We start from the raw sequence: 1,153,433 nt of genomic DNA on the forward strand, positions 1-1,153,433 counted from the left end.
AATCTCAGAATCAATTTAGTGGATCCAGGATCCAGACCCAGAAGTACAGATGAATGATAGCTGAGTCAGCTTGGGAGGAGGTGGAGGAATCTAGAATCAGGGGCTCTCTACAGCAGGTATGTAGCTTTTCTTACCAGAGCTGATCTTTCGGAGCCAAAAGGAAGAGTTTTCCACATTTGATGACTACTGTTTTTAGTGTCTGCAAAGGTGCAGATAGAGTGGGTAAGTGCAAGTGACCATTTTTCCCACTGCTTTGCCATTCCCCGCTCTTCAGTGTTTCCCCCTTTTCCCATTCTGCAGCAAGAGCTGCAGCTGCTAACTCCCAAATCTCTGTATAGTCTCTATCATCCCTTTGATATACATGAGCCTGCTCCTGCTCAGGGTCAAAGTTGTGCAGTTTAGAAGATACAGCAGCTAACTGAGCCACTGCATGTAGCTGGACTCAACCAGCCAGACAAACCGGGGAAGGAAATTTCAAAAAGTCAAAAAATATAATTTTACTGGAAGACATTACATATTAGACACCATGGCCAAAGTATTTATATTGAATTATACCTGCTCATATACTGCACTACAGTATCTGAGGGTGCTACTCTCTGCAATTGCTGATGCATTAGAATAGTTGAGTCTAGAGATGGAAAAGAGTGATTAAATTATCTACTCCCATCACAAACTAGCCTGATAGTAAAGGACATATTAGATATTATAGTAAAGTAATGGTGAAACACATGGGTCACGTATTTGCTACAAAGCCTTCCTCTTTAACTCTAGCTATAGAGATGAATGCTTCAGAGGGGTAGGCAAGTTGGTCTGTAACTGGGAAAATTTAAAAAACAACGATTAGTCTAGCAGTACCTTAAACTATCAAAACGTAGAGGGTATCATGAACTTTTGTGGGCACAACCTGAGATGGAGTTATTAAAGGTCCAGCTTCACTTACAGGTCTAGGCTGAGCATGAGGGAAAAGAGGACGCCGGGACCAGCAAGCCCAGACAGCAACTCAGTGTCTCCAGTAACCAGCTTCTGTTGTAATCAGCTCTTGAAGTCACTAGTTCAGTCCCAAGGGTCAATCAAGATAAAGGTTATCTCCAGGAAACAAGAGAGACTCAACAAAACCAGCAAGAAAATGCCAGGCCCAATTAAACCCAAATGAAGAGCTTTGTGTAGCTCTAAAACTTGTCTCGCTCACTACCAGAAGTTGGTTTAGTGACCAATATTATCTCACTTACCTTGTCCCCCAGGACTAATTCGGTACCTTTTATCTGGCTTGTTCCTGGAAAAAAGTGTGGGATATGTGACTATCTAAAACTTAGTGTATGTCACTCTGCCACCACAAGGTATGACTGCAGCTTGAGTAGACATATCTGAGCTAGCTTTACTCTAGCTAGCTTGGGTCCAGAAGCTATGAAGGGGCAGCAATATGTGCTAGCCCCATGAGTAATTACCCAGGATTCTGAGTGTGCTTGCACAGCCCAAATTAAAGTACACCTTGCCATGGCTTCACTGCTCCAGTACTCCAACTAGCTAGACCAATCCCAGGAATGCGCTACTGATGTATCCTTTGTGGTTTGGGTTTACACTAATGATAAACATCAGCAGCACAGTCTTGCTGGGAAGTTGACAATATATGAGTGAAGCAAAAATAGAGCAGATGCAAGAGAAAACAGCGGCTTCTGTCCTCAAGTTGGGAAGAACTACAGTTACATGATGCTGAGCTCTCATTTGGAGAACATTCTAGTTCTATTATGTGTCTTCCCCCTTTCCTTCCCACCCACCTCCAACACTGGAAGCATGGTTTATGGTGTGCTAACGCTGACTATGTATTAACCAGAATAGTGGCAATGTTTAACTTGTGCTTGGTTACTGAGCCACAGGAGTCCTGTGAGCTGCATTACAATAGTGATATGTGTAACTTCACTTTTCTATTCTAATTTTGTTTAAAACTTTATTACAGGTTACGTTGGCAGGCTAGTGAGATGAGACTCCACCAAGATAAAGGATATAAGGACTTGTGGTGTGAATTGAAATGACAAAATTATATTGGGGAAACTGCTGAGGTAGCTTATTGTGATTAAATCAAATCTTATTTGTTATTAGTCTAACGTGGACAGAGAAGCTTTTCAAACGTGCACTGGTGATTTAGGAGCTTATGGCCTCTTGATTTTCCCATGCATCATTTAGGCACTTTTGAAAATTTAGCCCAGGATGTTGTTATAATTTTAACATCTTGCTGAGTTTAAGAAGTGTCCCTGACTTTAAGCGAAATAGTAATAATACCTACATTATACACCCAAGTTTACAGTTGTGCAAAACTAAACCTCACAAATGTATATACATGTTTTTTAAAATAAGTGTATTTGGATAAGAATTTATTTCGCTGGCATAGGATAGTCTACACTAATACATGCAAAACATATGAAACCCTTGCAATGCAATTGCCAGATAATCTAGAAAAATAATAATTCTCTTCATAGAAAAATGCACTTGTAAGTGGCTATATTTACTATACAAAATACTTCTTCAGACTTACATAGCTTTGAATATGTAAAGTACTATGTAAAGATTAATGTTCACACAGACCTGTAAAGTAGATAAGGATCAATACCCTCATTTTATAGATTGGGAAATGGAGCCTTTTAGGGGAAGTGATACACCTGGGATAAGAATTGGGGAGTTTTTGGTTCCTATATTAGTCTCCTAAGCTCAGAAGTTTCAAACACATCCCCAATATAATGTCACTTTACATATCTTAATATTTTTCCTCCACTGATACGTCTTGAGCGTAAAGCAGCTCAATCACTGAAGTCTTTCCATTAGAAGCAAATGGGCAGAGAGAGGGATGCTACTGTGTGCTTTGTTCCTGCCCTATAGGTGAACACACATCATTCTCCAGGGATCTCAGCAAAGTACACCTTAAGAACACTACAGTTACAGAAAATAAAGTCTCCCCCTGATTTCCTTCCCCCAAATTCCTATTTTAAAATAAAGGTGACTTAACTCTTTAGTAGGTGTAGAGTTCTGAGATTCTAAAGATAAGAATTCTTACCAGATACATGACCTGTGGTGCCTTTAATGATTCAATACAAAACACAGGCCGTGTTCAGTTTCCCTAACATTTAAGCTTTCAGGAATGTTAGACGCTAACTTTGAATTGACTGATGGGAATCAACTAATTGATTACTTTTTTCATTAGAAGATTTTCAACACCATTGCATCATACTTATCTAAACTTCAGAGTAAGAGGTGATTCGTGTTACTTTCAATTCAATGCACTCTTCATTAGCTATAAAAGACCAGCACCCTTCTACTTCAGAATAGCTTGAAAGCAGATCTGTGCACAGGTCCTCTTCATAGATCATAAATCTGTAATCCTGTTAAAGATGGATATTTCCATACAAAACACTCATAATTCTAGCTTATTATTGGTGTTGCATTTTCTTTTAAACATGACCTTTAGTGAAGGAAAATGTAAATATTTAGTTATATCTCTATGCAGAAGTTCAAACCAAATTGATAAAATACTTAATAGTATGCTTACAGTATGCATAACAATCCATATGGTTAAATAATGAATACCATATACAAGATGAGCAATAACAGCATAGCAAATTAGTTCATCTAAATCTACCACCACACAACTTTTAAAGCTTTATTCGTAATATTCTAGAATAATTTAAAAATACCCAACAAGTATGCAATCATTCCCAAATTTTTCAGAGAAGGGCTGTTTAGTAGTTCATTTAATAAATCAATGTACTTTTAAACAACTTAATGGGACTTGAGGGCATAGCTAGCTCCCCACAAGCATTGGCATGTAAACATGTAACTGCTGAAAAATATTCAGTGGTTATACATTTACAAAAACAACCATTTGTTAACATCCATCCCTAATGCATACTTGGAGAACTGTAACATCAAGCTTATGTTGCTAGTATAGTTTAGCTGCCAAGGAACAATTATGTTACAGACTGAATCATCATTCTCCTGGACTAAAAAAGGTAATCATTATCAAGCAAAAGTGAACAGAGCCTGCTTGCAGGGGGAACAGGATCTTCACTGTCTTTACAGTGCCATCTGTATACTACACAGGGGCAAATGACCATTTTGTGGGGCCCAGGGCAGCCCAATTTCGCGGGGCCTCCCTTTGCCACAGCGCATGCGCAGGGCTTCTTGAAGCATGGAGCCTGGAGTGGCGGCCCAGCTCGCCCTGCCCTATATCCGCCCCTGATACTACAGACCAGGGGTGGGCAATAATTTTTAAAAGGGGGACACTTCATACATTTCTGAAGCGGTCCCGGAGGGGGGGGGCCTTGGGCAAAAGAGGCAGAGCTCGGAGACTTCTCATATCCCCCTCCCCAAGATCCTGATTGGCCTAGGAGTGGAGGGAGTGCATGAAGTTGCCCCCCTTCCTCCAGCCTAGAGAGAATCACCAGCTATTTTAAAACAGCTGGCAGTTCCCTCTATCCACTGCAGTGGGAGAATATCTTGCATTCTCCTCCTGCCCCTAAGCAAATCAAGGCCTGAGGGCAGGGGAGCGTGCCAAGTCTCTAGAGCAGCTAGAGGAGCCACTGGTTATTTTAAAACAGCTCTGATGCTCGGTTCCCTCTGATGCTGCACGCTTCTGGCAGGGCAGATGAGACTTTGCATTCTCCCCTGTCTCCAGGCCATTCGGAGCCTGGGGACTACGCAAAGTCTCTCAGCCCCTGTGTCCGCCCTCCAAGGGCACGTGGTGGCTACAGAGAAATGCCAGCTGTTTTGAAAAAGCTGGCATTGCGCTTTAGCTGCCAGATGCCTTTGGCAGGGGGAGGAGTTAGACCTCACATGCTCCCTGTCTGCAGGTCTCAATTGGCCTGGGGCAGGAGGGTGGCTAAGGGCTGGATCCACTGGCTTGGTGGGCCGGATCCAGCCTGTAGAGTCCTCTTTGCCCACCCCTGCTACAGACTATGCAATGGCACATCTGTGCTGCTGCAACTGTATTGCTGTAAGATCTCCTGGATAGTCACTCTATGCCTGCAAGAGCACGCTCTCCCACTGGCATTATTAAACTACCTCCGATCAGCAATGGTAGCTCGGTTGGTGGGAGAGCATCTCCCATTGACTTAGCACTGGCCAAGTGGCTGCTTCTGTGAGATGTCTTCTTCATACCCCTGAGCAACAAGTTAACAAAAGTGTTAGTGTAGACCTACTCTGAGAGTTAGATGGTGCAAGGGGCTCAGTGCTCTGGAGTGGGTGAGACTGAGCCGCTTAAAGCTAAGTATGAGCTTAAGCGCTTTCCTGAATTAGGCCCAGAATATCTAGCATCTTGCAAGATCAAAACAAAAATGTAATGTACTACAGTTTAACCCTCTTCAGAAAAAACCTAACCCTTTCACCTAACCCTATCCATTCTTAGGCAACATTGGTGGTAGTTATTTCCAGCCCAGGAAAAACACCGTGTTTCCACACACAGAACCACCAGTGTAGCACTTAAAAACATATTCTTGTTCAACTTAATCACCACAGTGGTTTGTTGTTTTTTTGCTTTTAAAAAAGCAAGAAGAGATAAAATAATTGAAGTCACAACTTGCATTAAACGTTCTTAAAGCTCAGTGATGTAAAAGTTTGCCATAGAAACTAACTGGATCCTCCTAAATTCCACATGTCAATTAGGCATGTAAGCAACTAGTTGACTAGTCGAGTCACTATTTGACTAATTGCTCCATTCCTTGCCTCTGCTTTAAAGGCAGCAAGTGGGGGAACAGGAGCCAGTGCTGGGGGGAGACTACTTAAAATCCGGTTTCCCCAGCACCATCTCTGAGGGGGGGCAGGAGAGACAGATGCACAGTGGGGGAAATCGCATGAGCTTGGTGCCAACTGCTGCATCTCTGCCTTTTAAATGTAGTACAGCCCTGCATGGCTCTTGCTACATTTCAAAGGTAGGGACACAGCGGAGAACTCGGGGTGAGTGGGGACTAAGTCCCCACTCACACTGGGTCCTGACAGCTGCCCCGGTGCCTTTTAATTGTTGTAAGAGCTGTGGGCAGAGGTGCAGCAGGGGATAGCGAGGGTCACCTCCAATTGACTAATCGAGCAGTCGATGGAAATTCGACTACTCAATTAGCTGATAATCTAAATTTAACATTCCTAATATGAATGGTGTTCAAGTCATTTGTATAATATTACTGAGTGACATGGCTCTTTTAAAATGTTGTTTCCCACTCCCCTAGCAGCCTCATGTGTTGTGCTTGTAATAGGTAAACTTATAATTTTCAATGAACACTAGTTCAGCTATTTGGTTTAAATGTAAAAACGTGGAGGGTATTGTAGGGAAAATATGGCATTGTTGCAGGTGTCATATGCTATGAAACTAGTAAATATTATGTAAAATAAAACTATTAATTCTGTTACTTCCTGGATATTCTAATATGCTTACAATATGGGGTTTGGTTTTTTTTAAGTCTTAGATGGTCTGGGGCTTTTCTCTTTAAATGAGGGTATGAAAAGAAGCCCTAAAAGAAGTGATAGTTATCTGAATGCATGGTGAAAATGAGGCAATGCAACAGAATTTGTACTGGAAGAAAAATGGGGAACATGATGAAGCTGGTTTAGGGCCACTCTGTCCAGAGCTAGCTGTGTGCCTTGCTGTTGGCTGAGGCAGCTCAGCTTGAGTGAGGCTTCTTCCTGACTGAATGCCATTGTGATGTCCCCTCCATTATTCTGGTTGTCACTCTGAGGGAACTGCCAGAAACCCAGTATATGAGTAAGATTATCTGTCATGCTAACAGACTCGACTGTTGTCACAGGCTCCTTGTGCATCATGTATTTGCCAGCATCACCTGTAGACCCTGAAGAAGCTTCTTCCAGATTGATTTTGTGAGGTGCTGGTAAAGGCAGGTCCTCAAGCAAATTCACATTATGAGCTTTAACATTCCTTTTGAGGGGTAGGTTTTTAAGGGATGCCAGTGTACATGACAGAGTATTCTGTCCATATCTGTGGTGCTGTTTAAGATTCTGGTTGGAAGGAATTAATGGTGGAGATGGCTTACAATAGTTGGTTGAGAGACTATCTACACAGCTCATCCTGAGCAAATGAGAAGGTTCAAGGGGAGGAGTAGATTGTAGGCTTTGTTGACAGTGTGTATGTGGGCTGCTGTACTCTTCTGCTTCTAAAGTGTTCAGAAGCCCATACTGCATAGAAGCCCTCTCAGGAAAAGAGAGGATACTGGCATCTTCCTTCACTCTGAATGGAGAGAGACAGTCAGACAGATTCTGCAAGTCGCCATTCTGCAACGTGCCCTTCAGCAGCTCCTGTGGATGAGTTTTCTTCATGTGGCGAGTCAAGTGGTCCTTGCGTCCGAATCTCTGGGCACAAAACTGACACAAGAAGTCCTTGCAGCCCGTGTGAACCACCATGTGACGCTGCACATCTTTGCGGGTGTAGAAATAGCGTTCACAATGATCACACTTATATTTCTTTTCCTTGGTGCTACTGCCTGGCTTCCCTGCATGAGTTCTGAGGTGTTCCAACAACACTTCAGTGTCTCCAAACGCTTGGAAGCACACCTTACAGGTAAGGTCCCCACTGGTGGCTGCATGAAGAGCCAGGTGCCGTTTGTAACCCAGCTTGGTGTTATATTTCTTGCCACACTCTTCACACTTGAAGGCCATCTTGTTGGGGTCATGAGTCCGAAGATGATTTTTCAGATGGTCTTTTCTGTGGAAGGTTTTTTCACAGTAACCACAGTGATGAGATTTCTGTGGAGAGTGGATGGCCATGTGCCTAAGACAGAAGAACAACAACATTTTACAGAATTCATGAATTGAAGTGGGATACTGCTTCAAAATGTGAAGTCACTTATGCTCTGTAGGACAGCCATTTTCAAAAAGCCAGACTCTATTAAATAGCTGCCTATTGGGGTTTATAGTCTGTAGAGCTAGATGAACAGTACTGCAAAAAATGCTTTTGGAACAGCAATTATAATTGTACTTCAGGGAGGCTAGTGGCTAAAACAGGATTGGGAGTTGGAATACATACTGTTCTGCCATTGACTGGTTGGAACACAATGGGAAATTAATTCATCCTCCCTGTGCCTGTTCTCTCATCTGTAAAAAGGGTGTGACACTCCCAGAAGTGAGGTGAGACATAATCATATAATGTTTGTGAAGTGCTAAAGTTCCTTTGAAGAAAGGTTTCATTAGTTCACCTGACTTGGGATGTATACACACACTATCAGAATGGATAGTTGTAAGAACACATGACAGCAAATTTTTTTTTACAGATGAACCATGAACAGCATATATTTAAATCTTACCATCTTATACGGAAATGACCAATGGAGTTTACACCATAACCCACAAGTGCAAACCAAGAAAAGATATCTGTTCTTCCCCACACTCTCACCAGGAAGGGATGCTATGCCTTAAGGAGATGTACCTTATCAGCTTATATTTGGAAATGAAAGCTTTTGTGCATCCCTGCTGAGAACACCTGTAGGGACGCTCTCCTGTATGGCCATAAGAATGCACCTTGAGCTTTTCAGTGGAAACAAATATCTTCCCACAGAGTTGGCAATGATAACTATCGGGCTGCTCCACTTCTCTTTCCGTCAGTAGTGAAGACTGACCATTTCTCCATGTAGGCACAAAAGTCACAATGGAACCACAAACACTTCCTGAGCTGGCATAGGTAGGTTTTGCACTAGGGGAGCAGGAAATGGCCTTATAGTACGGGGCATTGCTTTTGTCCAAACCAGTTTCTCTCTGTTTGCCTTTGATTTTGCCCTTTGCTTTTAGAGGCCCTAGTTTATTTGCTGGTCTGAAGCTGCGGAGAAGTGCTTTGTCTTTACTGATGCAGTGGTGAGATTCCAGCAGAGCAAAAGTCCCAAAAACGTTACTACAATTGGAGCATATCCAGGCGTTGGCACACTCTCTCTGCAATGAGAACAGAAACAGTTCCTCATGATTAAGCATTATAGAGAGAGAGAGAAAGAGAGATCACAGTCTTCTCACCAGCCCTGTGTTGTCTGACATGTAACTGTGACACCCAGACTGCTGTTCAGTTTGAGTCATATTAATCTTAGCCATGTACAAGCATGGAAAAAAATGATTGGGTAAATGATTATTTCCATAGTAGTGTCCGGTGTTTGTTGCTATTCTAGCTCTTGTTGAGCCTTTGGTGATTTTATTTCTTCACATAATTCATTTCAGTGTCTCTATGTTTATTCTTCTTATGGAAGCACAGTCACAGTTCCATAATTAAGGCTGAGTCAGTTTTGCACTTAATTTTAGGCTGAGAGCATTCAGCAATACTGCAGCTGTACAGAAACCATGAGCCTGTGGGTTGGAGAAAAAGGAAAATAAAAAGTATTTGTGCTCTAACATGTTGGGGTAAGGCTGCAACATGTTTCTCAGAGCTAGGGTGTAAGCTAGAGTAGGTCAAAGGAGAATTTTAAGAACTGGTGTACTCTATTTCCCAAGAATACATGCTAGCATGTGAGTCTTTCCAAAGCTTACCAGTATATGCCAGCACTGTTTTATGCTCTGTTTAGAGTACAAGTACAGTATACAAAGTAATATATCTCCAGATAATGCTTTCCCTTTGTTATTTGAATGAAACTGTTAATTTAATGTTAGACTAGTTGACGATCATTTTCAGTCATGTGAACTGAGGCAAAGTGAGCAAGTAGGGTTTCTGATATAAGGTCAAATGTTGGGTTGGATGCAATCTTTGGACACTTACAGTTAAAACTGGTGATAAAGCACAAATATCTGATTCTTCTTTGATGACAACTGGAGAAGCTTCCATGAACTTGGCGTAATCTGCAGCATACCACACTTTTAATTCTGTGTGGGGTTCAATTGGCTGTGAATGGAAAATAATTCCCAGTATTTACTTACATTGTCTTTGTTTCTACAGGAAACTTTTACATCCTATTTAAAACAGATGGTAGTCTAGTTGTTACCTTTACAGAAATTGTTCTCTGAATATCTGCTTAAATCATTGACAGCTAGGAATGTTAAAACGACCACCACGAGAGTTCACTGAGAGGGATGTACTTACCAGTTAATCATTTAACATCCCTAGTGACAGCTCATGTGATGCTATATGGCATATGGGTGGCCATTTGTAATATTACTGATACTAATGTTATAAAATTGCAGTAAGTCTTACAAGCTATTCCATGTGAGGTATCAGTGGAAAAGTTATGACTTGCTAAATATGACATCCTTGTTTATATGCATGTATCATATTTGTATCGTGAGTTATAAATGTGTGATACAGCGGCATCTCAAACCTGTGCTGTTTCTGGGATACTCCCAGATAGTCTGGCATCAGTGCTAGCTAGCCTGTTGGATGGTCAATCAACTGTACAATGAACAGCAAGCTAATCAGGGACTCTTCATCCCTTGACCCCGACGCAGCTAAGTCGCTGCCTCCCTTCCCCCCCACTACGCTCCTGTTCCGCTCCTGTGGTCCAGGAACATCCGTGGTCCTACCAGACCACAGATGTTGCCAGACCGGAGACTCCCAGATTAGGGAGGTACAACCTGTACTTTCTGAGCAGGCTCATCACAAATTCAGATATCAGTAATGCAACTTGAGCTATTCTTTTTTACCACTGTTATAGTTTTCTTTCCTATCCCTTGCAGCAGATTCCATGACACATTAGCTCTAGTCAGAAATCCCAGTAAGCTGCCTGTTTCTTTGTACATTAATTGATATCAAGGGATGTGTGTAATGGAGAGGAGGTTACTTAAGTATAATTGGCCACGCTCCTTTGAGTATTTGGTTACAGTAAACTATCTTGTGAACGGTAATCATATAAGGAGGCTCAGTCTTAACTACCTTAACAGTTGTGAAATAGACTTCTCCACCATACTGATAGGCTACAAGGGTCTGTTCTTCCTGGTTCCGGGCCAGTCGGACAAACATCATCCAATTACCACAGTCTTCACTGGGAGCATCCAGAAAGTACTTTCTCTCATCTTTCAATACCTGAAGAAAAAGAAGAAAGAGTAGGAGAGAATGGATGAGTTATAACAGAGCTGTGGAAAAGAAGACACTCTGTTTTGTGTTGAATTTGAATCAAGGGCAATGCTTTTTTTATATATATATATATATATAATATAAAATTATATACAAAGATATTTTGAGAAACAATAAATGTTACTTTTAAATGAGCCACCTGGAAAAGAAAGTTGAGACTAAACAATTTCTGAGGGGCCCAGGTACAGAAATAACTGCAGGTATTTGTTTGAAATATGTAATTATTGGTTATATTAATTATTATCTTTTTATATCATTCTAAAGTATGTTATTTTAAGTTTAAGCACAAGCAGACAGGGAGGAAGATAGGAAATGTGTTACAGTTCAAAGCTTAAGTGCTTGATACCTCAATCTTCAATGCTGTCCTGAAGTTTTGATTTGCATGGAACAATAATATAATTCACATTACAAGCCTAATTTGGTAACAGCCAGTATGTTGATATTTCAACATTCATCCCTCTTGATTGGCCACATGCTGTATTTCCATACCAATAATGAAGCCATACTAATGAATGACAATGCCTGGAAAGTGTCTCATTCTCTCTGCTTCACATTATTCCTTTTGGATTCCTTTTCAATATAAAAAAAAATGTGTTGGGCAAAAGACTTCAAATCTGCTGCCAGGATGTCACCCTTCAGTGACATACACTAAAAGATGGATTGTCTTGCTGCAGTGGTATGTTCCGTTCTCTGTATGTTCTTCATGCACAAATATGTAATTTATCTGCTTCACTGGTCATTTGAAAGCTTTTGAGTGTTTCATATAATTGCTTCTCAACTCTCTGCTTTTCTGTTGTCTTTAGAAGCTTTCCATCTAACAGTTTCTAATGACAATACATTTCTGCTGGATGGATGCTGTTCTCAGTCACTCTCAGGGTTCTGGCAGACAGAATGCAAAGCTCCTGCTGTGGTGCTGAAAGAATCCAGGGTAAAGTCTCATGTCTTTCTCTCCATCTTGAAGTAAGGTATCAGCCAGAGCTATGCTAGTTTGAACATAATCTTTAAAAAAAACCTAGGAGAATAGAGGGACTGACAGAGGAAAGAGGGGAGGCAATTGTATAAAATTGGCTAAAAGGTAGCTAAGAAGAAACAACTAAAAAGTCTTTGATTCACTCATACTGGTATAGCTGTTATAAATTATATTCCCTGCACCTGTGTCTTCACCCTCCCACCCCATCCCCAGAACAGGCCAGGTGTTTGCACTATCAGAGGACAGCTTTAACTTGCTGGAAGAACCTATAGACAGCGTTTGGAGTTCCAACGGGGTATATTGTATCAGCTACTGCTGGGCACTTTCAGGACCATCCCAGTTGTCTGTGGGCTTGCCTGCCCAGTAGGTGTCGAGAATGTCTTACGCCAAAGCAAGCTTTCTCTAGGCAGATGGTGTCTTAAGTCTTACCCAGTTGCTGCCACTATTGCTGACTCGCCCTACAGAAAAAGATTAGTCGTTGGTGTGAGTGGGCTGCTTTTTATATATAAGAGGACAGACTTTACCAAAGCTCCACTTCTCTCTCCTACTCCTATGGAAAAAGTTCCTAAGAGCAAAATCTGTTTGACTGAGGATTAACACCCTTGTTGAACTAGTAGAAGCCATTTGTTACAGACATTTTAAAAATAGATTGGGCAGATTCTAGATTGAGCATATGCAATACAACCCCTCAGCACTACACTAAAGAATCAAATTGGTTTGTATTACATATTATGTTGGTATCAAATTATGCATCACTAGATCAGAATTGAAAAAACAGTTGTCTAAAGTTACATTGACCTGAAAATTATGAAACTGGATCTGACTGTGTATGCAGTATGAATATATTCTTGCATATGACACTTGAATAGGAAAAACAGAGATGTTCAGGTCACTTTAAAAAGAAATGCATCAAATAAAAATTTGAAATATTACAAACCCTTCTACAAAGAAATCCTCCAAAGCCCAGCTGAGCCTCTGAGTTACCTGTAGAACTAGCCTGTTGTCATCATAGTGAGTAAGTTTTGTAGACAGTTTCCCAACAAAAGGACCAAATTGAGTTCTCTTCTGTATAACTTTCTTAGCAAACACTCCAAGGACTGTGAATAAAAATAAGACCAGCCTAAGAAGAATACGCACATCATAATCTAAATCCCAATTATCTTCAACTAAGGGAAATGAACTAGTGTAAAATAGGGCTCGTGCATTGAATTCCTTTCCCAGATTCAGGCTGAAAAATAAAGCAGGGTTCTCAAACGGGGGTGCTAAAGTTATTACATGTTGGGAGGTCAAAAACTGTCAGCCTCCATCCCAAAATCCTACTTCACCTACAGCATTTATAATAGTAATACATACAAAAAATGTTTTTTTAATTTATAAAGGGGGTCATCCATACAAAAGTTTGAGAACCACTGCTCTACTCGGTAAATTCTTCAGTCACTTTTTAAAGTGGAACTTAAGTGCATTAGGAAATTTGATTCAATGAGTCTTGTGGGGCTAATAGTATCAACCACTCAGAATGACCTAAGCATCAGGAGCACTACTGTAAGCTGCTAAATATCACTTCCTCAGGGGTCTGCACCTTGGTATGTTTGACAGTTCTTTCTCCAACAGTGTGTATAGTTATGAAAGTACAAAGCAAGCTATCTTGCATTCCATTATTCCCTCATACAATATTAACATTGATAGTCCTGCATAGAAGACCTTCATTTTCTGCATTACTATCAAAACAGAATTAAATTTTCATGAATATCTATAAATTAGCAGGAAAAACTTAAACAACAAAATATCTAGTAACACCTTAAAGACTTACAAAACATGTAGATGGTGGTATGAGCTTTCATGGGCACAGCCCAGTTCTTCAGATGATGAAGTGGGTTGTGCCCATGAAAGCTCATGATACCATCTACATGTTTTGTTAATCTTTAAGGTGCTACTTAACTTTTAGTTGTTTTTTAAGTTTTTCCTGTTACAGACTAACTCGGCGGCCCTTCTGAAACTTATACATTAGCAAGAAGTTTGTAATTCCCCCTCTCTCCAAATTCAAGCAAACTATCATGATGCCTGAAAGAAACAATACAATCTTTCTTCAATGCTGACTTTAGATTCAGAAAAGGTGAACTGTACTGAATCTTCATATGTCCTCTGAATTTCATTCCTTTAATAGCTACTTTGTTTCTTAAACCTCTTTCCCCCCCCTTTGGACCATCACAATTAACTGAAGTACTCTATAAAGGTAGGGTTACAGTTTTGTTGCAGGGGTTGCAGAAATTAATGAATGTGAATAAAATCCATGAAAGCTTGGAAATGGCTTTAAAATATATATTTGATTAGGCCTCCAACCTTGTGCTATTGCCGCAAGGAGCATGGGGTCACAGCACTGCTCAGGTTTGGCCTATGTACCCCTGCATATCAATCGGGGGCTGGTTCTGGGACATAGCTGTGGTCAACTGAGAACTAAGATAGACTGTTTAGAACTATCTGAACTAAATGCCACCACTAATTATGAAAACAAGCAGGGTTAGTACCTTTTTGTCCCTTCCCCAAGCCATAGTGAAGAGAACTACAGACACTTACTTTGTTGGTTCCCAGGTTGCAGCTCCAGCACTCGCAAGGTGAGGTAGTGAGGTAGGGTAAGGTGGGCTTGACTGGGAATAACCCTATCTTTAACCCTGATGAGGGGTCCATGAAGTTTGCATTCTCCTATAAGGCTTTTGCCACAGTCCTCACACCCTATAAGCCAAGAAGAAAGTTTCCAGTTACAAAAGTAATGTACTAGTCTTCTATTCCCAAGAAGCTGAGAATAAAAAGGAAACCAAAAATAGCTTTTCACTTGCAGCACCCTCATTCTAGAATGGAACCCAAAGCCCTTTGCAGCCTTACACTAGTTAAATACAGAGATCATTTTACCCCCCTCCTTTAATTCTCAGGGTATGTCTACACTGCAATAAAGCACCCATGGCTGACCATGTTAGCTGACTCAAGATCGGTGCAAAAAGGAGCTCGGGGAAAGGGATCAGGGTACAGGAGAGGGCATGGGGTGTGAGGGAATTTGGGTGGAGGAGGTTGTGACTGGTGCAGGATCTGAGAGGTAATATTGAGGCACATGGATGAATTCTCAAATCCGTATGCAGGCAGTCCCCGACTTACGCGGATCCGACTTACGTGTACTCCCGGGCAAGAAAAGCTGCTCCGCGTCTCCCTGGTCTGAAGACCAGGAAGACGCGGAGCAAAGCCGCGGAGGGGCTCGGGCAGCGGAGCAGCGGCTGAATCTGGACGCCAGTTCCAACTTACATACAGATTCAACTTAAGAACAAACCTACAGTCCCTATCTTGTACGTAACCCAGGGACTGCCTGTACTTCCTGTGTGCTTATGCAGCATAAAAGACTATTCTCACTGCCCCTGCCTTCGACATTATCTTTTTTTTTATATCCTGTTATATGAAACTTTCATTTTAGTCCATTTAAAGACTGATTTCAACTTTTAAAATCATTTTGTTTACCACTATTTAATATAGTCCCCTTAAAGGGTATCATTAATATCCAAGTACAAAGGCTGAAGGTTTGCAGAAATTTTGGCAGTGCCCAGAGCCCACACCTTTGCCAGCTGCCTAAGGCTCTGGGAGGGAGTTTGGGTGGGAGAGGGTAATGGGCTCTAGGAGGGAATATAGGTGAAGGACGGGGTGAGGAGGAGTGCAAGCTCTTGTACAGGGCAGGGATTGGGGTGCAGGCTCTGGGAGAGAATTTTGGGTGCAGGAGCAGACAAAGGGTGCAGAGTCTGGACTGGAGTCTGGTGCTACACAGGCTCTGGCCTTGGGCAAGGCTGGGGGGCAGGGAGCAGCTCAGGCATAAGGGACAGGGTTGGGGCTAGGAAGTACTCAGCGCTGCCCAGAGGGTGCCCCTCTGCTGCTCTTAGAGCCACCCAGAGTGCACCACATGTGATCCGGCAGCAACTTAAAGGATCTGGGGCTCCAGCAGCTGCCACAGTAGCAACAATCATGGCCAGGAGCTCTGGGACCTTTTGTACTGCCAAGCACTAGGGAAGTTGTCCCCAGTATCTCGCCCCTCGGTGGGCCTAGTTGATAAGTAAATGTAAAATATTTTTAGCAGACTTAAGAAACCAGTCAGGGTTCAAAGCACTCTAGCGGTTCAGGTTCTACAACAAAACTGGGAATCATTTCTGCAGGGCATACTTTTTTGTTATTACTTCTTGGCTGTGCAGTCACACTGCCATAGTTGAAACTGATGATTTTTTTGTTAGTGATACTGAGTATGTTTCATTCCAAAGGTAAACAAATTAACCTCATTTAAAAATCTCAATTTAGCTGTGAAACAGATTTTTCTTGCTGTACGTTGTTTGATGTATTTGAAACTCCGTTGTAGCTGAGATTCAAAAAAGCACCCATCTCTTTGTGATTTAATGTTAGAAGCATTAAAATAAATCAGCTATCTGTATACCTTAAGAGGCCAGCAGAAGTGTTGGGGGTCCTAGATTGGTTTCCTGAGCTAAGGTGGAATAATGGTGGCTTTTGTTTCAGATTGTATGAAAAGAGACTGTGGGATTTGTTGTGTGCAAACTACTGAAAAAAACTGCCAAAAAGCAGAAAGGAAACAAAGAACTGCTCTTATAGGGAGGATGTATCTAATCACAAAGTCAGTGACCTTATCAATCCATGCCATTCCTCTGCAATTCATCAAAACTGTGAACTCCTGAATAACCCTTTGAATGGTCCCCAGGTATTTTCCCTTTAAAGCCATGGGCTACGTCTAGACTGGCATGATTTTCTGCAAATGCTTTTAATGGAAAAGTTTTTCCGTTAAAAGCATTTGTGGAAAAGAGTGTCTAGATTGGCACGGACGCTTTTGCGCAAAAGCACTTTTTGCGGAAAAGCGTCCGTGCCAATCTAGACGCAGTTTTGTGCAAGATAGCCCCGATCACCATTTTCACCATTGGGGCTTTTTTGCATAAGTATTTGTGCAAGAGGGCTTTTTCCCCGAATGGGAGAGTCACTGTATTTGCGGAAGAACACTGACAATCTTACATTAGATCGTCAGTGTTCTTGCGCAAATTCAAAGTGGCCAGTGTAGACAGCTGGCAAGTTTTTCTGCAAAAGCAGCCGTTTTTGCGGAAATACTTGCCAGTCTAGACGCAGCCATGGTGTCCAACCAGTTCTGAAGCAGTAGCCACTATAGTGGCTATTGGTATAGTGAACTATCCTCACCCAACCAGACTAATAGCCACATTGTTCAATGTGGCTAGCATGTTGGATACCCACAGCTTTAAAGAGTTAGCTGCTATGAATGACCTTGCTGACTCCTCCCCCGTACCATTGTAGGTGTCAAGATGATTCTGGAAGAATCTCAAGTAGAGACGTAAAATCCTGTTTAATTGGTTAACCAGTAGGCAGCAGCATGGGGAAGAGGGGAACAGGCGGAAGCTGATATGCCCAGAGAGCCAGTTTATGCAGAACTGCCTGCCCTCCCCTTGCTGAGTCCCTATCCATCGGGGACCTAAGTTCCCTGTGGAGAAAGGGTGCTCTGATACAGAGGCAGCAGCACGAGGTGACGAGGCTCTCCGGCAGCGGAACCGGGAGTGCACTGGCTGCCAGCCGTAGTAACTATGTAACCACTAAGAATTTGTGGTTACCCAGTTATTAAAATAACCCATTTCTAACATCCCTACCCCAGACTTGGGCCAGGCTCATTCAACCAGAGCCTTTTTAGCAAATGTCCCCATCCAGGACATCTGTTGTGCTGCAGCATAGTCCTCAGTGCACACCTTCACAGCCCACTATGTGATTACACATCATGCTAGGAATGACATTTGGTGTTGCTCTGTTGCAATCCACATGTTCTTGAGACTCCTATCCGTCTTCACAGACACTGGTGAATAGACATGATCAAGCACTCAAAGAAGAAAAGACGGTTACCTGTTCCTGTAACTGGTGTTCTTTGAAATGTGTTGCTCATTTTCATTCACCCTCTCTCCCTCTTTTTCCCCCGTCGGAGTTTCCCGGCAAGAAGGAACTGAGGAGGAACGGGCCCAAGAGTGCCTTATATAGCGCGGCATGTGCAAGCCATTCCAAGAGGCTCTGACCCCAGTTCCCTACAAGTATTGGTGAGGAAAAATCTTCAGGCATCAGTGCATGGGGTGAGCACACACACTGTTGAATGGACATGAGCAACACATCTTGAAAAACACCAATTATGGAAACAGGTAACTATCTTTTTATGTACGCATTCAAAATTCCTTGAATCCTCCTGAGAACTTTTGATGAAACTTTCATTCTTGAATGTTTCAAGAAGAGCACACTTATTTCTTCCACCGTGATTTTGTTACAGAATAAAATTCTATTATTTGGAACATTATTCACCATTATTAGTTCACAACATATGCTGCTGAGTGCTCAGCAGTTCTGAAAGCAACGCATTACCTGTTACTGCACAATGTCACACAACTAATAGGATATTTCAGAAACAAAATTAATTGGTGCAGTGATAAGTCTGTATTCCTACATATATAGCAATCGCCACACAATTCCAACTAAGTCACAAAAGAGCAGGACCAATGCCTGTCTGAGGAAAAAAGGCTGTGAGAGCACAGATCCAACAACATACATACAATTGTGGTTCACTGTTAAAATTGGCTTTCAAATCCTCCCTGACCTGTATAGTTCTGTGTGGAATTCTTCTAATACGTTTTGTATCTGGAGAGCCAAATTCCGCATACTGCCTCTGATTTCCTCTCCAGTGGAAACTTTTCACCCTTTGCATCACATATCTTATGTTCATTGGGAAATGTTTCTCACTAAGGTCCAATCTTGTGAGTAAACAGAGCCTGTGACCCTTCAAGCAACCAAATGCACACACAACTGTCATTCTGCATCTGTTGCGCGGGTAGTGCAATCATTCCCTGGTGCAGTTCATGTGGCTTCAGGAGCCAGGGGGGCAATGGCTCCTGCAGAATCACTACTGGCATTTTAACATTCTCAATTCTCCCGAATCATGTACCCTGTGCTTGCAACACTCAAGAATGACATTAGGACAGAGCTATGCAGGCCCCATGCTTCTTTCCGAGTTCGTGAACAGTGGCAAGTCCCATATGGATTTGTAGGATTTTTTTTTTGGAGGGCGGGGAGAGGTAGGGGAAGCACAAAAATTATGGGATACAGATAACACAAACTGGAAACAGTTAAAATTGGGAAGTTGAAATCCATGCTCCAAGTCATTCATGCACAGCTCATTTCAGCCCCATCAGGCATTGCCAATGCTTCCCAAAAGACAGCACATTGGACAGTAGTAACTTGTACACTGGAATCCCTACCCATGGTGCACTGCACTCTGCTTTAACACAAGCACTCTTGCATAATACACACACTGCCAACAAGGAAATAAGCATGTGCACACACAAGCAATATGCTAACTGCGGCAGCTGAATGCTGACATAACGAGTCAACGTAAATTTGTAGTGTAGACATGGCCTAAGAAAACTGACCACAGAAGGAGACCTAGATTAGACATGAGACTCTGATTGTGGGGAAAACGTCTGAACAGTCAGTCATGGAATGACTTGATACACTGGAAGATTTGGTCATCATATTTAACCCATATATTGATATTTTAAATGGAATCTACCTATGATTATCTTAGTTCTAGACCAGCCATAATTTTATCAACTTATTTATTCATTGTGATTTTTTCTCCCTTATTTTTAATCATGTGCAAAGTATTTTGTTAGCTATCTGGAATTCGTGATAGAGACTTAGGTGAGGGACAGACACAATATACATTCCCAAGGGAAGAAACTGATCTCCATTCTCAGAGATACTGCATGCCTGACTCAGCATAAATTTGGCAGTTGTTCAGAAGAGGAAGTGAACTCTAGAGGCACACTCCCAAAAATCTAGTAAGAAATTTGCAGTGGGTAACACTGAGCATTTGGTGAGCCATAAAACTTAAAGGATGCTAGGGTTGGTTTCATAAAGTTTGCTAACATTTATTTTTCCCAGTATTTACTTCATTTTATTTTCTGGGATATGAAAAAACACTCGATCATTTAGCTATGTAATAGTTAGACCACTGGCGCTAACTTTGTAGAGCAATATTTACAATCCTTTTGCTCACATATTCGGAACCTGAGCCTGGATAGTTCACCAAAAATTCCCCACTTACTTCAGTTGAATATTGGTTATGCCAAGAATAAAAGTTTGAGCCCACGTAGGAAAATACCAGATTGTTCAGAGCGTCTGTCTTTTCAGGAGTTAACATAAGGGTGCCCTCCACCATTTTCTTTCAAAAATTCTGAAATATGCCCATTTTCAATTAATTCCCATGAGAAAACAACATGAAAAGAACTCATAACTCACTACTAGTTGAAACATTGACAGGAAAAAAACCCTGTAAATTACTATAATCCCAATATGGTACCAACTTCCTGGTGACAATTTGCAGTGGTTTTATGTACTCTTTTAAACTACTCAAGTTAAAATAGATTTTTTTCCCCTGCAATATAGAACATTTTGTTATAGAAAACAGACATGGACATGCTGTGAACTTGCGTAAGTTGGGGGTGAAAAGGAAATAGGTTTACAAAAAAATTCTGTCAATGATTTTCCAGTTTTAATAATAACTTGAACATATTGCTCCATGTTTCTTCCATATCATTACCTTCTTAAATTATTAAACGTATCTACCCAAGATTAATGGATTCCATTTCAAGTTTAAAGGACTATATGATAATGTATAAACATGCAAGAAAAAGCACAGAATCTATAGAGACTTGCTATGTCACTTAGTATATCTCTGCACTGATGAGAACAAGATTGTCCCCTGTATTTTTTAGTGCTTAGTCCACACTGTGTTTTTAAGTGTCCCAGGTGATGTGGCTTCTGTGTGTTCCCTTAGAAGATAATAAATAGTCCAGCGGATCTTGCCTCTATTTTTCTGATATTTTGTTAAATTCTGCATTGGCCTGGAGAGTGAATATAAGTGAAGCCAAACATATCAGCTCATACTTTTGACATCCAAACCAAAAAACTGTTTCTAGCCACTGTTACCTTTTGGCTAGGAAGAAAATGGGGTCTTTTCCTGTTAAAGGACTTAAACATGATTGATCACTATAGGTTGGATTCCTACAATCCACTGTTTAGGGCTGACCACAAAACTATCTACAACACTTAGCTGATCCAAAATACAACAGCTAAGTTCCCAAATGGAACAGAGCATTGAGAGTACAACTCACCTTTATTGTTCTCACAAGAGTGGCTCCTCCATCCAGTTGTGGTCTGGACTAAGGATGTTAAGGACGAGTCAACTAGTCGATTCCCCCTCCCTTGCTGCCTCTATTAGATGGGGGGAGGGAGAGGGAGAACTTCAAAGTAGCAGCACTGCACGGAGCCCGTACCCAGGCTCTGTGCAGCGCTGCTGCTTTGAAATGCCATGGCTGGGGAGTTCCCAGCTGACCCCAGGTTCTGGGGAAGTGCCGTGCGGAGCCTGGGCTCAGTCCCTCGTGTTACCTCTATACAAAGTCATTGTATGCCTACATCTTGAATACTGTATACAGATCGGGTCACCCCATCTAAAAAAGATATATTGAAGTGGAAAAGGTACAGGAAGGTTAACAGAAATTATTAGGGAGTAAGGAACAGCTTCCATATGAGCAGAGATTAACAAGACTGGGACTTTTCAGCTTGGAAAAGACATGACTAAAGGGTGCAGGAGGGATATGTTAGAGGTCTAGCAAATCATGAATGATGTGGAAAAATAGAATAAGGAAATGTTATTCATTCCTTCACACATAACACAAGAAGACGATCCAATTAAATTTATAGGCAGCAGATTTCAAACAAACAAAATAGGCAACAGGGGATGGATCATAATGATTGCCTCTTCTGTTTATTCCTTCTGAAGCACCTGGCATTGGCCACTGTTGGAAGACAGGATATAGGGCTAAAAGGACCATTGGTCTGACCCAGTATGGCCATGCTGATGTTCTTATATACAGCTGGAATGTATCTGCCCCATACTGAAGCCCACTAAACCACACTCCTCTTCCAGAGTGAGATAGAGCCCAGGAATCCTGACAGGGTCTTTTTCCTTCCAGAGTTAGTAATAAAGTAAGAATATATATTAAAATGTTAAGGCTAACCTTTGTCCCTTAAGTGACTTGCCACATGATATCACAATATTCTAGTGTTAGATCTGAGTAGGTTTAATATTTATTTTATTTTATTTCTTTTATGTAGAAATTTGATACAGTGCTCCTGTCAGCTACCTGCTACACTTTTTGGGCAGGCAACTTAAAATTTTCCAGTGCCTTAGTTAGGGATGTAAGAGACTAGTCAACTAGTGATATGACTAGACGCTTCCCCCTCCTTACTGCCTCTATCAGAAGGCATAGCGAGAAATGGCGGGAGGTAGAGACGCAGCAGGTAACAGCACTAATGGGGACTGAAGCAGTCTCCACTTGCACCACTTCTGCTGCAATACTGCATTTGAAATGTACAAAAGCCTCAGTGGGACTCTTGTACATTTCAACGTCTGAGGCACCACAGGAAGCAGGGGGAGTCCCCACCAACCCCAGGCTTGCTTCTGCTTTTGAAATTTCAAAAAGAAGCCCCGTGCTCTTGCTACAGTTCAAAGGTGGAGGTGCTCTTACAGACTAATCAAATAGTTGATGGAAATCCCATCGACTATTCAATTAGTTAATTAATCTGAATTTAACATCCCTGGCCCTAGTAGCCTCTGGATAGAGAGGATGTATGTGTGTGGGGGTGGGGAGAAAGGGCCAGTGTGGATGATTTCCTCCTCCCCCTTTGGTGCTTGGTTTGTACTGAGCATGCTGGATAACACTTCTGAAGCCTCTGTCCTCAGTCTGCCCCCCTCATGCTCTTCTCCCACCATATCACAACATACACAAGTCATCCTCCCCACCCCCAAATCTGAAATGGCTCCTCCTGTGCAAGGTTTTTTGTTGGCTGAAGGATTAAACATGGAAGAATTTGTCTAATATACATTGTAATTGCAGTACATATTTATTTACCATTAGACTGAGATAGAATAGTTCATCTGATGGAACATAATATGTACAAATTCTATTCTAAAATATTCTGATACTTAGAAGAATATTGCAGCAATATTAATGGATGTAGTTCTTAACTCTCCTTACTTAAGAGTACATGAGGGTTTCTTGTTTTGTGCTTGTTCTGAAGAGTTCACTGTGGGAGAGCTTGAAAAGCTTGTTTCAGAATGTAATTTCCTTGGCAGAAATTCAAAGTACTCAATTAGTGAACGGTTAATCCCAAATAATTTTCTCTTCATCTTGGCCCATAGCCACACATTTCCACTTCAGAAAATGTGTTTGTGAAAGAAACATTCCATGTTCTAAGCTTTACATGTCTAATGCATTTATAAAGTATCTGAAGCTCTGAATTAATAACTAATTCATTTTATATTGGAGCAAAATAGCACATTAACTACACTTATGGAATTATGAGGCCAAGAACTTTATTCAAGGCATCTTAATTAGTCTATAATTTTAGTCTCACTAAAAAATTTTCTAGTTACTCAATTTCAGTGTTTAGTTATAGTAACTGATTCCTTGTCTAACAAGAAAACAGAAGAATATTTTTTTCAAATTCTCCATGATTTCATGTTTTAATTTTTTGTAGCCTTATGTTTTCTATTCCATACAAAAATAGTCTTACATTGGAAAAGCATGATGATTGTACTCATGAAAAGTGCTATATAAGAGCTAAGTATTATTATTATTGTACAGTTAAGCGCTCAAGTCAGGAAATGACAAAATAAAACTTAACTCTGCCCATTTGTGTGAATGCACTAAGCTACAATCCTTCATATGCCTTACACATTGTAGTATTTGAGAAATAATATTTTCCATAACTGCAGATCCAAAAAGAAATATATTGAAAGAAAAAGGTTTAGTCTTCAGGCACAAATATGCCTCAATAAATTTCAAATAGTGCAAATTTCATAATCTGGAACTATTTAACTAGACATCACAAAGGTCATTCTCCCACATCCATGTAGTCCTCATGTCTGCCACATTCTTCTGGGGAATGTGCAAAGACTTTCTTCCCCAGTTGTAAAACTCTTAAGGCAATGGACCTCAACTGAGGTCTTCTGGGGATATATAACCTCATCTATATATCTGCTTAGTTTTACAACAAGCTACACAAAAAAAGCACTAGCCAAGTCCATACAATTACTTTTTATATTGCTCTCGATATTATATGGTAACAAAGTGCATATACATACGTTTTACCTATGTTTTATGTCATTTACTGCTATGTGCAAGCACGCTAATTATGTTGAAGTTATGATGGTGTATATCCAGTTGTGATGTAAAAATGGACACATGTTTGAAACAAGGAGCTGGAAGTAGTAGTGGGAACAGTGGAAAATTTTAAGAAATTGAGAGTGACTGAAAAAAACCCCTAATTCTGCAAGGAATGAATATATTCAATTGTCTTCACACCTACAAATGGTGATCCACCTTGAGCTTTGTGTTTCCTTTGCAGAGAAACTATCAAACAAAAGTATGAAGCCAGAGCATTTGCAATGACATTTAAAGACAAAATACCCTGCATATAAACATAAGACAGTAGAATTTTTTTCAAATAAAGCTGTATAAGTTCCAGTTTTGCCACCTTAAAATGAAAAAAAGCTTTGACTATTTCTACAAAAGCACTTGACACTTCAGATGTAGATAATTTGGCACATTTTATATCCAAGTTCAAATCACATTTCCCCAACATTCAATACTACTTGGCTCAGCTTAGCTGGGTAAGAAATCCATGCATTTTGTCAAATGCATGTTAGCAGCATTCCAACAATCATTAAGAAAATCTTAAATTATCTTCAGACTGTAGTTTGCAAATGAAGTTTAATGACTCCATACTAACCCTGTTCTTGTGTTTAGTATAGAAAATCTGCACTGACCTTGGGGACTATGTTCCATTATCTTTTGGGTCAACCTATTTTTGTGAAGTCTCATTTTCTGCTATGAGTGCAGATAAAGAAAAGAAATAGACTCAATGTGGAGAAAAACTTAATGGTTGCTGTTGTTTCACTGCTCCCAGATGACAAGGCTTATGTATAACACTGAAATGTAAGTAAAATATTTATATTCCAATTGATTTTATTTTAGAATTATATGGTAACAAATGAGAAAGTCAGCAATTTTTCAGTAACAGTATGCTGTGACTCTTCTGTATTTTCGTGTCTGATTTTGTAAGCAAGTAGTTTTTAAGCGAGGTGATTCTTGGGTAATGCAAAACAAATCAAACACTTTGAAAGGGGGACAGTAGTCTGTAAAGCTTGCGAACCACTGCCTAAAGTTATTCCTCAGTGGGTGTCAGTTTCTCCTAAATATGCAAGAAAAGAGGAGGTTACTTACCTCAATAGTAACTGATGTTCTTCGAGATGAGTGTCCCCAAGGGTGCTCCACGTTAGGTCAAAGTGCTGCCGCTGAGCCTCTGAGCGGAGATTTTGTAGCAGTGTCTTTGGGGCCGTCCAGGCACGCACCAGCAGCTGCGCACTGTTAGGCTGCAGGCATCACGCATGCGCGAGCCTCCCCTCCCACTCCTCAGTTCCTTCTCAACCGCCTCCAGCTACAGAGGAACTCAGCAGTGCTTCCTAGCTGCTTCACGTCTTGATGACTATACTTCTTAAAACCAGTAAAATTCATCATAGTATTTAATTAGTTAGTGAGTTTAAATTATTTAATTAATCAATTATTTTGTTAGTTTAAAAAAAAATTAAATTAGTATAAGGGTTTTTTTTCCCCTTTTTCTCCCAGTTAATCCCTTCCTGCAGTCTCTGACTGTTTCTACAGGTATGCCTAGCTCACTAGGGTTTAAGTGCTGCCTCAGAGAGCAGCATAATGCTCAGAAATGCCCTCACTGTGCTGAGGAGGCTCGCTTTTTCAGGGGAAGGAAGGAGGGTAGGCTTTCTGGATCCCCACTGCTTAAGTTCCTCAGGGTGCTGACCCAGACCAGAGGCTGGTCTAAGCGAGTTTTTCAATAAAAATAACCAAAACCAGAGGTCTAGGTCTTTCTGTACCCACGATTTTAGCTTTGCACAATGAGGGCATTTCTGGGCATTATGCTGCTCTCTGAGGCAGCAGATACATTGTGAGTGATCATCCAATATCAGGATAGGCTCTTTACATGAGGTGCAGCATACTATTACATGATTTTTTTAACTAATTAAGGAATTGACTAATTAAGTATTTAAACTCACTAATTAACTACGATGAATTTCACTGGTTTTAAGAAGTATAGTCATCTAGACGCAAAGCAGCTAGGGAGCACTGCTGAGTCGGTCTGTAGCTGGAGGTGGTTGAGAAGGAACTGAGGAGTGGCGGGGAGGCTCGCGCATGCACAATGACTGCAGCCTAACAGTGCGCAGTTGCTGGTGTACACCTGCACGGCCCCAGGGACACCGCTACAAAATCTTCACTCTGAGGCTCGGCTGCAGCACACCGACCTAATGCAGAGCACCCATGGGGACATCTCTCGAAGAAGAACGGCTCTTTTTGCTGAACTGCTAAGGCACACAGGAAATGAGTCTTCCAATTGAGACTGTAGAAAGGCACTCTACTCTGGCACGTTAGGAGATTCACAGCTGAGGAAAAGCCACAGACCCTACCTTCAGCTTAGAAGCTCCAAAGGTACACTGGAGTCAGATTCACTTTTTCACATTGTAGGTGTTGTGGAGGATGGTCTCACTCACTTATAGACAACAGTTAAAATTTTCTTTTAAAAAGTAATCACATTTAGGTGGAGAGAAAGGGAGTGTGCATACACATACTTGGCACACATGTTATGCCAGCCAGTATACCACATAATTCTGAAGTCATTCCTAAAAAAGATAGCAGAGTGCTTGTATTTTACGCATAGGAGTTTGACATCTTGGAGTCTTCCCAGCCATGCCACTTTTCCCCAGCTATGCCCTCTAGATTACAGCTTGACATAAGAACTGCTATGACAACCCTGCGCTAACAGAGGATTTAAGGAGCTAGTTCTGCTGGCTTCCTTGCTGCTTTTCAGCAACCAGAGTGAAGGCTAGAACCAGACTCCGTGTGAGCTTCCATTTCTGATGCCCTTCTGAAGCAATGTATGCAATTAAAGGGTTAAAACTTTAAAATCATAGGTTAACATGTTGCTATTATTAATACATTTTACTTTAGTAAAAGTGAGTGATCTTAATATTGCAATTTGCTATAACTGCACTACATCCAAGCTAAGAGAAAAAGTAATCAATGGAAATCCCTTTTATTTTTATATTTTTTGGTTAATGGACACTTTCACTTTCCGGTCTTAAATTCTCGCTCTCCACTCATTCACTCTCACACCAACTTTACAATGGTGAAATCAATCAAGAAGTGAATTTAGAAGATTTTCCATTTTTATGAAAAACACAGAAGTAGCATATGGTGGTGGAATTTATAAAAAGAGGTGAATTTAGCTATTGGAAGGCCGTGTGTGCATGTATCATAGTTTAATTTTTTCTCTGCTTCTTTCAAACTAAGTAGTTTATCCAAAGTTTAAGCATTCTTATCCTGTTGAAATGTAACTGAAATCTAACTTCCAGTTGTTTGAAGGTTAAATGAGAAATTAACCTTTTCTGATTATCAAGTTACAGTGGGGAAGGTCTAGGTTTGATACTAGGAAAAACTATTTCACTAGGAAGGTGGGGAAGCACTGGAATGATTTACCCTTAGGGAGGTAGTAGAATGGTCATCCCTAGAGGTTTTTAGGTCCGGGCTTGACAAAGCCCTGGCTGGGATGGTTTAGTTGGGATTGGTCCAGCTTTGGGCAGGGGGCTGGACTCAATAACTTCCTGAAGTCTCTTCCAACCCTAGGATTCTATGATTATTCTCAGGGCTAAAATTTGTGTGTCACGCTTAAGGTAAGCCAGAGTGGTTTTTGGTTGCTATCAAAATGCATATGCATAATAGGTACAGTTCAAATGAATTCACTCCCTGTATTCTAACATATACATTTCTAATAAGCATAAACAAAGATGCTTCCCTCATTGCTAAAAGTTGAATCTATTTAAAAAAAATCAAATAAAAAAATTGTTTTTGTTTTCTGCTTTTCTCTTTCCTTCCTGTATGGTTTGACATGAAGTCACATCAAATTACTTTCAGAAATATTGGGGGAAGTTAACAGAGTCACAAACTTGATTCCCAATTTTATTGAAAAACAGTCTATGGCTCTTATTGCAGCAAAGGTAATCTTCTGCAGGACTCAGCCACTATGCAATTCCCTTTAGGGACACTTTTTTCAGGTTGATTGTTTTAGTGCCAAATCTCCTATACTGGGACCTTAGTCCGTCATTAACCCCTCAAGGTCGATTTTGTAAGCAATGTGTCCACACTACCAATCCTGTTATTCCAGAGTAAGGGGCTGCAGAATTTGAACTCTGTAGTCCTGCTTTTCATGAGGAATAACACTATTCTCAAACTTCTAAGTCCAAAATAACATTAGTTTGGATGCTCTGGTACTGCTAATTCGAACTAATTGGCTCCTGGGAGGCCTCCCGCAGCTTCCCAGAGTACTTCCTGGAGCTCTGAGTCTGAGGTAGCACGTCCACATTAATGGAGCCTGCCTCAGACTACATTCAATTCTTCCCCATAGTGACACGGAAGTGACATGGAATTTGGAACTTATAAAATTGGGTGTCCACAAGTGGAAGTTAGTAAATTCGAAATAATCTCCTAGCGTACACATGGCCTTAGTGAATAATTCTTACAAATGAACAACCCCTACAGAACACGCATTTTCCAGTCTTGACCAAGCCAAATGCGCACTTAGGAGGACACAGGCATGTACACACACCATCCAGCATGTTAACAGAGCTGGCAGTTTTACTTATGGATGGTCCGTGATTTTGGTGTCAACATTAGAGGTTCAAGCCTGCATGCTGAAAAGTGAGGTACAGAGACACAAAACACCAGTGTTAACCACCCAGGATTTGCTTAGCCCCTGACTTTTTAGGGGGCTAGTTGGGATATATGTTCCCCTCCCCCCAAAAAAGAGTCTGAACTGCAACCACTTGGTGGAGGGGGTTTGGAGCAAGAAGAAATGGAGCATAGGTGAGAAGAAGGGAGCATGAGGGGAGAGGGTTCCAAAGTAGTGGGAGGGAAGATATCACTGCCTAGTTTTGGGCAGAGAAATGTGAGGAGAGTCAAAGAAGTGTTGCTTCTTGCAAAAGGTTAACTCAATCCCATACTGTTTTTTCCTGTGATGTTATCACATATATGAATGATTTGTATAGGTAATTTAATATGTATATCTGAAACTCATCAGCCCTAAAAAGTAATACAAGTTCTATGTGCGGGTGCGAATCATGTGCATTATTTAGATCTGTGGTTCTCAACAAACTCCCCTTTTACCCAAGGAAATAATCTTGTATGTAGCTGCAGCTGTTATTTTTTATTTCTCTCTTAGCATATGGCACAGATAGACAGGTTTAAAAGTTTTGGTGACGGTTTGCCTGTTAATTAGGGTACTTTCTGTGAATATTAAGGTTGCAAAATACACAAGTCACTGAAATATCCAATGCAATTCAGCTAATTCTTATATAGGTAAAGAACTGCAAATACTACAACCTACAAATGAAGAGTGGGAAAATTTTAAGAGAGAGCCTTAAACGTCAGTCAAAGGAAAATCTATTTCTCATTATTACCTTTTTTACTTTCATTAAAAATCCTCATTATTTCTGTTCTTGTTTAAAAAAAAGCTAAGAAATAAGCCCGTCTTGTTTATATTTTTCATGGGGAAGAATATAGTGAGATCAAACTTTTTTCATTTAAGAATAATACAGTATAAATAATTCACAAGCCTAAACTGAAATGACTCTTACCAGATTACAAATGATATTTTTACAGAATAAGGTTAGTGTGAGATGGCAGGAAACATGTCATCTTCCTTCAGCTTTATTTTCCAAATATTCCTGTGTTAACTAAAGTCTAACTTTGCTCTGCCTTGTTTTCAAAAGAGGACCCACTCTGTATCATGTGCTCCTTTTCAGCTGTCAAACAGAAGCAGTGAATTCCCTAGGGTATCACAAAGCTAATTAGGCATAACCATTCAATTTTTTAGGAAAACAGGGCATTCATTTCAGAGTTTTTGAGGAGCAAATACAAAGATACAAGACCCACCTCCTCTCCTTTATTGTTTTTGTTAGGCCTGGCTGAGATGAACAGCCACACATTTCCTCAAGACAAGGAAAGAGCTCTGCAGACCTCCTCAGGGTTCATTCAAATTCATCTGCTTCCTAAATTCCACTGGCAGTGCAGAATACTAACCGTGACACACACACACATTCAGACAGCATAATATGATGCCCGCTAGTTCATCTGAGGTAAGAAAGAAAAACAAGCTCCATGGGAAGTTAATTACTTCCCTGCTCAGTCAAGCTTCAATAACTTTCTGACATTTCATAAACAAACTTAATCTCTATTCTTAATTTCCCCAGTGAAGGCTACAAGTCAGAGTTATTTGCCATCTCGTTATTTTATTATGTTCCAATTTCATTATGACCTAGATTTTCAGTTTACTTCCCAAAGTTTGTTGTCATTGATGTTCAAACTGTGGAGAGGTTCCTCTGTAGTGTGTGTTTGTGAAATTTGCTATATAGAATCTACCCCTGGCAGCAGAATTGTGTTCTAAGATTTCTAAGAATTTAAGATTTCTTCCTTACTATGATTTCTAGTCCTCATGTTGAAGATGTCTTCATATTTTCAAGGCTCAATCTCTGCACACAACATGAAACAACACTGAGATGTGAACTGTCTCAATCATGTCAATGGAGAGTTAACTCTGGATCCTGAAGGAAACATCTTAAATGTCAACTATTTACTGTTAAGTATTTCTGCAAAAAACTTCCAGCTAATTCACTTATCCCAAATGCTTCCATCAAAGCCTCAAGCCTCAAACTATTCCCTGACAAGCAGCCAAATCCTCCTATCGCCTCACTGATAAATGCCAGCGCTGCTAATGTTATGTCAATACAAACATTAATATCCTATCAAAATCTGAAAAAGCAGAAACAATACAGGTATCTAATATAAAATATCAAAATGCATGAGAGGCTTCTGCACTACTTGTATTATTCATTTTCATATTTAATATTTTCAAAAAGCTCTAGTTTTTATGTAAGCAATTGCAAGACTTTCAGTTCACCACGTCACAGAGTTGCAGAACCCAGGGGACTGTGCAGTAGACTTTGGATCCAGCTTAATGCCCCATATATGTACTGGTGTAATAAATGAAGTTACTCATATTCTTCAGCATCACCTTATGTTCTTTGTATACCTTTTGTTTAGAAAGATGTTATCAATGCACTGTCACTGGGTCCTTCAGCTCCTCTCTTTCTTATAGCATTCCAAACCAGTGGAAAGACCTGGATTCATCCTGATCTTTCCTGCCAGAGATGCAGGGTTTCCAGTGGAAATTGCCTTGGTTCTTGATAGTCTCCGTGTTCTCCCCATTGTCTCCAATAGCAGAGGTGAAATTGGCCAGTCTTGTTAATTTCACTCCATTTCAGGGTGTGTAAGAGGGGAGCATAACAAGAGCACCAAAAGAGTCTGTTCACAGGCTTTGGAAGACAGCAGTGCATTATTTTATATTCAGTCTGCGTTAAGACAGTTATCATCCCAATCATTTTAATTAAAACTTAGAATGGCCTTAGAGGTTAAGAAAGAGACCTAAAACACCAGAGACCCAAGTTCTATTATCTGGTTTCAATTAGCAAGAAAAATTTAAATTTTCAGTGCCTGCACTTTTCACAATGCCGAGGGAAGAATTTGGGTATTAGGAAGGCCAGAGAGGAGACTGTTAAAGTAGTTACTATACTCAAAGATGAGGATATGGATGACCAAACTTTCTGTCTGGATAGAAAAGAAGGAATGGATATCACAGCTGTATGGAAAGAAATGGATATAGTGCACGCACATGTGGAAGAGATAGAGAAATGTCAGGAGATTCAGACAATAGCCCTAGTTGACAGGGAGGCCAGTGATATGTTCCACCATGACAGCAAATGAAAGTGTCACTATTTGGAAAGATATCAAAAGCCAAGTTATGTTCTCAGCGACACCAATGAACTCCTCTCCCTTCAGATGAGCTTAGTTTATTGGAACTCTGTTCTGCTGAGGATGCCAAAGAAACGGCAAATCCAGCCCTCTTTATCTTAGCTATATTGGCGCATCTGGGCTAGCAGATTTAATAACTTACTTTTGTCCTTAAAGGCAGCAGATAGGACACTGAGTATAAATAAGAAACAGACCCACTCATTAAAAAACAAATGCTATTTTTACATAGTCACTTTTCAGGGTAGAATCATACTTTAACATGTCCCTGAAACATGGGATGGTTTAGCATGGCTCAGGGAAATAATTAAGATCTTATATATCAATGATTATCAACTAGGAGTCGGTTTCTAGCGGAGTGCCCCAAGGATCTGTTCTTGGACTGGTTTTGTTCAACATTTTTATTAATGACCTGGATGAGGAGATGGATTGCATCCTCGGCAAGTTTGCAGATGACACTAAGCTAGGGGGAGAGGTAGATACACTGGAGGGCAGGGATAAGTTCCAGAGTGAGCTAGAAAGATTAGAGGATTGGGCCACAAGAAATCTGATGAGGTTCAACAAGGACAAGTACAGAGTCCTGCACTTAGGACGGAAGAATCCCAAGCATTGTTATAGGCTGGCAACCAAATGGCTAAGTAGCAGTTCGGCAGAAAAGGACCTGGGGATTACAGTGGATGGGAAGCTGGATATGAATCCACAGTGTGCCCTTGTAGCTAAGAAGGCTAATGGCATAGTAGGGTGCATTAGTAGGACCATTGCCAGCAGATCTAGAGAAAGTGATTATTCCCCTTTATTCCGCTCTGGTGAGGCCACACTTGGAGTACTGTGTCCAGTTATGGGCCCCCCACTGTAGAAAGGATGTGGACGCATTGGAGAGGGTCCAGCGGAGGGCGACCAAAATGATTAGAAGGCTGAAGCGCAAGACCTGTGAGGAGAGACTGAAGGATTTGGGTTTGTTTAGTCTGCAGAAAAGAAGAGCGAGGGGGGATTTGATAGCAGCCTTTAACTTCCTGAAGGGAGGTTCCAAAGAGGATGGGGAGAGGCTGTTCAAAGTAGTGATGGTCTCAAGTTACAGTTGGAGAGGTCTAGCTTGGATATTAGGAAAAACTATTTCACTAAGAGGGTGGTGAAGCACTGGAATGAGTTACCTAGGGAGGTGGTGGAATCTCCATCCCTAGAAGTCTCGGCTTAACAAAGCCCTGGCTGGGTTGATTTAGTTGGGACTGGTCCTGCCTTGTGCGGGGGGCTGGACTTGATGGCCTGCTGAGGTCTCTTCCAGCTCTATGATTCTATACCCCTGAGGATACACAGAGGTTTTCCAGAGGGGTACATCAACTCATCTAGATAGTTGCCTAGTTTTATAACTGGCTATATGGAAAGTCAGTACAAACTAAAATTTTCATACAGACAATCACATGCATATACTGCTCTAGACACTATATCAGAGTTTATCAAACTTGGGGGCAGGGGTTAACAGTTTTAGGATTTTTTTTAAATTAGAGAGTAAACAGTATTTTCAGTAATAGTGTTTTGTATTTTTATGCCTGATTTTGTAAGCAAATAGTTTCTAACTGAGGTAAAACTTGGGGGACACAAGACAAATCAGCCTCCTGAAAGGTGCACAATAGGCTGGGAAGGTTGAGAACTATGGCTTTATATAGAACTAACCGGAACAGTTTTGCTTTAACCAAGTTAGCAGACAACTGCAATGTAACTACGTACTCCAACACTGCCACCCTCGTTCAGCTCAGTCCTCAGCAGATAATTTTGGGATCTTCCTCTGAGTCAGCAATATGTAACTATTAGCATTTTTGCCGCCAGGCAATGTCCTTCCCTTTAATCAAGGAAAAGGGTACCACTGACTTGAAATCTAGTCAGCCTAAAAAAAAAAAAAAAAGTGCTTAAAAATAGTCTCAGCTGCCTACACCTTCATTGAGGCTCTCTGACAATCATTGTGGTTTTACAATTCTGTTTTGTCTTCTTGTTTCCCCTCCTTTGCTGTGTAAAGACTGGTATGTAACAGAGGAAACTGACAATAGTGAAACAATACAGAACATGGAAGGAAGGGGTTTTTTTGTCTTCTATCTTTCAGCTATCAATCTTAAATTCACTTGCAACAAAGGCAGAGAGTATGACAAAAGTATGATTTTTAAGTTGATATCTCAATGAATTTGTGACTTCCGTTGATTTTCACATCTTTAATCACGTTTAGTGCCTTATTCCACTAACAATAATGTACTCCAGCTGTCTCACAGAAAACACCAACATAAAAATAGTTCTTCAATTTAAAATGAAACATCAATCCTAAGCATTCTGATAAAGTCATGTAGTATTAACATTTTTAGAAAGGAACTTTACTTACATAGCAGATCCATGGACATGTTTATAGATCAGGCAAAGGAAAGCTAAATAAAGGAAATGGAAAAATTTAGTTTTCAATTTAGTTAAACACGTTCATGTTTAACTCTGAAAAAGACTCATCTGTAGAGTTGACTATAGAATCACATTACAATAAGCTACAGACACAGGGATTCATGTGTTAATTTTGTTGCAGCTGGAAGAGTCAGACCATGCAAGGATCAGCACAGGCAATTTGAAGTGACCTTTAAATAGTTGTTCAGTTCCTTATAAAACAGAGGGATCTTACCTGCAGAGGTTTAATAAGGAAAAAATATAATACTCTGGAGAGCAAAAAATAAAAAAAACAGTAAAAATGTTTATTGAGTAGAACTGATTCCCTTTAATTCACACACACTCCCAAAAGGTTCAAGTGCTTATTTTTAATGAACCCAATGCTACTCAGAGCCATCCTTTGTTAATATAGGGTATAAAAAGAGCACATCCTGATGCCTCAACTTTTATGTCCTTAACTGTCATTTTTCTCTCTGCATCTGTTATTTCTGGGCATGATCTTGCAATCCTTACACTAGCTAAGCCAAAAGGATTTTTGACTAAGTCAAGGACAGCAGAATCAAGTCCTGTTTTAGCAATTTTATAAGTCTTCTGGGGATTTCTGCTTTTCTACTAAATTTTAATTGTGTTATTACATCTTATCGCCCTTTTATCTTTTTCCTCCTCCTGTCATATCCTATCTAACACCTAGGACTCCTCTCCACTACTGGGTGGATCAAAGCTATGGAGATTGATCCACCGAGAATTGATGTAGCAGGTCTAGTGAAGACCCACTAAATCAACCACTGTTATCTTGAAGGTCAACTCCAGTACTCCACCAGAACGACATGAGTTTCTCCCAGCAACCCAGTGCAGTGTTGGCCCTATGGTAAGCAGATCTAAGCTACGACTTGAGTGACACTACTAACATAACTCAAATTGTGTAGGTTAAATCAACTTTCCCCCATACTGTAGACCTTCCCTTAGATTGCAAGCATGCTGAGGTAGTCTGTTTCCTTAGTTACTTGTTTATACAGTGCCTGGCATAATGGGTCCCTGAGGCTCGAATAGGATGGCTAGAGCCACGTAACACAATTAATAATAAGACAACAGTAGATAGGAAGACCTGTTAGAGAGACACTAGATCACATAAGCAACCTGAAGAGGGTCAGTTTGAAAACACTCAACATGATGCACAAGCTGATAGGTTACTTTCCAGCAGGTCACATGCTGATGTTGGTATGTCTGGTACAACACTTAGGGTACATTTACAAAGCAACTAGGTGTCCACTGCCAGCTGACCTGGGCTTGGGCAGTTGGACAGTTTTACTGCTGTGCAGACTTTGGGTTCGGGCTGAAGCCCAGGCTCTAGGACCAGTGAGATGGGAAGATCCCAGAGCTGGAGGTGAAGTCTACACAGCAACGAAACAGCCCCAGAGCCAGATCCCCATGAGCCCAAATTGGCTGGTATAGGCCAGACACAGGTACCTACTTGCTGTGTCGAGGTGTCCTTAAAGGTGCAGGCAGTAGATGAAGGTAGAGACATGATTGTTAAAAATCAACAGAAATTTGCCATTGAATAAAACTGACCCAGGATTTCATCCTTACTTTTAAAAATAAATGAGCTGTTAACAAGCTACTTCTGAGACATTCTGGAGTTGGATAGGGGTACGGATGGCATTGGTTTGAGGCAGAGAAAGTGACAGAGGAATAGGATGGATGGAAAAAGAGCATGTGCAGGTGGGCGGAAAATAGGCACAAGGGCAGAAAAGGAAATAGTAAGTTCAGGAGAATGTAGCTACACAGAATGGTGCAGCAGGAAAAACAGTAACAGGTAAGTGGTATTAAAACCAGCACACAGCTTGTGGTTGGCAATCATTACACTGTTGTTGGAAGCCCATGTCTGCCTCTTACCCCATGCTGCCAGGGAAATTAGGGTGATGGCAGACAAGACAGTGTCTTCCTGACATCTTGGGAAAGCATATTTCCCTTAGGTGGGCTGACAACAGCAGAGAGCAAGCATCCCCTGCTGACAGCCCGGAAATTATGTGAGGATACATCAACTTGGTAAAGAACATCTCCATATAGCAATTGGAGGTGGTGAATAAGAAGAGATGATATACATCTTCTCTGCAAAAAGGTAGCACTTAATGCTAGTCACCCTACCATTTCCCATATGGTACAACTAGATGGGGGTGATTGCAGACTTAATATAGGAAGCGAAGGAAGAGGAAAGGATCCACTGGAGGGTGAGCCAATCGGCAGAAGAATTTCATTTACAGGAGGTCTCCACCCCACCAACCAAGATTGGATCCTGCACGGAACAGGTGACCTCTGCCTGCAACCAACTGAACAGCCAGTGGGAGCATGCACAATTCGTATGGACTGTGTAAGCAGATGTAAACTAGTTTATATTCAGAAAATGGTCAGAATAATCAAGTGTACAATAGCACACTTGTGTAGGTATATGTCAACTCTCTCTCCTCAGCAACAAAACGTGTTTTCCTTTCTTTTAGTAAGGATTAGGGCAGTGATCCCCAACCTGTGGTGGTGGCCGGGCGCCAGGGGGCGTGGCCGTTCGCCCGCCGGGCGCCAGGGGGCGGGGGCGGGGCCCCCCCATTGCCGTGCTCCCCCCATAGCGGTGCCCCCCCCCCTCCTCCAAGCGCCCGGGGCCGGCGCCCCCTCCCCCCCAGCTCCGTGCGCTGGGGGCCGGCGCCCCCTCCTCCTCCAAGCGCCAGGGACCGGGGTCGGGGTCGGCGCCAGCGCCCCCCCCCAAGCGCCGCGCGCCCGGGCCGGCGCCCGCTCCCCCCCAAGCTCCGTGCGCCCGGGGCCGGCGCCTCTCCCCCTCCTCCAAGCGGCCGGGGCCGGCGCCCCCCGCCCCAAGCGCCACGCGCCCGTGTTGGGGACCACGGGATTAGGGTGACCCAGCTTCCCTTACCTTGCTCTGTATTGTAAATATTTGTTGATTGTCCTAACCTAAGCCATAGAATTCTCCATGCCTGTTTTTTTTCTCTTTTAACTATCACTGACACGTTTATGTTTGCTTGTCTGTATTTCTTCTGATACGGTTCCTGCTCTTTAATCCATAAAAGAGGAGAAAGAATATAGTGAAGTATTAACAGAATCTTAATGGGAAGAAACTAATATATTAAGATCAAATACTGCCATCATGAGAGACATGCACAGTTCCATTGAAGTTAATGGAAGCTTCACATGTGTATTCAAGGTTAAGATTTGTCTCATATTAAGAACTAGAAGATTTATCTGGTGTTGCTCAGGTCCTTAACAAAATTAATATTTGTTTTTTGGAAAATAAGATTCATAATTTAAATCATTGCTTCAGGCTGGGGCTGGGAATAAGAGGTTCAGTATGCAGGCTGTCCTGGGGATCCCAGTTCTCTCTCACAGCAGCAGCTTGGGACCAGGTGAGAAGCACCTCTCTATGGCCACTGCAACTCCTGTGGGCACAGGTGGGGAAGGATGCATGTCCCTCGGCTGCAGGACAATAAGACACATAGACAAACTCTCTCAAATATATAGTAGGGATGTCAACATTTAGACCAGTGGTCCCCAACCTTTAGAGGCTCCCGGGCGCCCAGGGGTGGGGCCACTCATGTGCCGGGCGCCCGGGGGCGGGGCCGCGCGTCCGGGAGCACGCCAGGGGACTGGGATGCCCTTGCACCCGGCGCCGGCATGTGCCCTAGGGCCGGGTCTGCCCGAGCGCCTTGCGCCCAGGGCCGAGCACCTTGCGCCCGGGGCCGAGGCCGCCCCAAGCGCCTTGTGCCCGGGGCCGGCGCTGCCGCCCGAGCCGCGTGCTCCCGCCTGAGCCGCGCGCCTGGGGCTGGCACCGGCGCCGCTCGAGCGCCGCGCACCCGCATATGTCCCGGGGCTGGGGCCGCCCGAGCGCCGCACACCCGGTGCCGGTGCGTGTCGAGCGCCTGGGGCCGGCGCCTCCCGTGCGCCACGGGCAGGGCCGGCCCAGGTTGTCGGCGGGCACACACAAATGACCCAGCGGGCGCCATGGCGCCCGCAGGCACCGGGTTGGGGACCACTGATGTAGACGACTACACAGTTAACAGATAAACCTGGGCTTTTCGGTTAATCTTGTTTACTACATGCACCTCCCCCTTGTTGCCATGAGTGCTGCTGCAGCCACATTGCTATTTTCAGCATGCTATTTTCAGCATGCTATTTTCAGCATACCTTGAGCAGAATTAGCCCCTGTCTGTTTATTTGCACTGGTAAGCATGCTCCCAGCTTTTGTGTGGACCAACCCCATAGGGACTGAGTGACTCCACACGGCTTACTCAGGCAAAACTGCAAGAACAATCCCAGGGTTTGATTCTGCAAAATGCTGAGCCCTCTGACCCTGATCCCACAGAGAATTGCACTTTCTTAATTTAACCAGTGTCCTTTGTTTCAATGGGGCTACTGTAGGTTTAAAGTTAAGAATGTGCTGGAGCAAATCCCACAGAGGAGATATTATATACAAATAGTTGGTACAGGAATCAATTAAACTAAAACTAAAAACAGTTCCTAAAAGTGAGAATATTGAATGGCAAGAGACCCAGAAGATCTGAAGACAAATGTAGCTTGAAAGCTTCTCTCTCTCATTAACAGAAGTTGATCCAATAAAACAGTGGTTCCCAAACTTTTCAGAATCACGTCCCCCTTTCTGATTTTTGAAAAACCCTCATGCCCCCCTCAAAAAAACTTGTTGAACCTCGTGCCCCCCTGGAATTTCTTCATGCCCCCCAGTTTGGGAACCCATGCAATAAAAGATGTTACCCTACCACCCTTGTCTCTTTAAAAGATGCAGACACATTCCTAAAATAATGTATATTCCAAAGAAGAGAGTAAGGAAATCTCCATTTCAGTGTATAATCTATGTTAGACCGTCCATTCAAATTCTGAATTTAACTAAAACAAAGCAAATGAGAATCCCATTCATATGAACTCATATGGAGAAAATTTCTCAGGTCACATCTTTCCTCAGCACATCAACTAAACTATTTTCAGTGTTTTAGACTTGAGGCAGAATACTTGTTTTAGGATAACAGGATGAATGTTCATGACAACTTTACTCAACCTATATGACAACACAGAAAAAAACGGGGGGAGGGATGTTTTGTGTCTGCAGCATTTTGCTCTCTTGTGACAAATTATCACGAAAGGTCAATAAGCCTTCTGAAGCTAAAATCAGTAGTTTTACGAAAGACGTGGCTCTAACATGGTGTTCTGTCCTTTTCTAAAACAGCTCACTATGAAGAAATCAAACATTAGAAGCTAGGTTATTGTTTTTCCTCGTGGTGCACATTTGCACATGTCTAGATGCACATAACGAAATTCATTCTGCACATGGATGGAAAAGATTAGAGGGAACATTTGTGCAAGAGGTGATGGGGTGCCAAGTGTAGGCTCTGGCCAGGAGGCACTTACCTTAGGTGGCTCCCAGCCAGTAGCCCAGCTGGACCTTCAGCCCCTACACACCACCCAAAGCAGCTGGCTGTGGAGTCCATGTGCATCTCAGTGCACTGTGTGCCCCTGGGAAAGGGCCCTCCGTGCATTGCAAGCATGGCCCATGCAGCTCCCATTGCAAATGAGAGCAGCACGGATGGAACTTCCCCTGGCACTAGGGCAATACAGCATCAGCCCAGCGGTGGTGAGGGAAAATGGCAGCATGAAGGGCCACATCCCCCTTCCCTTGCAAGGCAAGGCCAGAGTGCAGGGGATTTAGTGGCTTCAGCCCAGAATCCCTCACAAAGAGGATCCTACAAAAAGATCTGTACTTTAGGGAGTCCAGAGCTCTTTCTTTCAGGTCCCTCCCCCCTTAGCCCTGGGCTGCAGTCTCTAAAGCCCCTTCCTTAATGCAGCCCTGACACTAGAAAGTCTGGGATGGAGGTGGTTGACCCCCCATAATACAGTGCAGATGGAGCTGCTGGTTGGGACCAACTTGGGTTCAACAGGTCCTGGGGTTACAAATGAGGCAGACACTCAAGCCCTAGGTTAACGAACCCAGGGGCTGCTAACGCCAGCGGGGGCCAGCTTGGCCTAATGCTGCAGCGGAGACATGAGGCTCCCAGTCCCTAGGCGGGTGACGGGTCCCATTCTGGCCACCTGACCACTGAGCCTGTAAGCTCCTAGGGCGAGGGACGTGTCCTGCGCTCGCCGAGCAGCAGGACGGAGGAGAAATTCTCTGCACCAGCCTGCCCGGGGAGAAGGGGCAGGGAAGGGCTCCGGCTCCAGCAACGCCTCAAAGTCTCCTTCTGCCCCCACCTCCCCAGGGCAGTGAGAGCAGCGCCCCCGCTCGCCTCACCCGGCGCTGGCCCGCCAACACGCGCCTCAGCCCGCAGCAGCGGCTGCCACTCACCCGCGCCGCTGGCATCTCCCGGCTCCGCTGCGGCTGCCCCACTCCAAGCGCTGCGGGCCGCTTCCCCCTCTGCCCTGGGCCGGCGGGCGGGCAGCCCAACTCCGCGCAGGGAGCCCAGGAGCAGCTGCTGCCGCCGCGGCGGTCGGAGCGGAGACGGGGGACTTGCCCAGCACAGTGGGCGGGCGCCCCTGCCTTGATGGCAGCTCGGCCGGCCGTGTCCCCGCCTCTCGCGCTCTGCCCTGGCGGAGCAGCCCCCCCGCTCCGCGCGCAGGACAAGCCGCGGGGCTGGTTTGCTGGCGAGGTGGGTGACGAAGCAGCCGGGAGCGAATCGGTTCTGCCTCCATGCGGTGTAAACGCGGGCTCACGTCCTGGCAGAGCCAGAGTGAGCGCGGGCGGACACTGGCCGGGCCCGGGATCTGGATGCGCCGGGAGCACAACGCAACAAAGCTCCATGATGCTCTCCAAACCGACACGTGCTTAGCTGAGGACCGGTGCACAGCTCCACTGAAGTCCGGGTGCACAGCGGTGGAGGCATGGGCAGGATGGTGGCCTCAGGCTATTGCCAATATTGGTGAATGCTGATCTCTACAGGCAACTCTAACTGCCGACGGCCCTAGCTCTTCCGTGCCGTATGTTTCAACTCCGAAATGATCCAGGACGTTTCACCAACTCCAAGCCTTCAAAATCACGAGATATAAGAAATAACGACAATATTATTTTCCAAGGTTTGTGCTTGTGCCTATCTTCATCCTAAAATGTGGTGTCCCCTCGTACTGCAGAAAATTATTTAACAACAAATTCAAAATCACGAAAATTAGATTATAGACAGAGTTCTTTAGAGAGAAGGAAGAAGTCACACATTTTAAGGCTCCTGCATAAATCATTGTTTGATGTCCCTTATTTTGAGTCTCTGTCACTCATTGCAACCAGAGTTGGGCCTTGGATGGTTAAAAGTTATTACAAAATTTTATTATAAAACATTCAAATTCTACAGGGCTTTTGGCAGTTATCAGTATTTTAAGCATTGTATTGTCTACCCTTGCTTGAAACAGATCTACATTACCATGATTAAAATGGTGGCACATGGTCTACTAATACTCCCACACATCTGAACAAGTTCTTTATGGCTCTTGGTGACCTGTTGCACTCTGTATCCTACAACACTACCAATGTTTAACATACAAATAATTTTACTTCCCAATATAGGATCCAGTCAAGTTCCCGCTGAGCCATTTTGCCATCAATTGAATTTTAATATTACATTTTGTCTTAGTAGGGACTGCAGAGTTAAATTCAGTCCCACTGCAGCAATTCTTACACTTCTTTCACACACACACACACACACACACACACACACACACACTCACACACTCAATTTCAGCTCCATGCTCACATCTACATTTTTGTCAGTTTGGGTGAGAGAAATCATCACCATGCCACAATATAGAAAAAAAACACTTAAACCTTGAGAGATTTTCATGTTACGAATGGCACATCATATATATAGTAGCCCAGTGTCTGAGAGTCTGTAACGCCAAAATGCAGTGTCCCTCTGGGGGGCGCTGTTGCCTGAAATGCTGACTGTTCCCTCTGGGGGGAGTGCTGTTGCCGGAAATGCTGACTGTTCCCTCTGGGGGGAGTGCTGTTGCCGGAAATGCTGGCTATTCCCTCAAGGCGGCCCATGCTACTTGGGGAGGGCGGGGCCCAAACGGCCACTTGCACCGCTTACTCCTCCACAGCGGCCCAGCTGAGCAGCGCAGAAGTCAGCCGAGCGCCACAGTGGGAGGCGAAGGGGAGGCGGGGCAGTGATGTGCGGCGTGACAGTGGCTCCAGGCCCCGCCCCCTGGCCATAAACATCACCCCACTCCCCTTCGCCTCCCGCCGTGGCTCTCGGCTGACTTCTGCGCCGCTCAGCCAGGCTGCCGCATGGAAGGAAGTGGCACAAGCAACCGTTTGGGCTCTGCACCCCCCATGCAGCACAGGGAGTGAGGAGCCGAGTGAGAGAAGTGGAAGAGAGTCAGAGAGAGAGGCAGGAGGTGGAGGAGAACTGAGAGGAGGGGGGAGGAAGTAGGAGGAGGAGGAGAGAGAGAGACACACACAGAATGAGAGACTGGAGACTCAGGAGAGAAGACTGACGTGGAGGAGAGACTTGAAAATCCTGTCTTATGACGGGCTATTTGGCTAGTTATTATATAATAGGCAACTGTAAAAAAGCAACAAGATTTCTAAACCATTTTCCTATCCACAATATTCTGAATTATTTTAAACTCAACTGATCAATTTAATTTTTGTCTCAGGAAGAGACTTAGTGGCCTAATCCTGCATACTTTTGGGTAAGCAATGCTCCCACTGAGATTTAAGTTATTTATTCTAGTTTCAAAACAAGACTGCAAGAAACGCAGTATTTCTCAACTTCTTATTCCTAAAAGCCATTTTTTCATGTGAGATTTAGCTCTTTCTAGTAATCTTATGCTCCCGTGTTTTGTGTGTTCAAGGGGACTGCCAATCTTTAAAAAAAAAAATAAAAAGTAAAACTACTTAAAACTCCTTTTTTAAATTTTTCAGTCGTAGTTTGCCTTACCATTTATACAGCTTACCAAAATATCTATATTTAATGATTTTTCCTTAACAGTCCTCACATGCATAATTGAAACTTCCATCAAGTCAGAATTGTGATGAATTTTCATATGGTAATTTTCCTGGCAACAGACAAAGTTCAGAATTGAAGGCTCAGACAGAGAAAGTGACAGAGAGAAGTTGTTTGTGAAAGGAAAGGAAATAATATCATAACTGGAAATATCTAAATTACTACAGGCAGTCCTCGACTTACGCGGATCCGACTTATGTCAGATCCGCACTTACGAACGGGGCTTTTCTCGCCCCGGAACTCACGGGCGGCGGGTCGCCACCTGTGTCCTCCGGGGCGAGAAAAGCTTCTCCCGGTCTCCCTGGTCTGCTGGGGGGGTCCAGCAAAGCCACCAGGGACACCCGAGTAAAGCCGCCGCCTGGGCGGCTTTGCTCGTTTGCCCGGGAGCAAAGCCGCCCAGGCAGCGGAACCCCCGCCGCCTGGGCGGCTTTGCTCCTGTCCCCCTGGTCTGCTGGGGGGGGGGTCCAGCAAAACCGCTGGACCCCCCCAGCAGACCAGGAACACCCGAGCAAAGCCCGAGCAAAGCCAGGCTTTTGTTGCGGGACGCCTCGGGTAGAGCAGTTGGGGTGCTGCCGGGTTGGTCCTGTAGGAACCTACCGGGCAGCGCCCCAGCTGTTCTGTCCCAGGCTCCAGATTCAGCAGCTGTTGAAACTGATCAGGCTGATTCCAGGAAGCTGGGGGCAGAGCAACTCTGCCTCCAGCTTCCTGTAGTCAGCCCCTGGTCAGTTTCAGTGGCAGCAGCTGAATCTGGAACCAGTTCCGACTTACATACAGATTCAACTTAAGAACAAACCTATAGTCCCTATCTTGTACGTAACCCGGGGACTGCCTGTATCAGTTTCTTGTTCCCATTAAAACTCTTTGTCAAGTGTACCATGGAATTAAAGTCTCTTTTTGGAACATCACCACGAAAAGTCAGTCACTTCTGTTTCTGCTTGTCCATAGATATTTTACTAAACTCCTGCTGTGCAAACTAATCCTAATTTTGTAGAGAAAATGGATTTTCCCTCTTATCTTTGGTAGTAGTCACGCAACACTTTTAAATACTGTCCATTACTCCTCTTCAGTACATGATTCTATACACCATACAATATTGCAATCAAATGCTGGACCATATTTCAAAGGGAATCCAGTGAAAACCTAACTGTGGCCTTAGACATTTTAACTAATGTGCTGAGGTTAAACTTAAAGCAAGGAGACTGTGGAATTTGAGGATAAAATTTTTCAATAGGAAAAGCTACAAATATCACAAAGCCAAACAAGTGGTCCACTATTTGAAAATATCACTTACTCCCAAAATACATTCCCTTAAATCTCTTGTAATAAAAATGGTACACCCAGACATAAAACATCTAGCCAAAGAGAACAGCTTACTAGCTGGATGGTTCTCACATAATTCATAGCAAAGTCAATTACAGTGCTGGCATTAAATTGTCATAACTAGATTCATATTTAATATCTCAATAAGAGAAGTGAGAGGCATTCAAACTTTTGAATCCAGTTATTAGGGAGGTTGGCTGCAGGAACACAGACTTCAGTTCCACATCTTATATAGTGAGTATTTCTATTAAGACAGCAAGAATTACTTACTGATTTAAATCTTAAAGTAGGATGTAGTATACTGTTAGCATTGTTTGTGCCCTATCACTCCCTCAACCAAAGCCTACATTTGAATTTCCAAGTAGCTCGTCACAAACCATGTTAGCTTTGCTCAAAGTCAATCTATTTCACTGACTGTAAATTTTTTAAAGCAAGTGCGTGTGTGTGCAGTGTTACAGGCATGACCGAAGTCCCAATGCTGGCTCCCATGCTAAATTTCTTTAGTATACACAAAAAACTGTGTTTGGTAAAACACCTTTCATAAAAATTTGAAAAGTCAGATTCTCAGCTAGTGTAAAATCATGACATTCCATTGAAATAAATGTCAATTAACACCAACTAAGGATCTGGCCCATGTATTTTTAAGGTTAGAAGGGCCTTTATGATGATCTGAACAGCTGCATAATGCAGGCCATGAAATTACTGGGTGATAACTTTATCTCAAAGTCCAATCATTTGACTAAGACTGCCTAAAACTGAGTGAGTAAATCTTGTTGAAACTCTAATAAATTCTAGTTTCTTGTACATTACTCAAAAGGACATTTTAGTTTACATGAAAATTTAAGCCTACAAGAATTATAACTACAAACAGCAGCCCTTAGGGCCAAACTACTTCCTTCTCCATCTTAACAGTGACTCATGCAACATTTTAGGAAAGCTTATTCAGAGCAGACTTTGGCAAAATCAGTTTTATGAATTTGGAACACAGAAGCTATCACTTGACCCTACTATTAGTAAGCCTGGGCATGAGATGCATGGAATCTTTCCTAATACTCTTATTTAGCATGGTTTATTGTTTTTTGGGGGTTTTTTTTTTTTGCATTAAAATAGTGGTTACTTGATGAAATTCGAAGAGACAGAAGTGTTCAATACGCTAGTTGGAATACCATAGTGAGCAACAAGGATTGAACAATTCCTCGGGTTTTTGGCATAAGATGACAAAGTGATTCCAATCAATAAATCTGCCATTTGTTATTAATGATGGATTATGCTATAAGTGACTTCATTGCTTTCTTCAATAATGTGGAAATCCCTTATGCATTTAGGTCATGATATTTAAGTTCAGATTTCAAACTGAGTTCCAGCTGTGAGTTTTTTAGGGAAGGGACTATGTTATTTATTGGAAAGGGTCAAGCACATTATGAATGCTACTGTAATTAAATAATTTAAAAATTATCAAGGCCATATCAAGTCGAATAGATTAACATAATTACCACATTGTTAGCACAACCAGAAACATTTAGTTGTGACAAAGACCAGATGCATTTTTTTTTTTCAAAACAGAAGAATTCTAATTTCAAAGGTGCCAAAGGAAATAGTATAGGTTGTACCTTCCTAAGCTGGAACTCTCTGGTTGGATGTTGCTGGACCAGAGGAACCCAGGGATAGGGAGGCCTGGCTGGAAGACCAGGAACACAGCAGGGGGGGCTGGCGCTCCAGCTCCGCAGAGCTCTGGCCCTGGAGGCAGTTGATGGTACAGCAGGAAGCTCTGGTACCAGTAGCAATGGATCTGGCCTCACAGAGGGGAACTCCAGCCCTAGCCATCAAGAACCTTCAGCCCCGGCCGTGAAGCAAGGAGCTCCAACTCTGGGGAGTCCCTGCCTGGCCAGCAGCAGTGGGACTGGGGCTGCAGCCCCCCAGCGGCGAGTCCAGAGCTGAGGGCAGCAAGGTCAGGTGCAGGCTGGAAGCAGCCAGCAGTAGGGCGGGCCAGAGGCTAAGATGCTTATGACAGAGGACCTCATTTGGGACCGGTCAGATCCAATCTGTATACTCCCCAACATGAAAATGTTTATAGAATATTTGGGAGAAAAGGGGTGCTAAGCCAAATCAAAAGACTTTTAGAGACTTAAGAGATAGATGTAGAACTCTGACAAGAACAATGTGGGAACTTTTAATAATGCTTACTCAGGACTAGGGATGTGATAGTATAAACTGTTAACTGATGAGCCTGGGCTCATCGGTTAACCTTCATGGTTACATGCAGTCCCCACCCTCTCGCTTTTGCTGCCTCCGCATCAGTTTACATGAAAATTTATCAAAAACAGCAACAGGGGTGGAGGGGAGGCAGCGCATTGCCTGTAGCAATCCTGCTTAAAAACCAGCTCTCAGCCCACACTGGCTCCTGGAGAGCTATCTCCCCCACATGAAAGTTTTATCAGTACACATAAACCTAAATAAAGCTTTTTAACATCCCTACTCAGGACCATGTTAGGCAGTATAAATATCCGAATGTATATGTACGGACATTAAAACAATATATTTGGTAATAGTTTTGAAGACTCAGAAGTGTGGGAGAAAAAATCAAACAACTCCAATTGTGTCAAAGGGGGGACTGTGCAGAAATCAAAACTCTCTGAAAGAAAACTGCTGTAAGGGTTAAAAGTTTTCCAGACCTCTCTTCCTGTATCAGAGTGAAATCAAATTAACTCTAATCAAGACCCTTACAATGCCTCCTATCTCAAGTTCATGGATACTCCTAGTCTGTCACAATTTGTCATGTAAACCCTTATCTTTGTCACGGTTTGCCTCGTAGACTCCTCCACTCAAGTTCTCATGTGGCTTTGTGTACTGTAAAAACTTACTTCTAGCACTCCTGGGGTGAACAGAAGTCTCAGAGTACTTCTGCTGAGACTTTGATATGTTAAAGAAGAACAATCAACAACTGAACTGTCTAAGCATTCTGTATATAGGATACCTGATCATTGCTGCTGCTTTCACTCTTGGAAGTGACAGCCTGCATGCATGATTCATAAAGTTTTTCCTTCTAGGTTTCTCTCCTGCGTCACTGATTTGACCTCCGGCCTCGGACCCTTCTGGGGGCTCTGTACCCCAGGGGAGCGAGATTTCCCCCTCAATTTGGTGTCAGAAGTGGGATGGCTTGGAACTCCAGTTGGAAAGGCTGATGACGGGGAATGGGAATGGACTACAGCGCGCATCTGGAGGGTAAGGGATCCATTTAAAATCTCCCAGTCCGACTCCCTGTTCCCGTCACCAGCTGGACCGGCTGGCGGTAAGAGTCATCTTTTACTTAAAATTTTTTTGTTAAGAGGCTTGAGGGAAATTTAAAACAAAAACACTGGGTATAGCCAAATAGGGGTTGGATTTTGTTGTTGTTGCTGACTGATTGTTGGTGAGTCCAAGCGCATGGTTTTGAGTGAGTGAAGTCCGGAGGGGGACCGCAGCCGCACCAGTGCTGTCAGTGTCACTGCACAGCTACTGAAAGCAAGGGCGGTTTCCCCCGGCACATAAGGAGTGTGAGTGAAGCTGACAGTTTGTGTGGACTCCCACACTATCCTTGGAGAGGGTAGTGTTGCTGGACGCCTGTGCTATCCTTGGAGAGGGTAGTACTGTTGGGCTCCTGCGCTGTCCTTGGACAAGACAGTGCTAACATGGATAAGATTGCTCCCTCAAGTCTGTCTCCGACTGAGGGGAAAGGTTTCTCACAGCCTGGGACTCCCTTGTCTCAGATGATCAGTCAGCTAGGTATTGCCTGCAGGTTTGAAACTAAGGAGACTTAAGGAATTATTGAGCATTTGGAATGGCTATACTCAGGGGAATTCCCAGAATAAATGGCAACTAGAACTTTGACTTACAAAAGCTTGCTTATCTTAGAGTTTTCCTCGAGGAAAAACATCCTAACCAGATGGAATATTGGTGCCTCTGGGAGGATGTGGTAGTAAAAAAAAGAATCAGAGCATTATGGCTAGCCAAAAAGATTCTATTGAAATGCTGCAGCAAAAATTGGCTACTCTAAAGAAACAGCTTGATTCCCCAGATGTGCCATCTGCACCCCCACCCCCTTTGAACCATTGTCAGCTGAACATTCTTTCCTGTTATCTCCCTGTTCTTCTGTAAACCTTATGGGATGTGACTTGTTGAGTAAATTGGGTGCAAACCTTCTCTGTAGAGAGGAAGGGATATTTGTTGACCTTCCCCCCTTTCAGGCTCCAAAACTGATGGCATTACTACTCTCAGAGGAATCTGATGAGACCTCAGGACATACACCCCTCCTGGACCTCTCAGATGTCCCAGAGACATTGTGGGCAGCCCATTGTGAATGAAGTGGGGTTGCTAGCCTCTGCAACACCAGTGCAAATAACATACAGACACCACAAGCCTTTCCCAAGGGTAGCTCTGTATCTATTGGCTAGGGAGGCACAAGAGGGCATTAAGCCTGTAATCTCTTCCCTCCCTGAACAAGGGATACTTGTTTATACAACTTCACCATGTAATACACCTATACTACCTGTGAAAAAGCAAATCTATAGATTTGTAGAAGACCTAAGAGCCATTAATAAGTTTGTAATCCCTAGATTTCCAGTAGTACCTAACCTGGTTTTCTGTAATAGATTTATGTTCTGCCTTCTTTTCTATTCCAGTGCATAAGAATTCCCAATTTCTCTTTGCCTTTTCCTTTCAGGGTCATCAATTAATCTGGACACGTTTTTGTAAAGTTATTGTAAAAGCCCTACTCTGTTTTCTCAGTTTTTAAAAAACTGACCTTAATTCTATCTCTCTTCCCTGCAGTTCTGTGTTAGTTCAGTATATTGATGATGTGCTAATTGCTAGTAAAACTGAGGAAAGATGTAAAACTGATATGTGTTAAAGTGTCTTGCTAATAAGGGTCACAAGGCTTCCAAAGCAAAATTGCAATTTGTAAAACAAAGAGTTCAGTACTTAGGACATTTACTTTCAGGAGATGGCCGCCAGTTAACACCTGAGTGAATCTCACATGTTCTTTCCATTCCTCACCCTTTCACCAAAGTCAGGTACACAAATTTCTGGGTACTGCAGGATATTGACCTGGTCCCCAGAATGTGAATCTGCTTTCCTTTCCCTTAAAACTCTTCTCTCACAGCCACCTGTTCTAGGCTTACCTAAATATAGCAAGCCTTTTACTCTGTTTTGTCATGAACAGGATGGAATTGCAGCTGGAGCTCTCTGTCAACCCCTTGGACCCACACCTCGTCCAGTAGCTTATTTTTCTGCAACACTGGACTCAGTAGCCCGTGGGTTCCCACTTTGTCTGAGGGCAGTTGCAGCTGCTACTGAATTACTTTAAAAAGGCCCAACCTGTCACATTAGGCCACAGCATTATCTTACAGGTCCCTCATGCTGTCTCTGCTCTCTTACAGCGACACCGCACCCAGCACCTATCTGTTCAGAGACAAACCCTGTATGAGAATGTTATCCTCTCTTCCCCAAATGTGGTAATTCAAAGATGTAATGTACTTAACCCAGCTACTTTTTCTCCTTTACCCTCTAATGGTAAAGCACATACCCATAACTGTGAAGAATTGCTTGAGCACTGTGTAAAGCCTCCCCAAGATTTGTCTGCTCAACTGCTGGAAAATGCAGATCTTGTATTGTATACTGATAGCTCATGTAAAAGAAATTCAGTTGGTAAAGTAGAGGCTGGATATGCAGTAGTCTCAGATAATGATGACTCAAAGTATGCTTTCTCTGTCTGACATGCCACAGGACAAATTTGGAAACAACGAGGTTTCCTTACCTCTTCTGGCTCTGCTATTTCTCATGGTCCCCTTATCTCCCAACTCCTTGATGCTATTCAGCTACCCACATCCCTCTCTATTACCCATTGCCCGGCCCACACAGGTGCCACTGATCCTGTTTCTCTGGGTAATGGGAGTACTGATGCAGCGGCCAGACATGCAGCAGCACATGGACCTCTGGCTTCCTTTCAGATTCTGGTCTCTCTTTCCCTCCCTGTTTCTTTGCAGGACCTGCAAAGAACTACAGCAAGCTGCTCAACCTGCAGAGAAAAACCTTTGGGAGAAAGCAGGCTGCTCCTTATCCCCAGCTGGGATAATGGGTGCACCTGATGGCTGCCCAGTCGCCCCAAAAATCTCTCACATGGCAGCTTGCTCAGGTGTCTCGTCAAATGACACACATGAGCAAAAGGGGGGTGGCCTCACAGATCCCAAAACAATGGTACGCCCCAGGTGTGCACCTAGAAGCTGTCAAGAATATCTAATTCATATCTAATTCATGTGTGATTTGTAAGCAGTTTAATGTTGCAGGAGGCCCACAGGCTAGCAGCCACACAGAAAGAAGAAACCTAGACATAAAATGACGGTTAGGAGAGCTTGCACCTGCAGGTAAAGGAAGCCCTCCCAGTACCTACTGATGTACCGTGCCACAACATCCAACCAGGCGACTACGTGTTCGTGAAGAAACATCGCAGAAAAAATTCCCTGACAGCCTGGTGGAAAGGACCGTTCCAATTGCTGCTCATCACCCACACAGCAGTAAAGGTGAAGGAGCGCCGCTCGTGGATCCACGCAAGTCATGTATGCTGAACTGCAGATCCAACAGAGCTGATTGACCCCGTTACCCAGGACCCCTCCCTGGAGGGATCACCTGAGGACGAGGTTCAGCGGACCGAGGCGGCAGACTCTCAAACCAGACTGTTACCAAACCGGCCTCCACCAGGAGCTTCGAGGTACAACCTGAGAGGTAGGACTGTACCAGCAAAGACCTACAGGTGAGCCTGGCGCCCCGTAGCTCTGACAAAGGGGAATCCATTCCAGTACTGAGTGAACTAAGAGACTATGAAATCTCGAAGAGTGCCTGCAGAGGCAAGCCAAACAATACTAACTGATTAAGTTTAGTTAAAAGACTGCTTTGCTAGTTGCTAGATAATTACTATATTATTATTATTATCCTTTCTACTTTAGAAATTTAAGATACTATAATAGGATGAGGATTGTTTTCCTTCTTTTAGTAGTCAGAATAGCCTTAGTATATAACTTTCCCCACCCTTATTGGGAAGCCCTGCAAAAGGTTGTGTCCCTCACCAATACAAGTGACTGTTGGATATGTGAACAGCTTATAAAAGGCTCTGAAGGCCTTTTACCATTACAGTTTATCCCAACTCCTGCCTTCCTGTGGACCAGACTCCTAAAATTCAGATTTACTGGTAGTCAGTACTCTACAGGAGAGCGGGAGTGGGTAGATGCCCAGAATGATAACACTGTGCCAGAAGTACCTAGTCATGGGGGGGAACAGGCAGATTTGGCATAAAAATCTGATTGCCTCAGGGATTCCCCTTACTCAAGCATTACATCCATCAGGGACTATGTTTCCCTTATGTTTTGAAAGCAATATTGGCACTGGTAAAGATCTGGGGGTGAATGGGCAGTGGATCATTTACCCAACTGATAAAGAAAACCTCCCTCTAAGATAGGTATTCTTCTTTTGCTGGGATGAATTCTTAAGAATGTCCAGAATAACTTTGAGTAATACTCCAATAGGAGTATTAAAGGGGGGAATTGTGGGAGAAAAAAATCAAACAACTCCAATTGTGTCAAAGGGGGGACTGTGCAGAAATCAAAACTCTCTGAAAGAAAACTGCTGTAAGGGTTAAAAGTTTTCCAGACCTCTCTTCCTGTATCAGAGTGAAATCAAATTAACTCTAATCAAGACCCTTACAATGCCTCCTATCTCAAGTTCATGGATACTCCTAGTCTGTCACAATTTGTCATGTAAACCCTTATCTTTGTCACAGTTTGCCTTGTAGACTCCTCCACTCAAGTTCTCATGTGGCTTTGTGTACTGTAAAAACTTACTTCTAGCACTCCTGGGGTGAACAGAAGTCTCAGAGTACTTCTGCTGAGACTTTGATATGTTAAAGAAGAACAATCAACAACTGAACTGTCTAAGCCAGGCATGTCCAAAGTCCGGCCCGCGGGCCAAATGCGGCCCGCGGTCGGATTTAATACGGCCCCCCGCTTCTCCCGGCTCCCCGGTGCTTTTTTTAACCGGCGCGCTCAGCGCGCCGCTTCGGGTCGCCGCCGCCGCTGCGGTCCCAAACCCTGCCCCTGCACTCCGCTTTGGGGCTGAGAGTGCAGGGACAGCCCCCGCTTCCTCCCCCTCTCCTGGCTCCCCGGCGCTCCTCTGACTGGCGCCGCTTCCGGCCGTGCCGCCGCCGTCCATGGCCGCTGCGGTCCTAAAGTCCACCAAGTAGGGCACGTCCGCAGCCCCGCTCGGCTACGGGTTCGCCCTGCCCCCGGGCAGCCGTCAGGCCAGCGTGCCCTGCGCTCTCCGCCCGCCTCTGACCCTGCAAGCCCTCTACCTTGGGGCTGAGAGTGCAGGGACGGACTCCGCAGCTGCTGAGATCAGGGACGGACTCCGCAGCTGCTGAGATCAGGGACTGCCTTTGAACCAGACCTAGCCTATGTGCTGCAGTCCAGATCTCAGTTTCACCCTTCACATTAGTGTAGGCAAGTTTTTTTTTTTCAATTGAGATGAATACATTGTAAAATCTCAGTTAATGTCAGTTGGTCTAAATCAGTTATAAATATATTTGGACACAACGGCTACGTCTACACTGGCCCCTTTTCCGGAAGGGGCATGTAAATTTCACCTTTCGTAGTAGGGAAATCCGCGGGGGATATTTAAAGTAGGAATAAGAGCCTCCGGAAAAGGGCGCTTTTTCCGGAGGATCGGGGCCAGTGTAGACGCTCTTTTCCGGCTTTTTTAAAAGCCGGAAAAAAGCAGCGGACATTTTTATTTAAATGCCGCGGGGGATATTTAAATCCCCCGCGGATTTCCCTACTACGATAGGTGAAATTTACATGCCCCTTCCGGAAAAGGGGCCAGTGTAGACGAGCCCAACATGTATAGTTGGTGTTATGTCGTTTGCCGTTTGCAATAAACTTTGCATAAAATAGTTAATTTGCATTTAATTTTAATGGTTCAAAGAATGTCAGGCAAAATGGTCGGCCCTCACGCATGTTCACTTCATCAAATCTGGCCCTCTTTGAAAAAAGTTTGGACACCCCTGGTCTAAGCATTCTGTATACAGGCAGTCCCCGGGTTACGTACAAGATAGGGACTGTAGGTTTGTTCTTAAGTTGAATCTGTATGTAAGTCGGAACTGGCGTCCAGATTCAGACACTGCTGAAACTGACTGCCAGTTCTGACTTACATACAGAATCAACTTAAGAACCCCAGGCGTCCCCAAGTCAGCTGCTGCTGAAACTGATCAGCAGCTGATTCCAGGAAGCCCGGGGCAGAGCAACTCTGCCTGGGGCTTCCTGTAGTCAGCGCTGGTCAGTTTCAGCAGAAGCTGACTTGGGGACGCCTGGGGCAGAGCAGCTGGGGTGCTGCTGGGTTGCTCCAGTAGCGCCGCTCCTGGGTGCTACTGGACCAACCTAGCAGCACCCCATCTGCTCTGCCCCAGGCGTCCTGATTCAGCCGCTGCTAAAACTGACCAGCAGCGGCTGAATCAGGACCTGGGGCAGAGCAGCTGGGGTGCTGCCGGGTTGGTCCAGTAGTGCCCACAGCGGGCGCTGCAGGACCAATCGGCAGCGCCCCAGCTGCTCTGTCCCAGAGTCCAAAACAAAAGCCTGGTCTGCTGGGGGGGGAGCACACTAGCTGCCCCCTCCCTCCCCAGCAGACCAGGGACACGGGGAGCAGAGCCTCTGAGGCTTTGCTTTGGCAAAGCCTGAGAGGCGAGGGACCCCGCCGCGGCTTCAGTCCGGGAGCCTGTGGTCTGCTGGGGACGGTCCCCAGCAGACCACAGGCTCATGGACTGAAGCCGCAGCCGCGGGGGGGTCCCGCGCCTCAGAGGCTTTGCAGCCGCGGGGGGGGGAGGGGTCCCGCGCCTCTGAGGCTTTGCCAGAGCAAAGCCTCAGAGGCGCGGGGAAGCGCCGCTGCTGCCGCTTCAATCTGGGTGCCTGTGGTCTGCTGGGGACCGTCCCCAGCAGACCACAGGCTCCCGGACTGAAGCCGCAGCCGCGGGGGGGTCCCGCGCCTCTGAGGCTTTGCCAGACCACAGGCACCCAGATTGAAGCGGCAGCAGCGGCGGTTCCCCGCGCCTCTGAGGCTTTGCTCTGTCAAAGCCTCAGAAGCGCGGGAACCCGCCCGGTGCCCCTGGTCTGCTGGAGACGGTCTCCAGCAGACCAGGGGCACCGGAGCAGCTTACGAACGGGGCTCTCTCGCCCCGACTTCCGGGGCGAGAAAGCCCCGTTCGTAAGTGCGGATCCGACATAAGTCGGATCCGCGTAAGTCGGGGACTGCCTGTATAGGATACCTGAATCTGTCTCTCATTGCTGCTGCTTGCACTCTTGGTGTGACAGCCTGCATGCATGCATCATAAAGTTTTTCCTTCTAGATTTCTCTCCTGCCTCACTGATTTGACCTCCGGCCTCGGACCCTTCTGGGGGCTCTGTACCCCAGAGGAGCGAGATTTCCCCCTCAGAAGCAACCAAAACATTCTCAATTTTACAGTTACTTTATACGTATTTCCCAGTTGCTTCAGTATGTGAAACTGTTGTGGAACTGAGTATTCAACCACCTAGTGCCAACATTCTACCTAACATACTTAAGACTAGTATGTTGCTGGACCAGAGGAGCCCAGGTATAGGGAGGCCGAGAAAGATGTGATTGAGCCAGCTGAAACTGTCCTAAGGGAAGAAAGACTACCACTTCAATTAGTAGCTTTAAGGGGTAGCCAAGTTAGCAATAAATAGTCTGGTAGCACTTTATAGACTAACAAAACATGTAGATGGTATAATGAGTTTTTGTGGGCACAGTCCAATACTGATCTAAATCTGCTGCCATCTGGTATTGAAAAAATTCACTCCCTTGTAACTGCAAGTATTTGAAATACAAGATACTAAGTAACAGCTGTAGAAGTTTTCTGAAAGTATAACTGGGTTCAAAAGAATTAGATAAACTCACAGAAGATAGACCTATCACTCGCTATTAGCCAAGATTGTAAGTATGCAATCCAAACTTTTTAAGTGTCCATAAACCTGAGACTGCCACAAGTGGGGCTTGGACAACAGGGGACAGATCACTGGATAATTGCCTTGTTTTATTATTCCTGCTGAAGAAAGGATACTAGGCTAGATGGACCATTGATCTGACCCAGTATGGCTGTTCTTACATTATGAAGACTGATATATTGATATACAGCAAGACCTCACCATCTGCAGTTTTGCTGTTCACGGTTTTACCTATTCACTGTGTGCTGCACTGACAAGCACATGATGCAGTGTGCTGATACTTTGAGTGAGTTCTAGTAAAATTATGGTAGAAATGTAGCCGTGTTAGTCTGGTGTAGCTGAAACAAAATATAGGTCTATGTAGCACTTTAAAGACTAACAAGATGGTTTATTAGATGGTTGTGACTATTTTCTTCCATTATTTGATCTGAGGAAGTGGGTCTGGCACACGAAAGCTCATCATCTAATAAACCATCTTGTTAGTCTTTAAAGTGCTACATGGACCTGTATTTTGTTCTAGTAAAATTATGATAGCTGAAGTAATACCTAACCTTAATTATGACACCAAAAGGAAAGCAAGTGATACAGACAGTAGTCAAGAGGCTAAGAAAGGAAAAAAGGTGATTACTATGCCTGAAAGTCAAATTATTGGATAAGCTGGCAAGTGGTCATAACACAGGCTCAGTAACTAGAATGTACAGCATTGACGAGTCTGTGTGGTATATTAAAAAAGGAGAAAAACATAAGACAGCATTGTTGCAAGTGCACCAGTCTGTGCAAAGGTGTTGTGAGTTGTGATCCCATAATTGAAAAAAAATGGAAAGGACATTAAGCATTTGGATTGAAGACATGGTGCAGAAATGAGCACCTCTGAATGGTGTTGTAATTCGAGAAAAAGATGAGATTGTGGAAGCATTTTGTGCGAGCATCAGCTGGTGAAGGGTGTGGGGGGAGTCATGACAGTAAAGTGTCATTTACCAGAAGTAAGAGGTAGTTTGACAAATGTATAAAGAGGCACAGTTTACATAATGTGAAGTTAACAGGGGAATTTGCAAAAACAGACGATAAAAGCAGCGTGGAATTATCCCTCGCAGCTTCTTAAAATTGAAGAAAAGGGTTGCGTGCCCCAACAAGTTTTCAATGTACAAAAGGATGCCCACAAAACATACTTTCCAAGGAGGAAAGGTCAGTTTTAGGCTTCAAGGCAGCACACAACAGGCTAATCCTTCTCTTCTGTGCTTGTGCCACAGATTGCATGGTGAAACCTATGCTGCTCTACCACGAATTGAACCCCACGGCAATAAAGGCAAAGAAAACACACAATTTGCCAGTTTTTTGGAGGTCAAACAGAAGAGCTTGGGTCAAGTTAGTATTGGCTAATTATTTATCACTGGTACATCTAGGGCCTTGTTTACTTAGGAAAGGTTAAGTATAATCAAAGGGTGTAAATTTAAGAAGTGGAATTATACAAAAACCTCATCCCCATATTGTGGCCACTTACAAACTTCTTCAGGTTTTAATATTGTGTTTCATTTGGTGGGGCAGAGGGTAGTTTCTTGTTACTTGAGAAATTATTCAAGCTAAACAAAGTCACTCATAGTATCAAGACACAAAAGTTCAGCAGGTTAGCTCATCACCTAATAAACCTTGTTAGTCTTTAAAGTGCTACATAGTCCTGTTTTTTGTTTCAGGTTATAACAGTAACTCATGAAAGCAAGGCCTTAATAAAATAATGGATAGCATAGAAAGGCAATCTGTCCACCCTAAATGTTTAAAACTGTTGGTTCAAATTGAGACAAACTTTCTATCCAGACACACTGATTTAAAATGCAATGCATGTCTGTATCTATCTTGTGCTAAATAATTGTATAATTCCACTTTTAAATTCTTCCTGTGTCCAGTCTACATATAATAGTGTTATTCCCTACTAGGGATGTTAAATATTGGTTAACTGAATAGTCGAGTACTCATGAATTCTTATCCATTAGTCGACTATTCTGTAGTCCCCAGGGACGGGGTCAGCAGCCACTGCATCAGAGGCAGCAGCCAGGTGGGACCTGGTTCATGAGCGGAGCCAGTTTAAAAACCAGCTCCCTTCATGGACCCGCTGCCTGTTGCCCAGAACTACTGACTCTGATAAAGAGGCAGCAGTGTGGGGTGTCAGCAGCCCTTGCGGGGGGGCGGAGGTGGCAGTATCTGAGCTCCTGGATCCAATGTGTGCCAAAACTGAGCTGGGCTGCTGGATAGCCTGATAAAAAATGTACTGGCAGGTGGAAGGAAATGTATATAGCATTAGCCTATAAGCTTTTGCTTATAGTTAATTGACTACATTATTACATCCCTATCCCTTACTAAATAGCAGAATTAACATATTGACTGAAACATGGAAAAGATAATCATTTTGGAAACAGAAGCCCATTTGGTGACTGGTGGTAGTTCAGAGAGGTTGCATTAACATTGTCAAATATTCTTTCAAGCTTTTGAATAAAAACAGTAAAATAAACTGAAGGATGTAATTCTTTTCACAGAATGGCCAAACCTTAACTTCAGTCTTACATTTTGCAGAAGGTAGATGATGATGCAGCCCCTACAGACACACAGTACAAATCCTCCCTCTTATCCAACTAAGACATACCAACATTTCAACTTTGTGATAGAAAAAAGGGCCATTACAGTCCAGTTCCCAAAAGAGCTTTACATGTATTTTAAGGTTCTTTCTACCCTCCCCCCCCCCCCCCCCCCCCCCCACACACTCCCCGGATCAAACTATTAGCTCTTGCTGTTGCAAACACGATGATATTCAAGTTAGATGAAACAAGCCAATAGCAGCACAATTCACACTGCCAGTAAAGAAAACAGCTGTATACCTGCAAGTTGTTGACCCAACATTTCATCTCTGCCCAAGACGCCTACACTGGATTTCTAGGTACTTTACTCTTTCCAAACAAAACCATGAACGTTATTAATAGGTCTAGACAGAAAAAATGTTTGACTTTTGCTTCTTGTGGAAATGGATAAGAGTTTATATAAACTACTAATAGCAGTCTTTTAGCAAAAAAGTTTTAGCCTTTCACAGATTCCCTGCAGTGTTTTACTCACTTCTTACTGTATGCATTCAAGTACTTAATTAGTGAGCAGGACTTTAAACAATAAGAATTTTGATGCTGCAAAGTTACTTTGTTGTGCATTTTACTAGCACAATACATTGATGACTCAAGTTAATCTTTTGGAGCACCATCAAAACTACAAGGTATTTGAACGTTGGTAAACAAATATGATTGAAATGCAGGATAGGGAAATAGCTGAAGTTAATGCCTTTTTTGAAAACCATGATTCAAGCTTCAAAGCAAACACACCCGAAAACCCTAGAAATGCACATTGCTGTAGCTTGACTGGTCCCTCGTTCTCTTACTGAGCCATAAGTTATCTTAAAGGCAAATCACCAGGAGCAACATTTGAAAGAACTCAACGCATTTTTATTTCACATATCAAAAAACCGCAGCACTAAACAAAGAGGGATCGTAAACAGAGCTGCTCCACAAGAAATGGGCGAGTCTCTCCAGCTCAGGCCGAGTCCCCACAGGAGCAGCGGGCCAGGCTGGGAGTGAGTCCAAAAGAACGGGCTTTCCTCGTATCCAGGTCCCACCTCGGGAAGCGACGACAGATGGTCCAGGTTCCCCCGGCCCGGGGCTGGCACAGTCCAGTCTCTCGCCCAGCCCACGGCCGCTGCTGGAGGCGAGGCGGCGGGGCAATGCCTAGGCCAGTCGCGAGCGGGGAGGAAATAAGAGTTCAGCCCGGAAGCGACGAGGCAGCTTCCTCTCGCTCCTCCTGGAATCCGTCCTCACCCCGTCCCGCGTCCATCAGGCGTCGCTCCCCTGCGGGCGGGCGAGTGCTGGGGAAACCGGGCCGGGTCCATAGGCTGGAGGGGGAGGGCGCGAGGAGTGTCCCGGGCTGGGTAGAGAGCCGGCGGCGCTAGGACTCCTCGGGCTTGTCGGCGGGCGGGCCACAGGGCTGCAGCATCTTCTCCATGAGGTTGAAGCGCACGCGCGCCTTGCTCTCGTTCTCGGCGATGGCGAAGTAGTTGAGCAGGTCGAAGTGGCCCATGTAGGAGCAGTACGAGTCGCGGTGCTGGTTCACCAGCCACTCCCACTTGGTGGTGTCCGCGTGCCCCGTGCCGATGTACTTGGACTGCAGGTGCTCCAGCTGGCTGTGGATGGTGTAACGGTCCGTCATGGCGGCGGCGGCGGCAGGCGACACCCCGGGCAGCGCGGACCAACGGCTGCTCCCAGGCTTCTCCCCGCTCTAGCGCAAAATGGCGGCCGGAAGTGACGCGTAGAAGGAAATGCGTAATGTCCCCCGGGAGCTATTGCCTCCATGACTCACCGGCTTTTCCGCACTGGCAGGAGAACAACGAAACTGAGGTGCAGGTCGCCCAGGGGCATGTCGGGATCGCTCGCAGCTGAAATACGAGGGAAATTCGGCTGCCTCTGGGCGGCGCATGTGCTGTCGCGCTAGCGCGGCCCCAGTTGCATGCTGGGAGCAGTAGTCCCCGCGCTTGCGAAGGGGAGGGGGATGCGGCCTGTCGCTCGGCCTGCTGATTTCCCCGCCTCGTTCCTGTCTGCGGCCTGACACTGGGGGCGTGGCTCTTCCCGGCCCCGCCCCCAGCCCGGTCCCGACACCGCCGCGTGTGCGCAGCGCGTTCGTGCAGCGCAAACTGCCCCCGGGCGCCCACGTGTCCGTCGTTTTACTCCCCTCGTGGGTTCACTAGCGGAGAATGACGTGGTGCCCTGGAACAGAGGAAATGGTTCGAAAACTGCAAGGGGCCAAAGGGGCCTCCCGCCCCGCCTGCCTCTTCCGCGTGAGACTCCCTGGGAATGGGGTTCTGCCTCGGAAAGAGCCTGAGCAGCTGGTAGAGGCTGTGCCCTAGAGGACCAGCTTTAATCTGTGTTAAAGCAAACATGGGAGTGAAATCGCACCCCTTTTAAAAACTGATTCAAGTAGACGGTTGGGAGCAGAGCCGCATTATGACTTTAGTGGGCTCCTTCCTCCATTAAAAAAAATTAAAAATATTTTTGATATAACTTTAAATACTTCAACATTTTATTTTTTTCTGTTTTAGGCAAAATTTAATAGATTTTCGTGGGCCCTGAAAGTTTCCTTTTTTTCTGATGTGAGGAAAAAAATTAAAATATTATCTTCAACCCTAAAAGTTCATTTTTTTTCTTTTGATTTTAAAAAAAATTAAAATTATTTTCATGAGCCTGTAAAAGTATTGTGGGCCCTAGGCACTGTGCCTACTGGTCATATGCGGTTCTCTAGATATTCTATAGCCTGGTTTTATTATACGAGTTCAGATACGCTAATGTTATCACCCGAGTTATCAAATCTACTTTACAGAACTATTTTATGTTTGATCTTACAGCCATAGAAATCAAGGAGAGTTTTGTTACTAACTTGAAAGAGGATTGACTGAGTATTTAGTTTGGGTATATGAGATCCTGAATTACTGACATTAATCTTTAAGCATATATTTTACAATAATATTATATTAAAGGTATTGGCCTAAACTTGTAACTGTCAGTGTGCTCACTAGTATAAAGCGTCAATAAATTATTTTTATACAAGATTTATTATGAATAAGTAAGGGACTATAGTTCTCCATATATGGATTCCCTGAAGTAACTGGGCTACTTCAATGTATAAATAAATATTTACTTGCAAAATCTATTGGTTTAAACATTAAAAAACACTTTGAAATACACTGTAGGGACTCTAAGTGGCCACTGGATGTCAGAATTGTACTTGAATACAGAAATCAGCATGAGTGGTTGCTGCTATAAAAGTGTCATAGTACAGGTCATTATAGCAATGTTCTCATATGAGACAGCTAGGTCAATGGAGAAAGACAAATACTGTGATTTTCTACCTCAAAGCTATAAAGCCTTCCATTTGTCCTGCATGAGACAGAAGAGCCCACACATGATATGTCACTATTTTTGGTTTTGTTGTCCTGCTGATACAGTACCAAAGATGTTCCTGAAAATAAATTGCTTGAGATTTCTCCAGAGACCAGCCTGAAATATGTTAGAATAATGTGGGGCCTAGGGTAGGAAAGAATTTCCAGTCGTAGTTGGAAAATACATTATATTGCAAAAGATTATGCATTTTTCTTGCAAGCAGGCCTCTATGGCTACTGACTAACAGGATTCTTTGATAATTACTTGCACAGATTTTATCACCTCTTCGTTATGCATGGCTAATAAAACCTCTTGTTAATTACATGGGTTTTTTTTCCTCCGGATGTCCCATGGTGCAATACACATTGTGAAAGCCTTATTATATGTACATAATTGGCCAAACACTATGATGACACTACAACTCACGTAACCACATAATGTGCGTACATTGCCCCTGTGAGTACGAGCTGGAAGATCTTTCTTTACTGAATAATCTTGTGTAAAGCTCTTTCTACAAGTTCCCATTTCTCCTCCTCGCTATCCAAATCTTGATTCCTTTCCATAAGTGAATTGCTTATGATATATTTTAACATAAAAACAAGGGAGCCATGGTACCTATCTCTAAATCTAGCCTGCACTCCCAAAATATTACACTGGCCCAGTTACATGTTTGAGATTTGATATTTAGCAGTGCATCTCAACTAGCGACAGGAGCTTTGTCAGAGGAATGGAGAGATTCCCAGCTTATAACCCTGAAAGGGCCTAAACTATTAGTTTTAAAAATCAGAGATTTTTAAATGAAATTTATGAGGGGGGGGGCTAGCATATGTTATTTCAGTTTTTAATTTTCCTATAAAGCTGCTAGATGTACACACCTAGCTGTGCTGCTAGATGTACATACCTAGCTTTATTAAAACTCTCGGAAGCATTTTTAAAGTAGTTTTTCTATAACATACGTGGCATGTACATGATAGCATAAGGGCAGATAAAGACCATGATCCTGCAAGGCAGCCTTCTTTGGCTCCTACACCAGTGCTTAGCTCCACTGACTTCAGAAGGACGGTACACTCAGGTGAAGGAGTTTATAAGAGAGAAGCTAAAGGCTATCTGCAATGACCCTATGTAATGCAGTCATAGTTTCACAAAGTGTGACTAATACAATTAATACTCATACTGATGACACCTTTTTTTCCTAGTTCCCAGCATTACGTAATAGATTATGTAATAATAAAATGTAGACCCTAAATCAGTATTTAACAATAAAGTAATTTAGTTTCATTTAGAAACTGATAATCTATTCCCCAGCATTCATGCGTATTTAAAGGAAGTTTCACACTAGAGGTCACAGCATCTATTGTAACCCATAGAAAAAAGCTTCAAACAACGCAATTTAAGAAACATGGGACTGAGAGAGAGCATCTGTTTAAAGAACACATTAAATGTCTCAGAAAGAGATAACTATCATAGTTGCAGGGACATTCTGTATTCCAAAGCCTTTACTTTGAAAATAAAATCCTCTCTAAACAAATGCGCTGAGTTTGTGTTTGAAGCTAAAAATACAGCAGACAAGTCTGCCAGGTGAATTTAACCTTCTTAGAATTACTGAAGGATAATTAAAAAAAAATCACAAAGTTATGTTTTTTTTCATTCATTTTGGTAATAAAACATCTTAAAATCAAGCAGATTATGTTGGCAGCTATACTTTGATTTCTCCTGCCCTCACCGTCTTTCTCACCTTTCTTCCAGGACCTTGTTATGTCATTCATCCCAGGTAAAGTATCACAGCTAATACAGAGCTGAGGGAAACAGCTGTCTGTCCTAAATACATGCAGCCACAGCAGAACTTGTATGGTGGCATAAACACATTTAAATCACCCTCTATAGGAAACCTCAGTTTAATTTTTTTATGGTCAGTCTAAGATAGAAGGAGCTTGTCAGAACAGTATCCACTACAATGTTTCTCTGCAGCAGGGCAACTTATGACAGAAGAAAACAACTTATTATCTCCTCTCTTTATGTTTTTAAATCTTATCCTTAAAAACTATTTAATAGAGCAGTCTTCATGTTCATGTTTAAAATATTTGTAAAGAAACTTAAAATTGCTCTCCACAAAGAAGTCTTGTCTGTTTAAAAACACTAATATTAATCATTTCAGTTAGGTACTAGAACGGTAGTATTCTAATCTTTATCTTGACAGAACTCTAACATTTCTATTTTGCACCAGTCTAAAACTCATCTCTAAACACACTGGCTGTGTCTAGACTGGCAAGTTTTTCCACAAAATCAGCTGCTTTTGCGGAAAAACTTTCCAGCTGTCTACACTGGCCCCTTGAATTTCCACAAGAACACTGACTTCCTACTGTAAGAAATCAATGCTTCTTGCGGAAATACTATGCTGCTCCCGTTTGGGCAAAAGCCCTCTTGTGCAAATCATTATTGCATTTGATTAATATTAGAAGAACTGACTTAAATGGGGCCTGTGTGTTGTGTAGTGTTGCCTTAATCTTTGTATTCATGCCCGTCAGTGTGAAAGAAGTTATTTTCATATATTTGCATATATATTTACATGTATATGCAACCACACTTAAGTTGCAGCCCTCGGCATGTGCTGTGAGTTTCACTGTGGCTCCTGGGGTTTCCAAAGTTGAGGAGCCCTACTGTATGGTACAGGCTACTGTGTACAGTATTGCCAACCCAAAACATTCTCAATTCATTATTCAGACCCTAACAATTGTAAATTAGATTAAAATAATGAGATTTTAAAATTGTGATTCTTGTGATATTTTGAGCCATTAGATTTCACTGAATCATATTTGTTTTTCTCCTCTACCATGAGAGCTAGAAATTTACATTTTTTGAAGTGAATGCTGAAATTTTCATGTATTCAGATGACTCCAGGACCACCAATTATATTGAGCATTGGCAACATAGTTGCCTAAGAATTCTACCAAGCAGTCAAAAATCCATATGATAAATAGTTTCCTTGTGTATTCAAGTACAGCAGCTGCTTCATCCACATTAGTATGTAAGCCATTTTGTTTCTTGGAATAAGCCCCTACAGTCAGAACTGATTCATGGTTATTATAAACGTTCATTCTCCTTATGAGTTCTTTCTTTTTCCCCTAACTTTGTCTGTCATCTATATTTTGATTGCAATCTCTCCTGAACAAGGATTGACTCTAATTCTATTGTGTACAGAACCTAACACAATGAGGGCCTTAGCCACTACTACAATAAAAATAATAGTGTGGATATTGGTAAAATTTAACTCTGTGCAGTGGGGCAGCACAGGCATTTGTCAACACAAGCAAGATACCTTTTAACATTTTAATGGAATGGGAATATGTATATTTGTAAAAAGAGAGAAGAAAGTAATGGAAAATTATCACAATCATCTTTCTAGAGTGTTCTCCAGTTTTCTGCACCAGTTTTCTGCACCACTATACATAGGATCAGTATTCACTAGAGGTGCATCTACACAGCAGGGCTTGACGCGAAATAAGCTACACAAATTGAGCTACGTCAGAGCGTCCACAAAGCACTTATTTAAAAATAGAGCACTCTTCCTCTGACTTCTTTTACTTCTCATACCATGAGGGTTACAGAAGTCAGAGTAAGAAGTCCTCCAGCTTGACAGTATTTCGACATTATTTCAAAATAACTGCCTTCAGTGTAGACGCAGATTAAGTAATTTTGAAATAATGCTAGTTATTTTAAAATAATGTTACTCTGTAGACATACTCTAGGGGCTCAGTATTGAAAGATGATGAGCACACTGTTTCCAATCAACTACACTCAGCACTTTGCAGGATCTAACCCTAATTGTAAAGAAGTTTGAAATGTTATTTCCAAATGTATCAGAAGCAAAATCACTATTGCAAAACAAAATGGCAGCTATTCCAATTGACGACAAACACATTATATAACATTGATATTTGAATCCATGTGGCATGCTAAAAGATGTGAAATTATTTCCTACCTTTGTGGGGAAAAACAGATAATTAAAGGACTTACTTTCAGGCTGTTCTTTACAGTCATATGCCACTTGCTCTATATAAGCGAAGGACAAGCGCACATCAGCAGCAACAGGAAATGGCTTTCTAAAAGTAAAATTAATCCATATATCGCACAAGCACTAATCAGTCTAATCAAATTATGTTATAGTTCCTTTTTTTCCATACATAACAATTATTACAATTATTTGTGATGAGAAGATGGGGCAGGTGAGGAGGTGACCATTCTCTAAAAAGTATTTGTCCACTCCTATTCTAATTAACTATTCAATTATAGCAGCTACAGTTGGCTCTTCTGTACATGCATCACAGTTAAAAGGTTATTTCTAAATAACTATTTAGTGCAGAATTGATTGATATTGTATATGGAAACTTCTGAGTCATAAAATTACTTACATAATTTAAAGAGTAAAACAAGCTAGTCCAGTGACTCAGCTGGATATCACAGTCTTTCACATATGCACACACACCTGTAACCTGGAGTGGAGATGAGATTAAATGACAATATGAACCATTGCAGTGACACATCTACTTCAGATACACTCTTCTGTCCAATTTTCTCCTAAACAAGGCACAGTTTATGGCTTTAGATACACAGTATGATCATGCAGTCAGGAAAACAGGACTTTTATCATACTGGATCAGACTCATGATCCTTCTTGTTTCATTTTCTGTCTCCAACAGTGTCCAACATTAGATGTTTCAGAGCATCCCTCATGTCCCTAAATCTCCACATATGATGCTAGAACTAGGTAACATGGAATAGGTCTCTTGAAATTGCCTTATCCTGTTCATACCCTCTGAAGCATCTGATACTGGCCACTGTTGGATACAGGATATTGGACTAATGGACCATTGGTAGATATAGTATGGCCATTTTTATGTTCTAAGGTAGCCTTGCAATAGGAAGATGTGGGATAATCTGTTCCTCAAAGTCATCAAATATAGATGTTTGTGACTACTAGACCAGTGTATCTCAACCAGTGGTGTAAGTATCCTTGAGGGTACTCAAGAGAAGTCTCGGGGGTACATCAACACAACTGAAATTTGGAGATAACTGAATTTTTCTTTTAAGTTTTACAGTGTTTTATTATTTTTGTACTTTTTGCACCCAAAAATGTCATCGTCCGCCCGGCTATGATTAAGTTGTTTAAACAAATGTGTTGCAATGGTAAAAAAAAAAAAGTGTGTCTGAAAACTGTAGGTATTGGGGGTACTTAAACTTTTTTTTAAAAAGGGGGTACTTTCTAAAAAAACTTGAGAAATACTGTACTAGACAACCCTAATCATTTTCTTTTCCAATGGGATATTGTTACATTTTCTTTCTACAGAAACACATTGCGTCCTTATAATGCAAACAAACAAACTGTTCATGCAATGATCTCAAAATGCTTTACAAACATTAGTTCATTAATGCTCCCCACCCCTTTTTTGAGACAAAGAAGTATTATCAGCCTTGTTTTATGGCATAGGAACCAGAGATAGAAAGTATTTGTCGTCCCTGCGAGGAGTTTAGTGGCAAGGGCAGGCATAGCATCCAGGTCCTCTGATTCCCATTCCTCAGTACTAAGCATCTGACTATTTTTCCCCACCATAGCCTCTTTTTTTTTGTAAATCACAAAAGATAAATGCCTAAGCACAGTACATAATGTCCAGATAAGCCTTGCTTATGACTACAAGCAAAAACATGACCGCAAAAAAAACTGCCTGCTGTTTGTAAATTAGTCCTATGGAAAATTTCATTATCAGTTAAGATTCTGTTTCCTCCTACGTTCTCAAGTTAGCTGAACCCACATTGTCACTGACACATTGCTTACACTTCACACTTTTTACACTTCATATTTTTAAGCATTTCAACTTCTTGGCAACCATAGGTATGCAAAGCCAGTCAAATGCTTAACCCCAATACATTCTAACACTTCTACAGCAAAATGAGAAACTGTCATTTCCTTGTCAGAACCTCAGTCAACATTTGCTTAGGACATCAAGCCCACATGAATACAATATTAAAGCAGTACCATCAATGTATCTCATACAAACAACACACACACACACACACACACAAAATACTGAAGAGATGAATGATGAATTCTGAAATGCTCAGGTGAAGATGCTCTAAGTATAAAATATATCATTATTTTATGTTGTGAGTACTCTTTGCTTATCTGGTAATGGTGGGAGTCATTAAGTTTGGATCCAGATCTGAATTGAAATGTCTTTAAAATTTGGGTTCATCAGATCTGGGATTTTGGCCAGAGCCAGCCCGAGCCATTCGTGCGCCCCGGGACCCAGGAGTGCGGCACCACCCCCAGGGGAGCAGCGCATGCCGCTACACACCAAGCTCCTCTATCAGTCCTCTGCCCTGGGCTGCTTCCTGCCACGCCCTGGCGCCCCTGTGGTCTGCTTGCCTCCAGGACCGGTCCTTGCCTGAGGCTAGCACTGGGGCTGCGGGCACTTCTCCCCCAGGCAGCGGTGGCTGCCAGTGGTGCTCCTGGGACGGTTGCGGCATCAGCTGCTGCAGGAACACTGAGGGAGGTGCAACCTGCCCTCCAACTTGCCCAGCTGCCCTCCCTTTTTATGCTCCACATCCACTGAGAGCATGCCCAGCAGGGCTGGATGGGCAGGGCCTTCTCAGGCAGCTGGGCCTGGGCTACTCTCTGCCCTTTAGTGTGGGGTCTGTCTGCCCTGTCACAGACTGGAAGTTAAAAGACCTTTATTCAATTCCTGGCCATTACACAGACTTTCCATATGACCCTAGACACTTAATTGTTCTGCGGCTCAGTGTCTCCATCTATGTTATAGAAATAATACCTCATAGGACTGCTATGAAACTAAATTTTTGTGAAATGCTTTGAGATCTTTAAATGGAAGGTGCTGCATACAGTCAATGCATTTATAGTTATATAATGGAGCAGTCTCAGGCTACGTCTACACTGCAGGCTTCTTGCGCAAGAAGCTTTTTGTGGAAGAGATCTTCTGCAAAAACTTCTTACACAAAACGTGTCCACACTACAAAAGTGCATCGCAAAAGCAATGTGCTTTTTCATAAGAGAGTGTCCAGACTGCACGGATTCTCTCTTGAAAGGAAGCTCTGATTGCTATTCACAGAATAGCCACCAAAGCATCTGTGCTTTTTTTGATTGGCTCTTTTTGCGCAAAAACCCCCTGTTGCCTGTCCACACACACCTTTTTGCACAAGAACTCTTGTGCAAAAAGGAGTTATTCCTCGTAGAAAGAGGAATACCTACACCACAAAAAACCCCTCTGTTCTTTTGATTTACTGTACATTTATATGCGCAAAAACATGCTTGAGGTGTGGATGCTCTGTGAGTTTTTGCATAAAAACGGCTGTTTTTGCGCAAAAAAACTGTAGTGTAGACATAGCTTCACTTATGTAACTAGCACCTATGCTGAAAAGAAGGCAAGATTTCTAGCATTCAAGATCCTTTCACACTGTTGCCAGCCTTTTTGCAATACTTTGCAAATGAACATTTTTCTTCACTATTTGATATGTCTGTCTTGTTTCCTTAAAGTAGTAGTGAAAATGTGATTCCCCCTCCCTGCCCACACACACACAGTACAGATTTTAATTCTGATGGGATATGTTACATTATGGCTACGTCTACACTGGCCCCTTTTTCGGAAGGGGCATGCTAATTTTGAAAGTGGGAATAGGGAAATCCACGGGGGATTTAAATATCCCCCGCGGATTTAAATAAACATGTCCGCTGCTTTTTTTCCGGCTTGGGGAAAAGCCGGAAAAAAAGCATCTAGACTGGCCCGATCCTCCGGAATAAAGCCCTATTCCGGAGGATCTCTTATTCTCTACTTCGAAGTAGGAATAAGAGATCCTCCGGAATAGGGCTTTATTCCGGAGGATCGGGCCAGTCTAGACGCTTTTTTTCCGGCTTTTCCCCAAGATGGAAAAAAAGCGGCGGACATGTTTATTTAAATCCGCGGGGGATATTTAAATCCCCCATGGATTTCCCTATTCCCACTTTCAAAATTAGCATGCCCCTTCCGAAAAAGGGGCCAGTGTAGACGTAGCCTTAGTGTATGAATGTGATTAGGATTTATGCTATACTGTAAACATCCACAATCTAAAAAAATATATTTGGCTTAAAATTCTGGAACCAGAACAAAAACAGCTTGTGGTTGTCCTTCATCTCCTAATATGTAAGTATCAACTTTGCAGTCTAGGCAGTGAGGGCTCAATTTGGCACCATATGAAAATATTTCCACTGGTAGAACAAATGATTAGATTGCATGAAGGAAGCTCCACTTGAATGCTGGAATAAAGATAGAATTGATTTCCAAGACAAATACAAGCAGTTGAACTGCCAGTTATAAAGCATGACCAGGAACAACAAAGTTCTGGGAAATAAACTTGGTAACAAGAATTAAACCTCAGAGTTCTGCATGTTCCAAAGAAAATACTGCTAAGACCTGATGATTTGTCTCAAGAAGGCCTAGATTATGGACTATGTGCCTGCAGAAGAGGACTACGTGCCTGTATAATTCTACAACACGCTATCTATATCTTGGGTCCTGCAGCATAAGAATAAGTTAGGGTATGTCTAGACTACAGGGTTTTGTCGACGGAAGTTTTGTCGACAGATACTGTCAACAAAACTTCTGTCGACATAGAGCGTCTAGACACATTCAGTTCTGTCAACAAAGCAAGCTGCTTTGTCGACAAAACCCTGTAGTCTAGACGCAACCCTACAGGCAATAACACCTTTTGTCGACAGAACTCTGTCGACAGAAGGTGTTATGCCTCGTAAAATGAGGTTTACCAGCGTCGACAAAACTGCTGAGTTCTGTCGACGTTATGTCGACAGAACTCAGCAGTAGTGTAGACGCTGGTATAGTTTTGTCGACAAAAGTCCACTTTTGTCGACAAAACTCAGTAGTCTAGACACACCCTTAGGCTACTCAGCCACTTATGCCCTACCCAGAGCAAGTGGTGTAGATCATCAATAAATTACTGTTTATCATGAATAAGGCTGAAACAGTGGAAAAACTGTCACTCAGAGATGAACCTACTATACCCTAAGACCATGGAAGGGCTCTGGAGAAAAGATAATACAGCCTTAGGATAGGCTCTACAGAACTATAAAGGAGAAAATAGGGATTCACCTAGCGCTATCTAGCCTCTGTGTTCTTGATGTTCCTGACAGGGTCTGAATGAGGGGAAGCTAATGTTGCCAGGGCAATTGAACCCCATTCTGTGATGAAGAAGAGAGATCTGTGTATGGAGGGGATGATCTATGTATCTGTTAGGGGCCTAAGCGTTTGATGCATTATTTTGAACAGGAGTAACATAGTATACACCTAGCATCTCTAGCTGAATTTTGAGCACTGTTGACTCATGAAAGTAACATTTAAAGCCCTTTTCCATTTACATTTTAGATTAATATCTGTTTACACTAAAAATTTAGTTCAACGTAACTATGTCACTCAGTGATAGAAATGTAGCCGTGTTAGTCTAGTGTAGCTAAAACAAAATACAGGACTATGTAGCACTTTAAAGACTAATAAAATGGTTTATTAGATGATGAGCTTTCGTGGGCCAGACCCACTTCCTCAGATCAAATAGTGGAAGAAAATAGTCACAGCCATATATACCAAGAATACAATTAAAAAAAAGTGAACACATATGAAAAGGACAAATCACATTTCAGAACAGAAGAGGGATGTGGGGGGGGGGGAAGGAGGGAAAGGAAGGTGAATGCCTGTGAGAATGATATTAGAGATGGGGAAGGGTAGATGTCTGTGAGTTAATAGTGTTAAAGGTGATAATTAAGGAAGCTATCTTTGTAATGGGTAAGATAGCTGGAGTCTTTGTTCATGCCCCCGCGGAGAGTGTCGAATTTTAGCATGAATGCCAGTTCAGAAGATTCTCTTTCAAGTGCAGATTTGAATGTCTTCTGAAGTAGCATGCAGGTGAGTCGGTCATTGAGACAGTGTCCTTTCTGGTTGAAATGGAAAGCAACTGTTTTTTCTTTGTGATCCTGTCTAATGTCTGTTTTGTGGGCATTGCCAAAGAATCAATGCCCACAAAACAGACATTAGACAGGATCACAAAGAAAAAACAGTTGCTTGCCATTTCAACCAGAAAGGACACTGTATCAATGACCTACTTACCTGCATCCTACTTCAGAAGACATTCAAATCTGCACTTGAAAGAGAATCCTCTGAACTGGCATTCATGCTAAAATTCGACACTCTCCGCGGGGGCATGAACAAAGACTCCAGCTATCTTACCCATTACAAAGATAGCTTTCCTAATTATCACCTCTAACACTATTAACTCACAGACATCTACCCTTCCCCACCTCTAATATCATTAACTCAACGGCATTCACCTTCTTCCCCCCCCCCCCCGCATCCCCCTTCTGTTCTGAAATGTAATTTGTCCTTTTCATATGTGTTCACTTTTTTTAATTGTATCCTTTGGTATATATGGCTGTGACTATTTTCTTCCACTATTTGTTCTGAGGAAGTGGGTCTGGCCCACGAAAGCTCATCATCTAATAAACCATCTTGTTAGTATGTCACTCAGGTATGTGAAAAACACTCCACGTAGTGTAGTTAAGCTGCTCTAAGTCCCCTTGTAGTCAGCACTGGGTTGGGGAAGAATCCTTATGTTGACCTAGCTACCATCTCTTGTGGAGGTAGATTACTTATGCCAACTAGAGAATATTTCCCATCAGTGTAGCAATTGCCTACATTGACACACCCTACAATGGTGCCACTGCAGCAGTACCGCTGTAGTGTTGTAAACATAGGTAAGCCCTAAGAAATCATATTTTGAGGTTCTATATCATTTATCTGCTCCTGAGTGTTTTTATAAGAGTTTGGGGGTTCAGGCGATGCTTTATGGTGAAGGATTATACAGCTAATGACATGGCAAATTATGAAAAATATACAGCACATCTTCTCTGACTCTAGGAATACTGTTCATATGCCAAATTTGAACATATTAAAATATTTGGATAGGCTCCTTTTTACAAGATGTATCAGTTTGTTTCTATAATGGCAAAGAAATAATTGTTAATTTTGTCAGTCTTTACAAGCATTATTCTGTAAGGAGGAATGTTTATTTTGCAAACTTTGTATAGCTTTCTTCCTACCAATGTGTCACAAAACATTTTTATTGTATTCTCTATGTGTTTGGAATTATTGTGCATGACTCTGTACAACTAATTTACACTGCATTGCATTTTTGTCTTGTGGTGGATGTTTCCTGTATATTATTTGTACTGCTCTAGTGCCCACAGGCCTTGACCAAGAAGGGATGTTCAACATGCCAGCCACTGTTAAAAAAACATAGTAAATGACACTTCCTGCCTGCAAGAACTTTTTCCTTTCAGTAAAAGTAAAAGTAATAGTAAAGAAATTGTATAAAATGCTCCCAGAAACAAAAGTTCGGTCATTTGAATTTTCTGTTTTATCTCTAATATATAACCTTATATTAATAATGTGAAATGCTTTCCTTCTAAAAATAGTCTTTTCTCATCATAAATATTTATTATAAACAAGTTATCGCTTGAAGGTAAAAACAAAATTCTTTTGAACTTGGTGTGGATTCTCTTGTTCTAGAATAAGTTAGTCCACACAGAGAGATCATCAGGATTAACTCCATGTGCAGACAGGCACAGAGACCTTAGCTACACCAATATGTTTTTAACCTGGAATTCCCCAATGGGTGCAGATCTGTTGGTGGATGTTGTAGTGTAGCCAATGCTTAGGTGGAGTAGAGAATTTTAACAACCTTGCTGACTAACTTTTGAACCACAATCTGTGGGGTTTCACTCATTAGACATTCCAGGTTGAGAAAATGTTTGTTTTGATACAGTCCTACAGTTACCCTCCCAGTCTCCACTCCACTCATTTTCATTTATAAATGGTGAAGTAGTTCCCTAGGAGGTGTAAATCACCATAGTTCTACTGACTTCAATAAAACTTTTAAAAGACATTTATAGCTACTCACTACCAGTAACTCTTCACTTTCTGTACTTTGAGAGCTTGACTGTGGCTGAAAATCTATCCCAAACATCTTTTAAATAGCCACAACTGTCTACAGTTAGGTTTCAAATAATAAAACACAAGCCCCTATTTTCCTCAGCTCAGGTTTATGACTTGTTTGACAAATATCCTTGTACCTCAGAATGTGCTATTGCTTCTTATTTGTTTCCTTGCTAGAGCACAACCTTATAAAATACAAATATAAAAATGACATGGTTTCATTAAAAGTGATACATGTCATGCCATTATTGTGTTATCTACAAATTATCTGTATGAAGTCTGACTTTCTATATAGTAACAATAATTAGTCATGGATGGGCTGTGAAATGTATTGCTTTGCCCATGTACTCACAAATAAGTCACCTGAAGAGGCTTTTTTTCAGCTTCGGATAGCCTTTTGGCCAACTATGTCTTTCCTACTCAGATGCAGAATTTGTCACAACCAACTCTATTTTAAGTTAGGCCGTATCTACACTGAGAAATAAAGTTGAATTTATTAAGGTTGAATTTTCGCACCAAATTTTTTAAAGTTGAAGGTGCAGGTCCCCACTGTGCCTAAGAATCTGACATAGTTCAAAGAGGCTTGTCCCCAATAGGGTGGCTACCATTGACTTTGAAAGCAATGAACTGAGAGTAGCTATTCCACAGTGCCAGTGCCCCTTTAAATTATGCTCCCAGTACATGATGGTACCAAAACTGTGCATTGGGTGGTTCTGGATACATGTTGTCAGTGGCCCATAATGCATTCATTTTTTCCTCCCCCCCCTGCTTAAGACTAATGGCAAACAGTCTTTTCATGCCTTTTGTTCTCTTGTTGGTCATCTGCGCAGACATCGTAGCAGCATAATCATGGAACCCATTGTGGATCCCATTGAGTATCAAAGCATTAGGATGATAATGTTAACTCTGGTACATCTAATGCTGGAGTATGTACAAAGCATATCCAGGGTCTGCTGGAATGAGGAAGAATCTCAGGAGGCTACAAACATACTCTTCTGAAAGTGCCTGAACTGAGCAAATTGCAAATGCTGCCAGCATTCAATCCTCTGGACACAGTGCTGTTTGACAACCACAGACAGATGGGACCGCATTGTTCAGGTATGGGAAAATCAGCCATAGCTGCAAAACTTTTGCATGTGGGAAGGCCACTTTCATGGAAATTTGCAAATTTCTTTCCCCCAGTCTGAAGCGCAAGAATACCAGAATGAGACCCACTCTGACAGTGCAGAGGCAAGTGGCAATAGCCCTGTGGAAGCCTGCAATGCCAGACAGCTACTAGTCAGTTGGAAAACAATTTGGGGTGGGGAAATCTACAGTGGGAGCTGTTGTGATCCAAGTAGCCAAAGTAATCAATACCCTTCTGCTACAAAGGGTAGTGACTCTGGGAAATGTGGAGGACATAGTGGAGGGCTTTGCCACGCTGGGGTTCTCTAGCTGTGATGGGGTGATAGATAGAATGTACATCCCCATCTTGGCACTTGACCACTTTGCCAAGGAGTGCATAAACTGCAATGGGTACTTCTCAATGGTGCTGCAAGGGCTGGTGGATCACAAGATCTGTTTCACCAAATCAAAGTGGGATGGTTGGGAAAGGAGCATGATGCATGCATCTTTAGGAACTCCTGCCTCTTCAACTAGCTGGAACTTTTTTCCCAGATTGAAAAATGTTAGTCAGAGATGTTGAAATGTCAATAGCGAACCTTGGCAACCCAGCCTACCCCTTTCTTCCATGGCTCATGAAGCTGAACATAGGCAGCCTGGACTGCAGTAAGAAGCAATTCAACTACAGGCTGAGCAAGTGCAGAATGTTGGTAGAATGTGCTTTTGGACATTGACAGGGAAGATTCCTTAGTGTACTAATTAGATTAGACCTCAGCGAATGCAACATTCTATGGTGGCAGCCTACTATGTACTCCATAATATTTGTGAGAGAATGGCGGCAATGTATCTGTCAGGGTGGAATGCTGAGGCACAGTGCCTAGACAGAGATTTTGAGCAGCCAGACACCAGGGCAATAAGGAGAGCACAGTGAGGGACAGTGCAAATCAGAGAGGTTTTGAAAGACACCTTTATGAGTGGCCAGTTTTGAAAGTCATGCATGTTACTCTCAATGAGGTGCCCCTGCATTCAATGTGCTTGCCTGCAAACCGCCACTCCTTTAATACCACTGCCTCAGCTCCTTTATTTTCACTCAGCACTGCAGGACATGCCTGGTGTATCCTTTCTCCTACATGCCCTTTACAATTTTGGCAAAGATCTCTTTGTTTCTTTTGCTGGTTCGTAGTTCTGCAAGACAGATTCCTCTCTCCACAAAGCAATAAGGTCCAGGGTCTCCTGCATGCACCATACTGGTACTTGTCTGTGATTCTGGGAACTTATGGAGTTCATGGAGCTACAAATACTGCTGAATGCCTTCCATTCTGAGTACAGTGACTGTATGGTTAGAGAACATACTGTACAGTCTTTGCTAGCTGTCAAGTCCCTACTGAATGAATTTTAAGGTGCCCTTTGTGGAAAAGTCCTATGAAATTGAATAAGAATGATAAAGTATGGTTCTATAGAAATTGAAAACTCATAAAATGGGTTTCTGGGTTGTTTTTGTTTGCTTAGGAATTCAATAAAAAGATGTCATTTTTACAGGATGTGCCAAAATTACAGGCTATTTTTTTCTATTAACGTTGTCAGATAATTTCCATAAGTGCGATACTTACAATCTACAAAGCCCTTAAAAGTCTAGAACCCAGGTACTCTATGGTACCTCTCCTTTCTAATCTTTCAGGCAATCTGCCCAATCACTGTCCTAAGAGTGACAATTTAGGGGGCAGGGAACAGGGCATTCTTGGTAGCAGGAACTTTCCCCTGGAGTTCACTACTGCCAAACATTCCCTTACATGTACACCTGAGATTGGCTGCGTTCAGGAATTTGTTTGAGCTGCACTTCTCTGTCCAGGCTTTTTGTTATCTTCTCGCTCTAGTATCCCTAAGATTGGGACCAATGGTGAGGTTTTCCCATATCTGGTCTTTAGAGCTGCAGCATTTCAAAGGGTTGCGCTCCCTCTGCTTTGAAACTTGTATTGCTTGTAATCTAAACCATATTATGAACATGCACATATATTATGATGCTAAGTATGGTAACTTACTTGTATTGTACTATGGTGATAGGTGGTGGACACATAAATTTTAGTAAAAAGAAAATATTCAAACAAAAGCCTTTTCTTATCACAAATATAAGAATTTTATTCTGCATACAAAACTAATGGGAACAGTGTAGAAATCATGTGGTTTGCTACTGGCCCCCTATGGGAACATACTTCAGATTTCCATTTACTCAGCTATGAGGTTAGTCAAACATGCTGGCCTGGCACATGCCATCTCTTCTGTGTCAACACAAGACATAGCATTAATCCGATCTGGCATTTGATACAATTGTACTTGGATCTGCAGCTATTAAAAACCCATGTAGATGCAGTGAACCTTAAAAGCCACGCATGGATGCCAAGTTCTGATTCCTTGTGAACCACAAGTTTATTCATATGCTGTTCAGGCATAATTAGAAAATAATGCTTCTACATCCATTCCTAAATAAACAAGACCATTTGTTAATGTTGGAATGTTATGTCTGTAGATCTTTAAATAGTCCATTTTTTTCAATAACTGTACTTAGTCCAGTGGTCCCCAAACTTTTCAGAATCATCGCTCCCCTTATACCTATCTGCACTTCACACCCCCAGGCACTGGGCTGCAGCTCCCGGGAGGTGGGGACACAGAGAGTGATCAGGGTTGGGAATGGAGCTGTGGCCAAAAGTGGAGCCATGGCCAGGGACTGAGGCCTGGTGTGGAGCCACAACCTGACCAACACTGAGGTCCAGGCCATGGGCTAGGCCAGGCATGGGGCTGGGAGCTAGCGCTAGGGGATGATCTAGAGCAGAGCTGGGGGGAGAATTGGGTTGGGTGGCACTCCTTCTCTGCCTCTAGGGGGCTGGCCCAGGTGCTGCCACACACCTCCAAAAAATTCCTCCAGGACCCTCCTCACAGTTTGAGGACCACTAGCTTAGTCCTTCTAGTGAAGGACCGGAAAGTACATAGAATACAATTCCCTGGCCAAACACTGCTCTCACTTATTCCCTTATAAATCCATGAGTTTCAATTGAATTAATCTGGATTAACACACATTTTAAAATATTTAGTTCATGGATTCTTTTCAAGAGCATTTATTTCATACAAGAAGGTAAGATTGAACAGCACAACAGTCTGGTACATTTAATAGATGCTGTAAAGGCAGAAGACTAAGGCTGAAATACTAGGTGTTATAGATTCAGATACAGATTCATTGGCAAACAATGTGGTGAAAAAGTTTCCATACCATTTACCCCACATCATATTCCACAACTCAGCTGTTAGTTAATGTTTCATTTCCATGAACACTTAAATGCACCCAAAAGGCTAAACATAAAAATGTGGAAATTAATTAATACTATGTGTTAAGGATCTTGGAATGCTAATGTCTGATTATTAATATGTGCTAGATTACATTGTCTAATCTTCCCTTAGGGTGTGTCTAGACTACATGCCTCCTTCGACGGAGGCATGTAGATTAGCCAGATCGGAAGAGGGAAATGAAGCCGCGATTAAAATAATCGCGGCTTCATTTAAATTTAAATGGCTGCCCCGATCTGCCGATCAGCTGTTTGTCGGCAGATCGGGGGAGTCTGGACGCGATGCCCCGACAAAGAAGCCTTTCTTCATCGACACAGGTAAGCCTCGTGAAACCAGGTTTACCTGTGTCGATGAAGAAAGGCTTCTTTGTCGGGGCATCGCGTCCAGACTCCCCCGATCTGCCGACAAACAGCTGATCGGCAGATCGGGGCAGCCATTTAAATTTAAATGAAGCCGCGATTATTTTAATCGCGGCTTCATTTCCCTCTTCCGATCTGGCTAATCTACATGCCTCTGTCGAAGGAGGCATGTAGTCTAGACACACCCTTAGGGTATATCTACACTACAGCATTATTTCGAAATATCTTATTTTGAAATAGTTAATTCAAAATAAGTTATTTCGAAATAATGCATCTACACACAAAATGCATTTAGAAATAGCGTTTTGCTATCTCAAAATAGCACATCCACACTGATTAGACGCCGATTCTCATTTAAGGGCAGCTGAAACCAGTTCCAGCAGGGCATGTGGCATGTGTGTGGCTGCTGCCTGAGGCTATCTGAGGCTTGTGCTTATAGGGACCCCCCTGCACAGCCCGTTCTCAGCTTTCCCTGCTTGCTTGCCTACCTTGCTGAGGGACAGCAAAGCATTTTTCTCTCTGCCTGCTTTGGTTGCCCTGACTCGGGACACCACAACGCTCGGAACCATGGAGCCAGAGCTGCCCCGGGCACTCTGGTGCTCATTTTGGACGTGTTGCTGTAAGCCTGGCTGCAATTGCTGGAGACTGCCTGGCAGTATCTGCTTCAGCCCAACCCCCAAGCCATCTTCCGGACCCCCCTGGGAGCTGGGAAGGAGCAGCAGCAGCGCCCGAACACCAGCATGCCCTGCCACATCTGGCAGTCTGAACACCAGTAGCAACTGGTGGAACCACATCGTCCTGGAGTGCTGGGGAGACCAACAAGGGACCCAGAACTTCAGGATGAAGAAGGACACCTTCCTTGAGCTCTGTGAGTGGGTCACCCCTGCTCTGCGGCGACGGGACATGCACATGAGGCCCGTCATTCCCATCTACAAGCATGTGGCCATCGCCCTCTGGAAGCTCTCCACACCGGATACTGATCTGTGGCGAACCAGTTCGGCATGGGGAGATCCACCATCAAAGCAGTCTCATGTAGGTATGGCAATTTCCGGACACCAGGGCTGGCCTTAGGCCAATTTCACCGATTCCCCTGAATTGGGCCCCACGCCTAAAGGGGCCCCGCACTCAGAACCCAGAAGTGTGCCAAGCGCCATGGGGGGTGAGTTACTATTCAGAGCCGGGCCCCTGCTCCAGCAATATTTGGAGCTGGGTCTCTCCCCTGGCTCTGCCTGGAGCGGGCCCCGGCCCCCACCTGCCGGCCACTCCACGTGTCCTCCCATTCCCACTCCCAGAACATCCCCCTTGACCTCAACCCATCCCTGTTGTGCAAGGCTCTCAGTGCGGCTCCCCCTTGCCGGCTGCTGCTGATGCTGCCATGTGCGGCGTTCTCAGGTGGGTGGGGAGGACACACAGGTGTGATGTGACATCCAGCCCGTGAATTTAAAAGTGCTCGGCGCAGCGTGGCCTAACAGCTCCAGGTTTGGAGTCCGGGGCCTGAGCACAGAGGGGTAGAGGGGAGAGGAAGGGGCTTGTGCGGAGGGGGAGGGCAGAGGGAGGGAGAGGAAGGCACCAAGAGACAGGGTGGAGGAGAGACAAATGCCAGGGAGCCAAGTGCAGACAATGAGAAAAAGGGCAGGAGGGGAGGTGTCAGTGGGAGGGGGGACAGGGTGATGCTTGGAGAGGAAAGGAGAAGAGAAGGGCATTGGGGGCTAGAGGGGGGAGGGGAAGGTGCTGGGAGAAGGCTTGAAAGAAGGGGTGGGCATGAGAAAGGTGGGGATGGAGCAAGTCATGTGTGAGGGCACAGAGGGGCAGGAGGGGAACGGGGCAGAGAGTGGTAAGGGGGCGGGCATCAGGGAACAAGGGAGCAGGACAGTAAGGGAAGGAGGAGGCACCAGGAGGGTGCAAGGCTAAGGGAAGGTACAGGTGCCCAGGGTACTCTGGGGTGAAGCAGAAGGGCAGACACCTGCAGGGGAGGGACCAGCACCAGAGGAGAGAGGCAGGGCAGGTGCGTAGAGGGAGGTGTTACGAGTGGGGATGAGGAGGGGTAGCTCACATAATCAGAGTACGGCGACTGGAGGAGTGGGCACAGGGGGGAGAGAAGGGCTAGTGGAGGGGGGCAGGTCACACGAGGGCTGAGGGCAGTGAGAAGGGCAGGAGTCAGGACTGCAGAGGAGGGTGAGGAGTTGGGGGCAGCAGGCATCAGGGGAGATGATGGAGCAGGGGGAGGAGACATGGCAGCAGAGAGAAGGTAAATGTTTATAAAATATTTATTAACTTGGGTGCCACAGTGGCACATCCAAACAAGCCACATTAACTCAGTACAGGTGCACAACACAAAATCCATTCTGCTCATGGGAGGAAACTCTTAGGCTACGTCTACACTGGTGGCTTCTTGTACAAGAACATCTTGCACAAGGGTTCTTGTGCAAGAATTCTTGCACAAGAACAAGTCCACACTGCCATGTGCAAGCTGTGCTTTTGCACAAGAGCATCCATGGCAGTGTGGACACTCTCTTGAGCAAGAAAGCTCCAATGGCCATTTTAGCCATAGGGGTTTCTTGCGCAAGAAATCCCTGCCGAGCATCCACACTGCCTTCTCCGTTAAGTTTTTCCGTTAAAAGCATTTGCGGAAAAGAGCGTCTAGATTGGCATGGAGGCTTTTGCGCAAAAGCACGTTTTGCGGAAAAGCGTCCATGTCAATCTAGATGCGGTTTTGCGCAAGAAAGCCCCTATCACAATTTTTGCAATTGGGGCTTTTTTGCGCAAAACAATACCGCGTTGTCTACACTGCCCCTCTTGCGCAAATGCGCAAGAGGGCTTTTGCCCAAATGGGAACAGCATAGTATTTGCGGAAGAACACTGACAATCTTACATCAGATCGTCAGTGTTCTTGCGCAAATTCAAGCGGCCAGTGTAGACAGCTGGCAAGTTTTTCCGCAAAAGCGGCTGCTTTTGTGGAAAAACTTGCCAGTCTAGACGCAGCCTATATGTTTAGAACATTAGTAAAATAACATTAACTCATTGATCCTGACAATCTCTCTGTTATATCTGAAGGTAACTATTATTATTTCTATTTTACTGATTCAAAAACTGAAAAATATTCTAACTTGCCCAAGGCTACAGAGTGAGTCAAGATTGGAATTAGAAATTTCCTCATTGAGGAATGGCTCAACATGTATAACTTCAAAAAAGTATGAACTTGATATAAGCAATACTCTGAAAATGAGTCACACAACTGAACTATCCATTGTGTAAAATGAGTACACAATTAGGAAATGATCAGGATATTTCCCCCGTTCTTATCATGATAGCGGTTTTCAAATATCTAAAAGGGTGTCACAAGGAGGAAGGAGAAAATTTGTTCCTCTTGGTTTCTGAGGGCAGGACAAGGAGTAATGGGCTTAAAGTGCAGCAGGGGAGGTTTAGATTGGACATTAGGAAAAAATTCCTAACTGTCAGGGTGGTCAAATATTGGAATAAATTGCCAAGGGAGGTGGTGGAATCTCCCTCTCTGGAGATATTTAAGAACAGATTATATAGACATCTGTCAGGGATGGTGTAGACGGAGCTTGGTCCTGCCTTGAGGGCGGGGGGCTGGACTCGATGACCTCTTGAGGTCCCTTCCAGTCCTATGATTCTATGATTATGAGAGAGGGTAAACAGTAGTTCAAGATTTACCTTTAATATAGCGTTCATTATATTGTGTACTTTTATCATTTCCCCTCTCTAAACTAAAATGATTCATACTTTTCAATTGCTTTTCATGAGTGAAACACTCCATCATTTTCATCAGCTATTTAAATAGGTTAATAGATTCCAAGGCCAGAAGGGACCATTGTACTCATCTCATTTGACCTCCTGTAAAACCAGTCCACAGAACATCCCCAAAATGATAACCAGAATTGAACAAAATAGTCCAGGGGTGGCCATTTAATTGACATATAATGGTATAACAATATTTACAGTATTTTCTCAAATTTTTAAATGTATCCTTACATCTTGTTTGTTTTTTAGCATTGCTTTTATTCTGGATGTCTTCAGATTGTTCTTATTGCAGTTGATTCTTGTTATCAGTTCCTTATCTGAAACTGTCTCACAGTGCAAAAAGTGTTTTGAAAACTATATCTTGAGTAAATGTACCAATTTAAATAGGGTCAGCATTAGAACATAATACTTAAGATTACTGCAACATATATGCAACATAATCACATTGTGCTGTCAGTTACATGACTAAGAGAGCCAAAGATCCAATTCCATAGCTTGTACTCATTAAATATAACATGGGCTGCAGGATCTGATCACAAATCTAAATCTTTATTCAGCTAAAACTCCCAATACTTTTTTGTCTGTGAACTGACATGGCTTTCAGTTCTCTTGGTATGTTTATGTGGCAAGGAATGAACAGCCAAGGGAAAGTATTTAAATTATATGTTCAAATTCTATGATGCATATCAAAATATGCCCTCATTTACTGTAAAAGTAAGTATAAACATATTAATTATAAGCCTGTATCAGTTATTACACACACAAAGCTACATTAAAAGAATATTAATCTTTCCAAATGAAGCACTCAAAAGTTACGAAATGCTAGAATTAACCTGTTTAATTTTACCTGTTACCTGTTCAATTTTTGTTTGACCCCAGATTTAAATTCATAGCAATAGTCTTTAATTACATGGCAAAACACTATCTCCTAGTTTAAAAAAAACCCTGAAAAACAGAAATTCCATCCTGTGGCATCATGTGGACACCCTTATGGTGCATCCACATGTCTGAAATCTTTATATCCATGGCATAAACCTCAGTCACTTGAGCTAAGGTAGTAACTGATGTGCTGCTAACTGGAGAGCCCTTGAGAAAAGGATGGGCCCAGTTCCCCAGCCAACCCTAGAGATGTGGCAAATACCAGGAAAAAGAAAAGTGAACTGCTGGGACAACTTGTTCTGGGAAAGACTTTGTCATGTACCTCCCCAGAAGGGAGAACCACATAGTGACCTGGCTGGAGGGTCAAGTCTTGAACAGGAGGCTGCAGTTTCTGAAAAGAGAGGGGTTCATAGGATGAGCAGAGGATGAGAGAGATCCCACCAGAGAAGAGTGGCCAATAGGATGTAATCCCAGTCTCTACTAGGGATGTAAAATCTTGTACTTTACTTCACATTTAATTGGTTAACCAATTAATGGGAGCCACTCCAGCCCAGATGGGCTGAAACAGACTATTCCCACCATGCTAGGCTTCCAACTCCCAGCCCATGTGGGCTGGGAGGTAACGGCCCTGTGGGGCTGCCCTGAGGTAATGGTTACCCATTTACAATCCTAGTCTCTACTCCTCAGTCTTCTCATTCCAGTCCCATTTGTCTTGCCCAGCCAGTCCTAATCTCAATCTGAGCCTCCCCAACACTAGCTCTCAGTCCTAGTCTCGCTCCCTGTGCACCACACTCAAGATGTTAGTCTCCCCCTACCTGGCTCTTTGTCATACTCTCTTTGCCCAGTCAGTCCTAGTTCTCCTCCTGCACCCCAGTTCCTTGTCAGGTCTGCCTCACCTCCCCCACATTGGTTCTAAGTCTCAGTCTTTTCCCTTTATGGTCTTTGTCAGATCTCTGTCCTCCCTTACCAACTGTCTCCCTTGTCACTACTCTAGCTCATAGTCCCAAGCTTCTCCTCAATTCCAGTCCCAGTTTCACCCATGGCAGTGGATATCAAAGCCCAGGGGAGGCTAAGCCTCCCGTAAACCAGGCCATGGTCCCATCCATGCTGTGCCCCAAGGCCTCACCCAGGCTCTCCTTAAATTGGGAGAGCCTCAGCTCAGACTGGTAGCCAGGAGGTGTGGCAGCTTAGGCTGGTGTAGATGGAACATCCCAAAGGGGATGTTCACCTTCCACCCATGGTCGCACTGGACTCATTCTCCCAATCTTCTCCTTTCCCTTTGCTCAGACTAGCTTTTGTCCTTTCTACATTCAAATCAGATAGGTCCCTCCTCCACAATGCCTGGGTTCAAGTAGCGGGGTTACTGAACACACAGGAAAGACATTGTCTGGACCCATCCCATTTGGAGCAATCATAGTGAAAATCCAGTTTTGCCCCTGAAGCCCTGGCTTTGAGCACTCTTTGTGGGGATGGCACATGTGTAGCCTAGTGCCATGTAAGAATTGTGAGGGGATGGCACATGTGCAGTATGGTATGCAATAAGCATGGTGAGAGACTTGAGCAAGCTCAGTGAGGATGGGCTCTTTATAAATTTTAGCTGTTCAACTCTAGGAAGTCTATACTGAGCAGGTGTGCACTGAGAATTTTTAAAGATTTATAACTTGGCTAAATTCAGGGGGATTTTTACGGGGCTGGCATGTATAATATGAAGGCCAGTTCACTCAAAAATGGCTGAACAGATTTGACTGGAATTTTCTGAAAAAAAAAAAGTTAAACCTGAGAAAATTTCTTCAGTAAAGACCCAATTTAAGGCACAGTAAGTTAATACAACTTCTCTGACTGGGTAAATTACACAAATAGACACACAGCTGAATTTGGCCTCAACTTTTTGGAGCACTGTCCATGCAACACTTTTCATCTTGATTTGACAAATGGTTACGAATCACAGGGGTGATTCCCAGCAGGGGTGGCCCGTGAGGCTAGGCAAAGTAGGCAGTTGCCTAGGGTGCCATTGGCCCGGGTGCCTGATGATGATGTCACGGGGCACCGACGCACCCAGTGATTATGTCACGGCCATTGATGGCCGTGCAGGCAGAGGTGCCAATCGCGCCTTCTGCCTGGAGTGCCAGCTGCAGCAGCCGGCCTCAGGATGCTCCTAGTTCCCAGCAGTTTTTTTCTGCCATCTTGCTGTGTTTGTGTATTGGTCCTACCATGTTTGTACTAGTGAATTCTGGGAAAATCTGGACAATTCTGCCACAATGCTTCAGGCCCTGTTCAATAAGGTATACAAGCACATGTTCTGTGTCAGGTATCTGAGATGTCCCATTTAAGCTAATGAGACTATTCACATTTAAATTCTTTTCTGAATCAGGACCTCAGAAAGGGAAAAAGCAACTGGAGAACATGCACAGTGATTGATTAGTATCAGCAACATGTGGGGCAACATACTGTGGGCTTTGTACTTCACAAAGAGCAGTAAAGCAGGACTAACCAAACTGGTTATACGAACTTAGTTAAGGTGTCTGGTCCACATTGCAAAAAAGATGAACTTGTTACAGCATGATGTATGTCAGCTTGCGCCTCTGGCACAGCAAAAGAGGATTAGTTCAACACAGTTACTATACTTACCACAGTCACAATAGAGTTTTAAACTTATGTGTGTTCAAACAGAAGCCACGTGTACAGCCAGCCACACCAGCAACTCATTACAAGTTATAACATGAAGAGGGCCCAAAAACTGTAGTCTGATTGTCTGCCACTTTTTTGGCAACTGGTGATTGTTGATATTCACTGGGGCAGTTTCTATTCCTTCCCCAATTTCTCAGTCTATCACTTACCACCCTTCTCCTGTATCATTCTGCACTGTACCTCCTACTTCGGATTAGAGATGTGAACGAGTAGTCAACTAGCTGATTAACTAATAAACCTACTCTTATTAGTTAATCTAGTTGACTACTCACATTCCCCCCCCCCCACTGCCTCTGTATCAGAGGCAACAAGGGGGGGGAGCAGGAGCTGGTGCTGGGGGGGAGCCAACTTAAAAGCTGATTCTCTTGAGCACTGGCTCTGCAGTGCCACCCGCCCCTCCTTCGCAGCAGCAGCCCCTGCCCACAGGAAGTCTGAGCTCATCACAGGCAGACACTCTCTCCATGAGCAGCTTGGACCCCCGTGAACAAGGACTGATGCCAGAGCAGCCTCCACTGCCCCACTGCTCCCGCAGCAGCCTCTGTCCATGGGAGTTCAGACCCTCCGCATACAGGGGCTGCGGCCACCCCACACTGCTACCTCTGTATCAGAGGCAGCATCGCAGGGCAGCAGGTAGATGGTCTGCAAGGGGAGCTGATTTTCAAACAGGCTCCCCTCACAGACCAGCTCCTGCCTGGCACCCCACGCTGCTGCTTCTGATATATAGGAAGTAGCGTGGGGTGGCAGGAGGCTTCCTGGGAGTGGAGGTGGAAAGCACCGACTGCGGCCCTGCCCCTGGGGACTATAGACTAGTCAATTAACTGCTAAGAATTCCCGTGGTTAGTTGACTATTCTATTACCCACTATCTAACATCCCTAGATCAGATAGCCTCCACCCAGTCAGGTTCCCAGGAATTCTGGTTCCTCTTCACTGTCTGTAACTTTACTCTTCTCCCTCTCACTGCTTCCTGCCTCCTGACACTCACCTGCTACTTCTCTGCTCTGAGGCTCCTCTCCCCTTTCCGTCCCTCACCCATACCTCTGCTCTGTACCCCCCTTAGTCAGCTCCCCAGCCTGCTCTAGCCTCATTAGCACAAAGGAGGGTTAGAAGAGCCAAGCCAGTCGAGTCAGGGTTTGTTGGCCCCCTGCGCAGCTGGCAAAAGGCCTCTGCAGCCGCAAGAGGGGAGCAAGGAAGGAGCCGTCACTAGGCAATGGCAGGCCCAGCTGCTGGCTACAACCAGAACCACCCACATTTCCTAGCAGCTGGGGAAAGCCCCCCCCCCGCCTGTTCTCGGAAGTGACCCACCGCCAGCCACTGCCTGAAACAAGCCTGCGGGGGAGAGTAGGAGGGGGATGTACCAGTCGCTCCCCAAGTCATCCACGGCTCTGCAGCACACCCTGGGAGAGCCCCGGCCCCCACTCCACCTGCTGAGCGCCGGGCTTCCCCACTGCGCCGAGGCGGCCGCTTGGAGCCCCCCTCCCCCCTAGTTCCCAGCCCGGGCCCTGGAAACCCCCTTAGCCGCCTCCCCAGTGCCCCGCAGCGCTGCATCCCGCGCGCCCGGTCACCGCCGCAGCCTCTGCCCGCGGCCAATGGGCCAGGACGGGGGAGGAGCCGGGGCGGGGCGGGGCGCGCAAGGGCCCCGGGGAACGACCTGCGCCCCAACCCGGCTTGTCAGGTTCCTCGGAGGCAGCGGCGCGTTGAGCCGAAGGACGTGAGCGGAGCGAGCGGCGGGGACTCAGCTCCTCGCCCATCTTCCTGGAGCGGTGAGTTCAGCCCGCCCGGACCGCGAGCCTGCCTGGCCAGCGTCCCCTTGGGGGTGGCGGGGTGCGCTGCTCTTAGCGCCAAGCCCCCGCTGTCGGCCGCTCCCGGGAGCCCCGAGTCTTGCTGCTGTCTCTCAGCCTGCTGCGGAGAGCTCGCTCTTCTCTCGGCTGCGTGGGGTGGGTGTGAGCTGAGCCTCTCGCTTCGGGGGAAGTTGCAGCCTCTGAACTTTGCCAGATCGGACTAAGGCGATGCGCTAGCTGCCGAGCCGGGTGGAGGGGTGGCAGTGGACTAAAGGAAGGGGACGTGGGGTGCCTTTGTGGGGGCAGAGTTTCCCTTTTGTAATAAATAACAAGTGGTTGTTTTAATTGGGAACATCATCAGCCAGTAAGACACTAGACAAGTTCAGGTTTCCTTCAGATTGTGGCACGTTTGGAAACCACACCTCCACGGAAACATTGAAGCTAACTCCTCTCCATCTATCTCTGGGAAGTGATCGAGCCACAGGTAAAGTGCCACTGACCTTTCCAACAGAAGCAAAGGCGAGAACAATGCTGTTGTATAGTAGTGACTCGCTAGTGTTGGAACTTGGAAGGCTGGGTGTGCTTCCACATAGCCCTGTTGTCTGTTTCTCAATAAAGCAACAAGTGTAGAAGGTGCTCGGTGAGTTTATATCTGGCTGAAAGCCATTTAGAATCTTTTTTTTAATGTATTCAGCTGTAATTTCTTAATCTTGTCACTAAGAAGAACAAAATCAGGATCTCCCTGTCTATGTAACCTAACAAATGATAACTTAATTAGCAGTTCTGGCCTCCTATTCTATTCCAAAACCAGGCAATATGTATAATAGGCGTTATATCCAGAATATAAGTCATTTTATTCTCCTTAACCACCCCAGAATGATCCATGGTTCATAAGTGACTGAACTAGTTAGCTTTCTCTGGTACTTCTTACTGATTGCTTAGCATGTATATACTACAAATTGTATGATAGTGGGACAGGAAGTGACCAGAAGACTGGCCTGAAAATAGTAAGTTAAGCTTCCTGTTCCTATTCTTGAAGTTTGAGGTGTCCTTTTTTTTAAGTGTTTAGAAACAAACACACACAAAGGAAAATCAGTGGCTCTAAACATAATTGCACAATGTGAGAACTTAAACAGTGGCATGGTTTTCTGATAATGTTGCTTAGAACTTTAAAGTTTCAAAGGGCTATGCAATTGTGAAGATAATATTCTGATTATTCAGAGAAGCTGAGGCTGAACTTTTATATACTCTCTTATGGTGCCCCCCATACCCATGAATAATTGTTACTCTGCTTCTACTTAAGGCTTGAGAGGAGTAGCTACTGTTCACAGCTTATTGAGTGACCCTATTGAATAGGGTAGGTTTGTTTATGAACCAAACAATGGATTTAGCCAGCTGGTCTCTGTTTTGTTTTTTCCCTTTAGACTAAAATGGTAAAATAGCAAGTGTTATTAGGGTTAGGTTTCTATTAATAATAGAAGTGTGAGATTACCCAGGAGAAGATGGTGTATGTGCCAAATGTTTCAGTTTATTTTCGGTGGTAATAGTAGCTTCTAATTATTGCAAATTAACTGCAACACAGTAACATAAAATCGCATGCATACCACCCTCTCACGAAGGTTAATCATGTCATTGGGTTAGGTTTACTGCTATACTTTTAATGGTAGCTAATAAGCTGTTAAGTTATTATAGGTCTAGATTTTCCAGCAGTATACAAATATTTTTATGTCTGGAGGGGGAATGTGAGAAGGTGTGGACTTCTATTTGACAGAAATGTAACACTGATTTAGCTCTAGTCAAAGTTACTAGTTTCTTTGCATGATTATGGGACAAAAATAGTGTAGAGTTGGGATAATATTATAGTTTATTACAACTATAGTCAGGCACATGTGTTGTACCTGACTCATTGTGGGGAGGCGATGGAGAAAGCAAGATGAATTCTCCATGGATTTATGTTGTTGGAGTAGCATAAATAGGGTTTCCATGCTGCAGGCAGGATTTAAGATTTAAAGCCATTTTTTTTCTTTACCAGGGAAGAGTGGCAATCTGGTAATTTATATGCTTAAATTCACTACAACTTTAAATCAGACATAATTTCAGATATTAAAATAATGCAATCTCTGCTTTCCTCAACTTCAATATTTTTAAACTTTTTTTAATAATGGGTTACCCCAAAAAATGAAAATATTTCCATTAGCAATTGCTGAATTGTTTTCCCTTTCTTAAGTGAAAAGATAACATTTTGCAGGATGATTCCAAACATCTCAACCAGTACCACTAATTCTGGAGTATTTCACTAAATATTTGTATTTGAGAGAGACGTTTGCAACTTGAGACCACATACAAATGTGGGGGAAGCGGCTTTGGTCTCCAATATTTGATTGTCTGAAATCATCTGGGAATCTGATCAGCTCTTCAATTTATGAATTTTTTGTAATAAACTCACACCTGCTTTTTCTTGTTGCTAAATCTCATACATCTAGAACAGGCAGGTGCCCAACATTTTCTTCCTGAGAGATTCCAGAGGGTAGCAACAAACAAAAATTGCCCAAGGGTAGCCTCATATACTCCTACAAATCAGAACCTCATTATCCATAGGATCAATGACTGCTAATAGATCTAATAACAGCACTATGGAATGTTTTAGAATACTGATTTGTGTGGGTTAGAAGTGAATTTGTAAATACAAACAAAAAATAAGGTCAAAGGGTGTTTATATGTTTGATCAGGAAAGATTACTATAAGCACCATATACCAGAATATTCCTAGTTATGCTTTTGCACCATTGTCAACATGGCTATGCAGGAAAAACTTTCTTGGGCAGGTTGATCATATTAGTGTTGCTGATTTTATTCTTTGACTTGTCTTCACACAACTGTGACCACTTGTCATATATAAAACAGATTACAAGCTGCTTCTTTAAAAGTACAAGATGAGGTGGAGCTTAACTTCCTTATGGTGGTAACTTTCAGTTGTAACTCAAATTGCAAGAGAGGGCAGGGGAACTGTGGGTCTTTCACATGGTTGGACTAAAATGAATTAGAGTGCAAGATCAACCCTCTGCTTCAAATTAGTTTACTTTTCAAAAAAAATTTGCTCTAGAAGAGCATATAATGCATTGTAGACTATCAGACACTTCCCCTCTGGTTCATCACCAAAGACATGGAGCCTGCCCCTAGTTATTATTTCACTTTGGTATAGACACTCCACACATTTTGCGCAACAGAAATCTGCTTCAGTGAAAAATAAACAAAGTTTATTTAATAGAAAACGTTTGGATCCAGAGATGAAGTAGTAATGAGAAGCAAATGCATACAAATTATATAGAAAATAAACAAATATGTAATCCCAGGCTTTATTCTACTTTATTCCCTTTTCTAATACAAATAATTATTTCCACTAAATAGTTTTCCAGCATGCCCTCTGTTAGATGGGATCCAGTGATTCCCAGACAGCATCACACTTCAATGCTGGCCTTTGGTTTCTGGATAGCCTTCACTTCAAATACTTTCTCTTTTAACAGGGTTTGCAGTTTTTTCCTCCCTCCCTTCCCTTTTTCTCATAGTGTGGTAATCATGGTTACACATAGCTGGGGTGTTTCCCATACTGGGATTTTATTTTCAAGGGTTCAGATAGTTTTAGTATTCTCCTATTAATTTTAGTGATTCACCGTTGTCTCTTACTGGCTGGATAGTGTCGATTCTGAGAGCTATTTTTGTGTAAGCACCTAGTCTATGAAGTGTCCTCCTGGGGAATTGCCTCATCAGACTGTTGTGAGATGATGTTTTAGTAGTAGCGCTATAGTTTATTTTCTGCACACAATGCATGAATTTTTAATAACTTGTGTGTGTATGTACTGATGACCATCGGGCTCAGGATATTACAAGATTTCATAAATGATTTTACTTTATATTTTTTATGCATAGTAACACTATATACCAGTGTTTCCCAATTTTATTTGGCCACAGAACCCTTTTAAACTCAAACATTTTTTGTGGATCCACTAATAACAGTCTTATTTGTGGTCTACTTTTTCAGCTCCATATACAAGTATTATTGCTATGTATTGTAGATATGTAGGTTAATCTATCATAGTCAATTTATAGTTATCATGGTTAAATTTTTAATTACAAGAAATTACACGACTGTACTGAAGAAAAAGTGTTTGTAAGAGCACTGCCTGCGCACTCCCATACAAGCAATTGGTTTGACAGCTGAAGCTTTGACTTTGTCCGACACGGTGCTAATATATTCGTATTCAGCCACTCACGTGATCCACGCTTCCTGAGAGCGAGTACAGGGATTCACGGTGATCGCACCACTGACTGACTGTGCGTGCAGCACTGAGTAGTGGCATCATGGTCCCCACTCTCTGGCTATGCTGGTATTTCACAGGGACACTTATTGTGGCAAACACGATACATTTTATAAATGCTTACATATTAATTATTAATATTTTAAATCATAAAATGTTATTGTAATGGAATTTTCTCACAGAACTCTTATTTTCACTTTGCAGAACCCTGGGGTTCCGCGGAACACCATTTGAGAAACACTGCTATATACAAATGGTTGATTCAATTGCTTATTCTCTGGGGTTCAGACCCTCCCTATTTTCTTTTTGGTCACTCAAACCTATCTTCTATACAGGGATGTTGTGGTGATTAGATCATGTTACTGCAATGCTTTGAACATATGCTGTTGCTGCAATGCCTTGAAAATTACAGTATGCTCACTGGTTTGTGTGTGTGTTGAGTATTATTACCTTGTGACTCATAATGATGCCTAAGAAGTATAGTAGTTGCTCAGAAATTCATGAATAGATGCGTCTTACTGCCTGCATTAATGGTATGCATGTATGTAAGAGTTACTGTATAATTTGCATAATGTATTATTTCTGTGATTCCCATCAACTCACTTACCTCCTTTATTCTATTTTTCCTACTTGCTAAAATGGATATCAAGATAAAACTTTGTTTCATGGGCCCTGTAGTGAGGATTAATACAACTTTATCTCAATCAAAGCTCTAGTATAAGACACTCAAAACACAAATATAGCTATAATCCAATTCAGTGTGTGACTTCCAGCACTGTACTCACACCTTCTTTCTCATATTTGTATACCAAGATGATCAACGGTCTCTTATTACTAATCCAGGTCAGAAGGTTGTCATAGGATGCTGGAAACTGGTCAGTGGTGATCAGGGCCAGACAGAGGCATGGGCGAACTGGGCAGCTGCCCAGGGTGCCAACTGATGGGGGGTGCCTGATGGCAGCTGTAAGGGGCGCACAGCATCCCTTACAGCTGCCATCAGGCGCCACGTGCCCAGCTCCCGCAGCGCCGGGCCACCTGCATCCCCGCAGCGCCAGCCAGCAATGCCCTTTCCCCCACGACCACAGGGCCCTACATGGCCTGGCACGTGCACCAGCGGCAATGGCCAGGCCGGCCTGGGCTGCGCATGCGCCGTGTGCCCCAGGGGTGGGCCCGAGGCTGTGCGCCAGCAGCTGTAGCCGGGCCACGCATGCGCCGTGCACCCCGGGGGCGGGCCTGTGCACCCTAGAGGGGCAGGCCTGCTCCCCATGGGCTGGCCTGCGGATGGGCCATGCACCCGGGGGCGGTGCCACATGCCTGTGCCCAGGGTGCCAGAATGCCTCGGGCTGGCCCTGGTGGTGATATACAAGCAGTACAGAATTCTCGTGCAAAGAGCTTGGAAAATTAATTTATGGTCTCATTATGTCCTGAAGAAATTTGAATCCTAGCTGGGCAGGTACAATAAAACAGGCTTTCTACTCTCACTATCAGGGAATTATGTTGGTGCTACTAGAATACAAACAATAAAAATACTTTAACTTCAAATTCTTGCCCAATGCTGGCATATAAACTCATCCAAAAAGGAAACAAATCAAATATACATGGGTCTCTACACCAGTTCCCAACCTCTGTTTAGCCCAAGTCTTCTGGATAAATGACCCAATAAAACTCATTCATTTCAAAAGATACCTGGTACTAAAAAGGGAGACAGTAATATCTGGATGACAAAAACATAAGTGTTATGTTGGAAATATGAAGATAGGGTCATGGAATAAGCCATATAGGATACAAATAGAAAGACCTGAGAGGTGTTACTCAGGAGGTGCAATACAACCTTACTCTGTGTGATAGTATTCAAAACTTCAACAAAAATGTGGACTAGTCAGACAGGACACTCAAAGACAATTAACATTCAAGTGGTTAGTGCCTCATTTCATATTGCTAGTGGTACCAACCATTTGAATGTTAATTGTTTTTTACTACTGTTTGACTAATACATCTTCTTCGAAGAAGAGAGAGCAAAGACATCCTGAGGATTGAGACTGCATGACAACAAAGCAATCAAAGGTTGAAAGCCTCATTAAAGGCTGACATATTTAGTTGAAACAAAAGACAGAACTATGTAGCACTTTAAAGTCTAACAAGATGGTTTATTAGGTGATGAGCTTTCGTGGGCCAGACCCACTTCCTCAGATCAATATGTGGAAGAAAATCGGCACAACCATATATACCAAAGTGATACAATCAAAAAATGAATGCATGTGAAATTGACTTTTAGAACAGAGTGGAGGTGAGGGGGAAAGGTTAGTGTCTGTGAGGTAATGACATAGGGGTGATAATAGGGGAAGCTATCTTTGTAATGGATGAGATAATTAGAGTCTTTGTTTAAACCCATACATAAAGTGTCAAATTTAAGCTTGAATGACAATTCTCTATCACTATTGGACATGTTTAGTGAATTAGCTGTGGCATTAGATTTGGGTAACTCGCTTGTACTGGGATGACATCATGCTCTGAGATGGGACATAGTATTTAAGAACTTTGCTATTTAAATAAATTATGGGAGAAACAAGCTTATCCTGAAAAGCTTAATTAAATGTTAATAAGAAAAGGAAAAGAGATGGGATTCTTGTGTATGTACAAGTCTTTAAAGGAGAACTGGCCTAGTACTTTGACAACTGGACACACACCCACTTAGAGTAACTTGAGGTATGGGCTGGATAAGCAGAGAGAGTGAGAGCTCATCCTATCAGAGAGGAAAGGGAGCAGCAAGTCTTAGCTGTAACCTGAAACAGATAACCTGCAATATTCCATTAATTAATTTTTTATACAGTTTTATGAGATTCTGTAATTTCTAAATGATTCTGTCAAAGATACTTATCTTTACATTTGCAGATAACATAATTAAAGCTCTTTAAAATTATAAATGATTAGATAAAATCCTGCATTTCTTGGTTTTAGACACTGTCAGTATGTTCTACTCTGTTAGGAGCAAGAGACTTTAGAATAGCTTCAGAGACAGTGGCAGACATCAGAGTACCAATTACTAGGGTGCGTGTTTGCCTAGGTATATGTAGCATTGCCCAGAGCTAGATTGGGGGAGGGAGAAAAAAACTGATGTGTGATTTGAGGAATGGGAGTCCATAGTTCCACAAGGTGGTGGTGATGGAGAAATGGCTTCTCTAGACGGTCAGGAAGTCATGTTTTGGGACCTGACAGGCTTGTAATAACTTAAGAAGTTTGGGATACCTTCCCTAAGCAGTCCTTGTTTCCCTGCTTACGTCCCCTTCCTTTTCTTGCTAGTATTAAGTTCTAAAAATATTAAATAAATAATTCAACAGTTAGTGATCTTCTTTTATTCTTATAATTCAGAGGTCATAAATATCAAAACATTTGTTCTAATTTAGGGTCTACTGTGATCTCAAGAACTAATTTCAACAGCAGCTATTTACTATGTATAGTGACTCTTAAAAATGTATGATATGCACCCTAATCAACATTGTGAATCATTTAAAAAGATGGCTGATCACTATTCTCCTATGAAAGCCATCTTGTTAACAAATCCATGTTGTAAAAGACATTGGTTTTCCATGTTAATATTGTATAACACTATTGCACTAACATCCACCAGACAAAATAATGGAATCTATTGTACAACAAGTACTGCTTTCATAACAGAAAGTCTCTAGAACAACAAATCACTAGATCAATATCAACATCTTTTAAAATTAACTTTTCAGTTGTACTTCAGTGTTTCTTTTCCTTACATTATTTGGATTTTATGTATCAGTGAGAAACTTGTCTCCTGACTGCATTCTAATCTACTGCCAGCTTATCTCTCTCTCTCTCACCAACAGACGTTGGTCCAATAAAAGATATTACTTCACCCAACTTATCTGTCTAATATTCTGGGACCAACACAGTTCCAACAACAGTGCATGCATACAGAAAGGAATACTTGGACAGTCAAATGATCTGATTCAGTGAAAGGCCCACCAGCACTTAATTTTCACAAACAACGTGGGAAAACTACTGGAATGCACTGAGAGAGGGTTATTAAAAAAAAAAAAAAAAAAAATCTGCCTATGGGCAGATTACTTCATAATTGTCCACTTCAGGGTTTTTTGTATCTTACACGTGAGGTATGGGCTATTGCAGACAAGATAATGGAGTAAACAGACCACTAGTCTGATCGAATGGCCATCCTTATGCTTTTTTATATTTCTGTATGCATTAGCTCTTAACTTCTTGGAAGAAGTTGCAGATGAAAAAGGAAAATGTAATATGACTCAAAATGCATCTTGCAAATGTTTGTATTTTATCTACTTGGGTAGCAACTGATACCTTATTGTTTCCATATATCCTATTGTTTTATCCACATTCATTTTATTATTAATAAGATTTTCACCAGTATTTGAGGAACTAAAAGCTATTATTCAATTCTAGAGTACACTGGATTTCCCAGAGGAAAATTTGCATTGAAGATTTTCCTTCTCACGAGTCAAGGGCACTAAACTTAAATAAAGGTAGTTTGTGTTTTTAAGCTACAGTTATCAGTTAACCTTTTGGAGCTATCTACCATCCAAGATCTGGCCTACTTTGGTACACCAGAGTTTAGGTGACTGTCTGTATCAAACAGTAACAACTCTACCTAAACTGAAACTAGTCCTTTGTACAGTAGTTACAGAGATAGTTTTTTGGTTTTTGTCTTTTTAAATTTGGAGAGTGAAAGCTGCTTGGAGTGGGATAACTAGTGAAGAATCATGATGCATAACACTGGAGCAATAGTAGAAATGAACACTTGACAGCATTGTGAATAGGCCACCAATGCCACTGAATTCTGTTATTGTAAATATTTTGTTTTCATGGGTATTGTAAATTGCATCAGTTCAGAACCTGCTGATTATCTGATGCAGCTTTTGCTTGTACTTAAAGTTTACTCTGCTCAAGCTGTTCAATAACCAGAGGTTTCAAAGAGCTACACATAGTTGCAATCCTATTGCAACACATACCACATCAAGAATTTGTAACCCTCCTGTGCATCATGGGAAGACGGTTTGTGGTTGTGATTAATAAACAGAAGTTTTATTTTGTCATGGGAAGATAACTATGGGACAAATTCTCTGCTGGAATTGCTTTTAATTAGTTAAACATTAGCCATTCAGGCTGAAATTTCATGTCAAGTGCCTGCTTCTTGTTGAATTCATTGAAAGTTTTAGCCAAAATGGTCCAGTTGTTTCTGAGAGTAGGGTTGCAGGAAATATGTTGGTAAAACAGTGTTTAAGATATTTATACCCACTTTGTTGAGAAGCTCAAGAGCAGAAATTTTGAAATATGACAGCAGGGTTGTGTGTGTGTGTGTGTGTGTGTGTGTGTGTGTGCGCGCGCACGCTAAATCATCTATAAATATACAGTGGTCCTAATATTTTAATGATATTTGAAATTGAGTATGGTCTAGATGACCTGCAGTGACAGATTTGTTTGTTTGCTTGCTTATTTACTTGTTTGCATCACTGGACTCCCATATACAACCATACAGGAGATATTGCTGCTAAAATGACAGTTAATTAGGTTTCATCAATGACACCTTGATTTAAATTAATGTGGTTCATTTTCACCTCTTTCAGGCTATCTTCTCTCTCAGTAAGACAGCATAGCTGTGAGTTTTGTCAGGTTATGATTGCACCCCTAAGAAGTAACAATGGAGATGTCATTTTGACTGACCAGCTCACCTTCAACACTAGTTTCACACCTTAGTATGTAGAACAGACTTAAAGGAACATCTTCATCTTGTGACCACATTTATTTACCTATGTTAATAATATCTAAAAACGATTAGACATATAGGCATGGGACGTAAAAGTCCAGGTTGGGGGTGCTGGAACCCCAGTCATCCCAGCCACATTCCCCTGCTATCTAGAGTCCCAGCTGCTGGCTCAATGTCCTTGCCACCCAGGCTCCTGGTCTCCAGGCCTGCTACTGCTCAGGGGCTCAGATGTTGGCCCCGAGGTCCTACTAGATTGCTGGCACCACACCATTCCCAAGGGTGGAGGAGCACAAGAGCAGACAAGTAAAAGGGACATGCATCTCAGCACCCCCACTCCAAAAACAGTTCATCACCCCGATTAGAAGTGGGAGGAAATAGTCTAGTCACTGTTCGTTGTTTTGTGCATGCAAGTGTGTGTGTTCGTGAAGTTCTTAAAGTTCTCCCAGTTTTGACAATGAAAATTAGTGAGGTCCTTTTGAGTTTTAGACACTTTTCACTTTTGTGTCTTCCATAGTTAGAACAACAGTTGTATTTTCAACATAGCTGTGGAATGATCTTTTTAATTCAAATGTAATTGGATTTTGTTTGTTGTTTTTTAAGGTGGAAATGCTTCCTTCTGTCTTAAGTTTTATAATGGCTATTCTTGCCAAATGTAAATCTCTAACCAAACTTAAGCTGTTTTCCTTTTCTGGGCTGCCTATTAAGAGCATAAGTTTGAACATATTTTAGGGTCAGTTGTCATTATTAGAGAGAGATGGGTATAGCTATTTATATTTCTCTAACATGTTTTTATTTTACTTTTTATTAATTTTTAACTTCAGTGGCAATCTGTGGGATTTCTTTTTGTTCATTTTGATTTGTTGTTAAACAGCCTCTTGTGGTAGCTGATCCCAAAACACTTTTTAGTATTGTGCTGAAGAAGTGAAAAAGGAAAGTAATTAATTAGCATCAAAATTGTCTTAATTGCCCTGTTCATGTGTTTCATGTCAGCTGAATGAAGTATAGAAAAGAAACAAATTATTGCACGTGTGAAGCATAATTTAGAGATTCTAACTTATTCTTTCAATTTAAATAACTGCAGATAATATTAAGAGTAAAGAATTTACTTTCAATTATTTTTATCTTGGATTTTAGACTGCTGTAGTACTCCATGGGTAATTTTCTGAATTCATATTCCTTCTCACCAGTACTTCACAACAGTGCCCAAATCAATTTCATATTATTTTGTATTTTCCATTTTGTTAAGTGTCATGTAAACGTGACCATGAGAACTGAAAGATAAACATCTTTGAAATGCTTAAGAGTAAATCATTCTGCTTCATAAGCAGACCCAGAGCACCTTCTTTTAATGAAGAAAGAGGCAAAAAATATCCTAACAACATGCTATGTCTCCATTCCTAATTTGCCACAAGCTTTTTGTGGAAGACTGAATTCTCTTTCTTGACAGGATCAAAAACTGAGTGTGTGTGTGTATGGGGGAGGGGGGGGGAAGGTTATAGGCTTTAGCTCATTTCTGCTACTATAGTATGTATTTTACTTTGCCACAAACAGTTTGATACTGATAGCTATCTGTAGTTTAGAAAAACTTCAAAATTAGGATCAATATTACTTGCTGGATTTCTGTGACAACTGAGAGAAATGGTAATATTCAAATGACAACTCTGAAGAATTTAGCTAGCTCACATTTTCCTGCAGATGTCTTTTATAAAGCTATTAATCCTTAAATATATCCAATAGCCACAGGGATATGCCAGTCAATACAGGGAGTCAAGGCAAACAGGGCACCTGCCTTAGGCCTGCTGACCAGGCTTTTAAGTATCTGGTCAGCAATGCTGGCCGGTGCTGCCAGGGTCTCTTTTTGACCAGATGTTCTGTTTGAAAATCAGACTCTTGGCAGTCCTGTCTAGAAGAACAGGCCCATGCACACAGACTCTGTGAAGGGAGTTTGAAGGATTTGGGCCTTCTCCAGATTAGGGATGTTAGTGAGTAGTTGACCACCCAATAAGCATAAGCTTATCAGCTGGTCGACTGGAGCATCTATTATTCGCTTCCCCCCCCCCCCGCCCTTGCTGCCTCTGAGAGGCAGCGGGGGTAGGCAAACAAGAGCTGGTGCTGGAGGGAGCCAGCTTAAAAGCCGGTTGCTCCCAGCACCGGCTCTGTGGTGCCGCCTCCCCCTTCCGCTGCCTCTGATGGAAGTAGCGGGGGATGGGGGAGGATTGGGGAGGTTGCTGTAAAGCAGCCTCTGCCTGCAATAAGCCAAGGCTGTTTGCAGCAGCCCGGGCTGGCAGCTCTTACTACATTTAAAATGCAGAGCCTCATTGTGGGTCGCTCCTGGAGCTAGCATGAGCTGGCACTACTCCTAGAGCTATCCCTACTGCAGCGCTGCAGAGTGTTCCGTATTGACTAGTCATGTAGTTGATAATTGTATCAACTACACCAGGGCAACTCAACATGCTGCCCTGATTGTTTGCAGCCCGCGATGCAGTTTGGGTTTATGGGGGGCTCAACACGTGGCCTGCCAGTGGGATCCTTTGAACATGGCCTCCACTGGGAACACGCTTCACAACAGTGAAATGTCTCCTAGGTGGGATGAGCATTGAAAGATGCAAGTGGACCAGCTGGATGGAACAGATAAGTACAGTGTTTCTAGCCCCCAGAGAGGAGGTGCCAGGAGCACTGGGGTATTGTGGAAAGTGCTGGCTGCTTAGCCTTGTAAGCAGAGCCTGAGAAGTGCTGACTGGCTCACACTGGCCACGTTTGGGTCCGGTGCCGTGGCTTAAGGCTTTATCTTTGTCTTCATGCCCATCAGTGTGTAAGAAGCTATTTGCATATATATTTGCATGTATATGCAACCACTCTTAAGTTGCAGCCCTTGGCATGTGCTGTGAGCATCATTGTGGCCCCAGGGCTTCCAAAGTTGAGTAGCCCTGGACTACACAATTAGCCAGATAACCACAATTTAACATCCCTTTACCAGATCCAGGGGATAATAAATCTACAGAAAGGTATACACATACAGACTGTTTGAAGATCTTTTTTCTTTTAAAATACTTTTGTACTAATCTTTGCTGTAAGCATGTATTTGTTCACTTTATTAATCACTGATCACTCTCCTGGAGAGTACAGAGCTGCAGATACGGAACATAGGTTAGGTCTGCTGAGGTGATCATAGTTACCCTGTGGATACTGCAGCCTAAGGCCTGGGGTGAGAGCGGAAGACTGTGAGATTTCCACCCTGAGAGGGGTTAACTAGAGGTTGAAACCTGAAAACCAGGTACACTTGAAAGAGACCAGAAGTACAACTAACCCATAACTGGTCGTTTGGTTTTCTTACTTAAATGTACAATCTGTGTAGATGTTAAAAGAAGCATTCTGAGCCAGAAAGGACCCAAGTCATTCTGAAATGATACGTGTCCTACCATCGCTCGGCTGTTTGTCTGTATCCACTTGAGTATACTTTTTCCCCTCCTCTCAAAACAGTTATCTAAAAAATAACCCATTAATTATTTCCAAACATCAAGGTTAACATTTCATTTTTGCAGCAACTTTATTTTTCCTCCACCCTCTTCATGCACCTTCGTTACTTTGTTTCCCTTTACAAAGCCAATACTCTGCAAAAACAAGAGTAGGAAAATGGAAAGCATTCTGCTTCTCAAGACTTGTCTACCCGGGTCATCTTTTGTCTAACCTAAAGTGTGAATTTAAACTGACTATAGTTATACAGGTATAATTCTCTACATGGGCATTTTGGTGTAAAGAATGTCATTTTATGTATTTTAGGGTTTTTTTTTTTTTTTTTTTTTGGTTGAGTTTATTGTTTAGAAGGGAATAAAGCTAAACCAAAAAAGCCACTATTACACTAAGGTAAGAGTGTTTACCCTGGGGCTATTTTACTATATTTTTATTTATATCACTGGTAAACTTTCCCAAGGAGACAAGCCCTAAGGCCCCAGTGCTGCAAACACTTGCATGTGTCCAATGTCTTAAATGGGGTTATTCATGTTCATAAAATTAAGCGTATACATGAGCATTTGCAGAATTGTGGCTTAAAAACACTTTAAAATTCCTAGCAAGATTCCTGTTAAGCCTGTTCTACAAAACTTGAAGGTATGTGTGTCAAAGAGGGCAATTACTCTGAGGGGACTGCAATTAGGATTTTGTTTTTGTTCCTTAACTTTTAAAAACGGTGCAAAAAAGATGATTAATTGGCTCTTTTGGCTTTGTCTATACTGAAAACTTTAAAGTGAAGCTATAGCTGCATTTTAGCACAGTAGTGTGGCAAGAGCAGGAGCACTAGGAGAGAGCTGTCCCAGCACTGTAAGTAAACCACCTCTATGAGGTGAAGAGCTGGTACTCCCAGTGCTTTAGCATGGGTTACTCTGGTGCTTTACAGTGTTGTAACTTGCTTCCTTCTTGGGTGGGAGGGTGTGGTGTTTTTTTTCACATTCCTGAGCCAGAAAGTTACTGCACAGTAAAACACACATGTAGACTTACTCTTTCACTCCTCAGACTTAGCCTTTGACTCCTGTCTTTGCTGGTTCCACACCTATACCCTATGGCCATGTCTCCACTAAGTTTTTTTTAACCTTGAAGTAATTGAAGTGCCAATTAATCCATGGTAATTAACACCTTTTGTAAAGACTTGTATAGCCACTTCTTGGACAAATGAAAATGTAAGAGTAAAATTCAGTTTGGTGTCAAAACATTTGAACACCAGACAGAGCTTTCTTCTTGTATTATGTAAATATAGGTCAGTAACCTTTTTCTTTGAATTTAAATGGCCCTGCTATGCTATTCTAGCTTCTAAACTGGAGTACCAAAGAAACCTTGCCGCAGGGCTTGAATACATTTGATCTCTTGTATTTGATGTGAGTAGTTTCTGCCTCATGAAGCAAGAATTTGGGGGGAAAACACACATTGTTTCAATAATTGAAGAGATTGCCACTAGGATAATCTGATTTTTAGATTTTGTTTAGCTCTATAAAATATAAAGGGTAGGTTCTGCATCCACTCCACATTTAATACTCGCTGAATTTAACAGAAGTTCAGAGCTCTGAATGACACCAGAATTGGGCTTTAACAGAGAGAACAATCTAGAAAAAAGTATTTCCATGTTAGGAAAGCTGAAGTATACTCTTAAATCTGTTGCATAAATTGCAAGGTTTCGTCCCCTTGGAGGCTAGTCTGATTTACCCCAAGAAGAGAGTCACGCTTTCAGGCTGGGTCCAACTCAAGTTTATTGGTTGCAACCAAGGTACGGCTAAGGAACTCAATGTTCAAAGCAGAGCCGACCCCCAACATCTAATAGGCAGGGGTTTTTATAGGGTTCACATCCTTCCTGGTTTAGGTGCCTTAACATGATAGGTTACTTCATCTTTGACATTTAGCATTCCTATAGGTCAGGTTAATTTTCCAAATGAGGTTAAATACAGTGCCTACTTGCTGACTTTGCGGTTACAGCTGTGTTACATTCATTCACTTTTGCTGAACAATGGGCGAGCCATACCTCCCTTTTTCCTTTTCTGCTTGAGCCGGTCACAAGTTTAAAGGATGTGGAATCTATCCATATCTCTACTTAACAGAAGACTGGTTTCACTTCCCCTCGTCTCCTTATTATAAGTTATTACCTGTGACAGGCCTTGACCTTTATCATGTCTTACTCCTATACAAATAGCAAATATATCTAAGCATTAGCAATGTATGTATATTGTACGTGCCCCTCATAGGGGAATCAATGGCTCCGGGGGATTTGACTTCCTTTTTACACATCAAATCCCAGGCATAGTAGCATTTTGTGTTTGTTTGGCACCTGGCACAATGCAGCCTTGATCTTAATTAGGGTTTTTACTGTACTAGAAACATGTTAGGTGCCCTGCTCCTTTCTGAAAATCCCAGCTTAAATCTTTCCAAATCAATCTTTACCAGTCCTTTCCCCACTACACTTTTTGTGTATGTGTTTGTACTCTGCAGACATGTTATGGGTTTCACTGAGGCACAAACTGCAAAGGCAAAATTCTAAGGCTTCTGGTCATTGGGATTAGGGATACAGTAAAGGGTCAGGGTCTAGAAGTCATCTAGATACAGAAAAATCTTGAATTTTCAATTAGATTACTGCTGTTACACATGTGGCAGCAATAACTACAGGCTTTTTATTAAACCTTAATTATTTGCTTACAAGAATTATGGCAAAGTTTTGTTGTTTTTTTTTTGTTTTTGAATATTGACAGGTTTTGGGATGTACAGTTTTAAATAATGCATGATTTTAAAAAGGGGAAAAAATAATGAGCCTTGTAACTACCACAAGGGCACTCAAACACCAGTATATAGTACTTCGAATCCAGTGTCCTGTGCAAAGTGATGCTGAAGAACTGGTATTTTATGGTGTGTTTCATGTGTAAAGTATCCTTGCATAAAACTTTAAAAAAATATTTTATTTAGAACATTTTTGTTTTGTTTTCTCTTCTCCCCAACCCCTCTTCGTCCATAGGTAGGATGAAAGACCGGCTATGGGACCTGTATGAATTAGCCAAGCTTTATAACCAACAGTTTCCTAACAATGAGGATGATGAGAATTTACCTGATGAAACACTCCTGTTTGAGACGGATGATGCTCTTGCAAGCCTTTACAAAGTTATCCAGAGTATCAGAACAGACAACCTCCACCTGAAAGATGATGTCAGGCGGCTAGGTAAACAAAATAGCCGCTTTCTTACCTCCATGCGCCGCCTCAGTAGCATCAAACGAGATACTAACAGCATTGCCAAAGACATCAAAGCTCGTGGAGAAGGCATCCATAGGAAACTCCAAACAATGAAAGACTTTAGTGAAGATGCAGAAACAAAACATGGCACAATGTCTGTCATAACCCGTGTATCAAAGAATCACTATGTTGACCTCATGCATGCCTTTCAGGAAGCCATGTTTGAGTACAATGAGGCAGAGATGAACCAGCGGGAGAACTGCAAGATTCGGATCCAGAGACAGCTGGAAATCATGGGCAAAGATGTTTCAGGAAACCAGATTGAGGACATGATCGAGCAAGGCAAATGGGATGTTTTCTCTGAGAATCTCCTATCTGATGTTAGAGGGGCTCGTGCAGCCTTGAATGAAATAGAGACACGGCACAAAGAGTTGATGAAGTTGGAGTCTCGGATCAGGGAAGTTCATGAGCTCTTTCTGCAGGTGGCACTGCTGGTGGAGCAACAGGCTGACACCTTTGACATTATTCAGCTGAATGTGGAAAAAGTTGAGAACTATGTAGGAGAGGCTAAATGTCAGGTGAGGAAAGCTTTGGAATATAGGAGGAAGCACCCTTGTCGAACACTCCTCTGCTGTTGCTTCTCATGCTTCAAAAGGTGATTCTCCTACTCAGTCTCTTACAGACCAACTCAAATGTGCTTTTAAGACATGCTACTCTTTGGACCGGGTTGCTTTTCGTCTTGGTGGTTGGGCTGGTTCCCCCTTGCCTTAGGCTGAGATGCCTTAAGCATATTTATGTGCTAATAAAAGCCAAATATTACTGGCAAATTTTATCTTTTTTAAAGTGAAGCCTAATCCTGCTTGGCTGTAATCAAGCTAGAGTGTTAGCCTAAAAAATGATACACGCTCCAATCTGGCACAACCTAATCTAAAAGAATGAATGACAGGCTCATAGCTTAATTGATAAGTGTAGGTGTACTGTACTATGAGATGGGTTTTTTTTCTGTATTCCAAAGTGAGACTGCATAGGGTGCAGCTCTGTTGCTGTAGTGATGTAATTCTGTGGTGCTTTGTAAGTGTAAATTTGGAGCCCACATGATGCAATCCTTAACCAATTCATTGCTACATGTGTTTGAAGAAACAGTCTGTTAAACTATTAGTAGAAAACATTAAAATTGGTTTCTTAAACTTTTTTACATAAGGAGCTTGATTCTGATCTCTCTCTGGTTTTACTTCAGTGGAACCCCAGTAAAATGAATTACGTGATCAGATTCAGTCCCAAGACGTAGTCCTTCATAAACCGCCCTTCCCCTCTCCATCCCTTTCATCATTGTGAAACACCAGAATTTTGACCAGGTCACAGAAAACACTGAAAAACTAAGACTCAATTGACTCTTTTTAGTTTATTCACTAAATATTCTGTTTAATGTTGTTATACTTTAAGATTGTAATATAGTATGCTGGAAGACTGAAAATGGTCATGGCAAATTTTTCGAAGAATTTTATGTACAGGGCTAAAAATAATGCAACTATCTCCTCTCAAATGTGACTTACAACATCTATCAATGGACACTTGTCTGGAGTGCAAATGGAACATTTGTGAGATTCACATACACAGGTTTGGAGTTGTAACAGATTTACCTTGTGAATAGATGCTTATTTTATAAGAAAATGTATTGATATATTGTGATTGTATTTGTTAAATAACATGAATGTATTAATAACAATGTTCACTCTGGTTCATATATGAAGACTTAATGGGCTGTCTTTTGCCTCTGAGGGGTGCATCTACATTGCAGAGCTCAAATTGTGTATCTTATTTTGAAATAAGCAACACAACACCAAATTTGGAAATAAAGTACTATTCCGAAATGTCCCTTAATCCTCATGCAGCGAGCTTTAGAGACATCAGAATAATGAGCCCATAATATTTTGATATAGCGGGCTTGATCTTAAGCTATGGAATAGCTATTTCAGAAGACCAGAGATATCCTAAAATAACTCTGCAATGTAGACATAGTCTGGGAGAACTGCATATTGAGGAGTGAATAGACTCTTTATTCAATACTCCTGTAAGAGCCAAAATTTTGGAGTCAAAATGATACTGTCTTTATTGGTCTTGAAAAGTTTTCCTCCCCCTAAATCCTTCTCTGATTGACCACCTTAGGTTTGGACAAAAACAGGAGGAGAGAGACATTTAAGACCAAATGTTGCAGATTGCAGTTCCCATTGATTTCACTTGATTGAGAACTGAAGAATTTAGCCCTTACTTTTGAAGGCCTTTGTTTTCTGCGTTAGTCCTACTGAGGAACAGATGGCCATACCAAAAGTACGCACAATATTCGAACTACAGTATTTCTAAGCAGCTTTCTGCTACATTGTGATTTATTGTTACTTTGAATTGATACAACTTTTTTTCCAGATGTTACAGTGAATTCAAATATCTTTTGTTATATTTTCTTTATTTCCTTTTAATAATATTATATTTTAACATTTCACACTTGTATTTTGGTGTCTACCTGCCCAAATGTACCCAACTATCCTTCTGCACCTTTCACAATTATAAGTTTCTCTTTGTCTTCTGGCCAATAAATGTATATTGTAACAAATTATCTTGAATTACTTGCAAAACAGTAAGGCCTTGCAAAAAGAAATTATCTGCTTTAAACTTTCTTTGCCTGTCAAGAAAATGCTTCTTACTGGATAGGCTTACATGAAAGACTGTGAACAAGAACACTTTTTTTCTTAAGCTGAAAATCACTTCACTTGAAACTAAATATTATGCACTTGTGCCTGTATTCACATATGCTCATTGACTAGAATTATATAGGGCACATGAGAACTTCAAACAAGATTGTGTTTATGGTATACAGTGAAGTCTTGAAGTCATCAGTGTTAATTTGCTTGGGGAAATTCAAACAATTCACATGTGAACTGTAAGGGGGAAAAGAATAAGGGTGTCAAATGCGTTGGCACTTGTTCCTAATATTTAAGGGCCATTGACATGTTGAATAGCACCTTACTCTCCCTTTAGTTAGTTTAGTAGTTCCAGTCAAGTCAGGAAGACAGTTTCTGAAGAAAGGTATTTAGCATGAGGATATCAGAATCTTGACCTAAATCAGGCCACAAGAAAGTTTAATCTATTGTAATTTTGCCATTCCCCCTTTGATAACATTATGTAAATGTTCTAATATTTCTTTTTTGTACATTTGTATACCTATAAATGCAATAAAGTGTTTCAACATAATGGTAAAATGCAGAGTCACACCTTTAATTAGCAGATCCAAATAGGTTCTTGCATGTTAATATTCTGTGGAACTTGGCTTAAAAGTGGCAGTAGTAAGCTGTCTAACCCTCTTTCACCAACTCCCACAAGTGTCTGGCAAGGAACATTAGCATTAATGTTTCAATATAACTTACACTTTGGGTTTTTTTTCACCAATTCTTAAACATTTCTCTGCAAGAAGGGGTACAAATTAATTCTGAAACCTTCCTTAATATCATATATTCATAACATCACATTCCTAATATTCTAACCTTGCATCCTTACTGGCACACAGGGACTAAGATAAGCAAGAATAAGAAATCTATTTTGAAGCAACAAAAATAGTTATGCTGTGGAATTAGTTAAGGCTGGCAACATGCATCCAACCAAGTGATGATTGGCAGTGCCTGACTATACAGTTTTTCCATCTTGGACTATGCTGTTACCATACATAGTAACTTGTAAAAAAGACTTCTAAAGTTTATGTCCAATCAACTTTGTGAAGTTGCTTTCTAAACTTGGCTTCTCCAGCAACAAACAATAATTAAAGAATCTCTTATTGAGTACTGTAGTCAGCTCTGGGAGAGCGAAATAGTATCTATTCTGGCTTGTGCAGCATCAGTAAAACTCTTACCTCATTTCTAATTGGAGGGCCAAGTTCAGCCATTAACACACACACATGTTACAGAAGGCAATGAAATTGCACAGGTGTAATTGAATTTGAACCAAAAAGGATTTAGGTACAAAAGCCATACAAAGAGCTTGACCTTCAATCTTGGAATTGGGTGATGTTGAAGAAGAGAACATATTTTAGCTCCCAGATGGGTGGAAAACTAGAGCTCGAAGTTAAATACCAGTGTGGAATCCCTCAAAGCTAAATTCAGTTCCATTTTTGTTGTGGAACCATATGTTAATAATGAGCTACTTTTTCAGGAATTAAAAGCATTCTGTTTCTTGTAAGTATCTATTGCTTAATGCTGTGCTTTTTTACTTTGCTAATCGGTGAACTTGCCTTGTCACTATTACATAGTGTTTTGGAAAGGCTGGCTTTCACTGTAATTACAGAGAATGTCATGTCCCCACAGGATAAGTGGGGAAAGAAGATAAAAGGGGCTCAATGGCATGTCAGTGCATTTATAAAACAAGCTGTGGAATGGAAGCAATTGTGGGAAAACAAGTTGCTACTAAATCTAGAGCCATGTTCAGGGAGAGGCAAACAGTTTGCACATAACCTCTTTTTGCCTATGTCATGGTGGTACCTTCAAAGACAAAAGACAGGAGCAAGAAGCAATGGCATTAAAGAAAGAGGGGTTTGTTTTGTGGAACAAGGAGGAGGCATTCATGTGGGGAAAAAAGGAAGCAATGAGAATGGCAGGAGTTTCATGAGGAAATGGGTGCATGTGGCAGGATCCTCCTGATATAAGGAGAGGGGAACTGAAAATAAGGCGAGCCCTAACAGTGCCACACTTCCTCTAAAAATTCATGCTTGTGCCTTGAAGAAAAAATTCTACTACTCGTGACATGCAATGAATTCGGTGTATAGTGGATGAAGAATATTCAATGCTATCTGTTAGTGATTACTTCATAGCACCTTTGGGGGCTCAGTGTTGTATTTCTGTTGCACTGTATATTGCTTTGAGTCATTGGGATGGAACACTTCTTAAATAGTAACTTCAAGTTGAAGGGTTCATCCCAGGAGCTGCAGCCATGTTAGGGGCATCTCTTTGACCCTTGTTTTTAGAGACTCTGCTAAAAATAAATATTGCATAGCCTCCCCATTTAAGCAATACAAATAGAGTAATTGATCAAAACTTTTTTCCTCTCTTCTCCAAAGCTACTGAGGAGGGGTTGAGCTGGCCTGGATATATTTATGGTCTGCCCTTTATTTAATTTATGGGATTTGTGGCCAGAGCACCAGACTGTTGCATTAATTTCACATAGTTACAGTTTAGAAATTTGAATTAAACAGCTTCTCTTTACATTCAAACCTTGTCAGAAAGCCAGTAACAAGTGGAAGATTAATGATATGGCCACAGTTCAAGACTTGATGTTTCATATTTCCTCCAACAATGAAAAGGATATGACCATGACAGGAAATGAGCTGTCATTTTATAGATGGTATATGTTAGATGACAAACTCTAAAGGAGATAAAACACAGTATGATTTTCATGTGAACCTAATATTTTTTGCATCAGAAATGTAATAAACTAGCAGTCAATATGCTCTATTATTAATTGCTGTTTTTTAAATGTGCTGACAAAATGCAGATATTTAACTTCAGCAGTAGAGGTGTACACTGTGCACAAACAGGATGATTTTGCAACCACACTGGGAAATACACAATTAATGAGAGAATAGTGAAAAGGGAGTACTGAAAAGACAGTTTTACCCATTCCATTTACCAGTTTCATCGTAGGTCCTGTACATATTGGACCTATGCTGTGGATGGGCAGGAATATTTCAGTAGTCAATAGGGAATTCAGTACCCCTTCTTAAACTTAGGGGACCCATGCAAAAACATTCAAGTGGATTCCAGTTATAGGCCCCAAATTTCACCATTATGCTATTGTTTTACCACCAGCAGAAATGGCAACTTCTGAGCCTAGTCCATCTGGTAAAAAAATTCAGAAAATACCATTTGAAATGTCTGGTATTTTCTGTTTTTCCTGGCTCAGGGCAACTTTTTTTAAATTATTTTATTTATTTATTTATTTATTTTAAACACACTAGATCCTGGAATTAAAGAGCCCTCCACTGTTTTTCGGCCCTGGTCAGCTTCTTCTTTTTTTTTGTTTTTTTTGTTCAAGTTTTGCTATTTTTGGGAGAGGGAGGCATGAGGGTTTCTTAAAAATCAAAAAGGGGCATGATGTCGAAAAGTTTGAGAACCACTATGCTAGAGTCACATGCATGTTAAGAACACTGAGCAACATATATTGGGTGTCTGGCAGAAAGTGCATCATGAAGAACACTCAAAAGCTGTGTGTTTTGATTGTGGGAAATGGTCTCTCCATGGGAATGATTGTTGATTCAAGGACAGACATTACAAACCTGCAAGAAATTGTTGCCCACACACAAAAGATGCACCTCACCACAAAGACAAAAGGGTTGTACCAGCAAATTGCAGATTCACCCATTTACAGGTGAGAACATGGAGTCTCAAGGGAATACTGAAATATCTCTAGAGCTGTATAATTTAGATGGCAATAAAATAATAGTATTTGGATTTGCTTACAAACAGGAGAAACTTAAAATGGAGCTTGCTATCTACTGTTTCTGTTATTTCATAACAGGGTTAGCTGAGGCAATTTAAAAGTGAGAAGTTACAGAAAACTTCAGTGCTACTAAAACATACACAGGTGAAATCCTCTCTTCCCTGGATGCTATTACAGAACAGGTGATATGTAATTGTAAAGAGCTGTGAAGTGCAGTGTCTGAGTACACATCAGTAGTGAAGCTTTTCAGTGCTCAGGTTTCTTGTGAGTACTGCTGATCTGAAATTCTTTTAAAAAGATTTTATCTTGCCAGGAAATTGATGAAGAGTGAAAATGTTCTTAAAATATTTATCTTGTAGCCTCTCAACTTTTATTATCATCAATCCCTTTCTGCTAGCTAAAAAGGTTACTTTTAAAGGTTGGATTTTTACATGCAATATGTCTTACTGTAGCACTATAAAATATGCAGTTTCCCTTCAATACTAAATAGACAGTTGTAAACACCTTAATTCAGTTCTTGAGAACAGAGAGGTAATTTGTCTGATTAAAATGAGTGACCCTAATGAGAATAGTAATGAAAGGGAGAGATGGAACATATTTAGATAGATTAGATTAAGAATTACCACAATTCACGCAACAGTAATTATTGTAAGCTAATGACTGACATGTTTATCAATTAGAAAATTAAAATAGTATAATACCCCCATTGTTCAAATATGGATTGACTGTTACTTAATGAGAAACATTGCCTTCAGTGTGTATACCCATTTACACAACAGCTGTTTCAAATACTAGTTTTGCATAGGCCTACAATTTGTTCACCTAGGAGCAAAATGTCTCTGAAAGATGTCACAGCATTTCATTGCACTAACAAAGAACTGCTTCCTCTTAGAAACAGTACAGGTATATCACTGTTAACCTGGCCAAATGTCCATAATGCTAAGGAAATCTTAATTATATTATACAACTCCTTCTCACTTCTTTCATAACCATTATCTTAATGCTTTTTCAATTTGCAAAAGACAATTATCATGATTAGTTGTTGCTTAGCAACCAAAAACATTATTTTACTGAAAGAGGAGGTGGGCAGTGATCATTGGATCTAGTTATATTAACATTAATTTTATGTGTATTGTTGTAAATCACATTTAAAGAAAGGTGGGCTAAGACCTCTCACTTTCATTGTTCAAAAAGTAAAGTAGCAAAGATAATTCCACAAAAGCAAGGAAAGATGTGATTATTCTTAAAGGTAACATAGTTTACTCTATAAGTGTAGACATAGCATAGTGTATAACACCTGCTGGTAGTGCAGCAGAGCACATTAACAGTGAGCCCCCATTGTGGGTCTTCTCACTCCAAAATATCATTTCAGTGACTGGTAGCAATATGGTGTTTCCACAGCATCATAGCTACTTGCTTCTCCACAGTCAGTGCAGCCCTCAATGTCCCTTCCAGTTCAGTGTTCTATGAAATAATGTCAAAATACTGTCAAGCTGGAGGACTTCTTATTCCGACTCCTATAACCCTCATTGTACAAGGAATAAGGAAAGTCAGAGGAAGAGTGCTCTATTTCAAAATCAGTACTGTGTAGACTCTCTCAATTTCAAAATAAGCTACACAATTGACATAACTGGAAATAAGCTACGCAAATTGAGCTAAGCCTTGCTGTGTAGACACACGGCTGTGTCTACACTGGCGTGATCTTGCGCAAAAGCAGCCGCTCTTGTGCAAAAACTTGCTGCCTATCTACACTGGCCGTGTATTCTTGCGCAAGTAAACTGACGTTCTAATGTATAAAATCAGAGCTTCTTGCACCAGAACTCTGACGTTCCCACTCAGAAATAAGCTCTCTTGTGCAAGAGTTCTTCCAGAAAAGGCCAGTGTAGACAGGTAACATGAATTTCTTGCACAAGAAAGCCCTATGGTTAAAATGGTCATCAGAGCTTTCTTGCGCAAGAGAGCGTGTACACTGGCATGGTTGCTATTGCGCAAAAGCACATCTCATGCGCAAAAGCGTGTGCCAGTGTAGAGCTCTCTTGTGGAAGAGTTTTTACACAAGAACTCTTCCGCAAAAGAGTTCTTGTGCAAGAAGCTGCCAGTGTAAATGTAGCCTATTGGTTTTTGCCAGAAGCGGCAATGCAAATGAAGTGCTGATTAGCATATTGTGCTTAATTTGCATAATCTATTCTGAACCGTTTTGCAGGCTATATCTACACAGGTGGGTTATTGCGCAAGAACAGCCATACTTCTGCACTGCCCACCCGCTCTTGCGCAAGGAAATTTACAGTACGGCGTGGTGAGAAACGGCTCCTTGCGCAAGAGCTATGCTCTTTTCTAACAGGTGTAAGTCCTCTTGCGCTGGAGCTCTTGCGCAAGAGGGCAGTGTGGACACTCGGCAGGGATTTCTTGCACAAGAAAGCCCTATGGCTAAAATGGCCGTCAGAGCTTTCTTGCACAAGAAAGCATCCACGCTGCCATGGGCACCCTTGCGCAAAAGCACATCTTGCACATGGCAGAATGGACATTTTCTTGAGCAAAACTTCTTGCACAAGAACCCTTGCGCAAGGTGTTCTTGTGCAAGAAGCAGCCAGTGTAGACATAGCCCCAGTGTGGATGTGTCCATTTTGCACAAAAAACCCTTTTTACGCAAGATCTTTATACTCTCCCAGAGAGGGATAAGGAACTTATGCAAAAAGGGTTTTTTTGTGCAAAACGGACACATCCACACTGCTTGTTTTTGCACAAAAACCTCTTGGGCAAAAATGGCTCAGAATAGATTATGCAAATGAAGCATGGCAATATGCTAATCAGCGCTTCATTTGCATTGCCTCTTCTGGCAAAAGCAATAGTCTAGACAAAGTCTATGTGTTGACTCACTCTCAAAGAGTTTTATTCACTTACAAAAACAGTTCAAAGAACTCAAGAGTAAATACATTTTAACTTAAAAATATTTAGGTATGTTAATAAAGCAGAGGAAGGAACACTGATATCCACTGTAGCTACACATATCTCAAGTGACGGTTTCATAAGTCAGTGTAGATGAAGCTGGGGTTCTCCAAGCTTTCTCCCAGCATGGAGCAGAAGCAGTAGTTGTAAAGGCCTTGAAGCCATGTGGAACACGGGGGTGGGATTGGAAGGGCTGAAGGGAACTGCTATGCTGCCGTTCTCCACAGAGTGCAATGGGAGTTAAGACTATTGAATTTGGTCCATGAGGGTATGTCTACACAGCAAAATTATTTCAGGATACCAGAGGTATCCCAAAATAGCTACCCTGCATCTTTTGAATGCTATTTCTCCATCTCTGTAAACCTTATTCTATGAGGCATAAGGGCTAGCTTGATATAGTGCATTATTTTGAAATTTGGCGCTGTGTAGACAGCACCAAATGACAAAATAAGCTATTTCAAAATAGACTCGAAATAAGCTACGCAATTTGCATAGTGCAAATTGTGTCTCTTATTTTGAGTTTCAGGTGCTGTGTAGATGCACCCTAAAAGTCTACACTACAGCATCTGAGTTTGCTGATGGAGAAGATTCTCTCCTTTTCCTGTGTCTTTCTCCTGTCTGGTCTTTCCCTCTACATATTGTCTATAATATTCACCCTCCATGTCCTCTGTTCAAGGTCAGATGCTGCTCTGGCTTCTGCAATCACAGATAGCATGTCCTACCACATCCTCTCTCCCTCCCCCCCCCCCCCCCCACTTATCTGGGTAAGCTGGTCCAGTGGTGTAGAAGGAGAGTCTCTCAAGGCCACAGCTACAGATAAAGCTCACAGAAGTACTACTGTTAGTATAGTAACAATGGAAAGCAACATTTAACATTCAGAGCTACCCCCTTCCCTTGCTCCCCTAAAGTGTTAAACAAGGCATGCCTATTGACACTTCTACTTTGAGTGATTGTGCCTGGCATCATTGCCAGCTCACTCCACAATGAGTATGACCCACCAGGGAAAGGGAAATGGGGAGGGAATTGCTTTGTTTCACAAAACTATGAGTATAGGCAGAGCTGTCCCATCCATAGGATGGGACCCAGGGTGATCTGAGGAATTACCCTGGGACTAGCAGCAGGGTTTGGGCCCATCTCTGCACTCACCAGTGGTGGTGGGAGTGGCAGGAAGTGAAGCAAACCAGCAGCCTGCTCTACTTTGCCCTTTCTCAGTTGGGTCACTCCAATTCACATCACCACTTCGCTGCGGATTGCATTGGAGCCTGCTGAAGTTATCACTGACCAACATGAGAAACTGTCCTACTGTAGAGAAGGAAATGAGGAAGAAATGAAGTTGCCATCCCCAGAAACCTTCAGAAAAGGATTACAGTGTACCTCTATGCAGGGGTGGCTGGTTTGTAGAAATGTTGCCGAAAGCCAATACTCCTCCTCCACTCAAACTCCTTCCCCAACCTGCTCTGGGAAGGAATTGGGTGAGTGAGGGGTGCATGCTCTGGGCTGGCCTGCAGATTGAAGTATAGGAGTGGGTGTATGGTGCAGGCTCAGGGAGGGAATGTGGATGTAGAAAGGGGCCTGAAGGGCAGGCTCTGGGATGAAGGTTGGGTGCAGGCTCTGTATGAGGGTACAGGAGAGGATAAGGATCTTGGAGAGAGTTTGGGGGTGGGCAGGGATGCAGGGGAGGAGGTGGGAGTGCAGCACTTATCTAGGGCACCCTCCTCTGGTAGCAGCTTCTAGGCAGGAGGGGTCAGGGCAATCTCCATGTTCTGCTGCCCACAGGTACCACCCCTTCAGTTCCTGTTGGCTTCAGGGCATTCAGGGTAGGGCAGCACACAGAGCCCACAAGGACATGTTGGCAGCCACGAGGAGTGAGTGGCAGGAAGCCGCTCTAGTCCTGCTGTGCTGCTGTTAATGGTGGCCAGGATCCCTTATGTTGTTTTTAAATTGACCAGGGGACTCATCAGGTGGAGTATGTGGAGGCAGGGCCGGGGGAGAGATCTGGGCCCAAACTTTGCTGGGTTCCTGAGCCAGGAAAATTCCTGGTTCCTGGGCACCATGAGTCCATATAATTTTCTTCCCTTGTCTTCATAGCTGTTTCATTGAACTCCCAGGAAGATGTAAGCAGCATGCCTATTTACAAAAACAATCCGTTATGCATGTCCCACCCACTTAACTCTAGAGGGGAAAGAAAAGCAGGTAACAATTAAGTTGGAGATGCAGTCACCATCACCACAATGAGACATTTATTTATGTATTTACCCTGGATTCCTTTCCCTCTATTGGGCTCATTCATCCTTGAATGGAGGGCCTTGCTGAATCTGGTACAGTGAAAAATAGGTCTTGGCTCACAGCTGAACGCCACAGTTGCCCAGCTGCCATATTCCTCCTCCTCTTTGTGGTTCATAGCAGTGGCCTATGACTCAAGCCCCTTGGAGGTATTCGTGGTATGCAGGGTGGCATGCAGCATTTTATAAAAGAAGCAGATCTGTGGCTTGCCCCTGGATCAGTTGTTAGGCATTATGGAACAGCAGTTGAAGAGCTGTTGGGGTTGACATAGGTACCATAGGGTCTACACTCATGATGTGTCAATTTCCATACATGGTGCGGTACTGCTCATAGAGATGATGTTACTAAGACAACATTATGGGACACACACATCAGTGGGAGAAAAATAGTAAGTACAGGTTGAACCTCTGAAAACTGGTATTCTCTAGTCCGGCAATCCATGGTCCAGCAGGACCATGAATGCTCCGGGACCAGAGCCTGGGAGCCTAATGGTAGGAGGGCCAGCAGCCCGGCCAGGGGCAGCAGGGCCGCAGCTCCACAAAAGCGCTGGAGCTGGGCTGGAGAACTATAGTAGACCATGGCAGCATGGGCCTTGAAGAAGAAGCTTGGCTGCCCACAGCAGCACAGAGCCAGGGAAATCTGGCCACCTACAGCAGCATGGGGCCAGGGAACCACGGCAGAGTGGAGCCAAGGGCTGGAGAATCCCAGCCATCCATGGCGGCATGCGGCCAGAGACCAGAGTACTCTGACAGCCTGCAGCAGTATGGAGCAGGGGAAACCTGGCTGTCCCCAGCAGCACAGGGCCAGGGAACCACAGTAGTGCAGGGCTAGGGGCTGGAGAACCCTTGACACCCATGACAGGCTGGGCTGGGGGACTGGTGGCAGCAGGGTGGACTGGTGGGGGGAACAGGGAGAACAGAAGGGGCCAGAGGCAGAGGGCCATCTAGCTTGGGGCTGGTGACAGGAGACACTTTCCCTGGTCTGAAGAAGTTGTCCTGACATTGCCAGACCAGGGAGGTCCAACCTGTATAGATATATGTACAACTAGGTTAATGCAAGCTGTTACATCAATCTAACTTTGTTGTATAGAGCAGACTTGAGTGAGTCTCTCTCTCTCTCTCTCTCTCTCTCTCTCTCTCTCTCTCATGTATAATATAAATAAACTGGTTTTTTTGTTTGCTTCTAAGAACAAGAGTTGTTAAACCTTTCCATTCAAAGGTATGTTTGGTTTTATCTGGAGTTCTGGCTACTAATATCTTACACAACTTTTTAATGTCTTGTGTGTATATCACCATAGGTGTGTTTGTGAGTGATATATTTGGTTATACTTTATAATAAGATTCAATTTATAAATTGTTTATAAAGGCATAATCAATTATTAATGTTTTGACCATGTTACAGATATGTGCAGGTGTTTTCCTACAAGATACATTTTAATTCAAACATTAATTAATACAGGAAAGTCATGTGCTTAGTGAGATGAGGTCAGTGTAGAATGGATTGTTACAAGGTCTCTTCTGGCCTTAGGATCCATTAATATAAATAGCTTATGTTACAGAATTCTAAGAACATCAGCTAAAGGCGTTATAAATGGCTATAAGCAATCTATCGACCTGTGACACGCTAGCAACTGATCAATAATTTGTTAAAGGGTTAATAAACGCTCTTTATAAATAGAACTTGAACATAAAATGATGTGTGTATTTACAAGAAAAGAGGAATGGAAAGACATGAAACAGTTAAAATTGCCAAATACTGCTTTGGCCTTTAGTTGATACATTCAGAAAATATGTAACTATTTGCCTGATTTTAGGTGTCATACAAACATATAGTGCTCAGATTTCTGTGGGACAGAACATTCCTTTGAAGGGAAAGGTGAAGAGACATTGTAGAAATGTTTCTCCCCTACACAAATCCCCTCCCCCCCAAAAAATAAACCAGTTCAGCTAGAAAAACCTGTTTCTAACAGCCTGGGCAGGTATGTCCCAGCATACAATTAAAAGGAATTAAGTACAATGTCAGTAAAAAATAAATTTAATTTTCTTCTTTCTTTCCTTTTTGGTAGGCTGATTGTCTCTTCGTTATCACTATTCATTGGGACATGTTCTAAACAGTCCTGGGTTTCCTTAAGGAAACCACCATTTTTCCAGGAAATGCTTTGCACCATAGGGTTTCACTATTCTAGAATGTGACCGTTTTGTCAACTTATATCTTGTTTTCAGAGCATTAATTAAATAGCCAATGATCCAACAAAATGTCATTTGTCCTAAGTGTGAAATAATGCAGGGAAGGATTTGTTCTCAAGTACATGCAAGCCCAAGTGTGTTAATGTGTTGCACATGCAGGACTGAGGGAAAAGGGGGGAGACCTGTAAAGTTACTTTGTGTTTACTACATAAATTAAACTGAAAACGAGGGGCAGCATTTCAACCATGATTCTTGTTGACTTTGGGCAAAATGGAGCAAAACTCAGTAGCGTATGATGGTTAAGTGGGGCACTTTCATGACACAGCGATGCTGCTGTGATGGAAGCACTTTTATTCTAAAAATCTAGAAATAGAAACATTTTGGAAAAATGTACCCTGTAGACAAAAGTTTTCCTGTTCTCTATCTGGATGTCTGTGAGGGAGGGGAGTGCGGTAGTGAATTTGAGGGGAGGGTTACAGGGGGGCAAGTGTTCGTGCATGAAGGGTGCAATGGTGCACATGGGGGGCGGGTCACGGGGGGGCAGTGAGGGGTGTAGTGCGTGCGTTGATGCATGTGATGTAGGAGGGGGGCAGTGGGGTGTCGCATGCGAACAGGGGAGCAGGACTGCAGGGGGAGACACAATGTGTGGGATGCGGGGGGGGGGCAGTGTGCGGGAGGACCAGTTGGAGCGGGGTGCAATGCTGTGGGGACGCGGGGGGGGGGGCACCGGGCCTCAGGCTGGTTGTGGGGCCCGGGTGGAGCGGGGCGCTACAGGGCAGCAGGTCCAAGCGCGCCCCGAACGTTCTCACGCTAAATTCCCCCGCCCGCTTCTCTCCCCGCGTCGCCGCGGCCCGCCCTCCTCCCGGAGGCTCCCGCTGGCTGCTGCTTTGCGTTCTGCGCCCTCCCGCGCAGACAATGAAAAGCGGCGGGGTCCCAATTGGGGGCTCAGAGCCCCGTTCCACCCCCGCGTGTGAGGCTGGCCAGACTTGGCGGTTCTGTGAGCTATGTAGGAAAGTCTGCATGCAGTTCTTGCACCTGCACCAGGATGGCCGAGTGGTTAAGGCGTTGGACTTAAGATCCAATGGACGCATGTCCGCGTGGGTTCGAACCCCACTCCTGGTAGGTTCCTTTTTTTTCCTTTAGTGAGTTACATTACCACGGAGGGAATATAACAAACGCGGAAACCCCAGTTGTGGCTCAGGGAGACTAAGCATCCGCCCAATACCCAGCAAATACCAGGAAGAGTGGCATGCAACCGAGCTCTGGCGCTGCTTGCACATTGGGATTGGGATAGGGATAGTGAAGAACAGTGTAAAGAAAAATCTCCTAGGATTACAACACCCCCAGGGTAGGAAAATCCTCCCGCCAACGAGTAAACATGGTTCCAGACATGGTCTCTGCACACACACACACACACAGATCCAGGGTAGCGGGTACACAGACTTGTTGAGACCGACAGACACATACCGGTACATTCAAAGGCAGACACATGGACACGTACAGGGACGTACATAGCCCAGCATACAGATTTCTAGACACAGGCATGTAGAGACAAGCTGGCAAACCCAGAGGGAGTGATGCAGAGACATGCAGGAAGAGACACATAGATACATAGGCATGCTAAGACAGAATTAAAGACATGTGTACACTGGCAGCCACAAACACACAGCAAGACACACACACATTCTGAATTCACAGGGAACCATTCAGAAACAGAAACAAACAGCAAGAGACAGACTAACACATGGGTATGTACATGAAGGTTTACATGCAGTGAATAGAGACAAATACAGGAATAGACACAGGAGTACCAATGGAGACAGAGACTTTGACAGAGACAGATGTGCTGAGGAATAAAAGACATGCAACAAGGAGGTTCCAGGCCCAGAGCTGCAAGGTGTGGGAGATGAAGCAGAAGTATAAAGTGTGAAACAAATAGGATGTCCCAAGAAGGGAGCTCCCACCCAGTTCAGAGGAGCCAGTGGGTGGCATGTTTCTCCAAGATTGGGGGCTCTAGAAGAACCTATAGAGATGTTCCTTAGAAATGAAGGTCAAGCGTGAATGAGTCTGGGGAGGGGCGCTTCCAGGGGCCCTGAACTACAAAAGCTCTCTGGGCAGAGGCGCATGCCAGAGAATCTCCTGAGCAAACAGGGAAAGGAGCTGATGTTATTCTCAAAGAGGGCTACAGTCAGTGCTGGCATTAGTGGGCGCAGCAAGCCGTGCAATTACCCAGGGCCCTATACCACAGGGGCCCCCATGAATCAAAGTCACATACTACCTGCAGTGTTACTGTAGGCAAATGTATTGCTAGTAGTACAGTAATTTAATCTCTAAAAATAGAAATAAAACCCACTAAAGCCAATGTTTTCAAATAGTGAGGTGTGGTGCCCCTCTCCTCCAGCAAAGGCCTGAGGGAACTTTTGGAGGATGGAGAGTGGTGACTACAGGAAGCTTAGGCTTCTGCTGTGGGTGGCAGGCTTTAGGCTTGGGCATCAGCCCCAGACTATGTGACTCAGGCTTCAATCATGAGTAACTGGACTCAGCCTTCAGTCCCAGGCAGTTTGAATGGCAGAGATTAGACTGAAGCTACAGTGCCAGACAGCTGGAGGTATGGTGGGAAGCCAACTCCTTAGTTTCTGTCGTGGGTCCCCAGTAAGTCTAAAGGCAGCTCTAGGGTTACTAGATGGTTTCAACAAAAATACCAGTCACACTTGACATTACATCACAACCTACATTACAGCTTATTTAGAAAATACCGGACATTTATATTTTCTCATTTATATTTTCTCAATTTGTTTCCCGAACAGAAAACTCTGATACTGGACTGTCCGGTTCAAAACCAGACACCTGGCAACCCTAGGCAGCTCTGACCATGATCCCAAATCCTTCTGTGTGCGAATTATGTGAGGAGATGTGACATGGCCTTTGCAACTCTTACTGCACCCCACCCTAGGAAGCAGCAAAGTAACAGGAATGGAGCAGTGAAGGTGGGTGGTCCAGGCCTGCCTGAGGGAAGCAGCTTGTCAGAGCCTAGCAGACTCAGACAAAAGCAGCTGCAGGGTCTAAGCTGCTCAGATGGTGGCTGGGGTCAGAGGGAAGGAGGGGAGAGAACAGAAACTGCTTTCTGGCCTGGCAATTGACCAGAACTTGGGAACCCTATCCATCACTAGCAGCAGATTTCGATCATTTTTGGTGATGCCCAGAATGGGTCCAAGTCCCATCCACCGCCCACACCTGCATAAGTCCGAGAGGGAGTTTGGGTGCAGGCTTTGGGCTGGAGCAGGGGGTTAAGGTACAGGAGAGGGTCAGGGGGCTGGTCATTATGTCAGGTGGAGTTGGCTCCCAAAAGTGACTTGTACATCCCTCTGACAGCAGCTCAGAGCTTGAGGTGCAGGCAGCACATAGAGACAACCCCCACAGGCCACAGGGACATATCAGCCACTTTCTGGAGATGCTCAGAGTGCGTACAGGAGGGAACTGCCTTAGCCCCACAGTGCTGCTGGTGGTGGTGACTAGGGGACCCCAGGACATTTTAAATCACCAGGAGATGGCAGGTGGGGCCAGGAGATGCTCCCAGGGAGATGCACAGGGGCAGCAGGCAGGACCAGGGGATAGATCTAGCCCCAAACATTGGAGTCAGGCCCCTGAACATTAAATATTCCTAGTTCCCAGACACCACAAACCAATATAACTTACTGCCCCCACCTGAGATAGGGTTGGAGATAAAAAGAGCCCATTAGGAAGAAACTCAGGGAAATAGCAGTGACAGATTGCAGTTAGCAGAGTGTAACTGCTGTGTAGAGGGTCCCTTGGCTGGCCACTGGCCACAGGTAAAGTGGCATAAACTCTAAGGCTATGTCTACACTGCAAGGTTTTTGTGCAAAAACAGCTGTTTTTGTGCAAAAACCCATGGAGCATCCACACCTCAAATGCTCTTTTGCGCAAGGAAATCAAGAGTAAAACGGCAGAACAGAGGGCTTTTTCCACTGTAGGTAAACCTCCTTTTATGAGGCATAACTCCCTTTTGCGCAAGAGTTCTTGCACAAAAAGGCAAGTGTGGTCATTCCAGAGAGGCTTCTTGTGCAAGAAACCTATGGGAAAAAGCACAGGTTCTCTGATGGCCATTCTGAGATTGGCCGTCAGAGCTTTCTTGTGCAATGTGCTTTGAGGTGTGGACATGTTCTTGCGCAAGAAGTTTCTGTGCAAAAACTTTTGAGCAAAAGGCTTCTTGCGCAAGAAGCATGTAGTGTAGATGTAGCCTAAGAAGAGAACAGGCCTTATATGGGAGCAAGTGGCTGAGTTTAAAGGGCCCAGAGCTGAAGACTCTAGGGAGGGCACATAGACTGTTTATTAGACTCTTTACTGACTCATTGGAGTGCATTTGGAATTTTGGATGTGACCAGAGGTTCAAGCTGCTGAAGACCCACCAATGCTGGCTGAAAACATGTGGGCAAGAGGGGGCAGTTGAGAAAAAGTCTGCAATACCACACTCCTTCATTAGGAGATACTCCAGTGAATTCCCTCCTTACCAAAGTGAATGGGAGTTTTGCCATTGACTTCAATAGCAGCAAGAACCAATTTTTTATTCTAATTATTTCCTTAGATTTAGAGATCTGCTAGACACAGTGTACAATCTATATTTGCCCATAACATAACATAACACAAAGAACATGCTAGTGTAGCAGTATAACCCAGAATGATTCCACTCATCATGCCATGATTTTTGTGGTGTTTGAATTGCTACATCATGATACTACTTTGCAATGTGGTGGTACAAAACTCATGCCAGGCTGCAATGTTGTGATATCAACATTTATGCCAGAACTAAAGGATATTTCAGGACAGCCAAATGCAAGTCAAGAATGCTCCATTAAAACTGGCATGGGCAAACCTTTACTATGAGTTTAGCCATAGTATTCTGGTTCAATTCCAGTGGAGATAATTGCAGGAAAGACTTGGCCTACATGTCTGTTTTGAGCTGAACTTATTAACTGCAACTCTCTATGCTGCAGTTTTTAGCATCCAGGCCTCACAAGCCTGAGTCAACTGATACGGGCTCTGAAACTTGGAACTGTGTATTTTTTTATTGCACTGTATCTCTGGTTACCAATATTTTACAGTAAAATGAAATGTGGTCAATTGTGCAATTCTGTAACTGAGAGGAAAAATAATTTCTCTTGGCCTTCACAGGAAAAAATTAAAAGCCTGAAATATGAGAGTTGCTAACATCTTATGTTATGTAGTGTAATTGTAAATATTATAGCTCATAAAATTTCCTAGCCTTTTACAAATCTACCTATAGTATTTGACTCTGTGACCTAGAGCTGCAATGAACTTTACAGGCTGATTGCACAATGTGCAAAGTATTTCTTATAACTTTTAAATTTACTTTCTTTCAATTGTTCTCATTTATGGGACAGTTTTAAAAGATAAAAGGGTACTGATAAATGTTTACAGTGTTCAAAATATTCACTACATTTATCATATCTCATGGAGCTCTTGACTTTTCATTGCAATCTAATCTTTCTTTGGATAACTTCCTGTTGTATTTGAATCTTGCTTTAGCTATAATCACCACCATTTCTCTTCTCTGGATCTCTTTGCTATCACTTAACCAAACCAAGCTCACTACTCCAAAGAGATGCATACCATTGTTATAAGCATATGCATTCATTTTTATCACTTGGAAGGCACTTTGGCATCTGATTTACTTATTAATCCCATTACTCTCTTTCTTGAGTGGGTTCTTTTTCAGGGCTTGCCTGCATTATTCTTCTGTCATCAAGCTGGTACTGGCAGCTGGCCACCTAAATTGGTTGGCTTCATGAACTGAGCCCTTTACACACTCCCCCACATTAACACTTTTAAATGAGATTACAGACTCACACCTAACTTTAAATAAAGTTAAGGCAGTACAAAGTTTAAAATGGGTTACAATTTTTGGAGTCACTTTAGATACTATAAAATACAGGACTATGTAGCACTTTAAAGGCTAATTAGATGATGAGCTATCGTGGGCCAGACCCACTTCCTCAAGTGGGTCTGGCCCACGAAAGCTCATCATCTAATAAACCATCTTGTTAGTCTTTAAAGTGCTACATAGTCCTGTATTTTGTTTCACCAGACTAACACGGCTACATTTGTTAGCTACACCAGACTAACAAGGCTACATTTCTATCACTATTTTAGATACTATATATGGAGTCACTTTAGATACAATGTATTAATTTAAAATGGGAGTTTCAGTTACAACATGGGGGTCATTTTAGTTACAATATATTAAAAAGGAGTTACAATAACTGATTATTCAAAGGCATTAACATGGTTTCATTTATAAAATCCCATTCATAAAAATTGAGCCACAATTCATGAGGTTACATAACATTACATTGGTGGTCTCTGTACATTAACATATAATGGAAAGAATTAGGCATCAGTATTGGTAGCTTATTGAAAATCTCAGCCCTTTGTGAATGTAAATTATTCAGTCAGCCAGTTTTGACATAATATACCATAGTCTTTTCTTCACTTGGTAACTGTATATATGTTGCCCTAAAAATAGACATGTCTTAAGTTACTGCTTATTCTGGATAATTCATTTTCTGAATATAAAGCACACATTAAAAAAAGTTTCAAGGACAAAAACTTTTTTGAATTGATGCACATGTACTTATTTCTGCTTTGAAGACTATTTTATTTATTTCTCTGACAAATCTCATTTAAATATATTTGAAACAGTGATACCTCATAGCTGGCTTTGACAATAACCATCACAGCATTTTTTTAGAAATATTTCCTAGCATACTGCAGATGTAACTGACAAAAGTTATTTAAAATGGATTGTCTGGCCTTTTATCTACTGAAACAGCCAAACAATGGGTACTTAAGAACAATTAGTTCCTTCTCTATCAGCTTCATATAGCATGGACACTCTAATTCACTATTTCTTTCTCCTTTTTCTTTTTTTACTTCTTTTCCCTTCTCCTCTTCCATTATACCCTATTTATTTAGAAAATGGGCCTTTAATAACTCCATTCATCTGAAGAAGTGGGTTGTGCCCATGAAAGCTCATGATACCATCTATGTTTTCTTAGTTGCTAAGGTACTGCAAGACTATTAGTTATTTTTTAAATTTTTCCAGTTACAGACTAACTCAGCTATCCCTCTGAAGCTTTTATAGTCATTGGGGTCATTTTAATTTCTGCAGAATCCAAGCAACACAGGATAGTGTAAAACCTCCTTTGCCTCTGCTACTCCTGAGTCTCACCTTTTGTATTCTCCCAGGAGATGCAGCACAAACATTATCAACACGGTCCCTATGAAGGAAAGAAATCAACAGAAAAGAGAAAACAGGTGGGCAGGAGCAAGACAGCTTCATCCCACCCTGACAGCTGAAACTTTCAGTCAAGAAGCAAAGGAAGTGGCATTGGTGATCCAGTAGGTGGTGATCTTCCCTCTGAGTTAACATCAGAATCCATGTAATTTGATGTGTGTGTATAGAGATGAATATTAGTAATTGGACAAGTGACAAAAATCAGTAAGGATTTCTGCTTTCAGTCCTTCCAGTGATAGATTTATTCTTCCTGATACCCTGGACTAAGACTAAAATTGCTGCTCCCTCAGCCCTTACACCTGATGAAAGGAACTAGTCAAGTTGCTATCAGCTATTTTTCTTCCTGTTCACTGATGTAGTCATCTCCTGTTCTTGGGAGAACACCAGTATGCATGAGGCCCACCAGAGGCTTCTGGGGTGGGATAGGGGAGATGACTGATTGTATGTCTGCTTGTTCTGCCCATCAGGACTCACCAATCTTCCCTCCTCCTCAAAATCCCCCTGAGTTATTTTATGTGAAAAGGAGGCAAGTAATCTTCAAGTTCCACCAGCTTCCACACAAGAAGTGGAACTCAGCTGTTTGTGCCTGGGTTTATGCACAGGTCTCAACACCTAAGCTGCAGGCCTGGGACCCTCTAGATGTAGTGGGGTTTGTGTGTACTTTGGTGAATTTTAGCACTTACGTGGTGCTTTACAACCATTAACTAATTAATTATCACTACACCCCAAAGACACAGCTATCATTAATAGAGCTGGTTGAGAATTTTGACTGAATGGTTTTTCTGTCAGAAAATGCTCATCTGCCTAACCAAACTTTTTGGTTGTATGGTTAGTGGACTGACATGACAGATTTGGGTTCAGGTCTTGAGTCTGTAGCAAAGACTTTAACTGGGGTTTCCTACACCCCAAATGAGTGCTAAACATAGCCTCAAAAACAACTGAACATACAAGGCTATTGTGTGGGTAGATGGATAGATGTGTGAAAAAATATATATGTTTTGCCCTGTGATGGGGTGCTTGTCTCCTACTAGAATGATAAGGGTTAAAGCAGCTCAGGGAGAAAGCTGGGGCTAGGAGCTCAGGCAAGGGCTTGAGGCAGCCAATCAGAGCACAGCAGGGAGGCAGCCAATCAGAATGTGGCAGGGCTATATTAAAATATGGCTGGCCAGGAGGCACTCCCTCTTACACCAGCTCTGGAGGGAGAAGGACCTAGCTATGTGCTAGCATGGGGGACCTTGGACAGAGTAGTGCTGGGGGAGGTAGAGTGAGCCAAGAGAACTCAGGCCTGAATAAACTTCAGGCTAAGGCCCAGTGACAGGGACCCAGGGAGGTACTAGATCTGCAGAGGAACAGTCAGGGCAGGAGAAGGCAGCAGGTCCACGCCCCTTCTGTCAATGATAAGTGGCCATTTCAAAATGCGCTTTGTCCAGCCGTGTGTCACTGAGACAAGGTGGCTACGTCTACACTGGCCCCTTTTCCGGAAGGGGCATGTAAATTTCACTAGTCGTCATAGGGAAATCCGCGGGGGATTTAAATATCCCCCGCGGCATTTAAATAAAAATGTCCGCCGCTTTTTTCCGGCTTTTAAAAAAGCCGGAAAAGAGCGTCTAGACTGGCCCCGATCCTCCGGAAAAAGTGCCCTTTTCCGGAGGCTCTTATTCCTACTTCAAAGTAGGCACTTTTTCCGGAGGATCGGGGCCAGTCTAGACGCTCTTTTCCGGCTTTTTTAAAAGCCGGAAAAAAGCGGCGGACATTTTTATTTAAATGCCGCGGGGGATATTTAAATCCCCCGCGGATTTCCCTATGACGACTAGTGAAATTTACATGCCCCTTCCGGAAAAGGGGCCAGTGTAGACGTAGCCATAGAGTATAGGAGGTTGTGGTTCCCTGGAAGAGGAGGACTCCTGAGAGTTGGGGGTGCTTCCATGGGGTAATACCCTGGGAAAAGGGTGTTGTGGTTTGGGAGGGATGCAGGTCCTGATGATTGGTGGAGAACAGACAAAACAGTTGAGATGCTGCCAGATGCTCTGAGGCTGGCTGAGCTAATTCCCATAGTCACCAGCAGAAGGTGCTATGGGGCGGGGGGGGGGGAGGGGGGAGGGGTGAGTCATGGACTGTTACATGTCCCAAAGTGGAATTGGAAAGACTTTGAAATCTGAAACGTTTTCACAGAATGGGACAAATATTTCTTGCCCACTTCAGATTCTTAAGTGGGGGCAGGATCAAGACCAGGGGTGGGCAAAAGGGCCTCCACGAGCTGGATCTGGCCCACCAAGAATGTGGATCCAGCCCACGGAAGCCCTGCCTCTCCCCCGCCCACAGGCCAATTAGGTTTTGGGGTTGGGGGGAGTATGCAAAGTTTCTTCCACCCCGCCAGGAGCACACAGCACGTGGAAGCACCAGGCACTCTTGACAGGGGTGAAGGAGGCTTTGTGAATTCCCCAGGCCAATCAGGGCCTGGGGGTGGAGGAGCGCACAAAGTTTCCTCTACCCTGGCCACTTAGAAGTGCCATATACTCCCCTGTCCCCAAGCCCTGACTGTTCTGGGGGCAGGGGAGCAAGCGAAGCTTCATCCTGTCCTGCCAGGAGTGCATGGCACTTTTAAGTGCTGTGCAGAGTGGAGACAGAGCAGAGGAAACTTTGCATGCTCCGCAGGCCCTGATTGGCCTGGGGGTGGAGGAGCATGGGAAGTCTCCTCCCAGCCGTGGGTATGGGCACCTAAGAGAAAGGGGGGGCGGCTGAGAGTGGCCTTCCGCTCGAGGCCCTGCCCCTTCCGGTGCTGCCCAGGGCCACTTCAGAAAATTTTTAAGTGGCCTCCAGCAAAAAATTATTGTCCACCCTGATCCTTGATGATTGTTTACTTGTTGTCTTCTGAACAACCAAAATATGCGAGTCACCTCACATAAACAAATAAAAACAACCCCTAAACTGAAGCGTGTCTGATCTAAACTTGACAAGACACAGCAAAGTATAGGTCATAAGCAGACAAAAAAAGCGGGAAAGGACAGATAGGGCTGATGATACTAAGATCCTCTGGTTACTCATTAACCTATGCACTCCTCGGAATAGTTATGGTACCTTTTTTTATGAACCTTCTCACCACCTCACTTCTTGAGTTAAATGACAGAAGTGAGTTTTTAAGAGGATGTGAGTCTTCTTAGAATATGTGAAATGTGCTCCAGGTGGCATCTGACCAGGATTCATCATGGAATTTAGTCTGCTGGGATATGCGTGAGGGTTTGGCCAGCATGTTTGGAGAGAGCTTTCCACACAAGGCTGTATCAGAGTTGGGATTGGAAAACAGATGTCCCTTGCTACCAGTTGTACGCATAAAGGTTAATCCTGCTTCTATTGAAGTAAATGGCAAAGATGCACTGATTTCAGTGATGCAGAAACAGAACTTACTTTACTGGACTATGTTTTGCCTCATGATGTTGAGCTGCTCTTTCGTGTGATCAGACTCAGAGGCTATGTTGTTGGTGGCTCAGTAGAGGACACATCTTAGTTGCACACATCTTAGTTGACTGAGAGGGAGACCAAGTGCACATAACCACAAAGTTAGTCTGCACTGCTCTCAGAAACATAGGGATCTAAGAGCATGGTTTTCACAGAACCATTCATGACTGCAAGAGGGACTCTGAATGAGCTCTCATTAGGAAAAATCAATGACAGCCTTTCAGTCCCAGTGATCAGTTTACATTTTCAAGATACTACACTAGGCAAAGGGCTATATTTTAAGCCAAAACCGAGATTAGTCCTGACATTTCTCATTCCCTAAGATTAAGGGAAGAGGGTGGGGGAGTATGGGCACGCTTCTCAGGTTCCAAAGACCCTGCATTGAGATTACTGACCCTGAATTCAGTGAACATTCCAAGCTGCAGGCACGCGTAAGAAAGCATGAGAGCGCATCCACATGAGCCGGCAGCTAGCTAGTGGGCTGGAAGGAACCGTGAGACCCAATCTAAACAAAAATGGAAAAATTTGTGGAAAATCTTCCATTTCCATTTTTGATTGGTGGATGTTGTCGTCTTGTCTGCGGGCCCCCAGGCCTTGCCCCATTGGCTCACAATAGAATACTGAGTCTCTTTCAGTTCCATTGTCCCATTGTTCTCCGTCGGGATTCCCTGTGTCTGGAGTTCTGCCTTCTCTCCCAACTCTGTGCTTCAACTGTGGGAGTTGAGTATACTCAGCAGTAAGCTGCAGGTAGGTAAACTATAGTTGAGAGAGATGCCTGCCATATCCCTTGCTTTCTGGCATGAGCAGGAAGTGGAGGCAGACCCAGGTAACACTCTGTATTACTTCATTAAAATTACTGTGTACGGGCAGATCGTGTAAAGAAAACAAAATAAAAGGCTTTCATGTTGCACAAATGCAAAAAGAGACAATGTTAAATTTGCTGTGGGAACTACCACTAAATATCCTGACTGCTATATAATTAAAATCTCAAATCTAACCTTGCAGTTGCATAACTTTTTTGCATAGCTTGTAGTATTTCAAGTGTTCTATTGCTATAGACATTTTAGTGGTGCTTCTTGAGGTCAGAATAAGGTCAAAGGCTCTGTGTTTTAGGGTATTTGGCATTCTTAGATAAAGCCTTTTGTATTCCATTCATTTGAACACACTACAGATGGGGATGGGGTTGGGGAAAGACCCTGCTGCCTGGGCTAAAGGGACAGACTTTCATTTGCATTTTAATACATTGCATGGTTCTATTTTGCATTCTTCTACTTGTCACCCACTTCCCTTTTTATAGCACTTTTTCACTTTTTTTTGGGTGCTGCTGCTTTTAGCATTTGGTGCCTCTTGCTGTGAAGAATCCACCACTAAAACATTCACTTCTGGAGCCAAAATGTATCTCAGTTCTACAAGAACATTCATATCAATTACTACAGCTTTCAGGGTTTTAAACTGAAGTTATTTTAACACATGGTAACAAACAGTATTTACTGGTTTCCTTTGGGAATTCCACCCACTGTGTTAGTGGCACACAACTATAATAACAGTGTTCTCATGTTTTAAACACTTGTAACACTGTCCCACCCAGTTCAGCCTCAATTTCAGAATGACTTCTAATCAGTAAATTAAATGAACCAATGGAACTATCAGCAACTCTCCCTTGGATTTTTGGAAAAAAGTCTCAAGAGGTAGCTATTTCCCTCATCTGAAATACTATCTAACAATTTCTATTTTATTATGACCAAAACAAAGATCACGTAAGTGTAATAAAAACCAGGTGTTCAGTCCTCCATTAAACAGACGGGATATGTTATTTTGATTTGCTGTGAAAATGTAATGCATAATTCTATCACTACAATAAAGTCAAATCTAGCATGTAAAGAGATACATTAGCTTAAGTAAAATAGAAATTTGACTTGCAGTAGGTAAAATGGTCTCTTAATGGCAACTTAAGTCAAATGAGGAATAAATTTCCTTAGTGCAATTTTTAATTACGGGTATATAGATTTTAATGTAAGGCTCACAACCAGAGCTACAATTAATCCTGACATGACAGAGTGGGACTCTTGTTCGGTTATAACCTCCAGACAGCTTTTCTCACCCTAAAACTAATGGATGTTATTATTTTAGACTTAATGAGATCCTATTCTTTTGTCTTCTCCATGTAGTAAAATAACTGGGATAGGTGACATGGAATCAGTGTTGTTCTATTATTCTGGTATCTTCATCTCCTGGGCTGTGTCTATACTGGGCCACTTATTCCGGAAAATCAGCCACTTTTCCGGAATAAGCTGCGAGCTGTCTACACTGGCCCTTGAATTTCCGGAAAAGCAATGATGCTCTACTGTACAAAATCAGCCGCTATTCCGGAAAAATTATTCTGCTCCCGCTCGGGCATAAGTCCTTATTCCGGAACACTGTTCTGGAAAAGGGCCAGTGTAGACAGCCCAGTAGTCTTTTCCGGAAAAGCACATCTACATTGGCCACAGACGCTTTTCCAGAAAAAGGGCTTTTCCGGAAAAGCAGCCTGCCAATGTAGATGCTCCTTTTCCGGAAAATCTGAAAACGGAATAGTATTCCATTTTAAGCATTTCCGGAAATTCATGCCAGTGTAGACACAGCCCTGCAGTTTACTTGTTTTGGTAATAATGTCCCAAAACTCAGTGACAGTAGATAAACTCGTATGCTTGATTTGAATTTGTGTCTTGGAAGCATAAGGCTTTGGATTAGCAAGATGCTTGAGCCAACTTTAGGAATTTACAGACTTACTCAACAGCACTGAAAATATTTATTTTATTTTAATATTCTAACTTGTTAACATTTGTTTCCCATTGCTGCTGTTACTCTGCTTTTATTTGTTGCTATCCTTCCAGAAAAATCCAGGTTTAAATAGACAATCATAGGGAAAGATACTTGGTGTGAAAAGAGAGAAAGTCCTTTGGAAGATTTTTAGCAGTTGCTAATGTTATGAATGGGGCCAATAGCTATTTTTAAAATAGTTATTCACTGATTTATTTGTAATAGGAATGGAGGAAGCCAAAGAAAATCCTCTATTATCTGGTCTGAAACTCAAAATATTCACCCAGTTGTATTTCTTTCTGCTGCATTCTGTATCTTTTGGTAGTGGTAGGGGTTTGCATTATCATTTGCACAGCACATTATTTATTTCAGTGTACTGCTTTGAGATATTTTGCTTGGCTTCGTCACACAAGGAATATAATAAATACATTCTTTTCACAAATATATAATCTATTATTTGAGTTGGGCAGAAACATTTTAAAACAACCCAGCAATTTAAAAAATGTGTTTCTATATTTCTTTGATCAGTTATACTTAGTTTTTATGTCCAAGGATGTATAACCAAGAAGCACAACTAACCAGTAATCTGAACTTCTATATGGCTATGTCTAGACTGCAGGCTTCTTTCGAAAGAGGCTCTTTCGAAAGCATCTTTCAAAAGAGCCTCTTTCGAAAGATCGCGTCTAGACTGCAGGCGGATCTTTCGAAAGAGAAATCCGCTTTTTCGAAAGAGAGCACCCAGCGAGTCTGGATGCTCTCTTTCGAAGACGGCCTCTTTACATTGAAGAACGCCTTCTTTCGAAAGAGGAACTTTCGAAAGAAGGCGTTCTTCCTCGTGAAATGAGGTTTACCGCCATCGAAAGAAAAGCCGCGTTCTTTCGAAATAATTTCGAAAGAACGCGGCTTGAGTCTGGACGCAGGGGAAGTTTTTTCAGGAAAAGGCTACTTTTCCCAAAAAAACCCCTGAGTCTGGACACGGCCTATGTGCTTCTTCTGACCCTCCTGCCTTATATTTTAGAAACTGGCTACTGTATATCCACAACACCTCCTCTTCAGATTATGGTATATTATTTTATTAATTCATAATTAAGACTTCAGTGATTATTTTTGCAAACCTATTTGGATCTTGTTCTCCAAAAAGAACCATTACTGAGGACATTACTGTGGTTCCTTGTAGGCAGACAGACCTTTCACATGATTCTCTTGGCAACATTACAGCCTAAAGGAGGAGTGATGCTCAGAACCCAAACTCTTAAATTAAAATCTTCCCCGTTAAAAAAAAAAAAAGAAGAAGAAATAGTCCCCCATTTACTTTATGTGCTGCAAACAAAATAGGAAAATCATTATTGACTTTAAAAGATTCATGTTATAAAATATGTTCTAAATTAATCAATCAATGCCTGCAACAAAAACAGCCATGCAATTACATTTCCCAAAATGTCACTTTCCCAAGGTCTAAGTTTGTTGCTCCCTCCCAGGCCTAAGAAGCTCCACTTGTAGTTACAGCTGCAATGTTTATTAATTTGAATTATCTTCACTATTAGAAAGTTGAATTCCTCCCACGAGGCCTCTAGGGTATCAGCAGAACTAAGAATAAATGGCAGAGGGCAGTTGGAGGGAGCACAAATGAAGGAGTGAACCTCTAATCCCATGGTTGTGATGGCCCATAGTTGAGAAATCCCAGGAATGGTGCTGAATGTTTTTGTTTTCTGCCACTAAACGCTTGTGTTCTTCAGATACTAGGAAGTGATCCTTTTGATGTGCGTGTTTATTGTTTTGCCACTGAATCCAAAACAAACAAAGAAATAAACACACTGGGCTTTATTTTCCACTCCCTCCAAGTAGAGCATGGATGGAATAAAGAGATTCTGCAGGGAGACATTTGAAGTACCCTGATGCAGAGCTGCCTGCTTCTCCTCCCCCATGAAAGTTAAGGCTTCAGATGGGAAGCCCCCCACTAAAGCCAGTGGAGGACCAGGCAGAATAGAGCTCAGCTCTGCCCTACTCCCTCCTATATTCATCTTGCCGACTCTCTGACCCTGGCACAGTCCCAACATGCTCTCCCCTTTTCTTTATACTGAGGTAGCAGGATGGTCGTTGGTAGAGGAGATGGTTGCTCTGCCAGCTAAGCCTTCCGCTGTGGGGAGGAAGAGATTCTTTACGAGCCTCCTGTTGCCTGAAAGCTGTAAGTGGTGGTGTAAAGTAGCCTGAACTACCCAGAAAATTCCAGCCCATTTTTTATTCCAAATATGGTTTTACATATTTGGAATCAAGGTTTTTATTTATTCAGTGCTAATGACAACAAATGCACCATCTATGGTAATAAAGCCTTGAAAGAATAATTCATTTTCTACGTGGTAGATATTTGATACAATTACACGCTTAGTCAGTGAGGATCCATAGCAGGGAATGTCTGTGGCTTCATAAACAGCTTTATTCCAGGCATCTAAAAGCGCAGCAGGATTATTACGGAATCTGGTGCTGACTGGTTAATCATAGATGACTGCATGGCCGTTGCCAATCTCTGGCCAGGCAATGCCCCCTGCTGACTCCAAATTAGATCTTCAGGGTTAGACATTCAGGGACTTTATTTCTGAGGTGAGCTACGTAAACAAAAAGTGTCCACTGGCAGTGACTTGATGATGCCACTGGCAAGGCAAAACATGAAATGCCTCCAACCTCTTGCTCTTTGTTAAGCAACAGCCATGTTTCAGATCTGTGTAAGAGGACTGGAAGTACACATGTTGGTAAATCTGCACTTGTGCATATAATTTCACTTTTTTTTTTTGGCTCCAGGCCCTGTATAGATCTTTCATGGCCAAGACTGCTAAATTGATACTCCTTAGGATGTCTCATTGGCTGCTCCTATTTGGTGACAATTTACTGTCTAAATACATGAAATCACCCACTACTTCCATGGTTTGTCCAGCAGCACAGAGGTCTTGTATCACAACTTTTGAGCTTTTGGATAAAATGTGGACAAAATCTAGATTTTGCTTCTCTCCATGAAATCTTCAGCCTAAGGGCAGCAGCCAGAATATACTAGAAGCTATTACCTCTTTAGGATCGTTCGCATTCTGGCCAAAGAGGATGACAACATCCATATACTCCCAGTTAGTAAAAGAACTTGAACCTACAGTTTTATATGTATTTATGGGAAGTATGTCCAGTGAGCCAATCCAGAACAGGGCTGGTGTCAGGAAACATTATGTTGGCTTCACCCTGGATCAAATATAAAATGTGTTGGGTCGATGGGTCCCCCATGGCATCCTGTTGCTGAGTCATTATGTAGATTTTGAATTAACCTGGCATTAGGAATGCCAAAACCTTGTAGGGCCTTCTACAGGGCAGCTCTAGTGACAGATTTGAAAGCTACCTTTGGGTTGACATGTGCTTCTGTCAAAAGATGATTGAATTTGTGACAAAAGGTAAAAGATGAAGCTCAAGTATTGTGTGCATTGCAAATTGCCCAGCTATGAAGCCCAGTTGGTCTAAGTGATGGCATTTCACAAGAAGAGGCTAGAGCTGGGTGAGTAGGACATATGTTTTTTTTAAAGCTTTTATTGGCCTGTGGCAACTACACTCAGGCTGTGTCTAGACTGGCACAATTTTCCACAAATTTGTGGAAAAGAGCATCTAGATTGGCTCGGACGCTTTTGCGCAAAAGCACTTTTAGCGGAAAAGCATCCATGCCAATCTAGATGTGGTTTTGAGCAAGAAAGCCCCGATTGCCAATTTTGCCATCGGGGCTTTTTTGCGCAAAACGGTTCTCAGCTGTCTACACTGGCCACTGTGCAAAAGCATTTGCGAAAGAGGGCTTTTTCCCCGAACGGGAGAGTCATTGTATTTGCAGAAGAACACTGACAATCTTACATTAGATCGTCAGTGTTCTTGCGCAAATTCAAAGTGGCCAGTATAGACAGCTGGCAAGTTTTTCCGCAAAAGTGACCACTTTTGCGGAAAAACTTGCCAGTCTAGATGCAGCCTCAGTGTGTGGGCCTTTCTCCTTATAGAATGGGATGATGGCCCCTTCCTTCCACTAAAATAGCATCTTCCCAGTAGTTTGAGCTTAGACAAAAAGCTGGCGTAATGCTACATTTATGGGGTCTATGGTACACCTGAAAAGTTTAGGTGCTATGCCATTGGGTCAAGTAGCATGGCTGCTTCATAGTTTCTTTATGGCAGAGGGAACCATTTTCAACATAGGTATGACTATACAGGTACCAATGAGCAACTGCATTTACTACTTGTGCATCCACACCTGAGCATGGAATCACTAAAGGATGGTTATGTGCACTTTCATAATATTATTTCCATCTTTGCAGGACTTCTTAGGTTGAACATGTTTGACCATCAGCCTTATTTATTGTCTTAAATTGCATGTAAAGCCAATTTTGGATCTAAGTGACAGAATTGCTTTGAATTCAGGCCATGATTTATTAGATCAGATTTCCACTTCTGCATTTTTTTTTGCCAAGTTCCCAAAATAAGCTTCATCATCCACTTTTGCTCTCACCCGAAAAATACCTTGTCAAAGTTTAGATGCAGCGTCATCATAGTCTTTGTCGCCCAAGATTTCTTTTGCAGAATTTGAAATATCTCATCAGATAGCCAAAGACGTCTCTTGTAGCACTTCAGTTTGGGAAGGGCATCTACATCATCTTGTATGACTCTGCTTATTGCTGTCAAAAGTGATGCTACATCATTCAGGACTGTGCCATGTATGTTGCATTTGTTAAGAGCTGTGACAGAGTACTTCTTAGCAAGTGCTGAATTCTCACAGTTGCTTTGTGCCCAATGTGTCATAACAGATGTACTTATGTAGAAATTGGGGAATAATTGCCATTTTAAAAACAAAAACTTGAAAATTAGTATTTATTAGGGCGTCTGCATCTCTATAGACCCAATATGACCTTGGTGAAGATAAGGGTTTGATACCACATATTACATTGTGTGACCCCAGGGACTTCACTTGAGCATAGCTACTCCCACAAATATCTCTCTGCTTGGCTCAGGGAGGGTGTTCCATTGATAAGCAAATCTGAGATGTCACTACCTTTCCCTCCTTCAAACTGTTTCTGCTAGACATGTACAAAAATCTGTTGATTGCTCAATTGTGTAAGAATAGCTGATTTTAAAAAAATTCAAATGATTTGAAACCTCAAATTCTATCCAAAGCTAAGCTTTATAGCCCTCTGTGATTTATTATTGTTGCCCTCGTCTTCTCACTCTCCTTTACATCTATTGTTGATAGCACATATTGTGTCATGTTTCCGATTAGATGATGAACTCTTTGGGTCTGCCTTGAGTAGGATTTAACAGTGTATTTTTAAAACACAGCTAAATGTTTTAACTTGTTCTGTCTACACTTCAGTTTTAATATGCAGTTTTTATCCTAGTCTCAACAAGCTTTTTGGGTCAGAGTTTGTTTTATACATGTCTGTGCTCTGTCTAGCACAATGGTACCTACATATCAGTTGGAGCTTTCAGCACTACTGTACTGTAGTAATCACATTACCTTTGGTAGTTAACATTCACAGGCTCAGTCCCTTAGATTGTACAGTGACTGAACTTTCTATTACAAGAGAATAAGCATATTAGACCCTCTAGGAAAAAAAATTGATCTCTGTATGCTTGGCAAAACCCTCTTCTGAATCTGTTTAATGGTAAACTTATTTTCTGAAGCTTCAGAGGGGTAGCCAAGTTAGTCTGCAACTGGAAAAACTTAAAAATCAATGAATAGTCTAGCAGCACTTTAAAGACTAACAAAACATATAGATGGTATTGTGAGCTTTTCGAGGGCGCAACCCACTTCTTCAGATGAATGGTGTTATTAAAGGCCTAGTTCCAAAATAAATAGGGGAGGGGAGGTGGGGGAGGAGGGGTGAAGGAGAAAGAAGGGGGGGGGAGGAAGGATGGAAAAGTCAATTAAGGGTGTTCATGCTACATGAAGCTGATAGAGAATGTGCAAATTGTTCTTAAGTACCTGTTTGATTTACTTTCTGAAATAAGAAATGGTGCTGTGACTACTTTTCCGGCATGAACAAATTATAATTACCGTATATTCCGGCGTACAAGACGACCTCTGATGTTAAAAAACATCCCCCCAAAATCGGGGGTCGTCTTGTATGCCGGATGCCCCGCCGCCGGAGCCCCTCCGCGGCTTTGAAAGCCTCGGGGGAAGCCAGCGGCGGGGCATCCCAGGCGCGCATGGGCTGCCCCCCCGCCGGAGCCCCTCCGCGGCTTTGAAAGCCTCGGGGGAAGCCGGCGGGGGGGGGGGCAGCCCATGCGCGCCTGGGATGCCCCGCCGCCGGCTTCCCCCGAGGCTTTCAAAGCCGCGGAGGGGCTCCGGCGGGGGCGCAGCCCATGCGCGCCTGGGATGCCCCGCCGCCGGCTTCCCCCGAGGCTTTCAAAGCCGCGGAGGGGCTCCGGCGGGGGGGCAGCCCATGCGCGCCTGGGATGCCCCCCCCCCCCGCCGGCTTCCCCCGAGGCTTTCAAAGCCGCGGAGGGGCTCCGGCGGGGGGGGGGGGGGGCAGCCCAGGCGCTCCTGGCGGCTTTGCTCCCGGTGCCTCTGGTCTGCTGGGGACCATCTCCAGCAGACCAGGGACACCGGGAGCAAAGGAGGCGGAGGGGCGCTGGAGTATAAGATGAAACCCTATCTTTTAATTAAAAAGATAGGGGGTCGTCTTATACACCCAGTCGCCCTATACGCCGGAAAATACGGTATCTTTTCAAATACTTGCTCCTTAGCATCCAACTCCAGTTTACTGACTTCATTGATTTACCAAGTGTGTTTTTTCCAGTTCTCTCTCCTGTTCTCAGTCTGTCCAATAATGCCTTAAAATAACGTTTTTTTTTCTGGAACATCAAAATGGATTCAATAATATTTTCAGTGAGTTCTGTGGACTTTGTCTCTTTGCATTATAATGATAAAGTTTCTGGCAGGGCTGGACTTATTTAAGTTCCTGTCTGTGTTAGAAGATCATTTTTTGCCTTGGTTTAGAATATCCCAAAGTAAATTATGTTCAAAAGTTTCTCCACTGTCTGCTGTGATTCCAAGTCAGTTTGGCAGGAGTTCAAGTCTACTTTATGAAAGAAAATAGGATAAGAATGATTACATGCAGAAAGTCTAGCACAGCAGTTAAATAGCTGCCTTCAAAAAAATTAAATAGCCAGCAAATACAGGCCATCCTCACTGTAAGTCCAAGATACGTTCCAAAAAACTTGGACTTGTAGGGAAGCAACTTAAAGTGGAGAATTTTTTTTCCTGCAGCTGACTTCCATTTGCACAAGTTGGGTGTGTGTTTTTTTTTTTTTTTAATGCGACTTAAGAGCAGGGAATGGGAGGACTTATAATGCATCAGTACCTACAAACATCAAAAACTTTAATGTGGAACGGCAGCTTATAGTGGGGATGCCCTGAATCGTGCTAAAAATGTATCCATTCCTTCAGAAATAGGGTTGCCAGGTGGCCTGTTTAGAACCGGACAGTCCAGTATCTAAGCTTTGTGTTCGGGGAAACAAATTGAGAAAATATAAATGTCCGGTATTTTCTAAATAAGATGTAATGTAAGTTGTGATGTAATGTCAAGTGTGTCCGGTATCTTTGTTAAAACTATCTGGCAACCCTATTCAGGAATTCTATACATTGAACAAAATACTACTTTTGCATGCATGCAATTATCATTGGAGTCTGCATACCAAATTTTTCCCATTGTACCAAGTATAGAAATACCAATAATATAATGCATAAGCCTGATTTGCAGAGGTAGTAAACTCCCACAGATTGCACTGACGGTCTGGAATTGTGGGTTCTCATCACCACTGCAAATCCAGCTCTGCAGGCACATTGAAAATAGCCCCAAGAATATAAATTAGACCTACTTATACGTGACTCAAAACCTCAGCATCTGGGCTCAGTTCTCAATCTTGGTTACAGCAACACAAAAGCAGTTGGAAAGCTGCCTTAAAGGAGAGCCAAGATTTTGCTCTGTCCCAAGGGAATCCTCAGAAGCTGTAAAACTGGCATGACCAGATATATACCACACCCGTTAGCATAGGGAGGGACAGAGCAGAGCATGCGGCATTCCATCAGATTTTGCTGTGGGCTGGCCTTAAGGTGTCTCAAAGGGTAGGTCTGCACTGCAACTGGGTGGTGTGACGGCAGCATGTGTAGGCATATCTGAGGTAGCTGTGCTGGAGTTAGCAGTACACTCAATTAAAAAAAAGTACTTTGAGAGGACTACTCATATGCTTAAAGTTGAGCATGTGCCTAAATGTTTGCCACATTAGGGACTAAAACTGTATTTTCATGAAGAGCTTTTCTTTCAGAAGCATCACATCTTTGTCACTTTAAAACAAGTGATTTAGTCTTTAATTTAATTAATAAAATTATTGAACATTTTAAATACACACAGCCCAAAGTCTTCAAAACTAGGAGCCTAAAGTTTGGTGCCTCTGAATGGAACTTTCAAAAACATCTCAGTGTGTCTACACTGCAGAGTTTTTCTGGAAAAATGGCCATTTTTCCGGAAAAATGTGTCCACACTACCATTGAGTTATTTTGACACAAAGTTAAAAGAACGGAGGGGTTTTTCCAATGGCAGTAAACCTCTTACTACAAGGAAAAAGCCTTTTTCTGAAAAAGCTTTTTTGGAAAAAGACATGTATGGTCACGGAAGAGGGAGTTCTTTCGAAAGAAAAGGACTCCAGGAAATAACACAGGTGCACTGGTGGCCACTCCGTCCATATTAATCACAACTTAAATGCAAGATAACATTCAATGAATGTGGACGCTATCTTTCGAAAAAGCACATCACTTTTTCAATGCACTTTTGCTGTATGGACGCTCTTTTTCAAAATAAGCTTTTCTGGAAGATCTCTTCTGAAGAAGCTTCTTCCGAAAGAAGCTTGCAGTCTAGACATAGCCTCAGAGTACGTCTTGCAATTGAAGGCTAATGGTCACAGAGGACTAGTGTGGGTAAAAGGAGCAGTGAAGAAATGGCAGCATAAGTTTCAGGGTGGCCTAGCAACACAAGTACAAATTCAGGCTTCCAAGCAGGCTCACCCAGCTGCCTCTGAAGCCTGCACTGCTGTGTTGTCATTGATATATTTAGCAGTGCTAGCTAGATTAAAGCCAGCACAGCCTGGCATACATACTCAGCTGCAATGGCACTGCTGATTGCAGTGAGCGCGTACCCTACATGTGACCTAGGAGCACAAATTCCATTGACTTCAGACTGTAAATCTTGGTGGAGTAGATCCTACTCAAAGTGTTCAATAAAGGGGAAGTGGAGCAGGTTGTAATGAGAGTGCTGTCTATTTGCATGTTGATTTTATGTTTCAGTTTGTGGTGTTTCCCCAGTCAGGATGCTCATTATGAGGCCCTCAACTTGTCTTTTTCAGTACAGAGGCACATTTTAAGAGTCTACAAAATTCTATATGAAAACTGAAATTCTAACAGTTACTAAATTCTAGCAAGAACACACGCAAAATATCCACTTTAGCTGCTTAAAGCTCCATAGTGGGAGGAAAATAAAGAACTAGCAAATTTACATGTAAATCTGATTTACATTTTTAATGGATCTAAATTAAACAAATCAAATTTTAATTTAAATGTGTTTTTAAAATATTTTTCAAATCTTGTTTATAATTCATCCTGTGCCAGGGGCCATTTCAGCATTTGGTTGACTCAGGATCAGGACTGTAAAAAGACAGGCTTTGGGACTGAGCCCATTAAGTGTTACACGGTCCCTGCAAACCAAACCAAACCCCAGAAAGCCACTGATCTTTCAGATCCTTCAGCTGATAAATATTTTCAGCAATGTAGGACCATTAATTTGTTAAATACATTTCTGTATCATCTTTCAGTCGTCACTCTCTCTATTTTACAACCAGGAATTATTGAAACTTCCAAGAGGGAAGGAATTCTTATCCCTATTTTTCAGCTGAGTAAACCAAGCCCCAGGAAGGTTCAGGAAATGGTTGAAATTTAAATACAGGTTGCATCTCCCCAAACTAGCACTTTCTGGTCCAGCAACATTGGACCATGGATGTTGCCGGATCAGAAAACCATGGGAGACTGTCAAGATAACTAGTGTTCAGCAGCGGGGCCAGGGCTAGAGCACACAACAGTGGGGTTGAGGCCGGACCCTGTGGCTTGGCAGTGGTGGCTGGAGGCAAGGAAGTTAGCGAGGATGGAAACAAAGCTGGCAGCACTGAGGGACAGTGGGCTGGTGGCAAGGGGCTTCCCCTGGTCTGGCAAATTCTCTTGTTTGGGACTGGTTAGGTCCTGAGAGTGCAAGACCAGGGAGGTCAAACCTATAGTAAGCTAGTGGAAGAACCTACTTCCCTGTTCTAACTAAGGCTGTCCGTGTGTAGACGACTACACGATTAATCAGTAACACTGGGTTTATCGGTTAGTTTGTCGAGTACATGGACTCCTCCCCCTTCCTGCCTCTCTATGGGTATGACTACACTACCCTCCTAATTCGAAATAGGAGGGTAATGTAGTCATACCACAATTGCAAATGAAGCCCGGGATTTGAATTTCCCGGGCTTCATTTGCATAAAGCCGGCCGGCGCCATTTTTAAATGCGGGCAGTTCGAGCCCCGTGCCGCGCGGCTACACGCGGCACGGAGTAGCTAGTTCGGATTAGGCTTCCTAATCCGAACTAGCTGTACTCCTCATTCCACGAGGAGGAAGCCTAATCCGAACTAGCTACTCCGTGCCGCGTGTAGCCGCGCGGCACGGGGCTCGAACTGCCGGCATTTAAAAATGGCGCCGGCCGGCTTTATGCAAATGAAGCCCGGGAAATTCAAATCCCGGGCTTCATTTGCAATTGCGGTATGCCTACATTACCCTCCTAGTTCGAATTAGGAGGGTAGTGTAGACATACCCTATCAGAGGCAGCAAGTGGGGAGGGGGGAGGAACCAGTGCCTGTGAGGAGCTGGCTTAAAAACCGGCTCCCCATGAGCATCAGATCCACCTCCCCTTCCACACTGTTGCTTCTGATAGAGAGGCAGCAGTATGTAGGGTGAGGGAGGCATGCTGGAGCTGATACAAGTGGGGAGCCAGCTTTAAAGCAGGCTCCCCTTGCATGCCAGCTCCGAGGACTCTCTCCTCCCCCCCACCTCCTACACAAGCTGGTTCCCCCCAACACTAGCTCTGCAGTGCCACCTGCCCCCCCTGTACTGCTGCCTCTCTTAGAGGAAGCAGCATGGGCGGGGGGAGAGGGAAGTAAGGGCAGGCTGCTGTCACAAAGCAACCTCTGTCTGCAGGGGGGGCACTCCGAGCTCCCTACAGACAGAGGCTGCATGGGCATACCATGGTGCAGCCTCAGTCCGTGGTAAGCCTGGGCCCACCATAGACAGAGACTGCTCTGTGGCAGCAGCCCCTTTCTGTGGGGGGTCCAAACTGGCTCCCACTGCCTCTGATAGAGGGGCAGCAGAGCAGGTGGCTCCCCAGGTCACTGGCTGCCGGCCCTGCTCCCAGGTGGGAGCTATTGAATGGTTGTGCGATTACATGGCTATTCAGTTATACACTCTCTAACATCTCTAGTTCTAACCACTAAATGACACTCCCTTTTTAAAAGAAAGGAGTTACAATTTGTCTGCCCAGCCATTGTGTCTAGTAGCCAATTGATAACCAAATGTCTGGTTACCAGTCAAAACCAAGTTAATTCTGTAACTCAGATTGATAATGTGAGAACAACTTGGAAATAGATTAAATTAAATGGAAAATAATCTGTATCAAACATGACTTTGAGTAACAACTTACATCTGCCCATTATATGAACACATGAGTTTATCAACCTAAAGCTTCCTGTCTTGCATGGTATTTTGTTGTTGTTGCTGCTGCTTTTAATTGTGTAGTTCAGTTAAGAAAATTATACCGTGTAGGTAAATTGATGGCTATATTTGTTCATTAAGCTGGCATTTATGTAATGTACTTAAGGTGGCTACCTGCTCTAAATGATAAACTATAGTAGCTTCTGCTGGTGTCACTATAGCTAAGGGAATGTCAACTTCTCTATTATAAACATAATTTCCAGGGTACTGTAACTAAGCCATAAAAATTTGCCACAGACTGAAAATTTATACACGGGTTTCAAGCCAAATTCAAACACACAAACATATTTATATGTGACATTTAATCTAATGAGATAAAAAATTCTGAGTGGAGATGACCATGCTGATTGAGATCAAAGGAGCAACCAAATCTAATAAAGCTGTAATAAGTGGTGAGCATGTTTCTGCTGCGCACTGTACTCAGGTTGATTGTTTCACTTGTCCTCCCACTCTTGTCTGCCTGCTTTTCTCCACCTGTTGTCTCTTGTCATATGTTTAGAGTGCAAACTCTGAGGCATGTGTAAGACAGTGTATTATGTTTTACAGTGCACAGCTTTTTGGGACCCTGATCCCTGATGGGAGTCTGTAGGGGCTACAGCAATGCGGATAAATAATAATAATTAAATAATGTGTAACTTCAGCTACAGAGATGGACATATGCTATGTTGCAATAAAGTTCTGTACAGACCTTGTTGGCCCATGGAAGACGGTTAAGGTCATCTCTAGGGCTCTACCAAATTCACAGTCATGCAAAACGCATCATGGACTGTAAAATCTGGCCTTGTGTGCTTTTCCCCTGCACTATACATACTGCATGGAGGAGACCAATGTGTCTCAAATTGAGAGTCCTGACCCAACAGGAAGTTGCAGGGCAATCACAAGGTTATTTTAAGAGGGTCATGGTATTGCCACCCTTCCTTTTGCACTGCCTTCAGAGCTGGGCAACTAGAAAGTGGTGGCTGTAATGTTGGCTGGGTGCTCAACTCTGAAGGTCAGCACTTTGCCAGCAGCAGTGTAGAAATAAAGGTGGCAATACCATACTCATGTCACTCTTACTGCTGTCCTGCTGCTTTCTGGGCTGAGTGGTCTGAGAGTGGAAGCTGCTGATTAACAGCCCAGATGTGCAGGCTGCAGCACAGAAATAAGGGTGGCAATACTTCATCATGTCATCCTTACTTCTGGATGACATGCTGTGACGTAGTGGGGGTACATGGCTGGTTTCTATGCTGCTGGCTCTGGGGTAACCCCCACTGGCTGCCGTGGGTACCACGACCCAGCAAAACAGGACGAGTCACTATGCAAACTAGTATGGCCAGACATCCCCCATGGAGAGGAACAAAGGAAGGTGGAATGCTGCCCTGGCTGGGGGGCAGGGCTGGGAGAGAGTTAGTTGGCTGGCTGGCTGGCTGGGAGGATGGAAGAGACAGCCTAGGGAAAGGGGCTGGAGTTTAGGGGCCCAGTCTCCCCCCGTCTCAAGGGGCCCTGAGGCATCCTAGCCCAGCTCTGTGACCAGATTACATCGGTGCTGTGCTGTATCCTGGAGAGGCAATAAACTTCCTCTATTCCACCGGCTGGTGCAGTCCGTTTGTGCCATTTCGGGGTGCAGGAGACGGGGGACCCCCAACGTGCCGTCACACTGGTGTCAGAAGTGGGATGCACTGCACCCCGTGGATGGAGCTTCCAGCAGCGAGCGACAAGGCGCAGTAGAAGCAAGAGCCCTGGAGCCAGGCGTGCTGGAGACAGAGCGAAGCGGTTCCTGGGAATCGTGGGGCGCTGCAGCACTAGACTGGTGAGTCTGCACCGAGGGGACCCGCGGGCAGATGGCCTACGCCCGATTCTTGAAGGCAGAGCTGGTGGAGCTGTGCAGAGAGAGGGGCTTGCCTGCGCAGAAAGCAACCAAGGCCCAGCTGATTGCCCAGCTGGAAGAGAATGACCAGCCACAGGGCCAGGATCTTGTCCCCAGGGGAAGCAGCCAGACCCCCTGTAGGGGATTGACCCCCGGGGGGGCTTACGTCCGCCCCCTCAGTTACCAAAGCGTTGTTTGCCACTGCACGCAACTTACTCGGTGTGCGCCCCGCGGCGGTCGGGGGAAGGGGGTCCGGGCCCGCCCTCGCTCCGGACCCCAGCCCAGGGCCCTAAGGTGAGGGAAAAACTCCCCACCTAACAGGGGGGGTCGAGACCCCTAAACTCCCCTGCTCTCAGGGTCCACATCCCTGCCCTGGGCCACTTCTTCCCCCCCGGAACCAAGCGGTTCACCTGGGTGTTCCCTCGGCCCCCACCCAGGGCCTCCAACACCAGCTTACACTCGCTGGGCCTTGCAGGGGAAACGTCTCCTCGGCGTCTCCCCCCTTTGCCTGCCTCCCGGCCGCTTTTGAATGGCCCGCCGGTCGCAGGCAGATGACGTCAGCGCCTTCGTCTGCCTGCGGCCCCTCCCAGGGTAGAGCGTCAGGTGACGTCTCCCTGACGTCACCCCGCCCTCGTCCCCCTCCGGCGCTAACTGCCGGCCCCGGCTCGTCACCCGGCCGGGGTGCCGGTTCCCCCGTTCCTGCCCCGTGCGCGGCCGCCTGTGCCGCGGCGGCTTCCCTCGCCCCCGCCCGCCCCGGTGCGTTCCCCGGCCGGGGCGCCGGCTTCCCTGCGCTGAAGCCGCAGGCGGCGGGCTGTGCCGTCCCGGGGGTTGAGTCCTCCCCCCCTCTCTGCGGCGTGCCGGCGACTCTCGGGAGGGGCGGGGCTACCCCGCCACACGCCTTCCCCCTTAAGTCTGGTGCCCCACTCGCCGTCTCTGTTTCCGAGTTCTCGGCCACGCGGGACAGCCAGTCTGCATTTCCATTGTTGGTCCCCGGGCGATGTATGACCCGAAATTGGTAGGGCTGCAGGCTGAGATACCACCGCAAAATCCGTGGGTTGGTGTCTTTCATCTGCTGCATCCACTGCAATGGGGCATGGTCCGTCACCACGGTAAATTCGTCCCCTACGAGAAAGTATCTTAGTGAGTCAATAGCCCATTTGAGGGCCAAGGCCTCCTTTTCCACTGTCGCGTACCCCCTCTCCCGAGGGAAGAGCTTGCGACTTAGATAGAGGATGGGGTGTTCCTCGCCCCCCTCCTCTTGCGTCAACACCGCTCCCAGTCCTACTTCGGACGCGTCCGTCTGAAGGGTGAAGGGCTTATTAAAATCCGGTTGAGCTAGTACAGGAGCGCTTATCAGCCGGTCTTTTAGTTCTCGAAATGCGCCCTCACAGGTTGGGGTCCACCTTACCCTTTCTGGTTGTCCTTTCCGTGTAAGGTCTGTAAGAGGCGCCGCTAGCGAGGAAAAGTTAGGGATGAACCGCCGGTAGTACCCTGCCAGCCCCAGGAACTGCCGCACCTTTCTTTTCGTGGTTGGGACTGGGTGATCCCGTACTGCCTGAACCTTGTCCACTAAGGGTTTGAGCTTTCCCCTCCCCACCGTGTATCCTAGATATGACACTTCGGCCCTCCCGAATTGACACTTCTTTGGGTTGGCCGTCAGCCCTGCCTTCCTCAGGGCTCCTAACACGTTTGCTATGTGACCTAAATGTTCCTCCCAGGACTCGCTGAATATCACAATATCGTCAATGTACGCTGCCGCGTAGTCCTGGTGCTCTCGCAGGACCTGGTTCATGAGTCTTTGGAACGTGGCTGCGGCCCCGTGCAACCCGAATGGCATGTTCCTAAATTGATATAGCCCGAAAGGTGTGGCGAACGCCGTCTTTGCCTGGGCCTCGGGCGAGAGCGGGATCTGCCAGTACCCTTTGGTAAGATCAAGGGTTGACAGGTAGGTGGCTCTGCCCAGGCGTCCCAGTAGTTCGTCTATACGGGGCATAGGGTACGCATCGAACCTTGAAATCGCGTTGACTTTGCGGAAGTCGATGCAGAACCTGGTTGACCCATCCGCCTTAGGTACTAACACGATGGGGCTTCGCCATTCACTACGGGATTCTTGTATCACCCCCCATTCTAGCATGGCCTGGAGTTCTTCCTTCACCGTGCCCCATAACTTTCGCGGAAGGGGGCGCATATTGTCCCTCACCACTCTGCCGGGTTCTGTCTCGATCTCGTGCTGCACCAGCGTGGTCTGCCCGGGTCGGCTAGTCAATACTGGCCTGAACTGATCGAGGAGGTGGTGCAGCTGTTCTTGCTTCGGGCCCGGTAGCTCCTCTCCGATCCTTACTCCCTCGATTTTCACCTCGGGCTCCCCCCACGGGCCCAGCTCGATATCCGTGTCTCTGGGTTCAATTAGGAGGACCTCCCGCGGGTGCCACTTCTTCAAAAGATTTACATGGTAAATTTGAGTGTCTCGCCGGTTGCGGTCCACCCGTATTTCATAGTCTACCGGGCCCAGCCTCCTTATTACCCGGAAGGGCCCCTGCCAGTGGGCCAAGAGCTTGGACTCCCCACTGGGTAGCAATAGGAGGACTTGCTCGCCGGGCTCGAACTCCCTCACCTGCGCCTTCTTGTCATAGTAGGCCTTCTGCCCCTCTTGCGCCTTTCCTAAGTTCTCTCGTGCCCGGCCCGCCAGGGTATGGAGGGTCCCCCTCAGTTTTTGCACATACTGGGCTGCCCCCAAGGCGGGGGAGACCGACGTTTCCCATCCCTCCTTTACCAGGTCCAGGATTCCCCGCGGCCGCCGCCCGTATAACAACTCGAAAGGGGAATACCCGAGTGATGCCTGCGGTACCTCTCTGACGGCGAACATCAGTGCGGGGAGCAGCTTGTCCCATTCCCTGGGGTCGTCTTGGGCGAACTTCCGGAGCATCCCCTTCAGCGTGCGGTTGAAGCGCTCTACTAGCCCGTCGGTCTGGGGATGGTATACCGACGTCCGGAGCTTCCGGATCTGCAAAGTCCTGCACAGTTCTGTCATAACTTTCGAGGTTAGGTTCGTCCCCTGATCCGTCAGCAGCTCCCTGGGCAGCCCGACCCACGAGAACAGCTTGACCAGTGCCTCGGCAATAGCGGGGGCCGTAGCTCTTTTCAGGGCCACCGCCTCGGGGCAACGGGTGGCGTAGTCTATGATGACTAGGATGTAACTGTGCCCTCGCCCCGATTTCTCCAGTGGCCCCACTAGGTCCAATGCCACCCGTTCAAAGGGGGTCCCTACTACTGGCAGGGGGACAAGGGGCGCCGGTGGGACCCGAGTCCCGGATGATCGCTGGCACTGTGGACAGGAGCTACAAAAGTTTTTAATCTCTTGGTACACCCCGGGCCAAAAAAATCTCTGGAGTACCTTCTGCTGGGTTTTCTCCGTGCCCAGGTGTCCGGCCCACGGGTGTTCATGCGCTAGCTCCAGGACCTTCCATCTATACGGCCTCGGGACCAGCAGCTGCCATCTCTCCTCCCCTGGGAGTTCCCCTGGAGACACTCGATAAAGGCGGTCGTCTCTTACCTCGAACCGAGGTCCGTCCGGTTGCTTGGGCGGGTCTTCTCCTGGAGTTTCCCCCGTAGTGCGCACCTGCTCCCAGGCTGCCCGTAGGGTAGGAACTTCCCGCTGTTGTGTGAGGAAGTCCCCCTCCTCGACGTCGAGTCGGGTCTGCCCTGATGCCTCAGCCGCCGGGGCCACCCCTGGGATCGCTTCTTCCCCCTCCTGTTCTCCTTGGGCTACCAGGGTCCCTTGCCCCACCTCGGGCTCTTGTCCGGGGTTCCGGCCCCTGCCCCCCCGGCCCAGGAGTCGCTTCAGGCCGGGCCAATCCCGTCCTAGCAGGAGCGGGTATGCTAATCTTGGGCCAACGGCGACTATGCAGTTCCTTTCCACCTCCCCATCCCCTATCCGTACCTGGGTTGTGGGGTAGTAGTGGATGTCCCCATGAACGCATCGGAGGGCTATCGGCGCGCCCCGGGCCCGCACTGGGGATATCACGTCCTTCCGGACGATGGTCTGCCCACACCCCGAGTCTAATATGGCCTCCACCGGGTTCCCATTAACCCATAGTCTCCGGATTACCTGCGCCACGCTAGCCGCCCTCCTGTCCGTGCCTCCCGTGCGGCTCTGCCCGAAGGTGCAGTCCATCAGGGTGCAGTCCCTTTTGTAATGGCCCTCCTGACCGCATTGGTAGCAGACTACCTTCGGGGCCCCCTCGGGCAGTGCGGCGCCCGGCCCCGTTTCCGTTGCTCGGTCTATCCTGGCCTCTCCCCCTGGGCGGCTCCACCGTGGTGCCAACCTTCTTGTCGGGAGGGGCCCTAGGGAGCCCCCGGATCCTCCTCCGGCGTGTTGGGCCCCTGCCGGCTTGGCCGTCCCCGTCTCGCTCCTCCGAGGTTCTCTCAAGGTTCCTGTGGCTTCCTTCCCTACTGGCCCCTCGGCGGCCAGGTAGTGTTCCATAAGGGTCACCGCCTCGTCCAGTGTCTCTGGGAGGTGCCGCCGGACCCACTGCTGTCCTTCGGCCGGGAGGATGCGGACATACTGTTCCAGTATCACTAGGTCGGCCACCTGGACCCCCGTCTTTGCCTCAGGCTCGAGCCATCGCATCCCTGCTTCTTTTACCCGCTGAGCCACTGCCCACGGTCGCTCGCGAGGGTCGTACTTGGCCTCGCGGAACCGGCGGCGGTGGGTCTCCGGGGTGACCCCTAGTTGATCTAAAATGGCCTCCTTGACTTTAAAGTAGCATAAGGCGTCGTTGGCAGACATTCCCCGGTAGGCCAGTTGGGCCGGCCCCGATAGGTAGGGTGCGAGGAGGGTCGCCCAATATTCTGGCGGCCATTTCGCAGCGGTGGCCACCCTCTCGAATGTCACCAAAAATGCCTCTGGGTCGTCGTCCGGCCCCAGTTTCGTGAGGCGTATAGGTAGTTGGGTGCCGACCCCCTCTGCCCCTCCGGTCCCTCCAGCTGCCCCGGGTACCGTCCCTGGTGTCCCTCGCGCCATCTGCTCCTGCCGCTCCTGGAACTGGTTGAGGAGTTGTTGTAGCGCTTGCATTTGCTGCTGCTGTTGCACTTTCTGGGTCTCCGTCCACCATTCCAAGACCTTGTTTGCATCCATCGTGTCCTGCTAATCGATACCTTGTTAATTTCGCTTACCCCGTCCAGGCCCCCGTTCCGGGGCCTACAGTACCCACATTCTCCACCACGTGTAGGGGATTGACCCCCGGGGGGGCTTACGTCCGCCCCCTCAGTTACCAAAGCGTTGTTTGCCACTGCACGCAACTTACTCGGTGTGCGCCCCGCGGCGGTCGGGGGAAGGGGGTCCGGGCCCGCCCTCGCTCCGGACCCCAGCCCAGGGCCCTAAGGTGAGGGAAAAACTCCCCACCTAACAGGGGGGGTCGAGACCCCTAAACTCCCCTGCTCTCAGGGTCCACATCCCTGCCCTGGGCCACTTCTTCCCCCCCGGAACCAAGCGGTTCACCTGGGTGTTCCCTCGGCCCCCACCCAGGGCCTCCAACACCAGCTTACACTCGCTGGGCCTTGCAGGGGAAACGTCTCCTCGGCGTCTCCCCCCTTTGCCTGCCTCCCGGCCGCTTTTGAATGGCCCGCCGGTCGCAGGCAGATGACGTCAGCGCCTTCGTCTGCCTGCGGCCCCTCCCAGGGTAGAGCGTCAGGTGACGTCTCCCTGACGTCACCCCGCCCTCGTCCCCCTCCGGCGCTAACTGCCGGCCCCGGCTCGTCACCCGGCCGGGGTGCCGGTTCCCCCGTTCCTGCCCCGTGCGCGGCCGCCTGTGCCGCGGCGGCTTCCCTCGCCCCCGCCCGCCCCCTTCCCCGGCCGGGGCGCCGGCTTCCCTGCGCTGAAGCCGCAGGCGGCGGGCTGTGCCGTCCCGGGGGTTGAGTCCTCCCCCCCTCTCTGCGGCGTGCCGGCGACTCTCGGGAGGGGCGGGGCTACCCCGCCACACCCCCCCTGAGAGTGTGTCAGGCTCAGAGAGGGAGAGGAGCACTGGAACCCACCGGAGAGATGAGACAGCGTCTCCCGGGAGGCCTGCAAGCAGTAGCCCATCTAGGGCAGGAGCTAGCCCAGCGGAGCTGTGGCGGCTGGAGATCCAGCTGTGGATGAAGGAATTGGAAGTAGAGGACTGAGAGAGGGACCGCCAGGACCGAGAGAGGCAGCGACAGCATGAGCTGGCCATGGCAGAGCAGAGAACCGGCGGGGCACTGTCTGTGCCAAGTGCGGATGGTCCCCAGGGTCCCGGGGCTGCCAGATGCTTGGAGAGGCTCGTGGTGGCCCAATTGAAGGACATGGGCGACATAGACGGGTTCCTCAGCTCCTTTGAGAGGGCCTGTGGACTGCAACGGGTTCCCCGCACTGAGCTCGTCCCCGCACTGAGCCAGGAGGCAGCCGGAGTGCTCAGTCAGCTGGAGGACCTACAGCCAGGGGATTACAACCGAGTCAAGGAGGCCCTGCTGCTCAAGTTCGGGCTGACCCCCGAGATGTACAGGAAGAAGTTCCGGGGGGTACAGAAAGGGCCACGGGAGACCTATGTGGATCTGGCCTCCCGCCTGTCGCAATACGGCCGCAAGTGGGTGTCTGGAGTCGGAGCCCAGATCGCAGAGGAGCTGCTCAAGCTGGTCCTGATGGAGCAGTTCTATGAAGCGTGCCCACCCAAACTGAGGCTGTGGCTCAAGGACCGGAGACCACAGAACCCCCAGGAGGCCGGGAGGCTGGCGGACGAGTTCACGGAGAGCCGGTCCGGGTGTGAACGGGAGTCCCGGAGAGAAAGGGAATCGTGCAGAGACCGGATCTCGGCTCAGCGACGGAGGGAGTCAACTACGGGGCGAGACCAAGGAACAGGTCGTCTGCGCCCCAGAGAACCAGCCAGGGCCTGGACAGAGACAGCCCAAAGCCTAACTTGCCATCGCTGTGGGCAAAAAGGCCACAAGAGGGCTCAGTGCACCAGGTCCCAGGACCGGGGACTTTCCAGGGTTAACTGGCTGGGGCGGGAGGAAGGGCAGGCTGCCCCAGAGGCAGGGGCTGGCAGGCAAACCTCAGCTCAGAGAGAGGGGAAGGATGCTCAGTGCACCTCCCCTGGGAGGTCTGATTCTCAGGAGGCGGATTTCTCTGTGTACCGGGTGGGGGCAGGACGGCCCCTGCGGAGCGAGTGCCTCATACCCCTGGAGGTGGATGGTAGGAAGGTGACGGGCTTCTGGGACACAGGGGCAGAGGTGACTCTGGCCCGATCCGACATAGTGGCCCCAGACCGGATACTACCCCACACGCAGCTGTCCCTGAAGGGCATAGATGGGTCCCCGTTTAAGGTGCCTGTAGCCCGGGTGCATCTGAAATGGGGGGCGAAGGAAGGCCTCAAGGAAGTGGGGGTGCACCTGCACTTGCCCCACCGAGGTGCTGATGGGGAATGACCTAGAGGAATGGCCCCATGAATCCCAGCGGGCTCTAGTCACTACCCGGAGCCAGAGCCAGTGGGGGGCTGACAACGTGGGTCCAGGGAAGGACTCCTGGCAGCATCCTCAGGGTCCCATCCCAGTGGACACGGGGTCCAGCCAGGCTGGGACTCCGGACCTAGGCAAAGGTGGGGAACAGGTCCCGATCCCTGCCTCAGCAGCTGAATTCCAGGCTGAGGTGCAGGCAGACCCCTCCTTGCAGAGGCTGAGGGACCAGGCTGGCCTCTGTGCAGCTCAGCCCCGGGGGAGAGGTGGCCAGGAGAGATTCCTGCGGGAGCGTGGACTCCTGTTCTGGGAATGGCTTCCCCCCAGGAAGGTGAGGGCATGGGGGGTCCAGCGGCAGCTGGTCGTCCCCTGAAAGTATCACCTCAAGCTGCTGTATTTGGCCCACGACGTCCCCGTTGGAGGCCACCGGGGGATCCGGAGCACCCGGCTGAGGCTGCTCCAGCACTTCTATTGGCCGGGAATCTTTACAGCCATGCAGCGGTACTGCCGGTCCTGTGACTCCTGCCAGAGGGGCGGGAAGGCCCAAGACAGTAGGAAAGCGGCTTGGGGGTCTCTATCCCAGATAGAGGACCCTCTGGGCTTGCTGAGAGAGTTATGGGAGGGGAAGACCTCCCTGGATGGAGCATCGGGGATGGAAGCCGCCCTGGCTGTCCAGAGAAGGCTCGCTGGGCTCATGGCCCCGGCCCGAGAGACCCTGGCCAGAGATCAAGGCCAGCGGAAGGGTGGGTGTGACCCCCGAGGACAGGCCTGTGCCAGTCGCCCTGGAGCAGGGCGGCGAGTGGACAGAGGGAAGCCAGCTCATGTGGGGCCTCGCCACGGCCGGCCCAAGTCAAGAGGAGCACCCATGTCCCCAGGGCGGGTTCTCACGCAGAGGACCCGAACTTCCCTAGGTCACGAGCGGAGTGACCCTGCTCAGTTCGCTCTCAGAGGGGGGAGAACTGTGATGTAGTGGGGGTACCTGGCTGGTTTCTATGCTGCTGGCTCTGGGGTAACCCCCACTGGCTGCCGTGGGTACCACGACCCAGAAAAACAGGATGAGTCACTATGCAAACTAGTATGGCCAGACACCCCCCATGGAGAGGAACAAAGGAAGGTGGAATGCTGCCCTGGCTGGGGGGCAGGGCTGGGAGAGAGTTAGTTGGCTGGCTGGCTGTCTGGGAGGATGGAAGAGACAGCCTAGGGAAAGGGGCTGGAGTTTAGGGGCCCAGTCTCCCCCATCTCAAGGGGGCCTGAGGCATCCTAGCCCAGCTCTGTGACCAGATTACATCGGTGCTGTGCTGTATCCTGGAGAGGCATAAACTTCCTCTATTCCACCGGCTGGTGCAGTCCGTTTGTGCCATTTCGGGGTGCAGGAGACGGGGGACTCCCAACGTGCCGTCACGCATGCTGATTGGATGAGTGGGGAAAGACAGAGGCAGGCAGAGTCTGAAACCCAGCAGTCTCTTCAGTTTTTCTGGGCTGGGAGGGAGGAGGTAAAGGGGCTGATGGGTAGGTGGGGGAAAGAGAGAGTAATTGAATGCTGGGATCTGTGCAGTGAGGTAGAGGCAGGGGGCAGTTTGTCTGGGGTATCTGACTCCTTGGACAGCTAGGCTGGTTTGGAGGGAAAGCCTGGTGTGTGTGTGTGTGTGTGTGTGTGTGTGTGTGTGTGTGTGTGCTAGGAGGACATGTGCATGATTACATTTCAAACAAAGTTGGCATAGGTGTTCATACCTTAAGATACGAGAGATACAGGGGTTTTGCTCAAAATGGAAGCGGGCTGTATTGCTTTTTGCGCAAAAACACCTTGCGCAAAAAGAAACAGCAGAAAATATGCTAATGATATTGCAACTTATGCTAATGAATCCCTCATTGGCATATTTTCTGCTGCAAAAACTCCTAGGCTGCGTCTAGACTGGCATGATTTTGCGGAAATACTTTTAACGGAAAAGTTTTTCCATTAAAAGTATTTCCACAAAAGGGCATCTAGATTGGCACGGATGCTTTTGCACAAAGTGCTTTTGCGCAAAAGCATCCAGGGCCAGTCTAGACGCGATTTTGCGCAAGAAAGTCCCGATCGCCATTTTAGCCATCAGGGCTTTTTTGAGCAAAACAGTTCTCCCTGTCTACACTGGCCCTCTTGCACAAGTATTCCTGCGTAAGAGGGCTTTTTCCCAAGCGGGAATGTGAAAGTATTTGCGCAAGTAGCACTGATTTTTGTACATTATAAAGTCAGTGTTCTTGCGCAAATTCAAGCGGCCAGTGTAGACAGTCTAGACGCACCCCTAATGTAGACAAAGCCTAAGTGTACCTCACAGTAACTAGTCACAGGCAGTGTTCCCTCTAAACTGCCGGGCCACACAGCTTCACAGGTCATTAATCAACCCCGTCCAGTCAGAGGCTCAGGGCTCCATGCAGGGATCTGACTGACTGGGTGGGAATGATTAATCACCTGTAAAGCTATGCTGCCATGCAGCTTAGAGGGAACACTGGTCACAGATGTTTTGTTTTAAAATATTTTATTCCACACATATGGACTGCTTAAAATATATGTATATATTATGTGTGTATTTATACATACACACACTCACACTTTATTGGTGGTGTATATAGACACACTACCTCAATATTGGTGTTGCACATAAGAAATTCAACCCACCCAAAAGAAAATTCAACCCATCCAAGGATAGAAAATGTTAGAGGGAAAACTGGTCAGGACCCCTACAATTACAACACCATGACATTTTAAAATGAAATATCTGAAATCATGAAACTTACCTTTTTTTAAATCATATGACTATGAAATCAACTAAAATGAACTGTGAATTTGGTAGGGCTCTAATCATCTGTGCAGAGGCCTTGTATCAGTTCCCGGGGGCTCTGGTTCTTCTACTCTCAGCTCTCAGAAATTTCCATGGAGACAGGCTTGCCAGGGATCCCTTTTGCTGTACTGCCTCTGGGTTGCTTGGACAAGGAGGAACTTGTGGAAAACTCAGTGTGAGTCTATATTAGTTTGTGGAGGCAATTTTTGTCAGACCAGAGGACAAAATGTAACTCCCCCCTCCTGACTCCACCTACATATAAGGCTTGGGGATAGGGAGAGGTACTGCAGATATATCTACTTTTATACAAAAGAGGTAAGATCTGTGTGAGATTGGTTCCAAAGGTGGCCCAGTTTTGGTCCTTACTGTCTGAAAGTACTTTGTAAACAGATAGTGATAGATCCTGCTATGCCAATGATGTAATGAAGGAGAATAAGGACAATGCAGAGAAGCTAGATAATGTCTTTACATCAGTTTCCACTACAGAAGCTATCATCAAGGTTCCTGCCTTGTTCCTCCTCTTTCTGGTAATAAGGACAAGACACCATCAGAATGTGAGGAAGAGATGCTGGAACAAAATATAAAGTAAATAGCAGCTAGTCATCAGGCTTGGATGATTTACATGGAACAGTTCTGAAGGAATTTAAGCACAGAAATAAGTTGAGCTATTAACAAAAATATGCTGTCCCTCATTAAATTTAGCTACTGTACTGGATGACTGGAGGGTAGCAACTGTTGTACCTATTTTTAATAATGGTGGTAGAGATGCTCCTACTTATTGGAGACCAATGAGCTTTATTTCAGTTCTGGGTAACTGGCTGAAAAATAAAGGGAAAGAAAACTACAAAGCACTTGGATGATGTAATGATAGGGTAAAGAAAAACTGTGCCTGTGCAAACTACTAGAATGTTTTAAGCATGTCCCGAAAGGAGTAAATAAAGATGAACAGCTATCACTGTCCTAGACCTTTTCAACAGCCTTTGAGGAATAAGAGGCTATTAAGAGCAAATTAGTTGGGTAAAGTTTTGTGATAGATTAGAAACTGGTTACAAGAGATAAAAATAAACAGTAGAAATAAATGGTGAATTTTTAGAATGGCAAACAGTTAATAGGAGGTACCCCTAAGGTTCATAAAATACTTGGGATTATTTAGTATATACCTCAGATCATGAAAATGAATGTCCAATGAGGATCAAAATGTACAGATAAGTCACAATAGTCGAGTTAGTCAATATTAGAAACAAATGTAAGGACATTCAGAGAGATTTGACAAAAGTTTATGAATGGACAGCATCATTGCATACTATATATATACTTCTCTGTTCATATATTTACAATGGAGTATATTTCTAAGTTTACATATAAAGTTTGTTGTTTGTGTTAGCTTGTCTTCTGATAAAATGAATAACAAAATTAGTAAGAGATTTGTATTAACATTTTTATAAAACATCAACATGGAAACACTGTATAACTGTTATCAGAGCTAAAGATACCAGTGCTAAAGAAAAAATGCCTCCAAGTGACAATCTACCTGATACATTAACTGAGAATGACAACATGATGTGATATACGGAGAGGGACAATGAAAATATTCTACTTACACAGCAATCGATTTGGTATCTTTTGTCTTTCTTAATATTGAATGTTTTTCTGAAATCATGACAAATTGATGAATTGGGGTACATGTATTATTATAGCAGTCTGTCACCAGCTACTGACACATGAAGTTCTTAGCTATATTGTAATTTTATCAATCCTGAGTGCATCCTAAAAATAGCAGTAATGAGAGCAAAGGAAACAAAAGGAGACAAGGTAGCTCAAGGTAGAACAGTAATTCTTTTTAGTGGGTAGGGGGAAAGTATTTACTAATGTGAGCTAAAATTGGAGGGATACATTTCATTTCAGCTCATTTCTTCATGCTTTCTGTTGCTTTCACCCTGGCTTTTCCTTCCTTTCCTTTCCTTGGAAGCTTTCTCTGCGCTTCATGTATTTTTGTTAATTTTGTTTACATTGTGCAGAACATGATGTAATTTAAAAGTCGCACATTAACCTAAGGGTACATCTACACAACAGGGCTAAAGTTAATTAAGTTACACAATTCAGCTATGTCAATTGCGTAGCTGAAGTCAAAATAGCTTAACTCGGCTTATGGCACTGTCTACACAGTAGGAAGTCAAAGAAAGAAAACTTTTCCTTCGACTTCCCTTACTCCTCATGAAATGAGGATTATAGGAATAGGAGTAAGAAGTCCTCCAGCTCAACATTATTTTGAAATAATAAAGACTTGTAGTATAGATGCACTGTTAGTTCGGAATAATGTCAGTCCTGTTGAGGTATTTTAGAAAATGAATGTATGGGGCCCTTTTATGGTTGAATGAATATACTGTTGTGCTATTCATTCCTTTCCCAATTGTGCTGGCCATTGTAATCTAAAGCCCTAAAATGTAGAATACACATTACAGGCAGTCCCCGACTTACGTGGATCTGACTTATGTCGGATCCGCACTTACGAACGGGGCTTTCTCGCCCCGGAGGTCGAGGTAGCGGATTGCTACCTGCGAGCTCCGGGGCGAGAGAGCCCCGTTCGTAAGCTGCTCTGGTGCCCCTGGTCTGCTGGAGACCACAGGCACCGGGACTGAAGCCGCAGCCGCGGGGGGGTCCGCGCCTCTGAGACTTTGCCAGAGCAAAGCCTCAGAGGCGCGGCACCCCGCTGCCGCTGCGGCTCTGCTCCCGGTGTCCCTGGTCTGCTGGGGGGGGGGGGGGTGCGGCTAGTGTGCCCCCCCAGCAGACCAGGCTTTTGTTTTGGACCCTGGAGCAGAGCAGCTGGGGCGCTGCCGATTGGTCCTGCAGCGCTGCTCTGGGCACTGCTGGACCAACCCGGCAGCACCCCAGCTGCTCTGCCCCAGGCGTCCCCAAGTCAGCCGCTGCTGAAACTGACCAGCGCTGACTTCAGGAAGCCCGAGGCAGAGTTGCTCTGCCCCAGGCTTCCTGGAATCAGCGCTGATCAGTTTCAGCAGCAGCTGACTTGGGGAAGCTTGGGGTTCTTAAGTTGAATCTGTATGTAAGTCAGAACTGGCGGTCAGTTTCAGCAGCGGCTGAATCTGGACGCCAGTTCCGACTTACATACAGATTCAACTTAAGAACAAACCTACAGTCCCTATCTTGTACATAACCCGGGGACTACCTGTATAATTATTTTCATTATAGAAGTACCTGGAACCCCCAATAAGATCAGCACCTTATTTTGCAAGGCACTGTATAAACACACAATAAAAATAAATGATCTGTTTTTGCCTTATTTACAAGCTAAATAAATAAATGGATGAATGCACAAACTTTGATCACTTGTCTAAATGGAGGCACATTTGAAACCTTAGGGCAAAATTTGCTTTCCACATCTACATGGCGGTACTTATCTTAGGCATTCTGTTCTCCTTCCATTGGCACTGTGAATGTCACTATATCTTTTACAATGTGGCACAAGGAGCAATGAAGAATCAGAGGCTAGGCACTGTACAGAGTAGTAGACAGTTTTGGCCCAGAATGATGCCCCTTTTTTGGGTAAAACAGTAGAAATAGTTCTTAAAATATAAAGAAGGAAAAGATCTCTCTTTAAAACAAAATGAGTTATTTAAATAAAAGGCTTAAAGGCTTAACCTCTTTAAAAATAACTGTCAGAGTGTTTTATTAGAGAGAAAAAACAAGTAACCAAGAAACCAAGTGATTTATTAGAGAGAGAAGGTGGGTGAGAAATTCTTTTGTTGGAGTAACTTCTGTTGGTGAGAGAAAAGCTTTTGAGCTTACTCGGGGCTCTTCGCTAGGTCTTGGAAATATACCAAGGCTGGGTCAACACGAGGAATTTACTTTAGTAAACCTCCATCTCTCAGGGGTGTGAAAAACGCACATCCCTTAGAGACACGGCTATACCAACCTAACTTCCAGTATAGATCAGAGCTTGAAATTGGGAGGTTACTGGAATGCTAGAAGGGGAAGTTTAGGACATCCTACACAATGGGGACCCCATCCTGAATGGTCTGTAAGTGATTAATGATTTCCCTTATGGGTTCCAGTGTGGAATAGCAACCAGGGATGTGGGCTTGGAGGGGGTTTAAGTGTAGACAAACCCTCAAGGTATCATAGCTAAATACAAGCTGGAACAGATTGTTTCGCATAAAGAAGTAACACATGTTAAGAGTCTATTCAACTGAAGTTGCCTGTTAACATCCCTCCAGTCAGAGGGAAATGAAGAGGAGGAAAAAGGGTTCAAGATTGTTGTAATAAGCTATAAATGCAGTGTCTCAGTTTAGTATCCAGCAAAATTATGAATTTAAGCTCCAGGCTCATCTTTTGAAAGTATTGTTCAGATTGCCTTTGAGAGTGAGAATGGAGAAGTCAGATATCGAGTGATTGCTTTGTGAAAAGTGTTCACTTACAGGTGAGGGACGTTTTTGTCTTTTAGTATTATTCTATGAGTTCTTTCAAAAGAGTAACGACAGCCTAGTTTCATCTACATAGATGTTATTGGGACATGTAGTGCACTGGTTGAGAGACACCACAGATACGTCTAGATTGCATCCCTTTTTTATAAAAGGGATGCAAATTAGACGTATCGCAATTGCTAATGAAGCGGGGATTTAAATCTTCCCCTCTTCATTAGCATAAAAATGGCTGCCGCTTTTTTCGGCACGGAGCTTTGCCGGAAAAAGCTCCAGTCTAGACGCAGATCTTTCAGAAAATAAAGCCTTTTGTGAAAGATCCCTTATCCCTTATTTTAAGAGGGATAAGGGATCTTTCGGAAAAGGCTTTATTTTCTGAAAGAGCCGCGTCTAGACTGGTGCTTTTTTCTGGCAAAGCTCTGTGCCAAAAAAAGTGGCAGCCATTTTTATGCTAATGAAGTGGGGGAGATTTAAATCCCCGCTTCATTAGCAATTGCGATACATCTAATTTGCATCCCTTTTACGAAAAAGGGATGCAACCTAGACGTAGCCCACATGTTGGAATAAGCCTATGTAGGACCAATGGACCTTGAAATGTGTGTTTTGAGCAAAGACAGATTAAGGTTTCCAGGAGGGGGGATGAGGGGCTCAAGCATGACCAAGTATGGGTCCCTTTGCCTGCAGCCCTGCCCTGTTCCAACCCTTCTGTCTATAGCCCTGCCCCTCAGCCCCACAACTCTCCTCTATTTGCTTTTACTTCTTTATGCTGCCCCCCACTATGGCCCCAAGAACACAGAAGCTGTGCCCATGCCATGGTTCCAGGATGCAGTGGAGAATGACAACTCCTCCATTCCCATGCCTGCAACAGGAGGCCAAGTGCTGGGGGCTCCCCCCCCTCCGACCCTACGTGCTTCTGTGAGAGACCATGATCAAAATGCTGGGGCTTCTCTCAGAGAGCAGGGTCAGGTACGAGGACTTCCCCTACCATCCCATGGTTTCTGCCAGAGGCATGGGGGGAGGGGCTACTGAGGCTTCCCATGTTTGAGGGCTTCTGCCATGGATGGGGCTCATTGGGAGAAGCTTCCTCTGTCTGGGGGCTTCTGTGGATGGGGGCTGCTGAGGGGGCTTCCTTATCCCATGACTTCTGCTGGGGTGTGTGTGTGTGTGCTTCCTCAGTTCCACGGCTCGTTCCAGGGTCAGCAGCCATTGGGGGAAGAGGAGGAGGCCTTCCCCTGTCCCATGGCTTTTTTCAAGGTCAGGGACCTTTCCTTGTCCCTGCCACCTTGCACTGCTGCCCTATCCTTCCAGCAAATAGGGCTCCAGGCTTCTGATGCCCAGTGGTGGATTTTTTTCAGAAGCACCTGAGCTGGCTGTGGCCCATTGGCTTATCTGCCACTGGTTATGGATGGTGTTGATCATTGTAGCAGTGGAGATATGTCTGCAGGATTTTTTTGACATGCAAGTTTTGAATTGTCATTGTCTGAGACTTTATTTACATCACTGATGAAGATGAGAGAAACAGTGCTCTCAATTTCTGCACTAATTCCTTGTGTCCAGTAAGGATGTTAAATTTGCGTTTAATCAGCTAATCGAGTAGTTGATGGAAATTCCTGATGGCTCTTACTACATTTAAAAAGCAGTCTCACAGAATCTGGGACTAGGCACAAGCTGGGACAACTGAGTCATGGCTTGTGTCCAGTCTTCCGCTATGCCTCTGCCTTCCCTGTCCCCCTGCAGAAATGGTGCTAGGGGGAACTTGATTTTAAGCTGGCTCCCCTCCCTTGCTGCCTCTGATAGAGGCAGCAGGGGTGGAGAGAAGTGACTAGTTGAGTAGTGAGTCGGCTACTCAATAAACATAGGCTTATTGGATGGTCGACTACTCGACTAGTTGCTTACATCCCTAGTGTCCAGAGATCTTCCAGTACTGTGGACAGTAAAAATGTTTCACATGCAAGAAAACATTGTATCTTACTTTGTCTAGGGATGGAAAGTCAAAGTCTTTGCTACATTGTGGGCCAAATAAACACATTCACTGTGGTGACCAAGTACCTAACTCGTCCTTCTGGCTAGAAATCTACCACTGTTATTTAGGGGTTTTACTGTTGGCAATGAATACCAAGTCTCCGCCAAGGTAAGTATGAATGCATCCAGCTTCTCAGTGTCAACTGTCCTTTATATAATTAAAAAAATATTTGTATTGGTAGCACCTAAAGCCCCAAACCAGGACCCCTTGTACTAGATGTTCAACAAATATAGTAAGAAACAGTCCTTGCTCTCTACATTCCAAACAGACAAGATAGTCAAAGGAGAGCCTATTACATATTTTAATAATGTCACAACCTCTCTGTCTTCATGTTCTGTCAATACCCCATGAGCTGTGGTTTTCTATTTATGGTGTAATATCATTGTATTTAGAAGTAATGTTATAATGACATGAGACCCAAAACATACTGACACTTTAAGGCTATATCTAGACTACATCCCTTTTTCGTAAAAGGGATGTAAATTAGACGTATCGCAATTGCTAATGAAGCGGGGATTTAAATCTCCCCTGCTTCATTAGCATAAAATGGCTGCCTCTTTTTTTTGGCATGGAGCTTTGCCGGAAAAAAGTGCCAGTCTAGACACTGATCTTGCAGAAAATAAAGCCTTTTCTGAAAGATCCCTTATACCGCTATGAAATAAGAGATCTTTCGGAAAAGGCTTTATTTTCCGCAAGATCAGGGTCTACACTGGCGCTTTTTCCGGCAAAGCTCCGTGCCGAAAAAAAAGCGGCAGTCATTTTTATGCTAATGAAGCAGGGGAGATTTAAATCCCCGCTTCGTTAGCAATTGCGATACGTCTAATTTACATCCCTTTTACGAAAAAGGGATATAGCCTAATTGTTTTGCAAATGTATGAGACAAGACCAGGAGAATTGGCCCTGCCTAGGAAATTTTAGGCTAGCAAGCTCTTGCTTTTGATATACAAATCTGTGTGAGTTTAATTGCTGTGTCATTTTTGAAAATCCCTCACTATACAAGTTTAAAATTAAGTGTAAATAGGATTGTGCTCACAATAGCAAATCATATCAAAGTGAAGTCAAGGCATTGTTTATGTTGCAGTTGTTAACATCCCTTCTCCTTATTTACAAACTCATTCCACTTGAAGCCAGGATGCAATAAATGATATATTTATACAATCTCTCCTGAATTTATTTTGCCTCTCAGTATTGTTCTTTCATAAAACAAATGCAAACTCTTTCGGTTCCTCTCCTGTTATTCCCAATTGGCAGAGATTTGTTACATTTCAAGAGAAAAGGGGTAGGTGGGTGTGTGAAATATAGTTAGCAATAGAAAGCCCCTAGGCTGGAAAATTAGATAAGACCACTATTTTAGAGCTAGACACACCTGGTGTGCCTTGCATTTCTACAATGCTTGTCATGTGCATGTACAGATTGGTTAAGCGGTGTGTACCAGTGTCTTATTTGCACATGTAAAGGCGTGGTTCAGGTAGGCGTCTTTGACCATGCACATTGCTTGAGTCCATTCCTTCGGGGCAGGCCCTGTCCCCGCCTTCCAAGTAACTCGGTCCCAGCTAGGGAAGAAGTCAGGAGCTGGGCTGGGACAATGTGGAGGTTGGAAAGATCTCTCAGCGAGCAAGCACGGCCTCGCGCTCATCTTCTCCCACTCTGCAGGCAGAAGAGCGACCACTCCACCCCCAAGGGCAACGTGAAGCTGGGCTGGGGAGCTGCTAGATCCGGCGCCCCTTGCCAAGGCTTTCCTAGGGCTGATTGACAGGGCGGGCGGTCACATGATGCTGCCACGCCACGTTCTTCCCAGCGCCAGCTCGCAGCAGCCTCGACTCGGCTGTAGCCGGAGGGTGGGGAAGGGGGAAGCTGGGAACAAAGTTCCAGGCGCGGCAGCCGCAGCTGGGAGCGCTCGCAGCCTGTCCCGCCACCTCCTCTGCTCGCTTGGCTGGAGGGAAGCGGGCACGTAGCAGCAGCCGCCAGCCCAGCGCCTCCGCCCCGTCCTGTCCTCGCCTAATAACAAAGGGGGGCGAGCGCAGCAACAGCTTGTGCAAAAGTTGCTGAGCCCGCCTGCGAAGGGGGCAGCCGAAGCCGCTTCCTACTGGCGGGGGCCGGCGCAGGAAGCGGCAGCAGAAAGTCTGCAGCTGGAAAAGCGCTTTGGCTCGTGGTGGGTGTTGCGCACCCTCTGCCTTTTGCCTTGTCCCGGGACCGGAGCGGGGAAGCCCGGCGGGCAAAGGAGCGAGGCGCTGCAGCGCCAGCGCGCGGGGCGCAGCGGGGGCTTGGCTCGCAAGTTTAGCGGCAGGTAAGCCGAGGAGTCAGCCCTAGCGTGGCGGGGGGTGGGGCGGGGGTGGGGGTGTTGTGCTCAGCTCCGGTGCGGTCCTGCAGGGGCAGAGCCGGCCTGAGCTCCCCCTTGCGAGACTTGCTGCTTCTCTCCCCGCGTGGGGAGCCGACAGCAGCCCAGCGCCGAGTGGAGGGAGCCCCTGTCGCGAGTGGGGTGAGGGGGAGGTTTCCAGACCCTTGTGAGGGCAGCCCCGAGATGCGGGGCCGCCTGGAGGGGGGCGCTGGCTGGACCGGGGCAGCAGGTGCCCTTCCTGTCCCTCGCGCGTGGGCAGAGCTGTGCCCGAAACGTGGTGTGCGCTGGGATGGGAGCGGGCCCGTGGAAGGGCCACGGGGACGCCTGGGGAAGCTGACCCAATGGGGTGCAGCCCCTAGCGCCTCAGGCCGCTGTGTCCGCCCCAGGCGCCGCCCGTGGGGAAGAGACCGATTGAGACCAGAGGTGTGAAGGCTGCGCGGGGTCCCTGGGGAAGGGAGGCGTAAATCCCGCTTGTCCCGATCTCCTACCGCCCGCGCTGTTGTTGCTCCAGTGATCTGATTTGTGGTTTGGCCACTTTACTCTTCCCTCTCCTCCCTCCCACCCAAATTGTTACAGTTGTTTCTCAGCCCACTGCATCTCGAGGCATTTTTTTTTCTCTCTCCTCCCTCCGCTCTCCCTTTCTGCAGGTGTCACTTAAATGAAAGCCAGTCTGAATCTGTATGTCGGGGGTGGGGAAAGAGGTGTGATGAGTAAGAAAAGATGTCACGCTCTTCTTTCATGTTAGGCTAAACCCAGTAGGTGCTGTATAACTTTGAGGAGTGTGTAGATACAGTTTGGGGGCTGATCCAGGCTCTTGGGTAGTGGGCAAATTGCTTTCTTTGTAATTTGTGCACCAATAAGGAAGTTCATCCGGCCAGCTTGAGTTTGTTTCTGTTTTGTGGACTGGGACCAGTGAGAGGCACAGTGGCAAGACTAATGTTCTTAATAGGGATTTGATTAGTGTTGCATTAGTAGAAATGTGAAATGGATTTCCAAATACCTAAAATAAAAAGGTAGATATGAAGAGTGTCATAATTGGAATATCAATATTGTATAATTATTGATCTTTGACCCAAAATCTTTTCTCTGGTGTGCCTAGTAAAAAGATGTGACTGCACTTTCACTTCACTTGTGTATATTTTGCACTTCCCAGTACACTGACATTAAACAGTTTCCCTGACTCTGGTTATTCTTTGTGACTTGTAATCAGAGCAGAAAACTAATTTAACAAAAAATTAAAATATTAAGAGTTATGCTGAAATCCTTTTATTGGAAGAGGAAAATAACTTTTTATTGACAGTGATATTTGTAACACTTGCTATACATCGAAACGTATGAATATCAAACATATGCCATTGCTCGTATGTATAGAGTTTAATTATTTCTGGTTTAATAAATGGAATGATCAAATTCTAACTACACTTCTCTTTTTATTTTTAGGCATTGACAGTAAACCAGTCCTGTGCATAGAAACTGTTTTTAGAAGGCTTAAATTATATTACAGAAGAATTTCAAGGCTGTGCAAGGATGGCCACGGTTTCTGATCAAGAGGAAGGGCCTGGTGGAGGACACAATGAATTCAGTGATATCATTAAGTCCAGATCTGGTAGGCTGCAGGATTATAAAGTTGTATATCTCTTTTTATGAAAATGTCTCAAATTATGTGATTGAAACTGACATTTAGTTGACAAGTTCTTGCAACTTTTTTATTGTTCAATATGTTTGTGAAGTGTCAAGCAGAAGGAAGCCCTACGTTCTAAACGGGGCTTCTTGGTAGTCACATTTTAGTTGTATGTATAAAAGTAATTTGCTATCTCTACTTTTCAAAAATGGTAACCCGTTTATTTTAGATCCACCCTTTGCATTATAATTACCTCTGCTTTTGTAAATAAGCATATGTTTATATATTTGCTCTTATGCAAACAAGTTTTGGCGGCTTCATCTGAGTTTAATTTGAGCTATGGAAAATGACTAAGCAGGTTGCAACATTGTGCTTTATATGTTAAATAGCATGGAGTAAAATGACTACTTTTTTGACTAGCTACTGTTGTCTGACTTTAGCACCACAGACATGTCCAGAAACGGATTCTGGATAATGGTCTTCTCAGAACTCTTTTTAAATGTTTTGCTTATGAACTTTTTTATTCATATCCTATTCTGTTGTTATCCCTGTTCTGTAGATTGGTGACAGACACAGGCAAAATCACTTGCTTATAGGCATCCAGGAAATCTTTTGCAGAGACAAAAAATGAATTCAGCCCTGATTTCAAGTTCAGTGTTTTCTCCTAAAGGCCATCTTTTTGCTCCTAAAGGCAGAATACTTGATATCCAACCCATAACAAACTCACTTTTTTCAGTGATTTAAGACAATAATAACATGGCTTTATGATTACAAAACAAATAATTTGTCTTAGTGTAAATGCAAGTAGATAAGACTCAATATTGTATATATGCAATTACTGCAATGAAGTTATATGTCAACTTAAGTAGAATACAAATTTGGGACCAAATCCAAAGCCCATTTCTCTGTAGAGAATGAGTTGCTGAGAGGGTGCAGAGCTCTTAACTTTGGGAAATGCATTTTGTGAAAGAAGTATTTGTGGTTTCATCTATAAATCTTTTTGAAGATCTGAACCTAATATGGTTGAAAATGTCTATTATAGGCCAAGGACTCTGAGTTGGTGAGCACCTGGCTTTTTTTTGTCTGTGCTACAAATGCTGCAATTTTTGCAGGTGTTTTGAGGAATCTTTGATGTATTTAATGAATCCTCTACTTTAATCTCAAAATAATTATATATTTAAAATATTTTTTACACTGAAATCAGGAATGACTTAATTCAACTTTACCCTAAACAAAAATGAAATTTTTAAAAAAGAATTCCTATTTTCAAACCTGCTAAGGATTGACATTTAATCTCAGATATGCAGCATGCATTGGTACATATTTTGAAGTTAATTATTACACTACATAGCTCAAATCTGAATCAGCCTCTATAACTAAGCTTGTGGGAGGGATTTTCTAATGAAAGGAACACTACCTATCAAAGTACAAACAGCAAAAAATTAAAGACTAATTGTCATGTCTAAACTAGGTATTTTGCATGCTCCCCCCTCCCTCCCTGGAAAAAAAAGAAAAATGCTAAATTAGAGATGTTCATGCTGGCGCTTAAATAGAATACTTCATTACTTTCCATTAACTTTTCTCTTCTCCCCCTTCCACTCTTGCACCTGATTTGGGTTGCTGCTCATGAGAGAGCTACAAATGGTCAGAGTTCACCAAAAATATTACTACAAAATAATTCGCTTCTAATAAAAAGCCCCCCTAATTATTTAACAGCTGAGGGTGTAGGGCAGGACAAGATAAGAGCCTTTATTTTGATTTTCTTGTGTAGCCGGGTATTTGACTATTTTTATTTCTTATACTTCTGTATTATACTCACCCAGATCTAAGTTAGAGATGTAAGTCTGCAGGAACAACTATTCATAATTAGTGGGAGCAAGAAAACAGTTGTTAGACAGAATTTTCTTTACAAGTGAATTTAAATTAAGAAAATGTGTTCAAAATTACTGTGGTGCAGATTTTAGCAGGGATTTAAGGAAACAGCTAATTTGAGTAATCTACGGGTATAGGCCGCTTATAACTAGGCTTGGTAGAATTCATGTTTTTATTTTTTATAATTTTGACAAATATTGGTGTGTGGTTCCACCAACAGTTTCCCACAACTGTCAAAATAAATTGATAAGTATTTTAAAATACACAACAGATAAGGGCCAAACAATAATAAATAACTATAGAAACTAAGATGGAAAATTAAACTTTTCAAACTTTTTTCTGTTCTTTGTTTTGTTTGTTCTTTCTAAATAAATAAACCCACCAAAGATGATGTTATTTAGGCTGCCTGGATTATTTATGGAACAAAAGGTAGCAAAATAGTAACTTGCTTTGAGTGGAATGTCAGAATTTCAGAAAGTGGCAGCAGGGAAAGAATTCAGACCAGAAAAAAGTTTTTGCTGCCTATGAGTGTATAATCTTAAGAAGACAATCAATCAAAGAGAGTGCCTGACCAATCTTTGTGAGATTTGCTGCTTTAATTAGTTGGTATTGGAAAATTCAGCAGCAGATAGTATGAATACATGGAAATTATAGTAATAACTATTATTTGAATTGATGAAACCAAGGAAGGAAACTTGTTTTGAGCCAGAATGGTATTTAATCATGGTAACTCATTAAAACCTATCCAGCTTCACGTATCTCCTAGGATATGCAACGTGTAGCAATGCATTTGTCTTATTTATCAATTGTATATAATTAAAAATGATTGTTTAAATTTACAGTTAATTTGAAAGAATCTTAGGAAGATAAGTGCAGTAAAAAATTGAAGGTTATGAAGAAGGAACATTCTGTAGAAATACCATATGATTAAATGCATTTCCTATTTAAAAACAAAGTTGGAAGAACTAAAACATCATTTACACACAGAAAAAGAATCCAGGGTTACACAATTTCATGACCAAAAATGTAATTTTTTTTGAGAGCCAATTTTTAAAATGAAATATTAGTGTCTACAAAATAGTACTTTAAGAATAGTTGGGAAAATATTAACATTTATTGAAAAGCTTTAGTTAGAGATCTAATTCTGTCACTCAAAGATTAAATTCAGTGTGTTCTAGTATGCTTAGAATCTGATGGTGATAGATCATATTTTTTGAAATGATAAGATCTAACAAGAATATGAATTGTTCTAAACACATTATTGGATGCATTACCAATACTGTCTTCAGTGAGATCAGTAAGATAGCATATTTTAAGACAGTGATGTTCTTCTGTGGCTCTTGTAAGTCATAAGACTACTCATAAACATATTTGGCTTCATTCAATTTTGGGATGTAATAGTGTAGTTGATTAACCTATAAGCTTTGGCTTATCAGTTAATGCTATAGACTACATGCATTCCGCCCTCCTCTCCCCAGCCCCGGTCAGTAAACTTTTTTTAGCAGGCTAGCCAGCAGCTCGGCTCAGTCCTGGCTTCTGCTTGGTCCAGGAGCTCAGTCCCCCCGTGGACAGGGGCTGCTGCCACTTTGTGTTGCTACCTCTGTATCAGACGCAGCAGCACAGGGCGACAGGCAGCTGATCCACAGGGGGAGCTGTTTTTTAAATTGGCTCCCCTCATGGGCCAGCTACCATCTGGCCCTAAGGATGTTAAGTAACGTGTAATTCACTAATTGAATAGATTTTGCATTGATTATTCTATTAGTCGATAGGGCAGCACTGCCCCTTTGAAATGCCGCCATGGTGTTTCAAAGGGTCAGCATGATCATGGAGCCCGGGATCAGCTGGGCACTCATCAGCTGACCCAGGGCTCCACGCAGTGCTGTTGCAAAAATGCATGGACTATTTGATTAGTCAGTTACACAATACCTAACATCCTTACTAGAAACACAGCAGCAGGCAGACTGCTGCTGCACAGGGAAGGCTGGAGAGACTGCAGTGCCGCTTTGAAGTTTCTCAGCATGGAGAGCTCACAGAGCTACTCTTGATGCTGCTTCTCACTGCTGTGGGAGAACTGTGGGGGAGAATCCAAAGAGGTGCAGGGATCAGCTCTGCCTTCCCACAACACTGCACTGTGGGTTGCTTACTCATGTTGCTTTGCCCTATCTGACAATAGGGGAGCTAGCAATGTGTCCATGAAATGTCAACAATGAGAGGCAGAAAAAAACAGTTGGACTGGTTTTTACTTTTGCCGATTCTTGCATGTTGGCAGCACTCTTGTAAGCAAACCTTCCCAATGCAGATATAGCCTTATGCTGTATTAAAGGAGAGTCCTCTAAGAGTGGGAGAGCTTTTTAAAGTATATCTTATTAGGATTTATTAGGGTACGTCTACTCTGCAACACTATTTTGAAATAACTTGCGCTGTTCTGAAATAACTTAGTCCGCGTCTACACAGCAGGCAGTTATTTTGAAATAGTGTCAAAATACTATCAAGCTGGAGGACTTGTTACCCTGACTCCTGTAACCCTCATTGTATGAGGAATAAGGGAAGTCGGAGGAAGGGTGCTCTATTTCCAAGTAAGTGTGGTGTACATGCTCCCTATTTTGAAATAAGCTATTTCAAAATAAGATACACAATTGATGTAGCTCAATTTGCACAGCTTATTTCGAGTTAAGCCCTGCAGTGTAGACACACCCTTAGTTTTCTAATTTTTAGGAGAGACTCTGCTGATAATAGACAAATATAGGCATCTACTCTGATTAGGTAGGGAATTTGCACCCTTATTTTACAATGGTGTATTTTATTTTTAAAACCTGTTGGATGTTTAGAATAGAGTATAGATTTGATCACTCTCATTATGTTGTGTAATAACTATTTTAACAATGGCAATTAATGGAAGCCAATTCAAGGTTTGCAGGATAACTTTATTTATTGTTAACCCTTCACATCCCTAATATTTGTGCACTGAGAGCCTGACTGACAAGCCTCACCCTTACCGGATGAGGCTTACCGGTTAAGGTAAAAGGGGTGGGGGGGGGGGGGGGGGAGGGAAGGTAGGGGACATAGTGGATAGGTTTGTGCAGCCCCTGCCTTTGGGGCGCTCTGGCCTGCCATGAGCAGGGGCTGCTTTGGTGTGCCGTTGGTGCAGTCTCTCTCCATAGCAGGCCCAGGCACCCTGCAGGCAGGGGCTGTTCGAACTGAGATGGCCCTCCCAATTGCCATGCCCTTTAATCAGTTAACTAGTTAAACAAATGGGATTTTACATCCCTAACAAATACTAGGTGTTTTTTTCGCTTGAAAAAAATCATTGCTGTAAATTGAATGGTTATATTGTATTTTTAAGTAAATACTTACCATCTAATATATGGCATGCCATGGATAAGGCATCTGGAGATGTAAATAGCATAGGTCAAAGTTTACTTATATCCATTGTTTCTGTAGACCAAAAATAATTTAAGTGGATATGTTTTCCGTAACAGAACAATTTTATATGTAATCTAGAATGTATCTTCTTTTAGAAAAATCATTTGGTGCCAATAGGGGCTTTTTGTGTTTGGTTTTGAAACAAGTTTTCAAAGAAGAATTTAGGGGATGCTTGCTTTATAGTGGGGGGGAAAAACCAGTGCTGTCATCAGTGTATTTTGAAGAATAGATGAACTTTGGTGTGACTAATTATGAAACACTGAGGAAAAATCCCACTTGAAATCTGTCATGATACTTTAAATGATAATACATATAATTAAGCACTAAGACGTAACAAGCAAAACATTTCTGGAATATAAGTGAGTGCCTCAAGTGTATTTTAAGATACAAACATAGATTGGTAGGAGCTTAATTTTCCTGATCTAGCCTTCATTTTGAATTAAATGTAGTTGACAGGGTTTTGAAAGAACTGATCTAAAATTGTAACTTATTTTGAAAGCTCTTTGGTTAGGATCACTTTTAGGGGTTGATGCTGTTGTTAATAGAGAAGTTGGACTGCTTCCTGAGGATTGTTAGATGGCGACCAGCTCTGTTTTGCTAAGGGATCTCCCTGCCATGGGACATGCTTTCAGGAGTCTTCTTCCTTTCATAGTTCTTAGATGATCGCTAATAAAACTGTGAATGTTAAATATATTGTATAAAATACCTGTCCCAATAACCCACTTAAAAAATGCAAACATTTCCAGGATGAAGCAGCTACTGAGTAGCTGGTGATGTGGAGAAACCAGCCTATGGTGGTGTCCCTTTGTACATATATGCCATTGTAATAATCAGAAACTTGTTAAACATTAATAAAAGAATTTGAACTGGAAGGGATTGGCCTGAATCCAAATGTCACTGAAGTCAACAGAGGTACTTTCTATTGATTTCGAATGGGCCTTTTCTCATTGGGCTTTAAATAAATTGTTTTGCTGTGAGCCTATAGCAAATTAATGGGGTCTTATGAAATTGAAAATCCTGTCTGAGAATTGACATCTCCTCTGAAGAAGTGGCTTGTGCCCATGAAAGGTCAAAGTACTATTCATATATTTTTGTTAAGGTGCCACAGGACTATTCCTTGTGTTTTAAAAAAATCACCACAAAAGGTAATTTTCACGCTTTTGGTGGTATTACCTTCACAGCTGTTGGCAATGGGCCATATCTACCCTGATTGAATTAGCCTCATTAGCACTGATCTTCCCATACGAATGCAACACTTCCATCTTTGTATATACATATAAATCCCTGTTGTAAAGGGGTGGTGGTGGTGTATCTCGGTTGTTTTTGTATGTATATTCATCTTTGGGTTGAAAATGGCACATTATTGTGTTCAGCCTTTGTATTGTGCAGAACAACTTGTCTTGTTAGTGGTCATTGTTTTGTGATAGACCTATGTCTGTATCCATCTGTTGTGGTTTGTCTTTATATATAGGTTATAAGCTCATTGGGGTAGAGACAGTATTTTTGTTCTGTTTTATACCAAAATCTGAGCACCCCTCTGAGCAGATTTTCCTATTTCCAAACCTGACTTTGTTGGCTGGCTGGAATACAGGGGAAAGCCATGGGTACAGAATATTGTGGATTCTGAGGAGTTCTATCTGTGACAAGCATTATGGTAATACAAATAAATGTAAGTGTATTAAAAAATTGGACTCCACATGCCAGAGTGCTGTGATGGAGATGCAAAAAATAAGCAAGTCTCGCTGCATCAATATACTAGAATTGTAGCCGCTGAGGGGTTTGGATGGGGGCAGGGAAGGTGTCTCTTCCTCAAATTCTTTACCTGCTGTTCCTCTCAATATGGTTGCAGGTCTTCAGTATTTTCACATCTACTTCTGCCTTTCAGGGCAACAGTGTTTTTTCCCCACTGTTTGTGAATTGTCAAGCTAGCATCTTTATTTTCTGGACTTATGTACGTATTAGATTTTAAGCAAACACCTTTTCCATATTTATGACAGGCAGATTGAAATGAAAGTGAAAACACAAGCATGTGTAACATGTCTGGACAGACCGCTGGCATTCTTTGTCAACCCAGCCCCCTAACAGACAAACTCCTGAATGGTTTTAACATTCTCAAGATTGAGGGGGAGAGGAGACTAATCTAATGTTGAAACTAATTAATTTGACTTTGACTTTATCCTATATATCTATATCTAATCTCTCTCTCTCTCTCACTCTTTATATGTGTGTGTGTGTGTATATATATATATATATGTTCTTAGTACATATTCAAGCCATTTACCAAGGCGTAGCTGTGTCACCACTTGCATCTTCTGTAAATCTTTCCTTTATTGAAAACTCCTTGTAGAGCAACACTCTTGGTTATACCATGCACGGTGTAGCTCATATTTATGAAAATGGAGAAGCACGGCCACGTATTAAGTAACACTTTTGGTTTTTGGAGGACTGAGAGAGCCTTGAAAAAATATAATTCCGAGTGTATGTGTGTGTTTGGAAACAGAGTCAGAATAAATTAACTGTGATCATCTCTCCATCCTCCAGCTGATACAAATGCTCTGTTGTGATATATCTGTGGTTCTGTAGATTATGCATGTTCTGAAAGCATTATTATGCCTTCTCTGTGATGGAAAGTACCCCTTCTTTGTTGGAAATTCAACAGTCAGAAGAGAACACCAATTCCCCCTCCTGCATACCAGTGGGTATGTCTACACAGTAGGACTAAAATCAAATTAAGCTATGCAACTTGATCTATGTCAAGCTATAGTATAGAGGCTCATGCACTAAGATCCAGAGGTCCCAGCTTTGGTTCCACTTATCAGTTTTACAGGGGTATTTGAGGAGCTGGTTACTACCTCACTGCCCCTCCACCCCCCCTCGTGTTAAACAGCATAATGGCACTTCTTACCAGTCCCAAGAAGTTGCTGTCACAGTAGTTAATGTCCCCTCCCCCCCTTTGAAGTCAGAGCATCTTACAAAAGTTCAAGAAAACAGAGTTGTTTCCTAATTAGCCACGTATAAAGACTGGGCTACCGGAAAACACATTGGCTGTGTCTAGACTGGCAAGTTTTTCCGCAAAAGCAGTGGAAAAACTTGCCAGCTGTCTACACTGGCTGCTTGAATTTCCGCAAGAACACTGACGATCTCATGTAAGAAATCAGTGCTTCTTGCGGAAATACTATGCAGCTCCCATTCGGGCAAAAGTCCTTTTGTGCAAAAACTTTTGCGCAAAAGGGCCAGTGTAGACAGCTCAGATTGGTTTTATGCAAAAAAGCCCCGATCAAGGAAATGGCGATCGGGGCTTTTTTGCGCAAAAGCGCATCTAGATTGGCACGGACGCTTTTCCGCAAAAAGTGCTTTTGCGGAAAAGTGTCTGTGCCAATCTAGACACTCTTTTCCGCAAATGCTCTTTTCCGCAAATGCTAGACGCTCTTTTCCGCAAATGGAAAACTTTTCCATTAAAAGCATTTCCGGAAAATCATGCCAGTCTAGACGTAGCCATTTAGTTTTAAAGGAAAACTGACTAGTAGCTGCTCTAGATTATGGTAGATGACTGCGGGGGTTGTTTTTTGTTTTGTGTTTTTTGCTACACTTGAACCTGCCTTTTCAGAGTTCTTCTCCATCTTCTGCTGGAACTGCTAGCCTCCTTGATGAAAATGCAGGCTCTCTGTCTGAGGTCTTCCTTTGATTGGAGTGATGGGGTAGATTTCATCCTTCACTCCCATGAAGATGAGCTGTGCTGTTAACAATTGTGAAAGCTGAGGGCTCATACACTTCATGATTTGTTCTATAATTAAAAGTTAGATAATTAAAAGTCAGATAAATATATCTACAGTGCTCCGTGATGAGAACAATTCACGTCCTTGCGTATCAAAACTATGCAAACCTAATGCCCAGGGTTACCTACTGCCATTGGGGAGTGGGTTTACCTACAGCCGTATAAAATCTTTCTCATGTTGCCATAAGAAACGTCTACATTAGGGGTACTACAGCTTCACAGATGTGATACCATAGCTGTGCTACTGCAGTGGCTATAGTATAAACACATCCTCTTTCAGTTCTCCCTTTTCCCCAACCAAATGTCTGAATTGCTGCTGAGATGTACTCCTGTTGACATACTCAGGCCTGGCCGCCTCACTGCATGGGAAGGTTGAAATAAGATATGCAACTCTAGCTATGTAAATTACGTAGCTGGAGCTGACGTATCTTAAATCCTCATCCACACATTGGGAGGTCAGCTTCCCTTACTATCGGCACTGAAGAGGGTGCCCTTTGAGTTCGATCTAGCAGGTCTATACAATGTTTGCTAAATTGAACTCTGGAAGGTCAACTGCAGCAGCGTCTCTCTTCTGTATAGTGTAGATGTGCCCTCAGAGAATAAAGGTCGGAAAGCCAGTTACATTCATAGTGTGATTTTATTACACATTGTTTTATTTTTTTCTCCTTGCTCCTAATAAGGAATTGGGACCCCTTAAAAGCCTATCCAGTACTATTTTTATTCCCCTCTGTCCTCTCCAAAGTCTCAGAGAAAAAAAATTGTGGTAATTTTGCTCTAGACCTAAGCGGGGTTAGCCATGTCTCCCTTTGGAGACTAGCCATTAGTTAGCTAAAGACCACGTCATAGTTGAATGAAATCTCTTTTATTTCCCTAGGTTCGATACAATACCTGCCACTTCTCCTTTCTTTTGACCTGAGGAGCAGGATTGAGCTCTGATGTCTTTCCCAAGTTCCTTTGTACTTGGCAGTTTCTTCCCCTACCATAAGAATGCTTGATAGGCTTCATACAGTCTTTTTTTCCCCCCTCTTTTTTTCAAGAGGGAACATCAGGGTGTAGACACAATTAAGAATGAGAACAGCTAAGCTTCAGACTTTGTTTGCCTGGATCAGCAGTTCAGAAATGTGCTTATTTAATCATGAAAAGCTGAAGGAAATGGGTTTAGAAGTTTGGAAGTATAATGTTGATGAATTCCATATGAATTGTAGGCTTCTTTTCTTTCTTTTTTTTCTTCTAAGAAATAATTTCCATGATGAACAGTCTGTGTGACCTATCTTTCCAGATCTTCATGAGCAAAGATTTCTCAGCAGTTCATTGACCTCTTCTCTCCCAATAACTTGAGATAAAAGGGTTTTATATTAAAAAGAAGTGAGTAGTGTTGATAATATAGTATCAGGAGGCACAGCTATATAGTTAACATTTTATATAGGGCAATAATACTAAACAAGATACTAATCTGGATTTTCATCTTCATAAAGAAGACACGAAGATGAGATCTTATCCTTTGCTTTCTTTGACTTGAAAAAATTTCCAGCTAATGAAAAATCCCAAATGGCTTCCCCTTAAACCATCCAGTCAAAACCATTCAGTTTTGGAATAAATTTATGACACAGTTGAATCATGGTTAGATTCTTTGCTAGCCTCATGCCAATGGATTCCAGAACTGTAAAGAATGACTGTGTTGATTAAAATGACTCTGTTGATTGGTATTCTTACCAAAAGGAGATAATTTAAAGAGTAGGGGAAGTATAATTTTCTATAGGACTGGTTTGGATCATCACTACTGATAACTTCTCTTTGGTTACAAATTTGAACAGACTCTTTACTCCCTTTAAGACAAGTTGTATTGAGGAGCAGCAGTCTTGGTGCCAGAAGCAAACTGGGGGGGGGAAATAAAAAGTCTTAGTCCTGTAGTGTAAACTATGTGATTCATCAAATGAAATGTAATATTAGCAGTAATAGATACTGAGCGGAAAATAAAGAAAAAAATTAAGGATTAAATTAAAGCAGACAGAATTCTGAAAAATGTAGACTCCTTGCTCATGGTATGTCCCTCTAGCTCTTATTGCAATAAGGCCAGCTGCCAAATTGTGGAGTACAAGGAAGGTGCAGTATTTATATATAAAATGTTTCAGTTCAAGTCACTGGGTTATAAAAACACACTGAGGTGTACAGAGCAGAATAGCAATGCTAATCCTAGCACTGAGTATATTTAGTGTGTTACAACAGGCTTACAATCTGTATGGGAACTAACGTACAAATTTGAAGGAACTTTAGTTGAGACCTGTCATCTTGAAGGTGTAGTGCAGAGATGCCCATTAGCTAATTTTACTTTTGCACAGAGAATAAATGCAATATAAATGAAAATTGTGGAGTGATCTTGCATTCAGAGAGCTTGGTTGACCATTCTACCCTTTAATCAAAGTTACAGCCTAGATACAGTGATTTCATAATTGTTCAAGGAACAGTTACATGCTCAAAATCAGCATTAAACAGCTTCAATAACGTGTATTGCAAGACTAGATCTCCTGTTGGATTTGAATAATGAAAGATAGTTGCTTTTGAATATCCTTTACCTTATCTGAGAAACAAAAATGATGTAACATTTTATAACTAGAGTAAAATCTCATTAAAAGGCTTTAAAAAAGCTGACTTGACTTGTTGCTTTTGAGACCATTACTTAAATTTTAATCTAATAATCTAAGAGGCTTTGTGTCCTCTTACTCAAGAGAGGAGAGAGAAAGAGCTCTCTCCTCTGCACCACAAAATATCTGCTTTTATTTATAATTTTTCTACCTTCCCCCTTAAAAGGTTCAACTGCATGGAAACCTTCTGGGCTTAGCGGAGGCTTTATTGTGGCTACCTTGGTAACTGTCACTGTGACCTGAGTAGGATCATTCAAGCCACAGGAGGTGCCTTTTTCCCCCATTGTTCTTTCCCCTCCCTCACCTCAGGATGAGAAAAATAATTACATAGCAGTTCTCTTCTCTGCTGGCCTGGGGAGCAAGAAACCAACTCTGCCTCTGTCTATGACATGGAAATGCTCAGCCAGCTTGGGACGGGAGAATAATTTTATATTGTTTATGCAGTGGGCCTTCCATGCTATGGACAGACAGGCCAATCCAATAAACTACTCTTACAAATCCAATGAAGACTTGTGGAAAACTTAGTAAAGCTTTTTTAGTCTGAAACAATATTGTCAGCCTCACAATTGTTTTTGTATTACCGCAGTGCCCCTGATCACCACTAATAGACCTGCAAGCCATTGTGCTAGGCCAGGAATCTGCAAACTTGCAGAAGTGGTGTGCTGATATTTAACGTATTCACTTCTATTTATGGGTCTGCTTGCCGTTGATACTTTTTTTAAAATCAATAATAGTCCTACTTAGATTTTAGCAGTTTCATGAATAAATAAATAAAGATGCAGCTCTTATAGTTTAATGTCATCCTTGGCCTTGCTTTCCCTTGCAAGTTCTCCAGTCTCGGGCTCATCGTTTGATACGTTAAGCAGCACACAAGCCTCTGTGTCCAGCGCCACTGCACTGGTGATGGCAGAAGAACAGCAGTCTGATCTGCTGCAGCAGCAGCCACCACTATAACAGCTCCCCTGCACCCCATGCCACACAACAGCCCCAGCAGGCATCCAGTGGCCTGTCCCAGGAACAGCTACCATGTGGTCCTAGCTCAGCTCCAGCCCTTTCCCAGGGTTAAAGCTGATGCCGTGGCCATGTGGTGACTTCTCAGCTGTCCTGAGTGGTGGCCTTGACTGCCTGAGGAGCACCCGCCTCTGCAGCAACTATGTGGTCCTGTCCCCAGCAACACATGCTGTAGATTGCCTACCCCTGTACTAGGCATTGTACAAACAGGAGGACAGTCCTTTGTTCTTATGTCTTGTCCTCCGTCAGATATGGTTGGCTGAATTCAGTTTTTAATCTTTCTTTATAATTTTGACAAATAACATCGTTTATTTTTAAGCAATTTTTATTTTTCTCTTAAATCTTCACAGTTGTGCAGCATGGATTTGATTTAAATCAAATTTATTTAAATCACTAGTTAGGAAGAAGCGATTAATTTTTTTTTTTAACATAAAAGTGCATTCTAGTGAGAATGGTATGGTAGATTTCAGATCAGTGAAGGCTACGCTCAGAAAGACCTCAACACTTTTGGAATATGTTGCTCAAAGAGTTTCACTTTTGTTTCTACTGCCTGTCCCTCCCTTCTCATATTTATCTCCAGATTTCTTCTTCCTGTCCAGATTTATTCTGCCTCAACAATCTCCTATTTATTGAACTTTTTGAAGCTTTACACTTTTAGAGACAGGTAAGGGATTGACTGTGTACACAAATTTATAGTGGGACAATAGGATTGAGGTCTGTTTTTTTTCCTTTCTCTCTCACATTTTTGCTGTTAACAAGTATGTTATCTCTGGAGACGTAAATCCACAGTTTAAGAACTGAAAAACTAGACATCTATCTTCTCGACTGAGCACTGCGTCCCATTGGATAGATAGAAAGATGAACCTAAATAATCTATACAGAAGCGTCTGGAACCACATAAAATTGAGTCCTTAATCCATGAACTATTAGAACTAATTTACAAAACTTTTCTTAAATGTTGCATGAATATATTGTCCATTACTATAGAATTAGAATTTGTAATCCCTTTTCCCTAATGAGGTATCTTTGAGAGAGATTTTTCCTCAAAAATCTTTTTTCAAAAAAATCTGATTTAATTTAAAAAAATATTGTGATGGGGTGTGGTCGCAGATGACACCTTCGGGGTGCCTCCCGGGATGCTGTTACAGCCACTGCCACTCACCTTCCTGCTCTCCGGGGCTCCTCACTGCCCAGTCCTGCTGTGCCAGCTCCGCTGGTCTCCCCCAGCCAACGCTCTGAGCTGGAGATCCCTGCCCCCACCAAGAAGCAGCACAGACACTTGAACCTCTTCAGGTCCAAAGAGAGTGGAGTTTAGGGCCCAGCTTCCTGGGATACCACTCCCCAGATGGGATCAAACCCCAAAGAATTAGGTAACCCACCTTTAACAGTGAAGGGGGAATAATATGCACTCTGATTTCCCCCTTTCCCCCCAGTTTGTTAGAACTTTTATGTTCTATCAAACCCAGTATAAACAATTATTTTATTAAATAGAAGAAGTAGGATATAAGTGGTAATAAGTGAAAATAGGCAGAGCAAAGTAGGTTACAAATCAAAAGAAACCAAACACTTGGCTAATTTTACACTGAAACCTCAGTACAAACTTTTCAAACTCACCCTAAAACCTCTTTTCTAGCTGCCCCTCCAAACCAGGGCTGTCTTCCCACCCTGGGGTTATAATTCCCTTTATTGTATGGGAAGTCACCTGGCCACTCCCCAACAATCACTGCTAAACTTGGGGACAAAAGAGATTGTTTAACGGTTACTCATCAAGGCATCGAGGGTGTTTACTTCCCATTCACAGCTTTAAAACCCACAAAGTATTCCCCACTCCATATGTCTAATTTTAAATATGAAAATTATACATATATCAAAGTAAGATCAATAGAACCAGCAGATCATGACATAAAGATTGATAGGTTACATGAAATAATTTGCTCAAAGTACCTTTGAGTTATGGGGGGGAAGCAGGGCTGGTGGGGGGAGGGGTGTCGCGGGCAGCAGGGATGGCCGGGAGAGAATGGGCCAGTGGGGAGCAGGACTGACCTGGACACATGTAGATCCCAAGGTGTTGCCTGTCCTGCGCACGGTTCCGGTGAAGCACGAGGGGTCTGGCTACAGCTCCACAATGCGCTTGAACAGTGCTCAGGAGCATGGACAGGGCTTCTCCCCTCCCCCTCCCCCTCCCCCCAGATGTCACTCCTACGTCAGACACAACCAGAGGTTCCAAGCACTGATTGCACCCTGTCTCCCAGCCACTCCCCTCGTCCCCGCCAGTCTTCTGTCAGGTGCCCAGCTGGAAAACCAGAAAATACCGGATGCTACACATGCCCGGCGTTTTCTGATTTTTTTTTTTTTTTAAACTGGACAGAGGGCCCAAAAACCAGACTGTCCAGTTGAATACCAGACACCTGGCAACCCTAGTATAAAAGAATACTTTTTTCTCAAAAGTGTGCATGCTCCTTCTGCTTGTTTCCCTCTGAAGTCACCTTCTGTTAATGATGTTGCTGTTCGTTGCTGCAAAGGTGTTCAAATGATTACATAGGCCAACATGTGACCTTCAGTGGAGCATGAACTGCAAGTGAAGGGGGGATTTAAACTAAAATTCTTGATTTATTAAATAAGTGGGTAAAAGGGTTGTTGGTGGCAGGGGAAACAAGACTTTGAGACAGAATAAAGAGAGCAGTTTGTCTTTCCAGAGGCATCAGCAGGTAGGAGTGTGAAGTCTGCCAGTCACAGCAGGGGTTGAAAAAAGTCTGTGCTTCAGCAAACTCTTCTTCTGCAGCCAATGCCAGGCCTGGAGGAGGGGGAGAGGGAAGAAGGGGGGAAGAAAAGAAGGGAGCCTGGCTATCAGGGACTGACTGGGGAAGAGGTAGGAGGTGTCTTGGTGCTTCTCTGATGGCACAGGCAACCTGACGCAGGTTTGACGCAGCCACTGGAGGCAAACCTTCCCATACCAAGTAGGGATGTTAGCATGTGTCTGTTTACATGATTAACCGATAAACCTGTCTTATTCATTAATCCTAACATTAACTAAATCTCCTCTCATTGTCTGAAGCTTCAGTTATTCTAATCTTCCCCTTTGCAGTGTTCAGTTCCATACCCTGTTTGCTATGACTTGTGAGTCACACGAAGTCTACATTGGCACTTTACAGCACTGTAACTTTCTGGCTCAGGAGTGTGAACCCTCTACCCAGCACAGCAAGTTACAACACTGTAAAGTGCCTGCGTGAACCAGGCTTAGTCTACACTGGAGCAGGTTGACCTAAATATGCAACTCCAGCTATGTTAATTATGTAGCTGAAGAGGGCATATTTTAAAATGCTGTCCACGCAGCGCGAGGCCGATGGGAGTACTAGATGCTGGTGGAGGCTGCCCTCAGCCTTTGATTTATGAGTCTACATTAAACCCACAAAATCGAACACTAGAAGATTAACCTTTAGAGGGTCAGTCTCCTTGCTAGTGTAGACAAGCCCCCAGTCCTGTTGGCTACTTCAGTTGTGGAGGTGGTTTCTATGGAGCACTGTGCCATGGCCATCCTTTCAGTATAAACCACTGCCTTAAACTTTTAAGTGTAGACAGAGTCTGAATTTACACCAAACAAAGTAATGGATGTAACTTGCAACTCAACAGTAGCTGGAAGTGTCACTTTTTGAAGACAGTGTCATTTCATTAACTAGTGGTGGTTATGGACTGTAATTTGAGAAGTTAAGCATTAGAAGCTGCTCAGAGAAATGGAATGCACAAAAATTGGTATGTGCTACTAGACTATAATCTGCTTTGGAAAAATTATGATACTGTAGGTTGAACCTCTCTAGTCTGGCATCCTTGGGACCGGACTGATGCCAAACCAGAGAATTTGCTGAATCATGGGAGGCCAATATTGTCTAGCACAGTGTTTCTCAGTCAGTGCTTCAGAGAGGTAGCTGAGTTAGTCGTGGGTTGTGGCCATGAAAGCTCATGATACCATCTGTATATTTTGTGTGTCTTTAAGGTGCTACTAGACTATTTGTTGTTTTTTAAGTTTCTCAATCAGTGGTATGAGTACCCTAAAGGGTACTCGAAGTCTGTGGGGTATGTCAACACAACTGAAATTTGGAGAAAACTTAACACAGAAATTAAGTTTTACAGCATTTTATTATTTTTATACTTTTTACACCCAAAAATTTCATTGCCTGGCTGTCTACGATTAAGTTGTTTAAACAAATGTGTTGCAATAGTAGAAAAAAACATTGTGTGTCTGAAAACTGTAGGTACTGGGGGGTACTTATAATTTTTTTCTATTTTTTTTTGAAAAGGGGATACTTATATAAGGTTGAGAAACCGCAGTAGCAGCATTACCAACACTTCCAGTGCATACTGGGCTTTTAGAAGACATTTAGGGGTAAATTAGAGCTAAATAGCAGCACAGAACACTGACTGGTGGCAGTGAACAGACTTTATGGGATATACAGAAAACTTGGCCACACCCATGATAAGTGGAAGTAGACATCTAGCTAGCTAAAATCATGCTGGACTAGAAAGGTTCAACCTGCATTTGGATGCCCTACTGTTATCACCTCCATGCCTGGAAACATATCAGTGGGTGTGAGCTAGCATATTCCAGATATTTAAACGTGGGTAAAATTCCTGCTTTTAAGTGTCTAACTTTTTCCTCAGATTTTTTTTGCCTTTATTCCCTTTCTTGCTGAAAATTAATCAATTTTTGTTTTTGAATAATGAACCAATATACAGCAAATTGAGAGTCCACTTCAGATTGTGTATTTCATACTCACAAATTTACTGGAGCAATGAACGCATATGCATTTTTGCTTTTTCTTACAGTTCCTTGGTAGATTTAATAGGCAGCAGGTTTAAAACAAACAAAAGGAAATTTTTCTTCACTCAGCGCACAGTCAACATGTTGAACTCCTTGCCAGAGGATGCGGTGAAGGCTAGAACTTTAACAGGGTTCAAAAAAGAGCTGCATAGCCATTGATGGACCTAACCTCCATGAATCTATTAGCCAGGATGGGGAGGAATGGTATCCCTACCCTCTGTTTTTCTGGAGGTGGGTGACAGGAGAAGGATCATGTGAGGATTACCTGTTGTGATCCCTCCCTCTGGGGCATCTGGTATTGGCTGCTGTCGGCAGACGTGATATTGGGCTAGATGGACCTTTGGTCTGACCCAGTAGGGCCGTTCTTATGGAGGATTAATCAAATAATCTCTGATTGTGTTAAGAATATTGTGACTAATGTTGAGTTACAAACAGCTAAAGTTTGAAAACTTGAATCAGTTTTAAAAAAACACAGTTGTGATTGGTATGTATTACCTGTCTGATAACTCATAAAATCCAAATCCTCAAAAGCAAAGGAGTAGAGGAGGTGTCCTTAACTATTTTACACTGCCTACATAAATGTGGGCAGATTTGGGTCCACTGAGTAACAGACACAAAGCTGAGTCCCAAAATCATCCCTAACTATAAAATTGGGTAGTGCTGCAATAAAAATGACTATAGCTAGCATATGAATGTTTAGGGGGATTCAGTTACTCGAGTTTTTGAAGGAGTTAATGGAGAACTCTTTTGAGCTAAAGGGATACAGAAACAGACAAACATCAAAATTTCAGATGCAAATAGTTTAACAACTAGCAGCTCAAAAATGGTTTGTCATTTCTTCTGACTTTACAAGAATAGTCTCTTATGTCTTAATGATAAATGTGACAACTTTTCAGACTCAGCCCACTTTCCAAGTCAAAGTTAGAGGATCAAAATAGGGCTTTATACTAGAAGCTTGTTACTGTGTCTTGAGGCTAAGCCAGGAGCCAATGATTAACTGAAGGGATTGAAAACAAATTTATTTTACATTTCTAACCAAACTTTTACCTTTTACCTTGAATTCAAAAATGGCTTATTTTATATTTACAGAAATTACTGAAACTACTAAAGTGCAGGAGCCTCTTGGGTAGAAGGGACAGACAAAGATTGGAAGGAAAATTCTGTTATGGTCTATGCACAGCTGACAAGACCTTGTCATTTAAGGTCTAGTCTGTGGAGCATTTCTCCCAGTGCCCAACCAAAGAAAACTATATGGGACTCGATTTACCCCATGTGTGCTAGGAAGATAAAGGGCTTAGTTAAGCAGGCTCTGGATCAAACTTGTAGCTAATTGATTTCTTGTGGTAGGATGACTTGCTTCTCAATGTAAGTTACGACTAGAAAAATCTCTTGTGTGGGCTGAGAGGTGAGTATACATGGCAGGATTAATATATCAAACTTTATAGAATGTAAGGTTTTATTTTTTAAAAACAAGTGGATCCCAGTATAGATGCACATGTGCATTGTGCACAAATGATTTCTAAGTGGCTGCATTGTCAGGGTTCCACGTACACTTAAAAATCTCTTGCAGAGGAAATCTATTCCTCATCACCAGGACATGCCTCCTTCCCTCCCTTGAGAAGGAAACATGTGTAATGGCTTTGGTCAACAGCCCCTTGTGACTGTCACTTGATGTGCTGAAATACCACTGAGTCTACTTTCCTGTTTTCCTAGGTGCCCATCAACTCTGTTTTGCTGAGCCAGGCCCTCTGGCCCCCTCCAGCACTGACACAGAGATAAGATCACAGCCGTTTATAGTATAATGCAGACATTGATATTCGCTCAGCTATTGGAAGACTCAGCCAAAGGGATTTGCTTCAGCATCCAAATACACAGCCTCAATGGGACCTAAACTCCAAATAACTCCACCTTACTCAGTATATAGCCTTATTGGCTGTGTCTACACTGAAGAGCTATTCTGGGATACTGGAAGTATCCCGAAATAGCTATTCTGTGTCTTTTAAGTGCGTGAGTTATTTTGAAATGTAACAGGCTTGCTATTTAGATGTCCCTGTAAACCTTGTTCTGCAAGGATTAAGGGACATTTTGGAATAGTGCTCGATTTCAAATTTTGAAATAAGCTAATTTGAAATTATCTTGAAATAAGCTACGCAATTTGCATAGCTCAAATTGCGTTGCTTTTTTCGAGATAAGGGGGCAGTGTAGACGCAATCTATATACAGCTCACATAGATCGCCCTATTTCTCAGGGTAAAGAGAGAGATTCACAAATGCTTGCCTCTCCACCTTCACCCCAGAAACAAATTATTTACACTGGGTTTATTTATATACAAGTGATTTTCTTAAGTATAAGGTAGGACATAAGTGATTATAAGAGAGAACCTACGTTATATTTGCTACTAAACAAAATAAAACAAAATACATAAGCTAAGTTTAATACACTTAGGAACTGATTACATGGAAAAACTCACACTCATTTATTCGGGGAAGCGTCTTTCAGAGACTGGACAGACTCCCAGTTTGGGCTCAATTATTTCCGTGTTCAGTCATAGATGTTTCCAGTGGTCATCTTGGATGGTAAGGAGGGGCCTCCTGACATCTACTAGAAATCCCTCTTGTTTGGCTTTATGTCTTATATTAGGGGTGTGAACGACTAGTTGACTATCCGATAAGCGTTTATAGTCGACAGGCTAGTCAACTAGTCACTCCGGCCCTCTTTCTCTCCCCTCCCCCCCTGCTGCCTCTATCAGAAAGAGGCAGTGGGGTAGGGAGAGAAGGGGGTGCTTTAAAGCAGCAATGCCAAGTGGAGCCTGGAGCCAGATCCCGGGCTCCAGGCAGCGCTGCTGTTTTGAAATGCCCTGTGCAGCTGTGGGCCAGCTGGTCCAATTAGTCTGGACTGCATGCAGTGTTTCAAAGCGGCAGTGCTGTGTGCTGACCCTGGGCTACACATGGCACTGATGCTTTGAAACACTGCGTAGAGCCTGACGCTGGGCTCCCGTGGCATTTCAAAGTGGCATTGATGCATGGAGTCCAAGGTCAGCTGGGGACTCACAGTCCCTAGGGGTATGTCTACACTAGCTACCCTAGTTCGAACTAGGGTGGCTAATGTAGGCATTGGAACTTGCAAATGAAGCCCAGGATTTAAATATCCCGGGCTTCATTTGCAAGTTCGAATGCCTACATTAGCCACCCTAGTTTGAACTAGGTGACTGCAGGCTCCGTGCGGCACTGCCACTTTAAAACACCATGGGGAGCATGGGACCTGCAGTGGATTGCTTGAGCCCCCCATGGGTCCTGTGCTCCCTGCAGTGCTTTTGCCTTTGAAGTACACTTTAAAAGCAGAAGTGCTCTTATCAACTAATCAAGTAATTGATGCAAATTCCATCAACTATTCGATTAGCCAAATAATCAGAATTTTACATCCCTGCTTTATATAGATTTTTGCCAAAGGTAGGAATCCTTTGTGTTCAGTTTAAACTTTTTCTCATCTTCAGAGGAAAAGTACGGTATCCAAGATGGGTCCCAACAATCAGGTGACATGACCACATGTCTTGGTAGGACCAACTATAGCCCTTTTTCCCAGGCTTGTAGGAAAAGCAAGTCTATTTATAATTTACTGTTTTCCTGCCAATGGGCTGTCGAAATCCTGAAATACTATTAATGGCCCTCACTTAGCAAGACTATTTTAATAACGTAAGCTTATACTCAGTTTTTCTAACTTGAAATACAAGAGTGGTAAATGTATCCAAATGGGATAATCATATTTGGTAGATTATAAGCTTTCAGTGATACCTTACATGAGGCTCTTTGCATAAAGCATGCTTCATTTATGTCATTCATATTCATAAGCGTATTTCTATAAAGCCTGTGGAATCCTCCATGACAGCACATCTGAGGAAATTTGTCAAGACCATAGCCAGACCACATGGCTTTCAATATAAGCCCTACTTTAACCTCACCAGACTAGTATTGGACTGGTTGCATGAAACTAGCCCATGTCCTTCTGGCATGCTATCATGGCTCTATTAGACTTACTGGGATCCTTCTTTATGTGCTTCCAGGGGCTTCTCCATCCTATTTCGGTCAGAGGAGGAGAGAACACTTTTTGGTAGCATCACAGACCCAGGCCAGTGACATAAAGTCAGAAACAATTGGTTATAGGTCCAGAACAACAATACAATCCTAGCTCACCTCCTAGAGATTTTTTTTATTTTCATCACCAGATGAGTAGCCAGATGAGAGTTCCAGTTCCTGGAACTAGTTCAAGATATTTCAAAATCTGCTTATGAGTCTATCAGTTCTTCTAGAAATAAAGATGTCAGATACGAGAGAAAACACACAAGTTGTTCTATAGACAGATGACATTGGGGCCCCCTGAGGATTGCCATGTGCAGAGACCTGCTACTCTTCTGGCCTTAGCGGAAAAGGAGACACACAGTATGCTATCCTATGCAAAGATTTTTATGCGCAGTATGCTATCCTATGCTTGAGATTTTTATGCCCACCCAGATGCCAGCTTCGTGGCAAGTTCTTCAATCTGAGAAAAGCAGACCTCTAACCAAAGTATTTTCAAGGGCAAAGACTTATAAAAACTCCATTTGTTTTAGACGGAAGCCTATTTTTAAACTGTGTCATGGACCATGAAGCTGTTCTGGCTAAACATAATTTCCTGATGTGGGACAGAATATAGACAATGCTCTACATTCCTTGAAAGACTCCAGGGCAACTCATGCAATCCTTGGGAAACTGCAGCCTGATCCCTTACTGCGAATTATGCCTACTATCTTTAGAAGAAATGCAGGGACTTGTCATATCATGCTAGACCAGGGGTGGGCAATAATTTTTGGTCAGGGGCCATTTCTAAAAGTTTTGAAGTGTCCCTGGGCCACCTGGAAGTGGCGGGGCCTAAACCTGAAGGGTGGGGGCAGGATACTTCTGGGCTACCCCACCTACAGACTTTCACTGGTCTGTACTTTATTGGTCTGGGGCTGAGGAAACCCCTTTTGCCCCCCCCCTTCTGACTAGGCACCCACGCTGCACCCTGCTGTGTGCTCCTCACAGCGTGGGGGCGGGGGTTGGGCAGGAGGAGGCTTTGGGCACTCTCTCTGCCCCCAGGCCAATCAGGGTGCTCAAAGCCTCTTCCTGCCCAGTGAGGAGTGTGTGGCACTTGGATATGCTGCACACTCCTCGCAGGGTGAAGGAAGCATATGGTTAGTGCAAATTTCATAATGCTGCCAAGTCAAAATAATTATCATTGGCTAAACTCTGTGTACTTTTATTAAAAGGAACAGTCTCTAACTTAGTATACCAACACTATATATTTTTATAGTCTTTGATCTTTTCTCCCCTCCTACCTTTTGTCCTTTGTGGTGTGTGTGTGTCAAATCTCACATTTTCCAAATGTCATTCTCCTCATTTTACAAATAATTAGCTGTTATTTGTCTAAATGCCAGTGTTGTAGAAACTTAACCTACTGTTGTACAATTGCAATACAAAAAGCTTTGAAATCTCATTACAAAATAATTATACTTCATATTGGATAGTGTTTGTGGTGGAACAAGGTAAATGGGCTTTTCTCTTCTAATAATTTAATGAGAGCTGATCCTGTAATTACAATGTAGCTTTTTCTATAATAACACATAACTAGTTTGACAAGACTGCTCAGGTTAAGTAATTTCTGATAAGTCTGTTTGAAGGGTTTCTTTACTTGTAGTATAAATATGTAAGTGTAATTTACGTGACCACGCATTTAATTTTGAAAAAGGTCAATATTTTCATTATGTCTTCAAATAAGAATAGAGGCATAGCAGTAATCTTATTCAAGGTTTTGAAGTGACTAAATAAACTGAACATAGAGCAATATGAAATAACGGTGGAAAGGATGTTAAAGATACAATTTGTATTAATCAACTACAGGCAATCCCCGGGTTACGTACAAGATAGGGACTGTAGGTTTGTTCTTAAGTTGAATCTGTATGTAAGTCGGAACTGGCATCCAGATTCAGCCGCTGCTGAAACTGATCAGTTTCAACAGCGGCTGAATCTGGACACCAGTTCTGACTTACATACAGATTCAACTTAAGAACCCCAGGCATCCCCAAGTCAGCTGCTGCTGAAACTGATCAGCAGCTGATTCCAGGAAACCAGGGGCAGAGCAACTCTGCCTCGGGCTTCCTGTAGTCAGCCGCTGGTCAGTTTCAGCAGCGGCTAACCTGGGGACGCCTGGGGCAGAGCAGCTCGGGTGCTGCTGGGTTGGTCCAGTAGCATGGCCGCTCCTCAGCGCTACTGGACCAACCCAGCAGCACCCCAGCTGCTCTGCCCCAGGCGTCCTGATTCAGCCACTGCTGAAACTGATCAGCAGGGGCTGAATCAGGACTCCTGGGGCAGAGCAGCTGGGGTGCTGCTGAGTCGGTCCAGTAGCGCCAAGGAGCGGTGCTGCGGGACTAACCGGCAGCGCCCCACCTGCTCTACCACGGGCCCCGGGCTTTGCTCCACGTCTCCCTGGTCTTCTGGGGGGGCACTAGCTGCGTCCCCCCTCAGCAGACCAGGGAGACGTGGAGCAAAGCGGCGGAGGACCCTGGCCCGGGTCCTCCGCGGCTTTGCTCAGCGTCTCCCTGGTCTACAGACCAGGGAGACGCTGAGCAAAGCCGCGGAGGATCCAGGCTGGACCCGCGGCGCTTGCAGACCAGGGAGACGCGGAGCAAAGCGGCGGAGGACCCGGCCGGACCCGCAGCGCTTCCAGCTGATCTGGAAGCGGCCGCGGGTCCGGCCCTGGGTCCTCCGCCGCTTTGCTCCCCGGAGGAGGCGGGTGGTGGGACCAGGCGTCCTGCCGCTCCAGTCCTCTGGGGCGAGAAAAATCCTCGTTCGTAACTGCGGATCCGACACAAGTCGGATCCGCGTAACTCGGGGACTGCCTGTACATGATTAGTCTATAAGAGGCTGCTCTGCAGAGCCACAGTGTGGGTAGCTCCTGGAGTTGGTGCAAGCCAGAACTAGGCAGTCCCAGCTCATGCCAGCGCTGGACCACTTTGTGTCTGCATTTTAAATGTGGTAAGAACCTGACATTTAAAATGCAGAGCTGGGGCTGCTCACTCCTGGCTTGCGCTGACTCCAGGAGCTATCCATGTTGTGGCTCTGCATTTTAAATGTAGTTAGGCCCAGTCCGCGGGGGAGCCCAGCCAGAGGAGCCCCTGTCGAGCTTGGTCTGCTGTGAACAGGGGCTGCTGCCGGAGCAGTCTTTACCTGTGGTGAGCCTTGGTCCGCTGTGAGCAGAGGCTGCTTCACGGCAGCCTCCCCTGCCTCTGATAGACACAGTGGCAAGGAGGGAGAGTTGGAGGCAGCACTGAAGAGATGGTGCTGGGGGGAACCGGCTTTTAAGCCAGCTCCCCCTAGCACCAGCGCCTGTTCCCCTTGCTGTGGGAAGTGAGTGGTTTAGTACTCAACTTGACTACCTAATAAGGTGAGTACTTGTCTATTCACTCACATCCTTAGAAAGAAATAGTCTAGGCTAAGATAGGCATGTCAAGCTCGAAGCCTACTGAGGGCCACACAAATGAAAACTGATAGCTTTCACTTTTCAGTAATTTAATGTGTAAAATTATGTGCTCCATATTTAAATAATTAAATTAATTTTACATAATTTTTAATTATAAATTTCAGGCACTTTTGTGTATATGATACACAACTTGTTTCATTTAAATAAAAACAAGTATAGACCACGGTTAATCAAATAGAACAGGCTTCTGTGAAAATTTCAGATACTTTGTAAGTCTGAGATTTTTCATAAAGATATAATTATTCATGCAACTGCAAAAAATTGACACATTTATTTATATAAAATTAATACATATTTTGTGATTTTTATTTGGGAATAAATAAAAAAAACCAAAATATTAACAAAATAACCCCTTCTTCTCCCCCAGAGTCAGGCATTTCCATACCCCCATTATCAGAGGATGACCGTGGCAAAATCCACTTGCCAGCCCCACACTTCGCATGTGCCAGACCTGCATTGTGCGTGCGCGTGCTGCTGGTGAACGGGGCAACTGGCTGAAATCTACTTGCCACGGGCAAGTAGATACACTGATTTGTCGAGCCCTGCCCATTATAACCCAATCCCCCTCCACTCTCCAGAGCCAGGCCTCTCCCCAACCTAATGCCTCCCCCCTCCTCCCCCCTCTCCTGCCCCCCCTTTCCCCCAACCTAATACCTGGGTCCCAGAGTCGACATTGTCACCTGAGGCGCTGGGGCGGCATGAGCACAGTGGCCAGCTGTTAGTGCCTGCTGGAGTGCCCAGTGCAGAGAGGCCAGCCTACTGTGAGCACATGCGCAGAGCAGCCTGGCTGACTGAGAGCAGGCACTCGGCCACGTGCTCCGAGTGGCCAGCGGGCTGCACTTCATTTTTTTATAAAAATGTTCTGGGGGCTGCAAAAAATTTTGATTGGGCCGCTTGTGACCCTCCAAATGCCAGCTTGACATACCTGGGCTAAGAACTTTGCTCTGGTTTCCCCACCTGTAAAATGGAAATATAACTTCTTTAGGTTGTTCTTTGAAATCCATGGATGAAACATGCCACTGACCAGAAAAGTGTTCTCATCTGATCCTTCCATTTTCTTGTGCCGTCCAATGATTATGCAGAACACCCCCATCCCAAATGCTCCTTAGTAGCCAAAGTTTTTAGCTTAATGCAGGGATGTGTCTAGAATTTATGATCTGTCTGTCAGCAGTGGATCCTGGGGATGGTTCTTTCAGACTTGCATAATTTCCTTATTTAGCGGAGACACTTGCTGGACACCAGCTGTGTGGAGGTGGTATTCTATGCTTTTTGTCATTTTATTGGAAAATCCAGTAAACAGTGTTATTGCCTCAACAGGAAGTTTGTGTAACACCTAAAGTCTTCCAAAGAACAGTGTCAGTTCACCCCCTGCCTATCAAAGTACAGGCAGTCCCTGGGTTACGTACAAGATAGGGACTGTAGGTTTGTTCTTAAGTTGAATTTGTATGTAAATTGGAACTGGTACATATTGTAGGGGAAACTCTAGCCAAACATTTTTCCAGAGCTCAGTTTTATTCTCCCACACCTCACTTCCCTCAGTCCTTTATTCTCAAGCTGAGGTGTCTGCTGAGAAAAGCTGCTCCGCATCTCCCTGGTCTGCTGGAGGGGGGGAGGGGGCGCTAGCTTCGCGTCTCCCTGGTCTGCTGGGGGGAAGCAGCTAGTGCGGGGTTGCCTCACCCCGTTTGTAAGTAGGGATCCGATGTAAGTCGGATCCATGTAACCCGGGAACTGCCTGTATTTTTATAGGCTTTAATTCTGTCTTGAGTTTTTTGGTTTTGCTTTCCCAAAGCTTGTTTTCGGCTAACAACCATGGCAGAATTACCTGTCTCTGAATCTTCTCTGAGAACTTTGGGGGAATTTTCTGATTGCGCTAGTTCCCTAGCTAAGACTGGTAAAAAATACTGTGGTCTGGCTTACCCTACAAGTAGTGTTCCTGTCACTGTACAAATTTAAAGAGCTGCACCATTGGTGGGAGAATTTCCTAAAATTCTTTGGGCCCAGTCTTTTCAAACGGATCAGTGTGATTTGCAACTTTGTGAAGCCCCAGTGAAATCAATGGGTTTCACATGGTTGTGGGATCTGGGCTCTATAGATCCACTTGCAGAAACAAGACCAGAGTCAAACTTGATCTATGTAAAAAGAATGGCAGAAAATATTTCAGGGTCTTATAAGCTGCTTCATGTGAAGTCAACATTTTATTTTCAGATAGCATTTCGTGTTTACTAATAACCTATGTTCTAAAGGGTTTTTTTTTTTTAAATTGGAATTGAATTTGCCAATTTGCCGCTCCAGGAAGGACAATACATTAACTTTCTAATGAATGGTAATTTTTGTTCAGTTTTTTTAACTTTAGAATGTGTAGGGGAGAAGTCTTAACTTCATTTCAAATTGTATTGGTGATATTTTTGTCTGATTTTTTTTCCTTTTTTAAAGTAATTTTAAAGCTTTTTTTAATGAAATTGGCCTGTGGTTTGACACATCTCCTTTATGCTATATTCTGGGCTGTTGTACAGCTCATTCTTTGAATAGGATGGGATTCTTTTTCCCAGTAAATGAGGAATTTCATTTTAGTGGAAAGATTTGAAGAATATTCACTTTCTTTCCTTTAATCTTTTCAAGCTGTCTTTCTTTTCAGAACGGCCCTTGTTCTTCTGTGGCAATCTGCCCAGACTGAAGGGAGCCAGTGTTAGGAATGAAAAATATATTCATTTTGAAGAAGAAAGTTTAACAAATGTGGAAGAATAGAGACTATAAAAATGAGACGAATACAGCTAGTTGTTAAAATGGCTTGATTTGTGGTGACTAATCTTGAGTAACTTAGGGTGGGTCAACACTACAGATTTTCATCACTGAAATGGATACACAAAGTCACTGGAAGTCGGCAAAGCGTGTTCACACTTACTCCCTCTGTCAAGATCGTATCCATGTTTTTAGCTCCATCATCGACTGCATAAACAACTCACTGTTGGTATGTATCTCAAATGCCTGGCCATACCATCTGTCACTAGGTCTTGTGGGAAAGCAGAACAGAGCACAGTGCATCTTGGGATCATGCAAAATGCCCTGTCAGGGACTGCTTTGGTTCCCAGCTCTCTAGGGGTTTCCAGCTTCGTTTCACACCATTTTTCCAACTGCCATTCCTTGTTGTGCCCTTCAGCAGCTGCTGTGTGAGAGCATGGATCCTACACTTCTCTCCTATGCTCTGTTAAGTGTTATGAGGACATCACATATTGCAGCAGAGTTATTCTTGAAGTTACTGACAGAGGAGGGAGACTTGCAAACTGCCAACATTCTGTGTGAGATAAACAGCAGCAACCTGTCATTGCATTTGGCATTCTCAGAGCAGTTGTCCAGGGTAGACCATTGCTTTTTGGCTAGAGAAACCAATAGTGATTGGTGGGATTGCATCATTGGATGGGTATGGGATGAAGAGCAGTGGCTATTGAACTTTAGGGTGAATAAAGCAACCATCATGGAGCTATATGCTAAGCTAGCTCCCAAACTGCTGTGCAAGGACACCAGAATGAGAGCTGTCCTCTCTGTTAAGAAGTGTTTGGAAATTTTTGCCTGGAAGCTGGTGACTCCTGATTGCTACTAGCCAGTTGCAAATCATTTTGAAGTGGATAAGTCTACTGTTTAATGCTGCACTACTGCAAGTGTGTTGGGCAATAAATTGCATTCTGCTATGGAGGACCATGAACTAAATCTAGAAAGATGCATGACTCGCTCATCTTCAAGAACCTGTTCAGAGAGCCTGTACAGAAAGCTGCAGGTAGGGACTTTTTTCCAGACCACAAGATTACAGTGGGTGCTGCGGAAATGCCTATAGTAATCCTTGAAGACCTGGTTTACCCCTTGCGGCCCTGGCTCATGAAACTATACATGGGGAACCTGGACAGCAATAAGGAACAGGGATTGGCGTCCCCCCTCCTCCACTCACCAGAGCAGCAGGGGACAGTGGAGCGATGTGGCACCAGCTTGCTTTGACTCCCGGCCCATCACTCAGGTGGTGGTGGGACTGTCCTTGTATTCACCAGTGGGAAGTGGAGCCATGGGAGCAAAGTGAGCTAGAGCCCCACTTTTCTGCTTTCCCCACTAATGCCAGTGAGTGCAGGGGGCCTGCTCCCTGTTGCTGGTGCCAGCCCCCCAGGTCCCGCTAGTCACTTAAGGGGGATTGGGGTAGGAGGTGGGGCCGGAAGAGGTGGGATGGAGGTGGGGTTGTCCAGGCTCCCCTCCGGGATAGGGTTAGTGCAGGGAAGAAACACCTAGGAAGGTGATCACATGGCTTGTGCCACCTGTGTGTCTCCTCAGCAGTTGTCCCTGCTCTGAACTATCCATGGGGCTCTTGGCAGTAGAGGCGGGGCCATTGCTGGGGATAGCTCCTTTATAAACCTGGCAGGTTTTGAGTGTAGCACCGGAGCCAGGGTCTGCCTCATATACCTGCCTCATCTGCATTATCTTTGCTCTGCACTGAAGTGTGTCCTGCTCATAGCCCTTTTCATACTTCAAGCTTCATGAAATTTGCCCAGGCATATCCCAGTTCCTCAGACCTAGGATTGTACAGACTCCTCTCCCCATATGCTGATCTGATTGAAAAGCTCTGTGGTGTCCATGGGGGCAAGTATTGGGAACAATAACTTACCATTATAAGTTAGGAAGATGCCACACTGAGCCAGCTAGCATGAAATGGAATTTAAAGTTCCTGGGGTTTTGAAGGTGGAGAGGTGCATTGCTGTATACAGTAAACTTCCAATAATCCAACACCTTTAGGACCCAGGGAGTGCTGGATTATCAGATATGCCGGAGTACTGGAAGGGGGGCTATGAGGGGTCTGGGGAGGGGAGGGTTGGCGGGGAACTGTGCAATGTGAGAGAGGGCGGTGCTGCGGGACCAACCCGGCAGCACCCTAGCTGCTCTGCTTCCCCCAAAGCAGCCCTGGTCAGTTTCAGCAGCTGCTGATTTGGGGAAGCCAGGTGCAGAGCAGCTGGGGTGCTGCAGGGTTTGTCCCGCAGCGCCGCTCAGGTGAGGGTCGGCACTGTGGGACAAACCTGGCAGCACCCCAGCTGCTCTGCCCCCGGTTTCCCCAAGTTAGCCGCTGCTGAAACTGACCAGGGCTGACTTGGGGAAGCCAGGGGCAGAGCAGCTCCAATTGTCCGGCTGGCCAGAGCACTTCTGGGTTCCAGTTGGTACCGGACTATCAGGAGTGCCGGACCACTAGATGCCGGACAATTGGAATTTTACTGTATGTGGCAGCAGGGCAGTGGAATTCAAAGTGCTGCCCAGAGTTAATGCTTGGGGTATTGTGGGAAACTTCCTGGAGGGCAATAAGCGTAAAAAAAAAAAAAAAGCCTCCTTGTTTCCTCACTGCATGTTTATCAACAGTATAGGGATGGGGAAAGAAAAAAGTCCCTCATGGACATTTTTTCCTCTCTAAAACTGGGTGTTTTTTGCAATAAAAGTCATGTTGTAGTGTGTATGATATTGCAGTTTTGTTGCCTAAGAGCACTTGGTGACAAAATCTTGGTAGTGTAGACGTGCCTCAGTATCTGCGAGACCATTCCCTCTTAACATGCACACCCAGTTATACTATGTCGCAGTTGTCCCACCTGCTCTACTTAAATGGGATAAACAATGGTCAAAACAACAGGCTGAATGAAACAGGAGTCACTCTTAATCTGCCTTGTGTAGGACAGAAAGATGAATTATTTATTCAACTCTGTTCAGGTGGAAAGCTAGGACTAAATTTTATTGTCTGTTCTAGGTAATGAAAATTCATGATATGAAGGTCAGGACACTGTTCGTTCTCTCTCTCTCTCGTTTCTTCATTAACCAGACCTAGTCAAAATTTAATGTGGTCTGTTAAATTTTTACTCCCAAGTAATGACTTGTTTCAGTGAAGCCTTTCAGTCTCCACAAACTAGCCTGTGTTTATGAAAGTAGGCAGTGCCTTGGAATACATTAGAAACCTTTGCCAAGTGAATGTAGCTAAGGATACTCGAGATGGCTGATCACTGTGCACTAGCTTTCTGTATATTAAACCTCAAACATTTTTCATATGTTCATCGAGGACTGGTCCATCAATGGCCATTAGCCAAGATGGTCAGGGATGCAATTCCTGTGCTCTGAATGTTCCTGAAGCTCTGACTCCCAGAAGCTAGGATTGGAAGTCTGGGGGAGGATCACTTGATAATTGCCTTGTTTTGTTTGTTCCCTTGAAAGCATCTGGCCATGTTAACTGTAGGAGGACAAGACATTGGGCTACATGGTCTGACCCAGTATGGCCATTCTTATATTGGTTAGTATTGAATATTTGAAAAGTCAGGGGACCTGTGATTTTTTTGCAGGACTATAAGGCTCTTCTTGCCCAAATAAATTACTTGGACTACAATCTATGACCTTGCATAGCAGCTGTCTTGACTGTAAACAAAAGTCATTCTCAAGAATGAATGAAATAGGAGGCAAGGAAAATGCATACTTTTTTTGTCATTCATCATTTGTTTAAAATGTCAAAATATAGCTAGACTAAATACAAGTGCCTGAGGTAAATGGGGATTAGAGTGCATCGTGGACAAATGACTAAGGGTCATCAGCCTTTTACAGCTTGCTCTCATTTGTAATATTTCTATGACACATTTAATACACATGGTTTTTCTTCTTGTGCTCTAGATCAGATTCAGAGTTACAAAATCCCTGCTTTGGTTTGCTAACTTCTTCCTATAGCTTATATATATTTCCCTTATCTGCCTCTTCCCTGTCCTCTCCAGAGTGTTTACATATCTGTATGTTTATATATTTGTGTGGGTGTGTGTGTGTGTGTATGTATGTACGTATGCATGTATGTATGTAAACATAATAATGGAAACTCTGGTTGAGCATCTAAAAGGAACAAACGGGGAGGTTTGCAATTTCATTAATATGCTGGAAAAACTTACAATTGTGCGTCAGCATGAAAAGGTCCCCACCCAGTTGGGCAGCCACAAATAGGCATGCAGATTTCCATGGGGGTAGCTGCAGTTGTCTAGGTTGCTTGAGCTTGACTTATTTAAAATGAAAACCTAATTTCACTTCCAAATGTACTATCTACGACTTGCTTTTTGTTCTTTAACTTTATTTGCTATCTGACGCATGTCTTTTTTATCAGCCAAGGGAGGAGTTGCCATGTGTTTTTATTTTAGACTGATCTACACTAGGAACTTGTATTGGCATAGCTATGTCCCTCTCATGGATTTTTCACCCTGAGAGATGTAGCAATTATAACCAGTGCCACCAGTGCTAGCCTAATGGAAGAATTTATCTTTCAGCATAGTGACTGCCTCTTGGGGAGGTGAATTTCCTATACTGATGGGAGAACCCATCACATTGGCATAGGTAGTGTGTACCCTGAAGTGGTATGGATTGTGTGTTCTGCCAAAAGGCCTACTCAGAAGAAGTAGAATCGCTTATGAGTATACAAAAAAGTTAGTTTGTTTTAGTTTACATACCTGCCTAATTTTGGGTGACCAGATGTTCCGATGACATGGGGGCTTTGCCTTATATAGGCAAATATATCAGCCTGAACAGTGTCCTGTCTTTTTTCACACTTGCTTTGAAAGTGTAGGCAAGAATGACCACTTAACCAGTATCTTAGTAAGTGCATGTTTGTTTAGACATTGGAGACACGTGTCTGTGCACACTGAATGGTTTTTGCTATTCATTGCATGTACTGCTGCCAAGGAAGGGAGAAGAACAGAAGACTTATGGAGTTCACTAGAGTCCTCACTTTGCAGATCTTGCTTACTTGGAAGTGCTTAGATACTCTGGTGTTGTGCATTATAGACTTGGAAGTAAAGTATGTGTGCGTGTACAGGCTCATTTTATGTATAATATATATAAAAGCGTAAAACTAGATACTCTGGCTGTTACAGAACCATCCTTGGTGACTCTTTTAAACTGACAATGTTAAACTGACAATGTTAGTATGGTTTAATTACATCTCATGTGGATTTGGTTATGTAACTCGATTATAAGAACAGTATTTTACAGTATAACATTTTTATTTCTACTGTACAATTTACAAACTAATTCTATTGAGTGCTCCTGCGAAAGAAAATGCAGCTCCCTCTGTGGTATATTATCACACATTTTTCAGTATAGGACAGGAAGCCAAGAATGCTTCGTTCAACTAAAATTGCATGGGGCTTTACCTGTCAGGAAAAAAAATTACACGAGTTGTATAATGCTTCCAGGACTGTGAGAGTACTTTTATTTTTATGGTTTTTTAAAGCTTGACAGGGTGAAGTAACAGAAGATGTGGGAACTTTCCTTGTACTTTTTCATTGGTGTTTTAATTGTCCTGGACAGTTACCCTCTGCACTCTCAGAAACATTAATGCAGTTTTGGATTTTTGAATTTTTGCAGGATTCCTGTTTAGTGTCTGGAAGTGCAGATCAGAAGCTCTGACTTTCCACTACCTCACTCCTCAGCTGGGAGACTTGATCTCACTTTGGAGTTTGTGTTGCTGTGTTCTTGTAACTCTGAACCATTCTTGTAACGCACTTGTAACCATTCTCTTATCTATCCTCCAGTAGAACAACTGATCTGAGCCTGCCACTGTTTACTGCTGTTTGCCTCCACAGTTCATATTGATCTCATTGTGCTTCTTGCCGTTGTTTCTTGAGGGGAGGAAGAATAACAGCTAGGTGTCAGAAAAAATATTACCTGACACTTATTCTCTTTCCCATGTTAGTTCCCAGTTCATCTCTGGTGGTGTGCCTTGTCAGCTTTTTGCTACAAGCAGCATGGCCTTTCTCTTCCCAGATGCTGTGTGTGGCTTGGAGTAGGCACAATGTCAGGTACCTGTGCAATCCTAGAATTTTCATCAGTAATGAAAGGAACTTGGCAGCTTCATTTGTTGTACTAGAGCTTTGTCTACACCTGGCAATTGAGAGACCAAGCTTTTGTAATTCACAGGACCTTAAAGACTCTTTCCCTCCCCTCCTTCCCACATGTGGAGGCAAGTGCCCAAGAGTGCTCTACTGCCAACAAGGCAAATATGCTCACAGGGATGTGGTGGAAGTTTTTTGTCAGCAGGTGCCCACAAACAGCGTTTACACTGTTGGACTTTTAGCACCACAGCTGTGGTGGTAAAAGGGCTCTGTTGTGTAGACAAAGCCTTGAATAACCCATGTGAAAGTTGATTGGTGATTGGAATCCTCTAAGCCATTTTGTCCAAAAAAAGTCTAGCATTCCTTTTTTTAGCCCTAAACTGTCTGAAGAAGCAGTTTTTACACTCTGGGATGCATTGCATGAACAAATTGATTTGGGGTTTGAAAGTAAAACTTCTTCTTTCTTGAGTATACTCAAGTTGTGGGTTGTGTGGTTCAGAATTGAAAGTTAGTCAGTATTCTGGTTTGGAATATGTTTCTTTGATGTAAAACTCTAGGCTGTGTAGAAGCCAAAACTCACAGCGGGTGAAGATGTTTTGAATATACTCAGAATCATTAAAAGAACATGCATAGTTATCCCTGTAAGTGTCCATACTTGAGGTTACAAAGAAAAACAGGCTATTTATCAGGAAAATGGTAATAAAAGTTGGATTCATTGGCAGTGCAGTTGAGCCTTTGGAAGTTTCTATATATAATACTCTCTCACCCCCATTCTGGCATGACTTCTAAATGCAATTGTACTGGTTGTTTTAATTTGCTCAGTGTTTGTGGAACAGGCTTGTCATTGAAACTGGTGACCTGAAGCACTAGGCAAATGTCAAATACATTATACCCCGACGTTGCTCTTCTCTCTGTATTTTTGGTGGGTAAGATTATCTTATGAGAGAGTGGAAGTTGGTCAGTAGGTCAGTCATCACAGAAACTGAGCAATATCAGTGCTGTTGGATTTTTCTTCTGGCTGTGTTGTGATCATATCCAGAAGTGGCAAGCTAGCCATGTCAGTGGGATAAACTGCTGTGTATCTAAACTTAAGTCACCAGAAGTTGGCAGGATTGAAAAAAAACCCAAACTATTTCTGTATAAATTCATAAATATTCTGCTCTGGTAGTTCTGTTCTAGTCCGTTCCTGTTGAAATCAGTGAGAGGTGGATCATATCTTGGGTGCTTCAGGTAGGTCTGGCTTACTCGTACGTGGGTCAGGGCAAGGTGGCTCTCACCCTGCTTCCTGGATCTGGGGCCAAACTGGTTTCAAAATGGCCTCTCAAAGCTGCTTCAGACTTTGACACTGTCTGAATGGCACACCTCCATTGTGCCTATTGTTGACCCCTTACCAATCACTTCCATCAGGTGTGAGGATCCCAATATTATAGCTTTGTATCTCCCAAGGGGACTGCTATGCTCTTTTGCACTCTTAGGGCATCTCTATACTCCCCTTACATAGAGGGGACAAAACCAAGGTGCCCAGCCTGCTGCTATATTTAATCTGAATTGTCACCCAGATTTCAACCCAACTGAATTCATTGAGGCTGCATGTGTGGATACATAAGGTCCACCTGTCGTCGTCATTGCAAGATGAGGGCTTTAGTATGGTACTTGCCTGGCATTGTTCCCTGTAAGGTGAGTGCTTGTGCAGCCACTCTTGAGAGATTCAAATACTGCCCAGGTGATTAACAGAGCACCCACAGCTAGATTTTTTTTTTCCTTTTTACTGATGGTGTATATTTGCATGGGCCTCTGTATGGAAAAAAATATTTCACACATGGATAGAAAAGATTAGAGGGAACATAGCTGCCTGGTATGGGACACATCTAACATCAGGAGACTCAGGTCAGACTGCCAGAAAGGAGGATATGTACTAAGTATGTTAAATAGCATGTATTTCACTAATCAAATAGTTGGTGCATTTTTGTATCGACTATTCAATTATTTGATAGGGCGGCGCTGCCCCTTTGAAATGCTGCCGCGGTGTTTCAAAGTGGCAGCAGCGCATGGAGCCTGAGGTCAGCTGGGTGATGCTAAAACGGCTCTCTTGCAGCAAGTCTCTCCAGATCACCCGATAGGTTTGGGGTCCTCAGTTGATTGTTCAGAGCTTCCCTTTGTTAAAAGTTATAGTCAAGATACGTGGAGGAGGAAAGAGGCAAGAAAGCATTGTCAGTTTTCAATGTATACATCCTGGAAAATGGAAAGTTACTGTCTCAAACATGGAGTCACAGATCACAGTGTTCTTATGCCTTGAGTCATTGGGCCTCCTTCGTTCGTATGCTCTTTGAGGCGTTCTCAAGAGTGTCCCCTTGAAGAGTTAACTCTCCTTAATGGCCCATTGACCCTGGCTGGTCTTGATGTAAATCTGTCTTGGTGGTGGTGCCTAGGAACACAACGTAATTGGGATATGTTGTGCCGCATGGAGCCTGGAGTCAGTCCTCCCGCTGACCCTGGGCTCCATGTGGCACTGCCGCTTCGAAATGCTGCATGCTGAGTCTGGCCTCAGGCTCCATGCAGCGCTGCTGCTTTAAAGAACCCATTCTCTCCCCCATCCTTGCTGCCACTTTACTGTTTAGATGTCAGACACTTTTACTCCAGATTTCACTCACTCCTGTTGGAGTTCCTCTGTGTTGCCACTTCCTTGAGTCACTCTAGGTTGAAAGAAATGCATGACAGCATGAATAAGAGTAATGTCTCCATAAATACCACCAAGATATTAGCTGTATCTTCGATGATGTGTCTTACATCAGTCAAGATTGTGAAGATATTAATAAAGCAGATATCTTGATTTGATTGTACTCTATTAGTAGTCACTTTGGTCCTGTTAATACTAGTATGGAAATATTATGAGTAAGTTCACTGGGCAATAAGGAGAGTGTCAAATGTATTTTAGCATAGAAGAAATTTTGATTGCATAAATCTAAACTGCTAGAGTACTAGGCTCTCAAGTAGGCTAGAGTATTAGGCAACTGCAGTCATGATATTTGGTTCAACTACATATGGACACCTTCAATTTTACTCCAGATTTATATATTGCTTCATAAGACTCAAAGACCTATACAGCCATATATCTAGTATGCTGTTTATAAGCAGATATGTTGCTTTACTGGTTAAGCTTTGTTTTCCTCAAAAATCCATACTATCTTTTGATGATCTGTAATGCTAGTAGACTAAGGCGGCTCATTTTTATGCATAAGTCAATTAAAGCACTTTACCATGCATATCACAGGGTAGTGACAGAACAATCTAACCATTTAAGTGGTTAACTGATAAACATGAGCTTATCCTAAGGTGACCAGACGTCCTCCTTTAAGGCGGACAGCCCTCCTTTTGAGGGGCTTGTCCTCCCCAATAATTATGTCCTCCTTTAGAAAGAAAAATTGTCCTTCTTGTTCTTCGTCAAAAAAAAAAAAAAAAAAATCCGGCAACCCTAATATACAAGCATGTGGTTTTTTTTGTTAACTCAGTGTCCTCCTCGCACATTTTCAAATTCTGGTCACCTTAGCTTGTCGGTTACTGTAATGGTTACCCACTAGCTTCTGGCCCCGCTCCTGGGGAACTGGTTGCTACCACAGAGCCAGCAGCATGGGGTGGCAGTCAGCCTCCTGGGGGCGGGGCAGCAGGCAGAAGCCAGTGGTTGTGGAAACCCAGCTTAAAAGCTGCTGCCCCGTGCAGTGCAGTGCAATGCTGCCAGCTCCCCGGGAGTGAGGCTGGTAGACGGGAGTTGGCTCCTGGCATGCCCTGGTTGTCAGCCTCGCTCCTAGGCATCCAGCTTCACTTTGGGCTCTGCAGTATAAGCTTTATACTGCAGAGTCCACAGCGTGTAAATGGGTAACAGCTAAGATTTTTTTTTTCATGGTTACCTAATTAACCAATTACAGTGCTGTTGAAAAACCACTAACCAAATGGAATGACAGTCCTGAAATATCAGAAGGTAGATATTTAGAATCTGAAATGAATTCATATATGAATCTTGTTTTCTCCAAAGCGCGTGCTCTCTCGCTCTCGCTCTCTCACATATGTTATATAAATATTTAAAAGTTCAGAATGGTCAGGATAGTCCAGTCACATAGTGGATGGATGAAATATTTGGCTTAAACACCTGTAGTGGATGGGAGGGGGATGGACTTCACCTCTAAAATGTTTTGCAAAACTTTCATGTTTTTCTTACCCTGTTGTAAGGATGTTACACACAGGCCTGGTACTCACTCTCAGTAGGTGTTGTATTTGACCCATCGACATCTTAATAAATACAGCCAGAGAAAAAGAGATTGATTGTTTGTTTGTGTAGAAGAGAGAGAGATTTTCCCCAGAGTATTGTAATGAGAAACTAAAGGGTGTGTATTATGGGTGGGGTGATGTTTAGACACCTTGTCTCAGTGTTGGTAGTCTAATGCTTCAGTGGGCTGATGTGCAGCAGTGCTGTAGAGAATGTGTTTTAGCACCATTAAGATTACAATAGCCTATTTAAATATATGTGTAATGTGCCCACCATTAAATATCATCTTAAGGATTTTATGTTGTGCCTATCAGTGATATCTAATCCATAAATCAAAATATGTTTTGGGGTTCCTTTCCTTCAGGGTGAAGTAGTTGGACTACATATTATGACTTTATAACAGCCTCTTGCAAAAGTTCCATGTCAGCGATAGCTACATTAAAACACATTTGCTGAAAGTACAGCTGAAACATGGTCTCTGACCTATGTGGAGAGAGATTCCCTCCTCTATCACCTCTTAAGTGCTAACTATAGAAGTAGTTTTGGCAGTTAGGTTTTGATTTTTATAATTTTGACAGATAATGTCAATGTTTAATTTAAGCATTTTTAGACTTGTATGGATTTTAAATTATCATAGATGTGTGAAATATGTGGTCTTAAGCATTCCCCCCCCCCCCCCCCAAATATTATCCATTTTACAATTTCACAAGTGTGTAACATTATGGCTGGTGTCAGACTAATTATTTAGTGACCACAGATGTTGAAATTCAAACTGTGAAAGCTTTTTATAACCATTAAAACACAAATTGTCAGCATCACATGCCAAAATATACACAGTAGTACATATTCTTAATTTCTTAAGTTTTCTTGGAGGATTTTTCTTATTTTGTCTTTCTGTGAATTTTATCATGGATTTTTTTTTATGGTAGTTTGTATACAGTGAAGAGTATTTCAATACTGCATGTGGATGAGGGATCTTGAGCTTTAAGCAGCTCTATACGGCTATCTTGGAGTAAAGGGCAAAAAATACTTTTTTGTGTGTTTGGTCTTCTAAAAATAAAAATTTTAGCACCTACATAAACTACAAATTAGAGAGGCTACATAAAACTACTTACATAACATTTAATGTGCTTAAATATAGAAATCAAATGACAACATCTGACTTTGGACATTACAGTACTTTAAATTTAAAAAGCTTTTTATTGTACTTAGTTTCCATCTCCAAAAATAAACTCTTTCAGTGAGACTCAGACTCCTCTTTCATTTAAGCATTTTTTAAAGTTTTACTCAAGATGACTGAACTGTAGGAACTCTAAGTTGCACTTTCTGTTCTTAGATTTGTACGTAAATTAGTGGATAGTCTTAGGTCTCTCTTTTTTGAGTGTAACTGATTATCTTAGATTTTTATATATAATATTTCAAGATAATGTATGTGTGTGTGTTTGGCCAGAGTTTGAATTCACTCATACCCAAGGAGATTTAATGATTGTAAGTTTGATAGGATAGCTCTGCAAACCAAGTTCAAATCAGGTTTTTGTTACATCACTGTTTCACAACATGTGAGTCAGGAAAGTAGAAACACAAAGAATTTTATGTTTGTTGTCATCACCAGAGGTACGTATGTAGGTAGTAATGGAATGGTTTTCTTTTTATTCAGTGTGTGGCATCTAATAATTTTTGTAATAGCGATAGTACAGGTTGTACATCTCTTAACTGGAACACTCTGGTCGGACCACAAATGTTCCTGGACCACACAGCCCAGGTATAGGGAGGTCTGGCAGTGGGGCAGGATTGGGAAGCTGGTGACTTAGCTGGAAGCCCTGTGGCGAGGGGGGGGGGCTGGGTGGGCAGCACAGCGGGGACTTCTGACCTCAGCTGCTGGCCAGTAGTAGAGGGCCAGCAGTGGCCACAGAGCTCTGTCTCCAGCCCCGGCCATGGAGCTCTGGCCCGGAGAGCCACCACCAGCCAGGGAGCTGTGGGGCTGGGCCTGAGTCCTAGCCAGGGAGTAGTGGTTCAGCACAAACTATGAGCAGAGGGACCTCCCCTGGTTTGGTAAATTCCTTTGTTCAGTACCGGTCAGGTCCTGAGGCTGCCAACCTGTATTATATGTCCCTTCATGGTAACACTGTTCGAAGTTTTAGCAATCAGTTGTTGTTGGAAAACCACTACTTCTGTCTGTCAGCTGTTAGACCAGTTTCAGACTGCTTAATCTGTCCTCCATTATTAGCATGGCACACACTGCTAAGGCAGTTTACATTTTTAAACTCATAAACAACCCAGCAAGAATGGCTGGTCTTTAGATCAATTACAAATCCAGCTAACTATCCTCCAAGGATATGAACTTGGAGAGGAAAGAGGAAGTGTATAGTAGCCGCTCCTATCTTGTAGAAGTCACGTACACTGTACTGTGAGACGCCTACAGCAGGTGCAGGGCTGTAGTGGAAATAAAACTGGAACAACATAATATCCCAAGGCAGAATAAAGCAGAGGCGATGTATATGTGTGGGGGAAGGGAAAAGGGGGGAGCATAGTGTCACAGATTTCAGCCAAGGGTTTTTTGTTTAAATAAAACTAGTGGGTGAGGCCTGTTGTTTACTGGACAATCATTTCACTTAGATTAAACTTGTAGGAAAGTTCAAGAAATTAAATATAAGTAATATAACTTTTTATTAATGTGTTTGCAAAAGGGAAGTCAAAAAAACAGTTTTAAGTTGTAGGATTTCAAATTCAAACATTATTCATTTTATTGAACATATTACCACACAGTAAATTTGAATCAGAAACTTGTAAAGCTTCTATAACTGGTTCTGCAACTAACTTCAATTATTTTGTGATTTATAACCATAAAAATTTTCTTTGCACTAAAATGATAGTTGAATAGGTGACTCCATTTTAATTTTGTTAGCAAATATTTTTTATGAACTCAAATCATAATAGTCATGACTTTTTTTTTTCCTGATGAAAAACAAAAATAATTATGTAAACCTTTCACCCAGCATATTCCGGTGTGAAAAGTAGTGCATATAAATGGCAGGATTGTTTATGCAAAATTTGATATCTGTAGGTAATCACAAACTATGACTTTATTTTGCACAAACAAATCCACAAACAAACTCTTCAAAACATATAGAAGATGTTTGCAGGGAGGAGTTTTATAACATGTGCCATCTTCCACCATCAACAGTTGTATGTCTGCCTCTGGGGAAAAAATAATGCAATACCCATTCCTTCCCCCTTTCTCCCATATCAGCCAGCTTCATTAATATTTTGTAGATTAACTGTAACCCATTTATGGGGTCGGGAATACTACTTTTTATAACATTCTCTCTCTAGCTATTTTGATTTAGGTACACTAAGAAAGTCTGTACCTATTTTGTACTAAAATCAGTGTATCTTACTTCTCCAAATGTTTTTTTTAAGATATTTGTCTTCGTGTGATTCTGTTCTTAGAAGGAGGTTCTAGCAAGATATTATTGTTGTGTTCCATGTTTATAGCGTCTAACCACTTACAAAATGGGTTTCCCTCCTCATAAATAAGTATGTGTTCTCCTCTCCATAAGTATTTCCTTCCAAGTATCGTGCCACAAAACTCGAGCCAGCTGCCAGTGCACAGTAACGGGCGCGCTCCTACACCATCTAAAAATAAGTCTTTACTCCTGCCAGAGCACATGTTGAAAACACTTGTTTCTAACACTACACCCCATTTTCTAGTTGGGAGACAGTACTGATGGGGGCCTAAACCATAATACAGTGCCAGATCTAGATAAGAATGTTTGAGAAAAATACTTGTAGAAAAGAAGACCTGGACAAACTTCTGCTTGTTTTATTTTTTTCATCTTTCCATTTAAACTTAATTTATCAGTTATTTCAACAATGAGCAAACACTGTAATTCATACACTTACACCAATAGTGATTTAAAAAGTTGACATTAGAACACTTATAAAGAAAGGTTTATGATAAATTCTTGTGTTCACAGTGAAAATATAGACTATTGACCATAAGGAGATGCATTATGTAAATACCCGTGCTGGTGCCTGTAACGAACCTGTAATCATCCTTCTGTGAACTAGAGGCTTCCAGAAGCTTGAAGAGTCTCTAGTAAAGCTGGCTGCTATTGTGTTTAATATTAGTGCTGTGGTTGCTCTGCTGATCAACCTGACTATTGAGTGCTTATCAGGGCTAGTGACAGACTTGCCCTGGACAAGAGGGAGGGGGACCCTCAACTCTGGGCCCCCAAGAAGGGTCAGGAACTCAGGTGAAAGGGGCTGGGCTAGGGGCAGCCCACCCTCAGCACCGCCTGGGGCTCCGGCAGCAATTCAAAGGACCTGGGGCTCTCATCATTGCTGTTGCAGTAGCGGCAGCCCAGAGCCACAGGCCATTTTAAATCATGGGCCACATTTCCCCTCCTGTCAGCAGTCTTGGTGCTTACTAAGCGCTCATTGCTAAGGTATTCCCAGGAAGCTATTGAGATGTCAGTGCCCGTCTCCACTCTGTCCGTGATGCATCTTCGTCACCCATGTGTAAAATGTCAAAATTCCTTTGTGCATTCTCCCACGCTGCCACTCCTATGTAAGAGCTCTTAATAAACACCTGCAGTGTCAGCTCATTGGCCTCCCTCAAATCCTCCTTTAAAATTGGGTTCTATTATGATGCCTACAAAAACTTAACTGTAGTTGGTGAGCTGAAACAACTATTATGCTGAGTGCTACTGTCTTACTATTATCATGATAGAGATGCAGCCGTGTTAGTCTGGTCTAGCTGTCTTTTGTTACTATTATCATGTGCTCCTCCTCAGGGGTGGCAGGTTTCCAGAAATTGTGGCAGAGAGTTTGGGTGCTGGGGGATGTCTGGGATGCAGGTTCTGGAATGGAGTCTGGGGATGAGATGCAAGGGGCTGCAGGTATGGGCTGTAGGAGGGAATGTGGGTGCAGAAGGGGTTGGAATGGAGGCTTGGGTGTACGTTCTGGCCTGGGGATGGGGGTGCAGGAGAAGGTGTAGGTGGCAGGTGCTGGGAGAAAGTTTAGGGTGTGGAAGTTTGGGGGCAGGATGAGAGCATGTGGGTTCTGAAGGGGGTGGGGTAATGCAAGAGAGTGCAGTGCTTAACTGAGGCACCTCCCTCTGGCAGTGGATCCTGGGAAGGGCAGGGGTCTCTTTGTGCACTGCTGCCTTCCTGCCACTCTTTGTGCACTTCCCTAGCCTCCATATCCCCCAGCCTGCCTGGTGGCCCCATGGTGATTTAAAAACAGCCCAGCCCCCATTTTCCCTCCCACCCCCCATTACTGGCAGGGTTAGAGCAGCTTCCTGCCACTTGCTCTGCTTGGCTGCTGGAATGCAAGTCTCTGTGGCAAGGGAAGGAGGGGGCATGTCTGTGTATTGCTACAGGGAGATGCTGTTAGCTGTGGGGGGGTGAGTGGCAGAAAGATGCTCTTGACCCGCTGCACTGCCAATGGCAGGGGCCCACAGCATGTTCCGGGGGCAGCCGTTGATGCACAGGGGTAGGAGAACATGTGGGGCAGCGGACAGGACTGGGAGATGTATGAGGGGGAGCACACTGGAGTCAGAAGGTGGGGTCACTGAGGTGGCATGTGGGGCAAGGGAAAGACCTCTGCTGGAGCCTGGCCCTGGGTCTGGAGTATTCCTGATGGCGGGACTCCATGGGCTCAAACAACTCATCAGGGGCTATGTTCCTCCTGGTTGGTTCCTTGTCTTGTACTTGAGGATCAAAGATTGTCGTCTTTTTTTTTTTTTTTTTTTTTTTTTTTTTATTACAGTGCTTTGTATAGGGTGTGGGGCCCTGATCAATGACTGGGCCCTGTAGCTGCTACTATAATAGAAATTATAACTTATTCCTAAATATGTACTGTTTTCCAGATGTTTTGTAATACAGTCTCTGAAATACAGGCAGTCCCCGAGTTACGCGGATCCGACTTATGTCGGATCCGCAGTTACAAACGGGGCCGTTCCTCTCCCTGGTCTCCAGCAGACCAGGGAGAGGAAGCAAAGCGGTGGAACACGTGGGCAGCGGACAGGGCTGTCCGCTGCCCATGCACTCCGAGGCTTGGCTCTGCTTTGCCCCCCCCGTCCCCCTGGTCTGCAGACCAGGGGGACGGAGGGGGGGGCAAAGCAGAGCCAAGCCGCGGAGCGCCCGGCCAGCTGACAGCCCAGACGCGTCTGGGCTGTCAGCTGATCGCGCTCCACGGCTTGGCTCTGCTTTGCTTTGCCTTGGCGCCCCCCCCCCCCCCCCGTCCCCCTGATCTGCAGACCAGGGGGACGGGGGGGGGGGCAAAGCAGAGCCAATCCGCGGAGCGCGCGGTCAGCTGTCAGCTGGCTGCGTCCTCCGCGGCTTGGCTCTGCTTTGCCCGCCCCCCCCATCCCCCTGGTCTGCAGACCAGGGGGACGGGGGGGCAAAGCAGAGCCAAGCCGCGGAGCGCGCGGTCAGCTGTCAGCTGGCTGCGTCCTCCGCGGCTTGGCTCTGCTTTGCCCGCCCCCCCCATCCCCCTGGTCTGCAGACCAGGGGGACGGGGGGGCAAAGCAGAGCAAAGCCGCGGAGCACGCGGGCAGCGGACAGCCCAGACGCGTCTGGGCTGTCCGCTGCCCGCGTGTTCCTCCGCTTTGCTGCTCTCGGGCTCCGTGGCTTTGCTCTGCTTTGCTCCCCGTCCCCCTGGTCTGCAGACCAGGGGGACGGGGAGCAAAGCAGAGCAAAGCCACGGAGCCCGAGAGCAGCAAGACAGCCACGGCGCGTCTGGGCTGTCCCGCTGCCCCCGTGCTCCGTGGCTTTGCTCCGGACACCTGTGGTACAGCAGCTGGGGCGCTGCCAGTTGGTCCTGTAGCACCGCTCTGGGCGCTACTGGACCAACCGGGCAGCACCCCAGCTGTTCTGCCCCAGGCGTCCTGATTCAGCCACTGCTGGTCAGATTCAGCAGTGGCTGAATCAGGACGCCTGGGGCAGAGCAGCTTGGGTGCTGCTGGGTTGGTCCAGTATCGCCGAGGAGCGGCGGCGCTACTGGACCAACCCAGCAGCACCCCAGCTGCTCTGCCCCAGGCGTCCCCAAGTCAGCTGCTGCTGAAACTGAGCAGTGGCTGACTACAGGAAGCCCCTGCCCCGGGCTTCCTGTAATCAGCCGCTGATCAGTTTCAGCAGCAGCTGACTTGGGGATGCCTGGGGTTCTTAAGTTGAATCTGTATGTAAGTCAGAACTGGCGTCCAGATTCAGCCTCTGTTGAAACTGATCAGTTTCAGCAGCGGCTGAATCTGGACGCCAGTTCCGACTTACATACAGATTCAACTTAAGAACAAACCTACAGTCCCTATCTTGTACGTAACCCGGGGACTGCCTGTATGTGTCTTCTATTTCAAAAGGCCCAAAATATGGCTTCTCTTAATGTCATTAGTCAGGAATACTTTTCAAAAAGACTGAACGGAAGTGTGAAGATTCTTAAAGTTAATATTTGTAATCTATAATTGCCTCTTATTTTGCAAAATGAGTCAGTCAGTTGACTAACTGTTAATGCACAGTTATATCGATGCTGTTATTAATGAAACTGAGTCAGTCAGAGTAAGCATGCTTTTATTAGAGCTCCATGGGTTTTAAAAATGTTTGATACCATCTTCTCTTTTCTTTGGGAAGAAATTGATCTGGAAATTGAATCTGGAAAGGAGTGTTGGTATTTGTGTGCCTTCAAAGCCGTGCTGCCCACCCTTATTACCCAGGAGGGCCACGTACACCTAAGAACAACATTGTATGGACTACAAAGATTCTACCTATTTTAATAAGATTTAAAGTCACCTGTAGTGATTTATATTTTAAGTTCAGCTTGTTTTGATGGAATTAAGATTGACTATTCTGTACATAGAAATAACCTATTTAGTGTGTATACGTACGTGTGTGTGCGTGTGTGTGTGTTAGTATTTAATGTGCCACAGTACTCCTTGTTTTTGCAGATACAGAGTAACATTACCATCCCTCTGAGAATAGTCAGTTTATTCACTTGTGGAAACTAAAATGATGTAAACATGACAATCCTAATATAACAACTGTTAGGCTGCAGACCTTTTGTTTTGCTCTGGACAAAGTATGACCTGTGGGCTCTAGGTTGGGCACCTTTGCCTTAGAATAAGAGGATGCAGTTTTGACAGGTTGTGCCCTTTTAATATGCTACTTGCTGTACTGAAATACCACTGAGCCTGCTTGTTGTGCCAGCAGGAGCACCCTTTTACCCTGTCCTGCTGAGATTGGCTGTTGAGCCTCCTGTAGCGCGTCATATCCAATTGGTCCATATTGCTCATTTCAGATGCAGGAGTGATGCAGGCATACAAATTGGATAATCACGTAAAGTAAATCATAGTCTTTCTAATGATGTATTACACTTTTCTCATGTATCTCAGTTATGTCACATCCATATCATAAGCATATTTCCATTAAGAATATGGAGTGCGTCACAACAGTACGCTTTTTTAAAACAACACTTCTTTTTTGGTCTCCCTTCTGTTTCCTGTGAGCCAAGCTCGTAGAAGTAGACTCTATTGTCTAAGCGTGGAGTGGAGGTATTCTAAAGGAAAATAATCCTCCTCAAATGTGCCTCGACTATATTCCTATCCAAATTATTTATTAAAGGTGGTCTGCTTTGGGCTGGGCTGAGTCTGGCCTTGTTTGAACTAGAGATGTGAAAGTTTATTTAACAGGTGATGTTTACTTGTTCCAGTTAACCAGTGGGAGCTGAAACAGCCCCTTGCCCACCATGGCCCTCCACTTCTTATACCCTCACTCTACTGTAGTTCCAGCTGGTCTCTGGCCTTTTTTAATCTTGTGGGTATGATAAGAAAACTAGGCAGGCAGCCAGTGACTGTTGGGCTATAATAGAGCCAGCGGTATGTACAAAATTTGATTACTGCTGTCAACACCAGAATGAATAAAAGAGAGTGCATACCCGAGACAGATAGTTGCTAAATAAACGGTCTATTGAATTCAGCAGTAGTAGGAATGAGACCATTTTATTAGAATGAATGAAGTAATTTGTAGCTAGAATGCATGTGTTGAACACTTAGGATTTTGTTTTTAAACAATCTCCTTGCTCTAGTATTAACACTATTTCCCCAAAACTCAGCATGTCCATCCCTTGGTTACCAGCTCTTGCAGTTGATGTGTGTTTCCCGTCCAGTATGTTTTATTTTGGCAGAAGTCTTGCTTTTTTTTTTTTTTTTTTTAATTTCAAATTATTTTAATGCTTTATTGTTCCTGTAACCTACTGATTCTATAAGTGAGTCCTTTGCAAATCACATCTATTATGATTTAGTTTTACGTCAGTGAGTGTCTTCTTACTTGGATTTCAATTTAGGGACTGAATTTGAAAAACATTTAATTGTCCATAGCTTGATGCATAGGAGCTGATTGGTCCTACTCCTGTGTGTAATTGCTAGCATAGCAGTAATGGACCATGCATTTTAAGTAGTTTTTCTTCTAATAAAATTGATCAAGATGAGAGATTTTTTTTTTTTTTTTTTTATGGCAAACAATATATTTTGGCAAAATCTTTTGGGAGAGGCTAATCAATCTTATGTATTAATAAATAAAACTACTACATTGCTGTGTTGGCATCATTCCTAAAATATGCTTAGATGCAAGTACCTAGAACAGTGGTATCGAACATGCTAGCCACTGGTGACTATTTGGCCAGTTGAACGTGGCGAGTTCAGAACTGGTTGGACACTACTGACCTAGAGTAAGTTTCATGGCATCTGTTTTGCATCACTTTATCTTTTCTGTACAGAACTCTCCCTTTGGCTTATATTATACTCTTTTGTAATAGATTTAAATCTCATATTAGATCACTTGTTACCTTAAAAATATATTTCATAATGATGCAACTTTTAATTAGCTAATTAAAGCATTCAGAGCTGTGTTTTGCTTGTTGATTTCAGAAAAGGGGGACAGAGTTGTGGGCCATATACTTCTTGAAGGGATACTCTGGGATTTGTACCCTGGGTGTGTACAAATACGATTTTTAAACCTATTGTTACGGTGCTAATATTACTCCACATTATTAAAAACACACAGTACTATTCTTGCGTATGTCTGTCTTGGCATTTGTACATCTTGAAGATTTCAACTTTTGTTTACACCTATATTATAGAGCTGATTTTTCACATCTGTTTCATTATAGATCTTTAATTAAAAGTACTGGAAGACGTATGCCTAAATTCCTCGCACTGCTTTGAAATAACTGGTACATCTGGTACTTGCTTTATAGGAATGGTGAAGTTTAGATAATCTGCTATAAAGAATTAAGCAAAAGGTTATGTCAGTGATAGGCATTATTTTATTATCATTACAGCTATTTGGAAATTAAATGCAAGAGAATATTTGTAGAGCCTTTAAAGAATGTTACATGAAATATCTGCTGCCTCAAACAGCATAGGAGAATTGTCATGGAGTCTTTGCTATTTTCATTATGTAGAATTTTGACTTGCTTCTGCTTTGAAAGCAGAAAGGCAAAGTTTATACAAACACTGTATTGATGATAGATTGTTACGCGGGGGGGGGGCACCTTTTAATTAGTTCAAGTTGTTTGCATACATACTTGAATGTAAAAGCTTGTGTGTTTCCTGAGTGGTTCACATTGTGGTTGAGATTTGAGTCCAGTTCTTTCATAGGAAAAAAAATGATCTTCTCTACCGCCCCCCTAAAAATCCCAGCATGCAGTTCTCATGCTGTTATTAGTGTGCACTTCCTCTGCATTTTCACTTTTCCTGTTTTTAAACACTGAGCTTGATCATGAGCAGTCAGACAACCAAAAAAGTTCTGTGGAAAAAGTATAAGTTTGATTTTCTTTGGCATACAGATATTCCGGCTCGTTCTCTTCCACCAGGTGAGAGCATATTTCAGTCTCAAATATATTTTACAAGAGTAGAGATACATTTACTTTTTTTGTATCTTTTGCTAGCCATTTTTTAAAATTAACACAGTTTTAAGTTTGCGTAGTCTAGTACCATAAAGGCATGGCAGGAAACAGTGCAAGGGAAGGATAGTTTACAATTTGCTATTTGTGGCATAGCTTCACTGCAAGTACTATATGAATTGTGGCTGGTTAACATTTGCTTGTTAGGCCATTCAGTCATATAACACCTTTCACCAATGATTTTTTTTTAATCTGAAGTGTTAGCTTACTTGGTGAAGAAAGTTATTAAAATTGTTTCTATTTTTTCACTGACTGGTGTCCCTGAAAATACATTTTAAAGTATGAAAAATGAATATAGACAAGATCGGAAAGACTTGCTGACATTTGCTTTTAGCTGAGAGAAACACTAGATCTTTTTGATTTGATTATCTAATTGAACATCTATAATAAAGTTCTGCTTACTGTGATTTGAGTATTAGATATACAGTCTTCCTTTTAAGATCTCAGCACAGTTGCTGACATGATTTTTTTTTTTTTTAAAACCAAAGTTGAAAAAAGACTCCTTTACTGTTTTGAGACACATGAAGGAGATTTTCTGTAACAGAAAATAACTCAGATGGGATTTTGGGAGACAGTAAACTGGGGGTACGTTCTTTTTCTGTTTGAAACCTCTTTAGGAATTTTAAAATTCCAGACCTGTGAAATATGGGACCAGGACTAAAAAAAACTAGACCAGGAGAGCAGGAACAGATTACTCCCATATTTGTGAATTCCAGTTTCTTATATAGTACTTGGACTATGGAAGAGCATTGGCTCTGAGACCATTATTGCCTCGTGATGATTACCTCTTAATGTAATTTGGCGCACATCCATTGACGTCAAATCCGCCAAATAGCAGAGAGTTTGACTCATTTACTTTGTGTGGACTCAATTTTTTGCTGCTGGATTGTGAAGTTTTACGTAAACCAATGTTCCTGTGCTATTTTAGAAGAACAGCCCTCAATTTCAAGTAGAATATAGCACTGGGATGAGATTCTGATTATGCTTACTTTTACATAAATTTCCCTGGTCTGGCAAATTCCTTTGTTTGGGTTCAGTTAGGTCCCAAGTGTTGCAGACCCAGGAGGTCCAACCTATAGGAGTTGGTTTTGGACATCATAATACACTGCAGGGAGAGGAAGGATTCCTTTTTGGTATGGAGATTGTATTTTAGACTGGGAACTCTCACAAAATTAGCATTTGGGGTTCAGGAGTGGGTGAGGCTTCCAACTAGGGGCATGGGTTCTGTGGTAGGGCCGAAAATCAGGCGTTCAGAGTGCAGGAGGGGCTCTTGGCTAGGGCAGGGGCCAAGGAAGTGGAAGAGAGAGCAAGCTGTGACTGGGGGTGCAGGCTTTGGGGTGGGAATGAGAGATTTGAAGTGTAGTAGGGTGCTCTGCATAGGGGTCAGAGGGTGAGAGAGGGATCAGGCCTCGGGCAGGGGTTTGGGGCATGAGGGCAGAGCTTAAGGGGTACAGGCTATGGGCGGCACTCACCTCACACAGATCCTGGAAGCAGCGCCATGCTTCCAGGAGGCACGTGGAGTAGGGATGTCAAATCTCGGTTAATTGAGTAGTCGATTAACCTTATGAATTCTTACCGGTTAGTCAATTCTTTAGTCCCCGGGCAACCCCTGTCTGGGGGAGAGGAGTCTGAACTGGACTGGGCATGAGCCGTAACTGAGCCAGGCTGCCTGATTGGCTCCTAACACACTTTAAATGCAGAGTCGCAGGGAGGTAGGGCTGGGACTGAGCCAGGCTGCTGGCCAGTCTACTAAAAAATTTACTGGCAAGGGGTGGAGGAGAAATGCATATAGTCTACAGCAGTGTTTCTCAACTTTTTTTTATTTAAATAAAGTACCCCCTTAAAAAAAAAAATTCCCCCCCTTAAAAAAAAAATTACCCCCAGTACCTACAGTTTTCAGACACACAACATTTTTTTTCTACCATTGCAACACATTTGTTTGAACAACTTAATCGTAGCCGGGCGGGCAATGAAACTTTGGGGTATAAAAAGTACAAAAATAATAAAGCGCTGTAAAACTTAAAATAAAAATTCAGTTTTCTCCAAATTTCAGTTGTTGATGTACCCCCCAGACTTCTCTCGAGTACCTCTAAGGGTACGCATACCACTGGTTGTGAAACGCTGGTCTATAGCATTAATCTACAACCTTTTGCTGATCGGTTAATTGACTACGATATTGTATCCGTAGTGCGGAGACATAGCAAGCGTGTAGTGGCCTGGTCTCCGATTGTGCTCTCAGCTTCTTGTGGACTATAGTTTGCTAACCCCTGCTCTACAGGTTTGTCTAACAATATTCTACTGACTTTGGAGAGATGGGATGCACTTTTGAATCTTACTAAAGTGGACGAGAAATACAAATAAAATGGCAAACAGAGGTAGGTCATTTCTAAAGGTCAAAGCTCTTGATTAGGGGGGTATGAAAGGTTAACAGGTGGGGGCTGGAGCAACAGGCAGAGGCTGGGCTGGAGCGTATCCCTCCTCCCCCATTGCATTTAACTGGTTAACCAATTAAATGGGATTTACATCTCTGTTCTCGATCTGCCAGAGCTAGAAAAAACACGGTTGATCAGAAGGAACATTTTGAACACTGCCTTTCTACATCTTGAATGAAAAGCTGTTTTTGAAGACTCTTTCGTATGTGCTTTTTTTCTAGAGTGCAGGCTTGGGGGAAGAAGACAATGTTAGTAGTGTGTTTTGTTAATTAATGAACGCTGCTTTTGTGGAAGCCCTTGAGTTTAGTTCAGCCACAGATTAGCTGTGAGTTATATTTCTTTGAATCTTCCGCCTTCTGCCTTCAAGCATTTTAATATGGTAGCTGCCAGAGAGCATGTGTGTAGATTAGATTCAGTTATTCTTGCTACATAAGGATGAATTTCTAAGGGTAGCCTGTCCAAATTGGGAGCAGGAATAGAATACGTCTGTAAATTTGCATGGTAAAATTGCTGCTAATTGCTTGGTCAGGTGCTTAATGTGCATCAGTGTACAGATTTTTTTTAAAATTTTGTTTCCAGAAGGCGTATTACTTCAGGTTGAGAAGATAAGAGTTATCTTTTCTTTTTTTATCTTAAACACCTAGCCCCATTGGCTGTATAATGTACTTCTTGACAGTATAAATGTACCATCTCGTCACTCTTCAGATATTTCCCAAATTCTCAAGCCATGTGATTTTTCTAAATTGTTATAAAGAAATTGGCTTGTTGGTTGAGTTGTTGGTATAGAGATGATGACATTTTTAAACTTCTTGCCATATGCTTACCCTCCCAAATGATCTTCTAATCTTTGCTTAGATCAGTGGGTCCCAAACTTTTCGGCATCACGCCCTATTTTTGATTTTTGAGAAACCCTCATGCCCCCCCCCCATTCAAAATAGCAGCAAAACTTGATGCGGGGGGGACTGGGTCGCCTTGCACCCCTCTCCATGAATTCTTCATGCTCCCCCCGGGGGGAAACGCCCCCCCCCAAGTTTGGGAACCTATGGCTTAGATGAAGTAAAGGATCTGTGATTTGGACACCTACCCAAGAAGTCTCTAGGGCAGGAAGTTAGCCATGGATGAGATGGTAAGGAGGATTTAGGAAAGAGGATTAGAAAGAGGAAATGGGTTGGGGAGACACTGAAGCTTGAGAAGAGATGTTAATTAAAAAAAGAAACATTTGTTTATACAAGAATAAGAGTAAGCTTTAGTGAAATCAGTAAATGGAAACATTGAAAGGGTGAAAAAGAGAGATTAGAGGGGAAAAGACATTTCAGGATATAGAGGGAAAATGAAAGGACCAGAAGTGAAATAAGAAAGATGGGGAAAAATGGGGGGGGGGGAGGGGGACAATCTTTTTAGCAGAAATTCACAGATTCCAAGACCAGTAAGGCAAGGATCATTGTGCTCCACTCAACTAACTTCCTGTATAACACAGACCTCTCTCCTGACTTCATACATCATAGACTAGATATATCTTTAAAATCAACATGTAATGAATTATTCTTGTACCTCTTTTCTGCACCACACCAGACTTCTCAACATCCTTCTCGAATTGTGGGTACCAGAACTAGACACCGTATTCCAGCAACACTTGCACCAGGGCCGAATACATGGATAAAAGAATCATTCTGAGTTTCCCCCTAAGCTGTGAGGCTGTGCAGCTTTCCATTAAACCCTGTGCAGGGACTCGGGCTGCCGCAGGGAGAAATCTCTCCTCAAGCCCTGAAGATGCTGGTGCCAGGGGAAAAGGGCTCTTCCTTGCTGTCCCAAGCCCTGTCTTGAAGCCCCTAGCCCTGAGCACCCCAGAATCTTCATCTCTAGACCCACCCCAAACTTACACCCCCAGCACAGATTCTGTACCCCTTCATGCACTTCGACCCCCAGCTCAGAGCCTTTCTCCAAACCTGGAGCCCCCCTCCTGTACTCCAAACCCCTCGTCCCCAGCTCTACCCCAGAGCTTGAACCCCCAGGCAGAGCCCTTGTACTCCAATCTCTGTCCCAGCCCTGTGCCCAACAACCCCAGCTCCATCTTAGACCTTGCACCTTTATCCAGAACCCTCACACTCTTGCACCCCAATCCTGTGCCCCAACGCTGAGTTCCCTTTTATACTCAGAACGCCTTAGTCGCACCCAGCCACATGAATTGATTATCAGCATCAATATGACGGTGATGTGTCACATGTCACCTCCATATTGGTGCACATCTTTCCACTCGGGGTGGAAAAAATTAGCAGGAACACTGATCTCCACCCCTGCTCCTTCCCTGGTTTATACATCCAGGGGTCATATTAGATCTTTTGGTCACAGTGTTGCATTGGAAGCTCATGTTCAGATGACTGTTCCACATAACCCCCCAAATCTTTTTTTTTCAGTCAGGTTTAGGGAGCTGCAGTTGGCAATGTTTTGACAATGTGTGGTATGGCAGTTTGTAGCAAATGCATGTATCTGTAATTTTTTTTTTTTTTTTTTTTTTTTCCAGGCTTTGACTAGGCTAGACCAGTGGTTCTCAACCCCTCCAGCAGGGCTGCCCTTACAAATTATGGGGCCCTATGAAACTGAGCTCCACCCCCACCACCCCAGCTTCTGACAGGGTCCAGGTGCTTTCCAGCACCTGCCGGGGCCCTGGTGCTTCCCCCTGACTCCTCTCTCTACCTGTGGCTCCAGCCTTTTTAGGCACTATGAATTATATACTATATACAAGTGCACAAACTTTGTCTATGAAAGCATTTTTCAGTTCATAGATAGAATCTATTGGGAAGAAAATGGTCTTGCATCAGAGAAAACAGCAATAAGTACTGTTCTAGGAGTGGGTGCAATCTTGAATTGTCTGTCTTGTGTCTCTTTTCTTAAGATCTTAATGCTGATTGTGATCATGGAGTGCAAGCTCTACGTATCTACAAATAGGTTTGTTGCTTCATTCAAAGCTGTGGATGTGGTACTTAGTCTTAATGATAGAATTTGGCCTCTATCATTTCTGCTGGTTTAATTCCAATAACTTGGTCCTGCTAGAGAGGCTTTGGGTTTTCTAAGTTTAGACCTTAACCAGGAGAAGGAATGGAGCGAGGAAGGAGGGGAGTGCTTCCTCCAGCCTTTCAAAGGCTGGCAGTCTTTTATAAGTGTGTGATTTTAATTGCTTCAGTCATTTTACTTTTTTTCCCCAAGGGTCCTATATTCACCTCTTATTTGCTCTCTGAAATCTTCTTACAGAATCTGACTAGATTCTACCAAAAGATTTGAAATCTGCATAAGAAAGCAGAGGATATTTATCTTATCATATGTTTTAGAGATGTACATCTGTCTGTCAATCCGTCTGTGAGTCCATTTGTTCAAAAACTCCTCCTAAATGGTAGGCGCTTGGATCACCAAACTTGGTATGCAGCTTCTTCTTATCATAACTTAAAGCAAAGTCAGGGTTTGGTTGTGCCAGGATAATGGTGGGTGGGTGGAATATGATTATTTCTCATTTAAATGGAAAGGGAGGAGTCGGGTAGGAGGGTGTTACACTGCAAAATGACCATGGGAGTGGGACAGGGGAGGGGGGAGCAGCAAAGGACCAGAGATGGGGACCAGGATAGTTGTGACCCTTTTGGGCCAGCAGAGGGATAGCTACCTACAATGTATTTCAGAGAGTGAGTTTGTGTGTCTGTTTGTCTGCATGTCTGTCTGTCGCCCAGCCAGGAACATGGGATCCCTCTGCTGTTTAACGTTTTACCTTGAAGTACATTAAAGAGATATAGTTAACTTGATAGCTAATCAATTTTTAAGAGTAAGTTGTAAGTAGTTTCAGGTTGCATACCTCCTCTTCAGCCCTTCTACCAATTTTCTTGGCTCTACATGGAATTTTTTTCTTCCCCTTTTCTCTCTGCAATTGCAGCATAAAAGATCCACATGAGCAACATGGGAAACTGATTAATGATGATGGTGGCAAACATTGATTTTGACTATCCTTTAAATATCAGAGGGATAGCACTGTTAATCTCTTCACTGAACCCTCTAATTGTTCCCTCTGTTTTCCATCCTTGTGCAGAATACATTTTGTTAAGTGCACCGAGGCATGTGCAGAAGTACACCACCAATACCAACACATGTTGCTGGCTGTGGACACCTGTGGGCATTCTGCCAATCAGCTGGGCGGCACCTGTGTCGTCAAGGCCAGTTCAGTGCAGGAGGATGTGGCTCATTCCCCGCAGTTGATGGGCAGGCGTGAATATACAGAGAGGGAAAATTGCCTTTGTAAGGAGAGAACCATTCTGAGTCCTTATTCAGTCCTAATTTGATTGTGTTAAATTTGGAAATGAACTGCAGTTCTGTTTCTCTTTGTAGTATGGTTTTGAAGCTCTTCTTTTTTTTTTTTTTTTTTGTTGGTAAAAGGATGGTTACTTTTAAATCTCTTACTGGGTGTCCAGGGAAGTTAAAGGTTCATTAGCCTATATTGTCTTTAATCTGGTCCTTCTCATTGTTTTTATCCCTTAAGTATCATCAAACTTAGAATAAACAACCAGAAAATAGAGAGAATTTTTTTTATACTCAGAGTAACTTTTGTAACCATACGAGGTAAAAAGGTGAACAATTTCCCCTACTTCCCACCTCACAAATGCCCCCTAGAAAACACAAAGAAGAACCTTTGTGTACTTGCAGCACTGTGGGAAACTAGGATCCTCCCTAGACTGACCAGGAATTTGATATGTGGTCACTTTCACATATTTCCACTTAAATGCTCTGACTCTTAATTAAGGAACACCATATGCTTCCTGTTCTAGTCAGTTATGAGTACAAGAATGGTTGTCTGTTATGTGACCTGATTTGGGAATTGTGTTGCTGGATGGAATGTATTGTAAATCTAACTAAGCAAGCAATTTACAAAGTCAGTTCCTCTAACTCCCTGGACTATTCCTCCATTGAATTAAAAATGTAATTGTTTTGGAGGGGAAGTAGATGAGTCATGGTTCAACAATTAAGATGCAGTAAATGGATTTTTTAAATACATTTGTATATTAATCTTAAAGAAGCAATGGAGAAAGTGATTGAAGTTTCTGCTTAAAAATGTAGGTTTTAACAGATGATTTGTTTTGATGTTAATGTGGATTAGATGATAGAAACAGCACCACAAAATTTGTTGGGTATAAACCTCTGGATAGTTCTGAAAACTCTGAATTTTCTTGGACATTTAGTCAAACGTTTGACAATATTTTTTTAAATTCTAAGCTGAGATTTAAGAGTGGAGGAAAATACATTGTAGTAAAACAACTTTTATATGACAATTAAAAAATGCCTTGGGGATGTGTGCGTGAGTGTGTGAATTCTGAGAGGATGAGGGATGTTTCTCAAGGTGGTTCCTTTATAGAATGCTGTCTGTTGTTTGTTCAAGTAGACATCTATCCTCTTTAGATGCAGTTCAGTTACATCTAGACAAGTGAGTCGGAACTGCTTTTTAACCATTTTGGGCACTACCAGGTACTGCAACATGCTAAGAACATAAGAACAGCCATACTGGATTAGACCAAAAATCCATCTAGCCCATGATCTCTGTGAGAGACAGGGTCAGTGCCAGATGCCACAGAGGGAATGAACAGCACAGGTAATCAAGTGATCCATCCCCCTGTTGCCCATTCGTAGTTTGTCAAACTGGGGCTAGGGACACCATTCCTGCCCATCCATCCTCCATGAATTTATCTAGGTGGTGTATGTTAGTTTAAAAAACAAACAAAAAAAAACCTGTTAGTCTTGGGCTTCACAACATCTTCTGGCAAAGAGTTCCATAGGTTCACTGTACATTGTGTGAAGAAGTGTTTTCTTTTATTTGTTTTAAAATTGCTGTCCATTAATTTCATGTGGCAATGTATAGCTCTTGTGAGGAGTAAATAGCACTTCCTTATCTACTTTCTCTGTATCAGTCATGATTTTGTAGGCCTCTGTCATATCCTCACTTGGTTGTCTCTTTTCCAAGCTCAGAGCCCCAGTTTTATTTAATTTCTCTTCTTATTGCAACAGTTCCATACTCCTAATCACTTGGTTACCCTTTTTTTGGAACCATTTCCAATTCTAGTATCTTTTTTGAGATGGAATGACCACATCTGCACACCGTATTCAAGATGTTGGGCATACCATGTATTTATAAACAGGCAATATATATTTTTTGTCTTATCGGTCCCTTTCTTAATGATTCCCAACATTAAAGTCTGTTCACTTTAAAACCTGCTAGGTTTTAATTCTGTAATTAGAATGTGTTGGTACAAAATAGCTTAGATGTGGAAACTGTAAATATATTGCTAGAAGATGGCTTCTTAGAACTGAAACTTATAAAAGTAGATTTTAAGTATTTATACTTGCCCATGTTAATTCCATGAGAGACTTCATCTGTTCTCAACCATGACATGACTACAATTTAAATGAGCAATAGTTAAATGTGTCTTAATTGCACAGATAGGATACCTAGTGTGGCTTCATCCTTTCTTGTTTTGTTGATCAATGCATTTTATGTATTAGAAAGAAGGTGGAATTACATTTGGGATTGGTGGAAAACAGCAGTGCTGCTGAGCGTAACTGTCATGGAGAAATCTAGCCAGTCAGTACAGTTTATTTTCAGCATGGGTGGAGGAGATCAATACAATCGGTAAATGAAGCAAAGATTTGCCACTCGGAAAGAGTACATCATCTTTTCTTCTCCAGGAAAATATTTTGTACCTTGTATTTCCTTACGTAATGTGATGCTTCATAAAAATGTCACACTATAGAAATGTTTGGACTCTGCAGAAAATGCATGTTCTACAAATTAGCAAATTTCTTAGTCCAAGCAGCTTTTCAGATTGTAAGTGTGAAAGAATGTTGGATTCCAAACAGAAGGTGGCTGGCAACCTGCCACGCACACGTGAGAAGAAATGCTCCTGAGTGTGTTCTATAGAGTAACAGATGATAGCTGGATAAAAGGATACAGAATAGTAGAAACTACTTTTTTCCTGGCAAGCATTACATGTTTCTGACAGTGCTGGTGGGCTGACTGAAGTAACATGGCCACTTATATTAAAACACATAATGAGTAGGAAACACAGGGTCCTGGTGGTAGATCAGTGTGGGCAGGAGGGATGTTAAATTGTGATTATCTGATTAATCATGCAGTCAATACAATTGCTCAACAGCCTCTCTTACCTCTTCCCCCCAGCTGCCTCTGATAGAGGCAGCAGAGGGGTGGTGGCAGGTGGCACCGTGAACCTGGTGCTGAGGGAAACCAGCTTTTAAGCTGGTTACCCCCCAGCACTGGCTCTGTTCATAGAGGCAGCAGGGTGGGTGAGAGAAAGCAAGTACAGTAGTCGATACGCCATTCGACTATTTGCTAACATTCCTAATGGGCACTAATTTTTGATGGGGGCGCAATCCCAAGAATTTGATTAAGTGGTTATGGGTCATACTCTTCTGTGGTGTTAATGGTGGTGTACGGTGGCTGGGGTGTAAGCAGGTTACAGAAGGGAGCCTTGGGGTAAGGTATTAGGGGTGCACAAAGGAGTGTGGTGTCCTGGAAGTGGTTGGCTGCATGAGAGGATTCTGACCTGGGGGAGGGTATAAGAAAGGGTTCAGAGTCTGGAGAGAGTTTGGATGCCGGAAGGGTGAGGGTTTGGGTACATGAGGATTGTGATCTGGGGGTAGGGGGTTGGGTTGTGGGAAGGACTGGAGTGCCAGATGTAGGCTCTGGCTGATAGGTGCTTACCTTAAGTAGCTCATGGAGCCACGACAGTCAGGGTCCATGGCTGCCATGGCTCCACATGCCACTCCGTGGCGTGGCTAGCTGCTGGGGCAAGGGTGTGTCGGTGGGGTGTACACCATGGGGCGGGGAGCTCTGCAAGCTGCCTGCACCCCCACGTACTGCCCCTGCAGTTCTTATTAGCCATTTAATTGTTGGGATACGCTATAAGTTAGATGTCTTTCTAAGAGGGGAAAAACTGGTCTGAAGCCCATATATATATATATATATATATATATATATATATATATATATATATTTTTGCTGCTTTATGATGTACAAAGAATACATGGAAGTCTCTCTTCCTCACCCACACTTGTAGAGTAAAAATACCAGGTTCCCCCTAAGTTGGAAGACTTTGGTCTCTGTCTACACTACAAGTGCAGGTATAATTGCTGTGCATGTAGGCATACTTGTGCTAGCTTTAATTTAGCTATTGCAGGAAATAATAGCACCCCAGTGCGGGCTAGCAATGAGAATATATGCCCTGCATTTCTGGCTACACTACCACATCATCACTACCACGATTTTTCTATGCCACTAAAATTAGCATTAGTGTACTAACTAGTGTGTCAATTGCTCCATCATCTGTGGTGTAAAAGTACCCAGGGAAAAGCAGTCAAGGTTAGGTAGTACAGGCAGTCCCTGGGTTACGTACGGACTGTAGGTTTGTTCTTAAGTTGAATCTGTATGTAAGTCGGAACTGGCGTCCAGATTCAGCTGCTGCTGAAACTGACCAGGGGCTGACTACAGGAAGCCGGAGGCAGAGTTGCTCTGCCCCAGGCTTCCTGGAATCAGCCTCTGATCAGTTTCAACAGGCTGAATCTGGATGCCAGTTCCGACTTACATACAGATTCAACTTAAGAACCCCAGGTGTCCATAAGTCAGCTGCTGCTGAAACTGATCAGCAGCTGATTCCAGGAAGCCCGGGGCAGAGCATCTCTGCCTCGGGCTTCTTGTAGTCAGCGCTGGTCAGTTTCAGCAGTGGCTGACTTGGAGACGCCTGGGGCAGAGCAGCTGGGGTGCTGCTGGGTTGCTGGACCAATCCACCAGCACCCCAGCTGCTCTGCCCCAGGCATCCTGATTCAGCCGCTGCTGAAACTGACAGGCAGCGGCTGAATCAGCACGCCTGGGGCAGAGCAGCTGGGATGCTGCCGGGTTGGTCCAGTAGCGCCCAGAGCGGCGCTGCGGGACCAACCGGCATCGCCCCAGCTGCTCTACCACAGGCGTCCGGAGAAAAGCCTGGACTGCTGGGGGGGGGGGGGGGGGAGGAGGAACTAGCTGCGCCTCCCCCCCCCCCCCCCCCCCCCCCCCCCCCCCCCCAGCAGACCAGGGAGACACGGGCTGGTTTGGAGAGATGTGGAGCAAAGCCGCCGAGCACGCAGGCAGCGGACAGCCCGGACGCGCCGCGGCTGTCCCGCTGCCGGTGTCCTCAGAGGCTTTGCTTCTCGTCTCCCTGGTCTGCTGGTCTCCAGCAGACCAGGGAGACGGGCAGCAAACCCCGTTCGTAACTGCGGATCCGACATAAGTCGGATCTGCGTAACTCGGGGACTGCCTGTACTTTAGCTAGCACCTGCGGGGGAAGGGGTTGGGGTTAATTTAAATGTGTTAACCCTGACCTAACCTCAACCACTTTTTCAAGTCTAAGTAAACCCTTTGGCTTGTGAACTATTGAAATGATGGTATCTCAAGTCAAATGAGTGAAGGCTGAGTAGTTGAAAGGTGAGAATTTTTAGGAAGAATGCTAAGGGAGATGGGAAATGTTACATTTCTATAACTTCCATGGTTGAGTAATAATATAGGCTGTAGGGATGTAAAGGACTAGTTGACTATCTAGTAAGCAAATGCTTATGGGATAGTAAACAGGATAGTCGAGTCGTCTCCCACCCCCTTGCTGCCTAGAGGCAGCAAATGCGGGGGGGAGGGAGAAGAAGGGGGTACTTAAGAGGCATTGCTGCACTGAGCCCAGGTTCAGTTGGGGAATCCCCAGTTGATCCCGGGCTTAATGTGGTGCTGCTGCTTTGAAATGCTAGGTAGAGCCCGGGATCAGCTGGGGGACTCCATCAAGTACTTGACTAGTAAGTTAATCCCTACTTAACATTCTTAATATGCTGCATGTGGGTAAAAAGTGAGAGAGCTCACAGAATACATTTTCGGTCATGTGATGGTCTACATTACACTGCTAGGTCAATGCAAAACTGCTTATGTTTACTTAATTATGTTAGCGTACACACTATATAGTCTTGTCTTGCTGATGGAAGTGTCTCCCTACATTCATAAGTCTACCTTCATGAGAGGTGTAGCACGTGTCAATGAGATTAGGGCAAGATAATGTGTAAACATTGGGTTGTTGGCTGTCTTGTCAATTTTAAAGGTCCATGCTGCACCATTAAATTGACAAGAAGGCTGGGCAGCAGGAGTTCCTCTGGTTCCCCACTCCGAGCTGGGTTGCTCCCCACTTTGAGGTAAGAAGTTCGGGCAGCTGCCTCCCTCTGGCTTCAGTTGGTGGAAGGCATTCTTGGTGAGGACTGAAAGAGGGTAGTTTAAGTCAACCTAAAGTAGGTATACTTAAGGCTGTAATGTATACATGCCTGTGATGTCCAGGAGGATCACTGGCAAAACTAGGGTGGACACTGCTGATTTTTCTAAGGCAAACTTGTTTCCCAAAACCACCCTCAAAGAAAACCAAAACATTCAGGACTTCTTCATGCAGTATAAAGAAGGAAAAGATAGCACAAGGTAGGATGTGTTAGCACACACTTTTAAACGGTTAACTTTCATGGTTACACACAGAGGCAGCAAGGGAGGGGAGACCTTGCATTAGAGGCGCAGGGCAGGGGAGCAGATGGGAGCTAGTGCTGATGCTGGCTCCCCGCGTGCGCCAGCTTCCATGGAGCTGCCCTCTCCCCATGTGTGTAAACATATAAATGCTGAAAATTTCAACAGTTACACGTTCACACACAAATAAATGCTTTCTAACGTGTGTGTGTGTGTGTGTGTGTGTGTGTGTGTGTGTGAGAGAGACTTTTTCCCCCTGCTGGCAGTGCAGAGCACTACAGAGAAGAGGGCTGTCAGTGGGCACAGGGTGGAAAAGCCCTGGGTGCAAGAGGCTTTCTGTGCTGCCTGCCCCTCTCACTGGTGAAGCTGAAGTGGAAGGAGCACTGTGAGCAGCATGAGCCGTTGCGGTGGGACGCAGTGAGCTACCCGCTTGTCCTGCTGGTGGCTTCCTCACTCCTGCCATTCGACTCAACCCCCTCACCAGCTCCAGCACAGTCCCCCTTTCCCTCCCCCCTCCCAGCAGGGAGCCTGCGCTGCAGGTCTAACTTCGCCCTCAGCCTCCTCACTCACTGAGTTTCCCAAGACCTCGCACCTCCAGCCCTCTCACTCATCTCTTCCACTACCCCTATCCCACTTCTACCGCCCCAGCCCCCTCTCTCATCTCTACCCCGTACCCCTATCCCACTTCTACCGCCCTCCTTCAGCCAGACACCTGCACCCTTGCCTTTTCTTGCACCCTCCCTCCAGCCAGACACCTACCCACAGAGAGAAGGGGGTTGGCAAGCATAGCGAGCAGGGTGTGCATCCCCCTAGTTTTGTATTTAAAAAAGTCTTTTTCAGATAATCAAACTGTATCAAAGGTATTTACAGTGAAGCTTGAGTGAATCATAAAGAAATCTAGAGAATGTGGCTTTCAGATCAAAGTATCCATTTAGTATCCCCATTCTAATCCTGGAATAATTTAAAACAAACAAACAATGAATGGTCCTGCAGCACCTTGGGCTGTGTCTACGCTGCACTTTTTTGTGTGTGGAAAACAGTCTTTTTTTCTGGAAAAACAATACTAGATTCCACACTGCAATTGCATGATTTCAACAGTGTCAAAATAATGGACAGCCTTTTCCGACAGCGGTAATCCTCATTCCACGAGGAATAAGCCCTTTTCTGAAAACGCTTTTTTGGACGAGGGTGCATGTAGATGCTCCAGTGTTGCTATATTGAAATAGCTCCTCCCCAGTGCCTCCTGGGGCTCTAAGTCGAGATAGCGCATCCACATTAGGAGAGCCAGCCTCGGGCTAATTTTGAGACCTCTCTGTAGTGTGGACACTATTTCAAAATAAGCTTTTCCGGAAGAAGCTTGCAATGTAGACGTACCCTTAGAGACTAACAAAAAATGTTGATAATATCATGAGCTTTTGTGGGCATAACCCACTTCTTCAGATTAATGTTCCCACAAAATCTAATGATACTAGACACATTTTTTGTTAGCCTTTAAGGTGCTGCAGGACCATTCCTCATTAAGCTTTTTTTTCTTCCCCCCCCCCCTCCTCCCCAATTACAGACTTACACCGCTACCCCTCTGAGACTTTTAATCCTGGTATGTGAATCACCACCTCATACACCTAAGTGAATTAAAACAAAGGTCCTTTTCCTATTCTAGCTCTGTGCTTGAACCTAAATGCTAAACATAAATAAATCTGCGTTGTTGGTGTTGCAGACTCCTAGTAGAGTGATTGTTCTGTTTTTGTATTTTTGGTGACTTTTGATGTTATGTAAAAGAAGCTGATCATATATAGCAATAGGAATTTGTAAACGGGGTTTGTTCATTTGGCACTGAAATAACTTGAGATTAGAAAGACTATGTTTTGTAATGTGTTTTGGCATGTTTTCAATCAGCGGGGGGGAAAGATCCTGCTTATTTGAATTCTTTATTTAAAAAGATCTTTTTTATTGTTGATGTTTATCATAATTAAAAATTACTTTTTAAAAATGCTTATGAAAACAAAAAGGCTTTGGTTGATTCTTTTAAGTTTTGATCTGCTGCTTTGTACGTTAAGAAAAGGTTCAAGCTAGTTAATAAACCTCAATCCCAGTTGCAATTTACTGATTATATAGTCAAAAATAATTTAGATTAAAATCTAGGGTTGCTAAATAATAGAGGACAAAACTAGTATGTACAATATTTTGTCGCTTCTGAGAGGATATCAACAAAAAGGTGATTTAAAAAAAAACATACTAAAATGGAGTCATGTAGTAGTACATAATTAAAAAAACGGCATGTCATGTTTTTTTAAAAATTCACATAGCAGTTTCTGATCTACAGTTTTTCCATATATTTGTTTGTTTTATCCATGAAAATGGAAACAGGAGTTCTTTGATAAGTCATTTAGATTATATATAATTTGCATCTTGTGAGAAGACATCACAAGTTGTAAATAGAGGGGGGAAAAAAATCTAAATGCAGTTTGTAAAAGTAGGTTGTCATGAGCCCGTTAATCATATGATACAAGGTTCTTGAATACATGACTATACTAATTAAGTACTCAATCCTCCAAAGGTATTCATGTGGGTACACAAAGTTGAATAGGACTCTGTTGCAGAATTGAGACGCAAAATGCTAAAAGAAAATAATGGAATCCATAATGAAGAAAAATCTTCTCTGCAGTTTGTAAGATTTGCAGTCTAGTACTGAGAAAAATCTTCAAAAAGTAAAATGTACCTTACATAATCAATATTCTTATGGAATACATAGAGCTCCTTATGTATTTAAGATTTGGGCCCTGACCACTCAGTGAAGCCTCATTGAAATCACCAAGAATACTGAATAGTGAATAAAATACAAAATGTTTGTCTTTGCAGAACTGGTGAATGATTGGTGAAAGTTAGGACAACTTTTTTCAGACCTTGATTTGCCTGGAAATGTATTTATTTTAAACTATTTTTACCCTGCCCCTCTATTTAAAATATTCTGTATAAAACTCTTGTTGTGCAGCTGAGATCAGAATGTCATCAAGAATCACAGATCTCTTTAGCTGTTGGTATTAGAGAAGCTATTATGAATTTTTGTTTGTTTCTAGTAGTGACCACAGTGGACTAGAAACTGTACAAACAGAAAAGAAGGCTAAGTTGTCCCAGCCCGTTAAGTGCTAACTGATAAGACTAGTAAGTTTAGTCTTAAGAACTGTTTTTTGTGTTTGAACAATTATAAGAATGTTCTAAATTGAGCTGAGTAAGTTTCATTCATTGAGTTGTGTGCTTACCTTAAGGAACAGTGCTCCCCTTCCCATTCCTCCAGTGAGGCTTTAGTACCTTGGTGAAGGTAGAGGCCTTGAAAGGGAGGTTCTCATCCTGACTGTGATTGGTTAGGTCTCTGGGAATCCCATGGGGTGATTAGCACATATAATTCTTCATATAGATTCTTTGTCATGTTTGCTGGATGTAAGTGGAGAGAGTTTGGGGGAACAGCTGCCTGAGACAGCAGTGCAAAAGTTCTGAAGTGCTCCATAAAATTACCTGAAATGAGTAGGAAAATTAGGGCTGTCATTGAACTGCCTCCTAGACTTGAAGGCTAAAAGGGACCTTCATGATAATCTAGTACCTTCTGCACATTACAGTTTACAGAACTTGACCCACTTTGTCCTGTAGTAGTACCAAGTCCTCTGACTGAAGTCCTCAAATCTTGATGTAAAGAATCCACCATTTACTCCTGTTCAAACCAGCAAGTAACCCATTCCCCATTCTACAGAGGAAGTGAATCCTGCTCTTTCCCCCGCCTCGGGGGTCTCTGCCAATCTGACCTGTGGGAAGATTCTTTCCCAGCCCCAGATATGGCAGTCCGACCCTGAGCATGTGTGCCAGTGCTTCTTTTTTACCTGCACATCTGCAAGAACGGCTGCTTGCAACTCCTGTTGGTGATGGATCACCATTCCTGGCCAATGGGATCTGTGGGAAGTGGTGTACAGGCAGTCCCCGAGTTACGCGGATCCGACTTATGTCGTATCCGCGGTTATGAACGGGGCCCTCTCCCTGGTCTCCAGCAGACCAGGGAGAGGAAGTAAAGTGGCGGAGCACGCTTTGCTCCCCGTCCCCCTGGTCTGCAGACCAGGGGGACGGGGAGCAAAGCAGAGCAAAGCCGCGGAGCCCGAGGGCAGCAGGACAGCCACAGTGCGTTTTGGCTGTCCCGCTGTCCCCGTGCTCCGCGGCTTTGCTCCAGACGCCTGTGGTACAGCAGCTGGGGCGCTGCTGGTTAGTCCTGTAACGCCGCTCTGGGCGCTACTGGACCAACCCGGCAGCACCCCAGCTGCTCTGCCCCAGGCGTCCTGATTCAGCCACTGCTGGTCAGTTTCAGCAGCGGCTGAATCAGGACGCCTGGAGCAGAGCAGCTTGGGTGCTGCTGGGTTGGTCCAGTAGCGCCGAGGAGCGGCGGCGCTACTGGACCAACCCAGCAGCACCCCAGCTGCTCTGCTCCAGGCATCCCAAGTCAGCCGCTGCTGAAACTGACCAGTGGCTGACTACAGGAAGCCCCTCCCCCGGGCTACCTGGAATCAGCCGCTGATCAGTTTCAGCAGCAGCTGACTTGAGGATGCCTGGGGTTCTTAAGTTGAATCTGTATGTAAGTCAGAACTGGCATCCAGATTCAGCCGCTGTTGAAACTGATCAGTTTCAGCAGCGGCTGAATCTGGACGCCAGTTCCGACTTACATATAGATTCAACTTAAGAACAAACCTATAGTCCCTATCTTGTACGTAACCCGGGGACTGCCTGTACTGGTCTGCACCACTTTTCCACAGCTCCTATTGGCTGGGAACAGTGATTTATAGCCAATAGGAGCTGCAAGGGGCTATACTTATGAACACACAGGTAAATAGTTATTGATAGCCTGCTGAGGCTAATCCTCGTGAACTGCCTCTGGCTTAGTGTCAACTCCTGCTTTAGATACTGCAACTTATTTGCAAATGACCATAAACCTCAGGTTAAATTCTGTATTGCCCTGCCTCAGGCAGTGGCAGAAGTAAGAAATGGAGCAGTAGAAAATGTGGTAACTGTGACAAGTTAGTGGGTATTCCTATGCTTAAACTGTGATAGCCTATGCCAATGGGAAGGGTCTCCTTGGTGAATTCAGCTCCCTAAGAGGCGATAAGTTGGTTGACAGAAGAAATCTTAACACTGTCTATGGGAGTACGAAGGGGTTAGATTAGAGCTTCTCACACCCTGTGACATGTAGCTGGGCTGATGCAAGTTGCCAGTATAGACCAGTCCTTTGGCTTTATTTGTGTTCAGTATTTGAATTTCTGTTACTGAAGCTGACAGAGTTTCTTAGAGTGTCTGAAGGATCTTGAAAACACGTACTGCACAGCTATTTTCTCTGCCAGACGGGGAGCATTCCAACAGTGCAGTCTTTGGTTGTGTGTGTGTTTTATACTGGCTGGCATGAAGGTAACATAGGAGAAATAACACTGATTTACTCAGATGTTACAGTCACCATTTAAGTCTAATGACGTGGCTGTTCCTGCTCTTACCTCTTCAGACCATCACAGCACACACAAACCCATGGACACGTGAGTAACTGCATTCTAACGTGATAGATAGCAAGTCAGGGCAAGTTTGCCATACCTTCTTGTTCCACAACACTTTTTTCTATCGAGTATCCTCAAGCATTTTACAGAGCAGAAGAATGCACCAGTAAATAATCACCTACCACTTGAGGCTCTTCATTGGTGAAATAAGGAAACCCTGAACCAGTGTAATCAGCTTGTTATTTAAGGAACCATTTAAATTGTATGTGTTTAATGGGTTTTGAAAAATACTTTTATTACCTTTGATTACCTTTGCTTACTTCATCAGTTGAGAAGTTCCGTTTATACCAGGGGTGGCAGTAATTTTTGATGGGGGGCCACTTCCAAGATTTTGGAAAGTGACCAAGGCCTGTACTCTTCCATGCTATTAATGGAGGAGGTGTGGGGTCTGGGGCAGAGGTTGGGTGCAGAAATGAGCTTGGGGTAAAGGATTGGGGTGCAGGAGGGAGAATGGGCTCAGGGAGGGAGTTTGGGTTCAGGAGTTAGTTGTGACCTAGGGTGGGGAACTGGGGTGCAGGGGTTTGGGATGTGACCTAGAGTAGTAGGGGATTGTGAACTGATGCAAGAGATTGAGGTGCCAGATCTAGGAGGGTTCTGGGCGCATGTGGAGTAGCTGGGCAGGAGTGTGGGGCAGAGTGTTGGGAAAGGGAGGGGCTGAGGTGCCAGAGGCAGGTTCTCGCCAGGAGACTTATCAGCCTGCCTGCAGAGCTATGACTTGCAGAGATTAAAATGTTTCTGCTTGCTCGACCATGTGCTTGAGTGAGTGAGCAGGAGGGTTGTGCTTTGTGGCTGCCTGGTATTGAAACAGGCAGCTCCCCTGGCCAGTGTCTGTTCAGAAACTGGAAATGGGATTGTGCTGGGAACAGGAGCAGTGTCTGAATCTTTCCCCCTCCCCTCCGGACTCAAAGAGAAAGTGCCCCGCAGCTGCATTTGAGTGGTGTGTGAGGCAAACCAGGGGAGCCTGTCTGGGGTTCCCTACTGTCTCGGTGGACTCAATCCAGTGGCTTGGTGGGCTGGATCTGGCCCATGGGCAGTTTTTTGCCCGGGTCTGGTTTACGCAACCCCTTATAGTTAGTCACTGCTTCTATATCAATTACTAATTTAATCCAACAGTAGGATTTATTCTTGGTGGTATGTTGTTTTCCATATTGACATACATTAGGGCGGGCAGATAACATTGAAACTAAACTCCAAGATTATTTGCAACATTTGAAAAGCACTGGACTTCCAGTGGAAGCTATTTGACAGTCTTGTATTCCTTCTACAGCAATGTTTTCTAATCTTCTTTGTGGGGGAAGTGAGTAAGGGAGAACAGTAGTACCATTAGGGTTGCCAGGTGTCCGGTTTTGAACGGGACAGTCCAGTATTTGAGCTTTCTGTTCGGGAAACAAATTGAGAAAATGTAAAGCTGAAAATATAAATGTCTGGTATTTTCTAAATAAGATGTAATGTAGATTGTGATATAATGTCAAGTGTGTCCAGTATTTTTGTTGAAACCATCTAGCAATCCTAAGTACCATCGAGTGAGAGATGCTCTATTATTATTGGTAATATTAGCCATAATATGCACCAAGCATTGTACTTTTTACATGGTGCTTTGCCTTTTGTTCAGTTAAGTGAACTGCCAACAGACCTCAGGCTGAAGTTTGATAGTAATCTGACTTTTATTGAAATGAACAGGGGACAGTGCAGCACAGAAGTTCAGAACTTGATTAAGAACAGTGTCCCATTATTGGATTTTAAGCGGGGCAGCCAGATCACTGCTGCATCCACGGGGTGGGGTGGGGTTGGGAGTGCCCCAAAGTCTGTACAAAGTGGGCCATGTGAGGTGTCAAATGAAAGCTTATGTTCTACTTATTCTATGTATGCTACTCATGTACTTGTGTGATATCTGTATGTGGAGTTATGAATATGGATTCTGTGCTTATACTGGGAATGTTCTCTGCCTGAAACAGAGCGATGAACCTGGACTGCCTGTTGTAAAGAAGGATTGTTCAGTCAATGACTATGCTAATTAGCATGGCCCCAAAGACCATGGCTCTCAAGGTGGCCAATACACACCTGAGGAATGCATCTGGAAACCTACAAACCAGTCAAATCTAATGACTGCTGGAAGGGGACACAGGGATCGGTCACTTGACCATGTTGGAAGGTATCAGGAATGGATATAAAATGCCATGCGATGGACTCCATTTTGTCTTCAATTCTGCTGCTGATCCCAAATGCAGCCTTGTGAGGGACTGAGAGCCGGGAAAGATTGCTGATACATCCTATGTCAGGATGGATGCCAGAGACTTTTAAGATAGCAGAGATGTTACAAACTGCTGAGAGTGTGCATCAAGAACTTGGTGATTGGTGCATTTAATGTATTCTCCTTAATAACCTTAGTCTCAACCTTTTCTTTCCTTTAATAAACCTTTAGATTTTAGAGCAGTGTTTCTTAAACTTGTTAAGACCGAGGAACACCAAACAATCTCTCTCCCTCTCTTTTTTTAATGAGGAATACCAAGGACTTTTTGTTGAGCCAAAAAAAAGTTGCTTGCCCCTCTAAGGGCGGCCTTTTTGAACTCTGCGGCACACCTCCGACTGTCTCGTGGCACACCAGCATGCTGCAGAACACAGTTTAAGAAACACTGTTTTAGATTCTAAAGAATTGGCCTAGCGTGAGCTTGTGGGTAAGATCTCAAGTGTAAATTGACCGGGGATCTGTGGCTGGTTCTTTGGGACTGGGAGGACCCGTTCAGGGTAGGTGAGATTACGTTCTGTAACCCCTCACTTCTTTGTAAGGCCTGGGGCTGATTGTGGCACAGTGTCATGACCATGAGGGTTAGCCAGCAGCCTGGGGACTTAGGGGGTTATCTATGTCCCTTACCTAAGCCAGGTAGATTCAGCTAATAGGAATGCAGGGAGGAATTTCAAACTGGGACAAAGGAATTTTTGAGTTTTTCCCTCCTTTGGTCTGGGCAGTTTCTCTCCAGCTACTGAGGGAGACAGACAGACTGTCTCCCTCCCAGAAAAGACTCTTCACTGTATGTAACTAGGGTAAAGTTTAGATAAATCCATTAGGTTTTATTGTTTTATGGTTTGGGAAATGGGATCTGATGTCTATGCATTTAGAAATGTGTTTTATAGACTCATAGACTCCAAGGTCAGAAGGGACCATTATGATCATCTAGTCTGACCCCCTGCACAGTGCAGGCCACAAAATCTCACCCACCCCTCCTAGAATAATCCTCTCACCTATATCTCAGATATTGAAGCCTTCAAATACTTTGAAGACCCCAAGATGCAGAGATCCTCTAGCTGTGATCTGTACCCCATGCTACAGAGGAAGGCGAAAAACCTCCAGGGCCTCTGCCAATCTACCCTGGAGGAAAATTCCTTCCCGACCCCAAATATGGCGATCAGCTAAACCCTGAGCAGGTGGGCAAGACTGATCAGCCAGACACCCAGAAAGTTCTCTATAGTAACTCCTATCATCCCTCCATTGACCTATTTCCCACTGATAATGAATCGTCAATTAGATACCAAGATCCTGTTATCTCATCAAACCATCCCCTTCAAAAACCCATCTAGTTTAATCTTGCAACCAGATAGATCTTTTGCCCCCACTACTTCCCTTGGAAGGCCGTTCCAGAACTTCACTCCTCTAATGGTTAGAAACCTTCGTCTAATCTCAAGTCTAAACTTCCTACTAGCCAGCTTATATCCATTTGTTCTTGTGTCCACATTGGTATTAAACTTAAATAATTCCTCTCCCTCCCTGATATTTATCCCTCTAATATATTTAAAAAGTGCAATCATGTCCCCCCGCAGCCATCTTTTGGTTAAAGTAAACAAGCCAAGCTCCTTGAGTCTCCTTTCATAAGACAGGTTTTCCATTCCTCGGATCATCCTAGTGGCCCTTCTTTGTACCTGTTCCAGTTTGAATTCATCCTTCTTAAACATGGGAGACCAGAACTGCACACAGTATTCCAAATGGGGTCTCCCCAATGCCTTGTATAATGGTACTAACACCTCCTTATCCCTACTGGAAATACCTCTCCTAATACATCCCAAGATGTTTTCCTCTCCTTTGTAACTAAGCTCCCGCCGCATGAGTATATTACTTTGTGATGTTTCCTCTAGTCATTATGCTTGCAACAGGAATATTGTGTTGATAATAAAAGTTTTTTCTTTTTTTTTCTTTTTATTAACCTGGAATTGGTTAATTTTGGTGTCCTGGTTTTTACTTTAGGGGTGAGATTTCACAAGTGATCTCCCACCCCGATTTTCTTATCCTTACTTGGGTGGTAGCAGCGGATTTTTTCCCCCAAAATCTAGGTTTTTAAGATTTTTGTGGGGACATTTTATACCTCAGCCTGGAAAGATAAGGTTTTGGGGTACTTTTGTGGACCCCCACTTCTGCATTCATCGTGGCAGAGTGGGGAAGGAGTCTTGACACGCGTGGAGAGCTGGGATGTCTGAGGGGTTTTGCTCATGAGGCTTCATGCTGGCCGGATTGGCGGCAGCTGAAGCGCTAGGTGTGACTGGTTTGTGACCTGTTTGGGAAAGGTCTCCAGTCTGGGGTTGTAAGCAGCCCTGGTTTTGAGCAATTTGCCCTGAGTGGATGCCCTCAGCGGTGCCCAGACCCGGCCCGGTCCATCACAGACAGGTCTCATGAATCTTAGTCATACAATACCGTTTTCAATGTTTTGGATACATTATTTCAGAGCGTTGTCATCTTTCCTTGTTTTCTCATTTAAGACCTTATTTTGCAAATGGATCTGCATGCATGGATTCTTACTTCTGTAAAAAATCTCAAACCAAAAAGTACAGAAGAATTTGGTATGTAATGATCTGAAATAGGTGGACAAGATTCTTGATATGCTTTCAGTGAGATTGAAAAACAAGAAGTTTGTAGGTTATTGGGTTATTTAATACTTTTTCTCAAGTACCCCTTTGTTTATCTTTAAGATAGGACTACCAGTGATGAGCCTTTTCTTCTAATTATATGGAGCCACGCTTCCCAAGTCCTTTGATTTCTTACTTGAATTTTTGCTGTTCCCCTTCAGACTTCAGAGATGGCAGATCCAAAAAAAATGGGGCTATTCAGTTACATGACTCGGGGGCATGAAAAATCCTTACCACTGAGAACCACTGCTGACCATCTACCGCCTTAATTGGTTTAACATTTAACAAAATCTGACTGCTATTCCTTGCTACCAGCCTTGTTCAGTTGAGAATACCAATTGAATTTAATTGAGAATGGTATATCACTGAATGACTTTGCTGCTGTTTTCATTAAGATGTTCCCTTCTTTCCCTTTCATCACTTTTGTGTATTAATACAATTGTGAAGAAAATCATTGTAGGATGAAGAGGTCGATATGGATAGGAAGGTGTTTAAGGGGTCAGACAGACACTAATCCCAACAATACTTGTCTCTTTTGTTTACATTTGTTTTGTTTCAACAGTGTCATACATCTAAGTTCACATTAACAGTAGAAGACTGTTCGTTTTTTGAAGGAAATTTAGACCACAGGTCTGTCTTCACTTTATAGTTCACCTGGGTTTGAACACCTGGGTTGCTTAATGGGAGCGTGGATATTCCTTCAGCAAAGCCCTGCCTGTTTTCCTATGTATCACTGTTTCTATATTCACCCATATATGTCTGGGGGCATATCCCATGATTCTTTGTGCAGAGATGTTGTAGATGTCTTTTGTGGTCAGTTCTGTCAACTGTGAGAGAACTAGTCTGTCCTCACTGTTAGGGTTGCCAGGTGTCCGGTATTGACCTGGACAGTCCGGTTTTTCACCTGGCTAAAAAAAAAATTCAGAAAATACTGGACACCTAAAATGTCCGGTATTTTCTGTTTGTTTTTTCCCCCTGCCAGGAGGCGAAAATATCAGACACCTGGCAACCCTACGACACACTCAGCAACTGGGCCCAGCCGGTCCCCCGTACCCTCTGCTTACCTGCTTCCACAGGGAAGCTCCCTTCTGGCTCGACCAAGAAAACAAGATGGCTGCTAGCAAAAAGCCTAAGGACCTGAGCAAGGGGAAGCAATGCCTTCTCTGGGTCTAGTGCTCAACCTCTCCTCTTCCTATCGCTATTCTGACTCTGCACGCACTTAAAGAGGTCATGCTGTTTTAATGCTCTTGTCTTTATTTACTTATTTATTTAGCTTAATTCTTGGGGTACTTTTTTTCCCTCAACAACTTTGGTATCCCTCCTCCCCTTTTTTTCCCCTCAACAGAATTTTATCCCCTGTGTGGTGTGGTTTTTTTTTTAAATTTTTTAAAAATTTTTTTGAGGGGGAGGGGTATTTGGTATTTTTGGTTAAACCATCTGGCAACCCTTCTCACGGTATAGTGAACAGATTTCAAACTTTATTAAAGCAGATACTGGACTCTATCCTGCCTTCCTGACAGTGTAAATTAGCCCAGTCTTAATGCCGCTACCAACACAGGCAAGATGTGTATGTTTGACGAGAACCTGCTTAACAGTGCAGTGAAGACATACTGTAAGATCCCATTTGTGTTGTGTGAAGAAAGTAATGCCTGAACTGGATGGCTGAGGAGTTCTCTGACTGCCAAGGATGACAGCTCCCTTATTTGGCAATTGCTTTTAGGCCACCATTGAGAGTCCCTTTCTGCTTGCCCCACTGCTATGCCACGGTATCAGCCCTTCTCCCGACTTCCTGCCTCTGCCTGTTCGACTGGCATGACTGAAAAACAATTTGACTAACAGTTTCTGGGAAAAGTGAATTGTAAATTATTTTAAAAATCCATTTTCATCAGGAGTAGCTGCTGAGTTGCCTCACTGTCCAGTCAATGATGAGCAAATCAATACATGAGCAATAGAAAACTTTATATTCCGGTTCTTTGAAGCAAGGAACTGCAAAAGCAGTGTTCAAAATGAGTAATGTACAGGAGAGGGTGAGAGTAAATAAATCCATTATCCAGGAATATCTTCTCCCAAGACACTATTTGTATGTCATTTCTTTCTTTTTCTTTTCCTACACATTAAAGTGCATAGGTTGTCCAGCAGTTTTCAGCTCTTTGGTCTTGTGCTGCTCTGTTCACTTCTGTCATGTTGAGGTGTTTGGCTTCTTTCACTATTATTCAATGTAATGTTTCTCCACATTGTACTTTTTTTCACTTCCCAGGTGGTGCCCATATTATCACTTATGTGGAAGTTGCAGTAGTGGCATCCTTATAGCATGTCCTAAATGTATCCATCATCCTCTTCTTTTCACGTTTGATTCTTTAGGTTGACTTGCTCTACTAAGACTTTTTAATGTTTCAAGAAACTGTGTCTTATTAATTCTGTAGATCTTCTGCATTTACTTTGCAGTGACCTAGCTATCAATTTCTGTTGTAGATTTTCAGAACACTTCTGCATGAATAATTATAGGCATAATGTCTGTCTTAATATTTTTTGTATTTGTTTTAGTCATGCTACTTTTCCCAATCCTTTCAAGTTTATAAAAGTTGTTTGCTGTTTTTGATGTCGATTGGTTGACATCTAACATGGTGTTACCATTATTGTACATTGTTTGTAAATAAAATAACGTACTACTTCTAGTATTTTTCTGTCTAGTTTAATGGTTGCTTTTGGAGCATTGATAGCCAGGTAGTTTCCCTTGATGTTTCTTTATTTATGAGCTATGCTGATCTAAGCAGAACAGTGTCATCAGCAAAAATGAAGTCATTTGGTATAGTCCAAAGGTAAAATTCGCTCTTCGAGAGAATCATGGCCCCTTTCGCAGATATATGGCGGAAAAAAGGGATAGGCTGAGCTGGTTTCAGGGAATAATGACTGTTAGCTAGAACACTATTCAAAATAATATAAAATTACTCCCCCTCCAAAAAATATAAAAGCAGCAGTATGATATACAAAACTACTATCTCATATCTGTTCTCCCCTACTACCTCAGTGCTCCATGCTTCATGGTAGGTACTTAGGGCTAGTAAGATTGCAGAATGAAACTTAACATTGGGAGCCAGAAAATTCAACTAGGATATGGAACTGAATGTATGTATTGGTAATGTAAAGAAATAGGGTTTTCTTTATGATGTCCGTCACCTTTATTCAAAATCTTTTTTCTGTGTGTGAATGGCCCCTCAGTTGCATCAGTTTATTCCGTGACTACTTTTCATGAATACACAAGTAAGAATAGAACAGATAAAAATATACTTCTATTAGGAAATATTATGATCTATCTTTGCTTCTTACATAGCATTTACTGCCATGAAATCTAGGTGCTATGGCATGACAGCTGAAATGTATGTGTTTCATCTTTTAATGCTCACTTAATGAACTAAAATTAGTTTCTAGATTTTATGGATAAAAAGCTAGGTAATCATCCTTTGTTCTTTCTCTTCTTTCACAATCACATAAAGGCTTGAGGAATAATAATGGACTGTAGTGACATGAATTGAAAGAGTAGAACAACTCTGATTATAGACACAACTGAGGCTTTGGAATTCTTATTTATTCTTTTGGCAAGTTGTTATTTTTTCATGTGTTGATCTCTCTGTGGGATAGAAAACAACCTCTTTCATGGAAAAGGTTATAATTAAATACAAAAAATTGCTCACCCATATAAGCTACTTGGACACGCTGATAGTTTCTAGAACAAAAGTGTTTGTGAATGCATTCCTCCTCCTACAAATCTCCTTAGGATCTTCTCTTTGCTGAGTGTCTACAGAGGGTTTTTTTTTCTCTCCCTGTTTCATTTTCTGACTGTCATCTCGAGGCAGGGGTGGGCAAAAGGACCTCCGCGGGCCAGATTTGGCCCGCCAAGCAGGTGGATCTGGCTCATGGAGGCCCTGCTGCTCCTCCACCCTGAGGCCAACTAGGGTCTGGGAGCAGAGGAGCATGCGAAGCCTCTTCCCGCCCTGCCAGGAGCACATGGCACTTTGAAGTGCTGGGCACTGCTTGCGGGGTGGGGGGGAGAGTGGAGGAGGCTTTGCGTGCTCCCCTGTCCCCAGACCCTAATTGGATTGGGGCAGGGGAGCAAGGGAAGTCTCCTCCCACACCAGGGGCATGGGCACCTAGGGGTAACGTGGAGAGCAAAGGCACTCCCTCATCCCCAGACCAATCATTGTCTGGGGGTAGGAACCTGGAAATGCCTTAGCTCTGCCCCTTCCGCTTGATGCCCCACCCCTTTCTGTGCGGTTTGGGGCCATTTCAGAAATTTCTGAAGTGGCCCCCAGGAAAAAATTATTGCCCACCCCTGTCTTAAGGTATGTGTAAAATGCATTGAAAAGCCATGGTTCCAAGTCTCAGCAACCAGGTCAGCTGATAGTGAAAATGAATGTGTGGGCATAGAGCAGGGGTGGGCAATAATTTTTGCGGGGAGAATGGGGGAACTTCATGACTTTTGGTACATGGTCATGGGCCATGACTGGGTGTGTGTAACAGTGACACAGAGTGTGTGCACTAGCTTATGGATAAGTTTGAGAAGCCATGCTCTTGTCTCTTTAAGACAGGGAAATCTGTCCTGCTCTGTGTTCTCCCTCCTCCCCCTGCTCTGCTGTGATGGGGTGTAGAGTGTGTGTGTGTGTGTGTGTGTGTGTGTGTGTGTGTGTGTGTGTGAAAGCAAGCATGAGTACTAAAATTTTGCAAATAGTGCACTGTCTCTTAAGACAGGCACTCCTCTGAGTCACTTATTATTCATGCTTTACACTGGAGCAGCTCCACTATGTTTCCTTTTCTCCCTGACCTCTATTCTTTAGAGATAGGGTACGGGGCTGGGGACACCCTGACTTCAGCAATCACCTCTTCCCTGCACCCCAACCCTCTGCACAGCTAGCAGGAGAATCCTGGGAGCAGCTCAGCTGCACACTGAAGCAAGGTGGGGGAAGGGCAGCTGAACACACACTGTGAGCTGTAAGTGTGCATGGAGGGCCAGAGAGAAATGCTTGGCAGGGCAAATCCAGCCCCTGAGCCTGATTTTTGCCCTCTCCCCACTCCAGCATAGAGGGAGAGTTGCTGGATAAAGAATTTTGCATGTGTGGGCATGGAGGCTGTTGTGTGGGCTTGGAGGGAAGGTTGCTGTAAAGAGAATTCTGCATGTGTTGATGGGGAGGTCTTTGGTTCTGTTTGCTCTGCATCTTGATCAGACATTTCAGCATCTCATTTTGGTCTTCCACGAGCTTTAGCATGCACTTAGTAGTTTCTGTTGTGACTTGCATCTCCATAGCTCTTATTTGCTCTCTTTTCTCTGTTTGACACATTGAATGATGCAATGGGTACTGGACCAGATCCTCCTCCTCCTCTTTTCCTAGAGATTTTTTTCCCATTAGTTGACAGAATATGTTCGCTAGTGAATGTGCCTGACTTCTCAAGATCTAGTCTGGAGAAGTAACAATGGAGTGACCACTTTTCACGTTAAAGATTGTAACATTTCGGTAACATGCAGGTCTGTGAACAAAACTTGCAACTTTTCTTGTTACCTAGAGGCAGCCACATATCCCTCTAACCATTCTGATCACGGTTGAGTGTTAAAGATGTGGGAGGGAGGGAAGAAAAGAGGGTTGGGCATGAGTCCCTAAGAAAGGTACAGTCCACACATGTGCAGCAAGAGCTCATGGAAACAATTTGTAATAATCCTACACCTACATTGGCTGCTATTACTCTGGCTGACTATCCCTGCTGAAGGTTAATAGGCAAACCCAGGCTCAGCTTCTAGATGTGAGCGATTTTATGCAGCCCAACTCTGTGCCACCTGGGTTCTGGCAGCACAGTATCAGGAATGGTTTGGGAGAGTGTTGTACCCCAGCGATGGGGAAATGGCAGCTCTGCCATGGAATCTTTGTGAGAAAATGAGTAAGTACATCAGGCAAAGATTTGACACCATTTCTCTGCAAGACTCTATTGATATCTTTGTGTACATTGGTGCTTTATTTGGACATACCACATACCTAGGCAGAACTTAGCCAACTCACAGAAATGCAGCTTCCGGTTGCCCGCACTGCCTCCCTCCTTGTCTGCAAGAGCAACTTCCCATGCTGTTGCTCACCCCACCCCCATCTCACTGCAATACACAACAACTTACCACCCCATGTTGCTGTGCGTGCCTCCCCCCCCCCCGCCATTCCCCTAGCAGCACTAGAGCAATTTACCACCCCTCATAGTCGCCACCTCCACAGAAACCTACCCTGCGTCTCTTCCCTTGCTTCATGCCCCACATACAGTTGCTGAAACTCCTCACAAACACTGGCACTCGAGAGAACAAATCGTGCACTGGTCTTCACTGGATTGAGCTAACCTCCTTGTCCACTTCTGACTCTGTGCTATGGGAAGTATTCCTATTCTCCTTGGGTGTGGATGCAGGGCCCTGCCCAGGATTGTGTCCAATTCTTTATAAAAATGGCGTGTCTTGGGTGCAATACTAAATCAGCTGTTTGCCTCTTTTGCCTTCAGATAGGCCTCCTGGAGTTCCTTTATCTTGGTTCTGCATTGTAGGGTGTCTCTCTCTCACAGGGCTTGAGAAATGTGATTGTATGTTTCCCAGTTCCTATGGGTCATTCGCAGCTGTGATTGCACCTGATCTTCACCCCATACACTGATCAGATCTGAAAGCTCTGTGGTGCTCCAAACAGGAAAGAGTTTTGAGTGATAGACATCTCTGTTTCCCTGAAAGATGCTATGAGGATCACTACACAATGAGCTTGAAACTAGTAAATGGATTTTAAAGTTTCTGGTCATTGCAGGTGAGAGAGACATATCTGTTAATGTGGTTTTGTGGCTGCAGAGCAGCAGAGTTCAAAGTGCTGGCCGAAGTGGCTAATTGGCTATGGTGGGAAACATGGTTGGGGGGTGGGTGTCAATAAAGTCGACACACTATTTGCTGAAGTACACACTACATGACTGTTGACAATAAAGAGAGGGGGAGAGAAGTCCTTTGCAGAGGTGTAAGGTTTTTGTTGTTGTTCTCTCTCAACTGGGCATTTGTTGCGACTTTTGTTATGTTGCATTGTAAACATTCTCTGGGATTTGTTGCCAAAAAACGGTTGACAAGGCCAAAATGGGTTTGGTTGGTTCCTGTCTATAATTCTGAGGTTTCTTCTGTACTACTCATTACCAGAAAGATGACTAAAAACAACAGAGAGATCATAGAAGAATTATTAAAATTAGTTAGGATCTTGAGTGATTTCATTAAGTGATAAGGTAAATGGAGTTGACTAAATTCTGACTCAGGATATGATAAATCTCAGAATAAATTTGGTGGACAGGAGGCAGTTGAGGATTTTGTTGCTTACGCTTTTCAGACACCAAAACTTCCTCCCATGTTGTCCTGAGTAGTAGAAGCCTCATGTGTTTCCTACTCAGCTGCCAAATCCTGGACAACTTCCATAATTCAGGTCTGTGTTGCAATGCAAAAATATGTCTTGCTCTGAAAACTTTGAGAGTGAAATATGTTTAATGCAATATGACGCACAGTATTCATGGTTCTGCACTGAGGATGCACTGTGGAGAGTCCCTATTGCAAAGTTTGGGTCTAATGTATAACACAGAATGGAGTAACCATTATATATATATATATATGAGAGAGAGAGAGAGAGACTTTTACAATATAGTGATTCAGTGATTTTTGTGTGTAAACTGCAGTGACCAGCCAACAGATTGGTAAGCTACTACTACAAGAGGCAATATTTTTTAATTTTACATAGTGTGTTGACACAGGTTAGCAGACAGTTAAAATGTTCATTGTTTTTACTCGCGTAATGCAGAGATGATTGACAGTAGCACTGGAATTGCTTATAATAGCTCTGGCTGTGTAATGTTTTATTTTAAACTGTGTTGCCTTCCTAAACTATATTGATGGAGCCATGAAGAGAAGTAAAAATACCATTTAAATCCTGTGTCAGAGTTGGTTTTATTATAACTGTGTTGTTTCTTTTTAAGGCGGTGACCAAACTTAGCTGAGTATTTCTAGCAAGGTTTGTACTAGGGATGTAAGGGAGTAGTGGAGGAAGTACTCAACTAGTTTCTCCCCTCTCCCTCCCCGCCCATTGCTGCCTCTGTCAGAGGCAATAAGGGGTGGGGAGAAGCAGGAGCCGGTGCTAGGGGGGGGCTGTCTCAAAAGCCAGTTCCCTCCCAGCATCGTCTCTCCGGGGGACAGGGTGTGATCTGGGAATCAGCTGTCCCGGTTTGTGCCTGGTCCCAAATGCTGCACCTCTGCTTTAAAAGTTGCTTTAAAACTTGTGTCCAGTCCCCCACTCTGCCTTTTAAATGTAGTACTCGATTAGCTAATTAAACAAAATTTAATATCCCTAGGTTTTACTGGCCACATAATATTTCAGCAGATCATCCTGTGGCCGTTTGATACAGTTATGTTTCAGAATACTGCTAGTATTTTGAGACACTTCTCTAGAGACGTGCTATGACATTGCAGTGCTTTAGAAATAATATTCTTGATTTAGTTTGATCTTTCTATTCATTTGATCCTTCTAGTTATGTACTTCAGCTAACGAAAAAGGTATTCATTTATTTTTTTTAACCATTGAACTTCAAGGTCTGCCCAGTGTGTGTACAAATCACTTCCTATTTATTGTTCCTTGCTTCTGGAAATGTGTATGAAATGAATTTAACTGATCTTTAGCAGGTTTCTCTATCTTGCTGGTTTATAGAGAGTGTGTGAGAGAAAAGTAAATATTCATTGACCCCTGAGGCACCCCACTTAATAGTATTTCCCATTTTTGAAGCACAGTTTTCTATGTATGGTGTCTTATGTTGTTTAAATAAACACAATTTTAGTACCCATTACTATATTTTAATGTGCCTCTGTGTCAGAGGCAGCAAGGAGGGGAAGCAGGAGAAGGTGCTGTTGGGTGTTGGCTTAAAAGCCGGTTTTCCCCCCAGCACCGTCCCTGCAGTGCTGTGCCCCCCATCCCACTCTGTGCTGCTGCCTCAATCAGAGGCAGTAGTGAGGACTAGGGAGGCAGGGGAGGCAGCCGTGAAGCCCATAAATGGGCTGGCCATGAACAGAGGCTGATCCGGCTGCAGCTCCTGTCCATGGGGAGTCCCAGCTGGGAGTAGGCAGCCCGACTCCTCCTACATTTAAGCTGCTGAGTTGCCACATGGGGTAACCCTTGGAGGCTTCCTCCCTTATCCACTAATCTGTCAAAACAGTTTCTGTTTTGCCATGGTTTGCATCTTGTTTCTGTAGTTCCTGACATACTTGTTTTTCATAAAGATACAACCTTTAAACAGTAGCTACTGTTTTAGTCATTATTTCCCTTTTGTCAGAGAGGGAAGTCTGTAGTACAAACTCAGTTCTACTCATGTTTAGTAAGAGCCTTTGATCCCTATTGCTTACAACTAGATTTGTTATCCTCAAAAGGAAGGGAGCAGATGTGATCCAGCAAAGATTGTATTGTCCAGCAATCCTTCAGCTTATTTGACTTTCATCATGTTAATTTAGCCCAGTACCGCACCTGATGGAAATCAATAGTTATTCATCAGCATTTCAGGGTGACTATCCTGCATCCACAGCATGGTCTGGAGAGATGAAAAATGTGCCAGTCAGTGATCTCAGAACTCTGTTGCGCAATGTTCACGGTGTTCCTGTAAGACAGTTAGTATTAATTTGTAAAAGGAGTGCATGCCAAAGCACACAGAGCTTGTCCCCTACTGGAGAAACAGTATAACCAATTTAAAATTGTATCATCCGGTTTTAATGTTGCCTTGATATTCTCTGTCTATCTCTCTTTTAAACTGAATTAGTTTCAAGACAGCTTTTACTTAGTCCTCTAATGGTACACATGCACAGCCTGTGGCAGCCTGCAGCAGCCAGCTTCCTAACCTCGATCAACAGATTTGGGCTTGTGCTACTTCACTAAAAATAGCTGTTAGATAGAGCTTTAAGTTGTGGTTTCAGATTTAGAGCCCATTCCCCTCCCTATGCTTCAGAACCAGGCCCAGCTACTACACTGCTATTTTTATCGCGGTAGCATGACACCTACAAGCCTGAGTCTGCCGACTTGGGGCTGGAGACTTACTGTTGCAAGCTGCATAGACATACCCTTAGTTGTAAAACTGGTTCAGCGGTTACATTATAACTGATTTTAAAATTTCTTAAGATGTTTTAAAATTGCTAAGAAAATTTCTCCATTGTACCCTATCTCTGTGGATCTGACTGACTTAGATAAGCTGTCACCAGAAGCTACAGGAGAGTTGTCTGACTTCCAGACTTTTGCATTAATTAGATGGCCCCTTTTTTCTGTGTGGACAAAAAGGGATGCTGATTTATACATTTCCTTTAGGAAAACCTTTAGCATCTGAGAATAATGGTATTTGAAATCGAGATCACACTCACTCAACTTTACCACAGTCCCATCTAAATAAGTAAAGCATGGACAGTGGAATGTGGATACAAAATTCCTTCTACTGGAATCCCTTGGCTTGAAGTCATTTGAAAGTCCTGATAATGCTCTGTCTGTCTAGAATTGGCTTTCTTTTGACTTCAAGTTCCATTTCTGTATTTTCTCTAGGGATGTAAATAACCATGAACATTGTTAACCAGTTAAGCAATTACAGTATTACAGATTAAACTGGTTAACTGTTGGCAGATAGCAGATAGCAGACAGGGCCAGAGGCTGCCTGTTCCCCAGGCCACTCTGGGGTCCTGTTGGCCCACATATGCCACCTCTGCTCTGGCAGAGCTGGAGCCAGAATCCTACTCAGGATGCTCTGACACAGCTGGGGCTAAAGTTCACTGCTCTGGCCGGGGCCTGGGAGGTCCTGCTGGCCTGCTACTCTGGCACAGCTGAAGCTGGGGTTCTGCTGGTTCAGCCTAGCTGGGGCCAGGGTCCTGCTGGCATGACTGGGTCCAGGGACCTGCTGGCCCATCCCCCACATGTGCAGCAGCCACGACTGCTCCAGCCTGGTACAGTTGGCCCTCCAGCTGGTTACACGATAAGTATTCCAGTAAGCCTAATACTCCCTAGGTAACCAGTTGAATGGTTAACCTTTTACACCCCTAATTCTTTCCTTTCTTTTGACACCCTGTTTAGATATAGTTTGTCCTGGGAAACATTTATAGACTGTTGAGGATTGAAGGGTCTTGCTGTGGTCATTTAGTCCAGCATCCTGCTCCTCGAGAATAAAGTGTACCCTAGACCAAAGTAGTTTATGCATATGCTTTATATAGTCAGATGTTATTGTGCCAGGGCCTGTTGCTCATTACAGCACAGAGCACCTTTCTCTAGCAAAGAGGTAAGTGAAAGGGCCTTACTGAAGAGAGCAGTATGTCCCAAACGCCTTTGCTCAAACTATAGCATGTGGGGATACTTGTAACAATCTTTTTTTGTGTATGTGTGTGTGTGTGGGAGGAAACGGGGGGAGGACGGGTGCCGATATTGGCTTTCCTAAAGCATTGCATGAGGATTTTGGACCCAGTCTCCTTCAACTAATAAGGGGATGTTAAAAATTGCCTTGTGCTTCACTATTAAGTAGTCTGTCACCTACTTGTCCTAATTTATCACCTTGCTATTGACCCCTGGTAAAATAATGGAATGGCGGATATGAGACTCAGTAAAGGATTGAAGGAAAGTAATACAATTAATGGTAGTCAACATGGATTAAGGAAAATATTTCTTGGTAAACGTAACTACACATCTTTTTTCCATGGAATTACAAGTTTGGTTGATGCAAGGAATAGCATTGAGGTGATAGACTTAGACTTCTGAAAGGTGTTTGATGTTTCATTTTGATTAAGAAACTAGAATGATACAAAATAAACATGGCTCATATTGGATGGATTTAAAACTGGTGGTTTTATTTAAAAATGTGACAGTAAATGTGGAATCATTGAGTGGGAGCATTTCCAGTGGAGTTCCTTGGGATTCAGTTCTTGGCTGTTCTATCAGTGATCTGGAAGAAATCATAAAATCATCAGTGATAAAGCTTGCAGACAACAGAAAAATTGGGGGAGAGGTAAAACTGAAGAGGACAATCAGGGATTCAGAGACATCTGAGTTGCTTGGTAGGCTTGGGACAAACAAATAATCCACGTTTCAATACAGGCTAAGGTATAGTAGAACTTCGGTTACAAATGCCTTGGGAATGGAGGCTGGAAATAATTATTATGGTTATTCTTTCAAAAGTTTATAGCTGAACATTGACTTCATACAGCTTTGAAGCTTTACTATACAGAGGGAAAATGCTGCTTTTAACCAACAGCAGCAACGCGGGGCATGGCGGGAGGTGGGAGCTGGTATCTGTGAGGATGGGAGTTGGAATCTGGTATCTGTGAGGAGCTAGCTTTTAAGATCTCTGTGCATGGCAGCTTCTGTGGAGCTGCCTAACCCCCCCCCCCCCATTCCTGTCTCTCACAGAGACTGTAGCCTGGAGGGGGAAGGAAAAGGGAGCTGGTGCTTGGGGAAGTTGGCTTAAAAACAAGCTCCCCATAAGCACTGGCTCCAGCAGAGCTGTCTCCATCCTCCTCCCCTACACTGCTGCCTCTGATAACATTTGGTACAGAAGCAGCAGTGTGGGAAGGAGGGGAGAAGCAGGGGGAGCCGGTATACGTGGGAAATGATTTTTCAAGCCAGCTCCCCACGTGTATCAGCGCCTGTGGGGCTGCCTGCCCCCTGGACTGCTGCCTCTGACAATGGAGAAGGCAGATGTGAGCTTTTAAGTCGGCTCCCTGTGAGCACTTGCTGTCGCCTACCCCCTTGCGTGTAAACATGTAACGGCTGAAATTTCCAGTGGTTACATGTTAGTTAACATTCCTTGTGTTGAGTTATTGCGAGGTATTCAGTATTCCTTCAGCACTCAAGAGCCTGAGCACTTTGTGAGATTAGGCTGTTAGATCAGAGAGAGACATTTAGTGGCATGGTATTTAGTATTACATTAACATTTTACTTCTGTATCATTATACTAAATCTTATTGATGCTAAGCTAGACTAGAGCAGGTTTTAACTTGTTACATTTTTTTTACTTCTGACGTATCTATAGCATACATAGTAACTTCTTTTTTTTCTCTTTTTGAAATATGCGTGGCAACATGTATATCTTTTCAGGTGAAAAGAATAATGTTTTTTGTTTTGAAGAGTTCTCTAATATTTGTTGTGTGACGTTATCTTGAGATACCTTTTGTCTCTGAGGCACACAGAAGATAATTTAAGTTTTAGACAGACTACAAGGTGCTTATCACTGCTGTTCTGATCTGTCTCAAATTTATGGCTATTAAGTATAAGTTTGTGTGATAATGTTTTTCCTTGAATATTTAACACAAATTACTATTCAGGAAAGTTTTCTCTCTAGTCTTTTATGCTAAATTAAAGCTCTTTACCATGAGAAGTCCTCCCCCACACATCAAGATTTGCAACAATAAACAAACTGGTGGCAGGATCACAAGCAAATTTTATAAACTGACTAATGGGACACTTTAAAACAGTGAGCTCTCTTGGACCCTTTCTAGTTTGACTATACAGGCAGTCCCCGACTTACGCGGATCCGACTTATGTCGGATCCGCACTTACGAACGGGGCTTTCTCGCCCCAGAGCTCGCAGACAGCGGTCCCGCCACCTCGACCTCCGGGGCGAGAAAAGCTGCTCCCGGTGCCCCTGGTCTGCTGGGGGGGCGGGGGCGCAGTTAGTATGCCCCCCCAGCAGACCAGGCTTTTGTTGTGGACCCTGGGGCAGAGCAGCTGGGGTACTGCCGGTTGGTCCCGCAGCGCCGCTCTGGGCACTACTGGACCAACCCGGCAGCACCCCAGCTGCTCTGCCCCAGGCGTCCCCAAGTCAGCCGCTGCTGAAACTGACCAGCACTGACTTCAGGAAGCCCGAGGCAGAGTTGCTCTGCCCCAGGCTTCCTGGAATCAGCCGCTGATCAGTTTCAGCAGCAGCTGACTTGGGGACGCCTGGGGTTCTTAAGTTGAATCTGTAGGAAAGTCAGAACTGGCGGTCAGTTTCAGCAGCGGCTGAATCTGGATGCCGGTTCCGACTTACATACAACTTAAGAACAAACCTACAGTCCCTATCTTGTACGTAACCCGGGGACTGCCTGTAATCTCTTCTGAACTAATCTCATGGGCTTTATGCCAAGAGTGATCGGTGTTAGTGTGACGTAGTGGGGGTGCTTGCTGGGCTGTGGTGGCCCCTGCTGTCTGGAGCGGGACCCAGCGGGGAAGGCCTCGCTAGGCAGAGGTAAGGCCAAACTTGTTGAGCCAGGGGCCGGGCGCCCCCCATGGAGAGGAGCAAGGGAGGGTGGAATGCTGCCCTGACTGGGGGGGCAGGGCTGCAAGGGAATTTAGTTAGTTGGTTGGTGGCTGTCGGTGAGGATGGATGAGCCTAGGGAGAGGAGCTGGAGTTTTAGGGGCCCAGTCTCCCCCATCTCAAGGGGGCCTGAGGCATCCTAGCCCAGTTCCTGTAACCAGATTACATCTGTGCTGCGCTGTGCTGGAGGAGCAATAAACCACCCTCAATTCCACTGGCTGGTACAGTCTGTTTGTGCCATTTCGGGGTGCAGGAGACGGGGAACCCCCAACGTGCCGTCACAGTTAGTGATGTTAAATATCGGTTAATTGAATAGTAGAGTAACCTCAGGAATTCTTATCAATTAGTCAACTATTGTATAGTTCCCAGGGTCTGGGCCGGCAGCCAGTGCGCTCCAGCCCCACTCTTGAGGAGCTTCCTGCCACTCTGTGCTACTGCCTTTGGTACCAGAGGCAGCAGCATGGGGTGCCGGGTGGGAGCTGGTCTGCAAGGGGGGGGGGCAGTTTAAAAACCAGCTTCTCTTGCTGACCAACTGCCTGTCTCTCAGTGCTACTGCCTCGATAAAGATGCAGCAGCGTGGGCTGTCAGCAGCCCCTGTCGGTGGGAGGAGGGGAGAAGAGGAGGAGGTGAAGAAAGTTCTTCTTCACACAGCGTGTATTCAACCTGTGGAACTCCTTGCCAGAGGAGGCTGTGAAGGCTAGGACTATAATAGAGTTTAAAGAGAAGCTAGATAATTTCATGGAGGTTAGGTCCATAAAAGGCTATTAGCTAGGGGATAAAATGGTGTCCTTGGCCTCTGTTTGTCAGAGGCTGGAGAGGGATGGCAGGAGACAAATCGCTTGATCATTGTCTTCGGTCTACCCTCTCTGGGGCACCTGGTGCTGGCCACTGTCGGTAGACAGGATACTGGGCTAGATGGACCTTTGGTCTGACCCAGTATGGCTGTTCTTATGTTCTTATGTAGGCTGAGCTCCCAGACCTGGCGAGAGCCAGAACTGAGCTAGGCTGCCTGTCCTCCTAGCTCCTAATATGTTTTAAATGAAGATGCAGCAGGAGTAGATCCTGGACCCATCACAAGCCAGAACCAAGCTGGGCTGCTGGCCAGCCAGCCTGCTAAAAAAATTACAGGCAAGTGGGGTGGAGGGAGGGGAATACGTGTAGTGTCTCTAGTCTGTAGCATTAACCTATAAGCTTTTGCTTCTGTAGTAAGCTACATGTGAAGATTGATGTGGCTTCCTTTATGCATACAGTAGTTTAATACTACTTGCCATGCTCTTGAAGCTTAGTTATTACTTAAGCCTGGTGTTCAAGTTGTTTGACTCCAGTTACAATGTAGTGTGCATTTCTCTGCAAAAGTCTCTCAAGCAGGAAATTGCATCTCTGTCATGGAATACCAAAATGTCTCTTTATACCTTGTATCAGTTCTATTTTACAAGTCAGCAGTTATAGCTTTTCCAGAATTTACTTAAAAAATACAAGAGATGATCAAGATGGTAACAGAGTATTGCAGAAAGATTGGAGATGAGTGGATTTCCATGCCTTTTCTCTCTTGAAATATTGAGCAGTCTGTCAACAGCCCCTGGGTCATTGGTTGTTCATAATATAGTCCACGGGATTTGTTCCTTTTGTTGTCATAACTGATAGAAGTCCTGGTGAAAAAGCTGTCAGTTGAGATATTTGGAAATCTACATGTTATAGTCCTTATTTGCCTACTAAGCCTTCCTCCACCCCTTACCAATGTATACGGTTATATTTTTCTCACTTATTAATCAACATCCATTGAATGCCTTTTCATTCTCATACGCAGATGGGTTTTATGTGGGAGTTGGTGAAATTTTATGGCTAGTGTTTATGTGGGAGATTAGACTTAGATGCTTGTAATGATCCCTTCTGGTCTTAAAACTGTGAGTCACCTCCATGAATGCAAGTCAACCAAATAATAATTTCTGGATTAGAGAGATTAAAAAGGGAAAATGTGAGCAATGGGGCCCAACTGAATGTGCAAATCTATTTTAATATTAGTGTAACCTCCCTCTGAAATGCAAATATCTACTCTGTACTTTATACAAATCTACTTCATGGTTACCTTTTTCATATCTCTGTAGCCAGCTAATTGGCCTCTTCTTAACCTCAGCACTGAGGGGGGGGGGGTCAAGTGACTTGCCAAGATCCCACAGGAAGTCTGTGATAGATTAACAACTTTTGCTCAGCTCTCCCCAGTCTTAGCTTAGAGCCCTAACCACTGGACCTTCCTTGTACTCTAACTTTTACCTGCATGCTCGCCTCCATTTTGTATCCCTTTTACTATCTGGAATGATAATGCAGGAGTTTAGCGCCAGAACCTACATGATTTAATGAAACAGCAGTGGATTCCTAGCCATAACCTTTTGAGTCTGCCATCTGACTTACAGTAGGTGCTTTCTAGGTATTATGATGCTTTGCTTGACATTTTTAGTTCAGCACTGCCGTTAGGTAAAAACAGTGGAGGAACTGACTGATATGTGTAGGTGTCTGAAAAGGGCCTGTTGTCTAATTCACAGTATCATTGGTGTGTCTGAGAGCTTTATGCTCTCTTCAGTTTCATTTAAAAAAAAAATCATTTTCACATGTGGAAACTGACAACTGTAACAGAAACCGATAAGCTGACGCTTATTGGTTAACTTGTTAAACCCTTACATTTCTTGTATGGAAGTGAAAGGTTACAAATATTATTGCATATCCCTTAAACCTTTCATTCCTCCGAGATTCCTGTTAATGTCAGTCATATTTGCAAGAGAAGGGAGTGGATTTGCTTAACAATCTTATCTTTTCAAATAAAGGCAGTCATTAAGATGATTGTACAGTAATTATATTATGGTAATGCCCAGAGGTCCTGATCAGCACTCCAGGGCTGGGTATGTTAGTGACTGTGTAAAATCCTATTGCACTTGTAACACTTTTATTATTCCATTAATTGGAAGTAAATACTTCAGTGGTTTCTGTTTGTAAGTAATACGTTTATAGGTTTTATGATGACAATATGGAGGAAGGGAGGATCTCGATGTTTTTACAGTACACATAATAAATTATAAATTACAAATAAATGATATTGCTTCTCCCATCCAAAAAAACTGAGGACATTTCCCCCTCCCCCTGCTTCAGTAAAATCGTATTGCTGTGATGTGGGGAGATATTTGTGATAAATACAATGTACATGCCTCAGTCTACACAAATAGGGATTTCTAATTTTGTTACATTTCTGCTACCATAATTGAAAATCCAGAGGTCAGTGCTTTGGATTAATTTAACCTTCAGAACAGGCTGAATTTGTAACTCAAAATAGCATTGTGTTAGTCTGAATATGTGATAACAAAGATACTGAAGTGTAAAAAAACTGAAACACAAATCTGAATCTGAAACGGCATTATGCTTGCTAATGATGGGACAAATGGTAAAAAAGTTCTCTTGACATAGTTTGAGCCTGGTTTCAATCTAGTCATCCTGTGACCGACTTAAATTTCGTAAGATCCCCAAAGTTGCAGACTTGTTTCATAAATAATTTCTGTCCTGTCTGGGTAAAGTCTGAGCGGCTAGTCCTCACCTATGACTAGGGTCATGAGACCTCACCTATGACTAAGGTCCTGAGCAAATCACTTATTTATTTAAAAGAAAAATGCAGAACACTGTAAATGCTGTAGTATTGAATTTCATGGATTTCGCATGTGGCATAAGTGGACAAAGTAGAATCACATAGTCCTCTGCTATGATGGGTCATGGAGTGGGTGTGCAATAGTTCATAATAACCTAGATCCTCCCATATTAAAAGGAGTGAACCACTTCAGAGTGTTCCCATCTGCTTTCGTTGAAGGCCTGAAACCATGTCAATAGCACCTCTCATACCGAGCTAAAAATCAGCATGAGTGAATTGCCGTATCTTATTCTGTTGCCAAGAGAAGATCGAGTATCAGCACAGGTTCTAATCCAGGCTTAGGGTTAAGGAAATATGAATACTGTAAATATAGACATAGCTATTTTGTCATTGCCTTTTCTATTATCATTTCCCAAACTAGTAGATCAATGAGATCAGTGGCATCAAAAGTTGATTAACAGAGCAAGGGACACCTGGTGAATGCCTTGGTGGAATGACACCTTCAGGTAACAAGGTACTGAAAGGCTCCACCAGCAAAGAGCCCACTGTCTCATTTGTTGTTTTCTGGCAGCCCCCATCACTTTGAGAAAGACAATGAAAACTGGGTGTAACTGGAACACTAGAGATTCCACAGTTGATGTATTGGAGTCTTGGTATTGTCCTATAGCTTGGATTGAAGTACAAGTTGAATCTCTCCAGTCCGGCACCCTTAGGACCTGACCAGTGCTGAACCAGAGAATTTTTCAAAATCACGGGAGGTTGATATTGTGTAGAAGCATTACCAACACTTCCACCACTTGCTAGGCTCTTGGAACACATTTAAGGGTTAATTAGAGATAAATAACAGCACAGAACACCGAGAGCCTGGTTGCTATAAATAAACTTTATGGGACTGCGAGAAACTTGTTCACACTCGTAAGTGGACATCTGGCTAATGTACATCATGCTGGACTATAGAGGTTAATCCTGCATTCTTATTTGGAACCCTTTAAAGAATATTAACTTATTGTCTCTCTCCCCCCCCCCTTTTTTTTCCCTCTAGATGAACACAACGATGTACAGAAGAAAACCTTTACAAAATGGATAAATGCTCGCTTTTCCAAGGTAGTAATAATTTTCAAAAATTGTAAGAACCAGATCAGTGTCAGTGCTAGGAACCATGTTTTGTTTCAAGACCTTTTAGCATGTACTAAGTGTACTTGTGTCAAAATGTTGAAGAGCTTTTTCAGAAAAACATAGTAAAGTGTGTAACAGCAAAGTATGTGTTTTAAGTAAAACACTGGTAGTGTGCCACCTCTTCCCCTCCTGCAACTAATATACTCCTGTTGTTTTGTGATGGACAGCCATGTCATACAGGCATTAAGAGCTACAGTTTTATGCTTGGCAGTGTGTGTTCAGTTTGTAGTTCGCACACTGAAATTTGACTATGCATACAATATCCTGAATGTATTAGAGTGGATTCTAGTAACTAGCCTCTGCTATATTGATGCTCAGTTACTATCTACACACATAAAATACTCAGTGAACCTCCACTCTGGTCCACAAAATGATTCCAGTTTGAGTCATTTTTGCTTTCCTGTTCTAGTGCATTCTTGTCACTTAAAACCTATTGGGAGCATTGCGTATTATTTTGGGTGGCTCTTCCCCCGGCCTCCCCGTCAGTGCAGCTCGTGAAACTGCCCCTGTACCCCGAACACAGCCCATGGCCTCCTCGCTTCCCCATGCTCACTGGGGAAGGGCAGCCATCCAAAGCAAAATGGCGGCTCCAATATGGAGGCCGTGGTTGTCAACGGGAGCCTGCTGAGGCCAAAAAACCTGAAAGGGCCAGTCTTTTTTTTTCTTCTTTTCTCTAAAACTTTTTGCCCCAGCTCTTCGCGCTGGATCCAGCTGGAACTTGGCTCTTTGGCCGGAATGGATTGACCACCCCTGTCATAGACTTCAAAGTTATGGCTTTGTTTGCAGAATGTAGAGGTTTGATTACTTCCCCTCAGCACTCGTAATTACAATAAATTGTTGAAATGCAAGGTTTTCATTTTTTTTAATCGCAATATAATATACTAGAAGAGTTTCCTGGCATTGCCAGGGTCTGGCCCAGGGTGGGGAAGATGGCGGTGTATGGTCCACCTACTGGCTTCTCTCCAGGGGTGGCAGGAGCCATGCAGCCTGCCTGCAGGCTTCTCCTCAGGGCTGGGATGCTTGCTGCCCCTCTGTCATCATTTGTGAGTATAACTGTCCAGCTCTCACACTCCTCCCTTTCCATATGATGTGAAACCATCATATTCTATGCGCATCCTTTTGTCCTAGCCCTGTCAAACCTTTACTTTGTTTTAAGTTATGACAAGAGGAAGCTGTATTCCAAATTTCGTGGTTCTAGCTGTTACCGTATATGAGGCATTCTTGAACAAATGGAATCACAGATGGATGGACTCAGACAGATGCACAATCTCTCTTTCTCTCTCACATATAGTCAAATCATTCTGGCTGCTTAAAATGTAATTTCTGTCAATCACAGTTGGGTTCATGGCATGCTTCATGATAAAAATGTGTAGATGAGAGTGTTATGCTTAAATGAAGCACACAAGATCTTTTATAGGGGAGAAGGCAGTACGCCGCATTTATTGAGAATACAACAGTAGCATATGCTTTTCAGTCTCTCTCTCTCTCACTCACACTCCCAGTGCCGCCAGACGATGTTATAGTTACCAGTCCAGAGTCTGGATCAATCTAGTGGCCAGCCTGATCAATCACAGAGGGAGAGCAGGGCCTTTTGTTAGTCACGATCCGATGCTCTTCTGGAGTTGTTGGCAAGACGAACCCAAAGTCCCATAGCCAGTCACCCTGCTTTTATAATCCTCTTTCCCTGTTGAAGTCTGTGGATTTTGCTGTGTCAGTCTGTGACCGGGATGTTATCTTGTTGATGTTAATCATTCACAAAACATCTCCAAGAGGTTCATCTTGCCCTGGATTGTTAATCAGTTAGTTGTTTTTAGGGATGCTTTCACCTTTAGAGTCGTCAATCTGCCAATCTGATCAATTCTTGACTGTGGGTATGCACAGATGGCTCCTCTGACGCCAATTTGTCTCTTTGCAGTCTGTCTTTTACAGTTACCCGGTCCTTTCCTGGCCATCTGGCTCCGACACCCACCTTCACACCTTACCTTTATGATGATACATTTCTCATTCACACAAACAGTCTTTCTCACAGAGACCTTCAATGGTATACAAATAGCAGTGTTTATAAAAAGCAAAAGGCATTGTAACTTAAACCTTAATCAAAACAATTCATATTGAAGGCCCGGGTCTTCAATATTTCTAATCCCTTAACATAAACACAATACCAAAAACTCTGTCTCTTTACTTACTAAACTCACTAAGCTTTAAAACCAAGAAATATATATCTTACTAAAAGGCTTGGTTTAATGAAATATCTAATGTGTTACCTTACATTGCTACATTATTAAACCTAAAATACAAATATAAAAAGAATAAAACTTTCAATTCCAACACATCCCCCTTTTGACTCCTCAAGAACAATTCTTGAGTGGGTCATATCTTAGATAATTTTCTCATGGCTACATATTGAGAGGCAATCTGAGCTTGTGGTTGCAATTTAACAAACATTCTCTTTGTCCAGCAACACATATATATCATTCCAATTAGGCAAATGCAGGACAATACCAATACAATTATTAATGGGTAAAGCATAATTGACAGTATACTCCCCCCCCCCCCCCCCCAGGACCAGCAATTTTAAACCTATCCCCATTTGCATGTGTTGTTTGAAGAACTCGCTTTCCCACATCCTTTAGAGTTCCTTGTAAGAACTGCATGGTTTTTGCATCTAGAAGCAAATGATCAACTAATTCCCCCCCAGTCTAAACCAATGGAAATGGAGAAGTTAACCAAGGGGGCAATTACAGTGCTTTGGGAAGAACTCGTTTTTTCTAGCTTGGGAAGGTAATAAGTGTGATTCTTAGTGTATAAGATGCTTGCATTGCATCTACACTCATCTACTGGTGGCTGGCTGGCTAATGCTGTCATCTTCCCAAAATATTATTTCCCAAGATATAACACATACCCATTGCCCATTATATACCACATGGGTTACATTTTTTTAGTTCATCCCAGATGCATGTGCTTAGCAATGTATCCCTATTGCATGGTGCTGTGGTGGCAGGTAGGGAGAGGCATAGCCATTTGCGAGGGTCCCACTCTGTACACTGTTGTGTGTCCAATAATTCTTTTTCTTTCCCAGCCTGCTGACCCTTAATACGGGGTAACCAGAAAAATCCCCTGGCCAATTTTGGTAGTGGACTGACTTTCCATAGTTCTGCCTCCACAGATTGTTGGTGGGCTGTTTTGACAATAATTTCTCCTAATAAGAATTCAGGTTTAACCCTGCTGGAGACATACTGTATCCATTCATGCTTATAAATATCAAACAAAGATCTTTTCTGTTGTTTTAAAAGGTGTTCCAGTACTTTAACATTGCCTGATATTACCCAGAACATTTCATGTTTGAGTGATGACAAACTAAGAACTCGCATTTTGGTGCATCCCATAGCTAAGGAAGGCAGTCTTATTTCCCAATTCCAGCTGTTCCAGCCAAGTGGTGGTGTTTAACCACTTCCACAGATTCCATGTTGCTTTCATATTACCTCAGCCTATTTGTACCAAATGTACATTGGTATCTGCTTATTCGTGTATGAGACTCTCCTGTAGTTTTGATAAGGCACTAAATTTATTTCTAATTACCTCTAAATCAACTGTATTCATAATCCCTGTTCTAGCACCAACCCCTCCTAATATGGTGTCTGCTAAATCTCGCTTGGTTTGACTGTAGGGGCTTTGGTGTGTCTTTATAATTAAAATCCATTGCCCTTTATTCCAAAAGGGAGCAACCTGACATTCCCAACAAAAAGGAGATACCATGCCTGTAGAATTCAGGGGAATCCAGAGGGTGGGTGAAATTCTCATCCAATGCCCCTTCTGCATATTGGTTCCTGTAAATATAGTTAAAATGCTTATTAATCCTTTTCTGCCTAATCCAGTATTCCCCCTTTCCAAACACAATTATTAACAATGCTAGCAGTAAGACCGACATCACAAGACATAAAAACACAAAACACAGTTTTTGTCGCAACAATAAATTCATGTTGTTTTAGTTGCTCCTCAGCTGGTACCAGCTTTTCTGATGTTCTGAAAGAAAAAAGAAAACATTTTCTACCCCTGTGGGGATGGCACATTATATCTTAAAATGCTTCTCTCTGTTACAAGTATTTTTGCTGATTTTCTTTATTAGCCTGCTGTTACCGAATAATTACTTATGCTTTTGTTTTGTAAAGCAGCCAACCCTCAGAAATGTCCATCTCTGTGGGTTCCAGGTAAATCATTTCACTGCTCATTTATTAAATTAATGGGGTAGAATGCCTCAGTTTCTCTCTTATACAGCAGATCAGGTTTTTAATAGTCTGTCTGTGGTGAAGCTTCAAATTATTCACGTGTGGTAACTGAGAAGCTTTACTGTTATAGTGATTTTCCTTTACTTAGCACTGAGTATTTGCCAATTATCATTTCAGCAAACCCCAAAAGTTTTCTTTTTCTCAAAGAGTATACTAAATTTACTTCCATGTTAGCACTAACATTAGCATTAAATTTCTTTAAGTAGGTGTTTATGAATATCTTGTTACATACCATGCCTTTTATTTGGACAATTTACTACAAAGGACAGTGCGTGTTATACTCTTGAAATTTTGAATAGCAGGCCCTTTTAACACATTACAACAATTGCTTAATTCCTTCGACACTCCCAAGGAGTCGGAGTCAACTTCTCACCTTCTCATACCCCTAATCACTTGCTTTGTTCCTCAAATGAAAACTTTCCTCATTCCCGGTAATTATTGCTTTACCTTATTCCTTCTTCTGTGCCCAGACACAGGGCTCCATAACCTCTTACCCACTCTTAGTTTAAATATTTGCCTGTGCCTAATTTTGCTTTCTCTCACAAAGAGTCCCTTTCCACGGACACAAGTTTTGTTCATTACTAATAGGAAGAAGGGCGGGCTTTTAAATTAGCCATAATACCTTCTGAATACTTTACTTGGGTAAATTCAAATGTTTATTTCTGCAGTCAGCTAATAATTTTTAAACTCCGCAGTACAGGTTTTTCATAACAGCCAGACAACAGCAGTATATATTTTTGTATTGAGATTAAGGATTTATAAACCAATAAATATTTCATCAATTTGCTTAAAAGATTGGCAAGGTATTGTCAGGCCCTGGGCCGCGCTTAAACTTTTGCAGTATTTGTTCCAAAGATACGGTATGCCTCTTCTCCTTTTCATGAGGGGTTTTTCTTGAATTTTTGCACCAATGTGCCCAGTTTGTTTTTATTATCAATTTTAGTCTTATTTTTCATGTACTATTAAGATCTTATACGAGGGAAGAACGGAAATACTAACCTTAATTCTTTTGGCTTGCCCCTCATATGATTGTGGTTACAATGCAGTGGACCCCATTTAAACTTTTAAATTGGCCAGGGCCACCTTTTCTGTTTCTGTCCCCACTCTTCAGGTCCTGTGAAAGTGCCTGCAGTCTGTTTATAACAGGGGATGGTGCTTCATTCCTTTTCCAGGTTTTTAACAGTTTCCTTATTTAATTTCTCATTTTCTTGCTTTACTTGTTCAAGCAAATCATATGTCTAGACAGCCGGTTACTCTGCCTGCAGAGCAGCTTTCCACCGCTTGATAGTCTGTGGTGGTTCCTCTATTTTTCTATTTCTTTTTCGTTTATTTAGGAAGCTAGTATTGTGGAATGCTATTTAAGCCATGCTATATTAATTGCAAATTCTAGCTTCTTTACTTTTATTCTTTTTAAAATTTCCTCTGGATCTTTTTCCCACTCAGGGATGTTGTCCCACTCCCAAGAAGCAATTGCAGCCACTGGCCTATTGGCAAATTCTAAATTTTGCTGTAGGTTCTCCTTAATTACATCACAATGGCTAGGATCCAGTGGGGCCTCACCTGGCTTCAGGATTAATCTTTTTATCGTATCCTGTAAAATTTGATTCTACTTCTTTTTAGTTTTCCCCTCACTTTCTCCAATTGCCCTGCAGCTACACTTAGATGACTTTTTCCTATCTCGAGCTCTTGCTTATATGCTCCCAAATTAACCTGCTGCAGCGTACGCAAGTGAAACTGCTGTTGCCAAACCATCCTTCTGCATTTGTTCATACTTGTTAAAGGTATCTTTCCCTTACTTCTTAAGATCTCATATTTGCCTGTGCCACTGCCGGGACTTATGACTTTAACCCGTTCTGGGCCCAGAGGGAGAGACGCTAAGCCTCCTTCTGTAGTACTCAGCACTACTACCACCGAGGGTTCATACCCCAACTTAGATGGTTGACTCGGGGTATTTCCCCAGGCAGATAGCCCTCCTGTATTCCAATATAAATCCCTTCCAGGGTCAGAAACGCAAAGTTCTCCTCTTATGCTCACCCTTAATACGACCAAGGGTGTATGCACCTGGTATTTTCTGGTTTGGAGTGAGGATCTCCTACTGCCCGACGCTACTATGACCAGGAGTATACACACCTGATTCGGGGAATTTCCCTAGGTAGGTTTACGTGTCTTATGTCACAGAAAATACAAATGGATATAAAACTGAGAAATGTTGTAATTCTAAGTTCAAGCTCTAGGAACTTGAACATTAATTGCATAATCACCCTTCATTTGAATGTAAATGAGTGGAAAAATATTTAGGTTATACTTCCTGTGTAAAATAATTTAATGGACAGAGACAGAAAATATTATATATCACCATTTCATAGCCTCTGTAATTTCATGCACTTTAAAAATTGCTTGAACTTTAATTAAAGCAATTGGACACAGTTTTAAAAAACTGCTGTCCAGTCTAGAACAATGTTGTTCTCTTGTCTTGTCAGTCCCTCTAATAAGAATTACACTGACGGTTTAATTACATCCCGATTGCATATACAATCTTTTATAAAAAGGAAAGTTAAATTAAAATAGTTTAAGTGGTAAAGAAGGCAGTTAATTTACTCTACTAAGCCTCAAACTACTGAAAGCTGTAGTACACTCAGCTTCATCTAACTTCAGCAAGTGTATGAAATTGGCACTATCGAAATACAGAAGATCATCCAGCTCATTCTAAAAGTGTATACTTTTAACTCTGTACACTTACTGGTATTACAAGAAAAAAACCTCATCTTATTAATATGTACTTGATATGAAAGCTAAATATGGAAACAATTATAAATTGCAAAAATTCTGGAAAGCTACAAACCAACACATGTAAGCCAGGGGAGTTTGTCCCTTAATACAGGCAGTCCCCGGGTTACGTACAAGATAGGGACCAGGTTTTTTCTTAAGTTGAATTTGTATGTAAGTCGGAACTGGTGTCCAGATTCAGCCACTGTTGAAACTGACCAGCAGCGGCTGAATCGGTCATGCCTGGGGCAGAGCAGCTGGAGTGCTGGTGGGTTGGTCCCGCAACGCCGCTCCTCGGCGCTACTGGACCAACCCGGCAGCACCCAAGCTGCTCTGTCCCAGGCGTCCAGATTCAGCCGCTGTTGAAACTGATCAGCGGCTGATTCCAGGAAGCCGGGAACAAAGCAGCTCTGCCTCAGGCTTCCTGTAGTCAGCTGCTGGTCAATTTCAGCAGCGGCTGACTTGGGGACACCTGGGGCAGAGCAGCTGGGGTGCTGCTGGGTTGGTCCAGTAGCGCTGCACCTCGGCGACGTGGGACCAACCCGGCAGCCTCCCAGCTGCTCTACCCCAGGCGTTGGCGAGAAAAGCCTGGTCTGCTGGGGGGGGTGGGGAGGGGGGCAGCGCACTAGCTGACCAGGGAGATGCGGAGCGGCTTTTCTTGCCGCGGAGGATGCGGGCGGCAGGACCGCGGCGCGTCTTGGCGGTCCCGCTGCCTGCATCCTCCGCGGCGAGAAAAGCCTGGTCTGCTGGGGGGGGGGGGGGGCTCAGCTAATTCGGGATTCCCTCCCCCCGTTCTTAAGTAGGGATCCGACATAAGTTGGATCCACGTACCCCGGGGACTGCCTGTATTCCTTTTCTATTATGTTGTCCAGTCCAGTGTTGAGACAGGCTGAACCTCTCTAGTCTCGCACCCTTGGAACCTGACTGGTGCCAAACCAGAGAATTTGCCAAACTACGGTAGTTCAATAATGTCTAGAAGCATTACCAACACTTCTACTGCTGACTGGGCTCTTAGAAGACATTTAGGGGTAAGTTGGGGCTAAATAATACCTGAGAGCTGTAATAATAGCACAGAACACCTGAGAATTGGTGGCTGTAAACAAACTTTATGGGACCGTGGGAAACTTAGCAACATTCATGATAAGTGGGCATCTGGCTAACTAAAATCATGCTGGACCACAGATGTTGCCAGACCAGTGTGCGCTGGATTAGAGAGGACCTATAGGACTTCTTTCACTTTCCTAAGAGACTATTAGTTATAAATAATATAACTAATTATCAGGAAGGTTTAGATTGAATATCTGGAAAATGCTTTTTTTAATTGTGTACTGCTATTCCTAGTTATAATTGTGAAAATCATTATTCTTAATGTATGCTCTTCAAACAGTTATTACTTCCTGTCTTATCCTCCCTCCTTCTTCCTCTATTACTTCTTATTTAATCTATAGTATAATTAATATACACACACACACAAACTAAATTTAAAAACATTATTAGGGTTGCAAAGTCAAGCATTCAAATTAGGAAATGACTGAATTAATCCCACTCCTACCTTGTGTATGTGTGCACTATGATGGCCTTTAATTACATGATCACATACTGTTTTTTCCACAGGACTGCTGCATCATGCAATACACAAAATGGACAATGCTCAGTTAATGAGCAGCTGTTCAATATTTTATTCAGTGTGTAGCCCCAGTTATGATTTATTGCACCCTATTCAGATCCTGCTTTGAAGACTAAATTATAAATTTTCTCGTGGACTTTTTTCTGGCATTAATAGAGTCCAAATGTTTCGCCAATATTAATGAAATTATTTTCCCAAGACTCTTGTGAGATGCAGCTGGTGATTATCCCCATTTCATAGATGGGAAAATGAGACAGAGATCGGAGGTAAAAAATTATGGGTTCCTTATTTCAGACATACAGGACCTCATTTTTCATAGTACTTACAGCACTTTCTGTGGTCAAAGCCCAGGTCCCATAGATTTCAGTTGTAACTGTGGGTGATCAACACACATGGTTTGATGCTCTGTGTCTTGCATGGTATCAGTTTCCCCTGCAGTTTGCTGCTCCCCATCTTATGTAATTCCCCCTCCTCTCTACAGCTTGTCCCACCCCTCCACTGTTTCACATGGGGACTGGTTTGTTACTTGACCCATTTGCTGTATATCTCCTCTGTCCTGCTTGGGCTTTTCCTGCTTTCTGATGTCTGTCTAGCTCCTGTCCCACCTGGTGCCCTCTTTACTTTCTATTTGCCAGCCTCTCTTTGTGGCCTGACTCCACCTTGTTTGTGTGCTTGCCTTCCTTAGTCCACCTGAGACCTCTTTTGCTTACTGTTGTCTCTTGCCTTGCCTGGCCCTCTTTGCCCCATGCCTTTGTGCACTCTCTGTGTTTATAGTTCATCCCCCATTTCATTTGATTTCCTGTTTACTGCTGCTCCTCACTTGGAGGAGCCCAAGGCCACTCTGCCCCACGGCCTATGTTCCTAGGGGTGCTAGGTGTCTCGTTTTCACCAGAATGATGCCTGGTTGAAAAGAGACCCTGGTGGCTCCAGTCAGAGGTGCAGCAGTGGCCTGAGGCTAAGGAAGGGTCCCTGCCAGCCCAGGGCTTCACATGCCTCCCAGAAGCAACCACCAAATCCCTGTGGCCCCTGAAAAGCATGGAAGTTCCATGTATTGCCCCCACCATGAATCCTAGTTCTGTAGCTCCCATTCAATCGCAAGGGCAATGCATGGAGTCACCTGGCTGTTGATGCACCTAGGGGCCCCATGGACCTGGCAGCCACTTGCTGGGAGCTGCAATAAGTGCCACCAGGACCCTGCACCCCAATTCCTCCCTTCTGGATTTGTCTCCTGCATCCCCCCCCACACAAACACTGAAATTGCCTATCTCTGCCCCAAGCTCCCTCCTGCACCCCAAGCTGCCTGTCTCCAGCACCAGTCAGACCCTCTGCCCTAGTTTGGAGCCTTCTCCTGCACCCTGAGCCTCTCATTCCCAGTCCTACCCCAGAGCCTGCATTGCAAGCCCAGAGCCCTTACCCCTTTCCAGCACACCACTCCTTGATCCAGCCCGGTGAACGTGAGTGGTGGTGGTGGGGAGAGTGAGTGATTTGGGGGAAAGGGAGGGGAGTAGTTTTCATAGTGTACAGTGTTTACAGTTTGATTCAATGGCTTTCAGCATCCCTGCTATAAAAATTGTTCAGTCACCCCTGAGAAGAAGGCGAGGTAACTGTAGATTCTCCAAAATGTGTGATCCTTGTATGTGTTCCACTCTCTGCATTCTTTCCCTTCTGCTTTGGATCTTATCTGTTTTTCATAAGAAGGAACTGGGAGACGTGATTGGCCCTCCCAACTCTTTATTCCCTCTGATTGAAGCATGAGTAAGCCAGAGTATAGCATACATGGCCCAACTGACACTACTTTCAACTAGGGATGTGAATAGGTAACTGGTTAATTGGTAAGCCTCACCCTTAATGGGTGTGGCTTACCAGTTATGGTTAATTGGTGGGGACTGGAGAAGCCTCCCACCTGCCATAGGCAAGGGGTGGCTCCAGTCTCCTGGGGCCCCCCTGTGGGTGGGGGCACTTCAGCCCATCTGGAGCAGCCCCTGCCTGCCCTGGGTTGGGGGTGCCACTCCAGTTTAGTCCCCGCCTCCTGGTTTAATAGGGTAATCAGTTAAACATCATGTTTAATCAGGTAATTAACTAAATATTTTACATTACTACTCTCAACTTCTTGAGCTCCAGATGCACAGTGCACATACAAAGTCCCTTATGAAATACAGATAAGGATCACAGATCTTGCAGCACGTGCCACTGTGGCTACGTCTATATTGAACCTCTCTTATGCAAAAGCGTATGCAAATGAAGTGTGGATTAGCATATTGCCACGCTTCATTTGCATAATTAATTAGGGGCCTCTTTTGCGTAAGAGTCTTTTGCACAAAAAGGAGCGGTGTAAACGGCTCCTTTTTGTGCAATAGTCATTCTTCCTCATTTTTCAGGAAGAACGGTTCTTGCACAACAGGGTTTTTTTTGTGCAAAAAGGAGCCGTCTACACAGCTCCTTTTTGCACGGCTCCTTTTTGCACAAAAAAACCCTGTTGTGCAAGAACCGTTCTTCCTGAAAAAATGAGGAAGAATGACTATTGCACAAAAAGGAGCCGTTTAAACCGCTCCTTTTTGTGCAAAAGACTCTTGTGTAAAACCGACCCCTAATTAATTATGCAAAATAAGCATGACAGTATGCTAATCTGCACGTCATTTGCATAAGCTTTTGCGCGAGAGAGGTGCAGTAAAGACGTAGCCTATAAGTAAAGATCTTCACTATTTCAGTTCTACAAATACTTTAGCCTATATCGCTCATCTTGCTGAATTAAACTTTGCACTATAGCGCAATGAATTTTCTTGCTCTTCTCTTAACTTGTCTTCTGCGGAGTTAATTAGTTATTTGATTGTTTTTATTTTTTTAAAAGCATCAGCATTGATATTTAATTGTATTTAATTATTTTTGGTAAAAAGACCAGAAGATTTTAGCTATTGGTAATGAGGTTTCAATTCCACAAAGGAATTAAGCATATTGAAAAGGGGACTTAAGCATGGACTTTTGTTTTCTTTAAAAGGACATGACTTATTCATATTGATATGATTCACTTTAAGTATACATAATTTGCTAAATTATGATCTGAAAAATGTATTTATTTTCATTCATATACTTTGTGCCTGGTTTTCCATGCATATATTTGGAGGCTTAATAAACAGGAAAAAAAACCTCTATTTCATATCTTAAAAATATTTCTGTAAATCAAGTTGTGTCTAAACTTAGAAATTAGGAAGCAACCGAAGATTTTGTTGACGCAATAGTTTGTTGTACAATGACCTTTTCACTTTCTGAACTGTTTCCCACATCAGGTTCCCATGTACTGTACTCATGATTTGGCATTGGGCATGATCAAATTATTTTGGCTAACTGAGTTGATCCCTTCCCCCCAATTTAACCTTCATGCCTCCAAGACCAGAGTTGACACAGGGCCATAATTTTATGGGAAAGTCTGATTTTGACTTAACTACTTACTGGGTGCTCCAACGGGACAGTTTTGCAGGTTTAAAAAAATCCCCAACCTTTTCACAATGTCACTTACACTATCAGGGGAAATATAACTAAAAGACTGATCTTTCTGAGACCTAATGCTTATCGTAGTTCTAGTGCTTTAAATATTGGAATCTGTTTGAGTCCCCCTACGTAGCTATTAGAGAATTATACCTTTGCTTTTCAAGCACATTCCCTGGTGCCCCCTAAGTGCCTTGTTTACACTAACCCCATTGTCGATCTAATCTACCTGACTTTAGCTAAGCAAATATCATAGCTGAAGTTGATGTACTTAGCATGGTGCCTTGTGTGTGGTAAGATTGGTGGGGGCTGCTTTCCCATCAATATCCGCTACTCTTCTTGTCCTGGTGGAGTATCGGTGTCGACAAGAAAGCTCTCAAAGATGGATTTATTGTGTCGCATGATAAATCGATGGCTGGTAGATCGATTGCTATAGCATTGATCACCAGCGTAGTGGAGACAAGCTCTAAGGTACATTAGTGTGAAGCTGGGGATCATGACTCTTTCATTCTACTGCTGCTGTTCTTTAATTCTCAGATTCTTAATATAGATGTAATTCTTTAGCACAGATTTAATTCTCCTATGCAGAATTTTAATATAGGCTGAGTTTCTGCCTATATTCTCCCCCCCCCCCGTTGACATACCCTTTCTCCAGTAGTTTTACTTATTACAAGCCATCGTCAATTAAGTTAATGAGAGAGGAGAACATCTTAAATATTCTGCTACAAGTAATTCTGCTAAAAGTAACCAGGCACTATTTATCCAATATATTATTATAATGGCTTTTGTTTGTAGCTTTTTATGATTATGGGTGATCTTGTTTATAGACTAAAATGCATTGTATTCTTTGTTTTGCTTGTAAAGAGTTGAGGTTGTAAAAACAAAATTAAATTGCACAGTGCCTGTAACATGAAATAAACTAAGCAAGAATCAAGAAAAAGGAAATTTCTTAATGAGAATATGTGAACCTTTTTATTTCATCTTAATTGCACTTGAAATGTTTTTCTATTAGTAATAAATGCAAAATAAAGGATGCTTAATTGCAAAATGCAACACAAGTAGTTTGTTTTAATAAAACTGCACAGATTTGCAAGCTAGCAGCACAAGATTATGGATGTAAACAGATTATCTGAGAGCTGTTACTAGTGTATGACTACTTTCAGTGGGCTAGATCTTATATTCGATTGCATACATTTCAGGGAGAAGGAACACTTAGTCCCCTCTAATCTTATAGCCCAACACCCTCTTTTTTTGGATTAAATCTATTTGCATGACAAGTAACCCTAGATGCATTGAAAGAAATTTGAGTCACTATCAGTGACACTGACCCGCATCCTTTCTGGCTGGTGAATGATGGCCAAGAGCATCTGTGTTTGTGGCTAACAGAGAGAGGGCTTCTTTCAAAGACTGATGCCTACTTCCCTGTTCTAAACTTGGAACACTCTTACTGCTATGCATGAAACTGATGCTTGAGGTAACTGATCTTGCCTAGTAGCCAGGCACTCAGTTCTGAGAAGGTAATTGAGAAATAAGTTAAAAGCTGTCTCAAGATACACATGTTCTCAGCTAATCTAGTTATGTCATATGGCTCAAAATGACATTAGAGGTGCTTCTTTATATGGTTAACTGGCAAGCTTCTATCCTTGTTCTGGTTTATTTCTCTGTAGCTGGCTACTGTGACATTCTGTTCAGAACCTTGGCAGGAGTAAACACAGCATGTTGATTCAGCGCTTTATTGATTAATAAACTCAGGGTGTTTGTGATAGGCGGCAGCACTTTTGCTTCAGCAGCTCTCATCTGTAGAATCCTTCAGAGCTTTATTCTTCAACATCTATCTCTAAACAAACAATGTGCATTTTTAAGTGCTGGCAAGAAGTAGGTTGGTATCCAGTATTACTGTTACAGCGCCTGACTGAGATCAACTCCTGGATGAAAAGTAGATGCCTAATCTCAGGCAAGATGGCAATGATTCCTGTGCGTAAAGGAAAATACTTTTTAAAAATCAGCCTATAAAACATCACCTTCAAGAGGGCATGTCTGAATTACCATTGTCCAAGTGATTCCTAGCCTAGAAAATAATTCCCCTGGACTTCAGATACCCAGAGAGCAACAACACTCCAAATTACCTCCAGCTTTCCAAGAGACTTGGATCTATCTTGTCAGAGGTAAAATGACCTATGCATTTATGTCCCGCCTGTGGTTTTATCAACATGCAATATTTTAGAATGGAGCTAGTATCTGTAAAGTAAATTCCACATGTTGAAGAGTGCAGCAACTTGTCTGCTGAACAATACACACTAATTTTTTTGCTTGCTTCAATTTTTGGATACTCAGGCTGACCCTTTAAACAAGCCAGGTTTTCAGAAGTGCTTTCCCTTTGAAAATAAGACTCCTTTAGGTGTCTCAAGTTGGGCACCCAAAATTGTACATTTGGTCCAATACATAAACCATATTTTCTCCCTCTCAAACACCCACAAGTTCCTTCACTAATTTTTGTTGTCTTTAGTGTCTACTGTTTAAAAGGACATTATTGATTTAGCAAGCAAGGGCATATCACTTTATTTTATTTATAATATAGAATGAGAGATTAGAGGAAACATCATCTTTTTTTCTAACAGCACTCTGTGTATGGTCTGTTAATGTTTCCCCTTTTATAGCTGTTCTGTTAATTTTGTGTGTATGTGTCCTTGTCTTTCACCCAGCAATAAGGACAAAGAAAAAGCATTCCTTTTCACTTCCATCTTTGGTGCCTATGGATTTGAGCAGGCTGTATTGCAGGCATGGCCAAATTTACCGACCCCGTCAGCCGCAGGTGACGGTCTTCAGAAGTTTTAAAGCTGGAGCGTGTCTGCCAGGGTGTCAGCACTGTGCTTTCTGAAGCCCCAAGCCACAGCGGGTGCGCCTCATGAGGTGGAAGCCTCAAGATATCTCTCCCCCCTTCCCCCCCAGTTCCTGCTGGCTGAAGCTCCTACCCTACCACCCTGCTTGGACAGATGTCCCAAGTCCTGCCCTGCTCCCAGGCTCATAGGTGAGCGGTGCCCTTCATGAGCCTCATTTCAGCAGGTTGTTCAGGAGCCACAGTTTGTTCATCCCTGTTGTATTGTTTCCAAATCGCAGCATGCCCTGGGAGCTAACCATGCTAGCAGTGTACTACACAATGTTCCCCTGGGATTGAATGTATCAGGATTTGCCTCAGTTGCATAAGCAAAACCCACTGACCACATCCCTGTTGCCAACTGAGTCACCTCAGCCTGTGCCCTGAGGTCAGGCGGAGTGGTAGAAATATTTACCTCAGAGCATTCAGCAGAAGATAGCAGCAGTTCATTTGTCAGTGGTGACCATGAAGTGTCCCGTTACAGTAAAATCATTCTGGGGAGAGGCCTGATTTATGAAAACTCTGGCTCCCGTTAGAGTAGCGGTGTGTGCCCGGAGAGGCAGCCTTGGGCTCCCACTGGAGGAGTTGGGAATGTCAGGGAGCTGGGCTGACGGTGAGGCTGCCATGAATGGAATGCTCACAGCACTGTCAATCAAGTGCATGCTCCCTGGGAGCAGTCCTGGCTCGTCAGTGTGTGTAAGTGGCTTGGACAGCGGCTTAGCAGCGCTCAGCTCTAGCCTGGCTTGGGTGGAATCAGCATGTGCAGAGCACCAGCAGCAGTCACTGTAGCCCCATCGCTGGCATGGCTGGGTGCCTCCTTTCCCTGATTCCACTGTGAGCTTGGTGGGCCAGTCTGCACACTGGAATGGGAGTGCAGCATTACTGCTCCAGGGCATCTCCCCTTCCTTCATCCTGTGCACAAACAGGTGGGGAGAGAGAGGCTTGGAAATGACAGTGCTCTGCTTCTAGCAGTTTACTTTGTCGAACATGAAGCTCATCCCATTTCAGAGCTGGCAGTTCTAGCCCTTCTGTTACATCCCTGGGGTCAGACCTTGGTGCTCTCTGCCTGGTTTTGGGTCAGGGGGATTCATTTAAATCAAGGCTATTTAAAATCATTGATTTAGATCAAGCTACCAAAAAAGTGAAGACTGACTGAGCTCAGAGGGCGCTTAATTTTGGAGTAAGCCCCATTGAACTCACTGGCACCTCCTTGTTTTCTCAAAAACAAACAAAAAGGTATAGAATGGGGTTCCCTTGGAAAAGCTGAGTTATGCTGAAGTAAAATAGGGAATAGATGTATGGTATCACCATTATGGTCTGTGACCATGATGTTCCAAAATAAGAAACATGTATTATAATGTATTATATATATAATATAAAATAAGAAAATCACACTCAGTGGCAACTCTAGATTTCTCTTACTGCAGTTTTCTGTGCTGTACACTTGGATGATAGATTCTAAACCTAGTTAATTAATTAAACAAGCCATAAGGATTAGCTAAGTTGACCCTTTTTTTAGCAGCATCCAACGCAGCAAACCGGTTGAGAATTTACTTGTCAAATTACATTTATACTAAAAGGCATAGAGAGAGTCTTGATGAATGATACATCACAAAGTTAATTATTTAAGTTACTAACCAGTTGATCCACTCAGCCATATCCACATGTTCCTCCATATCATTTTCTCCCAGTATGTAGTTTTCATTATGATGTTTCATTCTTGGACCTAGGCCCTGCATCATCTTCTTGCACTGTTTATACTTGACACATTTCTCCCTTTTTACCCAGGGAACCGATTTCTTTAAATATTCCCAGATAGGGTACTGATTGCACCCAAAAGACATGGCCGTTTTTGTGTGTGGAAAAAGTGAAGATGATCACAGGAAGTTGTGCGTGTGTTGCTGAATGTCTTTCCTTTTTCTTTCCAGTCCTTTCTATGCTGCCTATATCCTTTCCTATATATTGTGAGTCTGTCTAAGACTGTGTCTTAACTAACTCCTCTGTGGTGACTGGCTAACATCTACCACCAAATAAGCTGTCATGATCATGAGAGATGGCCAGCAGTCTGGGGACTAAGAGGTTAACAATACCTAAGCCAGGTAGTCGGCCAATAGGAATGTAGGTAGGAATTTCAAACTGGGACAAAGGAATTTTTGGGTGTTTTCCCTCCTTTGTCCCTGGGCAGTTTGCTCTCCAGCTAGTGAGGGGAACAAACAGAATGTCTCCCTCCAAGAAGAGACTCTTCACTATCTGTAAGAAGGGTAAAGTTTAGATAAATCCATTACGTTTTATTGTTTTATGGTTTGGGAAATGGGATCTGATGTCTGTGCACTTAAAAAAATGGGTTTTTGCTCTCTTGTAATTAAGTCCTGACCCATGGTGAGGTTCCCCTCCCCCTGCCCCGAGTATATTAATTTGTGACTTTTCCATCTAGTCATTATGCTTGCAACAGGAATATTGTGGTGATAATAAGTTATTTCTCTTTTCTTAACCTGGCATTGGTTAATTTTTGTGTCCTGGTTTTTACTTTAGGGGTGAGATTTCCCCTGATTTTTCTTATCATTACTTGGGTGGTGGCAGCGGATTTTATCGCCAAAATCTAGGTTTTTAAGATTTTCAGTGGGAAGTTTATACCAAAGCCTTGAAAGATAAGGTTTTGGGGTACTTTTGCAGGCTCCCACTTCTGCATTTATCATGCCAGAGTGGGGAAGGAGCCTTGACATAAGCACAGAGCAAAACCAATCCTGTCTAGCTTGTGTCTCTTTGCACATGTGACTTGAGTCTACTGAGAAACAGAAATTGAAAGCCCAGGACTTTCAAGAAGCAAAAGCTGGTAATTAGGCTGGACTGACTAAAGTCATTAATTCATTTTTATGAGACTGTAAGTGTATATACTGTAGCCTGTTTGTGGTGAGATGCAATTGCAACTGCTACTTTTAAATAAGAAATCTAGTATTGATTAAAAAAAATCTGATTTAAATGATAAAGGCAATCTTTTATATTTTTAAAAAAATCATCGATTTTTATTCACCCTCTTCTGGGTGAGAGCTGTTCTTCCCAGTCCTTCTTAGAGGCACCCTGAGCACAGAGGGTCCTGCTCCAGCACTGTCACTCAGCCCTGGGTGAGGAGGGCCATTGTTACCCACCAGCCCTGAGACTGGGTCCGTGGTCAGCAGCCCCCTTGGACTTGGTTGGGTGCAGTGGGTTTTCTGTTCCGTTGTCACAGCAGAGTGATTCTTCCAGATTGCAAAGCTTTCTGGTGGTGCTGCCCCCATCTCTTAAAATAAATAGGCACTTTGGATCAGATCCTAAAGGTCATTCACCAAGAGCGGGTTTGAATCTGATGCAGCACTAAGCTTGGTTACATAGAGCTGGTGGGTGACTGCTAGTTGAAGTGTGACTTTTGTTCACAGCCTCAAGGAAAGGGCATTCCTTTCCCGTCCCTGCTTCTGTGTTCAGCAGTCAGGACATTAGGAGTGTACTGATTTGGGGAGTAGACAGTCCTGATTTTCTTGGGGCATCTGGTCACCCTAACTCTCGTAGCTGAAACTACTAAGTTTTGGCTGACTACATTGTAAATAGTATCAGAGGGGTAGCCGTGTTAGTCTGAATCTGCATCTGACGAAGTGGGTCTTTGCCCACGAAAGCTTATGCTCCTACACTGCAGTTAGTCTATAAGGTGCCACAGGACTCCTCGTCGCTTTTACATTGTAAATGATGATGTCCCTTAAAACCGTGGTCACCAACCCGTCGATTGTGATCGACTGGTCGGTCGGGAAGCCCTGACCAGTTGCTCACGAGGTGTTTGGGACCCGCCCCCCCATTTCTCCTCTCCTTGAAGAAGCCCCACTACTTATCTCCAGCAATGAGGGAGGTAGTGCCGGCGTCCTGCGGGGTGGATGGAAGTCCAGCAGCTGCGTGCTACTTCTGGGGTTTGAGGAAGTGTGCAGGCTGCTCCCCCTCCCTCAAACAACCGGTGCCATACCACAAAGCAGGTCTGTGGTGTGCCGGGGACTCTGCGCGGGGGGAGGTAGGAGTCCCCAGAGGAGGCGCACGCTGGGTCTTCCCTTCTGTCTGTCTGTCTGTCTGTCTGTCTGTCTGTGTGTGTGTGTGTGTGTGTGTGTGTTAGAAGTCCCGAGAAGAAGCACACACCTGGACTTCCCTCCTCTATAGGGGGAGGAATCCCCAGAGGAGGCACGTGCTGGGGCTTCCCTTCTCCACGTGGGTGGGGGGGTTAGAAGTTCTGAGAAGATGCACAGCACTCCCTGTCCCCTGACACAGAACCCACTGGCACCCTGTCCCCTGCCCCACCCGCTAGCACCCTTCCCCAGTACCATGTCCTCTGCTCCCACCACCACAGCTGGGACCACATTAGTGAGGTGTGTGTGTGTGTGGGGGGGGGAGGTTGGAGGAGTTATTTTTTTTGCATCTCACTTGTGTGGGCCCCAACTGACTTTTCTGTGGGTCAGTGACCCTTGAATCAAAACAGGTTCCCTGCCCCTCTCATAAATAAAGACAATGCTGAAACTTTTTGTGTTTGACATAATTTATTTAAAAATGAATGCTGACCAACAAATCCCCAAGTGGGGTCAAGCCCCTATCTGGCTGCAGCATTATAACACTCCTGTATGCTCCTTCCCCCCCCCTCTCCTCCCAGACCCAAGTTCTGAGCCTGTCATACACTGGAATCCCCTATCCTGAGTCTCTCACATCCCCAACCTCCTGCAGCCCCACATCCTCAGTCTTCTGCCACAACACTCCTGCACCATCCACACACCTGCAAATCTGCACCATCCACACACTGCCCATCTTACTCCCAACCTCCCTGCCCTGAGCCCCTCACATACTCCAACCCAAACTGCTGCACCCTCACATCCACAAGCATGTGGCTTGCTCAGTACCTCAACCCCAGCACTCCCCTCCTGGAGCCCTCTTCCCAAGCCAGCATCCCCTTCTCCACCTCCTCCTGCATCCAAATTCCTTCCCAGACCTTGCTCCTCTCACCCCTTCCCACACCCAAATCCCTTATTCCCACCCCAGAGCCCACACATCCTGTCTCAACCCAGTGAGAGTATGGTTAGACTGCAGGAGTTTTTTCGGGATTCCAGAGGTATCTTGGGAAAAACTCTTCTGTGTCCAGGGATGCGTTTGTTCTTCTGCTTTTTTTAGTGGAACAGCAAACATGCTCTTTTGGTAACCCCTATAATCCTTGTTCCATGAGGAATAAGGGGCTTCCGAACAAAGGGGATTTTCTGACATTTGGCCCAGTCTAGACAGAATCGAAAGGGAAAAAAAAAAGGCAGCAATGTAGCCGTAGCCTGTCAGTGTATAGGGGCTGGGAATAGCAAGTGATGGAGAGGACGAGAACAGAGGATGGGGCTTCAAGGAGAGAGGGTGGGGTTTTGTGGGAAGGATGGGGTGGTAGATCTTGTCTTGTTCTGACATTTAAAAAGTGATCTTGGACCTAAAAAGGTTGGAAACCACTGCCTTAAAACATCTCACCTGATTCTGTTACTTGGTGAGTAACCAGTTTTCATTTTATAACTGGTTAAATTTGTTTCTTCTGGTCTGCTCTTTCTCCTTTCATTTTTAATTTTCTTTCCTTCCTGGCTGATGGCATGATATGTGCGCCCTGGCCTCTTGCTTTAAGTTCTGCCACTTTAACAGTGTTTAGTACCTTAGTTTTGATCAGATTTCTTCAGTGATACAATGATTGTTTTATGGGACATGTTTTTGCCCCTGTGCAGCTATGAAAAGTGAATATAAAATACACAAATTCAGAATGGTAACACTTTATTTTCACTTTGCATCAGTGGAAATGACAGTGGTAGAGAATCTTGCTAATTGTTCAAGTCCTGACCTGAAGCCCATTGAAGTAACTGGGAAGTAGATATGCTATTGATTTTCTGGGGGCTTTGTATTTGGACATTATCACATTCCATAAAAATAACATTTATATAATTCCCTTCCCAACAGGCTCCAATGTACTCAAAAAAATTACAAACTAGTACTTGTATCAAAAATCGGATCTATGGTTATATATTTTGGAAAAAAGAAAAGGAAAAATAATTTCTAAGGTAGTGGTCCAACGCGGTGCCCGCGGGATCCATGGCACCTGCCAGCCCATTGCTATGCTCCCGCCGAGTAATCAGGGCTGGCCCCGCCCCCGGGTGCCTGGTGCATGGATGGTGCTGACCCCCGGGTGCGCAGCACATGGGCATTTAGGTGGCTCTGCCCCCTGGGGTGCAGCGTATGGGCTGGGCCGGCCCCATGGCACACTGTGTATGGGTGGCCCCACCCCTGGGCGCGTGGCACAGGAGCGGCGCTGGCCCTGGGACTGCGGCACATGGGTGGCGCCGGCACCAGGCACGCGGCGTATGGGTTGTCCTGCCCCTGGGTGCGAGTGTGCAGCCCTGCCCCTGGGCACATGTGTGGCCCTGCCCCCAGGTGCCTGGCACATGAGCGGCCCCGCCCTGGGTGCCCGGCAGCCCCAAAAGGTTGGGGACCGCTGTTCTAAGGTATATTGGATGGCAACCAAACAAAGTAATTAAAACCTTTATTTTATGCTTTGTCACTTAATTCTGTGTAACTGCCACTGGGTGCATTTGAACCTGGGACCTCTGAAGTTGAGTATAGGAGCCTCTACCCTCTGAGCTAAAAGTCACCTGTTCTGAGTCCATGCTGTAGAGTCTCTTGTTCTTAACTGTTGCTGTGGTCTAGGTACCACTTGCATTGCTCAAGAGCCACACTGGGTGTGTGGGTTACATCTGCATATGCGTTGTTTTCTCGGGAAGCTTTGTACAAAGCATAGAGTTTTTAACATTGCTTTATTTGTTTCCATTTGCTTTGAGGATAACGAATGCTGAAATAAAGCAGAAACGAGGAGTTTAAATTTCAGAAATAGCCCAAAGCTCTTTTGATGCCTGTTTCAACTGGCAGAATAAAGTGGTGCTCTGATGCCAGTGAAATAAAACCATTCTGTGGAGAAAGCAGATCAAAACTGTATGTGGAATGTTACTTGTAGATGGAAAATATCATGACCTGCACCACAAAATGTCTTAGAGCAGGAAATAGAAGGTTTATTTTCATATATTTAAAATGAGAAATATACCATCTGATCTTCACTTGGATGTTTTGTTTCCAAAGCTACCTAAATATAATACAATAGAATTAAGATCTTTTTATCCTCTCCCAACACACTGCAAAAATACCAGAGCAGGGATAAAAAAGTTGTGTGTAGTCTGTTTTATCAAAATCCATAGCTCAACTTTGATTCTGTATTCATTCTTTTAATAGGTGGAGTAACAGCTATCAGGTCTAAGGCAGTGGTCACCAACCAGTCGATTGCAGGGGCATGGCCAGTTGATTTCCAGACAATTAATCGCCTTGCTCCCCCCACCTCTCCCAGCCCAAACGTGGAGTCTGCACTGGCGCTACCGTCTCCTGCAAAAATAGTTAGCTCCGGCTTCCTGTGGTGTGGGGGTGGGGATGGGGGTTGGGAAGGGAATAAGGGAAGTCCCATGGTTAAGCGCTAGAACCGGAGCCAGATCTGGTGCGGAGCCTTGGAACTCTTCCCCCCCCCCCATATACCACCCCTGCAGTGCCTTAAGAAAGAAGGAGGGCAGCATGGAGAAGGAAGGGAAGACAAGCAAGTGTGCGCTCCTCCTCTGCTCACAACATCACGTACGCTTTCTTGTCTTGCCTTCCTTTCCCGTGCTCCGGAAAGGCAGAGGAGGGGAAAAGGGAGGGCTATTTAAGATGGCAGCACAGGAGCCAAAGTGGCTGGATTTCTTAAAGGAGCTGCATGTGTGCTTCTTCCAGCACTGCCTGCATATCCTGCCCCAGAGATTTTCATCCCCGGAGACCCTAGGTATTGGCTGAACTGCTCCTGTCCCCTATCCTTGGCCACACCCCCACCAGCACAATGTTCTCTGGCCATACCCCCCACCAGTACCCTGCCCTCTTCTCCAGCCAGATCTTCCACCGTCGTCCTGGTTTCTGATTCCAGGGCAGACACTCACCAGCAGCCTGTTCCTGTCCCCTGGCCAGACCTCCCACCAGCACCCTGGCTTCAGACCAGATACTCACCAGGACCCTGCTCCTACCCCCAGGCCAGACTCCCACCAGCACCCTGTGTCCTGACCAGATACCATTCAGCATCCTTTCCCGTGGCCAGACTCCCATCAGTACTTTCGCCCCAGGCTAGACCCTCACCAGCACCCTGATCCTGCCCTCTCCCTCCTGGCCAGACAACTACCCCCAGCTTGCTCTTGTACCTTACTTTCCACTCAGATTCTGCACCGCCTTCCCTATCCCACACACTGCATCCCTCATTTTTGGCCCCTCAGAGCATAGAGGGGCCCACAAATTCCACTAACTCTGGAACCCCAGGAGAGTTTATCTAAACTGAGGCCTTGAACCTCAGTCCTACCTACCCCTCCCCACCATTGGGCTGGAGTTCCAGGGGAGTGAGGTGTCTCAGTTTGGGCCACATCAGTGAGGCTTGAGGGCGTTTGTTTTTTCCATCTCACTTGTGTGGTCCCTGACTGATTTTTTTTTCTTTGGGTCAGTGGCCCCTTACCCAAAATAGGTTCGCTGCCCCTCCCATGAATAAAGACCGTGTTGAAATGTTTTGGGTTGGACACACAATTTTATTTAAAAATGAAGCCTGGCCAATAAGCCCCCAATTGCCCCTGTCTGGCTGCAGTATTAGAACACTCCTGCACCCTTCCCCCTCACTCCAACCCATCATACACCTGAACCCCCTGCCTTGAGCCACTCATACATCCCAATCCAGATGCTTGCACCCCCCACATCCTCAAGCCTATGGCTTGCTCCAGCATCCCAACCCTCCGCCTGACCCCAATGCTCTCCAGCTTGCAGCCCCCTCCACAAGCCAGCATCCCCTTCTCCACCCAAATTCCCTCCTAGAGCTTGCACCACTCACCTCTTCCCACTCCTAAATCCCTCATGCCCATCCCAGAGTCCACACCTCCTGTCTCAACCCAGTGAGAGTGAGTAAGGGCTGGGGACAGCAAGTGATGGAGAGGAGGGGAATGCAGAGGGCAGGGCCTCAAGAAAGAGGTGGGGTCCTGGGGAAAGAATGGGATAGATCTTGGCTTGCCCTGACATTTAAAAAGTGATCTTGAGTGTAAAAAGGTTGGAGACCACTGATCTAAGGTTTTAAGTTTTGAAAAAAAAAGTCACCTTGAAACAATAAACATTATTTAAAAAATTGACTGCACTGTGTCTCATGGAAATAATCCCATTTGCAATTGTGTTGACCTTACAAAGAAGTGAGTGCTGATTTTTCTAGTCTACTATATTAGCAGAACTCTACAATTCTTGTCTCTTTATAAAACTGTCGCTTGGGAAAGAGGAGCCAGGATAATGAAGGGTGTAATGGCTTGACATAAATGTGAAACTGACAGGTTTTACTTTGAGAGAGAGAGAGAGTGGCATGTAGCTAAGTGGATAGTGTAATGAAATTCTGAAGTGTTACAGAAATTAGGAACCTCTTGGAATTGTTTTGTGCTCCAAGCTGGCACATGCCACATAACCAGTAGATGAATATAAGTCACTAATCTGCTAAGTATCAGAGGGGTAGCCGTGTTAGTCTGAATCTGCAAAAGCAGTGAGGAGTCCTGTGGCACCTTATAGACTAACCGAAGTGTTGGAGCATAAGCTTTCGTGGGCAAAGACCCACTTCGTCAGATGCATGTAGTGGAAGTTTCCAGAGGCAGGTATAAATATGCAGGCCAGAGTTGACACAATCAACTCAGGATTAAACAAAGACTGTGAATGGCTGGCGAACTACAAAAGCAGCTTCTCCTCTCTTGGTATTCACACCTCCAGATCAGCTACTAGAAGTGGGCCTCATCCTCCCTGATTGGATCCACCTTGTCATAGCTAGTCTGATTCTGGCCTGCATATTTATACCTGCCTCTGGAAATTTCCACTACATGCATCTGACGAAGTGGGTCTTTGCTCATGAAAGCTTATGCTCCAACACTTTGGCTAGTCTATAAGGTGCCACAGGACTCCTCACCGCTTAATTTGCTAAGGAATGTAAAATCCGGTTTAATCCATTAACCAGTTAAACATTATGGTTAACTGATTAATCGATTAAAGGGGGTATGGGTGGGGTGGAAGGGGCAACTCTAGCTCTGCTGGGCTGGCTCACCCCTACCCTTGCTTGCCGAGGTCAGGCTGGAACAGCCTCCTTGCCAGCGAGATGCCCGGGCTCCCCACTGACAAGAGTGATCCCTGACTGCAGAGTTTCCAGGCTCTCTGCAGACAATTCTACTCTGGACAACTATAGCAGCCCATGTCCATGGCGGGCACCCCGTAGGGCTGGAGCAGCCCCCTGCCTGTGTGAGGTGGGGAGCTGCTCCATCCCTCACCAGTTAACAGTTTAACTGGAACCAGTAAGCATCACCCACTAAGGGTGTTACTTACTGGTTAGTTTTTCACATCCCTAGTCTAGCTGCTGGTGTCTTTTACATTTCCATAGACTCTGTGGTTAGATGCATGGACAATAAGACTAACATATAGAAAAGGATTGATATTACCATGTACTTTTCCCTGTGGAAATAAACACATGCCTGGGGGAAAATAAGGAAACCGTTTCAAAATATTAATAGAAATCACAATTTTTGCATGTTCTGGTCTACTGATCTGGACAGAAGTGTTCTAGTCCCTTCCTGAGAACTCAATTTAAAACCCATTAAAGACAACAGACAGATCCCCAGTGACTTCAGTGGGCTTTGGATTAGCCCCAGAATGAAAAGCAACGACACCAAGAATTTAGCCAAGAATCTTGTTGAGAATGTCTCTAGTCTTGGTTCTGCTTTAGGTGTTGCCAGGACAGAACATTGCTTCTGAAAGATATTAAACCATCTTGTTAGTCTTTAAAGTGCTACACAGTCCTGTGTTTTGTTTCAGCTACACCAGACTAACACGGCTACATTTCTATCACTATTCTAAAAAGATAGTGAGGGGTTTATTTTTCTGGGGTGCTAAAGCATTCACATAAGTCAGTAGGAGCTGGGGGTGCTCAGAGTCTTGATATTAGGCGGTTGATGTTTGGTGGAGGAGAAAGCTAAAAGGTAAGGAAAGAATTTTCATCTGTGAAGGGTGGCCACAACCCACAATTGTGGGACTCATTTTTCTTCCTGTATTACAATCATCATTAATTGTAAATATGATGCAAAATATTAAATTTCCTCTCATTTTGAAGAGGCTTCTGTTGCTGAAATAAGCCTTAATTTTGTTTCCATATTACTTTTCCCATAGAGTGGGAAGCCACCGATTAAGGATATGTTCACAGAGCTCAAGGATGGAAGGAAACTCTTGGATCTTCTAGAAGGGCTAACAGGAAATCCACTGGTAAGAAATATGTAATTAGTGATTGTGAAGGATCCTAATCACCTGACTTCTGTCTCTTAAATACAAACATCCCACTATCTACTGTGAATCAATTTGGGCTTGATCTAAAGCCCAGTTGTAAGGCGTCACAAAAGGGACAGTCTTTCATGCTTTGAACACCCGTTTGTGGTACTCCATTTTAAGCTTTGTGGTCCTTATCTTGCATTTGGATCTTCGCACCAGACCCATAGGCAATAGGGCTCCAAACAGGCTAGGCTGCATGAGTCAGATTGCAGTAGGTCAGGGGAAGTGGAGTGGCTGGTGTTGTCAAAGATTGCTTTGAGTTTTAAGTTCTTTCTGATCCAACCCAAAGTTGAGCATGAAAAAAGAGGAAGGGAAGCCTCAGTTGTTTTCTGTGTGCCAAAACAATACATTTTGTCTCTTGTTCCTTTTTAAGGAGCCAATAACCCCAGCTGCTCTGTTAAACTGCCAAAGGCTTCACCTTTCCCCTTGAACTCCCACAAGGCTGTTATACAGCCAGTACAAAATTCCACAGCACACTGAAAATTTAAAAATTGTGAAGTTTGTGCAAGACAAATTCACAACATTCTGAAACAGGTTTGTTTCAGCACACAAGGAATATTGTACTGAATGCTACTCTTTTCATAGTCAATTCAGTACGCATCCCTCTGATTTGTTCAGTTTTCCTTATTTTTCTGTTTCTCTTTATAAAAATACCATACCACAAGCATAAATTTCCTGTTGTCCTCTGTTTATTTTGTTTTCAAGTGTTTTGACAAGAACAAAATGTAACTTTGTATTTTTATTTTTAGCCCAAGGAACGTGGTTCCACAAGAGTACATGCCCTAAATAATGTCAACAGAGTACTGCAAGTTTTACATCAGAACAATGTAAGCTTATATTGTAACTTAAATACATTTTTTGTGGTCAGTTCAGTTTACTAAGTCTTCTCAGAGAAGGGAATTTCAGATCATAAACCTACTGCACACAGTAAATAAAAACACCACCAGACAAAATGAAAACTATGAGCAATTCACATGGTGAGTGTTTTCAGCTAATGTCTAACCTTTTGGTGAAATAATTAAATGCTAACATTCTGTTATCAAAATGAGACAGTTTTTGTTGAGACTTTGATGAAAGCAACTAAATGTTTTGACTGTAGACATTTGTTCTCTGTGTGGGTTAAAGTCTTTTTTGCATTTTCACCTCTAATTATTTACCACTTGGAAGCCACTATCACTTCCAGATGATGTGTGATATTGACTCAATGTTGTTTAATCTAATCTAGTTTCTTAGGTACACTCACAATTGTAGTGTTTGAGGGCTACTTCCCTAAACCTTTGACACACAAGCCATATATGAATGCATATGGCTTCTTTAGAAATCTCTGACTCAGCCAAAAAAGTATTCTGAAGATTCATTCACCAATTTAGGATTGATGAATGCCATCTGGGATTGGAGACTTTGATTTGTTAATTATCTGGAACAGGGAGTATGTTTCTACAATTTTTATAATCTCTAGCACAGTATGGCTCTCTTCTTTTCATTGCTACAATACTTACACTTTTAGATAGTAATTTTAGGGAGTATGTGTTAAAATATTTGTTGTAGGCATTTTTGCTCCACAAACCAAAGCTGCCCATGCAATTTCAGCTTGGAAGTAGTTGACCTTATGCTAAACTGATCATCTCAGTGCAGGAATCTAGATGGATAAATAGGAGGCTCCTTAAAAGAAGATGCAGCACTGGTGCAGGAATTCTCAAGGGTATGACAGTTTTTGAATTTTTTTGGGGAAAAGGTAGAGGTCAACATTTCAGGTGGAGGGAGGAGAGCACAGTGGCCTTCAAATAAATCAGTACTTGTAGTAAAGGTTAGAGTGGAGGGCAAGTGCCAAGTCGCAACACTACTACTGATGAAGGGGTGTGCAGGGCTAATTTGTGTGAGTGGCACTATGACTTTTAGGGATGTTAAAATGTGGCTAAGTAAAAGTGTAAGTGCTGAAAATTTCAGCAGTTACACGTGGGGAGAGGGAGGCAGCTCCTACCTCGGACCCTTCCCCCCCACGCTGCTGTCTGTTACAGAGGCAGCAGAGTGGGAGTGGAGTGGGGCACGGCAGTCTGCTTACCAAGAGCTGGTACATATGAAAAGCTGGCTTTTAAGCCAGCTCCCTGTGTGTACCAGGAGCCTGCATGTAACTGTGAAGGTTAGCCAACGAGCCCAGGCAGTACCACTCACGTGGATTTGGCCTCAAGGGATGTCTGGGTCAAATTTTAGTGGCACTTTTACCCCATGTACCAGGAGCTGCTCATTTGCCTTTTGGAGTTGCGGGGTGGGAGGGGCTGCAAGTTTACAAAAACCTGAAAGCTACATATGTGTTCACATTATTGTATGATTTTCGTATAGTGAAGCAATTGTATTTTTTTCTTCACAGAACAGCTTCATGTTAAACATACTTTTTTCTAATTAAAATTGCTGTTTTCCATGTGGTAGGACATGAAATAATTCAGAAACAGCCGTGTTTGAGTTTTGTGTAAATGATTTCAGTGTATTTGTAGACACTGATTAAACAATGTTGTGAAATTGTGTGTATTTTTGAGCAGTTTCACCTTTTCTTTTGCTGGATTAAAATGTCACTTGAGAACAAGAATTTATTCTTCTCTGACATACTGTACACACATTTATTTGCTTTTCTAAGCATAAGTAATGACTCTTTCTAGCCTGAAATCAATTTTATTTATTTTATGAAAGTAAAAGAGATTGAGTTAAATGATTGAGTGATTCATTGGTTTTTCCTTGACTTTCCAGCATCTGAAGTTTTGGAAATGTTCAGGTAGTATTAGTTAACAGACTGTGGTGAAGAGTCTGCACATGATTTACACCAGATGCTCAGAAATATTAAGAACTGTTTTACGGTAAATGAAGAAGTGGTGCCATTGAATAGGATTACTGCCTTATTGCCTGGGAGCAGAGAGGCTATAAAATATCAATAACTTTTGAAAGAATTAATATTGAAAGTATTTAAAAATATATTCTAAGGATCTGGTGAGTTCTAGGTGTCAAAATTTACAGAGATTGTCATGACTTCAGTTCACTTAAGTGAACAGAATAGTTTAGATGATGCTAAAAAATCTGTTTGAAGATCAGAACATGGAATGGTCTTCATAAAGTGCAGTTACAGGATTTGATGTAGGATATAGTATAGATACTAGGAATGTTAACTAACGTGTAAACGTGAAACCGCTGGAAATTTTAGCAGTTACAGGTTTACATATCGGGGGACAGGCAGGAGCCAGTGCTCACAGGGAGCCAGCTTAAAAGCTCCCACCTGCCTTCCCCTGCTGCCTCTTATAAAGAGTTAGCTGCGCAGGGAGCAGGTGGCTCCATGGGAGCCAGTATGAGCTGAGAGCTGGCTTGAAAGCAGCTTCCTGCATTTACCAGTTCCCACCTACTGCCTCCCCCCGCACTGATACCTCTCTATTAAGAGGGAGCTAGTGCTCCCATCAAGCTGCCTGCCACCCTGCACTGCTGTCTTTTTGAGAGGTGGGGGCAGGGCAGGCACTGCTGCCTCTGTCAGAGAGAGGCAGCAGCATGCAGTGGGTGGGGCTGCTTGGTAGGAGCTGATTTGAAAGTGTGTAACACCTTTTTGAGGCAGCAGCGCGGGAGACAGTGGTACTGCAGGAGCCAGTGCTTGTGGGGAGCTGGCTTTTAAGATGGCTCTTCCCCAGTACTGGCTCCCGCTTGCACCCCTCGCCCCCCTGTGCTGCTGCAACTGTGGAAGGCTAAGGGATGGGGAGAGGTGGCTCCTCGGGAGCCTGTTTAAAAGCTGGCTCCTGATGGGCACCAGCTCCTGCCTCCCCTCTTTTCCGCTTGCTGCCTCTGTCTGACACACAGGCAGCAAGTGGGGTAGTGGTGTGTGTAATTGTTGAGATTAATTGATAATCCCAGGCAACATGTGGACATCTCTAATAGACAAAGAGTGGGTATAGAAAGAGTTGTCTGTAATCACACACATTCCCAAACTATAAGCATTTTTGTTGCATGTTCTCAGGATCTTTCCTTTTTTAGATTAAATCACACCGTCATGCAAAATAATTTTGATAAAGTGCACTAGCACTCCCGTTATAATGTGCTCCCTCTTTTGCATCCTAGCTTTCTTTCCAGTGTTCAGTGATCTGCATTGGTGACTATTTTCTCTCTCTGTCTCTCTCTCTGTCTCTCTCTCTCACTCTCACTCTCACTCTCATATATACTCCCAGCATTTATGAAGTGGGCCATAATAAAATTCTGCATGTTTTACTGTAGAGATTGGAAGAGGATCCTTTCCCATCCCATTGCCTTCCTCCCTGTCTCCAAAAAGCATACATTTCTGTTACTTTAAAATGTGCGTCTGCTTGTGAAGTAGACCCTGGATTGTGGGGTTCTGTGTCTGCTGTAGTGTTTCCATGTCAGTATCACTCTCCTGACAAATAAGAAAAAATTGATTTGAAAAGGTAACACTCAGCATTAGTTGAATTCAGTGGAGTTACATAGGTAGACTTCAGAATCTCTATTATTGGTGATAATTCACAGACTGCAAAGGCAGAATGGGCTATTCTGATAATTTAGTCCAGGGGTGGGCAATAATTGTTGTAGGGGGCCACATCACGAACTTTGGTTCATGGTTGCAGGCCGGCTCTGGCCTCCTGGTAGCCCCCCTGCCCCCAAAGGAGCTGTTCTCTCTAGGCACTGTGCCCCTGGCAGGGAGAGGAGACTTCACGTGCTCCCCCACCCCAGGCCAATTAGGGCATGGAGGTAGGGGAGCGTGTGAAGTCTTTTGCCCCCTGCCCCCAGCCTGCCATGGATGCATGGTTCTTAGAGGGAATCACCAACTGTTTTGAACAACTGGTGGTTGGTTCCCTCTGTGCTGTGCATCCCTGCTGGGGGGAGGAGACTTTTGTGTGCTCCCCCGTCTTCCAGGTCATGATTGGCCTGGGCGGGGGAGCAGCAGAGTGGGCCACGGGCCAGATGAAACAGCTTGGCTGTATCTTGCCTACCTCATATGTAGTCCTGTATAACAAAGCCCATAGAGCTTCCCCAAGATAACTCTTGTAGCATATCTTTTAGAAAATCATCCAGGCTTGATTTTAAAAATTGCCAGTGAAGTAGAATCTGTTGTGGTCCTCGGGTAAATTATTCCAATGATTACTTATATTTTTAAAAATGTAAACCTTATTTCCACCCGGACTTGTCTAGCTTCAACTTCAGTTATTGGATTGAGTTGTTTGTCTGTGATAGGTTGAAAAGTCCATTATCCAGTTTGTTTCCCAAGTAGATTTAACCTTCTCTATATAGACTGAGCTCCTTGAATCTGTTACTATAAGGCAGGTTTAATCATTGGCATCGATTCTATTACAGTCTTAAATTCTTTATGAATCAAGTTCTGTTTCAGTTGTACTTTCTTGTGTAAAAAGGAGTTAGAGATAAGATTGTTTGAAACACAGTGTGAAACAGAAATTAAGATGGTTTCAAAAGGTTCCATAAGTGATGAGATCAATTAAAACAATATGGGAAGTTTCAAGAAAAATGAAGAGATAATTAGTGATGAAGGAAATTGAGTAAGGAAGCTAAAAACGAACATCATCTTCTCTGTTGCAGCCCCATCTGAAAAATTAAATAAACCCCACCAACACTGCCTCCATATAATTTTTGCTGAGTTGAGTCCTCATTAAACTTCTTCAGTTAAAATTAATGACAAACTAATTCTCCCCTGGACTCTTTTACCACATGCAAAGCTTGTCACATGTGGCTTCTGGCTAAGCTTGAAAACTAAAATTGTACATAATTATGACATTTATAGTATAGTATTTGGGATTATTTCTTGCCTTGCAAAACAGACCATTTACTGCATGTTTGCTCCCTATATTACTGGTTGGGATTACTTACTCTGTAACCTACGTATTTTGCTTCTAATTGTCTTCATGACAAATTCATGCTCTCTGTTGAAATGTCTGCATGACTGTTTCCAGAAAATTAAGTGCATCTGTTCATTTGCTAGTGGCTGGCTGGTTAAATAAGAAAATAGGAGGTCACCCAAATCCTTGGTGGGAAATATTGTTTGACCTGGATTTTATGTCTTCAGGTGGAATTGGTGAATATAGGAGGGACTGATATTGTTGATGGAAATCACAAACTGACGCTGGGATTACTGTGGAGCATCATTTTGCACTGGCAGGTGAGGAAACTTTGGGGGAGCTGGGTCTCTTTCCAGGAATTTGCATATTGGTCTTTTTGAATTCTCACAAACTTTTCTGGGTCCTCTCATGTGAAAAGCAGAGCTTCTCTTTTGAGTGTGTAATTCAGAGTAGGTCAGAGTTTAGTTTCTGACCTCTTCCACTGGCTGAGTCCTCCATTGCACTTTCTAATATGTATCTAGTTGTGCTCAGTCAATTGATTCTGTTCCCAGTAGTGTTACCACACAAACATTGTAAATGAAGACTAAAAGATTACATTTTTATTCTTTTACTTGCAGGGTCTTTTTAAAAGTCTTCTAGTGGAATGGCTTTGATATTGTAATTGTGGACTGATTCTAGTGTCTCGCCAAAGTAGCTCCACTGAGTTTAATGGAGTTGCTCATGACTTACATCAATGTGAGTCAGTGGAGAATTGGTTACTTTAGGAGGGACTGTGGCCCCTTCTTAGGCATCATCGAAAAGTAGTAAATGGCATATAAGAGGCCAAGGAGAATTTTCCATGTGGAATCATTGCTGCCCTCTCTCTCCTGCTAGGGCCCAGTATAGGGGAACATGGTGAGGGCAGAACCAAGGCCAGGAGGAGCCAGAACCATAGTGTATTCCATGCAAGCCTGGGCAGTACTGAGAATGCTGTTGAAACTTAGAGCAGTCCTAGACTTAGACTGTTACACTAAGGTCCCATTCTGCCCATACAGAAGCCCTTGTTCAGGAGACTGCAAAGTGTCTTAAAGGCAGCTGATCTATTGTGTTTAGTGAAAACAGTGTTTTGATTCAGATACCAGTTGGAGGAACAACTCAGCTTACAGGTTGTTTGGACAGATCAATAGTTAACACATTTGTAGATTGTAATTGTTACTGATTGCTTTCCGCAGGTGAAAGATGTCATGAAGGATATCATGTCAGACTTGCAGCAGACAAACAGTGAGAAAATTCTGTTGAGCTGGGTTCGGCAGTCCACAAGGCCTTACAGTCAGGTCAATGTTCTGAACTTTACCACAAGCTGGACTGATGGACTGGCCTTTAATGCTGTGATCCACAGACACAAGTAAGGGAAATATTAGATCATTACACAGCTATGCAAATAGGCAGCTTCTGCCTCTTCATTCTGGAGTGTTCAACAGCTTTTAGACTGTTAACATGATTCACTGCTGGTGGGGTGTTTTTATAACAACAATGGAGGGAAATTTTCCTGTCCAGCGCTTAACTTGCAGAGAGCAAAGCCAGGGCTATGCTGTAACTCCTACTGTTCCTGTGTCCACTTTTTAAATATTAAAAAATAAAAATGGTTTTAAATCACGGTTGATGTGCATTAATTAGAAAGTAAGTTGAAGACATTTTTACAGAGAAGATATCTTGGCAGTTAGACCGTCTTACTCCTTTCACCAAAACTGAATACACTGTGGCGGGGTGGGGGAAACTCCAGTCCAACTTACTGTTTGCAGCATTTCTAGTGAGTAGATAAAGGAACACTTCGTAACAAATCAACATGTAAAACAGGTGCTGGGGCTCCCTCTTCATTTTGAGTAAGTGTGATTTGAGAGACAAAGTAATTACTCTCATATAGTTGGCATACATTACTTACCAGAAGAAGCAAGGGATAATACAATTTTTTATTTCTGTAGTGTAGTATTTTACTTTCCATTGGCCCTTTCTCTAAGGCTATGTCTAGACTGTAGGCTTCTTTAGGAAGAAGCTTTTCTGGAAGAGATCTTCCGAAAAAACTTCTTCTGAAAGAGTGTCCCCACTGCCAAAGCGCATCGAAAAAGCAGTCTGCTTTTTCGAAAGACAGCATCCACACTGAATGGATGCTGACTCGCATTTAAGCTGTGATTACTATGGATGGAGTAGCCACCAGGGCACTTGTGCTTTTTCCTCTTTCCTCTTCTTTTGAAAGAACTACCTCTTCCCGTCCAAACATGCCTTTTTTCTTGTAGAAAGTGGTTTACCAATGTTGCAAAAACCCCTCTGTTTTTTTCATTTTTTTTCGAAACAATGTGATTTCGGTGTGGATGTAAATGAAGGTTTTTTTTTTGTTTTGTTTGGTTTTTTTTGGGAAGAACTGCCATTTTTCCGGGAAAAACCCCCCACTAGTATAAACATACCCTAAGAGTTATTGTTTAAGCTGTCTGGACAAAGATAACATATTCTTTGTTTTGGAAAGTATTTGGCAGTCTGTAGGAATAGTTACTACTAATTTAAAAAAAAAAAAGTATATGACTTTCATCAGATATTTTCATGTTTGGTCAGTCCAGTCTCACAAATCTTTCTGTTGCCATCATTTCCTAGAACAGGCTATTGTTACAGCATCTGGGGGCAACCAGATCATTGCTCCACTGGGCTAGGTGCTGAACAGACCTGTAGAAAATGCCAGTCCGTTCCTCAGTGATCTTCTAATCCAAAAGACAAGATGTAGTAGTTGGATGTGATGAAGAAACAAGTTTGGTATGGCATGCAGAGGAGACAGGGAAGAAAAATAATAGAAAATGTTAAATTCTTTTAAGCAAAAATTGCAACTTCATAGCTGCCCAATGAATTGTGTGTGTATGTTTAAGAAATAAAGTATTTAATAAAATACTCCTCTATCTTGTTACACAGAGGTGTATCATTTTGTAAATCCTTTCTAACCTCCTTGTTTAAACCCGTCAGATATTTGTAGTGAATAACTAAAATCCTATTAATTGTAACTAATATCCAACATAACTAGGATAAGATTTTTATTAACCTTTTCCTACATGTCTGAACCTCTCACTCCCTATTCAGTTTTGTTCCTCAGCTCTGTATTTATGCCAGTTGCATTTAAGTACTCACCCTTTTCCTCCCCACCATGTTTAAGAAATCTAAGAATAATAGCCATTTAAAAAAATAGAACATTATTCACATCTTGTGATGTGTGCAGTTCAAACGCTGCAACCCTGTGCTAATTGTAGTGCTCTAAGTTTGGAAGTGAAATGACTAGAAAGAAAAGTGAAACTGATTTCCTCCCTCCCTCCATTATCCAAACTGAGTGCAATACACAAAGTAAATATGTAGCAGTAACGTTGAAAAATAAATATTTTAATAAACTATTTTTTTTTAAACTGACAGTATCTCTTCTAATGTTACTACAAAAATAGTAGTTGTAAAGTATATTTGTCACGGGATGGGAATGTTACTAAAGTCATTTAGGTATAAAGTTAATTATTCAAATATGCCCAGAATTTTGTTGATATTAGTATGTTTACTGCTTGGAATCTCAGTTACACTTTTGAATATCTGTAATTGCTAAAATCATTGTGACGGTATCTGATATGTGGGAGATCTTTTTTTCCCCTTCATGATTGATTTTATTTTTCTTGTACTTTCAGACCTGAGCTCTTCAGTTGGGATAAAGTCACTAAGTTGAGCCCAACTGAGAGACTGGAACATGCTTTCACCATAGCCAAAAATGAACTTGGAATAGATAAACTGTTAGATCCTGAAGGTAAAATATTTTCCCTTGATTAGAAATTGATTTTTGAGATAAGTGTTCAATACTTACTCCATTTACTTTTAATTTAAGTAGTGTCAAGTTGTTTTCCTATTGCAACAACTTCTTTTCTTCAGTCATTGACATTGAAGAGAGATCTAGTTAAAAGGGTGTATGTGTGTAAGTAATTGTAAAAGTGAGATGTCTTCACTGATTGTTTTTATTTAAAATTAAGTGTTGTAACAAATGATTCTTGGATGAGAAAGAAGCAAAATCTGGTTCACAATATGTTTGTTTAATGAAGTAAGAATATCAGAAAGTATAGGAGTTAAAACTATAAATGAGATCATTTTTCAGGCTCGTCACATATTAAATACTATGTACTGGATATCTCTTCTCACACACACTTTTGCTTTTTATTGCCTCTGAACATCAGTAGCATTGTTATGCTTAAAAGAAGCACACTGGACCTTTTTTGGGGGATAAGGCAACAAGCCGCATTTGTTGATAATATAACAAAGTAGCATATGCATTTACACATACACACAGACACATGTCCTGCTGGTTGAATAGTTACCAGTTTGTTCCTCTGTCCAACCTATTGGACAGATAAGTCAGGTGTGAGGAAGAGAGCTGGGTTCTTGTCAGTCCGGACTGATGCTCTGTGGTCTTAGCAGGATGAAGAATCATACAAGACACCCCATCCTTTATAGGATTTTCCTTCCATGCAGGTCTATGCATTTTGCCTTGTCAGGCCTAAATCAGTCATTGAACATCTGTGATGTAGTGGGAGTACCTAGCTGGTTTCTATGCTGCTGGCTCTGGGGGAACCCCCACTGGCTGCAGTTGGTACCATGGCCCAGCAAAACAGGATGAGTCATTATGCAAAGGGTGTCTCAACCTGTTTGACTAGCCATCCCCCATGGAGAGGAACAAAGGAAAGTGGATGCTGCCCTGGCTGGGGGGCAGGGCTGGAGGAGAATTAGGTTAGTTCCTGTATGGAAAGCAGGGGAGAAGGAGCTGGGGAGGGGGCTGGGACTCCCCCATCTCAACGGGGGCACTGAGGCCTCTTAGGGTGTGTCTAGACTACAGAGTTTTGTCGACAAAAGTCCACTTTTGTCGACAAAACTATACCTGCGTCTACACTACCACTGAGTTCTGTCGACATAACGTCGACAGAACTCAGCAGTTTTGTTAACGCTGGTAAACCTAATTTTACGAGGCATAACACCTTCTGTCGACAGAGTTCCGTCGACAGAAGGTGTTATTGCATGTAGGGTTGTGTCTAGACTACAGGGCTTTGTCAACAAAGCAGCTTGCTTTGTCGACAGAACTGAATGTGTCTAGACGCTCTTTGTCGACAGAAGTTTTGTCGACAGATATTGTCGACAAAACTTCTGTCAACAAAAGCCTGTAGTCTAGACATACCCTTAGCCTCAGTTCCTGTAACCAGATGACATCTGTGCTGTGCTATATCCTGGAGAAGCAATAAACTACCTCCATTCTACTGGCTGGGGGAGTTTGTTCATACCATTTGGGGGTGCAGGAGACGGGGGACCCCAACGCGCCGTCACAACATCACAATGAATCTTCCTAAGACATAAGTTTATTGGGAAGAAGTTGTTCTCAGTCATTTCATATCCATATGCTGACAACCCTTCGGGGTGTTGTCTTCTGATGAAAGTTGTTATTGGTTCCCTATCAAAGGGTGCTTGCCACTAACTTCAGGGTTCATCAATCTGCCTCGGTCCAGTTTGCATCTTTAGTGTGCTTTCATTTAGTTGATAATTATTTGGTGCTTCTAAGTCTCTGGCCCTTCCTCTGACCATTTGAGCATGCAGTGGCCTTCACACTTCTCTCCTAAAATATTCTCTCTCTCATTCACACAAACAATACATTTACAGAATTGTAGCATGGAACAAAGGGGTACTTCTGGTCACTTAAAGTTAAAGTCTTTCAACATTAAACTTCTTTCTATCTATTACAGGGCTTTACCTAATATTAACATCACTATGTATTACAATATTCCATCTCTTTGCTTTTAACATCAGAACATGCTGACCTCAAACAGCTGGAGCGAAGTTAACAAAGCTACCTGGCCTGTCTGAGGCCTACATCAATTTAGGTTTAATCCAAACCTTTTGCTATAACATACATTAATTATAACTAACTGACTTCTTAGTTACAAAATTCCAGGGCTACAGCATTTATTAGCTGCTTCAGTGCTATGACTTCTGAGGAGTGGGGCTTTAACAGAGTGAACTGTGGTCTTCCCTAAGTTAGACAGCTTCTGCAGCATTAGGTGATCAGTCCTAGAAGTATATAGAGAGGATTTAATCTAGAGAAAGCTCTTTAAACCCATAACTCTGTGTTGGTTGCAAGTGAGGATAATGGGACCTCACTCTCCAATGGGACTTGATGGACTGTATGATTTTTGGTGCAGTTCTGAGGAAACTGATATGCTCATTTCTTGGATTTGGTAGCTTCTGCTGCATTGTCTCTGCTGCATAGAGTCTGATAGCGTGTGGATTTTCCATTTTGTTCTCAGCTCAGCTTTTGTTAACACTTTCCCAAGAAACTTTCCAAACTAAAGTCCTTGATTTCAGAAACTTCTTTGCTCAGAAAAGTTAGGGATCTGTTTTAAAACATGAAGTTAAGTTCGAGCAGAATCTCCCTAGCCTTTTCACAAAACTATTTTAGCATTCTAAGAAATGAAGAGGGTTGTTCCTTTTTTGCATTTTCCATTGCTCATGTTCCTCTGATCTATAAACCACTCCAGACACAATGGGAAAGGAATGCCTGATCTTTTGATGTAAAAGTTATTGATGATATTTGAGACCCTAGCACTTTTTGGTAATTACGCCTCACTTTAGCTATCTAGGAAGTTATCTAGAAAAGCAGTCTCACTTGATTTTTTTTTTCAAAATGTCCTGTGTAGATGTTGCTGTACAGCTTCCTGACAAGAAATCTATCATCATGTATTTGACCTCTCTGTTTGAGGTCCTTCCTCAGCAAGTCACCATGGAAGACATCCGTGAGGTGGAGACTCTTCCAAGGAGATACAAAAAGGAATGTGAAGAAGGAGTGTTTAATATACAGCAGGTACGTTTCTGCTCATTCAGGTATGGAAAGGTCTTAGCTATAATTTACAGCAGTTCAAGTATACTGGAAGCTCTCTGACCCCTTTCAAAATCTACTTGAGAATACTGAAATCGTACCTTTGCGTTCCTCCTCATTTTCACTCTCGAATTGCCTTTCCTCCTTCTCCTCCTTCCCCTCCCTTTTCTTACATCGACAATTTTCTTCATGTCCTGAAAGTTTTAGATGCCTTAAGTTTTCTGCTCCTGCCCATCTTTCTCATTCATCTTGGTGTGCTGGATGGGATGGCTCTTGATCCTGAATTGAATTTGTATTGGGGAGAGTTTTTGTTCTTCTCTGACACTCTGCCCCTCTACTTGAGTGTCGCCTGCTAACTTAATTTAATAAACACGATGGAGGATTTTATTTTATTAGTGATGACTTCTAGACTCTATATTCCCCTTGGGGAGAAAATGGAAAATAATTAGATCTGACAGTTGGCCCCTCTAGCCTACAAAGAATCCAGCTATCCTATTTAATAGTTAAAAGTTGGCATAATGGACACATTATCACACCACTGTAGTACTCAAGATCTTAAACAATCTGTTGGGTGACAATTATAGAAACAATATCTATGTATCTCTAAGAAACGTTACTTTCCTCTTTCGCTACATAGAGTGCAACATCTGAAGAGGAGCAAGGAGGTTCTAGAGCAGAAACCCCTAGTACTGTAACTGAGGTGAATATGGACTTGGACAGCTACCAAGAAGCTCTGGAAGAGGTCCTCATGTGGTTGCTTACAGCTGAAGATACATATCAGGAACAGGATGAGATATCTGAAGATGTTGAGAAAGTCAAGGAGCAGTTCAGTACCCATGAAGTAAGTTTGTATTGGCAGATCTTTTTCCAGCCCCTTCCTAACATTGTTAGTTCTTAATATTATAAAAATACCCTTTTGTTGCATTTGTGTTGCTTTGGTTAAATTTATACAGAAAGTTTGCTGGATATTTTAAAACGTATCACATTTGCATCATGTTTTGTTTTGCTCATTAGATTTTGAATGTTAACCTTTTAGTTTTTTTGGTTTTTACTTATAGAAATAATTGATTATTAAAATGCTATTTTTGGTCAGTGTAAAACATATAACCATATCCAATTTTGTTTTCAATGTTGTTTCCAATTGCTATATTTCCTAGTGCATTTGTTTTAAAAGTTATCTCTTAACCAGTAATGTCTTATCTTAGGAAATGTCTTATTTTTATTCCCAGGTTACCTCGTTTGTTTAACTGCAAGGAATGCAAGCTATTTTTTTAAAAATTTTCGTATGTAGAGCGCAAATGCTTGCTGTGCTGTGCTTTTGATGATGCAGCATTGTAGTTTTGACATTATCAGTTTACTAAGACTCTGTTTCAAATTTATAAGTTTGTCATGGCAATTCACAAATCATGTTGATGTAATTTGTTACACCTTTTTTTCTAGTTTTTTATGATGGAGCTTACTAAACACCAGAGTAATGTGGGAAGTGTACTTCAGGCTGGGAACCAATTGATATCACAGGGCAATTTAACAGAGGAAGAGGAGCTTGAGATCCAGGAACAAATGACACTGCTGAATGCTCGATGGGAAAGTCTCAGAGTGGACAGCATGGATAGGCAATCTCGGTAAGTTGTGCCCTGAAACTTTATGTATAGCTGGAGAACTCGTTACAGGAAGCCTGTGGGTATTTAGCCTCATTTTGAGGCCTAATATTAGATTTTTTTTTTCAGAAAGAACTTGTCATTTTGTAGCATTAAGCCCACTCTGTTTGTGGCTCAGTAATTCATCTGGAGAAAAGGAAGGAGGAAGGGGAAAAAAATCTGCATTCTTGGCTACTTTACTGCAAATGTTTATTTGTATGTAATGTAGAAAATGCTAGACTGAAGATGCAGTTTGCTATTTTTACATATAGCAAATAGTCTTGAAATTGTTCTAATAATTTAAGTTCTTGAACAGATAAAAGCTTTCAATCATTGTAAAGAGCTGTACTTATTTATATAATACCATGATATTATATGTAGTACTATCTGAAGGATTTTTTCCCCCTACTATGTTTTCTTACAGTCATTGAGAGAAACTGCTTTACATTGCCACTCTTGACATTATTTTTGTTAAGAAGGAACATCTGATGCAAGAAACAATTAAACTTAGAAATTGTGAGCGTGTTTCTATATACACTGGTGGCATATTTCACTAACTTTTGAGGAGTAAGCAGAAGTTTAACTGCGTTTTCTTGAGTTTAGAATTAAATGCTAAATAATGTTTAGATATAAATGGCATAGATATGACTATCTGCCTTTCCTCTAATTTAGAACTAGATCTTATGCTCTTTATTTGGAAAAAGACTTTCTGGAGTTGGTCAGCTTTTATTTTTTTCCCATATTCAGCTTGCACGATGTGTTGATGGAGCTGCAGAAGAAGCAATTGCAGCAGTTGTCTGATTGGCTGACTGTCACAGAAGAGCGCATTCAAAAGATGGAATCTCCGGCTTTAGTTGAAGATTTAGAGTCCCTTCAAAAACAGATGGAAGTACATAAAGTAAATGCCTTTTGCCTGTTTTGTAACATACATAATATGGAAAAAATATTAACTTAGGGACTGCTACAATGAAGTATAGTAGCCACTTCAGGGTCCACTTTTTTTTTTTTTAGGAAAGATTCAGATCTCGCTATACACTGGAGAGATCTTCTTGATAACTTTGATGTGGAAGGGTAAGGAAAGGGAAAGGAAGAGAACTGGACAGTTTGGAAAGCTCTTCGTTGGCTAACTTTAGTGGAAGTTGCATATCTTACCTTGTTTGCTGTATGAAGAGTTCCACATTAAATAGCAGAGGGGCTGAAAAGTAACAATTTGCCCATATTGATGAGAAGTACAGTGCACTGTACCTCTTGTCACTGGGGACAAAAAAACTCCACTAAAACAAAATTGAAACACTAAGCCAAGAATAAACTGCTCTTCTGTTTGTATAGCATTCTACCATTGGTGTGGCTCTATGGCAAGTTTTTGGAGCTCAGTTTTGCCTTCTGCCCCAGGTGCTTTTAGAGGGGAGAGGGTTTTGGGGTATTCATTATTCTTATAGTATTCTGTGGCAATTCCAGTTTCCTATAAGAAACAAGGACATTAGAGATCCTATAAAAAGTGCCACAAGAGTAGGCTTTGCCCTTGACACACTGGTCAAAATTTACACTCCCTTCACAATTTTGTTAGTTGAGGGCAGTGTTTATTTCCTTCCTCCATCTTGGGGGGTCTATAGATTTTTTGAATAATAATGCCTAACTCTTATATAGTTCTTTTTTCAGAAGTAGATCTCAGAAGACTTTGCCGAGGTCAGTATTAGCAATGTTAATTAGTGGTTAATTAGCTAATTGAGTAGTTGATGGAATTTCCATCGACTGCTCGATTAGTTGGTGAGGGGAGGATGCTCGCTTCTGCCACTGCTTTGGCTCTGCATTTTAAATGTAGTAAGAGCTGCCGAGCTCTTACTACATTTAAAGCACAGACACACAGTGAGCCGGAACTGCTCAGTAGTAAGAGCTGAAGTGGGGTTAGCTCTTTGGGGCTGGCATGAAATGGGTCTCAATAGTCTCGACTTCCGTGGCTCTGGAACTGCTGCGGCTCTGCACTTTAAATGTAGTAAGAGCCTGCCGTGCTTTTACTACATTTAAAGTGCAGAGTTGCAGTGGGGTTGGCTCCTGGGCGTGGTGCGAGCTTGGACTCAGTAGTCCCAGTTTGCTTGGCTCGGGGACCCATGTGGCTCTGTTTCCCCCCTCTGCACTGTGGAGATGACATGGGGGAATCCAGCTTTTAAGTCAGCTTCCCCCTCACCTGCACCTGCTCCCCCGTTCCCCCCCTCCCCGCTCTTCCACCTCTTTTGCTGCCTCTGATATAGAGGCAGTGGGGGTGAGGGAGAAAGTGAATAGTTGAGTAGTCACAGGCTTATCGGGTAGTCAACTACTTGACTAGTTTCTTACATCCCTAGTCAGTATTATATCCTCATTTTGAAGATTAGGTAGGTGAGAGAGAGAGAGGTGAAGTGACTTACTCTGGGTCACCCAGCTGGCAAATGGCAAAGCTGGGAATAGAACTAAGGTCTCCTGAGTCCTAGTCTGGGGTTGTATTCATTAGACTAACAATCATTTGGGATGAAAGATGCTATAGAAAATGTAAAACTGTTTTCCACGGCACAGATACTCTGATAATAAATGTTGTATAATACCTAGATATCTACAAAAATGACACTTCTATATCTACTATATATATTAGAGAGTTTTTCTGTCTGTCTGTTCAAGAACTCCTCAGAAATGGTAAGAGATAGGAGCATCACATTTGGTATACCGCTTCCTCTTGTCATAACTTAAAGCACGGTCAGGGGTTGATTGTTCCTGGAAAACGGGATGTGCCTAGAATGGGATTACTTCTCATAGACCAGTAGTCCCCAACCTTTTGAGGTTGTCGGGTGCCAGGGGGCGTGGCCGTTTGCCCGTCGGGTGCCAGGGGGTGGGGACACTTGTGCGCCCGGGGGCGGCCCCCCCCATAGCCGCGCGCCCGGGGCCGCCGCTCTCCCCCCCCCCCCCCCGCAAGTGCCGCGCGCCCGGGGCCGGGCCCCCCCCATAGCCACGCGCCTGGGGCCGGTGCTTCCCCCCCGCAAGCGTCGCACCATGTGCCCGGGGCCAGGCCAGCCCCAAGCACCTGGCGGGCGCATGCAAATGCCCCCGCGGGCGCCATGTTGGGGACCACGGTCATAGACACATACAGAAAAAAGACAGAATCAGTAGGCAGGTTAAAGGGGTTGGCTAGAGGCATTTCCTCCACCCTATCTGGGATTGCCCCAGCCCAGGTGCCCTTTAAGGAGGATGGGGGAGTGGGGCGCTGAACCACTTCCCTCCTCCCTCGATTTGTACAGGAGTTTTGCTAGCTATTCCCTTTTGTCAGGGTGCAAGGGGAAAGTGCACAGTTTGCTGCATGCCTTGCTCTGGCTGGGAATCACAAGGAGTAGATGTACCTGGACCTGCTCTGATGAGGGGACATGAACTCCTCTCCCAGCTGTGCCCACTGGAACTGCAGAGGTCATGGAAAGGTACTTCTTACCTGGGCTAAAACTGCTGTGCTGACACAGGGCTGGGATAGTTCTTTCTTCTTGGAGCAGCCTGCACACTGAAACCCTCATCTCCTGCCCCACTCTAGAGCAATGATTTAAATGAAACATGTACATTTTCATTTTTTCATCTCCAAAACCCAACATTAATTGAATTAAGGACCCCAGCAATGGTAGGTAAACCTAGTTGCTAAATTAAAAGGAGTACTACTACTCCTCTCCTACATAGTCTTTTTAATTGCCTTTTGTCAGTATTGTCTCTGAATGTAGTCTGCAATATATGCCCTCAGAGCTAACAGTGAGTTGTTCTTATTGTTCCATCAAAAACTATTAAAAGACAATTGTGCATAGTAGGTAATTTAATCTCCTGTGAGACTCACAATGTGATACTTCATTATGTACAGTAATACATTTTATGGAAAGCCTTAGCTTGCTTACATGCATCATTAGAGGATCAGAAAGTCATTTGCTATTGAAAGCCGAACATTTGAATTTTCAGACATTAGTACTTATTTGTCAGAGTGCAGAAAGTTCATTTCTTTTTGTAAATGAAAAACAGAAGGTGGGTAATACTCAACACAGAACTTTTATTACTTGTATGGCAGTTGCGTCCACTTCCATTCAAGTATATTGAGGAATTTCATGAGTAATATGTTGCTTGGATAGCTTCCATTATCTGAAATAATGTATTTTAGGTTAATTACACTTTCTAGTTGCCTATTTTAGTATTTAGTTACGTTATAGATACATCTCCCCATAATCAAACTATTGCTTAGTTGTTGAGTCTTTAGCACTTTGTCACAGCAACAGTTTTATGTGATATGGTCTAAAAGGTGACTCCTCGCCCATAATTAGTTTCTTTAACCATTGATTTGTTTTTCCAGGGGCTGCAGCATGATCTTGAGATCGAGCAGGTTAAAGTAAATTCCCTGACTCACATGGTTGTGATTGTTGATGAAAACAGTGGTGAGAGTGCCACAGCTGTACTGGAGGAACAACTGCAGGTACATGTTTTGTATTGTAATGTAGTACAATAAGCAACATATAAACTATGTTGTAGGATGACTTGGCTTTGCTGTCTGATTGTTAATATTGAAGCTTCTGTAAATATAGTACCTCTTAATTTTAAATTACCTTAATTCATAATTGTTCTCCAAGTTGTTTAGTCGCTAGTGTAGTTTGACACCTATGAGTTATTAGCATGTGCTTTATTCCTCTGAAATAAGACATTGGAATTCAATTATAGAAAGGTATTTGCTGAAGAACCTGGCTCACATGCCCCAAAATAAGAAGTTAATTAGTTGTTGCCTGAATACAGACAATGTCACACACATCAGTTTTAATGGAATTTTTAAAATGGACATATTTTTGTGTCATAAACAACTTATTAAATCACTGTTTTATCTCTGAAAGATTGCTCTTGGGTCCTTATAACAATATAAATAATTTATTAGAATTGCATAGGTAAAAATTTCAAAAGTCCTAATTCCTATTTTTTAACCGTGCCTACGTCACTCTAAAGGACAAATCCAGTTTACAGAGCATAAGTCTAGGGGACTAGTACTCTTAAAAGACAGACACTTCTGAAAATTTTAGCCTTAATGCAATTTCATTTGTGGAATTATAGAAAAGTAATGGGATGATTTACAATAGAACTTTTTTAACCTTCTATTTTGTAGAAGTCATTTTGATAGAGAGGTATGTGGTTTGGCTAAAAGTTTATTGTTGTTTCAAGAGTTGACCTTTTTTTATATATAGTCTAAATAACATACCATTTTAAAATATTTTCCCCCAATTGGATTAAAACACAAATACTACTACCTCAGTTAAAACAAGATGATAAAGCGGGGGATTTTTTTTTAAAGCAAATCAGTTAGGCCACTTATTAACTCTTAAAAGTTCTTTCCATTGACTTTGTGTAAAATGATAATTACAGTTCTAAGTTTGGATAATTTTTATTGTAGATAGACACGATAATGATTTAGATAAAATAATCATGTGTTTGAATATATGGCCTGTTATGTGTTTCAAAGTGTGACTGAATGTTCTTTAATGTTTCTTGCTGTTGTAGAGGCTTGGCGAGCGTTGGACAGCAGTTTGTCATTGGACTGAGGAGCGCTGGATGAAGCTGCAAGACATTCAGATGCTGTGGCAGGAATTAGTCGAAGAGCAGGTAGAAAGCTGTACCAACTATCCAGAATGTTAAATGGAAAAATTCTGATTCTAACTCATTATAATTTTAACTACTGATAATATTTGTAAGATTTTCATTTGTAAAAATATTTGCCAGAAGATGCAAAATCAATCTCTTCTGCTTCGGTCCTGCCAGCTTGTACACGAAAAAAATATAGGAATTATTATAGTAAATCAGGCCAATCTTGTTCAATACCCTTTCTCTATTGTTCTTCCTTGGAAACTGTAAAACTCGAATGATGAACAATTATGCAATGCGGTAGGGTGCAATGCAGTGGTGATAGCTGAATCATGAAGTAATTAAACCCACTTGCTCTATTGAGATCAGAAGCCCAAGTAGTAGGAACTGCCTGGGGTTTCAGAACAAAATAAAATATCTGGCATCTGGGGACCAATAAGAACTTGAAGACTGAAGCAAAGAGCTGTGCTTTTAAAAGAGAAGCCATTAAGTATCTCAGGTTTTCAATGAGTCAGGTGGAGAGAGGTTGCCAGTGAGAGATGAGCAGTACTTCATCTCAAATGAAGAAGATTGGACTGAAAGCCTGGAGAATAGGGCTAGGTTGCTCCTCTTTCCTCCACTTGATCTCTCCAAAAGGGGATTTGGAATATGTCGTGACCCTGTTGAAAGTTAAAGCAGCTTGTGTTTTTTTTTTCTTGTTTGTTTTTTGTTGTTGTTTTGATTAGGGACTTCTGTGAGAGACTAACTCCTCTCAGGGAGAAAACAAACCCTATGGTGCTCAGTTTTGTTATTCTGGTATGGGTTATTGAGTACAGGCAGTCCGCGAGTTTTGCGGATCCGACTTTCGTTGGATCCACAGTTATGAACGGGGTTTGCTCTGCGTCTCCCTGGTCTGCTGGAAACCAGCAGACCAGGGAGACGGGGAGCAAAGCCTCTGAGGACGCCGGCAGCGGAACAGCTGCGGTGCGTCTGGGCTGCCCGCGTGCTCTGCGGCTTTGCTCCGCGTCTCCCTGATCTGGGGTGCACGCGGGCAGCGGACAGCCCAGACGCGCCGCGGCTGTCCCGCTGCCGGCATCCTCAGAGGCTTTGCTCCCCATCATCCTGGTCTGCTGGTCTCCAGCAGACCAGGGAGACGGAGAGCAAAGCCGCGGAGGACCCAGGCGGCGGAACTGCGGTGTGTCTGGTCCGCCGCCTGCGTCTTCCTGGTCTGCTGGGGGAGGAGGGGAGCTGCAGCTAGTACCCCCTTCCCCCCCCCCCCCCCAGGAGACCAGGCTTTTCTCCGGACGCCTGTGGTAGAGCAGCTGGGGCGCTGCCGGTTGTCCCGCAGCGCCGCTCTGGGTGCTACTGGACCAACCCAGCAGCACCCCAGCTGCTCTGCCCCAGGCGTCCCCAAGTCAGCCTCTGCTGAAACTGACCAGTGCTGACTACAGGAAGCCCGAGGCGGAGTTGCTTTGCCCCGGGCTTCCTGGAATCAGCCGCTGATCAGTTTCAGCAGCAGCTGACTTGGGGACGCCTGGGGTTCTTAAGCTGAATCTGTAGGTAAGTCAGAACTGGTGTCCAGATTCATCCTGTTGAAACTGATCAGAGGCTGATTCCAGGAAGCCCAGGGCAGAGCAACTCTGCCTCGGGCTTCCTGTAGTCAGCTGCTGGTCAGTTTCAGTAGCGGCTGAATCTGGACGCCAGTTCTGACTTACATACAGATTCAACTTAAGAACAAACCTACAGTCCCTATCTTGTACGTAACCCGGGGACTGCCTGTACAGTGACCTAGCCATGAGAGCATGCACATTTTTTTCTTGTCCAATAAAATGGTATTCATAACCTTAAAATATGTAATCATTTAAAAAGTCCTAATAACTATTTTGTTTTAGTAATATATTGTGCCCGCGAGTTGCACAGGTGAAGTTTTGTAGAAAATAAAATTTTTACCAGTTGCATGCTTTTGCATTCCAGTTGCTTTGCTTTTGCATTATTAAAGTAAATAATCCTTACTCCACATTCATAATAATATTTGATGGTATTCCCTGTTATTTTAATATAGAAGTAATTTCATCACAGTGCAGTTCTGAGCATCTTCATCTTGCAGGATCAATATGTATGGAGTGTTGGAGTATGGAGTGTTTATCAATTTAGGATCCCGGGTCTTCTGTTTTGTTTAACTCATGTTTGTTTAATGGTGAGACAGTTAAAGGTTTTGCATCTGATTTATATTCAAACTGTAAAATAGTTTTTAAGTAACGGATAGTTTTATCTGGGTTAAGACCAGTAAAGAATGGAGTTAAAATGGAAAGTGTTGTTCATTGACTGAGAACGAAGTAATAGTGAATCACTAAGAACTTGGCAACCTGAGAATTCTAGAATTTTTTCCTAATGTGCCCTGTGTGCTGCCAACACACATCATTTTGTAGCCAACTAACCAGTCCTATGACTAATACTTTTAAAATTATTGATACAAATATAAGGGGCAGTTTAGTAGAATGAGGTATGCCCTATCTCAATATTTGCTGAGTTAGCTATAATTCTGAGAGACACTTAAACTTCCATACTCAGGGTGTCCCTATTCTCAGAACACCCGAGGTACCAAGGAGGCAGTGACTTTGCATGCTGCCTCTCCTCCTCCCCAACTGGGGGAACAGGAGCATGCAGAGCTGCTTCCCCTGAGGCTTCTTCACTGTTCTGTAGAGGCTGGGGGTGCAGAGTCATGTGTACTCCCGGGATGGGGCAACAGGTATGTGCATCTTCCCCCCCCTCCCCATATCCAGATCCAGCAGTGCTCTCCCTAGCCGAGCAGAATCTTTATTCAGCTATCTTGTTTCCCAGGGTTGCCCAGTTAGAGGTTCAAATGTACTAAGAAATTGCAATATAAGTTTAAGCCTCCTTGATGTGACCAGCATTGTATTTTTACATGCTATGCAAATAAACCTATTTAGGTTGTAGCATAAACAGCCATGCCAGGTAATTTCTTTAGCTGTGATAGAACTGTTGTTTGAGAGCTAGTGCTAATTCGGTAGTCTTGTTTAGTAGCAATAGCTGGTCAGTACTTTAACAGCTTGGTGTTCTTCAGTAGTGGCATTAAATGCTATAAACAATAAACATATGCTTATTTCACGTATATGGAAAATAAAATCTGTTTGGGCTGTATGGGCACTGGGTGTAGAACAGTGTTATTTATCCTGTTGTAGCTAGCAGGGTTCCAGCTTGGCTAACATGACCGAGAACAAGTCTGCACAACAAAATTGAGTCAGCCTAAGTTAGGTTGATGTACAGCCACCAAAGTTGTTGTTGAGGTAGTTCATTTACACACACAACTCCCTCTGCCAGCATGTCCTAACCAGGAGCATTTCCACAGTGTGGGGCATAGTGGGGTACTCACAGGCAGTGCCACTGCTAAGTAGTCAATCCTGGGATGGGGGAGGCTCTAGCTGACAGCCACTGAGTGATGTAAGTAATACAGTGGCCTCATGGACAGTGCCTTCCCCAACTATATCATCCTAAATGCAGTGCCTCTCACAGAGTTGGAGTGGGCAATTCACTGGGCAATTTATATCAGTGAGGGTTACTTAGGGTGTGTCTACACAGCAACATTATTTTGGAATAACTGATGTTATTTCAAAATAACATAGTGCATGTCTACACTACAAACTTTTATTTTGAAATAATGTCCAGCTGGAGGACTTCTTACTGTGACTCATGGTAACCCTCATTTCACGAGGAATAAGGGAAGTTGAAGGAAGAGTGTTCTTCCTTCGACTTCCCTCTGTGTAGACTGCTCCAAAAGCTGAATTGAGCTATTTTGACTTAAGCTACGCAATTGACATAGTTGAAATTGTGTAGCTTAATTGGAATCTAGACCTGCTGTCTAGACATACCTTTACAGAGCTAGGTCGATGCAAAATGCCTTACCTTGACCTAACTCTGTAGTGTATGTCAGGTCTGAGATTTTTCATCTAAGAACCATGTTATAGTAATGTTTTCTATAGACTACTAGTAATCCTGATTCTAGGTAGCATGACTCTGCTCCTAGTGAGGACTAGGTTTTAGAAACTGGTCTCATGTATGTCATCTGTATATCCTTGGGTAAGCAGAGAAATATACACCACAATTTCATAGCAATTTTTGAGTGGAATAGGATTATATCTGAATCAAGGAAATGAACAGAGAGGAGCCACTAATCCTACTCCAGATCAGAGTACTGGTCCTCAACTCCTCCATGTCACAGTCATTTATGTGAATGTTCTTCTGGTTCTTGCAGAACTGCATTTGCAGTTCTTATCTGATATACATTCAGGAGGACTGCTTGCTAACCTCCTGGGGCAGATTAATCAACTAATATGAGTGTCATCTTACATATGAGCTTATTCATGTGCAAGAATTTTATATAATGTATATCAACTGTGTGACTCTGAAATCAAGAGATCCTTGAAGGTTTTTTTACTGTGCATTTAAAAGGTAGTGAGTGTGATGATGTGGAACTGTCAGTGTTTTACTGAAATGTTATTTCATCCAAAATAATTAAGAGGTTTTAAAGCAACCGTTGTTTCAGTTTGAGGTACTGGCTCAGGATCAGCCATCTGTAACTACCAAGTTTAAGTAATCCATTCCTATGTTCTAGGGGAAAAAAACTAAGTTAACTAGAAATACTCAAGTTAGAACTAATTTCAAGTTCTAGGAAAAAATTTGTTTGAGAAAATATTTTGAGCATTCAGCTGCTGTTACTTTCTCCATTTCACAAGTCAGCTGAAAGAATAAGCAGAAATGCATCAGTCCTTTTGAGACTACCTAAAGAATCTTTGGAAGCCAAACTGCCCAGTCAGCATAATTCTTACTGCTCAGGAAATGAATTTGTCTCATTGCCATTTATTAGCACTGTAATAATTATGTTTCAGTTTCCTGAGGAGAATTATCATTTTCAGCTAAGTTAGCAAAGATTAATTGTACATGTTAAAGAGCTTCTTTACTTATCTATATAAAATATGTTGGCTGGAACATCAGCATAGTTTTCCCGATAAATATGTGGTGTTATGGCCTTGTTCTTCCATATTTCATGATATTTTATTGCCCTAATATTTTCTTGTCTATCCATTTATGTACTTAGGTTATATGGAATGGGAAGATTACAGTAAACTCAGGCTCAGGAATTGCTAATCAGTCCTTCCTGGGCCAGTGCTAAAACTGCACAGCTAGACTGAGGATCTGGTGAGAGTTTAAAGTCTAATATCCAGTGAACTACTGGGAATCTCTCTCCTCCCTCCTTCCCTCCCTCCCAAAAAAGCTGTCTCCCTGTGGTTCTTAAATGGTGGTCCATGGAGTGTTGGATGAGACATTGGCAGTTCCTCATTGCTTCCAGTTATTAATTGGGATTCAGAATAATATACATTCTTAACATTTTTCACATCATTACCATTACCACAACAATGGCATTTGACCACTAATGAGACAGGAGAGTTGTGTGCACAATTCCAGATGAGATGGGAAGAGAAGCCATGAGACAGTTTCTCTTTAAAGATGTGCTCCACAGTATAAAAAGGTTAACAGCACCCCTCATTTGATCCAAAAGTAGTGTATCCTTACAGTATCTCTTTTTCTATTGATTTGTGAGGCACTGACTGCTAAAACTGTGCTGCAGTTGAAGGGGAGAAAGCTTCTAGGATGGTAATTAGAATGGCTTGATTTGAAAGTGTATTATCACAAACTGCCAAGTGTAGAAGCACTGAGAGGTCTTGAAAGCAAGATTTTTAGAGCAGTAGTTCTGCTATAATGAGAAGAATTATGCATGATTCTAAGTATTTGACTGCATTTAACTCTGGTTTTATAATTAGGCTCAAATTCTGGTGGATAGTTAATCTACTGTTCTTTTATCCCTGCATGTGGGCTACTCCTATTTATGCCAGTAGGGATTTAATGCACATAAGGACTGCAGAACAGTGGTGGTGTGATATAACACGGAGAACTGAAAGTAGGAATTTACCATTAGTAGTTTGATACTCGAGTATGTTTTAGAAATGTTGTATTTTTTTTCTGTAGTGCTTGTTGAAAGCTTGGTTAACTGATAAAGAGGACGCTTTAAATAAGATCCAAATAAGGAACTTCAAAGATCAAACAGAACTGAGTGCAAACGTTCGAAAACTGGCTGTGAGTATTGCTATTCTGACCTTTCCTGTCAATTAAAAGACAAAAACAAAAACTAAGAGTAAGTAACATATTATTGGCCTGGCTACATTTGATTTTAATAGGAATTCTGAACTTTCGACACCTTTGACGATCAGGCCACACAAAAGCTCATACACCAGCAATATACTGTTTAGTCTCTAAGATGCTACAGGACTATTGTTGTTTTTTGAGGTTTTTTTAGTTACAGACTAACACAGTTACCCTCTGAGTCTTTTATTCCCTCCTTATGTTAAAGTCCTTCATGGAGTTCTTTTTTTGTAAAATAACATCTGTTTTGAGTATTTATTTGAATATTATTATGGCAGACTCTGCTTCTCTGTGTTGTATTACAGCCTCTGTGGTTAACCGTTTCCATTCTGTCATTGTTAATGAAAGACACTTTTGACCGTTTCCAATACTAGCTAAGACCTATGCTAAATATTGTTGTAAATATTCTCTTGGATATTCTGCAATCTAATGGCTGGTTCTTTTAAAGAACGTCTCTTTTTTTGTTGTTTGATAAGGAAATTGTTTTTTAAAATGTAATTTGTTGGGATTATGGGATGCTTGTCTATGGAAGCAGGAGAAAAATTCAGTAAAAATTGGGAAGTAGTGGGAAAATATTTTATATCTTTAAGTGAAAACAATTAATGGAGTTTTTAAAAAATGTCAGATTCTGAAAGAAGATATGGGAATAAAACGTCAAATGCTAGATGAGCTAAGTGAGCTTGGTCAGGACGTGGCACTGCTCGTTGGGAATAATAGGACTTCAAAGAAAATTGACAGTGATCTGGAGGAACTAACTCAGAAGTGGGACAGCTTAGTTCAGAAGCTTGAGGAGTTCTCTAATCAGGTAAGCAAAGAATATTAAATTGTCTTTCAGTCCTTCAGACATGTCATATACTCAGTCTTTGCCACCGTGAACAAAATTGCCCAGCAAAGCTTTTGGCATCAACTTTGAGACAGGAAGATTCATGCAATTACTTATGGCTAAGTTGATTCGTGCCGTAATTTTGTGAGCTTCTCTTGGTCTGTCAGAGTCCAAATTTATTACTCTTTTGGACACAGCGGTGTGAGGCTCAATTTCTTCCACTAAGGTTGAGGAAGAGAATGACCTTTATTAATGTCATTATCTTTTATTGGTGGACAAAGTAGTAGGTTGCCTGGAAATTTATTGTTTGTGATTTTTTTAAATATTGTTGTAAAGGTGCTGACATGGGCTGAATTGTTGATACTTTTGAAGTAAAAATAAATAAGCACATAGAGTCATACCAATGTTGACATTGGACCAGTGTGATTTTTCTCAATATGGCACAGATTTATCATGATATATTGAAATTATAGAAATAAATGCTTATTTTGTCATGCAAGAATAAGAATAAAGCTTGCATATTCACAGAGTACCTTGCTATTTAGGGCTCTACTTAGTATTTCTTACTTCCACAAAACTTCTATTGGGCAAGGGGTTGGGATGATACATGTAGTTGAATCAACTAGTCGATGGATTTTCCATTGACTACTTGATTGGTTGATAAACAGGGGAGCCACAGCAGGGTTAGCTCCTGGTCCCAGCAGCTAACCCTGCTGCGGCTCTGCTTTAGAAATATATTAAGAGCCGCCAAGCCCTTAATACAATTCAAAGGCAGAGCTGCAGCCGGGGAACCTAGTGCAAGCCAGGATGGCTGATTGCTGGCCCATGCTGGGTCCCCCCTGCTACGCTTTAGCCTTTTAAATGTATTAAGAGCCTCGGGGCTCTTAATACATTTTAAAAGTAGAGTTGCAGCGTTTGGGACTGGGTGCAAATTGGGAATCAGCTGATTCCCGGCTCGCGCCTGGTTCCTGCTATTCCCCTGTAGAGATGTCAAATATTGGTTAATTGAATAGTCAGTTAACCTCATAAATTCTTATCGGTTAGTCGACTATTCTGTAGTCCCCGGGGATGGGGCCAGAAGCCAGTGTGCTCCAGCCCCACTCCTAAGGAGCCCTCTGCCACTCCGCATTGCTACCTCTGTATCAGAGGCAGCAGCGTGGAGTGCCAGGCGGGAGCTGGCCCATGGGGGGAGTCAGTTTAAAAACCAGCTCCCCTCATGGACTGGCTGCCTGCCCACCTGGCTCCTAATACACGTTAAACGCAGAGCCACAATGGGGGTAGGTTCCAGACCTGGCGTGAGCCAGGTCTCAGTTGGACTGCTGGCCAGCCTGCTAAACAATTTACTGGCAGGTAGGGGGTGTGGTTGGGGGAATGTGTATAGTCTATAGCATTAACCTATAAGCTTTTGCTTATCAGTTATTGACTACACTGTTACATCCCTCTTCCCTGCTCCCTGTGGAGATGGTGCTGGGGGGAACCAGCTTTTAAGCTGGCCCCCCCCAGTACTGGCTTCTGCTCCTCTCCCCCCCCCCTTTGCTGCCTCTTATAGAGGCAGCAAGAGGGGAAAGCGAGGAACTAGTTGACTATCCGATAAGCTTTTGCTTATTGAATAGTTGACTATTTGCTTACATCTTTAATAAGGAGTACTGAGTAGGACTTCTAGGTCACAATTCCAAAAAAGGCTTAATAATGTGCGCAACTTTAACTGGCTGGACCACTCTCATGAGTTAATTCCAAACCCCCCTGTAAAGTCAATAGAAAAAATTCTATTGACTGTAGTGGGCATTTATATTGCATGTCAATCTTTGCATAGTTGGAGTCTAGTTGTGATGAACTTGCAGAGTAAGCATTTACACAGATTTGTGTTATACTCCTCTGCATCTCTGTTCCCCTCCTTCCTCTCCCCCTTTGAGTCTTGGCTTTTACTGGTGAATGAAAGTCTACCATAAGCTTGGCTGATTTCATTTAGTCCATCTGCTACATACTTTCAGTCAATTGGAGCATTTTGATGTTTAGTTCCCTACCTGAAAAAAATTATGATAATATTACTTAACTCTTTTGTTAAAGTGTTTTGAGATTTACAGATGAGAAGTGCCAAAGGAGAGTGAGAAGTTTTTCTTTTTAAATGGGTTTGAATTAGGGATGTTAGATATAGTGTAATTGAATAGTTGTGTAACCGCATGAAATCTTAGTTATTACACGACTATTCAATAGTCCCCATGGGTAGGCCAGCAGCCACTGTGCTCCCAGCCCAGCTCTCATGGAGCCCTTGCCACCCTGCACTGCTGCCCCTATGTCAGAGGCAGCAGCTTGGGGAGGCAGGTGGAAACTGGTTTGCGAGGGGACCCAGTTGAAAAACCATCTCCCTGCACAGATCGGCTGCCTGCCGCCCTGCGCTGCTGCCTGTGATACAGAGGCAACAATGAGGAGTGGCAGCAGACCCTGTCCGCGGGAATCCAAACTCCCCATAGACGGGCTGGTCCGTGGCAGCTGCCCTGTCTGTAGGGAGCTTGGACCCCCCCATGGACAGGGGCTGCTGCCGTGGACCAGCCTCTGTTCACCCCTTCCCCAGCTGCTGTAGAGGCAGCAGGGGGTGGTGGGGGGCAGTGGCACCTTGGAGCTGGTGCTGGGACGGGAGGGAGGGGAAGCAGGGAGGTGTATCTGATGCTTGTGAGGATCCTGCTTAAAGCCAGCTCCTCACAGGCGCTGACTCCTGCTCCCCCCCTCCCCCCAGGCTTATCAGTTAATTGTGTAGTTGACTACATGTTGACAGCCCTACTTTGAATGACATGTAAATGTAACTGATTGATTACTCTGTATAGAACAAACTGTGTGGGGTTTTTTAAAACTCTTTCTTTTAAGCTGGCTCCCACCAGCCTTGGCTCCTGCCTGCGGCCCTCCCCCCTCCCCCCCCTCTGTGTCCTAAACAGGATGGGAGGAGTGGGAATGGAAGGAGTAGACAGGTTGGTGGAGCCAGCACAGAGGCGGGTCAGTGGAGCCAGCACATGCAGTGAAAGCCGGCTCCCTGCACTTATTGGCTCCAGCCTGCCCCCCTCACCCTCCATGCTGCTGCCTCTCTATCAGAGGCAGCAGCATGGCGGGGCAATGACACAGATCCAGTGCTCGTGGGAGCCTGATTAAAGCTAGCTCCTCACAGGCACTGGCTCCCACGCTATTCCGAGTGCGTGTAGTTGATAAGCTTAACCGATAAGCCTTGACTTATCAGTTAAACGTGTAGTCAACTACAAGTTGACATCCCTAGTTTGGATGACATGTAAATGTAATTAATTACTTGTTACAGGAGAAATTGTGTGTATCTTTCATTTTAAACCCTCTTTTTGCAAATTGTTTTGTGTAGGTAACATGGGCTGTGGAAAATACAGGAGTGTCCCAAGTTTCACAGAACACAGAATCAGAAATGTTTTCTGCAAAGGAGCAGATAATGGTAAAACAATCTAAACAAGAAGTAACCCCTCCTCCGCCACCAAAGAAAAGACAGATACCTGTGGATATTGAAGCAAAAAAAAGGTAAGAATACATTATTAGTATTTGTTACTTACTCGATAGTATTTTAAACTTATTTATATGTGAAATTGTGCTTTTGTAAGTGAGAAACATCTATATCCTCTAATGCTGGCTGTTGGTTTTGTTTTTGTTATTTAAGCCCAAACTCTTGTTTTTACACAAAAACTACAAATGTGGGTTGACAACAACACTGCAAATAATTTGTCAAGAGGGGCAAAAACTTAAAAGAAAAAATAAAACACATTTTTAAATTTTTTTTATTCAGAATGACTTCACTACTTTAATTGTATTTAAATATGATTTAAGAAAATCTTGAAAATTAAAATTTTTTTCCAAGTTTTTAATTTGTCAAAAATTGTTTTAGGTTGGCACAATTTTTTCCCAGAACCGCCAGTGATTCAGAAAGATCAGTTACTTTCACATGTTTAATTGTCACATAACATGGGCCTCCAATTATTCTTGGTTACTCTGCATTGTGCCTCCAGCTTGTACAAAAGTGTTAAGATATTACACAACACATTCTGGACATTGGTGTGTAAAGAATATTTTTTCCCCCCAGTCAAAAAGTGAATTTTTGCATAATTTTATTAAGAAAGCATTTCCTCATAAACCTGAGTTCTGTTTGTCACTCTGCCATTGTTCCACTGAGTGTTTTTTGTAGAAGTCATTCACAGTCTGGTTTTCAGAGATACAGAACGCTTGCAGATTTCATTACATTCAAATGGAGATCTGGGTGCTCAAGACTGCTGGAAAAATGTCATGCTTGCCTCTGTGAGCTAGGGATGTTAAAATGAGATTACTTTCCTAATAGATTAGTCAACAGATTTTCTGTTGATTAGTTGATATGGGTAGGCAGTCCCAGAGCTCAGTCTGGCTAGTGCTGGTTCATAGCATAACTTCCCCAGCTGCCGCTCTGCATTGCACAGCCTAGGGAAGCCCCTCTTCCCCCCCCCCCCCCACAATCAAAAGAAATGTGTGGAGTAGGGACTGAGTCAGTGCCTTTGCGTGCGGCTTCCCTAGGCTGTGTAATGCAGAGCGGCAGCTGGTGTGTCTGTGCGTGTGTGCGCATGCATTCACTCTATCCTGAATGGAAAGAAATGTGTGGAGGACAGACTGGCTTAGCGCCTTGGCGTGCCAGTTTCTCTTGGCTTTACAATGCAGAGCAGCAGCTGGGGGAATGTGATTAATCAATAAGCTACTGTTTATCAGTTAGTCGATTAGTCACTAACAGCCCTGCTCTGTGCTTCATATTCCCCCTAAAAGCGGAGATCATTTTCTTTGTTAAAGCATTTCTAGCATGATGCAAGAGTCAAGTCATATTTATTTTATTCAGTAATAAAGATATAACTTATTAGTGTATTATTTATTTCTAATTGCATTAAAATACATTGTCACAACTATCTGGACGGAAAAAGTGGTGGTGTGCTTCCATTCTTCTTCTGTATTCGATAGCAGAGACCACTGTGTAGTCCATTGGTAGGAACTCATTGGGTGTGTTTTTTATTTTTAAAGTAAAATGCACTTAAGTATCCTTTATAAAGTATTGTAACTAAAACTAAATTTCTGTGGTCAACATAAAATAAACAGTGTATGTTGTGAATGCATTTATCTTTCCCTCTTGTTCTGTTCACTCTCCATTTTGAAAGTCAATAATTTGACCAGTCAGCAATTGGTCTTCTGTACTTTATTCATGTTAGAGAGGCCTAAGCCAAGAGAAGGGCTTTACTGTGTTAGGGCTTTACTTCGTAAATAGTAAGAAATAGCTGTATCTTTTATAGCTTAAACTCTCCCCATTTTAAAGATGGAGAACTCAAGCATAGAGAAAGGAATTAGCCTGAAGTCACCTGACAAGTGTTGAATTGAACCCAGAGCACCATAGTCCCAGTCTGATGCCTTAACCATAAGACCATATTTCTTCTGTTTACAGTTCTTGAATTAGAGGTTCATGATGCTGTGTAAACCGTTTCTGCTTTTTAAGACAGTGATTGATCTTGTCGCATTTTATCAATTCCCTTTTACTAGTGTTAAAGCTTTATCAGTGAATGGAGTTGGAAAAAACAGGTTAGACATTCAATTGCTGTTATTGCCACTTCCCTATAACACATTTGAGCCAGTAAATGAACAATGACAGGAAACCTGCGAATTCTTCTATGTACAGTCTGACTCACTTCACAGTAACTTGTTGGAATTAGTTTCTCTCTGAATTAGTTTCTCACTGAGTTAGTTACAGGGTGGTGTCCTACATTAGGTATTGTCTGCATGGGAAAGTAATACTGATGTGATCTCAAATGTGACTTAAATCCAGTAAGAGTGTTTATTTTTGTTTTTATATGTGTGTGTGTATAACACACACACACACACACACACACACACACGAGGGGGGGGGGAATGGTTTAAAGTAAACCTAAAAAGCCACACTTATGGTGAGCTGCTCTGGTATAAATATGCTGGTTTAAATTCACACCTTAGCTGATACTGGAATAACTTTCCTGTGTAGACAAGTCTTTAGTATATCTGAAGAGCTTGCATTATAAGCTATTTCTCAATCAGCTGATGATTTTTAATGGTTTTGCCTGCTGCTCTCTGAGTTTTTATGTAGTTCTTTAGCTACTTGTTCTTCATTTAAACTAATATATGATTACAGAGTCTGGAACAAAAATATAGACATTTGTTTATATTTTTAATTTGGTTTTGTTTAGGGAAACCTATTGTTATACTTACCTTATAATACATAACTATTGTTTCTAACAACATAAAGGTTCTATAGATACCTCTTACTATATTAATAACTAACGGTACAATTGCCTGAATGTTCACGCAAGGAAAGTTGATGATAGTGAAATGTTTTTCACTGTGACAGTTTAATCTTTAGAGTCTTTAAGCAGTGAGGATCGTCACTGCTCACCTGTGATAGGATTGTAATGTGAAAATACATGAATGTCTGTGTGCTGCCTTGCTTTCTCAGTATTGATGGATGAATGTGTGGAAGTTAATAAAAGACACACTGAATGGGGAGGAAAAATGACGAAAGATTTTATCTGACCTTTTAAACCAGGTTTGATGCTGAAAATGCTGAACTGTTGAACTGGATTTTGAAATCAAAAGCTGCCATTCAGGCCATAGAGATCAAAGAATACAAGAAGATGAGAGAGACTTCAAATCTGAAAGAAAAGTTGAAGGTAAAGTAAGAAGATGGAAGGATTTTCCTGTGAATGGTTTATTTTGTCAGTTTCACTTGCTATCAGCTAGAGGAACAGTCTGATCTGAGAGCTTTCTGCAGATTAAGTCCCATTGTTAAATGACTTTGGAATGCTGGACAGGCATGGAACTCTGACTGGCAATATTGTGGCTGTTGGGTCATGCTTACTGATTAAGTGGGTTTTTTTTCTTGCTAATATTTGTGATGAGTGTATTAATAGGAAGTGCTTTCTTTGAGGATTATTGCATTTTCTGGATAGCTATTTATTTTGGCCTCATGGCTGACAACTGGGGATGGGGACTGATTGAAAACCCTCAAATAATAATGAGTTGTGGGCAGTCTCTATATACGATCCCCTGGAGCATATATTGACCTTCTGCCTTACTTATCCCACAGAAGAACTTGAAGTGTTTTATTGCTAAAGTAATTGGAATCTTACGACTTAGAATCTTAGCATAGGTCAGAGTCTCTGTAATTATATCCTTTATACAATACTGTTGCTATAAAACTGTCACCAACTTGAGAGATGGTGTAGAATTTACAAGACCCTGTGGAAGATATGCCTCCTCTGTCCTGGATTAATGCCATTGGAGGAGTGAATCCTTTTGGCCATGTTTTTTAAGGCATTGTCTTTGCAAAAGCTTACTGGAATATTAGAAGTACTTGAATCTGCTGCTGGAATCTAAAATGCATATTAAGTCTCCAGAAGGAGGCTCATTTTTTATTAGGCTCCAGTACAAAACAATGAAGTTGAGGCCATATCAAAGGATGATGTTATTGTTGTTATATTTATAAATACCCCATAATGTGCATGGCTCTTTATAAAACAGACCAGAAGAGTTTACAGGACGTGTTCCCAGTTGTGCAATTTAGAACACAAAATGTTAGGGATATAAGATTCTGTTTAATCAGTTAACCAATTAAAGGCTTAAATGCGGCAGGCAGGGAGCCACTCCATCCAGGCGTTGCTGGAGCTCTCCTCCACTCATGGTGTGGTGGGATGGGCCTGGCCGGACTGGAGCAGCCCCTCATCTGTGAACAGAGGCTGCACTGGCCGGACTGGAGTGCTCCACCCCCGTGACTGGGCCCACATCATAAACGGGACTGCTCTGGCCAGGCCAGGCCCATTGCACCACACCCCAATGGGCAAGAAGCTGTTCCAGTAGTCAGGCTGCCTGTTAACCAGTTAAAAGGTGAAAAGGGTGAGGTCACTGGCATGTATCAGAAGGGCTTACAGGTAAAAATAGGGTAGCCAGATGTTTTGAACAGAAATACTGGACACACTTGACATTACATCACAATCTACATTACATCTTATTTAGAAAATACTGGACACTTTTTTCTCATTTGTTTTCCAATTTGTTTCCTGAACAGAAAGCTCAAATACTGGACTGTCCAGTTCAAAACCGGACACCTGGCAACCCTAGTTAAAAAGTTAATTTAATTTTAGAGTGTAGCTTGTACATCTGCTTGAAGGGGATGCATTTTGAGGAGGAACTAGGAGGGATATATGCATGGCATGAGAAAGAGTAGCAAGGGTGTGCTGGCATGTGTGTGTTAGTGGGTTTAAAAATTAAAAAGGATTAAAATGTGAGAGTGGATGTGAACAGTTTTTCAGCTGAACTGCTTGGCCAGAACAAAATGGAAATGTGGGGAATGAAAAGGAAAGAAGAGTTAGAAGGAGGATGGAGCCACTTTAGTTTTAAAATAATGGCCCAATATTTATTAAGTTAAAGGAGCCAATCTGAACCAGTCATTTCACTTTACTATCCTGCTATAAAAAAGGAAAGAAGAAGGGAAATGATTTTGACAGTTTTGATAATGACATTAAATTCAAGGTTGGGAGATTGGTATTCAGGGTGTTTCACAGGGCTGGCACAGGTTATCTGAAGAACCATCTCCATCTTCACACAATCACACTAGAGCAATGCACTTGCTAGAACAGATGGTAGGTTTCTAGACCTCCTGCCTAATAGTGTAGATTTCACTCCCAGAATGCATGAAAATGACCATGACTCTCTCTGCCTTCAAACCAACTTTGAAGGCTCATTAATTTGACTCAGATTCCTAGTCAATTATTTTTTGAAAAGCATTTTGAGGGAAATGGTAGGATGGAAAAAACCTAAAGGTGTTTGAAAGAATTAACACTTTCAGTTCTTCCTATGAGTGTAGTATGAAAAAAAAAAAGCCTCAAGCCATGATCTTGCAACCATCAGAGCAGTCCCAAAAGAACAAATTAAAAGTATACTGGCAGGGCAACACAGAGAAGCTTGTGTCTGTGCTGTCTGCTTTCTAGGAAAATTGTAAGCTTTAGATTTCACAGGTTTTGGTTCATTCTTTAACAGCATTATATACACATGCAGGGCCAATTTCGACAGCTCACAATGTAAATTACTGCAGTTTGTTCTGCTTATCTGATAACACTATTCACTTACTGTTAATACGGAGTGCAATCCTACCCCTGTGAATTTATGAAAGTCTGCCAGTGACCTAAAGGAGAGCAAAATGAGACCCTTTAAGCCACACATAATGAAAAGGAAAGAACATGGAGTCAAAGCAATCAGGATAAAAGGCCAGGAAATTCTATCATTGGCTGAATTTTGACTTAGACTAAATCTAAAAACACGGATTAAAAAAATGCTACAATAACGCTAGGAATAAAATTGCATTGTCTTGCAACTGGCACTGGGAGAAAATGTATGCGTTAAGTTAAAATGCTGGGAACAGAATATTCTATGTAGAGATGTGAATGGTTAACTGGTTTACCAGTTATGGTTATTTGACATGGGCCAAAGAGGGGCTACTTCAGCCCAACTGGCTGATTAAATAGGATTTTACATTCCTAAATTCCATGTGGAGCCATTAGAGAGAGCGTAGAGTGGTGTGCGTTTGTTGGCTCAAATTGCTGACTAAGTGGGATGCTACCTTGATCCCACTGTTCTCTTTTGAGATTTCTAACGAGTGTGATTATTTTCATTGGTTTTTTTTATATTAATTTAACTGAAGAGGACAATTTGCTATAGGGCCCTGAATGGCTGTCAAATGAATAGTCACATGCAAAATGTTTCAGGCATGAGTGGGAATTCATATATGGAAGGTGCCACATATCATCACCAACTTAATTGGACTGTTTTGGTCACCTTTTCTTTTTGGTATCATGCAACTATGGTTAATCTTTTGCTTTTATTGTAACTAGTAAGTACTGCTTACAGTACTGTAATACAGTTTTGCATTAGTTTCTGGTGCAAACATGATTAACAAAACTCTCAGATGGTTTGCTGTTTGCAACTGAAATCGCCTTCAAGAAATCATGAATTATCTGTGGAATGGCAGGGAAGTATGTATTATGTGCTGTACTGAAAAAGTTTTGATGACAATAGAAATATCCATCTTTCAAACTATTTTCGGATTTGATTTGCAGACCCTAGAAAAAGAAACAATAGAGAAGAGCCCAAAGTTAGATGGACTGAGCCAAAGTGGACAGAATATGTTGGATCAAATGGGAAAAGGTAAGAGGTCTTTAAAATTCTTTAATTTTGTTTTGGTGGAATTAAGTGATTTAATCACTGACTGAATGGAAAAAAGAAACGTTTATTTAAGATACTTTTCTAGATTAAGCCTTTCATCATCTCTTATCTTCTTGAGAGAGGCTATTGATCTTAAATAGTATTGATGAACACAGTGCATGGGAATATTAATCAAACTGATGAAAGATTTGCTCTGAAAACGTTTCTCTAAACTCCATGTGTCCATTCACTTAAGGTATGTCTACACTATGGGACAAAGTCAAATTAAGATAAGCTGAAGTTGCCTAACTCGGCTTTTGGTGCTGTCTACACTGCAGGAAGTCGAAGAAAGAACACTCTTCCTTTGACTTCCCTTATCCCTCAAGAAAGCAGGGTTACCAGTATCGAATGGAGTGCCTCCCTCATTTAGAATTAGAGGTCTTAACGAGACCGCTAATTCAACCCCTGAAAGATCAACCACAGCAGGTTTGATCTTCCTCTGTAGTGTAGATGTACGCTTAGGGTTTCTATTTTATTTATATTGATCTGAAGATATTGGAAAAAAGCAATGTTAAAATTATGTATTGTTCCTTTTGAATCATGCACAAAGATGTTATCTTCAAGACTTTCATGTTACTGGCCTGGCATTTTAGACCAAAGTTTGAACTGGACAAGTATCAGGTTATCTGTCTCTGAATATTTGTCTACTTTATTCATGTTTATGATTTTGTGTAAAAACTTGCATCGCTGTGTTTTAGTGATACAGTTATTACTAGTGGTATAAAGGTTAAAGAGATGATCATAGCTTCAGATGTAATCCGAAAGAATGATTTAGTTCCAAAAACTTCTAAGACTGTACTGTTCCGATTATAATTCCAATAAATATAATGAAATGCTGTCAGTGAAGCATGTCCCATTCTTTTGTAAAGCAGCTGTTCGCATACTCTGGGCACAGAATGTTTATTGCTCTGAAGTCTAGTCCAAAATTGCTCCCTGGCACCATAGTTATGGTTAGCAGAGTCCCCAGCTGGGTCAAGAGGTGATGCGTATCACTATAAGTGTGTTGACAGTGGTGCATGTGTATGCAATACATACAGTGCATGCCCCAGGACTGGTTGTGCTATAGACTGATTGTCAGACCCCGAATACAGATATGAGGGACACCGTTTTATAGAACCAGGCAGCATCCTCCACTGTATATGTGAGGTCTCGTCACGTGCACGCATGCTGAGTTCCAGTGTGATAATGGAGTGCCCTGGTTCGGTAATTCTGATGTTAGCAGCCTGTTCATGTTCCTAATCTAGCTTCCACTAGCCATGGATGACTACTTTCAGGGTGATGCCAACACATTCCCAGATTTTCTGTAATGTTCAGCCTTCTCCTGGGCAGCTCAGAGAAATAACGTGGTTCATTTAAAAACACACAGCCACATCACAACATATGAACTGGGGTGTATTTACCCTTCTCTTTAAATACTGCACTGAGTTTATAGTAAAAGTGAAATAAACGTATTAAGCAAATATACATAGGATTAAGAGAGACACAGTGGGCGAGGTAATATCTTTTGTTGGATCCACTTCTGATTGTGTGAGAGAGGCAAGCTTTCAAGCCACATAAAGCTCTTCTTCATGACTTGGAATCATAGCTAAATGCAAGGTGGCACAGATTGTTTTGCCTATGTAGTAAATGCATATGGTAAGGGACTGTTCAAGGCTGAGCAGCCTGTTAACACTCTATAGTCAAAGGGCAAAAAGAGGGATCTATGATTTTAATATTTAGCAGAGTTACAAATTTAAACTGCCAAGCTCATCCTTTGGAAGTGTAGTGAACATACCTTTTGAAGATGAGGATTGACAGAACAGACATAGATAGGGTCTATCTATTCCAACTTTCCAGTTACACAAGACGAGCCGTCCCTGTCCTGCCTCTTCCCTTATGTTAATGGGAAAAGTTCTCCTCTTGGTTTAGTACTGTTTCTGTGTGTGGGGGGATGGGAGGGAGGGGAAATGTTAGCTCAGTATAACCACGTTGTTCAATTCACACTCCCTGAGCAATGTGGTTATACCAATACAGGTTTTGTAGGTTAGATGTGGCCTTTGTTTCAAGAGGCAAGGTGACTTCCTGTTCTTCCTTACAGAGTAATTTCTGTGTAAATGCAGCATCCATTATTTCCACCATGTTTAATTTACATAGGAGATAAGTAGACAGCTGTGACATCCTCTCCTGTCTCAGCAGATTGTACAGCCTAATATCAATGAGTATCCATAATTCTTTAGATAGAGTTAATACATATGTCTTAGAGATGTTAGTCACCAGTGTGTCATATAGCTTTCAGAGAAGACTTCACTCTGTAAACTTTTATAATATAGTATACGATGAACTACTAGTTTTCAAATGTATGTCAGCCAAGACAAAATATGCAGATTTCCCTTTATAAATCTTTTTACAGTAGCATAATGTTGTTCTGGGATCTCTGTTCCAATGAATCAACAAACTTCATACTATATTTCATAAGGCCTCATCCAAATACGCCTTGTGTAAAGAACTGGCAATTTAAAACAAATAACAACACAAACTTGTAACTTTCAAGATAGATTTAAAGTAATTGCTATGAATTATTGATTACTTTGGGCTGAAATCAGAGTGCCTCAATCTAGATTATTAGATATTATAGCCTTGCTGATTAAAGTTACAATTTCTTCATATACCTGAATATCCAGATACCTTATTAATGATGGTGCTGCAGGGATGAAGGTTATGAATCTGGAAAGTATCTGTAAGTTCTCTGTGCTCCATTACCTTGCTGGAAGCACAGTTTCTGCTACAAATTGTGATGGTTATCAGCACTGAAAGTGATTTGCAAATTTCATGGTAGTGTGATAAAGGCAAGCATATATACACCTTTTTAGTGTAGACTAAATCCCCAATTACTTACCACAAGTGGAAAAACAGAGCAAGAAAAGTGTCTGGGGGTGAAGTCTGTGTTACATCTTTAAGTGATGTATTGCACTGATGGTTTGAATTTATTCAGGTTTTTTTTATCTTTTTAAAAAAGTGTGTGAGAACTCATATAGAAAGAGAAATGCTTCATGCACTTCTGGGCTGGCAGTAGCCTTGTGTTTGCCATGTTGTGTTTTTCAACAGTTGTACACATTGCCATCTAATTGTTAATCCCATCTTTCTACAATGCAACTTTGTTTGGTATAGTTCCTCCTCTTTCCTAGCCTGATGCAACATTTCCATCCACCCTTTCAACAAAATTACTGATCCCAGTGTGCAGTTAGAGATTCATGCTTTGTAGTTTGCCATTTCTCTCTTTACCAGAAATGACTCTAGATCGCTGCAGGGAAAGAACTTCATAAAAAGTATCTGATTGTTTAACAATGGCTAATTTTTTAAAACACTTTAAGATGTTTAAATGTTAAGTTGCAAAATACAATTCAATATTTAAAATAAAAACTGTTTCAGTGATCATTTTAAACTGTGAATTGGTTTAGCAGATGGAATGAGTGATATTGAACTAGACCAGCCACAGCCATCAGCTAAATTGGGTTCAGCCTACAGGGCTAAAAATTGCTGTATAGACATTCAAAGGACCCTGTAGGGGTAGAGGATCCTGGATTTTGGATTTGAGCCCAAGCCATAATCTCTACACACCAATTTTTGGTCACCCTGAGCCCAACTGTGCTGACTTAGTACAGTCATGTTTTTTGTATCTCTCTGTAGACATATCCTAAAACTTACTTATAAGTTTGGAAATTAAAAGGCAAAATGTTTGTTACCACTATAGATATAGACATAGTTTCAAAGAAGGATGATATGCAAGTAAAATAACATTATAGATGATACAGATTTGCGTTTGTATTAGTCTGTCTGGGGAATGGAATAATTAGATATTTATAAATCAGGATGTGTTGCAGTGTCTAAAACCAACATTGTTTATTTCCTTAATTAACTCAGAGGGGCCTTTTACTGAGGATGTGAAAAATGCCATGGAGAAGATACTGACTGAGTGGAAAGAGGTGATCGGGCATCTGGAGGGACTGGCAAGAAATATACAATACCAGGATGAAATAAACGCATATGTTAGTGAAATGGGTGAACTTGAGAAAATTGTAAATGAGAAGGAGTTGTGGCTAAAAAATGCTGGTACTTTAGCATTGCAACAGCAACCTTTAATAGCCCTAAAAGAGTCATGTCAGGTAAGATTGGTAACCATATTTTTTTTTATATTTAACAAATAGAAGAACAGAACACCCCAAATTGTTAGCCAACAGTGTCGGGGTAATCATCTCAAAAGAACTCAAGGTCTATTTAAAGTTAATGGGATTTACATGCTTTTGAAAATGTTATCCTAAATCTGTTGAACAGTCATGGCTTAAAGCAGGGGTGGGGAATCTAAGGCCCGGGGCTGGATATGGCTCCTGGCTGGCCTGGATCCAGCCCCCTCCACCATTGGGGAGCTTGCTCTGGGGCTCCAGTTCCCCACTGACCCTCTGATGGAGCTGGAGCACACAAAATCTACTAGTTCAGGCCCCCGAGGCTCTGGTGTGCAAGGAGAATGTGGGAAGTATCTTAATCCTTCTAGTCACCTCAGAGGAGGGTTGTTTTTTTTGGCTTTTTACTTATGTGCAGTCCCTGACTGATTTTTTTTTCTGTGCATCAGTGGCCCCTCACTCAAAAAAGGTTCCCCATCCCTGCATTAAAGGTATGTCTTGTTTTGTTTTTTATTTTAATTTCTCACAGAGAGAGCTCACTCATCTGTTAAGTCTGTGCCCTCAAATTGAACAGCAGACTGCTGCCTGTAAGGTGCTCGCATCCCAACCTGCTGCTCCAAGTTTCATCCAAGACAGCTTGAGTGGTTTTACTGATCACTTCAGATCTGTCCAACAGAAGTTGGAGGAACAACATGAGCAGCTGAAGAAAGGTAAACATTCTATTTCTTCTGTTTAAATCACATTGACAAGAATCAAAACAGAGACATCATTCTTAAAAATAAGATTTTGATACATACTCTTTTGATGCATAATCTGATGTCCTCAGAGTCTGCAAAGAATTGCGGCTGCACTGTAAAATATGCATGCTTATCTTTATTTACAGCCTACAAAAATCATGTAATCACACTGGAAATGCCATGTAGAATTGGTAGCTGTTTAGAAAAAAAAATAGCTTTTCCATTTTTCTCTTACGTATAATAGGACAGTCAGTCTATTCTATAAAAGTATCCAGATCATGGAGTTTTTGGTGTAGGTTATAATATAAGTCAGTGATACCCAGAGAAAGTTTCAGAAAATGATAAAAGTGCTGAAAAGTAATACTAAGAATAGAATTATTTTCTTGATATATTTATACATAGTGCTAAGTATAATATATAACAATTAAAGAAACCTCTTGCAACTATTTTTGTTAAGAACAATTCAACCCTTATGAAGATTTTGCCCTGTACACTGTTGGCACTAGATATAAAATTTATCACTTTGAAAATTTATGAATCAGTTTGGTTCTGTAATCTCTCACTCTTTGGCACTTTTCCTGTTGACTACGGTGAGAATTTTTCTGAGTTATAGATTGTAGGACTATGCCCACCACCACCCAATGATAGCGTAGGAAGGAAAAAAGATATGAATTTTTACATGCTAACATTTGGGATAAATTGCAGTGTTGCCAAGAAATCTGTTTTTTTGTTTATGGTTGTTGGCTGGTGGGTTACCCCACAATTCTCAAACATTTCTATTTTGTGGACTATGTCTAAAATACATTTCTCTTCTCAAAGTCTATAAAGTGCCTTGTAAGGTTCTCTCTGTCTCACTACTACCCTTGTACTACCATCATCTGTTTTTTGTCTCTTGCCTAATATTTTAGATTTTTAGCTCTCTGGGCTAGGACCCATCTCACATGATTCTCATGTGCCTAGCATAATTGAGCCTTGATTGGTGCCCTTTAACACTACAGCAATTAAATTAATGAACAATACATAAAATAGTAGTTAGATGCCATATTTATTATGTCTCTAATTTCCTTCTTTGTTGCCTGTAGACTTGTCTGCTCTCAGTTTTTGCTGGTTATTTTAAGGTTCTGTTTTATATGTTGTTTGTCTATGATTTTGATGATGACTGCAAATTTAACTGGTTGAAATTACACAGAGGAAATATTAAGCAAAGAAAGAGAGTTTCTAACAGACTTCAATTCCATTATACCAGTGTTTCTGTTACTCAATGATTTGTCTGTGGACCAGTGCTAGTCACTGAGGTCTCCCTGACACAATTTAGAAGGAATCAAGCCTGTCCATGGTATCAAAAAGGTTGAGTAGTAATAGAGATGTAGCCATGTTAGTCTGGTCTTGCTGAAACAAAAGACAGGACTATGCAGCACTTTAAAAACTAATAAGATAGTTTATTAGGTGATGAGCTTTCGTGGGCCAGACCCACTTCCTCAGATCAAATTGTGGAAGAAAGTTGGCATGACCATATATACCAAAGGGATTCAATTAAAAAAAAGTGAACACACATAAAATTGACAAATCAGAGTTTAGAACAGATGGGAGGTGAGGTGAGGAGGTTGCACTATGGGCTGGAGCAACCCCCCTTCCGAGGTATAGTGTGGAGGGCCCAGCCCGAGTAGCCCCCCACTCATGGATGGAAGAATCTGCAGCACATCAGGCCATACTGGGCTGAAGCAGCCCCCTGCCTGTGCTGTGCCACAGTTGGGGGGCTGCTCCAGCCTGGCCACGCAAACTACTTTGCAGTCCTCACTGTGCTCTTCCCCACGGGTTCCCAATTAAGAGGTTAATCAGTTAAACATAATATTTAGCCAGTTAACTGATTACATGGAATTTTACATCCCTAGTGAAATCCCCTCCCATTTTTTTTGAAAGTGCATGAATACTCATGAGTACTTGCAACTACTGTAATGGAAATCGCTCTCAGCACCAGAAGCAGCATATGTGGTGTTGAATTTGTCTTCTGAAGTCCAGTAACTGTTTCTGTGAGAGCAGAAAAGAATAGATGATGGTAACAGATACTATTTAGGCTACAGATATTGGGGGAGCTTATCTGGCTATGGGCTTTATTCTGCAAGACCAAGCGCTTCGGCTGCCACTGTCAAGTGAGGGGAAGTTGAAGATACTCAGTATGTTACAATCAGACAGCATACTATTGAATATATGCAATGTTTCAGTGAAATACGATTTTTATTTTATAGACTCAGTGGATAACTTCATGTACAACAATAATCTCTTAATCACGGGTGGGCAAAAGACTCTCAGCGGGCTGGATCCGGCCTGTGAGGCAATTACAGGCCCTGTCCCCAATGGGTGTACATGGTGAGCAGGAGTTCAGTCTCTCCTCTTACTCCTCCCCCCCCCCCCCCAAACTCCCCTGCAGATGCTGTATAGGAGGCAGTGTAGGGGCTGAGGTTCCTCAACAGGGCTGGTCCCAGAAGTGCCGCTACCGTGGCCACACGGTCTGGGGTTGTCCCCGGAGGCTGGAGGCACTGCTGCCACAGTGTCTCTGGGGCCGGCCCCGGGTTGCCTGGCTGCAGTAGCGGTGCCTCCGAGCGCCTGGCCATGGTATTGGCATCTCCAGGGTCGGCCCCTGGGTCTCCAGCCTGTGGGACTACTTGGCTGTGGCAGTGGGGCCTTCCTCTGGGGTGGCTGGGACAGTGTGGCTGCAGCCATTGCTGCAAGGGAGTACGAAGCCAGATAAGATTCCACTCATGCCCAGATCTTCCCACCCCAATCCTATCGCTTCCCTCCCTCCAAAGCCCCTTACAGTTTGCTGTGACACCCTCCCTTGTTCTTGCACCTTTCTCTTGGCCATACGCTGCACCCTCCCTTGCTCCTGCTCCCTCCACTTGGCCAGACATCCTACTTCCAGTCTGATTCTGCACCCCAGTTCCCTCTCAGATCATGTATCCCATCCCTATCCTGTTTTCTGGCAGCCGTCTCACATACTCTACTCCTAAGTTTTGTTCCTATCTCAGAGCCTAAAGAAGTCCATAAAATCCACTAACTCCAGAACCCCAGAAAAGTAAATCTGGTCTATGGGAAGCCCTGAACCTCAGTTTCCCACTTCCCTTCCCCTCACTCCGTGAGGTTGGGGCACCAGAGGAGTGAGGTGTCTCAGTTGTGGCTACATCTGTGTGCGTTGGGGGTTTTGGAGGAGATTTTGCTTCTCACTTGTGTGGTCCCCAACTGATTTTTTTTGTAATCAGTGCCCCAGACCCAAAAAGGGTTCCCTACACCTCCCATAAATAAAACAAAACAGAACATTGAAACCTTTTATGTTGGACGTAATATTTTACTTTATTTAAAATTAAGTTTGATAAACGAACATGAGAAAGTTAAAATGCTTAATCTGTTTAATAATTTAAATTAAACAGTTATTAGCTGCAGCTGGTTCAGAAAATAAGGTCAACCCTGCACCTTCCGCTTGAGGCCCCACCCCTTCCGGGTCGCCCCACAGCCACTTTGGAAATTTGTGAAGTGGCCCCCCTTCCAAAATTATTGCCCACCCCTGCCCTTGATGGAGCTATTTCTGTGATTAACTGCAGCCATATATATACAGCCACTCTCCGAGTTACGAACCAACACTTGGTCTGTAACTCGAAATTCGTAACTCGGACCCCATTGAGTTACACATGACCGCGCTGTTTGTAAGCGCTGGCTGCGTTCATAACTCAGGGACCACCTTTACGACCGCTCCATGGGAGCTTTGTTTGTAAGTGCGAACGGTCGTAACTCGACCATTCGCAACTCGGGGAGCGGCTATAAGTAGTAAACATACGAACACATAGATGGTAACAATCTCATTCAAGTCTTGAATTAAGATCTTTCATATGCTTCTATCATTTCTGCTCATAACAGAGCTTTTGATTGGACTCCTGCCAGACTGGCTAATTTCTGTATTACTAAATATTCATGTAAACTAAAGCTGTCCACTACTTTTCCATTAATAAAACTATTAAAAAGTCTAATATTTTTAATTTTTAGCCAGTTGCAAAATTTAGTAAATGATGATATAGGCATATAAACAAAAGAGTAGCATTCTTCTTCATGAAAGAAATCATCAGTTCTGTGAACTATGTTTCAGTATCTGTATTTAAATGTAGTGTGATCCATGTGCTGTTGATGGTGTTTTATAGTCTGTTGAATCATGGATGTTTAGTGCTATGAATTCAGGCTTTATTGAACATCTGTTTCATTCTGTGAACACAGTCCATTTTGTGAATGCTAATTGCTTCACTTTCCAACATTTTAACTCTCATGCATAGTACATATCATCCTCACTGAATGGAGATAAGGGGCCTCTAGTCTCATTGATCACTGACATGAAATAAGTATGGTCTGTCTGGAATAAATATGCAGTTATGTAGACTAAAGAGTAAAGTGTACACACAAAGACTTAACTTGGACATTTCCAGGCGTGGACCAGATTCATAGTCCTCTTAAGTTATGTTAAAAGACAATTGGCAGGTTTTTTAAAGAGACATTATTAAGGGCACAAGAGCAAACTGTTCCACTGGGTAGAAAAGGAGTATGGCAAGAAACCATCCTGGCTTAACTGGGAAATCTTGAATGATCTAAAAATCAAAAAGGAGTCCTACAAAAAGTGGAAACTAGATCAAATTACAAAAGATGAATATAAATAAATAACAAGCATGTGGGGGCAAAATGAGAGAGGGAAAAACAAGCTCAAATTATCCAGAGACAGAAAGAGTAAGAAGAAAACAATCTACAAATATAGTAGAAACAGGAGGAAGACCAAGGACAGGGCTGGCCTGTTACTCAACGAAGATGGAAAAACAATAACAGAAAATAGAAAATGGAAATGACAAAGGTACTTGGCAACCTTTGTGGAAATGGCAAAGGTACTTGGCAACTTCTTTGTTTCAGTTTTCATCAAGAAGGTTGGTGTTGATTGGATGCCTAGCATAGTTAATGCTGTAGAAAATGAGGTAGGTTCAGAAGATAAATAGGAAAAAAAACCTTAGAAAAGTTTAGATATCTTCAGGTCATCAGCATCTGATGAATTACATCCTAGAATACTCAAGGAACTGATTGATGAGATAGCTGAGCCATTAGCTATCGTCTTTGAAAAGTCATGGAAAACAGAAGATTCCAGAAGACTGGTAAAGATGGTGCCTATTTCTAAAATGGGGAAATAAGGACAGCCCAGGAAATTATAGACCAGTCAGCTTAATTTTTATGCCAGGAAAGATAATGTGTGTAATTAAGGAATCCATTTCCAAACATCTGAAGGATAATAAGGTGATAAGTAACTGCAGGCCTGGGCAAAATACAGCCCACAGGCTGGATTCAGCCCGCCAAGTCACCAGATCCAGCCCGCAGAGGCAACAGGAAGCCCCAGGCAGGCTGCCATGCAGCCCCCACACCTGGCAGAAATGCAGCTGCAGAGCTCCATTTCTGTTTTGAAACTGGAGGGGAGAAGTTGTAGGAGCTGTCCCGCCTCCAGCACATTCCCATTGGCTGTTTTCTGGCAGAAACCAGCCAATGGGAGGTGCTTGTTGGAATAACAGGGAGCTAAGAAGAATCAGGCCCCCTCTCCTGGCCTCAGTTATACATGAAGCACATGGCCCAGCAAGCAGGCTGGCTGGAACATTTTAAGCTCTGCAGGCAGGCTAGTTTGGCAGCTGGCAAGTAAGTCACTTGGCCACAGCCTGCTTCTGTCGCCCCAGCCCTTTCCTGCCCCAACTCTATCCCACACACTCAACATACCCAAACCCTCAGTCCCACACCCCCTTCCAGATCTGGTACCACAAGCTCCTGCGCCAGATCATAATCCCCTCCTGCCCTAGGTCACAGCCCAAACCCCTGCACTCCAGTCGGCTGCTTGAGGTCACAACTGCCTGCTTCATCCCAACTCCCTCCCAGACTCCAGTCTCCCTCCTGCACCCCAGTCCCTTACCCCAAGCTCCCTTCTGCACCCAACCTCCATTCCAGACCCCGCATCTCCATTAATATAATGAAAGAGTGTGGTCCTCAACCACTTTCCAAAATCTTGGAGTGCCCCCCCCCCCAGTCAAAAATGATTTCCCATTGATGAGCAACAGTCAGCATGGATTTGTAAGGAAGAAAGCATGTCAAACCAATGGATAAATTTTCCTTGATAGGATAACAAGCTTTGTGGATAAGGGGAAGCAGTATATGTAGTATACCTAGACTTCAATAAAGCATTTGATAGCCTGGCATGACCGTCTTATCAATAAATTAGGCAAATACAGCCTACATGGGGCTACTATAAGATGGGTGCATAACTGGTTGGATAACTATTCCCAGAGAGTAGTTATTAACGGTTCGTAGTCATACTGGAAGGGCAGAACAAGCGGGGTTCCACAGGGATTCAGTTCTGGGACCACCTCTGTCCAATATCTTCATCAGTGATTCAGATAATGGCATAGAGAGTACGCTTTTAAAGTTTTTGGATGATACCAATATGGGAGGGATTGCAACACTTTGGAGGGTAGGATTAAAATTCAAAATGATCTGGACAAAGTGAGATTAATAGGATACAATTCAATAAGGATAAATGCAAAGTACTCTTAAGAAGTACACTTAAGAAGAAACAATATGGTTCAGACACACAAAATGGGAAGTGACTGTTCAGGAAAAAGTATTGCAGATATGAATCTAGGTTCATAAGAATGGTCACACTATGTGAAACCAAAGATCTGTGTAGCTCAGTATCCTGTCTTCTGACGGTAAGCAATGCCAGGTGCCCCAGAGGGAACGAGCAGAACAGGTAATTATTAAATGATCTATCCTCTGTCACCCATTCCCGGCCTCACCAAACAGGTTAGGGACACCATTCCTACCCATCCTGGCTAATAGCCAATGATGGACCTCTCCTTTGTGAATTTATTTAATGCTTTTTTGAACCCTTTTAAAGATCTGGCCTTCACAAACATCCTCTGGCAAGGAGTTCAATAGGTTGACTATGCATTGTGTGAAGAAATACTTCCTTTTGTTTGTTTTAAACCTGCTACTCATTAATTTCATTTGATGACTCCTAGTTCTTGTGTTATTGGAGTAAGTAAATAACTTTTCTTTATTTACTTCCTCCACACAAGACATGATTTTATAGACTTCTATCGTATCTTCCCTTAGTCTTCTCTTTTCTAAGATGAAAAGTCCCAGTCTTATTAATCTCTCCTTATAGGGCAGCTGTTCAATAGTCTAATCATTTTTATTGCCCTTTACTTAATTTTTTCCAATACCAACATATCTTTTTTTGAGATGAGATGACCACATTTGCACACACATTCAAGATGTGGGCATACCATGAATTTATATAAAGGCAGTAAATATTCTGTCATCTCCTATATTTCTTTCTTAATTATTCCTAACATTGTTTGCTTTTTTTGACTGCTGCTGCACATTGAGTGGATGTTTTCAGAGAATTATACATGGAGACTGCAGAATCTCTCTTGAGTGGTAACAGCTAATTGAATCTCCATCATTTTATATGTATAATTGGGATTATGTTTTCTAATCTGCATGACTTTGCATTAAAATTCATCTGCCATTTTGTTGCCCGGTCACCTAGTTTTGTGAGATCCTTTTGAACTTCTTCACCGTCTGCTTTGGACTTACTGTCTTGAGCAATTTAGTACCAGCTGCAAGTTTTGTTACTTCACCTTTTGCCCCCTTTTCTAGATCATTTATGAATATGTTGAATAGGATTGCTCCCAGTACGGACCCCTGAGGGACACTACTTATTACTCTGTGTTCTGAGAACTGACCATTCATTTCTACCCTTTGTTTCCTATCTTTTAACTAGTTACCAGTCCGTGGACCTTCCCTCTTATCCTATAACAACTTACTTTACTTAAGAACCTTTGTTGAGGAACCTTGTCAAAGGCTTTCTGCAATCTAAGTACACTATATCCTCTGGATCTTCTTTGTCCACATACTTGTTGACTCCTCACAAAAAATTCTAGTAGATTGGTGAGGCATGAGTTGACTTTTCCCCCAACAAACTATGTTCATCTATTCAATTATTCTCCAATTCATCTAATGAAGTGGGTTTTGCCCACAAAAGTTCGTGATTCTATATATTTTAGTTAGTCTCTTAAGGTGCCACAGGACTACTTGCTGTTTTTAAAGACTAACACAGATTTTTCTCCTCATTTTTGTATAGTTCCCTTTTCTGAAATTAAATGCCATAGCATTGGTCTGCTGTGGTGTTTTTCCCTCTAGGGGGATGTTAAATGCAATTCTATTATGGTCACTGTTTCTGCGCGGCCCAGCTATATTCACCTCTTGACTAGATCCTGCATTCCATTTAAGATTAAATCAAGAATTGCCTCTCATGGGTTCCAGATCCAGCTGCTTCAATAATCTGTCATTTAGGATACATAGATAAAGTTTCTTGACATCTTGTCCTGAGGTGATGTGTACCCAGTCAATATGGGGATAGTTGAAATCCCCTGTTATTACTGGGGTTTTTAGTTTTACAGCCTCTCTAGTCTCCCTTAGCATTTCACAGTTAGTATCACCATCCTGGTCAGTGGACCAAAAGATAAATATGAGTGAACAGCATGACGTTGTTGACAAAAACAACCAACCAACCCAGTCTTCATTCTGGGATGTAGTAACAGAAGTGTTGTAAGCAAGACACAAGAAATAATTCTTCTACTCTATTCTGTGCTGATTATGTCCCAACTGGAGTACTGAGTCCAGTTCTGGGCACCACATATCAGGCCCTTAAGCATTAATGCAAAATATCATTTTTTAATCTGTGTATCTTACTAAAACTACTTACACTCATCCATAAAATAATAGTTTTTAAAAATACTAAAAGCTTACGGTGTGCAATTATTTTAGTAGATTAAAATGGCGGTCTTCCACAATTATTATTGTGCCTAAAATGTGAGCTCAAAACTCCTTGAAACAGCAGCTTACTGTTGCTTGGTAGAAATGTGCAAGCAGGATTGTTCATAATTTGATTAAATTTAAATAGTTAATCATGTAGGCCCTGATTCAGAGCCTACTGAATTTCCCAGGATTCTTTCCATTGACATAGAATGTTACAGAAAATTGGAGTGCTAGATTACCTCCTCCATGCATGTTACTAAATATGTTCTTCCTGAGTGTGAAAAGTGATTATGCAAAGGTTCTGCTTTACTGAAACTAAATTTAATTAATTAGCAAAACGTATTTGAAGAACATGATATAGCATAAAGGTATGCCTATGGCAGTACAGAAATAAATACTATTTGGCACAGGGTAAATTAGCCAACCACATGGCATTGAAGAATGGAAGATAGAGAGCTCTGTGAAATTGAAATGTGCATAAGGAATTTATTTTTTTCTTTCAGCTTTGTCAAGCATATTAGTCATACATAATTCTTTTTGGAAATACTTGAGTTTCATCTTTGAAGCTTTTAGGAGTTTGACCTGCTCCTCAGGAACATTTTCCTTGCCTCCCTATCATTAAGGCTTCGCTATTAACATTCAAGCCAGGAGTACTGGCTTCTGAGGGATTTTAAATGTAGTTCAAAAATATGTGGCTCTTAATATTTTACAGTCCAATAGCAAGTGCACTGATCTATAAGTAGATTCCTCACCCCTCCATAGTCTTTGTTTTATGCATCCAAGAGGTTGGATGTAGTGTTTTCTGCTGGCTCCAGTTAGGGGAAAGAGAAAAGCTGTCTTTCAGTGCAATAAAAATAGATATATTAAAGTGCTATGCTATTAGGGCAACTATTTAATGCATCAGAAAAGGATCGAGCTCTTCAACTCACATTTGTCAGAAAACTTTCCCATGGATCATGCTTAAATTATGGGTTTTATCATGCTCATTGTGATGAATGATTTTGTAATTATTATGATTTAGTTCGCTTGCACATGAACAGATAAATTGGTAATGTGCATTGCAGTAGGTCTTTGCATGATATGACTGGAATATGCTTGCAAGTTTTTTTAATACAGTAAAACTCCAATTGTCCGGCATCCAGTGGTCTGGCATTTGTGATAGTCCGACACCAACTGGAACTTGGAAGTGCTCCAGCCAGCCAGACAATTGGAGCTCCTATGAGCCCCACGTGCGCTCACAGGCTGGGAAAGGGAAGGGGAGGAGGGGGGGAAAAGGATTATACCCCTGTGTCAGGTCTGCCAGGACCTGCACTGCGGCCGGGCGGGGGCAGCGGGGAATGGCGTGGCGAGGGGTGAACCCTCAACTGTTTTGCAGGGAGGGGGGGAAGCCCCGTGCAGCTGCCTGCTACAGACCAGCTGGGGCTGCAGGCGAGGGGCGGTACTGCAGGACCAACCTGGCAGCACCCCCAGCCGCTCTGCCCTGAAACTGACGAGCGGTGGACTTGGGGAAGCAGCGGGGCAGAGCAGCTGGGGTGCTGCCGGGTTGGTCCCGCAGTGCCACACAGGTGAGGGGCGGTGTTGCGGGACCAACCTGGCAGCACCCCAGCTGCTCTGCCCCACTGCTTCCCCAAGTTCGCCGCTGCCGCTTGCAGCCCCAGCTGGCCTGTCACCGGTGGCCATGTGGCACTTTCTCCGCCTCCCTGCAAAACGGTGGAGGGTTCACCCCGCGCCACACCGTTCCCCCCCCCCCCCTTCCCCACCGGTTGCAGTGCGGGTCCTGGCAGACCCGTTACAGCCCCCCCACCAGAGTACTTCCTTATTCTCTGGCATATCTGATAATCCGGCACCTCCTGGGTCCCAAGGGTGCCAGATTATCGGAAGTCTACTGTATTTAGTAAATCATTTGAAATCCTGCTTGTTAATGAATTACAGTATATTTTGACCACGTATTAAATAGTAAACACAATTAAAGGGGTCATATAATACATTCAGTGTAGATTAGTTTTTGAAAGTGTAGTTTGTCTGTAAATTGGGGTGCAGGCCTCCAAAGTATACTCCACATTTTTATTCAAGAACGTATTATTTAAGAAATTTTCTTGTACAATAGAAACTGCATGTAGTCCAGTGGGGTATATTTTGTGTCATTTAATGTCAGATGAATTGCTTGCAAATAGAATGAACCTTCAGCATTAATAAGCTCGTACAATGGCAGGAAGTACTGGTGCTAGGATTCTGCAGAGTTTGAGTTTGTAAACTCACTACATCACAGATTCCCAGCTCCTGCTCATAGTGGCTTTATTGGTTACTGAAAGTTCCTTGTACATGGTGTTATGCTCACTTCACTGTGAATGGAGTACAGCTCCATAAGAATGTTTTGTTGAGAATTGCACCTTGACTTTTATTTCATATGGGGGTGGAATTTTCTTGTCAGCAGGTTTCACTGATTAAACACCATACTTCTACTTTCTGTACCATAAAGCCTTTCCTCTTAAAACTGATGTTGCTTTCTTTGAGAAATGGTTCTGGATAGGTTTCATTGTCTATAGAAGTGTTCTCTCATTTTTCGTTTGGAAATGGTATGGAGCAGCATTGGTAGTTTTGACAACTATTGTTGAAATCGAACCTTTTGATTGATATTTGGTGGTGGCTGTGAATAATTTGCATATGTAGCCAAGGCCAGAGAATACATACATGGTGGTATTATTTTGATAGCCCCAATCTTACTCACTATCAATTTTTAAATTCACTATTTTGTTGGTAGTTTCTGAAACTCACAAATTAATGCGCCAAATCCTTTGAGAGTCCAAAGAAGTCAGAAACAGGAAATCTAATTAAAAACAAATAGCTTTGTAAGGTTTTGATTTTTGGTAAATGTTAATAAACATTGATTTCACCTCACATACACAAACCAACGAAAGAATATTTCATTTGATTGAAATTTACAGATGGGCAGAAAAGAAAAATGCTACTTTGAGAATTTGTTACAGTTTGACTTAAGGTTATATACTTTGCATATTTTGACAAAAATGGTCCTCACAAAGTTTTAACTGTTAAAAACTTCTTTTGAATCTCAATTTTTACTGGCATTAAATAATTGTCTGATTCCCCTGTTCTTTGCTGCTCTCCCAATTTCCCACAACTGCGAAAAGTGAAATAAAAATTGAAATAAAAGCTTAAAATAACTGATATCCATCAACATTATAAACAAAATAATTCTTCCAAGCCTAAAAATAGATGAAGATGTGCAAACAGACCACAACTCATTCTGATCTATAGATTCATCGATCTCAAGGTACCTTGTTTTAGGCAGCTCCTCAGCATTTCCAAATAGGATTTGAGGTATTGCTGAAATTGATTCGCTCCTTATCATTATTGCAGGAATATTAGATGTAGGCTATATTTTTGAGAAATAAGTTCCATGTTCAAAAGAGTTGTAAATGTCTTGAGAGTTAGATTCCAACGTCATGTATAAAACTGAGATTTCAGCTCCTAAGTAATTTACACAATCTATAGTATGCTATCTATATTAAGAACATAAACACAGCCATATTGGGTCAGACCACAGGTCCATCAAGCCCACTATCCTATTTTCTGACCAATGCCAGGTGGTCCAGAAGGTATGAACAGAACAGGTAATCGTCAATTGATCACTCCCCTGTTGTCCATTCCCAGCTTCAGACAAACAGAGGCTAGGAAACCCTTTCTACCTATCCTGGCTACTAGCCATTGATGGACCTATCTTCCATTAATTTATGTAGTTCTTTTTTGGACCCTGTTAAAATCATGGTCTTCACAACATTCTCTGGCAAGGAGTTCCATAGGCTGACTATGGTGTGTGAAGAAATACTTTTGTTTGTTTTTAAATTTGTTAATTATTAATTTTATTTGGTGACCCCTAGTTCTTGTGTTATGTGAAGGAGTAAATAACTTTTCTTTATTCATTTTCTCCATTGCATTCATGATTTTATAGATCTCTATCGTACCCCTCATATCTCTTCTTTTCTAAGATGAAAAGTGGCCTTATATTAAAAGCACCAACAGCTACAACCACAAGAAAATTACCACCACCAAAAATTTTTCCACAAAGTCTTAGAACTTGCTTAATTCCTTTCAGAAAGAAAAGCTCTCTGTGACCATACTGTTCCCCTTTTAAAAACAGCAATCTTTTCATCAAAAACAGAGCTAGAATGCCAGCCTAGCCAGGATTACTTGGACACTTTGAAGAGACTTAAAGAAATATTGAATGAATTGGAGAGCAAAGACCAGTCCATCATGACTGCCATGAGTGACCAGAGTCAGGTTGAGAGAGCCTTGCAGCAGAGAAAGGTAAGTTTATTTTTGCTTTTGCATCTTGAAGCAGCTGGCAGCTGCTTTTCCCATCCTACAATCCAACATTATAGCCAGAGTAACTCTGGTTAGGGGTGTTTGGGGTAATCGAACCAAATCCAATGGGATAATGCCAGCTTTTCCCATGTATCGCCTTGGAATTTTAGTTGGGTAAGGGATAGGGATGTTAAATTTAGATTAATTGGGTAATAGAATAGTTGATGTTGCTACACTTCAAAGGAGAAAGCGCTGCAGGGAGCACAGGGCCAGAGGGGGACTCAAGCAGTCCCCCGCTGGCCCTGTGCTCTCTGTGGGATTTCAAAGTGTCAGCGTCGCACAGTCCCTGGGCTCCATGCTTTGAAACTCCACAGACGGCACAGGGCCAGCGGGGGACTGCTTGAGAGAACTGGGCTACCCCCCCAGCTGGCCTCAGGCTGCCCGTGGCGTTTCAAAGTGTCAGACCCTGGGCTCCACACAGCACTGCCACTTTGAAACACTATGTGCAGTCCCTAGCTGGCCCCGGGCTGCAGGCAACATTTCAAAGTGGCAGCGCTGCGTAGAGCCTAGGTTTTGGCCCTGGGCTCCACATAGCATTACTGCTTTGAAGCACACTCTTCCCCCTGCCCCCATCCTTGCTGCCTCTTTCTGATAGAGACAGCAAGGGTTGGGGAAGCAACAAGTTGACTAGTGTGTCGCCTAGTCGTTCACATCCCTAGAAAAGGATATATCTTTAACCCATAATGAAGTATAGCTGTGTGCTATTGAAAGACCTAGCTTTCAGAAGTCTCTCAAATATTATAGAGAAAATTTGCTTTAAAGTATCTATTGCTAGAGGGAAATAAGACTTCACTTACTATTGCACTTATGTAAAGTAAGTAGATATCTTTCTTAAAAGTTGCCATGTAAATGTATGAATCATAGAATCATAGAATAATAGGACTGGAAGGGACCTCGAGAGGTCATCGAGTCCAGCCCCCCACCCTCAAGGCAGGATCAAGCTCCATCTACACCATCCCTGACAGATGTCTATCTAACCTGTTCTTAAATATCTCCAGAGAGGGAGATTCCACCACCTCCCTTGGCAATTTATTCCAATATTTGACCACCCTGACAGTTAGGAATTTTTTCCTAATGTCCAATCTAAACCTCCCCTGCTGCACTTTAAGCCCATTACTCCTTGTCCTGTCCTCAGAAACCAAGAGGAACAAATTTTCGCCTTCCTCCTCGTGACACCCTTTTAGATATTTGAAAACCGCTATCATGTCCCCCCTTAATCTTCTTTTTTCCAAACTAAACAAGCCCAGTTCATGAAGCCTGGCTTCATAGGTCATGTTCTCTAAACCTTTAATCATTCTTGTCGCTCTTCTCTGTACCCTTTCCAATTTCTCCACATCTTTCTTGAAATGTGGCGCGCCCAGAACTGGACACAGTACTCCAGCTGAGGCCTAACTAGTGCAGAGTAGAGCGGCAGAATGACTTCACGAGTTTTGCTTACAACACACCTGTTGATACAACCTAGAATCATATTTGCTTTTTTTGCAACAGCATCACACTGTTGACTCATATTCAACTTGTGGTCCACTATGACCCCTAGATCCCTTTCCGCCATGCTCCTTCCTAGACAGTCGCTTCCCATCTTGTATGTATGGAACTGATTGTTCCTTCCTAAGTGGAGCACTTTGCATTTCTCTTTATTAAACCTCATCCTGTTTACCTCTGACCATTTCTCTAACTTGCTAAGGTAATTTTGAATTATGTCCCTATCCTCCAAAGAAGTTGCAACCCCACCCAGTTTGGTATCATCTGCAAACTTAAATCGTCCCACTTCATTCATCTGCATATGTATATAAAAATCCAAATGGTTAATTTGTTTAAAAATATCACCATACATTAACTGTTCTCTCTCCACCCCTTTTTGTAATCATGTTGACTATGTAGAAATCTTTTTTTGTGCATTAGTGTAGGAGTGTGGGAATGAAGCTGGAGAAACTGTGCTGATGACTAATCATTGGTTAAATTTTTTCCTTTTTGGGTTTGTTTGAGGGGCAGTTGGTGGTGTTAAAAGCCCAGTAAGTGAGGGTATCAGTGCTTTACTTATAAAGACAGATGATTACAGCTTTGCATATAAACAGCAGGAGTTCTGTAGCTTGCTCTTTTGATACTGCTGCTGTGTAATTTAAAGTTGGCAAAAGCCTTTGGTTTATAAAGCTGTTGAAGATCATGAGCATGATTTTTTTTTAGTCTCTGGGGATCTGTCTGACTGGACTTCTGTTTAACTTTCCCACTCCACTTCTGACTAACTGACCCAAAAGGACATACTGTGCAGGTATGGTAATATAAGAATGTGAGCTTAGGCGTTACAGTGCAGATTAGCAAAGATTTCAGAATGATATTAAGTAGAAATCTGAGACTCCCTTACTCTTACAAAGAGCCTTAAGTGCCTGTGGGATAGACCTTAAATTGGGATTGAATAAGGCATCATTATAACCTTAATGCCCTCTTTCCAGAAAAAGCATCTTGTTTCAAGAAACATTAGCCTGAAAACAGGCTTGTCAGGTAGGCACCTTGCAGTTTATACATACACCCCTTCTCAAATACAAAATTAGCATCCACATCTAAAAAAATAATCCGTGGATAGCCGCATTCAATCCGTAGATGTGGATACATGTGGCTAGAAAGTGGATATTTGCAGATTTACCAGGCTTTCTTTATACAGAGTAATAAGAAAGTCTCAAGCACCAGAGGAAATGCAAACCAAGGTTTCTAATATCTCTCTTCCTACTAACTACATAGTGAATTTGAAAATGTTAATATTTTCATAGAGGAGGAAAAACAGCTCTATGACTATGGTACCATCTGATTAAAAGACATAATCACAAATCAGCAATGGGTGCAAATGTTGGTATTTTTGTGGGGTTTTTAGAAAACAAAAACAAAAATGATTGATTTAAATAAAACTGTGTTGATTTCTGGTCCTTATTTTAGATTTGTTTCAAATAATATAATGGGTTTCTTTGTAATTAATATTTGAAAATTAGTTTTTTTGGCCTATTCCCTCTCTCCTGACTCACATTTCTTAATGTAGACTGTTTGCATATATGCACATTCAGTGTAATATCACAGTAGTTGGGATTACTATGTATATGAGTTTTGCTGGACTTTTGACTTCTTTCATTCTTCAATCTGTCTTAGTGTTTTTTTAAAATATGAAAAATGTCCATGATTTGGTATTACCACTCTTACTTCTGCACTGCTGCTAGGAGTGGCTCTGACTTCCAAACTCAGTGGCCAGAGAGTGGTGGCTGCTGTAACTCCCTCCCCCGGAACTCCTCTTTTCTTTTTTTGGGAACATGAAATATGGTAACCCAAACAGTACTCCTCTATGTACGTTCTGTTTGATGTTTTCCATGCAGACTATTTGTGAAACACTAGAAGACCAGAAACCTACAATAGATAAACTTGCTGCAGAAACAAAAGCTTTGGAAAAACATGCTTCTTTTGATATAGCAAAGATCTACAAACAAGAGTTCAAGAATATACAGGGGCAATGGGACAAAGTAAAGCTCCAATTTACGAAAGATGTTCACCTACTGGAGGAAATTGTTTCTCAACTGAGAATATTTGAGGTAAAGTAAAAATATTTGGGTTTATGTCTGTTTATCACCCCTAATATCATTATCTCATAGACACTAACCTCCCCCTCTCGCCTCCGCTCTGTTCTAAAATCTGATTTGTCAATTTTATATGTGTTCACTTTTTTTTTATTATATCCCTTTGGTATGTACGGTCATGCCAATTTTCTTCCACAATTTGATCTGAGGAAGTGGATCTGGTCCATGAAAGCTCATCACCTAATAAACCATCTTGTTAGTCTTTAAAATGCTGCATTTTTTGTTTCATTAAAGGAGTCTGTTTTCTTCTTCCTATGCAGGCAGGAATCCAACTGAAGGTTGAGGGTTGAGTTTAACATTAAACACACATTGGCCACAGATCTAATTAAAATATAAAAATCTTACCACAGGGAATTTTGAAGTAGGGTGGCATTGATTTTGAAACTCTGATTTATTTTTTGATCATTTGATGGAATTGTTTTCTCTCTTTTAAAAAGTCATCCTCTTGTGATCCCATGACTTTCAGGCAAAAAGTTATGCACTTTACTTAGAGAACAAATACAGTCTTCAAAAGAAATGTTGATACAAAACAAAGATGTAAGAGGGTGGTTTGCCCAATGGGCTTCTGAAGTCAGCACTAATTACAGGATGGGCTCCACTTCACTGGGACCAGGAAATTCCCTATAAAGGGCAGCAGGTAGCTGCAGTTAGCTGGGGAATGCTTAGGAAACACAAGCCTGAGGTGCTGGCTTGCAATAACAAGAAAGATTTGGCTCTTGCTGAGACATTGAATATACCCAGAACTGAGAAAAAGGGGTGGGGAACCCTGCAATGAAGTGTGTGTGGGGGGGGGGGGGGGGGGAGGAGGGGAAGATGTGCTGCACTGGGGTTGGGGCCTGGAGGGCTTGTGTATACCTGAGAACTGAATAAAATAAGACCCTATGCAGAGATTGTTTAAGTTCCTTTGGATTGTCTTAAGTTTGAGGATCCATGTCAAAAAGACAACAAGGTATAGTGCTGCAGAGGCACTGCTGGGCATAAAGGGCTGCTTGGGATGTGTCCAATCCTGATACAAAAAACTTGTCAGGGGAGATGGATTGAAGTTTAGTAATTGGAAAAATTGGGTAGGGATTTGCTACCATAAGCTTGGAAAAATATACTCGGGTGCTCAATCATAGCTCCACTCTTCATGAACAGAACCTACCTTCTTATGCTCATGTGACAATTTTGTTAGTTATTTACTAATAGTTAATCCTAGATCTGTAACTGGTTTTCAGTTTACTGCTAAGTAAGGCAGGGCAAGCTCTTTGGGTATTGTAGAGTATGTATGCCAAATAATAAACTTGTAAATGGAATCCATAAAACAGTCTGAAGTTAGAGAGAGGTGAAGGGAAGGGAGTTCTGAGAAGGAAAATATCTGCTGCTTTCTATTTATTTACGAGTAGATCCTCTGATCTTCAGTACTGAGATGAGCACAAGCTGTCTTTCTGCTTCACCAGAAATACTTGGTGTGGTGCTTGCTTGTATATACAGCCCAGAATCTAATGGAAATCCATTTCTGCCAAGATAGGCTCACTCTGCTTCATCAAAGCTCTGCCTTTTTTGCTGTCATGGCAGCAGTCTGAGGGACCTTAAAAATTAGAGAAATTCTGAGCTGTGGCTTTTGAGGTCAATGACAGTCTGTTTCATTGATTTCAGTGAGATGGATAAGACACACGATGTGTTAGAATCTAGATTAGAAATGACCCTGTTCATCATGTCATTCTCTTATGCCAGGGTAGGATTATTTCCTATTGTAAATTTACCAGGATTTCCCCCTAGTTTTAAATGTTCCAAGTGATGGGATTTCAGTCAAAACCCTTGGTGATTATTTTGCATGCATTTCACTCTTAGGAGGTTTCTCCTGATGTTAAGCCTACCCTTTCTTAATCTCACCCCTTTCATCCTAGTTATATTGCTCTTCATTATGCTAAATAACACCTCTTCTTCTGTGTGTTCACATTGTTCAAATATCAGTAAACTTATGATAGTTTCCTTTTAGTTTTCACTTTGCTGAGTGACATATATTTAACTTTGTTAATACTACCATGTTTATTTTTGCAGTTCTTTTCAGAACTACTAATTTATTGTAATTTGCAATATCTTTCTTGTAACTAGTTGCCATTCATTTCAGCACTTACTGAAGTAATTTGAACAATCCCCATGCTCACCCACTTAAAAAGGGTTATCCTGCGCAGCATTGGGCCCTGAAAATCTGAGCAGTCCTTACCCATATGTAGAATACATTGTTGTGTAGGGCATTTGGAAATTTGGGGCATCACTAAGTCTTACTGTCCATTCACCTGCCTCTTCCCTCTTTCTATCCCTGTTCTATGACTCTACTTACTCCAAAGAGAATCTAGTTAACTTAAAAATGAAAAAAGCCTGCCAGACTCATTAGCAGAACCTGTGAAAGAGCCATTCAACTGATAATGAAGCCAATCTGAGGAATTTTGAAAATTAAAGAAGTTTTGAGCTCCAGGATTGGCCTGATTCCACCAGTCATTTGTCAGCCCCCATCAGTTTCTGAATTTATTGTGTTTGTCTACAGACTTGTAGTTTAAAATTTGTTTTAAAATATTTCGTTAGTGTGTTGCTGAAGATTATAAAATCACTTCTCTGAAAACAAATTGTCCTCTCCCTCGGCTGCTGTCAGGTATGGGGGCACCAATTTAATAGCACTGCATAGGGCCCCATAAATCCTAGGGATGGCCCTGCTGAAAAGGGAAATGCTCCCTTTACATGTACATTGGAGAGAAAGAGAACAAGGTAATGTATCATCTGCAAAGTTTACCACCTCACTGCTTACCCCTTTCTCCAGATCATTATTCATAAATGATCTGGAGAAAGGGGTAAGCAGTGAGGTGGTAAAGTTTGCAGATGATACCAAACTGTTTAGGATAGTCAAGGCAGAAGCAAACTGTGAGGGACTCCAAGAAGATCTCACCAAACTGAGCGATTGGGCAACAAAATGGCAAATTAAATTTAATGTGGATAAGTGTAAAGTAATGCACATCGGGAAAAATAACCCCAACTATACGTACAGCATGATGGGGGCTAATTTGGCTATGACAAATCAGGAAAGAGATCTTGGAGTTATCGTGTACAGTTCTCTGAAAACTTCCACACAGTGTGCAGCGGCGGTCAAAAAGGCAAATAGGATGCTAGGAATTATTAAGAAAAGGATAGAAAATAAGACCCAGAATATCTTACTGCCCCTGTATAAAACTATGGTACGCCCACATCTTGAATACTGTGTACAGATGTGGTCTCCTCACCTCAAAAAAGATATTTTGGCCTTGGAAAGGGTTCAGAAAAGGGCAACTAAAATGATTAGGAGTTTGGAAGGGGTCCCCTATGAGGAGAGGTTAAAGAGACTGGGACTTTTCAGTTTCGAAAAGAGGAGACTGAGGGGGGATACGATAGAGGTATATAAAATCATGAGTGGTGTGGAGAGGGCCGATAAAGAAAAGTTATTTATTAGTTCCCATAATAAAAGAACTAGAGGACACCAAATGAAATTAATGGGTAGCAGGTTTAAAACTAATAAAAAAAAGTTCTTCTTCACACAGCGTGTAGTCAATCTGTGGAACTCCTTGCCAGAGGAGGCTGTGAAGGCTAGGACTATAATCGAGTTTAAAGAGAAGCTAGATAATTTAATGGAGTTAGCTCAATAAAAGGCTATTAGCCAGGGGATAAAATGGTGTCCTTGGCCTCTGTTTGTCAGAGGCTGGAGAGGGATGGCAGGAGACAAATCGCTTGATCATTGTCTTCGGTCCACCCTCTCTGGGGCACCTGGTGCTGGCCACTGTCAGCAGACAGGATACTGGGCTAGATGGACCTTTGGTCTGACCCAGTACAGCGGTTCTTATGTTATGTTCTTATGTACACAATGATGTATGCAGCTGGAAGCTGAGGGCAAAATTCTCCTTTCTGATCTTCACAGTAGTGCTCAATGTCAGTGTACTGTTTTCCTTATGTGTTTGGGACGTGCATTGATATCAAGGCTACTGATTCTCGATGTCAATAGGAGTTGTGGAGACATAGGGAGAAGAGAATGCTGAAGCTGAGTTCTGCTGTACAGATGTATGAACTGATTTGTTTTTTCCAGTGAGGAAGTAGTTACTTGTACATAGTTTTAATGGAGGAAAAAGCTTAAGAAAACTGCAGGAGGAGACGGTACTGAAATATTCTGAAATTTGCACTGTTGCCTGAGGAAATGTACTTGAAAGGGTTTAAATGTGGGTGTTGAATACATTGAAACTTTTTTCCAATAGCATTTTCTTAATGCTTTGTAAAGCTATCAGTACATGAACAAAGCTACATATAGCTGCTACATATTTGTATTTTACCGTTTCCTTTGAGAAACTTTGTTTTTTAGTCACATTGAAGGTGATATCTCAAGCTTTTCTGGTTTTAAAAACCATCATAGTTTGAACATTAAGATTTAAACAAACTTCATGGTTAGGTCTCTGGGTAGATAAGAGTGAGGTTTGCATTGCTGGAGGAGAGAGGGTGTAATCTGGAAGAGTTGTATTTGCATAGATATTCTATGCTGCTGAGCTGATGCTGGTTACTGTTGGAGAGATGATGCCAGAGTCGATGGGTTGATTATTACTGTACAATATAGAAGGGTCACCTCCCTGCCACAGCACCACCTGCTGGTCAAACTGGGAATTAGCTCAGTTTGTTGGACTCCTTTTGGCTGGTATCTTGCTGATTGTTGCTCTGCTTCACTTTGCCCTCTGGCTCTGCATCTCTTTTTGGACCTTCATCTCTTCCTGGACTACAGCATACTCTTCAGGACACTGCCCTGCAGCAGTGTCCACCATTCTGTTCTTGCCCCCTTCTGGGAGTATCAGGAGTTTTGTATCAATACAGCAGCCACCGTGGACAACTGTGGCCCCAAAGTTCCTTGCCCCAGTCTTTATAGGCCAGGAGTGGGCAATAATTTTGAGAGGGGGGCACTTCATGAATTTTGGAAGTGGTCGTGGGCTGCCCCGGCAGGGGTTGGGTCTCTGGAGGAAGGGATGGCGCTAGGATACTTCGAGTGCTCCCCTCCCCACAGATTCTGATTGGCTTGGGGGTGCGGAAGTGCATGAAGTCTTTGCCCCCTAGCCCTGCCGGGGTGCCCGGCAGCTAGAGAGAACTGCCAGCTGTTTTGAACAGGTGGCGGTTCCCTGTAGGCACCATGCACCCCAACAATGTAAGGACACATCCCATGTCCCCTCTGCCCCCAGGCCAATCAGGGGGCACATTTCCCCCCTCCCCCCAGGAAGGCAGGCAGCCAGCAGCATCAGGAGGGGGACTTTCCCCTTAGTTCAGGAGCTGCCTCCCCTCCTCTCCCCTCCCCTCTCAGCGCCACACCTCCTAGCTGCCAGGAAGGGCCTGGGGCCGAGGGAGCGAACATAGTCTCTGGCTCCCCTCCCCCGCCCTGCCTGGGATGTGCAGTTCCCTCTGGCAGGGGGAGAACATTTCATGTGCTTCCCCCACCCCCAGATCAGTCAGGGCCTGTCGGTGGGGGACTTGCATGAAGTCGCTTGCTCCCTGTCACACCCTGCCAGTGGCATGTGCTTCCCTCCTGGCAGGGTAGGGTGGGTAGTAAGAGACTTTGCATGCTCCCTCACCACCAGGTCCTGATTGGACCGGAGGTGGGGGGAGTGTGTGAAGTCTCCCCCTGCCAGGGGTGCAATGTTACCTCTGGTGGTGTGCAACCATGGGGGGGGGGGGAGGAGGAGACTTCATGTGCTCCCTGTCCCCAGGTCTCAATTGGCCAGGGCATGCGGGCTGAATCAACTCAGTTGGCGGGCTATATCTGTGCCGTGGAGGACCCTTTTCCCACCCCGGTATAAGTCATGCTTCAGTGTGCCTAGGTGTGGTGCAAGGGGGCCTGGGAGACCCGGGCCCACCCATTATTCTGGGTTCTGGCTCTGGGACCTTCTGGTGGCAGCCTTGTACTTCCCTCCTTTTCTCCCTTTGTCTGCTTCTGCTCTCTGGGCTTCCCCATGACCCTTGCACCTTGGCCCTTGTATCAAGGCCTACAACCTGCCAGGTATCAGGCTGGGGCTTCTCTCCACCTCCCCTGAGCTTGCCCAGCACTGTTCTGTCCAAGGTGCTTAGATCTACACACGATAAATATCATTTACATATAGGCAAACGGAGACAGAGTGAAGCGACTTACCAAAGGTCCTATAGCAGGTCAATGGCAGAGCCACTTACAGAAATTCTGGTTCCCAGTGCCCTGCCCACTGGACTATGCTACAAGGATCCATGGAATTTTGCCTTACTTGTGGGAATAAAAATTTGTAATCATCAGTGGTGGCACAGGGACTAAAATGTGTGTATTAGACTTCACCATGGAAACATTTATTTTATTCAGTGTGGTTAAATGGTGCATAGTGTTACCAATTTTAGTGGAAAATACTATTGGGTTCTGCTGGATCCCACTTTAGAGACCATCACACTTGCACATCCTCTGTATAGATAACTGTGGCAGGGAGCTTTACATTGAGAAGGAATCCTTGTGTATATTGCTAAAGCGTCCTATCTGTGGAGGGTAGGGTTTGCCTTCCACCTCTGAAGGTAGCAAAGCTGCCCCTTAACCTGTCAAGTCTCCTTAACTTCCCCTACTGCCTCTGTCTTTTATATCTCCCAGACAACACAGCTATAATGGACAGATTGGTCAGGGATCTCTTCTGCTCTGTGGTTGCACACAGGGGCTCATGTGGGAGTGAGAATGCAGACAAGGCTGTCGTCTTATCGTACCTCCACCATATTGTAATATTTGGTTCACTTGTTTGCATGCTTATATTCTTGCTTTCATTGGGGAGCCTGTGCTGGTGCTTCAGGCCCTCTGATCCCACAGGTGTTTTTTCTCTCCCACTCCCCTCTTTTCCTGTCAATTAAGGTGTCCATGCTAAATGAGGCTAATAGGCTAAATGAAGATAATTTCTTTCATCTCCCTTTCTCCCCTCTTTTTCTGCTTTATAATTGACCCTTTGTGCCTCTTGCTCCATATTTGTCATCTGAAGAAGTGAATAGTGCCCAGGAAAGTTCATGATAGTATCTGTATTTTTGTTACTCTCCCAGGAATAAGCTCATGATACTATCTATATTTTTTTATTAGTCTCCAAGGGCACATCTACACAACAGTATTATTTTGGAATAACTGATGTTATTCCGAAATAACATGGTGTGCGTCTACACTACAAGCCTTTATTTTGAAATAATATTAAGCTGGAGGACTTCTTACTCCGACTCACGGTAAAGCTCATTTTACACACAGTAAGAGAAGTCAAAGAAAGAGTGTTCTTCCTTTGACTTCTTGTTGTGTAGTCAGCACCAAAGCAGAGTTAAGCTATTTCGACTTCAGCTATGCAATTGATGTAGCTGAAGTTGTGTAGCTTAATTCAACTTTTACCCTGCTGTGTAGACATGTCTTAAGGTGTTACAAGACCATTAGTTTTTTAGGACCTTCACAATTGTTCATATGAGTCTGAGGATGGGAAATCTGTCAATCAAAACAGAAATTGAAACTATAGTAGCATCTTTGAAAACTTTGCTCTCTTGTAACTGGTATCTGTTGAAATGCTGTAAGTATAGGCTATTTATCATGGAGTTACTGTGTTCAATTCAGGCTGATTCAAAAATCATTCAGAAATGGATGGATGGTGTGAAGGACTTCTTAATGAAAGAACAGGCTATCCAAGGAGATTCTGAAGGCCTTCAAAGACAGCTTGACCAATGCACAGTGAGTTCTGCTGATCTAAGGAACCTTCTACAATACCCTTTCTCATGTTTATTATTTTGCTGCTATTGTTAAACAGAGTATATGACACAGCTAGTAAAGCATGCCGAAATGTTCTTTTTTTCACTCACTCACTCACTCACTCACTCACTCACTCACTCACTCATTTTTTTTGTCTAGGGAGTATTTTTTTTCCAGTTAGCCCTTCAATCCGTTTGACCCTAATAACACATTGCACTTGAGTTTCTTCCAAGCCTCCTAGCATGCAGAATATCTAGTATAATTTAGCTTCACAACTGCCATGGTTGATAGGTAAGTGTTTCATACATTTTATGGATGGGGAACTGGGTCAGAGGAAAAACTGACTTTCCTCAGTAATAAAGAAAATCCTGCATAGAGTCAAGAATCACATTCAAATCTCCCAACTCCCCAGTTTTGGGCCTCAGCCACTAGAACATTTTTTCCTTCCCAGCCAATATCTTGTAGTGTTATCCCCCAGAGGCTATGAATTTAGGCTGAGAGCATGCCGATAAACAGCATCCTGAAATGTAGTCAGTTTATTTGTGTGGCTTTCCTGATTTGTCCAAATCAGTGGCACATCCTCTTCAAACTGTGGCACTCTGAGATGATACAGTCATTTGGCATTTTTTTGACTATTAATTTGAGTAAGATGGGCAGTGGTGATGTTGTCTTTATCATGCCTCAGGCTTATTGTTTTGGCACTCACTCTGCTGAGTGATATGTGGGATAGGATTGATATTCGTCTGGGGGGTGTCTCATTGTCTTTAATAAAAGCTTATCTGAAAAAATTAGAATGACAGGAATGAATATCATACAGCTGTTTTACAAAAGTATAATTATAGTGTATTCGTGTAATAGAGGTTGCTAACATATTCTTTCTTTGATACATGTTTAGACATTGGTTAATGAAATGGAAAAGACTGAATTGTCTTTAAAAGAGATGAAAGAAGTAGAGTCCACTTTAAGACTCCAGCCTATAGGAGTTGATACCTGGGTGAAATCTAGGCTAGTAGATTTCCAGGCACAATGGGAGAAACTGAGCAAACAGGTCAGTAATTGGTAGACTTATTACTTATTTATTTTATTTTATCTGGCACTTTAATTGTTGATAGCTTTTTTTCACTGTAGGGGGCATTAGTGGGATAGATGGGTAATAGTTTAACAATAGAATAGTCAAGCCTTTAAATGTTACAACCCGGCTACGGCTACACTGGCCACAATTTCCGGAAAAGGGATGCAAATCAGGTAAGTCAGGATAGGGAAATCAGCGGGGGATTTAAATATCCCCCGCGGATTTAAATAAACCTGTCCGCCGCTTTTTTTCCGGCTTGGGGAAAAGCCGGAAAAAAAGCGTCTAGACTGGCGCGATCCTCCGGAATAAAGCCCTTTTCCGGAGGATCTCTTATTCCTGAGGTAGGAATAAGAGATCCTCCGGAAAAGGGCTTTATTCCGGAGGATCGCGCCAGTCTAGACGCTTTTTTTCCGGCTTTTCCCCAAGCCGGAAAAAAAGCGGCGGACAGGTTTATTTAAATCCGCGGGGGATATTTAAATCCCCCGCTGATTTCCCTATCCTGACTTACCTGATTTGCATTGCTTTTCCGTTTTTAGGGGCCAGTGTAGACGTAGCCCCCATGTATTAAATCTGTTGGAAAAGGAAGTTTAGTAGTTTAAGGTATTGCAGCCTGCCAGGTATGTTGGGCTTGTTCAAGGAATGATAGCTTTAATTTGTAACTGTACTTTCTGGGGTTAATGTCTGCTTCTGACTTTTAAATCAAAAGAGAGGATGACTGATAGAGAATAGTTCATCGTGCTGTGTCCTTTTGGTTCTGTTGAGCAGAACTGCTTGCAAGTGTGCATGCTCTCATGCAGAGAGGTCTTAGAACATTGTCCTATTTACTGCATTTGACCCTTAGTTTAAATGTTAAAGGTAATATATATTAGACTATTTTGAATGAGAACAATGGAAGCTGTTTAAAACAGGTGGCTGACAGGCTCCCATTGCTCTTGTCCTTTTTGTGTTGCACAGACTTCAGAGTGACCTTCCCTTCTGATGATATATCACCTTGTAGTTTATTTACAGTATGTCACTCCACCAGTTTTTACATATAAGTGCGTCGCAGTGTTTAACAATATTATGTCGCAGCGTTTTCCAGTATTATATAGCTTTTAATGCTACTCCTTCAAAGTGGATCTGTGTGGGGAAGTTTCTCTTACCAGAGAATTGTCTTTTGTCAGGGTCTGATAGTTTTGTCTGTCTCTCCTTTGACCACCCGTGTTTCCTTCCTGTGCATCCAGTGTCCTTGTTAATGGCCCTGCCTGGGGCCTATTGGGCTAAACAGTTACTAGGGTTGCCAGGTGTCCGGTTTTGAACCAGACAGTCCAGTAAACAAATTGAGGAAAATATAAATGTCCAGCATTTTCTAAATACGATGTAATGTGGATTGTGATGGAATGTCAAGTGTGTCCGGTATTTTTGTTGAAACCATCTGGCAACCCTAAGAGTGACCAGAATGTTGGTTAAATTGCTGATTCCTAACACTCTGTCATAGTGCAGTATTAAAACAATATTGCTTTATGTCAAATCAGTATTTACACTTTAGAGTAAATTAGGAAAGATGCATTTAATTTAAATTTTAGTTAATTTTACTTTGGTACTTTGTTCAAACTGGGCCCATCAGTTATCCACTCAGTGCAGTTGAGCTCCATGTTAGGAAGTGTTAGCTCAGGCATGTCTGGAAAGTGGCTTATAAAAGGGAACAGGATTGAGATTGCTGGGCCCAAATTAAAAATTTTATCCTAAAAGGAAAATAGTAATCCTGTTCTGTGTTATATTGTCCCCCTAAAGGAGTGTAAACAATATTCTTCTCTGGAGTAACAGCTGCATCCTATTCCCCACTGCTGATAAAATATCATTTTTGTTTCCTAAAACAACACTTCTGTGTTGTAAATTACAGTATACATTATATATATATCCCTGTTAAAATGGCTGAATGCTCAACCCAGGCCCAATATATCCTCTAATAAATGGACTAAAAGTTCAAATGCATTATTCCAATATCTAGTATCATTCCTGTTGATCTTTTTCCTGTACATTGTTAATTGCTTGTTAAAGATTTTCTGATTTACCAGTTCAGCTTGCCTATTTCTCATCTAATCTCTTTCACCAGTTGGCAGTTGTGTTATTCCTGACATTGTGCCACCTAACCTTAGACCTGTTGTTCAAAATCCTCCTGCAAACTAATTATTTTTCTGTTTTCCATTGCTGATTTGGCTTTCCTCTCCAGTCTTTGATCTAGGCACCAATCAGAATGTTTGTAGCTCTTTGTTTATCCAGAGGAGGCACACATCTATGTGACATGGGCCCTGTACTGCTTATTGGTAGAGACTTTGGAGGAATATATTTTTGGAGCAGGAGAATCTGTGTTTTGAGAGGCCATTATGCAAAATAATGGTACCTGTGAAGTTCCTAAGTGACTAGCTATTTATGTATGAATACTTATCAACTAAAAAGATACAACACAGAAGGACACTGATACACTCTAATGCAGTGTTTGTTAAACTTTCGAAGACCGTGGAACACCAAAAAAACATTTTTTAAAATGCAGAACACCGGGCAAAAGTTGTGGGGGGGGGGGGGGGGGGGAACGTGGCGGTGGCCCCTTTAATTGCGGCACATGTTGTCCCAACTGAGCTTCCGTCTCTGCCCAGTGTGGGGGGGTTAAGAGGCTGCAGTACACCACTGAATGGGAGTGCTACGGCATACAGTTTAAGAAACGCTGCTCTAATGCCTCAGGGAGTGTTACCAGCCTATACCGTGAAAGGAGAAAAGGAACTTTATCTCTCCAGATCTTGGTCTTCCTCTATGGAAGCAAGTGGTTTGGTCTGCTTAAAATAGCTCAAATGATTAGTTTTTGAATTTCTGAATCTTTTTATCTAAAAAGAGAACTGTGAAAAATGTTTTGGTTGAGTGAATTTAATTACTTGAACTTGACTTTGAGTCTGTGCTAAAATGTTTTTCAAATGATGTGAGCAACTTCAAATAGTGAAACCACCTTAATTTTTTGTTGTTGGCAATTCTAGATTGTTACTCAGAAAAATCGGTTGTCTGAAAGTCAAGAAAAAACTGTAAATTTGAAAAAGGATTTGGCAGAGATGCAAGAATGGATGACGCAGGCTGAAGAGGAGTACTTGGAGAGAGATTTTGAGTACAAATCTCCAGAAGAACTAGAGAATGCTGTAGAGGAAATGAAGGTCAGAAATACTAAATCATTACAAAGACCCTGGTTACAAGCAAACAAAAACAATACTTAATGCTTTTTTGTCTGGGGGTTTATCTGGGATTTCATATGATCAATTACTGACGTGGAAGCAAGATCTTCTTATGACAAGATGAGTGCTATTGTTCAGTTACACTTCACTGAATTTTAATTTTTTAAGCACAGACTGAATAAGCAGACTTTCTCATTGGTCAAAGATCTAATCTTCAGTGGAAGTACAGAACTGACAACAGCATTTCTTTCTGGATTTAAGCAATTATAGACCCAGGTTATCTATGGAGTACTAAATATTGGGTCTATTTTTACTTTCTACTATATTGACAAATCTACATTCAAAGTTATAAATTACTCTTCTCAAGGGGCGTTCATGAAGCAGTTTTCAGCAAGGGTTTTTCATAGATGAGAAGGCCACCAGAAACTATTATGATCGTCTACTCAGACATCCTCAATAACACAGGCCTGAGAACCTCCTTCTGTCTTTTAGTATTATGTCTGTGAGTGTGGCCTGTGTCTGTTTAGTTCAGATTCATACCCTGTACTACTTTGTGATAAGGACATTGTAATAATCTTTCTGTAAGAAGAGTGTCACTTCATATTATCATTCTATTGTGGACCAAATTGCCTCAGTCCCTGGCCTGACATGTATGCCACTTAACATGTATTTAGCATGCTACTCTGCTTGCTTTATGTGGTATCTTCCAGTGGCATAGGCAGAATGGGACGGGTGGGCAACAATGGGGGCTTAGGGTAGGAACAATGGGCCATTCTCCCCTGCCCCCTCCCCCAGCCAGCCTTAGCGGATAGACACTCTGGCCAATTGGGAGCTGAACCAGGGCTGGGGGTAGGCCAGGCTGCTAAGTGGGTAGGCTGCGGCCCACCCTTGGTTACGTCCCCACTGTCTTCTGAGCCATAATATTGCAGTATGGTAAATTCTATCACAAGAGGAAATACAAGATAGCTTGGGATAGTAATTCCTTTCCCCATCTGAATCTCCACTGACTTCACTTTATTTGTGCTCCTCTCTCCTATCCTTTATTGGCCATTTGTCTTTTTGGGTCTAAGTTCTGTAGGAATTATTTTCTGCCAGCCCAGATTCTGATTCACGTATCAATCAGAATCATATGTGCTATCAATCACAGCATATGTGTTTAATCTTCCACTGCTTAGAAGTCTTGGGAAGCTCCCTGCTCTACCAATAGTCCCTTTTGTGTGTATTAGTTTACCGTCTATATATGATATGCAGAGACACATGCAGACACGTGGGCTTCAGTCAAAAGGTGTGCAAGTCAGAATATGGTCTGTTATTGCTATGCTTATGTATGAACATAAGGATGAGCCATTTAAGCTTATAATTAGAATAACATGTAATGGTTAAGGATCAGATTAGTAAATTGTTTTGGTTTTATGTTAACTAATAGTGGGGGACACTGAGCTAAGCAGAGATTGATCAAATAATACATCTTTTTTGTCTAGAGAGCAAAAGAGGATGTGTTGCAGAAAGAAGTGCGCGTGAAGATTTTGAAAGACAATATCAAGGTCTTAGCTGCAAAAGTGCCATCTGGTGGTCAGCACTTGACATCCGAACTTAACATTGTGTTAGAGAACTACCAATTGCTGTGTAATCGGATCCGGGGGAAATGCCACACCTTAGAGGTACGAATTAATAAAACTTAGGACAGAAGCACAAGGAAAAAGCTGGTGATAGATATGTAAAATGTGAGGTTTCATTACTAAATCCAGTATCTTTTGTGCACATGGTGTTTGCTATCACTTTTTTTTGCAGTAGGTTACTGAAATCCACAAGGAACCATCTAATTTTGCTTTTATTCTTCATGTCTAATAACTAAGGTCACACACTGAATTGCAATAAACATTTCTCCAGCTAAGTAGTGCTGCTACACAGCTCTGTTATCTTGCTTCCAGAAAGGCAAAAAGGATCTCCAGGGAATAACATTATTATTTCTCCTTCTTAATGTTAACGCTCATAATGAAACTGAAAAAAGGTTTGTGTAGGCTAGGAATAAATGTGGTCCTTTTTTACAAAAGTCAGATGAGTGCTATGGTGTGATAGTCTGAGTGTGCATAATTCTGCAGGTGAATTTCCTGTGATGCATTTGTGATTTGCAGATAAGTAGTTACTTTGCACTGTGAAGTGCTGTTTTTTATTCTTGTGTCCAGGAGCCAATTAAAAAACAGTAGTAACTACTGTAATTTGTTTGAATTTTTGTTGCATTTATGAATTATTATAGTGTTTTAAGCAAGTTTGTTCACACTTGGAATTCTAATAAGTATCTGAATAAATGTTCTTTAGACTAATTTCAGCCTTCCTATTACCTTTAGGAAGTATGGTCTTGTTGGATTGAGCTGCTTCAGTATCTGGACCTAGAAACTGCTTGGCTAAATGCTTTGGAAGAAAGGGTGCAAAGTACTGAGAATCTGCCTGACAAATTGAATGCTGTCAATGAAGCTCTTGAGGTATTACAGCCATCCTATTTTACTGCTGACTTTTCAGATAACTCTGTAAAGAAATATGTAAACTGTATACTGAAATTTTCATTTCCTGTGTCAAATGAATATATCTTTATCTTTTCATGGATTATCTTTACAGTTATCTGCCCTGTAAATTTAAATAAACATGAGCCTTTCTGGTTGTTGTATTGTATTTTGTAATTTTTAGAGATACAGTTGCATGTTATTTTCTGCCCCATGAAAATTGCTAAATTTTTCCCAGTAGCCTTCATTTTGGGCTAGTTGTGAATAGAAAAGAAAGCTGAAAATAGAAAATAAAAATGAGCTGTTGATTGTTGAACTTGTCCCATACAGTCTCAGCACTAACAGTACCTAACTCATTCTGTTAGAGCAGTGGGACACTTGGAGTATAAAAGGTCCTGTGTGTACAGCCAAAACTTGAATTCTAAAAATGAAGCATAATTCAGCATCCTAATTGTTTTAGTGTTTTTCCATTATTTAGTCTTTGGAATCTGTCCTGCGTCATCCAGCTGATAATCGAACCCAGATTCGGGAGCTTGGTCAGACATTGATTGATGGTGGGATTCTTGATGACATCATCAGTGAAAAATTGGAGGCTTTCAATGCCCGCTATGAAGAATTAAGTCACTTGGTAAGAATTTAGGAGCAGGGTGGGAGGAAGCTATCGAATGTCACAGTAATGGCTCAAATGGTTTTGGACAAAAGCTGAAATTATTATGGTTAGGTCATTGAAATCGTGGACACAAGACTAAAAGGCTGTTATACAGAAAAGCATTCCCAATGGTGTCAGGTAGACTAGATTTAGAAAACTGCTATAAGGTTCAGATACATAATCCTTTATTTGGAAAATCTACAGTATCTTTTTAACTTGATTTTTCAAATAATTTTGACAAAATGGAACAGAGATTTCATCCTCAAAACTTAAAATGCTCTTTGAAATGTAGTTCATCCCAACATTCCAGTTTAATTTTCCTCTTCCACTATCCTAAATTGTAGCCGAAGAGGGATGCTTATGGGACTATAACACACACTTTCCGTAACACAGAAGGAACATGAGTGGCTGTCATTTTTATTCTTGAATATGATTAGAACAAAGTCAAACGAAAATCAAGTATGTGAGGAAGCCATTGTGGGAGTCAGATTAGATGTTCATGATGGTTCCTTCAGATCTTAAAGTCTGAGTCTCTTTTTCTCTTGTTTCTCTTCTGTGATGTGTGGACAAAAGGGAGAATGCAGTCTTTGGATGTATAAACAGGAGACTCTTGAGTAGAAGCGGAGAGGTTATTTTACCTCTGTATTTGTCACCAGTGTGGCCATTGCTGGAATGTTATGTGCAGTTCTGCTGTCTGCAATGCAAAAAAGATGTTGATAAATTAGAGAAGGTCTGAGAAGAGACATGAGGATAATTAATGGGTTAGAAAACATGCCGTATAGTGGTAGAATTAAAGAGCTCAATCTGTTTATCAAAGAGAAGGCTAAGGGGTTATCCAAAACTATCTATACAGAGAACAAATAGTTGATAATTAGCTCTTCTGTCTTGCAGAGATAGGTATTGCACAATCCAATGGCTGAAAGTTGAAGCTAGACACATTCAGATGGGATAAGGTGTAAATTTTTAATAGTGAAGGTAATTAACCATTGGAACAGTTGTGGTTGATTCTCCTTCACTGGTAACTTTTAAAACACAACTGGATGCTTTTTTTAAAATATATTATTGTAGGAATTAGTTTGCTGAAGCTCTGTGTTATAAAGGCTTGTGTTATAGAGGTGATCCTACTATAGGATTACAATGGTCCCTTCTAGTCTTGAAAACTGTTAATCTAGTTTAGATATAATGGGCAGTGAAATGGTAGCTGCATCTCAGGTTATTAAATTTACTCATCATAATCAAATAACCCAGTAACCCATGCTCCTGCTTGGAGTAAGAATGAAGGAGAAGCATTCTAGTCTGATTCCATTTGGATAATTTGGAAGTGTGTGCGCGTACACTTTAGATGCCAATATTATTTATAGATTTTTTTTCACTCTTAATGTGTTTACAAATAACCTTCTTTTCTGGTAGCTGCATTGATGATACTTTTTAGTGTGGTCATTTGGAAGACAGGAAGATGTTTGTTTCCTGTGTGCATGTGTACTCGTGGTCTGAGAACTGGTACTCGTTTGTGAGACTGCAGGTAACATTCCCTTTTTGCTTTTGAATAGCTGGAAAAAGAATTGAAAATCTATTTTCAGCCTTTAATAAAGGAAGAGAGTTTATTATTCATAAAGGAAATATGTTTGCATACTTGTCCAGGAGAAATATTTTGAAGGATGTTACAAACTCTCCCCATATCCTGTGTACTGTCCAATTTATGCAACACAGCTGTTTTAACAATCTACTTTGCCTCTGCTTACTGAGATAGGGGGGGAAAAAAGACTTAATAACTCAGAACACAAGATACGAGTTTCCCTGCTGTTTTACTCTTTTTTTTATTTTCAATTATTGGCATAAATCACAGATCAAAAGTTGGGGCTGTGTGGAGTTCCTTTTCATAACTATTTTGTGTGTGAATTTATTTTTCATATTCTGAGACAAAGCTAAAAAGTATTTGTGCTGAACAACTCCTCTTTATAATTCTCTCTTTCTCGTGTAGGCAGTGAGCAGGCAAATAGCCTTGGAACAGCAGCTTCGGACCATGAGGGAAACTGAGCACATGCTGCAGGTCTTGCAGGAAAACTTAGCAGAGCTGGATAGACAGTTGAACTCATATTTGACGGATAGAATAGATGCCTTCCAAATGCCACAGGAGGCCCAGGTATTCCAGCTGAGCTTTTTCACTGCATAAGGTTTTTCAGGTGGATGATTGTGTCTGATGACAGAATACCTCCCTAGAGTAGTATATTCTTGTTTGTGTGGGGAGGATTCATTAGAATAGCTGCTGTAATGGTTCCAGTGCCATCCAATCTAGCAATCAGTCAGCAAAGTCAGGCATAGACCTCATTTACAAATCATTTCTTCAAAGTGGATTTGCTGTTTGATATCTGACAAGCCTTAAGGATTTTGTATCATTTTACCCCTTCCCCTTACTTTTTACATATTGGAAGAAAATTCAAGCAGAAATTGCAGTCCATGAATCCACCTTGGAGGAGCTCAAGAAAAATGCACGGTCACTGTCTTCGGCTTCCTCTGAATGTAGGTCTCCTCGTGGTGGAACTCCGCTGGATGCCCTGCAGGTAAAGAATCTCAGCCATGATCCGAGACTTGGCCAGCTTTCAGTCATAAACAGCTTTTATCCACCTGCAAATCATTTTGTGCAGTCAACCAGATTTTAAAAATAAATGATGGCTGCATTTATATGGTATAAATGGGGAACTGAAAGCATCAGAAGTGTTGACAAATAAATTAAAAATTCTGTGCGTTTCACAGACTGGAATGCACAGAGCCAGAAGGGGTTTGTTTAAATGGAATGGTTACTTTGGAAGTATGTGTTGTAGACTCTGAGGCCTGTTGTGCTGTAGAAGAAGATAATTAAGGATGGATAATGTAATGCTGTTAAATTGCACTGGGAAAATGGCATACTCATTCATTGAAGTGTTTTAATTATGTTATAAAAACCTAAATGAAATCTGAAGGGAGAAGACTTAAACATTGCTTCAAAGCTCAGATATTTAATTTAAAATGATCCTTTTTTTGTGCTCTTGTAAACAGAGGAAACTCCGGGAGGTATCTACAAAGTATCAACTTTTCCAGAAACCAGCTAATTTTGAGCAGCGCATGTTGGACTGTAAGAGGATACTGGATAGTGTAAAGGCAGAACTCCATGTTTTGGATGTGAAGGATACTGACCCTGATGTTATCCAGGGTCACTTGGACAAGTGTATGGTAAAGCACTTTTATTGGTGGATTTTTTCTAGTCTTGATGTTTTTAAGATGCAAAGGTGGGGGGTGCCAGCCTCTTCCCTAGGCTCCTCTCTCCAGCTACCTGGCACTGCTGCCTGGGCCCCCAGGCTGCGGAAGGTTGGTGGGCTCCATAGCTCTGGGAGCTCCAGCGATGGCCCTGTGGGGTCTCGCAGCCCCACCAGGCCTGCCGGCACTCATGGCCCTGCCAGTTGTGAGTTTCCCGGGGTTGTGGGGCTCAGGGCAGGTAGCCCCGCCTTCCTGGCCCTGCCGGCTGTGGGCTTGGTGCTCTCCCTCTGTCCTCCCCCTGCAGATCCTGGAAGCCCCACTGGCTGTTAGCTCTGCTGCACACCTGCTCAGCCCTGCCCCGTGGGCTCTGGCAGCCCCGTTGGCTTCCTAGTCCATCTGTCTGTGGGCTCTGGTGCCCTGTGGACTCCGCTGCCCTGCCACCCAGCTCTGCTTCCAGCCACCAACAAACTCTGTGCTGGGGCTATCTAGGCTAGAAACATCGACCATGGACATTGCTGGACCGGAGAGTCCCGGAGCACAGAGGTTCAACCTGTACTCTACAGTGGTTGCTAAAAATGCACTTTTCTCTGGTTTCAGAAACTGTATAAAACTCTAAGTGAGGTGAAGCTTGAGGTGGAGACTGTAATCAAGACAGGAAGGCAAATTGTACAGAAACAGCAAACAGACAATCCCAAAGGAATGGATGAACAACTCACAGCGCTAAAATTTCTTTATAATGACCTGGGTGCACAGGTAAGAAGAGTGACAAATAGATATCATATAATATAGAGCATTTTCCCCACTTTTTCTGTCTTACTCCTGTGAAAGCAGTAGCAAGTTTTGATTTATTAAGGTTGTGCTCCTGCAGCTGGCTATTTCCTCCCATCCTGCATCCTAGTATTGCATTTCCGTAAGCAACAGGGAAGCGTTAATACAGACCTCATCTGGAATGCTGTGTCCAATTCTGGCCTCCCACATTTCAGAAAAATGATTTCAAACCGGAATAGGTGCAAAGAAAGGCTACTAGGATCAGAGAAATGGAGAAACCTACCTTATCAGAAGAAGACTCAAAGACCTTGGTCTGTTTAGCCTAACCAAAAGAAGGTTACTCCCTTTAAATACACTAGTGGGATAAACACCAGGGAGGGAGAGGAGTAATTTAAGTTGAGCACCATTGTGGACACAAGAACAACTGGATATAAATTGATCATCAACAAGTTTAGGCTTGAAATAGATGCTGATTTCTAACTATTACAAGAGTCAAGTTCTGGAACAGCCTTCTAATGGGAGCAGAAAACCGAATTGGCTTCAAAGCTGAGCTTGATTAGTTTGTGAATAGGATGAAACTGCTAGTAGCAGCGGTCAGAGACTAGACATTAGATGGGGAGGGCTCTGAGTAACTACAGAAAATACTTTCCTGGATGGCCATTGTATCTTGCCAAAACTTGGGGCACGTCTACACTGCAAGGCTAAAGTTGAATTAAGCTATATAAGTTCAGCTACATCAATTGTGTAGCTGATGTCAAAATAGCTTAATTTGGCTTTTGGCGCTGTCTACACAGTAGGAAGTTGAAGGAAGAACACTCTTCCTTTGACTTCCCTTACTCCTTGTGAAATGAGGGTTACAGGAGTCAGAGTAAGAAGTCCCCCAGATAGACATTATTTCAAAATAACGGCTTGCTGTGTAGACTTGCTCTTTATCTTGGAATGACATCAGTTATTCCAAAGTAATGGTGTTGTGCGTCAGGAAGGAATTTTCTCCCAGGTCAGATTGTCAAAAACAGTTTTGTTTTTGTTTTTTGCCTTCATCTGCAGCATAGGGGCACAGTTCACTTGCAGATTTAAATTAGTATAAGTGGTGGATTCTGTGTAAGTCTTTGATTTAGGGAATTCAGTAACTCAGCCATATATTATGGATACATGACAAGAGTGAGGAGTAGCCAAGGTTTTGTATCCTGCAATGTATAGGAGGTCAAACTAGATTATCATGATGGTCCCTTCTGGCCATAAAGTCTGAGGCTGTGTCCAGACTCAGGGGTTTTTTCGGGAAAAGTAGCCTTTTTCTGAAAAAACTTCACCTGCATCTAGACTGCAGCCGCGTTCTTTCGAAATTAAATCGAAAGAACGCGGCTTTTCTTTCGAAGGCAGTAAACCACATTTCACGAGGAAGAACGCCTTCTTTCGAAAGTCCTTCTTTCGAAAGAAGGCGTTCTTGAATGTAAATAGGGCTTCTTCGAAAGAGAGCATCCAGACTCACTGGGTGCTTTCTTTCGAAAAAGCGGCTTGCTCTTTCGAAAGTTCCGTGTGCAGTCTAGATGCTCTCTTTCGAAAGAGGCTCTTTCGAAAGTATCTTTCGAAAGAGGCTTGCAGTCTAGACATGACCTGAGAGTCTATGTATTGACAGCGTGCAGACAAACTGCTGAACCCATTTATAATGAGTTGCAAGATTAGAGTTTAAATATAAATGAGTGACACAAGATGGGATGAAGATGGACAGCCCGTGGTGGATAAAGAACAGGTTAGGAACTATTTAGAAAAGCTAAACGTACACAAATCCATGGGTCCAGACTTAATGCATCCGAAGTTACTGAGGGAGTTGGAAGATGTCATTGAGGAGTCTTTGGCCATAATCTTTGGAAAATCGTGGAGATCTGGAGAGATACTAGATTATTGGAAAAAGGCAAATGTAGCCCATGTTCAAAAAAGGGAAGGAGGACTGTGGAAGAAAACAAGCCTTCACTCTGCGTTGTGTTTAAGCAACAAGTAGCCAGAGGCAGTTTATTCGAGCAATATTGCAAGGGAAGACATCCATAAGCGGATCTTCAAATACAAAACAATTAAAAGCCAATATATATACCTTTCTGTTACATATAACATTAAACAATTACTTCCCTGCCCATTCAGTTCCCATCGGACACTGTCTTATCTCAAGGTTATCACTGAGGTAAGCATTCCACTCTTACCAATGTGAGAGAGGCAGAAAGGTGAACACAGCGTCTCTTCTGGCTCTCGCGTTAGCAGGAGTCAGAGTGACCCAGACTCTTGCTCTGCTACCGACAAACCCTGAAATGGCCACCCAAATCCCCTTTCCCTTAGTCCTGCTTCCACAGGACGATCCAGGGAACTATAGGCCTGTCAGTCTTACCTCAGTTCCTGGAAAAATCATGGAAGGGATCCTTAAAGAATCTATTTTGAGGAAGAGAGGAAAGTGATTAGGAATAGTCAGCATGGATTCACAAAGGGCAAGTCGTGCCTGACCAATCTGATTAGCTTCTATGATGAGGTAAATGGCTCTATGGACATGGGTAAGTCAGTGGATGTGATATACCTTGACTTTAGCAAGGCTTTTGATACGGTCTCCTACAATATTCTTGACAATATTCTTAACGGAATGTGGATTGGATAAATGGACGGTAAGATGGATAGAAAGCTGGCTAGAGGGCCAGGCCCAGTGGGTAGTGATCAACGGCTCGATGTCAGGATGGCGGTCGGTTTCTAGCGGAGTGCCCCAAGGTTCGGTTCTAGGACCGTTTTTGTTCAATATCTTTATTAATGACCTGGATGAGGGGAATGGATTGCACCCTCAGCAAGTTTGCAGATGACACTAAGCTAGGGGGAGAGGTAGATACACTTGAAGGCAGAGAGAGGGTCCAGAGTGACTTAGACAAATTGAAGGATTGGGACACAAGAAATCTAATGAGGTTCAACAAGGACAAGTGTAGAGTCCTGCACTTGGGATGGAAGAATCTCAAGCATTATTACAGGCTGGGGACCAACCAGCTAAGTAGTAGTTCTGCAGAAAAGGACCTGGGGGTTAGTGGATGAGAAGCTGGATGAGAGTCAACACTGTGCCGTTGTAGCCAAGAAGGCTAATGGCATATTAGGCTGCATTAAGAGGAGCATTGCCAGCAGGTCCAGAGATTTCATTATTCCCCTTTATTCGGCTCTGGTGAGGCCACATCTGGAATATTGTGTCCAGTTCTGGGCCCCCCACTACAAAAAGGATGTGGACGCACTGGAGAGGGTGCAGCGGAGGGCAACCAAAATGATTAGGGGGGCTGGAGCATATGACCTATGAGAGGAGGCTGAGGGAGTTGGGTCTGTTTAGTCTGCAGAAGCGAAGAGTGAGGGGGGCTTTGATAGCAGCCTTCACTTCCTGAAGGGAGGTTCCAAAGAGGATGGAGAAAGGCTGTTCTCAGTAGTGACAGATGGCAGAACAAGGAGCAATGGTCTCAAGTTGTGGTGGGAGAGGTCCAGGTTGGATATTGGGAAAAACTATTTCACTAGGAGAGTGGTGAAGCACTGGAATGGGTTACCTAGGGAAGTAGTGGAGTCTCCATCCCTAGCTCTGTTTAAGTCTTGGCTTGACAGCCCTGGCTGGGTTGATTTAGTTGGGATTGGTCCTGCCTAGAGCAGGGGGCTGGACTTGATGACCTTCTGAGGTCTTTTCCAGCTCTATGGTTCTATGATTCTATGCAATTGCAGTATGATCACCGAAGTTTTGTTTTTGGTTTGTTCTAGTCCTCCTTAAAAAAATCTCCCACTTGAATAGAATGATAGAACTGATCCTGTTCCTCCTTACTATCATAACTTGATATTAAGTGGTGATTTTTTGTTCCTCTTCAAAGTGAGGTCATTTCTGTTCTTAGCTGTATGTCTGGGTTGCCTTCGGGCAGGCTTATAGCATACGCCTTTTAAGCACCCTGTAGTTTGAAATCCTAAAACACGGTGTATTCATCAATAATTTTTTAACTCCATTTAAGACACTTCTATGATTTCTTACTTGATCTTCTTATGGGCATTTGGGTCACTAGAAATGATTTAACAGATAGATGCTAGTCTTAATCCATTTGATGAGCTTTGCCTTCATTATAGGATTAAAATGAAAAATTTAGGAAATACAAGTAGCATTAGTCCCACAGGGACTATACTCGTTTTTCAAGTAGCAGTAGTGGAGACACAAGGTGGATGAGGTAATAGCTTCTACTGATAGAACTAATAGAACTCTTCTGCTGCTCTGTGTCATTTGAAAGCTTGTCTGTGGCCAACAGAAGTCGGTCCATTAAAAGATATTACCTCACACATCTTTTCTCCCTAATATTTTAAGACTAAGTGCAAATTAACAGCGTTAATGACATTAAGAACTACATTAGATATTGATTCAGAGTTTTGCTTCAGTCATGGAATAATGTATGTGCCTAGTCTAAAGAAAAACATTTAATAAAGAAGAGAGTAGAAAATACGTCTTCTACTTTTAGCTAACACATAAAACCCAAAAGGAAGCAGAATGTGGGCATTCTTCATCTGAGGTTATGGTATGTGGCCAAATTGCTCCCAATAGTTTATTACTCTGAAGTGGAAGCTATTCAGAGAAAAAAGATCCCACTGAGACATGTTCATTAACTGGTAGTTATGCACATATGTAGAAAATCAGTGGCAGCCTATTAGAAGAGCAGAGTTACTTACAGCATTCAAAAACCATTTAGTAAAAAGATTTTAAACTATAGGCTAGACATTTTCATTTTCAGTACTTCTGAGGATGTACTTCTTTGAGTAATATAATAGGATTACCAGTTCAAATATAAATTAAGAAATCTTTATTGTTGAGGTTCTTAATACATTTTTGGCAATATAATTGCATACTAATGTTGCAATCTGGACTTATCTGGACAAGTTAGGATGTTTTTATTATGCAATCTCACCCTTCTAACCTAATTGTAAGTATTTTTGTTATAGTAATTAATACCTTTATCTTCTTCCACTTTGACCTAAATAACAAATATTTCTCCCTACATAAAAATGGTGTGGGGAAAGCATATGTCATCTATAATATGTCAAATATGTAATATATATCACAACTGTCTTAAGGAGGCAAATATGACCATTTTTGACAGCTTAAAGCCTCCTGCTATAATTACTGCCTGGACCTTAGGATTGTCTTTGACATGTTTATTTTAAACAATCTAATTGCTTTTTTATTATCCAAAATCTAATTGGTTAGTAAATTCGTGGTATCTGGCTGGTATTCTAAAAAGATTTAAACTCTCTTTCTGCCTCATGTTAAAGTATGGTTCTACTCTGAAAAGTAATAATGAATAATGGCATAACTTTACGCAACAAATCTGTTCCCTCATTGTAATAGGAGGAATGTCTGTTAATTTAAATACCAACATTTGTTGAATGCTTTTGTTAGTCCTATAGAACTGACCCAGCTAGTTCATAGGGAGTTGCATTATATTTCTTATGCATCATCAACAAGATTGTTGAGAAAGTAGTAGTTAGTCCCATAGGTGCAGTTTCTTTGAAGGCAATAATAATTCTTTTTTTGATGCGTGAAGTTGAAAAGGTTTTTCTGCAGATCTTTATTACTGATGATGAACAAGAATGAAAGATTCCATGTTGGTTCTCTCATACCCATGGTTGAGTTGGGCAAAAATACTATTTGTATACTCACTCCTTTTAAAGTAGAAGCCACTTCAATGACGTTAATATGGAATCCCCAATGTCACTTTTACAAAGTTCCTTTTCAGAGCGGAACTAGACATTAGTGAATGTAAAATACTTTGAGATAACATTTGCATTCAGGATTATAAACAAAACAGAATGTTCCATTTCATAATAACAATTACATTTAAGCTCATTTGCCTTTATGCTTTAGTCTGTGAGTGATTACATAATTGTTACATTTGTCAGTTAATAGCTGTAAAAAAAGTGACATGCCTATTTCTTTAATTCTGTTCTTTTTGTAAGTATATAATGCAGTTTCAACTGTTGATAAATTAATGGGAGGAAATTATTTATTTTGTTATTTATAATAAGATATATAATAGTTGTAAACAACTTAATATTCTTTTCAGGGCACTTTGAAATACAAGACAACTTTACAATGCCATGATTTTATGTGTTAAAGTGAATTTTAATTGCTGGTTTATTTCTGCAGGTGACTGAAGGGAAGCAAGACCTGGAACGTGCATTGCAGCTGGCATGCAAAATGAAGAAAGAGACTGCATCTTTGTCAGAGTGGCTAGCCACTACTGAGACTGAATTAGTACAGAAGTCCACTTCAGAGAGTTTACTTGCTGATCTGGATACAGAAATTGCCTGGGCTAAAGTAAGTAAGCTGTATTAAAATTAGGACTGTCAAATGATGGAAACAATCACAACGGATTGCAATTTTAATCACACTGTTGATAGAATACCACTTATTTAACTATTTTTGGTGTTTTCTATGTTTTCAAATATATTGTTTTACTTGAATGATGAAAAATACTATTTCATGTATCTTACAATATTCTATATTGTAATATAACTCAATATGTATATCAGTATCTACAATATTTTATAATTGCTCAACAATACTTGTTTAAATTGTAATTTAAATTTTGATTAATCATGATTCATTTTTAAATCAAGTTAATTTGCTTTGAGTAATTGCTTGAGTTGACCATGATTAATTTACTGCCCTAATTATAATTCCTAGATTAATTACTATTTGTGTTAACACTGTGGTGACTCTACGTGGGAATAACTAAGAATTTGGAGTCTTCCACATTTATTCCCAAGCCTGTTAGATGCTGAGTTTTTACTGGAGTTGAGTGTACACAACATCTTGCAGAATTGAATCTGTAGATATCACAAGTATCTTAATAAACTGTGAGCTATTTATTTGTCATGAATGACATTACGATACTAAACATGTTAAGGAATAGCTGTTTAATTATGTCTAACTTATAGTCTCCTACATAATTTTTAATCATATCAAACCAATATTCTATCACAGCAGCAGGTGTGGTCAGAAATTTTCCATGACAACTGTAGTACATGAAAAATTGGGCTTTTGATGGAAAGGGATTTTTGTCTGCTTTTTGTTGAATTTTTGTTGGAAAAACTGAACAAGTTTAGAATTTGTCAAAAAGCTTCGGGTTCTGGGATTTCAGTGATAAACCAGAAAACATATTTCTGACAAGCTTAATTTATTCTAAATTAAAGGATATATTGTATCATGCTGATATATGAAAATGTATTTAAGTAATAATTTAAGGCTCCCTATTTTATCACAAACTGCTACATTGCACTGATAAGATTACAATCTTGTATCTGATGCAGTAGTTATTCAGCAGTCAAGTTTTCCATTAACTCAACACATTTTTCTAATTTAATTGCCTATTTGTGTTTCATTATTTGTTGATGTAATTAGAGAACATTGAGGTTAATCAATACCTAATTATTCACCTAATGGACTGAAGGGAGTCTGAGTGTCTCAAAGTGTGTGTGTGTGTGTGTGTGTGTGTGTGTGTGTGAGAGGGAGAGAGGGGGAGGGGGAGGGGGAGGGAGGGGGGCAGTAACGTAATGAAGTATCTACCCTATATTTGAGAGCGTTTGTCTGTCTGTTCATGAGACTGTCTAGAATTTCTCCTAAATGGTAAGAGATAGGGACAGAAAATTTGGTATGCAGTTTCCTCTTATCATAAATTATACCAGGGGTGGGCCCACCCCGACTTAAACCAAGTTTGGTTATGTCAGGAAAACAGGATGTCCTTAGGATGGGATTGTGTCTCTCAAACCCATATGGAAAAGAGACAGAATAACCAGGCAGGTGAAATGGGCTGGCTGGGGTTCCACCTGGTCTGGGACTGCCCCAGACCTCAAACCTCCCATCCCCCAAGCACTCTTTGGGGAGCTGGACCCCTCTCCCCCAATTTGTACAGGAATGTTGCTGGCTGTTCCCCTTCATCAGGGAAAAAGGGTAAGGTTTGCTGCATTCATCACTCTTGACTTGGGCGCACAGGGGACAGACAAACCTGGATCTGCCCCAGCTAGGAGACAAGCGCTTCTCCCTGGCTCTACTTGCTAGAGCTGCAGCAGCTATGGAGAGACATTTCTCACCTGGTCTCAAGCTGCTACAGTGGGAGAAGGCTGGGACCATCCTATGTCCCCAAGGTAGCCTGCATATTGAACCCCTCATCCCTAGCCCCACCCTAGAGCAGTGAGTTAAATGAAGCATGTACGTTTTCGTTTCATTTTCCACCCCCCTCCCCCAAAATTAACTGAGTTAAGGATCTAGGCAACACTAGATAAATCTTCTAGTACAATCTATATGGAAAGGTACTAGAACACTACATTTATAAACCCCTTGAGGATATTAGGGTTATAATAAATAGCCAAAATGTACTTGTCATGACAAATCATGCCAAACTAACCTAATTTCATCCTTGGCTAGGTTTACTGGCCTGATGGATGTAGGGAAGCAGTAGATGTAAGATCTTGATTTTAATAAGGGTTTTGATGCTGTTCCACATGACATTCCCACAACAAATGTGGGCAATATGCTCTAGATGAAATTACTATGAGGTGGCTGCACAACTGACTAAAAGACAATAGTCAGTGGCTCACTGTCAAACTTGTAAGTAGTGGGAATCCCATAAAGGTCAGTCTGAGGTCAACTATTAGTTAATATTTGCATTTGGTAATGGAATGGAGAGTATAATATAAAAATTTTAGATGACACAGGTGAGATGGGTTGCAAGTACTTGGGAGAACATGATTAGCATTCAAAAGGTCCTGGGCAAAGTGGAAAATTGGTCTGAAATAAGATGAAATTTCATAAAGATGAACACCAATTAGTTTGGAAGGAGAAATCAAATGCACAAATACAATATGTGGAATAGCTTGCTAGTCAGTACTGGTGAAAAGGATATGGATGTTTCAGTGGATCACATATTGAATATGAGCCTAAAATGTGATGCGCAGATGTACTGAGCCAAGTTCTGGGAAAGTTCTTTTAGGAAAGACTAGTTGGTGGTACCCTCTGCTCGCTACACTTGCTAACCCCCCCTCTCTGGGGGTATGCAGCTGCCTCCCTGCCACCGGGGAGGGCCAGGCCGAAGCGTGGCAGTCCTATCCTGTCCTGTCTCCCTGGCCACTGGGCCCCCCCAAATCCAGGCTATCTGTGGCTCTCCCCTCTCTGGCTGCTGGGGAGTCGGGCCAGGCTGAGGTTGGCCTGGCTCTCTCCTTCCGGTCAGAAGGGGAGAGGGCATGTTGGCTGGCCCATCTCTGTCCGTTCAGCTGTGAGAGGGCAGGGTATGCGGCTCTGTCCCCCCTTCCCCACGAGGGAGGAGACCTCATGGCTTTGCACCCTCTTCCCCCCCCCCCCCCCCCGTGTTAGGGGAGAGACCTCATGGCTCACTGGCCCCTGTTCCACTGCTGCTGCAGCCCCATCTGTCCCTCACCCCCCCCTCCCTTCAGCTGCCAGGAGCGAGAGGGATGAGGCTCAGGTTGGATGACAGCAATTTAAAACTCCAGCAGCTGGCTGCCATGTAGTGGCTGCCGGAGTTTTAAAGTAAGATGCCCCGGGGGAGGGGGGGAGGGAGGAGCCGTGCAGTGGACCTCTCCTGCAGAGCCTCACTACAGTGGGCCTCACCCCCACCCCTTGCGCTGTCGAAGCAGCACAATTTAAAATTCCGGCTGCCACCCGCCATGTGGGGGCTGCCAGAGGTACAGTTCGTCCTGGCCCCAGCTCTGCAACAGCAGCTTACCTTCAGTAAGGTAAGCCATAGGTTTCTGATCCTTGCTGGGATAGGAGTGGGGAGGAGGGAGGAAAGTAGGAGCAGAGTGGCTGAGAGGTTTGGGGTTGTGGGGCTCTGTCATCCTGCAGGATAATCTTTTTTATATAGATGTAGAAAGAGTTGGACATGCTGAAGAGAGCCCAGAGAAGAGAAAAAATGAAAGAGGCTGTGTCTACATTGGCAAATCTTGCCACCTGTTTACACTGGCCTCGAGTACTTGCGCAAGAACACTTGTGTAGGAAATCAGTGCTTCTTGTGCAAATACTCTGACACTCCTACTCAGGGATAAGCCCTCTTGCGCAACTGTTCTTGCGCAAAAGGCCAGTGTAGACAGGGCAACTTTCTTGCGTTAATTTCTTGCCATCAAGAAAATGGCCATCAGAGCTTTCTTGCACAAGAGAGTGTCTACATTGGCATGGATGCTTTTGAGCAAAAGCACATCTCTTGCGCAAAGGCACATGCCAGTGTAGACACTCTCTTGCTCAAATACTTTAACGCAAAAACTCTTGCGTTAAAAGTATTTGCGCAAAATCATGCCAGTGTAGACGTTGCCAGAAAGTTTAGAAAATCTGACCTATGAGGAAAGATTGAAAAACTGAGCATGTTTAATTCTGAGAAAAGGGGTGGGAGTGGGGGAGGAGAGAAAAGAAAGGAAAGCTTTCTATCTAGAAGAGTAGTTAATTGCTGGGTTAGGCTTCCAAGGGACATTGTGGAGATTTTTAAGAGTAGTTTGGACAACACCATTCAGAAATGGTCTAAGTTTCGTTGGTGCTGCCTCAGTGCTGGGAGCTGGAGTTGGTTGCCTCTCTTGAGGTGCTCTACATTTTTATGATTCTATAGTTATGTAAATCAGGGAGCTTTGTAAATAATCAGATCAAGTATGTTAGTGATCAGTGGCCCTACATGATGAGAGTTTGAACTGTACAGTTTTCCTTCCTTCGTGGTATCCATTTATTTGTTTTTAGGTAATAAATTGTATTATTGAAATCTTGTATTATTGAGAGAGCTCAAAGCTGATATTGTGGGAATTCTCTTCCCCTGTCTCTAATAATATATTTAACACACTGAAGTGTATTTAAACATGTCATGATGAAAAACAAGATAATAAAAAAGACTTTTAAGTTGTTGAAGGAAGATATAAACACCTAATTGAAATAGTCCTGTCTGTGGTATATGTGCACATATAGTTATAGAGCAGGCATGTCCAAAGTCCGGCCCGCGGGCCAATTGCGGCCCTTGTTCCGGTTTAATACGGCCCCCCAGGTAATTTGGCAATATCTATCTTTTATGGCCCCCAACGAATCCATATGTATTGAGATGAATACATTGTAAAATCTCAGTTAATGTCAGTTGGTCTAAATCAGTTATAAATATATTTGGACACAACATGTATACTTGGTGTTATGTTCCTGTTCATATTTTTTGAACTTAAAAGTTGACAGACAACCTTTATTACCAATAATATGTAATGTACTTTACAATGTTCCTGACATATATTTCAGCTTCCTGGATTTTTTTTTCATCTAGCCTTCAGATATGAAAGGCAGAGTGATTTAACACCTGTTTAGATTTGTCATCCATGTGACGAAATGAAAAGTATGCCGTTTGCAATAAACTTTGTATAAAATAGTTAATTTGCATTTAATTTTAATGGTTCAAAGAATGTCAGGCAAAATGGTCGGCCCTCACGCATGTTCACTTCATCAAATCTGGCCCTCTTTGAAAAAAGTTTGGACACCCCTGTTATAGAGGTATTGCAGTAATATAACAACATATGAAAAGTGATAATGGTATTTATCATAAGAAGGCAGGGATTTTCGGAAGCATTCTGGATTGATCTAACCCTCCTCCCGCTAAAATCAGTAGTAAACGTTCCTTTCAGTAGGAGCAGAAGTAGGTCAATGCTGAGTGTGTGTGTGTGCAAAACTCATTCTGTGAGGCTTTATAGTGTGAAAAGAATTCTTAAATTCACCTCTTGTGTTGTATTGGTTGGCAGCATGCAGTGTAAATGAACTGTAGTTAAGACTTAGGTAATACTCACTTAAAATAGTTATTCAAGATTCATTTTTGATGAATTCATAAAGTGGGAAAAGTGCATTCAGAGTGTACACCCTTTCTTAGGTGAAAAGCAATAACTTGTTAAACCCTCTCCCTCCCCCCAAAACCATGTACTATAACTGTCTGCTTGCTTTTATGATCCACAGGTTGTTGAAATTCTTTAGTCCGGCACCCTCAGGACTTTACTAGTGCTGAACCAGAGAATTTGCCAGACTACGGGAGGTCAATATTGTCTAGCAGCATTACCAACACTTCCACTACTTACTGGGCTCTTAGAGGACATATGGGGTAAATTAGAGTTAAACAACAGCACACAACAATGAGAGCCAGGGCTGATGGCTGTAAACAAATTTTATGGAAAAGCTGGAAACTTTGCCACAGCCGTAATTGGACAGTAGGCTAAGTAAAAGCATTCTGGACAATGATTGTTGCCAGACTAGAGAGGTTCAATCTGTATTAAATATTTCTCTTGTTTTAGAATGTACTGAGAGAGCTGGAGAGAAGGAAAGTTGATCTGGACACCATCACAGAGAGCAGTGCAGCGCTCCAGACCTTGGTGGAAGGCAGTGAGAATTCCCTAGAAGAGAAGCTCTGTGTTCTTAATGCTGGCTGGAGTAGAGTTCGGACCTGGACTGAAGACTGGTGCAACACCTTGTTGGTAAATTGTTTGTAAATATTTTGTGCATACTCCCTCCCTTCTCTTGGGAAGCATTTACACTTGTTAGGTTTTTTTTTCCTACTTTGACAGTAAAACTTCCACTACACCCATTGACTTAAAAGTGGGGAATAGATTTTTGGTAGCCCGCTTGCTATGCAGACGTTATGCAGATATGTGAAATGAGGAAGCTGTTTAATTGTTGTGAGGTGGTGTGTGTTTCAGATTATCTGACAGAGGTTGGCCTCCCATGACACCCCCAACATTTTGAATGAAAAATTAAAAAAATACAAAAACACAATACTGGCAGTGAAACTGCTAATAGTTAAATTCTTACATTCAAAGAGAAATCCTATTTGGTTCCCTAGTGTATTCATTGAATGGCTTTTTTCTGTAAAGGGATAAATGCAGATTAGATGAGATTAATCAGAGTATAGGAATCACATCAATGGCAACAAAATATCAAAACCACACCAAATGCTGAAAGCTTAAACTTCAAAAAATTACACTTCTGTCTACTATTGTTATAGGTTGATTACTATAATCAGGGCTCACTGAACTGCGGCGAGCCCTGCTCGCCAGCCGTGCTGTCTGGCGATCTGTGCATACGCAGATCGCCCGAACCTGGCTCTTCCGGGTTGCAATCTACTCGCCACGCGCGAGTAGATTGCATTATTTGTCGAGCCCTGACTATAATTGATAGAGATGAAAGGAAATGCTCTGCTTTTGTTGGGTGTTTATTTTGTGAATCTGACAGCGCTCTGGGTATAGTCCATTTCAGTACTTCTCCTGTAGAGTCTGTGACTTTCCCTTACACAGCTACAGGTCTCTTACACAGCTACAGGGAGAGAAAATGCAATAATTTACCACTTTCCGATAGTCAGGGTGGACTAGTGATGAAACTGTGATGTTATAAAACAGGAATTAGTGAATTCTAAACCCGCTTCTGTGACAGAATTCTGTGGCCTTTAGCAAAACCCCTTATTTACCTTACTTGCCTTACTTACTCCTTACTTACCTTGCCTGTAAAACAAGGACACTAACTTACCTCATCAGGTAGATTTATTGTTTAATGTTTATAAAGTTGATTGAAAGTGAAAAGTGCTTATAAAACGTTCAGTGTTTTTCTTCTGAAAGTGTCTATCATTTTAATATTTCATTGGATTTTACCTACCTGGACTATTTAAAATATGTTTGTGTTTCTTTCTTGGATATATTTTTTGCTTCCCTTTCCAGAATCACCAGAACCAGCTGGAGATCTTTGATGAGAATGTTGCCCACATAAGTACTTGGCTGTATCAAGCTGAAGCCCTGCTGGATGAGACTGAGAAAAAGCCAGCAAGCAAAAAGGAAAAAACAGTGAAGGTTGAAAACTTAAACTTTAAAACAGGGAGTTATAAAATAACAGCTCTTATGGATTCCATGTAAAATTGAGCTAACTTCTCTGGTTGATTTTTCTTTTCTGCTCAGTAACTTTCTGCTGCTTTTGCTTCTTAGCGTTTAACATCAGAATTGGATGATGTGAGTCTCCGAGTGGATAACGTGCGGGACCAGGCCGTTATCTTAATGAACAGTCGTGGCGTGCCGTGCCGTGAACTTGTTGAACCTAAGCTGTCTGAACTGAACCGGAACTTTGATAAGGTATCACAGCACATCAAAAGTGCTAAGGTGAGCAAGAAAGAGACAACAACTTCCTGGTTTTGTGAATTACAAAAAATATTTGAATAGTGTGTGTGTGTGTGTGTGTGTGTGTACGTACAAATTACTACTAATAATAGCTTCATAGGCATAATTTCATTTTAATATACAAAGATACTTTTTATCTATGTAAATAAATCTCTTTATGAAAATTAATAGATTCAATAAGTGCTAGGTGTGTATGGTTAATCAGCAGGGTATGAATTCTGAATTGGATTGTAGGTGAAAGGTGTAGTGGCAGTAGGGTAACCAAATATCACGAGTTTATAGGGACAGTCCTGATAGTTGGGACATTTTTTATATAGGCACTTGTTACCCATTCTCCCGATTTTTCACATGTTCTTAAGTGGCACAAGCCTGTTGTCCAATAGTCATTTATCTAGACTGGAAAGTAAATCTGCATGTTGACATGATTGTTAGTCTCCGTGAGAGGCCAAAGAACAGATGCCTTTAGGTGGAAATGTATTGGCTGAAACTCTCTGGCATGTACCAGCATTCTGGCTAGCTATCTGTAGTTATTGTAGCAAGGCAACTTCTGCAATTTCATGACAAGTCCCATCTTGGTATTTTTCTGTCATGGCTATGTGTGTTATGAGAATCTCACTTTTCCTTTTTAATGAAAGCTAAGCTTCTTGCCCTTTCGGCTGTGGAAAACAGCTTGAAATTATGAGCCTTAAAGGCTCAGATATCAGAGAACAAATGAAAAGACTCAAAATTAATCATTTTCAAAACTCTCATGAATTTTGGGAAACCTCAATCATTATTTTTTGAGTCCTGGGGTTAACAATACTGTTTGTTTGTCTTGGTTGGCTAAGGGTGGAGAATGGGGTGACAGACTCAGTTCCAGGCTTTAGCAGCAGTGACCCCAGTCCACCCTGCTGGCTTCTGCCATCACAGTGGCAACCAATCACCCAGCACTGCTGGAACATGCCAGCATAGGGGAGCCTCTTTGCCTCTAGCACACGTGCCAACCTGTGACTCCATCATCCCTCACACACCAGCATTGGTGACTGCTCCCCCCAGCAGATTTCATCTGTATAAATTTTAAGGGGGGGTCTGTACATGGTCACTTGTCCAGGGCCCCTCATCCTCCTAGGGATGGCCCTGCATACTGCTAACTTCTTACACAGAGAGTCATGTTTATAGACATTACTTCAGTATTTCCAGGATTGAACCTTTAAGTTGTGTGCTTTTTTTGTTTGTTTTGCTTTTGTCCTACAGATACTCATTGGTCAGGAACCCTTGCCTTATAAAGTTCCTGTTGAGCCAGAACTCCAGGAACCTGCAGTGGCTTCTGCCGACCTTGACAAATTTGAGAGTGATTTACAAAACATGCTAAAAGTTGTGGAAAAGCACATGGCATCGAGTGATGAAGATGAAAAGGTTTGTGAGCAATGGATAAATTAAGTAGTTTGATCAGCTCTTCTGTGTGTCTGTATTTCAACAGTTTGTTTTTACTGACTTCTGTGAAAATGAAATTTTGATATCTCAATGAATGTATACTGCCACAATTGTACTGAAAACCGTTTGAAATCAGAGTAGAGTGGCTGGGGCAGAATAAGGGCATGAGGTGTGGATCTGTTTCCAGATGTGGATAAGCTGTGCACCTCCTCTTTGGCTGGTGCAGTGAGAACTCCCTATCCTGTTTCATTCTATTTTAATAATGGCTTCATCTGTCCTTTAATCTTTGATGGTCATGAAGAGTTGGAATTTCTCATCTCCAGTTTATTTTGGATGACAGTGATTCCAGTACTGATAGCTTAACCGTACTGAAATATTCATTTTGTTAGCATTCAGGCACTAAACATGTCTATTTAAAATATCTAAATGGACTCCCTGTAAATGACCATAAGCTGTTATAATTTTAGATGGATGAAGAGAGAGCCCAGATTGAGGAGGTTTTACAGAGAGGTGAACGACTGTTACAGCAGCCCATGGAGGACAACAAGAGGGAAAAGATCCGCTTGCAGCTATTGCTTCTGCAGACAAGGCACAACAATGTAAAGGTATGACTTCATAGTTATAACATGACTGACCTCTGATGCAGTGTGCCTAGTGGACTTCTGGTGACTACTTAATAGCATGATTTGGGGGATGAAAACTTTCAGGATATTTAGTGTTCATGCAATGGGAAATGAAAAGGCTAAATGAACCTCAGTAATCCCAAATACAAAAATATCCCCCAAAATTATAGTTTTGTTTTTTCTGTGGTTTTGATTATTTGAAATTTTAAATCTGTCCTTTGAGCTATTCAAATAATCAGAGATTTCTCTAATTAATTAATTGCCACATCCCATTGAACAGAATCTGAGTTTGGTTTATAATTAATAAGTAAAATCCAACCCCTCCAGTTTATTTTTCTCCCGCTATGTCTCCCTTATGCTTTTTGTATTTCAATAGGAATTGAAGTCTTTTCAAAGGAAGCAAGTGGCAGAGCTGTCACCTGGGTTTTCACAATATAAGAGAGATCAGGACAGTCTATTGAACTGGCTGAATGAGACAGAGCACCGTCTGTCAGGACTGCATGAAGAGGAAGATGAACCAAAACTTCAGGTAAATACAGATGTTCAAACATGTTAAAAAGGGTGAAAGTAATAGATGACTTCATATGAATGTGGTGTGTTAGGACTCACAAATATTCTTTTGATGCTACCAGGGTAAAGGAATGTGATCAAAAGGGTTGTATTAATTTTTCTATTGTGTTTCATGTACTTGTGCGAGGCTTGGATTACCATAGAGTATTGCCTTATTATTACTGGAGGAGTACTAGCAACCGTTGTTTAACTTTCTTTTAAATTGTTTTTTTATATACATTTATAGGCAGGCGTGTACTACTATCTTTAGTTAAGATTTCCTAAGTTTTCTGTTAATAAGGGGGTCTCTATGGAAAACTGTAATTTTGTGAATCAGTCATGATTTTGGATCAAATTTGGCAGGGGGAGGGCTCAATAAAGAACGTTACGTGCTGGGACAAGGTTTAGTGAAAATGGAGTGAGGGTACGGGGGATACATGACTGGATAGGACAAAGGGGGAGGTGTAGGATCAAAGAAGGGGGATGGCTTTGGTTTGGGGAATGCAAGGCTGGGAGAAGTTCAGTTCGAAGAAGGGAGGTGATGCAATAGCTCAGCCAGACTCTGAGAGAGGTTGGTAGGAAGCTTGGACTAGATACTGGCTCTATTACAGGAGTGGGAACCTTTTTTGGTTTGGGAGAGAAGCAAAACAAAAAACTCCTCAAAAAACACCTCAGGTGCACGTGCCTACTCCCCCACCCCCGATGTGATTTTTTTTTTTTAATTTAGTATTTTAGTGTGATGGCTGAGTTTGCTTTTCCTTGCTGAGTCTGCCTTTTCTGGGTACCCCATGCAGGGAAGCGGCTCCGCGTTTCCCTTCCCTCCCACTCCTGCAAGTGGCTTTCCCTCACTTCCTTCTGGGTCCCACCTGACTCCTTATCTGCAGAAAGAGCAGTTGCTGATAGCATCTGGCTGGGGCTGGACACTGGAAGCTGCATGGTTCCCTGCTGCAGCTGCCCCAGGCTGGGAAGAGGCTCCAGTTGTTCCCTCACTGCTGCCTGGCACAGGGAAGAGTCTCCAGCACTTCATGTCAAGTGGCTTCCTCCTCCGGCTACCTCAGATGCACACCTCCCTTCCTACGTGTGGATGAGGAAGTGTCTGGCCAGCACTGTAGGTGAGGTTGGGAAGAGGTCTCTATACATAGCCCTGACCTCCCCACAGTGTTGCACAGCTGCTGGACCTCCTGGAGGCCAGGTGGAACTGTCTGGGCCCCTGGCCAGCGGTTCTCTACTCCTGCCCTAGTAGAACCAAGCAGTGGGTCTGATTACTGCACTGATGTGGACGCCCATTTGGGAAGAATTTGTGATTCCAGATACAGAGTAGTCTTTGGCGTGTCTGGATCAGGTATTCTAGTCTGAGCTGCAGTCTTGCCTGCTAAGGTCTTTTAATTCAAATCTACGATGGCCTTTCGCATGGTGCCTTCAATGTCACTGGGCATGTGTGACCTGGTCTCACTCTAATCAGGAGCACAATGTAGCATCATGGCTGTGGAAAATGAGGTTAGGAATGGAATGTGCTCTTTTCTTTTTCTCCCCAGGATTGCAGTATTGGCTGTCTAGTCTCTGTAACTCAGCAAGGGAAGCTGTTGTTTATATTTTTGATTGTGTAGCTGATATTTTTTTGAATACTACATCTTTGATACAAACTATCCAGGCTGATCAACGGGGAAGAGAGGGGACAACTGCCCTAGGGCCTGGCTCTTCAAAGGGGCCTGGGTTTCAGGCCACCACCACTGCAGTCGAGGTGTCCAGAGCCCTGGATCCATTAAATTGCGACCAGGGCCTGGGCAGCACGCTCCAGGTAGCGCTAAGTGCTGGCTGGAGATTGGGAAGGTGAGGACATGCCCCTTCTAGGAGTGCTTAGGCACTCCCCACCACCTTGCCCAGGGGCTTGGTGAGTCTTTTAGTTCTCCTGAGTCTATCAAACCAAAGGGCAAAACTACCTGATTTCAGCTTTCATGATACATGATGGCTCTTTACATAGCTGAATGAGGTCCAGGCATAGTTAGTGTTTCATTCTTTCTAGGTTGTTGACACAGGGAACCCTGCCTATCTTATAATGTAGAGCATTCCTGATTTGATCAGAAATTTGGCTCAAGATACCTTCCGGGAGAATGTCCCTTGATTGCAGTCTGTCACCATGCTGAGCCTGTGGAAGAACAGTATGACGTGTGTGCATTTGCTGTGTGTATGAAACTGCTTCTGTGCTCCCTCTCCTCCCCTTCTTCCCCTTCCTGCAGTTGCTTTCCCTCCTGTATGATCATATGCCTGTTCACTGTTCTTTGGTGGGTTATTTAATGTGTCATTCCTTTTCCTTGTGGCTCACATATCCAGAGTTCTGAGCCCGCTGTGAAGACTGTCCTCTGTCTGAATTGCTGTGGTGGGACAAGTGATGCGGGAGTCTATGGAGGGTCCCTGTTTTCGTCTTTGCTCTGCAGTGCTGTACTGTGTGCTTTCAGAAATAGCAGTCTGGGGCTACTGATCTGTACTAAGGATATAAAATCCCGTTTAATTGGTTAACCGGTGAAACATAGCGTTTCACTCGTTAACCGATTAAATGGGCGGGAAGGTATTCCACCTGCACAGGGTTGCTGACTCCGGGGCTGCTGCTCTGTCCCGCACAGGGCTGCTGTTACTAAGCTGTGCAGCCCGGGAGCCAGCAGCCCCACGTGGCCATCTGGCAGGGCTGAAGCACCTTTTTGCCCGTGGCTGTTCCCGGATACTGGTGATTTTTACTGATTAAATGGTTACCCATTCACATGCCTAATCTGTTCTGGGGAATTTGTTTTGGCTGAGGATGGGCAAAGCAAAGGGCTTCCTTGTTTCTTGTCACTTCAGGTTGCTGTGTAAAGGATTCTTCTCCCTTTTAGGCAGATAATGTTCTCTACGTATTGTGCAGGACCCTGGGTGCCAGGCTCGGAGATTTATTGCTCACTGGATAATAGGGTGTGTAAGGTTTGGGCACTGGGATGCTGCACAGTGGTTGAGTCCACATAGGAATAGGCAAAAGTTCTGGTTTCTGTGTGAGAATCGAAGACATTCTAATGGGAACAGATGTCTTTTGGGGAGGAAAACAGGGAAATAAGAGGCATAACCATGAACAGAACATTAGGTGTATGTATGATGAAATAAAAGAATATGGAACACCCAGGGGAGAGCAGAATGGAGGAGCTGTGGAAAAGGATGTAAATGAATGGATGTAACTGAACAGGTGAGGCGTGAGATTTGGAAGGAACAGTGCAGTTCATTTACAGTAAAAGTGGAGTGGAAAATTGAAATCTAATAGCAGACACAGGTGAAGTGCCACAATATTTGAGTCTTCAGTACATTACAGTAAAGATTTTTCTTTCTACACCATATTTGTGCCCGTTTTTAAAGTGTGCGTGTAGAGGGAATTGAGGAATAAAGAGAATCAGGTGGCTTTGGAGATTATTAAATAGTCTTTTTTATATCTTAATACATCTTTCATAATGCACTGCGATTCTTACAGGTAAGGTAGCTTTTGTGTTTAAAATTGTAGGAGAAAGCATATGGAATGTGAATAATGTATGTACACAGAGTCTGCTAACTTGAATTTAATTTGTGATTCTCAAATATTTTTCTTTTTAAAAAGTCTCTAGTAAATTGTGTACAAAAACTAAGTTAAAAGACTGTTAAGGTTGTAAAAAGAAATACTCTAACTTTTTAATGTCCAAACTTTAAGTTTGGGTGAGCAACCTGAGCTGCCCCATCTTGTGCATATGTCTTAGAAATCAGGGTTTATTTCCTGATCACTGATGATGGATGCTGTTTCTCAAATAATAGAGTAATATGTCACACTCGTGCCACTTTTATGCTATTCGCATACACATGTGGAAGGTTTCATAATCCAGCAAGGAGTTGTCAAAATTCTGTTGAAAAATTGCATATTAATAATTACATTCAGTTTTTTGTATTTTTTAAAAATATATATGCAGAAAAAACAAACTATATAAACTTCTCATAACACATTTAACTACTTATAATATGTTAACCAATTGCTATCTACCCTTAGCTGTATTTGAAACCTTTAATTATGTAAATAAGAAGAAACAGAATGTTTATAAAAATAGAACTAATTACAGTACAGTTATTAAAATAAGTTGAAGAATTGAAGCAAAATTCAGAAAAGTGGAGGGGAATGAAGTAGATGTAGAGTAAGGGATGATAATGGCAAGCAATCATGCATTTAATAAAATCAAATTCCTTCATGAAAGTAGCCTGTACCTCTGAGATCTTTTTGAGTATTTTTGCGTCCTTTTCATGATGGCCAAATTTACAGTGTACCTGCTCCGGTCTATTTGTTAATTATGTTTTGGATGTCAAAAAATTATCATCAATTATTAGTGTTCTGCTGAGCCAGAGATTTTCAGATTTATTTACCTTCTAGTTAACATCCATGTGTGTAGCTTGTAACACTATTTAATACTATATATTTGAGAACATCTGTGTGTGTGTCTGTGTGTTTGTTCAAGAATTCTTCCTAAATGGTAGGAGTTAGCACTACCAATTTCAACATACAGCTTCCTCTTATAACGTAAAGCAAGGTGAGAGTTTGGTTGTGCCAGAGGGTGGCTTCTCATAAAACCAAACAGAAAAGTGACTGAGTCACCGGGCTGGTGAAAGGGGCTGGCTGGTGCAGGCCACCCATCCCCCAGGCACCCTTTAGGAAGGGCAGGGCTGAAGCTCCCTCCCTCCTGATTCATATAGGCACATTGCTGGCTCTTTCCCTTTGTCAGGGAGTGAGGGGAAAGCACAGTTTGCTATCTTCCTCACTGTGGCTGGCGAGCACAAGGGGGCAGACAAACCTGGATCTGCCCCAGCCAGGAAACATGCACCCCTCTCCCATCTGTGCCCGCTGGATGTGGAGCGGTCATGGAGTAGCACTTTTCACCAGCTGCTGTGGTGAGAAAGAGCTGAGGCAGTCCACGCTCTCTCCCCTGGGCAGCCTGCACATTGAACCCCTCATCCCAGTTAAAGACCTAAGCAACAAACTTTGCAAATTAGCTTAGTGCATACTACTAATATTTTTTATCTGTTACATCATATATTTTTCTCGAGATAGTTTGTTTACTTTAAACAGTCCATAATTTCATCTAGTCTTAAGAAGGGAAGTTTTCCCTTGGTTTACTGTTGACTGTTTTGGTTGTAAGAAGGCTGACAGCTTTTGCTTTTCAGGATTTTGTAGAATGTTGGGGGCTGAGGGGGGAAGCAATCCATTTAGACCAGCCACCATGTACATATGTATCACTTAAAATTTGAAATATATGTGCTTAAAAAGATTTTTCTATAACCTTATCTATTTTATTTATTATGATCATCTTCATAGATTTGAATTATACTCTGTATACCAGAGCAACAGAATTGATTAGGTTTGGGTGCTTCTATTGGAAACTTATTGCAGTATTGTAATGGTTTTACTGTATTACTGTATATAAAATGAAAATATAATCTCAACTCTCCAATGAGCTATATACAAACAGCTCACAAATTAATGGGGCCCCTGGCATGGGAAACGCTCTGCCACAGATAACTCTCTGCAGCTTCAGGGCTCTATTCAGCCATGAATAATGATGTTAAAAACATATGTATATAACATAAATTGAATATGAAGGGTTCATTCACTCCAAGTACTGGAAAAAGAAAACCATTTTCACACTGATAATAGTACAGGTGAACATTTGTATGTAATTAATAATGAATTTTTCTAAATAATTAATTACATACTGAATCCCTGTAATCTCATTTTCTGTTAATCTTAACTTGAAGTAGGAACAAGATTTTTCTTTTGTTTTAAAGCAACAGAAGAATCCTATATGTTAGGTCCTGGTTACGCAAAGACTTACATGTCTGCTTAACTGTACACAATATAAAAAGTCTAATTGAAGTTTGCAGGGCTACTTAGAGTGGGTAAAGTTAAGCATGTGCATAACTCTTTCATAGAATCATAGAATAGTAGGACTGTAAGGGACCTCGAGAGGTCATCAAGTCCAGTCCCCTGCCCTCATGGCAGGACCAAATACTGTCTAGACCATCCCCTGATAGACAGTTATCTAACCTACTCTTAAATATTTCCAGAGATGGGGATTCCACAATCTCCTTGGGCAATTTATTCCAGTGTTTGACTACCCTGACAGTTAGGAACTTTTTCCTAATATCCAACCTAAACCTCCCTTGCTGCAGTTTAAGCCCATTGCTTCTCGTTCTATCCTCAGAGGCCAAGATGAACAAGTTTTCTCCCTCTTCCTTATGACACCCTTTTAGATACCTGAAAATGGCTATCATGTCCCTCCCCCCCCCCCCAAACTTCTCTTTTCTAAACTAAACAAACCCAATTCTTTCAGCCTTCCTTTATAGGTCATGTTCTCTAGACCTTTAATCATTATTGTTGCTCTTCTCTGGACCCTCTCCAATTTCTCCATATCCTTCTTGAAATGCAGTGCCCAGAACTGGACACAATACTCCAACTGAGGCCTAACCCGCACAGAGTAGACCGGAAGAATGACTTCTTGTGTCTTGCTCACAACACACCTGTTACTGCATCCCAGAATCATGTTTGCTTTTTTTGCAACAGCATCACACTGCTGACTCATATTCAGCTTGTGGTCTACCATAACCCCTAGATCCCTTTCTGCTGTACTCCTTCCTAGACAGTCGCTTCCCATTCTGTATGTGTGAAACTGATTGTTCCTTTCTAAGTGAAGCACTTTGCATTTGTCTTTATTAAACTTCATCCTGTTTACCTCAGACCAGTTCTCCAATTTTTCAAGATCATTTTGAATTATGACCCTATCTTCCAGAGCAGTCATAACCCCCTCCCAACTTGGTATCATCTGCAAACTTAATAAGCGTACTTTCTATGCCAATATCTGAATTGTTGATGAAGATATTGAACAGAGCCGGTCCCAAAACAGACCCCTGCGGAACCCCACTTGTTATACCTTTCCAGCAGGATTGAGAACCATTAATGACTACTCTCTGAGTACGGTTATCCAGCCTGTTATGCACCCACCTTATAGTAGCCCCATCTAAGTTGTATTTGCCTAGTTTATTGATAAGAATATCATGCGAGACCGTATCAAACGCCTTACTAAAGTCTAGGTTGTGGCGGGTTTTAAGGGTGCGAGCCCCGCACCCCCGAAATCCCCCGGGCTGGGCCCGCGGGGTGGGGTGGGGCTCCGCGTACCCACCGCCTTCCAAATGCCCAGCTGCCCCGCCCTCCGGGGTCCACGGGCAAGTCTGGCCCTGGGTGCGATCACCCCTTGCCCCTTACGGGGACGAGGGGGCTCAGCAGACCCGGACCTGTATCTCCCCGGGCGGCCCCCGATCGGGGGCCCGACCGGAGTTCTTGAGCCGTCCCTCTCTTCTTTGCCCCCTCGCCTCGTTGCCCCTTTCTGCGGGGGAAGGGGGGGTGCTGCGTTCGACCGTCGCTGCCTTTTTGGGCTTGCGCTGAGGTCGGGGTGTGGGGGAGTGGGGGACCCGGGCCCGCCCTCACCACCGGGTCCCAGCCCGAGGCCCTAAGTGAGATGGGTGCTTTAAGGTGCTCCCCTCACGGCAGGCGGGGCAGCCGCCCGAAACTCGCCTGCCCACGGGCGCCAGAACGGCCCCGCCTCGGACTCCTTCCACCCCCGATGCTCCGGCCCCCTGGGCCGGTGCAGAGTCGGGTCACTTACCCCGTCGTAGCCGCTGGGTTCGTCCCAATGCGAGTCTCCAACTGCCGGGGTCGTCTCCCTTGGTCGCCCGGAAAGCCGGGTGCTTGGGGTGCCGGGAAGCCAGGGTGGCTGCCTGCTCGCTTCCCCCCCCTGGGCGTCCCGGTGCCCCTGTTATGGGCGCAGCCGGGTGACGTCGGGGCCGTCAGCCCCGCCCCCTCCAGCGGATCCCCGCGCGGCTCCGGCCGGAGAGTGCCCGCGGCTTCCGCCCGGGGCGCGAACCGGGGCGCCCGCGCCGGACGCCTCCCGGGCCCCCGGTGTTTCCCCCGTCCCCTCTGGCGCGCGCCTGCCCCTGCCTTTAGCCGCTGCGGGGCCGGCGGCGCCGCGCCGAGCGGCTTCTGGCCGTCCCTGGCCGCCGCTTTCTGCCGGAGCGGGGGGGCCTCCCCCGCCCCTAGTCCGGACCCTGCCGGGTCCGTCACATAGGTATACCACATCCACTGCCTCTCCCTTATCCACAAGACTCGTTATCCTATCAAAGAAAGCTATCAGATTGGTTTGACATGATTTGTTCTTTACAATTCCATGCTGGCTGTTCCCTATCACCTTGCCACCTTCCAAGTGTTTACAGATGATTTCCTTAATTACTCGCTCCATTATCTTCCCTGGCACAGAAGTTAAACTAACTGGTCTGTAGTTTCCTGGGTTGTTCTTATTTCCCTTTTTATAAATGGGCACTATATTTGCCCTTTTCCAGTCTTCTGGATCTCTCCTGTCTCCCATGATTTTCCAAAGATGATAGCTAGAGGCTCAGATACCTCCTCTACCAGCTTCTTGAGTATTCTAGGATGCATTTCATCAGCCCCTGGTGACTTGCAGGCATCTAACTTTTCTAGGTGATTTTTAACTTGTTCTTTTTTTTAATTTTATCTTCTAAACCTACCCTCTTCCCAGTAGCATTCACAATGTTAGGCATTCCTTCAGACTTCTCGGTGAAGACTGAAACGAAGAAGTCATTAAGCAATGACTTTGCTGGATTGTGTGCTAATATTAATGAAAGATGTATATTCTGTAATTCAGTGGAATATAAAAATGAAACCTTAATATTAAACATATGAAATAATTTCTCTTTACGCTTGGAGAGTACTATTTCTTGAACATTTTGCATTAAGTTTCTATACTCACATGTACTCAACGTAGCATAAAAATCACTACGATTGTGATGCTTTGTATTATTCGATACTCGTAGGGGGAGAGGAGGGAACCTTGATTTATCCTGGGCCCTGCACTGTGTTAGGGAAACCTCTGAGTATGTGATCATGTAAAAAACACTGGTATCGAGGAACTTGCAAAAGAGAGCACAGTTTAGGTTGCATAAGCAACTTACATTTTGCCATCTACAAACTTTTGAACACTTCACTTTGTAACCTCATAATTCTTTTAAGACAGTTTTTGTCTAAGACTTAATATTTAACTACAAAGGGTGACTCATATTACTTATGAGAGTTACATTGTGTGCCATAATTAGATCCCCAAACAGCTAGATGTTCCCAACTAATTTGTAAAGACTTTGTGTTCAGACGCTATTGATTGATTTAGGTCCTGTCCAGAGATGTTTGTTTAAATGCTGAGGATAAAAATTTTTACCGTATTTTTTCTGTTTCTTCTTTTCATCCTTCTAGTATTTATGGCAATAGCAATGAAAAGTCCTGTGGCGCAGTAGATAATTTCTTGGATAAGTTTAGGGGCTAGACAGCCTGTCAGGTTAGTTCTGAATTTCTGATTACGGAGCTTCATAATTAGAACTAGTCAATCTCCTTATGACTACTCTAACTTTTAAACCCAGGACCATGGGGAATGTTCATGCTCAGAATACAACCCATACAAGATGAAATACTAATATAATACATATCATTCAGAGATACAGTACCCCGTTGCATCAGCCACCGCTGACAGCTATACTGTTAAAAGAGCAGGTTCTGATCTCCTTAACTGCTTTGTATATCCTGATAGTTACATCAAGGTTTCTGATTACCACTAATGGTAATCTCCTTTAGAGGGACATTTTAAGTTAAGCTTCTCTTATGTACCTGAAAGACCAGTGGGACTTTAGTGATGGACTCATTGGTAACTATTCTTTGAGTGCTGTTTTAGTAATTTCGTTTACACCATGTTTCCCTCATCTGCTTATGAGATTGTCATGTGGAAGTATGTCCAAAACTTTTCTGAAATCAAAGTATATTGAAGAAGGAAATTAAGTTTGTTTGGCATAATACGTTCTTGACAAATGCATGCTGACTATTCTTTATAACTCTATTATCCTCAAGGTGCTTATAAATTATTACGTAATTTACTCCAGTATCTTTTCAGATGTTGAAGTTAGGCTGACTTCTCTATAATTCCTCCCTGTTTTCCCCCTTTTAAAGAGAGATACTGTGTTTGCCCTTCTCTCTAGTCTTCTGGTACCTCTACCATCCTCCAGGAGTTCTCAAAGATAATTGCTAATGGTGCCAATCTTGTTTCAGTTAGTTCCTTAAGTGCACTAAGATGAATTTCATTAGGCCCTGCTGATTTGAATACATCTGACTTACCAAAACGTTCTTTAATGTGTTCTTTCCCTATTTTGGCTTGCATTCATTCTCTCTGGTTGTTAAAATTAATTGGGTTGAGTATTGGGTTGTCATTAACCTTTTTAGTGACAAGTGAAGCAAAACAGGCATCAAGCAACCCAGCTTCCTTGATGCAGGTCTCTCTTCCCTGACAAAGGACTCTTCAAAGACTAATTTTTTTTTTTTTTTTTTTTTTTACAAAAGGACATTGTTGACAGGATAATGGAATTTTCCCTGAGAAATCAGTAAAAGGCACCTCTGCAACCTTCAGAGCTTGTATATCTTTGACTTGCCTTACCTCATGCAGTAATTTCTGGAGTAAATAGTGTGAGCGGGAAGTCCATGCATCTATGAATGCGCAGTGGGAGGAGGGCTGTGGGGTACAATATGGTATAAGAATGCATGTGACTTCAGTACTGGCAAAACAGATGTATTGATTACTAAGGTGACTCAGCTCAAGTGCTTTGCTGAAGAGGGTGCTTTCCTGAATCAAAGACATTATATCAGCGGTTCCCAACCTTTTCCAAATGGGAACCCATATTGCCAATTCAGGAAGACTTGGTGATCCAGGGCAATTCAAAAAATGTGTGAGTGGCTCCTTAAGAGCCACTTGGGAGGACACCTGGCAACCCTTTTGAAATGTAATGGCGACCCATAGGCTGGGAAACCTGCACTAGATAAAAAAAATGACTTCGTAATTTTTTATGGTGGCTACTGAACATAAAAGATCACATAGAAATGTATTATGTGTACAAATCACGAACGTTGATAGATCATAATTTTCATGTGGTTGGTAGCTCACCATTAGTTACTCTATTTGAAAATATCATCTAGTTTCTATCTATAATCAATATTGTTCAATCAGCTGGTTTTAGAGAGAGGAATGAGCAGTTTGAATGTAATGGTCTAAAACACCATGCTGACCACTTCATACCATTCTGCCCATGAGACTTTTCTTACTGAGATGAACTTTGACTAGTGAGTAAAACTTCCAGAGATTATGTTCGTGTGGCATGTGGGTTTTTTTTTTCTGCTTAGTTGAATGATCTTGATCTCTTGCCAGCAAGAATGTCCCTTGAGGCTTTTTTTTAGGGACTGTCCACATTTCTGAAGTGCGGACTTGTGCTCCCAAGAAGGATCAGTCAAAATGAACTCGGTTGCCATAGAATTCCTGTGAGGTAATCCCTGGGAGCAGCTGGGTGGCCACCACCAGATTGCACAGGGCTGGAGCTCGTATCAGCTGAAATTAGGGAGGTGGATCACCAGCTTCCCTATGGCTGGAGCTGGTAGAGGCGGATGGCTTGCTCTGGATCTGTGGCCAGGGTGTGAGCAGCAGGGCAGCCACCATGTAACCTGCTATGTGCTGGAGCTGGAATTAGAGCCACCCGCCGCAGAATCAGCCAGGCAGCCACCATCAGCTTGCCCAGGGCTGGAGCTGACATCAGCGGAAGGTAGATGTTGCCGGATAAAATATTTAATCCCTCCACAAAAAAGAGCAAAAATGTTGATTCCACATGTGCTTGTGACCTCAGAAAGGGTTTTCTATGCATAAAAGAAAAAAAATTGCCTGGAAGTATCCCAATTTAGAGACCTGAAACAACTGTCTGCTAAGCTGTCAGTGTTTGCCTGATATACTCCAACTCCTGGTTGGATCCCGATTGAACAGTGTTAGGTGAGTTTTGCTGTCTCTCTGTTGCAGGTACCTCATAGTTGCATATTTAGCTAAGCCCTCAAAAAAAGGGAGCTAACATTTGAAATGGATGCATTTGAGGCAAACAACTTTAGGATTAACAGAGCCTGGGAAGAAAGCTTAGGCTTGGGTTTCAGGTAGCACTACCTAGTATTAAAAAAAAAAAAGGGTAACTTCTAACAAGGGACTAGGAAAGGGGAGATTTAGACACTCGATGAATGTGTAGTTTTGTTGGGTATGAAATAAACTCTACTCACTTAAGATCACGTATGCTTACTTTATAGAATGGCTGATAGTTTTTCCTGAATATGGATGATATGCTATGAGTCCCTACTGTATGCCTACTCATACAGAAACAAAGTTTCTTTAAAATACATATTGTCTGGAGAAGCATGAATCAGAAGTTTGTAGCTTTCCTAAAAATTTCCCTGAGCTTTTTTTTTTTTTCTGATTGGATCTTCAGTGTAAAGAGATTTTTTAAAAATCATTTTCAATTTCAATAGAATGGTTTTCATTTAGATTTTCTTCCCACCTTGCCATATCCCATAATTTAGCTGGGATAAAGGGAAATTAATCCTTAAATTACAGGAGGAAATTAGTGGTCTAAACTTTTTTGAGATTACTCACCCCCAAGCTCTAGTAAATTATTTGACATGAGCAAGTGATCATTTTACAGATTGGATGGGAATTTGCTGCTGGCACCCACATGTTCTCTTTCTGATAAACTGTTGTTGACATTTAATTGGGTCATAACACACACATCAAAGGCTGTTACTTAACAATGAGAAAATGTTACTTGTATCTCCCCACGTTTCCTTTTACTCGGTTGTTGTTGTTATTCATCTTGCTCACATTTACAGAATCCAAAGGTTTTTGTAAGTATTTCCTTTTGCAGTAGTTAAATAAAAAATTTGTGCACTCCCTAATGGCATTGATTTAGTTCAGATGAGCAGGTAAAACTGAGTAATCTTAATACTCAATTAAAAAAAGCCTGTTACCATAATTTGGTGGGTATGGCAAGAGTGGTTTGAAACTTTGGATTTCTCCAATCAACTAGGGAAGTCAAATATTATTTAAAAAGTTAACTAGTTAAAATGTGTATCAAACCGTGGGCAAGGGGCTGCTGGAGAAGCCTCCTGCCCTTGGCAAGGTGATCCTGGCTGGGCTGGGCTGGGCAGGCCCTACTCCACTGCAGTTTACCTCAGTTCCAGTCCCTAGAGCTGCTGCAAACAGCCGGCTTCAGCTCCGGCAGCTGTCTGCCACATGGTGACTGCTGGAGCTGAAGTCAGCTGCTGTGTGGCAGACCCTTGGTGACTGGTAACATTATATTTGCATATCTGCATATTCATTATTTGCATATTGAATATGCAAATAAAAATGTTACCCGTTTGCCAGAAGTTTGTGAATGGGTTTGCTGCTCTGTGGTTTAAAAAAGGTTGGGAACCAATGATATAAAATATATGCTCTGAATGCTATTGAAGATATGTGTTTTATAAAGAGAGAGATGCCAAGATCCTCAAAGGTATAGGTGCTTATCTCTCTTGATAGGAATAAGGCTTGCACTCCTTTGGTACCTTTTGAGAGTATCTGGGTCAAAATGTTTAAGAAATGTTCCCCTTCAGCAATAAAACTAAAGATGGAAAAGGCAATTGCGTCATCTAGTCAAGTCTCCCAAAGCAATAGCTCTTCCACTTAATCTTTGATTTGCCTTTATCTTTTAGTGCTTATGATAAAAAGGTTGGGTACCAAACGTCCGAGCTTATGATTTTAAAAATCTCACAACACCAGGCTTATATGATATTTAGTTGGAGTGAATCAAGTTGCATGGGTCATAATTATGTGAGGCAGAAATGCCTGTTCCTCCCCAGGCATTGTTTGTTCTGTGTTTCCACGTTCAAGGCAGTGCTGTAGTAATATGCATAGAGAACCCATGCAGAATGCTGTATGAAAAGGAGGAAATAAGTTTTCAGGGATTTCAGAAGCTGTAATTGAGTCTACTCTGCAGGAACTGCTTCAGGAGCTCGAACAACATCGGGAGCAATTCATTGCGTTGCAGAAGAGGAGCAGCAACCTGCCTCACTATGGCCCAATTGGGGAAGCAGAACATACCAATGTGTGTCAACGCTGGCAACAAGTTGAAAGCCAGTTTGCTGTATGCCAACAGATGCAATTCAAACCCCAGGTACGTTTTTTCCCCTCTCCTAATGGAAGGTAAACAATTGTATGCTGTAATGCTGCAGGACAGAAACATAAATAAAAAGAACCATTTGAGTGAAATCCAGACGTTTGGACAGAGCGTTCTGGCATGTACACTGCAATAATTTGTAGCATCCTTCATGCACTGCTGCGGAGGTAGATGCAGAACCACAGCATGGACTTGATGCAGCTTAGTGGCCTTGCATGATTTCAAGGCATCTGTTTATTCCCAGTCTTCTTCCACTGCTGAGGAAAGATCTGCAAAGAGAGAGGCTCTGAGTTTGGCAGATGATCTCAAGAAACTCCCCATTCCTTCTGCAGCAGAAGCACACAAGTTTACAAGTCCAGGGAGAGGAGTTGTGTGGCTGCAGAAGAAAGAGCTGGTCCTTTGTCTTCAGAATTAAATTGCTAAAGTTGGTGAAGTAATAAAGCATGTGAACAAAGTGAACATCTAAGGACACTTTGAAAATGGTAGCATGCACATGTACTACTTCTCAATTTTCTGCATCTGATACTACAATGAGCATGTGCACCAATGTTGTCTTTTTCTAGCAGTGCCTATGAGCTATTGTGATGATATATCAAAGGCCAGTGCTGATATATATGATATGATAGAAGTCTACAAAATCATGATGGGTATGGAGAAACTTAATAAGGAAGTGCAAGAACTAGGGGATCATGAAATGACTACAATAGGCAGTCAGTTTAAAATAAACAAAGTATTTCTTCAAACAATGCACAGTTGATCTTTTGAACTCCTTACCAGAGGATCTTGTGAAGGCCAAGACCATGACAGAGTTCAGAAAAGAACGAGGTGAATTCATGGAGGATCGTTCCTTCAGTGTTTATTAGCCGGATGTGCAGGAATGGTGTCTCTTGCCTTTGTTTGCCAGAAACTGGGGCTGGGCAAGAGGGTGTGGATCACAAGACCTGTCCGTTTCCTCTGGACCACCTAGTATTGGCCACAGTTGGAACACAGGATACTGGGCTACATGAACCTTTGGTTTAATCCAGTATGGCAATTCTTATTATTTTAAGCCCCTATATGTGTGTCTCAGAGCAGTGTAGCCTAGTGGCTAGGGTCAGTAAAAATGGGTGTTGGTTCCCTCGTGGGTTTGGTGAAGAGGGAGTAAGGGGAGCCAGGTCCGCCCTCTCCACCAGATCCCAACCCAGGGCCCTATTGGCAGTGGAGTGGTCCACCACTGGACTTTCAGGAATCCCAATGAAGCACGCTGAGCTCCCAGAGTATAATTCTTCCTACCAGACTCTTCCATGTAGTCCTCTCCCTGTCTTCCCTCCATACTGGGGGCTTCTCCTGCAGCCCCTTGCTGACTGGCCTCCATGGCTGGATCCATCGGCGGTGCCTCTTCAAGAGCTCCTGCAGCACCTACTTCCTTGACATCAGGAACTGAATCCATGGACGAGTATTTTGGAGTGAATTTGAATTTTTCTCATGGTTTATATATGGAATGGAAGACATAGGATGAAAATTTAGATGAATGCTTCTACTAAGTGTTTCTACCATCATGGTACTGTAATTGGCAGCACTACTTAGTATTAATGTTAGGAGTGATCTATTCAATATGTCTGCAAAATTCATTAGAGGCAATATTAAATTCATTACTAAAGTTACTGATGTTCTCGCTACTACTGTCATTAAAAAGAACACATTTTAGAAGATTATACTCTGCATCAGTTTACTCACCCGTGCCCCCCACGCCCTATCTGCAGTCTTCTAACAAATTACCTAGTGTGAGGCTGTAGTGTGTTATAAAAGTACAAGTGGAATGAGCATCAAAGTGGAATTCAAGTAGAACACAGGTTCTCCAGGTACTTCATCAAGCTGACACCAACTTTTACGTATAAGGGAGAACTCTTCTATCTCCTCACCAGATGGCTTAGCAAAGAAATTGATCAAAACACAACGGAACTTGCAATCAGTATAGATGTCTGATACTTATGTGCCATCATGCAGTGTTGTCAACTCATTTGCCTCATGTAACCATGGTAATGTGTTAAACATACACCAAGTGAAGCAGTGAATGATCAGTACAATATTTTAGATTGTATAGTTGATGTTAAATCTCTGGTGTTTTCAGAGATGGCAATACAGTGTCTGTTAATAAGTGTTTGCAACAGGAAATCATTTCCAGGATTTTTTGGCTCATGGAAATTCTGTTTCAGATACTGTGATTATTGCATTTGGTGTAGCTTAAGCTACCTGTAGCTAACTTCCAGGAACCTCACCAGTAACATCTATGGCATGTGATATAGATGACATACAAATCCGAGGTGTAGCCGTGTTAGTCTATAACTGGGTCGGGGGCGGGGGGGAAGAATGGTCTTGCATAGGGATATAATAGTGTAGTTGATTTAACTGATAAGCAAAAGCTTATCGGTTAATGCTATAGACTACACATATTCCTCCCCCTCCTCCCCTTGCCGACACATTTTTTAGTGGTCTGGCTCGTGCTTGATCTGGGACCTATCCGCACCATGGCTCTGCATTTAAAGTATATTAGGAGCCAGGTGGGCAGGGATCCTGGCTCAGTTCTGGCTTGAGCCGGGTCCAGGAGCACAGCTCCTCCCTCCCCATGCAACAGGGGCTGCTGCCACCCTGCACTGCTGCCTCTGTATCAGAGGCAACCGGCACGCGAGGGGAACTGTTTTTTAAATTGTTTCCCCTTGTGACGAGCCTCCACGTGCCCCCCGTGCTGCTGCCTCTGATTCAGAGGCCGTGGTGCAGAGTGGCAGCGGGGTCCTTGGGAGTGGATGAGAGTACACTGGCTGCTGGCCCCATGCGCAGGAACTATAGAATAGTCGGCTAACTGATAAGAATTCATGAGGTTAATCGCCTATTCAATTACTTGATATTTAACATCACTAGTTCTGCAGCGCCTTAGAGACTAACCAAAATTGTAGATAGTAAAAGCTCATGATACCATCTACATTTTTTGTCAGTCTCTAGGATGTGCCATAGAAGAAAGCTACATTTTACCACCTTCAGTGCTAGGGATGTGAACGACTGAATGCTTATCGGATAGTCAACAGGCTAGTCGACTAGTTGCTTGCACCTCCCTCCCCCTTGCTGCTTCTATCAGAAAGAGGCAACAAGCGGGGGGCGGGGAGAGGGGGTGATGGGGGTTCTTCAAAGAGGCAGTGCCATGTAGAGTCTTTGAGGCATTGCCGCTTTGAAACACCGTGTGGATAATATACCCTTGTTCCCCACAGTGCTTTTGTCTTTGAAGTGTAGCAACAACCCTGGGGCTGTTGCTATACTTCAAAGGTGAAAGTGCCCTTATCAGCGAATCCAATAGTTGATGAAAATTGCGTTGGCTATTTGATTAGCCACATAATCAAAATTTTACATCCCTATTCAGTGCTTCCCTGTCTGCTATTGGGTACTCACCCACACAGATTCTTGTCTGTAGGAGTCACGTCAGATGATTCCAGAAGCTACACTCTCGTGGCTGCAAAATGAGTGGATCCTGTACGTGTACAAACAAGGCACTCAGTTGCACAATGTTTTGCCATGATATGGGAAAATGCGGTGCCAATTATGATGCTGGAAACCATGTAAGCACCTTTCAGCAATATTATTTAATACTTGCTGGGAAAGTGCTCACATGCTTTTACTTTCTGTAGGGCCTTTATCATCTCATGGAAAGATTAAGATGTATGAGAGGATATTTAAAAATACTTTTGGGAGCAAAAAGTGCCAAGAAGACTGGGAAAAAATGGTGGGATGTGTTGGAGTAAATTTACAACTCTCAGTTGTCTTTTCAGTAAAGTGCTGACAACCAGAAAAACAGAGACTATCTTCTGTATCTGTTTTTCTTGTAAACATGAGTCCAGGGAGGTAAAGTGTTGAACCTTCTGGCAAGAGGTCTGAAAATGTTGGTGTGAGAACTAAAATATCTTTTTTAAAAAGGATTACTAAAAAAATTAATTTCTGGTATGAACAGTCACAAGTCTTGCTGGGTAATTTGAGTTGGATAGAAGAAACTTTTTTTTTCTTGTTTTTTAATTTAGAAAATGCCTAATGTAGTAGGATTTTTTCATTTGTAACAATGGCCTTTTGTTTATCATTTTCCTTTTCCCACAGTGCATTAAATTGAGACGAATAAATAATTAAATGACCTTTTATGTTTCTGTAGCCCATCCCTGCTCTGAGGTTAAAAAGCAAGTATCCATCTGGAAGTAGGACCTCTCCCTTCCCTACTGAATACCTCGTTGAAATTAACAGAGTTTTGCTGGCCATGGCTGATGTTGAACTGTTGCTGAATGCACCAGAGCTGAACACTCATGTCTATGAGGACTTTTCTACTCAGGAAGACTCATTAAAGGTATTGCAAAATTAAGTATTGTATTGCAAAAAGAGCAGCAAATAGGGATGAAAACAAAAAAAAAATTATTCAGTGGTTACACTTTTTACTTGTGTAGTAGTATCTGGTTCAAGATATAGCGTTTAGAAAATAATTAATAAATCATACTTGTGTCCTTCCTCACTGTAGCCATCGTAACTGTCAGGTGCCAGTGCATATTTTCTCTCAATTGGGAGCACTCAGATTTGAAATGGCAAGTAGAGAAGTAGTTGTTTTCTTTTAGTGAAATTTTATAGTTGTCTGTTCAAAATGTTGACTAGTACAGGGATTCCAGATATTTACATAGTGTGATCAGAATCTAAGAGGGAGCCCGGGAGAGTGGGAGGGAGAGGGACTCTAAGGCTACGTCTAGAATGTCATGATTTTCCGCAAATGCTTTTAATGGAATAGTTTTTCCATTAAAAGCATTTGTGGAAAAGAGCATCTAGATTGGCACGGACGCTTTTGCGCAAAAGCACTTTTTGCAGAAAAGCGTCCGTGCCAATCTAGACGTGGTTTTGCGCAAGAAAGCCCCGATCGCCATTTTTGCCGTCGGGGCTTTTTTGCACAAAACGGTTCTCAGCTGTCTACACTGGCCCTCTTGCACAAAAGCATTTGCGCAAGAGGGCTTTCTCCTGAATGGGAGAGTCATTGTATTTGCGGAAGAACACTGACAATCTTACATTAGATCGTCAGTGTTCTTGCGCAAATTCAAAGCGGCCAGTGTAGACAGCTGGCAAGTTTTTCTGCAAAAGCAGCTGCTTTTGCGGAAGAACTTGCCAGTCTAGACGCAGTCTCAGGGTATGTCTAGACTACATGCCTCTGTCAACAGAGGCATGTAAAATAGGCTACCCGACATAGTCAATGAAGCGGGGATTTAAACATCCACAGCTTCATGAAAATAAAAATGGCTGCCGCGCTGTGCCAGCTCACCTGATCGTCGGCACAGCACGCAAGTCAAGACGTGGATGGGTCGACAAGGAAAACCTTTAACTGCTCCCTTATGCATCGTGAACTGAGGTTTACAGGAGCAGTTGACAAAGGCTTCCTTTGTAGACCGATCTGTGTCTTGACTCGCCTGCTGTGCCGACGATCAGCTGAGCTGTCACAGTGCGGCTTTCCTGATTTGGAAAAGTATTTATTTACAGCTGAGCTTAATGCAGATATGTGTTTGAGTAAGCAACGTGCATGCTTAACCTTAAACATGAAAATATTCCCATCCCAATTCAGTAATGCACCTAAGAACGTAAGTCATCCCAACTGAAATCAATGGAACTACTCTCACATTTTGTTAATCCTTGTTTTTTACTTGCTGCGTACAATTTTTCAGAAGCACCTGAGTTTCATTTTCAGACGTGATTTAGATATTGAGAACCATTTACTTTGAAAGTTTTGAAACTTCTGAAATTTATATCTGGTTTCCTTTTATTTTTTATTTATTTTCTTGTCCCACCTATATGTCTGTCCCATGATTTTTTTTTTTTTTTTTTTTTTTTTTTTGCCATCTGATGTTCCCCATTCACTGTACAAGCGTTCTTGCTACCATGTTACTCCTACCCTCTTACCATATCTACTGTTGTAACCATGACCCCTAACAGAGGTAGGTAGGCTGACTGCTGCTTCTGCCTGTTGCCTGCTCCTTATATACATGTCCTAGTGCTGTTTTGCAAAGTGCTATAAGAGCAGCTGGAAACAAGGGGGAAAACTAGTAACGTGTGACTCACCAGCTCTTTACAGACCAGTTCTCCCAGAGCATTGGGTCTGCCTCCCCCCATGCTGCTGCTTCTGTGGGAGGCAGTGGAGGGAGGGGAGGTTGCATTGTGGGAGCTGGCTTAAAAGCTGGTACCCCAAGGAAACCGGCTCTCACCTTCTCCTCTCTTGCTCCCTTCCCCGCAGCAGGGGATGGGTTGCATGTAGTCATTTTGATTAAATGATAAGCCTAGGCTTATTGGTTAATAGTGTAACCAATTACACGCTATTATCCCTAATTTAAACTACTCCATATGAGATTTCAAAGAGAGTTTTTATAAGAAGAGGAAGAAAGAGAAAAATCAACTTCAGAATATTGCAAGTGCAATCTCAGCTCAAAAGAATAAGAGAAAAAGTGAAGTTCATTCTAATGCTAATAAAATAGTACATCATGTTCCTTAACTCAAAAACCTATAAATATATATGTTATCCTCTTACAAACTTGTGGAGATGATAGATTATTAAAAAGGTGCAATTGATTTAACTTGATTTAACTAATTGTTGATTTAACTTATTCGCTGGTGATGCTCTTCCGATGACAGCTGGAGTCTTCCATTTATGGATGCTCAACTGGCAGTTTTTGAAATGTTTTTTTGAAATGACTATTGACCTTTCTTATTTCCCACTGAGATTGACTTTACTAATGTGTTGGTGCCATCATTGTGCTTGTAGAATATAAAAGACATTTTGGACAGACTTGGGGACCAGATTGCAGTCATTCACGAGAAACAACCTGATGTTATACTGGAAGCATCTGGACCTGAATCTATTCAAATAGGAGATGCACTAACACAGCTGAATGCAGAGTGGGACAGAATTAATAGGATGTACAATGATAAGAAGTGGTAAGTCTATTTTTTTTCTAGAAATATATTTGAATGTGAATATGGGTAAATGTTTTATGTTTGTAGAATTAGAACTTTTTTACAAAGAACTTCAGTTTAATCAGAATGTTTTCTATTTTGGTGCTGCAAAATAATTTTGAACATAATGTAATGCTCTTATTTAACACCGTCATATAAACATTTTTGTTATTTTATTAATGTGTACGAGGTTGAACGATAAGTCTGGGTTCATTGGTTAACCTGCATAATTACACACACCCATCCACCCACACCGCCCCTCTGCATCTGTATCAGAAGCAGCAGAGGGGAGGCGCGAGCCAGTGCATATGGGGAGAATTGGGGGAGCACAGAGGCAGCAATGGCCGGGAGCGGGAGGGAGACAGCTTAAAAACTTGCTCCCCGTGGGCACCAGCTCCTGCAGAGCCATCTGCACCCCCCTCCTGCGCTGCTGCCGCTTATAGAGAGGCACCAATGCAGGGAGGAAGGGGGGTTTGGCAGGAGTTGACACACACAGGGAGCTGGCTTTCAAGCTGGCGTCCCATACATACCGGCTTCTGCTGAGCCAACTGCTCACCACCAGTGCTCTTCTGCCTCTGATACAGAGCAGCAGCACGACTAGGGGATGGTAGGGGAGAATGGGAGGAAGAATCCGGTGATTTCTGGGAGCTGGCTTAAAATCTGGCTTCCCATGAGCACCAGCTCCCACTTGCTGCCTGCTCCGCTGAAATTTTCAGAAGTTATATTTGTTTTTGTAAACGTGTATTTTAAAATCCCTAATAAATATTTATATAGGGGTGTGTGCGTGTGTGTGCGTGTGTGCGTTCGCATGTGTTTACATGTGTGTATGTAAAATACTATACACTGTCATGTGCACAGTACTACAATAAACAGCAATAATCTGTGAAGCTGTAAATGTTATTACATTGAAATGTGACTGTAGTAGAAAATATGGGGTGGTCACAGACGGTGTGTGTCTGTTAGAAACTGAGAATGGGCAATAGGGAAGGGATCACTTGATGATGACCTGTTTTATTCAGTCTCTTTGGAGCACCTGGCATTGGCCACTGTTGGCAGACTGAATAACCGGGCTAGATGGACCTTTGGTCTGACCTAGTATTCTTATGTTCTAAGAAATTGTTTGCAGCTGAGTGAACATTAAAGAATAAATAAACGTATAAGAAAACAGATGAAATCTCCTATGTTTTCTTTACCATGAACAATAATACATTTTCAGCTACTTTAAATTTTTCTTATCTAATCTTGTTAGAAATATGGTTTTTTTTTAATACATGTTAAGTTTCATGTATTTTCATTCAGCAAATATGAAGGTTTGTAATTCTATTAAAAATCTTAAAACTCCTATTACTGTGTCCAAGGCTGTTTTACATTTAAAAGATAATTTAGTGGCTGTTTGTTACAGTCGATTTTCACTTACAAAACTGCTATATTTTTTAAATGCACTGACCGTTGTTATAAGTTTCCACTATGCTGTTAAATGGTGAAAATGTGCAAATGGAAACCAGGAAGCTACTGTTAAAGTAAACTGAAGGGGCCTGATGCTGCTAACATTTGCTACTAAGCACTGTGATTTCTATACTCTTCTCCCCAACCAACAAACTTTTCAGCCTTCCCAGGGCCTGCTCTTTCACCATCTCCCCAGCCTGCTTGGGACCTGCTCCCCGCAGCCACCCTCCTATCCTACCCAGACATGATCTTCCAGATACCCCTGACAGCCCATCTGGAGCCTGCTCTCTTCCCCTCCCCCCTTCCATTCTCTGGCTTCCCCCTCAGCCCACCAAGGGCCTTCTTTTCACCTCCCCAGGTCATCTGAGGCCTGCTCTTCTGCCTGCCTCACCCACAACAGATTTTCTTAACCATTTTCCTAACTGGTTTATTGAATGTAAATTAACCTCTGAAATGTATGAACTTTTAGAATTAAGTTACTGTTAAACAAGCTTTTTTACTCAGAAGTGGTCATCAGACTTGGGATTTTTAAACTAAAATACTACATAACTTTCTGATTTCTAAACTGCTATTTTTAACACTTCCCCCATATTTTTATAAATAAAAAAACACTGAGATCTGTTTCCACAGTGTGTATGGCAATAGCTATAATTTTGGTTGGTATGACTTCAAATAGCCTGGGTCCCTACGATACAAAGGCTTAAAGTATACTAACTTCCCTGTTAATACACTTTTAAAGTGGAATATAGATAACATGTTTAAGTTCATTACTCTTTTGCATTTTCACAGGTTTCAACAGACATATCAGAGTTTTCAGTGTCTGCCAAGAGGCCAAAATAGCTGAATTGTTGGCCTTTGTTTTCATTTTTACAGGTTGCAATGGCAATTTGATTTGTAATGGGATGGTTTGGCTCTTGTGCTGACCTACTCTGCTAGTTGATTTAACCCTAAAAGAAGGCTCAGTTGCAGCAGAGTACATGCTGAAGTCAGTCTCTATTCAGCCAAACATTTAAGCACGTTCTTGAGTTTCATTGTCTTCAGTTTGATTTAAGCATGTGCTTTATGTTATGCATATGTTTATTTGTCATGCTGAATAGGTATGATATAAAGCAGTGGTCTCCAGCCTTTTAAAGCACAAGCTCACTTTTTGATTTAAAGTCAGTACAGGATGTACCTGAAACCCAAATATCCCTGCCCTACCCTGCCCTTTCGCTAAGGCCCCACCCTCCTCATTCTGTGAAGATGGGGCACAGGGGAGGGGGACAGAATGATGTCAGCACCCCTGGCCTCTGTTTCCCCCAACCTGCACAACAAGCAGGAGGCTCCCGGGGGCAGTGCTGAGGCTCTGGGCAGGATCACAGGGCAGTATGTGGAGGGGCAGCTGAAGTGCCAGCTTTTGATAGCCTCCCAGGCAAACTAGTCAGGATCACCTGTCAGAGGCTCTAAGATCTACCGGTAGATCCTGATCAACCGGTTTGTGACCACTGGTATAAAGCATGCACTTGGTTCTTCACTGAATTGGAGCCAATGCTCAGAGCTGGCCTTTGGGAAATTGGTGCTCTGGGTGAATCTGCATTTCGGTGTCCTTGGGCCTTGTGGTAGTGGTACCCCATCAGTTGCCCCTGGTCCCCCATAGGCTCCCTATTCTCCCCACCCTCCCTTCCTGCCAAGTCCTGCGCCTAATGTACCTCCCTCCTGTGCCCCTAATCCCTGCACTGTGTACCCTTCACTCCTAGCCCCTGAATCCTCCTTTGCCCCTTCGGTTAAGGGAGCTAAGGTCTGGGCTAAAAAACTTTTTTATATATAAAATATGCTCTCCAATGCACTTGATTTGGAGACTTGACCGCAGTAACGCTGGGCCCCTTGCTCTCAGTTGAAGACATAGAAGGTGAGAAGATGAGAGTTGGTGCTTTCCTTAGTGTTTGCTTTGGTTAGCTAGTTTTCAGTATTCTGATGATGTATAAAAATTATAAATGTATTTCGTGTAGTAAATTTAGTTTAGTTAGTTATAATATGGTACCTGGTGAATTTATTATGGAAAAAAATTCGAACAGTGTGCGCCATGAAAGACTCTTTCCCTGTTATGGATAGGCTCAGAGCTGTGCTGGTGACAGACATATTCCTATTTGTAGAGCCCTGCAAATTCACCGATAATTGCTTAATATCTATGGATATCTGCATCCGTGGAAGCGATATCTTACCAACTCCTGTCCCCAGAAAAGGTTGCTCTTTTTATCAATGGAGCCTTTCTGGAGCTGACAGAAAGATCTGTAGCAGACCTCTATATATCTCTGAGGCCAAGTGGGTTGACAGTATCAAATTCATTAATGAGATTTAAATAATTTTTATTACCTCATCCAATTTCTGATTTCTTGGTGGTCATGGCCACTAAGGAGTAATTTCCATCAGTCCCATTCCAAAACAAAGGATTCAAGAGACCGGATTTAAATGGTTAAAAGACTTGCCGTACCATTTTTCTTGAAAGAAGAGTGGTTAACAATGCTGGTCTCTTGTCTAAATAGATATTTATTAATTTGTCTACAATTTTAAAGTTTGTTGACATGTTGCCAGAGAAATATAAACAGTTTCTGTCTCTAGTTTCAGAGGGGGACCTCGTGGCCAGGTACATCCCTTCAGACTGCTACTGACATTGTTAATACAGCCTTGTGTTCATTGGCCATTGCAGTTGATGGAATTTCCATCGACTATTTGATTAGTCGATAAGGGCGCTTCCACTTTGAAATATAGCAACAGCCCACCTGACTCTTGCTACATTTCAAAGGTGGAAGTACCAAGCAGTGTACAAGGTACTCTTGTACATTTCAAAGATTGAAATGTTGTGTGGACTCAGAGTCTCCCACTGGCCCCAAGCTCCATGTGGTGCTTCTGTTTTGAAATGCACGTGAATCCCAGGAGGGACTCTTGTACATTTCAAAGGTGGAACATCGTCACTGCACCCATGTCCCCTCCCATGGAGCTGGAACTGGGGGAGCCGGCTTTTAAGTCAGTTCCTCCAAGCAGCCCCACCTCTTTCCCTTCCTCCCCCCTTGCTGCCTCTTTCTAACAGAGGCAGCAAGAGGGAGAAAGTGACTAGTCAATTAGTTGTGCTTACATCCCTTGTTTCCATAAGGTGCTGGTCCTGGCTACAGGTTTCTGGCATTCCCAAGTTTTACCCTTTGATGGGTCGAAATTATTTTGCAACAACACAGAGAATACAGTGTGCATACTGAAATATTCCTGGGCAGTACTTTGTACATTGGGAGTTATGTTCCCTCTTAGTAACTAGAGTATATTTAGATCACACCTTTTTTATACATCCTCTTTTAAGCAGAGGTCATAGAATTTCTCAAGAAGGTCAAGACCTCATTTATGTTGCTAGCAATTTTTCTCTACAGCAGGGCCGTCTGCGTTGTCTGGGAAAACTCCAAGCAGTCATTTTGACTATTGCATCCAGGACTGCACATTAACTACAATATCACATTCCCTTGACACACCAGTCCCTTTCCCACTCCTTTGTTGTTTAACCTGTTGTCTCATCTGTTTAGCTAGTATGAAAACATAATTTGCATTAATCTTTACTGCTGGTGCACTTGACCTTTTGCATGCCAGAGAAAATCTTTGCCTTTTAACTTAAAGCTTAACACTAATATGATGCTTCAAAAGTGGCAGTAATAGAAAAAAAAGATTGAAACTTACTGTGAAGTAAATTTGGTGGAACCCATTGTGTGCAGGCCTCCCTCTGCCTTTGAGGTAGAGAGGCAATGTGGGACAGGGATGAGCTGCACTCTTCAAGGCTTCTGGCAGCAGGAAATCATGGTTTTGTGAGCAAAAATCAAGTTGAACAATTAATTTTTTGTGCCCTCTGATGTGTGAACTATTTTTTCCATTTGTTCTGCAGACAAGTTTTGCTGTAGCTAAATCTTCTTGATTTCTCCAATGATTGAAATGAAATATTCCTCAGCCCTGTCTTCAGCTCCTTCAGTTTAGAATGGGATGGTTTGTGTGGTTGGCTTTTGCAGTCAATGCAATGCCAGGAACTGTTCTGTGTACAAGGCTTACTTAACTGTAATATGTCAGGTCTTTTTGTTTTTGCAGAGCAAGTTATTGTGAGTTAACTACTCTTAATCTTACATACAAATAGGTCAATCCATCTCTTTTCCCTGAAAGAATCTATGTAATTTTGAAACCCTTTCTTGTTCCCCAACAGTTGTTTTGATAGGGCAGTTGAAGATTGGAGACAGTTCCATTGCGATCTCAATGACCTCACACAGTGGATCACAGAGGCTGATGGATTACTGGCTGATGCCCGCGCTCCAGATGGCAGCCTGGATTTGGAGACAGCTGGGCTGCATCAGCAGGTATGTGGTGTTCAGTCATAGAACAGGAAAGCTGACAAAGGCCAGCATGGATTTGAGCCAAAAGTAAATCTGCCTATGCATAAAATACATGTTTGAGATAGTGGTGGTTGTCTAAAGTTTTTCTGGAAAATATGCCTCTATGTAGCCTAAAATTGCTTTTCTCCTTGTAATTTCAGTCTTCTTAAATTGGATTATAAATGTTTTAATCAGGAGTTAGGAATCTTAGCCCTATTTTCTGTCTTGTATTTATTTTTTTTCCCTATATGAAGGTTAATTTGGGAATGTTTTGTAAATGTTACAATTAATATATACTGTATTCCTTAATTAATTTTAAATGCTTTTAAAATAATTAGTATATCTGTAATTGGACATTGCAGGATTTAATTTTCCATTATGAGTAGAAAGAAAAATCAGTTGTTTGTTTTTATAAAAATGTCTTGTGTAAAGACTGCAGGAAAAAAAATGCAACTTTACTTGCTTTAGGTTTTGCCTTTTTCAAATTTTGTTTTCCTGGTTCTGCTCATGTATCACCATAAAGCGGAAGCAATTTTTCTGTCAGCTAAAATCTTAGTCTAATTTTGTAAAAGCAAGAGGCTAAAGAATAACAATAAAATAAATCCAAAGTAACCAACAAAAAAACAAACAAGCCTAAAGAGGCTGCAGGTATCTATATTTTAGAAGTCCAAATGTTAAATACCTGTGTGTTACAGGAGAAATTTATGATCCACTGAGCATTGATTGTATTTGTTTCGGATGCTTAGTGTTAGGACTTTTCTTCTAGGGCATTTCCTTTATCTTTTTGGAAATCATCTTCAGCTCTGTTCTAGCTGCAAAGAGATCTGTTCTAATAATGTAAGCTTTTTCTGTCTGTTAGGGATATATAAAGGTTTGAGCCTGACTTTTTCTGACTTCTCTCAGTTGCCTGGATTTTTTGTGATATCCGCTGATCGTGCCAAAATTATCCTACCTAAAGTGTTAGGTTACGAATACAGTGTACATCCAGGTTCAGAGAAGAACTGGTGAAAAGTCTCTCAATGTGTGGGCAATATATTTTTTTTTTAAAAAAGAGGAAAAACGTAGCACTTAAAAACATGAGGCAAAAATATAGATGCTAATACTATTAACAATGTAAAAGTCTGTTCCTTTTCAATTGTATTCAATATCCTATTGGGCATTTCTCTTTTTTTAAATTATATTTATTAATAATGTGACCTAGACTTAATAACAAGTATTTAATCATTCATTTAAAGCTGCACATTATAGATAGAAGATAATTTTAAATTACCTTTTTAGGAAAATAATATGCAGCCAGGATGCATTCTCAATGTTACAAGCAATACATCAAAGTCAGTTTAGATCAATAATAAAATTCTGCTTGGTTTTCTTACTTATGACAGGAACTTGAAGAAGGAGTCAGCAGCCATCAGACCAGCTTTTCAACGCTGAACAGAACTGGGGAAGGAATCATACAGAAACTCTCCACTACAGATGGGAGCTTTCTACAGGAAAAACTGGCAGGGTTAAATAAACGCTGGAAAGCAATCATTGCTGAGATCATGGACAGACAACAGAGGTAATAAGTTAATCAGAAATGTGGGTGTCTCTGAGCAGATGTGTTTGAGAAAATCTTATTTAGAAGACTCCAGAGGAAGTATAGGATTCTATTGCACACCATCATTAGACTGAATTTTCCTGTCATTTAGACCCCATTTTTGAACTTCACCATAGAATTACTTCCTCATAAAGTCATCAACAATTGACAGCTCAGAATGTTAATGTTAACAGCTAACAAAAAAGCCCACCTCTTACCCCTCCCTACAGTTTTCTCTATTTAAAATGGCTTCACTGAAAAGCCAGGTTATTTGGAGAGACCACAGCAAGACTCAGCTAGTTCCACTGGGTGAGTTTGAAATGTAAGTGTATTTTTGCTGATCTTTAATTTTCATTAACCTGCATCTATTGTCTGAAATCCAAAAGCAATAATAATAGCGGACACAAAGACTTGAAAGCCTCATACACAAACATTTATTTATTTGTATAGACAGTCTCTAAATAAGACCTAAATCCGTTTGGAAGTACTATTGTAAATTTTGTGTAGAAGATCAAAGTTCAAGGGCAGTCTGAACTAAACATGTACATTTTCAGTATATCTGTGTGGGATATGAAATATCCCCATGTGTCATTTATTTTAATGGAAATTGTGAAACTAAATCCTCATAATGAATATTATTTTTGAGTTTTCTGAAATTAGTCTTTTCTGCTGCATACAGAATATAAACAAAATATTCTCAATTATTTTATTAGGCAAACCCTGACTTCATGTGCTACAAGAAAATGTCCTTTCCCAATATTTGTATGTGTAGAGCTTCTCCCGAATATTTTCACAGACAGTGGTCTTTTAATGGCTTATAGCATTATACCAATGGCCTTGGTAATTGTTGCAATTTGGTTTCGGGATGTCTTGGTTCATGCACACTTTTGCATTTGATATTTTATTCAGATTTCTGGAAAAATGTATTTGGAGATTTTTAAAGTAACATTTAAACTATGGTAATTTGAATGTGATTTGCCTTTCTGTGGCTCAGGGAAGAATCCTTTGATCAGCAAAACCAACTCTTGGTAACTGTCAGTTGTGTAAAACAGAGAGCTGCATGTCACATTGGGGATGTGTGGGAATGGCACATAGTATTCCCTGCTGTGGCAGTATGTCACATACCTCAATAGATTTTAGTATTTGAATGTGAATTTTGCCAACACCAGGCTTGCAGCAAATGCCTTCCTCAAAAAAACATGTATTATCTTCCACTTTTAATCAAGTTGTTTCCATTTGATTATGTGTATTGATTTGCTTCCTTTTGGTTTATCACCCACTGTGGGTTTTGTGGTTTTTAGATTGAAAGGAGAGAATCAGCAGCTAATGGACTACAGGAAGAAACTGGATGAATTTAGTTGCTGGTTGGAAAATGTAGAAAATTCCTTGGAAATGAGACCTACATTCAACCATGAACAACACCTGCAAGAATTAAAGGCAAGACAGATTAAAATGTGTATGAGTACATGTATGTTTTTCATCAATCCTGAATCTGCCATCGTCCAAATGTGGAAAAGGTTTAACCTCTGAAAAAAGGGTCTTGCTAGAGAGCTCCGATGGCCATGAGTTGGGTGACAGAAGGGCCTGTGGCTCGGAGTCCATCTGAGGTGGTGGCAACTGGGGCTGGGAAGGGGCGGGGCCAGCAGCAGACTGGCTGAGGCCAAGAGCCTGGCCGGAGATAGCAGCCACAGGCTGGCTGGGTTGGGCAGTCCTGCTAGAGCAGCAGCACATCTCCAGCGACCCCACAAGTAGCTTCCTGTCTCTGGTGTTGCTAGTGGAGGCATGGTCAGGCAGTTCTGCAGGCATGCTGCCTCCATCTCCCATCCCCAAGTGCAGACTCTGCAGCTCACAGCCTGTTGGCCTATGTCCGGAGGTACCTGAAAATGGAGATAGCATGTCTGCTTTCAGCAGAACCGCCTGGCCATGACTCTACCAGGAGCAGCAGAGATGGGAAATTGCTTGCAGAGGCCACAAGAGGTGAACGCCCACTCCCCATCTCGCACCCTGACCCCCTCCTAATGCCCCTGTCCAACACCCCCATTACTAAATCCTTCCATCTTAGTTAACCATCATTTTTAATTTACAGGCAGCCTCTGTTCCCTCAGCATGTTGGTAAAAAGGGCTTTACTGTAGTAGAGCCCTGCAAATCTATGGATATCTGCAGACTACGTTTGGGAATCAGATGCAGATGAAAATTTTGTATCCGTGCAAGGCTTTAATTATTACAGCTCTAGCTTGTGCTCTTTGGTTTGTTTTATTTTTTTCCTTCTAAATGCCCAAATATCAAAATCTTCAGTTAACTAAAACATTTATTTGAGTCTGTGTCTGTCTATGTATGTGTGCACTCATGCTTGCAAGCACAGTCCTCTTCAGTCTAAAGTGCTCTCTTGCCCTCTTTAGGGCTTAACGGTGGAAATGGAAATACAAGGGGAAAAACTGCAGTGGTTGAACAGAACTGAAGTTGAGGTACTTTCAGATAAAAAGATTGGTTTTCAAGAAAGAGAGAGAATTTCTGACACTTTAAGGACTGTCAATGTGAAGTGGAACAAGGTATGTATTTCCTTCATGTTGACTTTGTAGTCAGCATGTCTAGTACTTGACTCACATAGAGGCCTGTCCTCCTTTCCATACACGTGTGACTCTCACTAATGCTTTTGGTAGCTGTACCTCCAGGGAAGGCTAGACTCCATAGTGTAGAGCTGAAGTACTGTTCCAGATCTAAGTGTTAGTCATTTAAAATTGTTCAATCAGTATGAATTCTCCTTTGGTTTTGAGTCCTTCTGGTTGAACTGTCTTTCCTTCAAAGAACTTAGACTGAGAGAGATTTGTTTTTAAATAAACTGCAAAATATCAATGAAGTTGACATTTTCAGAATATCATTTTAGTAAGTAATTGATTGTCAATAATTATCATCACAGCAAATAATAAATAAAACCAAACTCTGTTTACATGGGGAAGTGTGGTGGGTCATGTCTTACCTAGATTCTCTATACTTACAGCTGGAGGAATTAGTAATTCCAATGAAATGTGACCTCTTTGGAGATTACCAGAAACTTGAGTAGTGTGACTAAGGTTGCGTGTGAAGATTGATGGAATAGTTTGATTGTGGGTCAAGGATCTGAGTATTTGGTTGGGGAAGAGAGAGTTGGTAGGTGTGGGGAGAAAGAAGAGATACCTGTATCTCTTGCTACCTCCTCAAACAAAGTAACCCTCTTTCTTTCCCCCAAATAATAATGTAACCAAATTTGATTGGCTCTAGTAGTTAGTAGATATACATTTTTTAAAAAACCTCACCTTGTATATTGGTACATCTTGCATGCCTCTGCTAATATCTCAAATAGCAGGCAATGTCACAGGTTGGGCACGTAGGCAGAAAAGATTGTCTCTGATCTATCTCTAAATTCTGTGCTGTCTGACTCAAACTTAATACAGACACACATGCATGTGTACACACATGTTAATGTGTGTCTAAGATATGTATATAAATGCTATCTGAGCACAAGGTGACATTATTTGTGATTATTAAATAATTTCTATGATGCCTTGTTTGCTGTCTAAAGAAATCTTAATTGTCAACATAGTCTTACTATTTTTGTATATTTTGTGATCAATATTTTAGCTATGTTAAGTTTTGCTGTAGCTGTTAAAAAGCAAACAGCCTTATGTTGTTTTGCCCCTTCTATGATGTGTTGTAGTTGTTTCAAGAGGTACCTGAGAGAGTGAGAGAACTCGAGGCTTATGTTCAGCAGCTCTATCCTGTGACACAGTCAAAGCTTTCTGGTAAGTGATGACGACTGAAAAAAAAAATTGTATTAATTTGGGTGAAGTGGAGATTATAATATGAAGGTTATTCTTCAAATAGTGTCCCCATGGGTGTGCCAATGCATGTCACAGTCTCTGGGTTTTAAAACCTGTTCAATGTGTAACAAGCTGGTTAGCAATCCTAACAAGAGCCGTCTAAAGTGCCTTGGGGAAATCTCATATAAAAGAAATGTTGCATCTGTAAAAACTTTTGTCCAGGGGCACAGAGAGAATGCAACATATGTCTAAGGGCTCTCCTGATGCAGGCTGCCCTATGCCCAGCTTTGGAGCTGGCATGGTCCAATACTGCATCCAGTGCTTCAGCTTGGGTACATAGTTCACTGGTGTCAACGGGCTCCTTCTGGTACCAATTCCCGTTATTGGTAACAGTGCAGACTGGACTGAGCAAATCTGACCAAGAGGCACTGGGCAAAGGATACTGCTTGAGCCTTGTGCCACTCTGAACTTGCAAAAGGGCCTACCCCTGGGAAATACCGCTCCCTGAAAGGACCCTCTACCAACTCCAAGAAGTAGTAAATGGCCCAAGTTGACAGCACAATCAATGCCCTCTTGGCACCATGTCAGAGCTGCCTTATACAAACTGCTATAAGGGCAAGGTTGAGCTGTATCTGCTTGTGGATTTTCTGTCCAAGCTTATTTCCTTGTTTCACTCTGGTCAAGACATGTACTTACAGGTTCTTTGTCCAAAGCCTCTTGTGATGGATGAGAACATAGTCTGCATCTGCAGACTGTCAGAGAGGCACTGGCCTCTTGCTTGAAGTGAAGCTATTCTGTAGGTCAGCCCAGTTGTTTGTTGCTCTCACAAGTTGTGTCTAGACTACATCCCTTTTTCAACAGGGGGTGTAAATTAGACACTTCAAAATTGCAAATGAAGCCGGGATTTAAATATCCCGCACTTCATTTGCATAATTGCATCATGGCACCATTTCGAAAAAGCACCATTTTGAAAGTAAAACTGTGGCCAAGATGCGGTTATTTTGAAAATGGCAGTCTAGACCGCAGTTTTACTTCAAAATAGTGCATTTTCAAAAGTGCCATGATGCGATTATGCAAATGAAGCATGGGATATTTAAATCCCTGCTTCATTTGCAATTTCGAAGTGTCTAATTTACACCCCCTGTTGAAAAAGAGATGTAGTCTACACACAGCCACAGACAGGATGAAAAGTTGTCCAGTGTTTGCCCAGACAATCGAATCTTTGATCACAGCTTGCATCTACTGTTATGAGCTTGTGAAGGGGTTCCAGCCAGCAGTTGTGATGGATTACACAGCTAGGGTGCAGGTGTCCTCAGTAGCCTTCCTTGCGCAGATGTCAGTTGAAGAAATTTGTCAAGCCGCAACCTCAAGATGGGGCTGGCATTGCCAGAGCACTTCCCCAATCTGCACGACCATAAACTCTGAACCTACCTCCAAGGATTCTGTTTGTGACTGCTCTACAGTACTATCGACATGAGCAAGCTCTTGAGAAAAAGTTACCCACTTTTTTGTATCTATTGTTCTTTGAGATGTGATGCTCGTGTCTCCAAGACTTGCCCTCCTGCCCCTCTGTTGCAGTTATCTTTAAGAAGAAACAGAGAGTGCATAGGGCTGGCAATGCATAATATAATGTGCCATTGCAGCTATTACAAAGGCAAAAATCCCAAACTGTGCACCTAGGAGCATGCACAACTACAAAGGAATGGACATGAGCAATACATCTCAAAAAACAACAGTAATGATACAGAAAGGTAGATAATTTTTTTCTTCAAGCTGTCTAGTCCATATCTGTATTCCACTGTCCTCCCTCATTCCTTTCTGCTGCATGTCATCTCTGATTACTGGTGGGAAATGAACTTGTGGTTGCTGTATTCTGCCCTTTATCTTCTCACTCAAATGCATAAGTCAGGGTTCATATGTGGACCAGGTGCCACAGTGCTTTCACCATTCTCATTCTCATAGGGGCATGCTTACCTATAGTGGAATATAGATAGGGCCTATACATCTCAAAGGTCTTCCAATTACTATAAGATAAGTAACTTACCTTAGAGAATGGATCTGTTGTTTCCTTTCCTGCCCAACTGGAATCAAGATGTATATGTCCATGTGCGCTCTGTTTTGGACTTGACATTTTTAGTTCAGCTAGTTATTACATCTCTAGCAATGATGATTCAAGTTTAATTTTTACAACATTTCCTTTTTTGGAAGTCATTGTTTTATAATGAATATGAATTATTGGGTCAAACTTTATTGGCATAAAAGCAAGTGACATGCATTTTGTTTTCTCTCTCTTTTTGTGCGATGTCAAGGTGCTTCAGATACCAGTCTTGATATTCTTTCTCTGTAGATATTGGAGTGAATTTGTAGATCTTTCAGAAAATGACATTTTTATAGTAGTCACCCATATTGCTTTGGAGTTGATTATTTTTGTAAATATTAAGGAAAGAAAATTTTTAAAAATTCTGAGTGTATTTATTGTTTTAGCTCATCCCGCTGTCCAAAACGTGGTGCTACTGTCATCTTCCTTTGAAGCTCCAGTACAGACTCAGCAGGTTTTGGAACTTTCTGCACCTGCTGATCTGGATAAAACAACAACAGAACTGGCTGATTGGCTGGTATTGATTGACCAGATGCTCAAGTCAAACATAGTCACTGTGGGAAATGTGGAAGAGATCAATCGGACAATTGCACGAATGAAAGTATGTGTCACTGAGAGGCCAGTAGTTTTAATAACACAAACCAACTTTAGTATTTTTTTAAATTTCCATTTATTCTGTGGAGAAGAAATAAAGATAAATCATTATACCTTACTGCAGTTAGTATAGTATTAGTTGAAAATTACTGCTATTTGAGAAAATAAAAATCTGCTGTGTATACCGTAGTTGAACATTTTTCTGTTTTCCATGTTAAGCCCTTCATCCTACATCTTCAGGGCCAATACTGTTTTTATGTCTAAACATTTTGGTATGGGGAAGAACTGTTGTAGATAGACTGTATATGTGTAGGGACATTACCGATATCCTTTGCTGGTATATGCCTTGGGTTGAAAGTCAGTAAGTCAGTTTTTGGTAAGTGTAGAAAGCTATGTTCATTATCTATGTACTATAAGGATTTTTTAGATGACATTATAATGCAAATTAATTTATTTCCAGTTAACTTTAAATAAAAATTGTTGTAAACTAATGTTTGTTCCTGATCATAGTTCACCCACGGCCAAGCCAGGACTAGGTATAGATGTCTGTGAGTGTCTACATTAGCATTTATGATCATTTATTTAACTTATATGAATTGGAAATCAATCAGCATGAGTTACAACATGACCAAAAACCACGGCCTAGGCAAACCCTAAGCAACTGTTTGTATTTGGACTTTTAATGTCAGAATTTTTCAAAGAAGAAATCAGCATATGGTAACTTTAGAGACGTTATGCTTTCTTCTAACTTCATAGCATTCATTACGTGTGGGGATAGTAATTAGCAATTGACAAAATCACGCAATGCTTGCATTTTTGGATACAATACATTTTTGATTGTCAGGCTGATTTTTCTTTTGTCCCTTTAAAAATGATTATTACTTAGTAATATCCTTGTGATAGTCATATCGTTGTAAGAAGAAACCCTTCTTACTTTATAGTAAGAAACTAATTTACAAACAAGAAAATAAGAGCCAAAAATATTATGCAGCACTTCCAATGAATGTATAGTTCACATAGATGAATCTTCAATAATAGCCAATTAAAATAAAGTAGCTTTATGAGATTGTGACACTGAAAGTGTTCTATTTGTAAAATAGAGATGGGAACAACTATGTAGAAGTACAATCTGTTTTAACTTCATAACTGCATGCAGTCCAGAAAATACGTTACAATTTGTATTTTCTAATTAAAAAAAATACTGTATTGATTCTTACAGATCACAAAGGAGGATTTAGAACAGCGCCATCCACAGCTGGATTCTGTGTTTACTTTGGCTCAAAATTTGAAAAATAAAACTTCCAGTTCAGATGTTAGGACAGTGATCACAGAAAAATGTAAGTTTTCCCTCATATTTTTTGCAAACATAATCAATTTTTCATTATAATAAATGATTTTCTTTCCTAATAAACTATGAACATTTCCGCTAATATTAGCAGATGAAGTTATACACACATAGGATATAGCTGCCAAAACAGTCAAATGACTTTGTTTCCCAGTGTTATTTAAAAACACAATTTTGCTGCTGCTTCACTGTTTATTTCTTCAGTCGAGGGGGAGAGGTATCTTGGGTAGGTCAATATAAAGTGGCTCACGAAAGGCTTGAAAACAGCTTGCAAAATCCTTCCTGCTTATTCCAGTCGTCATATTCAAGTAGTATAATAATAATAATGAATTGTTTACTTCATTATCATTGTGAACTGCTGTGTTCAGTGCTTTTTATTTGAGAGCAATGTAGACTGTGCTAATGTTTTTGTCTCTGTTGGGTTTGGAGTATATATAAAATAAAGCCAAGAGTTGATAATTGAGTTGTGTGCTGAAAGTGGAAAGAATCTTTAATAGAGATGAAGAGTGGAAAGTTAAATTGAGCATGTAATGGGAGGAAAGTCTTAACTATAATATGGAAAGGATATTTCTTATCTGTAATAATAATATTCCATAAAAACTTCAGAGAGAACGACTTGGCCCTGTATTTTTAAAGCTATTTAGTCATTGCCGTACTCAGTGTTTCAATGCTTAACTGACTTAGAGACTAAATCTCATTTTCAAAAGGGAGGTAGGCAGTTAAGAACCTAAATCCAATTTACAATCCCTTTTGAAAATGAGATTTATACATTCAGTCAGTTAGGCATTGCAGTGATGGGTGCCACAATGCCTATATACTTGCAAAAGCTTCAGAGGGGTAGCTGAGTTCGTGTTCTTTAAGTTTTTCCAGTTACAGACTAATAGTCTAGCAGCACCTTAAAGACTAACCAAACAGAAAGATGGCATCATGAGCTTTTGTGGGCACAACCCACTTCTCTAGATGAAATACTTTTTTACATGCTTTCAGAAATCTGAGGTCTGAGTTAAATGGATAGCCAGTGTAGATAGTTGTCTCAGGATTTTTTTCATCCAGCTTTGCAGAGAACATCTGAATGGTTTGGAGATTCTCCTCTGCAGGTTGCTAGCCGGTGAAGAACGTTACAGCTGGTTTCCCTCCTGCTGTTGTTGCTTCTCCTATATCAATGAAATAATTGATTTTTTTTTTCATCAGCAACTGCTGTTTGCATTGGAACCTAACATTTATCCAATATAGTAGTTTTTCTCTATTTGCTGCGAGAGGTGCTGGAGCTCTTTTTCATAGCTCTAATTTAGCACTGAAATTATTCCTGAAATCATCCTGAAGCTGCCTGTCAGATTGAAGTTGATGACCTTAGTACATTTATACGCCAACACAATAGCTTTTTCTGGTGTAAGTCATTGTCAGCATTCTTCAGTGAGAGACTCATGAAGCTGAGTGTAGCATTTTTTTTAAACTGGAAAAGGATGAGTAAAGAGGCCCTCATTCTGATAAGAGACCTCTTATGGTTTAGAATACTTGAAAATAATTTATGAGAAATTGGAATGTCCCTTAGGACTATGGATACTATTGATTACAAAGGTGATAAAGTAACCTGATGTTTCAGTACTGAAGGAAATGGTAAGTGATATAATAGAATTGCCATGTCATTTAGAAATTGTGATGATACCGTCAAACTTTAAGTAATCTGTTTGGTTGACTTTGACAGTGGTTTGCTTATCCATGCACAGAAAGTTTTTAAATCTAAAGTCCGTAGAAGCCCTATTCTATTTGGAAGAAATTTTATTTTAAAAATAGTAATAAAACATGCCTCGTGTATGCAAGACATGAGAAGTAATTCTTTTGCTCTGCCCTAATTAGGCCTCAGCTGGAGTATTGAGTCCCCGTTTCAGGAAAACTATGGACAAATTAGAGAAGGACCTGAAAAGAGCAACAAAAATGATTATAGGTCTAAAAAACATGACCTATGAGTGAAGATTTAAAAAAATTGTTTGTTTAGTCTGAAAAAGAAAAGCCTGAGAAGGGACATAACAGCTTTCAAGTACTTAAAGAGTGTTACAAGGAGAAGAGGGAAATTATTTTCCTTAACCTCTGATAAGACAAGAAGGAGTGATCTTAAAATACAGGAAGGGAGGTTTAGGCTGGACATTAGGATAAAATACCTGACTGTTAGGGTGGTTAAGCACTGGAATAAATTGTCTAGAGAGGTTGTGGAATCTCCATTGTTGGAGATTTTTAAGAGTAGGTTAGACAAACACCTTTCAGGTAGTGCAGGGGACAGGACTTGATGACCTCTTGTGGTTCCTCCCAGCTCTAGTATTCTATGATTCTATGTAGATAAGTAACCCATACCATACCATCAATAGTGAAGTAAAACTCTCCATGGATTTTTTTTTTCCAAAATTCTGCTTAAATATTCTGTGTGGCAAGTTGTTCCTGACTAGAGGCTTTCTTTATATTATGAGTTGGTAATTAGTACTTAAAGTCAAATCAAGGAGACTTATTTGTATCAGCAAGGTGGACAGGATTTGAATCTGTTCAGGAGAGAGAGGTCTCCTCGTCATTAAGAATTCAACCAAGTTGTGTGCAAATCTAATTGAGCCGCTCTGTAACTTTGGCTGGTTTAATTGGTAATGCTTACCTCTGTGTAGTTTTACTCTAAAAGCAAAGGAAAATGATGATTTGTCAGAATTCTAGACTAATAGGACATTTTGTAATTTCACAGTGGGGAAATCTGATTTGTTTTACATTTTCTTAGTTAATCTTTCCATCTAGTAACAGCGTTATTTGTTATTACCACTTCAAACTTTCAGCATAGCTAAATCTCCTCGCAGATCTTGAACTAATAATACTAAATTAAGAGGAAATACATTGTAATGAATGATTATTGTATCTTATTGTAAAAACTACTTATGCCAGGACTGACCTAGAACCTTTTTGGTATATTAGTGTACATTAGAGTTGTTATATTTTTTCTTTTGGGTGACATTTCTATATGGGGAAAAATCCTAGTGTAGAGGGTTATACTACAATTAAATGTTTTGATTGGTGTAGCTTATTACAGTCAAGAGGCCAAGTTATGCTGTCACAAGCATGTTTCTGCAGGTGTAAGCTGTGTCTTTGCTAGGGAGAATTAGCCAGCTATCAATGGCAATGCCATAACATTTTTCTGATGTAGATGTGGTATTATACTCATACTTTATTATTTTGTATATAATTATAATGTAATTTTATACAAATGAATAAAGTCATCTTAACTTTGTTCCTTATTGTTTACCCATCAGCTAATCTGTATATCCACTTCTCCTTTTTCTCTTATCTCTGATATTCAGCAGAAATATTTTTATGGGTCTTGCAGCAGTTCTGTATGCAAATGGTTTGCTTTATTTCTGGTGGTCACAGGAAGCAATAGACAATGAAGTAATGGCTAGTGGATGTAACTTTCTGCAATCTCCTCTGCAGTGGAAAAGGTCAAGAACCAATGGGACAGTACTCAGCATGGTGTGGAAGTACGGCAGCAGCAGCTAAAATACATGCTTTCTGACAGCATACATTGGGATGAGCAGAGGAAAGAAATGGAACAGCTCATAGAACAGAATGAGATCCGTTTGCACACACTTCTTCAAGCTCCTAAAGAGACACTTATCAAACAGATTTCTGAAAACAAAGTAAGATCTTGTTCATGCGTCATCATTCCTTCCTTAGGCTGTATGCCTTGATTGGGTCAATCATACGTCTTCTCTGACTTAGAAGTATATGATTCAGTATTGATAACAATCTTTTGACAGGTTCTCTGTGCTTGTTTGAATATATACTTATCAGTTTGTATGCAAGTATATAGTCTAAATAGCCATGTTTATTTTTGTTCAGAATTCCTAAGACTCTTGTTCGGGGAAGAGAAGTGAGTGTATGGTCTATGCGCATGTATATATGTTTATATAACTGATATATTTATAGCACATTCACTTATTATCTCCATCTAATACATTTCCGTACTTAAGCATAGGATTAATGCAGCATCAAGCTTGTCATATGGTCACTGAACATAGTGCATGTTATTTCACAGTTACTTCTTAACCCTACTGGTGTCAGTGGACATGAGTATTAAATATGGGTTAGCTTATTCCAAATTTGATCTGAGCTGTCAACCAAGATGTGACCTGCAAGCCCCTTTAAGGCAGGGCTGCTCAGTTTTGGAAGCCCCAGGGGACGCAATGATACCCACACAACATGCTGAGGACCACAACTTAAGCACGGTTGTAAATATATGCAAATAGTTTCTTTCACACTGACGAGCATGAATACAAAGCTTAAGGCAAGACTACACAACATACAGGCCCCATTTTAGTGCTGATATTGATAAAATGCAATATTTACCGGATTTCTAACCATATGACAGCACTTTTAATGAGCAACGACAGTTCAGCAATTTAACTACTAAAACACATATCAACAGAAGACTGTTATATTGATTACTACCCAAGCCCCAGCTCCAGCACAGACCTTTCTCACCCTAGCCTCACTGCCTGGCTCCACTGCCACCTCACTGTCTCCACTGCCTTGCCACGTGCCTCTGGCCTGCCCCCCAGCAGCTCCTGCTCATGTGCCAACGTGGCCTGGCTCGGGGAGGCACTGCCACTGTGGCAGATGCGGCAGGTGTGCTTTGCTGCTGCCTTTTGCCACCTCCCCCCCGGTTGGCTGGCAGCTCCCACACATGCGCAGACACGGCTCCGCTCGCTGTGCAGATGCGGCAGGCGTGCTGTGCTCTGGCTTTTGCCTCTCTCCCCACCTGCTGGCCAGCAGCTCCTGCGCACGAGGCTTGGCTCAAAGCTGCGCAGCTTGGTGCTTGGCTCAGTGCTGCTGCTGGGGTCCCAGCAAAGGTGCCCCGTGGGCCACATGCGACCCACGGGCCGCGTGTTGAGTCTCCCTGCTTTAAGGCAGTGCTTTATAACTTTGGGGTAATTACCTCAAGGGGTAATTTGGCACATTTCAGAGGGTAATAAGTTTAAAATACAATAGGTGTTTAATTTTGTTGAACATAGCGTATGAGAAAATGGAATACAATAAAAATGATTAATTTTAATTTTCTTTTTGCCATTTTAAAAGTAGGAGGGGTAATCTGGTTTATTGGTTAAGCTTAAGGGGTAACAGTGCCAAAGACGTCCCGCCGCTCCCGTCCTCCGGGGCAAGAAAAGCCCCGTTCGTAACTGCGGATCCGACATAAGTCGGATCCGCGTAACTCTGGGACTGCCTGTATATCATTCCCAGTAAAGAGAACAGGCCTACAAATCCTAAAGAAAAATGCCAAACTCTCTGATTTTAATGGCGAAAGGTGTACGTTTAATATTACTTTAGAGGTTTTACTTGGAACACTGTACTAGAAAAATTATATGAGGCAGACTTTTTGAAAAATATTTCTACTTTGAAGTTCATCTTTATTTTTACTTTTGTATTTTGCTTACCATCAGCAAAGATGGGCAGTGAAATGCAGACTAGAACTTACGTAATTCCTTGGGTTCTTTGGCAAATGTTTTCTTTCTCGTTTCTGTTTGAATAGTATATTATTGACTATTGAAATGTACAGTTCTCTGATAATAGGGGATTTACCTCAGACAAGCAAATCTACTTATAAACATGTTTTACAGTTAGTCAGTAAGTAACAATTCAAAATATGAGGAATCAGACTTTTATTTTAATTTGCTCTGATGCCTTGTTTATTTTCACTAACTTTACTTGTTTTGGAATTTCTCCTTAGCTGCTAATACAAGAATTGCTTAAAGGGGACATCACTGTGGCTGCATTCAATGACCTCTCTAATAAACTTCTTCGGGACTACTGTGATGATGACACAAGGAAAGTGAAGGAAATCACTGACCACTTAAACATATCTTGGATAAACCTGAATCAAAGGTAACTTCAAGGCTCTGTTTGCTGTTTTCAATAGTCAAAATATTGGGCATAAACTCATGGATATGAGAGGCTCTCATCGGTCATCTGTTCTTTTTTTTTACAGCATGCAAGTTTATCACAGTTCAGTAGTCACACACATTAGAGTAGATCTGGTTTTGAGTATTTCTTTTGATGTGAGCTTCCTCAACTGATCCAGGGAGATTTTCTCTGTACACCTATTGAACATCTTGTCAATACATGAATTCTGATGTCACAATTTTCCTTTATTCAGTCTCACATCATTGTCCATAGCCATTCCTCTCTGTAGCTCCTTGAACAATTTTTTTCCCTTCATTAAGATCCATACCTTTTGGATATTTTTTAATAGTTTCAGAGTTTCCTTTTTTGGGAGTTTTTAAGTATTCAGTTGACTCTTCTAAAATATGTGAATTCCTACAAACCTCTTCATATCTTGATGATCCTTTTTCGGAAGTGCCTCTTGTTGTTTTTGGGGGTTCTATCCCATATGTGGTACTCTTCATTTTTCAACCTGAATAAGTAACTTGAGGAGCTGTAAGAACAGTAAATTATTCTTCTTCTGAAATTTACTTATTTCCACTCATTGGTAAAGATTTGAGGGCTCAAAGTCTTTAAGTAAAAATATAGTTCTGCACATATGTGCATAGTACTATTGTGTGAAAGGCAATCAAATCTCTATTTAGATCCTGTTTTATATTTTTAATAGCTGATAGACAAATGATTTAAGAAGAGTATATGACTGATATTAATAGTGTTACCAAAAGATTTTAAAAAAGACAAAAAATTGTCTTATCCAACAATTTAATATGGATCCAACAGGAAATTTAACGATGTTTTCAGGGGGAAAATTCAGAGTTTTTGAAAGTCTTTTTTGAAATAATGTCGACCAATGAAACTGCTTTTAGTAGATGAAAATGAAAGAGATGAGCTAGAGAAATGGCTTATGGAAGTTGCATAAGTGACATTATGCGCTTTGGAGGGAGAGGAATAGGTGACTGCCGTGGCATGCAGTTAATGTCAGAGGTAATTAAGAAAGCACTGTATACAATCTTGTTACTCTTTGTGGGAGGCAAAATATACCTTGGTTCTTTGCGCTTTTGATGTGGCAAGAAGCATACACAAAAGCTCTCCTGGTTGTTTCCAGAGATGACAGCTGAAATGGTGTGAAACTTTGTAGCTCGTCCTGAGTGATGTTTTGAGAGAGAAAGAGAAAATAAATAAAAGTGCATCCCTCTTTGGCTGTGTCTTGAGATAGAGGCTGAAATTTTCAATGGAGTTTGAAAACTTACTGAAGTTCTTTGGGATTTGGGCACCTAAGCCTCTGTGGATCCAGACACATTGTGGGGAAAAGGTTTTTGTTTGACAGAGTTTCTCAGTCCCCCCCCCCTTCTTCTCCCCCCCCCCCCCCCCCCCCCGCAGTGTGGACCATATAATACTATTGAGGATGTCTCATGGATCAGTTCCTTAGAAGTCTCATTGACATTACGATATGGATTTTGGGTCATCCCTCTGACCATTGCTGTGATTGCCCATACGAAAAAAGAATGGAAGTAAAAATCTGAGCTTTTGTATGTGATTGACACCCAAGGCTATATACTGTACAATCTGGGATTTAATTCACATGGGGCATTGGTGGGGGAGAGAGAGTTTGGTGCACAAAGTTTAGTGCTATGACTTATGCTTTAAAGATTTATGTGTATAATATAATTTTAGAAGTGCTACGTAGTCTGTTCTAGCAATATCCATGCAAAGAGAAACCAGGAAGGTTCTTTAGTTACGTTAGCAGGAAGACTCGTGGTTCTGAATAGCATCACAATACAGCTGTAAAACATAATTCCAGCAGAACTTTAAATTTTAAACAGCTCATTTTAAAGCCATTGACATTAAAGAGATTTAGTTCTCTAGTTTGTGGTGTAAATTGGATATGTGGTTAATAACATTTTTATACTCAAGGGCTAAAACTATGGTAATTCATCAGTATCCTCACAGCCTCAATAATAGATTACATTCCATGTCCTCAGCATCCTAGTTGTTTCTTCCTGATGCATTCTCTCCCCTGCACCCACATTTCTACATATTGCAGGGTATTTTAGTTTGCAGCTGAAAAACAAGTTGATGGAATTCAATGGGCTGGGAAGAACCTAAAATTAAAAGGAGAATAAATTCAATCTTGATCATGACTTTACTGGTAGAATTCACACATTTTTTTTTTGCTATGCACTTTTTGAGTCCAATGTCACTTTCTGCAGTTTTTTGGAAGTCTGGAGATCATCCACAATCTTGGAAGACCATTGTCAGAGTATCTATCGTTTCATGACCGGATTTGGACTCCCTTTGAACGAGGCTTGCAAAATCTTGTTTGTTATGAAAGGTGGTTACAAATGTAGTGTAGAGTTCTCTTTTTTTTCCCTCTTAGTTTTTGGATTTGCCATCTGTGAGAATGAAATGACCCAAGACCTAGTCTATACTTACATGAAGATCAATGCTCAAGTGATTGATCTGTCAGGGTTCAAGTAAGGATCCGCTAAATTGAACGCTGAGGGTGCCCCTGTCAACTCTGTACTCCATGAGGATGTGTGGAGTAAGAGAAGTCAATGGAGGAGTTTCTCCTGTTGACCTCTTGCAGTGGGGCCACCCCAGAAATTCAGTTTAAGGTACGTTGTCTAGGGATGTAAGGAAGTAGTTGATTGGTTGATTAAGCAATAAGCTAAAGCTTATCGGTTAATGCTGTCAATTACACGTGTTTAAATACAGAGCCGCAGCAGGGGCACTTCAAATGTAGTAAGGGTCCAGGACCAAACTCTGCTGCGGCTTTGCAATTTAAAACACAGTAGGAGCTGGGAAGCCTAACCATTCCCCCCTGCTCTCCCGGCTCACACACACACACCTTGGCTCCTACTGTGTTTTTAAATTGCAGAGCCACAGCAGGGTTTGGTCCCAGAGCCAGAGGGAGCCAAGACTAAGCCGGGATGCCTTCCCTTATCAATTAATCGAGCAGTCGATAAAAATTCTGTCAACTACTCAATTAGTAAATTAACCACATTTCAACATCCCTAACGGTGACTCCAGCTATAAAATTCTTGTAGATGGAGTTGTGTGTCTTAAATCAAATTTCTCCTCAAGTATAGACCTGGCCTAAAGTCTTTTCTATAACAATGTGGTTTACTGCTAGGTCATCGCACAAATCCTAGTTTTTCTCCTAACTGGCAAATGGAAAACTCTCAGGTTACCCACATCAACATTCTCAAACAATTGCTGTAGTGTTCATGCTGTTAGAATATGTGGAGGCATACTTAATAGCGCGTCTTTCGGCTTTCCTTCAAATAGCTTGAAGATTATAGGGAATAATAACAGGACTGCATTCTTTCCCTCAATTTCAAACAAGCAGGAAGTTTGAGATACTAAAACTTAGTGCAGCAGCCATCATTCCTAAGTGATAAAATTAAGAGCAGTGTTCAGCTCATCACCGGTGCTTAGGCTTACAGATCCAGATCAGTTTTCTTGGTTTATCCTTTGAAATTCCATCTTGTATTCCCACACATAGATGGAATACAAGCTGTCAGGAACAGTATCCCTGATGATGCCATAGCACAACTGGTGGCTGAGCTCTGTGACGTTATCCTCACACACAACTATTTCAGATTCGGTGACAATATATACCTCCAAACCAGTGGCACTGCTATGGGCACCCGCATGGCCCTACAATATGCCAACATTTTTATAGCTGACCTGGAACAACGCTTCCTCAGCTCTCGTCCAGTAACGCCCTTTCTCTACCTATGCTACATTGATGACATCTTCATCATCTGGACCCATGAGAAGGAGACTCTGGAAGAATTCCACCATGATTTCAACAGCTTCCACCCCACTATCAACCTCAGCTTGGACCAGTCTACACAAGAGATCCACTTCGTGGACACCACGGTGCAAATAAGTGAGGATCACATAAACACCACCCTATACAGGAAACCTACCGACTGCTGTGCCTACCTTCATGCCTCCATCTTCCATCCTGGACACACCGCACAATCCATTGTCTACAGCCAAGCACTAAGGTACAACCGCATTTGCTCCAACCCCTCAGACAGAGACCAACACCTACAAGATCTTCACCAAGCATTCTTGAAACTATGATACCCACACGATGAAGTGAGGAAACAGATTAACAGAGCCAGACATGTATCCAGAAGCCTCCTGCTACAAGACAAGCCCAAGAAAGAAACCAACAGAACACCACTTTCCATCGCCTACAGTCTTCAGCTAAAACCTCTCCAAAGCATCATCCGTGATCTACAACCCATCCTGGACAATGATCCCTCACTTTCACAGGGCTTGGGAGGCAGGCCAGTCTTCTCAGGCAGACAACCCGCCATCCTGAAGCAAATTCTCACCAGCAACTATACACTGCACCATAGTAACTCTAACTCAGGAACCAATCCATGCAATAAACCTTGGTGCCAACTCTGCCCTCATATCTGTGCTAGCGACACCATCACAAGACCTAACCAGATCAGCCACACCATCACTGGTTCATTCACCTGCACATCTACCAATATAATATATGCCATCATGTGCCAGCAATGCCCCTCTGCTATATACATCGGCCAAAGTGGACCGTCCCTACGTAAAAGAATAAATGGACACAAATCAGATATTAGGAATGGCAATATACAAAAACCTGTAGGAGAACACTTCAGTCTCCCTGGACGCACAGTATCAGATTTAAAGGTAGCCATCCTGCAGCAAAAAAACTTAAAAGACCAGACTTCAAAGAGAAACTGCTGAGTTACGGTACACCTGCAAATTTGACACCATCACCTTAGGATTAAACAAAGACTGTGAAAAGCTAGCCAAGTACAAAAGCAGTTTTTCCTCTCTTGGTGATACCTCCTCATCAGCTGCTAGAAGTGGGCCTTGACTGAATTAACCTTGTCATCTCCAGCCTGATACTGGCCTGCATATTTATACCTGCCTCTGGAAATTTCCACTACATGCATCTGACGAAGTGGGTCTTTGCCCACGAAAGCTTATGCTCCAATAAATCTGTTAGTCTATAAGGTGCCACAGGACTCCTTGTCGCCTTTGAAATTTGTCTATTTGAAAGCCACCTTAATTTGCAGCCTTTTCTTCCAGTTCTCATTGCTATTTTACCTTTAAATTTATTCCCTTGCCTGGGAAATAAATCCTTACAGAAGGAAATGATTTTGAAGTCAAGACTTCCTAATTGCTTTGATACCTTAATTTCTTACTCTGTGCTAAGGTACATGGCTTTAATTTTAGAGGGTGTTTTGTATTTTTAGGCCTCATTTATCAGCACCCCATCTTTTGAATTAATTGTCCATTATTATTTCTTCAACAGGAGAATAAATGTTCAGGCATGTTCCCACCAGATCTAGAGCCAGAAGCATTAAAGCCACAGAGGCTTTTAAAGGCTTCTGCTCTGTCAATAGTTTATATTAGCAGAAGCTAGCAATTGGAGTGTTTAGGAACCACATAGTTTCTCAAAGATGGGAATTATTCAAGCAATATTTCTTGATAGTTATAAAATATGGTTTAGACTTGTGCTTGAATGACAAGTATTTTGTACACCACCACTGAACTTAACCATGTCAGTTACACGATCAAGGGCTCATATTCCAGTATGTCCAGCAATGTGATATATGCCATCATGTACCAGCAATGTCCCTCTGCGATGTATGCAGGCAGTCCCCGGGTTACGTACAAGATAGGGACTATAGGTTTGTTCTTAAGTTGAATTTGTACGTAACTCGGAACTGGCTCCAGATTCAGCTGCTGCTGCTGAAACTGACCAGGGGCTGACTACAGGAAGCCCAAGGCAGAGTTGCTCTGCCCCCAGCTTCCTGGAAAAAGCCACTGATCAGTTTCAACAGCGGCTGAATCTGGAGCCTGGGACAGAACAGCTGGGGCGCTGCTGGGTAGGTCCCCCCAGGACCAACCCGGCAGCACCCCAGCTGCTCTACCCCAGGCGTCCACAACAAAAGCCTGGTCTGCTGGCGGGGCGCACTAGCTGCGGCCGTCCCTCCCCCCCCCAGCAGACCCAGGGAGACCCGGAGGAAAGCTGCGGAGGCGGCGGGGTCCCGCGCCTCTGCGGCTTTGCTCCGGGTGTCCCTGGTCTGCTCGGGGTGTCCCTGGTCTGCTGGGAAGGCTCCCCAGCAGACCATGGACACCCCGAGCAAAGACACAGAGGTGGCGGGGTCCCGTGCCTCTGCGGCTTTGCTCCGGAGCAAAGCCGCGGAGGCGGGGACCCCGCTGCCTCTGCGGCTTTGCTCGGGGTGTCCCTGGTCTGCTGGGGACCCCCCCCCCAGCAGACCAGGTACACCCGGAGCAGCTTTTCTCGCACCGGAGGACGCGGTGGCGGGACCACTGCGTGTCTGGGTGGTCCCGCCACCACGAGTTCTGGGGTGAGAAAAGTCCCATTCGTAAGTGCGGATCCGGGGACTGCCTGTATTGGACAAACTGCTTAGTCACTTCACTGAAGAATTAATGCCCACAAATCAGACATCAGACATCTCCACACAGAAAAACCTGTTAGTCAACATTTTAATCTAACTGGCCATTCCCTTAAAGATCTGAAAAAATGTGTCTTACTTCAAAGTGACTTTAACACCAGATTACAGAGGGAGACTTCAGAACTTTTATTTATGCTTAAATTCCACACATTGCAAATGGGCCTTAATGAAGATTCTATTTACCTTACACATTACAAAGACAACCTCCCCGCCTTTTGATATTCATAGTAACTCCAGATTAGCCACTTACTGATTTACAATAAGTTATTTCCTTCTTTCTTGCCTCCACCTTCTGTTCTAGTAGCTGATTTGTTAGTTTATAGTCTGTTTACTTTTTTCATTGTATTCCTTTGTTATATTTGGTCATGCCAATTCACTTTCAGAATATGATCTGAATAAGTGGGTCTGCCTCACGAAAGCTCATCACCTAATAAGCTATCTTGTTAGCCTTTAAAATGCTACATTATTTTTTTTCCCTTTTGTTTGACCAAGATCAGACTTACACGGCTACCTCTCTATTAGAATTATTTCACATTTATACAATGTTTTTCCAGGGTGCCAATAAAGTAATGTAGAGACCACAGGCTTGATCCGGAAGGGAACTGATTATCTGCAACTTCTTTTGTTTCGTGATCACTGATGTTCCTGGGGGAGAGAGCCCCAGAGCAGGGTGGCAAGCAGCTGGGAACCAAGTGCAGCCTATAGAGGCTGGTGGCAGTAAGGCTGCTGCCGCAACCCAAAGGGGGCTGTGGCAGCATGGCAGAGCCAACATGGACAGGGCTATGTGCCGCCCAGCAGTGGGGTTGGGGGTGTGGCATCAGGGCTGGGCAGCTTGGCTGCCTGCCTGGAGTAGGGCTGGGACTGGGACTGGGCCTGGACATCAGGCAGTCCTACCAGGCCAAAGGAGCCAGCGGCAGGGAGGAGCGATGGGCTGAGAGGCAGATGGCAGGGGACCTCCTCTGATCTGGCAAATTCCCTCATCTGGGACTTCTCAGGTCCCAAGAGTGCCAGACCAGGGAGGTCCAATCTGTACTGAAATTCAACCACATCTATCTTCAAACACAGCAGCTGCTTTAATACTGTTGAGCAAACATTGAACAGCATAGTTTGTTAGGAAGGGGGTAATAAGAGAATTCATTTTTTTCATTGAAAATTTGAGAATATAAGGAGGTTGAATGTAAATGTATGAGGTTAGAATTTTGGCCAAAGTACTGAGGAAGGTCCTACTCATACAAAAAGGACAAAGGGTGAGAATTTTCTTTTGTATGTCTTTTCTAAATGACAGCATCTTCATAAACACTTTAACAATCTTTTTATGGTGCCAGTGGCAGTTTAGTTCTGCCTTGGAGAGAAGAGACAGTTTACTTGTAGCAGCATTTTGGATAATAGCTTCTGGTAGATGTGCCTATCCAATGAAAGAGTTTTACTGAAAATACTCACTTTCATTTTGTCCATATTTGGGAACAGTACATCAAATGCAGCTTCATACAATGCAACGTATAATTGGTGATGGTTAATGGATATGTTTTTAAAATGCTAACTTGCAACAATTTAGAGTTGCTACATTTCTATAATAAAATTGTTCTATCACACAGTTTTATTCTGATTTTTTTGTAGGAATAATGTGAATGAGACTATTTTAAATGTTATAGCAACCACTAACGTCTTTTGAAACTATTCCTTGTGATTTGTTATGATGTTGCCTGAGCATATCCGTATAAAAGCACAACTGTGTGTAATTATACAATTGGAAACTACACACTGAAATTCCCTTTTCTGTATGTATGTCTCTTTTGGGCTAGATTCTGCCAGCCTTATTCAGGTATTCTTCTAACTGAGTTTACTCTTTGGTACAAAGGTACTATTTAGCCTGGCAAAATCTTGTTTTGTGTTAGAGATGGGCGTGAGCTAGGTCCCCCATATTTGATCTGTCCACGGAAGATCAGCAAAACTTCAGGTCTGTTTTATGGAATTTTGGTCATTTAAGTGTCTTTTTTTAATCATATTTAAATTTTGCTTATTATTTATGAGGTGCTAAGTGCTGAAAAATCCTAGATTTGATCATTGACCTGTCATGTCACCAAAAAGTTTTTCAGTGGGTTTATTGTTCACAAGGCCCTTTGAGCTTGAATCTTGTAACCAGGGTCTTTTTGGGGTTATAGTTTTGAATTATGGCATGTTCTTTAGGTGTGTTTTTTGACCACAGGGAGAAAACCAATAGATGTTAAATATGACACTTCTTTCCTAGGGTACCAAAAGATCATTGATATAGGATATTTCAAACTTTATTGTTAAATTCTTGCTGTATGAGAGAGTCGCACTGGACAGAAGGCCTGGAGAAATTAAGGTAGTCAGAGGCCACTGGTTTTGCAACATTTAAATGGTTTTCACCAAGAAAATTCTGTAAGGCAAGATATGTCAGTACAGCTAGCTGTTTTCACCCTAATTGGGGCTGTTAGCTAGTGTTGAATAAACACTGTCACATAAAGGCAAATGCCTCTAGTATATGTGGAAGTCCTGTATCTTTTGGCTCTCCTAAAGAAGTGCAAATGAAGTACATCTATTCCACTTTCTACAGTGTTGTAATGTGTAAAGTATATACTGTTTAGGAAATGGTTTCCATTCACAGCAACAGGTTACTGCTTTCTCTTCAGATGGTGGTTGCAGATAACAGCAGCGAGGAAAACATTCTAAGTGTGGAAATAACAGCTTCTCACACTCACAGTATCACAAACCCTTTATGGTAACACAGAGAGAAATGCTAGGTTTTATTGAATAATTTGTATCCTTCTCATGCTCCTAAGGAGTTTGGGTTTTATACATTTAATCAGTGCAGAATGACAGATACACATGCAATGTTCCAGGAAAAAACTGACTTAACATGTAAGAAAACAAATGTAAACAGATTGTACAGTTTTTTTTAGTGCTTTATATTAATTAATCTTCAGATCATCTTACAGTATATTTATTTATGATTCTCATAAAATGTCATGAAGAAAAAATAATTCAGATGTGTCTTGTGTGCTTTCAGAACTGGTGATAGGCAGAATGCCTTGGAGGTTGAACTGAAGATAGTGCAAACCTTACTCAGGGATCTAGAGGGCTTCGTCAAGTGGATGCAAGAGGCAGAAACTACAGTTAATGTCCTTGCAGATGCATCCCAGCGGGAGAATGCTCTGGAGGACAGTGCCTGTACTGGGGAATTGAAAAAACAGATACAGGTAAGAGCATGAGAGATTATTGTTGTTGTTGTTTTCTGCTTTCCTGCTTTTGTGAACCTGAGCAGGGAAAGGTGCTTAATAAACTGGAAATCCTGCATCTTATTCAATAAAACAATATTTCAGAGTGACAGTGGACAGGGATGGAGTTATTGATTCAATGAATTTAAGAATCCTTATTAGAGATGAAAACAGGGATGTCCAGACTGATTCCTGGGTCATCTGTATTGCTCAGGCACTAAATTGTGACCCTTCTGGGAAGTTGTATTAGGAAGCAAATGTATGTTCTGAATGGAAAATGTGCTCCCTGAGCTAATCCCAGTCATTATTTAACCAAAGTGCTTGACTCTGTCCTGCACTAGGGAGCACAGGTATAGGAGATGGCCTCTTCAGCTGTCTCCCGCATTCCCCCTCCTCCCAGACACTTTCCCTGCAGCCCCAGTAGCAAAGTTATTGCTAGCTGGGACTGCTTTGAGCAGTTGCTATCCCTTTACTGTTGCTCAGCAGCTCCCTTGCTCATCACGAGCTGCATTATATGGGAGTGAGGGGAGAAAGTGGCTCTGCTTTCTCCATTGCCTACTTTCTTGCCAGACTAGGAAAATTAGCAATAACAGAATAGGAGTTGTAATGCCTCTACCTGAGCCTAGGGAAATAGCTAAAAAAGAGAGGTGTTCTCTCTCCCCCTCCACCCCCAGCCACTCAGGAAAGGCCAGAAGGACTCTCCCAAGGTAGGCAAACTCCAGCTACTCCCCCTCTCTGTACCCAACATGCCCCTGTTACTGGACTATGTGGGAAGGAAAACATGGACTCTGCCTTAGGGACATAATTGGAGAAGAGCATGCCAGAATATATGTACAAAAGGGTTGATTGGAGACACTTGACCTCTGTGTAATGGTATGTTTGAGCCTCAGTCTGAAAAGGTTGGATCGCACTAGATTAAAATAATTTTTCATGTTCCTCATTTGTTCTAGGAGATAAATGGTTAAAATGTTTTCTAAAGAAATATGGATTCTTTGGTTTACCCGTTGACATAATGTGAAATCCCTTCCCCCTTTCTTCCTGATTTCTAAAATATGTCACTTTTCATTGTCAGTCATTATTTAATGTAATGTATTTTTTTTCTATGGGGAAAGAAAGCACAATAGGTAGGTCAGCCATACAATCCAGTTCCAAGTTTGAAATAATATCTTTTCTTGGTCTAAGATGATGGCACTAGAATAGTTTAATGAAGAAGGGCTTGTTAGAATCTGTCATGCAGTTGAGCTAAGCATATCTACATTGAATTTAATTAAACTAACTAATCTAAAATTTGTGATAGTACAAGTGTCTAGGGAAAGAGCAGTTTACGGCAATGGGAAATATAATATGGCCAATACTTTAATGAAGACTCCAGATACGTGATTTTTCACAAAACTATTGTGCCATGGTAATTCACTTGTCTGAATTGCCATTTTCTCCCTTTTCTAAAGCTTCCCATGAGTAAAATAATCACAAAATCAGGAGATAAATGCAGCACAGTTTGGAACCACTGTAACAATGTATACCAACAGGAGATGTAAGGTATCTGAAATGGGCAACTGAGTGTGGTATGTGGACAGCTTGATTCTCCATTGCTGTGTAGAGCCACTTACACTAGGGAAGTTAAATTTTGATTAATCAGCTAATTGAGTAGTTGTTGGAATTTCCATCAACTACGTGATTGGTCGATTAGGGGGGTGCTTGCTATCCCGCTGTGCCTCTGCCTTTGAAATGTACAAGAGCTGCCTGCGGTTCCTATACATTTCAAAGGAAGAGGGGCAGAAATCAAGATCCTGTGTATGTGGGGACTGTTTCAGTCCCCATTCGCTCTGTTTTCCCTGCTGCACCTCTGCCTCCTCCGCTTCCCCATGGAGTCAGTGGTGGGAGGAACCAGCTTTTAAGCTGGCTCCCCTCAGCACCAGCTCCTGCCCCTCTCTCTTGGGTGCCTCTGATACAGAGGAAGCAAGGGGAGGAGGAAGCAACTAGTTGAGTAGTGACTTGACTACCCAATAAGCCTAAGCTTATCGGGTGGTCGACTGGTTCCTTACATCCCTAACTTACACCCGTGTAAAGGGTAAATCATAATATTCTACCTCTCTGCACAGATGTAAATGAGTACACAAGGGGTAAGGTGATAAAGAAAGAATCCCTTATTTCGGCGTCTGTGTCATGTCATGTGATCAACTCTCTGTAATTGTACAAAGTTTTTATTTTTAAAATGGAAGAAATCTTTTGTGGAGGAGCACAGATATCAATTTTGCACGCTAGTGGAGAAACTGAATGCTAGCTCCTCTTCCTGTAGCTACAGACTCTCCTCAATTTTTTTTGTTTTCTGACTACAGAGATGCTAGAGGTGACAGCTTGGGGCTAAGACAGGTTAGCACAGCTACCTATCCTCCTCCATTATTGTAGTACCTTAACTGTTCTTTCTCATGGCTGTGCTCTGTTCTGGTCTTCACAGAAGAGGGAACATAGTCAACTAATCTGCTCATGAGGCAACACACAATTTTAAGTTCCTTTTCAAATATAAAAGGTTTAACTTTAGCACATATCAAAGGCTCTCATAGCTCAGTGACTTTTTAAATACATTCCTTCCCCTCAGCTTTCAAGGTCACTTTATCTTTTTGATGAACATTAGTCTTCTAAAAGTATAGATTTTCATGTTATTGTATTGATGTAATAATTCCAAGGGTGTTTCTGTGTTTTCAGACATTTGTCTCTTGTTGATTTCAGCACTGTGCGGTTGATCTTTCTTGTAATATGAAAGGAAAGACCCACAATATCTGTTCACATTTAAAATATCTGTTTTCCTTGGTGTTGTGGTATATACAGTAGCACAGAATTCTGTTTCTCTCACCATTTTATGTGTTTAAGTGTACAAGAGACTATGATTATGTCTAGACTACAACGAGGTTTACAGGAGCGGTGAAAGACTGAGTCCACTTTTCCGAGATTTTTTTCGGAAAAGTGGATGTGTTCCTTGGACAGGGCATAGCTTTCGAAAAGCGCTGCAATCTAGATGTAGCCTGTATTTCCTAAATCAAATTGATTACAAAACGTGTAGCGTGCTCATACTGTCCTTGCTCTCATGAGAAACTTTAGGAGAACTGTGTGCTGATTGAATAGCATTTTACACGGGGTTCAAATTGACACATCATCAGTGAAACTTTGATAGCCACTTGTAGGCAAAACTCGATTGTTGTTTTATGTTTATTTCTGGAAGAACATTTTTTTATACATGTCTTTTCCATTAAAACTGGACCATCAGTTACAGTAGCATCTCTTTTAGTGGGTATGTTCCATTGCATTGTGACAAAGCTAGCTAGACTGCTTTGCATCTCAAGGTGTACACTACAGGGTCAGTGACGTAGGCTTTGTGGAAGTCTTTTGTTTCCTTACATGAAGCTTTTTTAATACTAAAAATTAATGAGAAACAATGCCCCTGAACGTAAAGCGTAAACTGGAGCAAGTTTGTGGGTAGAATAGCAGTTTTCCTTCCCCCTTGCTATGCATTTGTATAGTATATTACTACTGAGCTAACTCTAAAGGATTCCAGTCACATCTCCATTGTGCTGAGTGATATTCAAACATTTTGGAAAACATGGTGACTGAAGGAAGATCTTACTATTGAATTTGAAACAAGCCACAAGTGAGGGCTTACCAAATAATAGAAGAGAAGACTAGAGTAACATGCCTAGGTTCCATATTTTCATGAGTTATCTGTTACATAATTTGATGATTCCAAAATCACTAGGAAAAAGTTTTTAAAAAAGTTATGAAACTAACTCAACCTTGTTATTATTGGTAGTCTAATTCCTTGTATGTATTAGATGAAATGGTGGTTGAGGTATTGGGTAACACAGAAAATGGAACAGTTGAAAGAGAGAGGGCAGACTTACAGTAGAAGAAACATGTTTGGCCCTGGGAAGTCCAGAAGTGTTCGGTGGCATGGGAAAGGAATTGGCGGCATCAGTCATGAAATGTAAGTCAGGGTCGAGGGTTGAAGGAATAGACTTTGTGATGGATGACAGAAGCAAGATAGTCAAAATGGTACTAATCGCTAGGAGACTATAAAAAGATTGGATGCAAAGGTAGGTGGTCCATGCTCTGGAAATTAGGTGGTGATTGATCTTTTATGATGTTTCCATTGTCCATGTTCAGTGAAGATGAGTTGAAGAAATGGCTACTGATGAGCAGAAGAATTGATTCACTAATGCAAAGCCAGTGAGGAGGTGAGAACAATGAAGTGGGAAGCAAAAAGGCCAGCTGGGAGATCTATTGGAAAAATTGTTCTAGGAAAAATAACCTGTGTTCATGGGAGCACCCAGTCAATGCACAGTCTGTGGTAGAGCAGGTTAGTCTCGGGTAGAATAATCAGTTTATCAGATTAAAGGGAGATGGCTGGTTCTAGTTAGACTCTATACAGAAGGGATTATCTCATCTTAAACACAGGGTGCAAAAGAGCAGGCTGGCATTAGCACAGGTACAAGGAGGGGGATGTGCACATACAGGACCTGGGGTAGGTGAGCAAGGGATAGAGCCTGGAATGAGAAAATGAAGAGCAGGCAGGAAGAGGAGAGAAAATAGTTAGAGACAAAGAAAATATATAATACTAGAAGATTTATCTGGTGTTGCCTGGGTCCATAACTCAGGAATTCCATCTTTATCCCTATGAAGTTTTATCATTCCCTTTGTTTTTACACATAAGGGCTATTGTGTATTCAGTTTGGCTTCCAATAATATTTTGGAATATCTAGTCAGTTTGGTTTCCAATAATATTTTCTTCTCATTTTCAAATCTTTAAGCTATGACAAAACAGAGCAATATTCCAGATTTCTCCGTTTCTCCATTTTATCCTTTCTGTAAGGTTTCTAGAGGAGAAAATCTATTCCATGTCCATCCTATTGTTCTGACTCATCTTGATTCAATCTATTTTTCAACATTCACTCAGTTATGTACATATATAAACTAGGCAAATACGACTTAGATGGGGGCTACTATAAGGTGGCTGCATAACTGGCTAGATAACCATTGTAAGAGAGTATGTACCAGCATTAATGGTACACAATCATGCTGGAAGGGCATAACAAGTGGGGTTTTGCGGGGTCTGTTTTGGTACTGGTTTTGTTCAATCTTTTCATCAACGATTTAGATATGGGCATAAAGAGTACGCTTATTAAATTTGCAGATAATATCAAGCTGGGAGGGGTTGCAACTGCTTTGGAGGATAGGGTCATAATTCAAAATGATCTGGACAAATTGGAAAAATGGTCTGAAGTAAATAGGGTGAAGCTTAATAAGGACAAATGCAAGTACTCCATTTAGGAAGGAAGAGTCAGTTTCACACATACAGAATGGAAAGCGACTGTCTAGGAAGGAAAGAGTGCTAGGGGTCATAGTGGATCATGAGCTACATATGAGTCAACAGTGTGACGCTGTTGCAAAAAAAGCAAACATGATTCTGGGATGCATTAACAGGAGTGCTGTGACCAAGACATGAGAAGTAATTCATCTGCTCTACTCTGAATTGATTAGACCTCAATTGGAGTAGTGTGTCTAGTTCTGGGCACCACATTTCAAGAAAGATGTGGAGAAATTGAAGAAGGTCCAGAGAAGAGCAACAAAAATGATGAAAGGTGTAGAGAACATGAGCTATGAGGGAAGACTGAAAGAATTGGGCTTGTTTAGTTTGGAAAGGAGAAGGCTGAGAGGGGACATGATAGTGGTTTTCAGGTATCTAAAAGGGTGTCACAAGGAAGAGGGAGACACGTTCTCCTTGGCCTCTGAGGATAGGAAGAAACAATGGACTTAAATTGTAGCAAAGGAGGTTTAGATTGGACATTAGGAAAAGCTTCCTAACTGTCAGAGTGGTTAAACACTGGAATAATTTTCCTAGGGAGGTTGTGGAATCTCCATCACTGAAGACATTTAAGAGCAGGTTAGATAGATATCTATCAGGGATGGTCTAGACGCAGAGGACGACTCAATGACTTCTCAAGGTTTCAGTTCTATGATTCCATGTCAGTTTTGAGGACTGTACTTGATTTGGTGATTGTCTCCTTTCTGTATGGTTTTATGAAAAGCAATCTCATTGCAGGCACATCCCACTTTCCTGGAGTGACTAACTTTTATGTTGCTTTAAGTTATAAGAGGAAACTGCATACCGTATTTAGTGATCCTAGTTTTTATCGTTTAGGAGGAGTTCTTGATCAAATAGACAAACTCTCTAAAATACACAGTTGAAGATTTAATTTAATATGGAGATAAAAGAATGAAACAGAGAATGCAAGCAGAGAATAAAGAAATAATAAAAACACAAAAGCAAGTAAAGACTAAGGATGATAAGTATTTAATTTATCCTATTCCTTTGTTGTGGTGTATTTCTCAGAAAAGGGAGAATTCAGAAGGCGGAAGAACTGATTGCCTCGGAGGGAATCAAGGCAGAGGTCATAGAATCTTCTTCAAGCTGATCATATCCATCTGAATGGAAATATGTCAGCAACTGAAACATTTCAAACAGAACAATGCAGAAAGTGTTTGCTTCAAAGCTATGCAATACCTGAGGTTCTGTGAATTCATCAGAGCCTTAACACTATTTTTAATTGACTACATATCATCCTGACTGACACACAGAAAGGTGTATGAAGATGTTCCCATAGATAATATGCTGATAAATAGGAGATATGTAGTCGTATTTAATTTTTTTCAAATTTTCAAACTAAGCTGAAATCAGCTATTCTAACATCAGCTATCCATTCAGGCTATGTACTGAAAACAAGCGTGTATATTCTGAGTGAACAGGTAAATTGTGTTCTAGCTCTATAGAATATATTCAACTCTGCTGTTTTAAAAGGAGCATACAGTACTAGGCTCAGCCTCCAATCCCATCTTCATCCTGCGCTGTGTACCAGATCTCATATCCTAATTCAGTGACTCAAAACTCTTCTGTTCCGTGACCCCCACGTTTTCAAAGATAAGTTTGAATCCTTTAATTTGGAATATAAATGTATAACCGAAATAAAAAAAGTTAGGTGGAGGACCAAAAGAATAACCCTATGGCTAAACAGCAAATTAATCGATGGCTTTGGAGCCAGAAAGATATCCTTTAAACATTTGAAAGATACATCCTAATCAAGACATAGGAAGGAACACAGACTCTGGCAAGTAAGATGTAAAAATATGAGGCAGGCCAAGGACGAATTTGAGAAGCTAAAGATGAAAAAACTAACAGTAAAATGAATAAATAAATAAATAAAATCAAATACATCAGAAGCACAAAGTGTGCCAAACAGGCAGAGGAGCCAATAAACGACAAAGGAGTTAAAGAAGCATTTGCAGGAAAAGCTAAATTAATACTCTGCTTTGCTCTTTACTGCAGAGGATGTGGGGGAGATCCTCACATCAGAGATTCTCTTTGGGCATCCTGTCTAAAATACTGTCCCAAACTGATGTCAGTAGAAAAGGTTTTAGACCAAATGGACAAATTCAACACTAATAAATCACTAGGAGCAGTTGGTGTTCACCACCATATTCTGAAGGAACTCCCATTGCAGAACTAACAATTGTGGCATGTAATCTGTCACTGAAATCAGCCTCTGTACCAGATGCTGGAGGGTATATAATGTGATTCTGATTTTTAAAAAGGAGATACTGCCAGTTACTATCCTATAAGCCTAACTTTTGCATGGGGCACATGGGCAGAAACTAAAGTAAAGAACAAAATTGTCAGGCACCTAGATAACCATGATTTGTTGGGGAAGAGTCAACACTGCTTTTATAATGAGAAATCATGCCCCACCAATCTATTCAAATTCTTTGAGGGGATCAATAAGCATGTGGATAAGGGTGATCCAGTCTATATAGTTATGTTTAGATTTTCAGAAAGCCTTTGACTTGCTCCCTCATCAAAGGCTATTAGGGAAAATTAGTAGCCATGAAATATAAGGGGGAGAGTTCTCTTGTGGATCAGGAACCAGTTGAAAGATGGGAAATAAAGGGTCAGAATAAATGGTCAGTTTTTACAGTGGAGAGAAGTGAACTGTCCCCCATGGGTTTTTACTGAGACATGTGCTTTTCAACAGATTCATTAATTATTTGGAATACAAGGGGAACAGTGAAGTGGAAAAATATGAAGATGATCTAAAATTTTTCAAAAAAGTTTAGGTCCAAAGCAGACTGAGGAATTAGAGGGATCTCCCAAAACTGGATGAGAAACAGAATGGCCCATGAAATTCAACATTAAATGTATAGTAATGGAAAAAATAAACTCAACTATGATTATAATGTGAGGGGTACTAAATTAGATGTTACCACCTGTGATGGGATGGACTAGGTCCCAACGCCCCCTACAGGAGGTTAGCGGCCTTGCCTCCCCCCATCCTAGCAAGAGGAGCAGAGAAAAGGTCCTCCAGGCACTATAGAGTGGCTTTGTCTGCGGCAGCCAATCAAGACCCTACAAAGGGATATAAAAGAAGGTGCAGGGCTGGGGCCTGCCAGTTCCCTTCAGGAGCTTGACCCAGCCAGGTCCGTACCCTGACTGGTGGATCAGCACTATGGCTAGCTCCCACTGTGAGCTGAGCTTAGATCTGGGTAAAACCCAGATGCAGTGGCCAAAGACCAGCCACAAGCGGAGACTTACTAGCACTGTGGACAGGGCTAGTCAGGCCCTGGTTCCAGGACTTTGAGGGCAACCCAACAACCAGGCAAGGATGCTGCACAGTGCCACTTGGCTGCAGCAGGGCACTCACCAACAGGTGGACCTGTTACTCCACCAAATGAAGAGATCTTGGAATCATCATGGAAGTTTTCAGAGAACTATGCATCCAAGTCACAGCAGTAGTCAGGCTAACAATTCATTAGGAACTATTAGGAATAGATGAGATAAAAATAGAAAATATCATTATGCCATGAGGCACACCCACAACTTGAATACTGCATGCAGTTCTGGTTGCCCCATTTTGAAAAAGATAGGGTGGAACTCATCAAGGTTCAGAGAAGGGCAAAAAATATAATTAAGGGTATGGAACATCTTTCATATGAGGAGAGACTAAAAAAATCAGTGTTGTTCATTTTAAAAAGAAACAACTAAGGAAGGATATGAAAAAGGTCTGTAAAATCATAAATGGTATGAAGCTGTGAATAGAGAAGCTCTGCCCTTTCGCACAATGCAAGAACCAGGGCTCACCTGATTAAATTAATGGCAGTACATGGAATACAAGCAAGAGGAAATACTTTTTTTACACCAATGCGAAACTAACCTGTGGAACTCATTGCTGTGGCATACTATCATGGCTAAAAGTGTAACTAGGTCAGTTGATGGAGAATAGGTCCATCAGTAGCTATTAGTAGAGCTCTGTGCTGATACAAATTTAGTGGTGAATCTAAACTTCTGACTGCCATAAATGAGGAAGTAAAAGACAATGGTGGATCACTTTATAGTTGCCCTGTTTTTTATGCATCCCCTGAATCTCTGTCATGGGCCATTGCTGGAATCAGGACACTGGACAAGGTGGACCATAGTCTGACCTGTCTGGAAATATCTGTAGTTTCTGTATATTCCTCTTCTCTTATATATCTATAAAGAAAGAAAAGGTGGTCATGAGTCACTGGAATTATCGGTAACTCTGTGATCCTCAGGTGGAGACCCCACATTCTAATTACTATGCTAATTTGATATTTTCAGCATTTATTGTAGTTGTATCCAATACTATCCGCGCATTTCCCTTTCCCTCACAGAGATGTGGAATGTGACTCTTCCCCCCCTTTGTTTGGAGAATTTTTAAGGTGCAATGATAGTGGAAGCCATGAAGTGAATGAAAACAATAATTCAGTAGAGTTTTGGTCATTGGTTGTTCTTCATCATTGCACCCTCTTCTTAGATAGGTTTGTAGAACACTGATTTTTACCAGGTTGCATTGACTGCCTTACCTGCGCTAATCAAAGTTGGATCTGTCTCTGTTTTGAGGCAGTGATGTTATTCATTATTTACTCTGGCTGTTTTGCTTCCTGCTGTGGTGATGTTTGTGAATGTTTTTTCTGGCAGCACCTCTATCAGAAATGAAAATATCTTTATTGACTCGCCTCTCTAAGCAGTAAGACATGGCTGTATGTGGTGATGCTTTAATATGGCTACATACATAGGTTGGATTACACCTGGAGTATGTTATAGGTATAAAAATATTCCCATCCTGTAGTGTCTTATTTCTGCTGTTAGCTTGCTTTAAGTAATACTGCTTTATGGTGAATATATGTCAAAGTGTTGCCTCTCATGATTCTAAGGCAGTGGAGACACTGTCTATGGATTCTGACTGTGACTTGAAATGTTCAGTTTGCAAAAAAATATTCTCACTCCTGTTTCTATTTCTTAATGAGTCATTCAGGAAGGGGTTCTAATTGGAAATGGCATCTTAAAAACATTCATACTTACTGACATGGAAATTATTCATTTGGGAGCCCTTTGGATAAATTAGCTTTAAGAGAGTTTTCACAGGAAAGAGATTTGTCCCCAGCAGTTTTTCCTTTTGTATTAGATAATCTATCTTTGAGACGTGCCTGTATGTGATTTATTAGCCCTTAACATATGGCTGATATAATTAGGGCAGGTATCCCTCTGCTCTTCTCTCAAGATTGATAACTCGGTCTGTTATTCACTCACTCTACAGCTCTGCCAGAGCTGCATTTAGTCTGAGAGCAAGAACATCCTTCTCCAGAATGAGGGAGTGAATGCCGCTTTCTCTGTGTCTCATTCTCAGCATAAAACGGCTACAAGGGAAGAATTACTGGGATATTTGGAGCTGCCTTCCTATGGGAATTTTGTTTTGTTTTTGCAGCTTTAATGTTTCAGTTAATAACCTTCTCTGCTATTTAGTGTGTGTGATAGCAGCCACTCGGCTTGCTCAACAACTTCATTTGTTCTCTGTGCATGCTGAGCTGAGTAAATACTGGCTTGAAGGGTCTGTGAAGGGGTTTATTTTCTTGGATTTTGTTTTTAATTGAGATAAACTTGTGCTGTATCAGCCTCCTTTGCCTTTGAGACATAGAAAGCCTTGTAGCTTTCAAAAGCAAACCTGGAAGCGAGCATGCTCAGAGAGCTGACAAATCATTGTCCAGTGACCAGGAGGAAATGATAGTTGCTCTTCATATATAATGCAAATTCTGAGGTGTCTTCAGAAGTGTGGCAAACTTAAAATGATGGCTGTGGTGAGAACGTCTCTGCAGAAAGTTGTGGTGTTGTTGCATCGCTTGCAAAGGATGGCAGTTTCTTCCCCACGTTACCAAAAGCTTTGTAAGGTGAGTAAAAAGAATGGGGAAAACCAGATCTTCAGGAGTCTGAGAACTGACCTTTTATCTGAAAAAGCCAACAGATGGGATGGATGGCAAAAAAGGCTTCCTATTCTAAACAGTACATTTTGAAAGCCTGTTATATTTTGTTGTCTATATATATATATGTGAATCATTCAGAAATGTGAAACATATTGTATTAAGTGCATTCATTGAGGTTTTTTGAGCCAAATATTGTTGTTTGGCTAACGTGTAAAGATTTCTGAGGAGAAATGGTTAACATTAATTATCTTCCCTAAAAGTCAATTTTTTTGGAGAATGGTTAAGTTCTGGTAAATGTCTTGTAGTTTTTTAACTCCTGTTTAGCTATTGTCCAGGATACTTAAGCTTGCTCCATTTTTTTAAAGTAGAAATAAACTTTAAACACCATATGATTTCAGCATGTTAGTAAACAGTGCTAGTACTTAGCACTACTTCATTGTGTAGTATTCTACAAAATTAAAAGAAAAAAGTGAGATGAAAATCAGGTTGATAGATCTGACAACTTTGTTTTACTAGAACTCTTATCTCATTCCTAGAGACTGAATGTTCAGATTCCAGCAGTACCGTAATATTGTACAGTACAATGCTCTGGGACATTGGACAACTTCATTGTTGTGGAAGTGTTTCAAGCAGTTTTTAAAAAATAACAGTAACTTTATGGGGGGGATGTGTGTGCGTGTGTGCGCGCATGTGTGTGTGTGTGTGTGTGTAACAGTCTTTATTGGAACCTAACAGGTGGATTCACTTTTCATGACTTTCACAGAACAAAAATTGGGAGAGATGCATAGCCATGAGAAAAAAGATATTTTGTTATTGCCATAAAATCCATTTGGCTGTCTCTGAACCAAGTGTTGGCTATCCGTTCTTATGAAATTTTAAAATCTTTTTATTTTATACTGAGAATACATTACATGTGAGGTATGTAAAGCAGTGCATATCTAAAGGTAGACTGAAAATTTCTCAGTGTTAATTTTTGTTAGATTGGAAAGTGACACATTGCTAACTGCTAAGCTTGAAGTTTTGCAGCAATATGAGATGCATTTTCTTTTGAGGGGAAATTTGGAGGTGAAATAAGCTATGAAGGCATTCCCAAATGCTTTATAATCTTTCATTACCTTTTTTCATTACTTATATACTTGACCATAAAGTGATAGATGTTTCATAGAATTTGTACTGGTAGAGTTCTGGCATGTGAGAATGATTGATTATAATCCCTTTGTATATACTTTTGAAATTGTTCCCAATTCAAGTAAATATAGGTAAATGCTGTATCAAGTCATAGATATCAATAATTGAGAATACCTAGTTTGTGTAAATAGAGTTATTTAAGTATGTCTGCTTCAGTACTTTTCTGTTATTTGCTTTGGTAAAGACATTTGTCATGCAAATAAAGCAGTTTTTTATTAATGGACAAGTAAAATTCATTCTAATTTTTTTACCAAATGATTAGGAAATATGAATCTATACATAAAGCATCCTTTTAGTCATTTTTATATTTATATAAACTACCTTATAACAAGAATTTTTGTCAAGCTGACAGTACTCAATCCTATAGAAGGGAGGCAGTAGCAGAAATAATTATCTACTAAATGGAATGGGAATCTAGAAACTAGTCAGTTTGCTAAGTTTAAATCTATCAGAAATTCTAAAAACCTTAAAGAAGCTGCTATTTAAAACATATTTTCTGACAACGGTAAGCTCTAGAGAATTTGTGTATCTGAAAATTACGCAACGTATGTTTGTCTTTAAAACATAGGATTTGGTACTGTTAAAGACAGCCTTATGTTCAAAGAAGCTGAAGTTTACCTTATCCGGCACTGATAGAAAAGGAAATATTTACAATCCTAAACACTTCCAGCAGGTGTCAGTGTAAGGCAGTGGTATGTGAGATTGGTGATGAATTAAATTGCAACATCTTTTAAGGAAATAATTAAGTACACTCAAGTTGTTGTCTCCACCTCAAACTGTTGAAAAAATGCAGTATGTACTTGTTTTGTATATTTGTGGAAATATATAGAGCTAATAGTTAAATTCTGCATGGGAAGTTATATAATCATTAATGGGGTGCTGAATGCTTCACTGTTTTTTTTTTCTTGTTGCATAACATAGGAAATACTAATTACATTCCATGTAAAAGAAGACCCCTCTGAGGTTAGTGAAAAAGTTGGCAATGACAAAGAAATTAGCATCAACTATACGAATGCCCAGATAAACTGTGTGCTTTTTCTAATTAAAAGCATCATTAATAAAAAACAGATATTATCTTCATATTGTAATCAAAATTGTTCTTCTAATTTAGCAGTGTGGTATAATAATAACTTAAAATTCAGTCTTCAGGCTATAAATTTGTTAACCAGAGAACTCCCTGAGCCTTTCCTTGAAAAGGAAAATTATACAAAATTCTAAGTTCAGGTTAATATTTCATATGTGAGGTATTTCTTTTTTCTCCTTGGACTTCTCCACAAAAAGAGATAAAGAATGTTGAACTCTTTTTCTGATGATCCTCCATTGAATCTGCTATAGAACTGTTATACATTGGACATAACTGCTATGTGTAGCAGCACAACAGTTATGTAGGACCAGAACATACTATAATGTGATCATTCAATGGTTAACTCTGCTTTATTTTTCAGACACAATTTAAAACATAAAAATAGCTTATTGCACCATAAAATTCAGAAGTAAGAGAGGATAACTGAAAAGACGTGGTATCCAATGCAAGATTGTTCAAAGAGCATTTTTTTCTACTGTTATGTCCAAACTGCTTTCAGGTATTTTTGGGAGTGGATAAAATTATCAATGAAAACTAGAAAAATTGCTTCCCGAGAAGGTATGAAACTTTCACAGATCTTTCCATTACGGTCAAAATGACAACATCATTTATGAAAACACTATATGAAATTAAAAAACTTTTATGAATGCTTGTTAGAAAAACAATAAAATGTTGTAGCTCTATCAGGTAAATGTAGGCAACATTTTGAAATATGTATTATGTTGTTGGAGAATTATGACACATGCTAATAGCACATATGCAGACCAGTTAGGAGAAAGAATGGGAAAGAGAGCAGATATATCAGAGAGAATAGTCTTCTGAACAATGTGTCAAATCAAAAAAGGTTTAAAACATTATAAAAATATATACATACAATGATATAGTATGAAACTTTTCTTCTGAAGTGCCACACAAGTTACATGAATTATCAGCTTCCTCACTTGTGAAGATTAATGATGCCTCAGAACCAAGCATTCAAATTCTTATTGTATAAATTCATATTTTAAAAATGAATTTCCTTTTCTGCTGTTTATTTTCACTAAGCACTGTAATTGAGTATACTAAGACATAATGTTGAAGTATAGAATCATAGTAATTAAGGACTGAAAGCCCTACTCCTGCTGCCACCCTATGCCTGGCTCTGCTGGTAACCCCTGAGGTTATGTTTCTTGAGGGAGGGGACTTGGGGGGGGGGGCTGTGGCAGAAGGGGTAGGGCTTGGGAGATGAGTCTGGACACACACCCATGCTGGGCTACAGGGGAACCCCCCTCTCCCCAGCCAGATTGAAATAATGCTCCAGACACAAATGGCCTATGGGCTCGGAGTTTGAGACCCCTGATCTACACCTGACAAGTATTTGTCTAGCCTGTTCCTGAAAACTTCCTAAAATGGAGATTTCACAACCTCCTTAGGTAACAACCTCTTACAATTAGGAGGTTTTATCTAATATCTAGCCTAAATTTCCCTTACTGCAATGTAAGCCTATTTGAATTTGTCCTGCCTTTATGCTTAAGGAGAACAATTTGTCATCCTTCTGTTTATAACAGCTCTTCATGTATTTGAAGAGTGTTATCTCGTCTCTCAGTTTTCTTCTTCAGACTAAACAAACTTCTACTTTTTTCAATCTTTCCTTGTTAGTCATGTATCCTAGATTTTTAATCAATTTTGTTTATCTCCTCTAGACTTTCTCTATTTTGTCCATATCTTTTTTTCCCCTAGTGTAGTCCCCAGAACTGGACATAAGACTCCGGTTGACACCTTATCGGTGCTGAGTGGAATGGAAGAAATACATCTCAAGTTTTGCTTACATTCATATTAGAAGGAATATTGTATTTCTTTTAGACAATGTTACATTTATGGATGCTTAACACCCCCATGGGAGTGGTTCACTTTTGTTGTCACTGGGGCACTAGCAGTAGAGACTCTTAAACTTGGAACATATTTTAGTAACAACCATATAGCAAAATTTCATAACTTTCTACACACTGTTAGACATATTTTGACAGAAGAATGTGTTTCAGACTATTATGACCTTTTCATATGATATCTTACATGGCACGTTTTTAATGAAATACATCATAGTTATATGAATTTTGAATGTGTGGGCTCTAGGGTGTTGCTTGGAGGTACAGAATGCTACAGTCTTCTTATGGAAATTTGAAAAACATGACTGTGAATAAGTAAAAAAAAAAAATCCACAAAGGGATAATTGCGGCAAAAGGCTTGTGGCTCACTGAAGTCAATGCATGATTTTTCAGGAGCCAGGATTTCACCCATAATATTTAAATGGTTTGAATCTGGTAAAGTATTGTCAAGCTGATGAAATACAGGTAATCAAATGGGGGCAAAAAGGAGAACCAATAGCAGAGTAAAAGGACACTAGGAGAGAGATACCAAGAATCTTGAGCAACTCTTGAAATGGCCAAAACCCTGGGATATTATACTTACTGTATTATATAACTACTTAATACTTCCTGAATTACAAGTACAACCATATGTACATCATCAAAAAAATGCCCGTACCACATTTGACACATTTATTACCTTAAAATGTAGAATTTTTTGAGCTGATTCTCATTTATACTATGGCTGCTTTATATCTCTCTGTCAGTGTGAATATACCTTAAAATGAGAGTAAATGTAACTTAGTCTTTTTTAAAGTCCCTTCACAATGGTAGAGCTGCCTGGTCACTTTAAGAGCACAATGAAAGTGCAACAGTATGGCTACTGCACTTGGGAATTTTACTAAACAAGATGGGACATAACTAAACAGCAAGTGGGCATGCTTTAGAATCACACCTGGCATGCTGCTTAGTAACTTGCTATGTAGATAAACCATGAGACTCAGATTTTCCATCTGTGAAGATCTACCACCAGAGAGCTTGTTGAGAAATGGAAGAGCAAAAGCTGACCTTACAAACAGTGGCCATGAGCTATTTGCATAAGGTATGGATTTAAAGACAGCCCTAGTGTAAGGATATTAGATTTCAGGAGGGTGAATTTTGAGAAATCAAGTGAGATGGGAGGCAGTATTAAGAAGAAACCTGATGGAAGTATGATAATGAAACACTATTAATGCTGAAAAATATGAAGGCAGTGAACAATTAGAGACCAATATGCTTTTATGGAGCACCAGTCCAAGATCTAAAGGTCATTTAAAAAAATCTGCACTGTAAATTTAAGGCAACTAAAAAGGAATGATGCACAGTCAATGAAGATTTACATGGAACAAATAAGAGCAGCAAATATAGGTTGATGGAATGCTAGTGAGAGAGACTAAAGGATATAGGAAGGCTTTCTATAAGAAATGAGAGGAAAAGATTACTAGAGAGAAATTAATAAATTAAGAATAGTATTAAACAATATTGAAAAATGAAGACTGAAGTTCTGTTTGTAATCTGTCTGCATTTCTTTATTTACTTGTTGGACATAACTATGAAGATCGAAAGATCCTGGTCAAATTGCTGCTGACAAAATAAACAAAAAACAGGCAATGTAATACTTGGGAACATTTGCAACTCAGCTGGCTCAGTTTACATGCAAGATAGAGTATTTAAGGAACTGACAAGCTAGTCAAATTTACTACTGACTTGAAAGTCATGGAAAAACTTAATGGGGTACTTGGAAAGACTGGAGAAAAAGCATATTAATACTGATCTTTAAAGAAAGTAAGTCACCCTGGACTACTGTTCTTCATATGCTTATCCCCTTTCCCTAGTAAAATAATGGAAGAAATATTGAGAGAGAGAAATAATTAACATCTGCAGAAAAACAGAGCTGAGAAATGAGAGACAGAAGTTTATCAATTGATACTGCCAAAGAGAAATTGACTCTTTTAGAATTATGAAATTTGTGGGTGAAGAGAAAACAACAGAATTAATCTATTTGGATTTTAGCAAAATATTTGATATTGTATATCTTGGTCTGATTCTGAAATAACCGATACTGATTTGGAATGAGCCCTGGCTTAGGTGAATAAACTGGCTAATGTGCATTAAACACAGGCTTATAATGAATTGCGGTGTATTTAGTCAGGACATAGTGGTTAGTGTGGTTTCATAAATGTTTGCATTAGGTCTGGTTGATGATCTGGAGGTGAGGTAAACAGCACATTAATTCTAAACTGGGAGAATTTTGAACATCATTGAGAACAGGGAAGTAACTCAAGACAGGTAAAGATTAAAAATGTAAAAAATATAAAGTAAATTGAAGTTTGAAAAATGAATGTAAGTAGGGAAAAATACTCAAACACAAATATTCAATGGGAGGGAGGAATTTAGGAAGTGGTAATGTCTTCTGTTAGATCTTAATTGAACTCAAATTGACTTGATTTTGGATGTATGTATGGTGGTGGAGGGGAAGGAAATTAAAAGCCAGTGCAACCGGGCCGAATCACACCGGCATTATGCCATAGGACAGGGAGATATCTATCCACATGTCAAATATTATGTTGGAGTTCGAGTATCTGTAGCAAAAGAGAGTGTGATAAACTGGAAGAAGATCAGAGAAGAGCAGGAAATGGTCAGGGGACTAGAGGAACTGTTTATAAAGACAGATGAAAAGTGCTAAAGATGTGGAGAGTTCAGCCAGTATTTGAGCATTGGGATGTTACATACCCATTTACAAATATTTGAAGAGTGTAATTGCTAGCCATAGAGATAAATTATTCAGTATAATAAGGGGGTAATAATTCAGAGTTCTGTAATGATATCAAATAAAAGTTCTGTAGACTAAATATTGGGAACAAATTTTGACTGTAAGATATCTACTACCAGTAGCTTTCACAAGGGGTATAGTTCTTTAAGAGCCCTCGATGTCTGATCCATTTTGAGACCAATCTAGACAAAATCCTACTGGGTGTACAATTGTTATGCTTATAAGAAGCACAAAATAAGTTTTCAGGAGGAAAAGGCAATATGCCACATTTATTGTAAATACAGCATGTGCACATATATGCACTTGTGCACTCTCCTCTCCCCTCCGCAGCTAGTGGTATAGTTACTAGACTTATTGGTGCTCGTGTCAACCTACTGGCCAGTTAGGCTGGGCACTATGAAAGAAAGAGTTGGGTTCTGTTGGCCATGGTCTAATGCTCCAAAGTTGTCTTCATAGGACTATCCCAAAGTTTCATGGCTACATTCTCCACTTTTATTATTGTAAATCCCAATGTTAGTCTATGGGTTTTTGCAGCATTATGCTGAAGTCATCTAATTGTTTTACCTCAAGGATTCTTCCATTGTCATGCTCCATCAGTACTTTGATGAATATCCTGGGAATGACTGCAGCTGATTTTCTCATATTCAGGTATAAGCTCTTGATTTAGAGTAGTCAGTTCTACCCCTCTTCAGCCATCCTGAATTTTACCGATGCCTGGGTTGACGTCTCCTCGACCATCTTCTGTCTCTTGTCTTCCCAAATTCCTCACTCACACAAAAACAGTTCATTTCAGAGAAATCAACCTCTCTTACAAAGGAGCAAGCAGGATTTCTTACAGACTTACAAAGTTAAAAACAATTTTTTACTATCTTATACTTAATACAGAATGTATTTTAATACCTAGCAGCTGCTACAAAACAAAATTTATGAAACGAAATCTATATAACTATATAAAACAAAGTTATAAAATAAAGCCTATATAACTATTACTGTGTGTGAAGCCTGCACAGTTGGGAACAGTTGTGTGCAACCTGGTGCTGAGACCTGAGGCATTTTGTTCTTTTAGGACTAGTCTACATTATTGTGCTATATCAGTGCAATTGTACTGGCAGAGGTGGGCTGCTATAGTATGTCTGGTGAAGAGATGCCATGCCAATGGGAGAGTTATCTGCTATCATCAAAATTACTCCACTTCAATGAGAGGTAGAAGCTGTGTCTGTGGGACAGCTCCTCCTGCCAATTTAGCACGGGTGCGGACAGTGCTTTGGTCAACGAAACTTGTGTTACTCAGGGAGAGAGCACAAAGGAATTCAGCTTTAATAATTTAACTTGGCTATCAGTCATTCTTTTTCAGAAAGTACAGTAAACTTAAGCAGAATGAAAACAAGACAAGGCCAGGCACTGTGTGTGTGTGTTAATGTTTCAGAAACAGTATTTTTTTAAAAGTATTTCATGACATTCTTTAGAAATCATATCAGGTTTAGTTGTGTGTCTGGCTTGTTGAGTTGAAAACAACTTTGTCAATACAAAAGGAAGAAAAATGAAGATAAAATATAGGGTAGTTTTATTACGGACTGAGCTTTGGATTAATGGGAAAATTGACTTCCTTGAACTTCATGTGTTCACAGGAACTGGATCAATATTTGATATATGATATCATCTATAATAGTTTTTCACACAGTGCTTTTTGATATCTGCCCTTTTGCTGTGCAAGAATTCTCTCTTTCTGCCTACTAGCATTCAAAAGTGAGCTTGCCTCAGCCCAAATCCCATACCTCTGCATAAAAGTCATATGTGAGGTACTATTTCATAATGTCTCCCTCAAGCAGTACTTAGAGTTCCTGAGTGGCTTCAAGGAAGGACTATAATGATGCACCAACTCTTTCCTTCAAAACTGCCAGTCTCTTCAAATATAACCTAATTCTGTTTCACACAGACCACCAGAACTAATAGCATGGATACCACACTTGCTGAACAACTAAAAAAGTAAACAACCTTATTTGAAATTGTAGTACCAACCTAGTAATTAGGAACGGTGATAGGATAATGCCATGTGAATTCCTCTAGCCTCTTAACTGGTGCAGAGTATGAAAAGACCAAATGTCCCCAGGTCATACCATACCTGAAGCTGAATATCCCACAAATTGGTTGCGCTAATAACTGCATATTTGCCCTGGCTTTACATTGACCAGTCCCATATTCATGTCAGGTACAACTCATGTCAGTTGGCAACAAAGCATTTCAGACAAAACCAGAAATAAAATTTGCTATCTTGTCTATTTGTGTGTAAAGTGAGTGTTGCTGAAAGATGAGGGTTACTGGCCTGTAGCCTGACATTGTATGTTCATATTGGTTGTCATGAAAGAAATGTGTTGCCAATGGTAACTTGTGATGGTATTTTTCTATTGTGTAATAAATATAGGAATTATTGGGACTGCGCTGGCAAGTACAGATATTAGGAGATTGTAAATGTTGATTGTGCAGGGCTGACCATTGAATCTTCAGTCTCTAGGTACTGCACTGGCATGGGAGTGCAAGCTTTTCTGCATTGTTCCATTCGTGTGCCAAACCTCTGACCCAGAAGGGCTATCCTCTAATAGAGGGAAGGGCACTTCAGTCTCAATGATTGTTCAGTTCTTGCTTCTTCTGCTGTGGTTACAAGCAATGTGCCAATTAGTGGTAATTGTGGTGGGCTTTGTGGTTTGGTCTCTGAACAGTCACCTGAGGTCACTGCCATCCTGATGTCAGTCTGAACTAATATGTTAGTGAGGAAAGACACAGTATTAAGACACTGAGCCAACCAGTCATCCTCTTGTGTTCTTTTTCAAATGTTCCAGTTCAGCCACTCTGATTCTGGTTTGCTCTGCAATGCAAAGGAATTGCTCAATGGCTGCATCCAAAATTACAGAATGGAGCATTTCAATCTTTCATTCTTCTAATCAGCAGTCAAAAAAGGGTCATTTAATCTCTCACAATGGAATGTAGATTACTAGTTTTTCATGATTGTTTTAGCCTCTTCAAGTTTCTTGGAAGCCAAACACATAATACATCTGATAAATTCTCAGTACCCCACATTTTCCCTTTCTGTGTTAGGAAACAACATTTTTTTCCCTCTTTTCCATAAAAAGGTGCAAACTGTTCCTAATGATATTTGTTGGGCTACTATATATTTGCCAGACTGTGGCAGCTGTAAAGCAGAAATATGCAGACTCCCTCAGGTATTTTCACTAAAAAGACAATCTGTTTTCAGTCTGTGATCTTCCACTGTATATATAGAGTCACAAAATCAGCTCTGAATTGCTTCCTTTAGTTTTGTAAAAAAAAAAATACAGTTTGAGAAATAATACAGTTTTGAGACAAATAATATGCACTGTGTCAGAGTTGTGATTCTTTAACAGACAGGGATAAAATCTCTCCTTGATCTAAGAGCATGTGTTAAAAGAAACAGAAACATGCTAAGAGAGAGCTTTGATAAGTCATGGGCCTGTAATGTAAAATTTGGAACTGAATCTCAGTGAAAAATCAAGGTTTCAGAGTCCTTAAATTAATTTGATTCCTGGAATCTGATTATCTTCTAAAGAGAACTTTTTGTCCATACATACAATTATAATTTTGTGAACTTTTTTAGATGCATGCATGCACAGTAGGATCTCCTCCCTCTTATCCTGCTTATAGTTCTATACTGAGGTTTAGGGCAAAGTCCTTTGGTAGTGACAGAAGTAGTGAGCTGCAAGATTCCATGGCACTCAGTGCAGCATGTAATGTGAAGAGCACTTCATTGGTGTATTATTTTGCAGCAGCACCATTTCAGATTTTGGTAGGGGGAGCCTGACCTGTGCATCCAATGGGGGTGGGGGAGAGAGTGAAAGCATGGGAGGGGGCCAACTAAGGACATAGGCTTCAGCAGTGTTACTGAGCATGCTCAGTACAAGCCAAGCACAAATGGAGAGAAGGGGGACCAACCCCATCCGTTCTCCACCCCCACAGGCATAAATTTTAGAAAAGAGCAACAAGAATGATTAAAGGTCTAGAGAAAATGGCCTATGAAGGAGGCTGAAAGAATTGGGTTTGTTTAGTTTAGAAAAGAGAAGGCTGAGGGGGGACTGTAACAGGGCAGCTGCCCTGTACTGGCCCCTTTAAGAGCCAAACCCTGGCCTGGAGCAGGCCCGGGGAATTCAGCCCAGCTGGGCGGCGTTGGCCAATTAAGGCCCAGCTGGGAGCTATAAAGGGGAAGGGCTGCTTCAGCACAGGCAGTGCGAGCCTGGCTGCCGAGAGAGCAGGACACTCTCTGGAGCTAGGGCAGAGCTAGAGAGTCAGGCTGGGCCAGGGTGCTTGGACAGCCAACCGGCCAGCATGCTAGGCCTACGGCAAGGCCTGCCGGAGAGACACCAGACCCCCGGAAGGGGGGCTCAGAGCGAGTGACTTGGGCACTGCCGGAGGGCAGTGTGGTGAAGAGACATATGTGACTGGAAGGGGTCCAGAGGGGAACGCCCGTGAGCGGAGGCCTGGCCAGACGGAATGGACTGATTCCGGGGACAGGTGACGGACCCCCGCTACGGCGGTGAGTGACCCCCTCGCGCCCCCTCACAGGGACATGATAGCCGTTTTCACGTATCTAAAAGGGTGTCATAAGGAGGAGGGAGAAAACTTGTTCATCTTGGCCTCTGAGGATAGAACGAGAAGCAATGGGCTTAAATTGCAGCAAGGGAGGTTTAGGTTGGACATTAGGAAAAAGTTTCTAACTGTCAGGGTAGTCAAACACTGGAATAAATTGCCCAGGCAGGTTGTGGAATCCCCATCTCTGGAGATATTTAAGAGTAGGTTAGATAACTGTCTATCAGGGGATGGTCTAGACAGTATTTGGTCCTGCCATGAGGGCAGGGAACTGGACTTGAAGACCTCTCGAGGTCCCTTCCAGTCCTAGTATTCTATGATTCTATTTCTATCCAGGGGCTACCAAGGTACTGGAAAATTACTTTTTTGGCAGACAACTTAGCAGTTAGCTGACAGGAGCACTGAATCTAATTCCTAAATAAAAGAAATACATTGAATAAATATTTGACCCACTCATCTCTAACATATTCTAACATCTTGTGGCAAGTTCGCCTTACAATTTTAATGTATATTCTTATTTTGTTACTGAGTCTGTGGAGAGAGACCCTTTCAGGACTCCTGGGCTCTATCTCTGCTGTGGAAGGGGAGTGGGGTCTAATGGGTTACAGAAAGGGTGCAGATACATTTCAGCTCTATATAAGAACATCAGAACGGTCATCCTGGGTCAGACCAAAGGTCCTTCTAACTCAGTGTCCTGTCTTCTGACAGTGGCCAATGCCAGGTGCTTCTGAAGGAATAAACCGAAGAGGCAATCATTATGATCCATCCCCTATCACCCATTCACAACTGCTGGCAAACAGAAGCTAGGGACCCCACCCTGGCCCATTCTGGGTAGTAGCTATTGATGGACCTCTACCCTTGAACTTACTTTGTTCTTATAGGAACTCTGCTACAGTTAGGCCTTTTTCACCATCTCCTGGCAAAGAGTACCTACCACAAGTTTGTGAGAGTAATTTATTTTGTTGTTTTAAAATCTGCTGTCTATAAATTTAATTGGGTCAGCTTCTTGTGTTATGTTAGTGAAGGAATGAATAACATTTCCTTATTCTATTTTTTCATGCCATTCATGATTTTCTAGACCTCTAACATATCCTTCCTCTACCCTTGAGTCATTTCTTTTCGAAGCTGAAAAGTCCCAGTTGTGTTAATCTCTCCTGATATGGATGCTGTTCCTTATGCCTAATCATTTCTGTTGCCCTTTCTGTACCTTTTCTAAATCCAGTGCATCTTTTTTTAGATGGGATGGCCAAATCTGCATACAATATTTGAGATGTGGGAATACCGAATATGAAATTTTCCTTCTTATTAGCTATTCCTTTCCTAATGATTCCCAATATTCTGTTTAGTTTTTTAGTTTTCACACTGCCACTGCACACTAAGCAGATGTTTTCAGGGAACTATCCACAATGATTCCAAGATCACTTTCTTGAGTGGTAACAGCTATTTTGTATCTATAGTTAGGATTATATTTTCCCATGTGCATTACTTTGCACTTATCAACACTGAATTTCATCTGCCTTTGTGTTGCCCAGTCACCCAATTTTGTGAAATCCCTTTGTAGCTCTTTGAAGTCGGCTTTAGATTAGTCCCGGTTCACCCTGTTTTCAAGAATATTTGTAAGTTTAACACAGTAATACAAATGCAGATCCCTGCAGCATAACACTCATTGCTACTCTTTCTCCCCATCTTTTAGGTGGAGTACCCGATAATGTTTTCATGATGATCTAACGATCCTCCAGTTACTGGAATGCCCAGCCTTTTGTTGTACTTAATCATCCCGCCTTCCTCTTTTTATAACAAACTCCCTGCCCCAAAGGCAAAGCTGCAAGCAGTTGAAACTCTGTTGCATTTAAGAATTGCTTCTTTAGTCAGAGCATGCAGCTTTGGGGTGTTCAAACTCAAGGGGGGGGGGGGAGTTACTGCGCCTCTACGCTCCCAAAATGGCACCCTTGTTCAGTTGAAAAATACTGAACATATACTGGTTAGAGCAGGGGTGAGCAAGATCTGGCCTATAGACTGGATCTAGCCCACCAAGCCTTTTAATCCATCCCCACCTGCCCCTGTGGGACATAGCAGTGTGGCTTAAAGCGCTGCGGGTAGGGTTACCAGGTAGACCCCGCCAAAAAAAACGGACACACTTGATCATGGGCAGGGAGGAGGGCAGGAAGCAGAGCTGGTGGGGGGAGGTCTGGGGGCCGCGGAGCTAGCTGGGAGGAAGGGGGGGGGCGGGAAGCAGAGCTGGGGGGAGCTGGGAGGAAGGGGGGGGCCGGGAAGCAGAGCTGGGGAGAGTTGGGGGCTGCGCAGCTGGATTGGGGGTGGAGAACGGGGGGGGGAGCGGAGCTGGTGGGGGTGGAGGGGTTCAGCCTCTGACCGCAGCTGGAGTCCAAGGGGCTGTGCCCCCAGCAGGCACTCCCATGAGTTGCTAGTAGAAGCCGGGCGGGCGGAGTGGCTGGGAGCTGCTCCCCCCGCCAGGCTTCTGCACGCAGCCAGAGGCTCCCAGCTGGGAGGCGGAGCTGCGATTGGCACTGGGAGCCTTTGGTCGCATGCAAAGCTGGGCGGGGAGAGTGGCTGGGAGTCCCATCCCCCCCCCCCCTTTCTTCTGGCTTTTGCATGCGACCACGGGGCTCCCAGCGCCAATTGTGGCCCTGCCTACCACGCCGCTCCCCCACCCTGGCTTCTGTCCGGCCCCCAGCCGGGAATTCAGAAAATACCGGACATCGCCTATGTCCGGTATTTTCTGATTTTTTCAACAGGACAGACGGTGCAAATACTGGACTGTCCGGTAGAAAACAGGACACCTGGCAACCCTAGCTGCAGGGGGAGAAGAGGGAGGCTTTGCGCACTGCCCATGCCTGCAGAAAAATCTCTCCGCTCCTGTTGGCTGGAAACTGGCCAATGAGAGCAGGGCAGCACAATTTCTCCACTCCCATTGATCAGGGGTTGCTGTCAGGCAGGGAAGCCTGCTTGACAGTACTGCTGGCCAGGAGCTGTTTAGGTAAGCACCTCTTGGCTAGAGCCTGCCTCTGGACCTTATCCCCTCTGGCACTCAACTCCCTCTCAGACCGCTCATCCTCACCTGAGTCCGTCCCCCAGGCCAGAATCTTCTCCTGCACCCTTCAGCCCAATTCCCTGCCCCAGGTCACAACTGCTTCCTTCACTCAAATTCCCTCTCAGACCCCACATTCTATCCTGCACCCCGTCCCTTTCCCTGAGCTCCCTTCTACACCTAATCTCCATTCTAGACCTTGCACCTCCCCCATAGAAAAGTACAACACTTGACCACTTACCAAATCTTCAAGTGACCTCACATCAAAATCATTGCCCACCCCTGGGGTAGAGCAAAGGTCCTGGATTCTCTTCCCAACTACTCCATTGAATTCTTGAGAACATCACTTAGTGTCTTTCTCCTTAAACTTATGAAAAATCACAAGGTTAAAGATAGCACACAAGCCTTTGAAATGAAAGGTGCAATTTCAAAACTAACTATTATAAACTTCTATAGACTATTTTTATGCCACTATTAACTGATTTTAGAGAATCTGTTGTTAGTCTCAACTGTTATTTGAGTTAGATTTGGAAAATGCAGAAGTGCCAGAGGGAGCCATATTGTCAGACTGCTATCAGTATTGGGAAAAGTTGTTGAAATTAAAGAGAGGTTTTTGTTTTTATGTTGCTATTATGTGATTGCAATAGGTAGATAGAACTGTAGTCTACTTAAACAATGGTATATGTATTCACATGATCTTGGCTGCTAAGCTGTTTGTATTGCAGAAAAGGCAATATTTATAGTAATACTTGTTAGCAATGGCATTAGGTACTTTCAGATATCCATTTTCAGCAGCATAGCTGTGTGTTGTAGATGCAGAGGGATATTTTTTTACCATATTGCCATACTTCAATAGCCCTACAGTACTGTCTTAAATAGATAGATAGTTTATGCAAAAAAAAAAAAAAAAAAAAGGAGGATTGGTGTTCTGGTGACTTGCAGCAGGTAATGCAAGTGAAAAATGTGAAAATTGCAAGGGAAATGTCTACGGCCAAGTGGTAGAGAAACAAAGATTAGTTAACTGGCTAATTATGAGTAAATGAATGATTCTCATGTTCACCAACCAACCACAAGTGACAATTATGCTTAGGTCTAGAAGGATTGAGTGATGCAGTGGAGTTAGGGTATTAGCCCTTAACTTCTATAATCTATAATGTCAATCATTCATTATCCTATTCCATGCTTTTTGAGCACCCAAAAGGCACCATACTTCTGAAATCATCATGGCTAGCTATGTCAGCAGTCTGTCAAATTTTCCTATATATGAGAGTACGACTGTCTGTATGTTTACTTCTAATCAAGACTGGTTTCTATATCTGTGTGCTTTTATTGGATAAGATCTCTCTAACATTTTCTTTTTCCAATATTATGGGTTAGTGGAAAATGCAGCTTATGCATTCAGTAACCATATTATCTGCTAAAATGGCAAAATTGTTTTATGTACCTTAGAGCAGAGGATCCCAGATTCTTGTATTTGTGTTTGATGTCCCATAAATTCATTTCACAATAATTTTTAAGCAGGTGGTGCATAAACTAATAAAGTTTGGGAACTGCTGCTGGAGTAAAACTACCTTGAGCACTTCCCAGAACACTCTTATTATCATTCAGTTCCAGCCAGAGACACCATGAGAAAATGGATGTCAGCAGAGTGGTAGAAATATATCTGATATATAAGGAATTATTTAGAAAATTGCCTATTTCCCCCCCCCTTTCTCTCTACGTGCCAAATCCTTTAAATTCTCCATAGTCAGCGTAAACAAATGCTGCTTAAGAAAAGATTGCTCTACAAATTGTACAAACAACTAGTCACTAATGGTGTTGCAGCTTATTCTACTCACTCCATTGAGCCAAAAAGGGCTCTGCAACCAGTAGCCACCTGGTGATCAAGTATATTTAAGTACTACTTACTGGATCTCTTGGCCTCTGGATCTCTTGGATGGCTCGTCTGTTGTCATTCTCCATGTAGTGTTTCCAAGATAGTTCAGTATGAAATACATATTTTTTAGCCCTCTATCCAGTCTTCCTTCCTTTCTCTTCTATCACTGCTTGCTATTTCTTGTTGGTGGAAGATAGGTTATCGCTTGGATCAGAAGATTTGTTAGAGATTTTTTTTTTCCAGAAAAAATGTTCTATCTACTCAACTAGATATTCTAACTGAGAGGCTGCATTGTCTGGAAGGAAATGATACCAAGTTTTCCATGTGCTATTGCTAAAGTTTACAGTTGTAGTCTGGTCTTGCTAGAGTTGTTTTTGAGTTTCTGCTTAGATGGGTAAATATTATGAAACGTTATCCTCCGGTCCCACTGATCATTTTATTGGTTTTCCAAAAACTCAGTTTGTCAGTATTTTTCATGTCAACCTGGATACGTAAAACTGATTTGCAGTATTTCCAATGTGATCACAATGGAGCTGTGCATATAGTCTATTACTTATCTAATACTTATCTACATTTTGATGCCCACTTTTGTGGGCATGTGGATAAGGTCAGCTACATATTTCAGCTTGAGTGATGGAAATATACTTGATTTAAGAGAAGAGAGAGACACTTCAGTTCTCTTGACTTAAATCATTTGTCCTGCAGATGTGGAAAGAATTTCAAAGTTGCAAATAGAATTCAGTGGAGAGTTTGCTAAGGAGGCAGATGCTACTGAAGAAAGGGAAATGTGTTTTAAAGTTAGCCATCTGGATTTGGAAAGTGGGATAAAAAGATAACTGGATGTGATTCCATCTACTGCATTTCTTTTCATTATAATTTAAATGTTAATTATATTTCTAATTAAAAATTAGAACCAAAATTACTAACTAGTATGTGGAGAGCTGAAACATCTGGGCATCCACAGAATAGGCATTCATAGAAGTTGCTAAGTATGCCATAGTCCTTTCTAAGTTCTTCTCATCAAGTACCTTCTATTAGAACTTACATGCAGCTTTTCATGTGACTTAATCTTTGATTTTATATTGTTGGAAATTCATATGTTCCTTCCCCTTTTTGCTGAAATTTTGGACAATTTCACCTTAAAAATATAGGGTGCAGTATCTGCACTAAAATGGTCTTGTATGATTGACAACTGCCAGCTTTAATTCTACAATTAAGATGTCTGCATAGTCCACCTGAGGATCCCAATACATGATCAGATGGTTAGCCGGGTTTCTTCCTGGTCACTGTATTTAATAATGAAGTGCACAATATTTGTTATAGGCTTTATTGTTAGAGCACGAGAAGTCAAATGAGTCATCTTTGAAAGTTAGAAGATTTCCTGTAGCAGTGGGTTTTATATGCAGAAATGGACCAAACTTACTGGCTCCCTGAGCCTCATATCACAGTGTTTCGAAGTTTGAGTCTCAAATCAGCCAGGGCTTGGGGCTTTAGCCCTGTGGGAGGATCCTGAGCTTGAGGGTTCATCCCTGCTCTTGCTGAAGCCTTGAACCCCCAGCAGGTGCACCCAAGACCAGGGTTTCCTCTAAGCTGCGTGACTGCACAGCTGCCTAACAAGTCCCGAGCAGGGCCTCAGGACTGCCGTACACATTGCTGCTGTGGCCAGGGTTGTGACCTTTTCCCCCAGCTATGGCAACTCCCTGCAGGGGCTACAGGAGCGTTTGGAGCTACTGCTTTTGGGGGAGAGACACCTTCTCAAAGTTCTCTCCTGCTGTCCCCAACAGCGTGAACCTACCATATAGTCAGAGAGCTGCTCCTTCTCCAGCTCAACCCAGCCTCACTGGAGCCGCCATGGCTGGCAGAGAGGTGCCTCTCACCTGGCCCAGAGCTGCTGCATTGAGAGGGGAATGAGGGAGTCCTCTTTCACTGAGGGAATCTATACCCCAAACCCTTCACCCCCAGCTCCAGCTCAGATTCTGCACCCCCAACCACAGTCTTTATCCTACACCCTAACCTTCTACTCCACCCTGAGCCCCCTCTCACACTCCATACTACTCATCCCAGTCCCACTACCGAGCCTGCATCCCCAGCCAGAGCCCTCATCCTCTCCAACCTCACCCATCACAGATCTTTCATAGGGAAAATGAATTTTGTTATGTGTTAGTACACATATGGAGGGGATATGTCGCACATCATCCCCATATTGGTGCACATAACAAAATTCATTCTGCATATGGACATACAAAATTAGAGGAACACTGCCCAAGATCCCCACTCTCTGCTGGGCAGAAGCTCTTACCCCATGACCCCACTGCAAGGCAGAGATCTGTGACACACACTTTAATGGTAAAAGACCTGTAAGTAGCTGTGAGTCACAGTATGGCCACTCTGTGTGCGTGCGTGCGTGCACACATATATAAATATTTAAAGTATGTTAGGAAAAATCCTCCATGTTCCTCTGAATTCTTCTAAGCAAGGTACAGGGATAGAAAGTGGGTATGAAGAGGAGACAAGGAACAGGAGCAGAATATCATAATTTCATACTCCCATGGTATGACTTAAGCTTTGTTTACACTTCTAAAATTAAAGTGCAACCTCAGCAGTGCTTCCTCAGCAGTATTTTAAATTGAAAATGTGGCTACAGCATGAGTGGTCAGAGATTTCCCAGCCCTCTATATAAACCACTTCCACGAAGGGAGTAGCTAACAGTGTTGGGAGCCCATTTACACAGGTGCTTACACAGCTGAACTTGCTGCACTCGGTTGGGGGGCGGAGGGGGAAGAGGAGAGAGATGTACATTTTTTTTATGCCTCTTAACCAGAAAGTTGCAGTGCAGGAAAGTGGCAATGTAAACTTAGCCTGTATATTAACATTCTGATGATTAAGAAGTTAAGAATGTTCTTGTTTGGTTTAAATTCCTTCTTGCCATATAAGACCCAAGAAATAAAATTACATCATTAAATTGCATAAAACCACCAAACAATTTAACTTGATTCAGTTGCTAAGCAGTGCACATGTCCTGCTGTCATTCTGGAACATATATAGAGTTTCACTGGCGGTAGGATTGGAGAATACATGTGGCAAGAAATAGTTTTTTCTTAGACGTCTCAGACACTTCGCCAAAGGATTAATGCCCACAAAACAGATATCAGACAAGATCACAAAGAAAAAACTATTTCTTGCCATTTCAACCAGAAAGGACACTGTCTCAACAACTTAACCACCTGCGTTCTGCTACAAAGACCTTTTACATCTGTACTTGAAAGGGAATCCTCTGAACTGTCATTCATATTAAAATTTGACAATCTCCGGGGGGGATTGAACAAAGACCCCAACTACCTTACCCATTACCAAGATAGCTTCCCCAATTATCACCTCTAATACCATTAGCTCACAGACTTTCCCCACCTCTAATATCATTAACTCACAGACACTTTCCTTCCTTCCTTCCCCCCTCCCCCCCGCATCCCCCTTCTGTTCTGAAATGTGGTTTGTCCTTTTCATGTGTGTTCATTTTTTTTAATTGTATCCTTTGGTATATATGGTTGTGACTATTTTCTTCCACTATTTGATCTGAGGAAGTGAGTCTGGCCCACGAAAGCTCATAATCTAATACACCATCTTGTTAGTCTTTAAAGTGCTACATAGTCCTGCATTTTGCTTTCTTGTCAATGTCCCATCCTGAGCTTCATGGGATTTGCCCTTCTCTTAAATTTACCTTTTGTTACATGTGCACATGCATGTGTGTGTATATACTGGAATATTTTTTTCTGGATGATTGAAAAGGGCTGTGGGTTTCTGTAGACTCACACTGGGACAAGTGCTATTTCTTCCCAACTCCTGATGAAGATCAGCTGTCCCCTTGAACAAATTTTCTAAGATGGTTTGCTCTTCCAGTTGACTTGAAATTCAGCACTGTTAATTCTTCTGATTAACTTACATAAGCTAACTTGCAATAATAATGACGCAACTATGGAAAGTTAGAGACGATTGCTCTTATTTTTCCAACAGAAATCATTCTCACAGAACATATAAAAATTAAAATGGTTAAACAATAAAAGTGACTGCAATTTACCTCTTAAGGTTCTTCGTTTATAGTAGCTCAGTCACAGCTTGTCAAAACCAACAGTATGCTTTGCATGCAGTATACTTTTAAAATCTGTAATATGATAAATGTTTTGAGAGAGAACTTTCTAGGCAAGCGCTTGGTTCATTTCTCTTTTAGAAATTCCTGAATTATAGCAGAGGTCAACTATCTGATGAATCAAATGTACCTTATATAAAATTGTTCCATCTCCCATAAGGCGAGGATCTGTATTTTCATATGTAATAACTAATAAAATGTTGTCTAAACCTTTTAGATGTTAGGATTTAGTTTTTCCATGAATTAAAAATGTGGTCCATAGTAAACAGTTCAGTTTAAAGCATTAATTGGAATTATTCCCTCCGCCCCTCAATTGGCAGGCTTTGTCCAGGAGGTACTTACCTAGGTGTCTCCTGGCCAGTAGCACAGTGGGACCCTCAGTCAAGCTCCCTGCCTACCACAGCGCCAGACCTCTCAAAGTGACTGGCTGCACCATGTTCTTCTCTGTGCCACATGCTGGGGGGGGGGGGGGGCGGGGAAGGAATTCATGCACTGCCTCCAGTACAGTCTCTCAGCTTCCATTGGCTGGTTCTCATTAGCCAAAACCTGAGGGTGGGAAAAGGGGCAGCACACATGAAGAGAGGCATGTGGAGGAGCCAGCCACTTCGAGCAGCTTGGGGCTGATCCCTGACTGAGGATCCTGATGGTGCGAGCTACAGGCCTAATTCAAAGGCTTGGTGGGCTGTATCTTGCTCACCTCTGAGTTAGTCAGATACGCAGCAAAATGTATGCACTCACACCACACCCACTTACGGAAAGCAGTAACCTTAAAAAGTATTGTAATTAAAATAGCAAGATAAAATTCTTAAATTTCTCATGCATCACCTACCTTCTCCCAGTTTTAGCTATTTTGTTATACACAACTTTTTCTGTATTACTGAATACATTTGTGTAGCCATGTTACACTTTAAAGACTATCCAACTGCTTGTTCTTACTACTTAGGTCTCACTAATTAGGACAGTTTTCATAGGTTATACATTATTCTGGCCATTCATAGAATCTGTATAAAGGGAATTTCTTCCAAAAGTTGAAGAGATAGCAATGGAATCATATTGGATTAAAGTAGTGAATTGAAAGTGTTCATTTAGAATTACTGATCTGCTGGAGAGCTGAAGTGTTGGTGTCTGGCACATCTTCAAAATAAAAGGGATTCTGTGATTTTTTTAAAAAAAATAAAGTTATGGTCTTTATTGAATGTTTACACTCCCGTTTTTGATGATGACTTGATGATATTTGGACATTGGTGGAGGAAATCTGTGTACTGTGAATAGGAAATAACAGCTGTTTCTTTTATTTAATTCTGTTTGCCAAACAACTGTCTACAGAATAAATTTGTTTAAAGTCTGTTACACTGTTATCAGAACTTGACATTTTTAATGGTGAATCATTTGGTTGTTCTTTGGACCTGTAATGTCAGTTTCTACTGAAATATTTCCATTGGTAAAAGAAATATATTTCAGTCAACCTAAAAATAAGATTCTTTCCACAGCAAAAGGAATATTTTGTTTTAGAAAGAGAAGTATATAGGTGCACATAGTATTTTTGTTGATACACAGGGCTGAGATAAAAATAGGATGAGAGGCTAAGTGACAAAAGCAAGGTAATTCAATGCCTATTTGTCCCATTAGAGCAATTAGATCTATGTAATGCAGATCATTTATGGCATAACTTTAGACAGCAATAAAATTGATCTCTAAGCTTTACTACCCCAGTTTTCTCTGTTAAATTGTTTTGTGTTGCTTTTATGTTCTTTCCTTAAAGAAGAGGTTTTCCTACCTATTCCTTCCTACCTTAAAAAAAAAGAACTCTAGTCACTATCAACTTATCACAATTAGTAAATGTGATCCTTCTTATATTTACAATCCCACCCAGTTCTTGAGCCTTGGAAAACACAGAGAGACTGTTAGGAGGGAGTTTAGGGTTGCCTGGTGTCCAGTTTTGAACCTGACAGTCCAGATTTGAGCTTTCTGTTTGAGAAACAAATTGAGAAAATATAAATGTCCGGTATTTTCTAAATAAGATGTAATGTAAATTGTGATGTAATGTCATGTGTGTCTGGTATTTTTGTTGAAACCCTCTGGAAACCCTAAGGGAGTTGAACAAGGGTCATAAAATGAGTAGGCATGCTGAATCAGGGAGGTTGTTTGGGACATAGTGAGTAGCATGAACAATTATCCAAAGAGGCAAACTGAAAAAAAATAAGGCTGCCCTTTAATTGATGTATGTTTCTGCCTTGTCCTCTCATATATTTTGTTACAGATGTTGAATTCTATATTTTTTATGTTAAATGTTAAAGAGGGGTGTGATGGGAGGCAAATTTAAGTCATTTACTGAAAAAGCAAAACCAAAATACAGTATTGTTGCTAGTTGTCAAAGTGGTTCAAGAACTGCTTTAATCAAATATGGTATATGCTGATCATTCTTTGGCTTCCTTTGAACCCTGTATCCTTTTGTTATTTAGTTCTAGATGCATAATGTAAAAATTTGCTGTCAATACCAGGTCTGGATAATGTAAAACCATTTTATTCCCATTCAGAATGTAATTAAGATAGTTGATTTCCAAAAAATTAAGGTATAATAAAAGCTTTTTAATTCATATTATTTATTTATATGGCATCATATCAAGCCTTTCCAGAATTACAAATCATATATTCCAAATGGAGGAAAAGTGGAATATGGTAGCTGTTCTGTCTCAGCAATGCCAAGTTATTTAGGGATAAGAAATGTTGATCATCTTGGCCTATTAAAATAATAGGTGAAATCGGGTCAGTGAAATGCGCTAGCTTATGTTAGAATAAGATCAAAGCTCCAAAGTAGGTGTTCCTATTACTGAGAAAATGATATGTAGTCTTGACTTCTTACATTACGGTATTAATTTTTGTTTCTCTTCTGAAAGTTGAGACTTTTGATAGCACAATATCTTTTAATACCATGCTGATATTTCAGTTCTGATTCAGTGAATCCCCTATTGAATTGCAGCCTCTCTACAGGAAACAGAAGCCTATAATGAAGTTGATGATACAGTTTTAGTCAAGCTCTTTGTAATTTGAAACACCTACTGTGCATCAAAAGTGAACTATTTTAGGTAAGGAAGAAGAGACTGTCCCTGCATAGGGGCGTTTACAAGTAAAATAATTCCATAATAATTTCATCCAATTGTTTTTACTTTCCATATAAACAGTACTCCTATTAAAAAAAATCAAAACAGTAACAGCAAATCTGTCAATTATTTGAATCACAGGAGTCCCTTGGAAACTAATTGTTGGAGTCACGTCACTGTATCAGTGCTGATTTAAAAGGTTGAAGTCTTAATGGCTTCTACAACATTGGTCCAGGGTATCGTCCAGCTTCAAAATGCAGTTGTCCCTCTGTTTTTATTCTTGTTTTAAAATCAATGTGTCTTAATATTAAGAAATGTGTTATTTAAAAGTTTTTAAAAAATCACTTAAACTAGCTTTAACTCCCCCCCCCCCCGACATTATTAGCTTTATTAGCTCTGACGAAGTGGGTCTTTGCCCATGAAAGCTTATGCTCCAATAAATCTGTTAGTCTATAAGATGTCACAGGACTTCTCATTGTCTTTGTATTCAGACAGTTTTCTTAGTGCAAGAGAAAGTAGTTTATCTGATTTGTCCTCTCGTCTCCTACATTTTTTGGGGAAAAGAAGATGGACAGTCCTTTTTTAAAGTTGTATTTTCATGTCTTTTGGCTTTAAATTGTGTGAAAATAATGTATTCTAAATGCACAGGGATTATTTTCAAAACTGCTTTTTATAGATTTTGCACTGTAGCTATGTTAACTTTACATATGATGACACTGAAGGTGCTGCACTGATGATGTGCAGTGCTTTCCACTGTAATGCTTTATTTCACACTCTGCTGTGTGGATGCCATAGACAGGCACTCAGGCAAAGCCTGCTTAACACACATTGACCTCTCCCTGGAATGGAAGGGAAGAATGACACCCTTGGGGTACATCTAGACTACATGCCTCTGTTGCCAAAGGCATGTAGATTAGGCTACCTGGCATAGGAAAATGAAGCGGCGATTTAAATAATCGCCGCTTCATTTAGATTTAAATGGCTGCCGTGCTGAGCTGATCAGCTGTTTGTCGGCTCAGCGCGGTAGTCTGGACGCTCCGTGATCAACATCATGTTTGGTTGCAGGGCTGGGTTCCTGGATGCTTATGATGTGATTGTGTGTCATGGTTACTGGAAAGAATTCGTTTCAGGTTGGGGGGCTGTCTGTAAGCGAGGATAGGCTTTTCTCCCAAGGCCTTTGAGAGTGAAGTATCATTTTCCAAGATGGGTTACAGATTGCGTATAATACGCTAGAGGGGTCTGAGTTTTGGACTATAGGTAATAATAAGTGGAGTTCTGTTGTTTTCTCTTTTGGGTCTGCTCCCTGTCTCCCACCCCTGTCTTTCGTCCCCCCCTTCTCTCCTATTTATTTTGGGTCTGCACATCCTTAACTCAAAACTCCAATCATTTGAAGAAGTGGGCTGTGCCCACGAAAGCACATGATACCACCTACGTGTTTTGTTAGTTTATAAAGTGCTACCAGACCATTTTTTGTTTTTTTTCCCTGTACAGACTAACTCGGCTACTCCCTGAAGGTTCTTCACATACATAGTTGCTCTTGAGGTCATTAGTGCATTGGATTATGTGCACCACATGTTGTACTAAGCATGTGTAGGACCTATGGAACTAAAAGATGAGTTTTGAGGGGTGTTGATCATTGTAGAAGTCTGATTGAAGGTTTTGCATTTGTTATTATGGCAGGGTCCAGTTTTGCTTTGAGTAGGTTTGTCCTGATCTGTGGTTAGCTTGCTTCTGATTATGAGTGTGAAGGGGTTGAGGTGTTTGAAGCCAGAAGAGGGTGTTCAGGAAAGATTACTGTTAGAGTATGGTCCCAAGGGAGTATAGTTTTTAGTTGTTTGATACCCCATATAAGTTCCAGTGTGGGTGGTTGGTAACAACTCAGCCTGTCTGTTGGGAAGGGGTTCCATTTCTGTATTGAAACAGATTCTGCTGGGGTATGTGGGTCGCCCATTCCATGCTGCAGTCGTCTTCTCTGGTGGAGTGTTCTTATTTGTTGAAGGCAATTTTAAGTGTGCTAACATGCATGTCCCAGACTTTATCCACGGAGCATATTATAGGGCATCTGAGTGCCTGGCTAGGTAATAGATTTCATGGTGTGTTTGAGGTGGTTACTTGATCTACGAAAGTAGGTATTGTTTCCCACTCCTGAGTAACTTTCCCAGACCTGAAGAAGAGCCCTCCTCTGGCTTGAAACTTGTCTCTCTCTCACCAACAGAAGCTGGTCCAAAAAGATATTGCCTCACCCATCTTGTTTCTCTAATATCCTGGGACCGACATGAGTAAAACCACATAGCATAGAAAATGTGCTAGACATTTTCCAAATACAGGACACTCTTCCTACCCCAGAGAGTGTTGACTACATGAGTTAATATAGCAATTAATGCCATTTTTACATTTCCATATCTGATCCTGGAAATAGTAAACTAACCTCTTATATCTCTTATGCTAATTCACTCTGTCTATTACACATCCTGTAACTAACAGTAATGATCTGGTTCTACAGCTCAGTGAGCTGAATACAATTGGAAGCACATAATGAATTATTCATTTACTGCCACATTTCTTGAAAGGCTTGTAGCATCATCAGTGTGTCTTCAAACAAAAGCTTGTTTGCTATCAGTTCAGCCAAGTTACATTTTTTAATGGAAAATGCTGTTGGTAAATTTTATTTTCTCCTGTTTTGTTCTGGTCAGTTGTTAGATCGCATTTATTAATTGTGCTTCTGGGCTTGACCTTTTGTAGCTGCCAAGCTGTTGTTTCTCTTAAGTACCATAGGTGCTAATGTACTCTTAGGAATCAGGTTGATGTTCTGCATCTCTTTTAAATGTTCCCCGGGAGAGGGTGGGGGAAGCAGGACATTAACTTGTTCATGAGCAGTATGTGGCTTAGAGAAATGATTCTCAATCTGTTGGTTTTTGTTAAAATAAATGTTTCTCGTCCTAATAGCTGTAGGCAGTGGTGCTAGAACAGTTTTATAGTGTGGGTGCTTAGAGCCTGTGAACAAAATGTAAAGTGGTGGTTCTCAAAAATGTTTGGCCCAGGGCTTACCCCACTCAAAGCAAATCTTTCCACCAGCCAACCACCAGGAGAGGATGGTGGTGTGGGGTTTCATCAAGGGGAGTGTGTGAGGGGAATGGGGAAGTGGTCTCGAGGCATCAAGGGGATGGAGGGTGCTTACCTGTCTTTGCGCCCTCCCGCTCCCCCCGCCACTCCAAGGCTTCACATCCCAGGCACCAGCCCTCACTCCTCCCATTGTCTGTGATTCCAACCAGTGAAAGCGGGGAGGTGGAGAGGGAAGGGGAGCCTTCAGGCAGCACTTCCCTGCTCTGCTGTTCCCCCTGTTTGTTCACCCTGCAAGCCTGATCTGGCTGTGAGGTTCGGGGCTCCCCACCCCGGCAGCAGGAAGCTGGTGTTCCAACTGTGTGTGTGCGTGCATGTGTGCACATGGGGTCGAAGTGCCAGGGCAGGCTCCCTGCTGCACTGCAGGGGAGGGCTGATCCTGAAGCCATGACCCACTTGCAATCTGTGGACCACACTTTGAGAACCACTGCTGTAAAAGTAAATTGTGGAAAACACTTCAAGCCGGGGATGTTGCTGCAAACCTTGACGCCTGGTTCTAGCACCCCTGGATGTAAGGAGAACCTCACATAATTCATTATTTTTGCCATGAAATCCACCGTTTTGCATTTCCCTGCACTGCCCCATGAATCCAAGCACCAAAGTGGCAGCTGTCTCCCTTGAAAGGAATTGTCACTGTAGCTATCAAAGGATCCTGGGCCATGCATATTGCCTTTTAAAAGAGATAGCACTCAGCCATTTGGAGACCCAACATCCACCTTTACAAAAGAAATTAATGGAATTTATCAGGCATATGCCTATGGGTTTACAAAATCAAGGTTATTTCATGAAATGGCAATGCTGTGTATATATGGTAGTAGACTGTGTGTTAATAAGCCATTAATGACCGCCTGACTATCAGTGGCTACAGTAAAAAAGTGCAGTTGGTTATTAACCATGTTTCTTAGCTTGTTACTAACAGGACTAGAAGTTTTCTTTACCCAATGTGATAGGTTTAAATGAAAAATGACCAAATAAGAGTCTGCCATGAAGTACTGCAACAGAGTTAATGTCTGGCAGCAGCAACAAAATATCATTGTCAACCTAAGAGCTTGTTGTTTGTAGTTGTGACATTTGCTGCTCATTCATGAGACAGTGAGAGGAATCAAAACAGAAAATGCAGTCTCTTGGGCTGCATCTGTGCTTGGGTACTGAACATGCTGGTGAGCTGCTGTTGAGCCTCCAAGTCTTGTGGGCACTCTTTTTGGAAGCTGAATAGGAACCATTAAAAGCAGACAATTTTTTAAATTGAGCTTTTGAAACCTTATTCATTTGTAGAGAAATTGCTATTGCCCAAAAGTACTGGTGTTACCCATAGATCTCTAGCCACTCAGGTATCAAACACACTAAGGTGTAAATACAAACATGTTTTATTATGAAGCAGTTTCCCCAGGTGATATTGGTATACTTTGCTTATACCATTCTGTTTCTGTAGAAAATTGCATGGGCAATCACTTTTACTTGAAGATATTTTGCTTAATCCTCTGCCCTAAAGGTTCTGAGTTCTCCCTCAAACGTACTTCCAACTTGGAAATATTGATTGATTATGATGAAGAACAAAGCACTGAGAATTTTGAATCTGTGGGTATAAGCAAGCCAAATCCATAAATACCACAGACATTTTAAATATTACCATCTTCCAGCAAAATCAACAGATAATGGTATTTAGAAAAAATAATCTGTTGTTTAATCCAGCTGCACTTTTTGGTTAGCAGCAGAATATTTATTATTATTGCATAGAGTTTATACTGTACTATAAATAGCACTTTACACAAATAAAAATAAAAACCCAGAGGAACACTCAACCTAAATTAGACTAAAGAAGCAAATGATTATAAAAATAGAAAAAAGGGGGAAAGGGTGAATGTTAAAGAGAATGTAATTCTTTTTCGATAAATAGCTGAATTTTTCCGGCAGTGGATGACACTAATGGAAAAGCAACATATTTTGAAGAGAAACTATAGAAAAAGAAAGCTTGGTGCACTGGAAGATGAAGCTTTTTCCAAATAAATGGGCCATCAAGAAAAATGAGCAGGGTATAATACTTGATATTGGTGATTGAACAGAAATCTAACATGTTGGTGGAAAAAAGTTGTGAAGTGCCTTGATGGTGAGATTGAGGAATTGTGATTGGATGGTTGAAACAACAGGTAAAGGCGGCTGTTTTTGGATCGATTGAAAAGAGGTGAATCAGGAAGGCCAGAGATGAGTAGTTAAGATGAAAAAAGGCTCATGGTGTGAAGCAGGGTTTCAGCAGTGGGACTGGAGAGAATTATGTGGACTTTAGAAATGTCCTAAGGTACACCTAAACTACATCTCTCTTTCAAAAGAGGAATGTAAATTAGACATATCGAAATTGCAAATGAAGCCAGGATTTGAATTTCCCGTGTTTCATTTGCATAATGGCATCACGGCGTTCTTTCGAAAAACTCTATTTCAAAAGTAAAAGTGTGGTCTAGCTGCAGTTCTTTTGAAAAGAAAAGTCTTTTTCGAAAGATCCTGTACTCAAAAGATGAGACCGCGTTTTCACTTTTGAAATAATATTTTTCAAAAGAATGCTGTGACGTGATTATGCAAATGAAGTGTGGGAAATTCAAATCTTGGCTTCACTTGCAATTTCAATATGTTTAATTTACATCCCTCTTTTGAAAGAGCAATGTAGTCTAGACATACCACTAGACTAGAGAGAACTGGCAAAATTTGGAAAGAGACTAGTTGGGGGAAGGAAAGAAAAAGAGTTGGAAGTTCTCCCCAAAGGCACAGCCATGGGTGACTGTGAGAGTAAAGATTTGGTCAGAGGTAGTAGAGAAAGTGTGGAGGGAGACACATGTCTTTGGTCCCCAGGGATGAATGTTATAAATGGCTATGTCCAAAGTGGTACTATTATTACCTCTAGTTGTATGCTTACCGCTTGGAAGGCAGTGGTAGTAAAATAAATAGTATGGATGAGTGTCAACATTTTATACTTTTAATGTTAAGCTTATTAGGCAAAGGCAGTGAAACAGAATAATATAGGAGGGTTGTAATGAACTACCTAAGGCTCTATTAAGCTGACAATATCTTTTTTACCCCACATAAAGCATAACACATCACATAGAACTGTATCACACAGTGATGGATCATGGAAACTGCAGTTTCAGAAAGATGAACTTTGGGATTCTAATTACATTGGAATTTTGTTTTGATTCGTTGTGGTTTGGAAGAGTCAGGTGCTTCTGAGAACAATTTGCACTGGACACATACAGAATTATTAAAATAAGTAAAACATATTTGAAAGCAATTCAGCACTGTAACAGGCACTGCTGGATAGTTCAACATTAGCAGCATTTAAAAGGCTCCATGCAACTTAACTGAGTAACCAGTCACTGGGAGATGCAGAAGATATTTACTGCATGTAAATACTTACTGCATGTAATTTATTACCAATATATACTACTTTTGGGGCTGCAGCACTCTAGGAATGCCAGTCATTTTTAAAAAAGGATCTTGAAAGACTAAGAGCAATGACTAGTTATCCAGTAATAAAATTTTTGTATTCGACATTTTACAGATTTCTTAGTGTTAACAATATAACTATTTTTTCCTTTGAGACAAATTTTTTTTTATCTTGGAACAGGGAAAAAAATCTCAAAACCTCACAGCTTTAATTAGGCCTGTCTGTCACTTCAAATTGAATTGATTGATTTTGTTGACATTTAGAAAATAGCCCATTATATCAGTGACCATAGTGCTTTGTGACTGTAATTGCTGGGTGTACATATGTAAAAGGCAGTCTACAAAGTCATAGTATTGTAGCTTGATTAAAAGTTTCTGATTTATGCTGTAAGAGGAAAATTATGCTTTGTGTGTATGGAAATTGGTATATCTTAATATAGTCACAAACTACAGCATGATGTCTTCTAGCAGGGTGCTATTATATACATTGCGAAACGTATAACTGAAAATCAACCTTAGAATTTCAGAAGATTGATGATTGAGTCTCAATTTTTTGGTGTGCAACTTGAGACATCTTAAAAGTGACTGGTTTTCAGAGTGCATGTGCCCCAGTATTTTTAGAAAAGTAGGCCTTTAAATAAAAAGTCTGACGTTGAGCACCCATAAATTGAATCAACCAAAATTATTAGTTCCATTTGAAAAAAGTTGATCTAATAGTTATCAGAGAAACAATACATTAAGTATAATGATACAACTTATTTTAGAATCTCGCTCAATATTTTAGATTATCTTTTTAAAAAAAGTTATAAGAATAAAGTGATTCATCCAATCTATCTTTATGCTAACTTTGTAAGTAAACTTTAACTTTGGAGCTAGAATTTAAACATATATTTTAAATGAATGGCAAGTTTCAAACTATCCTTGTGTGTGTACACACGTGCACGGGCGTACTACGACAAGGAAGCAGAGAGACTGGTCCTAGAGGAGGAGATGGGTAGACTCATTCACTGTTGGTTGTCTTGTGTTGCTCATGGAAGGCTTACATGAAAAATACAGTGAAAATGTGGCTACTACTTTAATTCTATTATTTTCTTCTTCTTTATCTCCATTATGATGGTAGAAAATTTCATACTCTCTTTGCTTCTATGAGTTGCATAGCTGGTACAACTAGACAATAAGAAAATGGCTTTGGCTTTGGACAATTTAGTACAGGTTGAATCTCTCTAGTCTGTCACCCTTGGAACCTAACTGGTGCTGAACCAGAGATTTTGCCGAACCACTAAGGTCAATATTGTCTAGCAGTGTTACCAACACTTCAACTGCTTACGGAGCTCTTAGAAAACATTTGGGGCAAATTAAAGTAAATAACAGCACAGAATACTGAGAGCCAGGACTGGTGGCTGTCAATAAGTTTTATGGGACAGCAGAAAACTTGGCCTTACCCATGATAAGGGGACATCCAGCTAACTAAAATCATGTCAGACCACAGATGTTGCCTGACTAGCAAGTTCAATACTAGAGGGGTTCAACCTGTATCTAAAGCTATATCCTCTAAGAATCAACAGTATGCTCATCAATAAAACCTTTGTGAACACACCATATAAAGGGCAATCTTCAATACTATTAGAGTAATGTACCTAATTTATCTCAGTCAGAGCCTCAAGAATTACTTAAAATCATGACAACCAGATAAATAGCTGATTTAGAACCATTTTGGGAGTGAGCGAATTCCTAAAATTTAAGGAATTGTAGTCACCGTGTAAATAAAACTATTAACTTTAATATGCTTGTATGGTATGCCCTCATTTGATTGTCCACCGCAGTTAATATTTTTTCCTCCTTTATTCTCTTCCTATCCATACCAGGTAGGTTTCACCATTATCCCAGCACTTGCTTCTTTTGTTGTAACACAGGTACCATCTATTCAATTTGTGAAAAAATTACAAAATTTGGGCTCCAGAAAGTGTATAGAGTGATAACTATTGTACAGTATTTTTTCAATTAACTGAATTTTATGTTTTCATCTTAATACACTATTTTAATATAAGAACTCAAGTGTAATGAATTCTGGAATGTAGTCCATAATTTACTCAGAGCACTTTATAGCTGCTATGTCCATATTTGCTAGAAGGGCCATTGCTCAAGGTGATGCTCTAATATTGTCAAAGACAATTTCAGATATTTCTTTCCTCCCATCTCCAAGCTTGATTAATTCCAAAGATTCATCAAGACAAAGCTAGCTTCGTTCTTTTAGCTGCTTACTGGCCCACAGGTTTGGTTCCCAGATCTTCTGTCAGTGTCTGTCCACCCTCTAGTCAAGATCTACCGCTTCCTAGAACTCCTGGCGCAGGACAGCGGCAGAGTCAAACACCCCAGCTTGCTTCATCTCCTGGCCTGGTGTTTGGATCAAGGTCAGAAGTAGAATGTTCTTGTTCATTGCTCGTCCAGGCTGCACACACTCAAAGCAGGAAAGATTTGACTAGGGCCTGCTATCAAGCTAAATAGAAATGTTTTCTCTACTGGGTACAGCACAGTCAGCTTCACCCAGTTTCTGAAAGCATCCTGATAGTTTTAGAAGTTTCAGAAGGGTATCTGTAACATTAGAAAAAATGAGTAGTCCTGTAGTACCTTAGAGACTAACAAAAAGATATATGTAGTATCATGAGTTATCGTGGGCAAAACCCACTTCTTTAGATGAGTGGAGGAAAAATGGACAAGTCTCCCATTTAAAGGAGAAAAAGAAAGGGGGCAGGAAACCCTGTTGTTAGTAGTGCCAGACCTAAATGAGGCTAATTGAGTGGGTTGTAACTGTCCCATATTTAGCTTTTGATGACATCATTGATGAAAATATTGAACAAAACTGATTCCTATGGATTCCCACTTGTTATGCCCTTCCAACATGACTGAACCATTGATAGCTACTCTCTGGGAATGATTATCCAACGAGTTATTCAGCCACCTTATAGTAATTCCATCTAGGTTGTATTTCCCTAGAAGGTCATGCGAGACCATACCAAATGCTTTATTAAAGTCTAGATATATCACATCTGCCACTTTCCCCTTATAAGGGTTGTTATCCTGCCAAAGAAAGGTATCAGGTTGGTTTGACATGATTTTTTGACGACAAATTTTGTAAGCCACCTCAAATATTTTATAAAAAGAAGTGGGGTAAAATATTTTAAAATACAAATAAAACTGACACTTATCACCTTGTTATCTTCCAGATGTTTGCAAATGATTCCATAATTATTTGGTCCATTATCTTTCCTGGTACAGAAGTTAAGCTGACTGGTCTGTCATTTTCCTGGGTTGTCATTTTTTATAGATGGGCACTAACAGAAAACTCTATGAAAGCTGACATTCACACTGAGCCAAATTGCACAGCCCTTACTTAGGCAAAACTCCCATAGACATCAGTGTGAATGTCTTTTAGAATCTCTCCTGTATTCCATGACTTTTCGGAGATGATAGCTAAATGTTCAGATATCTTCTTGGTAAGTTCCTTGAAGATCTAGGATGCATTTCATCAGGCTTTGGTGATTTGAAAAACTCTAATTTGTCTAAATAACTCTTATCTTGTTCTTTCCCTATTTTAGATTCTTTACCTACCCCATTTTCACTACCATTCACTGTTAGGTGCTCAGTTGCCACCAGCCTTCTTGGTGAAAGCTGATACAAAAGTCATTAAGAACCGCATTTTCTGTTATTGTTTTCCCTTCTTCAAATAGAAATGGGCCTACTTTGTGCTTGATCTTCCTCTTGTTTCTAATATATTTGTAAACTGTTTTCTTGTTACCTTTTATGTCTCTCGCTAGTTTGAGATCCTTTTGTGCCTTAGTCTTCCTAATTTTGCCCTTTCATATGCATATTGTTTGTTTATATTCATCCTTTGTAATTTAACCTAGCTTCCACTTTTTGTAGTGCTATTTTTTGGTTATTAGATCATTGGCAATCTCCAGGTTAAACCAGGGTGGCCTCAGGCCAGACTTCCTATTTATCCTATGCATTGGAATAGTTTGCTCTTGTGCCTCTAAGACAGTAGTTCAGGGGCCCGGACTTGCTTCAGGCCCGGGCCACGGGGGAAGAAATTATCCGTATATTCAAGTCTCTTAACTCAGTTATGGGCAGGGCAACAGTCCTAGTCCTGGCCCTTTAAAAGGTCCGGTCCGGATCCTGGCCTGGTACCAAAACCACCCTACGGAAGCCCAGGCCCTTGGGCAGGGCAGCGGAGCACTGGGTGCAAGCCCGGGCCCTCAAGCAGGGCGGGGCGGCAAAACGCAGTAAGCTGAGCCCGCCCTAACTCAGGGCAGGGCAGCAAATGGCGGCCAGGCCCTGACGCAAGGCGTGGCCGCAAACAAACACACAGGTTTGTAGAAGCTCCTAGTTCAAGAGCTGGGCAGGTAGTGCACCTGCAGCAGTGACAAGGGGGAGACTGCCACCTGGTTAGTGGGTAGCAGGGGGGGCGCAGGCCCACCCACTCCACTGCACCCCGGCCCAGGGTGCCTGGATGCAGCAGTTCAGCTGCTACGGGCTCAGCAGGGGCTCCAGCCCACAAATTGCTGGCCTAGGGCTGTTCTCAGCCTATGCTACCCCCTGGGCCACTTCTTGTCTCCCCCTTTGCTGGTACCTGTACCTCCAGCAGGTCTGTCAGGGAGTCGAAGTGCTGTCGTCCCAGAAGTGTCCGGTCGGCCCAAGCCAGGAGGTCAAGGGGTTGGAACTCTGCAGCGTCCCGCGGGCTCACCTGGCCCCCGCGTTCCAGTACCCATCGGGGTTCCAGCTGGTCCAGCGGCTTGGGCCAGTCCTCTGGGTCCACGGGAGGTTCAGCTGGCTGACTTGGCCAGGCCTCCGTAGCCCTGGCAGGGAAGCCTTGGCTGGCTTCCGGGGAGGCCGCTGAGGGCGGTCTAGGCCCGGTCTTAGCCTCCCCCGGCAGGAGCTCTGGACAGGCCTCCCTCTCCTTCAGAGGCTGGGCCCTGACTGAGCTCCCCAGCGGCCTTCTTATACTCCTAGCCCTGCCCTTTGACTTCCAGTCAGGTGAGGGAGCGGGGCTAGGCTGGGCCCAAAATGGCTCCCCGAGGGGTTTCTCCGCCTCCGGCTCCGTGGGTGCCCACTGGACGCTCGTGAGAAGGAGAACAGGCAGCAAGGTGTAGGGGCTGCTCTCTTCCTTCTCTCCCCCTATCCTGTTCCTGGTCCTGCTGCCTGCACCAGCTGGAGCCCTCCCCACCCAGCTGCCTGCCTGCTCCCCTGGACGCCGCTCCAGCTGCTGCTCCCCCTCCTCCTCACCACCACCACCACCACCACCACCACCAGCTGCTGCTGCTGCCTGAGAGGGGAGGGGGGGCTTGCCGGCTGTCCCCCCTCCCCTCCACCGCTCCAGAGAAGGAGGACCACCCCACCAGCACCACCACCTGGAGGCCTTCCCCTGCTGCCTGCCCACTGCTGCTGCTGCACCCCGCTGAGGGGGAGAAGAGGAGATCACCACCGAGAACTGTGGAGGGGGTTTGTTTAAAAAGACTGAGCTTTTTTCATCTGCCTCGGGGGTGGTGGTGAATTGAGCTGTTAAAAGGGGGTCTGGGGGAGAGGCCCAGAGCCCTCCCCTGCCACCACCCCCAACACCCCCTCCACCACCCCTCACCACCTGCACTGTCTCTTCTCCCCCTTGCGGGGATTGCTGCCCTGCCCTCCACCTGGAACTCGGCTGCAGCAGTGGGCGAGATCGAGCCCCCACAGCGCTTGTGGGCGTGCTCCCTCCCCACCTCCTTGGACTTGGCCCCCCTCCTTCAGCTACATTTGGTTGGGGGGCCACCCTCACCCCTGGGCAGGGTGGGCACCCCGGCCGAGCGAGCACCGAGGTGGCTAAAATACACCCCGTCCCCCCCACTCCAGCCGCCAGCCAGGTGAGACAGCTGAGATCAGATTAGTGAGAGTAATTAGCATTGTGTAGCCCATTATATGTCCAAAACACAGCTCGCAATGACTTCAATTGCAGCTGTTACAAATCCTTCTACAAATCAGATCCCAGTGTCATAAGTCAGGTGCTCAAAGTGAAGAACACCCAATTGGTGACCGCCTATGAAATGTTTGGTTTAAGTGATTTGACTAGCATCATAGAGGAACTCTGGCAGAGGCAGGGATAAAATCCAGTTATCTGGGGCAGCATTTATCACAAAACTGTCCTTTCTTGCAATCTGGTGCTCCGTGTCACCTTCCAACTTTTATAACTGATGAGGTTTGGATCCTCCAGACAACAACAACTTTGTTATACAATCTTGTGGATCCCCAGAGCAACCACAGTCTTTGCACTGAATGAAGGAGGTATCCCGGGGAGAAAAATAAGTGCTCATGCAATTAAAAACTATATTATAAGGCATATGCCGAAAGGAGCAGAATTGGGAAATCTTAATTCTGGCATTTCCTGACTTTTATGGCCTTGCTTTTACAATTTTAATGATAATTTTTTAACAGAGCTCTTTTGTGTGTGTGATTTCCTAGACTAGTAAACTGAATCCCCTCTTTCCTCCCAGAAATTCCTTCATGTTAGTATATTGAAACCTACATGGATCATCAGCAGGATTGGAACCTTTATCTCTGTTGCATAGATTGCCTCTGCTGCTTGAACTAACAGAGTAATTTAGTAAGTTTAGCTGTTACAGTAATAGGTTGTTAATCTCTTTGTGGACTGCTTTGGAGTTAGAGCTAGGAGAATGAAACACTTTGCCAATGTGTTTTACGGGTATTTGATGACTGTTGAGAAATGGTAAGATTTAGGAATCTTTGGTTCCATTCTAGACTCCGAAAGGATGTGGTTAGTTGGCACTAGATGCTCCTTTCTCTTGCCCCAAATGTGATCCCTTCTGTCAATAAAAACCTAAGAATGGCCATCCTGGATCATACCAAAGTTCCATCTAGCCCAGTATCCTGTCTTCTGAGCGTGGCCAATGCTAGGTGTCCCAGAGGAAATGAACAGAACATGTAATCATGAAGTGATCATCTCCTGTTAATGTTGTCCATTAACAGCTTCTGACAAACAGAAGCTAGGGTCATCTTTCCTGCCCCTTCTGGCTAATAATCATTGATGGACTTATTCTCCATGAATTTGTCTAGTTCTTTTTTTTAAAACCCTGTTATATTCATGGACTTCACAACATCCTCTGGCAAGGAGTTCCACAGGTTGACTGTGTTGTGTGAAGAAATACTTCCTTTGGTTTGTTTTTAAACAAAACTCCTAGTTCTTGTGTTGTCATTGGTTGCTGTCAGAAGACATGAAACTGGTCTAGATGGACCTTTGGTCTGACCCAGTATGGCCATTCTTGGGTTCTAAGAGACAGGGTGTTGGAGAGCTCAAGATTCACTGTGGATTGGAAGAACCATAAATAAATGAGAAATATAGAGTACCACACAGACAGAAAGGTTAGCTGTTACAGCCCAGAGTTTATGGCTAAATCTTTCTTATCCTTATTCACACAAGCAGTCCTACTGGATGTGACAATAGATTTGCTTACCTGAGTAGGATGGCCAGGATTTAACCCGTAGTATATGAAGGGTTGCTCAAAAAGGGGCACTGGTGACCTAAGCATATAATACAAAACTTGCATTGCCTTCATTCAAGGTCTTGCAGATTACATTTACAAGAAAAGAAGCAATCTCTAAAGTAGAGAGGGGAAACTTAAAATACCACTTAAATGCTTAAAATACTGCTATTACTGCTTTTCAGAAATCTTGAAGCACTGATTTTTAAAAAAAAAAAACCCTGGAATATTGTTTAAAAAAAGAAACATGCCTTTACTAATTGATGTATTACTTTCTTAAAATTAAATACTGTGCTTCTTTTATTTTACCCTCTTTTGAACTAATGGTGGGTCATAGATAATAAGGGGGATAATGAGTGTGTCAACCTATTAACCTATAAATGGTCTAGAGATTGGTTGTAAATATATTTTGTGTTACATTTGACAGAAACCTGCAATTAATTTTTATAAATGATTCTAGAGAAGCTTTTCCTGAAGGGTAAAATATATAACATTTATGTCACTTTGCAGACGCATCCTCTTGCAAGAGAGTAGTTCGCTATTTGTTGATTTGTCTTTAAAATAGATGGTATGGCTTTGTAAAGCAAATTAAGAAAACATGTATTCTGCTGATATATTTTATGAAACAGTAGGAAATCATGCACACATTTTTCCAGTTAGAAATTGTCTGTGGGGAGCTATAATAAGTGTTATGTAAAAATATGAGGTATGCTAGTTTACAGAACACTTGTTAACTTGCCTTACAAATGCCATTAAGGGTACATACAGCGCATGATTTGAGATATTAATGTAATAGTTCTAAATTGTCTTTTTAATGTGAAACTGATTATGATAAAAGGATATTTGCAAGTTACTGAGTATGGGTACATGGAATTGATATCTTATGCCTGAAATACTCATATGAAACCTACAGCTACATTTTGGAATCAAGGTTGAGCTCCACAAAAATTCCTGTAACACAGTAGATGTTTGGTACAACAAGTAGAAGAGCAGAGTCCCTCTTAAATAGTTGGTGTCCTCTTATATACACACAGCCCATGAAAGATGTTGTGGGAGTCATTAAAAACCTAGAACTGCAGAGGAGTTATTTCATTAAATTTAAGAGCTACTATATTACGGTTGTACAGTATGTACAGTTGTTTTGGTTAACACCACAATTGAGTTTTGTCCTTCAAGCTGTTCAGGGGTCAGTCAAAAAAAAAAAAAAGAGTTGAATGTTTAATTAGTGTGGTAAGAAATTGCATGTCTTGCACTGTAGACTCCCAAATTATTAAGTGACTTCAGCTGACATTAATCATCCTTGCTAGATTGTGACAGTGATTATAAATAGACATAAATCTCCTTCAGGGGCTTTCTCCACCTAATTCCATTACTGACTATACAGGGATCAGTGTGGGAATGGCTTAAACAAATATAATTAAAACTTGAAATATTTGGAATCTTGTAGTATACATGTGGGTGAAACATAAAGCTTTAAAAATACACAGGAGTTAAATCCTAATTGTTATCTTATTTAACTATTGCTATTTTGAGCCTCTTAAAATACCTTGATTTTCATAGGCTATTTGCTGACTATTGGCTTTGTTGTTGTCACTGTTGCCAGTATTGGAAAATTGAGCTTTCGTAAAACTGAATCGCAAGAACATTTATCTTTAGACTGATAACACTTTTGCAAGATTCCCAGTGAGGTGATACCTCTGTTGGCAAGTTGTTGCCAAGAATTGTCTGACAGGTGCTTCACATATATATATATATATATAACTTGTCTTAATATGATTCTTTCAATAAGATGTGTCAAAACTACGATACTGTAGAATGTATTGTGTTCTAAAAAGCTTCTCCCATCTTTTTTATATTAGTCTTTGTTATGTTTCTTCTATTCTGTCTTTTCCTAAATGGAAACAGCAGTCTGCCATCAGCAGCGCTACTATTGCCACAAAGTTAGTGTTTTGTAAATGCTCTGCTACTGGCCTCTCTTCTTGTTGTTTTCTCCCTTTCTTTAAGATTTTCTGCAGTATCTTGGAAAACAATTAATGGGGAATATTCAATTATTGCTAATAATGATTTTGAAAATCCGGACATGTCATAATTGATACTTTTTCAAGCCTAGGTCTGAGACAGTAGGCTGTAGAAAATCAGTTAGTGACTAAAGGGGAAGAAGAGAGGGATGCCTCTGTGACACGAGTCACTGAGGCAGCAGTCTAACAGAAAGGCTATGTCTAAACTACAGAGGTATTCTGGAAAAACTCCGCTGCGTCCAGGGAATGCGTCTGCTCTTCCGACATTTTTTTGTGGAAAAACAAACGTGCTCTTTTGGAAGCCCTGTCTTCCTCATTTCCTCTTCTGAAAGAGGAGGCTTTTCTGAAATTTGGCCCGGTGTAGACGGGCTAAAGTTTGGTAAAGCCTCTTCCGAAAAAACAATCGGAAAAAAGTACACAAATTGCAGAGCGTAATTTGTGTACCTTTTTCGGAACCCCTTTCCCCCGCCATCTAGACATAGCCAAAGCAATAAATATGCAATTATCCTTCAAACAGACATACGTTTTCCCTGTCTTTAAAAATTTCCTGAGCCACATGAGCCACTACAAAGATTGTTATTGCTCTGTGGATAATGATTAAGCATCCAGGACTAGAATAAAGGAGCCTTTACGGCTCAAAGCTTGTCTGTAGTATCTACATTAATACAAATATGGAAGTCCCAAAGTAATTCTCTGTTGCACATTTCAGGTAATGGTTGCCTGCTCAGAATGCTTTCCAAGGTAAAATAGCTTCAGTATCTGTTTAATCCAGGACAGCTCCTTAGCTGTGTTACCATGGAGCTGATCTGTATTCTATTCTTATTAATGGCCATAGGATGCCTAAAAACTAGACTGTGTGTATACAGTACTAGCCTATGTAAAGGGCTGCCTGTAGCTGAAATTTCTGCTCTAATTTCTCCTTGGTCTAGAAGAAGAATTATCGGCTACTGGTCCTGGCCAGTTGTGATTAGTATTCCTTCCATCACCCACATTGGCTCCGTTACTGTAGCTGAAATAATGGGAAAAGTTCCCACCCACTCATTGCTCATGTGCTTGGAACGAAGAAGAAAATAGCAGAGACATGGTGCCTGCTTACTTCTGTGCAGGGATGTGTAGGGATGCTCTGATTTAGCCCTGAATGTCTTTTAAGTGCCCAGTAAGCCATGGAAGTGTTGATAATGCTGCAAGATAAGATTGACCTCCCATAATCTGGCAAATTATCTGGTTTGGCACCTGTCACGTCCTAAGGGTCCCGGACTTGAGAGGTTCAACCTATAGTAATTAGTTTCATCTTACTTATGCCCTTCATGGTCACATGACCAGTACTGTGTGGCTGCTGAAACCTGCTTGCTTTTTGGGGAATGAGAGGAGCTATAGTGTCTGGGACTAATAATGGGAAACTTGTTGGGGTGCAGCGGTTATACCCAAAATCCTAAATGAGAGAGGTATGATGAGTCTGCTAGGAAATTATTCTGAAAAGATCATGCCAAAAAGGACCATCCCTCAGTGATGGCTCCAAAAAGCTCTAGAGGAACAGTGGAATGAAGAGATGAATAGACACAAATAGGAAATTTTGGTACAAGGCAGTTGAGACAAGTGCTTTCTCTCTTAGGTCTTGCGAAGCAATTTGCTCCTTGGATGTGGGTGAGCTGCTTAGAGGAACAGGAACTTTTAGCTGGAGGACAGTCCCTAATGTACCTTAAAATGAGGCTTGGAAGGATTACATTTTTATTGGTAAATATCAGAAAAATATTTAGGCTTCACTGGATGAACAAAGTGATGAAAACATATTTGCATCAATGATAACGGAATTCTACAGATAGGCAAAATAAAAAAAATGCTGCTTGTGATGTTATTGGAGTCAAATTCCAGAGATTTAGACTTCTGACTTAGGTGTGTTACAATTGGTCTAGTCAATGAATAGTAAAAACAGGTACAATTTGTTGATTTAAGAATATTTACTTTGTATATTGACATGTGCTGTTGGCAGTTTGTTTTAACGTTACATAAGACTTCAACTTCTTAGGATACATCTAGACCAGTGTTTCTTAAACTTTAAGACCGAGGAACACCAAACATTTTTTTTTTAAATGAGGAACACGAAGGATTTTTTGCTGGAGGGTGGGGGGGTTCCTGAGGGAAAGTTATTGAGCAAAAAAAAAAGAGGCACCTGCCCCTTTAAGAGTGGCCATTTTGAATTCTATTCTCCGCGGCACACCTCCGACTGCCTTACGGCACATTGGTGTGCCACGGAACACAGTTTAAGAAACACTGGTCTAGACTGCATAGCTCTTTAGAGATACTGGAAGTATCCCAAAATAGCAACACCACGTCTTTAAAAGTGCCTGCTATTTCCCGAAATAGCGGGTACACACTATTCTGGCATCCCTGTAGCCCTCATTCCACAAGGGTTAAGGATTTTGTCAGAATAGTGCCTGATTTTGAAATGTGGCACTGTGTAGACTGTGCCACATTTCAAAATAAGCTCATTCAATTTAGACTCAGAATAAGCTGCATACTGCAAATTGGGTAGCTTATTCCAACAGAAGGGTGCTGTCTAGATGCACCCTTAGAGTTAATGTCCCTATGAGTCTTCCTCTTCAGGTACATGTGTCCCTGCAACTTTGATTGAAGATACTTGGTGGCTGTCACCCTAAAGCCTGCTTGTGCACTTGGCACATCCATGTGCCCTGTCCTGGGGATATATAGCAATATATGAGTGAACTGCACATAGTTCCTTCTGAACTGATAGCAGCCTGAGATGAAGCTTGTAGCATGCCTGCTTTTACTGAGTGTTTTAATTAGTTTAAATAGCATATAATTGTAAATAGATCTTTCTTATTTCATTTGCAGGATCATTTTGGGTTTTTTAAATTTCTGGGGTATGTTAGGATCTCCAGACATTAAATGTTGCTTGAGAGGAAACTTGATTCTTAATCTCTAGGAAATGCCTCTCATATCACAGATGAAGGCCTCTTATGTGTTTCAGATTAATCAGATAATTCACTTTCCAGATTTTATTCTTGGTGTTAGTCATCTATGTGGACCAAACCATTCAAACAGTTTGGGAGATTTTTTGTTCTAATTGTGGCTAGATCCAAAGGATCCACAGTCACTTCCTGAGGATTCTTGAGGTGAATCTCGAAGTGTCTTCTCTCATGTTATGAGTTTGTCAGCATTCAACTTCTACGCATGTTAGTCTATTCTACAATGCTTCATTCAACTTCAATGGCATTTCTTAATAATGTTCCAGTTGCTGAAATTTGTAAAGCTGCAACCACTTCTTCAGTATGTATTTTCTCCAGCCGCTATGCATACGTTCATGCCTCCGGATCAGATTCTGCAGTTGGCAATGAAATTTTGTCTTCAGTATTAGATACTTTAAACTCCCCCCTCCGTGTGGGGATACAGCTTGGGTGTTAACTGAAGTGGAACACCCGCAGGGGACAAATCTTGAAGAATGCCAATTACTGCACAAAGTGATAACTTCTCCTTTTTGAGTCTCAAGGTCTATTGTCAGTCAGTAATTATATGATACTCTCCACACATAATTCCCTGAAACTGTGAAAATGTAAACAGATGAGAATCTGAAAAAAATGCTTAAAAATAACCACTGATGTTATCTGTCAAATCATTAAAAAAATCAAATTCTGCCAGCCTATTTATAATCCAGACAAAATTTAATATATTCTACTCATTTCTCAAAGAGAAAAGGGGGGGAAAAAAAGAAAGTATTATCTAAGCTCTTTGACTATAAATAAGAACAGGTGAAAGAAGTAAAGGCTACCCATCCATCCCTGAATTTCTTTTTTACTTCTAAATCTAAGTGATACTGAATGAGAAGTGTTCAGGATTTTAAGTCATTGATGATGAATGGAATGTTTATTCAAATTTAATTTGCATTTTTAGGAAGGTAAAGGCCAAATGGATCCGTGAAAGGAGCACTATGCATAGTGGTTTCATTATAGAAATCCATGCAAATTTCTATCTGCAGACAATTATTAATGTTGCTGTAAGCAGGAGATCAGTATCCTGTAATGGAACAGATGCCTAATGGATGGTGAATTAATTACAACTCTCTAAGGGCAAGTTTGGAACATAGTCACATTTGCATTTATTTTTATTAAGAAGCTGATGCAATATGAATGTGTAAGCAATGGTCCAATTAAAATACAATTTTTCCCATTCCTTCCTTCAATGTAATATGAAAGGACCAGATTTCACCATTGATAGACATTTCTCTTCTTCCAAAGATATTTAGGACTTCATTTCATTGTGATTGAGAGAGGGTTTTTTTTTTTTTAAGGAAGAGGGAATAAAACAACCCTGAATTGACACTGACAACTATGACAAAGCTCCTCCTCAACTTTGGGTCTTGGCACTTTCAGGTGGCTTTACTTGCCTCAGAGGCTCACAGCAGCCCTCGGTTTAGTCACTTTCTCTAGCACACCAGCTTGTTGTTTGTTGAGGTACTCTCATCATTGGCCAGAATGGGAGAAATAGGGGAAACTGAACTCCTTAGTCTGAGTGGGCCTCCCAAGTGGTACAGGGCTGGACAAATCCCTTTTCCAAATCCAGTCATTTTCTAGTGCTGAAATGGGGAGTAGATGATGGGGAAGGGCGGAACCCAGGCCTGCTCTCTATCCAGATTCCAGCCCACAGACTCTGTGAAAGAAGCCACCTGAACATGTCTCTAATAACAGCAGCATTACAGCTACGATTCTCTGGGCTACTTACCAAGGGACTTCCCCAGCACCTTCCTTACTGCAGGCTCTTCGTTCTGGTACTGGCTTGCTCTTGTTCCTCCCTGCTCCTCCCCACAACTCTTCTCTCCTCAACTCCTTGGGTACACACTGAGGTAACAGAAGGGAAGCCTTTTTAAATCAGTCTCGACTGGCTTTTAATCCCCCCCCCTTTCCAGGTGTCTTGATTAGTCTGGCTCCCTTAAGTCTGGAAGCTTCCTAATTGGCTCCAGTGTTTTAATTGGCCTGATTGCCCTCATTCATTCTAGCAGGTCCCATAGTAGCCCTTGCTATTCTACCCGAGTTTAATTTATTTCCCTGGGTCCCTGTCCTGTTGTTTCTTTTTTTCCTCTCACAATGATTATTGTTCCTGTCCTTCCCTCCCTATAACAGATATTCCTTCCCTCCCTATAACAGATATTCCTGTGTGGGGAGGTGAAAGGGGAGAGGAAGGCTATCCTGCAAGGAAGAAAAGCACTCTCCTGGTCTCTCTTATGGGATCAACTTTTGCTTCTGACAGGCAAACTTTTAAGTTGACACGGCTCTTCTTCAAGTCTGGAAAACTTAATTGGTGGAACAGATTGTTTAGCATAATCAGTTAAAACATTTCAAGGGACCATTCAAGATGAACTGACCCAAAACATTTCTTGGGAGAGAAGAAAGGAGTGTGGTAGGGAAACAGCTGGGACAAAAGTTTGTTAGTGGGCTATAGATAGTTGTAATAAGCATAAATCCAATGTCTTTGTTCAGTCCATGATTTTTGATGTCTAGCAGAGTGATACATTAAAACTACAGGCTCATATTTTGAAAATGGGCAAGTTTTCTTTGAAGATGAGAACTGATAGGTCAGATATTGAGCAATCACTGAAGCTGAGTAACCCTTTTAAATCTGGAGCTATGGTGAGGTGGGTAGAGGCTTACTTTGCTTATTTCCCTTATGTGGATATCTGGTTGTGCTATCCTTTGAGATCATAGTCAGATCAAGTGTGAAGAGGTACTAATCGTGATCATCCTGGGAAGAGAAAAGGATACTTATCAAGAAGAAATTTGAAAATTAAAAGTTGTCTGGTGTCTGTTCTCCTGCATGAAAATTATTCTAGTTTGGCTGTCAGAGTAATAAAACGCAGTCACATCCAGAGAATAGGAGTCCAATAGCTTTGAAACCAAAAACTATTGGTATCTGGGACTATGTCTACACACCAGTGTTATTTTGGAATAACTGACATTTCAATATAACAAAGTGCCTGTTTACACAACAAGCCATTATTTCAAAATGTTGAGACTGGAGGACTTCTTACTCCAACTCCTGTAACTCTTACGAGGAGTAAGTCGAAGGAAGAGTTTGTTCCTTTGACTTCCTGCTGTGTAGACAGGGTGAAAAGTTGAATTAAACTATTTCGAATTCAGCTACGCAAATGGTGTAGCTCAAGTTGCATATTTTAATTCGACTTTTGCCCTGCTGTGTAGACAGTGGTAGTCCTGGAAATGTGTGCACGCGTGTTCTTTAAAGAGGTATAAGCAGGGTGACCATATTTCCCTATGCCAAATGAGAGACACCAGGTAAAACTGTTCTCATTTAAATGAGATCAACAGTGATCAATCAGAGCTACAGTTTGCATTACAAATGTTCAAAACAGCATTAAAAGTTCATTGAGTCCCCTTTAAAAGACCCACTGCATTATATGTTTCTATATTTTATAAATATCAGAGGGGTAGCCGTGTTAGTCTGAATCTGCAAAAGCGACGAGGAGTCCTGTGGCACCTTATAGACTAACTGAAGTGTAGGAGCATAAGCTTTCGTGGGCAAAGACCCACTTCGTCAGATGCATGTTATATTTTATAAATGTGCATCAGTCTGTCTGTCCACCCATTACTCCATTTGTTCATTAACACCTCCTTAACTGTAAGAGCTAGGACCACCGCATTTGGTATGCAGCTTCCTCTTCTCCTGACTTAAAGCAAAGCCAGTGGTTTGGTTGTGGCAGGAAAAGGGGATGTGCCTGGACTTATTGTTTTCCATAACATGGAAAGAGAGAGGGCTGATTGGACGAGCTATATTGAAGAGGGGAACCATGGGGGCAGCTGTACCAGCAAGATCAGGGGTAGGTAAATACCAACTCACGGGCTGGATCCTGTCTGCCAGGATTAGCCCCTGGCAGGCCCCCACATTACCATATTTACCTCTGCCTCTGCAGGTATGAGGGATCACAGCCCCCATTGGCTGCAGGTCATTGTTCTCTGTCCACTGATACTGATATGTCCCAGGATACTGGGATAGATGGACCTTTGGTCTGACCCAATATGACCGTTCTTATGATCTTGCTCAATGGGAGCTGTGATCGCCCGTACCTGGTAGGTGCAGGTAAATATAGTGGCAGCAGCCCACCAGGTGCTAACCTTGGTGAACTGCCATTTTATGGCCCATCCTGATCAAGACAGGGGCCAGTGAGAGCTGGGGCTTACCATATTGTGGGCCATTAGACCCAGTAAATGGCTTACCTTCTCCAAATCCCTCTCCCCAGCACTTGGCAGCTGTGCCAGATGTGGGGGACCATGCCGGATACTGGCCCAACACTTGTGAGACCCCCGGGACCATCCCAGGGCTGTACAGGGCAGCCTTGCCTCTCGAGGAGATATCAGGGGGGTGGAATTGCAGCCTGACCTGACCAGGAGATGCCAGGGGGCCCAACTATGGCCCATGAGTAGAGGCTGGGGGGTGAGGGTGGGCAGTCCAGCTCCGCACAAGGAGCCACCATGAGGGCGGGCACACAGGCTGGCTGGCTAAGCCAGATAGCCCCTGTCCTACCAGGAGAAACTAGTCGGGGGGATGCTGGCCGGTGCAGCTCTAAGCCCCTGCAAGGAGCTGCCATACTCCTCCCCCACCCTCCTGGAGGATTCTGAGCTGGAGCAGTGCCTCCCTCACCACCATGAGAAACCCCAGTAACCTCCTCACCTTCCAGTCCCCTGCCATGAGCTTCCCACTCCTATGGTGACTCCTGGACCTCACCCTCGGCCCTCAGCCCCCCCATACCACACACTCCCTGCCCTTTGTCTCCTGCCCTGTGCCTCCCCGCCCTCCTACCCTAAACTTTCACAGAAAAGGACTCCAAAACTCCATGATAGCCGTCTTCAGGTATGTAAAAGGGTGTCATGAGGAGGAGGGAGAAAACTTGTTCATCTTGGACTCTGAGAATAGAACAAGAAGCATTGGGCTTAAACTTCAGCAAGGGAGGTTTAGGTTGGACATTAGGAAAAAGTTCCTAATTGTCAGGGTAGTCATACACTGGAATAAATTGCCCAGGGAGGTTGTGGAATCCCCATCTCTGGAGATATTTAAGAGCAGGTTAGATAATTGTCTATCAGGGATGGTCTAGACAGCATTTGGTCCTGCCATGAGGGCAGGGGACTGGACTCGATGACCTCTCAAGGTCCCTTCCAGTCCTAGTATTCTATGATTCTATTAAAATTGGAAGACAGTCAGCTGCTGTTTGCAGCAGTTAGGAACAATGTGAGCACCAAAACCAAACATCTTTCCTCTAGTTTGATTTTCAGTTTTCACCATATGTTGTTTTTCCCAGAACATTTAGCACTATCAGAATTTGTATTGTTATTGTCTGCACAAAGCCCAGCAAGCTTTTCACTAAGACAAGGCTTCTCAATCAATATAAGAATCCGCACTGTGTATCAAAAGATTCACATGGTAGAGAAGAAAATTCAATAATGTTTGTGTTTACCCCGTCAGAGGGAGCTTCTAGGGACAGTAATTGGCCAAGTGATATCTCAGGGTACATCTGCACTAGCCCCCTAGTTCGAACGAGGGAAGCCAATGAGGGCAACCGAAATTGCTAATGAAGCGCGGGATTTAAATATCATGTGCTTGATTAGCATATTCCTGTCCGGTCGCCGTTTTGGAAACTGACTAGCCCAAAGTAACTGCCCGCGTTTACACACGGCAGAGAAGCGCGATTCCGAGATAAACAGCTTAGTGCAAATTAACAGTTAAATCTCGTGGAATGAAGTTTAACTGTTAATTCGAACTAAGGGGTTTGGGCAACCCTTATGCCTTATACCTAGGGTGACCATCCATCCTATTTTTAATGGGACAGTTCCTCTTATAGCTGTCCCGACTTTTTATTAAAAACAGGCAAAAGTCCCTATTTTCACTTTTTGCTCCCTCTGCTGGTCAGTCTGTGTCAGTGCAGCCGCAGCAGCCTTCTGTTTGGGGTTGGTAGGTGAAAGCAGCAGGCAGTGGCCAGCAGGTGGCGCTCTCAAGCAGGGTGCAGAGGTAGCCTGTGTGTGATAGAGGGGTAAGGGTGTCAGGGTGAGTAAAAGGTTTGTGTCACCCCTCCCCATGTGCACCCTAAAGCAGAGTTTCCAAAGGTGGGGGTCTGGCAGCCCTATCCGGCTGTGGCAATGAAGCTACAATCCCTGGCACCTGTTGCAGGGCTTGAAATCCTGATCACCGGTGGCCCCTCCCACATTGAATTCCCATCAGCCTGGGGCTGAAGCCCTGATCTTTGGGGCACCCCTTGAATTTCCAGTATCACAAAGGCTGCAATCCTGATCCTTGGCATGCCTCTCCCCTCCTGTGTAGCAGCTGCAATGCCTCACACGCCCCTCCCCCAAGGGCTGAAGCCACAAGCCCTGGCAACCACTGTAGAGGTGATAGCAGGAGCTGAGGGGCTCAAGTCCCCATCCCCACTTAGCCAAAGCTGAAGCTGGGAGCAGCAGGGCTGAATCCTGGATCCCTGGTGCACCCCAATGCAGCAGAAGCCCCAGAGTCCATGGGAAACTCTGGGTGGCACTGGGGATGATGCCCCCCAGCAAACTTCAGTGGAAGTGCATAGCAGCCCCAGGGACAGATCCACCCCTCCTCTCTTGCCTCCTGGCCAGGTTGGAGGTGGGAAGCCAGTGTTGGTCAGGGCAGGGCAGCTTCTCCTTTGACTGGGCCAGAGCACAGGCAGCTGTGTGTTTCCTCCTTTCCTGCCACTGCTGCTAGTGCAGGGAGTTGAAGGTACCCCTCCAGTTCGCACCCCCATTTGCTCTCACAGCCTGTAAGAGCTGCAGTGGAACAGAGGTACCACTAAGCCCTCCTGGCACACACCCTCTAGATAAGCATTCTCTGAACCCTGAGGAATCTTCCTGTCTGCACTACCTAGCTACCCCTTCCTTCCCCCTGAGGGTACGTCTGCACTAGCCCCCTCGTTCCAACTAGGGAGGCTAATGAGGGCGACTGAAATTGCTGATGAAGCACGGGATTTAAATATCCCGTGCTTGATTAGCATATTCCCGTCTGGTCGCCATTTTGGAAACTGACTAGTCCGAAGTAACTGCCTGCATCTACACGTGGCAGAGTTTTCTTTTTACGTACTTTATATAATAGTCTGATTTGATGAGCCCAACTCTTAAGTGCTTTCAAAAGGTCTCATTAGGTTATTGATGAATGAGTCCAGGTAATCCTAGGACATAGACAACCTGTGACAGATGAAGCTGGAGATGATTCATGATGCATTCAAAATGTGCATTGATGCATGCTAGAAAATTTTTCATTCTAGCTCTAGCCCTGTGTTTCTGCACTTTAATTTTGCTGAAGATTAAACCAGTAGTTCAGAGTGGTGAGCAGTCTCGTGCACTCAGACATCTTGCACTTAGTAGGTACAAGTTTTTCTTGTTGCAAATTTTCCCCTCCCGGATCTGGTCTACCATGCCATCATTTTTCCTTTTTCAAGTTTCACCATTAAACAGTTTTCTTTTGCCATATCTTCACGCAGTAATCCACTCCTCAAAGCAATGTTCACAAATCTTGCATTAAAAAACAAATGTAGAACTAACAAGAGGTGTGCCACACTTTTCTGCTCATTCATGCTTCCTTTTATTGATTCCTTTCAGTCTTTTGCTGGTATGTTGCTTAATTAGGTAATAAGCCCTACACAACCACGTAAAATAAGAGTAGTGAAAGCGTGTGGATCATTTATTGTCCTTCTACCCCAAAGGACTTTGTAAGAAGTTGAAAGATCTTGGGTTTCTAATTCCTAAGGTAATGTAGGAAAGGATCATAATTATACTCTGTTTATAACTCCACAGGGGAGAGGTTGAGGGAAAGAGGTAATTCAGAATTACTAACTTATAATTTAAAAGTCTGAATTTGTTTTCAAATGAGATACTTAAATATATAATGAGCTTTATACAATTGAGTATTAATCAATTCCTATTTGATTTTATTATTGTTGAAATAGGAAAAACGTCATGTAGTGAGTAATGCAGTTACAATTAAGGTTCACTGGAGATTATATGTTTAATTTCCAAAACCTATATATAAATATTTTATTGTTCTGTAGAAAAACAAATTCCATTTAATTAAAGCTAATGAAAATTATTATCTCAGATACTAAACCATAATTATTCTTTTATGTAATGAACTGGTTTTTAATTTGCTGCAAATTCCAGATTATTATACATTTAAATAGTTTGCAATCCTTATCCCAAGATGTAAAGTAAGGCTACCTAATTTGCAGCTTAATAAACTATTACTGTGCACTTGCAAAAATATGGTTTGTAAAATTGTGAACTTTGACGAAGACAAGACAGACATGCTGGATTCATGGTCATTTCTCTCTCCCCTCCTCCCCCTCCCATTCCCATCAGCAATTACAAGTAGTGAGGAAATTAGTGCCAATGCACAAGCTACTAATAATTTTCTTTTTAGTTGATTTGCATGCGACATTTTTAAATGCCCCATGCTCTCCGACTTTTGTTTGTTGACACTTGCTAATGGTATAATACTTGCTGTAAATAACATTGCTACAGTAGCTTGCTAGAACATATTGGGAGAAGGAGATGGGGTTCTGCTTTCAGAGACATTTTCCATTACATTTTTTATTTAATTATTTAGAGTTTGGGGTTAGCTAATGAACACCAGCATCTAAACATTTGAGTTCACATAGTCTACATCAGTGGTCTCCAACCTTTTAATCACAGGATCAATTTTTCAGTTTAGGTGCAATGTAAGAACTACTTCAAACACAATTACCCTTGCTCCACTTCCTTCCTGCCTCTTCTTTGGGACCCTGCCCTTGCTCCACCCCTTCTTTGAGCCTTCCTCCTGATCACTCCATTCCCCTCCCTTCCCTATTCTCACTCACTTTTACCAGACTGGGATAGGGTTTGGGGTGCAAGCTCTTGAGCCGAAGGGTTTAGAGTATGGGACAGTCCCCGGGCTTAGCCCAGGACAGAGAGCTTGGGGTCCAGGAGGGGCTTCAGGGTGTAAGCTCTGGGAAGCAGTTTGGGTGCAGGGGGACTCACATCTGGGGCAGGAGGTGGGGGGCAGGAGGACTTTCAGGGCTTGGACAGGGGTTCAGGAAGCAGGCTCTTTCTGGGCACTCTTTAACTGAGATGGCTTTTGGGTGGTGGAGCAGTGGTGTTAAGGCAGCCATACTCCTGTCCTGGCCTTGCACCACTCCTGAAAGCAGCTGGCATGTACAGCAATGGCTCCATGGTGCCATGTGCTGCCCCTCATCTACAGGCACTGAGCCCACAGCTTCTACTGGCCATGGTTCCCCATTACTGATCAAGGGGAGCCGTGCAGGAGTGGTGTCTGCAGGCAAGGGCAGCTTGTGGAAACCCTCTTCTTTGACATTCTCAGCGGCTGCAGGGACACGCCAACCACTTGCAGGAGCAACAGTTACCATATGGATAATTACTCCAGCCATATCAGGTTCGGAATTTTAGAACTAACTACTCAAAGTCAAAAACAAAAAATAACACACTTTGCAAGCAGTAAAAACAATCCCCCACGTATGTGTTGGGTTGGAAGGTGAGAGTGAAAGACAGTGTGTGTTTGTGACAATGACAGACACACACAGTATGTGAGAGTGACAGAGATTTGTATTGCCAAGCTCCCTCCATCCTCTTTTCTCTGTTTGGAGGTCGGGTGCAGGAGTGGGGGGAGGAGGGACATCCTGACTTTAGCACCCTCCCCCTTCTCCCTCCCACACTCTGCACAGCAAGTAGGAGGCTCCCAGAGGGGCAGCTCCAAGGCAGAGGCAGGAGCAGCATAACAGTGTGTGGAGGGGCACCTGAAGTGCCAGTATTCCATAGCTTCCTGGCCAAACCAGTCAGGATCACCTGTCAGAGGCTACAAGAGCTACCAGTAGATTCCTAATCCACTGGTCTACATAGAAGCCAAAACACACACACAAAAATATAACTCCCACCCAATGTACTATATAAACTATAACTAGTAGCAAATAGCCAGTGCTGCTTGAGAGTAAGAGGAAAGGTGGAATATTAATTCATGTTTAACTTCAATAGACATTCAAATACTATGCACATAGAAACTACAGTTATGACACGACACCACACCACACAGCAACTTAAATGTGATATTAAATGAATGCATTTGAGGGCACATTGATAAAAATGCACAGCAGTAGTCTACTGAATTCTTCCAAAGAGATTGTGTCCAAAAGTCACTACAGTACTTCTAGTTGATTCTGTCCTTAAAACGAACTGAAGGATTGGAACTGCTAAATGCATTTGGGTAGGACAACAGTTTTTGAAGTGCTTGTCTGTTTTTAAAGTGATAACTCTAGTTTGTGTAATAGTTAATTTATCAGAGTATTCCTCTTGATGGGGTTAGTATTAATGTCACTTCTTTCTATTACACATCCTGGCTGACTGTCACTGATAGAACTTGAAGAGAAATGCTTGTATGGCAGGAGGAGTGAGGGAACAGAAGAAAATAGGCGAGACAATCCCCAAAAGTAGTTGGTTTTCCACAAGCTTATAGAAGTTTCACCAGAGCTATGTGTGATATTCAGTGTTTGTATCTTCCTGAGTAGTAGGTGAAAATTACCGAGAACAACCTTAAAAACGCTTCTTAAAATTGAGAGATGACAAAGTGGTGTAAGATGGCAAGCGGATTTCTTGCACTATATTGGTGAGAAGCATGTAGTTTAGACTGCTACTGGAACATACATTACCACAGGGAGAGATCCCATCTGGCTGGATGTTGTGAACTCCCAAATACAGAGTATTGTGGGTGCTGGAATTATTTTAAATTAGGACTTGCTGACTCTGACTTTTTATTTCATAAGCAACGTGGCTTTTACTTCTAGTAGAAAAAGTCATTGAATTCTTGGATAATTGTTTCTCTCTCCTCTTGTTAACAGTACAATTCACGCCATTAAGCTTTTGTGCATAAAGTGTGTTAAAGAAAAGTAAAAGCAGCCTTGTTTAGATTTTTGTGGTGTGTCCATCATTCTCGTGATTCCTTATCCTTGTGGCCTCATGACTGGTACAGTTTAATTGATCAGCTACAAAGTAAAAGATGCGGTTGTGTAGTACTGTATTGCCTTGTGACTCCATCCCTGAAGTGTGAGAATTAGATCTCCTAGTTAGTGGCCCAATGAGGCTTTTATTGTTTTGTACAGTGATGGTAGTACTTATTGCTACAGCATAAGGCACACTAAATACAAAAGTGACGAGGAGTCCTGTGGCACCTTATAGACTAACTGAAGTGTAGGAGCATAAGCTTTCGTGGGCAAAGACCCACTTCGTCAGATGCGTCAGTTAGTCTATAAGGTGCCACAGGACTCCTCGTCGCTTTTGCAGATTCAGACTAACACGGCTACCCCTCTGATACTTGACACTAAATACAAAAACATTTCATGAGCATCTGGATAAAGACTTTTATAATTGATCATTATCCTGAATATTGCCTATGTGTCGTAAGATCAAATGTCAATTGAAATGACTTAGAATGATAATCAACATAAATAAAAACAGCTCTACAAATGAATCTGTAACCTTAGGCTTGTCAAATCTGGGCTCTAGCAGACTCCAAAGGGAGCATTTCAAGGGCAGAGATAGATGACAGAGAGCCCTGCCTTGGTGTGGAGAAAATTTTACTCTAGGAAAAAAACAAAAAACCTAACTGCCCCAGTGGTCTATTAAAATTAATAGAAGTCTCTCACCGAGCCATATATCACATGCTACAGGGCTTTAAAGATAATAATTATCAGTGGTGCCAGTAGAATCCATGTTTACCAATATGTAGGGTGTGGGGGGGGGGGCATCAGCTAAAATGGGGCACATGACCTCCCCCACATGACTCTCCATGTGACTCCTGCCCCATTCCCTAGCCTGGAGTCCCCACACACTTTCCCTTCATTTCCCGTGATCCATCCCACATTACCTTGAGGGACTCTTTCCTCCCACTGTGCCAGAGACATAAGAACTGCAGTGGCAAAAGGAGCAGAACATGGGGCTTCTGGGCATCCCCTGCTGGCAGCTCTATCGGTACAACACTAATGACTTCACATCATCCACATAGCTGTGTCTATCTGGGGTCTGTACAAATCATCCCATGGAAGGGTAGGTCTGGGGGCTGCAGATCATCCACTAGTGATGTGAATACAGTCTCAGTTCCGTACTGTGCTTTGAAACTGGAGTCCAAACTTACAATGCTTTGTGCAATACTTGTGGTTTTATTATGTTGCACTGACACCGTGAAATGTGGGGAGAAAGGAGTGGATGTATAGACGGCTGAGAGAATAGCAAATAACCTGGTCTATATGGCATAAAGGCACTAATTAACAAAGATGTTTGGCACAATAGAGCTTACACAATAGAGCCTGGCTGGATGGGAAGCCGGAGTTGCATCATCTTCCTGACTCCACTCATTTATTTCATCAGTCAAGACACCCCAACCTCCTCTATACATTATAATTTGGATTTTTTAACATTGAAATCAATAAGGTATCATTCCTGGTCCGTTCACGTACTGAATAGAAGAAGAAAACTGAGATGTGTATCCATTATCCATAAATTGTCATCGCCCTTTTTGAGGGTTTAGGGCTGATTTTCTTTATTGTTATTTTGGGTCATTTAGAAGAAGATATTACATTTATATTTTCGGGATAAACATAGGCTCCATATTTTAATACAGTATCAGAATTAACAATATTAAACACAATGTGTATTGATTATAAATGTGTACATATTTAACATTTCCTTTCCCTCTTCAAATGATTTAAACATAACCATAAGTACATATGTGGTTATATTTTAAAAACCCCACCAATGTTAACTTTTTTCTTTTTGCCTTTTGAGAATCTGAATGTTTTCATAGTTGAAGGGGGAAGCATCTGAAGAGAACAGAAAGAAAGAAAGGAAAGCTAAGAAGAATGTGAACCAATTATTATCCTCTGTGTATATTCTTCTTGACTATCCTATTAATATAGGATTACTGTGTCTATATCAAAACATCTCAATCATATCAGTATTTCTACTGTACTGTTTTCCTGCGCAAGGTATACTATAATTTTGAATCTGTATGGCACTCTTCACAATGAATGGAAGTCTTTCATGATCAAATTATTAATACACATCATTGCCTGGGTCCACAAATTTGACTGCTTTTTTCTATAAAGAGCAAAAATAAGAGTAGATTCCTTAGTTAAGTCTGAATCTTTCCAACAGTTGAACTCCCCATAGATGTCTTTGAGTACTATTCCAGGTTCTATCTCTGTAGTTTTAAAATTTCTTTCAAGATGGTATGGATCTAGTGAATGATAAAATAAAAAAAGTATAAGAAAGGGGCCTTGGATATTTTGCATTTCATACAAATATCTGGGACAATATTATGTATAATGTCAAACAGAAATGAAGAAACATACTTGCTATGAATTAATAATACTCAATTTTCATTATTTAGCTAGTGTTAGACCTAATATTTATCATTTGCGTTACCATTTCTATTCTATTTCTGTTATTTCATATTGAGAGTCTGCTATAATTGAATAGCTTTATGTAGGTTGTTCTTGAAAAACATAGTTGTGAGATTATATGTTCTAGATGTAATCTTGATTGCTGAAATTTCAAGTGTTTAAAATTTTCAAATATAGAAAGCTTTGTTCATTTTTCTTAAAGTGTTTTTAATAAAATAAGCAAAATGTATAAACTCATATTAAGCATTCTTTTTTAATACATCAGTTATATCTATTTTAAGGGATAGCCATCGCTAAGGACATCCTTCTATTTATCATAGTGATATTTTCCTAACTTCTAAATACTACTTTACTTAGCGAGGCCTAAAAGCACTATTTTATTTTTGATATAGCCAGGCACTTCACCAAACAAGAAGAGCAGATCTTGAAGTTGGCTCAGGTAGGAAGTGCACTTTTAAGGAGTGACTGATTTGTTGTTTCTATAGGGTCCATACTTTATATATTTTATAAATTCATATATTAGTACAGGTGTACCAAGATTAAGTGCAGTACAGTATATCTAGCAGGGACCAGCATGACTGAAGTAGTCTTTTCTTTCTTCTATTGTTGTGGAATATAGATAGCTTACAGTGTACCAAGCCCGAGATGTGTAAAAGCACCCTGTTAAAAGTGTGACAGCAGCCTCTTGATTACAAGACACTGAATGGTCATGGAGGAAGCCTGAACCAGAATGAGATTCAGTTTTTAAAAACAGAATTTAGAAGTGAAAAGCAGCATGTCTCCCAGTCAGTCATACTTGGAAGATATGTGTGTCATGCAATGCTTGTCTGCTTCTGCAAAAGGCACATCAGTTCAGCTTTTTATATTGTAATTCTGTCTTTAATTTTTGTTTGGCTCATATTGGTTTTAATAATGTAAAGGAAGAAGTTGTAGTAATTAAAATGGCATAGTATCTGTTTAATATGAAAACAGATACTATGCCTTTAAAATATGCATAGAATAGTGAAAAGAAATTAAGAACTTAGATGTTCCGGTAAGCATATATACAGAATAACAAATACTTCAGTGTCCTCTTGGAGAATTACCATGAGGTGATGCCTGTCTCTTTTCCCCTCTGCTCCTTACACAACAGTCATGAGAAGTGTTTTTATTCATATTTTTTTCCATTTGTTTAGTGATAGCATCTAACTCTGCCCTGGACTGTTTACTCGGATAAAAGCTACATAAAGGGAGTTTAAAAGCCACCGTTTTGCTGAGGAAGGATTCCCTTAGTACAGGTGCTTTGACAGAGACCTGTAAAATGGTGCTCAGAGGAGTCTCTCCGAAGCCTTGGTGTAATCATCAGGAAGGGTAGCACTAGAGATAGTGAGGTGGCGCATCCTGCAAGCTGTGGCAATTTCAGACAGTGATATGGCCCATAGAGCACCTTAGAGAGGCTGCCATAATTAAACAGGTGTAAGCATGAAACTTCAGTAGAGGGAAGCCAGAGACAGGTGGTGGTAAAGAGCAGCCCAGGGCCATTAGGGGCAGCTCTGGATTCTCCATCTATCCTGGGTGAGGTGCAATAGTGGTTGGAAGGAGCTTTCAGCCCATGTCCCTGCCTCTGACCACCCTGGACAGATGGAGGGTCCGGGGCTCCCAACAGTGATCTGAACCCACTGGGTGACTCTTACCCTCTCTCTGGTTTCTGGTAGGAGTAGGGGATGAGGACATGAAAAGAAGAGAAGGAGCAGAGAAGGGACCACTGAGCAGGGCTGAGCCTCCCTGCCAGGAAGAGGCTGGTGCCACCATCAGTAATTGCACTTATAAGTTCTCCCATCGTGAAGCACAGCTCCTGCTGACACCACTGCATGTTTGCACATGAACTGTAGTCTGGCCTCCTCCTCCTACACTAAACCGAGGTTAAAAACTGGATTGGCTATGGCCCCCCTGACATCACCACTTCCAGCACCTCTGGAATGAAAATGTGTTAAAGAATTTGCTGAGGTGCATAATGAGTTGCAACTTTAAAGTTGAAGTTCAACAAACTAGGCTTGTTTAATGAACAAGTGTTACAATCCGCATGGAATGGAATCTGATCGAATAACACTTTTCCATTGAGTCCTGGAGCACTGGCTTACTAATTTTAACATTTGATTCTTTTCAGGTCAACTGTGAACTTAAACAGTATTTTCCAATTGCAGTCACTTGATTATTTTTAATCAACAATTTATTAATTCAGCCAAAACCATAGAATCATAGAATACTAGGACTGGAAGGGACCTTGAGAGGTCATCGAGTCCAGTCCCCTGTCCTCATGGCAAGACCCAGTACTGTCTAGACCATCCCTGATAGTCATTTATCTATCTCCAGAGATGGAGATTCCACAACCTCCATAGGCAATTTATTCCAGTATTTAACCAACCTGACAGTTAGGAACTTTTTCCTAAAGTCCAACCTAAACCTCCCTTGCTGCAGTTTAAGCCCACTGAGTCTTGTTTTATCCTCAGAGGCCAGGAAGAACAAGTTTTCTCCCTCCTCCTTGTGACACCTTTTTAGATACCTGAAAACTGCTATCATGTTTCCTCTCAATCTTCTCTTTTCCAAACTAAACAAGCCCAATTATTTTAGTCTTCCTTCATAGGTTATGTTCTCTAGACCTTTAATCATTCTTGTTGCTCTTCTCTGGACTTTCTCCAATTTCTCCACATTTCTTGAAATGTGGTGCCCAGAACTGTACACAGTACTCCAACTGAGGCCTAACAAGCACAGAGTAGATCAGGAGAATGATTTATCGTGTCTTGCTCACAACACACCTGTTAATGCATCCTAGAATGTTTTCTTTTTTTGCAACAGTGTCACACTGTTGACTCATATTTAGCTTGTGGTCCACTATAACCCCTAGATCCCTTTTCCGCTGTACTCCTTCCCAGATGGTCGCTTCCCATTCTGTATATGTGAAACTGATTGTTCCTTCCTAAGTGGAGCACTTTGCATTTGTCCTTATTAAACTTCATCCTGTTTACCTCGGACCAGTTCTCCAAATTGTCCAGAACATTTTGAATTATGACCCTATCCTCCAAAGCAGTTGCAACCCCTCCCAGCTTGGTATCATCTGCAAACTTAATAAGTGTATTCTCTATGCCGTTATCTAAATCGTTGATGAAGATTCTGAACAGAACCGGTCCCAAAACATTGATATGGAATCAGCTGTGGTTCAATCAAGTGTGGACAGAGCCAGTGTTCTAGGTATATATTGAACTAATCTGTACAGTCTTTCAAGTTTTTTTCTAAGACTGAGACTCAGCTGTTATATGAAAGAACAATGCAGCTCACCAAGATTTCTTACTGAATTTACTTCTTGATCATCATTTCTTTAGCATGTAAAACATTTATCTCCCTACCAGCATTTCTTCAAGGAGGAGGAATGCACTTATCTTGAAGGCACGTCTAAGTGTTTGATCCCTGCTATTTGAATGGCTTGGGCAAAAGGAACAAATCTAGAATATCAAAAGCAATTTCTTTTGATATGGTTCCAATTTCTTTTAGGCCAATTTGCATGGAACTATAAAGGATTTTAAATACAAAATATGGTTACTAGGGTGTGTAGACTTAAGATACCCAGCATTAAAATTAGTAAGCTGATGCTTCTTGGACTCAAGAAAAAGTGGTTATTATATTAGGTGTGTGTGCCTGTGTGTAAAATATAACCAACAAACCTTGTTTGTAGATTCTAACTTTAAAATAAATTTAAAAAATGTAGATTGGCAAATTAATAAAAAATAGAAGCTCTTTCATAGTTACACAGCCTGGCAGGGCTTTCTAAATTATGATAGGAGCCATTTGAACATCTCAGTACTTGGGTGGAGGAGAGGAGAGGGGAGGAACAGCTTCTCCCCTCCCGCCCAGTTCTGAGTTCCGTGGCACGGTACAGAATCTTACCCCTACATCTGTCTGCCTTGATGTTTTAGAGGACCTACTTATCATTTTCACATTTTGTAGAATATAAGTATTTGTTTCAAAAATTTAAATTTTTGGCCTTTACGGTTTCAAAGAATGTAATGTATACTATCTCAGCTGACAAACAGCAGGAAACAGTCATCCTGAAAGATGTGAATGTTTATTTTCCCAGTAATTGTAGTGGGTATTAACGCTCAACTCTAACGATGACACTTTAAATGTCAGTATTCACTATTAGATGCTGATCAGTTTAGCATACGGGATGGGAGTAAAAAGTACAGTAGTAAGTTACTGAAGAGAAGGAAATACAGAGGAATGAACAAATAAGAGAAACAAAGATGGGAAAAAGTGAAATAAACATGGGGGCTGTGTCTACACTGCACCCCTTTTCCGGAAAAGGGATGCAGATGAGACAAGTCGGAATTGCAAATGAAGCGGGGGATTTAAATATCTCCCGCTTCATTTGTATAAACATGGCTGCCGCTTTTTTCCGGCTCGGGGCTTTGCCGGAAAAAAGCTCCAGTCTAGACAGGGATCATTCGGAAAATAAAGCCTTTTCCGAAAGGTCCCTTATGCCTCTTAAAATCAGGAATAAGGGACCTATCAGAAACGGCTTTATTTTTCGAAAGATCCCCGTCTAGACTGGTGCATTTTTCCGGCAAAGCCCCGAGCTGGAAAAAAGCGGCAGCCATGTTTATACAAATGAAGCAGGGGATATTTAAATCCCCCACTTCATTTGCAATTCCGACTTGTCTCATCTGCATTCCTTTTCCGGAAAAGGGTTGCAGTGTACACACAGCCAGAAAGTGTGGTTAGGATAGAAAAGAAACAACAGGGGGAAGTAGCAATATTCTTAAAGGTCGCCATATTTTCCCCTTGAATGAAGCTAACTATGAGAAATTGCTGAATACATTATAAGCAGAAAACAGTGATTAATATTTATAGTTACTACTTACAGGATATATCTTTTCCTTTGAAACTGCTTGTTAGTATTAATAGACATTCTACTAATGATTAAATGCTTATACATAGTCCACAATATTTGTCTGAGCTGATTAACCTTAATTCAATATGGACTTTTCTGTCTGCAGAATGTGTAAAAGACTCCCGAACAAATAGGACAAATAGCATTTGAACAGGAGTGGAGAAAGAGACTAGCAAAATATTCATGACCTATTTAGTTTCCACGTTTGTAAAATGGGGGTAATGATACAGATTTCCTTTGTAAAGCACTCTACAAATAATCTAAAGATGAAAAGTGCTATGTAAAAGCTATATATTATTAATATTCCATTCATATGTAATACTTTTATTTATTTTCACATTAAAGCAATATAGGTATCTGCTGGTTCTTACAATGCACGATTTCTCAAACTAGTCAATTTCTAAAGAGATTGTAGGCTTGAGTGTCAAATAATAGCTTAAAAATTTCAGAAGGTGTCATATCTGAAAAGCAATAATGTTTCAGGTACAGTCTGAAGTAGTAATCTACAACAAGGAATGCATTTTTGTAATTTTCAGTGGTATGTATTTTACATACTCAAGGAATTCTCCTTTTTAGTACTATTCATTGGCTTATAAATGGAATTTTCATTGAAAAATGGAAATTTGTGTTCATTGAGTTTTTCCTGGTTAGATGCATTTTTACTTCTCCTCTGTATTGCTATCCTTGGAAAAACAATATATTTTTTTCTCTTTTTAATTTAGACTATATCTAGTTGCCAAAAATTGCACTCCTGCCCTGTTCCTCTACTTGTTGCTTTTTTAGGGAAGAGCTAATATAGATTGGTTACATCCCTGGATCCCTTGATATTATTAGTAATGTCAGCACAACTACAGTAACATTTGTTTCTGTTTTCATAACATTCCAGTCAGAGTGGTTAATTTATAAATCTGAAAGGCCTTTTTTTCCACTGCCTATCAAGGTTGGTTTGTGAGCAGCCTAATGGTTAGAGCTGGAACCCACAGTCAGGAGTCAAGAGTCAGCTAGGCCAGGGTATTAGAATAGGAGATCAGAAGGAGGAGACAAATTTGGGATCAAAATCATGAGTTAGTAACCAGAGTCAGGCCAGATCGGGACATGAGCTAGTCAGACAGTAACTCAAACCAGAGGTCAAAATCCCATGCCAACGATCAGGAGCCAAGCCAGGTCGGAATGTCAGGAAGTCAAGGTGGAAGAGCAGGAGGCATGAGGTATGCAGTCTAGAGCAGCTGGATCCTGATTAACAGGAAGCTATCTGAAAAGCTATCTTTAAGAAGAGCCAGTGGCATAATCAATCAGCAGCTCTTGGACCCAGGGCTAGAATATCAGGGATGGAGCCTTACACTGGGGCAGGGTGTCATGGGTGCTGGACAGGGCTGTTCTTAGAGAAAATGGCATCCTGAGCTAACTTGTATTTTGATATCCTTGACCTGCATGGATTTACCCACCTCTCCTGGGCCCCCAACCTCTGCATCTCCTTTCTGTCCCCTCTTGTTGCCTCTAATCTAGATCTCACCTGCCAGCCAGGAGCAGTTTCTGACTCTACACAAGTCAGAGTGCACCTTTGCATGGCCACATGGCATCCCTTTATAGTAATCCTGTCGCCGTGTGGCCCACCCTTAAGGCAAACTCTGATCCTGGATCAACAGTTGTCAGCAGACTGCCAAGTGGAGGGTTGAAGGCTAGCTACTCTTGTGAACCTGAGTTCAAAGCCTGTGGGTCATAAGTCTGTCTTTATGGAACAGTTTTTGCAGGAATGTCAAGTATTCAGTGTGAGTTAGGTATGTTAAATTCTGATTAATCTGCTAATCAAGCAATCAATGGAATTTCCATCTACTACTCAATTAGTTGATGAAAGGGAGCCGTGCCTCAGCCTTTTAAATGTAGTAAGAGCTACCTGAAGCTCTTACTACATTTAGAAGGCAGAAGAGCAGAGAGGAACTATGGCTTCATCCTTTGAAATGTCCCCCCTCAGTCTTCTCTTTTCCAAACTAAACAAGCCCAATTCCTTCAGCCTTGCATCCTAGCTCATGTTTTCTAGATCTGTTATCATTTTTGTTGCTCTTCTCTGCACCTTAAAAGTATGTAGCAGTTTTCAAGTATCTAAAAGGCTGTTAGAAGGAGGAGGGAGAAAAATTGTTCTCCTTGGCATCTGATGATGGGACGAGAAGCAATGGGCTTTAATTGCAGCAAGGGAGGTTTAGGTTGGACATTAGGAAAAACGTCCTAACTGTCAGGATGTTTAAACACTGGAATAATTTGCCTAGGGAGATTGCGGAATCTCCATCACTGGAGATATTTAAGAGCCGGTTAGACAGACATCTATTATCAGGGATGATCTAGATAGTGCTTGGTCCTGCTGTGAAAGCAGGGAAATGGAATTGATGACCTCTCAAGGTCCCTTCCAGTTCTAGTAGTCTATGATTCTATCCTAGACTGCACACATGCACATGCCAAACTCCTATAACATTGCTTCATGGCACTGACCACCCTGGCCACAACTATTATCAACAGCCTACAAGTCTCAGCCAGACAATGCTTATAGTTGCTCCGACATATGTCCGTGAAAACTTATGTCATAAAACTTGCTAGAATCCATATGTGTTGTTTAACCAAGGCTGGATCTGCGCCTGTTTTCTTCCATATAATCTTCATTCTGGCAAGTCCCAAACAAAGTATAACATTCCCTAGAATGGAGGTTAGAGCCACAAAACCTATGTACCAGAGTGCCTTTGCAATAGATAGCCCCTGCTCTCATGCTCACTACAGATGCATCTCTACAGGGTTGAGGGGCATACCTCAACAACGAGGGTTGATGGTACCTCCCATCCAATGTACTTGAACACTGTACTGTCAGATATGCTCGTGAATACTTCCTCCTGCTTATCTGCAATAGGTCAGTCAAGATACTTAGATAACACAGCATAAATCGCGAATACTCAGTGTTCGTTTTTTTTAAAGTTACAGACTAACATGGCTTCCCTTCTGAGACTTTTATGGCATCAAATAGAGTACTTTGCATACATTCCAGAGAGCAAAGCATCTCTAGACAAAGGCCTCAGTAGTTCTTCTGAGGTCTCAGCATCTCGTACCTTACAGCTTTTACTGGAAAATATAACTACGTTAAATAAAAATTTGATAAAAAGGGAGAAATGTTAATTATTTCTGTTTCATACTACCCTAATGTTAACAACAATATAAAAGGTCAGATAGTAATGAGATGTGAAATACTGAAAAATGTGTTTCTAAAATGGACTTGTCTCCACATTCTTCCCTGGCTTCTGTATGTATTGTCATTTACATTTATTCCCCTAAAATTGCAGCTACGGTTTACATAACCTGTTTTTAAAATAGTTTTCTTTAATAAGCATCACAGCTCTTCTTTAATTACCTTGTTATTTACTTCTGCCATCATCCTGCACATCAATTAGTCAGGCTAGGAGGCTAATCTGCAAAAGCAAACAATAAATTCTTTCTCTAGCCCCTCATTATAATTGCAAAATTTAAGTTTTTTCTGCTTCTGTTGTGTACCAATGAATTTCATGGGGAAATTGTTTGTGCAGCAGATTTGCATCACAATGCCTTGCAGATACTGCAGCAATAATAGCAAAAATCCCAGTGGTTTTCACTGTACTGTATATATTTGAGTGAGTAAGTAATGTTAATAATTTATACAGTTGAGATGTAGACTGCAGTCTTGTTCTTTGTGAGTGAAAATACAGATCTGGAGTTTATATTAAACAATCAGTTCTTAAGTAAGTCATTGTTTATATTTGTCATACTGATACTGTTGTATGGCTGGGAGCTGTCAGATGGAAATGCTTTTTTCCATCTGTGATTTAGCATGAGTAGTTTTTGACCCTCCTCCGCACAACCTACTTCAAATGCCCCAAAGTGTAGTATTGATTTCACAGGATAATAATTCATTGTGTGGGGCTTTCTTGTTTTATAACATATCAGCCTGAGATTTTCCAATGCATTGTGGAACTTAAATCCTATTAAAATGTAATGGGAGTTGGATGCCACAGTTATTATTGCCGCCTTTGAAAAAGTTTTAGTTACTTCTATCTAGATACGTATTTTAGAGATTTGTGCCTTTGTCCGCATGTCAGTCCATCCTTCTGTGTGTCTGTCTGCGGGTCTGTTTGTTCAATAACTCCTCCTAAACAATAAGAGCTAGGACCACCAAATATGGTATGAAACTTCCTCTTATCATAACTAAAAGCAAGATCAGGATTTGATTGTCAGGAAAACATGAAGTGCCGGGAATGGGACTGTTTTCCATAACATGGAAAGTGAGGGGCACAGAAAAGAGGGAAATGATACTGAGAGTGGCCACAGGGAGCAGCCGCATCAAGAAAGTGGCCAGCCACCTTGCCTGCCACCAGATTGGATAAGTAGCCCCACTGACCCAAACCTATCCCTTGGCCCTTGACCGCAGTGCTGGAGGGTATATGGGGGAGGGGGGAAAGAAAAGTCCCCGATGGACAGGAGGATGGGGGAGACGGAAGGCCCTTGGCAGCTGTAGGGGAACGGGGGCAAGCAGATGGTACTTGAAGGCTGGGGGAGGGGGAGGACAGTCAGAAGACCCCTGGTGGAGCAGTGGCAGACTGAAGGCCCTGGCAGCAGGGTGAATTGGGGGGCGAGAGTGGCCTTGCTGGATGGACCCCCTGCCCTGAGCCCCTCTTCATCCTCTAATCCTCACTCTTACCCTCTCATGCCTCCTGCCCTGCCACTCCCCCCCTCCACAAGTTCCCACATCTCCAAAGTCCTGCCCTGACTCCTGCACTTACTGATTTTTGGAGGTGGGGCTTTAAAGAAAGCAATAATTATCCTGAGACTCATGATAAACTCATTGGCAACACTGACATTCCCCAAATTCTGCTTGGTTTTTATTCTCAAAATGATCAATCACTCACTGACAAAACAATGAAAAAGTACAATACATCAGGGTGATTAAGAGTTTGAACCTGAAAAACTAATCTTTAATTTAGAGGTAGGCAATAATTTTCGATAGGGGTCCTGTCACGTTGCTGAATTGGAGGGAAGCAGCCAGATCGCTGCTGCACCCCTGGGTGGGGGTGTTGGCCCCAGAAATTGGTATGGGGGGATTGAACGGGGATTGAATTGTTTGTTGATCTTATGTACGCTATTTATGTGAATGTATAATGTCTATGTGTGTAGGTAGGAATCTGTAATATGTGTGGAAGCTGAATATTTCTGTGAATGTGGTTGAGCATTGCTATGGACAGGCTGGGTAGCAAAGCCCTGTGGAACAATGGCCCTTGATGGCCCAAAGACACACCTAAAGCAGGAGGGCGGAGACCCAAGGGCTGCCAGCAGAGAGAGGCTGAGGACCAGGTGACCGGCTGAGACCAGAAGAGGCCAGGAAGGAGATAAATAGGCCAGGTGGTCGAGGCCATTTTGGTTCTCAGCTCAGCACTTGATCCCAGAGGCAGCACTGCAGGGATTGAAGAGCCCGGAAGATCTGGGAACCCATCCTGATCGTAGGATGTGCAATAAGGACTTTTAACCAGCAGCTGCAACATCTCTGCTAGAGCCTGCATCGAGAACTGGGAGATTCGGTGCATGTAACGTACTGTACTTTAATAACCTTACTCTCAAGCTTTTCTTTCTTGTAATAATAAACCTTTAGATATAGATTCTAAAGGATTGGCCCGGCGTGATTTGTGGTAAGGTCCAGAGGGTAAATTGACCAGGGATCTCTGGCTGGTTTCTTGGAACCGGACAGAACTTGTTCGGGGTAGGTGGGATTGGGTGCTAGGACCCCCCACCTGTGTATAGGCCCGGGGCCATCTGGGGCACGGATATTGCTGGGGTGTCGGAGGGGTTTTGCTCGGGAGGCTTCAGGCAGGCTGCTGAAGCGCTCTGTGAGACTGGTTTGTGGCCTGTTTGGAGAGGTCGCCAATCAGGGGGACTGTAAAGAGCCCCGGATTTGAGCAATTCGCCCTGAGCGGACGCCCTAAGCTGTGCCCAGACGCGGCCCGGTCTGTCACAGGTCCACTCCAAGAATTTGGAAAGTTAATAGGGGCTGCTCTTTTCTACCGTATTAATGGAACACTGCAGTGTCTGGGACAGAGTTTGGGTACAGAATGGAGCTTTGGGTAGAAGATAGAGTTGCAGGGGGTGTGTGGATTCTGGGAAGGAGTTTGGGTTCAGGATAGGGTGCAGAGGGCTTGAGTGCAAGGAGGGGTTGTGACCTGGAACAGGTGCAGGTTCTAACCAGGAGGTGTTTACTGTAGGTGGTTCCCAGCCAGCGTCCCAGTGGGATCTTTGGGCAGGCTCCCTGGCTGCCACAGCCCAACACCCCGCTCAAAGTATCAGCTGCTGGGACCAGCATGTGTATTTCCGCAGAGCGCTCTTTGGGGAGAGGAAGGAAGCGGGTGTCCGCATGCTGCATGCACACACAAGTGCTGCCCCTGCAGCCAATAGGAGCTGTGAGAATTATGCTGATGGTGGGGGCAGTGCATGATCTTCTTCTCCCCCTCCAGGGGTTCACTGTTTAGAGACACATGCTGGCACCAGCAGTCGGCCACTTTCAATGTCGTGTGGGACTGTGTCAGTCAAGGAGCCTGCCTGAGGCCGTGGCGTGTCAGATCCAAGGGTTTAGCAGGTCCAATTCAGCCACCAACGTGTATTCCCAGTTTCATTGTGAGGAGTCCAGGAGGGGTTTAAACTAATAGTAGGGGAAAGTAAAAAGTGGAAAAAGATAAGAACACTCAGCACAAAATCAAGACGTTGACAACAGAATTAACCGGGGAATGAAAGGGCATGAAGAGGAAAAATTCTTTAATTTCCTCTAACACCAGTACTAGAGTGGGTAATGAGTCAGAGGAATTGGAATTGCTCACAAGTGACTGTGAATATTAACTCAGTTTAGTTGGTATTACGGAAACCTGGTGGGTTAATTTGCACAATTGGGATGTTCAAGTCAATAGTTACAACCTATTTTGAAAGAAATGAATGGGCAAAATAATAAGCTGAGTGGGACTCTTGTCAAAAATGGCATTACCTGTTTCTCGTTGCTGCTGGAATACTGTGTCCAGTTCTGCTGCTCACAATTCAAGAAGGATGTTGATAAAACATCTCAGGGAAGATAATCTAAAAAGATTAAAGGATTAGAAAATGCCGTTTAGTGCTAGACTGAAGGAGCTCAATCTATTTAGCTTAGCAAAAAGGTTACAGGGACACTCTTCTCTAAGACATAAGTGCCATCCTCTTTGGTACTTATACAACATCCCTATCTTATGTCCATTTTAACAAAGATTTTGTCTGGGTATATTCACAAAATACTGGCAAGGTCCAGTCCAAGGCCCAAAAGAAACAGCTTTTCAATGATGTTGAGTCCAGAGAGTAAAAGAATGCAGAAACAAGGGTGGGGTCAGCCTGGCAATTCAAGGTGCAGGCAGCTTTGTATAATATAAGGAAATTTTGCTTATTGAAAATAGTCTTACTCCATTTCAGCAGCTACTGATGAAGATGCTATGTATATATACCAGAAATAGGGAGATACAGATTAGTCACTAATAGTTATTCAATATTTACAACTTTCTATTAAAAGAGCACTTAGCTTGTATTGTTTTGTTGACAGTAAGTTGCCAGGTCTGTGTATATGTGGTTGACTTTTAGCCTTGTTGGTTGCTGAGTATAACGAAAAATTCTTTCACTCTGTATAATATGGATTTGGTAAGGACACATGGCGTTCTGTAATGGGCTGCCCTTAGCTGTTACAAGCGTCCCCCAGACCCCGTGTGTGTGTGTGTGTGTGTGTGTGTGTGTGTGTGTGTGTGTGCTTTCACTTTCTCTCTGTTCTGTGGTCAGTCTGTAGTGATCCTTCCCTCTGGTTGGGTCACATGTATTTTGTATGTAAGAGAAATCAAATCCCTTACTGGATATAATTCTTATGGGAGTGGAAGGGAGGGAGCTATTTGAGTACCTTTTGTAAATTCCCTTTATCTCCAGTCTTATAGTCCTCTGTCAGTCTAGCAGGGCCCATCAGAGTGCCCTGGTTTAACCTGAAACAAAATACAGGACTATGTAGCACTTTAAAGACTAACAAGATGGTTTATTAGATGATGAGCTTTCGTGGGCCAGACCCACTTCCTCAGATCAAATAGTGGAAGAAAATGGTCACAACCATATATACCAAAGGATACAATTAAAAAAAAAAAGAACACATATGAAAAGGACATATTAAATTTCAGAACAGAAGGGAGATGTGGGGGGCGGGGCTAAATGTCTGTGAGCTAATGGTATTAGAGGTGATAATTGGGGAAGCTATCTTTGTAATGGGTAAGATAGCTAGAGTCTTTGTTGAGACCCCCGCGTATCCTTTGGTATATATGGTTGTGACTATTTTCTTCCACTATTTGATCTGAGGAAGTGGGTCTGGCCAACGAAAGCTCATCATCTAATAAACCATCTTGTTAGTCTTTAAAGTGCTACATAGTCCTGTATTTTGTTTGTTACACCAGACTAACAAGCCTACATTTCTATCACTATTCTACATTCCTGGTTTAACCTGTTTCTCGGTCCCTTTTAGGCTCCCTTGAATTGTTCCTGCTTTTCAACAGTCCTGGGCTCTTTCCTCAGATTTGCTTCCCCTCTCTGGGCTTTTCTGGCCCCAGTTCTTCAGCTGAGCCACTAAAAGAGTTTAGTTCTGCTCTTTCGGGTGTACCAAAGTCCCGGCCACTCTCCCATTGTGTGTGTGTGTGTGTGTGGGGGGGGGGGGGGGCCCAGTTCTGCCCTCTACTTTGAGACACAGCCCACAGACTCTAAACATAGCAGCTGTCTTCTCTCTCCCTTCTACTAAGTGGCATTGCTGCTATGATTCCCTGGGCTACTTCCCTGCAGCTCTAGATGTCCTTCATCCTTGCTTCAGGGTCTTATCCTGGTTGTGTCCCATAGCCAGCCTGGCGTTTCTTCGTATTCCCACTGTCTCTGGTGTTGAGGTCTCTACCAAGTGGGCACATGGGCTAGCCTACTCTGTCTTATTGAAAAGAGACAGGTTTTTTAACAAAAATGTGGAAATAAGCAATTTGTTCAACAAGAGAGAACAACAGTCATTTAATAAGGGTTGCCCTTAATTTTCTTTGAGTCTAAATTGTTTTTCTGTCTCCTTCCCACACTTATTTTTTGTGTGAGATGTGATTTACGGTTCTGTTCTGTACTCATTATGTTTGTGATCAATAAAGACTCAGAGTGAAGTAAGTAAAAGTTTTGAATGAGTAAGGAGTATTGAAGGAGACTTCAATTTAGCCTGAGAAATCAAAACGGATGGATGTTTTAAGTAATCATTGAAATACTTGTTTTTCTTGTCATGCTAAAATGAAATGCAGCTCTTGAAGCTGAACAGCTAAAATCTCTCAAAAAACTGGAATTTTATTATATATATTACAATAACTTAAAAATACTATGTAAAGTTACCTATTTAACCAGAACCTATGCTCTTGGTCTTCCAGATAGATTAAAAACTTATTAAATTAGTTCTTATTGGTGTAGATGGGTTTCAGTTGAGGTTTTTCCCCATTATGTTTCCCCATTCAGGGACTGGGGCATGCCTCATTCGTCTGATTTAAGCCATGTGGGTCTTATCTAAAGCCCGTATCAAAAGAAGACCCATTTGACTTCTGTTGGAAGAATCTGGGGGAGGCTCAGCAGAGAAGTGCAATATTTGCAGAGGTTTCCCCCCCAAGGACTAAAAAGAAGGGGGATCCTGTCAATTACAGCCCGGTAAATCTAACTTCAGTAGTGGGCAAACTAGATGAGTTTCTTACTGGTTTTCCACACAACCTGTTTTCCTTTCATCAAGTTATCATCATGCCATGCATGCTTTTTAGATGAATCCATTGAAAAATATGTCTGTATAATTTTGAACTTGGTTAGGTTAACATTTCTAGCACTGTGAACATGTCTAGGACAAGCTGTGCTTGGTACTGTTTTCCGTGTGTGTGTAAAATATTTATTGCAGACTTTATCTTTGTTGCTCTTGTTCCCAGAGACCTTTGTCTAGTTGGTATTGTTGAGGGTGGTTTTTAAAAATAATGTTTCTGAAAATAACCAATGCTTATCTATGCCCGCTGGACGCTTTCCTCCATCCATTAGTTCAACAGGTGGTGACATATGAAACATGATGTTTACTGAATGAAGTTTATGTAATGTGGGTGCGGTGCTTGTTTGGTGTTTCATTTTCACAGTGGCATGGAAGCATATAAATCTGCCTTTCCATGCTGAAAAACAAACTGTTCAATAATAATTAATAGAAACCTGATCTGTAATGGTTAATTGCCTTATCTGTGATTAAATGTAGCTATTTATATTTAATAATTCAGTCAGTAGGTGAAGAGGATCCAGTTTAGTGAAACTCCCAAGCATGGCACCATATTGAACATCTGCCTTAGTGAACATCTTGTTCTGCTTTTTTTGCATCCTTTTCAGCTAGTAATAGTACTTTTTATTTGCTAACATCTCCCTCCACATATCTCAAAGAATTCTGTAAACATTAATTGATACATTGAAATCTTAGGAATAAGTGTTCCTATTTGTCATTTGACCCAGAGGGGTTCAGTGATTTGCCTAAGGGGACATGATAAACCATTGGCAGAACTGGAAATAGAATGTAGCTCTGTTCAAAATTGCAGCACCTCTTTTTTTCTTTCACACAAACCTCAATTTCCCCTCTGCTACTCTTCAGCTAGGGGTTAGGTTGAACTTGCTTTGTAATTTACTTTATTAGCCACGTTGTTCTGGTGTGGGAGTGATATTAATTGACCCCTGATCTGTAAAGGCGCAGTGATCTTTTGTATGTGCACAACTTCTGAGCCTAATGCTTTATTTAAAATTTGTGGTGAAAAATCAAAATATTATGGACTCAATTGCTTTTAAACCAAAGTCAGAATAAAGACTTAATTTATATTTCCTACTACTGTGATATTTTTTTTCTTATTTCTTGAACTGGTGAGAGAAGTCTGAAATCAGTATAGTCTTGCCCCTTTTCTTTATTGACATTCTACAGAATGTTAAGGAAAGAGAGAAATTAAAATCTGACTATAACTTGTGCCATTTTATACCAGCCATGTTCTAGGTGAAGAAAGGTGATATTGTGCGGAAAGCTTGAACTGATCTCTAACTTCACTACTGTACAATAAAAGCTCTGAAAGCATTTCTTAGAGTGTGTCTAGACTACTGAGTTTTGTCGACAAAAGTGGACTTTTGTCGACAAAACTATACCAGCGTCTACACTACCGCTGAGTTCTGTCGACATAACGTCGACAGAACTCAGCAGTTTTGTCGACGGTGGTATACCTCATTTTACGAGGCATAACACCTTCTGTCGACAGAGTTCTGTCGACAGAAGGTGTTATTGCCTGTAGGGTTGCATCTAGACTACAGGGTTCTGTCGACAAAGCAGCTTGCTTTGTCGACAGAACTCAATGTGTCTGGACGCTCTTTGTCGACAGATACTGTCGACAAAACTTCTGTCGACAAAACCCGGTAGTCTAGACGTACCCTTAGGGTGGTGCTGGTTGTTACTGCAATTACTTTAGTTCTGACAGGAATCAGTGCTGCTATATTAAGTAAAACAATTCAAAACTAACTTTTAGGTGTAGTAATGCCAAAGCTACCATTTTCCTCACAGGTAAAAATGATTAATTGAATCATCTGGAAGCAATTTTGTGGACTTCCATTGAGCTCAGCTAAGTGGAATGCAGCTATTAAAAAAAATAACTTTTTATGATTATAGTCCTTTGTGGCTGCTGTGATGTAGGTTCACTGAGAATCTTATTTCTCAAGGACTGTGATAGTAGAAATTCAGGTGATCATCTGCACAGAGAGAGAAAATTAGCAGATATTTTCTTATTCTGTTACACATGTGTTTAGGAAAAAATAGTTTGTCAATGAATGAGAGTTAGGCCAAGTTATGATGTCCGATCTGGTTGTGGGGAAAATGACTTGCAAACTGTAAGAAACTAAGATAAGAAATAGTGTTCATGATGTATTTTTTAATGGATTGTTTTTTTTCTTGCATAGCATTGTGAATGTGCACTGGAAACCATGACATCCTCATTTTTGTTAAATTAAGGGGTACATTAATATATTTCCAGAAGGAAATTAATTTTGAGAAAACAGAATGTATCATGTTCACCATCCTTTTGTTATAAAGTTCAAGCTTGCAGAAAAAACCATGTGTTTGTGCAACCCACTGGTGAGTATGTTATATCAGTCCCCCTCTCTGTGCATCTCAGAAGATATGAACTGCCAGTTATAGAGTTTGGATCTTTTAGCTTGAGCTATAGCAGCTCATGCTTCTAGCTCTGGAAGACTCCAGTCAGCCAAGAAAGCAGCCATCATACTAGCATGGAATTGTGGAAGGTCAAAGGGATGGAACAGTAAAGAAAATTTACTTACTGTGGCAAACCCCTATTTACATGGCAGGTGCTATTGTCCATGCAGCACCAGGGTAGTTCTCTGGTTTTAAAAATAGTCACCAGGGTTAGCGCCTGGCAGGCTGAGATACTGATGATCACAGCTCCCGCTGGCCACAGATTGCTATTCCCAGTCAGTGGGAATGATGGGAAGTGGAGTGGCCTGGGACATTACTTCTCACAGCTCCCATTGGCTGGGTACAGCGATTTGTGGCCAACAGGAGCTGTGATTGCCTGTACCTACAGAGTCACAGGTAAATGTAGCAATGGAGGAGCCCGCCAGGAACTAACCCTGGCAGTCTAGATCCAGCCCTGGGTATTTTCCCACCCCGGCTTAGTTAACCTTGTAGCAATTCAGATCTGTGAGTAATTCTAAACTGATGCTTAGACCACTAACGCATTCTTTTTTCATGGACTGATTGTGGCTACAGATGGCATTCTAGCACAGAGTGAGTTGCTATTTATAGAATAGATTAAAGGTACTGACACTGGTCCATTCCCTCCTCCTTTCCCCTTCTCTTCCCTCCGCCTGTTCTTCTCTCTACTTGAGGTGATTTTAAATGCTTTCCAGGATGTACATATAAGAGGCAATGCAGCAATTATTCCTTGTCGTGTATGGGTTATTTGACTATTTATGTCAGCTGAAAGAGGCCAAAATCAATGTGAGTTTTTTTTGTGGTAGTAGCGGAACATCATTTAATCAATGTCAGAGACTTAATTTGCCTCAGTGGCTGCAATTGTCAAAGTAGGGCACAGGCACCTTCCCCAAAGACCTGAGTCTAGAACTGCTAACGCTGTTCTTCTCTGGAACCAGACATATAGTTTTACAAAAGAAATGAATTAAAAAATATACTAGCCATGAGTTATCTCTCTTGTTCTGCCTTCTAGCATTGTGTGTGGGGAGGGGGGGGGGATTGTTTAAAAGTCCTCTCCTTTCTGAGACACATTTTAAATCAGTGACTTCTGTTCCCAAGTACGAACAAAGAGTGTTTGTTTTTCTTGTTTTGAACATCACTCAGCTTCTTTTGGTCTGCCACAGTCTAGAACTCTGCTAAACAGTCAGAAAGATTTGCCTTGCAGTTGTCTTGAAAATGTACTGAGAGAGTTATTTTATATTTTGTGAGTTCAGTGACTGTCATGTGAAGATGCCAATTCTGAAAGCATTTTAAGGTAAATCTCAGAGCGTGAGGGCTGAGTGAGGAAGCATTTAAGAGAAAGTTTAGCCATAGGGTCTACTTTTATTTAACAGAATAATAATATTTAAAAGGTATTAATCAAACTATTGTGTTGGTTCATTTTAGAAGGACAGTAATAGTAATCTTGAATTTTAAAATAAATACATGCTATTTTCATATATGTTTCTGAAAACGTAACACAAATGAAGCATTGCTCCTCTGCTGAGGGAACTTGAGATCCGAAGGTACAACCTGGTTTTGCCAGATGCTTCAGAAACCTGTCCAATACACAAGTAGCATTAAGGAAAACACATTCAAATGTGTTTCGTTACAAAAAGAATGACTCTATTATTTTCTGAGTTATGTTTGATAAAGCAAAACAGAGTAATTTAATCTAATTGTGCTGCATTTTCATGCCCTGCCATCTTCGGATTGTCTTTATTTCCTTACAATCTGGCTTTTACTGTATTTTAGTTGATTTAATGATTAAAACACACAAAACCTGATTATTCAGAGGTTTTGAGCATCTGGAGCTTCAGCTGTCCTCAGTGGAAGCTACAGCTACTCAGTATCTCTGAAAATTGGTCCAATGTTATTTTAACAAGTACATTCCTTTTGTGTGGTCATCTTTATAATTACCTTTATATTTCTTATGTCGAGAGGGAAGGTTGCAGGGAAGAAAAAACACAAGTCTGAAAATGTAGCCATATTTATTGCTCAATATAGTGGAGGTGTCAGAGAAAAGCAGTGGAACAGGTCAATGCCAACAGTAAATTTACTGGCCCAACCAATGATCATAAGAATATGTTCAAAACTACTATACATAATATTTATTAATCTTGCTTGTTAGTAACAGCTTCTGATTAACAAACCATCAGCTTTATCACCTCATATCAGAGAACATTAGGCTGTCTGTGCTCCTTAAAAAGGAGTGTGTGTGTGTGTGTGTGTGTGTGTGTGTGTGTGTGTGTGGTCATCCCTCGTATATCAAAGTTTTATGTAAAAGCACCAAGATATGGTGATGAGTGCTGTAGACGTGCATAATTTTTTCAGTTTTATCCCAACTTCATTTTTCCCCAATAGCTTTTTTAGTTCTCATTTGTATAGGAATTTATTTGTAAAGAGCACTTTACTTTAGTTTTGCTTTTTTTTCTTTGTATGTAAGTTTGAGGGGTAGCCGTGTTAGTCTGTAACTGAATAATCATTATTTTTAAAGTTCTTTATATATATTAATGAGAGTTGCATTTTGTTATGTTTGTCTAAATTAGTTATCTCACTGAGGTGCAGGCCAAGGCCAAAACCAAAATCCTTAACTAGAACACACAGCCCAAGAAAACAAAGAGGTGCCATGTCAGGGAAATGTATCTGGGGATAAAAAATTAAACCTACATCTGTAGCTTATGAGACACTCCAAGACTCCTACTGCAGACTACACACAGGAAAAGCTGAACCAGGCTAATAGTTTACTTTCTTCTCTAGTTACTGTTTGGGTCAAAGGAATTTTACATGATCTCGCTAGCTGCACCTTTCTGGTTCCTTTGCTTGCTCATTTTTGGCTATCTTCAGTGTTCTTGCTTATTTCATCTTGTACACAGTCATTCTGTATCCTGTCCTGTGGAACACTGCATTTTTTCTGCTGGAGACTTTGCACATCCATGAAGGAGGCCACAGGATTTCATCCAGAAAGCATGTATCATGCAGCAGAAGCACTTTTTTCTATCGTAAATACATTTACACATAGGAAATCTCAGATAGTTGCCATTTTTAAAGAAATCATCCCCTATTTTAACCCATTTTTTTTCCAGTGTTTTTAAAGGAGACTGTGAATAGCCTTTTCTGATAACTTTCTCTTATTCATTTGCTTGTTCAGAATTACATCACTCAACACCCTTGTGGCTCCCTCTGGCCCCGATATTCCCCCAAAACAGAACCTAAAATCGTCCTCTGAATTTTAATTGACTAAATCCAGTAAAATTAAAGCATTATTTATTTTTAAATGTTTTCAGTTAGGGAACATGTTATTAGTTTTTAATATCTAATTTGTTCGTTTTTCATTGATTGAACTGCAAAGTACTTAGTTGTATTTGAGGCTATGCTGGTGGTCAACCTGTATCTAGAATATTATAACATAAAGTTCTTTGTTACCTGACTAATGCATGGACACATGCCAATTTCAATATAAAGGGAAACAAGCGAATAAGAATAAAGAGATTGTTACATTAGAAGATGCAAGGGCTTCATAAGGAAAGTTGATTCAATTCAGCTGTATTTTGCTGTTTCATTTTACTGCTGTAGTGGGTGCCAACAACATGCTCAAGGCAGTATACCTACTACACATGGTATTTATTAAAATACTGATAAACGAGGAACAAATAGTTGTTTTGGAAAATGGTTTAATGTACTTTCAACTGCATAATCCTGTTATGTTAAAATGATTTAGTTATTGTAGTAGAAACCTCTGCCTTATTTATATTTCTGAGGAATGCAGCATTTTAGGTATCTCTTAAAGTACTGTCTCTTCAAGAAATCACTTTTTAAGTGAACTATGAAAATACACTTTTTTTTTATTAAATTGATTTATAGGGGATCTGATTAGGGCAAATGTTATAGTACATGTGTTCCTACTTAAACTATGGTCAGTTGCCTCAGATAACTGAATCCAGTTCAGAGTACTGCGTAAGATTCCCTACTTTCAGTAAAGTCAATATTGCAAAAAACTGAAGTGCTATCTTTATAACATTTAGCAAAATTGGAAAGGTTTTAAATGCAGTCACTGCGCTCTGTTGAAAAGCAAGGGTACAATGAATATTTATCAGAAACTATGCAAACTTGGCAGTCTGGTTCAGGTATGCTTTGGAGTGCATAAAATTGGGCCAGATAAAGTAGTATCTCGTCATGATGTAGCCCGTGGCTCCTACACATACATCTCTCACACACATTCTTATTCTTTCAGTATTACTATTTTTTTGTTTGTTTTTTGATGGGACAAATCTCAGTGTTTACTGTGTGGTTTGATCAGCCACTCTCATTCACTTAACTGGTTGGCATCATGCCGTTAGCTGGGGAGCATCTAGGGGGAACAAATAATTTGTGGGAAGAGCTTGCTTTATAGCTGAGACTAAATAATTTTAGACTGAGCCCTTTATTACAATTAAGTGGTGTCCTACCACTTTTAACCTCACAAGGGTCAGACTTTGCTCCTTAGCCTAGTGGATAATGACTTTAAAAAACAATGTGAATGCAACAGATATTTTTCTTATGCCACTGTGTTGCTTTCTTTAAGATGTACCATTGGATGGCAGTCATGAATGGTTACTGTATCATGCTAGCAATTTCCTGAAGTTTTTAAAAGAAACTTTTAAGTACCTTTCTGATTAAAGCTGTTCATTGCATCTTAGAATCATAGAACTGGAAGGAACCTTGAGAGGCCATCAAGTCCAGTCCCCTGCACTCATGGCAGGACCAAGCACCATCTAGATTGCACGTGGCCTGGTGTTTGTCTAACCATCTCTTAAAAATATCCAGAGATGGAGATTCCACAACCTCCTCAGGCAATTTATTCCAGTATTTATTCACCCTGACAGGAAGTTTTTCCTTATGTGCAACCAGAGGTCAGGTTTTCTAGATCTTTAATCTTCTCTGGACTTTCTCCATATCTTTCCTGAAATATGGTGCCCAGAACAGGACACAATACTTGAGCTGAGGCCTAACCAGCGCTGAGTAGAGTGAAAGCATTACTTCTCATGTCTTGCTTACAGAACTCCTGCTATTATATCCCAGAATGATGTTTGGTTTTTTTGCAACAGTGTTACATTCTGTCTAGTGGCCACAGGGATATGCCGACCACTTCGAGAGCTGTGCAGAGCCAGGCCAGTTAGACTTTGCTGTGTTGCTCATCAGACTTTTAACAGCGCAGTCAGTAGTGCTGACTGAAGCCACCAGTATCTCTTTTTGATCTTGCTGGTTGAAAACCGGATTCCTGGCAAACATAACTGTTACTGAAAAATTGCTTACTTTCTCATTTTTACCATATTATTTTAAAATAAATATATTGAAATATTAATATTTTACTTACATTTCAGTATATATAGAGCAGCGATAGGGCAGAATTTTGAGGGGCAGGAGTATGGGCTGCTGGGTGGGGCCAGAGATAAGAGGTTCAGGACGTAGAGGAGACTCAGGATTGGGGCAGTGGATTTGGATGTGGGGGGGCAAGGGCTTTGGCTGAGGGTGCAGGCTCTGTGGTGGGGTTGGGAATGGTGAGTTTAGGATACAAGCAAGCTATCCAGGGCTGAGGCCAGAGGAGGACTCTCTCCAGACTGCTCCCCACTCCGGAGGAGGGATCCCCTATCCTTTCTAGACTGGTCTCACTGATTTGGGGAGGTGGAGTACACAGGGCAATTGCTGAAGGACCTGGCCCTTGTCACTGCCATGATAGCACTGCCTACTCTGGGGAACGGTTTCTCTTGATTCAAAGATGCTCTTGACATGCCCCAAGCAAATACCACTCTCAGCTGCCACAGAACTTGGATGGGGCATATAAAATCATCTTTGATTCAAAGAGACACTGCAGCTTTTCCCCTGAGCTTCAGCTGCTCTGAGGTTTCTCTGGGCAGGTGGGAGGCACAGTTGTGGCCAGCCAGGATTCCTCTGGCTGGGGTGGCTAGGAAATGGGGCTTGTGGCCCCAGGCTAGGAGGGACATCCTTAGGGAGATGCATTGGGACCCAATGCTCTGAATATTCTTGAAGCATGGGCACCATGAGCCCATATAACTCCCTGCTTATGTTTAGCTTAGCATGTGATACCTGCCCTCAGGTTGTAAATTTCAGCAAAAAAGGAGAAAAGTAGTGTGGTTGCTATCTGGGCATTTACAAATCACATGGCAAGTGTACTGTAAAAAAAAATTAATTCTGTAGTTAAGATATAATCCTGAAAGGTAATCTGATTCCTAAACTGACTGAGCTTAACAAGAATTTTATGGGATGGAATTCTTTTTATACATTAACAGCCCTAGACGACCTCTTTTTATAGTGATGATTTGTCATGTGGGCAGCTCAACAGAGAGAGGCCCATTTGCAAGTTTTTTGCCTACCTCTAATTGAGGATTCACAATGGGCTGTAAAGTGAAAGCAGACATGATTGCCAGCATTTATTAACACAATAGTTTGAGCCAGCCTAGAGAATCACAAAGCACACAGATGTGGCACTGTATGGGCATTTCTGCTTCACTGTAGCTTTGGGGATAAGAGGTTAATTTCAGATTTTAGCGGTTACGTTCTTTTTTTCATTTATCCGTTTTAAACACAGATTTCTCAGCTTTTTTTTTGCTTTTTTTTTAATCTAGCCTTGAAGTAATTTATGAGAATAAACAAGCTGTTTAAGTGAATGTCACTGTTTTTTGTTCAGGATCACAGGTTCTTAATGGTCCTACTTTCCACATAAAGCTGCAGACTCCTGGGAATTAGCCTTGGGGATCTGTGAAACCAAAGAGGCTGGAAGATGAAATTTTTTTCTTTGGTGAATAACTTCTGGCCCGAATTTTAGTCCAGTCAGTTGAGAAGAATATATGTCTAGTGGAGTAAGTGTAGGACTGAGAGCACGGTTCTAATTTGAGTGCTGACACTGACTATCTCTGCCATCTTTAGTGTGAGGTTCTGCGCTCTGACACATCCACTCAGTCCCTTCCGAATGTACTGGTGTCTTATTGGAGTAACTGGCCCTTAGCATTTCTGTCTTTGTTTCCTTAGATATTACAGAAAATGAGACCGAACGGGTATACACTGAAAGATAAATTAGTAAATGCTGAGTTATGCTGTAGAAGAAGGTAAAATTGGATAGAAAGAAAAGGAAAAGAAAGAACAAATGCTTAGTTATTACTTTTTCCATTTAATTGTACAGTTTAGTGCCTAAATGCTAATATAGGTTGTACCTCCTTGGTCCAGCATCCTTGGGATGTGACCGACCCTGAACCAGGGAATTTGCCGGAGCAAGGGAGGTCAATAAAAGCCTCCCCATGCTCCCACACTCTGGCTCTGGGGCTGTGCTTTCAGCCATGGGTCCCTGGGGTTCTGCTGTTCCTCGAAACACTCCTGGCCTCAGTCTTCCAGTTTTAACCTCTTAGTGTTGCAGCCCTGGAGCACCCATGGGGTTTCTGATGATGCCGGACTAGAGGTGTTACCAGACTGGGGAAGTCCAGATTAGTGGTTCAACCTGTATTATAATTGCATTCTGTATATTTTATCACCTGTATTATAATTGCATTCTGTATATTTTATAAAAATATCGTATAAACACTTACAATATAGGAAAGCGTATTAGGTCTTCAAAGTGGCATGGCTTTGGGAACTGTAGCTACATAGGCTTTTATCACCATGTACAAGGAGGTTCCGTTTTCAGCAGAGTAAGTGCTGGGAAACGTTGTCACACCCTAGATATTTGAACAAATAGTGTTTATTTTAAAATCCCTGCTCCTGTGTAATGCTGACAGAATAGTCTTTTGGGCATCCCACTGCACAGAAAACCAGCTTTCTGTAAGAGTTGCCAGAATGATCAGCAAGACAGCAAAGCATCTTGACTGCATACTGTAAATTAAAGGACATACCATACTCTACTAGTTACAATTATTGCTATTGAAAGGTTACTGTATAGAGAGAGGTTTAGAACATAAGAACATAAGAACGGCCGTACTGGGTCAGACCAAAGGTCCATCTAGCTCAGTATCCTGTCTGCCTACAGTGGCCAGCACCAGGTGCCCCAGAGAGGGTGGACCAAAGACAATGATCAAGCGATTTGTCTCCTGCCATCCTTCTCCAGCCTCTGACAAACAAAGGCCAAGGACACCATTTTATCCCCTGGCTAATATCCTTTTATGGTCCTAACCTCCATGAAATTATCTAGCTTCTCTTTAAACTCCATTATAGTCCTAGCCTTCACAGCCTCCTCTGGCAGGGAGTTCCACAGGTTGACTACATGCTGTGTGAAGAGGAACTTTCTTTTATTAGTTTTAAACCTGCTACCCATTAATTTCATTTGGTGTCCTCTAGTTCTTCTATTTAGGGAACTAATAAATAAATTTTCTTTTATCGACCCTCTCCACACCACTCATGATTTTTTATACCTCTATCATATCCCTCCTCAGTCTCCTCTTTTCAAAACTGAAAAGTCCCAGTCTCTTTAACCTCTCCTCATAGGGGACCCGTTCTAAACCCCGAATCATTTTAGTTGCCCTTTTCTGAACCCTTTCCAAGGCCAAAATATCTTTTTTGAGGTGAGGAGACCACATCTGTACACAGTATTCAAGATGTTGGCATACCATAGTTTTATACAGGGGCAGTAAGATATTCTGGGTCTTATTTTCTATCCCTTTCTTAATAATTCCTAGCATCCTATTTTCCTTTTTGACCGCCGTTGCACACTGTGTGGAAGTTTTCAGAGAACTGTCCACGATAACTCCAAGATCTCTTTCCTGATTTGTCGTAGCCAAATTAGCCCTCATCATACTGTACGTATAGTTGGGGTTATTTTTCCCGATGTGTACTTTACACTTATCCACATTAAATTTCATTTGCCATTTTGTTGCCCAATCACTCAGTTTGGTGAGATCTTCTTGCAGTCCCTCACAGTTTGCTTCTGTCTTGACTATCCTAAACAATTTGGTATCATCTGCAAACTTTACCACCTCACTGCTTACCCCTTTCTCCAGATCATTTATGAATAAGTTGAACAAGATTGGTCCCAGGACTGACCCTTGGGGGACACCACTAGTTACCCCTCTGCATTCTGAAAATAAAAGTGTTTTTAAAAAAGAAACAGTATATAATATAGCACACAGATTTGTGATACCTTCTGAAATGCATGGAGGTACCTTTTTTATCTGCTGTGCTTGCTTTTATATTTTAGGATTTTATCTACAATAAATGCTAGGTAAATATCCTTTATAATCTATTTTGCACTGGTTTTCCTTTAGGATCAAAAACACTTTGAAGGCTATCAAGGAACTCTCACTTTTTAATTTAAGTTTTTGTGAACTATGTCTTGTTTTATTTTCTTATTTCAGGGGTGATTTATTTCTGAATACAGTTATAGCTGGTTGTCTTTGGTAAGTGAGGTAACATGATATTTGTAGTAGAACTTCGATTTGTGCTTTTGAAAATCACTCCCTTCTTCCTTAAATTTGTGTGCTTTAATCAGTGAACATAAGAGCAGTTGTGACTCCTTTTCTTATGGATTATAAACAAGACTAGTTTAGGAACTACCAGTGTCTCAACAGTTTTTAAATAATTTGTTTTGTGTGCTTTAATTTATCTGAAACCTTTCCCATTTTTTACATTATACAGTAGACTTCCGATAATCCGGCACCTTTGGGACCCAGGCGGTGCTGGATTATCGGATATGCTGGAGTATCGGGAGGTACTCCGGCAGGGGGGCTGTGACGGATGTGGGGACGGGTGGGTCCAGTGGGGAACAGCGCGGCGTGGGGCGAACCCTCCACCATTTTGCAGAGAGGCGGGGGAAGCCCCGTGCAGCCGCCTGAGACAGGCCAGCTGGGTCTGCAAGTGGCAGCGGCGACTTGGGGAAGAGGCGGGGCAGAGCAGCTGGGGTGCTGCCAGGTTTGTCCCGCAGCGCTGCCTCTCACCTGAGCGGCACTGCAGGACCACTCTGGCAGCACCCCAGCTGCTCTGCCCCACGGCTTCCCCAAATCTGCCGCTGCTGAAACTGATGAGTGGCAGACTTGGGGAAGTGGCGGGCAGAGCAGCTGGGGTGCTTCCAGGCACTGAGCAGGGGGGTGAGGGATGGTGCTGTGGGACCAACTTGGCAGTACCGCAGCTTCTCTGGTTAGCTTCAGCAGCAGTGGCAGCAGCGGACTTGGGAGAAGAGGCCCAGAGCAGCTCCAGTTGTCCAGCTGGCTGGAGCACTTGCGGGTTCCAGGTAGTGCTGGACTATTGGAGTTTTACTGTAATTGGAAATACATACATTCATAGTGGACATTTATGCACTTACAATCGTTTATTTAAAAAATGACTAGCTAAGATACTAGAAGTAGATGAAACCTTCATCTTTCATGGGCAATTGAGGGATGCGTGTTAAGAAATGACAATAGAAAAGTGCAACAGGAAAACAAGAGAGACTGTAAACACAAGTTTCAGAAGAGCTTGGTACATTTTTTTCTCCTGTTGCTCAAAGTAGTTCAGAGTTCTGCTCCTCAGTACCTCAAAAGCATTTTAAAACTTAGTTTCTTTTGCTAGGTAGATGCAAAAGAAACTTGGAAAGTGCTTGTTTCGGGGCTTAGTTGACAGAGAAAAGGCTATTTTTAAAGCTCATCTGCTAATTTGAGTCTGTTTTCAGTTCTTAACACTGGCTAGTTATCAGAAATCACTTCCATTCTAGTATTTTTGGTTATTGTATTTTTCTACTATATATTTGAGAGAGGGAGAGAGCTAGGACCACCAAATTCAGTACACAGCTCCCTCTTATCACTTAAACCAGAGTTCTCAAACTTGTGTGATACCGGGACCCCGCCCTCAGTTGCTCATGACCCCCCTCTCCATTGCTGCAACCCCCCACTTAGTTGCCCACGAACCCCCTCTAAGTTGCTCACGACTCCCCAAGGGGGTCGGGACCCACAGTTTGAGAAACGCTGACTTAAACCAAGTGTTTGGTTTTGCCAGGAAAATGGGATTGCTTCTCATAAAACCAAACAGAAGAGAGACAGAATCACCAGATCGACTGGGGATGTGCTTCCCCTCCCCCCCCTCGCACCTGGGATTGCCTCAGCTCTGAGTCTCTCTAACACACACCCCCGGGCACTCTGGGGGAGGGTGGGTAAGGGTGAAGCTTCTCCCCATCCCCTGATTCATATAGAAATGTTGCTGGGCTCAGTTATGCCAGTCCCAAGCCTAAGCAGCCTTGGGGGCAGGAAGGAAGAGGGGTACTGCTAGAGCATTGGCACCTGGAGAAATTATGTAATCAATCTTCTCATACTCTCCCTCCCCACCACCAACTGGTATTGCATAAATTGCTAGTTTCGTCCCCTGGAGGCTAGTTCAATTTGCTACAAGAAGAGAGTCACACTTTCAGACTGGGTCCAACTCTATTTTATTGTTTGCAAACAAGTTCGGCTGAGGAGCTCAGTGCTCAAAGCAAGGTCGACCTTGAGCATCGCCTGAGCTGAAACTTTTATAGATTTCACATTCCTTCTGGTCAGCGTGTCTCAACGTGATTGGTCACTGCAAGTTTACTGGCAGAAAGTTCCCTGGCAGAAAGTTTAGCAGCTTCTAAGGCATGCACAATCAGCTAAATGATACGTGCTGTTTTTGAGCTTAAGCAATGGAGGGGAAGAAGCACACTTAGTTTTTACTACACTGGGAAGCAGATTATTTGCTTCCCTACCCTCCTTGTGGTACATCTGGGATAGGGAGAGTTCACTGTACAGTACTCACTTCTGGTGCACCCCGCTCTGGAGAAGTAATAATTTAAAACAATCCCTCTGAATTAGAAACTCTCTGAATAGTTTCCCCCATCAGTTAGAAGAAACTAAACAATGGTTAGGTTTATGACCATTTCACTTCTGTCAGTATAAACCAAATCTGTTGTATAACAACAACAGCAACAAAAGAACAACATGCTCTGCTAATTGCATACCTATAGATTCATCTTGCAGAATCATTGTACAGTTGCTAAAAATAATCAATACTTTTTTTTTCTGAACTGCAGCATTTAAACCCTCGTAGCATAACTTGTCTGTAAATGTAATCCTCTGGATTGAAAACCAATTTAGATTAGTGGTAGAATATCCTTTGGTATATATGGTTGTGACAATTTTCTTGCACTATTTGATCTGAGGAAGTGGGTCTGGCCCACTAAAGCTCATCACCTATTAAACCATCTTGTTAGTCTTTAAAGTGCTACACAGTCCTGTTTTTTGTTTCAATTTAGATTAGAATGGAATTGAACTACTGTAGGAATCATGCACCTTTTAAAATAAATCTTCTTTTCATACAGCATATTTTTTCCTTCCCTAACTATATCAAATAATATAGTTTGGGTTGGTTTGTGAGGAGGTAATCTTTTTATAATACAAACAGTATTTTAAACAGTACAAACAGTCCTGGCATTTTGTACAGTTTCAAGTGCTCTGTGATGACTGGATTATCTGATTTATAAATTTTAGTGGGACAAATGAAGTCTTTGCACTCAGTGATCATGTTGTTTGTTTTTAATAAATTCTTTTTAAAATATCCCTTGAATAGTGTATAACATGAATGGTATGAATGGTAAACACGCTTTCTCATTTGATCAAGTGGATGGACTTTTTTGTCTTCATAGAGTTGTTGTTCAGTAGATGCCCATGTATACACAAAAAAGATTAATTATGCTCTTGGTGGACTTTTTCTCTGACTGTTTTAGTAGGGATATAACCACATTGAATTTTCTAAAAATCCCCTGAAATTTAAGACTAACTTCAAAAGAAAAAACACTATAAATCAATACATATTGGCTGCGTCTAGATTTTCCGCAAATGCTTTTAACGGAAAAGTTTTTCCCTTAAAAGCATTTGCGGAAAAGAACGCCTAGATTGGCATGGATGCTTTTGCGCAAAAGCAGTTTTTGCAGAAAAGCGTCCGTGCCAATCTAGACACGGTTTTGCGCAAGAAAGCCCCGATCACTATTTTCGCCATCGGGGCTTTTTTGCACAAAACAGTTTTTACCTGTCTACACTGGCCCTCTTGCGGAAAAGCATTTGCGCAAGAGGGCTTTTTCCCGAGCGGTAGCATCATAGTATTTGCACGAGAACACTGACACTCTTACATTAGATCGTCAGTGTTCTTGCACAAATTCAAGCGGCCAGTGTAGACAGCTGGCAAGTTTTTCCGCAAAAGCATCTGCTTTTGCGGAAAAACTTGCCAGTCTAGACGCAGCCACTGAGTGCCTTTTTAAATAGGAAAGATCATTTTATGAGTGGTTATGGGGTACAGAATGGCTAAACTGAAACAATCGTTTGACATAAAATAATTTCTTTTAGTCGTCTTCATTTAGCTAGAGTTATAGTTCTGAGCAGAATCGACTTTCTTCTTACGTTGCTTGAGTTTACAGTGAATTGAGAGAATAATCCCTCCTCAATAAGTCACTCAAGATAAGCAGATCTTCACTGAAATGTGTTCTCCTTTCTCTGATATTATGACCATTTAATTGACTGAAAGCGTAAGATAAAATATATTTTCTAAAATTAGAAAGACTCAGTCAATAGTATGTATCAGGTCACATGCCCTTGGAATGTGGCAATCTGATAAATGATGATCTATGGAAGGCATAGCTATGTTTCCTTCTCAGGGCCTTGGGTATAAATGCCATTTTTGGGTAGCAAACTTAGAGAAAACTGCAGTGTGCTATTTGAATGAAATATAAATCTATAGGTATTGAGCTGGCCAGACGTCAACACCAGTGTTGAAGAGTTTAAGGTAGTATTGTAGTGAAAACCATTGTAAATCAAGTATGATGTTTCATATCCTTCAAACTACAGGGATTGAGAACTTGTCTACAACATAATTATTTGCTTAATTACTAATAATCTTTTCATGGGTCAGCTCTAATTCCTGAGAGATTTGTATCCTCTGCAGCTCGGAAAAACAGAAATAAATTACCACTTCTTGCAGATTAGCAGTTATTTTAAAAGACATATATTTCATTTGTGTCATATGGTATGTCTTTAATCTGCTAGGAGGACAGAAAATAATTTAGTTACAGGTAGGAAAATGTGAAATGCTAAATTCTATTTTAAATATAGGCTAGGATCCAAGCCTGTCTTCTCTTTTGTATTTGAATTTGAAATGAGGTAAAAAAGATTTGTATTTTCAGTGTCCCATTTGGACTTTCCACATATTGTCCTCTGAGATTTTACATCATGTTTGATGCTTCTGAAGAAACCCATCATTATGAAACATTAAGTTGTCTCTTCGTTATCTGTACTTGCCTAATAAAGATCTGTCTTTGTCATTAGTGACTTTAGAAGTTGCACAGGGCTGGCCTCTGCACGTGGCTGGTTGATTAATCTAAGTGAGAGCTTTTTTTGTCTTTCACTTGAAAAAAAAATACTATGGATTTTTTTGGCTTTAAGCTTCAGATATGTGAAAAGGATCTCTAAACCTTTCCATACAACTTGTAGCAATTTAAATATTCCCATATCATATTTTAAAGTTGTATTTTTTAAATGTTTGTTGATTCATTCCACTGTGGTGGAATTTCCTTCTCTCCTTTTATTGGCAGATTCTCATGATATGTCTACATAGACAAGACAGTGCTGACACACTGTTTGTCAGTACTTTTGTCGACAAAATGCTTGCACCCCTAAAAGGGGTTTTGCTTTGTCAGCAGGAGCAAACAAATTTCACTTGGTATGGCAAAGCTATGTTGTTTGCGTGGAGGCAGATGGGAGGTAAGTACCCATGAACAACAAAAGTTTTGTTGATTGAATGCAATTGTAGACATATCCTAAATGACCTTTGCACTTCATATGTGGCAGTTGACTCAGCTATTGGCTGAGGTTACCTGGGCGACCTGTTTCATATTTTTGTAGCCTTTTTAATGGAACTGGAGGTCTTTAAGTTAATACCTGATGCACATATTAAGGTGCTTCTTGGAGCTATTTGAGTTCATACTGTGAATTCTGATCTAGCAGAAGAGTTTGGATTTGACTCTCTTTTAGTTTGGATCAAATTGCCATCACAGATTTTTTTTACAAGGGGATAGAGGAAATACCAGAATGGCTTTTGAATCTTCTTGCCCAAAACCATACATTTTCTAAGCAAAGGAGTGATATACTAATTCGCAGTAACAATCTATTGAATATCTCAAGAAGCACTGTTAGTTTTATCTTTTATCTTGTTGTTCATTGTTCTGAATCATATAGGTAGGAACTTTGTATAAACCAGCTTCATAGTTGAATTTCTCTTGGAAGATTTTTGTTGTTACATTTTGAATTCAGGTGGTCAATTAGTGTTTTGAACACTATTCATTGTTTTTGTATGCATCCTAAAATACTAAAAAACTTTTTTGAGCGTCTTAATGTGTCCCAACATTTGTTTTTGTGTAGAAAGAGAAGTTCAGTGCACAGCCTTAGCTGAAAGACAGTCTTATAAATTTAAGGCAGCAACTATATTTGAAGCAACCTTACTATTGTAGGATCATGTCAAACTCAATCAGAAGTTTTTCCTTCTTGTGGCAGTGGAATGTGTGATTTTATTGATTCCACTGGTTCACTTGCATTCAGTTATCTTCAGCTTTCAGTTACCTGTGGCTGCCACCTGCTTTATGTTTGATAAATTGCTGTAGTGGTGACTCTTCTTAAGGCACTAAGCATTCAGACATTCCTTCTCCTGCTATTCATAGAGTTCCTGGATTAGATCTTACTCGATGTAAACTATAGTAGAAGTTTTGTTCTTTCTCTGTTTCATTTTGTTTTCCTGAACATACAATTTAGAGCTAAATTCTGCAGATACTTGCTCTCATGTATATTATTACATCTCACATAGTGTCAGTGGGACTCTGCATGTGCTTATGGCTATGCACTGTAATAACTATTTTTAATATTAACCTCTTTATGTAGAGCAATGAATAAATACTTAGGAATTGATTGCTTTTACACACCAATATAAATCATTAGTAATTCCCCTGAAGACCACAGCAAAAATGTCACATTCCTGTTTGTCATGTGTACAATATGATTTAAAATGAATCAAGAAAGAAAACTATGTTAATGTATGTGATAACATTCTTCAGTGGCAATGTGCTTAAATGTTTTAGAACATTCTCCAAGCTTGTTGGAAATCCCATTGTCAATATTCTTTGTGACTGAGAGTACAGGAAATTAAGTTTTGTTACTGTGCTGTTAGTGGTAAGCTTGTTTCATCCTTAGAAAATTAGCTCAGAGGTAATAGCATAAAGGTTTAAACTGGCACAGTGCCAACTTCTTGGATCTCTTATATTTAATAATTAAAACTTTTGTGTGAGCTGTAGCTTTCATTATAATATTACATTTGTGTTACCAACAGTATCATACTTTTATATAAAAATACATCTAATGCGGATCATAAAAATTTAAACAGTAATATGTAATAAATAGCATTAATTATATATTTAGCATCCATGGTTTGTACCTCTCGTACCCCAAAATACGACTTAATGTCTACATTATTTTTCTCACTAAAGATATAATAAGTATTTGGCAAGATAGAATCCAGTTAAAACAATTTTTTTCTTCCACAAATGGAGAGATTTGTGAATATTAATCTGTTTTCATTTCATGTGATGGAGGATCAAGAACAATTTTTGTGTGTACTACTTTTACAGTTTAGATCAAAGAACTACTTTACAGTCAGCGTTAGTCCGATCGTAAATTGTATACCGGAACATTTTCTGCAGAATTCCATAGAGCAATACATTTCCACCTCTCTCCTTACCTTTCTAAATCTCATGTAAGATGAGGAGCTGCCTATTACTATCTCCAACTATGAAATAGAACACTATTCCTCTCAAACTGAAATTGACATATGCATTTTTTGTGTACAGATCTAGGGCTGTGGGCCTGTTAACATTAAAACCCCCTGAGAGTAAAGATATCTGTACAGAGGTATAAATTTAGTTTATGCCAACTTTAAAGTCAACCCCTTTATGCTGTTAGTGTAATGGAAAGGGACTGCAGTGTCAATAAGAATTGACCTAAAATTCTGTGTCTTGCAGAAAAGAAGTGGACCTTGTTTCAACAGGAATTCATTGGAATCCCCTGCAGGGCAGATAATGTTAAGACTCCTATGCTCTATATTTATTTTCAGATTTTTTTCAGTAAGTAGCTAATTTAGGAAAGAAGAAAATTGGTCTTACACATATTCCATGTACTCAGACTAGTCTATATTTTAGATCTTAGCAGCATCCATTAAAGAAGATTAGGGAGTTTAAAATTAGTCTTTCTAACACGGCTACATTTCTATCACTATAAAAAGGAAAAAATTCCTAGTATAATAAAAAATGAGTTGGTAGCATAATACTTTAATGCATGCTTTCCTCAGTGACTTTAATGGGGCACCATCAATACCGTTGGGCCTTTTAACAAGACTTTATATGTTGTGAGTTGGTTGGAAGGTGCGTAAACCCTGCAACCCCCCCCCCCCCCCCCCCCCACACACACACACTTTACCTATCTGTTCTGGTCTTGTGAGTAAGTAAAGAATCCTACTCTCTGAACTGCTCATAGGAGACAGGTCTTTAGGAGGGGTAAACTTTGAGTCCCTTGACTTCAATGGAGCTACGACAGTTTACACCAGCCATGATGTTGCCCCAGGGTTCTTGTATGTTTAAATGCATTGCTGTCCCTGTTCTCTTAAGACAGTATATGCACAAGCAAAGGATGTATTGCAAGCCAAGTAATCATGGAGAAATCCAGTGCCTGAATGGTCACCCTTTAAGAATGAACTTTCATTTTATTTCAAAATTGTTTTCTAAAAGTGCATGTGTTCGCACTGGTAAAAGGTGACAAATTGACAGCTTTGCTGATTGCATTCCTTAGTCATTAGAGTACAACACTGCAGCAGCCTTGCATATAACAAGTAGTTCAATATCCACGTCCCCTTTGTTCCTTAATGTGTCTGCTGCAAATGTCATTGAGGCAAGTGGCCATGTGCTAGGCTTACAAGGTGGATACCTGCTCATTAGACCTGCATAGAGACTTCCTGCAAGTCTTTTGAAGAATAACTGTTATTTTGAAGTTGGAGGTGCAGCTGTGTTAGTCTATAACTTCAAAAATGAGTAGTCCTGTAGCATTTTAGAGATTAATAAAGGTATAGGATTTTGAGCTTTCAAGGGTTTTCATGATTGTATACCTTTGTTAGTCTCTAAGGTGACACAGCAATACTAGTTGTTTTTTGACTATTATTTAATCGCTCTCCTTATGCAAATTTGAAACCAGCCATCTAAAGTGAATCCTCTGTGTTGACAAATTTGCAAGCCATCTGGCAGCCTTTGTTTTGGAGGTACAAATACATAAGACTTTCAGGCGTGGGGATTCATTGTGTCATGTCATTATTTAGGACTTTTATAAAGATTATGAAAAAATGTATTTTAAGGGAAATACTACAAAAGGAGAGAAGAGTCTGTGAAAGATGAAGATTTAGAGGTAGCTTAACTCTCTATTAAGTAGCATGCAGAGGCAGCTCTCACTTTCCAACAAAAATTTCCAAAATTTTCTTTAAAAAAAAAAATTGAATATAAACAGTTCCTGATCTCTCTCTGAATTTGGTTCTCTAAATTATTCTGATTTTATCATTCAATAATATTTTATTATAAATACAGTTATATTTCTGTAGAATATTTGCATTGGGTGTATGCGTGTTTGTAACATACCTACACATGTAAACAAAGGAAAGACAAGTAACTGTAGCAAAATCTTGCTTATATTATCGTAAAAACATCCCCCATATTTCAGAACAATCTGTCTCTGAGAGAGTTATGTCATGTAATCATTTTCATGTGGATTGGAGAAATGCAACATGAGTGATAGTTGTAACATAGATATTTTGTGAATTTTATTTTTTTAAACTATTACTATATTCTTTTACTTGCTGCACAGCATTTTGCAGCACTTACCAATTGAATAAGTGGTGTACACAAAGCATTGATAGCTACAACAAGCCACTACACACACACACACTTACTTTTTCAAGTGGAAATTATTTTAAATTGAGATTTCCTAGTATGCAAACGTCAGGTATCAGGTTTCTTGCAGAAACGAGAGCAAAGGACTAAGATTAAAAGAATCTGCATGTGAAGTAATAAGATGTGTATCTCTGCATAGGCTTCTGATATAATATTTGTTACTTTTAGCGTTTAAAATAACCTATTTAATGATTAACTATCCCAGTTTCCTCTTGAGGAGAGAGGGAAGTATGATGAGTAAGTAAAGGAGTGGTGACTGGTGGTGCAGGAGTTTTGCACTTCTTAGAGTTCCAAATGTTTTGCAGCAAGGGAGGCCTGCAGGAAATGGGAGTGAGCTTAGCTGCTGAGCAGCAGGAGGGGTGGTGGAAGGGAGGATGCTGATTAAAACAATAAACAAATGCTGGGGAATAGATTACCACACTGCTGTCAGAGCAGCAATGGAATCGAAGGATTCCAGCAAAGGTTTCAGAGGTTACAGTGTGATCCTTTGTTGGAAGTTTTGCTTAGCTAGAGGGAAGTATTTTTTTTTTTAACTAGGCCTTAGTTGTGTTGCAGTACAACATCCCCTAGACTAGACTGACAGAAGGAAATGGAGTGAAGCTAGCTTGGTCATTACCATAGCAACACATCTGCTCCTGGTTGAAAGAGAGTGAGAGAAAGAAGGGGTGGCCTTCTGTCCAGCATTTTGGTGATATCTCTTCTTTTTCTTCAGACTGAAATTTACTTCACCCTATTTTAATTCCTCCAAAGAAGATGGCTTGTGGTTTCTCTTCCCAAAAATGTCTCCTTGCGGAAAAATCCCTGAATGGTGCGAGCTTGGAATAGTTTGCTTTTTCCTTTCTGCATGCCATGAGGATAATGCCTTTTGCTGTGTGTAATTGAGACCCAACATTGAGCTTGGGGCTGAGCAGAAAACAGTTGGGACCTGCAGGCCATTAGAGGGGTGAACAAAAGGGAATCCTGGGCCGTCTAGAGACACAAGGAGAACATGCCAGCATCATGGAACCTGGCTAATCGAACAAATAGCATTGAGTCCATTTATTCTGAACTGCCCAGCCCATAAGAACAACTGGGTACAGTGGGAACACTAAAATGTTGATACTGTGTAAGCTGCCTCGGAAGGAATACAGTGCAATGGAAGTACATGCTCTGGATTTTCCAAAGGGTTTAAAGGAGGTATAGCTGGAAAAAACCCACAAACGTTTTGGAGGCTATAGACTTGACTGGAGGATCTTTATCAGAAAGATGTAGGCTCAAAGGGACACGTTACCATGATTGGCCTGAACTTCAGCTTATGGGAATTGCTGACAAAATTTGAAAAGGTATGCAGAGGCAAGTTTCAAGTATTTATTATTTTTCAGACAAACAAAAGGGCAGGTCATTCTAATTTTACCAACTTCATTTTCTATTTATCTAATTCCTTAGATGTCAACTCCCACATATTTTGAAGTAATACTCTCTCTTCCTTTCTTTCTTCACAGCTGGTAGGGATACTGTTGAAGCATTTACTCTGTTACTAACCTCCTTTCTCTCTCTCAAAGTAAGTTACAGAAGTAATAAATATTGCTCAGTCATCAGTACCATGGTGATTTCCATGGTACTTGTGATTTCACATAATTTGCTGTGGGGGAAAGTGTTTCATAACTTGCTATTAATTTAAGTGAAAATTATTTTTGTGATACTAAAGAACTTCAGAGCAAATTTAACATCAGAATGACTTCCTCAGATTGGAATATTGCTCTCCCTACACCATCTTCTCCCCCTCCTCCCAATGTAGTTAGATTTTCCTTTATCACAAAACCATGATAATGCTGAGAGGCAGGATGTTTGGTTATGTAGTTATTACATTGATTAGAGTGTATGGTACTTAGAGGAAAATGACACATTTTTCGATTAATCTAAGTGCCAGCACTTTTGAGACCAGGAGTGTGTGTGCATGTAACAGAATCTTTAGCTTGGCTCCACTTAACTATATTTTCACATGTTTTGGGGTTTTTTCCCCCATAGAAAATACATAGTAACACTGCTGGTGTTATAGTGAACAACAGTTGGAAGGGAAAATAAATGTTTTTTCCCAAAATGTTCAGCTTTAAAAAGAATGGTTGATTAATTCAAGATTCAGTAGGAAAAGAAAGAAAGCTACACCCTCAAGCCCTAAACTGCTAAAACCTGTTCATGGCCTCTATGCAATTTTTGTTATAAATAAACACTTTTGCTGCCTAAACAACTCTAAAAGTGACATTATCAATATAGTTCCAGATGAAAACTGAACATAGATTATTTGTTGAATACAGGGAAGGTTATTTCTTCTTGTCTTTGGATGGATAGTTTGTTTAATAATTTCATTTTATTTCAAAATCAGCATCACTATTCTGAAAAGCGTCATAAGTGAGAGCTTTCTGTGGTGTCTTCAACAGCAATTTCATCTGCGACTGAGCAGCTAGTTTGCAGAGACAGTGAAATGGGTAGTGTACTGATTATGAATGAAAAAGTGTCTTCCAGTGACAGCTGGTAACAGCAGGTGACAAATTTTATGACAACAAAAGGATCTATTAGTGTGTGAATGTCTTTTTTCTTAATAGGTATATAGCATGTGTAACATGAATCATTTGCTACACTTAACCACTCTGAAAGTCAGTAATTTGTAGGCAATGTCTGGTCGTTTGTGCTGTAATTGCTGCTGTTAGTCTTAAAAGCTGAGGTCAGACACCAGATGTTAGTAAGCTTCATTTTTTTCTTGGTGCCTTTGGGCCATTTAACATTTTTAGAAAGTAGTGTGATGCCAGAACTAGTGTGTTTCTTTTGTACTACACAGAACCCTGGTGTCTACACATTTTGTATACTGGAACATTTTCTGCAGAATTTCTAATACAGTATAGGAGAGTGAATCTTCAGAAAATGTTAGTAATATATATGCAACATTTACTACTTGTCTTGTGATCAGAGTTTCAGAATGACTTTTCCTCGTGTGTATTTCCCCCATGACACCAATAAACATTTGCACACATGCACACATCATGTTCATCCTTCAGCATAATGGAATACTAACAGCATGAGAGGTACTGCCTTGAAGCTACTCTTAACTTTGTGAAAGCATGAATACATGTTGTAAGGAGAAAATTACAAGTGTTATTACTGTGATAGTAATGCCTATAGCTAGAAGGCATTACAAAGCATGAGCACCTCGCGTGAAAAAGTAAGAGTCACATGACCCTGATTTGAGTTTTGCTATGTTAGTTTTAGTCAATCCTAAAGATGTAACTGCTGGAATTAATAGAACTTAATTTATTATGTCCTTTAGATTAAGCGACTGGGCTGCAGAAGTTGTCCAATACTAACTAAATTAACGTGTCAACACTCTTTGAAATCTGACGCTTATGAAACAAATAATTTTTCATGTTGTTAAAATAATTCTTGCCCATGTGGCATGTCCCCTGTTAAGCTTTTATCTACAAGTTTGATTGAGAGCTGAGTCAGCTTCTTGTTAACTCAGTTACAATGCAAGATTTTGATATGAGCATGGAAAATAAGCACATGAATAATATTATCCACTGTTTTTTTTCCCTCTTGAAAAAAACTCTTCTTACAAAGTATCTGAGAGCTTAAACAGCGCTTAAGTTACTGCCATACTCTAGCCTATTTCTGTTGTATACTGCTTTGACCTACTTACACAGTAATCACAATAGATATAACGATGGGCAATGCTGTCTGTGCGACATTTAAGACGGTTTAATATCTTTTTATATGCAGTTCTGGCAATACTAGATTTATGAGAGTGGCAGTTCTACCCAAGGGTTTGTGCGTGCATGAGCACCACTCTTCTCTTTGTGAATTGATTGCCTACAAGCAGACAACTGCAGGCTTCTGTGGTATGGGAGTTGGGAGGAATCCTTCAGAAATCAGAATTCTCTTCTGAGGTTAGAAGAAAGGAAATGTGTTCGTTGTTTCTCTTGAGGCTATTTATTATATTTCTTAATTGGCTTGGGGGACCTGGAGGCACAACTTTTTTCTTCTTTGGGGGAGAAAAGCACATAATTAACATGTATTCTTCCCATAAGACATATGAAGCCCTTGATGCAATGGAGTCTAGTGAGCAGGGAATCTGCCACACAAGTGCACTCGAGGCCACTTACAGCAATAGTAGGTGAATACAATAATGTGTCTGATTCAAAACAGAGCAAGTCATCTGCCTTAAGGAGACTCCACTGCTTGCTAACGTTTGTGGACTCTCAGTAGTAGTGGCCAAATAGAGATGTTTTGGCTGTTGTCTATCTGGCATGATGCTGTTCCCAGTTGGTTGCAATTCACGTGCATGGATATATTCCAGTTGAGAGAGCTTTCCACAGTGCTTGAATTCTCTTGTGGAGCAGTCATAGCCCTTAGAGGTCAGGAGTAGAGGGTGGCAGATGGAGAGAGTGACAAAATAAAGCCATAATGGCAAAATAGCTGATGTTGTTGCCTTCTAGGGATTTTCACTCTTAAAACCTCACTACAGTCTCTACTTTATGGGAAATTCTTACTGAGATTCCTTGGAATGAAACCAGTAGCTCTTTATGGAAATTTAATGGACGTTATATAGACATTCTTTAAAACCTATAGAATTTTACAGCAGAACAACATTTTATTAAATTTGAAGCCCTCATTACAAGGAAACTTATAGAAATTTTGTATTAAATTCTGTAGGATTTTTCCATAATCGATTTCTGCTATTAAACTACATTGTTATTTAATATAGTTTTTGTATCTCTAACATGCTATTTGGGGAAGCCTGACATATGTCGTTTGATCCCTAGGGACTAATAACATACCTTCTGTGAATTAGAGAGATGTTTAAAAATATTTTAAAATGTCAAAAAATAGAAATTGACCAGCTACTCACCCCAGGCTGTAGTGCTGCAATTCAGAAATAGTAATAATGGATGAAGATTGTTAGGAATTGCAGGACACGGGAAAAAGGGGGTGTAGAATGTGAATGGGCACGAGTCTGGGAAGAATGCATGGAAAAAAGGGGCAGTGGATCAGGACGAGCATAAATTGGGAGCAGGAGGCACAATGTCACAAAGGTGGGCTGCCCACTATTGAAATGAGACACTCTCAGGCAGGCAAGAGGACATGAAAGTGGTAGTTGTACAGGGGAGAGTAGGGGTAGTGCAGTGAATCATAGGTCAGTAAGGGGTAGTGCAGTGAATGGGAAGTAGAGGGAACTGCTAGAATAAAGGTTTGTGAGTGGGATGGAAAGGCAGAGGCTTTCATCCTAGTCAGTCTGTAAACAGTGGAAAATGGCTAGATTGAAAATCTTCAAGGTCCTTTTGTCTTTACAGTGTAGGCAAATAGCTCTTCTAATGTCCATCTGTTACCTTCCACCATCCGCCCTTTCCACACCTACCAGCTGTGCTGGGGCTTGCTGCTATCTGTAGTAGTGGAGCCCTTCTCTTCATAGGCTCTGTTGTGTCAGGTCTCTGTTGTCATGCAAGCTTATACACCATTTCTTCAAATGCAAGAATTAAAACCGTTTTGGAAAAAAATATTATTTTTGACCTTCTAACCATGCATACTGACCAGTGTCCCTTTTCAGTTAAATCAAGGTTGAAATTTTATATAGAGATTTGAACTAGTCCAAAGTGAATATTCTTGTCATAAAATTAGAAATCATTTTGGCTACACTTGGTTTACAGCTTTGGGAGTGAGAGGTAAGATTGAAAAAGGAGGCCTGGGTAGATCTGTGAAATGTTTACTAGAATGGGGGGTGACATTGAAGTATATGTTCTTAGATAATTCAGTCTCCCATTCTTACAAGATCAGACATTTGCAACTGTGCAGAATCTCATTGATATTAAGGTGATTCTACACATTTGCAGGCCTCTCCCTGAATGTTTAAAGTTGAAGGATCAGAACCATAGATACTCTCATGGGCAGGGCTTGACAAATAATACAATCTACTCGCCTGTGGCGAGTAGATTGTAACCCGGAAGAGCCGGGTTCGGGCAATCTGCGCATGTGCAGATGTCCGAACAGCGCGGTTCAGCGAACCCTGCTCATGGGTATATAAAGGTTGTTAGAATTTATTGCTGCTGCTGCGTAAATCAGCTTCCAGTTCATTCCAGTAGTATCCCTTTCATAGAATCTGTTCTCAGAATGAGGAGAAATATATCACTAAGGTCTTCAAAGCAAAACTAGCATCATTGTCCTTGTTTTAGAGTTGAAACTGAGGCACAGAATAGACACATACATGTGTCGCGAGAATCACAGGTCCGGTGATGCATACCCAAGGTGGGGAAGGACAGAACCAGGTGGACCGTTTTAGCAAATAAAAAATATTTATTTGTAACAGTGATGAATTTATAGTATTTATTCTAAGATTTTAATAGACCGTATTAATAAAGAATTTACAGTATTTATTATATTTATTCTATGATTGCTAGTTAAACGTGTCAGAGATATAAGGATGGGAATGGCAAGGGGAATAGTCTCTATTCTAAAAATATCCAGCTACACTAATTAAATAACAGTGATAACTACAAACTCTATGTACTACGCAAAACAACTACAACACGAAGCTTATACAACAAGAAAAAAAATCAAATCATGCATACCAACTTACACAGCACACGGAACATTTCAAAGATATTGGTTCGTTTGCGAAGGCCTTGGTTACGCCTGAGAGTCGGGGGAGGTGGCTGGTTGGTTGATCAGGCTGGCAGTGCTTTGAAGTATACGGGAAGGCACACGTATGGTGGTACGTGTGTTGCGAAGACCTCCTCGAGCGAACTGTGCGATGGGTATTTCTCCCCAAATCTGCACATTGCTTTCCCGCACTTGCATATTACCATATATGTCCCAATGGTCACCAAGTGGGGGGTCTGTGTCCCAGGGATTGGGCCGAAACTGAGCAGGTTTCATGTGACCAGGTAAGCCCCGCAGTTCTCACGCCAAGGTGATGGGTGGGAGAGTCTGAGGCTATTTTCCCCTTTTCACACCTTCCCTTTTTCTAAAGGCAATGGTATGCAGGAAGGGTGCAGCTGGTTTCTCCCGAGGAGTACTGCAGCCCACTATAGCAAGAGCGGCCTGGCCAAACTTTTTACGGGGGGGGGGGGGGGGGAGTTTCTAACAACATGTTTTTTGCAGTCCATGATTTCTGTCAAATATGGACTCTCCCCCAAAGATTTCATTTTTCAGCTGTTCATCTTATTTTTGAAGGAGTATAGTTGAGTTTCACTGCATCGCAAGTAAACACCAACACTCAGTGCATCCCCAAATGTCTATTCCATGCAAAACAGCTGTTTTTAGATGCAGTACCACCCCCTTGGGAACATGTTTAAAAGCCCACCAGGAAGAGACTATGTTGAAGAGAGTTTGTAAGAATAAAACCTTTTAGATATTCCACACTTACTGAATTTGTTCCACCTGAAAAAAGAATTTTTTGTTTGTATCTCCACTGAGTTTCTGTGATGATCTTTGATGACTGATCGCATTGCAATTTGCAGGGCGTCCCATGGCTCTTTCATTCATTTACATTTGTTTATTTATACATTCATGCACAGATGTTAGAAAACAGTGGCCCATCACACTGGAGCTTCTTTCAATGTTAGTACTGTAGCATTTTGTTTTAATGAAGGCTGGGATGTGCTTGATTTGATGGACTAGAGTAGTAATGTCTTTTGGAATAGATATGAGATTGGCAGAGGTGCGGGGGTGCAGATAAGGGCGAAAAACTCCACATGTCATTTGAAGGGTTGGGAATTGAGGAACTTGCAGCCAAGTTTTACTTCAATTATTTTTTTCAAAGGTGGTATCTAGTGCATAACGTGATACTATATCCTGCCTTCTCATATATACTATGTTAGATATAGCAAAAGTTAGTGTGCAGTAGTTGAACTGGAAAAAGATTTTAGTGATTGCTGTAGTAGCAGAGTCAGGAAAATTAGATCTAATTTGTGGGAATACACTGTGAATGTTTCTAACTAGACTAGATAGCCTAAAGCACTGTAGGAGGAGTGGATATCATTGGGTATGTACATGAATTTCCTGCTATATTTTAAAGAGCTAAGGAGCAAGTGAGTGTGACTCAGCTTGAGATTACATACTTTCTGCATGTGAAGACTTGGGAGTGCATTTGTAAATGTTATATGCTGCAGGAAAGAAATGGTGGTGGTAGTAGTCATCATGTTAAATGACATTTGAAGTTGTAAGTGACTTCATTTGTGCATCAACAGATAGCCAGGTGACATGACTTCTATTTTACATTATGGGTGATTGCAAAGACATAAAGGACAGTGAGTAAATTAATTCCTATTTTATTATTATTTATTAATATTTGTAATAGTAATGTCAGTGGGATTTGTGCTCTTTGCTCCATGAAACTTTTGAAAGCCAGAGAGAGTATGCCATTCGCAGAGGAGGAACTAATCTGGAGACATTCAGCATAGGATTCTGATTCAGGAGGTTTAGTTCCCACATTGACTTGCTGTGTGGCCTAGGACAACCCACTTAATAGTTATAACTCCTATTTCCCCATTTGTAAAACAGGGATTATGATAGTTATCTACATAGTTTGAGGATTAATCTGTACAATTGCAAAATGTTATTAAGGTCAACCAGTGGTAGAAATAGAACTCTGTCTCCTGGCTCTCAGCACCATGCTCACTGCTCTAGAGAGCTTGGGGTTGAGAGATTCCCCCCCCCCCCCTTTTGGCATTTCTTTGACATTTTGTAAGTATAGATTTTTATGGAAAGGTGACTCTTTTTTTAAACATCCAGATAATTTTCTGGTCAGTAAAAAATGTTGCAAAATAACTCCAATGTTGCAATCTTGGCAACTGGCAATTTCATCAGAGGTAGAGTGGGGGCATGGGGAGAAAGCTCTCAACAAACAATATCCCTTCTGCTCTAGTTACAGAACTAACAGGCCTGGGTTTTTCTCTTTTTGTTTTTCCAGGACATCCAGGCTGAGATTGATGCCCACAATGACATCTTCAAGAGCATTGATGGAAACAGACATAAAATGGTAAAAGCCCTGGGAAACTCTGAGGAAGCAGCGCTGCTCCAGCACCGACTTGATGACATGAACCAGCGCTGGAATGACTTAAAGGCAAAGTCAGCCAGCATCAGGTTAGTGATAGAAGCATCAAAGCAAGAATGGGACAGAGTCTCAGATTTTATTGCTATTCTAAAATATTGCTGTACTATCAAAGAGAGAAGTCGGTTTTCTTTTTTAAGAAGTCTTTTGGGCTCAAATATAAGAATTTTGTGCATTTACTGATTATGGAGGTTTAACCTTTTAGGTAACTCTCTTTTTGGTGGTGTATGAACTGGCAAGTTACAGCTGCACTAGGGATGGAATAGTGTAGTTGATTAACCGATACGCAAAAGCTTATAGATTAGTGCTATAGCCTACACACATTCCCCTCCCTCTTACCAGTAAATTATTTAGCAGGCTGACCATCAGCCCAGCTCAGTCCTGGCTTGCAATGGGTCCAGGACCTACCCTTGTTGCAGCTGCACATTTGAAGTGTATTAGGAGCTAGGCGGGCAGGCAGCCCGGCTCAGTCCTGGCTCATACCAGGTCCAGGAGCTTAGACCTCCCCTGGACAGGGACTGCTGCCATCCGCACTGCTGCCTCTGATGCAGGGTGCAGGGTGAAAGGCATCCGGTCTGCGAGGGGATTGGTTTTTAAACTTGGTCACCTTATGGACCAGCTCCTGCCTGGCACCCCACGCTGCTGTCTCTGATACAGAGGCAGCAGTGTAACGTGGCAGGGGACTTCTCCACAGTGGGCCTGCAGTGCACTGGCTGCTGGCCCCGCCCCCTGGTACTATAGAATAGTTAAATAACCATTATGAATTCATAAGGTTAATAGACTGTTCAGTTAACTGATATTTAACATCCCTAAGCTGCACATGCTAGTAAGTTTCGCTGAAAGTGTGTCTGGTGCTCCTATCATAGTGTTGCACATCAGAAGCTCTCTCCAGGGTTACATTTGGTGTGAGGAGAATCTATAGTTTTAACTGAAGTTAGTATTTTTATAGGATACACGTCGTGTGTGTGTGTGTGTGTGTGTGTGTGTGTGTGTGTGTGTGTGTGTGTGTGTGTGTGAAGAAAGATCTTTGCAGATGATGATTTATGAAAAAAAGTTTAAAAGCAAATAGATTGTCCATTTACTCAGTTTTGAATCTTACCAGCACACCAGTGCAAAGCGAGAAACTACCTGCCTTCTCAAATGTTCATAGATGCTAAGGCTGTAAGGGACCATTGTGATCATCTAGATCAGTGTTTCTTAAATAGTAGGTTATTACTCTGAAATGAGTAATAGGGGTCACCAGAGCCTGTAGTTGCTAGGGCCCAGAGCCAAAGCTGAAGCCATAGCCCTACCACTCAGGGCTGAAGCAAAAGTCTGAGGGATTCAGCCATAGGTGATGAGACTTAGGTTAGAGGCCTCCCGCCTGGAGCTGAAGCCCTTGGCCTTCAGCTTTGCCCCCTTACCTCTCCACTCACAGCCGCGGGGCTCAGGCTTCAGTCCCCTCTCCTGGAGTTACATAGTAATTTTTGTTTTCAGAAGGGAGCTGCAGTGCAATGAAATTTGAGACGTCATGATCTAGTCGGAGCTCCTGTATAATACAGGCCATAGACCTTCCCCAAAAGAATTCCTGAAGCATCTCTTTTGGAACATTCGATCCAATGTTATACAATACTCTACATTAAAATGTTTAATTATCATATTGCAAGAAGATAATATTGTTACAAGGACTGAAATGAATTCTATATTAAAATTAATTAGTTGTGAGTGCCTTTACAGAGGTTTTTAATGGCTATTACTTTGATATTGATTAAAGCAAACTGTACTACATCCTATTTCAGGAACGTTAACTATTGGTATGAATTATCCAAAGGCCAGAAAATTCAGTCAAGATTTGACTTGGCACAACAGTTTAAATTATGAACTAAAGGGACCAATGACTTAAGTCATTTAATTTTAGACTCCACTTACCCATATCACTGAACTGCTGTGCAGACAAGCTCTAGGGGCAGCCTTGGCTCAACAAAAGCCCACTGCCAGAATAGCAGATCATGGCATTTGAGGGCTCTAGCAGAGTTTAGAAAGGAGCTTGCTTCACTAATCATTGAGTAGGTCGGTCTCTGCAAGTGCTTTTAAACTTGAATTTCCATGAGCTTCAGTCACCAAATAAATCTCCAAAAGAGGGAGACTAAAAAGACATTTGTATGTTATAGTTGAATCAACAGCTGCAGAGTTCCAGCAATAACAGCTGAGTTACTTGGCCTTTCCTGGGGATTAATGATCATTTGGAAGAAATTAATGGTCCAAATTGCCCTCAAGTCATTTACCCCAGTCAGTCATTAATTCCCAAGCTTGCAGAAAACTATGATTGCTATTGTAAATGGAAGGTTTGTGGAGATACTTTTTTTTTTAATGTCAAACTATTTTTAATTTCTGTGAATACCAAGCAACATTCTGTCCATGGGACATCATTATTATTAGCTGTGTGGGTGTAATTAGTGATGATGTCCACTACGCTACTGCACATCATATCATTATGAATATGTAGCTAAAAGACGGTCTGGGAAGAGTTTGCCAATATAGACATATGAAAACAGATTAAACTTTTTCCTAATGTAACTGTAAGGACAATGTTTGTGGTTCTGCTCATTCAGCACCATGCTTCAATCACAGGCCTCTTGTCTAAATCAGGGAATAAAAAAAAATTGAGAGGGGGGCAAGTGATAATATTGTTAGTGTGAATACCGAGTTTCTCTAATTGTTGTCTTTGAAGATTCTGTTTCTTGATGTGCCTGGACTGAGTGGTGAAATGTAAGTGAAATTGGGCTAGATCTGGGAAGAGCCACAAATAATATTTTATAAGCTAGTATTGATGTTTCAAAAGTCTGACTTGGGTTGTGATTTTGTTTCCTGGTTTTGTATTGTGCCCAGATTAGGAATGTTCCATTTCTTTTACAGACTAAAATTTCCAGTCATGTGCACTTTTGTATCTGAGCTTTAGCACTTACTGAATAGGCACTGAGTGTATTCATTCTGTGCTACCGCAAGAACTCATGCAACACTTGTATCCCACTTAAATCCTTAACATTCAGCTTATGTGACACTCAAGTGGTACATTGAGCCTCATACTAACCCTGTTTACAAGAGCAGATTTTATGCAGAATGATGAGTTTCCTTGTTTGTTGGCACATGTAAAGACAGCTATAGTTTGAAAAGGCTGCTAGTGTTTAGAGGTGTACTTTCAGACGCAGTCCAGAAGCTACTTGAAAATTTATATTTCTGGTGTTTGTGTCATCACCCACAATCTGATACTTGGGTTGCATCTCTCTTCTTGCTAATACCAGAGGAATCTTAGGCCTTGTCTACATTACTTGTTTAGGCTGAAGTTAGCCATTTAGGTCCATTTTTATAACCAGTGAGACTACTCCACCAAGCCCTTTCTGTTGACTTTAAAGGAGTTTAAAGTGGATTTCTGTATACAGGCAGTCCCCGAGTTACGCGGATCCGACTTATGTCGGATCCGCAGTTACGAACGGGGCCCTCCCTCTCCCTGGTTTCCAGCAGACCAGGGAGAGGAAGCAAAGCGGCGGAACACGTGGTCAGCGGACAGCCCAGACGCGTGTGGGCTGTCCGCTGGCCGTGTGCTCCGCAGCTTTGCTCTTCTTTGGGGGACGGGGACCAAAGCAGAGCAAAGCCGCGGAGCACGCGGCCAGCGGACAGCCCAGACGCGTTTGGGCTGTTCTCTGACCGTGTGCTCCGCGGCTTTGCTCTGCTTTGCTCTGCTTTGCTCCCCGTCCCCCTGGTCTGCAGACCAGGGGGACGGGGAGCAAAGCGGCGGAGCACGCGGACAGCCCAGACGCATCTGGGCTGTCCGCTGCCCGCATGTTCCGCCGCTTTGCTCCCCGTCCCCCTGGTCTGTAGACCAGGGGGACAGGGAACAAAGCAGAGCAAAGCCACGGAGCCCAAGGGCAGCAGGACAGCCACGGCGCATCTGGGCTGTCCCGCTGCCCCCGTGCTCCGCGGCTTTGCTCCGGACGCCTGTGGTACAGCAGCTGGGGCGCTGCCAGTTGGTCCCGTAGCGCCACTCTGGGTGCTAGTGGACCAACCCGGCAGCACCCCCAGCTACTCTGCCCCAGGCGTCCTGATTCAGCCACTGCTGGTCAGTTTCAGCAGCGGCTGAATCAGGACGCCTGGGGCAGAGCAGCTTGGGTGCTGCTGGGTTGGTCCAGTAGCGCTGAGGAGCGGCAGCGCTACTGGACCAACCCAGCAGTAGCCCAGCTGCTCTGCCCCAGGAGTCCCCAAGTCAGCCGCTGCTGAAACTGACCAGTGGCTGACTACAGGAAGCCTGTGCCCCGGGCTTCCTGGAATCAGCCGCTGATCAGTTTCAGCAGCAGCTGACTTGGGGATGCCTGGGGTTCTTAAGTTGAATCTGTATGTAAGTCAGAACTGGCGTCCAGATTCAGCCGCTGTTGAAACTGATCAGTTTCAGCAGCGGCTGATTCTGGACGCCAGTTCCGACTTACATACAGATTCAACTTAAGAACAAACCTACAGTCCTTATCTTGTACGTAACCCGGGGACTGCCTGTACCTCCTTGACTAGAGAATTAGCCCTAAATTTGATTTTGCATGGTCAGCTTTGGGATAGTACAGACACAGTGCTTTCCTTGCAGGCTAAGTTACTAAAGGAAAATCTTTTTAGGCCAGGACCAGTCTCCAAGCAGATTATTCTCTCCTGGAGGCATGAGAGAAAAACAAAAGTCCCCAAAAGCACTAAGAAGCCTTCCAGACCCTCCTCATTTGCTCCTATTACTAGCTCTATCCCTACAGGTGCCTGTGTCACAAACACAGATGAGGTTAGAAAATAGATTCACTGAACCTGGTGGCTGAAATCCAAATCTGACAATGTTTTTTTTCTCACTTCTGCTTAGCATATACCCCAAGCAGAATTTCATCAAAAGCCTCAGTGTTCCTTTGTAAAGCTGAGCATGTTTCCAATCAACAACAGCAGATATATATGACACTTCTGTAAGATGTAGTCTACTATATATTTGTGAGAGTAGGGGGCAGACAAGCTGCGTACTTTGCTCTCACTCCCTGACAAGGAAGGAAGGAGAGGAGCAACCAGCCTTGGTATCTCAGGTGAGGTCCCCTCTGATCCCTCTATACACACACAAACAGAGCTCCTCTATACCCCCCAATCCTGACTCCTGCACACACACACACACACGCACACACCTCCAAGTCCTCTAGCCTAGTGTTCCTCAACCTTTTTTATAAAGTACCCCTTTTTTAAAATAAATTATAAGTACCCCCCAATACTTACAGTTTCCAGACACACACATTTTTTTTCTACCATTGCAACACATTTGTCTAAACAACTTAATTGTAGCCGAGTGGGCAGTGAAATTTTTGGGAGAAAAAAGTACAAAAATAACAAAACGCTGTAAAACTTAAAATTAAAATTCAGTTTCTCAAATCTCAGTTGTGTTGACGTACCCCCCAGACTTCTCTCGAGTACCCCTAAGGGTACTTGTACCACTGGTTGAGAAACACTGCTCTAGCCCTCTGCCCTGAGCCAGGGCCGGCCCGAACCATTCGTGCACCACAGGAGCACGGCGCTGCCCCCGGGAGTGTGGTGCATGCGCAGCCCCGCCCCTGGCACCTGGCATATGCATGGCCCCGCCCATGCCCTTTCCAGCAGTCCCACGTGGCACCCCCTACAATGAGGAGCCCTGGGCAGTAGCCCGGTCAGCCTGTAGCTTGGGCCGGCTCTGCCCTGAGCCCCTTCTTAAGGACCCAAGCAATGTCTGGTAAGTGTACTAGTCTTGAAATAAAAGCAGGAATGTGGGGTTAAAATAAACAATGATTCTCATATTTAGTATGCATTTCTTTTATATCTCTTTACAATGTTTCTTGTGAGATACTTCATTTTCATTTCTAAGGAGAAGGTTCTTTTATATTACTTAATTTGCTTTTTCTGACCATCTAGTCTTTTGCAGACTTTGAAAATATATGCTGGTAATGTTCTGCTGCTGTCATTAATCTGGCACGCAAGTGGATACTCATTAATAGTAAATTGTACTGATTTTAATCTAGTATTGTATACCACAAAATTCACATTAATACCAAATTAGTTCAGTTATGATGAATATTATTGCAGGGACTGTTAAATTAACAGTGAACCACTGTTAAAGTGTCATTTAAATATCTGACTAGTGACATATATTTTTTCTCCCAGAGTTCTAATTTACTTTGCATATGGGGAAGTCTTCTAAACAGCTGGAACAGAATTGTAAAACCTCAGGCAACGCCAGCTTTTAGATAGGCATGGTTTTTTTAAAAAAAATCTAATTCTTATTTGTCTTCAGTCTTCATAAATGTCTCATTTCAGCACAAGTAAATTAAATGGGGCTAGAGATATTACTTTTATTAAGAAAGAACACTCTCTGAGCTGAAGATATTCTTCATGGAGGGGCAGAAGGGGCAGTGATTGGGGCTAGCTTCCCCCAGCAAGCCCTTTAGCTCTGCTTGGGGCTTCAGTGGCAATGTAAAGGGCTTAGGGCTCCAGCTTCTACCACTGCCAGTAGTTATGGGCCCTTTTAAATTGCCGGGCTGCAAGGCAGCTTCCCACTTTGCCTGCCATTGGTGGTCCTGCTCTGAGTTCAACTGCAAAGCAGTGAGCCAAAATCATGGTCTTGTTTCCTTAAAAAAATGCACCAAAGAGGGCACTAACAAATGCAATAGAAAGCATAATATAATTTCCGTGTACTGCAAGGAGGGCTGGTGCCATGTAGTGATTGAGAAGGCAGAGTGTTGACAAACCCTGGAGTTCCCTGAGTTTAATATATAAAGAGGGCAACTGTGGACATGAAGCTCCTCATTTTACTTATATAACATGGTAATCTCTGGGGTGAAGTGTGTTGAATGGGTACAGTTGAAGTTTGCAGGTACGGTGCAGTATCTTGATACAAGTCTTTATTCGATTTAAAACAGCAGACATGGAAAATATATTGTTTGTTTCAGGCCTTAATAGGTCCAACTGGGCCACTTACCTGTTTTGTTGGCTTTCTTCCTTTGGAATTTCAAGATTCTGTGGAGCAAGGCACCATGTGGAGTTCCAAATCATGTTCTGCACTCCTTTGTCATATGTCATTCACGAATCAGTGTGGGGCAGGAAGCTGGATTTATGTTCAGTCTCAGCTGACTTGAATTTAACATTGAGAGAGAAATAGTGGGGAAGCTGTAAGCTTAAAAGCCCCAGTTTAGGAAATCAATGCTTACGTGCATCTCTGGTAGGAGATCATTTAAGCACTTACGAAAAACAAAGTAGGTGCTTAACTGCTTTCATGGATCATGGTGAAGGAGAACAGATTTCTTCCATTAAATTCACCAAACTCAATCTTCATGGAGACACATTCTCTCTGCAAATTAATCTTGCTTCCATGTTAATTCCACTGACAAATGCTTCCCAGTTCATCCACGTAGTATCCTTCACTCACCTTGACTCCTAATCCACACCACTCCCAAAATCATCCACTTGACGTAGATGTTTCAGTACCATTAATATGCACCTATAAGTACTGCCAGATTATTATCTGTTAGTAGTGGGCATTCATTGGAATGCAATGGACACTGACAGCATAGAAGAAGGCAGGTGAAATAGTGTAGCATTGAAAGAGTCAAGATATGAGTGTCAGCTAAAATGGATTTAAAAAATGGAAATAGCAAGTATTTTCAAAAAGGCAGAAGCCAAATAGATAATACTGCTTGTTGATAACAGAAAAGCAGAGACCACAGACCTAGCAGCAAGTTAAATTGAAAAGGATTTAGTTCTGCTCTGTAGCCTGGCTGACATATGGCAAGTGAAATTATTGTTTACCAGTGTAAGTAATTATATGTTGGATTCAGAATTAATTGACAAAGCACAGAATGACCGGAATAAAAGTGGATCAGTGGGATGTCACTGTTATTGACTAGATGATGTAGGGAAGCCAACTAGAGAATAGAAAATACTAGGTATATTAATGGTACAGAACAAAGTGGCATGAGATTGTACAGTTGCCTGTTAAGTGTTAGGTTTGGTTGAAGGTCCCACGTCAAGATAGTTTGGAATGGAGCAGAGAGGGAAATAGGAATGTGTTTACCATTGTCAAGAGAAATTACAGTGAGGTCATGCTTTAATTGCATTACTGTGCAATACTTCCGTAACTTATCACGGACTCAGGTTAATGTAGTAAATACATTAGTTTTCAGACATTCACAATTAACCCCTTAGTTCTAATTGTTGGTCTACAATATTTCCTTTCATCCTCAGAGATTCAAGTTCCTGGCATGAAAGATTTAAGTTTGCTTCAGAAGTCCAAAAATAGTATACTGAGGTGCAAAGTTTAGATATATCTAATTTGTGCACTACAAGGTCAGATTTATATGGGGGGGGGGGTGTTCTTTCATCCTTCTCAGATATGTAGTGTGCATTATTTGAGACAGGTTCATACATCAGATAGACATTTACCCACAAACTGTTGTGTCTCAGATTACTTTGCTTTTGCAGTGCAAAATGATTGAAAGTGCTGAGTTTTAATGCACATTTGAGGTGTTATTTTGTATTTAGGTGTTAGGGACATGTTCCTCCTCTAAAAGGGACAAGTTTCTTCAAATAAAATGTAAGTAGATTTTGGATTCAGGTCAGTCCTTTGAGTAGGATACTGTTTTATCTTTTCATAGAGCCCACTTGGAGGCAAATGCAGACAAGTGGAACAAGCTGCTGACATCTCTAGAAGAGCTAATCAAATGGCTGAATGTGAAAGATGAAGAGCTGAAAAAGCAGATGCCCATTGGAGGGGATGTTCCAACTTTACAGCAACAGTATGACCATTGTAAAGTGAGTTGCTTGCATTTAGCAAATAAATTTATTAAAATAGAGAAATAAGGAGAAATAGATTTTAATTTCCCCTAATAATAAATTTTGAGAAGTGTACCTTTATAAATCATGGCCACATTTTTTTTTTTACCACATCAGTATAATTTAGAAACTTTACTTAAAATTACATCAGAATTGCTCATGTATATATTTTTACTAAAGAAAAACTTGGTCTCTTTCCGGGTGCTCTTCACCTTCAAACAGGTAAGTCTGTCATTCTGTGATCAGAACTGATCAAGGGCCTATAAAAACAAGAGGAGCAAAAATTATAAAGCAACAAGGAAACTAAATTTAGTACAATTATCGTAAAGATATCTTGGTGTACATTAAATACAGACAAAAGCCCACAAGAAAACGTAAATACACTTATTAAACCAAATTGTATTCTTGTATATGTAGTGAGAATTATATGTGTAGAAGATGTTGCATCAAGTAGTTCTTCAACAGTATCACGCTGGTTTCTTTTCTATGGCTATGTTTTGTGGAGATGTAGATATTTTTCATATTCAATGTTTTGATCAATAGAAAGATGCTCTCTCCTAGTAATGCTTTTGTGTACAGGTGCTTAAGGAGTTGATAACTCCTAATAGGAAAACTTTTAAAAAAATCTGCTTTGATACTATATATTTCTCTTCATTTTTAATAATGATATTTCTATAAATACAAGATGTTTGTTACGTAACAGTTCATATGTTTGTGTTCACAGTTTCTCCCACCACCACATGGCCAATTAAACAGACGAAATAGAAAAAAAAATAACCATGCTCTTTTTGCAGGGACACCATCTGTGAACACTTCATAGTGATGAAAAAAAGGACTCTTTTAAGATCAGATAGACAATAGAAGACTGGAGTAGATAAATATATAATTTAAAGTCTGTCAAACAAGTGTCAACAGATCTTCAAATGAACTTCACATACTGTATTCTAGCACTATACAAAAACAAATCTTTAATATATTTAAAGATCTTAAATGCCTGACTCAAATGGATGTTATACTCAAAGATAGCTAAGCTGAGGAGCAAAGAAATTAAGTTACTCATCCCATGTAGAAGTGAAATAGTGACAACATGAAGGAGAAAACACCCACACTCCTCTGCTTAAGGAGTAACTCTAATGTTATGGGGGAGGATGAAGCTAGATTATGGAGCAAACCAAGTATATCTAGATAGCAAACCTTTAGGTTTTGGAGCATCTTTACAGATTATTACATGATTATTTATTTTCCAGAATTTAAATAATAATTGCATTTAAAATTATGACAAAACCTGTGGGCCAAATCCTGTTTTTAAATGCAGTTGTGCAGCTTCTGAGGGCATGTCTGGATAAATAGTACGTGGCAAGGTTTGGTGAAAATTTGCAGTACCCCGGCGAGTCATTCACTGTGTGTGTGGATCCAGCTGCTATGCACTAACATTTCCCTAATATACGACTCTTTGCTTTTAATAGGAGTCCCAGGCACAAGCATAACAGCAGAATTTGACCCTTTCAGCTGAAACATGGTGTCTAAGGGTACGTCTAGACTACCGCGTTTTGTCGACGGAAGTTTTGTCGACAGATACTGTCGACAAAACTTCCGTCGACAAAGAGCGTCCAGACACATTGAGTTCTGTCGACAAAGCAAGCTGCTTTGTCAACAGAACTCCGTAGTCTGGACGCAATGTTACAGGCAATAACACCTTCTGTCGACAGAGTTCTGTCGACAGAAGGTGTTATGCCTCGTAAAATGAGGTATACCAGCGTCGACAAAACTGCTGAGTTCTGTCGACGTTATGTCGACAGAACTCAGAGGTAGTGTAGACACTGGTATAGTTTTGTCGACAAAAGTCCACTTTTGTCGACAAAACTAGGTAGTCTAGACACACCCTAACACAGTGTCTGGTGTTAGATTTGATTCTGAGCATTTTACTGTATTACCCAACAAAATTAATAGATGTATAATGTGATGATACATATTTTTTAGATGTAGGTAGAACACTATATTCTAACATTTATCTTAACTGTGATGAAGAGATCCTTTACTTATTGTCCTCTGTCCTCCTCCCATGTGTATATCATTGCACCAAATGTGAACTATTCAGATGTATCTTCCTCTGTAGCATGGTTGGTTGCCTATTGTCAGAGGGAGAAATCTAGATGAGCTGCACCCAGTGATTTGATCCTCGATGTAGTTTATCAGTTCTCTGTCAAGTGGCGAAATGGTGCTCTGTATGAAAACTGAAAAAGATCTTTTGCTGATTCTCTTCCTCCAACATCTTTGACTTATCCGTACTTAAAATGTGGAATGAAGAGGATCCCTTCTAAATTCTAAAAGGCTTATGCAGGTGGCTTATTTCTCCTTTCTTTTTCATATAGTGTCCCTAGGGGTGCTTCCCTTTGGCTGTGTCTAGACTAAATCCCTCTTTCGACAGAGGGATGTAAATTAGACACGTCAAAATTGTAAATGAAGAGGGGCTCTAAATATCCCGTGCTTCATTTGCATAATCGTGTAATGGCGCTTTTTCAAAAAAGCACCATTTTAAAAGTAAAACCGCGGTCTAGACGCAGTTCTTTCGAAAACACCAGGCTTTTTCGAAAGATCCTGTAAACCTCATTTTTTTTAGGAGTAGGGGATCTTTCGAAAAAGCTTGGCGTTTTTGAAAGAATTGTGTCTAGACCGAGGTTTTACTTTCAAAATGGCGCTTTTTTGAAAGAGCTCCATTACGTGATTATGCAAATGAAGCATTGGATATTTAAATCCCCGCTTAATTTTCAATTTTGACATGTCTAATTTACATCCCTCTGTCCAAAGAGGGATGTAGTCTAGACACAGTCTTTAGCTGCAGTTACATTCCTTGCTTGGAGAGTTGAAGCTCTTCAATAGCAGTGCCCATTGAACTGCACATGCACTCCCCCGAACACACTTTTGAGTAGTGAGTGTTGTGCAGTCCAGCTGCCCTCAGTTGCCCTTGATATGGGGACAGAATCTCTAGCAGAGACCTTGATGGGAATGTTTATTGCTTTAGCAATGTTAATGTTTGTTAGAGTTATAGTTGGTTGTTCTTTCTGTTTCTTACATTTTCCTCCCCCTCCTTTGGCTATGATAGGGGTTTTCCCCCCATTTTTTTCCCTACAAGGAAGGTCCCTTTGCAAAGGCTTATGCCTGGATACCTCAAGTTTAAGAGGTGCCAATTTTGCCATGAACTCATCCCTGTTACCAACAGGGTACATTTAAGGTGCATTCGTTGCTTGGGAGAGGGACATGTATCACAAGAGTGCACTTGTAGCAAAATAGCCAGGTTCAAAACAGGATTTGAATCTTGTTCTTCCAAATGTCAGATATTTAGCATTTATATTCTGACATATGCTCAGTGATTGATTCTGTGAATTGAGATATAGTGAGGGTCATGGGCATTTATTTTAGAATTAGGTTTTTGTTGCCACCATAAATATTGAAAATATACAAATTAGTGTAAATATTCTGAGTTTATTAGCAGTCTTTAAATGAATCTGTTCTCCTTCACCTCCTCCTTTCATTTTCTGTGGTGAAACAAGCCAATTAAATCTTTCTAAATCTGATCAAGAAAAAAATATTGTTCAAAGATATGCTCCCTTCATTCCACTCGTCAGCACTGGGAATCCTCACAGTATTTTTGAGCATGTAATTTCTCTGCTACCCCCACTTCTCAGATTGTTAAATCTTTTAAACATTTCACGTACCTGTAAGATTTATTTTTAATACTGCTAAAATCCTCAACCTTGTGTTTGTTGTTTCATACCCTAGCAGTGCTCTCCTGCCAGCAAAAGACTCCCTTCAGCAACTGCAGATCAATTCAAAATCATACAGTGTTGACTTGTTGCTTTGTTTCACTTTCATGTGCCTTCTCTTCACTTTATTAATTTCTTCTGTTGAGGTTGTTTATTTGAAATTGTCTTCGCCCACGCTAATCAGTATTTCCTTTCTTTTTTATCCCCAATTTTCCATGCCTTCCTGTTTGCTTTCTTTTCTCATATTCATTCAGTCAGTTTACCACAACTCATTCTTTCATTGCCATTTTAAAATATCATGAAATCAGAGGGAGTTTTGTCAATGTCTTTAATGGGAACAGGATTGCATCTCAGACTTTATCCACTTTTAGCTCTTTGTAATGTTGTCTTCTCGGTTCATTTTTCTAAGTCCCGAATCTTTCATTTATTTTATTGCTGCTATTTCTGATAATTTGATACCCCTCCTCCTCCTTGTAAACCTTTTTTAGTAATGCCAATCTGTTTCAACTCCGATTTCTCTTTCACTCTTTTGACTTTCCCAATTTGCTTTCTAAAAATTCATTTTAGGTTTTCAAAGAGTTGTATGGTAATTGCAATTTTATTTAAAAATTTTGATAAATTGCAGAGATCAAATCATAAGGTGCTCCTAATTCCTGATGGAGGCTCCGTCTGCGACCTGGGACAAATCGATCTACTTTTCTGCATCAGTTTCCCAGTCTATAAAAGGGAGGTAATACTTACCAGATTCGTAAGGCTGACTTGTGGAATAGCTAGTCAGTGTGTGCCTTTGAAGACAAAGAGTACTGTATAAATACTAAGTAGTGTTAGTGGATTGTAGGCCTCTCAATTAAGGAAGGGCTAAAGAGGCAGTTGCCCGGGGGATGGCAATTCAAAGAGGCCCAGGGTTCCCGGCAGCAGCAACTGCTGCTGCTGTAGCAGTGGTGGCGGTGGCTGGAGCATTGGCCTCTTTAAATTGCTGTGCCCCGGCTCTGGGCATCGCTAATGGCTGGGGGTGGACATGCCGGGCTCCTGACTGTGTTGAAGGCTACCTGGGGCCAGCCTGGTCCACTCAGGGCTGGCTGCCCCAGGCCCTGACATCTCCCCCCCTTTGCCCAGGGAGCCATTGAGGCTGTCAGCACCCATGATTGATTGGAGTTTAAGATAACGCTGATCCATAGTGTAATTCATGGCCCTGTTGCTGCCACTGAGCCTGGGGACCCATGAGTGTACAAGGGGAAAGACATCAGGTAGGTAGCCACTGCTAGGGGAGAAGTGGAGAAATTGGTACTGGAATAATCAGCATTCTCTTTGCAAACACTGCTGTCAAGACTTTCTCGCAACTGAGACTAGCAGGAGGATGGCAGAGAAAGATTAGTGGATATCAGAGGTACAAGAAGGAAAGACTAGGATATGGAGAAAATGGAGGGAACGGTGAATGGAAGAAGAAAATAATGCCAGGAAAATAATTTAAAGAGAAAGTAGACCCTAAAAGTTGAAGAATATAAGTCACTGCCAATGGAAAAATGTGTGTAATTCAGTAGGAAGATTGGGACAAAATGTTATGTAAAATCAACCATCTATCATTTTTGTTAAGACATCATGGAGCATGCTTATATGGGATACAAATGTATATGGCGATCCTGTGCTTTGGAAGTGGGCAGAGAAGAGCCTGATGTTTCTGTGTATTGGGGAGGAGAGAGTGCCTCCTGATCCCATGGTGGATCCTAGCTTCTTGAATGTGGTGTTGGGCTAAATATGTTCTTGTTAGTTTCTTGGGCTGAAGCACTGCACCTGTGTTGTATGTGAAGGGAAGCATTTTGCCGTTAGCTAGGATCAGGGATCTGCTTGTAATTTTTGGAGGCATCTATCTGTGTAGCTGAGCAAAGGTCTAGCTATTGTTGAACAAAACATTCATCTTAATTCACAGAAAAGCTAAAATGTTCAAATGCAAGCTGACTAGGCAAAGAACCAGCAAGGATTTAATTTTAAAAACTCACTCTTAAGATTTTCTGGACTTTTTGTTGGATACACTGAACTTTTTTGGGTGCCTGTGGGTTATGCTCGCAGCATATTTTGTGTTCAGAATGATTTCTGGGAATCATGTGGTGAAAATATTATGAGGGTTTTTTCCCCCTGAGTCCTTAATTGGTTGAGCCATTCCCAGATTATCAAGAGCTAGAGCTCAGCCTACCAAAAATATTACTGGTAATTTTTCATAGGGAGGCTGCCATTCCAGTTAAGCTTTCTTAACCAGCAGGAAAAATTTGAGAGAGAATTTTCTTCTAATCCTAGCTCCTGGGTCTTTCTGACTGGCAGGCAATTGGCTACTATGTTTAGCAGCTTTTGTTATTTCTTTTGGAGCTATCTTATTTTACAGTATTTTATCTCAGTTTTTACAAAGGAAAATTTATGGAATTCAATAGTACTGGAGTTCTCTTGAGTCATTGAACGGAGGCCTGTAATTATAATTTATCATTACTCGACATTTTAAGTTTTCTCTTAGGCCTGAATTGCTACCTTTTAGAATTCCTTCAGTTGTTCTTTACAAACACTTTATTACTTTCTATTAGCCTTGTGTCAAATTTCACCACATATGCCATATAGAATTAAGAGGGTTAGACTTAGAGGCTGTTTCAGTGTCCAGAGACCCAAGAGCAGGAATGGGCAACAAGTAGCCAGTGGACTGGATGTGGTTCACTAGGGTTAGTATGGCCAGGTGGCTGTGGATTTTACGAGGGATAAGGGATCTTTCGAAAAAGGCTTTATTTTTCCAAAGATCCACGTCTAGACTGCCGCTTTTTTTTGGCAAAGCTCCGTGCCGAAAAAAAGCGGCAACCATTTTTATGTTAATGAAGCGTGGGAGATTTAAATCCCGGCTTCATTAACAATTTCGATATGTCTAATATACATCCCTTTTTCGAAAAAGGGATGTAGTCTAGACATAGCCCTAGTGAAGGGCAATTATATCTTCAATCTGGGGAAAGAACTACAATCTGACCCTGTGGTGTCTGAGTAGTAACTTGAAAGTCCTATTTCCCACTACAGTACATGCTAAGTAGCTTTTGAAAGCATGGGTGCCCTTCAAAAACATCCACGCATTCAATCAGCAGAAAGAGTATCTTCTTCACTAGCCATCAACATTCCCCAGCATTCTGAGAACTGCTTCAGAGACTCTTTACAGCATTACAAGTTTTTCTGAATGTTGGCTGATGAGAAAGTAACATCATTTCAGAAGAAAGTGCAGGGTTTCTTTTAGTTTTAATTGACGTGAAAGCCTAGGAAGATGGCAGAATGAAGGAAGACCAAACAGCTGTTCAGAAAGGAGAGTAAGGGACTTCAGTAAGGTAGAGGGTATTTTGGTAAGGGAGGAGGAAAGGCAGAGTGCCCTTTTCTACTCTACTATTGTGAGAGTGGAGTGGACCCATCTGGAGTGGTAAAAAGCTTCTGAACCACTGTTCATTCTGAACTTCTTGAATTGATATGTGTGTTACTTGTAATGATTTGTTTATATTTTTCCTTCTAGTGCTCATTATTTTCCTCTTTTGTAAGCAGTTTCTCCAAAAGGATGATGTAAAAATAAGTGTTACAAAGAATATAGTTTTAAATTAGGATTTCAGTGAAATGTAATTTAACTTTAAAAGGAAACTTTGCCTTTTACTGTTCCCAAAAATGCAGTTTTCTTGTGATGAGTGTGGAAAATTGCATTGGTTCAGTACTTAAAATAATAGACCACTGGGACAGTAAAGAAACAAGCATGCTGTTACCAGCGCAAAGTACAACAACTTGTTTTGCAATGCTGAGAGCAATAGCTATAATCATTCCTTATTCATAGACATCTCAGCAGACAAAATCCTTCCAATACAATAAAAAGACTCCGAGAAAATTGCCGTTTAAAGATTAACCTGTTGCTATAGACATTTGTCTAACATTTCTTTTCTCAGGGTCCAGAATCCAGTTTATTTTAATCAAGGGCTCCATTATTAAGCTTGAAAACATTACCAGGGCTATTTCAACCCACTAAATAAAACCTGATTTGGAATGTCCTCATTGTTAGAATGATCTCTTTACTATTTTAGAACATTATTACCTTAGGGAAAAATATATATGAATTAAGTTAAGTCTATAGTGTAGAAATAGCATAATATTTAAAAAGCTCACATCTGTCTCTTGGCCTAGAACACGAGGGATAAGTATCTAGAACCTGTGTTCCTCATTCTGTCTCTCATTTTGAGCATTACCTCAGCTCCTGGTCTCCCTTGCTGGATACCAGAACACACACACCTCACATTTTAGAAAACAAGTTATGCCAAATTCTTGCCTTGGCTTACCCCGAATATCTGCTTAATGTGGTCTTGATCTTTGACTGCTGTGTGTGACCTGGTTACCTGCCCTTCACAGCAGATTTGTTCTGTCTTCCTTCATTCTGCCATCTCCCTGTACACTGCTTCCAATTTAACTCAGTCCCATGTGTAGTAAGATGAGGGCCTGAAGCAAAAGTTCGTGTAACACAGGTCTGGCTTGAGGCCCGAGGCGTAGCTAGCAATGGTAAAAACTTTGCTAATATAAATCAAAGCTAAGGTGTGAACAAGAGGCAGGCCGCTGCTTACAGAACTTGGCACAACAGGGCTGAGAGTGTAAAACTAATTGATAATATGCCCAGGTGTAGAACAGTAATTGATAGGGGTCATAAGTTGAAAGCACATTCCAAAAAGATGGTAACACCAGCTCATTTAAAAGAACCTTGGTACCCACACTCCCCAAAGATATGGACTCAGATTCAGGAAAGGGTCTAAAATGACAGCATGATGGATAGAGATTGTCCAGTTGAACCACAAGGTGCAGGGTGATGGGTGGTTTCTAAGTAATGTCAAAGGGTAGCAACCTGACAACAAATCATGTCAAACCAACCTGATAGTTTTCTTTGATAGAGTAATAAGTCTTGTGGATAGGAGGGAAGGGGTAGATGCGGTATACCTTGACTTCAGCACATGTCTCGCATGGATCTTCTCATTTAAAAAAAAGGGGGGGGGAATACAACCTAGATGGAGCCTACTATAAGGTGAATGCAAAATAATTTAGAAAACCATTCCTAGAGAGTAGTGATTTGTGGTTCGCAGTCATGATGGTAGGGCATAACAAGTGGAGTCTGGCAGAGATCAGTTCTGAGTCCCATTCTGTTCAATACTTTGATCAGTGATTGGGCTAATGGCATAGAAAATACACTTATAAAGTTTGCGGACAATTCCAAGCTGAGAATGGTTGCAAGTGCTTTGGAGGGTAGAATTAAAATTCAAACATGATCTGAATAAACTTGAGACATGGTCTGCAGCACATAGAATGCAATTCAATAAGGACAAATGCAAAGTACTGCACTGAGGAAGGAGAAATCAATTGTGTGTGTGTATACAGGCAGTCCCCGGGTTACGTACAAGATAGGGACTGTAGGTTTGTTCTTAAGTTGAATCTGCATTTAAGTCGGAACTGGCGTCCAGATTCAGCCGCTGCTGAAACTGATCAGTTTCAGCAGCGGCTGAATCTGGACGCCAGTTCTGACTTACATACAGATTCAACTTAAGAACCCCAGGCATCCCCAAGTCAGCTGCTGCTGAAACTGATCAGCGGCTGATTCCAGGAAGCCTGGGGAAGGGGCTTCCTGTAGTCAGCCACTGGTCAGTTTCAGCAGCGGCTGACTTGGGGACGCCTGGGGCAGAGCAGCTGTGGGGTGCTGCTGGGTTGGTCCAGTAGCGCCGCCGCTCCTCAGCGCTACTGGACCAACCCAGCAGCACCCCAGCTGCTCTGCCCCAGGCGTCCTGATTCAGCCGCTGCTGAAACTGACCAGCAGTGGCTGAATCAGGACGCCTGGGGCAGAGCAGCTGGGGTGCTGCCGGGTTGGTCCAGTAGCGCCCAGAGCGGCACTACGGGACCAACTGGCAGCGCCCCAGCTGCTATACCGCAGGCGTCCGGAGCAAAGCTGCGGAGCATGGGGGCAGCGGGACAGCCCAGATACATCTGGGCTGTCCGCTGCCCGCGTGCTCCGCGGCTTTGCTCTGCTTTGCTCCCCGTCCTCCTGGTCTGCAAAGCAGAGCAAAGCCGCGGAGCATGCAGGCAGCGGACAGCCCAGACGCGTCTGGGCTGTCCGCTGCCCGCGTGTTCCGCCGCTTTGCTCCCCGTCCCCCTGGTCTACAGACCAGGGGGACGGGGAGCAAAGCAGAGCAAAGCCGAGGAGCATGTGGGCAGCTGCCAGCCCAGACGCGTCTGGGCTGTCCACTGCCCGCGTGTTCCGCCGCTTTGCTTCCTCTCTCTGGTCTGCTGGAGACCAGGGAGAGGGAGGACCCTGTTCGTAACTGCGGATCCGACATAAGTCAGATCCGCGTAACTCGGGGACTGCCTGTATATATGAAATGCCTAGGAAGGATTACTTCAAAGAAGGATCCAGGGGTCATAGTGGACCCTATGATAAAAATAACTCAAACATGGTCTCAAAAAAGCAAACGTTTTTATGAGATGTATTAGCAGGAGTGTTGAAAGCAAGACATAAGAAGTAAATCTTCTGTTTTACTCTGTGCTTCTTAGGCCTCACCTTGGAATACCATGTCCAGGTCTGGCCACTACATTTCTGAAAGACAAATTGGAAGAAGACCAGAGAAAAGCAACACAAATAATTAAAGGTTTAGGAAACATGACACCATAAGGCAAGATTGGGAAAAAATGGATTTGTTTAGTTTGGAGAAGAGAGGGAACGTGATAGCAGCTTTCAAGTGCATAAAAAGTTGTTCCAAGGAGGTGGAAGAGGGATTGTTCTCTCTAATTTCTTAGGATAGGACAAGAAGCAATGGGCTTAAACTGCAGCAAAGACAGTTCAGATTACACATTAGGAAAAAAAACTTCCTAGTTGTGAAGGTGGTTAAGCACTGAGATAAATTGCTTAGAGAGGCTGTAAAATCTTCATCATTGGAGTTTTTTAAGAGCAGGTTAGACCAACACCTGCCAGGGATGGTCTAGATAATACTTGATCCTGCCAAGAGTCCCTGGGACCGCTCAAGATTCCTTCAAATCCTATGATTCTATGAAATGTTACAGGCCCTAGGGGTTACCTTACTGAGCTGTGTGGGCTGAGTTGTCCACTTTTACAATGTGCAGATTATCTATGTGGTCTTTTCCACATGTGCTCATAAAACAGTCCATAAGATCTGAGAATATTGCCATCAGTCACAGGACACTACAAGCAGCATAGTAAAATGATTTTTTCAATGGGTAACTAGATGCTACATATGTCTTTAACTGTCCCTCACAGTAGGGTAGACAAAGGAATATTACTCACTTGTAATCCCTTCTGTCTTAGTTCTTTCTTTTCCTGTGCTATTTTCTTCCCCGGTTCCCCTGAAGAGTTGCTGCCTGATACCTTCTAATCTTCTTCATCTCTATTCTTAAAACTCCTTACTCACTGTGGAAGTCTTTGTTTCTGGAGACAAGTGGGCACTGGACTTGACTGACAGATACTTTTCAGCCTTGTGTCTTAGTAAATGGAGTCCTAATTTTGACCGTCTCTGTTAGTTGAATGGAAGGACAGAAAATTGCAAGAAGAATTACCAGCGAATAATTTCACCCTATTTTTCTACTAGTGGATGCGATCATTCAGAGTCAGTGTTGTCACAATCCATTGGAAACAGTATTGCATTATACACTGCTGTCTGGTTTACCAGGAACCAGTTTTATCTGATTAATTACTTGGGGCAGCACTGATCAGTGAATTTTACTTAGCATAGCATAATGTGGATAGAGAACATTTACTTGATTGCTCATAGTTTGTTGAAATTTGCCAGTAAATCTCTAATTTCTCAACAGTGTGTTTTGAGGAGGATTTTCCTCGTCCCACAATTAACCAATTGTTAGCCAGGGCTGGCTTTAGGAAGTGCAGGGCCCAATTCAAACTGTTTCGACGGGGCCCCGGCAGCCAGGATTTTTTGTTGACCCCGCCCCCCCCCAAAAAAACTACATAGAAATTTTGGTTGAGCAAAACAAAAAAACCCACAGCACACACACAAAAAGTCACGGCCCCTTTAAATCCCCAGCTACAGGGCAGAGTCCCACCATCCAACCAAACCCAGGGGCCTACTCCCTCTCCCGCGGCGCAGGGAAATCCCTGCGCTCAACTCACCCCTCCTGCGCCGCACAGAAGCTGCTACGCTCCTCCGGGGCCGATGCCCCCCTCCTGCTACACGCCCAGCATGCCAGCATACTTCCGGATTTCGGGCACTGGGCCCTTCTAGGCACGGGGCCTGATTCCGGGGAATTGGGCGAATCGGCCTAAAACCAGCCCTGCTGTTAGCAAATCCAAACTTTTCTCTACATTCACTGCCTGGTTTTTAGTTTACTTTTTACTTTCATTTCTTTTCCTTTAATGTCACCATAAGCAGTCTATTTGAAAACCAAAAAGAAATTTTCCTTAAAGAAAGCCCCTTACCCTCTCACTTAACATTGACATCAAATATCATCAGCCATGGCTCACAGTGAGTTTGTTGGCTTCTTACGCAGTTATAAGCACTCTATTCTTTATTGTCTGGGCAGTGAACCACTCTACGAAGTCAGACAGAGATCACACATGCGGTAACTTCTGTGGGATGAGTTGAATCTTCTGTCCAATGATAGAGGAACATCTATTGATTGCCTATATGCAGAATCCTTTCTATAACATATGCATCTTAAATCTATTTTTGTAGAGGAAATGCATTTGGGAAATAGAATTTACAGCCAGTTGAGGATGTTATGTAAGAGGTCAAGTTTATTCTATTAAAATACAACAATTTATGGAACTGTTCTTCATAGTCTACTAATGCCACTAAAATCATGCATTGATACCTCAATACCCAGCTATCATTCTTTAGATATTTTTGGTGAAATGTATGTGAAAACAAAGAATTATTTATACTAAACTTATGCAATATAAGACTGTACCAAAGTCTATAGAGTTTTTCAGTGGCAATGTTAAATTAGCAGTAGAGAGCAAGAATACCAAATGACAGCTTAAAGAAAGTTATTAGAAATAATAAATGATTTTTCAGTTACATCAGTTATCTTTTCTTATTTTTGTTCTTTTCCTTCAAAGTGCCTCGTTCATATTTTATACACAGAGCCCTGATCCACATTCAATCTGCAATCCACATACACTCTCCTCAGAAATACTGGATTCTACATATAATATTTGGATCTACATCCATTCACCATCTGCAAATGTGATCTGCCAATATCCATAGATATAAAGTGGATATCTACAGATTTGCAGGGTTCTTTTAATATACCTGGTACTCATCACTATGGTATTAATCAGGCAGTTTTCTAAGTGGTATGTTTCCCCTTTTTCTTACTGCTTTTTTGTTTGAGGCAATGAGCTGTTCTTGAAGTTAGATTAGAAGATTACAGCCAATTCTCCAAAACCATAGAAGATTCTGATTCCAGCTATTAAACAATAATCTGACTTGGCAGGTGTAATTATGTTAGTATCCTAATATTCGGAAAGAGAGGGAAGATGAGGAAAACTGATCCACAAAAATGATAATTTTAGATGTTTTGGGGCTTTATCGTGCTAGAGGTTGAGCACTCTTGTCCTCGAAAGCGAAGCACATAAACACATGCATTATTCCCATTGATCTTTAGATTGCCTAAATGCTTTAATGGATCAGAGATAGAGTACTCAGCATCTTGCAGTTGAAAAGTGGCATTGATAAAAGGGCATTGATAAACATCTGTAGCAACTGATATTTAGAGTGAAGGCTAAGGAAAACGAACAAACAGATAAATCAACACTAGCAGAAAATTCAGTATTAAGACTGGGAGTTTCTTAACCTATTCTTTGTGTGTAGTGTCATAGGAGGTCTCCATATAATAGATAATATACACAGACATCACAGTATGGTTAGATGTGGTCTGAGTTTCAGCTACATGGTTGTTCATCTCTTGTAGCATTTTTCTAAATTAAGTTATTCTTTGTTTTACAAAAACTCTCACTGGTCTTTGTGTGTCTCATAAATTCTATACACCTTTGTTACAAAAATGAATTTTGAAGCTGTAGTGCCATATACATTCTTTTTTACACTGGCATCAGGTACAATACTAAGAAGTCAATATGTAATGCTTTCAGGAGATTGATTATCAAATGGTCTAGAAATGGCTCCCCATTCTCTAATAACCAAATTAGAAATGGAATTTGAGTAACTTTTTTTTTCTGACTCAGTAAATATTGAGTACAATTTGAATCAGGAGGAAAAATCCATTATTAGTGAAAAGTTATAATTTAATATTGTGCCTATTTTGTCCAGGTGTTTTTTTTCTAGATTTGGTGTTTGATAAATCCAGGCTGTTTTGCTGTATGACTAAAGGTAAATGGGAACTTGGAATCGAGAGGGCTGTTAGGGTTTAGAAATTAGAACAGGGATTTCGGTAAAAACAACTATTGAATTGTCTGCTCATTTGACAGTTTCTTTAGATAGACTTACCTTTTTGTACCTACAAAGACAGAGAAGGAAAATGTGTAGTTTCATCATAGTTGATTCAACAAGTACTTTATTAATGTTTAAATGAAAAAAATCTGTCAGGATTTCATGAAAATGTTTAGCTGAGAACCAGTAATGAGATTAGGAGTGTGTTGAGAAATGTAGTAGGCAATAACACTGCATAGCAACTTGCCAATACTATAAAAGATGGAAAATTTGAGTTTGCTCAGGGTTCATTTCTAACCTGTACCAGTTAATCTGAGGCTGGAGCCCAAGGGTTTGCCCGCACATACTGTGTTGCATGGGCATAGCAGCATCAGTACAAGTGGGCCACTGTAGTGCTATAGTGAAGATGCTGTGGGTAGGACCTCTCTGGTCTAGGACTGTGTGGTGTGAGACTTCCGTGGTCCTATTGGACCATGGGTTTTGCTGGACCAGAGAGCCTCAGTGGCTGGGAATGGGGGTTGTCTGGGAGGCCAGTGACAGAGTGACTGGTGGAAGGGGCGAGGAGTGCAGCCGGAAGAGGGGAGTCTAACGGCTGGCAGCAGGGTGCCAGAGCTGACCTCCCCTGGTACAGCAAACTTCCTCCTTTGTGGCTGGTCAGGACCCAAGGGTACTGGATCATGGAGGTCCAATCTGTACTACGCTTACAGGAGAGTTTTCCCTATCAGAGTAGATAGTCCACTTCCATGAGAGACAGTAGCTATGTCAATGGGAAAAGCTCTCCCATTGACTAGTGCTGTCTACAGGTGTTGGATCATTATAACTACATCACTGAGCAGTGTGGATTTCTCACACCCCTGAGTGGCATAGCTGTACTGTTGTAGATTTGTTGTGAAGACCTGGCCTGAGTGCTTTAGCCCAAGTGGGTATTAAGACCCCAGCTTGTAGGGCCGTAGAGCTTCAGCCTGAGTCCAAATGTCTATACTGGCAGTCCCCGGGTTACGTACAAGATAGGGACTGTAGGTTTGTTCTTAAGTTGAATCTGTATGTAAGTCGGAACTGGCGTCCAGATTCAGCTGCTGCTGAAACCGATCAGTTTCAACAGTGGCTGAATCTGGACGCCAGTTCTGACTTACATACAGATTCAACTTAAGAACCCCAGGCATCCCCAAGTCAGCTGCTGCTGAAACTGATCAGCGGCTGATTCCAGGAAGCCTGGGGAAGGGGCTTCCTGTAGTCAGCCACTGGTCAGTTTCAGCAGCGGCTGACTTGGGGACTCCTGGGGCAGAGCAGCTGGGGTGCTGCTGGGTTGGTCCAGTAGCGCCGCCGCTCCTCGGCGCTACTGAACCAACTCAGCAGCACCCCAGCTGCTCTGCCCCAGGAGTCCTGATTCAGCCGCTGCTGAAACTGACCAGCAGTGGCTGAATCAGGACGCCTGGGGCAGAACAGCTGGGGTGCTGCCAGGTTGGTCCAGTAGCACCCAGAGCGGCGCTACGGGACCAACCGGCAGCGCCCCAGCTGTTGTACCACAGGTGTCCGGAGCAAAGCGGTGGAGCACGGGGGCAGCGGGACAGCCCAGACGCGCTGTGGCTGTCCTGCTGCTCTTGGGCTCCGTGGCTTTGCTCTGCTTTGCTCCCCGTCCCCCTGGTCTGCAAAGCCGCGGAGCAAAGCCGCAGAGCATGCGGGCAGCGGACAGGCCAGACGCATCTGGGCTGCCTGCTGCCCGCGTGTTCCGCCGCTTTGCTCCCCGTCCCCCTGGTCTGCAGACCAGGGGGACGGGGAGCAAAGCAGAGCAAAGCCCCGGAGCCCCTGGAGACCAGGGAGAGGACCCCGTTCGTAACTGCGGATCCGACATAAGTCGGATCCGTGTAACTCGGGGACTGCCTGTTCAGCAGTTAAGTCCCGCAGGCCTGATTTTAACTGCAAATGTAGGCATTCCTACACAGCTCTGAAACCTGGAGAGGAAGGTGGGTCTCAGAGCCTAAGCTCTGGACCAAGCAGGAATGTCTACATTGCTATTGTTAGCACTGTAGTATGACCCCTGCAAGTCCAAGTCTATAGACCCAGACTCAGAGATTCACTGCTGTTTTTATTTATTTAATAGAAGATTTGCCCTGCTTTGCTTAGGTCCTTCACTCAAATAAGTTTTGTTTTTCTTCATTTAAATCATCTCTCTGGGGTGGGCGTAGGGATGAGGGGTTTTCAGTATGCAGGCTGCCCTGGGGAGAGAGGACAACCCCAATCCTCTCTCAATGCAGCTTGGAGAGAGGTGTCTCTTCAGGGCAGCTGCAGCGGGCGCAACTAGGGGCTGGGTGTATTTTCTTCAGCTGGGGGACAGACAGAAACACAGACAAACTTGCTGAAATATATTGTAAATAGCTGTCACTTTCTTCACTCCTTCCCCCTGCTGGCCCAGTGAGATAACTATCCCAAACCCCTTGCAGCCCTCAATAGTCATTCTGCAGTATAACTGTTCCTCCAACCAGACCCCTAACTTTTCATTGTAGGAGAAATTGTCAAATTATGTTTACATCTCATTGTCCTGGGACAACCATCCCTGACTTTGCTTTACATTATAAGACAAAGCTGCATACCGTTTTTGACCAAACGGACTCTCAGAGGGACAGACTCACATTTCTAAAACACACAGTAAGATCGAGCGAGCGATCGACCTACCTACCTACCTACAATGCAGATATATTTGACCTAAATTACATTGACACATAGTCACTGCAGTAATTAAGTCACTTTTGCATGTCTGTGCTGCATGCCTTGTGTCAACGGTGCACATCCTCAGCAGGATAGTTTGCACTTGTTTAACTGCCCATGTAGGGCTTTGTGGAACAGCTTCTGAAAGGCAGCAAAAGTCAGCATGAGCAATGCAATATCTACTGTGACAGTGTTTTGACCTAATGTCTTTTGTGGTGGTGGAGTAATGAAGTCGGAGTAGAGGGCTAGTGACCACAGCGGGAGGTACATTTTAATGTGGATGCTTACAGAGATAGGTCTTTGTAAACTGCCTTAGGTCAAGCTCACTCTGTAGAGTGACCAGGCTCAGAATGTATGTGTTGAAGTTTGAGTTCTGTTGAACCTCAATGTAGTACTGCAGGGAGGATTCAACAGTTTCAGTTACAACCCCTCAGTATCAAATAATCCAATGACTGTGCACTGCTAATCAAATCATTCTATGTAACAAGAGTGCTGGTTTGTGTCCCTCACTCCAAGTGAGGCCCGCTTCAGTGATGTAACTTGAGTTTATTTATCCCCATCTCAGTATTGCCCTTAATAGAAAGGCCTGAACAAAGGAGAAAACTGGGGGGGTTTATCTTCTCATACAGCACTACAGCTGTGCTGCTGTAGCACTTTAGGAAAGATGCTTCTATGGCAATGGGAGACTGCATAGTTAATCCATCTCTCCAAGAGGCAGTAACTGTGTCATCAGCTCCTCCCCCTTTTTTTCCTTACTTATTCTTGGATCTGGACTTCTAATACTCCAGTCATCTGAAGAAGTGTGTTGTGCCCACGAAAGCTCATGATACCAGCTACATGTTAGTCTTTAAAGTGCTACTAGACTTTTTGTTGTTTTTAAGTTTTTCCTGTTACAGCCTAACTCAGCTACCCCTCTGAAACTTGTGTCATCAGGTGACATTCTCCCGCTGTAAGAGACCTTCAGTTGTAAGGTCAGTAGAGCTTACTAATTTTCTCAGCTACTCCTGCCTTCCTTCCATACACACGCAAGACCACAAGTTTTTTTTCTAACCTATGCGGTTTGCGCAGTGCAGGAGCAGGAAGCCAGGCTGTGTGCTGAATTGGTCTCAGATTTAAAGCACCCATATCTCTTTGGTTGTATGGTGCATTGTGAATGAGGCAGAAATCTATTTAAAGAAGAATGTTCAGTGGTTAAGGCTGTTGACTGTGTCACAGACTGTGTGATATCGTGAGGAAAATTCACTTAATCACTTATGGTCTTAGTTCCCTATTTGCCACATGGGGCACAGTATATTTCTCAATTCATAGGAGTGTTTTAAATGTAAATTTATTAATATGTTTCAAGCTTTCAGATTCTAAATTGGCGAGCCTTGTGGAAAAGTCTATAGGGAATTAAAAAAATTATTTATTTAGAGCAAAACTTAAATGTCATTCATGGGCTCATGCTCCGAATAATGATAGGTAGAAATACTGAACAGTGGCCTTATTCATTGACCAGTGTTAGTGAGGAACCCTGGGGAAAAAGTAAAATGTGAACATGTCATGCAAGGCAGTATGTAAAAGTGGGAAGAGCACTGCTTGCTACAGCTCCAAATTTTTATAATATATTACCTTAAAAAGAGCAGCCTGAATTTAAATTACCTTATAGGTGCTCTGTGGGAAAGATTCTGGTTTGCTATCCAAGTAATACAAATAAATACATAAATAACATTTGCACACTTTACAAACAAAGCAGGGAAAGGAAATGAAGTATATAACTTGCCTAATAAATACATTGCAGGACTGTCTGATGAAACACCTCTTGTGCAAATGTACCTGTACAGTCAAGCTCACTTAATATCAGCTCACTTAATGGAAATGTACTTTCCAAGCACCAATCTATTTTACATTACTTCAGTACAACTGAGTCTCTTTATAATCAGTTCATATCCCTCTATGTCAATAGAAAATCATTGTGTTGTACCCCAAACAGTATTGAATGCTAATTATTACAGAGTGGTGCAGCTACTTTTTTTTTCTTGAAGTTAACAATCAAATACATTACATGATTGCATGGTTTTGATCTAGATACGTGGGTTGTGTGAGCAGCTGTTATAGGAAACAATAACATAGTCAGAATGGGAAGATGATTTCACTTAGCTTTAAAATGTTTTAAAATACCTTTTCAAGCGTTAACTAATTTTGATTTTTTTCCCTTTGAAAACCCAACTTATGTAAAATAATCAAGTGACATCTCTTGAGGCATCTAGATAGACTTATGTGTAGTGCTGGGGAGGAGCTGCTGGTCGTGGTACATGTAGGTACCAATGACATAGGTAAGGATAGCAGAGACATCCTGGAGGCAAAATTTAGGCTGCTAGGAAAGATTGAAATCCAGGACCTCTATGATGGCATTCTCAGAAATGCTTCCAGTTCCATGCACAGGGCCAGGTAGGCAGGCAGAGCTTCAGAGTCTCAATGTGTGGATGAGATGATGGTGTAGGGAGCAGGGGTTTAGCTTTACAAGGAACTGGGGAAACTTTTGGGATAGGGGGAGCCTATATAGGAAGGATGGGCTCCACCTAAACCAAAGTGGATCCAGATTGCTTGCACTTAACATTAAAAATGTTACAGAGCAGTTGTTAAACTAAGAGATGGGGGAAAGCCGATTGGTACAGAGGAGCACGTGGATCAGACAGAGATGTTTCTTAGAGGAGAGTCTATTGATAGAGATTCTCTAGGTTTTAGTCAGGAGGAGAGGATAGACGAGGATAAAGTATGGGCCAGATCAGATGAAAAACATTCACATAAAAAAGAATTTGACACATCAGAAAAGGGCAGACAAATAAACAGTGACAAGTTTTTAAAGTGCTTGTACACAAATGCTAGAAGTCTAAAAAATAAGATGGGTGAACTAGAGTGCCTCATGTTAAAGGAAGATATTGATATAATAGGCTTCACAGAAACCTGGTGGAGTGAGGACTATCAATGGGACACCATCATTCCGGGGTACAAAATATATTGGAAGGACAGAACAGGCCGTGTGGGTGGGGGAGTGACACTATATGTGAAAGAAAATTTAGAATCAAATGAAGTAAAAATCTTAAATGAATCAACATGTTGCATAGAATCGCTATGGATAGTAATTCCCTGCTCTAATAACACTGCATAAACACTGCCAAATTAAGCGTAAAAATGTACTAAGAAAAGCCAAAAAGGAGTTTGAAGAACAGCTAGCCAGAAACTCAAAAGGTAATAACAAAATGTTTAAGTACATCAGAAGCAGGAAGCCAGCTAAACAACCAGTGGGGCTCCTGGACAATTGAGATACACAAGGAGCACTTAAAGACGATAAAGTCATTGCAGAGAAACTAATTGAATTCTTTGCTTCAGTCTTCATGGCTGAGGTTGTTAGGGAGATTCCCAAACCTGACCCGTTCTTTGTAGGTGATAAATCTGAGGACTTGTCACAGATTGAAGTGTCCTTAGAGGAGGTTTTGGTAAACTTAACAGTAACAAGTCACCAGGACCAGATGGCATTCACCCAAGAGTTCTGAAAGAACTCAAATGTGAAATTGCGGAACTATTAACTATGGTTTGTAACCTATCCTTTAAATCAGCTTCTGTACCCAGTGACTGGAAGATAGCTAATATTTAAAAAGGGCTCTAGAGGCGATCCCGGCAATTACAGATAGGTAAGTCTAATGTCAGTACCGGACAAATTAGTTGAAACAATAGCAAAGAATAAAATTGTCAGACACATAGAAGAACATAATTTGTTGGGTAAAAGTCAACATGGTTTCTGTAAAGGGAAATCATGTCTTACTAATCTATTAGAGTTCTTTGAAGGGGTCAACATACGTGTGGACAAAGGGGATCCAGTGTATATATAGTGTACTTAGATTTCCAGAAGGCCTTTGACAAGGTCCCTCCCCAAAGGCTCTTACATAAATTAAGTTGTCATGGGATAAGAGGGAAGATCCTTTCATGGGCTGAGAACTGGTTAAAAGACAGGAAACAAAGGGTAGGAATAAATGGTAAATTTTCAGAATGGAGAGGGGTAACTAGTGGTGTTCCCCAAGAGTCAGTCCTAGGGCCAATCCTATTAAACTTATTTATAGATGATCTGGAGAAAGGGGTAAACAGTGAGGTATGCAGAGAACACTAAACTACTCAAGGTAGTTAAGACCAAAGCAGACTGTGAAGAACTTCAAAACGATCTCACCAAATTAAGTGACTGGGCAACAAAACGGCAAATGAAATTTAATGTGGATAAATGTAAAGTAATGCACATTGGAAAAAATAACCCCAACTATACATATAATATGAGGGGTGCTAATTTAGCTATAATTAGTCAGGAAAGAGATCTAGGAGTCATCGTGGATAGTTTTCTGAAGACGTCCACGCAGTGTGCAGTGGAAGTCAAAAAAGCAACCAGGGATAGAGAATAAGATGGAGAATATCTTATTGCCCTTATATAAATCCATGGTATGCCCCCATCTTGAATATTGCGTACAGATGTGGTCTCCTCATCTCAAAAAAGATATACTAGCATTAGAAAAGGTTCAGAGAAGGGCAACTAAAATGATTAGGGGTTTGGAATGGGTCCCATATGAGGAGAGATTAAAGAGACTGGGACTTTTCAGCTTGGAAAAGAGAAGACTAAGGGGGGAATATGATAGAGGTATATAAAATCATGAGTGATGTGAAGAAAGTAAATAAAGAAAAGTTATTTACTTGTTTCCATAATATAAGAACTAGGGGCCACCAAATGAAACTAATGGGCAGCAGGTTTAAAACAAATAAAAGGAAGTTCTTCTTCACACAGCGCATAGTCAATCTGTGGAACTCCTTGCCTGAGGAGGTTGTGAAAGCTAGGACTATAACAGGGTTTAAAAGAGAACTAGATAAATTTGTGGAGGTTAAGTCCATAAATGGCTATTAGCCAGTATGGGTAAGGAATGGTGTCCCTAGCCTGTTTGTCAGAGGGTGGAGATGGATGGCACGAGAGAGATGGCTTGATCATTACCTGTTCGATACACTCCCTCTGGGACACCTGGCATTGGCCACTGTCAGCAGACAGAGTACTGAGCTGGATGGACTTTTGGTCTGACCCAGTATGGCCATTCTTACGTTCTTAGGACAAACTTATTTGGACAGTAAGAGGGCATGTATATGAAATCTGATATACAATTTACAACAGTGTCTTCAGGCTAGTTTAACCAATATTTAGAAAATAAATATGTTATTTGGCAACTAGTATTTTATTCCTGTTGCTAAGGCTGAGTGAAACTGGCAGTAAATTACAGGTGTAATTTCATATCTTTTTGTTTCTCCTTATCCATTTTGTGTTGATTTCAGACCTTTCCCATTTTGTTTTTTGTGAAATGTATTTTTCTCAGACAGTCAAAATTTTATGTACATGGTACCAAAGCCGCTATCTTTGGCAAGTTTGGTTTGTGGAGAGAGACTGAAAGTAATAAAGTAAGGCAAAGGATATCACAAAAGACAGTTATATTTTATACACACAGACATAAACTGGTAAGAAAGAGATAGTCACATGCAGGGATGCATGAACTGTTGGTCCAAAACTAGAATTGTTGTAGGTATTGTTATTAATAAGGAAAAGGGGGGAAAAGACCCACTTGTTTACTCACATTTTTTAACTATACTGTTGATGTTTCCTGAAGCATTGGTATGTTTTTTCACTCAGTTTTTCCCAACTTTTTTTTTTTAAATTGATCTCTCTTGGGCAATGGTTTACATACTGTAATTCTTCACTTCAAAGATTTCACAAATACAAGTTGAGTCAGGGTAAAGTCTGGCTGAAAATACATGATCATGTGAGGTATAGGAAGTTATTATCAGCATGAGTATGGGGTGAATGCATTGTGAAGGACATCCAAAGAAGTACTAATAAAACCTTTATTTTACCTCATGCATCATAGATTCTGCCTCTCACATGCTACAAGGAAATTATTTTATAAATGTTTGATTTTTTTATAGTTATGAGCCTATCTGTAGAGCTCAGAAAATGCTATAAAACTTTTACAATTATCTAAAACAGCTTTTTATAATGAAAACTATAACCATTTTGAAGTTTTACATTAAGCCCTTGTAGGGTTAGAAATAAGTGCTGAAGAGCAGGGAAGGATCTCCTTTAGAAATAGTTCATAGTTCCTGTTTTTACCCTCGTGGGGCTGTAGAATACTAAATTTTAAACTGATCAGATTTTTATGTATTGCCAGTAGCATTGTTGCAGGGCTGAATCTTGTCATTCCTTATTTTGAGGCTAGAAAGAAAATCCCATTTCTGAGGCAAGAAAAATGAACATTTGTATGACAAGTTGATATTTCCTAAATGACAATAGTTTGAAACTTCTCCGGAGTTTGAGATGTTAGAATATATCATGGGAAGAGGTGACATGAGGCCTTCATGGTGAATAATATCTTCATTTTTATCATATGTATATCATTCATAGCACTTTCCATCTTCAAACCAAAGTACACATAATAATCTTGTATCTTTCAAATACTCTTACATAGAATCATAGAATCATAGAATCATAGGACTGGAAGGGACCTCGAGAGGTCATCGAGTCCAGCCCCCCGCCCTCAAGGCAGGACCAAGCTCCGTCTACACCATCCCTGACAGATGTCTATCTAACCTGTTCTTAAATATCTCCAGAGAGGGAGATTCCACCACCTCCCTTGGCAATTTATTCCAATATTTGACCACCCTGACAGTTAGGAATTTTTTCCTAATGTCCAATCTAAACCTCCCCTGCTGCACTTTAAGCCCATTACTCCTTGTCCTGTCCTCAGAAACCAAGAGGAACAAATTTTCGCCTTCCTCCTTGTGACACCCTTTTAGATATTTGAAAACCGCTATCATGTCCCCCCTTAATCTTCTTTTTTCCAAACTAAACAAGCCCAGTTCATGAAGCCTGGCTTCATAGGTCATGTTCTCTAAACCTTTAATCATTCTTGTCGCTCTTCTCTGTACCCTTTCCAATTTCTCCACATCTTTCTTGAAATGTGGCGCCCAGAACTGGACACAGTACTCCAGCTGAGGCCTAACTAGTGCAGAATAGAGCGGCAGAATGACTTCACGAGTTTTGCTTACAACACACCTGTTGATACAACCTAGAATCATATTTGCTTTTTTTGCAACAGCATCACACTGTTGACTCATATTCAACTTGTGGTCCACTATGACCCCTAGATCCCTTTCCGCCATGCTCCTTCCTAGACAGTCGCTTCCCATCTTGTATGTATGGAACTGATTGTTCCTTCCTAAGTGGAGCACTCTGCATTTCTCCTTATTAAACCTCATCCTGTTTACCTCTGACCATTTCTCTAACTTGCTAAGGTCATTTTGAATTATGTCCCTATCCTCCAAAGAAGTTGCAACCCCACCCAGTTTGGTATCATCTGCAAACTTAATAAGAGTACTCTCTATCCCAATATCTACATCATTGATGAAGATATTGAATAGTACGGGTCCCAAAACAGACCCTTGAGGAACTCCACTTGTTATCCCTTTCCAGCAGGATTTAGAACCGTTAACAACAACTCTCTGACTACGGTTATCCAGCCAATTATGCACCCACCTTATCGTGGCCCTATCTAAGTTATATTTGCCTAGTTTATCAATAAGAATATCATGCGAGACCGTATCAAATGCCTTACTAAAGTCTAGGTATATGACATCCACCGCTTCTCCCTTATCCACAAGGCTCGTTATCTTTTCAAAGAAAGCTATCAGATTAGTTTGGCATGACTTGTTCTTCACAAACCCATGCTGGCTATTCCCTATCACTTTATTACTTTCCAAGTGTTTGCATACGATTTCCTTAATTACCTGCTCCATTATCTTCCCTGGGACAGACGTTAAACTGACCGGTCTATAATTTCCTGGGTTGTTCTTATTCCCCTTTTTATAGATGGGCACAATATTTGCCCTTTTCCAGTCTTCTGGAATCTCCCCTGTCTGCCATGATTTTTCAAAGATCATAGCTAAAGGCTCAGATACCTCCTCTATCAGCTCCTTGAGTATCCTGGGATGCATTTCATCAGGACCTGGTGACTTGCTGACATCTAACTTTCCTAAGTGATTTTTAACTTGTTCTTTGTGTATCCTATCTTCTAAACTTACCCTCTCTCTGCTTGTATTCACTACGTTAGGCACACCTCCAGACTTCTCGGTGAAGACCGAAACAAAGAAGTCATTGAGCATCTCCGCCATTTCCAAGTTCCCTGTTACTGCTTCTCCCTCCTCGCTAAGCAGTGGGCCTACCCTGTCCTTGGTCTTCCTCTTGCTTTTAATGTATTTATAAAAGGTCTTCTTGTTTCCCTTTATGCCTGTAGCTAGTTTGATCTCATTTTGTGCCTTTGCCTTTCTAATCTTGCCCCTGCATTCCCGTGTTGCTTGCCTATATTCCTCCTTTGTTAATTGTCCTAGTTTCCATTTTTTATATGACTCCTTTTTTATTTTGAGATCATGCAAGATCTCCTTGTTAAGCCAAGCTGGTCTTTTGCCATATTTTCTATCTTTCCTACACAGCGGAATTGTTTGCTTTTGGGCCCTTAACAACGTCCCTTTGAAATACTTCCAACTCTCCTCAGTGGTTTTTCCCTTCAGTCTTGCTTCCCATGGGACCTTACCTACAAGTTCTCTGAGCTTATCAAAATCTGCCTTCCTGAAATCCATAACCTCAATTGTGGTGGTCTCCCTTCTACCTTTCCTTAAGATCATGAACTCTATTATTATAGTTCTAGTATGCATCATTTTACAATTATTTAGTACTAGAACATTTACATGGCATTGCTTAACTTGTAAGTTTTCATTTTTTTTCATTGAAAACATTGTTCTGGGGTGGAACTAGGGATGAAGGCTTCAGTATGCAGGCTGCCCCAGGAAGAGAGGCCAACGCCAGCCCTCTCTCACCACAGAAGCTTGGGGCCATGTGAGAAGCACCTGTCTGGCTGGGGGACAGGCAGACACAGAGACAAACAGACATGCTCTCTGACAGATCCCTTTCTCAACCCTCTCTCCACCAGCCCAATAGGGTATTAACTGCCTTCGTCCCCATCTCTGGTCCCTCGTTGCCCCACTTTGGTTAATTTTCAGTATACCTGTCTTTCCTAACAGACTCCTCCCTTTCCATTTTATGCGAAACAATCAAATTCTATACACATTTCTTTGTCCTGGCACAAACAATCTCTTACCTTGCTTTCAGTTATGATAAGAGGAAGCTACATACCAAATTTGGTGGTCCTAGCTCTTACCATTTCTTGAACAAATGGACTCACGGATGGATGGACAGACAGATGCAAATTTCTAAAATATATAAGATCTGTCACACAGGTAGTACAGTGACTGTAAAGGCAAACTCAGTAACATCTGATGCTCTCAATAAGAGTGCCTACATTTATTTAAAATTTGTTTTAGGATCTCATTTTATGAGTTTGTCATTGTGCATTGGTTTTGCTTTTTTTTTAATGCAGTGATACTTTCACCACTATTACAATCTCGAAGAGTAGAAAGAAGCAAGAGTTTAATATATTATCAGCACGACAGTGCAAACATCTTTGCATTATTCACTTTACTCTGCACTCAGTATGAGGCTAAATCCTGGGATTTGAAACTACTTCCTTCAGGCCCTCAACTCTTACTCACCTCAACAGATCTGGAGTATCTTACTCAGTAGAGTTTCTTCAAATACCGTATATCTAGCTGTAAAGTAGTTGGCAGTATATTAATTCTCATAACAATTCCATAGGTCAGCATCTTTGTTTTCTGCTCTTTTGGAAGATGTATTTTATTTTATATAGTCTGGCACTGCTCAACACAAAAAAGATATTTATACTATCACAAATTATAGAACTTTTTCATTCTTCTGAGGGAATGTTTAAGAATCATGGACTGTCCTTCATTATTTCCTTTTGGCATATGAATCAAATGTGCTTCATTTAGCTGGTCAATTTTTCAATTACGTTTCTTTTAATCAAACCCATTTTGAAACTGATCACATGCAGTTGAATTATAAAAGGGCTATGACAAGCCTCTTACACTTCTAGAAGATAAAATTGCTCTTCATTTTTTTTCAATCTGTGGAATACTTAACTTGACGAGAAACTTCGTTTTAGGGTCAGTTATGATTTCCTATTGTAGCCCTTCTGGGGATATAGGAAAGGAGCAACCTTTTCTACAGACGGTCTTTCCTTTCTAAGATGGAGGAAAACGGAACTACATGGTATATATAGGACACACGATTACACAATTTCCAAAGTGCTTTCAACAGGGCATTTGCTCCTAAGTCATAGTCACATTTTTAAGGATTTTCCCAAACAGGATTCTGTTGTCTATAGCTTGGGTCAGATTACTAGGTATCCTCTGATTTTTCATTGTAGATCTCTTTATAATAATTCCCCTTCTCCCTCTTCTACTAATAGGACTGTACACCCATACATTGAATACTGCATGCAGTTCTAGTCACCCCCTCTCAAAAAAGATGTATTGGAATTGGAGAAGGTAGAGAGAGAGGCAAGAAAAGTAACTAAGGGTATAGTTCAGCTGCCATTTGAAGAGAGATGGGAAAAGACATGGCTTTTCAGATTGCAAAAAACCAGACAACTGAATGGGAATATAATAGAGGTCCATAAAATTGTGAATGGTATGGAGAAAGTGAATAAGGAAGTGTGTTATGAGAAGGAGTGAATAATACGAACTTGAGGTCACCCAATTAAGTTAATAGGCATTAGATTTAAAACAAAAAGGAAGTACTTCTTAATTCCCTTAGATTGCAGGGAATATTGTGAAGACCAAAATTACAGTAAGGTTAAAAAATAATTAGATAAGTTCATGGATGATAGATCCATGAAAGGCTATTAGCCAAGATGTTCAGGGATGCAACTCTAGGCTCTGGGTGCTCCTAGTCTCTGATTTCCAGGAGCTGGGACTGGACAATAAATCTTCCACTCACCGTAATTTTAAATATTGGACTTCATATTTCTGACTTGTATTCTATCTAGGTCAATGATTATTGCAGCTGAGGAAAGAGCCTGGGTTATGTTGCTAACAAAATTTGAACGGTTCTCACAACTCAGTTAGTTTTCTCTTTAGCTACTAGAAAATTTATCTATTCTAAAGTTAAGTTTTGAGAGAAAAAACCCTGCTGAACTGTTACTCTGCATACCCCTAAAAGGCTAGTTGGTGCCAAATTGCCCACTGCCTTAGGGCTAGTTTTTTTTAATACTTTGAGAGCTTTCTTGTCAGATAAAAGTACCCTGGAAAATTAAGACTACACTACAGCAGTGCACGTTCCCAGCTTCTATCCCTGTCTCCAGCCCTCAGGCTTTCCCCATCCATTCTGAATTTCTCAGGTAATGTGTTTTGAGGGTCCCATGTATATATTGTGTAGCCACCGTATTTGGATAGTTTGTATTTTTGTCTTCAAGAGAATCATCTAATATTCAATGTCTGCTTTATAGTTGACTGCATAGTTGAGGCAAGACAGGACTGCTCCTTCCTGATTTACCCTTACTTAAGTTTCACTCTCTATAAATGACAATTTTGGCATTGAACAATAAATGGGCAGCAAGCTTGTTTTCCTTCACTGAAATATGTGTCTATACTTTAACAGAGAGAACAAGCATAAAGAAATTAAAAAAGATAATGTAACAAGATTGGCTAAAATACAATTCTTTTTTGCTCATATAAAAGCTAAATCAGCTTATACTAATTTAAAGCCGTTACAATATGACAGCCAAAAAAGGGCAGAAGAACCATTAAATTTGATAGTACTAATAAAACTACACAAAAGAAGTGGATGAAAACAGACTTACTTTTAGATTGGTATTCGTGAGCTATAACAAAAAAATCTGTTTTATGGTGTTTTAAAAATCATCTGGTTAACATTTAATATGAAAATTCATATTGGTTCCACCCCACTGACAACAAAAATTATTTCTGAGTCAGTGTGGTTTGTGCATGCTAAAGACTGGAAAAGAGCCCTCTACAGTCTTTCAGCAGGTAGTAAATCATGTCTTCAGTGGGATTTTGAAAAACACAGAGGTAGAGAGGAAGAGTCATGATGACTCTTGCATTGCCAGCAGATCTAGAGAAGTGATTATTCCCTTTTATTCAGCATTGGTGAGGCTACATCTGGGGTATTATGTCAAGTTCTGGACCCTCTCCTGTTAAAGGAAGGATGTGTATGCATTGGAGAAAGTCCAGTGGAGGGCAACAAAAATGATTGGGGGCTAAAGTACGTGACTCACAAGGAGAGGCTGTGGGATTTGGGTTTATTTAGTCTGGAGAAGAGTGAGGGGGGGATTTGATAGCAGCCTTTAGCTACCTGAAGAGGAGTTCCAAAGAGGATGGCGACAGGCTTTTCTCAGTAGAGTCCTCAGAACAAGGAGCAGTGATCTCAAGTTGCAGTGGGGCAGGTCTAGATTGGATATTAGGAAACCCTGTTTCACTAGGAGGGTGGTGAAGCACTGGAATGGGTTACGTAGGGAGGTGGTGGAATCTACATCCCTAGAGGTTTTTAAGTCCCAGCTTGACAAAGCCCTGGCAGGGATGATTTATTTGCGTCCTGCTTTTATCAGAGGGTTGGACAAGATGATCCTCTGAGATCTCTTTCAACTCTAGGATTATAGGATTTTATGACTTCTGCTTCTTACATATATCTTAGCACTATTCTACATTAGACCTTAAAAAGGCCAGACTCTGATGCTTCTCTTTTTGGTGGAGGAAAGAGACCAAGTATTTTTCTTTACTTTCCAGGCAACACTTTACTGTGGTACTAGCTTTGTACTAATTTTAAAATATCTATATAAACTCCTTCCAATTATGCAGTTGTTTTTATACCAAAAGATTCCTTTTATTGAAAGGAAAATTAATCCTATTATCTTGAAATGCTGCAACACTGTGGAGTTGAAACATGGCAACCATCCTCTACCAGTAATATGACACAGGTTGGACATTTTATTTTACTTTTTGTGAAGAGATTTGATTGGGATTGGGACATTAAGTAATTTCTCCATGGAAAACTTCTCCACAAGTGTAGAGACCATAGTAAGTCGATTAACGTTATATTAACTCTGGGTACATTATTACCGTACTTTAACTTAGGTCAGCTTACCATGGTAGAGTGGATAAGGCCTAAGTTTAGATAGTTAGTAGGGAATTCTGTTTTTTATTTTTCTGAGATGCACCATGCATGCTTTTAGGGATGTATAAATGACAATAAATATCAGTGGTCCTGTGTAGATGAAGTTTGAAGTGATAACTGAATGCAATAAATTCAGAATAAAATGCATCATTTAGAATAGGTCAGAGTTGTTTATTGTTGTGTTGATGAATGTTGATGTTTACGGAAAGAGAATGTAATATGAAACCTGTCTCTTATGACAAAAATACTATTTTTGGCTTGTAAGCACAGTTATCACCTGGGGTAATTGCTTTATATTTGGCTTTCATGCAGAGAGACTAGAGTGTTTCTTCTTTGTAAGTCATATGAACAGCAAGAAGGTGCATTGACTGACATGAAAACCAGTCACTAATCATTATTCCTTTTACTTCTTCCATTCTTTTTACTTGCTCAAGTTCATACGTTCATGATGCAGACATATGTAGCACTATACCACAGCTGCCGGTGACAAACTTGATTTCTCTGTGATCTATGAAAACAGCTTTTCCCCAACACTTCTCTGTGCTCAATTATTTTTTATTTCCATTCAAAACATAAAAGAAAGTGTAATTTCTCCAACACCTGGTGCAGAATGACTAGGTAATTAAACGCCAGCCGAGATGATTGTCACATAAAGCTACAATGTGGCAAACAGATTGGAGGTTCCGTAACGTGTGCCTTTATTTCACTGAAACGGATGCATAATGGAACCTGATTTAAATATGTTCTTTTTTAAAGAAATATTTCATGTGTTTTCATTGAAATTAACTTTGTCTTCAGAGCTTCTAAGCAGACCTAGTCTTTGAGTTATTCTGTGCCAGCCTGTGGAATAAAGAAAAAGGACTATAAATCAATAGTGCCTAACTTTGGAAGCCCACTCATTATGTGAGAAATTTTAAGAAGTTAACTGCAAAAGAAGTTTGTCGCATGATTTCCCATGTAACATAATTAATAGTGAAAGTTCTCATTTTAGTGTAACTTCAGAAGGAAAGCATAACTTTCATTATGCTCCAAGTTTTGTCTGATTATTCCATTGGAAGTAATAGCTGATTCTGAAAGGAGTTTCATAGTTATATTAGTTAATCAGTGGTCATATCTGTTTATATTGTTGCAGTTTATGGCAATTGTCTTTGCTCTGCATTCCTATTCTGGGATCAGCTGAGCAATGTGTTTAAAGCTAGAAGGGACCATTTGATCATTGAATAATAGCACTGGAAGGGACCTTGGGAGATCCTCTAGTCCAGTTCCCTGCATTCATGGCAGGTCTAAGTATTATTAGACAATTCCTGACAGATGTTTGTCTAACCTGCTCTTAAAAATATCCAGTGATTGATTGAGGTTGTACAACCTCCCTAAACAATTTATTCCAGTGCTTAGTAACTTTGGCAAGAAATTTTTTTTCGTGTCCCACCTAAACTTTCCTTTGTGCAATTTAAGCTCATTACTTCTTGTGCTATCCTGAGAGATTATAGAGAATAATTATTCTCCCTCCTTTGAACAGCCTTTTAGGTACTTGAAAACTGTTGTGTCTCCTCTTGGTCTTCTCTTCTGCAGACTAAACAAACCCAATATTTTTAACGTTCCCTCATAGGTCATATTTTCTAGACTTTTAATCGTTTTTGTTCTTCCCGGGACTTTCTCTAATTTGTCCACTTTTTTCCTGATAAGTGGTGTCAGAACTGGAAGCAGTACTCCAGATGAGGCCTAAGCAGCATGGAATAGAGAACATGAATTACTTTCAGTCTTTCTTACAGCTCTCCAATTCATACATCCCAGAATGATGTTTGCTTCTTTTTCCAACAGTGTTACACTATTGACTCAGTTTTAACCTGTGGTCCACTATCACCATTTCACAGTACTCCTTCCTAGGCAGTCATTTCCCATTTTGTATGTATGCAATTAATTTCTCCTTCCTCAGTGGAACACTTTACATTTCATCTTATTTACTTCATACCATTTTTTCCAGTTTGTCCCAATTATTTTGAATTATAATTCTACCCTCCAAAGCATTTGTAACATCTTCCAACTTGATCTCATCCAGAAATTTTATAAGTCAACTCTCTATGGATATGTCTACACTACAGCGCTAATTAGAACTAACTTAGTTCAAATTAGCTAATTCGAACTAAGCTAATTCGAATTAGCGCATCCAGACTTAAAAACTAGTTCGAATTAGCGTTTTGCTAATTCGAACTAGCATGTCCACACTGAGTGGACCCTGAACCGAGGTTAAGGATGGCCGGAAGCAGTGCCGGCAGGGCATCAGATTAGGACTTAGAGCGTGGAGCTGCTGTCTCAGGCTAGCCGAGGGCTGTGCTTAAAGGGACCCGATTCCCACCCTGGGGGACAGTTCTCAGGGGTTCCCCGCTTGCAAAGCAGTCCTGGCTTGGAGTGCCCTGAGTGCCCACACTCGGCACATCACAGCACTCGGCCATCAGCCTGGCTGCACTTGCTGCAGGCTGCCATCCGGGAGGGGGGGGGTAATCGGGGGGGCTGCAGGAGAGCTTCCATCCCGAGCAGCCCGCAGAGCCAGCCCAGTCCTCCCCATCGGGGGCTCGTACCCCATTCCTCCCTCACCTCCTTCCACTTACCCCTCCCTAGCCCCCCTTCCTGATATACAAAATAAAGGACACGTGTGTTCAAAAATAGAAACTCTCTTTATTGAACAGAACTCGGGGAGACTGGGAAAAGGAGGTGGGGGAGGGGAAGAGAGAGGGTGGGAGAGGGGAGGGCAACTAAAATGATCAGGGGTTTGGAACAGGTCCCATATGAAGAGAGGCTAAGGAGACTGGGACTTTTCAGCTTAGAAAAAAGGAGACTGAGGGGGGATATGATAGAGGTCTATAAAAGCATGAGTGGTGTGGAGAGGGTGCATAAAGAAAAGTTCTTCATTAGTTCCCATAATAGAAGGACTAGAGGACACCAAATGAAATTGACGCCTGCTATGCATTCAACTAATAAGCGAAAGTTCTTCTTCACAAAGCAAATAGCCAACCTGTGGAACTCCTTGCTGCAGGAGGCTGTGAAGGCTAGAACTAGAACAGAGTTTAAAGAGAAGTGAGATAAAGTCATGGTGGTTGGGTCCATGGAGTGGTATTAGCCAGGGGGTAGAAATGGTGTCCCTGCCTCTGTTTGTGGAAGGCTGGAGATGGATGGCACGAGACAAATGGCTTGGTCATTGTTTCGGTCCATCCCTTCCAGGGCACCTAGTGTGGGCCGCTGACAGCAGACAGGCTACTGGGCTAGATGAACCTTTGGTCTGACCCAGTACGGCCATTCTAAGCTCAGGGCTCAGGGTCGGGGGTCTCACTGGACCACCCTGATTTTCATGCAAACCTGCTCCTGGGTGGCCAGGCTGGCAGCTATCCTGCCCTAGACAGCCACTTTCCTGTGCCTAGTGCGGAGGTCATGGATGAGGTCCACAATGTCTGCACTAGACCAGGTGGGCGTCCACCTCTTGCAGCCCCGGGCAGGCTCCCGGGAGCTGCCAGCCTGGTCCCGGGAAGAGGCAGAGGGCAGGGTGGCAGTGGGTGGGTGGCTTGATCTGTGCCAGGTGCAGGGTCTGCTGGCTGGGTGCTGGCAGGCTTGCACCTGGCAAGGGCACCGTAGCCAGCCCGTGATCCTTTAAGGGTTCCGGGGCCGGGAGGGGGGCAGACGAGTTTCCCTGGTGTTGGCCAGAGTGGCCACCAGGGCAAGCTGGGGAGGGCTAGCCTCCCACTAGTTCGAATTAAGTGGCTACACAGCCCTTAATTCGAACTACTTAATTCGAACTAGGCGTTAGTCCTCGTGGAGTGAGGTTTACCTAGTTCGAATTAAGCGCACCGCTAGTTCGAATTAAGTTCGAACTAGCGGTTTGTATGTGTAGCGCCTATCAAAGTCAATTCGAACTAACGTCTGTTAGTTTGAATTAACTTTGTAGTGTAGACATACCCTTAGTCATTATCTAAATCACTAATCAAGATAACCAAACTGGGTCAGAACTGATTCCTGTGGAACCCCACTCAATATGCCCCTTCTGCTTGACTGTGAACCACTGATAATGACTCTCTGGGATGGTTTTCCAACCAGTAATTCACTCACCTTATAGTAGGTCCATCTAGATTGTATTTCCCTAGTGTTTTAATGACAAAATCACACAAGACCGTACCGAAAGGTTTACTCAAGTCAAGATATAGCATATCTACTACCATTTCCCCCATCCACAAGGCTTGTTACCCTGTTAAAAAAAGCTATTAGGCTGGTTTGACATAATTCGTTCTTGACAAATCATATTATTACTTATCATCTTATTATCAAATAGGTATTCACAAATTAATTGCTTAATTATTTGCTCCATTATCTTTCCAGAAGTTAAGCTGACTGGTCTGTAATTCCACAAATTGCCCTTATTTCCATTTTTATAGATTGGCAATAATTCTGTCATCTGGATTCTCTCATCTTCCATGACTTTTCGAAGATAATTGTTAATAGCTCAGAACTCCTCTTTCAGCTCCTTGAATATGCGAGGATTCATTTAATCAAGCTATGGTGACTTGAAGACATCTAACTTGTCTAAGTAATTTTTAACTTGTTCTTTCCACCAGTATAGCCTCCGATTCTACCTCCTTTTCACTGGCATTTCCTATGTTGGACATCTAACATAGTGAATGCCTGTGAAAATGAGGTAGGGTCAGACTTCTAGTCTGACGTCCTGCATTAAATTGCTCCCAAATTCCCTGTGCTGAACCCAGACACTTCAGTTAAACTAAAGCATTTCCGTCCTCAGAACAATAAATTGTTGAATGCCACAGGCAGAAAAGAGGGATTGAAATACCAGAAACGCTCAACGCCTCTGAATAGTAGGGAAAATTTTAGGTGACATGAGCCCAGATGATCCTACAGGTTGGACCTACCTGGTCCAGTACCCTTAGGACCTGACTGGTCCTATTCGAGGGGATTTGCCAGACCAGGGGCATTCCCATGCCATTGGTCTCCTAGCCTCCTGCCCTCCCCCAACTGTTGGCTTCTTCTGGCCTGCACCTGCTGCAGAGGAGTTGGAAAAGAATAGCCAGGCTTCCATACTTAGATTCATTTGGCGAATGGTCCCACATTTTCTGTGCTGGTCTTGTACTTCTGGGGACAGTTCTTTATACCTGGGTCCAGCCCTGAAAGTTCTCCAAACTAGTGAAATAAGCAATTTATCTTAATTTTACCAGTCTCATCCCAGAACAGGAACACAGGACATGGACAAATTCCATAAAGTTGCAACTATGTATACAGATATATACAGAGAGAGAGAGAGAGAGAGAGAGAGATACTAGCTAGAGTTACCCAGCGTTGCTCGGTCCTGCTCCCCGCCGGCCGATTTGCTTCCTCCCCACACCAGGCCTGCTTCCTGCTGGCTGGTTCTCCTCCTCCCGATCTCCCACGGCCAGCCCTGCTGCCCCTAACCCCCCCCCCCACACCACCAGCTCTGCTTCCCGCCAGCTACCCCTCCCCTGATCTCCCCTGGCCTGCACCACTGCCCCCAACCCCCTTCTCCCCCCCGTGACCAGCTCTGCTTCCCGCCAGCCACTGCCTCTCCCCCGGCCAGCCCCGCTGCCCAAGGCCCTCCCCCCACCAGCTCTGCTTCCCAGTGTCCCCCCCACACTTCCTCCTGGCCAGCCCTGCTCCCCTCCCAGCCAGTTCCTCCCTCCCCGCCCCCGATCAAGTGTGTCAGGATTTTTTAGACTACCTGGTAACCGTAGTCAGGGGGGCAGGGCGGATGCGTGTGGGGGTAGGGCAAGTCCTGTACGGCGCTGGGGGCTGCAGGTAGCGGGCACATGACGTAGGGTGGGTGGGGCGGCCCCTGCAGTGCAACGGGTTATTTTTTATTTTTACAGGTTGAAATAGGGCCCAATTGGGTCCAAGAGTACTTTAAAACCTTCTCCTGGAGGAAAGGCTATCCCATGCAAAGTTTAGTTGCAGTAGCTCTTACAGTGTCCAAGTTATTAGAGCACAAACATACAAGCATTCTCCTTTTTATTTATATTTTATATATATAATATTATTTATTATTATTTTATTATTTATTATATATATATAATAAATTAAAAAAAATACAGTTTAAGGGATGTAACTTTAGCCTAACCACATAATTTCTGTAGTGTGACCATTGATGTACACAGGGTGAGCCATAGATTGCCTATATGTCTGCCACATCATTGTGAACCACAGTGAACTGCAATCCAAACTGCATTCAAAGCTGCTGGTATGGGCCAGCACTGTTCAGGCCCTAACTAATTTTAACCATGAGGCTATTGCAAAATGAAATAAAACCCAGAAATGAGTTCATTCATATCATAAGTATTAAACCAAATCTTTAATACAATAGTAAAATTTACGATTACAGTCTTCTTTATTATTTTCAATAGTTTTCTTATGTCTTATTTTTATTTTCCATATTGTTCTTACAGATCTGAATTTCCAATCAAATCCTGTCTTTAGTTCACTCTAAACTAATTAAATTTGAGCAAAGGAATAGATTCACAAGTGGATGTTTGTTTTTCATTATCTGTATACTGCAAAGCAGTTTGTCTGGAAGGACGTGTAGAATATTACTGATAACTTTGGTTATGATTACATCATACATTCTTGCTATTCCTTTTTACTGGCACAAAAACAGGCAAGGGAAATTAAATACTGCTAAAGAAATAAGGAAGACCAGGTTGGCGGGGATATTTTTTCAGCGGCTTTTGTTACATGTGAAGAACCAGTGCATATTCCAAGATTAAGCTACTATTTTTTACTCCCAAATGATTGCTTTCTTAATATTAATTTTTCATCTGTGAAGTCCTTTCCATGTTGAAGGATCACACAATAGTAGGGGAATTGATGCTGAGGAATTCCACTGATGATATAGAGGTAAGAAAGTATGCAAGCCTTTATGCAAACTTAATACCTGCATGTTCTTCATCCGCTAGAGTTGGGGAATCTCTAACTTTTTTGACAGAATAACTAGCCTTGTGGATGCAAGGGGAAGTGTTGGATGACATATACCTTGACTTGATTAACGTTTTGCATACTTCCTCACATAGCCCTCTCATAAACAAACAGGTAAATACAACCTAGATGGACGCATAACTGGTTGGAATACCATTCCCAGAGAGTAGTGATCAGTGGTTCACAGTCATGCTGAAAGGGAATAATGTGTGGTGTTCCACAGGGATCAGTTCTGGATCCATTTCTTCTCATATCTTTATCAATGTTTTAGATAATGGAATAGAGAGAACACTTATGAAGCTTGCAGACGATGCCATGTTGGGGGTGTTGCAAGTGCTTTTGACCATAGGATTAAACTTCAGAATGATCAGGGTAATTCAGAGAAATGGTATGAAGAAATAGGATGAATTTCAATATGGACAAATGCAAAGTGCTCCGTGTAGGAAGGAACAATTAGTTGCAAATATACAAAATGGGAAATGACTGCTTGGGAATGAAATTTTGGGAGTTATTGACCACAAACTCAATATGAATGTACAGTGTGACACTGTTGTAAAAAAGCAAACCTCATTCTGGGATGCATTAACAGGAATGTTGTAAGCAAGACATAAAAAGTAATTCTTGTGCTGTACTCTGCATTGACTAGGATTCAGCTGTTGTATTGTGTCCAGTTCTAAGTGCCACATTTCAGGGAAGATGTGGATAAATGGGGAAAAAGTCCAAAAAAGCACAATAAAGTAATTAAAGGTCTAGAAAACATGACCTGTGAGGGAAGATTGAAAAAAATGGGTTTAATTTAGAAAACAGAAGACTAAGAGGGGACATGATAATAATTTTCAAGTGCAGGTTGCACCCCTATAAAGCAGAACTCTCTGTTCTGGCAACATCAGCATGGAAGGGGGGACGTGGGACATTGGAAGCCCAGCATGATGCAGAAGGCGGGCAACACTTAGCCCAGCTGGGCTGTGTGTGAGGGAGCAAGAGCCAGAAGAAGCCTGGCTCAGCTGGGCTGCAGTGTGTGTGGGCAGGGGGGGAGGTCCTACATGTACATAAACTGTTATTCCAAGAAGGGAGAATTGTTCTTAATCTCTGATGATTGGACAAGAAGCAGTGAACTTACAGTGCAGCAAGGGAGGTTTAGGTTGGTGATTAGGAAAAAAGTTCCTGTCAAGATGGTTAAACAATGGAATAAATTGCCTGAGGCAGTTTTGGAATCTCCATCATTGAAAATGTATAAGATCAGGTTAGACAAATACCTGTCAAGAATGATCTAGATCAGGGGTTCCCAACCTTTCTCGGTCCCCGTACCTCCTTGGCTTTTTGTAATCCTTCCCATACTCTATTCAATATGAAAGGAAATAAATTCTAGACTCTAGAATCCAGAACTTTTTTCACTAGCACTACTACTTTTGGAATATTTCAATTAGGATAATCTAGTTATTTACCAAATATTCCCCATACCCCCTTTACAAGTTTCTCGTACCCCTTAGGGGTATGCATACACCAGGTTGGGAACCCCTGGTCTAGATAATACCTAGTCCTGCTAAGAGTGCAGGGGATTGGACTAGATGACTTCTCAAAGTCCCTTCCAGTCTTATGATTCTATGACATTCTGTTATGATTTTTCTTTATTTTTTTTAGTTACTTATGTAACTCTAATTGAGTACAAACAAAAGCAATATTGTAGTATTGTAGTCTCTCTTAATTTGCTGTGTGTGTGTTTGTTTCAGGCTCAAGTTAATTGCTTAGTGAAACTTTTGATGTATTACTACTATCTAATAACAGTGGAAGGGCAGTGGAGAGAGTACAATAGCATTCCTCTCTGTCTCGCTACTACTAAAATGTACACATAGTCTTTCTGTGTGCAAGTAAGAAATCAGAAAATAAATTGGGCAGAAAATCAGTGAAAGATTATATGGCTTTAATAGTCATTTAGACATTTGAAATAACTTATCCAGTATATCATACTATGTCTAATGAAAATGCCCTCAAAACTGAGGGGGTAGCATTTTAAATCAGGGCGAGGTTCTCACTAAGGCTATGTCTAGACTACAAGCCTCTTTCAAAAGAGAGCCTTTAGACAGCAACCCGTATTTTCAAAAAAGAGAGCCACTTTTTGAAAGAGAGCACCCAGGCAGTCTGGATGCTCTCTTTCGAAAAAGCCCTGTTTGCATTCAATAATGCCTTTTTTCAAAAGAGCACTTTCGAAAAAAGGAGCTCATCATAAAATAAGGTTTACCAGGGTCGAAAAAACCACCACCTTCTTTCAATTTAATTTCAAAAGAACGTGGAAGCAGTCTAGACTAGACACAAGGGAAGGTTTTTTTTTTTTTTTTTTTTAAAGACCACTTTTTTCAGAAAAAAATGTAGTCTGGACACACCCTAACACTCATTTAAAGTTGGGCATCTGATGCACCAATATATGTTATTGATTTTGCTCATATGAAGTCCCTCTGTGGTCAAGCCTTAAGTATTGAGATCATTGTGCTTTTGACACCTTATCCATAATGTCAAATATGCAGTAGAATTTCAGTACAGTGTTCTATGCTGTGTGTTGCTTATGCGTGTTCTCAAAGGAAAAAAAGTGTTTTCACATACGTTCATTGCTTTGAAGAAAATTTGGGGAGAGAATGGAAAGGAGTTTAACATTTAGCTGCAAAACAAAATGGAGTTTAAAATGGAACTTTTTAGATCATGATCCCACAGTTAGATCCATGCAGCAAACCTTTTTGCCTATATGAAGTCCCATTAGGTTCTCCCACAAATAGGTCAAGTTACATAATTGAAACCTTAGTTCATGTCAGCAAACATGATTCTAGGATGCATTAGAAGTCATTCTTCCACTCTACTCTGCACTGATTAGGCCTCAGTTGGAGTATTGTGTCCAGTTCTGGGCACCACATTTCAAGAAAGGTGGAGAAATTACAGAAGGTCCAGAGAAGAGCAACAAAAATAATTAAAGGTCTAGAAAACATGAGCTGTGATTCAAGGCTGAAGGCATTGGGCTTATTTAGTTTGGAAAAGAGAAGACTGAGAGGGGACATGATGATAGTTTTCAGGTATCTAAAAAGGCGTCACACGGAGGAAAAATTGTTGTCCTTGGCCTCTGATGATAGGACAAGAAGCAATGGGCTTAAACTGCAGCAAGGGAGGGTTGGGTTGGACATTAGAAAAAACTTCCTAACTGTCAGGGTGGTTAAACATTGGAATAATTTTCCTAGGGAGGTTGTGGAATCTCCATCACTGGAGATATTTAAGAGCAGGTTAGACAGACATCTATTATCAGGGATGATATAGACCGTGCTTGGTCCTGCCCTGAGGTCAGGGGACTAGACTTGATGATCTCTAGAGATCCCTTCCAGTTCTAGTATTCTATGATTCTATGCAAGTATGTGGGGAAAAAGGTAGTAAAATGCTTTCTTACTTTCTGCTCTTATCCTTTCACAGTGCCTGACTACTAAAGGTTGAACCTCCCTGATCTGGCACCCTTGGGACCTGTCTGGTCCTGAACCAGGGAATTTGCTGGACCAGGGAGGGTCAGTGCTGGCGCCTTCACTACTGGCCACTGGTCTCCTGGGCACCAGCTCTTCCCCTTCACAGGGGTGCTGGAATTCACTGCCATGTGCCAGGTCTCCACTCATCAGGTGCATCAGAGCTCCCCTCTGCTTCACTGGCAAGGGCTCTCCTCTGCATCATCATCTGGCTGAGCCCCCTCTGCCAGTTCCTGAATTGGTAGGGCTCTGCTCCTGTCCGCCAGCCCTTTGGGTGCTGAGACTCTGCTGCCAGCCCTTTGGGTGCTGAGACTCTGCTGCCAGACTCTGCTGCCAGTCCACTTTCCCCATTTCGGGCTGTGCTCTTCCTTAGTCCCAGGTTCTGCTTCTCTCTGGTCCTGCAACACTTCTAGCACATTGATTTTTCTCACTGTGTGCTACCATGCTGGAGCCACCCCTGTGTGCCGCCCCTGATGCCCAGCCAGGGGTGTTGCCAGACCAGGGAAGTCTGGATTAGGGAGTTTCAACCTGTATACGGTTTCTTATGGGGAGTGACTGGACTTTTTAACTAAAATTAACATTTATTTTTCGTTAGATATGTTTAAGTTTAAAATTAATTAAAAAGCAGAAAATCATAAAACATAGTGTTAAAAGCATGCTAGTGTGTGTGTGGGTGGGGGTGGGGGTGTGTGTGTGTGTGTGTGTGTGTGTGTGTGTGTGTGTGTGGTAATAACTGCCAATGTTTCCTGAAAAATTATTTATTTCTGACAAGGATCATTTCAAAAAATGATATGGAACTAAATGTTTTTTAGAGGACAATATGAGAATGATCTGCTCCAATAAATACAAAACTTTAGAGGAGAAAGATTCATTTTTTTACCCTCCATTTATAAATAAAAGAACAAAAGCACTAGAGAATAAATTTTGTTGAGATTCATTTACATTTGCAAGAAAAATTGTCAATGAACAATTGAAATTGCTTTGACATAACTGGCTGAAAATATTTTAGGCTACTTGGAGATTGTCTTTTCATTAGTTGTTCTCTTTGGTTGAGTTTTGATTCTGTGTAGTAATTTGCTTCTGCTGTTTAATTTTCATATTTTTAACTTAAACATTTTCTGAAGAATGTAAAATGCTTCTGTGGTTCTCATTACCAGTTGTGAAATTATCTTCTTGTATACCATTGGCTGTATGTTTTTATTGCTCTGTCTAACAAAACGAAAAGTCAGAGCAAATTATTATTTGTTATGATTCCTGCAGATAGTAATGAAGGCTTGAAAGTGTGTTTTTGTGTAAATGCAAGTATAATAATTTCCTTTTGGTGAATATTTTAAACACAGCATCATTTTTCTTGTATTCACATATTTAAAGTCTGCAAAAATCACTTTTGCAGTCTAAATTCATTTTCTTTCCATCTCTGCTTTGTAAAAATTTACATTTTCTCTTGCAACATAAATAAAATGTTGGCTATTAGTCACTCACTGCACAGGTCAGAGGGATGAAAATGTAGAGGATGCTATAATATCTTTTGTACGAAACATTAAGACAAATGCAACTCTTGTTTTTCTTTGTATAAGGCACTGAGGCGTGAACTGAAGGATAAAGAGCAAACTATTCTGAATGCTGTAGACCAGGCGCGAGTTTTTCTTGCTGACCAACCAATTGAGGGCCCAGAAGAACCAAGAAAAAACCTGCACTCAAAAATGGGTCAGTTATTGTTTTCTTTATATTTGGAATGTATAACATGAATGTAGCAACATCAAACCACTTTTTAGGTCCCCAATATACATTTTATAACTCATTACTTGAGTAGCCTCCTTGAATTTCTGAAGGACTGGGGCATTTCACATCCTATAAGTTGATCAAGTATAACCATCATTGATTTGTAAATATCTAGTGTTCAGTGGTAGAAGAAAGAGATGTACAAATAAATCATAGCCTATATTTTATATTAAAATACTAAATATTTCGTATTTTTGCCTTTCATTATACATTCAAAATAGAATAACAACAGTACAGTTTCATATATTCTTTGTGCAGTAGCAAAGGTATGCACCTGAAATCCGATTCAAACAACATTGGCGTATAAGCCATTAAAATTGCATATCTCTTTTTGTAAAACATTAACGAAAATAGATTCTGGACTTACCAGATAAAAAATGCAACACATTTGTTCTAGATCATTTGTTATTCATCTCTAGGAGATAATTGAGCTATTTAAGTCTTTAACTCGTTAGTGACTGCAAGAGTTGACTCATATTTAGCTATTTTCAGGGACCCGAGAAAAAGTAGTAAGTCTATGCATAGTTGTTGAAAAGAAAAAAGCATAATAATTGTGTAAGTACATAGTACATATAGTAATTATCTAAGTATCATGGAGCTATAGAGTAAATTCGTAATTGTTTTGCTGGTGTTATTCTGAAACCTTACTGCTGAAAATTTCATAGAAATTGTACTAGAAATTAATACTGGCTGGTTGAAACAAATGAACATTTTTTGGTTGACTAATACTTCTTGGTGGTTGTACTAGATGGTTTCTTCTGCAATTTTGAAACAATCAAGAGAATAATTATTTAAAAGTTGGTAATTTTGCAACTTAATTGATATATTTCATATTTGTCCAACACTTCAGGAAGTATCATGAAGATGAAAAATAATACATTTGCAAAATGACTTCAGCATATTTTATGATGTGCGTCTCTAAAGGTGTATAAGCACCCAAATCAAGCTGTGACAAAACACACAATTAGTGCCAAGTGTTTTATATTCAGCAATAATTGTCAGGATTTGACTTTTGTAAGCTGGTCAGTGTTGAATGAAAACATGAGTGTGCAATATTATGAAAAAGATATTCAAAGGTGGTGGGGACAAACTAAGAAGGTTGGTGACCGTGGTAAACTGCCAGATGATAATTGGCAGGCAAATGGTCTGTGAGTGTTTTATGAATATCTCCTGGTGATAAATCATGTTGTACATAGATCATAGAGTTTGAACTCAGAAGAGGATCATTGCATTGTCTAGCTTGACCTCTTGTATATCATAAATAATTCGGTTCTCTAGGTTACCTCTGCATGGAAACCAATAACTTGTATTTGGTTAAAGCATATTTTCCAGCAAGGCAGCGAGTCTTGAGACAGCCAGGCTGCCACTTCCCGTAGGAGTTTGTTCCAGTGGTTAATTGCCCTCACTTACATTTCTTCCTTAGTTCTAATTTGAATAAGTCTGGCTTCTGTTTCCAGGCATGGGTTCTTTTTATGCGTTTCTGCATTTTACTAAATGTGCAGATAGTCCCATTGATTAAAGCACTATTCTACAGGAGAAATTGTAGCAGAGTCTGGCCTTTAGATTGTATTCTTCCCGGTGCAGGTACCTTCTTTCAGTCTCTGCTTATCTAGCACAATGATGTCTATAAGTGGATTAAAGCCTCCAGATACTACCCTTATACAATAATAACACAATAAGAGAGTTTTTGTTTTACTTAATGAGAATATATCTGGTAATCCACCTCTTGCACTGGGAGGCAATACCAGATCTTTCAGAGTAAGGAGGGGGGGGAAAACCCTTCCCAAACACATAATTGTAGCCAATTATGCAAGGATATACCTGGGGCTGTACTGACATAAATACCTTCACAGTCTGTGTAATTTCTATGTATGCAATGACATGAAAGTTCTGGAGTAATGCAAAATGATGACCATCTAATTCTAATAGGAGACCAAATCAGTGTCTTGAATAAACAAAGGATTTGGTAATCTCACTGCTCGCCTTGCATATTAAGAAAATTACTGTATTTCAAGAATATTTCATAGATATTGATAACATTTTAAAATAGATCCTATCAGACTTATTTACTTTCAGACATTGTTTTTTGAAACTTTCTCTGATCTTTTAGAAAAGGCATTTTACAAAGATAAATTGAATTGCAGTGTAATTTAGTTTTTGTATTAGATTATTTAGCCCAATGTTAACTCATTTTATAATCAGATTAATGTAAAAGTTCATCCTTTCTGTCTAGGCATAAAGTGTCTTAGGGCTTGTCTGCAATGGAACACTGAAATCTGAATCAACTAAAGGTGAGAATTTAAAGCATGTTAGTTAAACCACATTAAATCACATGGACACTTTGGAAGTAAATTAAGATTAACTGAATTAGGGCAATTCAATTCTGAATGAGTATCTCCACACAAGGGTTTAATGAGGTTTAACTAATGCAATATAAATTCATGCAAATTAACTTCTGTGGACAAGATCACCGATTGCAGTAGTATGGAACACATGGAAAGGCAATGAGGAAATGCACATGGAGCAATAACATGAACAATCTGCTAGACTTGTGGTTTCGATGGGTACCCATCCCACATAAGCCTGAGAGTTATGTTAGTGGGTTGGAGGAGCTAACTGGAGAAATTGGTGGAGCAGATACAGGCTCCTTAGTTGGAGAAGTTTCTTTTTCATTGTTACTTGAATGCACAGGATTTTTGGTTGTCAGGTGTAGTGGCAGTGGCCAATACTGTTTCTTCTTTGTGACACTCATCAAAAGGTTGTGTCCACTCACTTGCATGTGGACTTTGCCACAGAAATCCAGACCCTTTTTCAGCACAAGATTTGAATGGCAGGGTGCTTCATTCAAGGCTGTAGTTTAAAACCGCTCTGAAACTTGCTGGCTGAAAATATGAACAGGTCTCTTTACAGAGTATTCTTTATAGGAACCATCTCAATGCCAATGCTCCAAATTGTTTCCTGGCTTTCTGTTTATTTCCAGATCCCATTTAAGGTTTGTCATATAAATCCTTCACTGAATTGGGTCCTGTTTACTTCAATGCCTACCTGTGTCCATTAGTGACACTGCAATACTTGAAATTGTTCGTGGTCTAGTCCCCCACGGTTTAATTGCAAGGAGATTAGCCATGAGGCACACTCTGTGCTTGGTCCTCAACTGAGAAATTCATTTCTCTTCTCAGTTCACAAGAGCCTGATTCTGTTAACCTTACAGCCTCTTAGCAAGGCCGGTTTGCTCCCCTATACATTTTATGGAATGGAAGGAGTACTTTGAGTGTGTTGGAAAAATGTGGATGTAAATCTACAGGAATGAGTGTAGGATTTGCTCAAAGAAAAGACATTTTAAAAAAGTCCCCAAATAAATACATTAAGTTGCTTCCATTTTGCAAAAAATATTGGGACCTCTGATTTGAGGTCCCACACTTTTGCAAAATGAAAGAAATTTGTGGTAAAAATTGTTGAGGCTATCTTGTGCTAGTCACGTATATAGGACAAATAATAAAAATTATAAATAGCTATTTTTCCTGAATTTCCCTTTTAAAAATGGAAAGGGATAGGGATAAGCTTTAGTATACTTTTCTGACAAGCTCAAAATTAAACTGTGGGTTTTCAGCTTCCTCTCTAGTAGGCAAATCTTCTTTTTCCTGTTGTAATACAGTTACCCGTTTGATATTCCTGCTGGTGTACTAATTCAATGACTGTTCAAGAAAAAGAGCTCTACGTGGCTTGAAACCTTATCTCTCCCACTAAAAGAAGTTGGTTCAATGAAAGATTGTGCTTCACCCACCTTAATTGGCCTGGGAATCACATGGCTACAACTACACTGCATTTAATATTAAGGGAAAACATGTAGTACTAGCACCCCATTATTTCCCTTTAATGATGACTTTACACTGTTCTTCATAGAAATGTCCGCCCGCAAACTCACTCTTCAAATATATAGTAACCTAGTAATTCATTCATCTGCAGATTATAAGTAATTAGTCTTTTAATTTTCCTCATTCTTTATAATTTTTTAAATGTTTTCTTATTTCAAGAGTCTTCAGTGCTACTTGAAGAAAAAAATCAAACGGTTAATATGGAAATAACCCCAGCTATATGCACAGAAGATATATGCATTATGAGAAACTACTGGCATGCTGTGTTATGCCTGCATGGATGTCTGCTTTGAATTTGCCTAATGGCCATGTTTTTGTAGTACAGTTGCTTCTTATTAGCTAAACTTCTTGCTCCTGTAATGCTTACAACAAAAAAGTAAGTCTTCTGCCAGGGTGATTAGAAGCTCGAAGAATACTTTTCGTTGGAGTGATGCTAAAGACATAATCATGTGATGATGATACTGTTGAATTCTTCTGATTATGAGCTTGACAGTATCCCATTATGCCTGTTTCAATGCTCTGAAAAGTACTCATAATGACGACAGTGTCATTTGCACCCATTGCTTTTTACTTCAAAGACTCACTGAACTGTAGAAGAGAGAACTTGTTCTGTATAATTGGGGGAATGGACATTAAATTGGCTCTAGTTCTTTTGGGCTGTTTAAAGAGCATAGAAAAGGTAAGGGAAAATAAACTTCATTATGGCAGAAGGAGGACCGTGAGCTCCTGTCAGTCTCTAAAGATTGAGGAATGAATAAGAATCAGTGCTTAAAAAAACCCAAAGAGCTGGTGGAGCTAGGAGCAACTTAGCATATATAAAATAAATATGTAAACAAGCAGCATACTGATCATACATAATATTTTCCTTTTTACATATTGTCCACTCTTTGAAATCTGTTTGCTTGCCTTAGTATTCCGAACAAGAGTTTTCAATCTGAGTTTTAAAAGTTTACATCCCATTGCAGCTTACTTCTACTAGACATTGAGAAAAACTTTGCTATTTTTGTTACTTTGTTTGTGATACAAGATATTTACTGAAATGAAGCAGTTGCCACCAGAGCAGTGGATTTTTTTCTCTTCCTGACTCCAAGGTCAGTTAATATTTTTCCTCTCTAGTAAACAGATGGTCTGATGAATATAGAGCTTTTCTTACTTTCTGAGCAGCTGTTGCAGAGGAGCTAATATAATAAGTACCATGAAAAAGAGACTGATCAATCAGAAGATTTCATACTAAGTGAAGACAAAAAAAGTAGCAGCTAGTTTACAGTGTTCTTGTCACAATATAAAGGAGTTGTGTATCCCTGTGCCAGCTTATTTAATGATGAATGATGAAAAGATTTCCTAACCCTAGGAAAACTGTCACTGTTAAATCATCTTTTATGAAATCAGGTCTAGAGTTCTACTCTATGAAACCAATGTCAGTGCAAATGTGTTCTCTGCTTTAAAAAAGTAACAGGGTACTTATTAATGTGTTGAGCTGTGATAGTGGCAAATACAGTTATGCAACACATATTTATCTCTTAAGTGAATAGACGTCTAATGGTTTTATACCTCATAAAACTAAGTATCTGGTTTTATTTCCATAGTAAATGTCTTTTTAAAGCTAGTTCCACCTCATAAGGAATTTATAAAGTAAAACTATCTCAACACATTAATACAACTAATATTTTTCAAATAAAATTCAACAGACACATTTGCACAATGACAGCTAATTAAGAAATGACCTTCACACGCCTTTCTCAGCCCCAGGACAACATATCTATTTTTATTTCTGTTCCATTCCGATTTTTATGCCACACCTGTCACCATGGACTCGAGGTGCAAGCGACACAGTAAGGGATGTGACTAACATCTGTCACATGTACTTTTCTTCGGTTTTAGCTAGCAGCACAAACCAGGTAAAATAATCTTCCTTTTTCTCTTCCCCAATGCTTGCCATTGCCACCATCTTTTGGGGGTCGTATTAGTACTATGATTTCGGTTTCTGTATCTAATACTTAGGGATGTTAAATTTAGTTTAATCAACTAATCCACCAGTGGATGAATTTTCCATTGACTAATAGATAAACTGGGGAGCCGCAGAGACGTTAGCTCCTGTCCAGAAGCTAATCCCACTGTGCACCAGCCTTTTAAATGTATTACGAGCCAATAGGTTCGTAATACTTTTAAAAGACTAAAGCACAGCAGGAGGGGACCCAGTGCAAGCTGGGACAGCTGATTCCTGGCTCGCACAGGGGTCTCTCCCCCACCCCCCGTTACGCACCAGCTTTTTAAATGTTTAGGCTGCTGTGATTTAGCCTTTTGACTGTATGAAGAGCCTAGCAGCTCTTAATACATTTAAAATGCTACAGTGCAGTGGCGGGGACCCAGTGCAAGCCTGGAATCAGCTTTCCCTGCTCGCGCCAGATCCTCCCTGCTACGCTTCTGATTTTTAAAGAGCCGGCAAGGTAATATGTTTAAAAAGCAGAGGTGCGGCATCTGGGACTGGGCGTGAGCTGGGAATCAACTGATTCCCAGCTCATGCTTGATTCCTGCTGCTACTATGCTTCCCCTGCCCCCCGCAGAGGAACTGTGCTGGGGGAGGGCCACGGATAGTCGACTAGTCGCTTACATCCCTACCAATACTGTCATCGAGTACTGTCAGACTTGCTTTCCAATCAGGGAGAAGAGTGAGGCCTTTCTTGTGACTGTCAGTATCAATCAGCCAACACCGCATTCAGAGAGATTTCCCATTTTACTAGAGTTGATGTTAGTTAGCTCATGGCTTGTGTTTATTTAAATTATCACTGGTCACCTGAGCAAGATAATTAAGATACTGTAGCTCACCACCATTTTATGCAGCTCTACCAGTTTCTTTTATTTAGTTTTTAAATCCTCCAAAAAGGGTCAGTATTTTTTATCATGAACAATTTTAATTTTTTAAACTTTTCCATTTCTAATAAAAACCTGCAAGTTATTATACTGTACAGAAAAACAACTATTTGCAAGTGCATTATCCTAGAGGGAAATGGAAAATATATATGTTGATTATATTTATGACCGTATCAATATATTTGGCATACAAGATATTATTTTGAAATAATCCTAGGACTCTTGCAATCAGTAATTGACTCTTTGTCATTTGATTTTAATCAATTAAATATTATTTTAGAAAAGTTCATGGCAGTTTTAAATTCTTAACATTAATAATTCCCAAATAAATTAAACTGAAATCACTCTTTCTATCCTCAAGTAATCAAACCTTCTGTTGTTGTCCTTCCTGTATAATGTATGATTTGAGCAGTTGTATCACCTTTTAAAAAATTGTTGTCTCTGTCCCTTTGGAGAAATCTGTTGCAAAGGCTGAGGTAAAAGATTATCTCAAAATTGAGTGTAACGGATTGTCCTACAAGGTAAACTATGTTACAGAATTCCGTGATGGAATAGCTCAAATGGCACTGTGGAGTCTGAGATTTGCATGTTAGCTATAGGAAACAAAACACACACAACACAACACAACCCCAACCACAGAACAATATTGAACCTCTGCATCTCATATCTTCCGAAGTGGTTCTTAACATCCCTATTCAAAATTTCTGTAAAAGCATCTCTCAGAATGGTCTCCAGCTTTCTTCATTCTCTCATCTCAATATTGTAAATATTGGATATTCATCATACCTAGGTTACAAGTTCGTAGGTGCCCAGGAATCTACATACTTTCTGTCATGAGCATTCGAGGAAGTCCATTCTATAAACATCCCTGGCACCTCCAGATGTAGTCAGCATCTTGCTTAGGTATGGCTCTCCAAACTAAAATGACTTCAGAGTTTCCCATAACAGTTTGTAACATTCTGGAAATAGCCTGGAATATTTCCTTGAAACATTTGGTAAAATTGAGTGCTCCAAACGTCCCTCTGCCTCTTTCTCCAAAATATTTTGTTTCATTTTAAAGAGATTTTTTTCCCCTCCAGTTCTAAAATTCAAACATGCTCTGAAACTACCCAGCTATTCTGCTGATATATGCTCTGAAATTGACAGTCATAGATTCCAAGGTTAAAAAGAACCAATGTGATCATGTAGTTTTAATAGAACAGGCCATAAAAAGTTCCCAAAATTCTTAGAATAGACTTTTAACCAAAAAAAAAAAATAATAATATTGTTTTGAAAATAGTCATTGATGGAGAATCCACCACTAGCATTAGTAAATTGAACTAATGGTTAATTAGCCTCTGTTACGTACCTTGGGAACAATCTAGACTAGTGAACAACTGTCCATACACTGCCCTTTACACTGCCCTTTACACTGCTTTGCTGTTGTTGTCATCACTCGCGGACTGCTCACAAGCACCCATCAGCATGCAAGTCACCCCCAGTTATGTCAGTGTGCATTTGCAACCTGCCAGTCACACTCAGGCTTTTACCAACCTGAACTGTATTGCAGGGTGACCCCTGCACACTGCCGATAACAGATTTTTAACCAGAAAGCTTTGTAATTTCCAGCTCTTACAAAGGCCATCATTTTATTAATAGTAATGATATACACACATCCTATTATCCGCAATGGAGTTTAACAAATATTCAATTTAAATACACTGGCTTAGATAAAAGAATAAAACACATTTATTAACTACAGAGTAATAGATTTTAAGCGAATATATAAGTTATAAGGCATGAAAGTCAGAAATAGTCACAAGAAAAATAAATGTAAAATGCAGCCAGTGCTTAATTTAACAAACTATGTTAAATTTAAAGCAAAGTTTTTCTTACAACATGCTCTCAACAGTATTTGTCAAACTTCTTAGACCAGAACCATAAAAACAGTCATACTGGGTCATACTAATGGTCCATCAAGCCAAATGACCTGTTTGCCAACAGTGGCCAATGGCAGATGCTTCAGAGGGAATGAACAAAATAGGTAATCCTCAAGGGATCCCATCCCTTATCTCCCACTCCCAGTTTCTGTATAATGGCAACACTCTCCCTTTTTCTGCAGTGAAGACATGGATAGAGAGACATCAGTGAGGTGTTCCCCCTTTCTTTTTATACTCTCCTCTCTCCGCTTAGAGAGGCATTTCCAGCTGAGATCAGGAGACAAAAATATTCTCTGGACAGAAACTCCATAAGCTATTTGCTAACATATGCATTTCTTGTCTCTACTTCCTTTCTTGCCAAAGAATGACTATTTACAAGGTAATGGCCCAATAAGATTGTTTATACTTGGCTGAGGTGATAACTTGCCCTTTGTCTCTGCACAACAGGTTGGGCCAGCCTCCAGATTTGGAAAAAATGTAATTAACTTCTCAGAATGGACTCTCATAACTTGACCTCTAATGTTGCCACACGTAATTTAGTAAGATAGCAATGATCAGAAAATTATAAGTTTTCAAATGATATCTCACAAGGCATACTTTGTAAATGACTATTACAATTATGTATAAGGGGAGAATACAGGGGTGCAGGCTATCATAGTCTCTCATTAAAAATATACACCTTATTTCCAATGTACATATTAACGCTATTCAGCATGCTTTGTTAAGTTGTTTTTTAAGTTTCTTTCCTTGTTTGGTTTACATAGTCATCAATAAAAGTGGCGAGTTGTCCTGTGGCACCTTATAGACTAACCGAAGTGTTGGAGCATAAGCTTTCATGAGTAAAGACCCACTTCGTCAGATAACATGCATCCGACGAAGTGGGTCTTTGCCTACGAAAGCTTATGCTCCAGCACGTCGGTTAGACTATAAAGTGCCACAGGACTCCTCACCGCTTTTGCAGATTCAGACTAACACGGCTACCCCTCTGATACTTGATAGTCATCAATAAAATTTCTTCCAAACTGTTCCCAACAAGACTTTGTCTCTGCATTTTATCAGAAATTATAGGAAAAGGGAGGTTTTTACAAAACTTGAAGTACTTCTGCTTTCAGCTATTCTGAAATAGTTTTGGATGGTGTTTCCATTCTTGTGTGTACCAAAACTAAGAAATGGAGAGGTTCACAATAAATAAGCAAGTTTTTCAAACCTCTTAAAATTGGCTAATAACAGTTCTTGTTTAATCTAAACAGGTTTCTTTATCCATGCTTACCCTAGCTAAGGATATCTGCTTTTCTCAGCTAACATATGAATAGTAAGGACTTGAATATTTTTACAAGATTTTTGTGCTAATTGTTCTCAGCTAGGTAGGAATGTTAGAAACCAGGAGGGTTAACAAACTGATTAGTATGCAGCTTTATTAGTAGCATATTATTAACATATTTTAACACCATGATAATATATTTTGACTGCAGGTTCCCCTTATCCCTACCCCACAGAAGCAAAGAATAAAAAATAAAAAAATTGTTCCCTTTTTTTCTTTGTTATGGCTATCTGATTGATAAGCCAAGTCTGTTATAAAGATATTTTAATGGCTATCTTCTGCTAGATGGAAGGTTTTTTTCACTCATTTGACCTCTTTCGTCTTGTTTCATTGATGTCATTCTCCTATTTATAGACATCATTTATCTTTAATGGTTAAAACTGCAAAAATAAAATGTTCCTAAAATGCTGCTGCTTTTCTGAACATAAAGTATAATACCGTTTAGTGGGTGTTTTGGTTTGTTTAATCATAAGTTTCTTTTGCTGTTCAAAGTATTTCTTTGCCTGCTGAAATTGTGTGTCTATAGAGTGGGGTTCTCTCGTAGGAAAGAGGAATTCTTTGGGTGTTCCTGTATTTGTTTCAATCACTGTAATAACAACCTTCCCTCATATGAAGGGGGCTGGATTAAGCTGGTTTCAGAGCTAACTGAGGCCACTTTAAGGGCATGGCTTCACTACAGAATTAGGTCAATTTTATTTATTTTGACTTTGAGCATTTGATTTAACAAATGCAGTTTGCATGTCCCCACCAGGTGTCCGGGGTCGACAGAACACATCTTCATTGCCACGGGATGCACTGTGGATAGCCATCTCACAGATGTGGCATCAGATGGGAATTCAGGGCGAGGGTTTTGATGCCTTTTGGGACGAAAACATTGTTAAGAGTGATTATGGGTGCAGGAGATGGGTCTCCCATGTCTTTCATTCAAAAACAACCTTGTCCTGTGATATGTTTGTCTAAGCTCCTTTATTTTCATATGGCATTACTGTGTGTCCCAATAGCCCTTATCCACCATGCCCTATGTGATTTTGGCATAGATATCAGTTTCATTGTCTGCTTTGGAGCTCTGCCTGCATAGTCTGTTCCCTCCTCCCTCCAGCAATCAGAGAAAATGTGGTTCAATTTATTAGAGAATTGAAAGAGAGAGAAAAGGGCAGAGATTCATGAACTGAGAAAGTGAAGTTCCATACTATGTAGATTACTCTTCCAGATTCCTGAGGTACAACAAACCCCAGTAGCCCGTCCTAGGATCTTGCCTTTTATAATATATGGACATGAGGATGAATTTCTCAACACTAAGCCATGTTGTTCTTTAGGAATAAAGTTTTGCTTTTCTTTTCATTTAATTTAATTTGTCAGCATGGACATTTCTTGTTGGTTTGTTTAAAGAAAGATCATCTAGATTATGATGAGCTCTGAATTGCCTGGAAATCTTATCAGTTAATGTCTTATTGAATATGCTCCTTGTACAGAATCACACCTGTTCAACCAAAAATGAACAGCAGCTTAAAAAATAACTCTAAACCTCAAAACCTTCTTTCCCTACAGAGTTGACCCCTGAGGAGAAAGCACAGAGAATTGCCAAAGCTATGCGTAAACAGTCTTCAGAGGTGAAAGAGAAATGGGACAGCCTGAATGCCAGTGCCAACAGCTGGCAGAAGCAAGTGGATAAAGCACTAGAGAAACTGAAAGATGTGCAGTGTGCCATGGATGACCTCGATGCTGACTTGAAAGAGGCTGAAAATGTGCGAAATGGCTGGAAACCAGTTGGAGATTTACTGATTGACTCACTGCAGGAACATGTTGAGAAAACTACAGTAAGTATGACATTCTTTATGAATATAATTTGGTTTGTATTAGTCTGTGTAGAATTCTAAATTCCTTCACACTTTCCATGTCTATTATAAGTACATATGCACCCACATATTTGGTCTATATAAATTCCATTGCAAAAACACTTTGGTTATGTCTATGCTGACAGGGGTATTTAGAGTACACACACTACATGCATCCCCTGCATGGGAATAAATGGCAGTGTAGACAGTGAAGCACTGCTTAGGCAAGTAAAGACACACCAGGACCTTAGGGGTACCCTATTCAGCTGTCTATATGCCCAAGCAATGCCTCCACTCATTTAAGCTGCTATTCATAGCAGTGTAGCAACTACTGTCCCCACCCCCAGAACCAGAACCTTTCCCTATTCCAGAGAAAGTGTCCAGCAGTAGGGAGGCAACAGGGGAATGCATTGTCAGTTCCTCATTGCTAGAGTCTTTCCTGCTGCCTCAATTTCTCAATTTAGTGTAGATGCAGGCTGCTTTTCACTAGTTACCCAGGCCCTACAACGGGGTGGGGAATAATTTTTGCCCATTTGACTCTCCCCCCCTTCTCACTAGGCACCCATGCCCTAGAAGAGGCTTGGCACACTCCCATACTCCCAGGCCAATCAGGGCTTGGGGAGTGTGGGAAGCCTCCTCCTATGCTGCAAGGAGCGCGTGACACTTAGAAGTGCTGCGTGCTCCTCGCAGGGCTGGGACAGAGCAAAGGAAACTTCACACAGCTCCCCCGCCCCCAGGTCCTGATTGTCTTGGGGGCAGGGGAGTGCATGAAGCCTGCTTCGCTCTCCCTCCCTCCCCATCTTGCAAGCAGCGCGCAGCGCTTCAAAGCATCATGTGCTCCTGGCAGGGCAGGAAGAGGTTTCCCACACTCCGCTGCCCCCAGGCCAATTAAGGCCTGGGGCGGGGGAGCACACAAAGCCTTCTCCGCTCTTCCCCCGCCCTGCGAGCAGCACCCTAATTGGCCTGGGGGCAGCAGGCCTCCGTGGATCGGATCCACCCGCTTGGCCGGCCAGATCCAGCCCACAGAGGTCCTTTTGCTCACCCATGCCCTAGAGTGTGAGCAGACTTTATAGGTAAGTTTGCTAACGGGCATTTCCTATCAACACAGTTATTAAACTTAAAGGAAATAGCTAGTTTAGGCAATATCAATAATTGTGACTAACTTCATTTATATTCCTTCGTATGCAAATGTTGTCATACTCAGAAATACTAAGATTCCACAGCTCCATAACAAAATCTTTTTTTCATTTCCAATGTTTAAGCTCCCATAATGATTCTACTGACCAAAGTTATGCACGGGTTTACTTCTGACCTTAGCATATAACATTACTCATGAAAGGATCAATGGTCTTTCATTGTTTTAAAAAACAGATTCCATCTCTATATGTATTATAAACAATTATATGCATGTATGGTACTATATAAGTAGTATATCTGACTCTTTCATTTTACCAGTGTTCATGTATACATGAATAGGGGTTTACACCTCCTTCCTCTGTAATTTTGTTTAAACTTTTGAGTTCAGTGGAACATAAAAATGTTGAAGGTACGTCTAAACTATGTTCTAGTTTCGAAAGAGGATATGCAAATTCTGTGACAGTAGTCTGGATGTGGTTTTTTCAGGAAAAAAAAACGTTTTTCAAAAAAACCACCACGTAAACCTCATTTTTTAAGGAAGAGCAGGGTTTTTTTTTTCTGAAAAAAGGGTTCCCCCCCAAAAAAAAAGCGTCTAGAATACATTCACTTTCGAAAGATCCACTTTTGAAAGTGAGATTGGAAGAAGATATGTACATTCCCATGGGAATTTGCATATCCTCTTTCGAAAATAGAGCGTAGTCTAAACATAGACACACTCAACCACATCCAAGCTGATTTATATCTAGGCTGTTTTTGATTTAAGAAGAGTAATGCACACATTGCTCCTCTCCCCCCCGCCATTTTAATATATAGTAAACCAAGCTCTAGAATGCTGGAGGGAATAGCTCTTTGTTCTTGTGTTAAGAAGCAGTTTGTCATATCTTAATGCCATTTCTGCAAAGCAGGATAAAACAAAGTCCATTAAATTTTCATTGCTGTGAAAAGCAGAAGGAGCTGCTAGATCTGTTGGGAGCCAACAAACCAAAATTTTCCCTCTTGCCTCCTGTTAATGGAAGTGACAAGGGATATTTTCAAGGAAGGTGGGGAATAATTGGATTGTCCAATCCTCCCCCCCTTTTGTTTTCTGGTTGTTTTTGGCTTGTTCGTTGACACTTAGTCAAGCTCTTCACAGCGCCATTTACCATTACTTCCTCCACAGTAAGAAAGACATTTAGTGAATCTTTTCAACAATAACTAAATTGTTTAATGTTATGTTAAGTTTAGTTTGATTCAGAAATTTTTTTATTGTGATAGTTTTAGCTGAGTCATAATCCCCTAAACTACTATATTTCTTGTCATTGAAAGATGCATTGCCTCATGCTTTGCTAATTCAATAATGAAGTATTTAAATAAAGATTTAATTGAGGAACAATAGTCAGCCTTATTCAATGCATTTTATTTAAGAATCCTTGATTTGACCTTGTATTTCTAAAAATCATTGTAGAATATCACAATATTGGATTAAATCCACCCTGTGCAAAATAACCACAAAGCCGTATGCGCCCCCAAAAATTTACTTAAGGCTTATTTTTGAGGACTTAAATGGAATGCATGTAGGGTAGACTTTTTAGGGTAGACACAGGTCTCTCAGCACCTGTGTACAGAGGTGGGTTTATAGTGAAGTCAAATATTACAATTGGGCAGACTCCTTTCCAATCAAATCCTACTTAAATAAATAGGCTTTCCTCCATAGAGAGCGCTAGTTACTTCCATTGCATGCTTTTGTTTAGCACTTCTCACTTATACTGTCATGTCAGTCTCAACCAAATGTAACTTAGTTTTTTGTTTAGCATGAGAGTTTTTATTCTATTCTGTAAGAAAGTGGTCAAGCAAAGGTGTGTGTTTGTTCTGTCAGGCTTTCAGAGAAGAGATTGCACCAATCAACTTGAAAGTTAAAACAATGAATGATTTATCTAGTCAGCTCTCTCCACTTGACCTTCATCCGTCTCTAAAGATGTCTCGCCAGCTGGATGACCTGAATATGCGCTGGAAACTTTTACAGGTATGGCCTTTTCCTTAGGAGATGCGTTGTCTGAAATGGGGAGGGAAAAGTGCTTTAGCAGTACTCTTTTTTTTCCTCTTACGAAACAAATTATTAACTTTTTTCATTATTGCTCTCTTGAGTGTGTTACCATAGTGGCAAAAAGCAATGAAAGGAGCTGTCTTTCCTTCACTCTCTTGATTGATAGCCTTCCTTTTCTGCTCTCTCAGCAGTTCACTCACTCAAGGGACTATGTTAATTTTTAGAGACTAGATCTTATTTTTGTTTCATCTTTGTGATAGCAATATTTGTACCAATTTGTAAGCACTGAAATAACTTCATAAATCATAGTTATCGAAACTTTTGAAAGTTGGCACATATGTTTCTGCTGCATTGCCACCTGGGTAAAGGTTGGTTTTCTTTTTTAAATGTCCGGTTTCCATCGGGAATTTTTTGTGTGTGAATAATGTGAATACTGATAGGTCTGGAACTCTGGCATGGGGGGGGAAGAAGTGAAGGTTTAAGATAACAAAACATGCTCGAGAGGCATGGAGTAGATTCATATTGCTTATATTTGACTGTTGGTACTTCAGTGGGCCTAAGACTGGTATAATAAAATCTGTGTATCTATTGGCTTATTTACAGTTTAGTGCTGAATAAAATAATGAGGATCGATCCTTAATGTATTTGTCATATTTAAGTCAGTTTAACAATCTTTTCAATCCCCCCCCCCCAATCACAATCTTTCACGCTGTTTTTTTTTACAGTCCACTTCTATTAATGTTGATTTCCCCAAATCTCAATTTTTTTTTCTTGCCACACAAAGAAGGAATTGGGGGAAAACAAAATGTTTTGAAAAGGGAAAAAATATGTCTCCTGTATCTTTGTTTCTGGGAACCTGCAGAGTTAGGATATAAGCTTCTAGGCTACTAGTCTCAAAACAAACTGGGAGGCAAAGTTATTAACATTTCTGAAGCATCCCTTCTTGTCTCTCAAAATGTAATTTGTAATTGAAATGATTTTCTGCCTTAAAGAGAAGTACCTAAGCAGCCAAGCCCCTGCTGCATGTGCTTAGTGCAGTTTAATTAGTAACCCATAAGGAAGTCTGGCTATCCTGTCAGCCAGTGAAGCAGTGTGTTCAGAATAGTCCAATCTTGTAAAGGCAGCTGTCAGATTGACACAATCAAATAGAGTCCTGCTGACTAGGGACAATTTGGGCAAGAGATGGAGAGCAAAATCAGAAAAGTCAGTGGACAATGTAGATCACTGTGAAAGTTGTTCAGTATTGACCTGCATTGCTTTACCTAAGTGCAATGTTATCTTGCATTTAATGAGCTACGAGTAAATGTGTTAGATGCATGACATTTATTTGGAATGGAATGCAAACCATTGTTTTTATTGTGGCTCCTACTTTGCAGAATAAATATGGATCTTTCGTGTGTGTGTGTGTGTGTGTGTGTGTGTGTGTGTGTGTGTGTTTGTTTGTATAGGTCTCTGTAGAGGATCGCCTTAAACTGCTGCAAGAAGCACACCAGGATTTTGGCCCTACATCTCAACATTTTCTCTCCAGTAAGTGCTAGTAATAAATTTGAGAAAGTATCTTCTTTGATATCCTTAACTGACCATATTGTTCAGGAAGTTTCTCTTGCTTGTAGTTAACTACTTTGTTCTTTCAGCTCAGTTCATTCTGTGTTCCTCCTCAGACTTCTTCATTTCACTTCAGCTCTCTATTATATTCCATTCTCATGGATCACCCAGGTGTCTCCACACACAATGGTTCCAGTTCTGGTTATCTAACTGCTCGTTCTTTGTTTGCAGATTTTGCTGCTTTTCTGCACCTTTTTTTTTATTTAATATAGTGTCACATGCATGAGTTCTTATCCCATTTCCCTCTGATATCTATATTCTTTTCAATCATAGTATCTCTACCTCTGACCTTAGCTACCAACCTGATACAAGACAAGAGCTGGTCAAACGTCTTTTTTAAAAAATGCATGCTAACCAAAAGTTGAACGACATTTACTGTGTTTTCAGAAGTGCAAATGAAGAGAAAAGTCCAACAAAACTTCTTTCTTCTATGGGGAAACAATTGTATTTATTTATTGCCATGTAATGATTTTTTAGAAATTTAGATCTGGAACCTTCGAGTATTTATAGGATTTTTCCTTGGCCCACATTTGACCCATTATAGAAATGTGATGGAACTATAGAATAAAGATCCATGTCCAGTTTCTGAACCTTTCTCTCACCCAGAAACACCCCCAAAGCTCAAGTATTTTGAGCTACATGGTGTTAAATTAGGTCTATCTCTATTTTTTAGATGAGCCCTACAATTATAATAATAGCTTTTTGTCATGTATTGTCTTTGAGTGCTTTGAGATGGGTGGATAGTGACTTAACTCTTATATTGCACTTTGATTCTATAGATCTCAGTGTATTATATGCGAATACATGACACAATGCTAGGAGCATCTTGCCAGCTAACAAGTCAAATAACCTAAAATAATTTTTAAAAACCCTCTAGATATCTAGTCTCCATTTTTCAGGAAACCTAACTGCCATAATCTTATTTCTGACCCCTAAGTGCATTTGAATTAAAGAGCCCGATGAAAGAGTTGCAGTGTAACACATTTAATTAAAAAATATAGGTGACACACAGGACAAAGATTTTTAGAGCAATTCCTCAAAAATGATGAGACTTATTTGCAGGCTTGCCAGATTCTTCAACTGTGATCCTCAGAACAGAGCGACTTAACACTTTCTTTTGTATAAATGATAAATAAAATGTATCTAGAACCAGGGAATGTCTGGGAAACTTGAGACCTCTGTGTAGTATCAGAATTTTTACAGCTGAGGAGGCATTCTCAAGCTGCATTACTAGCATGCCTCTGCTTGTTCTAGAGCACTGGTCTCCAGCCTTTACACCGAAGATCACTTTTTAAATCTCAGAACAGGGGAAGATCTACCGCCCTGCCCCTTCCTTGAAGCCCCGCCCTCTCTATTCTCCTCCTGTCCATCACTTGCTATCCCCAGCTCTTACTTACACACTCTGATAAACAGTTTATTTTTAAATTATGCAATATATAAAATTAAAATCAGGTGTTTATAGTTATGAAATAAATGGTCTGTTTTTTATTCATGCTATTTAAATCTAAAATGAAGCATTTATAATTATACATTTTGTGGGGTCAGAGTTCTGCGGCTGGGGGCAGAGGAGAGGGAACAGGGTGCTGGGAGGGCAGAGGACAGGGTTCTGCAGCAGGGGACAGGGTGCCAGTGGGGACAGAGTTCAGGGAATGGGGAACGGGAATAGGGACAGAGTTCTGTAGCTGGGGACAGAGGAGTGGGGTTTGAGGAGCGGGGACAGGGGGCAGGGTGCCAGTGGCAGCAGAGTCCCTTGCATCTGCCTCCTCCCAGGATTCTCCCCTGCCCCCCCAGAGGGAAGCCAGCACGTGCCTCCTCTGGGCCTGACTCCCTCTCCCTCCCCCCCACAGAACAGGGAAACCCCTCGCGTGCCTGCCCCAGGGACAACTCCTCCGCTCCTGCGGCAGGGCCAAACCCCTGTGGGCGCCTGTCCCGGGGCCAAACCCCCCTTCCACGGCGTGGCCCGGCCCATCCCCTCTCCTCCCGCAGTGTGGCCAACCCCCCTCCCGTGGCGCAGCACGGCCAACCCCCTCCTGCAGCATGGCCAACCCCCACGGGCGCCTGCCCTGGGGCCAAACCCCCCTTCCAGAGCCCTGCCCAGCCCAGCCCAGCCAACCCAACCCCTGCCCTCCCCTCCCGCAGCATGTCCAACCCGCAGCCCCCACGGGCGCCTTCCCTGGGGCCAAACCCCCCTCCCATAGTGCGGCCTAGCCTGGCCCAGCCCAGCCAACCCTCCGCCCCCCCCCCCCGGCCAACCCCCGCCCTCTCCTCCCGCAGTGCGGCCAACCCCCGCGGGCTCCTGCCCTGGGGCCAAACCCCCCTCCCACAGTGTGGCCCGGCCCAGCCAAAACCCGGGGCCGACCCCCGTTCCCACAGCGCAGGGAAAACCCTGCGCTCAACTCACCCCTCCGGCGCTGGCGGCGCAGGGAAGCCCTCCGCACTCCTCTTCCAGGGCCGACGCCCCCTCCCCCAGCATGCAAGAGAGCTGTGGGAGAGAAACAGCCCGCGCACTTCCGGAACTCCCGGAAGTGACGCGGGCTTCAGACAGGACCTCCGTCCACCCCGCGGGAAGCTGGCACTACACTAGAGGTAGGTAGTGGAGCTTTTTGGGGATGGGGGGAAAATGGAGGGTGGGGTTGCCCGAACGCCTCGTGATCAACTGGTCGAGACCTCGTGATCGACCAGTCGATCGTGATCAACGGGTTGGTGACCACGGTTCTAGAGGAATGTCCCTTACGGAGTCACTCCTGACTCCTCCTTCTCTACAAAGAACAACCTGACATAGGGGACAGCTTGAAACGTTGTCACAACGCTGATCTATTTCTGTCATCCCGCTAATGTTTTATTAGTGGGAAGACAGTTGCACTCTTGCTACATCCTTTCTCAACTTGGAATCCTTGGGCTCCTTATAGCTCACTCTTATGTTGGTAAGGCTTAGCCATCCCTCAGAATATTTTGATCCATAGTTCCCTAAATGAAACCCATGCTACTGTCCTAAAGTTTTGAGAAATACTAGCTTGATATTTCTGTAATCTCTGTTTTACAGATCCACAGTTCCACAACTCTGCAGCTAGCTTTTATATTCTTAGAAGAACAGATTTATTTCAGTTAGTTATTATGTGCATATGCACTGTCTCTCAGCCTGCTGTACCCTCATTCAAAGCCTTTCAGCCACCCTGTTCAATGAATCCCTCACATGCATCCAATATTTTTACTGTCTACAGTATTTATATTGGGTACCACAATCAATAGTTACTCTTCATCTTCCACCCTGAAATAATGGTTTAAAAACAATAATTTCATCTTTGCATAGATTCATGCAACACAGAAAATGGACAATGTTTTTATTAAGCAGAGTTCAAAATAAGCACAGCATCACTTGATGCATAAGAATTAGAGATAAATCTATTATTATGTTATCAATACGATTTGCCCGCTATGGCAGAATCTCTGCCGTCTCTCACATATCTAATAAGTCAAACCTGATCAAAACTCAGAGGGGAGCTAATCTTCACAGTTAGCTAACATTATTAAAATAATAGTACCCCAGAAACCAATGGCAATGATTAACAATATTAGGAAATGAAGGTCTGAAAGGTCTGAAGTAGTAGATCTAAAATGAAGGTCTGAAGTAGTCTGCTATCTTGGGTGATTTCACTCCTTTTTTCTTCCACACAACAGATTCCCAAAATACAAGCCCTACTATTCTTTGTTTCAAATTATGGACAAATAAAATGATTGTTTGATCATAGAATTTGTTTTTCTTACAAATTACCAGCACTTACTTAAATATGGATATATTTCCCCCCCTAAAAATGTGGCACAGATTTTCCTGTTAATCTCTGAATACATATTAAAATATAGATCTTTTTTCCATAGGTTCATATATTTTGCCCCAAAGTACTGCACGGCTAGCCTGTTGTTCACTAAATTAATTTATTAACTCTGTATAATGTGGCCAGAATTTTCATTCCACTTCTCTAGATTTTAAAATATGGGGTATGGAGCCTAGCTTAGGTGCCTAATTTTGGTTTGTGTGTTGAATATAAATTTTGTCTTATTCTTTCAAGAACAAATACTTTGATTCCACAATGAATTTGCTTCCTAGACACTAGAAAATGTTTTACAAAATACAGGCAGTCCCCGGGTTACGTACAAGATAGGGACTGTAGGTTTGTTCTTAAGCTGAATTTGTATGTAAGTCGGAACTGGCGTCCAGATTCAGCCGCTGCTGAAACTGACCAGCGGCTGACTACAGGAAGCCCGAGGCAGAGTTGCTCTGCCCCGGGCTTCCTGGAATCAGCTGCTGATCAGTTTCAACAGCGGCTGAATCTGGACGCCTGGGACAGAGCAGCTGGGGCGCTGCCGGGTAGGTCCCCGCAGCGCCGCACCTCAGTGCTGTGGGGACCAACCCGGCAGCACCCCAGCTTCTCTACCCCAGGTGTCCCCAAGTCAGCCGCTGCTGAAACTGATTAGCGGCTGATTCCAGGAAGCCCAAGGCAGAGCAACTGAAACTGACCAGCAGCGGCTAAATCAGGACGCCTGGGGCAGTGCAGCTGGGGTGCTGCCGGGTTGGTCCAGTAGTGCCGAGGAGCGGCGCTGCGGGACCAACCCGGCAGTGCCCCAGATGCTGTACCCCAGGCGTCGCGAGAAAAGCCTGGTCTGCTGGGGGGGGGGGGGCGCACTAGCTGCGTCCCCCCTCTCCCTGCCAGCAGACCAGGGAGACGCAGGCGGCGGGACCGCCGAGACGCGCCACGGTCCCGCCCGCATCCTCCACGGCTTTGCTCCGCGTCTCCCTGGTCTGCTGGGGGGGCTCCCCCAGCAGACCAGGGAGACGCGGAGCAGCTTTTCTTGCCCTGGAGGACGTGGGCGGCGGGACCATGGCGCATCTGGACGGTCCAGCCGCCCGAGTCCTCCGGGGCGAGAAAAGCCCTGTTCGACATAAGTCGAATCCGCGTAAGTCGGGGACTGCCTGTACCAATTTGGTTATGTATTATGGGGTGGTATAAAGCATCTGGTTTGGGGAGTACATGGGTAAAGTACATGTATGGGAACTCCCAGCGTCTGACCACTTCTAAATTAATCTGCCAGCTATCTTCTTCAGTCTTCATCTGAAGATTTCTATAATCTACTGAAATTTTTAGCTGAGCAGAGGTTTTGTAGGTTTTGCATCTTTTGTGTGTAGATTTGTTATAGGAGGAGCCCCAATTTACGGATTATCTTTTTTGCTGTGTGAGATTTACATACATTTTACAGATTTCTATCTTCAGGAGCATGGGAATGGGGTTTAATATTCTGTGTATTTCACAGAACATTGATTTATATGAATTGGGATTTCAAATAGGAGCTGAGGGAAATAACTAACAGTAATGTAATTATTTTTCTCTTATGTTATATTGTAATATATTAATTATGGTAGTGGAGGCCTAAAAACATAAATTGCTTATAAATTTCCAAATCTTAATTTGCTTGTAATTTCTGGAACCCAAAAGTTAAAAGTTTAAAAATGCTCCGTTAGCCTGCCTCTGCGTGGATGGCTTGCTAGTCTATAATTTATTATCATTCTTTGAAATGGAATCACCATATTTGTTAGCTTTATTTCTTGCATGGCATCAAATAAATAGCTAACACTATCCTGATATATTATCATTGTTTTCTCCAGCTAAATTACCGAAAGCCTGACTGGAAAATTAGAGACATTTCTACTTAATTTATTATAAGAGGAGCTAATTGTAAAATGGAATCATGTTTTTTGAGACAGGTGCTGTTTAATCACCACCTCCTGTGTTTTTCCCCCCCAGCTTCAGTTCAGCTTCCATGGCAGAGATCTGTCTCACATAACAAAGTGCCCTATTACATCAAGTAAGTTGGTGTTGATTTTCATTTAGCTGCACTAAAGAAAGCAAAGGGTTTTGTGAACTAAGTCTGATACCTGATGTTACAAGATTAGTAGAAATTATACAAATATATTCAATGCTTAATGTGTCATTCCGTATATCCTATATCTTTTTCTACAATATGAATACAAATTTACAAATATATACAAATCATCCAGCATTGAAGTTCTGATTCAGCAAGGTTATTTAATCACATTCCTGATTTTAAGCACATGAGCTTGTGCTATTGAAGCCAGTAGGACTATTTGTGTGCTTAAAGTTAGGCACAAGCTAGAAAAAGAAATGAAAACCTGGGGGGGGGGGGGGGGGGGGCGGGTTCTGTAAGAGTCTGAATACAGGGTATGTCTCCTCTTAATGACAAAGTCCATATTTGAGAATAATTTTTGTAGTGACTAATTTGTACAAAGTTCATGATTTACAGTTTACTGCTTTTGTTTGTTTGTTTTTGTTCAGAGCTCCTATATGCATAACTATATGGCTGATCCTCCTATTTTTCCTGTTCTAGTTTTTTCCTTTTGTTTTTGAAATATCCACCTGGCATGAAAGTTATCAGTTTGCTGAATAAATGGTAAATAATAGAAATAGTTATTTGTTGAGACATTCATTCTAGAGGAAAAATAATTCACAATCATTAACTGCATCCATTTTCTTATATGTCTGTAAACCTGTATTGTCCCCTTTGTGGTAGGACAAAGATCATGGCTCTGTCAGGAAACCAGCAGATGTTTGCAAAAGTGATAAATGCTGTTTGGGATGTCCAATGCACAGTCACTTTAAACTAAATCTGTAGTAGTTTATTTTAGTTCCGAGGGGCAAAAGTCCATGTAAAACGTTGTAAGGTGAGTTTGGAAGGGCCATATTACTCCTCAGTGTAGCATATAAGTGAGCATCGTAAGTCATCCCAAACCAGTGCCATAAATATCTTTATCTGATGGTACATGACACTGTTGTTTATCTGTACAGCTCACATTCAGTGTCTGACTGAAAACTATTTTATAAATATTTGGGCGGGGGAGTTCTAAAATTGAAGCTAAGGATACTATTTCTTTGTGTCCCTCCACCTGCATTTGCTTAGCTTTTTCTAGTGTTCCTTTGAATAAGAGATTCCTTCCTTCATGTCCTGGATGTGGAAGAGGAGCAAAGATGGAGAAGGGTAGGGAACTGAGTAAACATGATCTATAGGTCCTCTTCCTTTCTGCAGTTCTTTTAAAGGCCACCCTGCCTCAGGCATCAGAACAACTGGAGCAATTGTGTCTGAAGTGGTAGGTGTACAGGGAGGTGAGGAAGTGAGTTTAGCTGCTGCTGTCCTTGTTCACACTGATTCATCTTCTGATGCCTGGAGTATTTGAGGATAAAGGGGTGTTAGTACTGATGGAGTTTCTGCCAAGCTAGACACATTTTTTGGGGAGAGGAAAGAGATCCCTGCCTCCTCTCTCACTTCCCAAATCTCCTCTCTCATTCTGTGTGTGCATGCTTCCTTCTTCACTGTGTTGTATGTTTGGGTGGGAGAGGAAGATGTCACTGACTAGTGCATCTCCTCCAACCTACAATTAATTGTGGATTTTATGGTGCTTGATCTTCTGCAACACCAGTACCTACATCACAGTTCACAGCTACATTGTCTGGGATGCTTTGTGAGCTTTGTCTCCTTCTCTTGACAGAAAAGAATACTGTGGGGCTCACTGTCAGTCATGATAGCAGTGCCCTGGGTCTTCCCCTCACCAAAATGTACATTACATTGAGTAATGTCCCTGTGATATGTTGCACATCAGATTTCACACCCTTAATTGAACATTTTCATCAGCGATTCTGCAGGTTCCATGCCTGCACCCTCGGCCCCATTGTGCTCTGGTTCAAAGGTATACCCGTTCCCTCTCCAGTTCTTTCTCAACTGCCTGCAGCCTGTGACATCATTGTTGTGTCTGTTAGACAGCTACACAACTTGCTACCTCTCTCCCTTAAGCTTTTATTTTCTTCTTTGTTATTTAGCACACACTGTGCATATGTGTGGGTGGTTGGGGGAAGATGTCCCCCCTCCTGCCTGATTTGGACCTTCGGAAGGACCTTGATCCACAGCCACAAGTATGAATTATGATCACCACCTGGGCTTTGAATTCTGCCAGTCCTGCCATTGGTCTTCCTCTTGCAGTGGCAGACATTCGGTTTTCCTCTGCAGCCTGGAAAAGTTTCACATACAAATGTAAGATTTGACCAGGTATTGAAGGGAAACAGGCTAAATTTCTTGTTGTTAGAACCTGCAGGCTCCAGTCATACACCTGTACCGTGAACCAGGTGATCTGAGAGCTCTGGAAACACTCTCTTCTGTGATGGTAATTAAAAACTCTGAAGGCCCTTCAAAATCATCTTGACCTCCAAAAAAGGAAAGACCTCTTTCTCCAGACTGGGTTAAGAGAAGGAGAATGTCACCTCCTCAGGGTGACTCTCAGGAGACCTCATGTCCCAACAGGGGTTGGCACTAAAGTGCCCATCCCCTCCAATCGTGAGACCATGGCACTAGCTTAGAAAATAATGGTACATACTTAGAACCCATTAGTTATTGAACCTAGAATGGCATGGCATCGGCCTCAGAGCCTCCAAAATCATCAACACAGGGACTACAGAGCTAGGCCAAAATCATTTTCAGTGATTTCTTCTATAGCCCGATGTGACGGGGGCACCAATCACACTTCAGTACCATCCCCAAGACCACCTGACATACTGATCCACTGGGTGTCCCTACTTGTAGTTTCCCATACTTTTCAGGCTCCTGTTCCATTAGGACTTTTGAATCCTGGCAAAATCCTGAATCATGATTATGGGGGACATTCTTTGCAGGTACCGCTCTCTTCCAAGGCTTAGCCTCTGATTGTACCATCTTCAGTAGTGACTCATCTTCCAGTTCTCAAGTGGTCATCAGCTCCTCACAATCTCTTTGAGGGTCCAGAGAAGCATTTAGAGCACATACATAACATTCTCCTGTACTGTCTTACCAACCATCAAACATTCAATCTCTGGTCCTTTCAGGCCCTAATCCCAGCTCAGCCACAGGTACCGACGCTACTATTTCTCAGGTAAGCATGGGGGATAACATCTCATCTGATTCTAAAATGTTTATACACCTTCCAGTCTTCCTCCCTTGAAGTACATCCTAAGGAGGACATTCCCAGCAGAAGACATACCTGGCTATTCTAGCAAGGACAGCTTTGATGTCTTGCCCCCTTCCGTTATGCTCCATCAGAGTGGGCTTTTTGGAATTTGTGGATCCCTTATGGTAACCAGTTCTTCAAGACCTCATCTTATTAGAGGGCACACCAGGAGCAGCAACTGCAACCCTTAGGTCCTGTTCTAGAGTAGGGTCTACAGAGGAGCAAGACTTAGCTGAGGAAGAAATACTACATATCCAGCCTACTTGCTGAATGAGGTAGGCATCTCATGTGAAACTCCTATAAATAACTCCTAGCTAATTTATTATAATGCATGAGAGCAGCTAGATACAGTTGCATTGGCAACATAATCTTTGCCATTTCCAGCCTTTTATGAGTGCATCAGTTTGCAATTAACATCTACTTTTTGATTGTCCAAGAAAAACAGTTTAAACATCTGCAGTGAGTAGGCTCTAAGTCAGGGCTACTCAACACACGGTTCACGGTGTATTCTGGGTTTATATGGGGCTCAACACATGGCCCACAGGTGGGATCCTTTGAACATGACCTCTACTGGGAACACGCGTCTGTACTGGGAACACTCTGTACAGACAGGTAAAGAGTGTCGGCGTTTCTAGCCCCCAGGGAGGAGGTGCCGGGAGCACTGGGGCATTGTGGGAAGTGCTGGCTGTTTGGCCTGCTGGGCAGAATACCGAGAGGTGCTGACTGGCTCACACTGGCCACATTTGGTCCAGCACCACGGTTTAAGTCTTAATCTTTGTATTCAAACCTGTCAGTGTGAAATAAGCTATTTATATGCAACCACACTTAAGTTGTGGCCTTGGCATGTGCTATGAGTATCATTGTGGCCCCAGGGGATTCCAAAGTTGAGTAGCCCTGCTATAAGTTATTTGAGACTGGGCTATCTATGTAGATCCTTGCTTAAGAAATTCAGAGAAGTATTGGATCTTTTGGACCATATCTTATTAGTGACCTTGGTGGAAAACACAAAAAACAAAATTATTAGAACTGCCCAAAGAGGAGGTTTGCTAATAAGAGATTTAGTTGAAATATAAAATCACATCTTTTACATAATAAAGAAGAGAATTTGTTTGAAAAAATCCCACAGGGATATTAGCAAAGCAAGTAAAGCTATTTTTAATCTGTCAGATTTGTGGGCATAACTGGAGTTGTTTAATGTGGCTAGTCAGGATTTTTAGACAATGCATTAGGCATCCTTCAGTCATCATTAATACAGTACTATAACAAGTGAATGGTCAAGTGTAAGCAGTCAGTGTAAATGTCTTTTGATTAGGGATGTAAATATTATACAAAATAGTTAACCGGACGCAGCTGGGTTGGCATGGCATGTCCTACCTGCCTCCTCCAGGCGTGCAGAGCAGCCGGGGCCACTGTGGCATGTGGCTGGGTTGGGACAAGATGGACAGTGGGGCTGCAGCCGGGGCTACAGCTGGGGCTGCTGTGGCCCCACCTGCTGCCCTTCCCTTGTTCCCATCACCCCACCTGGATAACCAAGTTACCTATCCAGTAATTCTAATTTTTACCGGGTAGCTTTTTACATCCCTACTTGTTATGTCTCCACTAGCTTTTATATATCATTTGTCTATTTTTATAAAGGTTAGTTTTAATAAACAAGGTCAAAGCAATTGAAGTAGGAAAATCTTTTACTGCCCTCGCAAGATGGCTTTTGCGGAGCTTTTTCTTTACTATCACCTCGATGCACTGTCAGAGAACAATCTGATAGTTAATCAGCAGATTTTATTTATTTTATAAAAGCATGATGAAGAATGCTAAATATTTATAGCTTCACAGTCTGCTACGGCAACTTTCCTTTGGCACTTGGCTTATTTTCTTGTTGTAGACTGTCTCCAAACTTCACAGTTGCTAGCAGCATGTAAGGGAAAGCTTGAGTTATGGAAAATAGAACAGAAAAAATGTCTTAAGATAACTGATTCTTAATTTTGTTTTTGGGACATTATCAGACCTGAAGCATTTTTTCCTGTTTTAAATGTATGTAATTTTGTAAACTATGTTTATTCCCTACTTTCAGACCTAATTAGGAGGACAGAAGAAAAATATCATAATTAAAAATGTATTTAATTAAACAATTATTGTGCTTTAATAGTACAATCCAAGAGCGCAATCACGTGTGCAATAATTATTCTTTACGCAAGGAACTATTTATTGGAAATTGGTACTGATTAGCTTGTTACTTAACTTTCCTAACGATTTTTCTGAATTGCACCAACATTAGAATGGCCATACTGGGTCAGATCCATCTACCAAGGATCTTGTCTTCTGATAGTAGCCTGAGCCAGGTGCTCCAGTGGGAACGAATAAAACAGGTAATCAAGTGATTGATTCTAAATCACCCATTCGCAGCTTCCGGCAAATAGAGGCTAGGGACATCATCCCTGCCCAACCTGGTCATATTGTCCATGAATGCATCCAGTTCTTTTTTGAACCCTGTTATATTTTTGGCTTTCACAACATCCTCTGCCAAAGAGTTCCACAGGTTGTGCACTGTGTGAAGAAATACTTCCTTTAGTTTATTTTAAAACTCCTGCCTATTCATTTCATTTGCTGATCCCTAATTTTGTGTTATGTGCAGGAGTAAGTAACAAATCCTTATTTACTTTTTCCACTCCTGTCATGATTTTATAGACCTCTATCATATCCCCCTTTAGTCATCTGTTTTCATGTTGATAAGATCAAACCTTATTAATCTCTCCTCATATGGAAGCAGTTCCTTACCCCTAACATTTTTGTTGCCTTCTTCTGAACCTTTTCCACTTTTTTGAAATGGTCAGTACCTATGCAAATTGGTTTGCCATTTCTGAAATTAAATACTATCATGGTAGACTGCTATGGTGTTTTCCTCACCCACGGGACCTTAAATTTAATTATATTATGACCTCTACTATCAAAAGGTCCAGCTACATTCACCTCTTGGCTCAGATCCTGTGCTCCACTTAGGACTAAATCAAGAATTGATCTTCCCTTGGGGTTCCAGGACTAGCTGTTCCACAAAGCATTTATTTAAGGTGTCAAGAAACTTTATCTCTTTATCTTGAACTAACATGTACCCAGTCAATATGGGGATCATTGAAATTTCCCTTTATTTATTTTTATAGCCTCTCCAATATCCCTGAGCATTTCACAGTCATATCACCATCTTGGTCAGGTGGTTGGTATGAAATCCCTACTGCTATCTACTTATTAGTCAAGCATTAAATTGCTGTCCATATAGATTCTGTGGTACAATTTGGTTCATTTAAGATTTTTACTTAATTTGATTCTGTGCTTTCTTTCACATATAGTGCCACTCATCCACCAGCTTGTTCTGTCCTTCTGATGTATTGTGTACACTGATATTATGGTGTCCCATCTAGGGATGTCAAATTGTGTTTAGTCAGCTAATCTCATATTCGATGGAATTTCCATTGACTACTCGATTAGTCGATAAGGAGGGAAATTGCAGAGCTGCAGCAGAGTTAGCTCCCAGCCCCAAGAGTTAACCCTACTGCAGCTCTGCCTTTTAAATGTATTAAGAGCCTCCAGGCTTTCAGATGCTGTGGCTCTGCTTTTTAAATGTATTAAGAGCTGCCATCCTTCCTATATAGGCTCCTTCTTTCCTAAAAGTTTCCCCTAATAAATCTAAATCTTTCTTCCCTACCCCATTGGCTCATTCATTCATTGACACCCTGCAGTTCTGCCTGTCTACTTGGCCCTGCACATGGAACTGGAAGCATTTCAGGATATGCTACCATGGAAGTCCTGGACTTCAGTCTCTTACCTAGCTGCTTAAATTTGACTTCTTTCCTATCCTTCACTATGTCATTCCAGTGTGTACCATGACATGCTCCTCCCACAGCACTACAAATGAATCTGTTTAGATGTCTTAAGAGATCTGCTACCTTTGCTTCAGATGGGCAAATCATCTTGTGGTTCTTCCCTTCATTGCAACCCAGCTATCTTTGTTTCTGATGATCCAATCCCCCGTTACTAATACTTGTCTCTTCCTAATAACTGGAGTTCCCGCCTCCGGAGAGGTATGCTCCATTCTAGTGGATACCACATTATCATTTAGAAGGAGGGTCTGATTATGGGATTGTTTCCATCTGCTCCAGTTCGATGTTCTCCTTCCCTGAGTATTCATCTTCTTCAACAGCACGTGTCCCAGAGGTGAGCCTCTTCAATAATCAGGATTGGCTGGGCCTAGGCTTCCAGCCCTTAAGAGCAAGCCACCCTCTTACAAAGAGGTTTTTACAGTATTTGACTTCTGTAAGATCTGTATTCAGAGACAGAGAATATAGTTGAGTTGCAGCTAAGCACCCATTTGAATTGGGATACTGCAGAAGTATACCTGCTATGATGATGATGATCTTTTTTTGAAAATATACTGCACCCTCACAAGTTTTATAACAAAAATAAAGAAAGCATTTTTCACAAATTAGGGAACTCTCTCCGAGAAGGTAAGAAGAGGTGTTTTAGCCTGCAATGGATCAGTAAGGAAGAGAGTGTCAAAATGATTTAAAACGTTTGTATTTTGAGATAAGTAGCTTTTGTTCTGTCTCCTGCCTGATGCCAGTGGTAACAGTCCTTTACGTGCCCAGACAGGAATGTCTCAAAGAAAATAAGGGTTATTTTTCTGGTTTGTTTCTTCCCGCTTGCTTGCTAATTTTAGTGTGCATACTGGTTCTGCACATGTATAGTTATTAAAGTACATGTAATATGCCTAAGAGAGGTTTGCACAAAGCCCTTCTCCCCTTCCACCCGCCCCCCCTTATTTGAGCAAGTGGAGTTACTTTGAATGGGGGATAAAGTTTTGTTTTCTTGGAAGTGAGATTCATTCTTTAGAGCCCAGGTTTATGAAGCTGTTTATGTGTCTATGCTCTGGACAGCGTAAATATGTTTGAATCTTACATATTTGTTTATGTATAGAATTTGGTCTTTTACTGTATTTCCTCCTTTTATTAAATAAAACAAGTAGACAAGGGCTACTGAGATTTTCTTGGTCCTATTTACTTTTTGTTTTATCTTCTTAATGTGAAACAGCAATAGTTCCGTAGTTCTGCCACTTTGGGTTAATTATTGCAGTAGCATTCAGTGGATGATGTTTGGAATCTAGGTTGCGACTCAGCTCTCCATCTGTCAAATCTAAATGCTCTTGAGGAAAGATAATTCTTTTAAATTTTTGACAAGAGCATGTTCGAGAGACTGGGACTAATGAGCAGTACGGAGGATAGAACACAGGTCTCACAGTATTTATTAATCCACTATTGTTTGTAATAAATGTGGAAAGTTTGGACAAATGGTTACAAAAGACAAAAATTGATTTCGTTGAGTGAGCATTAAGTTGAATGCATTTTTCATTGACTGTGGTACAAAGATATGTGGGCTATAATGGACATTCTTTACAACTTTTTATTTATAACCATTTAAAGCACAGAAGACATGTTAGGCCTCCAGGCAAATAATGCAAAAATAAAAGAAAAAATACACTACTACAAAAATATTTACTACTGCCCTCATCTGGCACCATCGGGACCTGACTGGTTCCAAACATTTGGATTTGCCAAATGAGGGGTGGTCCCTCCCAACATGGTCCATGCTGTCCCTGGCTAGGACTCCAGGTAAGCCCCATTACTGCCTGCCTGGCCATGGCTGTCGGGTCTCTGTGGCTGCCATGACTTCGGGGGCTTCCAGGGCTCCGCAGTTTCTTGGACTCTCCTGGCTGCCTGCTACTGCCTGGCAGCATGGGCCTGAGCTCCCTTCTACAGCCCCCTCTCTCAACACGGCTGAGTCATGCCCTTCTCCCCCCACTCCTGCCCTGCGCCATGACCTTCTTATACTTGGACTCTCTGTTCCAGGAACATCTGTGGTCCAGCCAGACTATGGATGTTGCTGGACCACAGAGTCCTGGATAAGGGAGGTACAACCTATAGTACAAAAATGAAAATATATACTAGTATAACCATGGAAATTTACATCTTTTTTTTATTTTTTTTGAAAAGGACATTGAAAAATACATTAAAATTCACAGTCCGTGAACCAGGAGTGGGGAACCTTTTTTGGGCCACTGATCCGCAGAAAAATCAGTCAGTGGCCGTACACAAGAAGCCCGAACCCCCCCATCCAAAAAAACCCCTAACTGACGTAGCTCCCAAATGAGGAGAGAGACACTTCCCACATTCCCCTCACACTAGAGCTTAATGGGAGCCCAGACTAGTAGATTTTGTGTGTTCCAGCTAGCGGTCGTGGGCTCCCCAATGCTGAGGTGGGGGGAGCCCTGAGCCTCAGCTGCCGGATCCCCCGGGCCTTAAGTTCCCCTACCCTGATGAAAATAAATTTAAGGAACATGTCATCAGGTGAAAGGAATGTAGGAAAGAAATAATTACTCTGGCATATTTCAGTGTTCTTCAGTTAACCACAACTAATCATACTAGTTATGAGTCTTTTCACATTTATAATATATGTGTTTGTATTGTCCAGATGATCTCAAAAGGAAATGAGAGGGATCAAAGCAAATGTAATATTGTATAGGGGGCATGTTGCTAAGGACAGTAGTGTCCAAGCATCATCATCAAGCTACCCCATTTCAAAATCCATAATCACACACTTCTGAATACTCTTGGAAAGGACCTAACATCTTTAAAAATGTTTTGAAAACCACTTTATTTTCTCCTATGTCACATTTAACTTTCCAGGGTGTAAGGAATCTTGCTGTTGTACTTCTAACGTCTTCCTTCAGAATAAAAATTCTCTCTCTTTGGATCTTAGTTTTACCATGAGTTTGGGTGAGATTAAAAAAAATATCCCCAAATACTGGAAGTAACTCTTCCTCCTGGCCATATCCACAATACCATCTTCTGTATGTTTGAAGGGAAAATAATGTTTAAATTGCCTGTAAATGTGATACAGGTTTTAATTTTGAGATTATTTCCTTAGTTACCACTAGCCTTCATTTTCTAATTAAGAATTATAGGTAGTGCTTTTTGTCCAGAGGGAATTCAAAATATACATAACAGAAATTACTGCACCCACTACTGAAATTAAGCTACCCCTACAGCAGCAGGCCAGCTCTTTTATGGCACACTTTTACAATCGTTTAAGAAAGGAGGTTAAATACTCTGTATCCAGATGAAATTATATGAGGAACTTAAGCAGTCAGGAATTCCTCCAATGGAATTTGTCCATGACTACAATGCCAGCTCACAAAGTACCATGGAATTTTTAAAGACCATTAGAGATCACCACTTCAGTTTTACATCCCATCCAAAAAGCTTCACCTTTAGACATACAATGTGATTTACCACCATTGCAGGGTGTGGTTTCTATACCAGTATTATGAGCCAGTCAAAGCTGGTCTGCACTACTGCAGGACAACAATCTAAGTTATGCAACTTAGCTACACGAATAACATAGCTGAAGTTGGTGTACTTAGGGTATGTCTACACTGCCACCCTAGTTCGAACTAGGGTGGCTAATGTAGGCAATCGAAGTTGCAAATGAAGCCCGGGATTAAAATATCCCGGGCATCTTGCCGGGCGCCGCCATTTTTAAATCCCCATTAGTGTGGACTCCGTGCCCGCGGCGGCACAGAGTAAGTAGTTCAAATTAGGCTCTCTAATTCGAACTACCGTTACTCCTCGTGGAATGAGGTGTACCGGTATTTCGAATTAGCCTAATTCGAACTACCTACTCCATGCCACGTGTAGCCACGGGCACGGAGTCCGCACTAACGGGGATTTAAAAATGGTGGCGTCCAGCAAAATGCAAATGAAGCCCGGGATATTTAAATCCCGGGCTTCATTTGCAACTTCGATTGCCTACATTAGCCACCCTAGTTCGAACTAGGGTGGCAGTGTAGACATACCCTTAGATCTTCTTACTGTGGTGTCTTTGCTGTTGTCTTCATTTCTAGTGCAGTGCAAGAGAAGCATTCTCCCATCGACTCCCCTTCTCATTGAGGTGGAGTAACGGTGTTGACAGGAGAGCATTCAGTGATCAATGTATTCTGTCTATATGAGATACGATTCGTCGACCCCGCTGGATCGATTGCTGCCACATTGATTTCTGCTTCACATAGTGAAGTATCAGAACTGCTTCTGTCCTTGTATGCACTGGGGTATTATACAAAAATAATTCCCACCTCTAGCCTTCATAATTATGGAGAAACACACTATTCATGTTATAAAAGTTGTTACCTTGCTGAGTCTGCAGACAGCCTGAAAAAATAACTCTGAGATGTGTGAACTGTCCAATTCAACTCAATTGAATGGTTAACTCTTATACCTTGTGATCACAATTACAACAGCAATATTATAAACTATTTCACAACTTGTCATTCTAACAGCAGTGTCCAGGAAATGTTAAAATGTATTAATTGGCAAAGAGAATTATTAGAAAGAATTATTATCATCAAATAGATGGGTTGTATGATAATGCATTTGGTATCTGACATTTTAGTGTCTGAAAGAGTTGAGGACAAAGATTTTGATGATGCCTATAGTTTATTCTAAAATTGAAAGGTTTGTATTTTTCAGTGACTTAAAATCTAAAAATTGTTAGAACACTGTTAATTATGACCAGTTCTGTTCATTTTTATTTATACATAAATCTGTTCATGCTGTTATGTTGGTCTTATTTGGGGGGTGCCAAATTTTCATGAAATGTTTCTTATTGGAAATATTGTGGAACATGGTTTATACTCTTTATGTCAGAGAATGAGATGTACAACATCGTTTTCCTAAATGAGTCACACAGAACCAACAGAAAAAGAATTCACTATCAGAAATACTGCTTTGTGCCACAGTCAAACAGTTCACTGTTTTTCTGACTGAGCTGTAAGAAAAGAGCCACTCCTACACAGCGACAGGGAGTTCTGTGGCACCTTATAGACTAACATAAACATTTATTGGAGCATAATCTTTCGTGGGCAAAGACCCACTTCGTCAGACACATGTAGTGGAAATTCTAGAGGCAGGTACAAATATACAGGCATAAGAAAAGACTACCAATCAAGAGCAAGGCTAGAGATAATGAGGTCAATTCAGTCAGGGAGGATGAGGCCCACTTGTAACAGCTGATGTGGAGGTGTGAACACCAAGAGAGGAGAAACTGCTTTTGTACTTGGCTAGCCATTCACAGTCTTTGTTTAATCCTAAAGTGATGGTATCAAATTTGCAGATGAACTGAAGCTCAGCAGTTTCTCTTTGAAGTGTGTTCTTGAAGTTTTTTTGTTGCAGGATGGCTACCTTTAAATCTGCTACTGTGTGTCCAGGGAGATTGAAGTGTTCTCCTACAGGTTTTTATATATTACCATTCCTGATACCTGATTTTTGTCTGTTTATTCTTTTACGTAGGGCCTGTCCAGTTTGGCCAATATATATAGCAGAGGGGCATTGCTGTCACATGATAGCGTATATTACATTGGTAGATATGCAGGTGAATGAACCCATGATGGTGTGTCTGACCTGATTAGGTCCTGTGATGGTGTCGCCGGTGTAGATATGTGGGCAGAGTTGATACCGAAGTTTGTTGCAGGGTTTGGTTCCTGAGTTAGAGTGTATAGTGCGGTGTATAGTTGCTGGTGAGAATTTGCTTCAAGTTGGCAGATTGCCTGTGGGCGAGGACTGGCCTGCCTCCTAAGCCCTGTGAAAGTGAGGGATCATTATCCAGGATGGGTTGTAGATCACTGATGATGCATTGGAGAGGATTTAGCTGAGGACTGTAGGTGATGGCTACAGTCTGTTAGTTTCTTTGTTGGGCTTATCTTCTAGTAGGAGGCTTCTGGGTACATGTCTGGCTCTGTTAATCTGTTTCCTCACTTCCTCGGGCAGGTATCGTAATTTCAAGAATGCTTGGTGAAGAACTTGTAGGTGTTTGTCTATCTGAGCGATTGGAGCAAATGCAGTTATACCTTAGTGCTTGGTTGTAGACAATGGATCGTGTGGTGTCCCTGGGATGGAAGCTGGAGTCATGAAGGTAGGCATAGCAGTCAGTAGGTTTTCAGTATAGGGTGGTGTTTATGTGACCATCACTTATTTGCACCATAGTGTCCAGGAAGCGTATTTCTTGTGTACACTGGTCCAGGCTGAGGTTGATGGTGGGGTGGAAATGGTTGAAATTGTGATGGAATTCTTCCAGAGCCTCCTTCCCATGGGTCCAGATGATGAAGATATCATCAATGTAGCATAAGTAGAGAAGGGCCACTATTGGACAAGCGTTGTTCCAGGTCAGCCATAAAAATATTGGCATATTGTGGAGCCATGCGGGTGCCCATAGCTGTGCCACTGGTTTGGAGGTATATATTGTCACCAAATCTGAAATAGTTGTGTGTTAGGATAAAGTCACAGATTTCAGCCACCAGTTGTGCTGTGGCATCATCAGGGATACTGTTCTTGACAGCTTGTATTCCATCTATGTGTGGGATGTTGGTGTAGAGAGCCTCTACATCTATGGTGGCTAGGATGGCGTTTTCTGGAAGATCACTAATGCATTGTAGTTTTCTCAGGAAATCAGTGGTATCTCGTAGGTAGCTGGGAGTGCTGGTGGAATAGGGTCTGAGTAGAGAGTCCATATATCCAGACAGTCTTGCGGTGAGAGTGCCAATGCCCAAGATGATGGGGTGCCCAGCATTTCCAGGTTTGTGGATCTTGGGTAGTAGACAGAATAAACCCGGTCGGGGTTCTAACGGTGTGTTTGTGTAGATTTGTTCCTGTGCTTGTGTAAGGAGTGTCTTGGGCTTATGGTACAGTTTCTTAGTATATTCCTCAGTGGGATCTGAGGAAAGTGGCCTGTAGAATGTGGTATTGGAGAGTTGTCTGGCAGCCTCGTTTAGGGAGTCAGACCTATTCATGATGACAACAGCACCTCCTTTATCAGCCTCTTTGATTATAATGTCAGAGTTGTTTCTGAGGCTGTGGATGGCATTGTGTTCCGCATGGCTGAGTTTATGGGGCAACTGATACTGTTTTTCCACAATTTCTGCCTGTGCATGTTGGCAGAAGCATTCTATGAATAGGTCCAGACTGTCATTTCGACCCTCAGGAGGAGTCCATGTAGAGTTCTTCTTGTGCTGTTGGTGGGTGGATATCTGTGTGTCAGTGCGCTGTTCAGCATTGTGTGGAAAGTATTCCTTGAGTGGGAAACAGCAAAAGTAGGCTTCCAGATCACCGCAGAACTGTCTCATGTTTGTGGGGGTGGTGGGGCAAAAAGAGTCCCCGAGATAGGACAGACTTTTCTGCCAGGCTGAGTGTGTAGTTCGATAGATTGACGATATTGCTGGGTGAGTTAAGGGTACCACGATTGTGGCCCCATGTGGCAGGTAGGAGTTTAGACAGCTTACAGTCCTTTTTCCTCTGTAGAGAAGTGAAGTGTGTAATGTAAATCTCCCGTCTTATTTTAGTAAAGTCCAGCCATGTGGAAGTTTGTGTGGAAGGTTGGTTTTTTTATGGAAGTCTCCAGATTTGAGAGCTTTTTTTTCATGTTTTCCTGTTTGCTGTACAGGATGTTGATAAGGTGGTTCCTCCATTTCTTTGAAAGTGCATGGCATAATCTCTCACCATAGTCTGTGCAGTATGTTGATTGCAATGGATCTCCCACACAGAATACCTTTGGAATCTCCAGGACCTTGGCATGTCTGTAGCAGTGGAATTGCTCTCCTGTGGACTTCCCAAGTTCCACAAAAGGTCCTTTTTGCCTCTCTGGACCCTTCGGCACACCTTGTAAAGCCTACTTGCCCACTGCCCCTCAGAAAGACCTGTTGCAGAAGAATATTCATAGTGGACCTGTTTATCCTCTCTCTGTCAAATAGAGCAATGTCTTACTTCACAAGCAGTCTCACTGAACTGCTTGTGGAATAAAATGCTATTCAACATGGGAGAGGCAATAGAATTGGTAGTAAATAGAATAGAATAAAGCACTGCTTATGTTAGGATTGTTTGTTTCTATGGTTTTTATGTTCTTTGATGTGCGTGTTGATAGCACTGTTGAACTGATGGTCTGTAAAAAATTGTGTTGGTGTAACTTCCATTTTTTGAAGTGAGAGTGCTCAGAGTCAAATTTCTAGATCCAAATTTTCTTTTGGCCTTATTTCTGGCTCAAATACTATTTTCTGGGTCAGGTTAGGAAGCTTTTTAATGTCTCCTGGAGATTTTTGTGAAGTTTCAGTCCAAATTGGTAGACCAGCTGCTCTTATGAACCTTAACAATATGTTAGTCTCACCATATTTAGAAGTCTCAGAGCAGTAGCCATGTTAGTCTGTAACTTTAAAAATGAGTAGTCCTGTGGCAACTTTAGATAGATAGATAGATTCACACACACACACAGAAAGAGAGTGAGTGAGAATCATGTTCCTGGGCAAAACCCATTTTTTCAGATGGGATGATCTTGAGTGGAGAAAAAAGTGAGGGAGGGACCCTTAGGCTGTGTCTGCATTGTTGCCAAAATTTGCTGCCTGTCTACACTCGCCATGAGTTCTTGCACTAGAACGCTGACATTCTAATGTATGAAATCAGTGCTGCTTGTGCAAGAACTATGATGCTCCCACTTAGGAATAAGCCCTCTTGTGCATCTGTTCTTGCGCAAGACGCCAGTGTAGACAGGCAACATGAATTTCTTGCGCAAGAAAGCCCTATGGTTAAAATGGCCATCAGAGCTTTCTTGTGGAAGAGAGCATCTACACTGCCATGGATGCTCTTGCACAAAAGCACATCTCTTGTGCAAAGGCACATGCCAGTGTAGACGCTCTCTTCTGGAAGAGTTTTTGCACAAGAACTCTTCCGCAAAAGAGTTTTTGCACAAAATCATGCCAGTGTAGATGTAGCCTTAGACTAAGAAAGGAGAAGCATATAGACTAAGAAGTGAGAAGCATAACATGGAGCCAGAACAGGTAGAGGCTAGCCTGTCTTAGCCCCACATCACCTCCAGTCAGACTGGTAACAGCCGGGTTGGTGGTACTGACCAGAACCACAGGGATCCTTTTTGACTGGGAGTGCTATATAGCACTGTTATTACCCTGCTCCAAGGGCACCGTTTCAGGTTGGGGGCAGCAGCCGCGCTTACCGGGATGTGGCTTGCTTTTTTTCCCATTATCCTGACGATAAGAGAGAGAAAAGTATTTGGATTCCGTGATTGCTTCTCACACCTGGCTGGTGAAAGGAGAAGGCAGAGGAGTAATTCATGGAATCCAAGTCTTTTCCCCCTTGCTCCCTTATCAGGGGAATGGGACGAAGGTTTTTTTGTAATATTTTAAGGAAAAATATCATCATCGTTTTACTACAATTTTTCTTGTTTTTTGTTGTTGTCAAAAGCTTCTTTTCTGTATGTTCCTACTTCCCTATTAATCAGCATATCAGAAAGGCAGAGAAGCATCCAGTGGTTCCTTACTGGGACTGGAAGATACTCCTTCTGGGAAATCATAACCAATATTGTATATGACTCAGGACAGGTCACTATGGCTTGAGTTTGCATAAAAGAGCCATCAAGACACAGTAAGAAATTTCTACCACAGTGTCTCTGCAAATCCGTGTCATCTATGTAGAAGCAGGAGATCTGTGCTATTCAAAAATATTCCCAGAACTAACTCTACTAAGATCCCCTTATTTTTCACCATCGGGAACGATGCATTCTCAATATGCCTGTTCATAGACTAATGGATTTTTAAAGCTCTCTCGCACTTCTTTCACACAGCTATGTTTTTGGTCAAATGCCATTCTATCTGTTAGTATACAGTATGAGAAAGGTAACCTTGTGACCTATACAGGACTATGGAATATGGAACAGCATTATGAGTCTCTTTACTTTCTAAGTACGGTTTTTATAGGTTGATCATTTTGCATTAGTCATGCATCAGCAGCACAAAAGCTAATGTGTCTGCAGCAGAGAAAGATAGGTCTCATTTCAGAGGGCTGCTTTATAAACCAAATCCGCACATATTGGTGTAACTTGCTTGCCTCCTATTTTGAGACCCTTAAAATGACTCCTTTAACTGACATTCTTTTTTGTTGCCTGTTAAGGTTACCTGCACACACATTCATTCTTCTGGTGAAATTCAATTTGTATATACATAAAAAGTCCCCATGTGTTATGAAATTATCATCAAACACAGCTTTGAAGTGAGAAATAGCAACATTGAGATTGGTTCCTTTTAATTCCTTATTAATATGAAACTGTAGTAGCACTTTTATAGCCCTATCCAATATGCCCTCATTTGCAGTTTTTGAGTAGCGCGTGTGTGTGTGTGTGTGTGTTTGTTTAGATTTGGTGTATATGAAAGATGTCAGCTTTACTTGCCTGGAAACTGAAGTCTGTAATCCACAGAAGAGATATATAATACGAACAGTGGTACCGGTAGCAGCAGCACTGACAATATGGTGCTGCTTTCACCTGAATTAATTAGCTCCAGTGCTTGGGTCATTGAGGGAATGTCTGCACCTTGGCTGGGAGCAAGCCTCTCTGCTAAGCCTACCAACAAACCTGGAAACAGTGAATGGTGGTTTTATGATATAAAGCTTTGTCCTCTGGGGATAAGACTTAAACAATCAAATTCGTTTTATGTAAACACCCAGCAGCAATCCAAGACCAATAGTAATAACTTTTTGGTCACTAGCAAACAGGGCTCTATTGAAACAATGACCTAGAGGAAAAAAGTTCCATATTCCATTTTCAGTACTATAGGTCACAAGGTTACCTTTCTCATACTGTATACTAACAGATAGAATGGCATTTGACCAAAAACATAGCTGTGTGAAAGAAGTGCGAGAGAGCTTTAAAAATCCATTAGTCTATGAACAGGCATATTGAGAATGCACCACTCCCGATGGTGAAAAATAAGGGGATCTTAGTAGAGTTAGTTCTGGGAATATTTTTGAATAGCACAGATCTCGTTGACATTCTTTGTCTTTTCATGTCAAAGTGAAAATTCAGCTATCCAGGTGATTATTACATTACAGGGAGGTAGTGATATGTAGAGCAAAGCATTGGGAGAGAGGGTTCCTGGATTCTAATCCTTACTCTACCATATCTCACATGGGAAGATTCATTTAACTGCCCTCTACCTCACTGTTAACTATATGTAAAGTAGGAAAATGCCACTTCATCTAGCATGGGGTTAGGCTACAATAACACTTGTGAAGCCCTTTGAGATTTTCACTTAAAAGGTACCATAGAAAATTATATATGTAATTTCAATAATAATAATAATAATTATTGTATTATTAATAAATAATACAATAATTAAAAGAAAAATTTTCAGGGATCCCAGACTGTTCTTAATACTTAAGTTATCCAGTTTTGTGGCTGTTAATCCTACAGACCAGGAGAATGGAGTGCCAGTGATTATGACAGCAAAAATGTCACAGATCCAGACATTTCATAGCAAACATTAGTAAGATGTTCTGAAGTCATTACTTTCTCTATGTAATAATTGTTTTAGGTTCCTTCCATAAATATACTTAAAAGCTACTGTATAGACAATTCAGTAAGGAGATAAACACTACTCCTTTTGGCTTAGTAAAATGTAACAATTTTGTGTTGGGGAGGAGACATTTAGAGCCATTTCATTATTATTTTTGATTGCACAATAGGAGTTAAAACTATAATTTTGCACTTCCATACCATCTTTCCAGCGGAGGTTTTCAGACCATCTCACTAATGGCAGTCAAGTTTCATAATACCTGTTTTACAGGTGAATGGAATGAGGTACAGAGGCCCTGATTTAGCAAAGCACTTAAGCACATGCCTGAAGTGAAGAGTGTGAATAGTCCCGTTTAAGATATGGTCAGATAGATAGAGTTTGGGATGAACCATAGTGTGATCTATTATATGTACTTATATTGGGGGTTTGTAACAAATATTTTAGCTTTTAAATCCTTTGAAATGTTAAGAATTTTTTTAAAACTGATGTAAAGGAGTATTTAAATGTTTCTCAAACTACCACATTCAACTTATGCTTGTAATTTAGAGATTTGCAGTTCTGTCAGGTTAAAGCCCTTTAACAATCCAGACACTAATGCAGTCCATGCCAGATGATACTTTTCAGTCATGATGCTGACAAGTAAATTACCAGACACTTTTTGAAGGACTCTCATACTGTTTTAAATGAGCTTTACTGAAGGCCCTTATTTTAGATGTGACTCTGTGGTTTATGATGGATACAACTGTTGCCAGCAATGTAGGTCAGAGAGAAACGGCTGAGGGGACAATGACAGCATTTCACTTAGCACTGTTAGACTCTTGGCAATAGCAGTAGCCTGCACCTCAGTGAGAGTAGCTGAGGCATTAGTTCTCTGGTTACTTAATTGACTGATCAATGCAGACCATTATACTGAATTTTCTGTTTCCATGCACTGAAACTATACAGACCCCTTACCCTGGCTCTGGCATCTTAATTCACTGCTACACTAGAATCATTCAGAATACAGCACAGTAAATCACCATAGCTCTGTGCCATCAATGGACCAACAAACACATGTTTTCCTTCTTTCTGAGTTGGTTTCACTGCTGATTTATTATTTTGTCTGACAGGCAATAGCTGTCAGGTCTAGAAATTTTACTGTCTTCTTTCAGGTGACTTTGTTACAGAGAAGGACAAGCGCAAGTGGCTTCTATGTATTCAGTTTTCATATTTTATGATGAAACTAAAACCTGTCTAAGGTTGCAGTATAAGAAGTTGTTCCTATTCAGGAAAGCATTGAAGTACTTGCGTAACTTTAAGGATGCGTTTAAAGTTAAGAACATTTTAATTTGCTTTCTTGAATAGTGATGATTTAAGGAAATACTTAAAGTTCTTTCCTGAATTCAGAAATAGAAGAGATTGATTCATCCATAGGTTGGGTAGAGTCTTGTCACTTGGATAGGCTGCTCTTTGTGCCTTTAAGCGCAGAAATACGCAGTAAAAGAGAATAAAATGCTTTCTCTCTCTACAATAGGTACTGAAGGTATTACTGGGCCAGTTCCTTAGCTACTGTCAATCAGGACATTTATACTTTCTGAAGATATGGCCCACTGAGTTCAATGGCAAAATATCACTTTGTAATTCAGTTAAGAACCAAAGCATCTGTTTGCGAGTAAACGAAGTGCTTCCCTCTGCCAAGGAAAGTTTGACAGACACATTTGAAGAAAAAACCCCCCAACTTTCTCTGCTTTAAGGTTCTGAAATATTCCGAGAGACTTTTATAAGAAACTGAGTTCTTCTGAATTTCAGGAATCTCCCAAGAAAGTTTATTTTCATGAGACTTTCAGTCCAAAGATTCTTTAAAAAAAAAAAAAAAAAATCTGAACCCATGGATAGTTATCAAACCTTGATCTTTCCTGTTTCCTCCCCTCTCCTCCTCCTAGTTTGGTAAATTATGGGTCTTAATTCCATGTCACCTTGCTTTTGTACAATATTCAAAACAACGTCTACCATCAAAATGCAACAAGCAGAGAACTTTAAAAAAACCACTATTGAGATAAAATGTAGCCACTTCTTAATGTTTGTGCTAAATATTTTGTATTGTGCATTTGCTTATGGTTATCTTTATATCTGCTTACTGACAAGTGCAAATAAACACTCTCCTGTTTTAGTGTGTGATAGCGTTCTCAAATTACTGTCATCAATAAAACTACAGTGAGCCCATTTTCATGCACACGATAACATTTGTGTTCATTCAGAAATTAAGTAATGTGATGAAAACGTGCTTATGTTGATCTCGAAGTCTGCTTTCTGACAAGTTCAAATAAAAACAAAGATTAAAGACAGTAGGTTTTTCTGCTTCATTAAATATTGCTTAATTTGCTAACCTGGGATTGTTTCATTTACAATGCTGACTTGTTAATTCTTAGCAGGAATGTTGTGATCTTTTTAGTATAACATCCAGTATGTCAATTGTCTAATTAATCTGATTTAAGTTTTAAACATCTATGTGTGTGTGTGGTATGAATGTATAATCTTTCCAACAATTATTATACAGAAATAGAATCAAAACATCACTGCTGGAAAAAATTGAGATTTCATTGAGCATGAGATAAGCTTGTGTTTTATTCCCATTGCTGGAAACATGATACTTTGATAGGTTACTTCTTCTGTTAATTGGTGGTATTCTGTGGTGGTAGTCTGAGAACAGAAATCTAGAAAATTCTCCTGTGATATTATGTAATGATAGGTTTGCAGGTGGGAAAGTTTATTATGCACTTTGTTAAAAGTATTATGGATAAGTCATAAGATCACTGTTCGTATCCTGATATTGACTAATTGCAAATAAATAATGAAGACTATGAAATAAAAGCCTCCATTTTGTAAAAAATACTTCAAACATTTAAAATAAGTTTGATATGTTGAGACAGCAGGGAATTGCATCTTTACCCCATTGTTACCGTCTTGGTTTCAGAATCAGTGACCAAATGATAGAGAGAAAAAACAGAGAAAAGGAAGGCTGGGGGGAAAAAGGATCAGAAATAAATCATTCTAGTCATGGATACTAAAGATGGGATGATTATCTGCTAAGTTATTATATTGGATGATAAATCTTGTAGTTAGATGTAAAAGCTAAGGGATTTTTCTTTTTTACTTATAACCAAAGATTTTAACCTGTATGTGGCTCAAAATGTGTTTCCATTTTATTTTTTTGTCTCAAACTTTGCACATCTCCTTCTCTTACAGTCACCAGACACAAACAACCTGTTGGGATCATCCTAAAATGTCTGAACTCTTCCAGTCACTAGGTGAGTACACTTCCTTTAACATAAAAAAATTTATGGAGTCAGTGTAACACACAGGCTCTCCAACTGGTACATGCCTCCTTTGGGGTTGCAGAAGACTGTTCAGTGGGGTGCAACTGGGGCTTAGCCAGCACCGTAGGGTGCAGAGAGGGCACACTACCCAGTTCCCTAGCTCGTGGCCCCAGCCTGAGCCCACTTACCCCCATCCATATCTCCCCCCTTTCCCCTGCTTTTCAAGCTGCAGTCCCTATCTTGGCCCTTGCTGTCAGGCGGGGCAGAGGTTTGGGGGGGGGGGGGGGGAGATGTCACGGAAAAGTTTGGTTACCATTTCCACCAGTTTGACTGAAACTCTCATTCTCTGCTGACCATGACTGTCATAGATTATGTTTAACTAACCCTACCCTGCTACATGACTGAAGACTTAGAGCTAGGAAACTAGGTATTTTAATCATGCAATCTGTATTATTATTCAGTAAACAACTGTAATTCAATAGAATTGTTTTTGCAACCTTGCCTTTTAATGTAGTAGTTTGTGTGTATATTTATCTATTTTTCAATAGCAATTATATCGCCATCCTCAAGTGTTCATGGGATTCTGGCTCCCTATGCTTTTAAATAAGAATGCATAGACTATAGGATGCTATGTTTGCAATCTCTCAAAGCAATAAAACCTAGTTTATTATATGAACCTAGTTCAGCAGCATGCCAATGAAAACACCTGCATTTACTCTGAAATGCCTTCTGTCTCATTTTAGATTTTACATTGTCTGGTTTTAGACTGTAAACAGTGTCCTAAGTACGTTCCAGACAAGTATGAGGACAAAGAGTCACAGTGTCATAACATCCAAGGGCCTGACCACTGAAGTCAAGGGGAAGTCTTTCTGTTGACTCTAAGGGGATTTACATCAGGCCCTAAGGCCATGGTTGTCTTTGCATTTTGTTTTTGAAATATTGTGTTTCCTCCTTCTTTTCAGCTTTGTAAAATGAAATTAACCTCAAACTTCACTGATAAACTTCATAGAATGATTTGGGAAATTGTGTGTCAAGGAAGTATTGTGAATTTCTTGATATTATTTCTTATTTCAAAATAACTCATATTTCTTCTCTGTAATATTTCAGCTGACTTGAACAATGTACGTTTCTCTGCATACCGTACAGCCATCAAAATCCGAAGATTGCAAAAAGCATTATGCTGTAAGTTTATCCTTTAAAGCGAATTAGTCACTCTAAGTACTTGAGAGACGTAGGGTGGGCCTGATCCTAAAGACAATAACAGCAATAAAAAGAAAGAAGGAGGGGCTCAGATGTCTTCTTGACAGTTTGTCATTGACACCAAAAAATGACATTAAAGGCCCATGGCCCATGTCACTGCTATGAATTAATAAAGTTAGTGAATACAAAAGAAGGCAGGTCAGTGGAATGAGCTAAGCTAATGTGCTGTCATCTCTGGTTTTTGCTTTTGTGAAAAGCAAATGGAACAGAAATCAAAATGTGCATCATATACAATCCATAGTATGAGCTGATAGTATACAGGAGGAAATGATTCCTGCTAAGAAGCTGAGTTCTGATCATTAGGTCTAATACTAGGCTATTTCATCATCTGTGAAAGAGAGAGAAAATCCATATTACAATTTTCTCAACTTTTTGTATAACTGTTATGCTTCATATGAAAATATTTTCCCTTATGGAAAATGACCCTTCTTTTGTGAACTTCTAATAGGAATGGATGTAAACTGCTCAGAGTTGGGGTGCCAGGTAAAGGTCTGTAAGTTTACTTTAGATGAGCGATGGCCACCAAAGGCTAGTGAGTGGTCCACGTGAGTGGCCCTCCTTCATCTCAGGGGGCTGCAAGACTGTTGTAACCAAAACAGTCTCCTAGAATAGGGTAGTTTTCCTAACTGTACTTGCGCACCTAGAATTTGCAGGGTGTGCCTACTGAACCATTGCAGCACTTTGGATGCAAAGGGAACCAATGGCTCTCACAGTCAATGTTGTTTGTAATCAGCATGTAGTTCACTTCATGAGCCCTTTCTTTACGCGCGCACAGCCCCAAATGATTTTTCCACTGAAAAATTAAAATAATTTATCTTAATTTAAATATGAAATGTGTCTAATGGTGTGTGAATGTAGAATGCTTCAGAAAGCTATGTCTGGCTTATGCATTAAGGTAGGGATGGGGAATCAGTCACAGGCTGGGGTCTACAGAAAGACTTGGGAGGGGGGCTGGAATGTCAACGCTGGTTCTCCAATGATGGGGAAGCCCTAACCCTTCGAGGCCAAATCCAGCAACCCAGGGGCTGCATCCAGCCCCCAGGCCTTAGGTTCTTCTTCAAGTGCTTGCTTATGTCAGTTCCAGTAGGATGTGCGCGTACTGCGTGCATGGTCGTCAGAACTTTTTTACCCTTAGCAGCACCCGTTGGTCCAGCTAGGGAGCCCCCTAGAGTGGTGCCAGCATAGCCACGCATATATACTCCTGCTGGCTCCAACCCCTCCCAGTTCCTTCTTACCGCCCGTTATCTTCTGTAAATAGTTGTTATCTGTGTTAAGTGTTTTCTTTCTTATTCATTAGTTAGGTGTTAGTATCTTCCTTCCTCTCCCGTGCAAGGGGGGGAGGGTATGCCTCAGGGCTTCAAACCCTGCAGACGCTGCTCTAAACCGATGCCCTGTGGTGACCCTCACAAGGATTGCCTAAAGTGTTTGGATGAGGGTCAGCTAACTGACTTTTGCAAGTCTTTCAAGCCCGGAACTAAGAGGGAGCAGGATTTGAGACTGAAACTGTTGCTCATGGAGTCCACGCTCCAACCACAGGCACTGGAGGCCACGTTGATACAGAGTGCACCGGGCTTGGAGCGGGAGCCGGGAAGCATGCCTCGGCACAGGAGCACAGGTCAGCACCACGGCACTGGTCCCAGTCCCTGGCCCCACGTGCGCATAAGAAGGTGCACTGGGACAGGTTCCCCTCGCGTAGAGGGGAGACCCGCCAAAGGAGTGGGCGCCAGAGCCCTCTGGCACCAGAGCAGAGCCGTTGCAGAGAGAGCAGCTCCAAGTCCCTAGACCTGTCCTTGGAGGAGGTCCGCTGACACTAGAGACATTCCTGGAGGCTCAGGAACTGATTGAGCTCACGTTGTCCCCGGGACTGGCACCGGGTGGTTCACAACCCCATCCCAGATGGGATGCACAGTCAGTGCAGGCTACAGCGGCACCGAGTGTCTCGGTGCCACCCCATCTGGAGCCGCAATCCCCGGCACCACAGGCCGTGGCACCACCCCTGATGATGCCAATATTGGCTCAGCCGGTACCCCCGGCCGCACATAGTTCCGGCACCATGGCTGCATGGAGAAGAGAAGGAGGCCAAGCACCCGCCGGCACCGCCAGGGCACCGGGGCAAGCCAATGGCAATGGCTCGCCACATGCACCAGAAGGGGCAGGAGCGATCGACAGCACCACCCTGATCGGCTTCTGACTACTTCTCCGGGTCGGAGGTGGAGTCCATCTCTTCCCGGGCTTCCTCCAGACGCTCCAGTAGGCCACGGCATTACAGTCCTTGGTACCGCTCAAGTTCCCAGCATGGGGACTGGTCTCATCACCCTGTGGAGGTGCAGACCTGGCCTCCCCAGTGGCAGTCCCCTCAGCAGTGGTCTTTCTGGACCCCCTGGGCATATCACCAGGCCCAGGGGCCAGAGTCGATGAGGTCAGGGTCGGTGATGCCCTCTTCTCGCTCAGGGCGCAGGGTGGCCCCTTCGGTGACCCCGCTGGTTTGGGACCCAGGGTCGGAGAGCAGACCTTTCCTTTCGGGCGTGGCGGGGATCATGGCCCCCTCGCATCAGCCACCTACACCGGCCCAGACGGTCACCCAGGCAGTACTGCAACATCCACCTGGTTCAGGGGACGTGCTTCCCCAGGTACATTTAGAGACGAGAGATTCGTCCTCCTCGCCGCCCGATGAGGCCTTGGGTGACCCAGCCCCGGCAGTGCCAGCCATGGACGCAAGAGCCCACCAGGACCTCCTGAGACGGATGGCCCAGAATTTGGGGGTCCAGGCAGAAGAGGTCAAGGAGGAGCAGGACCCTGTCATGGACATCATCACTGCCAATAGCCCGACTAAAGTCGCCCTCCCCCTAAACAAAATGGTGGCCAGAATCACCAAGATGCTCTGGCAAACCCCAGCATCCATACCGCCTACACAGAAAGGGGTCAAGAGGCAGTATTTTGTGCCTCAGGCTGGCCATGAGCATCTGTTTTCCCACCCGCCTCTGGGTTCGGTGATTGTGCAGGCAGCCTGTAACAAGGAGAGGCAAGGACAGCTGGGCTCCACGCCAAAGAGTAGAGAGCTCAAGAAGCTAGACCTGTTGGGCTGGAAGGCATACACGACTGCGGGCCTGCAGTTGAGAATTGCCAATCAACAGGTCATGCTTAGCAGGTATGCCTATAACTCTTGGGTGGAGGCATATAAGTTTAAGGCATGTTTGCCTCTGGATGCTCAGCAGGAGTTCGCCGCCCTCACTGAGGAGGGCAGGATAGTCTCCAGGTTAGCCCTGCAAACGGCCCTTGATACGGCGGACGCAGTGGCACGGGCAATGGCTACCGGCATAGTCATCCGCCGAAGCTCCAGGTCTCCAGCATCCCAATGGAGGTGCAGATCACTCTGCAAGACTTGTCCTTTGAGGGCCCAAGCCTATTTTCTGAGCAGACAGACAGCCGGCTTCATAGTTTGAAGGATTCTCGGGCGACTCTGAAGTCCTTGGGCCTCCATACCCCGGCCCCACAGAGGCAACCCCTGACCCCTCAAGATCAGAGGGGGTTTGGTCAAGGGGCCAGGTTTGAGACTAGGCGTAGGTCCCGGGGTGGCAATAACAGGAACGCCAGGAGGCGTTCCCAGTTGTGCTCCGATAACAATCAGGGGCCTTCATACAAGTCCCAGGGCCCCAGGTCGGGCGTTTGACAGTGCGAACAAGGACAGCAATCCAGTAGGGGCCCTAAATCGACCCTTTGTGGACAGGTTATTCCTTTTCTACCAGGCCTGGGCGGCTATTTCGTTGGACTGGTGGGTCCTCGAGGTGGTGGCAAGGGGATAGTCTATCCCGTTCCTTTCCCTCCCTACCCCGTCCCCCTCTTCCTGGTCCCTTTTCAAGGACCCCTTTCACGAGCAGCTCCTCCGGCAGAAAACGGCCACGCTCCTCTCGCTGGGGGCGGTGGAAGAGGTTTCCATGGCCTTCAGGGGAAAGGGTTTCTATTCACACTACTTCCTCATCCCCAAAGCGAAGGGGGGCCTTCGCCCCATACTGGACCTCAGGAGGTTGAACACCTTCATAAGGAAGGAAAAGTTCAGAATGGTGATGCTAAACTCTATTATCCCGTCTCTCGATCAGGGAGACTGGTTTGTTGCCCTTGACCTTCGAGATGCCTATTTCCACATTTCCATTGCCCCTCATCATGAGATTCACGGTGGGGGGAGGAGGGAAACCATTACCAGCTTGCGGTGCTCCCCTTTGGCCTTTCCGCAATCCCCAGGGTGTTCATGAAATGCATGGCGGTAGTGGCAGCTATGCATTATATCAACAGACAGGGTGGTGCTCGCTCCTCTCCCCTGTGCCAGGAGGCGATGGCCCTTTGGGAGTTGTGTGGCGCACGACATATACGTGCAGGCGACCTACCTGCTAGGAGTGGACAACACCCTGGCGGACCGGCTCAGCAAAGCTTTTGTGGCCCATGAGTGGTCCCTCAAGGGGGAAGTGGTCAGTTTGCTCTTCCTGAGGTAGGGTGCTCCCCTTTTCGACCTGTTTGCTTTGAGCGGCAACAGGAAATGCCCCCAGTTCTTCTCATACAGGGGGAGGGGGAGCGGGTCCCTGGGGGTCACCCTGATAGGGCAATGGCCCAATGGCCTCCTATACGCGTTCCCCCCATTCTCCCTTATTCCCGAGATTCTCTTAGGGGTCAGGAGGTTCCAGGCAACATTGATCCTCATTGCCCCAGCGTGGCCCCACCAGCACTGGTACACGACCCTACAGCGACTTGTGATGGAGGACCCCATCCTCCTCCCACAGGTCCCGGACCTGCTCACGCAGAACATCGGGTGAGGTCTCCTCTGTCACCCGGACCTGCGTTCCCTGCACCTCACAGCCTGGAGGATCAGTGGCTAAGGGGGAAGGAGCTCCTCTGCTCGGACCTGGTTAAAAGGGTACTGATGGAAAATAGGAAGCCTTCTACTAGGGCTACGTATTGGGCTAAATGGCAGAGGTTCGTTTCTTGGGCCAGGGAGCGGGAGCTGGACCCCTTTGCGGCCCCTACACAGTGTGTCTTAGGCTATCTGCTGGAGTTCAGGCAGCTGGGGCTGTCTACCTCCTCGGTTAGAGTACACCTGGTAGCCATAGTGGCCTTTCATCAGGGCGAGCGAGGGCGCTCAGTATTCGCCCTTCTGATAGTCAAGAGGTTTTTGAAGGGCCTGGACAGGTTATACCCGCAGGCCCGGCAGTCCATTCCCCAGTGGGATTTAAACCTAGTGCTGCGATGGCTCATGGGGGCCCCATTCAAGCTGCTCGCAACCTGTTCCCTGTCTCACTTATCTTGGAAGGTGGCGTTCCTGGTGGCCATTACCTCAGCAGGGCCCACAGGCAGATGCCAAGGCGCAGTGTTGGGAGGCGGATGCTGATTGACAGTCTAGAGTGTCAGCTCCCTGAGGGCAGGGCTGCATGGCGGGCAGCAGCAGTGCTAGAGGGCTTGCCGTGGCAGGGCAGCATGCAAGCTACTGCTTCTCATTGGGTGCCACCATGCCTCCAGCCAGCGCATCCCTTTGCTGCCATTCCCCCTGTGCCTCCTCGGCTATGCTCGAGCCACAGACCACCTAGGAGGTATCTGTAGACTACTGGTTTTCCATGGATCACACTTTGAGAACCACTGCCCTAGGCAAAGCTATTAGGGCCTAGCCTTCTAATAAATCAGTACAAACAGCTGATAAATGGAAAGAAGAGGAAAACTACACACTTGCAGAAAGTTTCTTCAGTGTGCCATTACAGTGAATTCCCATCCAAGACTGTTGGTGAAGGAGGCAGTTAGAGAAGGGAGCAGTTTCTTTACCAATATTGTCCCCTCTCCTTGCTTTTGTTGGGAATGGCAAAGTGAATCTTAACTCTGTAGGAAGTCAGTCGCTGCCCACTCATCCACCTGGTGTAGATTTGCACATGAACAGAAAGAACTTGACTCGCCTGAGTGAGTGGCGTTGCGGCTTGGTGCACACAATTGCACTTGCCACACCACTCCAGTGGCCTGGCTGCCTCTCTATAATGATGAATGGCAGATAGCCAAATTGAGTGGTGTGGCAGGTGCAATCGTGTGCACCAGGTCGCAATGCCACTCACTCAGATGAGAAAAGTTCTTCCCATTTGTGCGCCAAAATGCATCAGTTTTAAAAAAAACCAATGTTTCCTCTCATCTCTGCCCCCCACCCCTAGGTATGTGCCTGGTTTGCCCATGCATTCTTCACAGTCTGGGTGGTGTATGGTGAGAAAAGAAGCATTTTGACTCAGTTTTGCTCTTGGACCATAGGAATGAGGCCCAAGGCGTCCTGTGCTCCCACTAAGGTGGGTGGCAGCACAGCTTCCCAGGTAATCAATCAGCCTCGCCCAGTCTGTGCAGAGAGCCCTGAGCCTCTGACTGAGTGGGGCTGATTAATCACCTGTGAAGCTGTGATGCTATCACCCACCTTAGAAGGAGCATTGGTCCAGGGAACACTACCATGCAGTCATCTGATTGGCCAAGTACACTGTTTAACAATGGAGGATGCCTCCAGAAGTTGTCTGGGCAACCACACAGAGTTTTGTTCTGCTGTGACTCCTGATTGTATCTTATTTTCTGATGTCCATTCATGGACCACAACCTGATCCTCACTCCTCTTTCCTGATTCTAGCCTGAAAACTGTCACTTCTCTCTGGTGTCTGACTTTGGTTTGACTCTTGCTAATGGATTCCATCTCTAGTGATTTCTCCTATTCTCAGTAATTAGTGGCTTTTGGCCACACTTCTTGACACGTACGTGTGAGAGAGAGAGAAAAAGAGAGAGAGAGATTAACATTCACAAAGTCTTTTTGACACCACAGCTTGATAGCAACATTTGCCTAGTTCCTATGAAGCTACAAGAACTAAGAATTCAGTATTAGCAATTGCATGTCTGACTGAGTTAGTCAAGTTCACCAGTTTGAATGATGAAGAGCGAGACAGTTTCCGTTTTTAGTTTCTTTTTGGAAAGTATCTTACTATGAAAATGAAAGAGATGACCTTTATGTCAATTCATCAGAGAACAAAGAGAGTTAGTCTTTTAAGCATGTTTCAATCATCTGCCAGGACTCAGATTTTGGCAAATGTAAGTGCACTAAAAGATGGTGTATTTGGACCATAAGCCACCAATCTCACCTCCTGTTTTAATACTAGGGAAGTTGCAGGTAACAACACCGATTATTAATTTATAAGGACACCAGTTATGACAGTCATATAATTCTGAGTTCTCTCTTGTACTTAGCACATGGTGAGTGTGAAAAATGATTTAATCTTGAACCTGCTTGGGTTTGATATGCTTGAAGATTGATAGTACCTTATAGTCTTGCCTCCAACTTCTCAAAATAAAAAAATCATTGTATTGTGTATGTTTGAATCTTTGAACTCTAATATTCTTGTGTTCTGTTTTGGATGTAGGTGTATTTCATACATTCCAAGCACTGTATAATGTTACACTGATACTGCAAAGCATAGTAGCAGCCATTGCTACCATTCCAATACATGGTTTGCTACAGTTAGTCCTCCCCTTCCAGCCTATGTGGCTACGTCTACACTGGCCCCTTTTCCGGAAGGGGCATGTAAATTTCAGCAGTCGTCGTAGGGAAATCCGCGGGGGATTTAAATATCCCCCGCGGCATTTAAATAAAAATGTCCGCCGCTTTTTTCCAGCTTTTAAAAGCCGGAAAAGAGCGTCTAGACTGGCCCCGATCCTCCGGAAAAAGTGCCCTTCAAAGTAGGAATAAGAGCCTCCGGAAAAGGGCACTTTTTCCGGAGGATCGGGGCCAGTCTAGACGCTCTTTTCCGGCTTTTAAAAGCCGGAAAAAAGCGGCGGACATTTTTATTTAAATGCCGCGGGGGATATTTAAATCCCCCGCGGATTTCCCTACGACGACTGCTGAAATTTACATGCCCCTTCCGGAAAAGGGGCCAGTGTAGACGTAGCCTGTATGTTTAGTGTATTTCTCCAGTTCTGGTATCTAACAACAGCTTCTCCTTCAAAAAAACCTATATGAATCTAATCTCTCTATGGACGTTAAGTTAAGAGTACAATATGCATCTGTCAGGGAAGGGGAAAGTAAGGAATATGCAGGATATTTGTATTGCCTTTTTTCATTTTTACAAAGATGTATAGTAAATGGATTGGACAAAGGGGCATAGAAATGTAGGCTTCTTGAATCAATGCATCTGCTCCTATGTAGCAGGAAAAAAACTTGAGGCCTGACAATTGCTGATGGGCAGAAGAAAGACAGCTAGACAAAGACAGTAACATTTTAGTTTTTGTCATTCCCTTGTCTGTTTCCTGTGTATCTCATTTTACAGGCCATGCTGAACCAATCTGACTCTGCATCCTATTCTGCACAAAAACTTTTGCGCTTTTGGAGTCCTTATTTTATACTGATCTACAGCAATTTATAACTCATCCTAGAACTGTCAAAATCCTTTTTTCAATTGAAAAATGGCATTTATACTATTAATGCAGTACTAACTCTGCCCACAAAGAAACAGCTTTGGTTGTTTGTTCAAATTCATACTATAGATACCGTCGTTACTACGGGAAAAGATGCTAGGAAAATGCCACTACTACTTCTTGCTAAAATTCCAACTTGTCTAGTAAAAAATGTCACTATGAATTATACTGCCATTTGACTTACACTGCCCTTCTCTCTTTTAGACAAAGATCTGCCTCATTTTATTACTTAAACTGAGTTGGAAGAATTCAATAATAGCCTTCTATTCTTTCTCATCATGCCACCTGATAACAAGATTTTCATGATCACTGTTACATTTGTGTGTGCTTTTTGGTGTCAAATTCATAGCAGCAGTGCATTCTTTTATGAAGGGCCCCTAAAGATTTTGTATGATTATGCATGGTATCACCTTGACTAATAAGATAAAAACATAAGATGAAAATTACGTCTTTTTTTCCTGGGAAGTCACACCAAGCTGCTCCCTGTTAATTTTAAATCTTCATTATTCTGCATCTTCTATTTAGTTAATCAGTCTTTATGCATCCCTAATTCACATTACCATCAAACATTCTTATCATATCATTACTTTACATTGAGAGCCATTCAATGATCATTTGAAATCTTGATAATTGTGGCGGGGTCCTCCCCGCCCCTTTCCCTTCTTCCCATGATTAAAGCGTTAGCCACCAGCCCGGAGGCCTAGTCTAGTAGCCGCAACGGGCCCGGAGGCCTAGTCCACAGTCACAGCAGGCCCTGTGGCCTAGTCCACACCCGTCTCTGGGGCAGCAGCACAGGGGGTGTCTCCTGCAGCGGGGCGGGTGGCCCCCCGGCGTTGGCGTTGGTGGCGTGCTCGCCCCGGGGCTGGGCAATAGCGGCGGTCCCTCCGGCTCTGAATCTGGCGGCAGGTCCGGCGGCAGGCCTGCAGCTTGGGCTGGAGCTCCTTCCTCCCCGGCGGTCTGCCCCAACTGAGCAGCCCGGCAGTCTTTTATAGTGAGGCTGCACTTCGAGCATGCCCAGTAGGGGTGTGGGGGAGGGTCGTGCTCTACCCAATAAATGGGCTCCTCTCCCTCCTGCTCAGTGCGGGGCAGGTTAGCCCCGTCACAATAATCAAGGCCAGATTCTGCCTTCTGAGTTGTTCAGGAGACTCCCAGTAAAATTAGTAGAATCTCATTTGAATTCTGCATCTGAGGGCAGAATTCACTGATGATCACACAGCTCTCACCAGTTGTTTTAAACCAGTTTTGCTGAGTAGCATAGCATTTGTGTGGTTTGCTTGTATGATTAATTAAACCAAACTCACCCAGAAAAAAACAAAAGCACCCCAAGCTATAGAGTCCTTCTAGCAGAGAGGGGTGCTTCACTAATGCTAGTATGGTTAGAGGCAGAGCTTCAGCTAACCTGTCTGTAAATAATGCTGTAATGGCATCAGAATTCAGGAGGCAAATGCTGTATCCAGTGATGAAGCATCATTATTAATAGTCTTTTTTTATTATGTTATTAGTGGACCTGTTGGATTTGAACACAACAAATGAAGTTTTCAAACAGCACAAGCTGAGCCAAAATGATCAGCTCCTCTCTGTCCAGGATGTGATCAGTTGTCTCACTACTGCTTACAGTGGACTTGAAGAGAAGCACAAGGACATGGTGAATGTTCCTCTTTGTGTAGATATGTGTCTCAACTGGCTGCTCAACGTGTATGATACGTAAGTAATATGTTCTTATTTACCACATGTAGCTCATTGTTTCCATGTAGCACATGCAAAATTAATACCATGTGTACAGTGAGTTCAGTGCAGTTGTATCTGACATGACGTGTGTAAAAGGAAACATCATAGAGTGTAGCACTAGCATTTTATATTCTCTCTCTCTCTCTCTCTCTCACACACACACACACACACACACACACACACACACACACACACACACACACACACACACACACAAAATATAGTCATGTAAGCAGATTCAATGGGGTCTACCAAGGTGGGTCTGCCTGGGTGTGTATATAGTATGCTACAGCTACATAATGTACCAAAGAAGCATATTGAAGTATATCCCTCATTTGGCAATTGATAATACTGTGTTGGGTGCAGAACCAGACAAGCACTAAGAAAATTGCAAAGTGCAGAGCATCCATTCCAAATTTAAAGATGCCAAATAGCCAGAAATCCAAAATAACTATCAAAAAATCTTGATGCCATCCATCCAACACAAAAAGTAGAACTAACTACAGCATTCCAACCAACATCAACTCCTGCAGAAACCAATATACCATGATCCACCATGTGGACACAGAAAACCACCCTAACAATATCAATCTATCAAAGCTAGCCTTGACTCGAACTGAATTACTTCAAATCTCCAGTGGACTGATTCTGCCCAAGCTGATCATATACTAATGAGGAAAAGGATAAGAATTCTTCTGCTACTTTCTTCTTAAGGAATTCTTTCACAACAAAGATTACATTATCTACAACCCCCACATTCCCCTGACAGAAATCAGAATAATCTGATTGGACATCACCAAGAGAACAAAACTCACACTGCATCATAATGTCAAATGCCTCCAGAAAAAAATGATACTGAAATCCTCAACAGACACTATATCCATCATAATCTTCTGCCACTGAGGGAATAGCTGCGTATTCTCTGAAACCCAACCACAAGATAGCAATCAAACCCACAAACAGTGCTTAATTGCAGTGACTATGTCAACAAGGCCAAAGACAACTTTCACAGCTCCTACAATGAAAAGCTCTAAGGAATGTAAAGATACCATCAAATTATTGCCTATACAACTCTATGAAAAATTCTACAACTATATCTCTCCACAAACCCACTCCAGAATGCACAAACAAGGGAACCTAGGGAGGCCCATGATATCTGTTTGACGCTCTTATCGAAGAAATATCAGGACTTGTCGAAACCACCCTTAAACTACTCTGTGGACAAAGAACCATCTTAGTAGTCAAGTGTGATGGGGCGGATAAAGCCCGACCTTCCTGCTTAGAGGCCTTTCAGCACCCTGGCCAGTAGCGGGAGCAGTGAAGAGGTCCTCCAATCAAGGTAGAGGGGCAGCCTTCACTGCAGCCAATCAGGGTGTTGCAGGCTGCTATATACGGAGCTGCTAGCTAAGGCCAGTCAGTTCCTTCCTGGCGCTCAACCCAGGCAGACCTCTGAGCTGACTGAGGAATATCAGAACCATGGACAGCTCCGAGTGGGAGCTGGGCCCTCAGAACTGAGTGGAGCTAGATCCCACAGCTAAAGGCTAGCGAGCAACAACTTTGCAGAACCTTGCATAAGGGGAATTTGGCAACACGCTCTAGAGAAGTGCTGGATGAACGGCATCCCCGGGGAAGTGGCCCAGGGACGTGATCACAATTACTGACCTTGAAACTTGGCAGGTAACTGCTATGTATAGGGTCCCTGAGCCGGGACCCAGAGGAGTGGGTGGGCCTGGGTTCTCCCTCCCCCAACTCCCTGCAAACCACACCCGAGTGAGGGGGTAAAAGAAGAGGTCTGAACCTCGGCCAAGGACTGGACTTTGACACATCCTCAGACAGGCGAGGTAACTACTACAAGACCCTTTTGGCCACTAAGGGTCACTCGCACACAGGACTGAATCTGTTACATCAAGTCACTATTAATTTCCTCCAGAAACTCCAGAACATTAACTTTCCTCAGAATACCATCCTTGCCATCAAGGCTATCACTTGCCTACACGCCAATATCCCTCCCGAGGACTGCATCACTGCTTGGTTCAAATATATAATAGATCATGCACAATGGAATTGGTCCTGCCTTGGACAGGGGGCTGGACTGGATGACCTCCTGAGGTGTCTTCTAGCTCTGTGATTCTATGAGTGCTCAGAAATCCACCCAAAACACATAATCAAACTAATTCATTTCATAATTCTCCATAGCCACTTCACATTTAACAACAAACATTTTGTCATAATCATAAAAACAGCCATGGGAACTAGGATTGCATTCCAGTTTGCCAGCCTCATCATGGGTAACTTTGAGGAAAAATCTCTGGAAAAGTGCACCATGAAACCAATTATACATAGACAACATTTTCATCCTCCAGACAAGTGAACAGAACCGCTTCATAGATTTTCACCAGAACTTCAACAATTACTACCCATCCAAATCTCTCTAGAACATTCCCATGCCAGCATCAACTGGCCATCACAATCAACTTGAAATATACTATTAAAATAATATACAAAGAACCAACCTATCATCACACTTACCTCCATAAATCCAACAGCCATCCCTGATACATCAAGAAATCTATTATTTATAGCCAGCCACTGAGACACCATAGAATATGCTCCAAAAATAAAGTCCAAGACATACGCCTAAGATGCATCCTTGTTTGGTGAAGCAGATTTTAAGCAACACCAGAAAAGTAAATTGCATCATGGAAAGGGCCACCCAAATACCACAGAAGAAGCTTTTTTTCACTGTAGGAAAAAGAAACCCACTGACTCCCCTCCTCATAATTTTCACGTGCCATCCCACACTGAAACCCATATGGGTATTATGGAAAAAAGTATAACACACATTTCATGTGGACAAATAACATCCTGAAAGATTTCTTTCAGAAAAGCCCCCCCCTAGCCTGAAGGTCATTCAACTCTCCCTTATCCAAAACTTTGCCACGTTCATCATCAGAGGCAAACTCCTCATAAACCAAGACACACTAACTCTGAGTAGCACCAGACCCAGTCCAAACAATAGATGCAAAACCTGTAGGTATGATCAGCAAATCCCACAACACACCTTTCAAAATTCATTGTTCTTACACCATGTGTTGGATAAGCATGTATATCTCATTCAAGTGCATCAAAAGCCCCAATAACAACTATGTGGGTGAAGCAAGACAAACACTGCTTATGAATAGACTCACAGAAAAATGAAAAAAGTCAAAAACAAATTATCGCCCCTGGGTGAACACTTTTCACAAAGTTATTGCTTTATTTCTGATTCTTTCAATACTCATGCTCAAGGCAAATTTGCACAACAACTTCATAACTCTGCTAGACATTAATATGTCATGCTGCCTTCAATCCTTAATTGCTAAATCAAACCCTTTCTGCATAGTAATATAAACCCCTATTGATACACAGCACTTAGAGAAGTTAATTTGAAATAACAGAGGCCTACATGCATGTATTTACCTTTATCTAAGTGTTATCTCTAGATTCATAACTGAGGCAGCTCTGGCTTATCCTCCATTTCTGAGCTGGGAGAAGAAAGCCCAGATTACTTGCAGCATTTTCTTGACTCTGAGGGCAACCTGCAGTTTGATGCTTGTGGCTGGCCTGTGACAGCTGACTAGGCCTCACAAGGCTTCGGCTGAGGAGCTGTTTAATTTCAGCAGAGACATTTGGGCTCTGGCTTGAGCCTGGGGTCTAGGACTCTTCAAGGTGGGAGAATCTCAGACCCTTGCGTAGGATATATCTAGATTGCAGAGTTTTTCTGAGATACCTCTGGTATCCCGAAAAAGCTCTTCTGCGTCCAAGGAATGCGTCTGCTTTTCTGAAAAAAAAAAAATCGGAAAAGCAGATGCATTTTTTCAGCATCCCTGTAAACCTTATTCTACAAGGAAGAAGGGATGTTCCGAAAGAGGCTTTTTTCTGACAGTTGGCCCTGTATGGACAGGCCAATTGTGGGAAAAGCCTCTTTCGTAAGAAAAGAGGAAAAAGATACACAAATTGCGGTTTGCAATTTGCGTATCTTTTTCCTATAGAACTTTGTAGTCTAGACACAGCCATAGAATATTCTGGTCTGGATGGACTCAACTAGGTACTTTCTCCCCTCACCTGATGTCCCAGCCATTATTATTTTAACGCCTTTATAACTGGGTATCTGACAAACTGTCTCATGTCACTGTTTTAACTTTCCTTCTGGGCTCCTCATCAGACCCTTAATAGCTTCCTTTGATTTAACTCTGAATTCAGGCAGGCAGCAATGCACAATTGCACAGTGACCAGAGTCACATGCACTATTTATAAGAAATACTGCAGATATTTTTTTTCAGTTCATCACGAATGTATCACAGAAACAGAGGTACAGGTGCAGATACATTCCTTGACTTGGAAGTTGTTGAATGCTTAGTATCAGAAAATGGATAGTATCAAAGGAGAAAGTTGACTTTTGATTCCTAAGTATTAATCACTGATACATTATTTTTCAGCTTGCTCCTTGCTCACAGATTTGAATGAAAAGCCAATTGTTTGTTTTTGTTATTAAAATATGTGTAGTGACAAACCTTTATCCCGTTCAGTATTATTTCTTACTTTCTTGTCCCATTTGGTTATTGTATTGAAAGTGTTGATATGATGCCTGACTCTAAACTTTTTAGACTGATTAAACTTTGATACAAAATATGAAAAATATTAGATTCCTTACTCTCAAAGTTAGAGAGTAAATATTCTCTCTCTCTCTTTCCATCTTTATCTCCCACAAATATTAAAGATTGGGAAATCATTTTAAATTTCCACTTTTGTAATGTCCTTTAGAATGGAACTAATTTGTCTCTTGGCATTTTCTTTGTTTATTACATCAGTATTATAAATATATAGTGTTCCAAATCATTAAACGTCCTACAAAAGCATCTATTTGTCAGTGGCTATTAACCTGAGTTTTAATTAGTGGTTTGCAGATTGAACAACTTCTCAGTTATAATAAAACTTACCTGCTGATGTGTATAGCCATTAGAGGGAAGCAATTTACTTTTAGAAACAGCTGACAACAATAAAGTCTATTGTTTTTGGTATTTTCTGACACCTTGAGAATTACTAATTCTTCCAGCTAGATAAAAGAAAGGAGCAGAGATTAAATCTACTCCCTGCAATATTTACGTTATCAAGAACTCGAAGGTTTTTTTTGTTGATTTAGCATCTGCATTGTAAATTGTTTCAGCCTTAAACTTGATCACTCGAGAATTTTGTCTGGTCCAAAACACCTTTAAAATATAGTATTGAAAATATAACTTGTAGGCACAATGTGAACAACAGAAGAAATAGTCTTAAATGTCTTCTTGAGGTGTGTGTGTGTGTGTGTGTGTGTGTGTGTGTGTGTGTGTGTGTGTGTGTGTGTGTGTGTGAGAGAGAGAGAGAGAGAGAGTCTCAAATAATTTTTTTAAAGTAGCTCTCACAGGTAGGTTGTTGCACTAGGATACATTTAATCTGAAATTACATACAAATAAATAACTAGATTATTTTCTTTAATGGCTATCATATATTATACCATTTTAGGAAACATATGTCACTTGTATAAAAATGGACCACCAAGGTTATAGATAACACTAAAACATAATACCTCCTGAAGGATTTGCTTTACATTTATTATAAAGGGACACACATTACTTGGCATTTAGTAAGTTTGCCTATGGGGATCAGTAACCCATTCTTATTTGAAAGTAATTCAAAGAACCCTAAATGAGCCACATAGTGTCCATAAGGAAACTTGTATGGGATTTCTGCTGATTTTGTAACTACTTTATCAGGTAGTATTTTGGAGGGAAATTTAACGTTTTCAGATGTCTATTATCCTAAAGTGAAGGGTATTTTCTGCATGAATGCCTGTTTGAAAGGCTGGGTGTGCTGCTTCTTTTTTTTTTTTTTTTTCATTCTGCATATCCAGTTGTGTGTCATGTTATGGTAAGCGATGTTGTATATCCTAGATTCCTGTAAGATTCAAAGCTGTTCTCCTACAGACAAGTCATTATCTTTTCTTTGTGGTTCACTCTTCCAATAAAGAGTCATAACTTTGTTGTTGTAAAATTGCCAGTGATCTATTCATAGATGTTGCATTTACTATAATTTCTTATATTTTCCTATTTTTTCCTTAAAATTAGGTCAGTGAATTCCAGTCTTCATGCTAGCTCACATAGGCTATGTCTAGACTGCTGCTTTTTTCGGTAAAAGGTATGCAAATTGCGATCTACAATTTGTGTATCTTTTACAAATAGTTTTGTCAGAAGAGGCTTTTCCAAAATTTGGCCCGTCTATACTGGGCCAAATTTTGGAAAACCCTCCTCTTTCGGAAGAGCCCTTCTTCCTCATGGCATGAGGAAGACAGGGCTTCTAAAAGAGTGAGTCTGCTCTTCTGCAAAAAAATGTCAGAAGAGCAGATGCATTCCCTGGTATCCTGGAAAAACTCCGTAGTCTAGACATAGCTATATTGTGCTCTTTTGATAAAGAACTGGCAACTTTGCTTTAGAATATCTTATAATGATTTTATGGACTCCTCTCCATTGGGACCCCCAATCATGTAACATACAAATCATGACTTTGAGTTGCTACTGTGATTACTGCACAATATATTACATTGTGTCTCGTCCATGTAATCTTCATGATGATGCATCTGCGTTGTGTCATACCAAATGTCATTAGATCAATATAGTGATGTTAGATTCTGGAGTGTTGGGTTCATATTATAGGTCAGGCTGGTCGCACGGCACTTCATTGAAATTACCCACTTCCTGTTATAGAACTCTGTTTTCAGCTTTTTATAACTTTGCCAGAACTTTAACTATTTGTGCTAAACGTTTTTATGCACTAAAAGTCTGCCACAGGATGGTTTAAAAAATATAATGGAAATGGTTCTGCTGTTTTCAGAATAAGGCTAAGGAAACGCACATTGTTTTACCTGGGCTAAAAAATTTTGATGACCTTTTCTTTGAAAAGCTCTAGCATCTCCATGCTGGACCAAGAGCCTGAAGGTTGGGGGGGGGGGAGGAGGTGGTGGTTTCCTAATCCTGTAACAGTACACCCAAAATCTGACCAATTTATAAGACTTTGCACAATTGTATTTTGCACATGCTCAGTGCAGACTCATATTGTAGCAGTTAAATTCCCCAAAGATGCTCTGGATACTGTTCATTCTTCATCTTAGCTAACAGGATTTACTCTATAGGTGCATATCTGGGCTACTGTGTACTGTATTGGGTCCAGGTCTGGGCCGCACTGAGGAGAAAGCTTCCTGAATCAAATGCAAAGGGGAAAAGAGAGGTTCTTTCTTCAGACAGCTTCCTCTGCCATCCTGCCTGTAGGGGTCTTTGGAAGTAGTTTAAGGCAATGAAGATGTTTGGGTGGAGTAAATTAAGATAAGAACCTAGGGTATGGGGACTGGAGTGGGATGCTGGCAAGATAAAGGGAGAGGGCTTGGGGTTTGGGGTGGGCAGAGATTAAGACTAACAGCAGCGAAGATGATTAGGACTGCACTGTTTGGTAATATGTGCCAGTTGGTGATGAGGAGACTGCGAGTAGATGACGAGCCATGTAGCTGGGCAAAGAAGCTGGGGCAGAGAACCAGTTGAGCTCGAGGGAAGGAATTGATGGGGAAGGGAAGATAGATATGACAAGGATGTGGGATACAAAGAAAACAACTGGCATTGGTTAACAACAGGGAGGAGGACAGAGGGTCAGGACTGGGTGGAGAATTCTGAAATTGGACTAGGACCCTGGAATGGGAAATTGCGACTAGGACTGAGCCACAATTTTTTGGCAAAATGTTTTCATTAGAAAGTGACAATTTATCAAAATCAGAACTGTTAACAAGAAGGGGGGGATGAGTTTTGACAAATTTCTCATTTAAAAAAAATGGGGGGGAAAAACGGCAGTTGTCTAAACAAAAATAGTTTCACATATCACAAAGTGTGTGTGTGATATATGCTTTAAAAACAGCTCTCATGCATACCACATACAAAGAAAAGCAAGTATGTGTGTATTTTCAGTCTTGAAAGAGACATTAGTAAAGACAAAAATCTGCAAGTTCTTAATTAGTGCAGTTTTTGAAACAAGCTTTTGAACTTTCTTAAATGATGGTCTTTTCCTCTCCTTTTCCTGATTTTATCACATTAGTACCAATTATTAACTGCATTTTGCTTATGAGTTTAAAATTGCATCATTTGGAGCCTGGTGTGTATCTTGTTTTTTTTAAAATGTCACACAGCATGAGTCTGAAGTCATATTGCAAATGGCTCCACATTCTCTAATTGGCATATACATTCATCTGTTTATATGCTGGTGCATCTATACATAAAACTGTTTTAAAAAGAGAGATGAAGCACAGTGGGTAAAAACATTAATGAATCTATACAGTATAAGAGTTTAGTTTCATTTTACAGTCTCCATCTCTTACTGTATAGTGTGCTTCCCTGCTGTCTGTTGGTGTGTACTTTTTGTTGTGTAAATCGCATTTATCAAATCATACTATGATTGTACAGTGTAAAATTTAATCATTTTAGGGGTAGTATGAAATGGTAAGTTAAGATGTACCCATGTTGATAAGTTTTTGTAAGGAGAATTCTCTTAATTTGATTATCAGTTCTAATGGCCTGAAGTTACTTGTTTTAAGGATTTAAGTATAGCTTGTGTAACTTGCCAAGAGTTTTGAATTTGGGATGAATCTATGCCAAAGTATTAATGGAATTTAAGCTCTTTAATAGACTTTGTACAATTTCAGGGGTCGGACTGGAAAAATCAGAGTGCAGTCCCTGAAGATTGGGTTGATGTCTCTTTCCAAGGGTCTTCTAGAAGAAAAGTACAGATGTGAGTAAGAACTTATTCCATAAAATGTGTGAATCTCTACTTTCAATATTAAAAGACAGAATCATGATTTAAACAAAAATCATAATCATCCTCCTGCCCAAGAAGATGATCATGATTTTGATGGGAGAGTAGATTAACGTTAGCTTTTTCACTGTCATCAATCATAGCTGTAAACTGTAGGAAAATATGCTGTAACTGATAAACTATGCAGTTACAACATATGGTAAGGAGGGATTAAGTGATGTCTTGTTTTGCATTTATTTAGAATGATCCTTTGCCTGTTTAACAAAATAATGTACCATTCATATGTTCCGTTTATGGAAAAATCAGACAAGTCAGAGATTAGAACAGGTGCATAGGTTTGATAAACTACTGCAAGGAAATACATCGACATACAACAGCTTCCTTAAATGTGGCTGTTTATGAGGAAGAATGACTGCCGCTTTGTAGATACTGCTCCATCTGAACTTTCTGTCTGTGCCTTATCCTAGGTATGAAATTATATTGATTTAGATATTTAAAATTTTTGAGGATGTTGAAAATTTTGAAAAGATTTAATGAAATAGCAACATTTAGCACAAATAATTACAGAATATTAAGAGTGGCATTCTATTATACAGTATCTTATGAGTAATTCAGAACAAAGGAATAATGCAATCCTATGAGAGGTCTAATAATACAGGGATTTAAAATTAGCTTTCATGGGAATAGCACTTTGGCACACTACAAAGTGTGTGAAATAAAAGTATACAGGGAGAATATTTGTTATACCTTTCACAGAAAACTGGAGTTCTCTGGGAATATATTCCTAACTTTTTAAGAGAGCATGAAAATTCATGTAAATTGCTGATTACCATAGCTAAATTAGCAAAAATTGTGTGCAGCGAGGCTAGTTTCAACATCTGTGTTTTTGTACAGTCATAGTCTATCCCCAGCATGTTCTGGATTTTTTTCTATTCCCTTGCGTAGTTTAGTTTATATGAATTTGTCTTTGTTTTCATGAAAGAGACTTGGAGTTGGGCCCCTATATAATTAACCAAAATTCAGAATAAGGCAACAGAATGGGATTTGTGAAAAAATGAAAAACTGATTATAGATTCTAGGGCAGGGATGAGCAATAAAAAACCCAGCATCCCTCAGGATTAGTCCCTGGTGAGCCGTCACTGCTATGTTTACCTGCACTATTGGCTAGGGGGTCGGTGATGCGGTGGGGGGAGGAGGAGATGTGTCAAGAAATTACTTTTCCTGGTCTGGCAAAATCCCTCATGTGGGACTGGTCAGGTTCCAAGGGTGCTGGACCAAGGAGGTCCAACCTGTATCACTAAATGTATCTCCAGGGCATGATGTAGTCTTCATGCGACTTTTTCCTTTTTTGAGCCAAAATCCTGGCATTTTCTTTCTCAGTTTAGGCTCTCCTCTTTAGGAATTCAAAGGCTATGGAGATTTCAGTATGCTTTGTTAGAATTGCATTTGAAGTCTTTTGCAGAGGACACATCTTGCTGGCCATGCATTGTTTTCTTATGCCATAGAAAAAATCTGGTCAGTGCATTGGACTGTAAAATAAGCAAGCTTTATCCCACAGAAACATTGGGACATATCCTTCCTTTTCTTTGGGTGCTTTAGAATTTTACTTTAACCTACTTGGCCATGAGCTACCGTTGGTTTCTCAACTCTTAGAAGAGTATTTTGAATAAACACATTAATCTGGTCAGTGCATTGGATTGTAATTTGATTCTGATTTCAGGTGACTCCCTGATTTCAAACTCCCATATAGAGAACATGACCTATGAAGGAAGGCTGAAAGAATTGGGTTTGTTTAGTTTAGAAAAGAGAAGACTGAGGGGGAACATGATAGCCATTTTCAGGTATCTAAAAGGGTGTCATAAGGAGGAGGGAGAAAACTTGTTCATCTTGGCCTCTGAGGATAGAACAAGAAGCAATGGGCTTAAACTGCAGCAAGGGAGGTTTAGGTTGGACATTAGGAAAAAGTTCCTAACTGTTAGGAATAAATTGCCCAGGGAGGTTATGGAATCCCCATCTTTGGAGATATTTAAGAGTATGTTAGATAAATGTCTATCAGGGATGGTCTAGACAGTATTTGGTCCTGCCATGAGGGAAGGGGACTGGACTCGATGACCTCTCGAGGTCCCTTCCGGTCCTAGTATTCTATCATTCTATCATTCTATGAATCCTATATTTTTTATACCCTATGTGATCAGATGATCTCAAAGCAACTGATCCACAGAGATTGTTGGTAGTATCTTCATCGGTTGCTTTGCTTTTGGAAACTGGCTTATAGGAAATTACAATTTCCCCCTGCTCTTCCAATTACATATTAATTTATCATCTGTTTAGAAACCATTTAGAGCCAAGTCCATGTTCTGTTCCGTTAGGAATGCGTTGATTCAGATGCATTCTGAATAGTAATAGAGAGGTAGCCATGTTAGTCTGATCTAGCTAAAACAAAAGGAAAAACTATGTAGCACTTTAAAGACTAACAAGATGGTTTAATAGGTGATAAGCTTTCGTGGGCCAGACCTACTTCCTCAGATCATATTCTGAAAGGGAATTGGCATGACCATACATACCAAAGGAATACAATGAAGAAAGTGAACATTTTCATTGTATTCCTTTGGTATATATGGTCATGACAATTCCCTTTCAGAATATGATCTGAGGAAGTGGGTCTGGCCCACGAAAGCTCATCACCTATTAAACCATCTTGTTAGTCTTTAAAGTGCTACATAGTTTTTCCTTTTGTTTTAGGCATTCTGAACACGTTTTGATGTCACAATTTCTGATAAAATTAAACTGCTTCTCTATATTCTTTGTAAGAATTCAGATTTACGTAGGAAATATAAGGAAAAAGTTTTATCAAATAGAATTGCTAGTTGTATTAAGAAAATAGATTACACAATTGAAGCCTCAATTCAAGAAAGCATCACTATTCAGGAAAAAGCTTTTGCTTAACTTGTCCATATGGTTTCTTGACTACCGATAGAGTAAAAAAAATGCTTCAGTGAACTGGAGACTAGAGAAATACAGCAAACAAAAAGTTAATAAATGTGTTAAAATATATATTGGTTGCTTTAATAACTGTTTAACCCAGTCTAATTTTGAAATATTCAGAACAGAATAAACAAAATGTTGTTCAGTACTGTTATTACTGTAAGTTATTTATATATCATTTACTAGCAGACTTACCCAGTATTTCCCAGGACTTTCAGGGCAGGGCCGTGTGTGTGTGTGTGTGTGTGTGTGTGTGTGTGTGTGTGTGCGTGCGCGGTGGGGCCCAGGAGACCTGTTCTCTCCCTCTCTCTCTCTCTTCCCCCCCCCCCCTTCCCCTGAACCTCCTGCTTGCCAAGGGCCTGTTCTCTTCTCCCCAGCCATCCCTTGCCCACTAGGGGCCTCTTCTCTCCCCCTTAGTGCCAGTAAAGCAAGGCCACACACAGTTGTATTAGTTAGATGATTGTGTGACAATTCTTAGGAATTTTGGATTATTCTGTTAGGTTCCTCCTACCTTTAATATATTTAAGCTCTGAGTTTCCCCCATCTCACATTTCCTACCCATCTTGATGGAATAGAACCTTTTTTTCCTCTTCAATTTAACCTACTTACTGATTTCAGTCTACACACAAGCTCTTAAAGTCTTTGGATTGTGAAATCCTCAGAGGGTGATTGATGGGTTCATCTACTACTGTAACAGACACTAATAGTCTGTTCCCCATCAGCACTGCTGTCAACATGTTATTCCCTGCCACAGCCCAGCATCTTCACTTGCCAGGGTTACTGTTTCTAGGATAGTTGAAGTCAGCTGGCCAGAAAGTACCTTATTGTGTTCTTGATTCAGGAAGCTCCTTTACCTTGCCGAACACAGTCAACCTGGCACTGGGTACTATTGGGAGGTGACAGCCCCCAATTTCTCACTACACTTAGCCCAAACACAGTCTCCCTAGGTCACAAGAAAGTCCGGGGGGGTGGGGGGGGCTGTGAATTATGTAAACAAATCCCTTCTTCTACAAATGAATCTGCTACCTATAGCACCATCAACTGATCATCTTTCTCTTCCCTCTCTGCCATCTTAATTCATCTTATATTTTTTACACACACACGCGCCCCAGTCAACATAAGGGTCAGAATTTGGGAAAATGCTTTTCCACTTTTCTCCCAGTCATGGTGGCTGCTCAGCCTTTGTACCTGCCTTTGTGCCAGCTTCCAGTAGGCAAAGAAACCAGAAGAAACACTGAAGAGGGGGCTGAGAGAGCTGTCCTCCCATCAGCTCTGCAAAGCTTAACTTGTGGTTGCTACAAAACTGCTGTTCCCCAGAAAGCTGAACAGGAGTCTGAAAGCCTAGGATGAAGCAGCTAAAACCAATAATAAATGTATAAAAATTCCCAAAATATGATTGTTAATCCAGATGTTTCTTTTGTTACATTTCTCTTAAAACCCAAACTACCATACCAATAACTAACTAACTAAATAAACAAATAAATTTTAAAAAAATTGTGCCCAGTGTTTGAGAAGTGCTTACACCTGCAAACAGTTTCTGCCTACTTCTCCATCAGAAATATAGTCAGAAGGGATTTTTAACTATATTAAATCTTAAACAATAAATGTGTGTTATGTTAAGAGTGGTGCAATATATGGAAAATTGTACAAATGGATTCTTTTTAATTAAAAAAATATGGAAAACCTCAATTGGGAACAGAAACACAACTGGAAAGAAAACGTACGCATCTCCAGGTCTTGTTGGATTTATATCGTAGATAAACTTAAGACAGGATTCTGAGAGAGAGACTCAATATTTAAAATGTGGAGACAGACTAATGTAGTTTGCAAATGTGGATATGCAGAATTAGATCATGAATTGAAACAAGGGTCACTGAGGAAAATGACTGTGTCACAGCTTTAGCGTTTGGTATTAAGAATACCACTGAAGTGATGTAGTGGAATAAAAAACAGGATATAAGAGCAACAAACTGAAAGTTCAGTAATTGGAACTATAAGATTATTAGTGGGCTGGGCTGTGAATTTAGTTTGGACTTGAATTCCCAAGTAAGTTAGAACAACATTCCAATATTACTCTGCTGGGCACATCTGTTTCTTCTTAATTTAAAGTTTCTTATTTTACAAACATTAAGTTCTTGGGCTGAAATTCTGAGGTCAGTGGGAAAGCCTCTATCAACTTCAGGAACCCCATGATTTCTCCCTTCAGTTTCTTACCTAGGAAAATTGTTTTTGAGTGAATGTGAATTGCTGCACTACTGTTTTCCTGAGACTCTTGCACGGCACCATAGAAAAATAGCTCTGAGATTTTTTTCACTGCTCTATTAATCGTAACAGCTGAAGTTTAGTATTAGTTTAAATGTCCACCCTGCTAACTATCTAGCTTTTGATCATTTAAGTACAATCAGCTAAGTTGTTGGATTTTATATAAATAAAAAATGGAAGAGACTAGTTGGATTTGCATCTAATCCATATTCAGTAGTCAGTGCAAAATTATTGCCTACAAACTATTGTACAAAGCTCGTCTTGCCTGATTTTAAATGAATCAAGTAGCTTCCAACATTTCCCTTGAAAAACTATTTCACTGTTCCATAGGTGCACTGCCAGAAACTATTTTGCTGCCCTTTTACAGCCTCAGTTTTTCTTTTCTTAATATTATTCCTATCCTAGTTATGCCTCATGAGGCTTTACATGTGCTGCAGGAAAAGAGGGACAAGTAAAGGGCAGGTGTGTGGAAGGATATGGTTATCCAGGGTTGTAGCGGCAAATATAATTAAAGTTATAGCATAAGTACTGTAGCTGTAGATAGATAAGTGATAAGGTTCTGAATCTTCCAACGTTTTATGTACCAACTGTGATATCTGTCAGTTCAGATGCAAATTTTTTCTGCCCCAATCCAGTCTGCTGGTAGCTCAAGTTTTAGCATAAATGTATCTCATACATGGAATTATTCCTATGATAATGTGAAAACTTTAGGTGCTACGGAAATAAGTGTATCTTATTTTAATCCTATATTATTTTGTTTTGAGGTATTTCCCACTTTTCTGTCAGATGGGTGATTATTGAGAGTTATAATACAGTAGGGTTTATTTCATTTCTTCTTTTAAAGGAAATTAAAATAAGCAACAAAAACTACACTTACTGGGTCTGATTCTGTCTTCATTGACACCAGTGTAAATCAGGAAAAACATTACTGAAATTGAGTTACACTAGGATAAAACGGTTGTAAGCCATGGGAGAATTAGACCAACTGTAATTACATTTGAAATAGGAAATATTATAAAACCCATATATCTGAGGTGCAGACAAATAATTAGAAAAAGAAAAAAGATCAAATTGAGACTAAAATGATTTTCCCATATGAACCTTTGATTATCATCTCTAATTGCAGATCTCTTTAAGGAAGTGGCAGGGCATACAGAAATGTGTGACCAGAGGCAGCTTGGCCTGTTACTTCATGATGCCATCCAGATCCCCCGGCAGCTAGGAGAAGTAGCAGCTTTTGGTGGTAGTAATATTGAACCCAGTGTCCGTAGTTGCTTCCAGCAGGTAAGATCAACAACTTTTCTTTATGTTTGGAATGCATCCACTGTATCTTTTTGTTCTGAATCTTTTTATATGTTCAGAAACTTTATTGAGGCCAGAATCAACTATGGCATTAGTAGACAGGCTCTTTATATTATAGTGTAAAAATAATAAAAGACATACAGTACACTTCATCAAAATATGTAAGTAGAATGTGTATTAAATGCAACTCATTCAACAGATCAACAGAAAGAAGATCAACAGAAAGATAGATAGAGTCAAAATATGTAAATATTTTCAAGGTATAGACTGGACCATTCTGAAAAACAAAATAAGAATTAAGCAGTAGAGCTATATTAAGAAATAAGTATTACAGGTATGAAAAAAATCACATTTTATTTATTCTAAAATAGGTCAGCTATAGGCTGCCATTAACTACAAAACTCTAAAATATGGTTTGTTTTGTTGTTCTTGTAGTAAAGAAAAAAGACAGAGTAACCCCAGTCCATAATGATAAAACATATATAAAACATGTTTTTAAAGTTGTAATCACAACTTTCCTATCTTTAACACAAATCATGATCAGAGAACAACAGAGTTAGACAGGGCCACAAAGGTCATGTAGTCTAATCCCCTATCAAGATGCAGGATTTGGTATATTAAAACCATCTAAAACAGAGAGCTATCCTGCCTCTCTTTGAAAACCTCTAGTCAAGGAAGCTTCCATAATCTTCTTAGGCAGTTTGTTCTATTACTCTACTGCTCTTACAGTTAGGAAGTTTACAGTGGAACGAGGTGTACCGGTAGTTCGGATTAGAGAGCCTAATCCAAACTACCTACTCCGTGTCGCGTGTAGCTGTGGACACGGAGTCCGAACTACTGGGGCTTTTAAAATGGCGGCGCCCGGCAAGGTGCAAATGAAGCCCGGGATATTTAAATCCCGAGCTTCATTTGCAACTTCGGTTGCCTACATTAACCACCACCCTAGTTCGAACTAGGGTGGTAGCGTAGACATACCCTGTGGCAAGAGAGAACAATTTTTCTACATGTTTTGTATGACAGCCATTCAGGTACTGGATGACTACAATCGTATCCCCACTTAATCGTCTATTTTCCAAACCAAACATGCCTAAGTTTTTTTCAGCCTTTGCTTATATGGCTTGTGTTCCATTACTTTGGCCATCTTATTTGCTCATTTCTAGATCCTTGCCAGTTCCTCTACCTCTGTTCTGTGCAGCAGTGGCTAAAATTGGAAAACAGTACTCCAGCTGAGGTCTAATCACGGAGTACCATCATCTCCTGTGACTTACTATCTCCTTATTAAAGGAACCCAGAATAATGTGTGAGGGTTTTGGTTTTGGTTTGTTGGCTGTGTGTGTGGGCGGGGGGATAGCAGCAACATTACATTGTTGTGATCCACAACAACTCCTTCTCAGCATTGCGTCTGTCAAGCCAGTTATCCTGTATTTGTGCATTTGGTTTTTCATCCCTAAGTGATAGCACCTTCCATTTGTGTTTGTTGAATTTCTCTTTGTTTTCTATAGCTCAATTTGCAAATGTATATGATCCCTTTGAATAGTAGTTCTATATAAAGCATTGGCAGCTCTCTGTCTTCTGCAAAATTGTTCAGTATGCTCTCTATTCCCTCAATTAAGATAATGAATAAAGACGTTAAATAACACCAAACCCATAACAGATCCCTGTGGAATCCCACTTGAGGCCCCCTTCAGATATGATATAATTCCCTTAATTGTTACTCTTTGTGATTGTTTAACCCGTTGTGTCCACTTAATAGTAGTTCTATTGCACCCACACTTCTCCAATTTACTCATCAAAATGGCATGTAAGTCAATGTGCAAAGCCTTGTTAAAGCCCAATATATTATGTTCACCTCATTCCCCTGTGCAGTAAATCTGTTACTTAGTCCAAGAAGGAAATCAACCCAGTTTGGCATGATTTTTTTCTTAGTACGTCCATGCTGGCTGCTTGTGTTCACCCCTTCATTCTCCAGACATCATCTATTCATTGTCTGAATATAGGACACTGTTTGCCTATTACTGTGATGTACTTTTACGAAAATGTGTCAGACTTCAGTGGAAATTGCAAATACTTTAGCAGTTTGAAAACTAGGCAACCTATATTTAGGACAGGACTACTCAACTTTGGAAGCTCTGGGGGCCACAATGATACTCACAGCACATGCCAAGGGGTGTAACTTCAGTGTGGTTGCAAATACATGCAAATATATGCAAGTAGCTTCTTTCACAGTGACGGGCATGAATACAAACATGTCAAGATTACACAACACATAGGCCCCATTTAAGTCAGTTCTGCTGGTATTAATCAAATGCAATATTTACCCAATTTCCACCCATATGACAGCACTTTTAATGAGCCATGACAGTTCAGGAATTTAACTACTAAAATACATATCAACAGAAGACCACTATATTGACTACTTTTTTATTTTGACTCCACCTGTGGGCTGCATGTTGAACCCTGTGTAAACTCAAACTGCACTGCGGGCCACAAACAAATAGGCCACCTGTTGAGTAGCCCTGAATAGTCTTGGATATGGCTTTTGATTTTTAATTTAGGAACCCAACGTCTACAATTCTGGCCATAGATTCTAACTACCTCTGCTTTATTTACTAATACTGATTTGATTTAGAAGTTGTACTATTGATGCGTCTCTGACATCTCTTTAAAAGCTTTGTGTTTTCTCTTCATAGGTTGTATGTAAAATTAGTCAAATTACTGAATGGTGTATTTATTTGGATAATGGCTATATTGAAAATAATAGTAATACTATATAAATTTTCATCAATAGATCTCAAAACTTTAGGGAAGTGCTATTATCCCAGTTTCACTGATGGGAAACTGAGGCATAGAGAAACTTAGTCACTGACCCAGAATCTTATAATAGAGAAGGAGATTAAACCTCAGGAACAACATGCTTGATCTCAGGAGTTCAGCAGAGTGTTGTTAGTAATTCTTGACCCTGCACATCAAGAGATTATTTCGTGTTAGTTTTTTGACAAGGGAGTTGGCAATTTCACAATGTTTGCAACATAGTCACTTATATGTCTGGAGTCTATGCAACAGACAGCTCATAGAACAGGACTTCCTTACTGACTTGTAGTTCAGATACATTAAAGCTGTTGATTAGGCTACAGGGGGTATCTGTCTTTTTAGGGAAGATAGGAGGAAAGAGAAGACATTCTAATGGTACACACCCAAGTTTGAATTAGAAAAGATGCCTAAGGCTCTAGCTGTTTGGTAGTGATAATTGTGTTGGCTGCATTTATTATTTTTGTGACTATGGATATCTTTGAGCAATGTCAGGAAGCAGATAATGATTAAAATCACTGTTATATATATTAAGCTCCTTAAGTGCAATGTCGGACATGTAATAGTATTGTGATTTTATTAAATCCCCAAAAAAGAAAATTTTAGAAAACTGTGGAAAACTGTGGGAAACTTCTCTGTGGAAGAGAAGTAACAGCTCTTCTTCTAGCTTTCCGTACTACAGCCTCTGGGATTTTTTTCCCAGTGATCTTTGTACTTTATTCCCTTATTACCAGTTCCTATCTTGGAAAGATTAAATGGTTTAAGCTGTTTTTATAAGAGATCAATGGTAGATTCCAATCTGAGCTCTTGTCTTAACACCAAAGGAAGATCATGTTTATTAAGAGTTATTTTGGGGAAGTTCTGTGGCCTGCATTAAACAGGTCAGATTAAATGATAGCAAGGGTCCCTTCTTTTTTCGGAATCTATTAATTTGGTTCATGAATAGTCTGCTGGATTTAGATCAAGTCAATTTGCAAGATGTCCACCCTGGACCTCTCCTAAGATTTCATACAGCTGCTCTAGTAAAATAAAATATATTGATAGTGTGTCTGTTACGGTTTCAAGTGGCTCAAGTCCTAATTAGAAGTGAGGATTCAGTAGGTGGTGATTGACTTTTTGTGTGTCACCACTCAGGAATTTGATGTGCTGTCCCTCAAGGATCAATTTAATCTCTCCTGCTATTCAGAATATACCTCCTCAAAAGATAATCTTTGAACACACACCAGGGTATCATTTGTTATTGATTAAGATAAAGTTACATCTCTTTCATTGAGTGGACCCTGCCAGTTAGACCTCTGCTCTAGAGGAGTGCTTGGATGATATATTCAGTTGGATGTGTCACAGCTATCTTGTCCTGAAGCCTGTGAAAAAAAAAATGTTTTGCTGACAGGCAGAGCTCATTATTACTTTCTTCCTTGATATTTCCACTTACTGGAAGGGGTCCATTTGGTCAGTGAGTAGGTTAAGAATCTTGGAGTCATTTTTTGGTCATGCATCACTGCCTAGCATTGATGGATTTTAGGCTGTGTCTTATTTATCTTGCCATGAAGTCAGAACAAGAGCGCATATTCTTATGATCATAAAATAGGATTCATGTATTTCCATTTTATCAAGGTTTCTCCATTGGTTTCAACATATTCAGAATGCACAAGCAGGTTTGCTTGCCATCTGGAACAGTGTAGATAATACTTTGGCTTCCTATAGATTTACTTTAAATTTATTATAGATGTTTTACATATTAATTTAAATTAACAATGTTGGCTTCTTTTTTTTTTTTTTTTAAAAAGGGGGTTCTAAACATTGTAGATATCGTCCTTTAGCCTCACTATGATGAGTAATTATACTCAAATGCTTTATACTTTTTAGGTGATCTGTTGCCGCATCTTACATTAACAGGCAAGTGTGCCTACTCTCATGGTAGCCTTTCAGTTCAGATATTACTTTCCATCAACATTCTATTTCCTTCTAAAAAACTTTTATTTCAAAGATAATTTGTGAGGGTCACTGGTAGTTGTGTATTTATTATCTCCTTGTTCCCTTGCCTTGATTTTCTTCCTCCTTTTTTATAGGCTTATTTATTTGTTTTTCCTTTACCAGAATCACAATAAGCCAGAAATTACTGTAAAGCAGTTTATAGACTGGATGCATTTGGAACCACAGTCTATGGTATGGCTACCAGTTCTACACCGAGTGGCAGCTGCAGAAACAGCAAAACACCAGGCAAAGTGCAACATCTGCAAGGAATGTCCAATTGTTGGCTTTAGGTAAGAAGAATGGAATGTTTCATTGATTTTTTTCTTAATAACCTAGCTGATCATATCTTCTTGCCAATTTACTTGACCTTTTTTGTTTTGCCAGTGCCCTTCCATCTGACTGTTGAGTTCCTCTGACTCTCCTCGGGATGCTCAGAAACTAGATTGATTTGTTGTGTCTCCAGAGATCCTGAGCCAGTTTATTTTTCTACCTCCTGCAAATAGTTCTGATGGACTCACTTTTGTGATTGACCAGCATCACAGAGGTGTATTTGCATCAGTGGAAGCAGATAGGCAGTGAGTGAAATATAAATATGCTGATGTGCTCTGTATACATCAGAAATAGATGTGAGCAGCAGGAACAAATTTTATATATTTGTTCATGTTTATGCTTTACACTGAGTCTGGCATTATGCCCTCCAGCAAATCGTGCCAAACCAAAGGACATGAGCCAATACTAAAATACCCTAAAGCTGCAGTCTTGCTTTATTTTGGCTTTAGCATTAATACATTGCTATGATGTATCTTCCTCACAATCTCTCTCCCGAAGCACTAAACACAATCTAATTTAGGTCTCTCTTCCTACTTGTATCCAGAATTTTAAAAGGAAAAGATAAACAGTGAACATTCTCCAACCTAGTCCCAAAAACGATATAATTTAGATTGACTGGTGGACCACACTTGAAACCTCTGTTACAACCAATTAATGAACACACATATAGTGAGACCCTATAAAAGCATACAAGAGAAAGCCATCTTTAGGAGCTTTGTATCACTTTCTCTTCACCTTGTTGTGTACATAGAGGTAACTCATGACATTTAAGACCTACAGAAGTCAGCTTCTGCCTCTTACAACTCTCCCTCTTGTCCACTTCAAGACAATTCAACCCATTCTGAGAGTAGGTCTGGTGGGACCGCTTACTCTTGTGCTCAACTGAACTATAAAAGATCTCTTCTTTTTGCCTCTACTGCTTTTCTTTCAAGGGTAGCACTAAAGGCCCAAACACAGGAATCTTACACAACTTCTGCTGTCGGAAAAGCACAGAGCAGTAAAAGAGAGAAGTTGAGAGGAGGAAGATGGCAGGAAAATAGCTATTTTTACACAATTTATGTGTAATAGCCTGAGGTTTTTATAACATCATAGAAATGAGTGAATTAAGTGGCCATATTTTATGTGTGACCCTGTATAAATCATATTAATAGCTTTATTTGTATATGTTAAAAGTAAATCTATAAATTATACACACGCATTCTTATGCATGATAAAACAAAAAACACTTAGTTTTTTTCCTCCGTTAAATACGGCCAAAACCAGCAGGATTAAAATCTCTATAAGGCGCCTACAGCAATTACTGTGTTGCAAATCTGTCTCTCACATTTTAGAACTGTCCAGCCTTAGAAAAAGTTATATGTATAATATACTATACCATACTACTGCATGAGATCAAAAGGCTTGAACTGAGGAAGCGACTTAATAATTGAATTTCCATTTATGAGCCTAGTTTTCAGCATCATCCCGTAACTTTCCCAAATAGAAATGAATTCTTCATAAATTTCACATTTCATCCCTGTACATATTTATAGTTTCCCTTGGAAATTTTAGAAAAAATTATAATACAGGCTTTTACATTTTATAGCTTGGATGCATAAAATTTAAACTGCCTTGTTGACTTTTGGGGGGGACGACCCCCAAACCTAATTTCTTTTGGACATCATGTCTCCAAATGGCTTGGACTATTAACCCTAAGTTTGTTGAGCCTGATCAGCCTTGCTGAGAACAAGGCCTTTTAGTCTTTCTGAGCTGTTAGAACAAAGGTATATACTATTCAAAGGCAAAAACAACAAAACTGCATTAATGCAGCATTGAGGTCACTTGGGGTGCGTCCACACTGCACCCTTAACTCAAAATAAGCTACGCAATTTGAGTTATGCACATTGCGTAGGTTATTTCAAGTTAATTTAGAAATAGGTAATTTTGAAATTTGGCGCTGTCTACACAGGGCTGGATTAACCTTTTGTGGGTTTGGTGCCAAACATATCGTGGGATCCTACAGGGGCAATGGAGCATGGTGCAGGGGAGGTCAGTCACTGGAGTAAGGAGCTGGCTAGGGCATGAGCACAGTGGCCCACCCAGCTCTGTCCTGCCCCATGCTGCACCATACATCTCCTCTGCCCAACACTGGAACACTCCCTCCCTCCACCTCCTCCCTCCCCTCCCCCCATTCCCTGTGGCCAGAGTCTCTCCCTTAACCCTGGCACGAATGCACAGCACCCTGCACACTATCACCCCTGTCCAGCACCCTCCCCAGGATGGGGATCACAGAGATAAACACAGAGATCTTCCCTGCCTCCTCACTGCCCAACACTCCCCAGACCCTTCAGAGACCCATTTCCCAACACTCTGCCTCTAGACTGCAGCCACCTGCCCTTTGCAAGGTGACTCTGTCTGCTGGGCTGAGCTGCCAGTACAGCTAGGGCTGGTATTTCCCAGGCAGCGAATTGCCCCAGCCCAGGAGTGATGCAACCAGCCAAGCCAAGGCCTTCTCCAACTGGGCTTCATCAGGAGGTGGAGAGGAGCTGTCAGCCAATTGGCAGGGAGGCCAAGAGGATAAGTGATGGGTAGTGGGGGGGGGCCAGCTGGTCGGTGTCAGGCACAGTACAAGCAGGGCAGGACAGGGTCCTTTTTGAACATGGGCCCAGATGCATGGCAACATTGGTGCCATTGTAAACCCGGCACTGCTACAACCTCAGCCCCTTGCAATGACAGAGGTATGATTAAGTGTGATGTACGTAATTTTGGAAAGCGTCCAGCACCATCAACACATTACAGAGGAAGGCAGACAAAACAACACAAACATCCCAAACGTCCTTGTCAGTCTGACCTGAGGGCTAATTCCTTCCCAACCTCATATATGGCAGTCAGTGAGACCTTGACCAAGTGAGCAAGAAACAGCCAGCTAGACATCTTAGAGCGGGAATGTTTGGTGCCACATCAGAGCTCTGGCCAACCCCTATCCAGTGTCCTATCTCCAACCATGACCATCTCGGAGCTTCTGAGAAAGGAGACCAAACCCTTTCACCACCATAATACATAAGGCATAAAGAGAGAATCACTTCTTGACCCATGTAGGTGTTTAACTAAAGCCCTGAAGCATGAGCTGTCAGGAGCATAAGATGTAAACCAGAAAGGGAACCCTACTGCTGTTGGACCCTGCCCCTTTCCCTCACAAGTGACCCATCATACAGTCACACTCATAATACTCTATGTAAACTCTAGGGCAGTGTTTGCCAGTTGGTGCTCCTGCACCCCTCTCTTAAAGAGACAGAGACAAATTGCAGTGGGACTTTGCTTTTGCTTTTTTGGGGTTGGGGAGAGGAGCTCGGAACCTAGGAGTTCCTTCAAATTCTTTCAAGCTAAAAAGGGTTCTGTGGCCAAATAAAATTGGGAAACACTGCTCTAGGGGAAAGTTAGCTCCCCAAAAAGCCTCAGCTAAGCTAATTTAAAAAAATTAGAAATGTTCATTCTCCTTTCTAGTTAGGCCTCTGAGTTATTGGGGCAGCCACTCGAGAGGCAGAGTGTAATACCTTTTTATCACTGATCAGCAACCAAGTGTCACCCAACACACTGTCAATCATTCTAAGTTCTACTGCATAAAGTTGCTTAGAGGATAATTACTTTTTGCTCACATGGTACACGACATCTTGTCATTGTTAGTTAGATCTGCTGTAGTTATTGGGAGTCACTACTCTAAAATCATAACAGCACAGATTCCAGCTCCACTACTGCTTTTAATTTCTTGGGACCTGGGCCAAAAGGTCAGGCAACCTTTGTTGCTACTGGTTTAACTTCTGGAAAATTGAGGGGCTAGAAGCCTTCCTAGAATTAAGAAAGAAGAATTTAAAAAAAAAAAAAGATAAATCCCTCCAACAAAACATCATGGCTTCTGTAGACCAAAGCAACACAAAGCAAGCCTGAATTGGCTCACTCACAAACAGCCTCTCTGCGTTCTGGTCTCTGAAATAAAGACATGTCAGAGAATATGTGCAAGTGTTGTTTAGATACATGCAACATATTTTAGTGTGGAGGGTGTTTTCTCTAACTGGGATAGGTGTGAGCCAGGCTGTACACCTGTATGGAGATGTTAAAGGTAAGAATCCCCTTATACTCCTATGAGGCCACCTGGATCTTAGGTCCAGCCATGCAGGAGCAAGTGCAATTTGTGCACCCTTATCTTCCCTTCCATGGTTGGTGGGGAGTGCAGCAAATATGATCCCTTTAAGCAGGAAATTGAGAAAGAAATTGTGGGTAAGAGGTATCGTCTTGTATTCTAGACTGCAGTTTTTGCATCACTCTTGCAGAGGGCTCCAGATCCTAAATCTGTAGTGTCCAACATGCTAGCCCCATGAGGCTATTTGGCCGGTTGAGTGTGGCTAGTTTTCTACAGCCGTACCCACTATAGTCCCCCTTGCACTGCTGCTGTTGCAGAGCATCCAAGTCAAATGAGCTGTCACCATTTCAAAGACCAACTTCCTCTCCACTTTGAGAACACAAAGAGGGAGAAGGGAAGCTAATTTACCTTGTGATATTTAATAGGAAGGAAATAATATAATTGAAATCTAGGAAGCTCCAGTAAATTACTTAATCACCTCACTTAATGTCTCCACAGATACCGGAGCCTGAAACATTTCAACTATGATGTCTGCCAGAGCTGTTTCTTTTCTGGCCGTACAGCTAAGGGCCATAAATTACATTACCCAATGGTGGAGTATTGCATACCTGTGAGTGCTGATTTACTAACTGTTTTCAGTAGATTATTTCTGCATTAGTCAAGTTTTTTTTCTTGTATAGTCTTGTATAGACACCTAAATAGGCTGCCTCTTTTTTATATAGAATCTTGCCATGACTTGTGTTGCTGCATTTCTCCATGAAATCCACTAGATTCTTTGCTCTTTCTATTAATTTTATGTGGAATTTTATGTGGAATTCCCAACGTGTGTGCCACTTAAGCTGTGCATGCACCTCTTGAGCCTTTGATCAGAGATGTTCTGTTAGCAGTATCTGTTCAGCCTGGGCTTGTGCTCTGTACCTTTGTGCTGGATGCTGAGGTTCTATGGGATGCATAGGTGAACTGCTCTTCTCCAACCATCTCAGCCTGAGACAAAGCCTTAACGTGTTTGCCTTTAGCATGCTGTGTCTGTCTTGTTTATGGTTTCTACAATTGTGTGTTTAGGGTTTTCCAGTCCATCATTTTAGAGGGCCGATTATGGCTCAGAACCACTCTCAAGCATCCCTTGATGCTGCTGCCATGTCCATCTCCACAGCTGGAGTTACGTGCAGGGTGTCATGGCTCCTACTCTCCAGGTTTCTGAGGACCTCCCGTTCAGTACTCATAAGCTTTTTTCAGAGACCATGGATGAGTCCTTGTACACACTAAAGATCTCCTACAGCTACTTTACAATCCCTGGTGCAGGCAAGGCATATACACCTACAACTGCCAATTTCCTGGATTAGTTCAGAATAATCTCTCTGGATAAGTCTACACTGCATCCCTAGTTCGGACTAGGGATGCAAATGGAGACGACCGAAGTAGTTAATGAAGCGGGGATTTAAATATCCCACGTGTCATTAACATGATCTTGCCGGCGCGCTAGTTCAAATCACAGCTGATTCGAACCAGGAAGTGCGTGCCGGATGCGTTAGTTTGGACTAAAGCCCTTAGACCGAACTAAAGTTACTCCTCATTTTTTGAGGAGTAACATTAGTTCGGACTAACGTCTTTAGTCCGAACTAACGCGTCCCGGCGCACACTTCCTGGTTCGAATCAGCTGTGATTTGAACTAGCGTACCGGCAAGATCATGTTAATGACACGTGGGATATTTAAATCCCCGCTTCATTAACTACTTCGGTCGTCTCCATTTGCATCCCTAGTCCGAACTAGGGATGCAGTGTAGACGTAACCTCTTACAGGCAGAGCCACCAGGGACTGGTATCTGACAGTTCCTCTCAGAGTAAGGAACTGCCTACACTGGTTGAAAGATAAGTGCAGTATCTTTGAAGGCATTTCTTTCTGTTGCTCAGCTCCATGAGTAACTATGTCAACAGCCACATCACTGTTGGGATGGGGAGCTCACCTCAGTGACCTCATGACTCCGGGCAATGGATACCCATCTGTTGGAACTTACGAAGTCAGGAATGCTTGCTTTCATTTCCTACCTTTTCAACAGGAGCAAATCAGTCTGAGTCATGACAGACAATATATCCCGCATGTGCTCTATCAACAAGCCATGAAACTATGGAGCTGGTGTGTTATCTCATCAGATGCAAATTTCAGCTGACTATTTCCCAGGTATTTGGAACATCCCAGCGATCACCAGGGACTGAACCCATCACACTACCAACCTGTCTGGTACATTTAGTACATAGTACTCTTACCTGTTTCACCTATGCATCTAACTGCTGTTCAAACATCTGACCACTCCTTGTCTCCTCTCCTAGGATGTGTCAACCCCACATACAGGTCCTCCACCTCGGGTTGTGGGCCTTCAGTGGTTCACAGAATTAAGCTCACACTTCTCTGCAGAAGAGCAAGAAATGTTATTGAGCTGTGGAAGGGAGGCAACCAGTATTACTTACCTGCAGAAATGGAAGTGATTCTTCCACGGTGGTATCTGCCTGAAGCTGGGCCGTTCGCAGTCATTTCAGATTATCTGCTGGATCTAAAGAAATAAGATTGTTAGGTCCATTAAGATTGTTCGTTCAATTAAGGTCCATTTAGGTACAACATCAGCTTTTCATTTCCTAATAAGGGGTTCTTCATATTTTCTCATCCTATGTCATTGTGGTTTATTAAGTGTTTGGGAATTCTCTGATATGAGATTAGAGACTGAATTACTTACGAGATCTCCATTTGAACCAATGGTAACCTGCTCCCTGTTCCATTTATCTGTTCAGATTGCCTCTTTAGTAGCCATTGCATTGGCCTGAAGGGTGAGAAGTTTGGACACCTGATGACAGATCCTATTTTCCACCTTCCTTACAGTGTTCTTCAAGGACTCAGTCTGTTTATACCTTCACCCTAAATTCTTACCTAGAATACTTATTGGCATTTCCTCTTAATCCAGTCTATTAATCTACCAGTGTTCTTCCCAAAACCACATAACTTTCTGCAGGAGACCTGTTTTCATATCTTGGATGTTAGAAGGGCATTGGCTTTCTACTTACAACAAAACACTTTTGAAAGTTCACCTGGACTGTTTATCTCCTTTTGCAGATATAGCCAAAGAGGCCACAATCTCTGCTCAAACATTGTTGAGATGGCTATGTGGGTAGAATAATACTTTTTATAATGCAGCCAGTGTTCATCCCCCATAACAGCAATAGCACATTGTACTTGTTCTCAAGCAATATTTGCAGCATTATTCAAGAACACAGTAGTATCTGAGATATGTATGGCTGTTATATGGACATCCGTATATATGTTTTCTAAACATTATGCATCGATCCATGTAGCTAGATCTGGTAAGCGTTTGGTACTGGAATATTGTCTTCAGTTCCGGACTCAATTAAGAAACTGTCTCCTCCTTTGGATGCTGCTTGGAAGCTATCTGAAGTGGAGCAGCCATAGGGATGCTACTCAAAGAAGAAATTATTCATTTCATGCACTGTAATAGTCAATTGCAGAAGAACTTTGTACGTAATAGTTTAGGGGTGGTAAGGCCTGCATTCTTTCTTCCCTCCCCCTTTTCCCTATATCTGATGAGCCAGAAGCAAATCTTTGGGAACATACGCCACTTAAGATAAGCATTGTTGCCAGTATAGCAAGAACAAGTAAAGATAAGGGTAAAGGGCAAGAACGCATAAACAATTCTGTTTACCCTAACGTACTGATCACGTAAACAGGGCCAAAGAACAAGAAGATCCAGATCAGAACCAGATCGATAACTAACAGCTAAGTTCTACATCAGCACTAATGAGTAATCTCTGGAAATTTCCAAACTGCCAAACAGGGCATGAAAACTGTATTTAAGGCTGCCTCAGAGCCTAGCAAATTGGACCTCACCGATGGGCTTTGGGTACCGGCACCTAGGAAGCTGAGAGAACCTCCCACTTCGTCCGCAGCCTACCTGGGGTCCCAGGCTTGTAGGAAGGGATGTAAGATATGCTGCTTCTTTGTTATATTGTTCTTCCATTTATGGGGCACAGCTGCTAGCTGTCAAGAAATAAACTACTTGTGTTTAACGGATACCTGTGTAGTGTCCTTTGTACTTTGGGAACCCGGTGTCGGACCTTAGACTTACTCTGGCCGACTACCTGCAGTAAATTCAGTTTTTCAAGATGTGTGCCTGGTGGGGTGCTCCACTATCTGCCTTCTTTACATGTGCTTTGGACAGTTCTCTATGGGATGTTTATCTGGAGAAGGAACTGAAATCCATTCGCCTGAGCATCCCTATATAGTCTCATTTTCCAGTATGAAGAGTTATAAGGCATGTGTGTGGGCCAAATGGACACTGCATTTAGAAGGTCTCCAAACGAGTATTCAAGAGGCATATGCTCACTTGAAGGGGTGTTCTCAAAAGAGGGGAAAATCTCAAAGGATTTCATGTTTTGCACAAGGTGAGTAATCTCTTATTTTCCTGTTACAAGGATGGTATTATCACTTTTGGTGGTTTTGTTTTCTAAAGTTTGCTTTTTTTAATTTGAATGTGACCTTCTTTCATTCATTCCTTATATTAGTGCATGAACTCTATAGGGAACCCTCAGGGTGAGAAAACATTCCTATTAGAGAAACTATTTGGTTGTTTTCCTTTACTGCTGTAGGTGGGCTTATTAGTATAACAGTCTCTTGCATGTTCCTCGTCTCTATTAGCAGAAGTCAATTGTTATTGAGTATCATTAATGGTTCATTATAATCAAGGTTAGCGGTGAGTTTCATTACATTTAGTTCATTAATTTTGGAAACTTTAATGGTAGGTTTGTGCTGATAAACTAGCATGCGAGATTCTGTAGCAAATAAATGGAGCTGCTCTTGATATTCATACTATATCACAGTTTTGTTGTTAAAGTCAGTTCTGTTTTTTTCCATATTCTTCAATAATTTTCCTTTTCCATCCTCATTTTTCCTCTCATATCTAGCAGTTAATTGGTTGACTAAGACATACATTTTGAAAATTATATCTGTGATTCAGAAAAACATGTTGCATATGCAAAATAAGTAACTGTGCACAGCATTGCAAAGTTAACCAGCAGAAATTGCATTTGCAATTATGTCATTTGTGTTCACAACTGCATGTTTTGTGTACAAAATCTCAAAATATTTAAAAAGAAAATCAAGCTTTAAACTGAAAAGAGCACTGCAGTAATGACTTTCAAATTACTTAATTCCCGGCATTTTAACAACTTTTATTAAACTTTAAATATTTCAAAACATTAAAGTGTTGAAGCTTTATTTTACCTCCTGTTTTTTCCCCTTTTTGCTGATGATTCATCTGTTAAATCTGTAATTGTTTCATTAATATTCTGCTGGATTTACAGAGGTGAATTTCCTGTCCAGTGCTCAACAAAAGGGGTCTCCTTACTAATCTGTAAACAATTAATGATCATAACTTGTTGGTATTTTATGTCCCAAAATATGAAACAAGGCTTTCTTTATATTTCAGTACCCTTTCCTTAACTATCATTTTTATGCATTCCTTGCTATAACATTGGATTGTACTTTATCTAATTTATGGGCCAGAATTCTTACAATAATGAGTAGATATATTTTCCAGAGTGAAGCAGTTTGTGCTGCAGTCACAGAATGCCCTAACTTTAGCTGTATGACAGTTTGAAAGAAAAAAGTAGTGTTTTGGCATTTTCAGCCCACTCTTGGTTAACTTCTTGGCTTATGTGACCTCATCTAGTCAATAACATCTTTTAACCCCCCCATTTTTATTTTAATTGCTCATTATTTTCCTTTGCTTCTCGTTTCAGTCTTTTTGAAATGATGCCATATAGATGAGCTTTTCTATTTCTTTCAAGTCACTTGAAGTCTGAGTCTGCATTTCAACTCTTTTGATTGGCTCATCATATATCAATGTGGATTGAGTTGATACTAAATCAGTTTTTTGCAACAGAGTCTGCTGCTATGGCCATTTTATGCTTCACACATAAGTCATTAAGGAATTGTATAATCCCTATATTCAAGTCTGAGCTTTATTAGCTGGCTAAAAGTAAAATATCCCAGCTCATAATTGACATCCTTCATTAGCATATCTTTCACATGTATCTCTAATCTGTGCCAAAACATTTTTTCTCCTTCCTCCTGCCATGTAAAAGCATTTTGTAGTGCTAATCTGCCCATCACATGGGAAAACATCATCATCTGATTTAGGTGCTTTCTCTGAAGCCCTCCATGGTATTTAAAAACATTTCAACTGTTGCTTAATTTGGCAGAATTTTCCTATAAGGTTCATTTGCAAATTGAGAGGTACTGAAGGAAGTAATTGTTCTTGCTTTGATGTAATGTAACTTCTAGCACAATCAAACATTTGATGAGCTCTTAGGAGTCACATTTACCAAGATATGGCCTGATACTTTTATTATGTTTACTCACTGCTTTGTGTGTGCTACAGGTCCCCCCTCTGAACCCAGTCCTTCATGGGCATGAGTCTGTTATAACCCCAGTTAGAGTGTCTTGGTTTATTATTTCAAATGGTAGCATACTTTTAACTCTGAAACTTGGAAGTTCTCTGTTTAGTGCTCAGTATGTCAGTAGAGTTAACAGCTTTTTACTTTAGAGTTAATAGTACTTTTATCAGTTGACATCAGCTCTCCTTTTGCAGGGCATATCAGATGCTTAATCATAAGTATTGGCCTCATCAAGCTTATCCTAATGTTGCATTGTTTTATTTGCAGTCACCCTATACTAGTAACAGGAGTCCGGATTCTCAAAGGTATTTTAGCCCCTTAACTTTCATTGATATCAGTGGTAGTTAGCATCTTATTACCCTTGAGGATCTAGATTAATATACTTTCCTTAGCCATAATATTGAGTCTTAGCAGTTGAAGGAGTATGCAAATACATAATGTAAGAACATTTATTTCCTCTTCATCTGTGATGCCTAAAACTGAAACGTTTTGAATATGCATTTTCCTCTCCTGAATTTCTTATTTTTGCTCTAAAAAACAATCTTGTTTTAAAATAGGTGTTTGCTTTACAGTCTCATTTTCTTCTATCATATTTTCTTATAGCTGAGTTCTTGGTTTTCTCTGTAGTGTGTTCCTGGTGTGACATAAGCCAACTTTTGTCACATTTACCTAGTTTCAAGGAAAGACTTTTTTCATTACTATAATGAGGGCATGAAGTTCTGCATTGCCTTTCCTTTTTTTTATCAGATGATAAATGTCAATTTGGAAGGAGATAGCTAACATTGTACACATATTTTGATATGGTGTGGATGAAACAAGTCCTCTTTTTCCACTTGTTTTTACTTTTGTACATTTTTATTTTCTTCCCAAACACCATATCCACTGTCAGGTTATTTTCCTCCTGAGCAGACTTAACCAGAAAACCCTAACAATATTAGAATGCATTTGCCACACATTCATAAAATTGTAGCTGCTTCCCAGGTTAGAGTCTTCTCTTCCCCCTCTTCAGCTTATTTCATGGTACCCTTCATATATGTTAAATTCAAATGTAAGAACAAAAATATGGTTTGCCTTACCAAGTGAGACCACTGCTCCATGTAATAAGATATTCTTTCCTGCTATGCTAGTGAAATATACATTGGGGAGGCAAGGGAAAAAACATAAGTACCCTTAGCTAGTATATGCAATACTCTAAATACACGGTTGTGAAAAATTTCTTGATGCGTCCTCTGTGTACACCTTTATGGTGCATTATTACACCGTCACCCAGTATGCATGAGACAATGTTGCATTTAGCAAAGTTATGCTACAATCAGGAATGAGTTGAGTTCTAACCCCTCCTCCATACAAACTGCTGGTACGTCACGTGTTGGAATGCACACGAGCAATCATTAGAAGAAGAAAAGACGGTTGCTTACCTTCGTAACTATTGTTTTCTGAGATGTGTTGTTCATGTCCATTCCAGGCCCTCCCACCTTCTCTTGGTTGGACTCTTCTGGCGAGAAGAAACTGAGTGGGTATATATACGCTATAGTGCAAGCATCAGTAGAGGAGGCACCACAGCTTAAATACATAACTTTGTTAGATATTAAAAATCATGGACTGAATCAAAACACTGGATTTATAGCCTGTTACAATAATCTATAATCCACTTGTACCCCCAGCCTTTTTTTTTACCTCTCTCCTCACCTAATTACTGAAGAGATGTTAATGTGAACTCCTTATGCTACACAATTTGTGCCATCTTGTATTTTGTTGTGTCACTCTGAGTACGTTTCCCAGGCCTAATGAAGAGCACCGTGTAAGCTGGAAAGCTTGTCTCTGGTGCAATAAAAGTATTTCTGTCCATTGCATTTCTCTAAGCAAGATGGAAATTGTTATTGAGACAGATTAATGGACAATGCTTTGGGTCTCCTACAATTATTGAAATCCTTTTCTCGTTTCCTTCAGCTTGGTACCTCCTGCCAACTTGCTCCTATAAAGGCACTGCTAATTTATTTATTCCTTAATTACCCTATCTGCAGTATATGATTTGCAACTTCTATCATTGATTAGCTTCTTCCTGGTAAGCTGAACTGTGAGAAGTGATGCAAGAAACAGATAGCATTGTCTCCTTTCTAGAATTACTTGTGGCAAGGCTTCAAATCTGAAATGCAAATTTCCCTGAGGATTGCTCCTTTGTTATTATAATTACTGTTGACATCTTATCTTGGAAGGAAGCTGACCAGTATTATATATCCCTGAAGAAGTACATAATATGACAGGCACGATGTCAAATATTTAGTCCTTCCACTGGCGTGACCTGAGGGAAAAATATGCTTCATACACAATAAAGCTTACTTGCAATAATGACTCTTAAGAATCCTCTTTTATGGCAACACCCCAAAAACAAAATTGTTGCTGACATTTTAAGAAGGCGGTTACTTTCCTGAGCATTTAAGCATCATGTTTGAGTATTTTGTAAGCAACAAATTGGCATAGAGAAGGGCCACTTCACGATGCCTTAACCGCTTCATGCGTATCACTGTATAAAGCATGGTCCTTCATTTTTATCACAATTACTTTGTTCCATGAAGAAAGAACATAATAAGAGTGCTGAAAAGATTAATCTGGCTATTTCAAATGCAGAACATTATTTTCAGCTGTAGAGTTCAGAGATTAAACTATGCTGTGAGAAGGCTAGAGAGCTGATCGGAGAAGTCTGAACCCAAACAGTTGTATCAAAGATATTATTGCTTCCTGACTCTAGCACTAATTGTATAATCATTGTTTTGACATTTGGCTGCCTCGTAACCATTCTCCCTTGGTTTGATAAATTCTAAAATCATATGATTACTCTTGAAATTGCAGAAAGATCAATTTCTGTGTGATACATTTTTTAAAAGTACATTTTTTTTCAAAAGATATAAGATGTAATCAACTATTGGGTTTGTACTCTTACAAAGAATTCCTGTGTAGCTTAGAATTCCAAAATCATCATATCCAGGAGAGGAACCTTCATAACGTGTCTGCAGTGGCATGCAAACTAATTACTTGTTAGTGATAGCTATATGATAAATGCATTTGTAAGCAACTTTGTAGACTTCGTTTATACTCTTCCCACTAACCTGTCTTTACCAGGACTGCTACTCACTAACACCCCCCACCCCTTTCCAAAAAATAACCCACTTAATTTAAATATGTGCCTCAGCATTTTGCTGGATAGGTGTGGGTTTAAACAAATCCTTAAAGTTAAGCACATGCTCAAGTGCTTTCCTAAATCAGGGTCTTAATCTCCAATAGATTATGAATTTTCAGAGCAAGGAACAGGAACATTTTGTACCATTAGATAGGAGTTTCCCCAATGGTAGTTTACAGCTGTTTGTCAGATCTGCAGTGAAAGTGATTTTAAATTGAATATGTGCTGGATCCTCATCTGAGACTGCCACCACGTGAAATCGATGGTGGAATGCAGGAACACCCCTGAGCAGGAGGGCCATTCTCTCCCAAGGTGTTCAGTCACCTGTTTTTTCAATGAACATCATCAGCATGTATGAATGTGCTCTTGGGCAGATAGTGCTTGATAATGGTGGCTGAAGTATGAAGGGCGTACGAATGTTTAGCATATCTGAGACATAGGATTGCCAGGTGTTGGATTTTCAGCTAGAACACATGGTCAAAAAGTAATAGAAATGTAGCCGTGTTAGTCTGGTGTAGCTGAAGTAAAATGCAGGACTATGTAGCACTTTAAAGACTAACAAGATGGTTTATTAGATGATGAGCTTTCGTGGGCCAGACCCTGAAGGGACCCTGGCAGTTCCTTTCAGCACCTCTGACTGTGCCATTGAAGTCTGGTTAACTGCCTGCAGAGAGCCTGCCTGGCTCTGTGCAACCCCTAGGAGGTGGCCAGCATCTCCCTCAGACTCCTAAGTATAGGGATGGCCACAGGAACTCAGCTTACTGCTTCTGCCCAAGTGCAGCTCCATAGCTCACATTGGCTGAGATATTTGACTAGTAATTTATGTGATGGTTTGTATGCTCTCATTTTTTTTTCATTGCTTCTTGCAAGCTCTGACTAATGCACGTTTTAACATTAGGTAAAATACTCCCCCAATATTAATATGGTATCAGTCTTCAGTGTGTTCTGTTTCCCCGTCTGTAATCAAATTGGTCCTTTTAGGCAGTTAGGTGAGTGTGTCGTAGCTCATAAATGGTATCCCAGAAGAACATTTTGGCAGATTAAAAGGCATTTGTTTTTATTGTTTGCAAGAATTTGAAATTTAGTTTATTGGCATTGTGGCAAATTTCCATCTGTTCAGGTTATTTTGCATGAAAGTAGGCAACAATATTGGACCTTAGATTAATTTTTTGGATCATCTGAGAATTTAATAAAGGTTTTTTGGGATTGATCTTGTGAGCCTGTCCCCTGAGCCCATCTGGTTAGATTTTTCTGGAACTTGAAGGACTCGTGAATTCCATTCTGGCTATTCTAGCTTGTTGCTCATTATATTCTACACTGCTCTTCAAAGGCTTCTCCACCAAATTCAATAAACTGTTTCCAAAAGGTTGTTATCACATAGATTTAATCATTTGCTGTTACTGAAGTCAGTGCAGTTTGCATAAATAAATATAACAAAATAATTAGATGCATTTACATTAAAATACTTAAGACATGTTGGATGAGAGAGATCTGTTTTCACAAGAGGAAATAAAATGCAGAAAAAGCTTAACTTATTCTATCTGAGGTTCTTATAAGGGTTAATGGTTTTCAAGTATGAAAAATGTTTAATAGATCTGCTTCACTGTAGGTTTCCATCTAGTTTCAGCAGCATTTTATGTTGATGAGCTGCTCTCAAAATAAAATTTGCAGTAGTTCAGTGACACCATATCGTATGCTATTTCATGTAATTTTATAACTTGTGAGCAGAAAACACCTAGAATCATCTTGAAAGAGTACTTTATATGTAAACCAATGGATTCCATGGTGATCTTCAATGAACAGCTGCTTTTGGAAGAAAGTAGTCTTTTTTGTTAGGTTGTGTTTGGATTTTGATACTGCCGTTAAAAAGATGATGAAGATGTTATAACTAGACCATTGGGAACAGTTCTATGCATTTTAAGTAATGTTTAAAAAAAATACAACTCCCTTGTTGTAAGACCTATCCACATGTTTTATACTCTTTCTGCTTTAGCAGAAGTTCCTGAACTCTCTGATGAAAGAGGTGTTGCCATCATCATTCAAATTAAAATAGGCATGATGTTCCTAAAAGCAGTCTTTCCAAACACAGATGAAAAACAAATCTGTGTCAGTTTTAAAAGGCCAACATCAACAGGGAAAAATAAAAAGCTATGAGCTGGCTGAAATCTTGTATTTTTAGGTTCTTGATGGTCTGGTGAATAGGGCACTAGACTGGAAGTCATGAGACACTGGGGTTATATTTCTGGGTCAAACCTACTGTGTGACCGTAGGCAAATCCATGTTACCATTCTGTCCTTTTCCACTACACCCTTTGTCTGTCTTTCTACTTGGGGTATGTCTGCACTGCAGTAACACACCTGTGGCCCATGTCTGCAGAGCCAACAGCCATCAGAAGTTCCCAGGGAAGGTGAGGGGAGGCTTGGCTCCATTCTCCCCCAAGGGCTGGGGCCAAGGCAGCTATCCCTCAGAGCTGCCTGGAGTGCGGCATGGTCCTCCCCAGGCCTTTGTGATGCCTGGAGGCATCAATTTAAAGGTCCCAGGACTCCCCTGCCTGCTTTGCCTCCACCTTGGCGGGTCTGGCCCATGTCAACTGACTTAAGCTTGTGGAACTTCTCTAAATGGCATAAAATTGCATGTAGACATCTGAGCTCAGGGACTCTAGTGCCTCATGAGCTCTTCACATCCGGGCTCCAGCCTGAGCTTCAACATCTATACCTCATCCCAAGCCCTGTGGAGGGATGTTAGCAAGTAGTCAACTAGAGTATCGACTACTTGCTTCTCTCCCCCCCCCCCTCCCGCCCCCTTGCTGCTTCTATGAGAGGTAGCAAGGGGAGTGGAATAGGAGCTGGTGCTGGAGGGAGCCACGGTGCCGCCTGCCTACTCCTGCTGCCTCCATTACAGTCAGGAGGGTGGTGGATAGGGGAGGCTGCTCCAGCAGCAGTTTTAATTTCAGGCCATTAATAAATTAGAAAATCAGCAGCAGCATTTAGAAGTTCCCTCATATGTCCTCTTCCAGCATCCCTAGGCTATAACCCAATGCCAAATATAAATGCTTATTTTTATTTCTTTAACTTTCTAGACAACATCTGGAGAAGATGTACGGGACTTCACTAAGGTTCTGAAGAACAAGTTCCGGTCAAAAAAATATTTTGCTAAGCACCCACGACTTGGCTACCTTCCTGTGCAAACTGTTCTTGAAGGCGATAACTTAGAGGCGTAAGTTTGAATGAGGCATGATCTCTGCCATGTGGTTTGCAAACCTCTTCCACCCTAAAAAAAAAAATCCTCAAAAACAAAATTGAAGTGAAGCAATAGTAACAGAACCTTAGTGAGGCAGTATTTTCTGAAAACCCTTTTTTATTTTATTTACTATTTTTTTTTTGCTTCTTTTCTACAAATTTTTACTTTGGCTGTATAACTCTGTTGCCGTAAAGTCATGTAATTCAGCATATAGTAATGTTGGTATGGTTTTTTTTTTTTAACTTTTCTCAGAGAGAACAGTTTCTTCTGATTGTTTACTAGTAGTCAGGAGAGGCCGTTTTTAGTCATACAAAATTAAGATACTTTGGAGAGGCAAGGGAAGTAATTCCATTGATTGACTTCACTTTATTTCATGGAATTTCAAGTGCTTTAAATGCAATACTTAAAGTGAATTAAACCATTCTGTGTATAAAACATATATATGTGATTGCTTAAATATTATGGTTGTAGCCATTATCAGTTATTCGCTCTCATAAACCAGTGCCTCTGTATTTTTAACACCATAATAAATTGAGCATAAGTGGTTAAGAAACAAGATCAAATGGCCAGATTTCAGAATTGCTGAGAGTTTCATCTAATCCTTGATTTCCAATATGAATATATTGCCTGTTTAAAACACTCTAAGTAGTCCATATTTTAAAAAACAAAACCAAAGAACAACATGGCATAGCCTTTGCGTGATTGTAGTCTATGGTCAGGAGTGGCCAAGAATTGGAATAGTAGGTATATTTCAGCAATTTAGGATAGAGGTGTATGGTCAAGCTATGAGGGAAGCATATGTATAGTTTCTCTGCAGAGGATGAGTGTAGCCCAAGTTATCAGTACTTCCCTCCATTAAGCAATAAAACACCCATAAGTATTAAAAAACCCTCTCTCTTTAGCATATTTGTTGTGTATTTGCTATGTGATAGAAAAATAAGCATTGTAGCAATAAGCTTGATTTTAGCCTTTTAAATTTTCCATGATTAAGTTGTCATAAGTTCAGTTTCCCAGATAACTTTAAGGAAAAGTCTCAGCAACTAAATGGAAGAAATTCCAAATTTAAACCAGCCAGACATGGTGTACATTATGAATTCAATGTATGATAATGTTTCTGTATGTTTTAAGACTTCTTTTTAAAAAAAAAATGCATCTGCTACTGTCCTATTTTTACATGGCACAGTGCAGACTCTGTTGCTACTGCATTTCTGTGTCATAGATGTTGCTAATGTAAATCATCTGGATGGGCACATGGTTAGCTAGTTTTTGTGCTTTTTCACCTGATTCTTGCTTAATAGCATTTGTTCTGTGGTTTCTTTCTCTTTTTTTCTTCTTTGCAGTCCTATCACACTCATCAGTATGTGGCCAGAGCAATATGAGTAAGTATGCACAACTCTTGGGTCTAAAAAGCTCAGTATGATGATTGTTTTCTTAATGTTTACTAGTTGGCTTACCTAATTGTAGAATCTGTTATCAACAAATTCTAGCAAAAAACACATATAATGTCCTCTCTTTTTTTTTAAACAATTTTATCAGTCTAACAATTTTTAAATGCTGTATTGTCTCACTAAGTAGATTATATTAGATACTATTAACAATTTTGTGCTCATTTTCTTTTAATAGTCCTTCCCAGTCCCCACAGCTATTTCATGATGACACACACTCCAGGATAGAGCAGTATGCCACTAGGTAAGAAACACAGACTTCTTATTTTAATTACACTTCTGAATTTGGGATTGATTCTTGCAGGAGAAAATATACTTTATGTTGAATAGACAGTATTTATTACAAAAACGACTAAGTCTCATGACTATTTTTATACCCAGAGGAAAAATAAATCTTTCTACCTCAAGAGCTGGGAAGTCATCTTAATTAAAACTTAATGATAGTGAATGAAATAGATACATCAAAATTGTCATTGATCAGTAAAGAATGGATAGTGTTGAATTACTTTCTTTTGTATCTGCTCTCTGTCTTTTATTTTCTAATATATCTGCAAATATTAGTTTATTTCCCATCTGCTCTCTGTCTCTTATTTTCTAATGCATCTAGTCTTCATAAATGAAGACTCAGCATGGTAAGGTAGATATTTTCTCTTTTAGGTTTTTGAGATGCTGGTATTACTCATTTTGTCCCCAGTGGTTACATTTATATTTGCAATTAACAGTGAACTTCAGAGACAGGTGAAATAAGTAAGAAACTGGCATTTAATATGCTTCTGAAAAAAAAAACTGTGGAAGTATTGTGTTTACTTGCATCCACTTTTAGGACAAAATAGAATGGTGTATTTGAATGTAGAATAGTATCCCTGGTAACCTGGTGGAAGCCCTGTGACTTGAGTCATGACAGTTTAAAAAAAAAAAGGCAATGGGACAAAATTCTTAACAGTTCCTTAGGGAACAATCTTGTATTATCTGGGAGGAAGGACTAGGTGACCGGTTAGGTCTAATATCTTGAGTGTTTAAGAGACTTCTGCATAGTGCATATACTAATTACTCTGGGAAAGAGTCGTTCGCATAGCTGAAAGTTTCTTGCTTAGTGACTATACAATATATTGGTTTCTGAAAGTTTTCACTGTGTAAGTCATAATTTTGGGGGCATAAATGATTTTCTGCAAAGTGTCATTACAGTAATTTGGTAAACTCCCCTTCTTTCATTTGAAGCAGCAGCTGTATTTGTATTTGCAGCTCCAAGTTCTACAACAACAAATTGTTACGCATACACAGTGTTAGGGATTCTCAGCCTTTTTCTTTGTGAGACCTCCCTCTATATGCTATACAAATTCCATGGCTCACCTGAGCCATAATAACTGGTTTCTGCATAAAAAAGTGAGGGCCAGCATTAGGGGGTAGCTAGCAAGGCAGTTGCCTGGGGCTACATGCCACATGGGTCCACCATGACATTGCTCAAGGTTTAGCTTCAGCCCTCAGTGCCAGTGCCAGAGCTCAGGACCTCAGGCTTGGGCCCCAGCAAGTCTAACACTGACCCTAGTTGGTGGACTTGCTGAACCTGCTCACCTGCCTCCCAGGAGCATTGGGAGCATGTACTCCTGTCTGGGAACAACTGGGATATGTGACAGATTTTCTGGGGCCATGCTCTGAGCCAGTACCACAAAATATTTTATCAGGTTAGTGCTGCTGTATTGTGAAGATCTGCTGAGTGTTGCAGTGACTGGGTGGACATGTCACCTCTTTCCACACAGGAACCTGGGAAGTCCAGCACTGGTCAGGAGCAGCCCCAGAGACATGAGCTTACTGTTCTCCTTGAGACAACAAAGAAGCTGATTTGTATCTAAAATAGGAGCTTATCAGTTTTGCTTTCTGCACTGCAGTAAAAATATCTAGTTTCACATTTCCTTTGTTTTGTTTTTAAAGGCAATGCAGAGCTTATGTCTGCTATCCCAGATTTTGACTAACTTGCCACTGATAGTTTTCTGTGGAGCCTGAAGATAACCAATCTTCAGCATGTTGTAGCAGTAAAAGAAAATGCAATCAGAAAAGAACCAATTATATGTATGATGGGCGAAAGAAACACTTAACCTATTGTCAGCCATTCTTCCTCATTTTAATTTGACAATTAATGTTGTTGTCCTTTGCATTTACCCATTGACAGTATACTACAGTATCATAAGCACACTAGGGAATTGTGGTCTAGATGAAATTACTATACATTATTACAAGGTGGATGCATTATTGGTTGGAAGCCTATACTCAGAGTAGTTATCGATGGGCCACTGTAAGACTGGGTGAATTACCTGGTGGGGTGCCAACAGGATCTGTTCTGGCTCCACTACTTATCAACATTTTCATTAATGATTTGGATAATGGAGTGAAGAGTAACTTCTAAAATTTATGGATGACACCTAGCAGAGAGGGGTTGGAAACATTTTGGCAGACAGGATTAGAATTCAAAATGACCATGATAAATTGGTCTGAAATGAGCAATAAAGCTATATGTCACTTGCTACACTTAGAAAAAATCAGATAATAAACACAAAGTGGGAAAGATGTAGCTAGAAAGCAAGTACTGCTGAAGAGAATTTGGTGGTGGTCATTGTGGATCACAAATTAAACATAAGCCAACAATGTCATGCAGTTGTAAAAAAGGCTATAATATCATTTTTGGTAGCTATTACCAGGAGACATGGGAGGTAATTGTCCTGCTGTGCTCATTAGGGGAGGCATTAGTTGGAGAACTGTGTCCTGTCCAGTTTTGGGTGCCACACTTTGGAGGATGTGAACAAGTTGGATAGAGTGCTGAGAAGAGCAACATAAATGATTTTTAAAAGTTTAGAAAATCTGATCTAGGAAGAAAAAATATTGGCATGTTTAATGTTGAAATAAGAAGACAGAGGGGAGAACCTTGTAACAGTCTTCTAATATGTTAAGGGATTTTACAAGCAGAACAGTGATCAATTGTTCTCCATGTCCACTGAAGTAACAGGCTTAATCTACAGCAAGGAAGATTTAGATCAGATATTTGGGAAAACATTCCAACTAAGGATGCAGAATCCCCATCATTGGAGGTTTTTAATAACATTACAGAAATGCCTGTCAGGAATAATCTTGATGTGCTTGGTCGTGCCTCAGCATGTGGGGCTGAATTAGAGGAGGTCTTAGGTCCCTTTTGGCCTTGCATTTGTATGATTCTATTATTATTTAATACTAAAATTATAGCACTTTAATTGCCCAGAAATGTGCCATTCGTGTGGAAAATGTAGCACTAATATTTGCATGACAATAAAAGTAGGTCATTTATATAATTATGCACAAAACGATGCACAGCTCTGTTAAGCTCAACTTTAAACCAGACAAAAAAGCAAAGAAACTTGGATTTAAGAAAAAAGTTGACCTCCATGGGAGTGATGTCAGTATTTTTAGTTTGTCCTTCATTCACCACTTTGATTTTATGATTTATAGTACTAGGGTGAAAACCAAACTCTAGACTCATACTGTAGTATGTGGTGCCTGCTAGAAATAATCCCATTAATACCATCTGTGATGACTCCCTACTGGGCTGACCAATCCCAATTAAGGTTATACTGGTGTAGTTGGGAGTGCTCTGACCACCTATTACTGATGTCTCTGGGTCCTTGATGAATACAGAGTCACAGCTGTACCTACCATGTTCAGAAGTTAAAAGACAATGCTAATTACTTTGTATCTGGGCCGTCTTAAAATCCATGAAACTGTATTTCTTCTATTAATACATGCGTAAGAGAAGCGTAGGTCACCATATAGGCTGCATGTCCGTTTTATAATATGTCTGTGTATTTAAATAGTTTGTTTTTTTTATTGATCCAATTGGCATTTCTCTTCCAAAATACAAAATATTTACCATTAATCTGAGCTCTTGTGCTGAATTCCCATTTTTAGTTACTTAGGGAAGGAATTTATTTTTAAAAAATATTATTCAACAATAATAATGTAAATACATACTTCTTTTATATGAGTAGGTGGCAGTGACTTTACTGTATAGATTTCCTAATTGCCATTCTAGGAGATTGCCAGAAAAATACCTCACAAGCAAAGGCACAGTTCAGGGCACAATGTCTACAGCTTTATTAAATCAGTAAGAATGTAAACAAATGAAGAGGAGGAATGAAGGCAGTGTTTGCCATAAAGATAAGTTGGCTGTAGCTAAGCCTTTTATTCTGATTGTCAAACTCAAAACGGCTACCCAATTTAGATAAATAGTTTGGCCCCGCAATTACTGGACCAGAAGCCATGCTCCATTCCTGTAGTACAACTGTTAGAACTTCCTCTGAGACAGACTTCAAGCAGCCTCTGCTAATGGGTCTCTTTTCCCAGTTTCGTATTGAGTCCAGCAGTTCTGGCAGATTTATACCCTCCTTGCCTACTGACCCAGCCCAAGCAGCTGAATCAGTGTAACCCCTAAGAAAGACTGCATCCTCCCAAAAGAAACAAAATCAACTTGATATCAGCATGATTCTGGTTCTTCTGAACAGAAAAGACATTGTTGTGTATAAACATAATAGCAACATACATTCAGCAATAAAGGACTAGCACCGTATCCCGAGAATAAAAGCTAAGAATTTCTGGAGCAGAGAAGCATGTAAATAATAAATATTAGCAATCAAGAGGGAATAGTTCTAGTCTTTCTTTTTCTGATGACTGTCCTCAGTAATTTTGTAAATATCACAACTCTAAAAATATCAGGAGCGAAGGTATTATAGGAGGAGATATTTGTGTCTTTTATATCTTCTAGTGTTTCCTGTGTTAGACCAGATTGTTATATGAGAACATTTTAAAGATCTTAAACAAAACTTTAGGTATTATCTTGCTCTTTAATAAGTGTAGTAGTTGAGTATCGAAGAGGGATAGAATTGAAAGCAGTTAAGAGTCTGGTCCATAGCCCATTGACATCAATGAATTTTAATGACCTTTGGATAAGACCTTAAATTTTCAGAGCTGCTCAAGTCTTAGCCAGCTGTTTTCCATTAATATTTATATAACAGCCAAATTTGTAAATTTTTGGTGGGGATGTGGCGGTGACTCCTCCATCAGTGGCATAGGGGGTGGAGCCCCTGTACTTAAGTGTTTGGAGGGTGATTATCCACAAGGTAAGAGAAAAATTTAAAATAATCTCTGGATCCAACTACCCTCTCTGGATAGAGAAATGACAACTCAGTAACCAGGGCAGACATTGGGAGGACCCCCACTCCAGAAGCAGAAATGGTGGTTCAGTAACTTAAGTTGTTATCACTCATTCTGGAGCAGGTCCAGAAACAGAAGTAGAAGAGGCAGCATGAGCAGATAGCACCCTTGCCTTCTCCGGCTTTTCTGCCTCAGGCCTGCTTCAGAAGGAGAGATGGTGACTTGGTTAACTGGATTTCGCTGGGGTCTGCTCACGTTATCAATCAGTTATCACTCATTCTGGAGCGGGGAGCTTGATCAGAAGTTCTGGAATGCTTTTCTGGCTCCAAAAGGAAGTTCCAGAACTCCATTACCATAAACTTGAATGCTGTTAATGCAACTTTTCCCTCTGAGGTGCCAGCTTCAATGCAGCCCCAAAATATTAGTTGGGCATGGTTCCCTTTAATCAGACACTATAGACATTGGAGTTGCCTTGAACTAAAATTTCCAGTCAGACTTTTTGAAAACTTGAGAATACATGTTTAAATTCATGTAGATGTTTGTTTTACGAAGACTGTTTTAGTAAGCACCAATGTCCTTGTATCCAGAACCTGAGCATTCTACTGCTCCCTGTCCCTTTTCCCAAACATGTAGGCCACATCCAAACCTTTGTAAGAATAATATCTTTCTGTTAACAAATCAAAAACTCTTTTATCCTCCTCATTTCCCTACACGATTAATGGTTTAAACATCTAGAAAACATGACCTAAGGAAGATTGAAAGAATTGGAATTGTTTCGTCCGGAAAATAAAAGATTCTTTCAAGTATCTAAAAAGTTGTAATTAGAAGGAGGGAGAAAAATTATTCTCCCTAACCTCTGATAATAGGACAAGAAACAATGGACTTAAAGTAAGGGAGAAACTGTTTAGGTTGGACATTAGGAAAAACTTCCTAACTGTCAGGGTAGTTAAGCATTGGAATAAATTGCCTAGGGAAGTTGTGGAATCTCCATCATTGGAGACTTTGAAGAGCAGATTAGACAAACACCTGTTGGGGACAGTCTACATGGTGCTTTGTCCTGCTGTGAATGCAGGGGACTGGACTTGATGACCTCTCCAAAATTCCTCCCAATTCTAGGATTCTATGATCTTCCACCAATACACAGCTCCACATATAATCTCCCCTGCCTGTCACCCTCTCTATGCTCTCTTGCTTTTGAATCCCTCCTGGGACTCCCCCTTTTTCCTCACATCAGGTTCATATTTCTTGTCCCTGTTTTCAAGGCTGTTTGCAATTCTGCCCCCTTTGCTAGATCTCCAGTGCCACCTGATTAAGCCACTTCTTTCATAACCATTCTTTTCACCTATTATGTCTATTTGAGGACTTTTGTAAACAGTTAATGTTATGTTCAGAACAGTCAATAACATGTCTTTGGGAGGAGGCAGTATGACGTAGTGGCTGGATCACAGGCCTGAAAGTCAAAGGATCTGAGTCTATTCCCAGTTGTACTCCTGAGTTGCTGAGACACCTTGAACCAAGTCACTATACCATTCTGTGCCCGTCTATGTGAAAGTGATATGACATTTCCTTATTTTACAGCTGTGCTTTGAAATTACATTTATAATTTTTTGTCCAGGCTGTAGAGATGCTCATCTGGACAACATTACAGACATGACTAGCTCTGTTTTTACCTTGGGCTTATTCAGTGTTAGCTAATGCTGAAGATCTGCAAGAGATCAACTTCTAGAAATAGAGGATTATCTGAATGCCCTCTTATTGGTTAAAAACTTGACTTCCAAATAGACAAGCCAAGTCTAGGTAATGCTATTCATTCACCCTACCTCTACTTCAGTGGAATAAGATGACTAAGAATATTATCTTGTAATAGGTTTTTCTTCATTGCCTCTAATCTTTACTATTTCATTCATTCATGAAGACTCATTCATTTACAGATTAAATAACTTGCTCCCAGACAAACAGGAAAAGTTACAAAAATGAGCCAATGGGTGGTACATGCTATTTTTTTTCTTCAGCTCAAAGATGTCTATATAAAGTAAGTGCTAATTCTTTATAGTAACTTCCATAGGATCCTAGAAACTAGAAAAGGAAAAGGGGACAGTGAGAGTTAAGATAAGCCAAATTGTACATCATACTGATCTCTAAACAGGCAGTACTCGTGACATTAGCAGACAGTTTAATTTTTCTGAGGTCAGTATAAGTTTGAGTAAAGATATTTGATTTGTTGATTGTTAACTGTTGTTGTTGTATTTATTGCATTCTGAAGTCACCATTATTTCCAACATTTAATCTTTTGTAATGGGGCTGAACTCCTTCAGCTTCAGGTATAGACTCCAAGAGGGTGGCTCTATAGAAATACTCAGTAAAGCAAGGAAATTGCTCTCTTATCTATAAGTGGAGATGTCTGTGTCGCCCATTGATGCACACACCATTATATGTTTCTGGATTGCCTTGTATTCATTTTATGCAGTGAAAACTACTGAATAGATACAAAAGAAAGAATTTCTAACACATCTTTAAAGAAAGAAATTACCAAGATGTTTGCTCCATGAGTATTCAATTTAAATGTTCACACTGTATTCCTTATCTTACGCTTTTTATAATGCTGTGCAACTATACAGTAACAAGATATCATATCTGCCAGATAGTGGTACAAAAACATTTATGTAATACCCAAATCATTTTAGATTAATTCCATTTAAAATAGGAAATTCAAGCAATGGCTTCCCACAGTTACAATACGTTACCTTATAATTTTTCCACTAATATGTTAATACTTTATGGGTCAGTTTGTCTATTGTGCAGTTTTATGTATTTGAGCAAAGCTTCAGAGCAGGCATGTCCAAAGTCCGGCCCGCGGGCCAATTGCGGCCCGTGTTCCGGTTTAATACGGCCCCACAGGTAATTTGGCAATATCTATCTTTTGTGGCCCCCAACAAATCCATATGTATTGAGATGAATACATTGTAAAATCTCAGTTAATGTCAGTTGGTCTAAATCAGTTATAAATATATTTGGACACAACATGTATACTTGGTGTTATGTTCCTTTTCATATTTTTTGAACTTAAAAGTTGACAGACAACCTTTATTACCAATAATATGTAATGTACTTTACAATGTTCCTGACATATATTTCAGCTTCCTGGATTTTTTTTCATCTGGCCTTCAGATATGAAAGGCAGAGTGATTTAACACCTGTTTAGATTTGTCATCCATGTGACGAAATGAAAAGTGTGCCGTTTGCAATAAACTTTGCATAAAATAGTTAATTTGCATTTAATTTTAATGGTTCAAAGAATGTCAGGCAAAATGGTCGGCCCTCACGCATGTTCACTTCATCAAATCTGGCCCTCTTTGAAAAAAGTTTGGATACCCCTGCTTCAGAGGTTGGCATGATTATTGTGATGATGCTAATGAAAATCAAATGATCTTCTCCAGGATTGCCAAACAAACATAAATGTTGCAGATAAATGGGCAGGTAGAATTTATCAGTGGTTCATATCATTTGAGGACTATTTTCTGTGAATAAGAGCCAGCCTATGTTTTCAACATATTTCAAGTTATGCTAAAATATTTTGATAACCTAAGAGTCATTCTAGACTATGTTATCATCCATGCTGACTATCTTTTCTGTTAGTCAGCCAGTGGTTTAGGAGTTCAGCCTTCATCACCTGGAAGAATTGACATATCTGAAGTGCTCCCAAATAGAATGATCCCAGCCTGATTTCTTAGCACAGTCTCCCCAAGTCACATTTCTCTTTTCTTTCAGGCTGGCTCAAATGGAAAGGAACAATGGGTCCTTGTTGACAGACAGCAGCTCCACCACAGGGAGTGTGTAAGTAAATCATGCAGTTAGAGTTGCCGGGAAAGGCTAACTCATTTGATCTTTATTGGTTACATGGTAAATTTTAGTCCCAATAAAAGTTGATAATAAATAGGATCCAAAAAATGCCTGCATCAATTTCATGTGTCCAAGAAGTAATGGTATAAATTGGCATTGTTTGGTCAGCTTGATGAGTCATTTAGTAAAGTGATTCTGCCTCAAGAAATTGGGTTGTTTCAGCTGAAAGGCACATATAAATTCATTGTAGCTTGTCTCTTTTCTAGCTTGATCCATTAATTTAAAAGAAACAAGTAATTCAGTAGAAGAATATATAGTGCTAGAACAGTATTGTTACTTATGCTGAACAATTATATTGATTTTTGCCAGCTATTGAGTTCATCTACACATAGATATGCTTATAAAAATTACTAAAAGGGCCAGGTTATTATTAGAATTATGGGAGTTTTGCTTGTAAAAGCTTTAATGGAGATGAACTGATGTGCAGAACAAAAAAGAAAAAAGCTACCAGATTCTTGATAGATTATATATGAGTAATTTTTCACTGTTAGACGATAATATTTTAAAAACTTGTTTTGTCTTTGCCAAGACCCAATTTGTGAACTTTGGGGACTAATTCAAGCATAGGAAGATAGATCCTGGCTCATTTTGCATACTTGTGATATCATCAGCTTTTGCTGGACACAGGTCTTTGTTGTCCAACTTCCATTAGATAAAACTTTATAATTTTAAAAATGAATTTAGTATTTTCAAATCAAGTGACCATTCAAAGGAACATTTAAGTTTACTTTGAAGCCTTCTCCATAATCCTGCACACTTGGCGCTCTCTCTACTAAATCCGTTTTCACATATTTCCTTAGTAGTGAGTTCATCAGTGTCTGGTGTGCAGAGAACTATCCCTTTTTGGGCAACAGTAAAGAGCCTCGGGCCTCTTTGAATCACTGGGTCACTGCCTCCTTTACCCCTTCCCTTGTCTGCAGGTCTGGGCACTGTTATTTAAAATTTGGATTTAGCCCTGACACAGTATGCTAGGTTTCCAGAACTAAGAGTTACTGTTACTCCTCTCAGCCTCAACCAGTGAATGTTTTGCTACAGCTATGCTGTGTGACAGATTCCTGACATATTAGGTAGTCTGCAGCAAAGTCTTCTGGACTTTGCCAGTCTAGACCTTGCATAATGGATAACAAAAAAATGAACCCTAACTCCTGACTTCCCTCAAGACATCTTCCTTGTAGCATCCAGCTCCCTTTCAGAATGCTCATAAAAGTTAAGTTTGCTGATCCTGTAAAGAAAAGACAGAACTAAAAGATGGTTTATTAGGTGATGAGCTTTCATGGGCCAGACCCACTTCCTCAGATCAATTTGTGGAAGAAAATTGGCACAACCATATATACCAAAATTATACAATCAAAAAAATGAACACATGTGAAATTGACAAATCAAATTTTAGAACAGAGCGAGGGTGAGGGGGGAAGTTCTAAAATTTGATTTGTCAATTTCACATGCCTTCATTTTTTTGATTGTATCATTTTGGTATATATGGTTGTGCCAATTTTCTTCCACAAATTGATCTGAGAAAGTGGGTCTGGTCCACGAAAGCTCATCACCTCATAAACCATCTTGTTAGTCTTTAAAGTGCTACATAGTCCTGTCTTTTGTTTCAGCTGGACCAGACTAACATGGCTGCATCTCTATTACGATCCTGTAAAGAGTTAGAAAACAGCTCATTTAATTTATCTGGGATTTGACAAACACTCTTATTTCAATCACAGCACTGTGTTGGTTTACGTTATTAGTAACACAAATTTATCTAATAATAAAAGGACATAGATTAAGTGATATCAAATATAAGGAATAAAGATTGAAAGGCTACAAGCAAGCAAAACTAAAACCTGATGGAATAAATTAGTTTCCTGTTCACAGAAGTGTTTCTCACCAAGTCTCTTCTCCAAAATGGCTGACCAGACTCTGGCCAGGACCTTTCACAGACCACTAAGCACTTTGTGAAATAACATAGAAGTGAAATCTCTGGATGTGAATAAGCTGAACTTTGTGTTGAAATTTAGATCAACATTTTTCATCTCGAAAGCATCTCATATAAACAAATCTGGGCAAAATCCCTACATCTTAGTGCATTTTGTTAGACAGTAGGAGATGAGTAACTCAAATTCTGTACTTCTCACATTCAGAGTGCTGTTTGTTCTTTAATATTATTTTATTGGTCTCTGAAGGCACATATACTCAGCAGGGCTGAAGCTGAAATAAGCTACGCAACTTGAGCTACATCAATTGCGTAGCTTAAGTCAAAATAGCCTATTTAGACTTTTGGCACTGTCTGCACAGCAGGAAGTCCAAGAAAGAGCACTCTTCCTCCGACTTCCTTTACTCATAAAATGAGGGTTACAGGAGTTGGAGTAAGAAGTCCTCCAGCTCAACATTATTTTGATGTTGAAATAATTGCTTGTGGTGTAGACACAGACTATGTTATTTATGAATAACCTTAGTCTACTGAGCAGACTTATCCTGAGAGTGGTTCAGCTGATCACAAACTTGTAATAAGGGCAAAAATATACCTCATACTTTTCCCTCAAATGTTCAGGTTCGTCACAGAGAGCCTGGTCAGGTGATTTGAAAAACACTGGATAAGCATAATAAAAGGAAAATGAACATTATTAAGAAATTGTGAATTTAAACTCTCATGTTAATTTACAGCATTAATAAGGTGTAATGATTTGCATAACGCAATAGGCTAAAACTCAATACAGTTAAAGAAAATACTGATTATTTTGCTAATGTCACATATGATTTCTTCATTCCTACTTTATAGATGTTTGTGAAATGCAAAAATGTCACAAATTATAATTAGAAGTAACTTTTTATATTTTCCTATTTAACTATCCCATCAAATCTCTACATGTTGTATACCTGGGAGAGATTGAGATCTATTTAGGATATGCACGTAATGACGGAGAATACATTTTTGGTTAATCTCTTTGCTATTAGTCTCACTCCATGCTCCTTTGCTGCCAGGGCACATGAACATGCCACTGAAAATTGTGCACTGTTAGAACTCACCTTGAACATTCAGTGGCACAGCAGCCATGTTCTCCCTTGATGTTTCTAAATCAGATAGTGATGATCAAGGGTACATCTAGACTACATGCCTCTGTCGCCAGAGGCATGTAGATTAGGCTACCAGACATACTAAAATGAAGATGCGATTTAAATAATCGCCGCTTCATTTAAATTTACATGGCTGCCGCGCTGAGCCGACAAACAGCTGATCAGCTGTTTGTCAGCTCAGCACGATAGTCTGGACGCACGGGTGCCGACATCAAAGGTATTTGTCGACCACCCAGGTATGCCTCCTGGAATGAGGTATACCTGGGTGGTCAACAAATACCTTTGATGTCGCCACCCGCGCGTCCAGACTATCGCGCTGAGACGACAAACAGCTGATCAGCTATTTGTCGGCTCAGCGCGGCAGCCATGTAAATTTAAATGAAGCGGCGATTATTTAAATCGCATCTTCATTTTAGTATGTCTGGTAGCCTAATCTACATGCCTCTGGCGACAGAGGCATGTAGTCTAGACGTACCCCTAGTTAAAGACCATCCAGTCAGAGAGAGAAATCAATTTCAGTTGTTAGTAAATTAAGAAATGAACTGATAAACAAAAGTGAAAGGAGAAAAGAGAAATTTTGAGAAGGCTGTGGAACCCTCAGGATTTTGCTATTTCTCACAGCAATGCTAGATCAAAAGGAGAAATATAATTATTACCAGCACAGTCAGCTTAGTGCGGAAGATTTAATTTATGATTTGGTTCAATCAGGCTATGTCTAGACTGCAAGCTTCTTTCCAAAGAATCTTTTCCAGAAGAGTTCTTCCGAAAAAACTTCTTACAAAAGAGAGCATCAACACTACCAAAGCGCATCAAAAAATGATCTGCTTTTTTGAAAGATAGCATCCATTCTGTGTGGATGCCATCTCGTGTTTAAGCTGTGATTACTATGGACAGAGTGGCAACCAGGGTACCTGTGCTTTTTCCTTTTTCCTCAAAAGGCTTCTTTCTCATAGAAAGAGGTTTACCAATGTTGGAAAAAACCCTCTGTTCTTCCTTCCCCCCCCCCCCCAAAAAAAAAAAAAGAACACGATTGCAGTGTAGACATAAGTGAAGTTGTGGTTTTTTTGTTGGTTTTTTTTTTTCGGAAAAGCAGCCATTTTTCTGAAAAAACTCTGTAGTATAGACTTAGCCTCAATCAAATAGAATCAAGAATACAGCAGAGCTTCAAATGAATCTGCCCAAAAGACTTGATCTTTTTTAGAGCTTAGACTGAATGCTCTGACAGACATGGGAAACCTCACCCATTTGCCCCTTATTCTCCATATACTTATGAATATAGTGTATACACACCTACTTAAAGACACACAGAGAAGAGAGAGAGAGAGAGAGGTGTTACATGTTTCAAGTGCAGACTATGTGAGATGCACCGCTCTTAAATCCGACCTTCCTGCAGCTCATTTTTATAACTTACTGCTGTCATTCTGCTAAATGGAGCAGGCACTAAACACTACAGTAGAGTCTGATGACCTCTCTCTCTTCATGGTCCTGAAATTGAATAAAAGTAAGCTGGAAATCTTCCGTGGAATAACTCCTGGAAAAAGGCTGAGGAGTTGATTTTGCTGCTGTCTTTTTATTCTGGCTACTGCTACCATCCCCTCTCACTTCTGGGGAGGAAAGTGCAATGGGTTCTCAATATCAAAATGTTTGTTTGCCAGAGTGCATTTGCTGCCTCCTTGCCTGTAGGCCCTTCTGTCATCATAAAATCCTGAATTGGAATGCCAGTGCCGCTAATAGATCTATCTTAATTACTGCCATGAGATTTGTAAGTGCAGATACAAGGTCTTGCCTTTCAGACCAATAATTTAGCAATGAAGACAGAAGACTGAGGGAGAGAGACGCATGGCAAAGATTCATCTTTTCCTTAAATACATTTCTTCCTTTACCAGCTGTTCAGTGAACAATGCTGTTATCAGTGTATGCTGTTTATAATGGACAAGGCCCTGGCTGGGTTGATTTAGTTGGGATTGGTCCTGCTTTGAGCAGGGGGCTGGACTTGATGGACCTCCTGAGGTCTCTTCCAGCTCTATGATTCTATAAACGAATACTTCCAATCTTTGTCCTCTATATTCCATGTGGAGTAGCCACAATGACAGAGAAAGGGAGCAGATCTGCTCTGTTCTAGATTAATATGTATTTGAAATTTAAAAACTAGCTACAATTCTTAGTTCTATTTTAGATGTCTGTGTTTAATGAATAAACTTGTAATTTAGACAGTGCTTTTTTGGCATATATTTATAAACTAATTAAAGCAGCCAAATAGAAATATTTCACCTAGTGTCTCACCTGAACTTTTTACAAACATTTCTCTCATATACCATAAGGATGTCTCCACTTCAAAACAATGTCATTTGTTCACAGAAGCCCTGAAGAAATAGTTGCACTTATCAGTTAAATGAGTATTTGAGACATTCTTAAAAAGGAAAAAAAAAAGTGTTCTGTCTCTCCTGTCTGGTTTAATCACTGCTCATTTGAGTTGTGAGGCTAGAATTGCCAATATTTCAATGCCTCAGTATTTCCAAAAACTTGCCAGTTTCAGTGGAGTCATTCTGTATGGTTTCCAGGATTTTAAGGTATATTTTAGGGCTTTTTATGGAAGATCTTAATTTCTCTTGAAATCCACTTAAGCAATAATCTTGGTTATAACTGAAGAATATTTTGAAGGTGGATAAAGGAAAAACGTGAACACGGTAATGCAGTTTTTTTACTAATGCATTAAGATCTGATCCACAGTCTATTGAGGTTAATGGAAAAATTTCCATTCACCTTTGAATCAGGTTTTTAGTTTGTAGTTCGGCTGTTGGAAACAACCAATGATGAGTTTCACTGAGATATGAGAGTTGCTGGGAACAAAAAGGAACTAGAGGTTTGTTATTGTAGTGTGAGGGGGAAAAAACAACAACCCACACATTGATCTCTTTGTACATCTGCCAGCTAAGGTTTTTGTCAGACATTTTTAATAAAAATCACAAATAGGTCATGGGCAATAAAGAAAAATGCAGGGAAGCTAGTGACTTGTCCATGAATGTTACTAACAATATGCCTGATAAAATCTGGAGATGTTGGTCCCAATGTCATTCCAGGAGACCCATCTTAGAGCTTGCAGGGTCCCACCACCTGGAGTCGCTCACAGTTCTGGGGCATCCCTGGCACCCACAATGGCCAGGAGCTTCCGGGTCTTTCTGTCACCTCTGGCACCAACAGCTACAGGGCACCCCTACACCCGATGGTGGCTCTAAGTCCTGGGGCATGTGACAGCTGGCAGCTCCTGGGATGCCGCCTCCTGTGGGAGCCGGAAGCTCCTGTTAGGTCTCACAGGGAGCAGGGGACCCTGCAATCCCAGGTGCTGCCAGCGCAAGTCACAGAGGTCTCTGGAAGTGATGGATTCTGTGACTTCCATGAGAAAACCATGATTTCACTCATCAGATCTCCCTTTTGGATTTAAAGCCCAGAGATTCAAAATTTCAATGTGAATGTTAAGCCTAACATATACAGTGAAAAATATATGACATCATTACTCATAATTAATATTCTTACAGGGGTCATGACTGTGACAACAATCGCATTGCTTGTTTTTAAGGTCATAGTTGAGAAGCAGCAGGGAAATTACATATAAAAATGCACTTACATGGTCTATTCATGTTTCACAACAGTTATAAGCAGCTGCCCTCTTTAAGGGTGGCACTTTTTCAGTTTTCATTGTGAACCTTAGCAAGCTAATAATTTATCTCAGGACTCACCTTGAGAGATTATTGCACAAAACAGGAGCGTAGAGGTAGGAGCATCACATCTCCATTCTGTTTTAAATTCTTTAACACAAACGAATGCATATGGATAGAAACAGCATGAATTGGAACAATGCACAGGACTATCACACGATATAGGTAAAATTTACTTCATATTACTTAAGATGTAAGTATTTTATAAAACCCCAAACATTTATATCTAAATGACAAGGAGTAACTCAAGCTAGAGTCAAGAAGTGGAAGCCCACATAACGGCCTACATTGAGTAGTTTATATACACTCAAGGAGAGAAATATCTTGAGATTTCCATTTTGCTGTATCATAGGAACTAGTGTACAGGAAGAAGTGACTGAAGCAACTATTCAAGGAGCTTACATCAATTAGTTCTTAGTACAAGTGATTCTCTAATAAAGAACAGAAAACTACATTATACATGTGTGATATTTTGGCATCATCTCTAGAAGGTTACCTAATAGCACTGGCTTTTTTTACAGATATTTGCTGTGTATGCAGTAAGCTATCAAGAAACATCCTTACCTCACCAGTTTACCTACTTTTAAAAAAAAAAGATTTAACATACATACACTCTCAATTTATGTTCATAATTATCATCAGCATTTATGTACATTACCAAAATGCATTGGTGAGAATAAAAGATGCCCTTCATGATGATGATTTTAATGTATCTTTTGACAAATTATTGCCACCCATAAAGGTGGCCTGTAATTCACATAGGAGTTTTACTCCGCTTGGTTACCAATCATCATAACTGTAGTTTCTCTCTCATAAAAGGAAACTTTATGGTGATTTTAAGCAGCTATTTTTGCAAATCATTGAAATGTTTGGGATGAACAATGTTACAGAATTAAGAGCGTTGTTTATTAGCTGGGAGATCTCTCTGCCTGGGCTCATGCACACTTTCTGTTTAAAGCTCTGCCACAGCTGCACTTTATGCTGCTCAGCATGGACAAAGCCTGTATCTTTTATCACCTAACCATCTGAAAACTGGAGAAAAAGCAGGATTTTTTTTAAATAGACTTAGGTGAAAAAAGAAAGCTCCTTCTACAAAAGCAGGTTCAGTTGAACCAGTAGTAACCATTACTGGATCCCTCAGGTCCTCCATGCCTCCGACCACAAAATAATTTCTCCTCTGGCCAGAAGGAGAAACTAGCTACTTCCTTCAAAGAACCTCAGTACAGCTATGAGAACCACAATCTTAAGAAAATGGGTGAAAAGACCAATTTGTAACCTGTGTTTCTTGTTTAATGCCACAACCAATTCACTTTACTAAGCACAAATTTCTAGCCTGAATCTCTGATTTTATAAAACCTATGACCATATTAAGATATCTATAGTTTTTACTAAGTGTATTGAGCATGTTTAACAAATGCCTAGCATTTTCTCTCCTGCTTCTCAAAGTACAGTAGATGCCAGATATTAGTGTTAAAATACACAATAGCTACTGAGGACAAAAAGTAATAGTTGGTTTTTCTCCTCTTTTTTTAATACAAAAAATAAAAGTATTTTAAATCAGTCATTATTAACTTACACTATTTCAGCTTCTTCAATTTTTGGTTTCATTATTTCTGTCAGAGGTGTCACCAGTCATTATGCTAGGTGTGTGCATTTAAAATAAACTGGCTTTACACTGATTCAGAACATTTTCCATGTGGATTTTTTAATCCTTCAGAATATTTATGCCAGGCACAAGTCAGAAAAATACACAGAACTGACAGCTCTGTCCCAGACTCTTGAGATATGTCTACACTACAAAGTTAATTTGAACTAACAGCCATTAGTTCGAATTAACTTTGATAGGAGCTACACATACAAACCGCTAGTTCGAACTTAATTCGAACTAGCGGAGCGCTTAATTCGAACTAGGTAAACCTCATTCTACAAGGACTAACGCCTAGTTTGAATTAACTAGTTCGAATTAAGGGCTGTGAAGCCACTTAATTCGAACTAGTGGGAGGCTAGCCCTCCCTAGCTTGCCCTGGTGACCACTCTTCTGCCCCCCTCCTGGCCCCGGAGCCCTTAAAGGGGCACAGTCTGGCTACGGTGCCCGTGCCAGGTACAAGCCTGCCAGAACCCAGCCAGCAGACCCTGCACCTGGCACAGCATGAGCCAGCCACCCACTGCCACCCAGCCCTCCGCCTCTTCCCGGGACCAGGCTGGCGGCTCCCGGGAGACTGCCTGGGGCCGCAAGAGGCGGGCACCCGCCTGGTCTAGTGCGGAGATCATGGACCTCATCCACGACGTCCGCACTAGGCACAGGAAAGTGGCCATCTAGGGCAGGATAGCTGCCAGCCTGGCCACCCAGGAGCAGGTTTGCATGAAAATCAGGGTGTTCCAGTGAGACCCCCCCGAGCCCTGAGCTTAGAACATAAGAACATAAGAACGGTACTGGGTCAGACCAAAGGTCCATCTAGCCCAGTAGCCTGTCTGCCAACAGCGGCCAACACTAGGTACCCTGGAGGGGATGGACAGAAGACAATGACCAAGCCATTTGTCTCGTGCCATCCATCTCCAGCCTTCCACAAACAGAGGCCAGGGACACCATTTCTACCCCCTGGCTAATAGCACTCCATGGACCCAACCTCCATGAATTTATCTAACTTCCCTTTAAACTCTGTTATAGTTCTAGCCTTCACAGCCTCCTGCAGCAAGGAGTTCCACAGGTTGACTATTTGTGTTGTGAAGAAGAACTTTCTGTTGTTAGTTTGAAGCCTGCTACCCATTCATTTCATTTGGTGACCTCTAGTCCTTCTATTATGGGAACTAATAAAGAACTTTTCTTTATGCACCCTCTCCACACCACTCATGCTTTTATAGACCTCTATCATATCCCCCCTCAGTCTTCTCTTTTGTAAGCTGAAAAGTCCCAGTCTCTTTAGCCTCTCTTCATATGGGACCTGTTCCAAACCCCTGATCATTTTAGTTGCCCTCCCCTCTCGCACCCTCTGTCTTCCCCTTTCCCACCTCCTTTTCCCAGTTTCCCCAGAGGTTAATCCCCTCCCCCCACCCTGAGTTTTGTTAAATAAAGAGAGTTTCTATTTTTGAACACACGTGTCCTTTATTTTGTACATCAGGAAGGGGGGCTAGGGAGGGGTAAGTGGAAGGAGGTGACGGAGGAATGGGGTACGAGCCCCTGATGGGGAGGACTGGGGTGGCTCCTCGGGGTGGAAGCTCTCCTGCAGCCTCCCGATTGACACCCCCCAGATGACAGCCTGCGGCAAGTGCAGCCGGGCTGATGGCCAAGTGGTGTGATGTGCCAAATGTGGGCATTCAGGGCACTCCAATCCAGGTCTGCTTTGCTGTCCCCCATCGAATTAGACAAGCGAGTGGGGAACCCCTGAGAACTGTCTGTCCGGGGTGGGGCTCGGGTCCCTTTAAGCACAGCCCTCGGCTAGCCTGAGACAACAGCTCCACGCTCTAAGTCCTAATCTGATGCCCTGCCGGCACTGCTTCCGGCCATCCTTAACCTCGGTTCAGGGTCCACTCAATGTGGACATGCTAGTTCGAATTAGCAAAACACTAATTCAAACTAGTTTTTAGGTCTAGATGCACTGCACTAGTTTGAATTAGCTTAGTTCGAATTAACTAATTCGAATTGTTAGTTCGAATTAGTGCTGTAGTGTAGACATACCCTCCGAGACTAACTTACCTCTGTGCAAGCCTTTTTTTAAAAAGACAAACTTAGCAAAGCTATTAGATCATTGGCTAATTCATACTCCCAGTGCTATCAGGTATACTGAAATGAGCTATTTCCATCTTTGTTGCTTTGTTACTCTAGAGAGGATGAGCATGCCCTTATCCAGCAGTACTGTCAAACTCTGGGAGGAGAATCACCTGTGAGTCAACCACAGAGTCCTGCACAAATCTTGAAATCAGTGGAAAAGGAAGAACGGGGAGAGCTGGAGCGTATCATTGCCGACCTCGAAGAAGAGCAAAGGTTTTGTAATCTTCCTGTGCAGCATCTGAACTACCATTTCATTAACTTTGTTTTAATCATGTGCATGCTGCAAACTCATTGTTTGGACAAAGTGAGAAAAGGGTCTAATGTGAGAATTGGATTGGACTGTTTAGCTGTCCACAATGGCCATTTATAGGTTAATTTGTTGGGCCTATGATCAAATGCTCTAATCAAGTAGCCATTTCACTCCTGCTTGTTTGTGTTGCTGCTGTCTAATGTTATCATACACTTAGAGCCTAGACTGTATCTTGGTATAAAGTACTGAGGCCCCACAGATACAGAGAATCAGAAAATTCCCTGGGTTAGGGGAGAGATCTTAAATTATGTTGCCATGTATGCTCTCATGAAATGTAATCTCCTTTTTCTCTTCATAATTGTATTAGGAGCCTCCAGGTAGAATATGAGCAGCTAAAAGAACAGCATCTTCGGCGAGGAATAAACCCTCTTGCCTCCCCTCCAGACTCTGCTGTATCACCCCAGCACATGTCTGAAGATGCTGAGCTCATTGCTGAAGCCAAACTCCTAAGGCAGCACAAAGGTCGTCTGGAGGCCAGAATGCAAATATTGGAAGATCACAATAAGCAACTTGAGTCTCAGCTTCACCGACTACGACAGCTGCTGGAGCAGGTACAAAAAGTAACTCTGCCCTCCCTCAGCTCTCATGCTCATGAGAGGGCATTCATGTCAGTGTGTTTTGTTCTGTTTTGTTTTTTCATTCAGGGCTAATGCACTGACTTTTTGTGAACATTTTTTACTTAATTAGCTTACTCTGCTGCTTTCAGTTTTATTGATGGGATGAACAAGGGTGTGTATTTCTCCACCTTCCATTATAAATGTATCTGCAATAGCAAAAACACAAAACTTGAAACAAAACAATGCTTCAAAAAACCAATGAAGTGTGCCACATGGCCAGGTACAATATTTTCTTTCCCTATAACTGCCAGTTTTGGCATCCTTCAGCCAACAACTACAATCACCTAGCATCTTCAACATACTAATAATGTGGATTGGTTCCTTCCCTCCATCCATCCAAGACCTCAAGGCATTTTTTACTTCTATGAAATGTTCAGAGCTACTTAACAAAAAAAAAATGCAGCAATTTTCTCAAAATAAATAGAAAAAGCTAGTGGGCCCTGCCATACAGTGCACCTGCCTAGATCTCATTGCTCCTTCTTTTAATGAATGGAGATGCCTATTTTCTAGAACTGTAAGGGACCTTGAGAGGTCATTGAGTCCAGTTCCCTGCCTTCACAGCAGGACCAAATACCATCCCTGACAGATTTTGCCCCAGATCCCTAAATGGCCTCCTCAAGGATTGAACTCACAAACCCTGTGTTTAACAGGCCAATGCTCAAACCACTGAGCTATCCCTCCCCCCTTCTTCAAGTGCTTGGTCTGGTAGTTGAAACTGGGCACTACACTTTTGCTTAGAATTATGATGATAGAGAAGCCTAAGTGATCTGTCTTGCAGGCAACACAGAAATAACTCCTAAGGAAAATGAGGAAAACCAGACAATTCCTTCATTAGCCCTTTTGAGTAGTCAGCATATAGTACAGGTTGGAACTCCCTGGTCTGGCACCCTCTGGACCTGACTGGTCCCAGATGAGGGATTTTTCCAGATCAGGCAAGGTCATATCTGCTCCTCCCCTCCCTCCCTCCACCCCCACTGCTAGCCCCACTCCCTGCCCTGCCACCCCATTGGGCTTCCTCTATCTCCTATCTCCCCTGGCACCCAGCTGGGTTGCACACCATGCTTCTTGCCCTCCCTATAAACACCTCCCTGGGCTGCCCGCCAGGCTTCAACTCTCTCCCCCACACACCTCACACCAGGACTCTCTGATCCTGGAACATATGAGAATTCTAGTTTGTAAAGGTACAACCTGTATGCGAAGTAAAATGGGGTAGCTACAACTGAATTTTGTAGTAGAAAAACCTGTGTCTTCCTTGCAAGTGCCAATAGCGATGGGGTGGGTTTTTTTTTAAATTCTTGATATGTGCACACAGAGGTTCTATAGCTCGCAAGTCTTATCTAGGTACACAAATAGCTGCATTTTAATAGAAATAGCTGCATTGGTTTGGTTGCACTGTTTTGGAACTGAGGACTTAAGAAATTTGCAGAGATGATATATCATCTTTTCCTTCTAGATCACCAGTTCAGATCAGTCCTAGTTCTATGTGACAAATATTCCCTGGCCTAGGAAAGCATAGTGAGTTGTTTTAGTCCTTTTCTGAATGAGCCAGCTGTCCACATCAAATAAAACAGACATCACAATTGGCATTCTATTCTGTTCTGTTATTAGCATCTAGGCACTACTTCATACTATTGTTGGCAGTCCTGGAATAAAAGTCAAGAAAGAAATAGTTCCAAAGACTGAACTACTCTCTCATCACTGCAGGTAGTCCTGGCTGAACAGTATTAAGATGCACCTGCTGGGGGGGTATATCTGTTCTGCTGGGAAAGGACTTCAGTTCAGTGATGTAGTGGTAAAAAGTGGGTAAACTAACTTTTTTGGGATTCCATGCTGGGCAGTGGCATATTCCCCAAATGAGAAATGGGTACACTTAATTTATCTTTACTTCTTCATTTGCTGATTCTGTTCTTTGGGCATTTTTCACCAAGGCTCCAGAGGCTTAAATATTTAGATCGGTAAATGGGAATTCACACAGTGGTTCCATCTTGCACAGTATTTTGATATGACGATGGCCATTAGCGGGTTTTTTGGGGGAAGCTTTCTAAAACCTTCTTTATAGATGGTTATGTAGTAACATACTCATCAGAGAAGTTTCTGTTGAACTGCAGACAGTTAATAAGTAGCCTACATCCTAAAGAAATATAAACTTTCACACTTAAAACTCTTTAATCTTTCCAGTATAGCTGTGTATTTTCTTATTATTCATAGAATTGTATAATCCTTTTGGAATCCTCATAAGCTCATTTTCTCCATAATGTCATGTGGTTATGGTGAATTGTGCGTTGTGCCAAAAAAAAATTCTTCATAGCTACTTTGCCTTTTAATTTTGAGTGTCCCTTGGTTCTTTCTGCTGGATAAATGGAAGAGCACAATTCACCTTGACTCTCCAATTCATTATTTTAAACTCATCTATCATGTCACCTCTTCTTTGACCTAAATAGATCTAATATCCCTTTGTCTTCATATAGGAGTCATTTTATGCTTCTTATCATTTATAGGTGCCCCTTTCCAAGTCAGTTCTTTCTCTGTTCTACCCTTTTTATGATAGGCTGATCAGAACAAAGTGCTATATTCAAGGTGAAAGCATACCACTGGTTTACATAACTTTTTAAATATTTTTGGTATGTTTTTCTAAGCACACATCTAAACTCTTGTTTTCTTTTCTTACTTGGTACTACACACTAAACAGATGTTTTAGTAAATTGTCTCCAATGACACCTTGGTCTTTTCCTTCAGTGATTCATTTAGAACACGTCAGTGTTTATGAATAATTCCAGTTATACAGTAAAACTCTGATGGTCCGGCACTCCTGATGGCCCGGCACCATCAGGAACCCGGAAGTGCTCCGGACAGCCGGACCATTGGAGCTGCTCTGCCCCCAGCTTCCCCGATTCAGCCGCTGCTAAAACTGACCAGCGGCTGAATCGAGGAAGCTGGGTCAGAGCAGCTGGAGTGCTGCCAGGTAGGTCCCATAGCGCTGCCCCTCGGGGCTGCGGGACCAACTCGGCAGCACCCTAGCTCTCCCCGATTCAGCCGCTTCTGAAACTGACCAGCGGCTGACTCCAGGAAGCCCGTGGCAGAGCTGCTCTGCCCCGGCTTCCTGGAATCAGCCGCTGATCAGTTTCAGCAGCAGCTGACTTGGGTACACCTGGGACAGAGCAGCTGGGGTGCTGCCGAGTTGGTCCCCTCAGCGCCGAGGTGCGGCGTTGTGGGGACCAACCCAGCAGCGCCCCAGCTGCTCTGTCCTAGGCGGCCTGATTCAGCTGCTGTTGAAACTGACCAGCGGCTGACTCCAGGAAGCCCGGGGCAGAACAGCTCTGCCTCGGGCTTCCTGGAGTCAGCCGCTGATCAGTATCAGCAGCAGTTGACTTGGGGACACCTGGGGTAGAGCAGCTGGGGTTCTGCCGGGTTGGTCAAGAAGCGCTGCTCCTCAGCGCTGTGGGACCAACCCGGCAGCCCCCCAGCTGCTCTGCCCCAGGCGTCCTGATTCAGCTGCTGCTGAAACTGACCAGCGGCTGACTCCAGGAAGCCCAGGGCAGAACAGCTCTGCCTCGGGCTTCCTGGAGTCAGCCGCTGATCAGTATCAGCAGCGGCTGACTTGGGGACACCTGGGGCAGAGAAGCTGTGGTGCTGCCGAGTTGGTCCAGTAGCACCGAGGAGCGGCGCTGCGGGACCAACCCGGCAGCACTCCAACTACTCTGCCCCAGGCATCCCCAAGAGCAGCTGGGGTGCTGCCGGGTTGGTCTCACTGTGCCAAGGGTCGGCGCTACCGGACCAACCCGGCAGCACCCCAGCTGCTCTGCTGCAGGCGTCCCCGATTCAGCAGCTGCTGAAACTGACCAGCAGCGGCTGAATCAGGGATGCCTGGTGCAGAGCCAGACTATCGGAAGGGGGGGCTTTGAGGGGTCTGGAGTGACATCCCCCCCCACCCCACCCCAGACCCCTCATAGTCCCCACTTCCGATAGTCTGGCATATCTGATAATCCGGCACCCTCTGGGTCCTAAAGTTGCCAGATTATCAGAAGTTTACTGTACTTTCAAAAGAATACTTTCAAAGTACTTTGCTTTGTCTTATGAGAGAGACCATTAATGCATTTACTATCACCTCTGGTCTTAGGGTGGCTCCTTGGGACATCCAATATTAACCTTCTTCCATACTGACCATTTATTCCTGCTTCATTTTCTGTCTCTTAGCCAGTTCCTAATCCATGAGAAACGTCTACCTTTAACACTGACTCTTCTTTATTTTCTTGAGAGCTTCTTGTGAGGGCTTTTTATTAAAGCTTTATGAATGTCCCAATACATTTTATTTATTGCTTTTCCTTTAATGTTATTGATTTCCTCAAATAAATCTGTTTTAAAAAATGTGATTTAAGAGATCTTTTTTCATCACTGAAGAGAAGGATGATTAGCTAACTGTCACAATGTTTCTTTACAATAATCACTAGTATTCGTCTGAAAATAGACTGTCCTATTTGCAGTAATTTTTTTGCCATCACTGGCATTTCTCCTCATCTGTTTGTTTCTGTCTTCTGTCAACTGTGAGACCGTCTTTTCTCATTCAGCTGCCTAGTTTCAGCAGGGTAACCACATGATCGTTGTTTGGGCTAACGATCTGTCAACGAATCTAAAAGCACTAGTACTTTTTCTTCCAATAAATGCAGAGTAGATGCTTCTATGCACAGATGTGTAGGGAGAACGCTAATGAAAGTTAAAAACTGTCCTGCCATAACAGTGTGATCTTGATGTGGGAGTGCTGAAGGAAATCTTTTAGGGAACAAATGTGACAGAAATATGCATGCACTTACATTTATATTCACCTATTCCAGGTCACTATTAAGAGGTAAGCATGCTATTTTTATTTTAGCAAGCCCAGAAGATTGGTAGCTGTCACACAACATTGTCAAGTTTTATCTGTTTGATTGATTATAATGCCAAACATGGAGGTAAAAGAGAACCGAGATGTGACAGTTTTGATGGTGACATGTTAATCATAAAGAACAGAAATAAAAACAAAAGCGTCTTTGTCGTCTTCAGCTCCTTTAGAAGCTACAGGTTCCATGTCACACAAAAACAAGACTGTATTACTGGGGACATTAAACATCTGTGGCTGTTCTTTCCTACTTGGTTAATCCGTTAAACAGATGGTTCTTATTCTGCACTATTGAAGTAAATGGGCACTTGCCAGTTACTTCACTGGTCACAGGAATAGGAGGAGCAGTACATGGGAGCCCCAGGTACTCCCGGGCAGGAGCTCCCCCTTTTTTGCTAAAAGCAGAGAACTTAGTTTCCCTCCTTTTCTGAATAGTGGAAAAAAGATATACCTAGCAGAAGACTCTGAGGTGGGTAGAAAAGCAACTGCAGTTGACAAGGGAACAATAAAGAATTTCTTATTGTTTTTAGCCTCTAAACCCTGACAACTTCCTTTTGCATGAAAAGTTGTATGGGACATACTAGGTGCTATTGTACCTAGGTACTATTTAGAAAGGTTGTTCACACTCAAGTTTTGAAACATCCACTAAAAGGCAGAAACTTCTCTTTAAAATTTGAATTCTTTGGAGAAGAGCCTGCCTGTATCTCCTTCTTTGTCTTTTCATCAAAATGAATTGGGATTGGGGAGTAAAATGCACATGCGTTCATACTACCTTTGTTTTTCTGGATTTTCTTTGTCCAGGAATATAGCACAAAGCAGCCCTAGTGCAAAGGAAAGTATTTTTTTATCCCAGTTTTTATAATGTAACTAGCTGCCTCACTTTGAATATGTCTGTTTTATAATCCAGTTGCAATATTTGATTCTCACCTCCTGTGGCAATGGAGTCCACAGTCTGACTACAGATTAAGATGAGTACAGAAGTGTCTCCTTTTGTTCTACATTTAGCTGCTGTTGAATTTACCAAGCAAGCTCCTTTTTCTCATACTATGAAATGGCATAATAAGAGGAAATAATCTGTTTTCATCACTACCTCATTATCTAAATCCCTCAACATCTCCTTTCTATCCCAATTAATCTTGGTTTTGTAACCTCTCGCCACGCTTAATCCACTTTATCTATATCTGAAATTCGAAAGTGTTGGTTGCAATAATATTACTTTGTATGAAGTCCAGACATAATACTAATCCTCTCCCTGACCCTTCTCTGAACATTTTGGTTCACAGTTACAGAGGTGAGGTGACCAAAACGAGCCATGGTTCTGATAACTTTTGACAATTCAAATTTTCTCTCTCTCACTAATCTGTCTACCTGTTAAGCACATAGGCAGCTGCCATGCCACTGACCTAACTTGTTCCAGAAGAAGCAATGCCTCTTGATTGACCATTTATCTCTATGCCACTGTTTTTCTAGGCTTTTCCCAAGCTGAGATTAGTGGCTGTACCAAGTAGTGTGTAATAGCTTTCTGACTACCCTGGTCTTCATTGGGTGTGGATTAACCAACAAACTCATTTTACCTAGTCTCAGAATGGTATCCATGTTAGTCTGTAAGGGTACATCTACACAGCAGGGCTAAAGTCGAATTAAGCCACGCAGCTTCAGCTACATCAATTGCATAGCTTAAGTTGAAATAGCTTAATTTGGCTTTTGGTGCTGTCTACGCTGCAGGAAGTCAAAGGAAGAACACTCTTCCTTTGACTTCCCTTGCTCCTTGTGAGATGAGGATTACCATGAGTCAGAGTAAGACGTCCTCCAGATCGACATTATTTCAAAATAAAGGCTTGTACTGTAGACGTGTACTATGTTAGTTCGAACTAACATCAGTTATTCCAGAATAACACCGCTGTGTAGGCATAACTGAAAAAACAACAAATGTTCCTATAGCACCTTATACTACAAAAAATGTAGATAGTCTCATGAGCTTTCGTGGGCACAACCCACTTCTTCAGATGAATGGAGCAAGGGGTCCAGAGGTAGAAATAAGCTACATTTTACCTAGATTCTCTCATTGAATTTGAGTTTGAAGTTAAATGACAAGCGACGTGGCTACACAGCAGTCAGCCACCATGGCTGTGAGCTTCTTAATAATAAAACACCCTGGAAATCCTGAAAGCATTTATATTTCTTTCTCCCCTAAATATAGACTTGTGTTCCTTGATTTATACTTCTTATTCAAAGCTGGAGTTGACATTGCCATAATGAAAGCAAGATGAGGTTTGGAGAGGGGGAAAAACAGCTTTGTTGAAGTGCCCAACAGAAAATTTTCTTTTTCTTTTTTATATTATATATGGAGGGGGGAAACAAATTCATAACGTTGAACAATTTCCTCGTATCTTATAGCTAGAAATTGTTTGAGGAAATTAAATGTTCCACTTAAGGCTGGAAAGGAGAGCAGAGTTTTTTGGTGCAGAATTTAGGTTTTTTCATCCTTTTCTTACTCCCTGAATTGATTAAACATCATTCTTGGTGATTCTAGATACTTTTTCAGTCTAACTTTTAAAAGTCATAATGTTACATAGTAATTGTTTGCACTTTAGTTCTAAAACATTATTCTTTAAAATAATTTCTGTGGATATTTTTTTAGGTTTAATTAAATTACACAGTTTAAAACTATGGAAGATGAGTAATTTTTATTCAGTAACATACATGATAACAGTGGTGCTAATTGTAGCTAAGATTGCAAACCTGTGCCAACAGCGCCTTAAAATATTTTAACTCTGGGACTAGAATTTTCCATGACTAGTCTCTTCCTCGGTGACTTTTTAATGAATGCTTGAACAAAAGCCCTTTGGATGTTTTTGAGTTGTTACATTGAGCCAATAGTTTGATGTTTTTCCATTTGATATGCATTAGTGTGTGTGCATATATAAAATGTGTGTGTGTGTGTGTGTGTGTGTGTGTATATATATATATATATATATATATATATATATATATATAGGTTGGACCTCTCAGGTTCAGCACCTTCAGGACCAGGGAGTTTGCCAAACTGGAGGAGTTCAATGCTGGCCCTTCTGCTGCTGGCTTCCAGGCTCTCCTGGGGGCCACCAGGACCCTCCTGGTCACAAGCCCTTGTACTCAGGCTCCCCTTATAGCCATCAACCCAACTGCTGCCTCTGCTACCAGTCCACCTCCCTGCCTCTGGGCAGCCTGAGCTGCTCCACTCCTGACTCCTGCCCTAGATCCCAGCTGCCAGCGCCCCCATCTTTGGCCCATTCCTGTTCCAGTCCATGCCAGCCCAGCTCTGCTTCTGGCCCTGGCTGGATCCCCAACCACTGCCCTAGCTCTGACCAGGCTCCCGGCCACCAGCCTCTCTGCCACTGGGCTCTCAGCCAGCCTCTGTTCCCAGCCGCTGAGGCTCTCTGGTCTGGCAACAGCCAGGGATCACAGCTGTTGCTGGATCAAAGATGTTGAACCTGTATTCTCTAACTAAATATAATCACTACTTACTACGCTTATGAGCTTTCAGTGAGAGGTCTTGTGGATGGTGTTCTGAAAATACAAGTACATTCTATCAACTGTATCCTCCCTGTCCACATGTTTTTAACTCCCTTAAAGAATTCCTCTATTTTGATATTCACATCTCCACACCAAATGTTGTGAAAGAGCCACTTCCACCCTGATTTGATTAGCCTCATTAACACAATATATGTAGCCCTGCCTCTGTAACCTCCGCTCCAGTTCATCTGATGAAGTGGGTTTTACACATGAAAGCTTATGCCCTAATAAATCTGTTAGTTTCTAAGGTACACCCAGGACTCCTTGTTGATCTAATAGATTAGTGAGGCATGGTTTCCTTTATAAAAGCTGTGTTGCCTCTTCCTCAACATACTGTCTATGTCTACACTACAAAGAAAAGTCAGAAAAAATTACGCAAATTGCGAACCGCAGTATGCATATCTTTTTCCACTTTTCTTTTGAAAGAGGCTTTTCTGGAATTTGGTGTGTCTACATGGTGCCAAATTTCATAAAAGCCTCCTCTTTCAACACATCCCTTCTTCCTCGTGAAATGAGGTTTACAGGAATGGCGAAAGAGCGCATCCCCTTTTCCAAAAAAATTTCAGAAAAGTGGATGCGTTCCTTTGATGCAGCATAGCTTTTCTGGGATACCTCCGGTATCTGGGAAAAGAGCTGCAGTCTAGACATAGCCACTGTGTTTGTCTTTGTTATTTCTGTTCTTTACTATAGCTTCAACTGATTTCTCTTTTACTGAAGGTTAGGCATTCTGGCCTGTAATTGGCAGGATTGCCTCTGGAGCTTTTCTAAATATTGGTGTGGTATTAGCTATTCTCCAGTCATCTGGTATATAGAGACCTATTTTAAGTGATAGGTTACAGTTCCTCATTAATAATTGTGCAATTTCATTTTTGAGTTTCTTCCCAACTCTTGGGTGAATACCATGTGGTGTTGGTGATTTACTATTGTTTAATGTATGGATTTGTTCCAAGATCACCTATATTGACACCTCAGTCTGGGATGCTTATTCAGAGAATGGATCAGGTATGGGAAATACCTCCCTCCAAACTCTGTAGTGAAGACCGATGCAAAGAATTCATTTAACTTCTCCAAATGGCCTCATCTTTTAGTGCTCCTTTAGCACCTTGGTAGTTCAGATTGCTTCACAGGCTCTCTGCTTCTGAAGTACTTGAAAATGTTTTTGCTTGGAGTTTTTGTGTCTTTTTCTAGTTGATCTTCAAATTCTTTTTTGGCCTCTCTAATTATACTTTTACATTTTGCCAGAGATTTACACTGCTTTCTATTTTCCTCACTAGGATGTGACTTCCAATTTTTAAAGGGAGTCATTTTGCTTCTCACTGCCTCTTTTACTTTGCTGTTTATCCATGGTGGCTTTTTTAAAATTCTTTTACTGTTCTGTTTTTAATTTGGAGTATACATTTACTTTGAGCCTTATGATGATTTTAAAAAGTTTTGTGCAGCTTGCAGGCATTTCAGTCTTGTGACTGTTCCTGTTAATTCCATTTAGCTTCTAATCTTTGAATAGTTCCCCCTTTTTAATGTTAAATGGTACTGTTTTGAGTTTCTCTGGAATCTCCTCTTCCCCACCCCATGATATTACGTTTAATTATTTTATGGCCACTATCACCAAGTGGTTCAGCTATATTCATATTTATGCGCGCGCGCACACACACACACACACACACACACACACACACACACACACACACATTTTAAAACTTCATACTCCATGCATTTTATAATAAGCTACAACAAAAGCATCTGAGGTTTGAATCTTCATTTGGACAGAACTCTTACTGAAAGCTAATATTTGCTTGAGAAAGGGAGAATTTTATAAAGTTGTATAACACTGTTTGGAGTTAAACTCTCATAAGGTTTTTAAGACAGACTAATGGAACACCCAAAACACCTTTGTATTATCATTTCATATTCTCCCTTTCTGCCCTGATCAATTGGTTTTGGCAAGAAGAGTGAACTGTTTTGTGTGACGGAGATTGGTACACTATGCACAAATACTGCCTTAAAATGTGGGACCTAATTGGAGTCTGACAGTGACAATATTGAAAGGTCAAATCTTTTTTATAACTTGTTATCTTCCTGAGATCAGACCACATGGGAATAGAAATGAGTGGCAGAGAATTAAAAGGAAACAAGAAATAACATGAGAAGGAAAAAAGGAAGAAAAAAGGGATGTCTGTGATTAAAAAGGGAGCAACATGAGCAAACATTTGCGACTCAGTACATATAATTTACATATATTTCTGGATTATTATAATAATGGAATTATATTTCTTAAACTTTTTTTAGCCTGAATCAGATTCCAGAGTTAATGGAGTCTCTCCCTGTTCGTCACCCCAGTATTCTGCTCACAGCTACTCACTTGATCAGGATGCCAGCTCACAGTTTTATCAGCCAGGTTAGTACTTTGGTCAGATATTGTGCCACGTTTGTGTACAAAGCTGTGTCTAGACTTACATCCCTCTTTCAACAGAGGGATGTAAAGTAGACACTTCGAAATTGCAAATGAAGCGGGAATTTAAATATCCCGTGCTTCATTTGCATAATTGCGTAATGGCACTCTTTCGAAAAAGCGCCATTTCGAAAGTAAAACCGCGGTCGAGACGCAGTTCTTTTGAAAACAGCAGGCTTTTTCAAAAGATCCTGTACGCTTCAAAAATTGAGGCGTACAGGATCTTTCGAAAAAGCCTGCCGTTTTCGAAAGAACCGCGTCTAGACCTCAGTTTTATTTTCAAACCGCATCTAGATCACGATTTTACTTTCAAAATGGTGCTTTTTCAAAAAAGCGCCATTACACGATTATGCAAATGAAGCGTGGGATATTTAAATCCCTGCTTCATTTGCAATTTCGAAGTGTCTAATTTACATCCGTCTGTCGAAAGAAGGATGTAGTCTAGACACAGCCCAAATGATTGCAACCAGCTTTACTGATGTACGCCTTCAGTAGCAATACCAGCCAGTGCTGCTTTGTGCAAAACACACTACCATGGATAGCGTTTTTAGAACTGGCCACCATGTGAAGAATAATATAGTGTTGTGATTTGGGGAAAGAGAGCTTGGTTTTTTAATCAGTAATGGATGATAGTCTATATTAGTTGGTCTTCTCTCACTTCTGAGAAGGGGAATTACTCGCACAATCTTTTAATGCACCGAGGGAAAAATTAAATTCCACTAGACTTTAGGAACATTACAGCAGTGGTAAGCTTCTCACAGCATGTGTGATGCAAAGCACTTTTTCTTTAAAAACAGAAAATAGGAAGTATCATTTTGGGCTTCTAAATGCTATTCTGGGTATAATGAACCTTTTCTTACAGTGACATTCTGATGAAAAAAGACTTGTACTTGTTAGGACTTCAGTGGGATTTAAGTTGTTCATGCCCTTTTCACGTGGGTGGATCTTACCCTAAATGAGTATTGTAAATCTTATTCAATTAAAAACTCAGTAATTTGTACAAGTGGCTGGGAAAAGCTTTACAGATAAACACAGAAAAAAAACCAGGACAAATGCATCAGACTTGGTTCAATGAATGTACTTTATTCATTTATTTTAACAGTTGATGTACATTTTCATTACAATTATCTTACATAGATAGTGTTTTATAAATGTAATGGAGCTATACTACTACCGGAGACTGCATCTAGTTCAGGACAGCACTGAAGCACATACTTAAATCCATCCTTATCAGAGCAACACTTATTTCAAATTTTTCATTGACTTCAGTTGTACTTAAGCATCTGCTTAAAACCCTTAGCAGGGTTAAAATCCTGAGCCCAGGCCTCAGTGATTAAATCTTTGCTAAGAAGTGGGGAGCAACTAGTACTCCTGTTGTGCAGATCATTGAACTACAATCTGCTTCCCATGCTATGGAAACAGTATAACAAATATATTTGTTTTTTTTATTTTGTTTTGTTTTTCATACTATGGCATTTTCTTTCATTATTGGCATACAAAATTTAAATGTGATGTGAAACTTTTGTCATGCTGGTTTCATGAATTGATAGATTTATATAAGGTGCTTTTTAATAACACTGTCAAAAGCGAAGCAACCATATTTCCTTAATCAGTTCATTTGCTAAATTTAAAAAGCCCTTTAAGAAAGAAATGGCCTGAAAAACAGTTGCATTGATGGGTTAGCTGAGGCATATTGAACAAAATGCTTATCTTCCTGATAATCTTTTTGAAAAATCTCTGATTTGTTTGCTTTGGAAATTACATGATAAATTGTTTGAAAATAGAGGAGAATATCAAATGTGTGGCTGTCCCAATAGGCTTAACAAGATGAGAGGATAATTTATTTTAACAGTAAATTCTTACGTTCTGCTTCATGTGGACAATTCCCTTTGGTTAAATCTCAGGCATAGTAGTTAAGAGCTTTAATAATAGAAAAATGAGATCAGCCATTACAAATGCTTCAGTTAGGGGGTTTCCATTTAAATGTAAGAGCATGTAGTCAGTTTGTTAGACGGGAATGACTTTCAGAATCTGTTGCGTCCCTTTTGTTTTTTTTTTCATTATAAAATGCATTGCTTATCTTGTTGTCTCATGTGCAGATGACTTGTTAGTTCCACCTCATGATACCAACACAGATCTAACAGATGTCATGGAACAAATCAACAGCACATTTCCTACTTGCTGCTGTAAGTGTTAAGCATAATCTTTCTTTTCTCCCCAAACCTCTTGATTCTTTTTCCTTGTCATTCTCTGAAAAGATAACACAAAGCAGTATAGATACGAAGCTTATTTTCAAATAAGTCCTACACAGAATATTGACTAAGAAAAATGAAGCTTTACTCTGATAAAAATGTTTGCCAAGATGTGATGGCTGTGTAATCCTGTTCTTTTAAAACTTCAGCATACATAGCGAGTGATAAAATGAAGCCAAATGAAATCAGAATCATCCTGTGTTTAAAAAAGAAAAAAAAATCACTTGAATATGGCCTACTTAATGAAAAGCAGATTGCTTTAGACAGAATCTTCCTTTCTGTCTAGAAGAAGAAATGGAGATACCAGGCCAGATTCTGTGCTAATGTAAACAGTGTTATGCCCACTTACACCAGCAGTGAATTTAGCCCCTAGAATCCTGAGTCCCTGTGATCTCTCTTGAATTTAGTGATGGTTGGGGAAAAGTAGGAGCTGCAGGATTGGGTCCTTCACTTGCACCATTGACCTTCTGTGCAATTTTCTAGGCAATGGCTCCTCCTGGTCGGGGGAGCACCAGCATTACCTTTTACGTTCTGACATGAAATGAGCATGTTAATAATATAGCACCTGCCTGCTTTCATTCACCACCAAGGTTCCCTTTAAGCTGCACGGTAGCACAGCCCTGCAGCTGCTTAATGAGCCCTACCTAAGAGCTCGGGTCTGCCGCGCACGGAGCTGCCTGGCCAAGTTACAGCGGCAGCTCCCTGCTGAGGACAGAGTAGCAAGTTTCTCCCAGCTGGTAGGGACACATCCCCTCCCGATGAGCTGGGAGAAACTTGCTGCTCTGTCCTCATCAGGGAGCTGCCACTGTAGCTGAGGGAGAATTGCCTCTCCCTCCGTCAGGCAGCTCTGTGAGTAGCAGCCCCAACCCCCTGGCTGGGGCTCATGAATCTGCTGCGAGGCCATGCTGCTGCACAGCTTAGAGGGAACCTTGTTAACTGGCAAGTAACATATAACCAGCTCAATTAAAATATCTTCAAATAGATCAAATATAACCATATAGAATACTGAGACACACATCAGGACTGAGCACACACACTTCCTCCTGAGCCTGACCAGATTGATCCACTTAAATTCATGAAGCGAGAGCACCCTCTTATGTATCGAAGGGGTGAAGCTCAGTTACTTTCCTCAAATGCCTTCTGCCATGCCCCACAGAAAGGACACTTTGTTGACATTCAGGAAAGGCATGAAGAGTGGGCCAGCCATGGGGAGAAGTTGGAAGGCTTTGGGGTGGAGAGGAGGGGGGTAGAATCATGGTCTCTCTTGCAGTGTTGTGAAGGCTCCCTAGAAAAGATTCTACCTCTAAAGGCATGTCAGACGTCTGAGAGTTCTTTATAGCAGGTATTGTATGTATCTGCTGACCTCTCTTCCTGGTGAGTGTCAATGCATTCTCTGTTCAAAGAGAGAAACCCTTTAGTTCTGCCAGAATTTTGTATACATTATTGTTGTTCCTGGCAGACGGATGTTGCAGGGAGCTGGTATTTATAATATCTAAATTTGTTTTCAGTATTAGCTAAGCAAGATCAAAAAATCCATAAATGCTTGAAAGCTCTGTTGTTCGGTAATGGCTTTGTAAAAAGGTCTTTTTAAAAAAATAGTTGTTTTTAATCTTTTATCCCTAGCAAAGAAATCAGTTATCCATTCACTATTATAGTCTGTTTTGCAAGCTCTCCTGAACCCTATTAAAACACTCCCTTTATCTTTTCTACACACTTTTCATGTCTTTCAAGTATTGCATCAGAGAGAATGCATTTTACAAATTTTGAGAAAGCAAATTAGTATCTCGCAAAACACGGTTTGTTTCAACAGTCCCTTGAGGTCCTGAGTCAGTGTTAAGTTACTAGCCACAGCCCACTATATTGCATGTTAAGGGCCTGATTCTAAGAGGTTCCAGAAACTCATATGAAGTCAATCGGTAGTTCTGGTACTGTTTCCTTGTCACTGCAGTGAATGGAAAACACAAAAAGTATCTCCTCCTACCATGTTGAGAATGAAGAGGGTATGTAATTATTGCTGAAAAACATCTAATGTGTATTATTCAATGTGTGTTCCAGAATGACTTCTGCTAGATGATGAGTTATGATAAAAGTGTATGGGTACTGCATGTACATTAGATGAGTCACGTTGTCTCTCAGCCACTAATGACAGCAATGACTGAAGCATAATAGCTTATTTGCTGTTCTGCTGGGATGTCTGCTGTAGACCTGTTCATGCATTACAACCATAGTTGATTATGGCCTGATGCCTTCCTGTCCTCGCCTGGCCAATCCTAGTGAGGGGAGGCCCAGAGGAAAACGGGAATAATTATCTTGCTCTTGTACAGCCAAGTGAGCACAATGATACAATGAACAGATTAGAAAAGTGGTCTTCCAGAACCCCTCTTATCTTTCTTCCCACACTTTTAATGAGCCTTAATTGTTCTCTTAAGATGCCCAGCAATTGACATAGTTAATTTGCAGTTGAAACATACAAATGCTAATTATTTTTTATTGTAGCAGTTTCTAAGAATTCCAAACATGGATTAGGAAAAAAAAAAAGTAGTCCTGTAGCACCTTAGAGACTAACAAATTCTCTCTCTCTATCTATATATATCATGAGCTTTCCTGGGCGCAATCCACTTCTTCAGATGAGTGAAGCAAAAGGGAAAGCTTTGTGTGTTTAATAATATTAACTGGTCTATGGGACCATAAGGGCCCATTATCTTCAACAGAGAAAATGCTTTTGACCTTTTCTATTGTCAAGAATGTGTTTGTTTTTGTTTTTTCCCCCAGACTAGTTGTAAAGGGGAAAATTGATTATGAAAAATAAGAATGCCCTCTGAGAAATGAAGAGGCTCTCTCTGCCACTGAAAGCAGATGCTGATTTCCAAGATATTTGTTTTTCAGAGTGTGGGGGGATGTTCTGTTGTGTGTTCTATCAGCATTTTTTTCTTTTCTTTTCTCTCCTAGATAAGGTTTCATATTATTAGAGCTCAATTTACAGGGTTTTTTATGACAAGTAGACTATCAGGTAACATACTTCTTTCATAAAGAAGTTTCATAAAGGTGTATAGACCTTGACCACTACTGGAGGAAACAAGAATTTTTGCAGCAAATAAGAATTGAGTTCTTCCAGACTAAAGCAGATTCCACAAACTGCTATAATTAATGGGAGCCTTGTAACAGTGTTAAAGCTACGTCGCTTATGTGTACTAAATGTACACGATGCTTCAATAATCTCATCTTTTTAGCAATGTGAGTATTAAATATCTTCTGCAGTAACTGCCAGCATGACTGTTCCTATGAGGTTCAGTGCTTCTCCTACGAGTTGCCCAATGCCACCATTTCTCTGTAACTTCACAGAGAGATGGGGGCACCCAGATCTACAGAATTTAGGGGCCTGACTCTCATCTTGTAGATAGTGAGATGTTCAAAACCCCTGTTAAATTGCTGTCCCTACAATCCCACAGGGCCAACATTTCCAATGTTAAAGCCCAAGGTCCCCTCTAAGCTGTGCAGTAGCACAGCCCTGAGCTGCTTAATGAGCCCTATTTAGTTAGGGTTCAGGGGTCCATGCACATTGCTTCCTGGCTGGGGAGGGGCACTTCTCATTTAGCTACAGCAGCAGCTTCCTGCTGAGAACAGAGCAACAAGCCTCAGGCAGCTCCATGCACGGAGCCCTGAGCCCCTGGTGGGCAGGGCTCATTAAGCAGCTGTGGAGCCATGCTGCTGCATAGCTTAGAGGGAACCTTGCTAAAGTCCCTTAGGTATCTGTTTCCATGTGCACAGCTGCCTCACCCATCAGCATAGATACAACTGTACTGCCACAAGCACTCTACTATAGACATAGCATTTATCTTCACAAAACATCCGTGAGGTAGGAAAGTGCTATTGTCCCAGTTTTACAAATGGGGAATTGAGGCACAAAGAAGCTAAATCACCAGGGTCACCAGGAAGACTGTGGCAGACCAAAGCTAGTGCTAAAACTAATGGACCGTTCTCATGCTTAGCAGAGCAGTCTGTAGGCTATCCTAGTTTTTTGAAATGCCCACTGGGGTAAAAAACATGCTTTGTACTAGTACACAGATATGTTACACAGGAGCACAGGCCTGTATGCATCTGCAATACACATAGAGACTGGAAAGGGTGCAATTTAGTCACAGCCTCTGTCTTAAGACTGGAGTTAATTAGCATATAGCAGAGGGGGAAGTTGGTGTATACACTCCATTCCAATTTGTCACAAAGGGGTAGCTAGATATTCTAATGACAGTGAATTATTAATCTGTGATTTGTAACCTTACTAACAGGCTGAAAAACAGTTCTTTTGTGAAAACACCACTGAGTAAGGCTTTTCCCATTTCATTTGGCTGTCAAGACTTCCTGAAACATATTCAATTTAATTAAAAAAAATACCTGGGGCTGTATATGGAATATAGCTCACTGCATATTTGCCAAGAATATTTCACAAACTCCTATGTGTTTATGGTTCTTTCTGACGTTTACTCTCTCTCCTACGTTGTCGGATCTCTTTCACTGACCTTTGTAAATACACTTTGTAAATCTTGCTAGCTATAGCACTGGCCTCTTCTGTTAAAATGGGTTGAAAGTAAATCAATCAGAAAAAAAATATTGTGGAACAAGGAAAGCATTACTGGGGCCTGGTCATTGAGCATAATCCTAAGGAAGTTAGTGTACAAGTCCATATAGTTTTTGATTCCTAAGGGATGATTATCAGCTGTTGTTGTTATGAACTCATAATGAGCTATGAGTGATTGATATAGTCAACACGATATTTATAATATTTATAAATTGTTCTAAAATTACTCTCATGTATTTCTCAGGAACTACTGTAATGCAACAATCTTAAATATTAAATAGTAACATAAGGTACAAAGTGTTGACTGTCAGCAAATCACTTCAGATGCTCAGTTTTTACAATAATGTTATAAATTAGAGTAATTCTGATGCTAAGAAAATTATGCCGTAGCCTTCAAAGCACCATTCGGCCAGTTCTTTTACCTTTTATGACGTTCAAATATAACATTTTCCTCTCCTGGTGCTGCAATCTTAGTTAATACAATAACATTTAATTCTCACACTGTTCTGCACTTTCGAATTTTAACTTTTTTATTTATTTATTTACAGCAAGTCTTGCTAGCAGATCACAGGTAAGGTATATGTTGCATGGTAGTACAGTCTTCCAGTAGTGCTAATGTAATACGGGCAGAAGAGTTCCTTTGTCTTTGTAATGAATGATTGGCTATCAGGTAGACACATTTAGCTGACAAAAACAAAGCAAACTAGTTTGCTTTAAATGCTACTGATTTTTGCTATCAGTAAGTCAAAAAAGGTAATTAAAAAACAAAGGCTACTTTTTTATTGGATGTAATCTTTGCTCATAAAATTTCAGTAATACCTGTTATAAGTTATAGAAACATAAATAACAAAAATAGCATATGCTATTAATAGTAATTCATATGTTTATAAATAACAAATAGTCTAATTTTCTTGGCCCTGTAATTGATAGCAAGCCACAATTTAACTTAGCCTCTTCAGAAATGATGATAAATTGAGAAATGCAATCCCATTCTTCTAGATAATTTTTAAAGGCAATTTTAACAGAAAGGTCAAGTTAACTGTCCTTCGTCAAAGTGTGCGTGCAGAGAAATGGCTTGGCCTAAGAACTGGGAGTTGTGGAACAATACAACCTTAGACATCAAAAGTACAAAGTAGAGATGTTAGTTTGATTAATCAACTAATCGAGTAGTCGATGGAACTTCCATCGACTACTCAATTAGTCGATAAGGGCGAAGTGGGGCGCTCGCTATCCCGGCTGTGACTCTGCCTTTTAAATATAGTAAGACCCATTCATTCCAAAGGCAGAAGAGCAGAGGAGAACACAGGACGAGCAGGGACTCAAGCAGGGTCCGACTGCTGCACTTCTGCCTTTGGAATGTAGCCAGATTCCTGCAGCACCAGCTCCTGCTTGCCCTCCCCCCCCTCCGTTGCTGCCTCTCTCTGATAGAAGAAGGGAATGAAGTGACTGGTCGAGTCATTACTCGACAACCCAATAAACATATGCTTATCTGACATGGACCATGGATGTTCCTGGACCACAGAGTGATTCAGTGTGTGTGTGCACGGGAGGAAGTGGAGGATGGATGGCATGGTGGGGAGTTCTGGCCCCAGGGGAGGTCCCAGCAGCCAGGGAGTTTCAAACCCAGTGGCAGCCAGGGAGCTCTGGCCCCGCCCCCGGCTGCAGCACTCAGGCCACGTTCTGGCTCCAGCAGCCGGGGAACTCCAGTCCCAGTCCCAGTCTCAGTGGCAGCCAGGGAACTCTGGCCCAGGCCACGGAGCTCTGGCCTCATGCCTCTTCCCCAGCTGCAGCTGCAGAGTTGTGCCCCTGCGTAGCTCTGGCTGTGGCACTCCGGCCTCCGCAGTAGCGGGGTTGGAGAAAGCCCTGTGGAGCTGAGGGAGCAGCAGGGGCAGCCTGGAGTCCTAGCCCGGTGGCAGCACAGCAAATCCCCTCATCCGGGACCAGTCAGGTCCCAAGGGTGCCAGACCAGTGAGGTCCAACCTGTAGTTGACTAGTCACTTACATCCCTAGTACAATGACTCTTTTTTTCTGAGGTTTTTTTAAATTTCTTTCTGAAACTTTCTACAATAACTTTTGCTTTGTTTTAAGTTACTTAATAACGGAAACAGAGTGGACTCTGCACGTACACTTTGACGGAGGACAGTTAACTTGACCTTTCTGTTAAAATTGCCTTTAAAAATTATCTAGAAGAATGGGATTGCATTTCTCAATTTATCATCATTTCTGAAGAGTCTAAGTTAAATTGTGGCTTGCTATCAATTACTAATTAACTTTGGGTTGCAGCCCCTTTAATTGTTTTCCCTAGTTTAACTTAACATTGATTTCCAGAGAAGAACCATTGAAATCAGCTTTTGGAGGACTTTAAATGTGCCCCATGAGTCCTCTGATGAACGTTCCATATCTTCAGCTGTTGTAGAGATACACTATGGAAAGCAGATGGCCAGGCTGCCAAAGCTGTCATTCCCCTATTTCTGCACCTATTGGAGAAGGGGTGTTATTCCCTCAGTGCAGGAAAGAGCAAGCAACAGGATTAGGGACTGAGCATGAAGCTATAAATTGCGTATTAATTCCAGCTCTCCTACTTGATTTACTATTAGGCTTCGGCAAGGTACTTCCCTGTGTAAATACTAAGCACTATCATTTATGAATGTAATACACAGAAGGCTCACAAGTTTTCTGTCACCCAGCAACTGCCTTTGGCCCAGATTCAACAAGAACTTTAATGTTAAATTGCTAAAATTGTTAAAGAATGTAGCACAAAGCACTTTTCAAAGGCTTATTTTTAGCACTTGCTTATAGTTAATCAGGGGCTTTAATGATTTGTTGAATCCAGCACCTGTAGCCTAAAACCTGGAATACCCCATTTATTTTAAATTATTTCAACATTTCCTATTGGCACTGTCATGGGTGTTTGGGGCACCCTATAGAGCAGTGGTTCCCAAACTTTTCAGCATCACGCCCCCCTTTTTGATTTTTGAGAAACCCTCACACCACCCCTACCCCCAAAAATAGCAGCAAAACTTGGGGTGGGATTGGCCGGGGGAGGTGTGGCTGGGTCACCTCGCACCCTCCCTGGAATTTCTTCACGGCCCCCCAGTGGGGCATGCCCCCCAGTTTGGGAACCCATGCTATAGAGGGAGTACTCACATTATGTATTAACATTGTTTCACTACAGGCAATGTGAAGTATTCATTTGGAAGGCAATGAACGTTTCCTGACCTGCAGTATGGCCCTTTTCTACAAACAGCAGTCACAAGTTCTACTTAGAAAACTGCATGGGACCTTCAAATATACTGTTCAGCTCTGATTGTGTGTTCTACTTGAAATAGTAAAACACTGAATACCCAAAGATGAGGAAGTTGTGTTTTTATGATACAATGTTCTTTTGTTCTTCCCTTTCTATGCAACTGTAAATTAATGGATAGTGGAGTATTTGGGAATGATTATGCATTTGTCATTTGATTTGTACAAATATATAACATTGGGAAAGGGGGCGGGGGCTTTATATATGTTCTTTTTAATAACAGTAAAGAGTACTGCATAGGGTTTGGAGCAAAATGTTACATTTATACATTCCTTTCGGTTCTTTGCATTGTAAAACATTTATTTTCTGTTGTATTTGTGGTTCTGTACAGGTTATTTATACTTGTGTCAACCGTCTAACCAGATGGATTTCTGAAGACCCTTGAGTTGTCTTCAAGATGGGCAATATAACAAGTTCATATAACTTGCACAATTATTATTTAACAGAAAATATCTTATTGCTCATGTGTGAAGAGTAAGCTCCATTTAACAATTGCAGACCCAGTTTTAAAACTTCAGTAATAAATGCCATGCACCACACTGGCATTTCTAACAAGTTTTATGTTGTCAATATTTTTTGTTTTATTTTTAAGTTTATTTCAACTTAGAAATCATGAGAGAGCTACATGAAGATTTAACAATATTTTAAGTTGTTTTAGTAAAATCTCTCTAAGGAAATGCAACCTTATTTTCTCCCAGAGACAAAACTTCTTGTGCCAAACTTTTTTTTTAAGGCTTCATTCTCCAATTTGCAAAGACCACTTAGCAGCATCTTTATACATAACATCTGCACATACAGACATTTTCTATATTTGTTTTGGAAATCTTTAATTAATTGAGAAGCCCTTTCCAATAATATCCGGGCTATAGCATTTTCTTTAAACCAGTTCAGGGCACCTGGATGGTTTCATTCAGTCTTCCTCTTTATTTTTGAAATGCTCATGTGTTGTTCATTTAGTTATGTACTTAAGGCAGGAATAATTTTGGAAAGGTTGTGTCATTGATTTATGGTAAAAATATTCAAATTAGCAATCCAGTGATGGGTTTCTCTGCCTTCACTGTTGAGTTTATGATGTTGCATGGACATTTGCTTTAATTTCAAAACACACATTTGATTGGTAAATTTCATGCAATAATCCATTTTCAGATATCATTTGAGGAAACAAAATCATATACTAACATAATGTGGAAGAAAAATCTCTGGTCTTGAAGAACCTATACATTCTACAAATTGGTGATTCTGAAGTATTCATTCTGGATGGCATGCAGGTAAACCTCAGGACTATTTTCACTGAGGTAGTTCCTACCAGAATGCCCTACATTCATAATTTTCACTCATGAATGAATGCTTAAGGCATGGCCTGAGCACAGATTCTAATCCCATTACTGATGTGGATTCCATCTGAAGCTGTATGCACAGAATTTAATCAACCTGCCTCCATTTCCTCAGTAAAATGGGATGATAATGCATACTTACCTCTCTGAGGTGTTGTGAGGCTTAATTAATTAATGTCTGTAAAATGCTTTGAAAATTAATAATGCTATATGAATGATAAGTATTATTATTTTTAGATGGGGGGAGGTTGGGGGAATTGTCAAGACGGGAAGGGGAGAGATCTGCTATTATGATTCCTTGATCTTAGAAAAAATATATTTGTAGTAGAGTTATTTTGAGAAGGAAAATAGTTTTACAGATGAGGAAAAGCCATGACCGCCTTTCTACCTCAGATCCGTCTTCATGTGTAATAATGGAAATAACTTTATGCTGTGTTCTCTGCAAGGTATTTTGTTTTTACCAGGCCACATCATATCAAAGCAAGAACTCCTCTTAAAAATTCCCTGAATTGAAAAGGTCTCAGTAGTCAATTTGGTGGCTTTTTTGTTATGTGAAAGGTTATGTATAAAATTGTTTTTCTGCCTGTGTTTGTATGCAAGCTGTGTCCTCTCCTCTGCTGCCAAGTAAAAGCTCCTTAAAACACTACATTGTAACATTCTTCCTCGGAGACAATAATAAATAAAAGGAATATATTGCAGTAACATTAAGAAAAAGTATGGCATTCTCTTGAGTTTTGTGGTACAGAATGATCACACTTCTCCCTTCTAGTCTGGTTATATGCTATAAGTTTCATTTGGAATAAAATTAATTTTGAACACAAGACTGCTTTAATATTCCTCAGCTCCGAAATAAACCACATTTTAAAAACTATTCCCATGGGAAAGCATTTCAGGCTTCAAGGTACATTTATGAAAATAACATCGGGGAAATAAAAAATAAATCTTTTCATATTCTTCTGCAGTTTTGCTGCTTTGGTGACACAGACAGTATGTAATCTTTCTCTGCTGTATGACGGATTTAAATTTAAAGAACCAAGCAATTAGAGGTTTGCTTTTTTAAAAAAGTGTGCTGTATATACTACAAATAATATGTGACTACCCTATTGAACATTGGAATTGCAAATTAATTTTCCAGTTTCATTGGAATTCAGTCCTTCAGTTCAAAGACATCCTTGTGTTATTCAATCAAAAACATATATTTTGTAGCTGGTGGCATTTCATCACTTTCTGGTTTTAAGTGTGCTGTTATAAAGACATATTAATCAGTTCCTAGGAAATCTGAGTCTTTTAAAAACATACTTTTTACAATCTGCTACAGTTTCCAAGCAAGGTTGGTTGACATTATATATATTTATTAAGAAACAAGCTATGAGGAGAAAGGTCCTATTTGCAAATGATCCAGTAATCAACAAAAGAAAAGAAATAAGAATTCATCTGCTTTGAAATTGCTACTTTTGATGGGAAACTTTACAATGCCAGCCATTTGTTCTTCATTCATTTAAGAATATGCATTAAACTAGAAAATTTTAAAGGAAGGAACATAGCAAACACAGCCTTTCAAATGTATGCTTGCATGTCTTGAGAGGAGAAGGGGAATAGGAGAGAGGTGGAGCAGTGGTCTAACACATGATTTTCAGATGCACTTAGCGCCTTTGAACATCAGATCGTTAATGTACTCTCGTCACACCTTGGAGATCACACTTAACCCTTAAAACATTAAAGACAAATGCATTCATTTTAATGCATCTCCTGCCTAGTAATTAGTTGGTTCCTCTGGGTTCTGTGGACCCTCCCCGCAGGCTGGGGGGGAGGTCTTTTAGATGTGGGCGGGCTAACGCCTGCCCATCTCCCAGATACCAAATAGTCTCTCCCCCCAAAAAACAATCTCCTGCCTAGTCCTCTAGTGCCTCTCTCTTCCTTTATAGCCATTCCAACAAAATATCTGCCTTTTTTTTTTCATTACCTTTAGCAAAAGTATCTCTTTGCTAGGCTACCCTACCAGCACCCACTGACCTCTGGAACACATACCATGTATGGGCTGGCTTCATGTTCCCAATGTGTCTTCTCTTATGCTGCTTCTTTGCTTCCCTATGGGGAGCCATTCTGGTTTCCAAGTCAGTTTTCATACGCTACCGTACCCACTGTAGCCTGGCTTCCCCAAGCTGGCTCTTGGTCTGAAGGAGTGGTTCTAGCAACCTTTCCCAGTGGCAGAAACCTTCTGAAAGTCCAAATACACTATGTCCACTGCATCACCCTGCCCAGATGCTTGGTGACCCCCTCCAAGAATAGTACTTGGTGAAATATAATTTCACTTTATAAAAGCTGTCTTGACTCATTCTCAAAAAGTTGGTTTCATCTGTGTGTCTGATAATTCCATTTTTTGCAATGGTTTCATTTCATTTGCCTGGTCTGAAGTTAAGCCTACTGGATTGTAACTGCCATGATTGCCTCTGGATCCTTCTTTTAAAAATTGGCATTATTTTGGGTATTCTCTAGTCATCTTGTACAGAGACTTATTTAAGCACTAGATTACATAGCACAGTTAATAGCTTTGCAATTTTAATTTGTTTGAAAACTTTTCTACTAACGCCTCATTCTGGGACAGTTTCTCAGATTGTAACCTAAAAAGAATGGTTTGAGTGTATGGCTCTCCTTCATAGCCTCTGTAATGAAGACAGATGCAAGGAATTCATTTGGCTTCTTCGCAATGGCTGTATCATCCTTGAGTGATCATTTAGCATCAGACATTGTCCCCACTACCTGTTTGGCAGGCTTTCTTCTTCTGATTTACTTAAACATTTAGTTTTGCTGCTAGTTTTGGAGTCTTCTGCTAGTTGCTCTTCAAATTCTTTTTTGGTCTTTCTAGTAATACTTTTACACTTGACTTGCCAGAGTTTATACTCTTATTTATTTTCCTCAGTAGTACTCTGGGATTCCCATTTTCAAAGGATGCCTTTTTGCCTTTAAACTGATGTTTACCTCCAATGGCTATTTTTTTATTTTTTTTAACCGTTTTTCATTTTTCATGTGGATACATTTACAACCTTCTGTTTTGGTGTTTTTACATAGTCTTCATGCAGTTTGCAGGCATTTTACCCAGTGGCTTCCTTTTTATTTTTCATTTAACAAGCTGCTTCATTTTTAGGTAGTGCTCGTTTTAAATGCTAAGTTGTGTTGCTTTGGCCCAACACACACACACACACACACACACACACACACACACACACACACACACACACACACACACACACACACACACACACACACACACACACACACACACACACACACACACAGATAATACACTGAATTACATTTTTGGTCTCTACTACCAAATGGTTCAATTATATTCACCTCTTGGGTCAGATCCTGTGCTCCATGTAAGACTAAATCAAAGATTGCCTTTCCCCTTGTGGGTTCTAGGGTAACCTGTTCCAAGAGGAAGTCGGTGTCTAAGCATTTTAGCTCTGCATTTCTTCCTGAGATGCCATATATCTGGTCAATTTGAAGATAGTTGATATCTCCTATTAATATAGTGTTTTCTGCCTTTGTACCCTTTCTAATCTCCCTGAACATTTCACAGTCCCCATAATCATCCCAGACAGGTAGTTGGTAATATATTCCTATTGCTATGCTTATTGTTGAAGCATATATAATTTTTATCATGGGGATTCTGTGGTACAGTGTAGTTCATTTAAGATGTTTACTGTTGTGGGGGTTCGCCGTGCTCCCCCTCCTTTCCTTCCCCTTTTGTCTCCAAGTCACAGTCCCCTTTCTCCGTGTCGGTGCTTTTACAGCCATGGAAGTGCGGGGAGGGGGGTCCGGGCCCACCCTCTCTCCCGGACCCCAACCCAGGGCCCTAAGGACAGACTCCCTAGGACCTGTCCCACCGGAGGGGTACCGACCCTCAACCCACCTGTGCGCCGGATCCTTGCCCTGCCCTGCCCTGGGCTACTTCCACCCCTATTGCTGTCTATGGCTCACCTACGCTCTCCACCCTCGCTCCCCTCTGCACTCCTCTCCCCCTCCTTCTGGCTCCTCCAAGCCTCCATTTAAACTTCCCGCAGCCGCTGTGGGGACGCCTGATGTCACCGCCGTCGGCCGACGCCAACCTCTGCAGCCCCTCCCCCCCCTCACCTCCCGCCGGCAGTTTACTTGCGGCGCCTTCTGCTCCACCGCCCAGCTGAGCCACCGCGCTGCAGTGTGCGCACGCCCTTACCGAGCCCCGCGCCGCCCCCATTAGCGACAGGGTGATTGCGGGGTCAGTGCGGGGTGGGCCTGCTTCCCCGGGGTATGCGGGTCCCGCCCCATCACAATTGTATTTGCCATGATACATTCTTTCACATATAGTGCCACTCCCCCACCAACTCAACCTATTCTGTCATTTCTATACACAGTATTTGGTGTATTTTAACTCTGGTATTACCATGTCCCATTGAATATCAACAATCTAAGAAGTTTCTGTAATGTCTATTATATCAATTTGTTCATTTAGTACTGGGCACTGTACTTCACCCATGTTAGTATCAAGACTTCAATATTTGTATTTCTACTAATTGAATCTCTCTCCATTATCACCTTGTTCCGCCTAATAGTTAGGGTTTCCTCTTTGAGAGGTATCCTCAGTATGAGAGGATACTGTGACATCATCTGGAAAGTATAGGACTGACTATATTGCTAAGATTCACCTTGAGGGTGTCCTTGTTTGAGATTTTCATTTTTAATGGCACTGGGGGTGGAACTGTTCTATGGTGTGCCTGAAAGTCTCCTCTGTGTACCTCTCTGTTTCCCTTAGCACTTCCAGTTCTGTCACTCTGGTCTCAAAAATGCATATTCCATCTCTGAGGCCAGGAGCCACTAACCCTGAATTAGGGATGTTAAAAAGCATTGGGTTTTTTGTTTTTGTTTTTTGGCAGGTGTGGCAGCTCCACAGAAGCCAGTACACATGGGGAGCTGGCTTAAAAGCTGGCAATCCTCTCGGTTCCCCTGTTGATGGGTCTATTTAAGACACCACCTCTTTCCTCCTGTGCTGCCAGAACATTTGAGTTCAGATGGTTCCCCCAAGTAATTCAGTCCCCAAAGTTAAGTGTAAGGAAACAGGTGATTGGATGTTATTTTTGGAGACTGCTCAACTCTGGAATGTAATTTTCTAGCCTGATAGGCCTGATGGCTTTCTTCTTGTCCCCAGGCTGTGCCTGAGGAAGGGTGCAGGCGGCTTCGGTGGAATGCTCAACTGTATCAACTGAGAGAAGTTGATTCTTGTGATTTTTAAACAGTAACTGTTGTTTTTAATTGGGCATGTTCCCCTTGAGGCTTCTTATAATAGGATTCATTCTTTATAAATTAAGATATAAAATGAACGTTTAGTTCTCTGACCTACTTGGCACACCCACTGCAGAAGAGAGAGCTAGAATATGGGCTATTGAATGCATTGAAAGGCTGTGATGTTTTTCAACTGAACAATTCAATTTTTCCAGCAGCAAGCTCCTTGATCCTAGATATGTGCGTTAAGGACAACCTAAGCATGAAAAAACCCATTATGGATGGGGGGGGGGGGGCTGATGTCTTGTCTGCTTAAATCATTTTGACAAAAGCTCTGTGAGCTGAAACATTACCAGCAAATCAGTGTGCGTATTAAACAGGGTATAATATTGATTTATGTGACTGGTGCTAGAACACAGAAGTATTTCTCCTGTGGATTAAAAAGAAAGCCAAACTTCAGCCAGACTTGCAAAAACTCTGGGTGATGAGGTTGGTGGCAGTGTTTTGGGGCCTTCCTTTGGACAAAGATTTTTCTGATATTTAACTTTCAAGGGACTGGAATTTGAGCTCTACAAGATGGTATTTACATGAGGTCACTTGAGATCAGGCAAGTAGGGATGGATGTTACATGCACATAAAAAATTCTCATCCTCTGATCTGATGGGCACTAAATTCTTCTTGGATCAGTAATTGGAAGCCTCTCTACAGGGTTGTTTGTGTCACGAATAGGGAAAGTTCTTTGAGTGCTTGCTTATGTCCATTCCATCTAGGTGTGTGCACAAGTTCTGGAAGCTTTTTGCCCTTAGCAGCACCAGTTGGGCCAGCCAGGGAACTCCCTAGAATGGCACTGGTATATCCATGCATATAACCCCCGCTGGCCCTCTCCCCCTTCAGTTCCTTCTTTCCGCCATTAGCTTAGCTAGTAGTTTCTTTAGTGTGTAAATAGAGTAGTTCACAGTTAATTAAGTGTTTGTCGTTAGTGTAGTTAATTGTTCTGCTCCGGCTCCCCTCAGGGAGGGGAGGGCATGCCGAGCCCCACGGCTTTAAGCCCTGTCGAAGGTGCTCCAAGCCCATGCCACGTGGGGATCCGCACAAGAACTGCCTCAAGTGTCTTGGGGAAGGCCACCTGACAGATTCATGCAAAATCGGTAAGTCATTCAAGCCTCGGACCAAGTGAGAGAGAGACTGCAGGCTGAAGTTAATCTTAATGGAGTCCACACTTCATCCCGCGGCACCTGAGTCGGAGCTGTCGGTGAGGAGTGCTCTGGAGTTGATAGGGGGCTCCGGCCATCCAGCAGCACCGAGGCACCCGTCCCAGTCTCCAGTGCTGGCGACTTCAAAAAAGTCGAAGAGAGAGAGATTGTCCACCCGGTGTGAACAGGTGGAGCGCCGTGGGGCCTCCCCTTCCTCACGCAGACAATAAAGTCTGGTGAGGGCCGGCACCCCGGAGAACCAAGACCTGCCTGTGGAGGAGGTCATGCGGCCATCTATCCCGGATACTTTTGACGCAGCCCAGGAGTTGATAGAGTTGACAGCCTCACCAGCTTCGGCACCGCAGGGTACCGTAGAGCGTGAGACCAGAGAGATTCTCAGGGCCGGGCTGGTCTCTCCCTCATCCCAGGTACCAGTGGCACTGACACACTGGCCCTCCGGACCTCTGGCACTGGCGTAGTCAGCACTGGTGTGGGCACGCCCAGCACTGGAGCTACATATGCACTTAGTCTCCCAGTACCAGGAGCACCAGACATGCCACCCCCGACCCCCCCGCTGCACAGGGGTAAACCATCGGCAATGGTGCAGCAGGGAAGGGAGGTGGAACAGGCCTCTTCCACGGCTCCGCTCTGGTCGGCTTCTGAACTATCGTCGGAGTCGGATGGAGAGTCTCTGGTGTCGAGGGCATTCTCCCGCTATACTGTAGATACCAGAAGGTCATGGTCCTCATGAGCCTTGGAGCATTGGCACCGCTCCCATTCGGGGCATAGGTCCCACTCATGGCACTGTCAGGGTCACCATGACCAGAATCTTGTGCAATCTTGACCTCCACAGTGGCCCTTTTGGACACTGTAGGCCTACCACCAAGCCCAAGTCCCAGACCCCTCCAGACCGGGGTCGGTGGTAACGTCAGTGTACTCAACCCGCAGGATGGTTCCCTCAGCAACCCCGCATACTAGGGGTCCGGGATCAGAGCCCAGTCACAGTCCGCCAGGTTAGGTGGGGATATCGGCTCTCCTACCTCCTCACCCACCTTCGGAGAGGTCCTCAGGTGGCCAGGATGCTAGACCCACTCCTAGAATGGAGATGGGGGATCCACCAGACCAGGGAGAGTCATTGTCCTCTCCACTGGACGAGGCCTTAGATGACCCCTCCCCAGGCATGCCCACAATGGACATGCAGGCCCACCAGGAGCTGCTCAAATATCTGGCGCACTACTTAAGGGTTCAGTCTGAGGAGGTCAAAGAGGAGGCTGATCCAATGGTGGACATCCTTACAGCAAATGCCCTGGCTAAAATTGCGCTGCCTCTTAATAAGACGATGGCAAGGATTACAAAGAACCTGTGGCAGACACCGGCCTCAATACCCCATACCCAGAAAGAGGTGGAGAGGAGGTATTTCATACCTCAAATGGGTCATGAGCATTTGTTCTCTCACCTGTCCCCTGGCTCGGCAGTGGTTCAGGTGGCCTGTCAGAGGAAGAGAGAAGGGCAGCCTGGCCCCACCCCAAAGAGCAAAGAGCCCAAAAAGTTGGACTTGTTGTGGAGGAATGCATATGCCACAGTGGGCCTGCAGTTGAGGATTGCAAATCAGCAGGCAATGCTCAGAAGATATGCTTACAACTCCTGGGTGGCGATGGAAAAGTTTAAGGCCCAGCTCCCCCTAAGTTCCCAGCAGGGGTTCACTACGCTTAATGAGGAGGGCAAAATAGTGTCCAGGACAGCCCTCCAAATGGCCCTCAATGCTGCGGACTCTGTGGCACGGTCGATGGCAACTGGGATTGTCATGAGGAGGTGTTCGTGGCTGCAGGTCCCTGGCATCCTGCAGGAGGTGCAAATGATGCTCCAAGACTTGCCCTTTGAAGGTTCAGGGCTCTTTTCAGAGCAGACCAATAGCAGGCTTCATAGCCTGAAGGATTTTAGGGCTACTTTGAAATCACTGGGGATACATACGCCTGCCCCTCAGCGCCATACCCCATTCCAGACACTTCAGAGAGGTCAACAGCAGGGGCCCCGATATGACAGCAGGAGGCAGCATAGGTCCAGTAGCAAAAGGGGTTCTACAAGGGCCCTGCAGTGTAATGCAGTTCAGGGCCAGGGTCCCTCTAACAGACCCCAAGGCCCGAGGTCAGGCTTTTGAAGGTATGCCCGGGGATGGATTTCCAGTGCCAGAGTCAGTTCTCCCTTTCTCCTCCAGACTTTTCTACCATGGTTGGCTCTCCATCACTTTGGATCGGTGTGTCCTGAACACAGTCCAAAGAGGATACTCTATTCCTTTCCTTACCTTCCCACCTCCCCTCCCAGTCCCTTTTCAGGGACCCCTCTTACGAGATCCTGCTCAGGCAGGAGGTCTCCTCCCTCCTATCTTTGGGAGCAATAGGAGATTGCCATTACCAGGGCTCAACAATCTATTGAATCTACTCACCCGTGGCGAGTAAATTTCAGTCCGGCGCCCCGTTTACCAGCAGCGCGCACATGCGCAATGCGGCTCTTGTGCATGCACAGTGCAGGACTGGCGAGCGGCTTCTGCTGTTACCATTCAGGGCCAGGGGTTTCTACTCCCATTACTTTCTAATCCCAAAGTCAAAAGGGGGCCTTTGTCCCATCCTCGACCTCCCAGGGCTCAATGCCCACGTAAGGAAGTCAAAGTTCAGGATGGTCATACTAGCCGCCAACATCCCCTTCCTTGAACTCGGAGACTGGTACGCCGCCCTCGACCTCAAGGATGCATATTTTCACATTTTGATTGCCCAGCACCACAGGAAATTCCTGCACTTTATAGTGGGCAGGGAACACTTCCAGTTTGCAATCCTGCCGTTCAGCCTATCCACAATGCCAGGGTATTCACCAAGTGCATGGTGGTAGTGGCTGCTTTCTTGAGGTGCAAGGGCCTGCATATACCTAGACAACAGGCTGATCAGGTGCAGGTCCAGGGAACAGGTGCTCTCCCATATCGGGCTGGCCAGAGACATCTTCTCCAACCTAGGCCTGATCCTCAACGAGGAGAAGTCTACTCTCACCCCCACCCAGGTGATAGAGTTTGTGGGAGTGAGGCTGGATGCCACCCTGGGCCATGCCTCCATACCGAGGGACAGATTTCTTGCCTTGCAGACCATCATACAGCAGCTCCGGTTATCCCCAATGACTACAGCGAGGAACTGCCTGAGGCTGCTAGGCCACATGGCGGCATGTACCTTCGTAGTACAGCATGCCATGTTGTGCCTTTGGTCCTTCCGGTCTTGGCTGACCTTGGTATTCAGACCAGCCTGAGACCACTTGAACGTAGTAGTCACGGTCCCGCAACAGGTTCTGTCGTCCCTGAGCTGGTGGCTCTTAGAGGACAGTGTGAGAGGTGGCATCCCATTCACCCAGCCTCCTCCCTCAATTCAGCTGGTGACAGACGCTTCCAACACCGGCTGGGGTGCTCACCTGGGAAGCCTGTGAACACAAGATATGTGGTCGGTGGCGGGGAGAGAACTCCACATAAATGTTAGGGAACTAAGGGCAGTGGCTCTGGCGTGCAAGACCTTCATGCCCCATCTGAAGGGCAAATGTGTGTCCATACTGTGTGTCTGGGTGAGGGTTCACTGGAGGACGCCCTGGTAGGGAGGTGGCCAGCAGGTCTTCTCTATGCCTTCCCTCCCTTCCCTGTGCTACACGATGTGCTTATGAGGGTCAAAAGGTTTGCAGCATCGCAGATACTGATAGCCCCGGCGTGGCCCCAGCAGCACTGGTACACGACTCTAGTGTCCCTGTCAGTGGAGGACCCCATTCCCCTCCAGTTGTCTCCAGTCCTGTTGACACAGAAGCTCAATCAGGGTTGGCTCTGCCACCCGAATCGGCAGGCCCTCCACCTGTCAGCCTGGAGAATCAGTGGCTAAGGGGCAGGGAGCAACTTTGTTCAGACTCAGTCAAACGAGTACTAGTGGAAAGCAGAAAGACCTCAACTAGGGTGATTTATCGGACCAAATGGAAGAGGTTTTCTATACGGGCCTCTGGCAAGGGAACGGATCCTGCCAGAGCCTCTATCCCACTCATTCTGGACTACTTACTCGAGCTCAGGCAACAGGGGCTGTCTACCTCATCCCTTTGAGTATGTCTACACTACAAAGTTAGTTCGAACTAACGGACGTTAGTTCGAACTAACTTTAATAGGTGCTACACTAGTGCTCCGCTAGTTCGAATTTAAGTCGAACTAGCGGAGCGCTTAGTTCGAACTAGGAAAACCTCATTTTACGAGGATTAAGCCTAGTTCGAACTAGCTAGTTCGAATTAAGGGCTGTGTAGACCCTTAATTCGAAGTAGTGGGAGGTTAGCCCTCCCCAGGTCTCCCTGGTGGCCACTCTGGCCAACACCAGGGAAACTCTATGCCCCCCTCCCGGCCCCGGACCCCTTAAAGGGCTGGCTACGGTGCCCGTGCCAGGTGCAAGCCTACCAGCACCCAGCCAGCAGACCCTGCACCTGGCACGGCTCGAGCCAGCCACCCGATGCCCCCCAGCCCTTCCCCTCTTCCCGGGACCAGGCTGGCGGCTCCCGGGAGCTTGCCTGGGACCTCAAGAGGCGGGCACCCGCCTGGGCTAGTGTGGACATCGTGGACCTTGTCCATGATCTCCGTACTAGGCACAGGAAAGTGGCCGGCTAGGGCAGGAGAGCTGCCAGCCTGGCCACCCAGGAGCAGGTGTGCATGAAAATCAAGGGGGTCCACTGAGACCCCCGACCCTGAGCCCTGAGCTTACAATGGCCGTCCTGGGTCAGACCAAAGGTCCATCTAGCCCAGTAGCCTGTCTGCCGACAGTGGCCGACCCTAGGGACCCTGGAGGGGATGGACCGAAGACAGTGACCAAGCCATTTGTCTCGTGCCATCCCTCTCCAGCCTTCCACAAACCTTGGGCAGGGACACCACTCCTATCTCCTGGCTAATAGCACTCCCTGGACCCAACCTCCATGACTTGATCTCACTTCCCTTTAAACTCTGTTCTAGTTCTAGCCTTTACAGCCTCCTGCAGCAAGGAGTTCCACAGGTTGACTCTTTGCTTTGTGAAGAACAACTTTCTGTTACTAGTTTGAAACCTGCTATCCATTCCTTTCCTTTGGTGTCCTCTTGTCCTTCTTTATGGGAACTAATGAAGAACTTTTCTGTATGAACCCTCTCCACCCAACTCCTGCTTTTAGAGACCTCTATCCTGTCCCCCCTCCGTCTCCTCTTTTCTAAGCTGAGAAGTCCCAGTCTCTTTAGCCTCTCTTCATATGGGACCTGTTCCCAACCCCTGATCATTGTAGTTGCCCTCCCTTCTCCCACCTCCTTTTCCCAGTCTCACCCAGTTTTGTTCAATAAAGACAGATTCCATTTTTGAACACAATTGTCCTTTATTTCGTACATCAAGAAAAGGGGCTAGGGAAGGGTAAGTGGAAGGAGGTGAGGGAGGAATGGGGTACGAGCTCCCGATGGGGAGGACTGGGCTGGCTCTGCGGGCTTCTAGGGGTGGAAGCTCTCCTGCAGCCACCCAATTGCCCCCTCTCCCCAGATGGCAGCCTGCGGCAAGTGCAGCCGGGCTGATGGCCGAGTGGTGTTATTTGCCCAGTGTGGGCACTCAGGGCACTCCAAGCCAGGACTGGTTTTCAAGCGGGGTACCCCTGAGAACTGTCTGTCCGGGGTGGGGGTCGGGTCCCTTTAAGCACAGCCCTCGGCTAGCCTGAGACAGCATCTCCACGCTCTAAGTCCTCCTCTGATGCCCTGCCAGCATTGCTTCAGGGTCCACTTAATGTGGACATGCTAATTCAAACTAGTTTTTAGTTCTAGACGCGTTAGTTCGAATTAGCTTAGCTCGAATTAAGTAATTCGAACTAACTCTGTAGTGTAGACATACCCTTAGAGTGCACCTGGCCACCATTGCAGCCTTCCATGAGGGGAAGGGGGCAGGGTTGGTTTTCTCCCATGATATGGTGAAATGATTCTTAAAGGGTGTGGATAGGTTGTACCCCCAGGTCAGGCAGCCAGTCCCCCAGTGAAACTTGAACCTGGTCCTCTGAGGGCTCCCTAGAGCCCCCCTTTTGAGCCGTTAGCCACGTGCTCTCTATCTCACCCGTCTTGGAATGTAGCCTTCCTAGTCACCATCATTTCAGCAAGGAGGGTATCTGAGCTGAGAGCTCTGTCCTCGGAACTACCTTAACTGCTGATGTCTAGAGACAGGGTGACTCTGAGACTGCACCCGGATTTTTTCCCCAAGGTAGTTTCTCCATTTCATATGTATCAGGAAATTTTTCTCCTGGTGTTTTACTCGAAACCACACACAAATGAGACTGAGCATTTTATTTAGATAGAACAAAACAGTTTCGTAAGTCCACTCAGCTCTTCGTATCTATGGCAGAGTCCAGTGTCGCCGCAGTGCCTCTCATCTTGGATTACGTCGTGTATTAGAACCTGTTATGAGGTATGGGGCACTACAACCCTACCACTCAAGGCTCATTCTACATGAGCATGGGCCTCTTCGGTGGCCTTCTTAGCACAAGTCCCAATTGCAGATGCCTGCAGGGCAGCAACTTGGTTCTCGGTGCACACGTTCACCAACCACTATGCCATTACACAGCAGGCTAGACAGGATGCGGCAGTCGGCATGGCAGTGCTGTAATCGGTTTCTTCTAGGGTTTCTGACCCTGCCTCTGGGGAGGTTTAGCTTGGAATCACCTAAATGGAATGGACATAAGCAAGCACTCGAAGAAGAAAAAACAGTTGTTTACCTGTAACTGTTGTTCTTCTAGATGTGTTGCTTTTGTCCATTCTGAACCTACCCACCTCCCCTCGTCGGAAGTAGCATGTGAGAAGGAACTGAAGGGTGAAAGGGCCAGCAGGGGGTTATATGTGTGGATATACCGGCGCCACTCCAGGGGGCTCCCTGGCTGGCCCAATGGGTGCTGCTAAGGGCAAAAAGCTTCTGGAACTTGTGCATGGGGTGCACACACACCTAGACAGAATGGGCATAAGCAACACATCTCGAAGAACAACAGTTACAGGTAAGCAACTGTTTTTTATATTCGTCACTCCCTTGGAGTTTATAGAGTAGAGTATGACCCCTTTAAAGCCTTGTCCCTAAGGAAAGGAAGTGCTAATTGTTCCAGGAAAAGGAAGCGCTAGTTGTTCTGGGGGAGGGGAAACAGAAGGAAAGTTACATGGTTTATGTCTGGAGCTCAGGACAAGAGGGCTACAGCGAGCTGACCTTAAAAACAGACATACTGAGCCAGACCAAAGGTCCATCTAGCCCAGTATCCTGTCTTTTCACAGTGGCCAATGCCAGGTGCCCCAGAGGGAATGAACAAGAACAGGTAATTATCAGGTGATCTGTCCCTGGTCACCTATTCTCAGTGTCTAACAAACAAAGGCTAGGGACACCATTCCCATGCATCCTGGCTAATAGCCACTGATGGACCTCTCCTCCATGAATCTGAACCCCATAAAAGTCCTGTTCTTTGCAACATCCTCTGGCAAGGAGTTCCACAGATTCCCTGTATGTTGTGTGAAGAGATGCTTCCTTTTTTTGTTTTAAACCTGTTGCCTATTCAATTTCAATTTGTGACCCCTAGTTCTTGTGCTATGGGAACAAGTAAATAACTTTTCCTCATTTGCTTTCTCCACACCAAGCACGGTTTTATACACCCTAACATAGTTAAGCTGACAAGAATCTGCCCCAAGCCTGAGAGGGACAGAATGGCCAACTGAGGTTGCAGGTCAACTTACATATCCTTGATGTGTTGTGACAGATGACAGTCTATAGCTGGAGGTATATGATGATTGAAGATATTGTCTGCACAAGCACCCAGGTGGTAGCAGATGAGGTTCTGCCGGTAATATTTATTTGTATTATACCTTAACACTGAGCTGCCCTCAGAGAGGACTATAACATAGGGAAGATGTAGCTAAAGCCAATGACTATACCTTGACTCAAGAGATGGAAGGGCAAGATCACAAAGCAGAGCATTTGCCATATATTCATTCCTAATAGCATAGGGAAATGCTAGTTTGAATACAGGACTCTAGTTGAATACAGGACACCTGATGAAATTACTCATACTCGAGCAAGTTTATTGGCAATCAAGCTGAACTATTCAATACAAATGTTCAAATTAACATCAAGTTGATTGAGCTGCTGTTAAAGAAGAAATACTGTGTAGCTGGAGTCTTTTTACCTTATCTCTAAGGTTTGCACCAGGAGAGATGACACACACACACTCACTCCCATACAACTGTCTCACATGGGGATGGTGGTGACTGACCGACCTGACCCAACCTTCCCTACCTTCAATGCCTGGCTGGGCCTCTGGGATGGACCAACCTCTCCTGGTACCTGGCACCGCATCTTCTCAAGGCAACGTGTGGGGAATATAGAGTCACAGGCCCCTCCCCAGATTTCAGTCAGGGTTCACACTGTATTGGGAGGAATGGGATGGGAGCTGCCTCCAGTACAATGGGGGTGGAGGTGGAGATAGAGATGACCTGGCCTGTGTTTTTCCAGAGGTCATCTCTTCCTTCCTGCCCTTGCCCCACACTTACCTATGGCTAGAATCACCTTGTCCCTTCCAGGCGCCACAGTGTTGAAAGGCATTGTATACTGCTGGCTACGGATATAATCCAGCTGCCCCCTGGGGTTAATCCCTAGGAATGCATTGAACACCAGGTCTCAGAGAACCTGGCTGCAGGGGCTTCAGAGAAGTAGCTCAGGTGGCTAGGGGACAGAACAGCCCCACATGCCCTGAGGGCAGGACCTGAAAGAGGCAGCATGTGAAGAGGGTGCTAAGTGCCTCTGCCTGAGGACCTGCAGAATTGGGTCACAAACTGGAAATAGCTTCCTCCCTACCACTCCAGAGCTTAGCTCGAGGCAGGGGAAGCTTTCCCCATGCCATGGCTGTGTGGGGATTTGGCACATGCAGAGCCTGGCTCCTGGCAGGTGCCCTGGGACAGAAAGTCTTTAGCTTTCCCTCGTGCCAGCCCAGCCAGAGGCAGTTGAGGAAGGAAGGAACCTCCCAGCGAGGCTGTTGGTGAGCTGAATAAGCTGACCTGGGGCTAGTTCTCCATACAACACCATGCTGCCGGGGTGGGATATAGAGGAGCAGCAGGGCTGAGGGAGTGAATGGACATACCCGCAGGGAGAAGACACACAGAGGGTGAAGGAACAGAATCTGGACACCGGATATGAAGCAAGCAGGAGAGTTTATTACACACACTGCTGTCAGTGTGTCACATCACTTGTTATGGCTCAGTGAACACTGCCAAACAATAGGTTACAGCTAATTATATAGGATGCTCAATGGTCAGATCAAAGTGATGTGGGGGGTGGTAAGATCCTGAACACCTGGATAGGTGGTAATTGTGAAGCAAAATAAGAGCACTAATATAAAGTTACATAGTGTTTCCAGTAAAACAAGTATTTAAACAAAGCAGACAGCAATTATCAATTATGTGTTAAGTGGTGATATGTCTGTCAGCTTCAAGAAGGTATCTGCAGGATGTGGTCCATCTGGGGATTAAAGCAGAGACATTAGGAGTACTTGACAATGGCACATTGTTTCTAGCACCATAGAATGTGTGCAGGGCCGGCCTGAGCCATTTTGGCACTCTGGGCACGCGGTGTCACCCCCGGGGTGGATGGCACATGTGTGGGCCCGCCCCTGGGGCACACAGCACATGCACGGGCCTGCCCCAGGGCGCACGGCGCATGTGAGGCCTAGCCACGGTCGCTGACACACAACCCGGGGCCTACCCCCGGGGTGCACACCGCATGCACTGCCCAGCCCAGCCACTGCTGCTGGCTCGCAGCCCGTGACGGGTCACGCCTGGCTGTGCAGGGCCCCGCGGCCGTGGAGGGAAGGGCACTGCTGGCTGGTGCTGCACGGATTGGGGGGGGGGGGGCAGCGCTGCAGGAGCCAGCACGTGGCGCCTGATGGCAGCTATAAGGGGTGCTGCACGCCCCTTACAGCTGCCATTAGGTGCCCCCATAGGTTGGCGCCCTGGGCAGCTGCCCAGCTCACCCACTCCTTAGTCCGGCCCTGAATGTGTCTTGTCCTGTCTCCCATCCTGGGCTAGGTGTGTGTGTGTGGGGGAGGGGGTTGTAACCATCATGTACTGTGTTTGTGTGCCAGTCCCAGACTCCAAATTTAGAATAGGGGTTCTTAACAGAATATCATAGCCTGCCTCAGAAATGTTCATCCTACAGAGAGGGAGCATGTAAAGGGCTGATGAGGGCAGCAGAGGCAATATGTGACCAGCCACCAACTGCCCACACTCCTCAACCTCTGCAAGCAGTCAGAGCTGCCTGGAAATGGGGGTGGGGGGAGCCTGCTGACCAACAGGCAGCACAGAGCAGGAACTGCACTGAAGGAACCAACAGGGAGAGCATTTGGCCCCATATGCTGCAACTTTGTACACTCACCCCATTGTCAGCCACTGGATACACACCATTCAGTGCTGGTGTGTGGGAGGCTGGTGAGCAAGGATCTACCCACAGCAGTAGAATCCACCAGCACTGATGGTGGGGAGAGACAGAAAATACAGGACAATTTGCTCATTTAAAAAAAAAATAGGGACAGATTCAGGAAGGCTTAAATATGGGACTGTCTCTTTAAAAAGGGGACATCTGATCATCCTACCAATAATAAAAAGTATGTTAATGGCATTCGGTTACAAGCTTGGCTGGATTTGTAGTCTTAGTATAGGTGGTGATGTTTCACTGCGTGGTTTTAGTTTTTATAAAAGCACCCTGGAGTGAAGAGCTTGAAAAGGTCAGGCCTGTTTCACAGGCAAAGGGCTCCCAGGAACCATCAGCTACATGAAATGTTCGTCCACAGAGAAAATCGCCCTCACTAAGCAAAGTGATGGAACCTACCAGAGCTGAAAACTATCTAGATTTCTGCATTCTGGGTAGCAGGAATGAGCTTGTCTCTGATATTTGGTGCTGCTAGCAATTCCATGATGTCAGAGCACAGCTTAGAGACTCTGCTAGCTTCCAGTAACACCCTCTGCACCAGCGGGGGCAGAGTCACTAAAGGACTTCAGGCTGGGGTTATGGCTATCATACAGAGCTTATAGGGTGTGTCTAGACTACAGAGTTTTGTCGACAAAAGTGGACTTTTGTCAACAAAACTATACCTGCGTCTACACTACCGCTGAGTTCTGTCGACATAACGTTGACAGAACTCAGCAGTTTTGTCGACGCTGGTAAACCTCATTTTACGACGCATAACGCCTTTTGTCGACAGAGTTCTGTCGACAGAAGGTGTTATTGCATCTAGGAGTACGTTTAGACTACAGGCTTTTGTCAACAAAGCAGCTTGCTTTGTCGACAGAACTGAATGTAGTCTAGACGCTCTTTGTCGACAGAAGCTTTGTCGACAGTATCTGTCGACAAAACTTCTGTCAACAAAAGCCTGTAGTCTAGACGTACCCATAGAGACACCGCTGTACTGCTGTAGCACAACTAGAGCACATACTCTAGGCCAGGGGTGGGGAACCTAAGGCCTGAGGGCCAGATGCGGTCTGTGGCTTGCCTGGATCCGGCCGCAAGGCTCAGGGCTTCCCCCAGCATTGGAGAGCCTGTGCTGGCACTCAGTGGGCCCTAATCCCAAAAAGATTCCCCACCCCTGCTCTAGGCCAATAGAAGAACAAGATGAAGGCTCCAACCATTTGGGCACCTTGGAAGATAAGGGATAGATACTTTGTGGCCACTGTAACACCGCACTGAGCAAGCATTTCACCCCCAGGGGGACACAGCCCAATAGAAACCCAGAAGTAATTAGTTCCCAGTCAAGGAGGGAGGTGTGGTGTGTGTGTGTGTGTGTGTGTGTGTGTGTGTACGTACTCATGAAGGTGCTTCTTCCACAAGTGCAAAGATGTACAACTTTTGTAATTTTTTAATGCCAGTGAATGTGGACCAGCACCAGGACAAAACTTAAACTAGCTGGAATGGTGTTGAACACATGATGCAGTCCTACCAACTGCTCTGTGCAAAGGTGTGAGACAGCCCTCTTGCTAGTTGGAGAACCAGATTGTATGTATTTGAAGTTTCCACTTCAAGTCACAACTACCCTACGTGATCTGAGAAATTGATGTCATCCCCATCACAGCTGCTTTTTAGTGCCCACATGAGAAAGCAGTGTCTCTAAGGGTATGTCTTCGTGGCAGTTTTTTTGGAAAAATAGCTGTTTTTCAAAAAAAAAAAAACTCCAGTTACGTCCACACTACAATTGCATACTTTCGAAAAAAAATTGAAAGAACAGACGGTTTTTTTCTGACATTGGAAAACCTCTTTCTACAAGGAAGAAGCCTTTTTCTGAAAGAGTTCTTTCAGAAAAAGACGTGTGTGGACTGGGAAGAGGGAGTTCTTTCGAAAGAAGAGGAAAAAGCACAGGTGCTCTGGTGGCCTCTCTGTCCATAGTAATCAAACCTTAAATGCGAGATAGTGTCCATTCAGTGCGGATGCTATTTTTCAAAAAAGCAGATCGCTTTTTCAATAAGCTTTTGCGTGCGGACACTCTCTTTCGGAAGAAGCTTTTTTGGAAAAGCTTCTTCTGAAAGAAGCCTGCAGTCTAGATGTAGCCTAAGAGGACTTGACGTCCACCATTTGAAGGGAGACTTCCATTCTTCCTGCAGGTTCTTTCACTGGACAGAATCCACCATGCAAGAGTGAGTCCTGCCAAGGTTTCGGAGCACAGAGACACGATTCATCATTCTGCTGGAGAGTTGGAAATGAAAGAAGCTAGAAGTTGCTATCTCTTGGTTGTTTCCATTGGAGAGCACTCTGTGATGTGTTGCCCAGCATTCTAAAGAATATATTGTCTAATCTTTTATCAAACAGCTAAAACAAGCAGCAGAAATTGACAACACTTTGATATTTCATTTTAAGAACCATGCTAGCTTAGGGCAACATTTTTTAAAAGTGATGAACAAAAGCGAGAAGCAGCAGCATGGGATTCTTAGATGCTGACTCCTGCAATTTGATTTGAAAACATATCACATAATTTCTATAGCCATGTAAGATGGCAAATAATGGAGAGAGGCTTTTCGATTTGGGGTCGGCTAGGATCGTTACATCTATGGATATAGAAAGAATAAGGGAGGATCCCATATAAAGGTTTTATCAGCCTTATTTTAGGATTTTATTCTGTTAATCTACTTATTCCAAACCCATCAGTGTAACACTGATTTAAACAAAGTGGTCAGCACCTCTCATCGATGACTCCCTTTCCATGCTTATGCCAACATTTATTTTGAAATACTCCGATAATGTGCAAGCTGGGCTTGCTGGACTTGAAAGAGGTCACAATAAAATCAGGACGAACCTTTAAAAATGCAACATATGAGCATTTTAACATGCTTTTGATGCTGTACTTTCCCTATATCCCCACATGAAGAGGAAGGAAGCACGACCCACTGGATAGCTCATGTGTCTATGAGTCAGGAGATTTGGGGTGAAATCTAAGCCTTATTGAAGTCAAAGGCAAAACTCTCCCTAACCTCAACAGATCCTGGATTTAAACCCTGGCTTCTAATCCTAGTCTGATAGTGATTCTGTCTAACCTTGATCGGTTTATATCATTTCTCTTGCTTCATTTATATATCTACACAATGAGGACACTGCCTGGTTTAGTAGGGTGTTGTGAGGCGCCACAGAGAGAAAGCTGTTGCCTGCCATTTCAGCCAGACTGATCATTCCCTTAATGACCTTAAAACATGCATATTGCTTCCAAGAGACTTTAACTCCAGACTTCAACGAGAAGCTTCAGAATTGTCATTCATGCTTTAATTTGACACTTTACGTTTGGGTTTAAACAAAGACTCTAATTATCTCACCCATTGCAAAGATAGCTTCCCCAATTATCACCCCTAATGTCATTACCTCACAGAAACTTCCCCTATTATCACCCCTATGTCATTACTTCACATACACTTACCTTTCCCCCTCACCCCACTCTGTTCTAAAAATTTGATTTGTCAGTTTTACATGCGTTCATTTTTTTTGATTGTATCACTTTGGTATATATGGTTGTGCCGATTTTCTTCCACAATTTGATCTGAGGAAGTGAGTTTGGCCCACGAAAGCTCATCACCTAATAAACCATCTTGTTAGTCTTTAAAATGCTGCATAGTTCTGTCTTTTGTGAGGCTCCACTGATTGTTTAAGGGCTTTAAGGTTCTTAGATAAAAGACTACAGAAGTACCACATATTATCAGTCTCCACCTTCTCCTCCTGCTGTTTACATTTATAAAAGTCTTCAGGTTAATATTAAGCTATTCATACAGAATCAGTCTGTTACCATCAAGGATCCCATCCAGCCATCACATTTCTCGACTCTGTGTGGCAAGGTACTTCAGTGAAAAGTAAATTAGCTCTTCACTGTGCATTGGTATATGGGCAAGTCAAATAGGAGAAGCCTGAAATGAAACTTAAACACTAAAACTGAGATAATGGCATAAGGAGAAAGACAGGGCAATTTCAAGTTTGAAGGCCCTGGCTATACTTAACATCATGGACACCATGAAGTGTGAATCATGGGGCAGCTTCTTGTCTGGTCCTCAATGCTTCACTCAATAAATAAATCACAAGGGAGTTGCTAAACTAAGCCACACCAGATATTTTCTGTAAAGAGAATATCTATCCTTTCTGTGTGAGATCCAATTGGTAGCCAGCTCCACGCCTGATGGAAGGAGGGGGAGGGAGGGAAGATGAAAATGTAAGAGATCTGTAAGAGATCTGTTGTAACAATTTGCAGTTTTTAATCTGGTTAGAACTCTGTCTGGGCAATCCACTAGGGCACTAACATGTTAAGGAAAATAAGAACATGAATGGCCACTTACATTTTATGCCAAATTCTAGTCCTTCTATGTCTTCCAAAGCCATGAGGATTAGAAATTCCTTTGGACTTTAACTTTTTTGTTTTTTTAACCCATGTCACTTTAAAGATCCATTTTAACTTCATCTTGAATCCATTGATCCTTGACAAATGGAAAGCCAAGAATTCATCATGCCATATCCACCCATGATCTGATGAATTCCAAGTGCTTGTGACAGTCAGTTCCATTGAGGACCGTAAACTATGGCAGACAACTTTCCCATTCTCCTCTACTTCCTCTCCATTGTCCTTTGTACACTTGTACCAACAATAGTGATCACAACACACTTGTTTAAAAATATTTAAACAGCTGATGGACATGATAACAATTCTTCTTCGAGTGATTGCACATGTCCATGCTATTCGTAGTGGGCATGTGCACAAGTGGAGATTTTCAGCAGTACTAGCTGAGGTGGTGCATGTGGCCTCAGCAGCCTAGTGCTGCTGCATAAATGGTGTAAGTAGCAGAGCATCCTCACTCAGTTCCTTCTTACCACCCAGACGGTTGTAGCAACTTGCAAATGTGCCTTTGCAAGTTTCCTGTTTGTCTGCCCTTACATAGTTGGTGCTGCCTTATTCATAGTTCTAGTGTTACGTGGTTTTGAGTATTGTTTCCTTTTCAGAGAGCTGTTATGCACTTTGGTTCCCTTTGCTGGGTTTGGGTTTCAGAACTGAGCCATGCCCCAGTCAACAGGTTTCAAACCTGTCCTTCTTGCAGAAAGCCAGTGCCAGTGTAAATGACCCTTGCTGCAGTTGCCTGAAGTGTTTCTGGGAGTCTCACGTCAAATTTCTGGGGACTTTAAACCCAGGAGCCAAAATGAACAGGGTGGCCAGACTTAAACTTCTACAGATGGAGGCAGCTCTTTGCCCACCTTCAGGACCTTCCCATTCAGCATAGCTGCCGAGCTCTCCTGCTTCTGTCAGGAGCACTCCTACGTTGGCTGGATACCTGCTTCAGTCTCCACCCCCAGTTCTGAGGCAGAAGTACTGCGAGTTGCTGTGGAAGCACTCCACTTCTGGGGCGGGAGGGAGCTCCCTGGCACCAGAGTCCAACAAGCACATCTTGAAGAATAACAATTAGGGAACCGGTTAGTAACTATTTCTTACCATGAGGCGGAAATGAATGCTTTCTATCCATGGCTAATCCATACTATTTACCAAACTCATGGCAAGAAGTAAATTACAGGCAGTCCCCGAGTTACGTGGCTCCGTCTTACGTCGGATCCGCAGTTACGAACGGGGTTTGCTCTCCGTCTCCTTGGTCTGCTGGTCTCCAGCAGACCAGGGAGACGGGGAGCAAAGCCTCTGAAGACGCCGGCAGCGGGACAGCCGCGGCGCGTCTGGGCTGTCCCGCTGCCAGCATGCTCCGGGGCTTTGCTCTGCGTCTCCCTGGTCACCAGCAGACCAGGAAGACGCGGAGCAAAACCCTGGAGCATGCTGGCAGCGGGACAGCCCAGACGCGCCGCGGCTGTCCCGCTGCCGGCGTCCTCAGAGGCTTTGCTCCCCGTCTCCCTGGTCTGCTGGTCTCCAGCAGACCAGCAGACCAGGGAGACGGGGAGCAAAGACGTGGAGGACCTGGGCGGCAGGACCGTGGTGCGTCTCGGTCCACCGCCCGCGTCTCCCTGGTCTGCTGGTGTGGGGGGGGACGGGTGCAGCTAGTACCCCCCCCCCCCAGCAGACCAGGCTTTTCTCCGGACGCCTGTGGCAGAGCAGCTGGGGCGCTGCCGGTTGGTCCCGCAGCGCCGCTCTGGGCGCTACTGGACCAACCCGGCAGCACACCAGCTGCTCTGCCACGGGCGTCCTGATTCAGCCGCTGCTGAAACTGACCAGCGCTGACTACAGGAAGCCCGAGGCAGAGTTGCTCTGCCCCGGGCTTCCTGGAATCAGCCGCTGATCAGTTTCAGCAGCAGCTGACTTGGGGACTCCTGGGGTTCTTAAGTTGAATCTGTATGTAAGTCGGAACTGGTGGTCAGTTTCAGCAGCGGCTGAATCTGGACGCCAGTTCCGACTTACATACAGATTCAACTTAAGAACAAACCTACAGTCCCTATCTTGTACGTAACCCGGGGACTGCCTGTAGTATGAACGGAGCTTTGAAAGGATGAGCGACGACAAAAAGGTCAAGTTGTTTCTATGAGACAAATTATTCCATATTGCTCTGTTAATTGAAGCCTTCTCATTTATAAGATGCTCATCCCTATGGTATCTAAGAACTGGGCATGTTGCAGGACAGTTACCTATATGGGGTGGCAGCATGGGCAGCTGCTCTAGGGCCCAGTGATTTCTAAGAGCCTGGGACTCCCAGCTATTGTGGCTGTTACACCAGCCACAGCTCCAGACCCTTTAAATCACCACCCGTGGCCCAGGCAGCCCAGTTCCAGTGGTGCGAAAGGATTGAGTGGGAGAGGCTAGCTCAAGTCTTGCCCTTTATTGGCTCCAGAGCCACCATTCCCACTTTGCCCAGAGCCCAGACAAATCTGGCCTTGCCATGTGTTGCCTTAAGGAGTTCAAGCCAGAGAAGTGGAAGTAGTGGTGGCTGAAAACATTGTGAAATCATCCATCTCTGATCCCAAAAAACTAGCCATCTGAAGGGAGCATCTACTTCACGTCAGTAGTGAATCCTGCTGTGATACCCACTGGAACACCACCAAACTAGAGCATTAACCATGATGACAACACAGCCCAAAAGGTAAGAAGTAACCCCCCACCTCTCTCAGTCTGTATGCTGGCGTGCAGTTGCCCAGCTTCCAGGTTAGCTTGTGATACAACAAAGTCAAACAACTCTCCCTCCCACACTTTCCTAGAACATGAAGAGACTCGAGTGCTTCTCTGTAACCACCAGGGAAACTATCCTTGCCAGCATGGCACAGTTAAAATATTAGTGTAACTCTCAGTCAAGGCAGCTGTTGGCAAAAGAAATGAGCCCCCTCCTACTCATCTGGTGATCTTCTCTTGACAGAAGCCTTAAGGCATGTGAGAGGCTACATGTGATTTTGCTAGATGCCACTTAACGTTTATCAGTGGATTATGGTGACGAGGTTTTAATCATGGCACAGCGAGAGAGAGAGAGAGAAGCAAAAAGAATCTCTGCCCAGATGTCTCTCCCTCTTGCTAATCTCAGTGGACCTTCAGTAATGGAAAATATGGCTCTAACAACATACTTCCTGCCAACAGGCTCTAATTACAGCCCTATCCATTTTCCAGAAAGACAGATATGAACAAATGAAAACTTGACTAGATAAAACATAGAATAAGAATGTCACCTCCACCCTAAAATCCCAGTCCCTTGTTCCTGTAATGAAGTCACTCAGTCAGAGGCTGAAAACTCAGAGCTGTTGAAATGGAAATGAAATCTCAACCTGTGTTTCATTTTGTTATGAAAAATTATGAATCAGGCTTTGGAGACAAACAAAAGGTGTCCTGGGATCCATCTGTCTGACAGTCTCTCTCTCCACAGATCAGTAAGCCTGCTTGATTAAGAACTGAAATTAACATTAGCCTTACTGGAATGAAGGATGCTTTTGATTTTATACCTTCATTATGTTCTCTGAACTTTAGTCTCAAGACCGAAGGCTATGCTGGCTTGGGGCTGAGTTCTGTGAGGACCCGTGGCAGGGCCCTGAAACAAAGTGGCCAGAAATGCCATTCAAAATCAAAGAACAGTTTTATTCCAGTCAGCATCTTACCCAGGGAAAGTTCTGGTGCTGAGCCCCAAAGGCCGAAGTGGGTGATTGATAGGAGCCAATTCACATTTCATTAACGCTGGAGTAAATCAGGGTTACTTCATTGAAGGCAATGGAGTCACACGGAAGGGAATCAGTTCCATATCTTCATAAGGCTCCCCACCCATATTGCCTGCCATTATTAAACAGGAATCCCTACCACAGCCAGTCTGTCAAAAAGCTACCCTTGAAGACCCAGTCCTGCAAACACTTACTGATGTGAACAGTCTTTACTCATTGGACAACCCTGTTTCAGTGTCACTAGAATACAAACCTGTCACGCACTCATACTAAGCACTTCCTAACAACTGTGCTAAATTACCATCTCATCTGCTTTGTCACCACTTGCGATGTATTTACATCCAACCTGATATTGTGACGATTATGAGCATCAGGAGAGTAGGAGGGCAGGGCGTTTCTTCAAAGTCTTGGAGGAACCAAGGGATCATCCCTCCCCATACACACCAAAAAAGCATTATTGAATCTAGATATTTTGGTAAAAATGTTAAAATACTGATCCTATTGCTATACCTTATTAGGTATTTCTGTAGACAGTCTGCATCTCTTTCTTGTCTTTTTATAGCAATGACATAAAGACAGTAGATGACTGAGGATATGTCTAGACTACATGTCTCTGCCGACAGAGGCATGTAAAATAGGCTACCCGACAACGTCAACGAAGCAGGGATTTAAATATCCCCGGATTCATTAAAATAAAAATGGTCACCGTGCTGTGCCAGCTCAGCTGATCATCGGCACAGCGCGAGAGTCAAGACGCAGATTGGTCGACAGGGGAAGCCTTTGTCGACCACTCTCCTTAGGCCTCGTAGAACGAGGTTTACAGACATATACATATAATGCACACAAACATATACATATAATACATACAAAGTTAAAGATAGTCAAGTAATCTCTATTTCCAAAGCACCCAAACAGTGCTGTCATAAAATTAATATTCAAAGCAAGTTCAGTCATTGTAGAACAATTAACTTATTCTTTGTTCCAGTTCTTTAGTATGACAGCGCACAGTGAAACTGACTAAACATATTTTCATTATTTAGTCTAATTGCTAAGAGTAAACAGCCAGTGTTAATTGTGACATTAGGATAAAGCTTTTCAAGTATTACAAATTTAATAATTGTAAGGAATGTGTTTTGTTGTTTTAACATGATTTTAACCTGATATCGTTAAAGCAAGTCCTCATGTGACTTTGCCATTTAAAAGTGATGTGTTTGGCTCAATTAGACAGCTAATTAAGATGCAGGCTTGCTGAATTAATAAATATGTTGGTACAGTTAAAAGCTGTTGGCCCAACTGTAGCTCTACAGAAAACTGCTCCCAAATTCACCTTGATTTAACAGAGGTTCTGAATCTGAATTTTTTCCCCCGCAGTATCAGATGTCAGGACACAAATAAGGTTCTGTCATCCCTGTCTATCCTGGGCCTCTCTTTGCATAACCTCTGTTAAAGCCCAAAGGTTTTCCATCTCCAAGCGTTGTACAAGGAAGAGATTCTTTCAACTGGCCCCTTTTATGTATTTTTCTAGCTGCCGTATAGCAAGTCTGCCATGATAGATACTCTGGCTTCATGCGTAACATATATCCAAACTATTTCTATCTTCTTTTCTGGATAACATTAGAGCTTTTGGATCATTGAATTGTCAGATGAATCTTGGTATTGGTTATAAATTCATTAATATGTAGTAGTTTCCAAAGGGATTTGCTTTTGAAGGCATTTAAATACCTATGTAAACCTTTCCTGAATTTCCATCTTTCCCAGCCTTATGTTAAAATGGTAATTACATCTAAATTGAAGTTTCATAGTTTGGTCTTTAAGCTGTAGATTTTAAAAGACCAAATCATGTTTAAGCTGCTCAGTCAATGTAACTGCTGCTTTGCCAGTTAGTGATGTTGTTTCCTTTTGGATATTCCATTTGGCTTGCCATGTGACTATCACAGTACAGGCAGTCCCCGACTTACGCGGATCCGACTTATGTCGGATCCGCACTTACAAACGGGGCTTTTCTCTCCCCGGAGCTCACGGGCGGCGGGTCGCCGCCCGTGTCCTCCGGGGGGAGAAAAGCTTCTCCTGGTCTCCCTGGTCTGCTGGGGGGGGGGGTCCAGCAAAGCCTCTGGACCCCCCCCCTCCCCCAGCAGACCAGGGACACCAGAGCAGAGCCGCCGCCTGGGCGGCTTTGCTCGTTTACCCGGGAGCAAAGTCGCCCAGGCAGCGGGACCCCCGCCACCTGGGCGGCTTTGCTCCTGTCCCCCTGGTCTGCTGGGGGGGTCCAGCAAAGCTACCAGGGGGACAGGAGCAAAGCTGCCTGGGCGGCTTTGCTCCCGGGCAAATGAGCAAAGCCGCCCAGGCGGCAGCTTTGCTCGGGTGTCTCTGGTCTGCTGTGGGGGTCCAGCGGCTTTGCTAGACCCCCCCAGCAGACCAGGGGGACAGGAGCAAAGCCGCACAGGCGGCATCCCACTGCCTGTGCGGCTTTGCTCATTTGCCCGGGAGCAAAGCCACACGGGCGGCGGGGTCCCTCTGCATGTGCGGCTTTGCTCGGCTCTCCCTGGTCTGCTGGGGGGGAGGGGGGCGCAGCTAGTGTGCCCCCCCCCCCCCAGCAGACCAGGCTTTTGTTGCGGGACGCCTCGGGTAGAGCAGCTGGGAACCTACCGGGCAGTGCCCCAGCTGTTCTGTCCCAGGCTCCAGATTCAGCAGCTGTTGAAACTGATCAGGCTGATTCCAGGAAGCTGGGGGCAGAGCAACTCTGCCTCCGGCTTCCTGTAGTCAGCCCCTGGTCAGTTTCAGTGGCAGCAGCTGAATCTGGAGCCAGGTCCGACTTACATACAAATTCAACTTAAGAACAAACCTATAGTCCCTATCTTGTACGTAAATCGGGGACTGCCTCTAATATTCATTTACCTTATAAAGAAATGTTTGAGTGGGAGTTGCTGGAAAAAGATAGTTTTAAAGAAAAACTTTGCCAGATGATGAAGTATCAGCATTTTTTGCAGCGATTAGAAAATGTTCCTTTGAACATTGCCTTTGATGACACTGATAATTTTAGCATTATATTTGGTTCAAAGTAAACCAAACATAAAAGCAGGATTAGCTATTTGGGAATGTACTGTTTACCATACTGTCACTTTCACTTGTCTTTTTGCAGTTGTTGCATTTCTTTTCATTACAATTACTACAGCAGTTGTAAAGTGAATATGAACAACATATAGGTCCCGTCATATCATATTGCATGTAGACTTATGCTAAAATGGAGTATTTTAGGGAGCAATAGACTTCTTAAACATAAGTATGGTATGATTCTTTTAATCCCCTTTTCAAGAACAGTTATGTACAGGGACATTTTTTTGAATACATGTGCATGTTGGTAATTTCTCCCATTACCTGCAGATTATATCCATCTCTATGAAACCATGGAAATATGAACTCCTTCCTCCTTTCTCTCCCCCCCCCCCAAAAAAAATAGATATTTTCCAGTATCTTACTGTAAAATTAAGGGAGAAGGATTTGTCCTTGATAATCAGAAGGACATTATGCCAAGAAATTATGCTAATAAATTTTCTGGTCAAATTTCAAACACTGAATACTGAGTCCCTACTCAGGGATAATGTTTTGCTGTCAAAGTGTATTTTAGACATTTAAGTTTTGTCCAGTACTGGATAGAAGAAAGTGTTGAGCAAAGAGGTGGACATGAGGAATAGTCACTGCTTTTACATTTTTTTAAATTAGTAATTAACAAGGATATTAGAAATCACTTATCTTAGTAATTGTGTAACTGAAACAGTTCATAGCGGTTACATGGTTACCAAAAGGCTCTCCCTGTGGGCAGAACCAGCAGTTAGTGTGCTCTTGGCTCCCGGCGTCACTCCCGAGGGGCCTCCTGTCATCCCGTGCTGCTGCTGGTTTGTGCAGAGTTAGATTGAAAACTGGCTCCCTGCACAGACCGACTCCCACTTACCACCCTGTGCTGCTGCTTCTGATACAGAGGCAGCAGTGTGGGATGGCAGCAGCCCCTGTCCTTTGGCGGCCCTGAGCTCCCTGCAGACAGAGGCCACTCCAGCTTCCCACAGAGCAGCGTCTGTCCATGGCAAGCCCAGACCTGCAGCGGATAGAGGCTGCTCTGCAGCAGCAGCCCCTGTCTGTGGGGCACACAGGAACCCAATTGACAGGGGCTGCTGCCACCCTGCAGTGTTGCCACCCTGCAGTGTGAGGTGGCAGGCAGGAGCTGGTTTTTAAACTGGCTGTCCACACAAGAGCTCTGCTAAAGAGGTAGCTGTGCGGGGTGGCAGACAGCTCCCCTGCGTGCTCTTCATTTAAAACTTGGATTGGTGAACTGGGACTGAGAGAGCCTGCCGGTCCAAGTTTTAAATGCAGAGGAAGGGAGTTGTTGCAGTTAACCAGGACAGTTAACAGATAAGCAGTCACTTATTGGGTAAATGGTTTGCCGACTAGCCACTAACATCTCTAGTAATTAAACATTTTAAAACTAAGTCACCAAAACAAAGGTCGCAAAAGCTGTTTTTAAAAATCAAAGTAATTTTTGCTTTATCAGGAAAGCTTTGAACATCTATACAAAGCCATAACATGAAGAAAAATGTTAAAATCTGTGATAAACCCAAGTGAGATTTTTGCCCTAGGCTGACAAGAAGGGGGAGAATTAATAATACCTCATGCTCATATAGTGCTTAAAATACCTTCACTCAGTCCCACAGGGTAAACTACTAATAAAGGACTTTGCAGGCAAGAAGATCTTAAAGTGCTATATGGATTATGTATAGAGAATCTGCTTTGCCCACTGTTGAAACACAGTCATCACTCAGACACGATACAACTAATTAACAGCCCCACAACACTTCCCAACAGTTTAGAATATGAATAGTTGCCTTAGTTGTAAACGGACCAGGAAACTGAAGCTCACAATCCTACCCTACACTGGGAGAAAAAACATAGGTTAGCAAACTATTTCTTAATATAAATACCGTCTTTTGAATGCATGCCTTTATGCATATACCTAAACAAGATTTTGTATATATGGTATTTGTTAATAACATATTGCATGCTGTTAATCTAGTAGTCACCGTTATTAACTTACTTACTATTTAGGGCTCTGATGTGGAAATTGATCTCATGAACTCCAAGCTTGGGTGGAGATCCATCGAGGCAGATCTTCAGTGGAGCTATGGCAATTTTCACCAGTAGAGGATCTTCCCCTAGGATAGTCAGATTTCACGTGGGTAGTTGGGTGAGCCAATTGCAGGATTAGGGCCTACAAGTCGAGATAGGTTATCTAGTTAACTAGTCTCCTAGTTTAGGTGGTAATCATGCTGTATATGAGAGTTGCATTGTGAACACTACTCAGCTGAGCAAGTAGGATAGTGAAAAAATAATTTATGAATACATTATTTGCTAATAGAGAAGAGAATTGTTGTATTTGCTGGCAATTTATCTAGAGTGTTGGTTGAATACAGAGAAAAATTTGTACTCAAATCATGTATTTGGCAGATGATGGGGAAACAGTACTGAGAGTATTATTCTACAATCTCTGCTAGGTCCCAGCCCTGCAATCAGACCCAACTGGAAGATCAGGATTTTAGTAACCACATGCCTGTTCCTACGAATGACCTTTCAGCAAAGGTTCAGGCAGAGCTGCTCTGATGATATCCTTTGATAGCTGTATGGTAATGTCAGGAGTCATCTTCCATGTTTTCCCTCTGTGCGGTACTATTTCATAGCTTTTTTTTTTTTTTTTTTGTACTTCCTTAGAAAATGTATTCTGTTTTCAATCTGCCCTTCAAAAAGCCTGTGACAATATTATATGCTTGCATGGATGTATAATTTTTTTTTTCTGAGAGCATGAGGCAGCATAGCAGATGGCCTAGCAAATCAGTGAATGTTTTCACTAGGAAATCAGGTTTCACAATAGATAAATGCATGTTTTGGCAGTTAACCTTTCTTTTGAGTGATGAATCAAGCCATAGAGTCTGATACCTATGCTCTACTACTGAACACTTTACATTTATATAAACTCAGCAAAACTAATGGAGTTTCATAGCAAAGGCAGAATTTGAAAAAATGTAGGGAAGGATTCACATGTGTAACTGGGCATTATCTGGCCTTTATTGTTGTCAATATGCAAGAAGCAAAAAGAGCACAGGTTGATTTTACTGTTAATAGTAAGGTTCTTGTATTTGTAAACTGAACACATTTGGTCAGGCATCGTTGACAGAGAACAAATGTTGATCTTCATAATGCACTCTGAGAGTCTCTAAGAACCACACTTTATTTGTCTTCTAATCCTGCTGGTCCATCTAGAGAGTTTAAAAACCTGCAGTCTGTGGCTGCAGTTGTCCTATGTTACATCAACTCAAGAGCGATGACATTCATAATGCAGAGTTAGACACAGGTATTTAGGAAATTAACCACTAACCCTTCTATAATGTTTTCAAAGGCACCGTCTTTATTGCAGACAAAGGAATGAAATAAATCTGGATTTTCTACACCAATTTATTTTTAACTATATATGCAAAATACAAAACTGAAAAAAAAAAGCTAAGCAAAATACTTCCATTTCCGCTATGCCTTCCTTATTCAGTTAATCTCAGATTACCCTCTTACCCTGGGTAAGCTTTTCAGTTCCTGCTCTGTTCCTTAAATAAAAATGCATGATTTCTGAACAACAGTCTCTTTGCTGCTTGTGTTGAAGGCGGGAGGGAGGAATCTACAGGATTTACAGGCAAGTACATTGTATGCAGGAGCACCTCATTGGGAGCAACATACATGAGTCTAAAAATGGCCATTCATAAACCTGTCTTTCAAAGCCTCTCTGATTTGGTTTGCCTCTCACTGTGCTCTTCTTATTGCCCTTGTATCTGGCTGCTCAAAATAATTATCTAGGCACTGTGCCTCAGCCCCTCCTCACCCTGACAAATAACTTTACCCATTACTTTCACAAATACTATGGAGCACACAGCAGGCTGCCAGTCAGAAGACTGCAGAACCTTCCCCTTAAATTCCCAAAAGTATGTTCTACCATGATTCTGCTCCTTAGTGTGGTCCAGGCTGCCAGTGTAAAGCTTCATGAGCTACAGGAGGAAGTCACCAATGATTGCTATTGTCATTGCAGCATCTCTGACTATAATTTTCTGAAGCTTTAGGGGGTAGCTGAGTTAATCTGTACAGACTAAAACTTAAACAACAAATGGTCTGGTAGCACTTCAGCATGTTTTGTTAGTCTATAAAGTGCTACCAGACCATTTGTTGTTTTTTTCAGTTTATCCTTATAATTTTCTGATCTGGGAAAAAAGTTCCAGCTTGTAGCTTGTTGAAAAGGTGGAAGTTCTTAAAGATGTGCGTATCATGCACCTTTCCCAACCATCCCATGTTGACTAAATGGTCCATGTGATCCACCAGCCCCTGCAGCAGAATCAAAAAGTACTCCTTGTGGTTTATGCACTCCTTGGCAAGGTGGTCAAGTGCCAAGATGGAGATGTGTGTTCCATCTATTGCCACACTAGTTAGGAAATCCTAGCATGGCAAAGCCATCCACTATGGAATCCATGTGTCCGGGGTCGCCCCTTAGGATCTCCCCACTGTAGACCAGGGTGCCTTATTTCTGGGGTGATCCCTGGATTTCTCTCGTCCCATCAGGGGTCCTACCCCCAACAACACCACAGAGAGGCCACCCTTTGGGGACCTCCCATTATCACTGCCCAATCCCGGCGCAATCCTCGGTTTTAGCAATCACCCTGGGGTGGGGGAAAGGGAAGCCCGGGCCCACCCACTCTCCAAGCCCCAGCCCAGGGCCCTAAGACAAGGGATCCACTCATCCCTGTCTAGACTGGCGGGGCTGTTGCCTGCAACTTGCCAGTCCTCGGGTTTCTACACCCGCTCTGGGCCCTTTCCTTCCTCCTTCCCCTTAATTGCCCCTGTTTCCAGGTCCTGGGGTCCTCTAGGTATCCCTGAGGTGTTACCTCATGCCCCCGGGGGTCTCTCGGCGTCCTTCCGCCGACCTCCCCTCCTGGTGGGGACCCTCCCTCATTCATACTTACTGCCCCCACGTCGCTCTTCCCCTCAGGATGATGCTGGGGTACATCACTTCCCATGGGCGCCAGGCCCACCTCCCTGTGGTCCTCTTCAGGCTGCCAATGATCAGATGCACTGCACAGCGCTGGCCATAGATAAGATGCACTGCGGGGCGCCAGCCGCCGATCAGCTGATTGGGTCCATGGTGCCGGCTCTCTGCTGCTTACCGTGAGAGTGCAGGCTGTGCTGCCCCATTACACCATGTTTCCCAGAGTCACTACTCTCCAGAAGGTATTGATTGTCCTGGCTTCTTGAGTCGCAACAAACCCCACTATAGATTTCTCCATTCCAAACTGATTCCCAATTGACTGGTAGCTGTCTGGCATTGCAAGCTTCCACAGAGCAATTGCCACTTGCTTCTCCACTGTCAGAACTGGTTTCATTCTGGTATTCTTCCACTTCAGGGCAGGGGAAAGCAATTGGCAAACTTCCATGAAAGTGGCCTTATGCATAGAAAGTTTCCCAGACATTTCTGATTGTCCTATAGCTTCATCACAGTGCAGTCCCATCAGTCTGTGGTTGTCTGACGGCACCAAGACTGGTGTTCCACTGTGTCCTGGGGATCGAATGCTGATGGCATTTGCCAGTTATTCAGTTCAAGTGCTTCATAGAAGAGTATGTTCATGGCCTCTTGAGATTCGTCCTCATTCCAGTGGATCCTAGATACGCTCTGGACATACTCCAGCATTAGTGCATCAAGGTAAAAAGCATTATCATAATGCTTTGATACTCACCGGGATCCACAATGGGTTCCATGCTTACGTTGCAATGTCAACTGTGTGGATAACCAAGGGAAAAAAAGATTCAGAGAGACTGTTTGTCATTGCGCTCAGGCAGGGGAGGGAGGGAGGAAATCAGTGTATTTTGGGATGCTGACAACACATACCCAAGACCATCCGCTGCACAGTTTTGATTCCAGCATCAACTAGGAGCATAACACAGAATGCAAAGGGGTGCAGGCAATGTAGGATAGCTACCCACAGTGTATCGCTCTTAGAGTTGATGATAGCTGTCCTGCTAGTGATGCGCTATTTTGAACTACATTGAATTCTTGCACACAGTGAGGACATGCACCTTCAACTTTTCAAAATTGGGTGCTAAAAAGTCAACCTTAATAAATTTGACCTTATCTTTCAGTATAGACAGGGTCTTAGAAACAACTTTGTGGAGATTTAACTCAAAGGTTCAGCTCTAATTTCTTTGAGTTAGATTTTGTAAGATCACTTAAATGCAATTTCGATTGGTTTAATATTGTAATGGAGATGAAATTGATTTCCCGTCATGTAACCAACAGATAATAGGAAACTTTAGCAATCTGCATTATGTGTGTACATGTCAGCAGCTATTGGGGATCTGCTTCAGCAGAAATATCTTCCTATGAAGAGAATAGAACAGTACCAGTTCATTAAGAACACTTCACTTAAGAGCCAAGGCAAAGAAATATTCATAGACTCTGGCAGTCAAAAAGAGGACAAGGCAAGGAGCTTTCGATAATATCTATGAAGGATTTTTGAAGAAATAGATGCCATATGAACAATGAGACTTTGTAGGGTTCGCAATATAATTACTTGTTTTTGTAATGTAAATTATGTTGTTTGACACGTTAGTTCTGCTCTTGTCCTCAGTAGAATTTTCTGCCTTGCATTAATTGCTTATCTATTTTAAGTTTTACATCCATACCCTGTATCAAACATGTTGGGACACACTAGTTTTTTACAAATGTGGTAAGGGCCTTGAATGAATTGGCAGATCAGTTAACCTGAGGTAGCTTGGGTGGTGGGTGAAGCTGTTGATGGGGAAGGCAAGATCTCCAACGCACCTCTTCTGCCCTTCCCATACTCCATCCCTGCTCTGCCCCCATTCTGCCCGGGTTCCACTCTCTCCCTGCTGTCTCCCTCTTCCATTCCCTCCCACTCTCTGATCAACCCCTTCTAGCCAAATTCCTGAACCCCAATGAAGGAAATGATATTAGAAAATGCAGCATATTTTCCACTACTTGCCAGATGAGGAAGACTGGACACGTAGGAAGTACCTATTTAAAAGCACTAAACTTGGGAATAAAATATGTCAATCACAGGGTTTTTTTTTATATATCCTGAAGTTTGTCAGAGATTTATGTGCAAAAACTTTGTAGTAAAGGCAAGTCAGCTCTCCTGCGGAATATAAGTTAAATAATATGGAATACACGATACAGCTCTTCTCTGTTTTACATTTTCTTAATCAGTACTTCTAAGCTGATTTTATATTTTAAATGTACTCTTAAGCCTTAATAAAATAACTATTCCAGATTCCTGCATATTTAACTCACTGAAACAAAGACATTTAAAATAATCAGAGGGTTTAGTGTGTTCATAATAATGATTGTTGCGTTTAGAAAGAAAAGGGAACTCTAATTTATTTTATGTGATCTCTATAGCAATAGACACGCTTATGAAATTTCACCAACTTTAAAGATATATTTCCAAATATTTTAGGCATAACAAAGGACTTTGTATCTTACTAAGGTACTGATTTTGCTGTAGTGTTCTCTTAAAACTAGTTAATAAAAACTAGTTAATAAAATAGACAGAAGTAAAGACAGGAAACTTTCTGGAAGGAAAGGAATGTTGTCCTTTTAAAGACTATATGTGTGGAAGATCCAAACCTTTAAGGCTACAAATGAATACTCATATTGTTTACCTAAATATCTATGCAGGGATTTTTTAGAGATGTGATTTTTATAATCTTCAGCAACATGCTAATGAAGTATTTTAAGGCAAATTTTAAACTAAGGTCATGCATCAATATAACAGTAATGCTGTTTATCAGCAAATTCAGAAACTGATAGCATTAAAATGTGGGAATGGCAAAGGCCTATTAAATGACTTCATTATTACTTGAATGGCTTTTTAATAATATAAATGTTCTGCTAATATGTCTGGCAAGCTGGAAGGCTTTTTCACTTTTAGGCTATGTCTACTTTGCAGGCTTCTTGTGCAAGAACATCCATTCTTGCACAAAATCTTGCAGAGCATCTACACTGCACGCACGTTCTTGCGCAAATACATTTACAGTAAAGCGTAGGAAAACAGCGTTTCTTGTGCAAGAGTTATTCCTCTCCCCATGAGGAATAAGCCCTCTTGCGCAAGAGTTCTTCCAAAAGAAGGCAGTGTGGACAGGCAACAGGGGTTTCTTACGCAAGAAAGCCCTATGGCTAAAATGGCTATCAGAGTTTTCTTGCACAAGAGAGCGTCCACACTGCCTCTTGCGCTAAAGCACATCTTTTCCACAAAAGCACATGGCAGCGTGGATGAGCTCTTGCACAAGACTTTCCCACAAGAACTCTTTCACAAAACAGTTCTTGTGCAAGAAGCCTGCAGTGTAGACGTAGCCTTACATTAGTTGATCAAAGACTCACCAGGCAGTAGCCAGCTCTGGGATCCACCAGGAAGGTCAGAATAGGGATAGGAAGAGGTGAAAGGGTGGGCACTAAGATCTAGGGAAGACAGTGCCTTCCTTTGCCTCTTTTATCAGTCACTCATATAAAAATGTCTTGTGCAAACAAATGAAGCCCTTATCCCACAAATAATGCTGAATACTCACCAGCAAGCAAAGACTTCTTCTTCTCGTTTGAAGACTGCCTAGAAAAATGACTAGGTTATGAGCAGTCTTTCATTCTTTGTCCAGCAGGAGTGCTGTGGAGGCAGAATGTTCTGTCCCTGAAATGCAGACGATATGTAGGGTCATTCCATAGTTTCTCATCTAGCATTTTCAATTCAGCAGTTATGCTGAAGTAACTGCACTCACTCTCTCCTCTGAAGAGGTAGTTACAATAATGTAAGGAAACTGAGGATAAATAGGAGAAAAAATGGAAGGATCATTAGAGGCTCTTCAAAACGACCCTGATAATAAAACGGTACATATATATTATTATTGAAAAGACCGGTCAGATACGAGCATGTAGATTATTTATTAGGTGCTGTATAAATAATGAGTGTCAGGCTTCAAGAAATTCATTTGATTGTGATTTTGTTTTTCACTTAGTAGGTCAAAGATTATTTTAATTTCTAGTCGACTATCTACCCTAGGGTTTTAGTCTTCAGAAGGAACAGGGATTAAAGTATCTGTAGTATTTTTCAGTTTATGGAGGAAGCAAAGGCCCATATTTTGATGTTTTCAGGGAGTTTCTTGTAATCTCAGAGGGTCTCAGAAAAGTGGAAGATCTCACAAATGATGTAGTATGGACAATGAAGGACAAGTAAAAGAAACATTACCTTCTCTTTATTTGATTTAAGTAATATCCTTAACATAGTATTTGGTATTTGCATTTCTTATTTTTAATTGCAGTGTAAAGAACAAAGGGAGGAAAATCACTACATGACTTCATAATGAGAAATACATAGACCGTGTAAATAATCACTTTTCAAAGTCCATTTTACTGCTTTGGACACCAGCACTGGGGAAAACAAATGACACTGTCTGCTGTGCTGCTCCTCTAGACCTACTGATCTGGATCCTCTGTTATATCAGTGGAACTCTTTTGATGTAAACAGGGAGTGAAATAAATTGTCTTTTGCATAGTATCGAGTTGCCTGGAACAATACATTGGCGTGACGCTCCCCTTCCCAACATCCTGGCTTCATACAGTGTCAGTGGGACAATTATGAAATAAACCTTTGTGCTAACTCGCTTTGGCTCTGCTGGAATTTAATGTTCTATCAATAATCTGTGACTAATGTGCAGTTAGGAACATAACTCCCATTAAAACAGCAGGGGAAGTATTGTAATCACTGTGCTTGTCAAGTTATTATTTTTCAAAAGTATTATAACAACATGCCCTTATCACAGGATGGTACAGGTGAACAGCTGGGGTGCAATTAATTTATTAGAAGGACTGACTGCCTTCATAGTCCATCTCACTCTCCTCCCCAGGGCCAGGGTCTTTCAGCTACACCACAGCATTTTCTAGCCACAATGGATTATCATCATTTGGTCCATAAGATTGTGTTTATGTATTACTCTTGGGGAAACTAGAATGTTAATTTACCCTTTCAATATGCCAATTTCTTAAATATAAATGGCGCTATTGACTTAATAGCAAAAAATTCCAAATAATAAAAAGGATATATGAAAAAATGCAGTTCCCATTGACTTTATTGGGAACTGTTGGCATGCATCTGGAGAACACTCTGCAGATACAAAATTTTATATCTGCCATCCACAAAATTGAGCCATGGCTATTCACATCCGCAGATACCCATGGTGGATATCCTCAAATTTCTCAGTGTTCTAGATACAAAATGTATCTTCATGATACATGAAGATGTATCTTCATCTGCATCCAAGTCCACAAAAATAAGACACAGCTCTCCCCATCCACATCCGCGGATGCGGATACCCATGGATATAAAGTGGATATCTGTGGATTTTCAGGATTCTATGCATCTGATGGTATATATAGTATGTGTAAACTTATACTTAAAAATTGGAAATTAAAAATAGAGATGGGCCAAAATCACAGCCCCTAATCTACACCTGTTCATATTTTTGAGAAGACATAGCCTTAAATCCTTACATCTGAATTTGCTTCTTCTGGATTGTAGATTAGTGTTAGATACAGAAGGAATGTGTTATATGGCTCTGGTTTGTACACAGCCAAAAATTTGCAGGAACAGATATTCTCACTAGTCTTCACCCCGAGAACACGGGACTCTTGGAAGAGTAGCTGATCTCAGAAGATTGTCATTTTGAATGAACATTTTCCAAAAACCAATGTCAGTGTCCTCACCCCCCGACTTGCCACCAAATTCCTACACCTAAATCTAATATGATTTTGGTCAAAATACTGCCTCCTTCGCCTGATTGCGTGAGCTATGAGTTAAGGAGCTGATGTCTGTCCTGCAACAGCAAATAATCTCCAAGACATATAATGATAACCTTCTTGCACTTTGGATTCACCCTGGAGAATGCTGTGCACCTACATCATCCATCAACACTAATGCACCACAAAGGCTGGCTTTTAAGACCGTGGAGTGTCACTAAATGGTGCTATGACAAATAGTGATTTCATTTGTGTTTCTCTCAGGCTATGTCTACACTACGAGTTTTCTCAGCAAAAAATATGCTAATGAGGGACTCATTTGCATGAGTTGCAGTCTCGTTTGCATATTTTCTGCAGATCCAGTTTTGCGATAGGGGTTTTTGCGCACAAACAAGCAGTGTGGATGTTTTCTTTTTGTGCAAAAAACCCTTTTTCCACAAGATCCATATGTCCCCAAAAAAGAGGTATACCCATCTTGCGGAAAAAGGTTTTTTTGCACAAAAAGAAAACATCCATGCTGCTTGTTGTTGCACAAAAACCCCTAGTGCAAAAACGGATCGGCAGAAAATATGCAAATGAGATCGCAACTCATGCAAATGAGTCCCTCGTTCCCATATTTTTTGCCGAGAAAACTCATAGTGTAGACGTAGCCTCAATATATATGATCTTCTCCTGACGGAATTATTTACCATTGGCTCTGATGCCTTTCCTTTCAGATACTGAGCATGAGTAACGTCCTTCTCCACTGAATCTTTTCCTTTCTCCCTCTGACTAAAAATCATTTAGGTACATCTGCTGCTGCCTACAGATTAATTTATAACCCTTCCAAGCAAACAGAACATTGGTAAGCCTTGCCATTGTGATATAGTCATTTGTTGGAGGACAAACACAGCACTCAGGACTTGGCAAGTAAAGAGAAGCAACAATAGATTTTCAACTGTTTTACATATTTGAAATCGACGGCTGTACAGATTTATCAGGTCTCTGATTAGAACACAGGTCTGTAAAATCTTTGCAGTACAAAATCTTTGCAATTAACTCATAATGTTACTTGAAATCACAGATCTCTTTCTCTCTCTTCCGTCCTCTTCCCTCCAGCATTTCTACTCAATATGGATTCTTACATTGCCCTCTTCACAGTAGTATCTGAGAATCTACCTGTAGCACATTAAGTGATGTGATTAACATTATTCATTTGTGATTTATTCTTGGTTTTTCTTTCTCTCCCAAGAACTGTGTGTTCAATTGAATGTTTTGTGCTAGTAGGTTTTTAATTAAAAAAAAATACATGTGCTATTGTTTCTTGTTGCAAAGGCATGGTTAAAAAAAGTCCATCTTGTATGAGATGAGAAGGCAGGACAGAGATCAGAGGACCGAGGGTGTTTGGGCTTGTGGCATCCTGTGTTTCAGAGTTGATGCATTGCAGGAATGGTTTTCAGCCTTTCCAGATTATTATATCTCTTTCACATGTCTGCTTTGGCTTGAATACCCCCAAGTTTTACCTCACTTAATAACTCAGGTTTTGGCTCCAGTCACTAACAGTTTGAGGAGCTCACTTTAGCTATTTAACTTTTAGTTCAGTGACCCTAGAGATCCATGTCACTACCACTTAGTCTCATACTATCACTGTCCTGACTGTGGTCAGATAAGGTACTAGCTCTGTGTAAGGGATGCTTGAAGAAGGGAATGGAGGAGTTGAATTTCTATCAAGGGTTGATTTCATGCCTTACACTCATGTACCTGTGTCCTGCCTTAATCCCCCCACCCCACCCTCTAGTGCAGGAAGTATAAGAGCATAGTGATGATAATTTAATCATGTAGAAGACATCAGATTTGATTACCTAAAGCATGGCAAGTGAATATGTTTTTTTAAAATAATGGATTTGGGAAAAAGTCTCTTGACCGTTCATAGACTGGTTTACATGGTTCCAAACGTTGCACACCAACTCCAATAGGGTTGTTGTCTGAGTCTTGTTGTCAAGAAAATCCTGTATGATCAAATGAAGTTGGCAGGAGAAGCAGCAGATGTATGAACCAGAATCCCCAGCTATTTTTATATTGGTTAACTTTACCTCCAGTGAAGAAGCCAGGTGTGATACTTTGTGCCTGGCTGTTACAGCCCTTTTTGTTTGATCTGTACATGTGTAAGAAGAATGAGCAATCTGGAGCACAGCTGTTTCCTTGTGTGCTTGCTGCTGCTGTCTGTGTGTTGGTAACTGCAGAAGAGCAATGCTTGGTGGTAATGCAGGAAACAGGAAATCCCACCTGCTCACTGTGCCTCAATGCTATCCCAAATGTCCTGTTAGAAAAATGTCTTCTTTTGGCTGCTTGTCCACATACCACTGATAAGGTGTACAAGACATATTGTACTAATCTAAGAGCTTGGCTTACTTTGATCAGTAGGCTGTCATAAATACAACAGCCTGCTCTTTCTGCATCAGCGAGAATAACTTGGTGCATTATACTGCAGTAGCATTTTTGGCCAATATTTTATTCTGGAATGCAATGTAGCTATAGATCAAAGTCTGTCATTGTTACTGTTTTCTGGGCTGTGGAGGGTGTGGGTGGATAATTTTGAGAATGTTTAGCTTTCTTCTGGGAAAACCTAGAGGAAATGCTTTCTCCCTTTTTGCCACTCCCACATAGCACATATAACCGCCAAATGGCTGGCAGTTCATTCTTGAGACCAGCCAAAGTGAGCTGCTGCTTATGCCAAACATTTGCTGCTCCTCTACATTCCTTAGTACTGACGAGTACATAGAAAGCAACACATGGCATAAATGGCATCTCTCTTGAGCTGGCCTATGGACTCAACTTGCTAACCAATGGAAAACCATTAAAAATTATATATTACTAGATTTACCCGGTGTTGCTCCGGTCCTTAACTCAAATAAGTTTTGTTTTTCTTCATTTAAATAATTATACAGAGTTGGGCAGCTGGAGGTGAGGGGTTCAGTACTCAGGAAAGAGGACAGTCCCAGCCCTCCCTCACCACAGCAACTTGGGGCTGGGTGAGAAAAGCCTCTTTATGGCCACTGCAGAGGATGCAGCCGGGATAGGAGTACATGTCCCCTGACAGGGGAGCAGACAGTCACACACAAACAGACAAGCTCTCTGAAATATATGGTAGATTATTACTCTGATTAAATCCTTTTCAAGCCAGTTGTGGTATACAGGGTGTAACTAGTCTCTTCATCGCTCTCTGTTCTTTGTTGCTAGTTCCATTACTCTGTACTGTTGAAAGTGATTGTCTTTTAGACACTCTCATTACCTCAAATGAGTTGATTTCCATGTGACAGCTTTATGCGGGAATCAATGTTGGCATCTGGAGTGTAAATTCCAAATATATCCAATGTGTCCTTCTAATTTGAGTGGTAATGAGTGGCTAGTTGGTGATTTATTAAGGATAATCTGAGTATTACAATGAGAAATAGTTGGAGGTCGAAGACTTGATTTTCTATTTCACATGAGTAACTCTTACGTATAGTGTAGCAGCCATTGGTGGATGGGTTAAATGTACAGTAAGTGGGTGGTAAAGTTAAGGTGGGAGTGAGGGTGATGGTGGGGGGAGAGAGGGCAACTCCTGTGTGGTTCTATGGATTTTGGCATTAGTTTTTTCAATGTTTAAATCTTTTATTGCTCCTCTGGCAGGCCAGTAAAACTAGTGAATAGTTTAGTCTCCTGCAAAGTCTCTATTGGTAATCACTGGGCATAAGCATTTTTGGTTAGGTTTTCTTCAGTAGAGCTTTAAAATGGATTTGCTGGCTTACATAACACACCGTTCCTACTTTAGATAGTACTTTTTTATGGATTTATTGGATAGAGTGGGATAGCTGGAGGACTATTAATGGATGAGTAAATACTGTGCATACAAAATAATGCGGTTGTCCTTAGGTCAGAGTTATTCTAGCCTAACTGGTAAACAAAATACTTATAAGATTAATCTGAAATGGTATGTGTTTACCAGAGAAAGCAGGACAGTTCCCATCACTACAGTGGCTTAAGCTTTAGGTTCAACTCTCGGGCACTTTCCTTGCTAGATTATTTTTTTATTTTAACATGTTTTATTGTGAAAATGAACAGATCCAAGCTACAAATGAGATTCTGACATAATGTGATAAAGCAGAAAATTCAGAATTTAGTGCTTACATTGGAAATTTGCTATATCCTAAATTTGTGCCTGTGTATTTGCAATATTCGTGGCCTGTAAACTTATACTTTGATCTCAGATCCATGCTCTGCCTAAGTACAGGGCCAATCTTAGGAACGGATGATATAGGCATTTGCTTATGGTGCCATGAAATCACAATTACAGTGTGGGACATTCTAACCCACAAGATTAGTGACAACGAGGGATGCTGACCTAGACATGAAGGGACTTTAGGGGCATCATACAGCAGCCTGAACTCTAAAGTCATAGGGGAGATGTAAATGTGGGAGCCCTTGGGAGAAGGGTAGAATCACAACTGATGTGCAATGTCCCGTGTAATGCAGGACATGAGGGATAACCCACAGGCTCTTCAAGGATGGTTCCTTTCCTACTGTAGGAAGGTGTCCGGCTCTCTCTTTTTCTGCATGCTGTTTCTTTTCAGCTGGGCTCCTGGGCTGACACTGTCTCTTTCATCAGATTTGATGGGGCATAGACTTCTAAAGCTGGAGTTACATGGCCATTTTTCCTTTTAGCCCAAGAAAGTTGACAGGCTCTCTGGAACTAATGATGAGTGAGCCCAGTGGAGTGTAAGTAAGGGTATGTCTACACTGCCACCCTATTTCGAACTAGGGTGGCTAATGTAGTCATTCGAACTTGCAAATGAAGCCCGGAATTTAAATATCCCGGGCTTCATTTGCATGTTCCCGGGCGGGCGCCGTCATTTTTAAATGCCCCGTAGTTCGAACTACCTGCCCGCGGCTACATGCGGCACGGCTAGGTAGTTCAAATTAAAGTTCCTAATTTGAACTACAGTTACTTCTCCTGCAATGATGAATAACGGTAGTTTGAATTAGGAGCTTTAATTCAAACTACTTAGCCCGTGCCGTGTGTAGCCACAGGCAGGTAGTTTGAACTACGGGGCATTTAAAAATGGCGGCGCCCGGGAACATGCAAATAAAACCCAGGATATTTAAATCCCGGGCTTCATTTGCAAGTTCGAATGACTACATTAGCCACCCTAGTTCGAACTAGGGTGGCTAGTGTAGACATACCCTAACTTACCTTCTAGGGACAGAATTCAGTCTGATCACAGCATATCCTTTTGCGTTTTTAATTCTAATCACATATCATGGGGGGAGGGGACTTTTTGTCTGATTGTGTTGCAAAAGTTTTTATGTGCTCATGAATGTTCCTCTGATCTTGTAGAGAAGAGAGTCTCTTTGATAAGAAGCTATCAGAAAATTGCACTCCTTAGAGTCCTATGATACTCTGATGTGATCTTCTTGAGGCAGATATATTTACTGAAAACACAATTCAGAGTCTCACAAGAAAACATTCCATGCTTGCTTCTGGTTTTTGATTCATTTGGCTACGCTTATGAATGTATGCACAAAGACATTAATTCCTTCTGCCTTATGTGGGAGCATTTATTTTTTAGAGGAAGTAGGGACACCAAAAGAAATATTGGGGTAGTTTCTAGCCACAAAATTCAACCAACTCAACCCTGATTTCTTACTCCACTCCCACTACTCTGTTACCCTTCTAAAAGAGATGCAACTGGCAATAAAATATAACTAGTGTTGCATCTGAAAGATCAGTGAAACAGAGCAAGTTGTTGTGAGGGAGGAAGGGAGATTCTTTCCTATAAAAGCAATCAAGCATTCACTTATGTTTGGATGCCAGCAATTTTTTGCAGCTGCATGGAACAGCAGATGATGATGATCAGACACATAAAAATTAATGTAGCAAGTTATGTGCTTTAAAATTTAGTTACAGCTATGCAGATTTGTGTGTCACTTGTAAACTCAGGCCGCACCTGCATGGCTGTACAAGGATTTGGAGGAAAACACATGAGGCATTTCCGCATGTTGCCAGATGCTTGCCTGCCATGAACATGAACAATCTGACTTCACGGGAGAGTGACAGGTGAGGTAAGATTTCTGTCTGTGGGTGGAATATTTATCACCAAGGGCTGGTTAGTCATCTTGTTCTGTTGGATGCCAGTTTTCTGCACAAGAAAAAAGTACAGATGTTGGGGGTTATTTTTATCTTTAAGTTTCTTTCTTCCTTTGCTCTGAGAAGAAAATAATCAACAAACAGGCATGTTTGCCATTGCAATGTTGATTACGTTGGAAATGGCTCTGACGGACCAGGTTCCACTCTGCTATCGACTGGCTGTTACTAGAATCTGTACTTTGGTGTGTCCATCAATACTCATTTTCAGAAGGTCAGTTTTGGATTGGGATGAAGAACAAATGACTTAGTAAAAACTATAAATGCACAATTCGTGTAATGGAATAAGCCAGGTCCTAAGAATATTACCCAGCAGATTAGTTGTCTAGGGAAGGGATAGAGATGTGGGGAAACATTTAAGGCCAAATTCGGGCATCCTGGAAATTGGTTGCCAGTATTGAGTATTCTACTGACCTTCCAACACTGAAGCCATGCAGGGATAGATTGGGGGCAGAGTCAGTTATCAGGGAATGAGAGCTGCATGTTTACATATTTTTTGCCTTCTGATCTAACCATGGAGAAGCTCATTATACAAGCACACACTGCTCTGGAATATATCATATGTAGTGGGTGGGAGGAAGGCTCAGGAGAAGGGAATTGCTATCGCTCAGAATAGAGGTGTGTTCTTCATATGCGGCATAATTGTGCATGTGTTACAGGACCATTCAGATTTGTTAAATGAATATGGTCCTTTAAATGTTAAATATAATTTAAGAGTAAAAAACTCTTCATTTTTTGTACACATTTCTAAGGTGCTGGGTAGTGGGGGGGAGGTTAACTCTGTATTAGAGAGTACCCTCTGGATGTTCAAATAGCCAGATATCTGGACAGCAGACAAGAAATCTTCTTGTACAGACTGAGAATCTGAGGCTATGTCTACACTGAGGAGCTATTTCGGGATACTTCTGATATCCCAAAATAGCTATTCTGTGTCTATTGAAGCCACCTGTTATTTCGAAATAGATTTCAAAATAACAGGTGGCTTATTTTGTCATCTGGTAAACCTCGTTAAGGGGCATTTCTGAATAACGAGTTATTTTGAAATTTGGCACTGTGTAGACTATGCTAAATTTTGAAGTAAGCTATGCTAAGCTAAGGGTGCTGTGTAGATGCACCCTAAAAGTCCCCAATAATGTAGCTAAATTTGCATATAAACAGTTTTCTCAAAACAAAACACCCTAAAATGGAGCCTGCTGCTGGATCTGAAGAAAGATGGGATACAAGCTACGGGTTCCTGAAGAGAATAATTGGTATATCTGAAGATGAACTTACCTACTAACCATGCATGCTATATTGTGGATCTAGCCCATCTATTTGCATTGTCCAACAAACTTGGCATGGCACTATCTGGTGACAGAGAATTCTCCATATATAAAATCAAAACTATGTTAAGAAAGAGTTAACCCTGAGGGTACTTATCAGTATCTTTTTTTTTTTTTTTAAATCACAAGAACCTTATATTTATTCCCAGAACCAAATACTATAGAGCCAGGAGACTCCATGTTATGGCTTGAGTACAAATAAATCTAAGCATGTTGAGGTATGAAAATACTTTAGTTAAGGCACCCAAATAACTGTAATTTCATGGACAGGAGACAAAATAGAATGAAAAATATAGTTTTAAAAATTGGATTAATCTGAATTTAGGATATCACAATCAGTAAAATGCATCGATTTTAACCATGTTGTTATTGCACGGCTGCACTACAGAGTTTTTTGATCAAGCATCTTACTTCATCCGTCTTGTTCATTGTAGCAGGGCTAGACCAAATTTTGGAAGCGTGCCACTCTGTGCCTTGCTACATGAGTCACCTAAGATGCCAGAACACCGGGTAGTTTACAAATTCTCCCCTGGTCTCCAGCCTGATCTTTAACTCCTTACTTCCCATGGTCCACACTCTGCCATTCACCACAACTAACTTGTAATGTAGAAATGAGTTTGGATTTTCCTCTAAAAGCTCTGATAAAATAATCAGTTGTTTAATCAAGTGGGACATGCGTATGATGTATGTGTATGCTGGATCTTTTAATAGTTGGAGTGAAAGCAGTGCTGCTGGATCTAATGGTATCACAGTGGTTGATGTCTTTGTTTACCATACTCTCCAGTGGAAATAAAGACTTCTGGTTACCACCTGTTAACAATCCCCATGAGCTAAACTGCTATGCTCACCCATTGAGCTGATTCAGGAAACTGAAACTCTGATTTCAATGGGAGAGTCAACTTGCTACTTTTCAAATTAGCCTTCATTTTTGTATCCAGAATACTTGCAGATAGCGTCTTGTAAATGCTAATCAAGCTGGCTGCACTGTATATCACTTAGGTATGTGTTAGATTTAAACTCCTGTAGTTAGAGATCTACAATAAGTTTATGTTCTCCAGAAAATCTGTGTCTAGAGCTGATCACAATTCAGGATCTCCATTTTGTGGGCACTTTCCATATTTCGAAGTATGCTTTTATTCTGATTTAGAACAAAAACAAATATTTTTGAAATTTTCCCTCAAAAGCCCAGGGCCAAAGAAAGCCCAGAATATGATGTGTTACACATCTTGCTTCTAATGTTAAAATAGATCTGTGAATAGTTAAATACTGTCCTCAGTCTATATAAAATTCTAGGAAGGAGCTGGATCTCTGCTGTTTCTCTGTACACCTACTTGGTATAACAAAGAGGAAATAGAAGTTGCTATTTCTCCTGGCTTCCTGTCATTTCTAGTAAGAGGATTAGCCAGACAGCAAAGCATGACTTGTTTGCTGTGAAATGTGCCCAGGAAAACATGGGTAGAGCACAAACCCTGTGCAAGCTTCATAATATCATACAAATGAAATATCATAGCAAATTAAATGTCCAACAATGCTTGGAGAATACGAGATTCATGAAAGTTAGGAGTTGAAGTGGTAAAAGTTCAAATGAGTTAAAACCATCATCCATGCTCAAGGTGTAAGCAACCAATTTAATTTACCTGAAATGATTTGCTGTTAACCTAGGGTGGCCAAAATCAGTTTCTTTAAATGTGCTTTGGAGTTAATAGACACTTTACTGTAGCTTTGTTTGTTGCAAAAGCAGCACATCCAAGCTAGAGGACTATCAATATAATTGAGTCTAGGCCCCTTTCCCCCGCAGACTTCATCAAGTTATGATGTCAGAACACTCTCCTTTCAGATGGGTCCTCTTATACTAAGGCCAACATGAAGAAATATTAAGGTTAAGAATCATAAGATCTGGACTCTGATCCTGCTCTTTGCTGTACTTCTGTTTGACCTTTAGCAAATCAGTCTCACTTTCCTTCACTGCAGAATGAAGCATAATGTCCCAACCTGCAATAGCTTCAGGGGACAGCCGAGTTAGTCTGTTACAGAAAAAAACAACAAATGGTCTGGAAGCACTTTATAGACTAACAAAACATGTAGATGGTATCATGAGCTTTTGTGGGCACAGCCCATTTCTTCAGATGACCAGAGTGGGCTGTGCCCACAAAAGCTCATGATACCATCTACATGTTTTGTTAGCATATAAAGTGCTACCAGACCATTTTTTGTTTCCAACCTTCAATGTAACTCAACACTCATCCTCTAGTGGGAACAAAAAACAGGACTGTGTAGCACTTTAAAGACTAACAAGATGGTTTAATAGGTGATGATGTCATCACCTATTAAACCATCTTGTTAGTCTTTAAAGTGCTACACAGTCCTGGTTTTTTTTCAGCTGCACCAGACTAACACGGCTACATTTCTACCGCTAGTGGGAGGATGTGCTGTTGATAATGAGGCAGCAGCTACTTGAAACAAACACCAATGGAGTTTCCTAGTTTAGCATATTGAATGTTTGTCTCTGCACATGTTTTGCCTCTATCATTATTAGAATTAATAAATCATTATATAGCACAATCATTTCATAATATTTCATTCCTCTCCCCCTTATAAATTCTTATAGCACTGATGTAGTAGTAGTTCCTAACTGCACTAAATTCAACAGGACTGTGGTGTAAAGCACTTGGGACGGAAGAATCCCAAGCATAGTTACAGGCTGGGGACCAACCAGTTAAGTAGTAGTTCTGCAGAAAAGGACCTGGGGGTTACAGTGGATGAGAAGCTAGATATGAGTCAACAGTGTGCCCTTGTAGCCAAGAAGGCTAATGGCATATTAGGATGCATTAAGAGGAGCATTGCCAGCAGATCCAGAGATGTCATTATTCCCCTTTATTCGGCTTTGGTGAGGCCACATCTGGAGTATTGTGTCCAGTTCTGGGCCCCCCACTACAAAAAGGATGCGGAAGCATTGGAGAGGGTCCAGCGGAGGGCAACCAAAATGATTAGGGGTCTGGAGCATATGACCTACGAGGAGAGGCTGAGGGACTTTGGTCTGTTTAGTCTGCAGAAGCGAAGAGTGAGGGGGGACTTGATAGCAGCCTTCAACTTCCTGAAGGGAGGTTCCAAAGAGGATGGAGAGAGGCTGTTCTCAGTAGTGACAGATGGCAGAACAAGGAGCAATGGTCTCAAGTTGTGGTGGGAGAGGTCCAGATTGGATATTAGGAAAAACTATTTTACTAGGAGGGTAGTGAAGCATTGGAATGGGTTACCTAGGGAAGTAGTGGAGTCTCCATCCCTAGAGGTGTTTAAGTCTCGGCTTGACAAAGCCCTGGCCGGGTTGATTTAGATGGGATTGGTCCTGCCTAGAGCGGGGGGCTAGACTTGACGACCTTCTGAGGTCTCTTCCAGTTCTATGATTCTATGATAAGGAGATGGTTGGATGAAATAACATGATCTTGGTAACTAATTGACCATTCATTATCAGTGGGAAATAGGTCAATGGAGGGATGATAGGAGTTGCTATAGGGAACTTTCTGGGTGTCTGGCTGGTGAGTCTTGCCCACATGCTCAGGGTTTAGCTGATCGCCATATTTGGGGTCAGGAAGGAATTTTCCTCCAGGGTAGATTGGCAGAGGCCCTGGAGGTTTTTTGCCTTCCTCTGTAGCATTGGGCACAGATCACAGCTGAAGGACTCTCTGCATGTTGGGGCCTTCAAAGTATTTGAAGGCTTCAATATCTGAGACATAGGTGAGAGGATTATTCTAAGAGGGGTGGGCGAGAGTCTGTGGCCTGCACTGTGCAGGGGGTCAGACTAGATGATCATAATGGTCCCTTCTGACCTTAAAGTCTATGCGTCTATGAGTACTTTTCAGTGTGTACAAGGGATCATAATCTGGCCCTAATCTAGGTACAGTTGACTTTGAAGTTAGGCAAAGAAGCTAAAGACGGACAGTACTAAAGAGAACACAAAAGAAATGTCAACAGTGTCATCAACTCTTGGGATTTTTATCAAATCCTAGGATATTTGGTGCTTGCCATAAAACTCCAGCTCCTGGAATCCTCTGACTGTGTGGTGATCTCAGCTTTCTCTCTTTTAAAGAAAGTTTCTAGCCCTGATAATTGAAGAGAAAAGTCTGAAACTGTGACTTGGGTACCCTACAGGCTAAAAATTGAAAAGGCAAATAAAACCTAGAATATATCATTTGCAAAACCTTGGTACTTCAGCCAGTTTGTTGGGGTCCAAGTTGTGATTTTTTACTATTGAGACTGGAAGCACTTTCAGTCATACTGAACAGTACAGCAAGCAAGTCATATGAGTAGAGCAAGAGGAAATAGCAGAGGAATGGAAGTGAAACAAATGGAAAACAAGACAAAATAAGTGAGGAAGTGTGTAGTCTATGGACTGAATCTCTGGTCATCTTTAGGAGGCCGAGCATGTGAGCCAAGGTGGAAATAGCTTGATAGGATTTGGTTTTACTGTCAAGCCAGTTTAGGCTTCATACCTTGAATTTAAAACAGGCTCTTTTAAACAATTAGATGTTACTGTCTACTGAACTCATCTGGATATTAATTGTTTTAACAACTAGAGAGTGCCCATGTTTTTCCACTAAGGCTCTAGAAATGTGATTCTACAATGAAATGTGAGTCTGTAACAATAACATTGTGATTTTCTATGTTTGTCTCTGAGTTTCCACATAAAATTTGCTCAGATTTACAAATAAAAAAGTGCTGTTACTTTTCCAACTGCTGGTCCAGTAAATACTACCCAGAAACTGAGTCAATCAGTGCTATTTCTATCGCACACTTCATCACCAGTAGTAAATATTTTGTAGTTGGAAGTTACTTAATTCTGCTAATGATGCATAAGCCAAAAGAAAATTTAGCTTGCTTTATAAGAGCTAGATTAGCTTAGCAGTGCTAACATAAGTGAAAAGCAGTATATTTTATTTATTTTTGTTTAGAAATATGATACATCTTTGGAGCAAATCTGCTAGTCAGAAGATGACATTTTTACATGACTTCTTTCTGGCCATATCAATATGTTAACAATACAATTTTTAAATATTTCTAAAAGAGTGCTAGAAGTGTATTTCTTAGTTAACTCTAAAAGCAGCCCTAGGGGACAGCTAATAACAATAAATGGAATTTAGGTGGCAAATATTACTAGAAAGATAAAACTCATTAATGGTATAACTTTTAGTAATTTAACATGGAGAGAAAATGTATAATTAATATTTCATAAAAATTACAACCCTTACAGGAGTGGAAGTCCATAGCTTTGAAATATAAAACACTATTCAATAAATGAAATAGTCTTTGGTAAGAAGCCATGCACACATACTTGTGTTAAATTACCCACTGGAGAGCTCTTATACTATTTTCTGAATGCATTAGTAAGATATTTAAAATTATAATAAACTTACATATATAAAAGAAAGTAGAGACGGTGGGGGCCTTCATGGTTTGTTTTTTGTTTTGTTGTTGTTGTTGTTTTTAATAAAAAGCCTGTACTTAGTTCATGGAAAATGTATCTGGAGAATAATGTGAAAATAATTTATTCTGTGAATTTAAAAAACACACATGCACACAACCACCATGTTAAATTAATTATTTATAATTCAAAGAAATAGCTGATTATGTGACAGCGCCTGAAAATCACACATAGTTGCTGACTTTTAACACTGAACAAGGAACACTATTGGAAGAAGAACAACAGGAGAGCTGGCTCAAGCCTTTCATTCAATGTATTATTTATAAAGGAAATTTACTGGCCTGTGTTTCAACAATTTAGTACAAAGATTTACTTGTAAGACTGGTAACATTGTTCTGATCAGTCAGCTTCATAAGCAGCTAAACTGGTTTTCTCTGATGACTGATACATCTACACATCTGCAGAACTCATGCAGGATCTCTTTGCTGCGAACTTTGCCATTAGTCCATTCCTCTGTCAGTATAATGAAGGATGGAAACAATGTCATTAAAATCATATTGTATCTCAAAATTGTGGAATGTATAATGGTGAAACTTTCATTGTGGACTTTCTTTCACAATGTTACAGTAAGAAAAAATATCTTTCTGTTTTCCTATGTCCATTGTACTGTGGGACTCACAGAGTTGCAGAATTTGTAAACATCTATTAAAAAGATCATTAGCTACCAAATGGGAACATCTGTCTTTCTCACACCAGCTTATGAGTGTTCTTGGTCATAGGCTAATGCTATAGGTAGGGGTGCTGGATCAGTCTGTATAGTGTGGGTGCTGAGAGCCATTGATCCAAACAATAAATCCTGTATATGATGGAAATTACTTCAAGCCAGGGACTGGAGCAGCGTTTCAAATACCCCCTAGTTCCTGCACCTATGACCAATGTTTCCTCTCTTTTTTTTTTCCATCTATGGGCAAAATAACTGTTATGTGCACTGATGCATGTGTGGATGTACACCACCAGTAGAAATACAAGCTGCTGGATACAGGCTCTCTGCTAATCAGCAGAGGGGAATCTGAATCTCTCCTAGGTGGTCACGCAAGCATATAGCTTCCAGGAAACATTGCCTATGACTATAGGAATTGAAGTTCTCTGAGTGGTGTCTTCCTTCTCATTCCGAAAGACTTGCATGATTTCACATTGTGGTTTAGGTTGTGCCCTACTTTGGGCCACCAAACTGACTTTTGGCGTTAGTGCTGGTATTCAGTGTGGCCCTTTTGTCTTTCCTGTATGATGTGAGTATATCATCCTTCAAGAATTGCTAGGCTACAATGTGGCTGCCAGAGGCTATCAGGCCTTTACTGTCAGTGAATGCTCTTTCATGGCAGTCGACCAGGGTTCCAGATTTTCATAGTGGGAGTGCTGAGAATCACTGAACCAAACTGTAAACCCTGTGTATAATGAAAACCATTTCAAGCCAGGCGGTGTGGCAGCATCCCTAGTTCTGCACCTCTGAAGGCATAGGCAGGGTAGGGTACCCCAATAAGTAACTGTGTCCCATCATGATTTATTAAATGGAGTGCAAGTCTGCAGTTTTGTATCAGCACTAAATGACATTTTTCATGCTGTCTTCTGTGCCTGGAACACCCTCCCTGGTTCCGTTTGCCATGAAATTTCTCCTACCTTCTTCAAAACCCTTCGCAAGACTCACTTATTTCAACAAGCCTTCCATTGCTGCTGAATCAAGACACTTGAGAGATGTAATGCAGGCAACAGAAACATATCTCATGTTCATTCTGTGTAATATTCCTTGCCCTCCTGATTCTTGCCCCACACACATACTTGTTCATCATTATTTATTGCTCTCTTTCATCTAAAAACCCTCTAGTACACCTATAGCATTACTTAAATAATATAATGATTCATATAATAACAGGAGCATTTTTCATTTGTTTTGGATAATTGGGTTCACACTTCAGTCTACTGAAACTATAATCAAGTTATCACATACCTTCAGGCTATGTGCCTATTTAATTCCTAAAAAGATTAACAATCTTCTCTCCTATCTTTTAGTAAAGCTAACATCTTTAGCATTACTCAGGTAATCTGAGACGCCTTCTCACACTAAAAACCCTCTTTTTAAATTAGTCCAATTTCCTTTATTATCGTATTTTCTAGAACTGCAGATTAATACATTGTATGTATCCCTTGGGGGGAAAAAAAGAAATAAGAACAACCCAGGAAACTACAGATCAGTCAGTTTAACTTCTGTGTCAGGAAAGATAATGGAGCAAGTAATTAAAGAAATCATCTGTAAACACCTGGAAGAAAATAAAGTGATAGGGAATAGACAGCATGGATTTGTAAAGAACAAATCATATCAAACCAATCTGATAGCTTTCTTTGATAGGATAATGAGTCTTGTGGATAAGGGAGAAGCATTGGACGTAGTATACCTAGATTTAGAAAGGCATTTGATATGGGTTTGCATGATATGCTTATCAATAAACTAGGCAAATACAACTTAGATGGAGCTACTATAAGGTGGGTGCATAACTGGCTGGATAACCATTCTCAGGGTATGTCTATACTACAAAGTTAATTTGAACTAACAGCCGTTAGTTCGAATTAACTTTGATAGGCGCTACACATGCAAACTGCTAGTTCGAACTTAATTCGAACTAGTGGTGCGCTTAATTCGAACTAGGTAAACCTTATTCCACGAGGACTAACACCTAGTTCGAATTAAGGGCTGTGTAGCCTCTTAATTCGAACTAGTGGGAGGCTAGCCTTCCCCAGCTTTCCCTGGTGGCCACTCTGGGCACCACCAGGGAAACTCGTCTGCCCCCCTCCCGGCCCCGGACCCCTTAAAGGGGCACGGGTTGGCTGCGGTGCCCATGCCAGGTGCAAGCCTGCCAGCACCCAATCAGCAGACCCTGCACCTGGCACGGCATGCCAGCCACCCGCTGCCACCCAGCCCTCCACCTCTTCCCGGGACCAGGCTGGCGGCTCCCGGGAGCCTGCCCAGGTCTGCAAGAGGCGGGCGCCCACCTGGTCTGGTGCGGAAATCGTGGACCTCATCCACGACCTCCGCACTAGGCACAGGAAAGTGGCTGTCTAGGGCAGGATAGCTGCCAGCCTGGCCACCCAGGAGCAGGTGTGCATGAAAATCAGGGTGGGCCAGTGAGACCCCCGACCCTGAGCCCTGAGCTTAGAACATAAGAACATAAGAATGGCCGTACTGGGTCAGACCAAAGGCCCATGTAGCCCAGTAGCCAACAGCGGCCAACACTAGGTACCCTGGAGGGGATGGACCGAAGACAATGACCAAGCCATTTGTCTCGTGCCATCCATCTCCAGCCTTCCACAAACAGAGGCAAGAGACACCATTTCTACCCCCTGGCTAATAGCACTCCATGGACCCAACCTCCATGACTTTATCTCACTTCTCTTTAAACTCTGTTTTAGTTCTAGCCTTCACAGCCTCCTGCAGCAAGGAGTTCCACAGGTTGACTATTTGCTTTGTGAAGAAGAACTTTCTGTTATTAGTTTGAAGCCTGCTACCCATTCATTTCATTTGGTGTCCTCTAGTCCTTCTTTTATGGGAACTAATGAAGAACTTTTCTTTATGCACCCTCTCCACACCTCTCATGCTTTTATAGACCTCTATCATATCCCCCCTCAGTCTCCTCTTTTGTAAGCTGAAAAGTCCCAGTCTCTTTATCCTCTCTTCATATGGGACCTGTTCCAAACCCCTGATCATTTTAGTTGCCCTCCCCTCTCCCACCCTCTGTCTTCCCCTTTCCCACCTCCTTTTCCCAGTCTCCCCGAGTTTTTTGTTAAATAAAGAGAGTTTTTATTTTTGAACACACGTGTCCTTTATTTTGTACATCAGGAAGGGGGCCTAGGGAGGGGTAAGTGGAAGGAGGTGAGGGAGGAATGGGGTACGAGCCCCCGATGAGGAGGACTGGAATGAAACTCTCCTGCAGCCCCCCGATTGACCCCTCTGGATGGCAGCCTGTGGCAAGTGCAGCCGGGCTGATGGCCGAGTGTTGTGATGTGCCGAGTGTGGGCACTCAGGGCACTCCAAGACAGGACTGCTTTGCAAGCAAGGAACCCCTGAGAACTGTCTGTCCAGGGTGGGGGTCGGGTCCCTTTAAGCATAGCCCTTGGCTAGCCTGTGACAGCAGCTCCACACTCTGAGTCCTAATCTGATGCCCTGCTGGCACTGCTTCTGGCCAGCCTTAACCTCGGGTTCAGGGTCCACTCAATGTGGACATGCTAGTTCGAATTAGCAAAATGCTAATTTGAACTAGTTTTTAGGTCTAGATGCACTAGTTCGAAATAGCTTAGTTTGAATTAACTAATTCGAATTAAGTTAGTTCGAATTAGTGCTGTAGTGTAGACATACCCTCAGAGAGTAGTTATTACTGGTTCACAATCCTGCTGGAAAGGTATAACAAATGGGGTTCTGCAGGGGTCTGTTTTGGACTGATTCTGTTCAATATCTTCATCAACAATTTAGATATCAGTATAGAGAGTACGCTTATTAAATTTGCAGATGATATCAAGCTGGAAGGGGTTGCAACTACTTTAGAGGACAGGATCATAATTCAAAATGATCTGGACAAATTGGATAAATGGTCTGAGGTAAACAGGATGAAGTTTAATAAGGACAAATGCAAAGTGCTCCACTTAGGACGGAACAATCAGTTTCACACATACAGAATGGGAAGAGAATGTCTAGAAAGAGATCTAGGGTTATATTGGACCACAAGTTAAATATGAGTCAACAGTGTGACGCTGTTGCAAAAAAAGCAAATGTGATTCTGGGATGTATTAACAGGTGTGTTGTGAGCAAGACATGAGAAGTCCTTCTTCTGCTCTACTCTGCGCTGGTTAGGCCTCAGTTTGAGTATTGTGTCCAGTTCTGGGCACCGCATTTCAAGAAAGATGTGGAGAAATTGGAGAAGGTCCAGAGAAGAGCAATAAGAATGATTAAAGATCTAGAGAACATGACCTATGAAGGAAGACTGAAAGAATTGGGCTTGTTTAGTTTGGAAAAGAGAAGATTGAGAGGGGACATGATAGCGGTTTTCAGGTATCTAAAAGAGTGTTACAAGGAGGAGGGGGAGAACTTGTTCTTCCTGGCCTCTGAGGATAGAACAAGAAGCAATGGGCTTAAACTGCAGCAAGGGAGGTTTAGGTTAGACATTAGGAAAAAAGTTAAACACTGGAATAAATTGCCTAGGGAGGTTGTGGAATCTCCATCTCTTGAGATATTTAAGAGTAGGTTAGATAAATGTCTATCAGGGATGGTCTAGGTAGTACTGGGTCCTGCCATGAGGGCAGGGGACTGGACTCGATGACCTCTCGAGGTCTCTTCCAGTCCTAGTATTCTATGATTCTATGATTCAGCTGAAGGGAATGCATTCATTGCAGGGAAAACTTTACTCTGCAGCCCCTATACTTTTTTATCAGAGGGGTAGCCGTGTTAGTCTGAATCTGCAAAAGCGACGAGGAGTCCTGTGGCACCTTATAGACTAACTGAAGTGTAGGAGCATAAGCTTTCGTGGGCAAAGACCCACTTCGTCAGATGCATGCATCTGACGAAGTGGGTCTTTGCCCACGAAAGCTTATGCTCCTACACTTCAGTTAGTCTATAAGGTGCCACAGGACTCCTCGTCGCTTATACTTTTTTACTTTCTCTGAGGGAGCTGTCAGATTCATTGTCCTAATTACATGGATTAAAAAGGCAAACAACTTTTTAGTCTCATTTTCCCAAATTGAAAAAGTTGGATTTCAGTTGTGAATTAATTAAATGGAATCTCTGAAAGATTCAAAGGGCTTCGCCATTTCTGGAATAATTCCACCCTTTCGTTTCCCAAAATCCAGTTACATCAATTAAAGCATGTCTATCCTGCAATTAAACCCCTGCAGCTCGCTTGCGGCAAGTGACTTGGGCTCATGGGGCTTCAGCTGGAGCGTCTTAAACCTCCCAATGGTATTAAGAGTATGTCTACACTGTTTGTATTGCACAGCAGTGCTGTGATGTGGGTAGTGCAGTCATTCATTAGCACTGTGAGAGAGCTCTCCTGAAGATCAAGAATATATATGGGGATTTTTTTTAAACAAATAGCCTCCACAATGTACAAGATCTAGCTTCTGTCTAGCTTCTGAAGTTTATTCCCATGATAATGATTAATTTATATTGTGGTAAAACCCAAAACATGCTAGGTGTTTTTCAAACACTGAAGAAGATGCAGTCCAAAAAGCCCTCCATCTACAAATAAAGGGTCACATCTTCAGTTAGTATAAACTGACATAGCTCCATTGACTGTCATGAAGCCACATTGATTGACACCTGCTGAGAATCGGAAGCATGTCTGAACAATGAAGTGATGGGGCAAATTTGGATCTGAAATAATTAGTGACACAGGCTTTTGTGAAGAATTTGATATTGGCTTCTTAGTTCATTACAAGAAAATCAAAAGCTTGGGTTATCACCTAAACTAAGTATTCACTGAAACAGAAGGTTCTTGCTCCAGGCATCTGTACTTAAGGCTATTTATGAAAAATGACATCTGAGATGGGACCATTCTCCTTGGCAACTTCTGGTTCCTCATTAGTAATCTGTGATACACGGCTAAATCTGTTGTGAGAGTTTTTTCTTTTTCTAACTGATGTTCACTTTTAGGAGTTGTAAGTCGTCATTTGAAGTAATCATGTAAAAATATTTAAAAAACAAAACACTGTGGCCAGATGGTTGCATACTCCTCCACTGAGCATGGAGTGACTAGTTTTGTCAGCACAGGTTGTATGTGATGCCATTAGGGAGACAGGAAATGTTAGCAATTTTCTTTCTGTGTCATTTATATTTCATCACAAAACTTGACATTTAAACTTGAGGCAAAGGAGGATTAGTTGGTTCTACTACAACCATTATGAAAAAGAGCAAAGTGCACAGCTCATCTGCCCCTGTGCTTCCCAGCAAGAGTGAGGAATGCAGCAAACTGTGCACTTATCCTTCGTCAGGCAGCGAGGGGAAACAGCCAGTAATGCCTCCCTCCCGCTCTCTCAAATGGAGGGACATTCCCTGAACCTGCCCTTTTCACTTGCTCGATGATTGTCTCTTTTCTGTATGGTTTTATAAGATGCAATCCCATTCCAGGCACATCCATTTTCCTGGCACAACCAAACCCTGGCTTTGCTTTAAGTTATGGTAAGAGGAAGCTGCATACCAAATGTGGTAGTTCAGCTCTTACTGTTTAGGAGGAATTCTTGAACAAACAGGCAAACTGTCTCAAATATTTAGTGGATTTAAATATCTGTCTTCACTTCCCCTCTAACCAGGTTGGTTTCTTGATTTTGGGATTGTAGCTTTGGGGGTGTCTAGTAAAGTTTTCTTAAATGATTGCTCTATTACAGAAACTAACTGATATAAAATGTTTCCAATCAATCATTTACATTTGTTTAATGTGGTATCACTTGTGAATGAAGATGAGCTTTGGTTTTGAAATGTAAGTTACTTTGGCAAAGTGAGAACACGCCAGTGGCCATGAATCTTTTTGTATATTTTTTGCTGATGCCTAGAAATATAAATATGCTGTAATTAAGATTAAAAAAAAGGGCAATCTTTTAAGTAATGTTGATTTGATATCCTGACTGCTGCTGCTTCCCCCCTCCCTCCCCTTCTGCAAGTGAGACATTTAAACTGCAGCTGGGAAGCTGTGATGATTCCATGACAAATTACTTTTTACAGCTGAACCATTTTTTTTCTCTTCATGAAAATGTGAATTTCTTGCTGAGGAAGGCACGAGAGTGTGATAGTACTGGTTTCAACCATGGTTGAGCAAGTGCTGAATAGGTTTTGAGCCCTACAACGTTCACTGCGATGGAGTCCATCGTTGAAGTCTGTAGTCTCTCAGGAGCAGAGTGTATTGTGTTGGTATCTGTGTTCATAATATATGTAAATTAGGATGAGATGAACAAACTTTCACTTGACAGTGTTGCTGTATCCTAAGCCCTCCTGGTTACAACAAGAAGGAAAGCTGGAGAAATGTTGCTTGACTTGGGAAGCGTGAGATTCTTCAGCAGCTCTCAGGCAGGGACATAGCACCAGAGATTCCTATGGCTGGAGTAGACATCTGCATCCTCCCTCTATTCACTAATCCCAGCAGCCAATGTGGCTCACTGCAGAGGTCAGAAAGCAGAGAATGGCTCCTCCACACAGATATCTTTTGGGCTGCGGCAGAGAGAGCTGCTGGGGAGTAGCAGCAGACACCAGAGAGTTAAGGTAGGGGAGCAGTAAGAGCTGTGGCCAATGTCACTGCCTGAGAAAACAAGCTCCTTGTGTTCTGATCTGTTCTGCAAATTCTATCTTATAATAGAGCTGCTGCCAGGCTCCCTGACATGACAATCTTTTATATAATTTCCTGAAGGGAAGAGGAAATGAAGCTATATCTGGCTAGACCTCTTGCTCCTTGACTCATCCCAGAATGAAGGATTAAGCTCCAGTGTTGTTCACTCTTGTGTGCTTATTGTGACTCTCAGGGTATATGAAGTTTTTCTTTAATCCTCAGTTGTTGTGTACCTGTGATTAGCTGAGAAGCCGAGCTTTCTACAATTAAATCACAATTGTAAGGTAAAATTGGCATATGTGGACTCCAAATGCTCCCGTGCTAAAGGACAAAGAAAAAGGGTCCCAAGTGTGTGCATGTTTGTATTTAAAATCCCATAATTTTCAGCTAATTGGTAATTTTGGGACTAGGTTTGTGATTTTTGATTTCTTTGGGGATGGCAATATTGCAGCTTGCCCACATCCTCTCCAGCTCTTGGTAGTTCAAAAGGCTTTCTGAGCGCTGAGAAGAGTAATGGTGGCAGTCCTGTGTACAATGTAACCCTTCTGCTGGGTAGGCCCGGCAGTAACCAGGGCTGGGTTCGATATCTTGGGGTCCATCTCACATAGAACCAGCTCGAGCCCCCACCCAGTAATCTGGGAAAGTCACACACCCCTGGGTGCCTCTGAGAGGCAATGCTTCCCCACTCACAAGCACTGAGTCTGAGTGTAGGAAAGAAACATTTAATGAAACAGAGAGAGAAGTCATACGGCATTAACTTGGGGAAAATACCATAAACAGAGTTCATAACCCAAACATGAGCCAAGCCCCCCCCCCCCAGCCAAGAATCGCCCAAAGTCCAAAGAGTCCAACACCCCAAAAGTCTCTGTCCCTGGTCCGTGCCACCCAGAGTCCCAAAGTTCACCCGCAGGATTTCACCTCCCAACCTGGGTAGGAATGGGGGTAGGGGGATAGATAGTGGGCACCTTATACGAAACTCCGCCACGCTCTAACAACTGTCTCGTCCCACACCACTGGCCGCTCTGCTGGGCACCTGCTGCCGCTCCTCGTCTGCTGCAGCCACTGGTCGCCGCTCCTCGCCTGCCGCTGCTCCAAGCCACACCGCAGGTTGCCACTCCACGCCATGCCGCTTGTGGCTGCTCCTCGCCTGTCGCCGCTCCACGCCACACGGCTGGTTGCCACCACTTCACTGGCTACAATAGGTCTGGCTCTCAGCCAAACCAGTGATTTCAGCTCAGTGATTTCAACTATTTAGCCACCAGCTGGACTGGCAAATGAATCCAGCTTTCACTGGACAAGCAAAAGAAAAGACTCCTCAGGCAGTCTGCTTTAGGTCAGTCTTTTAAACAAAGAGGGAAAGGTGCAGGCCAGGCCAGTCTTATAGCTCACACCTAGCAGGTGTGAAGCAGGCTGACTCAAACCCTTTAACCCTTTCCCGCAGCTCTGTCCACTCAACTCTGGAAGGGGGGAGGCTTGTTCTTCCGAGACCTCTTACCATGATGGTGGTGTCTCAACTGCAAGCACTGGTGGCATGTTTTACAGTTCCCACATTTAGGGGTAGCACGAATAGTGACCCCCACAACAGTCCCAAATTATATACAATTCTCCACATTCCATTCCAACACTGACCTTCCATCAGCCCTGGCTGAATGGGATTTACATAGTGTCACGTGGCTGGATCTTGAGGGGAGCAGCCAGATCACTGATGCACCCATAGGTGGGGGTGTTGGCCCCAAAAATGGTATAGAAGGGGGCCATGTGAGGTATTGAATAGAAGCTCACTGTCTGATAATCCTATGTATGCTGTTCTGGTGTTTGTATAATGTCTGTGTGTGCAATTATTAGCATGTACTTGTATGGACACTGAAGATTTCCCTGAATGTGGTTAAGCATTGGACACACCTAAAGAATGGGGGCTGTCACCTGAGAGCAGCCAGCAGGAAACACAGGGATTGGCCTCTGTCCAGGTGACCTGCTACGTACTAGAAGAGGCCAGGAAGGAGGTATAAAGAGGCCATGTGGTCGATGCTTTTTTGTTCTCAGCTCAGCACTTCATCCCAGAGGCAGCATTGCAGGGATCGAAGAGCCCGGAAGACCTGTGAACCCATCCTGATGCTAGGATGTGCAATAAGAACTTTTAAACCAGCAGCTGCAACATCTCTGCTAGAGCCTGCATCGAGAACTGGGAGATTCGGTGCATGTAACGTACTAATCTTTAACAACCTTACTCTCATGCTTTTCTTTCTTGTGTTAATAAACCTTTAGTTGTTAGATGCTAAAGGACTGGCCCAGCGTGATTTGTGGGTAAGGTCCAGAGGGTAAATTGACCAGGGATCTGTGGCTGGTTTCTTGGAACCGGACAGAACTTGTTCGGGGTAGATGGGATTGGGTGCTAGGACCCACCACCTGTGTATGAGGCCCGGGACCATCTGGGGGCACAGATATTGCTGGGGTGTCGGAGGGGTTTTGCTCGTGAGGCTTCAGGCAGGCAGCTGAAGCGCTCTGTGGGACTGGTTTGTGGCCTGTTTGGAGAGGTCACCAGTCTGGGGTCTGTAAGGAGCCCCGGATTTGAGCAATTTGCCCTGAGCGGACGCCCTTAGCTGTGCCCAGATACGGCCCTGTCCGTCACAGTGGCGCAGCGAGCAGGGTCCACAGATCTTGGTCAATTGAGCTTTGGGATCAGGACCCCACGCTGTCTAAATTTGATTTTTGGTGTTGGCTGTGTGGGACTTATTGCGTGGCAGCATAGCCCCGCAGCTGATTAGCTGAGAAGGAACGCTGGTCTGGAGGAGATCAACTACTCTGTAAGTAGGTATTTTACAGAGGCAATGAAACCAACTGTGCCGCTCCCTGTTTTCCCTTCCCCCAACTTTGGCATTTGGGAGGGTGACTGTCCTCAATGCATCCACCTAGAGATGCAAACCCCTAATGGCTGGTCCCTGACCCTCCTGTGGGCCTGTCTTCCCTCAAAGAAAGGTCAATTTTTTTTAACAATTGTGGATCAAGGAACTGACAGGGCAACTGCCTTTTTAAAATGGGATTTGAATGCAGGGCTCCAAATATTAACTCAATACTTAGTTATGATAAAAAGGGTAGGGAATAGCCTTTTAAGAAAAAACTTGTGTTGATGGCCTATTTAAACTACATCCACAGAGACCGGATGCATGCATCATGAAATGTCCTTCACAGTTAAAGCTGGAATTCTGATTTGTATTTCTGCGCTTTCTACTCCTCAGTGTGTTTCATTATTTATTCATCAATTCTCATATCTCTAACATTTCATAACTTTGAATCAATGTGATTTATTTTTTTTAAAAAAGCAAAACAAGTGAGAATTTTAAAGTGCCTTGTAATAAAACATTTATGCCTAATATAAGCCTCTTAGTGAGAGAGTTTAATTGGCGCCTGCTGGATCCATAGAAAGTGGCACTTTCTGCACATTTCAGAACTGGATCTAGATTCCAACTTTCTCAAAGTTTCAGGTGATCCGATATGGGCTTTTGATTTCACTTATTTCACCTATTGTACAGAGAGGCCAGTGGGAAGTTCCCAGGGTTCTGCAATGTTCAGCCAACTTGTAATTTATCCATAGAACAAAGCACTCATTGGTAAGTTCTCTCTGATGTATTACGCATTCCCTAAGTATGTGCAGGAAATTCATGGTCTACAACTCTCACTTCACAATAACTTCTTGGCAAATCTTATGTGTATGTCTATATTGGTGTATATGTTTGGGATAAAATGAGTAATGTGTTATGCATAAAGAGAAAACTGAATACAATGACTATTTAATGCTGATATAAATCTCTTGGGGTATGTCTACACTACCACCCTAGTTCGAACTAGGGTGGTAATGTAGGCAGCCGGAGTTGCAAATGAAGCCCAGGATTTGAATTTCCCGGGCTTCATTTGCATAAAGCCGGGCGCCGCCATTTTTAAATGTCTGCTAGTGCGGACTCCGTGCCGCACGGCTACACGTGGCACGGACTGGGTAGTTTCATGGAGGAGTAACGGTAGTTCAGACTAGGAAACCTAGTCTGAACTACCTAGTCTGTGCCGTGTGGCACGGAGTCCACACTAGCGGACATTTAAAAATGGCGTCGTCCGGCTTTATGCAAATGAAGCCCGGGAAATTCAAATCCCGGGCTTTATTTGCAACTCCGGTTGCTTACATTACCACCCTAGTTCGAACTAGGATGGTAGTGTAGACATACCCTTGAATATTTGCTGGTCTCTTAATTTTTATAAGAGGATGAGCTTGAGATCAACATAATAATGAGTCAAGTGGAAACTGTAGGTAATGCAGTGCCAGGAATTCACGATGATGTTCCTAGCTAGGTAAGAGTGAATAGCAGCTTTTCACTGACAACCATGATAGTGCTCTGCTGGACATGCAGAACTGCCATCTTCCATTCTTCCGGCCGCCCACAAAAAAAGGCAAAATGATAGAACAGTGACAAGGCACAATTCAGTAAACTGTTGGGATACAAAGCAAATTCATGATGGGAGCTACATGGTTTAAAATGATGAAAAGCAGTTCAAGAAACATACTATGTTCAAAGGACAGTCTTTTACTGACTTAATTTTAGCCTGTAGTAAACTAGCTTGTCTGCAGATATGTCGCAACTATAGGCTTGTGTAGCATATTTAATGCATGCCATTTCTATTATTTTCTATGCTGTGCTACGGTGTTCTGTTCAACACTATTTTTTACACTGATTTTAATGCTTGCAAAAATATCATAGAATCCATGGCACCAGTGCAGTTTGGGCAGCGGGAATGCACGTTTCTCTCATCCACCCACCAGTGTGCCTGAAACCCTTTATTAAGTCAGCATTTCTAGGCAGTAAAAGTGCTCCCTGGTTCAGCACCCTTGGGAAGGATGACAGATTTTGCTGGGAGTAGGGGAGGTCAAATCTGGCCTCCCTGCTATTGGCTGTCTCCAGCTCCTGGGCCGGCCACTGGCCTCACGGCCATCTCCTCCCCCTGGCCGCTGGTCCAGCTACCCTGCCGGTCACCCTGCTTTCCTGATACATTGAACAGCTCAGCTCCAGCTCCAGAATACCAAGCTCTTGGCACCCACTAGGAAGCCCTGCTGTGACGTGCTGGGCTTCCAGTCACACCCTGTTGGGGCACACAGGACTCCCAGCCCTACTGGGCAGTTCTACTTGGGGAGCTGGGTAACACCAGGAGGGAACTCAGCCACCAGGAATCTCTGATCCTAGAACATCCTTGGTCTTGCTCAACCATAGATGTTGCTGGACCAGAGATTCCCGGTTTATTGAGGTTCAACCTGTACTTTAATTTCCATACTGAATCAACATTTGAGACATACCTTGTTAATGTGTTAGGGTATTATGATGCACAAACCATATAGCAGGTGAGTTTTCCAGAATGCACTGCTTGCTTGAACAGAATCCTAGCGAAAATAATGTCATGAATTTGGAGTTTTCTTAAAGGAGGAAGGAGACACCATCACGATTTCAGACTTGCACATCAAGGACAGGTGCAAGAACTTCAATATGGAGGAAGCTACTCGCTTGTGATGATTGTATCATGGTCAGTGAAATTGGAGCCACAGGGCCCATGTTCCCTGGAGAGAGTGTTGTGGAAGGGACACTGGGGAATGTGTGCAGTTAGGCTGGAAACAATGCAGTCCCATGGACAGAGCAGTACACTTTTAATATAGTTCTATATTTAGTTTCAATCGGCTAATGAAACAGTAATTATTTTTAGTCAATTGGACTTAACTATATGGCTACATTTAAGAATGTCTTGAACTGCTTTGCTGAATCAAGATCCTAAAGCACACATTGGCTGTGTCTAGACTGGCAAGTTTTTCCACAAAAGCAGCTGCTTTTGCGGAAAAACTTGCCAGCAGTCTACACTGGCCGATTGAATTTCCGCAAGAGCACTGACGATCTCATGTAAGAAATCAGTGCTTCTTGCGGAAATACTATGCTGCTCCCGTTTGGGCAAAAGTCCTTATGTGAAAAGCTTTTACGCAAAAGGGCCAGTGTAGACAGCTCAGATTTGTTTTGCGCAAAAAAGCCCCGATCGTGTAAATGGCGATCGGGGCTTTTTTGCGGAAAAGCGCGTCTAGATTGGCCACAGATGCTTTTCCGCAAAAAGTGCTTTTGCGGAAAAGCGTCCTTGCCAATCTAGATGCTCTTTTCCACAAATGCTTTTAACGGAAAACTTTTCCGTTAAAAGCATTTGCGGAAAATCATGCCAGTCTAGACATAGCCATTCTGAAAAGTAATCCAAATTTTGGAGAAACACAAATCTTTACTAGTGAAAAAGACACAGAATAAATATGTGTTCCTGTCTGAATGAATGAGTGAAGGTGTGAGATCAATCTATTTCCTAAAGATTTTTTCATTGACTTTTCTCTTTTGAGCATGCTGTGTCCATTAATAGCATAAATTCCATGGCGTGAAAAGCTGTACCACTTTGTGCTCTCAGTTAGTCTTGGCAATGAATGGAAATCTACAGGGAGTGAAAAGACTTTAGATTTTTCACTTATTGGACCCTTGGCCAAGGCTGTTGAATATGAACAGAACCTGATTGCCCATGGAGATGAATTTGTTCAGTCCCATAAAGATTTTTAGCTTTAGAATCTCCTGGGCGTAGTGGCCCATGAAACAACCCATTTTTTATCATTGCTGCTAGACTGGGATCCAGTCTAAGACCTACCTTGGAATGCCTGCTATGCAATAGCCTGATGACATGGCCAAACCACAATAGATGTTTCTATCTATCTGGCCTATTGAATCTTCAGTCTGCTCATCTTTGCAGCACAAAACTTTCACACTGGTTACACAATCTCTCCAATTAATTCCCAATATTATCCTTAGGCTACTACTACACTGTAGCCTTCTTGCAGAAAAGCTTATGCAAATGAAGCTTGGCGTGGAATATTGCCTTGCTTCATTTGCATAATTAATGAACAGCTGTTTTTGCACAAAAAGGAACTGTGTAGATGGTTCCTTTTTGCGCAACCCCCTTCCCCCTTGTGCAACAGCCATTCTTCCTCATGAGACTAGCTCTGCCGATGTCTGCCTTCACTTATTCTTTTAGTCTGCTGGATGTCAGCATTTATTTTACTTCCAAGATAGATTAAGTTCTCAGCTCTTTCACACTCTTCGCTCTCAATCAGACAGCCACCACTATAGAAACAACTCTCTCCTGTCTCCATGATCTTGGTCTTTTGTGTACTAATATGAAGTCCCACTTTGGCCACTGCTACTTTTTTGCTTCAGGCATCCAATGTGACTATATTCTCTGCAAATGCAGCAGTTGGCATTCTTCTCATCACACTGTCTATAGCGATGCAGAAGACAAAGGGGGGAGGGGTATAATACTCAACCTTGTTGTACACCAATAACAATATTAAAACTCTTCCATGTCTCCATTCACTGGCCTAACAGAGTGCACAGATTTTTTGAATAAAGCTTTTCTCAGCTTTTTTTTTCTCAAATTGACAGTCATTGCTGGAATTCCATGGTATCTCAAGATTGTCTAGTTGGCATCTCTATGGAGACTGTAGTGGGGCCTATTTGAAACCATGGTGGGCGGGATGACTAGACCCAGGGTTCAACTAATGTTGGGGGACAAATAATGACAAAGGATCAAGGTGTGGGGGTCACAGGTTTAAAACAAGGGAACCAGATGGGGACACTGAGCCCACTGAGAGAGCCCCATGTGCTGAATGAGCACGCGGGGACCTCTGTCGTAGTCTAGGAGGTCTCTGGCCTTGGTGGTTTCTGCCAGGATTAGCCTCCGGTGCACCGAAGGAGACTCTGCCATCTGCACGCACAAGGGTGGATCGTGGAGCAGGGGCTCTGCGAGGGGGTCTGCTCCCTCAGTGGCCACAATGGACGTGGTCACCAAGAACAGCTTCCAGGTCTGGAGGAGTTCCTAGTAGAATTCTGGCAGCTCTGAGAGGTCTCGCGGAAGGCCCCTTGGGTGGATAAAAAAGAGCTGCCAGTCGTATTGAAGCCCTCAGAGGTGGAGAAGGAAGGCACACCCCGAAGTGCTCCACACCAGACTACCTGCACTATAGAGGAGTCTCTGCAGGGCCTGGAGGCAGAAGGTCCAGCCTGGCTGTGCACGCAGACCAGGCCCTGGTTTCCCCTCCCCTCCAGGGGAAGGGACAGAACCCCTGCAGAGACCCAGTGCAGCCCTGGCCAAAAGAACTCCAGGGCTGTCCTCTGGAGCTTGACCAGGACCTCCGAGGCTGGGCTCAGAGTGTTGAGCCCGTGCCAGAGACTGGACAGGACCAGCTGACTTAGCACCAGCGCTCTCCCCTGAAGGGAGAGACACTGGAGCAGTCCTGTCCATCTGCGCAGCTGGTCACCCACCCTGGCCTCCAAACCTTGCCAGTTCTCCAGCAGAGAAGGATGCCTGGCAGACAGAAAAATGCCAAAATAGAGCAGGGGACCCGTGCTCCACCTGATGGCTTGAAGCGCGGGTGGGAAGGAGCCTGCCTGCCACCCGTCCCCGACCACCAGGCCAGAGCTCTTAACCCAGTTGATCCGGGCGGAGGAGGCCACCAAGTAGACCATTTGGTAGGCCTCCACCCATGCCAGGTCGCCAGGGTCCTGGACCACGAGGAGCACATCATTGGTGTACGCCAACAGAACCAGCCACAGCTCCGGCCCTTAGAGCACCAACCTTGTCAACCTCCTATGAAGGAAACAGAGGAAGGGCTCGATCACCAGAGCACACAGCTGGCCCCACAGTGGACATCCTTGATGTACACCCCGCCCGAAGCTGACCGGCTCGGTCAGGGTCCAGTTGAGTCTGACCAAACACTCCGTGAGGGCATACAGCACCCAGAGAAAACCCACAAAACAGGGCCCAAAGCCGAAGGCCTGCAGAGTTCCCAGGAGACACCGTGGTCCACCCTGTTGAATGCCTTGTCCTGGTCCAGGGACAGGAGGGTGAATGACAGACTGCCCCTACTCCCAAGCCCCAAGAGATCCTGTACCACGTATAGATTATCAAAGAAGCTATGGCCAGGGACAGTGTAGGTCTCGTTGGGGTGGATCACATCCTCCAGCATGGACCACAGACCTGTAGTCCATGCTGAGGAGTGAGACGGGACGCCAATTCTGAACCTCGTGGAGGTCCCCCTTCTTCAGCAATAAGGCGAACACAGCTCACCTGCAGGACAGAGAGAGGACCCCTCTCTCCAAGGACTCGGCCCAGACAGTGACGAGGTCTGGGTCGAGGACATCCTAGAACACGCAGTAGAACTCCACAGTCAGCCCATCCGTGCCCGGGGTTTTGTTGGTGGGCATGAGACGGAGGGCTTCTGAGAACTCAGCCAGAGTGAGAGGCAGCTCTAGCTGGTCCTGGTTACCCGTGTTGACCATCAGGAGCTTGGCCCAGAGCACCCTGCAGGCGTTGGCTTCGGTCGGATCTGGAGAGAACAAACTGGCGTAGAAGGCCCTGGCCCTTCCATGCATCTCCTCTGGATCCGTGAGGTGCCGTCCTCTGCCAAAAGGCAGGTGACATGGTTTGTAGCCCCCCTTTTTTTCTCCAGGGCATAGAAGAAGCGAGAGCTGTGATACATCTCCCGAAGGAGACGGATGCGGGATCGAACAAAGGCATCCCGGGCCTGGTGGTCCTCGAGGGCCTGGAGTTTCTCCCCACTACTGCTGGTATGCCCCATGGAGGGATGGATCCTCCAGGTCGGATACCAGTTGCCTCTCAAAATTCAAAACCTACCACTCCAACTGCTCTATCACCGCATCCCTCCATCAGCTGGCGCCCTGGGAGTAGTTGCAGCAGAAGAGCCAGGCATGCACCTTCCCCACATCCCACCATTGCTGTGCCGAAGGAGAGGCAGGCCACTGCCACCACTAGGCCAGCCAGAATTCCTGGAAGGACGCCACGAGGCCCATGTCCTCCAGCAGGGTACGTCTACACTACAACGTTAATTTGAACTAACTTAGTTCGAATTAGTTAATTCGAACTAAGCTAATTCGAACTAACGGATCCAGACTAAAAAACTAGTTCGTATTAGCGTTTTGCTAATTCGAGCTAGCATGTCCACATTAAGTGGACCCTGAACCAGGCCTAAGGATGGCCGGAAGCAGTGCCGGCAGGGCATCAGAGGAGGACTTAGAGCGTGGAGATGCTGTCTCAGGCTAGCCGAGGGCTGTGCTTAAAGGGTCCCGACCCCCACCCCGGACAGACAGTTCTCAGGGGTGCCCCGCTAGCAAAGCAGTCCTGGCTTGGATTGCCCGGAGTACCCACACTGGGCACATCACAGCACTTGGCCATCAGACCAGGTGCACTTGCCGCAGGCTTCCATCTGGAGAGAGGGGGCAATTGGGGGGCTGCAGGAGAGCTTCCACTCCCAGAAGCCCACAGAGCCAGCCCAGTCCTCCCCATCGGGGGCACATACCCCATTTCTCCCTCACCTCCTTCCACTTACCCTTCCCTAGCCCCTCTTCTTGATGTACAAAATAAAGGACGATTGTGTTCAAAAATGGAATCTGTCTTTATTGAACAAAACTGGGGGAGACTGGGAAAAGGAGGTGGGAGAGGGGAAGAGAGAGGGTGGGAGGGGGAAGGCAACTAAAATGATCAGGGGTTGGGAACAGGTCCCATATGAAGAGAGGCTAAAGAGACTGGGACTTTTCAGCTTAGAAAAGAGGAGACGGAGGGGGACAGGATAGAGGTCTTTAAAAGCAGGAGTTGGGTGGAGAGGGTGCATACAGAAAAGTTCTTTATTAGTTCCCATAAAGAAGGATTAGAGGACACCAAAGGAAAGGAATGGGTAGCAGGCTTCAAACTAGTAACAGAAAGTTGTTCTTCACAAAGCAAAGAGTCAACCTGTGGAACTCCTTGCTGCAGGAGGCTGTGAAGGCTAGAACTGGAACAGAGTTTAAAGGGAAGTGAGATCAAGTCATGGAGGCTGGGTCCATGGAGTGGTATTAACCAGGGGGTAGGAGTGGTGTCCCTGCCCAAGATTTGTGGAGGGCTGGAGATGGATGGCACGAGACAAATGGCTTGGTCACTGTCTTCGGTCCATCCCCTCCAGGGTCCCTAGGGTTGGCCGCTGTTGGCAGACAGGCTACTGGGCTAGATGGACCTTTGGTCTGACCCAGGACGGCCATTGTAAGCTCAGGGCTCAGGGTCGGGGGTCTCAGTGGACCACCTTGATTATCATGCACACCTGCTCCTGGGTGGCCAGGCTGGCAGCTCTCCTGCCCTAGCCGGCCACCTTCCTGTGCCTAGTGCGGAGGTCGTGGATGAGGTCCACGATGTCCGCACTAGCCCAGGCAGGTGCCCGCCTCTTGCGGTCCCGGGCAAGCTCCCGGGAGCCGCCAGCCTGGTCCCGGGAAGAGGGGGAGGGCTGGGGGGCATCGGGTGGGTGGCTCGATCCGTGCCAGGTGCAGGGTCTGCTGGCTGGGTGCTGGCAGGCTTGCACCTGGCACGGGCACCGTAGCCAGCCCGTGCCCCTTTAAGGAGTCCGGGGCCGGGAGGGGGGCAGACGAGTTTCCCTGGTGTTGGCCAGAGTGGCCACCAGGGAAACCTGGGGAGGGCTAGCCTCCCACTAGTTTGAATTAAGGGGCTACACACCCCTTAATTCGAACTAGCTAGTTCGAACTAGGCTTAATCCTCGTGGAATGAGGATTACCTAGTTCGAACTAAGCGCTCCGTTACTTCGAATTAAATTCGAACTAACGGAGCGCTAGTGTAGCTCCTATGAAAGTTAGTTCGAACTAACGTCCGTTAGTTCGAACTAACTTTGTAGTGTAGACATACCCTCAAACTATTGTTGAAGTGCCAATAGGCTGGCCCCAACCTCTCTGAACTCGGAGAGGCTTTCACGGACGCCAAGTGGTGGTCCATGAATGGGGCCAGCCAAGTGCTGGATGAGTGGGCTCATACCAGATGGAATCAAGAGATATAGATGCGGTCCAATCAGGAGTGGCTTGACCGATCGTCTTCCACTCGGACATAGGTAAGGTGCTGTTGTTCGGGCGGTGTTCTCGCCAGATGTCCACCAGGGAACGATGATCCACAATCTCCCTGAGGATGCCTGCTGCGGCCTGGCAGTTCTCAACTCCTGCACGGTCCCAGTCCTTGAGGGTGGTATTGAAATCCCCACCCAGGACCAAGCATTCACGGGGATCCAGGGTGCCGAGGAAGGTGGCTGCCTGCTGATAAAAGGTGACCTGGTCCAGGTCTGTGTTTGGGGTGTAAACATTGACCAGGTTCAATGCAAGCCCCTCCACGCAGACCCAGATGTGCAGCAGGCAGCCTGGGATGACCTTGGTGACCCCCAGTACATCGGGCTGTAGGGCAGGGGAGAACAGGGTGACCATCCCAGCCTAACGGGCGCTGAAGTGACTAAAATACACCCTGTCCCCCTACTCTAGCTGACAGACAGTCTCGTTGGCCGGAGTTGTGTGGGTCTCCTGCAGGAAAATCACCGAGTACCACCCCTCCCGAAGGAAGGAGAGCACCCGGCTCCTGCAGAAACCCGCCCTACAGCTCCGGGCATTTAAGGTGGAGATAGTTGTATATTTCATGATGAGGTGGAGCTTCATGGGCAGGGTAATGGTTGGCCTCCCTCAGGTCCCACAACAGGCCACTCCCCAACCTGAAGAAGAGGAGAGCATCATGGAATTTGAAGGTCTGGCGGTAAGCCGTGATGTCCTGCCTTTTGGTTCCTCTCCCTTCCTGCAAGAGGGCCTCATAGCCCCGAGGATGGAATGAAAATCCCTCCAGCGCTGAAGAGCCAGCTCCACCTTTCCCTTAGCCCTGCGGGTGTCCACGAGGAATTGGCAGAGCTCAGCCTTTTCCTCTGTCTGGGTCCCTGGATGGACCTCACAGGCCACGGAGATGGGCAGACAGGGATCCGATCCCCAGCGTGGCGCCAGGAGCGATGGCATCGTGTTGCCTGTCCCTGACCCCAGTGAGGGAGGGGGAGGTGGAGGGAACAAGGCAGCCCTATGGGACTGGGGACACAAATACCACCCCCTGAGGGCCACCTGCAGATAGCGGGAATGAGGCAGCCTCCACAGGTGTGGCAATAACAGTGGGGTGTGGGGGCAATTGAGGGAGAGCAGGCATCACAGTGGGGTCAGGAGGGGGAGTCAGGTGGGGGGACAGTAATGGGAGAACAGGTATCGTGGTAGGGACAGGAGAAGGGGTGGCCTCAGGGCCGGACGGTGGGTCGGGAGGGGAGGAGGGATAGCAGTAATGATAGGAGAGGGGTCAGGAACAAGGGAGGACTTGGGGCTGGAAATGGGTTAGTAAAGGGTGGGATTGGGACCAAGGGCATGCACATGGGGTGAGGAGAAGATTGTGACAGAAAAGGGAACCAGAACATTGGACAGGGTCACAGGGAAGGTCCCCCAGGTCTATGCCACCAGGCCACTGTGCTTCCCAAATGGGAATCAAGGGTACAGGAGTGGGAAGGGGGCCCGAACTGATGCTGGGCTCAGACAAGCATTCGTCTGCAGCCTCGGCGTCGGCTAGAGGTGCGTTCTCTGCTGGGCCCCCAACAGGAAGAGTAGATGACTGCCCTGCCTCAGTTGTGGGAGAGGGGGTGCCCTCAAGTTCGGGACCTGGCCGCTTGGTGCCAGCTGTTACCCCAGAGGGCTTGGTGGCTTCAGCATCAGTGCCCAAGTCAACCAGGCCAATGGGCAGCACCAGAGGCACCCCAAGAGTGAGGACGGGGTCAGCCACCTGGGACATAGGGTTGGGGGGAGAAGGGAGCGGCATAACAGGGTCACCGCCCAGACTGAGGCCCACTGGCAGAGGATTGTCCTCCCCCTGGGTGAGCAGGGTCATACCCAGGGCCTTGATCTCCTCAAAGATGAAGCTAAGCTCCATCCCCATGACCCCAGAGCCCTCCTCGCCGGCTGCCGAGGCAACAATTACTTCAGTAGTGGTGACGGGGGCCACATATGGTACCGGGGCCGGGGGAGCTCCACCCGAGGCCTCCTCGGGGATGGGTTCTGCAGGAGAGACAGTGTCAAACCCCCTTGCTGCCACCGCTGGTGCTCAGCATTCTCGACAGCGCTGGTTCCCCCTCGGTATTTTTCGGAGCGGGGCCTTCCCACCCTCTTCATCGGAGGTGGGAGATTGAGCCCACGGACCATGGGCTCTGCGCTTCCCCCAAACAAGCGTCCAGCCCTCTGAGGTGGAGATGGAGAGCTGGTCAGCATGGGCAAGGCCCCCTATGAAGGCACCATGAAGGACCCCTCGAGTGCAACCCTGCCATGCGCCGCAGGCAGCATTTGCAGTTGCACCTGCCGGTGGAAGGACAGGACGTGGCAGATGGTAGGGTCGCTACAGCCCAGTGGGAGAGGGCTAATGGTGGAAATTTGTCTCCCCAGGGTAGAGAGGGCGGGCAGCATTGGGGAGGTTGGGCAGAACAGAATTGAGAACCACCTGTACACCCAGGTCCTCTAGTGGCTTGAGGGGCACATGCACGCCTCAAACCGCCAAGCCCCTCTCCACCGCCTCTTGGGTGGTGGCCTTTGAGGAAAGGAAGAACACCACCTTGCCATACATTTTGGAGGCTGCCACCACGGCTGAGGACCCCACCACTCTCATCAACGCCCGCATGTATGTCTCAATGTGGGGCGAGGTGGCGACCAGGAAGTAACGGACACCATGCTTCCTGGTTAGAGTGGGGAAGGGGCCTCAGCCACCTAGGATGGAACTGGAGGCAGCGGTCAGGGCAGATGATGTGGCAGCATGCGGAGGGCTGCAGCGGCCACCTGGGCATACGCTCTGGGGGCTGTGGGTGGATCGCCCCTAGAGCTGGTGAGGGGAGGGACAGGGGAAGGGGGTCTGCAGTGGATGTTGGGGTTGTAGTGGGTGGGGAAGCGTCAGCCACAGTGGGTTTGGCCTTCCAGGCAGGGCCTTTGCCCTTTTTCTTCCTCTGGCCTTTTTTCCAGCTGAGGTGGAGGCCGCTCTCGAATCTGAGGGAGCATTGGCCGAGGCAGTGGCGGAGCTCGAGCCGGGGGTTGGGAAGTCAGCTGCAGCAATTTTTGGGGCTGGTGGCAATGGGGAGACTGTGGGGTCAACGGGGGCAGGGGCCTCCTCCATCATGGGGAGGGGGTGGATGGGGAGGCACAGATGGCAGGGAAAGGGGCAAGGGTTAACAACTCCTCCCCACCAAGCAACAGGCAGGGGAGGAGGGCATCAATGAAGGGAAGGGGGATGGATGGGAGGAGGGTACTAGATTCAGAGAGGGGCAACCAAGGAAGGGGGACCAACCACTCCTCCCTGCTTAGCTGGATGCAGAGGATGAGGGCACTAGTGAGAAGGGCAGGGGCAGTTGGGGAGGGGGTAGAACCAGGAAAGTGGGGAAAGCAACCACTCCTCCCTGCAGAACAAAAGGCAGAGGAGGAGGGTGTGAAAGGGAAGGGTGGGGATGTGAGGGTAAGGAGGGAGGGTCGCAATGTGGGGAGGGAGGAAGGGGAAAAGCAACCACTCCCTCCTACCAAGTTCGTAGGGAGGGAGGGTGTTAACAGGGAAAGGGCATGGACAGGAAACTGAAGAAGGAAGGGCTAGCAGCTGCTCCTCCCTGCGAGACTGCAGCAGAGGAGGAGGGCACCAGGGAGAAGGGGAGGTAGTTTGCGATTGGGGGGGATGGAGATGGGGACAGCAACCACTCCCTCCCGCTGGACTGTTGCAGGGAGAGAGGGCACTAGCAGGGGAAGGGCATGAATAGGGAACCCAAGGGGTCAGGAGCCAGCAGCCTCTCCTCCCTGCTCCGGTGAGCAAACTCAGGGAGGGAGGGAGAAAACAAACTGGGACAGGCAGTAGGGAAGGAGGCAAGCTGCTGTGGTGGGGGGCAAGAAGGGGTGAGCAGGGATGAGCAAGAGTGAGGGGGGCCCCCCAGCCAAATGCAGCTAAGGGAGGGGGGCCAAGTCTAGGGGGTGGGGAAGCACGCCCACGAGCGCTTGCGGGGGTTAGTTTTTGCCTGCTGCTGCAGCGGAACAGTCTCAGGAACCAGAGGAACCAGATGCCTGCCCAGTGCTCTCTGTTGGGGAGACTGAGGCGTGGCCCGGGCCTCCAAGGGTGGCTGACCTGGAGGACCTGCCTGAACTGTGATGCCAACCTGTACCCGGGGACCTGGAGGACCAGCTGGACCCTGAGGACCTGCCCAAGCCTCGACAGCCACCTGTGCCCTGGGACCCTGAGGACCAGCTTGAAGGGCCCGGACCTGGAAGCAGCCGAGAGCTGGATTGGGCCGCCAGGAGCCCTGTGGGATGCCACCACCCTTGACCCGCCCCCCTGTGTGACCTGCTGGAGACTCAGGTACCTGCTGAGGGGGAGATGGGAAGTGGCCCAGGGGATAGCATGGGCTGATAAAAGCCCTAGGCCAGCATGTTGTGGGCTAGGGTCCCCACTGAGCCAACAGCAGCTGCTCTGCTGCCTCTGCTGCTTCTAGGGCCGTAGGCTGGGATACAATGGAGTGGGCGGGCCTGCGCACCCTCCTCCTGCCACCCACCTACCGGGTGGCAGTCTCCCCCTCATCACCATTGCAGGTGAGCTGTCTGCAACCCTCCTTAACAAGGAGCTCCCAAACTTGTGTGTGTTTACTGCCATGCCCTGCTTGTTTGTTGCCCTGCCTGCTCTAGAGCCAGCGCTCCCTGAACTGCTTTGTTGCCCTGCCTGAACTAAGGCTGGGCCCTATAAACTATTGTTTAAACTATAATTGCTAAACTGTAACTTGGTGGCCCCCCTGAACCGGGGTCAGGGACCTCTGGAGTAAGGGCCTGTTACTCCTGCCTGAGCCAGGCCCAGGTGTATTGAACTTGGGGTTTGTTTGATTGCTTCCTCGCCCTGACCTAGGGCCAGGACTGCCGAACTGTTAACCTGTTTATTTGTTGCCCCGTTAACCTGTTTATTTGTTGCCCCATCTGGAACAAGGCCTGGGTGCTGAAACCTGTAACAGGGTTGTTTGCTTGCTGCCCTGCCGCCCTGACCTAGGGACAGGGCTTCTGAGCTGGTAAACTATTTATTTGTTGCTGCTCCTGGAACCAGGCCTGGGCTCTGGACCTGATATTTGGGTGTTTGCTGCCCCACCCTGACCAAGGCCCCGGGCCTCCTGAATAGACTCTGGTTGTTGCCTGCCTTGCCCCAGGGCCAGGGCATTGTGACACTGAAACTATACTGAACTCCTTACCATTGGCCCAGCCCTGAAGCAAGGCTGGGCACTTGAACGCTTTGCCTCTCACCCAGCCTGAAATAAGGCTGAGCTCAGGACTCTTTGCTTCTCGTCCCGACCTGGTGAAGGCTGGGTGTTCGGAGCTATTGACTTAAGGGTTTATTTTGGGGGGTTGTGTAGTGGGGCAGACTGGCTACCCACTGACCCTGAGGTGGAGGAGCCCCTCCAGGCAGCTTAACCAACTTACAGAGACAATTAAATGCTTTTTTAAAATCAAGGAAGTTAAAAACATCATCTTCTGGTATTTTAAGCCTTTCTCAAAAAAGTCTTTTCAAGGTGAAAATCTGGTCACAACATGACCTGCTACACTGAAATCCCACCTGTCCTTCCCTGAGTACTTTATGAATAGCCATTTTCATTCTATTCAAAATGATATTGGAAAGCACTTTATCAGATAAAGTATTATGTGAGACCGGAACTTGACGTAATCACAGCCATTTTGTGTAGTTTGCCACCATAAACTGGAAGCAAGGATGCTACATATTCAGGAATAACTTGGCCTTTGCTTAGGCAGACAAACCAGTTGACAGTGTTGCTAATAAGAATAGATAAAGTGACAGATTCATGGGAATGGAAGGGGAAAGTATTTACACAGATCCAACATCAGCTATCTGTCTCAGTCAGTTTTTTGCTTAGAGTTGCTATCCTAATAGAGGGTTTTTTGTTTGTTTTTTGTTCTTGCGATTGCTAGGGAAATAGTTCATCCAATTGAGTTATGAGCTTTGTTTTGAAAAATTTGTGTAATTTGAAAACAGAAGAAGTTGGAGAGGATTTCTATGAGCTAGGATGCTGTCTGAAAATCAAAGACAAGTTACCATAGTTTCAGGTTCAGAAACCCCCGCTTAATAACATTGCCACACTCCTCCAGTTATCACAAATAATTGGTTCCCCACTTTTTAGGGATTTTTCAAATAACACTTTACATGCATATATAATTCACCATCATTTCCTCCCCAGGGTCTATCTTATCATAGCCTGGTCTTTTACTTTACTTCAGATGGTTTATAGTCTTAGTTATTTCCGCAAAGGCAATTAATTATAGTGATGTAGGCGACTTTGCTATTTCTTTGCAACTCTTCGTGTGTTGTTAATGGTTCTGTGATGTAACATTCCAACACCCAGTGCTTGTCTTGAAAATATGTTGTTGTTTGTTAGTCTGGAAACTAGATAAAAAATGTACAATGCCCTGTTTGTATACAGGGTCCTTAATAAAGAATGACCTTTATACTAGTTACAGTCCAATGTTGCCCCTTCTTTATTATCACTAATTTCCCACAAGATAGTCACATTCTGAGTCTGAAAGCAATGGCAAAGAAAATAGTGTAATTTATGAGAAACTAAACAAAGAATTGGACTGGGTTTTTTTAATTAAAAGGCTGTGTTCATTAATGTGGACTTTCATTGTTCATTAAGCTTTCTGACACAAATTGGGAAATGGTATTAAAAGTGTCTATATCTTGGAGATGTTAATACCAGTGATCCTTTTTCAGCTACTTCAAAGACAGCACAATTTGTTTCTCATGATTGTTAATAGCTTTAAGGGAAATTGAGCTGCTTAATAAAAAAATAAAATAAAGGGAGATAGGCCATATATACTGGAGCTTTGAATATTTTCATGTTTTATATTAATATTATTGTCAAAGGCTATAAGTCTGAACTTCAACTAACAAATATGTCAGATAAAAAAATTACTTTGCTTTTCCAGTAGCCTACATGTAGCCGAATGGGGCATCTAATTCCTGTTTACTTAAAGCCATACATCTCTTTGGCTTGTGACTAGATTTGGCATGGGCCTGAAATACTGACATTGGTAGCTAAGGTACCTGTACATTTGTGTAATCCATCCCTCCTAGCACTCTTTGCCAAAAAAAGTGTCTCCAAATAAAACATACAAACAAATTTAGGGGACCCAATTTTCCATTGCCTTGCCTTTTGTGCAATCGTATATACACAACAGTGCAATGTAAGTGTAAACTGTTACCAAATCAGAATTCCTCACTCACTCATATTGGTGTTAACATTGTATGCCAACTCTTCTCTATGATAAATGACTACATAATGTGCAGGGCAATGGAGAATCAGTCCTTAGCTCTTCGTAGTTGGAGAAATCATCCAGGAACATGTCAGGAATATGTCTGCTGTTGGCTATTCGCATACAACATCATTGCCATAGTGTGAAAAATAAACATGGGGAGAAAAAAGCAATAAAAAGACATCAAATGAGTAAGTATTTCTTAACTGAGCTGTGGACTTTATTTCTTTTCTTCCACTCTTTCCTGGACATCCCTCTGTAGCTTAACTCAGGAAACAGGTATCTGATCCTTGCTGCAGCTGGTAAGTTTCAGCTTTAGTAACTAGTGCAGAGTTGTTATACAACAGGCTGCAACTAACTACTGCTGGCTTGAGCAGTTCCTTTCATGTTTCTATTTCTTTCGCTCTAAGCTTTTTATGTCTTGATGCCCTTTTCTGGCACCCTCCTCTGTTGCATTATATCAGTGCAGTAAAACTCATTCACTCTTCAAGGAGAGTTCAGTATTGTTGATCCCTAGTTTTGTGTGTGCAGTCATTTGCATGTTTAGATAAACTGGACTGCATGCATGCAAACATTTTCTTATGCAAATCCTTTTTATTACTTGATTTTATATAGAGAGCCAGGTTCTCCAATGGAAAGACAGGAAGGGTGCAATTTTCCAGAGGCCCAGGTGATTTTAAAAGGGCCTGGGGACCCATGGCTGTCCTCACTGGCAGCACTGTGGGGCTAAGGCAGGATTCATGCATGTCCTGCTCTGGACTAGGGATGCTAAAGACTGGTTGACTAGTCCTCTGCATGATTGAAAGACTAGTCGACTCCCCTCTGCGTGATTCAAAGGGGCAGCTGTGGAGCATGGGGTCAGCTGGGGACTCCCCAGCAGACCCCGGGCTCCATGGCAGCTGGCCCTTTACAATGATACCACTGTGCATGTCAAAGGGGCACCCTGCCACCCCATTAAAATGTCATCTCTGTGCGATTCAAAGGGGCAGCTGTGGAGCCCCGGGGTCTTCCTGCGGCATGCAGCGTAGCATGGAGCCCAGGGTCAGTGCAGGACTGCTGACCCCGGGCTCCATGGCTTTGAAATGCACAAGAACCTCCGTTGGGGACTCTTACACATTTCAGAGCTGGCATGCCGCATGCAGCCCGGAGACAGCGGGATTTCCCACTGGCCCAGGTCTTTACGCCGAGTTCCGCATTCCTCCTTTGAAATGTACAAGAGCCCCTGCCGGAAATTCCATCAACTAGTCAGTTAACCGCATTTTAACATCCTTACTCTGGACCACTCCTGGAAGAGTCCAGAATATACTTGTGGCCCCTGAAAAGGGAGGGGATCTCTGTGAGGTGCTGCTACCCAGAGCACTGAATCTGCAGGTCCCGTTGGCCAGGACTATAGTCAGTAGGAGCTGTGGTGGTGATACATACAGGCAGCAGCACATGGAGACCCCCTGATCCCTGGACCTGGGAGATGTTATCAGAGGGCTGTGCCATCCTGGTAGCCCTGGATTCTTGCTTCAGCATAGTCTGAAGCAAACTCAGGGCCATTCTAAACTACATTTGGCTGGAAGAGCCTAAGGGATGCTGTTACACAGTTACATTTCATTCCCTCCAGGCATACTATAGACACACACAACCTGTACTAGAGTCTGACAGAGAGGGTTCAGAGTCATTTCTGATACTCTATATCAAGCAGATAACTTTACATTTCTAGGGGAACAGATCCATTCAGTTACAGCTTTTCATGCCATCAGAACAGGGCCTTGAACCAATTGTTGTATTTGGGGTTTTGTGTGTATGCCAGTCCACATGCACACTGAGATGCCATTTTTGAAAACAAACTTGTTTTGAGAGAAGATATCTATCATTTGGCTATGTGTAATCAAAAGAGTTAAGTTTGCAGTTGTAAAGTCTTTGATCTTTACTATTTGAAGCAAAAAAAATGTTTTTGTAAAAGCAAAGTCAACAGCCCCCTTCATTAAGGTCAAAGCTTGAGAGAGAGGCTTTGCACTAAGCTAAAAGTGAGCCATTTTGCGATGTCCTATCAGTCAGGACAGTGAATTCTAGAGCTGTGAGAACTTCAATTGGCTCAAGCACCTCTTGAGCACCTTTTAGTTCTGATGAACTATGAAGGGAATAATTCTGGACACACTGGGTGCAGCTGAAAACAAGCAGAGGATTTATTGGTTCACATAGCTGGTGGAGTACCAACCAGGGGTTAACCTGGTGAGTACTAACTTAATCAAAACATACATTAGATTATATAGGCAACAAATGGGTGAAGGGGAAGCGATTTGATAGGTCTAGCAGCGGAAACTTTATGAGCACATAAGCCAATGGACTACAAGGTTACACAGGATCCCCACCCATCGCCAATTAAACATATTATCACTAATACAGGTAATTACTTCTAACAAGCTAAATGAACTAACATAAACAAAACAGACATGTTGATGGTAACTTGTTTTGCTGAAATTGTGATGTGTCTACTGTGAGATGACTACTTCCTTGCATTGGCACAGTCCTTGGGATCCAAGCTTATTTATCTGAAATTACAGGAGTCAGTGAGAGAAACCGCGCAGCCTGGCTGGTACTAGCCAGGCCTTATCAGAGGGAAGCCCCTTTTGGAATGTGGTTGCCAGGACGACCAGGGTCAATTTAACTGATGTGCTGTATTCCCAGGCTTGTCTTAAATTTAGGATTTGAGTTCTCAGTTCTCAGCAAGATACCATGGACTGCCTCAGTTTACCCCTACAAACTACCAAAGTGATAGAAAGTAAATGAAGTCCTTCTTAATTGGGGAACCAGATAACCAGCACCCAAACAATATGGTGGTTTGTAGAATTAAATCATCTATCCAGAACCAAGACAATATGATGTTTTCTTGCTCTAAATCAGGAGTGGGGAACCTAAGGCCCGTGGTTTGCCTGGATACGGCCCCCTGAGATTTAGGACTACCCCATCAGCATTGGGGAGCCTGTGCTGGGGTTCCAGCCCCCATCACCTCCCCGCTGGGGATGAGCACACAAAATCTACTAGCCTGGACTACCCTAGGGGCTCTAGTGTGTATGGGGAACATGGGGAATGTCATTCTCCTTCTCAGTCGGGGCCCATTTCCGTGACAGTATGTTTATTTGTTTGTTTGTTGTTTTTGGGGGTTTTGCTTCTCACTGTTTTGAGGCCCCCGACTGATTTTTTTTCTGTAGATCAGCAGCACCCCCAATCCAGATTCCTTACCCCTTCTCTAAATGAATCTGGGGTTTAGAGTCTTGTGAGGTAAACACATTCTGTGCTATTATTGTAAATTACTCCAAGAGATTTCCATCTCCGACTGACGCACTACAGGTCACTCGACAACTTCTCCACAAATCTTTTGATACCTACTTGCCCTTGATCTTACATTCTTTTGTGCCAACCATCATTTTCTTTTCTGAGCATGAGCAGGAACTTGATATGGAAACCAGCAGCAGACATAGCATTTTATGAACCCTTTTATGAACTGAATGTTAGTGTGGTGTGGCCTCCCTCTGAGCCTGACAGGGAGGAACCACCTGACACCTCGTGTTGGTGAAGCAAAACCACATTTAAAGGAGGAAGGAAGAATCTGTAACAGTTAAAATGTGGATGCAGTTTCACCATTGAGATGCTGAAGTGGAACACACTAAGGGTACGTCTACACTACAGCGCTAGTTCGAACTAACTTAGTTCGAATTAGTTAATTCGAACTAAGCTAGTTCGAACTAGCGCATCTAGAACTAAAAACTAGTTCGAACTAGCGTTTTGCTAGTTCGAACTAGCGCGTCCACACTGATTGGACACAGGGGGGCATTTAAGGGCAGCTGAAACCGGTTCTGGCAGGGCATCAGGTCAGCAGTTGCTTTGTGTGGCTGCTGTCTGAGGCTATCTGAGGCTCGTGCTTAAAGGGACCCCCCCTGGACAGCCAGTTCTCAGCTTTTCCTGCTTGCTTGCCAACCTCGCCGAGGGACAGCAAAGCGTTGGTCTCTGTGCCCGTCTGTGTCGGTGCTTCCCTTCGGGGGGGACTGCCGCAGGTGGCAACATGGAGCCACGGCTCGCCCTGCACCTTCTGGTGCACGTTCTGGACTTGCTGCTGCAAGCCTGCCACCAATGGCTCGAGGCTGCCTGGCACCACCTGGGGAATGTCAGCCCCCTGCCTCTCCACCTGGCCGCCCTGGGGGCCGTGGAGGAGCCGCGGCGGCGCCCCGGCACCGGCGTGCCCCGCCGCATCTGGCGTCTGGACACCAGCAGCGACTGGTGGGACCGCATCGTCCTGGAGCGCTGGGACGACCGACAGTGGACCCAGAACTTTAGGATGAGGAGGGACACCTTCCTGGAGCTCTGCGAGTGGCTCGCCCCTGCCCTGCAAAGAAGGGACACTCGCATGAGGCCCGCCATCCCCCTCCAGAAGCGGGTGGCCATCGCCCTCTGGAAGCTCTCCACGCCGAACAGCTACCGATCCGTCGGGAACCAGTTCGGCGTGGGGAGATCCACTGTCGGAGCAGTGCTCATGCAGGTACGGCGCTCGTCGGCCACCGAGCCGGGGGGGAGGGGGGCTGCGAGGAGGGGATGGGCCGCCCCAGGGACAAAGGGGGGGGCGGGAGGAGGCGAAGGCGCCCCGCACCGGAGGGGTCGGGCTGTCCCGGCCGTACTACACGCCGCCAGGGGGGTTGCTTCCGGGAGTGGGGCGCGGGGCACTGCCAGGGCACGCACGCTCCCAGCCACCCAGGCGCCCCACTGATTGACGCTTTGCTGTGTCTCTCTCCGCAGGTGGTCAAGGCCATCAACCGGGTGCTGCTCCGCAGGGTGGTCCGCCTCGCCGACCCGGACGCCGTCATCCGGGGATTCGGCGCCCTCGGCTTCCCCAACTGCGGGGGGGCCATCGACGGGACGCACATCCCCATCCGTGCCCCGGAACACCAGGCGTCCCGGTACGTCAACAGAAAGGGGTACTCCTCCGTCATCCTGCAGGCCGTGTGTGACCACCGGGGACAGTTCACGGACATCAATATGGGCTGGTCCGGCAAAGCACACGACGCACGGGTGTACCGGAACTCCTCCGTGTGCCAGCGGCTGCAGGACGGGACCTTCTTCCCCAACCGCCACATCAGGGTCGGGGACGTGGACATGCCCGTCTGCCTGGTGGGGGATGCCGCCTACCCACTGCAGCCCTGGCTCATGAAGCCCTACACGGGGCACCTCAATCCCTCCCGCCAGGCCTTCAATAACAGGCTGAGCAGGGCCCGCATCGTGGTGGAGGGGGCCTTCGGGCGACTGAAAGCCCGCTTTCGATGCCTCCTCACCCGTCTGGACCTGGCCGAGCACAACATCCCTCCCGTGGTGGCGGCATGTTGTGTGCTCCACAATTTGTGTGAGCGGAAGGGGGAGGCTTTCTTGCCAGCCTGGATGGCTGAGGCTGACCGCATGGCTGGACACTACGGTCAGCCCCGCACCGCCGCCGTCCGGGAAGCCCAGCGGGGGGCCATCCGGATCCGGGAAGCCCTGCGGGAGAGCTTCCAGGTGGAGGAGGAGGAGGACTGACCTCTCCCTGCATGCCCCACCGGGGCCTTCTTCCACCCTACCCCCCCCCTTCCCCTTTCCCCTCCCTATCTACTGTACAATAAAGACACCTGTTTTTCAAACAAAAACATCTGTTTATTTCAGAGAACTGGGGTGGGGGAGGGAGGAATGAAGGTGGGAGAAGGGAGGGGGAAACCTGGGACGAGGGAGCTGGAAGGGGAGGGGAGGGAAGGGAGGAAGGGAAAGGAAAGCTCAGGGGTGGGAGTCTGGGTGCCTCTCCCGTCTCGCCACACTGCGGGTCCGGGGGCGTCGGTGGGGAATGGTTGTGGAGGGGGGGGCAGAGAGGACAGGGGGTGTGGAGGAAGCAGGAGCGGAAGCAGGAGGAGCAGGGGGAGCAGGGGGAGCAAGAGGGGGAGCAGGGGGAGCAAGAGGGGGAGCAGGGGGAGGAGGAAATGGAAAGCGGTCTAGCAGGCTCTGGAGGTGGCCTCGCAGGGCACGGCCCTGCTCCTCCAGGGCCTCCAGACTCCTCTGGCGCAGCCTGAGGTCCTCCTGGACCCAGTGGTCCTGGAGACGGAGCTGTCGGTCCAGGAACCGGAGATGCCGCCTCTGGTAGTCCTCCTGGTTCCTGGCTGTCCTGCTTGCCCGGGCGCGGGCGGCTGCTGCAGGCGGTGTGGTGCGCCCTGCAGGCCCCGGTGCTGCAGCTGTGGTGCAAGAAGACCAGCGGTCAATTACCCCAGGGGCCCAGGTGTGTGAAACCCAGCTCCCCTCTGCAAGGCCAGGGCCCCTGCAGGATCCCCAGCTGCTGCTCCGTGGTGGGCAAGGCCCAGGCGCACGGTCCCGGGGCTCCCTCTCGCCCCAGCCCCCCGTACACATAAGGGGAACACGAGGGTACTCACAGGTGGACGCCTCCCCGGCCTCTGATGATGCAGGCGAGCGGCTCTGTGGGGTGCCTCGGGGGTCCCGGGTCCTGGGAAGGCTGGCGGCAGGCTCCTGGCTCTCAGAGCCCTCTTCCTCCTCCTCGGTGTCCAGGAGCAGTCCCTCTGCCCCGGGGTCAATCACGTCCCGGGGGGCAGGGACGGCATGAGGCCCCAGGATGCGGTCCAGGGCATGGAAGTGGGGGCAGGCCTCCGGGTCGGCCCCTGGCAGGCAGGCCCGGGAGTAGGACTGTCGCAAGTCTTTAATCTTGCAGCGCACCTGCTCCCGGCTGCGCTGGTGGCCCCTGGCGGCTAGGCTGGCAGCCATGCGTCCATAGACGGCCGAGTTCCGGTGGCTAGTGCGGAGATCGTGGACATTTGAGGCTTCCCCCCAAACCTCGATGAGGTCCACGATCTCCGCACTTGACCAGGCGGGCGCCCGCCTTTTGCGCCCCCGGGCAGGCTCCCGGGAGCCGCCAGGCTGGTCGTGGGGAGCAGTGGAGGGCTGGGAGCCCTCGGATGGCTGGCTCATCCTGTGGCAGGTGCAGGCTGTGCAGGCACGGGTGCTTGCAGCCTTGCAACTGGCACAAAGTGAGTAGCCAGCCCGTGGCCCTTTAAGGGCTCCGGGGCCGGGAGGGGGGCAATAGAGTTTCCCTGGTGTTGGCCAGAGTGGCCACCAGGGAAACCTGGGAAGCCTTAGCCTCCCACTAGTTCGAACTAAAGGGCTACACAGCCCTTAGTTCGAACTAGCTAGTTCGAACTAGGCGTTAGTCCTCGTAAAATGAGGTTTACCTAGTTCGAACTAAGCGCTCCGTTAGTTCGAATTAAGTTCGAACTAACGGAGCGCTAGTGTAGCGCCTAGGAAAGTTAGTTCGAACTAACATCCGTTAGTTCGAACTAACTTTCTAGTGTAGACATACCCTAAGATTTTGCAACAATTTTGAGGTGCTCTGTAAACATTCCAGAATTGACTTAAATACTTTACAAACTGAGCTATTTTTGTGTGGAACACAAAGTACAGTTCTTAAAAGAAATTTCTTGTAGACCCTTATTTAATTGGCAAGATACACCATCCAAGAAATGTTGCACTTGGGCATTTAATACAGACTATTTTTTGGTAGATGTCTTGCTGTTGAGAGAGGACATATATTTGTTGGAAAAGAGATACTCTCCAACTAACTACCTAAACATAATAAACAAAATCTTTTCTTAAATCCTGTAATTAATCCAGTAGCTCAGGAAAGATAACTGTGGATAGATTTTGCAAACTAGAAATCTCTATTGAAAATGTACTCTCTACTTACAGGATTTTCTATAGAAACGTGTTGGGACAGAGGGAATCTTCAGGAAGCTTGCAAGGCTAACCATAACAGCTCTAGCTAAAATTATAACTTTCTGTACTGAAAAAATTCAAAATGAGAGAGGTAGGAATTTTCACAAGTAGTTCTAGAAACCTGACACAGCATTTTGGTTTCTTCTGTCAATAGAGAAATATTAAATGTTATTTATCATGTTAATGTCAATTGCATGGCATTGTTGAATTACTGTTCATGTGGGCTGAATTCCTTTTTTTTCTAATGGTTCATGAAGTAATCCTGATTTCTACAAATGCTTTTGTTAATTGTTGGTATGCACAGGGACTCATGAGACTGGATGAGTTGTTGATAGATTGGTCATTTTAACTATTTACTAGCTATTAAACGTAGTTTGTGGTTGGTCCTCTACACCGTGTGATCATTTTTCCTGTTAAAGTTTTGCTGGCTGATGAATTTGCTTTAAGAATTAGAAAATCTAGATGAAAGAAGAATATGAAATAATGCACTTTATGCATGTTCCATTGATCATTTGTTCCTACCAAAATCTGGGAAACTTCTAGTACTGACACTGTTATTTCCACTAAGGTACTATACTTAGTTTAAGACTGACTCACATATTATGTTAAATGCTTATGTATGTTTGGATGAAATTCAATTTAAGAAAAAATTGCATTAGTAAGAGACTGATTGACCTTCAACACACAGTGAGAGGGAAAATAGGGGAACCGTGAGAAAAATGTATTCATTTTTAGTTTAAAATTTGTATACCAGTTCAGGACCCTTCTAGGCTCAGGGGCCCTTTGCAATAAGTTTTACAGACATAGAGAAAGAGATGGTCACTGCCCCCAAAGAAGTTACAATCTAATACCTCAATCCTTTAGTAATTTCAGTGGCTATCTGCCCATACAGAGCGCGTTGCTGGATTAGGTCTTAAACTGACAAGGCAGACAAGCATTGAGACAAAAAACAGCCAAACAAAAAAGTCATGTTGCACAAAAAGAAGTGTTGTTTCTAGCCATAGCTTCACTAAGATCCAGAAACAAACAGAAGCCCAGTCTAATCTCTGCAGAGAATTTGTTGTTGCTCATTTGACTGTGCATGTGTTGAGTGATTTTTGCTAAATGTGATTGAGCTTATGTAATGAACAGAAGCTGCCAAGAAACAGGGTCACTATTTAGCTGATTTCCTCCTCTACTGGGCTCCTGTCTATGATACTGGGTGGATATTTTAAAGATATTCAATGCAGTGTGTTACTAAGTGATTGACTTTAGGCACCCCTGTATACATTCACTACCACAATAATATCTGTACATGATATGCGTTGTGAGGTCTCATATGAATGCTGATAACAGTAACATATGCTTTTTACATTGCTATTAGTAATCTGTATGTTATGTGTGAAGTTATTAGTTATGTATGCTGTTACCAGAACTTAGCTTAGCCTAAGCAAAAGTGATAAACCTGTCTGTTCTTAATGTATATATTATTGGGAAACAAAGCCATCAAACTAAACTAGAAAGACAGAGAATTAATCTGGCTCTCGTACTGCAGAGAGAGAGAGAATTCCACATGTAAGACAGACATCGCTTTGGGGATGTAAGGAACACAGAGATACTTCATTTTTATCCTTTACCTTAGGACACAAAGACATCAAGCCATTTGATCTCTGTGCTGGATCCCAGCCAGGCTGGCCAGTAAAAACCTGGAAATGAAACTATTTGCTTGTAACCATCTCTCTTTCGTGATATCACTTAATCCATATTCTTGTGTTAATAAACTTGTTTTGCTTTCATTATTAATCATCAGTGTAGGTAAATTCAATCAAGTGTGTGATTCTAGAAGGCTTAGAGTATTTTTCTGTCTCTGTAAAGGTAGCCAACCGAAAATTTCTTCCGAGTCCAGGAAGAGGGACTGGCCCTGGTAGTAGGAAGATTTGGGAGGTGAATTCAAGACTGGAAGGACAGTAAAGTCAGCCTACAAAGAATACCTGGGTTAAGGGTAAGGCATTTGGGCTTCTGGTAGGCTGTTGGGTCAGAATTCTGGTCCAAAGCTTACCAGCCACTAGAATCCCTGGGTTATAGGTCAGATTGTGACCAATACTCTCTGGCATGGGCAAACCCCCTTCCATAAGTTAGGCAAGTTTATGGAGAGAGTGGCTGCAATAGGAATTTCAGCACACAAGGTATGGAACCTGGAGGCCTGCCAGCTGTTTCCTCCCTCTTCTCCTTTATACTTTAATTAGTATTTTCTTTTCCAAAAGGCCTTCCCCTGGAGACCCTTTTCAAATCATTCCTTATTTAGTAGGTGATTTTCTACAGCATTGATGTGATATGAGAAATATTAATATTTAAGTGCTGACATCTATTATCATAAAAGTAATGGTAGAAGCCATTATGTCTTCAGCTTGTCACAAACTGCCAGTCCATTAATAAGATAACACATTAATTAATCACAGCCCTTAATTGAAATGTAAAATCTTAGTCACTGTAATCTTTTATTACTAAGCCCACTTAGCATCACCTGAAGGAAAAAAGACTAATGGAACACAATTAAAATACACACCATTAACTTCATTGGGACATTCCACTCTTCTTTGTGTGTGTGGGTAGAATAACTTAGTTTTACGAGGCAAAATTACGTGCCTGCCAAGAATATGTCCAAGAAGATAATATTAATTTTAATTATGTTGCTTACTTCCCAAAGCATTTCATTTGGCTGAAGGGATTTTCCATTTGCAATCACAAGCTCTCCCAGTGTGGATCTCCAGGTCTTCATGGCCAAAGCTAGGATGGAGCTATAGAAGCAGAATAATCCTCTGGTATACTTGCTTCTCCAAGAGAAAGGAGGGACACATAAGAAGGTCATCCAAAGGGCATAGACCTGGCTCTCAGATATTTAATACCCCACTGGTGATGTCAAGGCTGATTCCCCACTCTGGCATGATGAATGCAGAAGTGGGGACCCGCAAAAGTACCCCAAAACCTTATATTTCCAGGCTTTCGTATAAAACTCCCCCCCTGAAAAATCTTAACCTAGATTTTCGGGGTAAAAATCTGCTGCCACTACCCAAGTAATGGTAAGAAAACCAGGGAAGAGATCACTTGGGAAATCTCAGCCCTAAAGTAAAACCAGGGCACAGAAATTAACCAATACCAGGTTAATTAAAAAGAGAGAACTTTTATTATCACCCCAATACTCCTGTTACAAGCATAATGATTAGATGGAAAAGTCACCAATTAATATACTCATGAGGGACTCCCATGGGCTAAAAACGTAGTTACAAAGGAGAGGAAAACCCATTTTTAAATGCACAGACCTCAGATTCCCATTCCCAAACCATAAAACAATAAAACTTAATTAATTTATTTAAGCTTTACCCTACTTACAGATAGTGAAGAATCTTTTCTTGGAGAGAGATATGTTGTCTGTCTCCTCAGTATCTGGAGAACAACTGGCCCACAGACAAAGGAGGGAAAACCCCCAAATTCCTTTGTCTTAGTGTGCAATCCCCATCTGCATTTCTATTGGCTGACTGCTACCTGGTTACGTACAGTTAACCCCTTAGTCCCCAGGCTGCTGGCCATCCCTCATGACCATGACAGGTGGATTCCTCAGGTGCTCATTATTCCCTTCGGTTTTCAGTTAACCACCACTTTAGGAGCAAGTCTCCCAGCTGCCGCACCTATGACATAATCATCAGATTTTAACTGGACTCACTTTAATTCCCATCACAAATACTGTGGAAAAAGAGGTTTGTCAATAGCTTATTTTCTTCCTCCTCCTTACAGAGAGAAAAGGAATTTCTTATACTTTTAATCTCCCTCCTCTGTGATGCATCTAATTAGTTTTTCTTATTTTGTTTCACTTTACTTTACATTTATGATATTTTTGAGATCCTTTCTCTTTCTATGTATTATGTTTCAATTGCCTCGGTATAACTAATTGGCTGTACTCAATTACATTATGTCAAAAAAGTGGAAGGATTTTAAGAAGCTGATGAAACTTTTGACAGACCTTCTTTCCATGCCTACTTTATCCATTGTCATCATAGTCTTTGGTGAATGCACAGGTATTATTGCTGTCCAGACTAAATATCAATGAAAACTACATAGGTATCGACTCTATGGATGCTCCAATATTATGACACCCACAGGAAAAAAAAGCTCAGCACCCTTCAGCCATAGCTGCTTGGTGGCATAAGAACGGCCATACTGGGTCAGACCAATGGTCCATCTATCTAGTATCCTGTCTACTGACAGTGGCCAATTTTCTTGTGGGACAGTGGAGAGCAGTAAGTGGCAGGGAAGGGATGGAGCATGAGTGAGGGTGGGATCTAGAGTTGTCACATGGTTTCACCAAACCTCAAAAGAAAATACTGGGGGAAAAAAAGTTGAGTAAAGAGGAAAAAAAAAAGCCCGCAGGAAAAGTTGTTGAGAAACCTTGCAGTCGCAGCCCCTTTAATTCCCAGACTGCTCCCCTCTCCCTCCGCCCCAACCAGTGTGAGCTGTGCCACATGTCCCAAGCATCCTTCCATCTTGGGGAAAAAACAGAAAATACCAGACATTTTAGATGTCCAGTATTTTCTGAATTTTTTTTTTACCGGATGCAGGGTGCAAATATCGGGCTGTCCAGTTCAATACCAGACACCTGGCAACCCTAATGGGATCTTGGGGGAGGAGGGACAGAGTGTAGGTGGGGCCCTGGGAGAGGGTCAGAGTAGGGTAAGAAGAGGCAGAGGGCCTGAGGGAAAGAGATAGAGTGAGCATGGGGTCTCAGGATGAAACCAAGATGGAGCACTCCCAGAGAAATCTAAGTAAGCACCCATGACAGCTGAATTTCACCTTTGACCTCACTTCTGTTTTTAAGATGATGTGTATATTTTACCTTTTTTTATTTCCAGAAGCCAAGAGCAGATTTTCCTTTGCCAAAATACCAACAAACCAACCACAGAACCGTCTCTCTGACGGCACATGTATACTTATGAGAAGATCAACACTCTGTAGGTCAATCTTCTAGTGTTCGATTTAGTGGGTCTAGTATAGAACCATAAATCAAAATCTGAGGGCAGCCGCCACTGGTGTCCAGTACGCCTCCTTTTGTGAAGAGTAAGGGACGCCAACAAGAGTGTTTGTTCCCATTGTCCTCCCACTGTGTGGCCACTACCAAGGCTTGGCTTAAGGTAAGCTAACTCCAGCTATGCATTTTCTATAGCTAGAGTTGTATACCTTAAGCTGACCATTCTGGTCTAGTTTATAGACCAGACCTGAGTGAATGTATAAAAGTGCTTATGCCCAAAACTAATATTTTCTCAACCTTGAACTTAAAATAGTGAATAGTTATAGTGAGCCCTTTTGTGCACAGCTGTGAAATCTTTTCACAATCTTAATTTGATCAGTGAAATGCTCAGATGTTCTGTTATATGTTCTCAGAATGTGTTCTCATACTTCTTGCTGTCATTCCTGGAAGTGCTAGATCTTAGTGTAGGTTCTCCCAGAAATAACATTACTTGTAGGTCAGCAGTTTCCCAGGTGGAAGTTTTTTGGGGGCAGTTCACCAGGAAATCAGATATTCTCACAACTGAATTTCAAACCACCATGTAAGTAAAAAAGAGTGACAGTAAGTCTTAGAAACTATGGATTCTTTTTAATCTTTCGAGTATTACCTGCCTGATTATCTCTGAAAGTTGTAGCAGCTTTGTCTGTGACCTTCAATGATTTTAGTCTGAGACTCAACCCTGTGCATTCACAGCAGCTCACATACATAGCACACAGAGCAGCTTGTCATCACCTTTATTGTCCTCAAACATTAAAGAGTCAAAGAGATAACAGAGTGGTCCAGACTCTGTTACCTTGATACAACTCCAGAATAGTTCCGCTGAATTCATAAGGGTAGACCTATAGCATTCTAGGACAAGAGGAACACAGGACATTGTTATTATGCAGCACTGTCACTGCAGTAAAGTGAATCATTACTCAGGTAATTATTCTGTAGTTTAAAGGGCACAACCTTCATGCAGTAGCACATCAAGGCCTCAGGAAATGACTGTGCATTTAACTGTTTTTAATTCTTCCAAGTGATAGCTAGGGAGAAACATGAATGGATTCCATACCCATGCATTCCTCCCATCCCACAAGTTAAATATGGGACAAATGTTATCCATGCACAAATCTGAAGTAAGTCCTGTTCAATAAGGCAATATCAGGAGAAGGGACTGCTGTTTGGATGGGATTAGCACAATAATTAACTGAGAAACCACTGATTTACCTTTACTGTACCTACCACATTGGTGTAATGTAGGGTATAATACATTCTAGAGTAGACTGTTGTCAGGCTGGGGTACTATATATTATGGATGAGTGGTCTTATTTGGGATCAGGGTGGAATAACAAGAAACATTTATTTAATAACATGAAGCTTCAAATAACCTTGTAATCAGACCAAAATAACCTCTTGTCATGCAGGCTTCCATTAATTACATTATAAATAAATAGTTATTTCTCTCGTTGCTTGCAAAAACTAGTCAGCATTAGCAACAGGAGCCCTATATGGATTTTTTTCTTTTTGATGAGTTTTACAATGTCTTTATGAAGATAAATTGTGTAATTTCATATTCTTTCCAGTTTTCCTCTATCTTTTATGCACACTGATCTTTTTCAAGTGCAGTGCAGTAAGCAAATAATTGTGTTTAACCAGCAATCTTCCTTCAATTTAATATTTCATTTCCTTATCCACAGGAGCCATGGGCAAGGCAGCAACAATGCACACTTGCAATGATATTGTATAGCATGATAAAGTGTAGCATTCATGTGACACAATATAGTAATCAGAAGGAAATTACACTATTCAAAAATACCATGCCCAATCACAATACCTATCACTACGAGATAAGTGCTGTCATGGGAATACAGAGAATAAAAAAGGCAGACCAGTCATTAAACAAATACTTTGGCCATCAATAATAAGTATCCTATAAAAAGAGACAATTTTCTACTAATCATTATATTGTAGTTGAAGTGCAAACTGCAGGTTCTTTTTCATGGTATAGGCTGATTGTGTAGAGCTAAAGTCCACACATACATACAAAAATGTTTGGTTTGTTGCAGGATTCAGATATGAGATACAGGTCTTCAAACAATTTGTTGGTGTTTTATGTACTGTATGCAAATATGTATGTTTCTGAATACAGTATCTATCTATCTATCTATCTATCTATCTATCTATCTATCTATCTATCTATCTATCTATCTATCTATCTATCTATCTAATCCAACTTTGAATACTTCCATTGGCTTCCTGTCCCTAACAAATTTACAAACTTATGCTCCTTCTTTTGCAATCGTGTCCTTTCTACTGCTCTGTTCTAATTTTCCAGTATTTGCTCTCTCACTTCGGATGCTGTTCTCAATCACCCTTCCCTTACTTCTTATTTGTGTTGTCAGAAATGCTGCCCCTTATGGCATGTCTTCCCAATGGGCTGGATTGACTGGATAGTGAATAGTCCAGTGGAGACTGATTTATCGTGTCTAGTATAGTTGTAATAAATCAACCATCAGTCACTCTCCCATTGAAACTCATATCCCAGAATGAGAAATGTCAGGGGAGTCAATGGTAGAGTGTCTCCAGTTGACACACTTAAGTGAAGATGCTGCAGTAAGTAGATCTAAGTATGTTGACTTCACCAACGTTATTCATGTAGCTAAAGTTACATACTTTAAATTGATTTCCCGCAGTGGTATAGACCAGCAGTCATTCCTGGAATTATCTTCCTATACACTCTCTTTTTCAAACCCAAGCAACCCTTCCACCCTTCTTCTCCTTGTCAGCACTCTTTATATGCCCCCTTTATTGAAATTTTACCCTGTGTGTTGTTTCTTTATGTAAGCTATGTGGGACAAGGGCCATAGCTCGTTGCTATGGGCTATATTGTCTCATAGTTGATTTTCTGTGAGTGTTCATGGGAAATCACAATGTGCACTGTTCTGCTGCCCCTTTTTTGAAATGAGCAACTAGTCAGAGTTTGGGGCATGGGAATGTTCCAGTTAGAAGTAGAAATTGATGGAGTCTGTGTGGTTTTTTCTGTAATGCAGTCTTGTTTATTTACAAGGAAGGTACAGAATCCTGTTTCGCCAAATTCAGGAGGAATCAAGAGCAAAAAGAGCAGTTCTTAGCTTATTGCCCAAAATTTGTTTTTGCAACACCACACCCAAAAGCTCTAGTTTTTTCCATGGTGTCACTGTGCTCACAGGCTTTTCCTTAGCTTTTTTGCCTTCTGCCTCTGTCTCTCTGTTGTCACCTTCTCTTTGTTCTTCCCTCCCCTTAGCAAAACACTAAGGATAATCATCAACAGCCCTTTGCCCTCCCAGTCCAAATTTCTGGGCAGATTGACAACTCCCTTTCATCTTAAGTGGGCAGCTTTCTGATTAAAGCATCCTGACAGTAATGTTAATTGAGTGTGACCGTATCTTTCAATTGCAAAAGAGGTTGGTGGTTTAAAAGGAACCTTAAATTGACTGATGTATGCATTTGTCTACACTAAAATTTGTCTGACAGACCTAATGCCTACAGTGAGGCATGGACCTCCTCCGAGTGAGCAGGAGGGACCACAACACACCACCTGGTGGGTAGAACCAGGAAAGCCATGCCTGCCCTATTTTAGAGCAAAAGGGAGGGACAAGAAGTAGAAATACAAAAGACAGGCTCTACAACTCAGCTGGAATGGAGCAGCTATGGGGGAGAGAGGCATCCAGACGACTGCTGGAGTCTGCAGAGGAACTGCCGGGGGTTGCCTCCTGAGGTCTGGCTGGAGGTCCCAGGACTGCTAGAGAACTGAGCTGCTAAGGAGCTCTGAGACTGCTGCCTGAGGACTGGCCAGAGATCTCTAAGATGGCAGACAACCCTCATGGTATAGAGGTACCAGACCCCGGGGATGTAGAAAGTAGCCCAGGGGAGCTAGATGATCACCTAGTTGAATGTTGGTCTGATACAAAGTCAATGTGTTGTGGTGGGTCCCCACTGACACACTGGTGGGCCACTCCACTACTGTCATGCCATGGTGGAGTCAGGCGGACTGTGTCGCCCAACCCCATGCCACACCTCTCCTCTGTCAGGAGATTTATGGAACATACTGTCCACCCCCTCTGAGCCCCAACACTTTGCTGGAGCTAACCCTTGCCAGAGCCCCCAGACTCTGTTGATGCCAATCCTTACCTGAGTCTGTAGGCTGTGTGGGAGCTCACTCTCACCTGGGCTCATAGTGTGCTTAACCACCCTGCCCTGACCTCAGGCCAAAGCCTACTCACTGTTTGTGGATCCAGGCTGATGAGGGCCTGGTGCTCACAGATTGTTGCATTGTTCTACCTGGCAGTTGGGCCAGAGCACTAGGTGTAGCTAATTCCATGCTTTGAGCTCATCTGAACAGTGAGCTCTTCTCACCTACGAGTGAGAAGATATGCCCTCCCCCCACCCCTAGAGAGGGAACTGAAGGGATGGCCACTCAGCCTACAGTGCCCCATTACAATGACACAATAATACCATTCCCCTGAATGGTGTAGAGCTGTGGTTGATTTATTGAGGTTCATTAAGTGTGAGCATAGACACTGCATGGTCTGCGTTGATCTTAACATTCCTCCAGCAGCTGTGCCACAATTCCCTTTTCCCTGTGGCAATTGCTCTGGTCATCATTTCAAACTCCATTGCCCAGGGAACACAGAAACTGGAAGCTACGTGCTCCTTTAATCTCCCCTGCATGTTTTTGAAATGGTTTTTCCTGATTTCCTACCATGGTGAGCACACTTAGGAGCTCGCCCTGGCCTAGCTGATCATGTTGGCTCCACACACTAGATACGCTTCTGCCAGTTCCACCACGCAAGCACAGATGAGAACTTGGGTAAGTGTCTGCATGCATTTTTCCTTTACAGTGTTTAAGTTTAAAGAAGGTGCCTGGTCCATCCCCAAGTTAACAAGAAAAAGGTTTCAACCGTTCTTTGTTTTACTTGTACGTAACTGCAACAAACAAAGGTGGAGCTGGCATCTGCTTTTTGTTTACTGTTGGAGTAGGACAGGGGATGGGTAGTAGGCAGTTTGTTTGTATGCATAGGGATGTCCCTTCTATCCTCCTGAGAGATTTGGAGGAAAGTTTCATGGAGATACTCCATGTCCCTCTCCTGAGTGTTTAAAGAGGGGGCTGCCTTCTTTCTTCCTCTGTGATAGGAAAGTGTCCTATGCCACTCTACAATGTATCTAATTGGCACTATTCCAGTAAATAGGCTAGCAATGTAGAAAAGTAACCAACAAAAAGTATCCCTTTTTACTGATATTGTCTGTGGCAATGTGGTTCTGTGCCAAAATAGGGAAATGTGTGCTGTTTCTCCTTCTCCTCCCCAGTTTGGGAACCCCACTGTTCTAAATACATATACTGTTTGCTGCACACTGCTGAGAGCGATAGTCCTGCCAACCAGAAGATGCTGAATGACCCTATGCACATGAAGACAACAGCTCCCATTGTGGATTTTCTAACCCCTAAATGATTTCCCACTCACCAGTAGCCATCCAGCCTTGCAAGCTTCCATGGTGTGATTGCTACAGTTCTCCTCCTCCTCCTCTTTCCCCCAAATTAGCTAATTTGCTTAGATTCTCTCATAAATTGAATCTCTTTTAGAACAAAGAGAATTTCCAATTTTGTAATAATTGCTCAGTTACTAAAACAGAACTCAGTTTAAATTCTTCTTTTAACTTGAGTTCTTTTGTGTGAGTTAAATCCCTTTGTTAGGATATCTGGAATAACTAAGATGCAAGAATTAATTCATCCATATCCTACAGAACCCCCACAACTATTAATCAGAATCTAAATGAAAACACAGGTTTTGAATGCCTGTCTAGCACTTACATTGTCACAATAACTTTGATTTTGAAAAAGGAGCCCCATGCAGTGAAATAAAGTCAGATTGAAAATGACAGAGAAAATATAAATAATATTATTCATACTGGCATGACAAGGTTCAAACAGTAAATACCAGATTCTCTGATTTTTTTTTCTTGAATTTAGTGAGGCCTAGTCTTGACAGCTAAAACCAGATTGCATTGGGAGCTGGATGCTCTAATGCATACTACCTGCGCTATGGAGACAGTGAAAGATCCTCTAACATAGTTCTGTGAAGTTGAACTTTCAGACTCCTATCCTCCAAAGCTAGAGAGGACAGCAGTAGAATTGAGAGAACTCTAGTGAAGTCCCTCCACCACCACTAAATAAAGGTGAGCTAAAGCCTCAGAGTAGGACCAGGTAGCATTTGTCTAGGGAGTGAAGTTAGGTTTTGGGATTACGTTGCCCATTGGTACAAAACTATGAGTGGGGTTTAGCAAACGGGAAAGGAAAATTGATGCGATAAAAGACAGTTGCCTGTTAGGTGTTCACAGTAGTTGGTGTGACCAAGGCATTGCCAGGCAGGTACATTAATTACCATGTCCAATCATCATCTTGATATTTCACTAAAAGGAATGATGTGGGGTCATTTCCAAAATCGAAGAACTAGTTCATCATCATGATTATGGCAAGATGTTTGTAAAATGTTGACCATAATGTTTGTAATTGTAGAAGTGAGGCATGCCACTTGAGGCAAGATGGTCTCAAAGCTGACTTAACACTGAGAGCAATTGATATCCCTTGACACAGCTCAGCCCAGTGTTTATGGTCTGGACCAGACACAATTTTGAGCATTGACAAAGACCAAAGAACCTTTTGTAGGCTTTCCTGGCTCCTGATTGTCCAGTTCCTCTGCTGTGACTCTTGCCTGCTTGGAGGACCTCTCTATGGTTTCTCTTGGGCGGGGTATGGTTGGACCACACTGTCATAGAGACCATCAAGATTGAGCTGTTAGTGAAATGCCTACTTACTATCTGAGGCATAAGTGTGGGGCTATATAAAAGAAAAAGAAAGGACATAGGATGTGATCCATGACAGAGGTAGTTTTTTCCCAGCTGTGTGTTTCATAAAAAGTGGATCCCAACTTTCTGGACTGGACAAGTGGTGTAACCACTGACCAATGGGTGAAAAATAACTTTAGACAAGAAACTAACTTGTAAAAAGTTTTGGCTCTGGATTGCCTTTTATATTTTTCTTTGATCTGTTACCTGCTATTTTCATTCCTTTTGCTTGCTTTTATTTGAATCTTCAACTCAAGTTTTCTTAAATAAACTTTAATTTGGTTGTACTATACGCATTTCTAAGTGCCTTGTGCTAAGGAGAGTGTTAAATTCCAGTGTCCATTATCAGAAGACAAGGAGATGGGGACTTGAGTATAGCAAAATGAGGTGTTTAAATTGCTAGTCTGTAGAAGAGTGGAGTATATGTGCTACTAGCAAGTCAGTGATGGTGATTCATTCTGGTCCCATTGGTTAACCCTGGAAAGTGGGGAGCTGAATAAATAGACAACTGCCGAAGTTATGGTGGGAGAGTGTCAGAGGGTAGTCATGTTAGTATGTAACTTTAAAACAGTGTTTCTCGAAGTGGTCTACAAAAGCACTCTGAGAAACCTGATAACTGGTCGCTCCAATGTGTTTATTTACTGGCTCCACTGCTATGGAGCCTTGTGGTTCCCATTGGCTCCAGTTTACCCACTGGATTTTGCCCACAAAAGCAAATAATACTATGATACTATACATTTATATTTGTTAGTCTCTAAGGTGCTACAGGACGACTTGTTTTTATTGGAGAGTTGTTTGTTTATCACTCATTTATATAAATAGCATCACTATGTTTTTCCAAATTGATGCTGTTTCCTTTTCCACCAGTAATGTTTTCCTTTTTTTATACACATAGTCTCAGTGCTTGTGAGTGGGGAAATATAGCCAATTAAGTGCAGATAGGGAAGGTATTTATTGATCTGAGAATTTTTTAATGGGACTCAAGCAAATGGTGGTGGTTAGTTTTAGGAGGGACATTCTGGTATTGATCCATGTTGCTGCTAAGAACTATTAGAAGCAGAGTTACACTCATTTACATGGAAACATCCCTCTGTTATTTGAAACCTCAATTATCAAAACTTTTACAGGATCCCTAACACTAAACAGGTATTTGGGATGCACTATTTTTACTCTCACAGAAAACAATGGCATAGTCTAATTAGATGGAATTTCAGTGAATTTGACTGAGCTCTTTAGCTTTCTGAAGTAGATATATTGAGCTCACTGGAGTTTTGTGTTGTTCATTTTATTTATTATTTTTGGAGGAGATCCTGTCTGTCTACTCTCTGTGAAAAAGAAGGGATATTGTTTCAGCCAGCATAAGAAATAGCTTCTCTTTTGAGTGGCACAGCTTATATTAGGACTTAGGAGAGAGGAGATTTATTCTTGGTTTTACCATTGTTTAATTGTTCCTGTAAACTTATGTTGATTAGGTGCTCAACTGTGAGTAGTTAATGAAAGTTTATAAATTATCAGAATAACCTGTAACTATGTATTTTAATTGGAACTGTGTAGGGGAGCCGACAGCCTGTGCAGGCCTCTGGAGGCCACCTGCATTCTTCCTGAAGGGATGGGGCCTTGGGTAGAAGGGTAGAAGGCAGCCAGCTTTCCGTACCACTCACAGCGTGGTATGTTCCCTCCTGTCCTCAGAGTCCCTGTGGGGCTTCAGTGGTGATTTAAAGGGCCCAGTGGTTCTGGCTGCTGCCACCACTGCAGAAGCTGGAGCAGCTGCTGGGAGCCCTGGGCCTCTTTGAATCACCAGTCCCAGGGGCAACTGCAGCCTTTAACCCCTCCCTGTTGGTGGGTCTAGAACTGTGAAAAAGGTAAACTGAATTTGTCATAAGAATATCAGATTGGGCATACTGGATCAGACCAAAATCCTGTCTTCTAACAATGGCTAGTAACATCTGGTTCAGAGTAAATGAAAAAAACAAGGCAATTATCAAGTCACCCATTCCTATTCATCTACTGCTTCCTTTTTGCCATCAGAGTATTTGGAACACATGCATCATGGGGTTATAGGCAATGTTCCCTGTAAACTGAGCACTTGGGTGGCCACCCAGGAGAGATTCAAATGCTGCCCAGCTGATTAGCAGAACACTCACAGCATCCACAGCTGGCAGCATGTGTTTCTACTTGTGGTGCACATCTGCACTTGCCTCAGTGCACATAAAATTTATTCCACACACGAATAAAAAAATAGAGGAAACATTCTTTCCTCCTCCTCCCCCCTCCCCCCCAATCTGAAAAGATGTCCTGAACAGTCAGGGCTGAAAGAGAGGGACTTAGGTAACTTAACTACCTCCAATGGCTCTTCTGGTAAATGGCTCCAGCGGCTCTGGTAAATCTCAAATACTGCACTGGTGTAAGATTTTATCACCTTATCCCCCAGTTTTTGTGTCTTTTCCCTTCTCCATTTTAGTTCTTTTTCCTATTCCTCTCACTTTTTTTCTTCTATTTAATAAAAGTATGGATTAAGCAGCCAAGATTGTATTTTTTTTCAACACCCTATTTTTATAATCCTGTGACCAAAGAGATAGATGAAAGTAATGTCTTAAACCCAGGCTGAGCCTGAATTTAAATTGCTGTGTAAACATACCCAGAGTGGTGAATAAGTCAGTGTTTTTTTCAGCTGTCAGGTTGCAAGTGAACATCAATACCAGAATCAAAAGCTGCATTTTCTGTCTCTGCTGTTCTTCCCTGTTGTGTGTGTTAGGTTTGTTTTGTGATTGGGGAAATGGGATTGGACTTAAACAATGATCTCAGCTAACTTTTTTTTCTTTCTCACCCAAAAGACAGTGATTACCATTTAATAGCAAGTAAAAAATTGTCAAATGAGGGGACAGTATGGGTTTCTTTTAAACCTCTACAGCTAAAGGGACCAGATAATATTGTTAATTGAGGCATTTAGGTATGTATTAGGAAAAGAGTCAGAAACCATTATTGACTATGTACAGGATATGGTGAGCAATAATGTAACCCCCTTATAAAAAACTGTGTTGTGGAATACAATAGAACATGTTGCCTTGATGACCATGTCTGAATTGCCTTTATCTCCTTTGCTACATTGCAGTGTTTGGGATTGTTTGAGAAGTACATGAGAAACAATTCATTACATATTATCTGACTAGTATAATTATACCTTTTATTAACAAAACAAAATCCTTAGTCTAACAATAGTTTCACTACTGTGGCTGATCTAGAGGGCGAATCCTCTCAAACCACTGCATGGAAGATAAATCAAATTCCCACTGACAAATTAGCCTATAGTAACTTACATATTTGCTATATAGTATAAACAGCACTATTGTGCTGTGAGGTTGTAAGTCCTCAGAGAAGCACAAGTGAACTATGCCAAGTTATTTATGTGAAAAATAAATCCGGTATTAGGATACTGAGATCTATCCAGATCGAACTAAACTTAATAAGGTGTCTCAACACCTGTTTTGTTTGTGTAAAATCTTCTAATTTAAGTCTGCACTGCAATGTGAGTGGGGAAACTTTCACTCACTGGGGAAAGTAGCAACTTGAAACACATTTGCATAAGAATTATCAGAAAATATGATTTGATTTAATATTCTGAGATTCCACCTAGACTACAAGCTTCTTTCAAAAGAAGCTTTTCCGGAAGACATCTTCCGGAAAAACTTTTTTCAAAAGAGAGGCATCTACACAATTCACTACATTGTGCAAAAGCACAATGAAAAATTGATCTGCTTTTTTGAAAGATAGCATCCAGTCAGTGTGGACACTATCTCACATATAAGACCACCCGGAACCAGTTCAGGCAGAGAGTTAGGTCAGCAGTTGCTTCTGAGTGCTGTTGCCTAAGCCTAGCTGAGGGACCCCACCCCGGACAGCCATTTCTCTGCTTCTGCTGCGTGCTTGCCTACCTCTGAGGGACAGCAAAGCTTTAGTAGTGCATGCTCTGGTTGCCCAGCTTTTGGATGCAACAGCATTCTTTTGTGACATGGAGCCCGAGCTGCCCTCGGCATGCGATGGCCCCACATGCCCATGCTGCAGTTTGTGCAGCAGTTTGTGCAGGCTGCCTTCATGGCCCTCCATGAGCTCAACACTAAGCTCATCCTTGAGACCCTTTCCCTGTGTGCAGGATCAAGACCCTTGCAACCACACCCCACAGTGGAGAGATGCTTTTGGAGGCTGGACACTAGTTCCAAATAGTGAGACTAGCTGGTTATGAAGTGGTGGGATGACCAGCAGTGGCTCCGAAACTTCCACATGTGGAAGGCAACCTTTTTGGTGCTATGTGCCTGGCTCCCCCATGCCCTCCAATGAAGTGACATCCACCTGTGGCCCACCATCTTCCTGGAGAAGTGGCTTGTGATCGCCGTCTGGTAGCTTGCCACCCGAGACAGCTACCAGTCGGTGGGCAACCAGTTTGATACAGGGAAGTCCACCATCAGGGCTCTCCTCATGGAGGTAAAGCACTCTTGGGCTCCAGTCCTCCTGGAAATGGGGACGCTAGGGAAAGCAGGATATGGGGATGGGCTGAGGTGGGGGAGAAGCCCATCCCTGGAGTGGTTGTCAGCCTGCCCTCACAAAGCCCTGCTGCTCCTGGGGGGGGGGGGTCCTCATAGGGGGTGACTCCCGGGATGTTTGGGGGGGGGTGGGAATGGGGCGGGGAGGCAGGCACCTCCCAACGGCTCAGGTACTCCCTCTCTCATTCTCTGTTTTGTGTGTTTGTCTCCTGCAAGTTGTGAGGGCTGTCAATTCCATCCTACTGCACAGGGTCATCTGCCTGGGAGACCTGGACCTGATGGTTGCAGGATTTGCCACCCTGGGGTTCCCCAACTGCAGAGAAGCCATAGCTGGGACCCACATCCCAATCCACACACCAAGTAATCAAGTGGCCCAATACATTAAAAGGAAGGGCGGCTACTTGATGATGCTGCAGGCCCTGGTCAACCACCATGGAATTTTTGTCATGTGGTCAGACAGGATGCATGATGCCCGTGTATTTAGAAACTCCAGCCTCTGTGGGAAGCTAAAGGTGGGCACATTCTTCCCCTGGCATGACTTTGCAGTTGGGGACGTGCAGATGCCACTGTACATCATGGGGAATGTGGCCTACCCCTCATGCCGTGGCTGATGAAGCTGTACATCAGCCACCTGGACCAGTGTTTTCCCCAGGAATCGAAATTAGGGGAGGTGTTTGAATTTACGGGGGGGGGGGGGGAGGAGGGAGTGTCAGGGCTGATGAAGGGTGAGACCGTGAGGGTGAAGGTGGGCTGTATGGCACCATAGTAAAAACTGAAAAATGTTTCATGACCATTTTATTAGATTTAACTCATGTTTTAAAATCACACAAATTAAAGTTGGCTACTCAAGCCTTCTATGAAGCACTACATCTACATCCTTCTTGGTTTCTTGTTATAATTTTGCACAACTCTGTTAATGAACTTCTCAAATGCAATGTGTTTGTTTTCGGTGGCTTCTCATGTGTCCGGTACTTCCATTCCTTCAATTGATATGCTCATTAGTTCATTCACATGATCAGGCAGAAGGCGACTTCTTTCAGAACACACAATTCCATTCAATGATGAAAAAGAACGCTCAACTGTAGCTGTTGTGACTGGGAGCAGCAAGAGATGAATTCCTACTTTCTTCATCCCAGGAAACATAACACAAAAATCTGGTCGAGCCACTAGTAATGATAAAAAAGAAATTGAAGTCAAATCTTCATTCATTTGTCGTATGATATTCCACTCTGTGTTCAAATTCCCTATTCTGTCCCGAGCACATGGCAGCCCCATTGCTGGTAGTGCCTCACTCCACTCAACTGTCGGTGTTTTATAGGACAGGTATCTGTAAAAGCTATGTGGAGGTTGAGTAGAATCTAGAAGTCGCTGCTGTAGATTTTTAAGAATCAAGTCTGTGTACTTTTTTCAGTTGTCTTAACAAACACTTCTTGTCCCCTTCACTTAAGGATTCAATATAAATGCTTTCATTAGTCAACTTCTGGACTGAAATGTTTGCTTCTTCCAGTACTTTTTCAATGGATAGCTCTCTGATCCAAATGTAGCATCTATTGCTGGACAAAGATCTACTACTGTTGTAGCAGATGCTTGGATGGCATTGTTTAATGACATTGTTTAATGGCATTGTTTCAACAGTAGATTTATATGAGAGCGAGAGAATGGCAATAGTCTTCTCTGAACATAGTAGCAAAAGTAATCCACCAGCAGGGGCGGATATAGGGCAGGGCGAACAGGGCGGCCGCCCCGGGCCCCGCGCTTAAAAAAGCCCCGCGCATGCGCCGTGGCGCCACCACGCATGCGCCGTGGCGTCACGGCGCATGCGCCGTGGCAAAGGGGGGCCCCCGCAGAGTTATGCTGCCTGGGGCCCCGCAAAACAGTCATCTGCCCCTGTCCACCAGCCTCACTACTTAGATCCATCCTATCTTGGTAGATCCTTTCCAAAGCCAGTAATAACGGCTGGAGTAATTTTAAGAAAACAGCCAAGGATCGCTCATGAGAGAGCCAGTGGGTTTTCCCAGGTTGGGCTAATTTTAACTTCAGTACCAGTGTATCTTCTATATTTTCCAAGATATTCAGTCTTTTTGAACTCTTGCTTAAAAAAGAATATAATGAAGACATTACATTTATAGCTTTTTTTATTGTCTTATGAAGATTCTGCGGCTCGTACTAGTGCTAGTTGGGGAAGATGGCCTCTATAGTGTGTATAGGAGAGATTAGGGTTACACTTTTCTCTGAGCAAAGCTTGTACTCCACCATGTCTTCCAGAGAAGTTTGCAGCTCCATCAAATGCACAAGCAACCATCTGTTTGGGGTCCAATTGACAAGCATTTAATTCTTCTAAGATGTGGTTTGTCACAGATGCAACTGATGTGTTTTCTATAACTTGAACATCTAGAAATGCATCTCCTGGCCTACCACTGAAATCAAGATCACATACACAATGACTTAATACTCGATGCCCATTTGCATCGGTGCATTCATCAGCCATATATGCAAATTTTTTGAATGTGGTGAGAGCTCTTCACTTTTTTCAACCGTTGCACCACATGCTTCTAGCCAGTCAGTTGAGTTTCTTGCAGAAAGATAGTGAGCATTTGCTGGTCTTGTTCGGAACCAGTGTTCAACTTCAGGATGAACAAGTGACAATGCACTTAACATTGGCCTCCAGTTTTTAGTGTGTGGTCTCTCTTGCTTAAATAGAAAGTATGATGCCACAGCTATGTTTGTTTGCATGAACTGTGTAGTGTCTCCAGCATTCTTAACAGCCACATTAAGTATTTCTAAAATTGGCTTTGAACGTGGGCTTATAAGGCTTTCTGCTTGTTGATGCAGTCCAGAGGACTGGTGTTTTGCTGCCTTTTCACGTAGTTTGTCAGCATTGGCTTTGCTGATTGGTCTGACAAACCAGGTTCCTCCACTTTTACCAGTTGTTACAGCATTGGAAAGCTAGCCTTCATAAGCTTTTTTGCAAGAGTTGCATCAGTTAGCCATCTTTTGTAACTTCAATAAATGGAAACACTTTCATTGACAAACATCGGGAACTGCCTTTAGGTTTTGGAGACACTGTTTCTTTAGTAGGTAGCTGTATTTGTGCTTTGGGCTGGTTGGATGTAGATACACCACTTGACCCTTCAGATGACATGTTGATATATTCTTGGTTCTTGATGTGTTCTTCACCTTGGTTAGTTTTTGAGGCCTTTGAGTGGAAGAAAAATTGTATTGTTTTTTGTTTTTTCATTTTTACTTTGACCTGCAATGTATAAAAGAGATATGAATACATTAAATGTTTTGTTAGGATAATGCAAATTTAACATAAGGATACTGCAAAATACACTAAAACATACAACAGAAAATATCTTATTGCCTCTATATAAATTTATGGTATGTGTACACCTTGAATACTGTGTGCAGATGTGGTCACCCCATCCCGAAAAAGATATACTGGAATTGGAAAAGGTACAGAGATGGGCAACTAAAATGATGAGGGGTCTGAAACAGAAGGAGAGATTAAAATGACTGGGAATTTTCAGCTTAGAAAAGAGACGACTAAAGGGGGTTTATTATAGGGGATCTATAAAATCTTGACTGGTGTGAAGAAAGCGAATAAGGAAATGTTAATCAATCTTTTACATAACACAAGAACTAGCAGTTACCCATTGAAATTAATAGGCAGCAGGTTTTAAAAAAACAAAAGGAAGTACTTCTTAACACAACATAAAGTCAACCTGTGGATCTCTTTGCCAGGGGATGCTGTGAAGACTATAACAGGATTAAAAAAAGAACTAGATACATTCCTGGAGAATAGGTCCATCAGTGGCTATTAGCCAGGATGGGAAGGGATGTAATACCATGCTCTGAGAGTCCTAGCCTGTTGCCAGAAGCTGGGAATGGGCAAAAGGGGCTGGATCACTTGATTACCTGTTCTGTTCATTCCCTCTGAAGCACCTGGCCTTGACCACTGGTGGAAGACAGGATTCTGGGCTATATGGACTACTGGTCTGACCCAGTATGACCATTCTTATGTAAACATTAATTATAATAATAAAAATGTTTAGTACAGAAACTCCCCGACATAATGACCTCTCAAGATAGCAATGATGGGAGATAACAACCTTGGCAAATAATGCTTTTTAAAAACCTTGGCCTACTAGGAAACACATTTATATAAGTTTCCATTCCCAGTCACAAATCTAGCATTCTGGAGCAAAGTCACTAAAATATAGTCCAACAAACAAATGTTTATTTAATGTGCCCCTCATTTTTCTCTCCACCTCACCCGACTCACCGTTGTTGTCCTTGGTCAGTGGAGACTCAGAGTTTAGAGGAGCTTTCATATGAGGGGCAAGACGGCACATTGCTTGTTCCTCCAGCTGCTCACTGTTATCTCTGGCCACTGTTGTTTGTTGTCCCACTGTTCACTTCATCACGCTGTTGCCAATGGCCATGCGCCATCACCTTCTGGTGCTACCTGTCACTGTGATCTCCGTGAGTTGGTCTCTTGAGGTTCCACCCAGCTCTCAGTGATTTCAGCTGAGCTCTCAGTGGGGGAACCTCCCTGCTAGTACAGTCTGGGCTGTCTTTTACACAAAAACACTATACCTACAGGAACACAGTCTCCACAGCAGGACTAAGCACTTAGACCTGATTATCAGTGATTTCAGCTGTAGTGGTCACTTAACAAAACAAAAGACTATATATGGAGCCTAATCAGCTCTGTCTTTAAACAGTGGGGAGGGGCAAGTCAAATAGTACTTGTGACTCAGACAGACCATCAAGCAAAACACCTGTCCCCATCCTCAATCAGTACAGGTTAAGTACAGTTCTACTGCCCTTTATTCATACAATAAGAACAACAACATTTCTCTTCTTCTCCCCCCCCCCCCCCAACATGTAGGTATACCCCCCCCCCCAGCCCCCGCATTCAAGTGATTTGTAATCCAACCCCAGCCAAAATCTTATCACTTGGGTAACACAGCTCTGTTTGCTGGATACCTAGGTAGATTAGGTGTGAATGTAAATACAGTCTGGTCCTGAAGCCTTTCCCCCAGCTCATCACTAGCTGTCAGGGAGAGCTCATTTTGACTTTGCTTACAAATCATAATTTGAAATTATTACGTTGGCCCCCATCACCAAAATGAATGCACTGACATTGTCATAAAAAAACAATGGCTGTATAAGGAAACTAGTCTATGTTCATACTTTTCAAATCTATTATACTTTTTTAGATACATATCTTATACACTGTATATGCTTTTAAAGTGTGTATTAATATTTCAATTCAAATTTCCAAACAATCACTAAATTGGCATGTAACTAGTTCACAAAACTGGAATGGGGGTGTTGGGGAAATTCGGGGGGGTATACAACCTCATGGGGGTGGGGTAGGGAAATCACTGACCTGGACCCCAGCAGGGACAAATTTAATTCTCACCTCAGCCGGGCCCTCATGTAGGTGGAGTGCACCTTCAGGCACCTCAAGGTGTGGTTCAGGTGCCTCTTGACCCGCCTGGACGTGGGGGAGCCCAACATCCCTGAGATGGTCTTGGCGTGTTGTCCTCCACAACATTGTGGAGAGGAAGGGGGAGGCCTTCCTACCAGGGTGCGGGGTAGAGTCTGGCCATGAAGGAAGGCCCTTTGAGCAGCCATGGACAGCTGCCATCTGCCAGGCCCATCAGTTGGGGGTGTGCATCAGGGAGGCCTTTCTGTCAAGGACCCCAGTAACTCTTTCCAGGGCCTCCCCACTAGGGGCTTGTGCCTTGCTCCACTATCCCTTTCCCACCACAACCCATTCCTTCCCCCCTTCCCGGAACTCACAATAAACACACCTGTTTTGATTTGAACAAAACAAACTTTGTATTTTTCTTTCAGTAAAATAAACTGGCGAGAAGGGAGGCTGAGAACCTGGAATGGGGAGGGAGAAGGAGGGCTCAGGGTGGGGATTGGTGGGGGGCAGCTGGAAGTTGCAGGCGACCTCTGTGAACTTGGGGTTGGGTGGGTCCTGGGACCACAGGGGAGTGGGCGGGGGGGAGGGCTGGAATGGGGTCAGGGATGGCAGAGGGCATAGTCATAGCAGGGGATGGGGGCATAGGCATCACTTGGGGAGGGAGCAGAGGCATCACTTGGGGGCAGGGGAATAGGCATAGCGGGGGCAGGGGAATGGGCATAGCGGGGGCAGGCAGAAGAGTGGGAGGCAGAAGCAAGGACAGCAGCTGGGTGTGCCATCATTTCACGCATGATGGCACACATGTTGTTACCCTGCTGCATGAGTGGGTCCCACGTGGGTCTGCCACTCAGTGTCCTCCTGGACCTTCTGCACCAGGGTCTACTGCATGTCACACAGGACAGCTGCCTCATGAGGTCCTTATGGACCCTCAAGGGCTTTTGGATCTCCTGGGTTGGATGGTTGCCTCAGCTGGTATGGATCACCCCTCTGTGACAGCTGGTCTGGCTGTGGAGAATAAAGAGGGAGAGGTGGTCAGTCATCCATGCAGACACTGTCCCTGAGGCTGTGTCCTCCTCTGTGAGCAGCGAGCAACAGTCCTCGGCCCAGAGGACAGGAATATGCCAGCAGCAAGGCCATGTGTGGCCTGCCTAAAGGTGCCCAGGGGACCATAATGCCCACTTTCCTCCCCCTCCCCACCCCCACGGACAAGCAGGAAAGGGAAGTATCCAGCCACAGTGGGATCCCATGGGCGGGAGAGGGGCCTTGAGCAGCCTGGCCCTTCATGGGGCCCACACACACATCTCTGAAGTTATTGGAAAGTATCCCTTGATAGGGAACCAATAACTTTTGCTGGAAAGACAACACCCCGAGAGGTCATCAGCATGCAGATATCAAATGACTGTGAGAACAACTTCTTCCCGATAAATGTATGTTGTAGGAAGACTGATTGTGATGTCAAGTGACTGATTAAGGCCTGACAAGGCAAAATGCATAGACTTGCATGGAAGGAAAATTGTATAAAGGATGGGGTGTCTTGTACAGTTCTTGTACGGTGTCTTCAGTTTGCTTTCACTTAGTTGATAATTATTTGGTGCTTCTGAGTCTCTAGCCCATTCTCTGACCATTTGAGCATGCAGTGGCTTCCACACTTCTCTCCTAAAACATTCTCTCTCTTTCACACAAACATTTACAGAATTGCAACATGGAACAAAGGGGTACTTCTAGTCACTTTGACAAAGTTACAAAGTCTTTCAACATTAAACTTTTCTATCTATTACAAGGCCTTACCTAATATTAACTAACTATATATTACACTATTCCATCCCTTTGCTTTGACATCAGAACATGCTGACATCAACAGAGCTGGAGCTAAGTTAAAGCTACCTGGCCTGTCTGAGACTTACATCTTGTGTTTGTGTTTAATCCAAACCTTTTGCTATAACATACATTCATTATAACTAACTAACTTATTACCTACAAAATTACAAGGCTACAGAATTTGTTGCCAAGGTATGTTGTGAAGGCCAAAAATATGAATGGATTCAAAGCAGAATTAGACAAGGTCATGGAGGATGGGTTCATCCATGGCTATTAGCAAAGTCAGTCAAAGGACACAATCTCATGCCCTGGATGTCCATAAACGTCTGATTGCCAGAAGCTGAGACTGGGTGACAGGAGATGAATCACTTGACAATTGTCCTGCTCTGTTCATGCTTTCTGAAGCATCTTGCACCAGCCACTGTTGAAAGACAGACTACTGGGCTAGACAGATCAATTATCTGACTTAGTATGGCCATATTTGCCCATAGACTCTGCTTCCATAGACTATAGCACTTTGTTTTGCAGAGCATAGAAACACAGTAAATAATCTTTCCTTACATTATCTTTGTTTATCATAGAATTACATGAGGCAAAGTCTTACTATCCTAACGTAGAATTTGATTTAAGTGGAATGGCTGTCTCTGTAATGACAGCACACGATAATTACTTACGTATACAATACACAATGATTTAGCTGTTGTTATGCGATGTTGCAGTATAGCTGCCTTTATGCTCCATAAGACAAATTTAGGTCTAGCCTCATGGGGCTAGAAATGATTGTTGTGGACACTGAAAATTGTCAGCTCACCATCTGGCAAAGATCAACAAAGCAAACAAATCTCAGGTATACATCAAGAGAGGAATAAAGAACGAATTGGAAGCAGTCGTTATAGCACCATACAAAGACAAATCTTTCAAGAGCTTCTGCAGAAAATGTGAAAGACCAGTTTTAACATAATTAGCAGGGACATTGGACTGTCCTAATTCAAGACATCTGGTCACTCTGTACTTGGCGGAATACCTAAGTACAGCAGAGAGCACGCAATTACTATACACATGGCCATTATGTCAAAAAGGACCTGCGTGGTGGAAGTAATGAGACACTCCTGTATCACTCTGAGACACCAGTTAGATTTGCCTCCTTTGAGAAGTGAGTGCCTCATTTGCTTTAAAATCTTCGTTTCCACCAAAGGATATTTGACCATTATTTGTTTTTAAGGATACTATCACAACAGAAGACAAAGCTTTTAAATATCAGTCATTCAAAATGGTGCCTAGGATGCTGAGGTTCTTTTGAGTCCCTGAAAAATTCTGCACTTTATATTGCAGGGTTACAGGGTGCTTTGTAGTAAAAGAGCTATAATTACTTGGGGCCAAATACTCAAGTCCTTACTCATTTCCTACCACTTATACAAGCAAGAATCCCTATGAAATATTTCAGCCTAGTCATCTATACCATGCTTATTACCTAGGTATCTGAGCTCCTTAAAATATTGTCTATAAAATGACAGTCTGGACATAATTTTTAGGTTTTATTAGGGCAGTCTGAAAAATGTTCTATCAAAACTGTTTTTGATGGAAACTTAGGTTGTCAGCTAATCACATTTTTGTGAATAATGTCTGCTTCTGCAGAAAATGTCATTTTTATGTAAAAACAAAACAACAAAAAAAGGGAAAGGCCAGGGCTTCCTTCAGTGTACATCTCGTCTTGTACTCTTTTTCAAGGGATTTCCATGATGTTCTGTCTCATTTTTCCAGGGGGGAGAGGCCTTGGTATACCATGGGAAATGTAGTCTGACCAGAGGAGTCCAAAACCACAGAGGAGACTGGGAAAATGTTCCAGAGCAAAATTTCCAGATCTAAATATTTCTGCTTTAAGCTGAAATATTTTGGTATTCACATTTTTGTCAAGAAATCAATTTGTCTATGGAAAATTTAGAAGATATTTTTTTTTTAATCAAAACATTCCACAGTAAAAAATCTCTGTTTTCTGACCTGGTGCAGATTGTATCCATAGTTTTCCCTTTGGGTATGTTCACACAATAGGACGAAGTTGAGTTAAAATGTGCAACTCCAGCTACATTAATTGTTTAACTCAGCTTTTGGCACTGTCCATGCTGCATGAAGTTGAAGGGAGAACACACTCCCTTCAGCGTCCCTTACTCCTTGTGAAAGCAGGGTTACTGGCATCGACTGATTGCCTATCTCACTTTGAATCAGCTAATTCGAACCCTGGAAGATCAACAGTGGCAGCTTCAATCTTCCTCTGGTGTGTAGAGGTACTCTCTGATTTTCTCTTCCTTCTCTTCATAAATATAGATACCCCCCCAATCTGGTATTTTTATGAAGATATAAGATCCACCTCTTCACCTGTATCTTGCCTTTATATAATAGAATTCATGACCATTCAGGTAGCCTCATGCAAGGGAATTCCATGGCCTTGGATCAGTTCAGTGATAGCTTTGCCTGACTTATGACCTGAAGGTTTAGTTTGTCACGTTTGACATATGTAATTAGGATTATGAGCCAGTTCACATAATTAACAACTCACTTGAACCTTCATACTCCCACAGCCCCAAACTTAACCCAGAACAAATGTTTCAACCCCGTCTGGTAGAAATGACAAGAAACTGTTTTTTCTTTGTGAAAACTGACTGCTTATTCCTGTCTTTAACTACTTACTTGACCCATGAGAGGACCTTCTCTCTTATTCTTAATTCATAGTACTGTTTATGTTGCTTGAGAGCCTTAGTTGAGGGACCTTGTCAAAGACTTTCTGAAAGTCCATTTACACTATACTACTCTATGCCACATGCTTGTTGATACTAATAGATTGGTAAGGTTTACAAATGCCATGTTCACTCTTCCTCAACATAATGTATGAATCTGAAAAATCTTTTTTCCCTGTAGTTTCAACCAATGCGTTTGGTACTAAATTCAGGCTTACCAGCAGGATTACATCTGGAACCTAGTTAAAAGAATTGGTGTTATGTTTGCTATCTTCCAGTCATCTGGTACAGACACCTATTTTAAATGATAGGTCATATAACTCAATTAATAGTTTTGCAGTTTGACATTTGAGTTCCTTCTGAAACCTTTGGTAAATACCATCTGGTCCGGGTAACTTCTTATTGTTTAATTTACCAATTTATTCACTTATAGCGATGCCTCAGTCTGAGGCAGTTCCTCAGATTTGTCACCTAAAAACAATTGCTCATGAGTTGGAATTTCCCTTACATCTTTTGCAGTGAAGACTGATGCAAAAGAATTCTTTTAGCATTACCACAATGACCTTGTTTCTCTTGAATGCATCTGAAGCACCACCCAAGATCATCTCATCTGAAGAAGTGGGTTTTGCCCACAAAAGCTGATTATACTATACATATATTTTTGTTAGTCTCCTAAGATGCCACAGGACTACTCATTTTTTAATAGTTGTTTTTAAAGTTACAGACTAACATGCTATGCTTCTGAGATTCTTTAGTACCACAATCATCTAGTTACCCCACTGATTGTTTGGCAGACTTCCTGCCTATGATGTACTGAAAAAATATTTTGCCGTTAGTTTTTAAGCCTTTTGCTAGGAGCTCTTCAAATGCTTTCTTGGCCTGCCTAATTATACTCTTAAACTCAACTTGCTTTTCTTATTAGGATTTTACTTCAAATTTTTAAAAATGTCATTCTATCTCGAACTCCTTCTTTCACTGTGTTGTTTAGCCATGGTGGAAGTATTACAAATAAAAAAACCGGAATATAAACATCTTTTCATGGGGGCTTTACATTTAATTTGAGCCCCTGTGTTGGCATTTTAAAATGCTTGCAGGCATTTCGCTCTTGTGACTGTTCCTTTTAATTTCCATTTAACTAGCTTCTGTATTTTGTGTAGTTTCCTTTATGGTTGCTATTGTCAATGTGTTCTGCTATATGCATGTCTTGGGTCAGATGCTTGGATCCACTTAGACTGAAATCAAGAATTGTCTCTCTCATTGTAGGTCCAGAACTAGTTGCTCCAAGAAGCAATCACTAACAGTGTCTAGAAATTTTATTCCATCCTAAAGTGACATGCACTAGTTGAAATCCCCCATTTTGTATTCCATTTTTTAGCCTGTCTAATATGCCTGATCGTTTCACAATCACTATCACCATCCTGGTTAAATAATGGGTGGCATATTCCTACTGTAATAGTCTTATTTTTGAAGCACGGCATTTCTATCCATACAGATTCCAAGGTTCTGTTTGATTCATTTAATATTTTTATTATATTTGCCTATGTTTTCTTTCATATGTATGTTGCGCCCTCTGAAGAACAACCTACTCTGTCATTTCCATATATATTGTACCCTGGAATTACTCTGTGTCACTATCATAGTTCAACTAACTTTGTGGTACCTGATATTTCAATATACTAATTTGATACCAGGCACTCAAGTTCACCCATACTAGTATTTAGACATTTGGCATTTGTATATGATACAAATAATTGTAATGAAGTACTTATAATAATTGTAGTGAAGCATTGCAATGTGTTACCTAGGGAAGTAGGGGAATCTCCATCCCTAGATGTTTTTAAGTCCCAGCTTGACAAAGCCCTGGCTTGGATTATTTAATTAGGTTTGGTTCTGCTGTGGGCAGGGGGTTGGACTTGATGACCTCCTGAGGGCTTTTCCAGCCCTAGGATTCTATGATCAATTTAGAGACCCTCATCATCAACTATTACTGTTAATATGGAATATTTCACATGGTCTGCACATAATTAATAGCAATAATAATGTTAGCACTTGATGACACAGGATGGGCAGATACTTTTCAGTGGGACTCTTCTCTGTGAGTAAGTGAATCTAGGCCTATAATAGCTAAAATACAGAAGTACATGAAATTATAATATACAAGGCATTTAAAAGGAAAAAGCCAACATGTAATAATGGATCCTGGGATTTATAGACATGTCTAACTTATTTACACTTTCTTCCTCTACTCTTTCAAAGCAGATATTTAATGGAAAAGCAACATAATGAAATCCAGCTTACTATGGAGAGTTCAGTTTCAGGGATTTCTATCCCTCCTAGCAAGTGACTCAGATGATAAATTGCGAGTACTAATCATCAGAGTGATGCCTGGCAGGAACCGGAGCTGGTCTTGTTCAGTACATTTTAATTAAAAAGAAAATTAGGAACTTTTTTTTATATTTTAATGGAAGTGTGCTGCAGGAGGAAGCAGGCAAAGGGCAGAGAGTAAGGGGAAAGATTTCTTAAAGGTCATGAAGCTCTTTCATCTTTCAATCACAAAAAAATCTTAATGGAGACATAATGATTTTTTTTTTAAAGAAAAGAAACAGAACATGAACAGTCATCAGGCTGATCATTTTAATATATTCTGTTAGGACCTGCCTACCTTTGGTGAATTTGCTTCTTTTAGCACCACAGTTATACTTCATTGTCAAGGCCTTTATGTATAAACCCTATGGATGTACTACCTAATATGATGGACTAGGGGAATGGGAATGGAGACCGGTAAGGGGAAATAAAGTTCTAGTTGACTTTGTTTGAACCAAGCACAGGATGGTAGTGACAAAAAATCAGACACTACCATCCGAATTTTATATACTTATTGAAAAAGATCCAGAGGTTATGATCCAACATAAAGGCAGCCACATAACAAAAATGAGACCTACTTAGTACCACTTTACCTAGTGACATTAAGGATAAGGTAAGTTAGAGACTGAACAAACTTTTTATCTCTAATTCTTTCACCACAGCGTGCATCCAAGTTAACAATGTACATTAGCAGGATTAGGTGGGGGCATGTCTCTGTCTATACTTACCCCTTCTGTGACTAAACATGGGGTTTCAGTCCATCAGTGCTGACTGTGAGAAGATACCAAAACTGTGATCAAAGGATGCCAAACCAAATGGATATAAGATGAAAGTCTTCGCATGAGCCAGTCAGGGTACACTCACAGAAAGCTCCAGAAAGGCTCTATGCCTGATGACCTTTGCAGAGAATAATGTTGATCTAAAGATAAAAATACATAAAATAATACTGTGGAATCAAAATTCCAAGAGACGTATATTGTAACACTAACAAATACTATTCCAATCCTGCAAACTGCTCCACATAGGAAATTCATTCCCCTTTCAGTCAGCAAGAAAGATAAGGGCCTGAATTTTCATGCTCAATATTTTAAAAAATTGGTGACACTTTTATGTTGTTTGTAGGTACTTAAATAAATGCCCTGCTCTTTAAAAGGGCTGAGTCAGTGGGAGGAGCTGTTCAGCAATTTGAAAATCAGGCATTAAAGAGCAGAGTGACAGGAAACTAGCTCAAGTAGTTTGGTTCCATGCTTTGCTACTAACATATATGACGTTGGTCAAGGCACTTAGCCTTTCTGTGTTTCAGTTTTCTGTTCGTAAAATGGAGATAATAGCATTTCCCTACCTTGGAGTTTTGTGACAATAAACACATGATTGTGAGGGAAAAAGAGCCAGATGCAGGAGTGTTTGTGGGAGCAGGGCTGGAGGGGGAAGAGAGTCATATAAGTACCTAAGATTTATGCAAGGAGTTAAAATATTACCTCACTTATCCCTCAGATTATTCAGGATATTTGTTGTCTCCAGCTAGACTTTCATTTCTTTAATATTTGTATTACTGTACTGCTTAGAATCCCACTCAGGAACCAGGACCTCCTTGTACGAGGCACTGGACAAACACAGAGAAAGACTCTGCCCCAAGGAACTTACAATCTAAGTTTAAAAATAATTCTTTTCAAAATCACTTTCTTCTGTTTGCATAGAATTTATTTAAAAAAAAGAAAATATAAAAATTAAATTGGACAAAGTTCACACATTTAGAATTTGTTTGCATTCCACAAACTTTTATCAGAGATAGGGCTATAATTATTCAAGTAGTTTATAAACTGGAAAGATGCACTCACATAACCACTGCATTGAAACAATGCAATAACCTATGCTATCAGTATGGTAACACTACTGTTAATGGTGAAGATATAACTACTGCAGAAATCATTACTGAGCCCTACAGGAGAGGTGAAGGAGCCAATGTGTGCTGAACAAACAGTGATGATTTCTAGGGTTGGCCAATAAGCTCTGTGACATGAATGAGTGCTGTTTTACACCAGCTGAGGATTCAGAACTATATACTAATTTGAAGCTCAGTAGTACTATACACTATTGCCTTTTAGAGACTCTCCATTGTAAATGGCTGTATTCTGAAGAAAGGGGACCTCAGGTTACTCTCAGTATTAGTGATGTACAAGTCAGAAGTCAGTGAGTGCTATCAGACACATACAAACGCCCAAGGAACAATAACCATGGAAAGGAGTGCATATGGGAGTAGGATATAAACTTTGCTAATGATAACTCATGTCACTGAGGTCAGGAACTAAAGATGGCCTCTTAACTGGAACTGTGTGCGCCACTTCTTTATTACATCCCTGTGGTGGACTATATCCCTATAGTCATACCCTACGCACAACTGTAGCAAGATTTCTACAAAATGTGCCTTGTAAGGTATCATCGGAGAACTCCCATTAAGGATATGAGTTAATCACAGAGGTCACAGATTCTGTCATTTTACTAGATCTCTGTGACTTAGGCTCCAGCTGTCACTGGTGGAGATGGAGATGGAAATGGGGCTGTTTGTCCTGGACCTACTGGAGCTGTGCTTTCCCTTGCAGCTGCAGCAGGTACCTGGGGTGGGTACCCCCGCCCCATGGCTTTGGTTGGGATGGGAGCTGGGGCTGTGCATCCCTGACCCATGGTTTTGACCAAGGCTGCGTGCCTCTGCCCCGACTCATAGGTTCAGCCAGAGCCAGGGCTGCTCCCTCTTTTCCTGCCCAGTGGTTGCAGACATGGTGTGTCCCCCTCTGTCCTGGATGGGTGTGCTGGAACCAGAACTGTATGTTCCCCTGAGGCTGTGGCAGGGGGCGAGCCAGGGCTGTGCCCTCCCTGTGGCAGTGGGGCTGTCAGTTCCCCTGCTCCCATAGTTGTAGTAAAAGTCATGGGCTGATCACAGCTCCCATGAATTTTTGTTTTTGACTGCGACCTGGTCATGACTTTGACTAAAAATAACCCTGACAAAACCTCATCTTATTTAAAACTTGCTAGCGTGTGTTGTTTTGATAAAATATGGCATATGAAGCTATAAGATTCCCATGTATGAGATTATTAACAGATGTTCCCAATCCCACAGCCCTTTAGCTTTTGCTAGATTCCTCCTCTGTATTTGACAGCTGAGGACAAGGATATGAAAAAAGTGTCAGTAGTACTGGCCACTTCATTCTTCCCTAAAAACAGGGATCTATGAAACTTAGCTCTAGGCTCCACTGATGTATCATGAATGATTTGCAAAAATGAGGTTTCTGCTGCTACTACTGTGCTCAGTAGATTGAACACAAGAATGGGCAGATCCTCATCACTGTGATAAGTGCTTAATGCTGCCAGCTGACATTTTCAAATTTCATTCTTTGCCTTAGCTGGAGTATAAATGTAACCATTTCACTAGATACTGCTTCTGTTCTGCAAACATCTTAAATTGCTCCCTTTGAAACCATGCAATTATGTGAAAGGTTGGCTGCACTCCTTGGTGGTTGATGGGACTCATTTATCAGGTAAATAATATCTAAACCTATCTAGACTTAATGGTTCGCACCTGCCAAGAGAGTGGTAACACATTTGAAAATAAGCAGGGATGAGTTTAAATTGCTAGGATGAAGCTAATGCATATCAAAAAGGACAATGAAAAGTCTGAAAAGATATAAGATGAATGATACTCATTGTTAAATGATACTTCAGCTTTAAATATTTTGCTATAAGGCTGCTAAATGCTATTGAAATACTTTTTCCTGTTACCTCATTTTAGACTGTCCCTGTTATTTCACCCTGTCTCCATATTCAGTTAAATGATGCAGCCAATGAAACCACAGATGCCTTGTGATAGAATGTTCCCTGTTGGTATCCATGGAACTGCATTGCATGAATCTTACAAACACAGCTGTGCAAAAAATGGTGCTTGTGAAGAGAAAAGAACATAAATTTGCTTTTCTTTTTTTTCATTAAAACACCCAAAGTGGGAAAAAAAAGTAATTCTTTGTTTACTAGTCCCTCACGTGTGGATACATATGCACTCCATAGTTTCTAGAAAGTAGGTATCCGTTGACATATACTTGCACTGTTGGTCTACTTGCCTTCTGAACCAAAAGTATAAGGCAGGGCTACTCAACACATGGCCCATGGGCTGCATGCGGCCCGCAGCCTGTTTGTTTGCAGCCCGTGGTGCGGTTTGAATTGACACAGGGCTCAACATGGAGCCCGCAGGTGGGAGCCAAAACAAGAGTGGTCAATATAATGCTCTTCTGTTGATATGCCTTTTAGTAATTAAATTCCTGGACTGTCTTTGCTCATTAAAAGTGCTATCATATGGGTGGAAACTGGGTAAATATTGCATGTTGTTAATATTAGCAGAACTGACTTAGATGGGGTCTGTGTGTTGTGTAGTCCTGCCTTAATCTTTGTATTCAGGCCCGTCAGTATGAAAGAAACTATTTGCACATATATTTGCATGTATATGCAACCACACTTAAGTTGCGGCCCTCGGCATGTGCTGTTAGTATCATTGTGGTCCTCGGGGTTTCCAAAGTTGAATAGCCCTGGTATAAGGGATAGTGCAGACTGACGTCTCTCCAGTTCCTTCTTACTGACCTTAGTCAGAATCATCTGTGTCCACTGATTTGTCTAAATGTTTTTCTTCTTAATGAAGCTGTGAATATAGTGTAAATAGTTTTTAATATTATACTCTAGTTAGAACTTTTAATCTTAGCTAAACTATACTAACTGTGCTTTCTCCATGCCCTGGAGAATTTCTCTTCATGGGCAAAGACTGTGACCAGAATTGTAGGATTTAACAATGTTGTCTCCTACCCAAACTCCTTCTCTGTGAAGAACCAATGCTGCTTCTGTTGTCTGGAAGAAGTGCAGCATATGTCACTTGTCTCAACTTCAAACTTCAGGCACTGTAGCTGAGAAAACATATTATGGAAAAGAAAAGACCGCTGTCACATTTTGGCTCAGGTTTCTAGTAGGACAAAAAACACTGTCAGTTCACAGTACTTTAATTCAGGCTAGCAGCAGCAACCAGGGTCTTCACTAAGGTCTTCTCCATGAGTTGGCCCAAATGCGACATTATAGCTACATATTTTTGTATGTGGACAACTGACTCCTAATGGGTCACTGCAGTCAGGCAGTTCAGGCAGTGATTTTGCTATTGCTCCATTTTCTAACACACTGGAGAATGTATCTCAGTTTTAAAAAAAGCCCATTTTAACTCTCACAAGGATTATAGACTTTGAGAGCAACCCTAGATTTGATCATGGCAAAGGCCTACTTCCCTTTGGAAAGATTCCAGTCCACAGTTTGATCAGGATAACTCACTTTCAGACTATGGACCATTGTCAAGGACCGCTTTTCCCTTCTGGGCCATATGGAATTATGTTCTTATGTAATATCATTCACCTCTTCACCTACTTGCCAATAGACCTGGCTCGCTAGTCTATTTACGTGCTGTCAGAGAGCACATTAACACCAGAGTAACAATTCCTGCCAAGGTTATAGATTTCACTGCCTTATAGATGAACCCAGAACAAGCACTTGAAGCAAGTTTCAAGAAGAGTGTGGACATTACAAGCTGGGAGGAGCAAGCTACCAGCTGACCTCAGTGGCAACCCATCCTCCATCTGGCAGTGTCCCACTTTGAGGAAAAGCATCTTGCCCTCCAAGATGAAAAAAGAGAGAAAAGGAAGGAAAGAAAAAGAAATAACTCTCCCAGCAAGCAGCTTCTCTTCCAGGAAATATCTCTACCTACAGAGTGTGGATCTGTGGTTCCAGGATCCATAAATCTGTGAGAGAGAGCATCCTCAGATCAAAGGATCACTGTTTCTAACAACTGAAGTCAAAGCAGGGGATGAAGCAACCTCCTTTCCATTTTCTATCAGAACCCCACATCCTACTCTTGAGTCATTGGCTTCAGGATGAGCAAGATGAACAGATATGGAGACAGGGTAATGAACAACTCAGCTTTCTCTCTTCTCTGTGAATAGGCAACTGAGAAGATTCTGGAATGGTTTCCTGGCTCTCACAGTAGTCTTCTACATTGTTAACTAAATAGGCCAGATTCTGCCCTCAGTTTACCCACATAACCATACTGACTGCAGTTAATTCAAATTGGTTGCTCAGGTACAACTGAGGGCAGAACGTATCCAGTTTATTCTTCTTGTATTATTATTTGTTATTTGTATTACGGTAATGGCAGTCATGGACCAGGAGCCATTCTGCAAGGTGCTGTCCAACCACAAAGCAAAGAGTGTGTCACTACCTCAGAGAACTTACAACCTGAGTCAAACCGTTACAGTCATCACCTGAGTGACTTTTCCTTATGTCCTATTCAAGTCTGAAGCATCAACAATAAACAATTGCGACTGGAACAGCTGCATGCAGTGAGAATTTGCAGGCAGTCGTAGGATATTATTTTGGTGTAATGATCTTAATCTATTAATGAATAGCAGGATGGTATGCAGTTATAGTCAGCCACTGTGTGGTATGTTTATCTGTGGTAGGATACCATTTCTGTAGGAGACACTATGGAGTGCAGTAGAAAAAATAGATTGCCTGCAAGATTCTCTAGACTCCATAGGACTCTTATTGCCTGCCCTACAGAGAAAAGAACTTGCTTTAATTTATGAACAGGCAGTTCTGGTTATCTGAAGGGAATAATTACACATTATTTTCATCATGGTAATCAACTGTCACTTAATTGTAGTGTCAGTCGAGCACTCTAAATCCCTTGTGTGAAACATTCTACTGCTTCCCTGATCCGGTTAAGCAGGATTTACCTCCTGTAATTAATTATTTTGAGCCAACCATAATCTTTATGTCTTAACGCACATGTGGAACATAAGCTGACAATGTAACAGCAGAAAAAGGTTGTGCAGAAACATAGTACAAGTTTAACTAAGCTTTAGCATATTAATATTGAAGGAAGCTACCTCTCTTCTATAACTTAGTGAGATATAAATAGATGAAAATATACAAAATATAATCAAATATGTACATTACACAGATACGTGCAGGAAGAAATACAGTTGGATGCTGAAACAGCTAGGGCAACATACTAATATACTTCCACTTGCCAGGTATCTTAGGAAAAGCTCCAGCTGACAGAAAACTGAGCAGCCTGCCTGCTCAGCAACACAGATCCCCAAGAACACTGGTACTCCATTCGCTGCACCTCTGAGGTAGAATCCAGTTCCAAGTCCTGATACTCAAAGTCTTCTAGGGGATTGGGCCTACCTGTCTGATGCTATATATACACTATGAGCTAGGCGTGTGATCCCCTGCTTGTACACATGTACTTGCAGTAGCTCTCTTCAAGTTAGCACAAATATGAACAGCAGCATAGCCCTGTAAAGTGGGTAGCAGCAGAGGCCCAGCTGAGGCATGCTGAAGATATGTAACTTTAAGGCAGCGGGATCATTGAGCACGTTCAAACCTACCCTCCCCATTGGGCCTGGATGGGTCTTAGAGGACGTACCGATCACTCCAATTATGCGTGAAATACCACCCACTCCTGAATCAATCCTCCAGCTAACCAAATGCCATGTGTTCGCCAACTTGCAAACATCTGGCCAGCAGCCTGCCTTGCACAGAGCTGTGTGAGTAGAGTGCAGATGAGGATCGGTGTCTAGCAATGGGATGACACTGAGGATGACTTTAAAAAATGTTTTCAGTCTTACATATCAATGCTAACCTAGGAATACTAAGGATCAGTGTCTTTTGTATGAGTGCACATATATATATATATGTCATAGATGGGTACCATTGTGTTTATGGGAGAAAGCTTTCAAAACAATTTCAAACTTGACTCATTTATGATGACAGTGTACTATCAAAATTTCCAGCGACCAGAGGAACTAGAGCAGGGAGTTGGAGATGGGGGGACAGGTAGTCAATTCCCTCTGTCCAGCTGGAGGTGATCATTAAAATTATGATTGTCAATTGTTATGAATCAAATGCCACCTCCCGTACCTTTCTATCATCACATTGCCCATGGATATATGCTCTCATACTAATGTCTTTGATGTCAGCTGTTTGCATGGAACTAATTGCTGCATTCATAGAGGCTGGCTTATTTGGAAAGCTTCTGAAGGGTAGATTCTCCTGCCTCAGCCAAAGGAGACAGCTATTCATTGCCAGTTGCTTTTATATGAAATTTAATCCTTGTTTGAATTGTGACAGTGATTGGTTATATCTTAAAGGAAGTTTAAAAACATGTATATTTTTGGGCATCAATCACTCATACACATAAACAATGCCATTAATTACCCAAATTAGAGAGGACTTCTGTTAGACCAATACCCGTGTACCAGGATGCAACTGATTATACGAATTCTAACTTCTTTCTCTTAAACCTTCATACTATTAGCAGCCCTCCTATCCCCTCTAGGAGGAATCATTTCAGTCTTGAACTGAACTCCCATTTTCTCAAGCAGTTTATCAGTGGCAATGTTTTGCAAAATTGACTAGAGCCAAGAAGCTATTTCAATATTTGATCTTTAGATATGGGACATCTTTAGCTCAACTTTATCTGAAATAAATTCTCTGGGCTATTTAAATTTCCCAGTATGCTTTTGGTCTATATGCAGTGGAAAACAAAATCTAGTAATGAAACATTTTGGTATGTTTTGACTTCTTAAAGGAAGAGTCCTCCCACCTATGTTCCAGTGTGTTCCCCAGTCTGATCCAGATTGTTTCTGGTGGTGGCAAAGATTCTCTACCTCTGCATTCTCTTGTAATGAACCAGATATTATATGTTATTTGAAAATATAAGCATTCTCCAGACGTGCCTGATTTCCTATTTAATGAGGAAAAATAATGAATACAGGGGAATTTTCCTTTAGCTGTTATTAAAAAAAAAAAGACCATGGTATCTATAGATTTGTTATACTGTGTATTTTTGGGGAAAAAACCCCAAATGACTCCATTTCATGCTACATTTTCATCTCCCATCCATCTCAACTCCTTAGATATCTCCATTGCCTATGTATGGATATTTTAGAATTCAGATAGTTTGGCCCACCATACTGGCAGTCCTTGCCTTCTTTAGAGATGGCACTTTTTCCCATATTTTAGTATTTTCCCCCTCTGTGAGAGGAAAGCACCCTTTGTTTCTTTGGGGGGAAATTTGCACCAAAAAGATTAAAAATTTGTAAAATTCTGCATATTAAGTTGTCAAAATTAATGCTAGATGATCTCAACAACCTCAATTATTTTTGTCATTTATATCTAACAATATAGACAAAAATATCCCCTCAAGAGCAGAGAGTTAAAGAAACCCCTGTGACAACACGGTTCCTATTTCTCTGCTCCCTCTCCCTCAGAATCCAAGTGCACACCCCCTCCCAGAGCCAAGACACCCACAGCCACACCTCTTCCCTGCCCAGGGATCCAGAGGCAGAAACAGCCTTATGCTGGATCTGGATTTGCATGGAGCTTCCTGTGCACTGCCATCTCCTTGCTTCAGGGTGTGCTGAAAACTGCCTCCAGCTCCCTCTTCCTGCCCCAAGCAGGGTCTTTTAGGCTATGTCTAGACTATAGGCTTCTTTCAGAAAAAGCTTTTTTCAGAAGAGATCTACAGAAAAAACTGCTTCCGAAAGAGAGCGTCCACATTACAAAAGTGCATCGAAAAAGCAGTCTGCTTTTTTGAAAGAGAGCGTTCACACCGAATGGATGCTCTCTTGTATATAAGCTGTGATTGCTCTTTCGTCTTCTTCTGAAAGAGCTCCCTCTTCCCTGTCTCCACACCTTTTTGCAAAAGAGCTCTTTCACAAAAAGACTTCTTCCTCATAGAATGAGGATTACCAATGCCGGAAAAAACCCTCTGTTCTTTCGATTTTTCTCACGGAAGAATGCAATTTCAGTGTGGATGTTCCTCAAGTTTTGTTGGAAAAATGGCTTTTTTTCCGACAAAACTCTGTAGTGCAGACATACCCCTATTTGCGAGCTTAGCTCTGCGTGGTCCAGCAGCCACTAACGGGAGCCAGCAATTCTGCAGACCATTTCTGTGGGTGAGAGAGGAAATTCTGCACACACACACAACATTAATTTCTGAAAAAAAAAATCTGCCTTGTGCAATAGTGCAGAATTCTCCCTGGATTAAAACTTTCTATAGTTTTCTCCATTGTTTCATGATCCAACACCAGTACTTTGTGCCCAACCACCATATACCATACCAGAGTCTGGTATCAAATCATTAAAATGCATACTTTATATACTTTAGAGATATACATTCTTGTATTTAGATATACATCTAAATCTGAACAATGAAATTAGATTAAAAATGAAAAGGTATTATGTTATGCATGTATCTAAGCTTGCAAGAAAACACATTATAATTGTATTACACTGGAAGAGTTGAAAATAGTGCAATCATGCATTTCCTTAAAATGTGTTATGCTCACGAGGGGAGAGGGAAGCCCCCCTTTCATGAGCAGCCCCTTGGCTGATTGCACTCTCTATGGGTATGTCTACACTACAACATTATTTTGAAATATCTTATTTTGAAATAGTTATTTTGAAAAAGCTTATTTCGAAATAACGCGTCTAGACACAATATGCATTTCAAAATAGCATTTTGCTATTTCAAACTAGCATGTCCATACTGATAGGGTGCTGAATCGCATTTAAGGCTGGCCGTAACCAGTTCTGGCAGGACATCAGGTCAGAAGTTACTTTGTGTGGCTGCTTCCTGAGACTATCTGAGACCTGTGCTTAAAGGGGCTCCTCTGGACAGCCAGTTCTAAGGTTTCCCTGCTTACTTGTGTACCTCACTGAGGGACTGCAAATCATTTTTTTCTCTGTATGCTCTGGTTGCCCTCACTCAGGACACCACAGCACTCTGCAGAATGGAGCTGGAGCAGCTCCTGGACACTCTGGTGCTTCTCCTGGACATGTTGCTGCAAGCTTGGCAGCACATTCTGCAAGCAGTAACAGTCTCTCTGGTGTGCCCCACTGGGGGCTTGTGCCTCATTCCTCCTCTTCGTCCTTCCACTTATCCCTCCCTAACCCCCCTTCCTGCTGTACAATAAAAGACACGTGTTCATTACAACAAAGCCTCTTTATTGAACAAAACTGGGGTGGGAGTGGGAATGAAACTGAGGTGAGACTGGGGAAAGAAGGTGGGAGAGGGGAGGGTGAAGGATGGGGGGAGCAAGCTGGCAGGGGGGGGACAAGGGGAGGAAGGAGGAAGAGAAGCTCAGCGCTCAGGGTTGGGGGTCTCGCTGGCCCAACTGTCTCCCAGCACCGCGGGTGTGGGGGCCTCGGTGTCCCTGGGGGTGTGGGAAGGGTGGGGAGGAAGAAGAGGGAGTGGGAGGAGGAGCGGTAACTGGGGAGGCAGCAGGGGCTGGAGCAGCAGGAAGCAGCAGGAGGGTCGATGACCACCTGGGGGGCACGGACCATCTTGCCCCCAGGATGTGGTCCAGGGCATCAAAATAGGGGCAGGGGTTTGGGTCTGCCCCTGGTTAGGACCTGCTCCCTGTGGCCCTGGCATAGGTCTGCTGCACTCCTTTATTTTCATGCGAACCTGCTCCTGGGTTTGCATGTGGCCTTTGGTAGCCAGGCTGGCAGCCATCCACCTGTAGACAGTTGTGTTCCTCTGTTTAGTGCGGAGATCATGGACGCTGGAGGCATCCCCCCAAACCTGAATTAGGTCCCTGATCTCCTCACTGGACCAGGACGGTGCCCGCCTTTTCCTGCCCTTGGCAGGCTCCTGGGAGCTGGCAGACTGCTCCTGGGGAGCAGCAGAGGGCTAGCTGGCACTGGCTGCCTGGCTCATGCTGGTGCCACTGGGTCAGGTGCAGCGACTGCTGGATCTGGGCTGGCAGGCTTGGAGCTGGCACAGGCACTGTAGCCAGAGTCTGCCCCTTTAAGGGCTCCGGAGATGGGGGGGAGGGAGAGGAGTTTTCTTGGTTGTGCCCAGAGTGGCCACCAGGGCACCCTGGGAAGGGCTGGAGGCCCCCTATTTTGAAATAAGCATCTACACAGCACTTATTTTGAAATAGCAATTTCGAAACCACTATTCCTCGTGGAATGAGGTTTACCAATTTCGAAATAAGCCCTCCACTATTTCGATTTAATTTTGAAAAAGCAGTTTGGCTGTGTAGACGCTGGTAAAGTTATTTCGAAATAACGGCTGTTATTTTGAAATAGCTTTGCTGTGTAGACATACCCTAACTCTTTGTTTGTGTTTATTTGTTTTTGCTGAGTCAGCTCTCCGGCCAACTCACACATAGTCTGTGAGATAAAAGCAAAGTAAGTGCCCTCTGTAATGTCATAGAATCATAGGACTGGAAGGGACCTCGAGAGGTCATCAAGTCCAGCCCCCCGTCCTCAAGGCAGGACAAAGCTCCGTCTACACCATCCCTGACAGATGTCTATCTAACCTGTTCTTAAATATCTCCAGAGAGGGAGATTCCACCACCTTCCTTGGCAATTTATTCCAATATTTGACCACCCTGAGAGTTAGGAATTTTTTCCTAATGTCCAATCTAAACCTTCCTTACTGCACTTTAAGCCCATTACTCCTTGTCCTGTCCTCAGAAACCAAGAAGAACAAATTTTCTCCTTCCTCCTTGTGACACCCTTTTAGATATTTGAAAACCGCTATCATGTCCCCCCTTAATCTTCTTTTTTCCAAACTAAACAAGCCCAGTTCATGAAGCCTGGCTTCATAGGTCATGTCCCTCTCAGTTGGTTGTTCCTCCAGAACAGAATGGTGCCCCAGGACTCCTTCCCTGGAGGAAGTGTCGTCTTCACTCTCTTGGGCCATTTTGGCCACAAAGATATTTTGGTTCACCCTATTGGGTTTCTTAATGTCCACAATACTTTTCCCACTGACTAATAAGGACCTGGGGAGATCCAGGCCCATCCATTACTCCAGGTCCCAGCCCAGGACCCCTATAGATAGCAACAATCCTTTGTCCTTTTATCTAGTTAGCATGGCTACTCTAATTTTCTGGGCCACCCTTACCTCAGGCCCTTGACCTGATGGAGTCCCCATAATCAGCTCAGGGCTCTTTTGTGGCTTCTGGCATTACCTCATCCAAGTCACACTTCTCCTGCTCTAACAAGCAGTTTCTCTGGCCCTGAAGCTCTTCTTATTACTAAACTGCTGGGCCCTGATTGGCTGCTTTTCCACACAGCAGTTGTAGGAAGCTTGGAGGACTTCTCTATTGCTTTTTTTCTGAGGCAGGGAGTGTCAGGGCCACAAGGCTCCAGCAGAGGGCCTAAGGATCTAGCCCATCCCCGTCACAGTTGCATATGTGGCCTTTAGCTCTAACATTTTCTGTCTCTGAGGCTATGTCTAGACAGCGGCACTATTTTGCGGTACCAGAAGTATATCGGAATAGCTATTCTGCATCTTTAAACATGCAGATTATTTTGGAATAGATTTTGAAATAATGGGCATGCTATTCTGGCGTCCCTGTAACTCTTGTTTTACGAGGGTTAAGGGACGTTTTGAAATAGTGCTTTATTTCAAAATTTGGCGCTGTGTAGACCTACAGGTACAGTGTCAATGCCCTCTGAATGTTTGACCATGTTGCAGAAGTTCATAGTCTGACTCATCCCTGCCAAAGGATTTATGTGCAAGGGTATGAGATGCATATTAGAGAAACAAGGTGGGTGAGGTAATATTTTTTTATTGCACCACTTTCCATTGGTGAGAGAGGACAAGCTTTCCCGGAACCTACACAGCTACAACACTGCCTCAACACTATGAAATGTATATATTACTTGAATTATATTGTTATCTGCACTCTTTTTTACATTGTCGAAAGTTAATTTCCCTGGTATAAAACTCTTCTTACATTGCCACTTCTCAGGTCCTAAGTGTAATTTATTTAGGACTTGTTCTAGTCTGGCTGACTTATTTTTTTCAAGGATTTTTTTCAAATCCATCTCTATCAATTACATTAGTTTTGTGCACAATGAAGGTCATTTCCTGACCTTATTGTGGTGGGTGGTGCACAAGTTATTAAAGCATTCCTTATCATCGATAACAGGTTACCTGAAAAGAGGCACTCATTTACAATTACTGCTGAAACAATCCAATGTCTTCCTGGATTATAGTATGAACTTCAAGAACAAGCTACTCTCCTTCAATGGTTTTAAATAGCAAGTTCCATTTCCTCTCCCATTATGGCAGCATTTAGCATATTGTTTTGTCTAATGTGAGCTATGCTAATTATTATACTATCTATAAACTATATTACACTGTCCATGATGTATTCTTTCCTTCATACTGAAATGGAGGCATAAATGGCTGTTGATAGAAATTGTAAGAATCCCATTTTTATTTGATTTGACAAGGTAGTTATTATTTCTTCATAAGTTATCTTTATGAGCAAAAATAATTACTTCCTTTAGTTCCTGCGTTGTTATATTTTAGTTAATATCCTTCCAGCCACATTTCCTATTTTGAAAAATGTGAAGACTCCTTCATTATCATATATTTTGCAATTACAGGCTAGTTGGTAAATTTGGGGGTAGAGTTTAGATGACTGGGGTCTCATAAGTTCCGTTTCAGGGCTTTTTAATTGGCAGACATGTTTTCATTTCCCTCTGTGTAACCATAACTTTTAGGTTTTCATCGATGCATGGCTTATTACCTAGCTTCTTGCTATGGCTTTGAAGAATGCCCACAAATTTTTATGGTGATGTGACTGGAACTAGCACTGTGTCAAAACAAAACAAAATTCCTAAACATAAATCTGCATATATTTTCAAATGAGAAATCTTTTAATCAATTGGGGTTAAATCCACAGCACCCAGAGCTCCCCTTGGACCTGTGGGTTTTCAGCACTTTTGAAAATCAAGCCAAGGGCCTCATCCCATTGCCACCAAAGATAATGGCAAGACTTCTAAAACCTTCCTCTTTAAAAGCCTACCCACCACAAGAATGACATTCACCATATTGATATGCCCTTTGACTCAAAACCCCAACCAACCTCAGTCCCCCAGCCTAGTCAAAATAGCTTTGACCCTAAAAAGGTAGATGTGCCAGAGACTTTATGGGTATGTCTACACAGCAGGGCTAAAGTCAAATTAAGCTACGCAACCTACATCCATTACATAGCTTAACCTACATTAACCTACATCCATTACATAGCTTAAGTTGAAATAGCTTAATCTGGCATTTGGCACTGTCTACACAGCAGGAAGTCAAAGAAAGAACGCTCTTCTTTTGACTTCCTTTACTTCTCATGAAATGAGGGTTACCATGTAAGAAATCCTTCAGCTTGACATTATTTCGAAATAACAGCTTGAAGTGTAGATACACACTGTGAAACCCATTTGAGACTTCATTATGGCTATTGATTTTGTGCTGAAGATGCTCAGACTGTGGTGATGGGTAAAAATATAAAATCCTAAGATCCATAGAGAGAACAGTGCCTCTCATTTTTCTCTGTAGTAAATTTAGGGCTGGTGAAAATGTTGGAGTGACAGCCCTGAAGAGCGAAGTCTCATCCTGAGGCAACAGTAGTGCAGTTTTTACCAAATAACACCTTGCTCCTGTTTTCCAGTCCTGGACTGAAGGGTTTGTTTCACAATTCAGCCCCTCTGATCATTCAGAACCATACCACTCTGGGTATGTCTACACTACAAAGTTAGTTCGAACTAATGGATGTTAGTTCGAACTAACTTTAATAGGCGCTACACTAGCACTCCGCTAGTTCGAACTAGGAAAACCTCATTTTACGAGGATTAAGCCTAGTTCGAACTAGCTAGTTCGAATTAAGGGGTGTGTAGCCCCTTAATTCGAACTAGTGGGAGGCTAGCCCTCCCCAGGTTTCCTTGGTGGCCACTCTGGCCAACACCAGGGAAACTCGTCTGCCCCCCTCCCGGCCCCGGACCCCTTAAAGGGGCACGGGCTGGCTACGGTGCCCGTGCCAGGTGCAAGCCTGCCAGCACCCAGCCAGCAGACCCTGCACCTGGCACGGATCGAGCCACCAACCTGATGCCCCGCAGCCCTCCCCCTCTTCCCGGGACCAGGCTGGCGGCTCCCGGGAGCTTACCCGGGACCGCAAGAGGCGGGCACCCGCCTGGGCTAGTGCGGACATCGTGGACCTCGTCCACGACCTCCACACTAGGCACAGGAAAGTGGCCGGCTAGGGCAGGAGAGCTGCCAGCCTGGCCACCCAGGAGCAGGTGTGCATGAAAATCAAGGGGGTCCACTGAGACCCCCGACCCTGAGCCCTGAGCTTACAATGGCCGTCCTGGGTCAGACCAAAGGTCCATCTAGCCCAGTAGCCTGTCTGCCGACAGCGGCCAACCCTAGGGATCCTGGAGGGGATGGACCGAAGACAGTGACCAAGCCATTTGTCTCGTGCCATCCCTCTCCAGCCTTCCACAAACCTTGGGCAGGGACACCACTCCTACCCCCTGGCTAATACCACTCCATGGACCCAACCTCCATGACTTGATCTCACTTCCCTTTAAACTCTGTTCCAGTTCTAGCCTTCACAGCCTCCTGCAGCAAGGAGTTCCACAGGTTGACTCTTTGCTTTGTGAAGAACAACTTTCTGTTACTAGTTTGAAGCCTGCTACCCATTCCTTTCCTTTGGTGTCCTCTAGTCCTTCTTTATGGGAACTAATGAAGAACTTTTCTGTATGCACCCTCTCCACCCAACTCCTGCTTTTAGAGACCTCTATCCTGTCCCCCCTCCGTCTCCTCTTTTCTAAGCTGAAAAGTCCCAGTCTCTTTAGCCTCTCTTCATATGGGACCTGTTCCCAACCCCTGATCATTTTAGTTGCCCTCCCCTCTCCCAGCCTCTCTCTTCTCCTCTCCCACCTCCTTTTCCCAGTCTCCCCCAGTTTTGTTCAATAAAGACAGATTCCATTTTTTAACACAATTGTCCTTTATTTTGTACATCAAGAAAAGGGGCTAGGGAAGGGTAAGTGGAAGGAGGTGAGGGAGGAATGGGGTACGCGCCCCCAATGGAGAGGACTGGGCTGGCTCTGCGGGCTTCTGGGGGTGGAAGCTCTCCTGCAGCCCCCCAATTGTCCCCTCTCCCCAGATGGCAGCCTGCGGCAAGTGCAGCCGGGCTGATGGCCGAGTGGTGTGATGTGCCCAGTGTGGGTACTCCGGGCACTCCAAGCCAGGACTGCTTTGCAAGCGGGACACCCCTGAGAGCTGTCTGTCCGGGGTGGGGGTCGGGACCCTTTAAGCACAGCCCTCGGCTAGCTTGAGACAGCATCTCCACGCTCTAAGTCCTCCTCTGATGCCCTGCTGGCACTGCTTCCAGCCATCCTTAAGCCTGGTTCAGGGTCCACTTAATGTGGACATGCTAGTTCGAATTAGCAAAACGCTAATTCGAACTAATTTTTTAGTCTGGATCCGTTAGTTCGAATTAGCTTAGTTCGAATTAACTAATTCGAACTAAGTTAGTTCGAATTAACATTGTAGTGTAGACGTACCCTAAGTGTGCTAAGAAAGATGTCACATTAGTCCTACTAAGAGATTTGTTTTTGTTTCTTGGCACCTGAACATTAGGAACGGGACTAAAACAATAATTCATTTCATATTAAATCGAATAATAATTTCCAGTAACTATTAATTACCTGATTCATTCCAAAATGGAGACCCAGTTCCCTGGATTATCTAGTTTCTTTAATGCACACTTTTTTCCATAAAATCAGTACATAGCTTTTGCTATGTACAGTGTAGCTACAAAAGGCCTAAAGAGGGATCAACTTTCCATTCAAATTATATGCATCAACTGCTTTCCATCTTGAGCTTTACTTTAAGACTAAAGAAATCAGTGATTTCACTCATGCAAAAGTTAGTTTTTATGATTTTAAAGTAAAGTCTTTAATACAATCTGTAGACATATCTTTTATCAAAAAAGATGCTATGTAAAATAAATTACACACAGAGATCTGTCAGACCATGCCTAAGTTAAAAGGAATAATGTAGGTCTGACTCTAACAATTAGCCAGCCAGCCAGTTAAGGGATTATGCAGTTGCAGTGGGAAAGGATAAAAAAAATCCTCAAACTCCAGGAGAACATAATCCTTTTTGATTTAAAGGGATTTTAACATTAATCACAAAGGGCACATCTGTCACTAGTTGTGCTGTATAAAACTGCTGTTATTGTTTCCTTTCACTCACTGTGGAAGTGGAGCAAAAAACAGTCACTTTGGTTTCTTCATCAACATTTTGAGATGAGTGATTAAAATGGAAGAGATACTAGATACTGTCTGCAAAATACAGGACGATGTAGCACTTTAAAGACTAACAAGATGGTTTATTAGATGATGAGCTTTCGTAGGCCAGACCCACTTCCTCAGATCAAATAGTGGAAGAAACTAGTCACAACCGTAAAGACTTGTTAGTCTTTAAAGTGCTACATTGTCCTGCATTTTGCTTCAGCTACCCCAGACTAACACGGCTACATCTCTATCACTAGATACTGTCTGTTATCTATGTTCTAACACTCCTTGTTGTGCTGTTCCTTCAGCTTTCTCAGCACTGTGTTTCCAGATCTCCCTTGGAATATTGTTCAGCATTTCAGGAAATAAAAGAGATACAATTTCAGATATGGCATGATTATTTATTGTGAGTATGCTGTTTGAAATTTGCTTAGTGCTAATGTTAAAGAAATGCTGGGAGACTGGTTATTCAAGTACAAAGAAAGCTATTTCCAAACAATCAAGGGAGGCAAGAAAATATCAGAGAGCAAGTATATTTTTCATAGTCATTTATGGTATGGTGAGTTCTCCACAAAAGAAATACAGCCTTGTTTGACATCTAATTTCCATTCAGCCTTCATTATAACATGAGCGATTAACAGTGCAGACATGTTTCCAGCAATATATCTACACTGTAAATGGTCATGTCACACTTAGGGCTGTACCTACTTAATTTGCTGTCTCAAAAGCAGTAAACAACATCTGAAAGAGTGGTGCTAAATTTTCATAAGTTTGTGTAAGCAAGATAATGTGGAATGAGAAGCATAATCCCACATCACACTTTTCTATGCATGAAGAAAACTGGCTCTTCTCTCTAAGGCAGTGTTTCCCAAATGGTGTTCTGGGGAACCCCAGGGTTCCGTGAAGTGAAAATAAGGGTTCCACGAGAAAATTCCATTACAATAACATGTTATTATTTAAAAAATAATAATTAATATTAAGCATTTATGAATTTTATTGAAAACAATTTTCATTTGTGTTGATCTCATGACCTTGTTTAGCATTTGTTTATTATTATCCTTACTTATTTGTGGTCTACTTTTTCAGCTCCATATATAAGACTGCTATTAGGGATTTCACAAAATTCTTTTGAGTTTAAAAGGGTTCCGTGGCCAAATAAAATTGGGAAACACTGCTCTAAGGCAACCAACCAATTGTGCAATGGTTTCCAAAAAAAGACTGCAGAGCTGTAATTTTTGTGCTAAAAATCTGTTACTTTTTTTTTAGGGGCTGGCTGAAAACAATAATTTGACTCTTAGAATGTCTCAGAAGGGTAGCTGTGTTCGTCTGTAACTTTAAAAACATTAAGTAGTTCTGTGGTTCCTTAGAGACTAAAAAAACGATATAGTATCATGAGCTCAAGTGGGTCTTAGCAATGAAAGTTATGTTTTTTTGTTTTTTGGGTTTTTTTTGGCTAGTCTTTAAGGCTACGTCTAGACAGAATTGCTTTTTCGGGATACTGGAAATAGCCCGAAAGAGCCATGCCACATCTAAGGAATGTGTCTGTTTTTTCGAAATTTTTTTCAAAAGAATGAACGTGCTCTTTTGCCATCCCTGTAAACCTCGTTATACGAGGAATAAAGGATGGCTCGAAAGAGCACTTTTTTCCTAAATTTGGTGTCACATAGACATACCAAATTTCAAAAGAGCCTCTTTCAAAAGTAAATTGAAAAGAAATTTGCGTACCACAAATTGAGTATCTTTATCCGATTTAACAATGCACTCTGGACATAGCCTGAGGTGCCAACTACTCGTTGTTTTTTACTTTTAAAATAATTTCTTAAAATAATTCCCAAACTCTGGCTAAAAAAAATGTGCGAGAGAGCGACACACACACACACACACAGAAGAAGAAAACATCCCTACAGGAGCTAAAATATCCCTACTGGAGCTATCATGCAAATATTAAAGAAGTGTGAAGGGAGAGGACATTTTCTGTAGAGGCTGCTGTACCTCTCGATGCTATAACTCAGATTCTAACTAATGTAGCTGAAGCTCCTGTAGTAGTCCTGTCTCAGCACCTTAATAACTGCTAGCTGTCCTGCCTTGAATTTACTCCTATTTTTAATTTGCGTTGGAAGGGTAACATAGGAAACAAACCACATTGCACCCTTATCTGGAAGGATCCTCACTGTGGATATGAGAACAGTTTATTTTCCATGCTCATTCAATCTAATCTGTGACCATTCGTGCCAGTTGTGTAGGTGATTTTGTGATGCCACTGGGAACTTGACTTGATCACTATCATTTCACATAGACCACTAAAGAGCTGAAAGATAAGAATTTTGATCACTTTCCAAACCTTTTCCCTGAAGCAGACCAGAAAAAAAATCCTGGCATCCCATTACCAATTCTTTGAGGTATTAAGGCATCCAATTTGTATACAGTCTAGGGGGTACAGCAACCAACTACAAGTCAAGAAGCATATTACTAACTCTGGTACAATTTTCTTGTATGTCCTTAGGCAAGTCCCTTCATCATTCTGCACCTTGGTTTCCCCATCTATAGGCATACCCAGCCCTACATTAACAAAATAAACGTATCATTTTTTTTACTAGCATGTGAAGTGTAGTGATATAACAAAAAGATGTCGAGCTGGCATCTGCTTTTCATTCCTCTGTTGGGTTAGATTGTTTTGGGGAAGGGCATCATGCAGAGCAGTTTGTTTACATGTGGGCCTCATCTAGGGGCAGGACCCAAAAATGACTGGGGGGATGTGGTTGCACGTGGATCACTTGAGGGTGTGATCTGAAGATGACAGGACAGCTGGGATGGGGACTGCTCAGAGGTCAGGATGTAGCCTGCTGGGTCATTCTTGCTGGTGATGCTACAAGGCTGGGAAGACCATAGCATGACTCCCAGTTGCTGGGGAGTTTGAGGCATTCAAGTCCCTGATATAATGAATTCAGGTCCCCATGCAGTGGGTTTGACAGTCAATCACTCACTAGAGCAGAACTACGCAGTGAGCCCCTGGTTGCCTGTGCTGTGAGGGGGGAGGCTGCAAGGTTCTGCTCAGCTGGGACACAGGGAGGGAGTTTCAGTCCCTGATAGCACATCCTGATCAGAGCTGGGGCTAGGAAATCCCTTGCAAAGGCTCCTCCTGGCCCTGGTGCTCTTTGTCCTTACCTGAGTGACCGGAAGCAGTCAGAGTTGCATTTTGGCCCTAAAGGTGCAATAATCTAAACCTGCTCTGTGAAGGAGCAAGTCCTTAGAGCACTCATTGCTACAGCATCTGGCCACATTAGAGATCAAAGGAAACAATTTTGAATTTTCAACTCAAAACTCAGCCCAGAGAAAAAAGTTCGTCCCTCACTCACCTCTCCTTTTGGAGGGGTAGATGAGATGTGGCAGGAAACGTTTTGAAGGTTTAACCCACAGTGTTAATGAGATGGAAAGAATGCAGCCAAGAGGATAGGAATGCAAAAAGAGGGCACTTACTGGTCTCTCTCCATTTTAATCAGCTCGTCTTGTTTTTGAAGAAGAAGCCAAAGTGACTGTTTTGTGCTGTACTTCTACAGAGGCTAAAGGGAACCAGAGAGAGGCATTGTACATTCTACAGCAAATGACAGATGTGCCCTTCATGATTAAAGTTAAAACCATTTTGAATCAAAAGGATTGTGCTCCCCCTTCATTGAATTTTGTAATCTCCCAATGAAATTGCTGCTTCCCTTAAGTGGCCGATGACATGATTAGTGGACTCTGACATACAGTTGGTTTCCTTTTAATTAAGTGCTTCTTTAGCAAACACAACTTCTTTAGCCAAGTTATATGTTGAAACAGCTCTCTCAGAGGGTATGTCTACACTACCCTCCTAGTTCGAACTAGGAGGGCAATGTAGGCATACCGCACTTGCAAATGAAGCCCGGGATTTGAATTTCCCGGGCTTCATTTGCATAAGCGGGGAGCCGCCATTTTTAAAACCCCGCTGGTTCGAACTAGGATTCCTATTCCGAACTACCGGTATACCACAGTGGAACGAGGTGTACCGGTAGTTCGGAATAGGAATCCTAGTTCGAACTACCTAGTTCGAGCCCCGTGCAGCCGCGCTGCATGGGGTTCAAACCAGCGGGGTTTTAAAAATGGCATCTCCCCGCTTATGCAAATGAAGCCCGGGAAATTCAAATCCCGGGCTTCATTTGCAAGTGCGGTATGCCTACATTACCCCGCTAGTTCGAACTAGCGGGATAGTGTAGACATACTCCTGAAAACACTTAGGGTATCATAGAATCATAGAATAATAGGACTGGAAGGGACCTCGAGAGGTCATCGAGTCCAGCCCCCTGCCCTCAAGGCAGGACCACGCTCCGTCTACACCATCCCTGAGAGATGTCTATCTAACCTGTTCTTAAATATCTCCAGAGAGGGAGATTCCACCACCTCCCTTGGCAATTTATTCCAATATTTGACCACCCTGACAGTTAGGAATTTTTTCCTAATGTCCAATCTAAACCTCCCTTGCTGCACTTTAAGCCCATTACTCCTTGTCCTGTCCTCAGAAACCAAGAGGAACAAATTTTCTCCTTCCTCCTTGTGACACCCTTTTAGATATTTGAAAACCGCTATCATGTCCCCCCTTAATCTTCTTTTTTCCAAACTAAACGAGCCCAGTTCATGAAGCCTGGCTTCATAGGTCATGTTCTCTAAACCTTTAATCATTCTTGTCTCTCTAAACCTTTAATCATTCTTTGTTTAATGTGTGGATGTTTTAATATTTTTTACCTTCATTGCCAATAAAATAATCTTTAAACTTTTTATTCTTGCATGTACTAAGAGCCAATTAGTTGATACTAGTTTTGGTCTCTAATTATGTTGCTATTGTACCTTATGCAATTTAGTGTTCTTTTTTGGGTGGTTTGTTTTGTTTTATCTCCAAAGTAAGTCACTAACTTAAATTTTTAAATATATGCTTAATTAACAGACAAGATGTAATATATAATAGTACTTAAAGAGAATGCAGGGTTGATCTGCTATGTTTACTTACTTACTAGATAACTTTACTAGATAAGTTTACTTCCCTAAACAAGCCATTGTTTATAGCTAAGCTCCTTAAAAAGCAGTTCAAAAGTGACTACAACAAACACAAAATACATTAAACCATTCCAATGATATAAAAATATTTAATTTACCTTTTGAGACAGAATTATTAAGATACGGCTTCAATTGGTGCATCTGTTGTTTTGTGTTGGCTACTCAGTATCATTTTTGCACATGAATGGTAGATTTTACTAAACACACCAAACCCATGTAAATGGTCTACATTTATGTAAATCTGTCATTGATGTGTGAAGGGATAGTAGGCCCAAGGTGTATGTACACCAGGGATAGTTGCAGGTAAGGGTGGAGGCAAGACAGAAGGCAAGGGTTAACAGATAAATGCCAAGGGGAAATTAAGGGTAGAAGAGGAGGCATGGCAGACGGTTGGGGGAAAGGTAGAGGGCAGAAGATGGTGTTGTTATAATGAGGTTCAGCTCAGTTCAGCAGTGTGGAGGCTGCCAGCACAGAAGATGGCCAAGAGATACCATGGCATCTAGCTCTATGCTGCCTCCAGGGCCATATACATCTATTACAGGTCTCCCATAAGTCAAGCTATGGGTGTACAACATAAATTTTCAGCTGGGGCTAGAGATTGAGGCCACCTTGTATTCACCCAGCTGCAGTGACTCATTTCCTGTGAAGCTGGCCCTGGCTTCCTACTCTGAGTCTTGTAACTTGGTTCATGAGGCTATGAGTCACTGAGATCTCATGCACTGCATTGCAATGGGCCTCACTGCAATTTGTCCTATATGACCCGCCATTGGCTGGCTCAAATCTGAATGACATTGCCACCAAATAGAACAGGAACCACTGCTGCCGAGTGTGTGTTGGGAGGGCTCAATTTCCAACTCCGTCTCCCCCAAGACTGCCCCTTGACACCAGGCTGAGATTGGGATTGCAATGGCATGGCAGCAGGTATGACAATGAGTAAAATGAATGGTCATGGTAACATGTGACATACGTGTTTTATAACAGCTCAGAAATGTATACATTTAGAAACAAAGAATATAGGGTTATACTTATGGGATGAGGGACTCTATCCTGGGAAGCAGTGACTCTGAAAAAGACTTGAGGGTTATAGTGGATGATCAGCTGAACTTGACCTCTTTGGATAACACTGTGGCCAAAAGAGCTAATGCAATCTTGGGATGTAAATATAAACGGGACTATCATAGAGAGGTTATTTAACCTCTATGAAGGGGAGCTGACCACTACGCTGGGCCCCTGGGCAAAGTGTGGGGAAGGAGAGGCAGCTCTGTGCCCCAGAAGAAATGGGACCTCAGGCAGAAGGGATGGGGCTGAGAACAGCCAGCCCTCATCACGCCTAGACTGCAGTGCTCCCCCCAGCACTGGGTGGATCATGCTGTGTGGTGCCCCTGCCTTCCCAGGCAGCCCTAAGAGCCACCTGGAATGCACTGCATGGCACTCCAGTGGTGATTTAGAGGGCTCTGGGCACTGGCTGCTTTGAATAACTGGATGCTAGGCAACTGCCCCTTTTGCCCCTCCTCTTCCCCTCCTGCCCCCGTCAGCAGGCCTGCCTCTGTGTTTGGTAGTGGTGCAAGTCCTGCGGAAGTATTGTGTCCAGTTCAGGTGCGCAAAAGTCAAGCAGGGTGTAGATAAATTGGAGAGGGTTCACAGAAGCGCTATGAGAATGCTTAAAGGATTAGAAAGCATGCCCGAGAGTGACAGACTCCAGGAGCTCAAGTGTTTAGCTTAATAAAGAAAAGGTTAAGGAAGACTGTGATCAAGTCATATCAGTACCTACATGGGGAGCAAATATTTAATAATGAACTCTTCACTATAGCAATGAAAGGTATAACCTGATTCAATGGCTAAAAGTTAAAGCTACACAAATTAGACTGTAACAGAGTGCACTTTTTAACAATGAGGGAAATTAGAACAATGTACCAAGGTCATGTTGGATTCTCCATCTCTGACCATTTTCAAATCAAATTTAGATATTTTTCTAAATGATTTGGTCTAGGAATTATTTTGAGGATGTTCTATGGCCTGTGATCTGCACTAGGGGAGCATAGTGGTCCCTTCTGGCTTCATAATCTTTGAATAATTGAAAGTGGCACCACCAATGACTCCCCATCTTCCCTGGTTGCAAAACCCAGCTCTACCACTATGTACAATGATTTGTGTGAACTAAACTGCATTCATACAAAGGGATGTGAATTGATGCCTTGATGAAATAATTCTCCATAAACTAGAGTTCCTGCAGAAACAATATGTTTTACAGTTTCAGTGATAACAGAGACATGACTCAAAATATTTCTCAAGACAGTGCTGATTGTTCACAAACATAAGGGGACATGTTAAATTAATTGCCTTACTGAGTACAAACAAGCCTGGAAATATTGGTGTTCTGTAAAGATATAGTCAGGGTACATACAATAGTAGATCAATTCTATCAGGCAGTTAAATATTTGGTATCATATAAAGAAGAAAATTGTAGCAGCATTACAGATTTGGTTAAGGCCTTAATACAAATAATGTTGCTTCTTGTTACATATACTCTATTTCAGCAAACTTTTGATAGCATGCACATGCTAGTGGTAAAAATATTTACATATGAAGGGTTGTTGAACAAGTACAGGAACTATATATTTCCCCATTTGATGTATTTATTGCAGCCAGTGAGAGATAGTGGGAGAAACTGGTCTAGGCCCAAGAAATTAATGTACTGGAAGGATTGAAGCTAGTGTGATAATCTATAGTACTGAACTCCTAATGCTGAAGGTATGGATTGCACTCATTCTAATAACTGGAATTGATGGTGGCTGCTCTTTGGAGACACAATGTTTCTTTGATGTGTTTCTGCAGAAGTTGCTGCCAAGACATGGTGGCAGGTGTTTCAGAAGCAGCTTTTTTTGCTTGGGGGAAGTCAGAGGCAGAAGCTTGCAGGAAGTACAACAGTGGATCAGGATGTGGTGACATGGACAGAGATGATGCTATTTATCATGGTAGCATCACTTTCCCACATAGAACGTGTTTCTGGACTAGGCTCACCATCACAGATTGGTAGGAGTATGAAACATAGAATGACTTGGGTGGGTTTGTTACAGCCAAGAACTGTCAAATGTGGGAAGCCACATTCCTGGAGCTAAGAATGGAGCTTGCTCATCTTGTGAGCATCAGCATACCCTAATGAGAAAGACAAGACCACTACAGATGCACTTTGTGATCACCCTATGCTATCCCCAGTTTGCTGGCAATCAGCCTGAAGCTGGCAAATCCACAGCTGGCTCAGTGGTCATGGAGGTCTGCAAAGTAATTAATGCTGTGCTAGCCACCAGTGCTGTAACAGTTGGAAAGAATCCTGGCAATAAATGGTAGAGTTTGTACAAGTGGAGTTCCTGAGTGTGCAGGTGTGTTTGATGGTATACATATATCATGTGCCTGCCATTTGACGCAAACAAACATATTAAAGTGAAAGCAACCAGTCCATCATTATGTAGATCCTTTTGGATCACCATGGCGTGTTTGTAGATACAAACACTGGATGCCTTAGCAAGGTGCCTGATGCCACAGTGTGCTGGAAGTCTGGCCTCCTTTAATCTAGGCAAGATGGCACATCATTCTGCCAGAGTAATGACGCAGTTCTCAGTGGGTGCCCTTTGTAATTTTAGGTAACTGAGCTCTAAATTCTGATATCCTAGTTTATGATGGATTTTCCTGATTTGTGATAACTGTGCAGGAGATATATGTACAGATACATGTTGAGTAGATGCCAGATGGTGATGGACCAAATAAAAGGGCATCTTTTTCTAGTGTATGGTCCTCTATGGAATATACCATACGGGATGTCTTGTGCACTCATAGTCTCAAGCTGCTATATGGCACGCTGGGGGTGTTGCATTGAAATCAATGTAGTATTTATGCATGAATAAAATGAAGTAATACTCTCTTCTGTTAACTGAAGTTTACTGAAGGTTAAAGCATGTGGGTAGATCCACTGCACTGACACAATAGAAAAGTATGCAAAAATCAGTTCAACCTTCCCCTCCCATGCAGATGCAACATAAAATCTTAATATGCTGTCTCACAAATAATGAAACTGTACATCATTAGTGTCTGTGTTCTCTTTCTCCCACAGGGCAGAGATGTGGAGTGCATCAGATATCGCTGATGATGTTTGGGTCCATGGTTAATTGTATGGCTCTCCAGTCCTTCTTTGTTCATAGTATGTAGGATATGATGATAATGCGAAAATGAAGCCACAAGACTGGGAACCAATGGGATGATGGTTTGTGTAGGAGAAGATGATGTTATTCACCTTGTGCAGTAACAATGGTTCTTCAAGATATGTGCTCCACTCAGGTCTCAGTGCATCCTCACACCAGAGATCGGAGATTTTTGTCTAGCAGCGCCTTCCTGCATGCTCAGTCACCCTCTCGCACTGTTTTCATCCATTGGCTGCACATATCGTGTGGGTTCCCCTCTGTTCCTTTTCTGCCAGAAATCCTTTAATGGACTCCAAGTTGTGGAGAGGAAGGAAGGGTAGTGGAGCACCCACAGGGGCACACATCTCAAAGAATCATCGTTATTGCACAAGGTGAGTAACTTCTTCTTCTCCTTCAAGTGGTGTCTCTGTGGGAGGTTCACTCAGGTGACTAGCCAGCAGTACCTGCAGCTCGTGGTGTTGGGTCTTGCAGTTAGTTGTGAGAAGAGGCAAGGACTGCATCAGCTATGGTGGTGGTAGGTATGGGTCCCTGCTGCAGAGCATAGTGTTGTGCAAAGATGTGATGCAAAGACGACATCGCTGCTTTACAGATATCTGTGAGGGATACATTACAGTAAAGCAGTTGCTGTGACCATTGCATGAATGGAATGTGCACTGATAGTCTGAGATGGTTCCCTCCTGTGAAGCCAGTACGAGGTATATATGCAACTGGCAATCAGCTTGGTGTGGAGATGGCTGTTCCCCTGTGGAGACCGGAGATAGAAATGAAAAGTCTGTCTGATTTCCTGAATTCCTTGGTCCTATCTATGTAGAATGCAAGGGCTCGTTGTGAGTCCAGGGTATGTATCATCGCTTCCCTCGGGGAGCTATGGGATTTTGGAAAGTAGGTGGGCAAATAAAGGGCTCATTAATATGGAAGTCTGATACAACTTTAGGTAGGAACTTTGGGTGAGGTCTGAGGATGATTTATCCTTGATAAAAATAGTATTTGGTGTCTGAGCCATTAGGGCTGCAATTTTGCTTACCTTTCTGGCAGACGTTATTGCCACAATAAAGGCCACTTTCATAGCTAGATATTGCAGAGAGGCAGTAGCTAGTGGTTCAGAGGGTGGTCTGGTGATTGTGCCAAGCATAAGGTTTAAATCCAAAAGTGGCACCGATGAACATGAATTTGGGCATGTCTTTTGCAAATCCACTAAAAAGTGCTTCGTGACGGGATGAGTGAAGAGTGAGACGTTGTCCACTGATTTGTGGAAATCTGTGATGGCGGACACGTGGACATGAATGGAGATGATAGAGAGGCCTGCATCGTGAAGGTCCATCAGGAATTCAAGTATGGTAGATATCAGAACAGTATTTGGTCGTAACTGACATTGGCCACACCACTCTTGAAATTGTCTCCATTTGTTTTGGTAGGTATACCTCATAGAGGAGCGCTGACTGTTTAGGAGGAGCTGCTTTACTCTCTCATAATGGGTAAGTTCTTCATTCTGGAACCATGAAAAAGCCATGCTGTGAGTCTGAGGGCCCTCAGGTTGGGGTAGAGAGTTTTGCCTCGATGGTGGGTCAGCAAGTGGGGGCTGGTGGGCAGGGGAATCGGGTCAGTACTTGATAGATGATGCAGGTAGGGAAACCATGGTTGTCTTAGCCAGTAGGGCACTATTAGAATCACTGTGGCTTGGTCTGTGTGAATCTTATTGATCACCCTGGAGAGCAAGGAAATCCGTGGAAAGGCATACAGAAGGGGAGCAGCCCAGGGTATGATGAAAGCGTGTCTCTCCAAACTCTCGTCTCAATCTTCTCAGGAGCAGAAGCACTGGCATTTTAGTTGGCTGCTGTGGCTAATAAGTCTATGACTGGGAACTCCCATTGCTGGAAGACTGGGAGGATGGCACTGAAGCTGAGCTCCCACTCATGCTGTTCTGAGAAGTGTCTGGTCAGCTTGTCCACAGTGATGTTCTGTCGGCCTGGTATATACATTGCGGTATATACATCTGCCTCAGACGAGGGGAAGGAAGTGTGCACAGGCATTGCGGATAGCCCTGAGTTCTAGAATGTTGATGACCATCTGCTCTGGACTACATGCATGTCACAAGGGGCACCCCAACCTAATAGTGATGTGACAGTTGTGATCAACATTGATGGATCTGGGTGATGGAAGGGTACGCTCATGAGGAGGTTGTGTGGGGAGGTCCACCAGTTGAGAGATTGGAGAACTAATGGTGGAAGTGTAAGATGTCTTGCAAGGCTGTGTCGGTTGGGAATGTAACCTCATGAGAGAGACCATGAATGTGGCAGATGCCATGTGTCCCAGGATCTGAAGGCATGTACTGGCAGTCGTGAAGGGGGAATGTTTGACTCTGTTGGTAAGGTCACATAATGTCTGAAAATTATGTGGAGAAAGGTAGGCTCTGGCTGTCACAGCATCTAGGAATGCCCCAATAAACTCTATCTCCTGGGTTGGCTCAAGAGTGGATTTCTGAATGTTTTTGAGTAGATCCAAGTGAGAGAAGCAATCCTTGGTGGTATTTGTCATGACTAATGTTTGCTGGAGTAAAGAACCTTTGATTAACCAGTCATCGAGGAATGCCGTGACCATGGCTGAAATGTTGAAAAATAGCCATGGAGAGTCCGAAAGGGACAATTCAGTACTGGTAGTGGTCTTTGCCTACCATAAATCTGAGAAACCTCCCGTGTGCAGAATGTATCATTATATGAAAATATATGTCTTCGAAAGCTCAGAAACAGTCCCCCTTGTCTAGTGCAGGAATAATAGTTCCCAGAGTCACCATTTGGAACTTGTTGTTGCATATGAACTTGTTGAGCTTCCTGAGAGCCAAAATGTGCCTCCAACCCCCTGTTTTTTTTTTTTTTTTGGTAGCTAGGAAGTAGTTGGAATAAAAACCTCTTCCTTGAAATTCTGGAGGGAGCAGCTCTACTGCCCCAGGCTGAATAGTTTTTGTACCTTTACTCATAGAAGGGGCTCCATAAGAAGGGTCCCTGAAGAGGGGCAGGGAAGTGTTTGGGTAGAGAGCATAGAAGTAGCCAGTATTGTGTAGCCAGTATTGATGATCTCGAGAACCCACTTGTCCATAGAGATGAGTACCCATTGGTGACAAAAGGAGTTCAGAAGGTGGTGGAAAATAGGAGTGGTATGCACTGGATTGCTGGGATGGTCGCTCAGACCCTCTACTGCATCCTCAAATTTGCTGTTTGGTCATGGTGAATTAGTTATTTGGAGGACTGATTGTGTTGCTCTCTTGTTCTGTTGGACCGTTGTTTGTGTCTGTGATTGTATGGCATCTGCTGCTGTCTCCAGCCTCTGTATTCAGTATTCCATGGTATTCCATTCTGATATGAAATGTACCTGTGTCTCCTATTAGGCAGGGTATACATGCCTAAGGTTCACAGGGTATGTCTACACTACAGCGCTAATTCGAACTAACTTAGTTCGAATTAGTTAATTCGAACTAAGCTAATTCGAACTAACGCGTCTAGAACTAAAAACTAGTTCGAATTAGCGTTTTGCTAATTCAAACTAGCAAGTCCACATTGAGTGGACTCTGAACAGGGCTTAAGGATGGCCGGAAGCAGTGCAGGCAGGGCATCAGAGGAGGACTTAGAGCGTGGAGATGCTGTCTCAGGCTAGCCGAGGGCTGCACTTAAAGGGTCCCGACCCCCACCCCGGACAGACAGTTCTAAGGGGTGCCCTGCTTGAAAACCAGTCCTGGTTTGGATTGCCCGGAGTACCCACACTGGGCACATCACACCACTCGGCCATCAGCCCGGCTGCACTTGCCGCAGGCTGCCATCTGGGGAGAGGGGGCAATTGGGGGGCTGCAGGAGAGCTTCCACCCCCAGAAGCCCACAGAGCCAGCCCAGTCCTCCCCATCGGGGGCTCGTACCCCATTCCTCCCTCACCTCCTTCCACTTACCCTTCCCTAGCCCCCCTTCTTATTGATGTACAAAATAATGATAACGTTTCTTCCAACATTGACTCTGTCTTTATTGAACAAAACTGGGGGAGACTGGGAAAAGGAGGTGGGAGAGGGGAGGGCAACTAACATGATCAGGGGTTGGGAACAGGTCCCAGATGAAGAGAGGCTACAGAGACTGGGACTTCTCAGCTTAGAAAAGAGGAGACGGAGGGGGGACAGGATAGAGGTCTCTAAAAGCAGGGGTTGGGTGGAGAGGGTGCATTCAGAAAAGTTCTTCATTAGTTCCCATAAAGAATGACTAGAGGACACCAAAGGAAAGGAATGGGTAGCAGGCTTCAAACTAGTAAGAGAAAGTTGTTCTTCACAAAGCAAATAGTTAACCTGCAGAACTCCTTGCTGCAGGAGGATGTGAAGGCTACAACTAGAACAGAGTTTAAAGGGAAGTGAGATCAAGTCATGGAGGTTGGGTCCATGTAGTAGTCTTAGCCAGGGGGTAGGAGTGGTGTCCCTGCCCAAGGTTTGAGGAAGGCTGGAGAGGGATGGCACGAGACAAATGGCTTGGTCACTGTCTTCGGTCCATCCCCTCCAGGGTTCCTAGGGTTGGCCGCTGTCGGCAGACAGGCTACTGGGCTAGATGGACCTTTGGTCTGACCCAGGACGGCCATTGTAAGCTCAGGGCTCAGGGTCGGGGGTCTCAGTGGACCCCCTTGATTTTCATGCACACCTGCTCGTGGGTGGCCAGGCTGGCAGCTCTCCTGCCCTAGACGGCCACTTTCCTGTGCCTAGTGCGGAGATCGTGGACGAGGGCCACGATGTCCGCACTAGCCCAGGAAGGTGCCCGCCTCTTGCAGTCCAGGGCAAGCTCCCGGGAGCCGCCAGCCTGGTCCTGGGATGAGGGGGTGGGCTGGGGGACATCGGGTGGGTGGCTCTGTGCCGTACCAGGTGCAGGGTCTGCTGGCTGGGTGCTGGCAGGCTTGCACCTGGCACGGGCACCGTAGCCAGCCCGTGCCCCTTTAAGGGGTCCGGGGCCGGGAGGGGGGCATAGAGTTTCCCTGGTGTCGGCCAGAGTGGCCACCAGGGAAACCTGGGGAGGGCTAGCCTCCCACTAGTTCGAATTAAGGGGCTACACACCTCGTAAAATGAGGTTTTCCTAGTTCGAACTAAGCGCTCCACTAGTTCGATTCAAATTCGAACTAACGGAGCGCTAGTGTAGCGGCTATGAATGTTAGTTCGAACTAACGTCCGTTAGTTCGAACTAACATTGTAGTGTAGACATACCCACAGTGTGGTATGGGAGTCCTTCATTGAATGGAGGGCTTCATTCATCTTGGCAGCAAAGAATTGGTTCATGTTGAAGTGGACGTCTTCTACCAGAGGGTGCATCTACACTGCACCCTTAGCTCAAAATAAGCTCAAAATATTCAATTTCAGTGCAATGTAAGATCTACCTCAAACCCGAATACCCTTGCCCCACTTCCTTCCTGCCCCTTCTTTGAGGTCCTGCCCCTCATCCACTTCTTCTCTGAGGCCTCACCCTGTTCACTCCATCCTCTTCCTCCCCCATCTTCATTCATTTTCACTAGGCTGGGGTAAGGGGTTGAGGTCCAGGCTTTGGTCTTGGGCCAAAGGGTTTGGCATGTGGGAGGGACTCCGGGCTTAGCCCAAGGCAGGGGATTGGGGTCCAGGAGGGGTTTCAGAGTGCAAGCTCTGGGAAGGAGTTTTGATGTAGGGGGACTCGTGTCTGGGACAAGGGGATGGGTGCAGGAGGAGGTTCAGTGCTGGGACAGGGGTTCAGGAAGCAGGTTCTGGGTGGGCATTGTTTAACTGAGATGGTTTACAGGTGTTGGAGTAGTGGGGTTAAAGCAGGGTTACTCCTGCCCTGGCCCTGGACCACTCTTGAATGCAGTTGGCATTTACAGCAATAGCTCCATGAAGCCATGTGCTTCCCCTCATCTACTGACATTGAGCCCACAGCTTCTGTTGGCCACAGTCCCCGTTATTGACCAATGGGAGCTGTAGGAGCGGTGTCTGCAGGCAAGAACAGCATGTGGAGACCCCCTGCTCTGCCTTTCTCAGGGGCTGCTGGGACATGCCAGCCACATCCAGGAGCAGGAGTTACCACAGGGATAATGACTCCAGCCATGACAGGTTAAGCATTTTAGAACTCACTACTCAAATAATTAAATGTAAGTGTAAGAGAGAAATGAAAATGATGAAATGCACAGACCAGTCAAAACCGCAAAGTAATACACTTTGCAAGCAGTAAAAGAAATAACAATCCCCCATGTGTGTGTTGGGTCAGGAAATGCGAGGGAAGGACAGTGTGTGTTTGTGAGAATGACAGACACACAGTGTGTGAGTGACAGAAATTTGTATTGCCAAGCCCCTTCCATCCCCTTCTCTCTGTGTGGAGATAGAGTACAAGAGTGGGGGGAGAAGGCACAACCTGACATCAGTGCCCCTCCTTCTCCCTCCCACACCCAGCACAGCAAGCAGCAGGTTCCAGGGGGGCAGCTCTAAAGCAGAGGGCAGGAGCAGCATGACTGTGGGTGGAGGACTGAAGTGCCAGCTCTTGGTAGCTTCCCAGCCAAACCAACCAAGATCACCTGAGTGGGGCTCCAAGATCTACTGGTAGATCCCAATCTACTGGTTGGTGACCACTGGTCTACACTGTGCCAAATTTCAAAATAAACCACTATTCTGAAATGTGCCTTAATCCTCATGGAATGAGGTTTACAGGGATGTCGGAATAGTGTGCTCATTATTTCGAAAAATATTTTGAAATAATGGGCATGCGCTCAAGGCACAGAATAGCTATTTTGGGATACCGTAAGTATCCTGAAATAGTGCGGCAGAATAGATATCTGGCCTAGTGGTTGGAGCAAGAGTCTAGTTAGACTTACATCTACATAGGATCTACTGATCCAGAAGAGAAGCCGTGGGTCAAAAGCAGAATTAGAGACCAAAGTGTATGCAAAAGACTTAGCCATGGCTGTAGTCAGAAGAATGAGTTGAAGGTGTGAGACAGACGTCAAAATCTGAGTGGCAGTCAGAGGGAGGAGCTGAGAGTTCTGCATCAGTGATCAGGAAGGAACTAAGTACTAGAGCAGGTATAGCCTGGGACAAAGCAAAGCCAGAGACAGTGAAGGGAGAGACAGGACCAAGTGCAGCTGAAAGGTAGGGATGCATTGAGCAGTCATTGAACTACTGTTGTTCCTCAGCTTAACTGTCTGTCTGCAGACTTCTGCAGCCTGTCAGGAGATGCAATCAATGAGACAGCTTCTATCTGGGTTAGGCACACTCACTGGGTTGCCAAGAGACTGGTCTGCTTATGGCTGGCCCCTGACATCAGGAAAGAAAAGTGTAAAAGCAGCAGAACAAAGAACAATGGGCTTAAAAAAGCAGACTTTAACAAACTCAGAGCAAGTAGTAGGTAAAGTCCCAATGGAAGAATATCTGACGGGGGGGGGGGGGGGGGGGCGAAGAGTTCAGGAGAGTTAGCAGTTTCTTAGAGATACCATTACAGGCACAACAGCAAACTATCTCAATGTGAAGAAAAGACTTAAAAAAACAGTAAGAGGCCAATATGATTGCATCAGGAGCCCTTAAGTGATGCGGAAATCAAAAGGAATCCTACAAAAAGTAGACAAATTGTTAAGGATGAGTCAACTAAAAAATACAGCACAAGCATGTAGGGACAAAGGCTAAGGCATAAAGTGTCTTATACTTAGCAAGGGATATAAAGACAGTAAGGAGAGGTTCTATAAACACAGTAGCAACAAAAGTATGACACAAAGTTTAGGTCCATTACTGAATGTGGAAGGAGAGCTAATAATGGATGCTGAACTGTTACCATTTTGCTTCAGCCTTCCCTAATGCAGAGAATTGTGCCAGATGATTAACGTAATTAATATTAATAACAAAAGGGAAGGAACAGAGACCAAAACAGGAAAAGAATTAGTTAAATATTTAGATAAGTTAGATGTATTCAAGTTAGAAGGGCCTGATAAAATTCACTGCAGGATACTTAAGGAACTTGCTGAAGCAATCTCAGAACCATTAGTGAACTGAGAGCCCATGGAGACTGGGTGAGGTACCGAAAGACTGAAGAAGGGCAAACATAATACCTACATTTAAAAATTTAGATATCTGAAAAGATATCTAACAATCAATTTGTAAGCACCAAGAAGTGCCAACATGGATTTGTTAAGAAAAAATCATGCCACACCAAGCTTATTTACTTCTTTGGCAGGGTTACTGGTCTAGTGGATGGGGAGAAGTGTTTTACCTTGATTTACATAAAGACTTTGACACAATCCAACATTCTTATAAGCAAAGTAGGGAAATGTGGTCTGGATGAAATAACTATAAAGTGGATGCAGAATAAAGTGGTTGCAAAACTGTTCTCTAAAAGTATTTATTACTGATTTGCTTTCATACTGTATCTAGAATGTTGCCAGAGGGGTCTGTCTGGCATTCACTAATCAGTATTTTAATGATTTACATATTGGAGTGCAAAGTAAGCTTATAAAATCTGTGGATGACAAAAAGCAGGGAGCACACTGGAGGACTTTATGAAATTAGAGAATTGGTGTGAAATCAGCAAGATGAAGTTCCATAAAGAAACATGCAAAGTGCTACACTTAAAAAGGAAAACTGAAATGAACAAAATGGGGAATAACTGGGTAACCTATATTACACCAGAAAATGATCTGGGAGTAATAGTGGATCACAAATTGAACATGAGCCAACAAAGTGGCACAATTGCAAAAAGGGTTAATATTGTGGGGTATATTAACAGGAGTGTCATATGTAAGACACTAGGGCTATGTCTAGACTGCAAGCCTCTTTCGAAAGAGGCTTTTTCGAAAGATACTTTCGAAAAAGCCTCTTTCGAAAGAGAGCGTTTAGACTGCACGCGGAACTTTCGAAAAAGCAAGCCGCTTTTTCGAAAGAAAGCAGCAAGTGAGTCTGGATGCTCTCTTCCTAAAAAGCCCTGTTTGCTTTCAAGAACACCTTTTTTTGAAAGAGCACTTTCGAAAAAAGGCGTTCTTCCTCGTGGAATTAGGTTTACCACCGTCGAAAGAAAAGCCGCGTTCTTTCGATTTAATTTTGAAAGAACGTGGCTGCAGTCTAGACACAGGTGAAGCTTTTTCGAAAAAAGGCTACTTTTTTCGAAAAAACCCTTGAGTCTGGACACAGCCAGGAAGAATTGTTCTGTTTTACACGGTGCTGGTGATGCCTCAGCTGGAACATTGGGTCTAATTTTGGGCAGAGCCCTGTAGGAAAGATGTGGACAACTCCAAAAACGAGAGGACAACAACAAAAATGATAAGTGGCTTAGAAAACCAAGGAAAGGTTAAATATATTTGCCATATTTTGTTTTGAGGAAAGGAAATTTAAGGGGACCTGATAGCAGTCTTCAAAATATAGTATGGACTGTTATAAAGAGGACTGTGATCAATTGTTCTCCAATCTACCAAGAACAGGACAAAAAATAATTAGCTTAATTTGCAGCATGGGAGACCTAGATTAGATAGTAGGGGAAAAAGTTCTAACTATAAGACTAGTTAAGGTTTGGAATAGGGAGGTTGTGGAATCGCTATCATTAGAGGCTTTGAAGACAATCCCCTGTCAGGTATGGTCTAGGTTTACTTGGTGCTGCCTCAGCAGAAGTAGCTGGAGTAGGTGACCTCTTGGGTAGCCTTTCCAGCTCTGTATTTCTGTGAGTCTATGTTTTCTGGCACATACACAAGGAAGGCAGATAAATACACTTGCTAGAAAGTTGCAGTTTAACACTTTTTCTTTCTTCTTTCTTAGAATTACTTTCTTAGAATCACTTTTTCCCCCCTCCTTCAGTTTCCTGTTCTGCTTCCTTGGCTTTTTGGCTAGGCCTTTGTCCTCTCCCAATGCATTTGCCCTGTAGTATGGTATCATTATAGGGTATCATTATGCAACAGTCTTTACATATTATTTTAACCATAAATTCTGAAGCTTTTCACGTACCGAAAGCGATCTTTGGGATCTCCCACCCCTTGGCCCCTTTGAAACTGTCTCAGAGGCTCTTGCTAGAGCAGGAGTGGGGAACCTTTTTTGGGTCAGGGCCACTAACCCACAGAAAAATCAGTCAGAGGCTGCACACTAGTGAGAAGCCAAAAAACAAACCCAACCCTCACTGACATAACTCCCATCTGCGAAGTTCCTTTCCCACACCAGAGCCTAGAGGGACCCAGCCTAACAGATTTTGTGTGCTCTATCCCTGCAGTGGGACAGTGAGGGAACTGGAGCGCCCGCGCATGATCCCCAAAGCTGGAGGAGGGAGAGCCTGAGCATTGAGCATTGGGGGCCGGATCCAGGCAAACCAGGGGCCACATTCAGCTCCTGGGCCTGAGATTCCCCATCCCTGTGCTAGAAGGTATAAAAGGAATTTTGAGACTTTTACTTTTATATTAACTCTATGCAGCTAGAAATAAAAAGTATCAACTTTTCTTTCAAAATAATGTCATTCTCTTTGCTGTTTCTCTTATTGAGCAGCCCTCTTCCTGGATGGAATCTTTATAAAGGCCTATTTCTGGGGAAAGAAACATTGAGTTAATTTTTCTTTCTAATTTTCCCAAAAACTTATTTTAATTTTGATGAGGAAAGGTATGCTGTGTGTGGTTAGTGTGCAGGATAGCCCAGTACCGCTGTGTATGTCATACCTTTTCCAGGATGCTGCACCTTACAAGATGATGTGCTGCTGGAGATCCTGAAGTAGAAGAGAGCACAGTTATTCTAGGACTGAAGGAAAACACTTTCTGTCTGCACCAGGGATCTCCTTCCTTATCTTGTGACAGATGTACTGATAAAGGACTAGAGAGGCTTGCTAGTTATAAGGGAGGCAGAGGGAGACTTACTATACCAGAGAGTCTTAGGGTATGTCTTTCTATTAGTAGATAGTGCATTCATTTTAATTATTGAGCACCTAGAGTGGCTAACATGCCATGTAGTCAAACTTATAGTCTATGTCTAGACTACAGGGTTTTTTCGAAAAAACTTCACCTGCATCTAGACTGCCGCCATGTTCTTATGAAATTAAATCAAAAGAACATGGCGGGTTTTTTGACAGCAGTAAACTGCATTTTATGAGGAAGAATTCTTTTTTTCGAAAGAGCTCTTTCTTGACCGCAAACAGGGCTTTTTCGAAAGAGAGCATACAGGTTGCCTGGGTGCTCTCTTTCAAAAAAAGTATCGCTTTTTCGAAAAAGCTGTGTCTATCTAGATGATCTCTTTTGAAAGAAGCTTTTTTGAAAGATTCTTTCATAAAAGCTTCTTTCAAAGAAGCGTGTAGTCTAGATGTACCCATAGTAGTGGTGGTGGTGGTGGTGGGGTGTGTGTGTGTGTGTGTGTGTGTGTGTGTGTGTGTGTGTGTGTGTGTGTGTGTGTTCCAAAGCTGGCTTGAAATCCTTATTAAAACACTGGTGGCTGCTGAGCCTTGTCTACACTAGGGCTCTCTTAATTAACTCCCTTAATCATTAGTAGAGCTTACCTAATAGCAGCAATTGTGGGAAATTTTAGGGAATTAACTTAGTGTAGACAAACACTAATTGTGCCTATGCCATATAATATTTTGGTTTTAAAGTGAAAATGTAGTTACCTAATTTTCTATTTTTCCAAGTTAGCAAACATACAGTGTGCTAATAATACATGGACTGGCTGCATTTTCTTAGAGATGGACAAAACATGCAGAGGTTAATTAACTCTGACCAGAAAACCAACAACACAATGGTTGTATAAATCCTCTTATGCAATATTCATATCTCTGAATGAAGATAAAATCTGTCATAGGAAGCTTGTGTTGATGGTTTAAAACATCTTGATAGTCATTCAAGAGCAAATCATTCAATAATTGCTAAAAAAAGTCTTGGTGGTTACACGAGATGCCCTGCTGGGAGACCTGCAATTAACATCCAATTTCTTCAGAAATCTAGAAAACTCTTATTATACCTTGACTAATTGTGGTTCCCATTTCTCACATTTCTCATTTAGTATGTCTCACATAATTAGAAAACATAGTCATTGGAAGTCATAAGTGATTCTTAGTTTACTTCCACTCTTTTAATTGCTTATTATAGATGTTCTAAAATACTGAAATTTCATTCCAGACATATATATAACCCTCTGCGTAACTGAGCTTCAAAACATTCTTTGACTCTTAGAAACAAAGATTCTGGTCAGATAGGAATTTGTAGTTCAAAAAAGCCAACTACTTCCTAACAATGAGATACCCATGTACCTACTTGCAGGTGATTATGGTGTTAACCAAATCTATTTTTCCAAATCTCATAAGTCTGGAGATCAATCTTTCTTCATTAGCATCACCAGTTATTCACCATGAGAGTGGTACTGCTGATCAACAGAACACACTATAAACAACACAACAATTTAAAACAGGAAGTAAAATATTTTGTTTAGTTGTCAGGGAATTTAGACTAGCAAAATAACTGATGAAGAAATATGACCAGGACACATGGCCAGGACAATGGCATTTACACTCTACTTGTTGTGATTCTTTCTACTTTTTAAGGGCTATTTCATGACCAGAAGTTTTGAAGACCATCCTATTTGAAATACACTTTTCTTACCAGGGTAATGTATCCTAGCACTATGCTAGGACATTGTTTTTAAACTCACTTGGAAGAAAGAGTGCCATTCACTGGAATCACCAACCCCATTTCTTATATTAATTAGGTATTCCTAACAGGACTTCCATCCAAATACCAGACCATCCCAAACCTGCCTAATGTATGAGATTTGATGAGAACAAGTCATGCAATAGTGTAGCTGGAGAAATCTGTAGATGAAAACAGGCAACTCAAGTATAAATTTAGAAATTTTACTTTAAAAATGACTTTAACTTCTATTCTCATTTTCAAAGCAGACTTGTGTTCTCATTTTCAAATTGATAGTACAGTAATATTTTTTCTGTAGTGTTCTCAAAATGTATCAGATTATCTATTTTCAAATTTTTTTTGTCTTGTCAAGAGTTTACATTGTTATATTAAGATTCCCATCCTGATCTGAGGATAGTCCAGTTTAGTAGTGACTAGAAATGGGCAGATTCCAAAACATTGAATAATGAACTTGACAAAGCCCTGGCCGGGTTGATTTAGTTGGAATTGGTCCTGCCTAGAGCAGGGAACTGGACTTGATGACCTTCTGAGGTCTCTTCCAGTTCTATGGTTCTATGATTCTATGAACTAAAACTTTGTACAAACTCAAACTAACCCCAAAATGTCTGTGAATTGAAAAAGAGTCAAACATCTTCTAATGTTGATAGTGACTGAACTGGATCAGGTGTCCCAGATTCAATCTTCTGGCTTGTAGAACTGTATTAAAAACTCATCACATGAAATTTCTTCTTCTGGGGTTTGGAAAAAAAAGAGAAAACTTTGGTCCATTTGCATGCACAAAGTGGTCTTTGTGTTCATAGTTTGGGTAATTGGCACATGTAAATAATTAAATGCACAATTACCCAATGTTTGCTGAAAATACTGATTTGTGTATGCAAGAATAGAGTTTTTAGGGTGCAACAGTCATGCAGTGTATGTTTTCTTAAAAATCAGAATCTTAGGTTTTTTTCGTTTTTTTTCTTTTATATCACAGCTATGTTATGGCTTCTCTGACTATAACTAGATTCCAGATAAACTATATTTAAACAGACAAAAAAAGCAGGGAAGAAAGGAGAGAAAGCAGAAGAAGGAACAAAAGAAAGCTGTAGACAAAGTTGAAAATCCCTATTTTCAACAAAATAATTGTCATTGCTCCTCAGTTCATACTCAGGGATTAGTCTTCATTGCGATGCTTCATCCCAGGATGGATGTCTCAAATATTTGCAGTTCTGGCACAATTTAGTGGAAAATCATGGGGCCTTTAACCTCAACCTCACCAAAGAAGACTTAGCAGTGATCTTTTGCAGCTGACCTTGAAACTGGGTAAGAAATCAACTGAGCAAAGCAGATCAGACCTGTTTTCCAAGTTCCACTTATACCTGGTGCAAATGAAATCAAACTGAAGAATGAGATTTAATGGGAAATGTGTGAAAACCTCACCAAAATCTGCAGGTAAATCCTCTTATCTTCTCAGAATATTTCTAATCCATAGGAAAACTAGCACATACCATGAGTCAGCGCGCTGTACACAAGGTATCTGTAAAACTGACTAGGAAGATTTGTAAAATGATATCCAGGGTGGGGATGGAGGGAATGGATTTCAACCCCCCAGAGAGATAGGTCCAGGCGTTTGATTTAAAAGCATGAGTTCAGGGTTGGGTTGAAAAAGAAGCGTCTTTTGATTTCTGACTCAGAATGTGCTTAGGCAAGCAAGACCACTAGGGTTCCACAGTGATTTCTACAGCAATAGAATATTTTGGTAGATGTCGGCCAAATAACATCAATAAAACCTCATATCCGGGGTCAAAACTCCATCTCTATGAATAGTAATACACACATTTAGAAGTTTTCAGTATTTGAAAAGAGACTGGTGTTCCCAGATGTCATTATAAGCAGACGATGCCATCAATCACCTCTTCAGTAAATTATGGAGATTCAGAAAAATGATGCAAATGAACAGTATTTGGATTTTCTCTCAGCAGCTTTTATATTAAAAAAATATAGTAAGCCCAACTCAAATGAGAATATCCAATGAAAAGAAATAAGCTAAAATCTACAGCAATAGGATTTTGTGATACAGCATTATATGACTGACTTCAAGTTGAGAAAATTCATGCTTGCTCTGATGGACTTGGCCATTGGGAAGTTTCTCTTTAGCTCACCTGTTAGAAAAGTGCCAGCCAAAAATGGCGAGAAAGTAACACATTTCATACTAGAAATGTGAGACTCTTCTAGAGAGCTAAGTTTGCTTTAAATTCCAGCTCCTTGGACAAATAGTTCTTTGCCACACAGAAGGTGCAGTGATGGTTCCTTATTACTGGATACAAATCACATCCTTATAAAATTCAGTGGAAAAAAATCAGTCAGACCATGTGTCAGCCAGACCATTAGACTATTCTTAGGTTTTGAAACATTTGCCTGTTTGACTGAGAAAAGTTGAGGGATGATGTTGCTGCTGTTGTCTTAGTACTGTAGATAAGTGGACCTCAAAAGGTTCAGTGTTTTAAATAAGAATCCAGAATTGTGGATGAGTATCTAAATATTTTTGGTTTGCAATTTGGACTGTTGACCTCACTAGATCATTGTCATGTGATGTGAAATCCCAAAACTTCCTGGTTTAGGATTAGAAGTAGCAGAAGAATAAGTTTAACTCTCTGAATAAGATTAACATACTCATGCTTCCAAATTCAAAACACCAAATATTCTGACTACACTTAAATTTGCTATGTCAGGTATTCCTTCCAGTAACCTCAGTTTGTAGAATTCTCTAAAAAGGTTAGCACAAATGGTGATGTAATCACAGCTGAAGAAAATTCATTTAAAGTTGTATAAGTTTAATAGTGGATAATGTTTTGTAGTGTTAGCCAGCCTCTGGTTATAAACTCATGAAAATATCAATCTTGTAGCAATATACACAGCAGCAGTATTTTTGTTACTTATGGTCCCTTTTTGTATTAGAAAAACTGTCACTACTTTATTATTCTTTTCATTAGTCATTGTTATTCAGATAATATGCTGTGGTTTCCCTGCATACACATTCTCATTATACTTTTGGGCTCAAGAGGGGCTAATAATAGTATAAAAAGTATGGAGAATAATTTTCATTCTCATTTGCTTTTCTTTCTTGAAATTGAATTTTTTTAAACTTTAAAATAGCTAATAGATACACAGCTGATATCGAACGGAGCCCAATTGCTATTTTATATCTTTTATAATAATTTGCCATGTATTCGCGTAATTAAATATGGGATTATGCAGTGTTTTATTCAACTAAATCATGATCAAATTATGCAAAATTACAAAAGAAACAACATAATGTAAGTAGATTAATTGCATTTCATTTTTATGAAATTGACTGATTGTCATGTTTTGTGTGTGCATGGGTATGTGTGAGTGTAAAAGGATAATATGTATATAGAAATTCTAGAAAGATAAATAATCCAGTTTGGATTATGATGTCATAAATGGGCCTACAAATTTACCCTGATTGTGAGCTCTTGTAAACAGTAGTTGAAAATCAATAATACAATAACTTAATATAAGAAATGTTGATGGGAAAAGGTGCAATAGGGAGACAGACTGAGTTACAACAAACAAGACAACCTATTGATAAAACTTAAAGTCTGTATTAGGATCTTATTAGAAAAGTTTGGAACCAGAAATCAGTTAACCAAAATTAGTGTGTTGAAAACTAGGCCTATTTTGTGGAAAAAGTAAGGAAGAAAGGACTATTCTGCTCATCCTTCTCTCTGTGAGTATTTAAGGAAAGAGAATGTTTGGAGAAAAATTATCTAGCTTCTCAAATGTGGCTGCTCCCTCACCTCCTCCTGGGACTCTTCATCATCTTGATCCTGAGAGATGCCCTGACCAGACTTGAGCAAGAAGGGACCCAGATAACATTGGTACTTACTCAAGCTTCAGCTGAATCCTAGACATTACTTGGATGAAATGGGACTGGGTTTTAATAATAATGACAACAACTGCCCTAGGCCATCTCAGCTAACTTCTTTGATAACATCTAACAGACTGTCAAACAAGGAGGGTTTCTTTCTAAAACCCCTCTCTAACTAAAGGGAATAATAATGAATGTGCGACACTGAGCCAGAAAACTTTAAGTGAAATGACCCAAATTCAACCTCTAAAGATATACTAGAAAAGTATATAAATGGTAATTAGGACTATTCCTTATAAATAGCTAATAAAGTCATGTAAGATAGACTAGAGCTTTGAAATGCAAATCTTTATTATTAGAAAAGTAGAGGTAAATACTAATGTGTCTGTTTACTAATTTCTTATTAGATGTAAACTACATAACTAGAGGTTTCCTGTCTGTAACTATATACTAGTTATCCAGAGATCAAAAGGGTAAATTAACATTGAGATGAAACATGGGGGGTAATAATATCATTGTCAATATTTCTCTCTGAAGTTTGTAGTAAAGTGTCTATGAACTGTTTAATGGACGATTACCTAATGCCGATGAATGCAATTACCTGAGTATACGGAGGAAAAGGAGGTTTTTCTTCAAAGTTACAATACTTACCCTAAGGATTGCCAGAGATCTATAAAAGAACTCTAGGGCCCTGATCCTGTTAGCACAGATCTGCTTAAGACTGGTCAGGAGAAGTTTGAGTCACAAGATTGAGATCTCCAATTACCCTGCTAATTCTCATGGAAGAGCTGGAAAAAATTCTGTATCTGGAATGCCTATTTGGACTGTAACTGGATGAACTGATTCTGGAAGCTTCAGAGGGGTAGCCGAGTTAATTTGTAACAGGAAAAACCTAAAAAAAAAAAAAATAGACTAGTAGCACCTTAAAGACTAACAAAACATGGGGTGTGTCTAGACTACCTAGTTTTGTCGACAAAAGTGGACTTTTGTCGACAAAACTATACCAGCGTCTACACTACTGCTGAGTTCTGTCGACATAACGTCGACAGAACTCAGCAGTTTTGTCGACGCTGGTATACCTCATTTTACGAGGCATAACACCTTCTGTCGACAGAACTCTGTCGACAGAAGGTGTTATTGCCTGTAACATTGCGTCCAGACTACGGAGTTCTGTCGACAAAGCAGCTTGCTTTGTTGACAGAACTCAATGTGTCTGGACGCTCTTTGTCGACGGAAGTTTTGTCGACAGTATCTGTCGACAAAACTTCCGTCGACAAAACGCGGTAGTCTAGACGTACCCATAGATGGTGTTATGAGCTTTCATGGGCACAACCCAGTCCTGTCATCTGAAAAAGTGGGCTGTGCCCACGAAAGCTCATGATACTATCTACATGTTTTGTTAGTTTTTAAGGTGCTACTAGTCTATTTTTTTTAAAGTTGATTCTGGAAGGAAATTTTTGCTTCAGCAGCTCAGCAAGCTTGCTTCAGGGTCCTGAATGGCTGCTGATGGGGAACTGCCTAAGTAAGTGTGACCCGGCCAGAGTCTGCCTCTGGAACCACCCTCCTTCCACAGGTCACCACCCAAACCTTCTGCACCTCCCCTTCTCCAGGTCACAGCTCCCTCCCAGACCCTGCACCTTCCTCCTACATCCCTCCCGCAGGCCACAATCTTCTCCTGCACCCATACCTCATCCCAGACTATGCACCCCAAGCCTCTGCCCCAGATCGCAATCCCCTCCTTCACCTAAACTCTCTCATAGACCCCACACCCTCTCCTGCACCCTAGTCCCCTACCCCAAGCTTCTTTCTGCACCCAACTTCTGTTCCAGACCCCTCCCCCCATCCATAGAAAAGTGCAGTCCTTGGTCATTTGCCAAAATCTTGGAGTGTCCCCCCATTAAAAATTATTGCCCACGCTGATCTACTAAATGTTTGAGAGAGTTTGTCAGTGCGCAAGTCTCTGTTCAAGAGCTCCTCCTAATCAGTGAAAGCTAGGACAAATTTGGTATGCAGCTTCCTCGTAGCATAACTTAAAGCAAGTTAAGGGTTTGGTTGTGTGGGGCAGAAGGGGGAACGAAGCATAAAACCATACAGAAAAGAGACAGAATCATCAGGCATGTGAAAGTGGTGGCTTAGGGTGTGCCCCCGTCTCTGGTCTGGACCTTCACCAGCCCTGAGTCTCCCACTTTTCAGTCACCCTTTGGGGACATTACTAGTTGTTTCCCTTCATGAAGGAGTGAGGGGAAAGTGCACGGTTTGCTGCATTCCTCACTCTGTGCAAGAAGCAGATGAACCTGGTACTGCTCCAACTGGGGGACACGCACCCCCCCCCAGCTACGCTCTACCTAGGGCATCCTGCATACTGAACTCCTCATTCCCAGCCCCACCCCAGAGCAATGATTTTCATTTTCATTTTATTTTTCTTGGAAACACCTCTGTTTAAATGCTCCATCACTCCCTGTCTTCCTTAACTCTAATATCAGAGTTCCCTTTTTATTGTTATCTATATTATAGATATTATATTGCTATCTATATTATCTATATTATACCATTTTAATTGCTATTCATTTTTCTCCCCTCAGGGTGGGTTGACTCTTTTGGCTGATTTGTAAAAAATAATGTATGGCTGGCAGAGGTGACAGTCATTTGAGGTGTTAGGTTTTTGATTAATAGTATTCATGTTTATATTCTTCAGACTGATTATTGTAGTTTCCTCACTAACCTGTGATTTGGTTTTGTTTCCCTTAAGCATATGGTTTTTCAATTCCAGGTCTTTGTGTGAGCATGTTATGATTCTAGGTGGTTAGCTTTATGAGGCTGATTTATTTCAAATGTACTTTTGCTGGAATTATACCTTCATCTCATGCTTACAGGGTTAGCTGTTTTGCTTTCTGAGTGTAATAGAATGCAGAACTAAAATATCCAGGGAGATTTTTCTTTTCTTTGAGTGGAAAGCTGCTCTAATGGTGATAGGCAACATGTGTATTTTCACAAGATGTTCCTCTGTAGATGTTCTTTTCTCCTGGCTACTGGAAAGTTTCCTACGGGGACTGTTGTAAGATATGGTTAGAGCTACCAAGAAACGTTTTGCACTGCTCCTTCTGGTTGGTCAGAGGTGATGCTCTCCATTGGTTCTAAAAAAAAGCTGACACTTGGCTTGACATCCATAGCATGAGTATAGCCTCTTTAGAAGGTGGCTGACAGTGGCACAGAAAATTTCCCTTCTTCCACCCCCTCCCCATCTCCCCTATTTATTTTGGTTCTAGACATCCAATGCTCCAGTCATCTGAAGAAGTGGGCTGTGCCTACGAAAGCTCATGATGCCATCTACATGTTTTGTTAGTCTATAGAGTTCTACCAGACTATTCGTTGTTTTTTCAGTTTACTTGTACAGACTAACTCGGCTAGCCCCTGCAGCTATTTTAAATGATTAGGTAGCTGATTGACTCTTCTTCAGTGACTGCATGATTTTGTGCCCAAACTAAACAGCTTAAATTCAAAAATTAAAGCATTGCCATCCAGTGATTCTGGAACGATGGAACGTTTTACAATGGAGATGCTGAAAGTCAGTGGTCCCCAAACATTTTACCTGGCAGCCCCTTACCAGGACTCAGTAGTGACTCCTGGGAGAGGGGACTGCAGACAGTGATAAAGGGACTGAGGCTGGAACCACAGCTGGGGGCAGATTCCCTGTCATGGGTCCTCCAGCTGCGTCCCCACATATGGCCCTGGAAGTAGAGTAGATCCAGCAGCAGCCAGTACCTCATGTGCTGAACTGGGAGCAGAACCCCTGGTGTGGGTCCTGTAGGCAGGACACTGTGTGTCGAGCCAGCAGGAGCAGAGTCCCAGTATGGGACATTCAGCTGGGAGTGCAGGGCTGGCAGCGCTGCTGGGATCCCATGCAAACTGGAGGTGTTACAGCATACCCCTGCGCCACTATTCTCTGCACTCCTGTTAAGTATCAGAGGGGTAGCCGTGTTAGTCTGAATCTGCAAAAGCGGCGAGGAGTCCTGTGGCACCTTATAGACTAACTGAAGTGTTGGAGCATAAGCTTTCATGGGCAAAGACCCACTTCGTCAGATGCATGTAGTGGAAATTTCCAGAGGCAGGTATAAATATGCAGGCCAGAATCAGGCTGGAGATGATGAGGTGGATCCAATCAAGGAGGATGAGGCCCACTTCTAGTAGCTGATCTGGAGGTGTGAATTCCAAGAGAGGAGAAGCTGCTTTTGTAGTTAGCTAGCCATTCACAGTCTTTGTTTAATCCAGAGTTGATTGTGTCAAATTTGAAGATGAACTGTAGCTCAGCAGTTTCTCTTTGAAGTCTGGTCCTGAAGTTTTTTTGCTGCAGGGTGGCTACCTTGAGATCTGCAATTGTGTGTCCAGGAAGATTGAAGTGTTCCCCTACAGGTTTTTGTATGTTGCCATTCCTAATATCTGATTTGTATCCATTGATACTTTTACGTAGGGACTGTCCAGTTTGGCCGATGTATATAGCAGTGGGGCATTGTTGGCACATGATGGCACATATTACGTTAGTAGATATGCAGGAGAATGAACCAGTGACAGTATGGCAGATCTTGTTAGGTCCTATGATGGTGTTGCTGGTGTATATATGTGGGCAGAGTTGGCACCGAGGTTTGTTGCATGGATTGGTTCCTGCGTTAGAGTTACTATGGTGCGGTGTGTAGTTGCTGGTGAGAATATGCTTCAGGTTGGCGGGTTGTCTGTGGGCAAGGACTGGTCTAGCTCCCAAGGCCTGTGAAAGCGAGGGATAATTGTCCAGGATGGGTTGTAGATCACTAATGATGCTTTGGAGAGGTTTTAGCTGAGGACTGTAGGTGATGGCCAGTGGTGTTCTGTTGGTTTCTTTCTTGGGCTTGTCCCGTAGCAGGAGGCTTCTGGGTACACGTCTGGATATTTATACCTGCATATTTGTACCTGCCTCTGAAAATTTCCACTACATGCATCTGACGAAGTGGGTCTTTGCCCACGAAAGCTTATGCTCCTACACTTCAGTTAGTCTATAAGGTGCTACAGGACTCCTCGCCACTTTTGCACTTATGTTGCCAACCTCAGATATTCAAAACTCAGGAATCAGCCCTCCCTCACGATCATGAGATTTATAAACAACAGCAAAAGTGGGGTTCTTTTTATTTGCCTTGTGGATTTTGAGATTTTTGGGTGCACCCCATTACATTTTCAAGCTTTCCACTACAACCATGAGGACTAAAACTATACTTCCCCCCCCCCCCCCCCCCCCCCCCCAGAAAATGGAAGCTGAGATTTCCATATAATATCTTGTTTTCAGGAACTGGGACTTCAAGTAAAACAAGCTACTTTGCCAGACTCTCAATAAAATAGCCTGAATTGTCTGTGCTGTATAAAGTGCACATAAACAATATGTCATTCTGTAGTGCAGGGAATGTGGAGAGACATTTACACTTAGAACAGAGCAGCTTATTTTTCTCTGATCTGGTTGCTTTTCTCTTTGCCTTCTCATTTGGCTGTTGCTTTCCCTGCCCTCCACAGTTTTAATTGCTCCCTCCTCACCTTTCTGTCTTTCAATGTAGCCTAGCAGCACCCACTCTCCTTCCAGCTGCTCCTGTGTTTTAGAATGATAGAGACAAAGCTTCTTCACCCTTATCCTTTCTGCCTTTATTTCTGTCACTTTGTTTCCTCCCTGCGGGATCCAGTGAGTTCTGACACAATGTCACAGTTGCAGGGCAGGCAGGATCAAAAAGCACAAGACCAGCTGCAAAAGAGGTAATTGCTTTATCACCAGTAACTGGACTTGATTCAACAGAAGCAATCAGCACTACTTCTGGCTTTGTATTAACTCTTCAAGTGTCTCCCAGAACACACTATATAGTCCAAAAATCACCCATTCATTCTGAGCATCACTAGCTAAATGCGAGGCCAAGACTTGAATGGACATAGATGTTGCAATGCCCTCAAATCTTTTATTAGAGCCCAAGGCAAAGGTCAAAGCCATTTTTCAGGGTTCTGGGAGCAAATGTGCTCCATCTCCCTATGCTGTAGCTTCATGGATAGAAATAGAGAGTTTCTCTCCACGGAGATAAATAGAAATAATAAAAGTATGGGTGCCAATCTGGCACTTTTCACCCACACTGAATTCACCTAAAATTTTAATAAAACAGTATCGTAGAATCATAGAATAGTAGGGCTGGAAGAACCCTCAGGAGGTCATCAAGTCCAACACCATGCTGGAAGCAAGACCAACCCTAAATAAATCATCCCAGCCAGGATTTAGTCAAGCTAGGGCTTAAAAACCTCTAGGGATGGAGATTCCACCACCTCCATAGTTAACCCATTCCTAACCACCCTGCTAGTAAAATAGTTTTTCCCTATATCCAACCTAGACCTACCCCCCACTCTAACTTAAGACCATTGCTCCTTGATCTGCCATCCATCACTACTGAGAACAGCCTCTCTGCATCCTCATTGGAACCTCCCTTCAGGAAGCTGAAAGTTGCTATTAAATCCCCCCTCACTCTTCTCTTCTGCATATTGAATAAGCCCAAATCCCTCAGCCTTCTTCATAAATCGTGTGCTCCAGTCCCCTAATCAATTTGGTTGTCCTCCACTGGACCCTCTCCAATGCATTCACATCCTTTCTGTAATGGGAGCCCGGAATTGGATGCAATACTCTAGATGTGGCCTCACCAGTGCAGAATAATCACTTCTCTAGATCTGCTGGCAATGCTCCTCCTAATGCACCCTAATATGCCATTAGCCTTCTTGGCTACAAGGACACACTGTTGACTAATATTCAATTTCTAATCCACTGTTATCCCCAAGTCCATTTCTGCCGAACTAGCCAGTCGGTCCCCAGCCTGCAACAATGCTTTGGGTTCTTCTATTCGAAGTGCAGGATTCTGCACTTGTCCTCGTTGAACCTCATCAGATTTCTTTTGGCCCAATTCTCTAATTTGTATAGATCACTCTGGACCCTTTCCCTACCCTCCAACATATCTACCTCTCCCTGTAGCTTAGTTTTATCCTCAAACTTGCTGAGGGTGCAATCCATCGCCTCATCCAGGTCATTAATGAAGATGTTGAATAAAACTGCCTCTTAAGCTGATCCGTCCACTTGAAACCAACCGCCAACCAGGCATCAAGTCCTTGATCACTACACGTTGGGCCCGACAATCAAGCCAGCTTTCTATCCACCTTACAGTCCATTTATCTAATCCATACTTCTGTAACTTGCTGGCAAGAATATTGTGGGAGACAGTATCAAAAGCTTTGCTAAAGTCAAGCTATATCACATCCACTGACTTTCCCATGTCCACAGAGCCAGTTACCTCATCATAGAAGCTAATCAGATTGGTCAGGCATGACTTGCCCTTGGTGAATCCATGTTGACTATTCCTGATCACTTTCTCCTCTTCCAAGTGCCTCAAAATGGATTCCTTGAGGATCCTCTCCATGATTTTTCTGGGGACTGAGGTGAAGCTGACTGGTCTTTAGTTTCCTGAATTGTCCTTCCTTTTTAAAAGATAGGCACTAGATTTGCCTTTTTCCATTTGTCTGGGATCTCTCCCAATCTCCACAAGATTTCAAAGATAATGGCCAAAGACTCTGCATTCACATTTTCCAACTCCCTCAATACCCTCAGATGCATTGAATCTGGACTTATGGATTTGTGTTTGTTTAGCTTTTCTAAATAGTTCTTAACCTGTTCTTTCTCCACAGAAGGCTGCCCACCTCCTTCCTCTACTGCGTTGCCTAGTGCATTTGTCTGGGAACTGCCCTTGTCTGTGAAGACAGAGACAAAAAAAGCATTGAGTACTTCAGCTTTTCCCACATAATCTGTCACGGGATTATCTCCCTCATCCAGTAAGGGCCACACACTCTCCCTGATCACCCTTTTATTTCTAACATGCCTTTTCTTGTTACCCTGCACATACCTTGCTAGCTGCAATTCCAGATTCACTTTCACCTTCCTGATTACTCCCCTTCATTCTTGAGCAATATATTTATACTCCTCCCCAGTCACCTGTCCAAGTTTCCACTTCTTGTAAGCTTCCTCTTTGTGTTTAAGCTCACCAAGGATTTCCCTGGTAAGCCACCCATGTCACCTACCATATTTGCTTTTCTTAATGTGCATCGGGATTGTTTGTGCCTGAGCCTTCAATAAGGCTTCTTTAAAATACAGACAGCTCTCCTGGACTCTTTCCTTCTTCATGTTAGCATTCCTGGGGGATCCTGCCCATCATTTCTCTGAGAAAAGTTTGCTTTTCTGAAGTCCAGGCTATGCTGCTCTCCTTTCCTCTTTTGGTTAGGATCCTGAAATCTACAATCTCATGATCACTGCTACCCAGGTTGCCACACACATCTACTTCCACTTCTAGCTCCTCCCTGTTTGTGAACAAAGGTCAAGCTGCACATGGACCCTGGTCAGTTCCTTCAGCTCTTGTACCAGGAAGTTATCCCCAACATTCTCCAAAAACTTCCTGGATTGCCTGTGTACTGCTGTATTGGTCTCCCAACAGATGTCAGGGTGGTTAAAGTCCCCCATGAGAACCAGAGCCTGTGATCTGGAAGCTTCTCTTAGTTGTCTGAAGAAAGCCTCATCTGCTTCATCCACCTGATCTGGTGGTTTATAGCAGACACTAACCACAACATCACAGTAAACAAATTCTTCCTTGATAGCAACAATGAAAGGGGACATTTAAAAAAAACTAGATATGTATAAGAAACTAAATGAGGACCAGAATAATGGTAGAGCAGGATCTTCAACTTTTGTAAGTCATGGGAGCTCTGTTGAAGTCAGTGAAGCAATGTTATTTTACACAAGTTGAACATCTGGAAAAAAGTGTACCCACCTTTCTGCCAAGGTTAACTGAGGAGACACATTTATTTTATGTTGAGCTGCCATACTAGATATCAGAGCAAGACGTACAGTAAATTGTATTGACGTAACACTTCAGACAGTACTAACTTTCTTGTCTTTTGTCCCTGTGAGTTTCATAGCCTCCCAGGAATGCCAATGTGCAAGTTCATCTTGAAGACTAATGCACTGACTCGATTAGAGTGATAAGTGGTGAGCCTGTGCTAGGGCAGAGAAAGTACATAGCACCATTTCACATAAAGTGTCCTTGAAGTTTTTCATTACTCATAAACTCCTGACATACTGTTCTCAATGCCCTGTAAAAGTAGCTGCCTGCCTATGTGCCAGTATCAGGGATGGAAGGTTGGACTGCTGCTGGTATGCTAGCCATAGTTCTCTGAGCGCAGTAAAGCATTTCAGTAATGAGGGCTCCCCTCCCCCCTTCTATCTGTAGTCACCACTAAACCTGATCAGTGCTCACTTTTCCTGGCTTGGTGGATTGACACAGATTAGCCACTGCTGCTGGCAGTAAAGCCTAAAGATGTGCTTCACATCTAGGACAGTGCTAAAGAACACACATTCTGAATTATGATGACCCAGCTACTGGATGACCAAAATAGCAGGCCAAACTCTGTCCTCAGATACACCGTTGCAATTGGCTTAACTGAATTTGCCTCAGTTCTGCTAAAAGTTCAGTGCACTTCAAAAAAAGGGAGGATTAGAAGTGAGTCCAAGACTCAGAATGTGGATCTGGCCTGAAATTTCCTCAGTCATCTGAGAGGAAAAGGAAGCACTGTTTCTGTGGAATGTGTGACTGCAGAAATTCTCCACTGTCTTGCATTTTGTGTAGTCACACCTTTGCAGAGGGCAAGCAGAGGTTTAAAATGGTACCCTGAACCAGAACTGTACTATTTTATATCAACTTTACACAGCACCAGGTGAATGACAATGGAGAATCAGGCCTCTAAAGTTTTACTATGAGTCCATCTTTATTGGTGATTATAGCAAAAGGCTGGTTTCAGGGAGCGGGATCAAGTATACCCAGCTGTCTAACCAGGATGGGCAATAATTTTTGATAGGGGGGGGGGGGGCATGCCAAGATTTTGAGTGGTCAAAGGCCACATTTTTCTATGAGGGGGGGTGTGGGGTCTGTGACAGGTTGGATGCAGAAGGGAGCTTGGGGTAAGGACGTGGGTGCAGGAAAGAGTGTGGAGTCTGGGTCAAGGAGCTAGGACAGAGGCTTGGGTGCAGGGTCCATGAGTGGGTCTGGGTGCAGGAGAGGATTTTGGCCTGAGAGAGGGGTGTAGGAGTTGTGACCTGGGGAAGAGGGGGAAGGTTTTCAGAGAGTTTGGGTGGCTACCAGGGATAGAAAATTGGGGTGCAGCAGGGGATGTAGAGTTGGGGAGAGCAATGGGTGCAGGAGAGAATTCTGGTCTGAGAGAGGGGTGAAGGAGGAGATGCAGGGTCTGATAAGGCGTTTTTGCCTGGGGGAGGGGATGCGGAAGATTTGGGTGGTGACCTGGGGCAGGAAGTTCTGGTGCAGATGGGGCTGGGTTGCCAGAAGCAGGCTCTGGTCAATAAGCACTTACCCAAACAGCTCCCAGCCAGCAGCCCAATGGGACTGTCAGTGCCTCTCTGTGCTGCGTGCAGGAGGAGGGGGAGTTCACTTACTGCCTCCACCTCCGTACAATCTCTCAGCTCTCATTGGCTGGTTCCATTGTGGGGCAGCACACAAAGCTTCTCCCTCCCCCCAGTGCAGAGCCAGATGGAGCAGCCAGAGGCTTTGAGCCCTGGGGCTGCTCCCTGCCTGTGAGTCTCAGAAGGGTGGGTCTTGAGCCAGATTGAAGGCTCAGCAGGCTGGATCTGACACACAGGATGTATCTTTTCTGTCTCTGATCTAACTTGTTTTTAAAAACCTCCAATGATGGGGATTCCACACCCTCCCTTGGAATCCTATTCCAGAGATTAGCTATCCTTGTGATTAGAGAGGCTTCCCTCATATCTAACCTGGATGACCTGATTACAATCTATATGTACTTACACAGGGACCAAATATTTAATAATGAGCACTTAAATCTAGCAGAGAAAAGTATAACACAGGCAAATGGCTGGAAGTTGAAGCTAAACAAATTCAGACTGGAAATAAGCTGTGCATTTTTAATAGTGAGGGTAATTGACCATCGGAACAACTTAGGTTCATAATGAATTATGAAAAGTGTCATACACAGTCAAACAAATGCTCATAGACAGACAAACACTTGGATACTCATCCCACCAGCTTGCAACACAGCCCCACAAAAGCCACACTTACCTGAGCTCCTCTCACACGTTTCCCAGGCAAACTCCCTGTTGGTTGCTGCCCTGTTTGCTGCTCATACTCGGGGAGGAACTAGTAGGGGAAGTAGATGTGGGTGGCAATCTGGGAAGCAGTGATCATGAGATGATAGATTTCAGGATCCTGACCAAAAGAAGACAGGAGAGCAGCAAAATACACACCCTGGACTTCAGAAAAGAAGACTTTGACTCCCTCAGGGTATGTCTACACTAGCCACCCTAGATCGAACTAGGGTAACTAATGTAGTCATTTGAACTTGCAAATGAAGCCCAGGATTAAAATATCCTGGGCTTTATTTGCATGTTCCCGGGCGCCGCCATTTTTAAATGCCCGGTAGTTCGGACTCCCTGCCCGTAGCTACACGTGGCACGGGCTAGGTAGTTCGAACTAAAGCCCCTATTTCAGACTACCGTTACTCCTCCAGCAATGTTACTGCACCTCTTCCACCCAAGGCCCTGCCCCTCCCTGGAGTGCAGAGCCCCTCACTCCCCACCCCCCATTACCCAGGGCCAGACAATTCTATTGGCTCCCCTGAAATGGTCACTTCTGGCCTTTGAATCTATGGATCCATAGTTTGGATATTATTTATCACCTTATTGTCCTCTGGTTACTGCTTACTGATTGGTTAATGATTTGTTCCATTGTCTTTCTAGATACTGAAGTTAAGCTGACTAGTCTATAATTTCCCAGGTCTTCTTTGTTCCCCTTTTTAAAGATAGGTGCTATGTTTGTCCTTCTCCAATCCTCTGGGACTTAATGCATACTCCATGTGTTCTCAAAGACAATTGATAACGATTCTGAGATTTCCTCAGCTGGCTTCTTACATACCCCTGCATGAATTCTGTCAGGTCCTGCCAATTTAAATACAGCCAATCTATCTAAATATTCTTTAACCTGTTCTTTCCCTATTTTGGTTTTTGTTCTTCCCCCTTGTTGTTAATATTAATTGTATTAAGCATATGGTATATTTATTTTCTTTTAGGGAAGAATAAAGCAAAATGGGCATTAAATACTTCAGCTTTCTTCTTGCCATCAGTTATTGGCTCTCCTGCCCTCCTAAATAATGGACCTACACTATCTTTCATCTTTCTCTTGCTCCCTAGACTATTTATTTATAGAAATTTTGTATAAAGTTATTCCCTTTATATTCCTTATTAAGTGAAGTCCTAGTGTGTGTTGGCCTATCTGATTTTGTCCATATACAGGCCGTCCTCACTATAAGTCCGAAATACGTTCCAAAAAACTTGGACTTATAGCAAAACAACTGAAAGCGGGGAATTTTTTTTCCCACAGCTGACTTCCATTTAAGCAAATTGGGGGGAGAGTAGGGGGGTGTTTCGTACAACTTATAGCGGGGAATGAGAGGACTTATAACACAACAGTTCCTACAAACGTCAATGACTTTAGTGTGAAACGGATGTATATGGGGGCGACTTATAGTGGGGATGTCCTGTATGCTTGGGCTATTCTTTAGCACTCTTCCTTATTCATTTATCCATGTTTCCACTTTTTATAGGATTCCTTTGTGATTTTCAGATTGTTAAAGAGTTCTTAATGCACCCATATTGGCCCTTTACTATTCTTCCTACCTTTTCTTCACATCAGGCTAGTTTGCTGATCAGCCTTTAATATTGTCTTTTTGTGAAGCTGCTAGCTCTTCTGAACTCCTTTTTCCCTTGGAGTTTCTTCCTGCAGGACTTCACCTACCGGTTTTCTGAGTTTGTTAAAACTCTGCTTTTTAAAGTCCATTGTCCTTATTCTACTACTCTTATTCCTCATGGAGTAGTAATTATATCCATCATGAAAGCTTTCTTTCTCCACAAAAAGTGAGTTTATCATTAAACATTAAGTATTCCTCACTTGTGGAATTCCTAGCAGATCCTGTCTACTGTGGGTCTATCTTTTAGTCTTTGCTATACACCTTTTGAGGCAAGCAGACTGTTTATGTCTAATATATAGTGCTGATCAGATTATCAATGTCAAATATATAATGAAGAATAGTTTTACAGTCTTGTCAATATGGTAAAAACTGAAAAGTGCCACTTTTCTATTGTCTTTCAGCTGATTGTTGATGACTGAGCAGCAGACTGAAACAGAATGCTTTTTCTCGACTTCCTTTCAGGCTATTGTCTACACTGCTGAGAAAAGTTGGAAAAAGAAATGCAAATTGTGAACCACAATTTGTGGATCTTTTTCCATTTTTTTTCCCAAAAGAGGCTTTTCCAAAATTTGGCCCATCTATACAGGGCCAAATTTTGGAAAAATCTCCTCTTTCAAAACATCCCTTATTCCTCTCCCTCAGAGGAATACAGGGATACTTAAAGAACACGTCCACTTTTTCAGAAACTGTTCCAAAAAAGAGGACGTGTTCCTTGGACAAAGCAGAGCTTTTCCGGGATACTGGAGGTATCCCGGAAAAGCTCTGCAGTTTAGACATAGCCTCAGTCAGCCATTAGTTCACATCCTAAATATTCCAGGAATAGCATTATACTCAGAACTGGCATTGGAAATGGTGCCTTTCTTTGCTTATGTGAGTGGATTCACTTTTGTATTCTGAGCTCTAAATATGTACTGCTCTTGCCACTACCAATCTAATATCTTATTCTGTTTAAGTCCTCTGACACTGCCAGCAGGATGCATTCTCTGATTACTTTAAAGCCTTCATAGACTAAGAGAACATAGTTTGACAACTTGTGTTCTCTAGCGATGAGTGTGTTCATGAATTTCTTAAAAATGTCTCCTCCTTTGTGCAGTGCCCACTGCTGTGGTATCTGGAAACCTTAGAAACAGATTAAAATAACATATTATAACATTAAAATAACATAAATAGCATTCTTATAAAAAGCCTGTAGAGTTTGACATAATAGTTAAATATAGGTCTTCATTTTCCCTGAAACTCTAAACCCATTCTCTTGGGACTTTGTCAGGGTAAGTTTTAGACATGAGGGGCTCTCACCTGTGAATTCTCTTGCTTTTAGCCTTGGTCAAACTACAGGAAACTACTGGGGCTACAAGACATAACACCAAGACAACAAATCAGGATAGCAAACAACAGGAGATAAGATGAAGGGGTGAACAGTAGTAGCAATTATAAGATCAAATCATTCAAATCTGCAGATATTTTTAATTAGCATTATAAAGTTCCCTATGAAACTAAGACTCCTGCATTCTGTTAGTGTTTGCACCCACCCCAAACAAATAAACTTGGACTATCTCTTAGGCTACGTCTACACTTGCATGATTTTCCGGAAATGCTTTTAACGGAAAACTTTTCCGTTAAAAGCATTTTCGGAAAACCGTGTCTAGATTGGCAGGACGCTTTTCCGCAAAAGCACTTTTTGCGGAAAAGCGTCTATGGCCAGTCTAGATGCGCTTTTCCGCAAAAAAGCCCCGATCACCATTTTTGCGATCGGGGCTTTTTTGCGGAAAAGAAATCCCTGCTGTCTACACTGGCCCTTTTGCACAAAAGTCTTTTGGAAAAAGACTTTTGCCCAAACGGGAGCAGCATAGTTTTTCCACAAAAGCACTGACAATCTTACATGAGATCATCAGTGCTTTTGCGGAAATTCAAGTGGCCAGTGTAGACAGATGGCAAGTTTTTCTGCAAAAGCAGATGATTTTGTGGAAAAACTTGCCAGTCTAGACACAGCCTTATTGTTTATATCTGTGTCTGGTGTGATTCTTTGTGATAACTTTAAAAACAACAATAGTCTACTCTAGCAGCACCCTAAAGACCAACAAAACAAGTAGATGGAATCATGAGCTATCATAGGCACAACCCACTTGGTTGTGCCCAGGAAAGCTCATGATACCATCTATGTGTTTTAGCGGCGAGGAGTCCTGTGGCACCTTATAGACTAACTGAAGTGTTGGAGCATAAGCTTTCATGGGCAAAGACCCACTTCGTCAGATACATGGGTCTTTGCCCACGAAAGCTTATGCTCCAACACTTCAGTTAGTCTATAAAGTGCCACAGGACTCCTTGCTGCTTTTGCAGATTCAGACTAACACGGCTACCCCTCTGATACTTGATTCTATATGTTTTGTTATTCTTTAAGGTGCTGATGGACTAGTAGTTGTTTTTTAAGTTTTTCCAGTTACAGACTAACTTGGCTACCTCTCTGAAGCTTTTGTGTGATAAGTTAAGACTCAGAGGAGATACCTGAGTGCAAATTTTGATTTTCTCAAGTGATCTCTTACAGTGGTCACTCAGCAAAGGCTCTTTAAAAGCTCCATTTATGCTGTGTCTACACATCAAAGTTATTTAGGAATAATAGCCATTACTCCAAAATAACTATGTGGGCGTCTACACTGTTATTTAGAAATTATTTTGCAATAATTGATGGCTTATTCCAACTTCTGTAAACCTCATTTTACAAAGAATAATGCCTATTCCAAAATAGCTATTTCGAAATAAGGTGTGTGTTGATCCTCCACTTCTGCTATTTCAAAATAGCCCCTCACTAGGGCCATTCTAAGTTATTCCTCCCAGGGCTCTAAATCGAGATAGCACGCCTACATTAGGGAAGCCTGCCTTGGACTAATTTTGAGGCTTCCATGAAGTGTAGACATGCTATTTTGAAATAAGCTATTTCAGAATAACTATCCAGACGTATCCCGAAATGGCTACCCCGCATCCAAGGACCGCATCTGCTATTTAGAAATAATTTTCGAAATAATGGATACACTATTTCACCATCCCTGTAAATCTCATTGCCTGAGGGATTAGGGATAGCTCGAAATAGCACTTTTATTTTGAAACTGTAGACGTGCCAAATTTTGAAATAGCCTATTAAGAAATAAAATTGAAATAAGATACACAATTTGCATAGCACAAATTGCGTATCTTATTTTGATTTTAGAGTGCAGTGTAGACGTACCTGTAGCCTCAAAGTCCTTTTTCTTTCCCGTGAGCAGTATCACAAGACTACAATACTTGGTTGGCATCGCGCAATATCCCTCTGGTATAATTGTATTTAGCTCAGGATAGGGAAAAATGACTTTCTGCCTTTCCTAAAGGCAGATCTAATTACCTTTAAATCTTTAGTGAGTCAACAGACTCATGTGGTGAAGTGAAGCAATTTGGGAGCCGTGGAGAACAATTTAAGGGATAACATGGTATCTTCTGTTGTTGGGAATTTATCTTAATGGGGAGGAATGGCCATTGACTGGTACATTAATTCCTTTTAAGTGGATTCTAATGTATTTTCCCCTGAAAAGGAGAGCTTATAATGGACATTGTGGTAGATGAGTTGACAACTTCCTCAATACAATGCTAAAAAGCAAGAATTCCTGACAAAAAATATATAGAGTGGGCCACAAAGTACTAGATTTATCTTGTTAATTCACATCCTCTTTCATCTGCAGACCCATGGGAAATCCTCTAGCCCATTCACAGCTATGAAAAGTACTTCCTTTCACCTTTGTTACATCCCTATGGAAAAATACAGCCATTACTTATGTATATAGGTAACATAAGGAAAAGTAACTGATACATATTTTGGTTCTCTTTTAATTAAACTTAGCAGAAAACAGGAAAAGATACAGCAAGCTAGCCACACAGCTGTGACCAGCCAGCTTTTTGCTGACCACTAGTAGCCCCTATGAACCGGGTAGCAACCACTGCTAGAAAGAAAATACAGCCGAAATATTGTTCTGCTTCATGGCTTTTTTGGCCAATTGTGTTAATTGTCTAATAGTTTTCTCGTATGTTAACAAGTACCCACCACAGAAAACCACCTCACTCGTTTCCACTACGACTTTAATTGGATGTGAACCTGGCTATGTTTATGGTGGTGTTCTCTGCACTATCTATTTCTCCTTCCTTTCATATGTGTTTTTTGGATTTCTCTTACACTCTTTAAAACTTTTGTGAAAACTATGGCCTATTTTCCTTACTTTATTTGTAAACCTCTGTATCCTCTAGTATTGTTTTTTGTTGTTTTTCTGTTTCTATAGGCCTTTTAATTCTGTTCTCCATATGATGATTAATTTTATCCCAAATAAAGTTATTTTTAGCATGCCCTCATTCTGCCAACTCTTTTTAATCTTACCTTTGTGTTAACATGTGCTTGGCTACTGTAAAATCTAGTGTAAAATTGGCTGATCACCTGTACTATTTTTTCATTTACTAAGATATCCTTGGTGTTTAGCATGTATTTTATTCTGCCATTTAGTGGTCAATCAGAGTAAAATGTACTGCTATCCTTTTCCTGAGAGGCAACCTTAAAGAGGATTCCTTGCTTTAACTCATAACTAGAAAAGGTCAAACCAATCTTTGTGAAAAATATTAATGGCAAATTTTGGATTTTTGAATAATTATTCACAAGTATATTTTCCCCATTGTTTGATGGGTATTCGTTTAGGAAACAAGGCTTTTGTTTCTTGTAGTTCATATAGTGGTGGTGTATGGACTACTTAATAGCTTTACATACTTTTATAGCTATGTAGCAACACAGCATTCAAATAAACAGCTCAATTTATGTTGCTTGTACCAGCATGTGTCAACTGACTTGGTCAGTAGACAGTCAGATTGTCTTTGGACTTTCATGAAAACAGTTTTAAGTGGCTAAATCGTTTCTCATCTGATGCTACTTAGTGCTACATGAAGATAACTTCTGTGAATGTGCTGCAATTTTGTAGCAGAATATTTATGAGAAAGATCAGAGGGCATAAGAAAGTTGCAGGGCTGGTGTGAGATGTGTGCACATGGCCTGAGCTTTATTATTGGCCCCCCTCCCTTCCCAGACTGTGTGTCCCCTGCATGCCCTCTCGGTTCCCCTGCACATGGCCCTGCACTTTATTATTGGCCCCGCCTTCCCGGGCAGTGTGTCATATCTGAGGTGCATCCTGAAGCTGTGGGATGCACATGGTGGCAGCGCTCCCTCTCCATTCCCCTGACATGGTGAAAAGGAGAAGAGGAGGCGGCTGCTTGGATGCCAGTTGTGAGGGCACCCTGGGTGGCCTGGTCCCCTGCACTGTTGGCTTGGGAGCTCTTTGTGCTACTGGGGGAATTGCCACTACAGCCCCATGGGGGAACAGCCCCTGAAGCCTTGCACTGGCATAGCTGGAGCCACGGGCCTGGTGTGCAACCACTGATGGCCTGGGCCCCAGCACTCTCTTGAACTAGACCCCCTTGAACTATGCTGGCCCTGGAAAGTGTTCTTCAAAAAGAGAAAAATAACAAAAGATGCATTTTTATAGTAACGTCTGGAGTAGGTTTAGGTGAATTTAGTGCTTTTCATTAAAAGTTTTAAGACCAAAGAAAGCATAGTTTACCCAAATACATGCAAATGTGGTGTGTAGACCCCACCCTGGGGAGGAAGGTCCCAGAGAGGTGCTGAGAACCTGGCTAGCTCTATCCCTCCAAACATGTCAGACATGCATGGCAAAGAGGAGGCCTTTAAAAGGGGGGAAGCTGCAGTCAGGTGTGGGGTAGTGGTGGGATTAGGATTGTTCTAAGCAGTGAGTAGACTGAAGGAGTGACTCCTACAGCCATGGTGGAAACTTCTGGACAGATGCTCTTTAATCTGACTTTATGGAGAATACAGCAAACCAGATAGATTTAAGAAGGCCTGTCAAGAGCAAGGGCCCCTTGGAACATGTAAGGAGCAGGCTGAAGAGACCTGGGGTAAATAACTGGGCGTGTCAGATTCTCTCACCATCTGTGGAAGAAGCCTTAGGAGGCTTTGTTCACTGGGGTCTGAGTGTAACTTAATGTGAGACCCAAACCTGCAAGTGCTCGTGCACGTGAGTAACTTTACTAATGTGAGTCTTTCTACTTGCACAAATCTTTATGGGCCAGGCTTTTAAAGCTATTGCAGGTAGGAACTTACTAGTATTTTCAAGAGTGCCTGGGTACATGTCTCCCATATTGTTACCTTCTCTTTTAACTTGCGTGAGACTTTTGCCCTGCTCTCTGTAATACGCAGTTTTGGGATTAAGCTCTTCCTCTGTTTTATCCTAAATCATATGTCCGCTGGACTTTGAGAGACATGCCCATGGGTGAAGACTACCAGCCTGTTCCAACAGAAGAAGGTGTAATTTTGTTTCCTTCCTTTCCCAGCTGTCACATTTATGTTCCTGTAGTTCATTTGCAAGTTATTTTCCTTTTTCTTAACTTCCTGATTGACAGTAACATATTGTGTTTCTATTGTGCTCATATAGAGAGAGCTGTATTCCCCTAACTCTAGAACACTTGGCAGGCAGCCCCCAGATTGGGTGGCCCTGGCTCCAGATGCCCTAAGTCCCTGGCCTAGACTCACCTTCACCTGCGGTCAAAGGGGAAGAGCAGAAATCTGGAAGGGGCTTTGGGCTGGAGGGTGGGTGAGGTCACACCTAGATATTTGGGGACCCTAAGTCTCCCCTGGTCTATGATACCTGAGGTATCATACATGAGGTCAGAAATGTGTAAATATTTACCCAACGTGCCATGCAGTGGAGGATTAGGCCTTGCATTTTTAGACTGATATTTAGAAATCTCTTTTGATACTAATCAGTGAGATAAAGGGAAAGCTTCACAAAGCTAGAGCAGATGTGACATCCAAACTTATACCATCATATATTCCCTCTGGGAAAGGCTGGGTCTGTTAGACACAGTGCCATTTCTGAGGGCAGTTAAGAGCCATGCTACCTCTAGGAAAACATTCTGCCTTCTTTAGGCAAAAATGGCTCCTGGAGATCCTCAGAGAATAGGGAGCAAGCAAATTGCTACATCATATTAAAGTGTGCAGCAAAGGGTCCCGTTTAGGGAGATTAGGAGGGTCTGTAGCCCTCTTAAAGTTTGAACCCCCTGGATTTCATATCTGAGGTCTGCTTAAAGTGCATGCCCTGGCTCCAGTGCCAATTCTTAACTGCAACAGAGGTTGTGCTGCTTCCATCATTGCCTTTTGGGACAGGAAGTTTATTTATAAACAGGGAGAGGCAGGTTGATTAAAAAAATAAAAGGCTTGTCATTCAAGTTATTGAAATATCATTAGATCATGAAAACATTGCCAGGAACTCCACTTAAAAATAGGGGGGAAAGAGTTCAACATACTTGGAAAAAGAGGTAAATAGTGAGGTGGCAAAAATTGGCGGATGATACAAAATTACTCAAAATAGTTATGTCCAAAGTTGACTGCAAAGAGTTTCAAAGGGATCTCACAAAAACCGTGTAATTGAAGCAGCAGATGGAATTCAGTATTGATAAATACCAACTATAGCACATGGGAATATATAATCCCACCTATACATACAAAAATGATGGTGTCCAAAATAGCTGTTACCGCTCAAAAAAGAGATCTTGGAAACATTGCGGAGAGTTCCCTGAAAACATCGGCTAAATGTAGAGAGGCAATCTAAAAAGGATAATAGGACAGAAAATATCATATTGCTTCTATATAAAGTCATGATATGCTCATATTCTGAATACTGCATGCAGATCTGGTCATGCCATCTACAAAAAGGATATACTGTATTTGGAAATAGTACAGAGAAGGGCAACAGAAATGATTAAGAATAAGGAGCAGCTTCCATATGTGGAGAGATTAAAAAGACTGGGACTTTTCAGCTTGAAAAAGAAAAGACTAAAGGTTGGGGAATATATTAGAGGTCTATAAAACAATGAATGGCATGGAAAAATTAAATAAGGAAATGTTATTTATTCCTTCACCAGCATAATACTAGAAACTCCCCCAATAAAATTTATAGGCAGCAGATTTAAAAACAAACAAAACAAATTATTTCTTCACAGTCAAACTATGGAATTCTTTGCCAGGGGATGGTGGAAAGGCTCAAACTGTAAGGCTATGTCTACATTCGCAGCTCCTTGCAGCAGAAATATGCAAATGAGGCTAAGCGTGGAATATCATCGAGCCTCATTTTCATACCTAATGAGCCACCATTTTTGCAGAAGAGGCTCTTGTGCCAGAAGGAGCTGTCTACACTGCCCCTTCTTGCGCAAGAGGGGTTTTCAGTATAGACAGTTTCTACTGGCACAATAGCCTCTTCTGCAAAAATGGTGGCTCATTAGGTATGCAAATGAGGCTCGGCGATATTCCACGCTTAGCCTCATTTGCATATTTCTGCTGCAAGGAGCCGCAAGTGTAGACATAGCCTAACAGTGTTCCAATAAAAACAAAATTAAGTTCTAGGAGAATAGGTCCATCAAAACCAGGATGAGCAGGGATGGTGTCCCTAGCTTCTCTTTGCCAGAAGTTGGGACTAGGTAACAAGGAATGGATCATTTGGTGATTGTCTCTTCTGTTCATGCCTTCTGAAGCCCCTGGCAATGGCCACTATTGGAAGACAGAATACTGGGATAGATGGATCATTCATCTAACCCAGAATGGTTTTTCTGATGTCCTTATGTAAAGCCCAAATGTATCTACCCCCCGCTATAACCTACAAGACCCCAGTCCCTTTCCAGAGTTGAGCTAGAGCCCAGGAGTCCTGACCATCTCTCTCTCTCTCTCTCTCTCTGCAGAGTTAGTAACAAAGTCAGAATATATATTAAAAATTGAAGACTAACCAGTGTCCCTTAAAAGTCTCAGAGGGGTAGCTGTGTTGGTTTGTAACTGAAAAAACTTAAAAAACAAGAAGTGGTCCAGCAGCACCTTAGAGACTGACAGAAATGTAGACAGTGTCATGAGCTTTAGTGGCACAACCTACTTCTTCAGTGACTCTTAAGTGACTTGCCACAAAAACTCAGAATATGGTTAGTATTAGAGCTGAGTGGGTCTACTATTTATTTGTCTTTCTTTTATATAGGAATCAGATACACTGCTTCTGTCAGCTAATTGCTAAGTTATCTTCTGAAAAAACTAATATTTTCCAGTGCATTAGTGGTGCCTGGAAAGAGGTGTTGTATGTGTGTGTGTGGAGGGGGGTGGGGGAAATGGACACGTGCGGATGGGGTCAGTTCCCTACCAATTTGACTTGTACTGAGTGTGCTCAGTAACACTGCTGTCCTCAGTCTGCCTCCCCCATGTGCTGTCACTTTCCCCTCTCCCTCATCACCGCATGCACAGGTCACTCCCACACACAAAAATCTGAAATGGCTCCCCTGTGGGTAGCACATTCCTTCCTCCCACCATACACACCCTACTGCATATGTGGAGCTATGGCTCTGCTTGCTCTCCACTCCTTTTATACTCCTCAGGGAGTAATTAGGGAGCAGCTCCTATGTAAATGGGCCACACGCACTGGGAGGAGGCTCTTTATTCCCTTCCTGAAGTTGTTCACAAAAGTAAGGGGTAGGCAAAAATCTAGACCTATATATTCTCTTAGCTAGCAGTATGAAAAATGCCAGCATTCTGGATGTTAAAGCATTTGTTCCTTCAGTCAGGAGATGAAAAGAGCTACTTGCTCCTGCTTCTTCTTCTCCCCTCCCCCTGGCTTTTCATTTAATCACCCCTCCAGCCTGTAATGAACAACTTTCATTTTCTTGGATTTCTCTCTCACCCCCAACCTTTCTGCTTCTCTCTAATATTTTTTTGGATTATCTATCCTGGTTATAGAGGTCTGGCTCTGCTTCATTGAACATCCTATTTCCTTTCTTCATCTCTTGACAGTAACTAGTACAATTTAGGATTCAGCCCCTCGCTGTTTTCAACAACATTCTTTACTAGTCAGCATATCTTGGCACTGATAGTGGGTTTTTTCATCCCTGGAGGTTTTCTTCTGCTGTGCTCTGCACACCTCCTCTGGTTGTGTAAAACTTCTTAAAATATAGCTGCACTCAGGAGTACTCCATAGGGAAATGGGGATGTGGTGGTTGCAAGAAAGTGGAAGTAATCTTATGAGGGCTAGGGAGATGAATCCAGGCTAATTCTTGTCAGGAACCCAAATGCCAGCAGTCCGGCTTTGTGGCTAGAACTGGACTGATGGGGCCAGGAGCCAGAGGCAGAAACCAGGCACCAGAGGCAAGGGTGTGAACCGCAATCAGAAGCCAGGAACCAGGAAGGGAACACAGAGTTGGATCAAGGGAGGAACAATCATCAATCTTGAGCAGTCAGCAATTCAGTGATGCCGCTTACCTTAAAAGCAGCTTTTCAGGCTCCTGTAAGCCAATCAGCCAGGCTATCCAATGACACCAGCCTACTGCAGTCTAGATTAGCTCATTAATCAGTCTGGCTAGTCATCAGGCTCTGGTGAAAGGGCCAGTCATGACACTCTGTAGGTACCAAGCCTGAGAGTAGAACTCCAAGGTGAGAACTATTGAGGAAGACAGTTCCACAATATGTGGATTTAAGATGTGCAAGACTGGCCACTAACTGGCTGAGACATGCAATTTGGTATTGCAGGAATGTCTGCAGACCCCACTTAGCATTGGACCCCCTTTGCTAGGTTCTGTACAAATGCAGAAAAAGATCTAATTCCTGCCCTGGAGAGCTGGCAATCTAATTTAAGATAAAACAGAACAAGTGAGCGTGACACATGATTGATGGGAAAAGGGAGAAAAGACGACAAGAGTAACAGCATCTAGTTTAAAAAAAGACATAGTTTAGCCATGTGCACAATAACTGGCTCCAAGTTATAAATGTTGACTTTCCCTGAACGTTCCCATGGTTAGGTGGCTGACTTCTTAGCTCAGTAGAAAGGCCAAAGACTGAAGGGGGCATAGAAATTGAACTACTGTTCCAGGGAGTTCCTCCAAATCAGGTGATGATTCACTGGTCTGGCCAGTGGCACATCCCCTAATTTGAGATGTACAGTGCAGCCTCCACCCTTTTCTTTGGCTCACCTCTGCCCCCTGCACTGGGAAAAGGTTGGCACCACTCCTGGATTCATATATTATAATCTCAACTTACTTCTCTTGTGGAAGTGAAGAACTAAAAAAAAATATTAAAAAGTCACTTTTCTTGGTGAGCCAGGTTTTTTTATGCTTTATATCCCACTCCCTTTGTATATGAAAACATATCTTTGGGGACTTTGGAGGAAGCTACATTAGAAATGTGCACTTTAATATGTCATTCCCTTTAAGAAGAGTGTGACTAAAGTAGTGTTACTTTCGTTTCTCTATAGTAGGCAGCTACCTGTGAGAACTTTTTGTGAAAATCAGATGAAATACAAATGAAAGTTACAGTAGGCACGAGGCAGTGGCTAATGCATGGAAATGGGAGAACATTTGGGATCTGTGTCACAGACTCATAGGGTGCCCGAGAGAAGGCCAATTAAATAACTCAGGACTTTGGTGTCCCCATCCGTAAAACAGAAACAAAAAATCTCGCCTGGGTTTTAAGAGGCTTGAATTCATTGTTAGTAAGCTGCTTTGAGATTATTTCTGGGCTTCTAGGAATAGTCATTTATTTTCACAGAAGTAATTCAAATAGCTACCAGTTTACCACCATTCAATGCTGGACATCCACCTGTGACTTAACAGCTATTCTGGTTCATGTGTTGTGAAGTGATGAATCCCACAGAGTAAAAAAATATAAAAATGGATTTGCTGTAGCAGCACGGTAGAAGTGTTGTGGTAAGGCTTGAACAATAGGGTTGACTTATGTAAAGTCTTAAACTGTTCAATGTTTTTCACATCTTGGTCTGACTTCCAGGGGTAGTATATTTACAAAATGCATGTTTAGGTCCAGATCCTTCAAACTCATTTGCCAGTCATCTCACTAAATGTAATGGGATTGGGTCTTGAATTGGCACACTTTCACTTCCTAACCATGCTCCTTCCAGAGAATAATCTGTCTAGGTAGTCAGTAGTTTTTAAAACTCAAGGCAAAAAGTTCATTACCCCATGTCTCTATTACTGAGACAGATTATTGATTCTACAGATACACTCAATGTATTTCTCAGAGGAGAAGCACATAACTATTTTGGTTTTTTCTCTCTCTGTCTCTGCTGATAAGGTTTCCAGGTTCCAGCTGAGGTGTCAGAAAGAGAAAATAATTGGAACTGGAGATTTAAAATTTTTCTCCATACTGAAATTTGTAAGGACCTTGTTTACAGGGAGAAGAAATAGAGGACATCAGCAGAGAGAGGGCATCACAGATAAGGATTCATGATTAGAATTTCTAATTATATTTGTACTATCAAATATAGAAATTCTTCCCCCCACTGCACAGCTATTCCTTATCATATAGCAGAAGGATACTCATCAGTTTGAATCTTGATATTAACCGCTCTCTGATCAAAATGATACATGTAACCTTTATGCTTGAGATACTCATTCCAGTCTATGAAAGTATGCATGTCAAAAAGCTGCATGTGTGCCATTGCTGAAGATACATCAGTCATATGCATTCCTTTCAGAGCTCCATGCTGGGATGGTATTGGGCACACTATGGTACAAAGTGTTACAGGTTACTTGCTTTCTATTATCAGAGAGGTAGCCGTGTTAGTCTGAATCTGCATAAACAGGAAGTCCTGTGGCACCTTATAGACTAACAGATTTATTGGAAAAAAACAACAAATGGTCTGGTAGCACTTTATAGACTAACAAAACCATCTATATATGGTATCATGAGCTTTGTGGGCACAGCCCATTTCTTCAGATGACCCAAAAGACAAAGTGGATCTTTGCCCACAAAAGCTTATGCTCCAATAAATCTGTTAGTCTATAAGGGTGTGTCTAGACTACAGGGTTTTGTCGACAAAAGTGGACTTTTGTCAACAAAATTATACCTGCATCTATACTGCTGCTGAGTTCTGTCAACATAACGTTGACAGAACTCAGCAGTTTTGTCGATGGCTGTAAACCTCATTCTACAAGGAATAACACCTTTTGTCGACAGAGTTCTGTTGACAGAAGGTGTTATTGTATCTACACTGTCCTTTGCGTCTACATTGTCATGTCAACAAAGCAGCTTGCTTTGTTGACAGAACTGGATGTAGTCTAGATGCTCTTTGTCGACAGTATCTGTCGACAAAACTTCTGTCGACAAAAGCCTGTAGTCTGGATGTACCCTAAGGTGCCACAGGACTTCTCATTGTTTTTGCTTTCTATTGTAGCATTTTGTTTGTTTATTGTCTTAAAAATTACCTCCAAAGGAGGACCAGCAGCTACAGTTTCTAGTAAAATAAGATTTCTCTAAGATGTTCATCTGTTAGGTAACATTTCTTGCTCCTGTAAATAAATGTTGGGGAACTTGGGATGAAGGAGATTTTATGCACATATAGTGGACAGGTTCAGTTACTGAAAAGTATTGGGACACCAGTCATAACCACATATTACAAACTGTTGGATATTTATTACCAAATGATCCTATGGTAAACCTTAGAAGAAATGGCCACGTGCAAAGAATTGAAGAATTAATCTCACAGCTACTATGGTAATGAGGCTATTGATAGTCTCTTACCGTAAAAAAGAAAAATAGCCCCAAATTAGATGAATGATCCAAAAAATATGAGAAGTAACAGTTATAGAAAAATTATGTACTAGTTATGTTCCCAGCAAAATAAGAAAAAGACAAATACATACTTAGATATTTGACTGTTTATTCATTTGCAACATAGAATCCAGCTCACCTGCCCAACTTTGTTGAATATTAATATTCAACATACATACCCTGTTTGATAAATAGGTCAGTAGTTCCATTCAATTTAATAAAAACACCTGAAAAAGCACATCCTCGAAGGTTTAAAGAGACTCTCTCTGAATATGGAAACACCCTGCTAAGCAGAGAAATATGTAATGTTGTAATGATTAATGTTTTATATCTGATGTTTACATGTTAATGATTCAGAAGCATGCTAAAGCTTCCTAAAGTTGTTATAAAATAAAAATGGAAGAATTGCCACAATAGGACAGTCTATGAAGAATCTATAATATTGCACTGAAATCATCACAAATCACTATCAATTGTATTTACACTAATTTGATTTTTCTGTTTCTATATTGTAAAGTTTGGCTTGCCTATGATGTGGCTGAGACATGGGACCAGAGATTTTTCTGGAGAAAAGTGATTTTTCTCTTTATTATCACTCTTTAATGGGGAAACAATATCACCATGTCATTTTATTTAAAGAAGTTCATTTATATGAGCAATACTTAAAATATCTGAGGGTATGTCTACACAGCAAAGTTATTTCAAAATAACTTCACTACCATCTACACAAGCCAACCGCTATTTCGAAATTAATTTGAAATAGCAGAGGGCTTATTTCGACATTGGTAAACCTCATTCCACGAGGAATAACACCAATTTTGAAATTGCTATTTCGAAATAAGCGCTGTGTAGATGTTTATTTCAAAATAGGGGGCCTCCAGCCCTTCCCAGGGTGCCCTGGTGGCCACTCTGGCCATAATCAGGAAAACTCCTCTCTTCCCCACCTTCCCCAGAGCCCTTAAAGGGGTAGAGTCTGTTTGGCCACAGTGCCTGTGCCAGCTCCAAGCCTGCCAGGCCAGAGCCAGCAGTCGCTGCCTCTAACCCAGTTGTCTCAGCATGAGCCAGGTAGCCAGTGCCAGCCATCCACCGCTCCCCAGGACCAGTCTGCAAGCTCCCAGGAGCTTGCCAGTGGCTGGAAAGGGCGGGAACCTTCCTGATCCAGTGCGGAGATCATGGATCTGATTGAGGTTTGGGGGGAATCGTCCAACATCCATGATCTCCGCACTATATGGAGGAACGCGGCTGTCTACAGGCAGATGGCTGCCAGTCTGGCCACCAAAGGCTATATGTGAACCCAGGAGCAGGTTCGCATGAAAATAAAGGAGCGGTGGCAGGCCTATGCCAGGGCCACTGGGGGCAGCTTCCAACAAGGGGCAGACTCAGACCCTGCCCCTATTTTGATGCCATGGACCACATCCTGGGGGGCCATATGGTCTGTACCCCCCAGGTGGTCATTGACTCTCCCTCCACAGGCTCCCTCTACACAGAGCAGGGGACATCTCCTATCCTTTCCCCCCACCCTCCACACACACTATATACAGCACAGGGGCATGGGTACAGTCCTGGACATGCTCACACTCCTGGGGATAGCAGGACACGATGGTGCGGAGACCTGCTGTCCTCACCTTGCAGAGGGGGGCTGGGCGTTACCCACTGTGTCCCCAGGGATAACTGACCACTTCTCTTGTTTTCCCACAGCTGCAACAGCTACGAGTGCAGGGCACACCAGCCCGCCCAGGACATCCTCCCACACCTGGGCCAGCAGGCTCACCCGGAACCAGTACTAGTGGCAGCATCTGGGGATCCTGCGAGGCCAGCACCACACCCTGGACTACTCGGTGCACGAAGACCTGCAGCTCCAGCGGGAGAGCAGGCGGGAGCAGCTTGCTCAGGACCGTGCCATCTCCGACCACCTGCAGACCCTGGTGCAGAGATTGCTGCCTCCTGCCGCTCCAGCCCCTGCTGCATCCACAGCTACCATTCCTCCTCACACTCCTGCTCCCCCCCTCTCTTCTTCTTCCCACCCCCCTCACTCCGCCTTCCATACCCTCCCCTCCCCTGGGGATGCTGAAGCCTGTGCACCCGCAGTGCTGGGAGACAGGTGGGCCAGCAACCCTAAGCTTCTCCTCCCCCTTCCTCCCCTTGCTTCCTCCTTCTATCTCCCTCCTTCCAGGTTTACTTCTCCTCTCTCCCACCTTCTCACCTCCCCTCTCCCACCCTTATTCCCCCCCCACCCCAGTTTTGTTCAATAAAGAGAGTTTGTTTTTGTCAACACAGGTGTCTTTATTTACATGAGGAAAGGGGGCTAGGAAGGGGTCAGTGAAAGGACGTGAGGATGGTGAGGCGCAAGCCTCCAGTGGGGCACACCAGAGAGACTTTAGTCCTCCTTTGGGTGGAAGCTCTCCTGCAGAGCCTCCCGGATACGGACAGCCCCCCAATGGGCATCCCAGTTGGCAGCAGTGTGGGGCTGCATGTACAGGCCGGCCAAGTGGTTGGCCTCTGCCATCCAGCCTGCAGGAAAGCCTCCCCCTTCTGCTCACACAAATTGTGCAACACACAGCACGCTGCCACCATGTGCAGAATATTCCGCTCAGAGAGGTTGAGGTGGAATCTGAAATGGGCCTTCAACTGGCTGAACGCCCCCTCCACCATGATGCAGGCCCTGCATTAAAGGCCTGTCAGGAGGGGTTGAGGTGTCCTGTGTAGGGCTTCATGAGCCAGGGTTGTAGGGGATAGGCTGCATCCCCCCACCAGGCACACAGGCATGTCTATGTCTCTGACCCTGATATGGCGGTCAGCGAAAAAAGTCCCAGTGTGCAGTCTCTGGCACACAGAGGAGTTGCGGTAAACCCGCGCGTCATGTGCTTTGCCAGACCAGCCCACGTTAATGTCCACAAAGTGGCCCCGGTGGTGAGAGACAGCCTGCAGGATGTTGGAGAAATATCCCTTCTGGTTTATGTACAGGGAGTCCTGGTATTCCAGGGCACAGATGGGGATGTGTGTCCTGTCGATTGCCCACCCGCAGTTGTGGAAGCCCAGGGTGCCAAACCCCTCGATCACTGCATCCACATCAGTGAGGTGGATGACTCTACGTAGCAGCACTCTGTTGATGGCCTTGACCACCTGCAGAGGGACACACAAAACCACCGAGAGTCACTGGGGTGCCAGGGTGGCTGAGAGTGCTCCTTCCCCGCCACTGCTCCATGCCCCGCACTCCCCAGAAGCAACCCCCCCCCCCTGCAATCCTGGCCACCCCAGGCAGTCCGTAGTGCGGGTGGGACAGAACAAACCCTCCCGGGGAGGGGGACTTACAGCACCTCCCCCCCTTTTCCCTAGGGCAGCCCATCCCCTCCTTGCATTCATCCCCCCCCCCCCCCACACACACACACCCGGCACAGTGGCTGGAGATTGCCATACCTGCATGAGCACCACTCCGACAGTGGATCTCCCCACTCTGAACTACCGGTAGCTATCTGACATGGAGAGCTTCCAGAGGGAGATGGTCATATGCTTCTGGAGGGGGATGGCGGGCCTCATGTGCGTGTCCCGTTGCTGCAGAGCAGATGCGAGCCACTCACAGAGCTCGAGGAAGGTGTCTTTCTTCATCTTGAAGTTCTGGGTCCATTGTTGGTCTCCCTAGCGCTCCTGGACAATGTGGTCCCACCAGTCGCTGCTGGTGTCCAGATGTGGTGGGGCATGCTGGCATCCAGGAGCTGCAGCTGCTCCTCCACATACCCTAGGAGGGTCCAGATAATGGTGTGGGGGTTGGGATGCAGCAAATGCTGTGAGGCAGCCTGCAGAAAGCGCAGCCAGGCTTGCAGTAACACATCTGGCTCCATGGTGCAGAGTGGTGTGGTGTCTCGAGTAAGGGCAACTAGAGCACGCAGAGAAAAAAAATGCTTTGCTGTCCCTCATTGAGGTAGACAAGCAAGCAGGGAAATCTGAGAACCGGCTGTCCAGGGGGGTCCCTTTAAGCACAGGCCTCAGATAGCCTCAGGCAGCAGCCACACAAAGTAACTGGACCTGATGCCCTGATAGAACTGGTTTCAGCTGGCCTTAAATGTGATTCAGTATCTAATCAGCGTGGACGCGCTATTTCAAAATAGCAAAACTCTATTTCAAAATGCATTTTGTGTGTAGACGCATTATTTTGAAATACCTTATTACAAAATATCTTAATACCATGCTGTAGTATAGACAGATCCTGACAGAGTAATGAATAATGTAGATTTCCGATCAGTGTCTGCCTTTTAGTTCTTTATGGATGCAGAATTCATATAGGGAATGTCTACACTGCATTATTTAAAACAAAAAAAAGGAAGTTTTTCTTCACTTAGCATTCAGTCAACTTGCAGAACTCCTTGTCAGAGGATACGGCGAAGGCTAGAACTTTAACAGTGTTCAAAAAAGAGCTAGATAGATTCATGGAGGTTAGGTCCATCAATGGCTATTAGCCAGGACGGGTAGGAATGGTGTCCCTAGCCTCTGTTTGTCTGGAAATAGGTGACAGGAGAGGGATCATGTGAGGATTACCTGTTGTGATCCCTACCTCTGGAGTATCTGGTATTGGTCTCTGTCGGCAGACAGGATACTGGGCTAGATGGAGCTTTGGTCTGACCCAGTATGGCCATTCTTATGTTCTTATGTTATTTCAAAATAAGCTATTCTTGAAGAAATACTCCGAAATAGCTTATTTTGAAATGGCACATCTACACTACAGGGAAACTTCAAAATTAGTCCAAGGCAGGCTTCTCTAATGTGGATGTACTACATCGATTTAGAGACCCAGGAGGCACTGGGGAGTAATTACTTTGAATGTCCCTGGGGAGGAGCTATTTTGCAATAGCAACAGTGGAGTGTCCATGCTACTGCTATTCCAAAATAATTATTTTGGAATAGGCCTTATTTCTCATGGAATGTGATTTACAGAAGTCTGAATAAGGCGTCCATTATTTCAAATTTATTTCAAAATAATGGAATTGCTATATAGATGATCACATTGTTATTTTGGAATAACAGCCATTATTCCGAAATAACTCTGCTGTGTAGATGCACCAATAGAGACCCAGAGCTGACAAAGGAGTGGGTAGACCTAGTGATTAGTGAGTTGTTATATTTTAGTGAATATAACCCGTGGGTTATATTAGTTTTTACTAACCCCGCACCGCCCTCCCCGTGGGGTATACTCGGGTGCGGGATATACAGAACTTTTTTTACTCACTTGGGGGTGAGTGCGGCTGTGCGGGAACCAGGTGGTGAGTGTTTCCCCCTCCAGGAGGCTTGGCCTCCAAAAGCTACCAAGGGGGTGAGTGCTCCCCCGCCCAGCTCAGGCTCACAGGCAGGCGTCACGGGACACAGTGCTGAGCAGGCCATGCAGCACGTGCCTTGGAGAATGCCCCCCTCCTGCTCTGAGAGCCCCTCCTGGCTAAGCCTTTGCCGGGCTGGGGTTGAGAGCTGCAAACACCTTTGCCCCCACAGGAGAGCCGGGGCCGGATTGAACAGCCTGCGGCTGAACAATGTGGGGAAACTTACAGGGGGGTGGGGCGCATCCCAGTAACTTTTTCCTGGCGTGGCTTTCCCAGAAGGGGGAGTGGGGGGCAAAGTCTGCCCGGAAGCCCGGCTCGCTCTCCGGGAACACTCTGGAGCCGGGGCAGAGGCATCCCCAGCAGAGGCACAAAGTGGGAGGCTCCCAGCCCGGGCTGACAAAGGGAAGGAACTCGGAGCCCTATCCTGGGAGGTGGGTGGCCTGCGTCGCAGATCGCTGCAAATCGCCCATGCCCCCTGGCAACCTGCTCGCAATCTCCCCTGTGCCCCCTTGCAAATCCTCCTTGTAGCTCTCTTGCCACACCTCGGAACAGTTGCGGGCATGGGGCTCGGTGGCCAGCAGCAGCAGAGGGAGGCTGCAGGTGGCCACAGTGCACAGGAGCAGGGGCAGGCAGGACTATATCCGCACCTGAATAAACGCCGACCCCCTTCCCCGCGAGCTATACTAGGGGTATACAGGGATTTCTAAACTCAAACGGTAATAACCGCAGGGTATATTCGGGTACGGGGTATATTCGCTAAAAGACAGTAGTGCAAGTTACTTGCTGCAGAACTCTATCTCAAGCACTTACATTTGTTATGTCTCTTCAATATTCTATCATTAAAGGCTACAGTGATTGGCAATGATTAGTTGTATGTTTCTTGTATGTTTAAAAGTATTAGTAAAATATTAATTTAAAATAAAAAAGACAATAAAGCAAAATCTAAATTGGCTTCCATTTTAGGATTCATTCATTTGCCTTCCCCTCTTAACCAAAACCAAAAATACTTTGAATATATTGAGCATGTTAATAGTCGCTAACAGCAGGGGTTTCTTGATAGGATATCAATATGCATTATTAAATATGTTGTGGCAAATCAATATTCTGTTACAGTGAAATACTTTATTTTTACAACACAATTGTTTGTTGCCCACTGATTCCAGCATGGCTTTTTATCTTTAATAAATGCTAGAGCTAAGCAATATAATTTTCTGCACTTACTTTTTTTTACATCAATGAATCCCAGCTGATGTCCGTGCTTTCTTAGCAAAAGACTAAATACCATAGAACTTACATTTTGTGGTATGCAGGGACTAGGATGACTCTGCCAAAATACCAAAAGAAACAAATGAGGGAAATTGAACTGCTGGTACTATCTCAAGCAAAACTAGAAATTACATTAGTTTAAACGACCATTCTATGCCCCAAAGCCTCACTCCCAGTTCTTTGGTAAAACAGCACTAAACAATATTCAAGTTAGAAGATGCAATTATTTTTTATAATGGGTAATGCCCAATGGGTTAAACCACATTCTTAAAGAAAAAAGTTGTATGCCACATATTGGGACAGACATGAGCACAGTACATGGACCAGGCCAAGCAAAGTCCTATGGGATGTTTGTAGTAGGAGGGTAGCTGGCTCCGAATTGCAAAGACTTATTGGGAAGCCCATAAAGGCAACTGGAAACATGAAATCTAGCTTTTTGCATTAGTGGCCTTTGCTACAAAGGAGAGGGAGAAGACCCAGGAACAACCAGGGAGTTGCCAGCCACCAGTTGAAAAGGAATGCCCAGGAGAGCAGGGAAAAGGAAATAAAGGCTGTTAGGCAGAGAGGATAGGTCAACACTACACCTTTTTGTCAGAAAATGGCACGCAAAATGTGCTTCTTGGTCTATACTGAGCCAAATTTTGGAAAATCTCCCTCTTTCAGAAGTTCCCTTCTTCCTCGTAGAACAAGGAAGACTGGGCTTCCAAAAGAGCACATTTGCTCTTCCACAAAAAAAAAAAAAAAAAAAAGGGAAGAGCAAACGCGTTCCCTGGGTGCGGCAGAGTTTTTCTGGGATACCTCTGGTATCCCGGAAAACCCTCTATAGTCTAGACATACCCTAAGACTATCTGTCACAACAGGAGAAAAGGTGGGAAGCATGTGCAGGGGAAGAGGAGGAAAAGGGTAGGAGTTAGCAGGGAAATTACAGAGGACTGAGAGATACAGAACAGATGGAACGGGAATTGAATTTATAAGCCACATTAAAATCAGTTGCAAATATATAAATCCTTTCCCGGTAATGCTTTTTCATGTAAACAAGCACAATAGTTTCCCTAGGATGCTGGGCAATTCTCAATTTGGAGGACTATTTGAAGGCAAATGCCATATGACAGTCCTATGTTAAATTGTAAACTGCACTGTGATGAAAGTGCTTTGGAATTGCTGGCATTGTATCTGAGTGTTGTCTGAATGGTAAGTCCGGGGAGGCATTTAGTGGCTTTTGTTTACTAGTGACTAGTATGTCATGCTGTTGGTGTGTTTCCATTTCTGCATCATAGAACAGCCAGTATTAAAAGCTTGGCTTGAATTGCAACATCAGCACAATCTCTGAATGGGACTGCACTTGGCACACTTCCTGAAACACTTCTGTTAAACACATCACTTCATCAAAATCTCATGTAACTCACCAGCAGCATAATTATTTGGGAAATAAAAATACAACTGTCATTTTAAAGCCTTTTACTCCCCAAGGGTATGTCTACACTACCCTCCTAGTTCGAACTAGGAGGGTAATGTATGCATACCGCACTTGCTAATGAAGCCCGGGATTTGAATTTCCCGGGCTTCATTAGCATAAGCGGGGAGCCGCCATTTTTAAATCCCCGCTGCTTCGAACCCCGTGTAGCGCGGCTACACGGGGCTCGAACTAGGTAGTTCGGACTAGGGTGCCTATTCCGAACTACCGGTACTCCTCGTTTCACGAGGAGTAACGGTAGTTCGGAATAGGACCCTAGTCCGAACTACCTAGTTCGAGCCCCGTGTAGCCGCGCTACACGGGGTTCGAAGCAGCGGGGATTTAAAAATGGCGGCTCCCCGCTTATGCTAATGAAGCCCGGGAAATTCAAATCCCGGGCTTCATTAGCAAGTGCGGTATGCATACATTACCCCGCTAGTTCGAACTAGCGGGGTAGTGTAGACATACCCCAAGTGAATATAGACTATGTAAAGAGCTAACTACCTGAAAAATGTACAGTGAAAGGCCCTCAGGTGTGGGTGTTAGCCAAATCCTAGGGTCAGACTATTGACTATTAAACAAAACCTAGCAAAGACAGTTATTAACCAAAGAGTCATCCAATTAGCCCAATCATTCAGGTTCCAGCCTTCTAGAATGCCCACTTCCATCAGTGACAAGGACAGATCTATGTAAGGGACATTCAAAATACACATGTGAAAGATGACTGCAGACACTTGAACATTGTAGAAGGATAGTGTAGCGGGGTGACGGGTGCGAGCACTGCTCCCCTGCCCCTTTTCCCCAGGGGACAGGGGGGGCTCCGCGAACCCTCTGCTTCGAGTCTGCCCTGTTCGTCCCTAGCCGGGTCTATACGTGGCGTGAAGGCTGGGTGCGATCACCCCCCTGCCCTAGGTGGCGGGAGGGGATCAGTGAACCTGTGGCCACGTCCTGCCCCTTGCCCAGTGGGCTGGGCGGGGTTCGGCCCGAACGCAGGCCTTGGGGTCCCTGCCCCTAGTCTCGCCCTCACCGGGCACACGTCCGCAGGGCGGGGTTGCGACCCTGTTCTCGCAATGCCCTCGTCGCGTAGGTTTTGGGGTTTCGGGGGGGGTTGTTTTGGGGTTGGGATGGTATGGGGAGTGGGGGACCCGGGCCCACTCTCTCCTCCGGGTCCCAGCCTGGGGCCCTAAGTGGAGTGCGGCACCTAAGGGCGGCCCTCCACGGCAGACGGGGCTGGCGCCCTAAACTCGTCTGCCCATGGGCGCCAGAATGGCCCCGCCCTGGGCTCCTTCCACTCCCCCAGCCGAGCGCGTTCCCAGTCACTCACCCCGGTGGAGGTGTCGGGTCCGTCCCAACGCCGCCCTCCAGCTGCCGATGCTGTCTTTCTTGTTGGTGCAGGGCCCCGGAGGCTTGGCACCTCGGGACGCCAGAGTGGACGCTTCCTTGCTCCCCCTTTGCTCGTCGTCGGACTGCTGCAGTTAAAGTCCCTGGGGAGTGATGTCAGAGGAGTTAACTCCGCCCCCTCGGCGCCTCCCCCCTGGGCCTCCCTGGAGGCGTACCCGAGGCCCCGCCCCTCTGGGTGAGGCGCGGCGCCCTAGCCGGACGCGGCTCCGCGGCTTGAGCCCGCCCCCGCCTCTCTCGGCGCACGCTCGTCCGCGCTGCCTGGCGCCTGGGTTCCCGCGGCTCAGGGATGGCCCTGCCACCGCCCGCAGCCGGCGCTTCCCCGGCCGGGGGGGAAGCCTCTCCCCCATGGCTAGTGCAGACCCCACCGGGTCTGTCACAGATAGGTTCTGAATTCCAGTTTCAGATTTTTTACTGACTCACTCTATGACCCTGGCCTATTCACCTGGCTTTTTCCTGCCTCAGTTTCCATGAAAGCAGGCAGCTGCAGGAGTAAGATGCCTCATGTTCAATTATAAAGACCTTTCATCGTTGCAAGAAAAGTATGCATGCCAAGGAGCCAGGTGTTCAATACAAAGCTATGATCAGTTTAGGGCACCATCTCTGCATGGTGCAGAGATGGTGCCCTAAACTAGAACATTAGGTATGCAGTTATGTCATGGTCATTCAGGGTTTTCTGTACATTCATTTTTTTTAAAGCAAAATAATGACCTTATATTTTGCAAATTAGCGGCACCACCATTGTATATTCCTTTAGGAGCAAGGGACTGCAGCAAGGGGGTTGGGTAGAGCATCCCCAACTATCCAACATCACTACTGGGGTACTCAGGATCTCCTTTTATGTTAAAAACATCAGGCGCCCAGGCACACCAGGTGAGCGTGGCCTGTTCCCGAGTAACCCAGGGAGGAAGAAGTGGGTTACATACACAAAGTACCATAGTCTCTTCCTCACTTTCCTAATCTCAGAGCAACCTTAGAGTAGAGAGATTGTTTCTGACAAGGTTATATCAAAGCCAGCAGCAGTTTGTATAGTTGATTGTCTGATGGCGAATTGCTAGACCATGGGGTAGACTCCTAAGGGAAGTGATGGAGTATTATACTGCCTGGGACAAATAAAACTAAACTGGATAGAGTCTTGGAGTGAGAATGCACTGTAAGGAATCTTCAGGTAGATGAATTAGAGCAATATGTTTCAAACTGCATGGTATGACTCACAAGCAGGTGGTAAGCAAATATCTAGTAGGGAACATCCCACAAGTTTGGATTCGGCAGAGGTGTTGGGGGAAGAGACAGAACACTGACACTAGAACCTAGTGGGATTAGGCAAAAGCTAGGGGGAAACTACCTCTTGAACCAGTGCTACCTGAAAAGCTGTGAAAGCAGGAAGGAGAAGGAAGAAGCCCCCTCCATCCATCATCCCACCAAAATCAGTCCCCCACAATCAAACCCATCCATATGTTCTTGCTGTGTGATTCCAGTTGAATAATACTTGTTCCCACAAAGGATTGTGGGCTTCTGATAGGTTATGGTGAAGCCAGCGTGCATTTTGTGTTCTTGAAAAATGTGTGAGAGACAACCAGATAAATAAACAGGTCTTTTCAGTCTTTAGTTTATATGATTTGTAAGTGCTTATGAATATTTTTCAACAGACTGCCATGATATAAGATCATGACTTTGAATTCTTCTACAGATTTTTACAAGGTGATCCTGTCTCCTATAACTTTCCTTTGTGAGGCTTTTGTATTCTTGCCTGTCCTAGTTATGGAAGTTGTACATAGTACTCTGAGGTAAGGCATACAAAGGAAAACTTTACCTCCCTAGGATGTTGGCACCATACGACAGTATATTCTATTGCTTAATATATTGCATAGTATAATGCAATAATCAGTATTTGGTGTTCAATCACTGCTTTCTATGATTAGGAACAGCTTTTCAAACAGCCTTTGTTTTGTGAATGTTCACAGAATAGGTAACTGTTGGAGTGTAGTATTTGTACATGTGCATGGAGTAGAGGGTTGTTTTTTTTGGGGGGGGGAGGGAGACTGGCCTCAGTTCATTAGGTCTTTGTGTGGTAATGGGATGAGCAAAGCTGGTTCAGGAAAAATTGAAACTGACTAAAACCAAACCTAGACCTCAGATTGACATCTGAAATTACTCATCTATATTGATTTTCCGTATATACATCCTGGAATCAAAAACAGGACAGGAAGCAGAAGTGTCAATGCACTGCATCAGAGGGGCATTTCTAATCTGTTTGGCACAACATAATACAAGAAATCTAAAAACAGATTTCCAGTCCACCTCTGACAGAGGTGCAGGCCAGTTTCAAATAAGCATTTGCCATTTTCAATGGTTTTTGAGTCACTAAACTTTATCAAGTTCACCCAATGTTATTTTTCTGGCTCTGGATATTGTTTGTTTGTATCAATCAATTATGTTTCTATCTGTTGTAGCAAAGCTGTTGCAAATCAGGTCTCCAAGCTAAGAACTGCATTATTGTACTTCATACACACAATTGGATTTTATTTGCCTTCCTTTTCTTTTTTTCCTGCAAATAATTGTGGACAAATATAGGAAGCCAGCAGTCACCTAACTATATAATACACAGGTTAAGGCAGGGAGGCTGATTTTAAGAATCTGGCCTTCTAGTATATGTTTTGAAGGATCCTATATATTTAATTTTACAGTGGAAACTGTTTACTCTTGGTTTTCAGAGATGTGGACAGACCTTAGAGACTACTGACTTGATTGGTAATGCATCCCACATTCCATTGCTTTCCCCATCTGAACACAGCCATTGAGAACTGACTTCAAAGCTCCTCATTTCTCATAGTTACATGCTTCTATTAATACCTAATATTTATGCTGCACCACAGCTGAGCCTGTGACTGACATCTTACTGTTTCATTTGAGTTGCTTGTCTCTCCTCCTCCTCCTCCATCCCATCTGGGTGTAAAGAGCATCTCTGAGCATAACGGTACACAAGTCTTGTTGTAGACTAGCTTTTCCTTTGAGAGCAAAAGTGCTCAGCACTGAAACTCAGGTATGTAACATTGCAATCATTGGTATAGAATCGATACAGTTTGCTATGGCTCATGTTCCTTGTCAGCCCATAGAGGATTGTACCAGCAGTCTGTAAATACAGTCAGAAGGGGGAACAAGAAGGATGGATAGATGTAGATATAGATTTAGATATCCTTGTATGTTGGACAGATTTGTCAGTTTCCGGTAGCATCATTATATGCATCTGAGCTCATTAAAACACAAATAAATTTTCACAATTACATAATAAAACCAGGTTCACAATATCGCATCTGGGCTTAGTTCTTACTTCAATTTATGTCTATGTCTCACTAACTAACTGCCCATAGCCTGCCCCTTATATTTCCATGGGGGCATGGTTGACAATATTCTAGGAAGTTGAAGGAAAATAGAGTTCTCATGTAGTTTAAAAGGTTCCACGTGATTCTACAAGAGTCCTGAACATTCTAGATGGTAAGTGAAAAATAAATCCACATATGTAATATCCAAAACCTGTTACTTCAAACATTCTATTTTCCTTTTGTCACTAACAACAAAAGCAGCCTACTCTTCTCCTCCCCCGCCCTCCCCCGCCTCAGCCAGGTTTGCTTGCCCCTTAATCCAGCCTTGTTCAGATATTCATAGCCTTTGGATAGAAAGTAAAGCTCTGACAGTGGCCTATTTAGACAGTCTGGAGATATCACTGTGTAGTCAGGGGACTGTGCAGCCTGGAAAAATCCTGATTAGGATGCAGAGAGATGTGTGTCTATCTGAGAATGTCAGTTATGGAGCCAGCAGCCTGGAGAAGATGTCCTTGGGGGGGATCTTGGAGGAGGAAATACAGGTGTAGATAAAATTTCACTTTGTATGAAATACTTAATTTTTCTCTGGGCAAGTGAATGACTATGGTCTTCTGGGTAGAATACATTTACTCCAATGGCTATTTAATTATTAATGCAACCTTCCACTGGAGAGACTGAAGGTGACCCACACAAGAGTAGCCCATGGATTAGAACACTCTGCTAAGACACCTGGGTCCATGTCCTTGCTATTTACCAGACAGAGTGGGGATTTGAATCTGGGTCTCCTGCATCTTAGGGGAGTGCTGGAATTATTGGGTTATTGGATGTAAAGGGAAAGGAAAGGGAGGGTGTTTCCTTGGTTGCAACAGTGTTGTTAAGCCAGAGTGACTCTGGAATTCAGGGTTACTCCAGTGTGTAGTGTATCTGAGAGCAGAAATTGGCTTTAAGGATGTGAAAGCAGATCCCATACAGCCATCAAATACTGTACGCCAAGCGAAATTTCCCTCTTACTGGATATATATAATCTTAAATAATGAGAAATAAAGAAATAAAAACAAGCAGATAAAAAACCCAGCACTTGATATATTCTAATCTATTCAGGACATCGCCTGTAACATTGCAAGAGGGGAATTCTGCTCATAAATCCTGTAGGCAAACAACAGGTTTTGTATATGTAGCTCCCAAAGCACCATGTTCAAAATGATTTCTTTATGATTTTTTTCCTGTTATCATTTCATAGATTATAAAATCACCCATAGAAACGAATCCCTTGGGAAGACCTGTATTATTCCATCACTAGTGGTTAGCAGCTTTTTTTCATTCAATACCTAAAAACAAAATACTCTGCCTTGGATGACTGCTTCTTTTCCCAGAAGATCATAGACTTTCTAGTGTCTGTTGCTTACTATTTTTTCCTGGCTAAACACTCCTCCTCCCCCCTTATTTCTGTAGATGAACATCTTTTTTCTGAAACTGATTCATCCTCTCCTCCATTTCTCTTTTCTGTAAATAAATATGTTTCTATTTATTTAATTTCTTACTGAGAAACTGAAAATGCAAAAAAAAACCACAATTTTTTTGGCAGAAGGAATTGAAAGCAGAAAACATCACCATCTGATGCTGGTGGGGAGAATTAGCTTTTTTGTTTCTGATAATCAAAAACATTTCTTCAAATAATTTCAAATAAAATAAACAATTTGTTGTCTTTAAAATTTGTCATTGAAAACAGAATCACTTTTTTGACCAGCTGTAGTAATTTTCAACCTTATTTATTAGTTTCATACGAACATGAATTTAAGTAATATATACTTAAATATACCTTTACATTTGCAGGAATGTTCCATAAAAAGTCCCTCAAATATTTAGATGGGTACATATCTGTACAAATATTCATAACAGAAATGCTCACAAGACCATCTTGAAATAGCTGACAGTGACCAGCCACAATGCCATGTGACTTAGATGACCAATCAGATAGATTCACTGTTGATATTTGCAGCAAACAGTTCATATTTAATCCATAGGATGGAATTTGATCACACATAACTTTTGTCAAACATTTCAAACAGTGAAATAAATAGTAACAATCACAGTCTAAGGACTGCAGCAAAGTGATAATTTAGACAAATTGCTTGCTAGGAACTGTTGGCCTTTCCGTATCTTTCATCACAAGCAGGTGGCCTGACAGCTACAGTGGTGCATTGGCTATTTGAATATGCCATGATAATCAACTTGGGCTACTAAGTGGTGATTCATTAATCATGCTGAGGGAAATGGCATATGTTAGGAAGATGACACTGCCCCTACTCAATTTTCTAGGTTCCTGTTACTCTCCTTAATTAACTCAATACAGTAAATTGAGTTGTGGCATAACAGCTTTTTTAACAGCCCAGTTCTGTCTGTGTTCTAGGACCCTTGCTCTAGGTTTCAGAGATGCAGCCATTTTAGTCTGTTTCAGAAAAAAAAACCTCAAAAAATAAGGAGCTTGGTGACACTTTAAAGACTAATAAATTTGTTTGTCTTTAAAGTACTACCAGACTCCTTGTTGTTTTTGCTTTATGAAGACAGATTCTCCTTGTTCTCCATGCTTCAATTACTACATTTTGTGCTTATAACATACTAAAAGATTTATCCAACATTGTTCTAGTTCTTAACTCCATTAATTTTTGTTTTTTGGAAAATAAAATGAAAATGTGCATGCTTCATTTGAAACATTGCTCTGGGGTGGGGCAGAGGATGAGGGGTTCAGTATGCAGGCTGCCCCTGGGAGTGAGGATTGCCCCAGCCCTCTCTCACTGCAGCAGCTTGAGGCCATGTGAAAAACATAGCTCCAGCAGCATAACCAAGGGCACCATTTATGGGTGGCTAGGAGGGCATTAGCTCCCCCCCCTTCTTAGTTTGAGCCCCTTGAGGTCTGCTTAAAACCCATGTCCTAACTCCAGTGGAAGTGCTTAAATTCAACAGAGTTTGAGCTGTTTGCAGCTTTGCCCTTAGGGCAGGGAGTATGTTATAAAAGTGGGAGGCAGGGTGATTAAGAACAACAAAAGGCTGGGCATTCCAGAAGTTGAAGGATCCTTAGATCATCAGGAAAACATTATCAAGTACTCCACCTGAAAGGTGCGGGGTGGGGGGAGGGAGTAGGAATGAGTGTTGTGCTGCAGGGATCTGCATTTTGAGCACTGCTGTTAAACTTCTCATGAATGTTCTTAAAAAAGAGGTAAACTGTGACTAATCCAAAGCTGACTGCAAAGAGTTACAAAGGGATCTCACAAAACTGGGTAATTGGGCAACACAAGGGCAGATGGAATTCATTGTTGATAAGTGCAAAGTAACGCACATGGGAAAATATAATCCTAACTATACATACAAAAATAATGGGGTCTAAAATTGCTGTTACTATTCAAGGAAAAGATTTTGGAATACTTGTGGGTAGTTCCCTGAAAAAATCTGTTCACTGTGCAGTGACAATCTAAAAACTAAAAAGCTAGCTGAATATTGGGAACAGGGGCGGTCCGTGACTTGATTACGTCACGGCCATTGACGGCTGTGCAGGCGGGGGTGCCGATCGCACCTTCCATCTGGGGCACCAGCTGCCACAGCCAGCCTCGGGCCGCTCCTAATTGGGAATCATTAGGAAAGGACTAGATAAAACAAAATACCATATTGCCTCTATACAAAGTCATTGTATGACCAATCATGACTACTGTATACAGATCTGGTCACACCATCTAAAAAAGATATATTGGATTTGGAAAAGGTGTAGAAAGGGCAACAGAAATTATGAGGGAGTAAGGAGCAGCTTCTACATGAGGAGAGATTAACAAGACGGGGACTTTTCAGTTTGTAAAAGAAACGACTAAAGGGTGGAAGAAGGTTATGATAGAAGTCAAGAAAATCAAGAATGGTGTGGAAAAATAGAATAAGGAAATGTTATTCATTCCTTCACTAACATAACACAAGAAGGTGACCCAATTAAATTTATAAGCAGCAGATTTCAAACAAACAAAATGGGCGACAGGATGGATCATGATGATTGCCTCTTCTGTTTATTTCTTCTGAAGCACCTGGCATTGACCAATGTTGGAAGCCAGGATACAGGGCTTGAAGGATCATTGGTCTGACCCAGTAGGGCCATTCAGATGTTCTTATATAGCACTGGAATGTATCTGCCCATGCTGTAACCCACTAGACCCCATTCCTCTTCCAGAGTTGAGATAGAGCCCAAGGATACGGCTAAACTACGTTTTTTTTTTCTGAAAGAGGATATGTACATTCTGTGGGAATTTGCCTATCTTCTTCCGATTGCTCTTTTGAAAGCGGGTCTTTTGGGGGGGAAAACCCCTTTTCCGAAAAACCACATGAACCTCCTTTTTTAAGGAAGAGCGTTTTTTTGAAAAAGGGTTTTGGGGGGCTGCAGGAGAGCTTCCACCCCCAGAAGCCCGCAGAGCCAGCCCAGTCCTCCCCATCGGGAGCTTGTGCCCCATTCCTCCCTCACCTCCTTCCACTTACCCTTCCCTAGCCCCTCTTCTTGATGTACAAAATAAAGATAACGTGTCTTCCAAAATGGAATCTGTCTTTATTGAACAAAACTGGGGGAGACTGGGAAAAGGAGGTGGGAGAGGGGAAGAGAGAGGTTGGGAGAGGGGAGGGCAACTAAAATGATCAGGGGTTGGGAACAGGTCCCAGATGAAGAGAGGCTAAAGAGACTGGGACTTTTCAGCTTAGAAAAGAGGAGACGGAGGGGGGACAGGATAGAGGTCTCTAAAAGCAGGAGTTGGGTGGAGAGGGTGCATACAGAAAAGTTCTTCATTAGTTCCCATAAAGAAGGACTAGAGGACACCAAAGGAAAGGAATGGGTAGCAGGCTTCAAACTAGTAACAGAAAGTTGTTCTTCACAAAGCAAAGAGTCAACCTGTGGAACTCCTTGCTGCAGGAGGCTGTGAAGGCTACAACTAGAACAGAGTTTAAAGGGAAGTGAGATCAAGTCATGGAGGTTGGGTCCATGGAATGGTATTAGCCAGGGTGTAGGAGTGGTGTCCCTGCCCAAGGTTTGTGGAAGGCTGGAGAGGGATGGCACGAGACAAATGGCTTGGTCACTGTCTTCGGTCCATCCCCTCCAGGATCCCTAGGGTTGGCCGCTGTCGGCAGACAGGCTACTGGGCTAGATGGACCTTTGGTCTGACCCAGGTCGGCCATTGTAAGCTCAGGGCTCAGGGTCGGGGGTCTCAGTGGACCCCCTTGATTCTCTTGCACACCTGCTCCTGGGTGGCCAGGCTGGCAGCTCTCCTGCCCTAGCCGGCCACCTTCCTGTGCCTAGTGCGGAGGTCGTGGATGAGGTCCACGATGTCCGCACTAGCCCAGGCAGGTGCCCGCCTCTTGCGGTCCCGGGCAAGCTCCCGGGAGCCGCCAGCCTGGTCCCGGGAAGAGGGGGTGGGTTGGGGGGCATCAGGTGGGTGGCTCGATCCGTGCCAGGTGCAGGGTCTGCTGGCTGGATGCTGGCAGACTTGCACCTGGCACGGGCACCGTAGCCAGCCCGTGCCCCTTTAAGGGGTCTGGGGCCGGGAGGCGGGCAGTAGAGTTTCCCTGGTATTGGCCAGAGTGGCCACCAGGGAAACCTGGGGAGGGTTAGCCTCCCACTAGTTCGAATTAAGGGTCTACACACCCCTTAATTCGAACTAGCTAGTTCGAACTAGGCTTAATCCTCGTGGAATGAGGTTTTCCTAGTTCGAACTAAGCGCTCCGTTAGTTCGAATTAAATTCGAACAAACGGAGCGCTAGTGTAGCGCCTATGAAAGTTAGTTCGAACTAACGTCCATTAATTCGAACTAACTTTGTAGTGTAGACATACCCTCTCTCTCTCTCTCTCCATAGAGTTAGTATCAAAGTAAGAATATATATTAAATTTTTAAGGATGACCAGTGTCCCTTAAGAGACTTGCCACAAGATGTCAGAATATGCTAGTGTTAGAACTGAATGGGTTTAACATTTATTTAATTTTCTTACTTTTGAATAGGAATCAGATACAGTGCTCCTTTCAGCTAATTGCCAAGTTGTCTGCCAAAAAAAAGTAGTTTTCCAGTGCCTTAGTAGCCCCTGCATAGAGATGATGTGTGTGTGGGGGAGGGAGGATGAATGGGGTTGGCTCCCCCTCCCGTTTGGTGCTTAGCTTGTACTGCTCAGTAACAGAATTGAAGCCTCTGTCTTTGGTCTGTTCCCCTCATGCTCTCACTCTCCTCCCTCCCATCGTGCCTTGCACAAGTTGCTCCCTCTACCCCTAAAATCTGAAATGGTACCCCTGGGCACAGCTCGGGAAGGAGTGCATGTCCCCTGGCTGGGGCAGGTCCAGGTTCGTCCGCCTCCTGCACTCCCTTGCCAGCAATGTCCCCATATGTCTGGTGATTCTGTCCCTTTTCTGTTTATCTTTCTGAGAAGCAATCCCATTCCAGGCACATCACATTTTCCTGGCACAACCAAACCTTTATGTTTCTTTAAATTGTGATAACAGGAAGCTCTACACTGAATTTGATGGCCCTAGCTCTGAAGTTCTTGAACAAACAGATAGGCAGAGAGACGAACTGTTTCAAATATATACTAGATGTCAGGGCCCACATTTTGGAGCTTTAAATCCCCAGGAAAGAGTAAAACCCTGAAAACGATTACTATAAAATGGCAGTTTTCTGTAATTCAGCCCTGGGTGGCTTGTAAAAAAATAGGACTGAGCAAACCATTTGGAAGGAATTCAGAACATAATGTAACCTTCTGCTCCACAGTTGCTTGAGTGAACCTGAATGTGGGGAACTGATTTTTGCCAGAAACTTTTTAGACATTTCTGTTGCAACATACTGTTATGAGAATAATCATATAACCCCAAACTCAAGCCCCCCAGGACAAGGAAGAGTTGATCCTTGGGTAAAAGTGGTCAATTGAACCTCTCTGAACTCAACCTTAATAGCAAGCTATATAGTGGAATGGTATTCCAAAATAGCTGACCCTTTGTTCATTCTTACAATGGTTTTTGCTTCATTCTGTATTTCAGGCAATGAAAAGGGCATCAGTAGGGGCTTCAGTGATTCTCTCAACCAATGGGCCTCCATCTTAAAAGCTAACAAGAAAACTTTTACTTTTTGGCACAGGGAATGCAAACTTCTTTCTCTTTCATCCTTCTGCTCACTTTCATTTTTATTCTGTCCGTGAGGCATTAGGATACACTTCAGCACAGGAATGCTTGTTTGGGAATCTTCTACTGAACCAAGACGTAGTTCTGATTTACACCAGGTGCAGAGATGGTGAAGCTGGCTCTACCCAAGAAACACTGTAATTGGGTACATTAGAAATCGATAGAGGGAATGCTCACCATCAAAGTCAGCACTTGCAAACTGTCACTATATATATCAGTGGAGTGTATTGGAATATGCAGGGGTTGGATAGTCAAGAACTAAGGACAGCGCTGATCTGCTGTGTTACCTCTATTTAGGCAAAACCAAAGAGGAGTCTTGTGACACCTTAAAGACTAACAAATTATGTGGGCATGAGCTCTTATGGGCTGCAGCCCACTTGGTCAGTTGCATAAAGTGGAAGCTTTAGTTTGGCAAGGCTTTATTCATACAAAGATGGAAATGTTACATTACAACGGGAAGGACCAGTGCTAAGGAGGCTAATTCAATCATAGGGTTGATGTGGCCTGCTCCCAAGGGTTTGTTGCAAGGATTGGTTCCTGGGTCAGTGTTTCTGTTGCGTGGAGTGTAGTTGGTGGTGAGTATTTACTTCTGATTGGGGGGGAGGGTGTCAGTAATGAGGACTGACCTGCCTCCCAAGGTCTGTGAGCATGAAGGCTCATCATCTAGGATGATGTGCTGGAAAGGTTTTAACTGGGGGCTATAGGTAATGGCCAGTGGCGTTCTGGTGCTTTCTTTATTAGGTCTGTCCTGTAGTAGGTGACTTCTGGATATCTGCCTGGCTTTCTCAATCTGTTTCTTAATTTCCCCAGGAGAGTACTGAAGTTGTAAGAACACTTGATAGAGTTCCTGTAGGTATTTGTCTCTGTCTGAGGAATTGGAGCAAATGTGATTGTATCTTAGGGCTTGGCTGTAGACAATGAATTGTGTGATGTGTTCCAGATGAGAGCTGGAGGCATGTAGATAAGCATATTATCCAGTAGTTTTCCAGTAGAGGGTGAAATGTATGTGACCATCACTTAGAATCATAGAATCATAGAACCATAGAGCTGGAAGAGACCTCAGAAGGTCATCAAGTCCAGCCCCCTGCTCTAGACAGGGCCAATCCCAACTAAATCAACCCGGCCAGGGCTTTGTCAAGCCGATACTTAAGCACCTCTAGGGATGGAGACTCCACTACTTCCCTAGGTAACCCATTCCAGTGCTTCACTACCCTCCTAGTGAAATAGTTTTTCCTAATATCCAACCTGGACCTCTCCCACCACATCTTGAGACCATTGCTCCTTGTTCTGCCATCTGTCACTACTGAGAACAGCTTTTCTCCATCCTCTTTGGAGCCTCCCTTCATGAAGTTGAAGGCTGCTATCAAATCCCCCCTCATTCTTCGCTTCTACAGACTAAACAGACCCAACTCCCTCAGCCTCTCCTCATAAGTCATATGCTCCAGCCCCCTAATCATTTTGGTTGCCCTCTGCTGGACCCTCTGCAATGCGTTCACATTTGGACTTATTTGCACTGTAGTGTCCAAGACGTGGATCTCTTGTTTGGCTTGGTCTAGGTTGATGGTTGAGTAGATATTGTTGAAATCCTGGTGGAATTCTTCAAGGGCCTCTTTCCTGTGGGTTCTGATGATGAAGATGAAAAGAAGGGGCACTTGGGGACAGGATCTGAGGAAGCATTGTTCTAAATCAGCCATAAAAATGTTGGCATACTATAGGACCATGCGGGTACTCATAACAATGCTGCTGACTTGTAAGTTTGAGTTGTCCCCAAATTTGATATGTCTGTGAGTGAGGACAAAGGACTTTATTTAGACAAGTCATTTTTACCTACGTTATCGCTATTTTATAAATGGGCCAACTGATGCATAGTTCCTTTCTTTATAGGTGGTATAATGAAGGTTAATTAATGTTAGTATAGCACTTTCTTCATGTAAATTAATGTAAAAGAGATAAACATGGACACCGAGATAACATCTAGTGAGTGTTGAAATCTTCCATAGAGAGACATTTCCTTTTTGCAAAAGAATCCCTATATCATTTCAGGCAACATCTCCAGGCAACGAAATATAAAACTGAATAACTTTGGTCCAATGAAAGGCTTAATGTGAGTCTTGCTGAATGTGTGTGTGTGGAATTGAACACAAAAGGTTTTTACAACAATGCTAAGATAGCTTTCTAAGCCGTTACCATGGCTTTGCCACGAGGGACATGTTTGCAAATATAGGCATCAGTATCAGTACTTTACTAATCACCAAGTGAAGTCCATTTTAAACAAATGAATGTTTGAGGTACTATATTGTACTTTAGTTGAAAATAAACCTGCAGCAACTTTAGAAAACAAGTCGGTGCAGTGAATTGTAGAGGCTCTCCTAAATGAGTATGTAATGCCTGAAGGCTTAGCAGTAGCTTGTTCTCTCTGCTTTTTTATATTGCTGCTCTATGCAACACTTCATGTGAGGCTTCACAGCACATCATAAATTTTATTCCAACTAATAATTAACTTACCCCTCGGTAATATGTCTTGCAGAATGACAGCTAACACATTAATGGCATAACACAGGTGTTGAGGGGACAAGAAGAGCATGACTGAGTTTGAGTGCTCTCCAAAATTAAATTCATTAAAAGCTTGCTTATAAGCAAACACTTGTGAATATTTAAACAAACACATTGCTGAATATATTTCAAGACACATTGTGAAAATTAGGACACTCATCAGATGCCCCACTAGTGGGCACATTCTTTGAACTTGCAGCTACTGTAGTTTGATTGGTTCTGAGCCCTTTAAATAAGCATGTAAGGCAGATGCAGAATTGTTTTTTACTACAGAAAAGGCATAAAATATTTAATGTTCTTTGTTGTCTGGATTCACAAAGGCTTTCACAGCAGAAGGAAAACTCTCTGATAAAAAGAGACTGCACTGAAGGTGGGTAATACTTGACGATCAGACAGACTATTTGATTCACATCACAGATGATCATCCTGAATGATAAAAGGTGTTATTTTAAGATGTAGAAGGCTTCCTGTTTGTCACTTCAACATCACAGGCAAAGGCCACTTTTTCACTAGAGTTTTTTTTTCTCAGGGCTGGAAAGCAGGCATTTCTGGTTCTCCTACTTCATACTCCCTGCACTAGAGCAATAGCATCCTTCATTTATCTCAGACCTGGCTTTCTTACAAAGCTCTAATATTCTTTCACTGGCCCCCCAAAAGATCCCTTTCAGTATAAGATCTGGAAAGCTCCCTATGTCCTGCAACTGGTCCATGGGAATCTTCTCCCTCCATCTCTGATCATCATCCATTTCCCATGCAAACCTTCACCACAGCAGATTTTCACATCCCCCAGAGCTATCATTAGCCATCTCCTATAGAAAAGGACAATTGCTTTTTCCTCAATTGTTTCACTAAGTTCTCAGAAGCAAACAATGGTTTGGTCTCCCAATCCAGGATATTCCAGATTGACCACTTGGCTCTTTGAGGATACATCTACACAGCAGGGCTAAAGCTGAAATAAGCAATGCAAGTTGAAAGAGCATAATACGGCTTTTGGTGCTGTCTACACAGTACGAAGTCGGAGAAAGAGCACTCTTCCTTCAACATCCCTTACTCCTCATAAAATCGGGGTTACAGGAGTCAGAGTAAGAAGTCTTCCAGCTTGACAGTATTTTGACATTATGTCAAAATAGCTGCTTTTAGTATAGACACGGACTATGTTATTTCAAAATAGCACTGCTATGTACACATACCCTGAGAGCGTATGCTGCTGGGTACAAATACCCTGTCCTCTTGTATCCATGGATCTTGTGGGAAGCTGTCAATGTGTCCATCCTGTAGTACTAGAGCAGGAAATAAAATGCTGCTGGGTGCTCTAGGTCTGGAAACAGAGCTTCTTACAAACATCTTATTGAGAGCAACAAGATTGGAAATAGAGCCCATGTCTGCTCACTCCTAGTCTGTTGCTCTAAACACTTGATGTCATGCCTCCCCATCAACCTATGAAATAGGATGTCTGACAGCCTCTGTTTGGGAAAATAAAGGACTTGGGTTAAAAGCGTCAAAAGCACCTAAGAGCCATCTTTAACAGAACCTAAAGGCATTAACAAAATTGATGTGAGCAAGACACGAGAAGTCATTCTTCTGCTCTACTTTGTGAGTAGGCCTCAATTGGAGTATTGTGTCCAGTTCTGGGCACCACATTTTAAGAAAGATGTGGAGAAATTGGAGAAGGTTCAGAGAAGAGCAACAAGAATGATTAAAGTTCTAGAGAACAAAAGGAAAGACTGAAAGAATTGGGCTTGTTTAGTTTGGAAAGCAGAAGCGGGGACATGATAGCGGACATGAGAGGTTTTCAAGTATTTAAAGGGTGTCACAAGGAGGAGGGAGAAAAATTGTTCATCTTGGCCTCTGAGGATAGGATGAGAAACAATGGGCTTAAATTGCAGGAAGGGAGGTTTAGGCTGAACATTTGGAAAAAGTCCTAACTGTCAGGGTGCTTAAACACTGGAATGAAGTGCCTAGGGAGGTTGTGGAATCTCCATCTCTGGAGAAATTTAAGAGCAAGTTAGACAGAAATCTACCAGGGATGGTCTAGATGGTGCTTGGTCCTGCTGTGAGGGCAGGCAACTGGACTCAATGACCTCTCAAGGTCCCTTCCAATTCTAGTAGTCTGTGATTCTAAATCAATGACTTTTAATAGAACTTGGGCTCCTAAGTGAGTTTGGACTTCATGTAGTTGTTAGTTGGGTGCCTCTATTTTTTTGGATGCCCAACTTGAGTTATTGCAAGGAGGACTGATATTTAGGAAGTTGTGAGTATCCTGCTTTCTGAAAGTCAGACCCCTTAAAGGTGATTTAATGTTAGTACCTAAAGCAAACAGACATTTCCAAAAATATAGTCCATGGAATCTCATTGAAAAAATGATAAAAAAGCCGCATTTTCTTAAAATGTATTACAAAAGTTTCCTTCTGCCCCTTTATTAGTAGTAGGCTTTATTATACAGTGTTTCATTTTGTTACTATAGAATTTGTAACTGACAACCTAACCTCTAGCTTTGCATCAACCTGAAGTAAATGGAGATGGAATTAATTTTGTTCTACCCTGATCTGAATGGAATTTTAGGAGGAGTATGGTAGAGACGAGTTTGGTCCACTACATTATATGTTGAGTAGGCCTTTTGAAGGAAGTTTATATCCCATATATTTAGAGAGACCTCTTTTGTGCCAAGTATTTACAAAATGAAAGGGGCATTTGAAGTGATTGACAGTACTGACAGCAGTAGATGTGTTCAATGCTTGTGCTCCTCAGCCACAGTAGGACTAGCCCAGCTTAGGGACAGGCAGTGGAGAAGGCACCTCATCCCCACGCTCCTCCTTGAAAACTTGCTACGAACCAGTTACAATCTGGAGTTAAAATTCAGAGTGCACAGAGCTAACCAGAGAGAGGGGTCAGCATGGCTTTAGACTGTCCTCTATTAACAAACCTCACTTTCCCTCTCATGACAGGCTTGGGAGGAATATGATATACACAAAGCAAAAATAGCCCTGCCTTTATTAGCTATCGACTCCACATGCAAGCTGACAATCATCTCCTCAGTTAAATGCTGCTCACTGCCTTGGGAATCTGTCAGAGACTCAGAAGATACTGTATAATATAAATGGTAATGCAATAGCATTCAACAGGTTACAGATAAATGAAAGCTATCCTCACATTTCCTTTGAACTATGCCAACACACAAGTGAATTGGCTGAATCACATTACAATGCCTTTTGACTCTCTGATTTCTATTAGCATGCAAGTGAATTATCCTGCTGACTTGGTCTGAGCTGGCAACCTGTAAGGCAGCAACCAATCCCTATTGTAATTGCCCTCCTAGCACGCAGTCCTCTGTTAAGGTCCCACTTTCTTATACCCACCTGAGGACTTTTGTCAGCCTCTTTGAACCTAGTTTAAAGCCTTTCTCAGCAGGTTGAAGTCTCAGTAACTGAAAATGCTTTCTCCTTCATCAGGAGGATCCCATCTCTTCCCATCATACCCATTCCCATTCTCTCACTCCAAGCGTTGCGTGTATGCCTGTGCCATGTACAGAGCAACCCTACTTTCACCCTCCCAACCCATCTCGGGACTGAGTGCCTGTGTCATCCACTAGACCAGGGGACCTCCTTCCCTCCCCCCTCCCCCATGCTATAAAAATCCATAGGTCACCTATGCCACAACAATTGTTTTTCTTCATTTAAAAGCCAGTGCCAGTGAGTGGAGGGAGGGAGGACAGAGGAATGGCCTAGGGCCCCATGCTACAGGGGCCACCACAAACCTACATTGCTTCAGCTTTGGCTTTGAGCCCCGATGGAAGGGCTTGAGGCCTCAGGCTACAGCTCCATGCAGTGGGGCTTTGCCTTTCTGACCTTGGCCCCAGCAAGCCTAATGCTGGCTCTGCTTGGAGGATCCCATGAAACCTGCTCGCCGCCTCCCAGGCAGTCCCAGTCCCCTGGTTAAGAACGACTGCACTAAATCTGTTCATGGGAGCAGGGACAGAAATAAATGGTATGGGAGTGGTTGGGCTTGAGGGGCAGAGATGAAGTTGCCCCTCCGCACATTCCTCACTGCATGGTTCTGACCCCTTCCTTTTCTTTCCACACTCTCCAGCAGTGCTCTGGCCTCTCCTCCTCATCCAAGAAGTAGCACCAATGTGGGAAAGAGTAAGTTCAGATCATTCCACTTCCCTGTCCCCAAAGCATGTTACCAGAAGATGCCTGACATTCCCTCTTTATGGCTCTGCTCTGTCAGCAATTTTGAGCTCCTAGCCACCAAAGGTCCCTTAGGGAATGTCCCATGTTGCAGAAGGATCATAGGGTATGTCTACACTACCACCCTAGTTCGAACTAGGGTGGTTAATGTAGGCAACCGAAGTTGCAAATGAAGCCCAGGATTTAAATATCCCTGGCTTCATTTGCATCTTGCCGGGCGCCGCCATTTTTAAAGCCCCGGTAGTTCGGACTCCGTGCCCGCGTGTAGCCGCGGGCACGGAGTCCGAACTACTGGGGCTTTAAAAATGGCGGCGCCCGGCAAGATGCAAATGAAATAAATAAATCCCGGGCTTCATTTGCAACTTCGGTTGCCTGCATTAACCACCCTACTTCGAACTAGGGTGGTAGAGTAGACATACCCATAGAAAACTACTTTTATTAGAAACCCAGTTCTTCATTAGAGCTCTAGCCACCATGATGGGCTTCCAAAACAGCATTTGGGTGATCTGTCTTCTAGGGTGTGCTGATCACTTGGCAGCTATCCCAGGGATGAAGTTTGGCAAAAAGGCAAGGTTCCACCCAGCACCCTTGTAGCTCCTACACTCTCAGTGACTTATATACTTCAGGGGGTAGCTGAATTAGTCTCCACAGGGTAAACTTAAAAAACAATATTTGGTTTTCCCTTTGATATTTTCATACCCTCTGCTCCTTGTTTCTTGACCCCTTCCCTTCTCCCCTATTTATTCCCTATTTATTTGTTTTTTTCCCTTCTCCCCTATTTATTTTAGGTTTGCACATCCTAAACTCAAAACTCCAGTCATCTGAAGAAGTGGGCTGTGCCCACAAAAGCTCATGATACCATCTACATGTTTGGTTAGTCTATAAAGTGCTACCAGACATTTGTTGTTTTTTAAGTTTATAGTGACTTATATATTGCTTCCCCAAAGGGGCAATGGGTCTGTGCATTAGCTGAGATCTTCTATGTGGGAGCATACAGTGACAGTATGTGCACAAAAATTTATAAGAGCCAAGTAATTTTGTAAATACAAGTTTTTTATGAAGTGTTGTTTCTCAGCTACTTCTTGTGTAAATGACCCCACATTGAAACAACCAATTGTACCCTTCACACCCAGGAAGCATAGCAAATTGCAAACTATCTGAATCAGCATGTGAATTTTAGGGCAATTAGAATAGTTGTTCTTTCAAAGCATCTCTGATATAATACATGAAAATACCATAGATGCCAGAGCACCTCTGCACATTTAATATGTCAAATACCATCAAGAGTCAAATGCACCATCTTTTTGCAACTAAACCCCCATTTCTATCTCATGAGCTAAAGTAGGAAATCCAGTACTAGAGAGAACAGTCATATAAAGAGCTCTGACAAAGTCTCATATATATTTCAGCAGTGGACAGTTATATGTATGCCCAAACACGCACATATTTCAAGGTGCTCTTAATGTCTTCATTTTACAACACACTCACACTCATACAAAGAGCAAATCTGTTGCTCTCAGATCACTATGGTAGTATTCAACTTTGATCTCCCACTCTGTCTAGATTTGTGGACCTCTCCATGATGTCAATGGGAGAGCTGCACATGGACTAAAACTTAATATCAAAACAGAGCAGACTGCAGTGTAGATCTGAAACAACAACAAAAAATCCGCCTTTAGTGTTTTAACCAAATTACATGTGAAGATATATGTCTCCCAACTTCTGCAGACAGATATGCTACATCGATTTATGCTACATCCATTTTGCCATTGTCCTGTCCATTTTTCACATTTTTTATTTCCATATATCATTCTGATTGCAGTCAAATTTCTATCTGCATATGATGCTGCTTGTATTCTCAGAAAGGATGGAAGAAATTTAATTTCCTAGAATTAAGGGAAAGAACAGTGACAGAGAGGGGAAAAAACACATTTTTACATGGCAATAGAACTGGCCTTGGAGGAGAGAAAAATTATAACTAATACATTTAGAAATCTCTGAAAATGCCTAAAATTGCTTTCCTTTATAAAATAATCTTATACGTTTAAAATCCAATATCTCACCGTGTCCCTAGATTAGAATCAGATGCCTAATGCTATTATAGAGGAGGAATTCTGGCTATCTCCAAGCATAAAAATCTCTTGCCTAACTCTGATAGCCCCCAAAAAGAAAAATCTATGACTTAAATCTTTCCTTGGTCTACTAGTGATTCTGTCCTGTGTCTTCTTTAGGGGAAGAATTCTACAGTTTGGAAGGAAAGAAATTTCTGGGAGAATTTTTTTATGTTTAAAAATGAAACCTGTTCAAAGCTGCCAAGAAGCCTTCAATATCTGAAATTTACAATCTTAATATTGCACATTTTACATCAGATGATGGCAAATTAATATTAATAATCACAGATTTACAGAACACCTTATGAATATATATTCTCTAAGAGTCAGACATGCTTTGTCATCAGGAGATTTAGTTAGATTATTCAGTGTTTTTTTTTTTTTTAATTTTGTTTTGGTTTATATATACCCATACACTACAAGATTTTACCCGGCATTGCTCGGGTCCTCAACTCAATTAATTTTTGGATTTTTGGACTCCTTGTTGTTTTTGTTTTATGAACACAGCATCTCCTAGTTCTCCATGCACCTACTACATTTTTGTGCTTATAACATACTAGAAGATTTACCCTGCGTAGCTCTGGTTCTTAACTCAATTAATTTTTGTTTTTTGAAAAATAAAATGAAATTATACATGCTTCAGTTAAATCATTGTTCTAGAGTGGGGCTGCGGATGAGGGTTCAGTATATCGGCTGCTCTAGGGAGAGAGGACTACCCCACTCCTATTTCACGGTAGCTGCTGCAGCTCCAGTGGGCACAGACAGAAGAGGGGTGCATGTCACCTCACTGGAGCAGGTCCAGGTTTGTCTGGCCCCTGTGCTCCCCAGCCAGAGTAAGGAATATAGCAAACTGTGCACTTTCCCCTCACTCCCTGACAAAGTGGAACAGCCAGCAATGTTCAAATGCAGGAGGAAGGGAAGCTTCACCCCCCACTTCCTACCACACTCCCTAAAGAGCCCCTCCAGGGGCTTGGGAGGCTTGGGGCTGAAGCAGTCCTAGGGGATGGGGCATGCCCCAGCCAGCCACTTTCACCTGCCTAGTGATGCTGTCTCTTTTCTGTATAGTTTTATGAGAAGCAATCCCATTCCAGGTACATTGCATTTTCCTGGTACAACCAAACACTTACCTTGCTTTAAGTGATGAGAAGAGGAAGCTGCGTACCAACTTTGGTGGTTCTAGCTCTTGCCATTTAGGAGGAGTTCTTAAACAGACAGAAACTCTCTCAAATAAATAGATATAGATATGACCTTACATATGAAACCATGTGCGCTTTGTGCACTTTTCAATAACATTGGCGCCTGGTTTTACTTAGCTCTTCCTTTTGTATAACTAATCTGATGTTTTGGAAGGCAATGTTATATATGGGCTGGATCGTCAACGAGTATAAACTGATTAAACCATTTGTAATCTTACATAAGAAAATAAGACCAGCCATACTGGGTCAGACAATGGTCCATCTAACCCAATATACTGTCTCTGAGAGTGGCCAGTTGCCAGTGCGCCAGAGGGAATGAACAGAACAGGTCATCATAAGTGATCTATTTTCTGTCACCCATTCCCAGCTTGTAGCAAACAGAGGTTGGGAACAATTCAGGACATGGTTGACTGAGAAGGGTGCTAGTTTCTGACAGTTACTGGTTTGATGGCTCACTCATCCAAGCATTGGGGAAGTCCCCCACCAAAGAGACTTTTAGCCCTCAAAAATAACAGGGGCTAAACCCATTGCCCAGATTCTCCTGGAGACATGAACATAACATAGCTTGTTCTGATTCTAACGTTGCATATGGTGCAGCCAATGGTTATAGCTGGCTCCAGGCTGTAGCTCAGTCAGACAGTCATAAAGTCAGTGTGGTAGGAAGACATCCGTATTTTTTTTCATAGACATCTGTGCATTCACAGTTCTTAGTGGGAAGAGCAAGGTTGATCTGCGTGCAAATCACTCTGCAAAAATAGCTGCAAAAATAGCATTTTTGGATTCCATGTTTTTCTGTTTTGAGGCTCAGGTCCACAACATTGTGATGTTCAACATTGTGGTGCCTAACTTGGCAGCACCTGGAAAATTGCTGGAACTGAACAACTGTGCAATACACAAAGCTTGAACTGGGCACCTATACTCTGTCAGTGAGCTAGCTCAAAATTGATGCAAAATTATATTAACTTATCCCTCATTGTCTCCTCTTGATGTTTTCCCTTTTTGTATAACTAATTAGAGAGCTAGTGGAGCATGGAAACTGCATCTTGTGTCTCTCCTGTCCCAGGTGAGAGCCTTACCCATTAGGCCGTAGAGTGCTATTAAAGTATTTATCTGAAGTGGAACAGCTTCAACAGGAGTGAGGGAGAGAACCCCACATGGGAATATTGCACACCCCAAAGGTTATGGCATTCTCCTGATGGCAAGACTCCTGTTCAGATCCTTTCTCCAATCACACATGGGTGCATCTACACAGCAGTGTTATTCCGAAATAACAATGTGAGCATCTACACAGCATTTGAAATAACAGATGGCTTATCCTGACTTCTGTAAACTTCATCCCCCAAGGAATAATGCCCATTCTAAAATAACTTTTTTGGAATAGCAGTAGTATAGACGCTCCACTGCTGCTTTTTTGAAATAGTTCCTCCCCAGGGCCATTCAAAGTAATTACTCCCCAGTGCCTCCTAGGGCTCTAAATCGAGGTAGCACTTCTACATTAGGGAAGCCTGCTTCGGACTAATTTTGAAGCTTCCCTGTAGTGTAGATATGCTATTTCAAAATAAGCTAATTTGGAGTATTTCTTCCAGAATAGCTTATTTCAAAATAAGCATGGAGTGTAGACGTACCGGCAGAAAATAGAATTTAACTTGGCTTGCCCCATATTCTATGTGAATGCTCTAACATAGGGCTAGTAATAAGATGGGCACCATCACCGCCATCTCTCCTTGATATTTGTCACACACAGAAAACCAATGAAAATGTGGCTTTTTATTAATATAATAGAAAAGGAAATAGTAGGTGACATAGATAATATTTAGAATTAACTTCCCCTCTTTTAGGACTCATTCTTCATCTTGGAGCCATGGAACCAGTTCTCATTTATATTAGTCCTTGATTTCAGTGGACCTGTTCAGGTGATTAAAGACTGTTCATGTGAGTGTTCTTTATATGATCAGTTTGACTTGGCACTTATCTTGTGCATCACTGTGTTGTGATCACTGGGTGCATGGTCATTGGCAAAACCTATTTGGGAAGGTTTGTCTTCCCTGAGCAAGGAAAGTAGCCAAACACAAAATGTTATACTTAAAAGATCATCACCCAATCTCATTGCTCATATGTGTAGATCTTCTCATTTTCACATAGAGAAAAAATTCAAAAGGCAGAGCAGGATTTTTAATATGGAATTGCAAATCAGTTGTTCTTCCTCCCAAGCTCTTGTTTCTGCATAATAATCTCCATGACAAACTGTGCTTCCATTGAGGTAAATGGAAGAACTGCCATTAATTACAATGGGAGCAGCAGCTATAGCATATTTGCTGCTGGTTTGGAGGATGCGAATCCCATTTTCTCATAAGTTTTAAATCAAATTTCTATGCCCTCTCTCATGAAGCCTCTGTCTGGAGGCACAGAGACCTTGCAGTAGCTTAATTTATTATATCACTGTCATTGTCATGGCAACAAATTACGATGTCAGAGTCCAAAGGACTGTATTGTTTCAGCTCACCAGCAGAGGGAAAATGCTGCTAAAATTTCACCGAAGGCATATGACAGACTGAGGAATGGCAGAAAAAAAAACCACATGAAAGTCTATCTCTGTGCATGTGGTGTCTCTCCCTCCCACTGTTCACGTAACCTTTGGCCTTTGGGAAGTATTGCTAAAAATATTTATATCTAAGACTTTCTCTTTGGGAAATGGTGCAGGGTGCTGACCCTCAGGAGCTGATTCTGGAAAAGGCCAGAAAACTTTTTTTACATGGGTGTCAGCTTGTTGGTAATTTTTTCACTTCCTTGTTTTTCAAAGCCATTATGGATTCTGGAGGGAATATAACTTCAGCCTTAAGTACCATATGGAAGAGCTATAAGTGCTCCATCGTAGAGAAGGACCCAAATGCAGAATTCATTTCTTATGGCGGCAGTATCCCAACATCCACTGCTGTGTGGATTGCTTTCAGGAGATATCTTAAGAAACTGTAGAAAATTCCTATCATCACATGTATAAACCGTGTATGTGTGTATCTATAGAATTATGCATACCTTTTGGTGAAATAGCCCCATATTCTAACACCCCAAAACACCTTTAATCACTGAAGCATCCTCTAAGGAACAGTTTGCATGGTAGTGAGTGCAGGGATACTACTAGCATGCAGTGTGTGAATTCCAAGGGAAGGATTATCTACATGGCAAATTATTCCAGAATAGATGTTGCTAATTAACTATTCCTGTGTAGACATTCTGGGATAAAAATGCCTTATTCTGAATGAGCTCAATCCATGTTGTAAGTAAATTAAGCTAATTTTGGATAATGTACTCTCATTTTGGAGTAAGAACATAAACACAGGTTGCTAATTAAGGCTGGCTGTTCTGCTTTAAAGTCACGCCCTACTTGATTCCTAATTTCCCGGTGTAGACAAATCCTTAGTCTTTGAAGAAGTGTTGCATCTTGATATCAGCTTTTCTTTTCTGGCTGTGCTGATTAGGACTGGCAGGTGAAATTGTGTAGGGTCACTAACCCAGAAGATGTCTGTGAAATGAGGTAATTAAATGTAGTTTCTGAGGTTTTCCTGTGGAGATGACTCTCTCTGGGATTTTTGTAACTCTCCTTTTTTTCCTAATTGGCTGAATCTTGCATAGCTGGTGCCGGGGATAAAGTTGTCAAAATAAAGATTCCCCAACTGTGAGAATAGATATTCTACCGCCATTTCAACTGACAATTGTAGACTTCAGTTAATAAATTTAACAAGTGCTTCCTTCATCCAGCACAAAATAAATAAATAAATAAATAATCCTTCTTTATTTCAATGGTAACTTTTTTTTCAGCATCAAATTGAAAGAGAATTCTGAGCTTTACAGTCTGACAGAGAAGCCATGGCAAGTTAGCGGAACGTCCTGGCAACAGTACGGCTCATGGCTAGAGAGTGTAAATGATGGGAGCGATTCCCAGTGGCTAATCTTTAATTTAGTTAGAGATGTTTCCAACTCCAGTTGGTAATAATATAATTCTGTATTCTTGGTCAGTCTTACCTGTACCATAGTGGTAGTCTTCTGAATGATGGGCAGAGGAAACAATTTCAGTGGAGTAGTATAAGGAAGGAGTAGCATAATGAAATATGGTTGCAAATGAAAAGTATACATTGATGTGTGAAGTGGGCTTATTGTTTGTTCCGTACTGTACTGGCAATGCCCATATTCTTGTGGCCTTTCCAGAAATCAAATGAGGCAATAGAATTTATTATAATTGTTTGCTAAAAGCATATGCACTTTGCTTTGCTTTGTACAAGGCACAAAATTAACATTGTTCCTACCCTTATGGCTAATGAAAATAAAGAAAGCGGTGTGTATTTTTAGAAGTGCTACAATTATGAAGGAAATTAGTTTGCAAAAACAAGGGAAACTCCAAACTAAGTGGATTATCCAAAAACACGCATTTTAAGTAAAAGTAAATTGTTATGGGAAGAAGAAATCTTTCTATATCTACCAGCCCAACAGAGAAAAGAATCACCTTCTTCATGGGACGGACAAAACATCATTGTTCATTCTTAAAAGACAGGTCGTAAAGGACAGCTTGACTCTAGAGTGAGAAACAACAATGCTTTTAAGAGTTTGCCTAGAAATCTAATTCGGTACTTGCACTATAAGATTTTCAGCAAGCAAGGAGCATTATCTCCAGTTATAATTTAATACTGTGCTTGATAGTTTTCTTTTAATGTTCCCCTCTTGTAAAGTGATGTGTACTAGGAGGTACTAAAGGGTGATCTGGTTACTTTTGATAAGAATTTTGTGTCTGGTGTGTGGTGGGGGAGAAGAATACTATAACGTTTTCTCATTTTGGAGGAAGATAACACAATTTGTCTAATAGGACACCCTTCTCATTGGTTTTAGATAGAAAGGTGGCAAAGGGACCTAATTCCATGAGCAGGATGGAGATCAGTGGATTTACATCTGTGAAATCAGGGTGAGGGGAGAATTGGGCTGAGGGCCTAGACAAATATTTGTTGAAGCAGATTTTGTCACTGGCAGCATAGCTATAATATAAAAGGTGGCCATGCAGCTGGTGATCCCAATCAGTAAATAATTATATTCTCTATCTAAATTTCCACTACAGTTTCAATTACATGTGATATTTTTCTTCAGATTCTGCTCTACTTTATTTTGTAACATTAATGGGAGCTGTGAAATAATTGCTAGTTCTACCTCAGAGATGATTCCGTTTAAGTGGCAGAAAAATGATTCCTTCCCATCTAACGCATCCACAGAGCTATGTAAGGCCAAGGGTTAGTTCCTTAGTTGGTGTCAGAATACCTCATCTGATGATCTGGCCTTTCATTTTACTAATAGTTAGTATCACACATATACTTGTTCCCAGAAGTGAGTTTATAATAGCCATAGGTCTTTGTCTTCCTTTCTGTTTTTCTTCTACAAAGCCCAAATATACATTTGACAGTCTACACTATTATGGTCACCCCTTTTCCATGAGCATGATAAATTTTGCACAAAATGTGCCTTGTGAGGTATAATTTGAAAAACCGTAATCTGCTGAATATCATTATCCTGTTAAATTATGTGAAGCAACACTATGTGCAAAGTTATAAGATTCTGCTGTATGATTGTTACTGAAATATTTTGTAGTTCTGGATGAAACCCAAAAACAGTTTTTCAGAGGCTTTGTTTACACAGGCTGTTGAGCAACAAACTTTTGTCATTCACAGGTGCTTAAACCTCTTGCCTCAGAACAAGAGCTTTACAGCAGCAAGTACTAGTATAAGCGGTGCTTGTCTGCAAAAGTACTTTCCCATGGATAAAGCAAATGCCATTTGTGGGGATGACTTTTTTTTGGTTTTCGTTGGCAAAAGTGCGGAGAAATAGCATTTACACTGCTTGACTTTTGGCGACATGGCTATGTCCACACAGACATGCAGCTAAAAGCTGTGTAGTGCAGACAAAGTCAAAGACACACTAACACCCCAGACAGAAGTTAACTACCGGTTATCTATTTAAGTGGCCATCTGCCAGCAGAGGGAAGGTGTAAACAAGAAATTTACATTTAAACACAGGGACAATTCAAACCTCACATCCAAAATGGACTGTGGCGCACAATGACTCAACAAGGATATTTTTAGTACAAGGAATTGAATTATAAAGAGGGAGGAAAACACTTGCCTCTCTCTGCTCTTGATATCAAGGACTCTGAAAGAACTTGAACTGATGGGGAAAGGAGACCCATCCTGTGATTTTTACAGCAGCATATGGTGAGACAAAATCTTTGCTTTTAAGTTCACTTAGCTTGTTACAATTAGGAATTCATTTTGTATTTCTCTTTTATCGTCTTTTGTAACCAATCTTGACTTTCGTGCATCACCCCTTGTAATCATTTAAAATCTTTCTATAGTGAATAAACTTTCTTGTTTTACCTTCACCAGTATGTTTGGATTAAAGTGTGTGGGGGAAACTCCATTTGGAATCAGAGATGACATGTGGCAGGGGAGAACTGACCCCACATCTCCCCACCCCTTGCTCTGTGCTCAACCCACCCTTACTCCACCCCTCTGCACCCACCCCATTCTAGCACTCCCCAGAATGGTGTGGCTGGGGAATGGCACTGCACAGGCTGGAGCCGTCTAGCCTCCACCTTCCCTGTCGGACACCACCGTTGCTGGTTAGTGGAAGAAGGGAGGAGCTGCACCACAGCAGTGGCCTCCTGCTACCAGTGCTGACCCTCCTGCTGGCTGCTGACCCACCCCTCCCACCTGAGGTGGGGGGAGTGCATCCATGTGTACCCACCACATGTGTTTGGAATAACCAATGCTTGTGTTTGGAATAACCAATGTAGTACATTATCATTTTCCTCTGATGAAATAATGGACTTGCTTTTAGCTTGCATTGTACTGCCAAGCACGCTACTGAACAAGACACACAGTTCTGGGGGGGATGCTCATGTATTTAGCTGGGAGTGAATTTGCATACTGAAAGCTGAGCAAGCTGGATATTCTTGCAACATAGCTATGTAAAAGACACCTCAGGCAGGAGAATTCAGCTGTTCAACCATAATGTCACAATACATTGTATTCCAAACATACAGCACTACTCACTTCCAAAAGTGGCAGTAGAGGACCTCCCTGCTATGTAGGGAGAAAAAGAGGTTCTGAATAACAGAAGTGCAGCATCTACTTGACTATGGTACATGTAAAGCTAACCAGACATTAAAGGGGCATACATATTTTATGGAATGGGCTTTTACATGGACAGACTGGTTCAGAATTTTAACAAAAGCTGAACACTTTGTACTTGGAAAAGTTGATGTGGCATAAAATTGAGTTGAACTGCTGTGCCTGAACATCATAAATAGCTGTTAAATTCTTGTGAGCTGGCCTTAGACATGTGGTACTAAAAGCTGGGCTCCTGATTTTTAACTGTACTGTTTGATATGAGTTTTTCCAGCAAATTTTATAGTATCGTCAGGTATTTTCCTCTAGGAAGAAGCCTTTTATCCCATTAAGTCCCCTGTTTGATTCTGTCAATATTCTGGCTAGAATGCATTAGGAGCTTCCCTATGGATGAGCACATTTCCTGGATGTACTGGGGTGGCACAGAAAATATTAAGCACCATTAGAAACAGCACAAAATAGAACTCTTTCCAACCCAAGGTAAAAGAGAGAATTGATAGTTTCCAAGACCAGAAGGAACCATTGTAGTCATCTAGTCTGACCTCCTGTAAAATGCAGGCCATAGGGTGCCCCAAAATAATTTCTAGAGCACATCAGCTAAGGAAACATCCAAGAGCATGGCTTTGTATTAGCAAACCCTTCACCATTTTGTGAAAGATCCTGGTTAAATCAGACTCTATCATTCAATAAGTGTCAGAATCTATCCCTAGCTTTGAAAGCCACAGAGATGCCAGAACACTTAGGATGAGTCTACACTGCACCCATAGCTCAAAATAAGCTGCTCAATTTGAGCTATGCAAATTGTGTAACCTATTTTGAGTCAATTTTGAAATAGCTTATTTTGAAATTTGATGCTGCCTACACAGCACTTATTTTGAAATAAATTGCTATTCCAAAACATTCCTTACTTCTCATGGAATGAGGTTTACAGGGACGTCAGAATAGTGAGCCCATTATATTTTGAAATTATGGGCACACACAAAAGATGCGGAATAATATAGTGTAGACATAGCCTTAGTTTATTCCATTCTATTCATGGAATTCATGGAATTCAGTGAACATGGAATTAAAGGAAGCTGAAAAATTATTTTTTCCAGATGACTGACAGAAGATCAGGGTAAGATAACTATGCCTTTGAGACGTCCGTGTGCGTATAAAATAAGTAGCTCCATTTCTCAATCTGTGGGAGGGGAGACAGTACATGGCTCTTTCAGTGGTGTTCATTCATGAGGAAATATTTCTGAAAACAGGAAAGGAAAAATGAACTGAAGCAAGGTTATATAGACACACCTGATTTTATAATACAGTAGGGCTACGTCTACACTGCAGGCTTCTTGTGCAAGAATGGTTGTTCTTGTGCAAAAACTTGCAGAGTGTCCCCACTACAAGCCCGTTTTTATGCAAGAAAGTTGACAGTAGATCATCAGAGGGCTAAGCCTTTTTGCACAAGAGCTCTTGCTCAAAAAGGCTAGTGTGGACGGGAACAGGGGTTTCTTGTGCAAGAAACCTCCATGGTTACAATGGCCATCAGAGCTTTCTTGCACAAGAGAATGTCCACACTGCCATGGATGCTCTTGCGCAAAAGCACATGGCAGTGTGGATGCGCTCTTACATAAGAACTCTTGTGCAAAACATTCTTGCGCAAGAAGCCTGCAGTGTAGATATAGCCTAGAAGATATACCTGGTGTTGCTTAGGTCCTTAACTCAAATAAGTTTTGTTTTTCTTCATTTAAATCATTGTTCTGGGATGGGGTTGGGGATAAGGGTTCGCAAGGCATGTTGCCCTGAGGAGAGAGGATAACCCCAACCCTCTCCCCCCACAGCAGCTTGGGACCAGTTGAGAAGTGCCTATCCAGGCTGCTGCAATTGCAGTGGGCACAACTGGGGGAGGAGTGCCTGTCTAAACTACACAGATTTTTCGAAAGATTTTTCTGAGGGAATTTGCATATCTTCTTCAGATCGCATTTTCGGAAGAGGAGCTTTCAAAAATGAAAGTAGTCTGGGTGTGTTTTTTTCAAGAAAAAAAACACTTTTTCAAAAAAACTGCTTTTCCTAAAAAAGGAGGTTTACGCATTTTTTTTTTTGAAAAAGGGTTTTTTTTTTAAAAAAAACCCACGTCCAGACTACATTCGAAAATGCAATCGGAAGAAGATATGAAAACTCCCATGGAATTTGCATATAGTCTTTCAAAAAATCTTTGTAGTTTAGACATGCCCTTACTGAGGGAAAGAAAGATGCAAAGACAAACTCTCTGAAATATGTATTAGAATAGTTGTTCCTTTTTCCAACTCTGCCTTCTGCTGGACTAATGGGTTTATAGCTGTCCTTGTCCCTATCTCTGGCCCCTTGCTGCCCTCCTGTGGTCATTCTACAATAAAACTTCCCCCTACCAGATCCTTTCCTTTCCACTTTATGAAAAACAATCAAAATCCAGGCACATCCCATTATCCTGGCACAATCAAACCCAAGGGGTCTGATTTTCTAATGTGCCAAGCACTTCAAACATCTATGAAGTCAGATCATCTTTGTAAATTAATGTGGGATTTTCAGAAGTGTCTAAATGAGATAGACACTTAGTTTCCATTGAAAGCCAGGTGCCTCACTTCTGTGTGTATATGTATGAGTGTGCGCGCGCACGGGCATGTGTTAAGATCCCACCCCTAAATATGAATGTTACAGGTAAGTTTTGGATGTGTCTAATGAATTGAGGAGCAATGGTTCCATTGACTTTCAGAGGGTCTTGGGTTCTTAACATAGGTGCTGCTACTAGCCTTGGAACACCCAGGAAAAAAAATGAGTGGGTGCTTAGCACCCACCAGCAGCCAGTTCCTTCCCCTAGCACCTCCCACTGGCTCACAGCCCTACTGAACAACACCTTCCCCAACCACCCAATGCTGACCCACCAAAATCAGCTGTCCCCTGTTGCAGAGGGAGAGGAGCAGGGATGGGTATGCTCAGGGGAGTGGAAGTCTTAGTGATGAGCAGCATTTTTTTTGGCAAGTCAGAGTGTGGACCTAATTAGAAGATTACTAAAATATATGTTTTTCTGAAAGAGATGTGTGACCAGTTTGGTGGGTGCTACCTGATGTACTGGTTCCCACTTAGCTGGTCTTTTCCACCAGAATGGGCTTCCTCAACCTGTCCTTCCTGTGCAAGGCCCTCAGGCCTTCTCTAGCACACACACAGGTAGGGCCACACCCAGCTGCAAAAAGGACCCCTGACATAAAATCAGTTCTGTGTGTGACAGGACTCAGGTACCCAGCACTCAAGGGCATTCCCCTCTGCCTCTCCCCTCCGGAGTGTAAACCCAAAATTGTATTGTCTTATGCTTCACAGAAAACTGTATATTGCTCTCAGCCTGGGTCTAGTCCCTTTCTTCCCAATTTAGTCTTCGGTGTTTACAGCAGTCATTTTGGGTGGGCACTCCATGAAGAGAACTGGCCCTGATTATTTCACTCTCCAGCCTTAAATAGGATTTTTGAAGTGGGAATGTTTTGTTTTGCAGTTTGATCCCCTCCTCTTCTTAGAAAAGTACCAGCATTTCAGGATGGTCACATGACCTGCTTTGACGCTGCATCCCAGGAAATTTCCTGGGAACATGGGAGATTAGCATATTCAAAGACCTATTTATTGTCCTCTCCAATGGCCCATCTAGTCTGCATTTTGTCTGGTGGGTGTGATTGTTACAGTGTCACTATTCCTAACTTCAGGTACAGAAATGATACAAATAAGATACTCATATTCAGCAGTAACTCATAACCTTTCCAATAATATCTCACAGGAGCCATCTTGCATAAAATACATCTTGGCTATGCCATATTCAGATTATAATATATTTATGAAAAATATGGTGTGTGGTGTCACAAGTTGCTTTAGCTCAACCAGAAATTATGTTCTCTGTGCCAGAATTACTGGCTGAATGTCTATGGACTGTGTTATGAAGAAAGTTTGGGGTAGAATCAGTTGAATCCTAGGGCTGGAAGAGACTTCAGGAGGTCATCGAGTTCAACCCCCTGCCCAAAGCAGGACCAACCCCAACTAAATCATCCCAGACAGGGCTTTGTCAAGCCGAGACTTAAAAACCTCTAGGGATGAAGATTCCACCACCTCCCTAGGTAACCCATTCCCATGCTTCACCACTCTCCTACTGAAATAGTTTTTCCTAATAGCCAACTTAGACCTCCCCCACTGTAACTTGAGACCATTGCTCCTTATTCTGCCATCCATCATTACTGAGAACAGCCTCTCTCCATTCTCTTTGGAATCTCCCTTCAGGAAGTTGAAGGCTGCTATCAAATCCCCCCCTCACTTTTCTCTTCTGCAGACTAAATAAGCCCAAATCCCTCAGCTTCTCCTTATAGATTGTGTGCTCCAGCTCCCTAATCATTTTGGTTGCCCTCCTCTGGACCCTCTCCAATGCATTCACATCCTTTCTGTAGTGGGGGGGGGGCCCAGAACTAGATGCAATATTCCAATGTAGATTATTCTAATGTCCTCATTTGACCTTAAAATCTTTGACTTTATGAAAATTCACTGACTCAGATTTCTGTTATAATTGGGATTTTTTCTTATATGTAGTGCAAGAGATGCCTGTGCTACTATGATCACAGGACAATGGCATGTGTTTCTATTCTTTCTCCTATCTTTTGGCTTTTTTATTGGTCCTGTATAAAATGAAGAAGTCACACCATCATGGCAGTACAATACAAAACCTATTATACAAAGAAACATTGGTATTAATTTCGACAGAGACTATCTAGGTAGACCCAATCTTGCCTCAACATGTGGGTGGAGGAAGGACTAGTGGTCCCTTCCAGCATTACATTCCTAAAGTTCTGGTATAATGTGATTTTGATTTGAAGCTTCTCTTCATTCTCTTCTTCCATCTAGCAGTAGTGACACCACACACTAAATCAGTATGGGAAGCAAGACTGAAGGGAAAAACAACTGAGGAGAGTTGGAAGTATTTCAAAGGGACGTTGTTAAGGGCCCAAAAGCAAACAATTCCGCTGTGTAGGAAAGATAGAAAATATGGCAAAAGACCAGCTTGGCTTAACAAGGAGATCTTGCATGATCTCAAAATAAAAAAAGAGTCATATAAAAAATGGAAACTAGGACAACTAACAAAGGAGGAATATAGGCAAGCAACACGGGAATGCAGGGGCAAGATTAGAAAGGCAAAGGCACAAAATGAGATCAAACTAGCTACAGGCATAAAGGGAAACAAGAAGACCTTTTATAAATACATTAAAAGCAAGAGGAAGACCAAGGACAGGGTAGGCCCACTGCTTAGCGAGGAGGGAGAAGCAGTAACAGGGAACTTGGAAATGGCGGAGATGCTCAATGACTTCTTTGTTTCGGTCTTCACCGAGAAGTCTGGAGGTGTGCCTAACGTAGTGAATACAAGCAGAGAGAGGGTAAGTTTAGAAGATAGGATACACAAAGAACAAGTTAAAAATCACTTAGGAAAGTTAGATGTCAGCAAGTCACCAGGTCCTGATGAAATGCATCCCAGGATACTCAAGGAGCTGATAGAGGAGGTATCTGAGCCTTTAGCTATGATCTTTGAAAAATCATGGCAGACAGGGGAGATTCCAGAAGACTGGAAAAGGGCAAATATTGTGCCCATCTATAAAAAGGGGAATAAGAACAACCCAGGAAATTATAGACCGGTCAGTTTAACGTCTGTCCCAGGGAAGATAATGGAGCAGGTAATTAAGGAAATCGTATGCAAACACTTGGAAAGTAATAAAGTGATAGGGAATAGCCAGCATGGGTTTGTGAAGAACAAGTCATGCCAAACTAATCTGATAGCTTTCTTTGAAAAGATAACGAGCCTTGTGGATAAGGGAGAAGCGGTGGATGTCATATACCTAGACTTTAGTAAGGCATTTGATACGGTCTCGCATGATATTCTTATTGATAAACTAGGCAAATATAACTTAGATAGGGCCACGATAAGGTGGGTGCATAATTGGCTGGATAACCGTAGTCAGAGAGTTGTTGTTAACGGTTCTAAATCCTGCTGGAAAGGGATAACAAGTGGAGTTCCTCAAGGGTCTGTTTTGGGACCCGTACTATTCAATATCTTCATCAATGATGTAGATATTGGGATAGAGAGTACTCTTATTAAGTTTGCAGATGATACCAAACTGGGTGGGGTTGCAACTTCTTTGGAGGATAGGGACATAATTCAAAATGACCTTAGCAAGTTAGAGAAATGGTCAGAGGTAAACAGGATGAGGTTTAATAAGGAGAAATGCAGAGTGCTCCACTTAGGAAGGAACAATCAGTTCCATACATACAAGATGGGAAGCGACTGTCTAGGAAGGAGCATGGCGGAAAGGGATCTAGGGGTCATAGTGGACCACAAGTTGAATATGAGTCAACAGTGTGATGCTGTTGCAAAAAAAGCAAATATGATTCTAGGTTGTATCAACAGGTGTGTTGTAAGCAAAACTCGTGAAGTCATTCTGCCGCTCTATTCTGCACTAGTTAGGCCTCAGCTGGAGTACTGTGTCCAGTTCTGGGCGCCACATTTCAAGAAAGATGTGGAGAAATTGGAAAGGGTACAGAGAAGAGCGACAAGAATGATTAAAGGTTTAGAGAACATGACCTATGAAGCCAGGCTTCATGAACTGGGCTTGTTTAGTTTGGAAAAAAGAAGATTAAGGGGGGACATGATAGCGGTTTTCAAATATCTAAAAGGGTGTCACAAGGAGGAAGGCGAAAATTTGTTCCTCTTGGTTTCTGAGGACAGGACAAGGAGTAATGGGCTTAAAGTGCAGCAGGGGAGGTTTAGATTGGACATTAGGAAAAAATTCCTAACTGTCAGGGTGGTCAAATATTGGAATAAATTGCCAAGGGAGGTGGTGGAATCTCCCTCTCTGGAGATATTTAAGAACAGGTTAGATAGACATCTGTCAGGGATGGTGTAGACGGAGCTTGGTCCTGCCTTGAGGGCGGGGGGCTGGACTCGATGACCTCTCGAGGTCCCTTCCAGTCCTATTATTCTATGATTCTATGATTCTATGATTAGTGAGCCTCCAAACATAAACTGACAGGATAATTAAATGGGCTAGAGAAAAGTATTCTTAGTCCTACCCTAGAAAGAAAGAAGAGTGAGGCAAAGAATTTATGAGTCAAATAGATGTTCTTCATAGCACTTTTTATCAATGCCTAATAATAATTCTGCACCCAGTGATAGCAACCATCATTTCTAATGCTGTGAATCTCGTATAACCTCAGCTCAGTCAGGGAGATGCCTAGAACCAGATCTCAGAAACTCCAGTGTCTGAGTGAACTATTGCTTATACCACATTTCAGTTTAAGTGGATCAGTCAGATAATCCTGCCAGCATTAGCAAAAGTAGGCATTTCAGCCTCATAGGAAGTATTCTCAGAAGAAGAAAAAGAAGGAAGAAGAAGAAAGTTTCTATTTCTAGAATTTTTTTCTAGTCCTTTGTCTTTCAAGTTTCATCCCTGACCAAGTAGCTATCAATGAACCTATTCTCCAAATTCCTTTTTAAACTCAGTTATACCTTTTATTGCATGCTATAAGTATTGACTAAATCAGTCTAAACCAGAGATGGCCATGGAAGTAACTTTCACCACTTTTGTTTTATTATGTCATACTGACATTATTGCTTTGAAACTAGAGACCCACTTGCTTGGATGAGAATTCGTATGTGTCTGTCTACCGTGCTGGTTAACACTGAAGGGTTTACATAAGAGTGTACTAATTTTTGGACAGCAAATAGATTATACAAATAACAACTAGCTACATATGAACATTTTTCTCCAGTCCATATGTTTTCTGTCTGATTGTCAATGGAATCCCTAAGGACACACATCCCTTTCCCTTAAAACAAACCCCTCATTCCACAAAAGTACAAACAAAAATGCATGACTTGATCTAAGAGTGGATGTTAAAAGATGGAACAATCCCCATAAGTTACATTTTCAAAGTGTTTGGATCCCTATGTAAGGCTTTAGCATATTCAGAAACAGGCATAAGTAGTGTGTGTGACAACTGAGAATTTTCAAAGGAAGATCACATGTGGTGTGTGTGTGTGTGTGTGTGTGTGTGTGTGTGTGTGTGTGTGTATATACACACACACTAAAAGTTACTGCTGGTGTTGCTGATAGTGTGCAATATTCATTCTTGTGCAAATATATTGCACAAATATTTGTGACAGCTTGGTGCGCCTGCACATTTCATTGCCTCTTTAATTCCACTATTTAAAAATCTGGTAGAAAGCTAATTCACTCAAGTGCACTTTGTTAAATGTTGTGGCTTACTTGTTCACATACAACGCAATGTCTGCATGTATATTTCAGGCTATGTCTAGACTACATGGCTCCGTCGATGGAGCCATGTAAAATAATTTATTCGGCATGGGCAAAGAAACGGGGATTTAAATAATCCCCGCTTCATTAAAATAAAAATGGTCACCGCGCTATGCTGATGATCAGCTGATCCGGCACAATGGGGCAGTCTAGACGTGCCATGGTTGACAAGGGAAGCCTGTTTCATGAGGCATACCGGAGTGGTCGACAAAGGCTTCCCTTGTCGACCGCGGCACGTCTAGACTGCCCCGCTGTGCCAGATCAGCTGATTGTCAGCACAGCGTGGTGGCCATTTTTATTTTAATGAAGCAGGGATTATTTAAATCCCCGCTTCTTTACCTATGCCAAATAAACTATTTTACATAGCTCCATCAACAGAGCCATGTAATCTAGACTTAGCCTCAGATAAAAAGTAAAGGACAGATAGGCTACATCTATTCTACACAGTTATTTCAGAATAAGCTATTCCGGAATAGTTATTTCGAAATAGCACGTCTACATTTCAGGGAAGCCTCAAAATTAGTCTGAGGCAGGTTTCCCTAATGTAGACGTGCTATCTTGATTTAGAGCCCCAGGAGGAATAACTTCGAATGGCTCTTGTGAAGGACTATTTTGAAATAGCAGAAGCGGAGCCTCTACACATGCCCTATTTTGAAATAGCTATTTCAGAATAGGCATTATTCTTTGTAGAATTAGGTTGACAGAAGTCAGAATAAGCCATCCGTTATTCGAAATTATTATGAAATAACGGAATTGCTGTATAGATGCTCGCATAGTTATTTCAGAAAAATGACCGTTATTCTGAAATAACTTCGCTGTGTAGATATACTCATAGTGTGCTGGGGTCTGTCCTTCCTTTCCTTAGAAAAGAATCAGTCAGTGAATTAATTCTGTCCAGGAAAGAAACCTTCAAAATATTTGTGGACACATACAGACAAAATTAGTGTAGCGGAATACATTTTTGCACTCATATATTTCTAACCCTTTTACCTCCTTTCCAGGGCTATAGTTGCAGGCAGATGAGAAAATAGGCATCAGGCAGGGGAAAATATGACCACATGCCTACTCTGGCTATGCTCAATATATGACACACAGTTGCCAGCACACAACTTAGCATGCTGTTGTGGGACGACTGAGAACTGGTGTGCCATATAACTTTTGGATGGCAAGAATAAAGAGCAGCATAAAGTTTCTCCTTCTACTTTTGACCCTTGGCAAACAATAGTTATTTGAAATTCAGCAGAATAGAAAAATCTATATTTTAAAAACTCCTGTAAGCCATATAACGGCAGCATGAAGGACATAGCAGTATTAAATACACAGAAACGCTGCACTAGTGAAACCCTGATTTGTCACCAGAGACAATTTGATTCTACTTTCCAATGCCATTCAGGCTTTATTGAAGGATAAGTTGTAGTTTTTAAACTATACCAATAGAGCACATAACAAATCGGACCTCCCTGGTCTGGCACCCTCAGGATCTGAGTGGTCCCAAACCAAGGAGTTTGCTGGACCAGGGGAGGTCCAGGTTTCCCTCCTGTCTGACAGCGCTGCTCTATACTGGGCCTACATTCCCTGCTGTCTGTCCCACTGCCTCTAGCCCCATCCCCCACCCAACCTGGGACTGTGCTTCTGGCCAACAGCATCACTGCCTCCAGCCCAGCCCAGGGCTGGTAGACCATGGATGTTGCTGGACCAGAGTGTCCCAGATTTTAGAGATTCACCCTATACAATCTCCTTAGTTACGAAGCTAGACTGGTACAAAGGTACTTAGCCTAGTATAACTTCTTCCTTTATGGGCAAAGGGATAAAGCTGAACCAACATAAGGCAAATTTATACCTATATAACTGTACTGACAGTAGCAGTTGTCCTGGTACAACTATTTTGGTGAAAAATCATACTTCCCTATAGATATATCTTTATTTATTAATACAAAATCTAATAAATCTAGGGTAGATCCAACCTAATGTTATCTTTTTCAGGTATGAAGTGATACGCTTGTTCAGTTTGTAGCAAGCTATGAACTAGTTACAACTATTAAAGTGGTAAAAAAGAAGATCTTTAGGAATTAAAGATTTACTAATTATCCATGATAATGGTATATACTGTACAATGGGTCAAAGGAAATTATGCCACAGCTGTATTGCTGACTCTGCTGTTAAGCAGTTGCGTAAGTGCTGACTCGTATTTGTGCATCTTTTCAATACATCTCTCTCTCTCGCTCTCTTTAATTTAAATGACTCCTCCAGAAAGCTTGGAAACTTCACATTGAGTCTCATCAGATGCTAAATGATGGGGACCAGCCTCTGCCTCTCTGTTCATGGACACACTGCAGGTGAGTTCAGTGGTCGTCTAGATAATATTTTCTAGAGCATCTCAGGGCCAAATCTGAAAAGGTTTTAGAAATATTTTTTGTGGTTAAAATGGAGAATAATGCTAGAACTGATCATCTATCTCGCACCTAAGTAAACATTCCAAGCAAGCAGACATATACAGATGCTCCTTTGCTTTGCATTACCTGTGATTTACATTTGACATAAGCATTTTAAAAAGCATCCAAGTGACTTAACTTGCCCAGTCCTAACTGCCAAAGTCACTTTTGGAAATGGGGCTTAGGTTCGTAAGTCACATAGGTGCATTAGAAAATGTCACCCTTAGGGCTTTATAGGTCAAAAGCAACTATGTGAGCCTGAAATGAAAGTCACTGAAGTGCCTGCCATACTCACAGCTTCTGCTTCACTTTGAGGAAGTTGCCAAGTGCTCCTTGAAAAGGTATGTCCAATGTAACAAATCGAGAATAATTTCCATATTTGCCTGTTTTCTCTCGGCCTAGGGACACTAATCGGTTACTAAAACAACATTGTATCCTAGAAAGCCTCTACTCAGTCCTCGTCCTTTAGTCTAAACTCAGAGTGCATCTTTTCTTTGATGTTGTTCTGTGTTTTCTTTCAACAGGAGTTTTGCTTTATGGTTTTGTTGGTTACTATGACCTTCTTGGCACCTTCTTGCCACCTGACACTTCACCCCAGGATAAGGTTCTGTACAATAAATGCCCCTCTCCATGCTGTCTGCACTCATGGTACTTCCCCAGCTCATCCATGTTGCTGTTCCTATTGCCATCATCACCTCTTCTGGCTTGTAGTCAGTTGTCTCCCTTGCCCCAGGTGTGCACTCCTATTTTCTGTCCTGCTGGTCACTGACTTGTGGGTCATATTCAGAGCCCCATGTGGATACAAAAATGTGGATCCATATCCAATCTGCTTCCACCAGGCTCAACCGCCACCATTCTATCTGCAATCTGTGACCTCGGTTTTACTTGTAACCACACAAGAAATCTGGAGTAGGGAGGGAGAACAGATGAGCAAGGAAGGGCAGAGTTGTGCAGGGACAGGCAGGCAGCAGCGGGGAGAGTGCATATGTGTAAGTAGAGGGTTGTCATATTTTCAGGCGTATTATAGTCTCAGTTGAGTGCTACCATTTGTGTTTCTAGATACAGAAAGAGGGTGGGGGTGGGGACAGAGGGAACCAGAGCTACCTGTTGAATTTCCACACTTGTGGAGGCTACTGTCCTTTTTAACAGTGTGCTGGGACTGCACAGGTTAGTGTTCACCAAATGGGGAGGGGGACCAGGTAGGGACAGCACTCGGCCCTTCCTGCAGAGAGATTTAGGATGCAGCTTGTGTCCTTTCCCTGCTGGCAGTGCAGCGCATAGTGTTGTGCGAAGGTGTGATGTGAAGACTACATTGCTGCTTTACAGATATCTGTAAGGGATACATTATGCAGGAAAACAGCTGATGTGACCATCACACTAGTGGAATGTGTGCTGATCGTCTGAAATGGTTCCCTCCTGCGAAGCCTGTATGAGGTATATATACAACTGGCAATCCACTTGGAGATATGTTGTGTGGAGATAGCTGTTCCTCTGTGGAGACCAGAGATAGAAATGAAAAGTCTGTCTGGTTTCCTGAATTCCTTGGTCCTATATATATAGAACACAAAGGCCCGTCGAGCGTCCAGAATATGTAGCAAAATCCCACAGCTTCCCTTGGGGAGCTGTGGGATTTTGGAATGTAAGTGAGCAAATAAATGGGTTAATTAATATGATAGTCTGATAAAACTTTAGGAAGGAACTTTGGGTGAGGTCTGAGGACAATTTATCCTTGATAAAAATAGTATTTGGTGTCGGAGCCATTAGGGCTGCAATTTCGCTTGCTCTTCTGGCAGAGGTTATTGCCACAATAAAGGCTACTTTCAGCTAGATGTTGCAGAGAGGCAGTAGCTAGCGGTTCAAAGGGTGGTCTGGTGAGTGTGCTGAGCACAAGGTTTAAATCCCAAGGTGGCATTGGCAGACATGAATTTGGACATATCTTTTGCAAACCCGCTAAGAAGCACTTTGTGATGGGATGAGCCGAGAGCGAGAGGTCATCCACTGGTTCATGGAAAACTGAGAGGTGGACAGGTGGATGCAAATGGAGCTGATAGAGAGGCCTGTGGTTTGCCAGAGTGCCTCCAACAGCTCCATAATAGCTTTGTTAATAGGGAACTCTATTTTAGAGGATGTCACTGGTTGGAGTAACTTGTGTAATTTGGGTTGCTTTTCTTATACTTCCTGCAGTGTAATATCCTGGTACTGAGCTACCCATTTAAATAAATCCTGAAATTGCTTCAGGTCATCTGCAAGTGGAGAGGATGATGAGGGGAAGACAGTTGGAGAAGAAGATGACTGGGGAACTGGAGAAGAGCTGTCTGAGTCCGAATGAGGTAGGTCATATTCATCAACTGGCTCAGCTTGGGTGGTTACAGAAGGTGACTGTGGGGAGTGAGATGGTGAGAAGTGTGTAGTGGTGGCTGGAGAGCATGTTGCCACATGTGCTGGTATTGTGTGAACAATAACAGAGCGAGGAACAGACGCGGTAGTGTTTCCATGGTTCCCAAGGGGGCCATTTGGGTTGGAACTGAAGTGATGAATAAGGAGAATGATGGCCAATGGATAAGGCCAATGGTGATTAAACCATGGGTATTGAGGAGGGTCGGTGCTGAGTGGAATGCCACAAAGTTACTCAGTCCACTGGTGAGGAGTGCTGCAAGAAGAACTTGTTTTCCTGTCCTGTGCTGTGCCTGGTGCCCGGTGACAGTGGTGTAAGTGAGAAAGAAATATGTTCCAAAGATTGTCATTGAGGACTAGGTTGGCAGATTCTGGGAGAATGCGGAGGTGAAGGTGCACATAGCACTGGTGGAGATGGTGTGTGCAACTGACACACTTAGTGCCATTTGTCAGCTGTTTTATAAGAAGCCATCTTTATCTCTGGTGCCAGAGCATGCTTGGGTTCCAACTGGCAGAAACCGGAATGTTGGCGCTGGAGGCGGTGGCATGTCAGTGCCGGAGGTGGTGGCATGTCAGATTTTATTGGTACCAATCAAGGAGCAGCACCGGTCAGTGTGGAGGAACTAGACTTCCTCTCCTGCTCCAACTCTGCTCTCTTCGTAGATGCCATTTTGGGTGTCTCCATGGTGCCAGAAGTAGATGGCACTGGCGAATAGGAAGCATGGAACGTGGATGGCAAAGACTGTGCTGGAGAGGCCTGGAACATGCCAGAGACCCCTTGAGGGCAAAGAATCAACCCTTTTATGAGGAGTTAATGGTCCTACAGGTTTGATAGACTTAGCCTCTGGTGGTTGAATGGATTTCTCCCACAGGAGGTTCTTAAGTCTCATTTTGTGATCTTTTCTTGGCTCTGGCCATCATGTTCTGGCAGTGAGGGCATTTGTGCACCACATGGCCTTTGCTGAAACATTTTATGCATGAAGCATGCCTGTCATGTGCAGGTATCAAGTCTCTGCATGAATCACATTTCTTAAAACCAGGAGAACCTGGCATTTTGAAGAGAAGAACTTCTAGGGTTCAAAACTTGGAGAAAGACTAAAAGGAAAAAACTGGGGAAGCATTTTTTTTAACTAACAAGAACTAATAAATGCTAACTCTAAACTGACCAAAACTTCTAATGAACTATAAACTAATTACACTATTCTTATTTTTCCAGTCAGAGAAGAGAGCACTGCTGCGACTCTGTCTTCTGCTATTGACAGAGGAACTGAAAAGGACCAACAGATGAAAACAGTGCAAGATAGCGACTGTAAATGCATGACACGGGAAGGCACTGCTAGGCAAAAATCTCCAATCTCTGGCGCAAGGATGGCCCAAGACCTGAGTGAAACACCCACAGGGACACAACTCGAAGGAGAACCAGTGTGTCTAATTTCACTGCTACAGAAAACTCTTCTCAGCTGCTCATCAGGTGACTCTACCCCATACACCCGCCATGCTCCTGAACACCCAGATAGCTACTTGCCAACTGTCAGCTCTCTGAGGATTCACAAAAATGAAGAGCCCCTACATGAAAAGCATATTCAGCCATTACTTCAGCAATAGATGTTTGTTTTTTCTTGTGTTGAGGAAGAGATGTCTCCTTAAAACCCCTGGAGCTGTGCCTGGATGAGATATATTGCAAAAATTATAGAGCCATGGACTCAATTCATAAGTCAGACAATGCAATGAATTCTTGTGCTTGTCTCTTTTTGACTGAAGTTGTTTTTCATTTTGATTAGTGGTTTTAAATAGCTCATTACTTACTTCCTGTTTTACCTCTAGAAAGTTTATCCATTAGAGACACTTTGTAATCACATTCAAACGGAGATCACAATATATTCACTTAAACCCATAACTTTTCTTTTCTTTCAGAATGAAATAATACCGCTGAGGTAAACAGCTGAAAATATTTTACCTAAGTATTAACAGCCTCTGGAGCTGTAGTTAATGATGGGTTTGTTAGCATGTGAAATGCCTCCTTGCTTCTCCTCAGGGTGCATAAACTAATACATTCCTGTGAAAAACTGACATAATTTTCCTTTTGCTTTTACCAGCACCACTTCATAGACTTCAGTGAAATCAGTCCTAATTTACAACAAAGCAAGCTAGAGAAGAATCATCTCCAAATTGTTTAAATATCACCTGTCCTAAAGGGTAAGTTGGCAGCACTGTCATTGTCCAAAACAATTTTATAACTTATGTACAAGCCATGCTAAATCACACTTGGATTAATGCATTCATGTGGCGCCCAACGTTAGGATAGTTTTCCCCATTTTGGCATTGAAGTAAAGATCTTGTTTTCCAAATCTCTACTTGACAGTTCTTTCAGTCATTCCTGACATTTCAGACAATTCTTTAAAAAAGAAAAAGAGGGAAAGGAGCTAAAAATTTCAAGTGAAAAGCTTTGTATTTTCACTTTGTTTCTTTGAAACTTGGCAGTAATTATTATTGTGGTAATTTAAATCTCCAGTGGGGGACTTTGTTTGGCTTTTAAAAAAAAATTCTCAAGAAATTAGAGGAAATTATTTGAAAAAAAATTCCATGCAAACATTTCTCTCAACTTTAGAGATACTAGGGCGCCAGGCCCCCTGCTTTTTACCTCACCAACACCCTCTGTCTGCCATAGCTGCATCATCGCCTTTCCTCCAGCAGGAGGCAAGGCTGCCACCAGCCCTTTCTACAGTCAGATGGGGGCAGGACCACAAAGCCTGCCCCAGGATTGGGGCCGCAGACAGGATGCTGCAACCTGATGGGGGTCTTGTTGGCCAGCTTTCATTTTAAATAAAGTAAAATATTATGTTCAACACAAAAAGGTTTCAACATTGTCTTTATTTATGGCAGAGGTGAGGAACCATTTTGGGGTTCCAGGGTTAGTACATTTTGTGCCCCCCCTCCCAAGTTCTAGGCTGGGGCCAAAAAGGAGTGGTTCAATGTGTGGGACAGGGCTGCCAGTGAGTGGATTAGGGATGGGAGTTCAGGATCTGGGCAGGAGATGGGGTGCAGGAGGGGCTGAGGTTGCAAGGTCTGGGTGGGAACTACGGTGCAGGAGCTGGCAAAGGGTAAGATGTCTGGCCAGGAGGGAGGATGCAGGAGCAATGGAGGGTGGAGGAACAGGCTGGGAGTAGGATGTTCTGGCCAATGGGAGTACAGGAAAAGCCTCTAGACAGTGCGTTTGCATGCTGCTGTTTTCCCAGCCTGGGAGAGAGAGCACTTCTTTCCCACTCTGCAAGGTTCAGGGATTTCTCTCCACACCCTCAGCCCACCTTCTCTGCCTCCCCCCACAGCGGGAAGCCAGCACTGGTGTTCCAACCACACAGGGGAGGAGGGAGGACGAGGCTGCAGCATGTGGCAAAGGGGACCCTGGCAGCTCAGTGCTACTGGGCGCCTCCTCACTCACCTTGCAGAAGCACCACCTGTTGCTGCAGTCCCATGAATGGCTGGCTGGGAGGGAGCCAGTGTGAACTTGGGAGATGGGCTGGGCTTAAGTCTCCCTGGGCGGCTTGGAGCTGGGCTCTGGATGCAGCCACTCGTGGTGTGGCAGAGAATGGGGTGGTGGGTGGCTGGGTTTGCAGGGGACCTTGCTCTGTGCCTGGTGCTTCTCTTGAGGCTGCTCTTGAGTGCCAAGAATGACAGTGGTGTTGTCCTGGAGCAAGTCATGGAGCCCTTGGGCATGGGTGCCTGCCTCCGTTCCCAGCGCAATTGGGCCTTGCACTAGTCAAAGCAGCCTGTAGGCCATGGAGCTGTCTGCCCAATAGGCTTAATTTGATGTCTTGTTTAGGCATCTGCTTGAGTTTTCAAAAGTGCTGAGAGCCCAACATCTCCCATTTAATTCAATGGGAGCAGCTGAAGCTCAGCACCTCTCATTTATTTAGGACCCAAAATACAGAATTAAATCCTTAATTTTTATCTCCTGTTTTAAACTTAATCCCTGTGTTGTATAATCAATTCTGCAGCTGATTTGCTGTTTGAATGATCTTCATCAAGTCACTTTACCTCTTCATTTCTCAGCTTTCACAACTTGTGGAATGACACAACAACATGTGCCTACCAGGCGGGGATATTGTGAAGCGTTATTAATGATTGTGAAGAAGTTTGCAAGCAGCAGCTGAAAGCAGCTTTATAAATGAAATTTTTATATAACCTACCCACCCTCACAAAATAAGCCTGGTTACAGAAGGGAGGCTAACAGTGCATCCTGGGAGTAAGAGATTGTAAAATGTGGATTCTGTCTCTGCCAGCCTGCAAGAATAACTAAATGTGGAATAACCAGCACTTGATCCAGCAAAAGTATTAACATGGTGCTTAATAGAGATTGGAAAGTAAATGTTTCACTTTTTTGGGTTGAGCATGGTTTTCTGGAGTCCACTTTCTATTGCCTGTGGGAACTTCTGAAAATGTGTTATGTTAGACTGGTGTTCATTTAGAAATAGCCTGAACAGCAAATAAATAAGATCAAAACTATATTATCATGCAGCTGAGTAGGTTTACAAAAGCAGTGGAGCACTAAAAAAATCATGTCAGTTATGTACAAGGCTCTACCTCAGGCAGCCAACTTCCCATTCTCCAGGCATTTTCAAATGACAGTCCCCTAACTAGAAGATGAAACTTATTGTAGATGCTTTTGGATTCATAAGTCATGCATCTAAACCTGATCTGGGCATTACTCAGCCCTGATTAGTTTCAAAAGTGAATTTGGAATTAATTCATTTAAAACTGACTAAATGAAACATAATTTTGATATTCAGATGTTCTCCCTAGCCATGCTTGAATTTATCTTCCCAATTATTTTTATCAATAAACATTTCCAGATTGCTTTTGACTTGTCTATTAAAATATTCTTGGTGCTAATCAAGGCTGTGCATCACCTACTAATCACTCTGTCAGCTGGCAGTATATCTGTGGAGATGCATCAGGGAAAAATAAAGGTTCACTCATTTGCTTATCTCTCCAGCTATTGGCCTTGGAGCAGATTTTATATTTTATGGGAGAAAAAGAGAGTGGGAGACTAAATCAGGAAAGTTGGATGCTGTTTGCCGTAAGATACTTCACCACAATCAGATTCCTACATACTTGCACACAAGAAAGGACCACCAAAGATACCCAATGAAACATGCTCTAGCGCAGTGGTTCTCAAAGTGTGGTCCATGGACCACCTTGCAGGTGGGCTGCAGGCTTAGGACTCACCCCCCCCCTTTGCAGTGGGGAGCCTGCAATGGTGCTCTAACCCCATGCCCTGCCTCTGTGAGGTTGAAGTGCCAGCTCCAGCTTCCCAATGCAGGGTGAGGGGAGTCAAGTCTCACAGGCTGATCCGGCTTATAGGGGAAGGAAGTGGCTCTGCATGCTGCCACTCCTCTTTCCCTCCCCCCCAGCTGGGAGAACTGTCACCTGGAGGCTTTCCCCACTGCTCCCATTGGCCAGAATCACAGCCAATGGAATCAGAGGGGGGCTGTGCCTGGGAGCGGCAGGAGGAACAGAGCCAGGTAAATGTCCCCCATCCTCCACACACACACACACACACACACACACACACACACACACACACACACACACCAAGACCCCACATCCCCACCCTGCTCCTGCATGGTCCTTCTGCTCAGACCCCTCTCCCACCCCCAGCCCACTCCTGCACCCTACCTCCCAGTCATCACCATGGGTGATTGGTTGGTGATTCGCGGAAAGGTCTGTGTGGAGCAGGTTGGGCCATGGGCTGAAAAGTTTGAGAACCACTGTTCTCGTGCAACAGAGTTGAACAAATTAGCTTCAGTTCAAACTAATAACCGACTCATGAAAATCAGAATGAATCAACGCAGAATATTTGTATAGTTTGAAAGCTTTATTCACTTTAAAAAAAAATAAGTTTAATGCATTTCTGGACTCTCCATTTTGTTTTATTGTTTTATTACTTCATTTATTTATTGTGCATAGGTGGATAGTAGCACTTACATGAAGCCCCAGTGACTTGCCTGGGACTCCTGTGTGAAAGCAGCAGTTGGCCCACACACCAAGAATTACAGAATCAGGACCTACCTGATTTTGCACATGAAGTCTTTGGAAGAACAAGGAATCTAACTCAGATCTACAACATCCCAGTCTGTTCATCACATGACCATCCTTCCTCCCAGAAGCAGAAACACTGTCCCTGTGGAATCTCAATCTGCTTTATAAACCTAGCCAATACTGCTTTCCTCGTAAGATTGATGCTTCATATCTGGGTACAGCTTCAGATCTTGCTTTACTCTGCTTTCTATCAGTGTTACGAGTGCTGTGTATTTACATAGATTTCTCTTATTCTTCAAGTTAGACAGACATATAATAGGTCCAGTCCTGATCTGGGGGAACAATCAATAGGAGTTTTGCTATGAACTTCAGTGTGGTCAGGACTGAGCCCAATTTAAGTCTCCCCAAAAAACTCCTGGAAATCTACTAACTAAAAAGTAGTGGCATAAAGACCAAGCATTGCAATGGACAGCAACATACTTCACTATTTCTCATGTCATAAATTAAGCTTTTTCAACAACAAAAAAAGATAATAAAAACCACTACCACCAGTCTTCATTTACCTATATCTAAAAGGCACAATATCCTACGAATATTTTCAATTGTGAATAATTCCTATTACCATGAGAAAAGACAACAAGGAGTCATGTGGCACTTTAAAGATTAACACATTTATTAGGGCAGAAGCTTTCATGAGCAACAACTCAATTCCAAAAGCTTGTGCTCTAATACATTTGTTAGTCTTTAAAATGCCACCAGACTCCTTATTGTTTTTGCTGAAACAGACTAACACAGCTACCTCTCTGAAACCTATGATACTACCACGAGGAGTTTCACTTCAGTATTGCTCCTAATATTATTTGTTTGCAAGACTAGGACCTAAATTTGAATCTCACCTATTCCTAAAAAGCAGGATACACATGTATGAACTATTACATCAGCTTTATTCGTTGCTATGACAGATACTATTTTCTGATTCCAATGTCAGCTAAATAGACATGATCTCAAGTATTCATAATAATTTTTGGCAATTGTAATCTTTAGAAGCAATAGGCCATGCTGATACAGCCAGTGAAAGGGCTTTCTCTAGTCAGAATGAAACACTTTAATTTTGTTTCATATCAGGCTCAATGTCTCACAGCACAGAGAATATCAAAAGACAGACCTAAGAAACATGATTATGTTCAACTTTGTCTGTTCTCTTTTCCATCATACACAAACCCGCAATGGAGTTTTGCCTGTGCAAAGACACAGCCATGGGCTACTTGGAATAAATTCATCCTTCATGTTTATCCTCCATTAATTTCAGCAGAAGTAATAATACAAGATGAATTTTCCTGGAAGTTCATATTCTTTTTGTGGTTCCTAAGGCACTTGATAGGAAACTATTCACCAGTCATATAATAAAATTCTAGTTTGTTGCTTTGCAAGGAGACAGACCATGGCAAATACACTATCTACTCCTTTGGACCAATTTGTTTAATCACTTTTTTGTTAATTGCTGAGAATGTAGGCTTTCAGATTTATTCACAAATCATAGTCAATAAAAAAAGACCAAGTATCTAGGGAAACATTTGAATTCATACCTGCAAGTCACTTTTTTTTTGCCATGACATTAACTAGAAAAATCTATCAAGATTACATGCAAGTGAGGCTGAACAAGTCATTTTATAGTATACATAGATGGCCCTATGAAACAGACCCTTTATAGCTTTTCAAACATAGAAAGAGCTGAAAAAGAGACTCAGTCTCCTGAACACCAATTTGAAGAAAACACTAAAAATCCAAAGAGGAATACAATAATCATATTGACGGTAACAGCTTATGAAGAATATAGCTAAAGATTGTCCTTGTGTAATTTATAGTCACTTCTTCCCTTCTAGATGGAGTCAGTGCTTTACTTTCAGTGTGTCTATGCTTAGACAGTTACTTAAAACTGACTTATGCAAGTTGGGGTCTCAATGAACACTCCACTGCCACCTAGCAATAAAATGTGGGGAAGGGGATGGGATCAGGAACTGATTATAGTTGCGTATACTTTTCCTAGATGATCAGAAGATAGAGCTGCTTTACCAAAGTGATCAGTCTTGGCTGTTTTGGTTTAAAATTCACTTTAGTCTTGGCTGACATTTCAGAGGGGTAGCCAAGTTAGTCAGTTTCAGCAAAAACAACAAGGAGTCCTGTGGCTCCTTAAAGACTGGTTGTTTAGGTATAAACTTTTATGGTCTGGAACCAACTTTGTCAGATGCCTAAATGTGTTTGTTTTAGGGTGACACGGGACTTCTAATTGTTTTTCGTGATAAGGTAACATGAGGGTGCTGAAGATGTTGGTGCACACATCTCAAGGATTAATCTCCCCAAGCATCAGCAGGCACCCTGGATCCCACCAGCACCAGCGGGTACCCCATAGATCTCCCCCAGTAATAGCCAGTGCCCCAGAGTCCCATCCCAGCATCAGAGGGTACCCCAGAGCTCTCCCCTGCAGAGAAGCAGCTGCACCCCCAGAGTCCCCAAGAACACCAGAGATTTAGTCAGGGGCACATACTACAAGTTATGGATAGGTCATAGGGCCATGAATTTGTATTTATTGCCTGTGACCTGTCCATGACTTTTACTAAAAATGCCATGACTAAATCTTCGCCTCAGAGATGGTATTTTAATGAGGAATAGATGGAAAATATTCAGGTAGTACAATACCTTTCATTCTCTGATATTATTAGTTATACCACAATCAAACTGTGCAAGGGCTCTCATTCTCCTGCCCTTTTTACATTAGCTATATGGCACATGAAGTACTTCAAACCAATACAAGTTAATACTACTCTGAGGATCTGGGCCTCAAAGCCTAACCTTCATAATCTAACTAGTTTACAAACTTTTATGAAGAGCCCTGGATGGCAAGGGATCCCAGTGTCACGCAATATGTGTGACAGTCTCACACGTGGAAGACATGTCACACACCCTAACCACTTGGATTGAATCTCACATTGTGAGTAAACTGTGAATAGATGTTGCCATTCTTCTCACAGCCAGTAACAGTCACTGTAGAGCCTCACTTCAAACAGCCACTCACTTCTCCTCCAGCTATGCTCAAGGGACTACGGGGACTGAAACAGAGGTTTGGCTGTGTAGCTGCTTGTGAAGCTATTTCAGAATAGCGGTCATTATTCCTAAATAACTTTGCTTTGTAGACATACCCAAAATGGCCACTTGTCTTAGTATTGGAGAGACAACAAAGGTAAATTGGAGTCTAGTCTGACCAGGTGAACTGGAGTCTAGACTGTCCTGTGAATCAACCAAGAAACTTTCAGTTAAATTATGATTGCAGAAGTGTTGATGTAAGAAACAGAAAACAATGTGAGCTTCAGGTCTCCGGCTGAGTAGGTTAGGCTGATGTATTACAAAAATTAAGATTTTACATTGTAAACTAAGCACACAATACCTGATAGGATATAATTGTGAAAAATTTGTAATGATAATTTCACATTATCCATTTGTAGATTGAGGACAGACTTATGTGTGCAATATATCTAAGTATAAAACACTATACACTGTGCATCAGTTGCACAAAACAAGTTAGATCCTCAGGTAGTGTAAATCATCATAGAGCAACTGATGACAGCTGACTATCCATTCTGCCATATCCAATGCAAAGGAAACAAACCAGTTTAGCAGTCTATTACTATACAATCCTTACTCTTCCATCTAGACATGGAATCTTCACTAGTTGCACAACCACCGTGTGCTATAGACCACACAGCAGCAGAAGTGTCAGAAACAAAGCCTCACATTTGTACCCACATTTTTACACAGCACAGTCATCATCAAAAGTAGATAGAGTTTGAAATGCTGCTGGAGGATGGGACACTATTAGTTCCCAATGCTTTCCATTACACATTCAATTTTCATTCAATAATCCTAAAAGCAAGATTTATATTGTTATAGTGGTCATAACTGAAACCATTTTTTAAAAAGACAAATGTTTTGCTGTGTTTTAAAGAGTTTGATGTTCAAAGGATACTGATGGATCCTGTTTTAATAGATGATACATTACAGCATTTCTTTATTGAGTTATTACAATTAAAAATATCCAAATGAATTCACTTTTACAACTTCAAAGAAAATACACTTTAGCTATACAATAAAATGCTTTCTTTCTTCTTTCTGTGAATACTAGAAGATTACCAATATAATGGAGAAGAGCTATGTATGCAGTTGTTATTTGAGTGTGAATTTGTCTTTTTGTGGAAGTACATCTTGAACCTGAGTTACTTGTGTTTGTAACTTGTATATTTATGTATGTTTTTAACTTGCTCATCATGCTATATGCTGATCTTTGCTCAAAACCTTAACTTTGAATTAATACATTTCTTATTGTGGGTTTATATATTATATAGCATCTCCTCTTGTTTAAATCTATTTTTTAAATTGTCCATATATGCACATGCACATGCACATGCACATGCACATGTACAGACCTGCTATTCTAAGCATTCATTCATTTGGCAACCTGGAAAATTCTAAAATTCTCATGGAAGGCACATGATTACATATAACTCACCCAAATACAGGCAGTCCCCGGGTTACATGGATCCGACTTACATCGGATCCCGACTTACAGATGGGTTGAGGCAACCCCGCACTAGCTGCTTCCCCCCAGCAGACCAGGGAGATGCGAAGCTAGCGCGCCCCCCCCCTCCCCCCCCGCAGTAGACCAAGGAGACGCAGAGCGGCTTTTCTCAGCAGACACCTCAGCTTGAGAATAAAGGACTGAGGGAAGTGAGGTGTGGGAGAATAAAACTGAGCTCTGGAGAAATGTTTGGCTAGAGTTTCCCCTACATTATGTACCAGTTCCGACTTACATACAAATTCAACTTAAGAACAAACCTACAGTCCCTATCTTGTACGTAACTCGGGGACTGCCTGTAAACTGTTACCTCTAAAATCAGAGTCTGCCTATTTCTTTAAATCTGATTTGAGTTGTAGAGAGCTTTTAAGATTTCAAAAGAGGACTTTGGGAGCAAAGTTCCTGAAAAGTCTGTTAAATTAATATCATGGCAAAACCTTCTATGAAGAGATGATACCTTAAAGCAATTTGATCTTACAGATGTCCTCAGAAGATGACAATGTGGCTACTTACATTATTGTTATGTTTTAGAAAGGCTTAAGGACATTAAACAAAGTCCCTAAAACTTTGCTTCACTGATATCCCCACTCTCATCCTCAGAAATCTCATTTTAAGATGTCCCGGAGGAGTGGAAAAATGATGAGATGTCTGCATTAAAAAACTCAAAAACCTGGACTTGTCCCCTCTAGTGTTTCTATATACCAGTAATCCCTTAGGACTACTTAGTAAAAAGCTGCCCCAAAATTTGACCTACATGAATGCAGTGAAGGCTTTTACCTGAGTGAAATCCCAATAGCATTTACAATGTTGCAGACCTTGAGCAAATATACAGACATGCAGAAGGATGTCTGAGATGCTCTTCAATACTTGATGCCCCTGCTGCTTTTTATAGCTGAACAAAACAGCAGAAAGGTGCCACTGTAGCTGCATTACCTCAGTATCATTGTCTTCAATAACAATAACATTTAGAAAACATACTGTCTGTTATTGATATCTCCACATTTAAAGCAAAGCCAAGTTATTTTAAAGTAATTGGCACTTAAAATCTTTCCTGAAACCCCATTTCACATGGTTACAGAGTCTCTTCATTCCACTAATAATGCAAGCCAAGCAGAGATTTTGTTGTTTTATAAAGAAAAATGAGTTGCAAGCATTTTTTCAGACAGCCATCTATTTCAATATTTCAGTAACCCCTTTTATTTATGGAAATTCAGCTTCTCACTCACAAGTAAAGAATTGAATATCCAGTGCCATAAATCAATACTGCTCAGAGCAGGCGAAAACTTGTGAAATTTGCTATGAAGCCAAAACTCATCTTGAAAACAATTTAAAAGTGGTAGACCGAGTTGCTCAGGGGACTGATAATGGGGTATAGAGCTCTTCTCCTCTAACTTACTGGTGTGAATCCACTAAACCTGGGTAGTGACAGAAAGTTATTACCATCGGATGGCTGTTGGATATCATATGTAAAATGGGTTGATTTCAATGTATTTCCTATTTGACAGGACTCCACTTCACTGAATCCACCAACATGATTAGCTCTTTTTGGCACAGAATCCAAGGAATGAAGGAATACAGAGAATGAATTATTTACATGGCCAGAGCCCAAATTGTTGTTTCTGCACAAAGATTCTGTATAAGGAATCTTGCACTGTCATTTCCTGTGCTGCACCTGTTGAATGGACAAAGCTCATAGCTTTTAGCCCATTAATCTATCTTAATTTCTTGGGCATTGTTTTTTCTATAAATCTGTGGGCACACATTGCCATGAATGTATATGCAGCCTTACTTTGTGCACATCCTTCAAAGGCTATGTCTACACTGCCAGGGGGGTTTTCGGAAAAAGATACGCAAACTGTGAACTGCAATTTTAATATATTTTTTTGCTTGTTTCTTCGGAAGAGGCTTTTCTGACATTGACCCATCTACACGGGACCAAATATCAGAAAAACCTCCTCTTTCAGAACATCCCTTATTCCTCATAAAATGAGGAATATAGGGATGCCGAAAGAATGCACCCGCTTTTTCAGAAACTCTTCTGAAAAAGCGGACGCATTCCCTGGATGCATTTCCTCTGGTATCCTGGAAAAACTCTGCAGCCTAGACATAGCCTAAAAGTGCACAACCAAATCATCTGCCTGCCCACGTACATGGTTTGCTAGATACCTACCTAGTCATATGCATATGCAAATGAATCAGGAATTTGTGCACACACCTCCTGCACCTGCCCTCATGGTGTACAGTGAGCCATTGCAAAGCAAGCCCCTGCATCTCACAGGAAGTGTGTATCCACCTTATATTCCTCTAAATCAGGTGCTACTCTACTCTGATGCAATATTTTCCTTTTCCAAAGATTGTTTACTGCCACTGAGACGGAGACATTATTTGCCCTAAATCTGAACCAAAACAATAGGACTTTGTGTTTTCATGCATCTCCCATCACACTTCTGTGAACGACTGAGCCGCAATCTCCCCACAGACATGTTAGTATAAACCAGAAAAAAATTCTAATGAGTTGTTTGCATAGTTAATATAATTTTAAACACAGACGTTCTTGCAACAATGTTAAGAGGAAAGCAAGATGTGGGCAGCTACAGCAGAAGGGCTATGGTGGGAGTTGTAGGGCATCTCACTCACTCTATCCATCAGAGAGTTTCCATGCCTCTCTCCTGTTCATCTGTATCATGGGAGTTGGGAAGGTTTGAGGTTCCCCCCCAATCTTGTTGGGGGCCCTTCTTCTGTGTTCTCCCGGCCCGCTCACCACTCCCACATATGCTTATATTTAGGTGTGTACATAAGTATCTAGAGGTATGTCTACACTACCCCCCTAGTTCGAACTGGGGGGGTAGTGTAGACATACCCTTGCTGCCTTAGTTTCTTGCCCAACTTCCACTTCCCATTCCTTCTTTCCTTCCCTTTTCCACTGCTTCACTTTCCTCTTTCTGCTGTTTTTCCTCTTTCTTCAAGTCACCTCATTTACTTTCTTTTCTTACTTTTCTTCCCCTTTTCAAACTTTCTGCTGTAAACTTTATTCTCCTCCCTCCATTCTATTATACCTTTTACCTCATTTCTTCCAGTAAGTTATCGCAGCAAACACCCTTAATTCATAAATTACATTCTATGCTCACTGCCCTGAGTATTAAATCAGCTCTCAACCTCTCCATGCATAATTTCCAACTTTATGATTGCATTTAATTACAGCAATGTAAATGCTATTCTCACAGGATTACTTATTTTTTCTCCCACCTTAAAATATTTTCAGAGGCAGAATTCATAAAAGTTTAATAGCATTTATTCAGTGAAACTACCTTAATTTAAACCATATTAGTCATGAAACCCAATAGATATGTATTAAGTTTTCAAGTCTATGTATTATGTAACTTCATAGCTAGCCTTAAATATTTTCCCTTCACCTTGCTAGGCTGTTTACTGTTTTTCTTTCTTTACAGCTGGTTTATATCTGAAATTCTGCTGTCTGCACTCTTTCTGTTCATTTTTACTGAAATAAAAACTTCTAAATAGAAAACCAGAAATTACAGTCACAGTCAGAATGAATTTCAGTTGCAAGAAAAAAATAATCCAACCCCTCCCATCCAGATACTTTTCTCCTGAAAACTAGAAGATCAAACCAATATCATTGGCCCACCATTCTGCTGAACCATCCTAATGTACTTGGATTTTCAGAAAGGCTTTGACAAGGTTCTCAAGCAAACTAAACAGTCCTGGGATAGGAAGGAAGGTCTGTGCATGGATCAGTTACTAGGTAAAATACAGAAAACTAAAGGTAGGAATAAATAGTCAGTTTTCAGAAAGGATCTATAATGCTGCCCACCAGGGACCTGGGCAGGGACCAGTGCTGTTCAACATATTCACAAAGTGGCAAAGTTTACAGATGCTACAAAATTTCTCAAGATAGTTTAGTCCAAAGTAGACTGTAAAGAATTACAAGAGATAGCACAAAATGACAGATTTCAGAGTTGATAAATGCAATGTAATGACTACTGGAAAACATAAACCTGACTATACATACAAATCGATGGGCTCTAAATTGTTGTCTTGGAGTTATTGTTGGTAGTTCTCTGAAAACTGCTGCTTAATGTGAAGCGGCAGTCCAAAAAAGCTAATAGAATGTTAAGAATCAGTAGGAAAGGTAACCCTGCTATTCTCTCTGCAGGCCAATTTTAATCACTTCTCATAAATTATACAAACTGTCTTTGTGTGCTGTGCAACTGCATTATACTGACTGGGTTGTAATTTCCCTGCTTCTTTCCCCAAACTCTTGGGTAGAGTGGATGTTAAAATGTTGTAATTTCTGTTCAAAAGAGGAATATCTTCCAAATCCTCTTTTTCTAAGGCTATGTCTACACTATGGAGTTTTTCCGAAAGAAGAGGGTTTTCCGACATTTGGCCCTGTGTAGATGGGCCAAATGTTGGAAAAGCCGCTTACAAAAAAATAATCCTTTTTCTGAACACCCCCCCCCCCCCCAGCATTGTAAACATAGCCTGAAGGTGGGTGGGGGTGGGGGGAACCTTCATGAAAGGAAGATCCAAATTAAGGCACAAGAGCATCACTGAGAGGGGATCCATAAACTTCTGATCAAATTTTGCTGTCAAATTGTTACCCCCCCAGAAATTAATTTCTTTAGTGACAAGTGGTCTTTCAGGTGAATCCTCTTCCTTGTCTGCTAGTGTTGGATAATTGTCCAAAACCTGCTGCTGCTGGGAAGGAGAAATGGTTTGTTCCTGAAATAATTTACTGTTATATTCTTGAACTATCCTCAACATGCCACATCTTGCTGCAGTCTCTTTCCCTTACACCCTGACAGTATATTAAATGAGGCTGCCCCGTCTTTTGGGGACACCCTCCCCCTCGAAAGCCAGGACTAAGCAAGCCTGACTCAGTCCTGGTTCGCACTGTGTCTGGGAGCTCCCCCCCCCCCTCCCCCCGCATTTTAAATGTAGTAATAGCTGGGCGGATCCTACCACTTTTAAATTGCGGAGTCACAGTGGGGGTAGCTCCTGGACCCACCGTGAGCTGGGACAGAGAGGCTTCCCTTATCAATTAATCATGCCGTCAATGCAACACAACAATATCTCACACCCAAATCAATTATTAAACTCCTTCTTGGCTGCACTTCTACCACATACTCACTGAGAGCATAAGTGTGCACACAGGGTGTGCCTGGTGTGCCCAAGCACACCCTGATGTCTTGGGCCAGATATCAGCTGCTGGAGGAGGAGAGGGATTTGTGACATAGAGCCACAGCCCCTCACTTTAAATTCCCTACAGCCATCTATGGGGCACTGTGGGGCAGAGAGAGTGCATGTGCAGCATGCTCAAATGCCATGCAACAGGTGAGAGGGGAGATGCTCAGGTGTGGCATGACATCACGGCCCGGGTGAAGACAAAGGGGGCAAGGGCAGTGAGGGAAGGGGGAGGCACCAGGAGGGTGCAGGGGTAAGGGAAGGTGCAGGTGCCAGGAGATTCTGGGGGTGAAGCAGAAGGGCAGACATCTGCAGGGGATGGACCAGCACCAGAGAAGAGAGACTGGCCAGATGTGTAGAGGGAGGTCTTAGGAGAGATATTTATTAATAACTTGGGTGCCACCGTGGCACATCCAAACAAGCCACACAAACTCAGTACTGGTGCACAACACAAAATTCATTCTGCTCATGGGAGGAAACTCTTAGAGGAAATACTTCCCCCGGCCTCTCTGCCCCCAAGTTAATGTCACACACATTGGGGTAATGCAACTGCAGGATAGTTACATCAGGGGACTTTGTGGGGGGGCAAACTAATCCCTATTGGTAGGAGGATAGTGGGAAAAGTCCTTGGGGGGGTCACATGACACCTTTTACTTCTGGTCATGTGTCCATCTTGCCCGGAGAGTGTTACCTCCAGAGGTGTGGCCAATGGGGGTCAGGAGTGTGGTTAACAGGGTCACGGGTGTGGCTAATGGGGGTCAAAGTACATTTTTTAAAAATTCTTTGGGTGTACACCCTAATGAAATGTGCTGCACACGCCTGTGACTGAGAGTATAAATAGTATCCCTACTCCAGCATAAGTACCAAACCTGACGATCAAGAGATGGGCTCCTGAAAGTTCTCAAAACTGTCTGAGTTGTCACAGGTACTTTTAATCCTTGCCTAGTTGACCATCTTGCCACTGCTACTACTCTGACTTGCTCCTTCCCTTTACCCACTTAAAAACCTCCAGTGATGGCAATTCAACAACCTCCATTGGAAACCTATTCCAGAGCTTAACTGTCCTTTTGCTAGAAAATATTTTCCTAATATTTAACCTAAGCCCACTGGCTGCAATTTAAACCCATTACTTCTTGTCCTGCCTTCATTGGGCATGGAGGACAATTAAGCATTATCCAAGAATTAATTAAAAATTTTAATAGTGCCAAACCCAGGAGTGACCAGTGTGGGCCTCACTAGATACACCCTCCAAGTTAGACAGAAACCCATTGTATCTTTTTATCAGTCGTACAATCACCTTATAATAACTTCAGCTAGCCCCCATTTTCCAACTTTGCTTTTGAGAATGTCACATGGGACTGTTTCAAAAGCCTTATTAAAATCAAGACAGATCATCTCTACTGTCAGTAATGCAGTTGAAGAAGGAAACTAAATTGGTTTGCTATGATTTATACTTGATGCAGTCATGTTAGCTGTTATTTATTATTTTGGTTAGCAAAACTTTGTCATGATCCAATCTCTCTACTTAGCAGCAAGTTGCCATTACAGAATGAGCCACTTACTTACATCATCCAAGATGTGTTGCTTAAGGTGATTTTATAAAAGTGAATGAAATCATGGAGTCTGCTCAGACTTACCAACCCAGATATAAACTTAAAAAACAATAAATGGTCTGGCAGCACTTTATAGACTAACAAAACATGTATATGGTATCATGAGCTTTCGTGGGCACAGCCCACTTCAACAAAATTGGGCAAGTAAGTTAGTGTTTTTGCAGCTAGATATAATTTTAGTATTGAATAAATACAAATCAAATATCTAAGTATCTGTTTGTCCTCTGCCTCTTTTGCTGGTATTTTATTAGTGCAATAGATCCTTTGTTCCCCCTTTGTCCATTTCTCTGGGACCTCCCCCATTTGTTTGTACAGAATACTTGAGAAAAGCCATTAAGGGTCAGACCCATATGCCATCTAAGCCATTATTCAGACTTCCGACAGTGGCTAATGCCAGATGCTTCAGAGGGAAGGAACAGAACATAACAGGGTATGTCTACACTACCCCGCTAGTTCGAACTAGGAGGGTAATGTAGGCATACCGCACTTGCAAATGAAGCCCGGGATTTGAATTTCCCGGGCTTCATTTGCATAAGCGGGAAGCCGCCATTTTTAAATCCCCGCTGCTTCAAACCCCGTGCAGCGCAGCTACACGGGGCTCGAACTAGGTAGTTCGGACTAGGTTCCTATTCCGAACTACCGTTACTCCTCGTGAAATGAGGTGTACCGGTAGTTCGGAATAGGCACCCTAGTCCGAACTACCTAGTTCGAGCCCCGTGTAGCCGCGCTGCACGGGGTTCGAAGCAGCGGGGATTTAAAAATGGCGGCTCCCCGCTTATGCAAATGAAGCCCGGGAAATTCAAATCCCGGGCTTCATTTGCAAGTGCGGTATGCCTACATTACCCCGCTAGTTCGAACTAGCGGGGTAGTGTAGACATACCCCCAATTACTAAGTGATCCATCCTCTGTTAGCTAGTTTTAGTATCTGGCAATCAGAGACATAGGGACATCCAGAGCAGAAGATTGCATCCATGACCATCTTGTCTAATAGCCAAAGACAGACCCATCTTCCATGAATTTATCTCGGTCTTATTTTAATATTTATAAGTAATATGTAATAATGTTGATAGTGACAGTAGTAGACATTTTGATGCATTTAGTACTTTAGGCAGAATTTGCTTTTAGAGGTGCTTGTCTCAGTCATTTTGTTTGACTTGTTGCTTTTGTTTTCACTAAAAAGCCTAGCCTCAGGGTTTTTGAGAAATGTCCCTGAGTAGCTGGTGAATAAGATCTATGAGAAAATAAAAATGTATACTGCTCATGAAAATTAATGTTTTTGCTGAATTCTTCCTAATTTCATGCTTTCACTCGAACATTATGTCTTTGCAAAAGGCAGCTTTTACTGGGAAGTTCTAGAATATGTTACAGCTGTGTTATGCATGTTTTGCATTTAACGTTGAAGGCAGAATAGGGAAGCTACTGAATATTCTTATAGCATAACCTCTTCCCAGGTCCATCACTAAATTGAATGATGCCCCAGGAGCCAACATTAGAATATGTCTGTGATGCTCTTGAAAGACTCAAAGGCCAAGAATATAATTAGTTCAGGGATTGGGCATGGCGTAACACATCAGAAAACCTCTCATCAACGTTTCTTTGAGTCTAGCAAAAGTATACTGTACTTATTTGCATTATTGTGAAATTTCACAATTGTGAAGAAATATCTCATGGCACTGTTTGGGTTCTGCTTTCCCAGCCTGCAAAGACTTCAGTGCAGCTGTTCCTCCTTCTGTGATTTTTAGGTGAATTGGGCTTTTCCTTTGTGCTTTCAGAAAAGCTGTAATTCTTCTCTTTTTAAATGTCTTTGGCTACGTCTACACTGGCATGATTTTGCGCAAATACTTTTAACGGAAGAGTTTTTCTGCTAAAAGTATTTGAGCAAGAGAGCATCTACACTGGCACAGATGCTTTTGCGCAAAAGATGTGCTTTTGCGCAAAAGCATCCGTGCCAGTGTAGACGCTCTCTTGCGCAAGAAAGCTCCAATGGCCATTTTAGCCATCAGGCTTTCTTGCACAAGAAATGAACATTGCCTGTCTACACTGGCCTCTTGCACAAGAATACTTGTGCAAGAGGGCTTATCCCTGAGCGGGAGCGTCAGAGTGTTTGCGAAAGAAGCACTGATTTCATACATTAGAACGTCAGTGTTCTTGTGCAAATACTCGCGGCCAGTGTAGACAGGTGGCAAGATTTTGCGCAAAAGTGCTTGCTTTTCTGCAATATCTTGCCAGTGTAGACACAGCCTTAATGTTCTTCACTTCAGTGCTACAGAACCCTGGTTTAAACATTATTAAAAAGAACAAATATAATTTATACAATTTAAAACTTTTAGGCTTTCAAGCATGCTGCTTTTCAAAAAGGCAGATATAGTTATAGAGTTAAATATCATATATCATGGGCTGGACCATAAACCAAGAAATTATCTGAGAAGTTTCTGAGTTCTTCTGTTATTAGGTGAAAAATGCAGCATTACTCTGTTTTAGTATATGAGAAGATGGGGAATGATACCATTAATCATGTTTATTACAAATAAACTGTAAAATAGTTCCATAATTACGTCTGAGGGAATAATTCATAATTATTCTAATTATAGTGGAGAGGAGAAGATATGAAAATTTCCAATAGTGCATGAACCCAAGAGGATGAAAATTTACTAGTCCTTTAGGAGACATTTATTGTCTCTCTCATATATTGACATATGGTATACCTCTAAAAGAGCTGCAATTCACTATACATCATTATTCCTGTTTTGAATAAGTTTAGGCCATTGAGACTAAAAGGTAGAAACTTTCTGGAAAATGGCTTTAATTTGGTAATGCATAGGTGCTTCATTACAGAGATTTTTCATGTTAAATGTGGGAGATTGGCTTTGGACATTGATTACCTCAAAGCAGATTGGATGGGGGGATCTTTCTGATCATTTCACATTCATGCACTAACTTCTAGTCATACTGTAAGTGCTTTGGTGGATTAATGCCAGCAGGGTGCTTATCACCTTACAGGATCACTTTAAAAATTCTTATTACTATAGCTCTGGATATTCTGATTACCCATATAAATGTCCTCAACATTATTGTATGATTAGGAAAAAATAAGATATATTTCTCCCCACACAAGTTTTAATAGTAATAAACAGAGAACAATAATAACTTTAGTTCAGAGAAGAGCCAATGGAATGATTATAGAATTAGAAAATTTGCCTCATAGTAATAGGCAGGGCTTGACAATTAGGGCAATCAACTCACCCATGGCAAGTCGATTTTAGACCGGCATGTCGCTGCAGCGCAATCAGCGCATGCGCAGCATGCTAAACTGCACGTCTGGTGAGCAGGGCTCACCGCCACTTGTCAAGCCCTGGTAATAGGCTTCAGGAGCTCAATCTATTTATTATCTATTTTTATTTATTTAAATATTTTTATCCCACCTTTCTATTTAAAATATTCAAGGCGGCTTACAAAAAAAAACACAATACAAATATATATTTAGTTTAACAAATGGAAGGTTAAGGGTGACTTGACTACTTTCTGTAAGTATCTGCATGGGGAACAAATATTTAATAATATTCAGTCTAGCAGAGAAAGATATGACATGATCCAATGGATGGAAATTGAAGCTAGACAAAGTAAGACAATATATAAAGGTGACAGTGATGGTAATTAATTTTTGGACTAATTTAACCAAGGGCTGTGGTGTATTTTAACACTTTTAAAATCAAGATTTGTTCTAAGAATGTTTCTGAGGGAAGTTCTATGGCCTATGTTCAGTGTTCCTTCTAAGATTTTCCATCCATGAGCACAGCGAGTTGTTTTGTGCACCAACATTGAGGTCATGTGCATTTATTCATATGTGTGGTGCCCAAGTTATTGTGGCACCCAAATTATCAACAAATAGCTTGTATATATATATTTTTAATGTTATGGAAGAAAGAATACTAAAACAAAGGATAGTTAACAAGGTGTATGACTTTAAGGCTACGTCTACATTGGCCCCTTTTCCGAAAGGGGCATGCTAATTTTACAGGTCGTAATAGGGAAATCCGCGGGGGATTTAAATATCCCCCGCGGCATTTAAATAAACATGTCGCCGCTTTTTTCCGGCTTTTAGAAAAGCCGGAAAAGAGCGTCTACACTGGCCCCGATCCTCCGGAAAAAAAGCCCTTTTCCGGAGGATCTCTTATTCCTACTTCAAAGTAGATAAGAGATCCTCCGGAAAAGGGCTTTTTTCTGGAGGATCGGGGCCAGTGTAGACGCTCTTTTCTGGCTTTTCTAAAAGCCGGAAAAAAGCGGCGGACGTGTTTATTTAAATGCCGCGGGGGATATTTAAATCCCCCGCGGATTTCCCTATTACGACCTGTAAAATTAGCATGCCCCTATCGGAAAAGGGGCCAGTGTAGACGTACCCTAAATGTTTATTTAATATGAAGTCAAATAGAAAAATTAATACTGCAAAACTTTCAGTAGCCAACTTCCTCCATTTATAGTCCTCTCCTAGACCCTCCCCAAACTGGACTAGATGGTCTCTTGGGGTCACTTATGGTAAAACCTGCCTGGACTCTGTGCTGAGGTGACACAAAGTTATTTAAAAGAGGATACAGTGTATATAAACTATATGTTTGCAAACTCCATTCACATAACCTAATCTTAGCTCACACGAACATTAGGAATTTTAGTTTATAATAATTAGCAAAACATTATATTTAATTTCCTTTTAACAGCTATTCCATAGTGTTAGACTCTGTCTTATATATATTTTGATATATAATTGCAGGAACAAGTTTAGCATAGGTTCCTATTTGAAAATCCAAGGGGAAGAAAGGGGAGAATTACAAATGTCTCTGAAAGCTACTTTGGTCTGGGCAGGTACTCAGTGGTACCAAGGTTGACTTTTCTGTAACAGTTGTATTACGTCACACCAAAACAAGTCTACCACACCAAATGAAAGAGCAGACAATTAAAATAGATACAGAAAAATGTCTTTGCAGAACATTTGCTTATAGACAAAAAAAGATACTGTGGTGCTTAAGGAAGAACGGAAGGCATACCCCTTTCCTATTTGTGGACATTTCGGACTGCTGTGGTGAGGGCCCAGGCCTTTCCGGAATTGTTCCATTCTAATACCACTTAGAATCTTTGAGGGACCACTCGGTGTTCCTCCCCAATGGCTATAAGTAGCCCTAGGGTTGAAGGTCCCGAGAAACTTACCCAAATCCTGTCCGGTTCCTCCATTGTACCACCTACCAATTATAAAGTTTCTTACCTTTCGGCGTTTTCTGTACTGTCTTCTATTTCTTCATGGGTGTGGGCTGGCTTTGTGACACAAAGTGTCAGGGATTGTTGTTTGTCGTTAACTGTTGAGTCTATTCAAATGTATAATATAATTGAGTTTAAATTTATTCTGGCCTCTGGCTGTGTTAATCTTACCAGTGATTAGATACGGGAGTGCCAGGCTGAACCTCACTTCTGTGCAGACACACTCAAAATCATAGTCAGCCACAGTATCAAGTTGCTTACCTGGGTCTCTGGGGTAACAACATGCTGGCAGCCATTATGCCATGATTGGTTGCAGGTTTCCAGTTGCATTCCTCAGGCATGAATTGGCCAGCTTGAGAGCCATTGTCCTTGGGGCTGTGCTAGTTAGCATAATCATCCATTAGACATTCCTTCCTTACAACAGGCAGTCCAGGCCCATTGCTCTGTCTCAGGCAGAGAACATTCACAATACCAGCACAGAGTCCATATTCATAACTCCACATACAGACATCATACAAGTACATGAGCAGCATGTATTGAATCAGTAGAACATAAGCTTTCATTTGACACCTCACATAGTCCCCTTTGTACAGACTTTGGGGCAAACACCCCTCCCTGAGTGCAACAGTGATCTGTCTGCTCCCCAAAAATCCAATAATGTGACACTGAGTAATTTGCAATACAAAGTTGGAGAGTTGAGAAAGAATACATCTTCCTGCCAAACAAGTTCATACATTTACACTCTTTATCCTGTCTCCGTGTTCTAGTATTGTGATAGTTTTGACTTATGATGATGTGCTGCGTCAACTACCAGAGAATTTGATTGAGGTGCAAAACTAAAAAGTCCATTGCCTTGGCAGGGACCAAATATTTCAGCCTGTTTGAGAGGGGCAGAAGCTAGGGTCTTCCATATCGCATCGGCCACTCCTATGATTGCCTCATCAGTAGCTTATGCAATCTTGGCACAACGAGAAAGCTGAAGATTTTTGAGGAGACAATGTTGTTTCTCCTGGACCTCTGTAAGTTGTACCTTCTGACTGGTAGTTATCCTCTTCAACAGTTCCTGGAACTGTTTCAAGTCATCTGTTGGTGAAACATCTCCTGGAATTACTGCCTTGTCTGGGGAGGAGGAGGATTAGTCTGTAGGGGAAGTCTCAGGCTGTTGAGGCTCATCTTTGTCTGATATTTGACCTTCCTCTGTCTCAGGTTGCTCAGGGCATGGGATGATGGAAGAGGGTGCCTCATAGCCAGTGTGGATGAAACTGTAGATCAGCACCTGGAGACTGAACAATGACAGCATGGTGACCAATGCCTGGAATAAGGTGGTGAGTAATGCCACTGTGCCATCCAAGGAGGAGGATGATCAGAGGGCTGTCTATGTCTATACCAGGATCTTGTAGGTGAGGAGTGTGGCTATGAAAAGATGCTTCTATGGTTGCCATGGAAGTCACTGTGCACTGATAGCACTAGCGAGCTAGGGCAGGGGTTCCCAAACTTTTTGAGATGGGGACCAGTAAATCCATTCACGATCTTTTGGAGGACCAGTAACTTTCATTTACATATCTGCATATTCATTAAGCAAACGATGAATATGCAAATACGTTTCTGGTCCTCCCAAAGCCGTCAGTGCCAGCTTTAGCAAAACTTTTGATATGGTCACCCACAATATTCTTGCCAGAAAGTTAAGGGAATATGGATTGGATAAGTGGACTGTAAGATTAATAGAAAGCTGGCTAGACCAGGGTTTCCCAAACTTTTTACTTTAGTTGGAATCCATTTTTTTAGTACTGTTTTTTGCAGCCCAAAAATATAAATGCATATTAAGAAAAAGAATGAAAAATTAATACGTTTTCACTGTGTATTATTTATTCACAATAATAACAGTACATAACATAAATCTTAATTACAATTTAACCAGTAGAATTTTAAAGTTGAAAGTTTGTTTATTTATAATTGAATGAGTTGAATATAAGTCATTTGTGTGCATTTTATAACTTTTAAATAACTAAAAAGAGAACTAATGGGAAGGGTGATGTTGTTTTGCATCACATAGCAACTTTATGTCAGGAGCAAAAGAAGAAAGTTTTATCCTCAAATCTGGTTCAACATTCAATCTATTTCTATATTTATATTTGAAGAAAACCAATGATGAGAAGCTAGATTCACACTTATATGTTGTGATGAAAGGCATTAAGAATTTGACTGCTTTCTCAGATAAATATGAATATTCATTTCTACAGCTCAACCAAAAATCAATCAAGGAGAGTTTATCGAAGCTCTCTTTTAAAGCAGAGTCACAGGAAAGTTCAATTAATGAATCCACTTCTGATGCACTCAATTGTAGTATTTCTTCATTTTCGGGGTCAATAGTAAAGGGTGAAACAAAAAACAGGACTGTGTAGCACTTTAAAGACTAACAAGATGGTTTAATAGGTGATGAGCTTCGTGGGCCAGACCCACTTCCTCAGATCAAATCTGGCCCACGAAAGCTCATCACCTATTAAACCATCTTGTTAGTCTTTAAAGTGCTACTCAGTCCTGTTTTTTGTTTCAGCTGCACCAGACTAAAAATGCTACCTTTCTACCACAATAGTAAAGGGGTTCTTAATCCACATTTTACTGGCGTCAGTTGGAGGAAAATATTCATTTAAACTTGATGTTAGCCTCAAGAGGTGTTCTTGGATTGCTGCAGAAATTGCATCTGAGATATTAGTTTTAGCATATTTTTCTTGTAATTCAGTTAGAAACTTTGTCTTTTTGTACTTTCTTGTTAACTCGCTGTACCCATAAACAAAGATTTTTAATTGTTTGTCTCAACTTTTTCGTGAACTTTGAAAATATTAATTTTAGTGCCTTGTAAATTCAAATTTAAATAATTTAAAAGACAAAATATGTCACATAAGTAAGACACCATTGTTAACAAATCAAACTCATGAAACCCATCTTTAAATGTAAATATAACATCTTTTGCCGATGGAAGGTGTCGCTCCAAGAACAATAAAACTTCATCCTTCATTTCAAGGAGTTGTTTCAAAATGTTTCCTTTCGACAGCCATCAAATCTCACAGTGTAGTAAGGGATGATCATGTTCACTTCCTAATTCATTGCACAAAGCAGTAAAGATTCTGGAATTCAAAGGATAAGCTTTTATATAATTTATAAACTTCACACGTTCTTGAAAAGTGGAACTCAAAAGTGATGGCATAGTTTTCACAGCTAGTGCCTCTCTGTGAATACTGCAGTGCACCCATACATAATCAGGCACTACAGCTTGAATCCGCGGGACAAGCCCAGTGCGAGACCCTGCCCTTGCTCAAGCCTCATCATTGTTCAGTCCAACACACTTTTTCCAGTCAATATCACTTTGAAATGTTGGAATGGAAGGGTACGGCTTGCTCAGGAAGGACAGACAGGGAAAAAAGGGAGGAGGGGTTGCCTTGTATATTAAAAATGTACACACTTGGGCTGAAGTGGAGATGAACGTAGGAGATAGCTGTGTAGAGAGTCTCTGGATTAAGCTAAAAGGGGTAAAAAATGAGGGTGTTGTCATGCTAGGAGTCTACTACAGGCCACCTAGCCAGGTGGAAGAGGTGGATGAGGCCTTTTTTAAACAATTAACAAAACTATCCAAAGCCCAAGATTTGGTGGTGATGGGGGACTTCAACTATCCAGACATGTTGGGAAACTAACACAGCGGAGCACAGGCTATCCAATAAGTTTTTGGTCTGCTTTGGAGACAAATTTCTGTTTCAGAAGGTTGAAAAAGCTACCAGAGGAGAAGCTGTTCTGGATTTGATTTTAACAAATAGGGAGGAACTAGTTGAGAACTTGAAAGTGGAAGACAGTATGGGGGACAGTGATCATGAAATAATAGAATTCATGATCTTAAAGAAAGGTAGAAGGGAGACAGCACAATTGAGGTAATGGATTTCAGGAAGGCAGATTTTGATAAGCTCAGAGAACTTGTAGGTAAGGTCCCATGGGAAGCAAGACTGAAGGGAAAAACAACTGAGGAGAGTTGGAAGTATTTCAAAGGGACGTTGTTAAGGGCCCAAAAGCAAACAATTCCACTGTGTAGGAAAGATAGAAAATATGGCAAAAGACCAGCTTGGCTTAACAAGGAGATCTTGCATGATCTCAAAATAAAAAAAGGAGTCCTATAAACAATGGAAACTAGGACAAATAACAAAGGATGAATATAGGCAAGCAACACGGGAATGCAGGGGCAAGATTAGAAAGGCAAAGGCACAAAATGAGATCAAACTAGCTACAGGCATAAAGGGAAATAAGAAGACCTTTTATAAATACATTAGAAGCAAAAGGAAGACCAAGGACAGGGTAGGCCCACTGCTCAGTGAGGAGGGAGAAGCAGTAACAGGAAACTTGGAAATGGCGGAGATGCTCAATGACTTCTTTGTTTCGGTCTTCACCGAGAAGTCTGGAGGTGTGCCTAACGTAGTGAATACAAGCAGAGAGAGGCTAAGTTTAGAAGATAGGATACACAAAGAACAGGTTAAAAATCACTTAGGAAAGTTAGATGTCAGCAAGTCACCAGGTCCTGATGAAATGCATCCCAGGATACTCAAGGAGCTGATAGAGGAGGTATCTGAGCCTTTAGCTATGATCTTTGAAAAATCATGGAAGACAGGGGAGATACCAGAAGCCTGGAAAAGGGCAAATATTGTGCCCATCTATAAAAAGCGGAATAAGAACAATCCAGGAAACTACAGACCAGTCAGTTTAACGTCTGTCCCAGAGAAGATAATGGAGCAGGTAATTAAGGAAATCATATGCAAACACTTGGAAGGTAATAAAGTGGTAGGGAATAGCCAGCATGGGTTTGTGAAGAACAAGTCATGCCAAACTAATCTGATAGCTTTCTTTGATAGGATAAGGGAGAAGTGGTGGATGTCATATACCTAGACTTTAGTAAGGCATTTGATACGGTCACGCATGATATTCTTATTGATAAACTAGGCAAATATAACTTAGATAGGGCCATGATAAGGTGGGTGCATAATTGACTGGATAACCGTAGTCAGAGGGTTGTTGTTAATGGTGCTAAATCCTGCTGGAAAGGAATAACAAGTGGAGTTCCGCAAGGGTCTGTTTTAGGACCCGTACTGTTCAATATCTTCATCAATGATGTAGATATTGGGATAGAGAGTACATTTATTAAGTTTGCAAATGATACCAAACTGGGTGGGGTTGCAACTTCTTTGGAGGATAGGGACATAATTCAAAATGACCTTAGCAAGTTAGAGAAATGGTCAGAGGTAAACAGGATGAAGTTTAATAAAGAGAAATGCAAAGTGCTCCACTTAGGAAGGAACAATCAGTTCCATACATACAAGATGGGAAGCGACTGTCTAGGAAGGAGCATGGCGGAAAGGGATCTAGGGGTCATAGTGGACCACAAGTTGAATATGAGTCAACAGTGTGACGCTGTTGCAAAAAAAGCAAATATGATTCTAGGTTGTATCAACAGGTGTGTTGTAAGCAAAACTTGTGAAGTCATTCTGCCGCTCTACTCTGCACTAGTTAGGCCTCAGCTGGAGTACTGTTTCCAGTTCTGGGCGCCACATTTCAAGAAAGATGTGGAGAAATTGGAAAGGGTACAGAGAAGAGTGACAAGAATGATTAAAGGTCTAGAGAATATGACCTATGAAGCCAGGCTTCATGAACTGGGCTTGTTTAGTTTGGAAAAAAGAAGATTAAGGGGGGACATGATAGCGGTTTTCAAATAACTAAAAGGCTGTCACAAGGAGGAAGGAGAAAATTTGTTCCTCTTGGTTTCTGAGGACAGGACAAGGAGTAATGGGCTTAAAGTGCAGCAAGGGAGGTTTAGATTGGACATTAGGAAAAAATTCCTAACTGTCAGGGTGGTCAAATATTGGAATAAATTGCCAAGGGAGGTGGTGGAATCTCCCTCTCTGGAGATATTTAAGAACAGGTTAGATAGACATCTGTCAGGGATGGTGTAGACGGAGCTTGGTCCTGCCTTGAGGACGGGGGGCTGGACTCGATGACCTCTCAAGGTCCCTTCCAGTCCTATGATTCTGTGATTCTATGAATAATAAAATCATTGATTAGCTTAAAAATTTCGGCAGCCGTTGTTCTTGTTGGAAGTGGTTTACAAAATAAGAGATCTTCTTGAATGGAGCTTTCATAATCATATCTAACAAAACACATCAAATTGGCAGCATCAGCTATATCAGTGCTTTCATCCACTTGTAATGCAAAAAAACTGACTATTCTGTAGTCGATGAATGAGCGTTTCTTCAATATTTTTGGCCATTTCTTCAATTCCACATTTCACTGTATTGTTGGATAAAGACAGAGAACCCAACTGATTTCCCTTTTTTCCTCCATAAATACGGGATGTAATAATATTCAATGCAGGAAGTATTAACCTTTCACCAACAGTATGCGGGTAACCTATCTCAGCTATTAGTTTTGAAACTTCATATGAAGCCAACACAAAGTTTTGATTTGAAAAGCCCATTGAAAGTGCACTTTTCATGCTTTTTTTTAGCAAAAGCTAATTCATTTCTCTTATTTATGAAAAAATCTATGGGCTTGCTCGCATATTCTGGATGTTTGCATTCCAAATCGCGTTTCAGTTTTGATGGTTTCGTGTACTCGTTGGATAGTTGTGTGAGACAGATTAGGCATAATGGCAAGTGATTATCACTACCAGTACTTATAAAACAAAATTTCAAATACTCATCAGAATAATTGCAGGTCCAAGGAGTTTTTATCTTCTTATTCTCACTTGTACTAGGCTGCACATCATTCAAACATTTTTTAGTTGTATTTACAGTCACATTCTTCAGCCACTTATCCATAGTGAAGATGAAAATGAGAGGGTATGTTATTGAAAAAAATGAAAGCTTAAGCAGGTAACCTAAGACGACGTGCACCACTGTGCAGAAACAAGCTGAGGCTGCTGTATCACGTGACAGGAAAACCAATGACACAAGCTTGGCTGCATGAAAATACACGTGCTTCCGAGGAGACAAAGCCCTTTCCCTGCCCTTGTCAGGAGCCTGCACTCTCTGGCACTGCCAAAGCACTGTGCTGGCCCAGAGAGCCCGCCCCCTGGAGTAGCCACTGAAATCCCATAGGAAGTAGTCCGCCACTCACCCATGGAGACCACCATCCAGCAACCCCAGCTGCATCCTCCGTCCAGCACTGACCAGGGTTTGGGGACGCAGTGCTGCATGGGCACTCCGGGAGCCCATAACTCCCGGCCGTATCCTCCAAGCAGCCTGGGCCAGGGCTCGGGGCCACAGCGCCACACAGGCCAGCTGGAAGGTGGGAACTCCCAGCTGAATCCTGCGTGCAGCCCGGGCCAGGGCTCGGGGCTGCAGCACCGCACAGGTCAGCTGGGAGGCGGGAACTCCCAGCTGCATCCTCTGCTCAGCCCAGGCCAGAGCTCTGGGACATGGCGCCCCAGCAGCCATGCTGAGGCCCGGTATATTTTTGCCACGGGCCGGTACCGGGATGCAGCCCATAGTTTGGAAAACACTGATCTAGGGGACCTGATTGAGTCTCATGGGGAAGGGGGCGATGGAGAAAGCTTTCTGGTTTTAATACCATGAGATGACCTGGGCTGTGGTACTGAAGTGTGTGGTGAAGCAGGCCGCTGCTGTCCTCTAGTAGGTTGTGTGATATACCCCAAAGGATCCCCCATCAGCACTGGTGAGTGCGGTGCCAATGATGGAGATATCTGTGCCAGCATCAAGCGTATTAGTTCCAGGAAAAAAGTCCTAGAGGGCCCCTTATTGGATTTGGCACGGACCTTAATCAGTGCCCAGGTTTTTTCAGGTGTTCGTGGTGCTGTAGTGCTCAACTGCTTCTCTGGTTAGTGTGTTCTCGGCAGAGCCAGTGCCAGAGCCGGAGCCGGTGGTGTGGCAGTCAGTGTTGATGGTGTTCCATGCCACGACTTTGGTTCCACAGTGCTCGTGGAATGGGTACTTGTAGTGCCAGATGTTCCCGGCATATCCCTGGTACTGACACATGCAGATGAAGTGGCTAGAAGAGAGTGTGTTGGTGAAGCTCTTTTCTTGATGGACGTACCCAGTACTGCTCACTGCTTTTCAGCTCTGGGATGGTTCGAGTGAGATGAAGGGGCCCTAGAATCCAACAGTTGAAGCACCTTATTGAACAGGACCATGTGAACATGCATCTCCCTGTCTCAGCATGCCCTCGCTGTTAATTTGCAGCAATGAGGGCAATTTTGTGGGATGTGTGCCTCCCCTAGACACCTAATACATGAGGAGTGCCCGTCTGACACCATCATCTGTTCACAACAGCTGTTGCATTTCTTGAAACTGGGTGAGCCCAGCATGGCTAAGTATTGTCCTCTTCTTTGTCTTCTTTCTTTTTTTCTTTTTTCTTTTTTTGACTGAGGCATGGTGGCCATTAACTGTGGCCTATACATCCGCTTTTCTTTCTGAAAAACTGAAGAAGAACTAACAACAGTGAAACAACTAACTAACAAGACGCTCTAACTAACTTATCTGACTAAACTAGGTAACTGTGAGGAGAGACGCAAGCTCCATCTGTGACTGAGGGCGGCTTACACAGCCCAACCGGCTACTGCTAGGGAAAACTCTGATCTGTGACACTGGGATTATCCAATACCTACAGTGGAGCACCCACGGGGACATCATTCGAAGAAGAACCAAAACATCACGCACTAAAAATTGAAATTTGCTACATTTTTCTTTTTCTTTTTTGGCTTGCCGTGTGTTTACCGCTAACCAACATTTTCATGCTCAGGGTGCATATTAAAGGTGATGTTGTCATTTTTGAGGGCAGACATGTAAATCATATTTGCGGTAACAGCTTGGGTGATGATGTCTCTTTCAACAGAAGCTCTCCTAGGGCTAGGGTGGGACTTTCTCTACTCCCAGGGTTGGGACTGGGGCTTGCCTGTCCCTGCTCCTGGGGCAGCATGTGTTTGTCCCTGCTCCCAGGGCCAGGAGCAGGGACAGCTATACTGTGGCCCAGTCCCAGGAGCAGGTGCACTGCAACTCAGGCTCCAGCTCAGGCAGCTGACACATGGCCCAGGCTCCAGCCCTGGAAAAGGGCTGGAGCTGGGGCCAGGGCCACGTGGTGGTTGACCAGCTGCTCCCAGTGCAGGGCCGCATGGCAGGAGGTTGCTGGAGCTGGAGCCAGACTGCAGTGCAGCTGCCCCAACCCCAGAAGCAGCCTCACTGCAACCTGGGCTCCAGCTCTGACAGGGACAGTCACACTGGAGCCATGGCCCCAGCTCCAGCTCTGGCAGCCACCATGCAGCCCACTCTGGCCACAGCTCCAGCCCTGGGAAAGCACTGAAGGTGGGACCTGGGCCACATGATAGCTGCCCAGCTGCTCCTGGGATGGGACCCCATGGTCCATGTGCCAGGGCTAGAGCTGGGGTGCCGGCTTGTGTGCTGCCCACCATGCAGCACGACACTGCACGGCCCTGGGAGCAACTGGGCTGGAACCATGTGGCTCTGTCCCCCCATTTTCTCATCCACCAAGCCGCCCATCATCACCACTTACCTCCCACATGTCCACACAGGCACACACACTAGATGGAACTGATCTGCCTGGGGAGGATAGCCTCCTGCTTATTTTTCTTCCCCTCATGCCTGCCTCTTCTAAGTGTCATGTCCCCTAGTGTAAAATAAAACCTCACTGCATAAGGCCTGATTCTCAAAGACTATTTGACACCACTTTGGAAGCATGAGTTTTCTCCTACTCTAAGTTTTCCTTATCATGCCAGAACAGTATAAAGACATGTTAATGGAAATAAGAATCATGCCCAATCAGGACCTTAACGGGCAAGCCATCAGTTTTGGATGCTTTTCTGTAGAATACAGACTGTTCTTCTTGATGATTTAACACCTTGCAATTGTAAATTATTTGTGGATCACAGGGGTGGTCTGATTCTCCATTGTTTTGTTCAGTCTTCCACAGCAGAGCAAAGTGATGGTCAAAATGCTGTACAAACTATCACCGGTGTAATTGGAGAATTTTGATCAGCAGTGTTTTACACCCAGGGGAGAAATGACTGCACAAGGAACAAAGCAATGAACAATCAGACCTCACATTTCTACATGGTCACTGAATGGGACTGATTTGGAGCAAAAAAGGCCATTTTTCAGTGAAAAACCTTTTTGTATGAAAATTTTCAAAAAACAAAAATTGTCAGCATTTGACATTTTCTATAATTTTTTCCCATAAATATGGGAACAGACAAGTTTGATTAAGGGAAAACTGGACTGTTGGTAAATGAAATTAAAATAATTTTGATAATATCAATAAGAAGCATCATGAAAACTGATCCATTTTTTACTTCTGTGACATGGAAACAAAATTGACATGTTGAAATATCCACAAAATTGTTTTCCCTTGCTTGACCAGCTGTATTTCGCTCTCCACAGATTCCCACGTCAAAAGGAATATTGTGATCATCTAGTTTGACTTTCTCCACAATACAGGCCCAAAATAATTCCTAGCACATATATTTAAGAAAAAAAAATCAAGATTGTACTGAGTTGTCAGTGATGGATAATCCATTCTTCCTATGATTAGTTACTTTCTCTGTCAAATATATGTCTTATTTCCATTCTGCATTTTTTTAGCTTCAACTTCCAGCCACTGGCTGGTGTGGTACCTTTCTCTGCTAGACTGGAGAGCCCAAAATTCAGCCTGACTCTCACCAAATATGAAAAGTGAACATAAATGGGAAGAATCTAGGAAACCAAAACCATAGACCAAACACTGGTGTGACAAAATCACTGTGACAGACTGCAGCATAAGAATATGTCTACACTACAGCATTATTTCAGAACTTACATTATTTCAAAATAACAAGGCAAGTGTCCACACAGCAAATTATTTCAAAATAATGGGCTTAATTCAAAATAATAAACCCTCATTTGATGAGGAATAATGTTTATTTCAAAACTGTTATTTCAAAATAGCAGTAGTGTGGATGCTCCAGTGCTTCTATTTTGAAATAACTCCTCCCAAGGGTCATTCAGAATAATTACTCCCCAGTGCTTCCTGGGGCTCCAAATCGAGGTAGCGGTCTACATTAGGGGAGCCCTGCCTCAGACTAATTTTGAGGCTTCTCTGTTGTGTGGACTTGCTATTTTGGAATAGTTATTTTGGGAGTTATTCCAAAATAACTTATTTTGAAATACCCTTGTAGTGTAAGCATACCATAAAGTACTTTCTACTCTACAGTCCAAAATATTGGGTATGTGATACATTAACTTAATAGGAATGATAAATAATTAAGGAAGTGAAGAGGGAAAAAAAGGGAGTTACTCACCGTACATAGTACAACTGTTCTTTGAGGTGTGTGTCCCTGTGAGTGCTCCACGCAATGTGTAGGAACATCCTGGAGCCATGGAGTAGAGCTTTTTTAGCAGTTGTCAGCAGGCCGTGCATGCGCAAAGGGAGCCTCGCACTGTGCTCAGCTTGGCGTCTTGCGCACATGAACTGCCCCCCCTTTCAGTTCCTCTTCTCTATCCGAGTAATTAGGACTCCAAATAGAGGGGAGGAAGGAAGGGTCATGGAGCACCCACAAGGACACATACCTCGAAGAACAGTTGTTACTGCACATGGTAACTCCCTTTTCTTCTTCAGGTGATGTCCGACATGGATGGTGGGAATCGGAGTCACTGCTTAGAGGCTACACAGCTGCAGCCAGTACTCTGGCTGGCTTCCTGACAGAAATGCCTGTCTGGATGCCTGTGCCTTTAAGAGGCTGCAGACAGGAACAATAGAGGTGCTCAGCATGTCGATGGACTGTCCACCTGCGCTTCTTCCTGGAGGCCCCTTTTTCCAAAAGAACTGGCTCCCCCGTGTCCAAACACACCTATTTTCAACAGATCTCTGTCGAAAACGGCATTATTCCTTATAAAACTAGGTTTAACGCCGTCGACAAAACAGATTTAATGTCGACAGAATGAGGCAGCAGTCTAGATGCAGGTAAAGTTTTTTCGAAAAAAGTTTTTTCGAAGAAACCCTGCAGTCTAGACACAGCCTCAAAGAGCAGCCTCTCTCTTTTCCCACTTCAGCAGCACTTGTAGAGACAGACAGACAGAACATTCGTCTATATTTGGGGAAAAAAAATAGTGTGGTTTTAAACTTTAACTAGTGTTGGTTACCAAAAATTCCATAGGCTGTAACCCCCAAAAACCTGGCACTCTCAATTCAACACTGCCACCCCCCGCCTTATTTCTGTACCTCCTGGATTTTTGTTCTTCCCTCTCCTTTCAAGATAATGGAGCAAGTAATTAAGGAAATCATCTGCAAATACCTGGAAGATAATAAGGTGATAGGGAACAGGCAGGATGGATTTGTAAAGAACAAATCATGTCAAACCAATCTGATAGCTTTCTTTGATAGGATAACGAATCTTGTGGCTAAGGGAGAAGCGGTAGACGTGGTATACCTAGACTTTAGCAAGGCATTTGGTACGGTCTCACATGATATTCTTATCAATAAACTAGGCAAATACAACTTAGATGGGGCTACTATAAGGTGGATGCATAACTGGATAACCATTCTCAGAGACTAGTTATTAACGGTTCACAATTCTGCTGGAAAGGTATAACAAGTGGGGTTCCGCAGGGGTCTGTTTTGGGACCGGTTCTGTTTAATATCTTCATCAACTATTTAAATATCGGCACAGAGAGTACGCTTATTAAGTTTGCAGATGATACCAAGCGGGGAGGGATTGCAACTGCTTTGGAGAATAGGGTCATCATTCATAATGATCTGGACAAATTGGAGAAATGTCTGAGGTAAACAGGATGGAGATTAATAAGGACAAATGCAAAGTGCTCCACTTAGCAAGGAACAATCAGTTTCACACATACAGAATGGGAAGCAACTATCTAGGAAGGAGTACGGCAGAAAGGTATCTCGGGGTAATAGTGGACCACAAGCTAAATATGAGTCAACAGTGTGACACTGTTGCAAAAAAAGCAAACATGATTCTAGGATGCATTAACAGTTATGTTGTAAGCAAGACACAAGAAGTCATTCTTTCGCTCTACTCTGCACTGATTAGGCCTCAGTTGGAGTATTGTGTCCAGTTCTGGGCACTGCATTTCAAGAAAGATGTGAAGAAATTAGAAAAGGTCCAGAGAAGAGCAATAAGGATAGTTAAAGGTCTAGAGAACATGACCTATGAAAAAAGACTGGAAGAACTGGGCTTGTTTAGTTTGGAAAAGAGAAGAGTGAGAGGAGACATGATAGCAGTTTTCAGGTATCTAAAAGGGTGTTACAAGGAGGAGGGAGAAAACTTGTTTTTCCTGGCCTTTGAGGATAGAACAAGAAGCAAAGGGCTTAAACTGCAGCAAGGGAAGTTTAGGTTGGACATTAGGAAAAGGTTCCTAACTGTCAGGGTGTTAAACACTGGAATAAATTGCTTAGGGAGGTTGTGGAATCTCCCTCTCTGGAGATATTTAAGAGTAATTTAAGAGTAGGTTAAATAAATGTCTATCAGGGATGGTCTAGACAGTACTGGGTCCTGCAATGAGGGCAGGGGACTGGACTCGATGACCTCTGGAGGTCTCTTCCAATCCTAGTATTCTATGATTCTATTATTCAAGCCTTGGGTGCACTTCATGGTTTCCCCTCACATGCTGTTCATAGGACAGTTCACCCCCTCTCCTGGGTTGCAACAGAAGAAGAGCAGGGAAGAGTTGTGTTATTGTTTATGGTAAGAGGTCTGTCAAACTTCATTGCACTGCAACCCCTTTCTGACAACAAAAGTTGCTACATGACCCCAGGATGGGAAACTAAAGCCTAAGTCCACACAATCCCTGCTGCCTCAGACAGGGGGCTAAATTCCAAGGGCTTCAGCCCCACTATAATCTGAGCCCCATCTCCCAGCCCTTAGGCATCAACTTTGCCACAAGTCTAATGTTATCTCTGGTGATTCCATGAACCCAGGGTAATGAATCTAACCCCCTTGGGGTCCCAACTAAGGATGTTAAATATCAATTTATTTAATAGTTGAGTAATCAATGGAATTTCTATCAACTACTCGACTAGTCAATAGGCACTTCCACATTCCTGCTCTGAAATGTATAAGATCCCCAGTGGGGGCTCTTGTGCATTTCAAAGTTGAAATTCTATGTGCAGCCTGGGGCCAGCGGGAAGTCCTGCTGACTCCAGGCTCCATGTGAGCGCTTTCACTTTAAAATGCACAAGAGCCCGGACTTGCTGTAAAGCAGCAGCACGGCACAGAGCATAGGACCAGATGGGGACTCCCCAGCTGACTCTGGTTTCCACGGAAATGCCACATGGAGCCAGGGTCAGCCACGGAATCCCCAGCTAACCTTGGGCTTCATGCGGCATTGCTGCTTTGAAATGCTACAATGGCGTTTCAAAGGGGGAGCACTGCATGGCACCCAGGGTCAGCTGTGTTGCTCTGCCTCTTTGAAATGCTGTCACGGGCCCCATGCGGCGGGCTCCATGCGGCGCTGCCACTTTGAAGTACTCCCTCTTTCCTCTCATTACTACCTCTGTCTGACAGAGGTAGCAAGGGCGGGAGGGAAGCGACTAGTACCCCAGTCTCCATGCAGCACTGCTGCTTTAAAGTACTTCCTCTTCCCTCTCGTTACTGCCTCTATCTGACAGAGGCAGCAACGGGGTGGGTAGGCTAGTCAACTAGTGGACTAGTCCTTAACATCCTTAGTACCAACCCACAGTTGGAGAACCACTGACCAATATGAAGCAAGGGAAATTGACCCCTATACTGTGGGGTCCTTTAATGACTCCCCTCCTCAGAACATGACTTAGGGTTTGGAGGCAGAGGTCCAGAAAGATCTTCCTGTAGCACTGATTAGTTGTTCAGTCCAAGGGTGAGGGTCTTGCCTTCCCCTGTTCCCTGCCCCTAGACTCATGCAAATTTTGAAGCATGAACTTCTCTCATCATCATGAGATAAGATCTAGCCCCTTACTTGCAAAAGATGGCAACAGTGGGTTCCTGAGACATGTTATCATCCAACCCCACACCAGTCTATAAACAAAGTGCAGCCATTAGATCTATAAAGAATCTGTAAATATTGAGGTCCACACTGATTCAACTTCATTGGAAAAACAATGCTTTCGACCTCTTTCCGTAATACAAATCAGTCACTGTGTATGTAACTATTCTGTGTCCTCTAGCAAGTTGTGTTGGATATTTTTTCTTTTTAATCCCTCGTCTCTCTTTCTGTTTTCATACCACAGATGGATGATCTATCCTATTAAATTATGTGCTTTGCAAATTGATTATTTTTGAATATTAAGTCATATGGATAGAGTAATATAATGGAAATTACACCCTAACGCTACCACATATATTTCAATAAATAAAAAGCATTTGGTGGAAAATCAAGGAATTATCAAATAGCAAGGGAAAAAGCCAACGTTCTTGGTGAATAATGAATTAAAGTTTTGATCTTAGAATTAGAACAAGGTATGATACTTAACATTTTTTTCTCCATTTCTCTCATCCACATGCAGTTACATTTTCAATACACTAGGTTTTTGTACATGAAATACCATAAATTTCTTGATATCAAGTGCATATTAATGTAGTATTACTCCTCATATTTATTTGACTACTTATAAATCTACTTGTAGTAGAATGTACAGAAAAACGGGGGTGGAGATAGGCGTGGGGGTATAGAGTCGCACCTGTTTTATGCCACTCTTATCATATAAAACATAGGGGCTGTGTCTAGACTGGCCAGTTTTTCCGGAAAATCAGCCGCTTTTCCGGAAAAACTTGCCAGCTGTCTACACTGGCCCCTTGAATTTCCGCAAAAGCACTGACTTCCTACTGTAAGAAATCAGTGCTTTTTGCGGAAATACTATGCTGCTCCTGTTCGGGAAAAAGTCCCTTTTGTGCAAAACTTTTGCACAAAAGGGCCAGGGTAGACAGCTGAGATTTGTTTTGCGAAAAAAAGCCCCGATCGCGAAAATGGCAATCAGGGCTTTTTTCCGCAAAAGTGCATCTAGATTGGCCACGAACGCTTTTCCACAAAAAGTGCTTTTGCAGAAAAGCGTCCGTGCCAATCTAGACGCTCTTTTCCAAAAATGCTTTTAACGGAAAACTTTTCCGTTAAAAGCATTTCCGGAAAATCATGCCAGTCTAGACATAGCCAGGGGCCTTATATATTACATGTGCAGGAATTGGTCTGCTTCTGTAGAATTCAGAAGATCCATAGGAGTGGAAAATCTACAGATGACTGGAGGCCTGTGGGCAGTACATAAAGTGACATGCATGAACTAAAGTGCCATTACAAAGAGCAAGAGAAAAATGAAATATGTGCATCATTCCATGAGAAATATGTGCTAGCTAATGCCAATGAAATATGTGCTAGCTAATTCCAAAGCCAATTAATTAAAGACTTAAAACCACAATTAAAGGAAATCATAGAAACTTTATTGGAATCCAGAGACAGAATGAGTTAAGACTAACCCTGAATTGATAAACTTTAAGTAAATCACATTAATATAAGTTACAGAAAGAAAAAGAATGCAATATGGTAATGACAGCTGAAGTTAAACCTAAGATTTTAACATGAAGTATTAAAGTTCTATCAGGTAGCAATAATCAAACCTTATTAAAGCATTTCATAAAATTTCATCACAATACATTGATTTTTAGTAATTATTATACTTGGAGCCTATTAAAAGCTCAAGAGAACCTTAAATTGTGCATGGGCGTAGGGGAAATATATAATTCCTGAAGATCCCTATGAATATAAATTGTACAAGTTCTCTTCATCCCACTTTGGAATTATTCAAGAAAGAAAGTGATGAATAGGGCTGGCTGTATATTGATCTTAATAAAATTTTGCCACTTTCAAATACACACCCTATGATAACCTTCACACCATCCAAACAGCACACTACAAACAACCTCAACTTGCCCTTTAAGCTCCATGTAGTACACACATACAACCTCAACTTTACCATCTAAGCTACATCCAATGATACAGATATCCAAACCTATCTATAATTTTCAGCAAGTCACAACCCTTTTTCATACCAGACCTCAAAAACAATAATCACAAAACTTCACTTCTGCACTAACAATATTAATAGCTAACATTTGACAGAAATTCCTACATAAACTCTCCACAACATCAGCCTATAGCTTTCATTTAATATATTTTAAAAAACCAGATAAATACCACTACCAATACACACCTATCAAAAACACCCTAACACAACGGGGGCAAAGTTAAAATTGAATATGTGATATAATTTGGTTGGTGTGACAGTTAAAGCAGAGTATGTATTTGAAAGTTGCAAAACCAACGAATACCCTACCTACTAGTTTCCAGACAAACATTTAGTTTTGTTGCTTCTCTTTACAAGTATGATACGGAGATCTCAAAATATTACTTAAGCTGTTATCTGGAGTAAGCATTAACAAACTTTTCAACTTTAAAATATCTCAAGGATTTTTTTGTGTAGAATACAAATACATGTCTTCAGTCCAGTTACATCTTTGCACTCCTAATATGAAATAGTATTTTATCAAGAATACTAAGCTATGCTTATGCAGCATTGTATGTAATGATTTTGCTTCAGGGAGTCCCAATTATTCCTCTATAACTAGTGAGTAATCTGTTAGCAAAAACAGATGTATGCATAATATAGTTGGGCAATTAAAAGTTTTAACTCATGTATTTGGAAGACATATTCCAAGAAATGATTATATGTTTAGTCTGAAATCAGGTAGTCACGTGCAATTGAAATATTTTGTGTCTCGTGAAGATTAAATCAACATTTAGATGGAAATTATTCAATTCTGATGCCTATTTCTAATTGGCAAGCACCTCAAAATAGGTAGAAATTTACTTCAAGTCTACATTTTAAAATTTGCACTGTTCTGGTATTAAAGAGGATTTTATTAGGGCTGGGAGAAGGGTTAAGTGTATATAATATGCACAATGGCAAAATGGGTTCTTCAGTGGTCTTCTTAGAGTAGCCAAATGCAAGTTGGCTCTTCTGTTCTGAACAATTTGCTGTCACTAAAAGACTAAGAATATGAAAATGACTACTGGCTAAATCCAAGATTCCTAATTAAAAATATCAAAATGACTAAGAAGGAATCATAAATGTTAAACTTTCATGAATGAACCCAACAGTCCTATTCCATTTGAAATGGAATCTGAACATATGATGCACAAAGTATGTTTTCCAGACTGACTGCTAAGACCTTTTCAAGGGAGACAATACATCTGTATTATCAATGCTCCATGGTTAGAAAGAATTAAAGAATGCTGCAGTAAATCAGTCAATCATTGGTATTGTGGTTCATGAACAATTTTCTTAAAATAACACTTAAAATTTGAGATTAAGTTTCTTATAAAAAACTGCTTTTTAAAAGTATTAAACAGCAGAAAGAGGGGAGCCAGTTTCCTGAGCTTATCCTTCTAAGGAGTTAAGATGTTCTAATCATGAAAATGGTTATAAACTTGAAGAGAAAAAACAATTTTCTATGACAATATTAAGCATGAGATACATAAGGAATACCTAGTATTGTTCTAAACGTTCAATTAAATGAAGAAGGTTAGCTTAAATTTATTCTGTATGTGACATTATTATATAATTAATGATGGAAGTATAACAGAATAACACAGATATAAAATTCCTACATGTTGTCAGGATGTATGTAACCTCAGAAATACAGAATTCCAAAGATGAAAAGGGAACATCTCTTTAGCAACTTAGCAGCAGCTACTGCAGAATGTCCCAAATCCATCGATGAGGCGTACTGGAAGCAATGACAGTTGGCTGCAGAATTCCAGGAAGAGCGATAGGAAGGGACTCTGGACAGAGTTTCATGGACGCATGACAAGTAGTAACTGGTAAGACTTGCACCCTACTTACAGGGTGCTCCATCTGACCAGCGGCCACAGTAGCATCATATGGAAAGACAAAAGGGAGCGTACTCAAACTCTAGCTACAGGGAGGTCACCCGGTCCCAATAACTAAAATGCTACTAATAGTACACATAGATCAAGGAGGGAACCAATCTATAGGTCCCCTGTTTTCCAGGGTGGTCAGTCAAATTCGCCAGCTGCATCCATATTAACGTCAAATATGAGACAATATCCCATAAGAACCACATACTGATGACTTGAACCCACGTTACAGGGCAGTCACACGTGCTAGAAAGCTAAATAAGCAGACTGCCAACCTTACATACAGGGAGGCCAAACTACTCAAAGTATAAAAGGGCTTAACACCCTTAAGTAACCAGAAACTCTTAATTTCAGGGTGCTTGCCCTGTCCAGGGTCCCATTCCTTGCCCTCCAGCTTCTGTGGCTTCCTCCCTTTCCTTTCCTCCTGTCCGACGGATTTTTCCTCGCGCCGTCCTTCCTTCTGTCTTCTCTTCCTTGGCAACCCTGGAACCAGAGAGACACACACACAGAGGGAGAGGCAAGAGACATGATGGCACTACTTGTCACCAATTTGCTTCAAACAATGCCAGAGGAGCATGTCTTTTGGAACTTACCAGCAACGGCTGCAGAATGTCTCATCTCCAGCGGCCAGGCCATGAGCCACGGAGAGCCGAGGCGGTGCAATTCCAGTCCAGCTGGCAAGGGAGGGTGATGGGCAGGGACCCTGGACAGAGTTTCTCGGGGGCGGGGGGCTGGCACGACAACTAGTGACTCATGAGACTTGGACCCTCCTTACAGGGTGCTCATTCTGACCAGCAGCCATGGTACTGTAATGTGCAGTGGCACAAGGGCAGAGACTCGATCCCGAATTACAGGAAGGTCATCCAGCCCCAATTACTAGCATGCTGCTAATCCCTCAGCTGGAGCAAGGAGGGATCCAACCTATACGTCCACACTGTTTTCCAGCGTGGCCAGTCCAATTCGCCAGCTCAAGGCATATTAATGGCCAAGGAGAGGCGGGCAAGGACCTTTCCCTCAATTACAGGGAGGCCATGCCGGACAAGAGAGCAAGGGCCACAATGTGTTGCATAAAAGCGGGAAGTACGTGACATGTCCCCTGATTAACAGGATTGCCACGCTGACTAGGCTGAAACAGAGACCCCAGCATTCATTACAGGAAGGCCCCGGTGCTCAGCGGCCTAAAGCGCTCAATTTCCCCTATCAGCGGCATCCTGGTGACTTGCACCCGCATTACAGGGCAGTCACTCTCACTATCCAGCTGCCGTAGGCCAAAGGGCCGACCTGAACCCTCATTACAGGGTGGTCAGACTGCTCCAACACAGGTTGCCGCATAAGCAAGAGGAGGAAACTCCCTCCCTAAGAACACAGTGGTCACTCTGTCTAGCCGCATAAGAGAGCGCTATGTTCAGAGACCAGAACCCTCCATACAGGGTGGTCACCCAGGCCATGGTACAAAGCTAGATCTAAGCCCTCGTGAGCAGGAGACATGCGACCTTCCCCCCTGGTACAGGGTGGTCACGGCAGCTACATTATCAACAGGCCACAATGCCAAAAGGACTAGAGGGCAGAGCCCTGAACCCAAATTACAGGCAGGTCTCAGTACCAATGGCACCAAGCTCCTGCTAATCCCTTCCAAATGAGTGGGATTCGACCTGCACCTGAATTACAGGGCGGTCCCTTCCCAGTAGGCTGCTACAGAAGACTCGTGCCAAGAGCCTAAAAGACAGCCACCTTCTCCTGAATTGCAGGGAGGTCACGCTGCACCGGCTTCCACAGAGCTCAAGTTTCCCCATAAGCCACAGGACCGTGACTTGCACCCTACTTACAGGGCAGTCACTCCCGCTAGCCAGCTAAATGAGCACACTGCCAACAGAGCACAGACCTGAACCCTACTTACAGGGAAGACCACACTGCTCAAAGTAGGAAAAGGCTCAATAGCCTTAAGTGACCAGAGGCTCTTAATTTTCGGAGGGGGGGGAGAGCTCACTCTGTCCAGGGTCCCATTCCTTCCCCTCCAGCTTCTGTGGCTTCCTCCCTTTCCTTTCCTCCTGTCCGACGGATTTTTCCTCGCGCCGTCCTTCCTTCTGTCTTCTCTTCCTTGGCAACCCTGGAACCAGAGAGACACACACACAGAGGGAGAGGCATGAGACATGATGGCACTACTTGTCACCAATTTGCTTCAAACAATGCCAGAGGAGCATCTCTTTTGGAACTTACCAGCAACGGCTGCAGAATGTCTCATCTCCAGCGGCCAGGCCATGAGCCACGGAGAGGCGAGGCGGTGCAATTCCAGTCCAGCTGGCAAGGGAGGGTGATGGGCAGGGACCCTGGACAGAGTTTCTCGGGGGCGGGGGGCTGGCACGACAACTAGTGACTCATGAGACTTGGACCCTCCTTAAAGGGTGCTCATTCTGACCAGCAGCCATGGTACTGTAATGTGCAGTGGCACAAGGGCAGAGACTCGATCCCGAATTACAGGAAGGTCATCCAGCCCCAATTACTAGCATGCTGCTAATCCCTCAGCTGGAGCAAGGAGGGATCCAACCTATACGTCCACACTGTTTTCCAGCGTGGCCAGTCCAATTCGCCAGCTCAAGGCATATTAATGGCCAAGGAGAGGCGGGCAAGGACCTTTCCCTCAATTACAGGGAGGCCATGCCGGACAAGAGAGCAAGGGCCACAATGTGTTGCATAAAAGCGGGAAGTACGTGACATGTCCCCTGATTAACAGGATTGCCACGCTGACTAGGCTGAAACAGAGACCCCAGCATTCATTACAGGAAGGCCCCGGTGCTCAGCGGCCTAAAGCGCTCAATTTCCCCTATCAGCGGCATCCTGGTGACTTGCACCCGCATTACAGGGCAGTCACTCTCACTATCCAGCTGCCGTAGGCCAAAGGGCCGACCTGAACCCTCATTACAGGGTGGTCAGACTGCTCCAACACAGGTTGCCGCATAAGCAAGAGGAGGAAACTCCCTCCCTAAGAACACAGTGGTCACTCTGTCTAGCCGCATAAGAGAGCGCTATGTTCAGAGACCAGAACCCTCCATACAGGGTGGTCACCCAGGCCATGGTACAAAGCTAGTTCTAAGCCCTCGTGAGCAGGAGACATGCGACCTTCCCCCCTGGTACAGGGTGGTCACGGCAGCTACATTATCAACAGGCCACAATGCCAAAAGGACTAGAGGGCAGAGCCCTGAACCCAAATTACAGGCAGGTCTCAGTACCAATGGCACGAAGCTCCTGCTAATCCCTTCCAAATGAGTGGGATTCGACCTGCACCTGAATTACAGGGCGGTCCCTTCCCAGTAGGCTGCTACAGAAGACTCGTGCCAAGAGCCTAAAAGACAGCCACCTTCTCCTGAATTGCAGGGAGGTCACGCTGCACCGGCTTCCACAGAGCTCAAGTTTCCCCATAAGCCACAGGACCGTGACTTGCACCCTACTTACAGGGCAGTCACTCCCGCTAGCCAGCTAAATGAGCACACTGCCAACAGAGCACAGACCTGAACCCTACTTACAGGGAAGACCACACTGCTCAAAGTAGGAAAAGGCTCAATAGCCTTAAGTGACCAGAGGCTCTTAATTTTCGGAGGGGGGGGAGAGCTCACTCTGTCCAGGGTCCCATTCCTTCCCCTCCAGCTTCTGTGGCTTCCTCCCTTTCCTTTCCTCCTGTCCGACGGATTTTTCCTCGCGCCGTCCTTCCTTCTGTCTTCTCTTCCTTGGCAACCCTGGAACCAGAGAGACACACACACAGAGGGAGAGGCATGAGACATGATGGCGCTACTTGTCATCAATTGGCTTCAAACAATGCCAGAGGAGCATCTCTTTTGGAACTTACCAGCAACGACTCCAGAATGTCTCATCTCCAACGTCCAGGCCATGAGCCACGGAGAGGCGAGGCGGTGCAATTCCAGGCCAGCTGGCAAGGGAGGGTGATGGGCAGGGACCCTGGACAGAGTTTCTCGGGGGCGGGGGGCTGGCACGACAACTAGTGACTCATGAGACTTGGACCCTCCTTACAGGGTGCTCATTCTGACCAGCAGCCATGGTACTGTAATGTGCAGTGGCACAAGGGCAGAGACTCGATCCCGAATTACAGGAAGGTCATCCAGCCCCAATTACTAGCATGCTGCTAATCCCTCAGCTGGAGCAAGGAGGGATCCAACCTATACGTCCACACTGTTTTCCAGCGTGGCCAGTCCAATTCGCCAGCTCAAGGCATATTAATGGCCAAGGAGAGGCGGGCAAGGACCTTTCCCTCAATTACAGGGAGGCCATGCCGGACAAGAGAGCAAGGGCCACAATGTGTTGCATAAAAGCGGGAAGTACGTGACATGTCCCCTGATTAACAGGATTGCCACGCTGACTAGGCTGAAACAGAGACCCCAGCATTCATTACAGGAAGGCCCCGGTGCTCAGCGGCCTAAAGCGCTCAATTTCCCCTATCAGCGGCATCCTGGTGACTTGCACCCGCATTACAGGGCAGTCACTCTCACTATCCAGCTGCCGTAGGCCAAAGGGCCGACCTGAACCCTCATTACAGGGTGGTCAGACTGCTCCAACACAGGTTGCCGCATAAGCAAGAGGAGGAAACTCCCTCCCTAAGAACACAGTGGTCACTCTGTCTAGCCGCATAAGAGAGCGCTATGTTCAGAGACCAGAACCCTCCATACAGGGTGGTCACCCAGGCCATGGTACAAAGCTAGTTCTAAGCCCTCGTGAGCAGGAGACATGCGACCTTCCCCCCTGGTACAGGGTGGTCACGGCAGCTACATTATCAACAGGCCACAATGCCAAAAGGACTAGAGGGCAGAGCCCTGAACCCAAATTACAGGCAGGTCTCAGTACCAATGGCACGAAGCTCCTGCTAATCCCTTCCAAATGAGTGGGATTCGACCTGCACCTGAATTACAGGGCGGTCCCTTCCCAGTAGGCTGCTACAGAAGACTCGTGCCAAGAGCCTAAAAGACAGCCACCTTCTCCTGAATTGCAGGGAGGTCACGCTGCACCGGCTTCCACAGAGCTCAAGTTTCCCCATAAGCCACAGGACCGTGACTTGCACCCTACTTACAGGGCAGTCACTCCCGCTAGCCAGCTAAATGAGCACACTGCCAACAGAGCACAGACCTGAACCCTACTTACAGGGAAGACCACACTGCTCAAAGTAGGAAAAGGCTCAATAGCCTTAAGTGACCAGAGGCTCTTAATTTTCGGGGGCGGGGGGGCTCACTCTGTCCAGGGTCCCATTCCTTCCCCTCCAGCTTCTGTGGCTTCCTCCCTTTCCTTTCCTCCTGTCTGACGGATTTTTCCTCGCGCCGTCCTTCCTTCTGTCTTCTCTTCCTTGGCAACCCTGGAACCAGAGAGACACACACACAGAGGGAGAGGCATGAGACATGATGGCACTACTTGTCATCAATTTGCTTCAAACAATGCCAGAGGAGCATCTCTTTTGGAACTTACCAGCAACGACTCCAGAATGTCTCATCTCCAACGTCCAGGCCATGAGCCACGGAGAGGCGAGGCGGTGCAATTCCAGGCCAGCTGGCAAGGGAGGGTGATGGGCAGGGACCCTGGACAGAGTTTCTCGGGGGCGGGGGGCTGGCACGACAACTAGTGACTCATGAGACTTGGACCCTCCTTACAGGGTGCTCATTCTGACCAGCAGCCATGGTACTGTAATGTGCAGTGGCACAAGGGCAGAGACTCGATCCCGAATTACAGGAAGGTCATCCAGCCCCAATTACTAGCATGCTGCTAATCCCTCAGCTGGAGCAAGGAGGGATCCAACCTATACGTCCACACTGTTTTCCAGCGTGGCCAGTCCAATTCGCCAGCTCAAGGCATATTAATGGCCAAGGAGAGGCGGGCAAGGACCTTTCCCTCAATTACAGGGAGGCCATGCCGGACAAGAGAGCAAGGGCCACAATGTGTTGCATAAAAGCGGGAAGTACGTGACATGTCCCCTGATTAACAGGATTGCCACGCTGACTAGGCTGAAACAGAGACCCCAGCATTCATTACAGGAAGGCCCCGGTGCTCAGCGGCCTAAAGCGCTCAATTTCCCCTATCAGCGGCATCCTGGTGACTTGCACCCGCATTACAGGGCAGTCACTCTCACTATCCAGCTGCCGTAGGCCAAAGGGCCGACCTGAACCCTCATTACAGGGTGGTCAGACTGCTCCAACACAGGTTGCCGCATAAGCAAGAGGAGGAAACTCCCTCCCTAAGAACACAGTGGTCACTCTGTCTAGCCGCATAAGAGAGCGCTATGTTCAGAGACCAGAACCCTCCATACAGGGTGGTCACCCAGGCCATGGTACAAAGCTAGTTCTAAGCCCTCGTGAGCAGGAGACATGCGACCTTCCCCCCTGGTACAGGGTGGTCACGGCAGCTACATTATCAACAGGCCACAATGCCAAAAGGACTAGAGGGCAGAGCCCTGAACCCAAATTACAGGCAGGTCTCAGTACCAATGGCACGAAGCTCCTGCTAATCCCTTCCAAATGAGTGGGATTCGACCTGCACCTGAATTACAGGGCGGTCCCTTCCCAGTAGGCTGCTACAGAAGACTCGTGCCAAGAGCCTAAAAGACAGCCACCTTCTCCTGAATTGCAGGGAGGTCACGCTGCACCGGCTTCCACAGAGCTCAAGTTTCCCCATAAGCCACAGGACCGTGACTTGCACCCTACTTACAGGGCAGTCACTCCCGCTAGCCAGCTAAATGAGCACACTGCCAACAGAGCACAGACCTGAACCCTACTTACAGGGAAGACCACACTGCTCAAAGTAGGAAAAGGCTCAATAGCCTTAAGTGACCAGAGGCTCTTAATTTTCGGAGGGGGGGGGAGAGCTCACTCTGTCCAGGGTCCCATTCCTTCCCCTCCAGCTTCTGTGGCTTCCTCCCTTTCCTTTCCTCCTGTCCGACGGATTTTTCCTCGCGCCGTCCTTCCTTCTGTCTTCTCTTCCTTGGCAACCCTGGAACCAGAGAGACACACACACAGAGGGAGAGGCTTGAGACATGATGGCGCTACTTGTCATCAATTGGCTTCAAACAATGCCAGAGGAGCATCTCTTTTGGAACTTACCAGCAACGACTCCAGAATGTCTCATCTCCAACGTCCAGGCCATGAGCCACGGAGAGGCGAGGCGGTGCAATTCCAGTCCAGCTGGCAAGGGAGGGTGATGGGCAGGGACCCTGGACAGAGTTTCTCGGGGGCGGGGGGCTGGCACGACAACTAGTGACTCATGAGACTTGGACCCTCCTTACAGGGTGCTCATTCTGACCAGCAGCCATGGTACTGTAATGTGCAGTGGCACAAGGGCAGAGACTCGATCCCGAATTACAGGAAGGTCATCCAGCCCCAATTACTAGCATGCTGCTAATCCCTCAGCTGGAGCAAGGAGGGATCCAACCTATACGTCCACACTGTTTTCCAGCGTGGCCAGTCCAATTCGCCAGCTCAAGGCATATTAATGGCCAAGGAGAGGCGGGCAAGGACCTTTCCCTCAATTACAGGGAGGCCATGCCGGACAAGAGAGCAAGGGCCACAATGTGTTGCATAAAAGCGGGAAGTACGTGACATGTCCCCTGATTAACAGGATTGCCACGCTGACTAGGCTGAAACAGAGACCCCAGCATTCATTACAGGAAGGCCCCGGTGCTCAGCGGCCTAAAGCGCTCAATTTCCCCTATCAGCGGCATCCTGGTGACTTGCACCCGCATTACAGGGCAGTCACTCTCACTATCCAGCTGCCGTAGGCCAAAGGGCCGACCTGAACCCTCATTACAGGGTGGTCAGACTGCTCCAACACAGGTTGCCGCATAAGCAAGAGGAGGAAACTCCCTCCCTAAGAACACAGTGGTCACTCTGTCTAGCCGCATAAGAGAGCGCTATGTTCAGAGACCAGAACCCTCCATACAGGGTGGTCACCCAGGCCATGGTACAAAGCTAGTTCTAAGCCCTCGTGAGCAGGAGACATGCGACCTTCCCCCCTGGTACAGGGTGGTCACGGCAGCTACATTATCAACAGGCCACAATGCCAAAAGGACTAGAGGGCAGAGCCCTGAACCCAAATTACAGGCAGGTCTCAGTACCAATGGCACGAAGCTCCTGCTAATCCCTTCCAAATGAGTGGGATTCGACCTGCACCTGAATTACAGGGCGGTCCCTTCCCAGTAGGCTGCTACAGAAGACTCGTGCCAAGAGCCTAAAAGACAGCCACCTTCTCCTGAATTGCAGGGAGGTCACGCTGCACCGGCTTCCACAGAGCTCAAGTTTCCCCATAAGCCACAGGACCGTGACTTGCACCCTACTTACAGGGCAGTCACTCCCGCTAGCCAGCTAAATGAGCACACTGCCAACAGAGCACAGACCTGAACCCTACTTACAGGGAAGACCACACTGCTCAAAGTAGGAAAAGGCTCAATAGCCTTAAGTGACCAGAGGCTCTTAATTTTCGGAGGGGGGGGGAGAGCTCACTCTGTCCAGGGTCCCATTCCTTCCCCTCCAGCTTCTGTGGCTTCCTCCCTTTCCTTTCCTCCTGTCCGACGGATTTTTCCTCGCGCCGTCCTTCCTTCTGTCTTCTCTTCCTTGGCAACCCTGGAACCAGAGAGACACACACACAGAGGGAGAGGCTTGAGACATGATGGCGCTACTTGTCATCAATTGGCTTCAAACAATGCCAGAGGAGCATCTCTTTTGGAACTTACCAGCAACGACTCCAGAATGTCTCATCTCCAACGTCCAGGCCATGAGCCACGGAGAGGCGAGGCGGTGCAATTCCAGGCCAGCTGGCAAGGGAGGGTGATGGGCAGGGACCCTGGACAGAGTTTCTCGGGGGCGGGGGGCTGGCACGACAACTAGTGACTCATGAGACTTGGACCCTCCTTACAGGGTGCTCATTCTGACCAGCAGCCATGGTACTGTAATGTGCAGTGGCACAAGGGCAGAGACTCGATCCCGAATTACAGGAAGGTCATCCAGCCCCAATTACTAGCATGCTGCTAATCCCTCAGCTGGAGCAAGGAGGGATCCAACCTATACGTCCACACTGTTTTCCAGCGTGGCCAGTCCAATTCGCCAGCTCAAGGCATATTAATGGCCAAGGAGAGGCGGGCAAGGACCTTTCCCTCAATTACAGGGAGGCCATGCCGGACAAGAGAGCAAGGGCCACAATGTGTTGCATAAAAGCGGGAAGTACGTGACATGTCCCCTGATTAACAGGATTGCCACGCTGACTAGGCTGAAACAGAGACCCCAGCATTCATTACAGGAAGGCCCCGGTGCTCAGCGGCCTAAAGCGCTCAATTTCCCCTATCAGCGGCATCCTGGTGACTTGCACCCGCATTACAGGGCAGTCACTCTCACTATCCAGCTGCCGTAGGCCAAAGGGCCGACCTGAACCCTCATTACAGGGTGGTCAGACTGCTCCAACACAGGTTGCCGCATAAGCAAGAGGAGGAAACTCCCTCCCTAAGAACACAGTGGTCACTCTGTCTAGCCGCATAAGAGAGCGCTATGTTCAGAGACCAGAACCCTCCATACAGGGTGGTCACCCAGGCCATGGTACAAAGCTAGTTCTAAGCCCTCGTGAGCAGGAGACATGCGACCTTCCCCCCTGGTACAGGGTGGTCACGGCAGCTACATTATCAACAGGCCACAATGCCAAAAGGACTAGAGGGCAGAGCCCTGAACCCAAATTACAGGCAGGTCTCAGTACCAATGGCACGAAGCTCCTGCTAATCCCTTCCAAATGAGTGGGATTCGACCTGCACCTGAATTACAGGGCGGTCCCTTCCCAGTAGGCTGCTACAGAAGACTCGTGCCAAGAGCCTAAAAGACAGCCACCTTCTCCTGAATTGCAGGGAGGTCACGCTGCACCGGCTTCCACAGAGCTCAAGTTTCCCCATAAGCCACAGGACCGTGACTTGCACCCTACTTACAGGGCAGTCACTCCCGCTAGCCAGCTAAATGAGCACACTGCCAACAGAGCACAGACCTGAACCCTACTTACAGGGAAGGCCACACTGCTCAAAGTAGGAAAAGGCTCAATAGCCTTAAGTGACCAGAGGCTCTTAATTTTCGGAGGGGGGGGGAGAGCTCACTCTGTCCAGGGTCCCATTCCTTCCCCTCCAGCTTCTGTGGCTTCCTCCCTTTCCTTTCCTCCTGTCCGACGGATTTTTCCTCGCGCCGTCCTTCCTTCTGTCTTCTCTTCCTTGGCAACCCTGGAACCAGAGAGACACACACACAGAGGGAGAGGCTTGAGACATGATGGCGCTACTTGTCATCAATTGGCTTCAAACAATGCCAGAGGAGCATCTCTTTTGGAACTTACCAGCAACGACTCCAGAATGTCTCATCTCCAACGTCCAGGCCATGAGCCACGGAGAGGCGAGGCGGTGCAATTCCAGGCCAGCTGGCAAGGGAGGGTGATGGGCAGGGACCCTGGACAGAGTTTCTCGGGGGCGGGGGGCTGGCACGACAACTAGTGACTCATGAGACTTGGACCCTCCTTACAGGGTGCTCATTCTGACCAGCAGCCATGGTACTGTAATGTGCAGTGGCACAAGGGCAGAGACTCGATCCCGAATTACAGGAAGGTCATCCAGCCCCAATTACTAGCATGCTGCTAATCCCTCAGCTGGAGCAAGGAGGGATCCAACCTATACGTCCACACTGTTTTCCAGCGTGGCCAGTCCAATTCGCCAGCTCAAGGCATATTAATGGCCAAGGAGAGGCGGGCAAGGACCTTTCCCTCAATTACAGGGAGGCCATGCCGGACAAGAGAGCAAGGGCCACAATGTGTTGCATAAAAGCGGGAAGTACGTGACATGTCCCCTGATTAACAGGATTGCCACGCTGACTAGGCTGAAACAGAGACCCCAGCATTCATTACAGGAAGGCCCCGGTGCTCAGCGGCCTAAAGCGCTCAATTTCCCCTATCAGCGGCATCCTGGTGACTTGCACCCGCATTACAGGGCAGTCACTCTCACTATCCAGCTGCCGTAGGCCAAAGGGCCGACCTGAACCCTCATTACAGGGTGGTCAGACTGCTCCAACACAGGTTGCCGCATAAGCAAGAGGAGGAAACTCCCTCCCTAAGAACACAGTGGTCACTCTGTCTAGCCGCATAAGAGAGCGCTATGTTCAGAGACCAGAACCCTCCATACAGGGTGGTCACCCAGGCCATGGTACAAAGCTAGTTCTAAGCCCTCGTGAGCAGGAGACATGCGACCTTCCCCCCTGGTACAGGGTGGTCACGGCAGCTACATTATCAACAGGCCACAATGCCAAAAGGACTAGAGGGCAGAGCCCTGAACCCAAATTACAGGCAGGTCTCAGTACCAATGGCACGAAGATCCTGCTAATCCCTTCCAAATGAGTGGGATTCGACCTGCACCTGAATTACAGGGCGGTCCCTTCCCAGTAGGCTGCTACAGAAGACTCGTGCCAAGAGCCTAAAAGACAGCCACCTTCTCCTGAATTGCAGGGAGGTCACGCTGCACCGGCTTCCACAGAGCTCAAGTTTCCCCATAAGCCACAGGACCGTGACTTGCACCCTACTTACAGGGCAGTCACTCCCGCTAGCCAGCTAAATGAGCACACTGCCAACAGAGCACAGACCTGAACCCTACTTACAGGGAAGGCCACACTGCTCAAAGTAGGAAAAGGCTCAATAGCCTTAAGTGACCAGAGGCTCTTAATTTTCGGAGGGGGGGGAGAGCTCACTCTGTCCAGGGTCCCATTCCTTCCCCTCCAGCTTCTGTGGCTTCCTCCCTTTCCTTTCCTCCTGTCCGACGGATTTTTCCTCGCGCCGTCCTTCCTTCTGTCTTCTCTTCCTTGGCAACCCTGGAACCAGAGAGACACACACACAGAGGGAGAGGCTTGAGACATGATGGCGCTACTTGTCATCAATTGGCTTCAAACAATGCCAGAGGAGCATCTCTTTTGGAACTTACCAGCAACGACTCCAGAATGTCTCATCTCCAACGTCCAGGCCATGAGCCACGGAGAGGCGAGGCGGTGCAATTCCAGGCCAGCTGGCAAGGGAGGGTGATGGGCAGGGACCCTGGACAGAGTTTCTCGGGGGCGGGGGGCTGGCACGACAACTAGTGACTCATGAGACTTGGACCCTCCTTACAGGGTGCTCATTCTGACCAGCAGCCATGGTACTGTAATGTGCAGTGGCACAAGGGCAGAGACTCGATCCCGAATTACAGGAAGGTCATCCAGCCCCAATTACTAGCATGCTGCTAATCCCTCAGCTGGAGCAAGGAGGGATCCAACCTATACGTCCACACTGTTTTCCAGCGTGGCCAGTCCAATTCGCCAGCTCAAGGCATATTAATGGCCAAGGAGAGGCGGGCAAGGACCTTTCCCTCAATTACAGGGAGGCCATGCCGGACAAGAGAGCAAGGGCCACAATGTGTTGCATAAAAGCGGGAAGTACGTGACATGTCCCCTGATTAACAGGATTGCCACGCTGACTAGGCTGAAACAGAGACCCCAGCATTCATTACAGGAAGGCCCCGGTGCTCAGCGGCCTAAAGCGCTCAATTTCCCCTATCAGCGGCATCCTGGTGACTTGCACCCGCATTACAGGGCAGTCACTCTCACTATCCAGCTGCCGTAGGCCAAAGGGCCGACCTGAACCCTCATTACAGGGTGGTCAGACTGCTCCAACACAGGTTGCCGCATAAGCAAGAGGAGGAAACTCCCTCCCTAAGAACACAGTGGTCACTCTGTCTAGCCGCATAAGAGAGCGCTATGTTCAGAGACCAGAACCCTCCATACAGGGTGGTCACCCAGGCCATGGTACAAAGCTAGTTCTAAGCCCTCGTGAGCAGGAGACATGCGACCTTCCCCCCTGGTACAGGGTGGTCACGGCAGCTACATTATCAACAGGCCACAATGCCAAAAGGACTAGAGGGCAGAGCCCTGAACCCAAATTACAGGCAGGTCTCAGTACCAATGGCACGAAGCTCCTGCTAATCCCTTCCAAATGAGTGGGATTCGACCTGCACCTGAATTACAGGGCGGTCCCTTCCCAGTAGGCTGCTACAGAAGACTCGTGCCAAGAGCCTAAAAGACAGCCACCTTCTCCTGAATTGCAGGGAGGTCACGCTGCACCGGCTTCCACAGAGCTCAAGTTTCCCCATAAGCCACAGGACCGTGACTTGCACCCTACTTACAGGGCAGTCACTCCCGCTAGCCAGCTAAATGAGCACACTGCCAACAGAGCACAGACCTGAACCCTACTTACAGGGAAGACCACACTGCTCAAAGTAGGAAAAGGCTCAATAGCCTTAAGTGACCAGAGGCTCTTAATTTTCGGAGGGGGGGGAGAGCTCACTCTGTCCAGGGTCCCATTCCTTCCCCTCCAGCTTCTGTGGCTTCCTCCCTTTCCTTTCCTCCTGTCCGACGGATTTTTCCTCGCGCCGTCCTTCCTTCTGTCTTCTCTTCCTTGGCAACCCTGGAACCAGAGAGACACACACACAGAGGGAGAGGCTTGAGACATGATGGCGCTACTTGTCATCAATTGGCTTCAAACAATGCCAGAGGAGCATCTCTTTTGGAACTTACCAGCAACGACTCCAGAATGTCTCATCTCCAACGTCCAGGCCATGAGCCACGGAGAGGCGAGGCGGTGCAATTCCAGGCCAGCTGGCAAGGGAGGGTGATGGGCAGGGACCCTGGACAGAGTTTCTCGGGGGCGGGGGGCTGGCACGACAACTAGTGACTCATGAGACTTGGACCCTCCTTACAGGGTGCTCATTCTGACCAGCAGCCATGGTACTGTAATGTGCAGTGGCACAAGGGCAGAGACTCGATCCCGAATTACAGGAAGGTCATCCAGCCCCAATTACTAGCATGCTGCTAATCCCTCAGCTGGAGCAAGGAGGGATCCAACCTATACGTCCACACTGTTTTCCAGCGTGGCCAGTCCAATTCGCCAGCTCAAGGCATATTAATGGCCAAGGAGAGGCGGGCAAGGACCTTTCCCTCAATTACAGGGAGGCCATGCCGGACAAGAGAGCAAGGGCCACAATGTGTTGCATAAAAGCGGGAAGTACGTGACATGTCCCCTGATTAACAGGATTGCCACGCTGACTAGGCTGAAACAGAGACCCCAGCATTCATTACAGGAAGGCCCCGGTGCTCAGCGGCCTAAAGCGCTCAATTTCCCCTATCAGCGGCATCCTGGTGACTTGCACCCGCATTACAGGGCAGTCACTCTCACTATCCAGCTGCCGTAGGCCAAAGGGCCGACCTGAACCCTCATTACAGGGTGGTCAGACTGCTCCAACACAGGTTGCCGCATAAGCAAGAGGAGGAAACTCCCTCCCTAAGAACACAGTGGTCACTCTGTCTAGCCGCATAAGAGAGCGCTATGTTCAGAGACCAGAACCCTCCATACAGGGTGGTCACCCAGGCCATGGTACAAAGCTAGTTCTAAGCCCTCGTGAGCAGGAGACATGCGACCTTCCCCCCTGGTACAGGGTGGTCACGGCAGCTACATTATCAACAGGCCACAATGCCAAAAGGACTAGAGGGCAGAGCCCTGAACCCAAATTACAGGCAGGTCTCAGTACCAATGGCACGAAGCTCCTGCTAATCCCTTCCAAATGAGTGGGATTCGACCTGCACCTGAATTACAGGGCGGTCCCTTCCCAGTAGGCTGCTACAGAAGACTCGTGCCAAGAGCCTAAAAGACAGCCACCTTCTCCTGAATTGCAGGGAGGTCACGCTGCACCGGCTTCCACAGAGCTCAAGTTTCCCCATAAGCCACAGGACCGTGACTTGCACCCTACTTACAGGGCAGTCACTCCCGCTAGCCAGCTAAATGAGCACACTGCCAACAGAGCACAGACCTGAACCCTACTTACAGGGAAGGCCACACTGCTCAAAGTAGGAAAAGGCTCAATAGCCTTAAGTGACCAGAGGCTCTTAATTTTCGGGGGCGGGGGGGCTCACTCTGTCCAGGGTCCCATTCCTTCCCCTCCAGCTTCTGTGGCTTCCTCCCTTTCCTTTCCTCCTGTCTGACGGATTTTTCCTCGCGCCGTCCTTCCTTCTGTCTTCTCTTCCTTGGCAACCCTGGAACCAGAGAGACACACACACAGAGGGAGAGGCATGAGACATGATGGCACTACTTGTCATCAATTTGCTTCAAACAATGCCAGAGGAGCATCTCTTTTGGAACTTACCAGCAACGACTCCAGAATGTCTCATCTCCAACGTCCAGGCCATGAGCCACGGAGAGGCGAGGCGGTGCAATTCCAGGCCAGCTGGCAAGGGAGGGTGATGGGCAGGGACCCTGGACAGAGTTTCTCGGGGGCGGGGGGCTGGCACGACAACTAGTGACTCATGAGACTTGGACCCTCCTTACAGGGTGCTCATTCTGACCAGCAGCCATGGTACTGTAATGTGCAGTGGCACAAGGGCAGAGACTCGATCCCGAATTACAGGAAGGTCATCCAGCCCCAATTACTAGCATGCTGCTAATCCCTCAGCTGGAGCAAGGAGGGATCCAACCTATACGTCCACACTGTTTTCCAGCGTGGCCAGTCCAATTCGCCAGCTCAAGGCATATTAATGGCCAAGGAGAGGCGGGCAAGGACCTTTCCCTCAATTACAGGGAGGCCATGCCGGACAAGAGAGCAAGGGCCACAATGTGTTGCATAAAAGCGGGAAGTACGTGACATGTCCCCTGATTAACAGGATTGCCACGCTGACTAGGCTGAAACAGAGACCCCAGCATTCATTACAGGAAGGCCCCGGTGCTCAGCGGCCTAAAGCGCTCAATTTCCCCTATCAGCGGCATCCTGGTGACTTGCACCCGCATTACAGGGCAGTCACTCTCACTATCCAGCTGCCGTAGGCCAAAGGGCCGACCTGAACCCTCATTACAGGGTGGTCAGACTGCTCCAACACAGGTTGCCGCATAAGCAAGAGGAGGAAACTCCCTCCCTAAGAACACAGTGGTCACTCTGTCTAGCCGCATAAGAGAGCGCTATGTTCAGAGACCAGAACCCTCCATACAGGGTGGTCACCCAGGCCATGGTACAAAGCTAGTTCTAAGCCCTCGTGAGCAGGAGACATGCGACCTTCCCCCCTGGTACAGGGTGGTCACGGCAGCTACATTATCAACAGGCCACAATGCCAAAAGGACTAGAGGGCAGAGCCCTGAACCCAAATTACAGGCAGGTCTCAGTACCAATGGCACGAAGCTCCTGCTAATCCCTTCCAAATGAGTGGGATTCGACCTGCACCTGAATTACAGGGCGGTCCCTTCCCAGTAGGCTGCTACAGAAGACTCGTGCCAAGAGCCTAAAAGACAGCCACCTTCTCCTGAATTGCAGGGAGGTCACGCTGCACCGGCTTCCACAGAGCTCAAGTTTCCCCATAAGCCACAGGACCGTGACTTGCACCCTACTTACAGGGCAGTCACTCCCGCTAGCCAGCTAAATGAGCACACTGCCAACAGAGCACAGACCTGAACCCTACTTACAGGGAAGACCACACTGCTCAAAGTAGGAAAAGGCTCAATAGCCTTAAGTGACCAGAGGCTCTTAATTTTCGGAGGGGGGGGAGAGCTCACTCTGTCCAGGGTCCCATTCCTTCCCCTCCAGCTTCTGTGGCTTCCTCCCTTTCCTTTCCTCCTGTCTGACGGATTTTTCCTCGCGCCGTCCTTCCTTCTGTCTTCTCTTCCTTGGCAACCCTGGAACCAGAGAGACACACACACAGAGGGAGAGGCTTGAGACATGATGGCGCTACTTGTCACCAATTTGCTTCAAACAATGCCAGAGGAGCATCTCTTTTGGAACTTACCAGCAACGACTCCAGAATGTCTCATCTCCAACGTCCAGGCCATGAGCCACGGAGAGGCGAGGCGGTGCAATTCCAGTCCAGCTGGCAAGGGAGGGTGATGGGCAGGGACCCTGGACAGAGTTTCTCGGGGGCGGGGGGCTGGCACGACAACTAGTGACTCATGAGACTTGGACCCTCCTTACAGGGTGCTCATTCTGACCAGCAGCCATGGTACTGTAATGTGCAGTGGCACAAGGGCAGAGACTCGATCCCGAATTACAGGAAGGTCATCCAGCCCCAATTACTAGCATGCTGCTAATCCCTCAGCTGGAGCAAGGAGGGATCCAACCTATACGTCCACACTGTTTTCCAGCGTGGCCAGTCCAATTCGCCAGCTCAAGGCATATTAATGGCCAAGGAGAGGCGGGCAAGGACCTTTCCCTCAATTACAGGGAGGCCATGCCGGACAAGAGAGCAAGGGCCACAATGTGTTGCATAAAAGCGGGAAGTACGTGACATGTCCCCTGATTAACAGGATTGCCACGCTGACTAGGCTGAAACAGAGACCCCAGCATTCATTACAGGAAGGCCCCGGTGCTCAGCGGCCTAAAGCGCTCAATTTCCCCTATCAGCGGCATCCTGGTGACTTGCACCCGCATTACAGGGCAGTCACTCTCACTATCCAGCTGCCGTAGGCCAAAGGGCCGACCTGAACCCTCATTACAGGGTGGTCAGACTGCTCCAACACAGGTTGCCGCATAAGCAAGAGGAGGAAACTCCCTCCCTAAGAACACAGTGGTCACTCTGTCTAGCCGCATAAGAGAGCGCTATGTTCAGAGACCAGAACCCTCCATACAGGGTGGTCACCCAGGCCATGGTACAAAGCTAGTTCTAAGCCCTCGTGAGCAGGAGACATGCGACCTTCCCCCCTGGTACAGGGTGGTCACGGCAGCTACATTATCAACAGGCCACAATGCCAAAAGGACTAGAGGGCAGAGCCCTGAACCCAAATTACAGGCAGGTCTCAGTACCAATGGCACGAAGCTCCTGCTAATCCCTTCCAAATGAGTGGGATTCGACCTGCACCTGAATTACAGGGCGGTCCCTTCCCAGTAGGCTGCTACAGAAGACTCGTGCCAAGAGCCTAAAAGACAGCCACCTTCTCCTGAATTGCAGGGAGGTCACGCTGCACCGGCTTCCACAGAGCTCAAGTTTCCCCATAAGCCACAGGACCGTGACTTGCACCCTACTTACAGGGCAGTCACTCCCGCTAGCCAGCTAAATGAGCACACTGCCAACAGAGCACAGACCTGAACCCTACTTACAGGGAAGGCCACACGGCTCAAAGTAGGAAAAGGCTCAATAGCCTTAAGTGACCAGAGGCTCTTAATTTTCGGAGGGGGGGCGGCTCACTCTGTCCAGGGTCCCATTCCTTCCCCTCCAGCTTCTGTGGCTTCCTCCCTTTCCTTTCCTCCTGTCCGACGGATTTTTCCTCGCGCTGTCCTTCCTTCTGTCTTCTCTTCCTTGGCAACCCTGGAACCAGAGAGACACACACACAGAGGGAGAGGCATGAGACATGATGGCGCTACTTGTCATCAATTTGCTTCAAACAATGCCACAGGAGCATCTCTTTTGGAACTTACCAGCAACGACTCCAGAATGTCTCATCTCCAACGTCCAGGCCATGAGCCACGGAGAGGCGAGGCGGTGCAATTCCAGGCCAGCTGGCAAGGGAGGGTGATGGGCAGGGACCCTGGACAGAGTTTCTCGGGGGCGGGGGGCTGGCACGACAACTAGTGACTCATGAGACTTGGACCCTCCTTACAGGGTGCTCATTCTGACCAGCAGCCATGGTACTGTAATGTGCAGTGGCACAAGGGCAGAGACTCGATCCCGAATTACAGGAAGGTCATCCAGCCCCAATTACTAGCATGCTGCTAATCCCTCAGCTGGAGCAAGGAGGGATCCAACCTATACGTCCACACTGTTTTCCAGCGTGGCCAGTCCAATTCGCCAGCTCAAGGCATATTAATGGCCAAGGAGAGGCGGGCAAGGACCTTTCCCTCAATTACAGGGAGGCCATGCCGGACAAGAGAGCAAGGGCCACAATGTGTTGCATAAAAGCGGGAAGTACGTGACATGTCCCCTGATTAACAGGATTGCCACGCTGACTAGGCTGAAACAGAGACCCCAGCATTCATTACAGGAAGGCCCCGGTGCTCAGCGGCCTAAAGCGCTCAATTTCCCCTATCAGCGGCATCCTGGTGACTTGCACCCGCATTACAGGGCAGTCACTCTCACTATCCAGCTGCCGTAGGCCAAAGGGCCGACCTGAACCCTCATTACAGGGTGGTCAGACTGCTCCAACACAGGTTGCCGCATAAGCAAGAGGAGGAAACTCCCTCCCTAAGAACACAGTGGTCACTCTGTCTAGCCGCATAAGAGAGCGCTATGTTCAGAGACCAGAACCCTCCATACAGGGTGGTCACCCAGGCCATGGTACAAAGCTAGTTCTAAGCCCTCGTGAGCAGGAGACATGCGACCTTCCCCCCTGGTACAGGGTGGTCACGGCAGCTACATTATCAACAGGCCACAATGCCAAAAGGACTAGAGGGCAGAGCCCTGAACCCAAATTACAGGCAGGTCTCAGTACCAATGGCACGAAGCTCCTGCTAATCCCTTCCAAATGAGTGGGATTCGACCTGCACCTGAATTACAGGGCGGTCCCTTCCCAGTAGGCTGCTACAGAAGACTCGTGCCAAGAGCCTAAAAGACAGCCACCTTCTCCTGAATTGCAGGGAGGTCACGCTGCACCGGCTTCCACAGAGCTCAAGTTTCCCCATAAGCCACAGGACCGTGACTTGCACCCTACTTACAGGGCAGTCACTCCCGCTAGCCAGCTAAATGAGCACACTGCCAACAGAGCACAGACCTGAACCCTACTTACAGGGAAGGCCACACTGCTCAAAGTAGGAAAAGGCTCAATAGCCTTAAGTGACCAGATGCTCTTAATTTTAGGGGGGCGGCTCACTCTGTCCAGGGTCCCATTCCTTCCCCTCCAGCTTCTGTGGCTTCCTCCCTTTCCTTTCCTCCTGTCCGACGGATTTTTCCTCGCGCCGTCCTTCCTTCTGTCTTCTCTTCCTTGGCAACCCTGGAACCAGAGAGACACACACACAGAGGGAGAGGCATGAGACATGATGGCGTTACTTGTCATCAATTTGCTTCAAACAATGCCAGAGGAGCATCTCTTTTGGGACTTACCAGCAACGGCTGCAGAATGTCTCATCTCCAGCGTCCAGGCCATGAGCCACGGAGAGGCGAGGCGGTGCAATTCCAGGCCAGCTGGCAAGGGAGGGTGATGGGCAGGGACCCTGGACAGAGTTTCTCGGGGGCGGGGGGCTGGCACGACAACTAGTGACTCATGAGACTTGGACCCTCCTTACAGGGTGCTCATTCTGACCAGCAGCCATGGTACTGTAATGTGCAGTGGCACAAGGGCAGAGACTCGATCCCGAATTACAGGAAGGTCATCCAGCCCCAATTACTAGCATGCTGCTAATCCCTCAGCTGAAGCAAGGAGGGATCCAACCTATACGTCCACGCTGTTTTCCAGCGTGGCCAGTCCAGTTCGCCAGCTCAAGGCATATTAATGGCCAAGGAGAGGCGGGCAAGGACCTTTCCCTCAATTACAGGGAGGCCATGCCGGACAAGAGAGCAAGGGCCACAATGTGTTGCATAAAAGCGGGAAGTACGTGACATGTCCCCTGATTAACAGGATTGCCACGCTGACTAGGCTGAAACAGAGACCCCAGCATTCATTACAGGAAGGCCCCGGTGCTCAGGGGCCTAAAGCGCTCAATTTCCCCTATCAGCAGCATCCTGGTGACTTGCACCCGCATTACAGGGCAGTCACTCTCACTATCCAGCTGCCGTAGGCCAAAGGGCCGACCTGAACCCTCATTACAGGGTGGACAGACTGCTCCAACACAGGTTGCCGCATAAGCAAGAGGAGGAAGCTCCCTCCCTAAGAACACAGTGGTCACTCTGTCTAGCCGCATAAGAGAGCGCTATGTTCAAAGACCAGAACCCTCCATACAGGGTTGTCTCACAGTAAAAACCAAAAAGGGACAACCTGAACTCTGGTTATAGGGTGGCCATCTATTCCATGAAACAAAACTGGCTCTAAAGCCCTCAAGAACTGGGGACATATGACCTACAACCCACTTATTGGTTGTATAATACCACTATAATACCAACAAGCAACAAAGTCAAACTGACATTAGTGCACAGACCTGAACAGAAATTACAGGAATGTATAAATACCATTGGCAGTAACCAAGCACTAATCCTTTCCATCTGAGAAGTATTTCACCTGCACCTGAATTAAAGGGCGGTCCATTCACTTTAGGTGGCTACAAAGGCACAGTGTCAAGAGCCTAAACAACAGAGACCATCTTCAGAATTACAGGGAGGTCTCTCTGCCAAAGGTATTAAAATGTTCAAACCCTTCCCTAAAAAATAGGTATGAAAGCTCAACCATCCCTTAACCCTTTCTATGACTAGTGGAAGGAGAAACCCATCTGTGCACTTGTAAGTTGTTCTCTGGTTCTGGGCAGTGTACAAAAATAAATATGCTGCAGCGATTTAAAAACTAAAATTAAAAATTATCTTTCATATCCATAGCTATCATACTCATTCATCGACACACACATACAAAAACAAAAAAACCCACTGCCCAGAGTAGAAAAGAGCTCATAGTGACAGAAAGCTGACCCATTTTTTAAAGGGGATCGATTCTCCTCCAGTCCAAAAGGTAAAGAAAGGTAAAAGCTGTACTCTATTTATTGGGAAGGGTACACTTAGACTTAGAAATGAAATAAGATAAAATGGAAGACCTATACCCTGCTTGCATGGATGTTGATAGAGCAGAAGTGACACTATGATATTTCCCATGAGAAATAGGGGTAATAACCTAAACCCTACATAAATGGAAGGAACTCCAATTAGCTGAATAAGGGAATACATCTTATTAGGAAGTAATGAGGAAGAAACATGGACCTCAATTATTGGACGGATAAATGGGCGACACTATATAAATGTCTCCGAAATCCCAATAATAGGAAATATATATCTTATATCTTACTTTCTGGGGTGGCTCACACACTCTAGACTGCCAAAATCCACAATGCCAGAAGAGCAGAGACCTGAACACAATTTACAGTCTGGTCTCAATACAAATAGTTACAAATTAGACCTAATCACTGCTAAAAGAGCTGACCCTAACACCGCATAACAGGACGGGCAGATTCCTGAAACAGAGGATGCTGCATAAACAAGAGGAGGAAACACCCTCCCTAAGAACAGAGTGGCCATACTGTCTAGCCTCATTAGAAAACACTATTTTCATAAAGGAAAGGGAAGAGACCAGAACCCTCCATACAGGGTGGTCACCCAGGCCATGGTACAAAGCTAGTTCTAAGCCCTCGTGAGCAGGAGACATGCTACCTTCCCCTCCGGTACAGGGTGGTCATGGCAGCTACATTATCAACAGGCCACAATGCCAAAAGGGCAAGAGGGTAGAGCCCTGAACCCAAATTACAGGCAGGTCTCAGTACCAATGGCACGAAGCTCCTGCTAATCCCTTCCAAATGAGTGGGATTCGACCTGCACCTGAATTACAGGGCGGTCCCTTCCCAGTAGGCTGCTACAGAAGACTCGTGCCAAGAGCCTAAAAGACAGCCATCTTCTCCTGAATTGCAGGGAAGTCACGCTGCACCGGCTTCCACAGAGCTCAAGATCCCCCATAAGCCACAGGACCGTGACTTGCATCCTACTTACAGGGCCAGTCACTCCCGCTAGCCAGCTAAATGAGCACACTGCCAACAGATCACAGACTTGAACCCTACTTACAGGGAAGGCCACACTGCTCAATGTATGAAAAGGCTCAATAACCTTGACCAGAGGCTCTTAATTTTGGGGGGGCTCACTCTGTCCAGGGTCCCTTTCCTTCTCCTCCAGCTTCAGAGGCTTCCTTGATTACTTTCCTCCTATCTGATTGATATTTCTTGGCATCTTCCTTTTTTCTTGTCTTCCTTTGTAGCACTGGAAACAAAGAGGGAGACAAAGAGAGACTGACTTGTCATCAATTTAATTCAAATAATGCCAGAGGGACCCTACTTACAGGGTGCCACAATAGCATAATTGGAAGCAACTAAAGGGTAAGGACTTGATCCCTAGTTGCAGGGCTTTCCCTTCCCTATTTACTAAAATGCTGTTAATCCCTCCCAAAGATCAAGGAGGGATAAAATCTAGACCCTGAGTTATAGGGTAGTCAATCAATTCACTGGCTTAAGGTGTAATGGAGGCAGGTCTCAGAACCAATGACACTAAAATAGCTCTAATCCCTTCTAAATTGGAAGAGTTCAACCTGCACCTAAAATATACTGTGGTCTGTTCTGTTTAACCAGCTAGAAGGTCCTAATGCCAAGAGCTCAAAGGCAGAGTCTTTCTACTGAATTACAGGCAGGCCACATAGCTCAAGGTACCAAATGCCTCCACCTTTCCTACAGAAGAAAGAGATTATTGTGACATGCACACTCCTTATAGATTTGTCACGCTGACTAGACTACAAACAAGGGATAATGAAAAGAGGGAAATAAGTCAAAGACCTTACTCTGAATTACTGGGAGGTCAAGCAGCTCAGGGGTCTAAACCTTGAATATCCCCATAAGCTTTGTTCTGTCATCACAGGTTAGTTACTCTTACTAGCTAGCTAACAGAGAATAATACCAAAAGTCCAGGATATTATAGATCTGAACCTTTTCTCCAGGGAAATCACACTGCTTAAGTTTTTAATAGCTTCAACTCCACCATATGACCCAAGTCTTAATTATGGGTGATGCTCACTGTGTCCAGAGTTTCTTTCCCTCTCCTCTACCATTAGTGGTTTCCTTTTCCCCCTCCTCTTTGCTCAGTTACTTGGAGGCTTTCTTTTTCTTCTCTTCCTTGAAGGAGTTGGAAAGAGACAGACAGACAGAGAGAAGGTAAAATAAGTTATGGGAGGGCTTAGCACACTCTATATCCCCAACATAAACTGGGCATAAATGAGGAATTTGTTCTTGTTTTCCCCAAATCTGAAGACTGTCTAAGCCCTCTGCCACTCACCATCCACCTCAATGCTTCCCACCACCTCAGCCTGAATCCCTGCCAAGCACTTGCTGCCTGAGCCCTCGCTCTTCATCCCACCTCAATGCTTCCACCTTAGCTTGAACTCCTGCCGCTCACGCCTTGCCTCAGCGCTTCCCGCCAGCTCAGCCTGCGCCCCTGCTGCTCGCCTCCTGCCACTGCGCTTCCCTCCGCCTCCGGCTGAATCCTCCCTGTTCATCCCCCACCTCAGCTTCTACCTCAGCATGAGCCCGCCCAGCTCAGCGCTTCCCGCCTTCTCAGTCTCTCACCTCCACCCTTCCCGCCTCAGCCCCGCACCCAGTGTTGCCCGCCTCAGCGCGGGCCCCACATCCCAGCGATGCCTGCTTCGAGCCGAGCCCCCCGATTGCAGCGCTTCCCGCCTCGACCTGAGCGCCGCACTTCAGTGCTCCCCTCACCTCAGCCCCAGCCCTCACCCCAGCGCTTCCCACCTCAGACTATGCACCGCAGCTCAGCACATCTTGCCTCAGCTTGTCCCCCACCTCAGCGCCTCCAGCCCAGCCTGAACCTCTGCCACCCACCGACCACCTCAGCGCTTCCCACCACGTCCCTGCTTCTCAGCTCTCACCGCCTCACCTCGCACTTCCCGCCTCTGCACCCCCACCCCAGCGCCCCCAACTCAAACTGAGCCTGTCCCACCTCAGCACTTCCCATCTCAGACAGAGCCCCCCCCCCAGTGTATCCTGCTCAGCCTGATCCTCTGCCACACACCGACCAACTAAGGATTTCCCACCTCTTCAGTTTGAGTCCCTCCTTCTCACCCCAACCTTCGGGAGTCTCACCTCAATCTTAGCCCCATAGCTCACAACACTTCCTGCCACAACCTCTGCACCCCCCCCCCCCCAGCACTTCCCACCTCAGCCTCTGCCACCAGACCTCAGTGCGTCCCTCAGCCTGGACCCTGCACCTAATTGCTTCCCACCTCAGACTGAGCCCCCCTCAACTCAGCTCCTTCCACCTCAGCCTAAGCCCCTCCCACCTCAGCCTGAGCCCCCCACCTCAGCACTTCCCACCTCAGATAGGGCCCTCCCCCCACCTCAGTGCTTCCATCACAGACCATGTCAGCATTTTCTATCTCTTCAGAATGAGCCCCTGATTCTCACCCCCCACCTCAGCGTTTCCCACACCAATTTGGACCATGCATCTAAGTGCTTCCTGCCTCAGACTGAGCCCCTCCTCACTTCAGTCCCTGCCACCACAGCCTGAGCCCCCACCTCAGCTCTTCCCGCCTTAGACTGAGCCCCCCTCACTTCAGCCCCTGCCACCACAGCCTGAGCCCCCACCTCAGCTCTTTCCGCCTTAGACTGAGCCCCCCTCACTTCAGCCCTTGCCACCACAGCCTGAGCCCCCACCTCAGCTCTTCCCGCCTTAGACTGAGCCCCCCCACCTCAGCCCTTCCCACCTAAGCCTGAAACCCCCACCTCAGTGCTTCCCATCTCAGATAGAGCCCCCACACCTCAGTGCTTCCAGCTCAGCCTGATTGTCTGCCTCCCACAGACCACCTTAGCATCTCCCACCTCTTCAGAATGAGTCCCTGCTTCTCACACACACACACACCTCAGTGCTTCCCACCTCAGTCTGGACCCTGAACCTAAGTGCTTCCTGCCTCAGACTCAACCTCCCTCACCTCAGCCTTCTCGGCCTCAGCCTGCGCCCCCCACCTCAGCTCTTCCCACCTCAGACTGAACCCCCCCTCACTTCAGCCCCTGCCACCACAGCCTGCGCCCCCCACCTCAGCACTTCCCACCTCAGCCTGAACCCCCCAACTCAACACTTCCTGCTTCAGCTTCTGTACCCCTCCTCAGCGCTTCCCACCTCAGACAGAGCCCCCCTCACCTCAGTGCTTCTTGCTCAGCCTCATTGTCTGCCACCCACCGACCACCTCAGCACTTCCCGCCTCTTTAGAACGAGTCCCTGCTTCTCACCCCCCACCTCAGCACTTCCCATCTCAACCTGGACTCTGTACCTAAGTGCTTCCCGCCTCAGGCTGAGCCCCCCTCACCTCAGCCCTTTCCGCCTCAGCCTGAGCAACTCCCACCTTAGCATTTCTCACCTCAGCCTGAGCCCCCCACCTCAGCGTGAGCCCCCCACCTCAGCCTGAAACACTTCCACCTTAGCACTTCCCACTTAAGCATGAACCCCGATCTCAGCACTTCCCATCTCAGACTATGCACCCCACCTCAGTGCTTCCAGCTCAGCCTCATTGTCTGCTGCCCACCGACCACGTCAGCACTTCCCTCTTCTTCAGTATGAGTCCCTGCATTTCACCCCCACCTCAGTGCTTCCCACCTCAATCTTAGCCCTATCCCTCAATACTTCCTGTCACAACCTCTGTATCCCCACCTCAGCACTTCTCACCTCAGCCTCTGCCACCAGACCTCAGTGTGTCCCTCTCAGCCTGGACCCTGCACCTAATTGCTTCCCACCTCAGACTGAGCTCCCCTCAACTCAGCCCGTTCCGCCTCAGCCTAAGCCCCTCCCACCTCAGCACTTCCCACCTCAGACAGAGCCCCCCCCCCCACCCTCCCACCTCAGTGCTTCAGTCTCAGCCTGATTGTCTCCCACTCACAGACGATGTCAGCATTTCCCATCTCTTCAGAATGAGCCCCTGATTCTCACCCCCCACCTCGGCACTTTCCACATCAATCTGGACCATGCATCCAAGTGCTTCCCGCCTCAGACTGAGCCCCCCCCCCCCCACTTCAGCCCTTGCCACCTCAGGCTGAGCCCCCCCACCTCAGCACTTCCTGCCTCAGCCTGAAACCCCCACCTCAGCGCTTCCCATCTCAGATAGAGCCCCTACACCTCAGTGTTTCCAGCTCAGCCTCATCATCTGCTCCCCACTCATCACCTCAGCACTTCCCTCTTCTTTAGTACGTGTCCCTGCTTTTCACCCCCCACCTCAGTCTTAGCCCCATCCCTCAACACTTCCTGTCACCACCTCTTCACCCCCACCTCAGCACTTCCCACCTAAGCCTTACCCCCCCCCCCACCTCTGCACTTCCCTCTTCAGACTCTGCACCCCACCTCGGTGCTTCCCATCTTGGACAGAGACCACCCACCTCAGTGCTTTCAGCTCAGCCTGATCGTCTGCCATATTCTGACCACCTCAACACTTCCCGCTTCTTTAGAATGAGTCCCTGCTTCTCTCCCTCCCCCCACACCTCAACACTTCCCACCTCAACTTGGACCATGCACCTAAGGGTATGTCTACACTACCCCGCTAGTTCGAACTAGGAGGGTAATGTAGGCATACCGCACTTGCAAATGAAGCCCGGGATTTGAATTTCCCGGGCTTCATTTGCATAAGCGGGGAGCCGCTGTTTTTAAATCCCCGCTGGTTCGAACCCCGTGTAGCGCGGCTACACGGGGCTCGAACTAGGTGGAACGAGGTGTACCGATAGTTCGGAATAGGAATCCTAGTCCGAACTACCTAGTTCGAGCCCCGTGTAGCCGCGCTGCACGGGGTTCGAACCAGCGGGGATTTAAAAACGGCGGCTCCCCGCTTAAGCAAATGAAGCCCGGGAAATTCAAATCCCGGGCTTCATTTGCAAGTTTGGTATGCCTACATTACCCTCCTAGTTTGAACTAGGAGGGTAGTGTAGACATACCCTAAGTGCTTTCCTCCTCAGACTGAGCCCCTCTCACTTCAGCCCTTGCCACCTCAGCCTGAGCCGCTCCCATCTCAGCACTTCCCACCTCAGCCTGAGCCCCCCAACTCAGCACTTCCTGCTTCAGCTTCTGCACCCCTCCTCAATGCTTCCCATCTCAGACAAAGCCTCCTTTACCTCATTGCTTCCAGTTCAGCCTGATCTTCTGCCACCCATCGATCACCTCAGTACTTCCCACCCTCACTTGCTGGGGTCCAAGCCCTGCTCCTAGACAGGATCCCAATTTGTGGGGAAGTGAAACCTGCCCCCTATGGATCGCTGCTCCTGGGGCAGCTTGTATGCAGGGCAAGGGCTGCCCCAGGCTGCTTCTTGTGGCACTGGCTGAGAGGCCTAACCTGGGACAGAGGAAAGCTGCTAACCATGCCCAGGGTTTGCAGGGATTGGGTTGCTGAGGGTGGGGCAGGGACGCATGGGGAGCCAGCAGGGGGCTCTGAGAGCCAGAGGGTAGTGAGATGGGAAGAGGGGTACAGGAGAGAAAACCAGGAATGCAGGGAGCTCTAGTCCCAAGAGGAGCTGCACTGCAGCCCAGCTCCAGCTCCAGCTCCAGCACCAGCAGCTACCTGCCATGCAGCCTGCCTTGGTAGCAGCCAGGCAGCCACCATACAGTCCTAGCCCCAGCTACTGCCCTGGGGAAGAGCAGGAGCTGGGGGTCAGGGCCACATGGTGGCTGCCTGCATGCTCTTGGGGTGGGCTGCATGGTAGCTGCTAGAGCTGGAGTCCAGGCTGTGGTGCTGCTGCTCCTGGGGCTGGGGTCACGATAACACTGATTAGCAGAATGCCCATGGCTAGGTTTTGTGTTTCTATTGATGGTGTGCATTCACACATGCCTTGGTTAATAAGAAATTATATTCCACACATGGATGGAAAAAGGTTATACATGCATGGAAAAGATTAGAGGGACCCTTCTTATACAAGGCCCTGATTGGCTGTCTTCAGCCTCCCTTTTATTTGCTGGTGCCACAGCCCTCTCCAAGGGCTAATTAATCCCTTGTTAAGCAGTGCAGGGGAACCGCCGCAATACTATAGAGCCACAACAATAATTAAAGGTCTAGAAAATATGAGCTATGAGGGAAGGTTGACAGAATTGGGCTTGTTTAGTCTGGAAAAGAGAAGACGGAGAGGGGACATGATAGCAGTTTTCAGGTATCTAAAAGGGTGTCAGAAGGAGGAGGGGGGATTGTTCTCCTTGGCCTCTGAGGATAGGACAAGAAGCAATGGGCTTAAACTGCAACAAGGGAGGTTTAGGTTGGATATTAGGAAAAACTTCCTGTCAGGATGGTTAAACACTGGAATAAATTGCCTACGATGGTTGTGGAATCTCCATCACTGGAGATATTTAAGAGCAGGCTAGTCAGACATCTATCAGGCATGATCTAGACCAGAGCTATTCAACTGTAGAAGCCCGGAGGCCACAATGATACTAACAGGACATGCTGAGGGCAGCAGTTTAAGTGTGGTTGCATATATATGCAAATATATGCAAATAGCTTCTTTCACATTGATGGGCATGAATACAAAGCACGTCCCACAATATCCTGGTGTTCCCAGCACCTCCTCTCAGGGGGCTAGAAACGCCAACACCTTGTACCTGTCTGTTCCAGCCAGCCTGTCCACTTGTGTCTTTCAATGCTCACCTTGCCTAGAAGACGCATTGCTATGTTCAAAGGATCCCACGTTAGGTATGTCTAAGTGGGATAATAGGGCTGGACTTGTTCCCTGGATGGGCTGCAAGCTGGCTGCCAGAGCTGGAGCCACAGCTGATCCTGGGGGCGGGGGCGAATTTTGTGTCCCATCCGAAAGGATGGATGTAATATCAGCTATTCCTTATAAGAATGTTTAAGAGTCTCCGACAACAGGCACCAGCGTTTGTCAGGTTGGTATTTATAAACTTGCAGCAAAGGCACCGTGGAAAAGAGGCATTAATAGATTAGGGTGGGTGACTTTTGTGACTCATGTAAAGACTAAACCAAATGTGGGGTTTTTGTAATAGTCTTCTGGCTATTTGGGATCTTAAACAAGCTCTGCAAGCAAGCCCTGACCCAGGAGCAGCTGATCAGCCATCACAGCCCTGGCCTCAGCCTCAGCCTTTCCCCAGGGCTGGCGCTGTGGCCAGGACCATGTAGTGGCTGCCCAGCTGCTCCCAAGGCAGGGCTGTGCGGTGAGCGGCTGCCCCATGTGCTGGGGCTGGAGCCGGGGCTGTGGTGTGGCTGCTCCTGGGGCAGGGCCCTACTGGGGCAACTGCACTGCAGTCCCAGCCTCAGCCCCAGCCCTGGGGAAGGACTGAAGCTGAGATGAGGACCATGTGACGGCTGCCCAGCTGCTCCCAGGGCTAGGCCACGTGGCGGGCAGCTGCCCTTGTGCCAGAGCTGGAGTCAGGTGTCAGCTCCAGGCCCGGTACAGGGGTAGCCACCTGCCATGTGGCCCCACCCCGAGAGTACCTGAGCAGCTGTCATTTGGCCTTGGCCCCGCACTCTCCCACCAAGCCTACCACTGCCAGTAGCTTCTGTTCTAGGTTGGAGAAAGGTGAGTGCTGCTGTGCTGCTCTGCTGATGAGGTGGGCAGGATTAAAATTCTTTGTGCTTGTCCACACAGGCATGCACCTGAAGTAAGTCAGTGTTCCATCCAGGAGCAGAGTGAGTTTTGTCTTGTGCACCAATATTGAGGTCATGTGCACTAGTTCAGATGTGTGCCACCGTGGCCCCCACCAATTACTAACACATATCTTAGATACATATATTATGGAAGAAAAAAATACTAAAACAAGGGATAATTAACACTGTGATATGGCTATTTTCTGCCCCTCTCCCCTTCTCTGGGCCAATAGGGAGCAGGTGGAGGACACGGCATGAGGTAGACCCAAGGGGCTGGCTGGGTCCAATGTGAGGAGCCCATGGAAATGTTGTACTTAAAGAATTGCACAGGATCTTCTTCAGGCGGTAAGGCAAAATGCCACATTTATTGGTAATATAGAATTATTGTATTATATACACATAATATACTGTGCTCATGCACTCATACACACACACACACACTCCATCTCCGTGGTCCCCAACACGGTGCCCGCAGGCACCATGGCGCCCGCGGGGGCATTTGCATGCGCCCGCCAGGTGCTCAAGGCTGGCCTGGCCCTGGGCACACGGTGCGGCGCTTGCAGGGAGCGCCGGCCCCGGGCGCACGGCGCTTGGGGGGGGCGCCCCGGCCCCAGGTGTGTGGCTATGGGGGGGGCCCAGGCAAGCGGCTATGGGGGGGGCCCCAGCCCCGGGCATGAGGCTATGGGGGGGGGGGCGCCCCCGGGCGCGCAAGTGTCCCCGGCGCCTGGCGGGCGAACGGCCACGCCCCCTGGTGCCCTACAACCTCAAAAGGTTGGGGACCACTGCTCCATCTTGTCATTGCTTAGTTACCAATTTGTTACTTCCCTTAATTTCACTGGCCAGGTGAGTTAGAAGGGGGAGGGAAAGTGAAGAGTTGGACTTTTGTCAGTCCGGACTGATGCACCAATGTTGACAAAACGAGACCTGGGGTCCCATGCAAGGCCCCTCACATTTATAGGAGCTTCCCTCTCATGTAAATCTATGCACTTTGGTTGTGTCAGTTAGGGTATGTCTACACTACAGCGCTAGTTCGAACTAACTTAGTTCGAATTAGTTAATTCGAACTAAGCTAATTCGAACTAACGCGTCTAGAACTAAAAACTAGTTCGAATTAGCGTTTTGCTAATTCGAACTAGCAAGTCCACATTGAGTGGACTCTGAACAGGGCTTAAGGATGGCCGGAAGCAGTGCCGGCAGGGCATAAGAGGAGGACTTAGAGCATGGAGATGCTGTCTCAGGCTAGCCGAGGGCTGCGCTTAAAGGGTCCCGACACCCACCCCGGACACACAGTTCTAAGGGGTGCCCCGCTTGCAAAGAAGTTCTGGCTTGGAGTGCCCGGAGTACCCACACTGGGCACATCACACCACTCGGCCATCAGCCCGGCTGCACTTGCCGCAGGCTGCCATCTGAGGAGAGGGGGTAATTGGGGGGCTGCAGGAGAGCTTCCACCCCCAGAAGCCCGCAGAGCCAGCCCAGTCCTCCCCATCGGGGGCTCGTACCCCATTCCTCCCTCACCTCCTTCCACTTACCCTTCCCTAGCCCCCCTTCTTATTGATGTACAAAATAAAGATAGCGTTTCTTCCAACATTGACTCTGTCTTTATTGAACAAAACTGGGGGGAGACTGGGAAAAGGAGGTGGGAGAGGGGAAGAGAAAGGCTGGGAGAAGGGAGGGCAACTAACATGATCAGGGGTTGGGAACAGGTCCCAGATGAAGAAAGGCTACAGAGACTGGGACTGTTCAGCTTAGAAAAGAGGAGACGGAGGGGGGACAGGATAGAGGTCTCTAAAAGCAGGGGTTGGGTGGAGAGGGTGCATTCAGAAAAGTTCTTCCTGAGTTCCCATAAAGAAGGACTAGAGGACACCAAAGGAAAGGAATGGGTAGCAGGCTTCAAACTGGTAAGAGAAAGTTGTTCTTCTTCACAAAGCAAATAGTTAACCTGCGGAACTCATTGCTGCAGGAGGCTGTGAAGGCTTCAACTAGAACAGAGTTTAAAGGGAAGTGAGATCAAGTCATGGAGGTTGGGTCCATGGAATGGTCTTAGCCAGGGGGTAGGAGTGGTGTCCCTGCCCAAAGTTTGTGGAAGGCTGGAGAGGGATGGCACGAGACAAATGGCTTGGTCACTGTCTTCGGTCCATCCCCTCCAGGGTCCCTAGGGTTGGCCACTGTCAGCAGACAGGCTACTGGGCTAGATGGACCTTTGGTCTGACCCAGGACGGCCATTGTAAGCTCAGGGCTCAGGGTCGGGGGTCTCAGTGGACCCCCTTGATTTTCATGCACACCTGCTCCTGGGTGGCCAGGCTGGCAGCTCTCCTGCCCTAGCCGGCCACTTTCCTGTGCCTAGTGCGGAGATCGTGGACAAGGTCCACGATGTCCGCACTAGCCCAGGAAGGTGCCCGCCTCTTGCGGTCCAGGGCAAGCTCCCGGGAGCCGCCAGCCTGGTCCCGGGAAGAGGAGGTGGGCTGGGGGACATCGGGTGGGTGGCTCTGTGCCGTGCCAGGTGCAGGGTCTGCTGGCTAGGTGCTGGCAGGCTTGCACCTGGCACGGGCACCGTAGCCAGCCCGTGCCCCTTTAAGGGGTCCGGGGCCGGGAGGGGGGCATAGAGTTTCCCTGGTGTTGGCCAGAGTGGCCACCAGGGAAACCTGGGGAGGGCTAGCCTCCCACTAGTTCGAATTAAGGGGCTACACACCCCTTAATTCGAACTAGCTAGTTTGAACTAGGCTTAATCCTCATAAAATGAGGTTTACCTAGTTCGAACTAAGCGCTCCGCTAGTTCGATTCAAATTCGAACTAGCGGAGCGCTAGTGTAGCGCCTATTAAAGTTAGTTCGAACTAACGTCCGTTAGTTCGAACTAACTTTGTAGTGTAGACATACCCTAAGTTCTTAATTAGATCTGAGGTGCTATTCCCAATGCTACCACATTCATCTTCAAAGAGGCTGTTTGATTCAAAAGAGGGCGCTTGCTTCTGACTCCAAGGCTGTCCATATATCTGATCCTTTCACAATGAGCCCACTTGACAGTATCTTGCTGTCCTTGCATTTGGCTCCTATTCACCTTTTCAACTGTTGCAACTGTTAATCCTTCCAAGTTTTTACCTTCCCTTGAGGGACAGAGAAGTCCACACCTCAGTCATTCACACCTCATTCATCAAGAGCAGAACCACTTTCAAGTCAAAGGGGTAAGATCTATTCTGCTTCTAGTACAGTGGTCTTCAACATGGATCGTGGCACCCCTAGGGGTCGATCGCCAAGGCCAGCTGGCCGGGCAGTTGCCCTGCTTTGATCCAGCCCAGCTGGAGCGTGGCACAGCCTCAGCAGATTGAAAACTGTGGACCATGAAGCTGTGCCATGCTCCAGCTGGGCTGGATCAAAGAGGAGTAGCTGCCCAGGTGGCTGCCCCTCTTTGTTAACTTGCTGGCTGGGCTGGGAGAAGTGCATGGTACATCTTCCCTCTTGCCTCCTGCTCCAGGAGGGGGCTGGGCAGCTGGCACACGACACACTGGGAACAGGGCTACGATGCACTGTTCCCAGTGGGCTGTGTGCAGGGTCTGAGAGCCACCTCCTCCAGTGACAGTGGCCCTGGACTCTGCCTGTCCCAATCTGAAGCCACTGCCTGCAGGCAAAGGGCTGGACTGGGCAAGGAAGAGACTCTGCCCCCTCCCCCTCCCTGAAGGTTGCAAGTCCCAGCCCTGCTATCCTGCCAGTGAGTGTGCTGGGAGCACAGGGATGTGGGGGCAGTATGGAAGGGGATAGAGGGTGCACTGAGGGGCATGGGATGATGAGGGGATTAGGCTGGGCTGGGGAGAATCATGGGGCTGAGGGGAGCGAGGATGGAGCAGAAGAAAGATTTGAGACAGGGGGATTCAATTTTATTGTGCAGAAGCTGCTCTTTCATTTACTCCCCACTTTTTAGCTTCCTTCCCCAACTAGCTATTTGGCTGCATTATCACCCTTTCACCTTTTCTGTGTTACTGCCCCAACCCCCTCCTATCCCAAACTTCCTCTCGTACCCCCACCCCACACCCTCTCCTGCCACTAAACTCTCTTCCAGACCCTGCACCCCCCTTCCCATCCAGATACTGAATCTTTCCCACTTGCTGGCAATCCTATCCCACACACTGAGCCCCACATTTTTGTTCCCACCCCAGAGCCTAAGGGGGTCCACAAAACCCACTAACTCTGGAACCCCAGAAAAGTAAATCTGGCCTACGGGAAGCCGTGAACCTCAGTCCTCCCTGCCCCTTCCCCTCATCCTGTCAGGGCTGGAGTGCCAGAAGAGTGAGGTGTCTCAGTTGGGGGCCACATTAGTGAGAGTTGGAGGGGTTTGGAGGAGTTTTTTGCTTTTCACATGTGTTGTCCTCAACTGATTTTTCTGTGGGTTAGTAGCCCCTGACCCAAAAAAGGTTTCCCACTTCTGCCATAAAGAAAACATTGAAACCTTTTCTGTTGGACATGTTTTACTTTATTTAAAATGAAGTTTGATCAACTAACATGAGAAAGTTAAAATGCTTAATCTGTTTAATAATTTAAATTAAACCATTCTCCCCAGCTGCAGCACTAGCAAAATGGCTTGGGTGTAATTATGTAATTAACTAGCCAATTAGCCCACCTTAAAACAGGATTTTCAGGTCTCTCCTACACATCCTATTCCCTTTCTATCTCTGTCTTTTCTCCTGAGCCTCCGGTCTCTCGCTCCATCTCTCTCTCTCTCTCTCTCTCCTCCTCCTGCTTCCTCCCCCCCCCTTCTCAGCTCTCATCTGCCTCCTGCCTCTCTCTCTGTCTCTCTCTTCTCCCCCTCCCACTCTCTATTTCTCTTCTCCTCCTCCTCCTGCGTCTCTCTCTTTCTCTCTCTCTCCACTCTCCTCCTCCTCCTCCTCTCGGTCTCCTCCACTTTCCTCCTTTTGAATCTGGTGCCCTTTCCTGACATCAGCGATGCACGCTCTTCCAGGCCCCGCCCTCTGGCTGTGCACGTCACTGCGCCGCCCCCCTTCGCCTCCCGCCATGGTGCTTGGCTGACTTCTGTGCTGCTCAGCCAGGCCGCCATGTGGGAGCAAGTGATGCAAATGGCCATGCTGCATAGGGACTGTGAAGCCCAAACGGCCGTTTGCGCCACTTGCTCCTGTGCGGCGGCCCAGCTGAGCGGCGCAGAAGTCAGCCGAGTGCCACAGCGGGAGGCAAAGGACATTACAGAGGCAACAGCTCCAGTCAGAGGCAATAGAAAACGTTGTTACAGAGTTACAAAGTCACCATTATGGAGCCACAGACGTTGGGCTTTTGTATATATGATGATAATATACGCCGCTCAGAGGCAACAGTGCCGCCCAGAGGCAACAGAAAATGTTACAGTGTTACAGAGTCTCAGACATTGGGCTACTTTATGTAATTAATGGTGAGTTTTCATTAGCAACAGGTAGTCTGTGGAAAGGTTTGGAGAGGGCAGGGCTTCAAGGAAGGAGTGGGGTCTCAGCAAAGGGATGGGGTAGATTCTGGCTTGCCCTGACATTTAAAACATGATCTTGGATGTAAAAATGTTGGAGACTACCGTTCTAGTACAAAGACATTTTCTTTATCTTGATTATTCCTAAGAACCATAGCAATATAAAAAGTTTTAATACAAAGTGTCTATATTATGAAAAGACCTAATACAAAGTTTCTATAAGACATTATGAAGCCTATACAGTTTCCATAAGACATTACAATACAAAGTTTCTATGAGACATTATAAAATGACTAATACAAAGTTTCTATAAAACATTATACTACTATTCATCTACAGAAAGAGACCCATAGCCAGGTGAGGGAGAAGCTGCATCAACAGAGGTAAGTGTGACTCTTTCCTGAAGGCATCAGAGCTCAGGTTTACAAGGCCTGTGTTAATAGCGCCCCCCCCCCCCCCCAGCCTCACTGGGACACATGCATTCTTCCTGCCAAGGAACTCACAATCGCCCTCCTTCTCTCCAATATCTGACCACCTCACAAGTCACTAATGCATATGGCCTCACAACTGTACAGAGGGGAAACTGAGGCACAGGGAGGTTAAATGACTCACCCCCATACCATTGTCTGCAAAGTCCCATGGCAGCACCCTAAACACTGGCCCATCCTTTTGATCAGTGCCCATTTCCCTGTGGAAGGATTAGGGACATGGGAATATTTTGATACGCAACTCTTTGGGCCGGGGCTGGCTTTTTGTTCTGGGCCTGTAGTGTTGGGCATCATGGGGCTCTGGTCCCTTGTTGTGGAGCTCCAGCAGTGCCCATAGCACAATGTTCTGTGACTAGCATGGCATCAATTACCACATCTATTCATTCTCCAGCATGGATTCAACAGAACCAGGTCCTGTGCCCTATGACCACGTCATACTATCCCAGTCCCTTCCAGCAAGGGGCAGCACTGCACACATATAAACTCCCTCCCTCCCCCATGATTTCTTTATTCCATTTCTGTCTTGGAAACATTCATGACAGAAAAGCATCTCAGCAAAGAAGGCGTGTGTTACTGCTGCACACGCACTAGTAGTCTGATTAACAACAGTCTTGGGTCTTTGGTCTCACCCTTTTCTCCCCTCCCCACACAGCTTTGTGTTCTTTGGCTGTATGTACACATCCTACCTGCAGGAAGTCACAGTGACGAGGTGTCTTAGAATGCATTACAGTCCTACGTTAGCATGCAAGCAAGCGGGGACAGGTGCACTCAGTCCAAGGAATCACAGTCCAAGGAGAAGCTGTACCACAGCCCAGGCTCCAGCAGCTACCCTGCAGCCCACTTCAGAAGCAGCCACTATGCGGCCTTAGCCTCAGCTCTAGTCCTTCCTCAGGATTGGAGCTGGGGCCAGGACCACATGGTGACTTCCCAGAATCTCTGCCAGGTGGTCCCCACCTAAGTTACATCACAGTATGCACTGAACCTTTAAATGGAGCAGATTCTCGTCTACTACAAAGGGCCTTTTTATGTTCAGATAACAGGCTTGCTGTTAGACAAAACCTATGCTCTTTTATGGAGATTCCATTTTTGTGATTTCTTGATTGGCATTTCCTTTATAAAGTTCTCTGTGATTGAAAGAAATGGTTGCTTCCTCGTCTCTGCCCCCTCCCCCACGGAGAATATTTAATATTATTGTAAGGAAAGAAAAAAAAAACCTGACTTGTGCTCCTAACAACCCACCATTATTTTTTTAATTTTAAAAACAGGCACTGAAATTATTTGATTCTGAGTAGCATAGTTCAACTTGCTTTTTTCTCCTTTCCTCAGTATAGTAGTGTAACTATGGCTAGAGGGTATTCAAAATATTATGGGCATATATTGTTGTATTAATAAAGCATTTACAGCAAAAGGTTATGTTAGTTTGCAGCTATTTTTCACTAATGGCTACACAAGTTTTATAGGCATAAGAGTTAAATAAGTAAGGTGAAATGGCAGAAGAAAGGGATAAGATATGCAAAGAGAAACTTCCACTTACCAACATAGAATTTATTAAGATGAACTAGAGATCTTGGGCATTACAGATCTAAAGTGTGCGAGAGTTGAATCTTGAATCATAATCATCCAACAGTATGGTTGTTTCTTCAGACTTCTACCTATACTTAAAATACTAGGGCTACCCCCCAGTGTAGCTCCGGCTGCTGGAAGACCTGGAGCAGCTGCCCCCCAATGTGGTCTGGCTTCTCTGAGGAATCAGAGCAGTCTCCCATTAAGCAGCTCTGGACACCAGTGTGACTACCCATCACGTGGCCCCCATCCCCGTCTGTCAAAGATGTCACCTCCCCCCAACGTAGCCCCCTCCCCAGCTGTGGGAGCAGCTGCCCCCAACGTGACCTTGGCTGCCAGAGGAACCAGAGCAGCTGTCAGGCCATGAGAGCAGCCACCCCTTATGCGGCCCTGCCCCCAACCTTGGCTGCCAGAGCAGCCACCTGATATGTAGCCCTGTTCCCTATTTGCCTCTAGAGAAGCCACCCGCCATGAGGCCCCATTCCCAGCCGTTGGAACAGCCACCTGCCATGAGTCCCCGGCCACTGGAGCAGCCAGAACAGCTGCTTGCCAGGAGGCCCCTACCATGTGGCCCCAGCCCCAACCCTAGCCACCAGAGCAGCCTCCTTCCACATGGCCCTGGCCGCCGAAGCAGCTATACCACTTTCCAGGTCCAGCAGGAAAGTGGGTGTTGCTACGTGGCTCTGTGAGGAGGTGGGTGGGCTTAGAATTCTGTGTGTGCAGGTGTGTACCCTGGAAGGAACTTAGCCTGTGTCCTATGGGAGGTCAGACTAGATGACTGCAATGGTGTCTTCTGTCCTGGGAATGCAGGACTCAACAGAAGATGTAGTGAGAAAGAGTCTGGGGAACTTGGCTTTGCAGTAACATCACCATTGATGGAAAACATCACATAAGAGGTTTTTGAACTGGATCCTCGCTAACCCTGAGTGCCCAAATGGCTACAGTGAGAAATCTTATTCCCAACTTCACTGAAATAGCTCTTTCCCTCCTATCCATAGTCCTCTCTCCAAAACAGAGAGCGCTCAGAAGTCCAGCTCAAAAGTAAAGCTGATCAAAAGTCAGAATTTCTGGCCCCTGGGAAATTTTGACAGTTGACATTTGTTTTTATACTGATGAAAAGCTGAAACATCTCAACTTTTTACAGAATGAAAACTTCAGCATAATTTTGATTTGGAAATAACACAATGTTTTATTTCAACTTGTTCTATCAAAATAAAATGTTGTGATAGTCCTGAATCTAAACATTTGCTTTATGTTGGTTCAACATTTAACTACATTTGTCTGCTCTGTCATGGAGCATGTAGGGAACTGCAAATGAAGCATCAGGAGAATGGAGGGCTGAGGCAGAACTCCTAGTCAGAGATTTTGAGCAGCCAACCAGGGTGATAAGGAGAGCACAGCACGGGACAGTGCAAATCAGAAAGGCTTTGAAAGGAAGTTTTATGAATGGCCAGTTTTGAGAGTCATGCATGTTGCTCTCAATGAGGTTCCCCTGCATTGTATGTTTGCATGTAATCTCTCACCCCAGCCCTGAAATACAAGCAATAAAGAGACTGTTGTTCAGAGATCATGTGTTTTTATTTAGGGAAGACAGCAGGGAAAGAAAATAAGTCCATGGTGGGACCTGAAATGGGGAGGGGGTATCAGAAATGTGAGGGCAGCCTTTTGCCTTCCGAGACCTTAGAGTCTGAGTGTGAGGCTGCCCTTGAATACCTCCTGCTTGTTTTTGGGGGGTAGAAACTATGGGACTGGGTGAGAAGGGAAAGTTGTTCTACATGGGGTAGGGAGGGTTCATCTCTGCCAGGAGCTCCATCACAGGCAGCAGGGATGAAAAGACATTCTCCTGTTTCTTCGCATGCTGCTCCCTGCGCAGTCTCCTCTCCTATCACTCTGCTATCCTCTCCTACCACACCATTTGCATCTCCTCAGGAAACATATGCCTCCACTCAGTTTGTTCCTTAAACATGTCTTCCTTTGTCCATTTTCACCCGCAGATTTGTGCAAGCTGGACAGCTGCTGGAGCCAGGGGAGTATGCAGCAAGCTCCTTGCTGACCCTACTGTAATGAAAAGTTACAAGGGTACACATTACAGGAGATACATTGTGGAGCCTAAAACCTAATCTGTTAACATACAGTGAAGGTCTCTCTAAAGATAATGAAGATGTGTTCTGTGCAATGTTTAGAGTGGCCAGTGTACAGCAGGTAAGCAACAAAGTTCTCAAGGGAACATCTGGACTCATGTGGTTTGGAGGCAGGCATGGCAAGGGGCTTGCCAGGGCAGAACACTGCAGGTGGGGATGGCAGGGGCAGGGCAGTGGTCACGCAGCTTCCCTCCTCTGTTCCTGCTACACCCTGCCTCCCGGGAGAAGAAGGAACTTATGAGCAGGAGAGCAGGAGGGAGGGAAGAGGTGTCAGAGGCTGAAGCCATGCTAGCAGCAGAGGCAGCAGTTAATAGCTTCCCCTCCTCCTTCATCCAGATTGCCATGCAAGATATCAGTCTTCTCCAAATCACACAGAGTGATAGGGTGCTGATGCTGACTGAGTGTGGCCTGAAACCTGGGCCTTATGCAGCAATGCTTTGTGCTGCAATGACACCACGTACTGACAGACCACTTACTGCTGGCTTGGCATGGGAAGGTGTCCTACTGTGGAGAATGGAATAAGGCAGACCTCCCCAGAAACTTTGTGAGAAGAATCAAAGAGTTCCTATATGAGAGCTTCATGGAGATATTCAGGGAGGATTTATGCTCCATCTCCAGCCACGTGAACAAGCTGTTCTGGGCCCCTCCATTTTGTGTATGCATAGAATATACCACATACAACGCTCAATTGCCTTAACCCACTTATAGCAAGAAAAAAAATTAGGAACACACCAGAAGTACCCGACTGCGAGATTCCCTGGGAGGAGAGGATTGTCTCCAAAGTGATGAAAAGTTCTTGGCTTTCGCCACTCGTCAGCTTCTCTTGGCCCTTCTCCTCCCCCTCCACCAGCACACTGTCCACGCTACAGTATCTTGGGCAGACTCCATGGTCAGGCTTGGGAAGTTGGTCGGGTCCCCCCCAAGATCATATGCAGCTGGTTTGTAGAAGCGACATGTTTGCTGTAATGCACCAGACTATCCATTTGCCTCCTTAGTTTTGTGAGAGGACTGCATCATCTCCTTTATTTTAACACAGCACTGCTGGGAGCCCCTGGAGTATCCTCTCTCCATTGGTCACTTTACTATCTTCACATAGATACTGGTGTTTCTTCTGCAGTTTCGGAGCTCAGGGGGAATGGATTCCTCCCTGCATGCCTCCATGAGGTCCAAGATCTGCACTCTCCATGCTGGTGCTCTTTTGTGCCCCTGGAAACTGGCACCGATGGAACTTGAACTAGTGGAAGTCATGGCTACATGTGCTGCTTGCTCTGAAGTGTACTCACAACACTGGCCACCCGGGAAATGAAATTCAAACTTTCCTGGGGCTTTTCATGTTCACCCAGAGAGCAGTAGAGGTTCAATTTCTAGTCAGAGTGAGTCACTGTGGGATGCCTCCCCAAGGCCAAGAATCTCGACTTTCTCAATGCTGGGTCTGACTTTCTCATGCCGGGTTGAATTTTGCATTACTCATCATGAAAAGCAGGAGTACCGAAGCTGACTTGTTCCTTTCAAGCCTAGCAATTGGTTCACATGGGTTCAAAAGGAACAGTGCTAGCACTTTTACTTCTTTTTATTTTTAAGAAGATAAAAGTTGAGCTCCTCATTTACATTTCAGCTGCACAGTGCCCATAGGTGAGATCTTCTATCTGTACTTCACATGCCCCTGAGTAGAAGAAGAATTACCTTCACAGGACTTCTAATGCAAGTCTCCTTGATTTTAGTGCAGGGCAGTCAGATCTCTATGTCAATGAAAAGTCCCAGTCAACTCAGGAGATCTACAAAGTAGGAAAAGACTGGATTGACCTGCGCAACAAAGTAAAAAGAGTGAGAGAACAAACAAACAAAAAAACTCTTAAGGTGTTATCTGACTTCTTGTGGTTTTCTTCCCATAAAGATTTCCTCGGGTGTTCTACATCAGTAGCCAAGGCAAAACTGTCCTCCAGCTGCATCAGTTTAAAAAAATATATACAATAAAGAGAGAACAGACTAAAAACCAGTTGCTGGGAAATGTGAACTGTTTAATGTTTATCTTGCCTCAGATGTAAATATAATTTATAAAACTTGTTGGCCACAAGATCAGAATTTAGCAAAGGATAGTGATGAACATCTTCAACACTAAACCACTAAATTAAATATGACGTTAATGGAACCATTTAATGCAGTTCAGCTCTGCTCTGATGGCCATTTAAATTGGATTGCTGCTGTGCTGAACTGAAAAGCTGCTGACAACATCAGAAAACCAGAGCTTGAAGTGTAACACCTCATAAGATGTTGCTGGATCTCTATTTGCAAGTATATTTTATAACCTTGGTCTCTTGGCATACTCCTCTTCCAGAAATGTGATTTGATTTAGAGGGTGGACAATCACATAGGGATTCATTGTCAACCCTTTGCCTACAAAAGCTTTTTTTTCCTCATGGGTTCATGCCATGGAACTTCATGATTGAGGTGGCTTCTGGTATTGTGTCTTGATTACAAGCCTAGAAGTAGTCAGTCTGATGCCTTAAGGAAATACAGGACTATGTAGCACTTTAAAGACTAACAAGATGGTTTATTAGATGATGAGCTTTCGTGGGCCAGACCCACTTCCTCAGATCAAATATTTGTTTCAGCTACACCAGACTAACACGGCTACATTTCTATTTCTGTTGCCTTAAGGGTGAGCTCTTTTTTATAGACTTAGAGGGATGTGTGCCAGTAAGAAGCTTAAACTCAACTTTGATAGGAATCAGATGTTCAGCCTTTACTGTAGCATCTACACCATGGGTGGGCAATAATTTTTGACGGGAGGCCATGCCAAGATTTTGGAAAGATTTTTGGAAAGATTTTGGGGTTGCACTCTTCCATGATATTAATGGAGGAGGTATGAGGTCTGAGATGGAGGTTGAGTACAGCGGGGAGGTTGGGGTAAGGGACTGAGGTGCAGGAAGGAGAATGGAGTCTGGGAGGGCATTTGGAGGAAGGAGGTGGTTGTGATCTAAGGCAGGGGACTGGAGTGCAGGGGTATGGGAAGTGACCTAGGGTAGGAGGGGATTGTGATCTGGGGCAGGAGATTGAAGTGCCAGATCTGGGAGGAGGTATGGATGCAAGAGAGGAACAAAGGGCCTGGGTATGTTGAGTGGGGGTAGAGGCAGAGGGTTAGGGAAGGGAGGAGCTGGGGTGTCAGAGGCAGGCTGTGGCCAGGAGACTTACCAGCCAATCAAACCAGCCTGCAGAGCAAAGACTTGCAGAACTTAAAATGTTTCCCAGCCAGCCTGTCTGCCTGCTTGGCCATGTGCTTCAATGAATAACAGCTGAGGAGAGGGAGCATAGTTCTTTTTCAAACAAGCAGCTCCCCATTTGCTGATTTCTGGCCAAAAAACATCCAATGGGACTGTTCTGAGGGTGGGAGCAGCTCCTGAAGCTTCCACCCCTCCCCTCCAGTTTTGAAACAGAAATGGGGACCGGAAGCTACATTTTTGTGGGGTGCGCAGGGCTTCAGCGCAAGCAGGGGAGCCTGCCTGGGGCTCCCTGCTGCCTCGTGGGCTGGATTTGGCCCACAGGCCATATTTTGCCCAGACCTGATCTACACAGTAAAAGAAACAATGTAAGTGCCTTTATTTAGATTCAAACCTAAATATTTTCCCAATAGCTCACCATAATTATTTTGCACAAGTATTTCTGTCACTAGGAAAAAAGAATACACTGAATGAAATATCATAGTGGTCAGCGATACACAAATGTATACTCCTTTCACCTCAGGGATGTTAGTTAGTAACTCCAATGTAACACATGTAGAAAAGTGGCTGACTCAAACCTTAGTAAAGGGATTCTTTGCCCTGTGTGTGGCTTTAAGCTACAATTCTTGTTAGGCCTATTGCTCCATGTCTGTTGGCTGAGTGGTGCTGGCAGTGAGCTATTGCCAATGAGTTTCCAAACAATGTTCATCCCTGCAGCACTTCCACCTATCCATCTCTTGCAGCCTAGGAACACCATCCATCCCCAAACAAACAAAATGTTAGGATTCTTAAGGAAAAGGATAGAAAATAATACAATAAACACTGGAGAGATTCACCTTCTCCTAGCATACTGTTCCTTTCATCATACTTCAAAAAAGACGGCAGAAATACTTGTTTAAAATATTTGTTTACTGAATTTTTTTAGTAAATGAAAATGTTCAATAATGATTGTGAACACAATTTCAATAAAATGTGAATAAAAATGTCCAACTAACTTTCACGAAAAGGAAAATGGATCTGTTTTGAATCCAGCAAATAGGAAACAAATTAAAAATTTTCTTCAGTACTATTTCTATATTTTGACCAGCTGTAACTGGGATATTTCCCTTATGGAGAAGACATGATTAAAGCATACAGAATAACGAATAGACTACAGAGGGGAAATTGAGAGCTTCCGGTCACACAGTCAAATAATATAAGAACACAGGGACACTCTAGGAAATTGAAAGGCAGCAAATTAAAACTACTGAGAGTACTGATTTTTCAACACAATGCATAATTAATTCATGGAATTCATTGCCACAGGGCATCACTGAGGCTAAGAACTTATCAGGATTTAAAAGAAGATTGAATATTTGCCTGAATAACAAAATGTCCAGTGACAACCATAAAGGTTTAAATAAACAAACACCATAAAAAAATCAAGAACTTTGTGAAGGATATAAAACCTGATATGTCAGGACATAAATCAACCAACATTGTAGGGCAGTAGTTCCCAAACATTTTACCTTGCAACTCCCCTTTCTACTGTTCATGTCCCCTCTCTTCATGGAGTCATGTTCCCATTCCTGGCTCCAAAGGGGGGTGAACACAGGGTTTAGGGGACCAAGGCTGGGGGGCACAGCTGAAGGCTGGGATAGGGGAGGGCAGGGGCCAGCAGCTACAGCGGGGGCCAGGAGTGGAGCTGGGTGGCACCCCTTCTCCAATCTCCATGGTAGCTGGCCCATGCCACAGCTGTGCCCCTCCACTCCTTGAATATTCTTCCATGCTCCCCTAGGCTGTGTCCAGACTCAGGGGTTTTTTCGGGAAAAGTAGCCTTTTCCCGAAAAAACTTCCCCTACGTCCTGACTCAAACCGTGTTCTTTCGAAATTAATTCGAAAGAATGCGGCTTTTCTTTCGATGGCGGTAAACCTCAATTTACGAGGAAGAACGCCTTCTTTTGAAAGTTCCTCTTTCGAAAGAAGGTGTTCTTCAATGTAAATAGGGCGTCTTCGAAAGAGAGCATCCAGACTCACTGGATGCTTTCTTTCGAAAAAGCAAGCCGCTTTTTCGAAATTTCTCCGTGCAGTCTAGACGCTCTCTTTCGAAAGAGCCTCTTTCGAAAGAAGCCTGCAGTCTAGACATAGCCCTAGAGAGCATGCCCTGCAATTTGGGGACTTTGATGTAGGAGATGGGGGAGCAGGGAGATGGCTAGGAAAAATGTATCCCCCATAGATAGGTTCTTTCACTGTTCTCTATTGAGGGTTTCTTCCTCAGAGCTTCTGGTGCTAGCCACCAGAAACAAGACACCAGACTATATGAATCACTGCTCTGAGCCAATATAGCCAGTCCCATTCCTCAGAAAGAACACCATTCCCACACCCTTTGTGCTGTAGGCTGGCTTACGCACTGATGCATGAGGTTTATGTCTTTCACAAAACTCTTGAAATTTTTGTCTTTTTAAATCTTCGTGATTGTAACTGGATGTTCTTGTTACCTGGTAGCTCTTCCTCCTCTTATGGAACTTGCCCTTGCCCCCACCCCCACCACTCTCTGCCATCTGGCCTCCACCTTATACCTGCCTTCCAGCAGCACTTCTTTCTCCTGCAGCCTCCACATACCAAGAGCCTGAGAATCCGTGCCTCCAGAACCCCACTCTGAACCTCATTCCTTCACAACCCTCTGTCCTGTCCCACCTTCCCCTCCTTCCCACCCCTTCCCCACTCCCTGTCTCACACAGCACCGCCCTCTCTCACACCCACTGCTGCATAGGACCTTTTCTCTCTACTCTCTCCTGCTTTCTGCCCCCACTGCCAGCTAAGAGAGCATGAGCACTGTGTGCATATGTTTGTGTGATAGAGAAGTGAGGGGAAGCAGGCATAAATGAGCACATGAGAGAACGGCTGGTGCATGGAAATGGTGAGCTGTGAGTAGGATTATGTGGATGAGAGTGTTCGATAGGCACAGTGAGCATGGTTATCAAAGTAACTTAACTGCTGCAAAAAGATGAATTGCTTTAATTTAATCTAAAGTGAAGAAATTTGTACCTGGCATTTCAAATTTCTCTGGGAGAATGCAACTCAGATTCTCCATTTCAGTTTACTGCCTCCCCTCAGCTCTCCTAAGCCTCCCAACTTCTGTTTCACTGGCCGCAACACTCCAATGTGCAAATGCTAGCTAAACAGTTGAAAGTATTATTTATTTAGTTAAAACATGTGTGTTTTAATTTATAAACACCTTGTCTAGAGGGGACTGCAGCTGGAAACAAACAAGAATGGCAGCTGCAGTGTATAAATTCTTAAATTATTTAGAATGAGACATGACAGGTTTGAAATAATGTCAGTTTCCTGAAAGAGAGAGAAGAATGTAAAGCTTATGTTAGCTCATTTCAGATTCTTTCAGAGTGAGGGGTCAACTATTTCAGCTGAAACTCTTATCACATTTTCACTTAATTTCCTCAGCTGAAGTAACAGTATGTGTAAGAGGAATTTAAGATCAGTGTTTGAAAGTAACATTTCTGTTCTTTGTACATTTTTCTTTTTCTGTTTCTATTTGTGATTTTCCTTCTTTTCCCCCCTTGGAGAGAGAATACTGTCATTGTTCAGAGCAGCTCTACCCGCATTACCTCTCCAAAGGCACCCACTTTTAGATTTCTAGCTCTTAGCCATCACCTCTTTTGGGCAGAGACCTGATCAGGACTTTTCAAGGTTGAACAGTTCTCTGCCTTATGCTGTGATGTCCCTAATGAGTTCAGACTGTCCAAACAGGCCAACATCTGCACTTTGCTTTTTTTCCAAGGGCTTTGAACAGCATAATCATCTGCAGTTACCACAAAGTCCCTTATATTCAAGCATATTTATTCATGAGGTGAAAGCATTACAAGAGAAAATTATTTAAAACAATTAAAGAACCTATAAACGTGCTCTTTGCTTACCAGAGATCTTTTGTCTTATGGAGCCCTCATAGGTCAAGTCCTGCAAGGACTGGGAGCCCCTCTTAGACATAAGGCCCTGTTTCTTTGCTGCATAAGACAGAAGGCCCCCAGCCAGTTTAAACTCAGGTTATTTATCCAAAAGACTTATCATTGTCTGTTGGTCTATGGAGAGTATATGTGAGTCTCCCCCAAAGGTGGTGCCTCTTTTGGGAGATGGAAGAGTACAACCCGCTACGGGCATGTCTACAATACAGTACTAATTCGAACTAACTTAATTCGAATTAGTTAATTCGAACTAAGCTAATTCGAACTAGTGCATCTAGACCTAAAAACTAATTCCAATTAGTGTTTTGCTAATTTGAATTAGCATGTCCACATTGAGTGGACCCTGAACCGAAGTTAAGGCTGGCTGGAACAAGTGCCAGCAGGGCATCAGGTTAGGACTTAGAGCGTGGAGCTGCTGCCTCAGGCTAGCCGAGGGCTGTGCTTAAAGGGACCCGACCCCCACCCCAGACAGACTGTTCTCAGGGTTCCCCGCTTGCTTGTCTACCTCAATGAGGGACAGCAAAGCAGTCCTGTCTTGGCGTGCCCTGAGTACCCACACTTGGCACATCACAGCACTTGGCCATCAGCCCGGCTGCACTTGCCGCAGGCTGCCATCTGGGGGGGTCAATTGGGGGGCTGTCAGGATCCAGGAGGCCCTGCAAGAGAGCTTCCACCCTGAGGAGCCCACACAGCCATCCCAGTCCTCCCCATCGGGGGCTCATGTCCCAGTCCTCCCTCACCTCCTTCCACTTACCCCTCCCTAGCCCCCCTTCCTGATGTACAAAATAAAGGACACGTGTGTTCAAAAATAGAAACTTTCTTTAACAAAACTGGGGATGGAGGGGGATTAACCTCTGGGGAGACTGGGAGAAGGAGGTGGGAGAAGGGAAGAGAGAGGGTGGGAGAGGGGAGGGGGAAACCTGGGAGGAGGGAGCTGGAAGGGGGAAGCCAGGGGAAGAAGGAGGAGGGGAAGTATAAAATTATGGTACACCATATCTTCAGTACCGTGTACAGATGTGGTCTCCTCACCTCAAAAAAGATGTTTTGGCCTTGGAAAGGGTTCAGAAAAGGGCAACTAAAATGATTAGGGTTTGGAACGGGTCCCACATGAAGAGAGGCTAAAGAGATTGGGACTTTTCAGCTTGGAAAAGAGGAGACTGAGGGGGGGAATATGATAGAGGTCTATAAAATCATGAGTGGTGTGGAGGGGGTGAATAAAGAAAAGTTCTTCATTAGTTCCCATAATATAAGGACTAGAGGACACCAAATGAAATGAATGGGTAGCAGTCTTCAAACTAATAAAAGAAAGTTCTTCTTCACAAAGCAAATAGTCAACCTGTGGAACTTCTTGCCAGAGGAGGCTGTGAAGGCTAGAACTATAACAGAGTTTAAAGAGAAGTTAGATATAGTCATGGAGGTTGGGTCCATGGAGTGCTATTAGCCAGGGAGTAGAAATGGTGTCCCTGGCCTCTGTTTGTGGAAGGCTGGAGATGGATGGCACGAGACAAATGGCTTGGTCATTGTCTTCGGTCCATCCCTTCCGGGGTAGCTGATGTTGGCCGCTGTCGATGGACAGGCTACTGGGCTAGATGGACCTTTGATCTGACCCAGTACGGCCATTCTTATGTTCTAAGCTCAGGGTCGGGGGTCTCACTGGGCCAACTTGATTTTCATGAAAACCTGCTCCTGGATTCGCACGTGGCCTTTGGTGGCCAGGCTGGCAGCTATCCTGTCCTAGACAGCCACTTTCCTGTGCCTAGTGCAGAGATTGTGGACGTTGGAGGCCTCCCCCCAAACCTTGATGAGGTCCACAATCTCTGCACTAGACCAGGCAGGCACCCGCCTCTTGCAGCCCCGGGCAGGCTCTTGGGAGCCGCCAGCCTGGTCCTGGGAAGAGGCGGAAGGCTGGGTGGCAGCAGGTGGCCGGCTCATGCCGTGCCAGGTGCAGGGTCTTCTGGCTGGGTGCTGGCAGGCTTGCATCTGGCACGGGCACCGTAGCCAGACCGTGGCCCTTTAAGGGCTCCGTGGCTGGGGCAGGGGTGGCGGGGGGAAGAGAGAAGAGTTTCCCTGGCTTGGCCCAGAGTGGCCACCAGGGCAAGCTGGGAAGGGCTAGCCTCCAAATAGTTCGAATTAAGTGGCTACACAGTCTTTAATTCGAACTACTTAATTCGAACTAGGCGTTAGTCCTCGTAGAATGAGGTTTACCTCGTTCAAATTAAGCGCTCCGCTAGTTCGAATTAAGTTTGAACTAGCGGTTTGTATGTGTAGCACCTATGAAAGTTAATTCGAACTAATGGCTGTAGACATACCCTATGGCAATTGTCCACCATGGAGTAGAACACAATCATGTACAGTATAAGCCATTCAGAAGAAGAATGAATCTCAGAAAGATACTGCAATATCTGTTACCCTCTCTAGAGAGGAGAGGTATGTACAGTTACGGCCCACAATGATACATAAGCTTCATGCAAAAAGCCTTTTAAGGTTATTGCAGGAAGATGCCATGTATGTCACAAATGCCATATTTTAGGGTAGGAGATAAGGCAATTGATGGGAATAGTAGATTTTACAGAAAGCTGAAAGGGCAGGTTGTGTGGGCAAACCATAGAGATGTAGAGCCTGGATGAGTGCTGAAGGCACAGAGATGCTTATACTGACTCCAGATGTTACAGAAAAATATAACCAAGGGCAGAGTTTACGGGGCTGATATGGAGACTTTAATGGGGCCTGAAAAGGTAAAATGAGAACAGCACACATCATTGGAGTCTGAGGAAGCATTGGTGGTGTACCGCCTATGACCAATTGTGCATTTTCCAAATGGCATGAATGGGACAAATTCAGCCAACAGGATAATTCCATTTGGTCTGCAGACAAAATGGCAACCTCTGTTCTGTGTGACATCACACTGCATGGAGCACATGATATTGGACCATCTACTTACTTACTAACACTGTCGTGGCATGCCATTGGGAAGTATGTTTGTGAAAAGAAGACTAGAAGCTCTGCATGCTAAACCAGTATGTCTTGGCAAAGATTTCTTGAAATAATATCATCAAATAAGCCATGTCAGTACTATTTTTGGCTCTCATCGAAGTCTAGGAGGCTTTGTCTTCCCAAATTGTATATTTTACCTAACTTTAAAAAAAAAAGTGGCTCCTGTTACTGACATAAATAGAGAGGGGCATTCTAAATTGCACTCTGATTAAGTTTAATGCATAAATCTAGCTTAAAACTTTTACTTTAATTAGGTCAGTTTGGGGCATGTACAACACATTAGGAAAAGTACCTATCTGTAGCAAAATATAATTTAATTGCATAACTAAGAATGTCTCTCTGAAACTGAATAACTTTGGTGTAATCAAAGCACTTTCTATATAATCTGAGTGTATTTTAGTAGGGTTATTTTGTCACAATGACATAATGAGGGCGAGTTATAAAAGCCCTACATTAGGAATGTGTGTTTGCTGTAAATCCTATGCAAAATGTGAATAAATCATGGTCTTTCCAGTAACTGTGTGAATTATGAGCATTTCATATCTGGGAAATGTAATACAAGCTAAAGTACTAGCTTATAATATCATCCAAATCATGTCTTTAAATGTTTTTCCTGGACAAAGGTTACTAAATCAATAGACAATGTGTAAGATTTTAATTACACATACACTTATTTATGGCTGTATGGACAGACACATATATGCATATCTATCAATACACATGCACACATTTTAATATGCTAATGAAGTTTAAGAAAAATTCAAAGGACAGGACATATAGCCATTATGTTTACGAGTAGCACTAGCACTGACTGCAGACCACTTCCAACTTGCTTTTCCAATTTGTGCTGGAGGCCGGTGTCTACCAATAATTGGTACAATGTGCATTAGGAGATTTAGCTCAAGAGACACAGACTACTAGGTGGATGACTGTCTTTGGCTATTAGTTACAGATAATTAGATAACTAATTTTCCAATAGGCCTGAGGGGAAAAAAAGCATTTGATTACTTGAAAAGTCTTAATAAATCCCTCTGGGGATTCCTTTAGCCAGCCTTTGTTTCTTTGCCATAAAACTTCTGTGATACAAGTAATGTCCTCTCTTTTATACAGTAAAACCTTAGACACATGGAAGGCACTGAGAGCTGCTGAAGAATTATAATCCTACTCACCCTTGCCCTTCATTTGTCCTTTATTCTCTCCTCCCCCACTTCTCACCATAACAGCATTCCTCCTAGCAGAGCAAGTGAGAGAGAAGTCAAACCATTATACTGGATTAATGCTTGTTCAGCAGGGAACCAATACATTCTGGCTTTGAGAAAGTGAACTTGACCAAGTGGGATCCAGTGTGGTGATGTTAGGTTATTCTTTCTTCATCATTCTCCACTTGTTTATGAAACTATGCAGACAGAATTTGACTCTGGTCATTACAGAAGAATATAAACATAGAAGACTGTTTGACTATGATGGTTGTAGAAGAATATAGACCAAGGTTATCTATCATTGTGCATGCAGTTGCTAGTAAAGAAAACAAAATACATGAAACATGTTTATAGCCTAGGTTATACCCTTACTCTCAGGATAAGACTTATAGAAGATTCTGTGTGTATACACACACACACACACACACACACACACACACACGCACACACACAAGCTACGTCTAGACTGGCATGATTTTCCGCAAAAGCTTTTAACGGAAAAGTTTTCCGTTAAAAGCATTAGCGGAAAAGAGCGTCTAGATTGGCACGGACGCTTTTGCACAAAAGCACTTTTTGCGGAAAAGCGTCCGTGCCAATCTAGACGCGCTTTTCCGCAAAAAAGCTCCGATCGCCATTTTCGCAATTAGGGCTTTTTTGCGCAAAACAAATCTGAGCTGTCTACACTGGCCCTTTTGCACAAAAGCTTTGCGCAAAAGGACTTTTGCCCGAATGGGAGCACCATAGTATTTCTGCAGGAAGCACTGATTTCAGACAGTAGGAAGTCAGTGTTCTTGTGGAAATTCAAGCAGCCAGTGTAGACAGCTGGCAAGTTTTTCAACAAAAGCAGTTGCTTTTGCAGAAAAACTTGCCAGTCTAGACACAGCCCCCATGTGTGAATACAGAGTGAAACACAGAAGTCACTTTGTACTTTGATAATATCTTTCTTGAAGGGTTTAAATGCAGTCTACAGGTAATAATTAATTAAGCCTCACAATACTCCCTAAGAGACAGGTATTTTTATCTGAGACAGAGAGATATTGTGCCCGAAGTCACAGGCTGAGTCATTGACAGGATTGAAAACAGATCTTAACAACATGACTCATCTAAATGCTAGATACAATGACTCCCAAGGAAAGGATAAAAGAGTGCTTACATGACAATTGTGTTTTCAATTTTCCATAGCTTTCCTATATAAAATATGCTATGACAAGAATATAATACAGAAATACTTTATGAGATTGTGAAAGTTTCCAGAGAAATCATTATTCCCTTTAAGTGTGTTTGGGGGGGTGGGGAGCGGAGATCAATAAAGGAATGAAAAACAAATATACAAACCGGGTAGTGTTGTAGCCAGTAGAGGACAGTGAAAACTGAGAAGTGCTCTTGTGAATCTTAACCCTAGGACATTCCTTTTAATTGTCCAGCACCTTATTCAGATGATATACCTACTTTCAAGTTGAATAAGAGATCCTCCGGAATAGGGCTTTATTCCGGAGGATCGCGCCAGTCTGGACGCTCTTTTCCGGCTTTTCCCCCAAGCCGGAAAAAAAGCAGCGGCCATGTTTATTTAAATCCTGCGGGGGATATTTAAATCCCCCGTGGATTTCCCTATTCCAAAGTTAGAAATTAGCATGCCTCTTCCGAAGAAGGGGCCAGTGTAGACATAGCCCTATAGTGAAACTTTTGTTCAATGCCATCATCCCACAAACAGATTGACCCAAATATCACAAGTAGCCATTAGTTAAAAATAAACTGCATTAATTTAAAGTAATGCTATAATTCTCATTGCCTTCTCAATTCAGAATCAGTTCATAAAGTTGAAAATATTCAAGAAGCTGCTGTGATGACTTTGAAGATACTCTACAATTCATGAATAACGCATTTTGACCCATTTATTCAAATCTTTAAAGATATTGGCTTAGACTAATAGGAAGCCATTCAAATAAACAAGCAGGAAAAAAAAAGAATGTCTCAGTATCAGTAATCCATCCTGGTAAACAATTCAGAGACATAGTCATAACAGGAAATCAAAAGAACCCTGGTCAGAGTTCCCTGTAAGCTGTTTGCTTGTGCGGCTGCTCAGAAAAGATTAAAATGCCATCCAGAGCACCCACAATTAGGGGTTGTTGTTTTTTTTTGTTTGTTTCTATTTGTGGTTCACATGCTTCGGTACACAAAAAAACAAAAATGTATTCCAGACATGAATGGAGAAATCCACACATGGATGGAAGAGATTTGAGTGAAAAGGAACATCCTTTCAAGGAAGAGAGGAAGGTTGAGGGAAATCAGACAGACACACAAGACTTCAGTGGGGAGATGGGGCTAGAGGGGCCTGAAGAATTTAGGCCTGCTTAGGTTACCATCTTTTGTGAAGACAGACACGTGTAGACTGTTGATTGCTATATAATACTTTTTCTCTAAATTCCACTAGTCAGATTTCTAAAGGGAAGAACTGTGGGTGTCTGAACTCAGTTATACCTTCTGGGTAAGCGTGGTTAATACCACAGCTACTGTAAGCCAACGGTCCAGGCCAAGAGGGAAAGCCATGTGGAATTCTGCCCCCGGACCAGTAAAGGTACAAGACCTGACAATTGAGAGGGTGAACTCAGAGAGACCACAAAGGCCACAGAGGTACAGCTAGCCTTGTAATCATGACCAGTGTTTCTGAAAGTGTACCACAGAAACACTTTAACAGGCCGCCCCAGTTTGTTTATGGTACCAGCGCCGCGGCCACAGAGCCTCACAGCTCCTACTGTCTCTGTTTCATCTTTTGCAGCCAAGGGGAGCCGCAGGAAGCAGTGGCCCAGCCCACGCCGCTTCCCACAACTCCCCTTGGCTGCAAAGGACGAAACAGAGCCAATGGCAGCTGCGAGGCTCTGTGGCCGCGGCGCCAGTAAATAAACCGGGGCGGCCAGTTAAAGTGTTTCTGAAAGTGTCTCTGTGGTACACTTTCAGAAACACTGATCATGACAGTTGCATGTGAACTTTGCACCTTGTGTTCTTGGTTCTATACTGCACAAGGAGATCAACATCTTAAACTTTCATGTGCTGTACACAAATGTCCTACAACTGAGAAGGCATGTGATTATGCATTTTCAACAGAGGGTTTGGAGTTAGTATTCCTGGATCTATGCCTCGCTTCATACTGAATTGCTAGATATTTTACATCACTGTAAAACAACTATAATATTACATAATACCATATGATAGGGGTATCATGAAACTTAATAGATCTGCACTCAGTTACATCATTTTTAGGCTGAGATAACTCCATCGTTTCTAGCCTCCCAGTCAGTGCCAGATGTTGTTTTGGTTTCCAAGTTTCTCAAAGCACTTTACAAATATTGGATGTGAGTCACCACTCTATTAGATTGCTATAATGCAGTGGTGAATGTTTGTGAAGTGCTTTGAGATGTTTAAAGGCAAGCTTCTACATTCAGTAAGTAACTAATTTGTTTGTACCACACTTTGCACATTTAAAAGAATTATTATTGTAAGTGCAACACATTATTTCTGTTAGTTTTGGAATGATATAAACTGTTGCAATCTGCTTGGATCCTGCTATAATATTTGTGTGATTTTAAAGAAAATTATGCACATTCATTGCACAATCAGTAGCCCCTTTATTTATTCAAAAAAGCACCACCTGACTCAGGGACAGAGAATGACACCACTCATTTTACAGTCTGCTGTCAATTAGTTGAAATTATTATTTTTTTAAATCCTTGCAGTAATGCATCTGGGCAAGATATTGAATCTGAAGACAAATAAAAGTAAATGATTTATGGAAAACCCAGTTTTCCAGTTTCATCGGAGGATACAATTCCCAGTAAAGAGCAAATACAGCAAGACTGGTTATTTTCAAACATGTCCCGGAGAATAATAAAGGCTTGATAGGACCTTTATCTTACTGAGGGTATATCTACACTTGCATCCTAGTTCGAACTAGGGATGCAAATGTAGGTGACCGAAATTGCTAATGAAGCGGGGATTTAAATATCCCACGCTTCATTAGCATAATCTCGCCCTCGTGCTATTCCGATCGCCAGCTGATTCGAACCAGGAAGTGCGCTCTGGCTGCGTTAGTTCGAATCAAATCCTTTGGTTCGAACTAATGCGACCCGAAGCGCACTTCCTGGTTCGAATCAGCTGGCGTTCGGAATAGCGCGTGAGTGAGATTATTCTAATGAAGCACGGGATATATAAATCCCCGCTTCTTTAGCAATTTCGGTTGCCTACATTTGCATCCCTAGTTCGAACTAGGGTGCAAGTGTAGACGTACCCTGAGACGTAAAAGTTTACTGTTTGAAGATGGAGATTGACAAAGCAAAACACACTGCTAGTTTGAAACTTACCTACTACAATCTCATAGACTCATAGACTTTAAGGTCAGAAGGGACCATTATGATCGTCTAGTCTGACCCCCTGCACAGTGCAGGCCACAGAATCTCACCCACCCCCTCCTAGAATAATCCTTTTACCTATATCTCAGATATTGAAGCCTTCAAATATTTTGAAGACCCCAAGATGCAGAGAATCCTCCAGCTGTGATCTGTACCCCATGCTACAGAGGAAGGCGAAAAACCTCCAGGGCCTCTGCCAATCTACCCTGGAGGAAAATTCCTTCCCGACCCCACCTAGCACAATTATTTTGAAATAACTGATAATATTTCAAAACAACAATGCAATTCCAGTATTTTGAAATAACTTTGAAATAACGGACAGCTTATTCCAACTTCTGTAAACCTCATTCCATGAGGAATAATGCTGATTCTAAAATAATTATTTTGAAATAGGGTGTGCGTAGATATGGCAGCTGGAGATATTTCAAAATAAGTGGCCCCAGGAAATCCCACAGGTGCCCTACTGGCCACTCTGGCCACACTCATTAGGACTCTCTAGTTCCTCTTCTCCTGTAGCCCTTACGGCTGCAGCCACAGGGGAAAGGGCTCATGGCAAGAAACTGGCCCTGACAATCTACAACCACTCTGAAGCTGCCACAACTAAGTGGGCCAGCATGAGTGACCCTTGCGCCCCCCCAAAGAGTCCTCCCCTGCTCCCAGGGAGCACTGATGGCTCCCAGGAGCCTGCCAGGGACCGCAAGAGACACACACTGTCCTAGTCTGGGGAAGAGCTCTAGCCCTCATAGACTTTTGGGGCGAGGAGGAAAGCCACCAGGATCTCCACACCAGACAGCACAACACTGAAATCTACAGCCATATGGCCGACAGCTTGGCCTCAAAGGGCCATATCCAGACCCAGGAGCAGCTCCATATGAAAGTATAGGAGCTCTGCTAGGCAAATGCAGCTCCCACTCCAGGGCAGACCACACTCCTGCACATATTACCAGGACCTGCACCACATCCTGGGGGGGCGGTGCAATCCCTCCCTCACCTCTGGTGCTGCCCATCGTTCCCTCCGCAAGGGGGCAGAACCAGTCATGGGGAGGAAGAGGAGGACGACCCCGATGTGGCCAGCACCATCACCAGGCTGACTCTGGAGCCAGTACTCCACAGCCTGGATGTGCCTCAGGTATCCTCTAAGGCTGGGGAAGGAATATCAGGTGAGTTACCTTAGGTACTTGACAGACAGGGTGGAATGGCAGGTGGCATGGGGAAGCTGCACACTCCTTGCGTGGCCTTCTCAGCCTGGGGATCGCTCTGTAGTCTGTGCATGTGGATGCATGTGCAGTGCCAGTCTGGGCCACACAGCCCCAGGAGGCTGTAACCCTGGCCTCTTGCTCACAGGGTCTAAGGAGGCCAGCCACACTTTTGACACCCGGGTGGGGCACCCTCCCATCACAAGGCACCAGTAGAAGGCAGCTAGGGACCTGGCCTCACGCACACACACAAGTATGCAGGCATGTCCATGTGCTCAAGGGCAGTGAGTTATATGGGCTCATGGTGCCCATGCTCCAGCAATATTCAGAGCTGTAGGCCCTGCTCCAGCAATATTTGGGGCTGGGTCTTTCCCCAGGCCCTGCCTGGAGCAGGCCCCGGTCCCACCTGGAGTGGGTCCTGGCCCCCATCGGCCAGCCCCCCTGCGAGTCCTCCCACCCTGGCCTCAGAGTGTCTCCCCAGTCTCGGCCTTAGCCCCAGAGCATCCCCCCCATCCCTGCCATGTGCAGTTTTCAGTCCAGCTCCCCCTTGCCGGCTGCTGCTGCCATGCGCAGTGTTTACAGGTAAGCGGGGAGACGTCTGGGCATGATGTGACATCACGGCCCAGGACTTTAAAACTGCTCGGTGCCCCCTCCCCTACATACACCAAGAACAACCCCCTACATAATTCCATCCTCTCACAGCCCTGCCAGGTGATGGACTGAGAAAAAAAAACAACACCTGAGGAAGGGGGCTTCCCCCACCCACAACTCCCCTTTCCCTAGGATTCCCAATCCCAGCAGTTCACCTCTCTCCTGGTACATTAGCCCAAGAGCACAATACCTGCATGACAAGGGCACCAATGCTTGACCTTCCCCACACCAAACTGGTTGATGACAGCTTGGTAGCTGTCTGGTGTGGTGAGCTTCCACACAGCGATGGTGACCCACTTCTCCAGGGGGATGGCAGATCCAATGGTGTCCCGTCGCATGAAAGCAAGGGCAAGCAGGTACACAGCTCCAAAAGGGTGTCCTTCCGCATGCAGAAATTCTGGAGCCACAGCTGGTTGTCCCACCACTCCATGACAAGCCGGTCCCACCAGTCAGAACTGGTGTCCAGCCATCAGAAACGGCAGTGCACAGTGTGGTACAGCTGGAAGAGCTGTACTCCCAGACAGATGGTGAAGGTCTCCTCCACCAGCACCAGAAACTGCTGCAGAAACTGCGGCACTGACAGATAAGGGCTGTTGACTACCCAGAGGCAGCTCCAGCTCCATGCTCGACAGCTGAGATGTTCACAAGCTAAAAAAGCAGTGCTGCCTTCTGTCTGGTAACTACCTTGGCAGCTTTATGAAGGGTTTAGAGCTTGGACTCCAGATAAGATTAAAACCTCTGGAAAATCTTTCCTCACTTACTTCAAATTGGCTTAATTTATCAAGTTCATATGATAAGTAATGCCAGTGCTTATAACAAAGTATTGTTTTATTACATTGTGTTTGTAGTTTGTTTACTAGAATTAGCAATTAAGCAATTATGCTGATAAGAGTCTTATCTTCATACAAAGGCACAGACATTGGGTCAAATTTAGCAGTGGCGTAAATGAGGGCAGCTCCATTTAAATGTATAGACTTTTGCATACTCTTATAACATCAAATTTAGTCCAGATAATCTATTATTATAGAGTATATATGTATAAAGTATTGTCACTAATATATATAGTTTATATGATATCCTTATTAATAAGCAGTGCTTATTTGACATTTCCCATTAGAAGACCCATTAGAAAAACAGTTCCTTATATCATTTGGGCTAACACAGCGTTTCTCAAACCATGGGCTGCAGCCCGGTACCAGGCCTCAGCGTGGCTGCTGGGAGGGGAGCAGGGCAGGGGCGTGCTGGGAAGAGGTGTGTGTGTGGTGGAAACCGGCCACTGGGAAGCAGGATTGGGGGCAGTGGAGCTGTCCGGCAGAGATTGAGGTGGGGGGGCGGTCTGGATGGGGGATGGGGGAGCTGGACAGGGGAGATTGTGAGGCTGACGGAAGAACTAGCTGCCGGAAGCAGGGCTGAACGGGGGCAGCGGAGCTGGGCAGCGGACATAGGGAGGAGAAGCGGACGGCGGGGGAATTGGCTGGCGGGAAGCAGGACTGACCTGGACACACGAATGATTCTGGCCCTGGGGGATTCCATTTTGCCCCTCCTCCCCTCCCCCAAGTAGTTGCGAACTGCCTGGCTGGCAGACACACTTACGCAGCATGAGCACATCCACCAGGCAGGCAGTTCGCAGATACGGACTGATACACCTAATTATAATAAAACTTACCAAATTAGAAAATACTGGACATTTTATACGTCCGGTATTTTCTCAAATTGTTTCCCGGACAGAACCCTCAAATACCAGACTGTCCAGTACAAAACTGGACACCTGGCAACCCTACCCCTCCTTGCACCCTCCCTCTTAGCCAGATAACCTGCCCCCAATCTGCTCCTGCCTTCTGGAATGCCCATGTGGCACTGGGGCCCCCAAGCCTTGGCCCAAGCTGGGCGGAGGATGCAGCTGAGTGAAACACTGAAAATGTATTCATTTTTAATTCTTTTTTTTAAATATGCGTTTATATTTTTGGACTGCAAAAAACAGTACTAGAAAAAAAACAGGTTCCAACTAAAGTAAAAAGTTTGGGAAACCCTGGTCTAGCCATTTTTCTATCCACCTTACAGTCCATTTATCCAATCCATATTCCCTTAACCTGCTGGCAAGAATATTGTGGGTGACCGTATCAAAAGCTTTGCTAAAGCTGGCACTGGGGGCTTTGGGAGGACCAGAAACAACTTATTTGAATATTCATCATTTGCTAAGGGTGTGTCTAGACTACCTAGTTTTGTCGACAAAAGTGGACTTTTGTCGACAAAACTATACCAGCGTCTACACTACCACTGAGTTCTGTCGACATAACGTCGACAGAACTCAGCAGTTTTGTCGACGCTGGTATACCTCATTTTACGAGGCATAACGCCTTCTGTCGACAGAACTCTGTCGACAGAAGGTGTTATTGCCTGTAACGTTGCGTCCAGACTACGGAGTACTGTCGACAAAGCAGCTTGTTTTGTCGACAGAACTCAATGTGTCTGGACGCTCTTTGTCGACGGAAGTTTTGTCGACAGTATCTGTCGACAAAACTTCCGTCGACAAAACGCGGTAGTCTAGACGTACCCTAAATGAATGTTACCGGTCCTCCAAAAGCTCGTGAATGGATTTACTGGTCCCCGTGTCAAAAAGTTTGGGAACCCTTGGGCTAATGTCCATACCAGAAGTCTGCCTCAGTATGAACACTTTCTGGAAAGTGCCAGTCAAAACAGTTAGCCATTTTCAAAAACAACATTAGGAAAAATATTTGTGTTTTATTTTATCAATTCAAAAATTCTGGTGACTTTGTGACAAGCTCCATTGGCCTCATGTTTTGGACTTGTAATCTGGCAGAGATGACTTGGAGTTTTCTAATGGAATTAATAATTTGTAACATTAATTATATCATCAATACAGCTAGGCTAGTTAAATAAATAAGTAGTATTAGTCCATCTTTTAATTAGCTTGCAGTTTTCTGGCAAGACAAAGAGAACTCTGATATCTGGAAAGTAATAGAAGAGAAAAGATAAAAAGGAAAGAACAATTAGAACAACCAAACACTATATACTAGTCAACATATAGAACAATAAAAAAAAACCTTACTGTAGAATCATTTCATTATTTCCTTGGCCTATCTACAGAATGTTGCTTAAGATACTACTAAAATGTCCAAAATATAACCATAGTCCACAAGACTTTTCCATCAGCGATAATTTTGCTCTAGTGTATTTAACAATATTTTTCATATTTCCTTATTTCTCTGGGAAATGGAGAAACCTATGATGGAAATAGTGATATAAGTCACTTTTGGCCCAGATTCTCAGCTGCAGACAAAGGGAAGAGACATAAAACAACCAGTTGTGCTGCCAGTGGTCAGGCAAACTGATAGCCTAGAGCTATTGCTAGACTCATGATTTAAATTAACCACAGACTGGGCCTTCTTTGCTATCCTCTTACACCCCCGACTTGCTTTTCTTCCCCTTTCTGTTCCCTTTCCCAAAGAGGCTTAGAGGTTTGTAGGCTCAGCATCATAACTAGTAAATGGGTACACGTATTAAGAAAGAAGAGATAAGAAACATTAGAAACTGTGCTGCACAAAAATATCTTGTGCCACCTTGTTCTCCAAAGTGTTTCAGAGAGGATAGCCATATCTTTAAGAATCCATTAAAATGCTTTTAACATCAAGAAGGATAGTGATAATTGAAGAGGGGTCAGGGAAGAGCCATTAGAATGACTAAAATATTAGAAAACATGCCTTATAGTGGTACAGTCAGAGCTCAATCTATTTACCTTAAAATGAAGATTAATAGATTACACCGATAGGTGTTGAGATGGGAAACAAACATTTAATGGCAGACTCTTCAAAATGTAACAGAGAAAGTTATAACTTGATCCAGTGGCTGGAAGTTGAAGCTAGACACACTCAGACAGGAAATGCAGTGTAAATTTTGCAGTGAAGATAATTAATCATTGTAATAATTTACAAAGGCTATGGTGGATTCGCCATCTCTGACAATTTTACAATCAATACTGGATGTTTTCACAAAGATATGCACTGAATTACTTAGGGCAAGTTCTATGGACTGTGTTATACAAGGGGTCAGACTAGATGGTCACAATGGTCCTTTCTAGTCTTAGAATCTATGAAAACAAAAAACACTGAAACTTTACACATGTGAGTAAAGGACCATTCGAGGACTTTGTTAGTAAAATAACTAGGTAATTAAAATATATCTTTTCCTTATCTCTACATGTGTTTCTTGGTTCCTCCATTCTTCTTCACTTATCCTGCTCTGCTTTTTCTTTTCCTCTCTGATCATTCATTTTAAGGATATAATAACTCCCTCTAAAGTCAATGGAACGTGTCTCACTAAACTGTTGTGTAACTGTTGGTAAGCCTTAAACAGCAACTCCAGAACACACACAGGCAAACACACTGAAACAAGATAATTGGAGGGCAAAAGAAATGATGAAAGGGTTAGACAATTAGCATTTTCAAAAAAGATTTGGAGAACTAGACATGTTCACTTTGGAGAAAAGATGACAGACTAATCATAATGTTGACATATCTAAAGGGATGTTACAAAGAGAGCAGGAATCAATTACTCTGCAAAGCCAGTGAGGTCAGAACTGAGGTTGCCAGGTCAGCTACTGCAGAGAAAGTAAAAGTTAAATATTAGCACCTAAATAAAAATCAGATGTTACTTCACTAACGTTCAGAACAAATAAATTACCAATCAAAAATAAAATACAGGACTATGTAGCACTTTAAAGACTAACAAGATAGTTTATTAGATGATGAGCTTTCGTGGGCCAGACCCACTTCCTCAGATCAAATAATGGAAGAAAATAGTCACAACCATATATACCAAAGGATACAATTTTAAAAAAAATGAACACACATGAAAAGGACAAATCACATTACAGAACAGAAGGGGGATGTGGGGGGGGGGGGGGGGGAAAGGAAGGTGAATGCCAGTGAGTTAATGATATTAGAGGTGGGGAAGGGGAAATGTCTGTGAGTTAATAGTATTAGAGGTGATAATTGGGGAAGCTATCTTTGTAATGTGTAAGATAGCTGGGGTCTTTGTTAAGTCCCGTGCAGAGAGTGTCGAATTTTAGCATGAATGCCAGTTCAGAGGATTCCCTTTCAAGTGCAGATTTGAACGTCTTCTGAAGTAGGATGCAGGTTAGCAGGTCATTGAGACTGTGTCCTTTCTGGTTGAAATGACAAGCAACTGTTTTTTCTTTGTGATCCTGTCTAATGTCTGTTTTGTGGGCATTGATTCTCTACTTCAGAAGACATTCAAATCTGCACTTGAAAGGGAATCCTTTGAACTGGCATTCATGCTAAAATTCGACACTCTCCGCACGGGACTTAACAAAGACCCCAGATATCTTACACATTACAAAAATAGCTTCCCCAATTATCACCTCTAATACTATTAACTCACAGACATTTCCCCTTCCCCACCTCTAATATAATTAACTCACTGGCATTCACCTTCCTTCCTTCCCCTCCCCCCCCACATCCCCCTTCTGTTCTGTAATGTGATTTGTCCTTTTCATGTGTGTTCATTTTTTTTAAATTGTATCCTTTGGTATATATGGTTGTGACTATTTTCTTCCATTATTTGATCTGAGGAAGTGGGTCTGGCCCACGAAAGCTCATCATCTAATAAACCATCTTGTTAGTCTTTAAAGTGCTACATAGTCCTGTATTTTGTTTCAGCTACACCAGACTAACACGGCTACATCTCTATCACCAATCAAAAATATGAATTTGTTACATGAAGTCCATTGGCAGAAAGTGGGGTTATTAAAAGGGTAATTTCAACTTAGGCCACGTCTATACTTATTCGTGGATTGATATTCCAGAGATCAATCTTCTGGTGTTTGATTTAGAGGGTCTAAAAAGGACCCACTAAATCGAACGCTGTGGGCTTCCCCCATGAGTGCTAGTGCTCCTACTCCTCATGAGGAGAAAGGAAGTCAACATGAGTGTTTCTCCACTGACCTCCCACCGTGGGGACGGCACCAAAATTCAAATCAAGGTATGTCAACTTCTGCTATGGAATTAACGTAGCTGGAGTTCTGTATCTTCATTCAAACTTACTCCCTAGCGTAGACCTAGCCTTAGAGTGGATAGAGTATTATGGAATGGACAGTAGTGAAGAAGTCTTCATTGGTTTTGAGTTGGACTTTTCAACCTCTACTTCTGGGTACCTAATTATACCCCTAAAGGAACATACACGTTCCATTGACTTTAGAGGGAGATATTATATTATATAGTGAAAACAGTATCCCAAGCCAGAAGGAGAGAGGCAGAAAAACTAAAATTAATTAATAAAAATTCTACTACAGGACAAGAGTGGTATATTGCACCAGGTACAAAATAGACCATACGCATATTAGGAGATACACAAATGGATTTCAGAACATTGTCTCTTTTCTTCTATCTCCCAAGTAGATTTTAGAAAGCAGGGGTTTTAAAAGGTTAGAAGAAAAGGTTAACTGGAGTTCCAATATTTCACGAGCAGCTCACAGAAGTTATCATTTAAGGTAATACCGCTTAGCTAAACATGGATATGGCAAGCTTATATTGCCTGTGGTACCTGGAAAATATCACCTAACTGGATGGTTCTCTATATATTTTCATCAATGAGAAAGGAATAAAAGCCCTAAGACTGACTTTTAAAATCAAACATAATATGTCTGTTTTACCACTGATGAGCAGGAAGTACCATGGTCTCATCTCTATGCATCGAGGATTGAATGCTAAAGGAGTGATTCCTTTTTATTTTAATGCTATAGTTGTGAATCATCTACCTATAGGTTGATCTTATATAGAGAGAATTCAAGTAAAAAGGATTTAGTATTCACTGTGCTCTAGATTTAAGTCCATATTTTATTTATATATTTATTTGATATTTGGAGCATAAAAATAATTGGAGGAGGGGCTCTCATCAACAATTGTGTAACTTCCCTAATCTTTAATGATAGAACAGGTATAATTGTTTGATTACTTGTCAGCCTTAGGATGTTCATCCCTTTTTCACTATTTGAATCTAGTGAACTATTGGACTGGAGCAGGGATAGGCAATAATTTTTAAAGGAGGGGGTAACTCCACAAGATTTTGGCAAATGATCAAAGGCCGCACTTCAATGGAGGGGGTGCAGGATCTGGGACAGAGGTTCAGGGACTGAGGTGCAGCAGGGGGTGTGGGATCTGAGAGGGTGGCCTGGGGCAGGAGCTTTGGATTCAGGGTCCAGGAGGGAGTATGGGTGCAGGAGAAGACTCTGGTCTGGGGGATGGGCTTTCGGAGGAGGAGAGCCTGGGAGGGAGTTGTGACCCGGGAGAAGGCAAAGGGGTGCACAGGGTTTGGATGGTGGCCTGGGGCAGGTAGTTGGGGGAAGAGGGGATAGAGTGCCTGTTGGGAGGCATTTACCTAGATGGCTCCCAGTTGGAAGCCCTGAAGTAACCTGAGGCAGGCTTGCTGCCTGTCTGCTGCAGTCCCAGGCTGCTCGCTGCACAACATAGCTTTGCTCTGGGCATGGGGGAGAGTGGAGGGAAGGAAGGTTTGCATGCTTCCCCTACCCCCCAACAAAATTTCTCAGCTCCTATTGGCCAGAAACTTGCCAATCAGAGCTGAAAGATTTTTCTGGGGGTGGGGCATCACACAAAGCCTTCTCCTCCTTTGTCCTCAGTGTCGAGAGCAGACTGTGAGCTGCTCTCTGCCTCAGGGTCCCAGCAAGTGGCTACGGGCCAGATCTGGTGGCTTGGTGGGCTGGATCCAGCCTGCTGGTTGCCTGTTGCCCACCCTGGGACTGGAGGGAGGATACTGGAGGGATAGTTCCTCAGGGATCAATCATAAGCTTGATCTTATTTAGTATTTTTATTAATGACCTGGACAAAAAAAAGTGGGAATGTGCTAATCAAATTTGTTGATGATACAAAGTTGGGAGGCTGTGTCAATACAAAGCAGGATCCAAATATTTTAAAGGAAGATCTGGATGACCTTCAAGCCTGGACTGACCAAAAGGGGATGAAATTCAAGTCTAATGTATAAGGTCATTTGCTTAGGATCTAATTCAATGAATTTTGGCTATGAGCTTAGGTCTCAGTTGGAAGCAACAGAGGAGGAGTAAGATCAGGGTGTATTGGTCAATAATAGGATGACCATGAGCCATCAGTGTGATGCAGCCATTGAAGAGTCAAATGCAAAACTAGAAAGCCTAAGGCAAGGCATTTTCATTAAAGAGATAAGGTTTTTTATTGTCATTAACCTCATTTGGAACAATGTTCACTTCTGGTCACTCACATCCAAGAAAGATTAATTTTAAACTGGAACAGGTGCAGAGAAGAGCTGTGAGGATGACTGAAGAAATGGAGAAGCTGTCTTTAGAGCTTGGCTTGATTAGTCAAGCAAAAAGAAGCCTCAGAGGGGACTTAGGGATGGGGATATATAGCGGGGACCTCAGGAATGGGAGTGTGGCCATCATGCTGCCCAGTTGCTGGATCCCAGAGTGGGAGGGCAGGGACTGCACTTGTCCAGCTGCCAGATCCCTGGGGATGGTAGAGTCTGTGCTGCCAGGCCGCCCGAGCACCGAATCAGGAAGGGATTCCATCTTTATCCCACAGGTATCCTGCATGGGGAAGGAGCCAGTCTTCTTCCACTGAAGCATTGGAGATGGCCAAGGCTGGAAATGGGACAGTGGACAGAGGGTGGGCCAGGTCATTGAGGTGGAACTGAACATTCTCTCTTGAGTGCTTGGCTGGTCGGCTCTTGCTCACATGATCAGGGTCTAATTGATCACCATATGGCGGTTTGGAAAGGAATATTGACAGTGATCTTGGGGATTTTTTGCAAGCATGGGCTTGCAGGCTGCTTGCCAGGATCATCTGCATGCACCTCATTTAACTAATACCCTGCCATTGCAAGTCCTTGGGCATTGGTGCACATCAACTCTTCCTATTCTCTACCCATGGCACATAATATTTAAGTCTTCTGTGGGCTGTAATACTTTGGTCTAGTTATTGGGGGCCAGAGACATACTGGGGGTCAGTCCAAATTATGAGCCAGTCCCACCTGGCTTTAACTTCTATGACTCCAAAATCTGTAGAGAACTAATTCAATGGTCATTTTTCCAGTGTAGATATTGATGCTGTTGAAAAGAAAATGGTAATAGAATGAAGAACCTTTCATTTCTGCTTTGTCAGTTCAAATTCAGGCACATTGTCTATGACAAAGTCATTACCATGTGGTTAATCTACTGAATCAATGTCCACATTGCAAAAAATCCCACAAAAAACCCACATCACCACTATCAGCGCCTTATAAGTAGAGTTTGTGTCTGTTGCAGGGGTTGCATTTGTATTGGACAAGTGCTATAAATAGATTTAGATTCTCCTATCCATGTTAGATTGAGAGGCTGACCACTTTGTTAAAGTGTATGTGAAACTTGGCAGACGCTGCCCACACCACAAGGCCAACTTTTAACATGAGCTGAGTTGGTAGTAGCAAGCCCACCAGTGGAGAGGAAGAGGAGCAAAGGGGATAACTGTCCTGAGGCCCAGCAATTCAAAAGGGCCCAGGGGTTCTAGCCACTGCTATTGCAACAATAGTGGTTCCTGCTGTTCCAGTCCCTTTAAATCTCCACTGAAGTGCAGCACCATGTGACTGAAGTGCAGCACCATGTGCTCCAGGTGACTTGAAGACCTGGGTGGGGAGGCGGAGGGGAAGCATGCCATGGTCTGAGCAATGCTGAGGTCCTGCTGTCCTGATCCCACTACCCCTTCCATCTGAGGCCCTGTCCTTTCCAGGAAATGGAGCTGACTCCTCCACCTTGCCCAGGTGCCTGGTGAGGCTGTCAGCTCCCCTGATTGATAGCCAGATAAATCAATGGACAGGCATTCAGAACTGTCCTAACAACTAGAACAGTGGTTCTCAAACTTTTGGCCTGTGGCCCATGAGACTTAATGCAAACCTATCTGTGGACCACCAGTTGCTAATGGAAACTCACTGTTAATTACATAATTACACCCAAACCATATTGCTAATGCTGCAGCCAGGGAGAACAGATTAATTTAACCACTAAGAAAGGAAATATTAATTTAAATAATTAACCAGATTAAGCACTTTAACTCTCTCATGCTAGTTTTGTCAATCTTCACTTTAAATAAAGTAAAATATTAATTTATGCCTAACACAAGAAGTTACCATGTTTTCTTTATTTATGGTAAGGGTGGAGAACCTGTTTTTGCGCTCCGCATTTTGCATACCTTTTTCCGATAGCTTTTTTTCAGAAGAGGCTTTTCTGAAATTTGGCCCGTCTACACTGGGCCAAATTTTGGAAAAGCCTCCTCTTTCGGAAGAGCTCTTCTTCCTCAGGGGAAGAGAGAGATAGGGCTTCCGAAAGAGCGCGTCTGCTCTTCTGCTTTATTTTTTTGGGGGGGGCGCAGAAGAGCAGACGAATTCCCTAGATGCAGTGGAGTTTTTCTGGGATACCTCTGGTAATGTGTAAACATAGCCTTGGTAATGCTGGTGAAGCTGGACCAGAATGTAAATCTTTAGAAAAAAATCTCTTCTGGAACCATAGCCCAGAGGTACAGATTTAGTTGGATAAAAAGATAGCTCTGATACTGAAAGTAATTGTGGATAACGGTCTCTCAACACAAATAAAGAGAAATCAAATCTCCCCTAGGGAACAGTTCACAAAACTCCAGCCTCATCTTAACATGTAGCTAAAAGTGGCATTGTGTTTTAGATTTTGCATTTTTAGAACATCCAAATTACTTTTGATGGACCATAAATTTTCAATACTTCTTAATACTTATTTTATACTTTATTCACATTGCCAGAAATAGCACCAGATGCCTTGTGTTTCTCTTTTCTTAAATCTTTTGATTTGGAAAAAAACACAAGCAGTTCTAACCTAATTAACACAAATACTCTGTATGCCTCTCTAGCTGTGACAAAAGTTCTAATGGGTTTCATTAGCGGTTCTGCATCATTCTCTGCAACACAAAATCACGGATGCTTTTTGCATAAAAAAATATTACCACAGTAAATAAATGCTAAATTGCACTTCATTACCGGTTTACTCCTAGGAATATTTTCTTTTAAAAGTTACACACTAATGAGGACAATTATATAGTAGTTTTCTTCTCCAAATTTTGCCTTGCAACAAAAAGCTTCCTTGATAGTTCTATTACAGTCATGCATACAGAGCAACCTGACTGCTTACCAAAAGAGGGAGGCAACAAGTAGAATTGAAACAATGCATTAGAACTGACTTACATGAATAATAGTCCAGGGAGCGTAGTGAGGAAGACCAAGCACTAATATTAGAAAAAGTAAGCCATTAAATACAACACAATCTCATATATCCATCTTTCATTTAGGCCTTATCCAAAGTCCATTGAAATCCAATGGGAGTCTTTCAATCTAATTCAATGGCCTGTGAACAAAGTTCTCAACCAGAAATACCTCTTATCTCATCCCAGTTATGTCCCTTGATATGAATTGCTCTGTTTCTTTCCAGTTATCTGGTTGAATGGACTTCCTTGAGTTATACAGTATACCAGTTTTAACTTAGTGGGGTGCTTTTAGTTTGCTTTCTCAATGTACACTGGTAAAAGTTGCCAGATGGAGACCAGTGGAAGCTGATGTTCTCTGCTCACACAGGGGCGGACTGGCAATCAAAAAAGGCCCGGGAAATGGGTTGAGAACGGCCCTCTTTTTCACATCTAAGAATTTTTTAAAATTTACTCTTTGACACCAATTAGCCACACCTCAACCCTTGTTAACCACGCCCCGGACCTTCCACACCCATTAGCCACACCCCCTGACTCCCATTAGCCAGGCCTCTGGAGGTAACACTCTTGGGGCAAGATGGACACATGACCAGAAGTAAAAGGTATCATGTGACCCCTCTCTAAGGACTTTTCCCAACCATCCTCCTACCAATAGGGATGTTTGCCCCCTCCCCCCCCAACTCCCCTCGTGCAACTATCCTGCAATTGCATTAACCCAATGAGTGTGACATTAACTCGAGGACGGAGGGGGCAGAGAGGCTGGGAGAAGTGTTCCCTCTAAGAGTTTCCTCCCATGAGCAGAATGGATTTTGTGTTGTGCACCAGTACTGAGTTCATGTGGCTTGTTTGGATGTGCCACTGTGGCACCCAAGTTATTAATAGATATCTTATAAACTTAGGCCTTTTCCCTCTACTGCCATGTCTCCTCCCCTTACTCCATCAGCTCCCCTGGTGCCTGTTGCCCCCCAACTCCTCATCCTCCTCTGCTGTCCTGACTCCTGCCCTTCTCACTGCCCTCAGCCCTCCTGTGACCTGCCCCCCTCCACCAGCCCTTCTCTGCTCCCTGTGCCCACTCCTCCAGTAGCCCCACTCTGATCATGTGAGCTACCCTTCCTCATCCTCTCTTCTAACACCTCCCTCTACACACATGCCCTGTCTCTCTCCTCTCGTGGTGGTCCCTCCCCTGCAGGTGTCTGCCCTTCTGCTTCACCCCCAGAATCTCCTGACCCCTGCACCTTCCCTTACCCCTGCACCATCCTGATGCCCCCCCTTCCCTCACTGCCCCTGCCCTCTTTGCCTTTTTCCCTGATGCCCACCTCCTCACCACCCTCTGCCTCCGTTCCCCTCATGCCCCTCTGCCCTCACACGACTTGCTCCATCCCCGCCTTCCTCATGCCCACCCCTTCTCCCAAGCCTTCTCCCAGCACCTCCCCCTCTCCCCTCTAGCATCACCCTGTCCCCCCTCCCACTGACACCTCTCCTCATACCCTTTTCCTCATTGTCTCCACTTGGCCCCCTGGAATTTGTCTCTTCTCCATCCTGTCCCTTGGTGCCTTCCCCTTTCTTCTCCTGACCTGCCCCCTTCCCCTCAGCACAAGCCCCTTCCTCTCCCACTCCTTTCCCCTATTTTTCCCCCCTCCCTCTCCCCCACCTTCTGCCTTCCAGTTCGTGGCACTGGAGTCTGTGATCAAGCCCCAGAAGTCCCCGCAGTACTGACCCCAGCTGCTTCTGGGGCTCCTGACCACTTACCGGGCCTGGAGCTGGGTCGTGCGGTGCAACTCTGGGCTGGGCAGTTTAAAAGTCCCAGGCCGTGACATTACACCACGCCCAGGCATCTCCCCTCTCAGCTGTTGCACGGCATTTGAGCATACCGTGCATGTACTCCCTCAGCCCTACCATGCCCCATACATGGCTGGCGCCGGGGAATTTAAAGTGCGGGGCTGCAGCGCCTTGTCACAATCCCCCTCCTCCTCCAGCAGCCACCAGCTGGCCCTTCGGCCGGCCCTTCAGAGGACGGCCCATCGGGAAATTCCCAGTATCCTACTGAGCCAGTCCGCCCCTGTGCTCATAGCACAGATATAAGCAAGGCAACCACTCGTAAGCTTCCTAACTTCATCTCAATAATACACCATAACCCTACACTTCTTGGAGTACCTCTAGGAGTGACCTGGTATTTCTGTGTTAATAACCCTCTGGTTGCCGAGGGCCTCTGAGGCTGCTGATCAGGATGTCAGTTAATAGCAACTGAGATATAGGTGTTAGTGAAATAGACTCCTGTCTACTAGGAGGCACTAGATGGAACATTTCCTGTGAACCACTAAGCTGACATGAGACAGCAATGAATATCAGTCAATGACAACCTGGACAGAATCTGAATCAGTGAACTCCAAGTGAAAAGCTGAAGACCCCATTCTCAGTTCCCAGAGCCATCTAGTCTGATTTAATTTCCATTTTATTGTCAACATCCATTCAGGCAGAATCTTCTTGGTTTTATAATCAGGAAAAAGAGGAAAGTAAGTTTTAAAAGGGGTCAGAGATGAGCTTTTGGAGATATTAGGACTCAGGATGGTAATTCAGAAGCTGAGCCCAGCATAGCTGATTATAATATGTATCACAGGAGTGCTCAGAAGCCCCAGTCCTGGACCAAGGTCCCACTGTGCTAGGTGCTGTACAAATGATAGAATTATAGGACTGAAAAGATCCTCGGCAGGATATCAAGCACAGTTCCCTGCATCAAGACAGGACTACATACTGACTGACTAGACCAGTGTTTCCCAATTTTATTTGGCCATGGAACCCTTTTCAGAGTTTCAAGGAACCCCTAGGTTTGTCAAGCAAACAAACAAAAACAAAACAAAAAAAGAGGGGAACCCACCAATGCATGAAAATCACATTCCTTCCCCAAGGCCTCATCCTCTCTGTTCCCCTCCTCTCCATCACTTGCTATCCCTAGCCCTTATACACTCTCACTGGGTTGAGACAGGAGGTGCGGGCTCTAGGATGGAAATGAGGGATTTGGGTGTGGGAAGGGGTGAAGTGTAAGCTCTCATGGGGAGTGTTGGGTTCAGGTGGAAGGTTGGGGTGCCAAGCAAGTCACAGGCTTGTGGATGTGAGGGTGCAGGAGTTTGGATATGTGAGGGGCTCGGGGTAAGGAGGCTGTGAATATGATGGGCTCAGGACTCAGATTTGTGATGTGTGGATGGTGCAGGAGTGTTGTGGCAGAAGACTGAGGATGTGGGGATGCAGGAGTTTGGGGATGTAAGAGGCTCAGGACAGGGGGTTCCAGTGTATGATAGGCTCAGATTTGGGGTCAGGTGGTGCAGAACTGTTATGCTGCTGCAGTGAGATGGGGATTTGGCCCCAATTGGGGGCATGTTGGCCAGGCTTCATTTTTAAATAAAATATTATGTTACACTTAAAAGGATGTAGCGTTTACTTTATTTATGTGAGGGGCAGGGAACCTGTTTTGAGTCAAGGGTCACTGACCCACAGAAAAGTCAACTGGGGCCACACAAGGGGGAGACAAAAAAAACCCCTCCAAAATCCCCAAGACTCACTAATGTGATCCCAACTGTGCTGGTGGAGGCAGGGGACAGGGTGCTAGTGGGTGCTGGGGACAGGGAGAGGGTGGTGCTGGGTGGCAAGATGCTGGTACAGGTGGAGGGGTGCTGGGGCAGGATGCTGGGGGCAGGAACATGGTCCTGCTGGGCATAGGGGTGGGTGGCGGGGTGATGGGACAAGGAACAGGGTGCTTCTGGATGCTAGGATGGGTGGCAGGGTGCTGGGGCCAGAGACAGGGTGGTGCTGGGTGCTGTGGTGGGGGGCAAGGTGCTGAGGCTGGGGAGAGAGTGATGCTGGGTGCTAGGCAGGGTGCTGGGGCTAGGGACAGGGAGATGCTGGGTGCTAGGATGGATGGCAGGGTGCTGGGGCCGGGGACAGGGTGCTAGGGTGGCTGGCAAGGTGCTGGAGCTGGGAAGAGGGCGGTGTGGGGTGGGTGGCAGGGTGCTGGGGCCAGGGACAGGGTCCTGGGGTGGGTGGCAGGGTGCTGGGGGTGGGTGGCAGGGTGCTGCTGGGTGCTGGGGTGAGTGGCAGGGTGGTGGGGCCAGGGCCAGGGTCCTGCTGTGGGTGGTAGGGTGCTGGGGCCAGGGCCAAGGTGCTGGGGCCAGGGCCAGGGTGCTGCTGGGTGCTGAGGACAGTGCTGGTGGGGGCAGGGGACAGGAGCAGCTGGGACCAGTACCTGGCAATCCTGCAGCACCTCTGGGTTCCAGGAAGTGTGTGACTGCCCTCCCTCTCCCCAAACAGCTGGCATGCGCGCTGCCTGAACAGCAGGGGCTGTTGCACTCCAGCAACTTACTTCCACGATGCTGTCCTGCCCTATCCACCCTCTCCCCCCCCCATGCAGAAAGGCTGCGGGACTAAGTTACTGGGTGCCACAGCCCCAGCTGTTCAGGCAGCGCATACTGGCTCCTTTGGGGAGGGGAAGTGCTTGCCTCCCCACTGTGGGTCACCCCGGTCCAGCATCCCCCTAGTGTGCCAGCCTGGAGCAACTGTTCCCCTCTGCCCCCGCCTCACTATGCCTCTGCGTCACCAGGGAGGAAGGGGAAACAAGTGTGCTGCTTCTTTAAGAAGCTGGTTAGCTGGCTCTCTCTCTTTCAGAGTGGGCAGGGGAGTGCCGGCTCCTTGCAGAACCCCTACTTTCGCTTTGCAGAACCCCAGGGTTCCACGGAGCACCAATTGGGAAACACTGCACTAGACCATTCCTGACAAGTGTTTGCCTTACCTGGACTTAAAAACTTTCAATGACAGAGATTCCACAGCTTCCCTACCCAGTTTATTCCAGTGCTTATCTAGCATCAACAAGCAGCACTGATCTGGGACCTCTGCGACTTAGAGCATGAGCTACAACACTACAGCTTGAGCAATAAAGCTAGCTGCCTCTCAGCTAAGTCCTTAGAGCAAACTCATTCTCTCTCTCTCTGTAAATGCTCCAAGTACCACTGCATGTGACAGTGAACCACACCCAGTAGGTGTGGGGGTTACACGTAAATAAATGCAGAACAAAGACAGGTCCTGCCTCAAAGAGTTTATAATCTAAGTAATCTGCTTCTAGGAATTAGTGAGATCAGGAAAGGCTATAACAAAGTACAATAATATTAAAAGTGAAAGGCCACAGAAACTAAGTGCAGGTAAGCTGGATGGGAACTGGGGAAAGCCCAGCAACAAGATGAGGTGGCAGCTGGTGAACAGCAGATCACAAGTTGAACAGCTGTTCACAATTGGTAAAATTCATCTGGGAGCAGGACACCAATTTGAGGCCTGATGGAGTTGTGTAGTGGAAAATGGACAACAGAGAATGAGAAACCACAGTAAGAGGAATGGGGGGGACAGAGTTGTGTTAACTTGGAAGGGCTAAATGAGCCCAGAGGGTCCAAGCTATTAACATGACCCTGTTATTGTGCACTCAGTTAAACATGGTTCATGAGATCTTGGTGTGGTTAGTTCCAAGGCACAAACACAAAAATCTGAGAATATATTAACTGGGATGCATAAGAGGAAAAAAAGATTAAAAATAAATCAAAGCATTTTGAAACTGAAATGACCCTACTAAGCAAACCATCAAAACTGATCGAGTCCTTTTTTCAGAGAAAGGATCTCAGTTTCATCTACTATTCTCTCACACAGTCCTTTATAGGGAAGAATTGGTTTGCTCTGTTGAATTATGAATTGATTGCTGTGAACAGTGTTTACTTTGTTTGATTTGATAAAATACACAGATGCAAGAGGGAAAAGAGATAGGACACTACAGGCAGGGAAAATATGGCTTTTGTTGATATTGTCAGGATTCAGGGTCACCATGGATGGATATTGTGGGCTGGAAATTTGGTGATGACAATTGTTCTGTATCCTGGCTTACTTTCCCCCCTCTAGGATGCTGGTGACCACCTGGCTGATCTGATCAGGTCCTTCTCAGATAGAGAGCTAAATGAACCGCTTCCTTTAGATTTGTTGGTGCTGTATGTTGCACTTGGTCTCACAAACAGATGAAAGGCTGAGAGAGAGAAAAAAAATACAGGAGAAAATTAGTGGAGGACAAAAAGAAACATGTGAAGGGAGGGAAGACTCACCAAGATCCGATACTTGGAAGAAATGGTGGGACTGTGATTGCACGCTACACCGAGTCACTGACAAAAGCACAAGCATGTCTAACAATGGCAGAAAGTTTGAAGATACTTAAACATATCCTTGGGGTGACCAGTCAGTCAATGTAAGTTTAGAGCCAGAAGCATAACACTAAAGAATATCTTGTTCAAAGGAGGGATGGGTACAGATAGACACATTCTCATTTCCTATTCCAGGAAAGATCTCCTCCCCCACCCTAGTTCATAAATAGGTGAAGTCTTATATGGCCATGCATCAGAGAACCTCATACAGCAGACAACAAACCTGGTCTCCAAAAGTTAAAAGATAAATATTGCAAAAATCCAGGATCCTGGGAATAAAATCTTTTTTAATGTACATAGATTGAGGAGAGGGAGAGAGAGAGAGCGTGAGCAAGAGCGAGAGAGAGAAAGGAATCACTTTGATCCTGCTAGGGGAAATGATTAAGGTCGCTTTTAGGAGGAGGAGGAGAATAGGACAAATAATAGTGCCAAAAAGGAATACTATACTGGACATACAGAAGTGGAGTTACAAACACAGTTAGAAACCTGGGGTGGTAAAGGGAGATAGAGAAATTACATTCATTTTTTAAAGAAATGAATCAGTACTGAGTAGCTCAACAGAGAAAGCAGCAATGAAACGGCAGCAAGTGAGGTTTAGGTTGGACATTAGGAAAAAGTTTCTAACTGTGGTTAAACACGGGAATAAATTACTTAGGGAGGTTGTGGAATCTCCATCTCGGGAGATATTTAAGAGTAGGTTAGATAAATGTCTATCAGGGATGGTCTAGACAGTACTGGGTCCTGCCATGAGGGGACTCGATGACCTCTCGTGGTCCCTTCTAGTCTTAGTATTCTAGGATTCTATGAAACAAGCAACAGAGACTGATGAAACAAGAGATACTAAGAATACAGGAACATCAAGTCAAAGGTGAGGATTCCAGTGCGGGAAAGGAGAGGGAGAAGCAGGAAGATGGGATTGTGATAAGAGGTTGGGGGGCGGTAACAAGTCACACAAGCATTTAAAATCTTCCATAAATGATTGTACATGGTATTCAGGGATGAAAAAACAACCTAAAGCAGGGTTTCCCAACCTATGGGTAGGGACCCAAATATGAGTCACCATTAGATTTCAAAAGGGTTGCCAAGTGCCTCCGCAGGTGGCCCTCTTAAGGAGCCATTCACATATTTGAAAAAGTCCCTGGCTGCTCAGCTCCACAGCTGGCTTAGTTTTAAGGAGCTATTCACCTGAAGTGGTACTCAACTTAAACCAATCAATTGAATGGAATACCATTTCAAAGACTCAGAGCAGACCAGGGAAATATCCCTGGACATTGGGAAAAAGGTTGGAACCTTAGGGAACCCAGAGAAACAGCAGCACCCATCTCAGGTAGATGGGGTGGGGGACCAAGTGTCCAGTTGAGAAGTTTCCAGCTGCCCCGCCAAGGTTCCTGTAGCTCACCTTGGCCAGCCAGGGCAGCATCCTGGCTGGCTTGTAGCCGCGGGGGGCCAGGTAGGGGCTGGAACTGTGTTCAGAAGCCCGGTGAGGAGAGGCTGGGACTGTGCGGGGGGGGATGCAGGGAAGAAGCTGGAACTGCGTTGGGGGGAATTGGTTTGCAGTGAGGGGGCTGGTGGGAGCCTTGTTCTGGGGGAGGGGTGGGTGCATTTGGATAAAGCAGTGGGCTGGGGTGCTTGGTTCTGGGGAAGGAGAGGGGCACTAGGTAGGAGCACAGGACTGGGGAGTATCTGGTTCTAGAAAAGGGGAAGGGGATTGGGTTGGAGTGGGGGAGCTGGAAGTTGCCTGGCTCTGGGGTAGGAGAGGGGCTATTTTAGTAAATTTTGTGATCTGCATGTATTTGTATATATGCAGCCACGCTAAGTAGCACCTCTCGGCATGTGCTGAGAGTATCATTGTGGCCCCTGGTGCTTCCAAAGTTGAGTAGCCCTGGTGTAAATAACAGCCAGTAATATATGCCATCACAGACTTATTGCAGCGCACAATCATAACGTGTGTGTTTCTAATACTTTTGTAACACCTGTGAAACTCCCAGGCCCAGAGTGCGCCCTCCAGGCCCTGACTTTCAGCTCCTGAATGTGACTCCAAGCCCCCCCAGCCCCAAAGTGTGCCCTCCAGGCTCTGACTCTCAGGCCTCCAAGTGTACCCCCCCCCCCCCAGACTCCTGTAAGACTCCCAGCCCCTGAGTGTGACTCTCAGGTGCTCCAGCTCCCCAGCCCCTCCACCCCCAGAGAGTGACTCCTCCAGCCCCTGAGTGTGGGGTTTAAGCAGGGAGGAGCAATTTGGGGCTGTGTCTTTCCCCCATCACAACTCAAATAAATGTACTGTTATTTTATTAATGTATTTTCAGTTTTTCTATTAAATAACTACTATGAAATAAGAGGGGGCACAAATTTATATTCTTGCCTCAGGCACAAAATTAGCTAGTTACAGCACTGCCCCCTCCCCCATTTTTTAATTGTCTTGGGTCACCAAGTCTTCCTGAATTGACAACACCCAAAAGGCGACGACAAAAATTGCTACCGGGTGTCCATGTTAGCTTCTGCTGTTGACCCTGGGGACACCAGTGCGAACAATACACTGTGGGTCAGTATCCTACAGTGCAGTGCTGTGGGAAAGCAGAGCTGATCCCTGAGCACTTTGGGATTCCCTTCGATTTCTCCCCCAGCCTCTTCAGCTTCTGGGAGCTGCTACATGAGCTGCTCTGTGATCTCTTGGTGCTGAGAAATGTCAATGCAGCACAGCAGCTTGTCTCCCTCCTCCTCCTGATGCAGGCTGCCTTAGTGCAGGACAGAACAGGAGCAGCTCACTCAGCTGTCAGATATTTCCCAGAGCTTTGAAAGGAGGGGCTGTATGAGTGCAGGGCAGCAGTGATCAAAACACTGAGCAGAGACATCAGGGCAGGCATTATGGGATGCTGGCAGAAGCCAGTTCTGTGGACAAAACATACAGCAGTGTCCACAATGGCTTTTTGTGGACAATAAAGGGAGGGGAAAACAAAAAAACCACACTTTCATAGAGGTGGAAGGTTTTTGTTGCTGCAACTGGGCATTTCCCTCCCCCAACAAGAGTCACATTGCAGTGTGTATGCTGTCACTGGTATCTCACTAAGGCTACTGTCTAGACTGCAGTCCTCTCTCGAAAGAGGAATACAAATGAAGGACAAAAAATGCAAATGAAGCGCAAGTTTACAAATCTCATGCTTCATTTGCATAATTGCAGCCAAGCACTTTCGAAAAAGGATTTTTTGGAAAACAAAATATAGTCTAGATGGGGTTCTTTCGAAAAAAACCCTTTCAAAAGAACCCTTATTCCTGAAAAAATGAGGTTTAAAGGTTCTTTCAAAAAAAGGGGGTTTCCCCGAAAGAACCCTGTGTTGACCGTGGAGTTTTTCGAAAAACCCTTTCGAAAAAAATCGCTCGAGCGATTATGCAATTGAAGTGTGAGATTTGTAAATTCACACTTCATTTGCATTTTTGATATTCATTTGCATTCCACTTTCGAGAGAGGAATGCAGTGAATACGTAGCCTAAAAGATAGCTTTTTGTGACAAATTTTTGGTTGCTTCTAATGTCTACACCACCAGTTAGAAAAACTGCAAAACATGTAAATGGGTTTAATTCCTTAAGAATATCAGAAAAGATATATAAAAATTCTGCCTTCTATCTAAAAGCTATTTTAAAATTCTTTGAAGCTCTACAAAGTGAATTCAATATCATTAAAGGATTTCTCCTCATATGTCTGACATTTTTACTTACAGGTCTGACATTTTCTGACTACTGAAAGGATTGGGAACACAATTGACTGAGGTAAAAACCAAGTATTTGGAAAGCACTTTGGAACAAAATAACTTCTCAAAATAAATACCCGCCAAGTACAATGCCATGGGAGAAGAAAATGTAACACAAGGGCAACTTGAAGGTGTGTTTGTGTGAAGAAATAGTACAAAGGCTCCTGGTAGCAGTTTCTTCACTGTTATTAATATTGCAAGGTAATTAAGCTTGTTATTCCATCCCTTGGTACCACTCAATGCAATTCCTCAGCACAAGCAATCCAATGGCTAATTATTTTACATTTTAATGTATGATAATAAATATGGGTGGGATTCTGTCCTTAGATGTGCTCCCATTGATAGAGCCATCCTATGCATAGAATGGCTTGGGGTAGCTGCCCTGGGGCCCACATTTTGCCCCGCCCACACACACACACACAGTGGCTGCCCTAACCTAGTCCGTGCCGCGTGTAGCAGACATTTAAAAATGGTGGCGCCCGGCTTTATGCAAATGAAGCCCAGGAAATTCAAATCCCGGGCTTCATTTGCAACTCCGGTTGCCTACATTACCACCCTAGTTCGAACTTCCTAGTTTTGAAGGAGGAAGGAGATACAAAGTATGAGCCTAAAGGAAAAGAAAGCCTTATACTCCCCTAATATTGCTCTTCCTGCCTCACCTCCCACATAGGTTACAGAGAAAGGATCAAGGCCACACCGCACAACACAACCGTGATCCCTATACAAACAAAGGATTCAATTTGAAATCTTATCATGGATAATAACTATCTGAAACTATGAATGTCATGAAATGCCAATGACAGAAATGGCAAGGCAGCAAAGAGTTTCATGGCAAGAGGTCACCACTATAAACTGCCTATGAAAAAATGAGGTTATACAGAGAGCTTCTTGTTTCTCATGTTGCTGTAACTTTGTCCAAGTTCTGTGTACCAATTCACAGGAAAAAAATAACTATCCTGGGTCATTTACATAGGATAGTCACATAAATACAGATTTTTCCATGTATAAGGAGATAGAAGATCAATTTGATTACTGGCCACTTACTCATGAGCAGAACAAGGACAGTAATATTTTCTTTTTTCAAGCAGTTAGATCTTATTACATTCAGGTCATTTACATTCAGGACATTAAGACATTATAGATTTTCATTTGAGTCTTTGCTTAGCTCACTGTACTAAGTCAAAACAGAGTGACCATCAAAATATACCACAGTATGACATGTTTCTAATGTGAGCAATGCAAATGTGTTTAATGAAGCTGATTGCAGATGGAGTCTACATTGGAGATGTGTAGGGAGCCTATAGAAATCACTCTCAAAAAAGGAACTGCAGTAGGCATGTCACTTGAGGACAACATTTCACACCAGAACCCGGAGGGGGAGACAACCCACAGAGGAAGGAAGAACCCTCACATTATTTTGCCTACACATGATTATTGGGAGTGTACAGTCCCCTGCAGTTCTTCCCCCAAATAGTGGGAGAACCTGACTGCATCCCATTATTTACACTGGGTGGCTGCAGCACAAAGCCCTAGTTCCTTACTATTTGCAAGAAGGTCCTGCCCTTTGTGGGCTCAAGTTTCTCCAGATAGGGGATCAAAAGGAAAAAAAAAAATCACAACACCCAACACAGGGCCCCTCAAAGTGGGGGAAAGTCTACCGTTCTGCAAACAATATAATAGCCACATAGTGGGTTTCAAGAAATCTCACTGGATGGACTTGTGTCAGGATGAGTCTGTTTGGCTTACTCTGGGAGTACACTGAACTCTCCTTGAAGTTGAGTGAAGGTTCCCTGCTGCCAGATGGCCCTGTGTGAGATCTATGTGCCCTGTTGAAGGCAGGGAGCTGATAACTTAATTGCCTCAGATCATTTCTCCAGTTTGTTCATGTCACTTTGAATTTTAACCCTATCCTCCAAAGCAGTGTTTCCCAAACTATGGGCCGTGGCCCGGTACCAGTCCGCAGGAAAAAAATACCGTGCCTCAGCATGGCCGCTGGGGTGTTCCAGGCTCCCGGAGTGCCTGTGCACTCCCGCAAGTCCTGGGCTGGGCTTGGCAGAGGATGCAGCCAGATGTTCCAGGCTCCTGGCAGAGGCATAGCAAGAAGGGAGTGGGTGCAGTTGCCCCTGGGCACCACACCGGGGGGTGCCAGGCTGGCTGTGGGGGAGGAGGTGCAGGGCTCACCTGGGCTGCAGGAGGGAGGTGCTGGGAACCCAGCACTGGAATCAAGGGGGAGGGAGGGAAGGAGGGACAGGGAATCAGTACTGGGCTCAGTAGTTCTGCAGGGCTTGGGTGGGAAGGGAGAAGGAAGGGCAGGGAAATGGGGCTCAGCTGGGCTGAGGTGGATAGGGGAAGGCATAGGGAACAGAAGAGCAGTTCAGCTAGGCTGTGAGGATGCAGGGAACTGGCGCTGTACTCCCTTGGATTTTGAGGGAGGTGCAGGGAACCTGTGAGAGTAGGCAGCACAGTTGGGTTGCAGGGGAGGGAGGTGCAGAGAAGCCTAGTGGGGTGGGAGAACCAGGAGCCATGAAATGACCTCCCCGGTCCAAAAAAAAAAAAAAAAAAAAAAAATCCCTTTTCTGGGACCAGTCAGGTCCAGAGGGTGCCAGACCACGGAGGTCCAACTCCTATCCAAGTTCCCTCCTTGCACCCTCCCTCCTAGCCAGATACCCTACCCCCCACTCTGCTCCTGGAGTGCCCATGCAGCACCAGGTCCCCCAAGCCCTAGCTGGGGCTGGGAGGAGGATGTAGCCAGGTGAAATGTTGAAAATGTATTCATTTTTCATATGCATTTATATTTTTGGGTTGCAAAAAAACAGTACTAAAAAATGGGTTCCAACTAAAGTAAAAAGTTTGGGAAACCCTGGACTAGCCACCTTTCTATCCATCTTACAGTCCATTTTTCCAATCCTTAACTTGCTGACAAGAATATTGTGGGTAACTGTATCCAGGGCCGGATGGAAGTATAGGCGAGTCGGGCAGCTGCCCAGGGCGCCAACTGATGGAGGCGCCTGACGGCAGCTGTAAGGGACGCGCGGTGTCCCTTACAGCTGCCATCAGATGCTGCACGCCTGGCTCCCGTGGCACCGGCCAGCAACACCCTTCCCCCCCCCCCCCCCCCCACAGCCGCGGCACCCTACACAGCCCGGTACACACACCCGCAGCACTGGCTGGGCCGGACTGGGCCACGCTTGTGCTGTGTGCCCTGAGGGTGGGCCCCAGGCTGCACACCAGCGGCCATAGCCAGGCCACGCATGCACTGTGCGCGCCAGGGGTGGGCCTGTGCTCCCTAGGGAGGCAGGCCCGCTCCTCATGGGCAGACTCATGCATGCACCACATGCCCAGGCCTGGGGCACCAGAATGCCTCGGGCCGGCCCTGACCGTATCAAAAGCTTTGCTAAAGCTGGCACTAGGGGCTTTGGGAGGACCAGAAATGACTTATTTGCATATTTGTTTTCTTAATGAATATGCAAATGAATGTTACTGGTCCTCCAAAAGCTCGTGAACAGATTTACCGGTCCGAATGTCAAAAAGTTTGGGAACCCCTGCTCCAAAGCACTTGCAACCCCTCCCAGCTTGGTATCATCTGCAAACTTGATATGCTATTATCTAAATCCGTGATTCCCAAACTTTTCAGCATCATGCCCCCCCTTTCTGTTCTGAAAAACCCTCATCTGCCCCCCCACCACCAAAAAAAAACTTGAGCAAAAGAAAAAGGGAGTTGAGTGGGGCAGCACAAGATAAGGGGGAAAAAAAGAAAAAGAACTGAGCAGGGCAGCAAAACTTGATGATGGGGGGGGCTGTGTTGCCTTGTACCCACAGGGCTAGCATGAGCTATTCGTGTGCCCTGGCCCCCGGGAGCGCGATGCATGCATGGTGCCGCCCCAGCCCAGCCGGCCACCCCGTGCGGTGCCCCCTAAAATGTGGCAGCCCAGGTGGTAGCGTGGTTGGCCTGTACCTTGGGCCGGCTCTGCGTGCCCCACCTGGAATTTCTTCATGCCCCCCCAGGGGGGCATGCTGCCCAGTTTGGGAATCCATGATCTAAATCACTAATCAAGATATTGAGGAAAACCAGCCCCAAAACTGATCTGAGGAATCCCACTTGTTATGCCCTTCCATCATGACTAAGAAGAAAAAAAACAGGGGCTACCAGGAGCAGGGTTTGAACCCACATAGACATGCATCTATTGGATTTTAAGTCCAACACAACCACCCAGCCATCCTGGTACAGTGTATGGTATAGATAGGAGAAAGTGAGGGAAATTAAGTAGGATTAAATCCATTCTACAGATTTTTGAATTGCAAAAGATTGTGACTTGACCATGGTTACACAGGAGCTCTCTGCAGAGCTAGAAACTGAACTGGACCTACTGAGTTCCCAACCATTATCTTAATCAGAAGCATCCAGAGCCTTTCTTGCTAGTGAGTTTCAAGTCCTTCCACTGAATTTTTATTTTGAGGCTAATAGGTAGCAAATTTAAAACAAACAAAAGCAAGTGCACCTTTGCACAATGCAGTCACCCTGTAGAGGTCCTTGCCAGAGGCGGCTGTGAAAAATCAGGACTTTAACAGGGTTCAGAAGAGAACTAGATAAATGAATGGAGGACAGGCCCATGAATGGGGTAGGAATGGTATCCCAAGTCTGTTGGTCAGAAGCTGGGAATGGGGGACAGGGATGTGTCACTTGAGGATTAGCAGTTCTGTTTTTTTCCCTCTGGGACACTGGCATTGGCTCCTATGGGAGGACAGGATATTGGGATAAATGGACCTTTGGTCTGAGCCAGTATTGGCATTATGATCCAATTTGCTTTTCAATCTTAGCTATTATTGAAACATTTCACATTGGCTTAATGGCTATATTTTTCTTAAGCAGGGAAATTGGTTATATTGTGTTGCCTGGATATGGTTATATTTTGTGTTGCCTGGATACATTAGACGAATGGGACTCAAAATATGTATTTGAATATTAATAATGTTATGCATATCACTGGTGATTACAGGCCTGAAGCCTTGATGCAGCAGACAGAAAAAGTTTCAAGGCTTCATGGAAAATTAGTTTTCAGATTAAGAAACAATTTGCCAAAACATAAAGCTGCCAAGATTCCTTTTTCTGTGGTTGGATAAAATGAAGTAATTTTCTCTTGTTAGGAGAAAATATGGAATAAGTGACTGTTATTTTATTTTAAAATTAGAATATGAGATGCAGTCATCAGGAGATTTAGAATCTAGCCTAACTTTTTTAATGAAGAAAGGTATTGATTGAAAGCTTAGCTATAAGAGGATCTTTTTAAAGTTCTACATCACTCTTGAAATTATAAGGATGTTAAAGGAAGTTCTTACATATTTACATGCTCTTATAATGTGTGTTTAAGTTCAAAGAGGAAATGCTGCTTAGTGGACATATTTAATAGATCATGTGTGAAGGTGTCTATGTAGTGTCAGAGTGAGTGGAAAATGTACCAGAGAATTTTCCAAGGGGATGTTGTGTGCACAGTAGGGAATCTGAATGCTCTATTTTGGTAGCTCTGCGCTCCAGTGAAATTTCAAAAAAATAAAGTGGACAATGCTAGAGTTTTGAAAATATGGAAGACCAGCTCTAGCTGCACACTCAGGAGACAGGATTTTCAAGATCAGCTGTTCCATGAGACTATGCTGCCCAGCCACCACAGAACACTTGGTATCAAAAGTTCTATCACTTCCATCCTGTTGGGGGGCACAGAAAGCTATGCCACACCAATGCAGTGGCCACTGCATAAGAGGAAGAATTCACAAGCCCAAGAAATGTATGACATCAGAAGTGCAAATGCTACTCAGCTGTGTATGGACAAGCCTTCCTTCCACTCATACCATGCTAGCTCAAGTTAGGTGCAGAAGTGTTGCAGGAAAAAAAATAAGTGACTACTTTCATACCACATCAGGAACCAGCCATTTGCCTGAAATACAGTAGGAGAGAATACCATTAAGACTCACAATATGATTGCTAAGTGCTGCTCTAGTGATCTCCAAAAAGAGGTCATATGGCAGGGATTGAGGGCACAGGGAATGCTATCTGTGTAATGAAGCTTTCCTTTGGGTTTTGTGGTTCGTTGTGCAACCACAAGGACGCTATCTGTAAAGAGCTCTATTAGACATGCCTATGTCCACAAGAAATCAGCCCTATCATAGCAGAATATAAGCAAAAGATTTAGTGGAGAAGGGAAACAGAAGTTTGTCTCATAGTAAAACAATCTATTGACCATCTTGATATTCTATACATTTATTGCTTAGCAGCAAGGGCTGGTTAGGGAATAGTTCTGTTAAGGCTACTGCTATATAACCAGTGCGTGGGAAAAGTCATAACACCCTTCCCTTGGCTAAGCAAAAAACAAAAAACAAAAAACCCAACCCCTGATGTGACCTTTGGCTCATCTGCTAGCTTTGTAGGCTTTGGAGTATGAGGTCTAGTCATCTAATCCAATAAGATGTAATTTCCTCTGATTTCAGAATCCCAACTTTATGAAGAAATCAAATAAGCACACGGCTGGGCATTGGCACAGTTCTTAAAAGCAAAGAATAAAAGCAAGCTGTCGTCCTTCAAAATGAAAAAAGAGTAATTATTTTAGACAGACTGATCTAATTTTATCAAAATTGGTTTAAATGGTAGGTCAGGGCAAGAGGCCTTTGAAATATACATGTTAGAGCAGAAGAGATTTACCAGTCAATAAAGAAATAAATGCTATCCAAGATGTATGCACTCTGACAGTATTAGAATGTGGATCACCAGGTGAAGTGTTATGACCTGTGTGATGCAGGAGGTCATAATACAGTCCCTTCTGGCTCCAGAAATCTATGAAAGTACATTTCTCCCCCGGAAGAACAATTTTAAAAAATTGGATAAACCAATGAGGAGCATAAGGATGAATTCTGTACTAATAGTGGACAATTATGCAAGAGTGGCTCCCAAGCTTTGGTCCATGGCACAACAAAAAAGGTGTTCAGGATCTTCATACATTTCAGGACCCCTTCTATCTAATGAAGAAGAAAACAAGTTGTTATAAACTAGCCATGAATAAGTTTAATCTGGAAATTGAAAGAAGGTTTCTAACCATCAGAGTGAGGCTCTAGTACAACCTCCTATTCAGAATAATGAGGCAAACCATTTTAACTAGTTTTAAGGTGACAAGAATTTAGAACATTTTTTAATGGGATTATATGACTGATACTGGGGTTTGGACTCAGTGGCCTAAGAGGTCCCTCCAGTCTTATATGCTTAAAAGGAGGATGTCTGGGATCCCTTAAAGCCTATTTGCAAGACCCCTAGCAGAAGTTCAGGATCCCTATGTTGAGAACCTGTGAGCTAATAAATCTATTCCAACTCTAGTGTAAATGACAGGGAGGCAAGAAAAAAAGATCTGCATGTATTTAACAAGTACATTTTTTCAAATACAACTGTTGGTCAAATAAAGGATAAATGTATTTGATCAATTTTCCCTGATTTTATTCAACTCATTGCTAATGGTTAAGATGGATTGGCTACTTACAAAAATAACAAAGTATTGTTCCTCTTCCCTAGATGGAAGAGAAGACAAATTATGACTGTTCCTTCATTAGCCATGCAATTGTGGGCAGGAAGTAAGGACATTCTCTCTGAGAATCACAACTTGAAGGAATAGTGAAGGGACTGGTTTTGAGTTGCTTCTCCAGCCAGCCCCAGCCAGAGAACTCAAGGGGGAGGAGCTAGGCAAAAATCCTGCCTCTACCCTGTGTAATTGTGCTGCCATGCAGAGGACAGTGAACTGCACTCCTTAGTCTCTTATTGCCTCTCAAGTACAGCGAGGGGGCTCCTGAAGCAGCAAACTATTTGACACTGAATGCCTCCCATTACAATGGACTGTGTTTAATAAACACAGTTTAACTTTGTATAAACAGAGCTGGTCAAAATGTATTTCATTTACTGAAAAAATATTTTGAAAAGAGGGAGGGTTCAACAAGCCCCAAACCTGAAAACCACTTTTTAAAGTTTAGTGTCTGTGGTGTTTTAGATGCTGCTTGTAACTATTAGAACTGGGAGCACTGGCTGCTGGGAGTCTGGAAGCACAGGAAACAGGAAGGAGGGGGGAGGAGATGGGCCAAGGCTGAGAGAGAGCTACAAAGGGGGCAGCAGCAGCAGCTTTGTAAAGAGGTTTCACTTTAGGTAAATAAAGTCCTGTTGAAGTGTGTTTGTACCTTGCTTGCATGATACAGTGTCAAACCCACATAATTGTGGGAAAAAAGCGTAACTTGTGATAGCCAACTTTCAGTGAAACTTTTTGGAGTAACAAATATTTATCCATCATTTCAAGCACTAGCTAATAACAAGTGAAAACATCAAATCACAAATCTGAATACAAACTTTGAAATTCACCATTTGTCCCGTTGGTTAATTTTACTATTTGAAATTTGCTCTTTGCAAACATTTGAGACTGCAAGCTTAAAAATGAGAACAAAAGAGGCACGTGCACACAATGAAAGGTAGTTGAAGGATTCAAATCAATATTTTCAGATTTTTGCATTTAAAAACTTAACACTCCTTTTTAGGGTACATAAACTAATATTCCTAGGCCTCTTTAGCTACATGGGCTACAACTACAGCAAGCACATGAGACGCGTCTTCTGCCATCTACAGGTTGAACCTTGCTAATCCAACACCCTCAGGATCTGACCAGTGCCAAATCAGAGAATTTGCCAGACCACAGATCAATATTGTCTAGCAGTATTATCAACACTTCCACTGCTTCCTGGGGTCTTAGAAGACATATAGGGGTAAATCAGAGCTAAACATCACAAAATGCTGAGAGCAAGGACTGGGAACTCTAAACAAACTTTATGGGACTGAGACACTTGGACATCCATAATAAAATGGACATCAAGATAACTAAAGCCATGCCGGTCCATGGATTTTGCTTAACCAGAGAGGTTCAACCTGTACTCTGGCTTCTCAAAGTATGGAGGCAAGTTTAGAGTTTCAGTACTGTCTGAAAGTTCTCAATGATCTGCACCCAGCATATTTATAATATAGCTTGGAATAAGGACCAGAGTCAACAACTCTGCTCCTCAGGCACAATGAAATTTTCTATTATCAGGATAAAGCTCTTCTCTACAGAAGGCAGAACTCTCAGAACCAGTCGGTGAAAAAGATAGCTAAAGCAACTGAAGACCATCATAAAAATCACACCACTGCCTGCTCCAAGTGCAAAGCAAACTTCTTCGGCTTTTTTTGGATACATTATTGTGTGTATCAATTGTATCAGACATACAACAATGTGTATATTCTAATAAAGTGTCCCTAATCAAAATCTTACCAAAAACAGAACACTGCAAACATACAGCTTTCCTCCTGGAGAAAGGAGGACAGCTAGAGTGAACCACACATGACAGATGTTAGTTATGTTGCTTAATATGTTATTGGAAGGAGCTCAGATCTATTCCCAGATTGCAGCTGTAGTCAAAATTAGGCAGTTATAGGGCAGAGAAAGCAAATTACTTCTCTCTAGTTTTTCATACAAGCCAATCTTCACTATCCATCTATAGAAGAAGTTTCAGATTCTGAGATAAGGAGAGTGAACTGTTAGGTGAACTGTTAGATTGTCTGCCTAACAGTTCTCATTTGTATTACTAAAGAGGGGTGGCAAAAGGACTTTTGAAAAGCAACAGCTATAAAAAGGCAGCTTGGAAGCAGGCCAGTTGAAAGAGGAGATATCTATGTAAATGAGAGCAATTTTAGCTACCAGAGGACAGGCACTCCCATGAGGAACAAAATCAGAGCCAGTCACAGAACGAGGCACATGGTGCTAATTTTGTGAAGATAACTCATAAATGCCTCCAGTGCAGCGATGAAAAGGCTTTTGCAGCATGATGGAAACTGGCAGCTGTTCATGGGTTTAGCAGCTCTGGAGAAGACATTACATGAAGGAATATGTAGGCATCCCGTGAAGGAGCTGCTCATTTTTATGTTCTGTCTGCACTACATCCTTGATTAGATGGAGAACAGTAACAACTCCTTCATTTTGAAGGCACACATCTCAGCTGGAAGATGCATTGCTTCATCACAGCAAGGGATCATTTATTTTTGGAGCGCTAGCAAGGCTTCCTCAAGTAGGGGAAACAGCTGCTTATGTACCCTAGTGCCATTAGAATCTTTAAGGAAATTGAGCTCCAATTTCTGTTTAAAAGGTGTAGTAAAAAGTTATCTCAGAAATCACAGTCCTGTGCACCCATTTGTTTCAAGGAACCAGTTGGCTTCAGTCTATGTAGCAATAGAAGCATCTCAACACTTCACTTTAGAGTGAGGAGTCTGCTTTCTGAAAAAGCAGACATACATCAGAAGCAGAATCACAGGGCAAACTGTGAGGAAGCTCATGTCTCTCCCATGCAGGTCAGCTATTTTCAAAAATTGCATAACAGAAGAAATGCCAATTCTTGACCTTGCCTTGTAGCTCTCAAGGAGCTTGTCTTGTTGCCAAGCTATTCACTCTTTAATGAGGAACATTATCTCCTACATTATCTCTTAGAACTCCGGGCCAGCCAAGCAGCGGGTGGTCCACAAAAGAGTCTGGGAGATTTAAAAGATCCCAGCCACCTCCCTGAGCTGCCATTTCCATCAATCCAGAGGGGCTAAAGTAGGGAGTTGGGACCAGCCCTGCAGCCCCAGAGGGCAGGAAAGAAAAACCATCTGTGAGCTGCCACTGCCCTGAGCATTAACTTCATAGCTCCAACTGGCTAGAAACTGTGGCCAATGGGAGCTGCAGGGGCAGAGAGCCTGGGGGCAGCAGCACATGGAACCTCTGCCCATCTTGCCTGGGAGCTGCTGCCAGTCACTTTCAATACATGTCCAAGGGAAGCACTGACCCCAATTCCTCCAGAATCTAACCCCCCTTTCCCAAGACTCAGCCTGGTATCTCCTTCCGCACCCAAACTTCACAACCTGCCCCTCAGCCAGTCTTCTTGGTAAGCTAAGCACTTGAGCGGCCACCCAGGAGAGATTCAGGTGCCACCCAGCTGATTAGCAGAGCACCTACAGCTTTCACAGAAGGCAGCATATGTATCAGCTAGTGGTGCATATCTACATATGCCTTGGTGCACATAAAATTATTCTGCTCAGATATAGAAAAATTAGAAGGAACATTGCTTTAGCCTCCTGCACCAGTCTGATGAAAGTGCGTGAGAATGGGGGGGGGGGGGGGGGAGGCAGCACGCGGCAAAGAGAAAGAAGAGAGAGAAAGATGGAGGGGGGGGTGGAGTTGGTGAGGACTTGGAGAAGAAGCAGGACAGAGTATGGTCTCAAGGTAAGGGCCAGGCAATGGTCTTTGGGTTTGTGGGATTAGATAGTTACCTGCCTGGTAGTTACCTGCCTGGTAGGACTGCCAATTGGAAACCCTGGCTATGCTCCTTGCTGAGCACCAGCCAGCTCAGGGGCTGCACTGCTCTATCTGCAAGTGCACAGACTGTATTATTCCCCCTCTACCCCCCCACCGTTCTGCCCCAGGGCTCAAATTGCTGTCAACAGGCCCATAGCAGTTTGTCATCAAAAGACTGCAATCAAAATCAGAGCTTCTGTTAAAACTTTCAAACCTATTATGTATTTGCAACATCTTTGGAATAATCACTCCACATTCCAAACCAGGATTTTGGAACTGAGGAAGAAGAGCATCCTGCAGATAAAGCATTCCTGGTTTTACACTACACCCAAAGCATGTCAGCACTACCAACCAAGAGGTTTTGAGGAGTTTCCTCCTCTGGATCAGCAGGAGGCCACGTTGACTCACTACACACCACCATGGCACCTTCTGCCAATAGCATAGGGAATTAACTCTGATCTGCTCGCCGTACACCTCTCTCTAGCTGGTGTCTCCCCAGGTCTTCACTCCATGCTCATATTACTCCCAGACCACAGTGTCCTCTTCAGGACACTGCCCTATGGCAGTTCCCACTACAGTTTTGTCTTATCCCACAGGGAAGTTATCAGCAGTGTTGTGCATGCTAGGGTCCTCCCCGCCCAGGAAGGCCCCAAATTCCACTATACCCACCTTGCCTCAGTGATTCACTGCAAATCATCTAGCCCCTTACCTTAGGGGCAAACTGCAGTCTGACATGGCCACTCATCATTGGCAAAAGAGTGTGGACCTGCTGCCTTTGCCTACCACAGCTGCCTCTCTGCAGCCCCAGCACTCTCTGGCCTTGCAGCCTGGGAGTGACATCAGGCCAGAGCACCTCAGCACAGCCCTGTCCTCAGACACCTCCAGCTTCCCTGATAACCAGGTCCCTCCAGCTAGAGCAAGAGCATGTGTACTTCTCCCTCCAGTAGCCCTTATTTATACAGCCAGAGCTGGGCCCTAATTGGCTGTATCTGCCTCAGCTGTGGGGCTTTGCTCTCCAGCATCTCCCAGGGCTGGGTTTTATCCTTAAAGGGCCAGTGCTGGGCAGATGCCCTATTACCCCATAGTGAAACCTCAGCTGAACAAGTTAGATGTAATACAAAGTTGGACTCAATAAATCAGGAAGAAACAGGTCAGAGAATTTCTGGGGACAATGGGATATTATAGGCTATTCATTCGCCACTTTGCACCACTCTTTTTATGGATCTTACAAAGGTCAGAGAGACCCAGATGTAACAAAAAGGACTGATAAGGTCAAAAAAGTTTTTGTGGATCAGAGAACAACTCTGTGAACTGATCCAGTGCTAGCAGTCCCAGACTTTAAGCAGTTCATGCTACAAAAAGATGCCGCTGAAGTAGGGTGGAAGCCATACTCAAATAGTAGGAAAGGAAGAACCTCAGTAGAAAATGCCTTCCCAAAGAACAAAAGTATTGCATAGAGGCTTGTGGTAAAATGAGTCAGAAAAACCCTCTGCATTTCCTGCTTAGACAGAGGTTACAGACAATGCCTCCCTGAAATAGATGCATTGGAATAAAAGAAAAAAAAATCAAGATGGTCCCTGTCACTACAGCCATTCCACTTCAAGATGCAACCTACAGCAGGAGTCACACATGGCAATCCTGATAGTCTGTCCAGAGTCTATTGTTCCTGGGCCCACACAGTCCAACCCCATAGGTCTGAGCAGGGTAGAAATGGGGCTAGGTGACAAAGTTGCCCATGTTGGTCCCTCATATAGGACTTTTGGATAGGAACAGGCCTATGATTTTATATGCCAAAATGTTAGAAAAAAAAGTAGTTGAGGTACATGTGGTCCCAGTAGTGAAGAAAAACAAACACCAGGAAATTCATTTTGTGATAAGAAAGGCCTATTATATAGATTAGTCTGACTCCAAAACAAGAACTAGTCCAGCTTCTACTGCCTTGAGAACTCAGAAAGGCAACGCTAGCTCTTGCCCCATAGTCATTTGCTGAAGAGACATTTTAGGGATGATAAAACACTAGATAGACTCCTACAAAGGTTCTTTTGGCCAGGAATTTAAATGGAGGTTCAGTGCTATTTTGCCCTGAATGCCAGTTGCACAGCCCATGACCTCGCTTTAGGGTCCAAACACTACCCCTACCTATTATCAACGTCCTGTTTGAGAGGATAGCAATGAACCTGATTGGGCCAGTGAGGAAGTCAGGTTATTAGTGTGTGCTTGTGATTCTGGACTACTGTACCTGGTCCCCAGAACCTATATCCCTGTCAGAGCTGTATCCCTGCCTGCCACTACATTTCATAGCACATTCTCTCTCTAATTTGTCACATCAATTTAATTAGTGGGTCAAATATCCTAGGTAGGTGCACGTCATTCAAATGCTGCCTATAATGATAGGCAGTGTTCCCATGGCACACTTCACAAAGACCATCCTACAGGCAACTGAGCTTTAATTGACTTTTTTGCTCTCATTTAAACTTCCTGCCCTTCCAGCTAGCAACAAGATTAAACAACCACTGTTACAAACTTCCATTTTACTTATGTCCAGCAATAGCTTTCTTCATATTCTTTATACAATTTCCTTCTAAGGCACTACTGTAACTCTAATTCTAAGATGTAAATGAAACCCCCAGAAAGCATGGTGGAAGTTGAAAGAGAGAAATAAATCTTTGGCATATATTTTTATATATGTTGTGCTTATACAAAATGTGTGAGTTCATTCATTAATTTCACCTGACATCTCTTTGAACAACATACTTTCACTCATTTTCTTTTTTCACGAACTTTCATCAAAATAAGTTCTTCTTCAACATTCAAATTCCTAAATGCTGAGAGCATAGATCAACACTGAAAAAAAAATGGCTATTTCTAATATGTGAAACTTCAAATTCACTTCATCCTGCCAAGCACATAATGGGAGAAGTTCAAAAAAACCCAACCCACCGATTTCAAAGCCCCCTTTTAAACAGTAAAAAAAAAGGACAATGTTTAAGGAATATTACAGAAAGCACTAGGAAGAGTTGGAAGGTTTAGATAACATTTTGAATTGATAGAATGGCAGAACTATTACAATGCACAAAACATTTATGGAAAATTGTCCACCTCCTATATACATTCTGGTTCAGCATTGAGACTTAAGTATATATATATATTTAAGTACGTGTATAAGGCCTTTTCTGAATTAGAACCTAAGTAAGGGGTTTTATTTTGTTTTAGAATCAGAAGGGACCTTGTGAGGTAATCTGTTCCAGTGCCCTGCACTGATGGCAGAACCAAGCACCATCTAGATCATCCCAGACAAATGTCTGTCTAACCTGCTCTTAAATATCTTTAGTGATGGAGATTCCACAACCTTCCTAGGCAATTTATTCCAGTGTTTAACCACCCTGACAATCAAGAAGGTTTTTTCTAATGTCTACATTAACCCTCCCTTATTGCATCAGAGGTAAAGGAGAATAATTTCCCCCCCTTCTCCTTTCAGATCCCTGGTAACAGGAGCGGGGTTCAAACCCAGGCTAACATGCATCTATTGAATCTTAAGTCCAGCACCATAACCACTTTGCCTGATGCAGGTGGTAGCTTATAGCTAACATAATTTAAAAAAAACAAAGAGAAGTTTGGGACAGAGCCAATATCAGATTTAAAAAGGAAAGTTAGAACAAAAGTTTTCATTATTAAGGACAATTTTGATTGGTCAAAGAATTTGCCTGTACAAGTAAGAATTAATAATCATTTGGTTATTCAGCTCCAGTCTTTGGTTCTTTAGTACAGGCAGTCCCCGCGTTACTTACAAGATAGGGACTGTAGGTTTGTTCTTAAGTTGAATCTGTATGTAAGTCGGAACTGGCGTCCAGATTCAGCCGCTGCTGAAACTGATCATTTTCAACAGCGGCTGAATCTGGACGCCAGTTCTTACTTACATACAGATTCAACTTAAGAACCCCAGGCATCCCCAAGTCAGCTGCTGCTGAAACTGATCAGCGGCTGATTCCAGGAAGCCCGGGGCAGGGGCTTCCTGTAGTCAGCCACTGGTCAGTTTCAGCAGCAGCTGACTTGGGGACTCCTGGGGCAGAGCAGCTGGGGTGCTGCTGGGTTGGTCCAGTAGCGCCACCGCTCCTTGGCGCTACTGGACCAACCCAGCAGCACCCAAGCTGCTCTGCCCCAGGCGTCCTGATTCAGCCGCTGCTGAAACTGACCAGCAGTGGCTGAATCAGGACGCCTGGGGCAGAGCAGCTGGGGTGCTGCTCGGTTGGTCCAGTAGCGCCCAGAGCGGCGCTACGGGACCAACTGGCAGCGCCTGTCAGCCGACGGTCAGGGCAGTGAGTCCCTTATGACCGGCTGAAGTTCTTTTAAATTGTGCTTGGTTCTGTTACAGCAACTGAAGGAGTCAGGTTAAAGCTTAAACAGTTACTATTTTATTGTTACAGGGTAAACTTAGCTGTTAAATGCTACTACTGTGTTACAGATAACACAGACACTACAAAGGACAGGACAGAAATTACACTAATAAGTCACTTACAGGTACCATGAAACCCTTTGGTTCTCTGAGCTCTTATTAAATGCATGCAAAATAGACACATAGCAGGTATATATTCTCACCCCTGCGTTCCAGACTTGGCGTGGCCAGCGTCTTTCTCTCAATCCCTCGGGAAGAAGTAGGGCGAGGTTGGGCGTCCCACAGACCTCGGGAGACAATCAATACCTGCCAGCAGGTATAGATGATTGGAGCTCAAATGGGGTGGGCTGCTGAACCTCTTTTATACCCCTTGGGTCATGTAGGCTTCTTCCTGGGCTCAAGTGGCCAATTAGGAAAAATGGCTTTGAATGCCAAGTTTCCCACGAAGGGTGCAAAGCACAATTCACATCTGGGAAAATGCAAACAATGGGCACCTCTGGTATGTGATGGGCGAAGATTCCTCTCTGGGACAGTGCAGGCGTGTCAATTACTGGTACTAGCCATCAGGGCGACGGGAGGCCCCGGGTCGTCAGCTAGCCCATTTACTGTCTGGTTTCTGTTTATGGTAGAGTCAGGGACAGGCAGCAAACCTGTGTTCCCAGGGCATCAAAGGCTGACTGCCTTTCTCTTGCTCTCTGGGGGGGGGGGGGGGGGGAACAAGATGGGGTTTTGTGTCTGGCTGCAGCGCCCCAGCTGCTGTACCACAGGTGTCAGGAGCAAAGCTGCGGAGCACGGGGGCAGCGGGACAGCCCAGACGCGCCGTGGCTGTCCTGCTGCCCTCGGGCTCCATGGCTTTGCTCTGCTTTGCTCCCCGTCCCCCTGGTCTGCAGACCAGGGGGACGGGGGGGCAAAGCAGAGTCAAGCCGCGGAGCGCGCAGTCAGCTGACAGCCCAGACGCATCTGGGCTGTCAGCTGGCCGCGTGCTCCGCGGCTTGGCTCTGCTTTGGTCTGCAGACCAGGGGGACGGGGGGACGGGGTCAAAGCAGAGCCAAGCCGCGGAGCGCGCAGTCAGCTGACAGCCCAGACGCATCTGGGCTGTCAGCTGGCCGCGTACTCCGCGGCTTGGCTCTGCTTTGGTCTGCAGACCAGGGGGACGGGGGGGGGGGTCAAAGCAGAGCAAAGCAGAGCCAAGCCGCGGAGCATGCGGTCAGCTGACAGCCCAGACGCGTCTGGGCTGTCAGCTAGCCGCGTGCTCCGCGGCTTGGCTCTGCTTCCCCCCCCCCCCCGTCCCCCTGGTCTGTAGACCAGGGGGACGGGGGGGCAAAGCAGAGCCAAGCCGCGGAGCACGTGGGCAGCGGACAGCCCTGTCCGCTGCCCGCGTGTTCCACCGCTTTGCTTCCTCTCCCTGGTCTGCTGGAGACCAGGGAGAGGAAGGGCCCCGTTCGTAACTGCGGATCCGACATAAGTCGGATCCGCGTAACTCGGGGACTGCCTGTAATGCAAAATCAGAAACTAATCTTCAGCATTATTTGTTTTTAGAAAAAGGGAGAACTAGAGGGCACAAAGGAACACTGACATTAAAAAGAAGAATGAAAGGAAAGTAAAAGAGGATAGGAGAAGAATGATAGGACATAGAAGAGAGAGGTGGGAGGAAGGAGTAGAGAGCAATGAGGCAGATTGAGCAGATGGGAGAGGCCTCAGTAAGAGGCACTGAGAAAGATAGGTTACCTGCAGGAGAATTAAATTGATTCCTCCCAAAACGGAGACCATATATCTGTAACTTATTGTCATTGTTTCTATTATGAAACATTTTTCATTCTATTGTTTCCAGGTTCCCCAAGTCAGGGCTCTATCCTGGGCATACTTGTAACTTCCACATTGTAGATTTGGTTGTTTGGCTATGATCAGAGCTCTGTCAAACTACAGCTTTTCAAAGGATTTGTATTTCCAGGATGGATTGGTTAGGCCTAAAACAGCATGAACCCAGCATTTCCACTTTGGTGAAGAGACAGAAATTGACACAAAAATTTAACTCTGTCCAGAAAGGATGGATCACAGGGCAATCCCAAAGGATATGTATGATAAGTTAGCTCCTGCTGCACTCCAGTACGTGTCAGACTTAGAATCATAAAATCATAGAATCTTGGTAGTTTCAGACCCAAAAATAATTTTCTGCTGGATCAATCTTAATCCCAAACTGGGTGTACAATGCTATGTCTTGGATCAAATTTGACTTCACTGTTGGTAAGTGAAATTGACAGCTCGTGTTCCCATTTATTTCTAACACTGTCACTGCTGATTGCCAATTTGCCTGACAGGTAAGAATACAGACTAGACAAGAGCCTATGCAGAAAGGTCATGAAACTCTAATGCTTGCAAAGTCATTCTGACCAAATTGTAGATCATGTTTAAAATTACCCTTCTTTGGGTCCATTTGCAATTTCTCCCTATGACAAGGAAACGGTTTGAAGGAATCATTTTCATGTATGTGGTTTGTGCTCAAAATATCTTTATTAAACCACCTGAGCCTCAGAACAGACCTATGCAAATGAAATTTGCATTAGCCCAAATTGAAGACTCTGTAATGAAGGATAAAATTTAAACTTAGAGGCAACCAAATTCCAGGTTTTTCTAGTTGAAATCTGAGTTTAGAACTGATTCTAGGAGTACAGGGGCAACAATTCCTTCCTCCATGTACAGCCAGCACAGACAGCTTGAGTGCAGGGGGTCAACCATTCTGCCAGTTGGCTCTAGACATATACTAAAGGACATATACTAAAGCCTAATGTTGGGTAGACTAAAACCTCCTGGCTACGTCTAGACTGGCATGATTTTCCGCAAATGCTTTTAACGGAAAAGTTTTTCCATTAAAAGCATTTGCGGAAAAGAGCGTCTAGATTGGCACGGACGCTTTTCCGCAAAAGCACTTTTTGTGGAAAAGCGTCCGTGCCAATCTAGACGCGGTTTTGCGCAAGAAAGCCCCAATCGCCATTTTCGCGATCAGGGCTTTTTTGCGCAAAACAATACCGCGTTGTCTACACTGGCCCTCTTGTGCAAAAGCATTTGCGCAAGAGGGCTTTTGCCCAAATGGGAGCAGCATAGCATTTCCTCAAGAACACTGACAATCTTACATGAGATCGTCACTGTTTTTGCAGAAATTCAAGCAGGCAGTAGACAACTGGCAAGTTTTTCCGGAAAAACTTGCCAGTCTAGACACAGCCCCTAATTTTATATGAAGCTGCATTTTTCAAAGGATAATCTGTGTTTGTCACCCCATCCTACAACCCAGTGTGAAAAATGTTGTTAATTCTGAAGAGGAAAAAACCCAAAAGTATGACTATAAATTGGCAAGGAGCCAAGGACTGAGAGCTGCTTTGGGAGGACATTCATCTTTAATATACAATATTGACTCTGCCCCAAGTGGACAGAGGAAGGGCCTGTCATTTATGTAAACGCAAAGCTATCTGTGTGGTAAAAGGACTGAAATTAATCTTTACTGTTTCTGTTATATTCCTAGAAAAGAAGACTATCAAGTACCTGATTGCCACATGCTGCCAGCAAAAAGCATTAGCTAAGAGGATGACATTATGCACACCTTGAGAGATACTAAAATCACTGACTTATGCCAATTAATTTTTTCCCAAACAATTCAATAGTCTGTAATATATTAGGGGTGGCCTGACGAGGGTTGGTGATGAATAAAAGTATATCATCAGCATATACGCATATTACTATCTCTTTGGACTTTATTTTTGGCACTCTGGTTCATTCTGGTTTGTACTGACAATTTCTATAAGGACAGATCAAATAGGAGGAGGGATGGGGATAGCCCTGTATAGTACCATGAAGAGAAGACTGAAAAGAAGGGAGTTGTAGTTATTAGTTACAACAGGAACTAGGAATGAAGTATAAGAGTCTAATCCAGGAAATGAAATGAGGGACCAAATCAAAATTTTTGCAAAATGAGGAACAAACACTTCTAATTAACTCTGTCAAAGGCTTTTCCCACGTCCAATTACAACAGAGCCATCAGTCCTGAGGAGTTCTAATAGTAGGACTGCACATTGCTAAGATGACAAAAGTAGTCTGATCCATGTCTCTTTTGAATAAAACCCACCTCGTCTGGATGTATGTATTGTATTCCTCATTACTTTTTCTAATGGTCCAGCCAGGATTTTAGACAGTAGTTAATATCTGAGTCCAATGGCAGGGTTAGAGTTAGTGGGACCTTATGCTCTGCTTCATTTTTTGCTCCCCTTTCAGGAAATTAAAAATAAAAATAAAAAAGAAATAAATAGAAATAAAAAACATTTTCTCTCCTCTTCTTCTCCCCTCCCCTCTCATTTTTCATTCCTTTGTTCTTCATCCTCCTCCTATATCAGGCCTGGGCAAAATACGATCTACAGGCCGAATCTGACCCACCAAGCCACCGGATTGGACCCCATGCAAGCTCCTGCTTGCCTCGCCCCACCCACACACCACGCGGCTGCTGGGCAGTTTAAAAACTGAGAGGGGGGGGAGAGGAAATTTAGGAGATGCTGCCACCCCCAGCATAATCCTATTGGCTGATTTCTGGCCAGAAACTGACAGGTAAGTCTCCTGGCCAGAGACTGCCTCTGGCACCCCAGCCTCTCCCTTCTCCAACCTTCTGCCCCCCACTCCTACCCCCCTACTCCACATCCCCAAATCCTCTGCACCCCTCCTGCACCCATAGCCCATCCCAGATCTTGCACCCCAATTCGCTGTCCCAGATCACAGTCCCCTCCTACCCTAGCTCACAACCCAAACCTCTGCACTCCCTCCTGTACCCCAATTCCCTGCCCTAGGTCACAATCCAACTTCCTGCACCCCAGTCCAGTGTCCCAGATCACAACTGCCTCTTTCACACAAACTCCTTCCTTACTCTAAGCTCCCTTCTGCACCTATACTCCATCCCAGGCCCGGCACCTCCTCCAAAAATATCATTTAAGAGTGCAGCCCTCAACGACTTTCCAAATTCTCAGTGGCCCCCCATGAAAAATTATTGCCCACCCCTGTCCTATATTATAAGTAATAGGGAGTAAATGAAAATAAAGTGAGGTACCTTTTTTTTTCACAGATCACTTGAAAATTGCTGAGAATCTCAGTGGACCACTTAATGATCTTTCCAAATGTCGTTTGTACCATTAGTGCTTTGGAGAAGAGCTCTTTATATTAAAAAAAAAAGTAACCTTTTTTTGGTCAACCTGAATGGAATTCTTGGACCACAGTTTGAGAACTTCTGGTCTAGATAAAAGCTTGTATCTGGATTACACTGATATGAAAAATGTACAAAAGAAAAGTATACATGATGTGCATCAATTGTTTTATTATTTTCCTCAGTGTGACTTATAGGAGGGGCCATCAAAATCAGCCTGGAAGAACAACATGCATGAGAACTATCTCTAGACAGATACACAGTTGATCAAAATCACATTTTTCTGGTCTCTTATTAAGGCCGAATCCCATTCCCATTGAAATCAAAAGGAGTGTTGCTATTGAGTTCAATGGGAAGAGGCTTTGTTATTTGGAGAGGAAAGAACAAAGCCACTCAAGGAAGGGCTATGTTGCTTACATAACAGGTACCATGCTGAGTCATGTGAGAAAGTCAGAATTATTAGGACATAAACTACATGCATTTTTGATGAACTGGGTTTTACCCACGAAAGCTTAAGCCCTAACAAATCTGTTAGTTTCTGAAGTGCCACAGGATTCTTCATTTTTATAAACATACAGCACAAGACTAGAAAATGAAGCATTTGTTCACTTTGCTTTGCTACTCCAGTGTGCTCTCCTCCCCTCCCCAACTGTTGGGGCCCCATGGCACAGCACCATTTGTTTCAGTATTTTGTAAATCCGCCCCATTTATGCTATCATGTGCCGAAAATGTCGGTCTGCTTTGTACATTGGACAAACATCTCAGACACTTCGCCAAAGGATCAATGCCCACAAAACAGACATTAGACAGGATCACAAAGAAAAAACAGTTTCTTGCCATTTCAACCAGAAAAGACACTGTCTCAACGATTTAATTACCTGCATCCTGCTTCAGAAGCTTTTGAATCTGCACTTGAAAGGGAATCCTCTGAACTGTCATTCATGCTAAAATTCGACACTCTACGCGTCAGTCTCAACAAAGACCCTAACTATCTTATTCATTACAAAGATAGCTTCCCCAATTATCACCTCTAATACCCAGACATTTTCACCCCCTCCTCCCGCATCCTCCTTCTGTTCTGAAATGTGATTTGTCCTTTTCATATGTGTTCATTTTTTTAATTGTATCCTTCCTTTGGTATATATGGTTGTGACTATTTTCTTCCACTATTTGATCTGAGGAAGTGGGTCTGGCCCACGAAAGCTCATCATCTAATAAACCATCTTGTTAGTCTTTAAAGTGCTACATAGTCCTGTATTTTGTTTCACCCATCACAGAGTTTCTCTTGGTTAGTAATACATTCTTGGACATTTTTGTCTGATTTATGCTTGAAAAGATAAGGGCTTCATTCACTGAAGCAGACATAGTGACTCTACCCAAACTCTAGACTTTGTCTACACTACATAGTTTTGTTGTCGAAACTTGCCTTTTGCCAGGAGTGCACAAATACCGGCTTTTGGGCTGGCTCCAATCTGTCAGGGCAAACAGACTGCTGTTCCTGGCCAATGGGATCTGTGGTTGCCTGTACCTTTGGAGGTTCAGGTAAATATAGTAGCAGTGACCTACCAGGTGCTAACCCTAGTGAACCACTGCTGTTTTGTTGCCCACACCTATCTTTTGGAGACAAAACAGTGAAAGCGTTCATACTGCAATAGGACTTTTGTTGGGAAAAGCAACAAAAAGTGACAAAAAAACTACTACCTCTAGGAGAGACTCCCGCCCCCCTCTGCCATTTTTGTCAACAAAGAGCCAGTGTAGACACTGCTGTTCGTTTTGTTGACAGAACTGGCTTCAGCCAGTATCCCACAATGTCTGCCCTGATGGTTCTGCTCAGCTTTGATCTCCACTGCCCTGCAGGCATGCACCCTTCCCATTTCAAAGCTCTGGGAAGTACCCGACAGCTGTGTGAGCTGCTCCATTTGGGGAACAAAGAACAAATTATGGAAAAAAGAACAAATCATTGGAACACAGCAGCAGGCAGACTGCTGCGGCAGGGGGCGGGGTACAGATTGCTGTGCTACTGTGACATTCCTTAACATAGAGAACTCACAGAGTGCCATCATGAGTAGCAGATCCCCAGGAACTTGAAAATACGTTTCCTGCTGGCTCGCTCAGGATGGACTGCTCCTCATGGCATCTTCTCAGGGAACCAGAGGTGGCTGTCGCTCAAGATGCTCTTCTACTTGGAGCACCCCAGAACTTTTGGATCTTATCAGTGTATGGGGTAAAGAAACTCACACTTGCAAGTGACCCATAGCAAAGCAAAGCAATTGCAACACACTTCTCTACTGAGAGAGCAGCTCCCATTTGGCCGTTTTTGTGCCATAGCTCAGTGGCCAGCTGAGCACAGAGCTCCAGGAAGGTTGCTTTACGCATCCGAAAGTTCTGTAGCTTTATCCCACATCTGTATGACAATGCGATCCCATAACTCGGTGCTGATTTTCTTAGCCCAAAACAATGCTTTACTCTGCACAGCTGCTCTGTGACAGCCCAATGCAATGCCACTTCACTGCTGTCCCTATCACACTGTTGTCTGCATTTGTGTCTTCCTCTGATACTAAGTGCATTAATAGCTCTGCTGCAATGTGTGATGTCCTAAGCACATTGAACCCAGCATGGGAGAGAAGTCAGGCATCCATAATTTCTCACAGCAGATGCTGGAGTTCACAGCAAGGACTATCACAGTTTGAAATGGTGTGAAAGGAAGCCAGAAGCCCCAGGATGGCTGTGAAGCAAAGAGGTTGCTGGCAGAATGTTTTTTACATTCCCAAAAAATACCTTGCAGTATGTTGTGTGTTCCCACCATGCTCAGTGACTGAAGGCACTGTTGCTTTGCTCTTTCTGTTGGTGGGGGAAGCTAACAATGTGGCCATGATATGAAGACAGAGTGTAGCAGTGTGAACATTATTTGACAACTTTCTTTTTGGTGACATTTGAATGTTGACAGTTCTTTTGTCTCCAAACATTCCAGCATAGACATGGCCTTAGGAAGGGGCAGTACCAACAGGGGTAAATGGCTGATCTGGAGCTACTAAAATCCATCAACATCTGCTATACTTAGGCCACAGTTTTTGCTTTTGGATGCTTATCCTCTCTCCTTAACATGTTAGTAGCAGATAGATCCAGTTTTGAACTTCCCTCTCTCTCTAAACTCCACAGAAGTCACAAAAAAGCAGAAGCTTTCTGACAACCTTGCTCAGGGCACATGGTACCACTCAAGTGAAGACTGAAAACTCACTGAGTCAAAACAAATAATGAACAATTCTCTAAATTTTGCCAATGTTTGTATGTAGAGGGACACCCACTCCCAAAGTGATCGATTATTAGAGGAATACAGCCCAAATCTGCATCTATCTCAGATAACAGACGAACAACAGATTTGCTTTGATTCCTTGCTATGTAGCTGAGATGATGACGGCCCTAGATGACATGAAATCAGGCACAACCTTACACATAAACTGCTTTCCTGCTAAATTTTATGTCCAATTCAACCACCTGGCTTTTGGACTGGCTGAAGCAGACACTAATGGTGTCAACGAAATTTATGTTAACACCCAAAAGTTAACAAACAAAAATGGCTAGAGGGTGTTCACACTTGTTCCCTCTGTTGACAGATTATGTCCACACTGGGGATATCATTGCTGACAGTGTGAGCAATGCACTGTGGGTATGTTTCCCACATTGCCATTTTGTGGGAAGGCAGAATTTATCCCCGTGCATCTTGGGATTCCCCCTTAGTTCTCCCACAGCTTCTCCGCTACCGGAAGTGGCATCATGAGTAGCATCTGTTTACATGGCTGCAGAGCTGCAGCGTTCAAAGCACTGGCTAGAGTGGCTAATCAGGTATTGTCGCAAACATCCTGGATTTCAATAAACTTGGGAGGGAAAAGCCTACACACTGCATGATTGTTGACAGTAAAAGGAGGAGGAGGGACAAAAGCCCCTCATGGAGGTGGAAGATTTTTGTCACTGAAACTGGGTGTTTTTCACTACTTTTGCCACAGTGCAATGTGTTTTTGGTGTCAAAACTTGCCAGTGTAGACAAACCCTAAGTGAGGTTTTAAACTTTTTACTGGGAATGGCTCAGACCTAATGCCTCCTTCAATGATCCAACTAGATAAGGCAGCAGCTTTCTTTCTTAGCAAATGGTCTCTGAGCCTGCAAGTGTTGTGACACACTGAATATTTATATCAGTATCTTTTGGCTGATAGACTACAGTGAGCAGTAATTACCTCTTGAAATGGGTCTCACCCAAAGACAATAAAAGATTTGTGGTCAAAGCTAATCAAGTGTGTGGTGCTGCATAAACACAGCCCAATGCTGAGCTCATTTCAAACCCATTTAATGCAAGAGATGAACTCATGCCTAAGATGCCTAGCTGCACCGAGGAGTGGAACTTCACAGGGGGTATTTGTTTAGGGTGAGGACACCAAGCAGGGAGAGGAGAGTGGTGGAAGCAGGAACAGAATTTGGTTCCTAACAGCAAAAGGGAAATTTAGAATTTAAAAGAAAATAAAGATGGCATATCTAAACCCTTCACTACCTTATTGGTGTGGGCAAGGGCCTTGCACCAGATGACAGATTCCCCACATCTGCGTCCTAGGTGCAACCGTTAACTGCTCCATGCATCTCTTGCCAGAATCTACCAATATGATACCGTATTCAGTATCAAGTCAGCACATTGGTATCACCATGGATGAATTCACACAGATCATTTTAACAAGAAGCTCTGATCTAAGTTTGCCTCTTTGCTTGCAATAAACTCTCAAGACTCAACGGTATGCACAGTCACTTTTGTTTTCCCATTTAAAGAAAAATGTTTCCTCCTAAACAGATCTGAGGGAGAGGCAGGCACACTTCCTAATCCAACAGCCTGACTGTTTTCACTTGCAAGAATGACATCTAGTGGTCAAAACTCAGAACTGGGACCCAATATCCATTGACTTAAGAAACCACAGGACTCCTTAGCATCTCACTTTACCCATCTATAAAATGGACACTATAAAAACTACAGGTGGAAGAAACTATGGGATTACACAGCTCATCCTCTTACTGGTGCCAGTTATTCCTTGCATCGCAATATTTACCTCTTTACGTGGAAGGATGAAAAGGGAGTTGAGACAACATATTAATTAGATATGCACATAAAAATGCATCCAGAGATACTCAGATGAAAAGCCCCATGGAAGTTCTGGGTATGAAAATTTGTTAATGTATGTTTTGGCTTTTGATTATAAATATAAAATTGTAAGGAAATGGGTTCACTGTTGTTTGCTTGTTTTTCTAAAGGAATCAGACATATTACAGGGACTTGTGATTCAGGTGCATTTTTCTTAGTTTGATAAGCTTGGTGTTAGTTTTACACTTGGCAGCAATTTGGTCATTACATCCTCCCCACTCAACGGAACACCTGTACTAATTAAGTAACAAGCAGTGATATGATTGAGAAACACCTGGGAGCTCTCCCATTAACATATATTTTAGGTGTTTTTACTGCATTTCATTGAGAGGCTTCAGCAGTTCTACACTTTTATACTAAGGAGCTATTTTAAATGGGATTTTTCCCTCCTGTTTGCTTCCATTAGCTCTTTTTGTAATGTTCTGAAAGCAAAGTTTCTGCCTTTCTCCTGTTGGTTAAACAGGAGGTGGCAGGCACAGCACAGTTTGTCTGGGATAGAAACATAGCCTGCACAGCAGTCTGAGAAGTGAAACCAAAACATCTGTGGTAGTTCTCTGTGGTAGTTCTCCCAAGATGTCACTACAGATTCTTCCACTAAACAGCCTCCTTTGGTATTTGGCCAATATTCTATTTTTCTACAAAAGGACCATAGTTAGGGTACTTCCAGGAGTGGTCTGAGGCCAGCTGCGGCAGCTGGCGCCCCAGGCGGAAGGCGCAATCAGCGCCCCCGCCTGCATGGCCGTCAATGGCCATGATGTCATCATTGGGTGCCTGGGCGCCCCATGATGTCATCATCGGGCGCTCTGGGCCGGCGGCAACCTAGGCAACCACCGAGTCTGCCTATGGTCACAGGCCGCCCCTGGGTACTTCCTGTCTCTTCTACCCCTGTGCAGCAAGGAAAGCTAACACCATGTCTATACTGCCATGTTACTGTGCTGCAACTTTTTCAGTCAAGGGTATGAAAACAAACACACACACACTGAGGGCAGCCAGTTACAGCGCTGTAAAGTGCCAGTGTAAATGGGCTCCCAGCGCTAGGAGCTCTGCTCCTCATTTATGTGCTTTACGTAAGATGCTGAGAGTGCTCCCAGGCATTTCCCTACATCCCCCCATGGTGGTGTATACCCCCCTGAATTTCCCCAAACCCCCCCAGTTTTGTGAACTATGGTGCCATACAGCGCACTTTCACCCTCACAGTGTCACCCCTCATCGGCCCTGACACCCCCCTTTGTAAATTCAAACATTCCCCCAATTTCAATTCCTGGGGAGGCTAGTGGTGCTCTCTCCCAGTGCTAGTGCCACGGCCACACTTACCCATTTGAATGTTTTCAGTGTAGACTTAGCCTAACGCAACTTCCTCGGTGCCCCTGAATAAAGCAGGGTAATGTTACAGGCAAGTTGGAGCTTCTGTCTCTTTTTTTTTTTTGCACCAGCAAAATGAGTGTGAAGCCATAGCCAATTACAGGCACTTCTAGCAACATGAAATGTGCCTGAAATCAGGAAGTTTGAAATGTAAGGGTTCAGGATGCAACTGGCATTCACTTTGTGGGCAGAAGTTTAATGGCTGAAAATGTAGCTCTTAATGTGTGGCCACACATGTATCTTAGGACCGACTACCCATATGGATTTTGTTTCCTCTCACTGTGTGTCCAATATGATGGGAGTTCATGCACATATCAAGAAAAAAACACACATGCACGTATACATCAGTTCATATCATTCAAAATTGGCTATCTTGTCTATATTGCTCATTTGCCACTAACTAGGCTGTCTTACATTTCTATAACCCCTTTCATTCTGATGTATTCCCAAGATCTGTAGAAGCTGTCTTGTGCTGCCGATGGAGAGAGTGCATGATGTTGTGGGATAAAAGGTTTATAAACACAAGCTTAGAAAGGCTGCATTACACAAAAAGTGGGAAGGCCATGAACTGAGTAGTCAAGGCCTGTAAAATATGCTCACATATCCCCCCTACACCACATTGCTCCATCAAATGTCCTGCCTATGCTGCAGAGTTTTAGAGGAAAAATTACTTAAGAAATGTAATTGAGAGAGTTTTTAAACATTTATATTGAAGCTATTTATCTTCTCTCCCTTCAAAGAGATGAGTCACTTAGCACCATGAGTCCAACTGAATGAGACTCTGAAGAAGGAGAGAAAAATAAAAGCCAATAAACTTACATCACCTCTAAATAACCTAAATATCTTTTTATTTTTATAAAGAATAATGTGGTGAATTAAGGTACAATATTATGGCATCTGTGCCATGGGAAATCATAAGGAGCATGTATCTCACTAGAAAATCCCCTTTCTAGTTGTATAAAGAGATTCAATTTTCCCAATTCTGCAGAGTTGTGAGATATAAGATTTTAAATAACTCCTTGGGACAGCACTGCATACTGGCTATTCTTGGCCGAGGCCCAATGCAATTTGAGAAGGGGAGTGGCATAAGGGAGACTTTTTTCTGGAAGAAGGCTGATTTTTCATTTACGTTTAATGATAGCTGTTTAAAGCTGTGAAGAATCATAGAGTACTACAATTGGAAGGGACCTTGAGAGGCCATCAAGCCCAGTCCCCTGCCCTTGCAGAAGAGCCAAGCACCATCTAGATTATCCCTGACAGGTGTTTGTCATACCTGCTATTAAATATCTCCAGTGATGGAGATTCCACAACCCCCCTAGGTAATTTATTCCAGTGTTTAACCACCCTGACAGTTAGGAAGTTTTTCCTAATGTCCAACCTAAACCTCCCTTGCTGCAATTTAAGCCCATTGCTTCTTGTCCTATCATCAGAGATCAAGGAGATCACCCTTTTAGGTGTTACAAGAAGTTATAATGGGAAGATAAGGCAGTGAGTTGAATGCAGGTGAGTAGGTGACAGGCACATGATAAAAGGACTTTGTTACATGAATCACACAGACCTCACTGAATGGGTACATGCACGCACACTAATAAAAACTGACCATTGTTTGCTCCTTACTCCTGCAGTGTCACTAGAATCATGGCAACATGACAAAAGTTGAACTTTGAATGGCATGCACTCTGTAAGGGTGAGATCATAGGCAGGAAAAATATTCTGATCAGGGAGAGATCACTACTGAAGCCTATGGTTTAGCAGCTGCTTCCTCTACAGACCTGTATGATGATTCTCACCCTACGGATCCATGTAAGTATAAAAGAAGTTGCCCATGCAGCCACATTCCCCACCCCTAAAATGCAACACTCCATGCCAATGTATTTGAGGCAAGCTGAGAGATTACCCCTTTACAAGTCCACTCTAACTATGCCTTCCCTTTCTTAGCATAAGGCTATCAATGCACTCATTGTGAAGAGGCCTTACATTGTACCATTGTAAAGGGGTTAATCGCACACACCTTGTTCTTTAGATGGCTGCTTTGACTTGCTGGAGAAAGAATGATTATGATTATTGGCAACAAGTTGCCAATAGCCATAATCATTGATTGTCTATGGTCAATACTTGTGTGAGTGCTCAGAGATATACCATGGATGGAAGAGGACTTTACAGAACAACAAGAAACTCAGTCATGTTTGAAAGATAACCATGGCCATGTAGTTAATAAAGTAAGTCCATTGAGTGGCAAAATAACATGTAAGATCTTTCCCTTAGCATGAAAGAACCTTCTATAGCTGTGGTGTCAAACCAGTTCTGAAGCAGTAGCCACTACAGTGAAACTAGCCACACTCAACTGCCCAATTAGCCACATTTATAGCAATCTAGAGATTATTGTAAGTCTGCTTTTCCCTGCATGCAAGTCAACAGGTCAGGTGGTGCCCATGGCAACCTGTCTCACAAGTACTCCCACCCAGCATCAGTGGAGTGGCACCAATGTTAGTGCAATGGCTGGAAATTTGAAAAGAAATGCAAGCTAGAAACCAACTAGGGATGATAATGTCTCACTTTCTTTAAGCAATAAGATCAGTGCAAGAGGTAGGGAGAGGGTTAAACCTCAATACAGAGACAAAATTAGATGTCAGCTATTAGAAAGATAAGTGCCTCATTATAACTTCCTGTTACCTGATTCATGGCTATTATTTTGTGGTTTATATTTACACTGGAGTATTTTGCTTATGCTACAAGCCAAGAGGAAACTGGGTGGTGACAGAAGAACAATTTTTCTGCTGTTAGGCATGATTTACAATTTGTACTTTAATTTCGTCCCTTACTCCTACCCTTCGATTTAAAAATGGACTTATCTTGTCATTTAACAACACCCAGCTCTCAAACTGCTCAGTAGACTCTGACGAAGGATTAACCCATTTTGGTGTCAGCATCCGTGACTTCAAGCAGGTGTCGGGAAGCAGATGTGCACTGTTCTCTATAATTAATTTCAGCTCTGGCTATGCCCTTTGCGGTCTATTTGGAATTTAACCTTAATAGAATCAGAATGGCATTTACCCTGGGATCATGTTCAGAATATGTGAAACTCACAGCAATAAAGGTGATGGCACAGTAACTCCTTCACCTTATTTTTTCTTTACTAGAAAATTTTTCAAGTTGTTTCTGAGACAAGAAAGATTAGGTGAGCTATATATTTATACCCCTGGAGCTGGGAAGGAGCAGGATGCTTGGAAGGAGGCCATGACAACACATATTTCAGTATCCTACATCAGAGCTAAGGGCTCTGTGTACTTGGGCAGAACGCCTGTGCATCATAAGAGGTTTCAGAGGTAGCTGTGTTACTCTGTTTCAGCAAAAACAACAAGAAGTTGAGTGGCACCTTAAAGACTAACTATTTTATTTTGGCATAAGCTTTTACAGTTGCAACTCACTTTATCAGCTGCAGGAAGTGAAACAAAAAAAGAGATAGTGGAGATACAGAGGTGCAAGTGTTACATCTGAGCTAATTCAATCAGGGTGGATATGGATAAGAAGGTGAGAATAACCAAAGTGGAGAGAGCTATTTCCAGTTCCTATTCAGACCCATTCTGATGGTGTGAAAATTACATATGAATTCCAGCTCATCAATTTCACCTTGCAGTCTGTTTTTGAAGGTTTTTTGTTTGAGAGGCAACTTTCAAGTCTACAACTGTGTGCCCAGGGAGGTTACAATAGTCTCCCAGTGATATTTGTGCGTTGCCATTCTTGATGTCTGATTTGTGTGCATTTATTCTCTTGCGCAGAAACTGTCTGGTTTGTCCAAGGTACATGGCAGAAGTGCATTGCTGGCACGCAATGGCATATCTCACTTTAGTAGATGTGCAGGTGAACAAGCCATTGGTGATTTGGCTGATGTGTTTTTGTCCTCTGATGGTATCAGAAGGGTAGATGTGTGGACAGAATTGGCAACGGGATTTGTTTCAGGAGCTGGTTCCTGGATTAGTGTTTCTATTGTAAGGTGACTGGTTTGTAGTGACCATGTGTTTCGGGTTGGGAGTCTGTCTGTAAGCGAGTACTGACCTGCCTCCAAAGGTGTGTGAGAGTGAGGGATCATATCTAAGTGTAGATCAATGTTTCTCAAAGTGGTCCACAGACCCACTTTGAGAAAGCTGCTACTGGGTTGCTCCAGTTTGTTTACTTACTGGCTCCAGGGCCACGGAGTGTCACGGCTCCCATTGGCTGTAGTTCACCATTTGCAGCCAAGGGGAGCTGCAGGAAGCAGCGTGACCTCCATGGCTACAGAGCCGGTAAGTAAACAAACTGGAGTGGCCCAGCAGCCGCATTCTCAGAGTGGGTCCATGGACTTCATTGAGAAACACTGGTGTAGATCCTTGATGATGGAGAGGTTTTAGCTGGGGGCCATAGGTAATGGCCAGTGGCATTCTGTTGCTTTCAGTATTGCCTGTCCTGTAGTAGGTGACTTCTGGGCCAGGCGAGTCCCAAGATATTAAATACATGTGTCATCACTGGTTAAATTTATGTATTAGCACTGTATCTGACGTTCTGAATATTGACTGGGTATTTGTATCTCAGATATGTGTGGTCTTTTAGGTGACTCCCTAAGGATAGGATTTACATTAGGGCTAAGCAGTGATGGTGGCCAATTAAGAAAACTCCATTCTCACAAGTGGCCATTGCAGAAACCCATCCCACCCAGTAGGTCTTTCCTGTGTAGATGCTTCGGACGGTGAGGAGCCATGATTCAGCAAATGTGCTGAGGACATGTAACCTAAGACTATAACTTTTGCCAGTAACTTTTCGTGTTCGTGTGACCCTGGGCCAGGATCGTTTCATGCATCTGGGCTGAGCTATACATTTCAGACTGTGATATCACTGCTTTGTCTTTATTTCCTGTTTCACATCTCTGGACTGCTTTTCTAACAAGGCAGCTTAAAACAGGGAACTGAATGAGTCCCCAATCTGTTTGGGTGCATCTAAAGAGACTTTTTACAAGCTAGGAGTTTTATAGCAGTGCTCTGCTCATGAGCTGCATCTTTTTTATCTTTTAGATACTAAGGGAGTGACTACTAGCATGGATCAGCATTGGATAGTGACTTGGCAGAGTGGCTGGTCCCTTAAAATTGAAAGAACTGTATGTGTGATGAATTTGGTTTTCAGTAACTTCATAATGTCAAGTTGTCTGAGTGGTGAGCCAAGGACTAAAATGCCTCAAGGGTCTGTGGTTTTTGGCTTCTTGCTAACCAGTGTGGTAATACCAGAAGCTCATTTTGTTACCCATTTGATAATGATAGACTAACAACCAGATTGGGGTGGGTCTGCCCTGTTTCATACCATCTGTCCTGAATTTGGCATTCTCAGCTGTGAGCCATTGAAGCGCATTTGGCAATGATCATATGCCAGATGCTGTAAAGTGCCACTGAAAGTATAAACTCACCGCTAAGATCCATTTGGCAACTATTTCATCTTGAGAGCAAATGTTTACATTGGCCTCTCATGGGTCTTGGATTTCTCCAGTATTCTGGACTATGCATGGACATCCCTCGTGGGTGCTGGTTCAACTGCCCGCACACCCTGAAGTGTTCTAATTCAAAGTTTGAGCAATCGGGAAAAATTCATTGCAGCTGAAGACCATACAGCCAGTGATAATTTTGCTATCTTAGAATTCATCAGGTTTTTTAAAAATTGGTCTTTTCAAGAAAAGTTGTCATCTCTTGAAGGTCCTTTTTAATCTCAAGGTAGATAAAGACCCTGTCAAGATAAAAGGAGGCAGGTCCCAGTGTGATGAAGCAAAGAGAAAAGAGATTCCTAGTGAGAGGAACAGTTCCTAGTGCACATGAACAGAAAGCTTCTAAAGAAAAGGTTTCTTGGATATGGGGGGGGAGAGGTTCATTAGCAAAGGAAATCTAGGGAGAATGCTACTGCGTAGAGGAGTTTCTAGAAGGAAGGGACTGTGTTAAATCTCACAGAAAGTGTGTCTCCTATGAAAGGCTCTATCCTGCAACAGCAGAAACCCTAGATTCGAGGAATTATATGCTGTCCTGAGGAAGGGTCCTTGTGATATGGCATCCATGGGGGTAACCTCTTTGACTGCTAGAGCCAAGAAGCCCCTGACTCCTGAAGAGGGTTCTGGATCATCAAGGTCCCTTACCAGTAAAGCCTTTGACATAACCTATATCTGCCAGCCCTCCACTTCACTCTGCCCCTCCTTTCTTCAAGCAATGCTAACAAAAGGTCTATTCATGGGATGGTCTGTCTTCAGTGACCTTCACTAAAGGGAAAACAAGGTAGAGATGCAACGGCAGAGATGCATTGGGCTAGAACACCTGGTCTCTATACCTGGCTCAGCTGCCAACTGTGTGACCTTGAGGAAATCATTTCACTTTTCTGTGCCTCTGTTTCCCTCCTGCAGTCGGTCTGTCTTGTCAGTTTAGACTGTAAGCTCTCTGGGACAGGGACTGGCTCTCATTATGTATGTGTGAACAGTTCATAGCACACTAAGGACCTGATTGTGGTTGGGGCCTTCACGCCCCATGATACAAATAATTAATCCAACAGTATGCGAAGCCCAGAGAAAAAAGAAGAAATTTGGGAGAAACAGCAAGCATTTTTTCTCCTATGCTGTCTGTCAAATGCTGAGCCTAAGGCTAGTACTTGCTTTCCTATTCTCTCTGTCAGCCCTTTGAGAATAGAAGAATTATGACCATGGAACATTAAAAAATAAAGAAGCAAAGGAGAATCTTAGCGGCAGTGTTAAACCAAAGCCACTTAAGTGGTCATAAAGCAGTGGGTCCCTATCTGCAATATGTTCTAGCCTATTGTCTAGCTAAGCAATTAATAATAACGATTGCTATTGAACCTGTAAATATTCACTGTGGTTAAGAAGAACATAATGTAGCATGTTTCCATAATGGTTATATATCTGAAAAACTAAGTGTGCTCAATTGCCCTCAAAATCGACCCTCCACCAGAGTGGTGCCGAGGACAATTGAAAATACACTGGTTGTAATATATACATGCAGTCAGAATAAATAACTAAAGATCCACTAAATCTAATAATGATTGCTCCCTTAGGGCTATGCTCTCTTTTATTCCAATGGCTGAGCGCTCTCCTTTTCTAGAGATGGAAAATATGCCCTTGAAACAACTTGATTTTATATTTTTACTTAAAGAAGAAATCTGGTATATGGAGAACTGGTTAAAAACAGAAAGCCAGCTTTGGAGTCTGATATAAATCAGATGGAAATGAATAGGGATCTTTCCATTGCCTTCAGTGGGTTTGGGATTAGACCTTAGGGTAGTGGTCACCAACCAGTAGATCAGGATCTACCGGTAGATCTTGAAGCCTCTGAGAAGGTGAACCTAACTGGTTTGGCCAAGAGGCTATCAAGTGCTAACATCTGAGCTAGCCTCCACCCACTGCTGCGCATCTCCTGCCCTTTGCCTTGGAACTTCCCCTCCCCCTGGGCAGCTTCCTGCTTTCTGTGCTTTTTTCTCTCCAAACACCCACTCACTCCTATTGTGTATCATATGCCTGGTGTGCCCACCCATGCTTCACAGACTGACACAGTTGTTTAGACAATCACTGAAAAGTCTGATTGAAATATTAGGAGCTATTCAAGTAATAAATATTGTTTTGGCTATCTAGTAAAGAGTTCAATATGTGTTTGAAAGAGCTAGCTGCTTCCATAATTTTCCTTCAGAGAAAACTTCAGATGTGAACATTAAGAGAGAGCCCTTTAGTGATCCTATCTACAAGAGCTGGTTGGTCTCCAAGAATGGCCAAAGACTCAATTTAAAAAAAAATGTAGTTCAATGCCTTTTAGAAAAAGTAAAAAGAAAATGAAAAGTATCAGTTGAAGTTGCTTGTTATTTGATCTGCCCACCACCAAACCAGACACTTGCTTCACATATTTGGATAAAGAAGGACATATGTCAGGACCATATGGCTATCTTGGAATACAAAATAAAACAATTTAATACATTTTTCACTAGTGCTTTTTGGAACTTTTAGGTACAAATATTTTCAGTTAAAATTTGGCTTCTGCAAAAATTAAAACTTTCCACAGAAAAAAGTTGATTTTGTGGAGTCAGTTCATCATTAATCGTCATATCTGCCCAAAATTCCCTTATGTATTAAAGGAGTTATAATTTGAATGCCTTGTCCCACCTATTCTCCCTCATACATTGCCTGTGACACAGCCATAGGGAATGTTCATAGATTCCAAGGCCAGAAGGGTCAATTGTGATGATCTAGACTGAACTCCTGCCTGTCACAGACCATAGAACATCCCCAGAATAATTCTGAGAGCTTTTGTTTTAGAACATCAGTACTGAATACTTCATTTCAGTTGAGAAAAGTCTGAAAAAAGTTCAGCTATTTCAACTTTTACTTGATTTGGAGAAGAAATACACATAAAAATATAATCTCTTGTTAGGTAGAAATTTGGGCGTTCAATTAGCTCCAATTTTTCACCATATTTTTTAGTGTAAAATTACAATTTAATCCTTTGTGCATGTAACCAATGTCTGTCCCCAGTTGTATTTGGCTTAATGGCAGGATCAGTGGGGTGGGAAGGCTCTTTACCATGAGCTCAGTATCCCTTGAATTTTCTTAATGTAACCCCCTTTTTTCTCCCTGGGTTACTCGGGAGCAGGTCACACTCACATATGTACCTGGATGCCTGATGTTTTTAACATAAAAGGAGATCCTGAGTACCCCAGTGGTGATGTTGTTTAGTTGGGGATGACCTGTCCACCCCCTTGCTTCAGTCCCTTGCTCCCTAAGGGTATGTCTACACTACCCCGCTAGTTCGAACTAGCGGGGTAATGTAGGCATACCGCAATTGCAAATGAAGCCCGGGATTTGAATTTCCCGGGCTTCATTTGCATAAGCCGGGCGCCGCCATTTTTGAATCCCGGCTGGTTTGAACCACGAGGAGTAACGGTAGTTCAAACTAGGAAGCCTAGTTCGAACTACCTAGTTCGTGCCGCGTGAAGCCGCGCGGCACGGGGTTCGAACCAGCCGGGATTTAAAAATGGTAGCGCCCAGCTTATGCAAATGAAGCCCGGGAAATTCAAATCCCGGGCTTCATTTGCAATTGCGGTATGCCTACATTACCCTCCTATTTCAAAATAGGAGGGTAGTGTAGACATACCCTAAGAATATACAGTGGCGGTGCCTCCACCTGGCTGGCCCTGTACACACTTAATGGTGTGCCTTGGGAGCCTCCAGCAGTAATCTGGATCTAACCCCAGGACAACAATTATAAATAATATACATCTAGCTAATTACATAGAATTAGCACACATTTACTTAACAACTTAAAGATACAGGGTTTAACAGATTAACAGTGAATAAAATCAATTAACAAAGTACACAGAAATAATAGGAATTTATCTATCTGGCATTTGTACTGCCACCATTTATTCCACTCCAGAGTGTGCACTACTCTGGAGTCAGAGTCCCAGATGCTTGCATGGGCGTGCTTGGAGGTCTGCAGCTAGAGTGGAGACAGCACTGTGCAGGTCCTGTGTGTGTTAGTCCAAGCTGAGCAGACAGCTGCAAAATCCCTCTACCAGTGGAATCGGCTCCACCAAATGCCAGCAGCTCTAGTTCACTGGGCTGGTCACTCTGCCTCCCTTTGGACCAAGAGTTAGTCTATATCTCTGAGGTCTGTCCCAGGAAGCACTTTCCCAAAGAGCCCAGTTACTTACAGTTTCTGCCTCTGTGCAGGTATATGTAGCCCTTTTCAGCCACAGGCACAGCCAGAGTCTCTCCCCTTTTTATTTTACAATCAACAGCCTCTGAAACAGCCTGCTAGATCCGAGCCCTGCAGGCTCTCAATCTCAGGCTATAGCTGCAACACAATAGCCTGGGATTGGACAAAGGCTCCTCCACAGCAGCCTGGCTCCTCTGTCCCAAAAATGGAGAGCCTCTCTCTCAACATGCTGGGACAAGCCCCACTTCCTCCTTTTTCCTCAAGGGCTCATGGGAGTTGTAATCTATAGGGCTAGATTGCAGCACACAGGATCCTCCCAGAAAAAGTCAGAGGCCCTTTTAGTAAGGGGTCTATATTAAATATATAGAAAATACCTATTGAACTAGGCAAAAGCTGACTAACTGAGCTTCCTAGTGAATCAACTGAGTCAATATCTGCAACCTCCTATGCCACAGGAAAGACCATGGTGACTACCTGATGCAGAGAGCACCATGATATCCTAGGGCAGGGCTACTCAACTTTGGGGCCACAATGATACTCACAGCACATGCCGAGGGCCGCAAGTGAAGTGTGGTTGCATAAGGCTTCTTTCACACTAAAGGGCACGAATACAAAGATTAAGGCAAGATTACACAATGCGCAGGCCCTATTTAAGTCAGTTCTGCTGATATTAATCAAATGCAATATTTACCCGATTTCCACCCATATGGCAGCACTTTAATGAGCAATGACAGTTCGGGAATTTTACTACTAAAATGCATATGAACAGAAGACCATTATATTGACTACTTTTTTGTTTTGGCTTCCACCCACAAGGGCCGTGTGTTGAGCCTAGCATAAACCCAAACAGCACCATAGGCTGCAAACAAACAGGCCACGGGCCACGTGTTGAGTAGCCCTGTCCTAGGGATTGCTTAGGGAGAAAATGTCAGGATAAAAGCGAGTCAGGTTGTCACAATATACATGGCTTTTAACTCACTACTCTCTCTCTGCTTAAGCTGTCCAAAAATATTATTTGAGTGTGTAGCATGCTAATACTGTGTTGTTTATCCATGGCTCAGTGGCAGTGGTTGGAAAGTATCCCACTGCCTGTGAAACAAACACAAAAATAAAATCACACAGTGATAATAGGTGAAGGCAAATGAAAAAGTCATTTTGTTTTGGTCAGTTTTCTGTATTGTATATAACAACGTGCCAGGGACCAGGACCTAGCACAGAGCTCTACATCAGAAATAACTCTTTGGATCTGATTTTCCTCACACTTACATCAATGGCTCCATTATCTTCCACAGAATTAATTCTGAATTACACAGGAGTAAAAGAAGAGAATTGAAATTTTTTTCCCCTGTATTTCATATTCTTTCTCACCCCCCATATCCCATCACTGAGAGACAATCAATTTATGGCAAAGTTGATTCCTGATTGATGACTAAAAATAACATTTAATCTGTAAGTGCCTTACTGATATTATACATGTGTACACAAACAGGGCTGGCTTTAGGCTGATTCGCCCGATTCTCCCGAATCGGGCCCCGTACCTAAGAGGGCCCCGCGCCCTAAAGCCGGAAGTGTGCTGGCATGCCAGGTGTGCTGTGGGAGGGGTCGTTGGACCCGGGGAGGAGCACGGCGACTTCCCTGTGCCGCAGAAGGGGTAAGTTGAGCGCAGGGGTTTCCCTGCACTGCGGAAGGGGGAGTCGGCCTCGGGGTTTGACGGGAAGGCAAGACTCTGCCCTGTAGCTGGAGATTTAAAAGGGCTGTGACTCAAAAAAATCCTGGCTGTTCAAACTGTTTGAATTGGGCCCCGCACTTCCTAAAGCCAGCCCTGTTCACAAATAATCCACCAAGGAAATACATTAATTTCCGGTTGGGAACACAACACCTAATTAAGAGCACACAGCAACAATATAGAGTCACAGAGTTTAGGGGAGGGTGTGAAGGAAAATGTTATATGTACCTGAAATTGTAGAGAGAGGTCACATTTAATTAGCTAATCTGGAATTTGGCCAGATCAGTAGGGCTAAAACTTAACATCAAGGAAGTATCACCAGACTTTTAATAAGTAAAAGAAGCCAGGATCCTGGGTTTTATATTTTTTAAAAGAAAATTATATACAAATTCTACCAGTTATTCCTCCCCCCCACCCCACCCCACCCCACCCCACCCCACCCTTTTAGAGTACAGGCAGTCCCCGGGTTACGTACAAGATAGGGACTGTAGGTTTGTTCTTAAGTTGAATTTGTATGTAAGTCGGAACTGGTACATATTGTAGGGGAAACTCTAGCCAAACATTTTTTTTAGTTTTGGATAGCATAGGGAAAGGTTAACTCCCCTCTAATGTTTGTTTTGCTGTCTGTTCCCCTGTTCAGAAGATTTCCCATCTATTTCTGTCCCTGTGACAAACTCAGGACTAAAGGAGTAACTCATCAAATACCAAACAGCTCTGCACCATGCTTTGAGCTAATAGCTTTATTTCCACACACCACCCAGGGTTCTAGGAGGAGGGTCCTTTTTTTGCTAACACAATGAGGCCAGCACTTTGTTTGTTTTGGTGGAGTCTTTGTTTGCCCAGGGAGCCCAGCATGTATAGGGGGAGGAGGGGCGGAGAGGCTGCTTTTGTCTGCTGTTCTGCAGCCTGTTGCTCAGGGGAGGGGGCAGCCTGTTGCTGGCAGGGGGGGAGGGGGGAGGCGTGCAGGATGCGAGGCCGCGGGGGGGGGGGGGGGCAGCGGGCGTGGGGAGGCACTTTTCCTCTGCCCGGCAGCTCTGCGGGACCCCAGTCGGAGCCGGCCCGAGGAGGAGGAGGATCCTAGGACCCAGGTGAGCGAGCCCCGGGAATGCTGCTGCGCATGTGCGGGAGTTGCCTCATCCCGTTCGTATCTAGGGATCCGACGTAAATCGGATCCACGTAAGTCGGGGACTGCCTGTACTTATTTCTGTCAATCTATCAAATGTAGAGAGGACAGAAAGCAATTATATTCCAAATTCAATACTTATTTCTTATTAAAATTTACAATCCTGTTTGTCATGAATTTTTTTTAAATGATTCTGGTTTTGGAGAATGAGAAACAAAAATGATTTTATAGCTTCAGTGTTCTATTCTTTCTGGGATGTGAATTGTTTTATGTAGAGCGTTTATTTAAATCCAGTAGGGTGCTGTCTTAAATAATTGGAAGAGTACATTCAGGAAGCTGAACTGTGAATTGATTTAACATCCCAGGAGTGAGGCTATATTGCCTTGTTTAAACTCAAAAGTGCTAAATTAACAACCTTCGTAAAATCAGGAAACAGAGTAGTGCATCAGGGTGGGAGAAGAGCAGAGTGAAGTCTTGTGTTTCCCCTCCACCTGCAATCCTTCCGAAAAGGATGGTTAATAGAAGACAATATTTTATCAATTTTTTAAAAAGTAACCCACAGATTGGGGTATTTAACCAACTCTGGCCCTCATACTGCAAACATTTGAACTCAATGGCCCTGATACATAGTCATTTACATGGATGTAAAGTGAGTATAAGATTCCACTACTCTGATTTGGCAGCATTTATTTTGCACTGGTATAAATGACTACATGTGATGCATGGTGATCATGAATTAGGCTCAATGAGATAGCTCACATGCAGAAATATAAAGATGTGTGAGTGTTTGCAAAGTTAGGACTTATATCTGTCTTCCTGTATATGATCAGTGTTCTAGACAGATTACCTACCACTACTATTTCTAATAATGCAGACTGTAGAGCACAAGCAATCACAGTAACTCCTGAGCACAAAATTAAGCCTTGCTACATAACTAGGTAATTTCATATGAACTTTTTTAAGTTTTTCTCTGAGTTTGAGTCTTGCTCTCCAAAACAGAAAAATATGTACAGAGAAATAAAATAAGATTGCCTTTGCCATTGCCACTATTATAGTATTTCCAGTGAACCACCTCAAAATACCTGTGGGAAAGAGTGTTTCTTCTTTGGTATTTCATGTTATGAAATGGTGCTGAACAATTTCACACCAGGCTCTGCAGGATCCCTCTGTGCCCTGAAGGAAAGAGATGAAAATAAGATAGAAGAGAACTAATGCAGATAAACACAAGGAGAGAAAGATGCAAAGAAGAAACTAAGAAAACAACACAATGAACCAAAAAAATATAAAATAAAATGTTTCCCACCTTAAACTGAAGCAGTATTTATATTTTAACATAATGTAAACAATGGACCAAAAATACATGCACAGCTTTCCTAGACAGCTTTCCTCACCTCTAAATTATAGAAGTGAAAATAGAAATTGGCCCATGGTGGCCCCAATCCTGCTATCTGTTCTATATAAATAAACCCCTGCACTCACAGGGAGCACCATTCAGTTCAGACAAAATGCTAGCACAGAGCAATGTCAGCTGCAGGTCGCAGATTGTATCTAGAATTGATTTTGAAAGACCTGAACCTTGATGAATCATTTTCAGTTGTAACAGATGACTCTAGCAAAGGCTGGGGACATCAAATCCTTGAGCAGAGAGTACTTCGGCCAATGAGATAAAAGTTGACACTTGAAGATGTTTGTAAAGACCTCTGGAGAACTGGGCAGGAAAAAAATGTTGGGAATAGTCACAATAAGAAAAAAAGCTTCAGGTTTATCAATTGGAAAGACCGGTTATATTAATTTAGATGGAATATATGGGCCAAGGTATTAACATAACCCAATCACCAAATAGTGTTAAACAAGAGACCACAGCCTGTTGAGTATCATTGAAAACTCACTATTAAAAATCCTCTTAGCCTTTTATTAAAGATAAAGAAAGAAATGAAAACATGTTAAAGCATTTTAAATGTAAAGTATTAAATTAGGTTTTGTTTTAACAACATCCTTTTCCTTTCACTGGAGAGAATTTATATAAGGAAAGAACCCCTTCTTTGACTGTATCTAAGGGTACGTCTAGACTACATGCCTCTGTCATCAGAGGCATGTAGATTAGGCTACCAAACATAGGAAAATTAAGCGGCGATTTAAATAATCGCTGCTTCATTTAAATTTACATGGCTGCTGCGCTGAGCTGACAAACAGCTGATCAGCTGTTTGTCGGCTCAGCGCGATAGTCTGGACGCGCAGGTGTCGACATCAAAGGTATTTGTCGACCACCCAGGTAAACCTCATCCCAGGAGGCATACCTGGGTGGTCGACAAATACCTTTGATGTCGACACCCGCGCATCCAGACTATAGCGCTGAGCTGACAAACAGCTGATCAGCTGTTTGTTGGCTCAGCACGGCAGCCATATAAATTTAAATGAAGCGGCGATTATTTAAATTGCCGCTTCATTTTCCTATGTCTGGTAGCCTAATCTACATGCCTCTGGCGACAGAGGCATGTAGTCTAGACGTACCCTTAGATAGTATCAAAGATGGTAATAACTGTCCTTTGGGGAAGAAGAAGTTAGTTAAAATGAGCTGGAGTAGTTGTTGTTGTTGCTGTTGCTGTTGCTGTTGCTGCTGCTGCTGCTGCTGCTGCTGCTGCTGCTGCTGCTGCTGATGCTATTAAAGTCCAATCCTGTTTCTTCCCAGCTGGGTTTGGGATTTAACTGGAATGAGCAGAGGTGAGGATGTAGCTGGATCCATCTCTTTGGCCTGATCCAGACCAAACATCACTCAGAATCAGGATGTCAAAGGCCCAAAGTAGTGGCAGTCACTCTGGTGAAGTTTGCTCTGGTATCCAATTTTTCTCCCCAAGCCTCCTTTAAGGACCCACCAAGGGATTAATGGGCAGAATAGCCAATCACCTCTTTATTTTATCCAATAACTAGTCTTAGTTTCCAACATGCTGATTTTGGATGACTGATTTCTGGTTCTGTACTCTCCTTGATTATTAAACATAGTCTTAACACAGTGCTTGAGTTATGCCAATAGGCCCAATTCAGTCTTTCAGTCTCCCTTTTCTATATTTTCCCAGCAACACTTGTTGTTATAGATTATTGTAACATCTTTGTGAACTTTCATTCATTTTATGCAACTGAGCTCTCAATTAGGGTAAATTTGTAGGTCCAACTATGAAAACAGACTATTCTTCACTACTGCTAGAACATTATGGACACCACTGGTAGTAATAAGCAAATTGACATTTTGATTTTAAGAGGTTTTTCTCCAGGCTTGTCTCCCTACTAACAAGAGGAATAGAATATACCAATACGCTGGAATAGAATATACCAATGGGAATGTTTCCTTTCCTTTTAGTGTTGTTCTCCTGTTTGTTACACGGTTTACAGCTCTGGAGTGAATTCCTGTTTATTCACAGAACAAGTAGGATCATGGTTAGTGCAAGCTTCTCTCCTTTCTGACCTCAATGCAGGGACTGACAGGATATCTGTTCCTGATGGCAGCTACACTGAGCATTCCTGATCTGTGAGAAGAAGGAAATGCTAACCAAAAATTTTAAAAAAATCCTTTTCACAAGACTCACACATTGTCTGCACTAAACTATTCTTTTATGTAGCAGGATGAAGGAAGCATTTTGAAAGCTTAGTTTAAAAACGTTATGCTATGCTTTATTTATTTGTGTTGACAGGGTTCAGAAAAGTCCAGTTATACCATTTAATTAGGTATTGATCCCACACATGACTACAGTCTGCCTGACCTAACACATACCCTAATGCAAAATATTAATTACATTAGTTATTTACCCAGTAGGAGTGAGAATCTGAATTCATGTTTGTGAAATTCTTTTGGATCCTCACATGAAAAGCACTATAGAAGTCAGATTAAATATTTTTTTAATATAGACTATCAGACATCTGACTGAGATAGCTTTCAGCCTTACCTGACCTGGGATGAATTTGAAATGGCAAATCTCACCCCCCACCACTATGGGTAAATAACCAGTAGTTAAAGCATAACACAAGCCTCAGCATAACACAGGAACCAATTTCAGTGAGTTTGTTACACACAGACTCGGAGCTTTTGAGAGCAGAAGTAGTAAGATGGTGTGTAATTTTACCAGGTTACGGAGTCGAGAGCCAGAACTCAAGCCAGTTCTGTGTTGTATTGTTAAAGGGGAATACCTAGATATTGAACTGAGCTCTTATCACTGCCAAATCCAGCTGGCAGAAAAATTAAACCAGAAAGTTTACCTCTAACAATTTAACCAATCCCAGGTGACCTACCATCTGAGCCTGAGGAATTAGGTAAGACCCTTGGAAGTGAGACCCCAGATAATGGGAGTTAACTAGAAAGGGTCAGCTCTAAAACAGAATCCTGAACAGAACTCCAACAAGTACTGAAACCACCTGGATATATTTAAAAGGGAAAACACAGATTCCCTATCCCCACACTGGGACTTCAAGGGTATTTCTACACAGTTGTACATAGCTTGAAATAAGCTATGCAATTTGAGCTACGCAAATTGTGTAGCTTATTTCAAAATAATCCATTTAGAAATTTAGCTCTGTCTACACAGTGCCAAATTTCAAAATAATGCGCTATTCCAGCATCTTCCTTATTCCTCGTGCAAAGAGGTTTACAGGAAGCTGGAATAAGACACCCAATATTTCAAATCTATTTTGAAAGAATAGGCATGCTGTTAAGACACACTCAATGCTATTTTGGAATGATGGATGTTATCCTGTCACCAGAAGCCCAGCCTACTTTTGTCCAGCTTAAGTTTGCCTTCTCCACAGCCTCGATTCTGACACATTCCAACTATTCTCTTGCTGCAACTCAGATTCTAGTCAGTTCTACACTTCTGTGAATATTTCTCTGAAAAATTTACCCCTGAACAAATGAACTCAAGTGTAAAACTCTAATTAGGCATGCCAAAAAAAATTTAAAGAGGAAGCAGCCAAAGACTCCAAAATTAGAAGCAAAAAAAATATGTTTAAGTACATCAGAAGTGTACTTTTGCACTCCATTTGCATTTCCTCTTGCAGAAAAGCCTTGCAGTATAGATGTAGCCTAGGTGTGTGGATTACACTCTCATGGATTAATAAATGGGCTTAAAAAGAGAACACAAAGGATAGGAATAAATGTTCAGTTTTCAGAATGGAGAGAGATAAATAGTTGTGTCCCCTCAGGGATCTGTACTGGGGCCGATGCTGTTTAAAAATTCATAAAGGAGTAAACAGTGAGGTGATAAAAATGTGTAAATGATACAAAATTACTCAAGATAATTAAATCCAAAAAAGACTGCAGAGTTACAGAGGGATCTCACAAACCTGGGCGATAGGGCAATAGCATGGCAGATGAAATTCAGTGTAGATAAATGCAAAGTAATGCCCCTGGGAAAACATAATCCAAACTATACATTAAAAATGATGGACTGTAAATTAGCTGATACTAATCAAGAAAAAGATCTTAGAGTTATTGTGGCTAGTTCTCTGAAAACATCTGCTCAATATGCAGTGGCAATCAAAATCTAATAGAATGTTAGGAAAGGGATAGATAAGAAGACAGAAAATATCATAAATGTCCGTATATAAGTGTATGGTACACCCACATATTGAATACTTCATCCAGTTCTTGTCACCCTATCTAAAAAAAGATATATTAGAATTGGAAAAGGTACACAGAAGGGCAACAGAAATCATTAGGGACATGGAACAGCTTCCATATGAGAAGAGATTGAAAAGACTGGAACTTTACAGCTTGAAAAAGAGATGCCTAAGAGGAATATGTTAGGTGCCTATAATATTTTGAATGGTGTGAATAAGAAAGTGCTATTTACTTCTTCATATAACACAAAAATTAGGTGTCACCCAATGACACTAATAAGGATCATGTTTAAAATAAACACAATGAAATACTTTTTCACACAGTGTGGTCAACCTGCGGAACAAGTTGTGAAGGCCAAAATTATAATAGGGTTCAAAAAAGAATTAGATAAATTCCTAGAGGATAGGTACATTAATGGTTATTAGCCACGATGATCAGGTATGCAATCCCATGCTTTGGGTGCCCTCAGCCTCTGCTTTCCAGAAGCTGGCACTGAATGACAGGGGACAGGTTGCTTGACATTTGCCCTGTTCTATTCATTCCATCTGAAGCAACTGGCTTTAGCCAATGTTGGAAGACAGATTACTGAGCTAGATGGACCTTTGGTATGACACAGTATAGCCAGTCTTATGTTCTTAACTATGATATGCTGGCCAAGGAGCACCTCACATTGCTTTTGAAGAATGAGATTAACATCTCCAGTTTTTACTGACCATAAGAACCTTTAGTATCTCCCAAGCTTTGAACCAGAGACTGTTAATGTGGGCCTTGTTCTTCTCCTGATTTGAGATTATGGTCACCTGCTGACTGGGAAGCCAAAATAGAAAAGCTACTGCTCTGTTATGAAAGGAGGAATACTACTGTGAAAATGAGGAACCTACCACCAAACTGCTCACTGCCCCAAGTCTAGTTACTTTATCAGCATTGTGCATCTACCAACATCTGCTTCTTGTTTTAGGTGTTCAGTTTGCCAAAGTCACTGAAGAACTCAGAGAAATCTTTTGGTTTGAGCAAGTGGAACATGTATTTGTAATCAGCAGCTTTCTGTATTGATGTCTAACAGTAAAACATGCTCTTTCCAAGACAAGCTTTGAAACAGTGCAGGAAAGGCAAACAAAATACCATAGGCATGTATATAAAGGAGAATAGAAGTCTTAATTAATGCTAGTGCCCTGAAGCCCTGTACTTCATTTTATTTAAGTGGTGCCTTATATGTGGGATTACGAACATGCTACTTCAATTTTATTTGGTATTAAGGCAAGTCCTTAGGCCATTAAAAAACTTTCAAATGGAGAGTCTTTAATAGAGGACAGATTGTAATTAAATAGCCAAGCTAAATACTGCATTATTAAAAGGACAAAGATAAGCACTTATTTCTAGTTTTAAAAGTATGATACTGTTTGCTATAGTTTTCAAAAGCCCAAAGATGCAAACCATTTTCTCCTGGTTTTGTCCTTTTTGTATTTGTAACACTGATTCTCCATCTCCATTTTCTGATTATGCCATTGTTTGTGGAAGGCATCACTGGTTGCCAGGACAATGTCCAGTATCTCTAATATTTATCTTTTACTATATTGTAGAGTTTGTGCAATTCCTGAATCAGAAACTAAGGGATTCCACTGACAGTAACAGTTCTTCAAAGACCTAAAGTACGGTATAGTAGGAAAGCAACAGTGTGAAAATTAGAGTGTTCTCAATTTCAAAGTGAAATTTTATAAAAAAAACTGTGGGTTTTGAAATATTCTTGTATTAATATTGTAGTATTTTGCAGTCACTGGCATACATACTAGTGTTAGTTTGCCTAATTCCTTATAAGAGGGATTCTCAGTCTCAACCTAAGTGTGGAGGGTTACAAAGTAAGTTAACCATGCCTAATAAATTTAATATCTATATCTTCTTGTTGTCAGGAATGTATATCATCTCATGGAATAGGCAATTTGTGATTTTTAACAACAATATAAAAATGCTAGGTTGTAAATGTGAAATAGCCTGAATTCTTGTCAACAAGCTCTTACAAAACAGATTTGACTTAATTGATCCTAACCCCAGAGTGTCTAGGGTGTTCCAAAAAGGTTTCAAAGCTTACAAGGAAGCCAACTAGCTCCTCTCACATATCTCACAGTAAAGTCTGCTGAAAAAGTGGAGACAGCAGTGCCCTTTGCAATGATAATGGCATCTCAGCTGGGTGACCAGGCATGAGACAAGAGGGAGAAAATATTCTCACTGTTATGTCAGAAGACAAGGTTAACTTGAAATCAGTTCTGGGGTTAGGTCAGTCAGCCCTGCAATGACTGACTGCCAGATTTTCAGGGATAGAACACTGGCTTTGGAGAACCTACTGGGCTGCCCAGGCAACAAGAGGGGCTGAGCAAAAACCTGCAGGAAAGAGTACTGGACATAGAGGACAAATGGAAGAGCTGAAGATCACATGGCAAAGAGAGGTTAAACCAGCTGCATTCCTGCAGTACATTCTGAACATACCCAGACCTGTTGGTGGGCCTGCCTACAATCCAGATATAGTCTATTAATTTAATTTATTTTTCAAAGGGAAGTTTTCCAGTGTATGTGTATTGAATATAAATGCCTATTTTGGTATCCTGCATTCTCAGATCTCAGATAACAATGAAAACAATGTGCGTCTTTGGGTTGCAGGTGAAAAAAAACCTACTTCCCCAAGAGAAGCCTTTATATAAAAGAATAGGTGATTATTGAATAAGGATGTACAAGCAGAATTCCTTATTCTTTTACCCAAATTGGGGTTATCGTCTATCCTGAAGTAGACCAAGACCACTTTCATCTGGTGCCTAGATAGAAAAGATAAGGAAGAGAGATAGGAGGAAGTTTTTTTCCTCTTGGAAAACATCTGAATAGAATGATAGTCCTGTACTGAATTGTGTCTCTCATCTTGTCCATAAACCTCAGCAGTGCATGAAATCTGTGACATAACACATGATCTAGATATTTCCCATTAAACCTACATGCAATTCTGGAAGGAAGAGAAACTTCTTGTTGACTAGGTAGCTGCATCAACCAGTTCTCCTACTATGACAGTAGTGGCCCTTTTTAATGTTTCTTGTCCAAAGTGGAGGATTTGCTGAGAAGAACAAAATAGACTGAATACAATAATAAATTATCAGAACCTTCTATGAAACCTGAAACCTTATCCAAATGACTTTGAATTTTGAAATATGCACTTAAATCCTTTTATTGTCATTTTAAAAATGTTCTATGTGTCTCTGCACTTTCTAGTTTAGACTGGGACCAGAAGCATATACAGATTCCAATTATGTGAGGTGCTGAACACCCTTGCCAAGGTGAGTAAGGATAACATAAATACTGATAGAGCAATGGGAAGACATGGGTGCGGCACCATAAATAAAAACAGAGAGAGGCTTATTGATCTACGTAATATAAATGGCCTAGTCATCGGCAGACTTCTATTTCAACACTGAAATTCACAAGCTGTCATGCTCTCCTCCAAATGGCAGAGAGATAAGAACCAGATCGACTACATAATGATCAATGGCAAATGGTGATGCTCACTGACAGATGTGAAAGTGAGAAGTGGAGCAGATGTTGGCAGCGACCATCACCTTGTCTCAGCCTCCTTCATGTTCAAACTGAAAAATGTGGGTCCACCCAACAAGGGACATAGACATTATGCAAATGACAGTATGAGCTCTAAGTGACTGTAATAGCAGGTGTGGTATCACCTGCCTATCTATGCCAAATAAGTTATTGCATAAGGCCATAGTCCAGGGTATATCAGAAGCAGGGTATATTAGCATTCCCAGCAAAGGACAAACTGGTTTTTGGAAAGGGTGTGGGTGCCTAGTCCAGGATTTTTACTCTACAAAACATATTAGAACAGCGTTCAGAACGACAATGGCATCTCTACACAAACTTCATAGACTGAGGAGGCTTTTAATAGTATTCATGGGATCAGCTCGTGCTGTACTCTGCTGGCATATGGAATCCCTCTCTGTATAATCAACATCATCCCAAAGCTTCTATTCCAACTTTACATGTAGGCTACGTCTACACTGGCATCCCTTCCAGAAAAGGGATGCTAATGTAGCACGTTGGAATAGGCAAATCCGCAGGGGATTTAAATATCCCGCGCGGCATTTGCATTAACATGGCTGCCGCTTTTTTCCAGGTTGGGGAAAAGCCGGAGAAAAGCGCCAGTCTAGACATGATTCTCTGGAAAATAAAGCCTTTTCCGGAGGATTTCTTATTCCTACTTTCAAGGAATGATATTTAAATCCCCCGCGGATTTGCCTATTCCAACGTGCTACATTAGCATCCCTTTTCCGGAAGGGATGCCAGTGTAGACACAGCCGGGGTGGAGCTGACCCTGCCCCAGCCAGCCCTACAGCACTGCTGGGTGCGTGCTGCCCACAACTCGGGCTGTGATTTAAAGAGCCCAGGGCTCTGGACGCTGCCTCTCCCACTGTAGCTATAGTGGCAGAGAGTCCCATGTCCTTCTAAATTGCTGGACCCCAGGGCAACTGCCCCTCCCCCCATTAGCAGGCTTGCCAAGAGGCAGCAGATGGACACCCTTCTCAGCTCCTGAATATATGGAATTCACACATGATCTCATTCTCCTATCTCCACTGAAGTCAATGAGAGCTGTGAGTGAGTAAGAAACACAAAATTGGGCCATAATTCTAGGAACAGCTGGTATAGCTAAAGCTGGCAGTGCTTCCTGTAAGTAGGTTGCCTGAAACATCCCATTATACTTCAGCTGCTTTATGGGGAGTTATGAAAGCAATATGTGCCGTTAAGTAAAACTGACCTCTGAGTGTACCATCACACCCCAGCCATAAAAACCTGAGAATATCAACTGAATTTCATTCAGAACTTGGAAACAGACGTTTATATATTTGAGAAATACACACAGGATGCCAGTGCTAAATAACTATTGGCAAGATATTGGCAAGTGCCTGTTTAAATCGAAATTAATGGCATGATGAAGACAATAAGAGCCTTCCAATGGAATAATTGCTTTGCCATAGGGAATTCATGCTGCTAACATTTGTTGGTGTCTGGACTGCAAATGAGCTATCAATGCTGGTGACAATGCAGCATAATGGCAATGACAGACAACATGTCTGCCAGGGAAGAAGAGCCTTCAAAGTCACACAGTATGTTAACATTAACAAATGAAGTTGGAAGAAATCTTTGTTTTAAAAACTTGAACAAAAAGGAGCTAGAGGTAAACCATCAAAAATTCTCTGCTTCTCAGTACTTTTACAGCAGATGTTAAAAAAGCCATAACCCCTCAGCTCCCCGAGAATTTTTAAATATATTACACCAATGCCTCATTAGCAAATGTCTCTGGGATACTGCTGTGAATGACACAGTCAAATAAAATGTATTCATAAGAATTCGGAACTATTCCTCTGTCAATAGTTCAGGACATGTAAGCATGTCAGGGACAGATGCCCAGATGATGTGTGGAATTAGATAAGGTGACTATAGCACCAAAGCCTCAATCCTGAATACAGAAGTGAATCAGCATGGAAACTCAGAGATCTGCAAATGTATGGATGGATTTTTTAAATATTTTTGCTTCTTCTTAGGAGACCAGTCTGACCTTAAGCATACTGGTTTTTAGGAAATGCAATTTAGTAACCAAGTGCCTGTTTTGCTGCAGGCCTTATAATTTTGTTGGCTGAATTAAAAAGCATTTTAAATAAAGGAATTACTGCATTAATAGGGAGAAATGAATTACTGGATTTGCAACATGTAGGAATTCAATGAAGTTTGGGGAGAGGTTCTTTTAAAAGGAGAAGATTTAATTTTTTTAAATGGTTTTTGCTTCTGGATTAACAGACTTTATTTATCTTTTGACATGTCCTGAGGTAACCCTGATATATACACATCTTTACCTGTAGCAAGGAATGCATTCCATAAAAGATGTCTTGAAGAAGCTCTGAACCCCTATGAAAATTTTACACATGGAAGAAATTTTGTTCTTTCTGGGGAAAAGTAAATAAAAACACTAATTTTATAATTAGTCTATTATGCAACAAAGAAGAGGTGGTGTCTTATGTGGAGATTTACCTTGTTAAAGGTACTTCATTTTGTTTGTAAATTCTAGAATTTCTCCTGCAACAGAAGGACTGAGTATATAAAAAAGCTACTACTTGTCCTTGATTTCTTGTTGAAGTAATATACAATGTCTAATGTAGATATAGGAGAAGATGAAATATTTTGTATCCAGGAAAATGGAAAGAGGTTGTTTTGATGCAGGCCTTGTTATTCTACTAGTTTAGTTTCCATGTATTTTTAATAAAAAAATTATTGTGTTAAAAGGGGGAGGTGAATTAATGATCTGTTTGCAACATGTAGGAATTCAGTGGAAATTTTTTATAAAACAGAAGATTGTAATTCAGTTGTCTGAGGATTGGGAGTATTTCTCCTCCAGAAAGAGGAGCGGAGCTCACCACCTACAGGAAATCTCTGAGAGTAGAGTTTAGATACTGCTAACTACAGTACAAGAGTAGAGGAACAGGCTGAGTTTCACAGTAGAAGTACTAGTCACTAATTTTATTCTCTGTGCTGTAAATTAGTAGATAACTCCCTGGATTTAGCCTAGATTGAGGGTGAATATTGAAATTATAATTGTGAGGACTGTATTGTTCAGGTGCCCTCAAATCTGGCAAAACAATTGACTTAAGCAGAGCTCAACTCCATTCCTCTTCAGCAAAGACCTTAACCACATGCTTACTGTTATGCTTAGTTCTACGCGTTAGACAAACACATCCATATAAGTGGTTTCTATTTAAGTATATCCCTCAGGGGGTATCTCAGTGTACACATACTCCTGGTTGAAAACCAATCTACTAACATAACATCTAAGAAACCCTGTTCATTTCCATATAACTGCCTGCTTTTAAACCATCATAAAATTTGACCCAAGACATAGGTTTATTTTAAGAGGAATTCTTCTCAGAAAATTATACTGAATAGTTATTTTATTTTATACAAATGCCCAAAACTTCTTCAAATCATCTTCCAAAGAACTTTCTGGAGCCTTCTGCAGGGGCGGATATAGGGCAGGGAGAGCGGGATGGCTGCCCCGGGCCCCGTGCTTCAAGAAGCCCCGCGCATGTGCCGTGGCAAAGGGGCGTCCCGCGAAATGGTGCTGCCCTGGACCCCGCGAAATGGTCATCTGTCCCTGGCCTTCTGACTCCATTAATTTGCTAACAAGACAGTATTTGGTCCAATTTAAAGATCAGGTTAAGAGGAAGATGATTATATAATGTGACAGTCTGTAATAGCTTCTTCCCAAGCCATTATAGTTTACCTGGTGAATATATAGATTAATACATAAAGTAATTTCAATAATTCATATTATTCACTCAAATGCTTCTACATGTCTGAATTATTTTGGTCTGTCGTACCAATTGGTCTCTTGGGTAGAAATATTTATTGTGTTTCTGTTGAAAAGGGGTTTCATGGCAGCCAATTTGCTGTGTTTTTAAATCTAAGCCTTTTATCCAACATAAAATACCAACAAGTATCTAAACCACATCCTAGAGGTAATTACTTGCCAAGGATTTTTATGTGTCTAAAGGCCAAATTCTGTCCTCATTTATACCTATGCTATTCCATTGACTTAATTGGTGTGACTGAGGGTTTACCATAAATAATGTATTACAATGGAAACAGAAGTGAAAGAGCATTTGAGCAATTTATAACTTTATTGGACTATTAAAATTAAAACTCACTGGAGGTTAAATCCCAAGAACATGGATCTGTAATAATATAATAATCCACTTACCTGGAGAGAATATGAGGTCTTTTTCTTTGATTTTTTAAAAATGTGTTTCTGAACTGAGACACTTTGTAGCAAGGCACAACTTAGAGTGTATGGCTTAAATTACTAATAATTTGGGTATAGAATGAAAATGCTAACCAACTCTTAACTTCATAGGCATTAACCTGACGATTCTAATAAGCAGAAATGTCTGACAATAAATTTGGAATGTTTGGAACATTTTTTTTTGTACTAGGTGTAGAGCACTTTTTTATTATCTTTTGACTTCTGAGGGAGTCAGTACAGTAGCTTATTTTCCTTTTTCCTAGGGATTTGTTGTATAGCTTCAGAAGATTGCCAACACCCTCATTTCAATGTGAAATGGCCACAACCAGCAACTGCTTCTTCATGGCAACCTGCCATTTGTTTGCCTCTGTTATGAAATTATGGGTATGCTCAATCTTCTGTTTCCAAAGAACTTCCATTAAAAGTCTTTTTTTCCTTATACTAAACCAAAGTAGTTTAAGAATACAATCAAATTGCACTCCTGTGATTTCATGATCCTTTTGCTGAGTCTTGAAGGCTACATTTTTTTCTCCAAAGTTTCCCCTTTAGATTAGCGGGAGTCAGTTTAGCTTGAAGGTCACAAAAACATTCCTATACATTTTCATTGGGACAGGGTCAGCACATATAACCACGAGCTACACAGAGATTCAAAAGAGTTTAGAAAAAGAGACAAGCCCCAAAGTCCAGTATTTCTATTCGCCCAAGTTCAACCACATGAATTTGAGAGGCCATGTACTCTAGCAAGTAGGGCACTGGACTATTTCCAGCTCTGCCGCTAACTTGGTGCATGTATGAGCTTAGGGAAATCACTTCACTGCTCTGTGCCTCTTTTTGCCCTTCCTTTCCTAGTTAGTTTGTAAACCCTACAGGTCAGGGACTCTCTCTTTCAATGAATCTGTACTGCACCCAGCACGGTGGGTCCCCATTCTCAGCTGGGGTCTGTGACGGGGTGTATTAGCCTAATCAGGACCACTGGTCGAAGAAGCCCTGCCCCCATGATTCTGCTGTGCATGCTCAGACTGCAGCCCAGGTATAAAAGCCTGGAGGGATCTCAGTCTGGGCTGACTGCCAGGGAGGAAGGACCTCAGAGGGGAGCGCCTGACCAGCATGAGCCAGCCGACCGGAGGGAAGACAGCAGCAACCTGAGCGCCGGTTGGGACGTCTCTCCTGCAGCCTATGAGGGAGAAGCGGCCCCCAAGGAAGGAGTGGACCTGGTGAGCATATGGGACACTATCTCGCAGGATCAGGTAGGAAGTGGCCCAGGGTAGGGACAGGAGCTGCTTCTCCTGCCCGGAGTCCTTGATGTGTTGTATGGATTCTCTGCCGAGGGAGTGGTGAGTTCTCCTGCCACTCACAGGGCCCTGGGCCAGGACCTGGTGGAGTAGGGTGGGCCCAGGTTCCCCTACCAGGGGGTAGCCCCTTCCCGTGACTTGTCACCACTGGACCCTGCCTTAAGGGGCCAGTGAGCCTTTCTGAATGACCAGTTCAGGTTGAGGTGTCCATCAATCCCTAGAGTCAGGTCCTGGCTACAGCCTGGGGTAGAGCGTGCAGGGTGGGCTGTAGACCCAGGAGGGGGGAAGAGAATCAGCCCTGCAACAGGGTCACTAGAGTCTTCCCAAATACGTAATAGTGGTACACCAAACCCAAGGTTGTTTAAAGAAAGCATGAGTTAAATAAGGATAACTTGGGAAAATATAGGGCCTGACTCTCCTCTTTCTAGGAAAGATTCAGCTGAAGTCAAAGGAATTACACCAGTGTAAAACAGGTGTAAATGAGAAGAGAATCAGGCTCCGAGTCCATCATTACACTGTGTATTTTCAGTTAACCTGTAAGAAATGATTCCACCTCATTCTCAAGCTCAAAGATATGAAATAAGGATTAGCCAATATCAGTCTCATCAAATTTAGGGGTGTACTGAAAGCATCTTCTGTATTAACAGCCTGGAATGAGTGTACTTAAGGACACTGCCAGCTTGAGAGCTACTCCATTTTTTTAAACAGAATTTAAAGTAATTTCATGTACTATCGCCCCTGAGTCGTGCCAATTTTCTATGATTTTACTGTAAGGGTTTCCTTCTTTTTAAAATGCGTTTTCTTGCCAGTTACTGTGAGAGACACCCCTCCAAACAGGGGAAATGGATGGATTGTCTAGCCAGGGAAAAGTCCAAAGATCCCAGGTTTTAGCTTTGGCTATTTTCTAAGGGAACTCACTAAATGGCTCTTCAAGTACCTCTTCCTTGATTTAATGGCAGAGGAACCTAGAATGATCTTTTAAAAGTGATCTTTCTGAAGGGCACAAAGGACAAAGTAACAATCTCATTTATTCACTTTTTAAAGTGGTGCTCTAAGATAGAGGGTCGTTCACTTGCAGCAACAAGTCAGGCTTTCCCATCGTTCTTTGTCTTGTTTCAAAGCTGATTGTTTGTTTCTGCCAATTCGTAATTGCACAGAAAGGTTGATGCCAGGGATTGCAAAAGGAGACTTTCTATCATTGTGTCTAATGACTGTTCTACGTGGCTTGTGATTATTCATTGATGTCTGATGTTTGCTGCTCTTGGCAGCAGTTAGTAAAAGACTTGCAGCAGTTCAATATTATTTCCTATATGTCTTTCATAGAATGATTAGTTTCCTGTTCCAGAAAAATATCAACATTGTAATGCAATTTGTTCCTCTGATTAATGAGAGAAGTAAATCCAGCCATTTTTTCTATCTTCTGCTCTCTTTATTCAATAAGCCATAGCTGTATGTATCTGAGAATGCATGAATTGATAATATGCCTTGAAACTTTAATCCCTATGCATAGAAAGTTATTGCCTAGTTATTATTCTCACTTTTTCACCCTACCATCTGCAACAGCAAGGCAAAATACCAGTGGGAAAAAAAAGTTCTGCAATGATGCAACATCTTCTAGCAAAGTGATATTTTTATTCCTCTGTTCCTGCTCTAACCCATCACTAAGTGGCTGTTCTCTGCTGTAGAAGGATTCCATCATCATGGCAAATGAGTGAGAACACACTTGTCTAGTTCCTCATGATAAAGAGTGAGCCTGTTACAGAACCACATATCTAAACCATGTGAGAAACCAGAGACCTACATTCACATTTCCTAATATCGTGCAATTTTAAAATGCTAAGTAAATCAAAAATCTTCTCCTTATCTAGTAAGAGCATTAAATTAATGCTTGGAGGATTTCTCCAATAAATGTAAAACAGGAAAAACTGAGCCCTGGAGTATGTGGATGCAATCCTTTGATTTTAGTGGAGACATGTCTATTTACAGCAGGAATAAATTTGGTCCATCCAATCCAGTGCAGTTGAAAGATATCATTATAACTTCTGTCCTACCATCCTGAATATTTTAGCAATAGGGTCTGTAGCTGAAGGGTGAGTTCTTTTCATTGGTTTTAGTGAAGATTTTCACATTAAAAAGGAAAACTCCATCTATATGAACATCAAAGCTGAAGTATTTTACTTGAATTTATGGCAGGAAGATCTTTATTGTCCTATAGTGAATAAATAATGATTTGATACATCTTAATCAGAGTAGCTATCCTTTAGGGACTGAAGGTCGTAGGAAACTTCACCTAAAGCACATTTAGAATTTCTGTTTGACAAAGTTCAACCCTTGTTCCACGAGAAATGCAAGATAATTTCAGCAGCTTCTCCCACACTTTCCCACAAAAGTACAGAGAGTTATTGACCCAATTTTCTTGTCATGGTTTTTTATGTAGATGCTTATCAGACATATAATTCCTATAGCAATTATTCATTATTGATCTCCTCCTTTGTTGTATGTTCTAAGTGTCGTTAACCAGGTGTGGGGAACCTCAGGCTCGGGGGCTGGATGCGGCCCCCGGCTTGTCTGGATCTGGCCCCTGATGCTCAAGGCTGCCTCCTCCCCCAGCATTGGGGAGCCCATGTTGGCACTCCACCTCCTCCGCCATCACCCCCACAGGGCTGGAGCATACAAAATCTACTAGCCTAGGTCCCATAATCTACTAGCCTGCATCCCTCTAGGCTCTGGTGTGCAAGGGGAATGTGGGGAGTGTCTTTCCGCTTCTCAGTTAGTGAAGGCTTTTTTTTTCTTATTTGTGCGCAGTTATTTGTGGGAGTGTTCTTGAACATCTTATTTCATTTTGCTTCAGCGTAGTGCCTTTATCCCTAATTCTCTATTATGTTGGAAGTAAATGCCTAGTTAGTACAAAGATCATTGAGAGAGAGTTTCTTAAAGCACAGTTCCTGAAAGATAATTCAATTTTCCAGGTTTAGCATATTCCACCTGAAGAAGTTTAATTTCCTCTCTAAGAAATTAATCTGTGAATTAGTTGATCTGCCCATTTTTATAGAATGAAGAATAATTAAGCCTCCAAAGTAAACCTAATGCATTTCTACACAATATTAGGTGATTTTATAAAATGCTCTCTATTATTAGAGGATGCTATTTTCTGAAACTATTTATTGGCAGAAGATATCAACATGCCATTAGAATGGCCAACAAAATCTGCTGAATCCTACATATTACAATGCAGTCCCATTATTCAGGAGTCTTAAATCTTTTCTATTATTCAGTCAAAGGGGTTAGGGCCTAAGACACTCAATAACAGACTGAAAAGTCTGTTGCTGGAGCAATTTAGTAATTAGGTAAAATGTATGCTGAAGCAGATTCTACAAAATGGGAAGACAAGTTTAAAAATAGGAGTTTTGCCATTGAATTCTATGAGAGAAGAATAGAAGAATAGGATACTAAATAAAGAAATGACAGTTGTGATAGTACTTGTTTTAAAGACCAGAGCATCTGGAAAAACTAGAATTCTCCTGTTTTGCAGATCACTTTGTCCAGGTTATCCACAACAATTGTTCTGTAGTTAAAAATAAGTCTAAGATGTAAACCAACACACACAATGAGATATCATGCTATTATGAGAGCCCTGTACATTGATGTAATTAATATGCATATGACACTCTATACCTCTGGGGAAGCACACTGTATACATTTCTCCTATATATGTGTAATTGTGGTATTGCATCTCGAGCATATCTTGAGGTATCAGGGGAAAGGTTATGATGTGCTGAAACCCACAGTTCCTTTTAAATATGTGTATTATTAATGCATGTGCAGTTATAAGAACCGTTTGAGATTGGGAAGCGCCAAGATACTAGCTTCACCCCTCATAAAAAATAAACAAGGGGGTAACCAATGCCCGGGCAGATATCAAACAATCATCAACAGCCATTATCTATTAAGGGAGTTACAATGCAATGACGCTTGCACAAGGCTAAATCAGAGGAATTGCTCAGCTTTGCCTGATAACTCAGCAATGCCCACCAGACATGCCTGGACTTGTGTTATCCAAGCACTTGTACTAAGGGTATAGAACAGAACACAATGAACCCATGCTGACCACCACCGTCACCACCACCACACCTTCATAACTAGCAACAAGAATGCTCAGAAGGCTGAAGACTCGAACAGAAGAAGCTGGCCCAAGTTTAAGAGACAAACCTGAATATGAAAGGCTGTAAGATCAAGCGGGGTGAGAGAGTTGTTTTATTTTTATCTAAATGCTGTCTAGTGAAAGAGACTAACACCACATACCAGGTGTAGCCCAAATTCAATGTACTCATTATTTGCATTGGAGGTCGCAGAGGGACTAAGTAAATTTCATGGTAGAAACTACCAGTGGTGGAGAAGCCAGCACAGAGTCTTACATTCCAGATCTGCTGGCTCGTTTACTCCTGAGCTAATGAACTTTATCCAAGGACACTTGTCAGAAAAATTAATTTCAAAGGTTCACTGAACTTTGAAGATGAGGGAGTGAATCCCCATGTTATCCTTCATTTAAGGAAACAAAGTGATTTGATCTCTCTTAGCCAAAGTTGGAAAGGAAACAGAGTAACAGAAACCATCTTCAGAAGCTTCAGGGGGTAGTCAAGTTAGTTTGTACAAGATAAGCTTAAAAAACAAAAACCGGTCTGGAAGCACTTTATAGACTAACAAAACATGAAGCTGGTGGTCACAGCCCACGACTTCAGATGACCAGAGTTTTGAGTTTAGGATGTGCAGACCCAAAATAAATAGGGGAGAAGGGGGAAGGAAAAAAAGGAAGGCAGGGTGGGAAACAAGGAGCAGAGGTTATGAAAAAAATCAAAGGGAAAAACAAGAAGGCAAAATAGGCAATCAGTAAATACCTGAAGACTGGATCGTTAAAAGGAAGCAGATAAGGATCAAAGTCAATAGATAGGAGGGATACTAACACAAGAATATACATAAAAAGTTGTTTGCACCTTCATTGACAGTTATGTTGGCAATGGCCCAGTCATCCTTCATCCCGATTGAGCCCATTAGCATGAGAATTGAACTTGCAGATGAACTATAATTCCAACACTTCTCTGTGTATTTTACTGGTAGAGTTTGTGACAAAACGGCCACCTGGAGATCTTTTAAAGAGTGATTAGGTAGACTGAAGTGCTGTCCAACAGGTTTCTGTACACATCCTAAACTCAAAACTCCGGACATCTGCCCATGAAAGCTCACGATACCATCTACATGTTTTGTTAGTCTATAAAGTGCTACCAGACCAGTTTTGGTTTTTTAAGAAACCATCTTGAACAAAGACATTATTTTGCTAGATTATGTTTTAGACTTTTAGAGGTATGATTTCCCTTCCTTTTGCTTTAACCACTTCTACCTGCTGTAGGGATGTAAAAACCCTTTTAAAATGTAACCATGTAACTGCTAAAAATCCTACGTGTTACATATGCTGCAGGCTCTGCAGTATAAAGCTTTTTCAAGACTCAGTTACAGCCCTTTGTTCTGTAACTGAAAAAGGTGCACGGTTTGGCATTTTGTAGACAGCACTCTCAACCCCATAGACAAGGGACCATCCCTCATTTTTCTGTAGTCATTTGTGAGGCCATTTTAGAAAGAAATTAGCAGACATTTAGGGACAACATATCTAGCTTTCCTTTGGTTACCATGAAATGAGGACAGTGGAGATTTGGGTTTATAGCTAGTGGATTTCCAATAAATCCATCAGGAGCCTGGAGTGAGGCCTGATGGATAACATGGGTGGAAGGGGAGGAACTGCAGAGGGAGTCTTTCTGGTGTAATAATGCTGAATACTTCATCCTACCACAGACAGTGTAAACTTCCCTCACTGCATGTTCCCAGCCTGATCTGTATGGGTGCATCTACACAGCACCTCTACCTTGAAATAAGCTACGCAGTTTGAGTTACGTAAATTGCATAGCTTATTTCGAGGTAATTTCAAAATAGCTTATTTCAAAATTTGGCAGTGTCTACACACTGCCAAATTTTGAAATAAAGTGCTATTCTGAAACATCCCTTAACCCTTGTGGAACGAGTGTTACAGGGACACCGGAATAGTGTGCCTGTTATTTCTAAATCTATTTCAAAATAATGGGCTGCTTTAAAGATACGGAATAGCTATTTTGGGGTACTTCGAGTATCCCAAAATAGCTCCTCAGTATAGATGTAGCCTATGAGGGCAACTGCTGCTCTTCAAGTAAAGTCTCTTCCAGGATAGCAGCCTGCTGTGCAGGTGACAAACCTCTCAGGCTGATCTATCCACCCTCTCCATTAAACAAATCTCCTGATCTCTTCCTCCTTTCATTTCTAACTTCAGCAATGCTGATGCTTCAGATAGATTTAGCTTTCTAGAAATACTTCCTTGATGTTATCTCTTTCTCGTGTACTAAGCTTTGCTGTGAGAAATCCTCGACACTGGGGCAGAGAAATTAAAAGGACGTGAGTTCTGAACATCTTTGTTCAACAAAATTTTCCCTCGTGTTTAACACCTTGTGTCTCTCTAGCTGGATAAGCTCCTTCTTTGTTGCTGTCTTCAATGCTGCCTTTAAATCCTCCTCCTGCTCTTATCTTTGCATCTTCTTCCCCAGGCAGAAAGCCCATTGAGCTTCCTTTTGGAGCAGAAGTGCTGCAGGGATCAATGTACCAGCACCCAGGGAGCAATCCTGCACCCTTCCGATGGCTCACACAACTCTGTTTCACTACTAGAACTCTGCCTCACTGCTCAGTCCCAAGGCAATTCACGGTAGCCCCACACTAGGCCCTTTTGCTTGATCCCAGATGGATGTTTGGACCAGAGTGCAGGAACTTTTAAAAATTACACAAAAGATGCTTGGTTATACTTTTTGAAATGGATAGAAAATAATATAAAGAGTGTATTAACCAGTGCTGGTCTCTCCTTTGGAGCACTGTGCTGCATTTAAATCACCTCAGTTTGGGAAAGATACAGGCAAAATTTAAAAACTCCAAGAAAGGGCAACACAGCTAGCTAGAAACATTGACATAATGAAAATACAAGCTGAAATAATAAGGGTAATTGAATACCATGCTTCTGGGTGTAAGCTAATTGCCTGCAGGGTTCTGGAGGGATTTTTCTCCTCTGTACACAATATAGTATAACTGAAAAGGTGCATTCTGGGAGCCTTCCACCTGCCTCTGCACAAGGCAAAATGCTCAGCTAGATGAACAAATTATCTAATCTAGAAAGGCAAGTCTTCTCCTATATCACCATGCTGAACAACCAGTCAGACTGCAGGATAACCTAATGTCATTGTATAACAACATTTTGAGTAGTTTCAGTCTTTATTTTGTCCCCTGAAATGCCAGCCAAGGTCCCAAATGGCACAAAATGCTGATTGCTATGGCAACTTATGCCTAAACTATTGTTCAGTTATACATTAATATGGATTTATGCTTAGCTGGGAACCAGCAGTGCATTGTCTGAATTTTCAAAACACAATATCCCTTGCAGCCCTTTAATCTCATTTCAGTGCTGCTGAGTTCCAGATAATGGAGAGTCACACTGTGAGCTCAGTTAGTCTCAGATCTTATACGGAGACTGTAAAAGGTGAGCTGTCTGAGCCTGCCAAATAGAATTTCCTATTTTAAAGATATTTACTCAATTTTATATTCTTCCAAATGCACTTAACTGAGCAACAATTAGTAACTGCTATTAATTAATAGGGCTCCTATATAATATTTCTGATGATGACTAAATGAGGTTACCATGATGATTAGGGATTTTTTTATTACCATGAATACCAATTGCCCAGTAAACTCAATCCACCGCATATAATTATTCTCTGCATACAGGTAACCATGAGCTAAAGACCACTCGCACAGGGAGGAAGTGCTGAAGATGACCTATAAATATCCCTCTAC

The 1,153,433-nt window shown here is 42.9% G+C and overlaps 4 protein-coding genes, 3 long non-coding RNA genes and 1 other non-coding gene across 31 annotated transcripts; 5 read left to right on the forward strand and 3 right to left on the reverse strand.

Moving 5' to 3' along the window:
- Positions 1-3,462: 3,462 nt before the first annotated feature.
- Positions 3,463-41,098, reverse strand: PLAGL1 (PLAG1 like zinc finger 1). 4 transcript variants are annotated; one of them, XM_075924326.1, is made up of 8 exons: positions 40,881-41,098; positions 34,482-34,524; positions 14,571-14,726; positions 12,981-13,093; positions 10,826-10,975; positions 9,719-9,841; positions 8,414-8,910; positions 3,463-7,759 (listed from the first exon to the last, which is right to left on the reverse strand). In XM_075924326.1, the coding sequence occupies exons 2-8, from the start codon at positions 34,498-34,500 to the stop codon at positions 6,505-6,507; spliced, it is 2,313 nt and encodes a 770-aa protein (XP_075780441.1). In that variant the 5' UTR covers positions 34,501-34,524; positions 40,881-41,098; the 3' UTR covers positions 3,463-6,504. The 4 variants fall into 4 exon arrangements, with proteins under 4 accessions (XP_075780441.1, XP_006139387.2, XP_075780442.1 ...); XM_006139325.3 differs by lacking the exon at positions 34,482-34,524; XM_075924327.1 differs by lacking the exons at positions 12,981-13,093; positions 14,571-14,726.
- Positions 18,024-30,950, forward strand: LOC142827900 (uncharacterized). 2 transcript variants are annotated; one of them, XR_012902698.1, is made up of 3 exons: positions 18,024-18,211; positions 24,935-25,123; positions 30,739-30,950. It is a non-coding gene; the product is annotated as an uncharacterized LOC142827900 (long non-coding RNA). The 2 variants fall into 2 exon arrangements; XR_012902697.1 differs by lacking the exon at positions 30,739-30,950 and adding an exon at positions 30,211-30,349.
- An 18,236-nt stretch (positions 41,099-59,334) lies between the features above and the next one.
- SF3B5 (splicing factor 3b subunit 5) lies at positions 59,335-60,460 on the reverse strand. The gene has a single exon (XM_006139321.4). It carries the CDS (start codon positions 60,111-60,113, stop codon positions 59,853-59,855), a length of 261 nt encoding a protein of 86 aa, XP_006139383.1. The 5' UTR covers positions 60,114-60,460; the 3' UTR covers positions 59,335-59,852.
- A 26,887-nt stretch (positions 60,461-87,347) lies between these two features.
- STX11 (syntaxin 11) lies at positions 87,348-107,821 on the forward strand. 6 transcript variants are annotated; one of them, XM_075924347.1, is made up of 4 exons: positions 87,348-87,770; positions 88,186-88,272; positions 104,355-105,222; positions 106,734-107,821. In XM_075924347.1, the coding sequence occupies exons 3-4, from the start codon at positions 104,360-104,362 to the stop codon at positions 106,765-106,767; spliced, it is 897 nt and encodes a 298-aa protein (XP_075780462.1). In that variant the 5' UTR covers positions 87,348-87,770; positions 88,186-88,272; positions 104,355-104,359; the 3' UTR covers positions 106,768-107,821. The 6 variants fall into 6 exon arrangements, with proteins under 6 accessions (XP_075780462.1, XP_075780461.1, XP_006139381.1 ...); XM_075924346.1 differs by lacking the exon at positions 88,186-88,272 and having other exon boundaries at positions 87,351-87,770; XM_006139319.4 differs by lacking the exon at positions 87,348-87,770 and having other exon boundaries at positions 88,172-88,272.
- An 11,677-nt stretch (positions 107,822-119,498) lies between these two features.
- On the forward strand, positions 119,499-119,581 carry TRNAL-UAA (transfer RNA leucine (anticodon UAA)). Its single transcript has one exon. It is a non-coding gene; the product is annotated as a tRNA-Leu (tRNA).
- A 44,712-nt stretch (positions 119,582-164,293) lies between these two features.
- Positions 164,294-734,213, forward strand: UTRN (utrophin). 12 transcript variants are annotated; one of them, XM_075924350.1, is made up of 77 exons: positions 164,294-164,776; positions 166,268-166,433; positions 258,074-258,135; positions 284,540-284,632; positions 285,445-285,522; positions 290,751-290,843; positions 291,735-291,907; positions 294,207-294,322; positions 297,246-297,409; positions 298,062-298,265; positions 298,865-299,046; positions 299,809-299,959; positions 303,401-303,520; positions 304,588-304,689; positions 310,693-310,800; positions 311,492-311,671; positions 315,048-315,217; positions 318,270-318,393; positions 321,835-321,922; positions 325,880-326,121; positions 326,666-326,846; positions 339,913-340,079; positions 343,493-343,705; positions 351,366-351,479; positions 352,393-352,545; positions 355,578-355,748; positions 357,248-357,427; positions 358,115-358,249; positions 358,746-358,895; positions 360,898-361,059; positions 361,349-361,477; positions 361,953-362,126; positions 362,748-362,903; positions 369,091-369,261; positions 375,252-375,431; positions 376,665-376,793; positions 376,926-377,096; positions 378,348-378,509; positions 378,995-379,132; positions 379,527-379,679; positions 393,665-393,841; positions 398,013-398,201; positions 400,641-400,813; positions 406,485-406,635; positions 408,033-408,208; positions 409,528-409,663; positions 410,627-410,776; positions 411,922-412,006; positions 414,509-414,723; positions 415,936-416,053; positions 419,521-419,726; positions 421,814-421,968; positions 431,548-431,737; positions 544,532-544,704; positions 553,336-553,492; positions 595,625-595,754; positions 607,364-607,632; positions 610,643-610,789; positions 612,259-612,337; positions 618,214-618,274; positions 640,123-640,184; positions 641,301-641,375; positions 651,419-651,620; positions 660,400-660,485; positions 666,883-667,040; positions 671,964-672,130; positions 676,786-676,897; positions 689,004-689,140; positions 690,505-690,543; positions 690,788-690,853; positions 699,550-699,615; positions 710,284-710,442; positions 710,847-711,090; positions 721,871-721,979; positions 724,133-724,219; positions 729,410-729,432; positions 732,037-734,213. In XM_075924350.1, exons 2-77 carry the CDS (start codon positions 166,355-166,357, stop codon positions 732,043-732,045), a joined length of 10,656 nt encoding a protein of 3,551 aa, XP_075780465.1. In that variant the 5' UTR covers positions 164,294-164,776; positions 166,268-166,354; the 3' UTR covers positions 732,046-734,213. The 12 variants fall into 12 exon arrangements, with proteins under 12 accessions (XP_075780465.1, XP_075780466.1, XP_075780469.1 ...); XM_075924351.1 differs by lacking the exon at positions 164,294-164,776 and adding an exon at positions 165,821-165,840; XM_075924349.1 differs by lacking the exons at positions 164,294-164,776; positions 166,268-166,433 and adding an exon at positions 215,264-215,532.
- Positions 379,691-390,161, forward strand: LOC142827902 (uncharacterized). The gene is made up of 2 exons (XR_012902700.1): positions 379,691-386,815; positions 387,847-390,161. It is a non-coding gene; the product is annotated as an uncharacterized LOC142827902 (long non-coding RNA).
- A 275,240-nt stretch (positions 734,214-1,009,453) lies between the features above and the next one.
- LOC112545439 (uncharacterized) lies at positions 1,009,454-1,131,963 on the reverse strand. Of its 4 annotated transcripts, none has more exons than XR_012902703.1 (16): positions 1,038,324-1,038,428; positions 1,035,684-1,035,781; positions 1,032,039-1,034,879; positions 1,030,421-1,031,928; positions 1,028,799-1,030,310; positions 1,027,175-1,028,688; positions 1,025,553-1,027,064; positions 1,023,929-1,025,442; positions 1,022,305-1,023,818; positions 1,020,680-1,022,194; positions 1,019,055-1,020,569; positions 1,017,430-1,018,944; positions 1,015,808-1,017,319; positions 1,014,184-1,015,697; positions 1,012,560-1,014,073; positions 1,009,454-1,012,449 (listed from the first exon to the last, which is right to left on the reverse strand). It is a non-coding gene; the product is annotated as an uncharacterized LOC112545439 (long non-coding RNA). The 4 variants fall into 4 exon arrangements; XR_012902702.1 differs by having other exon boundaries at positions 1,038,339-1,038,424; XR_012902701.1 differs by lacking the exon at positions 1,038,324-1,038,428 and adding an exon at positions 1,036,837-1,036,886.
- Positions 1,131,964-1,153,433: the final 21,470 nt, after the last annotated feature.

The sequence above is a fragment of the Pelodiscus sinensis genome, chromosome 3 (genome assembly GCF_049634645.1).
Source record: "Pelodiscus sinensis isolate JC-2024 chromosome 3, ASM4963464v1, whole genome shotgun sequence".
Classification (NCBI taxonomy): domain Eukaryota; kingdom Metazoa; phylum Chordata; order Testudines; family Trionychidae; genus Pelodiscus; species Pelodiscus sinensis.

Coding starts and splice junctions, on each gene's coding strand:
- PLAGL1 (XM_075924326.1), bottom strand. Junction 13,094..14,570: donor GCAACCTGGGAACCAACAAA/GTAAGTGTCTGT, acceptor TTTTATTCACAG/TCCTTGGAGTGTTTGCTAAG. Junction 8,911..9,718: donor CTTTATCACCAGTTTTAACT/GTAAGTGTCCAA, acceptor TTCTCATTGCAG/AGAGAGTGTGCCAACGCCTG.
- SF3B5 (XM_006139321.4), bottom strand. CDS start 60,113: ATGACGGACCGTTACACCATCCACAGCCAGCTGGAGCACCTGCAGTCC.
- STX11 (XM_075924347.1), top strand. CDS start 104,360: ATGAAAGACCGGCTATGGGACCTGTATGAATTAGCCAAGCTTTATAAC. Junction 105,223..106,733: donor TGCTTCTCATGCTTCAAAAG/GTGATTCTCCTA, acceptor TGACCACCTTAG/GTTTGGACAAAAACAGGAGG.
- UTRN (XM_075924349.1), top strand. CDS start 215,439: ATGAGCAGTCAGACAACCAAAAAAGTTCTGTGGAAAAAGTATAAGTTT. Junction 375,432..376,664: donor ACTGGTGCAACACCTTGTTG/GTAAATTGTTTG, acceptor TTCCCTTTCCAG/AATCACCAGAACCAGCTGGA. Junction 595,755..607,363: donor AAACCTGCACTCAAAAATGG/GTCAGTTATTGT, acceptor CTTTCCCTACAG/AGTTGACCCCTGAGGAGAAA.